The 1,153,433-nt window shown below is 43.5% G+C and overlaps 5 protein-coding genes across 10 annotated transcripts; 2 read left to right on the top strand and 3 right to left on the bottom strand.

Moving 5' to 3' along the window:
* Positions 1 to 343,887: 343,887 nt before the first annotated feature.
* On the top strand, positions 343,888 to 648,707 carry B3GAT2 (beta-1,3-glucuronyltransferase 2). The gene is made up of 4 exons (XM_040428639.1): positions 343,888 to 344,556; positions 544,868 to 545,012; positions 646,744 to 646,892; positions 647,662 to 648,707. The coding sequence occupies exons 1-4, from the start codon at positions 343,888 to 343,890 to the stop codon at positions 647,746 to 647,748; spliced, it is 1,050 nt and encodes a 349-aa protein (XP_040284573.1). The 3' UTR covers positions 647,749 to 648,707.
* Positions 625,070 to 625,936, top strand: LOC120998116 (40S ribosomal protein S4). The gene has a single exon (XM_040428640.1). The coding sequence runs from the start codon at positions 625,092 to 625,094 to the stop codon at positions 625,881 to 625,883; it is 792 nt and encodes a 263-aa protein (XP_040284574.1). The 5' UTR covers positions 625,070 to 625,091; the 3' UTR covers positions 625,884 to 625,936.
* Positions 648,592 to 885,723, bottom strand: SMAP1 (small ArfGAP 1). Of its 2 annotated transcripts, XM_040428637.1 has the most exons (11): positions 885,387 to 885,723; positions 812,135 to 812,268; positions 792,847 to 792,932; positions 778,696 to 778,771; positions 758,022 to 758,099; positions 752,856 to 752,936; positions 703,890 to 703,971; positions 678,286 to 678,413; positions 668,404 to 668,572; positions 666,494 to 666,822; positions 648,592 to 649,092 (listed from the first exon to the last, which is right to left on the bottom strand). In XM_040428637.1, exons 1-11 carry the CDS (start codon positions 885,502 to 885,504, stop codon positions 648,955 to 648,957), a joined length of 1,419 nt encoding a protein of 472 aa, XP_040284571.1. In that variant the 5' UTR covers positions 885,505 to 885,723; the 3' UTR covers positions 648,592 to 648,954. The 2 variants fall into 2 exon arrangements, with proteins under 2 accessions (XP_040284571.1, XP_040284572.1); XM_040428638.1 differs by lacking the exon at positions 758,022 to 758,099.
* Positions 885,724 to 889,733: 4,010 nt separating this feature from the next.
* Positions 889,734 to 918,116, bottom strand: SDHAF4 (succinate dehydrogenase complex assembly factor 4). The gene is made up of 3 exons (XM_040426813.1): positions 917,947 to 918,116; positions 898,212 to 898,364; positions 889,734 to 890,209 (listed from the first exon to the last, which is right to left on the bottom strand). The coding sequence occupies exons 1-3, from the start codon at positions 918,014 to 918,016 to the stop codon at positions 890,100 to 890,102; spliced, it is 333 nt and encodes a 110-aa protein (XP_040282747.1). The 5' UTR covers positions 918,017 to 918,116; the 3' UTR covers positions 889,734 to 890,099.
* Positions 918,117 to 933,121: 15,005 nt separating this feature from the next.
* FAM135A (family with sequence similarity 135 member A) lies at positions 933,122 to 1,031,492 on the bottom strand. 5 transcript variants are annotated; one of them, XM_040428634.1, is made up of 23 exons: positions 1,031,343 to 1,031,492; positions 998,439 to 998,482; positions 996,155 to 996,222; positions 991,973 to 992,078; positions 978,478 to 978,557; positions 975,669 to 975,808; positions 975,513 to 975,583; positions 972,184 to 972,357; positions 969,203 to 969,329; positions 968,170 to 968,323; positions 965,167 to 965,244; positions 958,852 to 958,901; positions 958,502 to 958,657; positions 957,371 to 957,444; positions 956,895 to 957,049; positions 951,783 to 954,066; positions 946,915 to 947,075; positions 946,315 to 946,406; positions 944,914 to 945,011; positions 940,337 to 940,488; positions 938,884 to 938,994; positions 936,732 to 936,845; positions 933,122 to 934,295 (listed from the first exon to the last, which is right to left on the bottom strand). In XM_040428634.1, exons 3-23 carry the CDS (start codon positions 996,183 to 996,185, stop codon positions 934,090 to 934,092), a joined length of 4,614 nt encoding a protein of 1,537 aa, XP_040284568.1. In that variant the 5' UTR covers positions 996,186 to 996,222; positions 998,439 to 998,482; positions 1,031,343 to 1,031,492; the 3' UTR covers positions 933,122 to 934,089. The 5 variants fall into 5 exon arrangements, with proteins under 5 accessions (XP_040284568.1, XP_040284570.1, XP_040284566.1 ...); XM_040428636.1 differs by lacking the exon at positions 998,439 to 998,482 and having other exon boundaries at positions 951,783 to 953,484; positions 953,911 to 954,066; XM_040428632.1 differs by lacking the exon at positions 998,439 to 998,482 and having other exon boundaries at positions 996,155 to 996,228.
* Positions 1,031,493 to 1,153,433: the final 121,941 nt, after the last annotated feature.

Here is a 1,153,433-nt window from a genome sequence, read left to right as displayed (position 1 = left end):
GCTACAGCCCTCAAGGAATTTTTCAAGGGGGACTGTGAACACTCTGACCCATCAGGTGTTTAATGGAATTTAGAAACATTTGGCCATGATAATTAAAATTTCTATTTTTTACAATTAAATGTTGCTTTAGTCCCAAATTTTTATTTTCACAATTTAAAATCAATCCACAATTTGTTACTCATTTTCTCCTGAATAGGGCAACTCCTCATATGTGGTCATAAACTACTGTATGGGCAAACAGCTTGGTTGAGAAGTGAAGGCGTGGCATTTGTCTTTGGGAGGGCAGATTTCACTGAGGTACTCCTACAATGGAAACCCTCCCAAAATTACCCCACTTTTTAAATAATACCACCCAAGGAATTTATCAAGGAGTGTAGGGAGCACATTGACCCCACAGGTGTTTTTCACAGATGAATGTACAGTAGAAGATGAAAAATAAAAATTGTAGTTTTCCCACAGATATGCCATTTTAGTGCGCATGATGTTGTGTTCAATTTGTGTCACTGTGAAAAGTCAGCTCTCGAGTTATTATACTGTGTTTCCTGATTGTAGAAACGGCATACATGGGGCCCTGGATATGCAACAGGGCTCAGGAGCAATAGAGCACCATGTGCATTTGAGGCCTAATTTCGTGATTTACACAGTATTGGCTGACAATTGCTGAGGCTCTGATGCAAAATAAAAACATAGCTGCCAAGAAGTGACCCCATTTTGGAGATTTCACCCCAAGGAATTTGTCAAGGGATGTAGTGAGCTCTTAGACCCCACAGGTCTTTCATAGAATTTACAAACAATTGACTGTAAAAATGAAAAATTACATTCTTTGAAATAAAATGTTGCTTTTGCCCTTCATTTTCCATTTTCCCAAAGGGTAACATAAGAAAATAACGCCACAATTTGTTACTCATTTTCTCCTGAATACGGAAGCCCCTCCCATATGTCGCATTTTTTTTTATAAACAATTTTATTGAGTTTTAGACAATAAAGCAATGATTAAAGGATAACTTTACAGTACAGCGAGTATCTATTATTTCCTGACACAGCAGAGTACAAGTTAAATTTTTAACAGGTGACATAATATGCATATGAGTAAGACACGCATAAAATGCATTGAGTAATTATTAATACATCTATCTAATATCAGATATGACATAGAGCAAATGAGGTGATGGGGAGGTGATCCCCCAATTTGCGAAGCGTAACGGAAGGGGGGGTGATCCTGGGGTACATATTTAGTTAGGAAAAGTTTCTGTATTTTTTCCATGCGGACCAGGTAGAGAGAAACTTCTTTCTGGTTCCTTGTTCCCAGTTAGAAATCTCCTCAAGATGGTAGATTTGGTCTACTCTGTTTCTCCATTGCTCAATGGAGGGAGTTTCGGAAGAACGCCACTTAGTGGGGATCAAGAGGCGAGCTCCTGATAACAGGTAAGATAATAATCTTGTTTGTTTGTCAGACTTTGTTATACCTAACGATAAGAGGGCAATTTCAGGTGTGCAGGGGGAACTTAAATTGCAAATACCATTACTTATTTGCAATATCTGTCTCCACCACAACAATAGTGGAAGGCAATTCCACCAAACGTGTATAAAAGTGCCTTTTTCTGAACCACATCTCCAGCATGTATCAGGAACGTCGGGGTACAGGAGAGCTATTTTATCAGGGGTTTTATACCATCTAGACAAAATTTTATATCCATTCTCCTGCACACGGATGCACCTTGAGAGTTTATGTGGAATCTTTAGCAGTGCATTTAGTTCTTTGTCAGAAAATTGTTTGTTTAAGTCTTTTTCCCAATGGCAAATGAAGGCGGGTTTAACCTTTGAGGGGGGAAGGTTTAGCTTTTTGTAGAGAAAGGATATCAATTTGGGGGGGTAGCAGGTAATGGACAATAGGTTCTCAAACCAGTTAGGGGAGTGAGTATTGGGTATAGACCTAGTATGTAAGAGTAACTCAGCTTTTAGAAATTTAAGAGTGAGAAAATTGGTGACAGAGATGTTTAAGGTAGAAGCTAGTTCTAGCTCAGAAAGGACACAACCATCCTTGTCAAGGAGTTCTGTTATAGGAGAAGATGATGTTTTAAGTTTTGGAGGGGTTGAAGATCTAATCTCCAAAGGGGCTAGGGAGTATAAATCTTTAACTTGTAGGAGGGGAGAGAGAGGGAATAGATCTTTATGATTGGAAGAGAACCAATTCCATACTTTAATGGTAGAGCGTATCAAGGGGTTAGACATTAGAGGTAGGGATGTAAGGGGTTTGTCTGATAACAAAAGGGATTTAAGAGGGGAATTAAAGTTAGCATTCTAAATGTGGAGCTACATTTTGTGGGGGAAGGGAGCGGATCCAATCAATCGCTCTACAAAGGTAGATGGCCCTCATGTATAACTCTGGGTCAGGTAAACCAATACCCCCAAAGCGTTTAGGTTTAATAAGAGTGGACAGCGAAATTCTAGACTTTTTCCCTTGCCACAAGAATTGACGTATGAGAATGTTTAGTTTTCTGAAAAATTAGCAGGGAATTGTGATAGGTAATACCTGGAGGATATAAGTAAGCTTAGGGATGACCAATGACATCACTATATTTTTCCTGCCAAACCAGAAAAGGAGATGTCCTTCTAATGAGTCCAATTGAGCGACAATGGATTGCAAGAGGGGAATATAATTCAGTTGGAAGAGGTCGGGAAGATGAGCGTTTATTTTAATTCCTAAATATGTTATGTGTTGGTCAGTCCAATTAAATGGGGAATTTGATTGGAGTATTTTGATGGCCGAAGGGGATAGGCCAGTATGTAGGATTTGCGATTTATGTGGGTTAATTTTAAAATTGGAAAGTGAACTAAAATTGTTGAGCAATGAGAGTATCTTGGGCATGGAGTTAAGGGGGCTGGTAGTGAGAATTTGGAGGTCATCGGCAAAGGCGGCTAATTTAAATTCTTGGGACCCAATTTTTAAACCATGGATGGAGTTCTCCTGTCTAAGGGCTTGCATGAGGGTTTCCATGACTAAGACAAAGATGAGAGGGGAGAGGGGGCAACCTTGGTGGGTTCCATTTTTTATGAAAAAGTTGGAGGATGTGTGGTTGTTTACTAGAACCGAGGCGGAAGCATTATTGTACATTGCGAAAATAGCGTGTATATATGGGGCGGGGAAATTAAATTTGAGTAGGGTGAGTTTAATGTAGGATCAATCAATGTGGTCAAAAGCTTTTTCCGCGTCAGTGCCCAGTAGAACCAGAGGCAACTTTTTGTTTGAGGCATAATATAGAGCATCTAAGATTTTGGTAGTATTATCTTTTCCTTCCCATCCTTTAACAAACCCCACCTGGTCAGGGTGAATCAGGTTTGGGAGAATAGATTGGATTCTGGATGCAAGCATCTTCGCTAGAAGTTTTAGATCAATATTTAGAAGGGATATGGGCCTATAATTGGCACATTGAGTGGGATCTTTTCCTTCTTTGGTTATGATAGTAATCACCGCCTTCGTCATGTCTGGGGAAAGGGGGCAATTTTGTAAGGCTTGGTTACATACACGTAGCAAATAAGGAGTTAACGTGACTTGGAATGTAGAGTAGTAAGTAGTTGAGAGCCCATCAGGGCCAGGACATTTACCTTTTGGAAAGCTTTTGAGGGCTGTGGTGAGTTCCGCCATGGTGAAAGGTTTTGAGAGGTCTTCACATTGGGAAGGGGTTAAGGATGGTAATTTTAGGGTATTTAAAAAAGATTTGGGGAACGGATTTGCATCCAAGCTAGTTTGGGAGGCAGTGGGGGGGGGGGGGAAATTGTAAAGGTCATTGTAGAAGAGGTGGAATTGCTCCGCAATGGCCTCAGGCGAATAAAGTTGGGGACCATGGGCGGATTTGATTGAGGTTACTTATCTGGCGTTTTTTCTTCGTTTAATACAGTTCATCATAAATCTCGAGGCTTTATTGCCATGTGTGTTGTAAAGGGGGAATATTAATCACTAATATTTATGCAAATCTCAATAATTAATATTCATAAATGGGAGGAACCGTCTATTGATGACTCCGCCCATTTATACCTTTATATAATAATATTACAATACTTTCGCTATGCTTTACACTAATCACTACGCTAGCTGCATGCGCCTTACTAACTCGCTACCGCTAACAAGTACACGCTACACAAAGGGTACAAATATAACGGTATTTATTAAAACCTAATACACTAAGCACGCAATACACTAACAATACACAGCACTACAAATATACAATCCTAAACTACACTACACGTTCCCAATTCCACCCATCAACTATCTATACAGTTCACACATACAAGTATATAACAACCCACCCCAACTGACTACTCACTGTCCCTACGGGGTACGACGAGGGTTACACGGTGGCACTACAGGAGTGTATGTAGTCCACAGACACTAATACAGTAATAGGGGTGAGATACAGTGGGGGTCATCAGGGGGGTGTAACCACAAATACAATCAGGGGCACAGGATCAGGGAATCAGGGACAAGGGTTAACCAGTGGCACAGGATCAGGGGTACAAACAAGGATACAATAAGGTAAGGGTTTGGGGGATCAGGGTGTCCAGTAACACGGCAAGGGTAAATCAGGGCACAGGGTACACATCAGGGGCAAGGGTTAATCAGGGCCCAAGGTGCACATCAGGGACACAAATATAGGGGTTACAGGACCAGGGGTGATAGGGTTAACCAGGGGAGAGATCTAGCGGTAGGGGGTCAGGGGATATAGGGTTAATAAAGGGATGTGAGGGGTAGGTAGGGGCTACACAGGTAGATACTTAATCCTTCCAGCGTTAGTAGGCCTTTCCAGGTGGTCATCATGGAGCTGCTCTCCCCCATGTGTCTCTGATTCTAGTCTGGTTGCAAGAGGCCGCACCTCTGTCTGGTTTGGGGTTTTATAGCCCAAAAGCAACCCCCTCCTCCTTCCTCAGGCATGTGACATCATAGTGTGCCTTCCTACAATCCCAAGAGTAGTTTAGCCATGGGGCAGAGGTGTGGAAAACAGGTTATGATGTCTCTGGTTAGAAGGCCCCCTCACAAACGGTGCCAAAGAGTCTGATTGTATGGGGCCTGAACAAAAGGGGACTAGATGCTAATCAGCTGTTATCCTACAGGCTATCAGCACAAGTTTTTCTCTAAACAACTCTGTTGATAAGAGTTGGATTTGCATATATACATATATATATCCACAGATGCTTGGGGCACATCTATAAACACATACACATACAAAACCGGGGGTATGAATGGGCAGCAATAAGCCCACATACATACTGTCATGCTGACATAAGTGTATATACATAGACACGTGTGCAAATACATACACACATATCTATATATACACACACCCTCGCATATATCTGGGGCATCACATACAGGGGACATGCATATGTCCCCACTTGCCATACAGGACCAATATATACACGGTCATACAGGAAATATATACTAACTATAAGGGGACACATATAAGGGGGCACATATAAATACTAATATAAGGGGGATTATAAGGGGGCACAGCTTCCAGGGACCACATATTTCCCACAGGGGCCACCATGAGCCCCTGGGGATCACCATGGGCAGACGTGCGCAGATGCTGGGCACATCTGCGCACATCACCCCATGATGCGGTGGTTAATGTATGCATATATATACCATACATGCCCGCACGTTTGCAGGCATGCATGGATATATATGCATACGTCTCAACCCTTCCTCAACATGCGTAAAATTTTTGTTGGGAGGAAAGGTAATACTTAACTGTTTTTTTATTCAGTAGGTTTTTGAGCTCATATCTAAGAGCTGAGAGATCAGATAGATGTTGTGGATCAAGGGATTGTTTGTGCAACACTTCTAGGGTATGAATGCGGTCTAATAAGGAGGATAGTTGTTTGTCTGCTTGCTTTTTTAAGAAGGAGCATTTACTGATAAAATGACCTCGGATAAATGCTTTATGGGCATCCCATAGTATTTGTGGGGAAATGTCAGGGGAGTCATTAGTCCTGAAGTATTGTTCCAGGAGGGAGGTGAAATTAATTACATGACCATCGTCGCTCAATATGGACTCATTCAGTCTCCAAGTGGAGGGCTTACCAGTTCCAGGTTGTAGATGAAAGGTGCAAAAAATCAGAGAATGGTCCGAGATGGTAATGCTTCCAATCTGAGGGTCTGAGGACTGATGCAGGAAGTCCTTGGGTATGAAGATATAGTCAATTCTACTATATGAATGACCTGGAGCTAAATAAAAAGTATAGTCAATAGCAGAAGGATTCATACATCTCCATACATCTATCAGGCCCATTACATGTAGTTTGGATTTGAGTTTTTTTTAAAGTTTAACTGATATAGGTGACTTTTTAGAGGATGTGTCTGTGGTAGGATGTATAGCAATATTTAGATCTCCCGCTAGGATTATTATACCTTCCCTGACTGACTCTACCAAAGAAAGAACTTCCAGAAGCCACGGGACCTGATCATAGTTAGGGGAGTATATATTAACAAGGGTGAACATTTTATGGCCAATAAGCCCCTTCAGGATAATATATCTTCCCTCTGGGTCTGATATATGAGTTGAATACTGGAATGGGACGTTTTTTCGAAAGCCAATGCTGACTCCCCTAGAGGCCGCGCCATCAGAACCGCAATGAAAGCACTCAGGGAATCTAGAGTGGGAGAGGTCTGGAAATTTACCTTGTTTATAATGGGTTTCCTGAGCATTTCTCCTTCCATAAAAGAGAAAGGATTTGGGATCTTTTAGAGGGTGATCTAAGTCCCTTCACATTGAAGGATGAAAGTTTGAAATCTGTCATGAGAAATTATATGGGGAGTGAAGGGAGGAATGGGTGCTGTTTTGCACGTCTCTTTTAATAGAGGGAGTATGGAAGTGATAGGCAGCCTCGAGGAGAGTCAGATCCCAGTATGCCACATATTTATAGCCATATGTATGGCACAATAATACTTTTTGACTGTGAAATAGCGACAAAAAACAAAAACTAAAAACAAAACAAGAACAAAACCAGGGTCGCGTTGAGGCAACCAACAATGAGAACATTTGTGAGCAGCTCTTAGGCCTCTAGTAGGAGGGGGGGAAAAAGGGTATCAACCCAATTATAATGACCTGCTACGGGTTGATAGAGGATACCATGATGAGACCAACAAGGTAATACAGGGGGAAAGGGGGGGGGAGGGGGAGGGGGGAGGAGAAGGGGGGGTCTAAGGGGGGTGAAGTAGGGGGATGGGGGAGAGGAAGGGAAAGGGAGGGATAATTAAGGGATATTCAAGGGGGGGGAAAAGGTAAGTATATTTGGTCAAAGGTAGCAATTAGCTATAACAGTTAAGTGTTATCTTTAAGTATTATGAGGTGGACCAGGCGATCCTCTTGGGAGTCAGAAGGCTATTTATTCTCTTCGCCCGTTGTTGCTTTGGAGTGCCAGCTCTCTCCCACGGAATCATCCTAGGTAGGTCTGGTAGAGATGCGATATCTGAGACAGTGTCCCAGCAGGCGATATCCAGAGGAGGAATGTCCGTGGAGGATAATAATTCTTGAAGATCTTCGTATGAGGAGATCCTGACAGATTTCCCAGAGTAATTGAATGAAAGGCAAAAGGGAAAAGTCCATCTGTATGGGATCCGCAATCCACGCAGATGATCTGTGAGAGGCTTCAGCATTTTTCTCTTTTGGAGGGTAATCGGGGCTAAGTCCTGATATATTGATACAGTGTTATCTCTGAAAGAGACGCTGTTTGATAATCTCGCAGCGGTAAGGATTTTTTCCTTATCGACAAAATTCAAGAAGCGACAGATAATGTCTCTAGGCGGCTCATTACTTTTAGGTTTTGGTCTGAGCACTCTGTGGGCTCTTTCAATTATGAGGCCTGAGGAATCTTCGCCTCCTTGAAGGGAGGATGCGATATGTTTGATAGCAGGTATAATTTCTTCGTTTGCCACCGATTCGGGTATACCTCTAAAACGCAGATTGTTTCTACGGCTGCGGTTCTCTTGGTCTTCCATGTTCACATATAGTGTGTTGATATGTGTCTGGCAGATGGAGAGGGATTGAGCCATCACCGAGCTGTGTTCAAGAGTAGCTGCCTGAGTAGTCTCCAGCGTTTCAACTCTGTGACCCACATGCTGAATTTCCTGGGTCAGGACTGATATTTCTTGTTTCAGCGGGAGTAAGGCTTCAGCTAACGCTTGCTTAATGAACCTTCTTGTCAGGAAGCAGGGGGTGTTACCCCTACTCGGGGACCACGGGCACGGCGCAGGGCACGGGTTCCCCTTCAGCTCGGTAGAACACCTGGTGCCCGAGGTGCGGGTGTGCGGCGTGTGCGCAGTACGCAGGCTGCACGCGCATTCCCGGGTGCATAGCGTTCCTGCATTATCCGGCTGTCAGGTGTGAGCTTTGCTGGGGGAGGTTCCCAGTACACACCTTCCACCTTCCTCGCCTGCCATTGGTTCCTGGGGAGGGAGGCCTCCTGGTTGCCTTGGGGACCAAGGGGTGGTTCCTACCTTCCCTGGCTATAAAGACCTGGCCTGAGCTCTGCTCATTGCTGAGTTATTCCACCTTATGGTGAACATCTAGACTCCCTGCGTATCCTCCTATTTGCCTGTTGTTTCTTTGTATCCTTCCCAGTTACTGACCCTTGGACTGTCTTCCGCCTTGAACCTTCGCTGCCTGCCTCGACCCGGATTGGACATTGACTACCCCTCTTGGATTATCCCTAAACTTGTACCACGTTTCTGGGCTGTCAGCTGCTTACTGCCAGTGGGTTCCTCACCCCACTACTGGCTCCCTGGGATGTCTGACAGAATAACTCAGCCATACACCATGGAACCCGCAAAAGCAGTGGATCCCATGATTGCCATGACCCAGCAACTTAACCTCATGACACAGGCCTTCCAGGAGATGCAAGCCAGTCATGAGCACCTGCTGCAGAGGGTTGCCACACAGGAGCAACGCATCGCAGAACGCACCGCACTACCACCTTCGCCTCCCCCTACGCCGGCGCGCACCCTGGAAGTGGTCTCTAGCGAGCAGTCAGTCAGCCTCCCTGAGCGGTTTTCAGGCGATCGGAGGAAGTACCGCTCTTTCATCATTTCCTGCGAGCTGTTGTATTCCCTGAAGCCTCGTACATATGCCACAGACTTCATCAAGGTACGCACGGCAATTTCCTTGCTCTCAGGGCCTCCCCAGACCTGGGCGCACCAACTCCTACTGGCCGATGACCCAGTGCTGGCATCTTGGAAGTCCTTTGCCGCAGCTATGCAAATACTTTATGATGACCCCCTGCGTTCTTCAACCGCAAGCGGTACCTTGCGCACCCTCCGCCAGGGCAGACATCCAGTGGAGGATTACATCATGGAATTTCATGAGGTAGCCCCGGATACGGGCTTGAACGAGGTGGCCTTGATTGACCAGTTCCGCATCGGTTTGTCCGAGCAGCTCAAGGATGAGCTCGCCCGCATTGGGATGTCGGGCTCCTTGGGGGGCCTGATGGACTCAGTAACCCACCTGGATCGCCGCTTCCGGGAAAGACGACAGGAGCGACAACAGACCCCGCCTCTACCGGAGCGCCGGTCGGAATCCTTACGGCTTCCGGTTCCTGTTCCTGTGGCGGCAGACGGTAACCAGGAGGAGCCGATGCAGATCGGGGCTGTTCGGGGTCCCCTGTCCACGGTGGAGAGAACCAGGAGAAGAACCCTGCATCTGTGTTTATACTGCGCAAATTTCCTGAAGGACTGTCCCATCAAACCTCCTACAGGTAGGCTGGAGACACCCACGGTATGCATTAACCTACCTATGTATAACAACTCGTCTCATCTCACCATCCCTGTTTCCCTGCAGCTGGGCAACAACAATATTGATCTCTCTGCCATCATTGATTCGGGCGCAAGCAGCTGTTTTATGGACAAGAATCTGGCTTCCCAACTAGGCATCCCGTTGCGCCCTAAGAAGAACCCATCCCAGCTGCATCTGGTGGATGGCAGCACCCTTAAGACGGGAACTATCGCCATGGAATCCCATCCCTTGTTCCTCCGCATCGGCCTTTACCATTCCGAGAAGATCGTGTGGGACATCGTGCCTTCCCCCTTGTTTCCAGTCATTCTAGGCATCCCCTGGCTTAGGAGACACAACCCCACGATCAACTGGACCTCTGGCTCCATCACTTTCACGCCCCCCCTCCGGTTCTCCGGTTCACGCGTCACCGGCTCCAAGCCCTCCTACGGTTCTGGGCACCGTTGAACACAGACTACCCGACAAATATCAGGACTATGCAGATGTTTTTGAAAAAAAAGGAGCAGATGCCTTGCCGCCACACAGGCCCTATGATTGCCCCATTGACCTGCTCCCTGGAGCCCCACTGCCGTACGGGCGCTTGTACAATCTGTCCAAACCCGAGACCAGGGCCCTGAACGACTACATAGAGGAGAGCCTAGCGAAGGGGTTCATCCGTCCCTCGACCTCTCCAGTCGGGGCCGTCATGTTCTTCGTGGGGAAAAAAGATGGGGATCTCCGGCCCTGTGTCGATTACCGGGCCCTGAACGACATCACCAAGAAGAACCGATACCCACTCCCTCTCATTCCCGACTTGCTGGACAGAGTCAAGGATGCCGTTTCTTCACCAAAATCGACCTCCGGGGGGCCTACAATCTGATTCGTGTCAAGGAGGGGGATGAGTGGAAGACAGCATTCCGCTCACGGTTTGGGCACTACGAGTACCTTGTCATGCCCTTCGGGCTCTGTAATTCCCCTGCCACATTTCAGTGCTTCATCAATGACGTCTTCCGTGACCTGTTGGATACCCATGTTGTGGTGTATCTAGACGATATCCTTGTCTTTTCCAGATGTAAAGGGGGAATATTAATCACCAATATTTATGCAAATATTGATAATTAATATTCATAAATAGGAGAAGCCGTATATTGATGACTCCGCCCATTTATACCTTTATATATTAATTACACAATACCTTTGCTATACTTTACACTAATCACTATGCTAGCTGCATGCGCCTAACTAACTCACTACCGCTAACAAGTACACGCTACACAAAGGGTACAAATATAACGGTATTTATTTCTTACAATACACTACGCACGCAATACACTAACAATACAGCACTAAATATACAATCCTAAACTACACGTTCCCAAATTCCACCCATAAATTAACTAGACAATTCACACATACAAGTATATTCACAGCCCACCCACCTGGTACTATACTATCCCTATGGGGTACGACGAGGGTCAACGGTGGTCTTACAGGGGTGTAAGCAGACCACAAACTCAAAGGGTTAACAATGGGGATAATATCAGAACTGTACAGCAATGCAGGGGTTAAATACCCTGCAAGTGTACAGTGAGGGGGGGTGTGTGGCAGGGTTTAAGCAGGGGTTAATCAGGGTAGGGAAAGGGTATATCAGGGGTTTCAGGGGCAAGGGTCAGATCATGGGCCAGGGTGCACAGTAGGCAGGGACCAGGGTCCATCAGGGGTTACCAGCACACAGGGACCAGGATAAACCAGGGGTTAAGGGGTATGGTAAGGCCTGGCAAGGAAAGGGTTAATCAGGGGAGGTGGTGCGTTGGTGGGATAGGGGTAGTACAGGGATCAGGGGCACAGGCACAGCAGGGGTTACTCAGGGGTACAAGGGTTAAGGCATTGGTGGGATAGTGGGGGGGTGCTACGGGCGTGATACTTATGGCGTTCGTCCAGGGGTCTGCTCCGGTAGGGCTTCTATTCCAGAGCGCAGGACGCGCTCTCCTGGGTCCGGTCGGGGGTCCTTCAGGAGGGGGCGGCAAGGCACTTCTGTCGAGCGCCGGTCGCGCTCTCCTAAGGTAAGGGCCCTGACCCTTCCTCCTGAGTGCCGGGGCCAGTGGAGAGGTCCTCAGCCGGAGGGGGGGGGACCGATCAAGATGGGGGGTCCGGTCGGCTCTTCCGGAGCGCAGGACGTGCTCCTCTTCCAGGTGGGGGCCCAGACCGTTCATACTGGAGTGCTGGGGCCGCCGGATATTTATCCCCGGCGGCCCGCACTCCCACGCCGCCCACCAGGGGGCGCGCGTGCGCCCATCCGAGCCACGAGGGTCGGCGCAGCGATATGACGTCACTGCGCCGGCCCGTGTGCTCACATCGGGGACGCGCTTCTGGCAGACAGGCGGGAGAAGCCTTTGATCTCCCGCCTGCTGCACCTAGCATTCCGGACAGTGCGATAGTAATCGCACTGTCGGAATGCGCATAACAGAAGGAGGGGAGGCTTCTCCCCTACTTCTATCATGCGTAATTATCTCCAGCGGCGCTGGGGATAATTACAACAAAGGGCTCAGATTCTGTTGAATCTGAGCTCTTTGTATCCATCAGGATGACCGGACCCTTGTCCGGTCATTCTGATGCAATTAGCCAGATTTCATCAGTGCGAATGCTTGGGGCACATTCACACCGATGCACCTGGTATCAGGTGTAGGAGGGGGAATATTGTAAAATATACATGCGTATGGATGCTTGGGGCACATCCATACACATGTATACATCAATATTAGGGACATCTAAAAGGGGCCCAGATTATATAAGGGGGCACAGGCCCCTACATTATAAGGGGGCACAAGCCCCTACATATATTAAAAGGGGTCACATGTATCCCACAGGGGCCTCCATGAGCCCCTGTGGGCCACTAAGGGCAGATGTGCGCAGATGCTGGGAACATCCGCGCGCATCCTCCTATAACGTGATTAATGCATGCATATATATCATACATGCATGCACGTGTTTGCATGCACATATGTATATATATGCATGCGTCTCAACCCTTCCTCAACACCAGATCACTGCCACAACACGAACGGCATGTCAAATCGGTGCTCCAGTGTCTGCGGACCCACAGTCTCTATGGCAAGCTTGAAAAAAGCACCTTCGAAGTCTCGTCCATCGAGTTCCTGGTCTACATCCTATCCCCAGGCCGAGTGGAGATGGACCCCAGGAAGATCCCGGCCGTCCAGAATTGACCTGTCCCCCGTAATCGGCGGATGGTGCAGCAGTTCATTGGTTTTGCCAATTTTTACCGCCGATTCATTCGGAACTTTTCAGCGATCTGCGCTCCCATCACTGCACTGACCAGGAGCAACACCCTGTTTGAATGGACCCTGACGGTCCAACAGGCATTCCAGCACCTCAAGAGACTGTTCACACAGGCACCTATACTGGTACAACCCGACGCCTCTTGCACGTTTTTTCTGGAGACCGACGCCTCCCAGGGGGCTATCGGCGCTGTTTTCTCCCAGGTCCAAGGGGAGAAGTAGCTTCTCCATGCCGTTGCCTTTTATTCCCGCAAACTCACCAGGGCCGAACGCAACTATGATGTGGGTGAGAGGGAGCTGCTCGCCATCAAGGACGCCCTGGAGGAATGGAGACATTTGCTGAAGGGAGCCGAAAACCCTGTGGTGGTGTACACCGACCATCGCAACCTCGAATATCTCCGCAGTGCCAAGCGACTGCGTCCTCGACAAGCCAGGTGGGCTCTCTTTTTCTCCCGTTTTCGCCTCCAGATTACTTATCGACCGGGATCCAAGAACGGCAAGGCTGATGCCTTGTCCCATATGTGCTCTTCCGAGGCTGATCCTGCACCTCCGGAACCGATCCTGCCAGCCGCATACTTTCTAGCCACCCAACACTCCTTGATCGAGAGGATCCGACAGGCCAGCACGCCAGCTCCAGAGGAGGCAGCCCATCTGCCAATGAAGCAGGGGCTTTGTTACCACCAACAGTGGATTATGTCCCAGTCTCCCAGCGACTGCCTGTACTACAGCATCACCATGACCACCCCACAGCAGGCCACCGAGGTAGGCGCAACACCACGGAATGCATCCTACGTCAGTTTTGGTGGCCCTCTTTGGCAGCCGACTTACGCTCCTTCATCGAGTCTTGTTCCGTGTGTGCACTCTACAAACGTCCCACCTCAAAACCCGTTGGGTTATTACAGCCTCTGCCAGTGCCAACCCTTCCATGGCGCAACATAGCAATGGATTTCATTGTGGACTTACCGCCTTCACAAGCCTGTACCACTATCATGGTGGTGGTGGACAGATGTACCAAGATGCCCCACTTCATTCCGACCTCCGGTCTCCCGACGGCCCAACAAACCTCGAAGTTGTTCCTCCAACACGTGTTCCGGTTGCACGGGCTCCCTGATTCCATCGTCTCAGCCCGGGGCTCGCAATTCACCTCCCGCTTTTGGACCCAGTTTTGCCGTAGCCATCATATCACTCGCAGCCTGTCTTCTGCCTATCACCCCCAGTCCAATGGGCAGACCGAAAGGACCAACCAAACCCTCGAGCAGTTACTTCGCTGTTACACATCCCATCTACAAGACGACTGGGTGAGCCATCTCCCCTTCGCAGAATTTTCCTTCAACAATCAGCTTCATTCCTCCACCGGACTCTCACCATTCTATGCCAACTACGGCTATCATCCCTCAACTCTTCCGGATCTCCCCCTTGATGTCTCGTGCCTGAAGTGGCTCAATGGCTTCGGCTCCTACGAGAACTGAGGCGGACCCTAATGCAACAACTCCAGGCCGCTCAGCAGCGGCACAAGATGCAGGCAGACGCACAGAGTTCCCTAGGTACAAAGATGGGGACAAGGTGTGGCTTTCCACACAGCACCTCAAGCTGTCCTGTCCCTCCCGAAAACTGGGACCCCGTTACCTTGGTCCCTTTGAGATCGTGAGTATGGTCAACAACGTTGCAGCCAAGCTCCGGTTGCCTACTTCCCTGGGAATCCACCCGGTATTCCACGTGTCCTTGTTGAAACCACACCGTGCCAACCCATTCCCGGACCGGGCGCCTGCTCCACCACCTCCCATCCAGGTAAATAACGATGACGAGTACGCAGTCCAGGAGATCCTGGACTCCCGCAGCCGGCGTGGGGTCCTAGAGTATCTCATCCACTGGAAGGGGTACGGTCCCGAGGAGCGTTCCTGGGAGCCCTTGGGGAATGTCCATGCGGCCGCCAAGGTGCGGGCGTTCCATGGGGCTCACCCCGAGAGGCCTTCCCAGGGTCGCGTCCGGAGGCCGCTCCTTGGTGGGGGGCTCTGTCAGGAAGCAGGGGGTGTTACCCCTACTCGGGGACCGCGGGCACGGCACAGGGCACAGGTTCCCCTTCAGCTCGGTAGAACACCTGGTGCCCGAGGTGCGGGTGCGCGGCGTGTGCGCAGTACGCAGGCTGCATGCGCATTCCTGGGTGCATAGCGTTCCTGCATTATCCGGCTGTCAGGTGTGAGCTTTGCTGGGGGAGGTTCCCAGTACACACCTTCCACCTTCCTCGCCTGCCATTGGTTCCGGGAAGGGAGGCCTCCTGGTTGCCTTGGGGACCAGGGGGTGGTTCCTACCTTCCCTGGCTATAAAGACCTGGCCTGAGCTCTGCTCATTGCTGAGTTATTCCACCTTATGGTGGCCTCCCTGCGTATCCTCCTATTTGCCTGTTGTTTCTTTGTATCCTTCCCAGTTACTGACCCTTTGACTGTCTTCCGCCTTGAACCTTCGCTGCCTGCCTCGACCCGGATTGGACATTGACTACCCCTCTTGGATTATCCCTAAACTTGTACCACGTTTCTGGGCTGTCAGCTGCTTACCGCCAGTGGGTTCCTCACCCCACTACTGGCTCCCTGGGACATCTGACACTTCTGGACACCGGTAAGGCTGGGGGCGATCCTGTGTCGCCAGCTTCACTTTCCCCCTCAGACTGACCTTCCTCTCCGAGATCAGGAGCGCGGTCGTTCAGCGGCGCCATTTTGGATTCTTTAGCTCCTGGGCCTGCCGCTTGTTTCTTGAGAAACTTGGCCATCCCCAAGTTAGGGTTCATCGATTTGGGAACAGCGCCTGGCTCAGAGGGTCTCTGTCCACCGATTTTGACCATTTTTAGGGTCTCTATGCTTGCGTAGACTAGAATCCCAGCAGGTCTGTGTGCGGAGCTCAGCAAGACACGGCCATACAGCTCCGGCGCTAGCTCCGCCCCCCCATATGTCGCATTTTTTTATGTGGATCCATTCCCAAACCACGAACTGAAAATGCAGTTTTGTACTGAAGTGAACATCCATTGGTTAAAAAAGGGTAAAAAAAAAAAACACACAAAAAAAAACTTGCGAAGAAACAGGCTTAAAAAAACCCCCACAATTAATTTTGCAGGCAGATTTGTGTGACGATACCCTAAGATGAACCTGACTATCAAATGTACGTCAGGTTTGGTCAAGAGAAAATTAGAAAAAATATTTTCTACTTATTAAACCTTCCCTAGTGGTTTAATGAAGTGCAGGGGGTCAAGGTTAGTAACTTACACATAGCACTGCTCTATACACACTTTACAAACACAACTCTACTAGACACTTGACATGTATATACACAGCACTGCTATACACACTTAAAAAACACAGCTATGCTACACAGCTGACATAAATACATACACACAGCACTACCATACACACCTAACAAAGACAGCCCTACTACACAGCTGACATAAACACTCAGCACTGAAATGGCTTTGTAGTTTTCAGACTGATAGGCATCAATGTCTTTCTTTCTCCTCTGTTCTTGAATTTCTTCAGATCGGGGCATGATGTGTTGCTTTTTGAGCTCTTTTAGCCTACTTCATGTTGTCAGACAAGTTCTGTTTAAGTGATTTCTTGATTTTACAGATCTCACAGTAATTCATGGGGGGCGGGCAATTATTTTTTTCACATAGGGCCAGGTTGATTAGATACTTTTTACCCATTAATAAATTAAATCATCATTTAAAATGGCTTTTTATATTTACTCAGGTTTTCTTTGATATTTAAATTTGAAACAGTGTGGCAAATGCGCAAAAACTAAAGAAATCTGTAAGGGTGCTCCCTGCTGACCTGTGATTTGTGCCATGGTAACTGTGTTTCCCCGTAATTGCAGCCGGGTGCCTGCTGTATTGTACACCCTGCACCCACCGCATATGGAGCAGGCTCACCGCAGCATGCCACTCCGTACATTCCCTCAACCACCCTGACGTACCAATACGCCACGGTGGTTGAAGGGGTTAAAGGATGATCAATAAAACTGAACATTTTATCAAGAAAAGATGGCTGCAGTACTGGATCTCTGTTTGTTGTACGAATTATGACTCGTGTTTGGGTAGACCCCTTGAAGATGTGACATATGTATACTGAATTTTGCAAAGAAAGCTATATAGCGAAGGCGGCACCGCTAAAAGCTCAGTCAAAGAAGCATGCCAACAAAACCTCAAACCAAAATGAACGCACCTTTTGAGTCTTCACTGCACAACGGGGGTGCACAAGCCAATCAAAAGAATACAAAACTACTGTAGGAGAAGGAAAAGGAGGCAGCACTCACCCATGCAGTTCAATAAAAATTATCCTTTATTTCATACGGGATGCAAATACGGTATCAGTAGAGGTAGCGGGGGCGGATAGCAAATAGTCCAAACACTATTTGCTATCCGCCCCCACTACCTCTGCTGAAACCGTATTTTCATCCTGTATGAAATAAAGCATCATTTTTATTGAACTACATGGGTGAGTGACGCCTCTCCTTTACCTGCTACTACAGTAGTTATGTATACTGAATTCCTAAATTTTTCCGGTTTGCATAAACATCAATTAAAATAATCATTTATGAAGGTAGCTGTAATTTTGTAATGTATTTCTTTTATCTTAATTGTTCCTATCTTTCGTTCTGGACTGTGGTCACATGACCATTTCCATGCATCTCTCTCCTATTTCATGTGATGTTATGTCCATGGACATGTCAAAGCCGGAACAGGGGCAGTGACAGGGGAGTGTCTATGTGACTAGCTGGGTGATATGAGCTATAAACTAGCAGGGCATTGATAGGAACACTGCTGGAGCTGTGGCAGAGAAAGGAGAAGTGCATCATGGGTTTGGTTGGAACAGCAACAGGAAGTATCATATAAAGAATAGAGACCAGAGCGATTTGTTTACATGGTGAAAAAAAGCATGGGGAAGATATATAGGAGGTAAGCAATTACATGAGCATGTCTGTTAAACACCATAGCAATCCCATAAAACCCCTTTAAAAGACATGTCTATTATATGTTCAACATATTTCGAGCTGGCACAGGTGCCGATCCACACTCCCTGTGTCTCTTCATTAAAGCTCATACTCTTCCTCAGTACTGCAATAGTTAATACCCTCCCTGGCTCTGTCTGCTGCGGCTAGGCTGTTTACAATTCACTAATTAGTTTCTGCTTTATATGCTGTGCTGTTTCTCTCATTCCTTACCTGAGCAATTAGTTCCTAGCTTATAGTTCCTTGCTAAGGTATTTGCCCTCTGTTTTCTGCCCGTATACCAACCTTTGCCTATATTCAGCATTCTGACTCTCCACTGCCTGACCTCACCTGTTTGCCATTGTGATCCTCTGCTCCCAGTCCTGACCTTGGAACTGTTTCACGAATTTGCATGAATTCTGTCTGCCCTGACTTCGCCCTGCAACTAAACGTCTTGCCTGTACCTTCAGTGCTCGGCACCAGTGTCTCTGACCTCCGCGGTCAGCTGTCAACCACAACAGGACTATTCCAAGAGGTAGCGGCCTGGTGGCTCCCTGCAGCAAAGTCCATATTCCTGTACAGGGGTTAAAGGGTAAATAAAAGGAGACTGCTAGGTTACCACCCTTAGGTTTAGCCCAAAGTCAAACTGGTTGGTTGAAACAGTGGTTTAACACCCACTGCCATAACATATATATGGCCCTGAGCTCAAATTTAAAAATTACTTTTGTATAGTTTATTTTTGTATTTCTTTATATCTAATTTATTTATTGTACAGTATGTTCTCCTCTCTGTATATTTGCTAATTATCTCTGTTTCCTCACTTTAGAATTTTCTTCTCTGTTCACTGAAGAGATTTTCTACTTTGCACCATCCATGTTCACTGAAGAGATTTTGCTGCAAAGTAGAAATTCTCCTTGGTTCACTTTTTTTTATTATCAGCTATGTCTTTTTTTTACTCAGCCTTTATATAAAGAATCAAAAACCTGAGAACTAGAGCTTGCATTTGTCATGAAAGGACCAAGTTTAGAAAGAACAGCTTTGTTAGGAGATTTGAAGGTGATCTGGATTTTCTGTGTCCATCCACAAAACCTGCTCTTTAAGGCAAAAAAATCATCTTTTTGACTCACCAGAGCATATTACAAGCCAGACAAGATAAATTTTATAAATAATATAATTTCTATAACAATAGCTGGGCCAGGTACAAGTGTAAGAGTATGTTAAGCATTATTATTAGATTTAAAAAGCTGTAATTGCTTTTTAAGTATAATCTTGCCAGCTGTTAATCTAGTTTTGTCATAAATCATAAAAGACAAAAAGAAACCTAGCAAATATCACAGTAGAGATGAGTGAATTGATTCTAAATGAATCAAATTCATAACAAATTTCTTTGAAACGTAAGTTTCCAACTAATCCAAAATTTTTCGGATTTGTCTAGTACAAATTGCACAAAATACACATTGCCAGTTCTAAAGACAAAGACAACTTCCACCAAAAAGGTATAATGAAAAAAAAGAAAAACAGTGCAGTGTGTTTTTAGGCAGGCTGTTTGTTACCACCGACTAGCATCCATTTATACCTAGCCATGTATGTTGTGTCGCTTACTCATGCTGTCTTGGTGATAAAAAGCTTGAAAATCCTAGGAGGACTTAGTCAACTTTCACACTCGCGTTTTGGCTTTCCGTTTGTGAGACAATGTAAGTCAATGGGGACAGATCCGTTTTCACTGACACAATCTGGCACAATAGAAAACTGATCCGTCCTCTATTGACTTTCAATGATGTTCAAGACGGATCCGTCTTTGCTATGATAAAGATAATGCAAACAGATCCATTCTGGACGGATGCAGACGGTTGTATTAGCTGAACAGAGAAGAAAAAAGGTGGTCAGTAAAGGGATATAGGAACAACCCCCTAGATACTGCTAAGGTACAAAAGTCAAGAAACTATAAGGGGCAGTATACTGAGATAAAAATATTATTTTAATGAAAACTGGGAGATAAAATGACAGCCCCACAGACAAACAACACGAAAAACCTATGCGCATACGCCAGGCGCACGTAATAGTGCCGCACCAGGCGAGTGAGTAAGGGTTAAAAGACAAACACGCACATATATATATATATAGGTGACGGACACGACTGATGGTAACAGAAGGCGGGCAGAACAGTATGGAGACCAAATAAACTGGCCCTATTGCCTCCCTGCTTGTCCTAAGTCACCCTATAGACTGTGTCCTAAGGACGGGGTCCAAAAAGCCCCGCAAGGGGTGGCCCAGACAGGAACTCTCTCCCTGTTAAATGACCCTGGTCAGGCCCTAGCAGAGGGGAGAGTATCCGTCCGAAGGAATGGCATATACAGCAGAATACAAAAAAATGAGTAAAAATACCCCACTCAGTCACCCCAGAAAGGGAAAGGAGGGTGGGAAGATACTCATGTGTCACATGAGTATCTTCCCACCCTCCTTTCCCTTTCTGGGGTGACTGAGTGGGGTATTTTTACTCATTTTTTTGTATTCTGCTGTATATGCCATTCCTTCGGACGGATACTCTCCCCTCTGCTAGGGCCTGACCAGGGTCATTTAACAGGGAGAGAGTTCCTGTCTGGGCCACCCCTTGCGGGGCTTTTTGGACCCCGTCCTTAGGACACAGTCTATAGGGTGACTTAGGACAAGCAGGGAGGCAATAGGGCCAGTTTATTTGGTCTCCATACTGTTCTGCCCGCCTTCTGTTACCATCAGTCGTGTCCGTCACCTATATATATATATATGTGCGTGTTTGTCTTTTAACCCTTACTCACTCGCCTGGTGCGGCACTATTACGTGCGCCTGGCGTATGCGCATAGGTTTTTCGTGTTGTTTGTCTGTGGGGCTGTCATTTTATCTCCCAGTTTTCATTAAAATAATATTTTTATCTCAGTATACTGCCCCTTATAGTTTCTTGATTAGCTGAACAGATCCATCCATGACGGATCCGCACAAAACGCAAGTGTGAAAGTAGACTAACCGTGTTATGCATGACTTTTCAACGCAATTGGGGCACTTTTGATTTGGACTGAACGCGAAACTAATTTAGATAAATTTGCTCATCTCTTTAACACAAATTTTACAGTTCTCTATATTTATTAAAGGGCTTGTCAAAGATAACAATATTGATGCTGTAACCTTAGTATAATGTTCAATAGTAGATCATTGGGGTACGAGTCTTGACACCCTCATCTTTTATCAGTTTGAAGAGGATATGGCAAATGTTGATGTGAGCACAGTACATTAGACCCGCAATCAGATAGGAAGTTGTCGTATCATGATTCAGGGAAGACGCTGTTGATTCAGGAGATGTGGCCGACACACGGATCGTGTTTCCTGGACTGAGCTTGGTTGTGTGAATCAACCCTAATACTTCTCCTTTGTGCTTGATCCACTTTTGGCTTTGGCAGAAAAGCCTGCAGAAAAATCTGCCTGAAAACCTCCTGCAAAAAACTAAGTGTGAACCTACCCTGAGAGTGTTTTCCTCCTAACCTTCATGAAATAGGCCTTATTATTTCCAATGTGATTCATTCTTATTATATACAATAATAGTGCAATAACGTGTTCAGAATGGGTCTGCCCTTTATATAGACATATTACATAATGCAAATGTTAGAATGCAGACAGAAAGCCATTGCGATCATATGTACTAGCTAGAATTACACTTTTGACCCCAATTTTCCAATGCAACAGTACTAACCAATGTACTATTGTGCTTCTTCCCACTTGTCCCGCTTATGATAACCAGCCCTTATAATGTTATCTTTTTCTCCTCTGTCTATAAAATACGTTACTAACTTACAATTAATCTAAGCCACAAATGCAAATTGGAAGGTTAATGAGTTTGTGTTTTGCTGTGTGAAACTTCTGACACTCTCCCTCCTAAGTACTTGCTATTTTTAAACATTGATCTCTACGTAGTCAATTCTCTGCATGGCCATTTGACCACTTCTGTATGCGTTAGCCGACACCATGAGTGCAGGAGACTTTCTAACATACTGGCTGATGGCGCTTTGCAGCTGTGATGGGTTGGAAAATCAATAGTTCTCTGCTGGTATTAACTGATTTTCCACTGATCAAATGCAAAAGCTGCTCTATTAAAGCTATTTCACCCTTAAGGCAAATAAATAATATGGACAAAAAAAAAAACTATCATTGTTTCCATTTGCCTATTCATTTGTATGGTGTCTCTTTGCCTCCAACTGCAATTTCTCCGATTCTTTTTTCCAATACTTGGCTGGAATACTAAGGTTGTTTCCCTCCTATTTCCGACCCACTAGGTGGTGCACCAAGACTTTATCTGAAAACCTTTTAGTGATTTTAAGATGTACTATTATTATCAGGTACCATAGGTTAATAGGCCTATTTTCAAAAGAGATTGAAGAACTGTGATCCCTTGTCACCCTTCTCCTTTGGGCCGGATAAATATTTCAGCTTTTTGCTAAGCTGGAGTTAATAAATGACATCATAGTTCACAAGGTGCCAAAGCACCATTGAATAATTCAGTCATTTTAAATTGAGTGTACTTAAAATAAGCAAATTATTCCACCTTCAGGCAATTATGAATCGTGTATTTTTTCCATTTCCTCTATGGGAATGTAGAACTACAGTTCATACTGAACAATCAGTAGCCGACTGTCATTAAACGTACTTCCACCCACAGTATGTGACAGCTGAATTATTTGCAGTTATTTCTACTCAGGCATGTTGAAACCCATCAAAAATTGATTAATCATCCACTTCCTATATTCCATTACCGCTGCACCCACTGACTTAATAAATCAATGTTCACTGTACATGACTGCAGATAAACGCATGGTATCTTATTACACATATTTGAACCAGAGGTTGATGTCCCCTGAGGAGTCCAGACAAGATCACACATTTTTCTATCTTCCTCTCTATTGCTGTATTTGTTATATACGGTATATATATATATATTATACTATATATATATATATATAAATATATATATATATATATATATATATATATATATACACACACACATATTGTATGGGAGAAGTTGTCATATCCTATAAAATTAAATAAATGTGAATGTGGGCAGTGCCAGCGATACAAAAGCCAACACAAAATGCTACAGCACTCTGCAAACATGGACTGGATTTATAATATATGGATTTCCATATATTTATAGATTATAAATTGTACTAAAGCTAAATGAACATGAGGTATTTAGCAAATATCTTGATCATAATAAATGAACCCATTTGCCCTGCATGCATGAATTTTTGTCCGGCCAAAACCCAGCAGTTATGCCTTACAGTGGCCAGATCCGAATCAGATTCCATTATAGTCAGTGGGGATTGGGCTGTTCGCGGCATTATCCAGCTATTCCTGATATGATATGCCTCTTCTGCCGGAGCAGCCTGCCAGATTTAAAAATGCAGATGTCCAAGCAGCCTTAGGCTAGGTCTACACAACGACATTTGTCGCGCGACAATTTTTATAATGATAGTCTATGGTGTCGCACTGCGACATGCGACATGCTGTGACTGCGACACGACAGTCGCAAAAAATCTATTCGAAATAGATTTTTCTGCGAATGTCGCATCCCAGTGGCAGCATGTTGTATGTCGCAGTGCGACACCATAGACTATCATTATAAATATTGTTGCGCGACAATGGTGCGACATCAATGTCGTGCGACACATGTTACAGTGTAGTTGTGCCCTATGTCGTCATGTAGACCTAGCCTTAGAGGTGCACACCTCTTACTAAATTAGATGCACCTTTGACTGTCTGACAGATAATGAAACCTACATTTTCTCTGCTTTTTGCTACATTTTCCAACTTAAAGTTAACTTTTATTTGTCTAATCTTGATAAAAGATATACATTAGAGTTCAAACATTTAAAAACGTGAGCAACTGGACTTAAACTGTAGTATGATAATGTTGGTTCAGATAATGTGACTTTAGGGGAAATAGGGGGGTGGAGGTGGAGGAGGATTATGGTTATGTAAGCTCAATATTTCTTGATGAGATAGAAGTAATGCTGTTTCTCATTACACTATATTAATCGCACACTGGGTTAAAAACCTCAAATATACTATTTCTGTGATTTTCTCAGAGCATTAGATATTGTGGTGTTGTTCTAAATTTGTTTGCACTAGCCCTTGGGAAAAGAAGAAAAAGATGGAGGGAGTGAGACAAGAGAGACAGGGAAAGATTTATCATTTCCCTTGCACCAGAAAAGTGGCTTTAAAAAGTTGTAAACTGTGTGTTTGTGACTTTTTAAATGCGACTGTTTGAAAAAAAATGTGTCACAAGTGCCTCTTTTTTAAACTACCCTTGGCACTTTTCCAAAAGAAGACATGGCAAGTGTGGGAAAGGGGTGTGACCAACACCAGAGACAAATGTATCTGCACATTTACACTAGTGAATTTCATATCTCGTGTCACGTCAGCAGTCATAATCACATATTCACTCCTAACGCCCCTCCTTAGCTGGACTCCACATGAAAAAAAATCCTAGATTATACTCCCTTATTCTTAGTTGTCTTATGTAATGCTATGTGGTCTGAAGCGATTGTCCATAGTTGCAGGTCAAGTTCCAGCGAGCTACAGTACCTCGATATGTTTCGGGGTTTTCTGAGATTTTTTAACTGATAACTTATCCTCTGGTCAATGTGGCTTAGCTGCAATATCAAGCATAGCCTCACAGCCGCTGTGTTTGGTGAGCTGAGAGAAGGCTGTGGCGCTACTGTGGTCGCATAATTGGTGCAAATTAGTTGATGAATCCCCCCCCCCATGCACAGTTTATGTATATGAAAGTAACCTAGGAGCCAGTGTCTAGTGTCATTGACTAATATATACAGTATATAGCAATACAGAATAGTGATTGTGAAAGGGCTAAATGTGCCTGTATCCATAAATAATGATCGCGGAAATTTACATCTTTATTTAGAACGAGTCTCTAAAAATTATCTTTGTGGATTCTCCATGTGGTTTGCCTCCATGGAAGGCACGCCACTACCTGTGGCTTTTGTCAGAGTTATAAATTCTTCTTCAATTAAAATGGATATGGCGCCTGTGCCTGCAGGGTAACAAACCATCACCTACTGTCCTCAAAGCTTGGTAAACACACTGAACCAGATTTAAAAAAGACTATTTCTTTGTTGTTTCTATGACAAATTAGCACAGAAAACAATCAACACCCGTAGATGTAACTTAAATCTAATTATGATATCTTTATGGAAGGAGTATAAAAATTCTACAGAGGTGTGAGTGCATAGAAGTTCTGAAGACAACAAAAGATCTTCTTCATGTTTGACCATCTGTGCAACCATCTGTGTACTTCTCTGAGCGGCGAACTCCACTGCTACTATAAAAGAAAGAAGCATTCTGCAATTTGCCATTCAGACTGTTATCACACTCAGGAGTGGTATTATCATGTCATGGGGGCATATTTATCCAGGCAGAAGTGATGCGATCTGCCTCCCAAAGCATTAGAAGAGAAAATCCTGCTGATTCTGGTTGAGCATATGCCATTTTCTCTCATTGAAATAATGTAGTGTTATGGCTTTAAGCGGTATCACCCTTGCTTACATAAATATAGAAGTCTGCATAATTTGTTACCTGCTGCTATGAAACTAAGAGCAAAAATCTGCCCCTTAAAATTAATTAGCGTTGTTGTAAAAGCATTTAGGTTAATTTTTTACAGACTAGAAACAGAGGATTGAATATATTTAAGAATATATAACTTTTGCCCTACAAAAGTTTGAGATTCTTAAAGGGAACTTGTCACATTGCGCGGTACTCAGAAGTCCAGTGGGTGGTCCTACTCACTGATTGACATCTGTCTCTGTATGCACATTCATACAGTGAAGGATGACTGTTAATAATAGAATAGGACCACTCTACGGACATATAAGCTCCGAATGTGCAGGGATTTAAATCAATAAAATGCAATTTATATTGACTCTTTTCTAAAACAATCGTCTCAGCACTTGGTGCTTTATGACATGCTTCTTGCAGCTAGAGAAACAAGTATAATGAGTCAGGTTCCCTTTAAACCCCAACTCTATTCTTGTAACCTACTGTAACAATACCACAATACTTTACTTGCTCCTTGCCACTGTCCATACTACCTTCTACTTGTTCTGAAACCTGTTCTGCTATCATTAACTTGTATCCGTTGCCACAATATCTATACAGTTAATAAATAAAAAAGGCTGACGTCATTATCAATACCTTTGTGCAGCTCATAGGACTGTGCGTGAAACAAACTGTAAAGATATGGTTCCCAGTCACTGCATAGCTGGTGAACAGACTTTAAAGATGGTAGTACCGGAATTAAAAAGAATAAAACATGCATGGATGTGACATACTCTATAGCTAGGAGATATGTGCAAGTCTGGTTCTCTTTTGGTACCACCTTAAAGGTGTTTTCCCATAGCATATGCAGTGGATAGGTTTGGGGTGGTCCCAAGGCTATGCTAGATCCCCCAGATACCATTGAGGTATCACTAAGCGTTCTTTATCTCCAGAGGGGATGGTAAGGTATGGTGCACCCCAATGGGAAATAAGTTCAGGGAGTTAGAGTTTGCAGTAAACCAGTGTGCTTCTTTATTGGGGGAACCCAAGTGCAAAACATTACAGGCAAGACCTCTTCCCTGGCAGAAGAAGGTTCTGGGCTGCTGAGAGGCCTGTGCTAGCTGTTCCTCTCTCTCTCACTCTCAGAAGACTAGTACCTTGGCCAAAGGGCTGGTGGCTCAGTTTTCTGACTGTCCCTCTGGTCAAAGGGCTGGTGAATCAGGGTCTGTGGCAGAGTACCCCCATCTCAGCGTTTTCTTCTAGTCACTAACGCAGTCTAGCAAAGTCTCTTCTACTAGTGTTGAGCACCAAAGTGCTCGCGTAGAACACTTCACGATGCTCGGGTGTTCTACCGAGCACCCGAGCACAATAGAAGTCAATGGGAAAGCCCCAGGCACCCCCTGCTCTGAAGAGGGGAGGGTGTCGGTACTCTAGTTCGGCTTAGGAGTCCCTGCTCTGACTCCATATATAGCTATGTCCATATATGGAGTCAGTGCTTGGGGACACCTCAGTATATTTAAATCTAATTTAGCCTGTATTTCAGAAAAGTTTCTGCCAGGATTCAAACTCACAACCTTCTGTATTAGAGGCAAGGCACTTAACCACTCAGCTATAACAGCTGCATAGGCAGTTACTTAAAAAATAAATACAAAAATAAAAATGAGACCTGTACTGTACTGTTTTTGTTTTTTGTTTTTTTTAAGGGACTGGCTATGCAGCTGTATAGTGTACTGGTTGAAGTTCTGGGTTGTGATGCAGAGGCTGTGAGTTCAAATCCTGTCACAAACTTTTTCAGAAATAGAGGCTAAACTTAATTTAATTTCCCCCATATTATGCATTCATATATATCAGAAGTATGATTTTATCTATAAATAAATAAATAAATATATATATATATATATATATATATATATATACACACTCACCTAAAGAATTATTAGGAACACCTGTTCTATTTCTTATTAATGCAATTATCTAGTGTAACCAATCACATGGCAGTTGCTTCAATGCATTTAGGGGTGTGGTCCTGGTCAAGACAATATCCTGAACTCCAAACTGAATGTCAGAATGGGAAAGAAAGGTGATTTAAGCAATTTTGAGCATGGCATGGTTGTTGGTGCCAGACGGGCCGGTCTGAGTATTTCACAATCTGCTCAGTTACTGGGATTTTCATGCACAACTATTTCTAGGGTTTACAAAGAATGGTGTGAAAAGGGAAAAACATCCAGGATGCGGCAGTCCTGTGGGCAAAAATGCCTTGTGGATGCTAGAGGTCAGAGGAGAATGGGCTGACTGATTCAAGCTGATAGAAGAGCAACGTTGACTGAAATAACCACTCGTTACAACCGAGGTATGCAGCAAAGCATTTGTGAAGCCACAACACGCACAACCTTGAGGCGGAGGGGCTACAACAGCAGAAGACCCCACCGGGTACCACTCATTTCCACTACAAATAGGAAAAAGAGGCTACAATTTGCATGAGCTCACCAAAATTGGACTGTTGAAGACTGGAAAAATGTTGCCTGGTCTGATGAGTCTCGATTTCTGTTGAGACCTTCAAATGGTAGAGTCCGAATTTGGCGTAAACAGAATGAGAACATGTATCCATCATGCCTTGTTACCACTGTGCAGGCTGGTGGTGGTGGTGTAATGGTGTGGGGGATGTTTTCTGGCCACACTTTAGGCCCCTTAGTGCAATTGGGCATCGTTTAAATGCCACGGGCTACCTGAGCATTTTTTCTGACCATGTCCATCCCTTCATGACCACCATGTACCCATCCTCTGATGGCTACTTCCAGCAGGATAATGCACCATGTCACAAAGCTCGAATCATTTAAAATTGGTTTCTTGAACATGACAATAAGTTCACTGTACTAAAATGGCCCCCACAGCCACTAGATCTCAACCCAATAGAGCACCTTTGGGATGTGGTGGAACGGGAGCTTCGTGCCCTGGATGTGCATCCCTCAAATCTCCATCAACTGCAAGATGCTATCCTATCAATATGGGCCAACATTTCTAAAGAATGCTATCAGCACCTTGTTGAATTAATGCCACATAGAATAAAGGCAGTTCTGAAGGCAAAAGGGGGTCCAACACCGTATTAGTATGGTGTTCCTAATAATTCTTTAGGTGAGTGTATATATACACTGCTCAAAAAAATAAAGGGAACACTTAAACAACACAATGTAACTCCAAGTCAATCACACTTCTGTGAAATCAAACTGTCCACTTAGGAAGCAACACTGAGTGACAATCAATTTCACATGCTGTTGTGCAAATGGGATAGACAACAGGTGGAAATTATAGGCAATTAGCAAGACACCCCTAATAAAGGAGTGGTTCTGCAGGTGGTGACAACAGACCACTTCTCAGTTCCTATGCTTCCTGGCTGATGTTTTGGTCACTTTTGAATGCTGGCGGTGCTTTCACTCTAGTGGTAGCATGAGACGGAGTCTACAACCCACACAAGTGGCTCAGGTAGTGCAGCTTATCCAGGATGGCACATCAATGCGAGCTGTGGCAAGAAGGTTTGCTGTGTCTGTCAGTGTAGTGTCTAGAGCATGGAGGCGCTACCAGGAGACAGGCCAGTACATCAGAAGACGTGGAGGAGGCCGTAAGAGGGCAAAAACCCAGCAGCAGGACCGCTACCTCCGCCTTTGTGCAAGGAGGAACAGGAGGAGCACTGCCAGAGCCCTGCAAAATGACCTCCAGCAGGCCACAAATGTGCATGTGTCTGCTCAAACGGTCAGAAACAGACTCCATAAGGGTGATATGAGGGCCTGACGTCCACAGGTGGGGGTTGTGCTTACAGCCCAACACCGTGCAGGACGTTTAGCATTTGCCAGAGAACACCAAGATTGGCAAATTCGTCACTGGCGCCCTGTGCTCTTCACAGATGAAAGCAGGTTCACACTGAGCACATGTGACAGACGTGACAGAGTCTGGAGACGCTGTGGAGAACATTCTGCTGCCTGCAACATCCTCCAGCATGACCGGTTTGGCATTGGGTCAGTAATGGTGTGGGGTGGCATTTCTTTGGAGGGCCGCACAGCCCTCCCTGTGCTCGCCAGAGGTAGCCTGACTGCCATTAGGTACCGAGATGAGATCCTCAGACCCCTTGTGAGACCATATGCTGGTGCGGTTGGCCCTGGGTTCCTCCTAATGCAAGACAATGCTAGACCTCATGTGGCTGGAGTGTGTCAGCAGTTCCTGCAAGACAAAGGCATTGATGCTATGGACTGGCCCGCCCGTTCCCCAGACCTGAATCCAATTGAGCACATCTGGGACATCATGTCTCGCTCTATCCACCAACGTCACGTTGCACCACAGACTGTCCAGGAGTTGGCAGATGCTTTAGTCCAGGTCTGGGAGGAGATCCCTCAGGAGACCGTCCACCACCTCATCAGGAGCATGCACAGGCGTTGTAGGGAGGTAATACAGGCACGTGGAGGCCACACACACTACTGAGCCTCATTTTGACTTGTTTTAAGGACATTACATCAAAGTTGGATCAGCCTGTAGTGTGTTTTTCCACTTTAATTTTGAGTGTGACTCCAAATCCAGACCTCCATGGGTTGAAAAATTTGATTTCCATCTTTTAATTTTTGTGTGATTTTGTTGTCAGCACATTCAACTATGTAAAGAACAAAGTATTTCAGAAGAATATTTAATTAATTCAGATCTAGGATGTGTTATTTTTGTGTTCCCTTTATTTTTTTGAGCAGTGTATATATATATATATATATATATCCCCAACAAAGAAAGGCAGCAGCACTATATAGTGAATCCTGGTGCAAATTCCTCAGACCACGGGCAAGACAATCATCAATAATTGTAGTTCTCCAAAAAAGAGGCAGAACTCCAGTGTAAAAAGTGAAAAAGACCCGCTTTATTTCCCTCTGCAACGTTTCAACTGCTCATTGCAGTCTTTATCAAGCATTGATAAAGACTGCAATGAGCAGTTGAAACGTTGCAGAGGGAAATAAAGCGGGTCTTTTTCACTTTTTACACTGGAGTGCTGCCTCTTTTTTGGAGAACTATATATATATATATATATATATATATACATATAAGGAAAAAGGATAAGGCAGCACTCCGGTCTTCCAGTAAAAAGGGGATACTTTATTACACCCAACAGCAATGCAGCATTTCAGCTCTCTCAATGGAGCCTTTGTCAAGTTAGTGATAGTAGTGCCCAAACACATATAAATACAGCTGAATACACAAGTGTTACGTGTTACATGATTGTCAATAAACATATTAACTAGATAGCAAAGTGAATACATGATTGTGAATCAAATTTCAGATAGTTAAAAATAGATAAAAACATCAAGTGCTTCAAATGATGACAGTGACTATTAAATACATAATCTTAATATCATAATATCAAGCATAAACCGTGATTACACATAATCAATTCATTAGTGATCGATAAGGTGCCCTAACAAACCCTAACATGATCGGCTTCATGCGTCACCCTGTTGGCGTCCCACGATGTGCATTGCGCATGCGTTCGCAAGTGTCCCGCTTTCGCGAGACTTCCACCTGTTTCACGCCTGCGCACAATTCTTGTACTTCCGTGACTCCCGAACAGGTATTGCGCATGCGCCAGCACGGATCCTGTAAAATCGGATCCCTGTATAGTGCGCCTGCGCCATGCAACCAGGATCCCTATCCACAGGATGCATTACGCACCGTGCAAAGAGATCCCCTCAACACTAATACAGGACTGGCTGTCTTGTTTCTACAGAAAACATACTGTATATAAATCATAGAGTGGTGACATTCTAAATAAAGAGGCACAGCTTAATTACACTATGGGGAATATTGTCACCGACACTTCTGTGAGAAGGTCTGACAGACGTCCTTCTCTACCTCTTGCATGATGTTCTTTGTTTTGGTTTCACTTTCTCATCTCATTTTCTTCTCCCAGGTGTCACCTATTTAGACTAATCCTCTTTCCTTTATATTCCCTCCCATACTGCCTCACTTTGCGGTTTATACTACTTCCTGGATTGAAGTGTTCACTGCTGGAGTCTTCTGCTGCTGCTTGTTCAGATAAGTCCTTTCATGTATTGTGTTTCCTTGTTGGCTTGATTCTAGGTGACCCTGACTCCCTCCGTATGAAGTGCAGGGAGCCGGTGGTCGTGTCCCCTCACTATTATAGGGTTTTCAGGTGTCACAAAGTCTTAGGTACGGGGGCATACAATCGTCTACCTTTGAGACCCTTGTATGTGCTTAGCAGTCAGGGTGAGCTCTTAGGGGTCACCTATATGCTCCTTAGTTTGGGATCAAGCCAGTCGGACGTTTTTTCATAACTTCCAGCTATCTGCAACTTCATCCGTGACAAATATTAGGTCAATGCTCCCAGTGTCAACCGGATCGCATTAGCCATTATGGTACAGGGAGGGGGAACAAATGAATGTCCACTCCTCCCCATGATTATATCCCTATTACATGTATACTGCAGGGTAGGCGCAGAGTTCATGCATGCTTGACATAGGAACCCCAGCCCCGTTTCCAGGACTGCTGTCCCCATGCGGGAAAAGGGAGAAAAAACACCTGTGTCGCCCCCCTGATCCCCTCATGCATCAAAAAACTGCACCACCACCAATTTCATAGGATAATGTATTACCCCACTCCATAATAATAACCCAGCATTCTACTGGGACAATATATCTTCCTTTAAAGAATCAAGGCAGCCAAATCCCGCATGAGAATAATTTAAGAGGGGAGAAAACAGAAAGAAATGAAAAAAACAAATACATCCTGCCAGGACGGGGGCACATTGAGTCTTCATGTCGGGTAGGGTCCTCATAAAACATGACAATTGTTTCCATCCAGATATCCTGTAATATAAAGAAAAAAATAGTCCTAACTCATACACAGGTACAGGGCACCCTCCCGCAGGGAAGTGATTAGACAACCCTAAATTCAACATTCAGTCCGTTAGGTTTCAATGTATTCAACTGATAAATCCAAAATAATTCACGTCGCTTCAGTAAAATTGACCTGTCGCCACCCCGTCTCGGCATTGCAACCTTGTCAATAATCCTGAAGCGCAAATCCTTCTCCGTATGCTTAGCTTCGGTAAAATGTTTAGATACTGGTAGGTCAAGTTTCTTTTCCCTGATTGTGTACCTACAGTATGTTGATTCAATCTAGTTTTAACATTCCATGTCATCTCCCCCACATAGAGGAGACGGCATGGGCATTCAAATACATATACAACGTATGCTGAATCACAGGTTAATCATGCTCTTAGGGTGACAGCTATCAAAACGCAATAATGTGTTCTTGTCTGTCCTCTTCACAAAGAGATCCGTGCACAATTGTTCTCCAGACCTCATAACCGTAACGTCCAAAAACTGGATCTCAGTCTCTGATGAAACCAGTGTGAACTTCACCTCAGGATCAATCCCATTAATTTTATGGTTCTATAAAACTTGTGCAAATCAAGTTCCAATTGGAACCAATCTACGTTCCTAGAAGGACAGAAGGAAAGTCCCTTTTCAGGGACTGACAATTGAGTAGGAGTTAATACAGTAGAAGATATATTTACCACTATTGTCTCTTCCGCACCGCTCTCTGTGGTTTCATCTGTTTTTCTCTTACACCAAGTCTGTTGTTTTCTGCCCCCTCGTCGGGTCCGACTGGATCCATGTCCTGGCCTAAAAAATTATTCAAGGGGGTCAAAGCATTATTTCCATCTAGGGGTACCATTCTTGTTGGACTGCAGCTCACACTTAAATTTATCAGCAAAACTCTTGCAAGTAGACAGATATTTATCCATTTCATCCTGTGTCAACAACTTCTGTAATTCACCTTCAACTTGTTCCAAACTTTGCCTCAGATTTACAATTTCCTTTTGCAAGTACTCAACATTCAGCCTCAGATTTACAATTTCCTTTTGCAAGTACTCAACATTCAGCAGGATAATATCCAGAGAATCTTTATTTGAAATCTGTGCAAAACGCGCACAAAAGTCCATGTTATTGGGGGAAAAAATCCATGTTATTGTGCAATTCCCAATAGTTCCTAGGAACTGGAACGATGATTGTAAGGAGAAAGGATAAGGCAGCACTCCGGTCTTCCAGTGAATCGGTGGATACTTTATTACACCCAACAGCAATGCAGCATTTCAGCTCTCTCAATAGAGCCTTTGTCAAGCTAGGGATTGTAGTGCCCAAACACATATAAATACAGCTTAAAACACAAGTGTTACATGATTGCCAATAAACATATTAACAAGATAACAAAGTGAATACATGATTGTGAATCAAATTTCATATAGTTAAAAACGGATAAAAACATCAAGTGCTTCAAATGATGACAGTGACGATTACCGTATTTTTCGCCCTATAAGACGCCCTTTTTTCCCCCCAAAAGTGGGGGGAAAATAGCAGTGCGCCTTATGGGGCGAATGCTGCCGATTTTACCAAATTTTCAATGATACACCCGCCGCGATGCCGCGCGGCGGGTGTATCAGCTGTGAGGGAGGAGGGGCTGGGGGCCGGCATCTGCTTTTATAATGACAGTGGGGCCCTACGTCACGCGCCTGCGCCGACCACTTTATGAATGAAGCAGGCGGCGTGGGCGCATGACGTAGTGACTCACGCTGCCAGCGCCCGTCCTCCCGGCCTGCCTCCTGCCTCCTCTCTGCTACCTTCCTAGCGCTTGTAGTTGTAAGTAATACAGGCGCTGATTATGCGATTACCGGTATATACATAATTAACTATTACAGATACGATTATACAGTGAGCGGGGCCCGTGTAGTAGAATACAGTCACTGCACGGGCCCCGCTGTCATTATAAAAGCAGATGCGACCCCCACCCCCTGTATTGAGGGTCATTCACTACAGGGACACTGTTATGGAGGGGATCTGTGGATGACACATAGCATAAGATGCTATACATGTGTCATCAACAGATCCCCCCCATAACAGTGTCATACACAGATCACCATAACAGTGCCATCCAGAGACCCCAATAAGTGTCACCCACAGATCCCCCGTAAGTGTCACCCACAGATCCCCCATAAGAGTGCGTCACCCACAGATCCCCCATAACAGTGCGTCATCCACAGATCCCCCATAAAAGTTCGCCATCCACAGATCCCCCATAACAGTGTGCCATCCACAGACCACAATTAGTTCAAAACCCACCAAAAGCACACCTATTGGTTCAAAATATTTTTTTTCTTATTTTCCTCCTCAAAAACCTAGGTGCGTCTTATGGGCCGGTGCGTCTTATAGGGCAAAAAATACGGTAAATACATAATCTTAATACCGTAATATCAAGCATAAACCGTGATTACACATAATCAATTCATTAGTGATCGATAAGGTGCTCCTGTGCTCTATAAATAATTAAAAAGGAACAAATTCTAACATGATGGGCTCCATGCGTCACCCTGTTGGCGTCCCATGATGTGCATTGCTCATGTGTTCGCAGGTGTCCAGCTCTCACGAGACTTCCACCTGTTTCATGCCTGCGCACAATACTTGTACTTCCGTGAGCAGGATCTCTATTTACAGGATGCATCACGCACCGTGCGAAGAGATCCCCCTCAACACTAATTGACAAAGGCTCCATTGAGAGAGCTGAAATGCTGCATTGCTGTTGAGTGTAATACATTATCCACTTTTTCACTGGAAGACCGGAGTGCTGCCTTATCCTTTTTCCTTACAATCATCGTTCCGGGTCCTAGGAACTATTCGGAATTGCACCCGGCATCATAGGAGTGCTGCTGTATATATTTTTTAGTATATATACATATATGTATATATATAATTTTTTATATTTTTTTTTAATAGTAATTACAAATATATTTTGTGCCATACCTTTTATTACAATTACTAAAAAAATATAAAATATATAAATCTAATTTAACCTCTATTTCTGAAAAAGTTTGCCATGGGATTTGAACTCACAGGTTCTGCATCATAGCCCAATTACACTATATAGCTGCATAGCCAGTCACAAAAAAATAAATAAAAAAATTAGACTTTTACTGTATAGGTCTCAGTAGAAGTACAGTACAGTAGAAGACCAATTTTTTTATTTTTTTTATTTTTTTTTAAAGTAACTGGCTATGCTGCTATTATAGCTGAGTGGTTAAGTGCCTTGCCTCTAATGCAAAAGGTTGTGAGTTCAAATCCTGGCAGAAACTTTTCTGAAATACAGGCTAAATTAGATTTAAATACACTGGGATGTCCCCAAGCACTGACTCCATATATGGACATAGCTATATATGGAGTCAGAGCAGGGACTCCTAAGCCACTAACTCACACTGAGGGATTCTCTCACTGTACAGCGATCTTCTGCATAGAAATAGAGGCTAAATTAGATTTAAATACACTGACTCGAGAATCGCGCTCGAGCACACGTGGTGTTCGGCCGAACTCCACGATGTGCCAAGCATAGCGGTGCTCGCTCAACACTATCTTCTACTAAACATTGGTACCTATCTGCAGACATTTTATAACCAAGCTAGAACCTTCTAGTGGGAGGGCTGGAGTGGAGAATCATCGCCTAAACAGAAACAATATTGCTTATATTGTTATATACTTGCATAGACTATCAATGCAAGTCTATGGGAATGACTAGTTTTCCCAGACATAAATAAGTGTTCAGATGTAAACAATAGAGCTTAACCTGGCAGACAAAAGGTCAGTATGTCTGGCCTTTTCCCTCCAAAATTTTCATAGTCCCTTATGAAAACTATGAAAGATTTCCAACTTTTCAGTGCATGGACAGAAAGTCCAAAAGTCTCTCAGTATTAGCTGGCTGGAATTTAACGCTTTACATAATGCACTGCAAATATAGGGAAATAATGCAAATGAACAGGATATATTACAATAAACATAAAATGCAGTTTAACAATATGAAACAGTATAAGTCTAAACAATGATATAAATCACAAGTAACCCTTCCAAGTGAATTTATGTAGGAAATTGATGACTTTGCATAGTGGCAATAGGGACAAATGTCCACAAACATCAATAGTCCAAAGTACCCTTGCTCCAGGGAACTACACATATATTTATGTCAATAATTAGCCATACCTGATTGGTATGTTTTTGACCACTGGTACCCTCAGTAAAGGGTTGTGAGGCTACATTCAACCATACTCAGCATAATTTAAAAATCATTATGTCACCTAGTTATAGTTAATGGATCAACCTGGTATCTCCCAAGTGAAGTTGAGTGTTATTATTTACTTCAGTTTCCAATTTTCATTAAAGGGGTTTCCCCATGAACAATACTTGTGCTCCTTATTCACAGGAAAGGGCATACATGTTTCAGTGGTGATCTAACCACAGGTATTCCCACCGATCATGAGAACAAGGTCACATGTTCTTCGATTTGAAGAAGCACAAGTTGTGTTACCACTCCATCTAACCCTATTGGACTGCCATAGATAGCCAAGCACATCTTTATTTCAGCAGTTAGACCCTCGCCAATTAGATATTTATGGAATGTCCCATGGATTTAGCACACATTTATGTAGTAGTATAGCCACTTAAAATATTATATTAGTAAATTGAATAATACGTAATAGGAATTGTTTGTCACAATAGTAACCAATAAGGAAATAAAATGTATTGCTACCCGCTTAAAGGTACAATCTGCAGCATACTGAGGCAACCTGCAGATTGATTATTCACAGGGGTTTTATATATTGTACAGTACCTCTACAGATCTGACAACAAGATTAGTATTGGATTGGTAAAACTAAAGGGAACTGTTCCGATCATAACATTATAATATAAACTTGCTGATTATGAATTTCCCTAATATTGTATGTAAAATAATTTCATTGTATCTTAATGCAACCACTGGGTTCAACAGAAAATTATAATTTCAGTAGTAAAATGCATGGAATACGTTAATAATATTGATAAGAATCAACATGTTAAATGAATGTATATAATTTAGGCCTCAAGACAACTAGATGTATTTTGTCTACAGATTCCAGCAGCTGCATATTATATTTTTAAGCCATCAAGATGACATGAGCTATTTAAGAAAATGCTAATAAATTCTAAGAACCTGATCTGTACTACAATTAACGATGCGCACATTCATTAATCAGCATGGATAAAATGTCAGATTGAGGTGCTTTCAGATTTTTTATATTTTTCCATTAGTGATTAAAAGCAATGGCCAAATTTAGAAAAAATATCTTGCTAAAATAATTTTGTCATTAGTATGATATTTCAGCTACAAAATTATCATTTACATTCTATAAAAATATGAGTTGATATTCATGGTGGCCACGCTACCATCCTGAGAACTGATTGAAAACTGGCTTGTTATACAAACTAATATAGAGCTGGATGTCACTCAGGACTGAGGAGAGTTGGAGTAGTTGAAGGAAAACGTTTCCTCATGCTTACAGCATGCGTTCATAGTCTTCAGCTTTAATAAACTATAACTATATCTGTCTCTCTGTCTGTCTATCTATCTATCTATCTATCTATTTATCATGAGTGAGTCTGGGTAATTCTGAGTGAATTAAAGTGAATTAAGGAGCATAATCTTCTGTTTTCTCCATGTGCACTTTCATGGGAGACATCATAACAGCTAGTCTGCGCCTACTAGCTCAGGAAAAACTGACAATCAGAGATAGAATCTGCATAAGGGTAAAGCTATTAAAAATGAAGCATAAAAGTCATATAATGGTCAGATATAGGGCTATTACTCATATAAACAACAGCTGATTATGAAGGCATCTGACAGTGTAGATAGGATTTAATTGAGATGTCATCTTTGAGATAGCTTTTAAATAGTTTTACAGTTTTTATAAGAATGATCAGGACAGAGAATGCTATCTCTGTTGGTGGTTTACAAGGCATTGTAGCACCTTATCATGTATGAATGGCCTCATTGCAATCCTTTATTAAATTAGATATATCAACCCCTAGTGACCACCAATATACCTTTTTAAGGTGGTCACTAAGGGGCCTAAGGCTACCTATTCATGGCGGCCCAGTCTGAGTGCTACATGGGTCTCCTTTGCCGCGAAGAGCATGGATTCAGCTGTGCTCCTGTTTTTACATCCTGGACTGGCAAGACTGCAGATCTGTTTTTTTTAACCCCTTACCTGCTGGGGGAAATGGCACCCACTGCATGTAAGAGGTTACATAGAGAATGGACAGTGAAGGCAGGCCGAGATCTAGTTTAGGCCTCACACCTGCCTCTAGAGTATTCCAGAGAGGCGCAGCCTTCTGGTCAATGTCAGTATAGCACTGACATTAAAAATACAATGCACCATAGGAATAGTGTATTGTATTTTAGTCATCACAAGATCATCTGTTATAATCACCTATAACATTTATGAAATTTTAAAAGTTAAATAAAAAAATTGAGGGTCTTATAGATATAAGGAAAAGAAAAAAGAATATAAGGTCCATTCGGAAAAAAAAGCGCAAGATTTCTCATCTTCAGCTAAAACGTTTGATTCGATACTTTGAAGACTCGCCTATTCGGAGTCACATGACAAATAGGTGACCGATTACCAGGGATATTGCAGACCACGTGGGACGCCACAGGTCCTGCAACTAAGTACCTTGGATTCAAACATCGCGGTGAGAACCTCGCTACATGTGAAATTCGATTCTATATCCAATGATCGAATAAACAGGACATCTATCTATCCACTGTGAGTAAAATATAATCGATCACGAGGGGTAAGAGACAACTTATATTACCAAGCACTATTGATATTTATTACGATCTTATGTTGATTGGAATTTAACAAAAACTTTACTTATGCCAATTGGAACTTTGCACAGTAGAATATCACTATTTTCCAAGGCGATTTCTCAAGGCCATTTTTTTAGATTTTTTTCGATTGTTTGAGGATTATCGATATTTTGGACCATTATACTACCAACAGCTAGATAGACATTGTGTCACTTTTCAGATCCTATTTTTGTACTTTTATTGTTGTTTATATTGTTATATTGTTATATATTGTTTATTGTTTATACTATTATAGTTTTTGCTGATTTTATATGTGACAATAAACCTATCATCTTATTTCATGTGTGGCCGAATTGAGAGTGCCCCTCATCTACTTTATTACATATAAAATAGAATTATGTGCTGATGGTTTACGATATAACCAGGGCCGCACTGCCAATTAGGTGAGACGGGCCCTGGAGATAAGTGGGGGGTGGCGGTGGAGGCAGGGCCATGGGAAATGAGCACTTTCATTGTGGAAGCGATACAGTTGGATGCTGTGGCGGGGCAGGGGAGAGGTGTCTACCTTCCCTGTTCCTCTGATAGGCTGCAGGCACTGGGCCTGAAGATTATCAGAGGTCGGCGCAGGCGGCGCAATGACGTCATTTTGCCTGAGCCGGGCAGCGAACAGCTTGGGACACCGGCTAGAAGAGGCATGCATTGCCGACAGCTGCATGGAGGTAAGTATATGTGTTTATTTTATTTTTTTATTTGGCAAAATACAGGAGAGGAGCACTATGGGGGCATCTAGGGGCACTAAGAAAGGGTATTTTATACTGACACATTATGGGGGGCACTATGGGGAAGGGAGGGGAGGAACACTATGGGGCCATCTACTGGGGACACTAAGAAGGCATATTTTATACTGGCAAATTATGGGGGACACTATGACGGCATCTACTTGGGGACACATTATGGGGGTACTATGGCAAAGGGGGAAAAAGGAGCACTGTGGGGACATCTACTGAGGGCACTATATAGGGGCATTTTATATTGGCACACATTATCAGGGACACTGAGGGCATCTACTGGGGCACTATGGCACATTATGAGGGGCATTATGAGTAAGGGGCAAAGGATCATCATGGGGGCATTTACTGGGGGCACTATAGAGGGGCATTGTATACTGGCACATTATGGAGACACTATGGTGAAGGGACAGAGGCACACTATGTAGGCATCTACTGGGGGCACTATATAGGGGCATTGTATGCTGGCACTATAAATAATTCCTCAAACCATAACATAAACAAAATGGCTAAAGTTGATTCTGGACAAAAAAACGTATTGTTAAATGAAAAACAAATTCTGGATAACAAAACTTGAAGTATGAATTCTTTCAAATTTTCAGATTAGTCACTATATTTATGTGAGTGATAAGACAAAGCCGAGATAGCAGCAGTGTATAATATAGAAGGGTAGAAAACTTGAACGTCACATGTGACACACAGAGTGATCATCCCAATGTATTTTTTGCATAGCAATTAAATTATCTTTTCGCTGTCCTTAACAACTTGCCTACTGCTGTATGACTATATGTGTGGAGTAGGAGCCATAGCCGGGGTACCTGCTGTTTCACACAGAAGACAACCGGGGCTATTCTCTGTAATCAGCAATAATGCCAATCGCAGACATTTAATTCCTGAAATGCTATGGGCATCTGAGAGCTAAAAAGCCTGGGAACACGTGCTCCTGGGGTCGCACCTAGGTTTTTGAGAAGGAAAATAATAAGAAAAAAATTTTGAACCAAAAGGTGTGCTTTTGGTGGGTTTTGAACTAATGGTGGTCTGTGCATGACACTATTATGGGGGATCTGTGGATGACGCACTGTTATGGAGGAAAAAAAGAGACAATGCAGCAGCACCCTGCAAATCAGATAAAGTACAACAATACCATAGTCACAAAAATAATGATTACAAAAATTATGGTGCTAATGCTACGCTTATTTATAAAGTGAGATGCTTGGCCAATGCATTTTGTACAAAACCATCTGAGCCCGTCTGCCGAACGTCAAGGCGATCTCTGTAAGACGGGTCCTAACACTAAATACTACCTGTTATGCGCCATAATGACCGCCATAAAATTCAGGGAGTGTTGGATCCACATGCATGTTGGATCCACTCTGCCTTTTTCCATTTTTTGTGCCATAATGTCCTCTATTACAAGGGATGCAGGTACCAACATGCATGCCGAGCCCACTCTATACCTTTCCTGGTGCTAGACAGCTTTCAATGAATGTAGTGAGAGCAGGCTACAGTTTTATACTGAAAGTAATTAAAATCAACCTATGGGGCAGACAGGCTAATCAGGAGTGCACGACTCGCTGGAGGGCCACATCTCCAGCATAGTAAATCTGCAAAAAAAGGGAGTTAGTCAGCACCTCCCAGTGCGCAGGTGAATGCTGCCATGGCAAAGACCTAGAGGAAAAAAAGAGACAATGCAGCAACACCCTGCAAATCATATAAAGTACAACAATGCCATAGTCACAAAAATAATGACTACGTTCGGCAGACGGGCTCAGATGGTTTTGTACAAAATGCATTGGCCAAGCATCTCACTTTATAAATAAGCGTAGCATTAGCACCATAATTTTTGTAATCATTATTTTTGTGACTTCGGTATTACATGAAATTCTTGAAAAGACGGCTGATAAAAAGAAAGGGTTCCCTGAGGAGAAAAGCAGGAAACCATTGCCCTTTCATAAGCCAGTCAGCAGTTTCCAAAACGCTCCTAGGGGCAAAGGGAAAATGGGAAGATGGAGTTACCCGAAAGGAAGAAAAGGTAGAGGGTTTCTCTTTAATCTCAATACCAAGACAGAGAGACAATGACGCCAGGCCAGTAGGGGGCAGACTCCAGTTATTTTGGGAAAATTGGATCCAAATAACCAAGAATCAATATATTCTGGAGTCCATCCAGAAAGGGTTCAGAATAGAGTTTCGCTTCCTTCCACCACAACTGTTTCAAACTACAGATTTCCAGTCAGTTTCGCTTCAGGATCAACTTTACGCAGATGTACAAAAGCTACTGAAATTGGGGGCAATAGTGCAGGTCCCTCCTACAGAGGAATTCAAGGGTCACTATTCAAAACTTTTTTTCATAACAAAACCAGACGGCTCCAAAAGGACCATCATCAACCTAAAATTCTTAAACAAATGGATAACACATTATCATTTCAAGATGGAGTCAATAAAATCTACGATTCCACTGATAAGTCCAGGGACTTTTCTGTGCACCCTGGATCTAAAGGATGCCTATTACCACATCCCCATTCACCATCAGTTTCAGCAGTACTTGAGATTTGCGATCAAGAAAGGAGGGAAGATATTGCATTACCAATTTAAGTGCCTTCCGCTTGGGATGTCGTCAGCCCCCCGTATCTTCACAAAGGTAGTGACAGAGATAGTGGCCTATCTAAGACAGAGGCAGGTAACTATTATCCCATACCTAGACGACTTTCTACTTGTTGCAGAGTCAGAACAGGAATTAGAGCATCACTAGAAAAAGACTCTATCCTTGCTCACAAATCTGGGATGGAAGATAAACCACGAAAAATCGGATTTACAGCCTGCAACAAAGAAGAAGTTAATGGGAACTCTCTTAGATTCAGTAGCTCAGCATTCCTTCCTTCCTCAGGACAAGCAGATCAACATAAGGGAAAGAATAAACTCCTTCAGATTAAAGGAAAAGCGGACACTGCGAGAGGCCATGCAGATCCTGGGTCTAATGACCTCGTGCATCGCGACAGTACTTTGGGCCCAGTTCCATTCAAGAACTCTCCAGGGGGAGGTCCTATCTACCTGGGACAAAGATCACCGATCGTTAAACTCCGGGATAGTTCTCTCAGACAGAGCAGTAGACTCCCTCTCCTGGTGGTTGGTAGAAGAGAACCTGTCAAGGGGGGTTTCCTGGAACATGATACCTCTCAGGATAATAACCACGGACGCAAGCAGCCAGGGTTGGGGAGCTCATTTAATGGACCAGTTCTTTCAGGGCAGTTGGTCCAGTACTGACGCCCTAAGATCCTCAAACTACAAAGAGCTGAAAGCTGTTTGGGAGTCTCTGAAAGCCACAGAACATCTCCTCATAGATCATCATGTCAGAGTCTTGTCGGACAATATGATGACAGTCTGTTATATAAAACGACAGGGAGGGACAAAGAACCCTCAACTTCAGTGGTTAGCTGATCTAATCTTCGAGTGGGCAGAAAAGAAGGTCTTATCCATTACAGCTACGCACCTGAAAGGGACCCTCAACTCTACAGCGGACTTCCTCAGCCGGCACAGAGTCGAACCAGGGGAGTGGAAATTAAAGGGAACCTGTCACCAGTTTTATGGTGTCCTAACTAAGGGCAACATAAATAAGTGACTGATTCTCTTAGCAAAATGCTGGGTCACTTTCTTTAATTGACCCAGTCAATCTGCCAACATCTTGTTTTGAAAAGCTCATGAATATTTATGAGCTCCTGACTCTCCCCGCCTACCTGCTGCTGATTGACAGTTATTTTCCATATGAATCAGCAGCAGGTGGGCATAGGAGTGGCTATAGCTCTGAATTAAATAAACGCTGGACTCAATGACATCACGCTGGACTCAAATCAGCTCATTAGCCTGTGGCATGTGGCATCTTTGTGTGTATATTATGAGGTAACCATCTGTCACACCAGTAAGTGAATACATCTAAGGCACTTTTTAGTAGTTAATGATTGTATATAATTAGTTAGATTATAATCAAATATCCACATGACAGGTTCCCTTTAAACAAGGAAGTGTTCCAGATGATTTGTCAGGAATGGGGGAGACTACAGGTGGATTTATTTGCGTCCAACAGAAATACTCAGCTGGACTGTTTCTTCTCGCTAGACCCAAGAGGGAGACCGTTGGTGGTAGATGCTCTATCCCAAAAATGGACATGAGTCTAGCTTACGCATTTCCTCCACTTCCCCTCATACCGATAATCCTGAAGAAGTTGAGAGCGAGTTCAACTACGCTGATTTTGGTGGCACCAGCCTGGCCCAAGAGAGCCTGGTTTTCGGTTCTAAAGATAATGTCCATCAGAAAACCGATGACCCTTCCAAAAAGACAAGATCTCCTGTCACAAGGACCGCTTTTACATCCCAATCTGGACAGACTGAATCTAACAGCCTGGATCCTGAGAGGCAAACCTTAAGAAACAGGGGTCTTTCAGATAAGGTAATCTCAACTCTACAAGGGTGCCGCAAACCCGTCACGAGAGAAATATACACTGCTCAAAAAAATAAAGGGAACACTTAAACAACACAATGTAACTCCAAGTCAATCACACTTCTGTGAAATCAAACTGTCCACTTAGGAAGCAACACTGAGTGACAATCAATTTCACATGCTTTTGTGCAAATGGGATAGACAACAGGTGGAAATTATAGGCAATTAGCAAGACACCCCCAATAAAGGAGTGGTTCTGCAGGTGGTGACCACAGACCACTTCTCAGTTCCTATGCTTCCTGGCTGATGTTTTGGTCACTTTTGAATGCTGGCGGTGCTTTCACTCTAGTGGTAGCATGAGACGGAGTCTACAACCCACACAAGTGGCTCAGGTAGTGCAGCTTATCCAGGATGGCACATCAATGCGAGCTGTGGCAAGAAGGTTTGCTGTGTCTGTCAGCGTAGTGTCCAGAGCATGGAGGTGCTACCAGGAGACAGGCCAGTACATCAGGAGACGTGGAGGAGGCCGTAGGAGGGCAACAACCCAGCAGCCGGACCGCTACCTCCGCCTTTGTGCAAGGAGGAACAGGAGGAGCACTACCAGAGCCCTGCAAAATGACCTCCAGCAGGCCACAAATGTGCATGTGTCTGCTCAAACCGTCAGAAACAGACTCCATGAGGGTGATATGAGGGCCCGACGTACACAGGTGGGGGTTGTGCTTACAGCCCAACACCATGCAGGACGTTTGGCATTTGCCAGAGAACACCAAGATTGGCAAATTCACCACTGGCACCCTGTGCTCTTCACAGATGAAAGCAGGTTCACACTGATCACATGTGACAGACGTGACAGAATCTTGAGACGCCGTGGAGAACGTTCTGCTGCCTGCAACATCTTCCAGCATGACCGGTTTGGCATTGGGTCAGTAATGGTGTGGGGTGGCATTTCTTTGGAGGGCCGCACAGCCCTCCATGTGCTCGCCAGAGGTAGCCTGACTGCCATTAGGTACCGAGATGAGATCCTCAGACCCCTTGTGAGACCATATGCTGGTGCGGTTGGCCCTGGGTTCCTCCTAATGCAAGACAATGCTAGACCTCATGTGGCTGGAGTGTGTCAGCAGTTCCTGCAAGACAAAGGCATTGATGCTATGGACTGGCCCGCCCGTTCCCCAGACCTGAATCCAATTGAGCACATCTGGGACATCATGTCTCGCTCTATCCACCAACGTCACGTTGCACCACAGACTGTCCAGGAGTTGGCAGATGCTTTAGTCCAGGTCTGGGAGGAGATCCCTCAGGAGACCGTCTGCCACCTCATCAGGATTTCAGAAGAATGTTTAATTAATTCAGATCTAGGATGTGTTATTTTTGTGTTCCCTTTATTTTTTTGAGCAGTGTATAATAAGATATGGAAGAAATTTTCGGCCTGGTTGTTGCAAAATCAGGCGGATACCAGATCTCCTTCGGTTGGTTGCATATTAGAATTTCTTCAGGAAGGATTTGATGCAGGACTAAAACCCAGCACGCTTAAAGTCCAGATCTCGGCACTCAGCTGTTGTCTAGATACACCCCTAGCGGAACATAGATGGTTTAGGAGTTTCCTAAGGGCAGCTTCTAGGATGAGACCCACCTTGAGACAATCTATTCCGCCATGGAGTTTAAATGTAGTCTTAGAAGGTTTATGTGAACCCTCTTTTGAGCCAATCGATCTTATATCGGAAAAATTTCTCTCTTTCAAGGCGGTGTTCCTTCTGGCCATAACTAGGGATGAGCGAACCCGAACTGTATAGTTTGGGTTCGTACCGAATTTTGGGGTGTCCGTGACACGGACCCGAACCCGAACATTTTCGTAAAAGTCTGGGTTCGGGTTCGGTGTTCGGCGCTTTCTTGGCGCTTTTTGAAAGGCTGCAAAGCAGCCAATCAACAAGCGTCATACTACTTGGCCCAAGAGGCCATCACAGCCATGCCTACTATTGGCATGGCTGTGATTGGCCAGTGCACCATGTGACCCAGCCTCTATTTAAGCTGGAGTCACGTAGCGCCGCACGTCACTCTGCTATGATCAGTATAGGGAGAGGTTGCAGCTGCGACGTTAGGGCGAGATTAGGCAGATTAACTCCTCCAAAAGACTTCATTCTGTGATCGATCTGCAGCTGTGGATCATTGAAGTGCTATTATTGACTTGCTCACTTTTTTGAGGCTGCCCAGAGCGTTTTTAGATCACTTTTTTTCTGGGGTGATCGGCGGCCATTTTGTGACTTGTGGTGCGCCAGCACGAGCTATCACCAAGTGTATTTAACCATCGATAGTGTGGTTATTTTGTGCTATATCCTACATCAGCTGCAGGCTGAGCCTGTGTCACCGAAGTGCATTTAACCATCAACAGTCTGGTTATTTTTTGGCCATATACTATCAGCTGCAGGCTGAGCTTGTTTCACCCAAGTGCATTTAACCATCAACAGTCTGATTATTTTTTGGCCATATACTACATCAGCTGCAGGCTGAGCCTGTGTCACCCAAGTGCATTTAACCATCAACAGTCTGGTTATTTTTTGGCCATATATTACATCAGGGGCAAGTTGAGCCTGTCACCCAGTGCCTAAAAAATAGACCTGACATTTCTATTCAACCAAATCTGCACAGTTTTAGCTGGTCAAGTTATTTGTAGTGACCGTCAAAGCAGACTTTTTGTTCTGGGTTGAAAAAGCATTCCCAAATTTGCCATTCTGAAAATAACTAGTTTGTGGTATTTCAGGCCTACTTGAAATCTATCCCAAAAAGAAAATCTTACATTGAAGTTATTGATAGTATCATTTAGAAAAACCTAAGACACACGCTAGCGTGCTGATAAAAGTGTCATTCTGTGATTAAACCTATAACTGTCACACAGCGCAAAAAAAAACAGGTCTCACATCTTTATTCAACCAAATCTGCACAGTTTTAGCTGGTCAAGTTATTTGTAGTGACCGTCAAAGCAGACTTTTTGTTCTGGGTTGAAAAAGCATTCCCAAATTTGCCATTCTGAAAATAACTAGTTTGTGGTATTTCAGGCCTACTTGAAATCTATCCCAAAAAGAAAATCTTACATTGAAGTTATTGATAGTATCATTCAGAAAAACCTAAGACACACGCTAGCGTGCTGATAGAAGTGTCATTCTGTGATTAAACCTATAACTGTCACACAGCGCAAAAAAAAAACAGGTCTCACATCTCTATTCAACCAAATCTGCACAGTTTTAGCTGGTCAAGTTATTTGTAGTGACCGTAAAAGCAGACTTTTTGTTCTGGGTTGAAAAAGCATTCCCAAATTTGCCATTCTCAAAATTGTGGTGAACGGGAACAATGAGGAAAACATCTAATAAGGGACGCGGACGCGGACGTGGACATGGTCGTGGTGGTGTTAGTGGACCCTCTGGTGCTGGGAGAGGACGTGGCCGTTCTGCCACAGCCACACGTCCTAGTGAACCAACTACCTCAGGTCCCAGTAGCCAGCAGAATTTACAGCGGTATTTGGTGGGGCCCAATGCCGTTCTAAGGATGGTAAGGCCTGAGCAGGTACAGGCATTAGTCAATTGGGTGGCCGACAGTGGATCCAGCACGTTCACATTATCTCCCACCCAGTCTTCTGCAGAAAGCGCACAGATGGCGCATGAAAACCAAGCCCATCGGTCTGTCACACCACCCCCATGCATATCAGGGAAACTGTCTGAGCCTCAAGTTATGCAGCAGTCTCTTATGCTGTTTGAAGACTCTGCTGCCAGGGTTTCCCAAGGGCATCCACCTAGCCCTTCCCCAGGGGTGGAAGAGATAGAATGCACTAACGCACAACCACTTATTTTTCCTGATGATGAGGACATGGGAATACCACCTCAGCACGTCTCTGATGATAACGAAACACAGGTGACAACTGCTGCGTCTTTCTGCAGTGTGCAGACTGAACAGGAGGTCAGGGATCAAGACTGGGTGGAAGACGATGCAGGGGACGATGAGGTCCTAGACCCCACATGGAATGAAGGTCGTGCCACTGACTTTCACAGTTCGGAGGAAGAGGTAGTGGTGAGACCGAGCCAACAGCGTAGCAAAAGAGGGAGCAGTGGGAAAAATCAGAACACCTGCCGCCAAGAGACTCCGCCTGCTACTGACCGCCGCCATCTGGGACCGAGCACCCCAAAGTCAGCTTCAAGGAGTTCCCTGGCATGGCACTTCTTCAAACAATGTGCTGACGACAAGACCCGAGTGGTTTGCACGCTGTGCCATCAGAGCCTGAAGCGAGGCATTAATGTTCTGAACCTTAGCACAACCTGCATGACCAGGCACCTGCATGCAAAGCATGAACTGCAGTGGAGTAAACACCTTAAAAACAAGGAAGTCACTCAGGCCAGGGCCGTCTTTTCGAATGGGCACGCTGGGCAGTTGCCCGGGGGCCCCACTTGCCTGGGGGCCCGCCTGCCCAGTGAACCCACCAGCCAACTTCCCAACCGTCATTTAGCAGCGTTGCCGCCAGGGCCGTCTTTACCAAGGGGCAAAAGGGGCAGCTGCCCTGGGCCCAGTTGCTCCTGGGGGGGCCCAAGGCAGCTGCCTCTTGAGCCCTGCTAGCTACTGCCCCGGGTGTCAGGCTGTCGGCTACACAGGCATCATGATCGTACTGTGTTAATGATCTTAATTCTAGGACCTTAATGAGTTTTGATCTAGGACCTTAATGACATCATTACCATGTGACCAGTAACCTAGCAATTACTGGTCACATGGCTATGAAGTCATCACAGGTCCTATCAGGAGTGTTGCAGAAGTTAACTGTGGAGCTTTTCTGTGTAAAGATTACATCAGAAAAAGGTGACATGGGGTTGTTATTTTAATATACTGTAAACTACTGTATAGTGGGGTGCTGTGTACTGTGTGGGGGGCTGTATACTGTGTGGGGGCCTGTATACTGTGTGGTGGGCTGTATATTGTGTGGTGGGCTATATATTGTGTAATGGGCTGTATATTGTGTGGTGGGCTGTATACTGTGTGTGGGGGGGGGGGTGGCCTGTATACTGTGTGGTGGGCTGTATAGTGTGGGGGGCCTGTATAGTGTGGGGGGCCTGTATAGTGTGGGGGGGGGCTGTATAGTGGGGGGAGTGCTATACTGCTGTACTGTATAGTGTGGGGGGCTGTATACTGTGGGTGCGGTATAGTGTAGAGTGCTGTACTGTATAGTGTGGGGGGCTGTATCGTGTATAGTTTGGGGTGCTGTATACAGTGAGGTGCTGTATAGTGTGGGGGTCTATACTGCTCTACTATATACTGTGGGGTACTGTATAGTGTGGGGTGCTAAACTGCATACTGTGTGGTGCTGTATACTATAGGGTGCTATACTGCATACTGTGTGGTGCTGTATACTATAGGGTGCTACACTGCATACTGTGTGGTGCTGTATACTATAGGGTGCTATACTGCATACTGTGTGGTGCTGTATACTATAGGGTGCTATACTGCATACTGTGTGGTGCTGTATACTATAGGGTGCTATACTGCATACTGTGTGGTGCTGTATACTATAGGGTGCTATACTGCATACTGTGTGGTGCTGTATACTATAGGGTGCTATACTGCATACTTGGGGGTTTACATCCACTTTAATCATACAACTAAAAAAAACGAAATAAATATAGATATATATATAAATGTACACACACTCTGGTGCTGGTGGGTAATGCTGGTGTGGGTACTGCTGGTGCTGGTGGGTATTAATGTTGGAGTGGCGTGTGTACTGCCTGGGTACTCTACATTGTGACATCACAAAAAAAAAAAATGTTTGGGTTTACATCCACTTTAAGTTATTAGTGCCCCTCAAGTTTTGACTGTAATATCTTATGTGTCCCCCTTATATAGCAATCTTAGAGTTGCCACTCGTTCGAGGAAGTGTAAAAAAGGTGAGGAAAAATAAAGTTTATTACGTGTTGGTGAAAATAACCTTTAGTGCAGAAATGAAACGTAATGTTTTGAGTGGAGCACAGAAGAGGAAAAAGGCTGCAGAGGAGAAAGAGAAAATGTGCAAACTTCCAAAACTAACATCTTGGCTCAATCCAGGTGCAACGTCAGCCAGTAGTTCTGCTCCTCCAGATGTAGCATCCACATCTACATGCACTCCAATTCCAGCAGAAATACCAATGGTATCATTACCTGATCCTACTGCTGGGGAAAATCCACAAGAGGAAATGCCCAATAAATATCGCCTTATTGATAATTTGCATTTTTATTCTAGTGCGTGATTGTGTAGACAGGGCCCCAGTGCACTGTATTGCCCGGGGGCCTATAATGCTCTTAAGATGGCACTGACTCAGGCTCCCCCTGCTACATCTTCTGCTGCTGCCGCCTCGGCCTCTTCTGCTGCTGCTGCCGCCGCCTCGGCCTCTTCCTCCGCCTCTGGAGGAACGTTGGCACCTGCCGCCCAGCAAACATGGGATGTACCACCAACACCACCACCGGCGTCACCAAGCATCTCAACCATGTCACACGGCAGCGTTCAGCTCTCCATCTCACAAACATTTGAGAGAAAGCGTAAATTCTCACCTAGCCACCCTCGATCCCTGGCCCTGAATGCCAGCATTTCTAAACTACTGGCCTATGAAATGCTGTCATTTAGGCTGGTGAACACACACAGCTTCAAACAGCTCATGTCACTTGCTGTCCCACAGTATGTTGTTCCCAGCCGCCACAACTTCTCTAAGAGAGCCGTGCCTTCCCTGCACAAACAAGTGTCCGATAAAATGAAGTGTGCACTGCGCAACGCCATCTGTGGCAAGGTCCACCTAACCACAGATACGTGGACCAGTAAGCACGGCCAGGGACGCTATATCTCCCTAACTGCACACTGGGTAAATGTAGTGGCGGCTGGGCCCCAGGCGGAGAGCTATTTGGCGCACGTCCTTCCGCCGCCAAGGATCGCAGGGCAACATTCTTTGCCTCCTGTCTCCTCCTCCTCCTACTCAGCTTCCTCCTCCTCTTATTCCACCTGCTCATCCAGTCAGCCACACACCTTCACCACCAACTTCAGCACAGCACGGGGTAAACGTCAGCAGGCCATTCTGAAACTCATATGTTTGGGGGACAGGCCCCACACCGCACAGGAGTTGTGGCGGGGTATAGAACAACAGACCGACGAGTGGTTGCTGCCGGTGAGCCTCAAGCCCGGCCTGGTGGTGTGCGATAATGGGCGAAATCTCGTTGCAGCTCTGGGACTAGCCGGTTTGACGCACATCCCTTGCCTGGCGCATGTGCTGAATTTGGTGGTGCAGAAGTTCATTCGCAACTACCCCGACATGTCAGAGCTGCTGCATAAAGTGCGGGCCGTCTGTTCGCGCTTCCGGCGTTCACACCCTGCCGCTGCTCGCCTGTCTGCTCTACAGCGTAACTTCGGCCTTCCCGCTCACCGCCTCATATGCGACGTGCCCACCAGGTGGAACTCCACCTTGCATATGCTGGACAGACTGTGCGAGCAGCAGCAGGCCATAGTGGAGTTTCAGCTGCAGCACGCACGGGTCAGTCACACTGCGGATCAGACCCACTTCACCACCAATGACTGGGCCTCCATGCGAGACCTGTGTGCCCTGTTGCGCTGTTTCGAGTACTCCACCAACATGGCCAGTGGCGATGACGCCGTTATCAGCGTTACAATACCACTTCTATGTCTCCTTGAGAAAACACTTAGGGCGATGATGGAAGAGGAGGTGGCCCAGGAGGAAGAGGAGGAAGAGGGGTCATTTTTAGCACTTTCAGGCCAGTCTCTTAGAAGTGACTCAGAGGGAGGTTTTTTGCAACACCAGAGGCCAGGTACAAATGTGGCCAGACAGGGCCCACTACTGGAGGACGGGGAGGACGAGAATGAGGAGGAGGTGGAGGAGGATGAGGATGAAGCATGTTCACAGCGGGGTGGCACCCAAAGCAGCTCGGGCCCATCACTGGTGCGTGGCTCGGGGGAAACACAGGACGATGACGATACGCCTCCCACAGAGGACAGCTTGTCCTTACCTCTGGGCAGCCTGGCACACATGAGCGACTACATGCTGCAGTGCCTGCGCAACGACAGCAGAGTTGCCCACATTTTAACGTGTGCAGACTACTGGGTTGCCACCCTGCTGGATCCCCGGTACAAAGACAATGTGCCCACCTTACTTCCTACACTGGAGCGTGATAGGAAGATGCGCGAGTACAAGCGCACGTTGGTAGACGCGCTACTGAGAGCATTCCCAAATGTCACAGGGGAACCAGTGGAAGCCCAAGGCGAAGGCAGAGGAGGAGCAAGAGGTCGCCAACGCAGCTGTGTCACGGCCAGCTCCTCTGAGGGCAGGGTTAGCATGGCAGAGATGTGGAAAAGTTTTGTCACCACGCCACAGCTAACTGCACGACCTCCTGATACGGAACGTGTTAGCAGGAGGCAACATTTCACTAACATGGTGGAACAGTACCTGTGCACACCCCTCCACGTACTAACTGATGGTTCGGCCCCATTCAACTTCTGGGTCTCCAAATTGTCCACGTGGCCAGAGCTAGCCTTTTATGCCTTGGAGGTGCTGGCCTGCCCGGCGGCCAGCGTTTTGTCTGAACGTGTATTCAGCACGGCAGGGGGCGTCATTACAGACAAACACAGCCGCCTGTCTACAGCCAATGTGAACAAGCTGACGTTCATAAAAATGAACCAGGCATGGATCCCACAGGACCTGTCCATCCCTTGTGCAGATTAGATATTAACTACCTCCCCTTAACAATATATTATTCTACTCCAGGGCACTTCCTCATTCAATACTATTTTTAATTTAATTTTACCATTATATTGTGGGGCAACCCAAAGTTGAATAAACCTCTCCTCTGTCTGGGTGCCGGGGCCTAAATGTGTGACAGTTGCCTGTTCCAGTGGTGGGTGACGTGAAGCCTGATTCTCTGCTATGACATGAATACAGATTCTGCGCTGACATAAGGCCAGATTCTCAGTTACGGGACCTCTCTCCTCTGCCTGGGTGCCTGGGCCTAAATGTGTGACAGTGGCCTGTTCCAGTGGTGGCTGACGTGAAGCCTGATTCTCTGCTATGACATGAAGACAGATTCTGCGCTGACATAAGGCCAGATTCTCTGTTACGTGACCGCTCTCCTCTGTCTGGGTGCCGGGGCCTAAATGTGTGACAGTGGCCTGTTCCAGTGGTGGGTGACGTGAAGCCTGATTCTCTGCTATGACATGAATACAGATTCTGCGCTGACATAAGGCCAGATTCTCTGTTACGGGACCTCTCTCCTCTGCCTGGGTGCCTGGGCCTAAATGTGTGACAGTGGCCTGTTCCAGTGGTGGCTGACGTGAAGCCTGATTCTCTGCTATGACATGAAGACAGATTCTGCGCTGACATAAGGCCAGATTCTCTGTTACTAGACCGCTCTCCTCTGTCTGGGTGCCGGGGCCTAAATGTGTGACAGTGGCCTGTTCCAGTGGTGGGTGACGTGAAGCCTGATTCTCTGCTATGACATGAATACAGATTCTGCGCTGACATAAGGCCAGATTCTCTGTTACGGGACCTCTCTCCTCTGCCTGGGTGCCTGGGCCTAAATGTGTGACAGTGGTCTGTTCCAGTGGTGGCTGACGTGAAGCCTGATTCTCTGCTATGACATGAAGACAGATTCTGCGCTGACATAAGGCCAGATTCTCTGTTACGGGACTGCTCTCCTCTGTCTGGGTGCCGGGGCCTAAATGTGTGACAGTGGCCTGTTCCAGTGGTGGGTGACGTGAAGCCTGATTCTCTGCTATGACATGAAGACAGATTCTGCGCTGACATAAGGCCAGATTCTCTGTCACGGGACCTCTCTCCTCTGCCTGGGTGCCTGGGCCTAAATGTGTGACAGTGGCCTGTTCCAGTGGTGGGTGACGTGAAGCCTGATTCTCTGCTATGACATGAATACAGATTTTGCGCTGACATAAGGCCAGATTCTCTGTTACGGGACCTCTCTCCTCTGCCTGGGTGCCTGGGCCTAAATGTGTGACAGTGGCCTGTTCCAGTGGTGGGTGACGTGAAGCCTGATTCTCTGCTATGACATTAAGACAGATTCTGTGCTGACATAAGGCCAGATTCTCTGTTACGGGACCTCTCTCCTCTGCCTGGGTGCCTGGGCCTAAATGTGTGACAGTGGCCTGTTCCAGTGGTGGGTGACGTGATGCCTGATTCTCTGCTATGACATGAAGACAGATTCTGTGCTGACATAAGGCCAGATTCTCTGTTACAGGACCTCTCTCCTCTGTCTGGGTGCCGGGGCCTAAATGTGTGACAGTGGCCTGTTCCAGTGGTGGGTGACGTGAAGCTTGATTCTCTGCTATGACATGAAGACTGATTCTGCGCTGACATAAGGCCAGATTCTCTGTTATGGGACCTATCTCCTCTGCCTGGGTGCCTGGGCCTAAATGTGTGACAGTGGCCTGTTCCAGTGGTGGGTGACGTGATGCCTGATTCTCTGCTATGACATGAAGACAGATTCTGCGCTGACATAAGGCCAGATTCTCTGTTACGGGACCTCTCTCCTCTGCCTGGGTGCCTGGGCCTAAATGTGTGACAGTGGCCTGTTCCAGTGGTGGGTGACGTGATGCCTGATTCTCTGCTATGACATGAAGACAGATTCTGTGCTGACATAAGGCCAGATTCTCTGTTACGGGACCGCTCTCCTCTGCCTGGGTGCCTGGGCCTAAATGTGTGACAGTGGCCTGTTCCAGTGGTGGGTGACGTGAAGCCTGATTCTCTGCTATGACATGAAGACAGATTCTGCGCTGACATAAGGCCAGATTCTCTGTTACGGGACCTCTCTCCTCTGCCTGGGTGCCTGGGCCTAAATGTGTGACAGTGGCCTGTTCCAGTGGTGGGTGACGTGAAGCCTGATTCTCTGCTATGACATGAAGACAGATTCTGTGCTGACATAAGGCCAGATTCTCTGTTACGGGACCTCTCTCCTCTGCCTGGGTGCCTGGGCCTAAATGTGTGACAGTGGCCTGTTCCAGTGGTGGGTGACGTGATGCCTGATTCTCTGCTATGACATGAAGACAGATTCTGTGCTGACATAAGGCCAGATTCTCTGTTACAGGACCTCTCTCCTCTGTCTGGGTGCCGGGGCCTAAATGTGTGACAATGGCCTGTTCCAGTGGTGGGTGACGTGAAGCTTGATTCTCTGCTATGACATGAAGACAGATTCTGCGCTGACATAAGGCCAGATTCTCTGTTACGGGACCGCTCTCCTCTGTCTGGGTGCCGGGGCCTAAATGTGTGACAGTGGCCTGTTCCAGTGGTGGGTGACGTGAAGCCTGATTCTCTGCTATGACATGAATACAGATTCTGCGCTGACATAAGGCCAGATTCTCTGTTACGGGACCTCTCTCCTCTGCCTGGGTGCCTGGGCCTAAATGTGTGACAGTGGCCTGTTCCAGTGGTGGCTGACGTGAAGCCTGATTCTCTGCTATGACATGAAGACAGATTCTGCGCTGACATAAGGCCAGATTCTCTGTTACGGGACCGCTCTCCTCTGTCTGGGTGCCGGGGCCTAAATGTGTGACAGTGGCCTGTTCCAGTGGTGGGTGACGTGAAGCCTGATTCTCTGCTATGACATGAAGACAGATTCTGCGCTGACATAAGGCCAGATTCTCTGTTACGTGACCGCTCTCCTCTGTCTGGGTGCCGGGGCCTAAATGTGTGACAGTGGCCTGTTCCAGTGGTGGGTGACGTGAAGCCTGATTCTCTGCTATGACATGAATACAGATTCTGCGCTGACATAAGGCCAGATTCTCTGTTACGGGACCTCTCTCCTCTGCCTGGGTGCCTGGGCCTAAATGTGTGACAGTGGCCTGTTCCAGTGGTGGCTGACGTGAAGCCTGATTCTCTGCTATGACATGAAGACAGATTCTGCGCTGACATAAGGCCAGATTCTCTGTTACGGGACCGCTCTCCTCTGTCTGGGTGCCGGGGCCTAAATGTGTGACAGTGGCCTGTTCCAGTGGTGGGTGACGTGAAGCCTGATTCTCTGCTATGACATGAATACAGATTCTGCGCTGACATAAGGCCAGATTCTCTGTTACGGGACCTCTCTCCTCTGCCTGGGTGCCTGGGCCTAAATGTGTGACAGTGGCCTGTTCCAGTGGTGGCTGACGTGAAGCCTGATTCTCTGCTATGACATGAAGACAGATTCTGCGCTGACATAAGGCCAGATTCTCTGTTACGTGACCGCTCTCCTCTGTCTGGGTGCCGGGGCCTAAATGTGTGACAGTGGCCTGTTCCAGTGGTGGGTGACGTGAAGCCTGATTCTCTGCTATGACATGAATACAGATTCTGCGCTGACATAAGGCCAGATTCTCTGTTACGGGACCTCTCTCCTCTGCCTGGGTGCCTGGGCCTAAATGTGTGACAGTGGCCTGTTCCAGTGGTGGCTGACGTGAAGCCTGATTCTCTGCTATGACATGAAGACAGATTCTGCGCTGACATAAGGCCAGATTCTCTGTTACTAGACCGCTCTCCTCTGTCTGGGTGCCGGGGCCTAAATGTGTGACAGTGGCCTGTTCCAGTGGTGGGTGACGTGAAGCCTGATTCTCTGCTATGACATGAATACAGATTCTGCGCTGACATAAGGCCAGATTCTCTGTTACGGGACCTCTCTCCTCTGCCTGGGTGCCTGGGCCTAAATGTGTGACAGTGGCCTGTTCCAGTGGTGGCTGACGTGAAGCCTGATTCTCTGCTATGACATGAAGACAGATTCTGCGCTGACATAAGGCCAGATTCTCTGTTACGGGACCGCTCTCCTCTGTCTGGGTGCCGGGGCCTAAATGTGTGACAGTGGCCTGTTCCAGTGGTGGGTGACGTGAAGCCTGATTCTCTGCTATGACATGAAGACAGATTCTGCGCTGACATAAGGCCAGATTCTCTGTTACGGGACCTCTCTCCTCTGCCTGGGTGCCTGGGCCTAAATGTGTGACAGTGGCCTGTTCCAGTGGTGGGTGACGTGAAGCCTGATTCTCTGCTATGACATGAATACAGATTTTGCGCTGACATAAGGCCAGATTCTCTGTTACGGGACCTCTCTCCTCTGCCTGGGTGCCTGGGCCTAAATGTGTGACAGTGGCCTGTTCCAGTGGTGGGTGACGTGAAGCCTGATTCTCTGCTATGACATTAAGACAGATTCTGTGCTGACATAAGGCCAGATTCTCTGTTACGGGACCTCTCTCCTCTGCCTGGGTGCCTGGGCCTAAATGTGTGACAGTGGCCTGTTCCAGTGGTGGGTGACGTGATGCCTGATTCTCTGCTATGACATGAAGACAGATTCTGTGCTGACATAAGGCCAGATTCTCTGTTACAGGACCTCTCTCCTCTGTCTGGGTGCCGGGGCCTAAATGTGTGACAGTGGCCTGTTCCAGTGGTGGGTGACGTGAAGCTTGATTCTCTGCTATGACATGAAGACTGATTCTGCGCTGACATAAGGCCAGATTCTCTGTTATGGGACCTATCTCCTCTGCCTGGGTGCCTGGGCCTAAATGTGTGACAGTGGCCTGTTCCAGTGGTGGGTGACGTGATGCCTGATTCTCTGCTATGACATGAAGACAGATTCTGCGCTGACATAAGGCCAGATTCTCTGTTACGGGACCTCTCTCCTCTGCCTGGGTGCCTGGGCCTAAATGTGTGACAGTGGCCTGTTCCAGTGGTGGGTGACGTGATGCCTGATTCTCTGCTATGACATGAAGACAGATTCTGTGCTGACATAAGGCCAGATTCTCTGTTACGGGACCGCTCTCCTCTGCCTGGGTGCCTGGGCCTAAATGTGTGACAGTGGCCTGTTCCAGTGGTGGGTGACGTGAAGCCTGATTCTCTGCTATGACATGAAGACAGATTCTGCGCTGACATAAGGCCAGATTCTCTGTTACGGGACCTCTCTCCTCTGCCTGGGTGCCTGGGCCTAAATGTGTGACAGTGGCCTGTTCCAGTGGTGGGTGACGTGAAGCCTGATTCTCTGCTATGACATGAAGACAGATTCTGCGCTGACATAAGGCCAGATTCTCTGTTACGGGACCGCTCTCCTCTGTCTGGTTGCCGGGGCCTAAATGTGTGACAGTGGCCTGTTCCAGTGGTGGGTGACGTGATGCCTGATTCTCTGCTATGACATGAAGACAGATTCTGTGCTGACATAAGGCCAGATTCTCTGTTACAGGACCTCTCTCCTCTGTCTGGGTGCCGGGGCCTAAATGTGTGACAATGGCCTGTTCCAGTGGTGGGTGACGTGAAGCTTGATTCTCTGCTATGACATGAAGACAGATTCTGCGCTGACATAAGGCCAGATTCTCTGTTACGGGACCGCTCTCCTCTGTCTGGGTGCCGGGGCCTAAATGTGTGACAGTGGCCTGTTCCAGTGGTGGGTGACGTGAAGCCTGATTCTCTGCTATGACATGAATACAGATTCTGCGCTGACATAAGGCCAGATTCTCTGTTACGGGACCTCTCTCCTCTGCCTGGGTGCCTGGGCCTAAATGTGTGACAGTGGCCTGTTCCAGTGGTGGGCTGACGTGAAGCCTGATTCTCTGCTATGACATGAAGACAGATTCTGCGCTGACATAAGGCCAGATTCTCTGTTACGGGACCGCTCTCCTCTGTCTGGGTGCCGGGGCCTAAATGTGTGACAGTGGCCTGTTCCAGTGGTGGGTGACGTGAAGCCTGATTCTCTGCTATGACATGAATACAGATTCTGCGCTGACATAAGGCCAGATTCTCTGTTACGGGACCTCTCTCCTCTGCCTGGGTGCCTGGGCCTAAATGTGTGACAGTGGCCTGTTCCAGTGGTGGCTGACGTGAAGCCTGATTCTCTGCTATGACATGAAGACAGATTCTGCGCTGACATAAGGCCAGATTCTCTGTTACGGGACCGCTCTCCTCTGTCTGGTTGCCGGGGCCTAAATGTGTGACAGTGGCCTGTTCCAGTGGTGGGTGACGTGAAGCCTGATTCTCTGCTATGACATGAATACAGATTCTGCGCTGACATAAGGCCAGATTCTCTGTTACGGGACCTCTCTCCTCTGTCTGGGTGCCTGGGCCTAAATGTGTGACAGTGGCCTGTTCCAGTGGTGGGTGACATGAAGCCTGATTCTCTGCTATGACATTAAGACAGATTCTGTGCTGACATAAGGCCAGATTCTCTGTTACGGGACCTCTCTCCTCTGCCTGGGTGCCTGGGCCTAAATGTGTGACAGTGGCCTGTTCCAGTGGTGGGTGATGTGATGCCTGATTCTCTGCTATGACATGAAGACAGATTCTGTGCTGACATAAAGCCAGATTCTCTGTTACAGGACCTCTCTCCTCTGTCTGGTTGCCGGGGCCTAAATGTGTGACAGTGGCCTGTTCCAGTGGTGGGTGACGTGAAGCTTGATTCTCTGCTATGACATGAAGACTGATTCTGCGCTGACATAAGGCCAGATTCTCTGTTACGGGACCTCTCTCCTCTGCCTGGGTGCCTGGGCCTAAATGTGTGACAGTGGCCTGTTCCAGTGGTGGGTGACGTGAAGCCTGATTCTCTGCTATGACATGAATACAGATTCTGCGCTGACATAAGGCCAGATTCTCTGTTATGGGACCTCTCTCCTCTGCCTTGGTGCCTGGGCCTAAATGTGTGACAGTGGCCTGTTCCAGTGGTGGCTGACGTGAAGCCTGATTCTCTGCTATGACATGAAGACAGATTCTGCGCTGACATAAGGCCAGATTCTCTGTTACGGGACCGCTCTCCTCTGTCTGGGTGCCGGGGCCTAAATGTGTGACAGTGGCCTGTTCCAGTGGTGGGTGACGTGATGCCTGATTCTCTGCTATGACATGAATACGGATTCTGCGCTGACATAAGGCCAGATTCTCTGTTACGGGACCTCTCTCCTCTGCCTGGGTGCCTGGGCCTAAATGTGTGACAGTGGCCTGTTCCAGTGGTGGGTGACGTGAAGCCTGATTCTCTGCTATGACATGAATACAGATTCTGCGCTGACATCAGGCCAGATTTTCTGTTACGGGACCTCTCTCCTCTGCCTGGGTCTAAATGTGTGACAGTGGCCTGTTCCAGTGGTGGGTGACGTGAAGCCTGATTCTCTGCTATGACATTAAGACCGATTCTGTGCTGACATAAGGCCAGATTCTCTGTTATAGGACCTCTCTCCTTTGTCTGGGTGCCGGGGCCTAAATGTGTGACAGTGGCCTGTTCCAGTGGTGGGTGACCTGAAGCTTGATTCTCTGCTATGACATGAAGACTGATTCTGCGCTGACATAAGGCCAGATTCTCTGTTATAGGACCTCTCTCCTCTGTCTGGGTGCCGGGGCCTAAATGTGTGACAGTGGCCTGTTCCAGTGGTGGGTGACCTGAAGCTTGATTCTCTGCTATGACATGAAGACTGATTCTGCGCTGACATAAGGCCAGATTCTCTGTTACGGGACCTCTCTCCTCTGCCTGGGTGCCTGGGCCTAAATGTGTGACAGTGGCCTGTTCCAGTGGTGGGTGAAGTGATGCCTGATTCTCTGCTATGACATGAAGACAGATTCTGCGCTGACATAAGGCCAGATTCTCTGTTACGGGACCTCTTTCCTCTGCCTGGGTGCCTGGGCCTAAATGTGTGACAGTGGCCTGTTCTAGTGGTGGGTGACGTGAAGCCTGATTCTCTGCTATGACATTAAGACAGATTCTGTGCTGACATAAGGCCAGATTCTCTGTTACGGGACCTCTCTCCTCTGCCTGGGTGCCTGGGCCTAAATGTGTGACAGTGGCCTGTTCCAGTGGTGGGTGACGTGATGCCTGATTCTCTGCTATGACATGAAGACAGATTCTGTGCTGACATAAGGCCAGATTCTCTGTTACAGGACCTCTCTCCTCTGTCTGGGTGCCGGGGCCTAAATGTGTGACAGTGGCCTGTTCCAGTGGTGGGTGACGTGAAGCTTGATTCTCTGCTATGACATGAAGACAGATTCTGCGCTGACATAAGGCCAGATTCTCTGTTACGGGACCGCTCTCCTCTGTCTGGGTGCCGGGGCCTAAATGTGTGACAGTGGCCTGTTCCAGTGGTGGGTGACGTGAAGCTTGATTCTCTGCTATGACATGAAGACTGATTCTTGCTGACATGAAGCTAGATTCTCTGCTATGGCATGAAGAGACTGATTCTCTGCTGACATGAAGCCAGATTCTTTGCTATGGCATGAAGAGACTGATTCTCTGCTGACGTGAAGCCAGATTCTCTGCTATGGGACCTCTGTCCAATTGATATTGGTTCATTTTTATTTTTTTAATTTTAATTTTAATTCATTTCCCTATCCACATTTGTTTGCAGGGGATTTACCTACATGTTGCTGCCTTTTGCAGCCCTCTAGCTCTTTCCTGGGCTGTTTTACAGCCTTTTTAGTGCCCAAAAGTTCGGGTCCCCATTGACTTCAATGGGGTTCGGGTTCGGGACGAAGTTCGGGTCGGGTTCGGATCCCGAACCCGAACATTTCCGGGAAGTTCGGCCGAACTTCTCGAACCCGAACATCCAGGTGTTCGCTCAACTCTAGCCATAATCACAGCTCGAAGGATAGGAGAAATTCAGGCGTTATCTATTAAAGAACCATACTAAAGGATTTTGGATGATCTCATAATCCTGAAGCTAGGTCCAGCCTTTTTACCTAAGGTGGTCTCAACCTTTCATAGAGAGCAAGTGCTAACACTCCCTTCATTTTGTTCCTTTCCCAAAAATATACAGGAGAAGAGATTCCAGTGCCTGGATGTTAGAAGAACGATTCTAGCCTATCTTGACAGAACAAGTAACTGGAGAAGATCAAGTGATTTATTCATCCAATTTGGTGGAAAGAATAGAGGCTTGAAAGCTTCAAAACAGATGTTGGCACGGTGGATTAAAGACACTATTAAAGAAGCATACAGACTTCAGGAGAAGACCTGTCCTTTAAATTTGAAGGCGCATTCTACTAGAGCCATGGCAACTTCCTGGGTATAGAAGGCAGATGCTACAATTGATCAGATTTGCAAGGCTGCAACCTGGTCTAACTTCCTAACTTTTGCCAGACATTACAGACTAGATGTGTTGGCCAGCCAGGACTTGGCTTTCGGGCGGTAAGTCCTGCAGGCAGTAGTCTCCCCCTAGGATATTAAGTTGTTAGTTCTCCATGGGTGCTGTCATGGAGGGACGTCCTGGAAATACTGGTTTAGTTTACCGGTAAATCCTTTTCCAGGAGTCCGACATGACAGCACCCCATATTACCCTCCCTGGTATATTGGTTCCAACCTTGATGGCAGTGTGAATGTAACATTGTTATTAATAAAAAGAGTTGGATCCTATCCGGTGTAGTAATTTGGAAAAACACTGGAGAGTGGGAGGGGAGGGTGCCTTTTAATCGCTCTCGCTTCCTGTCCCTACAGAGACCAATAGGATAACCTCCATGGGTGCTGTCATGTCGGACTCCTGGAAAAGGATTTACCGGTAAACAGACAAGTATTTTTTGCGGATTTACTATGCTGGAGATGTGTGCACTCCAGCGAGTCGTGCACTCCTGATTAGCCTGTCTGCCCCATCGGCTGATTTTAATTACTTTCAGTATAAAGCTGTAGCCTGCTCTCACTACATTCATTGGAAGCTGTCTAGCACCAGGAAAGGTATAGAGTGGGCTCGGCATGCATGTTGGTACCTGCATCCCTTGTAATGGAGGACATTATGGCACAAAAAATGGAAAAAGGCAGAGTGGATCCAACATGCATGTGGATCCAACACTCCCTGAATTTTATGGCGGTCATTATGGCGCATAACAGGTAGTATTTAGTGTTAGGACTCGTCTAACAGAGATCGCCTTGACGTTCGGCAGACGGGCTCAGATGGTTTTGTACAAAATGCATTGGCCAAGCATCTCACTTTATAAATAAGCGTAACATTAGCACCATAATTTTTGTAATCATTATTTTTGTGACTATGGCATTGTTGTACTTTATCTGATTTGCAGGGTGCTGCTGCATTGTCTCTTTTTTTCCTCTAGGTCTTTGCCATGGCAGCGTGCACCTGCGCACTGGGAGGTGCTGACTAACCCCCTTTTTTTGCAGATGCACTGTTATGGAGGGGATCTGTGGATGGCACTGTTATGGGGGGATCTGTGGATGGCACTGTTATGGGGGGGTGATCTGTGGATGGCACTGTTATGGGGGGTGATCTGTGGATGGCACTGTTATGGGGGGGGATCTGTGGATGGCACTGTTATGGGGGTGGATCTGTGGATGGCACTGCTATATATGTGTCATCCACAGATCCCCCACCCCATAACAGTGCCATCCACATATCCCCCACCCCATAATAGTGGCTTCCACAGATGCCCTAATATACCATAGCTAAACCTGTGGGAGGGGGAGGGAGGAGGGGCCGGTGTCATGCAAATGCGGTGGGGCCGGTGCGCTCACTGTACTCCGGCCCCACCGCTCACTCACTTCCTTAATGCCTAAACATTTTATAATAATAGCTTTAATTGATGTTTCGATCCCCAGCCCCATCTGTACTACCGTACTTACTAAATGTCCTGTAGCAGGCAGAGCAGGGCGGGCGGCCGGCCGGAACTCACTGATGTCACGTGACGTGCCTGCGCCGCCTACTTTATGAATGAAGTAGGCGGCGCAGGCACGTGACGTCAGTGAGTTCCGGCCGGCCGCCCGCCCTGCTCTGCCTGCTACAGGACATTTAGTAAATACGATAGTACAGATGGGGCTGGGGATCGGATCGGAATGTCAATTAAAGCCATTATTATAAAATGTTTAACCAATAAAGCAGTGAGTGAGCGGTGGGGCTGGAGTACAGTGACTGCACCGCCCTGCCGCATTTGCATGACACCAGCCCCTCCTCCCTCCCCCCTCCAGCTGATACATGGCAGTCTGCGATGCTGCAGGATCACAGACTGCGATGTAAAATGGCAGCATTCGCCCCATAAGATGCAGGGGCATTTTCCCCCCACTTTGGGGGGGGGGGGGAAGTGTGTCTTATGGGGCGAAAAACACGGTATATTGGAGCAACTTGGGGTCACTTAGCTCTCATGAATCGCTGTCTTCTCAGCTTAGATTGTTGCCACTGTTCAAGAAGCCACTCCAACACTGCAGACTTGGGTACAAACTGTCTGCAACCAGCTTTATTGTCACTTTTACAGCAGTCAAAAACGTAAAACATAAACACAGGCCGTCTAGCCACTGACTACACTGTATTTTCCCTCTCTATCGGGATCTGGGTCTACCACCCAGCTCCCCAAAACACAACTCAGTGCTGACCTCACACAGGCTCCCGCAGGCTTTGGCACAGCTTGCTCTTTCCCCAGACAGGGAGGCCTGATTGAGGAGCCCAGCCCACCTTTACCTGATCTCCTCAGCAGGCTCTTAATTACCTCTCATTACCAGCCTGGCTGATACACACAGAGGAAAAACACTATTTTCCCAGCCTTTCTTCTTCTCATCCAGCTTCCTCTGGCTGAGCTACACCATTTTACTGGCCCTTATATGGCCCTCTGGCAGCTCCACTGCCACAATATATATATATATATATATATATATATATATATATATATATATATATATGCAAAAAGGCCAAGGCAGCACTCAAATATCTGTGAAAAAAAGGGTATTTTATTCACCCATGTGGTAACAGCAACGTTTCAGCTCACTCCATGGAGCCTTTGTCAAGCCAAGCTTGACAAAGGCTCCATGGAGTGAGCTGAAACGTTGCTGTTACCACATGGGTGAATAAAATACCCTTTTTTTCACTGATATTTGAGTGCTGCCTTGGCCTTTTTTGCATATATCTAACAGGACCGGGTCCGTGGTCTGTTTCAAGGAATTGCACCAGCTTTGATTTGTGTGCTGCTCTTCAACTTTTTTAACATATACAGTACAGACCAAAAGTTTGGACACACCTTCTCATTCAAAGAGTTTTCTTTATTTTCATGACTATGAAAATTGTAGATTCACATGAAGGCATCAAAACTATGAATTAACACATGTGGAATTATATACATAACAAACAAGTGTGAAACAACTGAAAATATGTCATATTCTAGGTTCTTCAAAGTAGCCACCTTTTGCTTTGATTACTGCTTTGCACACTCTTGGCATTCTCTTGATGAGCTTCAAGAGGTAGTCCCCTGAAATGGTCTTCCAACAGTCGAAAACTCTTTGAATGAGAAGGTGTGTCAAAACTTTTGGTCTGTACTGTATATATATATATATATTTATATTTTGTGACACAGTGAGAGGTTTGGTCTGAGAAAACAGATATTTTCCTCCCAGAATGTGCTGCTGGGCTGATTTACAGCCAGGCGAGGTCAAATACAGGACCGTATTTTAAATGACGGTCCGGGTTTTGGCGGCACCTGGCTGTCCTTAAATAGGCAGCTGGGCTCAGAAGCCATGTCTCTGTGTTGGGATCTGGGAGCCTTGTGTCTGGATGAAGGCTTTCTACCTGTTTGGCGTGAAAACAGGTTGGTGCTGCTTTGAGCAAGGACTCTTTGAGGCAGAATTGCCGCATGGTGTGAATTACCACCAACACCGCAAGGTGACATTTTCTTTGAATATGACTGCTTGTTTTGTCACTTGCCTAAAGTGTGAATAAAACACTGAACCGTTTGATCCAAAGAACTTGTTGTTGCCTCTATACTGCGTCCACTAATGAGGCTGGCGTGAACGACAATATTTTGGGTTTCTGCATTTTTTCAGGCACGGTTGTATGTCGTACATTAAACCAGCTGTATTACAACCAATGCCCCATGACAAAATGGAGGCTGTTGTGAAGGCCCTCATGGAGGCTAATCTGCAGCAGCGAGAGACAAACCTGCAGCAATGCGAGGCTAATAAGCAGCAGCATGAGCAACCCCGAGCGTCCACGATACCCGTAAAGCAGTCTGTGCCACGATTCCTAAGATGACCCTCGCAGACGACATTGAAACCTACCTGGTGATGTACGAGAAAGTGGCCATCAGGGAAAAGCTAACCTGTGACGAGTGGGCTGAGGTCGTCGTTCCGTTCCTGGTATCCGATTCCCAGCGGGTGTACTTCGACTTCCCGGACAATCAAGCGTCCGACTACCAAAAAATAAAGGGTGAGATTTTGGCAAGACTGGGGTGAATGTGTTAGTCCGAGCCCAGTGGGTACATCAGTAGAGGTTTAAGCTGGCTGAGCCTGCAAGGACCCACTATTATGACTTACTCAACCTCTTGCAAAAGTGGCTCCAGCCTGATGTGCTGAGTCCCCCGGCTATGCTGAATAGAATATTAGCTGATATGTTCTGGAGGGCTTTGCCATACCATCTCCAGCACTGGATCGGTCAGGTGTCTCCTGGCAATGCCCTTGAGATGGTGGACCTGGTGGAACGCTATGAAGCTACAAGGAATCTAAGAGAGGGTACTGTCAGGAGGGGGTCGGCAAACTCTGAAAATCTCCAGGCCCGGAGATTTGAGCCGATAAAACCCGCCTGGGATGTACCCACGGTGGACATGGCTCTGATAGTCTGCTGGCAGTGTCAGGAGCCTGTCCCCATCGGGTTGAGCCCATGGACACTAACTATGGCTACCATCAGTCGCTATATGCCAGGAGGATGTGTGCCATTACAAAGTACAACTTATCCTGCAGAAATAAGCCCTCATGCAGCTATGTAAATGGAAAAATTTTTAAAGTTGTGGCTCAGGAAAGGCAGGGAGTGAAAAACAAAAACTGAAAATTGTCCAGTAATAAAGTGGTTAAGGTATCCAGGGACAATACTGCTGCCAGTGTCTGAGGGGTTGTAAGGAGACTATACTGCAGCCAGTCGATGAGGGGTTGTCATAAGACAATTACACTGCCAGGGAGATAGTTGTAGAGTGGACACCAATATTGCTGCCAGTGTGTGTGTGGGGGGTTGTTGTCAGGAGACAATAATGCTGGGTATTTTATACTTCATGGGGGTATTTATGTGATAATGTTGTGGAGGTATTTTATGCTGCATGATAGTGTTTATTTGGCACGGCTGGGAGGTATTATATGCTACATGGTGGTATTACATGATGCTCGAGAGGTATTTTGTGTTTTATCATGGTATACGTTGCTGTTGGAGAGGGTAATGTATGACCATGTTATTAATTCTGGATTTCAACTTTTATTTCCATTCTAGTATTGATGGCTTACATGAAGGCATGACCAAGTAAACCAAAGGATTAAAGCTCCTGCTCCTGAAATGTAGCAGGAGCAGGTCAGGTCTCCAGCTGTCAAGGACCCCGAGGAGAAGACAGAAGCGGTTTATTAATAAGGACTATGCAGTGAATTGAGAAAGTGGCTATGCCGCTTCCTTTAGTAGACCCAGAGATCACGTGTTACAGGTTAGTGGGGTGCAATACTTGGTTGCCCCAGGTGCTGGAAACCCACGCTATGCCACTGGATATATGTGTATTATATATAACAAACATTCTCCTTATTTGATAACACCTGAACATGAGGTAATAAGGTCAAGAACTGGTAATAGAATTAGAACTATGAAATTGATTATAATGCAAATGTTTTCTTTTCCTTTTCCATGGTCTCTCTATCGAAATATTTGCCAGAATTGAATCTCAAGAAATTGTGATTCTAGCAAATACAAATTATAAAAAATAAAAAAAAAGTCTTGAATATTGATTGTAAAGAATCGATTTGCTCATCATTAGTTTAATTAGAAATTTTGTTCACTTTCTATGCACATGTGATGGGTTACCAACAACCACTCCCCTAACTCAGGAGTGAGCATCATCAGACAGTTCACAGTGAGTGTGCAAGGTTCTGCTAATTGAACCAAGTCGCATGCTGGGAGTCAGCCAGAGGAGCCTGCACAACAGTTGCTGCCTGGGTTACGAGCAGCCACCATGGATGCTATGTGTGATGGGGTAAGCCACGGCTTGAGGGCATGGCTGCCGTCTGCTGAGCCCTAACAGGTTTCTGTGCAGGGTGGTCCAAGTTTGCAGTTGTCCCAGGTGTGAGCTGTCCGAGTGTGCAGGTGTCCTTTGCGTGAGCTGTCCGAGTGTGTATGCGTCCCTTGTGTGAGCTGTCCGAGTGTGTATGCGTCCCTTGTGTGAGCTGTCCAAGTATGTACATGTCCAAAGTGTAAGCTGTCTGAGTGTGTATGTCTCCCAGGTGTTTTGTTCATTTATCGTGTTTTTGGCGGCACCTTTACATCGGGGGGTTTTGCTAGCAAGCGTTTGTATGAATGCTTGTTAGCGATAACTGCTCCAGAATTGGGCAGTCTAAAGGGGCCTTTAACCTAGGGTTTCTGCTCTTTTGTCACAATGTACTATTGTTCTTCAACAGTGTTAACCAGAACATACTGTAGGTAAGATAAAAGCAACATTGCAGTCAGTGTCGGACTCTGGTACTTAGGGCCCACCAGTGTAACTGATTTTGGGGGCCCACCTTACGGCTCCTGCATGTCCTATTATTGTCGGCATTATAGACAAGGATAGGACTGTTCTATTAGAGGCCGGCACATACTCAGTATCCATGTTTTGCGGATCCACAATTTGCAGACTGCAAAACATCCAACGGTCGTGTTCATGAGCACTTACAGTGATAACTCAAATATGATGGCAGTATGATGGCAGACATTCACAGCAAAATGCACAAACAAACATGTGGCAGAATTTACACATATATGGATATCCTGCGCTTAAGTCAGAAACAAGACACATGCAGCGCACACCAATCACTCATTGGACAGATGTGGGACACAAGACACTTATACATGGCTCACATGCCACTGATGCATATGTCACATACTGCACATATACCACTGATACATATAACATACAGTACATAGCACACACCAATCACACATAGGAAACACGCAATGCACACACCAAGACATTTATGCCTAACCCTATTAAGTGTAGCACACTTAAAGGGGTTGTCTCACTTCAGCAATTGGCATTTATCATGTAGAGAAAGTTATTACAAGGTACTTACTAATGTATTGTGATTGTCCAAATTGCCTCCTTTCCATCACATTATACACAGCATGAATCCGTGATTAATCCAGCAGTGGGGGCCGTGCTCATGCACTATAAGAGAGGAGGGAGAAAGCCTCCGGTGCAGTGATCGGGTCCCCCAGCTTCCCCATAAGGGAAAGCTGGGTCCCAATCCTCACCCTCCCCCTTTCCCTCAAGAAAGGTGGCAGCGGCGGGCCGGCGCATGCGCACACTGTAAGCCTGCCGCCGCCGCCCCTGCACCAGGTTCTCTCTCCTCAGGAGAGGAGACAGAGTAATAATTATGCCCCGATCGGGTCCCGCAGCATTATAGTCCCCAATGCAAATAAATAAAGGGCAGGAGCCCGCCCTTCTTCCCCCCCAGTAAAAAATAAATACAAAATGGCATCCGCACTGGTTACTGTGCTGAAGATCTGCCTTCAGCACAGTAACCATCAGGGACCGACAATAATGGTCCCTGATCATGTGGTCTCCATGATAAACCTATCATGGAGATCACATCCATTATATTTACTAAGCACAGCCAGGACATGTGTTTCTCTCTCTCCTCAGTGCAGTTGTTCTGTGAGGAGAGAGAGAGATCAGACTTCTGTCCTGGCTGTGCGATTTGTGCGGAAAAAAAACAACTATTTATAAACTGTCCGTCCGTAACTGGCGGTCAGTGGGTGTCCGTCATTAGGCGTCCATCAGTGATGGTCAATTATTTTCATTAGGGACCCTGTGTCCATCTGTTACTGGCGGTCAGTGGGTGTCCGTCAGTGGGTGTCAGTCAGTGGGCATCCGTCATTAGGCGTCTATTAGTGACAGTCAATTATTTTCATTAGGGACCCTGTGTCCATCTGTTACTGGTGGTCAGTGGGTGTCCATCATTAGGCCTCCGTCATTAGGGGTCTATTAGTGAAGGTCAATTATTTTCATTATGGACCATGAGTCCGTCTGTTACTAGCGGTCAGTGGGTGTCCATCAGTGGGTGTCCATCAGTAGTCTATTAGGGACAGTCAGTAATTTCATTTCTTTCTGAGCTTATTATTTAAAAAAAAAATGGCACAGAGATTATACAGTGCAGAGCAGGCATATGAATTTCTCTGCTCTGACCACTCTGAATTTGACACCGCTTCAGAGGCAGAAATATCTTCAGATAGCGGGGACTCTAGTTCCGCTTCCATCCCCAGACCCCATAGCCCTATGGTGGTAGAAGTTGCCACCCCATCTCATCCTCCACCCAGCAGTCCCATCCCTTTTACCACTTGGGTTCCTGCCACTACATTTTCCCCCCAAGTACCCCAATTTTTATGCACTCCCCAACTTAATGTGGACGTCACCAGTTTCACCCCTTATGATTTTTTTCATTTATTTGTGGACGATAAAGTCCTGGAGTTAATTGTGCAACTAATCTATACGCCACACAGTTTTCTGTACAAAAGCCCATGTCTATCTATCTAAGACGGTGGACCCCCAAAAGTGTCCCTGAAATAAAAAATTTGGGGGGCTTACCCTGGACGTGGGCATTATAAAAAAGCCATCTGTCCGATCGTATTGGGCTGCGAATACTGTGCACTCAACCTCTGTGTTTGCAACAGTTATGTCCCGAAACCGCTATGAAGCCCTAATGAGGTTTATGCATTTTTCGGACAATTCCCAAGTCCTCCCCCTTCATAACTGACCCAGCCTACGACCGCCTAAATAAATTGAGACTCCTTATATCCCTCCTTACAGATTTATTCTTAAAATTATATACCCCTGAAAAAATTCTATCCGTCGATGAATCCCTTTTTAGTTTTAAAGGCCGTCTTTCCTTCCATCAGTTTATTCCCTCCAAGCGTGCCAGATATGGGGAAAAATTATATAAGGTATGCAAGAGCACAACCGGCTATACCTGCGGTTTATCTGTATATAAAGGCAGAGACTCCCAACTTAACCCCCCAGGCTGCCCCCAAATATTGGGACATCGGGAAAAATTGTGTGGGATCTATTGGCACTGATGAAGACGCCCTAAATTAGGGCATTTAAGATACACTCTGGTGTTCCAAATCAATGTACCTCCCCCAGGGGTTAATATCCACGCGTGGCTGAGAGACTAGACGTTGACACATAGATGGTCGATGCAATCTCTAACTTTTATTACATGGGGTAAGCGTATATACATATTCAGAAGAGGGCAGTCCTCACTGAGCTTAAACATTGTTTCATTGGTCAAAAAGGAAGAAGAGAGAGGAGATAATACACCTGCATCTGCGCACTGGGCCCTACTTTGGTATGTGTACTAATGTAAACATCTGGTTACCGTCGCCATTTAGTAATGGCTTCTATTCTAACAATAATACTGCATACGTCATATGTGACACTTCAAAGAGGTGCTTCTCTATAGGCAGTAAATAATATATACATATCATCGAGCCATATAATTGGCTTATGCACTCCTTCGCACTCTATATACAGGGAGTGCAGAATTATTAGGCAAATGAGTATTTTGACCACATCATCCTCTTTATGCATGTTGTCTTACTCCAAGCTGTATAGGCTCGAAAGCCTACTACCAATTAAGCATATTAGGTGATATGCATCTCTGTAATGAGAAGGGGTGTGGTCTAATGACATCAACACCCTATATTAGGTGTGCATAATTATTAGGCAACTTCCTTTCCTTTGGCAAAATGGGTCAAAAGAAGGACTTGACAGGCTCAGAAAAGTCAAAAATAGTGAGATATCTTGCAGAGGGATGCAGCACTCTTAAAATTGCAAAGCTTCTGAAGCGTGATCATCGAACAATCAAGCGTTTCATTCAAAATAGTCAACAGGGTCGCAAGAAGCGTGTGGAAAAACCAAGGCGCAAAATAACTGCCCATGAACTGAGAAAAGTCAAGCGTGCAGCTGCCAAGATGCCACTTGCCACCAGTTTGGCCATATTTCAGAGCTGCAACATCACTGGAGTGCCCAAAAGCACAAGGTGTGCAATACTCAGAGACATGGCCAAGGTAAGAAAGGCTGAAAGACGACCACCACTGAACAAGACACACAAGCTGAAACGTCAAGACTGGGCCAAGAAATATCTCAAGACTGATTTTTCTAAGGTTTTATGGACTGATGAAATGAGAGTGAGTCTTGATGGGCCCGTGGCTGGATTGGTAAAGGGCAGAGAGCTCCAGTCCGACTCAGACGCCAGCATGGTGGAGGTGGAGTACTGGTTTGGGCTGGTATCATCAAAGATGAGCTTGTGGGGCCTTTTCGGGTTGAGGATGGAGTCAAGCTCAACTCCCAGTCCTACTGCCAGTTCTGGAAGACACCTTCTTCAAGCAGTGGTACAGGAAGAAGTCTGCATCCTTCAAGAAAAACATGATTTTCATGCAGGACAATGCTCCATCACACGAGTCCAAGTACTCCACAGCGTGGCTGGCAAGAAAGGGTATAAAAGAAGAAAATCTAATGACATGGCCTCCTTGTTCACCTGATCTGAACCCCATTGAGAACCTATGGTCCATCATCAAATGTGAGATTTACAAGGAGGGAAAACAGTACACCTCTCTGAACAGTGTCTGGGAGGCTGTGGTTGCTGCTGCACGCAATGTTGATGGTGAACAGATCAAAACACTGACAGAATCCATGGATGGCAGGCTTTTGAGTGTCCTTGCAAAGAAAGGTGGCTATATTGGTCACTGATTTGTTTTTGTTTTGTTTTTGAATGTCAGAAATGTATATTTGTGAATGTTGAGATGTTATATTGGTTTCACTGGTAAAAATAAATAATTGAAATGGGTATATATTTGTTTTTTGTTAAGTTGCCTAATAATTATGCACAGTAATAGTCACCTGCACACACAGATATCCCCCTAAAATAGCTAAAACTAAAAACAAACTAAAAACTACTTCCAAAAATATTCAGCTTTGATATTAATGAGTTTTTTGGGTTCATTGAGAACATGGTTGTTGTTCAATAATAAAATTTGTGCTCGGATCGGCTCATGCTGAGAGGGTACCCTACCTAAGCCTATACTCCACCCCCCCCAACCTAGAAGCAGCAGAGTTATGCCGGAACTGCTTATCGAAGGGTAGCCTAAAGGGGGCTACCCCAATGATGAGACCTGAAAGAAGGGAGGGCTCCTGGGTGGGTTGAAATCGTTCGAACCGACAAGTGGGGGGAGGAGGGCCAGGTTTAAATAGTGAACGCCCCGCCTCCCCTCACACAAATACGGCACTCTTAATTGCCTACCACTTGTGCTCGGATCGGCTCATGCTGAGAGGGTACCCTACCTAAGCCTATACTCCACCCCCCCAACCTAGAAGCAGCAGAGTTATGCCGGAACTGCTTATCGAAGGGTAGCCTAAAGGGGCCAAAAGAACCATGCATAGGAGTTTGAAAACTAGATAACAGAATCTACAGACCAGAACTCGAAAGCCAATGATATTTCGTATAAGGATCCGGGATATTACGCATGGAACACGTGGAACTGCGACGACCCAAATGTATGATGACATGTACTGGCACCTTATGCATGGACGCCGCTGCTGCCGTGCCCATGCGGAAGGAATGTCCTGTGATCCAGCGAGGACCGACCCCTGAACCTGTCAACTAACCTGAATGTACGTAAGAAAGGCCGCGGTGGTTAGCCGGGCATTGCCTAGGTCGAGTACGGGAGAACATGCCGCTTGGACTAAATACTACGCAGCCAAGCCTCCAAGGCCTGCACCGGACACCATCTGCTGTCCGTGGGAAAGTATCTGACCGCCACTGATTGCCCCGGCCGTGACGTCTTGGACGAGGCCAAGGTGAGGACATAGATGGACCCGCGCCGGATGAGCTGACCTTTCCGCAAGCACCCAGCCAGCGTATTGGTGCCCATGACCTGAGGAATCCATGGAAAGCCAGGTACAAGGCTGTTTCTACCAGAGCGCTAACCTGCGGCCCGAACGGTTTGCCCCTGCAGTTTGCCTGTCACGGCCTGAACAAGCTACCGGTAAATGGCTGACGCCCATGTCGTTTCACAACAGACATCTTGCGCAAACCCTTCAACGCCGCTTTGATCGGGTGGGCGGAGAAGAGTGACGGTAGGTCCGGATGTAGCCTGTACCAATGGTGCTGTATACCTGCCATGTATAGTTAACAATGCTATAGGACAGGTTTAATTGAGAGTGGCAAAAACCCCGACAAAGCCCAATAGGTGAGTGATAGGACCCCGGGTAGGGGTTCTCATATCTCTGAAACAGGCGCCAAGCTGTCTTGTAAGCCCTCAGAGTATACTGGCCAAGAAATTGGCCATCAGTCTCTTAGCTATGGTGAGATGAGAGACTAGTCCCAGCGCAGCTGGGCCTGGTGAGGAATTATTATTTTTTTTTTTTACCTCCATGCGTGAGAGACTCTAATGGTCCTGTGTATAAACCTAAAGCGGAGAAGCCATGCGCGAGAGACTAATGGAGCCATGCGTGAGAGACTAATGGCGGAGTCATATGTGTAAAACTAAAACGGAGAAGCTCTGCGTGAGGGACTCTAATGGCGGATCCATTTGTGTAAAACTAAAACGGAGAAGCCATGCGTGAGAGACTCTATGTGTAACCTAAAAACGGGGAAGCCATGCGTGAGACTCTAATGGCGGAGACATATGTGTAACCTAAAACGGAGAAGCCATGCGTGAGAGACTCTAATGGCGGAGTCATATGTGTAAACCTAAAACGGAGCAGCCATGCGTGAGAGATTCTAATGGCGGAGTCATATGTGCCAACCTAAAACGGAGAAGCCAGGCGTGAGAGACTAATGGCGGAGTCGTATGTGTAAAACTCACACGGAGAAGCCATGCGTGAGAGACTCTAATGGCGGAGTCATATGTGTAACCTAAAACGGGGAAGTCTTGCGTGAGAGACTCTAATGGCGGAGTCATATGTGTAACCTAAAACGGAGAAGCCATGCGTGAGAGACTCTAATGGCGGAGTCATATGTGTAAACCTAAAACGGAGCAGCCATGCATGAGAGATTCTAATGGCGGAGTCATATGTGCCAACCTAAAACGGAGAAGCCAGGCGTGAGAGACTAATGGCGGAGTCGTATGTGTAAAACTCACACGGAGAAGCCATGCGTGAGAGACTCTAATGGCGGAGTCATATGTGTAACTTAAAACGGAGAAGCCATGCGTGAGAGACTCTAATAGCGGATCCGTATGTGTAAAACTAACACGAAGAAGCCATGCGTGAGAGACTCAGATGGCGCAGTCATATGTGTAAACCTAAAACGGAGAAGCCATGCATGAGAGACTCTAATGGCGGATCCATATGTGTAAAACTAACACGGAGAAGCCATGCGTGAGAGACTCAGATGGCGGAGTCATATGTGTAAACCTAAAACGGAGAAGCCATGCGTGAGAGACTCAGATGGCGGAGTCATATGTGTAAACCTAAAACGGAGAAGCCATGCGTGAGAGACTCAGATGGCGGAGTCATATGTGTAAACCTAAACGGAGAAGCCATGCGTGAGAGACTCAAAAAAATTTTTTTTTTTATTTTTTATTTTTTTTTAATTTTTTTTCACTATCAACCACTTAAGCAGCTCTCGTATGGGCACAGCTCTGAGTACGAGCATGAAGAGCATGGTATAACGCAGATCACCTGCACGGACTAACTAACATCCTGTGCCTAAATAACCCCCTTGGAACCTTATGTACGGCCGGCAGCAGGAAGCCGGCCACCGCCTATGATCTTCTCCCTCTGACCGAGCCTAGTACTCCTTCCCCTGATCCCTGCCTACCTAACGGCACGGCGGCCCGTGCCAGACTTTATTGAAGATGAGGAGCCTTACCCCCCAGCCGCGTGGGGAGCTCACGCTGCTCCCTGGCAGAATGCACCAGTGCGGGGGAGCCCCCCTCCTCAGCTAGGGCCGACCCACCGCCGGCTGGACACTCGTACCACGTGGGGAGCAGCGCCTCTCCCTGGCAATGTGCACTGGATCAGAGGGAGCCCTTCCTTTACCGTGGGCCCCGGCCCCCGCTGGTTTGAAGAGTGTGCCGCGTGAGTGTGCCCCGGCCCCCGCTGGCATTGTGCGCCGGTGCGGGAGTGCCCCCCCTCACCTAGGGGCTGGTTATTGTGACTGGAACCCGCTGGGAGACTGAAGCCTAACTGGACCTACCTGTGACCGTGAAGGCTGACCTCCCAGGCCGTGGCTGACCCACGTGCGTAGTCGTGACGCAACTACCCGTAGATGCCCACCCAGTGCCTGTAGTTAACGGGAGTGCGACCGAGTCTGTAGATGTGACCGACTACCCCCTGTAGTCGTGAGGGGACCCTACATCGAGAGTAGCGGTAACGGACCATCGCCTGTAGACGTGGTGGTACTACCTCATGAGTCTGTTGACATGAGACTAATGCCTGCAGTCGTGGCTGGTCTTAATAATGAGTCTGTAGTCGTAACAGATTTGTGCCTGCAGTCGTGGCAGGGCTTTAGAGCGGGTCTGTAGTCGTGACAGACTGATGCCTGCAGTCGTGGCAGGACTTTATAACGAGTCTGTAGTCGTGACAGACTGATGCCTGCAGTCGTGGCAGGGCTTTATAACGGGTCTGTAGTCGTGACAGACTGATGCCTGCAGTCGTGGCAGGACTTTATAACGAGTCTGTAGTCGTGACAGACTGATGCCTGCAGTCGTGGCAGGGCTTTATAACGGGTCTGTAGTCGTGACAGACTGTTGCCTGCAGTCGTGGCAGGGCTTTAGAGCGGGTCTGTAGTTGTGACAGACTGATGCCTGCAGTCGTGGCAGGGCTTTATAAGGAGTCTGTAGTCGTGACAGACCTGGCAAAGCAACATTCCTATCTATACCATTATATATATATATATATATATTTTTTTTTTTTTTTTTCCCACCAAAGGCCACGACTGTAGGCGCCACCCTGTAAGAGATGCGCCAGAGGCCTGGACATAATAGTCCACCATCCCCCGTCCCCCAAGCCTATGCAGGAGAAAAGAGGGGGTTGGCCCCCGCATGCACCACCCCTGACTCACCTGGCGGCCATGACAGCCACGAACCCTACAGTATCGTAAGTTAGCCCACCACCTGTGGACCTGAATAACCAAGAACAGACGTGTGAGTGAGCGCACGCCGGCTGGGCGACCCTTCACTCATGCCACCGCTCCCTAGCTAACCACCGGATTATTGTGACTGCGCCCGAACCAACCCCCTGACTGACCGTATGGGCTTACGGGCGGCCCGGCTGCGTGCGCAAAGTGACGTGGCCAGCCCCCCTCCTTGAAGCCCTCTTTATATTTGATCCTTGATCATATTCCAAATTTATTTAAATTATTATTATTATTTTTTTTTTTATACTCCTGCCTTAGTACCTAGCCACTGTGCCTGAGCAGAGGAGCCCTGCACCAGGACTGCAGTACCAGTATGGGCCTGTAGGTGTCGCCCTCTATCAGTCAGGACCTGCTGGAGCGCAGCAAGCCAGTGATTCCCTTCTAGGTTAGAATTAACCATTGAAATCCTAACTTGTTATACAGTGCACATGTCTGAGTATCTGCTTATCTTGTCTTGCCTGAGTTTGGCGCAGTAAAGAAGACGAGTTTATTCTGCAGCGGATTCCTAGACATGACTGAAAGTCACATAAGCATGTCCACCTTCACAGCCTCGCTAATTGTAATTACCAGGAGAACGTGCATCAGGATCGGCTGTGAGGGATTTGCGCTCCGCCATGTGGAACATTGCATCCCGTGCCCACCGCTATCGACTATTTGTACAGGGAAAGCCGCGGCGTATTAATCGCCTATAGGTTTCGGCTTCCGTCCCCTGATCCTGCAGCTGGACCTCCGCTTACTGATTGCAGCTAATGAAAAGATCCCTGTGTGAGCGGACGGCGTTTTCCTCTACGGTGGAACGAATGTTTATGTTCTGATAAGGGAGTGAGTGATATGTAACGCTGCGTCGTGGAGCCGACGGCCGGCGTGACCGATGCTCAGGGTATGCGAGCGGACGTCGGGACCCGTCGCTGCTGAGCCACAGGTGAGGGGTGCCCGCCTGGGGGACGCTGCATGTGGGAGCGGGGGTGCTTAGCGCAGGGCCTGGAGCGGATCGGGGTGCCTGTCTCGGGGTGCCGGAAGCGATCAGGAGAGCGGGCAGTCTCCAGCGCAGCTGGGGACCGGCGGCACGCTCGGCAGCCCCACATGTTATACATAGCGAGACGGGTGTGCAAGCCACCCTGCCTACCTAATCACCGTAGCGACGAGCCCGACGCAGCCGATCCCCCGATCCTCCAGTGACGCACGCCCTTCTCTGGCACCAACCCACAAGCCGATTCGAAATCGTTCGAACCGACAAGTGGGGGGAGGAGGGCCAGGTTTAAATAGTGAACGCCCCGCCTCCCCTCACACAAATACGGCACTCTTAATTGCCTACCACTAATCCTCAAAAATACAACTTGCTTAATAATTCTGTACTCCCTGTATGCCTCCCTTGTTGGGACACCTGTACAAGGATGAGAAATCAGACGCTGCCCACAGCACAGCTCTTTGCCCCCCCCTCTCTTCTCTAGTCTTGAAACAAAGAGGGGGGTGGGTGGGCACTTGGAGAAGAAAAAGTTAACTCATTACAGTCCTAGAGATACAAAATATAGAATAAAATTCACACATCTTTAACAGTCCCCCCTTGAATTTCATTCTCTCCCTAAACCTAAACATCTGTCCCAATGCTCCGACATCCTCTTCACCAGCTTCCACGACAAGCCATACCTAGCGAACAGCCTCCCGTGACACTGGATTTGAGCACGGGGAAGTCAGATGATCTTTCCCTAACTGGCGTTGACATTATATGGGGGGGACTGGAGGTCATCAGTGCTTTTGATTTTCTGGATCGATGTTTTCATACAATTTTTCATATTCTTTTGAGTCATGATCAACAGTCACACAAGGGAAAACCAGTCTCAACACTTCCTTGAAATCAATCCAATTATCCTTTTCTTTGAGCTTCACTGTGCATGTGGTCAACAACACTCGGAATGGACCATCAAACCAGGGTTTTAGGACTTTGCTAACGTGTCTTTTTCTACCACCCAATCTCCAGACACAAGTGGGTGGGTTCCTGGTACTTTATCAAAACCTGGAAGTGAAGCAAAAACTCAAAAATGTACTTTAGTCAAATGCTTGTGCAAAACTGATCACATAATCTGTCAGACAACCATGTTGCATCTGAAGCTGCTGTGGGAAATAAAATCCTATCCTAGGGGTTGACCCAAAAAGGACCTTATAGGGACAAAGGCCTGTCTCACGGTTAGGCGTATACCTTACTAAAAGAGGGCTACCAGCAGGCATTCTAAGGCTTTTTGAATCTTTAATTTAGTGTCCCGTTCAGTTCCTTTTCCCTACTCTACTGCTGCTTTGTGGATGGTACGAAGCATGTAAGGCCTGTCCTACACCCAAAATCTTCATCATCTCCTGCATCACTTCACCTGTGAAGTGAACACCTGTGTCACTTTCAATGATCTAAAGTACCCCATACCTGCACACAACTTCGGCCATAATCTTCTTTACTTCTTTGGGTACGGTTTTGGCCATCCTGAAAACAAGTCATCACATATCAATACATACTCATACATGCCCACCTTGGGTAGTTGAAGGTAGTCTGAAAACGTTGAAACAGATACAAAAAGCAAGACGTGTTTCTTGGTTACCTTAACCACCTTGCCCACGTTGTTCTGGGCACAAACCATTTATCCTTTAGTATGTCTGACTGTTACAGTGCTGAACCCTGGGGCGTACCATATGCTACGTACTAAATCACACATAGCAGTTTTTGTCTGGTGCATCACTCCATGGGTTGCCTGTTCCATCGTGGAGTAGAGGGACCTGGGAAGGCAAAGTTTTCCCTTCTTATTTGTAGTCCCCCCTTTTCCATCCACCAGTCCCTTTCCTCCTTCCCCATCTGGTTCTGTAAGTGTCACGGCTGTATGTGAGCAACAAGAGCATGCACAGAAAATAGAGCTACTGACCGGACCCAAACTAGGGAGGATAAAGGGTGACCCCTGTCAGACCCTCAAAAGCTCTCCCTATGCTGCTAAGCCCATGCCCGGATCCAAATGGTGGAAGGAGGCATGCCCGCGTACCTAAGACTGATGACCACTGTAACCCCTACAATAGTGGAAGGGGCATGGCCACCGGTGCCCTGCTCAGTATATGGAGGGAACCGTGGTCGCCTCGGATCCAGTCAGAAAACACACAGATACACAGCAATGTCTGCACACTTAGCTGAAGGGCTGCAGCCGCAGTGAAGACGGATCCAAAGACAGGCTGGCAATATCCGGAGTACTTGCTGCAGCAGAACACAGGTCCAGTGAAAGCATACAAGGGAAGATACTCAAGCAAGAGCTACAACCAAATGAGAAATATAATCCACACCTACAATAGGAGGAGGGGGAATATAAAGGCAGGGAAATCAAACGGAGGAGGAACAGCTGGGAGGAAGGAAACAGAAAACTCCTCCCAGCTCTAGTAGTGACATCATCACAGGGGTGGAGAAACAGAGCTGTGAGAACGTCCCAAAGCTCTGGTAGTGACAGTAAGGTCTTAAGAACTTTCGGGAGACAGGAGGAGTTATTTCAGGGACCTGAACTGTGGCCACCTAGGACAGGGGTCTGCTTAGGTAATTTGGCAGCCATTTTTGCCGCCTGATCTGCCGTGGCATTCCCCTTTGCCTCCTCTGCATCTGTATACAGTGGCCTTTCATTGCTATCATCACCTCTCATGTTAGTGACAAGAGGGCTTCCATCAGAGACCTCACTGCTTCCCCATTTTCGATGGGTTTACCTGAAGCGATCAAGGAGTCTCTGGCTTTCCATATGTGCCCATAGTCATGGGCTATCCAAAAAGCACACTTGGAATCAGTGTAAATGTTGGCTTTTCCCATCTGCATATCTGCAAGCCATCTTCAGAGTCTTTTAGCTCCACTTCTTGAGCCGACATGTGTGGTAGTTCACGTTTAATCACCACTGCCCAACCTGTGTAGTACCTGCCATCCTGGCCATACCTCGATCCATCCACAAAGAGCACATGATCTAGATTACCTAATGGCTAATTTACCAAATCCCACTACCTCTTGTGACATCATCTGCAAACAGTCAGGAGCCTCTTCCTTTGAATCTGGAAGAAAAGGTTAAAGTGCGGTGCCCTAACTCTTCCCTCCCCCCTTGATCCAGAGGCAACAGGGTGGCTGGGTCCAAAGTATTACACCTTTGGAGAGCAACATTGTCAGGCAACAAAATGGAACACTGCATTCTCAAATAACGGGCAAAAAAACAATCATTTGGATTGTACGTTCATCAGGATAGATGTAATATCACCATCACTTTGTGGTTCAGAACTATCTCAGAGCTTTCATCAAGCATAGCTAGTGCAACTACTACAGCTCTGATGCAGAAAGGGGCACCTCTGGCCACGGGATCAAGTCTGACTGAATAATATGCTACGGGGCGTTATTGCTGGCCATGCAGTTGGGTGAGGACAGCTGATTCATGGCCACTCACTTCATAACAATACAATCTAAATGTAATAATCGGATAGGCCCAGTGTGGGGGAACACAAAATTGCCAGTTCTAGGCATAAAAGCATCTACCACCTCATCTGTGAGGCGGTAGGGACTAAAGGACAAATCAAGCACAGTGGAGTGAGTGGCGGTAATGGGAACCTGAGCCAACAAGGTGTGTGTATTGGGCACGATGTGGGTGTTAGAAACTGTGGCTTCATTAACTTCATGTAGGTCATGTACCATCCAATGGTGAGTGGTTTTGCTTTTCTCAGCTTCTGGGAGTACGGATACAAACATGGTCCAGGGAATTTTATCACTAATGGCCAACAAACAAAGTTCCTGGTCATTGAGGGCACCTGTAAGCTTCACAGTGCCGTCCTCCTGATATGAGATACCAGCATGTACTTTTGCAAGCAAATCTGCACCTAGGAGGCAACAAGGGGCGTTACCACTGACCAGCAAACGGGCAAGCGCATCTTGGTTAGGGGCAAATCTAATATGGATGGTTTCTGTTGAAAAGGGAGCGTACTACTTTCCCATCCACTTCTACCCAAAGACTGGTGTCCTTGGAGAGTAAATTAGGGGAGGCCATGTTTGCTGTGCACAACTGTCTTGGCTGCTCCAGTATCAATCAAAAACGGGACTACTTCTTTATCACCCAGTGTGAGGGATATCATTGGGCCAGACTGAATCTGCTAAAAATGTTTAAAAGTGGAGCCGATACTGGATTTCCTGTTTCCTAATCTTGATCTAACTCTGTTAGGATCTGGACTTGAACCCGGGACCTCTGCTGCATCTGGCGATGCCTCTACTTGCTGAGCCACCTGAAATGCTGGACAGTGCCTTAGACAATTCCTTGAATGATCTTGTCTTGAATCTTGTTTGCCTTGAACCTTGAACTCTTTGCTCCTCCCATGAACTTCCTGATTTAAGCCATGTCTCTGCACTTCCTGGTTGCCAGAATATTGTGCCTTTACCAGCCAATATCTTGCTCCTGTCTATCCTGCTGCGACCGTATCTCTGCTATCATCCGTTACTGACATTTGGCTTGTTCCTCGACTACGCTCCTGCTTAATCCCAACCTGCACTATTCGTTACCGACTTTGGCTAGTTTCTCAACCACGCTTCTGCTTGATCCCTGCCTGTTATATCTGCTACTGGACCTCGGCTTGCTCACCTCCTGCTTGGGCTATCCTGAGGACTGCGACCTGGTACTAACACGCAGCAAAGTCCATCTCCACCATCAGGAGCTCTGGTGAATACCGGTTAGTACTTAGACCCCGCACCTCAGGTGAACCCGTGTCATCAGCCAGGGTGACCAGTGTGAATATCTGCTCTGCTGCTATAGCTACTGACCTCCGAGCCTGACTCCAGACCGTGACAGAATATTCTGTCCCAAAACATGGAGGCCGCTGTAGCAGCTACTGTGGCTCCTTTCAGGGTGCAAATCTCTGAGTTGCAGGCATTTGGTGTTAACTACCAGGAAAAGTTTGCTGATTTACAAATTGAAGTGAAAGGGCTTCAAGAGGACATCCTTGATCTGCATAGACAATTGCGGGACTTTCGTTCCCGCGATACTGCTGCCGTAGATACTAACGCACGAATGCCCCTACCACTCAAGTTTAATGGAGACCGTCACCATTACAGAGGTTTCCTTAATCAGTGTCGTATATACTTTCAGATGCAACCAGCTGCATTTACTTCTGACAGGAAAAGGGTGCTGTTTATTATCAATCTCCTGACTGAGGAAGCCTTAGCCTGGGCCTCCCCTTATGTGGAGAAAGATGATGTTATCCTGGATAATTTCAATAATTTTGTGGCTGCTATGAATCAAGTTTTCTATGATCCTAACAGTACTCCCCTCCTACCAACCCTGGATTCACAAGCAGTTATGGTAACTACCCAGTCATACGACAAGCTACCTCCACAATATCTTGAGTTTCGGGACGTTTGTGATAAAAAGAACGCCGATCAGCTGCCTCATCATCGCTCTTATGATTGCCCCATTGAATTGCTTCCAGGGGCAGAAATACCCTTTGGTCACCTTTTTTCTTTATCCGAACCTGAACTGAAGGTGCTCCGGGAGTGGCTTAATGAGAATCTGGAGAAGGGTTTTATCAGACACTCAACCTCTCCTGCTGGGGCAGCCTTGTTCTTCGTGGAGAAAAAGGACTCAACCCTGCGTCCGTGTATCGACTACAGAGATTTAAACAGGATCACAATTAAAAATCGCTATCCACTCCCACTGATTCCAGAAATGCTCGAGAGACTCCGCTCCGTCAAGCTCTTTACCAAATTAGATTTACGGGGGGCATACAACCTTGTCCGCATCCGTCCTGGAGATGAATGGAAAACTGCTTTCAGAACCAGATATGGACATTTTGAGTCTTTGGTCATGCCCTTTGGACTGTGCAATGCTCCCGCAACCTTTCAGCATTTTATTAATGATGTTTTCCGAGATTTGCTGGATCAGTTTGTAATAGCCTATTTGGATGATATTCTAATTTTTCTGATAATTTGGAAGAACACCACAAGCATGTCTGTATTGTCTTCGAGAGACTAAGGCAGAATCAACTTTACATCAAACTAGAAAAATGCGAGTTTGAACAAAGTCAGATCCAGTTCTTGGGTTACATAATTTCTTCTGAAGGGGTAAGCATGGATCCCGATAAGATCAAAGCAGTGGTGGATTGGCCTGTCCCTAGGAATGTTAAGGAGATACAACGATTTGTTGGATTTGCCAACTTTTACAGGAGATTTATAAGGAATTTCTCCAAGGTAATAGCTCCAATTACACAGATGACAAAGAAAGGAATACCCTTTTTGTGGTCACCTGAGTCACAGGCTGCCTTTAGTAAACTAAAGACTCTCTTCACTACTGCACCAGTACTGGTACATCCAGATCCTGAACTACCTTTCATCGTAGAAGTTGATGCTTCAGATGCTGCTGTGGGAGCTATCCTTTCTCAGCGAATTGGAGAAAAAATGCAGCTTCATCCTTGTGCTTATTTCTCTCGACTGATGTCTCCAGCCGAGAAGAATTATGACATTGGAAACAAGGAGCTGCTGGCAATTAAGCAAGCATTTTCTGAGTGGAGGCATCTGCTGGAAGGGGCTAAGCACCCTGTAACCGTTCTCACAGATCACAAAAATTTAGAATTTATTCGTTCTGCCAAGAGGTTGTCATCTAGACAAGCACGTTGGACCCTATTCTTCTCGAGGTTCAATTTTGTTATCTTGTACCGCCCTGGCTGATGCCCTGTCACGGATGTTGCCTGGGCCTCTCCAGGAAAGAAACTCTGAATGTACGATCCTGCCTCAAAAGAACTTTCTAGGGGCCATGAGTTCTAAGACCTTTCTTAATCTTCTCAAGGAGGGGTATGAGAATGACCCACTTCTTAATCATCCTCCTAAAGACTTTAGCCTCAAGTACAGCAACGGTTTTTGGACTCAAGCGCATTGCCTCTATGTACCTGAATCAGTTCGAGTAGAAGCCCTCAGGTTGGTTCACGACTCTAAACTTGCTGGTCATTTTGGGGTTTCTAAAACAGAGGACTCTTATCACGTTCCTTTGGTGGCCTGGGTACAAGAAAGATGTCAAGAGTTATGTGGCCTTCGTGTCGAACCTGTTGCTCGCAATAAGACACCCCGATCTTCTCCTCTGGGGTTACTTCAACCACTGCCTGTTCCATCAAGACCATGGGGGTCAATTTCTATGGACTTTGTGGTCGACCTTCCCCTTTCTAAAGGGATGACCACCATCCTGGTAGTTGTGGACCGTCTCACTAAAATGGGCTCATTTTATTCCAGTTAAGGGGGTACCCTCTGCCGAACATACTGCAGAAGTAATGGTCCGGGAAGTTTTTAAACTACATGGAATTCCTGATGATGTGGTGGTCTGACAGAGGAGTACAGTTTACCTCAAAATTTTGGAGAAGTTTTTGCTCAGCGTTGGGTGTAACAATTAATCTGTCCTCAGCTTTTCATCCACAGTCTAATGGTCAGACCGAGAGGACCAATCAAACTTTGGAGCAATACCTTCGATGTTTTGTGAGTTATCTTCAGGATGATTGGGTGGACTACCTTCCTACGGCAGAGTTTGCTTATAATAACTCTAAACATAGCTCACTTCCCAAAGCCCCTTTTTCCTAAACACTGGGTATCATCCAGTTTTTATTCCAGATCTACCTATTTCAACTCCAATTCCTGCTGGTTACAACAGATTAACTTCATTACAGGAGATCCAGGAGAAATTGACGGATACATTGAAGGAGGCTCAGGAATATTACAAGAAGGCTGCTGACAGACATCAGAGATCAATCCCCACCTTTCACGTAGGTGACAAAGTTTGGTTATCTACCAAAAATTTGAAGGTTCAGGTTCCATGTGCTAAGTTGGGCAAAAAGTTTGTGGGACCTTTTGAGATTTCTGCTCAAATCAACCCGGTCACTTTTCGCCTAAAACTTCCTGACAATATGAGGATTCACCCTGTTTTTCATGTATCGCTACTCAAAACGTTTCATGAAAATACTTTTTCTGGAAGAATTCATCCTCCTCCTCCACCTGTTGAAGTACAGGGTGAAGAAGAATTTGTGGTGGAAAAAATTCTTGACTCCAGGATCTTTCGGAACAAATTACAATATCTGGTTCAATGGGAAGGATATGGGCCAGAAGAAAACTCTTGGGAGCCTGATGAGAATGTTCATGCCCCTAGATTAACAAAGGAATTCCACCAGAGGTTTCCTCACAAACCTGGCCCTAAGACATCCAGGGGATGTCCTGGTAGGAGGGGAGTACTGTTAGGATCTGGACTTGAACCCGGGACCTCTGCTGCATCTGGCGGTGCCTCTACTTGCTGAGCCACCTGAAATGCTGGACAGTGCCTTAGACAATTCCTTGAATGATCTTGTCTTGAATCTTGTTTGCCTTGAACCTTGAACTCTTTGCTCCTCCCATGAACTTCCTGATTTAAGCCATGTCTCTGCACTTCCTGGTTGCCAGAATATTGTGCCTTTACCAGCCAATATCTTGCTCCTGTCTATCCTGCTGCCGACCGTATCTCTGCTATCATCCGTTACTGACATTTGGCTTGTTCCTCGACTACGCTCCTGCTTAATCCCAACCTGCACTATTCGTTACCGACTTTGGCTAGTTTCTCAACCACGCTTCTGCTTGATCCTGCCTGCTATATCTGCTACTGGACCTCGGCTTGCTCACCTCCTGCTTGGCTATCCTGAGGACTGCGACCTGGTACTAACACGCAGTAAAGTCCATCTCCACCATCAGGAGCTCTGGTGAATACCGGTTAGTACTTAGACCCCGCACCTCAGGTGAACCCGTGTCATCAGCCAGGGTGACCAGTGTGAATATCTGCTCCGCTGCTATAGCTACTGACCTCCGAGCCTGACTCCAGACCATGACAAACTCCCCCTTTTCTGTCTTTATGTTCTCCTTTATGGACAAAAAAAAAACATGGGTGTCTGTGGGGACGGACAGTGATCCGGGCATGGTCAACATAGAATACAATCCTCTCGTTGGTGTGGACGAGGAGTACACACACAGCAGAACACTCTCTCTTCTGGATCTGGCTCCACAGGCCCATCATAGGGTGGCAGACTTACTTTTCTCACTTCAATGAGGCGTTTGACATCAGGGCTGAAGCAATGCCAAAGGAACACTACCTATGGTTGGCACCACTACCATATGGGTGGGTGGGCACTTGGAGAAGAAAAAGTTAACTCATTACAGTCCTAGAGATACAAAATATAGAATAAAATTCACACATCTTTAACAGCACCATTCCTGCATAAAGGGTACCATGTGTACACCGATAATTTTTACATTAGTATACCCCTTTATAAATCCCCCCATGCTGTAACACAGGGGCTTGTGGGACAGTCCGTAAAAATAGAGTGGGATCCCCACAAACCGCTGGTGTCCAAGCGTTTGGAGAAAGGGAGCATCCTTTTCCCCTTGCAAGTGACCAGCTGTTTGCAGTGAAGTGGAAGGACAGGAAGGATGTTCTTATGCTCACCACGTGCATGCAGACACCAGAATAGCAGTTTAGGCTCATGCAAATGGCTATTGTTTTGGTCCGCATCAGAGCCGCAGTTTTTGCGGCTCGGATGCGGACCCATTCACTTCAATGGGGCGCAAAAGATGCAGACAAGAATAGGCAGTTATCTGTAAAGGCTGTCCGTGCACGGACGCCATCCGTGTTTTAACGGATCGCAAAATGCGGCCTTAGGGAGAGCGAGGCTACTGCTGACAAATACAAGGCCAGTCTGTGTGACTATAATAAATTTATGACAAGGTGTAAGACCTCTTGGACCAGGCGCGTAAACCCTACCTGGTGAAGCGAAAAAAACAGGGGCCTGCCTATAAAAAAAAAAAAAAACTATTATGGTAAGCAATCTCAATTAGGTCGATTGCTACCTATAATAGTTTTTTTTTTTTTAAAAAGGCCCAAGGAACCCTCAACTTCCTTGAGTTCAGGAGAAGGTGGTTGAGAGCCTCTGTTTGAGTCCACCGCACCTGGGTAAGCCTTTGAATCTGAGGACGTTCGAAGGCTTTCAGAACGCCACTTCCCTCACCCGTCCCTGCCACCACTAGCAAGACATATCCTCAGAAACTATGGCCGGGTGTGCAAACACGGAAGGAGGAGGGACACCCGAATTTACTGCCCCATTTGTCATCACAACAGGCCTTTGTAATTACCCCTGTTTTGAGACGTACCATACGTTTGCAAATTATTAATTTTATTTAAAACCAAAAAGCGGAAGTTAATTTATTTTCATTTTCTGTTTAGTTTGTTGGCTTTCCAGGGAGGGAGGGATCCTTTTGGGATGGGTTGTTGAGCTATTTCTTTTTTTCAGACATTGGAACAAATTTTACCTTTTCTGATTTGTTTTCTTAATTTTCATAATTTCATTTTTTATGACTATGTCCTGTCACAGAAAGCTGTTTATTCCATTCACATTACTGTATCATGATATTGGCATGATATTTTTTTATTTGGAGGATCTCTAATAATTGAGTTGTTCCTCACCAGTACACTAAGGGCTTGTACACCTGACATCATTTTGGGAATTAGTGATCCATTACTGTTCCTACAGACGGTTCTGGACACTGTCCTTTTATATATTCTGTAGGTGACTGGTTGATTGTGTGCATAGTGGTTTCTACCTTGCCTGTAAGAGGCCTGTTATGGTGCACCACGTCACTTAGCACGTTCGTCTCTCATATAGGGATTAATGGGGCTAAAGAGACGTTGTACGACCAGTCACTGTCCTTGAATGCCAGCTTGTAATTATAGCCCTATCAATGTTCTTGTATCTTGTGAACAAACTGGAATTTGCAACATAGTTGGAGACATTTGCTCTGTTTTCCTGGACTTGTTGCCTTTCACTACAGTTCAGTTTTTTCCTTCTTTTTTCAGTTTGGCTAGACATAGTCCTATGTACAGGCAAATGCCTTTTTAGAAATCTACCTCCCTTATAAGTGCACAGCTTCACTTCTCATCTGTACAGCCACAAAGATAAGAATGTGGCAGATTTCTAAGACAGTAACAGGGTTACCCATCTAAAAATATTTTTTCTCAATTTCCTTTGAAAATTTTATTAACAATTTGAATTAAACCATATATCTCATTATTTCATCCTATAATAATTTTGCACTCAGCATGCTCACTACACCACTAGATGCATGCTTTAAGGATCTAGTTTTTAAAAAGGGGTCATTTATAATGGTTTTCTATTATCATGCAGCTCCAACGCCATTACATGTGTGCAATGGGGCCTGAACATTTTCAGTTTATTATCTGAAAGGCCCCAGGTTCTCCTTTGTTTGGGCCCTGCCGTGTGTCAAGACATAAGATTAGGGCCACAATGGGGATATTTCTGAAGACAGGAGAAATGGGGTGATATATTTTGTGGTGTAGTTCTTCATTTTCATGTGCTTTGTAGAATTTTTTTTTGTCTTTAACCCCTTAGGGACCCATGACGTATCGGTACGGCATGGTTCCCGAGTCCTTGAGGGACCCATGACGTACCAGTACGTCATGTGTTGTTCCGATCACCGCCGCCCAGCGGGCGGTGATCAGAACAAGGTGCCTGCTCAAATCATTGAGCAGGCACCTCGGCTAAATGCGCGGGAGGTCCCGTGACCCCCCCCGTGTCGGCGATCGCCGCAAAACGCAGGTCAATTCAGACCTGCGGTTTGCGGCTTTTACCTGGTGCGGCGGCGGGGGCGGTGGTGCCATCGGGTCCCCATGGGACTGTGGGGGGGACCCGATGGCATGGAAGGCAGCGCGATGCCTTCCTGAGGCATCTGCGCTGCCTTCCGGTGACGAGCCTGTGAGATCCAGCCCCCTGGATCTCACAGGCCGGAAGCTGTATGAGTAATACACACAGTATTACTCATACAGCAATGCATTCCAATACAGAAGTATTTGAATGCATTGTAAAGGATTAGACCCCAAAAGTTCAAGTCCCAAAGTGGGACAAAAAAAAAGTGAAAAAAAAAAAGTTGAAAATATAAAGTTTTCCCCCCCCAAAAATTAAAAGTTTCAAGTAAAAATAAACAAAACGTCATTTTCCCAAATAAAGTAAAATATATTTTTTTAAATATAGGGAAAAAAAAAAGTATACATATTAGGTATCGCCGCATTCGTATCAACCGGCTATATAAACATATCACATGACCTAACCCCTCAGATGAACACCGTAAAAAATAAAAACTGTGCTAAATAAACCATTTTTTTGTCACCTTACATCACAAAAAGTGTAATAGCAAGCGATCAATGCACCCCAAAATAGTGCCAATCAAACCGTCATCTCATCCCGCAAAAAATTACACCCTACCTAAGATAATCGCCCAAAAACTGAAAAAACTATGGCTCTCAGAATATGGAGACACTAAAACATGATATTTTTTTTTTGTTTCAAAAATGATATTATTGTGTAAAACTTACATAAATAAAAAAAGTATACATATTAGGTATCGAACGGCTCTATAAAAATATCACATGACCTAACCCCTCAGATGAACACCGTAAATTTTTAAAATAAAAACTGTGTTAAATAAACAATTTTTTGTCACCTTACATCACAAAAAGTGTAATAGCAAGCGATCAAAAAGTCACACGCACCCCAAAATAGTGCCAATAAAACCGTCATCTCATCCCGCAAAAATCATACCCTACCCAAGGTAATCGCCCAAAAACTGAAAAAATTATGGCTTTCAGACTATGGAAACACTAAAACATGTTTTTATTTGCTTCAAAAATGAAATCATTGTGTAAAACTTACATAAATAAAATAAAAAAGTTACATATTAGGTATCGCCGCATCCGTGACAACATGGTCTATAAAAATATCACATGATCTAACCTGTCAGATGAATGTTGTAAATAACAAAAATAAAAATTTCTTGTTATCTTGCCTCACAAAAAGTGTTATATTGAGCAACCAAAAATCATATGTACCCTTAAACTAGTACCAACAATACTGCCACCTATCCCGTAGTTTCTAAAATGGGGCCACTTTTTGGAGTTTCTACTTTAGGGGTGCATCAGGGGGGCTTCAAATGGAACATGGTGTAAAAAAAAAACAGTCCCAGCAAAACTGTATGGAATTCCAAAAACCGTATGGCATTCCTTTCCTTCTGTGCCGTGCCATGTGCCCGTACAGTAGCTTACGACCACATATGGGTTGTTTCTGTAAACTACAGAATCAGGGCCATAAATATTGAGTTTTGTTTGGCTGTTAACCCTTGCTTTGTTACTGGGAAAAATGGATTAAAATGGAAATTTGCCCAAAAATTTAAATTCTGAAATTTCATCTCCATTTGCCAATAACTCTGTTGGAACACCTAAAGGGTTAACGATGTTTGTAAAATCTGTTTGAATACCTTGAGGGGTGTAGTTTATTAGATGGGGGTCACTTTTATGGAGTTTCTACTCTAGGGGTGCATAGGGGGGGGATTCAAATGGACATGGTGTCAAAAAAAACAGGGTCCAGCAAAATCTGCCTTCCAAAAAACCGTATGGCATTTCTTTCCTTCAGCGCCCTGCCGTGTGCCCGGTACAGTAGTTTACGACCACATATGGGGTGTTTCTGTAAACTACAGAATCAGGGCCATAAATATTGAGTTTGGTTTGGCTGTTAACCCTTGCTTTGTAACTGGAAAAAAATTATTTAAATGGAAATCTGCCAAAAAAGGGAAATTTTGAAATTGGATCTCTATTTTCCATAAATTCTTGTGGAACACCTAAAGGGTTTACAAAGTTTGTATAAATCAGTTTTTGAATACCTTGAGGGGTGTAGTTTATAGAATGGGGTAATTTTGGGGTGGTTTCTATTATGTAAGCCTCGCAAAGTGACTTCAGACCTGAACTGGTTCCTAAAATTGGGTTTTTGAAAATTTCTGAAAAATTTCAAGATTTGCTTCTAAAATTCTAAGCCTTGTAACATCCCAAAAAATAAAATATCATTCCCAAAATGATCCAAACATGAAGTAGACATATGGGGAATGTAAAGTAATAACTATTTTGGAGGTATTACTATGTTTTATAGAAGTAGAGAAATTGATACTTGGAAATTCGCCATTTTTTACAAATTTTGGTAAATTTTGTATTTTTTTATAAATTAAAATATATATTTTTTTACTTCATTTTTACCAGTGTCATGAAGTACAATAATGTGATGTAAAAACTATCTCAGAATGGGCCTGGATAAGTCAAAAAGCGTTTTAAAAGTTATCAGCACTTAAAGTGACACTGGTCAGATTTGCAAAAAATGGCCAAGTCCAGAAGGTGAAATAGGGCCGAGTCCGGTAAGGGGTTAAATTGACACTTTTGTTTAAAAAATGAAAAATATATATTTTTTGCCTGCTTAGCTATAATTTCTACAAAAAAATAGGGAGTCTAAAAGCTCACTACAACCCCTAGATGTATACTGTGCCTTAGGGGGTCTAGTTTTAAAATGGAGTAAGTTTATAGGGGTCTTCTATTGTTTTGGCAGCTCAATGCCATTACAAGTGTGCAATGGGGCCTAAAAACATTTTAAAGCAAATTTTGTGTTCTGAAAGCCACTGGGTGCTCCTTTATGTTGGGCCCTGCCATATGTCAAGACATAAGATTAGGGCCACAATGGGGGGTATTTCTGAATAGAAATAGGTGATACATGTGGGGTTTACTTCTGCATTTCATTGCTTTGTAGTAAAAAACTGTCTTTAAATTGACGCTTTTGTCTAAAAAATGAAAAAAAAAAATTTTCACCTTCTTAGCGTTAATTTCTTTAAAAGACTAGGGGGTCAAAAAAACATTACACCTATAGATGAATACGTTAAGGGGTCTAGTTTTCAAAATTTGAGGGGGTCTATTATTCTTAAACTTATGCAACAAGCCTCTGCAAACTTGGCTTGTTGCAGGAAAAAATATGTACGTCAAAAATTTTAAAATTTATGTTAAAATGATGTCTCCTAAATAAAAATAAAAGTAAAAGCTAAAAATAAATAAAAAAAGTAAAAGCCAAAATAAAGTAAAGATGTGGAAATATATTTCTGATACATTCATAAATTCTATTTAATATTTTTATGTGAATATTGCAGTTGAAAATAGGAAAATATGCACATTTTTACTAATTTTCATAGATTTTTAAGTTTTTTAATAAGATACGCTTATTTTATCGGTAAAATTCTACTACCTAAGTAAAGTACAATATGTGACAAGAAAACAATGTCAGAATTACTTTGAAGTGCAAAACCTTTACGAAGTTATCTCTGCTAAAGTGACACATGTCAGATTTCCAAAATCTGGCTTGGTCATTAAGGCCCAAACAGGCTTGGTCACTAAGGGGTTAAGCATAAATGTCTGGCATGAAATTTACTAAATCTTAACCTCCTCATATTGTACATAATCTACATTATAATTAAAGGGTTTCTGTCATGGGAAAAATCGTTATGTAGCTGACTGACATTAGCGATGTGCTAATGTCAGCAGTACATACCAGTATGTTTGTTAAGTCCCTGCCTGCCGCCGTTCGCTTAAAAAAACTGACTTTTATAATATGCTAATGAAGCCTCTAGGTGCTATGAGGGCTTTGCTGCAGCACCTAGAGGCTCAGTCTTCTCGCCTTTTGGCACGCCCACATCCACTTGATTGACTTCCTTCTTCTCCGCATTGTCCTCATAATCCCGCGCCTGCGCCGTCCTGTTTAGTATTCGTGCAGGCGCAGTGAGTAAAGGACCCTCAGCTGCTGCCAGCTAGATAGCACCTAGAGGCGTCATTAGCATATTATAAAAGTCTGTTTTTGAGAGAACGGCAGCAGGCAGGAACTTAACAAACATACTGGTATGTACTGCTGACATTAGCACATCGCTAATGTCAGTCAACTACATAACGATTTTTCCCATGACAGAAACCTTTAAAAGTGTTTGTCCTACCATAATGATGAGCGGCATAGCAATATTAAAATATCTACAGGATAGGTGATAAGTGTCTAATTGAAGGGGGTATGACTGCTGGAACACCCTCTGATCATAATAAAGGGGTCCGAAAAATTAATTACATTACCACTAATCTATGTACACCAGAGTCTTAAGACCACGTTCCCTTGATCATGGGGGTCCCAGCAGTCAGACCCCCTTCAGTTAGACACTTATCACCTGTCATGTTTATAGCTGTTGGAGCTTTTTACATTCCTATCCTTAAAGGTTTTCTTTGGGTGTAAAAAAATAAAAAATAAATTACAAATCTGGTCCAAATATGTGTCAAACTAAAATAGAAATGCTCGCTTGTTAAAGAACCTGTGTCCACTTTTCTAGTTATTCTCTATCCACAGGATCGGGGATAACTAAGTGATACGTGGGGTCTGAACGCTGGAGCCCCACTGATCCCCCTTCTTGATTGAGTGCAGGGTCGAGCTATGCCCTGCCTCTCCTTCCATTCTCTATGGGGTCGCTGGAGATGGCAGAGTACAGCGCTGCTATTTCAAGTGGTCCCAAAGAAAATAAATGGAGCAGCAGGGCATATGTGTGGCCACACCATCCAAAAAGGGGAACAGGACCCGTTCCTGGGATCAGTGGGGGTCGCAGAAGTCGGACCCCACTAATCATATGTTATGCCCTATGGTGTTTGAGAGGATAACTTTAAATCCTCCACCACTCCATCGCCAGTATCTCTTTACATGGCAGCAGTGATGCCTGTAAATACGGAATATCATCACTACCGCCATGTTAAACCATACGTGTCAATACTGGAGAATGTGACGCACTGTGAAGAATTTTTTTTGTCATAAGTCAAACCCCCTTTGCTGGTCCTAACCTTTAACAAAGCCCAAGCAATGGTGCTAGAGGAGGCAAGTGAGCAAAGGTTACAATCGGAGGGTCTAACTGAAACAGAGGCATTAGGTCACCTGAGGCAGGGAATAGTGGGGGATCCTGGAGCAGAGGTAACTGGAGTAGAGGCATTATTAGCGGTGCATTAAGAGTGGGGGCATCAGGAGCTGGGGCATTTATAGGGGGTGCACCTAAAGCAAAGGCATTAGGTCGCCTGAGGAAGAGTAATAGTGGTGATCCTGAAGCAGATGTATTAGGGGGGCAACTGACGAAAGAGGCAATATTAGGGGGTGCATTTTGAGTGGGGCATTGGGGGGCATCTGAGCTGTGGTACTAATTTGATGCACCTATAACAGAGGCATTGGGAGGACCCAGGGCAGAGTCCCCCCAATGCCACTCTGAACTCTGGAGAGAGCAGCACACATACACAGATCTGATTCTACTATAAACAAAACCCCTATTTCCCCCTTACAGTCTCCTACAGCTCACTACTGTCACACACCTGAGAAATCAGCCCAGCACTGCAGGTCTGAGTCCTTCTCTCCAGCAACCTCAGTTTTCTGATAGCAGGGAGGGCAGGAGGATGGTCAGACATGTTCTCTCCTCCTTCACTACCAGCAGCCGAAAGTTAGAAGATACTGCGGGGCCATCCTGTACAATTTTACACCAGTAGGAGTCTTCATCACTGTGCCATACTGCCACCTAGTGGCTACAATAATTATCTCTCCTGAGAAACAAGAGAAATAATTACTCCTCCGTCTTATCTCTGGCGCAGGAGACTGGGGGTTCTACCGAGGTCTACCTGGTGGGCTAGTCCGAGCCTGATTGCAGTACATATATCAAACAGTTACTGTACCACTGTGAAGACCTCCACACCCCACTGAGCTCCCAACAGATAATGCTGGGATTATCAACCCAATTTTTCAGGCCTATTACCTGGAAAAAAACTTTTTCTGACAATTGTACCCGATAATTGGACCGTGTAAAGGTTCTGCAGATTGTGAAGAAAACAGCTTGTTTATCAGGTAAGACAATCATTAATGCAGGCAGCTAAATTATCGTTTCTGGGTAGCAGATGGTGCTGCTGTAGCCATAGATCATCCTCATACTGTGGAGGTGATTGCTGCATGTAAATTCACCTCCACTGAAAAAGCAGCCAGTTGTCGGGAGAGAACGCTTTCTTCCCGATAATTGGCTGCTGGTTGGAGAGAGTAACTCCAGCATTAGTCTACATACATTAAAAATATAATAATAAAATACTCACTTCATCCACTTGCACATGATGGAACTGAGGCAGCAGGACCTGTGTTCCCAGCAAAGAGACTGGGAGCGTCAGGTCCTGTTGTCTCCAGTTCAGAGCAATTGTTTTCCATTGCATGCAAGTTTATTTATTTATTTATTTTTTAACCCCTGAAAGACCCTTTTTTCCATAGTGTACCCATTTTTAACGCCCATCCAAGGTTCACTCCTGTCTAACCAGCCATTGAAAACAGACCCATTAATTTCAATGGGTCCGTCCTGGCCTTGAAAAGTCCTATTTTTTGAAGGCTGTTATTCCCTGACTGTAAAAAAAAAAAACAGGCCATGTTTAGAGCCCCACAGACTTTAATTGGCCTTGTGACAGCCATTACATAAATGGCCATCCCACTGCCATTTTTTTATGTTCGTGTGAATGTGAATGTAAGCCTAAAGAGAAAATACAGATGACTGGTATTTTGTAGGCTCAGGAGATTAAGTAACTGAGCTGAATGGGGTACACTCGACACTTGTGATATTGTACGGAACTGGTTTCATGACAAATTGCCGTCCTTAAATGGGTATTCCAGGTTTACTCCTATATATATCTTGTACCTATATACCATGCATGGGATCCATAACACAAACCGCCAGGTAAACACTAGACGCCACACAAAATCGTAAGCAAAAACTTATTACATCATCCAACATGTGGACATATACATATGACATAAATAATAAAAAACATATACTGAAAAGAGTGTGAGGATATGAAGAAAAGATCCCTCCAACCACTGGACAGATATTCATCTATAATGAGGCTCAACAGTCAGTCGTATCATAGGTGGGATGTGCCCTGTGAAAAAGCGCAACTGTGAAATGGAAAGTTGGGCCGTTCCCCCTAATCTGGGTCTGTATTATATTTTTGCATTAGAGCTCCCAGTCTACATTTGGTTGACTGGAAGTTCCCATTGAGGGTTTACTGCTGATGTCTTCAGTTATATGTCTTTTGGAGGATGCCTATCAATTTCAGTATTATGGGCCTGTGTTTATCATACACGATGTGACTGTGAGCCTCATTATTGATGAATATCTGTCCCTGTGGTTGGAGGGATCTTTTCTTCATATCCTCGCACTCTTTTCAGTATATGTTTTTTATTATTTATGTCATATGTATAGTCCACATGTTGGATGATGTATAAAGTTGTTGCTTACGATTTTGTGCGGCGTTCTAGTGTTTACATAGGGGTTTGTATTCTAGGTTTGCAATTTTCAGCATCAATGGACAAGAAACAACACATTATCACTTACTAATATTGATTGTTTATCTGTAATGCCCCATTTTACTGCCTTCCATTGGGGTCACATGACATTTTCAAATTTGTTGATTCCCCATCCCGATGACATTAAGTCTACATCTGAGGCATGGCAAGGCTTGCAAGGCTCTGCCCTGTAGACACATCATCAATGACTTTGCATATGAAGGTGGTGTTCCGCTCATTCTTATGGACCCTTGCTTGAAGATGTGATGATGCTATGTCTTAGGCCCCTTGCAGACGAGCGATATGGATTAGGTCCGGATGCATTCCGGATGCGTTCAGTTAAAAATGTGCAATTCCGCAAACAAGTTCATTCAGTTTTGCCTGCGATTGTGTTCAGTTGTTCAGTTTTTATCGCGCGGGTGAAATGCGCATTGATGTGTTTTTCACGCACGTGATAAAAAAACTTAAGGTTTACAAACAACATCTCTTAGCAACCATCTGTGAAAAAACGCATTGCATCTGCACTTGCTTGCGATGGCGATGCGATTTTCTCGCAGCCCCATTCACTTCTATGGGGCCAGCGTAGCGCAAAAAAACACAGAATATAGAACATGCTGCGAGTTTCACGCAACGCACTAGTGATGACACAGACCCATTGAAATGAATTGGTCCAGATTCAGTGCGGGCGCAAAGGGTTCGCATCACGCATTGCGCCCGTGCGGAAAACTCGCTCGTGTGAAAATGGCCTTAGGGTTGTTGTTTTTTCTAGCAGGGCTTCATGCAGGCTTGGATCTGTGACATTGAGCTTGGAGGGAAAGAGGCAGAGGCCTGATGCTAGTGATCACAATCACACTGGAGGAATCAAATACACTTAGAACTTCCTTATATAATTGATATAAAGCAGTAAGGTTGACTCGAATGCTAGGGTTATTAAAAAAAATTTGTGTAACACCCCTCTAACTAAATCAGTTAAGGGTGGACACATCTGTATGGGTGCAATCATACAAATTGCCTTATGTAATTCATTCAATGTTGTTGTTTTTTCTTACTTTTGTCCTCTAATTTGGCAAAATACTTCGAAAACATGTTTTGTATCGTCCATGAGGAAATCTAAAAGTGGTATTTGCTTTGGATAAATGGAATATCTAATTATTTCCTCTAAGGCCCAGTAGAACCTGCGTAGTCTGTGCTTAAAGTCGGATGCCATTAACAAATTTGTTTGCTAGTTCTCAGGGAACGAAGGCTTTCTTTGTCATTTTAATCATCTTGGATTTAAGTCAACTGCAAGAGTGGGGCCGAGGGGTGATTTCAGGGCTATGTAGCATCATTTGCAAAATCTCCCAGTGTTGAAACTCATTTTCTACATGAAGACAGTGCTTTCTTTCATATACCCTGGCAGATTACACTGATATTGGATGGGATACAATTGTTGTAATACTTCTTTTTTCATACAGGCAGCAATCACACTTTTTCCTTATTTGCTTTTACCTGAATAGAAGAGAATACAGCATTGCAATCAGTGTGGACAGCGTTTTTACACCATGCAGGGATACTTGCTAACCAGAGTCAACAGAATACTACACCATAGAGCAGAATCACATTGATGTCAGTGTTTGAAGTACCTACTGTTTCATACCACTCTGAGCAAGGTAGGTATGAAGCAGGCATGAGACCATATTAATATGGCGACAATATCAGAAATTAGAGCAAACATTTTTAAATTTTCTACACTGTAGCTTTATATGGAAGACATGCAAATATTAAAGGAACTTATATGAATTAAGTATGTAAACCAAAAACATGGCAAATAAAGCAGAATATGTGTTATATTTTAGAGTCGCACTCTTGGTATTCTTGATAGTCACTGGAACAGTTAACAGGTATGTCCTACCAAGAGTTTAATTTGTGGAATTTCTTGTCTTCATAATTTATTTGAGACAATCAGTTGTGCTATGCGGAGTTCCATACAGTATTTAGCCCTATTCTACTACAGTTCCAACTAAGTAAAGAGAAGCAACAGTGGGAGTGGTTAGCTAGTTACTCTAAATTCATCACTGAGACTTTTTTTTCTTAAACCGCAATAATAAATCACAATCTCACCTATAGAGCAACATGTGACATTGAAAAATGTGGCATAAAGTATGCTAACACAGACTCAAGCAAAACTGGCTTAAACCCCCCCCCACCCTATTCCCCAAGAGTTACCTCTGCTGCAAAGGATATGTTCAGGGACTTTATGGTCAAATTTCTGCAACAAAGAAGCCCATAATGAGAAAACAAAGAAGAGACTCTGGGCCAGGAAACACAAGCAATGGACATTAGACCAGCGGAAATCTGCACTTTAATCTGATGAGTTAAAAATTGAGATTTTGGTTCCAACTGACATGTCTATTAGAGACTCAGAAAAGGTGACAGGATGATTTCTACATGTGTGGTTCCCACCATGAAGCAAGGACATGAAGGTATAATGGTTTGGGAATGATTTGCAGTTGACACTGTTGGTGATTTATTAAAAATTAAATGGCACACTTATCCAGTGTCTCTACCACAGCATTCTGCAGAGACATGTTATCCCATCTGGTTTGCTTTTATTGGCACCATCATTTATTTTTAAACTAGACAATGACACCTCCAGGTCATGTAAGGGCTATTGACCAAGAATGAGAGTGATTGAGTCCTTTGTCTGATGAAATGGGAACCACAATTATTTGACCTTAACCCAATTGTTATGGTTTGGGATGAGATGGACTGCAGAGTGAAGCAAAAGCAGCCATCAAGTGCTCAGCACCTCTGGGAACTCCTTCAAAGCTGTTAGAAAACCATTTTAGGCCACTACTTCATGAAGCTGATTGACAGAATGAAAGGAGTATTCAAAGCTACCATCAAAGCAAAAGGGGCTACTTTGAAGAATCTAAGATATAACAGCTATTCTGGTTTGTTTAACACCTTTTTTTGTTACTTAAAGGGGTTCTTCCGAGACTTTAATACTGATGACCTATCCTCTGGATAGGTCACCAGTACGTTTGACTAAATCGGGTTTGGACTGCTCTATCTGAACCCGATTCATTTGATAACTTTGTTTAGAATATGCGCTCCGTACCGCAATAAAATGTATTGGCTCTGCTGAGGTCTTGTTCTTCTCACCACAAGTAACGTGAGACTTGCTTAGTCTTGTGCCGGTGACGTTACAGTTCGGTTCTGCACATAAATTACTGTTTCAAAATCAAAATGAAGTTTTCAAATGAAATGGGTTCAGATAGAGCAGTCTGAACCCGAATTTGCTCAAGCCTAGTAATTAGTATCTGATCAGTGAGGGTCTAATACTTGGGATCCTCGCTGATCAGCTGTTTGAGAAGGCACCTTCTCTGAGCGCTGCGGCATTCTCACAGCTTTTCCTAGACCAGTGATGACACGTTCATCTGTCACGTGGCCTAGGCACAGCTCAGAAGTGAATGGGGCTGAGCACGATACCAAGCACAGCTGTTATACAATGTATGGCGCAGTGCTTTGTAAGCTGCGAGAAGGCCGCAGCACATACTGGAGCTCTGGTGCCTTCTAAAACAGCTGATTGGCGCGGGGTCCCAGGTGTCATACCCCACTGATCAGGTTCGGACTATTCTATTTGAACCCGATTCATTTGAAAACTTTGTTTAGAATATGCACTCCATACTGCAATAAATGTACTGGCTCTGCTGAGGCTTATTCCTCTCGCGGCTCGACACAAGTAACACGAGACTTGCTTAGTCTCCAGAGGATTGGTCATCAGTATTAAAATCTTGGAAAACTATTTTAATCCTGTATGTGTTCCTTTATCATTTTTATATTTTCAATATGAATCTAAAAGAGCAAAAAAAAAGTATGAAATAAAAGATATGCCCAAACTTTACTATATGGTACTGTATGCTTTGTGATATAAACTTTATTTTCATAAATATACATACCCCTTTCAACAATATAATGATGTGGTGTGTTTAATATGAGAGCACACATCAATTTCTAGTACATTTGTAGATATTAAAAAGAATCAGTAATTAGCAATTTAAAAAGTACAGGAATCCTATGGAAGAAAATATGCCACTTTTTATATTGTATTTGCTTTGTAGTAACATCAAAAGACTAAAATAGAACAAGACCTTCAAGAAAATGCAAATCTTCTTTGCAAGAAATCTGGGAAAAGATAAAAATATATATTTTATTGTATGCTTTACGTCTTGCACTACATTTGAGACACAATGAGGGTTGCTCTGAGAGTCTTTATTCTATAGTGTTCCCAATCAGACTGTTCAAGGATTTCACAAAAAAATTGCAATATGTGCTGCTGTATTTTATACCAGAACTAGCACTGAGCAGCAGGCAATGGGAAAGCAGCCATGGCAGGGCTGCCAACTAGTTTCGAGCGAATCGAAGTCCACAAAGTGGACTTTAAACCACATTTCAGGATAAATTTGATTCACCTTGAAGCTGAATTTCCTCGTGCTGCGTGGTAACAAATCGGTTTGACCTAAAATAGTGTGAAAAATAAATAAAAAAAAAATCTTACTTACCTCATCTATTTGCTTGCAACCGGACGGCAGCATATGATGTCACCATGGGCCTTGCAATATTTCTCGCCAGATCTTTGAGCAAGATGGCGGTGGTCCGGCTCGAGTTGTCACAAGCAAATGGATAAGGTATGATTTTTAGTTTATTTTATTTTACACTCTATTATTTATATCAGATGCCGTAATTATGTATAAACGCGGCATCTGAGGGGTACAATGACAGGGATGCCGCTCCCTGTCATTGTACCCACTACTTACAAAGAAATGCGTTTCGTGACAAAGTAATTAGTCACAAAGCTAAATTTTTTTGCAAAATTCAGCAAAGCAGCCAAGTTGAATTTTTGAATAATTCAGTAACAAATTTTCAATAGGTCCAGCGCCTTGGAATTTAAAATAAAACGTAACCGAGGACACGCTGGAGTTTTTTTATTAATATAAATTTCACACTGGTGAGTGCCGCTTATTATTTCTTCCTTTGAACTTATAAATAAAAGTTAAGTTTTATTTAAAATTCCAAGGTGCTGGACCTATTGAAAATTAGTTATTGAAGTCTCTCATGAACCAAGATCCAGGGGATTCATCACTGCTGCCTTTGTATCTGGATTACGCAAATTTAAGGTGAGCTGTGTAAAAAAATGTTTTTTTTTTTGCTTTTTAATGCTTTTGAATAATTTGCTCATCTTTACTGCCAGCAGAAATGAGTAGAGCTGTAACAACAGCAATGGTGACACCCTTATTGCACCAAAATCTTGATTTGCATATTAAGGAAAAGTATGGTAACTCGTGAATGGAGCCTCAGATCAATAAAATAAAAACTGTGTTTTAATCAGCTTATAGGGAGGTTGCTGGTGACAGATTTGCTTTAACATTTTTTATCCCTTTCTTGTTCTTTGTCATAGAAAAGTTTAGAACATATTTGTCTTTCCACTCTCTAATTCCATCATAGACTGCTTTAGCCTCCTCCCAATTGGTTCCACTGTCCCATGTAGATAAAGCAATGTATTCTGCCTCAAACAAGTCCACTCTATCCCTTGATGCAACCAAGACCAGAATTATTAATTCCATCCTACAATATAAAAAAATAGCATCCTTCCTTGTCAATATGTTTTGACATAACTTCACAACTGATATTTTGGAGTATGAAAACAATCACCCCTTTAGCATATTTAAAGTAAGTAAACGTGTAAAGATTGTCCTACTAGTGGTCCTACTAGTGCTTATTCAGAATACCTATTGATTCCCTAGTAAGGTGAGTTTCTAACAGACTATTGCTGGAAGATATCCATTCAGTGCTTTAAAGGGATTATCCCATGATTAATGTAAAAAATGAAAATCGGATATCATATAGTACAGGACAGTCTCTTTCTCTTTCTTTGGATCCAGTGATCTCCCCATTCATTGCTGTAATTGCTCTGCTAGATTTATTTTAGGCTGCGTGCACTTTCTCAGGTGGGGGAAGGGGGGGCTGCATGCACTTTCTGCTGCAGCTGGTGACAGTTGAAGATGGACCTGAGCATGTGCTTCCGTTCCAGTGAGACAGAGAAATTAGAAAAAGAGCAAACAGCAGGTGGCGCTATATAGATAGATTTCAGTGAATACTAAGAGGGTCATTTACTATGCTGAAATATGCCTAAATTAAGCATATTTCAGCCGCAGATGGCCCTGCTCCAGCCAGGTCTAAAATTGGTTGAAGATTGAGAGTCTTTTAAGGGAGGAGAACCAACTCCTCTTTGGCCAGAAGGGGGTTACCATGATGACAGTCGAATTCTCTTGTAGGATTTTCTGAATTACTCTCAGAATAATCGGTATCGTAGGAAATGCATAACACAGGTTCCAATCCCATGTCATGGCGAATGCGTCTATCATCCAAGGATTGCCCCTGGGATTCAGGGAACAGAATCTCTTCACTTTTTTGCTGTCTTTTGATGCAAACAAGTCTATGTCTGGTGTCCTCCATCTGTCTACTATCATCCTGAATACTTCCAGATTTAAGGACCATTCTGTTTGGTCCAATGCATGATGACTGAGGTAGTCCGCTTCCTGATTGAGAGCCCCTTTGAGATAAGTCACAGAGATAGACTTCACGTTCCTTTCCGCCCAATAGAATATCTTGTTTAAAAGGCTTAGAAGTTTCTTTGATTTTGTTTCTCCCTGATGTGAGAGGTAAGCCACTGTCATTGTATTGTCTGAGAGGATCCTCAGGTGGTGATCCTGAAGAGTCTCTTCTGCCAGCTTAAAAGCTTCTCACACAGCACTCAACCCCCTGAAGTTCGAGGATTGGCTGCTTACCAAAAGGGCCCAGGAACCTTGGTAAGAGGAGTCCCCAATTTTTTCACCCCAGCCCGACTGGCTGGCCACTCCCTGTGAGAGATTGCTGTTCACCTTCCACCAGTTTAAGGAGGTCTTTACGTAGCCTGGAATGTAAACCTTGCGATCTAGCGTCGTCTGTTGTTTGTCCCAGATGTCCAGAATCCAGGACTGCATGGGACAGGAATGCAGCTGACTCCACATTACTGATGGGATACAGGCTGTCAATGTTCCCGGCAAACTCATAGCTTCTCACAGAGCAGCTCCTCTTCCTCTGGAAGGTCGTGACTGAATCTTATCTGTGGGCAGGAAGGTGGTCTGTGACTGCGAGTCCAGAAAAACTCCAAGGAATCATACTCTGGTCGATGGTTGTAGGCAGGATTTCTGAGCATTGACAATCCAGCCCAGCTCTTTTAGAGTGGATAAAAAGGTGTCTAGATCTGTTAGTAATTGGTCTACTATATCTCCAACTGTTAGGAAGTCGTCTAGATAGGGGATCAGATTCAGCTCTTCCTGTCTCAAAAATGCAACCATCTCTATCACCAGTTTGGTGAATATTCTGGGGGCCGAGGCAATCCCAAACGGAAGTGCTGTAAATTGAAAATGGCAAGTGGCACGTTGTCTTTTATGCCAAATCTTAGACATTTTTGAGAGTTGTGGTGGATAGGGATGTGATAATACGCATCTTTTAAGTCCACAGTACAAATCCATGCATTCTTTTTTTATTAGGGGAATTAGGCATCCCAGGGATTCCATCCTGAATCTCCTGTAGGCAATGTATTTGTTGAGGAATCTCAGATGTATAGCCATCCGGAATGACCCTTCCTTCTTTTTTACCAGAAAGAGACTGGAATAAAATCCCTGGCCCTTTTCTGAGACTGGGACCTTTATTATGACACCTAGATCTATGAGATCTTTGATACTTTGCCAAATGCCGCTCTGAGCTTTCCCTGACCCGAGATCTGATATCAAAAATCTCTTTGGGGGGACTGAAGAAAACTCAATCTTGTAGCCCGCTCTGACTACCTCCTGGGCCCAGGGATTTAATGTTATCTTTTCCCAGGCAAATAGAAAATCCTTCAGTCTTCCCCCCACTCCGGCATCATTGTTTATCGTTGGGTTTACTCTGGGGGTTAAGGAGAAACCTTTTCTCTCTACCTCCTTTAGGGTAAACCCAGTGGCCTGACTTCCCTTTCCCTCTGTAGGATCTCTCTTGGCCCTGCAAGGGGCGAACGGGAATTTTCCTCCTATAAGGTCTATCCTATAGAAATCCCTTCTTTTTATCTGAAGCCTTGTCCAGGATCTTGTCTAAGACTGGCCCAAAGACATATTCACCTGAAAAAGGGATAGAACATAACTTAATTTTTGAAGTTTTGTCCCCAGACCAGGATTTCATCCAAAGGGCACGATGGGCCGCATTAGAAAGACCTGCATCTTTGGCAGAAAATCTGATGGACTCAGTGGAGGCGTCCGCTAAAAAGGCTGTTGCTGATTTAAGGAGAGGGATAGAGTTTATTATTTCTTCCCTGGGTGTCTTATTCCTCAAATAGGATGCTAACTCTTTCAACCAAAGGTACATAGATCTCGCTACCGAGGTCGCAGCGATGTTAGATTTGAGATTAAACATAGACGCCTCCCAAGATTTACGTAATAAGCTATCAGCTTTCCTCACCATGTGATGCGTCCTCAAAGGGCAGCAAGGTTTTGATTGACCTTGGCCACTTGTACATCTATCTTTGGGATCTCGTGAAAAATAGTTTTTACTCTGCCAGATCAAACAACAGGCGGCTCTTGTACTCTCTGGACACCCCTAGCCTCCTCTCAGGGTTTGACAATTTCTCTAAGATCATATATCTAATGTTTTCGTTAATTGGGAATACTCTGGCTCTTTTTGTCCTTAGACCCCCAAACATCTCCTCCTGAATGGAGTGAGGTTTTTGAACATCCTCCACCCCCATGGTGGCTCTTATGGCTTTTAGGAGGTCCGACATCTCATTGGTGGCAAAGTCGAATTTTTTACTGCCTTCAGGGATCTCTCCTTCCGAAGGGGGGTCCTCCTCCTCCCACTGCCTGGAAAACAAAGCATCATCACCCATGCATTCTTAATCAGAAGAGGAGGGTGGAAATATTTTTTGCCTTTTTAGAAGTAAGGATCCCTTGGTCAGATTCCGACCTCTGGGATAATGAGGCCTTGACTGTCTCCTGATTTAATGAACGTTCGTCCCTTAAAGAGATCCGTTCCTCCCAGACAATGTTAGAAATACAATCCTTGCAGATCTTTTTAGGGTAACCATACCAACTTTTTGAAACAGGAGATACACTTTGCAGGTTTTTTGATTACCTTTGAGGTGAAAACAGACCAAATTTAGGAGGATGGGATATATATTTTGGACACACCTTCTCATTCAAAGAGTTTTCTTTATTTTCACGACTATGAAGGCATCAAAACTATGAATTAACACATATGGAATTATATACATAACAAACAAGTGTGAAACAACTGAAAATATGTCATATTTTAGGTTCTTCAAAATAGCCACCTTTTGAGTTGATTACTGCTTTGCACACTCTTGGCATTTTCTTGATGAGCTTCAAGAGGTAGTCCCCCTGAAATGGTCTTCCAACAGTTCTTGAAGGAGTTCCCAGAAGATGCTTAGCACTTGTTGGACCTTTTAGCCCTTCACTCTGCGGTCCAGCTCACCCAAACCATCTCGATTGGGTTCAGGTCCCGGTGACTGTGGAGGCCAGGTCATTGGTGCAGCACCCCATCACTCTCCTTCATGGTCAAATAGCCCTTACTTTCAAAGTTTCCCAATTTTTCGGCTGACCTGACTGACCTTCATTTCTTAAAGTAATGATGGCCACTCGTTTTTCTTTACTTAGCTGCTTTTTTCTTGCCATAATACAAATTCTAACAGTCTATTCAGTAGGACTATCAGCTGTGTATCCACTGACTTCTCTCAATGCAACTGATGGTCCCAACCCCATTTATAAGGCAAGAAATCCCACTTATTAAACCTGACAGGGCACACCTGTGAAGTGAAAACCATTTCAGGGGACTACCTCTTGAAGTCATCAATGAGAATGCAGAAGAGTGTGCAAAGCAGTAAGCAAATCAAAAGGTGGCTACTTTGAAGAACCTAGAATATGACATATTTTCAGTTGTTTCACACTTGTTTGTTATGTATATAATTCCACATGTGTTAATTCATAGTTTTGATGCCTTCATAGTCATGAAAATAAAGAAAACTCTTTGAATGAGAAGGTGTGTCCAAACTTTTGGTCTGTACTGTACATGCACCCCAGTTCAACACACCACTGTGCGATATCGGTCAGAGGAAGGGGAATAGCCCCTCTTAAACAAGGGTGACCCCATAATCCCCGGATGGTGGTTAAACAACCCAGCAGAATAACAAGCAATCCCCGCAGGGAACTTACAGGAGATGTCAGGACCCGACATCTTTCTCCACACCACAGATCAAACCAACACGTGGCTACACCGCTCGGCTCAGCCGTCATTTTTCAAACCTGGATGCCAGTGCCGCGCACCACCCACCTCTCTCGTCACTTCCTGGACATGCTGGAAGTGATGTGAATCCAAGCAAATCATGCTCCGGGCGCTCACTCCAGCTTCAACACACAAGGAGCAAGGAGGGGGACGCAACCCCGGTAGCAGGCTCCGGATCAACCAGAGCGAGCCCTCCCGTCTATCCCCTGCTCAACATTGGTACTAGACCGCCGGCGAGCAGGGGGACGACACTCAGTCAGATAAGTGCCATGAAGCACTTCCCCACCGGGAGTTCCATGCCTCTGTAGGGACAGGAAACACTGGTGTATAGTGGAGGAGGGGGGTGTTTTAACCTTTCTCTGTTCCTGCCACTACAGAGGTCAGGGGTCAATCTCCTTGTGGCCATCATAGTGATGATATGGAAAAAATGATTAAAAGTTTAGTTACTCTTTAAATGCAGATTACACCATACACAGAAATCAAACCACCTTCACTGAACAGTTCAAGTGTTAGTGTTGGGGGGGATAATCGCAATACAAGTGTGAAACACGTGTTTTACAATCCAGCGAATACTGTCTTAAATCTCTGAGTGAGCACATATCAAACAGTAGGCCCAACTCTTGTACAGAGCATCTCCAGATAGTCACGTGTTGGTGCGGGAGGGAATAATCTCAATAGAAGTATGCAACGATTGTTTTACAATCCAGAAATTACTGTTTTAAATCTCTGTGTGAACACACATGAAACATTAGGCCCAACTTTTTTACAAAGCATCTCTAGACAGTTCAAGTAATGGTGTGGGGAGGAGGAATAATTGCAATATTACTGTTAGCATGTCAGGATCACCGACTTAGATTCAGGATGGGAGCCTGAAGGGTCACTCTGGACCTCCATTTGTCAGCACTCCATCATCCAAAACTAATCATTTTTAGCTGACACCACTCCATCATATCAGGCTGACGAGACTCTTGTATCAAACAACGCCCAAGTACACTCTAGAACTTCTAGCATTCACAGTTTAATTAAAGCAATATAAGCAATGCTTTTTTCTAAGTTATAAAATCGTTTAACACAAGAAGGGTCAAAGGAAGTTTTAATATAAAAAAAAGGACAAGTGTGTACAAAACAATAGAGTTATCATAGAAAATTCAGTCGTGGCCAAAAGTTTTGAGAATTACATAAAAATTGGAAATTGGAAATGTTGCTGCTTAAGTTTTTATAATAGCCATTTTGCATTATTCCAGAATGTTATGAAGAGTGATCAGATGAATTGCATAGTCCTTCTTTGCCATGAAAATTAACTTAATCCCAAAAAAAAACTTTCCACTGCAGTTCATTGCTGTCATTAAAGGACCTGCTGAGATCATTTCAGTAATCGTCTTGTTAACTCAGGTGAGAAGTGACAGAGCACAAGGCTGGAGATCATTATGTCAGGCTGATTGGGTTAAAATGGCAGACTTGACACGTTAAAAAGGAGGGTGATGCTTGAAATCATTGTTCTTCAATTGTTAACCATGGTGACCTGCAAAGAAATGCGTTGCAGCCACTCATTACGTTGCATAAAAATGGCTTCACAGGCAAGGATATTGTGGCTTACTAAGATTGCACCTCAATCACCAATTTATAGGATCATCAAGAACTTCAAGGAAAGAGGTTCAATTCTTGTTAAGAAGGCTTCAGGGCGTCCAAGAAAGTCCAGCAAGCGCCAGGATCGTCTCCTAAAGAGGATTCAGCTGCGGGATCGGAGTGCCACCAGTGCAGAGCTTGCCCAGGAATGGCAGCAGGCAGGTGTGAGCGCATCTGCACGCACAGTGAGGCGAAGACTTTTGGAAGATGGCCTGGTGTCAAGAAGGGCAGCAAAGAAGCCACTTCTCTCCAAAAAAAACATTCAGGGACAGTTTGATCTTCTGCAGAAAGTTTGGTGAATGGACTGCTGAGAACTGGGGCAAAGTCATATTCTCCGATGAGCCTCTTTCCGATTGTTTGGGGCATCTGTAAAAAGGCTTGTCCGGAGAAGAAAAGGTGAGCGCTACCATCAGTCCTGTGTCATGCCAACAGTAAAGCATCCTGAGACCATTCATGTGTGGGGTTACTTCTCATCCGAGGGAGTGGGCTCACTCACAATTTTGCCCAAAAACACAGCCATGAATAAAAGAATGTACCAAAACACACCCTCCAACAGAAACTTCTTCCAACAATCCAACAACAGTTTGGTGAAGAACAATGCATTTTTCAGCACGATGGAGCACCGTGCCATAGGCAAAAAGTGATAACTAAGTGGCTCGGGGACCAAAACGTTGACATTTTGGGTCCATGGCCTGGAAACCCCCCAGATCTTAATCCCATTGCGAACTTGTGGTCAATCCTCAAGAGGTGGGTGGACAAACAAAAACCCACTAATTCTGACAAACTCCAAGAAGTGATTATGAAAGAATGGGTTGCTATCAGTCAGGAATTGGCCCAGAAGTTGATTGAAAGCATGCCAGTCGAATTGCAGAGGTCTGAAAAAGAAGGGCCAACACTGCAAATACTGGACTCTTTGCATAAATGTCATGTAATTGTCGATAAAAGCCTTTGAAACGTATGAAGTGCGTGTAATTATATTTCACTACATCACAGAAACAACTGAAACAAAGATCGAAAAGCAGTTTAGCAGCAAACTTTGTGAAAACTAAATACATCAAGAAATGCTGAGGGCACCGTCTTCCCACCTGTATTGACACGGAACCAAAACCTGGCCTCCTCCGACTGTCCAGGACAGCGGGGTGCATGGCTTAAACAGTTAAGTCACAGGATGCAAGGTAAAAAGATCAGCCGCACTCACCGTCCTTCTTCATATCTTTATTGCAGAGTACATACAGGGGGCAGACTCACAAGAATCGATATACAGCGACGGCCGTTTCGCGGTATGTACCGCTTCTTCCGGCTGTTTAATCCACGCTGAGGATCGTGTGTGCGCTGACTTATAGCGTCATCTAGGGGAGGGTTCAACCGACCCATCACTTGATAGCCTTAGACGCTGTAGTAGCGGCGCACGCACGAGACATTAATACATAAATACATTTAATTTAAAAGCAGCAAGCATATAGATACAAAAAAGTTACAAACAAGTTACAAGAAGAGTGACCAGGGGCTGGCATGTATAGAGGGAATAGTATCTGTGTATCCATTAGGGATAAATTATATACAAAATTCACTACTGATTTCCTGTGATGGATAGTGTATTTCAAACAGAGAGACACATTTATAAGATGCCTTATTAATAAAAAACTGACAAATCATTACGTTCGTTCAGGCCCAAGTAACCAGAGCATCGGTTTTGATGATAACCGAGCTTCCTTTTGGAGCAGGATGCGGTTCCTGTCACCTCCCTGCAATAATGGGGGGACCGGTTCTAACCCCGCAAATCGTAGGACACTTGCATCTCCTCCATGTTGGCACCGTACATGCTCAATGAGGCGAGTACTTCCCTTGCCTGTTTTAATAGAATTGGCGTGTTCCCGTACCCGCTCCATTAAAGATCTTTTGGTTTTTCCTACATAGAAAGACCCGCATGCGCAGATCAATACATAGACTACAAATGTTGTTCTGCAATTAATAAATTGATGTACACAGTGTTCAATGCCTCCAAAAAAGAGATGGCGACCTTAAAGCATATAACCGTACAGGGAGCAGTCACCACAGCGATAGTTGCCAACCGGACTTACCGAGTGACAACCAATCGCGCTGGTTACGCTCGTTGTAGCGGCTACGCACCAAGATGTCCCTAAAGGTACGACATCTTTTAAAAGCTAGTATTGGGTTTCTGATTACAAGTTTGCCCAGATCCCCTTCAGCTACTACAGCATCTAAGGCTATCAAGTGATGGGTCGGTTGAACCCTCCCTAGATGGACACTATAAGTCGGCGCACACACGATCCTCAGCGTGGATTAAACAGCCGGAAGAAGCAGTACATACCGCGAAACGGCCGTCGCTGTATATCGATTCTCCGTGTGAGTCTGCCCCCTGTATGTACTCTGCAATAAGATATGAAAACGGACGGTGAGTGTGGCTGATCTTTTTCCCTTGCATCTGTTTGTGAAAACTAATATTTGTGTAATTCTCAAAACATTTGGCACGACTGTACATCATAAAATGTACAGACATATGCATATAGTGTGAAATAACAGTTTGGAAAATAAAAGGGATAAAACAGAACTTAGTAGATTACTGGTACATATAAGTCTGGTTGACTGAGGAAGCAGAAATATCGGTCAATCCATCAAACTAGTGATCCCTAAAGAAATGACAGTTTGCTATCCTCTATACATGTTGTTATAAAGGGTCTGTAGGTTCCTTCACAAACCCCCCCAGCCTGTGATGTAAGAAGAGGCCATTGAGTATGGTAATGACCTTTTACAACAGTAATGACTTTTTTCAACCTCTGCTTCCTATCCAGTCTGCCTCAAAATCTTTGTAGTAAAATATATTTTTGGGCATGCATCCTAGCAACTTCATATCACCTTCATCCACTCCGTCCTAATGTCCTGCACATTTGTGTACCAAATATGGCGGAGGTAATGGCAATGTCTTGAGTCATAAAATTGTTGCTCCCTGTTACGGAGCTGGGATCGATTTGATTTTGATACCGTAGACACATATACATGGCCTGAGTTCTCAGGAGGAAGCACGTGGCCCAAATATGGATTAGGCCATGTATTTCTTTGTAGTATATCACAAAATAGGGGTTTCAGCTGGAGAGGATGCTAGACTTCTCCTGACCCCTCTAACGGTTCTGGTCTATGAAAGGTTTGTGTATGACCCTCACACTATCTTATGATAGGGGTCTCTGCCCCTTTAAAAGTGACCTCCAGAGCAGCCGCCCCTTTATTAGTGACCTCCACAGTACCCCGTCTCCCTAACAGTGATTTGCACAATAACCCGCCCCCTTAACAGTGACCTCTACAGCACCCCGCCCCTTAACACTGACCTCCATTGCGGACCGTCCCCTTAACTGTGACCTCCACCGTTCCTTGTCTCCTTAATAAAAACCTCCACAGCACCCACCCCCTTAACAGTGACCTCCACAGTGGCTGCCCCTTTATTAGTGACCTCTACTGTACCCCGTCTCCTTAACAGTGATTTTTGCAACACCCTGCCCCCTTAATAGTGGCCTCTACAGCAATCTGCCCCTTAACACTGACCTCCATAGCGGACCGTTCCCCTAACTGACCTCCACAGCAGCCTGCCCCTAGGGTGGCCAAAGGTCCGGTTTTAGGCCGGACAGTCCGGCTTTCAGACTCCCTTTCCTCCATCCGGTGCATGGCCTGGACAGACACAGGGATGTCCTTTTGACCAGCTCACCTCTCAGACAGCAGCACCTCCCTCCCACCCCCTGCAGCTGACAGAAGTAGATTTTTACCTTCATTTTTCATTCCCCGCGGGAGGGGGCATGGCCTAAACCAGTCAGGGGCATGTCTTAGTGGGACTGTGGGCAGGGTTTTTAAGTCCGTATTTTGAGGGTGGCCTGAATGGCCATTAACTATGACCTCCACAGTACTTTGCTCCCTTAACAGTGTCATCCACAGCACCCTTCCCCTTTAAAGGAAATTTGTCACCAGGATAATCGCTATTGATGTAAAGCCATAGCCTAATAGCACTTGGTACCTTATTTTTAGATGTGACTTTGTTTCAGCAATAGATGTTTTCTGCTGAAAATCCAGTTTATATGGTATGCAAATGAGCCAGTAAAGTGCCCAGAGGGGCGTCACAGTTGCAGGAAGGAGCCCAGGCATGCCTCCTGCTAGTGCCCAAGCCTGCCCTCATGCTGGGAGCATAGAAAAGGGTGGCAGAGTTATGGCTTGAATGCGATGTAGGAGGGGTGGGTGGATACATTGTGGCAGGAGGCGTGCCTGGGCTTCTTCCTGCAAGAGTGATGACCCTCTGGGCACCTTACTGGCTCATTTGCTTACCAAATAAACTGGATTTTCAGAATATAGAAATCATCTATAGCTGAAACAAAGGCACATCTGGAAAAAAAGGTGCTATTAGGCTATGGCTTTACTTCAATAGCGATTATCCTGGTGACAGATTTTTTTTTAAAGCTGACCTACAGCAGTGAAGAAAAATGGCTGGGTTGTTATGGAAACCTGGTGTAAAACTGTGTGTATGTGGAGACTAAGGGCCTGCAAGCTTCTATTGGCTGATAAGGGTCATGTGACCAGGCTTCTATTGGCTAATGCATTTTTGGGTAATAGGAACGGTAGATGGGTAATAGGAACATGCTAGAGAGCTGAGACCTGGTCTAAAACTTTCCAAGACATCGGATGTACCTGTGTGCCAAATTTCATGATTGTAAATGCGACAGTGCAGATTCCTTTAGAGAACATACATACACACACATACATACCATCAGCTTTATATAATATATATATATATAATATATATATAATATTAGAAGAAAGCAGGACTGCACTCAAATAAAGTGAAAAATCAGTGGAGCTTTATTCACCCATAACTTTGGCAACTTTGCGACGTTTCGGCTCACAAGAGCCTTCTTCCAGCATAGAGACAGTGAAAATGGCAACATATAAAGGCAAGTCTCAAGTGACTGGCCAATCATACTGTGATTACAATCATGATTGAATTAAATACATGTGGTACATATAAACAAAATACATGTGCATAAAGTGACAAGTGAGTAAGAGATCGATATCCCAAGAACACAGTCCCTGCGATCGATCATATAATAAATACAAATATATATTATAAAGTGCATAATTATAAAGTGCATAATTACATCGGATGGAGATCCTAGAAGTCGCACCTCTAGATGGAATGGCGCCGGCATACACTATCATGTTTCGTTGAGCGTCTCAGTTACTTCATTGCGCATGTCCAAGTTCACGTCATCATCTCTGTCAAAGCGCTTACATTCGACGCATGCGCTCTATCTCAGTAGCATTGCAGACACCATTTTGATATGGGGCAACCTTGCCCAACAATAACGTAAGTGCCATTCATGCCTACCTTCATAAAGCACAACGCTTTCCTGCATAGTACATTAAGCCGCAGTAGGTGCATCCTACACAAATCAGCATGTGGAAAAGGTACCAACTCTGCCGAGCTGGATCCTATCCACGGGATGGCCTGTGCCGGAGGGAAACACGTCAGTGTATCCAGCCGGCACTGCCAAACTACTTGCTGAAAATAACTCAGCCATAAGAAAGATTCTTAAAAGGAAAGCATAGTTAAATAAAGAGGGGTTTCATATATGGAAATACGCAGCGAGAAAACTGTAGATATAGCAGCACGGTATCATCATCATCAAAGAGGGCCAGTTCCAGGATCTCCATCCTTAGGAAATTTCTTTAAAATTATTTTTGTTCTAAAAGGCAAAGAAATTTTTTTTTTAAATAAATAAGTTACAGATTAATTAATCCGTGTCTTGATAATTATCAATATATGTTATCACCGTTTCAAGGCACTTTTATACAACTGAAAAGGAAGAACAGCAGGACACAGGGGAGATCAAGATAAACCTCAAAACCAGGCTCTCATCTAAAGTCTACATTAAGCCCATTGGGATGTAGGCTATCCAGAGTATATATCCATCTTAGTTCTCGTTGTTTCAAGATTGCCAGACGGTCTCCACCTCTCATGGGCATAGCCAGATGGTCGATTATCCAGCATCTTACATCCCGTTCACCATGATGAAGGGATCCAAAATGTCTGGAAACCGGCAGATCGGTGCGACCTTTTCTAATTGAGTTCCTATGGTTATTTAACCTGACCTTTAATTCTGTAGATGTTTCTCCTACATATATTAAGTTGCAGGGACATGATAAAACATAAATAACATAAGATGATGAACATGTCAAATGATATTTGATAGAATATTGTCTTCCTGTGGATGGATGTATAAAGGATTTTGATTTCCTTATATAACGACAGTTGACGCAATTGAGACACGGAAAACAGCCCAGTCCCGCCTGCGTCAACGGTCGCTGAATGACATTTCTTTTTGGACCAACATCTGCCTTGACCAGATAATCTCTTATATTTTTGTTTTTCCGATAAGATAATAGTGGAGGGTTCACAAATTCAGGGACGTCTTTAATCCCTCTGCTCAAAATATACCAATTTTTTTTAAGAATCTGTCCTATTTCTACACTGTAGTTGGAATATGTGGACATAAAAGGTATTCTCTGAGTTTTTGGGGAAGTAGATTGAGTACGTTCTGGACATGAATCAAGGATTTTACTTTTTTGTTGATTCAACAGTTTGCGAGGATAACCACGTTCCCTGAATTTGTCAGCCATCATATTCAATGTGGCTGGCAACTCAGTATGGTTAGACACAATTCGTTTTGCCCTCAAAAATTGAGATTGAGGGAGATGTTTAATCAGACTGCGGGATGATTGCTCTTCAAACCGCAGAATTGTATTTCTATCTGTCGGTTTGACAAACAAACCCGTGCTGATACGACCTTCATCCAATTTCACATTTGTGTCTAAAAATGACAAATTGGTTTTGGAGTAGGATATAGTATATTGGAGATCATGTCTATACTATTAAGATACTCGTGAAATTCCAGCAGCTGTGTCTCAGTACCAGTCCATAGAGGAAGACGTCATCTATGACCTCCACCACCTCAATACATGTTGAAAGTGGTGGGATACATTGATAAGGTCCTCCTCCACGTGGCGCATATAAATATTTGCGTACGTTGGGGGGCCACATTGGACCCATCGCAACGCCACGTTTTGGAGTGAATTAAAGGTGTCTTGAAACAGAAAATAATTATGTCTCCAATATCAATTTAAGAAGGGAATTGATAAAACATTGTATCTCCTAGAACTACCTGAACCATCAAGAAATTATTGACTGCTGCAATGCCTTCTTGTGTCCTATTGATGTGTATAATGATACTACATCAAAGACACAAGAAGTAGAGATTTAACATTACTAGAGTCCACCGCTCTCAACTGCTCTAAAAAATCACCTGTATCTTTGAGGTAGGACTTTCCGCTGTCGAGAATCCCTCAGCATTTGTCCAAAAATATTGCTATTCTGCTGAATATAGAGTCTGAGCCAGATACGATGGGGCGGCCGGGAGGATTCACTAAGCTTTTATGCACTTTAGGCAATATATATATTACAGGAGTCACAGGAGAGGATACCTCCAAATACTCTCTTAAGCCTTCATCTATAGTGCCCGCCACCACCGTATCAGACAGAATCTTCTTGATATTATTCATAATACTAAATTTAGGATCACCCTGCAGGATACCATACACATTAGTGTCAGCTAATTGACGCTGAATTTCTTCAATATATTTGGTTGTATCAAGTACAACTACCCCCCCCCGCCCTTGTCGGCGGGTTTGATTGTGTATGTGGGGCATTGTCTTTGAGCTGCGACAGGGCCTCAATTTCAGCTGACGTCAAATTAAGGGTTATTCAATATATAAGTTCTCCAAAGAGGATTAAAATTTCTTACATCCCTTTGACCGCAGAAATATAGGCCTCTATGGCCGGCTCATTGACAATTGGACAAAAATTACTCTTGTTTGTTAAGCCTAATTTTTTAAGTGTGAGTTCACTAGAATGTGTGTGTGAACTAGCAGTGGTACCCCTAAAGAAGCTTTTTAACTTCGCAGAACGAAAAAAACAATTCAAATCAATTTCCAAGTCAAACCAATTTACCTTGGAGCTAGGACAAAAAGATAGTCCTTTAGACAAAACGCTGTGTTGAGCATCAGTCAGTACAACTGACGACAAGTTGAAGACTATGGTCTCTTTCTGTATGTGGATGCCTTCGTCGACTGCAGCCTGGTCCTGTTGTAGCGTTGTTTGGATCCTCCTTCTACGTCTGTAGCCACCTCGTCTGGTTCTTTTCTTTTCTTTCTTTTCTTGATATCCAAGCGTTCTCCTAAAAAACAGCAGCATTATCATCATCGGCAGATGGTTGTGTGTTCTTTCTCTTTTTCTTGTTGTCACGGTTAAAGCCACTGTTAAAGCCACTGTTGGAAGAATCCGAATGCCACGTATAGATATCTCCTTTTCTATAATCATCGGCGTCACGCACCCACTTGTTCCTTTTGCCTTCCTCTAATTCAGTTTGCAATTTTACCAATTGACTTTTCATTTCATCCTTGTAATGTAAAAATTCATCATCCGAAAAAAATGTTTGTAATAGACGTTCCACCTCAAGCAAATCATCAGAAAGTCTTATAACCTCGACTTGTAAAAATTCAATATTTAGCAGTATATAGTCCAATGAATATCTATTAGACAATAATTCAAATCTTTTACAAAAAATATCATTTGTTGGAAAAAGGTTTGGACATAAATTGGAGCGCATGCCCCTAGGTATCCGCTTTTCTTTATATATAGTGTTTTTTGCTGTTGTATTACTTCTAGTGCAAGGCAATTGTTAAGCAATGTCATGGTCGATTTTAGCCTTTCTTTTGCCTGAAGCAAAAATTGAAATGCCGCCCTAAAGCCCGCCCCCCCCATGTCAAATTGTCGAACCAACCCCTCTTTCCAGCCCTACTGTAATAGTGCCTATATATAGTACCCCCCAATAAAATTGTACTGTCAGTAAACTCAATGTCAAACAGTATGGCAAATAAATTACCTCACCCACTTTTATGCTGCAAATTCCTGCTACTTACCTTCTGTGACTTGAGAATTAATGTACATTTGTCATCTGGAATGTCATTTGCCAGACTGTGAAATAAGCCATATGGAAACCACTGACAGTAACACAACTACCTTTTTAATTAAAGGGGTTGTCTCACTTCAGTAAGTGGCATTTATCATGTAGAGAAAGTTATTACAAGCTACTTACTAATATATTGTTATTTTCCATATTGCTTCATTTGCAGGCTGGACTAATTTTCCCATCACATTATACACTGCTCGTTTCCATGGTTACACACCACCCTGCAATCCATCAGTGGTGGTCGTGCTTGCACAATATAGGAAAAAGCACCAGCCTATATGCACTCCTACAGTCCCGGCCACCAGAGAGGCTGATGCTTTTACCTATAGTGTGCAACAACGACCACCACTGATGAATTGCAGGGTGGTCTGTAACCATGGAAACGAGCAGTGTATAATGTGATGGAAAAATGAATCTAGCCAGCAAAGTAAGCAATATGGATAATAACAATGCATTAGTAAGTGCTTTGTATTAACTCTCTCTACATGATAAATACCACTTACTGAAGTGAGACAACCCCTTTAAGGCTTTGTTCACATCCACATTGACCTACAATGGGATATGTTGATGTTCTGTCATGGTGTCTATTGTTTTGATGGCAAGAGGGAAAATGTAGTGGTAGTGTAAACAGAACTGAAAAATTGGAGCATTTGTAAGTTGTGTTCCTAGGGTAACACACGGCAAAAGCTACAGTTAAGTACTAATCTTAGGCACACTTTTATCAGTTCTAACAGTATTCTATTCAAGATGACTCAAGTTGCTCAATTATCTAAAAAGCATACCTTTCTAATAAAAGGATCATTTTGCATTCAGAATGACTACTATAAACTGACGAACTGACGCAGGTGGCACAGAAGGCAGTATGTATTTAAAAGTAATATTTCAATTGTTCAACAAATAATAGAGACACCGCAATACAAAACACAATGCAAAGACACAATAAAAGACTTAATGAAATACTTCACAGTGAAGATAAATGATAAACTTGAAAAGACTATTTTATTAGTCAGTCAAATTGTTCAGTTAATAAAGGCTGAGAAGCATAAAGTTTCAGGATTACATACAAGAGTTATTTATTGGCAGATTTTACCATTTTTTATCAGATCTGCTAACAATTTTATGTCTACGCCCATATACATAATTCTCAGCTCTTCATTTATTTGGAGTGTATTATTAACAAAAAGTTTTTTTTCCAAGTATATACAGTAGTACTAAAGATTGAAGTGGCATTCCAACTACAGGAACTACACTGTATTTATCAGGAGAACAGAGGTTTCATGTCTCTTTTTGTGCCTTAGAACCTAACAGCAAAGTGAACGCGAAGTAGGGTATGATATGCATGCGATATTGACTATAATAGAGACTGTTGTACATATGTTGGTTAACTTAAGTCAGGAAAAAGATAATCCAGCTCACCTATCTGGTTTGTGTATAATCCCGGCTCCAGGGCCCTGGGGGAGTGTTCCCGGTGCAAGCAGAGAAAATTGAAGGAAGGATCCCGGAGACAGATAAATTCCTCTTTCAGCTCTTCTTTATTGTTATGAACAGTAGACAGACATGACCATCATATGCACGGCAAGATTGACGCGTTTCGGGTATGTACCCTTAGTCGTAACAAATTGCTGAATGTGGCCCCTCAATATATAGGGGTTGGAATCACCCCTCCTCAAAAGGGAGGAACTGATTTCAAGCAACATCCGTTGCACCACACCCAGACACTCCTTTTTTCAGCTTACATCAATCAGTTTGTAATTGCTAAGACACTGTGCAGACCTTCCTCTAGCATCTCAAGTTCAAATTAACCCATGATTGCATTCAGTACAAGTCGCACAGTGTGAATACTTCATTACATAGAAAACATAAAATATATATATAAAACCTTTAGTACAGACATTGACATACAAAAACAGATACAAATACAATGGCCCCTTGCATATAACATATTTAGGTTGGTTCCCTGATGGTGACATTCTCAGAGCAGATTTGTCTAAGTATATAATATATTATTACGTGTCAGTGGAATTGAAAGTTACCCATATCCAGTATCAGACTGGAAATTTAGGATATCATTGCAAAATAAATCAGATAATAGGTGAAACATAACATAAGATTGTTTCAATCTTGCACTAAATCGATGGAAAATTATTACTTGCAACTACTCAATGAGTGGAAAATAACGCGCCGCATCATACCTGTGCTATAAAGCCAGTGACGAGCAGAGATGTGCAAAACCTCCCAATAATATGGGATACCACATGTACATGCCATAATTGTCATGATATAAACTATATCGATGCCCCCAAGAATGGTGAAACGGACATCGAAAGACATATATCACTCCAAATGTAGATATGACTCACATAAAGCGCTGGGTGGTATCACATATTGTTAAATATTCTACTATGTACACCCAGCATTTTATTGATATATGTAAATAAGTTCCTTCTTAAGGTTGAGACCCCCTGGAACTCTGGTACCCAGCCTAAAGATCCAGTAGGCCTCACGTAAAAGAATTTTCTTGCGATAGTCACCACCTCTTTTAGGAGCCAATACTCGTTCAATGGCATACGCCTGGAAAGATGATACTTGGCGGCCGTGAACATGTATGAAATGTTTGGCTACATTGGAGATGTTGGGAATATTGGGGTTGCTGATGTAATTAAGGTGTTCTAATACTCTGTTTTTGAACCTGCGAATAGTGCTGCCCACATACATGAGATCGCATTTAGTGCATCGGACAATATAAATAACACCTTCCGTATTGCAATTAATGTACATATGGATTGGGAAATTATGCATATGATCAGCACTGTCAAATGTTTTAGTGAGCAGGACATAGTCGCAGGTCCTACAACGAGCACTACCGCATTTCGTAAATCCCTTATACAGGAGCCAGCTAGGCTTGGACTGTGGCCCACTACCACTGGCAGTGTAAAGAGACGGGGACAGCGAGCCGGACAGGGTGGGAGCCCTTCTAGATACAATTCTGCAACCTGATTTCAGTGCTTCATGGAGAATAGCATCGTCAAACAAAATAGGTAGGCATTTCTTGATTGCAGAGCTGATTAAACTGAACTCATTGCTGTATGTTAGGGAGAGAGTGGGGACATTGTCCAGGTCACTGTCTGCCCGCGTCTTCACACCGCCAGCAGAAATCGGCACATTTGATTTACATTTGGATTTCCCAAACAATATCTCTCTTCTTTCTTTTTGGAGAGCTATCTCCCGTCCTCTATTAATCATCCACATAGGGTAATTTCTGACCCTCAGCCTCTTAACCACCCTGTCAAATTCTTCCTCTAATCGCTCCGTTTCACTACAATTCCTGACAGTGCGGATGAACTCACCCACGGGAATTGCTCTGACGGTATGCATTGGATGGTGACTTTTGGCATTGAGTATGGTATTGCCCGCCACCTCTTTTCTATAAGTCATGGTGTGCACTATCTCTCCAACAACCCCGTGGAGTGTCAGATCTAAAAAATTTATATGGGATTCATGTGCCAAGCAAGTGAAACCCAAATTGTAGTTGTTGTTATTCATGTATGCCTGGAGGTCTGGGACGGCAGATACACCGCCCGCCCATACCATGAGCACGTCATCGATGTATCTGCCGTACCAGACCAAACCAGGCATAAATGGGTTCTCCAGATTGTAAATATATTTCTCCTCCCAATATGACATAGTCAAATTGGCTAGGGATGGAGAAAATTTAGCACCCATCGAAACTCCACGGGTTTGGAGATAATATACACCATCAAATGAAAAATAATTATGAGTCAGCAGGTATGCTGTGATCTCACACACAAAATCAATATAGTTAGTATTTAATCCTGTGTAACGATGTAAATGATATTCCATTGCCATCAGAGCAACCCCGTGGGGAATAGACGGGTAGAGGGAAATCACATCAGCTGTGATCCAAATATAATTATTTTCCCATCTGAAATTATACATGGCCCGTAAAACATCTCCTGTATCTTTCAGATACCCCGGTATGCGTCTGACGAGAGGCTGGAGAAGATGGTCCAGCCAACTCCCCAAACGCTCGGTAAGCGAACCTATGCCAGCCACTATGGGACGTAGGGGGGGGGGGGTGGACACCTTTATGGACTTTGGGCAAAGCATGGATAATGGGTGTGACAGGGGCATCCACGCACAGATATTTATATTCTCCATCACTGAACATACCCTTATCCTTACCCTTCATAATCAAGGGTATGTTCAGTGATGGAGAATATAAATATCTGTGCGTGGATGCCCCTGTCACACCCATTATCCATGCTTTGCCCAAAGTCCATAAAGGTGTCCACCCCCCCCCCCCCTACGTCCCATAGTGGCTGGCATAGGTTCGCTTACCGAGCGTTTGGGGAGTTGGCTGGACCATCTTCTCCAGCCTCTCGTCAGACGCATACCGGGGTATCTGAAAAGATACAGGAGATGTTTTTAGGGCCATGTATAATTTCCGATGGACAAAATAAATATATTTGGATCACAGCTGATGTGATTTCCCTCTCCCGTCTATTCCCACGGGGTTGCTCGATGCAATGGAATATCATTTACATCGTTACACAGGATTAAATACTACTTATATTGATTTTGTGTGTGAGGATCACAAGCATACCTGCTGACTCATAATTATTTATCATTTGATGGTGGTATATTATCTCCAAACCCGTGGGAGTTTCGATGGGTTGCTAAATTTTCTCCATCCCTAGCCAATATTGACTATGTCATATTGGGAGGAGAAAGAATATATTTACAATCTGGAGAACCCATTTATGCCTGGTTTGGTCTGGTACGGCAGATACAACGATGGACGTGCTCATGGTATGGGCGGGCGGTGTATCTGCCGTCCCAGACCTCCAGGCATACATGAATAACAACAACTACAATTTGGGTTTCACTCTTGCTTGGCACATGAATCCCATATAAATTTTTAGATCTGACACTCCACGGGGTTGTTGGAGAGATAGTGCACACCATGACTTAATAGAAAAGAGGTGGCGGGCAATACCATACTCAATGCCAAAAGTCACCATCCAATGCATACCGTCAGAGCAATTCCCGTGGGTGAGTTCATCCGCACTGTCAGGCATTGTAGTGAAACGGAGCGATTAGAGGAAGAATTTGACAGGGTGGTTAAGAGGCTGAGGGTCAGAAATTACCCTATGTGGTATGATTAATAGAGGACGGGAGATAGCTCTCCAAAAAGAAAGAAGAGAGATATTGTTTGGGAAATCCAAATGTAAATCAAATGTGCCGATTTCTGCTGGCGGTGTGAAGACGCGGGCCAGACAGTGACCTGGACAATGTCCCACTCTGCTCCCTAACATTACAGCAACTGAGTTCAGTTTAAATCAGCTCTGCAATCAGGAAATGCCTACCTATTTTGTTTGACGATGCTATTCTCCATGAAGCACTGAAATCAGGTTGCAGAATTGTATCTAGAAGGGCTCCCACCCTGTCCGGCTCGCTGTCCCCGGTCTCTTTACACTGCCAGTGGTAGTGGGCCACAGTCCAAGCCTAGCTGGCTCCTGTATAGGGATTTACGAAATGCGGTAGTGCTCGTTGTAGGACCTGCGACTATGTCCTGCTCACTAAAAACATTTGACAGTGCTGATCATATGCATAATTTTCCAATCCATTATGTACATTAATTGCATACGGAAGGTGTTATTTATATTGTCCGATGCACTAAATGCGATCCTCATGTATGTGGGCAGCACTATTCGCAGTTCAAAAACAGAGCTATTAGAACACCTTAATTACATCAGCAACCCCAATATTCCCAACCATCTCCAATGTAGCCAAAACATTTCATACATGTTCACGGCCGCCAAGTATCATCTTTCCAGGCGTATGCATTGAACGAGTATTGGCTCCTAAAAGAGGTGGTGACTATCGCAAGAAATTCTTTTACGTGAGGGCCTAATGGATCTTTAGGCTTCTGGGTACCAGAGTTCCAGGGGGTCTCCAACCTTAAGAAGGAACTTATTTACATATATCAATAAAATGCTGGGTGTACATAGTAGAATATTTAACAATATGTGATACCACCCAGCGCTTTATTGTGAGTCATATCTACATTTGGAGTGATATATGTCTTTCGTTGTCCGTTTCACCATTCTTGGGGCATCGATATTGTTTATATCATGACAATTATGGCATGTACTGTGGTATCCCATATATTGGGAGGTTTTGCACATCTCTGCTCGTCACTGGCTTTTATAGCACAGGTATGATGCGGCGCGTTATTTTCCACTCATTGAGTAGTTGCAAGTAATAATTTTCCATCGATTTAGTGCAAGATGAAACAATCTTTATGTTATGTTTCACCTATTATCTGATTTATTTTGCAATGATATCCTAAATTTCCAGTCTGATACTGGATTGGGTAACTTTCAATTCCACTGACACGTAATAATATATTATAATACTTAGACAAATCTGCTCTGAGAATGTCACCATCAGGAACCAACCTAAATATGTTATATGCAAGGGGCCATTGTATTTGTATCTGTTTTTGTATGTCAATGTCTGTTACTAAGGTTTTATATATATATTTTATGTTTTCTATGTAATGAAGTATTCACACTGTGCGACTTGTACTGAATGCAACTCATGGGTTAATTGAACTGTGAATGCTAGAGGAAGGTCTGCACAGTGTCTTAGCAATTACAAACTGATTGATGTAAGCTGAAAAAAGGAGTGTCTGGGTGTGGTGCAACGGATGTTGCTTGAAATCAGTTCCTCCTTTTGAGGAGGGGTGATTCCAACCCCTATATATTGAGGGGCCACATTCAGCAATTTGTTACGACTAAGGGTACATACCCGAAACGCGTCAATCTTGCCGTGCATATGATGGTCATGTTCTGTCTACTGTTCATAACAATAAGAAGAGCTGAAAGAGGAATTTATCTGTCTCCGGGATCCTTCCTTCAATTTTCTCTGCTTAACTTAAGTCACTTAACCCGTAGTATACGCGCTGAAAAGTGGGTCAGAAATCCTAGCACTGTGTACACCCGGTCCCTGAGCAAAATTGCTCGGTGACCGGGGTACGATGGCTGCTCTGCATGGCAGGCAGCATTCTTCCTATGGGCAGAGGGAGGTTTTTATGCCCCCCTGCAGCCCCGATCTCTGCCATTGGCCGGTTTCTGCAGACCGGCCAATCGCAGCTCTGGATGGTTTTTTAACCACTCAGAGCTGCAGGGGGGTTGTACAGGGGTGACTGGTGCTGAAATAAGTCAGCACCTGTCTCCCCCGAGGTCAGGGCAGTCGACACCAGTGTTTGGCGTCCCCTGCCTGGCGCTGCAATTGGCTGGAACACACGCTCCAGCCAATGGTAGCGCTATAGCAGCACCAGGAAAGGACCATTCTAGCTGATCTCTGTGCTGCTTGTTGGCTTGCCTGGGACTTGTGGTGCACCACCGCTGCAATTTGACCTTTTGCTGTTGAAAGAAGAAAAGAAGAAGAACATTGGAATTGCTGCTCTGATTTTTTTTTTCATATGCAGCAGTTCCAGATCCCTAAACCACCCTCCATCCCTGTCCCATGATCCCTGACCCACCATTCACAGTAACACCAGCTCCCCTGCCCCTGTACTTGTACCGCTACCACTGTCCCCAAACCAGACTGCATCCTGGGACTACAACAGGCAAATGGGCGGGGTTGATCTTTCAGATCAAGTTCTAAAAGCCCTACAGTGCCACATGAAAACAAAAGTGAGGTACAAAAAGCTGGCCGTATACCATTGTACAGATGGCGGCTGTACAGTGCGTATGTGCTATTAAGATGTAGAGGCCAGACAATAACATTCCTACAATTTCAAGAGGTGGTGATAAATGCCCTAATTATTCCAAACCAATCAATGGAGGGCCCCAGTACTTCTGCAAGTTATGGTGCCCGAGTTGTACCAGGGCAACATTTCCTGGTGAAGTCCACCAAACAGCGAGGAAGTGAAGGACGCCAAACAAGATGCAGGGTGTGTTCCAATAGGGGGATAAGAAAAGACACCATTTTCCATTGCGAAACCTGCCCTGAAAAACCTGGCCTGTGCATCAAGATTGTTTAGTGCCTTTCCACCGGTTTAAAATGTTCGTACGGGGGTGCTCTTTCACAAATGGGGTCACGTCTTGGGGTTTTTATTTTCTGGGGACCTCAGGAATTTATTAACATGCGACATGGTACCTAAAATCGATGTCTGTTTATTTCAAGCCTGCAAAAAAACATAGTTGGGACTTTGCCTCTAGAGCCTGCTGTGCGCCCATACAACAGGCTACAAGCACATGTGGGGTGTTGCCGTATTCAGGAGGAAATGGGTAACAAAATGTGGGGTGCATTTTGGTCTGTTACCCCTTGTCCTGTTACCCCTTGTGTGGGTGTAAAGCAACTTTTTCTGTGAAAAAAATGGCAATTTTTTTGTGATGATCGAGCACCAAAGTATTCGGGTGTTCGGCCCGAATACATTGCTATATTCGTGTGCTCGGCTGAGCACCCGAGCATAATGGAAGTCAATGGGAGACAACCAGGCACCCCCTGCTCTGAAGAGGGGAGGGTGCCTGGTCCATTGGAAAAGATCAGAAAGTGACAGAAACACACCGAACTGTATTGGGAACACAATGGGGACGATGTCTGGATGCATCTTGGACTCCCATGTCGCTGCTGGGAACGATGTTGTCCGGGTAGTGTGGCACTTTTACAGACTGACAATAATACGCACAACACCAAAGATAAAATCGATTGTAGAGTGAAAATTGTTAGGAAACATTCTTTTCTGAATATTTACTTGTACATAAAGTGCAAGTTCAGCCCAAAATTTTGTTGATTTTCGGAACTGGAGCCATGATATTAAGAGGGACGGCCGGTGGCATCCGTATTGTACCACTACATGTCAAATTCTTGGACCGGCGCAAGACAAACCACAGCCAAAGTATTTGTTGCCACGAATGTTTTTATTAATCATCAATGAAAGTCGGAGGTTCGAAGACGATCCCACAGGCGATCCGGCGGCGTTATTCCCATTACCCGCTGAACATTTTCTAGGAAAACAAACTCTTTGGGTGAGGGGGGGGGGGGGGGGGGGAGTATGGTTGCAAAGCTGAAACTTAAGGTAATTGACGGAAGGGCACCACCAGTGGAGCCTGCAGCTTATTTTTACCACGCACGGGAAACCTCACCCGGCCCGGACACTGAAAGGATTGACAGATTGTATACCTCTTTCACCTCTGGGTGGTGGTGCATGCCGTTGTGAGCGGTGAAATCGAGACGATTGTGTGGTTCATTCCGATAACCAACGATACTCCTCCGTGCTAAGTAGTTACGTGACCTCCGGCTGCCAGTGGTAGGACATTGCAGAGATATTATCAAAAACACTGGGTATGAAAAAATTTATACTGAATTTTACAGCTATATTTTGCATGCGCTAACGTTATAGAGCAGAGTTAGCGCAGGAAATGGCGGTCAGCACCGGCTACGAGAAAATATAAATACATTTTAAAAATATTTTTTTAAATTGCGCCAATGTTACAGAGCAGAGTTAGCGCAGGGAATTGGCGGTCAGCACCGGCTATGGGAAAATATAAATACACTGCGTGCAGAATTATTAGGCAAAATGCGTATTTCTGACCACATCATCCTCCTTTATGCATGTTGTCTTACTCCCAAGCTGTATAGGCTCGAAAGCCTACTACAATTATGAATATTAGTTGATGTGCATCTCTGTAATGAGAAGGGGTGTGGTCTAATGACATCAACCCCACCCCCCCCTATATTAGGTGTGCATAATTATTGCCATAAATCCTTTCCCTTTGCAAAATGGGTCAAAAGAAGACTTGACAGGCTCAGAAAAGTCAAAATAGTGAGATATCTTGCTGAGGGATGCAGCACTCTTAAAATTGCAAAGCTTCTGAAGCGTAATCATCGAACAATCAAGCGTTTTATTCAAAATAGTCAACAGGGTCGCAAGAAGCGTGTGGAAAAAACCAAGGCACAAAATAACTGCCCATGAACTGAGAAAAGTCAAGCGTGCAGCTGCCAAGATGCCACTTGCCACCAGTTTGGCCATATTTCAGAGCTGCAACATCACTGGAGTGCCCAAAAGCACAAGGTGTGCAATACTCAGAGGACATGGCCAAGGTAAGAAAGCTGAAAGACGACCACCACTGAACAAGACACACAAGCTGGAAACGTCAAGACTGGCCAAGAATATCTCAAGACTGATTTTTCTAAGGTTTTATGGACTGATGAAATGAGAGTGAGTCCTTGATGGGCCAGATGGATGGGCCGTGGCTGGATTGGTAAAGGGCAGAGAGCTCCAGTCCGACTCAGACGCCAGCAAGGTGGAGGTGGAGTACTGGTTTGGGCTGGTATAATCAAAGATGAGCTTGTGGGGCCTTTTCGGGTGAGGATGGAGTCAAGCTCAACTCCCAGTCCTACTGCCAGTTTCTGGAAGACACCTTCTTCAAGCAGTGGTACAGGAAGAGTCTGCATCCTTCAAGAAAAACATGATTTTCATGCAGGACAATGCTCCATCACACGCGTCCAAGTACTCCACAGCGTGGCTGGCAAGAAAGGGTATAAAAGAAGAAAATCTAATGACATGGCCTCCTTGTTCACCTGATCTGAACCCCATGAGAACCTGTGGTCCATCATCAAATCTAAGATTTACAAGGAGGGAAAACAGTACACCTCTCTGAAACAGTGTTGGGAGGCTGTGGTTGCTGCTGCACACAATGTTGTTGGTGAACAGATCAAAACACTGACAGTATCCATGGATGGCAGGCTTTTGAGTGTCCTTGCCAAAGAAAGGTGGCTATATTGGTCACTGATTTGTTTTGTTTTGTTTTTGAATGTCAGAAATGTATATTTGTGAATGTTGAGATGTTATATTGGTTTCACTGGTAAAAATAAATAATTGAAAGGGGTATATATTTGTTATTTGCCTAATAATTATGCACAGTAATAGTCACCTGCACACACAGATATCCCCTAAAATAGCTAAACTAAAAACAAACTAAAACTACTTCCAAAAATATTCAGCTTTGATATTAATGAGTTTTTTGGGTCATTGAGAACATGGTTGTTGTTCAATAATAAAATTAATCCTCAAAAATACAACTTGCCTAATAATTCTGCACTCCCTGTACATTTAAAAATAATTTTTTAAATTGCGCTAACGTTACAGAGCAAAGCTAGCTCAGGGAATGGTGCAGTCTCAGTGGACAAATTCAAGAAGGATGTATTCAGCTGCCGGTCCCTTTTGGTGTCAATGTGCCATACAATTATACGGATCCATCCACTTAGACCGAATGCACACGGCCGTGGAACATGGACGTGAGCGGTCTGTGATATCCTGGCCTGGCATCCTGCTGACAGGAGGAGCGCACGGCGTTATTGGTTGCTATGACGCCGTGCGCTTCATGACGCCGCTGCACTACAGTAATACACTCGTATAGATCATGTGCATTCGGCCTTATTCAAATCAGAACCCAGTGCCAATTCGATACTCATACAATTCTAGTATAAATGCTAGATGGACATAGGGTTCGATCCGGCGGTGTTATTCCAAATACCGACCGAGCATTTTCTGGGAAACCAAACTCTTTGGGTTCCGGGGGGAGTATGGTTGCAAAGCTGAAACTTAAACGAATTGACGGAAGGGCACCACCAGGAGTGTAGCCTGCAGCTTAATTTGACTAGGCACGAGAAACCTCACCCAGCCCGGACACGGAAAGGATTGACAGATTGATACCTCTTTCTCGATTCTGTGGGTGGTGGTGTATGGCCGTTGTGAGTGGGTGTATTGAGACGATTTGTGTGGTTCATTTCAATAACCAACGGTACTCCTCCGTGTAGTAGTTACGTGACCCCCGGTGGTGAGGATTTTGTTGACCAGACTCTTGGATAGTGAGACTGGACTTGTAGGTGAGGGCCTGCTGGTGAGCTAACCCTCTAAAAGATTTTATTTTTTATATCCGCACACTTTACACAGCAGATGTGGTGTGGATAATTTAACTGTCTGGAGCGGACACCGTCTACGGATAAAGTATGATTGATGGCCTGTGGTGACCCTCAAAAAACATTAGGGGTGAGGGTCTACTGCCTGCTTAGCTGACCATCTAAAACATTATGGGTGAGGGCATGCTGGTGAGCTGACCCTCTAAAATATTTTCGCTGAGGGCCTGCGGGTGAGCTGATCCTGTAAAAAATTATATGAGAGGGCCTGCTGGTGAGCAGACCCTCTAAAACATAGGGGCGAGGGCATGCTTCTGAGCTAACCATCTAAAACATTAGGGGCGAGGACCTGCTGCTGAGCTGACCTCTTAAAACATTAGGGGCAAGCACCTGCTGCTGAACTGACCCTCTAAAACATTTAGGGGCGAGGGCCTGCTACTGAGCTGGATCCTCTAAAACGACAGGGGCAAGGGCCTGCTGGTGAGCTGACCCTATTAAATAATTTGAGTGATTCAAAAATATACTTTTTTTGTGTGGTGGGAAAAGGTGCAGGGAATACACTACAGTAGATTGAGTACATATAAATATAGATTGAAATTGTCTTTATGCTCATCATCAGCTCAGCTCTCTGGTGGAGTTGAGAAGTCAGGGACAATCCAGGCCTTGTTCATTTTTATCTGAGTCAACCTGTCAGCATTGCCACTAGACAAGTGGATACGCTTATCTGTTATAATGCCACCAGCAGCACTAAATACACGCTCAGACAAAATACTGGCGGCAGGGAAGGCCAGCACCTCCAAGGCGTAGAGCGCAAGTTCGTGCCACGTGTCCAACTTGGACACCCAGTAGTTGTAAGGCACTGAGGGATCATTTAGGACGCTGACACGGTCTACTATGTATTCCTTCACCATCTTCCAAAACTTTTCCCTCCTTGTACCACTAGGCCGCGCTTCAGGGTGAGGTTGCTGGCGGGGTGTCATTAACCGCCTCCGGACCGCCTAACGCAGGATCGCGTTCCGGAGGCGGCAGCCCTGCGCAGAGTCACGCATATATGCGTCATCTCGCGAGACGCGAGATTTCCTGTGAACGCGCGCACACAGGATCGGAAGGTAAGCGAGTGGATCTCCAGCCTGCCAGCGGCGATCGTTCGCTGGCAGACTGGAGATGCGATTTTTTTAACCCCTAACAGGTATATTAGACGCTGTTTTGATAACAGCGTCTAATATACCTGCTACCTGGTCCTCTGGTAATCCCTTTTGTTTGGATCGACCACCAGAGGACACAGGTAGCTCAGTAATAAGTAGCACCAAGCACCACACTACACTCCCCCCTGTCACTTATTAACCCCTGATCACCCCATATAGACTCCCTGATCACCCCCCTGGCATTGATCACCCCCCTGTCATTGATCACCCCCCTGTAAGGCTCCATTCAGACGTCCGTATGATTTTTACGGATCCACTGATACATGGATCGGATCCGCAAAACACATACGGATATCTGAATGGAGCCTTACAGGGGGGTGATCAATGACAGGGGGTGATCACCCCATATAGACTCCCTGATCACCCTCCTGTCATTGATCACCCCCCTGTCATTGATCACCCCCCTGTAAGGCTGCATTCAGATGTCCGTATGTTTTTTACGGATCCACGGATACATGGATCGGATCCGCAAAACACATACAGACGTCTGAATGGAGCCTTACAGGGGGGTGATCACCCCATACAGACTCCCTGATCACCCCCCTGTCATTGATCACCCCCCTGTCATTGATCACCCCCCTGTAAGGCTGCATTCAGATGTCCGTATGTTTTTTTACGGATCCACGGATACATGGATCGGATCCACAAAACACATACGGACATCTGAATGGAGCCTTACAGGGGGTGATCAATGACAGGGGGGTGATCACCCCATATAGACTTCCTGATCACCCCTCTGTCATTGATCACCCCCCTGTCATTGATCACCCCCTTGTAAGGCTCCATTCAGACATCCGTATGATTTTTACGGATCCACGGATACATGGATCGGATCCGCAAAACACATACAGACGTCTGAATGGAGCCTTACAGGGGGGTGATCACCCCATATAGACTCCCTGATCACCCCCCTGTCATTGATCACCCCCCTGTCATTGATCACCCCCTTGTAAGGCTCCATTCAGACATCCGTATGATTTTTACGGATCCACGGATACATGGATCGGATCCGCAAAACACATACAGACGTCTGAATGGAGCCTTACAGGGGGGTGATCACCCCATATAGACTCTCTGATCACCCCCCTGTCATTGATCACCCCCCTGTCATTGATCACCCCCTTGTAAGGCTCCATTCAGATGTCCGTATAATTTTTACAGATCCACTGATACATGGATCGGATCCGCAAAACACATACGGATATCTGAATGGAGCCTTATAGGGGGGTGATCAATGACAGGGGGTGATCACACCATATAGACTCCCTGATCACCCCCCTGTCATTGATCATCCCCCCGTCATTGATCACCCCCCTGTAAGGCTGCATTCAGATGTCCGTATGTTTTTTACGGATCCACGGATACATGGATCGGATCCGCAAAACACATACAGACGTCTGAATGGAGCCTTACAGGGGGGTGATCACCCCATACAGACTCCCTGATCACCCCCCTGTCATTGATCACCACCCTGTCATTGATCACCCCCCTGTAAGGCTGCATTCAGATGTCCGTATGTTTTTTTACGGATCCACGGATACATGGATCGGATCCACAAAACACATACGGACATCTGAATGACCCCTGTCATTGATCACCCCCCTGTAAGGCTCCATTCAGACATTTTTTTGGCCCAAGTTAGCGGAAATTATTATTTTTTTCTTACAAAGTCTCATATTCCACTAACTTGTGTTAAAAAATAAAATCTCACATGAACTCCCCATACCCCTCATGGAATCCAAATGCGTAAATTTTTTTTGACATTTATATTCCAGACTTCTTCTCACACTTTAGGGCCCCTAGAATGCCAGGGCAGTATAAATTCCCCACATGTGACCCCATTTCGGAAATAAGACACCCCAAGGTATTCGCTGAGGGGCATATCGATTCCATGAAAGATTGAAATTTTTCGTCCCAAGTTAGCGGAAAGGGAGACTTTGTGAGAAAAAAAGAAAAGAAAATCAATTTCCGCTAAAAAAATTCTATGAACTCGCCATGCCCCTCATTGAATACCTTGGGGTGTCTTCTTTCCAAAATGGGGTCACATGTGGGGTATTTATACTGCCCTGGCATTTTAGGGGCCCTAAAGCGTGAGAAGAAGTCTGGGATCCAAATGTCTAAAAATGCCCTCAAAAAAGGAATGTGGGCCCCTTTGCGCATCTAGGCTGCAAAAAAGTGTCACACATCTGGTATCGCCGTACTCAGGAGAAGTTGGGCAATGTGTTTTGGGGTGTCATTTTACATATACCCATGCTGGGTGAGATAAATATCTTGGTCAAATGCCAACTTTGTATAAAAAATGGGAAAAGTTGTCTTTTGCCAAGATATTTATCTCACCCAGCATGGGTATATGTAAAAAGACACCCCAAAACACATTGCCCAACTTCTCCTGAATATGGCGATACCACATGTGTGACACTTTTTTGCAGCCTAGGTGGGCAAAGGGGCCCACATTCCAAAGAGCACCTTTCGGATTTCACAGGTCATTTACCTACTTACCACACATTAGGGCCCCTAAAATGCCAGGGCAGTATAACTTCCCCACAAGTGACCCCATTTTGGAAAGAAGACACCCCAAGGTATTACGTGAGTGGCATGGCGAGTTCCTAGAATTTTTTATCACAAGTTAGCGGAAAATGATGATTTTTTTTTTTTTTCTTACAAAGTCTCATATTCCACTAACTTGTGACAAAAAATAAAAACTTCCATGAACTCACTATGCCCATCACGAAATACCTTGGTGTGTCTTCTTTCCAAAATGGGGTCACTTATGGGGTAGTTATACTGCCCTGGCATTTTAGGGGCCGAATGCGTGAGAAGTGGTTTGAAATCAAAATCTGTAAAAAATGGCCGGTGAAATCTGAAAGGTGCTCTTTGGAATGTGGGCCCCTTTGCCCACCTAGGCTGCAAAAAAGTGTCACACATCTGGTATCCCCGTACTCAGGAGAAGTTGGGCAATGTGTTTTGGGGTGTCTTTTTACATATACCCATGCTGGGTGAGAGAAATATCTTGGCAAAAGACAACTTTTCCCATTTTTTTATACAAAGTTGGCATTTGACCAAGATATTTATCTCACCCAGCATGGGTATATGTAAAATGACACCCCAAAACACATTGCCCAACTTCTTCTGAGTACGGCAATACCACATGTGTGACACTTTTTTGCAGCCTAAGTGGGCAAAGGGGCCCACATTCCAAAGAGCACCTTCCGGATTTCACCGGCCATTTTTTACAGATTTTGATTTCAAACTACTTTGCACGCATTTGGGCCCCTAAAATGCCAGGGCAGTATAACTACCCCAAAAGTGACCCCATTTTGGAAAGAAGACACCCCAAGGTATTTCGTGATGGGCATAGTGAGTTCATGGAAGTTTTTATTTTTTGTCACAAGTTAGTGGAATATGAGACTTTGTAAGAAAAAAAAAAAAATTATCATTTTCCGCTAACTTGTGACAAAAAATAAAAAGTTCTATGAACTCACTATGCCCATCAGTGAATACCTTAGGGTGTCTACTTTCCGAAATGGGGTCATTTGTGGGGTGTTTGTACTGTCTGGCCATTGTAGAACCTCAGGAAACATGACAGGTGCTCAGAAAGTCAGAGCTGCTTCAAAAAGCGGAAATTCACATTTTTGTACCATAGTTTGTAAACGCTATAACTTTTACCCAAACCATTTTTTTTTACCCAAACATTTTTTTTTATTAAAGACATGTAGAACAATAAATTTAGAGAAAAATTTATATATGGATGTCGTTTTTTTTTGCAAAATTTTACAACTGAAAGTGAAAAATGTCATTTTTTTGCAAAAAAAATCTTTCAATTTCGATTAATAACAAAAAAAAAGTAAAAATGTCAGCAGCAATGAAATACCACCAAATGAAAGCTCTATTAGTGAGAAGAAAAGGAGGTAAAATTCATTTGGGTGGTAAGTTGCATGACGGTGAAAGTAGGGTAGGTTAGAATTGTAAAAAGTGGCTTGGTCATTAAGGGTGTTTAAGGTAGGGGGGCTGAAGTGGTTAAAGTGTCCCATGCCTTGGAGAGTGTTGCTCTGCCTTTGTTGGACCTGTTGTGTGTTCCCCTTGTCTCCCTTCCTCAGTTGCCTAAGGAAGTACAGACTCTGCCGCCAGCGTTGTCAGATGGAACATTTTGGAGCAATTTTCCAAGAAGGATCTTCTGGTATTGCACCATTTTGCAGGGCCCGCAATTCTGGGCGTGGGTAGCACCTGTGCCATCCCAGGGTACGACTCACTCCCGGCCTCCACAACATTCACCCAGTGTGCGGTCAGGGAAATGTAGCGTCCCTGGCCACCAGCACTTGTCCATGTGTCCGTCGTGAAGTGGACCTTCCCAGTAACTGCGTTGGTCAGGGCACTGGTGATGTTCTGGGACACATGCTGGTGTAAGGCGGGCATGGCACAATGTGAAAAATAGTGGTGGCTGGGGACTGCGTACCGAGGGACGGCCGCCGACATCGGGCTGTGGAAGGCCTCAGTGTCCACAAGCCTAAATGGCAACATTTCAAGTGCCAGTAATTTTGAAAGTTGCGCATTTAGTGCTATGGCCTGTGGGTGGGTGGGTATTTGCACTTGCGTTCAAATGACTGTGTTATGGACATTTGGACGCTGCGCTGGGACAGGGAAGTGGATGTTGTTGCTGATGATTCCTACGAAGGTCCAACAGGGCATTGGCCAGCAGTGCGTAACACAGGGGAAGAGGAGGCAGTGGTGTGACCCGCAGACCCAGATTGTGGACCCAGGCGTTCAGCCCACTTGTTAGGGTGCTTGGATGCCATGTGGCGGATCATGCTGGTGGTGGTGAGGTTGCTAGTGTTCACGCCCCGGCTCATTTTGGTACTGCACAGGTTGCAAACTGCCACTCTTTTGTCGTCTGCACTTTCATCAAAAAAGTGCCATACTGCGGAACACCTATCCCCTTGATAAGGTAAATTTACGCATGGGGGTGCTCGGTGTAACGGTTGCGGGCCTGTTTGGTGTGGTGTGACTTCTCCCCTTTACAACTGCCTCTTCAAGCCTGTTGCGGATCCCTCTCCCTCTGTACTGCTGTCCTCGCTCAGCTTTTCACCTTCCCATGTTGGGTCAGTGACCTCCTCGTCAACCATCTCCTCTTCCACTTCCTGACTCTGCTCATCCTCCTGACTTGACCTAACCACAACCTCAGTGATTGGTAACTGTGTCTCATCATCATCCACCTCGTGAACGAATGATTGCCGTTCACCACCGTCATTTTCTTGAGACTGTGAAGGCTCAAGAGGTTGGGAATCAGGGCACAATATCTCAGGTCCCTCTTCAAGCGTGCTGGGCATGAGGGCCAAATGTAATAGTGGCGCTGGATAGAGCTCCTCGGAATATCCGAGTGTGGGATCACTAGTTTGGCAAGCCTCTCCATGGTGGGAGGAAGGATGATGTCACGGATGGTGTTGCAGAAAGCTGGAACTTATAAATAAACATCCGACTGGCTTGATCACAAACTAAGGAGCATATGGGTGAGCCCTATAAAACCCCTAGAGCTCTCCCTGACTGCTATGACCATGAAAAACTCTTTATGGTAGACGATTGCATGACCACATACAGTACAGACCAAAAGTTTGGACACACCTTCTCATTCAAAGAGTTTTCTTTATTTTCATGACTATGAAGGCATCAAAACTATGAATTAACACATGTAGAATTATATACATAACAAACAAGTGTGAAACAACTGAAAATATATCATATTCTAGGTTCTTAAAAGTAGCCACCTTTTGCTTTGATTACTGCTTTGCACACTCTTGGCATTCTCTTGATGAGCTTCAAGAGGTAGTCCCCTGAAATGGTCTTCCAACAGTCTTGAAGGAGTTCCCAGAGATGCTTAGCACTTGTTGGCCCTTTTGCCTTCACTCTGCGGTCCAGCTCACCCCAAACCATCTCGATTGGGTTCAGGTCCGGTGACTGTGGAGGCCAGGTCATCTGGTGCAGCACCCCATCACTCTCCTTCATGGTCAAATAGCACTTACTTTCAAAGTTTTCCCAATTTTTTGGCTGACTGACTGACCTTCATTTCTTAAAGTAATAATGGCCACTCGTTTTTCTTTACTTAGCTGCTTTTTTCTTGCCATAATACAAATTCTAACAGTCTTTTCAGTAGGACTATCAGCTGTGTATCCACCTGACTTCTCCTCAACGCAACTGATGGTCCCAACCCCATTTATAAGGCAAGAAATCCCACTTATTAAACATGACAGGGCACACCTGTGAAGTGAAAACCATTTCAGGGGACTACCTCTTGAAGCTCTTCAAAAGAATGCCAAGAGTGTGCAAAGCCGTAATCAAAAGCAAAAGGTGGCTACTTTGAAGAACCTAGAATATGACATATTTTCAGTTGTTTCACACTTGTTTGTTATGTATATAATTCCACATGTGTTAATTCATAGTTTTGATGCCTTCAGTGTGAATCTACAATTTTCATAGTCATGAAAATAAAGAAAACTCTTTGAATGAGAAGGTGTGTTCAAACTTTTGGTCTGTACTGTACCTTATACTGTGTGACACCTGAAAACCCTATAATAGTGAGGGGAGACGACCACCGGCTCCCTGCACTTAATACGGACAGAGTCAGGGTCACCTAGAATCAAGCCAGCAAGGAAACACAAATAAAGGAAAAGGACTTATCTGAGGAATCAGCAGTAACAGCCTCCAGCAGTGAACAACTCATCCAGGAAGAAGTATAAACCGCAAAGTGAGGCAGTATGGGAGGGAATATAAAGGGAGACAATTAGTGTAAATAGGTGACAGCTGGGAGAAGGAAAGGAGATGACAAAGTGAAACCAAAACAAAGAACCTCATGCAAGAGGTAGAGAAGAACGTCTAACAGACCTTCTCACAGAACTGGCGGTGACGGATGATCAGAGAGAGGATTCGGTTGACCAGACTCTTGGCTACAGAGACTGGACTTAGTAGAAGAGAGGGTGGTGCTTAACCGACTGGAAGCATTATCTTCAGCAATCCAACCAACCAACTGTTCGCACTGGTCCGACGGACAGTGTTGTCCTGCGCCGCCCAGCTAAGTTGGACATGAAGCTGGGTACGGTGGATTTTTTTTTCTGGTGCACTGGCAGAAGGCACAGTTTCATTGCGCCCAGGGCCATGGCCTCTGCGTGCACCATCAGCATCACGCCCACTTCCCAGTCCCTTAGTGCTCGCCTTCTTCATATTAATGGTTGTCACTAGATGTGGCGCAGATTTTCTTACAGTCCGCTAAAGACACAGTTTTTTGATGCAGAACAGTATATGTCACAGAAACATGCAGAATATGGACACTATATTAGGCCAAGATTTTTAGAATTTGCCCTAAATAAACTATTTTCGGATGGCGTACTGTATATGTCACAGAACACCACAGAATATGGAATCTGCAGTACAGACACTGTTTTCTGATGTAGTTTATATTTATATTTTTCCCTATATCTAGGCCTGAAAACCACACAATGTATTGAAGCGCAGATCACACAATTCACGTATTACACCGTTGACAGCAAAAATGTGGATTATGGGGGAAAAAAAAATATTTTCACTAATATTCTTCCTATCTCTGCACCTGACACACAGAAGGTATTGCTGCACAGATGTCACAAGTCACTGCAGACACCTTCTATATAGCAAAATAATCGCTATTTCGAAAAGCATAAAATTTGAGTACAACTTTGCACAATTAAATTGCTGCCACCACACACACAATAGTCCTTAAAAGGACTTTTGGGTCTTTGAAACGTTTTAAAATTGAATAAATTGCGATCACAAACTCCCTACACTATTTGTCCCTTCCTAAGTGCAGCTCTCACTGACTCGCAATGAGCTGAACCTGCGTCATCGGGTGCTATAGCGTTCTGGCCAGCCAATCACTGTAATTCCAGTACCCAACATGGCTACTGGCATTACAGTGATGGCAGTACTTACCTGCACGTTTATTGGCTGCTTAGCGGCCGCAAAACATGCGAGGAGAAGACTCGAGCATGACGCTCAAGCACATGTGGTACTTGGCCGAGTACCGCCATGTGCCGAGCATAGCGATGCTCGAGCCAAACAAGTATTCGGCCGAGCATGCTCGCTCATCACTAGTAATTTTTCATTTTCACAGCCAAGTGTTTCCTAATTCTGTGAAACGCCTAATGGGTCAAACATGCTCACTACACACCTTGAAATACTCCTTGAGGGGTCTAGTTTCCCGAATGGGGTCACTTTTTGGGGGTTTCACCTGTAGCGCCACCTCAGGGTATCTTCTTATGCAACATAGCTTCCAAAAGCCAATCCTGCAAAATCTTTCCTCCAAAAATCCTATGGCGCTACTTCCCTGCCATGCTCTCATACGACCGTTTTTGAGCATATTTTTTTGGGGGGGTTTTAAACTGGAGAATCAGGGTAATAAATAATGGGGTTTATTTTCCTTTTAACCCTTGCTATGTTACAGGAAAAATGAAAGAAAATGGAAAATCTGGAAAAAAAATATGAAATTTAGAAATTTTACCTCAATTTCCCGTTAATTCTTGTGGAACACCTCAAGGGTTAACAAAGTTTGTAACATCAGTTTTGAATAATTTGAGGGGTGTAGTTTCTAAAATGAGGTAATTTATGGGTGGTTTCCATTACATATGCCCCTGAAAATCACTTTATAATTGAATTGGTGCTTAAAAAATGGTTTTAGAAATGTTGTCATTTTTTTAAATTGCATCTAAAATTGTAAGCCTTCTAACGTCCTAAATAAAGGAAATTACATTTACAAAATGAAGCCAACCTAAAGTAGACATAGGGAAAATGTAAAGTAATAACTATTTTGTGAGGTATCACTGTCTGCCATAAAAGCAGGGAAATTCATATTTAGAAAATAGTGAATTTTTCCTAAATTTCTGTAATTTTTGGGCTTTTTAATAAAATAAAGGTGAAATATATCGACTGAAATTTACCACTGTCATAAAGTACAATGTGTCACTAGAAAACAATCTCAGAATGGCTTGGAAAAGCGTTCCAAAAATATTACCACATAAAGTGAGACGGGATTTAAGGTGAAAAGTGGCTCGGTAGTGAAGGAGTATAAGTGCATATTGCACTTTATTTACATTATAAACCCTCTAATATATCTAGTAACTTTGTTCTGATATACATGGTATGATGGGATTACCTTCAAGGGTGCATCTGCCACGAGGTGAGTTAAGTCTCTCACCTCAGGTGGGGTCACCCAGTGATAAGAGGGAAGCGACACTGTCAGTGATATGCCTTCAAATAATGAACCAGCCTAATATGTGCCACTTTTCAAAAAGACTGAAAGAAACATTTCCTAGTCTGGTTCTAGCTTTGTGAGGCAGAAGAGGTGCTGGCCACTGCTTAGTGAAGGTAGGGCTGTGCTATGCAGGTTAGGGTGGGTTTACACTAGCATTAGGGATTCCGTTATGGCTTTCTATTATAACATGGTTATAACAAAAAATGACGGAATACCCAGACAGAATGCAAAACGGAAGCCTTTAAACGGCATTCCGTTTGCTTTCCATCCTAATAGAAGTCTTTGGAAAAGCATAACGGATCTGTCTAGGACTTTGTTTTCTGTCTTGCATAATAAGAACCAGACGGATCCGTTTTGATTACCATAAACTTCTATTAGGACGGAAAGCAAACGGAATGCCTTTTAAAGGCTTTCGTTTGGCATTCCGTCATAATACAAGTCTATGGGCAGAAGAACGGATCCGTCTTTCCGTCTTATGGATTCCGTTATTTTCCGTTATAACCATGTTATAACGGAAAGCCATAATGGAATCCCCAACGCTAGTGTGAACCCACCCTTACCAAGGTCCAGCACTTAAGTAAATCTGCTCACCTTCTAGCATCCTCTTCTCTGCTGAAAAAGAGAAGGAGATGCTGTGGCTCCACATGACCAGGCACCAATAGCCACCATCAGGCATGCTTAACAAATGAAGAGCAGGCTCAATACTTCTGCATGATGACATCTATTGATGCAGCAGTCCTTTGTCTGCAGGTAGCAAGATGTAGCTAGCAAAATACTGTCCTACAGTATGCTCTCCAGTCCCCTATTACCCCACCCAGCACTGCCTCCACAATGCTCCTATCTTGCAGTCAATAGCTAAATGACAATTGTGTGTTATGTATACACTCACCTAAAGAATTTTTAGGAACACCATACTAATATGGTGTTGGACCCCCTTTTGCCTTCAGAACTGCCTTAATTCTACGTGGCATTGATTCAACAAGGTGCTGATAGCATTCTTTCGAAATGTTGGCCCATATTGATAGGATAGCATCTTGCAGTTGATGGAGATTTGAGGGATGCACATCCAGGGCACGAAGCTCCCGTTCCACCACATCACAAAGATGCTCTATTGGGTTGAGATCTGGTGACTGTGGGGGCCATTTTAGTACAGTGAACTCATTGTCATGTTCAAGAAACCAATTTTAAATGATTCGAGCTTTGTGACATGGTGCATTATCCTGCTGGAAGTAGCCATCAGAGGATGGATACATGTTCTCATTCTGTTTACGCCAAATTCGGACTCTACCATTTGAATGTCTCAACAGAAATCGAGACTCATCAGACCAGGCAACATTTTTCCAGTCTTCAACAGTCCAATTTTGGTGAGCTCGTGCAAATTGTAGCCTCTTTTTCCTATTTGTAGTGGAGATGAGAGATGAGTGGTACCCGGTGGGGTCTTCTGCTGTTGTAGCCCATCCGCCTCAAGGTTGTGCGTGTTGTGGCTTCACAAATGCTTTTCTGCATATCTCGGTTGTAACGAGTGGTTATTTCAGTCAACGTTGCTCTTCTATCAGCTTGAATCAGTCGGCCCATTCTCCTCCTACCTCTAGCATCCACAAGGCATTTTTGCCCACAGGACTGCCGCATACTGGATGTTTCTCCCTTTTCACACCATTCTTTGTAAACCCTAGAAATGGTTGTGCATGAAAATCCCAGTAACTGAGCAGATTGTGAAATACTCAGACCGGCCCGTCTGGCACCAACAACCATGCCACGCTCAAAATTGCTTAAATCGCCTTTCTTTCCCATTCTGACATTCAGTTTGGAGTTCAGGAGATTGTCTTGACCAGGACCACACCCCTAAATGCATTGAAGCAACTGCCATGTGATTGGTTGACTAGATAATTGCATTAATGAGAAATAGAACAGGTGTTCCTAATAATTCTTTAGGTGAGTGTATATTTGTCTATGCATGCGTGTGTATATATGTTACAACGGTGTTTCACTAGTGCTGTTGTGCCATGAGCTCAGGTGTCTATGGCAGTCCTATGCCACTGTTCTGTGTGTACTGGCTTGGTTACTTGTTAGTGTGAATTAGTGCCGGTGTGCTTTGTATCTCTTCTCAGTTAATGTTCTTCGGTCTTGAGTGTGCCTCAATTTGACTAATGAGTTTGTTAAGTCTGCTATATATTTCCTGTGTTATTGACTTGCCATAGCTTGTGTGTCCTGAACCTGCTTGTGCCATTTCAGATTCTGTTGAACCTTGGAAGATTATGTCTGTGTCTGGATTTTGAGAAATTTGTGTGGTCTGAATTCTGTCCTAGTTTTGTTTGCGTATGAATTCCCAAGTTCTAGTTCTTGTCTCTGCCTTGCCAAGTTCCTGCTTCTGGACCAGTTGAGTCTGAACTGTTTCCTAGAGTCTTGTGCCTGTTCTAATCATGTTTTTGCTATGTCTGCACTGTGTCCTGAAGTCTGTTCCGTGGATTTTGCATGTTCTCTGCCTGTCTGCAGTCTGGTTCTATCAGTGTTTTGCTTTGGATTTGCTTGTGTGCTGCCTTTCAGTCCTTGCATGGTTTTGTCTATGACCTTGCCTTGCACTGGTAGTTCCGACCCAGTGTCAGCAGCCAAGTGTGTCAACTGACCACTGATTTCAATGAAAGAAGTGCTGTATTAAATGCTATGGACACCTTTGTGCACTAAAAATCTATAATCCCATATCTTACCGTAATGCAGCACATAATAAAATTGCACTTGTTAGGCTACTTTCCCACTAGCGTTTTGGCTTTCCGTTTGTGAGATCCGTTCAGGGCTCTCACAGCAGTTTTGCCTTAATGCATTCTGAATGGAAAAGGATCTACTCAGAATGCATCAGTTTGCCTCCGTTCAGTCACCATTCCGCTCTGGAGGCAGACAACAAAACGCTGCCTGAATAAAGTGTTTTTCTTTTCACTTATTTTTGTGAGAGTTCTGCCATTATTTTTTATTCTTATATTGTCCTGGATTTGTTGCTGGGTCCATTGGCCTGCACCTTCATATTTATATTTGGCCTGATGTGCTGCCATTGTCATGAATATATATATTAGGGTTAGGCCTCATGCACACAACCGTATGTATTTCGTGGTCCGCAAAAAAAATTATCCACAAAAAATACAGATGGCGTCCCTGTGCATTCCGTATTTTGCAGAACGGAACAGCACTATCCTTGTCTGTAATGCAGACAATAATAGCACATGTTCTATTTTTTTGCGGAACAGAAATACGGAAACGGAATGCACAGGGAGTAGCTTCCGCAATAAAAATGTAATGGACACGGAAAGAAAATACATTTGTGTGCATGAGGCCTTACTCCTGCAGTATATAAATATTTTTCTAGAGGTAGTTGCGCGTTGCATGTGTGTGTTTATATATATTACGATTTTTGTGAGGCAAGGTAACAAACAAATGGCTGTTCTGGCGCAGTTTTTATTTTTTGTCTTTTACAATGTTCGCCTAACAGGGTAGATCATGTGATATTTTTATAGAGCAGGTTGTGACGGACGCGGCGATACCTAATACGTCAATTTTTTTTAAAAAAATTGGGTTTTGCACAATAAAAGAATTTTGGTGGAAAAAATCATGTTTTTGTGTCTCCATTTTCTAAAAGCCATTTTTTGGACATTTGTCTTAGGTAGGGTCTAATTTTTTGTGGGATGTTTGGTTCCATTTTGGGGAGCATATGACTTTTTGATTGCTTGGTATTACACTTTTTGTGATGATAAATAATGGCTTTTTTTGGCACATTTTTTATTTAATTTTTTTACGGCGTTCACCAGACGTGTTGAATCACATGATATTTTTATATAGCAGGTCATTACGGACGCGGAGATACCTAATATTTGCATTTTTCTAATTTTATTTTACACAATAAAATCATTTTTGAAAAAGAATCATGTTTTTGTGTCTCTATTTTCTGACAGCCATATTTTTTTTGTTTTTTGGGCGATTGGCTTATGTAGGGTCTCCTTTTTTGCAGGATGAGATGACATTTGATTGGTTCTACTTTAGGGCACATATGACGTTTTGATCGCTTGATATTACACTTTTTGTGTAATAAATGGTGACAAGATGATAGAAAATAGATTTTTTTGGCAGTTTTTATTTTTTTAAGGTGTTCAACAGACGGGTTAGCTCATATGATATTTATAGAGCAGGTTATTACAGATGCGGCAATACCTAATATGTCATTTTATTTTTTATATACTTTGGTTTTACACAATAAGAGCATTTTTGAAACAAAGAAATCATGTTTTAGTGTCTCAATTTTTTGAAAGCGATATCTTTTTGATTTTTTTGGGCGATTGTCTTATGTAAGGGCTCATTTTTTGTGGGATGATGTTTGATTGGTACCATTTTGGGGCACATATGAATTTTTGATTCTTGGTACCACACTTTGTGTTGTAAAGTAATAAAAACTAGATTTTTTGGGCACAGTTTTTATATATTTTTTTTATGGAGTACATCAGACGGGTTGGCTTATGTGATATTTTTATAGCGCAGGTCATTACGGATACGGCGATACCAAAAATGTTTATTGTTTTTTTATTTATTTTTTACTAATTATATGTGCTGATAGGAATAAGTTTGATTTTTTTTTACTTTTTTCACTTTTTTTAATACTTTTTTTACCCAGACCCACTTGGTTCTTGAAGATCGAGTGGGTCTGATGCCTCTACAATACACTGGAGTACACTGTATAGTGTACTGCAGTGTATTGAACTCACACTAAGCCTGATCAGGCTCCTCTCTTTAGCAGGAGCCTGATCAGGCATAGATATACCACAATAAATAGAAAAATAGACCATAAATTACCCTATTACAAAAGAGGGTACGTACCAAAGTAACGGGCCAATTAATCAAGCTCCTAAGTATATCCAGCAACAGAAAAATGGAGCTCACACAGTACCATTATAAAAATATATACATTTTTATTGTAACATGATAAAAAAAATATATGCCATTAAAAAGGGGAAGGAAAGTGACAGAAAAAAAACACCAACCTGGCGCTGCACACATACCAAAAAAAGGTGATAAACGTATGTCAATAGAGTATAATTACAGCACGTATAGACAGTAATAAATAAGTTGTTCCCCTTCCTGGTTGTTTCTGCACACTACCTATTTGAGGTAAGTCTCTTTTCTGGCTTTGCTAGTTTCGGGTTACTTCTTTACCTGGTTCTTACTCAATATTCACCCCAGCATTTGTATTTTCTTGTGCCAGTATCTTTAACACCTTAGGCAGTGTGGTTGCTATCACCGAGACTCATTTCTCATATGAAAAACGTATTTATTACTGACTATACATGCTGTAATTATACTCTATTGAGATACGTTTATTACCTTTTTCTGGTATGTGTGCAGCGCCATAATGGCGTTTTTTCTGTCACTTTCCTTCCCCTTTTTAATGGCATATATATTTTTAATCATGTTACAATAAAAATCTATATATTTTTATAATGGTACTGTGTGAGCTCCATTTTTCTGTTGCTGTTAGATATACCACGGCAAGCCGGATGCCTGTGAAGGCGCCCAGTTGCTATGGTAACCACCGGGACACTGCCACAGCACAGCGGCCCGATGGGGAGTGAAATCCCTCCCTCAGTTTACCCTTCAAGCATCGGACGGCTGCCACAGCAGAGCAGTGGCCCGGTGCTTAGCCCCTCCATACAGTGGTCCCTAAGACCGTTTCAAGCAGAGTGTCAGCTGTACATTACAGCTAACACTCTACCCGGCTGCCGCTCTACCATCCTGAAAAGGGGGGGAGGGGGTGGGGAGCTTGTGCTGCTCAGCCATCTGAGGGGAGGGGGGAGCTTGTGCCGCTCGGTTATTCTGGGGGGGGGCAGAGCAGCAGCCTGATGGTTAGCCCTTAGGGCTGGGGGGTGACGGCCATCCTAAAGAGGGGAAAGGGGTGGGGGTTTAATGTCCCAGCACCGGGCGGCTGCCACAGCAGAGCAGCGGCCTGACGGTTAGCCCCTTCCATACAGCGGTCCCTAAGGACCACAGCATAGAAGGGGTTGTCTGCAGTTTGAAGCAGACTGTCAGCTGTATGTTACAACTTACAGTCTGCACCGCTCTGCCATCCTGAAGGGGAGGGAGTTGGAGGAGGGAGAGAGAGACAATGCGAGAGAGACGATGCGCGCTCCCGTGTGGAGCAAGGAGTGGTCACAGAGAATCCATCAGATGACGGATTCTCTGTAAATCCACTGAGAGCAGCTGTAGATCAAAAACGAAAAAAGATAAATAAACAGAACCAATTGGAGAAATGATTTTCTCCACAAAATAAATCAGTGTAATTTTTTTTTTTTTTTTTTTTACAAAAGGTGTCCATATCCTTTAACGAGTTCCCTTTACTACAAGGTCAAAAGAGCTGTGTACTTCTGGCTTTTTCTGCAAATAGAGATAAACTGAAACTGGTTCTGGGGTTCGGGCTGTCGGACTTCAACTAATCAACCTGAGGATAGGCCATAACCTAGTTAACCCCTTAAATACAATGTTGCAGTTCAAATAGCTATGTTCATTCTATACTATCATTTAATAAATATTATTTTGCTAAATTTGGCCTCCTGCACACGACCGTATGGCTTTTTCAGTGTTTTGCGGTCCGTTTTTCACGGATCCGTTGTTCTGTTTTTTGTTTCCGTTGTGTTTCCGTTTCTGTTCCGTTTTTCCGTCTGGCATATACAGTAATTACATAGATAAAATTGGGCTGGGCATAACATTTTCAATACATGGTTCCGCAAAAAACGGAACGGAAGACATATGGATGCATTTCCGTATGTGTTCCTTTTTTTGCGGACCCATTGACTTGAATGGAGCCACGGAACGTGATTTGCGGGCAATAATAGGACATGTTCTATCTTTAAACGGAAAGGAAAAACGGAAATACGGAAACGGAATGCATACGGAGTACATTCCTTTTTTTTTGCGGAACCATTGAAATGAATGGTTCCGTATACGGAACGCAAAAAACAGCCAGTAAACGGGGAAAAAAAAAAAAAGGTTGTGTGCAGGAGGCCTTATACTGTATAGTCTAGCTTTCAGTTATGCATGATACAGGGCACTACATTATTAAAAGTTAGTGCTGCAAGTAGTTAACCAAATGTTTCTCTAATGAAGTCCATCTTGAAATGGCCCTTTATTCTTTAGGGTACTTTCACACTTGCGGCAGAGGAACTGCCTGCTGGATCCTTCAAAACGTATGCAAACTGATGGCATTTGTCAGACGGATCAGGATCCTGATCCATATGACAAATGCATTGAAATGCCGGATCAGTCTCTCCGGTGTCATCCGGAAAAACGGATCCGGCATTTATTTATTTTCACATTTTTTTGCGGTCTGAGCATGTGCAGACCGCAATGCCAGATCAGTTTTGACAGAACACTCGGGGCTGGATCTGGCATTAATGCATTTCAATGGGAAAAATGCTGGATCCGGCATTCCGGCAAGTGTTCCGGAATTTTGGACGGAGATAAAACCGTAGCATGCTGCGGTATTATCTCCGTCCTGAAAAGTCAAAAAGACTGAACTGAAGACATCCTGATGCATCCTGAACGGATTGCTCTACATTCAGAATGCATTAGGATAAAACTGATCAGTTCTTTTCCGGATTTGAGCCCCTAGGACGGAACTCAGTGCCGGAAAAGAATAACGCTAGTGTGAAAGTACCCTTATCTGGAAAGGTTGGGTATTTTTGACACGTAGTATCACTATTGCATTTTTCTGGGAAGCATCACTACAGCACTGTAAAAGTTCAGTGCATACTGATATAAAGTAAAATGCTAAATGGATCTCCTTTGAGAAAAAGACAGGTCTAATCAGAGTAATAATATGTAAGGCATACTGACTCTATGGAGGGTGGCATCAGTAAGCACTTTAAAAGACAGGAAAACCAGTGAGCATGAGATTGATACAGAAGTTTATCAGCAGGGATAACACATTATCATGTGAACCAATTCCCCTTCAGATCACTACACACAATGCTGAGCTGCGAATCACTGCGTGAGGTTACATATCACTAAAACTGGGTCTTTAGAAGCCATACCTTCTGAATACTTGAATTGGATTTCTTCTCTGTGACCTTGAGAATTTTCTTTAGTAAAAGGCATTATATATATATATATATATATATATATATATATATATATATATATATATATATATATATATATAAAGTGAGGAGGCAGCACACTGTGTGAACGAGGGGTGCACGTCCGGCAAATGTGGACCAGCACCTAGGTCCAATAAGCTAGAAGTAGAAATAGCCAGCAGCACTCCGAGATATTAAAGGCAAACGGTGGTTTATTAGACCCAAAGTCAAGCGACGTTTCGACAGCTTATTGCTGTCTTTGTCAAGCTGACAAAGACAGCAATAAGCTGTCGAAACGTCGCTTGACTTTGGGTCTAATAAACCACCGTTTGCCTTTAATATCTCGGAGTGCTGCTGGCTATTTCTACATATATATATATATATATATATATGTGAAATGTAAAAAATTAGAATATCGTGCCAAAGTCCATTTATTTCAGTAATGCAAATTAAAAGGAATTGCATTAATTCAGCTTTAAATTAGAATTTTGTGAAAAGGTTCAATATTCTAGGCTCAGTGTCACACTCTAGTCATCTAATTAATCCATACCCCCTGAGCAAAGGGTGCCTCAAAATTGTGACTTTGGGGTTTCATAAGCTATAAGCCATAATCATCCAAATTATAACAAATAAAGGCTTGAAATATCTCGCTTTGCATGTAATGAGTCTATCACATATGTTAGTTTCACCTTTTAAGTTGTATTACTGAAATAAATGAACTTTGCACGATATTCTAATTTTCGAGTTTCACCTGTGTGTCATATATATACACACACACACACACACACACATATATACACACACTCCCCTGCATAACGGAAACTGGACGGATCAGTTTTGCAGGACATAGACTTCTATTATGAAGGAATGAATAACAGAATGCCTCTAAAGGCATTTTGTTATGCATTCCGTCATAAAATTGCATTATGGTCCATGGTAATGGAATCCATAACGCAATTCACCTTTTACCAACAAACGAAGTGTGAACAATATTAAAAATATGAAATTCGCTCATCTCTAATTATATACATTTATTACACACAGATTGATCTATTTCAAGCGTTTATTTCTTTTAGTGTTGATGATTATGGCTTATAGCTAATGATAACCCAACAGTCAGTATCTCAGAAAATTAGAATATTGTGAAAAAGTTCAGTATTGTAGACTCATGCTGTCACACTCTAATCAGCTAATCAACACAAAACACCTGCAAAGGTTTCCTAAGCGTATATATTGCCCCTCAGTCTGGTTAAGGCCGAGTTCACACGAACGTGTGTGACCCGTGCCCGTGCTGCGGCCCGCAAATTGCGGAACGGAAGTACGGGATGCAACCCCACGGAAGCACTCCGTAGTGCTTCCGAGGGGTCCCGTTCTGTGCAGCCGTTCCGGATTTGAGGACCCATTGAAGTGAATGGGTCCGCATCCGTGATGCGGAATGCACACGGAACTGTGGCTGTGTATTGGGGGCCGCAATACAGCCATGGATCACACACGTTCGTGTGAACTAGGCCTAAGTAGCCTACACAATCTTGGGGAAGACTGCTGTCACGGCGGGGAGTGAGGGAAACCCCCACCGTGCGGTATCAAAGGGATAACGGGTAGCTGCTAGGCCAGGACGCCGGGATCAGGGAGCAGGTCACCTCCTAATGCGTCCCTAATTCCTACCCTGACTCCTAACCGTATGAGCCAACCCAGATGGTAGGAGGGCTCATACTCCGGAACCTCGGGGCCCTACTGACCCTCAGGAAATCCCTGGACTAGGAGCAGGGTAAGACGACCTGTTCCTCCACAACACAGACGAACAGGAGTCTCCACCGGCCAAGCTGCAAGGAGGGGAACACATACAGCTATAAGGAGATGGCAGGTAAGTGAAACCAGTAACACACTTACCTGCCACAGACACACTGACTGGAACCCGTGAACAAGTGCTGGTGTCCACACCAACATAAAAGGACACAGCACACACCACAAGAACATCTAACATCTTCTATGACCACAAGGGTGGCCCTCACTGGACAGATGGCATATGAAGACCAGGAGGATAACTCCAGCATACACCATAGCTGGAGTACCCCTCAGTTTCAGGCATCCAGCAGAGGCTAAATAGCCCAAGCAGCCACACCCATAAACCCAGTGTTAAAACACTAGGAAGGGAGTTAACCCTTCCAACACCAGACAAGGGGAGGAAGCCACTTAAAGGGGAAGTGCACACACAAGCATAGGAAAGCTACACGTTACCGCAGGCAACAACATGCGTGGCAACCATGTCACAAGAATCACCCAAAAGGCCGAGACACTTCCACCGCATGCACACACAGCAACACGTTGCCGCGGGCAACTGCAAGTGTAGCAACAGTGTCACAGCGCACACCATAGGCCGTGACAACTGTTGACTTGACAGTTGTCCAGAAGACAGTCTTTGACACCTTTCACAAGGAGGGTAAGCCACAAAAGGTAATTGCTGAAGAAGCTGGCTGTTTACAGAGTGCTGTATCCCAGCTAGTGATGAGCGGCAGGGACAATATTCGAATTCGCAATATTTTGTGAATATTTGGTAGAATATTCATTATATATTCGCAAATTCGAGATTATTTTCTTGATCGAGAAAAATCGTCAATGTAATATTCGTGTAATGTGGCGTGGGTCACTATAGCTACATTTTTCAAGCCGCTAGAGTTTCCTGAGACTGGAGAAAATCTTTGGCACAGCAGAACATTACAATAGCTTTATATGCAGATAGAGGGCTACAATATATTTGCGATTGCGAAATTGACACCAATGATGCAAATGTTTTGGCGCAATACGTGCAACTTCACATTTTAACAGGTCTGACTACTTATTAGTGATTTCTGCACTAAGTATTGTCGTGAACTTGTGACATCACAGCACTATGTATGTACAGGGAGTGCAGAATTATTAGGCAAATGAGTATTTTGACCACATCATCCTCTTTATGCATGTTGTCTTACTCCAAGCTGTATAGGCTCGAAAGCCTACTACCAATTAAGCATATTAGGTGATGTGCATCTCTGTAATGAGAAGGGGTGTGGTCTATTGACATCAACACCCTATATTAGGTGTGTATAATTATTAGGCAACTTCCTTTCCTTTGGCAAAATGGGTCAAAAGAAGGACTTGACAGGCTCAGAAAAGTCAAAAATAGTGAGATATCTTGCAGAGGGATGCAGCACTCTTAAAATTGCAAAGCTTCTGAAGCGTGATCATCGAACAATCAAGCGTTTCATTCAAAATAGTCAACAGGGTCGCAAGAAGCGTATGGAAAAACCAAGGCGCAAAATAACTGCCCATGAACTGAGAAAAGTCAAGCGTGCAGCTGCCAAGATGCCACTTGCCACCAGTTTGGCCATATTTCAGAGCTGCAACATCACTGGAGTGCCCAAAAGCACAAGGTGTGCAATACTCAGAGACATGGCCAAGGTAAGAAAGGCTGAAAGACGACCACCACTGAACAAGACACACAAGCTGAAACGTCAAGACTGGGCCAAGAAATATCTCAAGACTGATTTTTCTAAGGTTTTATGGACTGATGAAATGAGAGTGAGTCTTGATGGGCCAGATGGATGGGCCCGTGGCTGGATTGGTAAAGGGCAGAGAGCTCCAGTCCGACTCAGACGCCAGCAAGGTGGAGGTGGAGTACTGGTTTGGGCTGGTATCATCAAAGATGAGCTTGTGGGGCCTTTTCGGGTTGAGGATGGAGTCAAGCTCAACTCCCAGTCCTACTGCCAGTTTCTGAAAGACACCTTCTTCAAGCAGTGGTACAGGAAGAAGTCTGCATCCTTCAAGAAAAACATGATTTTCATGCAGGACAATGCTCCATCACACGCGTCCAAGTACTCCACAGCGTGGCTGGCAAGAAAGGGTATAAAAGAAAAAAATCTAATGACATGGCCTCCTTGTTCACCTGATCTGAACCCCATTGAGAACCTGTGGTCCATCATCAAATGTGAGATTTACAAGGAGGGAAAACAGTACACCTCTCTGAACAGTGTCTGGGAGGCTGTGGTTGCTGCTGCACGCAATGTTGATGGTGAACAGATCAAAACACTGACAGAATCCATGGATGGCAGGCTTTTGAGTGTCCTTGCAAAGAAAGGTGGCTATATTGGTCACTGATTTGTTTTTGTTTTGTTTTTGAATGTCAGAAATGTATATTTGTGAATGTTGAGATGTTATATTGGTTTCACTGGTAAAAATAAATAATTGAAATGGGTATATATTTGTTTTTTGTTAAGTTGCCTAATAATTATGCACAGTAATAGTCACCTGCACACACAGATATCCCCCTAAAATAGCTAAAACTAAAAACAAACTAAAAACTACTTCCAAAAATATTCAGCTTTCATATTAATGAGTTTTTTGGGTTCATTGAGAACATGGTTGTTGTTCAATGATAAAATTAATCCTCAAAAATACAATTTGCCTAATAATTCTGCACTCCCTGTATGTATGTAGCATACATACAGAACTATGTATGAAGCATGTATGTATGGACAGCAGAACCTATCAGCTACACTATATCACTACCTAACCTACAATGACTATCTCCCACTAACTATCTGTAGTAGGCCGAATGCACACGGCCGTGGAACACGGCCGTGAGTGGTCGGTGGTATCCTGGCCTGGCATCCTGCGGAGAGCAGGAGCGCACAGCGTCATTGGTTGCTATGACGCCGTGCGCTTCATGCCGCCGCTGCACTACAGTAATACACTTGCATAGATCATACGAGTGTATTACTATAGTGCAGCGGCGTCAGGAAGCGCACGGCGTCATAGCAACCAATGGCGCCGTGCGCTCCTGCTCTCAGCAGAATGCCAGGCCAGGATACCATGGACCGCTCACGGCCTTGTTCCACGGCCGTGTGCATTCGGCCTTATATATATAAGCTAACTAACTATCTAATGTAATGACACAGGAAAGCAGAGAGCACAGCAATAACACAGCTGTCTTTCTCAGATCTGCAAAATACTGCATACAAGGGCTGCTGGGAAGGTTTTTATATAGTAAGGGGTAGGCAACTTTCCTATTGGTTGCTAGGGAAGTTGCTAAGCTCAGAAAAAGACATTGCAGCCTTCTCATTGGCCCACAAGCAAGAATGGAGGTTACTGTTGAAAAAAAAATCTAGAATATTCAAAATTACGAATATACACTCACCTAAAGAATTATTAGTAACACCATACTAATACGGTGTTGGACCCCCTTTTGCGTTCAGAACTGCCTTAATTCTGGGCATTCTTTAGAAATGCTGGCCCATATTGATAGGATAGCATCTTGCAGTTGATGGAGATTTGAGGGATGCACATCCAGGGCACGAAGCTCCCGTTCCACCACATCCCAAAGATGCTCTATTGGGTTGAGATCTGGTGACTGTGGGGGCCATTTTAGTACAGTGAACTCATTGTCATGTTCAAGAAACCAATTTGAAATGATTCGAGCTTTATGACATGGTGCATTATCCTGCTGGAAGTAGCCATCAGAAGATGGATACATGTTCTCATTCTGTTTACGCCAAATTCGGACTCTACCATTTGAATGTCTCAACAGAAATCGAGACTCATCAGACCAGGCAACGTTTTTCCAGTCTTCAACAGTCCAATTTTGGTGAGCTCGTGCAAATTGTAGCCTCTTTTTCCTATTTGTAGTGGAGATGAGTGGTACCCGGTGGGGTCTTCTGCTGTTGTAGCCCATCCGCCTCAAGGTTGTGCGTGTTGTGGCTTCACAAATGCTTTGCTGCATACCTCGGTTGTAACGAGTGGTTATTTCAGTCAACGTTGCTCTTCTATCAGCTTGAATCAGTCGGCCCATTCTCCTCTGACCTCTAGCATCCACAAGGCATTTTTGCCCACAGGACTGCCGCATACTGGATGTTTTTCCCTTTTCACACCATTCTTTGTAAACCCTAGAAATGGTTGTGCGTGAAAATCCCAGTAACTGAGCAGATTGTGAAATACTCAGACCGGCCCGTCTGGCACCAACAACCATGCCACGCTCAAAATTGCTTAAATCGCCTTTCTTTCCCATTCTGACATTCAGTTGTGAGTTCAGGAGATTGTCTGGACCAGGACCACATCCCACAAATGCATTGAAGCAACTCCCATGTGATTGGTTGACTAGATAATTGCATTAATGAGAAATAGAACAGGTGTTCCTAATAATTCTTTAGGTGAGTGTATATCACTATATTCTAAATATTCGCGAATTCTCGAAGTGCTGATATTCGCGATTAATATTCGCTATTTGAATATTCGAGCCCAACACTAATTCCAGCATATAAATGGAAAGCTGAGAAGATGGAAAAGTGTGGTAGGAAAAGGTACACAAGCAACATGGATAACCACAGCCTTGAAAGGAGTTTCATTAGCTGTACGCCATAATCATCAAATTTTGTATTGAATTAGGCTACAAGCATACGAACGTTGTTTGTTTCCGTGTCCGTTGCAGTTTTTTTGGGGATAGGATGCAAAAAATGTGGACAGCACACCATGCGCTGTCCGCATCAGTATGTCCGTTCCATAGCACCACAAAACAAATAGAACATGTCCTATTCTTCTCCGTTTTAGGCATTGTTACAATGGATCCGCAAAAAAAAAGGGATGGCTTACGGATGTCATCCGCTTTTTTTTGCGGATCCGCAATTTGCGGACCGCAAAACACATACGGTCGAGTGCATGTAGCCTTACTATAATTAACTTTTTAATGACATTCTAATTTATTGAGATGCAACTTTATAGACTTAGAGATGAGCTAATCAAAGTTGACGAAGTGGAATTTGATCCGAATTTCAGGAAAAATTTGATTCGCACCGAAGCCGAATTTCCTCACTCTTCGTGGTAACGAATCTAATTTTTTCCTAAAATGGCTGCTGCACATGTTAGGACATGGAGCAAAGAACTCTGGGAACAAGGGATCACACACAATGCCATGCATGCAGCCAATCAGCAGCCAGCCAGCCCCTGTGATGTCACAGCCAAATAAATAGCCTCAGTCATCTTGGATTCTGCCATTTTCCAGTGTACTTAGTGCAGGGAGAGATGTGACAGGCACTAGGGATAGTGCTAGGAAAGACTTTATTATGCTGAAAAAACGATTTAGAAGTTCAGGGAAAGATTATTCATAGTGTAGGGAAAGGATAGGGAGGCATTATCTACACTATAAAAGGAGAACAGCGTCCAACTGGATAATAGGAGCTATTCTATTACACCTTGCTGCACTAACAAATTGCACTAAATGCACTAAATGTTAGCTCAGTAAGTCCAGCAAACCTTTCTTGTTATTGGGGTGCAAGTGCTGTGTGATACAGCCATTTACGGGGTGTATTAATAGGAAATATATGTACTTCCTATTGGCCTTTCTGCAGTGAATTTTTATTGTTATATTTTTTTTGGGGGGTGTATTAATAGGAAAAATAATACGTCTTAATTGCCATTCTGCAGTGAAGTTACATTGTACTATAGCCTTTTTTGGGGTGTATTAATAGGAAATATAAGTACATCCTGTTAGTCGTTCTGCGGTGAATTTTGATTGTTATACATTTTTTTGGGGGGTGTATTAATAGGAAAAAGAATATGTCTTAATTGCCATTATGCAGTGAAGTTACATTGTACTATAGCCTTTTTTGGGGTCAGACAGACAAGTGACAGGCCCTTGAAAGGGAACAGACAGTGGCCAAAATGTTTCTGTCACAGGCAGAAGTAGCAGCAGAAGAAGGGGGGGTGGCAGCAGGAGTCGCAGCGAGAGGCCTGAGCTCCTGGTGTCATCTAGCGGTCGTGTCTTGACCAGCAAGGCTTAGTTGGCATTGCCCGGGAGCAGGCCCTGTGCTCCCACCTGTCCTGACCCTTCCTCTGTCAGTTCCCTCAGCGCGAGAAGTATTATATGCCGTAGGCTCAGCTCCACTTTTCAGTCAGGACGAGCTACTAGAGGACAGTCAGCAGCTATTGCCCAGCCAAGATCTGGAGGAGACATCCGCCGCTTCCACTGGTATGCGGGCAAGTAGTGATGATGAGAGTCGTGTGGAAGCAGGTGTTGTGAACAGTCAGGCTTCTGACCCTGAGACTAGTCAAGGCTCCACCACCTCAGCCGAAGGGATCTGTCTGTCCTTCCCATCATCTATTGGTCCTGATGCTCCTGCTCCTCGTCCTCCTACCCCTCGTCAGACATTTAATCAGCAATCGATCACCAAAGAGACAACAGTATGCGTGCACTCATCCAACGGCGCAGAAGCTGAATGTTGCTGGTGCTGCAGTCCCTCCCTTTCCGAATGGTGGACTCTGCACCTTTTGGAGAACTAATGGCTTGTGCCGAGCCGAGGTGGAGAGTCCCAAGCTGTCATTTCTTTGCGAAAAAGGCAGTACCAGCCCTGCACACATATGAAGAACAGAAGGTGGGCCGGTCCTTGAGCCTGTCGGTGTCTGCCAAAGTGCACGGCAGCACCGACGTGTGGAGCTGCAACTACGGTCAAGAACAAAATATGTCCTTTCCGGCCATTTGGGTAAATGTGGTTCCTGCCCAGCCACACCAGCAACTTGGCCAGGTGACGCTCTTCCGCCTCCACGTTCTCACGCTGTTGCTCCTGCAACAATGTCCGCCTCTGCCTCTTCATCCTCCATTGCAGGGAAAATTCACAGTGCTCCTCCAGCATACCACATGTGCAGGGCACGGCGGTGTCACTCTGTTCTGCACTTAGTTTGTCTTGGCGAACGGAGTCACACAGGGAAGGAACTGCTCCGCGTCCTTCATCAAGAAATCGAATCCTGGCTTTCTTCTCGACAACTCAAAATCAGAACCATGGTGACCAACAATGGGAAGAACATGGTGTCTGTGCTGCGTCAAGGAGGGCTAAGCCATGCTCCCTGCATGACGCATGTGTTCAATCTGGATGTAAAGCAGTTCCTGAAGTCTTCACCCCATTTGCAAGACATCCTGAAAATTGGCCAGGAAACTTTGCATGTACTTCAGACACTCGTACACCGCAAAGCACACCCTAATTGAGCTGCAGCGGCAGAAAAGCGTCCCCCAACATAGGCTGATATGCAATGTTTCCACCCATTGGAATTCCACCCTCCATATGTTGGACCGATTTAGGCTGGTTTCACACGGGTGTTACGGGATAAGGTGCGGGTGCGTTGCAGGAACATGCGCGATTTTTCCGCGCGAGTGCAAAACATTGTAATGCGTTTTGCACTCGCGTGAGAAAAATCGCGCATGTTTGGTACCCAAACCTGAACTTCTTCACAGAAGTTCGGGCTTGGGATCGGTGTTCTGTAGATTGTATTATTTTCCCTTATAACATGGTTACAGAATGCTAAGTAAAATAGGGCTGGAGGGGTTAAAAAAAATAAAATAAAAATTTAACTCACCTTAATCCACTTGTTCGCGCAGCCGGCATCTCTTCTGTCTTTAACTGTGAGCAATAGGACCTTTGATGATGTCACTACGCTTATCACATGATCCATCACATGATCCATCACCATGGTGATGGATCATGTGATGAGCGTAGTGATATCATCAAAGTTCTTATTGCTCACAGTTAAAGATAGAAGAGATGTCGGCTGCGCGAACAAGTAGATTAAGGTGCGTTAAATTTTTTTTCATATTTTTTTTAACCCCTCCAGCCCTATTTTACTTAGCATTCTGTATTCAGAATGCTATTATTTTCCCTTATAACCATGTTATAAGGGGAAATAATAATGATCGGGTCCCCATCCCGATCGTCACCTAGCAACCGTGCGTGAAAATCGCACCGCATCCGCACTTGCTTGCGGATTCTTGCGATTTTCATAAAACCCCATTCACTTCTATGGGGCCTGCGTTGCGTGAAAAAAGCAGAATATAGAACATGCTGCGATTTTCACGCAACGCACAAGTGCTGCGTGAAAATCACCACTCGTGTGCACAGCCCCATAGAAATGAATGGGTCATGATTCAGTGAGGGTGCAATGCGTTCAACTCACGCATCGCATCCGCTCGGAATACTCGCCCGTGTGAAAGGGGCCTTATATGAACAAAAGAAAGGCCATAAACTATTTCTTGATGATACAGGCGGACAGAGGTACTCCCCCGTGTAACCCCGTGTGACACCTGCCGTTTGCTCAGGGCCTTTGAGAAGGCATCTTTATTTGTCAGTCGCCCGAACTGCAGGACGAACAATGTCATTCCACTGATTCATGTCCTGGAGCAGATGCTGCTAAATCTGGCTGGCCAGGGAAGAGGAAACGTGGCGACTATATCTCAAGGCCACATGAGCCCTGTGAGGGCTGAACTAGAAGAGGAGGAGGACATTCGAGCACAAGCAATGCTTAGAGATATGGGTGTTTTTTCTACACAGGTGACAGGAGAGTTGGAGCAGGAGCAGCCAGAGGAGCTACAGGGTGATGAGGAAGACAAGGCAGATGACCCAGACACACCGTGGTAGTATGCTGTGGATCTGGAGGCAGGGAGTTCCTCCGAGTAACTTGCGCAAAAAGCCTGATGAATGCTCAGTTTAGAGACAGCCGAATTGTCATCATTCGACAGAGGGATGACTACTGGCTCTCCACCATGTTAGACTTTCGCTACCAGTCCAAAATGGGGGGCCTTTTTTACACCTGCTGAGAGGGAGGACAAACTGAACTACTATCGAGACATCCTATGTAGTCAGTTGGCCGCTGCCTATGTGCGCCATCGACCATCCTCACGCAGGTCTGACCTGGGGGGCCCCCTGCACTCATGTTCCACTGCTATGGCTGCTGGAGGGATGGGGGGGGGGGGGGAAGAGCAGTACCAGCTCCATCAGCAGCAACTTAAGTCTAGAGTTGCTGATGCACAGTTTTTTCACCCGCCTACTGAAGAAACTACTCACCAGCAGAAGCAGGTAGACATAGAGCAGAACCTGAACCAGCAGGTTGTGGCATACTTGGAGTACACACTGCCACCCCACATCAAACATCCCCTGGACTACTGGACAGCCAAACTCGATTTGTGGCCAGCAGTGTGGCATCAGAGCGGGTGTTTAGTGCGGCGGGGGCCATAGTTACCCCACGGAAAACTGACCTTTGTGAAGATGAATCAGGCGTGGATCAGCCAAGATTTCCACACACCAGTGCCTGATGCATCCGACTAGATCATCCATGGTGCCACACCTAAACTTTGTCAAAAGAGAACTGTTTCTTCTGGCTACCTGCTTCAGCTACTATTCTGATGCTGCCTAGTGATGAGTGGCAGGGGCAATATTCGAATTCGCATTTTTTTATGAATATTTTATAGAATATTCATCATATATTCGCAAATTCAAGAATTTGAGATTATATTCTTGATTGCGAAAATCGGCAATGTAATATTCCTGTAATGCACGCAAAATACAGGTGTGGGTCACTTATGCTACATTTTTCAAGCTTGTCATGAAGAAGGGCTGGAAATGTCTCTGATAGCCCGAAACATGTAGACAAGACAAGACTGCTAAATTCTGTATTTTATGGATGAGTTTTTAACCGCAAGCTGAATAAACGTATATTCCTTTAAAGTGGAGCTGGATTCTTCTCAACTTCTTTCTGCATCTGATGCCCGCACCTGACACGGGCCATCCGTGCTCACAACTAAAGGAAGGGCAGGTGAGAGCTGCTACATTTCTCTTTTCCTATTTTTCAAGCTGGTATAAGTTTCCTGAGACTGGAGAAAATGGTTGGCACGGCAGAACTTTAGAATAGCTTTATATGCAGATAGAGTGCTACAATGTATTTACGCTTGCAAATTTTTGGCAATAGTAATGGGGAAGGCAAATTTTCTATTGGTTGCTAGGGATGTTGCTAAGCTGTGACAAAGCCTTCTCATTGGCCCACGAGCTAGAAGAAGTGAGGGATGATCACCTGATGTGTACTGTGTTAAAAAAACTAACAAAAAAAATGAATATGCAATATTACGAATATATAGCACTATATTCTAAATATTCGCGAATTCTCGAAGTGCCAATATTCGCAATTAAAATTCGCTATTCAAATATTCGTCCTCAACACTAATGCTGCCACCCACCTGATGCCACACACCTGCTGCCAGGTGCTCCTACTGACACCCACCATCTTCAGCTGGTGCTGGTATTGCCCCCCACCTCAGTACTATGTTACTGGGCCACTTTGTGATCTCCTCATGCTGTTGCCAGCTCACCACTTTGTCACTGGACTACTCTGTGGTCTCCTCATGCTGTTGCCAGCTCACCACTATGTCCCTGGGCCACTCTGTGGTCTCCTTATGCTGCTGCCACCTCACCACTCTATGTTCTCCTCATGCTGCTGCCACCTCCCCACTCTGTCATTGGGCCACTCTGTGGTCTCCTCATGCTGCTGCCACCTTCACCCTCTGTCACAGAGCCACTCTGTGGTCTCCTCATGCTGCTTCCAGCTGACCACTATGTAACTGGGGCACTCTGTGGTCTCCTCATGCTGCTGCCACCTCTCCTTTCTGTCATTGGGGCAGTCAATGGTCTCCTTGTGCTGCTGACAGCTCACCACAATGTCACTGGGCCACTCTGTGGTCTCCTCATGCTGCTGCCATCTCACCACAATGTCACGGGGCCACTCTGTGGTCTCCTCATGCTGCTGCCACCTCTCCTTTCTGTCACTGGGCCACTCTGTGGTCTTCTCATGCTGCTGCCAGCTCACCACTATGTCACTGGTCAACTCTGTGGTGTCCTTATGCTGCTGCCACCTCACCAGTCTGTGTTCTCCTTATACCAGCTCACCACTCTGTGGTCTCTTCATGCTGCTGCCAGCTCACTACTCTGTCACTGGGCCACTCTGTGGTCTCCTCGTGCTGCTGCAAGCTCACCACTATGTCACTAGGCCACTCTTTGGTCTTCTCATGCTGTTGCCACCTCTCCACTCTGTCACTGGGCCACTCTGTGGTCTGCTCATGCTGCTGCCAGCTCATCACTATGTCACTGGGCCACTCTGTGGTCTCCTCATGCTGCTGCCAGCTCACCACAATGTCACGGGGCCACTCTGTGGTCTCCTCATGCTGCTGCCACCTCAACACTCTGTGGTCTCCTCATGCTTCTGCCACCTCCCCACTCTGTCACAGGGTCACTCTGTGGTCTCCTCATGATGCTGCTAGCTCACCATTATGTCACATTGTCACTATGTGGTCTCCTCATACTGCTTCCTCCTCACCACTCTGTGGTCTCCTCATGCTGCTGCCACCCCCACTCTGTCATTGGGCTACTCTGTGGTCTTCTCATGTTGCTGCCAGCTCACCACTATGTCACTGTGCCACTCTGTGGTCTCCTCATGCTGCTTCCTCCTCACCATTTTGTGGTCTCCCCATGCATCTTCCACCTCACCACTCTGTCATTGGGCAACTCTGTGGACTTCTCATGCTGTTCCCACCCTCCCCACTACATGACTGGGCCACTATTTTGCCTTTTTGGCCTGGATGACATCACCATTTATTTGACCCTTCTTTTGATCTGTCAGAAGGGAGGAAAAATGAGACACACAACAGATCCTGTCGATGTAGCAGCTGTAAGGCCTGTATGACATGGTCCCTATTTGGCATCAGAATTGGCTTATGATTTGGTAGCCAAAAGCAGGAGTGGGTACAAAACACAGAAGACATGCAAATATTCCATTCACTTGTCATCTCTGTTTTAGATACACTCCTGTTTTTTTTTTTTTTTGGGCTTTAGCAATACTAATGGATTGCTGACCGAGTAAAGGCGGATGCTCAACAGACAGGATCTGTTTTTTGGGGGTTATTGTTCTGATGGATTAGAGGAAGGGCAAAATAGTCAGTGACATCAACACAAACTTACTGCTGACACCCTCTCCACTGTGTCAGGGAGGCTCTACTTGTTTAAGTGTTTAAAAGAACAGGTTCTGTAGAAATCTATGTGGAATCAGCTGACGATGGTGTAAGAGGAGTGCGCTCTTTCACGCTATAGTAGGATCTTGAGCCTCTGTACAGTTCTTTATTCCTGGCACTAACATTGATGTGTAAGGCTGAGTTCACACTTGAATTATTTGGTCAGTTTCGGCCCCATGAAGTGTGGAAGAGCAACGTCTGTCATCTGCTTGTCATACTCACTCACAATATTGTTTCACTACCACAGCAGACTCCCCATGTGTGTTTCTGCAAGGCTCAGTGTTCTACACCACTATACAGGCTCTCTGCAGCCAGGAGATAGCTGTTTTTTAATGAGATTCGCCATGAAGAAATTCAGATCGAATCAAATCTTTTTGGAAAATTTGGTGAACCGACCGAATCAAATTTTTTAGAAATTTGCTCATCTCTATATACTGTATACTGTATAATCATTGCAGTTTCTGTTACTTCCATACGTAAAAAATGTTGTACCGTATGTGTATTATTAACTATTGATATTAGTTCTTCCATAGGAAGGAGACTTCTGAACCTCTCCTGCATAAACTAGGAGAGCTAGAAGTCTAAAATGAATATCCATAATGGCAATAATTAGAGATAATTGAAGAATTTTACTTTGCTTTACTGGTGCTAAAGACATATGGCATCGGTAGAACATTTGTAGGCAATGCCAAGCAGCTAGGTCATGTGTCTTATGTATTGTGTTAGGTTATGTGGCTCTGTATAAGACACTGTAGTTCCTTGCTGGCATACTGCAAACTAAACATCAATTATTATCATATTGCTTGCTACATGTTACTTTTTGAAATTGTTTGTTGGATTACAGATAATAGCATTTCCATTTGTAACATAAAAAGTTTGCTGCTGCTATTTTGATGTGTTCTATCCATATAAATTTCAGAAAACTCTGCCTTTCATTTTTGTAATGAGGGTTCCACTGTGTAAAGCAAGGAAAGTTTGAGGAAGGTTACCTGATCCCCTCTGTTTTCTGGAATAAAGTATGTAAGGTATGACATCTCTCTCTTCGTGGAATGAAATATATGACATGTTTTTGTTAATAGTTTTATGGACAGGATTTAGAGTAAAGGATCAATTTTTGCTGATGATGACACAAAACTGTGTAGGACATGTAAAACCCAGATAAGCTGGGCAAGAAAGTGGCAGATGATTTTTAATGTAAATAAAGTAATTCACCATATAGGCCATACAAATTATATGGGTAGATAAACATTAACCCGTTAGTGACCAGCCTGTTTTGGACCTTAGTAACCAAGCAATTTTTTTTGAGAGCTCTCTATCTCTTTGTGTGTATATATACAGTTGCAAAAAAAATATGTGAACCCTTTGGAATGATATGGATTTCTGCACAAATTGGTCATAAACTGTGATCTGATCTTCATCTAAGTCACAACAATAGACAATCACAGTCTGCTTAAACTAATAACACAAAGAATTAAATGTTACCATGTTTTTATTGAACACACCATGTAAACATTCAGGTGGAAGGTGGAAAAAGTATGTGAATCCTTGGATTTAATAACTGGTTGAACCTCCTTTGGCAGCAATAACTTCAACCAAACGTTTCCTGTAGTTGCAGATCAGACGTGCACAATGGTCAGGAGTAATTCTTGACCATTCCTCTTTACAGATCTGTTTCAGTTCAGCAATATTCTTGGGATGTCTGGTGTGAATCGCTTTTTTTGAGGTCATGCCACAGCATCTCAATCAGGTTGAGGTCAGGACTCTGACTGGGTCACTCCAGAAGGCGTATTTTCTTCTGTTTAAGCCATTCTGTTGTTGATTTATTTCTATGCTTTGGGTCGTTATCCTGTTGCAACACCTATCTTCTGTTGAGCTTCAGCTGGTAGACAGATGGCCTTAAGTTCTCCTGCAAAATGTCTTGATAAACTTGGGAATTCATTTTTCCTTCGATGATAGCAATCCGTCCAGGCCCTGACGCAGCAAAGCAACCCCAAACCATGATGCCCCCAACACCATACTTCACAGTTGGAATGAGGTATTGATGTTGTGTGATGTGCCTCTTTTTCTCCACACATAGTGTTGTGTGTTTCTTCCAAACAACTCAACTTTGGTTTCATCTGTCCACAAAATATTTTGCCAGTACTGCTGTGGAACATCCAGGTGCTCTTGTGCAAACTGTAAACGTGCAGCAATGTTTTTTTGGACAGCAGTGGCTTCCTCTGTGGTATCCTCCCATGAAATCTATTCTTGTTTAGTGTTTTACATATCGTAGATTCGCTAACAGGGATGTTAGCATATGCCAGAGACTTTTGTAAGTCTTTAGCTGACACTCTAGGATTCTTCTTCACCTCATCGAGCAGTCTGCGCTGTGCTCTTGCAGTCATCTTTACAAGACGGCCACTCCTAGGGAGAGTAGCAGCAGTGCTGAACTTTCTCCATTTATAGACAATTTGTCTTACCATGGACTGATGAACAGCAAGGCTTTTGGACATACTTTTTTTTAACCCTTTCCAGCTTTATGCAAGTCAACAATTCTTAATCGTAGGTCTTCTGAGAGCTCTTTAGTGCGAGGCATCATTCACATCAGGCAATCCTTCTTGTGAAAAGCAAACCCAGAACTGGTGTGTGTTTTTTATAGGGCAGGGCAGCTGTAACCAACACCTCCAATCTCATCTCATTGATTGGACTCCAGTTGGCTGACACCTCACTCCAATTAGCTCTTGGAGATGTCATTAGTTTAGGGGTTTACATGCTTTTTCCACCTGCACTGTGAATGTTTACATGGTGTGTTCAATAAAAACATGGTAACATTTAATTCTTTGTGTGTTATTAGTTTAAGCAGACTGTGATTGTCTATTGTTGTGAATTTGATGAAGATCAGATCATATTTTATGACCAATTTGTGCAGAAATCCATATCATTCCAAAGGTTTCACGTACTTTTTCTTGCAACTGTATATATATACACTCACCTAAAGAATTATTAGGAACACCATACTAATACGGTGTTGGACCCCCTTTTGCCTTCAGAACTGCCTTTATTCTACGTGGCATTGATTCAACAAGGTGCTGATAGCATTCTTTAGAAATGTTGGCCCATATTGATAGGATAGCATCTTGCAGTTGATGGAGATTTGAGGGATGCACATCCAGGGCACGAAGCTCCCGTTCCACCACATCCCAAAGATGCTCTATTGGGTTGAGATCTGGTGACTGTGGGGGCCATTTTAGTACAGTGAACTCATTGTCATGTTCAAGAAACCAATTTGAAATGATTCGAGCTTTGTGACATGGTGCATTATCCTGCTGGAAGTAGCCATCAGAGGATGGATACATGTTCTCATTCTGTTTACGCCAAATTCGGACCATTTGAATTTCTCAACAGAAGTCGAGACTCATCAGACCAGGCAACATTTTTCCAGTCTTCAACAGTCCAATTTTGGTGAGCTCGTGCAAATTGTAGCTTCTTTTTCCTATTTGTAGTGGAGATGAGTGGTACCCGGTGGGGTCTTCTGCTGTTGTAGCCCATCCGCCTCAAGGTTGTGCGTGTTGTGGCTTCACAAATGCTTTGCTGCATACCTCGGTTGTAACGAGTGGTTATTTCAGTCAACGTTGCTCTTCTATCAGCTTGAATCAGTCGGCCCATTCTCCTCTGACCTCTAGCATCCACAAGGCATTTTTGCCCACAGGACTGCCGCATACTGGATGTTTTTCCCTTTTCACACCATTCTTTGTAAACCCTAGAAATGGTTCTGCGTGAAAATCCCAGTAACTGAGCAGATTGTGAAATACTCAGACCGGCCCGTCTGGCACCAACAACCATGCCTTGCTCAAAATTGCTTAAATCACCTTTCTTTCCGATTCTGACATTCAGTTTGGAGTTCAGGAGATTGTCTTGACCAGGACCACATCCCTAAATGCATTGAAGCAACTGCCATGTGATTGGTTGACTAGATAATTGCATTAATGAGAAATAGAACAGGTGTTCCTAATAATTCTTTAGGTGAGTGTGTATGTATATATATATATATATATATATCCTAGCAGAATGACCCCGCTTCGCACGAGTATATTTTATCTATTTAATTTAATGTTTATGTGTGTGATTAAAATATATCCACAGTGTCCCCCATAAAAGTGACATCCAGAGTGCCCCGCCCCCTTAACAGTGACTTCTACAATGCCCCACCCGCTTAACAGTGACTTCCACAGAACTCTGTCCCCTTAACATTGACCTCCACAGCAGCACTATCCCCCAACAGTGACCACCCTTATGTAGTACAGTGTATTATACTGTCATTAGGAAACTGACAGTCACTCTGTGAGGCTGCACCTCTGGCATAGAATGATAGGGTAGGCCCAAGTTCCTTCAATAGGCCGCCGGCTGCTATGTGAAGATATTGGCTCCCTGCAATCTCATTTGTGGCAGTGCTGTTCCCTGATGGAGGGAGCCCCTTCCCTTTAAAACCACTTAGACGCTGTGTGTTACTATTGACTGTGGCATCTAAAGGGTTCAACAGTTTGGCTCAGCACTTTTGCCAATCCAGACTGCTTGAGCAGAAGTCCAGCTGTCATGCAAAAGCCGAGCTCCTTCTCTCCACTCTATTTGAGATCCATGCAGTGCTTAGAGTAGACTGCCATAAAAAGGCGACAACCTAGCCTAAGGTCCCTTAGTGACCACCATAAAAAGACGTATTGGTGGTCGCAAAGGGGTTATATGTAATAAAACTTAGGACCAGGGGCGTAGCTAGAAATGCATGGGCCCCATAGCAAAAAAAAATTATGCCCCCCCCCCGTGCCATCCACACATCCCCCTCCCCTAAATAGTGCCATCCACAGATCCCCCTCCCCTAAACAGTGCCATCCACATATCCCCCTCCCCTAAACAGTGCCATCCACAGATCCCCCTCCCCTAAATAGTACCATCCACAGATCCCCCTCCCCTAAATAGTGCCATCCACAGATCCCCCTCCCCTAAACAGTGCCATCCACAGATCCCCCTTCCCTAAACAGTGCCATCCACAGATCCCCCTCCCCTAAATAGTGCCATCCACAGATCCCCCTCCCCTAAACAGTAACATCCACAGATCCCCCTCCCCTAAATAGTGCCATCCACAGATCCCCCTCCCCTAAACAGTGCCATCCACAGATCCCACTCCCCTAAACAGTGCCACCCACAGATCCCCCTCCCCTAAACAGTAACATCCACAGATCCCCCTCCCCGACGCTCACATGAGTACATTTATAAACTAATCAGTAACCTTAACTTTAATCATTGACATTGCTGATCTCTTTACTGGGATATCTGGGATATCTTACTCTGTCTTAGCTCCGGTAACAGCAGGCGGCGCAGGCGAGTGACGTCAGTGAGTGAGCGCCGCCCTCCCGCACTGTCTGCTGTTACCGGAGCTAAGACAGAGTAAGATATCCCAGTAAAGAGATCAGCAATGTCAATGATTAAAGTTAAAGTAGTTAGTTACTGATTAGTTTATAAATATACTCCTGTGAGTGGCGTGGCCCTTGTATATTCTAACCCCCAGGCAAGCGTCCCTGTCACCATGGGAACGCCTGGGGGTTAGAATATACCATCGGATTTGAGTTTTTACGATCTCACTGAGCTCGTGAAAACTCAGATCCGATGGTATATTCTAACCCCCAGGCAAGCGTCCCCATCACCATGGGAACGCCTGGGGGTTAGAATATACCATCGGATCTTCCGAGTTACTCAGTGGCCTGGCTGGAGCCTCCCCAGCCACTGTGTCGGCCCGGACCACGGCTCGGGCCCGGCTGCCTGTGTGTGGTGTGTATGTAAAAAAAAAATTTAAAAAATCAACAGAAGGCTGCCCGGACGGGCCCCCAGTGGCGTAGGGCCCCATAGCCACTGCTATGGTTGCTATGGCGATCCGTACGCCACTGCTTAGGACAACAGAACAAGAAAATTACTTGGGTGTTATAAGTAAGCTTAGCTTATAAGTAAGCTAAGCAGCAGTACTCAATGCAGACGGATCTGCGGATCCATCTGTGTGAAAGAAGCCTACAGCCACGGACCACGGACGCGGATGCCAATCTTGTGTGCATCCGTGTTTTTTCACGGACCCATTGACTTGAATGGGTCCGTGAACCGTTGTCCGTCAGAAAAATAGGACAGGTCATATTTTTTGGACGGACAGGAAACACGGATCACGGCCGCGGATGAACAACGGTGCATTTTCCGAGTTTTCAATGGATCATGGGTCCGCAGAAAATCACGGAAAACGAAACAACGCCCTCGGATGCACACAATGGTCGTGTGCATGAGGCCTAATCCACTTGCTCGCGCTGCCGGCATCGCTTCTGTCTCCTTCTTTGCTGAACAGGACCTGTGGTGAGCAGTCATTGCAGCAACAGGACCTGTGGTGATGTCACTCCGGTCATCACATGATCCATCACATGATCTTTTACCATGGTGATCGGTCATGTGATGGATCATGTGATGAATGGAGTGACGTTACCACAGGTCCTGTTCCTGGAATGAATGCTCACCACAGGTCCTGTTCAGCAAAGAAGGAGACAGACGAGATGCTGGCAGCGCGAGCAAGTGGATTAAGGTGAGTTAAATTATATATATATTTTATTAACCCCTCCAGCGCTATTTTACTATGCATTCTGTATTCAGAATGGTAATTTTTTCCCTTATAACCATGTTATAAGGGAAAATAATGCAATCTACACAACCCCGATCCCAAGCCCGAACTTCTGTGAAGAAGTTCGGGTTTGGGTACCAAACATGCGCGATTTTTCTCATGCGAGTGCAAAACGCATTACAATGTTTTGCACTCGCGCGGAAAAATCGGATGTGTTCCCGCAACGCACCCGCACATTTTCCCGCAACGCCCGTGTGAAAGAGGCCTTATAATGATAGTAATCAGGCTTGTTCATCTTAGAAAAAATATGCCTTAGAGGTGATCTCAGGACCTGGGGACATTCTTTACTTGTGGAAAAAAGGCAAGTTAGACATTAATACAGGAAAGGATTCTTTATATTTAGAGTAACATAGTAGTAACATAGTATATAAGGCCGAAAAAAGACATTTGTCCATCCAGTTCGGCCTGTCATCCTGCAAGTTTTTTTTTTTTTATTCAAGAAATCTTTATTGTTTTTTTCCAGTCATAAACAATATACAAATATATATAAGAAGGAAGGAGCATAATATATATATCTTTTACATCTCCTGATATATAATCCCAATTATAAACAGAGCATATAAATATGTCACATTGATCTAATAGGCCAGTTAACATATACAAATAAGATACCCCACGGGATAATACTGGTTTGCCTCCTCCCGTACACAACAAAACTATTCCCCCGCCTCCCGCCCTTCTTAATATTTTGATATATCTCGCGCCATTGAAATGGGTTGACTTCCCCTATATCCGCTTCCCATTTATCAACGCTTTTAAATTTAATAACCGTGCTTAGTTCCTTTATTAGTCTACTATAAATTTGTGAGACCCTAACTTTTTTCCCAAGTGAATTATAACAGAAATCTAACAGTGTCTGTTTGCCTAATGTTTGAGTTATTTTATTTCATGTATATGCTAATGAATGCTTAAGTTGGGCATATCTATAATGCTTTAGCGCAGTGATTGGTGTATCGTGAAATATTTCCCCTATTAGTTTCAACTTTCCTGCAGTGCATATATGTGAAAGCATAGTGATCCCTCTTTTCGGGTCCAATAGTTGTTGTCATTTAGCGCTAAAAACTAATTTAATAGGGGGTTGTCCCATAATGGGGTAAACTCCTGGGCGTGTATAAACTGCAATAGGGCCTTTGTTTTATTCCAAACCTTCTGCAGCATTGAGCCTATGGGGCAAATATTTTCATCACGACCCAGTAGTCCGGTCTCCAGTGTGCTAAAGATATTCTGTAGGGGGCACTGCTGTTGCCTACTAAGATAAGATGTCAATAAACCATCCCCGGCGTTTATACACCACTGTAATTGTGAACTTAGGTAATAACTTTGAAAATGTGGGAGGCCGAGGCCACCATTGATTTCTGGCAAACACAAATACTGTAACTTGATTCAAACCCTTTTCCTGCCCCATACCAGGTTATTGATCAATCTGTCAATCAGGTTGAAGACACTGTCTTCTATCCAGACGGGACAGGGGCCGACTACGTACAATATCCAGGGTAACAGGATAATTTAATCAGTGCAATTCTATTAATCTGTGAGAGGGGCAATTTCTGCCAGACCCTAACCTTCTCCTTTACTTTATTTACCAAGTGAGTGATATATAATTTATTGTAATCCCTAATAGAACTGCCAATCCTTATACCTAAATATTCCAGATGGTCTAGTGGGGAGATGATTTTAACCTTTAGGTAATTTTGGGGGGGTGCGCGGTTCAGGGGGAAGAGGACGGATTTCGACCAGTTTATCTCATCATCCTGCAAGTTGATCCAGAGGAAGGCAAAAAAAAAAACCCTGTGAGGTAGAAGCCAATTTTCCCCACTTTAGGGGAATGAAAAATTCCTTCCCGACTCCAATCAGGCAATCAGAATAACTCCCTGGATCAACGACCCCTCTCTAGTAGCCATAGCCTGTAATATTATTACACTCCAGAAATACGTCCAGGCCCCTCTTGAATTCCTTTATTGTACTCACCATCACCACCTCCTCAGGCAGAGAGTTCCATAGTCTCACTGCTCTTACCGTAAAGAATCCGCTTCTATGTTTGTGTACAAACCTTCTTTCCTCCAGACGCAGAGGATGTCCCCTCGTCACAGTCACAGTCCTGGGGATAAATAGATGATGGGATAGATCTCTGTACTGACCCTTGATATATTTATAATTATTAATTAGATCTCCCCACGGTCGTCTTTTTTCTAAAGTGAATAACCCTAATTTTGATAGTCTTTCAGGGTACTGTAGTTGCCCCATTCCATTTATTACTTTAGTTGCCCTCCTCTGGACCTTCTTCAGCTTGTGTTCCAGAGTAGTTAATCTATGGAATACTCCTGCCCCATAAAGGAGTAATAGCAGATACTATGTCAGCATTTAAAAAATGGCTAGGTGTTAATATAACAGCATTGATGGTGATAAGTAATCTAACAATTAAAGGGGTTGTCCGGGTTCAGAGCTGAAAAATCCCCATTTTCACCCAGGTAGCCCCCCTGACTTGAGCATCAGAGCAGTTCATGCTAAATTGCGCAGGGCAAAGGCATTTTCTGGAGTTCTGGTGACGAACTGGGCTCTCTATGGGGCTGCCCGATGGAGGCTTCCACCCAGCAGTGAGCCCGGTGACGTCACCGGCACTGATGGGCGGGCTTTAGCGCTGCCCTAGCCTGTAAAACGGGTAGGGCAGCGCTAAAGCCCGGCAATCAGAGCCAGTGACGTTACCGAAAACACTGCTGGGCGGAAGCTTCCGTCGAGCAGTGTGTTATTGTAAATAAAAGAACGCTTGCCCTGCATGATTCAGCGCAGGGCAAAGGAGAGCATCGGGGGGCTGCCTGGGTGAAATTATGGGTATATCCGGGTTCAGCTCTGAACCCGGACAACCCCTTTAATGTTGCATAATTGATCTGAGAAAGGTTGAACTTTTTCTTTCAACCTATGTAGCTATGTAACATTTGCACAAACCATTCATATGACCATATGAATGAAGTCTAAAGGGGTTTTCCAGTGAAGTAAAAATAGTTTGCAGCAGGGTCAGAGTGGCATAAAAACATGAAAGAAATTATACTCGCCTCCACCAATCTATTGCAGTTCTGATGCTGCCCAGGTCCCAGCTATTTTTACTTCTTTCTCCCGTCTTGACACCCAGGAAATTCCTCAAAATTCTTTCTCAGCCAATCAATGACTGGAGTCGTTGTAACCATTGTCTTTTGCAAGACTCCTTGGTGTATCAAAATTTTGATGTTGTGTTGAAAATAAATGTATGAGGAGATATTAATACTGCAAATACCACTTTGGGCTATTTTAATATTTATACTACTGTAAAATGATTAATACTTCAGTGACCAGTCTAAATTTTAGATGATCTAGAAAAGCCACAAGAATTGCAAATAACTTTCAGTAATATTTTTATCCTAGTCATTCCTTCCTGTTTCCAGTGTGGACACAATGGGGGTCATTTATTAAACAGAAATAAGCCTAAATTAAGCATTTTTCTGGCGCAGATTGCGTCGCAAAGGTTATTTGCACCACAATCTACGACTTTTCCCTGCTCATGCCAGGTCTAAAAAAGTGGACATTGCATGGGCGGGGAAGGGCCGACAGGCCCGTCTCATTTCCCATTTTCTACGCCTGTTTTAGAAGAGGCGGTGGATCCACCAAAGTTATGTAGAGGCCGGCGCCATCAGTGGATCCACCACCAGGTATAGGGTTTATTAAGACCAGCGTCAAAAACGCCGGTCTTAACAAATGTGCCCCTATGTCCTTATAGGGGCTACATTGACTCAATGTTCTGTACATAGTACAGTAATTTAAGAAATGTTCTATCGTGTAAAGGTTCTAGCAGAAAATACTATCTTTACTCTTGATTTAGTTTCTAACTTCTTATCGCAGGGAAATTGAAAAATCTAGGGCTCATCCATAAAGTAAGGATTGGTTCATTAAAATCTTTTTCCACTCTAAAAATTATATATTACCTCGAGACTACTGATTGTGATGTCAAGGCTCGTAGGCAGACCTATAGACAGGTGCAATTGATTTGCATTGTTTTATGTTGTTCATTTTAGAAAATCCAAAATAAAACCAAACAGTATAGTAATTTAGATACTCACAGAAGTAAGAATTCAGTATATTAAATATGGTACTGTAAGTATTCAACACTGGGGGGGTAACAAGGTATATCAGACAGAAACAATAGTAGCAAGGATGCAAGAGGTTACCAAACTGGGGAAAGGGTGCTAGATATCAGAAGCACACCACAATCATTTTTTAAAAGTCTCACATGATTAAAATTTGTTGTCTCATTACAATGACTTATTCTGTATCCACTAGATAGAGGCCAGGGTTCAACCACGCAAGCTCCTGTCAATCACAAGAACAGGGGCCGTGTTCTCCCGTCTGCATAGAGAGGCAGGCACACATGTCTGTCCACACAGGCTAGGGCTACACAGCGAAAAGGGGCCACTCGACATTAAAATTGCAAATGCCATGCTGCCAATCACAACTAATGAGAATGAATGTGGTTGCATAGAATTCCAGCAGGTTAGAGAAACTAAAATAATGGATATATTAACCCTTTCCCAAACACCTGTTGACGTGATACATCTGGGCGCTCGTCCTTCATCTCTGCATAGACGTTTTAAAACATCCTTCCAGAGATCGCAGCTGCACACTAATCAGTACAAATATTAAGTGATACAAGAGCCACATGTTAAAAAAGCAAAGTGTCAAACATAGGAGAAGACTAATATTTCCATGATTCACTGAATGTTTCACATCTGTGTTGATTACCAGTGAGCGTGTATTCATATTTATAGTTATTCATTTTAAAGATTATTTTTGGTAATGAAGGGATATTTCTAGATCTCCAGTTTTAGGCGATGTGAGAAAAAAAATCTGTCTTCTGACATGCTTGAATGTTGCACCCCAGTTGATGTTAAATATGCATTATTATTGTCTCAACACCCTTGTATGTATTTTTTATAGGGTTGTCTGTTTTAGTCAAGCCCTATGTGTCTCTTTCTCTCTCTCTCGGACATGGTTGTAGATGATTTTACAATGTAAATGCTGATTTCAGAACAATAGGTTACCAAGAGGATGGGCAGGTTAGGACTAACACGCCAGTATACAATCTGTTTTTCTTCCACACAAATGTAGAGAAGATGATTAACTTATCAGATACAACTCCTGTGTATAGAGTCTCAGCATGCTTTAGTTATCATCCGACATAGAAGGAAAAAACAAAAAACAGCACTTGCTTTGCCCATAAATTTTCTTCCAGGAGCATTTAAGAGACATGGATCTGTAACATGCTTACGTGTCTCTGACCTTGCGGTCCTTAGTCATTGCAGCTACCCCAAGTCATTGCTGTGACTAAGGGCTGCACGGTTTGATCAAAATGCTCCTAAAAAGAAAAAAACTAAGGGGGGGCGTTAACTAATATATTTATGCCACTTTTGTGGTGTAAATTCTTTGCAAATTTTATCGCACGCCATTTGTGTGGTAATATTTGTGACTAGGGGACATGGTGTGGGAAGCAGGTCAGCCAGCAGGCCGACTGATTTATCATTTTCCTTGCTGGCGAAGAGTTAAGCCTGTCACATGGCCTGCCAGACAAAGCGCCAAACGTATGCATCTACATAACTTTGGCGTTTCCTCCCAAAGGCGCAGAGGGACTGGAGAGCAGCATGGAAAATTGCATTTATCATGTAGAAAAAGTTAATACAAGGCACTTACTAATGTATTGGTATTATCCATATTGTCTCATTTACTGGCTGGATTTATTTTTCCATCACATTATACACTGCTCACATCCAGGGGTTACGGCTATTGCTGCAGTGCAGATAGGCAAGAGGCTGGGATGAGAGCTGCTGCGCATGCGTGACTCTGCGTGCTACCATTCCCAGCCATCAGAGAGGCCAGAGTTTTTCCTATAGTGTGCAAGCACAACCACCGCTGCTGGATTGCAGGGTGGCCGTAACCATGGAAATTAACAGTGTATAATGTGATGGAAAAATGAATTGAGTCAGCAAAGGAGGCAATATGGAAAATCGCAATACATTAGTATTAACTTTTTCTACGTGATAAATGCCACTTGCTGAAATTTATCACAACCCTTTAAATCCTGACTTTTTCTCCTTGATATTGACTAGCTGCTGAAATGTCTGCCAAAAATTGGTACCTTGTTAAAGTAGGTCTCTGGCGTGAAAACAGTGTATGACAGGTCACTGAGAATTGTTAAGAGCTTACATCCCAACTCGTTAATACCCATCAACTGCCAAGCTCAACTCTCCTTCTGCTTATCACTCTCTAAGGCTGGTTTCACACGGGCGTTGCGGGAAAAGGTGCGGGTGCGTTGCGGGAACATGCGTGATTTTTCAGCGCGAGTGCAAAACATTGTAATGCGTTTTGCACTCGCGTGAGAAAAATCGTGCATGTTTGGTACCCAAACCCGAACTTCTTCACAGAAGTTCAGGCTTGGGATCGGTGTTCTGTAGATTGTATTATTTTCCCTTATAACATGGTTATAAGGGAAAATAATAGCATTCTGAATACAGAATGCATAGTAAAATAGCGCTGGAGGGGTTAAAAAAAAATAAAAAATTATTTAACTCACCTTAATCCACTTGCTCGCGCAGCCCGGCATCTCTTCTGTCTTCATCTTAGCTGTGTGCAGGAAAAGGACCTGTGGTGACGTCACTCCGGTCATCACATGGTCCATCACATGGTCTTTTACCATGGTGATGGATCATGTGATGACCGGAGTGACGTCACCACAGGTCCTGTTCCTGCACACAGCTAAGATGAAGACAGAAGAGATGCCGGGCTGCGCGAGCAAGTGGATTAAGTTGAGTTAAATGATTTTTATTTTTTTTAACCCCTCCAGTGCTATTGTACTATGCATTCTGTATTCAGAATGCTATTATTTTCCCTTATATCCATGTTATAAGGGAAAATAATAATGATCGGGTCCCCATCCCGATCGTCTCCTAGCAACCGTGCGTGAAAATCGCACCGCATCCGCACTTGCTTGCGGATGCTTGCGATTTTCACGCAGCCCCATTCACTTCTATGGGGCCTGCGTTGCGTGAAAAACGCAGAATATAGAACATGCTGCGATTTTCACACAACGCACAAGTGATGCGTGAAAATCACCGCTTTCTGTGCACAGCCTCATAGAAATGAATGGGTCAGGATTCAGTGCGGGTGCAATGTGTTCAACTCACGCATCGCATCCGCGCGGAATACTCGCCCGTGTGAAAGAGGACTAAATCTCTTCCATTGATTGGAATGAGACCATAATGTGCATGCAGAGGTACACATTAAGTTTTTTTTAATAATCCCCTGAGCCCTTCTTCCATTATGGCAGATATGCCACGCCAGGCTCTTCAAGAGCCCATTTTATGACTAGCAAGTGAGCAAAGGGGTTCTTGGCATTTGGCTTATGTGTATTCTCAAATGGAAAACCAGCCATTAGTTCTCCAAAAGCATTAGTCTATACCAGGGATGGCCAACCTGCGGCTCTCCAACTGTTTATAAACTACAACTCCCAGCATGCCCAGACTGCCTATAGCTATCAGCCTACAGCAGGGCATGGTGGGAATTGTAGTTTTACAACAGCTAGAGAGCCGCAGGTTGGCCATCCCTGGCCTATACAGATGAACTCTGTCTTATCTAAAATGAAGAATTGCAATTATAATTTGATATCAATCGAAAAACGTGCCACCATAAATGGAATCCTCAGTGGAGAGAACTCATACCATCTCTGTACGGACGCTATACCTTGTTTGTTTGTTTTTTTGTATAAAGTTGCAGAAATGATTATAACCGCAAGTTCATTTTCCAATTAATCATAATATGGCTGTAGTGCACTGCCGCTGTACTGCCTCAGTGCTAAACTCTTGAACGGCTGCACTAGGGGAATACTGAGCAAACAGAATGTGTTATATAGGTCTTTTAACAGATTAGGTTTTAATAATAACATCACAGTAATGTAGAAGAACTGTCTTCAAGGAAGGTACTCAGGGAATGAACGGTTTAGTACCTGCCACTGACAATAATCGTCTGCCATTATGTATGGTGCAATGAACTATTCTATTACAGAATACTGCATTTCCACTGCTGTAGATTTGATAAAATGGTAACTAGAAAACAGAGCATGAATATTATTTTTACACTTCTTAGCATGTTTAATGAATTGCTCTGCTTCATGGAATCTGAAATGTCATTCTCCTGTTTAAACTCCTCATGCCGTAGCTACTTTTATTTCAGTTTTTTTATTGAAAAGTTTCGCCTTGGAGCAAAATCTAGATTTCTAAGCAGTGCTTAAAGGGGTTGACCACATTTTAGTATTGATTATCAGCTTATGCACTTTAACAGACAGAGCTGTCCCATAGAAGTGAATGGAGACACCATGCTTGTAATTTCACCTGCTTACCACTACAATTGCTGCGGCCAGCAGGTAAACCGAGCAGAGAAGGCAGCGCTGCTTTCCCTTAAAGCAGCTGATCGTGAGGGGTCCCTGGAATCAGACCCCCGCCAATCTCATAGTGAGGGTAGGTCACTAATACTAAAAAGCAGACAGCCCCTTTAAGAGGAAAAGTGTTCAATAAAGTCCTTTCATCCTGGAAATCATTGCTGGTCTGAGAACACATTACATTCCCCAATGTAATCTTAAAGGGTTTTTTCTGTAGGTATATAAATACTGATGAACAATCCTCAGGATAAGTCATCAATTTCTGATGGTTTTGGTCTGACTCCCCTGTTGGAAGGGGTTGGACGAGATCTGCAGCTTCTTCTTTGGCCTATTGGGCACATGGCCTTTGTGCAGCTCAGTCCCATTCCAGTGAATAGGATTGAGCTGCAATACTAAGCACAGCTGCTATACAATGTACGCCATTGTTCATATATACTGTGAAGAGGCTGCAGCGCTCATCTGAGTGCTGCAGCCCTTTAAACAGCTGACCGGCATGGGTGCAGGAAGTCAGACCCCCACCGATTAGATATTGATGAGGAATCCTAAGGATGTTTTCAAAAACTACGTTAACATATGTATTGTCATTGGGAACCAGGTCTGCAGGCCCAAAAACCCCGGCCAATCTGAAGTAACACTGTCATGTCCGGCATGTCACGCAGGTCATATGATAGGGGATGAGCATGGCCTCTTTGAACAAGTAACTGTTGGCCACAGTTGCCTGTGAATGTCGTCTTCTGAACCTCCCTACCGTAGCCTCTTTGCTTTCGACTGCACATTTTTGGGATTTGGAGCCTAGATTTGCCCCAACTACCAATGTTGCTCGTGTTATTGCTCCTGGCTTGACTGGGCTTGCTTCTGCATTACATTTGGAACCTTGACATACTGTATCTTCTTCTGTCTGCACCCTGGCTTGGTATTTTACTTCCCTTTAGTTTCTGATTTGGCACTGTTTGTGCACCCCTGATTTTGACCTGGTCTGTCGGACTTTGCTTTACAAGTTTTTAGTAGAATTTTATATTTCCTCTGGTGCTGGTCTGTCACTATGTCTCTTATTTTCTCCCAGTCTTTTCCCCTTATAGGTCCCAGCACTTTTTCAGGGTGGGATGATCATCCAGTTGTGGGCCATCTCCTAGGACAGATTTGTGCAGGTTGAAAAGACAGTGGTGCGGGTGGAGTTAGGTATCACTGCTGCCAATGTACCTATTACAAATCACACAATTTAAACTTCATTTTACTTTCTTGGCATACTGCAGGCAACGTCACTATTGACCATAATTTAGGATAGAATGAAACTTCTGTGCTCCTTTTCTATAGATCTTTGCTATCATTTGCTCTCATATTCAATCACTTTATTGTCTCATTCATAAATATACGGGGAAATTTATAAAGACCAGCATTTTACACACCAGTCTTAATCTGTCTACAGCTTGCATCAGATGCGTCACAATTATTAAGAGGAGCATTCCTCTTAGGGTCCATTCACACGTCCGTAGAATGGGTCCGGATCTGTTCCGCAACATTGCGGAATGAATCCGGACCCATTTATTCTCTATGGAGCCGGAAGAGATGCGGACAGCACACAGTGTGCTGTCCGCATCCGCATTTCCCAGGGCGTGGCCCCGATCTTCTGGTCCGCGGCTCCCAAAAAAAATAGAACATGTTCTATTCTTGTCTGCAATTGCGGACAAGAATAGACAGTTCTATGGGGGTGGTGGCCGAGTGTATTGTTGATCCGCAATTTGTGGATCCGCAATACACTACGGACGTGTGAATGGACCCTTAATGTTTGTGGCACATCTGTGCAGGTCTAGGTGCCAAAGCAGAGATCTACACAAGCAAGGGATCTTTCTGCTAGAATATATGTCAGTATCAAAATTTTGTGCAACTATGGTGACTTTGCAGTGACTTTTTGTGCAGAGAGCCTTGAATACTTGCTATTTGTCATCATTTTTGTTTTAGGGTACTTTCACACTTGCGGTAGCCTTTTCCGGCTGACTGTTCCAGTGGGGAAACAGTCTGCCGGATCTGTGCTACCAGAAGTCCACCATGCCACCAGAGGTCTGCTCCGGCCCCATTCACTATAATGCTGTAGGTTTTGTCCGGCCGCCTCTCGGCATTTTTGCTACTGCAAGTGTGAAAATAGCCTAAGTTGACCATTAAGAGGTATGACATGAAAGTGGATAATATTAGTTTGCGAAGGCTCACCTAAATGCTGCACACGGAGTGGGTGCCCCAACCGGTATAGACACACCTAGTCTATAGGATAAAAAGTAACTATAAAATACAGAGTGGTTGTGCACACCTCCATTTGGAGGGATTCATCAAACGTTTTAGTATAAATGAGGTTCCTATGGTGTGGTAGTAATAAATGATTTTAATTTATATAATTGAAAAAAGTAGAAGATCAAAAAAGGTGAAAGATAAAACAATATCTGATGTATGTAAAAAGATTTTTGGAGAGTGTCAGAGATATTCAACAACGGGGACCGTGGTGAATAAGACCATGGAGTGGTTAGGTCTCCGCAATGAAATATATCTGTGCCGGATAAGTATTTCATATATCAAAGCTCATCAAATAACAATAGGTGCAAATGTGAATCAAAGCACATCAAATAAATTAAAATGCAAACATCAATCCAGTTGGAATGCAGTTCATCCAGCAGAAAGTAATTTTGAACCCCCTATTATATAGTATCTATTCTTGACTGACTGCACAGAAAAACCGATTGTCGATGTATAAAACCAATCCTTGATAGGCAGTATATGTGTAAAGGGGACTCAGAGGCTGCTTTTAAACCATTTGAAGGCTTCGGCCCTCAGTGCATTCTCTATTATGTCACAGTTCATTTTACATGTGCCTCATGGAAGACAACCACATCCTTTAGAAGCTAGAACTGTATGGCAGAAGCTGATGTATTAAGATTGCAGAGCATACCTACAGGCCATTGTAAGCTGGATTTGAAGGAATATGGTATGAAGTCCATAGCATGTAAGTCTGAAAAAAAGACATTTGTCCATCCAGTTCGGCCTGTCATCCTGCAAGTTGATCCAGAGGAAGGCAAAAAAAAAACTGTGAGGTAGAAGGCAATTTTTCCCACTTAAGGGGAAAAAAATTCCTTCCCGACTCCAATCAGGCAATCAGTTTAACTCCCTGGTTTCAACGACCCATCTCTAGTAGCTATTAGAGATGGCCTTGCGCTTCGCCCGGCGGTCGTTTCGCAGCGCCGAACATGCGAACATATGGCGATATTCACTCCTGCCATATTCTTTTACATTGTGAAGAACTTTGACCCATGACACATCCATCAGGTGGTACAGGACAGCCAATTAAGACATTTCAGCACATGGACATATAAATAAACCTGATCTGGCCTCCATTTTACATTCAGTCTTTTGCCAGTGTAGGGAGAGGTTGTTGTGTGGAGCAGGGACAGACTTTTAGGGACACCAAACGCTAGCTAATAGGGCCAAAAAACTCCTTTTAAGGACTGGTATAGGTGTGCTATCGATAGTTGTGATATACTGAGGGGTGTGATATACTTATAATATACCTTCTAACATAGAAAGTATTTTATAGTGCATTTGTATTGTGCGGCAGTTGTGTGCGGTTCTGCTGAGATACCGCAGGTTTATAGAGGGACAAACGCTATTGGAACAAATAATTTCTACTGGTGTGATATACCAGTTGCCCCCCCCAAAAAAAAACCTGATTGAGGCAGGGGTGTTATATACCAATAATATACTTTCTATATAGTGCATTTAGGTAGTGCAGCATTTGTCTGCGGTTTTGCTGCATTACCGCATCTACACAGTGTGACAAACACTATTGGAACCAATAATTTCTACTGGTTTGATTTTCCAGTTGCCCCCCAAAAAAACTGATTAAAGCAGGGGTGTTATATACCAATAATATACTTTCTATATAGTGCATTTGGGTAGTGCAGCATTTGTTTGCGGTTTTGCTGCGTTACTGCATCTACACAGAGTGACAAACGCTATTGGAACCAATAATTTCTACTGGTCCGAAAGGACGTTCAGTGCAGCAGGGGATATCGTGACTGATAAGCGCACTCGCCTAGCTCACGACAGTCTGGACTACCTCACATTTCTAAAAATGAATGAGGCATGGATCTCTGAGGAATTCAACACATGTGACGAGTCAACCACTTTTGATTGAATTTCCTCATGACAGCCCACAAATTTCCGCCACCACCCCAGAACAAATCATGGTCCCTGTCTTAGGTAAATACAGCTGCATAAAAGGCCTTTTACCGTATGTCCGTTGAATGCCTAATTTTTGGGGCCTGTACTGGCCGACAGTTAAATTTTTATCCTGTGACCACCTAATGTCCCTCCAGCCACAGAATCCTACAAATTTGTGTGCTGTCAGGTGAATGCCTATTGGCTAATTTTTGGGGCCTGTACTGGAAAGTTCTCACAACAATACTTAGTGCACCACTCACTAATATCTCATGAGACCTTATAAAATGTGAAATTGTGTGTACCGCGGAAAAAAAAAATCGCATCATTAGGGATTTTCGCAATGGCGCTTTTTTTTAAACACTCAATCTGCATATACAGCGATTGTTATAACATGCATGTGAAATGTAATCAAATACACTGCTTTAATGTCAAATTACTTACAGTGAGAAGTTCTTCCTCAACATTGCGAAAATTGTTGCCAACCATCTTTTCTGATTGCATCCAACTTCGGTCTGGTGGAAACCAGTTGCTGTAGTAGGCAGCACCTCTTTTGCGAATGCGCATTACATTGCCGATATTTCGCATTGAATAAAATAATGAATGGAGATTGCAAATTCGAATAATACATCTGGTATGTCACTGTCCATGTTGTGGGACTATTTGTGCACTTCTAGTAATTATTTGGTGCCTGCAAATATGACCTGAAGGTTTTTCAGGTTCACCTGTCATTCAAGTCTATGGGGCCCGCTGGGAACACACGGTTCGTGAACATTTGAGCACGAACGCGCATTCGCGAACCGTCCCGGCCAATGTTCGTCCATCACTAGTAGCTATAACCTGTAATATTATTACACTCCAGAAATACATCCAGGCCCCTCTAGAACTATTTTAGTGAACTCACCATGACCACCTCCTCAGGCAGAGAGTTCCATAGCCTCACGGCTCTTACCGTAAAGAATTCTATGTTTGTGTACAAACCTTCTTTCCTCCAGACGCAGAGGATGTCCCCTTGTCACAGTCACAGTCCTGGGGATAAATAGATGATGGGAGAAATCTCTGTACTGACCCCTGATATATATATGTTGGTAAGGCTGATTAGTCAGCCTGCATTTGTGGGAGGGGCGGAGGCTCTTCATATACGAGCCACACCCTCACTTCCAGGCGTGTGTTCTCAGGTGCACAGCTGCTGCTGGGTGTCATTAGCAGACTAGCTTCTCTGGTGGTAGGAGTCTTTCTTTGCAGCATGGAGCTTGTTATTTGGCTCTCTGCTACCGTGGCATGCACGCGCCGTACTACGTAAGTAGGTTGTGCCGGGGCCGTCTCTCCTGGCCGGTCGGAACCGACTTTGCTAGCGAACGGGAGGCTTTGCCTCAGAATCTGCTACCTCAGGTTTGCTTGTTGGGCCTAAATACTTCTATTTTCTTTTCAACTTTGTTTGTTGGTAATGGGAGTTAGCTCCTATAAATCTTACAAGTTTCACTTTGTTTCGTTCGTCTCGTATGAAAGTTACTTCAGCCGGTTTGCTGTAAAGAAAGTTACCCGGGCTGCACGTGACGTCATGTTTGGAGATCAGACGCAGCTGTTATTGTTTAGGCCTCTTGCTGTAGCTGTTCCTTGCGATGTGTCTCCCCCCCTCCCCCCGCTACCACCATCTTTAGACTTCATGTATTTCACTGCTCCATGTACTTAAAAACCCTGCCGCACTTTCATGCTCTGCTGTTATCCTGAGCTGCATTTACACTTTCGGCTTTTATTTCATGTCTTATGCTGCATCCGCACGTCCTTACTGTCCTGTACTTTTCCACTCTTGGTTCGTATTCACTCAGATTGGTCTCGCATTCAAGCTGCGTTCACCTGTTGGCTGTTACATCTCATTCTGTCCCCAGCCGACAGCCGGATCCGTATTACACGCCTGTTATTACATGTTGTATACTCGGCTTACAGCCATAGCTGCTACTGTTACTCTGTTTTCATGCTCTGGACGCACCACCCTGGTGTTCCCACCTTGCTCCACTCACAACCAGAGCTGCGTTTATACCAAATTTCATGCTCTGCTTATACCCAAAGTTGTGTTCACACTTCTACTGCTACACCAGGTCGTATACCCCACTCACCAAAGCCGCTTTCCATGTCTGCTGCCACATCAAGTTAATATTCTGTTCACATCCAAAGCTGCGTCCGCATGTCTGCTTTCGCATGTTGTCCTATACTCCTTTCACTACTAGAGCTGCGTCCACGTGTCTGCTTTCGCATCACGTCAATACTCTGCTCACTTCCAGGTTGCATTTATACGTCCGCTTTATACCATGCTTTTCATGCGCTACCCATACTCAGAGCTGCGCCCATACCATGTTTTTTAGGTACCACTCGCATCCAAAGCTGCATTCACCCATTTGTTGTTACATCATGTGTTGTACTCTGCTCCCACTCAAAGCTGCTTTCTCCTGTTCATTGCTACGTCATGGTTTTGCTCAATCTCATTGGGGCAGTCTGCACCCACCGCTCTGGTACCTCTCTCCCGACAAACATAACTGCGTTCTTTTCAGGCTTACGTTCCCTTCCTCGGTGGTCTGTTACATTCCATAGGCCTACTTTCTGTTTTAATCCTGGTTCATATTCACTCAGACTGGTCTCCTTTTACTTCTGGTTCGTATTCACTCAGATTGGTCTCTTGCCCCAGTTCACCAAACAGCTCCTCAGCAGAGGTCAGTGGGCCAGTAAGTTTCCTGCTATGTTTTCACAAACCGTTTATTTGTTTGTCACGATAAGAGACTTCTCTTAGCGAACTTGCAATGCCTCAGGCTCTTGTTTTTTCTCCCATCTCTGTTTCAATTTCATGTTTACGTTTATGGTTCGCGGTGGTTAGTGTTTTATGTATGCACGTGCTTCGGATTACTAATGACTATATTTTAACGCCTGTTGGCAGTCATCTTCCTTAGGCCACCTTCTAGCCAATCTAATCATTCAAGTCGCTTCATATGCCATCAGGTCCGGCTTACGTTTTAATTACTTATCGTCATCCCTCTGTCTTCGGGGGCCCTATGACTGATCCGGCCTCATGGCTCCGGGGGCCCCATGACCGTTTTTTCATGTTCTGTTTGTTAGGGGTACAACATGGTTGTAGGCTGGTTAGTGTTTCCAGGTTTGCTGTTGGAGGGGGTCATGGTTATGCGAGTCCCCAAGGCATTCTGGTGCTGCATAAGTGGTTTATAAAAAATAATAATAATAAAATCATAAGAGGCTCGCACGAGTGGCTCTTCGCTTATAGGACCTCACGACTGGCATCGTCATTCGTAGTTCGCACGGTCATCTGATACTTGTTCCGCCATGAGGGGCTCTCACGCATGGCTCCCGCCATGAGGGGCTCTCACGCATGGCTCCCGCCATGAGGGGCTCTCACGCATGGCTCCCGCCATGAGGGGCTCTCACGCATGGCTCCCGCCATGAGTGTCTGTCACGCATGGCTCCCGCCATGAGGGGCTCTCACGCTTGGCTCCCGCCATGGGGGGCTCTCACGCATGGCTCCCGCCATGAGGGGCTCTCACGCATGGCTCCCGCCATGAGGGGCTCTCACGCATGGCTCCCGCCATGGGGGGCTCTCACGCTTGGCTCCCGCCATGGGGGGCTCTCACGCTTGGCTCCCGCCATGGGGGGCTCTCACGCATGGCTCCCGCCATGGGGGGCTCTCACGCATGGCTCCCGCCATGGGGGTCTCTCACGCATGGCTCCCGCCACGGGGGTCTCTCACGCTTGGCTCCCGCCATGGGGGTCTCTCACGCTTGGCTCCCGCCATGGGGGACTCTCACGCATGGCTCCCGCCATGGGGGACTCTCACGCATGGCTCTCGCCATGGGGGACTCTCACGCATGGCTCTCGCCATGGGGGACTCTCACGCATGGCTCCCGCCATGGGGGACTCTCACGCATGGCTCCCGCCATGGGGGACTCTCACGCATGGCTCCCGCCATGGGGGACTCTCACGCATGGCTCCCGCCATGGGGGACTCTCACGCATGGCTCTTGGCTTAGAGGATTTCACAATCGTCATCGACATTGGTAGGTCATACGGCCATCTGCTACTATTTTCCATGGCACACCTTTCAGAAGTTTTCTTTTGTTCATTTATATTTTACAGATTAGTACTTGCAGTTCATTTCAGCCTCATTTCATTAAGAAGCTTTACCCCATGTCTTTGTCTTTCTAGGTTATCGAGTCCCGGTTGATTACTAAACCCGTTGGGTTAAGCCCCAATCTTTTCCCCTGCCGTCCTTAATTCTAAGGTTCGCATCCTGGCGGCTGCCCGGCCCCATGGGCCCCTGGTGGTTGCTTCGGCCCCATGGCTTCAGGGGTCCGACCAATGGTTGTCTGTCCACCTGTGCATCTATGCTTTTGAATGACTCATATCTTTACCTGCTTGCCAGCTTATTTTATTCAGGTTTAATTTTACTTTGTCCGTTATTATCTCCATTTTCTGTCACGTTTCCCTTCGTCTTTTCAGGTCATGCAGTTGAACTCATATTGGGGTCACCTTCCACGTCGGTCAGGTCTCGTTCCTAACGATATTTCGCCTTGCATGTCATTCAGGCCACGTAGTTTATCTTAGGTATCGCCTGCCACATCGGTCAGGCTCATGGTTTAATTTAACCTGCACCTTTTATTCAGGTCCGATGACAGCTTCGGCCCCATGGCTTCGGGGGCCCGATGACAGCTTCGGCCCCATGGCTTCGGGGGCCCGATGACAGCTTCGGCCCCATGCCTTCGGGGGCCCGATGACAGCTTCGGCCCCATGCCTTCGGGGGCCCGATGACAGCTTCGGCCCCATGCCTTCGGGGGCCCGATGACAGCTTCGGCCCCATGCCTTCGGGGGCCCGATGACAGCTTCGGCCCCATGCCTTCGGGGGCCCGATGACAGCTTCGGCCCCATGCCTTCGGGGGCCCGATGACAGCTTCGGCCCCATGCCTTCGGGGGCCCGATGACAGCTTCGGCCCCATGCCTTCGGGGGCCCGATGACAGCTTCGGCCCCATGCCTTCGGGGGCCCGATGACAGCTTCGGCCCCATGCCTTCGGGGGCCCGATGACAGCTTCGGCCCCATGCCTTCGGGGGCCCGATGACAGCTTCGGCCCCATGCCTTCGGGGGCCCGATGACAGCTTCGGCCCCATGCCTTCGGGGGCCCGATGACAGCTTCGGCCCCATGCCTTCGGGGGCCCGATGACAGCTTCGGCCCCATGCCTTCGGGGGCCCGATGACAGCTTCGGCCCCATGCCTTCGGGGGCCCGATGACAGCTTCGGCCCCATGCCTTCGGGGGCCCGATGACAGCTTCGGCCCGATGACAGCTTCGGCCCCATGCCTTCGGGGGCCCGATGACAGCTTCGGCCCCATGCCTTCGGGGGCCCGATGACAGCTTCGGCCCCATGCCTTCGGGGGCCCGATGACAGCTTCGGCCCCATGCCTTCGGGGGCCCGATGACAGCTTCGGCCCCATGCCTTCGGGGGCCCGATGACAGCTTCGGCCCCATGCCTTCGGGGGCCCGATGACCGCTTCGGCCCCATGGCTTCGGGGGCCCGATGACCGCTTCGGCCCCATGGCTTCGGGGGCCCGATGACCGCTTCGGCCCCATGGCTTCGGGGGCCCGATGACCGCTTCGGCCCCATGGCTTCGGGGGCCCGATGACCGCTTCGGCCCCATGGCTTCGGGGGCCCGATGACCGCTTCGGCCCCATGGCTTCGGGGGCCCGATGACCGCTTCGGCCCCATGGCTTCGGGGGCCCGATGACCGCTTCGGCCCCATGGCTTCGGGGGCCCGATGACAGCTTCGGCCCCATGGCTTCGGGGGCCCGATGACCGCTTCGGCCCCATGGCTTCGGGGGCCCGATGACAGCTTCGGCCCCATGGCTTCGGGGGCCCGATGACAGCTTCGGCCCCATGGCTTCGGGGGCCCGATGACAGCTTCGGCCCCATGGCTTCGGGGGCCCGATGACAGCTTCGGCCCCATGGCTTCGGGGGCCCGATGACAGCTTCGGCCCCATGGCTTCGGGGGCCCGATGACAGCTTCGGCCCCATGGCTTCGGGGGCCCGATGACTGTTTTTCAGTCCTGCTGGGCTGAATGCCTGGTTGGTTGTGCATCTGGGCTGATTTGGCCCCTATGTATCGCATACATACCTGCTTCCCTAATTTCCTAATAATCAACGTTGATTGCTCACTTTATGTTTTGACCACAAACTGGTCCGGTTCGCCCTACAGCATCATTGTCATGTCTTACGCAGATATTTAGTCTTTCTTTAATGGTTCATGCTTTCGTTCGGGTCCTGCCAGATGAAGAACAAGTAGGGCAATTCCCTCTAACATTTCAGTCTCTGATCGTAGTCGATCATATCTTGTCAACCAGGTCCCCGCGCAAAGTCTTTGCCTTTTACCATGACCAGGAACTCACTTTCGTCGGTAGCTTCATTGCATTGCATTCCCTCACTCATGGGAGGGCATAGACAGAATCTTGTATATTATGGCTTCGTAGCTTCTTGCCGCACTAACCTCAGACTCCCTACAACCACGTTAAATCGGATTTTGGACAAGGTCCAGCATTTCCTCACGGTAGAAGTTTCAGATTGTAGGTCGGTCTTCACGTCTCAAACGCAAAAATAATTCTCGGGCACACAGTAGAACAACGCGTGGACCACGGCTAGCAGATAGCTGTTGTCTGGGGAACTATTCAAGGATTCTCTTCCTATCTTCATGGTTTCTTTTTGGCCCTCATTTCTAAATAGTCTAGGCAGTTAGGTTGCGGTCCCACGATCTCCTGAGGCTAGGGCATTGCCAGTACTCGCACTAGAGCCAAACTTTACAAGTTTCAGTTGGTTTTTATGATCCATTTCACAACGTATTCCCGGTCCTCCATTCCGCTTTGGGGCAGTATACGCAATATTGAGAATCATGTCTCTGGCCTTGTCATCCACAAGATGGGTTGTAGGTCTCCTACTGGTCTTGCCTCGTATACCCCGAATTTTCGCTCTAGATCCCTGACGCCTTGCAGTTGGCTTGGGGATTAGTTTGCACATGCCATTCGAATTCCTTTTCTACCCTACTTGGCTTGGTTTTTGCCCACTTATAGGCCTACCCACGATCGTGGCTCAGGGCACACAACAAGCCATTTAGTCAGGTCAGCTAAGACACGCCTAGCTGGGTTAGGTTGTTCCTGTTGTTTCTCTCCCTAGGGTTCTTCGGATACCTCTTGGCCGTAGCCATGACCACAAGTTGGTAAGGCTGATTAGTCAGCCTGCATTTGTGGGAGGGGCGGAGGCTCTTCATATACGAGCCACACCCTCACTTCCAGGCGTGTGTTCTCAGGTGCCCCACCCTCCCTCCCTTATCTTCTCATTTCCACAGGGTAGGCCCACTTATAGGCCTACCCACGATCGTGGCTCAGGGCACACAACAAGCCATTTAGTCAGGTCAGCTAAGACACGCCTAGCTGGGTTAGGTTGTTCCTGTTGTTTCTCTCCCTAGGGTTCTTCGGATACCTCTTGGCCGTAGCCATGACCACAAATATATATATATATATATCCATAGTTATTAGATCTCCCCTCAGTCGTCTTTTTTCTAAAGTGAATAACCCTAATGTTGATAATCTTTCAGGGTACTGTAGTCCCCCATTCCAGTTTTTACTTTAGTTGCCCTCCTCTGTACCCTCTCCAGTGCTGCTATGTCTGCCTTGTTCACAGGAGCCCAGAACTGTACACAGTACTCCATGTGTGGTCTGCCTAGTGGTTTGTAAAGTGGTAGGAATTTGTTCTCATCACAGGCATCTATGCCCCTTTTGATGCAACCCATTATCTTATTGGCCTTGGCAGCAGCTGCCTGACACTGGTTTTTATTCCTAGGTCCTTTTCCATGTCAGTGTTACCCAGTGTTTCACCATTTAGTATGTACAGGTGACTTGCATTATTCCTTCCCATGTGCATAACCTTACATTCCGGTATTTTGAATGCCGGATCCTGCACTAATACATTCCTATGGGAAAAAATGCCGGATCTGGCATTCAGGCAAGTCTTTTTTTTCGCCGGAGATAAAACCGTAGCATGCTATGGTTTTCTCTTTTGCCTGATCAGTCAAAATGACTGAACTGAAGACATCCTGATTAGAGTTGAGCGAACACCTAGATGTTCGGGTCCGGGGAGTTCGGCAGAACTTTAAAAAAAAGTTTGGGTTCGGGACCCGAACTTGATCTGAACTTGGACCCGAACCCCATTGAAGTCAATGGGGACCCGAACTTCACTTTATTATTTTCGGAAAAACGGATCCGGTATTGCAATGCATTTTTCTGACTGATCAGGCATTTTTCAGACTGATCAGGATTCTGTCCAAGAACTACAGGAAACGTTTGACCTCTGTAATTGCAAACAAAGGCTTCTGTACCAAATATTAACACTGATTTTCTCAGGTGTTCAAATACTTATGTTCAGCAGTTCAAGACAAATAAATTCTTAAAAAATCATACAATGTGATTTCCAGATATTTATTTTTTATTCTGTCTCTCAGAGTGGGAATGTGAATTTCAGACCCCTAAGTGGGAGACAAAATCTCAGGGTGTTCAAATACTTCTGGTCCTCACTGTGTATATATATATATATATATATATATATATATATATATAGTGACACAGTGAAGGGTATGGTCTGGGAGGACAGGTATTTTCCTCCCAGTGTGTGCTGCTGGGCTGATTTGCAAGCCAGGTGGGGTCAAACACCGGACTGGATTTTAAGTGCAGGTCCGGGTTTTGGCAATACCTAGCTGTCCTTAAAAGACAGCTGGGCTCAGCAGCAAGTGATCTCTGTTTTTGGATCTGAGGCATGGTGCCGTGCTAAAGGGCTGAGAGCCGCACGCTGGAAAACAGGCCCCCTAAAGCCTGCTGTGCACTGGGGATAAAACGGCCAACAAGGTGATATTTTTGTTCTGTGGACGTTGCATTGTGTGAACTAACACCAAGACTGTACAGAGTCCTATTACTTTTGCCTTATGTTTTGCTTTACAAACTTGTTTTCGCCTCTGTACTGCGTCCGCTTACCTGTCTACCAGAGCAAATCCCCACAATTGGTGGAGGATGCGGGCACACGCAGTGAGGCTGGCATAAACGCCAAAATATTTTTGTTTTCTGGTACGGCTGGATGTCCTGGATTAAACCAGCTAAATTCAAACCTGTGTCATGTGACAAAATGGAGGCTGTAATGAAAGCTCTTGTGGCCGCTAACCAACACCAGCAAGAAACAAAACAGCTGCTGTTAAAACACGTGATGGCTTTACAGACGGCAGGAGCATCCCAGAGTGTCCATGATGTCCGGAAAGCAGTCCGTGCGGCGATCCCCAAGATGACAACATCAGATGACATCGAAACCTACCTGGTGATGTAAGAGAAGGTGGTTACAAGGGAGAATCTACCCCGAGATCAGTTGGCTGAGGTCATCGCTCCGTTCCTGACATCCAATTCCCAGTGGGTGTATCTCGACTTGACAGACGATCAAGTGGCCGACTACCAGAAAGTCAAGGGTGAAATTCTGGCAAGACTGGGGTTGAATGTGTTGATCTGGGCCCAGCGGGTGCATCAGTGGGGGTTAAAACCAGCTGAGCCCGCGAGACCCCAGTATTATAAGTTGCTTCACCTCTTGAAAAAGTGGCTACAGCCTGATGTGCTGAGCCCCACTGCTATGCTGGACCGTCTGTTAGCTGATATGTTCTGGAGGGCTTTGCCACCCCCTCTCCAGCACTGGATCAGTCAGGTGTCTCCTGGCAATGCCCTTGAGATGGTGGACTTGGTGGAACGCTATGAGGCTACTAGGAATCTAAAGGGGGTTCTTTCGGGAGGGGGCCAGTCAAACCCCGGAAATCTCCACCCCAGGCCCAGAGGTTTGAGCCGATAGAACACGCTTAGGATGTACCCACTGCAGACCTGGCTCCGATAGTCTGCTGGCTGTATCAGGAGCCTGGCCATGTAAGGGCTGACTGTCCCCATCAGGTTGAGCCCATGGACACTAACTATGGCTACCGTCAGTCGCTATATGCCAGGAGGCTGTGTGCAACAGGTACCCCAGAGTCTCTAGATCACTTGTGCCAGGTGGAAGTGGGAGACACTCCAGCGGAAGCCCTGCTGGTTTAAGGCAGTCTGGTGATCCTAGTAAGGGCTCCCCGGTATGGTCTTCTGAGTATACTGGCCGGAAAGTCGGGGTCATGTGCATTCCTGGGGACTTGAAAGACTATCCCACTGCCCTGGTGTCTCTAACTACGGGGGCCGGCAGGTGGACTCACGAAGTGGTAGTTGCCACAAACTTACACTACGAAATTATAATTGGCTTCCCAGGTTTCCCGGCACTGTGGCCTGCTACGAGGGTGACTGGTGCTCATGAGACAGGGGTAACCCCAGCAGAGTGGCCTTTCTCCGGAGGGAGGCCAGAACCCTGGGAACCCGAGGCCGAAGGGCCAGCGGTAGGGGTGATCACCACTTTGGTGGAAGAGGGGGAGACAACCCCACTGAGTGTAATGGTGGGAGACGTGGAGGACTTGCCGCCGGGGCCTCAGCTGGCAGACCTCAATGTCATCGGGGATAATTTTGGTACTGCACAACACCGGGACCCAACCTTATCCCGAGCCTCGGAAAATGTATTAATAATAGATGGTGAACCACAACAACCGGGGGCCGAGTCTATGTTCCCCAGTTTTGTAGTTCAACAGGAGATGCTGTATCGGGTAAATCAACTACTGGGAGAACATATTGAACAGTTGGTGGTGCCCAAGGTGTATCGCAAGCTTGTGTTGGAGTTTGCACACCAACATGTTCTTGAGGGACACCTGGGCCAGCAGAAAACGCAGGACCGGATTCTACAGCGGTTTTTCTGGCCCAGTGTGTTCAGAGAGGTAGAAGAGTATTGCAAGTCTTGCCCAACCTGCCAGATAACCAGCCGCCAGCCACATTCACGTAGTCCCCTGGTCCCTCTCCCGATTATTGAAGTTCCATTCAAGCGGATTGCTATGGATCTCCTAGGCCCAGTACCGAAGTCCGCTAGTGGGCACCAACACATCTCTGTAGTCCTGGACTATGCCACTCGGTACCCGGAGGTGGTGCCGCTGCGACATACCTCCGCCAAACTCATAGCCAAAAAGTTAATGAAGATGTTTTCCTGAGTGGGCCTACCTAAAGAGATTCTGACCGACCAGGGGACCCCTTTTATGTCAAAAGTCATGAGGTAACTCGGTAAACTTCTACAGATAAAACAGTTACGAACGTACATCTATCACCCGCAAACGTACGGCCTGGTAGGTTTAATCAAACCTTGAAAAACATGTTAAAGCAGGTGGTGTCTAAAGATGGGAGGGATTGGGATCTTCTACTGCCCCATTTTATGTTCGCAGTGCGAGAGGTGCCCCAGGCCTCTACTGGGTTCTCGCCCTTCGAACTGCTGTATGGCCGACATCCCCGTGGTCTGTTGGAAATAGCCAAAGAGGCGTGGGAACAACAACCCACACCACATAAAAGTGTGATTGAGTATGTCACTCAGATGCAAGAGCGGATGGAGACAGTGTTGCCGCTGGTTAAGGAACATATGGAGGCAGCTCAGTGAGCCCAGAGTACAGTCTATAATCACCAGGCTCGGGTTCGGAATTTAACCCGAGTGATCGGGTTTTGGTTCTGGTACCGACCCTGGACAGTAAGTTCCTGGCCAGGTGGCAGGGGCCCTATGAGGTACTCAAAAAAGTTGGAGAGGTAAATTACAAGGTACACCAGCCAGGGCGGCGAAAGCCGGAGCAGGTTTACCATGTTAATTTACTAAAACCTTGGAAAGATAGGGAGACCTGTACTGAAGACAGTCCGCGGCCGGGTTTTCTAGCGGAAGAGGTTCCGGACCCTCTGTCTGATGCAAGGGAAGCGGTTGCCACAGTAAAAATTGCTGACAGCCTCTCCTCTAAACAGGCTCATGAGGCCAGGGAGTTATTTAGTCGGAACAAGGATGTGTTCTCGGACTTCCCTGGACGCACTTCCGCAATCCGGCTGACATTGTCACTGAACCTCAGGCAAAAGTCTGGTTAAAGCCATACCAGGTACCCGAGGCTCAGTGACAAGCTATCTTGGAGGAAGGGCAACTAATTCTGCAGCTAGACGTCATCGAGGAGTCAAAAAGTGAAAGGGCCAGTCCGATAGTATTAATACCCAAGCCGGACAGGATGTTACAACTCTGTAATGACTTCCGCAAACTTAATGAGGTTTCCAAGTTTGACGCATATCCCATGCCCCGAGTGGATGAGCTTATTGAGATGTTAGGTCAAGCCCGGTATTTCTCTGTTTTGGATCTCACCAAAGGGTACTGGTAGGTACCCTTAACGGAGGCTGCCAAGGAAAAAATGGCTTTCGTCACACCTGGATAACGATACCGACTGGGAAAATCACCTACCTAAGGTTCAGGCTGTGGTGCACTACCTTAGGAAGGCTGGCTTGACCGCTAACCCTAAAAAGTGACCGATAGGGTTAGAAGAGACTAAATACCTTGGGTATGTCATTGGGCGTGGAGTCATCAAACCCCAAGTAAACAAAATGGAGGCCATACGGAATTGGCCCCGACCTGTCACCTCTAGGAAAGTAAAGTTGTTCCTGGTGATGGTGGGCTATTATATGAAGTTCGTCCCCCACTTTGCTACGATAGCCGCTCCATTGACAGGACTTTTGTAGGGACATAAGTCTGTAATGGTTCGCTGGGATGATCAGGTGGAAGAAGCGTTCTCTGCTTTGAAGTCGGCCCTGTGTGGGTTCCCGGTTTTGGTGACGCCCGACTTCAAGCGGGAATTTATAGTACAGACGGATGCCTCCGAGGTGGGCCTTGGTGCTGTACTGTCCCAGGAAGTCAACGGGGAGGAGCATCCCGCTGTCTTTCTCAGCCGTAAGCTCAACCCAGCCGAGACCAGGTACAGTATAGTGGAGAGAGAGTGCCTGGCTATCAAGTGGGGCACTCGAGTCTCTCCGCTATTATTTGTTGGAGACAAAATTGAGCTTGGTGACCGACCACTCCCCTCTCAGGTGGATGAGCCAGGCCAAAGACAGAAATGCCCAGGTCACCCAATGGTTCTTGTCCCTACTGAACTTTAAATTTACAGTTGAACACAGGGCAGGCCGGTTACAGGGAAACGCAGATGCCCTGTCCTGGGTACATTGTCTGGTGAGTGTTCACCCCCTCAGGGGGGTATGTGACACAATGAAGGGTATGGTCTGGGAGGACAGGTATTTTTCTCCCAGTGTGTGCTGCTGGGCTGATTTGCAGCCAGGTGGGCTTAAACACCGGACTGGATTTTAAGTGCCTATCCGGGTTTTAACACCTAGCTGTCCTTAAAAGACAGCTGGGCTCAGCAGCAAGTGGTCTGTTTTGGGATCTTAAGGCATGGTGCTGTGCTAAAGGGCTGAGAGCCGCATGCTGGGAAACAGGCCCCCTAAAGCCTGCTGTGGACTGATGGGGATAAAACGGCCAACAAGGTGATATTTTTGTTCTGTGGACTTTGCATTGTGTGACTTAACACCAAGACTGTACAGAGTCGTTTTACTTTTGCCTTATGTGTGAATAAACACTGAAGTTTTGCTTTACAAACTTGTTTTCGCCTCTGTACTGCGTCCACTTACCCTGCCTACCAGAGCAAATCCCCACTATATATACACTGCTCAAAAAAATAAAGCGAACACAAAAATTACACATCCTAGATCTGAATGAATTAAATATTCTTCTGAAATACTTTGTTCTTTACATAGTTGAATGTGCTGACAACAAAATCACACCAAAAAAAAATATGGAAATCAAATTTTTTATCCCATGGAGGTCTGGATTTGGAGTCACCCTCAAAATTAAAGTGGAAAAACACACTACAGGCTGATCCAACTTTGATGTAATGTCCTTAAAACAAGTCAAAATGAGGCTCAGTAGTGTGTGTGGCCTCCACGTGCCTGTATGACCTCCCTACAACACCTGTGCATGCTCCTGATGAGGTGGGGGACGGTCTCCTGAGGGATCTCCTCCCAGACCTGGACTAAAGCATCTGCCAACTCCTAGACAGTCTGTGGTGCAACGTGACGTTGGTGGATAGAGCGAGACGTGATGTCCCAGATGTGCTCAATTGGATTCAGGTCTGGGGAACGGGCGGGCCAGTCCATAGCATCAATGCCTTCGTCTTGCAGGAACTGCTGACACACTTTAGCCACATGAGGTCTAGCATTGTCTTGCATTACGAGGAACCCAGGGCCAACCGCACCAGCATATGGACTCACAAGGGGTCTGAGGATCTCATCTCGGTACCTAATGGCAGTCAGGCTACCTCTGGCGAGCACATGAAGGGCTGTGCGGCCCTCCAAAGAAATGCCACCCCACACCATTACTGACCTAATGCCAAACCGGTCATGCTGGAGGATGTTGCAGGCAGCAGAACGTTCTCCACGGCGTCTCTAGATTCTGTCACGTCTGTCACATGTGCTCAGTATGAACCTGCTTTCATCTGTGAAGAGCACAGGGCGCCAGTGGCGAATTTGCCAATCTTGGTGTTTTCTGGCAAATGCAAAACGTCCTGCACGGTGTTGGGCTGTAAGCACAACCCCCACCTGTGGACGTCGGGCCCTCATATCACCCTCATGGAGTCTGTTTCTGACCGTTTGAGCAGACACATGCACATTTGTGGCCTGCTGGAGGTCATTTTGCAGGGCTCTGGCAGTGCTCCTCCTGTTCCTCCTTGCACAAAGGCGGAGGTAGCGGCCTGCTGCTGGGTTGTTGCCCTCCTACGGCCTCCTCCACGTCTCCTGATGTACTGGCCTGTCTCCTGGTAGCGCCTCCATGCTCTGGACACTACGCTGACAGACACAGCAAACCTTCTTGCCACAGCTTGCATTGATGTGCCATCCTGGATAAACTGCGCTACCTGAGCCACTTGTGTGGGTTGTAGACTCCGTATCATGCTACCACTATAGTGAAAGCACCGCCAGCATTCAAAAGTGACCAAAACATCAGCCAGGAAGCATAGGAACTGAGAAGTGGTCAGGTCACCACCTGCAGAACCACTCCTTTATTGGGGGTGTCTTGCTAATTGCCTATAATTTCCACCTGTTGTCTATCCCATTTGCACAACAGCATGTGAAATTGATTGATCAGTGTTGCTTCCTAAGTGGACAGTTTGATTTCACAGAAGTGTGATTGACTTGGAGTTACATTGTGTTGTTTAAGTGTTTCCTTTATTTTTTTGAGCAGTGTGTATATATATATATATATATATATATAACAGGCATGCTGAAAATGCAGTAACACAGAAAATGTCGCATGGATGGAATAGGAGCTAGAATGCAAATATCTTAATAAAAGAGTAATATAATATATCAAGCCCAGTTCAGACACATATTGCAAAATATGCATAAAAAAAAATTCACTGTGTGAATAAGGTCATCATATAGGTATGACAAATTGGTCTTGATGTTCATTCCATTAGGAGACCTGCTTCCCATTGTGAGGATCCAGTACGCCTCATGCCTCAGCAGGGCTTGTCTCCGATTGCCTTTTCTTTTGGGCTGATTAACCTTTTCAATGGCTTTAACCTGAAAGGTCTGTGTGTTGCCTTAGTGGCTGTTCACATAATGTGCAGCTGCACCTGACAGGTTTTTCAGTTGAGGATTTGTGATACTATTGAGGTGTTCAGCAATGCATTTTTTTAAGGCTGCGGGTGGTGCACCCAACATACTGGATCCTGCAATCAATACATTCAATAACATAAATAATATAGTTGGTATTGCAGTTATTAATAGTATTGATAGTCTGACAATAATTTGCTGTGGAGGTCACAAACTTCCAGGGTTTGATGTATTTACATAGATTACATCTGTTGTGACCACATTTATATAGGCCTTTGCATATGAGCCAGTGTTGTACATTGCCAATGTGACTGTTTGGAGACAGATACATGGAAGGAGCTAAAGTATTACCTAGTGTGACATCCTGTTTGGCTACAAATCTGCAGCCATTCTTGAGAATATTTTTAATTTGGGGGTCATCATCCAAAATAGGTAAATATTTTTTGAGGAGATGAACAATCTGATCATATTCTAAAGAATAAGGCTACGTCTACACGACGACATTTGTCGCGCGACATTTTGTTGCACTAATGTCGCGCGACAATTTTTATAATGGCAGTCTATGGTGTCGCACTGCAACATGCTGCGACTGCGACGCAACAGTCGCAGAAAATCAATTCTTGCGTCGCAGTAGCAGCATGTTGCATGTTGCAGTGCGACACCATAGACTGCCATTATAAAAATTGTCGTGCGACATTAGTGCAACAAAATGTTGTGCTACAAATGTTGCAGTGTAGTTGTGCCCTATCTGTCGCGCAACTTATTGTCGTCGTGTAGACGTAGCCTTATTGGTAAAAAAAGTAACCAGATCAGTAGTGTTATGTTGGGGGAATTTTTTGGTGACAGTGCCATCGCTGAGTAAAGTTTCTCTATTTTTAGTGATCACAATATTTTTGGCACGATTGAGACACCAAATAGGATAGCCTCTTTCTTTGAGGCGGTTATTAATGATGACACTTTCCTTATAAAAATCCTTGATGTCTGAACAGGCACGTAAATCCCTGATGTACTCCCCTACCAGGATGCTGCGAATTGTGTGCTTGTGTGCTTGGGATGGCAGCTGCTTGTGGCCAAAATAGTGTTATGTGCTGTAGGTTTTCGATACAACTTGGCAATAACCCGGTTATGACAGGAATCTCCAATTAGGGTTAGATCTAGAAAATAAATATCATATGGGTGACTATTGTAGGTGAAAATAAGCGAAAAGCTATTGTTATTTAGATATTCAATACAGGCTGGCACGGATGCCACAGGGCCCCTTCAAACGAGGAGCATATTATCAATATAACGTCCGTACCAGCCTATATAAGAGAGATAAGGATTATATTCGGAAAAAATGTGACATTCCTCGAAACAAGCCATAAAAATAATGGCGAGTAGGGGAGAACCTCGCCCCATTGCGCAGCCTTTAACCTGTAAGAGAAAATTATTATCAAAAGAAAAATAATTCCTAGATAATAAAAAACTGGTAACATCAATGATATATTCTTTCAATTCAGCTGAATAGTCACTGTATTTATTTAAATGGAAAGTCAAGGCTGTCAGGGCTCCTGGGTGGGGTATAGAAGGAAACAGCATGAATGTCACAGGTTGAGTGTGAATCCCACCAAAAAATATTCATGTTGTTTAGGACATCTTTGCTACCCTTTAAATATCCTGGGATCCTGGCCAGAGGTTGTAGATCATGATCCACCCAGTCACAAAGTCTTTCAAAAAAGGATCCAGAGCAGGAGACAATAGGTCTATATGTAATAGGGGTATCCTGCTTATGTATCTTAGGTAAGCCATACATGATAGGTTTACAGGGACAATCCGTTTTCAGGTACTCTTTTTAATTATTACATAAGACACCCAATCTGAGACCTTTGTCTAGTATAGAATCAAGGGCCCTAGCAAATTATGGAGTGGGGTCTTTATTTAATTTCCTATAGGTGCCAGTGTCCTGTAAAACGCTATTGATAGCTGCTTCATAATCCTTACAATTTATGACCACTACGGCGCCTCCCTTATCAGAATTGCAAATTATGATATCTTTGTTATTTTGGAGTTCTTTAAGTGCCAGAGTTTAGGCAGAAGTCATATTAGTTTTTTTTCTTTATTGTATTTTGTTGTAATAATCTAAGTTCCCTTTCCATGATATTTTGGAACTTGTCCATGGAGTTGGTTCTTGACTGTACCGGATAAAAACCAGGATTGGTGAGATTAATTGGTGTCACCATAGTTTACCTTATTTTAGGTATAGATAAAGATGTTTAATTGCTAATTGTTCCTGGAAGGACAATCCACAAAATATGTTGGTAGGTACAGTAGATGGTACATCAACCTCTTCATTACGCTGTTTGTCCGTGACATACTCCTCCTGGAAAAAATGCTTTTTCACGGTAATTGCACGTATTTATATATATACAAGTAAAGTAGAATAAAAATCAAAATGATTATCAGGAACAAGGTTAAGTCCTTTAGATAGAACACTGATTTGTTGTTCAGTAAGCCTAGTCGATGTTAGGTTAATCACATTATGTCTTTGTTCCGACTGCTGCATTACCGTGTCTTTCTCTTGGAATACCTTGGAGTAGGATCTTTTGTGTTTACAGCCTGCCCGACATCGTTTTTTGGCTTTTGTTAATTATATTGTAGATTGGTAGTGCGATTACAAGGAATGGATCCTCAAATTTTTTTTACCTATTTTGGATGATGATCCCCAAATTAAAAATATTCTCAAGAATGGCTGCAGATTTGTAGCCAAACGGGATGTCACACTAGGTAATACTTTAGCTCCTTCCATGTATGTGTCTCCAAACAGTCACATTGGCAAAAATGTACAACACTGGCTCACATGCAAAGGCCTATATAAATGTGGTCACAACAGATGTAATCTATGTAAATACATCAAACCCTGGAAGTTTGTGACCTCCACAGCAAATTATTGTCATAATATCAATACTTTTATTAACTGCAATACCAACTATATTATTTATGTTATTGAATGTATTGAATGCAGGATCCAGTATGTTGGGTGCACCACCCGCAGCCTTAAAAAATGCATTGCTGAACACCTCAATAGTATCACAAATCCTCAACTGAAAAACCTGTCAGTTGCAGCTGCACATTATGTGAACAGCCACCAAGGCAACACACAGACCTTGCAGGTTAAAGCCATTGAAAGGGTTAATCAGCCCAAAAGAAAAGGCAATTAGAGACAAGCCCTGCTGATGCGTGAGCCGTACTGGATCCTCACAATGGGAAGCAGATCTCTTAATGGAATGAACCAGACCAATTTGTCATACCTATATGATGACCTTATTCACACTGCAATTATTTTTTTTATGCAAATTTTGCAATATGTGTCTGTCTGTACCTGCTTTTTCAGAATACTTGTTAGTATATACATTTTTATCATTTTCTATGTCTTGTATGCTATGAGGAAGTTCTTGTATGCCCGAAATGTGTAAGCTACTGTGGTTTTAATATTTTTCTACTATGTTCTGAGTTAATAAAGAAATTTGTTTTTATTTGGGTGCTGGATGTATCCACGTTTTTCCTGCATTGTTCCAGGTTACCAGCCCAGATCGCGTGCACCATACCTGCATGGAGGTGAGCTGATCCAAATTTCTTTTTCATTGTTATCTCGTATGAAAATAAGTCAGTACTCTGCTGTTTCATTCATTGCCATGGCCTTGAATGGAGTCACGTGCTTGACCTCTATTCAAACTTCTCCTAGCCATGGCCCTGTGGGTGGGGAAACCGAGGACAGTCCAGCTGTTCTGGCATTTGGTGGTGAACTACAACTGGATATCACATATCCAATGGATAGGCCATAAATGCTTCTGGCCACAATACCCCTTTAAGGAACATCACATATCAGGACTTGTCCTCCCTTAACTTGGGCTATTCTTGGGGAAGAAAATTGTTGTTTTGCAATTTTTCTTCCAAAAATAAATCTCAAAAATGTTTTTTTTGCAGTGGCTGGGAAAGATGTCCTGAAGCACTTTTTAGAGCAGCCATCCTCCATTAAATCTTTTCCAGTCTGTCTATTTCAATTTTTCATTGTACAAACGTAAAAATGAACTTGTCAAATCGATCAAACTGATATTGTCTGTCTGATTTGCAGTGTAACACAATACTATGTTTTAAGCTACTGCCACAAGCTTTTGTCTTCTTCTTGGATATGAGTTTAATATATAATATATAATATAACATCTTCTACCTAGAAAGGAAAGACTAGCCAAAACTAGTATACTGCTAAACTGCCATCCTATGTAAGAGTACTATATGCCAACATTTCTGTATCTTTTATACAACTTCTATTCTATATGCCATTGCCTTCATTAATGACCAATCATCTATTTTTGTTCTACAAACAAATCTCGTGTCCCTTTACATGGGACGACAGAGAGGCAGATTGTCGGGGGGAGTGTTCCTTCCCGATAATTGTCCAGAGTATGGGGAGGAGTGATCTTCCCCTTACTGACTCGTTGTTTGCTGGCAGCAGATCGTGCACACAAAAAACATTTACACAGCACGATCTGATTAACTGATGAATGAGAGCTTCACTCGTTCATCGGTTAACTAGCTGTACATTTATACCGCCAGATGAGAGTTCCTATGAACGCTCGTTAGCGATTATCTTTAGGATTCTCTGCCCGTGTAAAGGGCCCTTAATCCTTAGTGCTGACATTATCAGACCCCAATGCATGAATGTTTGATAGACCTTCAGATATTCAAGCAAGATTGTTTCACTAGCCATGGGCAGGGAACTACAGTTGCTTTTTATTTTTAGCTGTGCACATGTATCTACCTGTACTTTCATTTTAATGCTCAATTTACTAAGTGCGTATTACTACTGCTTCCCATTAATTTATTTTTATTTTGGACTTTTTGTTGTTTTTGCAGTACTATATGATTTTCTTATATTAGTCACATGCAGGGTCGGACTGAAATTCCATGGGCCGACCTTAGGAAATAATTTTGGGGGCCCACACTATGTGTATACAGGACCTTAGGGTCCTGTTTTATTAGGGATCCATTATTGTCAGAGCTTGGGCCCACCACAGAATCCTCTGGTGGGCCAGTCCGACCCTGGTCAAATTAATTTATTTCTATAATTAATTCATTTTAATTTAAAATATATTTATACATGGATACAATCATAAATAGGATGTGATAATAACAATTTCTAAAAGGTTGATTTAACTTTCAATTCAGGAAAACTTCAAGTTGGTGAGTTGTGGTAATCCTCTGATTCTACTGTAAATCATGACAGACTACAGTACATGTGAGTGTGGAGTCCAAACCAACTAATAATAATGATAATAATCAAGTGCCAAATAACTATGTTAGATCATGCAAAACATAATGTTACACTTGGAATTATGTCCAAATGCTCCTTTGTGTAAATATTCCTGTAAGGGTGGGTTCACACTAGCGTTAGGGATTCCGTTATGGCTTTCCATTATAACACGGTTATAACGGAAAATAACAGAATCCATAAGACGGAAGGACGGATCCATTCTTCTGCCTATAGACTTGTATTATGATGGAATGCAAAACGGAAGCCTTTAAAAGGCATTCCGTTTGCTTTCTGGCCTAATGGAAGTCTATGAGAATCAAAACGGATCCGTCTGGGTCCCATTATGCAAGACGGAAAGCAAAGTCCTGTCGACAGGACTTTATTTTCCATCTTGCGTAACGGGACCCAGACGGATCCGTTATGCTTTCCCATATACTTCTATTAGGACAGAAAGCATTTTAAAGGTTTCCGTTTTGCATCCTGTCTCGGTATTCTGTTATTTTCCGTTTTAAGAATGTTATAACGGAAAGCCATAACGGAATCCCTAATGCTAGTGTGAACCCACCCTAACATATATGCTATGGAGCTCCCCTGCTTTCTTTAGACACTATAGTGCGTCTAATGTTTTCTGGGCCAGTGCACAGAGGCAGCTTGGAGGTTGTGGGATGGAGATACTGAGCATTTGTGACCACCAGCACTGGACACATTAGGTGAGCTTTCTAAAGGGGAGAACACCAGAGGCAACAAAACAAGCATGTTACAGCAATATCAAGACACACAAGGGCATTTTTAAATATGATTACAAAAACATATGCTTTGAATGACCTAAGGCCTCTTGCACATGGCAGTAGTGCTCCGTGGCCGTATTGCGGGCCGCATAAGGCGGTTCCGCAATACCCGCGGCACCGGCCGTGTGCATTCCGCATCACGGATGTGGACCCATTTCAAGAAAATCCAGAGATGCGGTGGGGAACGGAAGCATGGAACGTAACCCCACGGAAGTACTACGGAGTGCTTCTGTGGTGTTCCGTTCTCTGGTTCCGTTGCGCAAAAATAGAACTGGCTCTATCTTTTTGCGAAACGAACGGATCGCGGACCCCATTCAAGCGAATAGGCCACGATCCGCATGTGGCTGCCCCACAGTCGGTGCCCGTGCATTGCGGACCCCAATTTGCAGTCCGCAGCACGGGCACGGAGGCCTTGCGTTCATGGGCAAGAGGCCTAACAGAGAAATTGTATATTTAATCATGGGAAAACCCTGTATTTTCGTATTTAGAAATATGTATTTTATGTTGTACCTATTCAGTGATTTTCTAAGAAATTGCCAGCCACTGCCATATTCGTGAAAAACTACAACACCCATTTTCAGGGACCAGGTAGTGACAGAGGAGAGGCATACAAAGCTTTATCTGTTTATGTGATGTATCACTCCTGTCTTATCTAGGCCTCCAGCAGTACACTAGAGCTGTCACCTATCTTTAAGGCAACCTGCTCATGTTACGGATTACGCACATTTTTTCTGCACGGATTCTTGTACTGAAAAACCGGCGCATAATACAGTATCTGCAAAGTGTATGACATTAGACAAATCTCACGTACACTTTGCTTTTTCATTTCATGTGGAAATTGACCTGCCGTATGGATTTAGAAAGCTGCAGCATGTCAATTATGTTTGTGATTTGTGGTGCGGATTTCACCCTTTCCAATGTAAAATCCACATCAGATCCACACAAAAAAACTTAAGTAACATATGTGGCTTTTGGTGCGGAAACACACAGAAATCCATGTGAAAATTAGTTCAGATCTTCTTCATGTTTACCTGCACCATTCTGCAGGTACCCTAAAGGTTTTTTTCAGAAGATAGTTCATCAATATCTGATCGTTAGGGGTCTGATTACCAGAACCCCCACAGATCAGCATTTAAAAAAAGGTTGCAGTCTCCTCACAGCATACCAATCACAGTACTGTACATTGAATAGTGGCTGTGCTTGGTATGGCAACCCAGGCCATTTTACTGAGGCAGTGACCAACAGTGATGGCCAGTTCGCAGTGTTCGCCAGCGAACACATGTGTAGTGTCCCACTAGGTAAATGTGGGCACTACACAAGGGTCAATTGGGCCACGTTGTTCTCTACCTCCTGTGGGACAGTGGCAGTGTATTTCACTGTACATTTTAATGCATTTTAATATGTATTTGTGTATTTTCCTGTGACATGTGTAGCAGGCCTATTAGGGTGTAGTTCAACATCCTAGGCACTAGAGGGAGCTAGGGAACCCCTAGTATATATAGCTAGACCCAGACAGGGTGGAGGTAGTCTGTGTAGTCAGGAGTCTGTGTAGAGACAGAAGGGAGTGTGTACCTTAGCCAGAGAGAAGCTGAGGGCCACATCCTGACATGCAGCTAGACAGCCCAGGCTTCTAGTTGATACCAGGAGGCTAATGAGTGTGGATCAGCCTGCCTGAGGATATTAACCCAGAGTTAGCTCAGAAGATTCGACACCAGGGGAAGAGTTGCCTCGTGAGAAGCCAAGTTCCCACAATCAAAGCAGAGCCAGTATTCCAGCTAGACAAGTAAGCTGAAGGGCAGAAGGATTTACATAAAGCAAGGATTTATACCTGAGGAAGTTTTCTACCAAGGATAAAGCCAGCATTAGGGCATCCGGGCCTTGGGAAATAAACAGACAGGAGTTCTGAGGAACAGTGTACAGTATTTCTGAGGAGAAGGTACAGCCTGATCTGTGAGAGTTGTTTTTACCCTCTGAGTATCTTGCAAAGAACATTGTTGCCTGCCATATATGTAAAAGCCTGCTTGTGCTGTGACACTGCTATGTGGAACTGAACTTATAAAAGACTGTATAAAGTTAACCTTTTTCCAGTAAAGAAAGTTTGGTTCACCTCAACAACGTGTTCCTCACTTATTACTCCTACCACTATCAACCGGTGTGCCACCGTTACAGGCACTGGCGTCACGAACCTTAAAGGGACCTTGCCCTAGGCACATTAAATATCTGCAACATCCAGGGCACCTCACCTACCATCAGGCCTGGTCCCTATATACAGAGAGTGCCCCAGAGGACTTCTGTGCCAGCCTCTCCATCACTGCTGTATGCCTGCCCAGGGTCTTCCTACAAACTGTGAGTAACCCATAGCAACCCTCGTTTGCCTAAGTAACCGTGACCTCACATCGCAATACCCTGCAGGGCTGCGTACTGCATATTTTGGCGTCATGAACAGGATCCGATCATTCCTGCGCCATTGTGGAATATAAACTGTGTGCCGTTATTTGCCTATAAAGTGACTAAGCCCTACTTGTTATTTGAAAAATCGCTGGGCCAAAGAACTGTAATAATCGCGGTGTGAAGATTGTATTGCTGTGGACTGTTTGCCGTTTATTTGAGCCACCGCTTGCTGTCAGTGAATAGACAGTGTTTGCTTAAAGATGGCCGCCTAAGCTGACAGAAATTAATTGCTGCGCGGGAAAAATTGGTGCCTTCTGCTAGAAGAGCGGGAAAGGCTGTATGTCTGCACCACCTCCCTGTATACGAATTTGCATGTCTGCTATGACGGACTCCGCCTCCCCATGTTGGAGTACCCGGGGGGCGGCCTCCCGGAGCAGTGGGAGGTCGCAGGCGAGATACTGAATGTCGCCCTGTCGCTCTCCAGAGAAGGGATCGAGCATGTTGCAGAAGGGAGAGTCTCCAGCCAGAATGGCCTTACCTGTAAGCGAGACCCCAGAGCCTATGATGATTGACAAGAGAGAAGCACCGCCTGCCTATACTCCGGGACCGGAGAGGCCACCTTGCTTCCCACCGCGGTCGCAGACGGAAAGAATTCGGACCCAGCGCTGGAACCTGATGCGATTGTACCGGATCCCTGCAGCGGAACATCGCATGAGACGCTAGAGGACCAGATTGCCAGGTTAGAGATCCATCTTGAAGGCCTGCGCCACATCGCTGCGTCCAGAGTGGCACCGATGCCCCCTGAAAATGCTGATGCGTCCTTTAAGAACTCTGATGTCCCCAAACCTGCAGTAGAAGATCCCGTCGCCACCAGCTCGGCGACTATCATTGCTGTACCGGAGAGACTCTGTTATGTAAGAAGCCGGGTCCGTGGCTTGCAACCAGCAGAGCCTCCTGCAATGATTGTGCCTAGGCCTATGGGGCCCATACCAGTAAGGGGTCCATTTATGCTCCAGTTACCGCCTAATACAATTTTGTGGGCCCAGCCATATGTGGATCCTCCTGTCAGGCCCAATCTGCAAGCAGAACCAGGATGTCCCACCAGTGATGACTCTAGTGGACGTGATACATACTTGTGAGTAGGCCTGCCAGGCCATATTTGATTTTTGCTGAGGGACTCTTATTGCTGAGGATTTAACTTTTTCAGGACAGGAGCCCTTCATTTTGGCCCTATGAGCTGCTGCCAGTTTCCCACAGCTCAGTGGTGGTGGTAGGCCACTGAAAATACCAAATGCTCCAAGGCCATCCAGTTTACAGGACCTCACCTCAACAACGTGTTCCTCACTTATTACTCCTACCACTATCAACCGGTGTGCCACCGTTACAGGCACTGGCGTCATGAACCTTAAAGGGACCTTGCCCTAGGCACATTAACCACCTCAGCCCCCAGTGCTTAAACACCCTGAAAGACCAGGCCACTTTTTACACTTCTGACCTACACTACTTTCACCGTTTATTGCTCGGTCATGCAACTTACCACCCAAATGAATTTTACCTCCTTTTCTTCTCACTAATAGAGCTTTCATTTGGTGGTATTTCATTGCTGCTGACATTTTTACTTTTTTTGTTATTAATCGAAATTTAACGATTTTTTTGCAAAAAAATGACATTTTTCACTTTCAGTTGTAAAATTTTGCAAAAAAAACGACATCCATATATAAATTTTGCTCTAAATTTATTGTTCTACATGTCTTTGATTAAAAAAAAATGTTTGGGTAAAAAAAAAATGGTTTGGGTAAAAGTTATAGCGTTTACAAACTATGGTACAAAAATGTGAATTTCCGCTTTTTGAAGCAGCTCTGACTTTCTGAGCACCTGTCATGTTTCCTGAGGTTCTACAATGGCCAGACAGTACAAACACCCCACAAATGACCCCATTTCGGAAAGTACACACCCTAAGGTATTCGCTGATGGGCATAGTGAGTTCATAGAACTTTTTATTTTTTGTCACAAGTTAGCGGAAAATGATGATTTTTTTCTTTTTTTTTTTTTTTCTTACAAAGTCTCATATTCCACTAACTTGTGACAAAAAATAAAAACTTCCATGAACTCACTATGCCCATCAGCGAATACCCTGGGGTCTCTTCTTTCCAAAATGGGGTCACTTGTGGGGTAGTTATACTGCCCTGGCATTCTAGGGGCCCAAATGTGTGGTAAGGAGTTTGAAATCAAATTCTGTAAAAAATGACGAGTGAAATTCGAAAGGTGCTCTTTGGAATGTGGGCCCCTTTGCCCACCTAGGCTGCAAAAAAGTGTCACACATCTGGTATCTCCGTATTCAGTAGAAGTTGGGGAATGTGTTTTGGGGTGTCTTTTTACATATACCCATGCTGGGTGAGATAAATATCTTGGTCAAATGCCAACTTTGTATAAAAAAATGGGAAAAGTTGTCTTTTGCCAAGATATTTCTCTCACCCAGCATGGGTATATGTAAAATGACACCCCAAAACACATTCCCCACCTTCTCCTGAGTACGGAGATACCAGATGTGTGACACTTTTTTGCAGCCTAGGTGGGCAAAGGGGCCCATATTCCAAAGAGCACCTTTCGGATTTCACTCGTCATTTTTTACAGAATTTGATTTCAAACTCCTTACCACACATTTGGGCCCCTAGAATGCCAGGGCAGTATAACTACCCCACAAGTGACCCCATTTTGGAAAGAAGAGACCCCAGGGTATTCGCTGATGGGCATAGTGAGTTCATGGAAGTTTTTATTTTTTGTCACAAGTTAGTGGAATATGAGACTTTGTATGAAAAAAAAAAAAAAAAAAAAAATCATAATTTTCCACTAACTTGTGACAAAAAATAAAAAATTCTAGGAACTCGCCATGCCCCTCACGGAATACCTTGGGGTGTCTTCTTTCCAAAATGGGGTCACTTGTGGGGTAGTTATACTGCCCTGGCATTTTCCAGGGGCCCTAATGTGTGGTAAGTAGGTAAATGACCAGTGAAATCCGAAAGGTGCTCTTTGGAATGTGGGCCCCTTTGCCCACCTAGGCTGCAAAAAAGTGTCACACATCTGGTATCGCCGTATTCAGGAGACGTTGGGGAATGTGTTTTGGGGTGTCTTTTTACATATACCCATGCTGGGTGAGAGAAATATCTTGGCAAAAGACAACTTTTTCCATTTTTTTATACAAAGTTGGCATTTGACCAAGATATTTATCTCACCCAGCATGGGTATATGTAAAATGACACCCCAAAACACATTGCCCAACTTCTCCTGAGTACGGCGATACCAGATGTGTGACACTTTTTTGCAGCCTAGATGCGCAAAGGGGCCCAAATTCCTTTTAGGAGGGCATTTTTAGACATTTGGATACCAGACTTCTTCTCACGCTTTGGGGCCCCTAGAATGCCAGGGCAGTATAAATACCCCACATGTGACCCCATTTTGGAAAGAAGACACCCCAAGGTATTCAATGAGGGGCATGGCGAGTTCATAGAAATTTTTTTTTTTTGGCACAAGTTAGCGGAAATTGATATTTTTTATTTTTTTCTCACAAAGTCTCCCGTTCCGCTAACTTGGGACAAAAATTTCAATCTTTCATGGACTCAATATGCCCCTCACGGAATACCTGGGGGTATCTTCTTTCCGAAATGGGGTCACATGTGGGGTATTTATACTGCCCTGGCATTCTAGGGGCCCTAAAGCGTGAGAAGAAGTCTGGAATATAAATGTCTAAAAAATTTTACGCATTTGGATTCCGTGAGGGGTATGGTGAGTTCATGTGAGATTTTATTTTTTGTCACAAGTTAGTGGAATATGAGACTTTGTAAGAAAAAAAAAATAATTCCGCTAACTTGGGCCAAAAAAAAAGACTGAATGCAGCCTTACAGAGGGGTGATCAATGACAGGGGGGTGATCAATGACAGGGGGGGTGATCAATGACAGGGGGGTGATCAGGGAGTCTATATGGGGTGATCACCCAACTGTCATTGATCACCCCCCTGTAAGGCTGCATTCAGACGTCCGTATGATTTTTACGGATCCGATCAGTCTATCAGTGGATCCGTAAAAATCATGCGGACATCTGAATGGAGCTTTACAGGGGGGTGATCAATGACAGAGGGGTAATCAATGACAGGGGGGTGATCAGGGAGTCTATATGGGGTGATCACCACAGTCATTGATCACTCCCCTGTAAGGCTGCATTCAGACGTCCGTATGATTTTTACGGATCCGATCAGTCTATCAGTGGATCCGTAAAAATCATGCGGACATCTGAATGGAGCTTTACAGGGGGGTGATCAATGACAGAGGGGTAATCAATGACAGGGGGGTGATCAGGGAGTCTATATGGGGTGATCACCTCCGTCATTGATCACTCCCCTGTAAGGCTGCATTCAGACGTCCGTATGATTTTTACGGATCCGATCAGTCTATCAGTGGATCCGTAAAAATCATGCGGACATCTGAATGGAGCTTTACAGGGGGGTGATCAATGACAGAGGGGTAATCAATGACAGGGGGGTGATCAGGGAGTCTATATGGGGGTGATCACCACAGTCATTGATCACTCCCCTGTAAGGCTGCATTCAGACGTCCGTATGATTTTTACGGATCCGATCAGTCTATCAGTGGATCCGTAAAAATCATGCGGACATCTGAATGGAGCTTTACAGGGGGGTGATCAATGACAGAGGGGTAATCAATGACAGGGGGGTGATCAGGGAGTCTATATGGGGTGATCACCACAGTCATTGATCACTCCCCTGTAAGGCTGCATTCAGACGTCCGTATGATTTTTACGGATCCGATCAGTCTATCAGTGGATCCGTAAAAATCATGCGGACATCTGAATGGAGCTTTACAGGGGGGTGATCAATGACAGAGGGGTAATCAATGACAGGGGGGTGATCAGGGAGTCTATATGGGGTGATCACCACAGTCATTGATCACTCCCCTGTAAGGCTGCATTCAGACGTCCGTATGATTTTTACGGATCCGATCAGTCTATCAGTGGATCCGTAAAAATCATGCGGACATCTGAATGGAGCTTTACAGGGGGGTGATCAATGACAGAGGGGTAATCAATGACAGGGGGGTGATCAGGGAGTCTATATGGGGTGATCACCTCCGTCATTGATCACTCCCCTGTAAGGCTGCATTCAGACGTCCGTATGATTTTTACGGATCCGATCAGTCTATCAGTGGATCCGTAAAAATCATGCGGACATCTGAATGGAGCTTTACAGGGGGGTGATCAATGACAGAGGGGTAATCAATGACAGGGGGGTGATCAGGGAGTCTATATGGGGTGATCACCACAGTCATTGATCACTCCCCTGTAAGGCTGCATTCAGACGTCCGTATGATTTTTACGGATCCGATCAGTCTATCAGTGGATCCGTAAAAATCATGCGGACATCTGAATGGAGCTTTACAGGGGGGTGATCAATGACAGGGGGGTAATCAATGACAGGGGGGTGATCAGGGAGTCTATATGGGGTGATCACCACAGTCATTGATCACTCCCCTGTAAGGCTCCATTCAGACGTCCGTATGATTTTTACGGATCCGATCAGTCTATCAGTGGATCCGTAAAAATCATGCGGACATCTGAATGGAGCTTTACAGGGGGTTGATCAATGACAGAGGGGTAATCAATGACAGGGGGGTGATCAGGGAGTCTATATGGGGTGATCACCACAGTCATTGATCACTCCCCTGTAAGGCTGCATTCAGACGTCCGTATGATTTTTACGGATCCGATCAGTCTATCAGTGGATCCGTAAAAATCATGCGGACATCTGAATGGAGCTTTACAGGGGGGTGATCAATGACAGGGGGGTAATCAATGACAGGGGGGTGATCAGGGAGTCTATATGGGGTGATCAGGGGTGATCAAGGGCTAATAAGGGGTTAATAAGTGACGGGGGGGGGGGTGTAGTGTAGTGGTGCTTGGTGCAACATATTACTGAGCTGCCTGTGTCCTCTGGTGGTCGATCCAAACAAAGGGGACCACCAGAGGACCAGGTAGCAGGTATATTAGACGCTGTTATCAAAACAGCGTCTAATATACCTGTTAGGGGTTAAAAAAATCACATCTCCAGCCTGCCAGCGAACGATCGCCGCTGGCAGGCTGGAGATCCACTCGCTTACCTTCCGATCCTGTGAACGCGCGTGCCTGTGTGCGCGCGTTCACAGGAAATCTCGCGTCTCGCGAGAGGACGCACCGGCGCGTCCACCCAGAACAACAGGACCGCCGCAAAGACGCAATCCTGCGTACGGCGGTCCTGAGGAGGTTAAACATCTGCAACATCCAGGGCACCTTACCCACCATCAGGCCGGGTCCCTATATACAGAGTGCCCCAGAGGACTTCTGTGCTAGCCTCTCCATCACTGCTGTACGCCTGCCCAGGGTCTTCCTACATACTGTGAGTAACCCATAGCAACCCTCGTTTGCCTAAGTAACCGTGACCTCACATCGCAATACCCTGCAGGGCTGCGTACTGCACATGTGGCCTGCCATCTTTTCTCACAAGTCGGGCGATGCACAGGTAAGCCCTTACCTGTGCCTGTGCCGCGAGCCGGTCTGAAACAAATGCGGTCACTGGGAGCAGGCAGTTCTGAGAACAGCCGCTGGGGGCCTTCATCGGGCTGTTCTCTGGTGACCAATGAACATGACATTTACCGGCCTAGGAAGAGGCTGCAGTGCTGTGACCTCTTCAAACAGCTGATGGGTGAGGGTGCCAGGGTTTGAACCCCACACTGATTTGATATTGATGTCATCAATATTTTCCTCTGGGAAACCCCTTTAAATCCCCTGCTCACTAATGATAACAAGATGACTTTGCTGAACCTGTCCTAGTATACATGCGAAAGCAGAAAGGCAAGCTGCAGGTCTGTTGCAAGTTTGGGTAATTTCTGGAGGACAGTGCAGCAATTTTTTTCTAAATGTTATAAGTATTTTACCTTAACTAAGTACTGTCCCTTGGAGGGCCATCTGAAATCAGATGTTTGGCCCTAGATAAGTGATGCAAAATTGCTACATTTTTCATTTTCTTCTGATGTTCTTCTATTGTACTGCCTCTGGTATAATGGGCTTGGTGACATAGCATATTTTCTTTACTAGGGTATCAGGGACTAGAATTGCTGAATTTTACAGCTATGTCAGCTATGAGGTGGCCTAGGTTAGTGCTATAGTGTATGGCAGTTTCAGGCCTAACCCCTTTACTGTAAGGCTTACCCATTTTTTTTTTGAAAAATAACAGCAGTACATAATAACAAAATGTTGTGCAAAATGTGGCATGCACAAAACTTTAAAATTGTGTAAATAGAATAAAAATGGTAATGTGCAAAATGAACCAAGCTCCATATTTTAATATATTCCTCAATAAATTTAAGAATTTTATTAGAGGAGCAGGAGTCCATGATGATTTTGTACCACATAACGCTGCATGGCCTAGCAGCTTCCTAGCACTTAATTACATGGGCCAGGGATCTCAAGATGAGAGGAGCACTGGAGCTGTAAGCTTCTGATTTAGGTTTGTGTAAGGGCTCTTTCACACGAGCGAGTTTTCCGCGCGGGTGCAAAGTGTGACATGAACACATAGCACCCGCAATGGGTCCTGACCCATTCATTTCAATGGGTCTGTGTACATGAGTGTTTTTCACGCATCTGCGTTGCTTTAAAATCGCAGCATGTTCTATATTCAGCGTTTTTTGCGCAGCCCTGGCTCCATAGAAATGAATGGGGTTCCGTGAATAACGCATTGCATCCGGTTTTTATTGAAAACACCATGTAAACATTCACAGTGCAGATGGAAAAAGTATGTGAACCCCAAGACTAATGACATCTCCAAGAGCTAATTTGAGTGAGGTGTCAGCCAACTGAAGTCCAATCAATGAGATGAGATTGGAGGTGATGGTTACAGCTGCTCTGCCCTATAAAAAACACACACCAGTTCTGGGTTTGCTTTTCACAAGAAGCATTGCCTGATGTGAATGATGCCTCGCACAAACGAGCTCTCAGAAGACCTACGATTATGAATTGTTGACTTGCATAAAGCTGGAAAGGGTTATAAAAGTATCTCCAAAAGCCTTGCTGTTCATCAGTCCACGGTAAGACAAATTGTCTATAAATGGAGAAAGTTCAGCACTGCTGCTACTCTCCCTAGAAGTGGCCGTGCTGTAAAGATGACTGCAAGAGCACAGCGCAGACTGCTCCTTGAGGTGAAGAAGAATCCTAGAGTGTCAGCTAAAGACTTACAAAAGTCTCTGGCATATGCTAACATCCCTGTTAGCGAATCTACGATATGTAAAACACTAAACAAGAATGGATTTCATGGGAGGATACCACAGAGGAAGCCACTGCTGTCCAAAAAAAACATTGCTGCACATTTACAGTTTGCACAAGAGCACCTGGATGTTCAACAGCAGTACTGGAAAAATATTCTGTGGACAGATTTCCCAAGTTTATCAAGACATTTTGCTGGAGAACTTAAGGCCATCTGTCCACCAGCTGAAGCTCAACAGAAGATGGATGCTGCAACAGGACAACGACCCAAAGAATAGAAGTAAATCAACAACAGAATGGCTTAAACAGAAGAAAATACTTCTTCTGGAGTGGCCCAGTCAGAGTCCTGACCTCAACCCGATTGAGATCCTGTGGCATGACCTCAAGAAAGCGATTCACACCAGACATCCCAAAAATATTGCTGAACTGAAACAGTTCTGTAAAGAGGAATGGTCAAGAATTACTCCTGACCGTTGTGCACGTCTTATCTGCACCTACAGGAAACGTTTGGTTGAAGTTAATGCTGCCAAAGGAGGTTCAACCAGTTATTAAATCCAAGGGTTCACGTACTTTTTCCACCTGCACTGTGAATGTTTACATGGTGTGTTCAATAAAAACATGGTAACCTTTAATTCTTTATGTGTTATTAGTTTAAGCAGACTGTGATTGTCTATTGTTGTGACTTAGGTGAAGATCAGATCACATTTTATGACCATTTGTGCAGAAATCCATATAATTCCAAATGGTTCACATACTTTTTCTTGCAACTGTGTATATATATATATATATATATATATATATACATGATATTTAGTTTCTGTAAAGTAGCATAGCAATTGATTAAGGTTGTCCTCCATTACATAGCACATGTTAACCGAAGACATTGTTTGACTTGTGCTATGCTACAGACGGCACCCCTAGGTTAGCACATAGTAGTGATACCGTATTTATTGTATTAAAAAATGGTTTATTTACATGTTTGTAGTCGAGGAAGTCAAGAATAGATGGCGCTGCTGGGACCAATTTCGTAAAGAAATGACCCATCAAGGCCGCAGTGGGTCGGGCCCACTTAAGAAAAGGCCCACTCTGTATAAGGAACAACTAATGTTCCTTCGTGAGATAATGGACGTGCGCCCGTAAGTATATATATATATATATATATATATATATATATATATATATAATCATATATGCTTTGTAATGTATATGAAATTATCGGTTTGACCCAAATCAAATGTGTAATTTTTAATACTTTTTTTTAATGCTTTCTCTATTGAAGGAGGACAACCTGGAGGAAGAGAGTGACCAGGCTGGCCAGCAGCATTCTTCTGCAGCTGAGGAGGAGAATCCTTCTTCCCAGGCTATGGAAGATATGGCCGAAGCAGGACCTTCTACCACCTCCAGGCCCCACATCCCTCCTGCAGTGGAGTCGGCACCTTCACTTCAGCTTCCGGCACGTCGGAAACGTTCGTTGCCATCAGCTGAATGGAGGTGACTAGTCGGGAGCTCGACTACCTGTCATGAGCCCGCAAGGAGGACCATTACGAAATGTATGGTCGGAGTCTGGGTCCTCTTTTGAAGAAAGTGCCTGAGGAGCTCTATCTGCTTACCCAAGGTGCACTTGGGATTGTTCTGGAGGCAGCCACTCCTCCAAACGACCCCACCGATGAATGGGCTCCTCCACATATACCCATCAGGGCTCCCCACTACCCTCCTCCTCTCCAAACATTTGCCCCTCCACCCCAACAATATGGGCACCAATACATAGCTGACATATCATATGTGCCCCATGCTCCCTCCGCAACTCTGGCTGCTACACCCCAGCACTTCGGACCCTCTACTCAGGGCACTTACCAACCCCTCAATGTGAGGTTCCCCCGCCCACACCAGCACATTATTATAATTTGTAATTCTGTTTTGTATTGTGTAAAATATTTTCTTTACCTTGTCAGATCAAACTATAGTCTTTTCTTTGATTATACTTTAATTAAAATAATACAGACAAAAAAAGGACTTGGTTTTATTTTTTATTTTAAGTAATATACACAGTCATTTTATTTAAATTAAGTTGTAAAGAGGACTTATTATATTGTAATAATGAGGGGTTAGTTTATATTTCACACACATTTTAACTTACATTATGCATGCAAAATATGTAAGCTCACAACCCATGTCGGGTCCTCATTATTTTGCGAGTCCCTAACTAAAAAAATATAAAAATACTAACTCAAAAAATTATCCATCCAGGATACATACACTGTATAGTTAGCTTGAGGGTAATGAAACTTAATTATGCTGCTCCACGTGAAGATTGCTGTGGCTGAAAAGGAAATGAACCAGCTGGAGACATGAAATAATCAGAAAAAAAATTCCCTCACTCTCATTCCTGCAGAACCAGCTCTTCCAAGTTGAGAGGGGTCTCCATGGGCTTCTACAGTAAAGACTTCTGCATCTTCATCAGGAGTGGCCTCATACATGCGGTTGTAGTTATGGAGAACTACACAAGCTTTGATAACACTATTCACATTTTCCGAGGCAAGCTGGATGGCCGAAAAAAATATACGCCATTTGCTGGCTAAGATCCCGAAGGCACACTGCACAAATCTTCTAGGCCCTGCTTAACCTATAGTTGAATGTGTGCCTTTTCTCATCCAATCCTTGCCTGGGGAAAGTACGCATTAGGTTTGGCGATAGCGCAAACCCCTCATCACCAACTACATATGGTGCAGATGGGCCAGAGGAGCCAGGAAGAGGAGCTGGCTGGGGAATGTCCAGTTGGTTGGACTGAAGCCACCGACCCATTATGGAAGCCCGGAAGATGCGATCATCAGCTGAACTATCATAGGCCCTTATATCTACAATTATAAACCTGTAGTTTGTGTCAGCCAAGGCCAACAAAACTACAAAGAAAAACTGTTTATAATTAGGGAATCGGGACCCTGAGTTTGGTGGCTTCTTCACCCATATGTGCTTCCCGTCAAGGGCACCAATAAAGTTGGGGAATTGTGCCCTCTCCAGGAAGCCCTGGGCAATCTGAAGCCACTGCTGCCTTGCTGGTTGTGGCAGCGCAGCAGTCGCAACCAAATGGTGGCACAAGTTGCCCTCACTATCCCAGCAATTGTGGAGGTCCTGATGCTAAATTCAAAATAAAATGACCAAAATGAATTTCCTGTGGCCAAAAATCAGTGAACACAAAAAGAAAACATCAGGGAAGTCTCAAAACACTATCACCATACACTTTATTTTAGTAATATGCAACTTTAAATCATCTACCGTATTTTTCGCTTTATAAGACGCACCTAGGTTTTTGAGGAGGAAAATAAGAAAAAAATATTTTGAACCAAAAGGTGCTTTTGAACTAATGGTGGTCTGTGGATGACGCACTGTTATGGGGATCTGTGGATGACACACTGTTATGGGGATCTGTGGATGACGCACTGTTATGGGGGATCTGTGGATGAAGCACTGTTATGGGAGGATCTGTGGATGACGCACTGTTATGGGAGGATCTGTGGATGACGCACTGTTATGGGGGATCTGTGGCTGACGCACTGTTATGGGGGATCTGTGGATGACGCACTGTTATGGGGGATCTGTGGATGACACTGATGGGGGATCTGTGATTTACACTGATGGGGGGATCTGTGAATGACACTGAGGGGGGATCTGTGAATGACACTGAGGGGGGGATCTGTGAATGACACTGAGGGGGGGGATCTGTGAATGACACTGAGGGGGGATCTGTGAATGACACTGAGGGGGGATCTGTGGATGACACTGAGGGGGGATCTGTGCATTACACTGATGGGGGATCTGTGGATGACACTTATGGGGCTCTGTGGATGAGACTTATGTCATCCACAGATCCCCATGAGTGTCATCTACAGATCTCCCATCAGATGCATCTGATCTATATCTAATTGTATATGCTCTGTACGGTACTTACTGTAGTACCGTAAGTATAGCATTAAGACGGCGCAGACCGGCATCTCCCTCGGTCATGTGCCGCCTGCCGCAGCTCCCTCCTCATGTGCCGCCTGCTGTAGCTCCCTCTGTCATGCGCCGCCTGCCCCAGCTCCCTCCTCATGCGCCGCCTGCCTGCTTGTCTCACTTTATGAATGAACAGGCAGGCGGCGCATGACAGAGGGAGCTGGGGCAGGCGGCGCATGACAGAGGGAGCTGGAGCAGACGGCGCATGAGGAAGGAGGTGCGGCAAGCGGCGCATGACCGAGGGAGATGCCGGTCTGCGCCGTCTTAATGCTATACTTACGGTACTACAGTAAGTACCGTACAGAGCATATACAATTAGATATAGATCAGATTGAATGTTTAACAGTTGCGGGGCCCGGTGTATTAGAGTAGAGTCACTGCACCGGGCCCCGCCATGAGTGTCCCCGCCTCCTCCCTCCACACTGATACTTCGCTGGCTGCTATGCTGCACAGCGTGGCCAGCGAAGTATTCACTTTATAAGACGCACAGCCATTTCACCCCCCCCCTTTTGGGGGGGGGGGGGGAAAGTGCGTCTTATAAAGCGAAAAATACGGTATATATTGTAACTAAATGACACTTATTTTTATAACTACACAAATATTTACATACCTCAAAGTTATAATTAGCCGTTCCTCAGCTGAAACACAACGCCGCATGTTAGTGTCCATGAAGGTCAAGCCAGACCTCAACTCCGCCAAAAAAGCTGATCAAAAGTAGGGATCGACATTCTACAACAATTATAAAATTTTGCAGAGTGCTCACGTAGGTCTGTATACAGACTAGTAAACTGACCTTTACAAGCCCTCTGCAAAATAATAGGATGAACTCACATCCTCTTCCTCCGCGGTTCCTCCTCAAGCATTTCTATCTGCTCTCCAAACCATCAGTACACCAAAGAGTGCAAAAGCACATGGTCAGGATTTGATAACGGGAAAGCGGACATCCTGCAAAGGAAGAAATGCAAACACTCCACACAGTAGATTATATCCTCACAAAATAGAGCTTTCCCAAATAGAAGAGCTGGGGGTGTTTATATGTATTTTAAATGAATATGTGACTCTAGAAGATGGTTGCGGGTTTTTTCACGGGCGTTAAAAACGCATGCCATCCGGATGTCATCCGCACAGAAAAAATGCAAACACTGAATGCAATCGCAGTCAAAACGGACTTATTTTGATAGCAAAATCGCGCGTTATTAACTGAACGCATCCGGACCTAGTCAAGCCTGTGTGAAAGAGGCCTAAATGGGATAGTAAGTCCCCCCCACAGAGATTGTGACTGACTTCCATAGACAACTAAGACTAATGTGTAACCACCCTACAGGGAACGCTTGCCAGGCTCACTTTAGTGATGCCCTTAGGTTTTAATTAAAAGTGTCTAGCTCAAACTTTTATTTCCCTATTTCAATTTTCAAAGCTTCAGCCTTCTCTTGTTCAATGGTTTTATTGTACTTACTGTAAGTTTATGCGCTGCAAAAAAAAAAATTGCTTTTCTTTGCTGAACCAGCTAAATAGAGCCGGATAGAAAATAGAGTGATTTTTTATTAGAAAGAAAAAGGATGAGAGGAAAAATGGATTTTAGAGCCTTAGGCAGAGACAAATTAAACTTGAACACTGAAAGACTCATTGTAGAATGCATGATGAGATGTAAAACACTGCGAACAAGTGCTGGGCAACAGTAGATCTAAGTTGGATTTAAAGGTACCGCCACCAGGTTAGTCATATATTATTACTGTGATAATTTCTTTTAAAACGGCTAGTAGTCAATACTAGTGATGAGCGGCAGGGGCAATATTCGAATTCGAGATTATATTCTTGATTGCGAAAATCGGCAATGTATTATTTGCGTAATGCGCGCGAAATACCGGAGTGGGGTAGGCAACTTTTCTATTGGTTGCTAGGGATGTTGCTAAGCTGTGACGAAGCCTTCTCATTGGCCCACAAGCTAGAAGAAGGGAGGGATGATCACCTGATATATTCTGTGTTAAAAAATTAAATAAAATGAATATTCGTCATTACGAATATATAGCACTATATTCTAAATATTCGCTAATTCTCAAAGTGCCGATATCCGCGAAAAAAATTTGCTTTTCGAATATTCGCGCTCAACACTAGTCAATACTGCAACCCTGTCAGTAAAATGTCCGGTTAGGGGACTGCAGATAGTTATGGAGGGTGCTCTTCTCAAAATTCAGCAATTAATATAGAACAGATGATGTGTGGCTCTCACAAGTCCTATCAAATTGCTCTTTATGCCAAGTTTATCAGACATACCATTCTGTATCTGGGTGAGAACATGTGTAACAGCAGGTGATGATCATTTTAGGAATCACTTCTTCAGGTTTTTATAGTTTTTTTTGTGAAAAAGACATCACCTGCTGTTGCACTTGTTCTCACCCACTGATTCTATGTCAGATTAACTTGCCATAAAGATCAATTTTATCTGGTGGGTGCCACACTTCATCTGTTCTATATTGGATAACTTTTGAATGGTTTTCATGAATAAAAAATTATATATTTGATGCTATTACAGTCATTATAAGTACCAACAATTTCTTTGCCGTCTCCTGTCCCTATTTACATATATGCTATATTAGGGTATACTGATCTCACAGAGTGGGGGAAAAGACAGTGCTTGTGGTGACTCCGACACACCCAGTCCTTCTATGCCTTGTACTGACAGACATCCATTTCAATGACCACATGTTATACAGGGCTGTTCAAAAAGAATTATTGAAAAAAGATACTATATATTCAAGTTTTATCAATACACTGCAAATGTTTGATGTGAGCTCCATTGGTAACACAGCAGATGTCTAGGCAGTAGTCCAGTTCTGTCCAGACGTCTGCCAGCATATTCTCGAATGTTGACTTCACTCTTGCAGTGATGCATTGCCTCAGGTCATTCAAATCCTGTGGCTGGGGGAGGAGGGCACATAAGCTGAGTTCTTGATGCAGCCCTCAGAAAAAAAAGTCACAGGTAGAGATGAGCAAATTTTAAAAGAATTCGATTTGGCCGGTTCGACAAATTTTCGGAAAGAATTTGATTTGATCTGAATTTATTTGCGGCGAATCGCATTAAAAACTGCCATTTCCTGGCTGTAGGGAGCCTTTGCAGTGGTGTAGAACACTGTGCCTTGCAGTAACACGCATAGGGAGTCTGCTGTGGTAGTGAAATAATATTGTGAGTCACTATGGCATGCAGATGACAGGCGTCACTCTTAGAATCACTGCACACTTCACTTATTTGGGCAGTCACGGGACCAAATAACTCAAGTATGAACTCAGCCTTACAGGTCGATGTTAGCTCCAAGAAGAAGCGCACTCCTTTTACACCGTCGTCAGCTGATTCCACATAGATGTCTACAGAACCTGTTCTATTAAACGCTTATACAAGTAAGGCCCCCGACAGATTGGAGAGGGTGTCAGCAGTAAGTTTGTGTTGACGTTACTGATTATTTTGCCATTCATCTGATCTGTCAGAACAATAACCCCCAAAAAACGGATCCTGTCTGTTGAGCATCCGCCTTCATTCGGTCAGCATTTGGTCAGTAATCCATCAGTATTGCTAATGCCCAAAAAAAAGTGAGTGGACCCAAAACAGAGATGACGCATGAATGGAATATTTGCATGTCTTCTGTGTTTTGTACCCACTCCTGCTTTTGGCTACCAAATCACAAGCCAATTCTGATGGGACCATACAGGACTTACAGCTGCTACACAGACAGGATCTGTTGTGCATCTCAATTTTCCTTCCTTCTGACAGATCAGAAGAAGGGTCTAATAAATGATGATGTCAGCCAGGCCGAAAAGCAAAATAGTGGCCCAGTCATAAAGTGGGGAGGGTCGGAACAGCATCAGAAGTCCACAGAGTGGCCCTATGACATAGTGGTGAGGTGGAAGCAGCATGAGGAGGCCACAGAGTGGCACAATGACAGTGTGGAGGTGGCAGCAGCAGCATCAGGAGGCCACAGAGAGGCACAATGACAGTGTGGAGGTAGCAGCAGCATCAAGAGACCACAGAGTGGCAAGGTGACATAGTGTGGAGGTGGCGGCAGCATGAGGAGGCCACAGAGTGGCAAGGTGACATAGTGTGGAGGTGGCAGCAGCATCAGTAGACCACAGAGTGGCAAGATGACATAGTGTGGAGGTGGCAGCAGCATGAGGAGGCCACAGAGTGGCAAGGTGACAGTGTGGAGGTGGCAGCAGCATTAGGAGGCCACAGAGTGGCAAGGTGACATAGTGTGGAGGTGGCGGTAGCATGAGGAGACCACAGAGTGGCAAGGTGACATAGTGTGGAGGTGGTAGCAGCATGAGGAGGCCACAGAGTGGCAAGGTGACATAGTGTGAAGGTGGCGGTAGCATGAAGAGACCACAGAGTGGCAAGGTGACATAGTGTGGAGGTGGCAGCAGCATCAGGAGACCACAGAGTGGCAAGGTGACATAGTGTGGAGGTGGCGGCAGCTTGAGGAGGCCACAGAGTGGCAAGGTGACATAGTGTGGAGGTGGGTGGCAATACCAGTGCCAGCTGAAGATGGTGGGTGAAAGAAGGAGCGCTTGGCATCAGATGTGTGGCATCAGGCGGGTGGCAGCATCAGAATAGTAGCTGAGGGAGGTAGCCAGAAGAAACTGGTTTCTTTTGTCAAAGTGTTGGTGTGGCACCATGGATGATCTAGTCTGATGCATCAGGCATTGGTGGGTGGAAATCTTGGCTGATCCACGCCTGATTCATCTTGACAAAGGTCAGTCTCTCCACATTTTGGGTGGATAGGCGAGTTCTTCTTGGGGTAACTATGGCCCCTGCCTTCACTAAACACCCGCTCTGATGCCACACTACTGGCCGGGCAGGACAGCTTTTCCAGGGCAAACTCGGACAGTTGTGGCCACAAATCCAGTTTGGCTGCCCAGTAGTCCAGCGGATCTTCAATGATGGCTGGCAGGGTTCCATCCAAGTATGCCACCACCTGCTGGTTCAGTTTCTGCTCTATGTCTAGTTGCTGGTAAGTAGTTTCTTCACTATGTGGGTGAAGAAAGCTGCTCATCAGCCACTTTAGACTCAGGCTGCTGCTGAGGAAGCTGGTACTGCTCCTGCCACCCCACCCCTCCCCAACAGCCATGGCAGTGGAACGTGAGTGCAGAGGGCCCCCCGGTCAGACCTGCGAGAGGATGGACAATGGGGCAAATAGGCAGCGGCCAACTGACTACATAGGATGTTTCTATAGTAGTTCAGTTTGTCCTCCCTCTCAGTGGGTGTAAAAAGGCCCCCATTTTGGACCGATAGCGAGGATCCAACAAGGTGGAGAGCCAGAAGTTATCCCTCTGCCGAATGGTGACAATTCGGCTGTCACTACGCAAGCAAGTGAGCATGCATTGGGCCATTTGTGCAAGTGACTCAGAGGGACTCCCTGGCTCCATCTCCACTGCATACTGCTATGGTGTGTCTGGGTCCTCTGCCACCTCTTCCTCCAATTCCTTCTCATCCTCCAGTCCAGCCCTCATAGGGCTCATGTGGCCGTGAGATCTAGGCGCCATGGCTCCAGTCCCCTGACCAGCCAGATTTACCGGCATCTGTTACAGGACATGAAGCAATGGAATGACATCGTTCATCCCGCTGTCCTGGCGACTGACAAATAACATGGCCTCCTCAAAGGGCCTGAGCAAATGGCAGGTGTCATGCATGAGCTGCCACTGGCTGACATTGAAGTTACACAGGGGAGTACTCCTGTCCGCTTGAATCATCAAGAAATCGTTTATGGCCTTTCTCTGTTCGTATAGTCGGTCCAACATATGAGGGTGGTATTCCAATGGGTGAACACGTTGCATATCAGCCTATGTTGGGGGATGCCGTTCTGCCACTGCAGCTCAAGGAGGATGTGCTTTGCGGTGTACGAGTGGCTGAAGTGCATGCAAATTTTCCTGGCCATTTTTAGGATGTCTTGCAGATGGGTGGAAGACTTCAGGAACCGCTTGACAACTAGATTGAACACGTGTGCCATGCAGGGCGTATGGCTCAGCCCTCCTTGATGCAGCGCCGACACCATGTTCTTCCGGTTGTCGGTCACCATGTTTTCGATTTTGAGTTGTCACAGAGAAAGTCAGGATTCAATTTCTTGATGAGCAGTTTTTCCCCTGTGTGACTCCGTTCGCTTAGGAAAATGAGGTGCAGAACAGCGTGACACCACTGTGCCTTGCACATGTGGTATGCTGGAGGGGCACTGTGAATTGTCCTTACAGTGGAGGCTGTGGACACGGTGGAGGTGGATATTGTCGCGGGACCAACTGCGTGACAATGTGGAGGCGGAAGCGGCATAACCTGGCCAAGTTGCTGGTGTGGCTGTGCAGGAACCACATTCACCCACTGGGCCGTAAAGGACATGTATTGTCCCTGACCGTAGTTACAGCTCCACACGTCAGCGCTACAGTTCACTTTGGCAGTCACAGACAGGCTCAAGGACTGGCCCACCTTCTGTTCTACATACTTGTGCAGGGCTGGTACTGCTTTTTGTGAAAAGAAATGATGGCTTGGGACTCTCCACCTCGGCTCAGCACAAGACATCAGTTCTATGAAAGGTGCAGAGTCCACCACTTGGAAAGGGAGGGACTGCAGCACCAGCAACTTGGCCAGGAGCACATTCAGCTTCTGCGCCATTGGATGCGTGCATGCATACTGCTGTCTCTTGGCAATCGCTTCAGTGATTGATTGCGGGCGGAATGACTGACAAGGAGTAGAAGGAGGAGGAGCATGAGCTTCAGGACCAGCAGACGATGGGACAGACAAACAACTCCCTTCTGCTGAGCTGGTGGAGCCTTGACTGCCTGCAATGGGGTGCATGCCACTAGGTGATGCAGCAGTGGCTGCGGCAGGCTGGACCACCACATCAGAGGCACGATTGTCCCAGGCCACTTTATGGTGTCGCTGCATATGTTGTCGCAGGGCAGTGGTGCCAACATTGACATCCTGGCCACTCTTCACCTTCTGCCCACAGATTCTACATATTGCCACGTTGACCTCCTCTGGCGGCTTAACAAAAAAACTGCCACACAGCCGAGTATGTCATTTTCCCTCCAACACTACCGCTGCTGCCTCCATGAACCCGTGCACCACTACTTCCCGGGCAGGTAGTCTCCTGCGAAGCGTGTTGTCTACCCCGGGCACGTTTGGCTCCTGACCTCCCACTGCTGCCACCCTGCTGACTCCCGGCCATGCTAGCGACTTGCTGGCTCACTTTTGCCACTAATGCACAACAAAAACTGCTTTAGAACATATAACTGCACCGCTGAACGGCAAATATGTTTTTCTTTTGCCACTAATACACGACAAAAAGGGCTATAATTTTAGCACTTCACCACACAACGACTAATAAGCCCTTTTTTCCCACTAATACAAGCCAAAAATGCTTTAGAAAATATAACTGCACCGCACAAGGGCAAATAAGACGTACAAATATTTCCTTGTAATAAATCCTATTAATGGCTGTATCAAACAGAACTTGCACCCCAATAACTTGAACGGTTTGCTGGAATTACAGAGCTGTATAATGGCAATTTGGGTGCCCAGTCAGTGCAGCAAGGTGTAATAGGATTGTTCCTATTACCCAGGCTGAACCTCCCCTACTGAACCCTGTTCAACATAAATGCTGCGGAATGATTCCTCCCTATCCTTTCCTTACACCTTGAATAATCTTTCCCTGAACTTGTAAATAGTTTTTTTAGCACAATGACGTTTTTTCTAGCACTGTCCCTAGCGCCTGCTGACGTCTCTCTCTGCACTATGTACACTGAAAAATGGCAGAATCCAAGATGGCTGAGGGTATTTATAGGGCTGTGACATTACAGGGCTGGCTGGCTGCTGATTGGCTACATGCATGGCATTATGGGTGATCCCGCCTTCCCAGAGTTCCTTGCTCCATGTCCTCACACGTGCAGCAGCCATTTTAGGAAATAATGTGATTCGTTAGCACGAAGCGTGAGGAAATTCAGATTCAGTGCGAATCCAATTTTTTTCTGAAATTTGGATCGAATTCCACTTTGTCAGCTTCGATTCGCTCCTCTCTAGTCACAGGGTGTTTGATCTGATGATTATGAAGGACAACGAAACATTGGTGAATCATTTATTCCAGCATAGGCAATCCAACTTTCCAGAAGAGTTTCATTAAGGTATTAGTACCATCCTGCTGATAGACAATGTTTAGCAGATTTTACTCTTTCTATGACATACGCCACCCCCCTAACATTTCCAGGTAGAACAGGCCAGTAACAGTTTAATCAGCAAAAAACAAGGGACCATAGACTTTGCGCCTTCTTATTGCACAGAAATGTTTACTTTGGGGTGGGTTCCTCATCTGCTAAATAAGGGCATATGAGTTTCCTGAGCCCTAGATTCTAACGTTGTGCCGACTGACCTTCCACTGAGGAGAAAGGTGGACTCATAGCTGAACACCAGCCTGTCAGGGAATTCGTCCTCTTCCAATCAGCCCTGCAAGTCAGTAAAAAAGTCATAGAGTTATGTTTTGTCTTCCAGTTTCAGCTCCTGAAGAATTTTTAATCTGTGCTGCTTACAATGCAGATGTTATTGTGAGATCTGCCATACCATGGTTTGTGGCACTTGTAATTCCATACTAGTTGGCCTAGTTAGTCAACTTCCTAGGACTATGCTCGTACACGGCTCAAATCGGGTTCACTGTGCCTTCCGAAGTGTTTAGGCGGCCCAGACATTTCTGATGACGCAAATAGCTGGTGGTTTCAAATTGCTTCACCCAAAGCAAAATGCAATTTTTTTTTCTTACAATAATCTTTATTGCAATTTTTTTCCATTTGTTTCCAGTTTTGTTCAAACATAACATTGTATAAAAAAAAAGGCAAGACAATCCAAACAACAAACTGTTTACAAAACAATGCTCATGTAATATTGTTGAACAATAGCAAAATCCTCTAAGAGGGACCGATAAAGCTACCAAGATAAATGAGCATTAAAGTAAGAGTAAATGAGAAATAAAGCAGCCGTGCATGGATGATTAAAAGACACAGACATATAAGATGCACAGAGTAGACATATGTACACAAAAAGAACAGAGCAGAAGGAAGGAGGTCATCTCGCAGGATGGTGGCTTTAGCTGGTTACAGTGACATGACAGAGCTATTGGTTACCTTCTGCACCAGATTGGATTAAATCGGCCACAGCAGCCATTTTATTAACATAAAATACACATATATATATACTTAACCTTTATTTAATACCATAACCAAAACATATGTATAACATATACTAATCAATTAACGGGGGAGGTCCTTGAAGCCCCAAAATAAAAAAGTTACCCGGGGTGAGCCATCTTGCCTCCAGCCGTTGAGCACCAGCTCAGAGGCACCACTGATGGCTCCCAAAACCCAGCCACAACCGACCGCCAATCATGGGAGTCCAGGCCTAACCGTGGAGCCCTCCCTTTCTTCTCCACCTGAGAATCTCACCAACTTCAAGGACCTCCCACCACCACGAACACGCAGGATTGACCTCTTAAGCCTGCGCATCCCTCCATATCCATAAAGCAGTCTCGATGCCTTCCTGTAAGGCCAGACACTACATGTCCAGCCCTACCACGTTCAGATGAACGCCATCAGCCCGCCAGAAACCCCTGACCCCTTTTTCAAGTTCCGCGTGCCTCACCGCAACTGCCCCATTCCTAGCCATAAAGCGCCCGATTGCCCGATTAACCTTCAACCGAGCTCTATTCAAAGGTTCTACTGATCGGGCAACCCGCCACACCTTCCGCGGAACTATATCTGACCAAACCGTCACGAGCTTCGGAAACAAAGCGAGTAAGTCAAATTTTTTATCTCTCACTAACTCCCGAAAAGGCTCTGCCCCCAAATCCTTGCCACCTACATGCAACACCAACACGTCCTGAGCCCTATCTAACTTGACAAACCTGTGAAACTCAGGCAAGACCCCGCACCATACCATTCCCCTACGAACTAACCATCTTACCACCGCTACTGAACGCGCAAACCCAAGCTGCTGACCATCCGGCCGAACCACTGCCCGAATGGCTCCCCAGAAGACATACGAATGTCCGAAATTCCATACTAACGGTGGATCCAAACCTCCAACGAGAGAAAAACAAAACACCAAGAAGCAACTCTGCTGGAAGCACACTAACCCTCACCTCAACATCCTCTTTCTTTTTTTTTCTTTTTATTAACTCCCGATTTTTTACAGCCGCTCCTGGCAGATATATGACCGAAAACGAATGGATTCTCATCTCACAATTCACTTTATCACTTCATCCCCCAAACCCCATCGAGCCCCCTCCGTCGCAGCCTCAATTCTGAAGGAAAAACTAGAATAGCCTGCTTGCCCTACTCCCAACTGAGCCAAACACCTCCTGAAAATTGCTGTAAATTGAAAGTGGAAAAGAAAGGAACCATCAGCATGTAATAACAAAGGAGAAACTTCCCCATGCACCTCGGCTCCATACTCCCGCATAAAATGTATCAGGCGCATTAAGCAGCCTGGGATTGCAAACAGCACTATCCTGTGCCCTCTTCCCTCCACATCCGTTTTTGATCTCCTAATGAGAAATTCCACTCTATCTGGGAATATATCCACATCGTCCCTAAACAACCCACCCAATCTACTAGCCGTTGGACAAACCAGTTCTCCTAAATGCAAAGCCCCAAAAAATGGCAGTGAGAAAGCAAGACGAAACAGACGTACAGTAGCGCCCAAAACCGAAACCTTTTCCAGCTTTTCCCCTAACCTCAGAAGAAAGGCAAACGACAATGGCTGCCGATTGTCCTAACGACTAAAAAAGACTTAGTGAAAACCGTAATTTTCCAAAACTTAAAACCAAAGGCTAACCCCGCAATACAAGTGTTCATCTTCTCCTCCCTACAATGGCCAATAAACAGTAACAACGGTATCTCCAAATCATCATTCCCAACACCCAACCTAACCTTCCACTCTTCCCAACACTGCCAAGCTTTTTCATATGTATCCCACATACCGGGCACCAACAATGAATGGATGACACCCACTACAGTGTCTCCAGAAGGTTCCATAGGCAACTCGGGCAGTCCAGCCCAACCTCCTCTGCCTCTGGAGCCAGCTGCCAAAAACGCTCCCACTGCGAACGAGAGAGAGCATCAGCAATGCAGTTGTCGACCCCAGGTACATGCTCCGCCACCACCCATGTATTGAGCGACAGACACTCTAATACCAGCCTCTGTAACAGCTGAACCACTAACAGCGATGAGGCTGACAATCCATTAATTGCCTGAACCACTCCTAAATTGTCGCAATGGAAACAAACCATCCTATTTCGTAACCTCTCCCCCACAACATTACCGCCACTACAATAGGGAAAAATTCTAGCAGAGCCAAATTCCTCACCCAACCTTCTCTTACCCAACTATCTGGCCATCCACCCGCGCACCACTGACCCCCACAGAAAACACCGTAACCACACACCCCCGCCGCATTGGAAAAAAGCTCAAAATCGAACAAATCCACCACTTCACCCATAAACAGCGAGCGACTGTTATACCCATCCAAAAATGAACCCCATACCTGCAAATCCGCCCTCAACTCCTGACCCAACCTAATGTAATAATGCAGTGCTGCTATACCTGCCGTCGCCCCCACTAACCTTCTACTAAAAATCCTACCCATGGGCATAATCCGGCATGCACAATTGAGTTTTCCCAGGAGCGACTGAAGCTCACGCCGCTTAATCTTCTGCAACCGCCACACCCTTGCAACTTCCCCTTTTAAGTCCTCCAGCTTATCCAGGGGCAACCTACATTCCATCAGAACCATATCAATCACTATCCCCAAAAAACTCAATTCCGTCATTGGATCCACCATCTTTTCCGCCGCCAGTGGAACCCCAAACAAATCAAACAGTCCACCCAACGTGTGCAGCAGCAATGAACAAACGCGCGAATCCTGGGGGCAAATACATAGAAAATCGTCCAAGTATTGAATGATGGATTCACATCCAGAAGCATTCACTACCGTCCACTCCAGAAATGAGCTGAACGTCTCAAAATACGCGCATGACAGAGAACAACCCATCGGCAAACCACGATCCACGAAAATTCCCCCATCCCAGAAACACCCCAACAGATGCAAGCTATCCGGATGCACTGGTAATAACCTAAACGCTGCCTCGATATCTGTCTTCTCCAGTAATGCCCCTTCACCGAACTTTCTAACCCACGCCACTGCCGTGTCGAATGAGGTATAGACCACCGAACATGAAGCCGGATCAAAACCTTCATTCACCGATGACCCCTTCGGAAAAGACAGATGATGAATAGGGCGAAACCTATTCAACTCCGCCAGTGGTGGTTCCAAAAACGGGCCAGTCACCCTACCTAACTGGACCTCCTTTATCAATTTTTCCGCAACTACATCCGGGTGCTCCGTCGCCAAATGCAATTTTTTTTTAACTAACACCACGCCCGACGAGACAAACGAAATCCGAAAACCCAGCAAAAACCCCTCCTGCAACTAATTTGCAGCCCTCTTATCCGGGTACCTCTCAAGATACGGTTCCATCCTTTCCAGACGAACCGGCGTCTCCCAAGTCCGTACCAAACTTTACGATTTTGCCGTAAAAGTTCGGGTTCGAGTTCGGTGTTCGGGCATTTAATAAAGCTTGTTGAAAGGCTGCAGGGGAGCTAATCAACAAGCTTTTAAGCTGTGTGCCCTTAGAAGCCATCACAGCCATGCCTACTAATGGCATGGCTGTGATTGGCCGGTGAGTCATGTGTCCAAGCCTCTATATAAGCTGTATCACGTGTAGCACCGCCCATCAGCTATCAGTAGTGAAGAGACAGAAAGCAGGCAGCTGAAGTGAGGGACAGTGTTAGGCTACTTTCACACTAGTGTTGTTTGAATCCAGCGTTCAATTCCGACACCGGAACTGCCCGCCGGATCCGGAAAAACGTGTGAAAACGGATTACATTTGAATCCTGATCAGGATTTTGATCACAATGAAAAAATGCATTGAAAAAAACGGATCCGCCATTTATGGACTTTTCGGGTTTAACATGCAAAAGCAGGATCCGGTTTGACGGAACACAGGGCGCCGGATCCGGCGTTAATGCAAGTCAATGGGAAAAAGGCCGGATCAGGCGTTCAGTCAAAGTGTTCAGGATTTTTGGCCGGAGATAAAAATACAACATGCTACAGTTTTCTGAAAAGCCTGATCAATCAAAAAGACTGAACTGAAGACATCCTGATGCATCCTGAACGGATTGCCCTTCATTCAGAATGCATTAGGATAAAACTGATCAGTTCTTTTCCGGATTTGAGCCCCTAGGACGGAACTCCGGAAAAGAAAAACGATTTTTTGCGGGTGCAATACATCATCTTTGCACCCCTGACACAGAAAGCTAATCATAAACTGGCTGTTAATTCTGTGGGTGACCTACAGCGATTTTTTTTGTGGGTGCAATGCAACATGTACTTTGTACCCCTGACACACAAATATAATAGTTAATCCGTCTGTTAGTTAGGTGCACGTCATATACCCATTTATTGCGTGAAGAACACCTGCACTGCATACGTGACAGGAAAATTGATATAGTTAATCTGTCTGTTAGTTAGGTGCACGTCATATACCCATTTATTGCGTGAAGTACACCTGCACTGCATACGTGACAGGGAAACTAATATAGTAAGGGTCCATTCACATGTCCGTAATGCATTGCGGACCCGCAATATACCCGACCGGCACCCCCATAGAAATGCCTATTCTTGTCTACAATTGCGGACAAGAATAGGACATGCTCTATATTTTTCCGGAGCTGCGGACCGGAAGATCTGGGCCGCGCTCCGGAAATGCGGATGCAGAGAGCACATAGTGTGCTCTCTGCATCTATTCAGTCCCCATAGAGAATGAATGGGTCCACACCCATTCCGCACAATTGTGAATGGAGCCTTAATCTGTCTATTAGTTCAGTGGGTGACCTCAAATAATGAGGAGAGCATCAAATAAGGGACTTGGCCCTGGTCGTGGTGCTGCTGGGGTTGGTGGAGCTTCTGTTGCAGGGAGAAGACGTGGTCGATCTGTGCCAGCTACACGCCCAAATGAAACACCTTCCTCAGTTGCACTTAGGCGACAGAACGTTCAGCGTTATTTTGTAGGCCCGAATACCGGTGTAAGAATGGTGAGGCCAGAACAAGTAGAGGCGGTAGTAGATTGGGTGGCTGACAGGGCCTCCAGTTCCTTCACATTGTCTCCCTCCCGGTCCCCTGCTGAAAACGCAGAATTGGCACCTGCAGGCCATGGCCATCTGTCTTTCACCTCACCCCCTTGCAAATCAGCCAAGCAGTCTGAGCCCCAAGTCATGCAGCAGTCTCTTATGCTTTTTGATGACTCTGCTGGCAGGGTTTCCGTGGGACATCCACCTAGCCCTGCCCCAGAAGTGAAAGAGATTGAGTGCACTGATGCCCAACCACTTATGTTTCAGGATGTGGACATGGGAGGACCACCACAGCACATCTCTGATGATGACAAAACACAGGTGCCAACTGCTGCGGCTTTCTGCAGTGTGCAGACCGGCAAGGAGGGCAGGGGTGAAGAGTGGGTGGAAGATGATGTGGAGGATGATGAGGTCCTGGACCCCACATGGAATTAAGGTCATGCGAGTGACGTGTGCAGTTCGGATAAAGAGGTGGTGGTCACACAGCACCAGCCGCACAGCAAAAGAGGGAGCAGGGTGCAAAAGCATAGTGGCCGTCCCCTAGTCAGTACGCCTGCTACTACCCACCGCACCCAGGGACTAAACACACCAAAGTCAGCTGCAAAGAGTTCCCTGGCACGGCAGTTCTTCAGACAATGTGCTGACGACAAAACGCGAGTGGTTGGCATGCTGTGCAATCAGAGCCTGAAGCGAGGCATAAATGTTCTAAACTTGAGCACCACCTGTATGACCAGGCATCTAAATGCAAAGCACGAGCTGCAGTGGAGTAAACACCTCAAAAACCACAAAAGATCTCAGGCTCCTCCTGGTCCCTCTTCTGCTGCAGTCTCGGCCTCTTCCTCCCCCTCTGGAGTGACAGTGGCACCTGCCACCCGGCAAACAGAGGATGTGGCAGCAACGCCACCACGTCTGTCACCAAGCATCTCCACAATGTCCCACGGAAGCATTCAGCTGTCCATCTCCCAAACACTGGAGAGAAAGAGGAAGTACCCCGCTACCCACCCGCGATCCCTGGCCCTGAATGCCAGCATTTCAAAATTCCTGGCCTTTGAAATGTTGTCATTCCATCAGGTAGAGACTGAGACTTTTAAAAAACTTATGGCAGTGGCTGTCCCACAGTACGTAGTTCCCAGCCACCACAACTTTTCCAGGCAAGCCATTCCCGCCCTGCACAACCAAGGTGTGCACTGCGCAACGCCATCTGTGGCAAGGTCCACATAACCACCGATACGTGGACCAGTAAGCACGGGCTGGCCTGAGGCAGATAGCAGTTTGGCGCATGTCCTTCCACCACCGAGGATTGCAGGATGTTTCTCTTTGCCTCCTACTCTGTTTCCTCCTCTACCGCCTCCTCATCTGGTCATCGTAACACCTTCACCACCAGGGGGAAACGACAGCAGGCTGTTTTGAAACTCATCTGTTTGGGAGAAAAACTCCACACCGCGCAGGAGCTGTGGACGGGCATGGAACAACAGACCGATGAGTGGTTGGTGCGACTGAGCCTCAAGCCTGGCCTGGTGGTGTGCGATAATGGGCGAAATCTCGTAGCAGCTCTGGGCCTAGCCAGTTTGACGCACCTCCCTTGCCTGGCGCATGTGCTGAATTTGGTGGTGCAGAGGTTCCTGAAAAATTACCCCGATATGCCAGAGCTGCTGCAGAAAGTGCGGTCCGTCTGTGCGCGCTTTCGGTGTTCTCACCCTGCTGCTGCTCGCCTGTCTGCGCTGCAGTGTAACTTCGACCTTCCCGCTTATCGCCTCATATGCGATGTGCCCACAAGGTGGAAAGCCACCTTGCACATGCTGGAGAGACATGCGAGCAGCAGCAGGCGATAGTGGAGTTAAAGCTGCAGCACCCACGGGTGAGTCGCTCTGTGGAACAGCATCTCTTCACCACCAACGAGTGGGCCTCCATGCGGGACATGTGTACGGCGTTGCGCTGTTACGAGTACTTCACCAACATGGCCTGTGCCGATGACGCAGTCCTCAGCGTTACTATCCCACTTCTATGTCTCGCTTCGGGCGATGATGGAAGAGGATGTGGCACAGGAGGAAGAGGGATCATTTCCACGGTTATCAGGCCAGTCATTCTCAAGTGGCTCGGATGGTGGGTTCCTGCACCAACAGAGGCCAGGTACACAATTGTCCAGCCACGGCACAGTTCTGGAGGATGAGGGGGAGGATGATGATGAGAAGGAGGAACCGTGTTCACAGCAGGGTAACACCCAAAGCAGCTCACGGGCATCACTGGAGTGTGGCGGGGGGAAAACAGAGGACATAGACGATACACATTCCACAGAGGACAGCTTGTCGTCAGGGCCGGTGCAAGGATTTTTGCCAATACAAGCGAAGCTACATTTTGTCGCCCCCCCTCTCGCAGCTGACCTATCCCTGGTCCCGTCTGCAGCAGCTGGCTTCTCCTCTGTGTGGTCCTGGTATCTTCTCTCTGCTTCAGACAATTGCTGGTTTGAGGACCGTATTTTTCGCCCTCTAAGACGCACCTAGGTTTTAGAGGAGGATAATAAGAAAAAAATATTTTCCATTACACCTCAGGTCAGACCAGCAATCAGACCCCAATGTTAATAAGACCTCAGCTCACAACCCCATGTCAGACATCAGCCCCTATCCATCATGCCCCCATGTCAGCCATCAGCCCCCCATGTCACATTTCTCCCCCTCCATGTCAAATCACCCCCCTATGTCACATCAGCCCCCCATGTCACATTTCTCCACCTCCATGTCACATTTTTCCACCCTCCCCCAGGGTGCGCCCTAAGGCAGCCGCTTGGTCTGTCTTATGGTAGCACCGGCCCTGCTTGTCGTTGCCTCTGGGCAGCCTGGCACACATGAGCGACTACATGCTGCAGTGCCTGCGCAATGACCGCCGAGTTGCCCACATTCTAACCAATGCTGATTACTGGGTGATCACCCTGCTGGATCCCCGCTACATGGACAACGTGCCGTCCTTAATTCCGTCACTGAAGCATCGGAAGATGCGCGAGTACAAGCGCACGCTCGTAGACACGCTGCTGATGGCATTCCCACCTGACATCGGGGGCTCAGTGGAAGAACAAGGTGAAGGCAGAGGAGCAGGAAGAAGTCACAAACGCAGCTGGGTTACCGTCAGCACCTCAGAAGGGAGGGTTAGCATGGCCAAAATGTGGAAAAGCTTTGTCAGCACGCCACAACAACCAGCACCACCAGCTGATATGGAACATCTTAGCAGGAGGCAGCATTTCAGCAATATGGTGGAACAGTACATGTGCACACGCCTACACGTACTGACTGATGGGTCTGCCCCATTCAACTTCTGGGTCTCCAAATTGGGCACATGGCCTGAGCTTGCCCTTTACGCCTTGGAGGTGCTGGCCTGCCCTGCGGCCAGTGTATTGTCCGGACGTGTGATCACAGACAAGCGCAGCCGCCTGTCCACAGCCAATGTGGACAAGCTCACGTTCATTAAAATGAACCAGGCATGGATCCCACAGGACTTGTCCGTACCTTGTGCAGAATAGACAAGTATACCGGCCGCACCCAGCCATTGTTATACTCCAGCGCACTTTCTCTTTGTTTTCTTTTTTATATTTCCCAATGTTTTGGGGTCTTCCCAAATTTATAAAAAATTTAAAAAAATCGAAAATTGTGTTGGCTACCTCCTCATCCTCCATCACCGCTTCCACCTACACCGCCACGTCCACTGCCTCCTACTCCACTTTGACCTCCGCCTCCTAGTTCATGATCATAATTTTTAACTTTTTTTTTATTCTGTTATTCTAATTCATTTCCCCATCCACATTTTCTTGCAGGGCAATTGTCCTTCTCTTACCACTACTTTGCTTCCTTTTGCAGCCCTCTAGCCCTTTCTATGACTTTTTTAGAGCCATTTTAGTGCTCCAAAGTTTGGGTCCCCATTGACTTCAATAGGGTTTAGGGTCAAGTTCGGGTTCTGAACCTGTACTTTGCGGCGAAGTTCGGCTGAACTCGGCAAACCCGAACTTCCAGGTGTTAGCTCAACCCTACCTGCAACCAGTTCGGGAATGTCCGCGGTATTAACCGATATCTACGCTTTTCTTCGTCCTCTTTCTTACCCTCATCCTTCCTAGTTCTATCCAAATTAAACCTTTCCAAGGGGAGAAGGGAAAATATATCCACGTACTCCCCTTTCCAAATCCGCTCCCTCACCTCTTGTTTCAAATGCACCCCCAACGGGCCCTCAGAACAAACATAAACTTCTCCTTTTGTGTTATCATCCAACCTCACCGCTTCCTCCTCCCCAGAACCACCCGCCTGCGTTTGGACCGACGCCGTGTTACCCCGTAAACCTAAGATGGCTGCACCTGAACCCCCGGCCCCGCTAGGGCTCCCCACCATACCCCATGTCGGCAACAGGGACGCCCCCCCACGCTCTAACTCACTACCAATCCCGCTAAACCCCCCAACAACTGACCTATCCCTCTACCCAAATCTGCCTGGGGGTCCCCAATCACCCACCCCCTGAACTAGCCAGCAACTGAGCTAACGTTCCCCAGAGCATCTCACCTGGCTGCCTGGGTGCTGTGACCCCATCAGCTGTAGATCCTGCCTCCTGCTGTCTGGTCCTCTGTGCTGAACCAGGCGAAACGATCTCCAAACAATGTCCCCTGGCTGGGCTGAAGCCAGGGACATTGAAGCTGGCATCTTCACTCATTGCCTCAGGGGAGGCGGAGCCTATCAACTCCTGCTGCGAAGAAGACGAGGGCCTGCCGCCTTCGTCCACGTGGCCTGCGGCAGCCCCGTTTCCACCATCATGGTGCTCCCGCCGAGGGGCCCCTTCCTCGCCCCGTCCTGGAAGGAGGCCCGCCGTACCTGCTCCTGTTTCCCAGTTGCGGTTCACTGCTGACTGGAGGGACCTTGCAATGCCTCCCCGCGGGCTCCGCCTACTGGCCGGATTCCACCTACGCCTGGGCGCGCGGGCTGTGGCTTTACCCGCCGCCCGCAGGCGTAAAGGGACCTGTGAAGGGCTCCTTCTGCGGTGCTGAGCCAGAGGGGGGGATAGTTACGGGCTAAGGCGCGCCGGCCCGCCGCGGCCTTAATGAAGAAGGCTGAGGCGAAGTAGGTACCTCAGCTGCCCCCCTAAGTAACTGCTGCACATGTTCTTGCAGCCAGCCAGTTCCACGAATCGCTGCTGCCGCCCTCAACTCTCCCAGCACAACATCCAGCTGCTCCATTGCTGTAAGTACCACTTACACTATCGCACAGCTCTCAATTTTTCCATACCAAAATGGCCCCTTTCTTCCCCAAACCTGCCTAGTTAAGCCCCCCAATACCCCCCCTAAATTGAACTGACCAATACCTCAACCCCGGGGTTTCCCTGAACCAACCCCCCATCATGATAGCCTCCCCTAAAGGCTCCCGCCTCCCGGTCCGGCCATTACTTGAGTAGGCATGCATTCAAATGGAAAGCAATGATTTGTTCTGCTAACCAGAAATTCAAGACATCCAGATCTCTAAGAATTTGTCATGGCAATCTGCTACAGTAGAATAAAAGTCAGCGGGGTACTGCAAATTGTTTATATTGTTATGTTATGTATTTTACTGTTTATTTCCTGGCTGCTATTACCAGCAAGGAAGGAATGGAAAAGGTTGGCAGGAACAGGGTAAACCACCCTGTTCCTCCCCACTTGGTAGGAGTAAACTGGTCCTGCTTCCTGCCAAGAGTGGGGGGTTCCAGTCAGAGACAGAGAGGAGAGGAAGCAGATTGCAGAGCTCCTGCTACTGTTACAGATTCTTTAGGGAGAAGTACCCAAATTGTCCTCAAGTAAAGCCTTGAGATCCCAGACAGCAGAGTGAATGGCTACATCTTCCTCTAAAGACACTGCTGTAAGGTGAGGGACTACAGCCAAGCCACCCATCACCAAGCTACTACTAGGTCAGTATCACCTAAGTACTGAATTGTCACCAACCATCCTGCCACCATAACCTTGCTGGTGCTAGTGAAGAATTGCACTTAAAGCCTGCTGCTACTGTATGTATTTCAAGTTCTATGTTGCACTTAGTAAAAAATACTTTGCTACGTTTAACTCTGGCCTCATTCTTCAGTACTATAATTCCACTGCACCAAATCCCAGGGGACAACAGCCTGGGGGAGTACACCATGGCACAACTCTTCATCATGGCCTCTACCACTCCTATTCTCTACACCTGCTCCTCAGGGGGTCTCTGCATTTTTACCCAGGGGCAATCCCTCCAAACATGTAGCATATCACCAAGGGACTAACAGCCCCTAAAACAGCTAGGATGGTAGCCCGGCCTCATGTGTGCTATCCTAGATACCACTAAATACCACTGAAATAACACCTGTGATAGTGTAGAGCCCAAATCCAATTCCCATTTATAAATATAGGATAACTGGTAGGACAACTGAGTTCAATATAAAGTATGCACCAGGTTCAAAATGCAGTTTCTGTCTGGAGCTCATTTACCAAATTTATTCTGAAAATTTCGCTGTACTGTCCCAACAGACCCAACACACAATTTTCTTTTTCTTTCAGCTGTGTTGCCAATTTAAACCTACCTCTTTGTGTACAGATTTAAACTAACCTAGAGGGCAGATTCATGAAAACTGTCTAAATCACAGCATAGCTTTCATTTGACTTTACTTATGCACCATCCATTATGAATCATCCCATCCTAACTTTTCTCTGTAGCAGCCTATAAAATGAAAATGAGCTGCCGAATACTACTAGAAAATTACATGTTGAGGGTCTGAGGAGCTGGACTTTGGTAGCTCTCACAATAAAGAAGCCATCTGTGATGAGACAACCTCTTTAAGCAGTGTCAGGGGGCTTTTTTATCACATGTTGAGCTTGCTACTCACTTTCTACGTGTAAGAAAATTCTTCATTGACATGAGAAGACTCCTGGGGAAACACAGATCCTCTGTATGGTCTTGATCATCCATGCCAATCTGGGATTATCTCAGCAAATTGATGAAGTAAACTGATGTTGTTGGGTAACATGCAGACCTAATGAGACACAACAAAATGACAAGTGCTTGAAGGAAGTACTTAAATGGGACTGTTCTCACATTTGTATTTATAGAGCCTAGGCTCAATCCAGCTGTAAACTCTTGCCCATTTATACACAATGGACAGCTAAAACATTGCCATACTAAGCGTTACAGATTTCTATTACGCAAGCATCTACAGAATCGGTAGTGTGTGAAATCAAATATCTCAAAATGTGCATCAATGAACAATCATTTGTTTTTACAGAGTACATTGTATTCTTTCTGTTCACTTTCCTATACACACGTTCCTTTGCTTTTGAGCATCAAGGCAATTTGCCATAACTGAAAAATGTTTAAATATGGCATATACTAAATATTTTCCTCAACCGAAGCAATCCGGAAAAGGAAGAGTTACATAGCCAATCCAATAAACACTTTACCCTGGAGGGCTGCATTCTCAAACAGCTGTATTTTATCTAGAGCTATAACTTGATTCTGAACACCATTTCCAGGCAAGCCAGCTTGGCGGGAACAATACGTTCGACCTACAAATAACAATGTGACATACAAAGCGCATACAAACGTGAACTGGAGGTGCAGATAGATATACAGTACAGAGTCCAAATTTAACTATGCGTGTCTATTGAGAACAGCTCACGTTTGAGGACTGGAGTGGAACAAAAAGGCTTTGCTGGTTTTGAACTTATATAAGCTAGAATTAGAGGGGTGATCTGGTTAGGAAAGCCTGTTTTCAAATAGACTTTTAGGGATTTCTGAGTTAACAGAGGGTAGTCCATCATTCAAGAATTTCCATCAATTAGCCAGAGAGGAAAGTGGTATAACGATCATCTCCTACGCTAGGGGACACAGCATGTGTATACATTAAATATGTCACGATGCGGTGTTCTGGGAAGCGGGGACGGCCGGGGCGCACTCGCGTCATCAGCGCGCCCGGAGTTGCCCGTTCCTATGACAACCGCAATAGGGCTGAGCGCCGAGCTGATCGCTCGGCTGCATCAGAACTCAGGAGTCATGTGACGGTGGCCACGTCACATGTCTTCACCAGCGCTCTATTTAAACAGGCAATCTGCTGGCCACAGATTGCCGGTTATTGAGGTCCTCCCTGCATGATACTCACCTGGTTTGTTTGTTCCTGCTTGGCTTCCAATTTCCAGCAATTTCTTATTCTCTGGTCTTGGCGTGCTCTCCTGGTTTGACTTTGGCTTGTCCTGATGATTCTCTGCTTGCTCCTCCGGTACCTTTTTATGCTTTCTTGGTTTTGACGCGGCTTGTTTGACCTTTCTTTCTATGTGTTGTTTGTCTTCCCTGCACTATCCTAGCTAAGGGTTTGTTGACCAGTTGTCCCTTGGTGCTAGGACTTGCGAGGCAAGTAGGCAGGGACAGGGGTGAGGGTGGAGTTCAGTGGTCACTACCCCACTCCCTGTGTGTGTGACCGAATAACAGGCCCACATTACCACTGTTATCACGAATCCTTTGGTTACCCTGGCGGAGCATGTTTCTAATCTGACTCAGATGGTTCAGGAATTAGGGGAGAAACTCCATTTACAATTGTAAACTTTATTTCAGATTATGCCCCTTGTCATCCGGTTCTGAGAGCCAGCGCGTGGGCATAGTAATCTCCCGTCTCCAGGGAGATCCCCAGGATTGGGCTTTTTCCTTGCCTGCTGACGCTGGTTGTCTCAGCTCTGTCGAGGGGTTCTTCCAGGCCCTAGGTACCTTGTATGATGAACCTGACAGGGCCATGGTAGCTGAGACCGCTCTTAAGGCATTGGTACAGGGAGACCAACCTGCCGAAGAGTATTGTACCCAGTTCAGGAGATGGTATGTTCCTTCTGGCTGGAATGAACCAGCCTTAAAAAGCCAGTTCAGGTCAGGGTTGTCTGAAAATCTCAAAGACCTGTTAGTAAACTACCAGCTCCCTGAGACATTAGAGGAGACCACGGCACTCGATGTTCGACTTGACAGACTTGTTAGGGAGAGACGGCAGGAACGTTTGCTTTTTTCCCAGGAGGTGCACCAGTCAGAGGTCTGTCCTGTGAGTCGAGCCGATTTCTCTTCTGAGGAACCCATGCAGGTCGGGATAACTCGTAACGATCAGCCTTGCCGACTAGGGGCTTGTTTCTATTGTGGCGAGTCAGACCAATGGATAAACCAATGCTCCACGAAACCTTCTTCCGGTAAATCTACCAAGACGGGGAGCTTAAAGGGGTATTCCCATCTTCTTCATCCTAATTGATAAAATGACACTGCGTGCAGAATTATTAGGCAAATGAGTATTTTGACCACATCATCCTCTTTATGCATGTTGTCTTACTCCAAGCTGTATAGGCTCGAAAGCCTACTACCAATTAAGCATATTAGGTGATGTGCATCTCTGTAATGAGAAGGGGTGTGGTCTAATGACATCAACACCCTATATTAGGTGTGCATAATTATTAGGCAACTTCCTTTCCTTTGGCAAAATGGGTCAAAAGAAGGACTTGACAGGCTCAGAAAAGTCAAAAATAGTGAGATATCTTGCAGAGGGATGCAGCACTCTTAAAATTGCAAAGCTTCTGAAGCGTGATCATCGAACAATCAAGCGTTTCATTCAAAATAGTCAACAGGGTCGCAAAAACCAAGGCGCAAAATAACTGCCCATGAACTGAGAAAAGTCAAGCGTGCAGCTGCCAAGATGCCACTTGCCACCAGTTTGGCCATATTTCAGCGCTGCAACATCACTGGAGTGCCCAAAAGCACAAGGTGTGCAATACTCAGAGACATGACCAAGGTAAGAAAGGCTGAAAGACGACCACCACTGAACAAGACACACAAGCTGAAACGTCAAGACTGGGCCAAGAAATATCTCAAGACTGATTTTTCTAAGGTTTTATGGACTGATGAAATGAGAGTGAGTCTTGATGGGCCAGATGGATGGGCCCGTGGCTGGATTGGTAAAGGGCAGAGAGCTCCAGTCCGACTCAGACGCCAGCAAGGTGGAGGTGGAGTACTGGTTTGGGCTGGTATCATCAAAGATGAGCTTGTGGGGCCTTTTCGGGTTGAGGATGGAGTCAAGCTCAACTCCCAGTCCTACCATGAGGCCGGGCTACCATCCTAGCTGTTTTAGGGGCTGTTAGTCCCTTGGTGATATGATACATGTTTGGAGGGATTGCCCCGGGGTAAAAATGCAGAGACCCCCTGAGGAGCAGGTGTAGAGAATAGGAGTGGTAGAGGCCATGATGAAGAGTTGGGCCATGGTGTACTCCCGCAGGCTGTTGTCCCCTGGGAATTGGTGCAGTGGAATTATAGTGCTGAAGAATGAGGCCAGAGTTAAACGTAGCAAAGTGGTACAGGAAGAAGTCTGCTTCCTTCAAGAAAAACATGATTTTCATGCAGGACAATGCTCCATCACACGCATCCAAGTACTCCACAGCGTGGCTGGCAAGAAAGGGTATAAAAGAAGAAAATCTAATGACATGGCCTCCTCGTTCACCTGATCTGAACCCCATTGAGAACCTGTGGTCCATCATCAAATGTGAGATTTACAAGGAGGAAAAACAGTACACCTCTCTGAACAGTGTCTGGGAGGCTGTGGTTGCTGCTGCACGCAATGTTGATGGTGAACAGATCAAAACACTGACAGAATCCATGGATGGCAGGCTTTTGAGTGTCCTTGCAAAGTAGGGTGGCTATATTGGTCACTGATTTGTTTTTGTTTTGTTTTTGAATGTCAGAAATGTATATTTGTGAATGTTGAGATGTTATATTGGTTTCACTGGTAAAAATAAATAATTAAAATGGGTATATATTTGTTTTTTGTTAAGTTGCCTAATAATTATGCACAGTAATAGTCACCTGCACACACAGATATCCCCCTAAAATAGCTAAAACTAAAAACAAACTAAAAACTACTTCCAAAAATATTCAGCTTTGATATTAATGAGTTTTTTGGGTTCATTGAGAACATGGTTGTTGTTCAATAATAAAATGAATCCTCAAAAATACAACTTGCCTAATAATTCTGCACTCCCTGTATATACCCCCCAATAAACTTTTTCCAAAATATATATCATTAAAAAAAAATTACTGTTTTCTTTAAATTCATATAATTCCAAACCATTGTTGATCTGCGCTGCCCATGGATACGGCCACCGCTCGCTGGCCGCATCCATGGGCCGCGCTTGCGCAGATCTTTCCCTGGTGATCCAGTGGCCTGTCTCCATTCTATCCGGGAGCGCGCACGTCACCGGCCGCGCATGCGCTGATCTATTTTCCTTTGTGAGTCGTCTAAAATAGAGCCGCGCATGTGCGGTTCCAACGCAGCACAAAGGAAGATAGTTTAGTGCATGCGCAGCCGCCCGAACAGTTAGTGGGAGGAAGAGAAGAGTCCTGACATCGTTGGAGAGCCAGCGGAGGACCAGGACAGTACTTCAGAAGGGGTGAGTATTTTTTTTTACATGCACCACCAATTCCACCAATGATTGGGGGCTGATGGAGGCACTTGGTAGGGCTGATGGAGGCACTTGGTAGGGCTGATGAAGGCACTTGGGGGCAGATGAAGGAACTTGGGCGGCTGATGGAGGCATATGGGGGGCTGTTTAAGGCTGATGGGGGTGGATAGAGGCTGATGGGGGCTGTTTGAGGCATATGGGGGTCTATTTGAGGCATATGGGGGCCTATTTGAGGCATATGGGGTCTGATGGGGGCTGTTTGAGGCTTATGGGGCTGTTTGAGGCATATGGGGGCCGTTTGAGGCATATGGGGGGCTGATGGAGGCTGATGGGGGCTGTTTGAGGCCTATGGGGGGCTATTTGAGGCATATTGAGGCTGATGGGGGCTGTTTGAGGCATATGGGAGGCTATTTGAGGCATATGGGGGCTTATGGAGGCTGATGGGGGCTGATGGAGGCACAATGGGGGCTGATGGAGGCACTTGGGGGCTGATGGAGGCACTTGGGGGGGCTGATGGAGGCACTTGGGGGGCTTAAGGAGGCACTTGGGGGCTGATGGAGGCACTTGGGGACTGATGGATGCACTTGGGGGCTGTTTGAGGCACATGGGGGCTGTTTGAGGCATATGGGGGCTGTTTGAGGCATATGGGGGGCTGTTGGAGGCATATGGGGAGGCTAAAGGATGTAGCAGAGCTGAATATGCTGCTGTTCAGCCATAGTTCTAGTGGGGAAGGTAAGACAGATGTAGCAGAGCTGTATACAGTTGCAAGAAAAAGTATGTGAACCCTTCGAAATGATATGGATTTCTGCACAAATTGGTCATAAAATGTGATATAATCTTCATCTAAGTCACAACAATAGACCATCACAGTCTGCTTAAACTAATAACACACAAATAATTAAATGTTACCATGTTTTTATTGAACACACCATGTAAACATTCACAGTGCAGGTGGAAAAAGTATGTGAACCCCTAGACTAATGACATCTCCAAGAGCTAATTGGAGTGAGGTGTCAGCCAACTGGAGTCCAATCAATGAGATGAGATTGGAGGTGTTAGTTACAGCTGCCCTGCCCTATAAAAAACACACACCAGTTCTGGGTTTGCTTTTCACAAGAAGCATTGCCTGATGTGAATGATGCCTCGCACAAAAGAGCTCTCAGAAGACCTACGATTAAGAATTGTTGACATGCATAAAGATGGAAAGGGTTATAAAAGTATCTCCAAAAGCCTTTCTGTTCATCAGTCCACGGTAAGACAAATTGTCTATAAATTGAGAAAGTTCAGCACTGCTGCTACTGTCCCTAGGAGTTGCCGTCCTGTAAAGATGACTGCAAGAGCACATCGCAGGCTGCTCAATGAGATGAAGAAGAATCCTAGAGTGTCAGCTAAAGACTTACAAAAGTCTCTGGCATATGCTAACATCGCTGTTAGCGAATCTACGATACATAAAACACTAAACAAGAGTGGATTTCATTGGAGGATACCACAGATGAAGCCACTGCTGTCCAAAACAAACATTGCTGCACGTTTACAGTTTGCACAAGAGCACCTGGATGTTTCACAACAGTACTGGCAAAATATTCTGTGGACAGATGAAACCAAAGTTGAGTTGTTTGGAAGAAACACAACACTATGTGTGGAGAAAAAGAGGCACAGCACACCAACATCAAAACCTCATCCCAACTGTGAAGTATGGTGGTGGGGGCATCATGGTTTGGGGCTGCTTCGCTGCGTCAGGACCTGGACGGATTGCTATCATCGAAGGAAAAATGAATTCCCAAGTTTATCAAGACATTTTGCTGGAGAATTTAGGGCCATCTGTCCACCAGCTGAAGCTCAACAGAAGATGGGTGCTGCAACAGGACAACGATCCAAAGCATAGAAGTAAATCAACAACAGAATGGCTTAAACAGTAGAAAATACGCCTTCTGGAGTGGCCCAGTCAGAGTCCTGATCTCAACCCGATTGAGATGCTGTGGCATGACCTCAAGAAAGCGATTCACACCAGACATCCCAAGAATATTGCTGAACTGAAACAGTTCTGTAAAGAGGAATGGTCAAGAATTACTCCTGACTGTTGTGCACGTCTGATCTGCAACTACAGTAAACGTTTGATTGAAGTTATTGCTGCCAAAGGAGGTTCAACCAGTTATTAAATCCAAGGGTTTACATACTTTTTCCACCTGCACTGTGAAAGTTTACATGGTGTGTTCAATAAAAACATGGTAACATTTAATTCTTTGTGTGTTATTAGTTTAAGCAGACTGTGATTGTCTATTGTTGTGACTTAGATGAAGATCACATTACATTTTATGACCAATTTGTGCAGAAATCCATATCATTCCAAAGGGTTCACATACTTTTTCTTGCGACTGTATGTGGCGGGTCAGAATCAATGCTGGTGGAAGAGAGAAACAGATGTAATAGAGCTGAATATGCGGCTGTTCTGACACAGTTCTAATGGGGAAGGGTATAGACAGATGTAGCAGTGCTGTATATGTGGCGGGTCAGCATCAATGCTGGTGGAAGAGAGAAACAGATGCAGCAGAGCTGTATATGAAGCTTTTCAGACACAGTGCTAGTGGGGGAGTAGAATAAAGATGTAGCAGGGCTGTATAGGAAGCCATTCAGCCAAAGTGATGTTAGGGGACTGGAGAAGACACATGTAGCTGAGCTGTATATGCATCTTTAAAGATACATAGTGTAAGGTTTATACACAACTAGAGTACAGCTGTAATGGAAACAAATCTGCATCAGTGCTGGTTGGTCGGGGTTGATCAAGCTTTTGAGCTAATGTATAATATGGAATTATAGTTTTTGATGCACAGAATGGGTTTGTAAAACTGCATGACAGCCAGGTGTTACTGTACACTGAGCTCACTTCACATGGCTCTCTGATGATTCTCCAGCAGGGGGAGGGGCCTCACAGACACTGCAGGCTGCCAGACTGATGACTCATACTCTTCACATGAACTAGCATGCAAGGACTGAGTTCTCAGTGTGATGTCATAAGGAGGTGTGGCCGGCCTTCACTCTAGCTGCCTAAGCCCGCCCAGCCTTAGCAGCAGAAAACCAGGAAGTGAATTTTGCTGTAACTGCACCCCAGGCTGATTTAGCAAGATGGGAATACCCCTTTAAGAACCAGGTATTTCCTAATGTGGTCAAGAACAAGTTTTTAGTACCTATTACTGTCTCCTTGGGTATTAACAAATGTTCTGGTAATGCGTTCATTGACTCAGGTTCTGCTGCCAACTTTATTGATATGAGATTTGCATTAAAGTTGGGTATTCCGATTTTGACACTACCCACTCCCATCCACATCATGGCTATCGATTCCACCCCCCTTGTGGGTGGTACTGTGAAGTATTCTACCCTGGAGATATCCTTGACTGTGGGGGGGGGTGTCACTCTGAAATGTGTTCTCTGTTGGTTCTAGAAAACTTACCAGTAGAGGTGGTACTGGGAATGCCTTGGCTCCAGTTACATAACCCCATTATTGACTGGACCAAGGGGGAATTAGTGAAATGGGGAGTTGAATGCGACTCGTGCTTATCTGTAGTGCAAGCGGGGGTCTCAGCAGATTCCAATACATTGCCTTTACTCTTAAAGGAATATATGGATGTGTTCTCCTCCTCTAACCCCAAGTTGCTACCGCCCCATCGACCTTATGATTGTGCCATTGAATTCGTAGAGAGGGCCAGATATCCCAAGGGATGTATCTATAATCTTTCCAGACCTGAACGCAAGGCCATGGAAGATTATATTGAAGAGAGTCTCAGCAAGGGACACACTAGGCCTTCTGTATCTCCTATGGGGGCGGGATTTTTCTTTGTCAAAAAGAAATATGGAGGCCTAAGACCTTGCATCGACTACCGGGAGTTAAATAAGATTACGATCAAGAATCAATACTCCCTTCCATTGATTCTTGATTTGTTTAATCAGGTAATGGGGGCTTCCTGGTTCTCTAAAATTGATCTGAAGGGGGCATAGAACTTGATTCGAATTAAGGAGGGAGACGAGTGCAAGACAACTTTCAATACACCAGCTGGACACTTTGAATATCTTGTAATGCCTTTTGGACTCAGAAATGTGCCAGCTGTGTTTCAAAACTTTATGAATGATATTTTTAGAGAATTCTTGGGTATATTTGTAATTGTTTACCTTGATGATGTTTTACATTTTTTCCCTTGATTTTGAAAGTCATGTGTCTCATGTGAAACAAGTGTTGGAGGTTTTGAGGAAGAATCAATTGGCGGCCAAACAGGAGAAATGTGTTTTTGGGGTACAAGAGATTCTGTATATTGGGTATGTCCTCACTCCTCATGCTTTTAAAGTGGATCCTAGCAAGGTATTTATAAAGAATTTTTTGCTATTTGCTAGGCCCTTGACCGACCTTACCAAAAAAGGGGCGGACCTGGAGAACTGGTCTGTTGAGGCTACTGAAGCATGTGAGACACTTAAGAAGGCTTTCAGCTGCGCCCCAGTTTTGATTCAGCCGGATCAAGAGAGACCTTTCATTGTGGAGGTGGATGCCTCTGAGGATGGAGTGGGGTTGGTCCTCTCTCAAGATCCCGCTAGTCTTACCAATTTAAGGCCTTGTGCCTTCTTTTCCAAAGAAATTTCTCCAGCCGAGAGAAATTATGATGTGGGGAATCGTGAATTGCTGGCCATTAAATGGGCATTTGAGGAGTGGAGACATTTTCTTGAGGGGGCTAAACATTGTGTTACCATTGTTACTGATCACAAAATCTGATGTTTCTTGAGTTTGCTTAGAGGCTGAATCCCCGTCAAGCCAGATGGGCATTATTTTTCACACGCTTTAATTTCTCCATTACTTTCAGGGCAGGAAGTAAGAACATGAAGGCAGATGTCCTATCCTGGAATTTCTGTGTGTTCCAGCCCACGGATGCACCGCCTGAAACCATATTGCCAGCTAGTGTCTTTTTAGCAGCCGTGTCCCAAGATCTTACAACTCTTATTAAGGCAGAACAACATCTGGCCCCGACACTCACACCAACAGATAAGTTGTTTGTTCCTGAACAGTTCCGCCTCCGGTTGTTGGGTGAGTGTCATGACATTTTGTGTGGATATCCTGGTATCAAGAGTACTAAAGAGCTGGTATCCAGGTCTTATTGGTGGCCCATCCTGTTCAAGGATATCAAGTCCTATGTGTTAGCCTGCAAGGTGTGTGCCAGGTCCAAAACCCCTAGGACTCGTCCTGCTGGTGAACTGCGACCCCTACCCATTCCCAGTAGACCTTGGTCCCATATTTCTATGGACTTCATCACGGATCTGCCACCTGCTGAGGGTAAAAATGTGGTTTGGGTAGTGGTCGACAGATTTAGTAGGATGGTACATTTTGTTCCCCTTGCTAAACTTCTGAATGCTAAGACTCTGGCCTCTGTATTTGTGGAACAAATTGTACGTTTGCACGGTGTACCTGAGAACATTGTGTCTGATAGGGGTGTCCAGTTTGTGTCGAGATTTTGGAGAGCCTTCTGTCAGAGGTGCCAAATCTCATTGTCCTTTTCGTCTGGCTATCATCCTGAGAGTAATGGGCAGACGGAGCGACTTAATCAGTCTGTGGAACAATTTCTCAGGTCATATGTCCTGTGATCAACAGTTGTGGGTTAAATACCTTCCTTTGGCAGAATTTGCGATTAACAACCATGTTAATTTCTCCGCTGGTGTCTCCCCATTCTTTTGTAACTACGGTTTCCATCCTCGTTTTCATTCTAGGTCATCTGTCTCCTCGTCTAACCCTCAGGCGGATAAAGTCTTATCTGAATTGTGCACAGTTTGGGCCCGGGTTCAGATGAACCTAGAGAAGGCACAAAATAATCAAAAAATCAAAGCTAATAAGAGACGTTCTAGGGGGATGGATTTTCAGGTTGGGGATTAGGTGTTGCTGTCCTCTAAGAATGTGCCTCTTAAGATGGCCTCCAAAAAGTTTGCACCTCGTTTTATAGGTCCATATGAGATTACGGAGGTAATCAATCCAGTGTCGTTTAGATTAAGGTTACCTGATTTGTTCCACATCCATGATGTCATCCATAAATCTCTGCTGAAAAGACATGTTACTCCTGTTGTTCCTTCACAGCCCACTCCGCCGCCAGTACTGGTTAATAATTCTGAGTAATTTGTGGTTTCACAAATTTTGGATGTTAGGAGAGTCCGCAACTCCTTACAGTATCTGGTACACTCGAAAGGCTATGGACCGGAGGAAAGGTCCTGGGTACCAGCTAAGGATGCTCACGCCACTAGGCTTGTCAAAAAATTGCATATGGAACATCCTGAGAAGCTGTCGCCTGGGTCCTTGGTTCCGGTGGCCCCGCGTAAAAGGGGGGTACTGTCACGATGCGGTGTTCTGGGAAGCGGGGACGGCCGGGGGGCGCTCGCATCATCAGCGCGCCCGGCGTCGCCTGTTCCCATGACAACTGCAATAGGGCTGACTGCATCAGAACTCAGTGCTCTATTTAAACAGGCAATCTGCATGATCCTTCCTGCATGATACTCACAAACTGGTTTGTTTGTTACTGCTTGGCTTCCGATTTCCCGTCCGTTTCATCCTCTGGTCTTGGCGTGCTCTCCTGGTTTGACTTCGGCTTGTCCTGACGATTCTCTGCTTGCTCCTCCGGTACCTTTTCTGCTCTCTTGGTTTTGACACGGCTTGTTTGACCTTTCTGTTTATGTATTGTTTGTCTTCCCTGTACTATCCTAGCTAAGGGTTTGTCGACCAGTTGTCCTTTGTCGCTAGGACTTGCGAGGCAAGTAGGCAGGGACAGGGGTGAGGGTGGAATTCAGTGGTCACTACCCAAGCCCCTGTGTGTGTGACAAAAGACAGCCAATCCATTTCAATCAACATCATCTTATGCGTTATTCCCCCAGTGGTGACAATACAGTATTATGGAATGGTTGCTGCCTTTTTTCCCTGCAGGTTACAGCTTATCTCTGGGGTTCCCACAGTGGGGCGGCTCATTTGTAGATATCCTTCTAACAGAAATGGAATTGTCCAAAGTTGACACCCCAATAAATAAACCATTGGATATATAGATATTCCATAGACTGTCTAGATATTCCATAGACTGTCTTAAGATTCTAAGCAATATTCTTCAGGACCTATTTTTAAACCCACAGTTAAGACCAACTAGTCCATCACAAAGAGGTCATCAAGGAGAAAGCAATACAGTGTAGATATTGTTCAGTATCCCACAACTATACCCATGAAGCACCATTCCTGCTGATATCCAATATTGTTATACTTTATCTGTAACCTCTATGTCACTGCTGTTTCATTAATATTATTAAGATCATTTGGAAGCCAGGAGAGATAGGAGAAGTAAAATCATTTGGTAATAGAAAAAAGTTTATATTCTTAACCTGTGTTGGGCTGGCCCACCAGAGTACCAGAGGATCCTCTAATGGGCGCAGGCACTGAAACAATAATAGATCCCTAATGAAAAAGGGCTCCACAGGGCTAACAGAAGACAATTTCATTTGCATCTGATCTTGGGACTAATAACATCAGGGGCGGACATAACATATGCACAGCCTATGTAGCTGTAGTAAGAAAAGAGACCTACCACCATCTTACCAAGAAAACACCAGCATTTCTTAATGTCTACTTCACTGAATGTAAAGAGCTGTTATTTGTTTCATAGCTGTTGTACACTATCAAGTAACTTGCTAGGAATGAGCCCTATGACGAGCGCCTCACTTTAAAAAAAAAAAATTGCTTTGATAAAAGGAGTCCACAAGGGCCCTTGGTAGCCTAAATCCATCTAGAATCAGATATCTTACTAAACCTTATTGATGTTAAGACTTGTATGTGCCATGAAAACAAAAATTTCTTAACGGGCATCTGTCAGCAGATTTGTACTTGGAAACTTTTTTTAATATATGCCAATGAGCCTCTAGGAGCAACAGGGGCATTGCTATTGCTATTGCTGTCATGTTTTCTATAGTTTGACAGGACCAGGCAGTGAAAACAACATCACACCTAGCCCTGTCAATCAAAATGTAGAAGGTGCGACAGTTGCAGAGAGAACAGAGCCTCTATGTATAGCAGCAATACCCACATTGCTCCTAGGGGCTCATTTGCATATATTAAAACATAATCTTTCTCAGCAATACAATCACATATGAACATGGGACCAACACAGCTGCCAAGCACACATTCAACAGGTCAGTCAGTTTCATAGATACAAATCTGCTGACAGATGCCCTTTAAAAGTAGACATGCACTTGCCCTGCATATAAAACAGGGTGGGACCTCAGAAGGGCTAGCTTCAGGTTCATGTGGATCCTTGGGCGATAAAGTCTCAGTGGGTCCCCTTGTGGCAATGAAACTGCATGTGTTATAAATGTTGCCAAATACAATACCCCTATAATGGGCACTAGTACAAAAACTACCCCCTTATAATGTGTATCAGTACATATCAGATCCTCAGACCTCATAACAGATCCTCTGATCAGACCCCCATATCAAACCTCACATGAGATCCCCCATCAGACCTTCATGTTAGACCCCGCCATATCAGACCTCAGATCAGACCTGCACTAGATCTGCATGTCAGACTCCCCCATATCAGACCTCAGATCAGACCCCCTTTAGGCCTCCATGTGAAACACCCCATATCAGATCTCAGATCAGGACTCCATGTCAGACCCACCACCATATCAGACCCCCTTTAGACCTCCATGTGAGACCTTAGATCAGGACTCTATATAGGAAGGAGCCCCCATATCAAACCTCAGATCAGACCCCCATTAGACCTCCACATCAGACCCCCCAAGTATCAGACCTCAGATCAGACTTTAAAATAAATTAACTTACCTCTCGTGCTCCGCTGCCACTCTCCCAAACCGGCGATTTCCCCTGCAGTCATGCCCTGTAGGCTGCCCCTGGCTTAGGGGCCCCTATAGCTATGCCAGCCCTGGACCTCTGAATAATTTCCTCTGGTGGCCCCAAGGAACTTCAGTCTGACGCTGTTCTTGATGTTCCATGTGATTATGTTTTCTTCTTTTGTCTTGATTCCTTTAGCACTTTTGGAAACTTCAATCTAGGTGAACACAGAAAGATGAACACTTTCTATTTCACTGCTATGTTTCATTTCAGTGTCTATCCTTCTTTTATCTAATGTATTCCTCTGTAAGCCCCTTGGCTGTGAATTGTAGATTGATTTGTAGTTGTGGACATAAAGATACAGTGAACCTTTTAAAATGACATTATTATTAGATTACCACTAAGAACATAAAGGAGGATGCTACTGGCCGCTAGACTCCACTGTAAAATTACTTTATATGACTAGAATGACTAAAAGCAAGGAACCTTGTCATTTTTATTCACTGCGGGTACAGCAAATATTACATAGCCACACATTTTACATTTTATGTGCAAAAATCAAATTCCTTTCTATTTTATCAGGCTGTGTTAGCTGTTCATGCCGGTAATACTAGCTACAGTGTAAAAATCATATTATTGTAAAGATCACAAAGATGTTGCACTTGTTCTGATGGATCATTTCTGTTGTAGTTATGCTGGTAGGAATGATGTGCTACATTGACACATTATAAGGGCTCGTTCACACGTACGTATGATGCCTGTTGCCGTATTGCAATATATGGGCACAGTTCCGTGGCCATTCCGCATCACGGATGCGGACCCATTCATTTCAATAGGTCCGCAAATCTGGAGATGCAGAACGGTGCGGAACGGAAGAACGGAACAGGGTTTCGTTCCGTGCTTCCGCACCGCAAAAAGATGGAGCTTGCTCTATCTTTTTGTGGAACGGAAGGATCGCGGACCCATTCAAGTGAATGGGTCTGCGATTCCCATGCGCCTGCCCCACGGACAGTGCCCGTGCATTGCGGACCGCAATTTGCGGTCCACAGCATGGGCACGGGGTTCACACGTTCGTGTGAACGAGCCCTTATTAGGAAGCCGATACTTTTAACCAGTTCAGGACTAGGACATTGACCCCACTACCTTCCTGACCAGACAAATTTTTTTGTGCATGCAGCTTTGACAGCCATAACTTTTTTCAGTTTATTTAAATAATGTCTCTTTTTTCAATTGGGAGACATAGGGCTTTATTTTTATGACATTTTTATTTTACAATTTTTTATACTGATGTAAAAATAGTTTTAAATAATCAGATTTTCACATGTATTCAATATTTTTAACAGCTCCTGATTTGTATACAAAACACTTATTAAGCACAGTGTATACAGGGATGGGGAATGCAGGGATGGTAAAAAAAATGTCTCTGCCTTCTCTATGGAGAGCCCTGTTGGCTCCCTACTCCTGTAGCTGTATTGCAACAGCGTTCAGAAACATCCTTGCCAAGTTAATTGTAGACCACTTGGATATTTATAGTATATAGGTGGTCCTCAAATGGTTAAATAGATTGTCTAAGATAATAAAAAAAAAATCGGACACCCCCCCCACCCCAATAGTCTAAAATAAAAAATGATGTCATACTTACCTCTTTCTCCACACGGTTGTCTGCACCACCAGTCCAGTCTTCCTGCCACTGCTTTGTTTACAAACTGCAGCAGCTATGCTCCGGTATATAGCATGACTGTTGCAGCCAATCACTGTCCTCAGTGGTTTACTATTTATTAAAAAGGAAAACTAAAATTTAATATGGACATACACAGGAAGTTTTCAGACCCTTTACTATTACATTTTAAATTTAGCTCTGGTGGCATCCCATTTCTCTTTATCATCTTTGAGATGTTTCTACATCATGATTGGAGTCCACCTGTGGTAATTTCAGTTGATTGGACATAATTTGGAAAGACACACACCTGTCTACATCAGAACGATGCACATTGGAGCAAAAACCAAGCCAACCAAGAATTAAACAACTGAAGAGCTCAGAGACAGGATTGTTTGGAGGCACATATCTGGTTAAGGGTACAATCATTTCTGCTGAACTTAAACTTCCCAAGATTAGATTATTTTTAAAGGAACTGTGTCACCCAAAAAATGTTCTGCCAGTTAAAACCAGATGGTAAGATATCTCCTTTTTTCTAATCTCTTTTGATTTTCTGATTGCAGATTTTTTTAATTCTATTTGCTGAACATGATTATGGGGACGACCATCTTGCCTGAGTTATTCCTAACAGCATTTAGAAAGCATTAAGAAAATTACTCTAAGGCAGCCCCATGGTCCATAGACACAATGGTCAGGAGGGGAACTTATTGACTACTATGTGAGAGTTTTCTAGTCATGATCTGTGACCTGTTCAGAGGTTATTGAACAAGGAAGGAATGGATAAGTTTTGACAATCTCCTATTGTGAATGGTGGATCCTGTCTTATCAGTCATTAAAATCTTGCCTGTAATGATATCACCTTTGTGCATAGATAAGCAGGTAACTGCATTAAAATGATCTGTACAGACCAATAATTTGGACCTTTTATTAGGTTTAGTGGCCAGTGCAAGAACTGCAGGATTTTATGGCTTTTGTTTTAAGAGGCTCTGTCACCCGATTCAAGCCTACCCTACCCCACAGACATCTCATCTAGTAGGTCCAGTATGGCCAAAAAAGCAACTTTTAAAAATATGCAAATGAGGAATTCGAGCATTCGGAGGTGGGCTTATGCCTTCCGAGCACTGCTTCTACGATCCCCCCGTTCCTTGCAAATGCCGGTCTTCTGCACCTAATCACACCCCCATGTCCTTTGATTGACAGAGCTAGACCCACCAGTCTAGCGCTGATATCCCGCGCCTGCGTACTCGCATCCGTGCCGGCATCTGCGGACTGGATCTTTTCCTTCCCAGCTTGTGTGTATGTCCAGTGCGCACGCGCAATCATAGAAGCGAGTGCGCAGGTGCGGGATATCAGCGCTAGACCAGCGGGTCTAGCGCTGTCAATCAAAGGACATGGGGGTGTGATTAGGTGCAGAAGGCTGGCATTTGCAAGGAACAGGGACGTTGCAGAAGCAGTTCTCAGAAGGCATAAGCTCGCTTCCGAGTGCTCAAATTCCTCATTTGCATATTTTTAAAAGTTGCTTTTTCGGCCATACCGGACCTACTACATGAGAAATAAAGGTATGGTTTTTGTCTGTGTCATCAGCCCTACCAGGCTACAGTGGGATGCGAAAGTTTGGGCAACCTTGTTAATCCTCATGATTTTCCTGTATAAATCGTTGGTTGTTACGATAAAAAATGTCAGTTAAATATATCATATAGGAGACACACACAGTGATATTTGAGAAGTGAAATGAAGTTTATTGGATTTACAGAAAGTGTGCTATAATTGTTTAAACAAAATTAGGCAGGTGCATAAATTTGGGCACCACAAAAAAGAAATTAAATCAATATTTAGTAGATCCTCCTTTTGCACAAATTACAGCCTCTAAACGCTTCCTATAGGTTCCAATGAGAGTCTGGATTCTGGTTGAAGGTATTTTGGACCATTCCTTTTTACAAAACATCTTTAGTTCATTCAGGTTTGATGGCTTCCGAGCATGGACAGCTCTCTTTAAGTCACACCACAGATTTTCAATTATATTCAGGTCTGGGGACTGAGATGGCCATTCCAGAACGTTGTACTTGTTCCTCTGCATAAATGCCTTAGTGGATTTTGAGCAGTGTTTAGGGTCATTGTCTTGTTGAAAGATCCAGCCCCGGCGCAGCTTCAGCTTTGTCACGGATTCCAGGACATTGGTCTCCAGAATCTGCTGATACTGAGTGGAATCCATGCGTCCTTCAACTTTGACAAGATTCCCAGTCCCTGCACTGGCCACACAGCCCCACAGCATGCTGGAACCACCACCATATTTTACTGTAGGTAGCAGGTGTTTTTCTTGGAATGCTGTGTTCTTTTTCCTCCATGCATAACGCCCCTTGTTATGGCCAAATAACTAAATTTTAGTTTCATCAGTCCACAGCACCTTATTCCAAAATGAAGCTGGCTTGTCCAAATGTGCTTTAGCCCACCTCAAGCGGCACTTTTTGTGCTGTGGGTGGAGAAAAGGCTTCCTCTGCATCACTCTCGCATACAGCATCTCCTTGTGTAAAGTGCGCCGAATGGTTGAACGATGCACAGTGACTCCATCTGCAGCAAGATGATGTTGTAGGTCTTTGGTGCTGGTCTGTGGGTTGACTGACTGTTCTCACCTTGCTTCTGTCTATCCGAGATTTTTCTTGGTCTGCCACTTCGAGCCTTAACTTGAACTGAGCCTGTGGTCTTCCATTTCCTCAATATGTTCCTAACTGTGGAAACAGACAGCTGAAATCTCTGAGACAGCTTTCTGTATCCTTCCCCTAAACCATGATGGTGAACAATCTTTGTCTTCAGGTCATTTGAGAGTTGTTTTGAGACCCCTATGTTGCTACTCTTCAGAGAAAATTAAAAGAGGAGGGAAACTGTTATGTCCCCTGGACACTCTGTGTCTCTCAGGTGCCGCTGGCAATGCTGCCAGTATCTGCTCAGCAAGTTACACACACAGGCCGATGTACTACTTAACCAGAGCAAGGTTTATTACTCAGAACATTATGGCATTCTTACATGGAGGAGTCTTATTCCAAACAGCTTCTGTCCTTATCAGATGCAATCCCTTCTCAGCCTCATGTGTCTGCTTCCAGTTCCCCTCACACACTGTCTGACTACCTGGTACAGCTCCTCCTCCCCCATCATGCATCAGGAGAAAGAGGGTAAAGGTCACAGTGATCTATCACAACATCACACCTCCTTTCCTTCCCAAAAAAAAAAAAAAAAACATAACAAGAGAACAAATGTTGAACACATAACATAACAAGGCAAGCGAGATCAGTTCAGCAAGTAGTATCTCCAACTCAGTTCTGTGATTTCCGCAGCACTTCATGAGCCCTTTGTCTCTGTTCCCTGACCTCCAATGTGTCCCGTAAGATTTCAGCACTTTGCCAGCGCGGCGTTTGACGTCTTTGACGGGTAGACTTACGCAGAGCTGGACCACCTATTGGCTGAAAAGATCATAACGAAAGTGGATAGAAGTGAATGGGCATCACCAATTGTGCCTGTCAAGAAAAAGAATGGAGACATTAGGATTTGTGGTGATTTCAGGGTAGCTCTGAACAACCAACTTCTTGTGGATCAATACCCATTGCCTCGACTTGAAGATTTATTTGGCTCACTGGCTGGGGGGCAAAAGTTTACAAAAATAGACTTAAAGCAAGCTTACCTGCAACTGCAAGTACACCCAGATTCATGCCATCTGTTGACCATTAACACTCATAAAGGATTATTCCAGTATAACCGCATGGTTTTTGGCATAGCCCCAGCTCCAGCCATCTGGCAGCGGATCATGGATGAGGTACTGGCAGGAATACCTTTCACCCAATGTCTACTGGATGACATGCTCATCACTGGTCCCACTGATGAAGAACACAGAAAGAATGTTGAAGCTGTGCTAGAGAGACTCCAAAAGTATGGTTTGCGTGTCAATCTTTCAAAATGCGAATTTCTCAAGTCTCAACTGGAGTTTTGTGCCCACACGGTGGACCGACATGGGTTACACACTACTGAAGAAAAGGTTAAAGCCCTTACCCATGCCCCTACCCCCCGGAATGTCACCCAGCTCAGGTCCTACCTTGGCCTCCTAAATTACTACCACCGTTTCTTGCCGAACCTAGCACACCAGCTCTACCCATTACATCGCTTACTGGATGCAAGAGCTAAATGGATATGGACAGACAAATGTGAAGAAGCTTTTCGGCTTTATAAAGAACTCATTCTGTCTTCTCGAGTTCTGGTCCACTATGATTTAAAGAAACCCGTCATCCTGGCTTGTGATGCCTCGCCTTATGGACTGGGTGCCGTGCTTTCCCATGTCATGCCGGATGGCACGGAGCGCCCCATTTCTTTTGCCTCCAGGTCTTTAACCTCAGCAGAACAAAACTACTCCCAGATTGACAAGGAAGCTTTGGCCATTGTATGGGCCACAAAAAAATTTCACGCGTACATCTATGGTCGGGAGTTCACACTTATCACTGACCACAAACCTCTGTTGTCAATACTGAACCCTCAGAAAGGAATTTCTACAACAACCGCATCTCGCTTACAAAGGTACGCTTTATTTTTAGGAGCTTATGCTTATTCTATCAGATACCGCTCCCATGATACCCATGGAAATGCAGATGCATTTTCCAGATTGCCACTAAGAGATGACCACCCACTAAGAGAGGTACGTGTAGTGGAAGTACACAGGCCACAATCTTGCATGTCCACCTCCCTGATTGCCAGACATACAGCCACAGATCCTTTCCTGTCTCAGATATTCTCTTATGTTCAGACTGGATGGCCAGAGAGAGTTTCAGGTGAATTTCGTCCGTACTTTGCCAGAAAATGTGAGCTTGTGACTAATGCTGGTTGCCTACAATGGGGCAATAGAGTGATTGTACCCCAGTACTTGCAATCAACCATGCTAAGGATACTGCATGAAGGCCATCCTGGTGTGGTGCGCATGAAGCAGCGAGCCCGGAGCTATGTTTGGTGGCCACAAATGGATACAGCAATTGAAGATTATGTTGCTCAATGTCCTGGGTGCTGTCAAGCCCAGCGACCCCAAAAGAGAGGAACCCTGCAAACTTGGCCATGGCCAACAGAACCGTGGTCCAGACTCCATCTTGATTTTGCTGGCCCCATCCAGGGTAAAGGTCACAGTGATCTATCACAACATCACAGAAACTTACAAATGACCCCCTTAAATACTCTTTCTCATAATTGGATTCACCTGTGTATGTAGGTCAGGGGTCACTGAGCTTACCAAGCCAATTTGAGTTCCAATAATTAGTTCTAAAGGTTTTTGAATCAATAAAATGACAACAGTGCCCAAATTTATGCACCTGCCTAATTTTGTTTAAACAATTATAGCACACTTTCTGTAAATCCAATAAACTTCATTTCACTTCTCAAATATCACTGTGTGTGTCTCCTATATGATATATTTAACTGACATTTTTTATCGTAACAACCAACAATTTATACAGGAAAATCATGACGATTAACAAGGTTGCCCAAACTTTCGCATCCCACTGTATATGCCTGGTAGGGTAGGCTTGAACAGGGTGACAGAGTATCTTTAAATATAGATATTGACATGGACAATTAAAAATAACATCAGCAAGGATTCTTTAAAAATATGTTATGGGAAGAGAGTTGACCTAGAACCCAATGGTCACTCTGGCTGAGCTCCAAAGATCCAGTATGCAGATGGAAGAAACTTCCAGTGTGGCCTCTCCTCAGTTAAATACACAAGATTACACACAAAAAAATCTGCCTAGAGTTTGCAAAAAAAAAAAAAAGCTGACTATAAAAAAAACAAGATTACCTGGTCTGATGAAACCAAGATTGAACATTTTGGCCTCAATTCTTAGAGCCATGTCTGGAAGAAACCAGGCATTGCTCATCACCTGCCCAATACCATTTCTACAGCGAAGCATGGTGGTTGCAGCATGTGGTGGTGTTTTTCAGTGGCTGGTACAGGGAGACTGATCAGGGTTGAGGGAAAGCTGAATGGAGCAAAGTACAGATATATTCTTAATGAAAACCTGATCCAGTGCGCTCTAGACCTCAGACTTGGCTGAAGGTACGCCTTCCAACAAGACAATGACTCTAAGAGCACAGCCAAGACCACACAGGAGTGGCTTAGGAACAACTCTGTGAATGTCCTTGAATGCTACCAGCCAGAGCCCTGACTTGAGCGCAATAGAACATCTTGGAGAGCCTGAAAATGGCTGTCCACTGATGGTCTACATCCAACCTAACAGAGCTTGGCAGGATCAGCAAATAAGAATGGCAGAAAATCCTCAAATCCAGGAGTGCCTTGTGGCATCATACCCAGGAAGACTGGAGGCTGTAATCGCTGCCAAAGGTATTTCAACAAAATACTAAGTAAAGAGTCTGAACACTTATGTCAATGCAAGATTTTAGTTTTTCCTTTTCAATAAATTAGCAAAGATTTCAAACATTCTGTCTTCTCATGAGTCATCATGCAGTATTGAGTGCAGAACGAGGGGGAAAATGTATCTTTTTTTAAAAAAAATTCAGCACAAGGCCACAACATAACAAAATGTGAAAAAGTGAAAGTGTCTGAAAGACATTCCGAATGAAGTGCATTCCATGAAAAGTATTGATATACAATGAATAAGTCATTTCAAATGAAGTATTAGGCCTCATGCACACGGTCGTTGCCCAGCCATGCACATATTGTGGCCTGCAACCAGTGGGTCCGCAATATGCGGGCACTGGTCGTGTGCACCCTGCATCAAGTGAATGGGTCTGCAATCTGGAGGAACGGAACCCCACGGAAGCACCACGGAGTGCTTTGTGGGGTTTCTGTCCGTGCCTCCGCACCACAAAAAAGTAGTGCACATACCCATTTAAGTTGAATGAGTATGAATCCGTCTGCGGAATCCACACGGATGTTGCCCATGCATTGGGGACCGCAAATTGCGGCTGAAATTCTACTGCATATTTTCACATTGAGTGGTGGACTGACATGCTCAGTAGTTTCCCTGTCAAAGCAGTATTACAGTTTTTCCTTTTTAACCACTTAAGGACCACAGGTTTATACCCCCCTAGTGACCAGGCCCTTTTTTACAAATCGGCACTCCACAACTTTAGCGGTTTATTGCTCGGTCATGCAACTTACCACCCAAATGAATTTTACCTCCTTTTCTTCTCACTAATAGAGCTTTCATTTGGTGGTATTTCATTGCTGCTGACATTTTTACTTTTTTTGTTATTAATCGAAATTTAACGATTTTTTTTGCAAAAAAATGACATTTTTCACTTTCAGTTGTAAAATTTTCAAAAAAAACGACATCCATATATAAATGTTTCTCTAAATTTATTGTTCTACATGTCTTTGATAAAAAAAAAATGTTTGGGTAAAAAAAAATGGTTTAGGTAAAAGTTATAGCGTTTACAAACTATGGTACAAAAATGTGAATTTCCACTTTTTGAAGCAGCTCTGACTTTCTGAGCACCTGTCATGTTTCCTGAGGTTCTACAATGGCCAGACAGTACAAACACCCCACAAATGACCCCATTTCGGAAAGTAGACACCCTAAGGTATTCGCTGATGGGCATAGTGAGTTCATAGAACTTTTTATTTTTTGTCACAAGTTAGCGGAAAATGATGATTTTTTTTTTTCTTACAAAGTCTCATATTCCACTAACTTGTGACAAAAAATAAAAACTTCTATGAACTCACTATGCCCATCAGCGAATACCTTGGGGTGTCTTCTTTCCAAAATGGGGTCACTTGTGGGGTAGTTATACTGCCCTGGCATTCTAGGGGCCCGAATGTGTGGTAAGTAGTTTGAAATCAAAATCTGTAAAAAATGGCCGGTGAAATCCGAAAGGTGCTCTTTGGAATGTGGGCCCCTTTGCCCACCTAGGCTGCAAAAAAGTGTCACACATCTGGTATCTCCGTACTCAGGAGAAGTTGGGAAATGTGTTTTGGGGTGTTATTTTACATATACCCATGCTGGGTGAGAGAAATATCTTGGCAAAAGACAACTTTTCCCATTTTTTATACAAAGTTGGCATTTGACCAAGATATTTATCTCACCCAGCATGGGTATATGTAAAATGACACCCCAAAACACATTGCCCAACTTATCCTGAGTACGGCGATACCCGATGTGTGACACTTTTTTGCAGCCTAGATGCGCAAAGGTGCCCACATTCCTTTTATGAGGGCATTTTTAGACATTTGGATCCCAGACTTCTCACGCTTTAGGGCCCCCAAAATGCCAGGGCAGTATAAATACCCCACATGTGACCCCATTTTGGAAAGAAGACACCCCAAGGTATTCAATGAGGGGCATGGCGAGTTCATAGAAATTTTTTTTTTTTGGCACAAGTTAGCGGAAATTGATTATTATTTTTTTTTCTCACAAAGTCTCCCTTTCCGCTAACTTGGGACAAAAATTTCAATCTTTCATGGACTCAATATGCCCCTCAGCGAATACCTTGGGGTGTCTTCTTTCCGAAATGGGGTCACATGTGGGGTATTTATACTGCCCTGGCATTCTAGGGGCCCTAAAGCGTGAGAAGAAGTCTCACGCATTTGGATTCCGTGAGGGGTATGGTGAGTTCATGTGAGATTTTATTTTTTGACACAAGTTAGTGGAATATGAGACTTTGTAAGAAAAATAAATAAATTTCCGCTAACTTGGGCCAAAAAAATGTCTGAATGGAGCCTTACAGGGGAGTGATCAATGACAGGGGGGTGATCAATGACAGGGGGGTGATCAATGACAGGGGGGTGATCAGGGAGTCTATATGGGGTGATCACGCCCCTGTCATTAATCACCCCCCTGTCAGGCTCCATTCAGATGTCCGTATGTGTTTTGCGGATCCGATCCATGTATCCGTGAAAAACATACGGACATCTGAATGCAGCCTTACAGGGGGGTGATCAATGACAGGGGGGTGATCAATGACAGGGGGGTGATCAGGGAGTCTATATGGGGTGATCACCCCTCTCATTGATCACCCCCCTGTAAGGCTCCATTCAGACGTCTGTATGTGTTTTGCGGATCCGATCCATGTATCCGTGGATCCGTAAAAAACATACGGACGTCTGAATGGAGCCTTACAAGGGGGTGATCAATGACAGGGGGGTGATCAGGGAGTCTATATGGGGTGATCACCCCTGTCATTGATCACCCCCCTGTAAGGCTCCATTCAGATGTCCGTATGTGTTTTGCGGATCTGATCCATGTATCCGTGGATCCGTAAAAAACATACGGACGTCTGAATGGAGCCTTACAAGGGGGTGATCAATGACAGGGGGGTGATCAGGGAGTCTATATGGGGTGATCACCCCTGTCATTGATCACCCCCCTGTAAGGCTCCATTCAGACGTCTGTATGTGTTTAGCGGATCCGATCCATGTATCCGTGGATCTGTAAAAAACATACAGACATCTGAATGCAGCCTTACAGGGGGGGTGATCAATGACAGGGGGGTGATCAATGACAGGGGGGTGATCAGGGAGTCTATATGGGGTGATCAGGGGCTAATAAGGGGTTAATAAGTGACAGGGGGGGTGTAGTGTAGTGTGGTGCTTGGTGCTACATATTACAGAGCTGCCTGTGTCCTCTGGTGGTCGATCCAAACAAAAGGGACCACCAGAGGACCAGGTAGCAGGTATATTAGACAGCGTCTAATATACCTGTTAGGGGTTAAAAAAATCACATCTCCAGCCTGCCAGCGAACGATCGCCGCTGGCAGGCTGGAGATCCACTCGCTTACCTTCCGATCCTGTGAACGCGCGCGCCTGTGTGCGAACGTTCACAGGAAATCTCGGCTCACGCGAGATGACGCCAATCGGCGTTAGCGTAGCCTGGGAGAGCCGCCGCAATGACGCCTTTCGGCGTTACATGTGCGGCAAGCGGTTAATAAAGGAAAAGTCTTCAAACATTCTGATTTCACTATGTCATTATGGGGTATTGAGAGCAGAATGATGGGGGAAAACTTGCTTTTTTTTTAGTCACTAAGACCTCTTTCACACGACTGTATGGCTTTTTCAGTGGTTTGCGGTCCATTTTTCACGGATCCGTAGTTCAGGTTTTTGTTTCCGTTGTGTTTCTGTTTCTGTTCTGTTTTTCCGTTCCGTTTTTCCATATCGCATATACAGTATACAGTAATTACATAGAAAAAATTGGGCTGGGCATAAAATCTTCAATAGATGGTTCCGCAAAAACGGAACGGATACGGAAGACATACGGATTCATTTCCGTATGTGTTCCTTTTTTTTTGCGGACCCATTGACTTGAATGGAGCCACGTAACGTGATTTGCGGGCAATAATAGGACATGTTCTATCTTTTAACGGAATGGAAAAACGGAAATATGGAAACGGAATGCATACGGAGTACATTTTTTTTTTTTTGCGGAACCATGGAAATGAATGGTTCCGTATGCGGACAGTATACGGAACGCAAAAAATGGCCCGTAAACGAAAAAAAAAAATGGTAGTGTGAAAGAGGCCTAACTGTTGCACCACCATCTGCGCCTGAAATACGCCTAATTTAGCCATATTTCAGCTATGTAAATGACCCCCTATGTCTCTATTTATTACGGTACTTTCACACTAGCGTTTTTCTTTTCCGGCGTAGAGTTCCGTCCAAGGGGCTCTATACCGGAAAAGAACTGATCAGTTTTATCCTAATGCATTCTGAATGGAGAGCAATCCGTTCAGTATGCATCAGGATGTCTTCAGTTCAGTCCCTCTTACGTTTTTTGGGCAGGAGAAAATACCGCAGTGTGCTGTATTTTTCTCTTGGTCCAAAAATCCTGAACACTTGCTGGAATACTGGATCCGGCATTAATTTCCATTGAAATGTAAAATTGCCGCATTGACGGATCCGTTCTTCCAGTCCGCGCATGTGCAGACCTTTAACTCTGTGAAAAAAATAAATACCGGATCCATTTTTCTGGATGACAACTGGAGAGACGGATCCGGTATTTCAATGCATTTGTCAGACGGATCCGAATCCAGATCCGTCTGACAAATGCCATCCGTTTGCGTCCAGATTGCCGGATCCGGCAGGCAGCTTTGGCGACGGAACTGCTTGCCGGATCACTCTGCCTCAAGTGTGAAAGTACCCTTAGGTGTGTAAAATATAGTTAATGTTGCTTTGTGGGGCTATGAGGATAAGTGTATAAAGAACATATAAAAGCGCAGTTTGCTGCTTTCATCCATTTTGCAGATGAAAAATGCAGTATGTTCAAAATGAACCCATCATCTTTATCTCGTGTGTATGTCATCAGTACTGCATCTGAATAACATATGAATTACATAGGTTTTTCATGATCCTTTATTAAATTTTCATTTTATAAGACAGCTCATCAGTATTAGGGCTCATGCACACGGCCGTATGTATTTTGCAGTCCGCAAAAAAACGATCCGCAAAACATACAGATGATGTCCGTGTGCATTCCATATTTTGTGGAACGGTACAGCTGGACCCTAATAGAACAGTCCTATTTGTGTCTGTAATGCGGACAATAATGTTCTATTTTTTTGCGGAACGGAAATACGGACATACGGAAACGGAATGCACACGGTGTAACTTACGTTTTTTGAATTTGCGGACCCATTGAAATGAATGGTTCGAGCATACAGTCTGCAAAAAAAATGGAACGGACACAGAAAGAAAATACGTTCGTGTGCATGAGCCCTTACGGATATAATCTGTAACACTGATGCAATCATTTTGATATACTGGTGCGTTATGTTCCATAATAAGGACACTCATTTTGTCAGTGCCCTCCTGGCTTTGTGTTAAAATACATACCTGTACATTATATCTTTCTTTCTTTCTCATGTACTTTTTACAGTATGCTTCAAATCACATTTTTAAATTCTATATATTTCACTAAACAATTATTTCTCTGATGTAAAGGCATTACATGTTTCTTGGTGTGCTATTTACATGCGCCATTTGTATTTGTTGCTTTTAATAAGGAGGTCATCGGTGCAACTATAAAATGTTTGCGTACATACTGTATTTGTATAGCGAATGTGTGTGAGATTTGTCATACATCTCCATCTACGGTAGCAAGATGCCCAGTAGTGATTATTTTCCAAATTATAATCTAGTTGCAAGCGTTACTTGAAGTCAGTATGAAATATTCATGACATAATTATGGTGTCTCCTAATAGGCCAGCCCATGTCTAATTAGGAAGAAGCAGGCATCCAGCACAATCCATAATTCACATCAACATCATACATATTGTATAACACGGACTCTAAATATCATATAGAAATGCATATTTACAGTACAAATATGACCTGTAGATGATATCTTGTATCATTTGAACCATGTTGTATTACAAATAATTGAATATCTTTGTGAACTGAAAAGGTTATTTGCTTAACATGAGATAAGTTCATTATGTGCACATTATTGATGGCTTGTTGACTCTAGACTGAGGGATCACTGGAGTAATGTCACAAGGGATTTAGGAAAGGTCACCAATAAGAAGAACATGTAAATCTTCCAGCCTTAGTTAGTCCCACTGTGAGTTTTGTATTCTGTATGTAGGTTTAGACTAATTCAGCTGAGTCACTAGTCACTAAGGGGGTCATTTACGACCAGAAATAGGCCTACATTAGGCGTACTTCTGGTGCAGATTGAGGTGCCAAGGTTATTTGCACCCCAATCTGTGACTTTTCCTCACTCACTCCAGGTGTAAAAAAGCGGACGTGGCGTGGGTGGGGATGAGCCGGCAGGGCTGTCTCATTCATCATTTTTCTACATCTGTTTTAGGCTACTTTTACATCACATCGCTTCCGAAATGATAATACAACCGCATGCATCCGTTATGAATGGATCCGGTTGTATTATATCTAAAATAGCCATGATGGATCGGTCACTAAAACCATTGTAAGTCAATGGGGGACAGGTCCGTTTTATTTTGTGTCTGAGAAAACAGATCCATTGACTTACATTGTGTGTCATGCCAGATCCGTCTTGCTCCACATCCCATGCTGGATATAAGAATGCTGCTTGCAGCGGTTTTTCTGTCCGTCGTGGGAACCCAACCAAAAGGAACTGAATGCATTCTGGTGCATTCAGTTTCGTTCAGTTCAGTTTTGTCCCCATTGACAATGAATGGGGACAAAACGGAAACGTTTTCCTCCACTATTGAGATCCTATGATTGATCTCAATACCGGAAAGGAGAAACGCAGATGTGAAAGTAGCCTTAGGCGTAGAAGATGGAAGCAAGGAAGCTGGCTTACATTTAGACTGGCGCTGGATACGCCAAAATTATGTACAGGCCAGTGCCTCTATATAACTTCTGCAGATCCACTGCCAGCAGGGGTTTATTAAGATCAGCGTCTAAAATGCCAGTCCTAATAAATGACCCCCTACATGTTTTAGGTATCATACATTGTGAAAACATCTAGGGGTGTATATAGTGCAAGACAATAAATCTAGGCCTAATTACCCCGAATACGCTGATTTTTATCCTCCGATTTAACTACAAAATTTAGCACCTCATTCCTATAGTGTGCAAGCATGGCCTCTGCTGCTGGATTGCAGGGTGGTTGTAACTCCTGGAAACGAGAAGTGTATAATGTGATGGAAAACTTAAATCAGCAAAGGATGCAATATGGACAATCACAATACATTAGTAAGTGCCTTGTATTAACTTTGTCCACATGATAAAGGCCATTTGCTGTAGCGAGACAACCCATTTTACTGTAGAAACCAGTGTCAGGCAGCTGCTGCAAAGGCCAATAAAATAATGGGTTGCATCAAGTGGGGCATAGATGCCTGTGATAAGAACATAGTCCTACCACTTTACAAATCACTAGTCAGACCACACATGGAGTACTGTGTACAGTTCTGGGCTCCTGTGAACAAGGCAGACATAGCAGAGCTGGAGAGGGTTCAGAGGAGGGCAACTAAAGTAATAACTGGAATGGGTGGACTACAGTACCCTGAAAGATTGTCAAAATTAGGGTTATTCACTTTAGAAAAAAGACGACTGAGGAGAGATCCAATTACTATGTATAAATATATTAGGGGTCAGTACAGAGATCTATCCCATCATCTATTTATCCCCAGGACTGTGACTGTGACGAGGGGACAGCGTCTGCGTCTGGAGGAAAGAAGGTTTGTACACAAACATAGAAGAGGATTCTTTACGGTAAGAGCAGTGAGACTATGGAACTCTCTGCCGGAGGAGGTGGTGATGGTGAGTACAATAAAGGAATTCAAGAGGCAGGCTAGGACCGGCCCACAGTGGTACAGGAGAATCCCCCGGTGGGCCCCTGAGCACGGTGGGCCCCTAGTCTCCCACCCCCTGCACAAGTGGCACATAACACATTAGATTTACTGCACTACACACATATATTCAATGTACAGCACCTCAACCAGCCGATGTTCATATAAAAAACTTGCTAGATTATTTATTATATTTGAATGTAACTGTATAGTGGGCCCCCAAAATAAATTTTACTGGTGGGCCCTAGGTACCCCAGTCCGATACTGTCAAGAGGGGGCTGGATGTATTTCTGGAGTGTAATAATATTATAAGCTATAGTTACTAGAGAGGGGTCGTTGATCCAGGGAGTTATTCTGATTGCCTGATTTTCCTTAAAATGAGAAAAATTGTCCTCTGCCTCATGAGGGTTTTTTGCCCTGCACTGGATCAACTTGCAGGATAACAGGCTGAACTAGATGGACAGATGTCTTTTTCCAGCCTTATAAACTATGTTACTGTGGTGATCGCTGTGGTCTCTTCTTATGCCAGTGACAAGTGAATGGGCAGTAATACCAAGCACAGCCACCAGGGGAGTAGCCAAAGGTTCATGGGCCCTGGTGCAAGAGTTCAATTGGGCCCTATCCTCAATACTTCTTCACACCTCAACTTCATTCCTCAACTTCTACCTCAGCTTCATACCTCAATACACCTTGAGGGTTCCAGCTCCACTCACACTGCAGGGCACCCCTGTGCCACTCCGGGCTCTGCTGTCAGATTACCTGCATCTCTGGAATCACTCGGCACAGGCTGTCTTCCACACCGTGAACCCTCACTGGGTATTGTTTGGAAGTGCAGTTTTGCACTTGCTGAAATATGTCACGTGCACTGTGGCCCTGCCTATCTATTCTAGGCAGCCTCTGCCATGCGCTGCATGTATAATGTGAGGATGGCGCTGGCCAGGAGCAATAATTCAATAATGCGGCCATGTCAGTCCATCAGTGCTTTGTGGCAAGGGATGCACCTAGCCTTTCTGCTGCCTGAGGCAAATATTGAAACAGGTTATTACCGTATATCATTTCAATCATTTATTACCCCACATAGCTAAAAAAAATATAAAACAATTGATATAACACTAATTGATATCGAAATACAGTATAAAAAATAGCAATATACTGTCCACTCTATCTAAATCCCCATGATCGATTAAATTTTTTTTTTTAAAACATGATTATTCCATAAATATCAGTTCATGTCCTTGTATCTCTCTCAGCCGTATTGATGAATTATCCTCAATGATATAGTACATAAGTTCCATATGGATAAGTTCACTATCTCTCCAATGATGTTATGTCGATATAACTGTTCAATAGTATGCCAGTATCTTTCTGTAGTATTAGTAAATGATTAATTTTATGCCAGTATCTTTTTATAGCAGTAGTAAATTTTTTGTTATATGAAAACTATACTACATTACCACCCTGGACGGTTGCTTTCTCATATAGATGAGTTGTATTTGTTCTGTGTCTTTCCAGTTCTTTTTATTTCAAATTGGTCTGTACTGCGACCTCTCATCTACTCCCGCTCGGTGTGCTTGGCGTCCCACGTGTCATCCCACGTGGTTGTGTATCGTATTTGCCAGCTTGAATCTCCCGCTACTCTAGCGGCCCACCTGCAATGTAAGGCTTCTGTATCCGTCAGTGGCAGCTGGTATTTATACTGGCGTTGGAGATTTTTGTATGAGAAAGTCATTTCTATTGCATTTTGTAACCAGATTTTAAGCCCAGAAGCTTGCATGCTTCTTCTTCAGTGGATTTGTGTAAAGACCTCTTAATCTGTTTTTTTTTTATATCCTCCTTAATTACTTAGGCGGTGTTTTGGCATTCTGCTATTCTTAGTATCCGGACCAGAATATACATTCCTTCTAACTGGTCATAAGTTTTGCAAATGGCTGGCTGGAAAATAACCAATAAATAAAAACTCTGTATATAGGGCACAAATGTCTTTTATATTTCTTTTATCCATATACATATATCCCTGTTATTGGGGATTTGTATAGAAAATAAAAACTAAAAGCAGAATATAAAAGTATATAAAAAATGCATATGCGTTTTACATGCGTTTTCACATAAAAGTATTTTTTTCTTGCCCATTTTTCTCTTATTTCTGATCCTCAATTAAATGGGGTAATTCCAACATGTTAATATGTAAAAAAGGTGCATTTATGTATTCTTCAATTATGCATTGACCCTTCAAGAATTTTTTGGGGACTTCAAATATATATATATATATATATATATATATATATATATTAACATATGTACATTTTTCTTGCATTTAGCATGCAATTATTTCAAAAGAGATTCTAATTCTCTATTCTAATATCATTCTAGGTATCCTAATGAAAACTATTTTCATATGGTATGTCTTTTTATGTTTTTGGTTTTATTTTTAGTTTTTTTGAATATTTTTTATTTGCAAACGCAGGCTTCTTTTTTCGCTTTTCTTTTTTTGTACGTATCCTACACTTTATTTTATTTTATTTTTTCATTTTATATTTCAGATGAGGACTTGAAGGTGAAAAGGGGGCTGGAGGCCTCCCAGGAAGGGGAGATCAGAGTGCTGGTTGAACAGCATGACTCTGATGTCCCGTCTCTGAAGGGCACCCACCCCATATCTACAGGAATCCGAATATCTCCATTTCCGCATTAAGACCCGCAGGAAGTACAGTGTCAAAATTAAAGATTCTTCTTGATTCTAATCTCGACATACTCGCTAAGTGGTTGCCTCCTTTACACTGTCTTTTGACCTTTTCAAAGGCAGCAAAGGTAAGTTTGGTTGGGTCCCTGTTATGATACTGCTTGAAATGTTTTGATACTGTGTGCTGTTCATATCCATTTTTGATGTTTCTAATATGTTCTGCTATCCTCTTTTTTAATGGCTGTTTTGTTCTCCCTATATATTGTTTGTGATAAGAGAAGGAGTTACGTGTGGAACATACTTCTACTGTTTTCTTTGGAAAATTTGTAGTTTTGCAATTGTTGCACCTACCACATCTGAAAAAAACAATTAGGGTTAATCAGTTGGCCCTCACCTCCTTTACTTTATTTTTGACAGATAGTGCTACGTTTAAACCCAGGTTCGAAGCTTGTATATATCTTATTTGTGGAACTGTCAATAGTGTTGGTCCTAAAATGTTATCTTGTAGAAGGTGGTGCCAGTGTTTTCTTATTACAGTATTTTTTTTCTACTTCCTTATACTGGACATTAAATGGCAGTATAATGCACATGGTTTCATCTTGTTTTACTTCACTTTTTCTTAATTCAAAAAAGCTCTTTCTGTCCATGGCTCTCAGTTTCTCCAGAGAATTATCAATTACTTTGCTTGGGTAAGGTTTTGTTCACATCACCGTTCAGCCTTTCTGTTCTCCTTCTCTATTTAGGAGCAGGAGAACGGAAAGGACGGATTCGGCACATACCTGAGCCCAACGGAACCTAAGGACCCCATAGACTATAATGGGGTCCGTTAGGTTTCCGCTCAGAGGAAGATTTTTGAAGCAGAGACAAAAGTCCTGCATGCACAACTTTTTTCTCCGCTCCAAAATCATCTTCTGAGTGGAAACCTAACAGACCCCATTATACAGTCTATGGAGTCCTTAGGTTCTGTTGGGCTTAGTTATGTGCCGAATCCGTCCTTTTCGTTCTCCTGCTCTTAAATGGAGAACAGAAAGGCTGAACGGTGATGTGAAAGAAGCCTAATTTTTTGCTCAAAATTGTTCCTTTATCGATAATGCTTCTTTCTCAAACTTCTCATTTTTTGTACAATTCAGTTTTAACCTTCTAAATTGGCTAGTTGGAATATTTAGTAACCACCTGGGGAGGTGACAACTGGAGTAAAGTATATAACTGTTTTTCATGACTGGTTTCTGGTACGTATGACACACCAGTTTCCGTTCTTGGATTTTAATTGGAAAATCTAGAAATTCTACCTGTGTCTTGCTTATCCACTTGCCATATGGGCCATTTGCCCCCTTCCTGACCAGGCCTAATTTTGCAAAACTGGCATATCTCACTTTATGTGGTAATAACTTTGGAACGCCTTTATTTATCCAAGGCATTCAGAGATTGTTTTCTCGTGACACATTGTACTTCATGATAGTCATAAATTTGAGTCAAAATATTTCACCTTTATTTATGAAAAAATCCCAAATTTACCCAAAAATTAGAAAAATTCGCAATTTTCTAAATTTCAATTTCTCTGCTTTTAAAACAGAAAGTGATACCTCATAAAATATTTATTACTTAACATTCCCCATATGTCTACTTTATGTTGGCATCATTTTGGAAATGTCATTTTATTTTTTTAGGATGTTAGAAGGCTTAGAAGTTTAGAAGCAATTCTTCAAATTTTTAAGAAAATTGCCAAAACCCACTTTTTAAGGACCAGTTCAGGTCTGAAGTCACTTTGTGGGACCTACATAGTGGATACCCCCATAAATGACCCCATTGTAGAAACTACACCCCTCAAGGTATTCAAAACCGATTTTACAAACTTTGTTAACCCTTTAGGCGTTCCACAAGAATTAAAGGAAAATGGAGATCAAATTTTTAAATTTCACTTTTTTGGCAGCTTTTCCATTTTAATCCAATTTTTTCTTTAACACATCGATGGTTAACAGCCAAACAAAACTCAATATTTATTACCCAGATTCTGACATGTGGTCATAAACTGCTGTATGGGCACACGGCAGGGCGCAGAAGAAAAGGAACTCTACATGGTTTTTAGATGCCATGTCCCATTTGAAGCCCCCTGATGCACCCTTACAGTAGAAACTCCCAAGAAGTGACCCCATTTTGGAAACTAGGGGATAAGGTGCCAGTTTTATTAGTACTATTTTTGGGTACATATGATTTTTTGATCATTCATTATAACACTTTATGGGGCAAGGTGACCAAAAAATTGGTTGTTTTAGCACAGTTTCTATTTATTTATTTTTACAGCATTCACCTGAGGGGTTCAGTCAAGTGAAATTTTTATAGAGCAGATTGTTACGGACGTGGCGATACCTAATATGTATACTTTTTCTCATTTATTAAAGTTTTACACAATAATAGCATTTTTGAAACAAAAAAATTATGTTTTAATGTGTCCATGTTCTGAGAGCTATAGTTTTTTTATTTTTTGATAGATTTTCTTATGTAGGGGCTCATTTTTTGCGGGATGAGGTGACGGTTTTATTGGTACCATTTTGTGGGACATACGCGTTTTTGATCACTTGGTGTTGCACCTTTTGTGATGCAAGGTGACAAAAATTGCTTGTTTTGACACCGTTTTTTTTTTTGTTTTTTTTTACGGTGTTCACCTGAGGGGTTAGCTCATGTGATATTTTTATAGAGATGGTTTTTACAGACGCGTAAATGCCTAATATGTATACTTTTTTTTATTTGTTTCACTTTAACACAATAATAGCATTTTTTAACACCTAAAAAATGATGTTTTAGTGTCTCCATGTTCTAAGAGCTATAGTTTTTTTATTTTTTGAGAGATTTTCTTATGTAGGGGCTCATTTTTTGCGGGATGAGGTGACGGTTTTATTGGTACCATTTTGTGGGACATACGCGTTTTTGATCACTTGGTGTTGCACCTTTTGTGATGCAAGGTGACAAAAATTGCTTGTTTTGACACAGTTTTTTTTGTTTGTTTTTTACGGTGTTCACCTGAGGGGTTAGCTCATGTGATATTTTTATAGAGCTGGTTTTTACGGACGTGGAAATACCTAATATGTATAGTTTTTTTATTTTTTCTATTTTTAACATTTTTTCTTTATTCCTTACTTGGGGACTTTTTTTTTTTTACATGTGAAACTTTTTTTTATTTTATTTTTTCAACCCTTTATTTTTAATTTTTTTATTTTACACTTTTCGTTCCCCATAAGGTCATACAAGACCTCTGGGGGACATTTGCTTCACTTTTTCTTTTTTTTTCCACTGTTGATTTCTCCTGTAACTGGGGCTGACATAGTAGCCCCAGTTACAGAAGAAATGCACCCCCCAGAGAGGCTGTACAGCATAATTCTGCGCTGTACAGCCTCAGTGCAGGGCTGATCGAGGTCTGTGAAAGACCTCACACAGCCCCTGCACTCTCCGGTCACGGCGGTCACATGACCGCCGGGCCGGAACAGGAAGCGCATAGCGCTTCCTGCTTTGCATACACAGTGCTCGGTGAGCGCTGTGTATGCAGCGATCTAGAAGGCAGGGACACCTGGGAACTGTCCCTGCCTTCTCTCTGGGTTGCCCTGCTGTCACTGACAGCGGGCAACCCGATCAGCAGCTGCACTTTCTGAACGGACGTTTTAAAACGTGCGTTCAGAAATAGAGATCCACCCATAGGACGTTTATATCCTATGGGCGGACGGGAGGTGGTTATATTAGATGTAAAACTCTAATTATTTATATTTTTACTTATTTCATCTAGAAATATCTTTAGATTGCCTTCTGAACTCTGCCAAATAAAAATTATATCATCAATATAACAACGCCATAGCACCAGACTCTCCCCCGGCCTTGGTAAAATGACATCCTCCTCCCATTGGACCATGAAGATTAGAGATGAATGAATCGAAGTTGATGAAGTGGAATTCGATTTGAATTTCAGGAAAAACACAATATCCATTTTTAAGTGTTTTTTTTTTATTGTACTTGCCTGTTTTTCCATGCATTTTCATACAGAGGTGCTGTCTTTTTTGTACATATGTCCTGACTCCTAATGTATGATATTGTTACTCTACTTTGCAACCTCTTCAAAAAGATTGAAACATCTAGAGAATTAAAGTGTACCTATTATAGTAACATAGTAACTTAGTTTATAAGGCCGAAAAGACATCTGTCCATCAAGTTCGGGCTGTTATCCTGCAAGTTGATCCAGAGGAAGGCAAAAAAATATAAAAAATTCCTTTTTTGAAGATTGGTATTTTTGTTCCTCCCTGAAGAAACACTCTTTTGAATGACAATTGGAAGGTTATTACTTTATGGTCACAATTTCCCAGGTGTCCCCCGACCTGCACATCTGTTGTTCTGTCAGGTCTATTGGTTAATACTAAGTCCAATATGGCCGTCCCTCTAGTCGGGTCCTAAACCAGTTGGTAAAGGTAATCGTCTTTGGTTATTGCCAAGAACCTGTTTCCTTTATGAGATATACAGGTTTCAGTTTCCCAGTCTATATCTGGGTAGTTGAAGTCCCCCATAATAACGACCTCATTATGATCTGCCGCCTCGTCTATCTCGTTTAGTAGCAGATTTTCTGTGGACTCTGGTATATTAGGTGGTTTATAGTAAACTCCTATTAGTAATTTAGTATTGTTTTTGCCTCCATGTATTTCTACCCACAGTGACTCCACATGTTCATGTCCCTCACTTATATGTTCTCGGACTGTGGGGTTTAGACAGGAATTTACATAACGGCAGGAGAAAAGCTGTCACCAGGTGTCAGTAGTTTACCCATCCAAGATACTGTGCATGACTGTGCTGAAAGGTTTGCCATGTTGACCAGTCAAGCCCTAACTGCTTGATCTATCAGTGAGACACAGAGCCAAGACAATCAGGTTCCTGCTTTAGCATCCAATCCCAAAACTACTGTATATGGAGGATTTAAGACTTCAAATCAGTGATTGCCATTGCCTGTGAATTTGTTGTATCCTGGCTTCTATGACCTTACTCCACAGATGCAACCTGGGTCCCTGCAGCCAAGTCCATTCGACCTTGTGGCAGGTTCTGGGGAAGAACCTAAGAGAAGCTTTAGCTTCCTACCAACTGGAGTAGATAAGAAATACTGGCAGCAGTTTCAGAGTTTTCTGGTTGTGGTTCCAGGTTGTGACTATAGTATTTTCTGACACCAGATGTCTGGCAAATGTTTACGCCCCTCTCCCTAGCATATGAGTGTTCAACAGAGTTTGCAGGTCTATGGTAAGGTCAGGATGAATAGCTGCCAGGTGCCAAATGAGTGTTCACATGACAGCTAGCTAAGATGTGTGGTTAACTTTACTTAATGTCTCAGTGATACAACATAATAGGTAAAAGGAAGGGGAGCAGCATCTGAAAACACTTAAAGGGGTTGTCCTACGAAAAATATTTGAATTTTTTTTAAACCAGCACCTGGATCTGAATTCTTTTAAAATTGCGTGTAATAAAAATTTAGCAGAGCCACTAAGTTATTCAATAAAATGAATCTGTATAGCGCCACCTGCTGTTTTTTATTTTATTTCTTTTACCTTCTCACTGAGAAGGCCACACATGCTCAGTTTCACCCTTTAACTGCCTTTTGAGCTGTGATAGGGAGATCATGGACACACCCCCTTAGCTGCAGCAGGAAAGACACTCCCCTGAGCCGCCAGCTTGATATAAATCTAGCAGAGCAATGAATGGGGAGATCTCTGGATCCATGTGAGATACAGGGCTGATTCCAGCTTTGTTAGAAAGATATTGCCATGCACTATATGATGTGTGATTTCCATTTTTTACATTATTCATGGGATAACCCCTTTAACCTACCTAGTTAGAAAGCATAGAGAGAGAGAGATTGTGCATTTACAGGAGAGAAAAGGAAAATATGTACGATGCATATTTTCTGGCTACACTACTTCTCATATACATCTACAGCTGCTTAAAAACCTCTTTCTTTGTATTTCTGTAAAGAGAGGTATGTCTTATAGACGAGGTGCTTTTGATTTCTTGGGGCATAGCCATTACCGATTCTGCTCTTTACTATTATATAGTAGTCTTTGTAAAAGTGAAAGAGGATGGGATAAACCACCACTTCCATAAAGTATGCACATTCCATGGTTGACTTTAATATACACTCACCTAAAGAATTATTAGGAACACCATACTAATACGGTGTTGGACCCCCTTTTGCCTTCAGAACTGCCTTAATTCTACGTGGCATTGATTCAACAAGGTGCTGATAGCATTCTTTAGAAATGTTGGCCCATATTGATAGGATAGCATCTTGCAGTAGATGGAGATTTGAGGGATGCACATCCAGGGCACGAAGCTCCTGTTCCACCACATCCCAAAGATGCTCTATTGGGTTGAGATCTGGTGACTGTGGGGGCCATTTTAGTACAGTGAACTCATTGTCATGTTCAAGAAACCAATTTGAAATGATTCAAGCTTTGTGACATGGTGCATTATCCTGCTGGAAGTAGCCATCAGAGAATGGATACATGTTCTCATTCTGTTTATGCCAAATTCGGATTTTACCATTTGAATGTCTCAACAGAAATCGAGACTCATCAGACCAGGCAACATTTTTCCAGTCTTCAACAGTCCAATTTTGGTGAACTTGTGAAAATTGTAGCCTCTTTTTCCTATTTGTAGTGGAGATGAGTGGTACCCGGTGGGGTCTTCTGCTGTTGTAGCCCATCCGCCTCAAGGTTGTGCGTGTTGTGGCTTCACAAATGCTTTGCTGCATACCTCGGTTGTAACGAGTGGTTATTTCAGTCAACGTTGCTCTTCTATCAGCTTGAATCAGTCGGCCCATTCTCCTCTGACCTCTAGCATCCACAAGGCATTTTTGCCCACAGGACTGCCGCATACTGGATGTGTTTGCCTTTTCACACCATTCTTTGTAAACCCTAGAAATGGTTGTGCGTGAAAATCCCAGTAACTGAGCAGATTGTGAAATACTCAGACCGGCCCGTCTGGCACCAACAACCATGCCACGCTCAAAATTGCTTAAATCACCTTTCTTTCCCATTCTGACATTCAGTTTGGCGTTCAGGAGATTGTCTTGACCAGGACCACACCCCTAAATGCATTGAAGCAACTGCCATGTGATTGGTTGACTAGATAATTTCATTAATGAGAAATAGAACAGGTGTTCCTAATAATTCTTTAGGTGAGTGTAGGTGTCCCATGTAAATTTACAGATCCATGTAATCTTGATATTCAATAATAAAAAAGATGTAAAAAAATGATTCATTAGACATGGCCAGACACTGCAAACTCTAGAAGTGTATGATATGCGGTATTATCAACATGCAGTACTTAACTTGGGAAATACATGTTGCCCTTTCATCCTTTTCCAAGCAGAGAACAAAGGAAGACAAAAATAAAGTAGAAAATAAACCTTGCATTTCGTTAAAGCCATAATGTGTGGCATAAAATATGTGAAGTGCCACATTCATTTCAGGTTCTGATTCATCTTACTTGGCATAAGCTTCCACAAATGAAACAATGTGCCTCATATGATGCTATGAGTTGGCATAACATTTCTTGCATAATTCTTTCAAATTTCATTTAGAAGTATTATTCTGCCCTTGTAATTTGTAATATTAAAGTGAGTGTGTAATGGCATAAAAACCCTTGAATAAATAAAGGAAGGCAATGATCTTACATCTTTTTGGAAATGTATTAAACATTAATGTTCCATCTTGGATAAATAAACGTAATAAGCAGCAAGCAACTTCTAACCATGTTAATAACACTAATACTGCATATACAGACATGTGCCGCACTGCAAGCTAAATATTTCACCCTCAAATATTTTGAATGTTCACATGTAGGATTTACTCCCCAGACAAAATCCTTAGTAAGTTTCTGCACATGGCCAAAACCTATGGGTCCAAACTATATAGCTGTATACCTCCAATTACACATAGAAGAGTTTTCCTTTTCTCAAGTGTTCTTTCAGTACATGATTCATTGTACACTATATTACTAAGATGTTCTACCTCGGAAGCAATGCTGCCATATGGAGGCACTATAGGGCAAACACACAGTGCCCATCACACATTATTATATAGAACCATACAGCCCTCTAATGCCTCCATACAACATGTGCATGAGGACTATAATCAGATGAACAAAACAGTATGCTCTTCATATGGTTTGAATAAAACATCAAGTTCTGACCCAATTAGTCATTAGCTCTGACTAGAGATGAGCGAATTGATTCTAAAATTCGGAATGATTAAAAAAAAATAAACCCAAATTTTCCAAAACAGTTCTGGTTCAATAGAATGAGTAAAATACAACAGTCACAAAATACACATAGATTTGCATTCACCAATAGTGATCCTATGTAATAGAGAGTACCCTATAGTAACGTACATCAACATACACAAACAAAAGATAAACTGAGACTAAAACGGGTATAGTGGCAAAATATAAATATACTTTATTGAATAATACATAAAAAATTGATTATATGTGATGTAATACATCAGATAAAAAAGGTGGACTACACATGAGGGGACATAACATAGTCACATGACAATGATGGAAAAGGGCAGTGAGGCAACCAAAAAGCTAAGACATATACCAAACACATTGACACATAAGAATGTCACATCTATTCATCATAAATGTCCAAAAAGAGTACAAATCTAGGTCTCCAAGCATACATATATATATAAAAGGAGAGACCTATCCAATGTGTCCAAAAATGTCACAAGTGTCCAGATTGTATTGGCATGCACTAACATATCTCCACATGGACGTAAAAAGCTGCCAGTGCTCTATAGACAAGATCCCAAATGGAGATGCAGTACGCAGCCCTGCAGGGTGAGCAAGTGTGAGGTCACAGCGGCAGTTAATAAACCGAGGGTTGCTCTTGGTTACTCACAGTTTATATAAGACCCTGGGCAGGCGTACAGCAGTGATGGAGAGGCTGGCACATGGATCCTCTGGGGCACTCTCTGTGTATAGGGACCAGGCCAGGTGGTAGGTGAGGTGCTCTGGGTGTTGCAGGTTTAATGTGCCGGTGGCAAGATCTCTTTAAGTTCATGATGCCAGTGTCGGTAACGGTGGCACACCGAATTCTTGTAGTAATAATTGAGGAACACAAGTTGCAGTGAACCAAAACTTCCTTTTACTGAACAGTTTAACTATTTACAGTCTTTGGTCAGTTCCACATGTAAAAGGTGGTGACAGGCAGGCTTTACATCAAATGGCAGGCAATGTTCTTTGCAAGATACTCAGAGGGTTAAACACTTACAGATCAGGCTGCACTTTTCCTCAGGATCCTGTCTGTCTTTCTCCAAGGCCCGTATGCCCTATTGCTGGCTTTATCCTTGGTTAGGGAAAACTTCCTCTTGTATATGTCTCCTTGCTTTAAATATATCCTTCTGCCCTTCAGCTCTCTGTTTGGCTGGAATAAACTTGGCTCTGCACTGTACTTTTACAGGAACTTAGTTTCTCAGGAGTCAGCTCTTCTCCTGGTGGCAAGCTAGGAGCCTGGACTATCTAGCTGCATGTCAGAGGCTGCTTCTCAGCTACTCTCTGGCTGAAGTCACTCTTGGCTTCTGACTACACTCTCCTTCCCTCTCTGGTCTGGACCTGGCTATTTATACTAGGGGGTTCCCTAGCTCCCTCTACTGTCTAGGAGGAGGAACTACACCCCTAACAGGCCTGGTACACAGGAGATAACATAAAAAACATGACAATTCACATTAAAATGCCACATAAAATACAATGACCATGTTCTACAGGAGGTGGAGAACAACGTGACCCAATTGACCCTTGTGTAGTGTCCACCCTTACGTAGTGGGAGACTACAGAGACATGCATGTGCATAGCGATCAATCACTTTAATGGTCCCATACACATGTGCGTAGTATCATCTATCTCTTACGTAGAGAGCTAAATCCTATACACATGTGTAAACATGCACATAAGGCTACTTTCACACTAGCGTTCGGGGCTCCGCTTGTGAGTTCCGTTTGAAGGGGCTCACAAGCGGCCCCGAACTGATCCGTCCAGCCCTAATGCATTCTGAATGGATGCGGATCCGCTCAGAATGCATCAGTCTGGCTCCGTTTGTCCTCCGCTCCGCTCAGCAGGCGGACACCTGAACGCAGCTTGCAGCGTTCAGGTGTCCGCCTGGCCGTGCGGAGGCAAACGGATCCGTCCAGACTTACAATGTAAAGTCAATGGGGACGGATCCGTTTGAAGTTGACACAGTATGGCTCAATTTTCAAACGGATCCGTCTCCCATTGACTTTCAATGTAAAGTCAAAACGGATCCGTTTGCATTATCATGAACAAAAAAAAAAAATTTTTTTTTTTTTTTTTAGTTCATGGTAATGCAAACGGATCCGTTCTGAACGGATCTAAGCGTTTGCATTATAGGTGCGGATCCGTCTGGGCACATACCAGACGGATCCGACCTAAACGCAGGTGTGAAAGTAGCCTAAGTATCATCAAAAAGACAAATAGGGCTACTGCCAGTGCTTTAAAATAGAGCCATATATGGAGGTATACAGGAATTGATCACCTAGATACCCGCGTCCACTAAGTGAAAACAGGGATCACATAGATCAACCCCTGGAGCATGTAAAAAGTAACTTGAATATATCACAAAGAAAAATGGTTGTTTCAGCAAAAGGTTGTCACGGCGGGGAGTCGGGGAAACCCCCCCACCGTGCGGTATCAAAGGGATAACGGGTAGCTGCTAGGCCTGGACGCCGGGATCAGGGAGCAGGTCACCTCCTAATGCGTCCCTAATTCTGACCCTGACTCCTAACCGTATGAGCCAACCCAGATGGTAGGAGGGCTCATACTCCGGAACCTCGGGGCCCTACTAACCCTCAGGAAATCCCTGGACTAGGAGCAGGGTAAGACGACCTGTTCCTCCACAACACGGACGAACAGGAGTCTCCACTGGCCAAGCTGCAAGGAGAGGGGAACACATACAGCATATGGAGATGGCAGGTAAGTGAAACCAGTAACACACCTACCTGCCACAGACACACTGACTGGAACCCGTGCACAAGTGCTGATTTCCACACCAACATAAAAGGACACAGCACACACCACAAACCACACAGGAACCCAGGACACCATAGCTGCAATAACGTGAGACACCACTAGAACATAATCTTAACATCTTCTATCTTCTATGACCACAAGGGTGGCCCTCACTGGACAGATGGCATATGAAGACCAGGAGGATAACTCCAGCATACACCATAGCTGGAGTACCCCTCAGCTTCAGGCATCCAGCAGAGGCTAAATAGCCCAAGCAGCCACACCCACACACACATAAACCCAGTGTTAAAACACTAGGAAGGGAGTTAACCCTTCCAACACAAGACAAGGGGAGGAAGCCACTTAAAGGGGAAGTGCACACACAAGCATAAGAAAGCTACACGTTGCCGCAGGCAACAACATGCGTGGCAACCATGTCACAGCAATCACCCAAAAGGCCGAGACACTGCCACCGCATGCACACACAGCAATACGTTGCCGCAGGCAACTGCAAGTGTAGCAACAGTGTCACAGCGCACACCATAGGCCGTGACAAAGGTAGCCTCACACTATAAGGTTACATACCCATGAAAATAGAAAACTGTCCAACTCGGGAGAGCCACGTACCCCAATAGAATGAGACAGAGGGAGAGTAAACCAGTACAAAAATTGTATTATTATAGAACATGATTTTCTGTGGGTTCAAAAACTGATCAAGGGTCACTCCAGGCAAAATTTTTAAATTAATCATGGACCTTTACAGGCACCCAAAGTTTCTTTATCCTAAATGGCGCCATTGCAGGGATTCCCTGCTGTCCATTACTAGGCCACAGCTAAAGCCTGAGCTGCAATAAAAATAGAGCAGTGCCGCCCAGTAACGTACAGTATGTACTGAGGGGTAACTGCTATACAGGTGACTCAGTCTAACCATTGCGCCGCCATCTGCACCTGAAATACTCCTCATTTAAGCATATTTCAGATTTCCCTGACGAAGCCATTCTGCGAAACGCGTTGGATAAGTGAGAGGCACTGGTATGGGACATGTGATTATACTCTGTTTGTGCATTGGTGAGCTTGTCTGAGGTTTCTTTGGCTCTCCCCTATATGACTATCTTATGTTTTTACTATTACAAGTCTAAATATGCCCTTCTATTTTTGTGAGTGACTTTGTAATGTGTTAACGATTTTTTTATATTCATAAATGAATAGCCTGCAGTGGAGATCCGTTTACCTTCACTTTCTCTTGCTTAAGTACTTTATTACTCATATGAGAGACGTGATTACACTTTGTGTATATATTGATAAGCTTGTTTTAGGTTGTTGGGTTCTCCCCTATTTGGTTGCCTCCTGATTTTACTATCGCAGGTTCAACATCATACCAAGTGACTTCATAATGTTTGATGCACTTTCATACTTGTACATGTGCAACCTGTAGTAGAGATCCAATTACCTGTGTCTCTCTTCTCTTAAGCACTCGATTAGGTAATATATGTGTCATCAGCAGGAGGACATCTTTCTTGTGCTCACCTTATATACTTTATACATTTAGTCTCATTCCAGTTGTCCCTCTTACATTTTTTTAGTCCCACTGAAATGGTGGGGACTCCTGTGTATATGTTTTTACATGTCTGTTATATATCTGTATTTAATAAAGAGATCTTTTTATCAATGAGATGGGTGTTTGTAATTTATAATTTGGCTATACACTATATCTATGTATGTATTATTTAATTCTGTGTGGCTTCGCTGGGTTACTATATAGGTTATGCATATTCAGGGGAGCACCCAGGAATTTTCTTTAGGGGGGGTCCGAAAGGCAAAAAAATGCGGCATGTGTAGTGCGCTATGCTAATTGAATTTTTCAAAGCCCCCTTTATATTTAAAAATGCAGGGAAAGGGTGTAGTGTGTTGTGCTGATTCTTTTACTTGGCGATTCTAAAAGGCCTGCAGGAAAATAACAATGCGGCGCGCGAAGTGCGCCGCAAATTTTTTGGCCCCGCCCATTATTAAAAGCCCCTCCTACATATAATAGGCCACTCCCAACAAACACTGTACAGCTGACATTCTATAGTTGCGGCCTGTCTCTACACATCATACGGAGAGGGGAGGGTCTGTCCTGGCTGCACTGCCTGCTTATATAACAAGCTACAGCCAGGAAGCTCCTCCGCTCTCCTCCCTCCCCTGATCCTGCTCAAGGCCTGTGGTTCCCCCCACCATCTGCCACCCGCCCGTGGCCTGCTGCCCCCCTTGACCGTCCTCACCCAGCTCTGAATCCTCCTTCTGCAAATGGCAGGGGGAGGAGCCGGAACATCTCCTCTCCTACATAGCACCACATACCTCTTACATCCAGTGATGTCACCTTTGTTGTAGACGTTCTCTTTCCTCATCTTCTCCATTCAGACCAGACCGCCATGATGATTTTTCAGCCATCTCCCATCTCTGCAGAGATTAACAAACAGACATTAGTTTCCCACATTTCCATCATCTTCACATCTTCTGAACACCCTTTCCTGCCACCCCCAATACTGTGCCCGCTGTGCCCCCAATACTATACTACAGAAACAGTCCCCCTGGAAATACTACTACCACACAGATAGTGCCCCCCTCAACAATTATTGGCACACAGTGCTCTAAAAAAATAACTGCGCCCAGACACTAATAGTATAAAGATAATGTCCCCCAAAAATTATTGTGCTAAGCTGATACTGTGGCAGGGTGCCCCCCAAAGTAACAGGGCTCCCCAAAATAGAAATAATTCTCTGCCAGAGCACACTTAGTAGTAATAATGCCCCTATAGTGCCCATACTAGTAATCATGTTCCTCATAGCCCCCCAGTATTAGCAAAGCTCCGCAAAATACCTCCTAGTACTAATAATTCTCCCTACAATATGACAGTACATGAAATACCCCCGCTTAGTGCCCGCTGTTGAGCTAATGTCCCCATAATGTATGCCAGTATAAAATACCCCTATATAGTGCCCCAGTAAATTCCCTCATAGTGCTCCTCTCCCTTCCCCATAGTGTCCCCCATAATATGCCAGTAAAAAAATGCCCCTTCTAAGTGCCACCATATGCCCCAATAGTGCTCCACTCCCCCATAGTGCCACTCTCCCCTATAGTGCCTACCATAATGTGCCAGTAAAAAAATGCCCCCTTAGTGACACCAGATGCCATAATGCCCCCATAATGTGCCAATAAGAATAAAGGCCCCTTTAGAGCCCCCACTTCCCCTTAGTGCCCCCAAATAATGCCCCTATAGTGCAACCAGATGCCCCATAGTGCCATTCTCCCCTATAGTGCCCCCATAATATGTCAATAAAAAAAAAAACCCTTTAGACCCCCCAGATGCCCCCATAGTGCTCCTCTCCCCCATGGTGCCGCCCCATAAAGTTCCACCATATGCCCCAATAGTGCTCCACTCCTCCATAGTGCCGCCCTCCCCTATAGTGCCTCCCATAATGTGCCAGTGAAAAATGCCCCCTTAGTGCCACCAGATGCCATAATGCCCCCATGTGCCAATAAGAAAAAAAGGCCCCTTTAGTATCCCCACTTCCCCATAGTGCCCCCAAATAATGCCCCTATAGTGCCACCAGATGCCCCATAGTGCCGTTCTCCCCTGTAGTGCCCCCCATAATGTGTAAAAAAAAAAGCCCCTTTAGAGCCCCCATAGTGCTCCTCTCCCCCATGGTGCCCCCCAAATAATGCCCCTATAGTGCCACCAGATGCCCCATAGTGCCGTTCTCCCCTATAGTGCCCCCCATAATGTGTAAAAAAAAAAAGCCCCTTTAGAGCCCCCATAGTGCTCCTCTCCCCCATGGTGCCCCCCAAATAATGCCCCTATAGTGCCACCAGATGCCCCCTTGTGCCGTTCTCCCCATAATGTGTAAAAAAAAAGCCCCTTTAGAGCCCCCATAGTGCTCCTCTCCCCCATGGTCCCCCCCCTCCCATAATGTGCCAGTAAGAAGTGCCACTTAAAAAAAAAAAAGAGTACCACCAGATGCCCCATAGTGCCGTTCTCCCCTTTAGTGCCCCCATAGTGCCAGCTCCCCCCCTCCAAAAAAAACAAAACAACAAAAATAAAATAGTGCCTGCGGCCTATCAGAAGAACAGGGGAGGGACACGCCTCTCCCTCCCCTGCCGCAGCACAGCACAGGCATCTGTATCGCTGTCCTAAGGACGGCGATACAGATGGATTAGATATGGAGATGAGCGCTTCCACAATGGAAGCGCTCATCTCCTAGTACTCCCACTGCCCCCCCACCACCACCGCGGCCGCAATTACATCCAGGGCCGCGCCGCCTGTGGTGATCGGCGGTGCGGCCCTGAAGGATTAAAAAAAAAAAAATTCGGTTGGTTGTTCTAGGGGGGGTCCAGACCCGCTGGACCCCCCCTGTAGGTGCGCCACTGTGCATATTTCAGATTAGTAAATGACCTCCTTAGTATAGCCAGTGAGTTATTCAATAAAATCTGTATAACGCCACCTGCTGTTCATTTCCTTATTGTTCTGTATGAGATTGATGCACGTGCTCAGTTCTGTCCTTTGGATCTACTGTTAGAAGCTGTTAAAGGGGTATTCCCATCATCAGTTTTCATACTTACCTGTGTCCAGCGCGAAGTTCACTTCCTGGATTCGGCTGGGCTTGATTGATGTCTTCTCCCGGCCAGGCCGCGCTTGCGCAGAAGACTGAAGTTTTTCTCCCGGCCGGGCCGCGCAATGTCCTGAACGCGGCTCTATACTATACTGGCCAGGAAGAAGTCATCATGGCGCATGTGCGGCGACGTGCGCGCTCAGGACATTGCGCGGCCCGGCCGGGAGAAAATCTTCAGTCTTATGAGCACGCGCGGCCCGGCCGGATTCGACAGGAGAGATGGCCGTAACCAGGGGAGACGAAAGACAACAATCAGGTAAGAGGGGACTTCTATTTTTAAAAAGGGTGGGAATTGGGTAATAAAATGTATTTATAAAAATGATCACTGTCAAATCATTAACAGATTTAACAGTGATCATTGTGATGGGAATACCTCTTTAATGTTACAGGAGAGGGCTGCTGCAGAAAAGACATGTGCCCTGATCGTTGATAGGGAGACAGCTGCAGAAGAAAGGACATGCCCCCTGAGCTGCCAGATGCAAACAAATCTTGCAAAGCAATTGGATCAAAGAATTGAGGGTGCATTGGTACATGTGAGGTGCATGGCTGGTTGTAGTCTTGTTATAAAGAGGCTGTCATGTACTATATGATGTCTGATTTAAAACATTTTTTGCACTAATCATGGCATAACCCCTTTAAGACCTTGTGCTCCCTCTAGAGGAGGCCAGGAGTAGACAGAATTTTATCGCTGAGACTTTTAGCTATACATTAGAAAAAGTGAGCTGCTGCCACTACAAACACCAAAAGACCCAGAAGACCATGGAAAACAACTGTGGTGGATGACCGAAGAATTCTTTCCCTGGTGAAGAAAACACCCTTCACAACAGTTGGCCAGATCAAGAACACTCTCCAGGAGGTAGGTGTATGTGTGTCAAAGTCAACAATCAAGAGAAGACTTCACCAGAGTGAATACAGAGGGTTCACCACAAGATGTAAACCATTGGTGAGACTTAAAAACAGGAAGGCCAGATTAGAGTTTGCCAAACGACATCTAATAAAGCCTTCACAGTTCTGGAACAACATCCTATGGACAGATGAGACCAAGATCATCTTGTACTAGAGTGATGGGAAGAGAAGAGTATGGAGAAGGAAAGGAACTGCTCATGATCCTAAGCATACCACATCATCAGTGAAGCATGGTGGTGGTAGTGTCATGGCGTGGGCATGTATAGCTGCCAATGGAACTGGTTCTCTTGTATTTATTGATGATGTGACTGCTGACAAAAGTAGCAGGATGAATTCTGAAGTGTTTTGGGCAATATTATCTGCTTATATTCAGCCAAATGCTTCAGAACTCATTGGACGGTGCTTCACAGTGCAGATGGACAATGACCCAAAGTATACTGCAAAAGCAACCAAAGAGTTTTTTAAGAGAAAGAAGTGGAATGTTATGCAATGGCCAAGTCAATCACCAGACCTGAATCCGATTGAGCATGCATTTCACTTGCTGAAGACAAAACTGAAGGGAAAATGCCCCAAAAACAAGCAGGAACTGAAGACAGTTGCAGTAGAGACCTGGCAGAGCATCACCAGGGATGAGACCCAGCGTCTGGTGATGTCTATGCGTTCCAGACCTCAGGCTGTAATTGACTGCAAAGGATGTGCAACCAAGTATTAAAAAGTGAAAGTTTGATTTATGATTATTATTATGTCCCATTACTTTTGGTTCCTTAACAAGTGGGAGGCACATATGCAAACTGTTGTAATTCCTACACCGTTCACCTGATTTGGATGTAAATACCCTCAAATTAAAGCTGACAGTCTGCAGTTAAAGCACATCTAGTTTGTTTCATTTCAAATCCATTGTGGTGGTGTATAGAGCCAAAAATTTTAGAATTGTGTCGATGTCCCAATATTTATGGACCTGATTGTAATTGCTGTTATTCTCTTTTCTTTTTTAGAGTCATATACACATTTGTACAGGTGGCCTTGTGGTTCGCCCGGCGGTCGTTTTGCGGCGAACTTTGCTAGGTCGCCGAACATGCGAACATATGGCGATATTCGAGCCCACCATACTCTTTTACATTGTGAAGAACTTTGACCCCTGACACATCCATCAGGTGGTACAGGACAGCCAATTAAGACGTTTCAGCACATGGACATACCCCCTACCTTAAAAATAAACCTGATCTGGCCGCCATTTTACATTCAGTGTTTTGCCAGTGTAGGGAGAGGTTGCTTTGTGGAGCAGGGACAGGCTGTTAGGGACACCAAACGCTAGCTAATAGGGCCACAAAAGTCATTTTAAGGACTGTTATAAGTGTGGTATCGATAGGTGTGATAGACAGAGGGGTGCGATATACTTATAATATACTTTTATAATGAGTCAAAAACACATAGATAGATATATATAGTGATCACCTGGAAGTCAGGGGTTTAGAGGTTAGGAGCTTACTAGGGCCATTTATATATAGGGTAAGGTTCCGGATGGGGACGCTCTTATCAGGGCGGGTGGTCTGTGGTTAGGCTATCAGGGCCAGAATAGCACCCCCTGTAGGGCAATATCAGGGACAGTTCTTTGCCCACCCTGTCCTTCAATACCACATCATCATCTAGCCCAGGGATGGATGTTTTTTGCTTTCCCTCCGGGATTCATGGATGTGCACTGGAACCCCCCGGATTGTAGTAGGACATATGGTTTCTGATTTGGTGCCACGAGCACCTGATTTAGTGCCGCCGAGCACTTGTTATTGCCTACCACATCTATGCTTTTTGCTTAACTTTAATAATTAGATTTATTTTCATTTTGAGGGATATCTTTTAATAGTAACATTATTAAAGGTTAAGTTTTATCTTTATGTATATTCTAATGGATTGCCTTCCTTGTACAATGTTATAATATACTTTCTAACATAGAAAGTATATTATAGTGCATTTGTATTGTGCGGCAGTTGTGTGCGGTTCTGCTGCGATACCGCAGGTTTATAGAGAGACAAGGGTTATTGCAACAAATCAATTCTACTGGTGTGATATACCAGTTGCCCCCCCCCCCCCAAAAAAAAGTGATTGAAGCAGGGGTGGTATATACCAATAATATACTTTCTATATAGTGCATTTAGGTAGCGCTACAGGGCACATTTAAGAGAATTTCCCTATAAGACGCAAATTTTGTTGGAATTTTTGTCATTGATCCCCCTCTGGTATGTCACTGTCCATGTTGTGGGACTATTTGTGCACTTCTACTAAGTATTTGGTGGCTGCAAATATGAGCTGAAGTTTTTTTCCGGTTCGCCTGCCATTAAAGTGAATGGGGCCCACCGCAAACTTGCGGTTCGCGAACATTTGATCGCGTTCGTGCGATCGCATTCACGAACCGTCCCGGCTGATGTTCGTCCATCACTACACATTTGTACTGCTATACTGTAATGAGAAAATGGAGAGATATTCCAGTAGAGTGTGATGAGGATAAATTTGGGAAGTTCATGGTTATTAATGCACCAATCATTTGCATCTTAAATATTCAATTACACCTAGGGGTCAGCAATTGTCCAGAACCGGAAAGATAAGAAACACATGACTGGCAATAAAAGCTGCCTAATGCCTTCAGTTTCAGCAATGTAGAAACTATATTTTTTATCTTTTCAGCTCTGTCATCTGCAAGTTCAATATTTATTTATTTATTTATTTATAAGTTATTAAATTAATTGTGCAGATTAGATGTAGGCTAGGCTTTCTTCATTGTTAAAGGAAGTCAGTCAGCAGTTTTGACCATACTAAACTGCTGACAGTACTTGCTAGGGGCTGGAGAGAGCGGTACAAACATACTATTTGTGGAGCTTTTCTTATCAGGAGTAGTGTGAATATAAACTTTTATTTTGCCAGATTTTGCTCATGAAAGTGCCCAGTGGTGTTTCACTGTGAAGTTCTCTCCGCACTGAGCAATTTGACAGCCCCCTCTTTCTTAATGCCACCAAAGAGACCAGTAAAGCTGTCACTCAGGACAGGGATGTAGCATTTTCTAGTAAAGCTCTACCTTCAGTTCACTTGCAGGAGTGGAACCTGACAGAATAAAATTCCATATTCACATTACCCTTGATGATAAAAGCTCTACAAAAGTTATGCTTGTTCTGCTCTCCCCCTATCTCCTACCTAGTGCTGTCTGTAGTTTAGCATGGTCAAAACTGCTGACAGACTCCTTTTAAAAGGGATTGTCCAGTTTCACATTAAAAGAATGGGGAAATGGCTGGAAATTCCATAAAATAATAAAAAATTAATCACTAAACAATTATATCCAGCGGCGCCGCAGCAGTCCTCCCCTCTGGGCTTTGGCTACCCGGCGGCAGCCATGATGTGACAATGTGATGTCATCATAAACAAAGCCCAGATCGAAGGATCAAAGCAGTGTCGCTGGATATAATTGGTAAGTAATTAATCTTGCATTATTTTATTGCTTTGCCTACCATTGCCCTATTTTAATTTGAAACCAGTCGAACCATTTAATGTGTGACCTCAATGCACAACAGTATGGCTGACACTTGAGCACTCACTGTTCCCAGAAGTGTCATGTGAAACTCTTGGCATATTCGAACGTGGCACAGGAACCTTTTTAGCTCTTCAGGCACAAGGAAAAGGGTTCCTCCTGTAGTTAAGCTATGGATTTATTTAGGTGTCATTCATATTAGTTGGGGCATGGAGGTATACGAGTAGGCGTTCAGGTTACCTAGGCAACCATAGAACGCCAGAAGCCATTGCTGTAAAGCTCCTTGCAGTTGGAGTTTTTTGCACTGTACAAATTCTTAGGCAACTGAATTGCCACATGTAGGCCACAGTCATTACTAGAGGTGTAGTTTCATTTTTTTTCTCAGACTGATCGCTACATACTGTATATTGTGCTAATGTATGGAAACTTGACTTCCATTGATTAAAATGTATCCATTGAAATCCTAGTTTTTGGCAGGACAAAATAGGATGGCTTGCTACCCTTTGTTAACCCTTTCATGACCGGGCCTAAAAAAGTCCTGAATGTCCAGGCAGTTTTTTGGGATTTTATGCATGTGGTGGTTTAGTGACCCTAACTTTTTTATTTGTTTGATTACCAAAATTTTCATGATATTGTTTACTTGACACTTAGGAATTTTCATTACCATGTTTTTTTCAGAGATTTTTTTTTTCCTTTTTTTAGGTTTAATTTGGGGAAAACTGCTAATTCTAATTAAAAAGTCATTTTTTTAATTATAGCTTTTTATTTCTTAAATATTAAAAATGATGCAAAAATAAATTAGTGCAATGGGTTCCTTATTTTGTGACAATCATTTATAACATGTATAGATTTGAATGAATGGGGTGACTATGGTGGTGGTTTCACCACAGCATTTTAATTTTTTTTTTACATTTTTTTTTTGTATTTTTTTAACTTAAATTTTGATTTATTTTTGGCACATATGTCCCCCAAGAGGTCATTAAAAGACCTCTAGAGGACACTGACTTTTTTTTTTTACTTGCACTGTTTCCACTTTAACTGGGGCATCCACAGGAGCCCCAGTTATAGGTGAAAATAGCCCCCTGTGGGGGTATTACACACAGGCAGAGCTGAACAGGGTCTCCTAAGACCCTGCAGCTCTGCTCCTGCCCCGAGACACCCAACAGTCACGTGACCACTGGGACTAATAGAGAAAGCGGCTCGGCCGCTTCCTGCACTCCCTCCCTGCGCTCGTGCAGTGTTCTATGGATGACACTAGAGAAGGCAAGAGCGGCAATAAACCACTCCTGTCTTCTTCTCAGGGTCTCCACTGTGTCTCACTGTCGGGACCTGACCTGTTCCTGCTAGATTGCAGAGTTGTACAGTGCTGAAATTAAAGGGCTTCCTGACTGTTTATATACATGCTATCTGCACGGGGTATGTGCAGATAGGACGTATATAGCCAGTGGGCAGTCGGGAAGGGGTTCAAAGCAGCGTTCTATTGCAAACTGTCAAGGGCACTCTTTTGGCATCTGTTTGGCCCATTGAAATCTACAGGCACATTAGAATATACGTTTGAAAAAAGTTTGCATACTAGTAGAAACAAACTAAATGCCAATTTAGACTGCGAAATTTTGCCAGTTTTGAAGTCAGATAATGTGTTATACAGAGGATAAAGCTAGGCTGGCATTTTCTATCATTGGGTGTATAGTATACACCAGTCGAGGGATTGGTATATGATACAAGGAAAACACATTGCAACACTTCAATGAATAAACAAATCAAGAAAAATTGCTCAGCACTGTGTAATGCCTGTCTGACACTTTTATTCATCATTGTTATATAAGCGCTAATTAGAAAGTTCAGCTCCATGACCAACGACAACAGAAAATTAAAGAAAAACACATCCATAATTCACAGAGAGATTTTATTAGTGGTATTATACTGTATATGTTTCCTAAATACGCATTGTTTTTGCTGCATAATTTCTGATTTACATGCTTTTTTCTTTTTTTTCTGTCCTACTTATTTGGATTAAAATGATCAGGAAATAGACATTGAACTGCAGAAAAAAATGATTCAGGCATCACACTATTATGAACTGGTAATCTGGGTGCAGATTTGCAGTAATTAGGAATGTGAATCCAAAATGGCACTTCAATCAATATCTCTCTTATTAGACCCATCTCCACACCTTACTAGTCAAATTAAATAATTCTTTTAAGGCTTGATGAAAAGTACTTTGCTCAACCCTCTTACGACTGAAACAAAATTTCACATTATTTTCTTTTGTGTAAAATAAAAATGTTTATTGTTTTAAACTGGTAAAATATATTTAATTCTGCAGTTCTTAAAGGTTTTTCACCACAGTCAAACCACTAACAGCAAGACCAGACAGCAATTTAGCATTACATGACCTTTCATTTCAATAGTTTTTTATTGTGTTTAACAATATAAAGAAACATCGGGCATACCCGACGGGTAAATACAAGAGTTACATAGTATCTAGTAACAATAGTCAGTAACAAAAACATTCTTCAAAGCGAAGAAACCTATATGGGTTGCAATAACTTATAATGCCTGTGATTAGCGAGTGGTTGTTGTGCTGAGATAAGTGGCCACCTATGTCATGTAAAAAGACCAATGGTAAAAAGCCCACATTTCAAGACTTATCCCCAAGGGATAAGGGATTGGCTTAGAACAATAGAGGTGGGAGGACTGGGGAGCCTCTAAAACTGAGAACTATATGGGGAGCTCGACCAAGGGTTCCAATTTTGAAGGAATCTGTCAAATCCCTCTCCCCCATAGCAATAACCCTCTCATACGAGTAGGTAATGTTAAGTGTGGATATTAATTCGGAAATATTTGGAATGTCTGGGGTCTTCCACTTCCGCAACAGTAATGATTTTGCTGTTACACAATATATACAGAATAAGGCCCTCAAACGGGTGGGCAGGGAATCCACTCCTATCAATAGAAGGATCAATTGTGGAGAACATGTCATCCCAGAGGGCACAATCCTGTCGAGTTGATCTTTGCAAGCGGACCAGTACATTTGGATCTTAGGGCATTGCCATAGTATATGTAATAAGATTCCTCTGCATCCGCATCCTCTCCAGCATAGATTAGATACAGAAGCATACATAAGAGCCAATCTGTCCGGCGTGTAGTACCATCTGAGCACAGTTTTAACAGCTGATTCTACATGGGATGTGCACTTCAGATATTTGTGAATCATTCTGAGGGCCTGGATTCAATCCGTATCAGATATAGACAAATTCAGGTCTCTCTCCCAAGCAATCATAAGGTGAGAGCGTTTAAAATGCCCCGGCTGGAGAATGGAATTATATAGGGGTTTCAAACCCTTCACATTGCCTGTGATATATAATTTAGCTAATTTGGCCAGTTTCACCCCGGATGGCTGCAGGTCCTGTAGTAAATGTCGTATCTGGAGATATTTGAAGAATTACCTGCTTGGGGTAGAGAACTTTTCCCTGATCCATTGAAAGGGTTGTAACACTCCCTAATCTAACAGGTCCCCCACCGTACGTATGTTGACTGAAGCCCACAGTGACAGATCAGATTAAGGAAGTAGTGTTCGGAGCAAAGAGAAGGGGAGAGAGGCAGTTGTGGGGGGATCATCAGCATCAGCTAATATATGATACGTGGACCATGCTTTCAGCGACGCCAACACTGTCGGTCCTAGGTTTTTGGGAATAGGGATCTTCCACAATAGTATATTTAACAACCCCTCCAAGGAGTATGGTGCAGCTTGTAATGCTTTCAGTTGGACCCAGGGCAGATCCTGGGAAGACTGGACCCATCCTTTCAGCATGGAGACCAAAGATGCTATGTAGTACAATTTTAGATCTGGCAGTGCTAAGCCTCCCATACGGCGTTCCCTGGTTATGATGTCCCGGGCTATCCTGGGGTGTTTTTTGTCCCAAACATAGTTAGAGAGAAGTGAATGCACTCGGGAAAAGAACCTCTCTGGGAGGGTTATGGGCAGAGTGCGATACAGATATAAAAACTTAGGAAGGATAAACATTTTAAATGTAGCGATCTTCCCCATCCACAAGGTGTCAAGTCTAGCAAATTCTGCGAGTTCCTTTTCTGTAGAAAGTAGTAAGGAATCATAATTGAGTTCGTACAGCTGGGCCTGGGTATAAGACATATTGACGCCCAAATATTTAATGCTGTCATGTCGCCAATCAAAATTCCATGCGTTACGAAGACTCGACACTGGGGCCTCTGGTAAATTAATAGGTAAAGCTTGCGTTTTAGAGGAGTTGAGATGGTAAAATGAAAGGTCACCATAGTGGGAAATTTGGGCCATAACCGCCTCCATGGATTCCTCAGGATTTGTGAGGGTTAGGCATGCGTCATCAGCGTACAAGGATATGACATGGGAACTTCCACCCACAGTAACCCCTCTTATACAGGGGTCTTGTCTAATCGCCTGGGCCAGTGGTTCCATGGCTATTATAAAGATAAGGGGGGAAAGAGGGCATCCCTGTCGGGTGCCATTCGTAAGCTCGAATGTATCCGACAAGGCCCAGTTTACAAACGTTCTTGCTGTGGGATTGCTGTAAAGTGCTCTGACAGCGGTGAGAATATGCCCTGTAATACCCATTCGTTCGAGTACTGAGAAGGCGAACGACCATCGAAGTCTGTCGAACGCCTTCTCTGCATCCAATGCGAGGGCCAATGTGGGGATTCTATTCTTGTGAACGTGATGTAAAATACCCAGAAGGCGTCTCATATTATAATAAGTTTGCCGGGTCGGGATGAAACCTGCCTGGTCCACATGAATGATGGAATGGAGAATTTTAGCTAGACGAGTGGCTAAAAGCTTCGCATATATTTTGACATCCTGGTTTAGGAGGGATATGGGCCTAAAATTCTGGGGTCTATCAGGTGGTTTGCCTGGCTTAGGGAGGGTAATTATGAGGGCTTGTAGATTTTCAACTGGCAGAGATCCCTGGGACATAGCCGCTTGGCAGAAGTCTTTTAGGTAGGGACTGATGATCTGTTTGAACTGCTTATAGTAGTGGCTAGCAAAGCAGTCGGGGCCAGGTGCTTTGTCTCTTGGGAGAGACGCGATCACTGCCTCTATCTCCTCTGTATTTATCGGGGAATTAAGACCCTGAAGCTGAGAACTATTCAGTGAGGGTAAGTGTAAGGTTTTAAGATAAAGGTTGACCCTTTCATTGAGCTCTCCTGGGATGGGATGAGTATTCTGCAAGTTATAAAGGTCTGCGTAGTATGCTTTAAAGTAATTAGCAATGTCTGTGGGGGACTAGACTTTCTCCTGAGAATGAGGGTGGAGAATGTGTGGGATTCTGCTTTTTGCATGATGAGCTTTAAATCTGGACGCCAATAGTTTACCCGCCTTGTTATCTTGTGAGTAATAAGTCGCTTTTGTTTTACGATGCATTTTCTCATAGGACGAAAGCATATATCCTCTTAACTCCTGTCTAAGGCGTCTGAGTTCATCTGCTAACATAGGAGTAGGATTTGCTTTATTTTTCGCCTCTACTTGCCGCAACTGGGATAAGATGTCTGACATTTTAGCTTCCGTTCGTTTTTTCCGTATCGCACCCTGCTGTATAAAGGACCCCCGGATACATGCCTTATGAGCATTCCACAGAGTCACTGGATCCGTATGAGAGGAATTGTTAAACTTGATAAAGTCCCTGAGATCAGATTCTATACAGGATCTATATTGAGGGTCTGATAGCAAGAAGGGGCTGCTTCTCCACAGATATGTTTGAGGGGAGTTAACAGATTCCGATATCGTCAGGGTAATAGCTGCATGGTCAGACCATTTGATAGTTTCTAGGGAGGAGTTTTGGGCGTGGGGAAGAAGTGCTCTATCCACAAGAAACATGTCTAGTCTGGAGTACACATTGTGAACTCCAGAGTGAAATGTATAATCTCTAACAGACGAATGGTGGATACGCCAAACGTCATATAGCTCCTCCTTCCAGAAAGTATCGGTGAGGGAGGGGGTGGCCCGTGTTGGAGAGGTAGAGGTATCTACTGTCGGATCTGAAGTCAAGTTAAAATCACCACAAATCACCAATTTCCCCTGTTGCTTCTTGCGGATCAGTCTCATTATCTTGTGGAAGAAATGCACTTGGCCATGGTTGGGTGCATACAGAGACACTATGGTGAATAAAACATTGTTGAGGGTGCATATCAATATGATAAATCGCCCTAGAGGATCTGTGTGGTCGGCTATATGGGAAAATGCTACTGTGTTTTTTATGGCTAGCATGACCCCCCTGGATTTAGATTGAAAGTGTGACTGAAATATGTGAGGAAACTGCGAATGCTTTAACCTAAAAGCGTCACGCTGAAGCATATGTGTCTCCTGTATCCCTAAGACATCACATTTTAATACCTTAGATTCTTTCCACATATGTGCTCTGCGCATTGGGCTGTTTAAGCCATTGGCATTCAAGCTAGCAAATGTTATTACCATTATATATCAAAATAAACAGCATTCTCATACTAGCAGGTAATAAGAGAGATACTAGACACAGAACGTCTCCCAGCGAGGACGTCTGCGTCAACTGGACATAGGTAGCACAAGATAGTACAGGCATTACATAAACTTCTAAGGAATTTAGCCCCCAAAAACACAGGAGGTAAGGCAGCAAAATCAAACCAGAATAAAACATAGTGAGCCTAAAAGAGGCTCAATACAAGAGGAAGGGCAAATGTCCCGTCTGCAACCTAGAAAAAAAAAGGCAGGTTAGGGTGACAGAACCTGTACAAACGTACAACACCTGAATGCGAGGCGTACTCACCACAAATAAAACTGGATTCAGTGAACTGTTGACCAGTCTTTACGGACTTTGGCTGGAGCATGGCGTTGAGCTTCATCTGTTACGGATACTGGGATGTTCCAGCTTTGTAAGAGTGCCTGTCCCTCTTCCAGGGTTTTGGTAGCATGGAAGGCCCCGCCATGATGGATCAGCAGGAGAACTGGGAAGCCCCAGCGGTATGGTATTTCTGCGCTTCTAAGGGCTGACGTGAAGGGTAAGAAGGCCCTTCTCGAACGTAATGTTGCTGCAGATAAATCGGCAAACAGGAGTACCTTATGGAAGGGTGCAGGGAGGCCTTCATCTTTCCTCGCAGAAGATAGCAACTGCTCTTTGATCCTGAAAAAATGCACTCTGGCTAGTACATCCCGCGGCACTGAGTCCTCCAGATGACGCAGTCGAGGTACACGATGCGCCCTGTCAATCTCCAAGTCCCTTTCAGGACAATCAGGTAGCACTGCTTTCAGAAGAAACCGCACATATTCAGTGATTTCTCTGGGAGTCACTGATTCCGGGATCCCTCTCAACTTAAAATTGTTGCGTCTGCTCCTGCCTTCAAGGTCGGCCATTTTGGCCTTAATGCTTTCAACTTCTGCCTCTAGCTCTGTGTGAGCGTCAATTAGGGTATTGAGCGAGGCTGCAAAGTCCGCAAATTTGTTTTCTAGATGGTCCGTCCGGGCCCCCATATCATCTATGTCAGAGCGCAGAGGTGCTATGATGGACTTTATGTCCAGCAGCATGGATCGCCGCTGTAGGATAAGCATGTCCCTCATTGCTGTGTCTGTAAGGGCGGTGTTAGACACTGTTAACGCTTGTAGCGTTGTTTCTCCGTCCTCGTCTGGGACTGCAAGAGAGTTCTTTGAGACCCTGTTTGCGGGTATATTAGCAGCCACAAAGTGGGCCTGTGGCTGTGGAATGCCCCGATGGGAGGGGAGAGAAGCAGAGAGATGCTCCCTTCATGTACGACAGGGCGGGGAGCTGTGACTCACCAGGCCTTGTGTGTCTTCCAGGCCTAGGGGCCTCTCTGGTCCGCTGGTTACTGTGCTGTGATCACCCAGTTCCAGCTGGGTAGGGAGCGCCGAGTCGGACAGCGATCTTCAGGCGCCATCTTGGATATCCCCGGCGTCTCTGGAGAAGTAAAATTTCGTAAGTTTAGGCTGCTTAGCCACTTTCTTTCTGCGCCCAGTCATGTCTGGAGAGGATCCCCCCAGTTTTTATGCAGAATAGGGTATCGCTGAGCTTAGTAAAGTCGCTTTAAATCGGTGCTGGCACGGGAGCTCAGGCTCTATGCACCCATCCGCCTAGGCAGCCAGACCACGCCCCATTACATGACCTTTCATGTAATACAAGGACAGCTTGAGTAAGCCTGAAAAATGTTCTTATGGAGTTGATGTCCATTGTCACTCAGACAGGGGTCTTCCTGGGTGTGTAGCATATAGAAGTGGCTTTTTGACATAAGACAACCCATTAAGTTTGTGGACAAGCATGGAAAAAAGATTGTTTTTACAAGTCAACATGTGAAACGTACCTCATAAACAAGGCCATACATACAGTGGACTAAATTCTAAAGCAAAAATAAAAAGTGATCCAAATCTCTACTCAGGATTTGTGGTCTACTGTCCCCATTCCATTACCAGTAGAACTACAGGATACGTCTATGCCACAGAAAAAAAGTATTTATTCTCCAATGTGACAAATTAGCCGCTGTTTTAATTTCCCAACACACTGTACACAGCAGATGTACAGCACAGATATATTCAATAACTAGAGATGAATGAATCAATTTGGTTTTGGCTGGATTTTCCAAAAATTCAGGTCGAAACCAAATCGGAATATTTTGCAATTCACTTCAGGCAATTTTCTCAAAATGGTGTTAACCATTTTTCAGATCAGAAGACAGGAACAATGAAAAAGGAGGATAACATGACCCCGGTAGATGTCTGTGTATACACACTGGCAGGCATTTGCTGCCAAAAGGTAAACATTTTTTGGGCTATTTTTTTAAATAAAAATAATCTGACAGTGCAGTGCATTTTTTCTTTGTTACCACCGGCTACCACCCTTTTACCAATGGCTATATGTGTCACTGTCATTCTGACATTACTAATTATTTTTTTGTTTTTATAGACATTGAAAGGAATTTCATAGTGCCCTAGGAAACCTTCAAATGTTTCCACAACTTGTCAGGACAACTGAGCCACTTTCAATTCTGATCAAACTTATTTAGACCCCAATTGAATAGGCTGGCCGATTGGACTGAATTGAATTCATATCAAATGTCAGGAAATTTTCTCATCACTATCAATAAATTTCCTGTTGAAAAAAAAAAATAAAAACATGCAACTATGTTTTACGTTACCTTTTGCAGTAACCTAAGGATGTTTTTTCATGAAACGTCAATGGAGTTTCAGTTGATCATTTCACTTCCCCCTCAATTAATCAAATCAGATTACCGCTAGGACCTGACCTGTATGATACCAGTTAACACACTGTAGAAAGAAGAGCTACCACATAAATCACAGTTTAAATTAATGGTCTATTGGCATGGAGTAGTAAACTGCAAGAAAAAAGCAAAAAAGCTGATTTTATTTGGCTTTCTTTACCGAATTTATCTACTAATGTATGAATACTATGTCAGCCTCCAGTCTGTATCAATGGATTAAATGAAATTGTGGCAAGGGAAAATTGCTGAGCATCAGAGGAACAATATATACGTAGCTTTATAACTTTCAAATTAGCTGCAGAGCAAGATTGCCTTAGAAATACAATGTACTTCACGGGCTAGTTTTTTTTGCACTTTCTTTTAAAGTGTTTACATGAAAAAGAAGGTTACCAACAATAAGCCTAAGATACAGTAGATGATGAACACATAGCTGTGCTCCTTAAAACGCGTGGATCCCAAAATAAATTTACACTTATAATACCTAGTTCAGTTTAGTTTGTTAAAACCTTTTGTAAGTTTATATGAGACAGTTTACAGCAGAACATTTAAAGGGGTGGTTTTAAAAATATAAAATAAACCCTCTTCATATGACCTCTTAGGGCACACTGACATCATAGATAGGGGTCTCCTGACCTACCTTAATTAAAGCAATGAGCACCCACAGTAAGTAAGAATGACTCCTCCTCTAGATTCAGCACATTACACATCTATGGCCATATGAAATTTCTCCTTGTAATGACATTTTAATTCTAGAGGATCAAAGGAGCTAGAGCCTTGAAGGAGGGTCTTGATGAAAAAAAAGAGTCTATTTAACACATCTAGAAACGATCTGATTTAAAAAAAAAAATTGCTTAGCTTAATGTTCATTTTGGGAGAAAAAAAAAACTTTTCAGAAATGTTGTTTTCACAAAGCTAATAGCTGTTGATTTTTAAGCAAGAGTCAAAACCAATTTAATCCCCAGGAGTCAAAGAACCCCATAGAGAGTTCATCCATGTTTGAGACCTCTTTCAGACGTATTGATTGCAACAGTCAAGTTACTAGAAGAAACTACAATATTCAACTGAGATTCATAAATGAAATGACTATTATTGATCTTTTCCATAAGACAACTCAAAAAAAAATAAAAAATCTTTCAGCTGGTTTGCAAATAAAACAACTCTTTAGGGATATTTGAAGGAGAGGAGAGAAATCGTTATTTCTTCTCGAGCAATTTCCTAAACAGGAGATTAAGGCAAAGCAGATGTTTGGTAAATAATTTATATTTGTATGAGATCACTTGTTATTTAGAGGAATGCATGCAGCCACTATAGGCATTATGAATCAGGAGCATATACTTTCTAGTATTTTCTAACAGCCACTGCAATTACAATACGTAAGCTGCATTTTTTTATGCAGCGCTATAGATGCATTTCTCATTCCCAAGATCGATAAGAATCATATAAAGAAAGAGATTATTCAACTTAAAACCATTAGTAGTAACAACAATTTGACATTTCAAAAAACATATTGATCAAGTGATGCAGAATTGCAGATGTAGCAGTGCTGTGCTCGTCAGTGTAGCAGTGAGTTTGATATTTGGAATGACTAATAATGATATAATGATCTGTAATTTTCCATAGGACTTATGAAATGATGCATCCAGCTCTGCCACATGCAGTGTGTCATTGCAGGTGTCCTCTGTCTTCCTGTACCTTATTATGTTTTCATTAATAAAGACTGAAAGCAATCTCAGTACGGGAAAGTTTGCCCTGGAGTGTTGACGTAAATCAATCTATTTTAACGATGTAGGCAAATGAGACTTAATATTGGTATGATTTTAAACAGATGCAAGTCATGGCATTCTGCAATCTTCACTGATTCCATAAAACTGTCTACAGTGTCACCACGTAATATATTATGCATCTTGACAACTGCTGTTGTCAGGAATGCTAAGCAAGACAGCAGATTGATAGAATTATTTTAACACTACACAAATACATTTTATGTGTCTTTATATTCCACAAGATGGAACGACAGCCTAATCCAAGTAGGATTTACTCGGCTGATTCTATTGTTGGAGGATATAATTTACTAAGAGTGGACAAACTGGCTAGATTATATTTCAGATGTATGATGTCATGACATGGAGAAGCCAATAAACTATGATTTGTTTTTCCTTGGGGGGATGTGATAGAGCAGTACATATAATAGGAGATTTTAATGACTATATTTACAGCTGCAAACAGATATTAAGCCAGCATTAATGGACAGGTCCATCATTTTACCGTTTTCTTATGGAATTTATCTATCCAAAAAGTTGTAACTTGTCCTGGTCCAGATGCTGTACTGAAGATTAGAAAAACAGCCCTATATACAGTATATAATGTGTACCGTAGAGATATTCCTAAGGGTACAGCCACCGGTAAGGTCAGCTCGGGAAACCTGACAGTGCAGCCATACCCTAACGGTTAACAATTCCAATAATTAACTATGTTTGGGAATTGCTTTGCTTTGCAGTGGTTTTTTACACAAGTTTTTTTTTTTTTTAATTCCAGTGTTTTTGTAACAGGAAATGATTTTTTTGCTACAAACTGGATGTACCCTATAAGAGATTTCTTACATATCCTTGAAGCCAAAGGGATGTTTGAATCAGGAGACTGTGATGAAGCTACCAATTTATTTCCTTTATTAACCAGGTACATGGTGAAAGATGCTCTTTAATGGCTGTCTGAGAAGTGAAGAACCAATTAACATCATAGAAAGTCCATTTTATTCAATTAAGTGCACGATACAGAGAGTAAAAACTCAGCACATAGAGCCGGCCAATGGCCGTTTCGTGTCGCGTGACGCTTTCTCAAGGCCTTGGTTTATTACCCAGGTACATGGTGACAGATGCTCTTTAATGGTTATCTGCCAAATGTTCTGCCATGCTGAATGCATGCAAATCATCAAGATCCTCTGCTGGAAACTCCCTTTACAATTGTCGAACAATGACGTTCCAGGTGTGGTCGATGGGAGACAAGTACAGAGATTTTTAATTTTTTTGCACATATTGCTATTTACATTTTTATTATGGTATATTTATAAGATATGTGATATTCGGTATTATAATTATTATAAAGTATTTGGTAAATTGGATACAGGGTATTAGACACATATGAATTATCTGCATTTTATATTACTGTATATTATTTATCAATTACTTATTCTATTTATGTAATAATTGTGTATATATATATATATATACTGTATATATATAATATAAATATTGGATATATGGTATAGGGTTTATTTCACTGTGTTATTGATTTATTTAATCACTCATTAATCATGTTTAGGGTGGTTCACATCTGCGTTCTGGATTCCATTATGGCTTTCCGTTATAAAATGGTTATAAGGGAAAATAACGGAATCCATAAGACGGAAGTCAAAATGGAAGCCTTTAAGAGGCATTCCATTTTGATCCGTCTTAATAGAAGTCTATGGGGAATCATAACGAATCTGTCTGGGTCCCGTTATGCAAGACAGAAAACAAAGTCCTGTCGACAGGACTTTTTTCTCTGTTCTGCATAACGAAAACCAGACGGATCCGTTATGATTCCCTATAGACTTCTATTAAGATGGAAAGCAAAACGGAATGCCTTTTAAAGGCTTCCGTTTTACATTCCGCCATAATACAAGTCTATGGGCAGCATAACGGATCCGTCCTTCCGTCTTATGGATTCCGTTATTTTCCATTATAACCATTTTATAACGGAAAGCCATAACGGAATCCAGAACGCAGATGTGAACCCACCCTTACAGTGTTTATGAGCTATTTATAAATCATTTATTTTTAATTCTTGTTTTTTTTTTTGTTTTTTTTTCAGGTATATATGCGCAGATATACTTTGTAGGTATTTTAATTTCTGCCATTAAACTTTTCGCATAATAAACTAGCGATTCTCCTTTGATGCGGTGCCTTGCCACCCAATATATACGCTCTTAAGTATCGGGATATAGAGATTTCTGCTCTATAGGAAATTTGGCCGATTTTGTCTGTATTTCCTATGTTTGGAACGCATGCTGGTATGCATCTTGGGTAGTTAGCACATGCATAATTGTTGTCTGCTATGGCGGAGATGCATTTCCGGTCTTTGGAACGCATCGCCCTCTTACTTCCGGCGGGTCGCCATTTTTGCACATACACGATACTACTTTCCAACGCCAATGTATATGTCACAGCGCCATGATATAGGGATGTGAGTCCTGCATCGGGGCAACCAACAATTTGTCATCACGCCCCCTTGCCCTTTGTATGTTGCCTTGAAACAGGTGACTATTACTGTTTGTCTAATTATCTATGTACATATATTGAACACATTTAGCCTGGGTGAGGAGACCCCTGAGGAAGCTGGTTTGGTCCGGCGATACACGTGGGGCATATTTACCCAAATACCATGATCGCCTACTTCTATATTTGATAAGTATTTTCACTTTTTTATGCCATATTTAACTATTTTGCATTTCTGTGGCGGCACATATACTGTATGTTCTTATCTAGAACTTGGTAGCTGTGGGTATGTGTGTTGGACATATTGTTGGTCCACACACGATGCTGTAATTGCTGTCTTGCTGTGCACCATGATCGCCTTTGAAAGTGGTAGAGTGAGGTCAATGGAACACATATAGCTGGACATCTGGCTGTAGTCCAGTGTTGTGCAAATGTCTTCTGATAGCTTGGAATGTGACATGTAATTTCTTTTGCAATACAGAATGGATCACTATGCGCCATTCTTCTAAAAAGATGATCTGTCCATGCAGAGGTTCATGTCAGTTCATTCCAGTTTTTAGTTGTTCTCACAACCACGTTGAACAGTGCTGACATCTTCGCCTAGGCACGTGGCAATCTGCCCGAATGATAAACCAAGGTCTCTCAGTTCAAGGATTCTGCCCCTCTCAGTTAGTCACTGCCATATCAATGAACACGAGACATCGCACAATCCTCCCACATGACTTGATCCGATTTTAGAGGTTTCATGTGGCAAAAAAACTTTGCTTTCTATCTGACTTGTATGTCCCTTCCACATAGTGGAGCTAGGTGCTTGAAAATTGTATTATCTGCAGATCTTAGAGACACTTGCTACTTCCTCATTTTGCATGACCTTATGGCTTGTCCTCCATAGTGTTGTGATTTCCATTTTGAGGCGTGTACCTCCCTTCTATTTATGTTTTTGACTTAAAAAACTGCAACAAAAAATTACATCACAGACAGCACAAGTCAATATTCAGGCCACCAAAAAGAGCTGCTTTTTACAATATCTCAAAGGAATTGGGGCACTCATTGGAACAGTATGAGCAGGTGGAAATGGAACTAGCTATCTCCATTTGAGTTCCTTCATCTGCAAGAAGCAAAAAAGACTATTTGCAATGATTCTAGTTCCTAGCAGGCAAACAACATCCTGTAAACAGTGTACATTGTTATTTTACAATCAATCCCCAGTTGTATTTTGAAAGGAAAGGGGGGAACAATTTAAATACAGGAGGCAAACTGTTTTTGTCACACATTACTATCACAATGCACAAATTTGGAAGGACTGCTAGACCATGAAATTATTTTCTAAGCAACAGACATTTTAAATAATTTAAGGAGAGCCAGGGTATTAGTTGCAATTACTTACACTTTGATATGTGAGTGTTCAAGGCAACGTGGGAAAACAGATTTCTAAAGTGGCCTTATCAAAATAGCCACTGCTATGAAGGCTGCACTTTCCTTTATGCAAAGTTGATAATTTAAAAGAAACAGAATCTTAAAGAAACTCATCCACAAAATGTTTATTCTATGCCTGTTAGAAAGGTACATGACATAAACTGCAGTGAAAGTAATCGGTCTATCAGTGGCTGTATTTGTGAGTTGATCACTGCCGTGTGTATCTCAGTTGTGTCATGTAATTGATCTCCGGCTGTCCAACTGACACAATGGAGGAGATTTATCAAAACTGGTGCAGAGAAAAATTGACTTAACTAAGCACCCAATCAGATTTATCCTTAAATTTTCAAAAAGAGCACTGAATGGTGCAGTTCAAATTGTCTTATGTGTCAACTGGAAGTCAGTCTCTCCTATGCGAGCCTCTATGTCAGTCTTATAGGAATGAACAGAAGGGACACAAATGGAGTCACTGGTAAGAAGATTACCTTCCATACAATTCACATCATATAAAAAGGAATACAAATGCATGTGGGAGTGCTTCTATAATAATTTTTTGTCTATTGAACTCCATATATTAAAAGGGTTTGTCTCAACAACCCAACACCTGTCCATATGCCCCATGAGGGCATTTGGACTTCATAGAGAAAGGTCCTCTGCTCAGAAGCCAGATTGGAGATTTGTTAATTAAGTCAACATTGAATGTCTGCCTACAATACCCAAATTCTAATTAATTGTTAATAAAGACTCACTATCTGGCAGCCTTGGCCCAGCTATGGAGTACAGGGTAGGCCAGTCATTTGAATAGGAGCCGAGCAATTTGATTCTTAATTACCCCTGTAGAAGCTGTATAACTCTATGTCTAGTCCCAACTTCACCCAGTGAAGTTAAAGGGGGGTTTCTGACTGTTTTATACTAATTATCTATCCTCGGTATAGGTCATCAGTATGTGATCATGGGTGGCCTATATAGATATAGGTAAAGACCACGGCAATCGTATTTGAAGTGATCAGAAATTATTCATTTATTGTCCATCCCAAAAATTTAATCTTATAACACTGGCCAACGTTTCGGTCCACCAGGACCTTGTTCACGGCCTTAGTGGTGCCTCCAGATCCTCACCACTAAGGCCGTGAACAAGGTCCTGGTGGACCGAAACGTTGGCCAGTGTTATAAGATTCTATTTTTGGGATGGACAATAAATTAATAATTTCTGATCACTTCAAATATGAGTGCCGTGGTCTTTACCTATATCTATATTGATCATTACCACTGAGCACCGAAAGCTACACAAGGAGTGCCATCCACTACAAATTATTATATCATGGGTGGTCTGACTCCCATCATCCCCGCCAATCAGCTGTTTGATGGAGCTGCGGCACTCTGTTGGGCAGCTTATCAGGCACAGCACTGTGCATTGGATAGCAGCTGTGCTTGGTATTGCAGCTCTGACCCATTCACTTGACTGAGATACGTATAATAGTACTATTTTGTTATCTTAACTTATGATCATGTTTACACTCAAGTGGTTTTCTGGCACCTCAAAAACCATATTAAAGACTGGTGGTATTCTAAAATAACAAAAGAAACCCTAGATACCTGTCTACTTCCCTGCCATTCCACCGCTACCATTTCTTTGCTTTCCACCAGTCTTTGTTCTGGTCACTGCACAAAATCACTGACCTCAGCTTTCACAAGGGATAGTCATTGTTGCAGAGAGACCGGCTCTGCAGCAAGGACATCTCTGATTACTGTACCTTCAATATGAACCTTGATCACTGCTGCCGCACTAGAAACAAGGACTAGTGGGGGCACTGGAGTGGTGATGGAATACTCCCTGTCTGTACTTCAATATTTTAGGTATAAAAACTCCTTGAAATTTTTATTATAGGTCTCAAGATGAGGTGAAGTACTCTCCAACGTAATGAGCCTATTCTGGCTTTTTTTTACCTGCTGAAGATAGGCAACATTTTCTAATTATACAGTAATTCCTGTACAAGGATGTTTTGACCCACGTGATGGGGAAATGCAGCGGCGGCCAAGCAGTGCCATGGAGCAGGGTAAGTATAACCTTTATGAGGTGTTCGGGCATTTTGGGGGGCATTATAGGGGTTGGATAACCCCTTTAATTAATTGAAAACATGGAACAAAACTATGCACCATGAAGATGCAATACGCTTGAATTTTGGATGAACCATATCCTCGAATTATGTTTTTGCTGGGATATTATACACAATGTTTTCCTTTTTCTCCTATAAGCAGCTTTAAATAAGACCATTCTGAATGACTGGTCTGGACAGGGGTTCACCTATCCTTTCTGCTGCCTGAGGAAAACTTTGTAACAGCGTCCCAACCCCCCAATGCCAGTTTCTTAACCTAACCTCATACTTGGAAAACATTACATACAGAGCTACAAAATATACAGGGTAATACAGAGCCACATACTGTGCCCACTGTGCTTCTCAATACTATACTGCAAAAAAAAGATAATCACCCTTATGCTGCCCCCTTCTTGCCCATCCTGCCTAAGGCAATAGCCTCACCTTGCCTCATTGGTGGTGCACCCCTGGGTGTGGACACATGGCTGGTGCTGGAGACTATATCGGGAACACCCGAGGAAGAACATCACAGCCTGTTTGTTGCTGACACATATACATTTTTCATTTTGGAAAACACTTTTACTAACCTTGTGTTCCTGACCATTTACCCTAAATTTCCAATCTGATCAACTTCACAGCCATAATCCTTCCACTATGTCCCAAAGACTAGAGGCTGCTGTAAGAAAAGGGGAGCATACTAGTTTATTGTAGGAACCAGTGGCTAGAAGTGCCCTATAGAAACTAGAGTATAAATAATCCTGTTCAGTAGTATTTTATATTTTATGTCAAGAATACTAGTGACTGGATATACAGTCAGGTCCATAAATATTGGGACATCAACACAATTTTAACATTTTTGGCTCTATACACCACCACAATGGATTTGAAATGAAACGAAGAAGATGTGCTTTAACTGCAGACTGTCAGCTTTAATTTGAGGGTATTTACATCCAAATCAGGTGAACGATGTAGGAATTACAACAGTTTGCATATGTGCCTCCCACTTGTTAAGGGACCAAAAGTAATGGGACAATTGGCTTCTCAGCTGTTCCATGACCAGGTGTGTGTTATTCCCTCATTATCCCAATTACAATGAGCAGATAAAAAGGTCCAGAGTTCATTTCAAGTGTGCTATTTTCATTTGGAATCTGTTACTGTCAACTCTCAAGATGAGATCCAAAGAGCTGTCACTATCAGTGAAGCAAGCCATCATTAGGCTGAAAAAACAAAACAAACCCATCAGAGAGATAGCAAAAACATTAGGCATGGCCAAAACAACTGTTTGGAACATTCTTAAAAAGAAGGAACGCACCGGTGAGCTCAGCAACACCAAAATACCCGGAAGACCACATAAAACAACTTTGGTGGATGACCAAAGAATTCTTTCCCTGGTGAAGAAAACACCCTTCACAACAGTTGGCTAGGTCAAGAACACTCTCCAGAAGATAGGTGTATGTGTGTAAAAGTCAGCAATCAAGAGAAGACTTCACCAGAGCGAATACAAAGGGTTCACCACAAGATGTAAACCATTGGTGAGCCTCAAAAACAGGAAGGCCAGATTACAGTTTGTCAAACGACATCTAAAAAAGCCTTCACAGTTCCGGAACAACATCTTATGGACAGATGAGACCAAGATCAACTTGTAGCAGAGTGATGGGAAGAGAAGAGTATGGAGAAGGAAAGGAACTGCTCATGATCCTAAGCATACCACCTCATCAGTGAAGCATGGTGGTGGTAGTGTCACGGCGTGGGCATGTATGGCTGCCAATGGAACTGGTTCTCTTGTATTTATTGATGATGTGAGTGCTAACAAAAGCAGCAGGATGAATTCTGAAGTGTTTCTGGCAATATTATCTGCTCATATTCAGCCAAATGCTTCAGAACTCATTGGATGGCGCTTCACAGTGCAGATGGACAATGACCCAAAGCATACTGCAAAAGCAACCAAAGAGTTTTTTAAGAGAAAGAAGTGGAATGTTATGCAATGGTCAAGTGAATCCCCTGACCTGAATCCGATTGAGCATGCATTTCACTTGCTAAAGACAAAACTGAAGGGAAAATGCCCCAAGAACAAGCAGAAACTGAAGACAGTTGCAGTAGAGGCCTGGCAGAGCATCACCAGGGATGAAACCCAGCGTCTGGTGATGTCTATGCGTTCCAGACTTCAGGCTGTAATTGACTGCAAAGAATTTGCAACCAAGTATTAAAAAGTGAAAGTTTGATTTATGATTATTATTCTGTCCCATTACTTTTGGTTCCTTAACAAGTGGGAGGCACATATGCAAACTGTTGTAATTCCTACACCGTTTACCTGATTTGGATGTAAATACCCTCAGATTAAAGCTGATAGTCTGCAGTTAAAGCACATCTTGTTCATTTCATTTTATATCCATTGTGGTTGTGTATAGAGCCAAAAATGTTAGAATTGTGTCAATGTCCCAATATTTATGGACCTGACTTCATAATAGTTTTAATGCAACTGCTTGATTTTAACATGAAGATTAATATAAGACAAGCTATACACAGAGAATCCGGCCAAATTAATTAATGGAGGTGATATAGTTTAAGTCTGGACTAGTAATAGGCAGCTAAGCACATTCATATGACCAGATACCATTAGAGGGTGGGATAAATATTCTGCATAAATGGAAATTGTTCTGTTCATCCCCTGAGTGATAAGCTGAGTTTTTTCTCCACTTATTCACGCCTCTTGCCATACAGCATTAATTCACTGTGTGTATTTCTGAGAGATATATACAGAGACAATATTAAAAGGCTGGAGCTGTGTCTTGCTATAATGTTATTTAAATCATCACCAGTCTCCTAATATCGGAGGTTTTCATCAATCATTTCAGCCCACGGACATGTAAAGGATTACTGTACATTTAAATAGTTGCAGCACAGAAATTGCATTGACTTTGTACCTATGGATCCAATTATGGCAGCACAAAGCAGAGGGAGAGGTTTTTCCACTTCCAGTCATGTCTGCGCATATAGCAGAGCAGAAATGGATGTCAGAGATAAGAGCATCTCTTTGTTCCGTAGTTGTTTGATTTACAGCATATTACAAGATGGTGAAGGCAAACATTCCAGTTTTGTGCTTCTAATAAGGAGGACACAACTGTTGATATGCCGGGGTACAGGTGGTTCATTATTGTGAGCATTGCCTGTCACTATGATGTGATGATCCACCATATTCAGATGTGCCAGAGGTCTTTTAACTTAAACACGAGGAGAAAAATGTCAGCTGTAATTTCATGTTTGTAATGCTGTCTATAAAGTAGAGATAGTGCTATTTATACTGCCGGCAATTCTACATTATTTCATTAATCACATTCCATGGCTTCTCTTTTTCTTTCCAGCTCTAATTATCACCCAATTGCACAGATGTTTCCTTATTTCCGAGTCCAATATATGGCCATTTGTCACTCTTCTCACTAGTTTTTCCCAGAGCCTATAGCATTAGTCTCTGCCTTTCAGTAGACAAGCCCTCAGAATTAACACATCTCCTCCACATTGTGATGGTTATAATTCATTTCAGAGCATAGGATAACATTATGATGCCTTTTGTTCCAAACAATGCTCACATCTGTGAAAGAGAATGTTGTGGTGCTGGAAGATAATGTACTCGACAATACAAATGATTTTCTATTAACCATTTCACTTTTTCTGCAGCCTGTGTCTGAACTGGCTTACATAAATCTACACACAGCATTAGTAACCATAAGGACATTAAAGGGACAATGCCATCAACATTTTATATCATATATTAATAACCTACGTGGCTATTCAATGTAATATTTAATAAAAATGGGTGGATGGTTTTCTCCATATACATTTTGTGAAGTGACTCCATGTATTCAAATTCCTGTCCTGAGTTTTGAACTTGTTCTATGTCTGGACTTCTAGCACACAAAAGAGTTACTTAACTCTCTTTGTCAGACCATCAGTCAGGCCAGTCAGGTGGTGATGCTGTTAGAACACCATAGAAAATGTGAGTGCAGGGGCATAGCTAAAGGTTCATGGGCCATGGTGCAAGAGTTCAGCCCCCCCCCCCCCGCCCCCTTCACTCAGTGCTTTGTGGCAAGGGGCACGGGTGCACCTAGCCTTTCTGCTGCCTAAGGTAAAAATTGAATCACCTCCCCATGCCAAATTCTCAACCTAACCCATCCCCTCCAGTCCTACTGTTAAAGGGGTTGTCCTCTTTTTACGATGATGACCTATGCTCAGGATCCCTGGAACCCCAGCTGATCAGCTGTTTGAAGAGAGGGCAGCGCTCATATAAGAGCCCCATTAGACCTCAGACCAGACATCCAGACCCCATATCAGACCTCATACCAGACCTCCAGACCCTTATCAGACCTCAGACCAGACCTCCAGACACCCATTAGACCTCCAGACCTCCATTAGACTATATATCTGACTCCCATTTGGACCACCAGACCCCTCTGGGCTCCCCTGGCTTAGGGGCCCAGTCGCAACTGCGACCGCTGCAACCCCTATAGCTACACCAGTGGGTGAGTGAATTAATTCATATTAATCTAATTTGATCATAAATCAGCCTACTTCAACAACCAGAGGCAGCCCGGCTGTTCAAGAGAGTCGCCCTCCCCCTTGATTGACAGGCCCAGGCATTTTTCCTGAGCATGTCAGTCTTGTGCCTGCGTCATTTCATCGAGTAGTAGCACCATCCCAGAGACTTTGCTGCTGTTGATTGAGCATTGCACATTCAGACTGTGCATGCGCCACTACACTTTCAGGTACACCTACGGTTTGCAATACTGTAGATCAGACTTCTATACATATTCCTCAATCTAGTACAGATATTTTATACCATATCTATATTTATTTCCTAAGGAATTAACGGGATTGTAGCAGCAACAGATACTGATGACTAGAGATGAATGAAGTTTTAAAAAATTTGATAAATCAGGTCTATCCTGGGCTGCAGGTAAATTTTAGTGAGAATGTATCTTGTCGTACAACACTGTGTAGTGCAGCAACATGCATAGCTAGTCCTTTCTGGTAGCAAAACACGTGACGAGGAGTTGAGAAGCCCTGACTGCTGGAGAAGGCGGGCCAGCTGCTGGCCATAGTTTTCCCAGGCCACTTTATGGTGACGCTCCAAGTGTTGATGGAAGGCCGTGGTGCCAACATTAGCACCTTAACCGCGCTTCTCCTTTTGCCCACATATCATGCATACCACCACGCTAATGTCCTTCAGCGACTTGATCAAAAAATTCCTACACTGCCGAGTATGGCATTTTACCTCCACCACTGCATGCTGACTGCCTGCCGCTGCCTTTATGAATCTGTGCACCGCTATTTGTTTCCTGACAGGTAGGTTCCTGGGTAGCAGACGGTCTACCCAGGGCGTGTTTGGCTCCAGATCTCCCACTGCTGGCTCATCAGCATGCTGTCACCCTGCTGACACTCTCACCCCTGATGACGATGATGATGCTACCTATTCACCCGGCTCCCACGTGCGAACAGCTACATCATCATCATCCTCTAATGCCTGTTTGTCACTTATGACACCCTCACCAGTCTCATGGCCTTGTCCCTGACCGCTTTCAGCATGTGCTCCCACTAAACTGTTATCATCGCTAGTTGCATGCCTAAGGGAGTGCGCAGCAGACCTTTCCTCCAAGTCTGTGCTGGCCTGTAGCTTCTGACTGTCCTCACTAAGCTCCTCCTCACTAAAAAGCAGAGCCTAGCTGGCAGCATGCATCAATTCCCAAGCAAGAACGGCAAACAAAAAAGGCAATTGTAGGACAGGTGTGGGCATAGAGCTTATTCCTGGGCCATGCCAACTAAAGGTGGTGTCAGAGGAACCCACCAATTCCTTCTGTTGTCACCTGAGATGATGTTGAAAAGCGAGTCAACCCTTTCAGTAAAGCTGGATTGCTGGTCAGAACACGACCACTAGATGACAGTGGAAACTCTGGCCTGTTGCTGTGGCTGCTGCTACCACCACCCCTTCTTCTGTTGCTACTTGTGCCCCTCCTTTAGAGGGCCCAGGAAACTGTCTGTTGGACATAGTGTACAGTAACTGAATCAGTAACGTAACAGATTAAGTATAAATGGCTCAGCAAGTACTAGATAAGTATACCTATATATTAGACTGCCTGTTGAGACTGAGTCTGATGCACAGTCAGTCGATGTAAAACAGACCAGATAAAGTATGAATGGTGTAGTAATTGTACTTGATAAACGCGGCTATATATTAGACCGACAGAGGGGGCAAAATGTATATATATATATTGTGGGGGGTTAGCTCTTCTCCGGGGGTGATTCACACAAGTATCGTCGCCAGACACCAAGTTTCAGGTCCAAACATCACTTTATTTGGCTCCTCAGCAAACCAAACATAAATGATACAAAATAAACACTTGCCCGGCTAGGCTCTAACTAAACATATAATAACCTGACTCACCTAAGACACAGTTCACACCCTGTGAACACAAGCGGCTTTCTCAGCCAATGTCCCACAGCCTCCTGGCTGTACAGAGCACAGTACGCCCACTGCCTCCAGTCCAGTGTCTCAGCACACATGGGGAATAGTGGTCTCTCAGCCCTCCTGGCTTGGACCACACAGAGCCTCCAGGCCTCTGTCCACAGGTAACACACTCCCCCCTTTCTGACACTCTGGGAGGTGCCTTATGCCAGGCTGATTACCTCCAGCTTCTCTCACCTGTGGTGGAACAGGGGTGTGGACTGCACTAGCCACCCCTTCCTTGCCTCTAACCTGAGTGAGACCTGTCACTGTCTCACATATCCCCCCCCCCTTTGTTCAAGCCCGTGAGGGTGAACACCTGCATAACCACGGGAGGCTGGTGAGAGGGTATCGACCTGGCCTGGACGTGGGGAACAGCCACCCACCCTGCTCTTTGGCTGCTCCCAATAAGAACCGGCCCAGATTGGCTTTACAGCCACACTAAGTAACCCAGTGTCAGCGAGCACTAGCTGCTGCTGACACAGAAAATTACCGGATCTTATTTCACCGAGGCCAGGAACCTCGGTGACACGTACCTTCCCTTTGTTCTGCCAGACCCACACCAGCAGAGCTTGGTTTATCACCAAAACCAACATCTTGCCTAACCGAAACTGCCTAAAGGCCACATGTGCCCATCTCATGGCCAGATACTCTTTTCTTACTCTTTCCCGAGTGATGATGATCCGCTGTCGTATATTTTGATCTCTCTCTCTTTTTAGATCCTCTGGCTCCTGTACATGCGCCTCACGTCCTTTCTTGGACTGCTGCAGCTCTTGCCTGAACTGTTCCGAGTCATGGTCATATCCCGACACTTTCTCCTTTGCTTTGCAGGGCTCCTTCAGCAGAGCATGCTTGCCCCAGCTCGCTTCTTTTACGTGCATCTGGGTCACTTCTTCCTTCTTTCCAACAGTAGTTACTCCAGCTACTATGACAGTTTTAGAGACCTCTGCTTCTTTAGCGGCTTTTTCCACTTCGGCCGCGGCTCCCTTTGGCTTAACTTTGGTCTCTGTAGAACCTGGGGACTTCATGTCAACCAACACATCGGCCTTAACTTTTTCAGCCTTTGTCTTCTTGGAGTCTCCAGTCTCTTTGACCGCCTTCTCATCCTTCTCGGACATGGCACCATACACTTGCCCTGTTAACCCCTCCCCCTCTTTCTCACCAAGGCAGGAGACACCAGGGTCTTCAGCAGACTCCTCATTTTCTGTCATTTTCTCCAGAAGCTCACCCAGGACACTGTTCTCCTTTTGGGGAGGAGTCAGGAGAGATAGCCCATCGTAATAGCCAGGATCCAAAAACTGATCTTTCACCTCCTCGTACTTCTTCCCCAGCTGCTCCTTGCTCGGCTCTGCTGCAGCAGATGTAGAAGTATCACCATTCTCTTTCTGGCTCTCCTCCTTTGCCCTTTCTGAAGCCTTCTTCAGTTGCTCTGTGAAGACAGCTAGTCCCGTCTCTAACGTTTCTAGGGAGCATGAGGAGAGAGAGAGATCATCCTCCTGTTTGCTGTTGTACTGTCGTGTCAGGTCATCTACAACTGTCTGGATATGGGCTTCAGACACTAGGCTGACGTCACCCGACTTAATTCTCATCTCGTCAGATATAACTGTCTGGTCGCTACTAGTAACCACCTTAGTTTTGCAGGACCTTGACATGGTAGCTTCACTCTCTGGGTTGCTATCGGTCACAGCACATACGTCACCCCTACCGCTCGTGTCATTATCAATTCTGACCTCTAGGGGCACCGATGAGCTAATCCCCACCTGGGACACTTCCTTAGTAACCAAAAAACACTGTGGAGACTGCATATCCACCTCTGGTACGTGCGGTACACCCTCTAGCCCTATCATATTTTCCTGCACATTCAAACACTGAGTTGGAGCTGTGCTTTGCTCCACACTACTTATATGCATTTCTTTAGATCTTTTGATCAAGTCATATAGATCTTCATGAAAAATAGCAGATGAAAATAAAGCTTCATCGAGATTTACATTTTTACCATCAGGGGGCGCTTCTCCCCTGACCACAATCTGCAACGGAAAAGGCATGTTATCAACATCAGATATTTCACATGACATCACCCTTTCATTATGCATTTCCGCCAACTTGGCACAATCACCTTGCACCTTATCTGCCCCATTGTTTTTAATGGTCACTTCACTTAACGGATTAGGTACCAGTTCTGCAGGAGTTTCGTCACTGACTGCAGAAGTGTTTCCACTTCCCCACAAGTCACGGAACAATGGGAAATCATGGCCCAACATTCCCTCATGTATTAGCATATGTATCACATCAGGTTCACAAGTCCCAGTTCTCACTGGAGTCTCACACTGAGTGAGAACCACCGGATAGTCCTTATTATCCGTATGACTGTCCCGCACATCTATAATTTGCGGCTCAGTCTCCAGTCCTGGTGTCTCAACACCTCCCGGCTCGGCAGATAGCAACTGACGCCTGTTCACACCAGAGTTCACAGCTTCTGAAGCCCCAGGGCACTGGTCAGCAACCTGCCCAGTCTCCAGAACCGTGCTCACTGTCACTTTGTCTTTTACACCAGAAAAACACGAAACAGTCTTACCCACAGACGTCACTGGTTCGGCAGTCTCAGGCGATGAGGGAGAGCCAGGAACATCTTCCCCGAGGTCACCGTCCTTCACCTGGACATTAGGAACCTCCTGCCTTTGATTCCTGGTTACCTGACTTCTGACCATAGGACAATCAGGTTTACACTTTGTGACTTGACAGCATCTCCAACAGCGCTCTCTTTGTTGCAGGACAGCTGCCTGCCGTCGTGGTTGGTTGCACCTAGCACCCGCATCACGGCTCCTCCGGACATCCTTTTCTTCCAGACGGTTGCCCTTGGCGACGGCACATATCACCTTTTTGACTGTTTTTTCAGCCGCATCACCGACACTTTGGACTTTTACAAATTGTCCACTCAGCTTTGCAGGTTTTTTCTCCAGGGCCCACTGCAATGGCGTCCTCAAAGCATCAGCACAGCTGTTACCCTGGTAAACGCTTTGGGTTAGGAGTTCTCTTTGTCTTTTATACTCCTCCATGAGTTTTTCATGCTCCTGCTGCCACTTCAGGTGCCTTTGGTTAGCCTCCAGATTGGCCTGCCTCAGCTGCTCGGTGAGATCCTCCATCCACCCCATAGCAGCAGACAGCCCAGGCACCAGAAAAATTTTCAGCAACAAGTCCACTAACAGAGACCCGGCCTCCAGGTGTCTCACTCTCAAGAGACAATTTCAGCATTCACAGTCTCTTTTGCATTGCAGACATTACAGTTTCTTTCCCAGGGCTGCTGGCCCTTTAAATCCACACAGCAATTTCCTTTGCAACACAGCAGAATTCAGCAGCACCTGCTCTTGCCGTTGCCCCTAGCAACCAGTTATCTCCTTTCAGCAGGGACGCTTGCCCGCATCCGACACCAATTGTGGGGGGTTAGCTCTTCTCCAGGGGTGATTCACACAAGTATCGTCGCCAGACACCAAGTTTCAGGTCCAAACATCACTTTATTTGGCTCCTCAGCAAACCAAACATAAATGGTACAAAATAAACACTTGCCCGGCTAGGCTCTAACTAAACATATAATAACCTGACTCACCTAAGACACAGTTCACACCCTGTGAACACAAGCGGCTTTCTCAAGCAATGTCCCACAGCCTCCTGGCTGTACAGAGCACAGTACGCCCACTGCCTCCAGTCCAGTGTCTCAGCACACATGGGGAATAGTGGTCTCTCAGCCCTCCTGGCTTGGACCACACAGAGCCTCCAGGCCTCTGTCCACAGGTAACACACTCCCCCCTTTCTGACACTCTGGGAGGTGCCTTATGCCAGGCTGATTACCTCCAGCTTCTCTCACCTGTGGTGGAACAGGGGTGTGGACCGCACTAGCCACCCCTTCCTTGCCTCTAACCTGAGTGAGACCTGTCACTGTCTCACAATATATATACAGAGGGGCCAAAATGGAATATATATAAAGAGGGGGCAATATATATATATATATATATATATATATACAGTACAGACCAAAAGTTTGGACACACCTTCTCATTCAAAGAGTTTTCTTTATTTTCATGACTATGAAGGCATCAAAACTATGAATTAACACATGTGGAATTATATACATAACAAACAAGTGTGAAACAACTGAAAATATGTCATATTCTAGGTTCTTCAAAGTAGCCACCTTTTGCTTTAATTACTGCTTTGCACACTCTTGGCATTCTCTTGATGAGCTTCAAGAGGTAGTCCCCTGAAATGGTCTTCCAACAGTCTTGGAGGAGTTCCCAGAGATGCTTAGCACTTGTTGGCCCTTTTGCCTTCACTCTGCAGTCCAGCTCACCCCAAACGATCTCGATTGGGTTCAGGTCCGGTGACTGTGGAGGCCAGGTCATCTGGCGCAGCACCCCATCACTCTCCTTCATGGTCAAATAGCCCTTACTTTCAAAGTTTTCCCAATTTTTCGGCTGACTGACTGACCTTCATTTCTTAAAGTAATGATGGCCACTCGTTTTTCTTTACTTAGCTGCTTTTTTTTTGCCATAATACAAATTCTAACAGTCTATTCAGTAGGACTATCAGCTGTGTATCCACCTGACTTCTCCTCAACGCAACTGATGGTCCCAACCCCATTTATAAGGCAAGAAATCCAACTTATTAAACCTGACAGGGCACACCTGTGAAGTGAAAACCAGGGGACTACCTCTTGAAGCTCATCAAGAGAATGCCAAGAGTGTGCAAAGCAGTAATCAAAGCAAAAGGTGGCTACTTTGAAGAACGTAGAATATGACATATTTTGACATAGTTTGTTATGTATATAATTCCACATGTTCATAGTTCATAATTTTGATGCCTTCAGTGTGAATCTACAATTTTCATAGTCATGAAAATAAAGAAAACTCTTTGAATGAGAAGGTGTGTCCAAACTTTTGGTCTGTACTGTATATATATACTGTATACAGAGGGGCCAAAATGGAATATATTTAACCCCTTAAGGACACATGACGTACCGGTACAGCATGTTTCCCGAGTCCTTAAGGACACATGACGTAGCGGTACGTCATGTGTTGTTCCCATCACTGCCGCCCGGCGGGGGAGTGATCGGAACAAGGTGCCTGCTCAAATCATTGAGCAGGCACCTCGGTTAAATGCGCGGGGGGGTCCCGTGCCCCCCCCCCCCGTGTCGGCGATTGCAGCAAACCGCAGGTCAAATCAGACCTGCAGTTTGCTGCGCTTTCTGCAGTTTCTGATCCCCGCGGCCCTGACCGCGGGGATCAGAAACTTTAACATGCCCAAAATATAGATTTTCACCCCCCTGCACCCCTGAGTGATTTCATGGCGGCGAGTGGTGCAGGGGGGGGGTTGCGGGCGGTGCGGGCGATGCGGGAGGCGGGCGATGCGGCAGGCGGGATTGCGCCCGCCTCCTCTTGAATAATCATTGGTGGCCAGTGGTTATACCAGAGTGTCAGCACATTGCTGACACTCTGGTATAAATGGCTGACATCTGTGCTGTGATGTCAGCCATTTAACCCTTTCCATACCGCGGTCCGTACGGACCGCGGTGTGGAAGAGCAGAGGTTAACAGTCGGGAGCTCCCTTCCTCTCCCATCGGGGCGCTGCTGTGCCTTTGCAGCCCCCAGACAGGATGGGGTCACAGAGGGAGGGAGCCCCCCTCCTTACCCTTCCTCGTCTGTGCAGTTGTGGCCACAACTGAGCAGACGGGGAAGGTTCCCATGGCAACAGGACGCCTTCTCAGGCATCCTGCTGTCCATGGTGCTAAACAGATCTGTGCTAAAGGCATAGATCTGTTCAGACAAAGTGTAAGTAAAATACAGTACAATACCCTATATAGTGTACTGTACTCTATTATACAGACATCAGACCCACTGGATATTCAAGAACCAAGTGGGTCTGGGTCCAAAAAATATTTAAAAAAGTGAAAAAAGTAAAGTTAAAAAAAACAACACATTTATCACTGAATAAATTTTTTTTAAAAAAAATACACTACACATATTAGGTATTGCCGCGTCGGTAACGATCTGATCTATAAAACGGTCATGTTACTTTCCCTGCATGGTGAACGCCATAAAAATAAAAAAACAAAAACTATGAGAAAATTGAAAGTTTGCCCACCTTACTTCCCAAAAAAGGTAATAAAAGTGATCAAAAAAGTCACATGTACGCCAAAATAGTACCAATTAAACCGTCATCTAATCCCGCAAAAATCATACCCTACCCAAGATAATCGACCAAAAACTGAAAAACTTTGGCTCTTAGGCCTCATGCACACGAACGTTTTTTTTCACGGTCCGCAAAAACAGGGTCCGTAGGTCCGTGATCCGTGACCGTTTTTTCGTCCGTGGGTCTTCCTTGATTTTTGGCGGATCCACATGAAAAAAAAGTCATTTTGGTGTCCGCCTGGCCGTGCGGAGCCAAACGGATCCGTCCTGAATTACAATGCAAGTCAATGGGGACGGATCCGTTTGACGTTGACACAATATGGTGCCATTTCAAACGGATCCGTCCCCATTGACTTTCAATGTAAAGTCCGGAGTCCCTTTTATACCATCAGATCGGAGTTTTCTCCAATCCGATGGTATATTTTAACTTGAAGCGTCCCCATCACCATGGGAACGCCTCTATGTTAGAATATACTGTCGGATATGAGTTAGATCGTGAAACCTCATTTCCGACAGTATATTCTAACACAGAGGCGTTCCCATGGTGATCGGGACGCTTCTAGTTAGAATATACTACAAACTGTGTACATGACTGCCCCCTGCTGCCTAGCAGCATCCGATCTCTTACAGGGGGCTGTGATCAGCACAATTAACCCCTCAGGTGCCGCACCTGAAGGGGTTAATTGTACTATCATATCCCCCTGTAAGAGATCAGGGCTGCCAGGCAGCAGGGGGCAGACCCCCCCCCCCCCTCCCCAGTTTGAATATCATTGGTGGCCAGTGCGGCCCCCCCCCTTCCTCCATTGTAATAAATCGTTGGTGGCACAGTGTGCGCCCCCCCCCCCTTCCTCCCTCTATTGTAATAATTCGTTGGTGGCACAGTGTGCCCCCCCCCCTTCCTCCCTCTATTGTAATAAATCGTTGGTGGCAATCATTGGCCCCCCTCCCTCTATAGCATTAACAACATTGGTGGCCAGTGTGCGGCCTCCCATCTTGCGCCCCCCCCCCCCCCCCCCGATCATTGGTGGCAGCGGGTTACTAGCAATAGTACAAGATTCATACTTACCTGGGAGCTGTGATGTTCGTGTCCGGCCAGGAGCTCCTCCTACTGGTAAGTGACGGTTCATTTAGCAATGCGCCGCACAGACCTGTCACTGTCACTTACCAGTAGGTGGAGCTCCCGGCCGGACACGAACATCGCAGCAGCAGCCAGCAGCAGGTAAGTATGAATCTTCTACTATTGTACTATTGCTAAGTAACCATGGCAACGAGGACTGTAGTAGCGTCCTGGTTGCCATGGTTACCGATCGGAGCCCCAGCGATTAAACTGGGACTCCGATCGGAACTCCGCTGCCACCAATGATGGGGGGGGGAGATGGGAGGCCGCACACTGGCCACCAACGTTGTTAATGCTATAGAGGGAGGGGGGGGGGGCAATGGGGGGCGCACACTGTGCCACCAACGATTTATTACAATAGAGGGAGGGGGGGGCCGCACTGGCCACCAATGATATTCAAACTGGGGAGGGGGGGGAGGGTCTGCCCCCTGCTGCCTGGCAGCCCTGATCTCTTACAGGGGGATATGATAGTACAATTAACCCTTTCAGGTGCCGCACCTGAAGGGGTTAATTGTGCTGATCACGGCCCCCTGTAAGAGATCGGGTGCTGCCAGGCAGCAGGGGGCAGTCTTGAACACAGTTTGTAGTGTATTCTAACTAGAAGCGTCCCCATCACCATGGGAACGCTTCTGTGTTAGAATATACTGTCGGATCCGTCTGTATAAAAACTAACCTACGGCCACGGATCACGGACACGGATGCCAATCTTGTGTGCATCCGTGTTCTTTCACGGACCCATTGACTTGAATGGGTCCGTGAACCGTTGGCCGTGAAAAAAATAGGACAGGTCATATTTTTTTCACGGCCAGGAAACACGGATCACGGATGCGGCTGCAAAACGGTGCATTTTCCGATTTTTCCACGGACCCATTGAAAGTCAATGGGTCCGCGAAAAAAAACGGAAAACGGCACAACGGCCACGGGTGCACACAACGGTCGTGTGCATGAGGCCTTAGACTATGGAAATACTAAAACATGATTTTTTTGGTTTCAAAAATGAAATCATTGTGTAAAACTTACATAAATAAAAAAAAGTATACATATTAGGTATCCCCGCGTCCGTATCGACCGGCTCTATAAAAATATCACATGACCTAACCCCTCAGGTGACCACCGTAAAAAAAAAAAAAAGGTGTAAAAAAAGCCATTTTTTGTCATCTTACATCACAAAAAGTGTAATAGCAAGCGATCAAAAAGTCATATGCACCCAAAAATAGTGCCAATCAAACCGTCATCTCATCCCACAAAAAATGAGACCCTACTTAAGATAATCGCCCAAAAACTGAAAAAACTATTGCTCTTAGACTATGGAGACACTAAATCATTTTTTTGGTTTCAAAAATGAAATCATTGTGTAAAACTTACATAAATAAAAAAATTGTATACATATTAGGTATCGCCGCGTCCGTGACAACCTGGTCTATATAAATATCACATGATCTAACTTGTCAGATGAATGTTGTAAATAACAAAAAAAAACGGTGCCAAAAAAGCTATTTCTTGTTACCTTGCCGCACAAAAAGTGTAATATAGAGCAACCAAAAATCATATGTGCCCTAAACTAGTACCAACAAAACTGCCACCCTATCCCGTAGTTTCTTAAATGGGGTCACTTTTTTGGAGTTTCTACTCTAGGGGTGCATCAGGGGGGCTTCAAATGGGACATGGTGTCAAAAAACCAGTCCTGCAAAATCTGGCTTCCAAAAACCATACGGTGCACCTTTCGCTCTACGCCCTACTGTGTGCCCGTACAGTAGTTTACGGCCACATATGGGGTGTTTCTGCAAACTACAGAATCGAGGCAATAAATGTAGAATTTTGTTTGGCTGTTAACCCTTGCTTTGTTACTGGAAAAAATGGATTAAAATGGAAAATTTGCCAAAAAATCTAAATTCGAAAATGTTATCACCATTTGCCATTAACTCTTGTTGAACACCTAAAGAGTTAACAACGTTTGTAAAATCAGTTTTGAATACCTTGAGGGGTGTAGTTTCTAGAATGGGGTCATTTTTGGGTGGTTTCTATTATGTGAGCCTCACAAAGTGACTTCAGACCTGAACTGGTCCCTAAAAAGAGAATTTTTGAAAATCTCTGAAATATTTCAAGATTTGCTTCTAAACTTTGTTTTGTAAAATCCCCCAAAAATAAAATATCATTCCCAAATTGATCCAAACATGAAGTAGACATATGGGGAATGTAAAGTAATAACTATTTTTGTAGGTATTACTATGTATTATAGAAGTAGAGAAATTGAAACTTGGAAATTTGCTATTTTTTACAATTTTTTTGTAAATTTGGTATTTTTTTATAAATAAAAAAGAATTTTTTTGACTTCATTTTACCAGTGTCATGAAGTAAAATATGTGACGAAAAAACTATCTCAGAATGGCCTGTATAAGTCAAAGTGTTTTAAAGTTATCACCACTTAAAGTGACACTGGTCAGATTTGCAAAAAATGGCCTGGTCCTTAAGGTGAAATAAGGCTGTGTCCCTAAGGGGTTAAAGAGGGGGCAAAATGGAATATATATAAAGAGGCGGCAAAATGGAATATATATATATATATATATATATATATACAGAGGAGCCAAAATGGAATATATATAAAAAGGGGGCAAAATGGAATATATATAAAGAGGGGGCAAAATGTATGTATGTATATATATATATATATATATATATATATAAAAAGAGGGGCCAAAATGGAATATATATAAAGAGGGGGCAAAATGGAATCTGGTAGCATCAGCGGAGGGTACTCCACATGTAAAGGTACACAAAAAAAAAATGTGAAGGATCTGCTTTCATATAATTATCTGTAAGACTGGGTTCACATCAGCATTAGCCTTTCCGTTCTCCTGCTCCATTATAGGAACAGAAGAATGTAAAGGACGTATTTGTCACATAACTGAGCCGAACGGAGCCTATGGCCCCCATACACTATAATAGGATCCGTTAGGTTTTCCCTAAGGTTTTTGAAGTTGAGACAAAAGTCCTGCATGTAGGAAACCTAATGGACCGCATTATAGTTTATGGGGTCCATAGGCTCAGTTCGTCTCAGTTTTATAACGAATCTGTCTTTTCCGTTCTTCTGTTCTTATAATGGAGTAATGCCTCCCCAACAACTGGGCTGTGGCTCACCAGTGAGGTCTGTTTCTCAGTTTGAGATGAACTGTTCTATGCTGTTGCTGTTTTTGCAATCTCAAAGTCTTTATACTGATAGCTTTAAAACTCAGGCTTTTTTCATATTTAAACGGAAAATGCAAATGTGATCGCACACTACATCCAGCACTCTGCCCTCCATGCTGGACGAGACATTGGTTTATATTTTGGCCAAAGCATAGTAAGCCACTCACCGCGTCAAGGTTGTCTCATGAGTGGTCCCTAACTCTTGTTCCTACCTGTTCATGGGCCATGACAGCCACATAAAATCCAGGGAATGCAGGTCAGCATGCAAGCCAAGTACACTTTGCTTGTAACCCCGTCCGGTGCCATTACAGCTTTCATCGGATCCAGGGATGCAAGTACCAACATGCATGCTGAACCCACCATATACTTCTCCTGGAGCCAGATGGCTAATGGTAGGTTCTATACAAGCAGACTCAGTTTTATACTGACTTTAAAACCAGCCTCAAGGACAGATTAACTGGTCAGGTGTGCAATGACTCCAAGGAGATCGCCACGCCTCCAATATATACTACAAAGAAAAAAATAAGGGGTTGGGTCAGCACAACCTGCCTGTAGGTGCACATCACTATGGCGAAATACATATACAAACGGAAAATGCAAATGTGATCGCACACTACATCCAGCACTCTGCCCTCCATGCTGGACGAGACATTGGTTTATATTTTGGCCAAAGCATAGTAAGCCACTCACCGCGTCAAGGTTGTCTCATGAGTGGTCCCTAACTCTTGTTCCTACCTGTTCATGGGCCATGACAGCCACATAAAATCCAGGGAAGGGAAAAAAGGGAAGATAAACAAAAAATTCTGAAACTCTCAAAAATAAGCAGCTATTTTTCACAGGCTGCTGGTGCTGCTGGTGGTTCTGCAACTACTGAGATGGTCAGTGTGAGGAGATAAGTGAGAGACCTTCTACTGCTACAGTTACTGAAATCTCTGAGTCGTTGATGTAGGTGGTTAGTATCCACAGTGAAACATGTAGCTTCAGTCCTAGTCCTAGAAGTAGAGCCACATACAAGTGCCAGCATATCTGAAGTACGAGAAACTTTAGAAAGTGAAGACACTGGCACTGTCTGTATAGAACATACTTTATTTGGGGAAATGTATATTACAGATAGGGGACATTTTCCCATTACAATAACAGACCCCAACATAAAAAAATGTATTCTTGCTAATGGCCCCTGCAGACTAAAGGGCCATTTCCCAGAGATAACGATAACAGGTGTTTCTCTAAGAAGTACTATGACAGAACTACAAAAGCAAGCCATAATATTCCAGTCATGTGGTTATGCTACTCTCCAAAGCTAAACATTGCTTATTGCGAGCCATGCTGGTTATTTAGATCGTAAAATTAGGCTTTGAACAAGCATGGGCTAAAGGAATCCAAAAATGGCAAAGGCTTTCAGCCAAAATACAAATTCATGAAGCTTCCCAAGCTCACATGGATGCTTGTATTGTATATGATTAATAGAGGAGAAAAAAAACAATAGATGAAGAGACTGAAAAACTCATTTTAAAAGAGAAAAACTTTTGGCGACAAGTCCTTCATAGAATAACCAATGTCACCCTAACCATGGCAATATCTAATCTAGCTTTCCGTGGTCATATAGAAAAAATAGGAGAGAGTAATAATGGCAACTTTCTCTCAATTGTAGAGCTGGTCGCAGAATATGACCATGTTTTGAACAGCTACTCCAGTTACCTCAGGGGACAGCTAAATACCTAAGCCCCAAAATACAAAATGAAATAATAGATATCCTAACAAAAAAAGTCAAAGAAGGCGATGTGAGTGAAATTAAAGCCTCCAATTGTTTTTCCATAATTATGGACACAACACAAGATGTTTCCAAAGTTGACCAATTACCGCATTTTTCGCCCTATAAGACGCACTTTTTTCCCCCCAAAAGTGGGGGGGAAATAGCAGTGCGTCTTATGGGGCGAATGCTGCTGATTTTGCAGAATTTTCAATGATACACCGGCCGCGATGCCGCGCGGCGGGTGTATCAGCTGTGAGGGAGAAGGGGCTGGGGGCCGGCATCTGCTTTTATAATGACAGCGGGGCCCGTGCAGTGACTGTATTCTACTACACGGGCCCCGCTCACTGTATAATCGTATCTGTAATAGTTAATTATGTATATACCGGTAATCGCATAATCAGCGCCTGTATTACTTACAACTACAAGCACTCGATAGGTAGCAGAGAGGAGGGAGGAGGCAGGCCGGGAGGACGGGCGCTGGCAGCGTGAGTCACTATGTCACGCGCCTGCGCCGCCCACTTTATGAATGAAGCAGGCGGCGTGGGCAGAATACAGTCACTGCACGGGCCCCGCTGTCATTATAAAATCAGATGCGACCCCCTCCCACTGTATTGAGGGTCATTCACTACAGGGACACTGTTATGGAGGGGATCTGTGGATGACACATAGCATAAGATGCTATATATGTGTCATCCACAGATCCCCCCATAACAGTGTCATACACAGATCCCCATAACAGTGCCATCCAGAGACCCCAATAAGAGCCACCCACAGATCCCCCATAAGTGTCACCCACAGATCCCCCATAAGTGTCACCCACAGATCCCCCATAAGTGTCACCCACAGATCCCCCATAAGTGTCACCCACAGATCCCCCATAACAGTGCGTCACCCACAGATCCCCCATAACAGTGCGTCACCCACAAATCCCCCATAACAGTGCGTCACCCACAGATCCCCCATAACAGTTCGCCATCCACAGATCCCCCATAACAGTGCGCCATCCACAGACCACAATTAGTTCAAAACCCACCAAAAGCACACCTATTGGTTCAAAATATTTTTTTTCTTATTTTCCTCCTCAAAAACCTAGGTGCGTCTTATGGGCCGGTGCGGCTTATAGGGCGAAAAATACGGTAAGTTAAATATTCCAATATGTGACTGTAAGCAGAGACAAAAGCCAAAGGGCAACTACTATAAATATACAAGAAGCGTTTTTAGGTTTTCATGTCGTAGAAGACCCTAGTGCTGCAGGACTCGAAAATGACATTATAAAATGTATAGAAAGTAGAGGTTTGCAGCTATCAAAATGTCGGGGGCAGGGTTATGATGGTGCTGCCACCATGAGTGGAGTATACTCGGGTGTTCAAACTCGCATTCAAAAGAAAGAGACAAATGCCTTGTACATTCACTGTGCAGCCCACAACCATAATTTAGTTCTACAAGATGCCGTGAGCTACTGTCATGGCTGAGGATGGGGGAAAGCCTCAGCCGTGCGATGCCAGAAGATGTTTGGTCGCTGCTCGGCCAGGACCACAGGATCAGGGAGCAGGTCACCTCCTATAGCGTCCCTAATACTGACCCTGACTCCTAGCTGTATGAGCCGACCCTGATGGTAGGAGGGCTCATATTCCGGAACCTTGGGGTCCCTACTAGCCCTCAGGGTGGCACTGAACTAGGAGCAGGGTAAGACGACCTGTTTCTCCTGGGCACGGACGAACAGGAGTCTCACTGGCTAAGCTGCAAGGAGATGGGGAACATAAACAGACATATGGATATGACAGGTGAACCAAACAGTTCCACACTAACCTGCCACAGCCTTGCTGACTGGAACCCCTGCTCAAATACGCTGTCCACACAAACACTAGGGAGACAGCACACACATCAAAACACACAGGTAACCAGGACATCCATAGCTGCAATAAATATCAAGAGCATAAAAACATCAACTTAACATCAGACATTCTTTTTATGACCGCAAGGGTGGCCCTTACAGGAAAGATGGTATATGAACCAGGAGGATGACTCCAGCAAACCACATGGCTGAAGTACCCCTCAGCAACTTCCTTCCAGCAGGAAGCTAAATAGCCCAAGCGGCCACACCCACACACAGACTAGGAAAGGGGTTAACCCTTCCATCACCAAACAAGGTAAGTGTCACTTAAAGGGGAAGTGTACACACCACAAACTCCCTCATACCAAACATAGAAAGTGCACACTAAAACCACACGTTGCCAGAGGCAACCGCATGCCGTGACAGCGAGCGCCTAGCAACCGCTCAGGCCGCTCCACTGCCAACAACCTTATGTTGCCAACGGCAACCACACGTGAGGCAAGATACAGAGCCCACACCTGTGGTTGAGAACATACAATAAACCGCTGACAACAGCATGCGAACCAAGGAGTCACGACCACAACCATGGTCGTGACACTTCCACCCCTCAAAGCCCCCCCACCAAAAAAAAGGGGGAAAAACCAGGGATGGACCAAAAACAGGAATGGGAGAAGGGAAATGTAGGGGAATCAGCGCCAGAACATGCGAGTTTCCCCAGGACTGCTGCCGGACCCTGGAGCAACACACAGGAACCAAGATCTGACTGCCAGGCTCTGGAGCAACACACAGGAACCAGAGACCAGCAAAGAAACAGCCCGGATAGACCGCACTGACACTGCGTCCACTCTCTACTAACGTTCCCACTCCAGTCGCTGCCAACAGACACTCCTAACCAGCACACAGCCAGAACACTAACGGAATGCTGCCAGCAGACGACCAAAGATAGGAACATAGAGAGGGACGAGGGATCACCAACACGGACACAGAAGGTAAGGTGGCGGGGAATAAGCCACCAACCACGCCGTAAACGGTGATCCCCAAAACGCTCTCCCTCCGGAGAACGCGCATGCACCCCACAAACATATGACGATGCATGCTGCACCCTCTTCCGAAGGAAGGATCCAAGTAAGGAGCCATTGCGGTCATACTGTCACGGCTGAGGATGGGGGAAACCCTCAGCCGTGCGATGCCAGAAGATGTTTGGTCGCTGCTCGGCCAGGACCACAGGATCAGGGAGCAGGTCATCTCCTATCGCGTTCCTAATACTGACCCTGATTCCTAGCTGTATGAGCCGACCCTGATGGTAGGAGGGCTCATACTCCAGAACCTTGGGGTCCCTACTAGCCCTCAGGGTGGCCCTGAACTAGGAGCAGGGTAAGACGACCTGTTCCTCCTAGGCACGGACGAACAGGAGTCTCACTGGCCAAGCTGCAAGGAGATGGGGAACATAAACAGACATATGGATATGACAGGTGAACCAAAAAGTTCCACACTAACCTGCCACAGCCTTGCTGACTGGAACCCCTGCTCAAATACGCTGTCCACACAAACACTAGGGAGACAGCACACACATCAAAACACACAGGTAACCAGGACTTCCATAGCTGCAATAAATATCAAGAGCATAAAAACATCAACTTAGCATCAGACATTCTTTTTATGACCGCAAGGGTGGCCCTTACTGGAAAGATGGTATATGAACCAGGAGGATGACTCCAGCAAACCACATGGCTGAAGTACCCCTCAGCAACTGCCTTCCAGCAGGAAGCTAAATAGCCCAAGCGGCCACACCCACACACAGACTAGGAAAGGGGTTAACCCTTCCATCACCAAACAAGGTAAGTGTCACTTAAAGGGGAAGTGTACACACCACAAACTCCCTCATACCAAACATAGAAAGTGCACACTAAAACCACACGTTGCCAGAGGCAACCGCATGCCGTGACAGCGAGCGCCTAGCAACCGCTCAGGCCGCTCCACTGCCAACAACCTTATGTTGCCAACGGCAACCACACGTGAGGCAAGATACAGAGCCCACACCTGTGGTTGAGAACATACAACAAACCGCTGACAACAGCATGCGAACCAAGAAGTCACGACCACAACCATGGTCGTGACAGCCACATACCTGAGGTGTCAAGATTTTTTGAAGTGATACAGAGTTTGTATGTTTTTTTTTTGGAAGAAAGTATCACCCGATGGTCTGTTCTTTAGTCACTAACCACCGAATCCTCTATGACCCTAAAAAGATTGTGCTTTACACGATGGTCATCCCGCTATGACTCACTGCTTGCCCAAGGCTTTCGGTTTCTTGATGTCTTTAAGGCACTGTCTAAATTAATATTGACTTCTACCAAAAGTGAAGAGAGGGAAGAGGCCAGGGTCCTTAGGAATAAAAGTGAATCTTTTGAGTTTGTCTTCCAACTTGTTCTACAGAGCAAAATTCTGGACAAGATAAATGCAATATCAAAGGTTCTGCAGTCAGAACATATGGATCTGTGCAATGCTGCCCATTTAATTCATAATGCCATTGAAGCTCTTAGCAGCTATAGAAACCAATTTGAAGATTCTAAAACAACTGCCATCACACTCGCAGAGAAGTGGGGAATTCCTGCAAAGTTTGTGAATAAAAGAGTGTCCAAAGTAAAGCGCCATAGTGGTGAGCTATGTTAGGACGAAAGACTCCAAGACCCAGAGAAGTGATTTAAAACTGCAATTTTTTATGCTACTTTAGATGAAATAACATCCCAGTTATCAAGCAGATTTGATAGCATTAACACTGTAGTTGAAAGATTTCGAATCATTCAGCCACATGTGCTGGCGAATCAGATGATAATTTGTTTCAAGCTGCACTGCAATTTCAGCAGTATTATCAAGATGACATATCTTCAGATTTTCATGGGCAATTGGTTAGTTTTCGTAACACATTGCAAAATGAGATCTCTGAACTTCACACAGTTAAAGATTTGGCACACCTTCTTATAATTGACAATGCTGCTTTGTCATCTACCCTACCGGATGTTTGTACAGCTTTAATACTTTTCCTCATTACCAGTGATGGTGGCATCTTCAGAAAGATCATTTTCCAAATTATCTCTGATTAAAAATTACTTGAGAAACAGCATGGCACGGCTTTCTGGCCTTGCCCTTCTAAGCATTGAGAATGAAAGACCAAGAAAACTGGACATTCCAGCTATTGTTGACAAATTTGCTGAGTCTAAAGCAAGACGGCGCAACTTCTAGTGATATGTATTTTGCGTAAGTGAGCAGTTTGTTGGGTGCAGGGAGTTGTACTATCAAAAAGTTCATACCAACCCAGTTCAATTTGTTACATTTTTGTTTTACTAAACAGTTAACTAGTTTGGAAAACAGCTATGGTTGTGGCTCACTCCTAATTACCTATGGTATGGTGCTACCAACCCAAAAGGAGAGGACACCCTACCTCTCGAGAATAAATTGAGAAATAAAGAAGTATGTTGGGCGAGCACTCTAACATAAAGCACACATTTAATCAGATAAAATGTCAATCAAGGTAAAACAAATACATAAAATGGGTAAAAATACATCAATAACCACAATGGGGACTGATGATTATTAGAACTGTGCACAAGGGGCTATTCTACCATATGGTACTCGTGACGCAAAAAATTCCTAGTGGGGCCCTATATTATGTCCTTGGCTTTTTCAGTAAAGATGTTGTTTCTTTAGTTTTATAGGTGCCTTTGTGGCACTGGAAAAGTTAGTCTGTAGTCCACAGATGGTACTCTCACTCAGCTTGTAAAGTGATGTTATTTATATAGAACAGTCAAGTCCTAATATTCCTTGTAGGGATAATCAATGCCGTTCAAGTTCAGTCCGTTGATTTTTTAGTCAGGATGAGGATAGTATTCAATCAAACATGAATAATGGTATTCTAGGCTTATCGGCCGCTTACCTCCTCCTTCCAGGGATAGTCCACGTGTGTCCTCGGTGTTTGTCGGGGAGCGGATGATGCAGGAGACTCCGGCGTCTCACGTCACACTCCTCGATAGCCGCGCTTGCCAATTCTCGCGGGATCGTACTCACGTGACTTTCTCTTTCGTCCGGTGATGACGTCTCTACTATGTCGATTCAAGGATTCGAATATTCAATCTTCCAGATGTTATAGTGGTGTCTGCATGGCCATGCGACTAATTTCGACAGGTGTATGGCGTTTACCAGACGCGTTTCGGGAAATGTAGCTATCCCTTCCTCAGTTAACTAGTTTGGTTTCACTATTATTTTAACTGCCTTCTTTTTGGTAACGATACAGATAGTTTACAATTAATAAAGAATTCTGATGTTATTAGACTCTAAAACACAACAAACTCCTTTGAACTATTTGAAAGTAGCACTGTTTTCTGCACAACAAAAGCTTTATATCAAAAACAAGGTAGATGTTACCAACATCAAAAATACTTACTATAATTACTAAATGCTACCATCTCCTTTCCTACAGTGAGAACAAATTGGTTCCTTTCTACTTGTTGCCTCCTCGTTGAACTTGAGGTTTCATTTGGATTTCTGTTCTGGTTAAGAAGCGCGACTCGTACTTATTCACAATCAAATTTTTGTAATAAAAAATTTGTTATATTTAAAATTTGTATCTAATTATGCACCAGACTGACAGCTAATATATTGTGACTATCATCTTTTTACTTGTAGGTGACTTAGCAAAATATGGGTCCAGATGGTTTATGCCTTATGTGGGGAATTTGTTCCAGAATACTTTAAAACTTTTTTTTCAATATTTTATATGGTAACAATAAAAAAAATCAACACCTACCTCTTCTATTTAATATTCTACTACAACGCATTTAAACCTATAGTGAGCGGGGGCTCGGGGGGGCCCAATTCAAAGTTTGCCACTAGTCCCTATCCAATATCCTACAATTAAAAGCTTTGTTAACCACAGTTCCTAGCGCTTGGCACATCTATCTCTATGCTCATAGTAAAATGGCAGAGACCAGGTGGGATGAGGCTTTTACAGGGGATCTGCTGATTGGCTGGCTGCACGGCATTATGGGTCATATCGCGTTCTTTACTTTTACTTAGTAGCAAATCGAATTTTTCCTGAAATTTGGATCAAAGTCAATTCAGTTTCACTTTGATTTGCTCAACACTACTGATGACCTATTCTCAGAATAGTTCATCAATATCAGATCAGTTGGGATCTGACACCTGCCCCCTCCACGATTAGCTGTTTCTGGCAGCCATAGCACCAGAAACTATAGAGTGTACTGAGTTGTCTGCTTCTGCTCCCAACACTTAGCTTCCAATGTGGGACTCCCACCAGGAGATTAGGTCTTCAATATCTATAGCCTAGACAACACCTTTCATTTTCATTTGATTCTGTTTCCAAAATTTTTCAATGTGTATTTTTGGCATATGCTGGTAGTTGTTTCACACATTTTTGTGAATGCTCATTAACATAAACAGAATGTTAGGAGATTAATACCCAAGACAATATGTCTCCCTGCAGCTTGGTTAAAAGATTTATGACTCTGGTCTATGGTAAAGCACTGCTATTCTAGGTGTTTTCTTTGCAATAAAACCATATTCTTTTTTTTTTTACTTTAAGATCTCCTTATCCTTACTATATATATCCAAACTTTAAAGTTCTTTAGAGAGCATCTGTCACCATGGTAGGGTTATTATGATGAGCTCAACACTCCCTTTCTTTATGCAATCAGACAATCTGTTGCAGAGAAATCCTTTATTTCGTTTTAGTAATATGCTAATGAAGTGCCTTGAGCACCGAGGAGCAGGCCTAGCCTCTCAGCACACCATTTTGCCTCCTACTCTCCTCCTCTCCCCATTCATCACTCTCCGCCCACAAAAGGGTGACAGCCCAGGCATCATGTCAGTGTGAGAAGAGAACTGGCAATGAGGAAGAGGAGGTGCTCTAAGGAGCTACAACTGCCACTCAGGCCTCCAAGCACCTCATTAGCATATTAATACAAGTTAGGATTTCTCTGCAACAGAACATCGGATTGCAGAAAGCGAGGTAGCATTGAGCTCACCATGATCAGCCGTACCAGGTTTAATAGGGTTGATCATGGTGACCGATACTCTTTAACAATTTGAAGTATGGGGGTTTGCCTTCTTTATTTTATATATGAGTGTATCATCTACCAGTCTTATTCCTTCATCAGGACGTGCAGATTTATTTAGACTACTATTCATCTTCCTTTATCAGCACAGTGAATAATAATATCATTATTTTCTTTTGATTAGACTTTTAGAGTGATCTCATTTTTCTCTTCAATAAGTGGTTCAATATGTGTTAAATAATCTTCATTCATATATAATGTTATTTGTTTTGCAATTATGTTTTTGAATATGTTTTTAATTAGATATTTCTATAAGCCCTGTAACTGTGTCTGCTAAGCACCCGTCTTCAAAGAACTTTTGATTTTGCACTCACAATGTTGTTGGGTATTAGGCTGAAATGAATTCCAAACAAAGAAAAGAAACATCCAGTCCCCTTCACTCATCTATCCTGCCTTTTATGTAGGAAAGGATGCCACCATCCCTTTTTCCTGTTAATTGGTAGGTAGGGAACCAGGGTATCATCCTCAATAACCACTTAGATGGTCAGTTCTATGCATAACAATTAACCTATGTCAAAAACTGAGCCACCTTTAAACGAGGAACCATTAACTGAGGGTACAGTTTAAAGGCCATACCATCAAGGAGTATCTCTGGGCTGAGCAGTATCTGTTCGGGGTGAGTATAGGGATGGTTAGAGTATATGTAATTACTGTCCCTGAATCTACACCAACCTCTTTTGTATGCTAACCGTCCTTGGTTTATACGGTTTCTTTTTTACTACAGGTAGCAAGGTCCTAGTTGGACCATCTGCACGGTATATTCTAAAAAATATGTTGAGTAAAAGTTCAGTTTTAGGAAGTTGCTTCCAGTGATTTTTATAGTTTAAAGGTTGTTGTCCAGGTTCTAGATATTATTGACCTATTCTCGGGGTACCTAGGACCCCAATGATAAGCTGTTCTCATTAGTCTCCAGTACTGTAAATATGTAACACATTGGATGGAGCAGGAAGCAGAAAACTCTGTCCGCAATGTAGTAGTCACGCTGGGTTAGTGCAGCTCAGCTCTCAGCTCCCATTCCCCTAAAAAGTATGGATGCTAAAAAGGCAAATGCATTATGGTGACATTAAAACAGCATTTGAGAACTAGAGATGGTATGATGAAAGTATGTCACGGTTTAAGTGAAATTACTGTCACGGCTGAGGATGGGGAAAACCCTCAGCCGTGTGCGATGCCAGGAGATGTAAGTGGCGGCCCTGCCAGGACCACAGAATTAGGGAGCAGGTCACCTCCTATCGCATCCCTAATCTGACTCTGACTCCTAGCTGCATGAGCCGACCTTGATGGTAGGAGGGCTCATGCTCAGGAACATCGGATCCCTACTCACCCTCCGCCGATCCCTGAACTAGGAGCTGGGTAGACCACCTGTTCCTCCTGGATGCGGAGAAGCAGGAGTCTAAAACTAGCTGAGCTGCAAGGGGATATAAACATAAACAGACTATGGATATGGCAGGAGAGTGAAAGACTTCCACCCCTACCTGCCACAGACACACTGACTGGATCCCTGGACACAAGTGCTGAAGTCCACACACAGACATAAAAGGACACAGCACACATAAACACACAGGAAGCCAGAACCATAGCTGCACTAATAGCAGACACCACATAAACATAAACTTCACATCACATCACATCACATAACAACATTTGCTTATGACCACATGGGTGGCCCTCACTGGCAGGTGGTATAAAAGTAGGAGGATGACTCCAGCAGACCATGGCTGAAGTACCCCTCTGACTACTGCTCTCAGCAGAGGCTATATAGGCCCAAGTAGCCACAACCACACAGACACACCCAGTGTTCACACACACAGAAGGGAGTTAACCCTTCCTAGACCAGGGAAGGGAAAACAGCCACATACAGGGGAAGTGTACAAACACTTATCACACTGCAGCTGTTACCGCAGGCAACGACATGCATGGCAATCGTGTCCTGGGAGTCAGCCAAAAGGCCGAGACACTGCCACCACATGTACAGAATACAACACGTTACCTCGGGCAGCCACAAGTGAAGGGAAACTATCACAGTGCACACACCCAAACTTCGTGCACACCAAACATATAAAACGGCACACCTACAAAGACAGGTTGCCAGGTGTAACCGCATGCAGATTGCAGCAAGCTGCCAAGCACAAACATGTTGCCAGCGGCAACCACATGTGAGGCAACAATCCAGCCGCCCTCACCATGTGATTGACCAAAACTAAACCGCAGGCAACAGCATGCGGATCAGGAGTCACGACCATAACCATGGTCGTGACAATTACATCTGGTATCAGTGACCAATGGCCCAATGATTCAACTCCTTTTTTCTCATAACGCATAATAATAATATTTGAATTACTTGTATAGAAATAATATATACTTATCTGATTTGTGTGAGTGACTCAGTGCCACATTACCAGATAAATACCCGAGGCCAATGCTCCGCCACCTCAATGGCACGTCACTACCGGCAGCATTGATGTGATGCAGTGAAGCTCTGTTATTTACAGCTGCTTATTAAAGAATATGGGCTTAGTTTTTAAATTACAATTCTGGTTAGACACTTTATTCCTCATTGTTGTACGGTATTTAAAATAATTCCTCAGGTAAAAAAAACAACAACTCTAAAGCAACCCTGTCTTCAGGTAGATGAGGCTTAAAACAATCAGAATGCCTGCAGGGTAATCTTGATTGCTATTATATTAAACTTGGCCTCAATTTGTAGTGGATAGACACGTAGTACTGAGCAACATGATGGAAGTAATATGGGAGGAAGCACATTCAATGCATAAATTAAGCCCCAGAGTAGTTCTAGTTGTAGGGTTTTCTATTACTATGTTCTTCCCCATAATGCACCCTGGAAAACAATTTTGCTTATTGTAACACCATATCAGTATGGGACAATAAGAAAACAATATAAGATCTTCCTCCTAATGCTTTATACTACAGTTACTGTGTTTTTTTATACAAGAGAAAGATGTGAAAATATTAATGTAATATATTCATCACATATATGATGTCAAGAAAGAAATGGTGAATAGAATAATGTGAAAATAAAATTCAGGTAAACTATGAAGATACATTTCACAGCTACAGTATGATTTTTAAATATTCACTAAATGTAACAATTACACTTCTCGGGTTCAAAGTCCCTGCTTTTGTTAAAAATCTAGGAATTGCACATGTTTTTATTCCAAGTTTGAAGACATATTTATCAAAGTGGCTGTTTGTTCAAATCATTCATTTTCTATAAACATTAGTCCAATATTGAAAGCTGTATGACCTCTAAAGTGGTCATCTTGAACAATTAGATTCAGATGCACTTAGATCTCACATGGCCAGTCATGACAGAAAATCATTTTAACATTGACCATCATGGGGACACTGGATTCTTAGCCAGCCTAACCTAATATGAGCAAAATAACCTGGAACACGTTGGAAAACACACTGCACAATGGTTACTGATGAATAGGTTACACTAGTATTAGATATTTGATATATAGTATATATTTTTTTTTAATTCATCCAACATCCAGCTCATTGCTGTGTATGAAACTCTTAGGCTATATAAGATCTACCTGCTATTGTTCCGTAAACTAGAGCTACGAAAAATAAGATTATCACACAGTACGGTGGTAGGAAATCAAAAACGTTCCTGACATGATATGAAGGAAATATATGAAGGAAGCATTTTTCTGGCAGTATTTCTGTCTATAATATCTCTTAGCCCAGTGCTTTCTACTAGCTTGAAATCCACGGGAAAATTAAGAAAAACCTTAATTTAATCGACACAAGCCATGTACAGCAAATTAGTCTGCAAGAGACAAAAGAGAATTGATTCATTATTTTTTTCTCTCCTAAATTTGCCAAAAGTCAATCTCAAACCTGGAGAACGGTATCACCAATGACCAGCTAATTAGGCATAAAAATGTGCTTATCCCAAGTCAAATGGATTGTATAGCTTATGGAATGGTTTGCTGAAATTTTGCGGCATACAAACTATATTCAATAACATCTAATCTATACTGACATAGAATGCCGAGTATGCTGTGATAGATGTGACAGTAGATATAACATGGCACAAGAACATGCTAGGCTTTGGACAATGGTATATATGAGGTAGAAATATGCATTGTGAATCACACATGCTGTTTTGGTGTCTATAATTTTTGTATAATGGGCATAGGTGAATAAATATATATTTACACTGCTTTAAAATTTGTATACACAATAGCAAATATCATATATAACACATCAAAAGTACAGAAATGTATACATTATGCTTTACAGTAATATTTTAGTGGTGAATATATGTTCTACTAGTGAAAAAGAAGAACACCTGCCAAACTTAATGTGACTGAGCTGAGACTGACGAAGTAAAAACTACTAGTGGTGCTTGGTCAATGATCACACAACCAAGGTCGTGCCCTATTATTCTGCAGCAGGGTATAATGTTGAGGCAGGGTTATATTAATACTGGATGGCATCTCCCCTTGGTGCGGTACAGGCTGCCACTCCAGCATAGTAAAGTTGATATAGAAGTTGGATATCCTCATGTGGTATGTCATTCCAAGCTCTGTCAACTTGGACTTATATTCAGCCATGGTGGTGGTTGACTGCTGTGCATGAGAGATACGTAGCCCCATCCAGTCTCAGACATTATCAAGGAGGAGAGATCTAGCAATCAAGCTGGACAGGAGAGCTGCTAGATAACCTGAAAATCATTTTGTGTAGCTTGGGCAGTGTGTGGGCATGCGCTATATTGTTGGAACACCACATCTCCTAAGTCAGAAAAGGCAATAGGACTAGTTCCTGGACAAACTAAAGGCTGGTCGATGTTCCCTCCGAATACCAGACAGAACAGCCATGTTAGCTAATGGCACCCCACACCATGACACCTGATGTTACTCCTGTGTGTCTTTTATCACTCAACATTCTTGTTTGCCAGTTTTCACATGTTCACTCTGACTGGTCTGCAGCTACCAAAGCCCAAACACAGCAAGTCTATATGTACCCTTTGCACATTATTGTGCCTTCCTTGGACCACTTTTGGTAGATAATAACTACTGCATACAGGTAATATGCAGTAGTTACATGCAGTAGTTATTATCATGCCATTTTTTAGATGTTCTGACCCAGCCATCTAGCCATGGAAATTTGGCCTTCTCAAAGGCACTGAGATCCTGATGCCTGCTTGGTTTTACACAACGTATTTGATGTGTTCACCATTCTGCCAAATGCACATGGTTAAATGTTTAAACCAGTCTTCGCAAACACACCGAAGAACCACAGGTGATACTTTTTCACAGCACTGTAGGATTCCCCATTTCAGGTGAGCCATGTTGTGTATTTTTTTTCTGCATATTGAAGGGACTTTAAATGACCCCAGAGATAAAAGTCCAAAGGTGTTAAGACGACAACCTTGGGGGCCGTTCTATCCGACCTCTATGCCCAATCCAGTGCTGGTACAGAATGACTCCTTTACAACATCTAGGCAAGAACCCTCTTGAGGGGGTCCTGTAGGTGTATTATTGACAGGTCTACAAGAAACACCTTCATGAATGTAAATACAGAGGGAGAAAGATACAACCCACTCATAATCATAAAGCACCGAAAGATCAGGTTAGAATTTGTTAAAAAACACCTAACAAAAAGTTGACCACTTCTCATGTAATCATCCATGCCGGCTGGTGTAAGTGTTATATGATTCTAAATAAGTAAAGAGTATGCCGGTTTTATGGTCCTTTTACATGGACCAATCTTACTGCCAATTATTGGGAGCAAACCATTCATTCCTGATAATTGCCTCAAGAGGAGGTAAGTGCTGCACTTACATACAGCAATCATCTTCTCTGTATTGGGATGAGTGATTGTTGCTGCCCAGAGAGAATCAATTAATCTAGGCAGCAGATGGCTGTTCACACAGGGATGTGTGCTGCACAGAAGCAATGATTTTGGTCCAGGCAAAAGTCACAATCATCTAATGAATGAGCATTTGCTATGGCATAAGAAATCTAATGATTGCATGCTTAAGTCTCCTAAAGGGGCAAAAATAAAGTTAAGAAAGGAAAAAAGTTTTGAAAATATATTTAAAAAAAATTCAAAGCAACCCCACAACCCATTTTACAATTAAAAATAAATAAACAAAAAAAATATAAAAATCATTATTGGTTTTGCCATATGTGAAAATGCATGAACATCAAGATATAGAAGTATTTGTCTCCACCTCTGAATGCCTTAACACAAAAAAAAAAGTCAAAACGGCTAAATTGCTGTCTTTTTGGTGAATTGGAAAATAAAAAGTCATCAAAAAGTCATAGTACCCCAAAATTGTATCAGTAAAAACTACAACTCCCCCCACAAACAATGAGCCTGTATACAGAAATATAAAAAAGTTAAGACTAATAATTTTTTCAAGTTTTTTTAAATGTTTTTTCAAAAGCATTAAAACATAAGAAAAACAATATATTTTTGGCATCACTGTAATTGTTCTGAACCAATGAATGGCATAAATACAAAACCTGTAAAACTATTGCAGAATTATTATATTTTACCAGTTCCACACCATTTACAATTTATTTCCAGCTTCCCAATATATTGTATGAAATATTAAATGGTGCGTACAACTTGTACAGCAAATAATAAGCCCTCATATGGCTATGTGACAGGAAAAGTAAAAAAAAAAAAAAAACAACATTATGGTCATTGGAAGGTGGGGAGGAAAAAGATAAAATGAAAGAAATGAAAACTGGTCTGTTCTTGAAAGGGTTAAACAAGAACTCTCTATAAGGTTTATTTGTACAGATTATTCCATTGAAACTTGTGTCAAATGTCCTTGTACAATTAGTTACATTCTTCTATGTAGCTTTCCATCAAGTACCTCTAAACGTCTATCTCACGTCTCTCTCTCCACTTGAGTTGTCAAGTACAGGGTCATGATGGGCAACTGTTAGCAAGGAGAACTAGCCCAAGCTTTAGAATCCAGTGCAATGGAGATTGAAAGGACAACACATGCTACAATATACAGTACAGCTTGAACTCAGAGCATCCATGTGTAATGCTAAATCAGTTGCACTAGAAGAGCTTTTCAATCTCATTTCTCATTGTCAACCACAGGGGGTCCCTGTGTTCTTCTCCTCCCTCTTCCCCACCCAGCAGCTCATCGGACTGCAAAGAAAGAGAAACAAAGAAGAGAGGGGGTGGGAGAAGCAGAGAGATGCAGGGAGCAGCAATCAAACTCAGCCACATCCAGAGCATCACTGAAGCTCTTATTACAGAATCACAGCCCAACTCCACACAGCTTTCCAGGCAGCACCAGCAATAACAAGCAAAGCAGCAAACAGTTCTCCAGTCCTTGTGTCACCTGGCTGCTTCCCTTCTTGTGCTGACAAGCATCACCTACTTAGACATGTATTATTTTGCTTCCTCCAGAACCCTAAGCACATGGAGATAAGAAGTTTTGAGGACCAGAATAACATCTAGATGTCTGAGCATTGTGTGCTGAGGGGTGGCTGCCTGCTCTGCCTCCTTGTTGCTCTCCTGTACACTAAGAGTTTATCAATGAAGCAGTCCTCTGGAGATAATTGGAGCTATTTTCTGACAAACTAATGGCATGACTTGATTTGGATCTTGTGTGGCTTGATGAAAGGAGTCAGTGATACATAGCAGGAGCTCTACAATGACTCTCAAGCACCCATAGGAACGAGTAATAGGTCGAAGTGGATTTGAGGGGATTGAAGAACGTTGCCTACAACTGCAGCAGCCTGTGTTCTGATCTTATGGACAATGTAACTTTGCACATAGGAATAATAACAAATCAAGGAGGTTCCTGAAAGCAGTTATATGGGGATTGTGATACTGGTAGTGGTGGTTACAAGGACTGGAGTTCCCTCACTACCTTGGATTTAACACTAGAAGGATATTTAGGCTGCTTGAGTTTCTATTCTCTGACTTGGTCTTACTTTTATAAACAAGATGAAGTCTGTATTCTACAGTCGCTTCTTCATCCTTCTTCCTTGGGTATTGATTGTTGTTATTATTATTGATATTGATACCAGGAGACCTTCTAATACCAACAGAGTACCCATCACCCGCCACTATTCTCCATACTGGAAACATAGGATTGGTCGGGCAGCTTTGATGAGACTCCAGCCAAGCGACATCAGCATGGCTTCATGGACCACCAATCAAGAACAGTTGACTAGCTCTGATAATCAGTGGGCAAACAACAATACTATGCCTATTATATATGCCATCACCCCTACTTACAGCCGACCTGTACAGAAGGCAGAACTTACTCGCCTAGCCAACACATTCCGTCAGGTTCCTCGTTTACATTGGATAGTAGTAGAGGACTCTCCACATCCTACAGATTTGGTCAGCCGCTTTTTGGCTGGGGCAGGTTTAAGGGCCACTCACTTGCATGTACCCACACCAAGGAGATATAAACGATCTGGTTCACCTCGAGCTACAGAACAGAGGAATGCCGGATTGGCTTGGCTTAGACAGCAGTACCAACCCAAGACTCATCATCATCCTCAGCGATCAGAAGTCCAGAAGTCACCTGTACAACAGGAGCACCCTGCAGGCATTGTCTTCTTTGCTGATGATGATAACACTTACAGTCTGGAGCTATTCCAGGAGGTACTTTCCATATATGTGTGTCAATTGTCCATTATTCATTCCAACTACCACATAGGGTATAATTCACAATGCAAGGCTCTGTAATGTACTTAGATGCTATTTCAAATTATCCTTAGACAATAACCATGCTTAACATGGGTGTAGTATATTACTGGGAGTTTCAGCACTGGTGCTGGTGGACAGATCCCACCACACTTCTGCTGATGCCTCCAGAAAACTTTCTGATGCCACAAATACTCTCCAAGGAGTTCTTCACAGCTGCTTTTAAGGTGGGATTATTATTATTATTATTATTATTATTATTATTATTATAGCGCCATTCATTCTATAGCGCTGTACATATGATAAGGGGTATACCATACATAATACAGACAATTGCACTAAGCATGAACAAGACGAGTTACAAACTGGTACAGAATATGTGAAATACAAAAGTAAGCAGGGACTTGTCTTACACACTGCAATATTATACAAAGATAATAGCAGATGTGTATTCTATGTATTTATATGTAGTAAGCTATTATCTTTTTGAGATGATTTTCCAGATCCTGAAGGTAAATGTATTATTATTTTTTTGCTAAGTTATCCATTTAAATCATATTACAAATGAGTGGCAAGATCAACTAGGCAGAAATTACATGTAATAGGTTTATTATCCACATTGAAGAAAAGTGTTTTCGACTAGAATGGTGAATGACTGATGGAGTGAGATGCAATACCTTCAGATGACAGTGTCCAAAACTGTTTGTGTTACATATTTGACAAGTGTGAATGGGGAAATGTCCCAGTGCAGCTGTAGCAACCTTTCTGAATTCACAATAGCTTTTATTCAGAAAATTTCTTTTTTTACGGTAGCAGTGGAACCAAACAGTCTGTAGAGGGAGTCACTGCGCCAGTTTCTGAAAATCTCTTCTCTGTGCTCTCTTAGTAAGCTATGCCAAGTACTATGTATGTGTGAACGTGCCTTCATTTGTGGCACCTCCTAAATTTACAGCATTATTAAAGTTCTTATTTTATATAACATAAGAGTGAACCTTTGATAGTGTCACAGAGTAAATCCTACATGTGAATTACAGCAATTGCTATCAATCTAAGGAGAAAATTGTGCAAGAAAACGTTGGTGCATCAATTCAACCTAGCTGGCAAACCCATAGTTAGGGGTAAATAAGTATGTAAAGTATTTAATAGAAAGTATATAATACAATGAATGCAGTTTGTCATAAGGACATTGACTCCATATGTTAGAGTGGAAATTCTGTGGATACCAGTATTGGACAACAAGTGCCCTGGAAAACATAGAGGGGGTGAGTCTTTAGGGAATGTCTCATATGTACTGAAGTTATTGCTATATAGGGGATGCCTTTCCCTGTCTACAGCACATTATATGAGTCTATACCAGACTTCATTACACAGAAAACATACAGTGAGAGTTCAAGACACTCCAATATTAGTTACACACAAAGAAAAAGCCCAGAAGGAAAACCTTATTGAGTTCTTGGATACTTGGGGAGTAGAATTTGATGCAATTATGTCATTGACGTCTTTTATTACATATCTCTAAAAACAGCAACAAACCAAAGAAACCAGTAATGCACAAATGAAATATGTCCTAAAGTCCTAAGCCATTTTGTACAGTTTTGCAGTAAATGCATTTGTCTCTATAAGATATTCTGCATTGATACAACTGCAATATTCATCTCCTTGCAGTGTGGATGTTGGCTTTGTGATGTTGACTTCTTTAGATTTGCTTTTTCTAGAAAAGCTTTTACCCATGTTTCAATGACATAGTGCTGTTTTATATTTTATCCCTGGTAACCATATGCTTCCCCTACAGATTCATCATGTACGCACTATGCAGTGATAATCTGTTCACACATTTTCCATAAAACACTGTGTGTTACTGCTCCCATCACCCTCTTGAATAGCCTCATCTATAAAACCAACAAAACAAAGGAAACTTTCTGATTCAAATGGATCATTTGAAGCTTGACATATCTGGTAATGGAAAGGATTGATCTTTCTCTTGAAACTGTTATCACTCTGTCTGGAGAAAGGGGCCTGAAATATGACGCCCATAAATAAAGCTATGGATTTCCTTCTGTGGCTCTTAAAAACGTTTGTTCTTGACAGATCGTGTTGATAAAGAATTAAACACACATCCTCTCCTTTGTGCTGTATTCTTTTCACTATCACAAATCCAATAAAGTTTTAACCCATTACTCTATATTTATGTGTATATACTGTACAACATATGTTTCAAGCTGCATGCAAAGGCACTTCTCTGTTGATGGTAGTATATCTAGAGAGCCAAACATATCCCTTGCTCATTTCTATAACAAAAGTAACAACAGACAAAAATAATACAAAATGTTACTTAAAGAGGACCTTTCACCGATCCTGACATTGTGAACTAAGTATCATGACATATACAGCGGCGCCCAGGGATCTCACTGCACTTACTATTATCCCTGGGCGCCGCTCCGTTCTCCCGTTATGTCCTCCGGTATGTTCGGGGACTTGGTTATAGTAGGCGGAGACTTAGAGGACTTGGTTATAGTAGGAGGAGACTGCCCTTGTTCTGCTGGGTGTCTCCTTCTCCTATGCTGTAGTGCTGTCCAATCGCAGCGCAGAGCTCACAGCCTGGGAGGTTTTTTCTCCCAGGCTGTGAGCTCTGCGATGCGATTGGCCAGCGCTACAGCCTAGGAGAAGGAGACGCCCAGCAGAACAAGGGCAGTCTCCTCCTACTATAACCAAGTCCCCGAACATACCGGAGGACATAACGGCGCCCAGGGATAATAGTAAGTGCAGTGAGATCCCTGGGCGCCGCTGTACATGTCATGATACTTAGTTCACAATGTTTGGACCGATGAAAGAATGGTCCTCTTTAAAGGAAACCTGTCATCACTTTCTAAGCCTATTTACCACTCACTTTTCTAAAAATACTTTTTAATACATTAATAATGATATTAAAATAAATTCTGAACGAACTATCAGTTCAGAGAAAAACCTAAAATAAATGTTCCCGCCATATATGTAAATGAACCGTAGATGATTCCTGTCTCCTCCATGCTTCAGAGATGAGTCCAGCGTTCTCTGACTCTGAGCCCAGCCACGGCCACTGTGAAGGAGCCCAGCACCGCCCCGCATCCTCCGAATCTCCGCCCGCATCTTTCGAATCTCCTCCTTGCTCCCCGACGTCACAAAGCTAGAGCTAGCGCATGCGCAGTTTGTTCCCTGAGGTTGATGCCAGCACAGGGAAGGAACACTATGCCAACACTGCGCATGCGCTAGCTCGCGCATCGCGAGATTACGGCGCTCTAGCTTTGTGACGTCGGGGAGCAAGGAGGAAATTCGAAAGATGCGGGCGGTGCTGGGTTCCTTCACAGTGGGCGAGGCTGAGCTCCAGAAACGTTACTAACAGCTCCTTTGGCTTCTTACTTGCCTCATTTACATATATATCAAATAGTTTTTTGCCACAATAAACGCACAGAGAGCTATGGGGACTGGGTATTGCGGATGTGCTAGCGGCAATTTAGCAGCCCATGTCTTCAGCTCTATACCCAAAATCCAGGTGACAGGTTCCCTTTAAGAATTTTACAAGGCCCTCAAAAATGTATGTAACATCAGGGAGTTCTATAAAATATCAAAGTAAGACATACTCAGCCCCCCGCTCTTCTAATGCTATGGCTCCAGTACCCACCATCACTGCTTATTTCCAGTACAGGTGCAGTGATATCCCCAGCTACCCCATGTGATTGCTGAAGCCGATCAGCGGTTACGTGGAGTAATCCAGTACATCATCACTGCAGATCCAGCTCTCTCCAGTGATAACCTCCCTGACTACCGCAAGTTACCGCTGAAGTCATTGACTGGGGTAGTCAGGGACTTCAACACTTCAGTACCAGAAACAAAGACTGCGGGAGAATTGGAGTGATAGCACTCGAACAGTTAGGGATCAAACCGGTTTGGGGGTCACAGAAACCTCATTTAAAGCCCAGTTATGAAATGTTCTACTATACTAGGTGTGATGATCCCTACTCTCGGGTCATGTCACAGGGGTGAATTATGCTAGTGAGCTCATCAATTTACCACATAAATTCCCACCCACCTATTCTAGATGACGGAATTATGCTAACTTACTCTCCTAGATTCTAACACCCCAATATTTTCTATTGCAATTGCTGCCACCACCTATACTATAAGGCAATAGGGGCCTATACTCAGATATCCTCTCAACCCAAAATTAACACCGTAACACGAGTTATCTATATGGGACCTAAAATCCTCTGAAACACTACCAGTAACGTTATTCCCTCCGAAAGAGCAAGTTCTATAAGACAACAAGGAAGGGACTTATCAATTTTTTTATTTAATACACGATAGTGCAGTGCAATACAAAACGAAAGTGTCAGATAAAAGATAAAAAACTAAAATATACATACAATAACAATGCAGCAAACAGATAAAAAAACAAAGGGATAAAATACAGAATATTGGCTTACTGAGATGCAGCAGTTATTTTCTGGCTGTGGGGACAGCTGAGGATATGGGCAGTCACTCCAAACAATGTGGATCCCCAAATGGCTGACAATTAACTGTTCCCAACCACCCATTTTTATCCCCCCTCAGCCGAGGGGTGGGCTGTGATGGAATCTCCCTCCTTTCAGTCCGGCCTTCTGGGACGTCTGATATTATTCAGGTTTCTGCCCCACCTTCCCAAACGGCTGACCGATGTGGCAATATGAATCATGGCAATTTCTCGCCGTATGACAGGGACTGCGGGTACATGTAAGATCCCATAATCTGAGTCGCCTCATCCCGGTCATACAGACACCAAATATGATCGAGTTATGCTTTCCAGAAGGCCAGATCCTGAATCCAGAGAAACGCCTCATGTTCAGTATGGCGTGTATAGACTCTCCCCGAAGCCCATGTCAGGCTGAACACAATTACTAGGGTTCTGAGGATGTGGGTGTTATGAGGTCGGAGTTATGGCTTCTGATATTATTTCATTCATCTATTGAATGGGTTAGACCACCCGCTGGTCTAGCAGACAACATGTCTGGGGTTGCTCCACATTTTTAGTGTTCCCTACCAGGTCTTCATTAGTATGCCCACAGGATATTTCATACATATTTGATTGATTCGGGTCCTATCTCAGAGAGCCACACCTATGTCCAAGCTGACTGGTAAGACAGCCACTGGCCATTGTATCCAGGTGAGGAGTAAATGAAGAGGCATCCGTGCACAGCCACAAACTTGGTTGTTTCCCTCCCATAGAAGTGAATGGAGAGAGCTGCCCACATGTATGGCTACCTCTCCACTCCCCTCTACAACAGGGGTAGGCAACCTCCAGCACTCCAGCTGTTGTGAAACTACAACTCCCAGCATTCATACTTACTCTGCTCCTTATTTCCTATAGAAATAAATGGAGCATTCTGGGAATTGTAGTTTCACAGCAGGAGTGCTGAAGGTTGCTGATCCCTGCTCTACAATGATGTGGTGGCCAGCTGTCATTTCATCATGCAGAACAGGGATCACAGGATCTCAATTTGGGACAAAGGTGAGGATCCCAAAGGTAGCACCCATGGGTATACTATAAATGTCGATGATGGGAATATCCCTTTAACTGTAGAGTACAAATTTTGATACATTACTTTTAGGTCTTTTGTGCAAGCATAGAATGCAATCAATAGAAGGCATGTCTGTCGCTGTCTGTATCCATTAAAATGTTCCACTTAGCTGCATTTCTGTGTTCTTAAGCATGAATAGACTTATTTAATAATGCCCTTTTTCTGTTAAAATCTAGGGCAAAAGTGCAACTGCAGATTTATTTATTCTTGGAGAAGTGCTAGCCCTGACATTGCGATAACAATGAGTGATATGACTTCTGGAATACTATTAGAAAAGCTAACAAGTAAATACAGCTCGGCACTTTATATGTGTTGTTCACAGCTCATTACTTTGTCATTGCGGTAATTTCTCCACTATTACTATTATACATTGTAGAACATATCACTATCCTAGAAAAGTATACCATATTTCATATTTATGAATTAACCCTTATGTAGGAGACCATTGAATTGTATACATGTATATCCAGGCAATTAAACCGCTGCTTTGTTTGGAGGGTTAACTTGCCGTTGGCTGGGGTTCAGCGCACACATATAAAGTAAATACTACTGGCTTCAGAATACTGCAACAATAATTAAGGAGAAACTACTTTTCTTTAGTAACCAGACCTCCTACCTGTCTAATTGTGCCTACGTTTAATCCACCTCTCAAGCATGCAGACTGTTATTACTGTGCAATTACTGTGCATATTGTGCAGCTAGGTGATATTCTCGTGAGCGTTGTGGCACCTAGATATTGCAGAATGAGGCTAGCAGATGGTTAATATGTGCTGTAGGTTATTTATTATATGTTCCGAAAAGAGATTGAATAATATAATAATAAACGAGAGCACTTTATATCTTTAGATTCTTCTATAAAGGTATTCCTGATATTATAATTATTAATATCTTAAGAGGCGGGGTTTCTTACCATTTCTAGCAAACACTCACTCGTACATCGGGCAATCAGAATCTTTCAGCAGGTTTAAAAATCCTTAGTTGTCGGTGACAGATTGTGCCATGTAATCTCGATCTACTGCCTGCAACGGTGATTCAGTATGGGGATGAGAAATAGCATTAGTGATCGCTCCTCCCCATACTGAGGAGGAGATCGCTGCATGTAATGGCAGCTGTCTCCTCTGCTGACCACCAGGAAAATGCCAGGAAGGAACGCTTCCTTCCCGTCAATCGCCTGCTTCTTCTGCAGATGTAATAGTACCTTTAGACTAGACAGTCTAAACGTGTCAGACTTATGAAAGTGGCTGATGCTGGGTGATACATCTGGCATACCCTTAGATGGTCTATTCTTAAGTTTTCACTACCCATTATTTGGCTTTCTTTAGGTCAGAAGTGCGTGCCAACATTTCGGAGTATATTTTGGCACACATTGTCACATCTTAAAGGGTTTCTATCACTTCGTATGACATAATTAGCTCTCAGACACTAGCGATCCGCTAGTGTCTGCTCTGGCCAACCATCCTAATATAACAGCTTTTGGGGCAGCCGTTTTGCTAAAAAAAAAACTTTTATAAATATGCTAATGAGCCTCTAGGTGCTATGTGGGCGTCATTAGCACCTAGAGGCTCCGTCTACCTTCATACACAGCCACCGCCCAGCGCGTCCCTCCAGCCCGCCCATCTCCTGCTGAATGCGATCCTCCGTGTGATGCAGCAGACGAGTTCTCGCGCATGCGCCGTGCGCGGCTGTATTCGGCGCATGCGCAGTGAATGTCTGACCGCTTCCCTGCTCAGACATCTCCACTGCGCCTGTTCCTTGGAGCACTATGACGTCATCGGCGCAGGCGCAGTGGAGATGTCTGAGCAGGGAAGCGGTCAGACATTCACTGCGCATGCACCGAATACAGCCGCGCACGGCGCATGCGCGAGAACTCGTCTGCTGCGTCACACGGAGGATCGCATTCAGCAGGAGATGGGTGGGCTGGAGGGACGCGCTGGGCGGTGGCTGTGTATGAAGGTAGACGGAGCCTCTAGGTGCTAATGACGCCCACATAGCACCTAGAGGCTCATTAGCATATTTATAAAAGTTATTTTTTTAGCAAAACGGCTGCGCCAAAAGCAGTTATATTAGGATGGTTGGCCAGAGCAGACACTAGCGGATCGCTAGTGTCTGAGAGCTAATTATGTCATACCAAGTGATAGAAACCCTTTAAGCCATGCTCCTTTTCACTAAGCCATGCCCTCTTGTCAGGTGAGTAGAAAAAGTGTCTAAAACACTTTGTGGTGCAGCATATACACCAATGACTCCAGAAATCTCCCCTAATATGTGGTACCCCCTGGAGACATATGAGGTCATTTATTATGACCCTAAATTAAAAAAGTTGAAAACCCCTGGTTTGCTACTTTTTGAATGTCACTTTGCCTAAATTTGGGCACACCAGGTGTTTGTATGCCATAGTCACCACTGGGGAGTGGCAGGGTGGAGGTGCTGCAGGGGCAGGGCCATCAGCTCCGGTAAATTCATCATCATCTTTTACACTAGATTTCTGTAGTTAATGATGAGTAAAATGTTGGATCTCCTGAACCAAAAATGAACGATGTATTCAACTGGTGACACTATGATGTATTATTACATGAACTGTCAGAGCAATCTTCAGCATTGCCCGGCAGTGTATGTGAGGTGGCATGACAGATCAGGTACTGTAGAGAATGCTGATAAATTAGTATATCAGTAGTAATAAGTCAGAGCAAATGGACTTCTTGGATGTTTTTTTTTCACAAGTCATCTGACTGGCTTTCTCAATTAGAATGTCTTGTATGAGAATTCTCTTGGTTTAAAAACTAGTGACTTGTAATGCAGGAGAATTTTTGTACAAGCCATTATAATTGAAAAAGCTAGTTGGGTGACTAGTGAAACATCTTCAAGAAAAAAATACAGCAAGTCTAGCTGCTCTGACTTATTACTACTGATATACCATGACCCGGATGAATGAGAACCTTCACAGACATACCGTACTGCTAAATTAGGTATTCTAAGAAGGCTGAAAGATAGAGATGAAATGATTAAACTAAAACCACACCTAAAAAACATGATGAGTATAATAAATGCATTGTAACTTTATTAATAAGAAAATACAGTCCAATATATCCAAATGCACACAATGCTCAAAAGTAAGAAATCCATATTATACACATAAAAATCCAACGTGTTAAGTGCATAGAGAAACTGAATTTACCCCATGTGACCTGCTGATGCAAGAGCAAACGGATACATGTACCTCAATCCATATCCAAAACTGTATGTCCAAACAGAACTATTCAAAAATAAAGTGCATAGTACAAGAGTACATGACAATAATCAAAGTATCACCCACACCAACAGGATATTGTGCATTTTGCCGTCAGCTTTGTCAAAGGTCAATAATACCCTAAAACATGTAGCAAGACAAAAGTGTACCACTAAGGCCTCATGCACACGAGTTGTTTTTCTCGGCCTCCGTTCCGTTTTTTTTGCGGATAGGATGGGGACCCATTCATTTCAATGGGTCAGCAAAAAAAACTGATAGTTCATCCGTTTGTGTTCCGCGTCCGTTGTCCGTGTTTCCCTTCAGCCAAAAAAATAGTGCATGTCCTACTTTTTTCACATTTGCGGACAAGGATAAGCATTTATTACAAGGGATCTGTGGAAAAAACGGATCCTCCAAAAAATACGGATACCGCATCTGTTTTTTTGGGCGGACGCACAATTTGTCGTGTGCAATTTGTCAAGGCCTAAATGTAATCGAATGTTTAATTAAAAAAATGAAAATCAGACATCATACAGTACATGACAATCTTGTTCTAGCAAAGCTAGAACCAGCCCTGTATCTCACATGGATCCAAAGCTCTCCCTATCCATTGCTCTAATTGCTCTGCTAGATTTTTTTTCAAGTTGACAGAATAGGGGATGTTTTCTTTCTGCTGCATCTATTTACCTGTCACAGCTCAAGGGGAAATGTCATTTCTGCTGCAGCTCCTAACCTATCACAGATCAGGGAATGTGTACTTTCTCAGGGGTGTGTGCCGCTCTCCTGTCACAGCTTCTAACTGTAGATACAGCTGGTGGCGGTTGAAGGATGAAACTGTGCATGTGCGTCCACCTCAACCAGGTGGACAGTGAGATGAGGAAAAAAAAACAGCAGGTGGCACTATACATGTATGTTTTATTGAATAACTCAGTGGCTATCCTAAATGTTTAATCAAATACTGTTACAAAAGTATTCAGATCCAGGTGCAGGTTTGACAAATGTACAATATTTTTCATGGGACAACCCCTTTAATTACCTGATGTGAACAATGTGAGTACAAACACCTGACTTAATGCTACATCCGGAAGAGGGAAAGTGAGCATGTCTATGCGCTGTTCAACACATTACAAGACACCTGCTCACCCATGTAATTTATCGAAGAAAAAAACTAGAATAAAAAGTAGATGAACCATGTTACGAGAGATTTTTGACAGGATATCTTTTTATGTCATAGATGGACAACCTCGACCCTCCCCCCCAAAAAAAAATTATATTTTATAAACGTGGTCCAACAACAAAAGCCAAACTGCCAAACAAATGCACAAATGTACAAGATACTATAATGGACAAAAGAAGGATGAATCCATTAGCTAGGTCATGTTGCAGATAGATTTTTACAGGAACAAATTCAATATTATAATCCACAAAGAATTCCTAGCATGTCATTCCTAGAGCATGGGAAAAAGGCGGTTCTATAGTGCTATTCCAGGCGTATGCTGGAAGCACCGTGGGGGCACCAGAGAGCCAGACTCAGATCTAGAGTTTTGTATATCGCCAAGCACCCAAGGAAAAGTACAAATATAATAATCTTTTACCGGGGAGGGAAGTATAGGATAAGCACATAACACCTATACTTGTACCTCCCCCGCCGAGATCTCCTTTAGATGGTGAATAGGACTTCTATGTCCCACAAAAAGATGACACTAGGGCTCCAGGATACAATAGAGGTCTTTAATGTATACAAAAGCTCGACGCGTTTCGGGATAGTACCCCTTAATCAAGAGCATAAATAAAACACAAGAATAACAGGATATATATAGATAAGAAAAGCACATGGTTTGCAGTCAGGTGATCTAGGGGGCCGGACATATGCTGACATCACTTCCTGCCACTGGCTGGCCTTGAGTGACGGATTGTTGTATAGTCTAAAATAGTAAAGACAAATAATTAAATATAATAAAAAATAATAAGTGGTGGGCGATGAATATGTAAAAGGATGGATAAATGAGGAGAAAAGCCCCATATTTCTTCTAAGAATATGGAGACTGGAAGTAGGAGTGTCTACTTCTGTGTTCCATAAAGGAACGCATGGAAATGTCTTATATGGAGTTTATGCATTTACATTTTTATCTTTCTTTAGGTCCAGGGCTATATATTATACTGACCAGTATATGTGGGATAGTTAGATGGCAATGGGTAAATCTAGAGGAGTGCCAATTGGTATTCCTATGGGTCACATTATATAGAAGCGCCGTATGCGTTCTACTGTGGAACGCATCAGCACTTGTGTGGGCTGGGAGAAGGGATCAGCTGGTGCGCTACAGAGTATGCCGTATGCGTTACACTGTGGAAAGCATCGGCACTTGTGTGGGAGGAGTGAAAGAATCAGCTGGTGCGCTCCAAAGTGGAGCACACCCGATCTATGTGGCAGATGATGGTAATAGCGTTCCACTGTTGGACGCATCAGCACACATGTGGGCAGGGAAGGAAAATTAGGTGGTGTGCTCCAGCTCCGTGTGACTAATAACTAATAGGGGAGTTAAACATTGCGTTCCACAAATAATTCTTATTCAAGGGAGAGAAATATGTTTAGAGTTATGTATTGTATGTTATTAGTGTTCTGGTACACGTCTATATCCATAGTGTATATGAATACTATGATATAGACTCATAAGGTGATCAATTATAATTGTACAATTATAATTGTACATTTATAAAGTCATGAGTAGGGCTAATAGGTTATTACAATAGAACCATATATAATTAGATCAATGAAAAGATCAATAGGAATAGACATGAGATATTAGAAATAGTCAATTGAATCATTAGAAGTAAATTGAATCATTAGAAGTAAATTGGATCAATTATTAAATTGGTTCAATTATTAATGATTCAGACAGTCCATAAATAAAAATATAAATAAATAAATTTCAATTCAATTTGAACATTAATGGGGTTGTCTCACTTGGAACAATGATAGTTAAGTTCAATATAACCCCATAATAAGCAACATACTAATATACTTCATGCTTCAAAACTGCCTCTTCTCCTACATAATCTTCATCTTGTAGCCCTTTAGAGCATGCCCGTTGTTAGGGGTTACGGCCACCACTGCAATCTAGCAGCGGTGGCCGTGTCTGCTTATTGGGAAGTGGCAGGATCACGGGAGCGAGCGATCAAAGCTGCTCATGCGCACTAGTTCCCTCCTGTGTTGAACAGCTCCTGGCAATGTCAGAAGCCTCAGAGCTGTTCAACACAAGAAAATACAGCTCCAGGCATGGGGGTTAACAAACTACTACATGTCCGGAATCTAGGCTGTCATCTGTGATAGATGACAGCTGTTCGGCCGGCTTTTAACTTAGTAATATAGTGTGCCCTTGCACTCGCAGGCAGGGGAGCGAGCACGTCACAGGCAAGCTATAGGTGTGATTACAGAGCTCCCTGTGCCATCAATCAAATGCAGTGTGACGGCCCCCAGAATGAACTGAAAGTGCACAGCTAAAGATCCAGGCTGTGCTCATATTGCAAGGTGAGACAACACCTTTGAGAAATTCAAATTCGATCAAAGTATTGAATAAATGAACAAGTCCAGGGTTTAGTAGTTATTATGTTCCAATGTTTCATTGAGGCCAAAGGGAGTCAAGGAATTATAACGAAAAATCCAATACATTTCCTTCCTGCAGAGTTGCAGGAAGGATTTAGGGACCCATTTTATTGGGGTTAAACGTAAAAGAGATGCGTCACCTGCTTGTGTCTCCGCAAAGTGTCTGGAAACACTATGCTTAGCATATTTCTTGTTAATGTTTGAGCGATGTGAGTTGAGCCGATCCCTAATGCTCTGAGTGGTGTGTCCAATATATTGTAACCCACAAGGACACGCGAGCATATACACCACATTTATGGTACCACAGTCCATATAGTTGAGAAGGGGGATCTTATCGCCAGAGTAATTGATGGTTGCCTCTTAGGTGTCGTTCAATATCGTTAAGCAGCAATTTGCATTGTTTTCATCCGCATTAATAGGATCCCTTCGGTTTACATTGATTTGCGGTCAGATCTGGATTACTGATTAATGTGGTAATTAGTTTGTCAAGTTTAGGGCAAGATGGTGCTAGTATCTGTTTTAAGGTCTTTGCCCTCCGAAATGTCATGTGTGGTGACTTGAGGACAAGATCGCTCAGAATGGGATCTTTAAGAAGTAGAGACCAATGTTGTTTCAGTATTTGTTTGACCTTATTGTGGGAAGACGTGTAGCAGGTAATAAAATTATAAACATGTATGTTGCTCTCGTGGGTCTGTGGTATGCTTTTCTCAGTCTGGTTTAGGGAGTAAACAGTTTGTTTGGGTTTCTTTTTCTATTTTCCGAATTCAGTCTAAGATTAGGCCTTCGGGGTACCCTTTTCCAGAAATCTGGACTTCAAGATTCCTACTTGGTCCTTCATTACCGCATCAATTTTTTCGAATCCTCCTTATTTGACCATAGGGTATATTCCACTTCCATTTATGAGAGTGACAGCTCTTATAGTCTAAATAGCTATTAGCATCAGCACTTTTAAAGTGTGTGCTGGTCTCAATCTTGTTTTTATAAATGATGAGTTGAAGGTCGAGAAATATGGCTATGTTTGTATCTATCTGGGCAGTAAAACTAAGGTTCCAGTTATTTTGATTAATATTTAATATAAATTCATCTAAAAGTGTCTTCGTTCCATCCCAGATAAAAATAATGTCATCTACATAGTGTTTATAGAGTTTAATATTAGGGTGGTGCATAAAACCAAAGGATTCCTCTAATGCCCCCATGAATAAGCAAATTGTGTACCCATTGCCGTGCCTCGGGTTTGAATATAAAATCCATTATTATAGCTAAAATATTTGTGATTATATAATAAAAGATATGGAATCTAAAATAAACCTCCTTTGTATAGGGGGCATGAAGGGGTCTGCGGAGAAAAAATTCTCCACAGCACTGATGCCTAATTCATGGATGATATTGCTGTATAATGATGACACATCAAGTGTCACCCATAACATATCATTACTCCAATTGAAGTTTTTAAGAATTGTGATGAGTTGGCTCGGTAAGAGGGTAAGGTTACTACATATTTTTGTAGCAGACTGCTAACTTCTTAATGGGGGCTTTCGAGGAATGCTTTTGTTTTATGCACCACCTTAATATTAAATTCTATAAACGCTATATAGATGACATTATTTTTATCTGGGAAGGAACGAGGACACTTTTAGATGAATTTATTTTAAATATTAATCAAAATAACTGGAACCTTAGTTTTACTGCCCAGATAGATACAACCACCACCATATTTCTCGACCTTCAACTCCTCATTCATAACAACAAGATTGAGACCAGCACACACTTTACATAGAATGTGTCGGCAGATAAGAACCATTTGGCCCATCTAGTCTGCCCAATATATCTGAATACTATGGATAACCCCTGGCCCTATCTTATATGAAGGATAGCCATATGCCTATCCCATGCCCGCTTAAACCCCTTCACTGTATTTGCAGCTACCACTTCTGCAGGAAGGCTATTCCATGCATCCACTACTCTCTCAGTAAAGTAATACTTTCTTATATTACTTTTAAACCTTTGCCCCTCTAATTTAAAACTGTGTCCTCTTGTGGTAGTTTTTCTTCTTTTAAATATGCTCTCCTCCTTTACCGAGTTGATTCCCTTTATGTATTTAAAAGTTTCTATCATAGCCCCTCTGTCTCTTCTTTCTTCCAAGCTATACATGTTAAGGTCCTTTAACCTTTCCTGGTAAGTTTTATCCTGCAATCCATGTACTAGTTTAGTAGCTCTTCTCTGAACTCTCTCTAGAGTATCTATATCCTTCTGGAGATATGGCCTCCAGTACTGCGCACAATACTCCAAGTGAGGTCTCACCAGTGTTCTGTACAGCGGCATAAGCACTTCACTCTTTCTACTGCTTATACCTCTCCCTATACATCCAAGCATTCTGCTGGCATTTCGTGCTGCCCTATTACATTGTCTTCCCACCTTTAAGTCTTCTGAAATAATTACTCCTAAATCCCTTTCCTCAGATACTGAGGTCAGGACTGTGTCAAATATTCTATATTCTGACCTTGGGTTTTTACGCCCCAGGTGCATTATCTTGCACTTATCCACATTAAATTTCAGTTGCCAGAGTTCTGACCATTCTTCTAGTTTTCCTAAATCCTTTTCCATTTGGCGTTTCCCTCCAAAGTGTTTATTTAGACTATAAGAGTTGTCACTATCATAAATGGAAGCGGAATATACCCTATGGTCAAATGAGGAGGATTCGAAAAAATTGCTCAAATGGTGCGGTAATGAATGACCAAGTAGGAATCTTGAAGTCCAGATTTCTGGAAAAGGGTACCCCGAAGGCCTAATCTTAGACTGAATTCGGAAAATAGAAAAAGAAACCCAAACAAACTGTTTACTCCCTAAACACCAGACTGAGAAAAGCATACCACAGACCCACGAGAGCAACATACATGTTTATAATTGTATTACCCGCTACACTTCTTCCCACAATAAGATCAAACAAATACTAAAACAACATTGGTCTCTACTTCTTAAAGATCCCATTCTGAGCGATCTTGTCCCCATGTCACCACACATGACATTTTGGAAGGCAAAGACCTTAAAACAGATACTAGCACCATCTTGCCCTAAACTTGACAAACTAATTACCACATCAATCAGTAATCCAGATCTGACCGCAAATCAATGTAAACCGAAGGGATCCTATAAATGCGGACGAAAACAATGAAAATGCTGCCTAACGATATTGAACGACACCTAAGAGGCAACCATCAATTACTCTGGCGATAAGATCCCCCTTCTCAACTATATGGACTGTGGTACCACAAATGTGGTGTATATGCTCGAGTGTCCTTGTGGATTATAATATATTGGACGCACCACTCAGAGCATTAGGGATCGGCTCAACTCACATCGCTCAAACATTAACAAGAAATATGCTAAGCATAGTGTTTCCAGACACTTCGCGGAGACACACGCAGGTGACGCATCTCTTTTACGTTTAACCCCAATAAAATGGGTCCCTAAAGCCTTCCTGCAACTCTGCAGGAAGGAAATGTATTGGATTTTCCGTTTTAAAGCCTGGACTTATTCATTTATTCAATGTTTTGATCGAATTTGCATTTCTTAATGTTCTGATTGAATAGAATTTATTTATTTATTTATTTATTTATGGACTGTCTGGATCATTAATAATTGAACCAATTTAATAATTGAACTAATTTACTTCTAATGATTCAATTTACTTCTAATGATTCAATTTACTATTTCTAATATCTCATGTCTATTCCTATTGATCTTTTCATTGATCAAATTATTTATGGTTCTATTGTAATAACGTATTAGCCCTACTCATGGCTTTATAAATTTACAATTATAAATGTACAATTATAATTGATCACCTTATGAGTCTATATCATATTCATATACACTATGGATATGGACGTGTACCAGAACACTAATAACATACAATAACTCTAAACATATTTCTCTCCCTTGAATAAGAATTGTTCGTGGAACGCAATGGTTAACTCCCTTATTAGTTATTAGTCACACGGAGCTGGAGCACACCACTTGATTTTTTTTCCCTGCCCACATGTGTGCTGATGCGTCCCACAGTGGAACGCTATTACCATCATCTGCCACATAGATCGGGTGTGCTCCACTTTGGAGCGCACCAGCTGATTCTTTCACTCCTCCCACACAAGTGCCGATGCTTTCCACAGTGGAACACATACGGCATACTCTGTAGCGCACCAGCTGATCCCTTCTCCCAGCCCACACAAGTGCTGATGCGTTCCACAGTAGAACGCTTACGGCGCTTCTATATAATGTGACCCATAGGAATACCAATTGGCACTCCTCTAGATTTACCCATTGCCATCTAACTATCCCACATATACTGGTCAGTATAATATATAGCCCTGGACCTAAAGAAAGATAAAAATGTAAATGCATAAACTCCATATAAGACAATTCCATGGGGCTTTTCTCCTCATTTAGCCATCCTTTTACATATTCATCGCCCACCACCTATTATTTTTTATTATATTTAATTATTTGTCTTTACTATTTTAGACTATACATCAATCCGTCATTGAAGGCCAGCCAGTGGCAGGAAGTGATGTCAGCATATGTCCGGCCCCCTAGATCACCTGACTGCAAACCATGTGCTTTTCTTATCTATATATATCCTGTTATGCCTGTGTTTTATTTATGCTCTTGATTAAGGGGTACTATCCCGAAACGCGTCGAGCTTTTGTATACATTAAAGACCTCTATTGGATCCTGGAGCCCTAGTGTCATCTTTTTGTGGGACATAGAAGTCCTATTCACCATCTAAAGGAGATCTCGGCGGGGGAGGTACAAGTATAGGTGTTATGTGTTTATCCTATAATTCCCTCCCCCGGTAAAAGATTACACTTTTCCTTTGGTGCTTGGCGATATACAAAACTGTAGATCTGGGTCTGGCTTTCTGGCACACCCACGGTGCTTCCAGGAAACCCCTGGAATAGCACTATAGAACCGGCTTTTTCCCTGTCTCATATCATTATAGCAGTTCACTGGTGTGTACTGATCTTTATGGTTTAGGGGAGCTGCCTTACTTTCTTTGAGTCACCCTATCTCGACTGTTCACTGCAATCTATTGCAAATATCCTTCGTCACCTCATATCCAACTCCCTCCCAAATCCCCTTCCCGAAATTCTTGTTCACCCAACTCCTTTTTATTTTTTCTTTCATATATTCTTAGAGCATGTCATACTGTAAATGCATATTGTATAGTAGCAAAGCATAAAACCGCCAAACTAAGTATAACAAGACATTACATAAAATCGTGGATGAACGATGCAACAATATGAAGACGAGTTCTTTATTTTTGAAAGGGAAATATAATTATAAGCACAGTCAACCACACAGTTCCTTGTACATTATTATAAAGACACCTGTGAAGTTTTATATGAGGATTACAGGCCGCTTTTAAGATCCAGCGAAGACCACTAAACACATAAATAGAAATGTTTTAGATCTGTACCAGCAAACCAGTATCTAAGGTAATCGGATTAAATATTTGTGACTCTTTGAACACTGTGGGGCTTAAGGAACCAAATATTGGCTGTTAGCTGTTAATTCCAGCTATTTCTGGTTATACGCTCATGTCTCTGATGATGTCATTGCGATATAACACTTAGATGCCCTTCCAGCAGGAGCGATAATTGGAATTTGTTCATGAATCACATGCCTTTGTTGGTTTTAACTCTATTCATTTTTTTCTGTTCTCAAAGAACCTGTTTTAAAAATATCTGAAAAGTCATGTTTCAAAAAAGGTGCTTGTGTAACATGATACATACATGTATTTTCTGATGGGAAGACATAATAAAAACACAGGAAAACACCTTTTTGAGGTATGCAGTAGTGACAGCTAAGTGACAGCAACATTTCTAACAATTTCATCTTAGAAGGAGATTTAATAAAAACTTTATGTAACTGTAGGTAATTTTATTATATTATATATAGTATAGCATAGTACAGGCTTCCTTCTTTAAAAAAAGTTTCTAGTGTAAACAAAATTTTCATTACTTTTTTGGGACAAGTAGATTCCTATTTGGATTTTGTAGCATCCTTAAAGGGGTTGTCCAGGAATACATAATTTCTAATATGTGTCAGCAGTCTGCCTCACCTGCTGAAAAGAACGTACTTACTCGCTCCCCACTGCTCCGGTCCTCCTGGCTTGCCCCCACGTCTCTATTTTCCAGACCAGGGTTTGTTTTCTTCCTCCCTGGCATGTACATAGTCACCTGATCCTCTTCAGCCAACCATCTGCTGATGCTAGCGGTTGGCTGAAGAGAAACAGGTGACCATGCCCATTACGAGATGGTAGAAAACTTGAAGATGTATACGTGGAAGCCAGCTCGGAGGACCAGAGCAGCAGGAAGCAGGCGAGTAGGATCCTTTCAGTAGGGGAGGCAGACCGCTGGCACCTGTTAGAAATTATGCATTCCTGGACAACCCCTTTAAATATTGCTCCTTAGAAGATGCAGTCATCTGAATATGACTCTACACATTGGTCCTATCTGAGGAATGAAGAAGCACTTTGACAGCTCTACTTATATGGAGGGCTACTATTATACAAGAGCATCAGTAATGCTCTCTGCTCCCCGAAGCACACAGAAACTCTAAATGTCTTCTTTTATTTATTCCACATTGTGCAGAAACAGGACGGGAAGAAAGAGACAGGAAAGCATGTGGCCTACGGTTGTTTCGCGTCAGTAGACGCTTTCTCAAGGACTCATGGCAGCTAGCACATGCTCCCTTTTATCAGCCACTCTCTAATCGAACAACATAGAAACATAGAAACATAGAAACATAGAATGTGTCGGCAGATAAGAACCATTTGGCCCATCTAGTCTGCCCAATATACTGAATACTATGGATAGCCCCCGGCCCTATCTTATATGAAGGATGGCCTTATGCCTATCCCATGCATGCTTAAACCCCTTCACTGTATTTGCAGCTACCACTTCTGCAGGAAGGCTATTCCATGCATCCACTACTCTCTCAGTAAAGTAATACTTCCTTATATTACTTTTAAACCTTTGCCCCTCTAATTTAAAACTGTGTCCTCTTGTGGTAGTTTTTCTTCTTTTAAATATGCTCTCTTCCTTTACCGAGTTGATTCCCTTTATGTATTTAAAAGTTTCTATCATATCCCCTCTGTCTCTTCTTTCTTCCAAGCTATACATATTAAGGTCCTTTAACCTTTCCTGGTAAGTTTTATCCTGCAATCCATGTACTAGTTTAGTAGCTCTTCTCTGAACTCTCTCTAGAGTATCTATATCCTTCTGGAGATATGGCCTCCAGTACTGCGCACAATACTCCAAGTGAGGTCTCACCAGTGTTCTGTACCGCGGCATAAGCACTTCACTCTTTCTACTGCTTATACCTCTCCCTATACATCCAAGCATTCTGCTGGCATTTCGTGCTGCTCTATTACATTGTCTTCCCACCTTTAAGTCTTCTGAAATAATTACTCCTAAATCCCTTTCCTCAGATACTGAGGTCAGGACTGTGTCAAATATTCTATATTCTGCCCTTGGGTTTTTACGCCCCAGGTGCATTATCTTGCACTTATCCACATTAAATTTCAGTTGCCAGAGTTCTGACCATTCTTCTAGTTTTCCTAAATCCTTTTCCATTTGGCGTTTCCCTCCAGGAACATCAACCCTGTTACCTATCTTTGTGTCATCAGCAAAAAGACAAACCTTACCAGCGAGGCCTTTTGCAATATCACTTATGAAGATATTAAACAAAATCGGTCCCAGTACAGATCCCTGTGGAACCCCACTGGTAACATGACCTTGTTTTGAATGTTCTCCATTGACTACCACCCTCTGTTGTCTGTCACTCAGCCACTGCCTAATCCACTCAACAATATGGGAGTCCATGCTCAATGACTGCAGTTTATTGATAAGTCTTCTATGTGGGACAGTGTCAAAAGCCTTACTAAAATCTAGATATGCGATGTCTACTGCACCTCCACCGTCTATTATTTTATTCACCCAGTCAAAAAAATCTATAAGATTTGTTTGACATGATCTCCCTGAAGTAAACCCATGTTGTTTTTCATCTTGCAATCCATGGGATTTTAGATGTTCCACAATCCTATCCTTTAATAGGGTTTCCATTAATTTGCCTACTATTGATGTCAGACTCACTGGTCTATAGTTGCTCGATTCCTCCCTACTACCTTTCTTGTGAATGGGCACGACATTAGCCAATTTCCAATCTTCCGGGGCGACTCCTGTTACTAATGATTGGTTAAATAAATCTGTTAACGGTTTTGCCAGCTCACCACTAAGCTCTTTTAATAATTTTGGGTGTATCTCATCAGGCCCCTGTGACTTATTTGTCTTCACCTTAGACAGCAAACTTAGAACATCTTCCTCTGTAAAGATACATGCATCAAACGATTTATTAGTCATTCTTTCTAGTGGAGGTCCTTCTCCTTTTTCTTTTGTAAAAACTGAACAGAAGTATTCATTAAGGCAGTCGGCTAGCCCTTTATTCTCTTCTACATACCTTCCGTCCTTTGTTTTTAATTTAGTTATTCCTTGTTTTAATTTCCTTTTTTCATTTATATATCTGAAGAATGTCTTATCCCCTTTTTTCATAGACTGAGCTAGTTTTTCTTCTGCCTGCGCTTTAGAAGTTCTTGTAACTTGCTTGGCCTCTCTCTGCCTAATCTTGTAGATTTCCTTATCTTCATTGCTCTGGTTTTTTTTATAATTACAAAATGCTAGCTTTTTATTTTTAATGATTTGGGCCACTTCTGCTGAGTACCACAGTGGTCTCCTCCTTTTTTTGTTTTTACTGACAAGTCTAATGCAATTTTCTGTTGCCTTCAATAATGCACCTTTTAAGTAGTCCCATTTCTCCTGGACTCCATGTAATCCGTTCCAGTCTGATAAGGACTCATTTATGACTAATTTCATTTTTGAAAAGTCTGTTTTTCTAAAATCTAAAACTTTTGTTTTTGTGTGGTGGGACTCTTTCACAGTTCTTATATTAAACCACACTGACTGGTGATCACTAGATCCCAAGGTTTCGCCTACAATGACATCATATACCGAATCCCCGTTTGTGAATACCAAATCCAAAATGGCCTCCCTCCGGGTTGGCTCCTCAACCACTTGTTGTAGAGATAACCCCAGTAGGGAATTTAGAATATCTGTACTCCTGGTAGAACTTGCTATTTTGGTTTTCCAGTTTATATCTGGAAGATTGAAATCTCCCATAATGATAACTTCTCCTTTCATTGTCAGTTTAGCTATTTCTTCAACTAGTAGATCATCTAGTTCTTTAACTTGACCAGGTGGTCTATATATCACACCTACACGAGTTACTGCATGGTTAGCAAACTGCAACGTAACCCAAACTGACTCTATGTTGGCCTCACCAACTTGTATTAGGTTAGATTTAATGCTATCTTTCACATACAGGGCCACTCCTCCTCCTTTCTTGCCTTCTCTGTCTCTTCTGTATAAAGAGTACCCTGGTATGGTTATGTCCCAGTCATTTCTTTCATTAAACCATGTCTCCGTAACAGCCACTAAATCTACATTCTCAGATGCCATTATTGACCCAAGTTCATTGATTTTTTTACCTAAACTGCGAGCATTTGTAGACAGGACTCTGAGCTTATCATTTCTTAACCTCTGTGCTTCTGACCTGTTCTGGCATTGTTTCGGGGGGCAATTGGACTCTTTTATTTTCACTCTTTTGCCCCCCCTTCCTAGTTTAAATACTCTTCCGCAAATTCTTGGAGTTGTTCACTAAGTACATTTGTTCCTTTGAGAGAAAGATGCAAACCATCTTTTTTGTACAGTTCCTTTCTATTCCAAGTAGAGCTATCATGAGAAACAAAGCCAAATCCTTGCTCTTGACACCATTTACCAAGCCATATGTTGAACTCCTTTATGCGCCTCTGCCTATCATTCTGAACATTATGCACAGGCAGAACTTCAGAAAATGAAATGCTGGATGCAAAATCCTGTACGTCATTACCAAGTGTGATAAAAGTTTTTTTCACCTCTGACGCTTCATTGCAAGCCAGGTCATTTGTCCCTAGATGGACAAGAACATCCACGTCCCCTTCCTGCTTTGCTTGCTTAACAATATTAATAATACGTCTTCTATCTCTTCTAGCAGTAGCCCCAGGGAGACATCTCACAAAACCATTTTCTTTAAGCTCCACACTTCTTATTATTGAATCACCCAGCAACAGCTGCTTCCTTTGAGACTTCACTTTATCTTTTTTGTTGCATACATTAGACATAGGAGTCGATGGTTTCTGTGCTTGAGTCCATATCCATGTTGTCCTTACATTCTGAGAGTGCTGCAAATGAATTATGGAGAACCACCGACTGTGGGACATGTCTTCTATCCACCACTCTAAGACTTCCAGAACCTACAGTAACCCATCTGCCATTTCTGGGGGTCCTCTGTAGCAGCTGCATTGCAGCAGTCCTAGCTGGAGTTTGTTTAACAGATAATTTAAATATTTCAGCTTTCAAAAATGCAATTTCCTGCTGCAGTAAGGAGAACTGTCTCCAAAGAGTGGAACATGAAATAAATGCACAACAATTCCTGCACTGAACCAAGTCTGCCATTTTAAAGAGGAGAAAAAAAATAAAATAATTTGTAACTTTAAATCAAACAAATCTTACCTTTATTTTTGTATTGTTTCCACCTTCCAGCCTACCTCCTGACTATCTCCTGCAATATCTCTTTACTAGTACTTAATGTAGTACTTGAAGCTAGTACTTGCAGCTAATGAATTAGGCCAGCTAATGAGTCTGTCTCTATATATACACACACTGCTTCCAAAACTCCTCCCCCAGCAACAAATGTAACACCTTAGTGAGCTAGGCTCATTAGCAAACGCACAATAGCAAACAGCTGACCGAATTCCTTACCTCTTCTCAAGCAATGATCAGCAAAAACAACACAGATGAGCCAGTTGGAGACTCTAAGCCAATCTCTTGCAGTATCTCTTGAATCTCTTCAGCCTCCTGCAATATCTCTTTACTAGTACTTAATGTAGTACTTGAAGCTAGTACTTGCAGCTAATGAATTAGGCCAGCTAATGAGTCTGTCTCTATATATACACACACTGCTTCCAAAACTCCTCCCCCAGCAACAAATGTAACACCTTAGTGAGCTAGGCTCATTAGCAAACGCACAATAGCAAACAGCTGACCGAATTCCTTACCTCTTCTCAAGCAATGATCAGCAAAAACAACACAGATGAGCCAGTTGGAGACTCTAAGCCAATCTCTTGCAGTATCTCTTGAATCTCTTCAGCCTCCTGCAATATCTCTTTACTAGTACTTAATGTAGTACTTGAAGCTAGTACTTGCAGCTAATGAATTAGGCCAGCTAATGAGTCTGTCTCTATATATACACACACTGCTTCCAAAACTCCTCCCCCAGCAACAAATGTAACACCTTAGTGAGCTAGGCTCATTAGCAAACGCACAATAGCAAACAGCTGACCGAATTCCTTACCTCTTCTCAAGCAATGATTAGCAAAAACAACACAGATGAGCCAGTTGGAGACTCTAAGCCAATCTCTTGCAGTATCTCTTGAATCTCTTCAGCCTCCTGCAATATCTCTTTACTAGTACTTAATGTAGTACTTGAAGCTAGTACTTGCAGCTAATGAATTAGGCCAGCTAATGAGTCTGTCTCTATATATACACACACTGCTTCCAAAACTCCTCCCCCAGCAACAAATGTAACACCTTAGTGAGCTAGGCTCATTAGCAGAACGAATAAATACATTTATACAATATAATCATATATATAAACAATGAAATACATACAGTTGCAAGAAAAAGTATGTGAACCCTTGGAATGATATGGATTTCTGCACAAATTGGTCATAAAATGTGATCTGGTCTTCATCTAAGTCACAACAATAGACAATCACAGTCTGCTTAAACTAATAACACACAAAGAATTAAATGTTACCATGTTTTTATTGAATAGTTGCAGATCAGACGTGCACAACGGTCAGGAGTAATTCTTGACCATTCCTCTTTACAGAACTGTTTCAGTTTCAGCAATATTCTTGGGATGTCTGGTGTGAATCGCTTTCTTGAGGTCATGCCACAGCATCTCAGTCGGGTTGAGGTCAAGACTGGGCCACTCCAGAAGGCGCATTTTCTTCTGTTTAAGCCATTCTGTTGTTGATTTACTTCTATGCTTTGGGTCGTTGTCCTGTTGCAACACCCCTCTTCCGTTGAGCTTCAGCTGGTGGACAGATGGTCTTAAGTTCTCCTGCAAAATGTCTTGATAAACTTGGGAATTCATTTTTCCTTTGATAATAGCAATCCGTCCAGGCAGCCCCAAACCATGATGCCCCCACCACCATACTTCACAGTTGGGATGAGGTTTTGATGTTGGTGTGCTGTGCCTCTTTTTTCTCCACACATAGTGTTGTGTTTTTTTTCCAAACAACTCAATTTTGGTTTTATCTGTCCACAGAATATTTGCCAGTACTGCTGTTGAACATCCAGGTGCTCTTGTGCAAACTGTAAACGTGCAGCAATGTTTTTTTTGGACAGCAGTGGCTTCCTCTGTGGTATCCTCCCATGAAATCCATTCTTGTTTAGTGTTTTACGTATCGTAGATTCGTTTAAGCCATTCTGTTGTGATTTACTTCTATTCTTTGGGTCGTTGTCCTGTTGCAGCATCCATCTTCTGTTGAGCTTCAGCTGGTGGACAGATGGCCTTAAGTTCTCCTGCAAAATGTCTTGATAAACTTGGGAAATCTGTCCACAGAATATTTTTCCAGTACTGCTGTTGAACATCCAGGTGCTCTTGTGCAAACTGTAAATGTGCAGCAATGTTTTTTTTGGACAGCAGTGGCTTCCTCTGTGGTATCCTCCCATGAAATCCATTCTTGTTTAGTGTTTTACATATCGTACATTCGCTAACAGGGATGTTAGCATATGCCAGAGACTTTTGTAAGTCTTTAGCTGACACTCTAGGATTCTTCTTCACCTCATTGAGTAGTCTGCGCTGTGCTCGTGCAGTCATCTTTACAGGACGGCCACTCCTAGGGAGAGTATCAGCAGTGCTGAACTTTCTCCATTTATAGACAATTTGTCTTACCGTGGACTGATGAACAGCAAGGCTTTTGGAGATACTTTTATAACCCTTTCCAGCTTTATGCAAGTCAACAATTCTTAATCGTAGGTCTTCTGAGAGCTCTTTTGTGCGAGGCATCAGTCACATCAGGCAAAGCTTCTTGTGAAAAGCAAACCCAGAACTGGTGTGTGTTTTTTATAGGGCAGGGCCGCTGTAACCAACACCTCCAATCTCATCTCATTGATTGGACTCCAGTTGGCTGACACCTCACTCCAATTAGCTCTTGGAGATGTCAATAGTCTAGGGGTTCACATACTTTTTCCAACTGCACTGTGAATGTTTACATGATGTGTGCAATAAAAACATGGTAACATTTAATTCTTTGTGCGTTATTAGTTTAAGCAGACTGTGATTGTCTATTGTTGTGACTAAGATGAAGATCAGATCACATTTTATGACCAATTTGTGCAGAAATCCATATCATTCCAAAGGATTCACACACTTTTTCTTGCAACTGTATATTCATTTTATTCTAAAAATGAAGATAGATCATTCCAATCATTGAGGCCTTGCTCTCTGGTCTTTTTTCTCATGTCCTGTTCTTGCACAATGTGGAATAAATAAAAGAAGACATTTTATAGTGAGTGCCATGTTGCTTCATTCTGTTTATGGGTCTAATAATATTAATCATAACAAAAAAATATTTTGCAAGAAATCTGTGCAATCCAGGCTTCCCTTGCCATCCGCTAGGACAGTAGGTGACACAGCAGGATTTCCATTTTTAATAATTTCCATAGAATTTTCCTACTATTATATTATTATTATTCTTTATTATTTAAGCGTCATTCATTCCATAGCGCTGTACATATGATAAGGTGTATACATACATAATACAGACAATTGCACTAAGCATGAACAAGACGAGTTACAAACTGGTACAGAAGGAGAGAGGGCCCTGCCCGTGAGGGCTTACAATCTACATGGTATGGGAGAAGGACACAGTAGGAGAGGGTAAAGTTGGTCATGGTGGTATAGATGCAGAAGGGTCACTGGTTGTAGGCTTGTCTGAAGAGGTGGGTTTTTTGGTTGCTTTTGAAGGATTCCACTGTAGGTGAGAGTCTGAAATGTTGGGGTAGCGAGTTCTAGAGTGTGGGGGATGCACCGGAGAAATCTTGGAGGCGATTGTGGAAAGAGGTGATAAGAGGAAAGGAGAGAAGGAGGTCTTGTGAGGATCAGAGATTGCGTGTTGTGATGTATCGGGAAAGTAGCTCAGAGATGTAGGGAGGGGACAGGTTGTGGACAGCCTTGTATGTATTTGTTAGTATTTTGAACTGAATTCGCTGGGCAATGGGGAGGCAGAGGGGTGAGGCAGAGGAGTAACAGGGTGAGAGGTGGATTAGTTGGGCAGTAGAGTTGAGGATAGATTGGAGAGGTGCGAGAATGCTAGAAGGCCACCGAGAAGAATATTGCAGTAGTCAAGGCAAGAGATGATGAGGGCATGTACAAGCATTTTCTCAGACTCAAAGTTGAGGAAAGCGCAGATGCGGGAGATGTTTTTGAGTTGGAGGCAGCAGGTGGTGGAACGGGCTTGAATGTGTGGTCGGAAGGAGAGGGCAGAATCCAAGGTCACTCCAAGGCAGCGGAATTGGTTGACCGGGGAGAGTGTGCAGCCATTGATCGTGATAGATAGGTCTGTTGGGGTTGTTGAGCAAGATGGGGGAGAGATGATGAATTCTGTTTTATCCATGTTAAGTTTTAGAAAGCGAGAGGAGAAAAAGGAGGATATGGAAGATAGGCATTGTGGGATTCTGGATAGTAAGGTGGTGATGCCTGGACCAGAGATGTAGATTTGTGTGTTGTCAGCATAAAAATGATACTTAAAGCCATGGGTCTCTATGAGCTGTCCCAGGTCAAAACTGTAGATAGAGAAAAGCAGGGGTCCTAGGACAGAGCCTTGCGGACACCAACAGAGAGGGAATGAGACAAGGAGGTGGTGTGAAAGTGGGAGACGCTAAATGTCCACTCTGTGTGGAATGATGTGAGCCAGGAGAGGACCAGGTCAGTGATGCCATAAGATGAGAGAGTTTGTAACAGAAGAGAGTGGTCGACAGTGTCAAAGGCAGAGGACAGGTCAAGGAGAGGGAGGACAGAGTAATGTTTTTTTGTTTTGGCTGTTAGTAAGTCTTTGGTGACTTTGGTGGAGTAGAAAGCTAGATTGTAGCTGGTCAAAAAGGGAGCAGGAGGAGAGGTGAGAGGACAGTTCAGAATTGACATGTTGCTCAAGTAGCTTTGAGGCATATGGAAGAAATTATATGGGGTGATAACTGGACAAAGAAGATGAGTTAAGTGAAGGCTTTTTGAGGATGGGTGTAATGGTAGCATGTTTAAAACAGGGGGGAAGACACCAGAGGTTAGTGATAGGTTGAAGAGATGAGTTAGGGCTGGGATAAACACTGTGGTGAGGTTAGGGATGAGGTGGGATGGGATTGAGTCAAGTGCACAGGTGGTGAGATGTGATCTGGAGAGTAGAGTGGAGAGTTTTTCTTCTGTAATAGTGGAGAAGCGGGTTTTGGGAGAAGAGGACTGAGCAGTTGTGTAGAGGGTCTGTGGGGACTGTGAACTGAAGCTTTCTCTAATGTTGACTATCTTTTGTTTGAAGTATGTGGCTGAGATGAGAGGACAGGGTGGTGGTGCTGGGGGACGGAGAAGGGAGTTAAAAATTTTAAAAAGTTGTTTAGGGCTGTGGGACAGGGAAGATATGAGAGATGAGAAGTAGGCCTGTTTTGGATCAGCGAGTGAGGATTTGAAACTGAGGAGGGATTGCTTGTATGTGGTGAAGTGATCCTTAGCATGGGATTTCTTCCATCGCCACTTAGCAGCCAGCCCTAGAAGCTGAGTTTTTTGGTCAGGTTGGTGTGCCAGGGTTGTCTGTTGATTTTTCAGGTTTTGTTGTGTGTGAGGGGGGCAACAATGTCCAGAGCTGTACTTATTGTGGTGTTATATAGGGTGGTGGCAGTATCTGGGTCTTGGAGGGAACAAATGGTAGAGAGTGGCAGAAGAGAGTCAGAAAGCAAGCGAAAGTCGAGATGTTTAAGATTCTTTTGGGGGTGTGTTAGTGTGTGGACTGGGGGAACAGCAGAAGAGACAAGTGAAGAGAAGGTGAGTAGGTTGTGGTCGGATAGGGGGAGAGGCGAATTAGAAAGGTTAGATAGGTAGCAGAGGTGGGTAAAGATAAGATCCAGAGTATGGAGTATATTTCAAATGATAAATTAAACAAGCACTCACCATCCGTATTACATACCCATAATTAAACAAATGATGTAAAATACTATTTATTATATAACACGTGTTAAAATTTAAATTAAAATTGGATAAAATAATATAGTAAAATAATACAAAGGTGCCTATAACACCACTTGTGGTGTTGCGGCAAATATCTCCCCTATAGAATAAATAAAATGCTTCAATATAGAGTGCTGAATATTTCACTGCACAGAAAGCTGGCACATACACGCCTGATGAAAATACAAGGATGAGTGTACCTATACCAGGAGGGACACCTCTGGTGTAGGTGTAAAACAAGTCTCGAGTGAGTAGAGACATTATTTAAACACTAACATATATTTGCAAGAAAAAGGAGGATACTAACAACCAAAAGAGGATGGTTCTGAATATGTCATTAACATGAATGGGCCCATTCTAATTGGCTATAGTACATCATCCTTCTGGACATATTGCTTCGGATGATGCAAGAGTGATATCATTGGTGCCCTATTTATTCAAAATACTGTATATTGGACCTAATACAAGAGCGCTTCTAATGTTCTGAACTTTTATGAATGACAAAGTTTCAATTTTAGTTTTGATTCTATATTGATCTAAACATCAGCACTCTATATTGAAGCATTTTATGTGTATTCTATAGGGGAGATATTTGCCGCAACACCAGAAGTGGTGTTATAGGCACCTTTGTATTATTTTACTATATTATTTTATCCAATTTTAATTTTAACACGTGTTATACAAACCGGATTCCAAAAAAGTTGGGACACTAAACAAATTGTGAATAAAAACTGAATGCAATGATGTGGAGATGGCAAATGTCAATATTTTATTTGTAATAGAACGTAGATGACAGATCAAACGTTTAATCCGAGTAAATGTATCATTTTAAAGGAAAAATACGTTGATTCCAATTTTCACGGTGTCAACAAATCCCCAAAAAGTTGGGACAAGTAGCAATAAGAGGCTGGAAAAAGTAAATTTGAGCATAACGAAGAGCTGGAAGACCAATTAACACTAATTAGGTCAATTGGCAACATGATTGGGTATAAAAAGCTTGTCAGAGTGGCAGCGTCTCTCAGAAGCCAAGATGGGTAGAGGATCACCAATTCCCACAATGTTGCGCAGAAAGATAGTGGAGCAATATCAGAAAGGTGTTACCGAGCGAAAAATTGCAAAGACTTTGCATCTATCATCATCAACTGTGCATAACATCATCCGAAGATTCAGAGAATCTGGAACAATCTCTGTGCGTAAGGGTCAAGGCCGTAAAACCATACTGGATGCCCGTGATCTCCGGGCCCTTAAACGACACTGCACCACAAACAGGAATGCTACTGTAAAGGAAATCACAGAATGGGCTCAGGAATACTTCCAGAAACCATTGTCAGTGAACACAATCCACCGTGCTATCCGCCGTTGCCAGCTGAAACTCTACAGTGCAAAGAAGAAGCCATTTCTAAGCAAGATCCACAAGCTCAGGCGTTTTCACTGGGCTAGGGATCATTTAAAATGGAGTGTGGCAAAATGGAAGACTGTTCTGTGGTCAGACGATTCACGATTCAAAGTTCTTTTTGGAAATCTGGGACGCCATGTCATCCGGACCAAAGAGGACAAGGACAACCCAAGTTGTTATCAACGCTCAGTTCAGAAGCCTGCATCTCTGATGGTATGGGGTTGCATGAGTGCGTGTGGCATGGGCAGCTTGCATGTCTGGAAAGGCACCATCAATGCAGAAAAATTTATTCAGGTTCTAGAACAACATATGCTCCCATCCAGACGTCATCTCTTTCAGGGAAGACCCTGCATTTTTCAACAAGATAATGCCAGACCACATTCTGCATCAATCACAACATCATGGCTGCGTAGGAGAAGGATCCGGGTACTGAAATGGCCAGTCTGCAGTCCAGATCTTTCACCTATAGAGAACATTTGGCGCATCATAAAGAGGAAGGTGCAACAAAGAAGGCCCAAGACGATTGAACAGTTAGAGGCCTGTATTAGACAAGAATGGGAGAGCATTCCTATTTCTAAACTTGAGAAACTGGTCTCCTCGGTCCCCAGATGTCTGTTGAGTGTTGTAAGAAGAAGGGGAGATGCCACACAGTGGTGAAAATAGCCTTGTCCCAACTTTTTGGGGATTTGTTGACACCATGAAATTCTGATTCAACATATTTTTCCCTTAAAATGGTACATTTTCACAGTTTAAACTTTTGTTCCGTGATTTATGTTCTATTCTGAATAAAATATTAGAAGTTGGTACCTTCACATCATTGCATTCAGTTTTTATTCACGATTTGTATAGTGTCCCAACTTTTTTGGAATCCGGTTTGTATAATAAATAGTATTTTACATCATTTGTTTAATTATGGGTATATAATACGGATGGTGAGTGCTTGTTTAATTTATCATTTGAAATATACGCCATAACCTTAGTGACTGGGTGAGTCACTTTAAACTAAGCACCCCCACCATAGTCAAGGGAGAGGTGAGCCACTAAACCATATATGATCCAGAGTGTCACCATCTCTGTGGGTAGGAGCAGAAGACCATTGTGAGATGCCGAAGGAGGAAGCGAGTGATAGGAGTTTAGAGGCGGCTGAGTGGCAGGTGTCAATAGGGATGTTGAAGTCACCCATGATGATAGTGGGGATGTCGGCAGAAAGAAATTGTAGGAGCCAGGTGTTAAAGTGGTCAAGAAAGATGGTGGCTGCGTCTGGGGGGCGGTAAATGACAGCTACTTGGAGGTTGGAGGGAGAGTAGATGCGAACAGAGTGTACTTCAAATGAAGTGAGTGTAATGGAGGGTGGCAGTGGAGTTGGGCTGTAGGAGCCAGTGTGTGATAGGAGAACACCAACTCCTTTACCATGTTTGCAGCAGGGGCAGGGGGTGCTAGTGAAATTAAATCCACTATAAGAGAGTGCAGCAGGGGAGGAGGTGTCAGAGGGTGTCAGCCATGTTTCTGTGAGAGCCTGCTCAGTATGTGCACTTAAAGAGTTGCACTTAAAAGTTGTTGCAATGAAAAGACCAAGGTCTGAAAGACCTAAGGACTTAGATTTATACCACTCAGTGTTCAATTAGGTGAGACCAAGGGGGGAGGGGGCTACAAATGGCTTAATCAAGGGAGGAACAGATACTGGGGTGAAATAGTCAATGTAAATAAATCCAGCAGGGAAAGAGACATAAAAGCTCAATGCAGACATACCAGGGAATGAGAAGGAAAGATGTACTAATGTGCGCATTCAGCAAAGCAGTACAGCAACAGATAAATGACTGCCAGACACCTCTGGTTTGCTTATCTGGGGAGAACATGGAAGGTTGGAAAGTGAAAATCAGTCTTTGGGGGAACATTATTACTTCTCACCTGAAGGATTTCCAGAAGATAGGTAGATATTAGGTTAACAGTGGGCTTCGTCAAGTCAGTGTCCACTGGCAAAGTTCTAATGCCTTACAAGCTTTAGATGTTTTTATCCTTCTTATTAACAACAAAAAATGGAGGGGGGGAGTACAAAGCTCCAATTGTAGAGATGGAAAAGCAAAACACTAGGAAACAGAAAGGGAGATGTTTGTGAAATTTGTGTAGGGCGTACTTTCTAGTCCACATGGTGTCAGTCCTTACAAAAGGGTCTTTCTAGCCTTGAGTGGTATGCATAGCTCTACAAACTAGGATGGTGGAAGGAAGCAGTTGAGCACAGTTGTAACTTAAAGGGGCTCTCCAGCTTTTTAACAAATTGCGGCCTTGCCCGTTCCTGTCAGACCAGTGTAGAGAAGCATACTTAAGTGCTCCCTGGCACTCTGTTCCGACTCCTGCAGTCTACTCCTGCATTTCCCACACGCAAACATCCGTCAAGGACGGGGTTCGTGTGTACCATTACAGCCAATACAAAGCCACAGCAGTGAGTGGCTTGGAGGACTTTGGTCAGTCACTGGCTGCAGCAGCACATGTTACCCTGCGTGCTAGAACAGTACAAGCATGGCGTACTCAGCAGTGGACCGAAGGAGCTGGAACCAGGAGAAGTTAAGTTACCCTTCCCTCAACTGGTCCAATGGGAGCTAAAATTTATTAAAAAGGTGTAATACTTCTTTAAATAAGGTAGTTTACTCTTCTCACATCTTATTGTTTAAACATCTTTACACATCTTGGTTACAACAGTCTTATGGCTGTTGGTTACAGTCTTACAAGACTTAGTGGTCTCTCATTGAGGGCACAGACATAATGACAACAGGCAAATATAAAACAGTCTCTTTAAGAGGCATCATCTCACTGTCCCTCTGGCCTGTTGGCAAACATTCTATGGTATTCCTTATCGTTGCAACACACTATGTCACACTATTTATTTGTCCTTTGCCAGTCTCACAGCAGCTGGCTCATCTTTACTGCAGACCTAGGCTATTCCATAGGTGCTGCTGTTTCCAGTTGGAGGAGCTAGGCTCTATGCTCCAGCCTGAACTATTCTGTGGTGATCGCCTAAAGTTCCCTATTCAGGCCATGCGGTGGTGCACCCTTTTGTCTAGTACCACTCACCTATACAACAATATAATAACATTTGCAAAGACAGGTGCACTCTGCGGTCTTACTAAACCCTCATACTGATGTTAAAATTGACAGATTAGCCTACTGTTGAGGACATGTCTGAGCCCGAGCACTGCACTAAGGTTTCTCAAGTAGCTCGGGACCTAACACTCACCTAACACTGGGGGAATTACAGGAGCGTAAGGTCCGACTCATAGCCAACTCACCAGTTACCTCCAGCATGTAGCCATGGTTGCAATGGGAGGAGGGAGAAGTCTTCGAGTCCCACTCAAGACTGGCTGATAAGGCCCAGGCCTCACAGGTGCACCTAAATGTAGCCACTCACCTATACTACTAACTAGCTAGACACTGGAATGGCTCTGTGGATGGTGTCTCTCTCAGTTCAGGTTCTCTCTTGCATCATATGGCTTGCCTGCCCCTCTACGGTATTTATCATCTGATAGGTATGTGCTCTCATGTTGGCCTGAATGCCTGTACAATACCCAATAACACAATTGGCCACTAGGTGGAATCTTAACCTTAGTGCTGTGTGGTCACACACAGTGCAGCATACAGTACAATACAGATGGTTGGAGATTAATTTCCATATTGGTAAATTAGCAGAGTAGTAGCGCCATACTCTAAACATCAAAAATATGTATGTATGAATGGTAACCAAAATCCCCTTCTTCTAAGCACATAGATTGTAGTTTGTATGATTTCCGGTGGACGCTTAAATCGTAAATTTAGTAGATGACAAATTCAAATAGTATATATAGTATAGTGTAAAAGCTACATTCAATAGAATAAGGGAACATTTGGAATTCCTCTTTTTATACCACTCATGGTCTGCTGAAATCACAAGCATATTTACCTTGGAGATAATATGTGTAATTATACAAGCACACACGGTTTTCAGCCTTACATTCCAAGAAACAATTTTAAATCTCCATCAGTAAGGAATTCAGTAGAGAGCTAATCCTAGTAAGATGAACAGATATACTGTAGTGTCCCCTCAGGCACAAAAAAGTTACTCTCAAGGGTAATCACTTGAAAAGCAATTTGATTGATCTTGAGAAGCTTATATTGGAAATCAAAATATGTCATAATGAGATAATTGTGTTAATGGAGCAGATAAAATTGTGGTATTTTCCAATAAAATCTGCATTCTTAAGGTTTTTTTTTATATACCCAAGCTTAAGGAGAGTCTGTTTTAGATTCTGTCTGCTTGCTGTCTTATCAGAACTCAATTGATCCCTAATAGAACAGAGACCTGAGGAGCTGAGCAGATGAAGAAAGACAGAAATAAGAAATTGGATTTAGGTGTTAAAACCTAGTTATCCAGAACAAGAAAGGTTCTGGCTTTCAGCTGTTCAATCAATCTCTGTACAAGTATACATCTGACCTTGGAGGAAAGGCTTTCCATGGTCTGTGACCTCAGCAGGCTGCATGTGTCATTTGCTATTTATTTTACTGAATGTGCATACACATATCAGATGCAGCAACATTTCTAGCTTGACATATTGTAATTCACATTTGAGGAATGCATGGCATACATCAGCGTTTTATCAATATTTTAACAAATATAGGAAGTCAAGTTTGATCTTGACAGCACCATCCGAGAAATCATTTTCAGAGAACTGACATGAAATGTTAATTGAGGTGTATTGTAGGTTCTTGATTAAAATGAAATGTGTTTGAAGGGCAGAAGATTATTTTTTGAAACATTTTCTTTTTTTGCTGTGTGACTTGAATTTTCACTCCTTGTCAAAGCTGATCATGAATGGGTTTACAAAGGTCAAAGAGATACTACAGATGATAGCCTGTAAGCCATGAGACCTTTTCTAAGTGGACTCACAGGTCAAATAAAGCCCTGAAGCAGCAGATGTTAAACTGATGTATGCCTAGCTAAATGTAGCTCATAAGCTATTAGAGAACAGCCTACATGTTTAGCATACTTGTTAATAAACCAGAGAAACAATCCATCCATATCTATTCAGTCTGTGTTGTGTTTCGCTAATTAGCTCTATTGGCCATGAAAATATTTTGGACATTCTATAAAGTCCTCTTTTAGAGAAATAAAAGTAATGGGTTTGAGTTTTGAATATATTATTATACTATAAATAGTACCCAAAGATCCAATACCCTCATTCATTCAAGGGTTCCCTTGTGTTCAAGCTCTATGGTTGCCATAAGACATGGACATTCAGATTGGACAAAACGGCATCAACTGCTCTGTAAGATAAGAAGGAAAGAACCAAGAAGGAAGCAGATGAGGTGAAACTCGAATTGGGTGTGCAAGTTAAGCCAGGAAACAGCATTTGGCAGACTGCTTGTAGATGTGCGCTTTTAATTGGAAGTCTGTAAGAACAAAAAAATTGCATGGAAACATATGTATGAAATGTTCTTCACAATTGGAGTCTTTTGCATCTTAAAGGAAATGGTCACAAGGATAATTGCTATTGAAGTAAAGCCATGGCCTAATAGCACTTAGTACCTTATTTCAAGATTTGCCTTTGTTCCAGCAATAGATGTTTTTTATCCTCTGAAAATCCAGTTTATTTGGTATGTAAATGAGCCAGTAAGGTGCCCAGAGGGTAGTCACTCTGGCCCGAAGGAGCCCAGGCACGCCCTCATGCTTGGAGCAGGGAAAAGCGGGGTACAGTTATGGCTTGAATGTGATGTAGGAGGGGTGGGTGGACACATTGTGGCAGGGGGCGTGTCTGGGCCTCCTTCCTCCCAGAATGACACCCCTCTGGGCACCTTACTGGCTCATTTTTATACCAAATAAACTGGATTTTCAGAGGATAAAAAATATTTATTGCTGGAACAAAGGCACATCTGGAAATAAGGTACAAAGTGCTATTAGGCCATGGCTTTACTTCAATAGCAATTATCCTGGTGACAGATTTCCTTTAAGTTACAGATAATTTGATGCATGTTTTGTCTGTCTAGAAGTTATGTTTCCTATGGCAATGTTATTACTTGAACAGTAGCACAAATAAACCAGGATGTTGGATTTTAGAGTATAATGTATATTCTTATCTCTTCTTGTCTTTGATAAGTACAGAGCAGTGCAGAACTATTTGATGTATAAAAATTGACCGTTTATTTGGAAATTGACCTTGTTTGTTTTTTGCAGAGACTGTCACAAATTCTTGTTTTTTTATCTTCTGGTTATTACACTAGCTTTCAAAAACAAGACTGGAGTCTTCCAGGAACAGCACCAGTCATGTCCATGAGTTGTTTGTAGTTTGGGAGCTCAGCTAAATTTGTGGTGCTGATCTGCAGTGCCAAACACACACACACACATACTGTATATACACACACATGCATACATACACACATACATACACATACTGTACAAACACACACATACACACACACATACATACTGTACATACACACATACATACACATAATGTACAAACACACACATACACACACACATACTGTACATACACACACATGCATACACACTTAGATACACATACATACACATATATGTACACACACATACATACGCCCATACATACATACATACACACACATATATACTGCTCAAAAAAATAAAGGGAACACTTAAACAACACAATGTAACTCCAAGTCAATCACACTTCTGTGAAATCAAACTGTCCACTTAGGAAGCAACACTGAGTGACAATCAATTTCACATGCTGTTGTGCAAATGGGATAGACAACAGGTGGAAATTATAGGCAATTAGCAAGACACCCCCAATAAAGGAGTGGTTCTGCAGGTGGTGAGCACAGACCACTTCTCAGTTCCTATGCTTCCTGGCTGATGTTTCGGTCACTTTTGAATGCTGGCGGTGCTTTCACTCTAGTGGTAGCATGAGACGGAGTCTACAATCCACACAAATGGCTCAGGTAGTGCAGCTTATCCAGGATGGCACATCAATGCGAGCTGTGGCAAGAAGGTTTGCTGTGTCTGTCAGCGTAGTGTCCAGAGCATGGAGGCGCTACCAGGAGACAGGCCAGTACATCAGGAGACGTGGAGGAGGCCGTAGAAGGGCAACAACCCAGCAGCAGGACCGCTACCTCCGCCTTTGTGCAAGGAGGAACAGGAGGAGCACTGCCAGAGCCCTGCAAAATGACCTCCAGCAGGCCACAAATGTGCATGTGTCTGCTCAAACGGTCAGAAACAGACTCCATGAGGGTGATATGAGGGCCCGACGTCCACAGGTGGGGGTTGTGCTTACAGCCCAACACCGTGCAGGATGTTTGTCATTTGCCAGAGAACACCAAGATTGGCAAATTCGCCACTGGCGCCCTGTGCTCTTCACAGATGAAAGCAGGTTCACACTGAGCACATGTGACAGATGTGACAGAGTCTTGAGACACCGTGGAGAACGTTCTGCTGCCTGCAACATCCTCCAGCATGACCGGTTTGGCATTGGGTCAGTAATGGTGTGGGGTGCCATTTCTTTGGAGGGCCGCACAGCCCTCCATGTGCTCGCCAGAGGTAGCCTGACTGCCATTAGGTACCGAGATGAGATCCTCAGACCCCTTGTGAGACCATATGCTGGTGCGGTTGGCCCTGGGTTCCTCCTAATGCAAGACAATGCTAGACTTCATGTGGCTGGAGTGTGTCAGCAGTTCCTGCAAGATGAAGGCATTGATGCTATGGACTGGCCCGCCCGTTCCCCAGACCTGAATCCAATTGAGCACATCTGGGACATCATGTCTCGCTCTATCCACCAACGTCACGTTGCACCACAGACTGTCCAGGAGTTGGCAGATGCTTTAGTCCAGGTCTGAGAGGAGATCCCTCAGGAGACCGTCTGCCACCTCATCAGGAGCATGCACAGCCGTTGTAGGGAGGTCATACAGGCACTTGGAGGCCACACACACTACTGAGCCTCATTTTGACTTGTTTTAAGGACATTACATCAAAGTTGGATCAGCCTGTAGTGTGTTTTTCCACTTTAATTTTGAGTGTGACTCCAAATCCAGACCTCCATGGGTTGAAAAATTTGATTTCCATTTTTAATTTTTGTGTGATTTTGTTGTCAGCACATTCAACTATGTAGAGAACAAAGTATTTCAGAAGAATATTTAATTAACTCAGATCTAGGATGTGTTATTTTTGTGTTCCCTTTATTTTTTTGAGCAGTGTACATACACACATACATACTGTAGGGATTAGCTCTTATCCGGGGGTCATTCACACAATGATCTTCATCCACCCCAGGATTAGGGGCCAAACATTGCATTTATTTTGAAATACTTCGCATACAGGACAGCCCAGTTACACACCACTGGATAGGGTGAGGTTCCCACGTACACCAAAACAAAAATAAATACCTGCCCGGCTGGGCCCTGACAAAAAAAGAGGTATTCCCTGACTCACCTCTAAGCCCCGTTCACACAGGTGAAGTTCATGCGGCTTTTCCCACCTTGTAGTCCTCCAGCCCCTAGGCTGTGCAAATAAAAAGTCCCTTGGGGAAGCTGGGCTCTCTAGTCCGCCTGACTAGGACCCTGCGACCCATTCCCAGGCGTCGCTCTGTGCTCCCCAAGTCCTCCAGCCCCCAGGCTGTGCAACAACACCTTTCCAGGATCTCACTCTTCTTTGACTGACAGTCTGGGCTGTGTTGTTATCCCCAGACTGATTGTACACCTGGTGAAATAGGGGTGTGGACCGCACTATCCACCCCTTACTTTCCAGTCTCCTCTGTGAGATCTGTCATTATCTCATAATAAATACATACGCACACATACACTCACCTAAAGAATTATTAGGAACACCTGTTCTATTTCTCATTAATGCAATTATATAGTCAACCAATCACATGGCAGTTCCTTCAATGCATTTAAGGGTGTGGTCCTGGTCAAGACAATCTCATGAACTCCAAACTGAATGTCAGAATGGGAAAGAAAGGTGATTTAGGCAATTTTGAGCGTGGCATGGTTGTTGGTGCCAGACGGGCCGGTCTGAGTATTTCACAATCTGCTCAGTTACTGGGATTTTCACGCACAACCATTTCTAGGGTTTACAAAGAATGGTGTGAAAAAGGAAAAACATCCAGTATGCAGCAGTCCTGTGGGCAAAAATGCCTTGTGGATGCTAGAGGTCAGAGGAGAATGGGCCGACTGATTCAAGCTGATAGAAGAGCAACGTTGACTGAAATAACCACTCGTTACAACCGAGGTATGCAGCAAAGCATTTGTGAAGCCACAACACGCACAACCTTGAGGCGGATGGGCTACAACAGCAGAAGACCCCACCGGGTACCACTCATCTCCACTACAAATAGGAAAAAGAGGCTACAATTTGCACGAGCTCACCAAAATTGGACTATTGAAGACTGGAAAAATGTTGCCTGGTCTGATGAGTCTCGATTTCTGATGAGACATTCAAATGGTAGAGTCCGAATTTGGCGTAAACAGAATGAGAACATGTATCCATCCTCTGATGGCTACTTCCAGCAGGATAATGCACCATGTCACAAAGCTCGAATCATTTCAAATTGGTTTCTTGAACATGACAATAAGTTCACTGTACTAAAATGGCCCCCACAGTCACCAGATCTCAACCCAATAGAGCATCTTTGGGATGTGGTGGAACGGGAGCTTCGTGCCCTGGATGTGCATCCCTCAAATCTCCATCAACGCAAGATGCTATCCTATAAATATGGGCCAACATTTCTAAAGAATGCTATCAGCACCTTGTTGAATCAATGCCACGTAGAATTATGGCAGTTCTAAAAGCAAAAGGGGGTCCAACACCGTATTAGTATGGTGTTCCTAATAATTCTTTAGGTGAGTGTACATACATACATACATACAGTACAGACCAAAAGTTTGGACACACCTTCTCATTCAAAGAGTTTTCTTTATTTGCATGACTATGAAAATTGTAGATTCACACTGAAGGCATCAAAACTATGAATTAACACATGTGGAATTATATACATAACAAACAAGTGTGAAACAACTGAAAATATGTCATATTCTAGGTTCTTCAAAGTAGCCACCTTTTGCTTTGATTACTGCTTTGCACACTCTTGGCATTCTCTTGATGAGCTTCAAGAGGTAGTCCCCTGAAATGGTTTTCACTTCACAGGTGTGCCCTGTCAGGTTTAATAAGTGGGATTTCTTGCCTTATAAATGGGGTTGGGACCATCAGTTGCGTTGAGGAGAAGTCAGGTGGATACACAGCTGATAGTCCTACTGAATAGACTGTTAGAATTTGTATTATGGCAAGAAAAAAGCAGCTAAGTAAAGAAAAACGAGTGGCCATCATTACTTTAAGAAATGAAGGTCAGTCAGTCAGCCGAAAAATTGGGAAAACTTTGAAAGTGAGGGCTATTTGACCATGAAGGAGAGTGATGGGGTGCTGCGCCAGATGACCTGGCCTCCACAGTCACCGGACCTGAACCCAATCGAGATGGTTTGGGGTGAGCTGGACCGCAGAGTGAAGGCAAAAGGGCCAACAAGTACTAAGCATCTCTGAGAACTCCTTCAAGACTGTTGGAAGACCATTTCAGGGGACTACCTCTTGAAGCTCATCAAGAGAATGCCAAGAGTGTGCAAAGCAGTAATCAAAGCAAAAGGGGCTACTTTGAAGAACCTAGAATATGACATATTTTCAGTTGTTTCACACTTGTTTGTTATGTATATAATTCCACATGTGTTAATTCATACTTTTGATGCCTTCATAGTCATGAAAATAAAGAAAACTCTTTGAATGAGAAGGTGTGTCCAAACTTTTGGTCTGTACTGTACACACATACATACATACACACACATATACGTACACATATATACACACACACACATACACACACATATACATACACATACACGCATATCGTACATACACACACATACAGTACAGACCAAAAGTTTGGACACACCTTCTCATTCAAAGAGTTTTCTTTATTTTCATGACTATGAAGGCATAAAAAGTATGAATTAACACATGTGGAATTATATACATAACAAACAAGTGTGAAACAACTGAAAATATGTCATATTCTAGGTTCTTCAAAGTAGCCCCTTTTGCTTTGATTACTGCTTTGCACACTCTTGGCATTCTCTTGATGAGCTTCAAGAGGTAGTCCCCTGAAATGGTCTTCCAACAGTCTTGAAGGAGTTCCCAGAGATGCTTAGCACTTGTTGGCCCTTTTGCCTTCACTCTGCGGTCCAGCTCACTCGAAACCATCTCGATTGGGTTCAGGTCCGGTGACTGTGGAGGCCAGGTCATCTGGCGCAGCACCCCATCACTCTCCTTCATGGTCAAATAGCCCTTACTTTCAAAGTTTTCCCAATTTTTCGGCCGACTGACTGACCTTCATTTCTTAAAGTAATGATGGCCACTCGTTTTTCTTTACTTAGCTGCTTTTTTCTTGCCATAATACAAATTCTAACAGTCTATTCAGTAGGACTATCAGCTGTGTATCCACCTGACTTCTCCTCAACGCAACTGATGGTCCCAACCCCATTTATAAGGCAAGAAATCCCACTTATTAAACCTGACAGGGCACACCTGTGAAGTGAAAACCATTTCAGGGGACTACCTCTTGAAGCTCATCAAGAGAATGCCAAGAGTGTGCAAAGCAGTAATCAAAGCAAAAGGTGGCTACTTTGAAGAACCTAGAATATTACATATTTTCAGTTGTTTCACACTTGTATATAATTCCACATGTGTTAATTCATAGTTTTGTTGCCTTCAGTGTGAATCTACAATTTTCATAGTCATGAAAATAAAGAAAACTCTTTGAATGAGAAGGTGTGTCCAAACTTTTGGTCTGTACTGTATATATATATATATATATATATCCAAAGCTAAAAGGTATTCTCTTTGAAAAAGTCATGGCTCCTTTAAAACATTCAGTCGACAACTATTTATCAAATGTCTTGCCTTGAAATATGTAACAGATTGCTATGTTCTGGAAGTTATTCACAGTGCTTATTTTAAACTGACATTTCCTGACTTGTATAGTGAGTGATATAATGTGCTTGTAAATGTATGCATGTCCTTTTTATAATTTGTATCATTTAGCAAATGTGTGGAATTGTCTGAGAATAATGCACTCCCCATGAGCCTATTAGAATTGTATCCTTTTATGTGTATTATAATGCAGGGTAGACAGACTAATACATTCATAGATAAGCGTCATACTGATTACATAAAAAAATAAATCTATAAGATCTTTAGAAAGTTTCCTGATTTATCAAATATATCCCCTTCACTGAATTCCATTAATGCCTTTTGCGTTTAGATCTGCTAGGTAACCAGTACTCCATAAAATTCATGTTAAAACCAGAAAATGTTAAAAACAATAGTGAAGTATGGTGATAATCTTAGCTATTGCAAGGTTTAAGCATAGTTCAGCGTTTTACAGAGGAAAAAGAGGCAAATGGTGCTTCTTTGACCTCATCCTAAATGATGGGTGAGATTTATCAAGACTGGCGTACTCACACGCCAGTCTTAATCTCCCTGCACTTGCGTGAGATGCGCAGATGCCTCTTAATAAATTAGGTACATCTCTGCCCTGCATGCGTCAGATACTGAAGTCTATGGCAGCTCTAGGCTGGCGCAGACTTCAGCTATAACTTCTGGCGGAAGTTATAGTGAATCCAGCAGGCTATGCAAAGCCCCTCCCCTCCCACTAAGCACCACCCCTTTTCTGAAAAGTATTGAGAAGCTTAAAAAGTTGAAAATAATGGTGCACATATGGAATGCACCATAATTTGCTGTATTTTTACGCCACTATTGTGGGGTAAAGAGGTTGATAAATGCCCCTCCATTAAAGTTGAGCACACCTGCCTTTTGGCATGTTCGATTTCGGGTTTTATGTGAATTACGTAAGGGATTTCGTTCTCACAGAATCCATCATGTAATTCAATGCCAGCTTGTCCCATAATACAAGTGTATGGCCAGCTCCGATGATTCCATCCTGCTGGCCATACACTTGTATTATAACGGCATGCAAAGCGGAATGCCTCTGAGGGCATTCCGTTTGGCATGCCAGCATTGAATTACGTTACCTGAACCCAAACTCGAACCTGCCAAAAGGCAGGTTCGCTCATCTCTACCCTCAATATGTTATTTCAGTCAGATCATAATAAACAATAAAGTTATCAGATTGGGCATGTTTAATTTCAACATGCCCAGTCTTTTATTCTCAAGGATGTCTGGCAGTAATGTATTCCACTCTTCACATTAAAAACACAGGCACAGCATAGCTATTGAACGTTTATGGCCAATTTAAAGTTTCCTGGGACTTTAATATTGATGATGAGTGATGACCCATCCTCAGGATCAGCTCAAGTTTTACCATAGAAGTATAGTCTGATATATAGCTAACTACACAGAACTATATAGTCCACAATACAGTTCTGTTTGGACAGTGTCATGTTCTTTTATCACAAATTACAGAACAACTATTTTCATGAATTCTCTGTATTCAAATGTTTAGAGACACGGGAAATCAGAGCAATCGACACATTTCCCAATTACTTCCATTGTGCTGAAACATTCTATTGAAGAGAGCAATAAGAATCAATGTAAATTACATTCAGAGAGTCCTGTACTCATTAATACAAAGTGAAACACATAACAATGAAGCAAGGCAATGTTCACATCGAAACCTCTGCTAACAAAGCAGCTGGCGTGAATACCAATCATTTTCCATTTCCAGCTATATCAGTGTCAATCTGAATATATTTTTTTACAAAATTACAGCAGTGTATTACCAGTTGTTGACTTTAAAAATAATGTTTTATACTTGTCCTACAGGATGTACACTGCCTGTCCCAAAAAAAGTTGCCACCTGGATTTAACTAAGCAAATAGTTATGAGCCTCCTATTGGATAATTACTGCATGGGCGATTATCTCTCAGCTGGCAATAAGTTATTTAACCCCAACTGGTGCAATGAGTTGCTTCTCATTTCTTAAACAACCATGTCGAAAGACACATCTCGTGGTCGTGGAAAAGATGTTAGTCTGTTTGAGAAGGGTCAAATCATTGGCATGCATCAAGCAGAGAAAACATCTAAGGAGATTGCAGAAACTACTAAAATTGGGTTAAGAACTGTCCAACACATTATTAAAAACTGGAAGGATAGTGGGGACCCATCGTATTCAAGGAAGAAATGTGGCAAGAAAAAAATCCTGAATGATCGTGATCGGCGATCACTTAAATATTTGGTGAAATCAAATCGAAGAAAAACAACAGTAGAACTCAGGGCTATGTTTAATAGTGAAAGTAAGAGCATTTCCACACACACACAATGCGAAGGAAACTCAAGGAATTGGGACTGAACAGCTGTGTAGCCATAAGAAAACCACTAATCAGTGAGGCAAACCAGAAAAAAAGGTTTCAATTTGCTATGGAGCATAAAGATTGGATTCTGGAGCAATGGAAGAAGGTCATGTGGTCTGATGAGTCCAGATTTACCCTGTTCCAGAGTGATGGGGGAATCAGGGTAAGAAGAAAGGCAGATGAAGTGATGCATCCATCATGCCTGGTGCCTACTGTACAAGCCTGTGTGGGCAGTGCTATGATCTGGGGTTGCTGCAGTTGGTCAGGTCTACCAGTATATACTACCTGAACATACTGAATGACCAGGTAATTCCATTAATGGATTTTTTCTTCCCTGATGGCACGAGCATATTCCAAGATGACAATGCCAGGATTCATCGGGCTCAAATTGTGAACGAGTGGTTCAGGGAGACATCATTTTCACACATGGATTGGCCACCACATAGTCCAGACCTTAACCCTATTGAGAATCTTTGGGATGCGCTGGAGAAGGCTTTGCGCAGCAGTAAGACTCTACCATCATCAATGCAAGATCTTGGCGAAAAATAAATGCAACACTGGATGGAAATAAATCTTGTGACATTGCAGAAGCTTATCGAAACCATGTCACAGCGAATGCGTGCCGTAATCAAAGCTAAAGGCGGTCCAAAGAAATAGAATGTGTGACCTTTTTTTTTGGACAGGCAGTGTATAATTCAAACAATCCATTTACTTTGTATGTTTTATTCTGGTATGCATGACATATTTTTATATATTTCTGTATCTATTCACAACATGTAAGCTTCATCTAAAATTTTCATACCTCCTGGAGGCATCATTACTGTATAGAAAGCCTCAAAGTGAACATTTGATATCATAAAGCCACTATGAGCCGAACTCTAGTTAAATGCTGGTGAATATTGGTTGTTGGAAGAAACATTAATGACTGAAGCATAGCAGCCCCATGAGTTTACTTGTAAGACAACTGCATCATGATTTCTTTATTTGACAACAGTTAGGAGATGAAAGGTACCATCGAGTGCATTTAAAATCCACATGCTTTCATAATTTCAGTCAACTCAGTTTGTCTTTCTCCATAACATGCTACCTGAGGATTGCATTGCTATCCGTGGTTGTAAGCTGTGTACCGGGGTGGGCTCCCCAGGATACAGTGAAGTGACGAACAAGAAAAGCAACCCCAACACCAGCTCTTGCCAAAACAGAATTTTACTTAAATGTGGCAATAAACACAACCACAAATGCTGACAAAATTCAATAAATTTACATACACCCAGCCCGAAGGCTGAGACGCTTGTGCTGCACAGCACGGCGCCCTCCGATGGATGCAGGAGGAAAGGGCAGTAATTTACCTACTGGCGGGCACAACTATACTGCCACACCTTACCTGTTATTACCCTAAAAGAACAAGAAACACTGAATGGGTGTGAGGTACGGGCTGGCTTGCGGTTCAGTACAACAGCTTACAATCTTACAGGGATCTGCAGTATTCCCCCTCCCATAACTTGTCCTGTAGCATTTGCCTGAGTATTCCTCCTGAGCAAAACGCCAGCCTGGCTTGAGTTTGTGGGGATTTATCAGCTCTCCAAGGTGAAATATCCCTTTAAGTTATGGAGTCCTTGCAATAAACAGTATTAACACTTGTGGCCTGACACAAACAGAAACCCTGACTAACTAACTACAGGCCTGGTCTCAGTCTCTAGGCGCCAGCACGGCGATGAGGTGCATGCACGATTTTACCAACCCGGGTCTGCTTTGCATCCGCTGTTGACTCTGAACAAAACAAACGTCTTTCCAACAAGCATGCAGTACCACAGTGTATGTTGCTTTGTTCCTCTGCTCTCATCAGCGTTCCTGGCAGCAATCTTCCTTCTTCTGGACAGGATCAGGGTCTTGGACACGATCAGTTTCACTCATCTGCAGCTCTGGTATCTGAGGGTTGCTCTCACACATGGATGCCGTCAGACTCTCTGCTCACACAGCTCCTCAGTATCTCTTACAGCCTCCTTCTAAGATGGCTGCTGGCTTCTTCTCCAGACTTGTAATTCCACCCCTCTCATAAATAGGGAGATACAGTAAGGAACAGAAGTATTTGAACACCCTGCGATTTTGGAAGTTCTCCCACTTAGAAATCATGGAGGGGTCTGAAATTCACATTGTAGGTGCATTCCCACTCTGAGAGACAGAATAAAAAAAATAATTCAGTATTTGAACACCTGAGAAACAACAAGAATTCTGGCTCTCAAAGACCTGTTACTGTGCCTTTAAAAAGTTTACCTCTACTCCACTCATTAATCTAACTTAGTAGCACCTGTCTGAGCTCTTTAAAGACCCCTGTCCACCCCACAGTCAGTCAGACGCCAACTACTACCAAAGAGCTGTCAAAAGACTCCAGAGACAAAATTGTGAACCTCCACAAGGCTGGAAAGGGCTACAGGGAAATTGCCAAGCAGCTTGGTGAAAATAGATCAACTGTTAGAGCAATTGTTAGAAAATGGAAGAGGTTAAAGACGACTGTCAGTCTCCCTCGGACTGGGGCTACATGCAAGATCTCACCTCGTGGGGTATCACTGATGATAATAAAGGTGAGGAATCAGCCCAGAACTACAAGGTAGGAGCTGGTCAATGACATGAAGAGAGCTGGGACCACAGTTTCAAAGGTCACTGTCGGTAGAACACTATGCCGTCATGGTTTCAAATCATGCATTGCACGGAAGGTTCCCCTGCTCAAGTCATCACATGTCCAGGCCCTTCTGAAGTTTGCCAGTGACCATCTGGATGATCCAGAGGAGGCATGGGAGAAAGTCATGTGGTCAGATGAGACCAAAGTAGAACTTTTTGGTCTAAACTTCACTCGTCGTGTTTGGAGGAAAAAGAAGGATGATTGGCATCCCAAGAACACCATCCCTACTGTGAAGCATGGGGGTGGTAACATCATGCTTTGGGGTTGCTTTTCTGTGAAGGGGACAGGACGACTGCACTGTATTAAGGAGAGGATGAATGGGGCCATTTATTGTGAGATTTTGAGCAGCAACCTCCTTTCCTCAGTCATTGAAGATGGGTCGTGGCTGGGTCTTTCAACATGACAACGACCTGAAGCACACAGCCAGAATAACCAAGGAGTGGCACCGTAAGAAGCATATCAAGGTTTTGGAGTGGCCTAGTCAGTCTCCAGACCTAAATCCAATAGAACATCTTGGAGGGAGCTGAAACTCCGTCTTACTCAGCGACAGCCCCGAAACCTGACAGATCTAGAGGAGATCTGTGTGGAGGAGTGGGCAAAAGATTAACACTGATTTTAAAAATCATACAATGTGATTTCCTGATTTTTTTTTTCAATTCTGTCTCTCAGAGTGGAAATGCATCTACAGTGTGAATTTCAGACCCCTCTATGATTTCTAAGTGGGAGAACTTTCAAAATCGCAGGGTGTTCAAATACTTCTGTTCCTCACTGTATATGTACAGTCTCTAGCTGTGTTAGGAAACAGCGGCATCTTGTGGCCAAACAGAATGCCAGTCCAGAACATTTAATTTAATCACAGAAACAGTGTTCAGACAAGGAGAGCTGTTTCCCCATCTCACATGGTGATAGGTCCTCTTTAATAAGGACAACCACCATGATCTTCCTCCTCTGTCTACCAAACCACAACACCCTGTCTTATCACAACAGTCCTTATCTTCTGCAAAATATTGCCACATAATTTTAGTGAGAGGTGATGACTACCACTCAAGAAGTTTCCTCAGAGACATAAAAAAGCTTTCTTCATGTAATTCTGTTGAAAACTGATATATAAGATCTTGTTATACATCAGGCAATGCACCAAACTATTACACTGCTATAATAAAGATAGAAAAGCAATACCCTTATACCATAATACACACCAACAGTGGAGGTATAAAGATAGGATATTAGAGAATAAGTAAGGTAATGTATGCTTAGTTATTAGCCTGGACAGTGAGATGTTCATATGAAATGTTGCAGAGGTCTTCTGACGTACTGAAAGGAAAGCTATTGTGTTTCCAATCATTTTGAAGCCTGTTACAATATCCTGTTTGAGCAATAAAGAAAAGAAGTGTCAGCGGTCCAGGTCGCAGGTTATCTTCTTAATGTATGCTTTATTGTCAAACCGTCATCTCATCCCACAAAAAATGAGACCCTTAACTAGGACAATTGCTGAAAAAATATATATATATGGCTCTCAAAATATGGAGACACTACAACATGATTTTTTTTTTTTTAAATGCTGTTATTATGTAAAACTTAAATAAATAAAAAAAAGTATACATATTAGGTATCGCCGCGTCCGTAAGAACCTGCTGTATAGAAATATCACATGACCTAACCACTCAGGTGAACACTGTAAAAAAATAAAAATAAAAGGTGTGTAAAAAAATGTCATTTTTTGTCACCTTATATCACAAAAGGGTAATATCAAGCGATAAAAAGTTATATGCACCCTAAAATAGTGACAATCTAACCAACTTCTCATACTGAAAAAAATTAGCCCCTACATAAGACATTAGACGCCCCCCCAAAAAAAATTTATGGCTTTCCGTTTATGGACACAAAAAATAATTATTTTCATAAATGCTTTATTATGTAAAACTGAAACAAACAACCAAAAAAAGTCATATTTGGTATTATCGCATCTGTAACAACCTGCTCTATAAAAATGCCACATGATCTAAACTGTCAGATGAACATTGTAAATAACAAAAAATAAAAACGGTGCCAAAACAGCTATTTTTTGTTACCTTGCCTCACAAAAAGTGTAATGTAGAGCAACCAAAAATCATATGTACCCTAAAATAGTACCAACAACACTGCCACCTTATCCCGTAGTTTCCAAATGGGGTCTTTTTTTGGAGTTTGTACTCTAGGGGTGCATCAGGTAGTCTTCAAATCTGACATGACAACTTAAAATTATCCCAGTGAAATCTTCCCTCCAAAAACCATATGGCGTTCCTTTCCTTCTGCGCCCTGGTGTGTGCCCGTACAGCATTTTACGAAGACATATGGGGTGTTTCTGTAAACTACAGAATCAGGGCAATAAATATTGAGTTTTGTTTGGCTGTTAACCCTTGCTTTGTTACTGGGAAAAAATGGATTAAAATGGAAAATCTGCCAAAAAGTTTAATTCTGAAATGTCATCTACATTTTCCTTTAATACTTGTGGAACACCTAAAGGGTTAACAAAGTTTGTAAAATCAGTTTTGAATACTTTGAGGGGTGTAGTTTCTAAAATGGGGCCATTTATTGGAGGTTTCTATTATCTAAGCCTCACAAAGTGACTTCAGACCTGAACTGGTCCTTAAAAAGTGGGTTTTGGAAATGTTCTTAAAAACTTCAAGGTTTGCTTCTAAACTTCTAAGCCTTCTAACGTCCCCAAAAAAATTTAATTTACAAAATGATCCACACATGAAGTAGACATATGGGAAATGTAAAGTAATACCTATTTTGGGAGGTATCTGTCACGGCTGAGGATGGGGGAAATCCTCAGCCGTGTGGAGCCCGGTGATGTTATGGCTGCTTGGCCATGAAGACAGGATTAGGGAGAAGGTCACCTCCTAAAGGCATCCCTAACCTGACCCTGACTCCTAGCTACATGAGCCAACCTTGATGGTAGGAGGGCTCATGCTCCGGAACCTAGAAGTCCCTGCTAGCCCTCAAGATGGCCCTAAACTAGGAGCTGAGTAAGACAACCCACTCCTCCTAGACACGGAGGAGCAGGAGTCTCAACGGCCAAGCTGCTGGAAAAGGGGAGACATAAACAGCTCTATGGATATGGCAGGTGAACAAAGAGTTCCACCTACCTGCCACAGCCTTGCTGACTGGATCCCTGTGTAAGCAGGGTGCAGATCACAAACGCATCCCCACACAGGGACCCAGATCCATAGCTGCACAAAATCACATGTAAAACATCAAACGGACATCACACATAACTAGAAATAAACTTAATGAGACATTATGGTTATGACCACAGGGGTGGCTCTTACTGGCAGGTAGTAAAGACAGGAGGCTGCTTTCAGCTAAGCATGGCTGAAGCAACCTGCAGACCTGCAAAAGCAGTGAGGCTTTATAGGCCAAGAAGCCACACCCCACAGTCGGACACACCCAGTGCACACACACACACTAGGAAGGAGATTAACCCTTCCAACACCAGGGAAGGGAAAACACCACTTAAAGGGGACGTGCACACAATAACATAAAAAGCAAGTGCACACATACACACATCACACAAAACCGCATGCACAACATAGCAAGCTGCAATGGCACAGCTCAGACTGCTACGCTGCCACATACATACTGTTGCCAGCGGCAACCACAGGTGAGGCAAATAACACAGCCCTCACCTGTGATTGACAACCAAAGAAAACCGCTGACAACCGCATGCGGTTCAGGAGTCACGGTCATAGCCATGGCCGTGACAGTATCACTATCTGTTTTAAAAGCAGTGAAATAGAAATTCTGAAAATTGCTAATTTTTTTAATAAAAATGTGAATTTGGTAATAAAAATGAAATATTTTGACTCAAATTTACCACTGTCATGAAGTACAATATGTGACGAGAAAACAATCTCAGAATGGCTTGGATAAGTTAAAGCATTTTAAAGTTATCACCACATAAAGCGACACGTCAGATTAGCAAAAATCGGCCTGGGATGTGAAAAGTGTCTCGGTACTGAAGGGGTTAATACAAGGCACTTAATAATGTATTGTGATTGTCAATATTGCTTTCTTTGCTGGCTTGATTTATTTTTCCATCACATTATACACTGCTCATATCCAAGGGCTACGACAACCCCATAATCCAGCGGTGGCTGTGCTTACACACGATAGGAAAAAGCTCCAGCCTCTCTGGTCACTGGGACAGTGGGAGCTCACATACGCTGGCACTTTTTCCTATAATGTACAAGCACGGCCATCGCTGATGAATTGCAGGGAGGTCATAACCCCTGAAAACAAGCAATGTATATTGTGATGGAAAAATGAATCCAGCCAGCAAAGGAGGTAATATGGATAATAACAATACATTTGTAAGTGGCTTATATTAACTTTATATACATAATAAATGCAATTTAGTGGAGTAACAAAACCCCTTTAAGTCATTTGCCAAGTATGCTGCATTGCAGATTAACTGGTGCCCGATAAGTCTATTCTATCTTGCAACAAGTGCTACCTGAACTATAACACACATTGTTTGTTAGTAACATTTAATCCATTCAGATTGCGCTCTCTCTCTCTCTCTCTCTCTCTCTCTCTATATATATATCTATATATATATATATATATATATATATATATATATATATATATATATATATATATAGGTTGAGAAAAGGGCAGCACTCCAGGATAAAAAATGAAATCACTCTTTATTCACCCACGTTTCGGCTCTACACTGGAGCCTTTTTCAAGCAAAGTAACTGGACATAGTGAACAACATATATACCCACAAAGGATTACATCATATATCATGTGACCAACACATAATCAGTGAATTTAACTCTCTAGTATCAAAATACAAAAAATAAAGACATGTCATGATCAAAAAGTTACATAATTGTGATAAAATGCTATTATAGCTATTAAAACATGATCAGTGAAATTACATATAATGTGTACACATACATTACATTCCCTTATACAGGCTCAAAAAAATATACATTTGTATACAAAAGTGCTGAAATAGTATACTACTATAGTATACTATTAAGTATAAAGTGACATGTGCAAGTGATTAGTAATGCTGAAGATAGACAACACGAACGCTGGGAAAAAACACTGACCCGATGAACCGCGATCCAATGCATGCAACAATGTCGGCAATTGCGTGTACTAGATCTTACTGCGCATGCCCCGGCTTGCGTATGAGGCATATATGTCATTGTGACGAGAAGAGCTCTCCTGAAGTATGCGCAAAACGGTCTCTCCCTTCAAACGGCCATCTTAGAAGAGGTCAATGACCACACGAGTCACGGCACTGATACCGGGATATCGCGCAGGTCCAGATCTCCTCAATACAGCCAATGTCATTCATATTTACATTCACACGGGCTATAACGTAGCTGATCAGTAAAGTGGACATTGTCATCACAGAACACAGGGAAAGTCGAATGGACACCTGCATATACCTGCTGTCTCCATTACTGTTATCCCTGTGGATCCTTAAAAAGCCCAAGAGGGATCTCCTCTAAGTCCATGCACAATTCCATGTAGAGACATACCAGGGAGACACATCCATATTATCTTTACGCAATCCGGGGACATACATTATATAGTAACATACACTCACCTAAAGAATTATTAGGAACACCTGTTCTATTTCTCATTAATGCAATTATCTAGTCAACCAATCACATGGCAGTTGCTTCAATGCATTTAGGGGTGTGGTCCTGGACAAGACAATCTCCTGAACTCCAAACTGAATGTCAGAATGGGAAAGAAAGGTGATTTAAGCAATTTTGAGTGTGGCATGGTTGTTGGTGCCAGATGGGCCGGTCTGAGTATTTCACAATCTGCTCAGTTACTGGGATTTTCACGCACAACCATTTCTAGGGTTTACAAAGAATGGTGTGAAAAGGGAAAAACATCCAGTATGCGGCAGTCCTGTGGGCAAAAATGCCTTGTGGATGCTAGAGGTCAGAGGAGAATGGGCCGACTGAGTCAAGCTGATAGAAGAGCAACGTTGACTGAAATAACCACTCGTTACAACCGAGGTAAGCAGCAAAGCATTTGTGAAGCCACAACACGCACAACCTTGAGGCGGATGGGCTACAACAGCAGAAGACCCCACCGGGTACCACTCATCTCCACTACAAATAGGAAAAAGAGGCTAAAATTTGCACGAGCTCACCAAAATTGGACTGTTGAAGACTGGAAAAATGTTGCCTGGTCTGATGAGTCTCCATTTCTGTTGAGACATTCAAATGGTAGAGTCCGAATTTGGCGTAAACAGAATGAGAACATGTATCCATCCTCTGATGGCTACTTCCAGCAGGATAATGCACCATGTCACAAAGCTCCAATCATTTCAAATTGGTTTCTTGAACATGACAATGAGTACACTGTACTAAAATGGCCCCCACAGTCACCAGATCTCAACCCAATAGAGCATCTTTGGGATGTGGTGGAACGGGAGCTTCGTGCCCTGGATGTGCATCCCTCAAATCTCCATCAACTGCAAGATGCTATCCTATCAATATGGGCCAACATTTCTAAAGAATGCTATCAGCACCTTGTTGAATCAATGCCACGTAGAATTAAGGCAGTTCTGAAGGCAAAAGGGGGTCCAACACCGTATTAGTATGGTGTTCCTAATAATTCTTTAGGTGAGTGTATATCAATCATGTATATTCATAAGGTTGCAAGGACATTGGACCAGTGTATCACCCAGACGTCTTCATGCCAGTCACCCATCAGCACACCTAAACAAAGAAAAAAGAGAAAAATCTCTTATTATTCAAATTATAATAAACTCATATTAGTCCAAATAATAACAACCCAACACAAAAATGCAGACATAATCGGACAGGAGCAGAGGGGACCAGAGGGCAAGTCACGATCCTACATAATCATCCCAACATTGTATTCTACATTAAGACCCCTGGGTTTAAGGGAATTAAGGGCTCTTTCACACTTGCGTTCTTTTCTTCCGGCATAGAGTTCCGTCGTCGGGGCTCTATGCCGGAAGAATCCTGATCAGTTTTATCCTAATGCATTCTGAATGGAGAGAAATCCGTTCAGGATGCATCAGGATGTCTTCAGTTCCGGACCGGAACGTTTTTTGGCCGGAGAAAATACTGCAGCATGCTGCGCTTTTTGCTCCGGCCAAAAATCCTGAACACTTGCCGCAAGGCCGGATCCGAAATTAATGCCCATTGAAAGGCATTAATCCGGATCCGGCCTTAAGCTAATCGTCGTTTCGGCGCATTGCCGGATCCGACGTTTAGCTTTTTCTGAATGGTTACCATGGCTGCCAGGACGCTAAAGTCCTGGCAGCCATGGTAAAGTGTAGTGGGGAGCGGGGGAGCAATATACTTACAGTCCGTGCGGCTCCCCGGGCGCTCCAGAGTGACGTCAGGGCGCCCCACGCGCATGGATGACGTGATCGCATGGACACGTCATCCATGTGCATGGGGCGCTCTGACGTCATTCTGGAGCACCCCGGGAGTATACTGCTCCCCCGCTCCCCACTACTACTATGGCAACCAGGACTTTAATAGCGTCCTGGCTGCCATAGTAACACTGAACGTATTTTGAAGACGGATCCGTCTTCAAATGCTTTCAGTTCACTTGCGTTTTTCCGGATCCGGCGGGCACCTCCGGCAAATGGAGTGCACGCCGGATCCGGACAACGCAAGTGTGAAAGAACCCTTAGTAAATAGATCCACTCCAATTCTTTCCTCTTTAATAGAGTAGATCTATTACCTCCTCTTCTTGGCATAGGTACATGATCAATTATACAACATCTAACGTCCCTTTCAACGTGCTTTAATTCAGAAAAATGTTTTGAGACCGGCAAGTCAGTGCGTTTTTTTCCTAATCGATAATCTATGATTATTGAGGCGTGCTTTTGAATCTGTGAGGTTTCCCCCACGTATAGTAGTTTACACGGGCAAGTGAGAACATAAATAGCGTAACTTGAATTGCAGGTTAGATGTTAGGTGACTGGCATGAAGACGTCTGGGTGATACACTGGTTCGATGTCCTTGCAACCTTATGAATATACATGATTGATATATGTTATATATATATATAATGTATGTCCCCGAATCACCTTTCTTTCCCATTCTGACATTCAGTTTGGAGTTCAGGAGATTGTCTTGTCCAGGACCACACCCCTAAATGCATTGAAGCAACTGCCATGTGATTGGTTGACTAGATAATTGCATTAATGAGAAATAGAACAGGTGTTCCTAATAATTCTTTAGGTGAGTGTATGTTACTATATAATGTATGTCCCCGGATTGCGTAAAGATAATATGGATGTGTCTCCCTGGTATGTCTCTATATGGAATGGTGCATGGACTTAGAGGAGATCCCACTTGGGCTTTTTAAGGATCCACAGGGATAACAGTAATGGAGACGGCAGGTATATGCAGGTGTCCATTCGACTTTCCCTGTGTTCTGTGACGACAATGTCCACTTTACGGTGAATAATTGTTTCTCGCTCTGATCCGCTACATTATAGCCCATGTGAATGTAAATATGAATGACATTGGCTGTATTGAAGAGATCTGGACCTGCGTGATATCCCAGTATCAGTGCATGCATTGGATCGCGGTTCATCGGGTCAGTGTTTTTTCCCAATGTTCGTGTTGTCTATCCTCAGCATTACTAATCACTTGCACATGTCACTTTATACTATTAACTATATCAGCACTTTTGTATACAAATGTATATTTTTTGGAGCCTATATAAGGGAATGTAATGTATTTGTACACATTATATGTAATTTCACTGATCATGTTTTAATAGCTATAATAGCATTTTATCACAATTATTATGTAACTTCTTGATCATGACATGTCTTTATTTTTTGTATTTTGATACTAGACAGTTAAATTCACTGGTTATGTGTTGGTCACATGATACATGATGTAATCCTTTGTGGATATATATGTTGTTCACTATGTCCAGTTACTTTGCTTGAAAAAGGCTCCAGTGTAGAGCCGAAACGTTGCCATTGCCACATGGGTGAATAAAGAGTGATTTCATTTTTTATCCTGGAGTGCTGCCCTTTTATCAACCTGTACTCGTGGGATTGGCTTTTCTCTGTGGGCTGTGAACCCATACTTTTTTGTAGGCTGTGCTTTTTTCATATATATATATATATGTATATATATATATGTATATCTGTTCTATTTGAGTCCTTTAATATAACACTAGGCAGAACATTTTTGGAAGAGCTAACATAAACCTGTGAATAATTTCATACCCATACAAAACAAATAAATAAAAGTGTGCTATAGACCATAAACATATAACCATGCAAAGTATGAGCATTCGTGATATTAAATTACATTTTAATTGAGCGGGCATTGTACAAAGTTCAGTAGAAAAACCATTGTTATTGCTTAGCTGATCATTATATTGATTTATCAAGCAGATAACCTAGAGAAATCATGAAATTACTGCCAGAATAATATCAGATGAACTGTACTGAAAATTGCTGGGTGCTTCTCACTTCATGCAGATGTAAAAAAGATGATCAGTTAATTGTTTCAGCTCTAAAATTAATTAATAACTACAAACACAGAGAGACGGTGGAAGACTCCGCAGCTAAGCCCAAAGAGCCTTGCAAAGACTTAAGCTGCATATAATTAAGTGAGGGCAAATCAATATAAAGATCCCCTCATGTTGTTTGACAGAACACGTGGACAAATTATTCACAGTCAGATGGGGGAATTTTAAATGGTCTCCTTATAACCCAGCACTATTCAATACCAACTGCCAACAACCTAATTACATGTGTTTTGTTACTTGCATAATTCCTGAGTGAGGAGACAGATAACCACATGGGGGATCATGTACTGAACCTGGGATATTAAAGGAATTACACTCGGGGGTGATAAAGCTTAAAAAAGAAGTGTTTGGTCAGCAACAGTTTCATGCAGTTTGTCATTTTCACCAGAAAGTCAATATTCTCTCTTCTTGATTTAGGTCAGTGATCCTCATATATCAATGTGGCAGGACAGGGCTGTGTGTGCAGAAGAAGGGCATGAACTCTGTGGATCAACAAGGTTCAACTGGGGACAGATAAAATGAATATATAGGCCTGGTAGACTTTATCTACGAAATCATGTTTATTGGGGACATTTAACTATTGCTAAAAGAAATAGCGATGTACGAAATTCCACCTGATGAAGATGAATCCATTTTTCTAGAAAATATGTAGATTATGGGGGAGATTTATCAAACTGGTTTAAAATAGTGTTGAGCGCGAATATTCGAATTACGAATATTTATCGCAAATATCGCAACTTCGAGAATTCGTTAATATTTCGAATATAGTGCTATATATTAGTTTTTCGAATATTCGCCATTTTTTTACTTGAAAAATCGGCAATGTAAGGATCGCATAATATGCGAATATTACGCGATCAATACACAATATATAGCACTATAGAATATAGTGCTATATATTCCTTTTTTAGAATATTCGTCATTTTTTTCCATCTGAAGTCATGATTCCTGCCTGCTTCTTGCTTGTGGGTCAATAAGTCATTGGCCCACAATCAACTTAAGCAGGGAGGATTCATGACTTCAGATGGAAAAAAATGACGAATATTCTAAAAAATGAATATATAGCACTATATTCTATAGTGCAATATATTCCTTTTTGACCCACGCCTGTATTGATAGTGTAATATTTGCATATTACGCGATCATAACATTGACGATTTTCTGAGTAAAAAAAATGTAGACTATAGCGAATATTCGAATTCGCGAATATTCGCTGAATATTCTACAAAAATATTCGCGAAATATTGTGAATTTTAATATGACCCCTGACGCTCATCACTAATTTAAAGTAGAACTGCCTTAGTTGGAACAAAGCAGTATTGTGCACAACCAAAATTATGGAAACAAAGAGGGTGCTACACAACCATACTTAATATAATATGAAACAAAGACAGGAAAAAGTAGTGTGGCAGTATAAGTGAGCACACCTACCAAGTAATATACAATAATCCTTTATTGAAATACAAAAACAAACCATGTACCAGAAGTATAAAATCATTTAAAAACATGCTAAACACACAGGTGGGCTGCCATGCACCATCCCCCTGGTCAGAAGATAATGACACCACGATAATACAATAACAAAAAATGAGATAGAAATACCATACAGGTAACACGCAATAAGCAAGTAATTATAAGGATACTACAATACAAAACCTCTGTGGCCCAAACGGGGGGATGGGTGAAACACCCGATGTGTATCGTCAGTTATCCTGGCTTCATCAGTGGTGTGTGTCAATGCAAAATGGAGAATCTTTATACATGATTGTTAAGCTATTCAAATTAACATGATTAAAGACAATACTTAATTTAGCACTTTTTCAATGCAGGTAGCTGTCGGCGTTTGTTTTGTTCGTCTGTATTTAAGACATTTTATGGACAGGTATGGGGTTATCAATACAGGGACTTTCATTTGTATGCTTTGTATAATATCATATTTTATTTGTTATTTGTTATTAATAATGTCTACTGATTTGAGATTGAGCTATCCGCCATTGGACTTACTCTATGGGCTCTGTGCATGCGGTGTTAGACTAGCTATTAGTGCTTTCTAATTACATTTCCTCACACATGCGCATTTGACCATCTAGTTTTGGCCGTATTGGCTCTCTACTAAGGATATGTGCATGCGCAGTAATCTGACTCTACCCACAGGCTGTGACGTACCCGTGCTGTATCCTTGACTCTATCTTTGACTTGCGAATGGAAACGTGGCCATCACCACATAAATTACCGACACATGCAAAATACTTTGGCATCTGTACCCGTAGTGGCATCTCACACAAGACCGCAAGCTGCCATTCTTAGGTAATACCAATTAAGTATTGTCTTTAATCATGTTAATTTGAATAGATTAACAATTATGTAAAAAATATTCTCATTTTTGCATTGACACACACCCCTGATGAAGCCAGGATAACTGACGATATCCATCGGGTGTTTCACGCATCCCCCTGTTTGGGCCACAGAGGTTTTGTATTGTATCATTATAATTACTTGGCTATTGTGTGTTACCTGTATTTTATTTCTACCTCCCTTTTTGTTATTCTATTGTGGTGGCGTCATTATCTTCTGACCAGGGGGATGGTGTATGGATGGGTGCCTCACATGGCAGCGCACCTGTGTGTTTAGCATGTTTGTAAATGATTTTATGCTTCTGGTACATGGTTTGTTTTTGTGTTTCAATAAATGATTATTGTTTATTACTAGGTAGGTGAGCTTACTTATACTGCCATACTACTTGTTCTTGTTTTTGTTTAATTGAACTGGCTTAGTTGCCTATAGAAACCAATCAGATTCCAACTTTTATTTTCCAAAGGAGCTGTGAAAAATGAAAGGTGGAATCTTATGGGCAACTAAACCAGTTGTACTTTACACCAGTTTGATAAGTCTCCCCCCTATATATGTAGAATAATATGGTTATCATTGGGGCTGTGTTGCTAGATATATAAATGAGAGATGTTTCCATATATTACAGAAGTAATTCTATCATGTCTCATGTCTCCAGTAATAATATAATTTTACCAAGTACCAGTAGCCTGCCTCACTAAGCTAAGGATTGATACTTAAAGGATAACTGTCACATTTAGACCCTAATTTCTATTTTCATATATGTAGTTACTAATAACATGATATTCCATAATCAGTTACTATTAGACTGACTTACCCCATATTTAATAAGATTCAGCCCTTAGCAACCAATCTGCATAAAACTGCAATTTCACTATTCAGTTAAGATGGCCGCCACTGCCCTCACCCTGAGGCTAATCCCGCCTGCCCTCACTAGCCAGTAACAATAGCCCCCCAAAAGTGTCAGTAACCAGAGCTCTCCCCCCCTAAAGGGTTAATCTCCTGCAGCACAAAGGGGTCCTCTTACCACATGTTGCTTTCATTTATACACTGAGCAGATGGCAGATCTCCCTTCCCTGATCTGCGCTGATTCAACTCTGCATCCTCCAGCTCTGCTGAGTGAGGGAGCGTCTGCCAAGTGCAGGGACAGGGAGAAGTGCACACAGCCCAGGCACTGTTATCAGCTGCTGGGGAGGACCTGGCTTTAATCATTTACTTACAGTCCCTGGCTGTCAGTAATGTGACCTTGCACGCAGCCTGCTTCTGCGTCCTCCGTCCTTCAACAGATAGACGGACCATGCCTAGCAACCCTATTTTAAGCACAGGTAAAAATAGGCACTACAGGGAACAAAAATGTGGAATTAAGGGGTAATTGAATACACAGTGAAAAGTTGAAATAGGGCCACCAAGGAGATATTAATCACCACAATTCAATACTCCCAAAAAAATATATACGACAGTTATCCTTTAACTGCTTTCCACTGCTCCATTCCTCCTCACTGCCTCCAGTGTCTCCATCTTCCATTCCCCACACTGTCTTCTTCCGGCGCTGCATGCCCATGGTCACATGCTCCACTGCTGCCAATGAATGGCTTCAGAAGTGACATGTTGCTTCAGCCAAGTCGCTACCCAAAGCAGTCATGGCTGCAGCGGAGCATGTGACCATGCCCTTGCAGCACCAGAAGAAAACAGAGAAGGAACTGGAAGAAGAAGACAGTGCGGAGAGCAGGTAAGTATCAATCCTTAACTTAATGGGGCAGGCTGCTGGCAGTGTAAATCTGTTATCTGTAAATGTTGTCTGTTATATACTACTTTATAACATAACTGAGGTACTAACATGTAAGATGGTAGATATATTACAAACGTCAAAGCAATAAACACAACACCTTTTTCCTTCATGGCTGAATGAACTAAAAGTAGGCCATAGGTATGTTTTAAATAGGCGAGCTTTAGGAGTGGAATATATTAATCTGTAAGCAATAGCTTATGCACAATCTGTATTATGAATTCATGTAACAAGGATATATAATAAGGCACCTACCGAATTCTATGGGCCATACTGTAGCTCCTCAGTTGTACGTGAAGGAACACAGAGGTGATACAGAGAGTCCTAGGAGACTGCAGAGAGTCATACAAAAATTTAAGTCCATCTTGAGTACTTTCCACAATCAATTCGGACTCAAACTGAACCAGAATCACATTTTGAGTGATTTGCTCATCTTTATTATAAGATTCAGATCTAGCCAGTGCCAACATCAGGGTTATGGCTTGTTCACACGGACATAAGGCCTCCGTGCCTGTGCTGTGGACCGCAAATTGCAAGTCACTTGAATGGGGTCCTCGATCCGTCCATTCCGCAAAAAGATAAAACAAGTTCTATGTTTTTGCTGAACGGAAGCACAGAACGGAACACCACAGAAGCACTCCGTAGTGCTTCCATGGGGTTCTGTTCCGTGCTTCTGTTCCGCTCTCCACCGCATCTCCGGATTTGCGAACCCATTTAAGTGAATGGGTCCGCATCTGTGATGCAGAATGCACGCTGCTGGTGACCCGTGTATATGACGGAACCGCCATATGCGGCCCGCAGCACGGGCATGGGGCCCTTACGTTCGTGTGAATAAGCCCTTAACCTGACAGTGTAACAAGCTTGTGTGTTAATGTGCCAGGAATCTGTGCCATGAATCATTTTTATTCTTCCCACATCCAAGTTGGCATTTATGCCTTCGTGAAGTGAGGTGCAGAAGTAAGCTCAGTGGTTAGCTCTTTTACCCTGGGATCAAATCTGACCAAGGGCAACTTCTGAATGGGGTTTTGTGTTCTTCCCATGTTTTGTGTGGGTTTCCTTCACTGTACTCTGCTATTCTCCCACACTCCAAAAAACATACATGTAGGTTAATTCAGAATTTACATTGTGAGCCCAATGGGGACAGGGACAGATGTGAGTGACAACAATCTCTGTACAATGCTTCCGAATATGTCAGCTCTGTGTCAATGAATAAATTATTAAATAATAAGAAAGGGTGTCAAGTACACCTCTATGTGAAACAAACCTCCATTAATGTGAAAATTACCGTACTATATATTCTATACCAAAAAATTACTAAAATACATCGAATTGAAATTAACTACAGAACCACAAGAGAAATAATGCAAAAGTGAGGGGGACCAATAGGACAATGGATGTCAGAATGTAATGTTACAGCCTGCACCCTGAGTAAAGCTCCACTTCTACTGCTCATATTCTTCTTTTTCATCAGTGGACATGTAAAGTCACATCTTTGTTGAATTTTCAGTTATTAATTTTTGACACTTCATTTATGATACTGGAGTTGTGCATTGCAGCAAAGTAAGTTGCAAACACTTTGATAGGAAAATTAAGGGAGTGATTAATTATTAATTGGTGAAATAAATTAGGGGATGAATTAATTATTTAATGGAAAAAGTATATAATTTATTAATACTATTCCAGAGTTGGGGGTAAGTGAAACCAATCAAGCTACCTAGTACACAAGGCAAAGAATTATAATTTAACTATTTCATCACCCACGTTTGGTGTCAGAATATTTTCATATATTTAGAAGAAACTATAGTAGACCTAGCAGGTCTACACAAACCAAACACAGGAGGTGAAATGATGTAATGAAATATAGACTAAGTGGGTCATTTATCAAACTGGTGTGAAGCAATGACATTCCACCTTTCATTTTCCAAAGGAGCTGCTCAAAATGAAAGGTGGAATCTGATTGGTTGCTATGGGCAACTAAGCCAGTTCTGGACATGATTTGGATACTGATATTTTCAGGACAGACCATTAACCCCTTAACACACAATGACGTACATGTACGCCATTATGCACCTGCATTTGTATGGAGCAGGCTGCTACAGTAAGCCCGCTCCATATGTGGCAGATGCCGCTGTATCAGACAGCAGACATCCAACCTCAATGAAGGGGAACAGCGATCCTGACGAACTCCACATTTAACTCTTTGGATGCCGCAATCAATGCATCTGTAGCTCCCTCTGCCTTCTGATCGGAGCCCCTGCATGGAAATCGTGGGACTACGATTGGTTACCATGACAGCCTGGACGCTTCTGTAGACTTCCAGCCCTACCATGGTAATCCACCTGCTGAACTATGCAGGAGGCACAGTGCAGCAGGAACAGTGTAAAAATTCTATTCACCCTAATAGATCAATATTAGGGTGAACAGGACAAGGGTTCCCAGGTTCTAGTCCTCTAAGGGCTCTTTCAGATAAGCGAGTCTATTGCGGGAATCATGCTCCCTGTGTGAATGTGATCCTCTGTTTTGGACTTGCAGAAGCGCATGACATTATCGTGATTGATAATGCTATGTGCCTCTGCATGACCTTATTGTTATAGAATCACACTGACATAAAGTTGTCACCATGATTCTGTAGTAAAAAGGTCATGTAGAGGTACATAGCATTATCAATCATGATAATGCAATGCACTGCTGCAAGACGAGCAGGGTCCACAATGGAGGATCACGCTCACACACAGAATGTGATTCCCGCAATGGACTCACTCATCTGAAACAGCCCTAAAGGGGCTAATAGTAATAATAAATAAAAAGTAAAAATAACAGAATAAAAAAATTTGCCCATAACAGAAAAAAAAAATGAAAACGCGATTCGACATTCTTTAGTCATCTTGTTCCCCCCCAAAAATTGAATAACAGTGATCAAAACGTCGTACATACCAGAAAAATAGTGCCAATAAAAACTACAGTTCGTAAGACAAAAAACAAGCCCTCAGACAGCTCTGTATAAAAGTTAAGGCTGTCAGAATATGGTAATGCAAAGAATATTTCGATTTTTTTTGCTATCGCCATAATCGTTTGAGCCACAGAATAAGGATGTCATGTCATTTTTAGTGCACAGTGAATGCAGTGATGTCAAAACCCTGGCATTTTTTTTATTTTTTCAATTTTACCCCAAAAATAATTTTTTCCTGTTTTATAATACAAGATATGGTAAATTAAATAGCAGCATGGATTTATATCGCCCAATTTCTCTTATAAACACGAATAATAAAGTCCTGGCAAAAGTGTTAGCAGTCAGATTAAAAGGCATTATCAACACGCTTACCTCTCCCCATTTCTGCGATAGCATTAGAGCCTCTTGCAGCCGCAATAAGACAAAATGAAAGTATAATGGGATTTAGATACGGAAACCATGAGGAAAAAATATCTACCGTATGTATGCAGATGATTTGATGTTATTTGTGGGATCACACGACTCATTAATGCAAATATTCACATTGTTCTAAAAATATGGAAGGGTGGCAGGCCTTAAAATAAACTGGAATAAATCTGCGTGTATTCTTTTGGACCCATTGGGTAGCTTTGTGCCTGGACCCTTGGAGACAAAGGAGGAAGGGGGAGTATAAAATACCTGGGTATACATCTTTCAGCTAGTTTACAGGATTATATAAGATTAAATGTTACTCCCCTGATAAATAAAGTCAAAAGTAAGATAAATGTGTGGAAAAGGAAAACCCCTTTCTATGGCTGGTAGAATTTCTTTAATCAAAATGTGTCTATTACCAATGATCAATTACGTTCTTTGGAACTCCCCAATAGAGATACCAAGGAGTGTCTTTAAGATTATAGAGAGTTTATTGAGCGAACTAATATGGAGGGGTCATAAACCCAGAATTAGGATGCAAATATTGCAATGCCCGGAGAAAGATGGAGGATTGTCGGTCCCAGATTTCAAACTTTATTTTATAGCTGGCCAAATAAAGAATATACTGATGTGGAGTGGTTCTCAAATGTATAGATCCAATATGGCAATTATTAATAAAAGCTTAATAAATTGCAAAATATGCCATCTATTAGAAGCAGGTTTACATCTAAAGTTGCATTTCCTAAACTCCCCGACAATAAAGTGCCATCTGCAACAACTGGGACATTTTAACCACCTCAGGACCGCCTAACGCAGGATTGCGTTCTGGCGGCGGTCGATTTGTTCCTCTTCGACGCATCGGCGCGTCATCTCGCGAGACGCGAGATTTCCTATGAACGCGCGCACACAGGAGCGCGCGTTCACATGATCAGGAGGTAAACGAGTAGATCTACAGCCTGCCAGCGGCGATAATTCGCTGGCAGGCTGTAGATGCGATTTTTTTTTAACCCCTGAAAGGTATATCAGATGCTGTTTTGTTAACAGCGTCTGATATACCTGCTACCTGGGTCTCTGGTGGTCCCTTTTGCTTGGATCGACCACCAGAGGACACAGGCAGCTCTGTAAGTAGCACCAAACACCACTTCACTACACCCCCCCATGTCACTTATTAACCCCTTATTAACCCCTGATCACCCGATATTAGACTCCGTGATCACCCCCCTGTCATTGATCACCCCCCTGTAAGGCTCCATTCAGACGTCCGTATGTGTTTTGCGGATCCGAGAATTCACGGATCCGCGGATCCGCAAAACACATACGGACGTCTGAATGGAGCCTTACAGGGGGGTGATCAATGACAGGGGGGTGATCACCCCATATAGACTCCCTGATCACCCCCCTGTCATTGATCACCCCCCTGTAAGGCTCTATTCAGACGTCCGTATGTGTTTTGCGGATCCGCGGATCCGCAAAACACATACGGACGTCTGAATGGAGCCTTACAGGGGGGTGATCACCCCATATAGACTCTCTGATCACCCCCCTGTCATTGATAATCCCCCTGTAAGGCTCCATTCAGACGTCCGTATGTGTTTTGCGGATCCACGGATCCGCAAAACACATACGGACGTCTGAATGGAGCCTTACAGAGGGGTGATCAATGACAGGGGGGTGATCACCCCATATAGACTCCCTGATCACCCCCCTGTCATTGATCACCCCCCTGTAAGGCTCCATTCAGATGTCCGTATGTGTTTTGTGGATCCGCGGATCAGCAAAACACATACGGACGTCTGAATGGAGCCTTACAGGGGGGTGATCACCCCATATAGACTCCCTGATCACCCCCCTGTCATTGATCACCCCCCTGTAAGGCTCCATTCAGATATCCGTATGTGTTTTGCGGATCCGCAGATCCGCGGATCCGCAAAACACGGACACCGCGGATCCGCAAAACACGGACACCGGCAATGTGCTTTCCGCATTTTGCGGATCCGCACATTGCCAGAACTATATAGAAAATGCCTTTTCTTGTCCGCAATTGCGGACAAGAATAGGACATGTTCTATAGGCTCTACAAAAAATGCAGTGTTCGCCCGATCAGGCCTGATCTTGTGCGCACACTTGCGTTCAGTCCGCCCCACTGCAGTGACAGAATATTATTTTTTCTGATCACTTTTGAGGGGCATGGCGAGTTCATAGAAGATTTTTTTTTTTTGGCACAAGTTACCGGAAACAGTTTTTTTTTTTTTTTTACAAAGTCTCATATTCCACTAACTTGTGACAAAAAATAAAATCTCACATAAACTCACCATACCCCTCACGGAATCCAAATGCGTAAAATTTTTAGACATTTATATTCCAGACTTCTTCTCACGCTTTAGGTCCCCTAAAATGCCAGGGCAGTATAAATACCCCACATGTGACCCCATTTTGGAAAGAAGACACCCTAAGGTATTTTGTGATGGGTATGGCGAATTCATGTAAAATTTTATTTTTTGTCACAAGTTAGTGGAATATGAGACTTTGTAAGAGGAAAAAAAATAAAAAATCATTTTCCGCTAACTTGTGCCAAAAAAAAAAAATTCTAGGAACTCGCCATGCCTCTCACGGAATACCTTGGGGTGTCTTCTTTCCAAAATGGGGTCACTTGTGGGGTATTTATACTGCCCTGGCATTTTAGGGGACCTAAAGAGTGAGAAGTAGCTTGGAATCCAAATGCGTAAAAAATGCCCTGTGAAATCGTAAAGATTCTCATTGGAATTTGGGCCCCTTTGCGCACCTAGGCTGCAAAAAACTGTCACACATGTGGTATCGCCGTACTCAGGCGAAGTAGGGCAATGTGTTTTGGGGTGTATTTTTACATATACCCATACTGTGTGTGAGAAATATCTCTGTAAATGACAACTTTTCCCATTTTTTTGTACCGGAAGATTCTCTAAAATGAAAAAAGAACATTTCTCAGAGTGGCAGACCCCTACAGACAGGGTAATCTCGGGAGTAAAGAGTTTTATCGTGCCCCCCAGGAGGGGAGTAGAGTCGATAGCAACCACCTGGACCGGGGTGGACAATTTTAGTATTGGGATCCCTACCAGTTCAACAAATTTGAGATCAACAAAACTAAATGCTGACCCAGAATCCACAAAAGCACTTCCTGACCCCTTTAAGACCCCAAAGGAAATTGAGACAGGCAGCAATAGTTTGCTTCTTACCACTTCTGGGAATACCTTGTCCTTGGATCCCTCTGACTTGGACGATCTTCCGGAAGGAGGAGCTTTGGGACATTGACGTGGTTGGAATCGCCCAGTGGTCGGAATCGCCACAATAAAAACAAGAGCCGCGACGACCGCGTAGTTCTCTTTGCGTCATCCTGAGCTGCATGGGCTCGTCCAACTGAGCCTCCATCTTGGGTTCAGTAGGAGAAGTCTCGGGTTTGAGAAGGGGGTGAGGAGAAAACAAATGCTCCTGCTCTCTCTCTCTCTAATCCGTCTGTCTAATCTAATGGCTAAGGTCATGGTCTCTGGGACTGGGGTAGCAGACCAGCATATCCTTCAACCTCTCTGTCAACCCTGCTCTAAATTGGCATTTGAGAGCAGGTTCGTTCCAGCCTGAGGGAACGCACCACTTGCGGAACTGGGTGCAATAATCTTCCACGGGCCGCTCTCCCTGGGTAAGGGCCTTTAGATTAGATTCAGACACAGATGCCCGGTCAGGCTCATCGTAAAGGATCCCTAGTGCCTGGAAAAAGAGGTCGACAGAATTGAGACAAGGGGAGTCAGATGGCAAAGAAAAGGCCCACACCTGGGGGTCCCCTTGAAGCAAAGAGATGATTATTCCAACCCTTTTGGGTCAGGGCCTGAGGAGTGAGGTCGTAGTCGTAAATAAAGTCTGCATCTCTCCCTGAAAGCTAAAAAATTCTGGGGGTCACCCGAGAACCGGTCAGGTAATTGAATATGCGGTTCTACTTGAATGGCGGTGGGAGCGAGAATGAGGGGTGTCTGGGCGGTCTCCTGTACCTGTAACCTCTCCCCTAATTCTTGCACAATTTGGGCAAGACCCTGCACATGCTCGGTGAGACTCTGTAGAGTGTCCATGTTAATTTGAGGCCTGTGATTCTGTCACGGGTAAGGAAGGTAGAGAGGGAGTGCACCCCCTAAACTGCCACCCTCAACCCTGTCCCTGCCTACTTGCACCACCTAGGTGACTGGGTGCAACTGGGCGACGGTCCCTGACCTACGTAAGTGTAGAGCAGAGCGAACAGAGAAAGAGAGGAACAGACAGCCAAGGCAGGAGGCGGTATACAAGACTAAGGAAAACGGATAGACCGGGAGATAGATAAGACAACAGTACCCAGTGATGGGAAAGGCAATGGCGGGTCAACTAGCCGAGGTCGGTCCGGGAGGTCACGTCAATACAAGGGATGAGGCAGGAGACGAAATTCGATAATGAGCCAAGGTCAAATCTGAGAGATAGCATAGGTACCAAGGGAGCGGGCAAAGCGAGGTCAGGAAACAAACAAGGTCAATTCCAGAGGTCAAGTAGGAAGCAATAATAATAGTACACACAGCTATAGAAATGAAAATCGCAGGCAACCTGTAGCCAGCAGGCCGCCTGTATTTATAGTGGGGAGTGAGGGTCATGTGACGTGGCCAGCGTCACATGACGGAGAGACAGACAAGTCGAGCACCGAGTGATCAGCTCGGCGCTCAAGGCAGACCTAGGAGCAGGGAGCCTCCCAGCTAGCAAAGCCGCCCTGGGAACAAGGCCAAACACAAATCCTCGCTCCCAAAGCTAAGCAGCAGGCTGCGGCTGATGGGAGACCGAGTGCGCCATCGGCGCCCCATTACAAATATTCTTTCTTTATAGGGCATTTGGGTACTGTATAGTGCATTTGCGCATGCGCGTACGCGAAAATTATATTGCCGATATTTCGCATTGAAAAAAAAAATTAATGGAGATCGCAAATTCGAATAATACATCTGGAATGTCACTGTCCATGTTGTGGGACTATTTGTGCACTTCTAGTAATTATTTCTTGGCTGAAAATATGAGCTGAAGGTTTTTCAGGTTCGCCTGCCATTAACATGAATGGGACCCGCCGCGAATTTGATCGCGTTCGCGAACCGTCTCGGCAGATGTTCGTCCATCACTACTCACCAACATGACAGAGTTGTAACTATTTTGTACAGGGGAACAAGCTAAAATTCTTCTAAGCTGATGAGCAGGACTAACCAATAATTACCAGAAACATTTAATTGCAGTTATTGCTGCACAAGTTCTTTTTCTCAATAAATAAATAAGTGTAATATGTTTGACTCGTTTGTTTGATTTGGATAGCTTCATCAACTTTTAGGACTTGTGTGAAAATCTGATGTAGATTTGGGTCAAATTTATGCAGAAATATATAAAATTATAAAGGGTTCATAAACTTTTAAGCACTATTATATATCTGGCAGTCCCATATGATACAATGGAGGGTGTGTGACCACCACCCTATTCACACAGGGGAACACAAGACCTCCATTCTAATTATTGATGTGGGCTCCATTGGTCGGATACAATGGGACAAATGTTTGTAATTGGGTAACCCCTTTAAACATATGTCTAAATACAAATAATAAAGATAGTGATGTCACAGCTCAGTAATGACCAAAGTTAAGAGCACAGAATAGTCACAGTGATGTCACTGTGCAGGAATGTGTTACAATACATGGATAACAAACACTGTGATGTCATACGAAAGCACACAGTGATGTCACATTATGGCAATAATGCAAACAATAATAAAAAAAATAATTAAGACATAAGTGTTATTGCACATGGTGATGTCACACTAGGGAAATGCACACAATCATATAAAAAAAAGTTATGAAAGATGCTTGATAAATTAAACAGGATGTTTTAAGGGCTGATACATACTGTAGATGACCACTATATGAACTTTTCATAATGATGTACATTTATATAGAAAGAATCTGATCTGGTAAAAATGTAAGTCAATAACTTTTTTTTTTTTTTTGAGGCAGTTACAATGTAATTATAAGCTGTCATGTTTCATCTAATATTGTGCAGATTAATTAGCATTTATATTATTTTCATATTTAAGTAAGCTAATTACTTGACCTAAATGCAAATAGCAATCTACCTTTTAGTGTGCCCAGGTGATCAATAAGAAGCATTTTTATTCTTGCTCTTCCGCTCCCTAGAGATTTGCTTGACGCATGAAGTGGTTTGACAAATATAATCCCTCAGGCAATAACTATAATCTTCTTCATTATTTCGGATAGACCAAATGGGCTCACTGAGCTATATATGGGATTTGCAGATAGTGTGCTACTTCTTTACATGCTTTTCCCCATTTGGATGTTTATACTGAGTTCACATTAGTCCAACAGAATCAGTTTTTGACATTTTTGTTCTAAACATTTTTTGTTTGCCTTGCTTAGAAAAAAGAAGGGAAAATCAAAGGTAAAAACTTTTTTCCATGTTGTGACTCTACCTTACAAAAACTGCTCATTTCTTCCTCTGGAGATACCCTGCAGGGTAGTAGGCTGAAATTATACTTGTGTCTTTTTCACGTTTAATATGTCTTCTTTTGTTTCTCTCTCTCTCTCTCTATATATATATATATATATATATATATATATATATATATATATATATATAAGGTTATGACCTCAATAGAGAGTGTCCATACACATTAGTGTATTTGCAGAAAATGGCAGGATTGGCCAACAGTCTAATGTGTATTGGGAGCTTCCAACATTCCCCCACCAGATGATGCTGGTGGAGAGAAGGATTGGGCAAAATAGATACTTTTACCCTATCCTTTTGTTTTCCCAGGAGCCAAGCCATCACCATGTAGCTGACAGCTACATACAGTCTTGATCAAAAGTTTAAAAAAAGTTTTGCCACTTGAAAAATGGCAAAAAATCATATTTTACATTGTTGGATCTTATCAAGGTTCCAAGTAGAGCTTCAACATGCAACAAGAAGAAATGAGAGTGAGACAAAACATTTTTTGAGCATTCAATTAATTGAAAATAACGATTAAACTGAAACAGGCTGTTTTTCAGCTGATCCAAATTTTAGGACCACATGCCTTTAAGAGGCCAAATCTGTGCAAAGATGTGGATTCATTGTCATTTTCTGTCAGGTAGTCACACGTGATGGCAAGGGCAAAAAAACTCTCCCTTTTTGAACGTGGTTGGGTTGTTGAACTGCATAAGCAGGGTCTCTCACAGCGCGCCATCGCTGCTGAGGTGGGAAGCAGTAAGACTTAAATGATCCTGAGGGTTATGGAACAAAAAAGTCAAGTGGAAGACCCAAAAAAATTTCATCAGCACTGAGCCGGAGGATCCAATTGGCTGTCCGTCAAGACACTGGACGATCCTCAACCCAAATTAAGGCCCTTACTGGTGCTGACTGCAGCCCCATAACCATCAGATGGCATCTGAGACTGAAGGGATTCAAAAACAAAAAACGTCTTCAAAGACCTCGTTTCCTTGAACGCCACAGAACTGCTCATTTGGACTTTGCAAGAGAGCACCAAACATGGGACATTCAAAGATGGAAGAAAGTTTTATTCTCTGATGAGAAAAAATTTAACCTTGATGGTCCTGATGGTTTCCACGTTATTGGCATGACAAGCAGATCCCACTTGAGATGTTTTCTACGCGCCACAGTGGAGGGGGCACCATAATGGTCTCGGGTGCTTTTTCCTTCAGTGTAACAATGGAGCTTAAGGAAGTGCAGGGGCGTCAAACGGCCGCTGGCTATGTCCAGATGTTGCAGAGAGCATTCCTCATGACTGAGGGCCCTCGTCTGTGTGGTAACAACTGGGTTTTTCAACAGGACAACGCTACAGTACACAATGCCCGTAGGACAAGGGACTTCTTCTGGGAGAATAACATTACTCTTTTGGCCCATCCTGCGTGTTTCCCTGATCTAAATTCAATTGAGAACCTTTGGGGATGGATGGCAAGGGAAGTTTACAAAAATGGACAACAGTTCCAGACAGTAGATGGCCTTCGTGCGGCCGTCTTCACCACTTGGAGAAATGTTCCCACTCACCTCATGGAAATGCTTGCATCAAGCATGCCGAAACGAATTTTTGAAGTGATAAACAATAACGGCGGAGCTACTCATTACTGAGTTCATGTTTGGAAGTTGGATTTCTGTTTTGGGGGGGTTTAGTTTTTTTTTTGGAGGTGTGGTCCTAAACTTTTGATCAGCTGAAAAACAGCTTGTTTCAGTTTATTCGTTGTTTTCATTAAATTGAATGCTCAAAAAATGTTTTGTCTCACTCCCATTTCTTCTTGTTGCATGTTGAAGCTCTACTTGGAACCTTGTTAAGATCCAGCCATGCTAAATATGATTTTTTGCCATTTTTTCAAGTGGTCTTAAACTTTTGATCAGGACTGTATGTATGGGGGCCTTAAAGAAGCACTACATTCTGAAAAGTAGAAGAAAAAAAAAGCATGACCTGTTCAGGAAAGTTTGTCTTCATCTCTTTCTGTATGGACATTTTCAGACCTCTACAGAAAGTTTTAGGAGATTTCCTGCAGTCAGACAAGTCCCTCATTCCCCTCGTATCTCCATCTTCAGATGTAGACAGGCTGCTATCAGTTTAAATGCACCAGCCTGACCTCTCCGTCACACAGGAAGTTTAGTAAAGAGGCGGGGCTTAACTCCACTACATGTCAGTGGACAGTCAGAGCACTGTGAACACCCTGGATACTGTAAAACGTAGCATCTTTTTACAGAACCTCATCCTCTAGGGATACTATACTAGAGACTACCAGGCAATGGACACTACAGACTGTGCTACCCAGATTTCCCAGGTGCCTGAATGTCAAATTTGCCTACATATGAGCAGGAAGGAGTTGGCATTATCTATCTAGTTAAATCTAACATCCATCAAAAACTAGATTATAAGTCTTGTGGATACACACACTGTCCAAATAATGTTACCCTTACATTATGCAAGTAACCCAGCTTTCCCAAGAGGGAAATCTGCCTAGCTATGGCACTATTTAGGAGTGAAGAGGGGGATTTGTCTTTGTAGATTTAGTATTCTGAAGTCTGCATTGTAGTTCCAAATGGTGGTAACCCAAGCTTTCTCAGGACTCTGAAAGGCAAATCTGCATAGTTATAGTACTATTTAACCCCTCAGATGCTGCGTTCAACACCGTTCGCGGCATCTGTGAGGTAAGGGCTCATTCAGACTGCCGAATGCTGTCCACAAAGATGCGGATCAGTTTTTTTGCGGATTATATGCAGATCTATTCCCTTCTATGGGGCCCTTTTCTTACATTCCACAGCTCCGCAAAACAAATGAAACATCCTATAATTGTCAGTGAAAATCAGGATGTGGGTCAATTGAAGTCTATCGGTCCACAAAAATACGGAATGCTATCTGTTTTTTTTTAGGACATGCTGAACTGTCTGCAAAAAAATTGTATCCGCATTTTTGCGGACAGCATACAGCCATCTGAATGAGCCTTAAAGCAGAGGGATGCGGCACAGTGACATTGCTGGGCACCAATTAGTTACCATGGCATCCTGGACACTGTTGAAGCTTCCCATGGCTGCCATGGTAACCTCCCTGCTACGCTGTGCATGGAGTGCATGCTCCCCTGTGATTGGGCAACTTACAGCCAGGGAGAAGGAGATGCCCCCAGAGAAACACAGCTGTCTCCTCCTACCTGTACCGATGGCATGGATTATCATACAGGGCGGGAAACCAAAACAGGGGGCACAGCAGAGGAACAGAGCAGCCCATCGGAAAAAAAATAAATGGAAGGACATCTCCTCAACAATGTCAAGACTGGTGAAAGGTCCTCTAAACAAGATAAACGTTGCAATATATTAGACTTCCCTTTAATACTGAGTCTGACGCACAGTAAGTCTTTGTGTAAAATGATAGATTAACTATTAATGTCGCAAAATAAACAATGTCAAGACTGGTGAAAGGTCCTCTAAACAAAATAAACATGGTGATATATTAGACCGCCCTTTAACACTGAATGTGACGCACAGTAAGTCTATGTGTAAAATGACTGTGAATGTCGCAGAAGTTGAACAAGATAAACGCAGTGATTACACTCCTGCAGTCTCCCTATGTTCTCCCTATGCTCTCCCTACAGTCTCAAAACCTCTTCCTATGATCTCCCTGCACTCTCCCTCTCCAATATTCTCTTTTTAACAGTTTGCAGCAGCACTGTCCCTAGCGAATTTGCGCTTGTCACAACTATCCCTATGCTCAGCTCACAGTGAAATGGCGGAGACCATGCAGAATGTGAGTTTTATAGGGCTGTGATATCACAGAGGATGGCTATCTGCTGATTGGCTGGCTGCACGGTATTATGGGTGATCTCACATTCCCGGGTTTCTTACTTTAACTTTGTAACACGTGTAGCCGCCAGATTTAAAATTGGTGAAGGCCAAGTAAAATGCTAAAATAAGGAATTTCGCCCTTTGCGTGTAGCACCTTATCTGCGCCATTTGTAACAAAGTGCTTTAATAAAAAGGTGCATGTACTGAGAAGATATGTGCTACTTCTGTTATAGAGAAAACTGTTTCCCCTTGCAGAATTCCTCATTGAGCTACACATCCAAAAGTCACACACAAATCCCCTGTGCTCATTATGGACTCACAGAATTGGGCAGTACACCCAACAGTCACGCAATACTCTAATCAGTACTGGACTAGTGACAAGTGGTACATCTGTCAAAGCACCTAATTATATCTAATGTATTTTCTCAGTAATAGAGAACACTAAGTTTACCCTGCAAATGATAAAATATGTAAATGGGCCATTATTATTTTCACAAACACATTATGATAGCTAGAGAAATAGATAGATATGTAATAGATAGATAGATGTAAAATAGATAGATAATAGATACATAGATAATAGATAGATAAATCAATCGATAGACAGATATAGACAATATTTCGTATTTTCCCCCTATTAAAAGCGTTTTGCATCAGAATGTATAGTTGTGTTGTAAAATTCAAACATCTTAAAATGTAGTTAACGTAGGATAACTCAGTTGGTTTTCGGGACATTGTTATAGAAAGTGCTTTGGCAACTGAAAGCCTCCAAATTCCATCTAAAGCAATTACAGTATATGAAATCTACTATGTAAGCGAGTGTGCGCGACTGGTAACTTCTTTTATTTCACTTCAAACAACAAGATGGATTGTGGGGAGACATTAAGCGACAGTTATTCTAAGCCTACTGGAGCAAAACTTGCTTTATAAAGGTGGATTACAGCAGGCTCTCTTCCCACTCAGCAGCCATGCAGCAGGGAATTTGTAAATCCTCCTGTTTGTTTTGGCTGCCCACTACCTGCATCCATCATCCCAATCTTGTACTGGAATCAGTGCAGCTTTCCAACATACCGTTAATCTTGCTTTTTACCTATAGGTATAGATATGCCTACCATGGTGCACAGAAATGTGTTAATATAGTAAGTAGAATTATAAAGTTTCAGGAATTGAATGTCATGTCAATAATAAAAACCATAAACACATAAATAAATTCATATATAATTATTATACATACCTCTCTAAAATATTTCACCACATGCTATTCAGTGGTGGCTATTTTTTTTTGCTGAAATTAGTTCTAAATTACATATTACCACATTGCATATAACAAGAAGGCTAACCAGGGGGGATGTAACATGCAAATCTGTAGGTCCATCAGGGTACCTATACCATATTAAATTAAATATAAAGTGCTTAGTGCAAACATTGTTTAACACGGTATAAATCACAGGACCATAGATAAGGAAGTTATAAAAAATATATGATAGCATATCAAAAATTTAAAATGGTATACTGGGCACTCACACTATAGGCAGAACCATAGAATAGAAAGGATGCTAATGACTGAATTAATAGATTTATTAGTATAGCTGGACGTTAATAATAATAGAGATAAAATACAATGGACTGAACTATCTAAAAGTCAATAGAATATCATTAGAATAAAATACAATACATTATAAGTACCTAAAATGAATAGAATATTGGTAAATAGATAATAATATGGAATTAATAAGGAATGGTAATATGCGGCTATAATAACATCTAATAGTATAGTTTAAAGGACAGTCGGGTTCCTAGCCAAGGAAATGATGATTATAATGTTAATGATATTGGGGCAAAGTCTATGAATAATCCAAAATCCAATGGAACAGTGAAAGAGCAATGATTTCGTTGCAGTGAGTGTAATATGCGGCGTCCCGCTTCTACTCACTGTTCGGTGATTGTTAGTGTAGATTACACTGCTGTGGTTCCGGTTCTCTGTGTCACCCAATAGTTATTCCCAGGTTGTCTCCGCCACCGGTTTATATGGCTCTGGGCACCGCTCCGTACGATTAAAGAGCTGATGTCCTCCAAGCCTGTGTTTGCCTGCTTCCACGCTGGATTGAATTTGCGGTCGCAAAATAAGGATGTGCTCGTTCTCTGGTTTTGAGAGGTTCAAGCTCCTGATGAATCAGCGTGCCAGGTTCTCTTAGAAGATGTTCCGGTTGTATAGCGTCAGCCTGGAGAAAATTCAACACTTGGTGTAACAAGGGTTCAGATGGAGATAAGCTGGGGGTCTTGGATCAAACGCGTTTCGGGGCTTCACGTTGCCCCTTCCTCAGTGATGAACAATCCCCCTTACAAAAGACCTTTTTATGTAAAAAGTTATGCTGATTCCAATTATCCAATTTGTTGTTACTCCTCCTATTATTCACATTCTGATACCAATCAGTGTGATGCAGATTTGGAAGTCTTTGTTACTCTATAGAGAAATACCTCTTTTTTTCTTTTAGTCACATTTCTCACTTTACATTCCGATTTTATATATGCCGCTATTTTGTTTGTGTCACAGAGTGTGTAAATACATGGACAAGGGACATATCTAAACATAAACATCCAGGAAATAATAGTCACTATCTCTATAAAAATATGCGTATGGCTTCCATATGAATAAATACATAAATAAATAGAACAATAGAACAATGCGTCTTCTATTTCTATATAAACTAGGCAATTTTGGTATATCGATGTTTCGCCCAGTATTGGATAGGTGTCTCTAAATTGGGTTATTAATAGTCATATGATTAGTAACCCTTTCTTCCTAATAGTGTTGTAAGAAATAACCATACTAAAAGATAGAAAAGACACGGAAACAAACAGAAAAAATTGAAAAAATTAGTTAGAAAAAATTATTTTCCATTAATATCCTTATTAACCGTAATATTGCTTTCTATTATATTATGCTAAAACAATATATAAATATGAATATAAATATAAATAACAAACATAAAAATCTTGATTACTTTAGATAAAAGCTCCATAAAATTACTTTTAAAATTATGATCCTTTCGTTTCTTTTTCGCTATATATAATTGATTATTTAAAAAAAAAATTCAATAATTTTAATAATTTTTAATAATTTTCAATAATTTTTAATAATTCAACTCAAATAACTTCATCTTGCCGACAGTGATGATGGGGGACTCGTTAATCTTTGGTTTAGACGGTGTGGAATGAAGGAGGATGTCCCTCGCGAAGGGCCGAACCCCCCAGAATATATACACTGGAAAGGGTTTTGCCGTCCGCGGGGGACATCCTCCCCAATTTACAGAAACCCGAACAGCTCGAATTCTGCATTCAGTCCACCCGGCATTAATGTGTTAAGTTCATAAATTCTTTGCGTTTCTAGCCTTGACATCTTGCATATATGGTCCCCTCCCCTCCATCCTTTCTCCACTTTATCTATAGCTGCGAATGTCAGTCCTTTTGGGTTCTTATCATGTTTTAATTTAAAATGTTTGGACAGGGTATGCGTGTCCAAACCTTTCTTAATGTTCGCAACATGTTCTGAAATGCGTTTTTTTAAAGTTCTTTTTGTTCTTCCCACGTACTGACGACCGCACGGGCATTCAATAATATATATGACGTTCTCCGAGTTGCAAGTGAGAAATTATTTTATTACGTGTTTATGGTTATTTGTCCTAGACGTGATTTCTTTAGTTTTACGGGGAAATGTGGTTTCCTTACAATTCCCACATTTACCACATCTATGGAAACCTTCCATATTTAGCCATTTTTGCATACTTGTATTATTTGTATCCTTTCTTTTTATCGTTGGTGCTACCAAAGTGCCTAAGCTGGGCGCTTTAGTGAAGGAGATCTGTGGTTTCCTTGGAATTAGAGAACCTATAACTTTATCCTTTTGGAGTAAATTCCAATATTTGCCTATTATTTTTTGTATCCTTCTATATTCCTCATTAAAGGGCAAAATAATCCTCAAATCTTCTTTTTCTCCTTCTTTATCCTTTTTACTTTCTAAGAAAAATTCTTCTCTTTTCATGCTCCTAACTTTGTTCAAGGATCTATTGACTAATTCCTCAGGATAATCCTTCTCTAAAAATGCCTTTTTCATTCCTTTAGCTTCTTCCTCAAAATGAACTTCTGCTGTACAATTACGCTTTATTCTCCGGAATTGGCCCTGCGGTATATTTATTAGCCAGTTTGGTAAATGACAGCTACTATATAAGATATAACTGTTCCTAGTTGTGGGTTTTATATAAGTACAACTTTGTAGAGCTCTGTCTTTTACAAAAAATTTTAAATCTAAAAATTCCACTATTTCTTTATTAATATTTTGAGTAAAATTTAAGTAAAAATTATTAAGATTAATCTCTAATAAAAATTTATCCAATGATTCCCTACCTGACTTCCAAATAAAAAACACGTCGTCTATGTACCTTTGCCATAGTACCAGGTCCACCCCTAGTCGGGGGGCAATATTGCGTTCCTCCCACTCTGCCATAAACAAGTTGGCATAACTAGGGGCGAACCTGGTACCCATGGCCGTACCCCGTGTCTGTAAATAAAAATCTGATTCAAAATTAAAATAGTTGTGAGTTAATATAAAATCTACACTCTGTATTAAAAACTCTATTTGCCCTTCTTGCAATCTTCCTTCCTTCCTCAATTGTGTATCCACTGCCTGTTTACCTTGTTCATGTCTTATAATAGTATATAGTGATTGCACGTCCAGGGTGCCCATCCACCATTCCTCCCTTCTTACAACACTATTAGGAAGAAAGGGTTACTAATCATATGACTATTAATAACCCAATTTAGAGACACCTATCCAATACTGGGCGAAACATCGATATACCAAAATTGCCTAGTTTATATAGAAATAGAAGACGCATTGTTCTATTGTTCTATTTATTTATGTATTTATTCATATGGAAGCCATACGCATATTTTTATAGAGATAGTGACTATTATTTCCTGGATGTTTATGTTTAGATATGTCCCTTGTCCATGTATTTACACACTCTGTGACACAAACAAAATAGCGGCATATATAAAATCGGAATGTAAAGTGAGAAATGTGACTAAAAGAAAAAAAGAGGTATTTCTCTATAGAGTAACAAAGACTTCCAAATCTGCATCACACTGATTGGTATCAGAATGTGAATAATAGGAGGAGTAACAACAAATTGGATAATTGGAATCAGCATAACTTTTTACATAAAAAGGTCTTTTGTAAGGGGGATTGTTCATCACTGAGGAAGGGGCAACGTGAAGCCCCAAAACGCGTTTGTTCCAAGACCCCCAGCTTATCTCCATCTGAACCCTTGTTACACCAAGTGTTGAATTTTCTCCAGGCTGACGCTATACAACCGGAACATCTTCTAAGAGAACCTGGCACGCTGATTCATCAGGAGCTTGAACCTCTCAAAACCAGAGAACGAGCACATCCTTATTTTGCGACCGCAAATTCAATCCAGCGTGGAAGCAGGCAAACACAGGCTTGGAGGACATCGGCTCTTTAATCGTACGGAGCGGTGCCCAGAGCCATATAAACCGGTGGCGGAGACAACCTGGGAATAACTATTGGGTGACACAGAGAACCGGAACCACAGCAGTGTAATCTACACTAACAATCACCGAACAGTGAGTAGAAGCGGGACGCCGCATATTACACTCACTGCAACGAAAGCATTGCTCTTTCACTGTTCCATTGGATTTTGGATTATTCATAGACTTTGCCCCAATATCATTAACATTATAATCATCATTTCCTTGGCTAGGAACCCGACTGTCCTTTAAACTATACTATTAGATGTTATTATAGCCGCATATTACCATTCCTTATTAATTCCATATTATTATCTATTTACCAATATTCTATTCATTTTAGGTACTTATAATGTATTGTATTTTATTCTAATGATATTCTATTGACTTTTAGATAGTTCAGTCCATTGTATTTTATCTCTATTATTATTAACGTCCAGCTATACTAATAAATCTATTAATTCAGTCATTAGCATCGTTTCTATTCTATGGTTCTGCCTATAGTGTGAGTGCCCAGTATACCATTTTATATTGTTTTACTTGTAAAGGAGGGGCGAATCCTTTTTTACTGCGAGCACCTCCATCTGTGGCCTCACTCACTCTTGTGCGTCTCATATCATTTACTCGCATATCAAAAATTGATTACAAACATAAAGAAATGTAAGGAAAACCAAATATGGCGCTATGTAACATTCAGATACCGACCAGTGTGCCTCCACCCCGACGTACGTTTCACTCTTCAGCTTCCTCAGGGGTGCTCTGTAGCAACATCGCTCGTTGCCGGGCTAGAGGGAGGGAGTGGGCTTATTGGTGGAGGCGGCAATTCCCGTCTGCGCTCACCACCAATAGGCATTATATGTGGGCGGCTAAGCAGAGGAGAAGGAGAACTGCTCTACTCTCTCCTCCTCTTCTATAGAGAGGACCCAGGTGGCAGCTACGTATTAGGGACGTGCACTGAATGTTTAACTGCCACCGCCCACCCCACACTTAAATAGCAGGATCAGGAGTAGGCTAAGTAAAAGCTCCTGCGATCCTGTGATACTGCTGGCCAGCTTGATTTTCTGCACTTTGGGGGGAGAAAAGTGCATCTTATAAAGCGAAAAATACGGTACTTTATTCATAAATGCAAAAATGAATGCAGATATTAACTACAACTTGTAATAAATATTGACTATATTTTTGGTATAAATGTAGAATTTCAAGTATAATATCACAATGGTGGTGTGTTTGATACAAGATATATTATAGGGCCCATGAATGATGCCAAATATGATATTACATGTGGCAAATATAATAGCATTATACTTAGAAATAATGTATTATTCAGGAAAAACTCTATAACAATAATAGCAAAAAAAATGTGTATTTGGTCGTGTCATTCTGCTATCCTGAGTTTAACTTTAGGATGGGCCATTGGCATGTGATCAGCGAGGGTCTCCCTGCGAGCCAGTTAACTTCTTCAATTCAGTACCTGATCTGTCTCCTCCATGTGGCTGTATAAGGTACTGCAACTGAGGCAAAGACTGGCCCCTTCCCATCCAATGGTGGGAACTGCACACATATAGATATCACAGTGTAGGGCAGGGGTCAGCATCCTTCGGCACTCCAGCTGTTGTGAAACTACAATTCCCAGCATGCCTCATTCATTTCTTTGAGAGTCCTGAAAAGAGCAGAGGAAGTATGCCTGCTGGGAGTTGTAGTTTCACAACAGCTGGAGTACCCACTTCAGCCCCCTTGCTTTGCTGATCAGTGGTAGTCCTGGGTGTATCTTTGTGCAGCCATTATTAAATTAATGGTCTATCAATAGCTAATATTTGCTTTTTCACATCACCTTCATGCACGTGGGCTGAATTTCTAGGCTCACTTCTCTTCAGAACAGTGTACCCCGGTACTTTCCTTTCTTTCGTATTACACTTTTATACCCTGCTGTCAGTGCAAACACGGCCTCCCCAGGGAGTAATCATTCTCTAGGTGAGCCAAGTGTAACCGCTGGGATATTTCAAGTGTAATGGATTTAAACTGACAGCTCTGACAATACAAATGCATGTAGTCCCTTATTCATGAAATCCGTAGCCTTCTCTATTAATTCAGATTTTACGTCTATCCTAATATTTTAGCTGTAAGTGGCTTGTTTCATTCTACCCACAGCAGTGACCTAGATATTACACTATCTATGAATATGCGTCCTCAATAGTCAAATTCCACTAATAAAAACGGCCTGTAAAGTGAAAATGTGACATGCACGTGGACCCCATGCTGTGTGACACCCATCCATTATTGAATTTATCTTTCCCATCTGCTTGTTTGATGAGATGTAGATCATAAGTAATGACATCCCGCCCTTCACATACTTGCCCCTGGCATGTTTTGATGAAACTGGAAAAGCTCATGGAAATGAACATAAGCGGTGCTGCTACTGTCACAATTGCAATGAATTGTCTTTAACAATATACTCACTGCAAATAAGAGAGGAAGAATTTTTGTACAACCTTAGCTACATGCATAAATTAAACTTGTATGTAAACTTGGTTTACCTTGAAGGGTTTTTCGGATTGTTGTGCTGTGATTGAAACTGCAGGGCTATAGAAACTACTGTGCAAAACAAAAACAAAAAAAGACAGTGTATACAATAAATGCACTATTCAGATCAGCACAATTGCCACATTTATCTTGCTTCTATCTGCTCTGACATACCTAAAGCTATCCACTTCTACCCCAACAGACACAATAGATTTTCCCAACCAGCACTGTGGCCCCTTCATTCTCAGGACTGGACCTGACTGGTCAGAAAGTGATCATATCTTAGGCATATATAGTGTAATAATATAACAAGTTTTACTATGTAAAAAAAATAACTAGCTGGCTGATGAACCTACTGCTCGAAGACTAGGGAGACCTTTGGGGGCAGTATTTTTCCTATTACATTTTATTCATTTTGGGCTAACAATGTAATTTTTTTCACTTATTAAAAAATTGTAAAACAGCTTTTGTTCTACAGCCTTCACTTTCACTATATCTGAAGACTATCTTACTTTCTATTTTACACTGACTCCCAGCTTGATGTGTAGCCCTTATCTCTGAACCCCTGAAAGCTCATAAACACTCATTATAGGTAAAGTCTTATCACCCGATAAGAATATGGCTTAAATGAATGTTTATCAGCATTCAGGAGTTCGGAGGTAAGGGCTACAGGTCAAACCATCAGAGCAGCTCCCTGATGGATTCCTTGTAAAGCAGAGAGAAAAGGTCTGCAAGTACATTAAAAGTGAAGGCTGGAGAACTAAACTGTTGAAAATGTAATAATTCATAAGGGCCAATTGCCCAAAATGAGTAAAATGCAATAAAAATGCTTCTGAAGTTATTCATAGCCTTCAAAGGAGACTTGTCAGATCCTCATAGTTGCTCTTCATAACTTTGCAGCTGAATCATCATTGATTCGTGTCCCCACCTATCCCTTGGTTGAACTTGATGGACTTACGTCTTTTTTCAACTGTATTAACTATGTAACTATGACTCCAGCTGTGTTCTTCTTTTATTTTTAGCATCTCTCATTCTGTTACGATTTGTGCCATTCGTTTCTGTGCCCAACATCACTGAATTGTCAAGTGGGTGGTCCGCAGTGCTCAGTTTCAATGTCTGATGTGACGTTGCTTTTATACTGAGCACTTGGGACCACCCACCTATCAATTTACCACTATTGAAATAATGAACTTGAAATTGCTGGGCCTCAATTAAAATTTGTAACAGAACCCAACAACTGTAATGCTTCATTTATAGCACTGGTCTTATATGGGAGACCTGCATCGGCAGCTGTGCCCAGGTTTCTAGATGCACTCCCTATAGTTATGTCCCTGATTGCATTAAAGTATATATTCACCTATGAATACCAGGTTACACATTGTAATGCAAGGCACCAACAAACAGACCAGTGATGAAAGCAAAAAGGTGTTTATTCACCAGAAACATAAACGTCCAGGACACTTGCTGGTAACAAGGAATAATAACAAAAACCAGGCAAGGAGATTCCAGGAATAGTCCCAACCAGTGCTGAATGATGCTGTGCACTTGGCAGTCGAGTCACTCCAGATCTTGGGTCCGCTGCAAAGGACAAAGTTCCTGGCAGTCTTCAGTCACTAGCAGTTGTGACCTATACCTGGTTGAGGGAAAATAACAGTGGGCACTGATCACCCTGAGAGACCTCCTTTTAAATGCCTGCTGACCAATCCCAGGGTGCCAAGTGTCCACTACCATAGGTGAACAAATTGCCCTGCACCTGAGTACATGGCCTAAGGCAATCACAAGTTGATTAACCCATGGCTGGCTCCCTAATCCACTTTGCTCTTGTGAGTCAGTATATTATGCGCCACTGGTCGACGAAGCACATAAGAAGCGCGTACTCGCGACCGTGTATCCCTTTGCGAACCTGCCCTCGTGCGTACGCACGGACGCATGATTGACTCAGCGCGAGTATGCAAGCGCGTGGACCCAGATGCGGAAACGGAAGTCGCAGGAGACACCGGAGACAACCCTGGCCGCGGCGTCTTGTCACTCGCCTGGCCACTCTGTCCCCGGGACTCCGACGGTCCTCCCCTCCGATGTCCACGCGAACGCATCCCCGCACTGGCTCGCAAAGGGGTCAGCGCTGGTGCATCAGAGACACGCATAACCTGTCCCGCAACTCCACGAGGACCCCTCTTGGTTCCCCTGGAGTGCAAAGCAGGTGAGGATCTTACATTACCCCCCCCTCGAGGAGGCGGCTCTGAAGACTCCAAGCAAGCTTTCCCCGGATTATCCCGGTGAAAGGCTGCCACCAACTCATCCGCATGCACCTGGCGAGCAGGTATCCAACATCTCTCCTCTGGACCAAAACCCTTCCAGTCCACCAAGTATTGAAGAGACCTTTGGACAAAACGAGAGTCCAAAATTCTGTTCACCTCGAACTCCGGTACCCCTTGGACCTCCAGCGGGGATGGGGTCTGAATGAAGGGAGCGGAGTCGGCTGCCGATTTGAGAAGTGAAACATGAAAGGTGTTCACTCCTCGGATCGACGGTGGAAGAGCAACCTTGTACGTAACTCGGTTGATCTTTCGTGTCACTGGGTATGGGCCAATAAATCGAGGACCCAACTTGGAAGATGGCTGACGCAGCGGAATGTTCCGGGTGGAGACCCACACCTGATTTCCCACCTTAAACTTTTGCTCTACGGTGCGATGACGATCAGCAAATTTCTTCTGTTGCGCCACCGCACTGCGGAGATTCCGCTGGGCCGACGACCAAATGGGATGTCTATCCTCGAACCATTGATCCACCACCGGTGAGTCAGTGGAGGGTCCGGCCAAAGAAGAGAGTCTTGGATCCCTGCCCCCCACGCACCTGAATGGAGACATCTTAGTGGAAGCATGCTCAGAGTTGTTATAAGCCACCTCCGCAAAGGGTAGATACGCTGCCCATTCCTCCTGGCAGTCTGACACGACGCACCGGAGATATTGCTCCAGGGTCTGGTTAGTCCTTTCCGTCTGACCGTTGGTCTCTGGGTGAAAACCAGAAGAAAAAGACAAATTAATACCCAATCGGGAGCAGAAAGAACGCCAGAAGCGAGAGATGAATTGCACTCCTCTGTCTGAAACAATGTCATCCGGCGCTCCGTGTAATCGAAAGACATGATTCAAGAACAGATCTGCCAATTCTCTGGCCGAGGGCAATACAGGGAGTGGGATAAAATGGGCCATCTTACTAAAACGGTCCACCACTACCCAGATTACCGTACTTCCAGAGGACCTTGGCAAATCTGTGATGAAATCCATGGAAATGTGAGTCCATGGAGCCTGGGGAATTGGCAGTGGGAGTAAAGTCCCAGAAGGGGCAGACCGGGACGGTTTACATCTGGCACAAACAGTACATGCCTGGATATAGGCCTTAACATCCACGGACATGTTGGGCCACCACACGTGATGTTTAACAAGGGCAAGTGTTTTCTTAACACCCAAATGCCCGGCAGACTTTGAGTCATGAAGCTGTTGGATGACCTTCAATCGAAGGTTAATGGGTACAAACCATCGACCCTCGGGTTTGTCAGGTGGACTCTCTGCCTGTGAAGGCTCAAGAAGAGAGGACAAGTCCTCCATTACTTCTGCGGCCCCCAGGGCAGCAAGAAAACATTTAGTTGGGAGAATGGTTTCTGGCTCAGAGTCCAGGACGGAAGCAGCCTCGGGGAAGCAGCGGGACAGGGCATCTGCCTTCACGTTTTTGGAACCTGGTTTATAAGTGAGGCGGAAATTGAAGCGGGTGAAAAATAATGCCCACCGGGCTTGTCGGGAGTTGAGTCTTTTGGCACTCTCTAGATACTCCAAATTTTTGTGGTCAGTGTAAACCGTGATGGGATGTTCTGCACCCTCTAGCCAATGTCTCCACTCTTGAAAAGCCAATCTTACTCCCAGAAGCTCTCTATTGCCGATATCATAATTACACTCGGCTGGAGAGAGCTTCCGAGAGAAGAAGGCACAGGGATGTAACCTCTCAGGGTCCCCAGAATACTGTGAGAGAACTGCCCCTACACCGACCTCTGAGGCATCGACCTCGAGAACAAAAGGTCTGGAGGTGTCTGGATGAGTAAGAATTGGTGCCGTGCAAAAGGCCTGTTTCAGCGTCTCAAAGGCTCTGACTGCCTCTCTCGTCCACTTAGAAGGATTAGCTCCCTTCTTAGTGAGGTTGGTGAGAGGTACTACTATCGCAGAAAAATTCTTAATAAACTTGCGGTAGAAGTTGGCAAAGCCTAAGAAACGCTGCAACCCCTTAAGATCCTTAGGCTGAGGCCAATCCAAGACAGCAGAAAGTTTGGATGGGTCCATAGCCAATCCCTTTTCTGAGATAATGTACCCCAGGAAAGGCAACTCCTTCACCTCAAACAGACACTTCTCAAGTTTGGCATAGAGGCGGTTCTCCCTCAGCTTCTGGAAAACCTGACACACGTGTCTCCGATGAGAGACCAGATCCGAAGAGTAGATTAGTATGTCATCTAGATAGACAACAATACATCTATCCAAGAAATCTCTGAGAACATCGTTGATGAACTCCTGGAAGACCGCGGGAGCATTACAGAGACCGAAAGGCATCACGAGATACTCATAATGCCCGTCTCTGGTATTAAATGCGGTCTTCCATTCGTCACCCTCTCTAATGCGAACTAAATTATAAGCACCCCTTAAATCGAGTTTGGTGAAGACTCGGGCCCCTGCCACCTGAGAAAACAGATCATCAATCAGAGGCAGTGGATACCGATTCTTCACCGTAATCCGATTAAGGGCACGATAATCTATGCAAGGTCTCAAGCCTCCATCCTTCTTCTCCACAAAGAAGAATCCATCTCCAGCAGGGGAAGTGGATGGACGAATGAAATTCTTCTCAAGGTTCTCTTTAATATACTCCCGCTGAGCCTGAACCTCAGGCCCAGTGAGATTATAAAGATGCCCTCGTGGTGGCATGGTACCTGGCAACAGGTCTATAGGACAATCATATGACCTGTGGGGAGGTAACACATCAGCCCCCTGAGGACTGAACACATCTCGGAAATTATGATACTGCTGTGGTAAAGTACTTAATACTTCCATGGAGGCTAGTGACAGGTCGGGACGAATGCACTTAGTAAGGCATTCCGTACTCCACTGACAAATAAGACCCGAGCGCCAGTCCACTACTGGATTATGGAGCCTTAACCAAGGGAGACCCAAAATCACGGGAGTGGATGGCATGTCAAGGACAAAAAGGCTTAAGGTCTCCCGATGATCAGCCCCCACCGTTACCTGTATTCCCGGAGTCATCCACACTGCACGACCATCTTGAAGAGGGGAACCATCAATCGCGGTCACTGACATGGTGGTTTTCGGCTGGATCAACGGGATGCCAAGTCGACGAACCAAGGTTAAGTCCACAAAATTCCCAGCGGCCCCAGAATCGATTAGTGCTGAAAACTCATGGACCTTGTATTGCCACCGTAAGGATATGGATACCATCACCCGGCTTGGAGGAGGGATAATTGCACCTAGGGGGTTCTCCTCTATGCCCCCTAGGTTCATTCGTTTCCCGCCGGCAGGAGGGGACAGGTTTTAACGAGGTGTCCAGACTTTCCGCAAAATAGGCACAGGCCTTTCTGTTGGCGACGAGCTCGTTCTGCCTGTGTGAGATGGGAGGATCCAACCTCCATTGGCTCTTCGGCCGATTTAAGAGGCCCTGGATGTGGTCGAGAGGATGACAACCGAGACGACCGTTCCACTCGCCTCTCACGGATTCGCCTGTTGGCATCGATTGCCTGAGAGATAGCCATTTCCAACGAGAAGGGGGTAGGCAAGGCCAAAAGAAGATCCCGGACCGCATCCGAAAGTCCCAAACGGAAGCGATGGCGTAGGGCTGCATCGCCCCAGGTGGTGAAAGCTGCCCATCACCTGAATTCTGCAGCGTATTCTTCAGCTGGGCGGCGGCCTTGTTGAATATGCTCAAGATTGGCCTCTGCGGTGCGAGTACGATCCGGGTCATCGTAAATCACAGCCATAGCCTCGAAGAAGGCGTCCACTGACGAAAAAGCTGTATGGTCTTGAGGCAAATTAAATGCCCAACGTTGGGGGTCTCCACGTAGCAGTGACATTACAATCCCAATTCTCTGCCTGAGAGTGCCAGAAGCCATCGGACGCAACTGGAAATAAAGGAGACAGGAGTCCCTGAAGTTTAAGAACTCCTGTCGCTCTCCTGTGAAGGGGTCAGGCAGAGGGATCTTAGGTTCTGTTTGATGCCTTGCGATAGTGACGGGTAGTGCTGAGGCTCCCTGGATAAGCTGCTGAACCTCCTCCATCACAGTTGTCAGTTGCTCTTGGATTTGCGCTGCAGCGGCTGCTGGTATATTTGGGCGTCGTTGGAACAGCAGGTTAACGGCTCCCGTTAATTCACTCAGCTGCTGCTGGATCTTGTCCATGGCAACTGTTAGTTGGGCCCACTGTTCTGTAATGCAAGGCACCAACAAACAGACCAGTGATGAAAGCAAAAAGGTGTTTATTCACCAGAAACATAAACGTCCAGGACACTTGCTGGTAACAAGGAATAGTAACAAAAACCAGGCAAGGAGATTCCAGGAATAGTCCCAACCAGTGCTGAATGATGCTGTGCACTTGGCAGTCGAGTCACTCCAGATCTTGGGTCCGCTGCAAAGGACAAAGTTCCTGGCAGTCTTCAGTCACTAGCAGTTGTGACCTATACCTGGTTGAGGGAAAATAACAGTGGGCACTGATCACCCTGAGAGACCTCCTTTTAAATGCCTGCTGACCAATCCCAGGGTGCCAAGTGTCCACTACCATAGGTGAACAAATTGCCCTGCACCTGAGTACATGGCCTAAGGCAATCACAAGTTGATTAACCCATGGCTGGCTCCCTAATCCACTTTGCTCTTGTGAGTCAGTATATTATGCGCCACTGGTCGACGAAGCGCATAAGAAGCGCGTACTCGCGACCGTGTATCCCTTTGCGAACCTGCCCTCGTGCGTACGCACGGACGCATGATTGACTCAGCGCGAGTATGCGAGCGCGTGGACCCAGATGTGGAAACGGAAGTCGCAGGAGACACCGGAGACAACCCTGGCCGCGGCGTCTTGTCACTCGCCTGGCCACTCTGTCCCCGGGACTCCGACGGTCCTCCCCTCCGATGTCCACGCGAACGCATCCCCGCACTGGCTCGCAAAGGGGTCAGCGCTGGTGCATCAGAGACACGCATAACCTGTCCCGCAACTCCACGAGGACCCCTCTTGGTTCCCCTGGAGTGCAAAGCAGGTGAGGATCTTACACACATTGTATGGTGTTACTTATCTTCTTCTATTCCCAAGTTGCAGCCTGTATTAAAATCCAGTGGTGAATTCCCAAATCAACAGCTATCAGACATCAACCAAGCATTGCTTTCTGCTCCAGTCCATACAAAACTAGTTCTGGTGATTTACTGTACCCTAACCAGAACCGTCTGTAAACCAAACCCTGTACAGTGGGAACTCAGCTAAGCAGTTATGGATGTGTCTGTTAATAAACCTGTTACTGGTTCTCAATAAAACCCAGTAGAATTGTTATAATAGCTCTAGATTGTAATACAGATTTTAAAAGGGTTTTCCGAGATATTTTACTGATGACCTATCCTCTGGATCAGTATCAGTATCAGATCGGTGAGGGTCCGATCAGCTGTTTGAGAAAGCATCAGCACTCGCAGTAGCGCCAAAGCTGTATCTCTGCTTACCAAGCACAGTGCTGTACGTTGTATAACAGCTGTGCCTGGTATCGCAGCTCAGCCCCATTCACTTCAGTGGGGCTGAGCGGTGCCTACGCCATGTGACCGATGAATGTGACGTTGCTCGGCCTAGGGAAAGCTGTGAGAAGGCTGTGGTGGTACTGCAAGCGCCAGGGCCTTCTCAAACAGCTGATCAGTGGGTGAAAATCGGTTGCAGCATTACTAAAAAAGGACACTTATTGGAATGCAATGAATTTGCTAAGTTATTCAAATTCTGTGTATACTATTTACCGTATTTTTCGCTTTATAAGACGCACTTTTTTCCCCCCAAAAGTGGGGGGAAAATGGCAGTGCGTCTTATAAAGCGAACACTGCCATGTTTACTTTGCTGACGCTGATACATTGCAAGCCGCGATGTATCAAAGGGGTGGGAGGAGGGGACGGAGGCTGGCAACACTCGCGGCGGGGCCCGATGCAGTCACTGTACTGTAATACATCGGGCCCCGCTCACAGCAATTTTCACATGTAAGTCTATAATCTTCAAGCAGTATCTCTGCTTTTAACTAGGGCAATCCTCTGTAGTGCAACTCACTATGAAAGCGGCAGGCAGGGCGGCAGCGTAACCTCGTGATGCTCACTTATTCATTAAGGAAGTGGGAGGAGCGTGAATGAGTGAGCATCGCGAGGTTATGCTGCCACCCTGCCTGCCGCTTTCATAGTGAGTTGCACTACAGAGGATTGCCCTAGTTAAAAGCAGAGATACTGCTTGAAGATTATAGACTTTACATATAAAAACTGCTTCATTACAATCTGCTTTCTTCTATACCAGTACTCACTATGAAAGCAGCGGTCCAGCCGGCGCGTGACGTCACTCACTCGGTCATGCTCCTCCCACTTCATTAATGAAGCTGGCAGGAGCGTGACTGAGTGAGTGACGTCACGTGCTGGCCGGACTCCTGCTTTTATAATGAGTACTGGTATAGAAGAAAGCAGAGCCATTAAAAGATTTTACATATAAAGTCTACTGTGTGCCCTGTGGTGTAATGGGGGTCACTATTCGCACAGGGACAATATACTGTGACACATATGATACTGTGACCAGCATAAGATGATCTTATGCTGGTCACAGTATCATATGTGTCACAGTATATTGTCCCTGTGTGAATAGTGACCCCCATTACATAAGATGCTATATATGATGCTACATCCCCCATAGTAGTGTATCATCCACACATCCCCCTCATAACAATGCGTCATCCACAGATCCCCCATAACAGTGCGTCATCCACAGGTCCCCCCATAACAGTGTCATCCACAGGTCCCCCCATAACAGTGTCATCCACAGGTCCCCCCATAACAGTGTCATCCACAGGTCCCCCCATAACAGTGTCATCCACAGGTCCCCCCATAACAGTGCATCATCCACAGGTCCCCCCATAACAGTGCGTCATCCACAGATCCCCCCATAACAGTGTCATCCACAGGTCCCCCCATAACAGTGCGTCATCCACAGACCACCATTAGTTCAAAACCCAGCAAAAGCACACCTTTTGGTTCAAATATTTTTTTTCTTATTTTCCTCCTCAAAAATCTAGGTGCGTCTTATCATCAGGTGCGTCTTATAAAGCGAAAAATACGGTAAATGTAAAAACTGTGAAATGATGTTGAAAAGTACATATGTCCATATCTCTTGTTGGACATTTTTAACCAAAGTAAAAGAAAAATAACCTGTATCCCGTTAGGTGCCATTTTGTATACAGTCAAAGAATGTTCCAGTTTGGCTCAGGCTGAGGTCTACAGTGCAAAGCTTCAAAAATAATTAACAGGGCAATAGGGGTGCACCATCCATAGTGTCACATTATGTCACAGATGACATCCCTCTTTGTCTGCATTGAGGTACGAATTTGACAGATATACCTTCCAATCATGCCCTAAAGCCTGTGCTACCCTGATAACAGAATGTTCCTGCAGCACAGGAAATTGCTTGAGATCATTGATACTAATCTTCAAATGTGCTTCTAAACACTTGCCATGGAACACTACATGATACATGTCCATGTCCCTCTTTCCCATCTCTAATCGGTGAGTTAATGTTATTTCACTTTTCACCTCAGGTAACACAAGGGCTGAAATTGCCCTTGGACTTAATCATTTATAAAATATCTAATGCTATCTATAAGAAGCTCAGGATGGTTATTTCTTCTCTCTTTTGCTTACTATACCAGCTTTAGGAGACAGGTGTTAAGCTTCTGCCATAGTAGTGGTTACTTTTAAAGATCATGTACACCGATCAGCCCTAACAATAAACCCATCTACCTAATAGTGTGTATGCGCACAATAGTGTGTTTTTGTTGCCACAACAGCTCTAACCCATTGAGGCAAGGACTCAGTAGCAGGTTCTAAGTCCCGTAAGTTATGAGGTGGGGCCTCCACGGATCAGACTTGTTTTCCCAGCACACACAACATCAGATTAAGATCTAGGGATTTGGAGGTCAAGTCAACACCTTGACCTCTTTGTCATGCTCCTCAATCCATTCCTGAACAACTTTTGCAGAGTGGCAGGACTCATTATTCTGATGAAAGAGGCCATAGCAATTCAGAAATACTGTTGCTATGAAGAGATATACTTGGTCTGCAAAATTTACTAGATGTTACAGTACCCTGAATAAGTATTCATACTTTTTCACGGCATTGTACTTTTCCACATTTTTGCACTTTTCTATACTTTTCCACATTTTCTCACGTTACACCCACAAACATAAATAGATTTTATTTGGATTTTATGTGATCGACCAACACATAAAGTAGCAAGTATGTGAGAAGTGAAAAGAAAAGTATACATAGTTTTCAAGATTTTTAAATAAAAATCTGGAAATTGTGACGTGCATTTGTATTCAGCCCCCCTGAGTCAATACCTTGTCAGACCACCTTTTGCTGCAATAACAACTGTAGTCTTTTGGGGTCTCTACCAGTTTTTGCACATCTAGAGGCTGAAAGTTTTGCCCATTTTTCCATTGCTCTTTGATACAGTTTTGGTGCTTAAGGGCCCATTGTACATTAGGTGCTTTCAGCGGTGGACAGGAGTCAGAATGGACACTCTAACTAGTCTGTGGCAACGCAGCGTCACATACAGCAAGCTATGATAGACTTTGTGTTCTGTCACTTTTCTATCATAGCCAGAATTAACTTTATTTCACCAATTTGTGCTACAGTAGCTCTTCTGGTAGGATGGAACTAGACTGCTAGTCTTCGCACCTCACTCGAATCAATAGCCCTCCCATGGCCCTGTCACTAGTTAATGGTTGTACTTGGATCACTTATGTAAGGTACTAACCAGTGCACACTGTGAATATTCCACAACACTTGCTGTTTTTGTCATGCTCTGATCCATTTATATCGGCATTGCAATTTGACTCTTGTCATACTTTGCCCAGATCCTTATGCTTGCACATTTTTCCAACTACTAGCGCATCAACTTCAAGAACTGACTGTTCACCTGCTACCCCTTGAAGGTGCCATTTTAAGACAAGAATCAATGTTATTCCCTTCATTTGTCAGTGTTTTTAATATTATGGTGACCCATTACGGCCGGCTATTGTCTAAGCAGTCAGATTTTTTTTTCAAGAGGGCCTAGGAAGCAGAGACTGGCAGGAGACCTGGAAATTAAGTTAAAGGGGATCAATGAGGATTACTATTTTTGTTTTTTAAAGCATTCTGAGCCTTTAGGCATGTGTTCACACTGGATTTTAGCCTTACACTGGATTTTCCATCAAGGGTATACAGTTGAACACCTGAAAATGGAATTCTTCTAGATACCATGATGGATCCATTCCCTTCAGTGAGGCAAACCAGGTCCACGTCCACGTCCACACGATTCATCTTTGGACTTCGTTTGATCTGTTTGACATTTTTTTGCTGCACAGAATAATGTAGTGTACCGCACTATTCTATCTGGCCAAAAAATTAAGCTGGAACTCAGCAATTAACACAAGGGTATGTATGCAAGTAATCAAGTTTTAAATGAGATGATAAATAATACATCAAATCATCTCTACAGATAATGGATGAATCGTACGTCTACAAATTTATTCACTTGAGAAATATATAGTTCTTGCCAATGTTAACAATCTTGTTAACACTGTTGAAATATCAGTATAGCGTGACTGCATCCTCTTATATTGGTCGACAAATGTCCCAAAATGACATCTGGCCATAGTATCTTGGTATGACGACCATAGTTGTCTTTCTGATCACTGTGGTGGATGAGGCTTTGTATCAATTCTACATTTATGTAATGGGAGAAATAAACACTAGTTTTTACCGTGATAATAGAGAATATATCATGTGTTCATCTTCTCCAATAAACAATGATCTTTGAGTCAATAGGGTTCAGGTGATATTCAGTGTTGAGGATAATGAAGTACTTATCCTTGGGGACCTTGCATTGAAATATGTCTGAGCTGCTCCATGGCCTTTCAAAGTAGCAATTTAGGATTTCTTAATATTCATAACCACTGATGCAGACCTCAGCCAAAACCCATATATTTTAAAAGTCAGAGTAAGATTTTCCTATAACACATTTGCTATGCTTGATAGAGTACATTTCTGAAATCTGCTGTGCAGGAAGCTGCGAATGAAGATTCTGTAACAAAACGCTGTGATAAGATTCATTTCTCTCTGTTAACTGCATTAGAAAAATGGCAGCCAAATGTCTTTGCATAGTTTCAGCTGAGCGTACTGCACTTGGAGAGTTATTGCTACATGACCCTTGTCCACATTGGGATACATATATGCTATAGATCGGGCTTTACTACTTAGCACCCCAATTTTCTTTTTGCTTTGGTAAGTGTTTGATCAGTGATTTCCATCACTGATTGTGAGCTAAATCCAGGTGCAGGTCAAAAACACAGAAAGGGTGCTGTCTTGCCTTTAACAGGCATCTATTATCTGTGTTAGTTGTTAATGTTGCTTTGGCTCCATCTAGTGGCCATTCCTGCAAATAGTTTTTAGTTAGTTGGGATTTAGTATTAAAAGTGTTTTTAGTCAGGCACTGTAGCTGCTACCTATGACCTTGCTGACATCATCAGCTCAGGCCACAGCAGCCATCTTCTTTTCCAAGATCACTAAAAACAAGCAGCATCCATTGCCATACTCCTCATCCAGACTTAATGTGGCATCGCTGGCCAGTTTTATAGTTTAACTTAGCATAATAGAAACATAGAATGTGTCGGCAGATAAGAACCATTTGGCCCATCTAGTCTGCCCAATATACTGAATACTATGAATAGCCGCTGGCCCTATCCTTTATGAAGGATGGCCTTATGCCTATCCCATGCATGTTTAACCCTTTCATGACCAAGGGTCATTGATGCCCCAGTGTCCAGGTCAAAATTTACAAATCTGACATGCGTCACTTTATGTGGTAATTGCTTTGAAACCCTTTTATTTATCCAAGCCATTCTGAGATTGTTTTCTCGTGACATATTGTACTTTATGATAGTCTTAAATTTGAGTCAATATATTTCACCTTTATTTATGAAAAAATCCCAAATTTACCAAAAATTTTGAAAAATTCACAATTTTTTAAATTTCAATTTCTCTGCTTCTAAAACAGAAAGTCATACCTAATAATATATTTATTACTTAACATTTCCCATATGTCTACTTTATGTTGGCATCATTTTGGAAATGTCATTTTATTTTTTTAAGACGTTACAAGGCTTAGAAGTTTAGAAGCAATTCTTAAAATTTTTAAGAAAATTTCCAAAACCCACTTTTTAAGTACCAGTTCAGGTCTAAAGTCACTTTGTGGGGCTTACAAAGTGGAAACCCCCCATGACCCCATTGTAGAAACTCAAAACTGATTTTACAAACTTTGTTAACCCTTTAGGTGTTCCACAAGAATTAAAGGAAAATGGAGATGAAATTTCTAAATTTCACTTTTTTGGCAGATTTTCCATTTTATCAAATTTTTTTCTTTAACACATTGAGGGTTAACAGCCAAACAAAACTCAATATTTATTACCCTGATTCTGCGGTTTACAGAAACACCCCACATGTGGTCGTAAACTGATGTAAGGGCGCACGGCAGGGCGCAGAAGGAAAGGAATGCCATACGGTTTTTGGAAGGCAGATTTTGCTGGACTGGTTTTAGATGCCATGTCTCATTTAAAGCCCCCCTGAAGCACCCATACAGTAGAAACTCCCAAAAAGTGACCCTATTTTGGAAACTAGGGGATAAGGTGCTAGTTTTATTGGTACTATTTTGGGGTACATATGATTTTTATTTGCTCTATATTAAGTTTTTTGTGAGGCAAGGTAACTGAAAAATGGCTGTTTTGGCACAGTTTTTTTTTTTTTTACAAGATTCATCTGACAGGGTAGATCATGTGCTATTTTTATAGAGCAGGTTGTTACGGACGCAATGATATCAAATATGTCTACTTTCTTTGTTTGTTTGTTTGTTTCAGTTGTACATAAAGCATTTTTGAAAAAGAAATTATGTTTTTGTGTGTCCATTTTCTGAACGCCATATGTTTTTTATTTTTATGCCGATCGTCTTGTGCAGGGGCTCATTTTTTGCAGAAAGAGTTGAGGTTTTTATTGGGTACATAGGATTTTTTGATCATTAATTATTACACTTTATGGGGCAAGGTGACCAAAAAATGGACTGTTTTGGAACAGTTTTTATTTATTTATTTTTACAGCGTTTATCTGAGGGGTTAGTTCATGTGACAGTTTTATAGAGAAGATCGTTACGGACGTGGCAATACCTAATATGTATACTTTTACACAATAATAGCATTTCTGAAACCAAATAAATTATGTTTTAGTTTCTCCATAGTCTGAGAGCCATAGCTTTTTTATTTTTTGGGCAATTGCCTTAAATAGGGTATCATTTTTAGCGGGATGAGGTGACGGTTTGATTGGTACTATTTTGGGGGTCATAAGCCTTTTTGATCGCTTGCTGTTGCACATTTTGTGATGTAAGGTGACAAAAATGGCTTTTTTGGCACTGTTTTCTTTTTTTTTTTTTTTTTTACGGTGTTCACCTGAGGGGTTAGGTCATGTGATATTTTTATCGAGCAGGTTATTACGGATGCGGTGATACCTAATATGTACACTTTTTTTTTTTTTATTTCACTTTAACACAATAATAGCATATTTGAAATAAAAAAATTATGTTTTAGTGTCTCAATGTTCTAAGAACTATAGTTTTTTTTTATTTTTGAAGCGATGTTCTTATGTAGGGTCTAATTTTTTGCGGGATGAGGTGACGGTTTTATTGGTACCATTTTGTTTGATATACACCTTTTTGATCGCTTGGTGTTGCACTTTTTGTGATGTAAGGTGACAAAAATGGCTTTTTTTCACAGTTTTTGTTTTATTATTTTTATTGTGTTTATCGGACGTGGTCTATTATGTGTTATATTTATAGAGACGGTCGTTACAGACGCGGTGATACCTAATATGTGTATTTATTAATTTTTTTAAGTTTTTATAGGAAAAGGCAATTTTGTATTTTTTATTTTACATTTAAATTTTTTTATTTATTTTTACTTTTATTATTTTCACTTTTTTTTATCAAGTCCCACTTGGATCTTGAAGATCCAGTGGGGCTGATGGCTGTACTATACTTTGCAATGCTCTTGCATTGCAAAGTATAATACTATCAGATGCCCTGTAGGTGGCAACACTGGATGCTTTTGCTTTTGCTTTTTGGCAGCCCCGATGGTGGATAGAGGGAGCCCCCTCCCTCTATTAACCCCATGGATGCCGCTGCCGTGGCATCTATGGGGTTACAGCAGAGTGTCAGCATAGAGCTGACACTCGCTGATGATGGCGGCGGCTCAGGAATGGAGCCACCGCCATCAAACACAGCAGGGGGACCGCATCGGAGGCAGGGGGCAGCGCTGGAAAGGGAGGGGGTACGTCCAGCATTGAGGGGGCACAGATCTGGGCAGGAGGAATGTATGGGGAGGGGAGGGGGCGGACCGCATCAGGGCAGGCTGCATGAATATGGAGATGAGCAGGGGAAACTGCTTCAGGGGCAGGCGGACACAAGGGAGGGCTTGGAGGCGCACATGAAGGGGGCACAGATCGGGGGACACGAGGACACTACCTGATTTCAGGCTGTGATCTGCAGAGCGCAGATCAGAGCCTGAAACCGGCATTTTTTCACTGCCCGATCCGATTGGTTAGTCTGCATAGACTAACCAATCGGATCGATTGCCGGCAAGGGGCCACTCTGATTGGTCCCTTGCCGGCATTACTGCACTGTATGCTGTCCGTGACATCTGCAGTCCAGGGGCAGAAGCTTTAATCCAAGCGCTTTGCAGCGCTTGGATTAAAGAGCTGGCTTGACGTTTATACACGTGGTAGCTGCACGGGGCATGTGCAAATATCACGTATACAAACGGATTGCAGTCGGGAAGGGGTTAAACTCCTTCACTGTATTTGCAGCTACCACTTCTGCAGGAAGGCTATTCCATGCATCCACTACTCTCTCAGTAAAGTAATACTTCTTGATAATAGGACATATATTCATGTACATTGATATGATATACTGTATGTAGCCTGTATTTCATGCTCTTGTACTGTAATGTGTAATTTCTTTGTTTCTGTTCTCAGTTTCACCCTATACTTACAATAAAAGTTCAAGTTGGATATTACTCCAGTCTGAATGAATTGTTAGCAGAGAGTTTAGCTGACTGTCAACTTATCCTTCGCTCACACATAAAGACAAAACAGGTGCAAATCTTTCCATTATACTTTATCTCTGTGTAGCCTCCATTCCTGGTTTTGTCTCAAAATCACTGATGGAAATCACTGATCAAACACTGACCAAATACAGGCTGCGTAAAAGCAGTCTTACTCTAACTATAAAGGCTTTCTTAAATTCAGTGGCTGATATATGCCGTAGTTTGCACATGATAGCATATTCTTCAAGCAGTGATAAACGATTGCAGGGATTTGATCAGATCAACATTGGGGCCAGATGCCATACTAAAGGGCAGTTAACGCAGCTCAGCTGCAACATGTATGGTTAACACATGTTAACATGTCACATGAAGTATCTCATTTGATGAATGGTTTACTGCAGATTCACTCTTTAATAATTTTAGTAACCATAATAAACACAAATGATAACATTAAGCTTAAAGGGGTTCCCTCAGGAGATGTGGTCGATATCTGATGGGTGGGTTGTCACCACCCCGCATTGAGCTGGTAACTGCAGAAGCAGAGCAGCAGTGCAGTTACCATCTCTATCCACTACATCCAGTGGTGTATCTTGGTTTTGTGCTGCCCTAGGCGAGACTAAACTCGGGCACCCCCCTAATATAAATTTGACCCACCCCTTCCTGTCAAGGCCAAACCCCTTCCTCTCTAAACCCCACACCTTCCTATGTGCCATCCACAGATCCACCCCTAAACAGTGCCATCCACAGATCCCCCTCCCCTAAACAGTGCCATCCACAGATCCCCTCCCCTGAACAGTGCCATCCACAGATCCCCCTCCCCTAAACAGTGCCATCCACAGATCCCCCTCCCCTAAACAGTGCCATCCACAGATCCCCCTCCCCTAAACAGTCCCATCCACAGATCCCCCTCCCCTAAACAGTGCCATCCACAGATCCCCCTAAACAGTGCCATCCACAGATCCCCCCCTAAAAAGCGCCATCCAAAGATCACCCCTAAACAGTGCCATCCACAGATCCCCCTCCCCTAAACAGTGCCATCCACAGATCCCCCTCCCCTAAACAGTGCCATCCACAGATCCCCCTCCCCTAAACAGTGCCATCCACAGATCCCCCTCCCCTAAACAGTGCCCTCCACAGATCCCCCTCCCCTAAACAGTGACATTCACAGATCCCCCTCCCCTAAACAGTGCCATCCACAGATCCCCCCTAAACAGTGACATCCACAGATCCCCCTCCCCTAAACAGTGCCATCCACAGATCCCCCTCCCCTAAACAGTGCCATCCACAGATCCCCCTCCCCGACGCTCACAGGAGTACATTTATAAACTGTAATCAGTAACTTTAACTTTAATCATTGCTGATCTCTTTTTGGATACCTTACTCTGTCTTAGCTCCGGTAACAGCAGGCAGTGCGGGTGGCACTCACTCACTGACGTCACGCACCTGCGCCGCCTAGTGAGAGGATCAGGCGCGTGACGTCAGTGAGTGAGCGCCGCCCGCACTGCCTGCTGTTACCGGAGCTAAGACAGAGTAAGGTATCCAAAAAGAGATCAGCAATGATTAAAGTTAAAGTTACTGATTACAGTTTATAAATGTACTCCTGTGAGCGGCAGGGCCCTGTATATTCTAACCCCCAGGCAAGCGTCCCCGTCACCATGGGAACGCCTGGGAGTTAGAATATACCATCGGATCCTCTGAGTATACCGGCATATAAGACGGATGGGACAAGGGGCAAACAAGGCATTTTGCCGCCCCATTGGCAAGTGCCGCCCTAGGCAAATGCCTTGTTTGCCTCGTAATAGATACGCCACTGACTACATCATGGACAGAGCTGTTCCAATGCCAACAGCTGATTGTCGGAGGTGCGGGGTGTCAGACCCTTGTCAATCAGATATTGATGGCCTATCCAATGGATCATCCTCGAAGACTGCTTTAATGATCCCAGTGTGTACCCAATATTGTGAAGATTGACAATGACAGTGTCATATATTTTCAGTTATCCATCCTTTAATACCTTTTGCATATCGGGTATTGTTTAGGTGTTATATTTATCAGAATGAGCTTGATATGATACAGAGACAGTGCTGTCACAGCGTTGGAGATGACATTGGGGGAGATGTATGAGAACCAGTGCAAAGGGAATGTGTAGTATTCGCCATAGCAACCACTTACATGTATGTTGCAGATTTCATGAAAATAAATAAAAATTGTGAAAAATGCGATAGGTTGCCATGGATAACTGCGTCACTTTTTTTGGAACCAGTCTCCCCCAATGTGTGTTTTTCATAGTTATTATTACAGACCAAATCTATTATTGAATTCTTCTAGTGACAGAAAAGGCAGTTGTTACTTTACAAACTGAACTCCGTAGAAAGAAGCAGCATTCTGAGCTATGAGGATCATGTCAGGTATGGCCTATTATTTATGCATTAGATGGTATCGATCAAGATTCACCTCGCTCTGATGACTACTAAAGATAAATGTTGGCAGTGACAGCCCTCCGGTAAATGAAGATAAACATCAGGAACATTACTTCATTTTTTTATTAGCTGGGTATGACTTGTCATCTAAGAACATCATCATTCATCAAAACCTGAAGTTAGTCATGCAGATGCACTGATCATTATAGCATCTGTTATCTATATATATAAAGGAGGACATATATATATGTATATATGTATGTATGTATGTATGTATGTATGTTCGGCGATCACTCAAAAACACAACCATCAATTTCAACAAAACGTGGCATACACATCCCTTGTTACCTGGAAAGAAATCTTGTGGGGGTCACAGTTCTCTAGGACTTACCGTTCTTGAGATATTCCCAAAAAATGACCTGCCTTAGCCAATACAAGCCTGCAAATCTTTCACTCATATCCCAACTGCTATACACATGGTCACATGTCCCTTATCAGCCAATAGAAGCTCACAGGCCCTTAGTCTCCACATACACACAGTTTTACTCCAGGTTTCCATAACAACCCAGGCATTTTTCTTCACTGCTGTAGGTCAGCTTTCGGCTAGGGCTACACTGCTACATGTGTCGCGTGACATTGATGTCGCACCAATGTCGCTCGTCAATTTTTATAATGATAGGCTATGGTGTTGCACTGCGACATGTGACATGCTGCGACTGTGACACGACAGTCGCAGAAAAATCCATCTTGGATGGATTTTTTGCAACTGTCGCGTCGCAGTCGCAGTATGTCAGATGTCGCAGTGTGACACCATAGCCTATCATTATTAAAATTGTTGAGACAAAATGTCACGCGACACATGTCGTTGTGTAGCCCTAGCATTAAAGGGGCAGGGCGCTGTGGAGGTCACTGTTAAAGGGGCGGGCACTGTGGAGGTCACTGTTAAGGGGGCAGAGTGCACTATTAAAGGGGCAGGCGCTGTGGAGGTCACTGTTAAGGGGGCAGGGGCCCCTGAGGAGGTCACTGTCAAGGGACTTAGGTGCTGTGAAACTCACTGTTAAAGGGGCGGGCTACTGTGAAGGTCAGAGTTAAGGGGATGGGCTGCTGTGGAGGTTCCATTTTAAAGTTGGGGGCACTGTGGGGGGGGTCATTGTTAAGAGGTTGGGGACTGTGGAGGTCACTGTTAAAGGGGCGGGGTGCTGTAGAGGTCACTGTTATGGGGGATACTGTCGATATCTTTCAACAACACACACAAACATTAAATGAAATAGATGAAATATACCCATGTGAAGCCGGGTTCTTCTGCTAGTAGTATATATAAACGTATACTACATACAAAAATAATAGAATATTTTTTTTTATAGGTTTAAAGGGAGTCTGTCACCAGCATTTCACTTTTTTAACCCTTCCCACAGCTCCCTAGCATGCTTACAGTTAATAAAAACGTTACCTCTGGCATCAATCCTGGACTTATAGAACCCTCAAAAACGATCTTTATAAGATATGCAAATGAGGGCTCGCAAGTGCCCAGGGCGGCGTTACTCTCTTAGGTGCCCTGCTTGCTCAGCCTTCTCATTGTGTCCTTCCTACCCTCTGCCCGCCCCTTCCTACCCTCTGCCCGCCTTTGTACTAACTTGTTATGCTGCCGATATCCCGCGCCGGCGCACTCATTCCTTTGGCCGGCGCATGCGCACTGCGATGCCCATTCCTTGTACGGCATCACAGTAACTATTGCGCATGCGCCGGCTAACGACGCCGATTTTCGCGTCGTTAGCCGGCGCATGCGCAATAGTTACTGTGATGCCGTACAAGGAATGGGCATCGCAGTGCGCATGCGCCGGCCAAAGGAATGAGTGCGCCGGCGCGGGATATCGGCAGCATAACAAGTTAGTACAAAGGCGGGCAGAGGGTAGGAAGGGGCGGGGGGACGCAATGAGAAGGCTTAGCAAGCAGGGCACCTAAGAGAGTAACGCCGCCCTGGGCACTTGCGAGCCCTCATTTGCATATCTTATAAAGATCGTTTTTGAGGGTTCTATAAGTCCAGGATTGATGCCAGAGGTAACATTTTTATTAACTGTAAGCATGCTAGGGAGCTGTGGGAAGGGTTAAAAAAGTGAAATGCTGGTGACAGACTCCGTTTAAATGCTCTATTTTAACACATTTGCATGAGGTTTTTATTTTTTTTATTTTATAAAAAGCTTGCAGAAGGGATGCTGTATTACACTATTAATACAATACATATTTCTCTTTGGCTTCCGTTTTGTAACTTCGGTAGGAATAGACTAGTAGAATTACCATATCTGGCGTAGCCAGACACTATCGAGCACAGCTGTATCCCCATTCATTATAATAGGATTTGGCAGGGATCCGGCAGGTTTCCAGCATACGGTAAATGCCGGCTTTCTGCCAGAGAAATACCACTTCTTGAATAGTGTTTTTCCCATGCTGTGGATGATTGGTTCCTCTATTGCAGGGATCAGCAACCTTCAGCACTCCAGCTGTTGTGAAACTACAACTCCCAGCTTTCAAACTTTCTCTGCTGTTCTTGTAACTCCCACAGAAGTGAAAGGAGGATTCTGGGAATTGTAGTTTCAGAACAGCCGGAGTGCCGGAAGTTGCTGATCCCTGCTCTATTAAATTGCAGACCTGGGCTTCACTGGCAAGGCACCACAAATTCTAGATGAGATGCAGAATTTCTCCCAAGTCACCCAGATTTAGGAAGACAGCACCACTAACCCAAGACATATTGCTTTTCTCCCAGCAAAAGTTAGGTATGGCGGTCACTTCATTTAGAACAGCATTCACAGATTAAAACAGGAACAGTAAGTGCAGTGAGGTACTTACCAAAGGTCCAAATAATGCCTGTACAGGCAATTTTACTCTCTAAAAAAGTCTCATTCCTATGAATACGCATGAGACTTTTCCTGCTATTCATGAATGCACTGTGCGCTGTGAACGGTAATACTGGGCCTGAAACAGCCAATAACCAAGCTCCGGACAGTAGTTATTAGGAAGGAAGCTGCTGATTCATCAGTTTGGGCTGGCTGCTGGATCATTAGGCACACATCTCTGAGACTGCTGTGCCTACCAGTTTGCTGGTATAAGGTTATTTCCAGAATTGCTTCCTTTTATGGCAGAAGTGATCTGATTCTATAATCATCTGGCTGCAGAGTTAATTCCTATCCCCCGTGGTCTGAGCTTGTGTAATGGCTCTGTCTCCCCTGTGCATACAATATATTCCCAATGTGATTTCATTCTAAAGTTGATGCTTAAGGTCTGTCTGCCGTATTAGACAAACGCCCCTCCTCCACGCCGACTGAGGGTACTTTCACACTTGCGTTGTTGGATTCCGTTGCCGGAACTGCCTGCCGGATCCGGAAATCGGTGTGCAAACGGAAAGCATTTGTTTCCAGATCCGGATGCAGATCCGGCTGACAAATGCATTGAAACACTGGATCCGTCTCTCCGGTGTCATCCGGAAAAACGGATCCGATATTTATTATTTTCACATTTTTAATGGTCTGTGCCTGCCAGATCTGGTTTTCCAGAACACTTGGTACCGAATTCGGTATTAATACATTTAAATGGATGGTGATGGATCATGTGATGGACCATGTGAGGAGCGCAGTGATGTCATCAAAGGTCCTTTACCCAGGTCTTGAAGAAAGAAGAAGGAAGAGAAGCCGGGCTGCGCGAACAAGTGGATTACGGTGAGCTAATTTTTTTTATTTTTTTTTAACCCCTTCAGCCCTATTTTACTAAGCATTCTGTATTAAGAATGCTATTATTTTCCCTTATAACCATGTAATAAGGGAAAATACAATCTACACAACACCTAACCCAAACCGAACTTCTGTGAAGAAGTTCGAGTTTGGGTACCAAACATGGCGATTTTTCTCACGCACGTGCAAAACGCATTAAAATGTTTTGCACTCGGGCGGAAAAATCACACATTTTCCCGCGAAGCACCCGCATCTTATCCGGCCCAAATCCATGACGCCTGTGTGAAAGAGGCCTAAGTGTGACTGAACTGAAGACATCCTAAAGCATACTGAACGGAATGCTTTCCATTCAGAATGCATTAGCATAAAACTGTGGCGTTTTTTTCTGGTATTGAGCCCCTGTGACGGAACTCAATACCGGAAAACTTTAACGCAAGTGTGAAAGTACCCTGACATGTCAACCTTCTGCAAATCAGTGAGAAAGAGCAAGGGGGATGCACATATTAAATTCAGACTCAGTGTATGATATGTGTATTATTTGTTGTATATCTTAAATTTAGGGTCAAAAACTCTAACCCAACACCAAAAAAGGGTAGAGTAAGAAATTCCTATGTTTACCCCATAAATACGTAGCTGTGCCAGGCTCTGGGGCTCCTAGAACAACAGATATGAGGCTTTCTAGACAAGTGTCTCTTTGATCAATCACCTGAACAGTCTCCTGTAGGGGACAATATATAAAATATTGTCCCCTACAGGGAATATAAAATCATCTTACTTTAATTCAGCCAGTCATCTCTCATTTCCATACTTTAATAAGGGTATTGTGGTTGGCATTCCCAGGATCATTGCAGCTCTTGCCCATATGAAACCTGTTGCAGAAATCTGTGGGAAACAGCATGAATTTGTGGGGAATGAAGCTGAATCTTATGGGTCTGTGGTCATCACAGGTAGAGCAAAGTTATCAAAAATTTGATTTGGCTGCTTCATAGAATCTCACAAAGAAATTTGATTTGTTATCACGAATCGCATTCCATTGTATGTAGCGGGCGCAATGATGGGGAGCGGCGATCACGCTGCCCTGTCATTGAACCCCTCAGATGCTGCATTCATCACTGATCAAGGTATCTATAACATTAAAATTGAGGCCTTTTTAGGGATTAATCAGTGGTAAAAAAAAGAAAAATACATACTCACCATATCCATTTGCTTACGGAGAGACTGTCGTGGCCATCTTAATTGAATAAACCATGCAAAATCTAGTGCTGTGATGTGATGTCACCACATCATCATGCTGGCCGGGCTCGGTGACATCCAGTTCACTGACATGACATCACATGTCACCGCGCATGGGACTTTGTGTGGTTTCTTCAATCAAGGGGCTCCCTTGTGTTTGAGGAGCAGGAATTCCCGTGTACATACATAAGTGGTTCTCAGCCTGTGGGTCTGTATATCATCCTGGCATAAATCAATCCCTATCACTAATGTAAAAAAGCTCCTATTTTTTGGTGCCTCTGAGTGTCCTGAAAATACTGCCTAAGGGTCCATTCACACGTCCGTTGTTTCTTTCCTGATCTGTTCCGTTTTTTGCGGAACAGATCTGCACCAGATCTGTACCCATTCATTTTCAATGGGTCCTGAAAAAAAATCAGACATTGAGCTGTCCGATTTTTTTCAGGACCCATTGAAAATGAATGGGTACAGATCTGGTCCAGATCTGTTCTGCAAAAAACGGAACAGATCAGGAAAGAAACAACGGACGTGTGAATGGACCCTTAGGGTACTTTCACACTAGCGTTATTCTTTTCCGGTATTGAAATCTGGTAAAGGATCTCAATACCAGAAAAAAACGCATCAGTTTTGTCCTAATGCATTCTGAATGGAAACAATCCATTCAGTATGCTTTAGGATGTCTTCCGTTCTGTCCCCTGTACGGTATTTGACCGGACAAAGTACCCCAGCTTGCTGCAGTATTTTTTCCAGCCAAAATCCCAGAACAATACTGCACTTGCCGGATCCAGCATTATTTTCCATACTGTATTAATGCCGGATCTGGTACCAAGTGTTCTGGAAATTGCCTGGTCGCTGGATCCAGTTTTCCGGTCTGCGCCTGCATCGGGATATAGGGGGAGCTAGTTTCACTTTTGATCTTTGAACAAATTTAAATGCCGGATCCGTTATTCCGGATGATAACGAATGAGACGGATCCGGTATAACACTGGATCCGTATAACGGATCCGGAAAAAAAAGATATCGGTTTGCCTACAGTTTTCTGGAACTGCATCTGTTTGCAATGGAACTGCTTGCCGGATTCTAACAACGCTAGTGTGAAAGTAGCCTTATATGTACTGTGACCCGAACTCCTAGGTTGAATATATTGACCAGGTGGGCATAGATAAACTATAATCTAGATAACGATGCCTGTGGTGATATCATTCCACCCAGTGTGAGGTTTTCTGCCTTTTGTACTAGGTACAATGGTACTTGGTACTTTGGACTTGGTACGATTTTTATTATTATATATTTAGTGAAATAAAGTATTTGTTATTTTCATTTTAGAGTTTTCAATAGGCAGTGATTCGGTTTTCTTACCACCATTTCAGGAAAAATTTATTTGTTACCACAAACGCAAGTAAATTCGGCTTTGTGGCGAATCAAAATTTTCCTGAAATGTGAATCGAAGTCAATTCGCTTCACTTCGATTCACTTAACACTAATTACAAAACATGGGTATTGGGATTTTTTCTTATGCTTTTCAATATGTTGGATAAAGTGATATTTTAACACTTATATCACTTGTACCAATTATATTTATGTATTTATTTTTAATATGAAGTCTGGACTGTGTTTCACACTTTAGAGCAGCCGTCTGTGCCCCAGAGCTGTTTTTTCTACTGAATCTGAGTCAAGGTCACTGCCAGAGTTACTAATTTTGGAAATATCTTACAGTTATGTAATCTGCAGACATAGAATATGCTACCAGAATAATGCAGTGTTGCCTTTATGACTTGAAACATTAAAGGGGTTATCAAATTATTTTTTCTATTAAAGGGGTTATCCAAGACTATTAAATGCCCCCATATGCCCGGGCCCCTCACAATGAATATACTTACCTGGCTCCCCACTCCCCGCGCCGCTCCTGGTCCCTGCAATGCCACAGCTGCTTCTCTCCATGTGTGGATGAAATCATCCGATGTCGAGGGCTAGCAGACAATGGCAGACTGGGATGGGGACAAGCCTTCCTAGCGTCATTTAAAAGAGTGTTTCTTCAGGGAGACATAAAAAATGCCTAACTTCTTAAAAGAAAAATGTGACCAGCTAAGAGAGGCCATTAGCCACAATAACTGGGACAAAGTTCTAAAAAAAAAAAATGCAGTCACAAAATGGCATATTTTTAAAAGGGTCCTAAACTCTAATTGTGAGCGGTACATACCTTATGGGAATAATAGGATAAGGAACAAGGAAAAAACTATGTGGATAAAAAGAAATGTAAAGAGGGCAATAAATGACCAAAAGGAAGCATTTAAATCAGTAAAAGAAAAGGTAGTGAGGAAGCATTGAAAAACTATAAGGAAAAAGAATATATAAAAGACACATAAAAGCAGCCAAGCTGAAAACAGAGAGATTTATTGCCATAGAAAACTAACCCTAAAATGTTCTTCAATTATATAGATGGTAAAACGTTTAAACCAGAAAGTGTTGGCCCTTTACAGAGTGATGAAGGAAGAGTTGTAGACAGCGATGAGGAGAAAGCAAATCTATTTTATTTTTTTTTCTCCATTGTATTTACTGAGGAAAATAAACTGTCAGATGAAATGCATAATGTAAAAATAAACTCCCCATGAAAAGTGCCATGTCTGACCCAGGAAGAAGTACAGCGGTGTCTTAAAAAGATTAAAATAGACAAATCGAAGGGTCCAGATGGCATACACCCCCGTATCCTAAGAGAAGTAATGTCATAGACAGACATTTATCTCTGATATTTAAAGGGGTTGGCCACTCTTATAGCACTTATTAAAACTGTAAAGAAAGTAGGGAAATATTACACTTACTAATATATCTTTTTAAGCAAATCTGCCTGGTTTTCCTGCTATTGGAAGCCACGCCCCCTCCTGTCCTGCTCTCACAGCAGCCTGTCTGGTCCATCCCTGCACCTGCCACGGAGGAGCAACCTGGTCCATGCCTGAAGCCTGTGCTGCTGTCTGGGTCCTAGAAGCACCCTGCTTGTATCAGAGGTGCCTTCTGGCACTCCTGGCTGTGCAGTGCTGGAAGGGGCTTAGCAGGAGGATTCTTAACAACAGAAATAAAGAAACTTTTGCAGGAGGAAGGGAGACTGAGGGGAAGCTGTGATGGCTGATGGGAGCTCAATGACTGCAGACTCCGCCCCCTCTATCTCTTGTACTGAGAGGGTCCTGCTGTATGTGAGGATGAAGCAGAGCCAGGAAGGTGTTGTGGACCACAAACTGTGAGGAATCCAGGATCTGTGACCCCCTGTACACTGTATATAGCGATGTGTGTTCCCCACCACTGCAAATAGACATCCATTACCTCCTGTACACTGTATATACAGATGTGTGACCCCCACCACCGTATAAAGAGATCCCTGACCCCCTCCCCACTGTATATACAGATGTGTGACTCCCTGTACGTTGTATATAAAGATGTCTGACTACACTCGTTCCCCCTTATAGTGATGTGTAACCCCCACCACTTCATATAGAAATCCGTGACCCCCTGTACACTGTATATACTGATGTGTGACCCTCACCACTGTATATAGAGATCCGGGACCCCCTGTATATAGTGATATGTGGCCCCACCACTGTATATAGAGATCCGTGACCCCTATACACTGTATATACTGATGTGTGACCCCCACCACTGTATATAGAGATCTGGGACCCCCTGTACACTGTATAAACAGATGTGTGACCCCCTGTACATTATACACTGAGCAAAAATATAAACACAACACTTTCGGTTTTGCTACCATTTTGCATGAGCTGAACTCAAAGATCTGAAACATTTTCTGTACACTGTATATACAGATGTGTGTATAGAGATCCATGATTCCCTGCACACTGTATATACAGCTGTGTGACCCCCACCACTGTATATAGAGATCTCAGACCCCCTGTACACTGTATATACAGATGTGTGACCCCCTGTACATTATACACTGAGCAAAAATTTAAACGCAACACTTTCGGTTTTGCTCCCATTTTGCATGAGCTGAACTCAAAGATCTGAAACATTTTCTACATACACAAAAGACCCATTACTCTCAGATATTGTTCACAAATCTGTCTAAATCTGTGTTAGTGAGCACTTCTCCTTTGCCGAGATAATCCATTCCACCTCACAGGTGTGGCATATCAAGGTGCTGATTAGACAGCATGAATATTGCACAGGTGTGCCTTAGACTGCTCACAATAAATGACCACTCTGAAATGTGCAGTTTGATCACACAGCACAATACCACAGATGTCACAACGTTTCAGGGAGCGTGCAATTGGCATGCTGACTGCAGGAAGGTCTACCAGAGCTGTTGCCCATGCAATGAATGTTTAATTCTCTACCATAAGCCGTCTCCAAAGGCGTTTCAGAGAATTTTGCAGTACATCCAACCGGCCTCACAACCGCAGACCACGTATAACCACACCAGCCAATGACCTCCACATCCAGCATGTTCACCTCCATGATCGTCTGAGACCAGCCACCCGGACAGCTGCAGCAACAATCGGTTTGCGTAACCAAAGAATTTCTGCACAAACTGTCAGAAACCGTCTCAGGGAAGCTCATCTGCATGCTCATGATCCTCATTGGGGTCTGGACCTGACTGCAGTTCATCGTCGTAACCGACTTAAGTGGGCAAATGCTCATATTCGATGGCGTCTGGCACATTGGAGAGGCTTTCTGTTCACGGATGAGTCGCGGTTTTCACTGTTCAGGGCAGATGGCAGACAGCGTGTGTGACGTCGTGTGGGTGAGCGGTTTGCTGACGTCAATGTTGTGGATCGAGTAGCCCATGGTAGCGGTGGGGTTATGGTATGGGCAGGTGTATGTTATGGACAACGAACACAGGTGCATTTTATTGATGGCATTTTGAATGCACAGATACCGTGACGAGATCCTGAGGCCCATTATTGTGCCATTCATCCACGACCTTCACCTCATGTTGCAGCATGATAATGCACGGTCCCATATTGCAAGGATCTGTACACAATTCCTGGAAGCTGAAAACATCCTAGTTCTTTCATGGCCAGCATACTCACTGGTCACCCATTGAGCATGTTTGGGATGCTCTGGATCGGCGTATACGACAGCGTGTTCCAGTTCCTGCCAATATTCTGCAACTTTGCACAGCTATTGAAGAGGAGTGGACCAACATTCCACAGGCCACAATCAACAACCTGATCAACTCTATTCGACGGAGAGGTGTTGCACTGCGTGAGGCAAATGGTGGCCACACCAGATACTGACTGGTTTTCTGACTCCACCCCCCAGTAAGGCAAAACTGTGCACATTTCAGAGTGGCCTTTTATTGTGGGCAGCCTAGGGCACACCTGTGCAATATTCATGCTGTCTAATCAGCACCTTGATTTGCCACACCTGTGAGGTGGGATGGATTATCTCGGCAAAGGAGAAGTGCTCACTAACACAGATTTAGGCAGATTTGTGAACAATATATGAGAGTAATGGGTCTTTTGTGTATGTAGAAAATGTTTCAGCTCATGCAAAACGGGAGCAAAACCGAAAGTGTTGAGTTTATATTTTTGCCCTGTGTATATAGATTTGTCTGACTACACTTGTTCCCCCTTTTTCTCAAGGTGAAGGGTAATCATATATTCATAGATCATTTCTAGGCTGTCAGCTGGGAGTAAGTCATGTGGTGATAGACAGGATGCTCCTCTGTCAGCAGATCGGTTTGTACAAATTTATTCATCAGAGTTCTTGTACAACAAAGATCTGTCCCTCCACTTAAAAGATTCCCCTCCTCCGGCAGTCCGTGCACCTAAACAAAAATCTCTGACAGCTCAGAGCTGCCATAGATTTTTGGCTTCATTTGAGTCAGAAAACTGGCGAAAATTAACATAAATTTGTTGGGGCGACTGGTCACGCACCCTCCTGCCATTGTCACGCCCCTTTTTTTTAAAAAGGCAAAGTTAAAAAGTAGCTAACACGCCACTTTTCAACAACAAGGGAAATGATAAATCTCCCTCTCTATTCATTCTGTTCCTGGCTTACATCCAGTGGCACAACTAGTAATTACTAGGTATGCCCCACAGCAAATTCATGAACAGGGTACCCCCCCGAAACAGGGTACCCTCCCCCCGTTCCTTCTATTACTATGTCTGTACAGCTTACTGCTGGGACTGGGGCGTTCTTTCTATTACTATGTCTGTACAGCTTACTTCTCGGACTGGGGCGTTCCTTCTATTACTATGTCTGTACAGCTTACTGCTGGGACTGGGGTGTTCTTTCTCTTACTATGTCTATACAGCTTACTGCTGGGACTAGGACGTTATTTCTATTACTATGTCTGTACAGCTTACTGCTGGGACTGGGGTGTTCTTTCTATTACTATGTCTGTACAGCTTACTGCTGGGACTGGAGCGTTCTTTCTATTATTATGTCTGTACAGCTTACTGCTGGGACTAGGGCGTTATTTCTATTACTATGTCTGTACAGCTTACTGCTGGGACTGGGGCGTTCCTTCTATTGCTATGTCTGTACAGCTTACTGCTGGGACTGGGGTGTTCTTTCTCTTACTATGTCTGTACAGCTTACTGCTGGGACTGGGGCGTTCTTTCTATTACTATGTCTGTACAGCTTACTTCTCGGACTGGGGAGTTCCTTCTATTGCTATGTCTGTACGGCGTACTGCTGGGACTGGGGCGTTCCTTCTATTACTATGTCTGTACAGCTTACTGCTGGGACTGGGGCGTTCTATCTATTACTATGTCTGTACAGCTTACTGCTGGGATTGGGGCGTTCCTTCTATTACTATGTCTGTACAGCTTACTTCTCGGACTGGGGAGTTCCTTCTATTACTATGTCTGTACAGCTTACTGCTGGGACTGGGGCGTTCTTTCTATTACTATGTCTGTGCAGCTCAATGCTCAGACTGGGGCGTTCCTTCTATTGCTATGTCTGTACAGCTTACTGCTGGGACTGGGGTGTTCTTTCTTTTACTATGTCTGTACAGCTTACTGCTGGGACTGGGGCGTTCTTTCCATTACTATGTCTGTACAGCTTACTTCTCGGACTGGGGAGTTCCTTCTATTGCTATGTCTGTACGGCGTACTGCTGGGAATGGGGCGTTCCCTCTATTACTATGTCTGTACAGCTTACTGCTGGGACTGGGGCGTTCTATCTATTACTATGTCTGTACAGCTTACTGCTGGGACTGGGGCGTTCCTTCTATTACTATGTCTATACAGCTTACTGCTGGGACTGGGGCGTTCTTTCTATTACTATGTCTGTACAGCTTACTGCTGGGACTGGGGTGTTCCTTCTATTACTATGTCTGTACAGCTTACTTCTCGGACTGGGGAGTTCCTTCTATTACTATGTCTGTACAGCTTACTGCTGGGACTGGGGTGTTCTTTCTATTACTATGTCTGTGCAGCTCAATGCTCAGACTGGGGCGTTCCTTCTATTGCTATGTCTGTACAGCTTACTGCTGGGACTGGGGTGTTCTTTATTTTACTATGTCTGTACAGCTTACTGCTGGGACTGTGGTGTTCTTTCTATTACTATGTCTGTACAGCTTACTTCTCAGACTGGGGAGTTCCTTCTATTGCTATGTCTGTACGGCGTACTGCTGGGACTGGGGCGTTCCTTCTATTACTATGTCTGTACGGCGTACTGCTGGGACTGGGGTGTTCTTTCTCTTACTATGTCTGTACAGCTTACTGCTGGGACTGGGGCGTTCTTTCTATTACTATGTCTGTACAGCTTACTGCTGGGACTGGGGTGTTCCTTCTATTGCTATGTCTGTACAGCTTACTGCTGGGACTGGGGTGTTCTTTCTATTACTATGTCTGTGCAGCTCAATTTTTAGACTGGGGTGTTCCTACTATTGCTATATCTGTACAGCTTACTGCTGGGACTGGGGCGTTCTTTCTATTACTATGTCTGTACAGCTTACTGCTGGGACTGGGGTGTTCCTTCTATTGCTATATCTGTACAGCTTACTGCTGGGACTGGGGTGTTCTTTCTATTACTATGTCTGTGCAGCTCAATTCTCAGACTGGGGTGTTCCTACTATTGCTATATCTGTACAGCGTACTGCTGGGACTGGGGCATTCCTTCTATTACTATGTCTGTACAGCTTACTTCTGGGACTCGAGCGTTACTTCTATTGCTATGTCTGTACTGATGACTGAGTTTTTGATAATGTCTGAGGGGCTCTTGTCTCTATGGGAACACAGGTGGGCGGGGATGTCATGTGACTGCTCCTCTGAACATACTTGCTGCAGTGCATGCTGGGATATTTACTTTCACTTTGCAGCTGCTCCTCCCACACATCCGGTCTGAGGAGCTCCTCCAGGGAAGTGTGTCATGGGGAACAGGTTAGAAAAATTATATATTGCCAGTACATTTAGCTTTAAATATTAATACTTCATAGTTTTGGCTATTGTCTGGGGCACTTTGGATTTTTGATACTTAAGGTGGCCAACCCCTTTAAGGACTCTATGATGACAGGGAGTGTTCCACAGGATTGATGCTTATGATATGTGGTGCCAATATTCAAAAAGGGGTCAAAAACAGAGCCCGGAAACTATAGGCCAGTAAGTGTAACATCTGTCATGGATAAACTGTTTGAACATTTTCTAACAGATGCTATCTTGGAGTATATTAGTGAAAATAAGTGTATAGCACTGTATTAGCACTGAGGGATCTGTCCTTTCAAGGTAATGTGATCCATTTCTATGATAAGTTCAGTTCTAGACTTGCTTCTCCAAAGCATTTGACACTGTACCACATAAAAGGTTAGTATATAAAATGAGAATGCTCGGACTGGGAGAAAACGTCTGTATGTTGGTAAGTAACTGGCTCAATGATAGAAAACAGAGGGTGGTTATTAACGGTACACACTCAGATTGGGTCACTGTCACTAGTGGAGTATCTCAGGGGTCAGTATTGGGCCCTATTCTCTTCAATATATTAATGATCTTGTAGAAGGCTTGCATAGTAAAGTATCAATTTTTGCAGATGACACTAAACTATGTAAAGTAAATTACATGTCTCCTCATGAACTCCATTCCTACAGAGATGCAGCTGATGACCATATTAAACTGTATTCAGGATCACAATCCCTAACAAGCAGAGCAGACAGGAGGATGGGGCAGCTCTTTAGCTCAGTGTTGTGAACTAACTTGTCCTGCTGTGTGATTAGGACAGGTTTTGTGTGAACTAATAGGACAGCAGCCATTTTGTTTTTCCTATTAGTTCGCTCCCCAGACAAAATGAGCCATTATAACTAATGTAAGGTATTTGGGAATATATTTATAATGAAAAAATATATTTACGTATTCTAATTTTCTTAATTCCCTGAGAACCCCTTTAAGACAAGTCTACAGACACCTGGTGTCTTTAGTAACAAACAAGGGTTCACTCAAAAGTTAATAAAGCCCCAGGGTGGCACTAGCTAGGGTTAATAAGCCCATGGGTGGGGTCTGGGCTGAATGCGCAGCAGGCAGTTATAGCCAAGTTTGTAACTGTCTGTAATCAATTAATTGTAACCACTGCATCAAGACCAGCCAAGTGATAAAGTCTCATACAAAATATATTGAACTGTGGCACAGTCCAGTATAGTGTATATGACTTCTCTGTACTTTATCACTTGGCTATAACTACCTGCTGTGCATTTATCCCAGACTCTACCCAGACCCGTTTAACCCTAGACAGTGCAGGTAAGGGGCTTATAACCCCCAAGCAGGCACCCTGTCCAACATTCACTAGTGCACACAGCACTCCTCTTACAAGAGGCTGCTTACCCCACCATGGTGCCACTTGACTGGCAGCATATTTGTGTGTATTGGTGCCACAGAGTGTATATGTATCTTGTTTTCTGTATATATGCATGCAAGTACTATGTAAGTGTGTCCACCACCTTCACAAAATCGTATGCCCCTGAATAGCATACAATCATGAGGATAGGTCATCAATAGCAAAAAGTGGACAACCCCTTTAAGGGCACCTGTGGAAAGTGCTAGTGTTCCATTCCATCTTTAGTTCAGAGTGTCAGCTGGACACTGGGGGAGCTACTCGCTACCAGTTGAAAATACCCCTACTACCTCTGAGGATTGTTTACTTTGCTGTTATGTTGTTTTATGTTTTATTATTGCTCAAAATAAATACGAGTGTTTGTTTTGCCCAAAACTGAGTGAAGACTTTTTATAACAGTATATACACCCACATCTCAACAAGGTTGCAACAAATAAATGCTTCTAGTTTGAAAAAAGTATGTTTTAACAAATGCAATGTACATAAGCCTTACTGTATACATTTACCTTCCTTGCATATGTTTTTTTTTACAATTGTTTTAACATTTCAAATTCAATATTGAAAAGATTATTTTCTCAAGTGAACAGTGTTGTTCTGTCATCAGCACACTAAACTCAGCAAAGAAACTGCATGTTATAAAACCTACAGTATATTAAAAGGGAAAGAGATATACAGAGTATCAAGGAAACGCTCTGGTTGTGAGGATACAAGGAAACTTTCCCTCAAATGTCACCCAGCTACAGTCAAGTAAAACGTATCCCCCTGTATCCAGATTCATCAATGTCAGTTAAAATGAAGTTATTCTAGCAATAAAAATGGTTGTGTGAGTTTACTGCTCTGATGGTAACATCCATCATTCTGACACTGGAACTTTCCTGGCTGTTATGAGGCCCTTCTCTGGAGCATGGGAGGGCTAATACCAACATTTATTATAGATATGAAATCATTTCATTATTCTATCCTCCATGTAGTGTTATACATCACTGTAACCACAACATTTTCTGGATACTTCTGTTTTTCATAACATTATTTTTTATTAGGCTCCTAGGAAATTGTATACAAGTTCTATACTTAGAATTATTATTATTATATACACTCACCTAAAAAATTATTAGGAGCACCATACTAATACGGTGTTGGACCCTCTTTTGCCTTCAGAACTGCCTTAATTCTACGTGGCATTGATTCAACAAGGTGCTGATAGCATTCTTTAGAAATGTTGGCCCATATTGATAGGATAGCATCTTGCAGTTGATGGAGATTTGAGGGATGCACATCCAGGGCACGAAGCCCCCGTTCCACCACATCCCAAAGATGCTCTATTGGGTTGAGATCTGGTGACTGTGGGGGCCATTTTAGTACAGTGAACTCATTGTCATGTTCAAGAAACCAATTTGAAATGATTCTAGCTTTGTGACATGGTGCATTATCCTGCTGGAAGTAGCCATCAGAGGATGGATACATGTTCTCATTCTGTTTACGCCAAATTCGGACTCTACCATTTAAATGTCTCAACAGAAATCGAGACTCATCAGACCAGGCAACATTTTTCCAGTCTTCAACAGTCCAATTTTGGTGAGCTTGTGCAAATTGTAGCCTCTTCTGCTGTTGTAGCCCATCCGCCTCAAGGTTGTGCGTGTTGTGGCTTCACAAATGCTTTGCTGCATACCTCGGTTGTAACGAGTGGTTATTTCAGTCAACGTTGCTCTTCTATCAGCTTGAATCAGTCGGCCCATTCTCCTCTGACCTCTAGCATCCAAAAGGCATTTTTGCCCACAGGACTGCCGCATACTGGATGTTTTTCCCTTTTCACACCATTCTTTGTAAACCCTAGAAATGGTTGTGCGTGAAAATCCCAGTAACTGAGCAGATTGTGAAATACTCAGACCGGCCCGTCTGGCACCAACAACCATGCCACGCTCAAAATTGCTTAAATCACCTTTCTTTCCCATTCTGACATTCAGTTTGGAGTTCAGGAGATTGTCTTGACCAGGAGCACACCCCTAAATGCATTGAAGCAACTGCCATGTGATTAGTTGACTAGATAATTGCATTAATGAGAAATAGAACAGGTGTTCCTAATAATTCTTTAGGTGAGTGTATAATGTAACAGATAAAGAATTCCAGTATACACAAGTTTGGATACAGAACCTTCAAAAAAGGCAAAATTAAAAGTGGTAAATAGCCAAAATCAAGTTAACGTTAAGTATTCACGACAGCATACAAACTTCAGTAATAAGCATAGAGGCTCATTTTAAACGGGTTCTCCAGGGTACAGATATTGATGATCTATCCTTGGGATAAGTCGTCAGTAGTGATGAGCAGCAGGTGCAATATTCGAATTCGCAATATTTTGTGAATATTTGGGCGAATATTTGCCATATATTTGAGAATTCGCGATTATTTTCTTGATTGCGAAAACCGGCGAAGTAATATGCGCGTATTGCGCGCGCAATACAGGCGTGGGTTACTTTTGCTACATTTTTCAAGCTGCTAGAAGTTTCCTGAGACTGGAGAAAATGGTTGGCACGGCAGAACATTACAATAGCTTTATATGCAGATAGAGTTCTCCAATATATTCGCGATTGCGCAAATCGGCAATTAATGATGCATATATTTTTGTGCGATAGGTGCAACCACATTTTAGCAGGTCTGACTACATATTACTGATTGGTGCACTAAGTATTGTTGTGAACTTGTGACATCACAGCACTATGTATGTATGTACGTATGTATGGACAGTAGAACCTATCACACTACCTAACACCCTGCACTGTAACCCATCAGCTACACTATATCAGGATATAACCTACACTGACTATCTCCCACTAACTATCTGTATTATATATATATAAGCTAACTAACTATCTAATGTAATTATACAGCAAAGCACAGAGCTCAGCAATGACACTGCTCTCTCTCTCTCAGAACTCCATAAAACTACAGAAAATGGCTGCTGGGGAGGTTCTTATATAGTAAGGGGTAGGCAACTTTCCTATTGGTTGCTAGGGATGTTGCTAAGCTCAAAGACATTGCAGACTTCTCATTGGCCCACAAGCAAGAAGGGAGGTTACCGATGAAAAAAAAAACTAAAATATTCGCGAATACGAATATATAGCACCATATTCTAAATCTTCGCAAATTCTCGAAGTGGCGATATTCGCGATTAAAATTCGCGCTACGAATATTTGCACCCAACACTAGTCATCAATATCAGATTGGTAGGGTTCCAATATCCCCATCAGTCAGCTGTTTCAGGCCACTGCTGTGCCAGATGCTGAGACATCTACAGTGTATGGAGCAGAAACAAAAGACTCCCACTCACAATTAGAGTAGATTCATCAAAACCAGTGTAAAGTAACACTGGCTTAGTTGCCTATAGCAACCAATCAGATTCCACCTTTCATTTTCCAAAGGAGTTCTGAAAAATGAAAGGTAAAATCGGATTGACGGCAACCATAGGCAACTAAGCCAGGTTTGTTTTACACCAGTTTTGTTAAATCTCCTCCTTTGACTTCTATAGGAGAGCTTCCTTGGCATGTTCTGAGACCTCTGCAGAGGTCATTTTACAAGCAAAGAGTAGATAAGCTTTGAGACCTGTTTGCCTATTGTGAGTGGTGGATCCTGTGTTAGACGTGGCTTGGTCTGTTATTAGGCTTAGTATCTAGTGTGAAGACTGCAGGATTTTAGGGATATATGAAAAATAAAAACCAGAGACAGCAGAGACACAAGTTTGTGGCGTTTAATCCTGATGCAACGTTTCAGCTTGGACGTGCTGCCGTTTTTTTATTTTTATTTTTCATAGATCAATACATTTGTAAGGGGATTTTTTTACCACCCCCTGGAGACGAGCACCCACCACATATTTGTTCTAAGGAGTGCTGTTCATCACTTGATTTTCACAACTTGAGGATTTTAGGGATAGTGACATGTTTATGTTTAATATAAAAACTTAATTTAGACAATAGGTCATTTTCTGATGGCACATTCCCTTTAAGATATAGAAGATGAATTATGGCCCAAATGGGCCCCTTGTTTATGAAAAAAATGTCTGACAGGAAGCTAATAGTGACTTTACAGGGGTTCTCCAGGAGTAAAAAAAAATGAAAATACTTAAAATATTGTTTTATAATAAATATATTCACAAATATCTTTCATTACTTAGAATGGCTTGTTTTGTCTAGGGAGCAATCATTATGAGAAATAAAATGGCCACAGTCCTAATCACACATGGGGACAAGTTACTTCACCACAATGAGCCATAGTGCTGCCTCATCATCCTCTCTGCTCTGCTTGTCAGGGGTTATGATCCTGAATACAGGTGAATCTCTGTGGGAATGGAGATGATGAGGGGACATAAGAGGAGGGTGAGGTGTGGGTAATGAGCAGCAGCACTTGTTTACAGTCTCCATTACCACAGCCCCACATCACCATAGCCTGTCCTGTCCGTCTGCTCTGTACTTCATGTCTCCTCATGAACTAAATTCCCCAGAGATTCAGCTGAAGATCTTTTCATCTGTATTCAGGATCATAACCCTAACAAGCAGAGCAGAGAGGCGGACGAGGCAGCTCTTTAGCTCAGTGTTGTAAAGTAACTTGTCCTCATGTGTGATCAAGACAGGTTTTGTGTGAACTAATGAGACAGCGGCCATTTTGTTTCCCCTGATGATTGCTCCCCAGACAAAACAAGCCATTCTAAATAATGAAAGGTATTTGAGAATATATTTATACTAAATTAATATTTAAGTATTTTAATTTTCTTAATTCCCTGAGAACCCCTTTAAGGACTTCTTTGACCTGGACTCCAATAGTTGCACCACCTGGACTGGGCTGCCGTCAGTGGAGACAAGCGTTCAGGCCTGGCACACGTACAATAGTTAACAATACCATCAGATAATGGATGTTGTATATAATAAAATGTGCATGTAAGAATGAAGAAAGCAGAGGTCTGAATCTAGTACATTGAATAAATATGAATAAAGCAGCATCCTTCATCTGAATACGTCGGCAGAATCGTGCTGCTCTGCATATTCTTCACTAGGACCATGTATTATGAAATACCTCAACAAGGGAGAGAAAGATAGATGTATTTATTTGGACATAAATTCAATGAAAATGGAAATGTTTTCCCTGAGGATATTCTGTAGACAGAATACAAATTAGAAATGTGTTACTGCTGATTTCAGGCCAATTTATAAATGAAAAATGTTTACGCATTTAGAAATGCATATGCTTCTCCCGTTTCTTAAAGAGATGTCTCAAAAAATAATTATATGTTTCATTTCCATTAGTTGTACAGCCATCCAATGTGAAAATGTGCATTAACTTAGAGCAGATAGAAACGATTCTCATGAGCATTTTATCGCTTATTATTTTGTGAGCCATACAGCCTGACCTCACACCAGGGGATCGTAGTTCAAAAGCTGCATCTATCCAAATATTCACTTGTAATAAAACCAATTACGGACACAATGATTCCTTCCTCTATTAGCCACTGTTGCACTCTGGACCCAAATATAAGATTATTATTTGTCTATCATATTGGGCAAGATCTCAATGATCAACCAAAGGAGACTGTGCACACTTCAGTCTTCTTCTCAATTTGAAATATGGCTGAAAACTTGTTCTGATAAGACCTGTGTACTGATAATCTGAGTGCACCCTTCAGTAAGATAATTAAAGGGATTGTCTAAGACTTAATTATAGTCTAATTATGTAAAGCACCTAAAGTACTGCATATTGAACGAGGACTTGTAACCTCTCCTGACATGTCTTTTTTAGTAACTTCCTGTGTTCCCTATGTACAGTAGCAGTTGTGGCTCATCTATTTTCATAACTCTATGTTGTACCATTCCTTTATAATTCCTGCTAGAAGTTTATTGCAAACTGTTAGCAATTCGGTCATAAAATTCTACCAGGAATAACAGAGGAATGGCACAACATAGAAACATAAGAATAGATGCTCCAGAATTGTCATCTCATGGGGAATGCAAGTAGTTACTAAAACAGACATGTCAGGAGAGGTGGCAGGTCCTCCTGGAGGTACAAAGGAAAAGCTAAAAAAGGAAAGAGGAAGAGTTCAGCAGAGTTTATTAGTTATAAGAGTGGAAAACCATTGTTAATGAAGCATGTGTTTCATTTTATGGGAAGAAAGGGATACAAATGAGCTCTTAACAAGCTTTGCCTCTAATGCCACCAGATGTAAGGCAGCTATCCTATGTCAGTGTTCAACCCTTTACACAAGCTTTTAGATATGACTTGGACAATAAATAAGCCAGCATCTCATCTGCAGACAGCTGTTTCGGGGTGATTGCCCCTCATCAGTGCAGAGCAGAGAGTACTGGCTTAACTGGGTAAGATACCTAGGTCAGGATTTGGGGGATACTATCTCATTTGTATCCCTTTCTTCCCAAAATACCAGAGGAGCATGTATGACCTATAAGTCTACTCACACCGATCAAGGTGCTTTCTCTCCAAGGAGAGATAGTACCCTGCCAATCCTTTTATTTTATGTACACACGTGTTGAAAGCCTGTACGTGGGGGGCTGGGTTTATCAGGGGGAAACCTCTGTAAGATTAGAGCACAGGGCACAGCTCCACACCAGGAAGAGCCTGCCCACTCAGCACAGTCACAGAGAGAAAATGGGCATTCATAGGGAAAGGAATGGCCCCAAATACAGGTATATAACTTATGCAACAGTTGCCTAAGGAGAGGCTGCATTTTTTCAGCATTTAAAGTGCTATATCAAAGTGCTATGTAACGGTAGGCTGATTATAAAACTGTGTGTGCTTATATCATACAACTGATCTTATGAATATATTTAGTAGGTTAATTTGTATCTAGATAGATTGTAATCTCTGGTGGACAGGGTTCTCTCTCCTTCTGTACCCGTCTGTCACTCATTTAATATATATTTAATGTGCTTCTCTTTATGTACTGTACATCACCCCATGCCCTGGAATGCCTGGCATTTCAAAAGAAATAAAAAGAATATTGCATGCAGATCATCCAGTAATTAGCGTACGGCTATTCTCAGGATCTCTGGGGAAAACCATTTCACTGTGCTAAACTTGACTATTACTCAATTCTCTCATTGTTAGAGGCCACATCATTACAAATCCATACACACTAAGGTGCTTCGGCAAATGCAAAATATTATATGCATACTACAGTTTGCACTAGCATAATAATAATAAGCAGTTGTAAAGAAAGACTGACACCACAACTAACTGTAATACATATATCATCTTTATTTAATGTCCATGATTAAAACACATTAAAAAGCAGTGACCAAACACACACACAACACAGGGAGGCAATACTCAGTAAATATAACCGTTTTAATAGCCCCACACAGGGTTAACATATCAAATAAAGTGCACAGTGCACAATTTGTAGTTATGTCAGACTTTATAGATCTGCCGTTTGACTTATGCCTGCCGGATCTAAGTAGAAATTGTGAGAAAAGGGCCATTTGTATTGGTGTGACCAGGAAATTCATCAGTAATGATGCCTTTCACTTAGGAATATGTTGCCTTTTCTGGAGAGAAAAATATATACTTTTAATCGATTTGCAAATAAGCAGTTAAGTGCACTGAGGACGGCTCAGGCCACTCTGTGCACCCGCTGCTTACATTCAGTTGTGCTAACACTGCAAAGCAATGTCCCTGGTTTAACAATTAATTTCCGGGTGACAGACTCCTTGTATATCCATAGTTACATAGGTTAAAAATAACATGGGTCCATCAAGTTCAACCTTTCTCAGATTATTTATACAAGATTCATTATTAGATTAATTTCAAATATCAGTGCCATTTGCATCAAGGCCAGACGCCTTGATTTAAAATGCTGATGTAATATCTGCCATTACTACCTCTTGGGGCAGGGGAATTCCACAGTTTGACTACTTTGACTGTAAAGAATCCTTTCCTGTATTGATGTCTAAATTGCCTTTCCTCCACACCTAATGAATGTCCCCTGATTCTTTGTAAAGTCCTTGGAATTAATAAATCCTGTGTATTTATAACTGAGACCTTCCATCCTATTTAATAATCTGGTCACCCACCTCTGAACACTTTCTAGCTCTCCCATATCCTTTGTAGTATATGGAGCCCAAAACTGAATACCATATTCAAGATGTGCCCTTACGAGGGATTTATAAAGGGTTAATATTACATTGGGATCATATGTTTTTATCTCTCTTACACTCTAAACGCATATTTGCTTTTGTAGCTGCCTGACATTGAGTACTGCTGCTTAGGGTACTTTCACACTAGCGTTAGAAGAATCCGTCAGGCAGTTACGGCAACAAATGCATTGAAATACCGGATCCGTCTCACCGGTGTCATCTGGAAAAATGGATCCAGTATTTAATTCACATTTTTAAAGGTCTGCGCATGCGCAGACCGGAAAACTGGATCCATCAATGCTGCAATTTCCTGAACACTTGGTACCGGATCCGGCATTAATACATTTCAATGGAAATTAATGCCGGATCGGGCAATCCGGCAAATGTCCAGGAATTTTGGGCGGAAAAAATACAGCAGCATGCTATGGTATTTTCTCTGGCCAAATACCATTAAAGGAACGGAATGGAGGACATCCTGATGCATACTGAACGGATTGCTTTCCATTCGGAATGCATTAAGACAAAAATGATGCGTTTTTTTTCCGGTATTGAGCCCCTGTGACGGAACTCAATATCGGAAAACTTTAACGCTAGTGTAAAAGTAGCCTTACTTGTAATCAGAATACTCAAGCTAAAAATAAAATAATACATTTTTATTGATAACTATCAATAAAAATGTATTATTTTATTTTTAGTGTCACTTCAGGCAGTGATATTTATATTTGACAGAGACCCTTGATTACTGCCCCAGTTTAAATATCTCTGCTTTTCTTTTGTCCGCCACAATTATATTTTCATGGTTATCTTTTAGAAGGCAAGTATTATTACCAGGGGCTTTGCTAGGGTCTCAAAAGATCTGGGGCCCAAGCCCCAATGAATATTGCCCAACTCTCGAAGTATACCAATCGCCCCCCCCAACCCCTCCATTAGTAGAATGGTATTAAAAATATCCCTCAGTAGTAATAAGGCCCCCCATAATGCTCTTTAGATAAATATGTGGATCTAGAAGTCCCACCTATACAGCCCCCAGTAGTTATAAGAACGCTTAATGTCCCCTGGATTTAAAATGTCCCTACAGTGCCCCAAGTATTTATAATACCCCCTACTGTTATAATGGTTGCCCTTAAGTTCCCCAGTATTTACATCGCCCCCTACTGTTATAATGCCCACATAGTGCCCCCAGTATTTATAATACCCCCTACGGTTATAATGCTCACCCTGAAGTGCCCCAGTATTTATATCACCCCCTAATGTTATAATGCCCACACAGTGCCCCCAGTATTTATATTGCCCCCTACTGTTATAATACTCGCCTTGAAGAGCCCCCAGTATTTATAATGCCCCCTGCAGTTATATTCCTCCATTTACTGTCCTCAGAAATTATAATTCCTCAGCCCCTCCACCATACAGTCCCATGTAAATAATATTATTTCCCTCCTCTGCCATAGAGTCCCATGTAAATACCATCACACAATCTCTCCAGCCCTCTCCAATATACAGTCCCATGTAAATAACATCCTTCTCTATCTACAGCCCCCCCCCCCCAAAAAAAATACATTCCCACATAAATAACATCACCCCCTCCCCAGCCACCTTCAACATACATGTAAATAATATCACCCCTCAATATTTAGTCCCATGTAAATAACATCACTTCACCCCACTGTTCCACGTAAATAACTTCAGCCCTAACATACAGTCCCAGTTAAATAGCTACAACTCCCAACATTGCTCTGCCTCTCACACTGAGTAATCTACCCCATCACTTATCACTCCTCATGTAGCAGACCTCGAACCAGGTTCTTCCCAGGACTTTTCTTCACTGCTGAGCCATCCTCTCCTGCACTGGTCACATGATGGTGACATCATCGCAGATCCTTTTCAGCTACTGCATTTAGAACTGATCACATGGACTGTGATGTCATCACAGGTCCTTCAGCTCTTGCAAGGCATTAGATTTAATTGTATTGCCGTCCTGAGGATGGCAATACAGTTGTATTTAGCAGACAGGCAGTACATTCGGGACCTGGGACAAAACATCAGGGGCCCAGGCCCCAAATGTTTTAACCTAGTAACGCCCCTGATTATAACTTTATAACTTTTTTTCTTTTTGGCATTTATATATTTGGGATTTATGTTAATGTTGTCCACAATTTGTTTTTTTGTGGCTAATTTACTCAACATTATTGAGCTCTTTCTAAGCCTGGAAGCCTCAGTCTTCTACGCTTTAAATGCTCTTAGTTTTTGTGTTGTTATTATTATAGCACTTCTTAGCCACATTGGTGTCCTCTTATTTCTGGACAGGTATAAACTTACAGTATATTGGGCAGACTAGATGGGCCAAATGGTTCTTATCTGCCGACACATTCTATGTTTCTACTACAGGATTCCAATATCTCTTTGAAAACTCCATTTAGCCTCAGTATCCCTATCTTCCCTTAGTTGACTGAATTTAGATTTTCTAATGTTCCATGTTCTTGTAGCTCCCTTTTGAAGGACTTTATTCCTCAGCGCTTCACAGAGTCTTTGTGCTGTGACCAGTATTTGAATGTAAAAAAACGTTATATTCCAAAATACCATTAAGGCTTAAAAGCTACAGATGTTTTCTTCCTTTCATTTCTTCTTGGATAATCATATCCCATGATATCTAGCGTGAAACAAGCTGCTTTATAAAAATTATGATTTTACAATACTGTGTCATGTGTCATCTAGCATGTCCGTGTGGTCACCCAGTGATTGTGTTGTGTACTGCCGCCTGTCAAGAGTTTTGTTAGCATGGAGCGAATTAGTATTGAATTTGTTTCATAGGAAACTGGACTCTCTAAAGAAATTCAATCTAAGATAAGGGTTGACATATCTGTGTGGACACTTAGGCAATTCATTTTGAAAGTTATTGTTCATTTGTGTCCAAAATTAAAAATTAAGTAGCTTTCTCAATGATCTTCATTAAAAATGTTCTTCTATTTTGCTGTCAAGTTTGTGTAACCCTTTCACAAACAGTAGCTGGTTACACTCTTGCTCCTGGATGTGTCAGCTCTCTCTGCTCTCTCCTTTGTTTTTGTCAGGGTTTGAGATAGCAACAGGAAGGACGGTAAGAAGATTGTATACAGTGGATTAAAGGGTAGAGAAGGAGAAGAGTGTCTAAAAGTCTGTTTACGTAGGGAAATTTTGAAAGCGATTGTCTGGAAGGAAGCGTTCCTTCTCAACAAGCGTCTGTTTGTCAGTGACGGAGACAGCTACACTTACATGCAGCGATCTCCTCCAAAGTATGGGGAGAAGTAATTGCTTATGCCATTGCTCATCCCCATACAGACTCGTTGTGAATATTCAAATTTTTTTCATCTGAACCCATGATCCCTCCCTGCTTTTTGCTTGTGGGCCAATGAGAAGGCTGCAATGTCTTTGTCTGAGCTTAGCAACATCCCTAGCAACCAATAGGAAAGTTGCCTACCCCTTACTATATAAGAACATCCCCAAAAGCCATTTTCTACAGTTTATTGCAGTTATGAAAGAGACAGCAGTGTCATTCCACTCATTACATTAGATAAATAGTTAGTTAGCTTATATATATAATACAGATAGTTAGGGGGACATAGTCAGTGTAGGTTAGATTGATCTATAGTGTAGCTGATAGGCTCTGCTGTCCATACATACATGCTACAGACATAGTACTGTGATGTCACAAGTTGCACGTATTGCAAAAAAATATGCGCATCATTAATTGCAGAAAATTTGCAAGCGCAAAAATATTAGAGCACTCTATCTGCATATAAAGCTATTCTAATGTTCTGCTGTGCCAACCATTTACTCCAGTCACAGGAAACTTATACCAGCTTAAAAAATGTAGCATAAGTGACCCACGCCTGTATTTCGTGCTCATTACGCGAATATTACATTGCCGATTTTCGCAATCAAGAATATAATCGTGAATTCTCTACAAAATATTTGCAAATTATCACGAATTTGAATATTGCCCCTGCCGCTCATCCCTGTTTGCCAGCAACAGATCATGTTTACACAGTATGATCTGCTGCTGGCAGACACCAATTTAGGTATCCACACAAATGAGCATATTACCCCATGAATGAACATTTTGCTCATTCATCGAGTAATCGGCGGCTCCTTAACACTGCCCGATAATTGCTAATGAGCTTTCCTATGAATGCACATTAATAAATATCTGTCAGATTCTTGGACAGTGTAAAGGGCCCTTAAGTTTTCAGGGAAGGCAAAATAACACCGGCTGTATGGTATCAGAGTGCATATATGGAGTAAAATGGGGGGATAGTGTGTGAATTACACTGTAAGGCTAGGGCTACACGGCGACACTGGTAGCAAGCCAGGATCGCTAAGTAGCGCTAATCCCATAGAAATGCATGGGATTACCGCGGTAGTTGTGAGAAATCCAATATGGCTGGATGTCCTGTCACTGCCACGGCAGTCCCATTAATTTCTATGGAATCACTGTTACTCAGGGATCTTGGCCACGACAGCTGTCACATGACCAGTGTCATGTAGCCATAGGGCTGTGCATCACTGAACAGAGAGAGGAGAGCACCCTCAACAGACTGCAGGGGGAGAGAAGGAGAATTATATAGCTTAAAAACTGAACATTAAGGAGTCTGAAATGAATGTATGGATTTCATCCTGTAACTTAGTGCAAGTTTTTTAAAGCAAGATAGCAACCAACATATCTAAAACTATTTTCTAAATCATGTTTTTATGTTGAACATAGTTGAAATTATTTTTGCTGATGTTATTTTTAATTTACAATGTTAATATCTGTGTTCTAAAAGTCCTAAAATTCTGTAGTTTTTGTACTGGCCAGTAAGTCTAATCATAGGAGCCACTTATTGGTCTGTACAGATTGTTTTTCTGCAGTCATCTTGTTGTCATTACAGGCAGGATTACAATGACAAATATCACCCATATATGGAGATAACACAGAATCCACCTTTCACAATAGATGATATTCCAGCCCATCTACTCCATCCCCCATCTCTGCTCAGATCACAAAGCAAGCCTTGAAAATTCTTCCATACAAGTCAATGAGGTCCCCACCTGTCCATTGTGTCTATGGCCCATGGTGGCTGCTGTAAATACAGTACAGACCAAAAGTTTGGACACACCTTCTCATTCAAAGAGTTTTCTTTATTTTCATGACTATGAAAATTGTAGATTCACACTGAGGGCATCAAAACTATGAATTAACACATGTGGAATTATATACATAACAAACAAGTGTGAAACAACTGAAAATATGTCATATTCTAGGTTCTTCAAAGTAGCCACCTTTTGCTTTGATTACTGCTTTGGACACTCTTGGCATTCTCTTGATGAGCTTCAAGAGGTAGTCCCCTGAAATGGTTTTTACTTCACAGGTGTGCCCTGTCAGGTTTAATAAGTGGGATTTCTTGCCTTATAAATGGGGTTGGGACCATCAGTTGCGTTGAGGAGAAGTCAGGTGGATACACAGCTGATAGTCCTACTGAATAAACTGTTAGAATTGGTATTATGGCAAGAAAATCAGCTAAGTAAAGAAAAACGAGTGGCCATCATTACTTTAAGAAATGAAGGTCAGTCAGTCAGCCGAAAAATTGGGAAAACTTTGAAAGTAAGGACTATTTGACCATGAAGGAGAGTGATGGGTGCTGCGCCAGATGACCTAGCCTCCATAGTCACCGGACCTGAACCCAATCGAGATGGTTTGAGGTGAGCTGGACCGCAGAGTGAAGGCAAAAGGGCCAACAAGTGCTAAGCATCTCTGGGAACTCCTTCAAGACTGTTGGAAGACCATTTTAGGGGACTACCTCTTGAAGCTTATCAAGAGAATGCCAAGAGTGTGCAAAGCAGTAATCAAAGCAAAAGGTGGCTACTTTGAAGAACCTAGAATATGACATATTTTCAGTTGTTTCACACTTGTTTGTTATGTATATAATTCCACATGTGTTAATTCATAGTTTTGATGCCTTCATAGTCATGAAAATAAAGAAAACTCTTTGAATGAGAAGGTGTGTCCAAACTTTTGGTCTGTACTGTATATCTCTAAATGCTGCTAAAAGCTCAGGTAAGATAGATGCCCCCAAAATCATGTTCAGAAAATAGAATAAAAAATCTACAATTAGAAAACAATGTATGATGTGCTACTATCTGGTTTTAACTGGCAGAAACAACTTATAGGTGACATATTCCCTTTAACTTCTACCTAAGTTTAGTACATAGGTCACAATACACCCTTATATAGAACCTGTCAATAGTGAGATTTCAGGCTTACTCTCCTAGCATGAGAAGGCAGCATGTTCTCAGAAATTTATGTAAGACTGTTTCAACCCACAATACTCTCTAAGGATTATATCTATTTTTATATATTTTTATATTTTTACATGCTAAACCAGCATTTGTGTTCAATCAGCGATTTATTACAACCATAATAATCCTATGCCCCGACCCTATAGCGCATCATCACCAGCGCATTATACCAGCAAGGTCGATTTTGCTCAAAGGATATCAACTAATGCTCACAGTTGATTTCATTTAGAGACTTTTATGTATTAATGTTATATGCCTATGCAGAGTGTTACCCAGTGTGTTTTGGCTATTACCATATTGATTTATTGATTTTACTAATAATTGTTTTTAATGGATTCTATGTGATTCCTTATATTAGAGTGCCCAGACATATTTCTTTTACCTAACTTGTTACTTTGTGATTAGGGTGTATCAGTGGTTTGGAGCACCTTTTCATTTACAGGAAAAGGAGAGCCGCCCTTGACCCATTTTCTTTTATTCCATTTACACGCACCCACCAAGGACAGAGCTCCCTTCTGACTGAGGATGAATATTTGGAAACACATAGAGAATGAGAGATTGAAAGTGGAATCCTACGAATTTGATGATTCTGTAATTAACAAACAGAATGTTACTATAAGGGACAAATCTATGTCTGATATTTTTAGGGAACTTGAACCATTATTACATAAACAATTAAAGCAACAATGGGAAATAAGATCATTAAAACAATACATTGAACACACAAAAATCCCAAAAGGGCTATTATTGCCCAAAACCCCTGCACAGGACCTCTGCTGTGAAGTATTTAATAAAGAATGGGACTCCCTTTTGTTTTCTCAATCGGTAGCATTAACAAAATGTTGGAAGAAATTACCGACAAAATCAACCAGATAAAAATTTTAGTTTATGGACTCTCTAAAAATGAGGAGTTTATCACTTGGCAGGAACACCTGTGCGGTAGTCTGGGCAAAATGGAACAAGAAATAATAAGCAAAAAAAAATATAGACATAATCCAAAATTTGAAGAAAGGGAAGTCCATAGAAATTATTCACCACAAAGACAAACAGATACTAGACCTACACAAGAGACATCTAACGATAAGACATAAAATAAATATAATATTCCAGTGAATAATAGATATGAATCATTGACTCACAATCATTTTTTAGACAGAACTCCACCTCATCACAAACCAAGGATCAGACACAGGTCTCAATCACCACCAGCACGTTATCAACACCGAAGGTCACCACCAACACACATGTACAATTTGAGGAACAGATTCAGTCACCAAACACACAATCACGAATCACAACAGACAAGGGATTGGTACCCACAAAATCACAGACACTATCCCACACCCAAATACACAAGAGAAGAAAGTCAAAGGCAACAGCACAACAAACACAATCGAGGTCTAATAGAAAGACACAAATAAGTCAGAGAAAATAGAGGGGTACACAATAATCACAGATAAACAAGAGGTTATAGTGAACCTTAGTACCGTGATTTTAACTAAAGCACAAATAAAACTACTTAATAAAGGACTGAAGTTTGCACCAACAAAAAAGCTGAATAAATTTGATACCTATGTTGGAATAGAGAAGTTTGTCCGAAAAATATGTCTAAAAAAATATTTTTTTTTAAATCCCATTATATCAAATGCTCAGAATCACAAAGATGAAGAAATCATAAACAGAATTGAAGTAAAAAAAATTCCCTAGACAGGAAATCAGTGTTGAAATAGCAACGTTTCAAATAAAATTTAGAAACAGAGTTGAGAAAAATATCAGAGAGACCTATCAGAAGAAATTATTTAACAACACAAGAAATGCGGGCAATTAAGGAATTACAGACAATTACAAATAATTTAACAATTTGCCCAGCAGATAAAGGCGGGGCCATTCTGCTTTTAGAGACAGATAAATATAACGCAGAATGCCTGAAACAGCTCACAGATAACACAACACAACATATAGGAAACTTAAAAATGACCCTACCGAGGAGTTCACTGAGATTTTGGCCCAATATTGTAATAAAGGACTAGAAATGGGAATATTAACAGAACAAGAATTCCATTACATTTTGGGGACTCAGCGGAGATTACCAATCTTCTATTGCCTGCCGAAAATACATAAGAATATGACGGAACCACCAGGGCGTCCGATCATATCTGGAATTGGGGCATTAGCATCAAACCTTTCACAATATATTGATTAATTAATACAACCAGAAGTAAAAAAGACCCAATAATACATAAAAGACACCACACAGATTGTACAAATTTTATAAAATTTAAAAGTGCAACCCCATTGGATAATAGGTACACTAGATGTCCAATCACTTTACACTATCATTAATCATGACCAGGGATTAGCATCCATGAAGACACAACTAGAATTCAATACAGATCTAAACAAAAGACAAATATAATTTTTGGTAGATGGTGTCAACCATATATTGACCCACAATTATTTCTTCTTTTAGGGGGAATATTATATACAAATCCGGGGTACCGCCATGGGCAGCAGATTCGCCCCCAGCTATGCCAACCTTTTTATGGCACAATGGGAGCAACAATACATCACGCTCAAGCTAGGGACAGATCTGGTGCTCTGGAAGAGATACATAGATGATATTATTTTCATCTGGCAGAATGGAGAGCCCGGATTACATACATTTTTGGAAGAAATCAACAGGATTACATATAATCTCTTCTTCTCTTCTAACATTAATAATAAGCGTACAGAATTTTTAGATTTATTAATCACTACTAAGAAAGACCAATATATATGTAATACCTACCAAAAATCTGTCACAAGGAATAGTTTCATCCTCTTCTCCAGCTGCCACTTACCAACATGGCTGCTAAACATCCCCTTTGGACAGTTCCGCAGAATCAAGAGGAACTGTACAAATAGAGAACAATTTGAAGAAGAAGCAACCTAAATGAAGGAACAGTTTCAACTTAAGAATTATCCAGATAAAGTGATAGATAATGCTTTAAAAAAAGTGAGAGAAACAGATAGAAAAAAGTTTTTCACAACCAACCTAGTGAGGAATGAGAAGAAAGAACAAAAAGAAGAGATTTCCTGCCTAATACTACCTTATAATGCACAATATAAAACTATAGAAAAAAATCATAAAAAAACATTGGCATCATATACAGAGGGACAAAATAATAGGATCTCTAATACCAACACAACCACAGATAGTGTATAATAAGGCTTCTAATTTAGGCTTGCAAATAGCCCCCTATATTAAAAACCCAAAAAAGAAGAACCAATCAATACATGGCTGAAAAGGAGCGGCTTTCACAGGCGTGAATGCTGCATTAACTGTAGGAACACATCATTTTCCAAAAAGATAACGAGAATCAATTCAACACAAAACTCGTTCTCTTTTGAAATAAAAAATTTCTTGACTTGCAACACTTATATATATATATATAACATACAATGTACATGCGCCAAACAATACATCGGCAGAACAAAGAGACCCCTGAAGGTGGGAATAGCTGAGCATATCAATAATATCAAAAAGTGGTATGAGAAACATTCCCTATCTAAACATTTCAAACTAGTCCACAACCAAGATCCTAGAGATCTCAGATTTGCAGCATTAGAACAAATAGAACGCCATTGGAGGGGGGGAGATCATATTTCAAAAATGTTGAGAGCTAAATCCAGAAGGATATTCGACTTTGGCAGTCTTCAACCAGGACTGAACGCTGAGTTAGAGATCTTTAGGTTCCTGTGATAGGATGAGCGCCCCCGGCCGACGGGGAGTCGCAGTTTGGCTGTTTCCCAGCACTGCGACCCCTCCTTGGCCGAGGGTCCTTATCCAACAATCGTATAATTACGTATCAAGGCGGCAGTAGAAATTATGGGGAATGCTTTGGTGCAAATAAGATATATATTTAATAACTCATTACTATTGAAAAAACGCACGAAAATCGCATAATAACCACAATAAGATAGAAATCTATATCTATGTTTCTCCAACTATTTTGAAATATAGACACTATCTCTTCACAAGAAGTACAGACTATTTCATAGACGTGTTTACACCTACCTTGTGCCTATAAAAATCCATATCTAAATATATTTTAATAAAATAGGCTCATAATGAGACGCAAAATAAGAATAAATCATATCTGATAGGTTTCCATAGATTTGATTGAAAGGATTTTTCTATTTTATGTATTATTTCATTTAAAAATGATTATAACAGTAAAGCAACATGAGCAGCTGAAAACAAACTATAGAGTACTTTTTATAGCTGACACAGATACTAAGGAGCAAAAAACGCATAAGTACTGAAAAAAAGGCATGGAAAACGCAAGTGAACCGCAACTGAGTGAGAATCACATTTTTATCGCAAAATTCAGTCCATTCTTTCCAGACATTCTGGATGGCACAAGTATAAAACCCAGCTGATCATACATATCAAGTGTAGCCACTGATGAAGGAGAAAGTTTAGTCTCCGAAACACGTTTGGAATAGAGCATACACTTGATTATTTTGCCATAATAGCCAGTAACAGTATGGCAAATACCGACTAATGGAAAAATAAGTCAAGCGCTTCATTGAGATATCGAGAAAGAGCCGAAGTATACTATATGAGGAATCAATCAGCTAAGCCTACTCCTACTACCGGTGCCTGTAAAATCTGAGACACGTGGGACGCCGAACATACAGAGCCCATAACCCAGCCAGCAGAGACACTGAGACCATTGCAAACAAAAAGCCAGACATAGCAACTTACCGCCAATACGTCTAGCGGAATCCATCTGCTTTACAAAGAATCCAAGTAAGGAAACATCAACCTTCCCTTCTAACATGTTTTCATGTGCCAACTGAGGTAAGCTTACTCCACGTGGGACACAACGAATGAACGCTGTCTCCTCAACAGTGAGTACAACAAACATCACTGAAATGAGTTTGAATACTTATCCAGAGTAATGAACGAACATCAGAGAAACATTTGAATAATCCCTAAGAATAGTATGTGATAAGAACTAACACAACTAATCAAAATATAAGAGTTATACTCTCAAAGGAGACTTTGTATCACTGATTGTATGGATTGCATTCTACTTCATCAATTAGTTAGTTTGACTGAGTAACAGGGATCAATACAAACGAACGGGATATCCCACCACACAATACTCTCTAAGGATTATATTTCTTTTTATATATTTTTACATGCTCAACCAGCATTTGTGTTCAATCGGCGATTTATTACAACCATAACAATCCTATGCGCCGACCCTATAGCGCATCATCACCAGCGCATTTTACCAGCAAGGTCGATTTTGCTCAAAGGATATCAACTAATGCTCACAGTTGATTTCCTTGAGAGATTTTTATGTATTAATTTGATATGCCTATACAGAGTGTTATCCAGTGTGTTTTGGCCATTACCATATTGTTTTTTTTATTTTTACTAATAAATGTTTTTAATGGATTCTATGTGATTCCTTATATTAGAGTGCCCAGACATATTTCTTTTACCTAACTTGTTTCAAGATGTTTTCTGGTTTATAAAGTTTTAAAATTTTATTTAAGACATAAAATTTTCTACTAGATAAGTAAATAGAAGGGATCCCCGCATTCAGAAGATGGTGTAGCTATAAAGAACATCTTCCACTCTGGGGGGATCCAGCATATCCATGTATTACATGAACAGTCCATTGACTTGAGCTGAAAACTGGGTAATACTTTAATCCCCCTGTGGGGGCAGTGCAGGGGAATTAAACACTTGTAAGGCTACAGCTTAACAATAGGCTTTCCAGCAGCAGAAGGATACCCTGTGAAGAATGTAACATTGGGGGCTTGAATAGATAGTATTGTCCAAAACTGATATCTCCTCATAGTACAAGTATTTGTGTAAGGTCCTCTTTTAGTAAGATTATTATTAACATACACATGGCTGTTTTATCTGCTCAGGAAAATAGATGTGCAGTGAAAAGGAAAGTAAACTGAATACAAATGACTAAGCTGACTCTGATTTGCATCATGTACTCTCCTCTGTGCTGCCCTCATTAGTTAAATAAACCTCAGCTCCTGAGAGAGCACGATGAAGTGAGAGATGAGTTACACGCATTAGCATTCATATAAGCTTTTAGCATAGAACATATAAAAACTACTGACAAATTACCTTGAAAGTGGATGCAAAACTATGGTCATATTGTAATATTCAATACCCACAGGGTTGCACAGCAGCAGCAGCAGGGTGCACCTTGCTAATGAGCTATGGAAAAAATTATTGGACCTTTGCTTCTTTCTTTAAAAAGTAGCAACATTTCATGCAGAACAAATAAAGTGGAGTTTACTGAGGTCTCAGGAGAGCAAACAAAAGAAAGTATGCATAAAACTAAGAAAATATGTGTGACGGGTCTCAAACTACATACCGTGCATGCAAGTCTTATGGTTTATAGGAAAGAAAAAATAATTGTGGGTATGTAGTAGCTGGCTCTTACTCCCCCATTCCACAGAGAATGGTGGGGCCTATTTTATGAAGTGTTTTAGACAGTTTTTACATCTACATCAACAGTTTAGAAAATTGTATTAAAAAGGAAAGGAGGAGTTATAAAATACAGGCAATTCGTCAGATGTGTAGGATGTGCACTATTTTTACGTGAGGCATTAGGAAACACAATGGCCAAGATTTACTAATCTGTTTGCACCAAAAATGTGTCTAAAAAGTGTCTCAAATTGGTGCAATTCGGTGCATCTAGCAGTTTCCACACTTTTTTCCTATATGCTTGACAAGGAGTGGGGTTTTGCTGGAAAGAAGTGGAGCCTAGATGCACCATTTTGCACCAAAATTGTGCCACGATTCTGACGTAAAAATTTGTCTTAAAGTAAGCCAACCAATAGTTGGTATAGTCAGAGAAAAGTGTCTATCCCTAAACCAGATTTATCATCCAGTCTGAGCCATTGTGATAAATATGGGTGCAGGTCTAGACAGCCTGTCTAAGCTTAAACCATCTTTAAGATTAGTAAATCTGGGCCTAGTAAGCAGATTTTTCATATCGTGAAAGTTTGATGGGTTTCAGACAATTTATACCATTTTTGCCAACTCCGAATGCATGCATCTTACACCTATCTGTAGACTCTGCATTTGTGGGACAGTGTGAAATACTCTGGACATATTAGTTCCTCTAACACTTATTTGTAGGAAACTCCTGTTCTATTCTCAACAATTTTTTTCACCAGAAATTCAGCAAAATCTATCATCTTGTAACATTTGCTGGCATTCATTCCTTTCAGTCTAGTTGGCATGAACATCACTTCCCTCTAAATAATTTTTCAGTTATCCTGAAATTAAGCAACTTGCCTCCTCACTAATAAAAACCCTTGCTATCTCCCTGCGTTTTTTATTCCTTTTTGTATATTTCTCTCATTTGTATGCTTCAGGAGTCATTTCCAAGATTTACTTTAACTGATTTTCTGCATACCACCCCCAACTCAGAGATCTCAGTTGGAGGATTCAGAGTGGAGGTCTGTTAAAGCCAATGTGACCAAAAACTCTTGCAAATCCTATCAAGATGGTATTTGGTTCTCACGCCATCCCCAGTTATGCTTCATCCTGCTTTCATAGTTGTTTTGCTCCTGGTGACTTTTAACACACTTGGTGGTCTTGTCTCAAAGCCCAGTGCTTCTGGGTTTGGGTCTATAATATGGTCTGGTCTATTATGGGTCTTACTACGAGAAGGAACCCCTGGGAGGCATTATTCAGCAAATTTACAATTTCTTAAAAATCTTGTTGTTTGATTTCCTGTATATTTTGCATTTAAACCAAGTTATAGAGCAAGTCTACAAATCTCTCCTGATTTACTATGGCATTTTATACACAAGTGTTAGTAATCAGATTTGCTTGTTCCAGATGTCGCAAAAGTATTAAATGGAACATACTACTTTTATATAATTTTTGGCAAATCTCAAATCCTAAACTGTGCTTAACTCTAAGATTTACAGTAGATCAGAGCTGGCGTAGGTGTCCGTTATAATTCATGCCATGTTGCTGGTGTAAACTATATTATATATGTTGGGCTGCTGCAGGATAGCTCCCTCTCGCCCCCATGATGACCATTAAATAAAAATTAACATGCATGGCATAAAAGACATGGTTATTGTGGCTTTTGGCTTCCCATGGCCCCAAAAATGTAACTACTGCTAATTTTTTAGACAAAAATGGGCAAACAGCCCACAATTTGGCAGGCCCTAAGGCCCCTTTCACATGGGCATCGCGGAAGAGGTCCGGATGCGTTGCGGGTGCACTGCTGGAAACCCGCGCGAGTGCCTACGCAATTTCAGTCAGTTTTGTCTGCGATTGCGTTGTTCAGTTTTTTCCATTTTAATGCGTTTTGCACGCGTGTGATAAAAAACTGAATGTTGTTACCCAGACCCGAACCCGGACTTCTTCACTGAAGTTCGGGCTTGGGTTCAGTGTTCTGTAGATTTTATTATTTTCCATTTTAACATGTTTATAATGAAAAATAATAGCATTCTTTAATACAGAATGGTAAGTAAAATGACTATTGAGGGTTAAAAAAGAATTAAAAAAATTACTGTCAACGCCTTGCCCTGTGAATGTGCGGAGATCTGCCAGACTGGCTGCACATGTTTGACTCTTCTCTTTGTTTTGGTTTGAGCTGAGCTGGATCAACCTTCGCTAAGGTGTACTGGGTTGATTGTTAGCGAGGCTCTTTATTCCTCCTTCTCCCAGTGGCCTGTGCGGGTTATAGTTCATTCCTGTGGGCTTTGGATGTGTTGTGGATTGTCTGCTCCAGCTCAGGTCAAGATAAGTCCTCTCTGTTTCTTCCCTTGTTGTCTTTTGTCTAGGCCTCTAGGGAGACGCTTGCTTCCTCCTGTTTGAGGAAGCAGGTCGCCTCTTCCCCTTTCCCTTCTGTTTAGGGTTTTCCCAGGGTATATTGACATAGGCATGAGGGCATGTGCATATCCACCATAAGGGTATGCACATGTGCACAGCAGTATAGGGAAAGCTTCAGGGATCGCTAGGAGGTGACCCTTTCTCCCTAGCTTTTGGGCCTAGTCTATTGTTCTGTTTGTTTTCCCTGTGTTTGGTTATTTCCCTGCTGACATACGTTCCGTGACAATTACTCACCTCATCCACTTGATCGCGCAGGTGGTGCGCGCGGTGACGTCAGTGCAAGTCCTGCTGAATGAAGATAGAAGGTTCTTCCATCTTCATTCAGCAGGACCTGCGCTGACTTCACCAGCATCAGCATGTGGTGAGCACGATGACATCAGTGCAGGTCCTTTTGAAGGTCCTGCAAGTAGAAGAAAGAAGACAATAACGGCTGCGCGATAGAGTGGATGAGGTGAGTAATTTTTTTATTATTTTTTAACACTCAATGGTCATTTTACTTAGCATTCTGTATTAAAGAATGCTATTATCTTCCATTATAACCATGTTATAATGGAAAATAATAAAGTTAATGGACTTTAATGGGGTCCCGGGGCTCATCCCTATTTATTCACATCATCTCCTTAGCAACCATCTGTGAAAATCGCATCGATGCAATGCAATTTTCACGCAGCCCCATTCACTTCTGTGGGGCCTGCGTTGCCTGGAAAACGCAGAATATAGAACATGCTGCGATTTTCACGCAACGCACAAGTGATGCGTGAAAAACATTGCTCATGTACACAGCCCCATTGAAATGAATGGGTCAGGATTCAGTGCGGGTGCATTCACGTCACACATTGCACCCGCGCGGAAAACTCACCTGTGTGAAAGGGACACAATGAATCTTTGCAATTTTAACCCCATGGATGGAATACAGTTATGCTCATTATCAAACAATCTCCTTTTCTGCAACATACATCTTTTTGGGAGCCTTGCCTCTTCCAGCAGCTACCAACCTCCACTTTCATTTCCTTGGTTCTTTTTTTTTCCTCACCCTAATTCTGTTTTTCTGTTGTTGCCATTCTTCTTTTTTTTTTACCTTGTAGTATTACAACATATACAATATATTCCAAAATTCTTGCAGCCACTGTTGATTTATAATTGACTTGTGAAGCAAGATGCACAAAATGACTAGTACCTGATTTCCCTTTTATTATGCTCCAGTGCCTAATGCCTGCATTGTGATCTCCATTCTCTGTCCTAGAATACACTACAGCACATGAATGTATGCATTTTAGCACACAATCCAGTATGCTAAACAGAACAGTATTGTGCACTGCAAATTGTTTCTCATTAAGCAACTCATTTAGCTCATAACTGTGTCTGTTTTTTACAGTCAGTAGTTTGGACAGCAGTCACACGTGGACATTCAATGTCCTAAAAGAAGAGACATTTTCTCGCGTTTCGTGGTAATAAATCTATTTTCCCTGAAATGGCAGCAAAAAATAAAAAAATAAACATACTCACCTCATCCATTTGCACAGTTTTTTCAATCAAGATGGCCGCAACAGCCTCTCTGTGAGCAAATGGCAGGGCTCCAGACTAAAAAAAATATCAAGGAGCCATTGGCTCCTAACCTGAAAAATTTAGGAGCCAAATTTAAATTTTTAGTCGCCAAATTTAAAATACATTTAATTACGGTATAATAAAAAAAAACACACGTCTTACCTAGGGTTGTCACAACACCAAAATTTTGACTTGATTTCGATACCATAAAAAAGTATTGCGATACTCGATACCACGTGAAAAAAATAAAACACCAAAAAAGCCGCGTGCATTCCACATTTTATGGAACGTCTGGACCATAATAGAACAGTCCGATCCTAATTTTTGTCTGGACAAGATGACAAAAAAATGGCAAATTGCACTTTCACCGCATAGGAGATATTTTAAAATATTTTAATAGTTCGCACTTTTTTGGGCGTGGCGATATGTAATTTTTTTTATTGTTTATATATTTTATATGTAAAATTGAGCAAGGGAGTGATTTAAACTTAATATTTAGTTTTGTTTTTTTTAACCTTTTTTTTTTTTTTTACTTTTTATTTAATACCCTTAGGGGCTAGAACCTGGGATCTTTCATCCCTTGTCCTATTCATCCCTAATAGATCTCTATCAGGGTGAATAGGACCTCACACTGTCCCTGCTGCTCTGTGCTTTGTGCACACAGCAGCAGGGAGCCAGCTGACTATGGCAGCCAGGGCTTCAATAGCGTCCTGGCTGCCATGGTAACCGATCGGAGCTCCAGGATTACACTGCTGGGGCTCCGATCGGAACTGTCACCAATGATAATACTTGGGGGATGGGGAGTTAGGGGCGCACTGCACCACCAATGATAATACTTAGGGGGTTGGGGGCGCACTGCACCACCAATGATAATACTTGGGGGGTTGGGGGCGCACTGCGCCACCAATGATTCTAATTTATAATATTGAGGTTGGGGGGGTGCGGTGCACTGCCCCCCCCACCATTGAATATCGTTTATGCTTAATACAAATGCAGGCTGCGGGTGCCGGCCATATCCTATACCCGGAACCCAGCCTCTATGACACCTGAGGGGTTAATAGCGGCGAATCGCAGCGCGCAATCAGAGGCTGGGTGCCGGGTATGGGATATGTCTGTCACCCGCAGCCTACATTTGTATTAAGCATAAACGATATTCATTGGTGGCGCAGTGGCCATAGCCCCTCCCCAGCTCCTCCCTGCTATCAGCCCATTGGTGGCAGCAGCAGTACAGGGGGGAGGGACTGCCTCCTTCTCCCCTGTGTTGTTGAGAACATGGCATGCGCTGAGAGCAGCGCGTGCCATGTAAGTTTGTGAAAGCGGCAGAGAAGCGGCGGGTCTAGGCGCAAATGGTGAAAAGACTACAAAGTCTTGTCGCCATTTAGCAATTCTAGGTCGCATTTGCGACCATTTTGGTCGCCTTCTAGAGCCCTGAATGGATGAGGCTACTTTCACACTTGCGTTAGGTGCGGATCCGTCTGGTATCTGCACAGACGGATCCGCACCTATAATGTAAACGCTTGCATCCGTTCAGAACGGATCCGTCTGCATAACAGCTTTTTCAGATCTGAGTTTTCACTATCGTGAAAACTCAGATCCGACAGTATATTCTAACACAAAGGCATTCCAATGGTGATGGGGACGCTTCAAGTTAGAATATACTGAGTACATAACTGCTCCCTGCTGCCTGGCAGCACCCGATCTCTTACAGGGAACTGTGATCCGCACAATTAACCCCTCAGGTGCCGCACTTTCATAACTTCACTCATCACTCAGGTGCCGCACTTTCATAACTTCACTCATCACTAGTGGATGGTTTTAAGTCAGTCCATGTATTTTACTATACTTCCTGTCATGGCTCTTTAACTTCCTCCTTTGGGTTTTTGGCAAAGCAAACATCCTCACTTGACTTTGTAAGTCAGACCATTCATTCCAACTCGAGTGGGAAGGGGAATTAGTGACTCAATTACATCATCACACATTACACTAATTAGTCCAATGTTGTTCTGTGAGCATCTTTATCTCGGTCTATAAAATGAACAATAGCGCTATCATACCGTCATCCTAAATTCTATTATACTAGCAGAAAACAACTTTCCTCCACAGCAACAATAAAATAGCAATGGGATCCCTATGCACATAGAAGTTGTATCTCTTTCTACTGACTGCAACAGAAGGGCAATATTTTGTATTACATTTTTCAATGGCATACGCGGTATTGCGCAGAAGTTTTAGGCAGGTGTGGAAAAATTTCTGCAAAGTGAGAGTGCTTTCAAAAAAAGTGTTAACAGTTTATTTATATCAATTAACAAAATGAAAAGTAAATGAAAAATAGAGAAATCTAAAATCAATATTTGATGTGACTACCGAGCATCAATTCTGCTAGGTACACTTGCACACAGTTTTTGAAGGAACTCGGTATGGAAGTTGTTCCAAACATCTTGGAGAACTAACCACAGATCATCTGTGGATGTAGGCTTGCTCAAATCATTTTGTCTCTTTATGTAATCCCAGACAGACAATGCCCTGTTGCAGAATAAATGTGGAACAATCAGATACGTCCCTTATGGTACTGCATGATAGATAAGCATCTGCCTACATTTATAAGCATTGAGGATACTATTAATCCTGACCGAATCCCCAACTTCATTTGCTGAAATTCAGCCCCAAACTTGCAAGGAAATTCCACCATGCTTCAGTGTTAACTGTTCAGTGTCATTATTGTACCACTTTCCAGACATTCGGCAAACAAACTGCTTTTTGTTACAGCCAAATATTTCAGATTTTGTCTCATCATTTCAGTGCATTGCTCTAAATTAATAAGCAATTTTTCTACACCCCAGTTCCTATGTTTTATGTTGAGTCGATATGCCTTGAGTTCCTATGTTTTACAGTATGTTGAGTCGATATGCCTTGTTTCCATGCCTACTGTACAGCATTTTGGCCACAATTATTCCATGGAGGCCACTTCTGGTGAGACTTCTCTGAACAGTAGATGGTTATATCTGGGTCCCACTGTTGTCTTCTAGTTCATAGCTTATGACAATACTGGCCATCTTCTGATATTGAAGAAAGGAAAGCATGATGTGTGTTTCAACTGCTGCATTAAGTTTCCTTGGCTGACCACTGTGTCTATGACCTCAACATTGGCTATTTCTTTATGCTTCTTCAAAAGATATTGAACAACTCTTGAAACCCAGTCTGCTTTGAAATATTGGCTGGGAGAGACCTTGCTGATGCAGTTTAACTACCTTCTGTCTTGTTGCCCTGCTCAGTCTTACCATAATGCATGCCTTGTGGACAATAAACTGTCTTCCACAACCTCACCTTTGTAGCAGAGTTTGGCTTTTCCTCACCCTCAATAAAATCAATATCATAGATTAAGACCACCTTTCTTGTTTGTTTTTGTTTTGTTAGTTTTTTTTACTGAGAATATTTGTATCTGATCTAGGAGAACTAAGTACTGGGTGCTAGATTTAATGCAGAAATACTGTCACAATGTTAACATGCCATACACTTTACTAGAACCAGTAAGGCAAGCATGGGCTGCATTATTTTCATTTTCCCAAATAAAAAATAACACAAGCACACAAAATATAAAGAATCCAACCACCGATTTTTAATTCTCTTTACAAAGAAGCCGAACAGATAATTTATCCGAGAGTTGCCCCAGGCATTTCCTAGAGAAACATTTTAAAGCTAGAGATACTGAGAAGATAATAGAGAAAGAATGAGGCTGGGCATGCATTGACTGAACAACAAGTAAGAGATAATGTGCCTGATAGAGAAATACAAGAGAACAGAGATCTAAATTCAGCAAAGCTGCAAATTGTTACTTAAAAAACAAAAGGTGGCAAAAGCTGCAGCTCCCAAAACAATGAAGATAATTTGAAATCTCCTGCACCAAAGAACATAGCGCGTTTTAGCATCTACATAATAAAAACAATTATTTTGCCAAATGTAAAACACAAGAGACTCCACTGAGAAATAAAAGAAGCCTTGGATTACTCCATAATGTTTTCAGAAGCCGCAGCAAATCCCTGAGCTATGGCTGTTATGTCGTTCACAGATAATAAATGCACATTTTAAATCCAAAGTGACCTTTTAATTGAAATTTGCTTAGTTGTAGCTAAGGAGAACAACGGAAAAATAACTTTATAAAACATTAAAAAAAAGTGATTATTCATAGAATCCAAACACTAAGGATAAATCAATGCCATCCTGCTTATGAAACAGAGGCAAAGTCACTTTTTTTACATAACAGAAAATGAAAGACAAACTACAAAGCTCCTCTCCTGGTGTTAGTACATATTGTGTATTCCACTCTAAATTAATATGATGCCAAGGAAACAATTAGGTGCTCCATGGGCATTAGAAGGAAAATCTTCAGTGTATCTGCATCAAAATGTATAACACTGCAATATTTCACAAATTTTAACTCCTATAAAGAAAACTATACGGTAGACCACATAGAGAAAAAAATTAATAATATAAAATTTTATATATATATATATATATATATATATAGGGATGAAAGACGGACAGCACTCCAAGTAAAAAATAGTGGTGTTTATTCACCCATGTGCCGCCATTTGTTTTCTTTTTATATATATATATATATATATATATATATATATATACAGTTGCAAGAAAAAGTATGTGAACCCTTTGGAATGATATGGATTTCTGCACAAATTGGTCATAACATGTGATCTGAGCTTCATCTAAGTCACAACAATAGACAATCACAGTCTGCTTAAACTAATAACACACAAAGAATTCAATGTTACCATGTTTTTACTGAACACACCATGTAAACATTCACAGTGCAGGTGGGAAAAGTATCAGATCCCACCTGCTTTAACAGCAGACTGTGATTGTCTATTGTTGTGACTTAGATGAAGATCAGATCCCATTTTATGACCAATTTGTACAGTAATCCATATCATTCCAAAGGGTTCACATACTTTTTCTTGCAACTGTATATACTAGCAGAAGAACCCGGCTTCACACGGGTATATTTCATAGAAACATAGAATGTGTCGGCAGATAAGAACCATTTGGCCCATCTAGTCTGCCCAATATACTGAATACTATGGATAGCCCCCGGCCCTATCTTATATGAAGGATGGCCTTATGCCTATCCCATGCATGCTTAAACCCCTTCACTGTATTTGCAGCTACCACTTCTGCAGGAAGGCTATTCCATGCATCCACTACTCTCTCAGTAAAGTAATACTTCCTTATATTACTTTTAAACCTTTGCCCCTCTAATTTAAAACTGTGTCCTCTTGTGGTAGTTTTTCTTCTTTTAAATATGCTCTCTTCCTTTACCGAGTTGATTCCCTTTATGTATTTAAAAGTTTCTATCATATCCCCTCTGTCTCTTCTTTCTTCCAAGCTATACATATTAAGGTCCTTTAACCTTTCCTGGTAAGTTTTATCCTGCAATCCATCTATTTCATTTAATGTTTGTGTGTGTCGTTACATATAGACAGTATCCATCCACAGCGTCCTCCCCTTTAACAGTGACCTCCACAGTGGCCGTCCATTTATTATTGACCTCCACAGTACCCTGTCTCGTTAACAATGATTTCCACAATAACCTGCACCCTTAGGCTGGGTTCATACGAGCGTGTCCGGATTGGTTCCGGATGCGTCCCGGTGTGTTGCGGCAAACCCTCGCGAGTAGGAATGCAATTGCGGTCAGTTTTGACTGCGATTGCGTTCCGATGTTCAGTTTTTATCGCGCGGGTGCAATGTGTTTTGCACGCGCGTGATAAAAAACCGACTGTGGTACCCAGACCCGAACTTCTTCATAGAAGTTCAGGTTTGGGTTCGGTGTTGTGTAGATGTTATTATTTTCCCTTATAACATGGTTATAAGGGAAAATAATAGCATTCTGAAAACAGAATGCTTAGTAGGTGATCAATTGAGGGTTAAAAAAAATAAAAAAATTAACTCACCTTCTCCTCTTGTTCGCGTAGTTCTCCCGGTCTTTAGTTCTTTAAAAGATGAACTATGGGCTAAAGGACCTTTGGTGACGTCAGATCACATGCTCCAATCACATGGTCCATCACCGCGGTGATGTACCATGTGATTGGAGCATGTGATCTGACGTCACCAAAGGTCCTTTAGCCCATAGTTTATCTTTTAAAGAACTAAAGACCGGGAGAACTACGCGAACAAGAGGAGAAGGTGAGTTTATTTTTTTATTTTTTTTTAACCCTCAATTGATCACCTACTAAGCATTCTGTATTCAGAATGCTATTATTTTCCCTTATAACCATGTTATAAGGGAAAATAATACAGTTTATAGACTGTCACCTAGCAACCATGCGTGAAAATCGCACCGCATCCGCACTTGCTTGCGGATGCTTGCGATTTTCACGCAACCCCATTCACTTCTATGGGGCCTGCGTTGCGTGAAAAACACAGAATATAGAGCATGCTGCGATTTTCACTCAACGCATAAGTGATGCGTGAAAATCATCGCTCATCTGAACAGCCCCATTGAAATGAATGGGTCCAGATTCAGTGCGGGTGCAATGCGTTCACCTACCGCATTGCACCCGCGCGGAAATCTCGCCCGTGTGAACGCAGCCTTAACAGTGACCTCCACAGAGCTCCGATCAATGAAAAAAAGCTAATTGACGGCAGCATCTCCAGAAGTGAAATTTATTCACAGTGGGTCCATCAAAAACATGTGCAAAAATCGCCAATAAGGTGCAACGTTTCGGCTAACAAGTAGCCTTTATCAAGCATACTTACAGAGTGCGTTAAAACAATATATATACCATACATAGCCTTTAAGCGGCTTCAACCAATAGTGATCCACCATTATTCAAACACCTGTTCATTAAAATTCACCAATACGGTGTATTATTCCTGTGTCCGTCACATAAATTACCCAATTAAAAAGACCACAGTTCATTACCTGAAAGGGAGTGGTTGCTTGGGGAACACCTGAACCATGCAGGTCCACACTAGCGTCTCCTTGATCAAAATGCGCATGCCCGAAATTTCCTCCTATCCACACAGGGATACGTAATGGTCACAGGTCCCATTCATGGTCACCTGACCAAACACATCATCCAAGCCCAATCACCTGACTGGACATGTGTCCAGACCACGTAAACCCTCACCACCCACATGACTGCCGAGTGCATCGTCATCACTATAGAAACCCAGTCACATGCTCAATCAACACCCATGTGACCGCACGGTGCGTCTCCATTGCTATAGAAACCAACCACATATATTGACAAGGGATCTATACCGGGATCTACCAGGATCAGAGGTAAATAGAACTTTATTCAGTCATTTCTTGTACTCAGAAGGCATATGTTGAGCAGTCCAGGGGTACATGTTAAATGTAATGTAAGAATTTGCATCGCTATAGTAGTTTAACCCATGCATGATAGGTGTTCCAAAGTCCTCCTCCCCGATCTAAAAAAGGAAAAAATATATATATAATTAAAAAATATATAATAGAATTAAAAACAACTAGATTATACTGAATTCGCTATGTACTGATGATGACAATTAATCAATACAGCTCACATTAATTCTATGTTTAAACCAGTGATGCCCAACCTACGGCCTGCAGGCCAAATCTGGCCCGCGAAGCTGTGTCATGCGGCCCCCGCAGTGACCGGAGGCCTTCGATTTTTCCCTGCTTTTTTATCAGCGCAGGGTGTGCTGTGAATGGCACAGGCAGCGCAGCGATGCTGCCTGTGCCTGCAATAACCAATAGCAAAGCTCCGGACAGCAAGGACTTTTGCTATTGGTTAGATTGGGCGGGCGCCTGAGCGATACAGCTTCCTGCAGTAGGGTAAGACGGCAGAAGCTGAAAGGAGGAGGGGCAGGCTCCCGGGGGTGGCTGCAGCAAAGGACCCCGAGAAGCATGGCGGCTAAGGAGCTGAAGCCTACAGCCCAGACATCAAGATGGACCTGTAATGTATTGATGTGTGTAATGTATGTAGAGCAGCGTGTGATTATCACAAACTGCACTACATACGTCATACACATGTATACATCACATGCCCCCTCACAGTAATAATGGCAAGATATGTGCCCTCTTCACAGTAGTAATGCTCACACGTGCCCCTCACAGTAATAATGGCCAGATATGTGCTCTCTTCACAGTAGTAATGCTTACACGTGCCCCTAACAGTGTTTGCATTTCTTTCTGGCAAAGCTAACTGGTTCTGGCCCGCGAAATTTATACCTTTAGACGAAAAATAGTTGGGCACCACTGGTTCTTAAAGTATAGATCCACTTCAACTCTTTCTTCTTTAAAATCATCTCTTTGTCACCACCTCTTCTCAGTTTGCCCACTGAATCAATCACTTGAAATCTCAACTGATTGATTGAGTGGCCACTTTCCACAAAATGTATCAATAAAGGTAGTAGTGGCTACACTTGGTGAGTGGATATATATACACTCACCTAAAGAATTATTAGGAACACCATACTAATACGGTGTTGGACCCCCTTTTGCCTTCAGAACTGCCTTAATTCTACGTGGCATTGATTCAACAAGGTGCTGATAGCATTCTTTAGAAATGTTGGCCCATATTGATAGGATAGCATCTTGCAGTTGATGGAGATTTGAGGGATGCACATCCAGGGCACGAAGCTCCCGTTCCACCACATCCCAAAGATGCTCTATTGGGTTGAGATCTGGTGACTGTGGGGGCCATTTTAGTACAGTGAACTCATTGTCATGTTCAAGAAACCAATTTTAAATGATTCGAGCTTTGTGACATGGTGCATTATCCTGCTGGAAGTAGCCATCAGAGGATGGATACATGTTCTCATTCTGTTTACGCCAAATTCGGACTCTACCATTTGAATGTCTCAACAGAAATCGAGACTCATCAGACCAGGCAACATTTTTCCAGTCTTCAACAGTCCAATTTTGGTGAGCTCGTGCAAATTGTAGCCTCTTTTTCCTATTTGTAGTGGAGATGAGTGGTACCCGGTGGGGTCTTCTGCTGTTGTAGCCCATCCGCCTCAAGGTTGTGCGTGTTGTGGCTTCACAAATGCTTTGCTGCATAACTCGGTTGTAACGAGTGGTTATTTCAGTCAACGTTGCTCTTCTATCAGCTTGAATCAGTCGGCCCATTCTCCTCTGACCTCTAGCATCCACAAGGCATTTTTGCCCACAGGACTGCCGCATACTGGATGTTTTTCCCTTTTCACACCATTCTTTGTAAACCCTAGAAATGGTTGTGCGTGAAAATCCCAGTAACTGAGCAGATTGTGAAATACTCAGACTGGCCCGTCTGGCACCAACAACCATGCCACGCTCAAAATTGCTTAAATCACCTTTCTTTCCCATTCTGACATTCAGTTTGGAGTTCAGGAGATTGTCTTGACCAGGACCACAGCCCTAAATGCATTGAAGCAACTGCCATGTGATTGGTTGACTAGATAATTGCATTAATGAGAAATAGAACAGGTGTTCCTAATAATTCTTTAGGTGAGTGTAGGTGCTCACTCTACAACCCACCCCAGGTTGTAGCAAGAAAAAAAAATTATTGTGTATAGATGGAGGGCACACAAAATATCTGGGGCAATGTGGACTGAACAATAAATATTTATTAATATATATAAAACCTATTTATACATAGATAAAAAGTCAGCAATCCACATCATAAGGAATAAATAGTAAATCCAGAGTCATATATCTGCAGAATAAATATGATACTTCCATAGTTGGTCAATGTCAAATTATTGCACTTGGTTATAAATGAACAGATCGTTCATATGAAGCAGCGTATCTGTAAAGAAAATGTCCTGCTCAGCAGATCCACACCTCTTCAAGATCTCAAATGAAAGCACCTGTTTTCCTCACAATTTTAACAGCACTCCGTGGTTCACTTTTCACACCCAAACTTGTTATAATGCAGACACATACACACAGATAAGCGTGGAGTCACGTTATGCTCCCACTACGTGGTGTCCCACGTGTGTTAAAGTGAATCACGTGACTCACGCTGAAAGATCCAACGCCGACTCCTCAGTCCCTCAGTGAAACTCCAATTGTGCAGCCACAACACCCAACGGACCGGTAATGTACACAAAAAATATCTGTGTGTATGTGTCCGCATTAGAATGATCACTTAACTGGGATTGAAACCAGTCAAATTTTATAATGTGTATGGCACCCATAAATATTGTAAGTATAATTGAAAAGTGGGATTACCTTAAAAATAACTTTTATTAGTCAATAGTTAAAATAATAGGCCCAATAAATTAATTGGAGACTACATGCATTAGTAGTCAGACACCACCAATGAAATAGGTAGAGAGGAGAAGCAGGTGTGGTGAGTTTACGAAACATAGGGATACAGATAAAGAGGGAGACAGATGCTGGGTCTCTTCCCCTAATGTATCCCTTGGTTCTAACTCTAAATAATGCCCTCACTATATGTCCCTTAGTGTCCCTTGCAGGCAATGACAGTGACTGCCCAGCTTCGTCAGAAATGCAAAGGTGTCACACATCCAAGGAAATACAAATCATATAGTACCAAGCAAAGACATAGTCCCGATGCGTTTCACTGGCAGTCATCCAGGTCATCAGGGGACCTATATGCAAAACAAAACAAAGTATACACATACACAGAAATAGAGAAGTATCCACGGCGCCTCCAAGTGTATTGGGGCCCGCCAGAGAAAGAGCAGTATTGTGTAACTGGTACTTAGCTTCTCAATGTGCAGCGGTTCAGGTCCACTCCTCCTGCGTATGGCGGAGATGTGCATCATTTTTTACATTTTAAATTAAATTGTGCATCATTGTTCTTTCAAGTGTGCCCTTTTGAGTGTGCCCCTTCTTTGCTTTTGTGATCTTCAGGTTTCAGCCGCGCACACTGTCGTCTTTTATGGGTCAGACTCTGGGATGGCTTCACCCTCACCATGTCTCCACGTAGCACCTCCTTCAATCGTGAAATAGCCTTCTTTCATAGGCATGACTTCCACCCAACGCTTCTCCTTTCATTCAGGTATCAGCTGCTCCCACTGTCGTATTGGTCAGACTCTGGGATGGCTTCATCCTCACTGCTTTCTAGGATACGGTCGACTGGAGAATGGCTTCCTTTCAGCATAGGCACGACTTTCATCTGACACTTCTTCTTTCATCTTGATTGAAGAATCTATTGCTGAGGAGGTTCTCCCATGGACAAATATGTAGGTCTTTACAAGGCAGGCCACAGTTTCTGGTAAGAGGTGATGTCATGGTACCTAAATTCTAACTGCCAGAAAGAACACCGCCCTAATTGACATTCAGTCCAACCCTTACGAACTTCCCCGTTCTTGGGGTTAAAGTGGCAAATAAACTTGTAACGGAGGGGGCCTGTCCCTAGGGGATCTACTCTTCTCCCCTTTCACACAAAACAAATCACATTGCTCCCCCTCCCAACACCGCAAAATTAAATTTAGTGTGTGTATTCATAGAGACTCATGCAACCAGACATATCTCTCTACACCTCCAATGACACAGGTAGATCACAGACCCACGTGTCAATGGGAAACGACTACAGGATGCAAATGTGTGTACAGTCATATTGTAGTATAGGCTGTCACACATTTGCACCTAGAGTGTCCATGGGTACACAATTGACAAACATACAAATAAAAAGGTAACACTTTTGGGGTCACAGAACCAAATCAGAGTTGAGTCCTTGACCCCTAACTTCATCAGTGCAGGACTTTCTCACTGGCCTTGTTGTAGTTACTTGGCCAGTTTATCGATGGCTGTTCAATGATAGTCCAAGGTAGGACCACCCGGGTCACTGGGTGGATGGGCGGGTTGAAGAGCAAAGTCCCTTTGAGATGGTATCGAAAGCAGCCAGGACACAACTGAGTCTTTTTTAATGGCTCGGAGACTCAGCTTCTCTCTGCTCTTTCTCACTGCTCTAAAGGGTATCTGGTCGTATATCCGCCTTCTTAGTTGGGAGCAGTTGGGGCTCTTTTCTCCTGTTCCATTGTATCCATACCTAGGACGACAGGCAGTACAATATGCTCCTGGGGGAGTTCTGACCCCTGAGCGCCTGGTGAGGCGTTTGCTGCTGAAAGGTAACCCCTTTATGGCCAAGCTGACTAGACCCCACTGCACGATTTGTTACCTGGTTACTGGACACATTGCAATTACTTGCACAAGGGCAATTCCTTGCAATGTGTCCCTTGTTCCCACACCTGAAACACCTGACTTGGTTTCCTGTCCTGTGCGTTTTGTTCTTACCTGCTTCGCAATGTTTCGCTATATGACCTAAGCCAGCACATGCAAAACATTTAATGTTTGCCCTGCATGGCTTAAGTCTGTCTACACTGCCGTCGTGCTGCCTTCTCCTGAACTGTTCCATCCTGAGGGACGCACTTTTCACAATTTTTCTTTTTCCCAAAGACAGGTAAAAATCTCTGTTAGTCTGGACAGGCTAAAATTTTGGAGATTCTGGCTCTGACTTTAAGGAAAAAGAAAGGGCCGGCACCACTTTCGAAAAAATTTTGATGACCTGTTGCATGCCAGTCATTAGCTGGGATCTTACAGCAACCTCATCATTTAATTTGGCTACCATCACGTTAGTAGAGGCAGCCTAATCCTTGAAGGCCTTGATCTCAGCGTATGACTGAGTTAACTGAGCCTCTATTTCCTCCTTCTGCCTGTGCAGCTCTACTAACTGTGACTGTATTCTAGCCACCTGCGTGTCTCGGTCAACGGTAGACTGTACATTCCCTGCCAGCTGCGCCCGCAATGCCGATACCTGGTTCGAATTACTGGCACAGCACTGGCAGTGGATGGTCGGAGGAATTGTCTCTGTTGACCGAGAAACCAGTGCAACATGCTTTGGCTTACAAATGCTGACCTCAAATGTATGCACAAGTTTGGCTAGCATCTGAAGCTGTTTGGTTGCCTTGTTCAATACCGTCCGTTTGTTAACACAGAGTGTCACACCGGTGACAGGTTTTAGAAGGTCTGAAAGATTATCTGCACATTAGTGATCTGACAGCCTCTTTTGGTTTTGGTTTCACTTTGTCTGTGTGTTGCTTGTATGTCCACACCTCCTTCATGTGACCTTTATCTCCCCCTATTTAGTCTGACTTTACCCATCACTCCTTGCTCTGGATAGCTTCATTTGGTTTTAGGAAGAGCTGGAGTGTGGTTCTAGTTGAAGTCCTGTTCATCCATCATCCTCAGAAGTTAAGTGCTCCGTTTGTTGTATTTTGTATTCCCCCCACCTTTGTTGTTTACTAGGCCTCAGCGAGACGCTGGTTCCTTCACCAGGGAAGGAGCAGGTAGTCTCTGCCCTTTCATTACCATTAGGGCATCCGAGGGCCACCAGGGTTTTCTAGGTTACTGTGTATGGGCATCTCTACCATCAAGAGGTGCCCATACGGCTAGGAGTTAGGGCCAGGAACAGGGTTTTATAGCTGGTGACCCTTTTCCTTCTCTAGCGGTGAGGCCTAGTGTATTTTCCCTTTCTTCTTGTTGTCTTTTAGTGTTCTCCCCTACTACATCCGTGACACAGAGTTTGTCATAACTAAAAGCCTGTGCTAACAAATCGGACCACAGCATTTCTGCTGGCTTGTAAGTGGTGGGGAGGATGGGGTTGAATGTATTATGCTTAGTTAGGTGTTGCAGTGTTGAGAAGTCCATACTTACGTTTTGATGAGAGGCCATCTTCTTTGATGCTGTCCTTTCTTGTCCTTTGTGTGCTGCGTGGAGGAGGTCCTCTAGTACCAGGAACACCTTCTCCCGATCAGCCGGACTTCTGTTCAGCTCCAATGATGATGGTTCTCCTACAGTGACGGTATGTGACGACTTCTTCTCAGGATATTTGCACTTGTTTGAGATTCGTAAAGGCAATCAGAAAATCGTTCAAATCCAAAAATTTAAAAGATTTAGGTTCTCTGCTGTAGATTTTGCTCTGCGTTTAGCTCTGATTGAAAAATCGCGTTACTTGTCCGAACTATAAGGCACTGGACGCTCAAACCACTGACCGCATCACTCTTGCCTGACTAGTTCACAGAGTAAGCGATTTTCTTCACTAAAACTAAACACGAAAACAAATTTCTAGCAGTGGGCCTGGCTCGCCAATGTAAAAGGGGATATTAATTATTAATATTTTGCATTAATATCTAAAATTAATATTCATAAATAGTTGTGGGTCATCTATTGATGACTCCACCTATTTATAAAAAAAATACAAACTACCTTGTTGCTTTTACTTTGAACTCAACTACGTCCGCTATGTTATACTACGGTGGCGACTACTACAATAAATGACTATACACTGTATGTTGAACAATAAAGTATATTTATTAAAACAAATACAAGTCTGCAGTCTACTATTGCTATAACTATATATATTTATATCAAAGGACATATAAATATATATATACTTATAGTTGCACACAGTAATACACAACCAACACTACAACACAGCAATAATACATTATAATAACACTATAATAATACGCCTAACTACACTAGCAAATTACACAATACACAGTTCCAATTTCACCCCACAAACTAGCTATACATTACAATTACACACACGTACATGTTATTTAGCAGCAGCCCACCTAACCTCGCTATATTCTGTCCCTACAGGGTAAAAAGGGGTAAAACTAAATATGGCACTACAAGCGTTAATAGAATGATGTAGGCCAGGGATACAGTTGGTGGCAAGGTAGATTGCAGGGATATGCAGGACACCAGTGAAGGGGTAACTGCAGGGATATATAGGGTCTGTGGGCTATGGCAGGGGTGAAAGGGTTAATACTGTAGGCAGGGGCCTCGAGAATGCAGGGCAGGGGGAATAGCAGGGGTTAATGTAGGGGATCAGGGTTAATCGTTGCTGGTATAGGGTACTCAGCCAGATGCAGAGGTTAATGCTCGTCTTCCAGGGGTGCTCGTCTCTAGGGATGATCTTTGCTCGTTCTCCTGGGGAATGAATCTTGTCCGGGCTGCATGCCTCAACTTCCTCCTCCACCCTCCTGCTTCCTTCTCCTTCTGGTGATGCTCGGCTTAAACTTCACTTCTGAGCGCAGCGCTGCCAGGTTATTTAAGGCGGGGGGATGCTTTGATCCTCCCGCCTGTGAAGAGATTGCATACCTCTGGTGCTCAGGGGAGCACTTTGTTCTCCTGTCCCTGTTATGCAAAACATCTGCCGGAGATGTTATCAAAAGGCAGAGGATCTATATTGATCCTCTGGTCTTTTGAAGTGACCGCAACTGGACATAATTGTCCAGTCATCTAGGCGGCATCAGTTGGGGGGGCACCCATGCTTGGGGAAAATTATTTTGGCCATATTTAGATATAAGAATATATGTACAGTACAGACCAAAAGTTTGGACACACCTTCTCATTCAAAGAGTTTTCTTTATTTTCATGACTATGAAAATTGTAGATTTACACTGAAGGCATCAAAACTATGAATTAACACATGTGGAATTATATACATAACAAACTGGCCACACCCCTGGCCTCAGGTGTTACTAATGTGGTCATTTATTCCTTATTTATTGTTGCTTCTCCCACAATGCTGTGCAGTTTATAGCTTCAGTTTCAGTTGTGGATTGCTGGTTTGTGGATCTCGGCTGAGCTCCTGGTGCTTCCATTGCTCATTTGAAGTTAAGTCTTTCCTTTCCCTTTAGTATTTTGTTTGGGTTCTGTGTGTTGCATTTCCCTATTGTTTGTATTAGGCCTGAAGGAGACTCCTGTTCGTCCTTCCTTTTGGAGGAACAGGTAGTCTCGTCCCTGCCATTAGTACCAGGGTCCTATATGGCTAGATAGGACTCTAGGTATTCCTGTGTATGAACACACCTACAGTACAGACCAAAAGTTTGGACACACCTTCTCATTCAAAGAGTTTTCTTTATTTTCATGACTATGAAGGCATCAAAACTATGAATTAACACATGTGGAATTATATACATAACAAACAAGTGTGAAACAACTGAAAATATGTAATATTCTAGGTTCTTCAAAGTAGCCACCTTTTGCTTTGATTACTGCTTTGCACACTCTTGGCATTCTCTTGATGAGCTTCAAGAGGTAGTCCCCTGAAATGGTTTTCACTTCACAGGTGTGCCCTGTCAGGTTTAATAAGTGGGATTTCTTGCCTTATAAATGGGGTTGGGACCATCAGTTGCGTTGAGGAGAAGTCAGGTGGATACACAGCTGATAGTCCTACTGAATAGACTGTTAGAATTTGTATTATGGCTAGAAAAAAGCAGCTAAGTAAAGAAAAACGAGTGGCCATCATTACTTTAAGAAATGAAGGTCAGTCAGTCAGCCGAAAAATTGGGAAAACTTTGAAAGTAAGGGCTATTTGACCATGAAGGAGAGTGATGGGGTGCTGCGCCAGATGACCTGGCCTCCACAGTCACCGGACCTGAACCCAAAATGCCAAGAGTGTGCAAAGCAGTAATCAAAGCAAAAGGTGGCTACTTTTCATGACTATGAAGGCATCAAAACTATGAATTAACACATGTGGAATTATATACATAACAAACAAGTGTGAAACAACTGAAAATATGTCATATTCTAGGTTCTTCAAAGTAGCCACCTTTTGCTTTGATTACTGCTTTGCACACTCTTGGCATTTTCTTGATGAGCTTCAAGAGGTAGTCCCCTGAAATGGTCTTGAAGGAGTTCCCAGAGATGCTTAGCACTTGTTGGCCCTTTTGCCTTCACTCTGCGGTCCAGCTCACCCCAAACCATCTCGATTGGGTTCAGGTCCGGTGACTGTGGAGGCCAGGTCATCTGGCGCAGCACCCCATCACTCTCCTTCATGGTCAAATAGCCCTTACTTTCAAAGTTTTCCCAATTTTTCGGCTGACTGACTGACCTTCATTTCTTAAAGTAATGATGGCCACTCGTTTTTCTTTACTTAGCTGCTTTTTTCTAGCCATAATACAAATTCTAACAGTCTATTCAGTAGGACTATCAGCTGTGTATCCACCTGACTTCTCCTCAACGCAACTGATGGTCCCAACCCCATTTATAAGGCAAGAAATCCCACTTATTAAACCTGACAGGGCACACCTGTGAAGTGAAAACCATTTCAGGGGACTACCTCTTGAAGCTCATCAAGAGAATGCCAAGAGTGTGCAAAGCAGTAATCAAAGCAAAAGGTGGCTACTTTGAAGAACCTAGAATATTACATATTTTCAGTTGTTTCACACTTGTTTGTTATGTATATAATTCCACATGTGTTAATTCATAGTTTTGATGCCTTCATAGTCATGAAAATAAAGAAAACTCTTTGAATGAGAAGGTGTGTCCAAACTTTTGGTCTGTACTGTATATATATATATATATATATATATATATATATATATATACACTGCTCAAAAAAATAAAGGGAACACAAAAATAACACATCCTAGATCTGAGTTAATTAAATATACTTCTGAAATACTTTGTTCTTTACATAGTTGAATCTGCTGACAACAAAATCACACAAAAATAAAAAAAATGGAAATCACATTTTTCAACCCATGGAGGTCTGGATTTGGAGTCACACTCAAAATTAAAGTGGAAAAACACACTACAGGCTGATCCAACTTTGATGTAATGTCCTTAAAACAAGTCAAAATGAGGCTCAGTAGTGTGTGTGGCCTCCACGTGCCTGTATGACCTCCCTACAACGCCTGTGCATGCTCCTGATGAGGTGGCGGACGGTCTCCTGAGGGATCTCCTCCCAGACCTGGACTAAAGCATCTGCCAACTCCTGGACAGTCTGTGGTGCAATGTGACATTGGTGGATAGAGCGAGACATGATGTCCCAGATGTGCTCAATTGGATTCAGGTCTGGGGAACGGGTGGGCCAGTCCATAGCATCAATGCCTTCGTCTTGCAGGAACTGCTGACACACTCCAACCACATGAGGTCTAGCATTGTCTTGCATTAGGAGGAACCCAGGGCCAACCGCACCAGCATATGGTCTCACAAGGGGTCTGAGGATCTCATCTCGGTACCTAATGGCAGTCAGTCTACCTCTGGCGAGCACATGGAGGGCTGTGCGGCGCTCCAAAGAAATGCCACCCCACACCATTACTGACCCAATGCCAAACCGGTCATGCTGGAGGATGTTGCAGGCAGCAGAACGTTCTCCACGGCGTCTCCAGACTCTGTCACGTCTGTCACATGTGCTCAGTGTGAACCTGCTTTCATCTGTGAAGAGTACAGGGCGCCAGTGGCGAATTTGCCAATCTTGGTGTTCTCTGGCAAATGCCAAACGTCCTGCACGGTGTTGGTCTGTAAGCACAACCCCCACCTGTGGACGTCGGGCCCTTATATCACCCTCATGGAGTCTGTTTCTGACCATTTGAGCAGACACATGCACATTTGTGGCCTGCTGGAGGTCATTTTGCAGGGCTCTGGCAGTGCTCCTCCTGTTCCTCCTTGCACAAAGGCGGAGGTAGCGGTCCTGCTGCTGGGTTGTTTCCCTCCTACGGCCTCCTCCACGTCTCCTGATGTACTGGCCTGTCTCCTGGTAGCCCCTCGATGATCTGGACACTACGCTGACAGACACAGCAAACCTTCTTGCCACAGCTCGCATTGATGTGCCATCCTGGATAAGCTGCACTACCTGAGCCACTTGTGTGGGTTGTAGACTCCGTCTCATGCTACCACTAGAGTGAAAGCACCGCCAGCATTCAAAAGTCACCAAAACATCAGCCAGGAAGCATAGGAACTGAGAAGTGGTCTGTGGTCACCACCTGCAGAACCATTCCTTTATTGGGGGTGTCTTGCTAATTGCCTATAATTTCCACCTGTTGTCTATCCCATTTGCACAACAGCATGTGAAATTGATTGTCACTTAGTGTTGCTTCCTAAGTGGACAGTTTGATTTCACAGAAGTGTGATTGACTTGGAGTTACATTGTGTTGTTTAAGTGTTCCCTTTATTTTTTTGAGCAGTGTATATATATAGATAGATAGATAATTGGGGTATATATATATATATATATATATATATATATTACATCGGTATACAACCTGGGGGACATGTGTGTAAATAGAGAGGCATACACACATACCTATATATATACTGTATATATATATATATACATATATAGGCTAGGACCCCCCCCCACCCCCACTGGCCATACAGGGCTAACATATACATGGCAATACATGGGATATATATCCCTATTGGCCATATAAGGGGTCCATCTATATATGTGTGTATATATATATATATATATATATATATATATTGTGACACAGTGAGAGGTTTGGTCTGGGAAAACAGGAATTTTCCTCAGAGCATGTGCTGCTGGGCTGATTTACAGCCAGGGGGGTCAAATACCAGACCGGATTTTAAATGCCGGTCCGGGTTTTGGCAGCACCTGGCTGTCCTTAAATAGGCAGCTGGGCTCAGAAGCCAGGTCTCTGTGTTGGGATCTGGGAGCCTTGTGTCTGGATAAGGGCTTGCTACCTGTTTGGCGTGAAAACAGTTTGGTGCTGCTATTTGCAAGGACTCTTTGAGGCAGAATTGTCGCATGGTGTGAATTACCACCAACACCGCAAGGTGACTTTTTGTTTGAATACAACTGCTTGTTTTGTCACTTGCCTAAAGTGTGAATAAAACACTGAACTGTTTCATCCAAAGAACTTGTTGTTGCCTCTATACTGTGTCCGCTAATCCTGTCTACCAGAGCGATATATAAAAGGGGCATATACATCTATATATACGCCTACATGATTTGTCTGACCTTTGCCACCACGAGACTCAGTTTGACTGAATCTTGCAATTTTGAACTTGTTGGGATGCCTAAATGAAGGAAGAAGAAGAGGAGGTCCTGCTTATTCTTTCTTCTCAGCTAAGGAGTAATGGACATTAATCTGATATTAAATCTCTGCCCATTGTGTAGGTCTTATGATCATGGATGACTTTTTGCGTGAGCACCTTACCAGTACTCCTCATTATCAATTGAAAGGCTATACGGAGGTAAGGGAGGGGGTTCTGTTGAGCTTTGTTCCATATTATCTTAAACATTTTCTCTGATATGATATGTAGTCCTGCGGCTCGATTGTGGTTTATGGGCTATGATAGTTCTATAAACCTAGACTGTATTCTTATATCATCAGCAATGGCAATGGAGGCTGATCACTTTTCAATGACCCTGTAGTTTTCCAGGATGTTGAAACACTTTAAAAGCTGTATCAGACCTGCAGAGGATTGGTCAGCTTCGTAGAAATGCTCGTTCATCCGGCAATCACATTTTTTATGCAGGCTAAAAAAAAAATCATTGTTTGCCGGTGGCAGATTATGCAGTCTAATCATGCTCTGCTGCCAGGAAATAATGATACTGTATGTGGACGAGAATACAGCAGGCTCCTACCTATGTTCCAGAAATCTGCTCTTCTCCCCAGAAATGTAAACATTTCCATTCTGTTATTGTAAATGCAGTAAGAGATTACTATATGCCTCTCTATACTACTGACCATTCTAACCCAATCAATGATTTACTAGGGTTCAATAGTATATTTTCCTCTGCACTCACTTAGTTAGAATAAATGAATACATTTTAACCCTTCCTTGGACATATTAGGAATAAACAAGATATCACGGGCATCATAGCTCAGAACAAGACATATAAGGCTGTGTCTTATGGTCACAACCTATTGTTTTTCTTTTGTTTTTTGTTTTAATTTCAAATCCTGTCCCATTTCTCCCCAATTCAATGAGTTTAAAGTGCATTCCCAACTTTCTAATTTTAGAAACATAGAAACATAGAAACATAGAATGTGTCGGCAGATAAGAACCATTTGGCCCATCTAGTCTGCCCAATATACTGAATACTATGGATAGCCCCCGGCCCTATCTTATATGAAGGATGGCCTTATGCCTATCCCATGCATGCTTAAACCCCTTCACTGTATTTGCAGCTACCACTTCTGCAGGAAGGCTATTCCATGCATCCACTACTCTCTCAGTAAAGTAATACTTCCTTATATTACTTTTAAACCTTTGCCCCTCTAATTTAAAACTGTGTTCTCTTGTGGTAGTTTTTCTTCTTTTAAATATGCTCTCTTCCTTTACCGAGTTGATTCCCTTTATGTATTTAAAAGTTTCTATCATATCCCCTCTGTCTCTTCTTTCTTCCAAGCTATACATATTAAGGTCCTTTAACCTTTCCTGGTAAGTTTTATCCTGCAATCCATGTACTAGTTTAGTAGCTTTTCTCTGAACTCTCTCTAGAGTATCTATATCCTTCTGGAGATATGGCCTCCAGTACTGCGCACAATACTCCAAGTGAGGTCTCACCAGTGTTCTGTACAGCGGCATAAGCACTTCACTCTTTCTACTGCTTATACCTCTCCCTATACATCTAAGCATTCTGCTGGCATTTCGTGCTGCTCTATTACATTGTCTTCCCACCTTTAAGTCTTCTGAAATAATTACTCCTAAATCCCTTTCCTCAGATACTGAGGTCAGGACTGTGTCAAATATTCTATATTCTGCCCTTGGGTTTTTACGCCCCAGGTGCATTATCTTGCACTTATCCACATTAAATTTCAGTTTCCAGAGTTCTGACCATTCTTCTAGTTTTCCTAAATCCTTTTCCATTTGGCGTTTCCCTCCAGGAACATCAACCCTGTTACATATCTTTGTGTCATCAGCAAAAAGACAAACCTTACCAGCGAGGCCTTTTGCAATATCACTTATGAAGATATTAAACAAAATCGGTCCCAGTACAGATCCCTGTGGAACCCCACTGGTAACATTACCTTGTTTTGAATGTTCTCCATTGACTACAACCCTCTGTTGTCTGTCACTCAGCCACTGCCTAATCCACTCAACAATATGGGAGTCCATGCTCAATGACTGCAGTTTATTGATAAGTCTTCTATGTGGGACAGTGTCAAAAGCCTTACTAAAATCTAGATATGCGATGTCTACTGCACCTCCACCGTCTATTATTTTATTCACCCAGTCAAAAAAATCTATAAGATTTGTTTGACATGATCTCCCTGAAGTAAACCCATGTTGTTTTTCATCTTGCAATCCATGGGATTTTAGATGTTCCACAATCCTATCCTTTAATAGGGTTTCCATTAATTTGCCTACTATTGATGTCAGACTCACTGGTCTATAGTTGCTCGATTCCTCCCTACTACCTTTCTTGTGAATGGGCACGACATTTGCCAATTTCCAATCTTCCGGGACGACTCCTGTTACTAATGATTGGTTAAATAAATCTGTTAACGGTTTTGCCAGCTCACCACTAAGCTCTTTTAATAATTTTGGGTGTATCTCATCAGGCCCCTGTGACTTATCTGTCTTCACCTTAGACAGCAAACTTAGAACATCTTCCTCTGTAAAGATACATGCATCAAACGATTTAATAGTCATTCTTTCTAGTGGAGGTCCTTCTCCTTTTTCTTTTGTAAAAACTGAACAGAAGTATTCATTAAGGCAGTCGGCTAGCCCTTTATTCTCTTCTACATACCTTCCGTCCTTTGTTTTTAATTTAGTTATTCCTTGTTTTAATTTCCTTTTTTCATTTATATATCTGAAGAATGTCTTATCCCCTTTTTTCATAGACTGAGCTAGTTTTTCTTCTGCCTGCGCTTTAGAAGTTCTTATAACTTGCTTGGCCTCTCTCTGCCTAATCTTGTAGATTTCCTTATCTTCATTGCTCTGGGTTTTTTTATAATTACAAAATGCTAGCTTTTTATTTTTAATGATTTGGGCCACTTCTGCTGAGTACCACATTGGTCTCCTCCTTTTTTTGCTTTTACTGACGAGTCTAATGCAATTTTCTGTTGCCTTTAATAATGCACCTTTTAAGTAGTCCCATTTCTCCTGGACTCCATGTAATCCGTTCCAGTCTGATAAGGACTCATTTATGACTAATTTCATGTTTGAAAAGTCTGTTTTTCTAAAATCTAAAACTTTTGTTTTTGTGTGGTGGGACTCTTTCACAGTTCTTATATTAAACCACACTGACTGGTGATCACTAGATCCCAAGGTTTCGCCTACAATGACATCATATACCGAATCCCCGTTTGTGAATACCAAATCCAAAATAGCCTCCCTCCGGGTTGGCTCCTCAACCACTTGTTGTAGAGATAACCCCAGTAGGGAATTTAGAATATCTGTACTCCTGGTAGAACTTGCTATTTTGGTTTTCCAGTTTATATCTGGAAGATTGAAATCTCCCATAATGATAACTTCTCCTTTCATTGTCATTTTAGCTATTTCTTCAACTAGTAGATCATCTAGTTCTTTAACTTGACCAGGTGGTCTATATATCACACCTACACGAGTTACTGCATGGTTAGCAAACTGCAACGTAACCCAAACTGACTCTATGTTGGCCTCACCAACTTGTATTAGGTTAGATTTAATGCTATCTTTCACATACAGGGCCACTCCTCCTCCTTTCTTGCCTTCTCTGTCTCTTCTGTATAAAGAGTACCCTGGTATGGTTATGTCCCAGTCATTTCTTTCATTAAACCATGTCTCCGTAACAGCCACTAAATCTACATTCTCAGATGCCATTATTGACCCAAGTTCATTGATTTTTTTACCTAAACTGCGAGCATTTGTAGACAGGACTCTGAGCTTATCATTTCTTAACCTCTGTGCTTCTGACCTGTTCTGGCATTGTTTCGGGGGGCAATTGGACTCTTTTATTTTCACTCTTTTGCCCCCCCTTCCTAGTTTAAATACTCTTTCGCAAATTCTTGGAGCTGTTCACTAAGTACATTTGTTCCTTTGAGAGAAAGATGCAAACCATCTTTTTTGTACAGTTCCTTTCTATTCCAAGTAGAGCTATCATGAGAAACAAAGCCAAATCCTTGCTCTTGACACCATTTACCAAGCCATATGTTGAACTCCTTTATGCGCCTCTGCCTATCATTCTGAACATTATGCACAGGCAGAACTTCAGAAAATGAAATGGTGGATGCAAAATCCTGTACGTCATTACCAAGTGTGATAAAAGATTTTTTCACCTCTGACACTTCATTGCAAGCCAGGTCATTTGTCCCTAGATGGACAAGAACATCCACGTCCCCTTCCTGCTTTGCTTGCTTAACAATATTAATAATACGTCTTCTATCTCTTCTAGCAGTAGCCCCAGGGAGACATCTCACAAAACCATTTTCTTTAAGCTCCACACTTCTTATGATTGAATCACCCAGCAACAGCTGCATCCTTTGAGACTTCACTTTATCTTTTTTGTTGCATACATTAGACATAGGAGTCGATGGTTTCTCACCCTCTGTGCTTGAGTCCATATCCATGTTGTCCTTACATTCTGAGAGTGCTGCAAATGAATTATGGAGAACCACCGACTGTGGGACATGTCTTCTATCCACCACTCTAAGACTTCCAGAAACTACATTAACCCATCTGCCATTTCTGGGGGTCCTCTGTGGCAGTGGCATTGCAGCAGTCCTAGCTGGAGTTTGTTTAACAGATAATTTAAATATTTCAGCTTTCAAAAATGCAATTTCCTGCTGCAGTAAGGAGAACTGTCTACAGATCTGACAGCATCCGAATCTCCAAAGAGTGGAACATGAAATAAATGCACAACAATTCCTGCACTGAACCAAGTCTGCCATTTTAAAGAGGAGAAAAAAATAAAAAAAAAAATAAATAAATTTGTAACTTTAAATCAAACAAATCTTACCTTTTTTTTTTTGTATTGTTTCCACCTTCCAGCCTACCTCCTGACTATCTCCTGCAATATCTCTTTACTAGTACTTAATGTAGTACTTGAAGCTAGTACTTTCAGCGAATGAATTAGGCCAGCTAATGAGTCTGTCTCTATATATACACACACTCCTTCCCAAACTCCTCCCCCAGCAACAAATGTAACACCTTAGTGAGCTAGGCTCATTAGCAAACGCACAATAGCAAACAGCTGACCGAATTCCTTACCTCTTCTCAAGCAATGATCAGCAAAAACAACACAGATGAGCCAGTTGGAGACTCTAAGCCAATCTCTTGCAGTATCTCTTGAATCTCTTCAGTCTGCTGCAATATCTCTTTACTAGTACTTAATGTAGTACTTGAAGCTAGTACTTTCAGCTAATGAATTAGGCCAGCTAATGAGTCTGTCTCTATATATACACACACTCCTTCCCAAACTCCTCCCCCAGCAACAAATGTAACACCTTAGTGAGCTAGGCTCATTAGCAAACGCACAATAGCAAACAGCTGACCGAATTCCTTACCTCTTCTCAAGCAATGATCAGCAAAAACAACACAGATGAGCCAGTTGGAGACTCTAAGCCAATCTCTTGCAGTATCTCTTGAATCTCTTCAGTCTGCTGCAATATCTCTTTACTAGTATTTAATGTAGTACTTGAAGCTAGTACTTTCAGCTAATGAATTAGGCCAGCTAATGAGTCTGTCTCTATATATACACACACTCCTTCCCAAACTCCTCCCCCAGCAACAAATGTAACACCTTAGTGAGCTAGGCTCATTAGCAAACGCACAATAGCAAACAGCTGACCGAATTCCTTACCTCTTCTCAAGCAATGATCAGCAAAAACAACACAGATGAGCCAGTTGGAGACTCTAAGCCAATCTCTTGCAGTATCTCTTGAATCTCTTCAGTCTGCTGCAATATCTCTTTACTAGTACTTAATGTAGTACTTGAAGCTAGTACTTTCAGCTAATGAATTAGGCCAGCTAATGAGTCTGTCTCTATATATACACACACTCCTTCCCAAACTCCTCCCCCAGCAACAAATGTAACACCTTAGTGAGCTAGGCTCATTAGCAAACGCACAATAGCAAACAGCTGACCGAATTCCTTACCTCTTCTCAAGCAATGATCAGCAAAAACAACACAGATGAGCCAGTTGGAGACTCTAAGCCAATCTCTTGCAGTATCTCTTGAATCTCTTCAGTCTGCTGCAATATCTCTTTACTAGTACTTAATGTAGTACTTGAAGCTAGTACTTTCAGCTAATGAATTAGGCCAGGTAATGAGTCTGTCTCTATATATACACACACTCCTTCCCAAACTCCTCCCCCAGCAACAAATGTAACACCTTAGTGAGCTAGGCTCATTAGCAAACGCACAATAGCAAACAGCTGACCGAATTCCTTACCTCTTCTCAAGCAATGATCAGCAAAAACAACACAGATGAGCCAGTTGGAGACTCTAAGCCAATCTCTTGCAGTATCTCTTGAATCTCTTCAGTCTGCTGCAATATCTCTTTACTAGTACTTAATGTAGTACTTGAAGCTAGTACTTTCAGCTAATGAATTAGGCCAGCTAATGAGTCTGTCTCTATATATACACACACTCCTTCCCAAACTCCTCCCCCAGCAACAAATGTAACACCTTAGTGAGCTAGGCTCATTAGCAAACGCACAATAGCAAACAGCTGACCGAATTCCTTACCTCTTCTCAAGCAATGATCAGCAAAAACAACACAGATGAGCCAGTTGGAGACTCTAAGCCAATCTCTTGCAGTATCTCTTGAATCTCTTCAGTCTGCTGCAATATCTCTTTACTAGTACTTAATGTAGTACTTGAAGCTAGTACTTTCAGCGAATGAATTAGGCCAGCTAATGAGTCTGTCTCTATATATACACACACTCCTTCCCAAACTCCTCCCCCAGCAACAAATGTAACACCTTAGTGAGCTAGGCTCATTAGCAAACGCACAATAATAAACAGCTGACCGAATTCCTTACCTCTTCTCAAGCAATGATCAGCAAAAACAACACAGATGAGCCAGTTGGAGACTCTAAGCCAATCTCTTGCAGTATCTCTTGAATCTCTTCAGTCTGCTGCAATATCTCTTTACTAGTACTTAATGTAGTACTTGAAGCTAGTACTTTCAGCTAATGAATTAGGCCAGCTAATGAGTCTGTCTCTATATATACACACACTCCTTCCCAAACTCCTCCCCCAGCAACAAATGTAACACCTTAGTGAGCTAGGCTCATTAGCAAACGCACAATAGCAAACAGCTGACCGAATTCCTTACCTCTTCTCAAGCAATGATCAGCAAAAACAACACAGATGAGCCAGTTGGAGACTCTAAGCCAATCTCTTGCAGTATCTCTTGAATCTCTTCAGTCTGCTGCAATATCTCTTTACTAGTACTTAATGTAGTACTTGAAGCTAGTACTTTCAAATAATGAATTAGGCCAGCTAATGAGTCTGTCTCTATATATACACACACTCCTTCCCAAACTCCTCCCCCAGCAACAAATGTAACACCTTAGTGAGCTAGGCTCATTAGCAAACGCACAATAGCAAACAGCTGACCGAATTCCTTACCTCTTCTCAAGCAATGATCAGCAAAAACAACACAGATGAGCCAGTTGGAGACTCTAAGCCAATCTCTTGCAGTATCTCTTGAATCTCTTCAGTCTGCTGCAATATCTCTTTACTAGTACTTAATGTAGTACTTGAAGCTAGTACTTTCAGCTAATGAATTAGGCCAGCTAATGAGTCTGTCTCTATATATACACACACTCCTTCCCAAACTCCTCCCCCAGCAACAAATGTAACACCTTAGTGAGCTAGGCTCATTAGCAAACGCACAATAGCAAACAGCTGACCGAATTCCTTACCTCTTCTCAAGCAATGATCAGCAAAAACAACACAGATGAGCCAGTTGGAGACTCTAAGCCAATCTCTTGCAGTATCTCTTGAATCTCTTCAGTCTGCTGCAATATCTCTTTACTAGTACTTAATGTAGTACTTGAAGCTAGTACTTTCAGCTAATGAATTAGGCCAGCTAATGAGTCTGTCTCTATATATACACACACTCCTTCCCAAACTCCTCCCCCAGCAACAAATGTAACACCTTAGTGAGCTAGGCTCATTAGCAAACGCACAATAGCAAACAGCTGACCGAATTCCTTAACTCTTCTCAAGCAATGATCAGCAAAAACAACACAGATGAGCCAGTTGGAGACTCTAAGCCAATCTCTTGCAGTATCTCTTGAATCTCTTCAGTCTGCTGCAATATCTCTTTACTAGTACTTAATGTAGTACTTGAAGCTAGTACTTTCAGCTAATGAATTAGGCCAGCTAATGAGTCTGTCTCTATATATACACACACTCCTTCCCAAACTCCTCCCCCAGCAACAAATGTAACACCTTAGTGAGCTAGGCTCATTAGCAAACGCACAATAGCAAACAGCTGACCGAATTCCTTACCTCTTCTCAAGCAATGATCAGCAAAAACAACACAGATGAGCCAGTTGGAGACTCTAAGCCAATGTCTTGCAGTATCTCTTGAATCTCTTCAGTCTGCTGCAATATCTCTTTACTAGTACTTAATGTAGTACTTGAAGCTAGTACTTTCAGCGAATGAATTAGGCCAGCTAATGAGTCTGTCTCTATATATACACACACTCCTTCCCAAACTCCTCCCCCAGCAACAAATGTAACACCTTAGTGAGCTAGGCTCATTAGCAAACGCACAATAATAAACAGCTGACCGAATTCCTTACCTCTTCTCAAGCAATGATCAGCAAAAACAACACAGATGAGCCAGTTGGAGACTCTAAGCCAATCTCTTGCAGTATCTCTTGAATCTCTTCAGTCTGCTGCAATATCTCTTTACTAGTACTTAATGTAGTACTTGAAGCTAGTACTTTCAGCTAATGAATTAGGCCAGCTAATGAGTCTGTCTCTATATATACACACACTCCTTCCCAAACTCCTCCCCCAGCAACAAATGTAACACCTTAGTGAGCTAGGCTCATTAGCAAACGCACAATAGCAAACAGCTGACCGAATTCCTTACCTCTTCTCAAGCAATGATCAGCAAAAACAACACAGATGAGCCAGTTGGAGACTCTAAGCCAATCTCTTGCAGTATCTCTTGAATCTCTTCAGTCTGCTGCAATATCTCTTTACTAGTACTTAATGTAGTACTTGAAGCTAGTACTTTCAAATAATGAATTAGGCCAGCTAATGAGTCTGTCTCTATATATACACACACTCCTTCCCAAACTCCTCCCCCAGCAACAAATGTAACACCTTAGTGAGCTAGGCTCATTAGCAAACGCACAATAGCAAACAGCTGACCGAATTCCTTACCTCTTCTCAAGCAATGATCAGCAAAAACAACACAGATGAGCCAGTTGGAGACTCTAAGCCAATCTCTTGCAGTATCTCTTGAATCTCTTCAGTCTGCTGCAATATCTCTTTACTAGTACTTAATGTAGTACTTGAAGCTAGTACTTTCAGCTAATGAATTAGGCCAGCTAATGAGTCTGTCTCTATATATACACACACTCCTTCCCAAACTCCTCCCCCAGCAACAAATGTAACACCTTAGTGAGCTAGGCTCATTAGCAAACGCACAATAGCAAACAGCTGACCGAATTCCTTACCTCTTCTCAAGCAATGATCAGCAAAAACAACACAGATGAGCCAGTTGGAGACTCTAAGCCAATCTCTTGCAGTATCTCTTGAATCTCTTCAGTCTGCTGCAATATCTCTTTACTAGTACTTAATGTAGTACTTGAAGCTAGTACTTTCAGCTAATGAATTAGGCCAGCTAATGAGTCTGTCTCTATATATACACACACTCCTTCCCAAACTCCTCCCCCAGCAACAAATGTAACACCTTAGTGAGCTAGGCTCATTAGCAAACGCACAATAGCAAACAGCTGACCGAATTCCTTAACTCTTCTCAAGCAATGATCAGCAAAAACAACACAGATGAGCCAGTTGGAGACTCTAAGCCAATCTCTTGCAGTATCTCTTGAATCTCTTCAGTCTGCTGCAATATCTCTTTACTAGTACTTAATGTAGTACTTGAAGCTAGTACTTTCAGCTAATGAATTAGGCCAGCTAATGAGTCTGTCTCTATATATACACACACTCCTTCCCAAACTCCTCCCCCAGCAACAAATGTAACACCTTAGTGAGCTAGGCTCATTAGCAAACGCACAATAGCAAACAGCTGACCGAATTCCTTACCTCTTCTCAAGCAATGATCAGCAAAAACAACACAGATGAGCCAGTTGGAGACTCTAAGCCAATCTCTTGCAGTATCTCTTGAATCTCTTCAGTCTGCTGCAATATCTCTTTACTAGTACTTAATGTAGTACTTGAAGCTAGTACTTTCAGCGAATGAATTAGGCCAGCTAATGAGTCTGTCTCTATATATACACACACTCCTTCCCAAACTCCTCCCCCAGCAACAAATGTAACACCTTAGTGAGCTAGGCTCATTAGCAAACGCACAATAATAAACAGCTGACCGAATTCCTTACCTCTTCTCAAGCAATGATCAGCAAAAACAACACAGATGAGCCAGTTGGAGACTCTAAGCCAATCTCTTGCAGTATCTCTTGAATCTCTTCAGTCTGCTGCAATATCTCTTTACTAGTACTTAATGTAGTACTTGAAGCTAGTACTTTCAGCTAATGAATTAGGCCAGCTAATGAGTCTGTCTCTATATATACACACACTCCTTCCCAAACTCCTCCCCCAGCAACAAATGTAACACCTTAGTGAGCTAGGCTCATTAGCAAACGCACAATAGCAAACAGCTGACCGAATTCCTTACCTCTTCTCAAGCAATGATCAGCAAAAACAACACAGATGAGCCAGTTGGAGACTCTAAGCCAATCTCTTGCAGTATCTCTTGAATCTCTTCAGTCTGCTGCAATATCTCTTTACTAGTACTTAATGTAGTACTTGAAGCTAGTACTTTCAAATAATGAATTAGGCCAGCTAATGAGTCTGTCTCTATATATACACACACTCCTTCCCAAACTCCTCCCCCAGCAACAAATGTAACACCTTAGTGAGCTAGGCTCATTAGCAAACGCACAATAGCAAACAGCTGACCGAATTCCTTACCTCTTCTCAAGCAATGATCAGCAAAAACAACACAGATGAGCCAGTTGGAGACTCTAAGCCAATCTCTTGCAGTATCTCTTGAATCTCTTCAGTCTGCTGCAATATCTCTTTACTAGTACTTAATGTAGTACTTGAAGCTAGTACTTTCAGCTAATGAATTAGGCCAGCTAATGAGTCTGTCTCTATATATACACACACTCCTTCCCAAACTCCTCCCCCAGCAACAAATGTAACACCTTAGTGAGCTAGGCTCATTAGCAAACGCACAATAGCAAACAGCTGACCGAATTCCTTAACTCTTCTCAAGCAATGATCAGCAAAAACAACACAGATGAGCCAGTTGGAGACTCTAAGCCAATCTCTTGCAGTATCTCTTGAATCTCTTCAGTCTGCTGCAATATCTCTTTACTAGTACTTAATGTAGTACTTGAAGCTAGTACTTTCAGCTAATGAATTAGGCCAGCTAATGAGTCTGTCTCTATATATACACACACTCCTTCCCAAACTCCTCCCCCAGCAACAAATGTAACACCTTAGTGAGCTAGGCTCATTAGCAAACGCACAATAGCAAACAGCTGACCGAATTCCTTACCTCTTCTCAAGCAATGATCAGCAAAAACAACACAGATGAGCCAGTTGGAGACTCTAAGCCAATGTCTTGCAGTATCTCTTGAATCTCTTCAGTCTGCTGCAATATCTCTTTACTAGTACTTAATGTAGTACTTGAAGCTAGTACTTTCAGCGAATGAATTAGGCCAGCTAATGAGTCTGTCTCTATATATACACACACTCCTTCCCAAACTCCTCCCCCAGCAACAAATGTAACACCTTAGTGAGCTAGGCTCATTAGCAAACGCACAATAATAAACAGCTGACCGAATTCCTTACCTCTTCTCAAGCAATGATCAGCAAAAACAACACAGATGAGCCAGTTGGAGACTCTAAGCCAATCTCTTGCAGTATCTCTTGAATCTCTTCAGTCTGCTGCAATATCTCTTTACTAGTACTTAATGTAGTACTTGAAGCTAGTACTTTCAAATAATGAATTAGGCCAGCTAATGAGTCTGTCTCTATATATACACACACTCCTTCCCAAACTCCTCCCCCAGCAACAAATGTAACACCTTAGTGAGCTAGGCTCATTAGCAAACGCACAATAGCAAACAGCTGACCGAATTCCTTACCTCTTCTCAAGCAATGATCAGCAAAAACAACACAGATGAGCCAGTTGGAGACTCTAAGCCAATCTCTTGCAGTATCTCTCGAATCTCTTCAGTCTGCTGCAATATCTCTTTACTAGTACTTAATGTAGTACTTGAAGCTAGTACTTTCAGCTAATGAATTAGGCCAGCTAATGAGTCTGTCTCTATATATACACACACTCCTTCCCAAACTCCTCCCCCAGCAACAAATGTAACACCTTAGTGAGCTAGGCTCATTAGCAAACGCACAATAGCAAACAGCTGACCGAATTCCTTACCTCTTCTCAAGCAATGATCAGCAAAAACAACACAGATGAGCCAGTTGGAGACTCTAAGCCAATCTCTTGCAGTATCTCTTGAATCTCTTCAGTCTGCTGCAATATCTCTTTACTAGTACTTAATGTAGTACTTGAAGCTAGTACTTTCAGCTAATGAATTAGGCCAGCTAATGAGTCTGTCTCTATATATACACACACTCCTTCCCAAACTCCTCCCCCAGCAACAAATGTAACACCTTAGTGAGCTAGGCTCATTAGCAAACGCACAATAGCAAACAGCTGACCGAGTTCCTTACCTCTTCTCAAGCAATGATCAGCAAAAACAACACAGATGAGCCAGTTGGAGACTCTAAGCCAATCTCTTGCAGTATCTCTTGAATCTCTTCAGTCTGCTGCAATATCTCTTTACTAGTACTTAATGTAGTACTTGAAGCTAGTACTTTCAGCTAATGAATTAGGCCAGCTAATGAGTCTGTCTCTATATATACACACACTCCTTCCCAAACTCCTCCCCCAGCAACAAATGTAACACCTTAGTGAGCTAGGCTCATTAGCAAACGCACAATAGCAAACAGCTGACCGAATTCCTTACCTCTTCTCAAGCAATGATCAGCAAAAACAACACAGATGAGCCAGTTGGAGACTCTAAGCCAATCTCTTGCAGTATCTCTTGAATCTCTTCAGTCTGCTGCAATATCTCTTTACTAGTACTTAATGTAGTACTTGAAGCTAGTACTTTCAGCTAATGAATTAGGCCAGCTAATGAGTCTGTCTCTATATATACACACACTCCTTCCCAAACTCCTCCCCCAGCAACAAATGTAACACCTTAGTGAGCTAGGCTCATTAGCAAACGCACAATAGCAAACAGCTGACCGAATTCCTTACCTCTTCTCAAGCAATGATCAGCAAAAACAACACAGATGAGCCAGTTGGAGACTCTAAGCCAATCTCTTGCAGTATCTCTTGAATCTCTTCAGTCTGCTGCAATATCTCTTTACTAGTACTTAATGTAGTACTTGAAGCTAGTACTTTCAGCTAATGAATTAGGCCAGCTAATGAGTCTGTCTCTATATATACACACACTCCTTCCCAAACTCCTCCCCCAGCAACAAATGTAACACCTTAGTGAGCTAGGCTCATTAGCAAACGCACAATAGCAAACAGCTGACCGAATTCCTTACCTCTTCTCAAGCAATGATCAGCAAAAACAACACAGATGAGCCAGTTGGAGACTCTAAGCCAATCTCTTGCAGTATCTCTTGAATCTCTTCAGTCTGCTGCAATATCTCTTTACTAGTACTTAATGTAGTACTTGAAGCTAGTACTTTCAGCTAATGAATTAGGCCAGCTAATGAGTCTGTCTCTATATATACACACACTCCTTCCCAAACTCCTCCCCCAGCAACAAATGTAACACCTTAGTGAGCTAGGCTCATTAGCAAACGCACAATAGCAAACAGCTGACCGAATTCCTTACCTCTTCTCAAGCAATGATCAGCAAAAACAACACAGATGAGCCAGTTGGAGACTCTAAGCCAATCTCTTGCAGTATCTCTTGAATCTCTTCAGTCTGCTGCAATATCTCTTTACTAGTACTTAATGTAGTACTTGAAGCTAGTACTTTCAGCTAATGAATTAGGCCAGCTAATGAGTCTGTCTCTATATATACACACACTCCTTCCCAAACTCCTCCCCCAGCAACAAATGTAACACCTTAGTGAGCTAGGCTCATTAGCAAACGCACAATAGCAAACAGCTGACCGAATTCCTTACCTCTTCTCAAGCAATGATCAGCAAAAACAACACAGATGAGCCAGTTGGAGACTCTAAGCCAATCTCTTGCAGTATCTCTTGAATCTCTTCAGTCTGCTGCAATATCTCTTTACTAGTACTTAATGTAGTACTTGAAGCTAGTACTTTCAGCTAATGAATTAGGCCAGCTAATGAGTCTGTCTCTATATATACACACACTCCTTCCCAAACTCCTCCCCCAGCAACAAATGTAACACCTTAGTGAGCTAGGCTCATTAGCAAACGCACAATAGCAAACAGCTGACCGAATTCCTTACCTCTTCTCAAGCAATGATCAGCAAAAACAACACAGATGAGCCAGTTGGAGACTCTAAGCCAATCTCTTGCAGTATTTTAAGGTATGATTTTCTAAAACTGAGCCCCTAAATAATTATTTGCCCTCACATTTTACTGGTTCTCTGGAGCTTTCCTTTAACTTCCACAGAGGCTGTCATTTTCTTAAATATGGCATTCAACATCCTGCAGATCTCTGATCCACAAACAAATTGAACTTCCCCCACCTATTGCGCTCTGTTCAAGAGGCCTGTTCCCGCTGGTCTTTAAGTGCTTTTAGGTGTTTTGCTTTAGGTGCTAATTTTAAGATGAATATCCTTCCAAGGATATTATACTATTTTCAGACATTAACTGTTAAAGTCCCTCCATTCTATGCAGATCAGCTTTATCTGCACTGTTAAACTGCCCAGGATTAAGCAGACCCTTCTTTGTAAACCAAAAGATAGGGGATTTACCCAACTTTAACTCCTACTACTTAGCTTCTCACTTGTCCTGTGTTATAGACTGGTGTTGCCATGCGCACTTGAAGCCCTGGGTGTGATTGACACAAAGATAGGTAACAGGGTTGATGTTCCTGGAGGGAAACGCCAAATGGAAAAGGATTTAGGAAAACTAGAAGAATGGTCAGAACTCTGGCAACTGAAATTTAATGTGGATAAGTGCAAGATAATGCACCTGGGGCGTAAAAACCCAAGGGCAGAATATAGAATATTTTACACAGTCCTGACCTCAGTATCTGAGGAAAGGGATTTAGGAGTAATTATTTCAGAAGACTTAAAGGTGGGAAGACAATGTAATAGAGCAGCACGAAATGCCAGCAGAATGCTTGGATGTATAGGGAGAGGTATAAGCAGTAGAAAGAGTGAAGTGCTTATGCCGCTGTACAGAACACTGGTGAAACCTCACTTGGAGTATTGTGCGCAGTACTGGAGGCCATATCTCCAGAAGGATATAGATACTCTAGAGAGAGTTCAGAGAAGAGCTACTAAACTAGTACATGGATTGCAGGATAAAACTTACCAGGAAAGGTTAAAGGACCTTAATATGTATAGCTTGGAAGAAAGAAGAGACAGAGGGGATATGATAGAAACTTTTAAATACATAAAGGGAATCAACTCGGTAAAGGAAGAGAGCATATTTAAAAGAAGAAAAACTACCACAAGAGGACACAGTTTTAAATTAGAGGGGCAAAGGTTTAAAAGTAATATAAGGAAGTATTACTTTACTGAGAGAGTAGTGGATGCATGGAATAGCCTTCCTGCAGAAGTGGTAGCTGCAAATACAGTGAAGGGGTTTAAGCATGCATGGGATAGGCATAAGGCCATCCTTCATATAAGATAGGGCCGGGGGCTATCCATAGTATTCAGTATATTGGGCAGACTAGATGGGCCAAATGGTTCTTATCTGCCGACACATTCTATGTTTCTATGTTTCTATGTTCTGCTTGTCTCTATTCCTTGAGTCAACACTGCTCACCTACTGTTGGTTGGCTCTGCTCTCATCGTACCTTGGACCAGAAAGCTTTTGGTTGTTCTAATCCAAGAATCTGTCTGCATGTTTTCTTGTTTCCCTTGGAATTCTACCCCATTCTGTAAAACCCTATTTTTTACCAAGTGCAGACAACCCTGTTTTTACCATAAATACTGGATCTCTGTTGGTAGACATAGGGATTTATAGTTTGATGACGCCTCTGTGTGGCCTACCTGGGATTCACTGCTGGGTTCTTGGAGGGCTGTTGAATTTGGAATTTACACCTGAAATATGTCAGATTTATTTGCTTATATTTCAGTCTTCTGTTAGCTTTAGATTCCAAAAAATTGTGTAAAAATTTATATCACGCCAGTACAGAGTTACCACCCACCTTCACATTATGTTTTTGGAAGTGTTTATGATGTGTTGGAGTTGCTTGTGGTTACTGATCTAGCAATGACTATGGACCCAGCCGTGGTCCTTCTGCATCGATGTTTGATCATTACTCATGTTTATAAAATGTGCATTTCCTGTTGATGATGGCTTGGGCATGCTTCCATGACCTGTGGAAGCAAGGAGACCCTCCTTTTATTGCCCTATGGTTTTTGAAAGTAAATACTCTTATGCACATGGAGAACCTGACATCCTCTCGACATGAAGCATACAGGTTTCATAAAACCTATTATCATTGGACAAAATTTCATCAATACTCCACTTACCATGAATTTCCCCAACCTAGGCAATATGGGAGTCTATCTCTTAGATTCTTGGCCTAATACGCCTTTCTTTCCCTCCCCCTCCCTTCCTGTCACCTGTTTCTCCTCCTCACCTTTTAATTCTTCTTTTTTCTTAGTGTTTGCTTTTTTTGTATCTGAAAATTCTCGGAGGCAGAGGCGAAGTGGGAGTCTTCTGTTTTGTTTAATGCATTAGCTGTTGCACTGTATTTTGTATTCTTGGTGATATTGTACTGCTCATTTGCTTTTTAAACTATATCTTTTGTATGTTTTTGTATGTGGGTCCCTGCTTTTGTATCCGCTGCTGTTTATAAATAAAGAATTTCAGAAACAAACACTGCCAGCTCGATATGTCACAATGGACATATAGATAGAGATGGTAAAACTTTCGATTCAAAAGATGAGGAAAAACCTATCTGTCACTACTTGACAAAGGCTCCAATGAGATGAGCTGAAACGTTGCATTTGGTGAATAAAGGAGATCCACTTTTTCTTCACTACACTGCTGCCTCTTACATTTGGAGGATCATTGTCTAGGATTACTGGAGGAATAGCACCTGGGATCTGAGAGTGCTGCTGTCTAACACATTATTTAAGGTTAAAAACCTACTACTACTACTACTAGTAAAAGGAAATTTTTTGTGAAATAAAGAAATACAATTCCAAGTAGACCATAGAGAATATGAAAACAGTCTATGAAAACATAGTATTTGAAAATGAGCAATATGGGCTTTCATAGGTGATTTAGATTTTGAATGATGACATCCTTGCACATGTTACATTATAATGTATATTGGAGAAGACAGAACAAGCTGTTATCATTGCATAGTTCACATAATTAAAGGGTATGGCACATTATAGAGATGTACTGCATGTAAACTTGGCAGAGATAGACCACCACACTTAAATATGAATAATTTTATAACACATTTAGAGGCCACTCTCCTGTCTGTCATTCTTAGTGCACAGTATCACATGGTACTATACACTTGTTGTATGGCAAGTGGTTTGAAGGGAATCTTTATTTTAGCCTAACTGTAAAAGATTTGCTACATATAGCAAATGTATTAGTAGAAATTAGAAGAATGTCTTCCACTTTTAAATGTAAAATAGAAACTTCCAAACTATTTGCTCCTTCTGAAAGATTCTGGCTTAGTGAAGACACATGTGATCAAAGGCATCATTTATCAATTCCTTTAATAAAGTATAAAGTACAAAAGTCATAATTTTCTTCATTGCTACTTTATGCAGTATGAATTTGTTCCAATGTATTTGTTATAAGCTATTCTGGCATCTAAAATGAAGTACTTATACATGGAGCCTATACCACAGTGCACAGACCATTCACTGCCTTATAGCCTCCTTCATGCACTATACTGTATATACAGTATATTCATTTGTATGAAAACAGCAGTATAATGAAGTAATGTAGAGGGCTTGTTCATCTGCTCTATTATAGCTTGAATTAAAATGTAACCATAATGCAGCTATGAGCCATTAGGTTGGGTTTTCACAGGTCAGCCACAATGTGCCAACAACAAGCCCCTATGAATATGCAGGTTCATCAAGGTATTAGCCGCTGTAGGTGGGTGTGCTTATGGATGTCCAGTGGAAATCCAGCCTTATTATGCTTAACTAATAGTAATATAGCATGCATATGTTACTCCAGATGTAAGGATAACTTTCTAAGTGTACCTGCACGTGGAAATCCATTGATAACGCACCATGAAAATGAGTTTTAAAAACAGAAAAGACTTTGCTAGTTAATTCAATTTAAAAATCACACAGCGCAGTCCAAATGGAGACATCCTTGACAATATCTCTTGGGAAATAAATTAATGAATCTATTTATATATAAAGAAGGACATATATATGTGTGTGTGTATACAAACCGGATTACAAAAAAGTTGGGACACTATACAAATCGTGAATAAAAACTGAATGCAATGATGTGGAAGTGCCAACTTCTAATATTTTATTCAGAATAGAACATAAATCACGGAACAAAAGTTTAAACTGAGAAAATGTAACATTTTAAGGGAAAAATATGTTGAATCAGAATTTCATGGTGTCAACAAATCCCCAAAAAGTTGGAACAAGGCCATTTTCACCACAGTGTGGCATCTCCCCTTCTTCTTACAACACTCAACAGACGTCTGGGGACCGAGGAGACCAGTTTCTCAAGTTTAGAAATAGGAATGCTCTCCCATTCTTGTCTAATACAGGCCTCTAACTGTTCAATCGTCTTGGGCCGTCTTTGTTGCACCTTCCTCTTTATGATGCGCCAAATGTTCTCTATAGGTGAAAGATCTGGACTGCAGACTGGCCATTTCAGTACCCGGATCCTTCTCCTACGCAGCCATGATGTTGTGATTGATGCAGAATGTGGTCTGGCATTATCTTGTTGAAAAATGCAGGGTCTTCCCTGAAAGAGATGACGTCTGGATGGGAGCATATGTTGTTCTAGAACCTGAATATATTTTTCTGCATTGATGGTGCCTTTCCAGACATGCAAGCTGCCCATGCCACACGCACTCATGCAACCCCATACCATCAGAGATGCAGGCTTCTGAACTGAGCGTTGATAACAACTTGGGTTGTCCTTGTCCTCTTTGGTCCGGATGACATGGGGTCCCAGATTTCCAAAAAGAACTTCGAATCGTGACTCGTCTGACCACAGAACAGTCTTCCATTTTGCCACACTCCATTTTAAATGATCCCTGTCCCAGTGAAAATGCCTGAGCTTGTGGATCTTGCTTAGAAATGGCTTCTTCTTTGCACTGTAGAGTTTCAGCTGGCAACGGCGGATGGCACGGTGGATTGTGTTCACTGACAATGGTTTCTGGAAGTATTCCTGAGCCCATTCTGTGATTTCCTTTACAGTAGCATTCCTGTTTGTGGTGCAGTGTCGTTTAAGGGCCCGGAGATCACGGGCATCCAGTATGGTTTTACGGCCTTGACCCTTACGCACAGAGATTGTTCCAGATTCTCTGAATCTTCGGATGATGTTATGCACAGTTGATGATGATAGATGCAAAGTCTTTGCAATTTTTCACTGGGTAAACACCTTTTTGATATTGCTCCACTATCTTTCTGCGCAACATTGTGGGAATTGGTGATCCTCTACCCATCTTGGCTTCTGAGAGACACTGCCACTCTGAGAAGCTCTTTTTATACCCAATCATGTTGCCAATTGACCTAATTAGTGTTAATTGGTCTTCCAGCTGTTCGTTATGCTCAAATTTACTTTTTCCAGCCTCTTATTGCTACTTGTCCCAACTTTTTTGGGATTTGTTGACACCGTGAAATATTGAATCAACGTATTTTTCCTTTAAAATGATACATTTACTCGGATTAAACGTTTGATCTGTCATCTGTGTTCTATTACAAATAAAATATTGACATTTGCCATCTCCACATCATTGCATTCAGTTTTTATTCACAATTTGTTTAGTGTCCCAACTTTTTTGGAATCCGGTTTGTATATGTATGTATGTATGTTCCGTGATCACTCAAAAACGCAACCATCAATTTCAACGAAACTTGGTTTACACATCCATTGCTACCTAGAAAGAAATCTTGTGGGGGTCATACGCCCCTACACAGCAGCTGCATGGAGTTTGTATGCTCCAACAGTTTTTGCCACACACATATTGTTCTGTAACTCATAGATCAATTTCTACTAAACTTGGTACACATATCACTTACTATCTGGGAAAGAATTCTGTGGAGGTAACATGCCGGTACACAATGAGTTTCTGTCTGTCCCAACGTCTGTCTGTTCCTTATGCGCGACCAAATGACTGGACCGATCTTCAACAAATTTGGAACACAGGTATATCAGGTGTCCAGGAAGGTTTTAGACCGGGTCTCAGCTCTCTAGGATGTACCGTTCCTGAGATATTCCCAAAAAATTACCTGCATTAGCCAATACAAGCCTGCAAGTCTTTCTCTTCATATCACAACTGCCATACACATGGTCACATGTCCCTTATCAGCCAATAGAAGCTTGCAGGCCCTTAGTCTCCAAATACACACAGTTTTACTCCAGGTTTCCATAACAACCCAGACATTTTTTTTTCACTGCTGTAGGTCAGCTTTAGGCCAGGGCTACACGACAAAATGCGCCGTGCGACAATAAGTCGCACGACACATAGGGCACAACTGCACTACTACATGTGTCGCACGACATCTGACATGCTGCAAAATCCATCTTTGTGTTGCAGTCGCAGCATGTCACATGTCGCAGTGCGACTCCATAGCCTATCATTATAAAACTTGTTCAGACAAAATGTCGCGTGACACATGTCGTTGTGTAGCCCTATCATTAAAGGAGCAGGGTGCTGTGGAGGTCACTGTTAAAGAGGCATTATCTGTGGATGTTACTGTTAAGGGGCAGGCTGCTGTGGAGGTCACTGTTAAAGGGGCAGACACTGTGGAGGTCACAGTTAAGGGGGCAGGGGCCACTATTAAGTGGGCAACTGCTGTGGAGGTCACTGTTAAGGCAGCAGGGTACTGTTAGGTCACTGTTAAGGGAGTGGGGTTCTGTAGAGGTCACTGTTAAGGGGGAGGGCTCCTGAGGAGGTCACTGTCAAGGGAGTGGGGTGCTGTGAAACTCACTGTTAAAGGGGTGGGCTGCTGTGAAGGTCAAAGTTAAGGGGATGGGCTGCTGTGAAGGTCCCATTTTAAAGTAGTGGAGCACTGTGGGGGGGGGTCAGTGTTAAGGGGTGGGGGGCTGTGGAGTTTATTGTTAAAGGGGCAGGGTGCTGTAGAGGTCACTGTTATGGTGATACTGTCGATATCTTTTAACAACACACACAAACATTAAATGAAATAGATGAAATATACCCTTGCAAAGCCCGGTCCCCCTTAATTTGAAATGTTATCTGTAATTGTGAAGAGCCATTTGATAATCCAAAATGTCCAAGACTAGAATAAGAAGTCTTAGCTAAGATACATTTTGTATTACTATTTATTTCTGAACAGTATTCTTTGAAGTGTTCTTCCTTTTCTATGTTAAAACATTTCTGTCTAATGATCCAGAGTCTGATAATCTGCCACCCATTACATCCCACTAAGGAGGAATTCAATGATCTTTACTCAATTACAAAACTGAGATGGCTTAATTCATTTTGCTTTATTGCTCACACAAAATGCCAACATAGGTGCCAAAGCTTCACTTTAGGTAACTTTTCATCTGCAGTGTTCTATAGATATACAGTATATATATATATATATATATATATATATATACTGTATCCAGTTGACAAGAGTAGCCAATTAGGAATACCAATGTAACATAGCCAAACACACAGTATTCTAAAGGCCAATCTTATAGAATGCATGATGACAAGGGACTAAGGTTGAATTCAGTTCCATGGTAGTTGTTCTATGTTCCATCATAGGAGCCAAAAACTGAAGTTCAGAATGTTAGGGATCTGCTATGGCTGATGTCTGTGACACCAATGGAGCCCATTGCCTTATAATGGGTGTCTGTTCAGGGGTTATCATGTCTTGTATACTACAGTATTTTATTCTGGCAAAAATACTGATGTGAACAGAGCCTAATGTACATGTCATCATCAGCCTGGCAACCTTCTAGATAATTAATCTGTTTTTAGAATAGGCAATTTCATTAAAAGCCTCCAATACCAGCAATGTACACAGTATATAGGCTATCTGGTAATGTATGCAATCAATTTTACTTATTTATCTAATGTCTTTATCATCTCATAACTGGCAGGATGTAAAAAGAGTAACTGCCACTTCATACAAAGAATTTATGGAATTAAATAAATCCAATTTATGACATCTGAATTCCGATTGCCATGTTTGTTTCCCGTAAAGAGAATCAATGAGGGGAGGTTTAATCATCTCTATTAACCTAAATTACTTAAGAGAATGTAGGTGGAATAACAGCAACAAATTTTTCTTGCAAATATTCTAATTTTTTTTTCATTATTTTAACATTAAATATCTATTTAAAGTTCTGGTTGGCATAGAAACCAAGTGACAAAGTACAGTAAACATCATTTCAGAACAGCTCCTCTCTATACAACCATAAGGTAGCAGGTGTATGATGGATATCAAGTTGTAAGATACTAAGGTTGAAAGAAGTCCTTATAAAATGTATTATTTGTAGTTTTTAATGGAACCTTTTAGTACACATAACTAACTGATTAACTTTTATTAACTGTTTGTGGGGGATGGGAAAAAACAGCAATACTGAGTTTTGACGTTAAAAATTACAGTATTCATTTTTTGTGATAAAAAACATTATGAGTTTATTCTCTGAGTCAGTACGATTCCAACAATATCTAGTACATACCGTATAGTATTTCTACTACTTTTGCACCTCTTTAAAAAAAAAAAAATTTTTTTTTTTTTTTTTTCATTTCTGCATCCCAAGTCCTATGGCTTGGTGGAGCTGTGTGAGGGCTTAATTTTTGCAGGATGACTTGTACTTTTCATTCGTATCCTTTTGGGGTACACAACACTGGGTTAAATTACATGTTACTTATGTAGTGCGGTTTGTTACAAATGTGGCAATACCAAATATGTAAAGGGTATTTTATTTTTGCTATTTTTTTTCCTGAAAATCTTTTTTTCAATTGAAAAAAAGTGTATTTGGAGTTTTTTATTTAATAAAACTTTAATAATTTTGCAACCATTTACTATCCCCACAATGGTACTGTAACAGGTGAACTTGATTGCTTTTACAATACAATGTACTGCTTATGCAGTACAGTATATTATACTGTCAATGCTATACTGACAGGCACCTTCAGAATGCACCAGAGAGGCGCAGCCTGATGGACATACACTGCAGACAGGCCTGGGGCCTTCATTAGTACCCAGTTGCCATGCAATGACATTGACATCCCGCAGTCTCATTCACAGGGTGCTGATGGAAGACACAGGGAGCTCCCTCTAAACCACTTAGATTCTGCAGTCGCTATTGACCGCAGCATCTAAGGAGTTAAACGGCCCGGATTGGCACTTCTGCTGGTCTGACTTGTTAGAGTAGGAACCTGGCTCTCCACTGAATGAGGGACCCCTGCACTGCTTAGACTAGGCTGGCATAAGAAGGTAGGCCTATCCTATGGCCTCTTTGTGACTGCCATAAAAAGGCATATTGGGGAGTCACTAAAGGGTTTAGAAAATAGCACAGTGATATCACCATACTGATGCCTTTTGTTAATATCGGACTCGCCTGTGCCGAATGTATAACAAAGAGTATCATTCTGACAACTAAAAATACTAATATGACTATATGTGCATAGGATTTCAAGTATAATTCCACTTGTGGTCATGGCAACGGCCAAGAGATATCCGAAGAACCCTAGGGAGAGGAACAACAGGAACAACCTAACCCAGCTAGGCGTGTCTTAGCTAACCTGACTAAATGGCTTGTTGTGTGCCCTAAGCCATGATCATGGGTAGGCTTATAAGTGGGCATACCCTGTGGAAATGAGAAGATAAGGGAGGGAGGGTGGGGCACCTGAGAACCCACGCCTGTGAGTGAGGCTGTGGCTCGTATATGAAGAGCCTCCGCCCCTCCCACAAATGCAGGCTGACTAATCAGCCTTACCAACTTATGTCAGTAGTGGAGCCATTGTCTCCATTCTAAAAGATATACACATGCAGCCGAGCTAAACTTGATGTCACAAAAAGGTTATCTAACGCTTTCAATGTATTTCAATGGGCTTTGTCACAAGATGGCACGAGATAACACTGTGACATGTGTTATTAGAGTTACCAGAGTCAATTTTAGCTCGGATAAATGTAATCTGTAATCTGCACTTGTACAGGTCTCTGGGTGGGTCAAATGAACCACTAAGACCACTTCACATAATCAGTGTGTTCAGTATTTGATCAGTTATTTCCATAAGTGATTGTGAGCTAAAGCCAGGAATGGAGCCTACTTGCCTCTTTTTTACCTTAATCTGGTTTTGGCTCACAATCACTGATGGAAATCACTGACCAAACACTGACTGTGTGAAAGAGGCCTAACTATGGTGTATGATGTAAAAGGGGTATTCCCATCTCAGACAGTTGGGGAATATCGTTAGGATATGCCCCCATTGTCTGATAAGTATGGGTCCCACCTCTGGAACCCACACCTATCTTGTAAACGCAGCCGACAAAGTCAAGGAGGGCGCACTGCGCATGCGTAGCTGCCCTCCTTTAATTTCTATGGGGCTGTTTAAAATAGCCAAGCGCTATTGATGTATATTTAAAGAGTGTATCATTTTCTATTATGTAAACAAATAAAAATAAAATAAAATTGAAATACCCCTTTAACCGCCTCACGTCCGCCCATAGACTATAAACGTCCTATGGGTGGACGTCTATTTCTGACAGCACGTTTTAAAACGTCCTGTCAGAAATAGCAGCTGCACGCTAATCGTGCAGCTGCTGATCGGGTTGCCCGCTGTCAGTGACAGCAGGGCAACCCTAAGACAAGGCAGGGACAGTTCCCAGGTGTCCCTGCCTTCACGATCGCTGCAGACACAGCGCTCACCGAGCGCTGTGTCTGCAGAGCAGGAAGCGCTGTGCGCTTCCTGTTCCGGCCCGGCGGTCGTGTGACCGCCGTGACCGGAGTGTGCACGAGCTGTGTGAGGTCTCTCAGAGACCTCGATCAGCCCTGCTGTGAGGCTGTACAGCGCTGGATTGCTGCTGTACAGCCTCTCTAGGGGTGCATTTGTCCTGTAACTGGGGCTACTATGTCAGCCCCAGTTACAGGAGAAATCAACTGTGAAAAAAAAAAGAAAAAGTGAAGCAAATGTCCCCCAGAGGTCTTGTATGACCTTATAGGGGACGAAAAGTGTAAAAAAAAATAAAAAAAATAAAGGGTTGAAAAAATAAAATAAAATAAAGTTTCACATGTAAAAAAAAATAAGGTTCCCAAGTTAGGAATAAAAAAAAAAAATTAAAAATAGAAAAAATAAAATAGACATATTTGGTATTGCCGCGTCCGTAAAAACCAGCTCTATAAAAATATCACATGACCTAACCCCTCGGGTGAACACCGTAAAAAAAAAAAAAAAAAACTGTCAAAACAAGCAATTTTTGTCACCTTGCATCACAAAAGGTGCAACACCAAGTGATCAAAAACGCGTATGTCCCACAAAATAGTACCAATAAAACCGTCACCTCATCCCGCAAAAAATGATCCCCTACATAAGAAAATCTCTCAAAAAATAAAAAAAACTATAGCTCTTAGAACATGGAGACACTAAAACATCATTTTTTTGGTTTCAAAAATGCTATTATTGTGTTAAAGTGAAACAAATAAAAAAAAGTATACATATTAGGTATTGCCGCGTCCGTAAAAACCAGCTCTATAAAAATATCACATGACCTAACCCCTCGGGTGAACACCGTAAAAAAAAAAAAAAAAAAAACTGTGTCAAAACAAGCAATTTTTGTCACCTTGCATCACAAAAGGTGCAACACCAAGTGATCAAAAATGCGTATGTCCCACAAAATAGTACCAATAAAACCGTCACCTCATCCCGCAAAAAATGAGCCCCTACATAAGAAAATCTCTCAAAAAATAAAAAAACTATAGCTCTCAGAACATGGACACATTAAAACATAATTTTTTTGTTTCAAAAATGCTATTATTGTGTAAAACTTTAATAAATGAGAAAAAGTATACATATTAGGTATCGCCACGTCTGTAACAATCTGCTCTATAAAAATGTCACTTGACTGAACCCCTCAGGTGAACGCTGTAAAAATAAATAAATAGAAACTGTGCTAAAACAACCAATTTTTTGGTCACCTTGCCCCATAAAGTGTTATAATGAATGATCAAAAAATCATATGTACCCAAAAATAGTACTAATAAAACTGGCACCTTATCCCCTAGTTTCCAAAATGTGGTCACTTCTTGGGAGTTTCTACTGTAAGGGTGCATCAGGGGGCTTCAAATGGGACATGGCATCTAAAAACCATGTGGAGTTCCTTTTCTTCTGCGCCCTGCCGTGTGCCCATACAGCAGTTTATGACCACATGTGGGGTGTTTCTGTAAACCGCAGAATCTGGGTAATAAATATTGAGTTTTGTTTGGCTGTTAACCATCGATGTGTTAAAGAAAAAAATTGATTAAAATGGAAAATCTGCCAAAAAAGTGAAATTTAAAAATTTGATCTCCATTTTCCTTTAATTCTTGTGGAACGCCTAAAGGGTTAACAAAGTTTGTAAAATCGGTTTTGAATACCTTGAGGGGTGTAGTTTCTACAATGGGGTCATTTATGGGGGTATCCACTATGTAGGCCCCACAAAGTGACTTCAGACCTGAACTGGTCCTTATAAAGTGGGTTTTGGCAATTTTCTTATAAATTTGAAGAATTGCTTCTAAACTTCTAAGCCTTCTAACGTCCTAAAAAAATAAAATGACATTTCCAAAATGATGCCAACATAAAGTAGACATATGGGGAATGTTAAATAATAAATATTTTATGAGGTATCACTTTCTGTTTTAAAAGCAGAGAAATTGACATTTAGAAAATTGCGAATTTTTCACATTTTTGGGTAAATTTGGGATTTTTTCATAAATAAAGGTGAAATATTTTGACTCAAATTTATGACTATCATGAAGTACAATGTGTCACGAGAAAACAATCTCTGAATGACTTGGATAAATAAAGGCGTTCCAAAGTTATTACCACATAAAGTGAGATATGTCAGTTTTGCAAAATTTGGCCTGGTCAGGAAGGGGGCAAATGGCCCAGATGGGAAGTGGTTAAGTCTGCTTTCTCATCCATTCTCTAAAAATTCTGTCTACGATCTTCTCTATCACCAATTGAAAAATGGTGAAAAAATTACCATTGCAAAATGTGGGTTTGTTTCACATTTCTGTCTCATTCTCTTACAAATTATATTCCTGTTGAGTGAGTGAAACAGACATTAGAGTCCAATTAGAACTTAAATAAGTTTTTGCTCAACACCAGATCCTTAAGAAACACATCTTTCCAACAAAGTCAACCCAGGGTGACTGATCTTTAGACGTGATTGCCTCTAATTCCTGTTGAAGTAATTGGCTGTTTGTGTAGGTTTACTTTACAGTTTATATGTAGCTGCAGTGTCTTGAAGACCTTTTTTTTCCTGCGTAAGAAAAAAAAGGTGAAATGGTCCCTATTACCTAAACTGTTGATGAGAATGTCAAAATGGTGCCTCCTTTTGTAAGGGAAGGTGCACTCCTTGCCCAAAGCTGAAGTCAGATCTCTGCTGATTGCTACTGGAATTAGCCAGTTATGTACACTGTATCCCTAATTATTTAGCTGAGATCCCATAATACAACGATCTGTGCTGCACTGAATTTTAGGATTTTACTGTAAAGTCCTCAAGGTAATCCTAAATGCTAATAGAGATACTGTTTGATTGGAGCTCATGAGGCTGCAGCCTTTTTAAACAGCTGGTCAGTGTTGGGTGTGATATTGACGGCTTATCCTGAGGATAGGTCATCAGTATCGTGATACTTGGACAGCCCCTTTAAGTTTTATCGGTTAACGTTTTATAATACTTTGCCCATGATATAATATAACCCATGTATTATTCTGTGTGTATTAGGCACATTATGTAATATTATGTAGCTTGTTTAGCAGTGTCTTCTTTTACCAGCTGGGAGGCTGCCTTAGGTGCAAAAGAATAAAAAGATGTGAAAAGCCACATAGCAGAATAACCTAATCCACTGTCATATGGTTTTATCGTGTATAGTATTTACTTGTACCTATATTTTTATCGATCTATTCCTCAACATTTTTCTCTGAGGCCAAACACCTAAATGTATTTTCAAAGGAAACCATCAGTCTCAAACGTTCCTGGAAATCCTAAGAGTGAAAGATGAATAAACACTCCAAGATTTGTTTTACGGGGAAGAGCCTCAAAAGGTTTTACAAATGGGAGGCACACATCTCGTATCACTTTGCTTTCATGTCAGCTTTCACGTTTAGAGACGAGAGGTTTTTCAAAGAATTTCTGCATGACTAAAAGAGATTTTTGATTTCTTTTCTTTGTTAACAATGGGTAAACAGGCAAGCAAGATTCAATGCAAAGGAAAGTGCTATGTACTCACCCATTCTAATATTGCAGAACGTCAGAGAATGCAGGTCTATAAAAGTTATTGAAAGGCAATGGAAAAAATTCTAATTCTGTTTACATTCGTTACTTCTTTGCAGTCCTGGGTTGGATGGTCACAATATAACAATGCATATACTGTGTGAATATATATATATATATATATTTATGAAAAAAGACGGCAGCACTCCAAAATTGTGATGAAAATAAGTGGATGGTTTATTAACCCATCTAGCAGCAACGTTTCAGCTCTCTTAATGGAGCCTTTGTCTAGCTGAATCAAGATGTGCACAGAGTCATATATAAATAGTGAAAACAATATACACACATAAATTTACATGATTAATCAATAAACCAATGTATAAACATGAAAATGACATTAAAAAACATAAATCAACTATAAAAATATTGTGATGTCATGATTATTCAGTGATGATAATAAATATTATTGTTCCATATACATAATTATCAATAAACCAACATAATTTTGCACAGTGAATACTGATAAAAAATTGATTAGAAACTTAAAATCATATGGAGCAGTCATACATGGTCTCGATAGCATGTAGGAACCAACTTGGCCTCAGGAAAAGTGGATTGCGCATGCGCCACTCATTCGTGCTCTCGCGAGACAAGGGAATATAGCTAGAGGCATAGAAACCACATTAAAGATGGCCGCTCGCTCGACAACGCTCAGAGCGCATGCTCCTGCCCGTACTGGCAGACACGCCCCTTGTATTACGTCCGAGCAATACAAAAGTACGCCATTGGACCTTGAGCAGTCCTGTTAACTAGCTGCACCGCAATTTACACTTCGCACGGCTGGCGAGAACACAGTAAACCCATGTCCCAGGTCCTTGGAAGGATTTGCACCTGCCATTAATGTGTGCTGCTTTTTTTCTTTCCATATATATATATATTTATATATATATATATAATGGATATAAAAAGTCTATTCTGTAATGTAAAAAAATTTGACAAAGATAAATCATTTCAGAACTTTTTCCACCTTTAATGTGACCTATAAACTGTACAACTCAATTGAAAAACAAACTGAAATCTTTTAGGTGGAGGAAAGAAAACAAAAAAAAACTAAAATAATGTGGTTGCATAAGTGTGCACACCCTCTTATAACTGGGGATGTAGCTGTGTTCAGAATTAAGCAATCACATTCAAAATCATGTTAAATACGAGTCAGCATACACCTGTCATCATTTAAAGTGCCTCATTTAAACCAAGGTTGAACTTTTTGGCCATAATTCCAAAAGATATCTTTGGTGCAAAAACAACACTGCACATCACCAAAAGAACACCATACCCACAGTGAAGCATGGTGGTGGCAACATCATGCTTTGGGGATGTTTTACTTCAGCTGGAACTGGGGCCTTAGTTAAGCTAGAGGGAATTATGAACAGCTCCAAATAGCAGTCAATATTGGCACAAAACCTTCAGGCTTCTGCTAGAAAGCTGAACATGAAGAGGAACTTCATCTTTCAGCATGACAACGACCCAAAGCATACATCCAAATCAACAAAGGAAAGGCTTCACCAGAAGATTAAAGTTTTGGAATGGCCCAGCCAGAGCCCAGACCTGAATCCAATTGAAAATCTGGGGGGAGATCTGAAGAGGGCTGAAGAGGGCTGTGCACAGGAGATGCCCTCTCAATCTGACAGATTTGGAGTGTTTTTGCAAAGAGTGGGCAAATCTTGCCAAGTCAAAATATGCCATGCTGATAGACTCATACCCAAAAAGACTGTAATAAAATCAAAAGGTGCTTCAACAAAGTATTAGTTTAAGGGTGTGCACACTTATGCAACCATATTCTTTTATTCTTATATTTTTTCTTCCCTCTATCTAAAAGATTTCAGTTTGTTTTTCAATTGAGTTGTATAGTTTATAGTTCACATTAAAGATGGAAAAAGTTCTGAAATTATTTATCTTTGTCTCATTTTTTACATCACAGAAACCTGACATTTTAACAGGGGTGTGTAGACTTTTTATATCCACTGTATATTGTGACACAGTAAAGGGAATTGCATGTGGAGGCAAGTATTTTCCTCCCAGTGTGTGCTGCTGGACTAATTAGCAGTCAAGTAAGGTCAAACACCGGACAGGATCGCAGGTGCCGGTCCGGGTTTTTGTTAATACCTAGCTGCCTTTAAAAGACAGCTGCGTTAATGCAAAGGGGATCTCTGTATTGGGATCTGAGGCTTGTGCCGGGGTGGAGGGCTGAGACCCATGTGAGGGGAAACAGGCCGACTAAAGCCTGCTGATTGACTCTTGTTGGCAGAACAGGCCCCATGGTGTGAACTGACAGCAATACTGCAAGATGACTTTTTGCTTGAAATTGTTTTTTTGTTCTGTGAACTTTCTAACGTGTTACTAAACATTGAACTTTTGGTTTACAAGCTGGTTGGTGCCTCTATACTGCGTCCGCTTATCCTGTTTACCAGACCCACAATATATATTTGTAACGGCACCCCAGGCATAAAAGGGGGCAAAAGCCGTTTAAGAGATATTCCCTTTCCAGATGCAAAGGCAGCTACTAAAGACACCAATCTCCCGAACTGGAAACCATATGAATGCTGCATACAGCCGAATAGAAAAAACCATAGGAAAGGTTTACACTCCTAGCAGTCGAACTGGAGCAGCATACAATCCCCCCAAGAAAGAGACCAAGCTCTGTGTGGAGGGTAAAGCAGTGGACAGCCAGAGCTGTGTGTTCTTATATACACATTCTTACACATTAGTACCACCCACAGGGTTTTGTAAAACAACCAGTAACCCCGTACAATACACTCAGACACTCCCACACAAAATCCTCCCCTCTGCCTGTGATACAATTAGCTTACACAATGGGTTAATGTAATTATCACAGGCAGGAGAATACACAGTTTTACACAATGTCTTCTGTCCTGGAGACAATTGGGAAGTAATCCAATTTATCTCCAAGGGTAGAGGCAAAACTCCATTAGCCACATGGTAGCAAGAGACAATAAAAGACATAAGAATATTTAACTGTGCAGCTATTGTATAAAACATAGACATTTAACATATCCCCAGATAGCTCAGGTCTGAGCGCATATTATTAGGTGAATGGCACTCAGACTAAAGGAATACAGTAGAATCGCCCTGGAGCCAAAGTCTTTCACATAGTCTTTTGTTATCCGAATGGGCTCCATGGCATAGCTATCTGGGGTATCACTGTGCAAATAGGGCAAGTACCAAATGACCCAGCTTTCATGTCTTTGCAGGGGAAAATCAAGCGTTTCAACATGGGGCCATAGTCTAAAGGAAGCAGGCGGGCAACCAGGCTTCTCCAATGCAATGTGGCGAGATTGGTCTCGTCATAATATATATATCATTATTTACTACTTACACTACCCAGAGTCATGGACATGCCATAAATGGTTCTTTTAACATCATGTTTGCCACTGATATCTCATTTCACTATCAGGTGTATTGGGCAACTGGAATTTTTTTTAGCTATAATATTCCCCTTTTATTTTAAAGCAAAATTGGTAGTGTTGGGCAAGCATGCTCGGCCGAATATCATGTGTACTCGAGCGCGATGCTCGAGTCAGTGTATTTAAATCTAATTTAGCCTCTATTTCCAAAAAATGTTTCTTGCAGGATTCTAAATCAAAAGCTTCTATATTACAGCCAAGAATGTTAACCACTACACTATACAGGTGAAACTCGAAAAATTTGAATATCGTGCAAAAATCAATTTTTTTCAGTAATGCAAATTAAAAGGAATTGCATTAATACAGCTTAAAATTAGAATTTTGTGAAAAGGTTTAATATTCTAGGCTCAAAAGTGTCACACTCTAGTCAGCTAATTAATCCATACCTGTAAGCCATAATCATCCAAATTATACCAAATAAAGACTTGACATATCTCATATATTAATTTCACCCTTTAAGTTGCATTAATGAAATAAATGAACTTTGCACAATACTCAAATTTTTTAAGTTTCGCCTGTAGAGCTGCATGGCCAGTTGCTTAAAAAAATAAAATAATGAGACTTCTGAGTATTCCTATACAGCAGAAGTCTCTTTTTTTTAATTTTATTTTTTTAAGTAACTGGCCATGCAGCTCTATAGTGTAGTGGTTAACATTCCAAGCTGTAATGTAGAAGATTGTGAGTTAGAATCCCATCAGAAATTGAGGCTAAATTTAATTTAAACATACATATAAGCTTTTAGTCATAATATACACTGCTCAAAAAAATAAAGGGAACACTTAAACAACACAATGTAACTCCAAGTCAATCACACTTCTGTGAAATCAAACTGTCCACTTAGGAAGCAACAATGAGTGATAATCAATTTCACATTCTGTTGTGCAAATGGGATAGACAACAGGTGGAATTTATAGGCAATTAGCAAGACACCCCCAATAAAGGAGTGGTTCTGCAGGTGGTGACCACAGACCAGTTCTCAGTTCCTATGCTTCCTGGCTGATGTTTTGGTCACTTTTGAATGCTGGCGGTGCTTTCACTCTAGTGGTAGCATGAGACGAAGTCTACAACCCACACAAGTGGCTAAGGTAGTACAGCTTATCCAGGATGGCACATCAATGCGAGCTGTGGCAAGAAGGTTTGCTGTGTCTGTCAGCGTAGTGTCCAGAGCATGGAGGCGCTACCAGGAGACAGGCCAGTACATCAGGAGACATGGAGGAGGCCGTAGGAGGGCAACAACCCAGCAGCAGGACCGCTACCTCCGCCTTTGTGCAAGGAGGAACAGGAGGAGCACTGCCAGAGCCCTGCAAAATGACCTCCAGCAGGCCACAAATGTGCATGTGTCTGCTCAAACGGTCAGAAACAGACTCCATGGGGGTGATATGAGGGCCCGACGTCCACAGGTGGGGGTTGTGCTTACAGCCCAACACCGTGCATGACGTTTGGCATTTGCCAGAGAACACCAAGATTGGCAAATTCGCCATTGGCGCCCTGTGCTCTTCAGAGATGAAAGCAGGTTCACACTGAGCACATGTGACAGACGTGACAGAGTCTGGAGACGCCGTGGAGAACGTTATGCTGCCTGCAACATCCTCCAGCATGACCGGTTTGGCATTGGGTCAGTAATGGTGTGGGGTGGCATTTCTTTGGAGGGCCGCACAGCCCTCCATGTGCTCGCCAGAGGTAGCCTGACTGCCATTAGGTACCGAGATGAGATCCTCAGACCCCTTGTGAGACCATATGCTGGTGCGGTTGTCCCTGGGTTCCTCCTAATGCAAGACAATGCTAGACCTCATGTGGCTGGAGTGTGTCAGCTGTTCCTGCAAGATGAAGGCATTGATGCTATGGACTGGCCCACCCGTTCCCCAGACCTGAATCCAATTGAGCACATCTGGGACATCATGCCTCGCTCTATCCACCAACATCACGTTGCGCCACAGACTGTCCAGGAGTTGGCAGATGCTTTAGTCCAGGTCTGGGAGAAGATCCCTCAGGAGACCGTCCGCCACCTCATCAGGAGCATGCACAGGCGTTGTAGGGAGGTCATACAGGCACGTGGAGGCCACACACACTACTGAGCCTCATTTTGACTTGTTTTAAGGACATTACATCAAAGTTGGATCAGCCTGTAGTGTGTTTTTCCACTTTAATTTTGAGTGTGACTCCAAATCCAGACCTCCATGGGTTGAAAAATTAGATTTCCATTTTTTGATTTTTGTGTGATTTTGTTGTCAGCACATTCAACTATGTAAAGAACAAAGTATTTCAGAAGAATATTTAATTAACTCAGATCTAGGATGTGTTATTTTTGTGTTCCCTTTATTTTTTTGAGCAGTGTATTTACATAAATGTAAATATATTATGGCTAAAACATCAGTAGTAGTTTCCCACATATTATGCATTCATATACAGTACAGACCAAAAGTTTGGACACACCTTCTCATTCAAAGAGTTTTCTTTATTTTCATGACTTTAAAGGCATCAAAACTATGAATTAACACATGTGGAATTATATACATAACGAACAAGTGTGAAACAACTGAAAATAAGTCATATTCTAGGTTCTTCAAAGTAGCCACCTTTTGCTTTGATTACTGCTTTGCACACTCTTGGCATTCTCTTGATGAGCTTCAAGAGGTAGTCCCCTGAAATGGTTTTCACTTCACAGGTGTGCCCTGTCAGGTTTAATAAGTGGGATTTCTTGCCTTATAAATGGGGTTGGGACCATCAGTTGCGTTGAGGAGAAGTCAGGTGGATACACAGCTGATAGTCCTACTGAATAGACTGTTAGAATTTGTATTATGGCAAGAAAAAAGCAGCTAAGTAAAGAAAAACGAGTGGCCATCATTACTTTAAGAAATGAAGGTCAGTCAGTCAGCCGAAAAATTGGGAAAACTTTGAAAGTAAGGGCTATTTGACCATGAAGGAGAGTGATGGGGTGCTGCGCCAGATGTCCTGGCCTCCACAGTCACCGGACCTGAACCCAATCGAGATGGTTTGGGGTGAGCTGGACCGCAGAGTGAAGGCAAAAGGGCCAACAAGGGCTAAGCATCTCTGGGAACTCCTTCAAGACTGTTGGAAGACCATTTCAGGGGACTACCTCTTGAAGCTCATCAAGAGAATGCCAAGAGTGTGCAAAGCAGTAATCAAAGCAAAAGGTGGCTACTTTGAAGAACCTAGAATATGACATATTTTCAGTTGTTTCACACTTGTTTGTTATGTATATAATTCCACATGTGTTAATTCATAGTTTTGATGCCTTCATAGTCATGAAAATAAAGAAAACTCTTTGAATGAGAAGGTGTGTCCAAACTTTTGGTCTGTACTGTATATCAGAAGTATGATTTTATATATATATATATATATATATATATATATATATATATATATATTAGTAATTGCACATTTTATACAATTACTAAAAAATATATAAATTTAATTTCACCTCTAATTCTGACAGTATTCGAACTCACAACCTTCTACATTATAGCCAAGAATGTTAGCCACTACACTATAGAGCTGCATGGACAATTACTTTAAAAAATAAAAATAAAAAAATAATATATATATATATATATATATATACATTACAGACCAAAAGTTTGGACACACCTTCTCATTCAAAGAGTTTTCTTTATTTTCATGACTATGAAGGCATCAAAACTATGAATGAACACATGTGGAATTATATACACTGCGTGCAGAATTATTAGGCAAATGAGTATTTTGACCACATCATCCTCTTTATGCATGTTGTCTTACTCCAAGCTGTATAGGCTCGAAAGCCTACTACCAATTAAGCATATTAGGTGATGTGCATCTCTGTAATGAGAAGGGGTGTGGTCTAATGACATCAACACCCTATATCAGGTGTGCATAATTATTAGGCAACTTCCTTTCCTTTGGCAAAATGGGTCAAAAGAAGGACTTGACAGGCTCAGAAAAGTCAAAAATAGTGAGATATCTTGCAGAGGGATGCAGCACTCTTAAAATTGCAAAGCTTCTGAAGCGTGATCATCGAACAATCAAGCGTTTCATTCAAAATAGTCAACAGGGTCGCAAGAAGCGTGTGGAAAAACCAAGGCGCAAAATAACTGCCCATGAACTGAGAAAAGTCAAGCGTGTAGCTGCCAAGATGCCACTTGCCACCAGTTTGGCCATATTTCAGAGCTGCAACATCACTGGAGTGCCCAAAAGCACAAGGTGTGCAATACTCAGAGACATGGCCAAGGTAAGAAAGGCTGAAAGACGACCACCACTGAACAAGACACACAAGCTGAAACGTCAAGACTGGGCCAAGAAATATCTCAAGACTGATTTTTCTAAGGTTTTATGGACTGATGAAATGAGAGTGAGTCTTGATGGGCCAGATGGATGGGCCTGTGGCTGGATTGGTAAAGGGCAGAGAGCTCCAGTCCGACTCAGACGCCAGCAAGGTGGAGGTGGAGTACTGGTTTGGGCTGGTATCATCAAAGATGAGCTTGTGGGGCCTTTTCGGGTTGAGGATGGAGTCAAGCTCAACTCCCAGTCCTACTGCCAGTTTCTGGAAGACACCTTCTTCAAGCAGTGGTACAGGAAGAAGCCTGCATCCTTCAAGAAAAACATGATTTTCATGCAGGACAATGCTCCATCACACGCGTCCAAGTACTCCACAGCGTGGCTGGCAAGAAAGGGTATAAAAGAAGAAAATCTAATTACATGGCCTCCTTGTTCACCTGATCTGAACCCCATTGAGAACCTGTGGTCCATCATCAAATGTGAGATTTACAAGGAGGGAAAACAGTACACCTCTCTGAACAGTGTCTGGGAGGCTGTGGTTGCTGCTGCACGCAATGTTGATGGTGAACAGATCAAAACACTGACAGAATCCATGGATGGCAGGCTTTTGAGTGTCCTTGCAAAGAAAGGTGGCTATATTGGTCACTGATTTGTTTTTGTTTTGTTTTTGAATGTCAGAAATGTATATTTGTGAATGTTGAGATGTTATATTGGTTTCACTGGTAAAAATAAATAATTGAAATGGGTATATATTTGTTTTTTGTTAAGTTGCCTAATAATTATGCACAGTAATAGTCACCTGCACACACAGATATCCCCCTAAAATAGCTAAAACTAAAAACAAACTAAAAACTACTTCCAAAAATATTCAGCTTTGATATTAATGAGTTTTTTGGGTTCATTGAGAACATGGTTGTTGTTCAATAATAAAATTAATCCTCAAAAATACAACTTGCCTAATAATTCTGCACTCCCTGTACATAATAAACAAGTGTGAAACAACTGAAAATATGTCATATTCTAGGTTCTTCAAAGTAGCCACCTTTTGCTTTGATTACTGCTTTGCACACTCTTGGAATTCTCTTGATGAGCTTCAAGAGGTAGTCCCCTGAAATGGTCTTCCAACAGTCTTGAAGGAGTTCCCAGAGATGCTTAGCACTTGTTGGCCCTTTTGCCTTCACTCTGCGGTCCAGCTCACCCCAAACCATCTCGATTGGGTTCAGGTCCGATGACTGTGGAGGCCAGGTCATCTGGAGCAGCACCCCATCACTCTCCTTCATGGTCAAATAGCCCTTACTTTCAAAGTTTTCCCAATTTTTCGGCTGACTGACTGACCTTCATTTCTTAAAGTAATGATGGCCACTCGTTTTTCTTTACTTAGCTGCTTTTTTCTTGCCATAATACAAATTCTAACAGTCTATTCAGTAGGACTATCAGCTGTGTATCCACCTGACTTCTCCTCAACAAAACTGATGGTCCCAACCCCATTTATAAGGCAAGAAATCCCACTTATTAAACCTGACAGGGCACACCTGTGAAGTGAAAACCATTTCAGGGGACTACCTCTTGAAGCTCATCAAGAGAATGCCAAGAGTGTGCAAAGCAGTAATCAAAGCAAAAGGTTGCTACTTTGAAGAACCTAGAATATGACATATTTTCAGTTGTTTCACACTTTTTCAATTAAATTTAGCCTCTATTTCTGAAAAGTTTCTGACGGGATTTGAACTTACAACCTTCTACATTACAGCCCAGAATGTTAACCACTACACTATAGAGCTGCATGGCCAGTTACTTATGATAAAAAAAAAAAAAACTTCTTCTGTATAGGAATACTTACTACTAGTAAGTATTCCTACAGGTGAAACACAAAAAAATTGAATATCGTGCAAAGTTCATTTATTTCAGTAATGCAACTTAAAAGGTGAAACTAACATATGAGATAGACTCATTACATGCAAAGTAAGACATTTCAAGCCTTTATTTGTTATAATTTCGATGATTATGGCTTACAGCTTATGAAACCCCAAAGTCACAATTTTGAGGTCCCCTTTGCTCAGGGGGTATGGATTAATTAGCTGCCTAGAGTGTGACACTTTGAGCCTAGAATATTGAACCTTTTCACAAAATTCTAATTTTAAGCTGTATTAATGCAATTCCTTTTAATTTGCATTACTGAAATAAATGGACTTTTGCACGATATTAAAATTGGCCATGCAGCTCTATAGTGTAGTAGTTAACATTCTTGGCTATAATGTAGAAGGTTGTGAGTTTGAATCCCACATGAAACTTTTCAGAAATAGAGGCTAAATTAGATTTAAATACACTGGGTGTCCCCAATCACTGACTCCATATATGGAGTCAGAGCAGGGACTCCTAAGCCGAACTAGACTCCCGACACCCTCCCCTCTTCAGAGCAGGAGGTGCCTGGTTTAATGCTCGGGTTCTCCCATTGACTTCCATTGTGCTCAGGTGCTCTGTAGAGCATCCGAGCATCGGGAAGTGTTCTACTCGTGCACTTTGGTGCTCGACCAACACAAAAAATTGGCCATTCATCTAAAAAATGCATGTTCTTTTTTTAACAATAAAACCATTATTTTATTCATATCATATTCATATTTCTTCTTACAGATGCGCACAACTCAGAAAGTCTCAGTATGGCCAGTGGGCCTTGTTGGTGGGCGACGGTATGAACGTCCCATTGTTGAAAATGGAAAAGTTGTGGGTTGGTACACAGGATGGCGAGCAGACAGACCTTTTGCCATTGACATGGCAGGTAAGCTACATATGGGAAAGTTTATAAACTGTAATGCATGCAGCCACACTAATCACACATCACTGTCTAACACCGAGCTTTGCTGCTTCCGGTTCCCCTTTGAACAGGAAGTGTGACGTCCCTTCAACATGCACATCACTGCTGTAGGCCAAACAATAGCCTCAGTGGTGATACATGAGGAATGACATGAGCCATGACAGCTGCCATGAGCCATTCCTGCATTGTCACAAATGAAGTCATTGGCCCATAGCAGTGACATGCATGTTGTCGTGACATCACACTTGTGATCCAGTGGAGACCAAAAATGGCAGAGAATGCAAGCTCATCGTTGAACTCTTTGAACTAGTGAGCACTGTGCCTGGCCGAGTGAAATGTATTTTGCCCTCTTATCCTGCACCATCCGCAGAACATCAGTTGCACTCTGATTCAATGGATGGGATTGGAGCTAGGTCTGATCTCAACCATTTAACCGCTTAGATCCTGTAGTCTATGTTGAGAGCAGTGTCTAAGCAGTTAGAGCCTCCCTCTGCCACCCCATCAGCACCCCAGTAAAATAATTGCAGTGCCAATGGGTTTCCATGGTAACCAGGGGTCTAATAAAGCCCACCAAATCTGCCAGCTTAGGACCCCTGCCATAGGCCCCAATGGCCAAAACAGCTTTATTTGAAATGGATTAATAGTATGAACATATTTACTGTACACTTATAGTTTTCTTCTAGCAAACTACTGTACTGCATATTTGGAATTTAGTACATAACCTTAGTTTTATATTGAGTAGAATGAGCACAATGCAGCTGTTTTCAAGGTTGACAATGGGAGAAAGATTTCAGTCTATCACAGATAGATGCTATTTGATTTCTGTTATAAGCATTGATGTATCAAAAGAATGTACTAGATGTGATATTGGGGGGCACTATACTCAGCTTGTAACAGTGCAGGTTAACCTCTCATATTCTACATAGCCACTTGGCTCTGCTTGAGAGAGGATCTGTGGACAGGTTCCAAGTACAATCGGCTTTGACACTCATCCATTTAGCCTACTGTGTATACAGTTAGGTCCATATATATTTGGACAGAGACAACATTTTTCAAATGTTTGTACTGCACATTACCACTAGTGTTGATCACGAATATTCGAATTGCGAATTTTAATCGCGAATATCGGCATTTCGAGAATTCGCGAATATTTAGAATATCGCTAAATATATTCGTAACCGCGAATATTCAATTTTTTTAAAAATACCAGTTCATGCGAATATTTTATGCGAATTTTATGCGAATTTTCGCAATCAAGAAAATAATGCCTGGAGATTATGAATTTGCGAACTCTCGAATATATGGCGAATATTCGCCCAAATATTCGCGAAATATCGCGAATTCGAATATTGCCCCTGCCGCTCATCACTAATTACCACAATGGATTTTGAACAAAACAATTCAGATGCAGTTGAAGTTCAGACTTTCAGCTTTAATTCAGTGGGTTGAACAAAATGATTGCATAAAAATGTGAGGAACTAAAGCATTTTTTAAACTCAATCCTTTCATTTCAGGGGCTCAAATTTAATTGGACAAATTAAAAAATTGTAATTAAAATGTTAATTTCTAATACTTGGTTGAAAACCCTTTGTTGGCAATGACTGCCTGAAGTCTTGAAGTCTTGGACTCATGGACATCACCAGACGCTGTGTTTCCTCCTTTTTAATGCTCTGCCAGGCCTTTACTGCAGCGGTTGTTAGTTGCTGTTTGTTTGTGGGCCTTTCTGTCTGAAGTTTAGTCTTTAACAAGTGAAATTCACCCTCTATTGGGTTCCGATCAGGTGACTGACTTGGCCATTCAAGAATATTCCACTTATTTGCTTTAATAAACTCCTTGCTTTGGCTTTATGTTTTGGGTCATTGTTCATCTGTATTATGAAACGCTGACCAATCAGTTTGGCTGCATTTGGCTGTATTTGAGCACACAGTATGTCTCTGAAAACCCCAGAATTCATCCGGCTGCTTCTGTCCTATGTCACATCATTAATAAACACTAGGGACCCAGTGCCACTGGCAGCCATACATGCCCAAGCCATCACACTGCCTCCGCCGTGTTTTACAGATCATGTGGTATGCTTTGGATCATGAGCTGTACCATGCTTTCACCATACTTTTTTCTTTCCATCTTTCTGGTAGAGGTTGTTCTTGGTTTCATCTGTCCAAAAAATGTTCTTCCAGAAGTGTGCTGGTTTTTTAAGATTTTTTTTAGCAAAGTCCAATCTAGCCGTCTTATTCTTGAGGCCTATGAGCAGCTTGCACCGTGCAGGGAACCCTCTGTATTTCCTTTCATGCAATCTTCTCCTTATGGTAGATTTGGATATTGATACGCCTATATCCTGGAGAATGTTGTTCACTTGGTTGGCTGTTGTGAAGGGGTTTCTCTTCACCATGGTAATTATTCTGCGATCATCCACCACTGTTGTCTTCCGTGGGCGTCCAGGTCATTTTGCATTGTTGAGGTCACCAGTGGTTTCTTTCTTTCTCAGGATGTACCAAACTGTAGATTTTGCCACTCCTAATAGTGTAGCAATTTCTCGGATGTTTTTTTTTTTCCGCAGATGAAGGATGGCTTGTTTCACCTGCATGGAGAGCTCCTTTGACCGCATGTTTACTTCTCAGCAAAATCTTCAAAATGCAGGCACCACACCTCAAATCAATGCCAGGCCTTTTATGTGCTTAATTGAGAATGAAATAATGAAGGAATTGCCCACACCTGCCCATGAAATAGCCTTTGAGTCAATTGTCCAATTACTTTTGGTCCCTTTAAAAACAGGGTACCACATGTAAAGGAGCTGAAACTCCTAAACCCTTCATCCAATTTTAATGTGGATACCCTCAAATGAAAGCTAAAAGTCTGGACTTTATGTCCATGTCCATTATATAACTATAACTTGAATATGTTTTAGTAAACAGGTAAAAATGGTGTGGTGTCAGTGTCCAAATATATATGGACCTAACTGTATACTTCATCTTTTTATTCTCTTTTGTTCTATTAAAGGGGTTGTGCCATAAACTACTTTTCATCAAGTACTTTTGTTCCCATTCCTCCTTGGATTGTTTATTTTTCAAATTTTGTTTAAATTTACCTTATTTGTAATTTTCTGGTTCGTCATGTGACTGCTCTCCCATCATGCCATAGGGTAATGGGATGTGTGTGCGCAGATCATGTGATGGTGGTATTTTGGGAAAGTCATATAGCAGCTATATCTGTTGGGCAGGATACATTTATATTAGTGGCACAACCCCTTTAACATTTACTTTTAGCACTGGCACATTATTAACTGCATCAAGAGCCACCACAGGCAGAGAACATATCCACTGGCCTACTGTCTGCAAATGTAATCTTGTAAGAAAACCTTTGTTGTCTTGACTGGTACTACTTTGACTGGCAGACCATGACAGCCATCAATTCAAAGGGTTGTTTCCTGTATGTTTGACATGCAGTTCCATCATCATATAGCAGTCCCTACATTGGTTATTTTAGAATATACACATTTATGGTTCTATTCAGAATTAATGCTACGAGACAACTGCTTTACTCATCTGCCTTAAGTTAGAAGGAAGCCTTGAGGCGAGAAGATGGAAGGATTCTAATAATATACAGCGCTATTCTGATGTTTTATATAGCTAAGTCCCATGTACAGTACCTTGCCTGTCAGTATTGGATTATATAATAAAATGAACATGTATGTGGTAGTATATCAAATAACTAGAACAGTTTAATATCAGACCTCTGAAACTATTGCTCATCAGATTCATCATTTAGCTTTTCCTCCACCTATAAACATCATGATACACAAAATGTTGTGCTAGTTAATTTCATAATATACCTTTATAGGAATCAGAGATTATTTTTTAAGATAAATGTTTAAATCCCATAACAACTCTTTCATTCTCTATGGAAATATTATAAAATTCTAGCTACTTGCTGTAGCCACTAGGGGGAGCTTACTGCATATAGCTTTATACTGTATAGGTCCTATTGAACTCAATGTTATATACAGTACAGACCAAAAGTTTGGACACACCTTCTCATTCAAAGAGTTTTCTTTATTTTCATGACTATGAAAATTGTAGATTCACACTGAAGGCATCAAAACTATGAATTAACACATGTGGAATTATATACATAACAAACAAGTGTGAAACAACTGAAAATATGTCATATTCTAGGTTCTTCAAAGTAGCCACCTTTTGCTTTGATTACTGCTTTGCACACTCTTGGCATTCTCTTGATGAGATTCAAGAGGTAGTCCCCTGAAATGGTTTTCACTTCACAGGTGTGCCCTGTCAGGTTTAATAAGTGGGATTTATTGCCTTATAAATGGGGTTGGGACCATCAGTGGCGTTGAGGAGAAGTCAGGTGGATACACAGCTGATAGTCCTACTGAATAGACTGTTAGAATTTGTATTATGGCAAGAAAAAAGCAGCTAAGTAAAGATAAACAGTGGCCATCATTACTTTAAGAAATGAAGGTCAGTCAGTCAGCCGAAAAATTGGGAAAACTTTGAAAGTAAGGGCTATTTGACCATGAAGGAGAGTGATGGGGTGCTGCACCAGATGACCTGGCCTCCACAGTCACCGGACCTGAATCCAATCGAGATGGTTTGGGGTGAGCTGGACCGCAGAGTGAAGGCAAAAGGGCCAACAAGTGCTAAGCATCTCTGGGAACTCCTGCAAGACTGTTGGAAGACCATTTCAGGGGACTACCTCTTGAAGCTCATCAAGAGAATGCCAAGAGTGTGCAAAGCAGTAATCAAAGCAAAAGGTGGCTACTTTGAAGAACCTAGAATATGACATATTTTCAGTTGTTTCACACTTGTTTGTTATGTATATAATTCCACATGTGTTAATTCATAGTTTTGATGCCTTCATAGTCATGAAAATAAAGAAAAGAAAAGGTGTGTCCAAACTTTTGGTCTGTACTGTATGTATGCAGTAAACAACTAAGCACTCCTAGTGGTAAACTGCTAGAATGCTGTCTTTTGCAGGGGATTTTGAGTCTATATTAGTAAAAAAATACATGTGCATCAGGGGGGATTCAAATGGGACATGGTGTAAAAAAAAAACAGTCCAGCAAAATCTGCCTTCCAAAAACCGTATGGCATTCCTTTCCTTCTACGCCCTGCCGTGTGCCCGTACAGCGGTTTACGACCACATATGGGGTGTTTCTGTAAACTACAGAATCAGGGCCATAAATATTGAGTTTGGTTTGGCTGTTAACCCTTGCTTTGTAACTGGAAAAAAATTATTCAAATGGAAAATCTGCCAAAAAAGTGAAATTTTGAAATTGTATCTCTATTTTCCATTAATTCTTGTGGATCACCTAAAGGGTTAACAAAGTTTTTAAAATCAGTTTTGAATACCTTGAGGGGTGTAGTTTATAGAATGGGGTCCTTTTTGGGTGGTTTCTATTATGTAAGCCTCGCAAAGTGACTTCAGACCTGAACTGGTCCCTAAAAATTGGGTTTTTGAAAATTTCTGAAAAATTTCAAGATTTGCTTCTAAACTTCTAAGCCTTGTAACATCCCCAAAAAATACAATATCATTCCCAAAATGATCCAAACATGAAGTAGACATATGGGGAATGTAAAGTAATAACTATTTTTGGAGGTATTATTATGTATTATAGAAGTAGAGAAATAGAAATTTTTGGTAAATTTTTTTTGGGTATTTTTTTATAAATAAAAATGTTTTTTTTTTACTTCATTTTACCAGTGTCATGAAGTACAATATGTGATGGGCAGATTTGCAAAAAATTGCCTGGTCCTTAAGGTGAAATAGGGCTGAGTCCTTAGGGGGTTAAGGATAGATTATAAGTTTTAAAGTCTTAGATACCAGAATAACATTTAATCACAACTATTGCTAGTATATTTATACTGATAGGTGGACTCCTATACTCCTCAGGTGGATTGGAATTAGAATGACAGAGGTAGCAATCATAAAGGTTATCCATGTTATTTGTTTAAAGGCAGTGAAGGTATTAATATAAAAAAATATATATTATAACAGTCCTGAACCCCCTCTGCACCAGCAGTGCCAGTCTGATGATTGCAGCAGTAACATGCCTCTATACTGCATGTGACCACTGCAGCCAATCACTGATGTCAGCAGTCTTGTACCATACACCAAGACCAGACATTGGCCTTAGCGATCATATGCAGTGATTGGCCATGTAATCAATGCATCAAAAAACATGATACATGGCTGTAGCAGGGTCAGGGTCAGATGATTAGGTCAGGTGACCAGAAGTTTGCCCGTGCGATCGCGAGATGATGGAACCCTGGGGATGAGAGCTGGGAAGTGTCCGCTTTAGGGCGGATGTGTGCAAGCTGAAGAGAGTGCAGGGTGCATGCGCAGTGGGGATTGTAGGGCGCCAGATGTTAAATGTTTTTCGGTGGGAAATCTGATAATGAGAATCCTGGGAGATGTTCCCGCAGCATGTGACATGGTATGTGAATGCTATGAATAGTTGTATGAAGGTGCAAACTTGCTATTAAGAAGGAGGAGGGGTTAATGTAGGTGGGGAAATGTGTAACCAATGAGAGACATTGTGTAAGTATTTAAGTGTTCACTTTGGTGGTATTGTATTGTGAGCTTGATAAAGAACGGATAGGTCGAAACTTTGCTGTTTACGGTGCAAATAAACTTTAGAAGATAAAGAATCATTGGCGTGCCGTGGCTTTATACTATCATTTGACGTTTGCCGGGACTTGACGCTGCAGGCACCGCCTAAGATTGGATCAGCTGGTAGTGTCCAGTGAGTAGTGCTGTCTTATTGCTATATTGTAGCCAGGGGAAGGTTTGGAATGGCAGTGCCGGAGAGGCAGGTATTCGGAATGATTAGTATAAGGCTACATGCACACGAACGTTGTTTGTTTCCGTGTCCGTTCCTTTTTGCGGATAGGATGCGGACCCATTCATTTCAATAGGTCCGCAAAAAATGCGGACAGCACACCGCAAAAAAAATAAAACATGTCCTATTCTTGTCCATTTTAGGCATTGTAACAATGGATCCGCAAAAAAAACGGATGGCATATGGATGTCATCCGTCTTTTTTTTGCGGATCTGCAATTTGCTGACCGCAAAACACATAAGGTCGTGTGCATGTAGCCTAACTTTTATTATATTCACCATGTTAAAAAAAAAAAAAGATTTAAACGGGCATTCCATACCGTACAGTTTTACATGGCATACATTTGATGGGTCAGCACACATGACTAGTGAGGGAATAATGATTTTATGTTATTGTTATTACAGTAAATACATTACTGTGTGTATTTACATGGCTGCCTGTCTCCAGGTGATTTGTAAAATGGTCAACTGTCTATAGGTGAGTTTTAAATGGCTGCCTGTCTCTAGGTGATGTCATGTTAATAAACACACAGATCTGTTTCTACACAGACAGTGAAAGACACGATGAGACGATGCTGCAGGTAGCAATGCTGTTATGTTTTGCTGCTCAATAAACTACTATTCACCTGTAAGTACCTGGACAGTTACAGGATGCCATGTCCATGATACTTGTAAGGGTTACATGACAGTTCACCTGACTGACACCATGTTTAGTCCTAGCCAACTCTCCCTTGAATGCATTTTACAGAACTAAAATGGACCATACTTTTTTTTTCTTTACGGAGAGGCTGATGTATGGATATAACAAAGGTCTGCAAGCCAAATGTTAGATAGAAGTATATTAGAAAATTGTTCAACATCCTGTTCTCTAAAGAAATAAATCCATTCATTAAAACCAGAATACTCCTTTAATTTGGACAATTCCATTAAAAACACACCCTGTGTGCTGCACTTTTTACTTAGTGCACCACTCTAATACAGTTACTACTAGAACAAAGCGCTACATTAACAGCATAGTGCGCCATGGCACGTTACATTAATAGCATAGGGCAGTGGTTGTATGTTTGTGTCTGTGTGTCTGTGTGTGCGTGTGTGATAGGAAACTAGATTGTCTGAAGTGACCAGTGACTCTGTCATACACAATATAAGGGACACAGGAAATGTCACTGCATTTTAGGTGAAATTGTATGGTATGCAGAATATATCTTTTATTTGATCATCTCTGAATTACTTTATCAAAGTCACTCTTCCGACTAAATAAAGAAGTGGACTTTTCTTATTCCAAACCTTATCCTCTATCTACTGTATAATAGGTGATTTCTAGAAGAACTGACCATGGTCCTGAAATATTTCCGCTACTTGAGAGCTAACACTTTTTCTACGTGCTTTTATTTCTATTTTTGGTTTAGAACGTTTATATGCAAAGTTTTCAAAAACCTTACTTTTGCCTCATCCATGTTTTAATATCACAATTATGCATAAATATATCTGACTAATGTATGATAAATGTATAAGAACAGGGAGCAAAAATGTATCCTGAGGTTATATAATGTGACCCAGCAGACGGATGGAGCTTTAAACACTTGGCTTAAGGGGAAAGTCACTGACATACATCTTTGGTAGATGAAGGCAGAAAAACTTCAAAATTGATCTCATCAATCTCAGAGTGTAAAGTTAAGCTCTCTTTCTCTTTCTGGCTGTCAGAAGACCATGGCTGGCTGATCTTTTGTATACATGTACAAAACACTCCTGTGCTCAGAATGCAAAGTGAGCCTCACCACCAGGAATCATGTATTATATAGCTCATAATGTCTATCATCTTTATGTATTGACGTATATTTAAATAATTTAAGTAATTTTACAACTACACACATAATGGTGCTGCTACATATGTAGACACTGTATATCTAAAGAACACAGGCGCTTTAACGCCTGTTAGTCTACTGAACATTTGTTCTGCGGTAGCGCAACAGTACCGCTACTGCCGCATATAATGATTAAATACAAAACTCTGATCAGTCCTGCCCAACACTTACACCTATCTCAACATTGGTATTACTGTTAATATGGAGGTGCCCGTGAAATCATACAGCTCATTATAGGGATATTATTAAATAGCTTAAATCTCTTTGCTGTTTCTCTGGTCCATGGCACTCATCCTCTCATAGATACCAGTACTAATCTCCAAGGTATTGTCATGGTCTTACCTGCTTGCTGCTCTCCTTCGTTTGACATGTGCTGGCGGCCATCTTGGTTTCTGGGTTTCTTGTAGCCTTCCACCCTGCGGCTCCTCCTTCCCCTGGGAGGAGCTGGATGCCTAGCTCATATATATAGGAGGTCTGTGGCTTCAGTTCCTTGCTTGGTCCTCTTGTGTTCACATGCTTCTAAGACTGCTGCTGCTTCTGGTTCCTGATCCTGGCTTCGTCTGACTACCCTGCTGGTTCCTGATCCTGGCTTCGTCTGACTACCCTGCTGGTTCCTGATCCTGGCTTCGTCTGACTACCCTGCTGGTTCCTGATCCTGGCTTCGTCTGACTACCCTTCTGGTTCCTGACCTCTGGCTTCGCAAAGACTCTGCTCGGTTTCACCATCCGTTTGGACTTTTGCTTTACAGCTTTATTTTCAATAAAGCCTTCTTATTTTCACTTATCTCTTGTTGTACGTCTGGTTCATGGTTCCGTGACATTAGGACCAAGCCATGAATTCTGACGGTACAGGGCCATCCTCGCTACCCACGCTGGTTGCCAGACTTGATCAGCAGGATCACCTGTTGGGTCGGTTCGCTGTGGCGTTGCAAACCCTGCTTGAACGCACGGCTCATTTCGCTCCCGTTGCCGATGGGTCGGTTGTCGCTCCTGGGCTCGCTCCTACTGCCGCTCCGGTTGTTGCGCCAGAGTCTACCCCGACACCTGTTGTTGCGCCTGCGGTGTTTCGGGGTATGACCGGTTCTGCCCCTCTTCCACAGCGCTTTGGGGGAGAGCCAACTCAGTGCCGAGGTTTCCTTAACCAGGTGGGCATTTATTTCGAGTTGCTGCCACATGCCTTTCCTACTGAGAGATCAAAGGTGGGCTTCTTGATCTCGCTGCTCTCGGACAGGCCTTGGCCTGGGCCAGCCCTTTATGGGAGAACAACAATCCGGTGGTTGCCGAGTTTTCCGGTTTTGTTGCTTCTCTTCGGAAGGTATTCGATGTGCCGGCTCGTGCTGCCTCTGCTGCGAAGCTCCTTATGTCCATCAGACAGGGTTCACGATCCGTAGCTGAATACGCCATTGAGTTTCGTACCCTGGCAGCAGAGGTGGGCTGGAATAATGAGGCTCTGGTCGCTGCTTTCTCTCATGGTCTCTCGGATGCCTTGAAGGATGAGGTTGCAGCTAAGGACCTACCAGTTGAGCTCGAGTCTCTTATTTCTTTCCTGATTTTGATTGACACTAGACTCAGGGAGAGACCTTCCTTTAAGGAGAACCTGCGGAGGTCTTCTAACAGATTGGTGCCTACGTTTGCTGTCCCACCCGTGCCTCCCTCTCCTCCCACGCCTCCTGGGGATGACTTGTCTGGGGGTGAACCCATGCAGCTGGGGTTTGCTCGCCTGTCCGAGGGGGAGAGGGCACTCCGGAGACGCGAGGGCCGATGCATGTACTGTGGTCTCGGTGGGCATTTTCGGTTGGCATGTCCGAACCGTCCGGGAAACGCTCGTACCCTGAGATCCTGTCGGGGGCAGATCTTGGGTGGAGTCTCCTCGTCCCCGGTTTCCCGTGTTGACAAACCACTGATCACTGTTGTCCTCTCCTGGGTCGGGGGCTCGGTGACGACCCAGGCGTTGGTGGACTCTGGTGCTGGTGGTTTGTTCATTGATAGTGTGTTCGCTGCCGCCAATTCCATTCCTCTGCAGGCTCGAGGTTCCCCACTGGCTCTTGAGGCGATAGACGGCAGACCCCTTCTGCCGCCACACGTGACTCATGAGACACTTCCAGTGGGGATAGCCATTGGTGCCGTTCACAGAGAGTCGGTCTGCCTCCAGGTTATTTCGTCTCCACACTACTCGGTGGTCTTGGGGTACCCCTGGCTCCAGAAGCATAATCCGACTTTCGATTGGAGATCGGTCGAGATCCTCTCGTGGTCACCGCAGTGTGGGGCTAGTTGCATCCATGGGTCTGTCAAGTTGCTGTGTACTTCCTCGGACTCTCTGTTGCCTCCTGAATACGAGGAGTACCGGGATGTATTCGATAAGGTGCGCGCGGTTGCCCTACCTCCGCACCGCCCATACGATTGTGCCATAGAGTTACAAGCTGGTGCCGTTCCTCCTCGTGGCAAAGTCTATCCACTGTCGGTAGCGGAGAATGAGGCCATGGAGAAGTACGTGAGGGAGGCGCTTTCACGCGGACACATTCGCAAATCTTCGTCCCCGGCAGGGGCTGGATTTTTCTTTGTGAAAAAGAATGGCGGTGAGTTGAGGCCTTGCATCGATTACAGGGGTCTCAATCGCATCACGATCAAGAACGCTTACCCGATACCCTTGATTTCCGAGCTGTTCGATCGCCTTAAAGGGGCCACGGTCTTTACCAAACTCGACCTGAGGGCGGCATATAACCTGGTAAGGATCAAGGCGGGCGATGAGTGGAAGACCGCGTTTAACACCAGGACCGGTCATTACGAATCCTTGGTTATGCCCTTTGGGTTGTGCAATGCGCCCGCAGTCTTTCAGGAATTCATCAACGATGTTTTCCGTGACCTGTTGCAGCAGTGTGTGGTAGTCTATTTGGATGACATCTTGGTATATTCTGAATCCATGGAGGCCCACATTCTGGATGTCAGACGAGTGTTGCAACGGTTACGAGAGAACAAGCTGTTCGGTAAGCTTGAGAAATGCGAATTTCACCGATCCCAGGTAACCTTCTTAGGTTACATCATTTCCGCTGAGGGGTTCTCCATGGATCCTGAGAAGGTTTCGGCTGTCTTACAGTGGCCCCAGCCCAGTGGTCTTCGTTCCCTGCAGCGCTTTTTGGGCTTCGCCAATTATTATGGGAAGTTCATCAGGGACTTTTCCATGCTGGCCAAGCCTCTCACGGATCTGACCAGGAAGGGCAGTAATTCCCAGGTCTGGTCGCTCGAGGCCATCCGAGCTTTTGAGGCCCTAAAGTCCGCCTTTGTGTCGGCTCCGATTCTGTCGCATCCCAACCCTGGGTTGCCCTTTGTCCTCGAGGTGGACGCGTCTGAGACGGGAGTAGGCGCCCTTCTGTCTCAGCGTAGAACACCAGAGGGTCCTCTGCTTCCTTGTGGGTTTTACTCCCGGAAACTGTCTTCCGCGGAGTGCAACTATCAGATTGGTGACAGGGAGTTATTGGCCATCGTGCAGGCCCTTAAAGAATGGAGGCACTTGCTCGAGGGTTCGGTGGTTCCGGTTCTCATCCTGACGGACCACAAGAATCTGACCTACCTTTCTGAGGCCAAGAGATTGACACCACGTCAGGCCAGATGGGCTCTGTTCTTGTCACGTTTTAATTACGTGGTCTCCTACCTACCCGGTTCCAAGAACATCAGGGCGGATGCCTTATCACGGCAGTACTCCGAGCTGTCCAGGGAGGAGTCGATTCCGACTTCGGTCATACCTCCGAATCAGATCCTGGCCGCCATTCGCACCAGCCTGACCTCTCCCCTGGGTGAGCAGATTTTGGCGGCTCAATCTGGTGCTCCCTCTGGGAGACCCAACGGCAGATGTTTTGTGCCTGAGGAGTTGCGCACTCGGTTGTTGCGAACCTACCATAACTCCAAGACCGCGGGGCATCCTGGAAAGAATCAGCTGTCCTGGGCTGTTTCACGTCTGTTCTGGTGGCCTTCCCTACATTCCGACATCGCCGCATATGTAGCGGCATGCTCCGTTTGTGCCCAGAGTAAGTCCCCTCGGCACCTTCCGTTGGGCCTTCTGCAACCCATAGCCACCGGGGAGCGCCCATGGTCACACCTGGGGATGGATTTCATTGTGGACCTCCCTGCATCCCGAGGCCATACGGTCATTCTCATGATTGTGGATCGGTTTTCCAAAATGTGCCACTGTGTTCCTCTCAAGAAGTTACCCTCTGCACAAGAGTTGGCCACGATTTTTGCCAGGGAGGTCTTCCGGTTGCACGGTTTGCCTAAGGAGATTGTGTCGGATCGGGGGAGTCAGTTTGTGTCCAGGTTCTGGCGTGCCTTTTGCTCCCAGTTGGGGATTCATCTCTCCTTCTCCTCGGCCTACCACCCTCAGTCCAATGGGGCCGCAGAACGATCCAATCAGGCCTTGGAGCAATTCCTTCGTTGCTATGTCTCCGATCACCAAGACAATTGGGTTGACCTCCTGCCTTGGGCTGAGTTTGCCAGGAACACGGCGGTGAACTCTTCCTCTGGGACGTCTCCCTTCATGGCCAATTATGGGTTCCAACCTGCCGTGTTACCGGAGGTATTCTCTCCCCAGGATATTCCGGCTGTGGAGGATCACCTTTCCGTCCTACGTGCTTCTTGGGTACAGATCCAGAAGTCCCTTGAGGTCTCTGCGCAGCGCCAGAGACTCCAGGCTGATCGCAGACGAGCGCCTGCTCCTTCCTACCAGGTCGGAGACCGTGTATGGTTGTCCACCCGCAACCTCAACCTTCGAGTGCCCACTCCCAAGCTGGCGCCTCGCTTTGTTGGTCCCTTCCGAGTGCTTCGCAGGGTAAACCCGGTAGCCTATGCCCTTGCGCTTCCTCCTGGCATGCGGATCTCCAACGTGTTTCATGTCTCCCTGTTGAAGCCACTGGTGTGTAATCGTTTCACTTCCTCGGTTCCTCGGCCTCGTCCGGTCCAAGTGGGCAATCGTGAGGAATATGAGGTGAGCAATATCCTGGACTCACGCCTGGTCCGCAGTCGGTTGCAGTTTTTGGTCCATTGGCGTGGTTATGGTCCAGAGGAGTGTTCCTGGGTTCCCTCCGCAGATGTCCATGCTCCTGCCTTGCTCCGAGCCTTCCACGCACGCTTCCCTCAGAAACCGTTTTGTGCTCCGCGGAGGAGGGGCCCTTGAGGGGGAGGTACTGTCATGGTCTTACCTGCTTGCTGCTCTCCTTCGTTTGACATGTGCTGGCGGCCATCTTGGTTTCTGGGTTTCTTGTAGCCTTCCACCCTGCGGCTCCTCCTTCCCCTGGGAGGAGCTGGATGCCTAGCTCATATATATAGGAGGTCTGTGGCTTCAGTTCCTTGCTTGGTCCTCTTGTGTTCACATGCTTCTAAGACTGCTGCTGCTTCTGGTTCCTGATCCTGGCTTCGTCTGACTACCCTGCTGGTTCCTGATCCTGGCTTCGTCTGACTACCCTGCTGGTTCCTGATCCTGGCTTCGTCTGACTACCCTGCTGGTTCCTGATCCTGGCTTCGTCTGACTACCCTTCTGGTTCCTGACCTCTGGCTTCGCAAAGACTCTGCTCGGTTTCACCATCCGTTTGGACTTTTGCTTTACAGCTTTATTTTCAATAAAGCCTTCTTATTTTCACTTATCTCTTGTTGTACGTCTGGTTCATGGTTCCGTGACAGGTATAGTAGGTGCGTACTTATATTCGGAGCGTGGCCCCGTCAGTGGCTAAGCTCCATTCCTGTACTCAAAGCTCGCGTTCACATGGAGCGCTAGTTGACGCTACTGGGTGTCTAGAAGTGTCAAACGCCAACGCATTTCGGATAGATCACTATCCTTCATCAGGGATACGGCTTGGCTCTTCTAGATGTCTCTTAAATAAACTCTTCATTCCACCCTACTTTAACACTTTTTCTGACGATTTTTCAAATTCACAGCAATCTCCCTCTATCTATGCTCACTGATCTCTGTATATATTCTCCTCTCATTCAAATGCAAACAATTCAATTTCTGAATTTTACCCTACCGGTGCTAGAGTATTCATATTAAAAATACATCTCGTCTCTGCCTTAGACATAGTTTTTATATAAGTAACACAATAGTGGATAGCTCACCACCTCTCCCAAACGGAACTGGTGCTCTAGCCTAAAGACTGATCACCCAATCAGTCAAAGGGTAATATAATATGTGGAATCAATAGAAGTGACAATTTATTACATAAAAGCCAATACAATACACAATCAATTGGTTAAAATATGTAGAAAATACACGAAATATAAAAAAAAAATAAAAAAATGCCGCAAAATCGGAATGCACTGTGGACTGCAATCTAGAGATGTTATATCCCTGGAGAAGCTCAAGGTATGTCTCTTGGTTGGATCTGTGGGGAGACTTATAAAAACGGTTTCTCTGTAATATAGAGTGATGTCCTCCTTAAGGTAATCCTCTATTGAGATACAGGCTGTTGTAAGAACGGCACTGTGGCCGGATGGTAATGGCACGTCAGGAAGAAAATCAAGTTCCAGCTAATGTGGATGTACCACAAGATGGGGAGTAAGGCGGGACCGGTGTATCTTACCCTTCTGGATCGGGTCCGGTAACTAGGAGGTCTCTTCCTCTTGCCGCTACTCACCACGATGCGCCGGCTTCTGCTCACGCTGTTCGGCGTCCTCGCTCGAGACTATCGTGTCACGTGATGTTAGTCTCGCGGGATTTGCCTTTCAGGAAGTTCGGTCTGTTCTTTCCTCCGGCTACTTTCGCTTTAGATATCTAGTAGGGCGCTCCAACATCTGATAGGCTTGAGAACTTGCTTAGTGGCTCCAGGTCATTCTTTGGGGGTGAACTCGCCAGACGCGTTTTGGGGACGTCTCTCCCCTTCCTCAGTGGCTCTACCCCCATTGTAGTGTCACTTCCTTTTATGGTCCGCACGGTACCATCGAAAATCTGGGTCAAAAGTCCGGTTTCCACTACTTGCGGCATCAGTGCGATTTTCATGCGGTATTATTGCCGCATATGCGTTTTTGCTTATATTCTCTCCTTTATGCTATAATAATATCATATAGTAAAGGAGATGTTTCCACAACAGTGTTATCAACGGCAAATCTCATAAAAACATAAAAGACATGTAAAAAACATATATAAATATACATATAAATACACAAGTATGTGTGTTTTGCCATCTTCTTTCCTATTATAAGAACAATATTAATGCGGTCTTTATATTAAATAACCATAAGATTAAAATAAAATAGAACAGTTAAAATGTGTAAAAAAGTGTAAAAGATATATAAGGATGGTAAGACAACGTCCAATCCAGTGAGTACCAACAAAAAATGGCATTATATGGAGAAGAGGACACAATTCCTGGATCATTCAGCAAGTATACTATTTAATATCCTAGGTCCCAATGAAAAGGATTCCCTTCATTGCTTTTGCCCACATACCCATTACCTCAATGATAAATATCAAAAGCAATGAAGGGAATCCTATATCTTTTACACTTTTTTACACATTTTAACTGTTCTATTTTATTTTAATCTTATGGTTATTTAATATAAAGACCGCATTAATATTGTTCTTATAATAGGAAAGAAGATGGCAAAACACACATACTTATGTATATTTATATATGTTTTTTACATGTCTTTTATGTTTTTATGAGATTTGCCGTTGATAACACTGTTGTGGAAACATCTCCTTTACTATATGATATTATTATAGCATAAAGGAGAGAATATAAGCAAAAACGCATATGCGGCAATAATACCGCATGAAAATCGCACTGATGCCGCAAGTAGTGGAAACCGGACTTTTGACCCAGATTTTCGATGGTACCGAGCGGACCATAAAAGGAAGTGACACTACAATGGGGGTAGAGCCACTGAGGAAGGGGAGAGACGTCCCCGAAACGCGTCTGGCGAGTTCACCCCCAAAGAATGACCTGGAGCCACTAAGCAAGTTCTCAAGCCTATCAGATGTTGGAGCGCTCCACTAGATATCTAAAGCGAAAGTAGCCGGAGGAAAGAACAGACCGAACTTCCTGAAAGGCAAATCCCGCGAGACTAACATCACGTGACACGATAGTCTCGAGCGAGGACGCCGAACAGCGAGAGCAGAAGCCGGCGCATCGTGGTGAGTAGCGGCAAGAGGAAGAGACCTCCTAGTTACCGGACCCGATCCAGAAGGGTAAGATACACCGGTCCCGCCTTACTCCCCATCTTGTGGTACATCCACATTAGCTGGAACTTGATTTTCTTCCTGACGTGCCATTACCATCCGGCCACAGTGCCGTTCTTACAACAGCCTGTATCTCAATAGAGGATTACCTTAAGGAGGACATCACTCTATATTACAGAGAAACCGTTTTTATAAGTCTCCCCACAGATCCAACCAAGAGACATACCTTGAGCTTCTCCAGAGATATAACATCTCTAGATTGCAGTCCACAGTGCATTCCGATTTTGCGGCATTTTTTATTTTATATTTCGTGTATTTTCTACATATTTTAACCAATTGATTGTGTATTGTATTGGCTTTTATGTAATAAATTGTCACTTCTATTGATTCCACATATTTGAGTGCCAGCCTTATACTTTCTCCATAGTTTTTATATAATCGCACCCGTATCTTCTTTTACTGTTTCTAATCCACTTAATGTTGTTGCTATGCACTGTCCCTCATGTTTTTCTTTATAGTGCCTTGATAGGGGATGACCCTCATATTTTCTTTGAATATATATATATATGCTCCCCCCATTCTTTTGCGTAACATTCTTTTTGACTGTCCTATATATATTCTATTGCGTGGACACGTTAGTGAATAAATGACTCCTCGACTGTTGCATGTAATATGATCTCTTATTTCTTGTGTATATGAACCATCTGTATTTATTTTTTTGATCACAGTTTTTTTTTACTTACATTTTTGCATGCTACACATCTGCAATGATTAATTTCATGTGTACTATAGGTGGGCGTAAATTCCAAATGAAACTCATTTTTATTTATACCATTAACAAATTGTAATAGCCTCTCCACCCCCTGCCCAAATAAAAATAACATCAATAAAACGCCTCCAGAGGACGAGGTCCGCGTGGAGTTTGCCATTGGGGAGGCAATAACAATTTTTTAATTATATAAATAAAAATGAGTTTTGTTTGGAATTTACTCCCACCTATAGTACACATGAAATAATTTTTTTAGACCTAACCGTTTACATTGAGAATAATAAAATATGCACAAGAACATTTAACAAACCCACTGATGCAAACAACTTTATTTCTCGATAGAGCTGCCACCTTTCTCAATGGCTAGAAAATATACCAAAAAGCCAATTTATGAGATTTAAAAGAAACTGTACAAAAACAGTGGATTATGAAAAAGAGACAGGACAGATGCAGAAAATATTTGGGCGAATATTCATCATATATTCATGATCTCCTATTCATCATATATTCATGATCTCCAGTCACTCTTTTCTTGATTGCGAAAATCGGCAATCTGAAAATTCACGATGAAAATTTGCGATCAACTGTCACGGCTTTTGGTGTGCGCTGTGACACTTGGCCACGCTTGCTGTTGCCTGCGGCAACGTGTTGCTGTGTCTGCATGCGGGGGCAATGTGACGGCCTTTGTGGTGTGTGCCGTGACATGGTTGCCTTGCATGTTGTTGCCTCCGGCAACGTGTATTTGTTATGGTGTTTTCCCTGCTTTGGTGTGCATGGGGTTAAGGTGTGTTTGGTAGGTGTGGTGGGTGTGACCACAGGCCTCCTTATATGTTGGCGTGGTAGAGCCTGAGGTCAGTTTGTATTTTGTTGTCAGCTTGGTGTGGAGCTCTGCTCCTGGGCTGTTGTGATTATGTCTGTGTGAGCCACCGTTATTTGTTATATTGTTTTCCCTTGCTTTCCCCTCTGCTTGCTTCTGTTTACCCTTCCCCACCTGTGGTGTATGTTGTATGGTGTGGGCCTTGTTTGCTGGTGTGTGTGCTCCTAATGGGGCTTGCTTTCCTGGAGGGGTTTAAGCAAACAGCTAGACTGTGAGTTTCCGATCCATCTCGTCGGCGACAGGTAAGTCCTGGTAACTTTTTTTGTCTGTTGTCTTATGTACTTACCTGTCGTTTGGCTGTGGCCCTTTCTAGTTGGTGGTCATTTGCTGGGCTTCAGGAGACACCATTCATCTGTGGTGAAGGATGAATGGGTGGTCTCTGCCCTGTCTTCAGGATTAGGGCACAGCAGGGATTCCCAGGGTCCTAGGTCGGTGAGCATGAGTTCCCTCACCATCTGAGGCGGCTCATGCGCTAGGAGTCTAGGGAGAACCTAGCGTTGCATTAGGAGGTGACTTGCTCCCTGTTCCCTGCTGGTTTCCCCCATGCCCCGCCGTGACATAATGACAACTAACGGCTCTGCAGTGTCCCCACCTTCGAAAGAGGGTGCAGTATGTATCGCCATCCTTTTGGTGTGCATGCGCGTTCTCCGGAGGGAGAGCATAATGGGGGTTCACCGTTAACGGCGCGTTGAGTGCCCTTTTCCCCGCCATTCGGTTTTACCGTTGTCTGTGTTGGTGCGCCCTCGTCCCTCTCTTTGTTCTTATCTTGGGTCATCTGCTGGCAACATTCCTTTGGTGTTCCGGCGGTGTGCTGGTTGGGGAGTGGTTGCTGGCAGCGACCTGGAGTGGAAGCGTTTTATTGAGTCGGACGCGGTGTCCAGTATGTCCTTCAGACTGCTTAGCTGGCTGGCGGCCAGGGACCTAGGTGATGGTCCTGGCTTGCTGGCGGCAGTCTCGGAGGGACATGTTGACACTGACCTTTTATTCCCCTCCCCCTTTCATTGTTTGTTGTGCCCCACCAACTTCCCCTTTTATTGTTGGGGGGGCTTTGAGGGGTGGGAATGTCACGGCTTTTGGTGTGCGCTGTGACACTTCGCCACGCTTGCTGTTGCCTGCGGCAACGTGTTGCTGTGTCTGCATGCGGGGGCAGTGTGACGGCCTTTGTGGTGTGTGCCGTGACATGGCTGCCTTGCATGTTGTTGCCTTCGGCAACGTGTATTTGTTATGGTGTTTTCCCTGCTTTGGTGTGCACGGGGTTACGGTGTGTTTGGTAGGTGTGGTGGGTGTGACCTCACGCCTCCTTATATGTTGGCGTGGTGGAGCCTGAGGTCAGTTTGTATTTTGTTGTCAGCTTGGTGTGGAGCTCTGCTCCTGGGCTGTTGTGATTATGTCTGTGTGAGCCACCGTTATTTGTTATATTGTTTTCCGTTGCTTTCCCTCCTGCTTGCTTCTGTTTACCCTTCCCCACCTGTGGTGTATGTTGTATGGTGTGGGCCTTGTTTGCTGGTGTGTGTGCTCCTAATGGGGCTTGCTTTCCTGGAGGGGTTTAAGCAAACAGCTAGACTGTGAGTTTCCGGTCCATCTCGTCGGCGACAGGTAAGTCCTGATAACTTTTGTTGTCTGTTGTCTTATGTACTTACCTGTCGTTCGGCTGTGGCCCTGTCTAGTTGGTGCTAGGCTTCAGGAGACACCATTCATCCGTGGTGAAGGATGAATGGGTGGTCTCTGCCCTGTGTTCAGGATTAGGGCACAGCAGGGATTCCCAGGGTCCTAGGTCGGTGAGCATGAGCCCCCTTACCATCTGAGGCGGCTCATGCGCTAGGAGTCTAGGGAGAACCTAGGGTTGCATTAGGAGGTGACTTGCTCCCTCTTCCCTGCTACCTGGCTAGCAGCCACCACCATTGCACGGCGGGGGGGTTTCCCCCATGCCCCGCCGTGACATCAACTCTACTGCTAAAGTCAAAGATATTGCAGCCTTCTAATTGGCCCACAAGCAAGAAGCAGTGAGGGATCATGGGTACTGAAAAAATCTAGAATATTCGCGATTACAAAGATATAGCATTATATTCTAGATATTTGTGAATTCTCAAAGTGCCAATATTCACGATAAAAATTTGCAATTAGAATATTTGCGATCATCACTATCCATGAGAGGATGAGTGCCGTGGACCAGAGAAACAGCAAAGAAAAGCAAGGTATTTAATAATATCTTTGCAATGAGCTGTATGATTTCACGGGCACCTCCATATTAACGGTAATAGCAGTGTTAAGATAGATGTAAGAGTTGCACGGGACCAATCAAAGAGTTTTGTATTTAAAGGGGTTGGCCACTTTTTGGCTACTTGTGCCCAATGTATTTTAAGATGATTATCTGGCAATTACTAATATAGCTTTTGTTGATATTCTGTACCCTTTGCTATATTTCATAAGGCATGTTCCCTCGTTAGGCAGATGTTCTGCGCCACCCACACAGAGGGCTTGTCCATAAGATGGTCGCTGATGGGGGGTCATATGACCATGCAAATTAAAGGAAACCTGTCACCAGTTTTATGGTGTCCTAACTAAGGGCAACATAATTATGTGACTGATTCTCTTAGCAAAATGCTGGGTCACTTTCTTTAATTGACCCAGTCAATCTGCCAACATCTTGTATTGAAAAGCTCCAACTCATAATGATGAGTCCTGAATATTAATGAGCTCCTGACTCTCCCCGCCTACCTGCTGCTGATTGACAGTTATTTTCCATATGAATCAGCAGCAGGTGGGCAGGGGAGTGGCTATATCTCTGAATTAAATATACGCTGGACTCACTGACGTCACGCTGAACTCAAATCGGCTCATTAGCATGTGGCATGTGGCATCTTTGTGTGTATATAATGAGGTAACCATCTGTCACACCAGTAAGTGAATACATCTAAGGTACTTTTTAGTAGTTAATGATTGTATATAATTAGATTATAATCAAATATCCACATAACTCCTTGTGATGTCTCCTTCATTCTCACACTGTACCTGCACTAAACACAACAGTACAGATGGCAGGTGCAGTGTATTTAAATAGAGAAGACGTCACATGGAGATGATTTGCCTCTGTGCGGACAGCACAAAACACTTGGTAAACAAGGGGGCATACCTTACAAAGACATTCATCAACAGCAGCCAGAAAGTAGCCAACCCCTATAATCATTATATGTAGACACTGAATATCTCTCTATGTAGACAATTTGTAACAGCCCAATTCACTTCTGCCATTTGTTCTTCCTCCTGTGATGACCTCTGACACAAGAAGAGGAAGTCACACAGTATTCTGGTTGCTTGCAACCTACAAGAGAAGGATGTGGAAGTCGTATTAGCAGATGGCTAGTGTGTATCAGGCACTTCTAGGTGGGTAAGTTATGTTACTCCATTAACCCCTTACTTACCACTAATACTCCTTTTTACTGACATAAACAAAGGGGGTTTTAGCTAAACAGCTGGCTTTAATCAATCATTACATGCTCCCAAAATGGTGCATTAAAAACTATAACTTTTCAGGCAAAAAATAAGACCTCAAGTACATTGATGAAAAAATAAAAAAGTTATAGCTCATGGAATGAGATTTTAAAAAAATGTGCCTGCTCACTAAGGGGTTAATGATTGCTGTAAAGCCTCCCTATACATGGTCAACAGCTTATATTACACATATATTCATAAGGAGCATGCTAACATAAAGCAATCATCATGTGGTCCATGGGTGTTATTATACAGCACAGGTCCGTGGATGTTACTATAACATGCTCATGTTGTGGTCCATGGGTTTTCCAATATAGCACTTATCCTGTAGTTCATGGGAGTTACTATAAAACACTCCCGGTGGCCCACGGGAGTTGCTATGGGTGTCATTATAAAGCACTCACCTTGTGGTCCCTGGACGTTACGTTAAATCATTCATCCTGTGGCCCATGGGTTTTCCAATATAGCACTTATCCTGTAGTTCATGGGTGTTATTATAAAGCACTCAGCCGGTGGCCCACGGGAGTTGCTATACAACACTCATCCTGTGGTCCATGGGTGTTCCTATTAAGCAGCCATCCTGTGGTCTATGGGTGTCATTATAAAGCACTCACCTTGTGGTCCCTGGACGTTACTTTAAATCATTCATCCTGTGGCCCATGGGTGTTATCATACAGCACTTATCCTGTAGTCCATGGGTGTTATTATAAAGCACTCAGCCGGTGGTCCATGGGAGTTGGTATACAGCACTCATCCTGTGGTCCATGAGTGTTACTATAAAACACTCATCTTGTGGTCCCTGGAAGTTACTATACAGTACTCATGTTACTATAAAGCAATTGTCCTGTGGTCCATGGGAGTTGCTATGGGTCCCAGAGATGCAAGAATGTCAAGTTCAGAATCAGATTTTGGGAAGAGTAAAGTCTTTCAATGCCTTCTTTGAGAAACTTAGTTATTCTACTCTAGTCTTTACATGATTAAAGTTTAGTTAAAGCCCCAGTAGCGGGGCCCACTCCTTAATTTGCTCTGGTGCCCAAGGAGGAATGCTCCTGAACCCCTTGTTGCAATCTCGTTTATGTGGTCTTCAAATGGTGGCTGCTGATATAATTTACAGAAGGGAGAATTTTGGCTTTTTTTCACCAGTGCATTATAATAATTTTCCTCCACTGACACTATGGTACATCATTTTTCAGAGCAAGCACATCATTATTGTAAAGCAAGCTTTTCCTGTGAGCACCTGAGCTGCCATCACTTTATTTTTCACTTTCTCTCCTTTGTCCCATAGGAGCCGTTTAAAAAAAGTCATTTCATGCTTGAGGTTTATAAATGAAATACTAAACAGCTAATGAAAATAATGAATGAAAGTACTCAATATTAGCCAAAAGATGACATATTTTTATGAAGCAGTGGCAGAGAAACAGGAATTTTATCCACTTGTGGAATTGCAGACACGGACGCACCAATGGTATTATCATTTTGGTATCAGACTTGCAGTGATTTGTAATAAATCATTTCATAACTTTCATTTATAAGAAAAATCATGAAAATAATAACGCTCCCAGTATCTAGCAAATTAGACACTATTCAACTGCACTGGAAACTGTCTATTGTTAGACTTCATGTGAAGAAGGGATGATTGATGAGGAGAATAGAAGAGATTCATTTGAAGTATGGAGGAATTATTAAGTCTGAACCATAGGATGTTTCTGGAAATCGCAAAACATTAACAATCCATAGGTCTTATCAAGACTTACCACACTGAGCACCTCCGATACTGAGCGTACACCGACTTCTACAGAAAAGAATCATGTTATCTGCCCCAACGTTAAAGGTGAGGGTGATTAGTTTGAAAACATCTCGGCCAAGAAATAATTTTTTGCCTTCCAAATAACAGAATTCTCTGTCCCTCTACTACCTTTATCACAGAAGTGACATGTAAAATCCCAGGGGCTGAGGCACCGAGTGAGAAAACCTCATCCTGTGGTCCTTTACACTTTTATAAATAAAATACGGTATAACAGGCTCGCTGCTACTATACTTCCCTTTGCAGGTTTTGTGTCCTTACATAAATTTTTCCTGTCAGAAAATACTCTGCAAATTTCCCTCCTGAACCTGGACTTAAAGCTCTGGGCCAAAGTTTTGGCATGTAGAATGAGCAAGTTTTTGCCAGATCTCATTTGACCTGAACAATCAGGATTTCTCCGGGGGCGGGAGGGGAAAGACAATACTCACAGGATTTTCCACGCCATACACATAGCACACAAAAAAGGTTTCCCCTTGGCTTTATTAAGCATTGACGCAGAAAAAGCGTTTGATAGAGTCAATTGGATGTTCATGAAAATGACTCTGCAACAGTTTGCCTTTCCAGATATGTTCATACAAGCAATCCTAACTCTCTATCAAAACCCATATGCTAGACTGAAAGTCAATGGCATGTTGTCACCGGCTTTCAACATTACAAATGGGACTAGGCAGGGTTGTCCCCTGTCCCCCTCATTGTTTATATTGGTGGTGGAAACACTTCTCCAGCTAGTCAGACAATCAACAGATATTAAAGGGGTTAGCTATGATCAAAGAGAATTGAAGTGCACTGCTTTTGCAGATGATTTGCTATTTTTGGTAAAAGACCCTGAAAAAGGGCTAGGTCCCTTGATGGACAAAATTCATATCTACAGCTCACTATCAGACTTTAAAGTCAATCACACCAAATCGGAACTCCTAAACATATCCTTACCTAAAGCCAAAGTAACTGCCTTAAGCAGTAGGCTTCCATTCCAGTGGGCTAAGGGTTCGATTAAATACTTGGGGATCCAAATTCCCAAAGACACTAACGACTTATATTTACATAATTATATTCCCCTTTTGAAAGAAATACAAGGACTACTCCAAAGATATAACCTACCGTATCTTTCTTGGATGGGACGGAAAAACATCTTAAAAGCCTATGTATTGCCCAAAATATTATATACTATGCAATTAGTTCCAATAGGACTTCCAAAATCCTTTCTCTTGAATGTGAAGAATATGTTCTCTAAATACCTATGGAATGGTAAGAAGGCTCGTATCTCCCATAAAATCTTGACCAGAAGTAAGGAGCAAGGTGGCTTGGGAATGCCTGACGTCTCCAATTACTATAAAGCGATACAGCTTAATAGATGGCTAGAGCTGGTAGACCCTAAAAGACAAACAGATGTACATGCTATATGCAGATATAGTGCAGGCCAAAACTTCCAGAAACACTTATGGCTCCCTGATAGACAAATACACAAAGACATGAATGTATATCCCATGCTCAAGGGGTTAGGGGAGGTATGGAAAGAAATGAACAAAACTCTTGCGCCAAACCCATCTCCCCTGATGCCAGTGAGCTTGATCCCAGATCTCTTGAATAAAAGCAACAGAGACAAACCGCAGCTGTGGTCTTACCTTACATCAACTAGACTCAGGGATGTCACGCCAGAGATGGAATCATCTATACTGAAAATACTTCCGAGTGTGATGGTGGAATCACCTGGATTCTTTCTTATGAAATCTCATATTAGAGCTGTGTGTGGAGAATTAAAAGAGCAGTACTCCCTCCAAAGGTCTTTGACTGACTTTGAGAAATTGATTTTATCACCGATTGCCAATGCAAGGAAGATTGCAAAGCTTTATCCTTTGGTGAGAGGCCTGGGTGAACCACTGAAACCCCTTTATCTTAGGGAGTGGGAAAGGGAATTGAACAAAACTCTAAATGATGCAGAGGTTAAAAAAGTGCTAATAAGCTCACATGGATTCTCTGCTTGTACTCGCTTGCAGGAGAATCATTTCAAACTACTGGCGAGATGGTACAGAACTCCTGATTTTCTCTTCAAGAGAGGCTTGAATGCTGTGAGAGAGTGTTGGAGGTGTGGTGGAGGAATAGGTACATTGTCACATATTTGGTGGGAATGTCCTCGGATAAAAGCTTATTGGAGAGAAATAGAAGCAACAATCCAGAAACTCACATCTCCAGAATTCAAGCTTAACCTAGAAATGGTAGTCCTGTCCCTTCCCACTCCTGATTACGCTCCTTCCAAGAGGAATCTAGCATCACACCTTATAGCAAGCTCCCCCCCCCTCCTCCCCCCCTCTTCCCTACCCCCCCCTTCCCTACCCCCCCCCCCCCCCCCCCCCGCTTTCTTATTACTCATTTTCTTTCTATTCATTTCTTTTCTGCTGTTTTTTGTTGAACTCGTCCTTTCTTGGCCTAGTATCTATGTTCCTCTCTACGATACTAACATGGAGATCACGGGAGAATATTTAGAATGGCTCAAATTGTATAATATATGTTACCTCCCTCCCAATAAAGGAACAATGGGTAATTAATAGAATAATAATACATATCTGTTAAAGAGCAGATAAGTGGAAGATGTATTATGCGATGTATGTATTTGATTCTTGATGGCCATATGTGTACATGCCATGTTACTCTGTCTTTTCACTGAAAATTTGAAAATAAAGAATATATAAAAAAAAGAAAATACTCTGCAACTAAAATATAATAATAGCTATGCACTACCGTATAATAACTAATGGCAAAGACATTAAGCAACCTGAAGACAGTCTCTTACTATGCAACAGGAGCTTATTATACTGGCCATTCAAATTTATGGATGATATCTGACAAAAACTAAGCTACATTTTTATGAAAATCATCAGTACGTCATATGCACATACTGTAGTGGCAACAAAAAAACACACCAGGTACCTACTGAGCTCCTAAATGACGCACGTCTGTCGTATCTACATTGGAAAGTCTTCAGACCCTTTCACTTTTTGATATGTTGCAGCCTTGTGCTTACATTATTTTAAGAAATCCAGTTTTCCGCATCGATCTGCACTTAATACCCCAAAATGAGAAAGTGAAAACAGAATTTTAGAAATGTTTGGAATTTTATTTGAAAGGAAAAGCAAAAATTTTGCATGGACTTAAGTGTTCAAACCCTTAGCTCTGACACTTGAAATTTAGCTCCGAGGTTTTCTTGTTTCTCTTGATCATCTTTGTGATGTTTCTACACCTTGATTGGACTCCACCTTTGATAAATTTAGTTGATTAGATATGATTTAAAAATATGCTATTTTCGCCGGCCTCATAGAAAATGAATGGAGGGCGGCTGTGCATGTGCAGTGCGCCCTCCTTCACTTGCGGGGCTCTGTTCTCGATATTGGGACCCGCACCTAGCGATATGCCCCCATTTTTCACGATGAGACAACCCCTTTAACCACAAAACTGACAGAAAAAGGTAACATGGATTGCGACATTACGCTGAATCAAGTTAATAAACATTATTTAGTTACCATTTTAGGTAGTGCCGCAAATTTCTTAAAATATACAGTTTGGGGCTGAAGAGTCCTTCTGCAAGCACCTTCAAAGTTAGGAGAATATTACCATTTCTATAAGAAAGAGGTAACTGCATAAATATTGGATTTCCACTAATAAATTATGTGTAGGAAGCTTGCATTGGCTCTGTTGATACTGCAAATAGTGTAAGCAGTGTTCCATAATTATCATACTATAGCAGATATGCTTGTCAAAGAGAGCCCTCAGAAAGTGCTTGCCAGTCACAGCCCGTCAGACCTTGAGTTGGAAAAATGACTTGCTGAATTTTAATTGAAGATAAGCCCCAGTGATCCAATAGGGAATTGAACCCAAAAGGATGAAAATCACACAAGTAACAATCTGAACAATTCTCTTAAAATAATTTAGATTTTAAAAAATCAGAAACCACTCGTTGCTATTACACTCTGTTTTGTTTTGATTTTTACATATATTGGTAACTCACCAAACAGTATTCGAGCAGTGTAATTTTTCACACCCTAACTTAGTTGCATCCATACATTTTGAACGTTTTCATTATGGAACCCGTTCACGTGACCTCAAGTCTGACCACCAGTGCAGAGGTTGATCCAATGCGCAGACCATCTGTTTATATTTTTATGTGCTCCTTATAAAGGACATTGCTCCTCCCCGAAAATCGATGAGCTTTCTTAACAAATACATCTAATGTAAGTAAAGTCCTACTGTACATCTTGACAGAGGAGAGAGATGCCAGGGAAGAAGGGAGACAGGCTCACGCTGTATCAGACAGGAATACATGCAGTGTGAGGGGACAGCAGCTGTGTCTGTTATGGCTGCCCTCAGAGGACACAGAGCAATGCAGTGTGATGAGACACTGCCCCCTCTGTCTCTGCAAAGCCAAGCATGATGGGAAATGTAGGAATAATTAGGAAAACCATAACTGAGGGAAAGAAGGAAGATGGCTGACAACTAGTGTTGAGCGCAAATATTCAAATCGTGAATTTTAATCGCGAATATCGCCACTTTGAGAATTCACGAATATTTAGAATATAGTGCTATATATTCGTATTCACAAATATTCTAATCGCGAATATTGGCACTTAGCAACATCCCTAGCAACCAATAGGAGCGTTGCCTATAGGACTAGGAGTAGTGTTGATCGCAAATTTTTGTATCGCAAATTTTCGCAATCAAGAAAATAATGACTGGAGATCACGAATTCTCAAATATATGAATATTCGCAAAATATCGCGAATTTGAATATTTCCCCAGCCGCTCATCACTGCTGACAATCCATAAATTACACAGGTATACACAAGAGCCTCTATCTTATTCTTTTTTTCTGTCAATTATGACAAGCACAACCATCATCAATGGAATCTATATTTCTTTCCATGCTAATAAGCCACCATCCTATTCCCAACTTCTCATCAGGGTGGGGTGAGGTGTTTGCTGGGGTAAGCAATCACCTAAGGTTCCATTACAGATTAGGCGGGGCGAGGGGGGGAAAGTGCCATTGTCTTAAAAAAATTACCTAAAACAAAAGAGACTGTAGTGACACTTCTCCGGTCAGAGATCAGCCTGCTCACCCTGCACACAGCCTCAGCACTGTAATCCAATATACCACAGCATCAGGTGCAAGCATCAAGTAGAGGGCATACCATGCAGGAAGAGAGGAACACCAGCCAATGAGCGCTTCCTCTATCACCGTTTATTGCTCGGTCATGCAACTTACCACCCAAATGAATTTTACCTCCTTTTCTTCTCACTAATAGAGCTTTCATTTGGTGGTATTTCATTGCTGCTGACATTTTAAATTTTTTTGTTATTAATCGAAATTTAACGTTTTTTTTGCAAAAAAATGACATTTTTCACTTTCAGTTGTAAAATTTTGCAAAAAAAACGACATCCATATATAAATTTTGCTCTAAATTTATTGTTATACATGTCTTTGATAAAAAAAAAATGTTTGGGTAAAAAAAAATGGTTTGGGTAAAAGTTATAGCGTTTACAAACTATGGTACAAAAATGTGAATTTCCGCTTTTTGAAGCAGCTCTGACTTTCTGAGCACCTGTCATGTTTCCTGAGGTTCTACAATGGCCAGACAGTACAAACACCCCACAAATGACCCCATTTCGGAAAGTAGACACCCTAAGGTATTCGCTGATGGGCATAGTGAGTTCATAGAACTTTGTATTTTTTGTCACAAGTTAGCGGAAAATTATGATTTTTTATTTTTTTTTCTTACAAAGTCTCATATTCCACTAACTTGTGACAAAAAATAAAAAGTTCTATAAACTCACTATGCCCATCAGTGAATACCTTGGGGTGTCTTCTTTCCAAAATGGGGTCACTTGTGGGGTAGTTATACTGCCCTGGCATTCTAGGGGCCCAAATGTGTGGTAAGGAGTTTGAAATCAAATTCTGTAAAAAATGGCCAGTGAAATCCGAAAGGTGCTCTTTGGAATGTGGGCCCCTTTTCCCACCTAGGCTGCAAAAAAGTGTCACACATGTGGTATCTCCGTATTCAGGAGGAGTTGGGGAATGTGTTTTGGGGTGTAATTTTATATATACCCATGCTGGGGAGATAAATATCTTGGTCAAATGCCAACTTTGTATAAAAAAAATGGGAAAAGTTGTCTTTTGCCAAGATATTTCTCTCACCCAGCATGGGTATATGTAAAATGACACCCCAAAACACATTCCCCAACTTCTCCTGAATACGGAGATACCACATGTGTGACACTTTTTTGCAGCCTAGGTGGGCAAAGGGGCCCACATTCCAAAGAGCACTGCAGTCTTTTACTGCAGAGGAGAAATCTCGTCTTGCAGCGCCGCATACACCGACTTGCGTGTAATCTGACAGCAGCGCAATGCTTTTGTCAGAATGCACATCAGTGCTGCAGCTAGTCGATCGGTTGGTCCAACTGGAAGGTAAAAAAAAACAAAACAAAAAAGAAAAAACCAGGCCGCAACGCAATAAATTTATTAACTTTTAAACAGAACATATAAACTTTTTTTAACTTTTTTAACTGAACGTTAACTTTTTTACTTACCGGTAATTTTTTTTTTGTTTATTTTTTTTTACCTTTATAGAACAAACCTCTTCTTCCCCATGGGACAATGTGCAAAGCGCAAATCGCCCAAAGATGTGGCGAAGTACGTTATGCACTTTATCCCAGGTGAAAGGAGAGGTTTGCAGCAGCTGTGAGTAAAAGGGCCCTAATAGCCCTGTGTGCCTGTCCTGTGAGATGCAATCCCTATGCTAGGTGTACCTGTGTGTGGTACTTCCGGAAACACTCTCCAAAGCATAGGGCAGGGTGGTCAGGACAGTCAGGACAGAAATAGCGGGTGTCACGCCTTATTCCACGCCTGCTACAGACACAACATCTTTTTCGGGGTGACGGTTGGGTTGAGGTACCAGGAACGACACTGGGGAAATGTCGCTCGTGTAGACGGCTAACTACACTGGTGGTTGGGGCCACGGAACCTTCTGGATACAGGAGGTTCTCGATTATCTCTTCCTGGAATTTGAGGAAGGATCGTGTTCTCCCAGCCTTACTGTAGAGAACAAAACTATTGTACAGAGCCAATTGAATTAAATATACAGACACCTTCTTATACCAGCGTCTGGTTGCTCGCTCAATTTGTATTGTCGTGTCTGCGTGAATGGAGGAGAGCATGTAAACGTCACGCTTGTCTCTCCATTTCACCGCGAGCAGTTCTTCGTTACACAAGGCAGCCCTCTCCCCCCTTGCAAGATGGGTGGTAACGAGCCGTTGGGGAAAGCCCACGCGACTAGTTCGCGCGGTGCCACAGGCGCAAATCCGTTCTAGAAACAAATGCCTAAAGAGGGCCACACTTGTGTAGAAATTGTCCACATAAAGATGGTACCCCTTGCCAAATAAGGGTGACACCAAGTCCCAGACTGTCTTCCCACTGCTCCCCAGGTAGTCAGGGCAACCGACCGGCTCCAGGGTCTGATCTTTTCCCTCATAGATCCGAAATTTGTGGGTATAGCCTGTGGCCCTTTCACAGAGCTTATACAATTTGACCCCATACCGCACGCTTGCTTGGGATGTATTGTTTGAAGCCAAGGCGCCCGGTAAAATGTATTAGGGACTCGTCTACGCAGATGTTTTGCTCTGGGGTATACAAATCTGCAAATTTCTGGTTGAAGTGGTCTATGAGGGGCCGAATTTTGTGGAGCCGGTCAAAAGCTGGGTGGCCTCTGGGACGGGAGGTGGTGTTGTCGCTAAAATGCAGGAAACGGAGGATGGCCTCAAATCGTGCCCTGGACATAGCAGCAGAGAACATGGGCATGTGATGAATCGGGTTCGTGGACCAATATGACCGCAATTCATGCTTTTTAGTTAGACCCATGTTGAGGAGAAGGCCCAAAAAAATTTTAAGTTCGGAAACTTGTACTGGTTTCCACCGGAAAGGCTGGGCATAAAAGCTTCCCGGGTTGGCGGATATAAATTGTGTGGCATACCGATTTGTCTCTGCCACGACTAAGTCCAAGAGCTCCGCAGTCAAGAACAGCTCAAAAAATCCCAGGGCCGAACCGATTTGAGCCGTCTCAACCCGAACTCCAGACTGGGCGGTGAAAGGGGGAACTACAGGTGCGGCTGAAGTTGGAGACTGCCAATCAGAGTTTGCCAGCACCTCAGGGATTCTAGGGGCTCTACGGGCCTGTCTGTGCGGTGGCTGCGACGGGGTAACTACTGCACGTGCCACCGTACCAGCTTCAACTGCCCTTCTGGTGCTCGCCACGTCACCATGTTGTACGGCAGTGCTGGTACTAGGTCCAGGGAGGGCTGCGCTGCTGGTGTATGCCTCACCACGTGATCCGGCAGCGCCAGCCCCACTCTGCTGCTCTTGAAGCGGATCCTGCGCAACCTGTGGTCTAGCGACACGGGGCCGGGTACGCCTGGTTCTATCAGGGACCTCCACCTCCTCGTCCGAACTTTGGGTCAGAGAGCCACTGCTTTCTACAGGTTCATATTCTGACCCGCTAGATTCGTCAGATGAGGGTTCCCATTCCTCATCCGACTGGGTCAGAATCCTGTAGGCCTCTTCAGAAGAATACCCCCTGTTTGACATTTTGGACTACTAAATTTAGGGGTATTCCCTGAGACTACCCAAGAAAAAAAGCAAGCCTGTCTTACAAAGGGGAGGCTAGCGAAGTACCGGAGGCCGCTGCGGTTGATAAAAAATATCAAAACTGATTTTTTTTATCGCCGCAGTGCGTGTAAAATGAATGTGCAGTGATCAAAAAAAAATATATTTTTTGTCACTGCGGTGGGGCGGGCGTGGGTGAACGCATGTGTGGGCGGCCGATCAGGCCTGATCGGGCAAACACTGCGTTTTGGGTGGAGGGCGAACTAAAGTGACACTAATACTATTATAGATCGGACCGTGATCAGTTTTGATCACTTACAGATACTATAAAAGTACAAATGCTGATTAGCGATACGCTAATCAGCGAATAAGTGACTGCGGTGCGGTGGGGTGGGCGCTAACTGACGCTAAACTACCTAACCAAGGGGCCTAAACTAATCCTAAAACCTAACAGCCAATACTAGTGGGAAAAAAAAGTGACAGTTTACACGGATCACTTTTTGTCTTTCACTAGTGATTGACAGGGGCGATCAAAGGGGTGATCAAAGGGTTAATTGGGGTGCAGGGGGGTGATCTGGGGCTAAGGTGTAGTGTTGGTGCTACTCACTGTGAAGTCTGCTCCTCTGCTGGATCCAACCGACGAAAAGGACCAGCAGAGGAGCAGACAAGCCATATAACAGATCATATTTACTAATATGATCTGTTATATGGCTTGTGATTCGTTTTTTTGAAAATCGCCAGCCTGCCAGCCAATGATCGTTGCTGGCAGGCTGGTGCCGAAATTGTTCTTTAACTTTTGCCGGCCCGCGATGCGCATGCGCGGGCCGGCTTTGAGCGAAATCTCGCGTCTCGCGAGATGACGCGTATATGCGTGACTGTGCGCAGCGCTGCCGCCTCCGGAACGCGATCCTGCGTTAGGCGGTCCGGAGGCGGTTAAGGGATGATTACATATTTAAGGACACGCTCTGCATTTGTCACGACCAGAACATCTGGTAGTGACAAAGTGATTGACCATATCTACTGTCCCATAGTCTCTTAAATAAAGCAGGAAAATGAAACTGCCTCATTTAATCCCTTGGGATGTACAGTATCTAACTTAAATATCCATTCGGTTTCTTTGCGGAGCAACGGCACATCAATGTCCCCTCCGCGAATGGATGTCACAATGTGTTCAATCCCCTGGACCTTCAGCACATCTGGATTACCGCCATGATGATCACAGACATGGCGTGCCACAGATGTGTCACGCTTATTTTTGATGTCAAGTAGATGTTCACCAATGCGTCTCCGCAGTTTACGTCTGGTCTTACCCACATACTGTACACCACATTGGCATTCAATAGATACACAACTCCCACTGATGTGCATCTAATGAAAGATCTGATGGAAAATCTTTCCTTAGTCACATGACTCGTGAAGAATGTCCCTTTCATGATGTTACCACAAATAATACATGCTCCACATGGAAAGGTCCCAGTTAGTGTATTTTTAAGCCATGTATCAGGTGTTGGGTGTAGGTAAGTGCTATGAATCAGATGATCGCGTATGTTAGAACTGCGCCGATATGTGATAGGGGACGATCTGACACTAACTCACCAATATCAAGATCTGACTGTAAAATGGGCCAGTGTCTCTGAAGAATCTCACGTACCAGTTTATCCGCTTTGTCGTACGTGGCTATAATCCTTGGAGTATTCAGACCAGGCAGCCTTCGCTTGGGGACCAGTAATTGATCACGGCTAACACTTATGGAGTGATGGTATGCTCTTTTGAGTGTTTGCTGAGGATAGCCCCTACTCATAAACCGTGTCCTCAGATCATTTGCGGCCACCTTGAAATCCCTCATTTCTGAGCAATTTCTCCTAGCCCTCAGGTATTGGCCCTTGGGAATGCCACTCCTGAGGGCTAGGGGATGGCCACTATCCCACCTCAGCAGGCTGTTAGTAGCAGTCTGCTTGCGGAACAGATTAGTAGTGATCTTATTATCTGTCCCCACAGCAACAGTCAGATCCAAGAACGTGATTTCACGCTCATTGATGTCAGACGTGAAGAACAAACCTAGCTGGTTATTGTTGAGCTCAGCTATGAATTGGGTGAAAAAATCCTTGGTCCCCTTCCACAGTATAAACACGTCGTCGATATATCTGATCCAGATTAATATCGACGACGTGTACTGTTCCATAGCTTCACTGAAGACGACCTCTCTTTCCCACCAGCCCAGGTAGAGATTTGCGTAAGTAGGGGCACACGGACTGCCTATCGCAACTCCCCTGAGCTGGTGGAAAATTTGACGGTCAAAAAGGAACACATTGTGACTCAGGACAAAGTCCAATAATTCCATCACAAAAGCGTTGTGTCGATTAAGATGTTCGCCCCTCTGTTGAAGGAAGGCCCGCACAGCTAGACAGCCAGTGTCATGTGGAATGGAGCTGTACAAGGCCTCCACGTCTAGGCTAGCAAGCCAAGTGTCTTCATCACATTGAATACCCTCAAGGCGCTGTAGGACATCCATTGTATCCCGGGCAAAGGATGGTAAACTTGCCACAAACGGCCTCAGTATCACGTCAATATATGTACTGATGTTGGCCGTGAGGCTACCAATGCCGGACACAATGGGCCTGCCTTTCATCGGTGTGCTCTGTTTATGAAGCTTAGGTAAGCTGTAAAACACAGCACGAACCGGAAACTTCGGCAACAGGAAGTCCAATTCAGCTTTGTTAATAAGCTTGTCCCTCAGAGCTTCATTGAGAAGTACAGACAATTGTTTCCTAAAAATAGGGGTCGGATCAGAGGGGAGGCGTCTATATGTGGCGGTGTCTTGTAGTATTCTGAGGCACATATCACAGTATGATTCCTGATCCATGATGACAATATTGCCCCCTTTATCTGAGGGTTTAATGACTATATTAGAATCCCCCTCCAGATCTCCCAATGCTTTTCTTTCATTGGGGCTAAGGTTGTCAGAGCCAAAATACTGTCCCTTCAATTTGTGAAGGTCCTGGGTGACAACCGAAATGAAAGTATCAATGGGCGTATTGTCATTCATAGGAGGAAACATTTTAGAAGGATTTCTCAAGTCTGTGAATGGACCATCACCAATACCTCTATCACCCTCATCACATAGATCCGCCAATAACTGAACATCCTGCAACTCTTCCACTCTAATCCCCAACTCCTGACAAACGCGTTTGTCATGAGTTAGGAAATCTTTTTTCCATTTTAGCTTATGTGCATAAAGATGGAGGTCTTTAACCCAATTGAATAAATTGAATTTCTGCAGAAGGACAAAGGAAAGGCCCTTTCTAAGGACTTCCATTTCAGAAGGAGACAGGGTGCGCTGCGACAGATTGACCACTTGGAGGTCCTCTATTTCGGAACCTCTGATGTCATTTTGTGGAGCAAGAGGTATTCTGATACTGGGGGTGTGTTGTCTAAAAAACCCCCTCTAGATCCTCTGCTTGATCTTCCTCGCTGTCTGCCCCCTGAGATCTAGAGGAGCCTCTATTAAATGCCCCTCGCCCTCTGGACGAGTTCGGTCGCTGTTCAATGTCTGTATCACCCTCCGAGGATGACAATTCTGTGTCAACCTCCGAGGTAGTTTGACGTTTAGGACCGAAATCAAAGACCTTGCCTTCCTTAAAATCTTTAATGTCCCTGTTGTACAGAAGATGTTTATTTTCCTTGATATAGCAAGTGAAACGTTCAATATTTTGCTGCAACAAAGTTTCTTTTTTCGCAAAATCAGTATGCTCACTAAACTTTTTTGTTTGAGCAATACTTTCTTTTAGATCACTCTCACTTTTAATTAAAATACGTTTCTCCTCCTTGAGTAACAATCTCATAAGGCGGAGGGAACCCTCAATAGATTCCTGTTCCCACTTGGCAAGGAAATCACTAGTACGGACACGGGCCGTAGGGAGGATAGGATTACTCAATCCCCTAGGGACTATGATGTTCTTAATATATGTATCCAAAGTTTGAACCTCCCACCAGCACCATATATAATCCTTATAGACACACGTAAGATTTTTAAAGGAAGATGTAATGCTAACATAGGCTGTCTGTGCTGATAATTCCTCCTCCGAAAAGACCTCCTTAGGGTCCCCCAACCAGCTCTCAGCACTTAAATCACTCGATAGAAAACCTGCCATTCCCCAACAGTAAAGGTTCAACTATCAATTCACAGTATAAGGTAAATATGGCGGTACACGTTCAATAGAAATATTCAATCTCAGCCTGATAGAACGTTAAATATGAAAATAATAAACTCTTTATTAAACTCAATCAAAAGGGTATAGATAAAATCAGGCATACAGGGAATCAGAAGTGCGGAGAGGGATCAAGTAATAGACCATCCGACACTCTGAAAGCCTGACTAGTAACCTGTGTGTCAGGCTAACACCCAGTGTTGGAACACACTGATAAACGTGTAGCCTGTACTAACAGGATAATGGTAACACTACACTAAATGCAGGGACTGGAAAGGGACATTCTTCACGAGTCATGTGACTAAGGATAGATTTTCCATCAGATCTTTCATTAGATGCACATCAGTGGGAGTTGTGTATCTATTGACTTGCCAATGTGGTGTACAGTATGTGGGTAAGACCAGACGTGAACTGCGGAGACGCATTGGTGAACATCTACTTGACATCAAAAATAAGCGTGACACATCTGTGGCACGCCATGTCTGTGATCATCATGGCGGTAATCCAGATGTGCTGAAGGTCCAGGGGATTGAACACATTGTGACATCCATTCGCGGAGGGGACATTGATGTGCCGTTGCTCCGCAAAGAAACCGAATGGATATTTAAGTTAGATACTGTACACCCCAAGGGATTAAATGAGGCAGTTTCATTTTCCTGCTTTATTTAAGAGACTATGGGACAATAGATATGGTCCATCACTTTGTCACTACCAGATGTTCTGGTCGTGACATATGCAGAGCGTGTCCTTAAATATGTCATCATCCCTTAATATGCATGGGGTGGTATATTTCACTCTAGGTGTTTTCTTCTTTAAATATGGCTGTCTGTGGTTTTAGTTGATGTATTAAACTATGTCACTTCTCTTACATAGGCTTCCTTTATACATCCTGATTAATTCTTCACAGCGATGTCACTCTATTATACATACCGCATTTGATAGTTCCCTCATATAATCGAGCATACTACACTGGGTGTTAGCCTGACACACAGGTTACTAGTCAGGCTTTCAGAGTGTCGGATGGTCTATTACCTGATCCCCCGCCACACTTCTGATTCCCTGTATGCCTGATTTTATCTATACTCTTTTGATTGAGTTTAATAAAGAGTTTATTATTTTCATATTTAACGTTCTATCAGGCTGAGATTGAGTGTCATAGGCATATCCCAAGCAGGATCTCTGCTAAAAAAAAGCTAATAAAGACAGTTGGATTTATATACACAAAAAATGCAGTGAGTCCAGGGTGTTATAGAGACAGATTTAGGGATTTAGTTAGATAGATTGATTTAATTAATTGATAGAGTGTTTTTCCCCAGTTGCAGCACAAGAGTCAGTTTAGTGTTGTAATGCATGTTACCTTGCTGCAGCCAGCTATTCACATCCATTGAGACTCTACTTTCAGTGCATATCAATATTTAAAGCTACTGGACTTTTTTTCTAATGTACAGAACCCAGCCAGCAGACCAATTTACATCTAAAAAAAATTATATGTACTGGCTGATGATTTTTTAAGGATCACAGTTGCACTAGATATAGCCCAACTCTGCATTTATTTATTTTTTTTTTAAAAAGCTGTTGAAAAGTTAAGTATACCAAACCTGACCAGACATATTTTGCAGCATCATAGTGAGTGTATATTTCTGTAGTAGGCTCTGTCCAAATGCACTTTTTTTCAAATCATTTGTTCAATTAAAAATAAGTGTACTAAATCTGACCGGATGTATTTTGCATCTCCACGATCAGCATATATATTTTTGCTGTAAACTCTGTCCAGTTTTCCAATTTTTTCTTAAAGGGGTTGTCTCCCTTCAGCAAATGGCATTTATCATGCAGATAAAGTTAATACAAGACACTTACTAATGTATTGTGATTATCCATATTGCCTTCTTTGCTGTCTGGATTCATTTTTCCATTATATTATACATTGCTCATTTCCAGAGGTTATGGCCACAGCTGCAAGACAGATACAAGAGAGGCAGGTCCTTTTTCCTATAGTGTGCAATCCAGCAATGATAGCCATAACCCCTGGAAATGGGCACTATATAATGTGAGTGAAAAATGAATCAAGCCAGCATGTAGGCAATATGGACAATCACAATACATTAGTAAGTGCCTTGTATTAACTTTACCTATATGATAAATGCCATTTGCTAAAGTGAGACAACCCCTTTAGCGGCTCTGTCACCAGGATTAACCCTATTTAAACCAGACATACTGCCTGGTAGGGCTCATCATGCTGATTAAAACAATACCTTTCTTTTGTCTGTATGCTAAACAGCTGCAGAGATATCAGGGCGACTGCGCAGAGCACAGGGGATATTACAAAGCAGTGCTCATAGGATTCAGCCCCGCCTGCTGGTGCTCGAAATTCTCATTTGCATATGAATAAGACAAAGATATCTCTGCAGCTGTTAAGCATACAGACAAAAGAAAGGTATTGTTTTAATCAGCATGATGAACCTTATCAGCCAGTACGTTTGGTTTAATAGGGTTGATCCTGGTGACAGAGCCGCTTTAAATGTTGCAAATTTAATTATAAAAATTTCATCTAACACCAATGCAGTTTGGATAATGGAAAAGTGTTTTCAAGTGCCATGCCAAATACCAACCACCTGAACAATCAGGTCAGCAGATTGGAACAGTGGCTGTAACTAGGCCAGCATGCTGATGTAATGTCTTGCCCAGCTTTCAGTGTACTGTTAAAGAGGATATTCAGCATGGCAGGAGGTATTGTCACACCGAAGCAAATAAATTATTGTTCAAAAGCGTAGAAAACATTACTTTTGTGAAAATGAATCAGGCATGGATCCATGAGGATTTTCACACACCTCTGGCTTATGCCAATTAATAATTCTGCCATTGCTGACAGTAGCTATTTTATTACCTGCCCAATTATTTGACTGTTGCTTCCTGCCTCTCCATCATATTCCATTCTGTACTGCTGCTACTACTAGCCAAAATGCCACTACTACTACTACTACTACTACTAAGTCTACACAGCAGTTCTTCTCCTGTCCACCAAGTATCATACTGTACTGCTGCTGCAGAGGCTACTACTGCCACTACTACTACCCCTAATGCCACTACTACTACTGCGTCTACACAGCAGTTCTTCTCCTGTCCACCAAGTATCATACTGTACTGCTGCTGCAGAGGCTACTACTGCCACTACTACTACCCCTAATGCCACTACTACTATTACTACATCTACACAGCAGTTCTTCTCCTGTCCACCAAGTATCATACTGTACTGCTGCTGCAGAGGCTACTACTGCCACTACTACTACCCCTAATGCCACTACTATTACTGCGTCTACACAGCAGTTCTTCTCCTGTCCACCAAGTATCATACTGTACTGCTGCTGCAGAGGCTACTACTGTCACTACTACTACCCCTAATGCCACTACTACTACTGCGTCTACACAGCAGTTCTTCTCCTGTCCACCAAGTATCATACTGTACTGCTGCTGCAGAGGCTACTACTGCCACTACTACTACCCCTAATGCCACTACTACTACTACGTCTACACAGCAGTTCTTCTCCTGTCCACCAAGTATCATACTGTACTGCTGCTGCAGAGGCTACTACTGCCACTACCCCTAATGCCACTACTACTACTGCGTCTACACAGCAGTTCTTCTCCTGTCCACCAAGTATCATACTGTACTGCTGCTGCAGAGGCTACTACTGCCACTACTATTACCCCTAATGCCACTACTACTACTACTACATCTACACAGCAGTTCTTCTCCTGTCCACCAAGTATCATACTGTACTGCTGCTGCAGAGGCTACTACTGCCACTACTACTACCCCTAATGCCACTACTACTACTACTACTACTACTACTACTACTACATCTACACAGCAGTTCTTCTCCTGTCCACCAAGTATCATACTGTACTGCTGCTGCAGAGGCTACTACTGCCACTACTACTACCCATAATGCCACTACTACTACTGCGTCTACACAGCAGTTCTTCTCCTGTCCACCAAGTATCATACTGTACTGCTGCTGCAGAGGCTACTACTGCCACTACTACTACCCCTAATGCCACTACTACTACTACTACTACATCTACACAGCAGTTCTTCTCCTGTCCACCAAGTATCATACTGTACTGCTGCTGCAGAGGCTACTACTGCCACTACTACTACCCCTAATGCCACTACTATTACTGCGTCTACACAGCAGTTCTTCTCCTGTCCACCAAGTATCATACTGTACTGCTGCTGCAGAGGCTACTACTGTCACTACTACTACCCCTAATGCCACTACTACTACTGCGTCTACACAGCAGTTCTTCTCCTGTCCACCAAGTATCATACTGTACTGCTGCTGCAGAGGCTACTACTGCCACTACTACTACCCCTAATGCCACTACTACTACTACGTCTACACAGCAGTTCTTCTCCTGTCCACCAAGTATCATACTGTACTGCTGCTGCAGAGGCTACTACTGCCACTACCCCTAATGCCACTACTACTACTGCGTCTACACAGCAGTTCTTCTCCTGTCCACCAAGTATCATACTGTACTGCTGCTGCAGAGGCTACTACTGCCACTACTACTACCCCTAATGCCACTACTACTACTACTACATCTACACAGCAGTTCTTCTCCTGTCCACCAAGTATCATACTGTACTGCTGCTGCAGAGGCTACTACTGCCACTACTACTACCCCTAATGCCACTACTACTACTACTACTACTACATCTACACAGCAGTTCTTCTCCTGTCCACCAAGTATCATACTGTACTGCTGCTGCAGAGGCTACTACTGCCACTACTACTACCCCTAATGCCACTACTACTACTACTACTACATCTACACAGCAGTTCTTCTCCTGTCCACCAAGTATCATACTGTACTGCTGCTGCAGAGGCTACTACTGCCACTACTACTACCCCTAATGCCACTACTACTACTGCGTCTACACAGCAGTTCTTCTCCTGTCCACCAAGTATCATACTGTACTGCTGCTGCAGAGGCTACTACTGCCACTACTACTACCCCTAATGCCACTACTACTACTACTACATCTACACAGCAGTTCTTCTCCTGTCCACCAAGTATCATACTGTACTGCTGCTGCAGAGGCTACTACTGCCACTACTACTACCCCTAATGCCACTACTATTACTGCGTCTACACAGCAGTTCTTCTCCTGTCCACCAAGTATCATACTGTACTGCTGCTGCAGAGGCTACTACTGTCACTACTACTACCCCTAATGCCACTACTACTACTGCGTCTACACAGCAGTTCTTCTCCTGTCCACCAAGTATCATACTGTACTGCTGCTGCAGAGGCTACTACTGCCACTACTACTACCCCTAATGCCACTACTACTACTACGTCTACACAGCAGTTCTTCTCCTGTCCACCAAGTATCATACTGTACTGCTGCTGCAGAGGCTACTACTGCCACTACCCCTAATGCCACTACTACTACTGCGTCTACACAGCAGTTCTTCTCCTGTCCACCAAGTATCATACTGTACTGCTGCTGCAGAGGCTACTACTGCCACTACTATTACCCCTAATGCCACTACTACTACTACTACATCTACACAGCAGTTCTTCTCCTGTCCACCAAGTATCATACTGTACTGCTGCTGCAGAGGCTACTACTGCCACTACTACTACCCCTAATGCCACTACTACTACTACTACTACTACTACTACTACTACATCTACACAGCAGTTCTTCTCCTGTCCACCAAGTATCATACTGTACTGCTGCTGCAGAGGCTACTACTGCCACTACTACTACCCATAATGCCACTACTACTACTGCGTCTACACAGCAGTTCTTCTCCTGTCCACCAAGTATCATACTGTACTGCTGCTGCAGAGGCTACTACTGCCACTACTACTACCCCTAATGCCACTACTACTACTACTACTACATCTACACAGCAGTTCTTCTCCTGTCCACCAAGTATCATACTGTACTGCTGCTGCAGAGGCTACTACTGCCACTACTACTACCCCTAATGCCACTACTATTACTGCGTCTACACAGCAGTTCTTCTCCTGTCCACCAAGTATCATACTGTACTGCTGCTGCAGAGGCTACTACTGTCACTACTACTACCCCTAATGCCACTACTACTACTGCGTCTACACAGCAGTTCTTCTCCTGTCCACCAAGTATCATACTGTACTGCTGCTGCAGAGGCTACTACTGCCACTACTACTACCCCTAATGCCACTACTACTACTACGTCTACACAGCAGTTCTTCTCCTGTCCACCAAGTATCATACTGTACTGCTGCTGCAGAGGCTACTACTGCCACTACCCCTAATGCCACTACTACTACTGCGTCTACACAGCAGTTCTTCTCCTGTCCACCAAGTATCATACTGTACTGCTGCTGCAGAGGCTACTACTGCCACTACTACTACCCCTAATGCCACTACTACTACTACTACATCTACACAGCAGTTCTTCTCCTGTCCACCAAGTATCATACTGTACTGCTGCTGCAGAGGCTACTACTGCCACTACTACTACCCCTAATGCCACTACTACTACTACTACTACTACATCTACACAGCAGTTCTTCTCCTGTCCACCAAGTATCATACTGTACTGCTGCTGCAGAGGCTACTACTGCCACTACTACTACCCCTAATGCCACTACTACTACTACTACTACATCTACACAGCAGTTCTTCTCCTGTCCACCAAGTATCATACTGTACTGCTGCTGCAGAGGCTACTACTGCCACTACTACTACCCCTAATGCCACTACTACTACTGCGTCTACACAGCAGTTCTTCTCCTGTCCACCAAGTATCATACTGTACTGCTGCTGCAGAGGCTACTACTGCCACTACTACTACCCCTAATGCCACTACTACTACTACTACATCTACACAGCAGTTCTTCTCCTGTCCACCAAGTATCATACTGTACTGCTGCTGCAGAGGCTACTACTGCCACTACTACTACCCCTAATGCCACTACTATTACTGCGTCTACACAGCAGTTCTTCTCCTGTCCACCAAGTATCATACTGTACTGCTGCTGCAGAGGCTACTACTGTCACTACTACTACCCCTAATGCCACTACTACTACTGCGTCTACACAGCAGTTCTTCTCCTGTCCACCAAGTATCATACTGTACTGCTGCTGCAGAGGCTACTACTGCCACTACTACTACCCCTAATGCCACTACTACTACTACGTCTACACAGCAGTTCTTCTCCTGTCCACCAAGTATCATACTGTACTGCTGCTGCAGAGGCTACTACTGCCACTACCCCTAATGCCACTACTACTACTGCGTCTACACAGCAGTTCTTCTCCTGTCCACCAAGTATCATACTGTACTGCTGCTGCAGAGGCTACTACTGCCACTACTACTACCCCTAATGCCACTACTACTACTACTACATCTACACAGCAGTTCTTCTCCTGTCCACCAAGTATCATACTGTACTGCTGCTGCAGAGGCTACTACTGCCACTACTACTACCCCTAATGCCACTACTACTACTACTACTACTACATCTACACAGCAGTTCTTCTCCTGTCCACCAAGTATCATACTGTACTGCTGCTGCAGAGGCTACTACTGCCACTACTACTACCCCTAATGCCACTACTACTACTGCGTCTACACAGCAGTTCTTCTCCTGTCCACCAAGTATCATACTGTACTGCTGCTGCAGAGGCTACTACTGCCACTACTACTACCCCTAATGCCACTACTACTATTACTACATCTACACAGCAGTTCTTCTCCTGTCCACCAAGTATCATACTGTACTGCTGCTGCAGAGGCTACTACTGCCACTACTACTACCCCTAATGCCACTACTATTACTGCGTCTACACAGCAGTTCTTCTCCTGTCCACCAAGTATCATACTGTACTGCTGCTGCAGAGGCTACTACTGTCACTACTACTACCCCTAATGCCACTACTACTACTGCGTCTACACAGCAGTTCTTCTCCTGTCCACCAAGTATCATACTGTACTGCTGCTGCAGAGGCTACTACTGTCACTACTACTACCCCTAATGCCACTACTACTACTACGTCTACACAGCAGTTCTTCTCCTGTCCACCAAGTATCATACTGTACTGCTGCTGCAGAGGCTACTACTGCCACTACTACTACCCCTAATGCCACTACTACTACTGCGTCTACACAGCAGTTCTTCTCCTGTCCACCAAGTATCATACTGTACTGCTGCTGCAGAGGCTACTACTGCCACTACTACTACCCCTAATGCCACTACTACTACTACTACATCTACACAGCAGTTCTTCTCCTGTCCGCCAAGTATCATACTGTACTGCTGCTGCAGAGGCTACTACTGCCACTACTACTACCCCTAATGCCACTACTACTACTACTACTACATCTACACAGCAGTTCTTCTCCTGTCCACCAAGTATCATACTGTACTGCAGCTGCAGAGGCTACTACTGCCACTACTACTACCCCTAATGCCACTACTACTACTGCGTCTACACAGCAGTTCTTCTCCTGTCCACCAAGTATCATACTGTACTGCTGTTTCAGAGGCTACTACAGCCACTATTACTACCCCTAATGCCACTACTACTACTGCGTCTACACAGCAGTTCTTCTCTTGTCCACCAAGTATCATACTGTACTGCTGCTGCAGAGGCTACTACTGCCACTACTACTACCCCTAATGCCACTACTACTATTGCGTCTACACAGCAGTTATTCTCCTGTCCACCAAGTATCATACTGCACTGCTGCTGCAGAGGCTACTACTGCCACTACTACTACCACTAATGCCACTACTACTACTACTACTACTACTACTACTTCTACACAGCAGTTCTTCTCCTGTCCACCAAGTATCATACTGTACTGCTGCTGAAGAGGCTACTACTGCCACTACTACTACCCCTAATGCCACTACTACTACTGCGTCTACACAGCAGTTCTTCTCCTGTCCACCAAGTATCATACTGTACTGCTGCTGCAGAGGCTACTACTGCCACTACTACTACCCTTGCACAGCTGCATGTCTCCTGCCTTGTCAGTCAGGTTCCATCCTGTACTGCATACAAGACTTTTCAGGGCAACAGGGGTAGTTTCAATTTGGACCAAATTTATTTTTACCAAATTGAATCTTAAAGAGGACCTTTCATCTGGCAAAAAATTGTGAACTAAGTATCATGATCTGTACAGCGGCACCCAGGGATATCACTGCACTTACTATTATCCCTGGGCGTTCTCCTGCTATGCCCTCCGGTATGTTTGGTCACTTGATTATAGTAGGCGGAGACTTAGGGGACTTGGTTATAGTAGGAGGAGACTGCCCTTGTTCTCCTGGGCGTCTCCTTCTCCTAGGCTGTAGCACTGGCCAATCGCAGCGCAGAGCTCACAGCCTGGGAGGTTTTTTCTCCCAGGCTGTGAGCTCTGTGCTGCGATTGGCCAGCGCTACAGCCTAGGTCTAGGAGAAGGAGACACCCTGGAGAACAAGGGCCTCCTCCTACTATAACCAATTCCCCGAACATACCGGAGGGCATAGCAGGAGAAGGGAGCGGCACCCAGGGATAATAGTAAGTGCAGTGAGATCCCTGGGCGCCGCTGTACAGATCATGACACTTAGTTCACAATTTTATTCCAGATGAAAGGTCCTCTTTAAGGCTGATTCAACTGGATTGGACCCAAAACGAATTTTGGGAAATGGCACCTTCCCTTCCAGATTAGCCAGTTATGTTATCCTGTTTAGTAGAAATATGTTGTCAAGGGGAACCCCCTGATTGCTATTGATCATCTAAGGTTAGAGTCACTGCAATGTAATTAGGGAGGTTCATGGGAATAATCTATTACAATTTTTAGCTGAGACCTGTTTGATTCTGGAAAGAGTGAATACCAGCTCCGTTTAACTGTACAATTTAAAAACATGGTCACCTCTTCATTGAAATGGAAGGCAATTGACTGTGTGAGGTGACATTTATAGGAAACACATTACTCCATGACATCATGCAGCATAGCACATCGTAATATACTGTACACTAATGATCTTGGATGGTGCCATTAATTGTTACATTGTCATAAGCTGTCATAAAGCCAATTGCAACTGATACCATACCATCATAGGAGGTGTTTTCTTCTCTTTCTGATTACTGCACAGTACTAGCTGTCCATACAGACAGGTATATCCAATAAACCTAAGGGTTTCGGGGTCACTACCCAAAGATCACAGCCTGCTTCTATCATTCTTAGTTACGCTGTATGTTTAACATAAATAATTTCCAGAACGTACATACTACTCACTAATTATGCACTTTCTTTCTAATCGATATCTTGCCTTTTTTGAGGACTAAGCTGATGGTATTGTCTACAATCCATAACATGCTATATTTCAAACAAAGTTTGAAAGCAAGAAAAGAAAAGCAATTGCCCTGGTAAATCCATAAGAAAAATCAATGGGAAGCAGTCATCTGATACACTGTACCATCACTCTGTGCCTGCACCAGTCTAACATGATTTAGTGGTGTACTTTGTAGTGGGTAATCTTTCCTTTATGTCTTTGGCGCTTTAGGTTTTATCAGTCCAGTGATGCACCATCTGTGATAATGGAATTTGTCTTTGCCTTCTATCAGTTTGAAAGTTTATTAGACCAATATTGATTTAACTTCAGTTGGAAAGTCATTAAAGACCAAAGTAAAGAAGACCCAGAGAGACATTTTCCTATGTACCCATTTACAAGGCCTAATCAGGGCAATGATCCAGAATGACCCTTTTGATCCCATCTATTGTGAGCCTGTTCAGCTACATTTACATGCAACAAACATCCCCTCTTTATGGGGATGAGCCATCACTACTACGATCATTCCTTCCCAAGAGATCACTGTTTGTCAGATCTCCTTACAAACGTGTTTTGTTTGTTGGTTGGGTGATTGGTAGCACATCTACACACAGGCTAATTATCCTGTGCCCGTTACTGATAAAGGACCTGAAATAAATGAGCCCTAAGGGTCCTTATACATGGGCCGATGGCTGACCATTACAATCGCCGATATAACAAGTTGATCAGCTCTCATTTAACCACCTCAGCCCCCAGTGCTTAAACACCCTGAAAGACCAGGCCACTTTTTACCCTTCTGACCTACACTACTTTCACCGTTTATTGCTCGGTCATGCAACTTACCACCCAAATGAATTTTACCTCCTTTTCTTCTCACTAATAGAGCTTTCATTTGATGGTATTTCATTGCTGCTGACATTTTTACTTTTTTTGTTATTAATCGAAATTTAACGATTTTTTTGCAAAAAAATGACATTTTTCACTTTCAGTTGTAAAATTTTGCAAAAAAAAACGAGATCCATATATAAATTTTGCTCAAAATTTATTGTTCTACATGTCTTTGATAAAAAAAAAAATGTTTGGGTAAAAAAAAAAATGGTTTGGGTAAAAGTTATAGCGTTTACAAACAGCTCTGACTTTCTGAGCACCTATCATGTTTCCTGAGGTTCTACAATGGCCAGACAGTACAAACACCCCACAAATGACCCCTTTTCGGAAAGTAGACACCCTAAGGTATTCGCTGATGGGCATAGTGAGTTCATAGAACTTTTTATTTTTTGTCACAAGTTAGCAGAAAATGATGATTTTTTTTTTTTTCTTACAAAGTCTCATATTCCACTAACTTGTGACAAAAAATAAAAACTTCCATGAACTCACTATGCCCATCAGCGAATACCTTGGGATGTCTTATTTCCAAAATGGGGTCACTTGTGGGGTAGTTATACTGCCCTGGCATTCTAGGGGCCCAAATGTGTGGTAAGGAGTTTGAAATCAAATTCTGTAAAAAATGGCTGGTGAAATCCGAAAGGTGCTCTTTGGAATATGGGCCCCTTTGCCCACCTAGGCTGCAAAAAAGTGTTACACATCTGGTATCTCCGTATTCAGGAGAAGTTGGGGAATGTGTTTTGGGGTGTCATTTTACATATACCCATGCTGGGTGAGAGAAATATCTTGGCAAAAGACAACTTTGTATAAAAAAAATTGTAAAAGTTGTCTTTTGCCAAGATATTTCTCTCACCCAGCATGAGAGAAGTTGTCTTTTGCCAAGATATTTGCCAAGATACCCACTGTAAGGCTCCATTCAGACGTCCGTATGCGTTTTGCGGATCCGATCAGTCTATCAGTGGATCCGTAAAAATCATGCGGACATCTGAATGGAGCTTTACAGGGGGGTGATCAATGACAGGGGGGTAATCAATGACAGGGGGGTGATCAGGGAGTCTATATGGGGTGATCACCACAGTCATTGATCACGCCACTGTAAGGCTCCATTCAGACGTCCGTATGCGTTTTGCGGATCCGATCAGTCTATCAGTGGATCCGTAAAAATCATGCGGACATCTGAATGGAGCTTTACAGGGGGGTGATCAATGACAGGGGGGTAATCAATGACAGGGGGGTGATCAGGGAGTCTATATGGGGTGATCACCACAGTCATTGATCACCCCCCTGTAAGGCTCCATTCAGACGTCCGTATGCGTTTTGCGGATCCGATCAGTCTATCAGTGGATCCGTAAAAATCATGCGGACATCTGAATGGAGCTTTACAGGGGGGTGATCAATGACAGGGGGGTGATCAGGGAGTCTATATGGGGTGATCACCACAGTCATTGATCACGCCCCTGTAAGGCTCCATTCAGACGTCCGTATGCGTTTTGCGGATCCGATCAGTCTATCAGTGGATCCGTAAAAATCATGCGGACATCTGAATGGAGCTTTACAGGGGGGTGATCAATGACAGGGGGGTAATCAATGACAGGGGGGTGATCAGGGAGTCTATATGGGGTGATCAGGGGTGATCAGGGGCGATCAGGGGCGAATAAGGGGTTAATAAGTGACAGGGGGGGGTGTAGTGTAGTGTGGTGCTTGGTGCTACATATATGCTGAGCTATCTGTGTCCTCTGGTGGTCGATCCAAACAAAGGGGACCACCAGAGGACCAGGTAGCAGGTATATTAGACGCTGTTATCAAAACAGCGTCTAATATACCTGTTAGAGGTTAAAAAAATCGCCGCTGGCAGGCTGGAGATCCACTCGCTTACCTTCCGATCCTGTGAACGCGCGCGCCTGTGTGCGCGCGTTCACAGGAAATCTCGCGTCTCGCGAGAGGACGCGCCGGCGCGTCCAGGTGGAATGAAACGACCACCTCCAGGACGCGTCTGTGCGTACAGCGGTCCGGAGGTGGTTAAAGGGCTTTTTACACTACCTTATGCAGTGTTAATTGAAATTAATGATAATGTTCAACCCCATAGTCTTATTATTGTTGGCAGCACATCTCCTGTATAGATCGGGAGATGTGCCGCTGACAAGGATGATTGTTAGGCCAGGAAAACCATGCAATCCACAGACAAACAAGCTAATGCTGCCCTGTCTATATGGGTCAGTGATCAGGAATTGGTATTCTTATGAACAATCGTTCTGCTGATTATCATCCTGTATAAAGGGGCCATAACTCTGACTCATTAAATTAACAGCATCAAATATATACAGTATGTAGCAGAGCTGGGTTGGTAATTTGGAGTAATACTAGGTAATATAACAATGAATCATCTGCTGTAGGGTTGCAGTTAAACTACTAATTATAATTATGAAGAGTGGTTATCATGTGCAAAGTCGAGTCACATTATTATGCCTACCAGCTTATATCCAGAGAAAAAGCCATGTGCAGCACAAAGAACATCTAGCTGGGCTGGGAGTGACTTAATAAGGTCCAGGTAGGTTGTCACAGGTATCTGGAGCCATGCTGACTGCAGTGCATCCCACAGCTGCTGGAGGGTGCTGAGGGAGAATCCATACAACGTACACAAAGATCAAGGTGGTCTCACAGATGCTCAATTTGGGTTAAAGCCTGGGCAATTAGGGGGCCAGGGTAGTACTTGGAAGTCTTGGTCATGCTTTTTCAACCAATGCCAGATATTTCTAGCCATGTGACATGTCAGATTGTCTTACTGGAAGATCCCATCCACCCCAGGGAAGACAATCAGCATGTATGGGTGTACGTGATCTGCAAGGATGGATTCATCTCATAACCAAATCGGTTGAGAGTGCCTTCCACATGAATGAATCGGCCCAGAGAATACCACAAAAACATTCCCTAGAACATAACGCAGCCACCATCATCTTGTGTTCTTCCAGTAGTGGTTGCAGGATGTTTGTTCTCTGATGTTTCTTGCATGACACGACAAAGTCCATCCGTTTAATGAAGCATAAAAAAGTGAATAATCGGAAAGCGCAACCCTTTGCCAATCAGCAGAGGTTCAATTCTGATACTGCCGTGAAAATAGAAGCCTATTCTGCTGATGCAACTTTGTTAGCAGGGGTGCGGTGACCATCCGCCTGCTTCAGAGCCTCATATGTAGTAGGGTTTTCTGAACTGTTGTTGTAGACACGTCTGGTAGCCTCTGGTTCATTTTGAGCTCATCTCACATCAATGGCCTGTGGTGCTCCTCAGTTTCCATGTCGCTTATTCACAATGGTACCATTTGTCCACTCACCATACACTTTCACCACAACAGCATGCGAACAGTTCACAAACTGCACAGTTTCAGCAATACTGTCCCCTTTGCCCCGAAAGCCAAAAACCATTCCTTTTTGCAACTCTGATAAATCGCTCCTTTAATCCATGACCGCAACAAATGATGTGTTTGAAGACAGCCTATCATACACCTTATATACCCACCAAGCCAGTTCGCCACACGTAATTCCCTTCATGATCTACACACTGCCAATGTCAAAAGTAGGAAGTAGTCATAATAATGGGACTCGACTGTGAAGTACAGAATTAAATGACAAATTCAGATCTGCTACATTTCTGAATATACATACATTTTCATTTAGATAAAAGCAACAGTTGGATAAAGTTGCTTATTCAGCACATTGATAATGCAGTATCCTTATCATTCATACTGGATTGGAACTAGAATAAATCAGTTTACCTTTGAGAGGAAATGCCAACACTAGGGAAAGTTGACGGCGCACATACTGTATTTACTAATGTTGTAGAGCAGAGTTTCATTTTGCAGTCATTCGATGAACAACTGACTTGGGAAGCCTATTCTATTGATTAGAGGGGCACAGAGCAATAATTCAATTATCATCGATCCTGTTGTTAGGCAATAAATGTATTTAGTGGGATAACTAAAGATTAGCAGATTGATTCTACACAAATAGGATTTGTTACAAATTTACTAAAAGATTCTAATTTTGGCAAATCCAAAACTATTATGATTTTCCCCGCATGAAATGAATCACTCAAAATGGTGGTCACCATTTTACAGATCAGAAGACAGAGAAGAAGGCATCTGCCACCAAACATGGGTAATTGTTGGACCTTTTAAAAAAAAAAAAAAAAATAAATAAATCTGAAAGTGCAGTGTGTTATTAACCAAATTTATTTGTACCAAATCGGGGAAATAAGCTTGTCTCTACGGATAACCTATAAAAAAAAAGGAGGGGGGGGGTGTGGAATCCAGAAGTGACTAACTCCATTTCTAACCTCTGTAAATCTACATAAACATGATATAGTTTTGAGGTTAATGTAGAATTTGTATAATTGTTACTATTAGTATTGCATCATACACATGTACATATGATAGCAAATTAGGTGCTGTCTACACCTCTGGTGTTGCATTGAATACTCTGCTACATAAACCTAACACATGCAAAATATGTTTTTCACTGATCTACCAAAATATTTCTTATTACTAGATATTATTATTATTATTATTATTATTATTACAAGATCCAATATTCTTTGAAAAACATAACTTCATACATAGATTAGGTAAAAAGGGTTCCAACATGTATATTGGTTTTGTACACAATGGGGGTAATTTTAGATGCTGGTCTTAATAACCCCTGCTCTGGCGGTGGATCTGACGAAGTTATGTAGAGGCACTGCCCTCTACATAACTTTGGTGAATCCACTGCCTGTCTAAATCTATGACAGCTTCCTTGCAAGCATAGATTTAGAACATTTTCCCATAGAAAATGATAAATGAGATGGGCCAACCAGCCAGCCCCCTTCCCCGCCCACAACATGCCCAAATTTTTGATGTGAGCGGGGAATAACCTTTGCGCCACAATCTGCAATAGATATACGCCAGAAAACTGCCGTATATCAGTTAGTAAATGACCCCCAATGTGCCTACATTACAGTTTTATGCATTCATTCTACTTAATTTTATGATACTGAACATTAAATAGGATTTGTGTTTCAACTGTAATAAAAGAATATGTCCATTTCATGTACATTGCTTCCAATCATTCCCAATACAACATGATACACTGAGCATGAAAGCAGTACCATCTGTTTTATCTGGCCTCCTGAGAACATATCTTACCTACTGTGGTTGATATTACCTACTCATGATATATTTATAACAAAGCCAGACTGGCATGCAGTGTTGGACTGGGATGTCTAGGGCCCACTAGAGGAACTGAGGGGGTCATTTACAAAGCTGAAATATGCCTAAATTAGGCGTATTTCTGGCGCAGCTGGCGGCGCAATGGTTAGTTGCGCCCCTATCTGCAACTTCTCCCCGCTCACGCTAGGTCTAAAATTGTGGGCATGGCGTGAGCAGGGAAAGGTACAGGCCGGTAGGCCCGTCTCATTCACCATTTTCTATGCCTGTTTTAGGCTACTTTCACACTAGCGTTTTCAATTCCGCTATTAACATCCGTCATAGGATCTCAATAGCGGATGAAAACGCTTCAGTTTTGTCCCCATTCATTGTCAGTGGGGACAAAACTGAACAAAACGGAATGCACCAAAATGCATTCCGTTCCATTTGGTTTCTCTCCCATCGCGGACAGAATAACGCTGCAAGCAGTGTTTTTTTGTCCGCGATGTGGTGCAGACAAGATGGATCCGTCCTGGCACACAATGTAAGTCAATGGGGATGGATACGTTTTCTCTGACACAATAGAAAACGGATCTGTACCCATTGACTTTCAATGGTGTTTATGACGGATCCATCATGGCTATATAAGACATAAAACAATCGGATCCGTTCATGACGGATGCATGTGGCTGTATAATTGTAACAGAAGCGTTTTTGCAGATCCATGATGGATCCGTAAAAAACGGTAGTGTGAAAGTAGCCTTAGGCATAGAAAATGGTCTAAATGTAAGCCAGCTCAGAAGCTGTCTTACATTTAGAACTCGTGCTGGATGCATCGAAGTTATGGAGAGGCCTGCTCCTCTTCATAACTTTAGCGGATCCACCGCCAGCGTAGGGCGTCTAAAACACCGGTCTTAATTCAAACCTCTCACTTCCATCTTGAAGATTTTTCTCAAGCTGCACCAGCTCTCTGGATTGCACTGCCCCAGGCAATCAGGTTAATTCCCAACCTCCTTAGCTTTAAAAGTACCTTTTTAAGCAGGCTTATCATGTTTCCTAAACTGACTGTTCCTGTACTGTACATCAATATTGTAGGCCATCAATACTAATCATAGAGGTCTGAACTCTAGGGCCCCCACCAATTATCACAGTGAAAGGAGCTCTGCGTTCCGGCTAGTCATGCACCCCGTTTTTTGTTTTGTTTACACAGACACAATGGCTGCTCCATAAGACTGCTGTGCTGAACACTGTATCTTGTCCTGTTTAAGTGAAAAAGCAGAAATGACTCCCATTAATCAGACATGGGAATTGATATGTTGTGCTGGCAGCAAGAGGAAAAGTTGAGGGACACAGTAATGCAAAGGAAGCTGGGAAAGTGTTAGACTTTACCTGCAGTCCTATGTAACACCACAGATAACAAACAGTGATACGCTCTGAGTACAGATAATGTAGTAGATGCTACCTGCAGTCCTATGTAACACCACATATAAGACAGTGATAACTCTCTCAGAGCAGATAATGTAGCAGAGTTACCTGCAGTCCTATGTAACACCACATATAAGACAGTGATAACTCTCTCAGTGCAGATAGTGTAGTAGATGTTACCTGCAGTCCTATGTAACACCACATATAAGACAGTGATAACTCTCTCAGAGCAGATAATGTAGCAGAGTTACCTGCAGTACTATGTAACACCACATATAAGACAGTGATAACTCTCTCAGAGCAGATAATGTAGCAGAGTTACCTGCAGTACTATGTAACACCACATATAAGACAGTGATAACTCTCTCAGTGCAGATAATGTAGTAGATGTTACCTGCAGTCCTATGTAACACCACATATAAGACAGTGATAACTCTCTCAGAGCAGATAATGTAGCAGAGTTACCTGCAGTCCTATGTAATACCACAGATAACACACTGATAACTCTCTGAGTACAGATAATGTAGTAGATGTCTTAAGGCTGTTTCACACAAAACCAAAACAGAGATAGTTAACAGTTGTTAGCTTAAAACAACTTTTAATCATGTAATATTAAAATGATAGGCCCTTAGATAATAGTTGTAATAAGATAATCACAAACTTTAGCAGCAGTAGGTAAAGTCTATAGTGCACGGCGGCACCAGAATCAGTACATAGAAATAAAAGAGGCAACCATAGTCCTACCGCTCTATCGTCAGGATCCAGGAAACAGCCCGTGTCAGGATATCTAGAAGTAGATTCTCTTCAGTGGGACCGTTGACTGCTTGGGGTAACGGGGTCTAATATAACTCTAATATAGCCCTGTGGTAAAGGAACAAAGCTGACTCTAACTTCTAGAAATAAGAGCAACCCCACCACAGGGCACTCGTCCTTAGAAGGGTGACCCCGTCCGGAACCTTTCCCTGTGTACTGGCCCTGGTATAGCCCTATCCTAATCCCAATCCCTACATGCATGTTTCATGTTCAGATACAAAAACAATCATCAGGGGAAATCATCAGGATTTTCAGGCAAAAGAACAAAGCTCAGGGAACCGATAAGTAGCTGATAAGGATTGCTGTTCCCTATAAGGGCGGTCGGGTTATACCAGTTATAACACACCCTTATGACCGTCCATTAGAGATGCAAGGAGGGGGGAGGGGAGTCCTAGATACAGCTCCCTAACCTCACGCTTACGGGGCATAGTAACAGCAGCCGGCAATGGATCGCTGAACAGCAGAGACACGGAGCACTAACATGATTGATAGTGCTCCGTGCCTCTCTGTGGCCTTTTTACTACAAAATCACAGTGACAACTTTATATCACTGTGATTTTGTAGTAAAAAGTTCACGGAGAGGCACGGAGCATTATCAATCATGTTAATGCTCGGTGTCTCTGCTGTCCGGAACGGGGCTTGGCTCTCTTTCAGACAGCGGATGACCCGCACGGCATCCACTCGTGTGAAGCAGCCCTTAGAGTACAAGAGGCAATGGTCTATTGCAGTGGTGGCGAACCTATGGCACGGGTGCCAGAGGCGGCACTCAGAGCCTTCTCTGTGGGCACTGCTACCCTGGAAAAAGTCTATGATGTACCAATATGCCTTAGATTTTCCTGCCATTCATCAGCGCAGAGCGCACTACGAACAGCACAGGCAGCGCACTGAATGTAGGCAGAATATTATAGCTAAATGATAAAGTACATGGAAGATATACTATATTGGTGATAAATAAGTGGGTTTTGCGTTGCAGTTTGGGCACTTGGTCTCTAAAAGGTTCGCCGTCACTGGTCTATTGTATACGCCAGGGAGCAGCTGCTGGAGCTTAGGAACACAGCTGGGCTGCATGCTATTAGACAAGACATTCCTGATGAACTAAGGAAGAGAAGGAGACGAGGGTGCAGAGCTGGAGCTCTTTGGAGGGCCTGGAGGAGATGCTAAAGACCAGTTCTCTCGTCGGGCAACGTGATTAGAAGGGCCAGCTCCGACCTGAGGAGTCCCCTAAAACCCGTGGCGGTGGTAGGCGAGAGAAGGATACTATCCAAGTTGATCTCTATGCTGGAGAATAACCCCCACCCCTGTAATATCTACATCCCTTATTTTTTACATTTTTATCTGTAATCTGCTTTGACTGTAATGCCTTTATTTTGGAGTTTTTGTATTCCCTGTGCTGCTGTAACACTGTGAATTTCCCCATGGTGGGACTAATAAAGCATTATCTTATCTTACAGATAAAGTATTAGATGTCACCTGCAGTCCTATGTAACACCACAGATAACACAGTGATAACTCTCTGGGTACAGATAATGTAATACATGTCACCTGCAGCCCTATGTAGCAGTACAGATAACACAGTGATAACATTATGGATGGTGGTGAAGGCCATGTACCTTATGTCCTCCTGAGACATAGCTCCTCTGCTGCAGACATGGCCCCCCCCAATAACAGGCAGCTCTACTTTGTGTGCTATGCTGACGGTATGAAGTCCTGGAGAACAAAACAAGCCTAACACTGATTGGCTGAGGCTCAGCAAACCACTGGTAGGCTTATACTACTGTATAAATACTCTGAAGCTCTCCAGGGCCAGACCACCCCCAGCAGCAGGTTAGTGTCCAAGAAACAAAGGTAAACGTCCAGCACGGGAAAATAAAATCTTGATGATTTATTGAAAAAATTGTTAAAAATCCATTGCTACAAATCCAGTGCATTTGTAGCCTTTAAACATGTTATAACAGTCCATAGAATTAGGGATGCTTACACATATCCGATGCTGATTTATCTTAGCAATATCTGACTGTAACTCTATTGTATTTCTATCACCTCCTGTTTAGAGGTGGCCTTGCGGTTCGCCCAGTGGTCGTTTCGCTGCAAACTTTGCTCTCGTTCGCGATTCGCCGAACATATGGTGATGTTCGCATGTGCCATATTCTTTGCATTGCGCCAAACTTTGACCCATGACACATCCATCAGGTGGGACAGGACAGCCAATTGAGACGTTTCAGCACATGGACACACCCTTACCCTATAACAGAACCCGATCTGGCAGCCATTTTACATTCTGTGTTTTGCCAGTGTAGGGAGAGGTTGCTTTGTGGAGCACGGACAGACTGTTAGGTCCCTTTCACACGAGCGAGTTTTCCGCACGGGTGCAATGCGTGACGTGAACGCATAGCACCCGCACTGAATCCTGACCAATTAATTTCTATGGTGCTTTGTACATGAGCGTTGTTTTTCACGCATCAGTTCTGAGTTGCGTGAAAATTGCAGCATGTTCTATATTCTGCATTTTTCACGCAGCCCTGGCCCCATAGAAGTGAATGGGGCTGCGTGAAAAACGCATTGCATCCGCAAGCAAGTGCGGGTGCGATGCGTTTTTCATTGATTGTTGCTAAGAGATGTTGTTTGTAAACATTCCGTTTTTTATCACGCGCGTGAAAAACGCATCAAAACGCATTGCACCCGCGCGGAAAAAACTGAACAACTAAACGCAACCGCAAAATAGTGCGAGTTTCACTGAACGCACTCTGAACGCATCCGGCCCCAATCCGCAACGCCCATGTGAAACCAGCCTAAGGGACACCAAACGCTAGGTAATAGGGCCGCAAAAGTCTTTTTAAGGACTGGTATAGGTGTGCTATCGATAGGTGTGATATACTGAGGGGTGTGATATACTTATAATATACTAACATAGAAAGTATATTATAGTGCATTTGTATTGTGCAGCAGTTGTGTGCGGTTCTGCTGCAATACCGCGGCTATATAAAGGGACAAACGCTATTGGGATAACTAAATGCAACTGGTGTGATATACCTGTTGCCCCCAAAAAAACTGATTGAGGGGTGCGATATACCTGCTTACACAAAATACTGATTAAGGGGTTTGATATACCTGCTTACACAAAATACTGATTGAGGGGTGCGATATACCTGCTTCCACCAAATATTGATTCAGGTGTTCTACATACCTGTTTCCACAAAATACAGATTGAGGGGTGCGATATACCTGCTTCTACAAAATTCTGATTAAGGGGTTCTATATACCTGCTTCCACAAAATACTGATTGAGGGGTGCAATATACCTGCTTTCACCAAATATTGATTTAGGGGTTCTATATACCGGTCTCCACAAAATATTGATTGGGGGTGCAATATACCTGCTTCTAGAAATACTGATTAAGGGGTTCTATATACCTGCTTCCACAAAATACTGATTGAGGGGTGCGATATATCCTGCTTCCACAAAATACTGATTGAGGGGTGCGATATACCTGCTTCCACCAAATATTGATACAGGTGTTCTATATATACCTGTTTCCACAAAATACTGATTGAGGGGTGCGATATACCTGCTTCCACAAAATACTGATTGAGGGGTGCGATATACCTGCTTCCACCAAATATTGATTCATGTGTTCTATATACCTGCTTCCACAAGATACTAATTGAGGGGTGCGATATACCTGCTTCCACAAAATACTGATTAAGGGGTTTGACATACCTGTTTCCACAAAATAATGATCGAAGGGTGCGATAAACCGGCTTCTACCAAATACTGATTGAGGCCTGCGATATACCTGCTTCCACAGGCAGAGGAAGAGGCAGGCCATTCCGCAGGGGTGGTAGGGGTCGGGCAGGTGCACCAGGCCAGAGCCTAAGTGGGAAGTTGCAGAAGGTGCGTGCGATTACGTCAAAGGATGCACCAGAGTTGATTGAATGGCTCACTCAGGCTTCCCCTTCTGCACCCTCTTCACTCTATACTGTATGCACCCCCAAAGACACCACAACTACCACCATATCCCCTCCGCTCGAGTCAGAGGAATTATTTTCCCATCCATTCCAAGACCTTACTGATGAGCAGCCATTCTTGGCATTGGATCAGGAAGAGGAGGTATCAACAGTCTCCACACAGCAGTCTGACGACAGTACCCAGATCAGCCCAAGGAGGGTGGTCCCCGCTGTTGCTGCCTACTCCGATATCTCTAATGTCAGTGGTGGTGAAGGTGATGATGATGACGTGTTGATGGACGTCACGTGGGTACCCACAAGAGAGGAAGAGGAGGGGAATTCAGAGGGAGAGATGGAGCAGAAGATAGGGAGGAGAAGTAGGCAGAACTCGCAGGGCACAGGAGGCAAAAAGCAGACTGCAAATGTACCTGGAGTGAGCCATCAACTATGCACGATCACATCTTGCGCTCCCAGGATGCCGGCACATGGCTCCCCAGTGTGGGCTTTTTTTAACTGTGCTGTCAACGCATAAGTCGCGGTAAGCCCAACACTCACCGAGGGATGACCGCCTTAACATAGAAACATAGAAACATAGAATGTGTCGGCAGATAAGAACCATTTGGCCCATCTAGTCTGCCCAATATACTGAATACTATGGATAGCCCCCGGCCCTATCTTATATGAAGGATGGCCTTATGCCTATCCCATGCATGCTTAAACCCCTTCACTGTATTTGCAGCTACCACTTCTGCAGGAAGGCTATTCCATGCATCCACTACTCTCTCAGTAAAGTAATACTTCCTTATATTACTTTTAAACCTTTGCCCCTCTAATTTAAAACTGTGTCCTCTTGTGGTAGTTTTTCTTCTTTTAAATATGCTCTCTTCCTTTACCGAGTTGATTCCCTTTATGTATTTAAAAGTTTCTATCATATCCCCTCTGTCTCTTCTTTCTTCCAAGCTATACATATTAAGGTCCTTTAAGGTCCCACTGGGACTGCCATCCCCGAGCCCAGTGGGGTCAACGCCGTCAGAACCCACAAAGCCACACTCCCGGCGCTCCACATCCTGCCTCTTCTCCTCCTCCCTCTTCCCATTTGTCCTCCACTCCACCTTCCACCGTGCCGTCATCGTGTTCATCTGGCAGAAGGCAGGCTTCCGTGGCTCAAATGTTCGAGCGTAAAAAGTTGAAGATGCCGGATAACCCTCTTGCCCAACGGCTGACCGCTGGCTTGTCGGAACTGCTAGCCCACCAACTACTGCCATATAAACTGGTGGACTCTGAGTCCTTTAGAAAATTTGTGGCCATTGGTACACCGCAATGGAAAGTCCCGGAAGGAAATATTTCTCCCAGAAGGGCATCCTAGAGCTGTATGGCCATGTTCAGTGGCAATTGAATATATCTCTGGCACACAGTGTTGGTGCCAAGATACATCTGACCACAGACACGTGGTCTAGAAAACACGGGCAGGGAAGGTACATAACTTTTACTGCCCACTGGGTGAACTTTCTGAAGGCCATCAAGCATGTAACCCGTGGCACCCATGTGAATTTGGTGTTACTGCCATGGATTGCATGCAGGCCTGCCTCTTCTTCTCCTCCTCCTACTCCATCCTCCATCTCCTCCTCGGCTGACTCTTCCTTTTCCACTGCTACCGCCTCTTCCGCTGCACCCCCCAAGCTCCCCAGAACCTATTCGACGTGCCAGGGGAGACGTTGCCATGTTGTTCTGCGGCTGTTGTGCCTGGAAGCCAAGAGCCACACCAGTCCTGCAAAGCTTTCAGCTCTGCGGCCACAGGCTGATCAGTGGCTAACCCTGCTCAATTTGACAGTTGGTAAAGTGGTGTGCGACAACGGTGTCAATCTGCTGAGCGCACTGAAACAGGGCAAAATGACACACGTACCGTGCATGGCACACAACCTGAACTTAGTTGTGTAGCGATTCATTGCCAAATACCCCGGAGTCCAGGAGGAGGTCTTGCGGCAGGCCAGGAAAATCCCTGTCCATTTTAGAAGATCTTACACGGCCATGGCTCGCCTTGCTGACGTTCAGCGGCGACACCACCTGCCTGTCAGACGTCTGATTTGTGACAGCCCAACGCACTGGAACTCCAACTTGTATATGCTTGATAGGCTGCTCCAGCAGCAACGTGCCGTTAACGACTACCTGTACGAACTCTGCAGCAGAACAGGGTCTGGGGAGCTTGGTTTCTTTTCACCGCGCCAGTGGCTGCTCATGCGCGATGCATGCAGACTTCTGCGGCCATTTGATGAGATCACAAAACTGGTCAGTGGCAGCCAGGGTAGCGTCAGTGACATCATACCTTATGCCTTTTTTCTGGAGCGTGCATTGCATCATGTCAAGCCGCTGAGGAGCAGGAGCTGGAAGATGAGAAAGTCACAATGCTAAATGAATTCCCAGGGGGGGGCTACTCCATCTGAGACAAGTCAGCAGGAGTCTGAAGAGGAGTCAGAGGAGGATGGTAGCTGGAGGGAGGGGGAGGAGGAGGAGCAAGAATAGCAGGCTTTGAGTGGAACTTTTCGGGGATACCTGGTGTTGTCCGTGGCTTGGGGGAGGAGACCGAGGACGACATTCTCCTGGGCGATGAGCAGGAGCCAGGGCTCTCCACCGCTTCCAATTTAGTGAAAATGGGGGCCTTTATGCTCCAGTGTTTGAAGAGGGACCCCCGTATAAAAACCATAAAGGGCAAGGACCAGTATTGGGTGGCAACGTACTTAGACCCCCGGTACAAAACCAAATGGGTGGACATGCTACCAGCATCACAGAGGGATGTCAGAATGCAGCATTTCCAGGCCTTGCTGTGAGAGATGCTGCATTCTGCTGTTGTGGGCGCTGGCAGAGGAATTTCCACCCACAGCGAAACAGGTGCGGATACCAATCATACCACACCTGCAAGAAGAGGGCGGTTTTAAGATGTGTTGGTCACTTCGGAGATGAGATCATTCTTGCAGCCAACCCATAGAGAGACGCACTCCGGATCCAGTCTCAGGGAAGGCCTAGACCAACAGGTGTCCGACTACATTGGGTAAATGGCCGATGTGGACGCTCTGAGAAGTGAGGAACCCCTGGACTACTGGGTGTGCAGGCTTGACCTGTGGCCAGAGCTGGCACAATTTGCCATGGAATTCTTGGCTTGGCCCTCATCAAGGGTCCTGTCCGAAAGGACGTTCAGCGCAGCAGGGGGGATCGTGACCGATAAGCGCACTCACCTAGCTCACGACAGTGTGGACTATCTCACATTTTCTAAAAATGAATGAGGCATGGATCTCAGAAGAATTAAACACCTGTGACGACCACGAGAAATTGAATTTCCTCATGCCATCCCACACATATCCGCCACCACCCAGAACAAAGAATGATCCTTGTCTTATGTATATACAGCGGCTAAAAGGCCTTTTCTGTCAGGTGAATGCCTCATTTTTGGGGCCTCTACTCCAGTGGCCTACAGTGCAATTTTTATCAAGTGACCGCATAATGTACCTCAAGCCACAGAATCACAAGTTCTTTTGTGTCAGGTGAATGCTTAATTTTTCAGGCCTCTACTCCAGTGGCCTTCAGTAACATTTTTATCCAGTGACCGCCTAATGTACCTCCAGCCACAGAATCACAAGTTCTTTTGTGTCAGGTGAATGCCTAATTTTTGAGGCCTCTACTCCACTGACCTACAGTAAAATTGTTATCCACTGACCGTCTAATATACCTCCAGCCACATAATCACTTGTTCTTTTCTGTCAGGTGAATGCCTAATTTTTTGGTCCCGTACTCCCGTGGCCTAAAATAAAAAATTTCTAGGCTCCAGCAGGGCACATTTTTGAGAGTTTCTCTTTAAGACACATAAAAATGGCCCCTGATTAAAATACATATTTTTGTGGGAATTTTTGCCATTCATCCCCCTCTAGTATGTCACTGTCCATGTTGTGGGACTATTTGTTCACTTCTAGTAAGTATTTGGTGGCTGCAAATATGACCTAAAGGTTTTTCAGGTTCGCCTGCCATTAAAGTGAATGGGGCCCGCCGCGAATACGCGGTTCATAAACATTTCATTGCGAACGCGCGTTTGCGAAACGTCCCGGCCAATGTTCGTCCATCACTACTCCTGTTAGCAACAAAAAAAGCTTTTCACAGCTTGGTCCTGCAAACATTAAGACTTCACTTTTGTTTTCTCTTATGACATTTTGCTATAGACATTTATTATAGATAACTTACATACCTCGGAAATGAACAGGTATTTTATAAGTCTAATAATCAGTTGTGAATATGCACCCTATATAGTAGAACACCACCTTATGGGAGGTCATGTCTAATTTTGGTTTTGAAGTCAATGATGAATTATATGTTGACATATAAATGACTAAAAAAAATCCAATTTAAAATCAAGGACAGTATACTACTACAGAGGGATCTGGATAGATTGGAGGCTTGGGCAGATAAGTGGCAGATGAGGTTTAACACTGATAAATGTAAGGTTATGCACATGGGAAGGAAAAATGCAAGTCACCCGTACATACTAAATGGTAAAACACTCGGTAACACTGACATGGAAAAGGATCTAGGAATTTTTAATAAACAGCAAACTAAACAGCAAAAAACAGTGTCAGGCAGCTGCTGCCAAGGCCAACAAGATAATGGGTTGCATCAAAAGGGGCATAGATTCCCGAGATATGAACATAGTCCTACCACTTTACAAATCGCTAGTCAGACCACACATGGAGTACTGTGTACAGTTCTGGGCTCCTGTAAACAAGGCAGAAATAGCAGAGCTGGAGAGGGTTCAGAGGAGGGCAACTAAAGTAATAACTGGAATGGGGCAACTACAGTACCCTGAAAGATTATCAAAATTAGGGTTATTCACTTTAGAAAAAAGACGACTGAGGGGAGATCTAACTAATATGTATAAATATATCAGGGGTCAGTACAGAGATCTATCCCATCAGCTATTTATCCCCAGGACTGTGACTGTGACGAGGGGACATCCTCTGCGTCTGGAGGAAAGAAGGTTTGTACACAAACATAGAAGAGGATTCTTTACGGTAAGAGCAGTGAGACTATGGAACTCTCTGCCTGAGGAGGTGGTGATGGTGAGTACAATAAAGGAATTCAAGAGGGGCCTGGATGTATTTCTGGAGTGTAATAATATTACAGGCTATAGCTACTAGAGAGGGGTCGTTGATCCAGGGAGTTATTCTGATTGGAGTCGGGAAGAAATTTTTTATTCCCCTAAAGTGGAGAAAATTGGCTTCTACCTCACAGGGTTTTTTGCCTTCCTCTGGATCAACTTGCAGGATAACAGGCCGAACTGGATGGACAAATGTCTTTTTTCGGCCTTATGTACTATGTTACTATGTTACTATGTAAGTATAACTCTATGTATCCTGCTACATGCACATTCCTCTTCTAATGAGTTTTCTAGACAGTGTCAGGATAGCTACAATATTAAGGGGGTTATCCCATGATTAATGTAAAAAACTAAAACCAGACATCATATAGTACATGACAATCTCTTTCTAACAAAGCTAGAACCAGCCCAGTACCTCACATGGATCCATAGATCTCCCCATTCATTGCTCTGCTGGATTTATATCAAGCTGACAGCTCAAGGGGAGTGTCTTTTCTGCTGCAGCTCAGGGGGTGTGTCTCAGCTCTCCCTATCACAGCTCAGGGGGCAGTTGAAGGATGAAAATGAACATAGAGCAGGTGGCACTATACAGTTACATTTTATTGAATTACTCAATGGCTATACCAAACTTTTACTTACATGCAATTTGAAAAGTGTTCAGATCCAGATGCTGGTTTGAAAACTATTGAATATTTTTCATGGGACAACCAATTTAAGTACTTCTACATTCCATCATTTTTGGAAGTTCAAATGCAAGGGACCCTTTCAGTTCCAAGAACCAGGGGTGAACTGGGAACTTAAACAGACCTTGGGAAAAAAACTAAAAGTGACCCCTTGTTGTAGGTGGGCCCAAATTGACAGAAGGCAGGGCCAATTTAAGGAAGCTGGGGCCAACATAAGTAGGTGGGGCCAGCAATGTAGTGCAGCACAAAATACCGCCCCAGCAGAAGCAAATACACAGTGCAGCACAAATTACTGGCGCCCCCCCATTCAACTCACTGTCCGGCGGACGGCGAATACGGTTGAATGCAGGAGGGCACTTTCTTCTGCTAGCCACATGAATAAGTACTAGATGCTCATGGCATTAATTAATGCTGAGAGCATTAGATCTCTATGTACCCAACAAGTAGCGATGAGTAGGCCTTGGGAGGCCCCCTGGACATCGGTCAACCAGGAAATTTTTCCTGTAGGGTGTATGACCAATCCGTCCCTGCCAAGAATAAATTGGCTGAAGTTCCTTTGGCTTTGTCAGTGCTTCAAACTAGTCACTGCATTACGTAACACTACCCAATTCATATAAATGGCTCTGTGGTTCTGTTTCTATGCGGGCTACAGTCCCATTATTTTAGGAATCCATGTGGGTCTCAGGAGTTCTAACTGTACAAGTCAAACAATAGTAGCATATTCTTTCAATATGCCGTCATTGTGAAACGTCATCACACTGGAGCGCAGATCTTGTACAGTGCATCCAGTGAACAGCGTGATCAAATGGATGAGGAGAGTTTTATTTTTTATTTTTTGCACAAAAAGAGTGGGGAAGGGAGCATTAATAATACTTTGACCTCTAATGGGGGCATTATTAATACTGGTGGCCACTAATGGGGCCTTATTAATACTGGGGACCACTAATGGGGGCTTTATTAATATTGGAGGACACTAATAGGGCATTATTAATATTTTGGACCACTAATGGGGGCTTTATTAATATTGGGGGCCACTAATGGGGCATTATTAATACTGGGGACTACTAATGAGGGCCTTATAAATACTGGGGGCCACTAATAGGACATCTGTAAGACTAGGGGGCGCCAACGGAGGCATTCATTTTACTAGGGCCTGTGTTAAGCCATGCCCCCACAGCTTAACTTGGCCAGTATTTTTCAGTATTAAGGTTAAATTGCTGTGTTGGCACTTTGCAATAAATAAGCGGGTTTTGGGTTGCAGTTTGGGCACTCGGTCTCTAAAAGATTTGCCATCACTGGACTAGAAAGTCCAAATGTGGGCCAGATTTATCATTCAGACCGGGCCTTATTAGACTGTCTACAAAGTAGTATTAATAAATGTATTCTACTGTCTTTTGTTGAAGATTTTTTTCTGTTTCAAGATTACACATTCCATAAAACCTTAGTCTTTATCTCAGATGTCTAGTGTCAGAGTTCTATTGCAAATTCTGACAGCTACACATCCTTTCAGGTCCATAGCATTGAGATGTCTTCTCACAATAGAAAGATAGACAGAAACATCTATGTATTTTTCAGTTCTAAAGGAAGAACAGAACGTGATTTTCTTGTTAAGGTAAAAGCTTTAAAGGGAAACTGTCGCCTTCAGCAATCCCTATTTAATTACAATAATACATGTATAGAACACCTGCTGCTGACTCCAAATCAATACCCCCATTTTCTCTCTATTGCCCCACAACCAGCCACTAAATGCATAGGAGTCCTCTCAATGCATTCCATGGCTGGTTTGTGGGCGCACAGCAGGTTGCCAGAGGTGACATTTTCCTTTAAGTACAGTTGATTTGATTGTTTATTCATTTGGAAAAGGAGGATACCCAGTTGTAAAAAAAAATATTTCAATTCATATTTATTTCAAGGCACAGCTATCCTATGCATTTTGACTGCATACACATAATGACTCCCTGAGATATTTGATGCAGCGAAATGTGTAAGAGATCTGTGCCTGTTAGGGATTATCTTGTAACTTCGGGGTGCTTGTTTTTAGGTGGGACATCCATGTCATGGGTTTCTTATAAGGACAGTGATTGCCTCTGCAAATGCCACTATAATGGCTTTGGCATGCAAAAGAGAACTAAACCATTCTCGGATAATGCTAATCCCCCTCATTTACTACATTTGGGACATAAATACCTGAAGAGTTTTTTTATTATTAGTGGCTGAATCAATTTTAATGCGTGTTTATTAACCCCTTCAGGACCGTGGGATTTTCCATTTTTGGTTTTTTTCGTTTTTCACTCCCTGCATTGCCATAGTCCTAACTTTTTATTTTTCCATTCACATAGCCTTATAAGGGCTTATTTTTTGCGGGACAAGTTTTACTTTCTAATGGCACCATTTACAGTTGCATACCATGTAGTAGGAAGCTGAAAAAAAAATCCAAATGGGGTAGAATTGGGAAAAAAACACAATTCTGATAAAGGTTTTTATTTTTTACACTGTACACTATGCGGTAAAATGGACCTGTTACTTTCATTCTCCAGGTCAGTACGGTTACAAATATACCACACTTTGTTTTACTTTTTTTTTTGTTTTTAAGTCACCTTGGGTGACAATAACTGCCAATCATTAGATTGCTCATTGTGTGCACTGATGGCTAAATAGTAGTGTTGGGCGAGCATGTTCGTCCGAACACCATTTTGACTTGAGCATAGCGATGCTCGGCACATTGCGGTGTTCGGCCGAACACCGCGTGTGCTTGAGCGCGATGCTCAAATCTCCTCCCCGCACTTTTGAGCGATGTGGGTTAATGGCATTACAGTGATTGGCTGGCCGGAAAGCGTCATCGGATGCTATATAGCACCAGATGACACGTGGTTTGGCTCAGTCTTAGTCAGGGAGAGCTCCAGCAGAAGGGACAGATAGTGTAGGGACAGGAATAGTTTTTTTTTTTAGGCAGGGTTTAGTCTTGAAAGGTGTTAGGGACCCAAAAGTCCTTTTAAGGACTATTGTTTTATCTGGCTGCAATATACGGTATATTATTAGCACAACCTGCGCTAAATTGCGTGCAATTGTTTGGCCGCTGCTGACAGTGACGCAACCTCTGCTACATCTATTGAGTTACATTTGTGCATCCTAAATATCTGTGACATTCAGCGCAATTGTTTGGCCGCTGCTGACAGCAACATTACCTGCGCTACGTCTTCTGTATAACGTTTGCACATCCTAAATATCAGTGAACTTCAGTTAAATTTTTTCGCCGCTGGTGACAGCGACATTACCTGTGCTACATCTCCTGTATAATGTTTGCACATCCTAAATATCAGTGACATTCAGTTTAATTTATTTGCACATACACTTACAAGACCGGCGCTACTGTACGTGTGACATACTTGCAAGCATATATACCATTTAATATGCTCAAGGCGAGCAGTAAGGGATGGGGAAGTGGCTGTGCTGCTGATGGTGCGCGCAGAGGCTGTGTCCCTGGGAGCGGTGAAACTGTGCCTGCTACCAGAGCACAAGAAACACCCTCATCAACGATACCTAGCTTCATGTCCCAGCTTGCAGGGTAGCGCAGGACACCACTCTCGAAGTCACACCAGTGCGACCAGGTGGTCGGTCGGATTGCAGCAGATAATGCTTCCAGTCGGTTAAGCACCACCCTGTCTTCCACAAAGTCCAGTCTCAGTAGCCAAGAGTCTGGTAAACAGAATCCTCACCCTGATCCTCCTTCCTCCCACCATGGAGAGTAAGGAATATGGATTAATATTTACTGTCAGCCATGTCCTCACACCCCCATTTGCTGACAGATAGCAGAGGTAGTGAACTCCACAGGAGGGCCCTGCTTCAAAGCCCCAGCCCTGATTGTCATCTGATGCACCTCTTGGCATGTTCAGTGTACATGCAAAATTTGTTTCCACCCCCCAGCCATCTGAGTGTCAGTTGGCAAGGAAGAAAGCCCCCAGGGGGTCCAGGCTTCAAGGAGAAGGTCACACCTCAGTCCACCAGCTTGGAGCCAACTGAATCCTGCAGGAAAACCCCCAGCATGGGGTATCCGCCCTTGCCCAGGATCAATGAGACCTCCCAGACATGTTGGCACCTACCTTTCAGGGATTATGAACCGCCTGGCCATAGCAGGCGCAAACCGGATACATATTTGTGTCCCGGTGGCCACGAGGTACGTTCCCATGGTATTTGTTTAATGGGACGAGGTCAGGGTAGGGAGATATCCATATCTCCCCATAGAAACCACAAAACGGTACCAGGTTTGGGCTCTACTTGTAGCCGGAACCCAGGCAGGTCCATTGGTCCCAGAACCATCTCCCTGTGACCCTCTGGTCTGGAGCTATGAACCCTAAAGGGTTTTGTGGGTCATTTGCTGCCAGCCCAGAAGAGGGGGAGTGGACCCCTCCCTGAGGCCGGGAGGGGAGGGGCTAGCTACAGGTTAAAAGTCTGGTGCCAGCAAGTAGGCGCGTCTTTCTCTGAAGAGGGGTCACATCCTACAAATGTGTTTAGAGGGACCCAGGAAATAGCTGAGATCACTCCAGCAAAGAACATCTCAAAGGAACGTTCATCTTACCCGGTAACTGACTTTTACACTGCTTAACCCTGTTGTAACCATATAACCTGTATCTGTAACCTCAGACCACTGTATATATTGTCTGTGTATATTGTGTGAAATCTAGTGTGCCCATATGGCGATTAAATCTATAATTTAATCTTGTGCTATCTTGTATCTCGATCACAAATCCCCACGTCTGTGTTTTGGCCTAGTTATAAGCTACTGCGGGTTGGTTTCTGACCCTATATAATCCCGTTAGCGGACCGAGCTTATATCAAACGAGAACTGGTGGCAGATACCCAGGCTGAGGAGACGCTGTTTCACTGCGGCAGTGAAAAGGCCCTCTCAGCTTGTTGCCTCTCTGTGCCCGCGTGGACAGGAGGTGTGTGTAAGCTATACCAACCTGAGCTTACGTGCTCCACTGGAGGGCGTAACTTCACGTTTTTGGTAGACCCGTGACCATACCATGTCTCGTGAGCTCGACGTAGTTGACGTCAAGCGGGCACGAGGTGTGGTATTCATCACAGAGAGTCTTGGCAAACAAGTGATCCCACACTTGGATATTTTCCGAGGAGCTCTTTTCAGTGCCATTGCTTGATTTGGGCCTCTCGCCAAGCCCACTTGAAGAGGGACATGAGGAGATCTTGTGCACTGATTCCCAAACTCTTGAGCATCCACAGTCAGAAAAAGATGATGGTGGGGAACAGCAATTAGTGTTTCACGAGGTGGATGATGATGATGAGACACCGTTGCCAATCAACCGCAATTAGTGTCTCAAGAGGTTGATGATGAGGATGAGACACAGTTGTCAATAAGTGAGGTTCTTGTTAAGTCAACAAGTCAGGAGGATGACCAGAGTGAGGAAGTGGAAGAGGAGGTGGTGGACGATGAAATCACTGACCCAACCTGGGAAGGTGGCAAGCCGAGCAAGGACAGCAGTACAGTAGGGGGTGGAGGGATCCGCAGCACTGCAACAGGCTGGAAGAGGCAGTGGGGTGGCAAAAGGTAGAAGGCGGGCTACACCAAACTGGCCCACAACTGTTCCCCGGAGTACCCCCTTGCGGCAATCTCCCTTGCCAAGTGTTAGGTGTTCCGCAGTTTGGCACTTTTTTGAGGAAAGTGTGGACGATCAAATAATTTTTATTTGCAACCTGTGCCGTACCAAAATGAGCATGGGCATGAACACTTGCAACCTCACCACTACCAGCATGATCGGCCACATGGCATCAAAGCACCCTAATAGGTGGGCCGAACGCCTGGGTCCACAATCAGTGTCTGCGGGTCTCACCACTGCCTCCTCTTCCCCTGTGTTACGTGCTTGCCAATCCCCTGTCCAAGATGCCTCTTGTCCTGCACCTGGACCTTCGCAAGCACCATCATCTAGCACATCCACTTCTGTGTCCCAGCGCAGCGTACAGATGTGCATACCCCAGGCCTTTGAACAAAAGCGCAAATACACAGCCATTCACCCACAGGCCATAGCACTTATTATACACCTTTCCAAATTGCTGGCCCTGGAAATGTTGCCATTTAGGCTTGTGCACACTGAGGCTTTCCGCAGCCTGATGGCGGTAGCCGTCCCTTGTTATTCAGTCCCCAGCCGCCACTATTTTTCCCGGTGTGCCGTCCCCGCCTTACACCAGCATGTGTCCTGTAACATTACCTGTGCCCCGACCAACGCAGTTATTGGGAAGGTCCACATAACGACTGACACATGAACAAGTGCTTTCGGCCAGGGACGCTACATATCCCTGATGACACATTGGGTGAACGTTGTGGAGGCCGGAAGCGAGTCGTACCCTTGGATGCTAACGACACCAAGGATTGTGGGCCCTACTTCCATCAGGATTTCTGCCACCACCTACATTAGTGGCTGCAACCACCCCTTTTCCTCCTCCACTTCCACCTCTGAATTCTCATCTTGAAGCACCAGTCAGCCATCAGTCAGAAGCTGGAAGCAGTGTAGCACTGCAGTAGGGAAGCGGCAACAGGTTGTGCTGAAACTAATTTTCTTAGGTGACAAACAGCACACCGCCGCAGAGCTGTGGCAGGGTATAAGGGACCAGACTGAGCTGTGGCTCTCACCACTCAACCTACAACCAGGCATGGTTGTCTGATAATGGCCGTAACTTGGTGGAGGCTTTAAATCTCGGCAAACTCACACACATACCATGGCTAGCCCACGTGTTCAACTTAGTGGTTCAGCGGTTTCTCATAACCTACCCCAATTTGCCTGAGCTACTGGTGAAGGTGCGCTGCGTGTGTGCCTATTTCCGAAAGTCTTCTACAGCTGCCGCCAGTCTGGCAATGCTGCAGCTCCACGTTCCACATGTTGGCCAGGCTTTGTGAGCAGCAGAAGGCAGTAGTGGAATACCAGCTGCAACATGGTTGTCGCCTTTCCAGTCAGCTTCCACTCTTCACAAGCGACGAGTGGGCATGGATGTCTGACCTCTGTGAGGTTTTACGCAACTATGAGGAATCAACACAGATGGTAAGCGGCGATGCCGTTATTATCATCGTAACCATCCCCACTTCTGTGTCTACTGAAACGCTCGCTGCTCACAATGAAGGCGGACGCTTTGCATGGGGAAGAGGTAGAAATGGGGGAAGACAGTACACAGGGTGATAGCCAGACCACCCTCCGTTCGTCTTCTCAGTGCAAATTGGATGATGATGAGGAGCAGGAGACGGTTGCGTCCACTACAGAGGGTAGTACCCATAGCAGGTTTATTCCATGGATGGGCTGAAGGGAAGGAAGAGGGTGAGGAGATTGAGAGTCATCCTACTGATGAGGACAGCCATGTCTTGTCTGTTGGGACTCTGGCACACATGGCTGACTTTATGTTATGCTGCCTTTCCCGTGACCCTTGCGTTATACGCATTTTGGCCAACATCGATTACTGGTTGTTCACCCTTCTCGACCCCCACTACAAAGAGAACTTCTCATCTCTCATTCCTGTGGTGGAGAGGACTAGCAAAATGGTGCAATTCCAGAAGGTCCTTGTGGATAAATTGCTCCAAAAATTTCCAGCTGACAACACTGGCGGCCGAGTACATGGTTCCTTGGGCAACCAAGGAGGGGAGACGAGGGGAACACACAGCAGTTCCAACAGAGGAAGGGCAACACTCTCCAAGGCCTGGGACAGTTTCATGACACCCCACTAGCACCCTCACCCTGATGCGCAGCCTAGTGTCACAAGGTGGGAAAAGTTTTGGAAGATGATGATGGAGTATGTAGCAGACCGTGTCAGCATCCTCAGTGATCCCTCTGTGCCTTACAACTATTGGGTGTCCAAGCTGGACACGTGTTGCAAACTCTACGCCTTGGAGATGTTGGCCTGCCCTGCAGCCAGCATTTTGTCAGAGCGGGTATTTAATGCTGCTGGGGGCATAAAAACTGATAAGCGCATCCGCCTGTCAACTGAAAATGCTGACAGGTTGACTCTTATCCTCAACCAGAGGAAAGCGGCTGAACATAAAGGCACTTTAAATGTGGCTTTTATGGTGTATTGAATACACTGTATTCCTATGCACCGCTTCCACCACAAAAAAAGGGTATATGGTTTAATCTTCTTTTTCTCGTCCTCCATCATATCAACAAGCTTATTACGCTACCCTCGCTTCTAATGTTTTAGAGGGTCAGGTCAGCAGCAGGACCTCGCCCCTAATGTTTTAGAGGGTCAGCTCAGTAGCAGGCCCTTGCCCCTAATGTTTTAGATGGTCAGATCAGCAGCAGGACCTTGCTCCTAATGTTTTTGAGGGTCACCAGCAGGCCATCAATCATAATTTTTCAAGGATGTGTGTGATGCTCTCCTTTATGTGTAATAAAGGGTGTATTGGAGTGTCGGTTCCTTGTAATTTTTGGCAGCCCTTTCACTTAGTGCATAGGCTTTATGAGTGTAGGAGTCCAACTACCTGAACAATTGTACCACAATGTGAATGAGGCCCTCCTTTATGTGATATACAGGTAGTATCGGAGTGCCTCTTCCTTGTAATTTTTGGTAGCACTTGCATTTTATATACAAGTAAATATACAGGAAATAATGCTTCCCGACAATTTTTTCTCTGAAATCTATTTTATCTTCGGTTTTGTGTGTATTATTGTCAGTCTGTAAAAGTGGCGTACTACTCGGACAACATCGTTCCCAGCAGCGACCCAGGAGTCCAAGATGCATCCAGACATCCTCCCCATGCTCTTTCCGAAACATTTTAGTGCTGTTTCCATCAATTTCTGACCTTTTCCTGTGACACCCCTCAGAGCAGGGGGTGCCTGGTTTTATGCTCTGGTTCTCCCATTGATTTCCATTGTGCTTGGGTGCTCTGTAAAGCACCTGAACATCCCAAAGTGTTCTACTCGAGCACCAGAGCACCCAAGCACTTTGGTGCTCGATCAACACTACTAAATAGCCATCATTGCACACTTCATTTGGAATATAACAATACAATGCTGCCATCTAGTGGGCTCTATTGGTATATTCCTGAAATAGTGACCGAAGCCTCAAGCAGGCTTCGGGCTATTGCAGCAATGTAACAGGTTCTCCGATCTCAGTCTGTGAACGCTGTTGCCGGAGCGGAAGCGTGCGACTGTGGTCAGATACCGTGGTCACATTTGACCACGGCATCTGAAGGGGAAAATGTATGCGATCAGCCTTATGGATGATCGCATACATGTGCAGTGGGTCTCTGCTATTTAAAATAGCAGAAACCCGGCGGCTTTGGCGCCTGCAGGACGCGCAAGCTTGCGCTATGTTTAGGGAACAGACTTCCGCCGTACATATATACGGCGTATGTCCTTAAGGGGTTAAAAATGTTTTAAGGTTCTTTATAACCGTGTTTCCTCCCATTCACAGTGAATAGACAAAATGGGACCCATTTGTTTGACTTGTTAGTAGGTAGAATTAGGCTGTGATTGTGGGTTTGTGCTCTGGTAGTTTTCAATATCTTTCATGGTTTTTAGGGGGTGCTAATCTTTCAAACAACGTTTGATATGTGATAGAGACATATTAAAAGCTTAGATCGGTGGTGAGTGCTGAGACCCTTACTGATCCCTAGAATGAGTGGAGAGAAGCACACACATGTAACGCTCTCTGTCCTCACTGCATGAACTGGGCTCCATAGAATACTAGGTCCTATCTCGATTCCGTCCCCAGCAGTGAGGAGAGAGAGAGTGCAATATGTGCGAGTTTCTCTCCCCTCATTGTGGTGATCAGTGGGGGGTCTGTGCTCTGAGATCTAATGTAAACTTTTGCTATGTCTCTATGACATATCCAAAGATTTTTTTGAAAAGTTAGTGACCTTTTAAGGCCCCCACTTTCTTCCTGTGAATTCTATAAATGTCTGAAAGGTGGGCATTCCAAACATCTTGCTTGGCTGTTTCTGTAACTCCTGTACACTTTCATGGAGAGATTGATTCACCTTTCCATTTCTGAGGCGTTATCAAAGCTGAAGGTCCTTTAGATAAGCCATAAATGTCTTAGGAAAAATACGGTAATTTGTTTTGTAAGCCTTTTTAAACGTATTTTGTCTTTTACCTTTCTTATGCAAGTATGTAATCTTGGAAATATCTATCTAAGGGAAGACATTGTGAGGCAGCTATGGTGTTCCTAAGTAATTGTTTGAATGTTGGGGGTCTCTGAACAGTACAATGTTATGGACACCAATGTGAGAACCTTTTGTAGAGAGGAAAGATGGTTCTTAGCTTCAAGATAGGAAAGATGGTTCAGTTAAAGTGGAAGTAGGGTGAAGAAAGCTAGGAGAAATTACCAGTAAACTTGATATTATACTTACTGCTTGAGACTTTTGCCAACTTTTTAGGTGTATATCTTTCCAGCAATTTCATCTATAAGACTGACAGTTAAATAACTTGAACATAATTAACTGAAAGCTGTTGGAAGAATATATACATTCTGATATCAGAACATCCTGATTATAGAGTTAAGAGGCGATACTTAAGGCTGTATTACACAGCCTAATGTGGCAGACAATTGCTGGGAGGGAAGCGTTCCCTCCTGGCAATCGCCTGCTTGCTAGCAGAGGAGACTGCTGCTATTACATGCAGCGATCTCCTCCGCAGCATGGGGAGGAGCAATGGCTATGCCATCGATTGTCCCCATGCTGTATAGGGGTTTGCTGGCAGCAAATCGTTATTAGACACCATGATCTGCTGCATGCAATCATTTTTTGCCACCTGTCAAAATACTTGGATTGCCCAATAAATCAGCATTTGCTCGTTCATTGGGCAGTCAGTGGCAGTATTACACTCCAAGATGCTCGTTAGTGATCATCTGCCAAAAAATCGTCAGTTGTAATATAGGCTTTAGGCCTCTTTCACACTGGCGTTGTGGGAAAATGTGCGGGTGCGTTGCGGGAACACCCGCGATTTTTCCGCACGAGTGCAAAACATTGTAATGCGTTTTGCACTCGCGTGAGAAAAATAACGCATGTTTGATACCCAAACCCGAACTTCTTCACAGAAGTTTGGGCTTGGGTTAGGTGTTGTGTAGATGTTATTATTTTCCCTTATAACATGGTTATAAGGGAAAATAATAGCATTCTGAATACAGAATGCTTAGTAGGTGATCAATTGAGAGTTAAAAAAAAATAAAAAAATTAACTCACCTTCTCCTCTTGTTCGCGTAGTTCCCGGTCTCTTCTTTACTTCTTTAATGATGAGCTGTGGGCTAAAGGACCTTTGGTGACGTCAGATCACATGCTCCAATCACATGGTCCATCACCGTGGTGATGGACCATGTGATTGGAGCATGTGATCTGACGTCACCACAGGTCCTAGCAGGTAGTTCATCATTAAAGAAGAGACCGGGAACTACGCGAACAAGAGGAGAAGGTGAGTTAATTTTTATTTCTTTTTTTAACCCCTCCAGCGCTATTGTACTATGCATTCTGTATTCAGAATGCTTTTATTTTCCCTTATAACCATGTTATAAGGGAAAATAATACAGTGAATAGACTGTCACCTAGCAACCATGCGTGAAAATCGCACCGCATCCGCACTTGCTTGCGGATGCTTGCGATTTTCACGCAACCCCATTCACTTCTATGGGGCCTGCGTTGCGTGAAAAACGCAGAATATAGAGCATGCTGCGATTTTCACGCAACGCACAAGTGATGCGTGAAAATCACCGCTCATGTGAACAGCCCCATAGAAATGAATGGGTTGGTATTCAGTGCGGGAGCAATGCGTTCAACTCACGCATCGCATCCGCGCGGAATACTCGCCCGTGTGAAAGGGGCCTTAGGGTTCCCATTGTCTCTACTAGAAATAGCATTGTTATCGCTTAGAAGGAAGTCCCACTCACTTTAATAAGCTAAGGAGGACAGCACCAGAGGAATATCGAAGAGGCATTTAACCAAAGGGTAACTACAGTAAAAGAGACTGTGGTTGGCAATAGGGGGCATTTTGTTTGAAGGGGCACACTCTGGCTGGGACTGTAATATAGAAGATACATATGTGCGTTTTTTTTCTTTTCTTTTTAGACTAAATATCATGACCATGTCTGTGAGAAGCTGAATTGGCATGTATTAATTAGGTTTTAAAAATGCAGCAAGGAAACTCATCTACCCTTTTTTTTATTCCCATATCATCTTATTATAAAGTTCAGGATAACTATTAAAAAGGTTTTATTGAGCATCTCATTTAAAATGAATCTTGAGAGCTACAAAAATGGCTTTTTAATGCCAACATAGAAAGGAATTTTATACTTACATTGTAGACATCAATGATGATTAAAAATAGATCAGATGAAATCCTTACAAAAATATATAAAGAGTTCTTCTGAATAATTAACAAGGTAACCAATTCCTTATATGTACTCATACTGGATTATCCTCACTTCACCTAACCAGTAGTTTAAATTTTCAACATCTTCAAGTCAAATTCCACTTGCAAAACCACCTATCTATAATCTAGTAATAATATACTGCATCTTTCTCCCACTGCTTTGCAGTTACCTCCAAGCAGGGGCAGATTGGCCAAATTTCCCGGTGGGCCGATGCCCAGGGGGCTGAATGAGCCCTCCTCATGGCTGTCCAGTGGAATTTTTTGGGGATGTATTTTGTGCTGCCGGCAGTATTTTGTGATGGACTGTGGTATTTGGCTCTGTTGGGGTGGTATAATGTGCCACAATATGGTATTGCTGGTCCCTTCTATTTGTGTTGGCCCAGTCTTCCATCAATTTGGACCCGACTACAAAATGGGGCCACTTTTAGTATTTTTCCAGGGCCACTTTAAGTTCTCAGTCCGCCCCTGCCTCCAAGATCTCGCTTCTCTGTGTTCTGAAGCCTGAACTGGTTAGAATATAAATGTGGTAGATACAATTATCCATGGTCATCAATAGTGGTCAGTATTTTCTACAGAACTTCCTGCTCTAACAAAAAACAAAGGTCTTAAAAATATTGAAACAGTATATTATTAAATTGAATAACTTCATATTATAATAAAAAGTATGTTTACAATGCATTTGGCATGTCTCACGATCCTTTAATATTTTATGTTGAAGCACATGAAGTGGCATCAACTAATCCAGTCGGAAAATAGAACTGGCCCCAGTTAGAGGTACAAGTGTGCTGTTCTTCTCCCAGTCTGCTTTGTGGCAGCCAGGCCGCATTTTCATGCAGTACTGTGCTCTTGTCATCATTTTCATGCAGTACTGTGCTCTTGTCATCATCACTGTTACTGCTTTTCCAGCTCAGACTCCTCCTCCTCCGCTCGATTGTCAACCATCGATGGGGAACATTTATTAAGGCCAGTGTTTTAGATGCCGGTCTTAATAAAGCATTGCACTGGTGGTGGATCCGCCGCAGTTGTGTAGAGACGCCGACCCTCTCTGATGCTCCTCCTTGCCTTTCGCTGCATCACAATGTCTGTTTGATTCCTGCTGGTGACCTACCAGGCTTCACATCACTATGCTAAGTGGAGACTTCCGCCTAGTAGTGATCCCGGTGACATCACAAATAGGCGGTCTATAGCGTTGACCTAGGCTGTTTTGGAGGTGGCTACTATGCAAACTAGCATAGTACCTGCCTCCAAAACAGCCTAGGGCAATGCTATAGACCAGGCATGGCCAACCTGCGGCTTTCCAGCTGTTGTAGTTTTACAACTCCCACCATGCCCTGCTGTAGGCAGTCTGGGCATGCTGGGAGTTGTAGTTTTGCAACAGCTGGAGAGCCTCAGGTTGGCCATTCCTGCTATAGACCACCAACAGTAAATAAACAGACTGGTTGCTACTGTTTTATGTGGCAGACACCTGGGGCTAATGTCTGCAATCGGCGATAATGCCAAAAGTAGACATTTATCCCCACAGACGTCATGGTCAAATGTGATCATAGCATCTGAGTGCTGTGGTCCTGAACGGCCTCCCTGCACGGTGATCAGCGTAGCTATTGGTTGTCTCTAAAAGCTCTGGTCTCTCTGAAGAAACCAAGGCTTTAAGTGCTGTATATTCTATGGAGCCCTGCAGGTGGCAGGGCTCCATAATACCAAAGCAAATCTGCAAAGTATTGCATTAGCAATTCAATGCAATGTACTGTAGAAGCAATCTAATGATGCCTTAAAGGGACACTGACAGGCCCAAAAAGCATATTTAGGTATATATATGACAGTACAGGTCTTATAAAGTGTATTAGAATCATCTAAGTATCCCCCCTGTCCACCTTATAAATACAGTAAAATGAAGTTTTATAACCTGCTTGAATCGTGTTCAATCTGCCCAAGGGGCGGCGTTTCATCTCAACTTGTGCCCAGCCAGCCTCGCCCCCAACTGCCGTTTGAAGCGCCGCCCAGCTCATCAATATTCACTTCGCTGGGCGGCGCACTAATCCGCACTAATCGTATCGCGCCTGCGCACTAATTAACCCCTTTTGAGATGTAACAGAGCAGCGCTCTGAAGCGCTGCTATGAACTGTGCCCGACGCATGCGCATAAAGCAGAGGCTGCATCGGCCTCTGAGAATCAGACTGTGCGCAGGCGCAATGCGATCCCGGCCAGTGAGGGTGCCGGGCGCATGTGCTGAAGATGAGCCGGAGGCCGATGCCCATAGGATTGTATTGGGCATGCGCCGGATCTTGTGTCGGGTCACTAGTAGCCGCCCAGCGAAGTGAATATTGATGAGCTGGGCGGCGCTTCAAACGGCAGTTGAGGCGAGGCTGGCTGGGCGCAAGTTGAGATGAAACGCCGCCACTTGGGCAGATTGAACACGATTCAAGCAGGTTATAAAACTTCATTTTACTGTATATATAAGGTGGACAGGGGGTATACTTAGATGATTCTAATACACTTTATAAGACCTGTACTGTCATATATATACCTAAATATGCTTTTTGGGCCTGTCATTGTCCCTTTAAAGGTGCCTTAAAAAAAAAAGGTAAAAAAAATAAAAAGTTAAGCTTTTTTCCATTGCCGACTCAGCCATGGCTCGTGGACCCAAGAAGCATTTGAAGCGCGTTGCAGCTCCCAAGCACTGGATGCTGGATAAGCTGACTGGTGTCTTTGCACCACGTCCATCCACTGGTCCTCACAAGCTTAGGGAGTGTTTGCCTCTCATCATCTTCCTGAGAAACAGGCTGAAGTATGCTCTGACCGGAGATGAAGTGAAGAAGATTTGTATGCAGCGCTTCATTAAGATTGATGGCAAGGTCCGCACAGACATTACATACCCTGCTGGATTCATGGATGTCATCAGCATTGACAAGACTGGTGAACACTTCCGTCTGGTATATGACACCAAAGGGAGATTTGCGGTGCACAGAATCACAGCTGAAGAGGCAAAGTACAAGCTTTGCAAGGTGAGGAAGACCTGGGTGGGTACAAAAGGAATCCCTCACTTGGTAACCCATGATGCCCGCACAATCCGTTATCCTGACCCCCTCATCAAGGTCAATGACACTGTTCAGATTGACCTGGAAACTGGCAAGATTACAGACTTTATCAAGTTTGATACTGGTAACCTCTGCATGGTAACTGGAGGTGCTAACTTGGGCCGAATAGGTGTCATCACCAACAGGGAGAGGCATCCAGGTTCCTTTGATGTTGTTCATGTCAAGGATGCTAATGGGAACAGCTTTGCCACCAGGCTGTCCAATATTTTCGTCATTGGCAAAGGTAACAAACCCTGGATTTCATTGCCACGTGGAAAGGGTATTCGTCTAACCATTGCTGAGGAGAGAGATAAAAGATTGGCAGCCAAGCAGACCAGCGGTTAAACCCAGACTGTGTGAAGCTTTAATAAATACAATCTTGTTCCAAAAAAAAAAAATAAAAAAAATAAAAATAAAAATAAAAAGTTAATAAATATCTAAAAAAATTAATAAATAAATATTTAGATCACGCCTTTTGCCTATAATTAAAATAAACAATAAGAAAAAAAAAATATAGGCATCACAATGTCCCAAAATGCCCAAACTATTAAAATATAGACAGATTTATTCCGTAAGGTGAACACCATAATGGGAGAAAAAAAATCAAAATGGCTGATTTGCCACTTTCCAAAGAACATTGTATAAAAAGTGCTGAAAAAGTACTGATAAAAAACAGCTCTGTAGATATAACTATAAAAAAAAGTTATCGGGGTCATTATATGAAAATAAATACATTCCAAAGTTTTTATTTTTTTCAGTATTAAAACACAAGAAAAACTATATAAATGTGGTAGTGTTGTAATCTTACTGACACAGAGAATGAATCGCACAGATCAGTTAAACCGGCCATAAAAGCAGAACCCGTAAAACTGTGGTGGAATTGCATTTTTTTTTTCCAATTCCACCTTATTTGGAATATTTTTTTCCACCTTCACTATACTACATTGCATGCAATATTAAACGTTGCCATTAGAAAGTACAACTTGTCCCGGAAAAAACAAGCTCTCATACAGCTATGTGAACAGAAAATAAAAAGTTAGGCTCTGGAAAGGAAGGGAGTAAAAACAAAAACAGAAAATCGGCCTGTCCTCTAAAAATGCTGTTTGTTAACACCATCCACCATGCATTTAACTATAGATATCTAGGTCAGTGTCACTCACATTATTTGCTAAGACTACTTTCACACTTGCGGCAGAGTGATCCGGCAAGCAGTTCTGTCGTTGGAACTGCCTGCAGTGTCCGGCAATCTGCATGCAACCGGACAGCATTTGTAGATGGATCTGGATGCAGATCCGTCTCACAAATGCATTGCAAGAACAGATCAGTTTCTATTCTTATTCAAATTTTTACCGGTCTGCGCATGCACAGACCGGAAGAACGGATCCGGCATTGCGGTATTTTAAATGACGGATCCGGCACTAATACGTTCCTATAGAAAAAAATGCCGGATCCAGCATTCCGGCAAGTGTTCAGTTTTTTGGGCCGGAGATAAAACCGTAGCATGCTGCGGTATTATCTCCGTCCTGAACAGTCAAAAAGACTGAACTGAAGACGGATCTCCATTCAGAATGCATTAGGATAAAACTGATCAGTTATTTTCCGGTATAGAACCCCTAGGACGGAACTCTATGCCGGAAAAGAAAAACGCTAGTGTGAAAGTACCCTAATGCTGTCATTGAGTTAAGGGAGGGGGGGGGGAGGGAGAGCAAATATTTCAAAGCAAAAAGGTCCTAGGAGACCTCACAGTATCATCTATAATTTTTTGTCTAATTGGAGCATGCCATGCAGTGCATTCAATAAGCCTTCAGACCCTTTCATTTTTATGTTGTTACCTTTATCAAGCTTTCACCCATCAATCTGCACTCCATCTATATTATAAAAATCAATGTCTGTCTGTCCATCTGTCCTCAATGGGCATCCAAACGCCTGAACTGTTGAACATCTAATTTGACACATACTGTAGGTACATTGGGTGTCTGGTAAGCTTTTTTATAAAATGTTTCAACTCTATAGGATGTACCGTTCTTGAGATATTCCCAAAAAATGCAAATATGGCACCATCACATCACCCGTAGCATACAGAAGTTCGCAGGTCCTTCACTTCTATCCTGACATATACATAGTCACATGACCCTTAATAGCCAATAGAAGCTTGCAGGTCCTTCAGTCTACAGTTTTACACCAGTTTTCTATAACAACTCAGCCATTTCCTTCACTATTATAGTTCACTGTGGGGGCCAGGTGCTGTGGAGGTCACAATTAAGGGATAGAGTGCTGTTTAAATCAGAGTTAAGGAGGTAGTGCGCTATGAAGGTCACAGTGAAGGGGGCGGGGTGCTGTGGAGGTCATAGTTAAGGGAGAGGGGTGCTATACAGGTCATAGTTAGGAATGAGCGAACCAGTGGAAGTTCGGGTTCGCTGGGTTTGGCCGACTTTCAGGTCAAAGATTGGGTTCGAGACCCGAACTTGACTCCGAACCCGGACCCTATTAAAGTCAATGGGGACCCAAACGTCACTTTATTTTCCATTATAACATGGTTATAATAGAAAATAATAGCATTCTTAAGACAGAATGATAAATAAAATGGCCATTGAGGGGTTAAAAAAAAACAAAAAAAAAAAACTCACCTCATCCACTTGATCATGCAGCCGGTATCCTCTTCTTTCTGCAGGACCTGCAAAAGGACCTGCGATGACGTCACCGCGTAGTTCTTTTGCAGGTCCTGCAGAAAGAAGAGGATACTAGCTGCACGATCAAGTGTATGAGGTGTGTTTTTTTTATTTATTATTTTTAACCCCTCAATGGCCATTTTATTTAGCATTCTGTCTTAACAATGCTATTATTTTCCATTATAACCATGTTATAATGGAAAATAACAAAATCACCCAAACACCGAACCAGAACTTCAGTGAAAAAGTACCCGAACTCACAAAGTTCGGTACGAACCCAAACTTTGCAGTTCGGGTTCGCTCAACCCTAGTTATAGTTAAGGGGTGGTGCTTGTGGAGGTAACTGTTATGGGGGACAGTTAAAAATAAAATAAACCACGTGTAACTGCTGGGATAGAGAGAGCTACTAACGATTTCCCCGTTAAAAAAAAAAAAAAAAGGAGGGGTCAAGGATTGGCCTCCTGGGCACCCTTGGAACAAATCCAATATACACAAAAACAGACCAACAGCACCATGTACTTTTTCTTGCATCCCATAATGAGAAAGTGAAAACAGAATAATGTTTGCTAAACTTAATAAAAAGGAAAACCTAACATTATGGGCATAAGCATTCAGACTCTTTGCTATGACACTTGAACTTTACTTCTGGAGGCCTCCCATTTCTCTCAATCACCTTAATTGGAATCCACCTGTGGTAAATTCAGTTGATTGGACATGTTTTGGAAAGACACAGCCCTGTCTATATAAGGTCTCGCAATTGACAAGAAACCAAAAAAACAAGAAAAACTAATTCTGTTGCACTGAATTTTCCGAAGAGCATAATGGCCTCCATAATTCAAAGCTTGAAACAACCAGGGCTATTCTTGGCTATCCCAATAAACTAAGTAATCAGGGAGAGAGTCCTTCGTAAGAGAGATGACTAAGAACCCAATGGTCACTCTGAGTGAGATCTTGAGTGCAGGTTGGAGAAATGTCCAGGAGGCCAGCCATCACTGCAACACCACCAATCTGGGCTTTATGACAGAAGGGCCATAAAGAAGCCTCTCTTTCATAAGAGACACATGGAGTTTGCAAAAAGGCTACTAAAGAAATCTTTGAGAGAAAAAAAAAAAAGACTCTTTGGTCTGATGAAACCAAAATTAAACTTTTTGGCCTCAATTCTAAACATCATGTCTGGAGGAAACAAGATACTGCTTATTCCCTGCCCAATATCATCCCTACAGTGAAGCATTATGGTGTTTTTCAGCAGCTGGGACAGGGAGACTGGTCAGAGTTGAAAGGAAAGCTGAATAAGGTACAGAGATATTCTTAATGAAAATTTGTCCTGAGTGTTCTGGTCCTCAGTCTTGGTAGAAGGTTCACCTTCCAAAAAGAACACAGTCAAGATAACACCAGGAGTAGCTTAGGGACAAACTTTCCATCCTGACAAAGCTTGAAAGGATCAGCAGAGAAGAATGGCAGAAAATCCCCAAATCCAGGTGTGCAAACCTCATGGCTTCATGTAATTGTTTCCAGCATTGCTTCAACTAAGTCCTGAGTAAAGGTCTGAACACTTATGTCAATGCAATATTTTAGTTTTTCCTTTTCAAGGAATTAGCAATGATTTCAAAAATTCTGGTTACACTTTGTCATTATGGGGTATTGAGAGCAGAATGATAGAACAAAATGTAATATTGTATTTTAGCACAAGGCTGCAGCAAGAAATGTGTAAAAAGTGAAAGGGTCTGAAGACTTTTCAAATATACTGTATTTGATTTCTCTAGAATTGATAGTTTTTTTCAAGATGTTTGCTCATCCCTACTACAGAAACATCTTAAAGATGATCAAGAGAATTTACAGAGCTTAATATCAAGTATCATAGCAAAGAGTCTGAATACTTATGTCCAAGCATTGGATTCAGCCAGTTCCCTCCAGTTCTCTAGATCCGGTTGTTAAAATTACAACTGGATCAGAGAACCGTGTTACCAGCTGAGTCCCGATCTGGTGCTCTGGCGGCGGCAGGGCAGCTGGAGATGTTCACTTCCATTGCTTCGCGCACCGCTGATAGTTTAGCTCCTTAGTTTGGTGGTATGTGTGTGTAGTGCATTTATGTATTTGTACCATGTATATGGTGTATTTATGTGTATGTGTGTTGCATATATATGGTGTATGTATATGTAAACATGTGTTGTGATGCCACTTATTTGATTTTCTCATTATGGGGTATTGAGTGTAGATTGATGGGGAAAAAAATAGATTTTTTTTATTTTAGCACAAGGCCACAACATAAAATGTAACAAAACTGAAGGCTTTCTGAATGCATTTTATGCATAGAAACAGGACAATTATTATTTTTTTTGCCTGGATTGTAAGGACTAGAGATGAGCGAATTTCTCAAAAATTCGATTCAGCCGGGTCGCCTAATTTTCCGAAAATATTTGATCCAAATTTAATTGTGGCGAATCGCCTTAAAAAGCTGCTATTTCCTGGCTGCAGAGAGCCTGTATAGTGGTTTAGAACACTGTGCCTTGCAGTAACACGCATAGGGAGTCTGCTGTGGTAGCGAACCAATACTGTGAGTCAGTATGACACGCAGATAACAGGCGTCGCTCTCAGAATCACTGCACACCTCACTTATTTGGACAATTATGGGGCCAAAACTGACTAAATAACTCAAGTGTGAACTCAGCCTTAGAGGTCAATGTTCGCGTCAAGAAGAAGTGCACTCCTTTTACACTGTCAGCTGATTCCACATAGATGTCTACAGAACCTGTTCTATTAAACGATTAGTAGAGCCCCCCTGACACAGTGGTGAGTGTGTCAGCAGTAAGTTTGTGTTGATGTCACTAATTATTTTGCCCTTCCTCTGATCCGTTAGAACAATAACCCCAAAAAATCGGATCCTGTCTGTTGAGCATCCGCCTTCACTCGGTAAGCATTTGGTCAATAATCCATCAGTATTGCTAAAGCCCCCCCAAAAAAACAAGAGTGGATCCAGAACGGAGATGATACGTGAATAGAATGTTTGCATGTCTTCTGTGTTTTGTACCCACTCAGTACCCACTCCCACCCAGTGGCAGCAGCATGAGGAGACCACAGAGTTGCACAATGACATAGTGTGGAGGTGGCAGCAGCATGAGGAGGCCACAGAGTGGCCCAGGGACACAGTTGTGAGTTGGCAGCAGGATAAGGAGGCCATAGAGTGGCAAGGTTATATAGTATGGAGGTGGCAGCAGCAGCATGAGGAGACCACTGAGTGGCAAGGTGACAGTGAGCAGGTGGCAGCAGCAGCATGAGGAGGCCACAGAGTGGCACAATGACAAAGTGTGGAGGTGGCAGCAGCATGAGGAGACCACAGTGGCCCAGAGACAGAGTTGTGAGTTGGCAGAAGCATGAGGAGGCCACAGAGTGTCAGGGTAACAGTAGGGAGCAGGCCCGTCGTTAACAGACAGGCAAAACAAGCAATTGCTTGGGGCCCGAGCTGGCCCGGGGCCAAACAGAGCCAGTGCTTGTTTTGCTTCCTTTAAGGCTGCAGCCGCCTGACCGCTCTATAGAGAGCCTCAGGCGGCTGCAGCACTCCTGGTTACCTCCCGAGTTCCTCCTCTGCTGACTGCTGCTCTGTAGCGTGGCCGAGCTCTCCTCCTCTACCTCCTGGCTGTCACTCAGTCCGGCCGGGTACCGCGCGGTACAGGAACAGGAGATTCAGTTTCCTGTTCCCGGCCGGACTGCCAGGAAGTGTACACTGAGTGCTCACTTCCTTTTAGTCCGGCTGCGGCCGGGAACAGGAAACTGAATCTCCTGACCTGTACCACGCGGTTCCCGGCCGCACTGAGTGACAGCCAGGACTGGAGGTAGAGAGCGAGGAGCTCGGCCACGCTACAGGGTCCAGGGAAGGAGCCGGAGGACTGAATTAACTTAGGAACTTATCTAAGGTAGGGTAGGGAGTAAAAAAAAAAAAAAAAACAGGGAGGGGGAGAGTAAGTAGGACATTTGTTGAAAATGTTCAAATCTCATGCACATTAAATGCAACAGCAGTATTTGCACTGTAAACCTCCTTTTTTATTTATATAAAGTGTGGGTGAACTTAAACTGTATGGCTATACTGTGGTTCCTGTAGGCTTTGCATGCGTAAGGTGGGGAGGGCGTGGAGGGGGGGGCCTCCATGTCTATTTTGCTTGGGGCCCCCAAATTCCTTTAAACGGCCCTGGTAGGGAGGAAGAATCAGCATGAGGAGGCCACAGTGTGTCAAGGTAACAGTGTGGAGGTAAAAGCAGCATTAGGAGGTCACAGAGTGGCACAACGACATAGTTGTGAGTTGACAGCAGCATAAGGCCACAGAGTGGCAAGGTGACAGTGTGGAGGTAGCAGCATGAGGAGACCACAGAGTGGCAAGGTGACATAGTGTGGAGGCGGCAGCATCAGCAGCATGAGGAGGCCACAGAGTGGCATAATGACATAGTGTGGAGGTGGCAATAGCAGCATGAGGAGACCTGAGTGGTGAGGTGGTAGCAGCATCAGGAGACAACAGAGAGACCCAGTGACAGAGTGGGGAGGTGGGTGGCAATCAAGATGAATCAGGCATGGATCAGCCAGGAATTCCACCCACCAATGCCTGATGCATCAGATTAGATCATCCATGCTGCCTCACCCAAACCTTGACAAAAGATCGGTTTCTTCTGGCTACCTGCCTCTGCTATTATTCTGATGATGCCACCCATTTGATGTCAAGTGCTCCTTCCTACACCCACCATCGTCAGCGGTGGTCAGACAAAGGTCAGTCTCTCCACATTTTGGGTGGACAGGCGAGTTCTCCTTGGGGTAAATATGCCCCCCGCCGCACTAAACACCCGCTCTGATACCACACTACTGGCCAGGCAGGACAGCTTTTCCAGGGCAAACTCAGCCAGTTGCTGCCACAAATCCAGTTTGGCTGCCAAGTAGTCCAGCAGATCTTTAATGTGGGGTGGCAGGGTGCTGTCCAAGTATGCCACCACCTGCTGATTCAGGTTCTGCTCCAGGTCTAGCTGCTGCTGGTGAATAGTTTCTTCACTAGGCTGATGAAGAAAGCTGCTCTGCTTATCAGCGACTCTAGACTCAAGCTGCTGCTGATGGAGCTGGTACTGCTCCTACCCCCCCATCCCACCACAGCAGTGGAAAGAGAGCGCAGAGGACCCCCCCAGTCAGACCTGCAGGAGGATGGACGATGGTGCAGATAGGCAACGGCCAACTGACTATGTCAACTGTCTCTATGGTAGTTCAGTTTGTCCTCCCTCTTAGCGGGTGTAAAAAAAAAAGGCCCCAATTTTGGACTGGTAGCAAGGGTCCAACAAGGTGGAGAGCCAGAAGTCATCCCTCTGCCGAATGGTGACAATTTGGCTGTCACTACAAAAGCAAGTGAGCATGCAGCGGTCAGTTTGCGCAAGTGACTCGGAAGGACTCCCGCCTCCATCTCCACTGCATTCTGCCACAGTGTGCCTGGGTTATCTGCCTCGTCTTCCTCATCTACCTCTCGATCCTGCTCCTCCTCTCCTGTCACCTGTGTAGAAAAAACAGCCATTTCGCTACACATTGCTTGTACACCAATGTACTCCTCCTCATCCAGTTCAGCCCCCACAGAGCTCATGTGGCTGTGAGATGTAGACACCACGTTTCCAGTCCCCTGAACAGGCAAATTTATCAGCATCTGTTCCAGGATATGAAGCAGTGGAAGGACGTTGTTCATCTCGTAGTCCTGGCGACTAACAAATAACGTGGCATTCTCAAAGGGCCTGAGCAAATGGCACGCATGAGCTGCCAGTGGCTAACATCTAAGTTACACAGTGGAGTACTCCTGTCCATTTGGATCATCAAGAAATCATTTAGAGCCTTTCTCTGTTCGTATAGTCGGTCCAACATTTGGAAGGTGGAATTCCAACAGGTGGAAACGTCGCATATCAGCCTATGTTGGGGGATGCCGTTCTGCCGCTCAAGGAGGGTGTGCTTGGCGGTGTACGAGTGGCTGAAGTGCATGCAAAGTTTCCTGGCCATTTTTAGGATGTCTTGCAGATGGGTGGAAGACTTCAGGAACCGGTCGACAACTACAGGGTGGGCCAGTTATATGGATACACCTTAATAAAATGGGAATGGTTGGGGATATTAACTTCCTGTTTGTGGCACATTAGTATATGTGAGAGAGGAAACTTTTCAAGATGGGTGGTGACCATGGCGGCCATTATGAAGTCTGCCATTTTGAATCCAACTTTTGTTTTTTCAATAGGAAGATGGTCATTTGACACATCAAACTTATTGGGAATTTCACAAGAAAAACAATGGTGTGCTTGGTTTTAATGTAACTTTATTCTTTCATGAGTTATTTACAAGTTTCTGACCACTTACAAAATGTGTTCAATGTGCTGCTCATTGTGTTGGCTGGTCAATGCAACCCTTTTCTCCCACTCTTCACACACTGATAGCAACACCGCAGGAGAAATGCTAGCACAGGCTTCCAGTATCCGTAGTTTCAGGTGCTGCACATCTCGTATCATCTGAAGGCAATCGTCTATGCTGTGAAGATACGAGATGTGCAGCACCTGAAACTACGGATACTGGAAGCCTGTGCTAGCATTTCTCCTGCGGTGTTGCTATCAGTGTGTGAAAAGTGGGAGAAGAGGGTTGCATTGACAATCCAACACAATGGGCAGCACATTGAACACATTTTGTAAGTGGTCAGAAACTTGTAAATAACTCATGAAAGAATAAAGTTACGTTAAAACCAAGCACACCATTGTTTTTCCTGTGAAATTCCCAATAAGTTTGATGTGTCAAATGACCCTCTTCCTATTAAAAAAACAAAAGTTGGATTCAAAATGGCCGACTTCAAAATGGCCGCCATGGTCACCACCCATCTTGAAAAGTTTCCCCCCTCACATATACTAATGTGCCACAAACAGGAAGTTAATATCACCAACCATTCCCATTTTATTAAGGTGTATCCATATAAATGGCCCACCCTGTAGATTGAACACATGCACCCATGCATGGCGCATGGCTCACCCCTCCTTGGTGCAGCACCGCCACCATGTTCTTCCTGTTGTCGGTCACCATGGTTCCGATTTTTATTTGTTGCAGAGAAAGCCAGGATTCGATTTCTTGATGAAGGACATGGAGCAGTTCCTCCCCTGGGCAAACGAGGTGTAGAACAGCATGACACCACCATGCCCTGCACATGTGGTATGCTGGAGGAGCACTGTGAATTTCCCCTGCAGTGGAGGCTGAGGACACAGTGGTAAAAAGGGAGGCAGAGGTGGACATTGTCGCAGGACCAACAGAGTGAGAACGTGGAGGCGGAAGCTGCGTCATCTGGCCAAGTTGCTGGTGTGGCTGGGCAGGAACCAAATTCACCCAGTAGGCCGTAAAGGGCATATATTGTCCCTGACCGTAGTTATAGCTCCATAAGTCGGCGCTGCTGTGCACTTTGGTAGACACCGACAGGCTCAAGGACTGGCCCACCTTCTGTTCTACATATTTGTGCAGGGCTGGTACTGCCTTTTTGGCAAAGAAATGACGGCTTGGGACTCTCCACCTCGGCTCGGCACAAGCCATCATTTCACTGAAAGATGCAGTCCACCACTTGGAAAAGGAGGGACTGCAGTACCAGCAACTTGGCCAGGAGCATGTTCACCTTCTGCACCATAGGATGACCACACGCGTATTGCTGTCTCTTGGCAATCGCTTCAGTGATTGACTGCTAATGAAATGAGTGACGAGGAGTAGGAGGAGCAGTAGCATCAGGATCGGTCTATGATGGGAAGGACAGACAGCCCCCTTCGGCTAAGGTGGTGGAGCCTTAATTGCCTGAAATCGAGTGCATGCCACTGGGTGATGCAAAGGTTGCTGCGGCAGGCTGGACAACCAAATCGGAGCCAGTTCTCCCAGGACACTATATGGTGACGCTGCTTATGTTGACACAGGGCCGTGGTGCCAACATAATGTTGGCACCCTGGCCACGCTTCACCTTCTGCCCACAGATTCGGCAAATGGCCATGTTCACCTCCTCCGGCGGCCTAATAAATAACTGCCAGGTGATTTTACCCCCAACACTCCGCACTGACTGACTGCTATGGGTGTTGCCTCCGTGAACCCCTGCACCACTACTTTCCGGGCAAGTAGGCTCCTGCGAAGCGGGTGGTCTACCCCCAGCATGTTTGGCTCCTGCCCTCCCGCTGCTGCCACGCTACCAACTTGCTGGCTCCACCGCTGCCTCACACGCAAGCTGCCACCCTCTTCTCCCGATGATGAAGCCCCTTTGTCATCCGGCTCTCAATTGCGATTGGCTACATCATCATCGAGTACTGTCTGCACCGTCTTACTGATGTCCTCGTCAACGGTCTCTGAGCCAGGAGCCTGACCGTTCGCAACACCAACTCCCACGCCACTTTCCTCATCACTACCTGCCAGCCTACCAGAGGAAGTGGCGGATGTCTTCTCCAGATCTTGGCTGGGCAGTAGCTGTTGACTATCCTCTAGTAGCTCGTCCTCGCTGTATAGTGGAGCTGAGTGCATAGCATATAATACTTGTCTGGCTGAGGGAACAGAAAAGGACAGAGGCAGGTTGAGGACAGGTGAGGGCACAGGGCCTGCTCCCAGGCCTTGCCAACTAAGGGTTGTGTCTGACGAACCAACCAAATCTTGACTAGGGGTGTCTGATGTCACTTGGGACAAAGTGGATGACCGAGACAACCATTAAAGCACCGCTGGGTTGCTGGTCAAGACACGACCGCTAGATGACACCAGGAGCTCAGGCCAGAAAGTGACCCCTGCTGCCATGGCCCCTTACACTGCTTTAGGACTATGCCCCTCCTCTGTGCAGGACCTGGCCTGTCACTTCTCTGTCTGAAGGCTGTAATTTTGTCACTTCACCGCACAACGGCTAACAAGCATTCCCCCCCCCCACTAATACGCCACCAAAAATGCTTTAGAACATATAACTGCACCGCTGAATGGCTAATAAGCCCTTTTGGACCCTGTTCTCCTTTTATAGTGTGGAATAATTCCTTCCTACACTTCAAATGATCTTTCCCTGAACTTCTATTCAGCCCAAAAAAAGTTTTAAAGCCTTTCCTACCACGCCTTTCCCTGCACTAAGTACAATGGAAAACGGCTGAATCCTAAATGGCTGAGGCTATTTATAGGGTGGTGACATCACAGGGGCTGGCTAGCTGCTGATTGGCTGCATGCATGGCATTGTGGGTGATCCCTTGTTCCCAGAGTTTATTGCTCCATGTCCTAACATGTGCAGCAGCGATTTTAGTAAAAAAAAAAATGCGATTCGTTACCACAAAGTGTGAGGAAATTCGGATTTGGTGCGAATTAAATTTTTCCTGAAATTCGGATCGAATTCCACTTTGTCAACTTCGATTCGCTAATCTCTAGTAAGGACTGTAAAACTCTTCACTCTCCTTGGGCCCTTATTTTGCAATGTCTAGATGTGGTTTGATTTCTGTATCAGCTGACATTACTCTCTCTACCACCACCCTCTTGAGCATACTGTTCACCTGTATATGCACAGAAATATACAGGAGGCGGCAAGCTAAATCACAAATCTCCTGCCTGTCATTATTTATAAAAAAATAAAAAATAAATGCAGCTCAGGCGAACAGCACTGCAGACAGACGATGAGCAACTGGATCTCATTATGTAGATACTTAGGCTACTTTCACACTAGCGGCAAGAAATTCCGGCAGGCTGTTCCAGTGGGTGAACAGCCTGTCGGATCTGTGCTGCCGCTAGTGCACGCGTGCCACAGACTACCACTCCAGCCCTATTGACTATAATGGGGGCGGGTCGGAGTTCCGGCGGCAGCACGGCAAACATGCAGAGAGGCAGCCAGAATAAAACTACGACCAACCGACACACCGACACACACACACACACACAATATGCGGGGTATTACAGCTTTGTCCTATTCACTTGAACAATGCAATGGTGAAGGCACTGGAATGTATGATTCCTGTAGGTTTCCTTCTGCAGCCATACAGAACTGAAATATACAGAAGGCTTTATTTAATTGATAGTAGGATGATGTTACTGCAAGATGCTATGTGGGTGACATGTGTTGCTTATTCTGCAAAACCATGATTGCTACAGAAAATATTTAACTCCTTCCTTCTTAAAGAATAACCTGCCAGAGACTGAAGCTAAAAATACTTCAAGAACCAACCAGCACAAATCTGATAATGTTTGCTATTATGTTCAATCCTTTATAGCTAATTCTGAAAGGTGTAAATTCCTTTGAAAAAGTCTCATATACTGTCCTTGACTTGTTAGGCAATTTACTCAATATGTTTAGTTTTTAATAAAAGCATTCCAGAAAACTGTATGGAAATACCATCTAGATTAAACCTATCAGAATTATTGCTCAGTTTGGAAGAAAGGGATTGAGTCAACAAAAAATGACCTAATGTTCAAACCAAACTTTTAACCACTTGACGCACACGTAACGCCGATAGGCGTCCAGGCAGCGGCTCTCTCAGGCTCAGCGACGCCTATTGGCATCATCTCGTGTGAGCAGAGATTTCCTGTGAACGCGCAGTAAACAAGTTGAACTACAGCCTGCCAGCAACGATCATTCGCTGGCAGGCTGTAGATGCGATTTTTTTAACATCAGAAAGGTATATTAGACGCTGTTTTGTTAACAGCATCTGATATACCTTCTACCTGGTCCTCTGGTGGTCCCTTTTGCTTGGATCGACCACCAGAGGACACAGGCAGCTCTGTAAGTAGCACCAAGCACCCCACCCCCCCCCCCCCCCCCCCCCGTCACTTATTAACCCCTGATCACCCCCCTGTCATTGATCGCCCCCCTGTAAGGCTCTATTCAGACGTCCGTATGTGTTTTGGCATCGGCAATGTGCTTTCCGCATTTTGCAGATCCGCACATTGCCAGAACTATATAGAAAATGCTTTTTCTTGTCTGCAATTGCGGACAAGAATAGGACATGTTCCATATTTTTGCGGACACGGAAGTGCAGATCCGCAATTCCGGATCAGAGCGGGACAAAGTCTGTCCCCATAGAAATTAATGGGTCCGCAATTCAGTTATGCAAAATGCGGAACAGAATTGCGGACGTGTGAATGGGGCCTAAGGGTCCCTTATCACCACCAGTTAGTTAGCTACTTGTTAGGTAGTTAGCGCCCAGCCCACCGCAGTCACTAATTAGCGTCATCGCTGTCGCTAATCAGCACTAGTACTATATAGTATCTGTAAGTAATCAAGACTGATCGCAATCAGATCTATATCAGTACATTAGGGTCACCTTAGGCTCTACAAAAAACGCAGTGTGCTCCTGATCTTGTGCACACACTTGCGTTCAGTCCGCCCCACCGCAGTGACAGAATTTTTTTTTTCTGATCACTGCAAAAACACCGTAAAATCGCTGCGGCGCTATAAAGATCACTTTTGAGCTTTTTGGATCTTTATTAGCGATCACAGCTTTTTTGTTTGCACATTTTCGGGCAGAGATTTTTTTTTATCCACATTGAGCGAATGAAGAAATCTGTGCCGTTAATTTTTTCTTTCAGCCCAGAGGCTGAACGAAAAAAAAAAAATCTCATTACCCGTATGCTCAATATAAGGCCTCATGCACACAACCGTGCCGTTTTTTGCAGGCCGGAAAAAACAGAAGGCGCCCGTGTTGACTTCCGCAATTTGCGGAACGGAATGGGCGCCGGCAATATAAATGCCTATTCTTGCCCGCAAAACGCGGACAAGAATAGGACATTTTATATTTTTTTTAGCGGGGCCGCGGAACGGAGCCATGGATGCGGTCAGCACACGGAGTGCTGTCGGCATCTTTTGCGCCCCCATTGAAATGAATGGGTCCGCATCCGAGCCGCCAAAACGGCGGCTCGGATGCGGACCCAAACAACGGTCGTGTGCATGAGGCCTAAGGAGAATAGCAGAAACTCCTAATGCTGGCCATACATGTAATGATTGCGGAGGCCCTCAAATGCCAGGGCAGTACAAACACCCCACAAATGACCCCATTTTGGAAAGAAGACACCCCAAGGTATTCGCTGAGGGGCATATTGAGTCCATGAAAGATTGAACTTTTTGTCACAGGTTAGCGGAAAGGGAGACTTTGTGAGAAAAAAAATTAAAATAAATCAATTTTCCGCTTAGGCTACTTTCACACTAGCGTTCGGGGCTCCGCTTGTGAGTTCCGTTTGAAGGCTCTCACAAGCGGCCCCGAACGGATCCGTCCAGCCCTTATGCATTCTGAGTGGATGCGGATCCGCTCAGAATGCATCAGTTTGGCACCGTTTGTCCTCCGCTCCGCTCAGCAGGCGGACCCCTGAATGCAGCTTGCAGCGTTCGGGTGTCCGCCTGGCCGTGCGGAGGCAAACGGATCCGTCCAGACTTACAATGTAAGTCAATGGGGACGGATCCGTTTGAAGATGACACTATATGGCTCAATTTTCAAACGGATCCGTCCCCCATTGACTTTCAATGTAAAATCAAAACGGATCCGTTTGCATTATCATGGTTTATCAAACTGATTATTATGGTAATGCAAACGGATCCGTTCTGAACGGATCGAAGCGTTTGCATTATAGGTGCGGCTCCGTCTGTGCAGATACCAGACGGATCCGCACCTAACGCAGGTGTGAAAGTAGCCTAACTTGTGCCAAAAAATAAAATCTTCTATGAACTCGCCATGCCCCTCACAGAATACCTTGGGGTGTCTTCTTTCCAAAATGGGGTCACATGTGGGATATTTATACTGCCCTGGCATTTTAGGGGCCCTAAAGCGTGAGAAGTAGTCTGGAAAAATGCCCTCCTAAAAGGTACTCGTTGGACTTTCGGCCCCTTTGTGCCCCTAGGCTGCAAAAAAGTGTCACACATGTGGTATCGCCGTACTAAGAAGAAGTAGGGCAATGTGTTTTGGGGTGTATTTTTTCATATACCCATACTGTGTGAGAAATATCTCTGTAAATGACAACTTTTTACTTTTTTTTTATACAAAGTTGTCAATATACAGAGATACTTCTATCACCCAGCATGGGTATATGTAAAAATACACCCCAAAACACATTGCCCTACTTCTTCTGAGTATGGTGATACCACATGTGTGACACTTTTTGCAGCCTAGGTGCATAAAGGGGCCGAAAGTCCAACGAGTACCTTTAGGCTTTACAGGGTTGCTCACAATTTAGCCCCGCCCAAAATGCCAGAACAGTAAACACACCCCACAAATGACCCCATTTCGGAAAGAAGACACCCCAAGGTATTCACTGAGGGGCATAGTGAGTCCGTGGGAGATTTTTTATTTTTTTTGCCAGAGGTTAGCAGAAATTGAAACTTTATATATTTTTTTTTTCCTCAGAAAGTGTCATTTTCCGCTAACTTGTGAAAAAAAATTAAATCATACATGAACTCACCATGCCCCTCCGTGAATACTTTGGGGTGTCTTCTTTCTAAAATGGGGTCATTTGGGGGGTATTTATACTATCCTGGCATTCTAGCACCTCAAGAAACATGACAGGTGCTCAGAAAGTCAGAGCTGCTTCAAAATGCGGAAAATCACATTTTTATACCATAGTTTGTAAACGCTATAACTTTTGCGCAAACCAATAAATATACACTTATTGGATTTTTTTTTTATCAAAGACATGTAGCACAATAAATTCTGACACAAACTTGTATAGAAATGTAATTATATTTGAACAATTTTACCAGAAAAAGTTAAAAATACACTTTTTTTGAGAAAATTGCGGTCTATTTTGATTAAGATCAGAAAAATGAATGCAGCAATCAAATACCACCAAAAGAAAGCTGTATTTGTGAGAAGAAAAGGAGGTAAAATTTATTTGGGTGCCAAGTTGCATGACCGAGCAATAAACCGTTAAAGTTGTGAAGTGCCGATTTGTAAAAAAGGGCCTGGTCACTAGGGGGGTATAAACCTGTGGTCCTTAAGTGGTTAAATTAAAAATTTTAGCAATGCCTTTCGCACAGTGTATATGCTATTATATAAAAAAAAAAAAAAAAAAATCCTGAAATCTTACCATTTTCATTCTGGCCAGTGTGTCATAATACCCTGACAGTTCTTTTCTGTAGAAATTATCTAATTGTTATCATAGTTAAAATTACAATAGAGGTAACATCTAGATACAGCTAACACAGGATGATACCATTCACAATAAATGATGGTTACAGCTCACCTCCTTCCCCTCCCTGCACAATGACATCTACACAGGTCACAGAGCAAGCCTGCAACACTCTCCCACAGAAGTCAACAAGTTGTCTACAGTTTACAGGTAACTACTGTTCATGTGGATGTTGTAAAGCATCTTGCTAAATACTGTTAACAAGAGCTTAGGTAACAGATGCCCCCATCATCATGAACAGAACATTCAAAAAAAATATCAGAAAAAAATAATAATTTATCAATATAATTTAATAAGTAAAAAAGCGATACATTCCCTTTCTGCCTTAGATGAAGACCTATGAAAAAAAAAAAAAAACATTTCGTGACTGTAAAGAACATTGTGTTGAATGACAAAATCAGGGCCTGAGGGGGTGATGCTTGACTCTGAATCAAATCCCATTGTCTAAGCATGACACAGAACACCAGTTGTGCCGCAGGGTTTTTATGAATACAAATTTTTATTTTTTTACATCGTATATTTTAACTATATTGCTTGAGATGTTTTTTTTTTTTTATATCATGGAATACCAAGATCTATTCTTTAATGGGATTTATTTGAGAAGAAGTGTTTAGTCTAAAGTCTAATGGAAAAACGTTCTAATGTTCTACTCTCTTCTACTTTGTTTTGTATTTTTACTAGATTCTCTACTTAAAGACATAAAAGATTAAAGAGATAGATGTGTCTATTCTTACTGCTTCCTCAATTGTGGGTGCAGTTAAGCCTATGTCACTGAAATAGTAAATTACCCCTTAAAAAAAAATAACCTTTAATTGCATTCTTTAAAATCCCACATGAAATAAACAAACAATAAATCCAGATACTATATGGAGACTTAGGACTAATCCAACAATGGTAGATATTAATACTTTTTCCACATTAGTGGTTATTCTTGATACAGTTGACCTCCATGAGTAGGGCCTAAGACCATCTCTTATTCTCTCCTAATGGTAGACAAATGTAGATAACAGCTGTGCTGTTGCTTTATACTTTCTTGTTCATCCAGGAGAAAAAGAGTAGAAATAAAAATTCGGCTTTTAGGCAGTAGGGGAACTGTCCCTAATGATCTACACTTTCCCTGCCTAAAAGTGGAGTAATCGCACCGAAAGGGGCGGTCTCACTTATCGGTGGCTGTGCCCTGTTATACTGGTTCATTCCTGATATTACCCCAAATACAAGAACACTGCCTTAATGCAAAAATATTGCGTATCGATGCCAGACAATCCTGTGTAGGGAATCCAGATCTAAGTCACAGTGGAGGTAAATGTTGAAAAAGATGCTAGTCCCAAGTTAAATAAAAATTATTGTCCATCCAGGTGATAAGGGTTCAATCAGGGGACTCTTTTCAGTGGCACGATGGCAGTATGATGATGGAGGGTGCCAGCAGATACATGGCGTGCCGTTAAGCCTAACAGCATTCATACATTAAATGGATACTCATCGCTTTTGAGCACTTCAGACACAAGATAGCTACAGAATGTCTCCTGATCGCCTCATACATATGCATGCTGAGCCAAGCATGTACAGTATGTGTGGTGAATGGAAGAGGAAAAGGTATTGCCAGACACCTTTAGCAAACAGCTCATCTTATGGCTCAAAACAAAAGTATTGGTCATATTGAAGTCCAACATGCCAGAGCCATCTTTCTCCCATTATAAAAAGTTGGTCAGTTTGGACAACATACGTCTAATGTACATGGACAACTTTGTAGTTCAAAAGCCACAAATTGGGAAACACAGGTGTTAAGTCATGTATTCGCCTTAGAACTAGCTATCTTATAAAGTGGGCACATAACAGTAAGGCTAGGGGTTTAAATCCACATGTTGGGAAGTATACATCAGGAGCACTCCCAAGTACAGTACCTCCAATGGAAGTCGGTAGCATATCCCAACTGTATAAGTGTCCAATCCGATATGTTGTGACTGCTTCTTCACAGGCAGGAGACTATCCTTTGAACAGTTCAGGCTTTTGGTTGCACTGTAGGTGTATGTAATGACACCCGGCCAGAGTACAGCCATGAAAAGGGTGCTGCAAGGGACAACCATGAATAGGAGGGGAAGAGGAAGTGGACCTACTGTATCTTCTGCAAGACTGAGGCAGGCAGCATTAGAATCTACCAAGGAAAAGGAGAGATCAGCAGCTGCAGACTGGCTTTGAAGGAGATACAATTTTGCAGCCAATGTTTCTTTAGTTCAGATTGAAGCTTGCGCTGCTGTGGATCTGTCCTTTCCAGCCTGCACAGCACCACCTTGCCCCTTCACAGGTGCCTGCAGTAAAACCCCCATGAAGAAAACAGTCTTCCTGGGAGACATTTGTTATAAGCCATGATGAAGAAAAGGCTGCAACTGGACACCATAGACAAGGCAACCAGGCTGTGAGGTTTGACTCCTTGTCCTATCTTCTACTGTGCTGTATAGCCCCACATTGCAAGGGGAAGGGGAGGGCTGAGGCAGCAGCAGTCACTCTAAAATGTCCTAAGAGCTCTGTCAACTGAACAGTACCCTGCCCAGTGAACTTTCCATATATTTACAACTACATCACTGTAGCTTACTATGGTATATATGCTTGAAGGGGTTCTGCAGTTTGTATAAACTGATGATCTATCCTCCGGATAGATCATCAGCAACTGATCGGCGGGGGTCCGACACCCGGGACCCCCGCCGATCAGCTGTTTGAGAAGACAACGGCGCTCCAGCAGCGCCGCTTCCTTCTCAAACAGCTGATCGGCGGAGGTCCCAGGTGTCGGACCCCCGCCGATCAGATGCTGACCTATTCAGAGGATAGATCATCAGTTTAAACAAACTGCAGAACCCCTTTAACGGATGCCTGTGACTGATGCCATCAGTGTCCTCTGGCAACTATAGGCTATTATGCTATGGTTGTATGGAATGGCATAGTCTTCTATGCTGTTCAATCCTTTTTTACTTGGTGGTATACATGTATATCACCTAGATGGAGGCAAATAGGGCAGTCTTTTGGTCTCTGTCTTGCAATGGAGCTCTATTGTCATGTTTTGCATGTAAGGAATTTTCCCAATGCATACAATAAACATAGTAGAAAAGCATGATGGGAGCAGCACCTCAGAATCAAATACTCGTCAACATCTACAAACATGGTATTCTAGACAAAGTTCAGTAGAAAAATAATTTTGTAGAAAAACATTTACAATTCAATGTAACTTAAAGGGGCACAGCATACATTGAGTCTATATATGCTCGGAGGCAAGTTTGGAGATGAATTTCAACAAATATTAGCATTCCCTTGATTGAAGGTTGATAAGTGTTTAGAACTTTAAGTTAGTTTGTCGTGTAAATTAAGTTATAGGAAACCTCAGAAGAGTATGAAGACAACTAAATTGAATATTTAACAGATTTGAATTTACATGAAACACAGATATTTACTAACTTAAAGCCTACCTGAGTTTAACGGAAAAGAAAGTTTGGGCAATGGCTGTGCTTCTTTGTACAATCATAATTGTGAAGGAGCAGTTATGTTTGGACTTTCCTAAAGTCTCTTTCAGCCATATTGTTACCCGTTTCAGCTGGACAGCAAGATGCAATTCTCTCAGAATCAGAAAGTCTCCCTTCTACCAGTACAGTATGCAATGACCTTACTCCCCACTATGTTTGTTTTCCTCTATGGAGCTCAGAAAGCCGATAAGGAGGGAGAGATTAGACTTCGATACACAGCTCTCAGCTCTTCAAAAGCAGTGTATAGGCAGTGCTTCTATCGGGCTAAGGAGGCATGGACGAAATGCCACGAAAGAGCTCTGTAGTGCTTCTGTGGCCTTCCGCTCTGTGTGTTCCAGATTTTGGACCCATTTCAAGGAATGGGTTCGCATCTGTGATACGGTGCGCACGCGGCAGGTGCCAATGTATTGCGGATCCGCTCTTTGCTGGCTGCAATATTCGGCACGGCCAACACATGTTCATGTCCATGGGCCCTAACAGGCAGTGGACTGCAGCTATGGTGTAAGTGAGACCGCTAGAGGCCATGACGTTTCAGCTTTTTCAGGTGGATGCAGGCATATTTTTAAACTTAAATCAATATAAAAATTTGCTATTGACACCATTTCTCTAGTAAATTAAAGGATATTGTGTGAAAGTATAGTGATTTTTTTAAATTATGGTATGTAGGTATTGCAGTTAGTATGGTGCTTATTCGGTTCTTAAGCAGAACCACACCAAAATCTTCAGAGAGGACTTCTTGTACCTTCAACCAAGTTGTAAAAACTCTATGCAGAGCTGACTCTTAAAATTATAGCAGCAAAAGTAATTTCCCTCTCTTCAGACCTCTTACAATGACACTGAAGGTCTTTTTATTTTTATTTTTTGATCAAATAATAATGTTCCGATCTCTGTGTTCACTTTCAGGGTTTGCTGTGAGTCTTCAAGTGATTCTTTCAAGTCCTAAAGCTGTGTTTAAACGCCGAGGCTCCCAGCCAGGAATGCAGGAATCAGATTTTTTAAAACAGATCACGACAGTACAAGAACTGGAGCCCAAAGCAAACAACTGCACCAAGGTAATACTGAATTGCAACATTAGAATTTTTATTTTTTTCTGCAGATACCTTGTTCATCATAGTTTATGTAATACTACATCCAATCCATACCTCTAAAAATGACAGAGGGACAAGACATGTAAGTTCAGAACTGAATCAAGTCATACTTTGATGAGGAACTGTGCTACTATTCCACAGCTATATATACACACACCAGTTACAACTTCCCAAGAGTCAAGAGAAGCACTGATATTAACATAGTGTGTGTGTACTCCAGACCGACCTGATAAAATGAAACAAAATTAAAACTAAAAATCTGTTTTTTGGAGATTCTGCTCTGACTATAAATAAGACAAATGGAGGAAAAAAAATATAAAATTAAAACCTTTAGAAATCAGAAGTAAAAATAATACCAGGTCAATCTGTGGAGCAAATTACAAGCTGATCATTCTGGCTCTAACTTAAAATCAGAAAATTGTCAGTTTTTTCTTGATGGTCTTGAGTATGTATAAAGGTGATGGGGCAAAATAAAGTTGTATGTCAACCACTGCATTTTGTAACAGGAACCTATAATAGATAAATAAAGAGCACTGACAAGTCCTCATAAAAAAGGTTCTAGGTGAGATCTCTAATGACCCCTAGGGTAGAGGACCTATTACATAATGCTTCAGAGGAGAAAGTAAACAAGTAAAACATACTCATCCACATAGCTTTATAGAATGGAAGTTTTGTTTCTTTGCAAAAGCAGCATATCACAAGATAATAACTGGTTTGTACAATTTCATTACAGGTTCTTGTGTGGCACACTCGAACAGAAAAGGTCAACCTAGCAAATGAGCCCAAGCGTCTTCAGGATACAATTAAAATTGAGGTATGATCATCAAATGCCATTTTGTAGCGTCCTGGAGAAAGAATTACCCATGGATCCATAGCTGTGGACTTCAAGAGATAATGAAGAAGCTGCCATTCTTCAGCTTACCCTGATGATATGTTGGCCTTTAGGTGAAGCCTCAAGTTACAGAGATACAGAGAAGAATCTCAGAATATTTTGGACTTTTTACCACATGTTTCTTTGTATATGGTTTGCATGTTCCATACCACAGTTTTTTTTCAACTGGATTTTCAGTAATGCTAAGAGGCATCCCAACAGAGTAACCTGAGGGGTGTTGATCTTTGCCCTACCCAAACGAAAGTAAAGCTTCCATAACACAATATATAGAGGATTCCACTTACGGGAGTACAGCACTCAGTTTAGCCATTTTCCATGTCAGTATTAAGTAATATACCCTAGCCCTTTGAGGCTACATGAAATACAAACAATCTGTATGCTTATAGATTAATACATGAAAGGAAACATTTCTTCAATACTAGGCACCTTAAAATGTAAAACCCAATTGACATAATCCTGGATGTACTTGCCCTGAAGAAACTTCTACTGTTCACTTCAAGTCAATGAGGGCTGTAAGGAGGGGAGAGAATGCATGCAATGTATCTTCCATGAAAACCCAGTGGTGTATTACATTGCCTCACAACACATCACAGACCCTCCTGTCCAGGCTTATGTTTCTCTCCGTTATGGTGTTCTTTGTTTAGGACACCATCAACTACATCACAACTATTGATAGATGTACATCCAAAAGAGATACACAAATGATTCCCAATGATACACTTACAATTTGCATGATTAAATATACTTCAATATGACTATAGTTTCTTTGTAAGGATAAGTAAGGAGGTGGCTGAAGGTGACACTGAAAATTTGCAATTACTAACATGATACCCAGTACCCTTAAATAACCCTTTGATATATTTCCTTTAAAACCATTGCACAAAAAACACATTCGTTCAGAAACATTAGTTAAAAATCACAGATTATGGAAAACTGCTGATATGTGAATGTACCTTCTACTCCATAACTATCAAACCCAATTGACTCAAACTGACAAAGGTGAGCAGATAGGCTCATTTTATGGACATTGGGAAGGGAAAGAAGAGTATATACATGTTTAAAACAAGGGGCATGTGTGCATTGAAGCAAGGAATGTCGAGAGGATCCTCTTTATTGTGTGTTTGCTGGCTTTTCTCATTTCCAGAGCTGTGTGCTTAGAGTCTGACCAGCGGCGTTTCCAGACCATCCTGCTCCAACTGTGTTTGCCGGCTGACCAAAAGCCATCACATTGCTTGCACCATTCAGGCTCATCCCACTCATCTGCTGATTCATCTGTGAAGCACAAGAACAAAACACCAAACTTTAACAAAGCACAAGCTATTAGGATGTCTAATGCATGGTAATGCCATTCAATGAAAGATATTGAGCAGTCAACCATAACCCATCTGTATAATATCTGTGTTCTATAGCTATATCCTCCTCACAATGTATGGGAAGGAAGACACATTCAAAAGTCCATTTCATAGCAACTAACAGACCAGACATTATTACTTCGTCCCACCACATGGATGCAAGACTATTATTTAAACGATCAGAAGATTGACTGGGCAGACTGGCAATATTTTTAACAATCTAACTGTAAACCAGTACGAAGTAGAACAATAAGCTTAAAAAAAAAAAAAAAAAAAAAAAAAAAGGGAATAATGGTCCCGTAGAGTTCCTACTAGTCCTACATATGTTTGTCATCTCATTTGCTAAAATAAATTATTCGAAGCACAATCATGTTCTGGTGATACTTTTGGCCTCATCTGCTCCAAAGCTATTTCATTATAAATGTTTTGTGGTACATTCACATGGCAGACATTGACTGTCAATATTCGGTGCATACTCTGCGGCAGAAATTGCCGCAGTTGTTTACTTTAGATGTCACAGTCCTGCTCACAGCTTGGCTCCACTAAATGGAACTAAACCGCAAGTGGACATCCGCCATCGGGTTCAAGTGGTGTCTGTCCAGACACTGTGCCAAGAAGACACGTCTCTTTTTGGCATGGTCGTGGCTTCAAACCAACAGCTGCATGAACTGCAGCAATGCCTCCCAGAGTCTATGCCAACATTCTGGATGCAAGAACTGCCATGTGAAAGGGCTTTTAGGGTGCATTCAATACTGTGTTTTAAGCATACCTTGGGGCCATTCACCTCAGTCAAGTTCATTGGGAGTAATGTAGCACAATATATCTTCGGACCATTTTTTACACCTACAGTACTTTGACGGCTGTGAAAGTGACTATATATGTTGGCATGGCTACAAGGATTTGTAAAATTCTTTAGTGGTTTACCAGGAGTTAAATACTGATAGCCTATCCTTAGGATAGGCTATCAACATCTGATCAGTGGGGATTTTACTCCTGGCACCCCCCACTGATCAGCTCACTGAAGAGACAGTGGTGCTCCGGTAAGTGCTGCAGCCTCCTCACAGCATATCAAGTACATAATTGTAGATTGTAAGCCATTGCGGTCCTCTCCTTCTGTACCATTTTTTTTACTTGTCTTGTTCATGCTTATTGTACTTGTTTATTATGTATGTGTACCCCTTTTCATATGCAAAGCGCCATGGAATGAATAGCGTAATAATAATAATAGTACATTGTATGGTAGCTGTGATTGGTAATGCAGCCCAGGCCCATTCACTTGAATGGGACGGAGCTGCATATAAGCCATGTGACCAATGAACTTGACTACACTGACCTAGGAAGAGGGCGTTACACTCACCACAACACTGCGGTCTTTTCAAACAACTGATCGCCAGGGATATCCAGAGTCGGATCTTTACCATCAGATATTGATGACCTATCCTGAGGATAGCCCATCAATATTAAGCTACTGGAAAACTCAGTTAAAATAATTAAAGATGTGCATCATAACTGGTACAAAAAATGAAATATGCCATATGGTGGAGTAAGGAAGAGGGAAGTGCTTAAAATGTCACCAAATACAATATACACTATTGCCATTTTGAGAAATTAGAAAACAATAATTACTCTTACCGGTAAATGTTTTTCTTGAAACCCATGATTGCACCCATGAGACTAGGACCTCCCATCCAGGACAGGAAACCTGAAGAAAAAATGGTTCACACCCCCACCACACCTCAGTGATTCTAATAAACAGACCTCCGGAGGTGTGCCAAGCACCAAGAAAAAGAAGGTTGAAAACAGAAACCAACACACAAAGTGGCAAAGAGGAGAACCAATCTGGTAAGTTATATCCTTCTAATATCTTCTGCAGCTACTGTATGTATATATATGTACATATACATACATATATGGATTTTTTTTTTGGGGGTGCCGACATGGGTTTCAAGAAAAATAATTACCGGTAAGAGTAATTATTGTTTTCCCCTCACCCATGACGGCACCCATGCGAGAATAAACTATAGGATAAAGAATTTAATGGAAGGGAAGGGGGGCGGGGGGGGGGAGGGGACTACAGCTTGTAGCACTTTTCTCCTAAAGGGTGCATCTGATTCAAGATGTAGTCTGTAATGTTTAAAAAAGGTATAGGGAGAGCTCCAAGTAGCAGCTCTGCATATCTGGGCCAGAGACGCATCCGCTTTCTCCGCCCAAGAGAGAAAGGGGGAGTTAGGCTAAGGGAAGAATAAGCCAGAGAAATATAATTCTTAACCCATCTAGCTATAACACTAGTAGAGGCTTTACAACCTCTAGCTTTACCCCAAAACTGAATAAGGAGATTCTCGTCTATTCTCCAAGATGATGTGGAGTCTAGGTAAAAGAATTAAACCCCTTTTGACGTCAAGGCAATGGAATTTTTCTTACAACAGACTAGTTGGATTTGGACAGAAGGAGGGTAGAATCACATCCTGACTTCTCTGAGAATCTGAAAGCCTGAATTTCTGAAACCCGCCTAGCAGATGTTATAGCTAAAAGGAAGGCCATTTTGAAAGTAAACATTTTGACAGTTAACTGTTCAAATGGCTTTTGAGATGGGGCCGAAAGGACAGTATTTAAATCCCAGGGGGGAGACAAGGGTCTTAAAGAAGGGTGCATTCTTGATGCTGCCGACAAGAATCTTTTAATCCATGGATGATCTGCTAATCTGGAATCAAAGAAATAACTCTAAGCAGCTACCTGGACTTTTAATGTAGATGCTTTAAGATTTTTGTCTAGCCCTGCTTGGTATTTCGGGAGACTTACAGGGGTCTGGGCTATGTACAGTCGTGGCCAAAAGTTTTGAGAATTAGATAAATATTGGAAATTGGTAAAGTTGCTGCTTAAGTTTTTATAATAGCAATTTGCATATACTCCAGAATGTTATGAAGAGTGATCAGATGAATTGCATAGTCCTTCTTTGCAATGAAAATTAACTTAATCCCCAAAAAAACTTTCCACTGCATTTCATTGCTGTCATTAAAGGACCTGCTGAGACCATTTCAGTAATCGTCTTGTTAACTCAGGTGAGAATGTTGACGAGCACAAGGCTGGAGATCATTATGTCAGGCTGATTGGGTTAAAATGGCAGACTTGACACGTTAAAAGGAGGGTGATGCTTGAAATCATTGTTCTTCCATTGTTAACCATGGTGACCTGCAAAGAAACGCGTGCAGCCATCATTGCGTTGCATAAAAATGGCTTCACAGGCAAGGATATTGTGGCTACTAAGATTGCACGTCAATCAACAATTTATAGGATCATCAAGAACTTCAAGGAAAGAGGTTCAATTCTTGTTAAGAAGGCTTCAGCTCATCCAAGAAAGTCCAGCAAGCGCCAGGATCGTCTCCTAAAGAGGATTCAGCTGCGGGATCAGAGTGCCACCAGTGCAGAGCTTGCTCAGGAATGTCAGCAGGCAGGTGTGAGCTCATCTGCACGCACAGTGAGGCGAAGACTTTTGGAAGATGGCCTGGTGTCAAGAAGGCCAGCAAAGAAGCCACTTCTCTCAAAAAAACCCATCAGGGACAGATTGATCTTCTGCAGAAAGTATGGTGAATGGACTGCTGAGGTCTGGGGCAAAGTCATATTCTCCGATGAAGCCTCTTTCCGATTGTTTGGGGCATCTGGAAAAAGGCTTGTCCGGAGAATAAAAGATGAGCGCTGCCATCAGTCCTGTGTCATGCCAACAGTAAAGCATCCTGAGACCATTCATGTGTGGGGTTGCTTCTCATCCAAGGGAGTGGGCTCACTCACAATTTTGCCAAAAAACACAGCCATGAATAAAGAATGGTACCAAAACACGCTCCAACAGCAACTTCTCCCAACAATCCAACAACAGTTTGGTGAAGAACAATGCATTTTCCAGCATGATGGAGCACCGTGCCATAAGGCAAAAGTGATAACTAAGTGGCTCGGGGACCAAAACGTTGACATTTTGGGTCCATGGCCTGGAAACTCCCCAGATCTTAATCCCATTGAGAACTTGTGGTCAATCCTCAAGAGGCGGGTGGACAAACAAAAACCCACTAATTCTGACAAACTCCAAGAAGTGATTATGAAAGAATGGGTTGCTATCAGTCAGGAATTGGCCCAGAAGTTGATTGAGAGCATGCCCAGTCGAATTGCAGAGGTCCTAAAAAAGAAGGGCCAACACTGCAAATACTGACACTTTGCATAAATGTCATGTAATTGTCGATAAAAGCCTTTGAAACGTAGGAAGTGCGTGTAATTATATTTCACTACTTCACAGAAACAACTGAAACAAAGATGTAAAAGCAGTTTAGCAGCAAACTTTGTGAAAACTAATATTTGTGTCATTCTCAAAACTTTTGGCCACGCCTGTACTAAGGCGGCTGAAAAAAACCATTCCAAACTTTGTTATATCTTATTGAGGTAACCACCTTCCTACTCTTCAGCACAGTGGAGACTACATTGGCGGATAATCCTGTTCTAGACCAAACTTCCCTTTCAAAATCCACACCGAAAGATGGAGAATTTCTGGGTTGGGATGGACTAGCGGACGCTGGTAAAGGAGATACTCCTTCAATAAAAAGAGTCCACGGAGGCTCTACTGCCATCCTTAGCAGACTGGAGTACCAGGACCTCTTTGGCCACATTGGAGCTATCAGGATAACCGAGGCCCCCTCTCTTTCTATTTTCTTCAATACCTGGGGAATAAGGCAAAATGGAGGGAAGGCATACCCTAATTCCTGGCTCCAGTCTATTGCTAACAGGCTGTCCAAATAGTTGAGCGAGAAGAACCTCTCTACTATTCTGTTGGCTCTTGAGGCAAAAAGGGTCCACTGTGGGAAGACCATACTTCTGGACTATTTGCAAAAAAAATTCTTTGTTTAGACACCATTACCCTTGTTTAAAGGGGACTCGACTTAGGAAGTCTGCTATGACGTTCTCCTTCCCCTTCAGATGCACTGCCGACATAAAAAGCCTTCTACCCTCCACTATATAAAAGATTTTCTGACGAAGTAAAAGGGAAGGGACTCTAGTTCCCCCTTGACGGTTTATGTAGGCCACTGTCGTAGAATTGTCGGAATAAAAGACAATCTTGCTGTGTTTTACCTCTGGAATAGCCAACTTCAGTGCCATCTCTACTGCCTTTAACTCTTTGAAATTGGAGGATGCTTTTCTCGTGTTCAAGTCCCATCTCCCCTGCCAGCACCTGTTCTGGGAGTGGGCCTCCCAACCCCAAGGGCTGGCGTCTGTGGTAATTATAGCTGGGTCCAGAAACGTCCATGGAACCCCTGCGGATAGATTCTCCAGAATTGTCCACCACAACAGGGAGAGTCTGGTCTTTGAAGAAAGGTGGAAACTCTGATCCAAGGAATAAGGGGAGCCATTCCATGATTTTAGAATGTTTGCCTGAAGCTCTCTGGAGCAGATCCATGCATAAGGTACTGCTGGAATTGCTGTCATCTCCCGAGTGCCACCATTGCTTCCCTGAAAGTACACTGGTAAGAAAGGAAGACTGACCATACTTGCTCCCTGATCGACTTCTTCCTTGGAAGCGGAAGAAAACTTCTTTGCAGACGGGAGTCCAGCTGAATTCCTAAGAAAATGCTAACCTGAAAAGGAAAATCGGGTATGATTTTTTTTTTGTTTGAAAAATCTAGGATGGAAAATAAAGTGGAGCAGAGGAATTTTATATCCTTTTTTAGTTTCTCTTTTGACTGAGAGACTATTAGAAAATCGTCCAGATAGGGCACTAGTCTAATTCCAGACAGTTATACAAAGGCCGCTACTTCTGCTACTACTTTGGTAAAGACTCTGGGAGCCTGAGAAACCCCAAAGGGCAGTGCTCTGTATTGGAGATGCAGTATATCTCCCCTGACCCAGACTGCTGTTCTTAAAAACTTTTGGGAGGAAGCATGGATTGGAACATGGTAATATGCATCTTCCAGATCCAAGCTTGCCATCCAGCAATCCTGGAAGAGGAGATCCACAGTTGATTTTATCGTCTCCATAGAAAAGATTTTGTAGACCAGAGATTTGTTAAATTTTTGTAGGTTTAAAAATCATTTTAAATGTTCCATTTGTTTTTTTTTTTTACCAAAAATAGACGGGAATAAAACCCTTTGCCCATCTCTGTTTCGGGAACCGGACAAACAACTCCTTTGTCCAAGAGGGAGAAAACTTCTAATTCTAAAGTGTTTCTTCTTTCCGGATTTTTGGGACACGATGTCTGGGCAAAAAAATCTGCTGGATGAGAAAGGAATTCCAGCCGGAATTACACTTAGGATCCATTTGTTCCAAGAAATGGACCTCCAGGCTGGGAGAAACTGAGATAGTCTTCCCCCCACCTGACATCTGGCATCATGTTTGTCCTTTGGTCTATTGTCCTGGGGCTTGAACAAAAAAAAAAAAAAGATCTTTTAGGAAAATTTTCCCTGTCTCTCCTGTCACTCTGCCTACCCCTTCTTTTAAAACTGGCCTGGGATTTACAAAAAAAGGATGTTTTCTGAGAACCGGGAAACCCCTCTTTTTATCTGAGGCCCTCTCTAGGATGTCCTCAAGCGAGGAATCAAACAGCCTAGAGAACCATCACATGGAAGAGAGCAGAGTCTAACTTGGACCCTGGACCCCACTTCCACGATTTAAGCCAGATAACCCATCTGGCAGCTGCTCTGGCAGAAAAATGGATTGCATCAGTAGAAGCATAAGGCAGGAAATCTGCAGCTATAGCAAAAGTAGGGAGGGAAGATAGTAATTATTCTGTAGGTACTGTCTCCTTAATATGAACCTCCTGTTGATCTAACCAAAGCCTTAAGGAAACCCAAGAGGCGGCAATGGCCGGCCTAAGACTTGTTGAAGCAGACTCCCAAGCTCATCTAAGATAAATGTATGCCTTTTTATCTAGAGGATCTCCTAAGCAACCTAAATCATCGAAAGGTATAGCCGATTTTTTGGGCTATTTTAGCTACCGGGGAATCTACCGTGGTCGCTCTGTCCCAGACGCCCGCTACCGAATCCTCAAAAGGATATTTTCTTTTTACAGAATTAGGAGAGAAAAATTTTCTATCAGGATTTTTCCATTCTTTTCTGATAAGGGCTTCCATATTTTTATAATAGCTGTTTTACATCCTCTAATTGCATGGTGGCTTTAACGGCTTTAAGTAAAGGCTCAGTATCTTCCGGTGGAAAAGGTGCCCTCCCCGCTAAATACTCATCTGAAGAGAAGAAATCATCTGTAAGGCCTGGCCGGATTCTCTATCCTCATCCTCCCAAGAAAAATCCAAATCAGAGTCCTTATTATAGGTGGATCTTTCAGGAGACCTTGGGCGACTTTGACCGAGTGCTTTAATAGAAGATTTAACTTCTCACCGTACCAAGGCCTTAATATTTTTTTAGATAAGCTGTGAGACTCTTCCATAACCAGCTTATCTATACAAGCTTGGCATAGTGGTTTAATATAAGAGGCTGCTAATGCTACTCTACATCCTCCACATTCTTTATGTTTAGTCTTTCCGGATGATTTCTTTGGTGTTTTTGCTACCTATAACAAAGCAAAAATAAACACCCAAAATTAATTAGGAGAGGATAAATCTCACCCATAGTAGAGTCAAACTTCCTCGCTCCTCAGGACGAATACCGGGCTTGTGGGCCTCGAGGGCTCCATGGGGTCGGCGCGCCCTGCATCACCTGGTTCCGACATGCTGGTGGAAACAGAGATCCTGCACAGCACTGTGTGCTACAAGGCTGGCTGCCTTCTCCTGCTGCCGATTTGTAAAGCGCGCCTTGGCTCCTTTTAACCCCTAGGCCCAAAAATGCCTAATCCAATGAGTGAGAATGCCCACACCCCTTCCAACCCGGCGCCCAGAGATGACATCAATGAGCCGGAAGGGGCCATCCTGGCGCGCATGCTCAGAACGCAGGAGAAGCGCGCGCTGCCATCTTGGAAGCGGGATGCCGGGCATCCCGTTGCAATAGACCGGGAGCCGCCTGAACACTGCCACAGCGGCTCCCCACAGAGGCTTGGGAGGAGAAGAGGAGTAGGCTCAGGCAGCAGCTCCCCAAGGAGACCGCCACCGCCAGGGATAGGTCTCTTTACGGTATAGAAAAAACAATAAAGACCAGAGGTGGCCAATTGGTAAAAAGTGGAAAACAGTATCCACCCAATAGAACCAAAAGGACACCCGTAAATGTGACTCGGTACTAGCTCCCGAGCGAAACAAGCGAAAAAACTAAGAAACGGAGCTCATAGTACCGTGGATGAACAGGGGTTGCATGCACGACAGGATGAACAGGGGTTGCATGCAAGTGCAGCATAACCAAATAGGGGCAAACCCCAATAGTAGCCAGGTATCAAATAACCTGAATCTAATGCCATAAAGGTAAAAAAAGGGGCAGACACTCACCAGAAAGGACCGTGTGCTATATCACCCAGGGGTAGCGCCATCCTGGGTGATATAGCACACGTCCTTTCTGGTGAGTCTCTGACCCTTTTTTTTTTACTTATACGGCATTAGATTCAGGTTATTTGATACCTGTCTACTATTGGGGTCTGCCCCTATTTGGTTTATGCTGCACTTGCATGCAACCCCTGTTCATCCTGCCGTGTAGGTATCTTTCTGATTGTTGACTCAACCGATATCTATGATCTATTCTTGGTCAATGGCTGGTCACTGTACCATTTATAACCTATTTCATTGATCATCATGTTTTACATTTGACACGTGTGCTATCCCAGGGTGGCGCTCTTTTTTCTGCTTCCTTTCACTTTTTAACGGCATATTATTTATCGCTTTATATTTTAATCATGTCATAATAAAATTATATATTTTTATACCCTTTACGGTATAGTAGACCTGGACCTCCTCAGCCTCCCGAGGCGAGAGCCAAAATCACAGCAGGAGCCAGAGCTCCTCAGGTACCTCCTATCCGGAGGACAGGAAACCTGAACTGAGTTGTGGTGGGGGTGTGAACCATTTTATCTCTTCAGGTTTCCTGTCCTGGATGGATGGTCCTAGTCGCATGGGTGCCATCATGGGTGAGGGGAAACAAATTGATCCATTTATGCAAACTTATAGGTATTAATGTAAAAAAATTTGTTGAGCACATATTCAACAAAGACAACTACCTGGGGATCCTATCACAATATATCAACTAAGTAGACCAACATGAAATGTATTCTTTAGCTCAAATACCGTAGACATTTGAGAAGCTTTACAATTTGACATATCTAAGAGGTTATTGAATATGACTGGGTCACAAATGAAATGCTACAGTTTTATAGTATAGTATGTTTTATAAAGTGCAACCAAGTGCAAGCTAATGCATAGAAACATAGAATGTGTCGGCAGATAAGAACCATTTGGCCCATCTAGTCTGCCCAATAGCTTACTAACACTGATCCTGTGTGATAATGTAGAATTAATGACTAATCATATTTCTGCTGTTATACTGAATAGCAGAGGAACTCGTATCAATGACCATATAATATAGGTGGCAATGACACATCATATAAACATATGGCCTCCACTGACAATGTGCTTAACTCTCCTCTAAGCAATTGGCTAGTGGTTGGTCAGTTAGCAAAGTCTTATGAATGCAAGACTGATTTGTTCCATCTTGGGCTGAACCACCTCAAGCTGTGCATCAAAGCCTTAATTATTGATGAACTACTCCAGTCAGCAATCATCAACCCAAAGCTCAGAAGTGCCAAAACTCCGCAGATCTCCAGTGTCTACGGGCTTGTCGTAACTTCTAGTATGAGAGAACGTACTAGCTAATGGATTACAATACATGTACCAGGAGAACAAAGTGTACAGCAAAAAAGCATGAAGAAAGGCAACTCAAGTGTCTAGATACAGTATATATACACACTGAAGACATAATGTTAAGAATATTAGCAGGATGTACTGGCTTTTCAATTATTTTTAGACATGCAAGACGATAAGAACCTGTGATGTGGGTTGCTAGCCTTTTTGCAGGACTCTGTTTAGCCTTGTGATCTTGGGGGAAAATGAAGTGTAAGTACTCTGCGGGGTATACTTAGGCTTGGGCAGCCTATTCGATCTCTGTATGGGACTGACCAAAAGCCTGCTAATCTTCACGATGCACTACACGTAACCATATGACTGCCATCTTCTAGAAGCGTTATTTTCATGCAATCAGAATATTGAGCAGCCACCCTCTCCTCAATGGTGACACTGGTCTGCATCCTGCTCGGAAGAAGTTGTATTTTAACCTTTTTTCAGAGACATTAGAAATTTGATCATATTGCCCGTGATTTTCCATAAAAGGTAAAAACCCACAGATAACATGCTTTGCATCTAGTTTTATATGGAGGACTTCTAACACAGATTCTTTATAGAATGTTCTGGTCCATATCACAGTGCAGGAACACACAGAATGCCTATCGGTTCATAATAAAGACCCATAAAAAGACTATGTACTGCTGTGCAGGGACTGGCCATGTGCATGAACCCCAGGAAAGAGAGAATCATCTATAACCACATTCCCCATCCATCCATCCACTTCTGATATCAGCTTTGTGAACCAGTGAAATATATGCAGTTGTACTAACATTTTTATGGGCCAGCTGAGCAGGCAATTATTGGGAATGAGCTATCTATTCCCGATAGTCGCCTGCTCTTCAAAGCATTTAAATACAGCAATCACCTCCGCAGGATGGGGACGAGTGATCGCTACTGCCCCAAGCAGATTCTGTGTTTCTGGGCAACAGATCCCTGTTTACACAGCATGATCTGCCCAGAAATTAAAGAGGCATTTGCTTATTCATCTGGGGATTGGCGGTACCTTTAACTGGACTGATTATTGGGAAGGATTGTTTATACAACCATTTGTTCCTGACAATCATCCTTTGTACAAAGAGCTTTGGGTCATAATGTAGTATGGGTGCATTATTATATGATAAACTCCATTTCACTGGCAGAAACAGCCGCTTTGTCTAGGAGAAAGATTATCAGGGAAATTTTTATGCAATGCTGGTCCCATAAAGGATAGAAAGGCCTAAACTGACTCCAAACACTATTACCAGATGAATATTACATTCAATGTGGTCGCTTAATCAAACAGGGCTGTTATCTCTGCAACTAAGCAATTTTACACAAGCCAGATAAGTACTCCAAATGGGCCATTTTTAACATGCTTTTCTTTTCAGTAGAAATCAGACAATTTTCCTTTAACAGTGCTGAGGTTAATGACAATACAATTTCCCGTCTTTGTGATAAACCGCACTTAAAGGCTTCTATCATTGATAATGTGAGCCAAGAACTGTTTCATTTAGATCACAAGGGGCAGATATTTCCCTTGCTCGAAATTAATTTTAGTGAAATGATAAGACAAAAAAACATGGCAACTCAGATAAAAGCCTGTGTCAATATACGCTTTATCCAAAAGGGAATTAGCAAAGCGTTCATACTAATGACTGCGCAGTCACAAGGTCACTGCATTGCTTCAGTCAGGCAAGATCCCAAGTGCTGCCTAGTGACATAAATCAAACCAAAAGGATTAGACCAAAAAGACTATTCTGCTTGAATTAAATTGATTTTTAACATCTGCATTTTATCTATAATACAATAAAACATTAGGGGCTACTTACGACAGATTTATGCGTAAACAAAGTAGCAAGACCTAATCTTGCGATTTCTTAACCCCTTAAGGACCTAGGACGTACCGGTACGCCCTATTTCCCGAGTCCTTAAGGACCCAGGACGTACCGGTACGTCCTGACTTAAAATCTGTATTCCGGCGCCCCAGGGGTTAATTGGAACGGGATTTCGGCTGAAATCATTCAGCCGGCATCCCGTAACAATGCAGGGGGGGGTCATTTGACCCCCCCGTATCGGCGATCGCAGCAAACCGCAGGTCAATTCAGACCTGCGGTTTGCTGCGCTTTTTGCAGTTTCTGATCGCCGCGGTCCCTGACCGCGGGGATCAGAAACTTTAGAGTGGCTAAAATCATTATTTTTCACCCCCCCTGCACCCCTGCACGATTTTATGCCGGAGGGTGGTGCGGGGGGGGTGTCGCATGCGGTGGGGGCGGTGCGGGAGGCGGGCGGTGCGGCAGGCGGGATCGCGATCCCCCGCCCGCCTCCCCATGAACGATCGTTGGCTTCTAGTGGGTATACCAGGGTGCCAGCACATTGCTGGCACCCTGGTATAAACGGCTGACATCTGTGAAGATGTCAGCCGTTTAACCCTTTCCATACCGCGGTCCGTACGGACCGCTGTATGGAAAAAGTTAACTGTCATCGGTCAGGGAGCTCCCTCCCTCTCCATCGGGGGGCTGCTGTGGCTTTGCAGCCCCCCGATGGAGAGGGAGAGAGCCCCCAGAGAGCCCCCCTCAGCCCCGTCCTTACCCTTCCCCGTCTGCGAAGTTCTGAGCAGACGGGGAGGGTTCCCATGGCAACAGGACGCCTGCTCAGGCGTCCTGCTGTCCATGGTGCTGAACAGATCTATGCTAAAAGCACAGATCTGTTCAGTGTAAGTAAAATACAGTACAGAACCATATATATTGTTCTGTACTGTATTATACAGACACCAGACCCACTGGATCTTCAAGAACCAAGTGGGTCTGGGTCACAAAAATGTAAAAAAAAGTGAAAAAAGTTAAGATAAAAAAAAAAACATTTATCACTGAATAAAAATTAAAAAAATAAAATAAACTACACATATTAGGTATCGCCGCGTCCGTAACGACCTGATCTATAAAATGGTCATGTTACTTTCCCCGCACGGTGAACGCCATAAAAATAAAAAAATAAAAACTATGAGAAAATTGAAATTTTGCCCACCTTACTTCCCAAAAAAAGTAATAAAAGTGATCAAAAAAGTCGCATGTACGCCAAAATAGTACCAATCAAACCGTCATCTCATCCCGCAAAAAATGAGACCCTACTCAAGATAATCGCCCAAAAGCTGAAAAAACTATGGCTCTTAGACTATGGAGACACTAAAACATGATTTTTTTTTTTTTCAAAAATGAACTCATTCTGTAAAACTTGCATAAATAAAAAAAAGTATACATATTAGGTATCGCCGCGTCCGTATCGACCGGCTCTATAAAAATATCACATGACCTAACCCCTCAGATGACCACCGTAAAAAAATAAAAATAAAAACAGTGTAAAAAAAGCCATTTTTTGCCATCTTACGTCACAAAAAGTGTAATAGCAAGCGATCAAAAAATCATATGCACCCCAAAATAGTGCCAATCAAACCGTCATCTCATCCCGCAAAAAATGAGACCCTACTCAAGATAATCGCCCAAAAACTGAAAAAACTATGGCTCTTAGAATATGGAGACACTAAAACATTTTTTTGGTTTTAAAAATGAAGTTATTGTATAAAACTTACATAAATAAAAAAAAATGTATACATATTAGGTATCGCCGCGTCCGCGACAACCTGCTCTATAAAAATACCACATAATCTAACCTGTCAGATGAATGTTGTAAATAACAAAAAAAAAAAACGTGCCAAAAAAGCTATTTCTTGTTACCTTGCTGCACAAAAAGTGTAATATAGAGCAACCAAAAATCATATGTACCCTAAACTAGTACCAACAAAACTGCCACCCTATCCCGTAGTTTCTAAAATGGGGTCACTTTTTTGGAGTTTCTACTCTAGGGGTGCATCAGGGGGGCTTCAAATGGGACATGGTGTCAAAAAAAACAGTCCAGCAAAACCTGCCTTCCAAAAACCGTATGGAATTCCTTTCCTTCTGCGCCCTGCCGTGTGCCCGTACAGCGGTTTACGACCACATATGGGGTGTTTCTGTAAACTACAGAATTAGGGCCATAAATATTGAGTTTTGTTTGGCTGTTAACCCTTGCTTTGTAACTGGAAAAAAAATATTAAAATGGAAAATCTGCCAAAAATGTGAAATTTTGAAATTGTGTCTCTATTTTCCATTAAATCTTGTGCAACACCTAAAGGGTTAACAAAGTTTGTAAAATCAGTTTTGAATAGCTTGAGGGGTGTAGTTTCTTAGATGGGGTCACTTTTATGGAGTTTCTACTCTAGGGGTGCATCAGGGGGGCTTCAAATGGGACATGGTGTCAAAAAACCAGTCCAGCAAAATCTGGCTTCCAAAAACCAAACCGCGCACCTTTCACTCTACGCCCTACTGTGTGCCCGTACAGTAGTTTACGGCCACATATGGGGTGTTTCTGTAAACGGCAGAGTCAGGGCAATAAAGATACAATCTTGTTTGGCTGTTAACCCTTGCTTTGTTAGTGGAAAAAATGGGTTAAAATTGAAAATTAGGCAAAAAAATGAAATTCTCAAATTTCATCCCCATTTGCCAATAACTCTTGTGCAACACCTAAAGGGTTAACGACGTATGTAAAATCAGTTTTGAATACCTTGAGGGGTGTAGTTTCTTAGATGGGGTCACTTTTAGGGAGTTTCTCCTCTTGGGGTGCATCAGGGGGCTTCAAATGGGACATGGTGTCAAAAAACCAGTCCATAAAAATCAGCCTTCCAAAAACCATATGGTGCACCTTTCACTCTACGCCCCGCTGTGTGGCCGTACAGTAGTTTACGGCCACATATTGGGTGTTTCTGTAAACGGCAGAGTCAGGGCAATAAAGATACAGTCTTGTTTGGCTGTTAACCCTTGGTTTGTTAGTGGAAAAAATGGGTTAAAATGAAAAATTTGACAAAAATATGAAATTCTCAAATTTCCTCCCCATTTGCCAATAACTCTTGTGCAACACCTAAAGGGTTAACAATGTATGCAAAATCAGTTTTGAATACCTTGAGGGGTGTAGTTTCTTAGATGGGGTCATTTTTGGGTGGTTTCTATTATGTAAGCCTCGCAAAGTGACTTCAGACCTGAACTGGTCGCTAAAAATTGAGTTTTTGTAAATTTCTGAAAAATTTCAAGATTTGCTTCTAAACTTCTAAGCCTTATAACATCCCCAAAAAATAAAATATCATTCCCAAAACAATTCAAACATGAAGTAGACATATGGGGAATGTAAAGTCATCACAATTTTTTGGGGTATTACTATGTATTACAGAAGTAGAGAAACTGAAACTTTGAAATTTGCTAATTTTTTTTAAAATTTTTGGTAAATTAGGTATTTTTTTGTGCAAAAAAAATAATTTTTTTGACTTCATTTTACCAGTGTCATGAAGTACAATATGTGACGAAAAAACAATCTCAGAATGGCCTGGATAAGTCAAAGCGTTTTAAAGTTATGAGCACTTAAAGTGACACTGGTCAGATTTGCAAAAAATGGCCTGGTCCTTAAGGTGAAAATGAGCCCGGTCCTTAAGGGGTTAAATGCCTGTGCGACAGTATTTTCTTGCAGGGCCGTTTTTACACCATCTTTGCCAGTGGGGAGTGGTGGGGGCCTGGCCAGTGTCGGGCCATTGGCCCAGTAAATTCTGTTTCCAGGCATAAACAACGTCTAAAATCTACTCTAGTCAGGGCCTGGAGAAGATTTCAAACTAGGCACATGGACTGCCGGAGGATGCGCCTAACTTAGAGAGAGGTAAATGCCTCCTGATAAAGTAAGTGCATTCTCCGGCAAAGCAGGGGCTATCAAATACTGGCACAAAATGGCGTTCTTTGATAAATGGCGCCCATTGTCTTATATTAATGATACTAAGTGTATGAAAAAAAACTGGAGTTGAGGAACACTGCAACAGAAGATGGTGCAGAATTCTGGATACAGGATAAACAGCAGGGGCCACTACAAAAGAGAAAAATGTAATTTGTATACACAAAACTAACAATATTTTTTGTATGTATATTGCAATAATGTTTCATATAAAATGCAGTATTCATTGCATAGTAATATTTTTCATGGGAGGACTCCTTTAGAAACCCATCTAACAGGGAGACCAGTTCAGAAGATCTGGTAGGGGACCAAGTGTTGTGGACATAATACAAATTCCAACGTGTTTATATTAACAGCCATGTTAAGCTGGCCTCACCCCATATAAGTCAATGGACTGGCAGCAGAATAAAATCTTGCAAAAAAACAAATGAACGTTTTGTGCTCTTTGTGCAGCTATAAAGCTTTGCATGAAATAATGGCAGTTAAGAATCTGGGAGTGATAAAAGCTTTAAGCTATGTGCGTGAGCATTTGCATGTGGGCAGCATTTAAAACTAATTAAAAAGTTTGCCATCACCAGCTGCTCTCTGCTAATTAGTCTTCACATTTGCGTCTTGGTAAGAAAAAAAAAAAAGAGAAAAAAAAAAGATGACAGTGATGCTACCCAAGACTATCACATTTCACCCACAATTTGCAGTATTGCATGATTTCCCTTCACAAGGAGACATGAACACAGATAAAGCAGAAGGCCTCTGACCGCTCTAGAAATACCAAATTAGACAAAGTTCAGACAACACATTTATCTTCATCTCCCACACCTTACATAGACACATTGGAATACAGAAGTGCACAATTTATTCACTTCGCTAGATAACAGTATAATAAAAGTTTCAGCACTTTATTATTCTCGCCCAAGTTCACAGTAAAGATGATCTCTAAATACAGCCAGTAAAAGGGCAAATAGTGGGTTACATAAATACAACATTATGAAGGAACACCCTCCATAACACTCTCATGCACTGCTGAAAGTGCCAAAGGTGTATTCAGGTAGCTTTGTTTTTTTATGTTGTTGTTTTTTTTAAGCGTATCGCATTTCAAAGATCAATCCATGGCACAGCCACTACTCAGTGTACAGTGCTGAGTAATTCTGGTATCTGGTTCTGTGCTTGGTTACTGAAGCACTGCCCCCACTGAAGTGAATGGGAGCAGTGCTGCAGTAAGCAGGTATGGTGACTACACAGTGTATGAAGCTGTGTATTTCTGACTACTAATGCTGATCTGATCGCATCGAGGATAAGTAAGTCCTGGAAAAAAAAACTTTTGCTGGGCAATAATCTCCTAGTGACCCAATTAGTAGCATTGCAATTAACTTACATTACAAAATTGGCTCTCGTCATGAGCACTCAGACCCTGGAAGCAATGCGGTGTCCTAGAAGTGAAGACGTCATGTCTACCAGTTACATTTCCTCCAGGCTCCTAATTAATGTCCATATGATAGAGTTTTACTAATGATGTCCCATTCTGGCATGGTGCTTTACGCAATGTGCAAGCGCAGACTCACAGCACAGTAGTTGGATCCACGCATGCGCAGAGGAAAGGAGGATGATTGCCTTGTTCCACAATAGATGCAGCATGGAGCAATTTAACTTTTATACTTTTCTATATATTTTCGCCATATCCCTGTGACTGTTGACAAATGTTATGGTTTTAGACAAGTCTTAATAGTTTAAAGGTATTACCTGTGCAAAATTCCAAGGGGCTGGCTGATTCTGCTGCATGCCAAATTTATTTGGAGGTGTTCCCATATTTGTGACCATTCCCGCTTGTGTTCCCATCATATTAGGAGGGAGTCCCATAACTCCAGGGGTAGTGTTTCCTACAAATCCATTTGGTATTCCCATGCCAACCATCATTCCAGCATTTTGTCCCATAGCAGGCATGGCTTGACCCATCAGGTTACCCATCAGGCCAGTAGTTGCAGGAACAGCTACACCCATTGGAGGAAAAGCTTGGAAGTTGGTTGTCGGCTGCGTGGAGTATTGCATTGGAGAAGAACCCATGAACATACCTAGATTAACAAGAACAGATTATGAATAGGATATGGAACAGTTGCATTCAGGTTATGTAAAAACACATCGGTAATTTTGTACAAATTAAAAGGGTTGCCCCATAAAAAAACATTATATCTTTTTTAAACCAAAACCTGGATGTAAATAGTGTCATATTTGCATATAATTGAAAATGTAGTATATTCACTAAATTATTCAATAAAATCTATCCATATAGTGCCACCTGCGGTTTGTTCTTTTCATTATTTCTGTCTACCTGACTGAGGTGGTCACACATGCTCCGTTCTATCCTTCAACTGCCACCAGGCCTATATTCGGTTAGGTTTGTCAGTTAAAGGGAGAGAGTTGTAGCAGAAATGATAAGTTCCCTGATCTGTGATAGGGAGAGAGCTATAGCAGAAAGGACACGTCAACTGAGAAAGAACACTCGTGAGCAGCCAGCTTGATATAAATCAGCAGAGCAATTAGACCAATGAATGAGGAGATCTCTGGATCCATGTAAGGTACATGGCTGCTTCCAAATTTGTTAGAAAGAGATTAGAATGCGCCATGTCTAATTTTTATGTTTTACATTAATCATGGGATAACCCCTTTAAATTATTGGCGATGTAAACTATATTTTAGATCGATAAAGCACAATTATATTTCATTAAAAGGGGTTGTCCTGCCATATACAGGTGAAACTCCAAAAATTTGAATATATAATTTATTTCAGTAATGCAAATTAAAAGGAATTGCATTAATGCAGCTTAAAATTAGAATTTTGGTTAACGGTTCAATATGTCAGGCTCAAAGTGTCACTCTAGTCAGCTAATTATTCCATACCCCCTGAGCAAAGGGGACCTGAGATTGTGACTTTGGGGTTTCATAAGCTATAAGCCATAATCATCCAAATTATAACAAATAAAGGCTTAAAATATCTCGCTTTGCATGTAATGAGTCTATCTCATATGTTAGCTTCACCTTGTAAGTTGCATTACTGAAATAAATGAACTTTGCACGATATTCTAATTTTTCGAGTTTCACCTGTATATTGATGACCTATCCTCAAGATAGGTCATCAATATCTGATCGGAGGGGGTCAGACATCTGGTACCCCACCAGTCAGCTGTTTGAAGAGGAGGCGGCGCTCCATACGAGAGCCACTTTTCGGTCATTACACTACATGTAGTCTTCTGTGCAGTGGCGTGGTGTAATTACAAATACTCTATTAAAGTGAATGCAGCGAATACTTGTCATTACACTGCACTTCCGAGACAAAGTGCAGTTTAATGAACAGAAAGCAGTGTTTGAATGGAGCTCTTCAAACAGCCGATTGGTGGGGGTGCCGGACCTCGCAGATCAGATACTGATGACCTATCCTGACGATAGATCATCAATATAAATCGCTGCACAACCCCTTTAAGCTGTATGTCTGGCAGGCAACTGATGGGGTCTTAATCCCCACAGAGGAGCGGTAATTGCACAGGGAAAGTTAGCATTTTAATATAGATGTGAGCTACATTGCATACCAGGTGCAACAAAAACTCAAATCAGAAATATTTGTGACCATCCAGCCTATAAATGTGCTCAATACTTACCAGTCGTGTTTGGCTGCTGCATGTTTGTTGTACCATAAAGTGACAAAATTGAGTCTTTTGATAAAGGCTTTTTAGCAGTTTCTTCAGGTTTTGTAGATGGCTCAGTGAATAAATCTAAGTCTCCAGAAGACTGAGGTATGCTGGCAGCGGCTGGCGCTGTGGTTGTTACCTTGAGGAATAATGGAGAAGATATGCATCAGCGGATCTACTCAACCTGATGTGTGCTCCAAATGGATAATTATACACACAAGTAATCAGATTTTACAACAAATGTAACCAAAAAGAATAAAACATATGTGAGAGATACTAAAAACATGTTGTAGAAACAATTAAAGCATTGACCAAAGTAAATGATACTTTAATGAGAACCTATCAGGTGATTTCTGTTGGCCGAAGAGCAGTAGAGTCCTAACTGTGCTCCTATCAGAGACAGAGCAAGCCCTGATTATCCCACTCACACACACTGCTAGAAGGAGAGCTGTCAATCATCCTGCGTGGGCGGAGTAATCAGGACTCTCACCGTCTCTCCTAGGAGTCCTGTCAAGACTTACTCTGCTTTTATACAGACACCCTGCTCCAAATCCTAGAAACCTAAATATCTCAGAGCTCATAAAGCAAGACATGGGAAAGAAACAAGATTGTAGGCTCTGAGCTTGGCTAGAAGATGGGGTCGAGAGCTAATATGGGTGAGACAGGGCATTGTCTTGTGTCAGAAGCTGCAGTTAGCGGAGGTCTCAAACACAAACTGGATGATGGGTAATAGAGACAAAAAATATACAGTTACTACAGATAATGAGGTAGTTGGAGGTACACTTTAAATCTCACTAGAGTTCTAAAACAACATGATAAAGCAAAATATATATTTAAGATATCACTGATATCACCTTTGAATTCGTTTCTTGTGATCTAATAACACAATCATTTACTAGTAATATAAAATACCTCTTAGCGACAGTACAGTACATCACATGACTAAACTGGCCATAAACAGATGTATATCATCTGACGCCACAGATTTCAGATGACAATCTAATGTGTACAGAATGTCTCCCGACTCTCCCCTGACAGCAGATGGGGGATTTCAACAAGCCCAATCCTATTTAACTTTGGGAGATAAACCACAATCAGTGGCTTTATTGCTGAACATTGACTCTTACACAGCTCCTGCTCTAAATGTAAAGACCCTAAATTCCCTGTAAATTTACAGTGGGTGGTTGGAAAGTGGTTAAAATCTGTAGAAAAGGGTGTCAACAAAAACAAATCGATTTGGGGGTACTTTCTCTCCTTGGGGAGAAAGTGCCCTGTATTTTAGGGCAGCCAGTATGGCACCATAATAGCTAGTATTTAGTGTTAGGTTCCTTTCTTATAGAGATTGCCTTGACGCTGGGGGACAGGCACAAACAACTTTGCACAAAATGTATTTGCCAAGAATCTCATTTATAAAATGAGCGTAGCATTAGCAGCAGAATATTTTCTATAATTATGGCATTATTGTACTTTGTGTTTGCAGAGTGCTATTGCATTGTTTGTTTGCCTTTGCCTTACATCTGGTGGCATTAGAGGCAGAGCTGGTTAAGAGCTCATTTGCATCCCTTTCTTCACAAAAACAAAAAAGCACCACTCACTTGTTGAGAGTCCTAAGCAATGCCATGCTGTTCTTGCAAATGCGACTGCTAAGCCCAAGTGACCTCATTCCTTCTGGTGTGGTTCCTGGAATGGTGGAACTTTCAAAAAGTTTTTTTTTTGTGGACACTTTCCTGCCGGTTTTTAACTTTGCAGTTACTACCCCTTTAATTATAATTTATTAATATTTAGTCACTTTGAAGTAAACTATTGCTCAGATAATTGCTATGCACATAAACCCAACACTCTGGCTCGTGCAGGCATTATAACGTGAATACTGCAGCTTGTGCTCTCTTTCCCATCAAACAAATCTCTAGTCTCAAGTGAACCTAAATTTGTGCTTTCCCAGATTCAACCACTTTACAAATATACATTGTGTGCCAATCTCCTTTCCAAACCTTTGCCTTCCCACGCCTCCGCATGAAAATTGATATTGTCTAACTAGCTAGCTCTCCTGCTACACTTCCCTGTGGACCTGCCTGCCGAGCATAACCTTCAGAAGCCAAATCACAAGGAATCAATATTGCACGTCTTTTGTAGACCGTGTATTTTTTTACCTGAAAAAAATGAGCAGCTAGGTCTATTTTATGCATAATAATCTGAAATGTCATAAAAAAATAAAATAAAATAGCATCTTTTAAATACAAAGGCCTTACAAGAAAACTAAGCCAAACATTCAGCTTTCAAGATCTTTCTGTATGGATGACTGTCAAAAGGCTCTCTGAGTCGGGGTCATTCTTGATCTAAATTGTTCTGCCAGTTGAAGCATATATGCGGGTGGCAGCAGTACAAAGGGTAAAGCTAGTGCTACTGTATTACACAAATGGAAATTTCCACACACTGCAATGACTTTCTATAAAAACTAGTATTTAGGGTATAATTTAGTCATTCATAATTCTTCAACATATAAAAACACTGACAGCTTTCTGCACCCGTATCACCGACATATATACGCGTTATTTGGTTACCACAAAGGCAACATTTCTGCATAATGTGGTATAATCACAATACTTTATGCTTTAGTACTATAAGGCTAAACTCATATTTCTAATTTCATGAAAATATGTCACTGTGTAATTATCACCATTGCAGGCAAACACGCTTAACCTTGATTTGGAAGAAAATCAAAAAAAGAAAAAAAACACCTACAAAGAATACAAAACGCTCCAGTACATACAATGTTGCTGATAACAGAATACAAAGCCATGCACTGCACACTGCGCCTATGATAGTTTGTACTTTAATGGGCAACTAGACGCGGCGGATGGCCACACTGAAAGAATGGTAATACAAGGTAATAAATGCTACAGGACAGATGAAAGCTGGGCTGGCTTTAAGTGGAGGTAGACAGAAATTGGGGACTATTAAAAATAGCAAGTAAAGGAGAATTCAACAGTAAAAGAATGGCATGAGGCCAACAATACATACAGCAGCATCATCAGCGAGAAACAAATGGACATTATTTAACAGTGTGGCGGAGAAAAAGAAATGTATATGGAAGGAAGATACATGCTTGAAGGCACAGAGGAATCTAATATATGCAATGAAAACATTATTTTTCTTCATTTTCTGCACACAGCCTGAACTGTAAATTGTTGATTTATGTAGTGCAGATCTGCTGAAATCTAAGATTACATTGTAGTAGTGGCAGTGTACAACCAGCCATTAAAATCCTGCAAACCAAGGAATTCTGACTTTATAGATACCTTCCATTATGAGCAGCGTAAGGCGATGATACCATGAAGGGGGATTTAATATGCTTTTCCATTTTATAGTCATACTGAAAAATGCATACTGTAGTATAATGGACAATGGATTCATGGTGCATTACACATTGTGCAGTTATCAATACATTCCACAAAAAAAGGCTCATCACTTCTTTGTGCCTATAAAAGGCAGGTTCAGACAGTGCAGGAAAAAAAAAAGGTCTGTAAGTGGTAACATGCCCTGAAACCTGGGTAGATTTCTTTTTATCAGTGTGAATGGGAGTTTAAAAACCTCATTCACTTAACTGGCATTTAACCACTGAAAATGTGCACATTTTGCAGGGCACCTTAAAGAGGTTGTCTCACTTCAGCAAATAGTATTTATTATATAGAGGAAGTTAATATAAGGCACTTAATTATGTATTGTGATGATCTATATTGCTTCTTTTGCTGGCTGGATTGATTTTTCCATCACATTATACACTGCTCATTTCCATGGTTACGACCACCCTGCCATCCATCAATGGTGGTCGAGCTTACACACTATAAGAAAAAGCACACTATATGGTGGTCTCCAGGCTTTTAACATGACTAAGAAATTTACACTGCTGGGAAACTTGATATATCTATGCTGAACAGAGCAAAATGAGGCCAAAATCTTCTGAGAAGACGTCTAGGAGTTCAACTGTGGTTAGAAGTTCCATAGTTGTTCAACCATAGATAGGACTTTATGGGGTTTAACGTATCACGCCCTGCACTCCAAAAGTTTTGTCTTCAAAGATTCACAAAATAGGGCATTTTAAGACTTTTGGTGTCACTGGTACAAAAAAAATAAAAATAAAATAAAAAATGACTGCATTTTTACACCACTCACTCCAGTTTTGGGGAAAAGCGGGAAAGTGGGCGTGGTTGATTATGTCAGTGACTTTTATTCCACCAAATAAAAACAATGTGCAAGGTTTGATAAATTTGGCGCAAAGTATGCCAATGCAACCTTAAAACTTTCTTCAAATATAACCCTTATGATAAATTCCCTCCATTGCCTATGGTTACATGCCTATGAGCTATGATGGCCAAAGGGCATCCAAGTCTTTGTAGAGGGTAAACAACTACCCACCTGGAATAGGGCACATACACATGAATATTTCAGCTGTACACTATTCTTATGATCACATAAATGAGCCATATGAATAATCTATGGAAATTGCAATGTCAGTGGTTAAAGGGGTTGTCCCACCATAAGAACGTATCATCTACCCACTGCAAAGACCCCTGCTGATCACAAGAATGGGGTCCCTGTACTCCGCTATCTCCAGCACCATCAGAGAATGAACAGAGCAACAGTAGCTATATTCACTCTTAGGAATCTGTTGTCGTGAATGTGTCGGTACTGCAGATAGGTTTTTAAGGTGGGACAACCCCATTAACACCTAAGGACCAGTTTTTGCCTCCGAATGTTTAAGCAGCTACAACTTTTTTTTGTCTCTTCTTTCCCATGGCTGAGAACTAGTTTTGTGTGCGAGAATTTTTTTTTTTGGTGCTGTTGAAGGTACATATAAATTAGGGCTCATGCACACGACTATGTATTTTATGGTCCGCAAAAAACGGATCCACAAATACAGATGATGTCCGTGTGCATTCCGTATTTTGTAGAATGGAACAGCTGGCCCCTAATAGAACAGTACTATCCTTGTCCGTAATGCAGACAATGTTCTATTTTTGTGGAACGGAAATAGACATACGGAAACGGAATGCACACGGACTAACTTCCGTTTTTTTTTGCGGACCCTATTAAAGTTAATGGTTCCGCATACGGTCCGCAAAAAAAACAGGACACTGAAGGTGTTGGGCCAAAGGGAAAGGGCGCGTACAACAAGATTTCTATACATTGTCATAAGCCTTAATGTTATTTTGAATTAAAAAGCCATCTACACCTTTTCTGAAGCCATCTACTGTATTTGCTGTGACCAGCTCCTGCGGCAGGCTATTCCAGAGATTCACAGCCCTTACTGTAACGAATGCTTGTCACCTCTTATGACTGAATCTTTTTTTCTCCAGGCGTAGAGAGTGGCCCCTTGTTTTATGAGGGGGTTTAACACAGAATAGCTTTCCTTGATACTTTTTGTATGGTCCCTTGATATATTTGTTAATCATGTAACAAATTCAGTTCATTTAATCTTTGCTCATAACTAAGATCTTCCGGGCCCTTTAGCTTAGTTGCTCTTCTCTGTACTTTTATAGAAATAGTGATTTTATTTTATGGTTTAGACTGTACATATTTCACAATGAATAAACTGGTCAGCTTATTTTGAACATATGTACCGGTATTTTTATTTTATGTAATGTATACAGAATAAAACATATGTATACGTATCACCTGTTTTCCAAGTTTTTTATGTTATTTAAAAATGCCAGAAAATGTTTTATCACATTCATTTTATAACTGAAGGACTTACTGCCCTACAAAATTATTTTATGCCTATAATGTATTAGCATACTCCTGTGTGCCAATACCTTATGCTCTGTGTCTCCATGGCACAGGCTGTGGTTAGGTCAACACTAGTGGGCCCTAGAAGCATGATTATCTAAATAACAGTCCTGGGGTCCCTTCTAGGACTCTAGGGAAACCCCCTTTGCTCATGCTGCATTCGCCGACTGCAGCAATCAAAGGGTTAACAGTTGGGATTGGGGCTACCTCTGATCTTGGCTAAAGAGCAAAAAAACTGTACCAAGAGCCAGAGCTGTTGGTTACAGTTCATTGTAGAGCATGAGTGCTCAGCTCCCTCTAAAACACTGACGACAAAACACAGTGGGTGGTCCTTAAGGGGTTAAAGTATTGAAAGGCCTTGTGACTCCATAAAATTCAAATACATGACTACTACAAAAACGATCATCCTGCTTAACAACAAGTACAACACTTCAATATTTAGCATGTTTCATTATGTATTCCCGGCTGTCCTAATGACTTATTGTGTCTGAATATTTTATAAACAAATCTGTTGCACGGAAACTTTTGCTATTAAAATGGTTAATTAGTTATATTTATGTTGTTTATGTAACATAAATTACACCGGTATAATTGAGCCTACATGCGTTCACTGCCAAGATTTACGCAGCACACTGGGAAGGGTTTTACAAAACAAGCTGCAGTTTTACTTTAATACAAACACATTCATAATCTCTGCGACTGCAAAGAACAAAGGGAGAACGGGAGAAAACTAACCCGCAGCACAAAATGTCACATGGTTTCAGCTAAAATTATCATCCACAGGCGGTAATGAGTAATAAGGTGAAGCAGAAGACTGGCATGGTGACAAAGATGATGGTACTTCTGCCATGGCCGGAAATGCAACCATGGTGACTTATGCATGAAGTGTTGTTCAGTACACTCCAAAAACATCCCAGAGCAGTACTAGAAGCTTAGAAAAAGGGAACCTCTCATGTTGGGCATGCAGTCAGATCTGCAGGCAGTGTGGTAGAGAGCAGATTCATATATAGTTTTGTAGAAAAAGAACGTGTAATTTATTGATTTAAAGTGTCAAGGAGCTTTCAAAAATTTTTTTTATATGTCATAGTCTCATTTCAAAAGATTTGCTCATTAAGAGTCTGAGTGCCGAGATCACTCCCGACTGCTAGAACGAAAAGAAGAAGTGATCACATAGCGCACTCTCCTTTTCGTGGCATAAAGCAGCGGTCCCCAACCGTCGGGCCGCAGCCCTGGACCGGGCCCTGGAAGATAGTTTGCCGGGCCGCAGAGGAGCGCAGACGCCAGGCGCATGCGCACACGACACGCTGTAAAGTACTCCAAAGCAGAATCAAGCAAAATGGAATTCAAATGTTCCCCTCATGATAAATTACCCCCCCCCCCCCCCCATGGGTCCGTATCAATTCCATCACCTGCAGAGTGATGGGAGGGAACGCTATGTGAGAGATATATATATCTCCTCATTCTAGCACTCAGACCCCACCAATTGAAATCTAGGATATATCAAAAGTTTTTTTGAAAACTCAGTGAACCTTTACATCTCTGCTCTTTCTTTGTTTAGGAGTCTGGTAGTTCTGCTTCATAGAGTTACACCCAGCTCTGTATGCATTCATACATGGAAGACTGTCAATGACTGAACAGACCACCTTCTGGACTCCTAAACCCAGAGTGGACAGGGATTTTAATTAAAAATAAATAAATTATACTAAATATTTCCCACAAAACTATACATCAATCTGCTCAGCCCCTCCTGTTCTATAACATGTTGCCCACAGATAGGAATGTATGTTCAACTTGACAAGTTCCCTTTAACTTTCCAGTGAAGCAGTAGGTTCCTTTTTCATATGGCGTCGGCCACAACGCTCTAGTACAGAAGAGTGATAGCTGCGCATGGGGATAAAAGCCACTCATCCCTCTTAAAACGTCAACTGATTTTATACGCCAGACTACATAAATCCATTTCATCTATGCAGTCACTGGTACTTCAAGTAAAGCTTTAAGAGGTATACAGTTACAAAGTAAGGTTAAAAAAATAATAAAAAAAATCTATCTATCAAGTTCATCCAGGAGAGGATGTGGATGAAAGAAGGGGGAGGGTTAAATCTTAGAACTCTGATACCATATATTAAACCAGGGCACATACTAGAAAGCTCTTAGCAGATACTAGACGGTAACAGAGAGGTATGGACTCTCTAATGAGGCTTTCCGGTTTTTGTTTTTTTATGCATTCCCTATTAAGTAAAAAGATATACAGCTTTTTAATAGACATTGGGGGGAACTTATCATAAGGGGAATATGTGAAAATTTGTTTTGCTCGAGTCTGCACTGACATACAAACTTCTCAAACATCACAGATTATTAAATCTGATGCATCTTTAAACCTAGTCATTTTTTTTCTAGAAATGCCACTCCGGTTATTTTTACCCTTTCATTTATCTGCTCGTTATGGTCTCAGGAAGCCAGCGCTACACAGTGACTGATGGCTATATCTAAGTGCACACTACAAGCCATCAATCCCTAAATGGGACTGCCCCCTGGACTCCTGAGCCCAGAATGGGCGTAATTAAAGTCTACCTAAACCTTCACACATGTGATGAAGTTCAGGTGCTTATTGGGTGGTAGAATCTGTCCTCTCATACACTGCTGTGTACAGGAATATGGACCAGTGCTGCTCTTCTAAGGCTTGGCTGGCATACATTGGTCTGGACCAAACAGCTAAGGCTACTTTCACACTGGCGTTTTGCCTGTTTGTGAGATCCGTTCAGGGCTCTCACAAGCAGTCCAAAACGGATCAGTTTGGCCCTTAATGCATTCTGAATGGATGAGGATCCGCTCAGAAAGCATCAGTTTGGCTCCTTTCCGTCTCCATTCCGCTTTGGAGGCGGACACCAAAACGCTGCTTGCTGTCTGACGAAAATTTGCCAAACAGATCCGTCCTGACACACAATGGGGACGGATCAGTTTTCACTGACACAATCTGGCACAATAGAGAACGGATCCGTCCTCCATTGACTTTCAATGGTGTTCAAGATGGATCCGTCTTGGCTATGTTAAAGATAATACAACCGGATCCGTTCTGAACGGATGCATGCGGTTGTATTATCTGAACAGATGCGTTTGTGCAGATCCATGACGGATCCGCACAAAACGCGAGTGTGAAAGTAGCCTAACATTACATGGTCTGCAGGGCAGGGGCACCCACATTACATTGCTGCTCTTCCTGTGCCCGCTCTGCTAAAGCCTCGAATGCTAGGGGTCTTATCAGGGAGCCGGCAGAGGTGACAAGTCAAACACCTACAGAGGTTCTGGTCACAGACTAAAATACATGTCGGCTGTTCAGTCAAAAAAACACTACCAGACCCATGTATGTCAGCCAAACTTTAGAAGAAGAGCAATGCTCTGCGCTGTACAGCTCCGATTGTGGCTGCAGAGGAATCTGTACTCCTACACCGCAGTGTACAGGAGTATGGACTGTAAAGCACAAAAGGTAGGTTTAGGCACACTGTAAATGAATACATACATACAATACATACATACATACACACACACACACCTTAAAGAGGTCTCAGATTTGCCACTGCTACTGTGCTGGGGGTTCTGGTTGTTGCCTTCTTCCAGGAACACTAAGGAGTTTCCAAGGAATCTCTAGGTCCCATAAAACTATGCTTAGGAAACTAGGCTTATGCTCTGGTCCACCAAGGAGCTGCTTCCTTTGTAATCATTAAAGGGGTTCTGCACTTTGTTTTAACTGATGATCTATCCTCTGGATAGATCATCAGCTTCTGATCGGCAGGGGTCCGACACCCGGGACCCCCGCCGATCAGCTGTTTGAGAAGGCAGCGGCGCTCCAGGAGCACCGCGGCCTTCTCACTGTTTACCGCAGGCCTAGTGACGTCACGACTATTATCAACTAGCGTGGGCGGGGCTAAGCTCTGTACACTTGAATAGAGCTTAGCCCCGCCCATGCTAGTTGATACTAGTCGTGACGTCAGTGGGCTGGCGGTAAACCCCTTCAAAGGTTAGGGTTACATGTTTTTAGATCAGTATATCAAATGCAGTGACCCTTACCTGTGTTGTGTTTGCTGAAGATGCTGGTAGGGGGTTGGAGATCATTGGACCAAATATATCCAGGTCATCATTTAACGTGCTTGCAGTAAATGCACTGCCATTTGACACTGGGACTTCAGCTGGAGTATCTGAGTGTGAAAAAAACAAAACGCATGAAGACAACAGTAAAGAAACAGATAAAATACTACTGAGCATTCTTCTCTTAAAGCCAGTTTCAGAGACTCCGTTTTCAAGCGACTTCATTGAGAGAAACAAACCCTCTCCAAGTGGGAGCGTGATTTCCCGTCCTGGGCTCTGCTCTTGTAACTGGACCTCACAGCATTATAATGACTGGTTATGCTGTATTTCCCTGCCCGACATCATCTGTGCTGACATAATGCTGTCGATACACATCATTACAGCTGATTTTGGAGTCGGGCAGGGATACACAGCTTTATAAATCATAATGCCATGAGGTTCAGGACGGGAAATCACGCCCCCACAATACTCCACTACTCCCCATTATGCAATAACCTGGGATCTGTACTGTTATAACATCTGACTAAGTCCCCCCCTACATATACCATCAGTAATTCTAGTGCTCAAACAGTCAGACTTTACAAAATCAATGACTGGAAAAGGAGCTCAGGACCACAAGGGTGAACAGTAAGTGACCCAATACTGGTTAGTACATGTCAGAAAGAAGCCAGACCGAATCTGCAGGGCAGGGAGGAGAGCTTAGATTAAGGAGTTATGTGTGGATCGCACAGGGACCCATTCATTTCTATGGGTCCGCAAAAGAGGGACAGCACATGGATGTCATCCATGTGTAAACAGCATTGAATGTCTGTTCCGCAAATTATAGAACATGTCCGTTCTTGTCCATATTGCGGAAAAGAATAACAATTTTTAGTAATGTGAGTGAGAAAAATGTGTATTGCACAAAAAGACACTGTCACACGCATGCAGCCTAAGGGAGTATTAGCTACTCTCGGTTACCTTAAGGCGCATTTACATGGCACAAGAATCTGGCAGATTATCGTGAATGACCGTTCCTGCGAACCCTATGTAAATCTGCCGCCGATCACCCGATCAGGTGATCCTGTCATTCATGCTGCTCAGAAGCCATGATTCTTTATGAGGACGAGAATCCCCGTCCTCATACAGTGAAGATCGCTGCATGTGAATACGCGGTCTCCTTCATTGAACGAGGAGCAGACTGTCGGGAAGGAACGCTTCCTTCCGGACAATCGGCAGCTCAGTCGTCCCATGTAAATCCAGCTTTAGAAAATAGTACAAAAAGAGAAGAAAATAAGACGGTGTTTGCCCCAATCACCAGGTTTATGATAAGAGATCAGTTATTTCAACCCAGTCTTTGGAGTTTTTAAACGTGTGCCAGAAACCAGTGCCAAAGTACTGGACTTCTACATACACAAGAACTCAGTATATCATAGACATGCACTCATGCTCTATACAGACACTTTACAAGTATGTATTCAGATTAAAAGCTATGGACACAATTGGAGCAATTTTTAAGTTCCACTATAATGCAAACTCCCATTCAAGCCATATTCCTATCAGTTTATTCATAAGGGCTACAGAACACGCCGTCAGAGTAGCTCTGGATTCACGGAGGAGAAAGAACTGCAGATGCACCGAAAGATGTAGAAGACAAAATTCTGAGAATTCTCAATAAAGTCCAATCGAAAATTATTTTTAACCTAAAATATGTAGAATGCCCCAAAAGAAGCTCCATAGCCTTTAACGATTTCAATTTTTACAGAATGTTGCCTGCTCTCGTAGCGTAGCTTATGTTTAGAACACAGTTGCAATGTTCGGGCACACTTCATAAATGAATGCACAAAGGTGACTACAAATCAAATGAGCATCGGAGATATTCAAGAAACAATACATGTTGCTATAGCAACGGAGAGCGCCAAGGTTGTCAACCTCTCCCTTTCAAAAGCTTCAATTTGATTTTGCTGCTGCAAGCGGTCATGAAACACATTAATATACAGTATGCAGCAAATACACTAGTCAGATGTTGCCCTTTCATTTTAACGTTTTCAATCTTGAGGCTTTTCCAGAACTTATCCAGGATTCATACATGCGCAGCCATTAGCGGCCTGGGGATACAGCCATACGGTTACTGGTAGATTCAGTGTGACTATTTCACTACCTGTATGCAGGGCCTTAGCGCCCATGTCTGTATGCTGGTCCGCAAACAGCTTGAATGGGTCTGCAATGAGCAAGATACGGAGCGGAAACACTATGGAGCGTTTCGGTTGGATTTCAGGCCATGCTTCCGCACCACAAAAAAATAAAACATGTTCTATTTTTTTTGCAGTGCAGACTGAATCTTGCGGATCACAGAACCATTCAAGTGAATGGGTCCACATCCGCAAACAGCGGCCACGCGGCTGATGCCTGTGCCTCGCAGACCGATATTTGCGGTCCACAGCACAGGCACGGGATGCACACGGTTGGGTGCATGAGCCGTTACAATGCATTATATCCTGTGAGGCACCTTCTTTTGGTCTCCCCATATGGTGCAGTCATACAGTGTACAAAACATACTAAACCGTGTTTCATTATAAGCGCTATAGTCTAGTGTCCAACTCATAGTGCCATAAGGTGGCCACGGCACACATGCTCATGCACACCCGACACACATGTCCACAACGTACGGGCACATTATGTTTTGTTTTGGAGTGCAGAGGCACAGACGGAAATCCCACGGAAGCGCTCTGTAGTGCTTCCGTGGGATTCTGCTCTACTCCATATCTGCAGATTTAGACCTTCAAGTGAATGGATCCACCTTCGTGATACGGAGCGCACATGGCCGGTGCCCGTATATAGTGGACCCACTATTTGCAGGTCGCAATATGGGCATGGGCTGCACATGTGTGCATGAGCCCTAACTGCAAATAAGCTAGTTCTGTTAAAATAATGAACGAAAAGCTACTGAGGGCGATCAGCGGCACCTGAGGGGTTAACTGCCGCTGATCGCAGCTCCTTGTCATAGAGGCCGGGTGCCGGCTATGTGATCCTGCCTCCTGTATCTGTATTAAAGGTTGATTATCATTGGCGGCGTAGTACGCACGCCAGTATTAAAAACATTGGTGTCAGTGGCCACAGGGTCCCCTCAGCCCTCTTCATTGGTGGCACAGTGGCAGTTGTGATCGGAGCCCCAGCAGTGTAATCGTGGGGCTCCGATTGGTTACCATGGCAGCTAGGACACTACTGAAGCCCTGGCTGCCATGGTAATCTCCCTGCTGCTGTGTGCACAAAGCACAGGGCAGCAGGGAGTGTGTAAAGTCCTATTCACCCTAATAGAACTCTATTAGGGGGAATAGGACAAGGGATCAAAAGTTCCTAGGTTCTAGCCCCTAAGGGGGGAAATGGTTATTAAATAAAATTAAAGTTTAAAAAAATAAAAAAAGTTACAAAAATAAAAAAACTAAAATATTAAGTATAAATCACACTCTTTCCCAATTTTACATATAAAATATATAAACAATAAATACATAAACATATTACATATCGCCACGTCCGAAAAAGTCTGAACTATTAAAATATACTAAAATATGTCCTATGCGATGAACGCCATTAGTCACCTTGTCTCCCTAAAAAATAGGACAAGACTGTTTGATTATGGGATGGACGTTCCATAAAATGCAGAATGCACGCGGCTTTTTTGGGGTTTTATTTTTTTCGCGTGGTATGGAATGGTATTGAGTATAGCTATACTTTTTTATGGTATCGAAATCGAATCAGAATTTTGGTATCGTGACAACCGTATTTCAGATGTAGGCCAGACTTCCCACTGGGATTCAGACCTGAGTAAAGCTTCCATGCTCATTTAAATCAGAATGACCTTGTACTACTATTTCTAGGCATATTCAGTTTCAGCGACGCACACTTCCAATTAGGGCTGCAACGAGTACTCGACTAAATCGAGTAATTCGACAAAAAAATTTGCATCGAGGATTCGTCTGTGTCACGTGACCACGGAGCGGGAGTGAAGTGCTTGCTATTACTCTCGCTCCGTGGTCTCCCGCTGTGCTCGGAATACTCACCTTTCCAGCAGAGGGCCTCCGGACACTCCACAGCAAGTCTATGGTCCCGCGCTGCACTGACCTCCTGACGTGACGCGCTGTGTGACGTCAGGCGCAGAGCAGCGCGGAACGATGGAGTGTCGGTGGTGCCCCTGCTGGAAAGGTAAGTTGGTGCGACTAAGGCCGGGCACCCGGAGTGCACAGAGTCATAGCAACCAATGACGCACTGCACTCCGGGTGTCAGGAGGAGCAGGGTGTAGAGCTGATGGCCCTGGGGTGGGGGGTGGGAGCGCTGATGGCCCTGGGGTGGGGGGTGGGAGCGCTGATGGCCCTGGGGTGGGGGGTGGGAGCGCTGATGGCCCGGGGGTGGGAGCGCTGATGGCCCGGGGGTGGGGGGTGGGAGCGCTGATGGCCCGGGGGTGGGGGGTGGGAGCGCTGATGGCCCGGGGGTGGGGGGTGGGAGCGCTGATGGCCCGGGGGTGGGAGCGCTGATGGCCCGGGGGTGGGGGGTGGGAGCGCTGATGGCCCGGGGGTGGGGGGTGGGAGCGCTGATGGCCCGGGGGTGGGGGGTGGGAGCGCTGATGGCCCGGGGGTGAGGGGGGAGCCGATGGCCCTGGGGTGAGGGGGGAGCCGATGGCCCTGGGGTGAGGGGAGAGCCAACTGCACTGGGGCGGGGGAGAGCCAACTGCACTGGGGCGGGGGAGAGCCAATTGCACTGGGGCGGGGGAGAGCTAATGGCACTGGGGGCACAGAGCTGATGGCACTGGGGGATAGTGGAGCTGATGGCACCGGGGGGAACTGATGCACTTGGATCGCACAGGGGGGAACAAAGGGTGTTGGGGACTGATTGTAGGGGGTCTGATGAGTTTTTATAAAGGAAAACAAAGTCTATTCATTAATTTTTTCTTATTAGATTACTCGATTAATCGTAAAAAATAAATAGAATACTCGATTTCTAAAATAATCGTTTACTGCAGCCCTACCTCCAATGCACCATTTCCCATCCTCAAAGTTGTATTATAAAATACTAAAATCGTGATAAAAGCCATAATGTGCTGCTTACAAAGCGAGAGCCTTCTGACATCAACCCGGAAAACATACTAGTCTGTTTGTTGATTAAACTGCAAATCTATCTCCATTCATACATTTACAAAGGAATATATATATATATATATATATTATATATATATATATATATATATATATATATATATATAATCAATGAAAAAGACCGGCACTCGCTGTTGATAATTCTTTCTTTGTATTTATTCAGTCACATGTACAGGCAATAAGTGACGCGTGCGTTTCGGTGCTGCCGCACCTTCCTCAGACTTATCCTCATACAAAGAACATTTCATGTTAAAATAGAGCGCCCAAACACAGAGAAATGACATCACACAGAAAACCACACCCACCAATCAGTGTTAAAACAAAAACATATGAGTTCCTTTAAATTCACTTTAGTTTGTTCCTTACTTCTTTCTTCCTTCATTATGTTCGCTGTAAATAATATATAGAAAAAAATCCATTTATTTTCTTACAAAGGATATTTTTGTCAAAAAATTATTATTTTCATTATTTTCTTTATTTTTTATTTTTATTTTTTGTTTTAAAGTTTTTTATTTGTTTTTAATTGCACTATTGCAATACTCAAAAATATAACATTATAGAAAAATTATTATCCTGAGAAAAATATTATTATACCAAGGTGATCTATCAGAGGAAGCTTTGTACATTATACTCCCGGTTGAGTCCGTGGGGCTCAATCGTTCGTAATCGATGTATCCAATAAGCCTCCCTCTGCAGCAATAACTTGTTCCTATCTCCAAATAACTTGTTCCCATCTAATAAATACAAAGAAAGAATTATCAACAGCGAGTGCCGGTCTTTTTCATTGATTCTACATTGGGACGCCATCCCATAGACTCGTGCACCGTGACCATATACAGCAGTGCCGACCTGTGATTATTATATTATCTACGGCTTTCAGGTACGAGCACGCTAAATTTCCATTATCAAATGAATACCTTTGCTTATACGGATGATGCGGCGAAAGACATTGTGGCACAGATCACCGCCCCATCTGATTTTTTGAAAATTCCTTCAAGTGAATTGAAAAGTCGGGATCTTGAGAAGGAAGCGAAACAGCTTATCTCATTAGAATTGCATGCCGCAACATTGGCGGAATATCACCGCACTGAAAAAATACCTCGAGGACTCCGAGTTAAACTGCGGCCGACTCTGTTTGGCGATAACTTGGACTATTGCACCCGTTTTGCCCAAATACTTAATAAATGCTCTTTGGATTTGATTGTACTTACTCTTGAGCATCTGACCGTTGCCATTGACGAACGCCAAAAGAGCATTGACAACATTAAGCAACAGCTGAATAACTGCTTGAAGCCGGAAGAATTCACCGCACTACAGGACAAACAATGCAGCGAGCTCCGCTCCAGGATCGAAGCTACAAAGCGATCCAAGTTTCTTCGGGATACAGAGGATTATCTGCACCACCGAGTATACAGGTGGCAGGACGCAAAAGGTGTCGCGGTTCCATTCTCTCGTATGAGAGACTGGCGAGTGGGTTCGGCTTCTTCCGGCTCTGGAAGCGACGTCTCTACTGGATATCGGGCGCCTTTTTTAGGCCGACGACCACGCAAGCCAAGACAAGGCGAGCCGGGCGCCATCATAGGCGAGGCAGACGCTCCACGGATCACGAGGTCCCAGGTAAGGACAAAAACTTAGTATTCAATCTGTCCTCTAAAAATCTGAGTGTGGCCGACATGAACTTATTACAAAAGGGTTTATCATTTAGCCCCACTGGAAGCCTTGATACTTTCAACCTTGATACTGACTTACAACGGTTTTACCGTAATATACGTTTAAAGGCCCATTTTCTTCAGAACACATGGTCCCTCAATCCGTTCATTCTGAGACTGGTACTGGTTCCCTAACAGCTAAAATGTTTAATCTGAAGATCAGGAGCACATTTTCACCTCCGCGTCTACACCATCCTATTGAAACTTTATAAATCTAGTGCAAACGTGATGTTGAGACATTGTTGCAACAATGCAAGACTGGCAATATGCATTTACAATCCAATTTACCTTTGGAGGAAAAACGTGCACTTGATCAATTGTTGGAGGATAAGTCTCTGGTATTCAAACCAGCGGATAAAGGGGGTGCTCTGGTGGTCCTTGATAAAGCATATTATGTTTCAGAAATTTTGTCGCAACTAAATGATACAGATACATATCAGATTTTACAGAATGATCCTGTATTTCGCATCAAAGAAATGATACAAATTGTTGTGAATGCTGCCATAGAGGAGGGGGTCATTGATGCCACATTGGGCGGATTTTTGGTTAACCAACATCCAATTACTCCCGTTTTTTATACGTTACCAAAAGTACATAAGTCCATTGTTAAACCGCCTGGCCGTCCCATTGTGGCATCTACTGACTCAATCCTCTCACCTTTGGCAATTTTTCTAGAAAAAATCTTTACGCCATTTACTAAATTGTCTCCATCATACTTGCGTGATACTGAGCATTTTTTGCAGGAAATTAAAACTCTGCATTCAGAAAAAGATGATTTACTTGTTACCTTTGATGTATGTAATTTATACACATCAATATCACATGAGAAAGGTCTGAAAGCAATTGATACATTGTTACAACCAAGTCATTACAACAATGCAGAATGTGAATTTTTCTTGACATTATTGAGGATTGTTCTAGAACAAAATTACTTTTTATTTCAGGATTCTTTTTATCAGCAGCGGCGTGGGACCGCGATGGGATCGAACGTCGCACCGCCGTACGCAAATTGTTATATGGCACAATTCGAGACGGATTTCGTCTATACTAATGATTTCTATAGAAAACACTGCAAATTTTGGCGTCGTTTTATCGATGACATTATTTGCGTATGGCGCGGCGACGTTCGATCCCTTCAACAATTTACTCTTCACCTCAATTCTGTCTGGCCTGAGTTGAAATTCACTCTGCATTTTGATGTACAAAAAATTTCTTTCCTACACACGTGGGTAATTAAGGGAGACACAGGTGGGTTATACACGGATCTATTTACAAAAAATACAGATCGAAATAGCTTACTCATGTATACTAGCAACCACCCAGCAGCCACAAAAAAATCCCTCCCCTTTTCCCAATTTCAAAGGGTTAAGCGCATAGTGGGCACAGCTGAATTATGTCAGGAAAGATTAGACGAAATGAGCCAGAAATTTAAGGAGAGAGGTTATCCCGATCACTTATTAAAAGAACAAAGGAACCGAGTTGAGATAAAACAACAGGATAAGCCCCTAAAAGAACCACGGATTCCACTTGTAATTCAGTATCATCCATGGTCTCAGAGATTGAGAGGGATAATAAATAAACATTGGAATGTAGTGTCAAAGTCATACCCACAAGTAGTGGAGTTTAAACTACCACCTATGATGTGCTTCAAAAGAGCCACAAATATACGTGATAAGATAGTACGGGCTGACATTGGAAGTAGTAAAACTGCATCTATACAGAGAGTACTGGCTACTCCTAAAATGGGAACTTTTCCCTGCTTAAATTGCGTACACTGCTCTAGTGTGATTAAGGGTACACACTTTACACATCCACAATCTGGCGAACGCATACCTATAAAAATTTTTTTTACCTGTGACAGTCGTTTTGTTATATATATTTTAAAGTGCCCCTGTGGTCTATTGTACGTGGGAGAGACTTCCACTAGGATGAAAGACAGACTTAGTAACCACAAGTCCACCATCCGCAAGCAAAATTTATTATTTCCTGTACCATTCCACTTCCATGCACATAGACACACAGTGGCACAGTTGCGTTACCAGATTATAGACAGTGTACCCCTTCCACGTCGGGGTGGAGATAGGAACAAGTTATTGCTGCAGAGGGAGGCTTATTGGATACATCGATTACGAACGATTGAGCCCCACGGACTCAACCGGGAGTATAATGTACAAAGCTTCCTCTGATAGATCACCTTGGTATAATAATATTTTTCTCAGGATAATAATTTTTCTATAATGTTATATTTTTGAGTATTGCAATAGTGCAATTAAAAACAAATAAAAAACTTTAAAACAAAAAATAATAAAAAAGAAAAAAGAAAATAATGAAAATAATAATTTTTTGACAAAAATATCCTTTGTAAGAAAATAAATGGATTTTTTTCTATATATTATTTACAGCGAACATAATGAAGGAAGAAAGAAGTAAGGAACAAACTAAAGTGAATTTAAAGGAACTCATATGTTTTTGTTTTAACACCGATTGGTGGGTGTGGTTTTCTGTGTGATGTCATTTCTCTGTGTTTGGGCGCTCTATTTTAACATGAAATGTTCTTTGTATGAGGATAAGTCTGAGGAAGGTGCGGCAGCACCGAAACGCACGCGTCACTTATTGCCTGTACATGTGACTGAATAAATACAAAGAAAGAATTATCAACAGCGAGTGCCGGTCTTTTTCATTGATTCTACATTGGGACGCCATCCCATAGACTCGTGCACCGTGACCATATACAGCAGTGCCGACCTGTGATTATTATAATATATATATATATATATATATATATATATATATATATATATATATATATATATATATATATATATATATATATATATACACACTGCTCAAAAAAATAAAGGGAACACAAAAATAACACATCCTAGAACTGAATTAATTAAATAATCTTCTGAAATACTTTGTTCTTTACAGAGTTGAATGTGCTGACAACAAAATCACAAAAAAAAAAAATGGAAATCAAATTTTTTAACCCGTGGAGGTCTGGATTTGGAGTCACCCTCAAAATTAAAGTGGAAAAACACACTACAGGCTGATCCAACTTTGATGTAATGTCCTTAAAACAAGTCAAAATGAGGCTCAGTAGTGTGTGTGGCCTCCACGTGCCTGTATGACCTCCCTACAACGCCTGTGCATGCTCCTGATGAGGTGGCGGACGGTCTCCTGAGGGATCTCCTCCCAGACCTGGACTAAAGCATCTGCCAACTCCTGGACAGTCTGTGGTGCAACGTGACGTTGGTGGATAGAGCGAGACGTGATGTCCCAGATGTGCTCAATTGGATTCAGGTCTTGGGAACGGGCGGGCTAGTCCATAGCATCAATGCCTTCGTCTTGCAGGAACTGCTGACACACTCCAGCCACATGAGGTCTAGCATTGTCTTGCATTAGGAGGAACCCAGGGCCAACCGCACCAGCATATGGTCTCACAAGGGGTCTGAGGATGTCATCTCGGTACCTAATGGCAGTCAGGCTACCTCTGGCGAGCACATGGAGGGCTGTGCGGCCCTCCAAAGAAATGCCACCCCACACCATTATTGACCCAATGCCAAAACGGTCATGCTGGAGGATGTTGCAGGCAGCAGAACGTTCTCCACGGCGTCTCCAGACTGTCACGTCTGTCACATGTGCTCAGTGTGAACCTGCTTTCATCTGTGAAGAGCACAGGGCGCCAGTGGCGAATTTGCCAATCTTGGTGTTTTCTGGCAAATGCCAAACGTCCTGCACGGTGTTGGGCTGTAAGCACAACCCCCACCTGTGGACGTCGGGCCCTCATATCACCCTCATGGAGTCTGTTTCTGACCGTTTGAGCAGACACATGCACATTTGTGGCCTGCTGGAGTTCATTGTGCAGGGCTGTGGCAGTGCTCCTCCTGTTCCTCTTTGCACAAAGGCGGAGGTAGCGGTCCTGCTGCTGGGTTGTTGCCCTCCTACGGCCTCCTCCACGTCTCCTGATGTACTGGCCTGTCTCCTGGTAGCGCCTCCATGCTCTGGACACTACGCTGACAGACACAGCAAACCTTCTTGCCACAGCTCGCATTGATGTGCCATCCTGGATAAGCTGCACTACCTGAGCCACTTGTGTGGGTTGTAGACTCCGTCTCATGCTACCACTAGAGTGAAAGCACCGGCAGCATTCAAAAGTGACCAAAACATCAGCCAGGAAGCATAGGAACTGAGAAGTGGTCAGGTCACCACCTGCAGAACCACTCCTTTATTGGGGGTGTCTTGCTAATTGCCTATAATTTCCACCTGTTGTCTATCCCATTTGCACAACAGCATGTGAAATTGATTGTCACTCAGTGTTGCTTCCTAAGTGGACAGTTTGATTTCACAGAAGTGTGATTGACTTGGAGTTACATTGTGTTGTTTAAGTGTTCCCTTTATTTTTTTGAGCAGTGTATATATATATATATATACATACACACACACACACACACACACACATATACATATACACACACATCTATACATATATACACACACACTCTGCGAAAGCTTTGCTATCCACATGCTAGCAGCTTGTCTCTAACCTCCATGACCTTTTTCTTTCAAATACTGTAGTAGAAAACATGTCGACCATACGTTAATAACTTTCCTTATAGAGGTGGCAGCTGTCAAATGCACAAAATCATGCAGTCATATGCTCAGAACATAGCAGAAAAAACAAAATCAGCTGTCAAATGCCCTGATCATACTAGAAAAAAAGGAAAATCAGCTGTCAAATGCCCAGAACTAAAATAAAAGACAGGGATACACTGTATATCTATATTCTGCAGTTTTCTAAATACAGTGTATGATCAATACACACTACAGAAGTTTCATTGATGTACAATGATGCAGTAATACAAATAATATCATCTATATATTAATAATCTTTATTTCTACTGCACCAGCAATTACAAACGGAGCTACTCTATAAACACTAATTGTGGATTCATCCAACATGACTACATTGTGACATACAGTATTCTACAGATAACCCCATGATCTACAGCATATACTGGCCAAACAGAAATCCTACGGAGGCCAACAATGTATACTGTAGATGGCCATGGAGTGTTCATTAATAATGTATAGGCATCCATTTTCATACGGATTAGTCAGAGGTGATCTGCCACAGCATAATCTCCAAAGTCATGAGGACGTTCATCCAAACGCCTTAATTACTCTCCGATTCAGCTTGGGGCAGGAATCTGATCCCTTGTGTATGGTAGCTTTGTCACATTTATAAATGCAAAAAATCAATTTGGGTGACATTTTGTACAGAGACTTTACAGAGATTTTCTACCAGCAGTTTTTTTTATTTTTTATTTAAGATCCCAAAAATGTGGGCCACGTGGGAGGGGGTGGCGATGTCCGAAAATAATAAAAGATCTATTGCTGGATAAATCCCTTACAATTCCAGAGCCACCAACCTTTCTATACTGTGCTGCAGCACACTGTACTGCTGGGGCCAATGACTGGTTGCAGCTGTCATGGTGGATAGCAGGGCACCGAATCTTCGCAGCACAGTAATCACAGGCCACATACTGAGCACCAGAGACAGGCTTTGGAAATTTCCAGGCGTTTGCTCTCACCGTCCCTTAAAGAGCATCTGTCAGATTTTTTTCACCATGCAAAAACTACTGACAGCACTAGAAAACAGGACAAATATACCTTTGGTAGAGCTTTTATTATCAGAAGTTGTGAGAATATGAAGATGTATTCTGCTCCCGTAAGTGCACTGGAGGTGGAGCTTCACTATGAAGTGCTCTCTGCATTGACTTGCTTCACAGGCCCAAGCTGAAAGGGGTTGCCCAGTTTCCTATATTGATGATCTAACCTCATGATAGGTCACCAGTATCAGAACGGTGGGGGTCCGACCCCCAGCACCCCCTGTAAGCTCTGCATTCTATTTTTCGTCGTCGACAACACAGCGGAGAGCAGCTGTAATTACGACTCCTTCAAGTGAATGGGACTGAGCGTAACTACAACTGATCCTTCCCATTCAAGTGAATGGGACTGAGCGTAACTACAACTGATCCTTCCCATTCAAGTGAATGGGACTGAGCGTAACTACAACTGATCCTTCCCATTCAAGTGAATGGGACTGAGGGTAACTACAACTGATCCTTCCCATTCAAGTGAATGGGACTGAGTGTAACTACAACTGATCCTTCCCATTCAAGTGAATGGGACTGAGTAACTACAACTGATCCTTCCCATTCAAGTGAATGGGACTGAGTAACTACAACTGATCCTTCCCATTCAAGTGAATGGGACTGAGTAACTACAACTGATCCTTCCCATTCAAGTGAATGGGACTGAGTAACTACAACTGATCCTTCCCATTCAAGTGAATGGGACTGAGCGGTGTAACTACAACTGATCCTTCCCATTCAAGTGAATGGGACTGAGCGTAACTACAACTGATCCTTCCCATTCAAGTGAATGGGACTGAGCGTAACTACAACTGATCCTTCCCATTCGAGTGAATGGGACTGAGTGTAACTACAACTGATCCTTCCCATTCAAGTGAATAGGATGGAGGAGCTGTAATTGCACCTGCTCGATGCAGGTAAACAGTGAAGAGAACGCAGCGTTCACACAAGTGCCGTGTTCTCATCAAAGAGCTGGAGACAGACCCCCGCCGATCTGATATTGAGGACCTATCCTGAAGATAGGTCATAAATATAGCAAACTGGACAACCCCTTTAAGTGGCCAACTAGGAGACTGATACAGTATTGTCAAAACTACAAACAGACTCCCTTTAGATAGCAAATATGCCATTTTTACACTGGATGGAAATTGCTGAAAATGTTATAGGCTCTTTATTTTTATGTTCTTCCACGGTTTATAAAGCGTCGTTATTTTACTAGCTAGGAGCTAGAATGGGCCTTCATAGCTGGGAAAGTGTTAAAGCACTAGTAAAGGGCATAGCACTATTAGCGTGCAGCTCACAACTTCCACGTCTTCCGTATCACTATCTCACCTAGCAAACAGAGTGACATCTCTGCTGCCTGGGGCTAGGAGCCAGATGGCTGAGCAGCAGGAAAAGTGTCGAAGATTTCTGAAATGCTCAGGAGGCAATGAGAGTCGCAAAGTAAGCATGAACTGCGGCATATGACAGGTAATAGCGTAAAACCTACTCAATAACAGGCTATAAAACACCGCACAAAAGGCACGGAAAGCAATTAATAGAGAAATGGCCGCCTCTCAGAATCTTGTTTTTACAAGCAGCTATCATTTCCCGGCCTCCAAATGCATGAATAGTGAACGCCACGGACCATACCGACGCAGCACATGAATTTTACAACCAAGAATAACTAGATCACAAAACAGATAGATCAGGCTTTGAATGGTAAAGAAGTAATAATTCACTGGGGGGAGAAATGTCAACCAGTTTTATAAAGGTGAGGATAGGCGCCCTCTGAGGAAGGCCAGCACTAATGAAGAACTACAACCTGACTACACAGTCATTCACAAGAATTACTAATAAGTTATAGATTAATGCACCCCATGGTGGAGGTTTATCAAAACTGGCCATAGCAACCAATCAGGTCGAGCGTTTCATTTTTTTCCAAAGGAGCTCTGAAAAATAAAAGGTGGAATCCGATTGGTTGCTGTGGTGAAATAAGCCAGTTGCCCCTCACAGCAGTATTAATAAATCCCCTCCTTGTATCTAAAGCTGTCCGGAGATGGTGCCGTCAGGTCCGTTTCAAGGTGTTCACTAAACACAGGAGCACTGAATGGACATACGCAAAAACTGGATCTCTCAGCATCAGCTTGTAGGTGGTTCACAGTTAGCAACAGGAGAGTTTTATTTTAAAACTCATTTTTAAAAAATAACCATCAAACAAGACAAAGACTTCAAGCCTGTTGAGGACTATGGAGTAGGGCTGCACGATATGGGAGATTTGTGCGATTGTGATTAGGGTCCTAAAAATTGCGATAACTATGTGCGATGCGATATTTTAAGGGAATTGTGCTAGAGGTCTATTTGCTTGGATTTTCCCATATGAGCCGCTGACGCGGCTGGGTATGACATAGTTATGGGGGATCTGTGGATGACGCTGTTATGTGGGGGATCTGTGGATGACACTGTTATGTGGGGGATCTGTGGAGGACGCTGTTATGTGGGGGATCTGTGGAGGACGCTGTTATGTGGGGGATCTGTGGAGGACGCTGTTATGTGGGGGATCTGTGGAGGACGCTGTTATGTGGGGGATCTGTGGAGGACGCTGTTATGTGGGGGATCTGTGGAGGACGCTGTTATGTGGGGGATCTGTGGAGGACGCTGTTATGTGGGGGATCTGTGGAGGACGCTGTTATGTGGGGGATCTGTGGAGGACGCTGTTATGTGGGGGATCTGTGGAGGACGCTGTTATGTGGGGGATCTGTGGATGACGCTGTTATGTGGGGGATCTGTGGAGGACGCTGTTATGTGGGGGATCTGTGGAGGACGCTGTTATGTGGGGGATCTGTGGAGGACGCTGTTATGTGGGGGATCTGTGGAGGACGCTGTTATGTGGGGGATCTGTGGAGGAGGCTGTTATGTGGGGGATCTGTGGAGGACGCTGTTATGTGGGGGATCTGTGGAGGACGCTGTTATGTGGGGGATCTGTGGAGGACGCTGTTATGTGGGGGATCTGTGGAGGACGCTGTTATGTGGGGGATCTGTGGAGGACGCTGTTATGTGGGGGATCTGTGGAGGACGCTGTTATGTGGGGGATCTGTGGAGGACGCTGTTATGTGGGGGATCTGTGGAGGACGCTGTTATGTGGGGGATCTGTGGAGGACGCTGTTATGTGGGGGATCTGTGGAGGACGCTGTTATGTGGGGGATCTGTGGAGGACGCTGTTATGTGGGGGATCTGTGGAGGACGCTGTTATGTGGGGGATCTGTGGAGGACGCTGTTATGTGGGGGATCTGTGGAGGACGCTGTTATGTGGGGGATCTGTGGAGGACGCTGTTATGTGGGGGATCTGTGGAGGACGCTGTTATGTGGGGGATCTGTGGAGGACGCTGTTATGTGGGGGATCTGTGGAGGACGCTGTTATGTGGGGGATCTGTGGAGGACGCTGTTATGTGGGGGATCTGTGGAGGACGCTGTTATGTGGGGGATCTGTGGAGGACGCTGTTATGTGGGGGATCTGTGGAGGACGCTGTTATGTGGGGGATCTGTGGAGGACGCTGTTATGTGGGGGATCTGTGGAGGACGCTGTTATGTGGGGGATCTGTGGAGGACGCTGTTATGTGGGGGATCTGTGGAGGACGCTGTTATGTGGGGGATCTGTGGAGGACGCTGTTATGTGGGGGATCTGTGGAGGACGCTGTTATGTGGGGGATCTGTGGAGGACGCTGTTATGTGGGGGATCTGTGGAGGACGCTGTTATGTGGGGGATCTGTGGAGGACGCTGTTATGTGGGGGATCTGTGGAGGACGCTGTTATGTGGGGGATCTGTGGAGGACGCTGTTATGCGCACATAACTCTCCTATTCATAAAATGGCCAGCCTCTGTACTTTCACTATGAATGCACTGCAGTGCAGAGAGCGGCAGAGAGCGAGCCGGCCTTGCGCGTGACTGATGTCACTTAATTCACTTAATTCAGGAAGCAGGAGCGTGACTAAGTGACGTCAGTCACCCGCCGGCCGGCTGCCTCGCTCGCTCCCGCTCGTCGCTGCAGTGCATTCATCGTGAAAGTAAGTACAGAGGTTGGACCGGTTATCAATAGGACAGAGGACTTTTTATCAATAGGGGCCCCTTCATATATAATCGCGGCATTTTCGGGTCGGCCGAATCACCAAATCGCATTTGCCGATTATCGCGATTCGATTACTTTTGCGATATATCGTGCAGCCCTACTATGGAGCCAATATTACTCAAGTAATGGCTTCAGCTGATAGGGAGTCTGTCAGCAGCATTGCCTATACTAAACTGCTGATAGCACTCGGTGGGAGCTGGAGAAAGCAGGACAAAATCATAACTTTTGTGGAGCTTTTACTATCAGGGGTACTATGAATATGAAGTCCATCTCTGCTGGGCACTGGTCCTGCACTGGAGGTGGAGCTTCGCTGGGGAGTGCTCTCTGCATTCACAGACCCGCCCCTTTTCTCTGAGTGACAGCTGTAGCAGACTCCTGGCTGGATGCTACTACTGTCACTCACAGCAGAGGAGAGCGGTTGGGAAACAGCTGTCTGCAGAGGCCACAGCACTCATCTGATCCTGCATCCTCTTCAATGTTTACCTGTATACCGTTTAGATCATAGTAGCGATGCAGTGTGAACGACAGGAGCAGTTGTAGTTACACTGCACCACCGCTACGATCTAGACGGCGTGCAGGTAAACGCTACAGAGGACCCAGTGCTCGCACGAGCGTCACAGCCTTTTCAAACAGCTGATTGGCACAGATACTGTGTGTCAGACCTCTGTCTATCTGATACTGATGAGCTATCCCGAGGATAGGCCATCGATAACATGACACTGTATAAGGGTACTTTCACACTTGCGTTGCCAGTTCCATTATCCGGCAATCTGTATGCAAACTGATACCATTTGTAGACTGATCCGTCTCACAAATGCATTGCAATACCGGATCCGTCTCTACAGTTGTCATCTGGAAAAACGGATCCGGTATTTATCTCTTTCACATTTTTAAAGGTCTGCGCATGCGCAGAACGCAAAACCGGATCCGTTTCTCTGGAACACTTGGGCCCGGATGCAAGTGTTCTGGAATTTTGGACGGAGAAAATACAGCAGCATGCTGTGGTATTTTCTCAGTCCACAAAAACGTGAAAGGGACTGAACTGATGCATACTGAACAGATTGCTCTTCATTCAGAATGCATTAGGATAAAAAACTGATCAGCCCCTAGGACGGAACTCAATACCGGAAAGTACCGTAATATGAAACACCCACAGAAATAAAATTGTTAAAGGGGTTTTCCGAGATGTATTTTTTTACTGATGTCCTATTCTCAGGTGAGGTTATCAGTATCTGATTGGAGGGGGTCCCACATCTGGTACCCCCACCAATCAGCTGTTTGAGAGGGCAACATTGCTCCTGTGAGCACTGCGGCCTTCTCTCTGCTTTTGGTAGCTGCAAATACAGTGGAGGAGTCTAAGCATGCATGGGATAGGCACAAGGCCATCCTTCATATAAGATAGGGCCAGGGGCTATTCATAGTATTCAGTATATTGGGCAGACTAGATGGGCCAAATGGTTCTTATCTGCTGACACATTCTATGTTTCTATGTTTCTCTTCCTAGGCCAGTGACGACACATTCATATCTCCCGTGGCCTAGGGGAAGCTCAGCCCCATAGAAGTGAATAGAACTGAGCGCGATACCAAGCACAGCCACTAAGCTGTGAGGAGCGCTGCTGCCTTCTCAAAACAGCTGATCGGAGGGGGTCCCACCGATCACATTATGATGACATATCCTGAGGATAGATCACCAGTAAAAAAAATAAAAAAATTCTGCAAACCTTTGCTTTCTTGATCTCCCTCTCATCATTTCGGTATGTTCGCCCTTGCCTAGTCATCCCACTTCATATTGCTTTAAAGTTCTGTCTACAAGCGATTATTTATCAGTGCTTAAATGAGGCATTGATAAGATGACTCAGATGGTCACAAGTACTCTCATGCTACAGCTGCGCTGCCTCACTTATTAGTACGGAGCGAACAAACAATCTAGCCGAGATGTCACCGGAGACAGTCCCTATGCCAGCACGCGAAGCGGCTCTTCTATCAAGCTACCTACACTGACTCAACAGCAGGAAGACGACTAGCGCACATCCCCTCTATGCCTAGTTTCATTTATTGGCTGTGTCAGGGGCCATATTAAGAGCCGCTGGGATCTTCGCCAGCCTAAGGACAAACAGCCGGACTGCCAGACCTATATTGAGCAAAAAGATTTTCTGAAACTAATTGAAGGTTAGCGTGAACGAGGCACATTTGATTCGTTAAAGGTCTTGACATTTTGTTTGCATGCTCATGCTTGCATATTCTGTGCAGAGTATAATGGCCACATTTGCCTTGAGATTCTCTATATCTATCAGGGAATATATTAACATTTCCAGTACTGCTCACCTTTTAAAAGTAAATTCATCCAAGACTTAATATGCTATTAGTTAAGCAGAGCTCCGTACTGGAGTCATCTCAGCATCGCATAGTCTCTAGAAACTGCAAGCAAGCCAGGGATTAACATACAAAAGCAACAGTCCATGCAAAAACGAGATCACACGGAGCATGACTGACATGAAAATTCACATTATTAGATTCTGTCACAACAGCTCAAAGGACCCTGTTTCCACATTACTGCGATCTAATGTAAAGACTGAAGCTTTACCGCCACAGAATAAGGCTACTTTCACACTTGCGGCAGAGTGATCCGACAAGCAGTTCTGTCGCCGGAACTGCCTGCCGGATTCGGCAATCTGCATGCAACCGGACAGCATTTGTAGACAGATCAGTCTCACAAATGCATTGCAAGAACGGATCCATCTGTCCGTTTGTCATACGGACAAACAGATCCGTTTCTATTTCTCTTCCCCCCCCCCCCCATTTTTAAAAGGTCTGCACATGCGCAGACCGGAAGGACGGATCCGGCATTGCAGTATTTTAAATGCCGGATCCGACACTAATACATTCCTATAGAAAAAAAATGCAGGAACCGGCATTCAGGCAAGTGTTCCGTTTTTTTGGCCGGAGATAAAACCGTAGCATGCTGCGGTATTATCTCCGTCCTGATCAGTCAAAAAGACTGAACTGAAGACATCCTGAACGGATTACTCTCCATTAAGAATGCATGGGGATAAAACTGATCAGTTCTTTTCCGGTATAGAGCCCCTGTGACGGAACTCAGTGCCGGAAAAGAATAACGCTAGTGTGAAAGTAGCCTAAACTGAAAAGCCACAAATGAAACATATTTTTAAAAGGTCTGCAGAGTAGTCAACAGAAAACTAAGGTTAGAAGCCTATCTTAGGCTTTATTCATCAGGGAGTGTTAGAACACGTGAAGCAAGGACCAAAAAAAAGGACTGGATCCTGTCGAGGGAATGCAAAGAAGTCTTTCCTGATCAGATACCATTTTACAGCTCCACATCAACAGTAGCCCTGGAGCCATAATACAAGTGATGTAATGCTGTCTGATTGCAATGAACCATGAAAGTTGAAGCAAAAAAACTTCACAGAATTTCAGCTCATGAGCAAGATCGAAAAATACATAATACAAGAGAATATTTGAATACTTTTTTTTTTTTTTTTTTTTTTTTTGCATCACTATAAATTCCCGGACACAATTCAACATGGAGAAAAATACTTATGAGGGGCAATGCCAGGATGGTAGCAGAAAGCCTTTGTTTCACAGGGTGTCGGCATAGAGGATATCCCATTTCTACTGGAAGCCAAAAATAAAGTAAAATAAAAGTTATTACAAAAAAAGCCTTATAAACGTCATTTTTTCTTATGATCTAGCTGTGTCTCCTCTTCAGTGGAAAGTCCCCACACTGGAGACATTCTGGCCCGTGTCCCTTGAACTGTTTTTCTCCCTAGATATCTACCACCCACTCCCATCATACTTACTACATGTGCATGCTTTTGCCATAAGCCGCTCCCCCCTTCTCATATATAAATGTACAATCCTAAAACGGGACTGGTACATATGACAGGTACTTGTATCGGGAACATCTTGGAATTAGGGAGCAGGATCTGTAAACCCGATAGCGGTGGTACTGCCTCTCCAAGTAAGCAATCTTTTTTCCATTTCCACGGAGCTTTCCCTTAATACACGCACTTCCCTTGTGTTCTACAAAAACTTTACAAGTAAGTGGCTGATAGTCACAGAATTGGCGCTAACCTACTTAACCCATTAAGCCTCGCGGAGTGATTGGCTGAATTCTATTATAGGACTGAGGTACAGAGCAATATAAATGTAAATATTCCCACATACTGTATAAAGTGTTATTCCGGCAATTACTTGCATAATCTGCCAGATTTGATTGTAACTCAATAATATTCATGTGGAAATTGGCTTTGAAGTGGCTGTAGATCTTCAGACAGAAAATGCTATATAAATGCAAATGTATTACTTCATTGTATCTGATTTGCCTTTAAAGGCTTTTGTATTGTCCGTTAATAAGTTCAGATCTACAAGTGGCCGGTCTGTATGACACCAGCTACCATGTGTTTGCTCTACAACCAGCCAGAAGTGTACCTGACGCACAGACGCTTTACCCCGGCCAAACACTAGGCGCTGCCTAAATATTGCTTTTCTTCAAGACCAGCGCACTGCATCACATAGTAGTGACCTGAAGAGTAATATGTACAAAGAGCATTAGCGGCGCATTGAACAATCAAGGTCTTTTCCACAATTCCAGAAGCCATTTGCTTGGGCTAGTTTCACACTAGCGGTTACCATCTCCGGCAGGGAGCAGATGTCTGGATCCAGATGCTACCCGACAACCACCAGCCCCATTCACTATAATGGGAACCAGGCCACAGCCCGGCAAACATGACGAGAATCGGCTGGAGGAAAAGCTGTGCAAGGAAACTATAGTCACTACTGGAGAAATTGGGAGAGGCACCTGCTGCTCGTAAGACGAAGGAAAAAAAGAGAGAGGGGGAACATAATTACTACTAAGGGATTGGAGGGGAGGGGGGGGGGGGGGGGGGGGGGGGCAATACTGCTAATAAAAGTAAAGACCCCTGGGCCAATTTTGTAGGTGATTGTTGGGATGATTGCCTGCTCATTGGTGAAGGAGACCGCTGCATTTACATGCAATGATCTCCTCCACGGTATGGGGAGAAGTGACTGCTAATGCCATTGCTTGCCCCCATACTTGTTTGCCAGCAGCCGAGGCCGTCTACAAAGCACAATCTGCTGCCGGCAAACAACTATTTAGGTGACTGCATGAATGATGCGATTACCTGATGAATGAGTGTTTTGCTCAGTTCGTTGTGCCCAGCAGGTGCCATCTAAGACCCACCACACCCCCTTTACATTTTTAGACGGGTTCGACTAGGTACAGAAATACCATATATGTGGACATAAACTGCTGTTTTTGTACGCTTTAGGGTTCAGAAGGGAAAAACCCTCCTTTGACTTTTGCTGCACAGATTTTGAAGGATTGGTTACGGGCATCATGTTGCTTTTACACAGTCTCTGGTACCAGAAGAGCCATTTTCTGGCAACAGTACTTTTAATTTTTACGGAGCTATGTGAAGGCTTTATTTTTTGCGGAATGAGGTGCCATTTTCATTGGGACTATTTTGCAATACATACAACATTTTGATTGCTTGACATTATGACTTTTTGGAAGCCAGGTGACCAAAAAGCTCCTTTTTTCCATATGCTGTTTCTCACTGAAACGAATGGGAGGCTATTCTGAGGCATTTTTGGAGCCGATTTTGAGGTGGAGACGCTTCAAAATCAGCACCACAAAACTCCACATGAACTGGCCCTTACACTTAGAGTTGCCTATGAGACACAGACTAGGGGCTGGGCATCAGAGGTTTCAGTAGCTGCCAGGCCCCTGTAAATCATTGGGATGCCTTAGGAGCCACTGGCACTCTGCCGTCGCATTGTGAAGAGCCATTGGGGTCGAGAGGGGGAGCCTCTTCTCTCTATAAATTCCTTATATGCAGCAGTCAGCATTGACTGCCACATATAAGGGTTAATCTGCTGGCATTGACATTTTCGGCAAAGACATCGAAAACAGCAGGGGCCCACCCACCCCCTGCCCTCTGTTGAGGGTGTTTTAAAAATGGCAGTCACGACAAAAAACAAAAAACAAAAGAATGGCATTTTAAAAGTTTCAAAACCGAATTTTGCTACTTTTTAGTGCCAGAAAACTGGTGTTGTAGGAATGAAAAATTCCCTTTATGTGCTTTCTTACATTGTTGCCACAGAAGGGGGCTGGACCAACACATTTACTTTAGAAAACTGGTATAAATTATACCCATTATAAAATCTACTCTACTCCTTTTGCACTGGATTGGCAGATTAGATCTCAGAGCTGAATAAAGACTAGTGGCTCTTTCTCCGCAGCCCGGGGAAATGCCTACAGCTGGTATCTTATGAGCAATTTGCTTCTGGGCAGCAAACATTTAAACTTCCCAGTTCTAAGAGATACAAAGCTTGATAACCATAATTGTCCCTGGACAGCAGCCCGGTCGGACAGCGAGAGAATGAAAATTGTATTTATACAAATATCACAGAATACGTTCTGCAATAGTGGACATTATGGTGACTGCACAATTCGCTGTAGAGTCAGCACAGCAGGCAGATACTGAATGGGGCCGAGCTGTAATAACACACAGCCCGTGGACATGAGTGGTGCAGAACTAGATCTTATTTTTTCTAATCTAATACAAACCTATTAAGGCCTAAATAATAAAATGATCCATAATTCCACAACACTGCTTTAGGACATCATGGCCAAACTCATTTAATTTTCATATGCGATATCAAATCTAAGTTTTCTCACAACACTACAAAGGATGCTCAGTTTACACAAGCAAAATGAGTCAATCGACATCTTAAAGCTAACCAGTCGGCAGGAAAATACTGCACCGTGTAAGGGCATGATGTCATATAGGGATCTGTCATACTGAACACGTAGTTTATCTGAAGACTGTATGGTATACAGCAGGAGGGGCTTAGAAGATTGATATACACCATATTTTATGTACCGTAAGACGCTACCCATCACAAGTGTACAATACAATACTTGCTGTAGAGCCCCTTTCTCCTTCCTTGTCTGACTCCTGCCACTGGCGACATGATCAATGGTCATCAAACAGCAGTTAGTCAGAGCTTTCATCTTTTTTTTTCTTCTGCCTGGGGACCTTCAGCATGGAGAGGCCTGTGTTTCTCAGTCCTCTCTCTTCTGCATTGATCACACATCGGTGTCAGGCAGGAAGAGAGTGCAAATGTACAGCTCTCTCACCGATTAGGGAAAGCGCTGTAAGAGTCAGAGGAGGTGCTGCTTGACCACCCTGACTGAGGACTATAAATAAGTAGGCATTTTTTAGCAAGATTTTTTCCTTGCTAAAGTGTGCATCTTACAGTCAGAAAACATGGTATTTATTTGGGGAAAGATTCAGTTTTACTCACATAATGATTGGACATTTTCTACATATGACTGGCAATCACTGATTAGAACGGGCCACTAGACTCCTAAATCCAAAGTAAGCAGTTAGATTACAAACTGTACCGAATCTTTTCCAAGTAATCTATATATCAATATGTTTAGCTCCTTCTTCCCTTTAACATGCTGCCTGCAGATTAGACTATACTTTCATGTTGTGCCCCCTATGAAATGCCCGTCTGAAAGTTAATTCATTCTCTCTGTAAAGTTTTTACATTAAAAGTGTACCTGAGGTGTTTTTTTTATTTTTATGTTTGCATAATGGCTGTTCCTCTCTGTAAAATCATAACTGAACGATCAAGTCTTTTTTGGGCTTCCCTAATTATTCAGCCCTATTATAAACGGTTTGTCAGCTGCACAGCTAGATGCAGTTCTCTCACAAGCAGAGGGCATCTCCCTTCTCTGGAATCGCCCAGTACTGCGAAGACATCCTTTCCCTTGGTTCTGACTAGGTTTTCAGCTATAGAGCTCACCCTTATGAGGGGGATGTCACACTAAAAGAAAGGCAATTTCAGAAAGGCAAAAGGCTCCTGTGAATTCAGAAGCAGTTTTATATCAGGCTCAGGGTCTCAGCTACCTCAAACACCCCCCTTTTCTGGTAAAGGCAGTGGACTGGAAGTTAGGTGGAGGTGAGACCCCTAGTGGCCATAACTTTACAGCTTTTTTCAGGTAGATGCTGGCCTATTTTTTTTAAAAGTAGTGATTTAGAAATTTGCTAGTTACACCATAATCTATTGAATGAAATTGTGTGGAAGTACAGTGACTCTTTAAAGGGACATTTTTGTACCCTAGTCATAAGAGGAAACTGTCAAACCTTAAATCCATTTTACACAAGTTAAAATATGAATGTTTTAATTTTGGTTGCTATGGCTACATTAATTTGTAATGTTACCGGTGGCAAGAACGAGAAGGCCGTGCATGCATGGATGTCTCTTCAATGAGGTCAAGTATCGTGCGTGGGCTTAATATTTAAGACCGAAAAAGAGCTCATGATAATCTAGGTGTTTTCTATTGCTATGTGTCTTCTTATAAATGAAAAGGTAACCGGTGTAACTAAAACCAACGGGAGATCATTTCCAATATTTACCGCCGGCAGCCTGTATTCACAAAAAACACAGATAAAAGAAATAACCATTTTAAACTTCACTTGCTTTCATAAAAATTAATTTTTGACTCTGGCAGCAAATACAAACATTCAGTAAAAGGAGTCAATAAAACGTGATCCTTCCCATAGCAGCACTGAACGCAATGCAATAAAACATCTCTAACATCTTACTCTTTACATTAAAAAACTTTCTATTTAAATGCTGAAATGTCATTATACAGCCAGACTTTGAAGAATACTTTGATAGCTTTTCATTCCCCAAGGAGCTCATTACTGGTATTTTGGTGGAGACAGTACTGCTGACAGAAACAGGCCCCCTTATTAAACATTTTCTTTAATAGAGGGCCCTCGGCAGACTTAATCACGCCATTCTCAAGCGCAGCTAACAATATCAGTTGGCATATGGAAGATAAAGGCCTGATGCTCCCTTCTGCAGAGGTTTCATTGTAGTCCTTTTAGAATGTAACAACGGGCAGTGTTCATTATGTATTACTTACCAAGTCCTAAAAGATCAACAGTCATCTCTGGTGCTTTCTTTGGACTGGCTTTAACCTCTAGCTGTGGTTCTTTTTTCACAACCTGGGAAAAGAAGCAAAGTGCTCATTAATTAGGCACTTAGGTGAACGTGCCAGCAGATTTCTGCCTTTCTACTAGGTTTAATAGAGTATGTAATATTTGTTTGAGCTTTGTTCCAAGCTCTTATAACACTACCTATCTGAAAGACATAATCGGGAGCTGCCAAGTCTTAGAATAATGAAGCAACCCTTAACTAAAAAGCCGACCCAGACAGAACTGTGCTTGAAGTTGAATTCAGCAGCATTTTAATCACTTGACAGCTTATTTTGGCATAATATTTTCGAGTTAGATGTGCCAGGTCCCTGAAGAATAGGGAGAAGAAAATGCCAAAAAGAAAAGCCTGCTGTAAGGGCAAAATACAGGTGAAACTCGAAAAATTAGAATATCGTGCAAAGTTTGTTTATTTCAGTAATACAACTTACAAGGTGAAACATATGAGATAGACTCATTACATGCAAAGTGAGACATTTCAAGCCTTTATTTGGTATAATTTGGATGATTATGGCTTACAGCTTATGAAACCCCAAAGTGACAATTTTGAGGTCCCCTTTGCTCAGGGTTTATGGATTAATTAGCTGACTAGAGTGCGACACTTTGAGCCTAGAATATTGAACCTTTTCCCAAAATTCTAATTTTAAGCTGCATTAATGCAATTCCTTTTAAGTTGCATTACTGAAATAAATGGACTTTTGCACAATATTCTAATTCTTTGAGTTTCACCTGTAGTGGCTTGCATTGTTACCTTGTGGTACTGGGAGGGTTCTGACTTCCAGCCAAGGACAACATCTGCATGGAGTTTCTATATTCTCAGTGTATAAATGGGTTTCCTTCCCCATTTCTTAAATTAATATATATATATATATATATATATATATATATTTTTTAATTAAAATCACATATATGTTAACTCACAATCCAATACGCTCCAATGACTACCCTCAAGAAGAGGTGTTCCCTCTGACATGTCGATCCTATAAGGGTACATTCACACGACCGTATAATTTTATCCGCATCAGAGCCGCATCCGTTCCGTATTTTGCGGAATAGATGTGGATCCATTCATTCCTATGGGTGAATAAAATGTGCGGACAATGTTCAGTATGTTTTCCGCATCTGTGTTTCCGCATTTCTAGTCCGCAAAAATATGAAGCTTGTACTACTATTGTCTGCACAGATCAGTCCGCAGCCCCATTTAAGTCAATGGATCCGCAAATTGCGGATGACATATAGTATGGTTTCCGTATGTCATCAGTTTTTTGTGGATCTGTTTAAGTATTATTGAAGGTCTTAGGGTCCATTCACACGTCCGTAAGTGTTTTGCAGATCAGCAAAACACGGACACCGGCAATGTGCGATCCGCAAATTGCTTTTCTGCAGATCGCCGACACTAATAGAAAATGCCTTTTCTGGTCCGCAATTGTGGACAAGAATAGGACATGTTCTATTTTTTTTCAGGAACGGAATTGCGGATCCCAAAAATACGGACCCCGGAAATGTGGACGCGGATCCTGGAAATGCGGATCCTCAGCCGTTCCAGCACCATTGAAAGTTAATGGGTCCCAAATTACAGACGTGTGAATGGACCCTTAATAAGAGTTACAGATCCGTATGTGTTTTGCGGATCCACAGATACGCAAAACACGGACACCAACAATGTGCATTCCGCATTTTACGGACCGCACATCGCCCGCACTGTAATAGAAAATGCCTAATCTTGTCCGCATTTCTGGATCCGGACAGCACATCGTGTGGCCCCATAGAAATGAATGGGTCCGCAATTCCATTCCGCAAAATGCGGAACAAAATTGCGGTCGTGTGAATGGTGCCTAATTTTATTTTTTCTCTCTTTTTTCATTTCCGTAAAAAACGGAAGACTTAAGGAACACAAACTGAAGTCATTTGTCCGCAAAATGCAGACACACTGTTCCGTTATTTGCGGTCCGCAAAACGGAAAGGATTACACACGGTCGTGTGAATGTACCTTAATGTACTTGTTGTACAAGGTAAAAATGTAAGCTTACTGGGATTGGCAATCGGGAGCGAAGGATTTGTGACTACTGGTATAAAAGGCAGAAAACAAGATCACGGCTGTTTGCATATTGCGGTTTCAGTGTGTTTATTTCATAATGAAGAGGTATACAGTTTCCTGATATTATATATAGTATGATTCCTGAAGATCTGTTTTAAGTAGTTTAAAAGACACTTTCAATGTCTACTTCAAAAGAGTGGTCATGTGCGAGGGCTGGTCTCGATACACTACAGTTTTTAGAGCTCTCTAGTAAAAAGCTGTTCGCCTGTGTAACCAATACACGAAGGACAGATTTTCCTATTCTGGAAGTAAACAACTAAGCTCACCATTCAATAACTACACAGAGATCTGTGAAACCTTAATAACGGTGTTTAAAGGGAGTCACTTTTGTCATATTACACTGCTCAAATCGCACTGAAGGTCACATACACAATAAACGGTACTTTTTTTAAACTTTTCTGTGAAGCTCAAAAAATGAACTTTGAAAGCATAGCTAATGAGGTTGCAAGTGCCCAGACCCCTAAGCTAAGGAGGGACCTATGTACAGTTGCAAGAAAAAGTATGTGAACCCTTTGGAATGATATGGATTTCTGCACAAATTGGTCATAAAATGTGATCTGATCTTCATCTAAGTCACAACAATAGACAATCACAGTCTGCTTAAACTAATAACACACAAAGAATTAAATGTTAGCATGTTTTTATTGAACACACCATGTAAACATTCATGAGCCGGGCGGCGCTTCAAAGCGGCAGTTGGGGGAGGCTGGCTGGGCGCAAGAGAGGTGAAACGCCGCCCCTTGGGCAGATTGAAGACCGTTGGAGCAGGTTATAAAACTTAAGTTTACTGTATGTATAATGAGGACAGGGGGGATACTTAGATGATTGTAATACCCATTATAAGACCTGTACTGCCATATATATACCTCAATATGCTTATTGGCCCTGTCAGTGTCCCTTTAAGGCCATCTGTCCACCAGCTGAAGCTCAACAGAAGATGGGTGTTGCAACAGGACAACGACCCAAAGCATAGAAGTAAATCAACAACAGAATGGCTTAAACAGAAGAAAATATGCCTTCTGGAGTGGCCCAGTCAGAGTCCTGACCTCAACCCGATTGAGATGCTGTGGCATGACCTCAAGAAAGCGATTCACACCAGACATACCAAGAATATTGCTGAACTGAAACAGTTCTGTAAAAAGGAATGGTCAAGAATTACTCCTGACCGTTGTGCATGTCTGATCTGCAACTACAGGAAACGTTTGGTGGAAGTTATTGCTGCCAAAAGGAGGTTCAACCAGTTATTAAATCCAAGGGTTCACATACTTTTTCCACCTGCACTGTGAATGTTTACATGGTGTGTTCAATAAAAACATGGTAACATTTAACTCTTTGTGTGTTATTAGTTTAAGCAGACTGTGATTGTCTATTGTTGTGACTTAGATGAAGATCAGATCACATTTTATGACCAATTTGTGCAGAAATCCATATCATTCCAAAGGGTTCACATACTTTTTCTTGCAACTGTACATGTGCTGGAGCTGGCACATGGTTCCTCCTAAGATAGGACCTCTTCTACTGGACGCCTCATTTTTGCCTGGTGAAGGGTCATTACTAGAAACATTGCAAATCACAGTAATTCACAATCCTGCAGTTTTCACACAGACTACTAAGTTTCATAACTCCTGTCTTTCGGCAAGCTAGCCCAGTATCTTCCTGACGTCACTCTCCTCTGTTCCCAAAATACCGCATCTGCGCACATCACTGCCATACCCAGGCATGTGCCATGCAATACTCACTGTGGGCAGCAGCAAAGTAATGAATGCACATGCGCCCCTTAAGCATATACGTTTCTTTGTAAAATTGTGCAAATGAGGTCTTCTGTGCACTGAGGACCTGCACCTCAGCTTTCCAGTGTTGGCCAGTCTTTCATACACAGGTATCGCAGCTGCAGGAAAGCTACTTTTCCTAAAACGTGCTTCCTGCAGAATGGATTATCCATTCTGTTCTAAGGAGTAGAGCTATCCACACCGGCAGCACTACACGTATCCTTGCGGCAGGAGTCACAGCCATGTAAAACTTGCCCATCAGTAGGACATCCAACTCCAAGCAGTTTTAAAGTGCACTATTAAGTCAAGCCATGAAACTCTCTGGCCCCTTTCACACGGGCGAGTATTCCGTGCAGATGCGATGCGTGAATCACTTGTGCGTTGCGTGAAAATCGCAGCATGCTCTATTTTGTGTGTTTTTCACGTAAAGCAGGCCCCATAGAAATGAATGGGGTTGCGTGAAAATCGCAAGCATCCGCAAGCAAGTGTGGATGCGGTGCGATTTTCACGCACGGTTGCTAGGAGACGATCGGGATGGAGACCCGATCATTATTATTTTCCCTTATAACATGGTTACAAGGGAAAATAATAGCATTCTGAATACAGAATGCATAGTACAATAGCGCTGGAGGGGTTAAAAAAATAAATAAAAATTAAACTCACCTTAATCCACTTGATCGCGCAGCTGGCATCTCTTCTGACTTCTTTCTTTGCTGTGTGCAGCAACAGGACCTGTGGTGACGTCACTTCGGTCATCACGTGATCCATCATATGATCTTTTACCAGGGTGATGGACCATGTGATGACCGGAGTGACGTCACCACAGGTCCTGTTGCTGCACACAGCAACGAAAGAAGTCAGAAGAGATGCCGGCTGCGCGATCAAGTGGATTAAGGCGAGTTAAATTATTATTATTGATTTTTTTAACCCCTCCAGCGGTATTTTACTATGCATTCTGTATTCAGAATGCTATTATTTTCCCTTATAGCCATGTTATAAGAGAAAATAATACAATCTACAGAACACCGATCCCAAGCCCGAACTTCTGTGAAGTAGTTCGGGTTTGAGTACCAAACATGCGCGATTTTTCTCACACGAGTGCAAAACGCATTACAATGTTTTGCACTCGCACAGAAAAATTGCGTATGTTCCCGCAATGTACCAGCACCTTTTCCCGCAACGCCCGTCTAAAAGAGGCCTTAGGCCTCTCACACGGCCGTCCCGGATTTGCGCTGGATGCGTCCCGGGTGTATTGCTGCAAACCCGCGTGAGTGCGCACGCAATTTTAGTCAGTTTTGACTGCAATTGCGTTGTTCAGTTTTTTCCGCGCGAGTGCAATGCATTTTGCACGTGCGTGATAAAAAAAAACTGAATGTGCTACCCAAACCCGGACTTCTTCACTGAAGTTCAGGTTTGGGATCGGTGTTCTGTAGATTGCTATTATTTTCCCTTATAACCATGTTATAAAGAGAAAATAAAACATTCTGAATACAGAATGCATAGTACAATAGCGCTGGAGGGGTTAAAAAATAATAATTTAACTCACCTTATCCACTTGATCGCGCAGCTGGCATAGTCTTCTTTCTTCTTTCAGGACCTGCAAAAGGACCTTTGATGACATAATCGTCAGCGTAGGTCCTGCTGAATAAAGATAAAAGATCCCTCTATCTTCATTCAGCAGGACCTGCGCTGATGTCACCGCGCTCACAACGTGGTGAGCGCGATGATGTCAGCGCAGGTCCTTCAAGAAGAACAAAGAAGAGGATCCCGGCTGCGTGATCAAGTGGATGAGGTGAGTAATGTTTTTATTATTTATTTTTTACCCTCAATGGACATTATACTACGTATTCTGTATTAAAGAATGCTATTATTTTCCATTATTATAATGGCAAATAAAGTAAATGGGGTCAAGGGTTGCTTATCCCTCGTCTCCTTAGCAAACATCCGTGAAAATCGCATCGCATCCACACTTGCTTGTGGATGCTTGCGATTTTCACGCAGCTCAATTCATTTCTGTGGGGCCTGCGTTGCGTGAAAAAGGCAGAATATAGAACATGCTGCGATTTTCACGCAACGCACAAGTGATGCGTAAAAATCACCGCTCATGTGCACAGCCCCATTGAAATTAATGGGTCAGGATTCAGTGCGGGTGCAATGCTTTCACCTCACGCATTGCACCCGCGTGGAATTCTCGCCCGTATGAAAGGGGCCTAATTGTTTGAACATATCTGTCTTTTAAAGTGCAAGAAGTTTGAGTGGCAAATTTTGTGGCTAGGTTTTTACAAGCCTTTTAACACATGTATAATGCATACAATGGATAAATAAGCGGTTTTTCAATAGATTTTCAGTGATCTTCGTGATATTTGCCGTTTTTTTTTCTTCAAAACACTAAAAGGGATTATGGTATATGTTAAAAATATAAGTCTGAGACAAGATGAGAAGACCCCATCTAAGGATCGAGGAAGGCTTAGTGTATAGGAAATTAATTAACTGAGCCATGTGGCTGCATCTATTGTGCACAATGTAAAGTATGCAAATCCATGTCCTAAATATGACGGCAGGTATTGATAGCAGTGACCTGAATAAAAGCAGGTGTTAATTATGCTGTCACTTAACATGCCAGCGTTGCTGAGATCATTACTGCACGCAGGGTTTCTTATCAAGAGAGACAGGAACATGTGAAATGCATGAAATGTGGGTGTTGTATATCAAAGGTATAAAAAGGTTTGATATTAAAGAAAGCAATAATAGACTACTGCTTTAAAACCATTTAGAAACATGAAAGTAAAAGCCAAAAACAAAAAACTAAAATCTTCTGATACGTTGCCTGGATAAATACCCGCAGCAGGTCAGAAAGTGATGTGGGTACAATTCACACTCCGTTCAATGCGTTTTAGTAGACGGCGCGTATTTCAGGTGACCACTCCAGAATCAGAGTATCCACTTCTGCACGTATGGGTAAATCCTTAATCTCCACAGGAATCCCTCTTCCTCCACTGACTCCTATGGGATACCAAAATCACACCGATAGTGAAGTACTGCTACTGTTGAACGCAAGCAGATCCGAAATTGTACTTACAAGCGCACAGTAGTATGCAGGCACTTCAAACTATAGAAGAGAGTACATCAAGGTGCTCCTTCCCGAAGCCCGGGTCAGGCGTGCATAAGGCTGCTGCTTTTTATCTGTGAATTGCTTATAACTTTTATGGAATTTGTGAGTATAATAAATACTTGTTTTATACAAATTGATGACAGTACCTCACTATTGTAGCGAACTCCTCATAGGATTACCATCGGGAAGGAGCACCTTGATGTACTCGCTTCTATAGCGTCTGTTTGAAGTGTCTGAATACTACTGTGCGCTTGTAAGTACAATTTCGGATCTGCTTGCGTTCAACAGTAGCAGTACTTCACTATCAGTGTGATTTTGGCATTCCATAGGAGTCAGTGGAGGAAGAGGGATTCCTGTGGAGATTAAGGATTTACCCATACGTGCAGGAGTAGATACTCTGATTCTGGAGTGGTTACCTGAAATACGCGCCGTCTACTAAAACGCATTGAAATGAAAGTAAAAGCAAAATGTTGCACACAAGATTAGGGCAAATACAAAGCTAGAGGTGGCTGACTGAGGACTCTTTCACACTTCATAAATCTACGGCAACTTAAGGACTGCCAAAAGAGGTGCCTAATTTATGATAAGGCCTGAGCTTCGTCATAAATGAGGTGCATCCTCTAGCAGTGCAGGGGAGAACAAGACCGGTGCAGAAAGTGCCGGTCTTGATAAATGTCCCCCATAGTATTCATTTCCAGAAGTAGAACAGCATGTCAAAACAGTATCTGCTTCAGACCATTTCACATGTTTATCTAGGAACTTAGGAGGGACCTGTGTATATGTGCTGGAGCAGGCACGCCTAAGATGGGACCTCTTCCACTCGACGCCTTATATTTGCCTGGTGAAGTTACTGGCAATTCACATATTGCTGTTTTCAGCTACTGCACAATAACTACTAAGTTTCATAACAGACTGTTGTGTAGAGATCACTTTTCATCAGTCATTTCATTATCTTTACAGGCAGGGTTATCTGTCCGTTACAGGATCACAACGCTGATAACAGATAGAGACAGCTACCCTATCTGCCCACTGACGTCTACACAAGGTATGCCTAAAGAACTCTCCCACAGACCTCAAGGGTCATCACCCATCTACAGGTTCCCACCGTTCATGTGACTGAGGCAAAGCTCATCTCTGAACGGCTGTTAAAAAGAGCAAGGGCTCCAGCAAAATGGCTGCCCCCATAAATCACATACAGGAAACAGAACAAAAATAAAATAACTACAATCAAAATAAAAACATTACAAAAAATAATAAAGGTTTCATTATCTAGGTATTAATTAGTAGAAAAAATAGGTAAGACATTCACTAACTTATGAAGACAACACCTGTTCACATGTCCTATTAGGGCATATATGCAATACGGAGGGTGATCATTTTATAAATTTGTATAAATCTCGGTGAAATTATATTGACGCTATATAAATAACGGTTGTTCCCTTTTTTTACAGTGCCATTCAACTTCTTGTGTAGGGCATGTGAACCACCAATTCTGCTCTAGAAAGCCCCCAAATTGATATTTGCTGATAAAAGTATGAGGCAGCCCTGGAACCTAAAGTGATATTATTGGACATGGAGGATGGTCAAACACCACCACAAGCACTCAACCATCATGTTTACTGTAGAACCCAGAATCCAAGGATGCCTAAACCTCTCAGCGTCAGAGTTTTTGTCATGTCCACTTTAACAACCTTGGCATTATGTGGTGGTTAATGAAAAAGCTGAAGGTCACCATCTTAGAGGATACGGCACGTGGAGAGCTTGATCGGTACAGTGAGCTTGTCAAACCATGACACTGGCTTTGTAGCAAAAATCTTAGGAAAACAAAAACCCTCCTGTGAAGCAAAAGGCCACGGAAAGAGCAGAGAGATGCCCTTTAACCCAGCCAAGCAATTAAGGGTTCTGAAATATCTGAAGTATAAAATTCTGCCTTTATTATACAGTACCTGCTCCAGACCACAGCGGCGCATGATGCTCCTCAAACACTGGCTATGTAAACACGACATTAGTGGATGGCTGTAGCGCTAATTGGCATGGCTCAACTTAGATAAAACTCCCGCTTCCGGCGCCATCAAAACCCACGCTCTGACAAATGAGGAACCCGGTCAAGTTCAAGACAATAAAATTAGGCTGCATACAATTCATAACTATGGTAGCGCAAATATAGGCCTTAAAAGATAAAATCACTTAGAAAAACATCATTTGTTCTCTCCCCATTCTGCAAATGTGTCACTTGAATTATGCCAGCCTTTATCAAAGTGGCACTGATCAACCTGTTTGACAGAAGCAAATTTTATTCAAATATCGAATACAATATACTGTAAACTGATTTTTATTCTGTTTTCAAGGATGGAAAAAACCTGTAAACTGCAAATTATATGGTAAAATAAATAGTGAAAGGGATTGGAGAAAGTTTGCAGAGGACAACTTGGAAAAAAAATTAAAATATTGGCAGCATTATGACCAAGACTAAGTAAGTTTTAATTGGACAACTAGACCGGTTAACAGAAACTGTTTTCTGCCCTCACCAATTACAACTTCAATGTCTGATGAATCCCGATAGTATGTACTACTGTGTACAATGTCAGCAACATAGCCCCGTGACCGATAGATCCACTAATCAATGTTGAGTCCTGCTTCGGGGGCATATGTACATTTGCACACTCTTTCTCGGAGGCTTTCTGGGGAAATCTTTATTGGCTATTAGGCAGAGAAAAAGGTGCCAATCACTGATCCACTGCTATATTTCATAAAGAGCTATGAAACATAATATGCTGCACTGACCAATCAGAGTAACCGTTTTATGAAAAAAGACCCATTACTCTCAAATATTGTTCACAAATCTGTCTAAATCTGTGTTAGTGACCACTTCTCCTTTGCCGAGATAATCCATCCCACCTCACAGGTGTGGCATATCAAGGTGCTGATTAGACAGCATGAATATTGCACAGGTGTGCCTTAGACTCCCCACAATTTTTGGACCACCACATAATATTGAAAACCGCTACCAGGAGACAGGCCAGTACATCAGGAGACGTCGAGGAGGCCGTAGGAGGGCAACAACCCAGCAGCAGGACCGCTACCTCCGCCTTTGTGCAAGGAGGAACAGGAGGAGCACTGCCAGAGCCCTGCAAAATGACCTCCAGCAGGCCACAAATGTGCATGTGTCTGCTCAAAAGGTCAGAAACAGACTCCATGAGGGTGATATGAGGGCCTGACGTCCACAGGTGGGGGTTGTGCTTACAGCCCAACACCGTGCAGGACGTTTGGCATTTGCCAGAGAACACCAAGATTGGCAAATTCGCCACTGGCGCCCTGTGCTCTTCACAGATGAAAGCAGGTTCACACTGAGCACATGTGACAGACGTGACAGAGTCTTGAGACGCAGTGGAGAACGTTCTGCTGCCTGCAACATCCTCCAGCATGACTGGTTTGGCATTGGGTCAGTAATGGTGTGGGGTGGCATTTCTTTGGAGGGCCGCACAGCCCTCCATGTGCTCGCCAGAGGTAGCCTGACTGCCATTAGGTACCGAGATGAGATCCTCAGACCCCTTGTGAGACCATATGCTGGTGCGGTTGGCCCTGGGTTCCTCCTAATGCAAGACAATGTGTCACTACCAGAGCTTTGGGACGTTCTCACAGCTCTGTTTCTCCACCCCTGTGATGATGTCACTACTAGAGCTGGGAGGAGTTCTCACTGCTCTGTTTACTTTTGGTTTCCTTCCTCCCAGATGTTCCTCATGCGTTTGATTTCCCTCTCTTTATATCACCCCTCCTCCTATTGTAGGGCATGGATTATAGTTCTCATTTCAGTTGTAGCTCTTGCTTTAGTATCTTCACTTGTAGCTATCAGTTCACTGGACCTGTGTTCTGCTGCAGCAAGCACTCCGGATATTGCCAGCTGTCCTTGGATCCGTCTTCTCTGCGGCTGCAACACCTTCAGCTAAGTGTACAGACATTGTTGTGTACCTGATTATTTTCTGACTGGATCTGAGGTGGCCACGGTTCCCTCCATATACTGAGTAGGGCACCGGTGGCCGTGCCCCTTCCACTATTGTAGGGGTTACAGTGGTCATCAGTCTTAGGCACGTGGGCATGCCTCGTTCCGCCATTTGGATCCGGGCATGTGCTTTAGCAGAATAGGGAGAGCTTTGAGGGTCTGACAGGGGTCACCCTTTATCCTCCCTAGTTTGGGTCCGGTCAGTAGCTCTTTTACTGTGTATACTATTGTTGCTCACATACAGCCGTGACACAATGCTAGACCTCACGTGGCTGGTGTGTGTCAGCAGTTCCTGCAAGACGAAGGCATTGATGCTATGGACTGGCCCGCCCGTTCCCCAGACCTGAATCCAATTGAGCACATCTGGCACATCACGTCTCGCTCTATCCATCAACGTCACGTTGCACCACAGACTGTCCAGGAGTTGGCAGATGCTTTAGTCCAGGTCTGGGAGGAGATCCCTCAGGAGACCGTCCGCCACCTCATCAGGAGCATGCACAGGTGTTGTAGGGAGGTCATACAGGCACGTGGAGGCCACACACACTACTGAGCCTCATTTTGACCTGTTTTAAGGACATTACATCAAAGTTGTATCAGCCTGTAGTGTGTTTTTCCACTTTAATTTTGAGTGTGACTCCAAATCCAGACCTCCATGGGTTGAAAAATTTGATTTCCATTTTTTTTATTTTTGTGTGATATTGTTGTCAGCACATTCAACTATGTAAAGAACAAAGTATTTCAGAAGAATATTTAATTAACTCAGATCTAGGATGTGTTTGTGTTCCTTTTATTTATTTTTTTGAGCAGTGTGTATATATATATATATATATATATATATATATATATATATATATATACACACACACATATACACATACACACACACATATATACATATACACACACACACAGTCCTGATCAAAAGTTTAAGACCACTTGAAAAATGGCAAAAAATCATATTTTACATTGTTGGATCTTAAAAAGGTTCCAAGTAGAGCTTCAACATGCAACAAGAAGAAATGAGAGTGAGACAAAACATTTTTTGAGCATTCAATCAATTGAAAATAACGATTAAACTGAAACAGGCTGTTTTTCAGCTGATCCAAATTTTAGGACCACATGCCTTTAAAAAGCCAAATCTGTGCAAAGATGTGGATTCATTGTCGTTTTCTGTCAGGTAGTCACACGTTGTGATGGCAAAGGCAAAAAAACTCTCCCTTTTTGAACGTGCTCGGGTTGTTGAACTGCATAAGCAGGGTCTCTCACAGCGCGCCATCGCTGCTGAGGTGGGACGCAGTAAGACAGTCATTTGGCATTTGTTAAATGATCCTGAGAGTTATGGAACAAAAAAGTCAAGTGGAAGTCCCAAAAAAAATTTCAGCAGCACTGAGCCGGAGGATCCAATTGGCTGTCCGTCAAGACCCAAATTAAGGCCCTTACTGGTGCTGACTGCAGCCCCATAACCATCAGATGCATCTGAGACTGAAGGGCTTAAAAAACAAAAAACTTCTTCAAAGACCTCGTCTCCTTGAACGCCACAGAACTGCTCGTTTGGACTTTGCAAGAGAGCACCAATCATGGGACATTCAAAAGGTGGAAGAAAGTTTTATTCTCTTATGGGAAAAAAATTTAACCTTGATGGTCCTGATGGTTCCCAATGTTACTGGCATGACAAGCAGATCCCACCTGAGATGTTTTCTACGTGCCACAGTGGAGGGGGCGCCATAATGGTCTGTGGTGCTTTTTCCTTCAGTGGAACAATGGAGCTTCAGGAAGTGCAGGGGCGTCAAACGGCCGCTGGCTAGGTCCAGATGTTGCAGAGAGCATTCCTCATGACAGGGCCCTCGTCTGTGTGGTAACGACTGGGTTTTTCAACAGGACAACGCTACAGTACACAATGCCCGCAGGACAAGGGACTTCTTCCAGGAGAATAACATCACCACTCTTTTGGCCCATCCTGTGTGTTCCCCTGATTTAAATCCAATTGAGAACCTTTGAGGATGGATGGCAAGGGAAGTTTACAAAAATGGACAACAGTTCCAGACAGTAGATGGCCTTCGTGCGGCCGTCTTCACTACTTGGAGAAATGTTCCCACTCACCTCATGGAAACGCTTGCATCAAGCATGCCGAAACGAATTTTTGAAGTGATAAACAATAACGGCGGAGGTACTCATTACTGAGTTCATGTTTGGAAGTTGGATTTCTGTTTGGGGGGGAAGGGGTTTAGGGGTTTTTGGGAGGTGTGGTCCTAAACTTTTGATCAGCTGAAAAACAGCCCGTTTCAGTTTATTCGTTGTTTTCATTAAATTGATTGCTCAAAAAATGTTTTGTCTCACTCCCATTTCTTCTTGTTGCATGTTGAAGCTCTACTTGAAACCTTGTTAAGATCCAGCCATGCTAAATATGATTTTTTGCCATTTTTCAAGTGGTCTTAAACTTTTGATCAGGAATATATATATATATATATATATATATATATATATATATATCTATATCTATCTATATCTATCTCACAGGGGTTGTGTCCGTATTTTTGACCTGAAATGATGAATCTACAAAATATGGATACCTTCCATGTGCATTCCGCATTTTGCTCATTTCCAATAATAGAAATGACTATTCTTGTTTGCAGTACAGTCCAGAATTGGACATGCTCTATAACTTGCGGAACGGACAAATAGATCTACAAAAAAATAAATAAAAAAAATACGGCTGTGTGCATGGCAGAGAAATTAATGGGTCAGTGTTCTATCTGCAACAAAATGCGGCTACACAAGGATGAAAAATATGGTTGTGTACATGGTCTTAAAGCGGTTGTTCACCCCCAGAGGCCTTTCGAGCAGAACCCCAGCGTGGCCAGACATGCAGAAGAAATCCTACTTATCTGATCCCCTCCTTTTAGCTATTTTGCTCCTCCACCACAGACATCTCCTTTGTCTGGTTTGACATTGGTCATGTGGCTGCTGCAGCTGTGAAGTGTCCTCCATGCATCACATGACTCAGTGACATGACACATGGGGGACATATGACTGCTGCAGCCACTCATTGGCTGCAGCGGCCAGGTAACCTGTGTCAAACAGGATGGCTGACACAGGGAGACAGCGGGGGAGCAATGGAGGATCAGTTAAGCCCTGCAGGTATGCCCGAAAGGCCCGTGAGGGTGAAAAATCTCTGTAAACCGAGAAACCCCTGTTCATAATTTATATGAATATGTACCAATCATTACTTCAGATTAGGCGACGTTGACATCCGTGTCAGAGGCACATTGTGTTGATGAATAGTGAGATTTTTCCTGTCAAAACAACAGACACCTCTGTTCCTTAAGAGACCACAATGCAGACGTGAATAAAAAAGGGATAATTGCTTGCGGGTTTTTTGTGAAGAGCGACAGGTGTAAGAAAAGGAGGGGTAGATAGGCCAGATAATACACTGGTCTGCACGGTGCTGCAGAATCCTCTCCGCTCCCTTCTCAGGAAGCTTATGTTTTACTGTATTAAATCATGAATAAATAAAGCGAATGAGCAGTAAAGGACGGTTAGCAAAGGACTCACAAAACTTCATTACGTGAATGTCTTTTATTGGAAGCCACGGCCTGCCTTCTACAGTTTTGCTAGAAAACGCGTGGCCATAAAACAGCAGTGACTGCGCTGAATTATTTATGAGCGCAACTCACCTGCACGGTTGTGAATATTTTATACTGAAAAGACAGATGATATTCTCCCTCATAACATTATGAATGTCTACTCCTGAGCACGGCACAAAAGGCTTATGATGTACCATTCACAGAAAATGGTTTTTATAGGAATTCAACAGCTGGCCGGTTTATTACACTGAACCAAGAGGGGATCCTTGTACAATAGCGACATCTGCATAAGCCGCCATCTCGCTAATAAAGCAACAAACTAAACTGGAACAGAAAAGCTGAACCTGCGCTGTAAAGAAACATAACAAGACATTACTGGTGTTATTACGTCCTCGAGTTAGAGCAAACAATTCAGTCAAAAGGAGTAGGAAATGCGCTGTTATGCAGGGACAATGGGGGGAGTTCATCACAAGGGGATATCTAGTCTACGTTGAAGTACTTTGCACTAAATTTATCAATTGCTGCAGGGGTTCTGCAGTGTTTTTAAACTGATCTATCCTCTGAATAGATCATCAGCATCTGATCGGCGGGGGTCTGACACCCTGGACCCCCGCCAATCAGCTGTTTGAGAAGGCAGAGGCGCTGGCAGTAGTGCCGCGGCCTTCTCGCTGTTTACCGCTGACCCAGTGACGTCACGACTAGTATCAACTAGCCTGGGCGCGGCTAAGCTCCATTCAAGTGAACAGAGCTTAGCCCCGCCCAGGCCATTGATACTAGTCGTGACATCACTGGGCCTGCAGTAAACAGTGAGAAGGCCGCGGCACTACTGCCAGCGCCTCTGCCTTCTCAAACAGCTGATTGGCGGGGGTCCAGGGTGTCAGACCCCCGCCGATCAGATGCTGATGATCTATTCAGAGGATAGATCAGTTAAAAAAAAAAAAAATGCAGAACCCCTTTAAATCTGGTGCATCTTTAAAGCTAACAGTTCTGTCTAGAAATGCTACCCCAGTTTTCCTACGCCACCCTTGTACTGGAGTGAGTTTGCAACATTTTTTGCGACTTTTTAAAAGGTCTCAGTGAGAAATCTGAAGTGAAGCCCATTTTCCAAAACTGGGGGTGTGTGTAGGGTATGAAATTTGTGACCTTCTGGTTCCCTCGTGCAAAGAAATCACTTATCTTGAGACTTTTTGAAGCCAGAATTCTGGAGTGCAGGGTGTGAAATTCAGCCCAACGTCTTACAGCTCTAGCTCAGCTGAATGTAATGATATCTTTCACTTACCGATCTGTTGCCTCATTGGAGAGAAAAGGTACTTTTAATACTACTAGTTAGTAGTTAGTCCTAGGAAACAACAGATCACAGATGTAGCCACCACTGTCTTGACTGGCATAACGTGTTAACACAGCAAATACACATTCAACAAATAGCGTTAAAGTGACCATCCGGGCAGAGCTACATCCATATCATTCCATCCAGCTGAGCCAGTTCTGCAAGGCATTGTGGGAGATTTATCAAAGACCAGCGGTTTATGCCGTCTATGATCTCCCCTGCACTGCCGGAAGATGTGCCTAATTATTGACAAGGTGCAGTCCATGCGCCTAAAAAGAAATCTGCGGCAGCAGCAAGGGTGGGAAGCTGAGGGCTTGTGACTTTTTAACATTAGAAAAGTGGTGGTGGTGTGAATTATAAATTTCCCCCTTTGCACCTGTTTTAACAGTGAATTTTCAGGTGACATATTTCCTTTAAAGGAGTTGTGCCACCATTAAATGTTATGTTCATTCATCATAAATAATACAAAATGGTCATTGTTTATTCCATCAGTTGACATCCAACAACAATATCAGATAAAATTATTTTCGGGGGGGGGGGGGGGGCTTGGGGTCCTATGGGGCGAGTCAACAGCATGCAAAATCTTCTTCTTCGAACACTGAATATGGTCCCAGAAAACACCTTTATAAATATGCAACATTCACATTTAGGGGCCGTTCCGCAATTCATTTTAACCTTTTAAGGACCCATGACATAGCTGTACGTCATGGGTCCGATCCCTAAACATGGCGCCCGCTCGCACGTGCAGCAGGTGCCTTAGCCGCAGGGTTTATGCTATTTTAAATAGCAGAGACCCGCGGAACATGTATACGATCAGCCATAAGGCTGATCGCATACATCTTACCCTTCAGATGCCGTAGTCAAATGTGACCACGGCATCTGCGTTTCCGGTCCAGTAACATCTTTCCCCGGCTGAGATCGGGGAATCTGTTACCTTGAGCTAATTGACCGTAGCCTCAAGCAGGCTTCAGAGTCAATTAAATGTATGTATCAATACAGGCCACTAGGTGGCAGCCTTGTATTGATATAGTGCAAATGAAATCTTCAATGATGGCTATTTAGCCATCACTGAATACTATGGGCAATCAAATGATTGCCAGTTATTGTCACCCAAGGTGACTTAAAAAAGTAAAAAGAAGTTTACAAATATATATAAAAAAAAAAAAGTCAAATCACCTCCTTTCCTTTAAAAATACTTAACCAATAAAAAAAATAAACATCATGGGCATCGCTGCGTGCGAAAATGCCCATACTATTAAAATATAACAATATTAATGGCATAGCGGGAAAACAAAATTAAAAACAGCCAATTTGCCATTTTTTGCCACTTCAACTACCCAATAATTTTTTTATAAAAAGTGATCAAGAAGTTGCACACATTGAAAATTTGTATCACTGAAAAGGAGATTGTCCCGCAAAAAATCCCCCACACATAGCTACAAAAAAAAGTTATAGGGGTCAGAATACAGTTATAAAAAAAAAAAATAATACATTTTTCCTCCAAAAGGGTTTAATTTTTTTTTTTCAGTATTAAAACCCAAGAATTTGCATTTTTTACTTTTTTAATTTTTAGTCTAGCCCCCTTAGGTGTGCACCTGTGTTTCGTTTTATTCTGGTGCTGCCATTTCTCTGCTTTTATATTATTATATGTATAGCTTCATTGTATTAAACATATAATGAGTCCATGTAGTTGGATATATCAAAATGAAATAAATAATGCTTTCAGGGGTTATTAACAGTTGAAATAATATTATAGTGTAGCAAATGGCATATACACACACTAATATATATATATATATATATATACACACACACACACACACACACACACACACATTCCAGAAAAATCCCTTGTTCTATTATTTGCATGTGTACTAGTGTAAAAAAAAATATTATTTGCATGTGTACTAGTGTAAAAAAAATAAAGGGAACACAAAAATAACACATCCTAGATCTGAGTTAATTAAATATTCTTCTGAAATACTTTGTTCTTTACATAGTTGAATTTGCTGACAACAAAATCACACAAAAATAAAAAAATGGAAATCAAATTTTTCAACCCATTGAGGTCTGGATTTGGAGTCACATTCAAAATTAAAGTGGAAAAACAGACTACAGGCTGATCCAACTTTGATGTAATAATTTCCACCTGTTGTCTATCCCATTTGCACAACAGCATGTGAAATTGATTGTCACTCAGTGTTGCTTCCTAAGTGGACAGTTTGATTTCACAGAAGTGTGATTGACTTGGAGTTACATTGTGTTGTTTAAGTGTTCCCTTTATTTTTTTGAGCAGTATATATATATATATATATATATATATATATATATATAAATAAAAATCAAAAACACACACACACACAAAAAATCCAAACAGCAGCAGTAGTCGAGTAGACCACGGGTGCAAAATCCTCCAAACCGCAGGCTCAGCAGTTAATGAAGAGGATATATATCCAAAAAATGAGGCAGCACTCCAATAGGTATAGTGAAAAAGGTGGACCCTTTATTGACCCCTCTGCAACGTTTCAACTGCTCAATGCAGTCTTCACCTTTACACACATACACATATACAGATATACTGTATCAAATGGCATCTTTTCCAGTACACCTCAGTTTTCACATATAGATTAATGAATTATGTTGACAAGTATTTAAAGATCCGAAAGCTGAAGCAGAAAGCAAACTAGTATATGATTCACAATGTCATACATAAATGCACCTATTATACTAAGATACTAAGAGAAGAGCACTGCTGGGGAATAATGGTGCAAGAATAAATGGAAACATCCATTAATCCAACAAAGGTGCACAGTGTCTGGTACGCGACATGCAAGACAATCAAAACTGCATTTATACACCTTTTCATTTTGTGCTATTGGGGGAGTTTTTAATAAAAAGCCTTCAGAATGTAATGCCATTACTCAAACCTCCATTATGCAGTCCAGCACCAACGTAATGCCACCTAAAATGCACTTCTGAATATATATTAACATATTCTATCAATGTTCTCTGTGGGTTAACTTGACAGTGTAAGACAACAAAGCATTATACAAAGCTGGCTAATTTCTGTGACTTGGCCTAGATCTGATTGCCAGGAAATAACAGTGTAGTGAGTGTGGCTAAAAACGTATTTAAGAAAGCTTAGGAGCAGGATTTAAAACATAACAGAGGTTTTTTTTTTCTGAATAATGTTTTTTTTGTGACTTTTTTTCTCCAGAGAGAATTCGAGAACATGTATTGGGGCTGCAGAGTTCAATTAAACAAATAATTGCCATTGGGCATCTGCCAACCGTTGAGTAAAATTCAACTGCCAAACAAATGTAATTATTAGAAATAAGAAGGTGTTTGAATCAGCAAAAAATGTACTGACAAGTAACTGAAAAAAACACTTAATCAACTGGTCAAAGTTATTTTTGTAAAAAGTTGGAAACATTCTGGATAGCCCAGGAACAAATGTTGTGCAAAGTATTGAGTGAAAATGGAAAAAACATGAAAAAACTAGACTGGGATTTCCTGAAGGAAATACATAGTGCTTGAAAAGAGCTGAAAGTTTATGTGAGTGAGAGAGAGAAGTGGGGCTGTGTGTGTATGCCGTGTGTGAGAATAGGTGGCAGTTAGATTGTGCTCGGAACATCATCTATGGCAGTTCAAATTTGATTTTCTGAGACCTGCAGCCATTTATTTTTTTTAAATGTAAATTTATTGAAAATAAGAAATCTGATAGGTGTGCCATTTAGGAGCCACTCATCACGGAGAGCTTTGAAACGCAGATTGAACAGAGTCTGCACGTTAAGGGGTTCAGGCTGTATTAATCATAGAATTCTGCCATTAGTTCACATTTTTATTTATTATTTTTAACGTACCGGTAAATTTGTTAAAAATGACAAATCTCACCGACTCCAAAAATTCACAGCACACCTCTCAGCACCGAGAGCTTCCAAACATAGTTTGAATGGAGTCTGCATGTTAAGCAGTTTGGGCTGTATTAATTGCAAAATTTTGCTATTCATTTCTATGTCTGATATTTTTAAACGAAAGTTATAAATAAAAAATAAAAAATATACAAATACCATAGACTCCAAAAATTCGTAGCACATCTTACAGCACCAAGAGCTAACAGTTTGAATGGAGACTGTACATTAAGCAGATACAATAGAGAATGGTCCTGGGCAGATGAGATAAAGTATATGGTAGTTGGTAGTATGGCGGTTTATAAAACAATTTTACTACCGCACGCCATGCTAACAAATGCAGAAGTCTTAAACGTCATTCTGGCGCACATTGATTGTCAGAAGCATGATGATGGGCTGTCCGGTTTATAAAACCCATTTTCATACACCCTATTAAGGAATTCTGAGTTATCAAAGGAGGGTCCCCTGTTTTTGTTCGTTGGAAGATAGCCGATTGGTGTTGGTGGCCACCTCCATTTGCCGTTGGAAAAGATCAATATCTTACAAGTGTTCAAGCACTTAAGCGAAACCTTGCAGGGAAAGTCTCCCTACAACACTTTCCTCAGAATTTTTTTTACGGCGGCCATGGAACAAGGCACTTTCTAGCAGCATCCTCGTTTGTGGGGACATTCCCAAAAATACCCAATGCACCTTAGGGAACAGTCCCCATTTCTACATCCTCAGAAGAGGAATTTATTATTAAAAAAAGAGAAAGAGGGCTCTTGTTGGGGACAGAGCACTTCAGTTTACACTGTTTCAGTCATTTTGTGAGATATCAACTCCTCAAACAAGATGTGAATGGTTTTTGAGGTATCTTGACAGTACACATGAAGGAGTTTTCGTTAAAATAAATGCAGCACCTTCCAGTATGAATACAGCTCATATGAGCGCACTGCCACACTGACAATGAGTCCTCACAAAACATAGGTCGGCAGGGATGCTGTGCAGCTCAGCCGGAGGTGGACTGGGATTTAGAATCAGTAACATGTTCCACTCCCTCCTCAGAAAGAGGAAAACTGAGCAAATTACAAATGCTGAGAGTAGGTCTAGCAGAGAGATCCCCCAAATCTAAATTGCTTGTTAATATGGTTAAGATGGGCTATACATGACTCCACTCAAGTTAGGGTTTGCTTAAATAGCATTTCGTTCCTCTCCAATTAAAGACGACAACGTCATTTTCAAGTATATCTTAGAGATACCTGACATTCAGACCCTAATTGCCCATCGTAGACCTGTTCTGCTGTCGATCACAGGATCTGCATATCCAAATGACAATTGAAAAAACGTTTAAAAAAATGTACAATTTAAAGAGGCGGCCGCAGTGGGGATGTTGCTTTTTATGTTATTCAAAGCAGAAAAGGAAAGCGAGCTCTCATCTACGCAGAACAAAAAGACCCTACGCCTCTAAATTGGCTCTTTAAGCAATTAGCAGAGCATCCTTACCTTAGGACAATCATTTAGTTACATTATTAATATCAGAAAAGCCCATTGGCTTACATCACCAGGAATGGCAGATTTAGCTCCAGAATGAATACCTTAACCTAGAAAACAGTAAACCGTTTGTTCCAGAATTCATTCAGGAAGTAAAAATAAGATACAGAGCACACAAGTCATCTGCTGAACTGAAAAGGCCCAAAAGCCCTTTCAGTCAGGAGGGTCACTCACAAAAGGTCTTAGGGCAGACCCGAACAAATCAGGAACAACCCTGAAAATACTACTCAGACCTGCAGCCTGCAAGAACCAGAGCTTCAACAGAACCTAGTTTCTACCATCTAGGTAAGCATCGAGGTATCGATCCCTTCCCGTTCATACATAAATTTATGGGAAACATTTTCCACAGATCGCTGGGTCATAAACGTGATAAAAAAATAAAATTAAATTAAATGTTCTCACAAATGGTTACCTTTTCAGAAAGGAATTCAGTTTTTTCCGACAAGTCAGTCTTTAAACAGTGTCTTAGAGACTGCCCTCATGCAAGGAAAAATATCCAGATGGCACACACAAGGCCTGAATAATTTTAACTTCCCCCTGAAGTGGGGCAGCAGGAAAATGGTACATTTGCCTGCCAGGTTTCCCAACAGATAACAGATGATCATTGGGGTCCCAGCTGGTGGAAAGTTTGTGATCAGTTTATTTTCAAGAGACCCCCTAACAATTCGGGCTTGTCCAAAGCTCAAAATCCTTTATTTCAATTACGGAAAAGGGTTGAAAAGTACTCAGCCTCAAATGTGTGTGAAAGATTCATGGAACACCTATGTTGGATACCAGGCCACAAAGCAGACTTTTTAACCAGTAGCTTGATAACTGCACTGGTGTTTCGACTGTACATAAAGGGTACAGAGGGGAGGCAGGAAGCATGACTTACAGATGGTCTTTCTGGTCATTTTTTCATATAAGCCCACTATACAATGAACTCTTCTAGTAATATTTTGAAAGCTACTACCTATGTACATCAGAGGTGTTCTCTACATATACTGGTTCAGGCCACAATGCTATAACCTAAATTCTAGGTGCCAAAATGCTGATGAGCTTTATACAAATATCAGTTTCAACAGTACGAGAGACAGCTCCTAGTGGAATGAGGACAATTATCTCAAGCACAGTCATTTATTTCTCCACACATTTTTCTATCATTTCCTGGGCATATGAGAGTCTGAACGGCAGGCCATGCTTTCAGTGTCATCCACTGACAGGCTGTCCTCATAAGCATTGCTCTGAAGGCCATGTTCACAAGACAGGGTTACAGAACAGGTCAGCAGAATGCAGTCCAGTAAAAAGGTTTACTATGCATCTCTACTACATAGTCCCAATTCATCAGAGGACACTGACAGCAAGAGGAGGAAGAACTAAACATGGAGACAGGTGGCAAGATACACACTTCTAGAAGTAATGCATTTTACGCAACATAAAATCTACAAAAGTTGAAATTATGAACGTATATCTAAATCCTGTAAGATCTGGACATTTATAAGTTATCAGCTAACTACAGGATAGGGTATAACTATCTGATTGCTGGGGAGTCCAACCTCTGGGATCACCATCATGCCCGACAATGGGGGTTCTGTTCTCCTGTTCTGATGGAGTAGCAGGTCAAGCATGGAGAGTCCTTAGTACAGTGCTGAGCAATCTCCAGGGCTCCTATAGAGAATGAATGGAATGGCAGGGTGCATGCTAGACCTTCTGCTCCATCAAAATGGGGGAACGGGATACCTGTTCTCAGGATAGGTGAGGGTCCAAGCCGTTGGTCTACCAGCGTTCAGCTAGTTATTCCCTATCCTGTGGCAAACCTGTCACAATGAATTAAAATGCATATTGAGGTAGCTGTTACTAACCGAGTAGGACCGCCCACTGGACTCCAAAGCATAAAAAGAGCATTCTACTGAATATTTTCCCACAAAACATATCAATGTGCCCCGTCTGCTCTATAACATGCACTCAGATAGGACAACATTTTCAATGTGATAGGGTCCCCTTTAATGTTGTAGTGCTGCACAACCCCTTTATAACATAGCTTCAGGATATCACATTGGTGGGGGGGAGCATCTCCCAGCACCCCTGCCGATCAGCTATTTGAAGCTGTAGCGGTGCTCATACAAGCGCTGCTTCCACTTCAAAATTACCTGTGAATTGTCTCACTTATAGAAGCGGTGCTGTGCAATTACAGCTTGTTCTGTTCACTTGAATGGGATGAGCAGTTTTAATTACACTGTGCAGTCTCTATAAGCAAGATGACGCACAGGTCATTTTGTAGGGGAGGCAGTGCGCTCACAAGTGCTTCTACCGCTTCAAACAGCTGATTAATGGAGGTGCCAGGAATCAGGCCCCCGCCAATCTGATATTGATGACCTACCCTGAGGAGAGCCCATCAATATTGTAGCGCTGCAGAACACCTTTAACATATTTTGACAACATAGTTTACAGGACCATGGAGAAGTGTCGGAGCTGTATACTGAATGCAAAGGATAGGGACAAATCTTATCCTGTAGGATCAGTAAAGCCTTTCCAAAGCAAGCTTTGAGAAAGGCTTTTTTGATCTAAAAGGACAGGATCAAAAACCTAAATATACTTTCAGTCTAGCCAAGGTTGGGATCACATCACGTTTTTGCCATTTAGCATAGACAAAAAAACATATACATTAAAAACGGATGCCACTGTTGGATGTCATAAAATTGCATCCCACAGTTTCACTATAAAAAAAAATAAAAAATAAAAATATAATAATAATAATAATAATAATAATAATAATATACACGTTAACACAATTTTTTTTTTTACTGGACTCTACAGGATAGTGTGGTGTGCTACACTTTTGTACCCTTTTTTTCCCTAAACATGTGCGTTAAACAGACAGCAAAAATGTGATGTGAAACCGCCCTGAAAGGGATGACAACTTCCTTGTAGGTCAACAATCTACTAAAACCAATATTATGGGGTTTTCCTCTCGAAATGTGCAGTTTAGCCTCTGCGCAGTCTCATCTATATTCCACTTTGCCAGATTTTGGTTGCTGCAGACCGACAGAAATGTCTGCATAGTGTAGTGATTTTGGAGTGAAGTTATATCAGTCTTCCAGATCTAGACGGAAGCCATGATGCCACTGTGAGCAGAACCTTAGCTACTGATGACCTCTCTCTAGGACAGGTCACCAACATCAGAACAGCCAACCATAAAATGTGTATGAGATGTTTGACTAACATTCGAAAATAAAAGGTCTGGCCTGTTGAATTTCAACATGTCCGATTCTTTATTCTCAAGATAGATATGCAACAGTTGGAGCAGCTCCCTATTGCAAGCACATGCATTCTTGGCCAGACTGAACAAGCAAGCGTATAGGGAGGTCAGGAGCAATATCAAACAAGCCTAATACAGATGCATGGCGACTGTTAGTCCAAGCAAGCTACAAGTTGTGCATATGTGTTGCAGTTATCTTCGTATCGATTACATAACAGGCTGCATTCAAAAGTACTAAAAGAACTACTTTAGTCATACAAAGCTATAGTAGATGGCAAACAGAATGACTAAATTGTACTAGTTTCATTTCAAATATGTAAATGCCCAAGCGAAAAATAAAGGGAGTCAGAAATGGCAATCTTGTGCCATAGGTCTCCAAGTCAAAGAGTTCGAGGAGACCCAACTCTGGAGCAGATTAGCTGACAGTTGGGTTTATTGAGTACTTGATTATTCTTTTTTCACTCACAGTCATTTCCAATTTACTCACTAGCACTTGTTATTCCTGTATGCCTGCTGAACAAAAGTCTTCGTTTGCTCTCATTAAATAGGAATTGTAAGCATTGTGCATAAAGTAATTGGATTCCTTCCCTCTTTATTGCCTAGCTTGCAATAAAGCCGTAAATGATTGCATAAACATCTGAGAAATCCCACAAGGAGAAGAAAAAAAACCTCATAATGCCGGCAATGTGCTATGAGCGTGCAGCAGACCTGCAGATATGAATTCTTCCTGGCAGCTCATAACCTTATCAGATAACACATTCTATAACAATGAGCATGTATTATAAAGCAATTACAACTGTTGCACGGTTCAAAAAAAAATATATAAAAAAAATCTCCAGCCCTATGGATCAAAACCATATAATGCTAGCTTTGTCTTTTTATCAGGACGGAGGGAAGGGCATGCTGCGCTCACACAATGTAAACACTGAAGTCTTGAGAGCGTTTGATTTTACATTCAGCATAAAAATGGCAAATTACAAATAAACTGCAACAGGGTCTGAAAACAGCAAATCCATTAGAAAAAAATTCACGATTTACAACTTGTTGAGACCAAACAGAAAATGTAACGGCTGGTAAAGAGAAACGACAAAAGCCAAGTGGCACATTAGAGAGGCCGAGCGATGTGGAGTTCCGCAGCAAATGTGGAAGAGGCAAGTTTACAGGTTAGGCTACTTTCACATCCGCGGCAGAGGATCTCAAGCCTTAGGATACTTTCACACTAGCGTTTTTTTGCGGATCAGTCATGGATCTGCAAAAACGCTTTGTTACAATACCACAACCGCATGCATCTGCCATGAACGGATCCGGTTGTATTATGTCTTCTATAGCCATGACGGATCAGTTTTGAACACCATTAAAAGTCAATGGGGGACGGATCAGTTTTCTATCGTGCCAGGTTATGTCAGAAAATGGACCCGTCGCCATTGACTTACATTGTGTGTCAGGATGGATCCGTTTGGCTCCACTTTGTCAGGCGGCGCTTTGGTGTCCGCCTCCAGAGTGGAATGGTGACTGATCGGAGGCAAACTGATGCATTATGAGCGGATCCTTTTCCATTCAGAATGCATTAGAGCAAAACTGATCCGTTTTGGACCGCTTCTGAGAGCCCTGAACGGATCTCACAAACGGAAGCCAAAGCGCCAGTGTGAAAGTAGCCGAACTGGAAGAAAAGGACTGCTATACTGTGACGCTAATGCACAAACAATGCCAAATCATTAAGGTGGGGTGCAAAGACCCCCAAGGGAGCTGTAATAACCGACATAATGGCTGTCATTATGTTTTCCTAGAAACAGATACAGCTCAGAAATCCTTAACCACTACAACGGCAAGCCAAGCGGTGAAGACAAAATTGTCAGAGAATACTGAATTTAAAAAAGGTTACTCACCCCAACAGTTGTCAGACATATTGATTTCAGGATGTAAGTACAGTTGTTTAATGCACTTGCAAAGCACAAGAGGATTTATTCGGAATATCTAAGCCCTGTTTTGTATGCAGAGAGGCAGGCAGGGATCAACTTGTCTTTTACCTGTATAGAATAGACCTCTGCTTGCTACAACTTAAGCCATTTTAATTACACGTGAAAATGAGAACTGATTGCTGGAGTTACGCTCCTAATTTCATTGTGGACAGGCATAGTATTATCCATCAGTTGTGTTTAAATGGTTCTGTTTTCAGCAGAGGAATATGTTGCTTCCAGTGGACACACTAGCAATATCCTTATAGTGGGTAAAAGCCTAAAAGGGTTGTGTGATATTTTAAAAATGGTTTACATGCTGTAAGATTTAAAGGGGTTTTCAGGGAGTCATTTTTACCGATTATCTATCCTTTTGAGAAGACACTGGTGCTCGCAGTAGCGCTGCAGTCTTGTCACAATTTGCCAAGCAAAGTGTCGTACATTGTATAGCGGCTGTGCTTGATATCGTTCATTTCAACGGGGCTGAGCTGCACCTAGGCCATGGGACCAATGAACGTGACATCAAATGGCCTAGGCAAGGCTCGTGAAGGTCAGCACTACTGCAAGCGCCGATGCCTTCCCAAACAGCTGATCAGTGCATCTCCCAGGTGTCAAACCACCACCGATCAGAAACCGATGATCAATCCAGAGGAGATCATTAGTTAAAATAAAAATAAAAAAAACTCTGAAAAACCCTTTAAGGGTATAACTGAATTATCCCTTCGTGACAGGATAAGGGATAATTATTAGATTGGTAGGGGTCCCCGATCAGGAGAATGGTGGCCCTGTACTCCTGGAAAGAAGGAGAGGCTGCTAAACTTATCAGTTTTGGACAGGTGGAAATGCCAAATGCTGTAGTCTGCCATCTGAGTCTCAGAGAATTAATGGGAAATAGCTAAATGCTGTAGTTCAAAGAATTATTTGAGTGGAAACAAGTATACTCAACGAGCCGTTCCATTCATTTCGGGGTAGAGACTGCTCACTCTTTGACATCAATTTGGGTCCTGCCAGTTGGTGCCCCAACAAGCTAAAAGATAACTTCTTACCGAAATAACCCTTTAATCACATCCACACTATTGTAGCATCTGTAGTGGAGGTGCATCTACAGTATATGCACCAAATGCAGTCCTAGGTTTATCTCTTTTTTTTTTCTTTATAAATATTTTATTGTTATAATACAAAAATTTAAATCCATATTACATACTTGATATTATAAATTCCATAGATCCGCCAATTCTGATCTGTAAACATAATTGACAATAATTTCATGCAGATATCCATAATATGTCAGTATTTGAAAATCAAAGGGAGGTCTCCTACTGGGGAGGGTGACAGGGCTCACCCGACATCCTAGGCTTAATAATGCAAATGGAAAAAGCAACCCACTTAGCCCAGGTTCTCCATTCGCTACAGGGATAGGGGCCCGAAATCCAGACAGCCGCCCGGCAGCGAGCGCCGCCCGCGCACGCCCTCCCCCAGACACGGGCAAGTACGAGCGGAGGGACTGGCACTCATGTGGCCGATCGCTTTATGCTCACATGCTGCCTAAAGGCGAGCTTGCAGCGATCGTTAATCGCAGGCATTTGATAAAGCAAAAACCAGAGAGGGGGGTCCAGCAGTCTTTTACCACAGTGGTAGAAACCCACTCGTATATTTTACTGCCTCATCCCCATATGATTAAGTCAACTATCGGTTGCATGGTTCACCATACTTTGCGTTTATTCGCATTGATATTTCATGCGGCAGAGAACTCGAACCGAGTGTCACTCAGCAATTAAAAAGGATATAAGCAAAAAACAAAGCCAGATACCTGCTCTGTCTCTTTAAATGAGCACATAGTAGCGCGCCCACCGCGTGTGTCACCTCCCTGCCCGCAATCGAGCCCCATGTCTGACGGGAAGAGCCGTATCCCGAGCCACGCCCGATACCCGGGCACCTCCAGACCTCGAGCCACGGTCCCCTACCCATGTACCGCTCGATATTATACCTGGATAAAAAAATTTCACCATTATTTAATACCGGGTAGTCCCCCCTCTTTCAGTCCTGGAGACCCTCCCATGCTTCCAATATACCTCCACATTCTAGGTTTATCTCTTACTTGTGTGAGGTCCCATATCCCACACATGGTTCCATTCCTCTCTCATCTTCCCTGTAGTACAGGATGTCACACATTATATGTCTCCATTTCTCCCTGGCTCTCCCATATCTGTTCTTGTCCCAGGGCGGATTGCGTTTGTATGCTGGAGAGCAGCTAATGTCACTCCGTGACCAACAGAACGGACAAGATGTAATTACGGCATTACATTACCACTTGTAATAAAGGGGCATGCCAGCAGCAGCTGTAAATAGGGGAAATGTTTGTGAACTGGGCGTGGAACCATGGGGCACCGATCACTTAGGTAATTCCACTCACAATAAGCTCTAGCAGCAACAAAACAAAAGTACAACACAGAGCTGTGCAAGATAAGGAAAATTAAAAATAATTGCAGAGCTATGGTGGCATTGTCTGGTGAGTATTCTTGGAAAAATCTATTTAGACCTATTGGTCTCCAGAACTAAGTGTTTGTATGCACATACAATTCCCAGCTTAATTATGCATGTTACTAGACTGTGCAAGAGAAGTTGCCAAAATGTCACCATCTGATAACACTTTCTTCTCTACCGCTATTGGGTGAAACAGTCTGAGACTATTACATTATTGCTTAAAAGCCACAGTTATCTTATATTGCAGCATATTTACTTACAATAGGCAAGTTGTGTTCTAGGAATGTACATTTTACTACAAAAAAAGTATTAAATATAAAATAGCAGGTGATCCTACTGTATATAGTAGGAGGAAGGAAATGAGAGGAAAGGTTACATTTTGTGGACATTGCTTACAAAGACATTCTTGAGCTCTAGGGCATGGATGTTTTCCTGAAGAAACCTTGCTGTCAAGTATTCTGGCAAGGTCAGAGTTTGGACCAGTGAAGAACAATAGCATTTAATTTGAGAATATTTAGCACACTGAAAAGCAGGGATACCTTAAGATTTTGTGCACAATTATTCCTGATATCACGTATGATGAAAAGGGAATAAAATCATCCCCACCGTGCAGCCCTCGACCACAGTGACCAAGGTGTGACTAAGGGGTAACGGTGTTCCACAGCTCAATCTCACCCCACACTCAGGTTGCAAAGCACGTCCCGCAAACCAGTCCACATACCCACGAACACCGTTTCTACCACCATACTTGAACATTCAATCAGTAACACTAGCCACACTTTTACTCTATAAAGAATGCTTGGGTTCGTAGGGACAACAAGGTTTTAGGCTTTAATGTGCAAAAGGTGCTTAGTTAAAAAAAAAAAAAGAAATAGACATACATACATACATACATGTACCAAGACTGTTATGAAATAAAAAGAAGAAAAACAGAAGCTCTAATACTTATCACATTGTATGGTAATAGGCCTTTCTGTCCTGGAGACAGGGAAGAAGAGGTACACAGTCCAATCAGATTGGGTCTCTCAACTTGTGTCTATTAAAATATCCATGGCCACATTTCATTTCCTCTCGGCAAAAGAGGTGGGGCTGGGAGGACAACCTCCTCCATCCTGGTTCAGCCCTCTGGGAGGTGCTTCATTATTCAAGCTCTCCCCACCTCCCTATCCAACTGGCAGATATGAAATATGAACAAAAACATGACTCCAAGCTAGTACAGATGGCGTTACCAGCACAGGCATAGTCCATAATTCATATATTTCATCATACAGATGGTATAGACACTAAACAGGAGACATGTAGGATCTACAGAAGATGAGAGCCTTATGTGGGGACACGTGCAGTAAGGTATGGAGTGTCTGGCCTTCATGCCAAGCTCATGATCTACCTAGCGAGATTATGAAAATTATTAACACACATGTCCTAACAGGAATAATTTAGAGCCTATATTATATTCACTCCTATTCCTATGTAGAAATATGAATATCTCTAGGGCCCCTGGTGTAAGTGGGGACTCGGTGTCTGGACTCTTCATGAATTTCTATGGGACAGAGTGATGGCATTTGAGGAACTGTGCATGCCTTATTAAACAGTTCAAAAGGAGCAGAGTTCTACCACCAACTATTTCTGATTTCATTATTCACATGAGAGGTGTTATCAGTGACTGACAGCTATCTATGTATACACACAGAGAATGCTATCACTGATAACACCACCCCCATGTACAACTATCAGTGACTGACCCCTATCTCTGTATACACACTTAGACAAAGAATTCTATCAATCACTGATGACACCTCCCCCGTGTACAACTATCAGTGACTCTCTGTATACACACTTACACAGAGAATGCCATCAATCCCTGATAACACCTTCCCTGTTTACAACTATCAGTGACTGGCATCTATCTATTTATACACACACAGAGAATGCTATCAATCACTGATAAGACGTCACCTGTGTACAGCTATCAGTGACTGACAGTTTTCCATGTATACACACTTACACAGACAATGTGTACAACTGAAGTCAGAAATACCAGAGATCTAAATTAATAAATTATACGTTTTACTGAATCTTAATTCCCATAAAACTATATATAAATCTGCTCAGCTCCTCCTGCTCTATAACATGCTGCCTGGAGATTGCGCTGTGGTGAGGTCATCTTAAGTATAAATAAAGTGCCCATTTTAGTTTTAAAGCGCTGTTCATTGATGACAACCTCCTCTCTCTGTGTAGATACCCTGAAGGTGAAGTGACTGCCAAAGGTGAATTTGCTGCTGGGACTGCAAATATCCATAAGCAATCATGTCATACATGGTTACTCCAAGTTCTTCCATATGAGGGCTGATCTTTGTAGCAGCTCTGACAATTGTGGCACCTCCCATTGTAATGTCTATATGGCAAATTATTTACTAGTTACTTTACAATTTGGAATATACTAATCATCCAGATTAAATTACAAATGATTCTGAGCAGATTTTTTGTACCGCATTGTAACTGGAAGGAACAGCGCATTCTTGGAAGATTTCTGCAACAGAATCTCTGCAAAGAATAAGAAAATAAAAAGGCATGCATTCTCCAGTAATAAAATATTCAAAGAAAGTAGGAAATATCCACGCTCTTATTTAAAATGCAATAGTTTAGACTTGTAAGTAATGTATAAGCAATATAGAGCCTTGGTTCTGTGCAAACACAGGAACATTTGGAAACACAGATATTGCTTAATAAACCTCGACTTGGGAGTAAAGCTATCTCTACGCTTTGAACACATCTGGAAAGTGCAGGCTTTTTTAATAGAAGGTAATCATAGCTACTTAATGAGCCATGTAGAGATCTCATTGAAGTAATGTTTATAGAACAGAAACTGGTACAGTTATATATGAATGAGGGTTATTGTATGCAGCCATATCCATTCAAAATAGCAATTATCATAAAACCTTTATGATGTAACAAGTTTACATTCAAAATTTACACAATTGTTGGGTTGAAAAGAGCCATCCTTCCTTAATTCTGGGAAAAGAGTTGGCAACCAAAATGTAATCAAAGAAGTGAAAGGTGGTCCTTGTGCACACCAATCCATTAGAAAAAATACAATAAGCAGGAAAGGGGCACCATGCTCCACATTAATTGTGTCTGCCCAAAGTGTAGGCAATATTGGAATATCTCTTCCCCAAATAAACTAGACACTAGGATGTGACAAATCACAATGTTGTCGTCTCTTATACTGGAATCAAATGACATATTCTCACTTACAGCCAATACTCCTGCTTTATGGAGAGAACTGCTTGTGAAAGGACAAGCCATTTCTAATGACAGTACCTATTGGCTGGAATACTGTTTGAGTATTAGTGACGCCAGAGAGGTCATAGTCATGAATATGGAGTCAGTCCCCCTTATGCGGAAAAAACGTTCTACAAGATTTTGGAGTGTGCCTGTGGGAACTTTGGCCTATTCATTTGGAAGAGCATTTGTGAGGTTAGACACTAATACTGGTTGAGAGGTCTGGCTTGCAATCTCTGTTCTAGCTTATCCCAAATGTGTGCAATGGGGTTGAGCTCAGGTCTCTGTGTGAGCTAATCCGTGTTCCAAACCCCCCCAACCATACCTTTATGGACTTTGCTGTAGCCACTGGGGTACAGCCATGCTGGAACAGAAACAGGCCCTATCAAGCTGTTCCCACAAAATTGGAAGCATACAATTGTCCAAAATGTCTAGGTATGCTGAAGAATTATGGTTACCCTTCTGTGAAAGTCAACTTAAGCATTAAACCTGCTCCTCCAAACTTTCCAGATGGCACAATGCAGTCAGGCAGGTAATGTTTTCCTGTCATATGCCAAACTCAGACTTGTCCATCAGACTCCTAGACCGAGAAGCTTGATTCCTCACTCCACAGAACACGCATCCACTTCTCCATAGTCTATTGGTGGTGTGCCTTACACCACTCCATCCTATGCTTGCTGATGTAAGACTTGTACACAAATGCTCGGCCATGGAAATCCATGTCATGCAGGTCCCAGTACATCGTTTTTGTGCTAATCTCCATCCTAGAGAAGGTTTAGAGCCCTGCAGTTATTGAGTCAGCAGATCACTGGTGACTTTTGTGCACTATGTGCCTCCGCATATGGAGACAATGCTCTGCAATCTTACAAAGGCGGCTACTTCCTGGCTTGCTGGGGTTCCTAAATGCTTACACGCTGCAATAATAAAACTCACAAGGCGATTATGGAATATCTAGAGTTAAGAAGTTTCATTAGCTGACTTGCTGCAACAGTGGCCTCCTATTACAGTACCCCACTCAAATTTATTGAGCCATTTAGAATGACCCATTCTCTCACAAAATGTTTGTAAAGGCAGACTGCATGGCTAGATACTGGATTTTGGCAATAAAACTGAATGAAACGCCTGAATTCAATGATTACGAGGTGTCCCAATACTGTTGCTAATATAATGTATGCATTAAAATCACTACTAACTAAAAGTACCAGAGTTTAAAGCATATCTCATGCATTTGATACCTGGATATGAATCATAAAACAGACAGCTGACACTATAGTCCATGCTGTGGAACTGACCTTTGCACTAGGACACATGCACTGAAACCTGTATAGTACGTAACATTGTCTACGCACTGCTTTTTACCTCTGTTCCTATCAGTAATTTGTGTAAATTGTTAAATTAAAAACACATTTCATGTGCATTTTTTTTAATACTTTGCCTGGAAACTATCTATTCTATTTGCATGCAACTAAAATATAAAAAATATAAAAAAAATATATAAAAAAAATTGTGTACCACTGCTCTATAATTACTCATAAGTTGAAAGATTGTTCCATTGTTCTATGTACCACAGAAATCTCCAGACCTCATATTTACCGTTATCAAATGTTATTAAATCGCGAAAGGTTAACTCATTAATATAGAAGATCAAAACCTCCAAAAACTAGGGCACGCTTACCCGTCTGCTTGAATGTCCCAGTCAGTCAAAGGCAAATGCTGTGCAGCGGAGACAGCTCTGTCAACTCTCTAATAAGCCTCAGACGCCTAGACTGAAAAGAGCACTAGGTCTTGTTTTTCATGTCTCCATTAGATCCTCAAGCAAATAATTATTGATCTTCCTTATTTCGGCTTACTAAGCGGCACAACGATGCCATTTGCAGAGCACAGAACATAAATGACTAAAAGTAAGCCATGAGAATCTTGATCACAAAAAACAACATAGAGGGCATATGGACAATGTAATCGCTGTCATAAAGGACGCCGCTATTCAAGAAGACACAGAACAGTCTTCAGGCTCCAGGCAGCCTCCAACCCTCTCTTACAATAAGAAAATAAAGAAAGGAAGCAATGGCAATGAGGACATTTGCCTGAACAAAAACACAAAATGTCTTGAGTATTACTAAATCATATTGTTCAACAATAGATAACTGCTGGCAAACACAAAGCATGTCCTGTATATGGCACACATCAAATATATGTTCTACAGCTATAGGGTATCCACAGGATAATACTTTCAGGCCTCCTGCACATGAACGTGTGCGCCCCGTGGCGCGGGCCGCAATGCACGAACACCGACTGTGGGGCAGCAGCAGCGGATCGCGGACCTATTCACTTTAATGGGTCCGCGATCCACCCGTTCCGCAAAAAGATAGGACACGTTCTATCTTTTTGTGGAACAGAAGCACGGGACGAAACCCCACGGAAGCTTTAATGGCAGTGCGGCGTGCGCTGGCACATTGAGTCTGCAGGAGACGCATCTTCATCCCAGCATGCACTGGGACCTGACGTCACACACATTGTTAGCCAGCGCGCTGACAATGTGTGTACGCAAGGTTCTGCAGCGCGGTGCCAAGTCGGGACTCGGGAGGCCACGGAGCGGTGAGTGAGAAGCTTCTCACTCCCGCTCTGTGGTCATGTGATTCAAACGATTCCTCGATGCAGAGGAACTGCATTGAGGATTGTTTTGCCTCAATTTCATCGATGAATGGTTTCAGCCCTAGTCTGGACTCTCCCTGATGGCAGATGTCTGGAGAAAGACCCAGAACGATGGGGCTGTTGGACTTCAACATGACAGATTATTTTGTTCACAGGGGAGAAAAGCTTCCGTCAGGTGTCTGGCAGTGGTTCTTTTACATGGTCCAATTTTTTAGAAGACCTAAACAAGTGTATGTTCTAACACAATCATGCTACCCGTTTTTTTTTTTAAATCTACTGCACCTAATAAATGATCAGAATTGGTTACCCAGCGAAATGCAGCTCTAGTTGGGTTTTAGTGTAGGAACTTGTCGCCGGTGTTAGGTTTTACGAGGACAGCACAAACTGGGCCACTTCATTTTTAGGTGCATTTGTGTTCTTAAAATCCCTGGTGAGAACCTCAAGCAAGACCTGAGCACTGGAGTCCTGAAGTTCATGAGCTTCCCACGCATGACTGACCACTCTCTTCCTTTACTATGTATAAGAAGAAAACTGCAAATCAGTGGAGGGTGGATGGGGAGAACCAGGAGCTCTAGTATGGGGACTTGGGTCACGCTAGGACAGCTCAATAAGGATTTTAAGAAAATGACTGGGCCAAAAAAGTAACCCAAAAGTGACCCAGCATTTCAATCAGGGTTTCTGTCACTAGCATCTGAAGACAACATGAAACTAGTGACCGATTACCATACGCTATTTAAGTAGAAGAGTGCTACATGCTTTTTATATAAAATACATACTTTTTCTCTTCACAACCGGTAAGGTATTTAGTAAGTTTAACCGACCTTTGTATGACTAAGAAAAAATAGATTTAGATGCAGCAAATGGAATAGTCGTGTTCACTTTAGTTCAGATGCTATTCAGACAGTATTAAATTTTCCACTCCAGTTCTTGTTTCTAAATCTAATCATGTTTTGAAAGCTAATTTAAAGATGTTTTCTACCAAACTGCCTCCTGGTCTTGAAATCAATTTCTGTAATGTGAAGCACAGAGAAGTCAGACGGGGCACTAATTTCACCATAATCAAGGTCAATGTAATAAAGTCAACTTATCAATGCATAAATATAGACAGGGTTACAAAAACAGTGGGCGTCTTCCCGGCACAATATGAGGATTTCATCTTCCTGTCTATTTCATATGGCCTTGCATTTGAATGAGGTACACATTTTTCAGACACTATAAATGTATACCACCACCACTAAAGGTGCATTTTCAGTGGCAAACCAGATTTATGCATTGAGAACACAGCAACTTCGGCAACTTTCACACTAAACAATGTAAAGAAAGTCCCAGCACTTGTAAATCGTTTTGTTACCGAAAATAAAGACGAAGCAACGAATTACAGCATGTGGACCCCACCTTACACCAACACACAATTGTGCAGTGGTGTAAGATGGGGTCCACATGCTGTAATTTGCTACCGAAAATAAAGATGAAGCAACGAAACGATTTACAAGTGCTGAAACTTTCTTTACGTTATGTCTGGAGAACTTGCCTGGTTCCGTTCCGTGCACGGAGGATGAAGGTAGCCTAATGTAAGTTGTTTTATTTAGATTGGCATATGTGGAGGTTGGAAAGGATTTTCTCTTATTGTCCTCCATCTCATATGGGTCTTCTTTCTGCATTCTCCAGCATCACGGCATGAACAAAGGTGGGCTATATATGTACAGGCAGGCCAATTTCCAGATCTTCCCGTTCAGGCAAAAAGCAGCATACATGGTTTGGTAAGGAAGTTGTGCAAAGCAAATTCTGTGGCCGATGCCAAAATGGCAAATGCTCAGAAACTGGTAAAGTATTACCACATTTTTCACTCCTTAAGATGCACCCCCCCCCCCCCCCCCCTCCAAAAGCGGGGTGGAGAGTGGCTGTACATGTTATGGGGCAAATAATAATGACTGCTGCAAGAAGGCGCGGGGATTGGTAAGTGTAGCACTGGCAGTGACTGTACTCTCCACTCCATGGTTGTCCTCTGGATACTGTACAGAGTCAGGATGTAGTGCACGTAGGCGCGCACTATGACCCGATACGTTGCAATGTGTGTTTTTATTTTTGGTTGTTTTTTGTTTGATGGGGCTTGGGAGTCTGATCCTCCTCTATAGCCTAGGTGCGTCTTAAGGAGAGAAAAATATGGCAATTCTCAATTTTTATCCACTATGTTACATTTAATGAAACAAATCCCTCAAAGCTACAAGTGGTGCAGCACTGGAGCACTTATTTGTCATGCACATGTCGTTCAGTTGTCTAGTCGCCCATAATTTAGCACTGCATACCACTGGGTAAAATATAACTCAGAGCACAGCAAACATATAATTTCAAGTTAGCTCTCCATTTGCGGCATCATCTATCTATCAAATCTCCTTTACTACCACATCCAACATTACATTCAACCTTTAAAACAGCCAATTTCTTTTCTTTTCCCCCAAAAAAACCTGTTAATGCCATCTCAGTAGGTAGAATGTATTTTCTTACAGACCATAGAGTAAAGAAATCATTCCCTGTGGAGGAAATAAAAATTACTTTTCTTCAAGCCATCCCAGGAGTCCCGGTCTAATACTGATAGCTTAGAAATTGAAACGCCCATCTCTAAGCTCCTTATGTGACCCTTTAATGCATTTTCACCTTGACATGAAGCTACAATGGGAAAAAAGAAACTACTATCAAAAAAGCAGAGCCATGAGGCTGGTGAAAAGGGGCCTGCAATGAAGGACGTGCCCACTGTAGGGGTAAGGGAGGGAGAAGATGTCTAACTCCACAGGAGAAAACACTGACATGACATCCCAGCCACCCTGCAAAGATCATGAAACGCTAGGGAGAAATAAAAAGATCACAAACGTTAACTGTAAAAGGACAAGATACTTTCATGTGACAAAAGAAATAAAATTCACTATAAGCAGGAACCTGCTGAGAACTTTAAAAACTGCTTTACACTCAGAATTTTTAAACCGGTATTTAAAATAGACCCAGTCATATCTAAAAGGTACAGTAACAAGTCAAATCAATGCAATGCAGAATACCCAAATAGCATAAAAAAATATATATTACAAACATACAAAGTCACAATCAAAAGTACACGGTAATCCTCAATCTAAGTTCTTTACTCTAGGCGAAGATGACAGTAACAGAACCATAGAGAAATAATTTGGAGCCTGCTTATTGCTTATTGACAACATTTTTCTTAGTGGGTGCAATAAACATAAAATTAAGCAAAACCCTGGCCTGTCAGTACATTGTTACAAATGAAAGCCACAGAGCAAATGCAAACATTGGGGCACATTAAGACAGGCGTTTTAGCCGCTGGTCTTAATAACCCCTGTAGCTGGGAATGGATATTCCGAAGTCATGAAGAGGCGCCGGCCTCTCCATAACTTCGGCGCACCCAGCACCAGTTCTAAATGCAAGAGAGCTTACGAGACGTCTTACATGTAGACCATTTTCTACACCTAAAACAGGCGTAGAAAATGATGAATGAGACTGGCCTGCTGGGCCGTCCCCTTCGCCGCCCGCAATTTTAGAAATGGCGTGAGCGCAATGAAATTATGGATAGTCATCTGTGCCTGAAATACTAGTTTAGACGTATTTCAGCTTAGTAAATGAACCCTATGGCTCCTTCAATAAGAAAGGCCCTATGCACACAACTGTATTTTCCATCACTGTGCCATCTGCAGTTTTTTGTGGATAGCACATTGACCCATTCATTTCTATGGGACCATGCACACATCCCTATTTTTTGCTGATCCGAGTGGCCGTTCTGCAAATTATAGAATATAATGCGGACAGGAATAGTATTTGGTATTAGTACTTCTATTATGGAGAAGGCTGTTCCGCAAAATGTGGAAGGCACACGGTCGGTATCCGTGTTTTGCGAATCCGCAAAAAATGGATATGGTCGTGTGAATGAGCCCTTAGAAAACCATAGCTGCTTTCTTCCAAAAACAGCACCAATTTTGTCCACAGTATGTGTGTGGTATTACAGCTCAGCCCATTCACTTCAATGGAGCCGAGCTGCAATACCAGACACAACCCATGAACAGATGTGGTGGTATTCTGGTGCATGCATCTTTATAATTTTGGAGTATTGTAATCCTGGACCAGATTTATGCCAGAATCCATGCACCAAAAAAAAAAAAAAATGTCTGGTCTAAGTTTACACCACCTATAGTTTTACTCCAAAAATGTGTCAACATTTTAGTGCACAAATGCAAATTTAGGCCACATCCCACGAAGCCAAGCCCCTTTCCACAAAGGTCATATCCCTGGTCAAGTGAGGCGTAATAAGCTTAGAGAAGTGTTTAAAACAGCTGGTAAATATGATGCAAAGCATGAACACCTTTTTGGGGGGCAAAATACACCTAAAAATTGATGCCTTTAATTGTAAATCTGCCCCCAGTGAGCCCTGATTACCTCACCTGCACAATTATTGGCAGCTCCCCCTGTATGAAGCCTAGTTCACACTTCAGCGTTAGTGTCAGATATACCTTATCTCTGTGTACCCTCTACTCATGGTTTTGGCTCACAAATGATGGACACCACTTAAGTGTGAACTGTGTGTGTACACAGAAGAAGGTCAATCACTGCGTGTGACCGGAGTAATCAAGACTCATCGTCCCCATCAGGAGTCCAATCAGGATTTACTCTATTTTGACTATGAATTCTTTCCCCAAATAATACAAACCTGTATATCACAGGGATAAGCTCCTCTCCATCCATCATATCCATCTCTCAAATGGGGCAGCATGATTCACTTGACAGGCTGGATTTAAGGTAGGTCTTCCCACTTATTATAGTGAGACATATATGTATTTTTTTGTTGTCTTGTTTGATAACTTTCAATAACACCACGTAGTTTATACGGTGGAAAAAAGACATAGGTCCATCAAGATCAACCAAGGGATAGTTGGGGACGCGAATCCCAGAAGGAAGTGAGACTCATATTTCATAAGCATTAATGTCATTTACTTTTAAGAATTCATCTAAACCCTTTTTAAGACTATCCACTGTTCCTGCTGTGACCACGTCCTGAGGAAGTCTATTCCACAGATTTACAGTTCTTACAGTAAAGAATTTTTGACGCTTCTGGAGACTGAACTTTTTCCTCTTCAGTCGGAGGCAGTGCCCCCTTGTCTTTTGAGGGCATTATACATGGAACAGTTTTTAATCGTATTTTTTGGACTGCCCATTTATATATTTGTATAGGTTAATCATGTCTTGTGTATATATAGAGCTAAGAAACCTATTTAGTAACTCTGCCTTTTCCATATCTTCAGTGACTACACCCCACATTACCATTATTTAGGGGCCCCATCTGCTTGGACCTTGGTTTTTTAGCATTTATATACTTAAATAATTTTTTGGGGATTTGTTTTGCTCTCTTTTGCCACCTGCTGTTTGTTTTGTATTTTTGCTAAATTTATCTCCTTTTTACAGATTTTATTAAGGCCTTCGTAATCTTCAAATGCTATGGACCCCTCAGATTTGTGTTTTTTTTAAATGCTCTTTTGTCTTTTATTGCCCTTTGTACACTAGCTGTAAGCCATGGGGGGTTTCATTTTAGCTGTTTATACTTCTTACCTAAAGGAATACATTTTTTTAGTCCAATTACTCAATGTGGATTTAAAGCTCTCCCATTTATCCTCAGTATTATTATGTGACAATAGCTGCTCCCAGTCTATGCCCTGAAATGCTGCCCTCAACCCAGGGGAATTAGCCTTTTTAAAATTCTGTGTCTTAGATCTGCCTGACAGAGTTTGCTTCTTATAATTTAGGGGGAATATGATTATATTGTGGTCACTATTACCTAGTGTTTCTCGAACAGTAACATTTGCAACAAGCTCTGCATCAATAGAAATTACCAGATCCAACAGGGCATTGCCCCTGCTGGGAGCTTCTACAAACTGGCCCATATAAAGTGGTCCTGCAGCAAGTTGAGGAATTTTCTCCCACATACCACATATGGATACTGAAAACCATTCCACCCTTCCACTTTCTAGTGTTCGTTTTCTTCACTGGTTGTGATACAGCTATTTAGTAGAACCTATTGTAACCTATCTCTGTCTGGCATTTCCACTACATACCACAATGCATAACAGAGCCATACTGAAACCCAAATGTCTCAGGCTGACCAAGTGTTGAATGCCCACCCCCAGATGTACAGTCCAAACCCAGATGTTTAGGCCAAACCCTAGTTTAGGCAAGTAACACTACACAATGGACCTCTGAACTTCTACAGCCGTGGCTGCCAAATATCCCTTCATGGGGGTGATCTACTTTGAATACCTCACACCAATCTAAGATTCCACTTTTGAAAAACAAGACCTGTTTTGATGAAACAGTTCCTTTTAGTTTTATCACAAAAAACAAATCACATAACCAATGCAAACCTCTAGTTTCTGGTCATGGCCAATAACATGAACACTCTAGTTAAGATGCTTTTATTTACAGACAACGGATCTGAGCCGTCCAATAGAGAACTGTACTAATTCTTCATAAATCACCCTCTTAAATAATTAAGTTATTAAAATATTTATAATAACGGCCATTCGCAGCTTATGCCCAGCAATAAAGCAGATAAAACATTTAGCATACTGGTCCTCCGATGAGAACAAAAGAAATTATTTTCCTCATAAATTATGCAATTTAAACAACTAGAGGTTCTCTACATTTCCAAAAAGTACGTTATTTTCATGGATTAAAACAGCTGTATGCGGAAAAACTAACCAGAGGCTTTGATCAAAAGCAAATTCTTCACCTGAACAAGAGTACATGCCAGCATACAAATGAAAGCAGACCAAGCAACACAATAACTGGGTAGGGAATGGATTGCCTGCTGTATCCTCATGAGGGATGCTCCAGGTCCCTCTGAAGTCCGCAACATGGCATATTTATAATCAGGCAAACGTCAGGTCCCCTGTTCTGTCTTCTCTATTCTCTAGGGGACCGCGCTCAATAAGCGCTGTATAGAGAATAGAGGAGGTGGTGCTGCCACGGCCTCCACTGATCATGTGACTGCTCACATGATTTCTGGGATGCCGGTTCTTGGAGGCTGCTGCATCCGACTAGACCCAAAACTGCCTCAACATTAACAATAGTTACTCAAACCGGACAGATTTCCCCTCTGCAGCCATAGTTACAGTGGTAAAGTATAGCATAAACACAATAATAATACTAATGAAGCCCCCCATAAATTTTCTTTGACCTTTCAGGTATATTGACAGTTGACTGACAGTTTTCTTCCATGGAAAGGCTGCAGCTGGTGGGTAGGGTAAGCTCATAAATAAGCTGGACTCTTCTTTTTCTCTGGTAGCACTGTAAGTCCTCAGAAACCGCTGTACAACAGAAGATAAGTGACAGAGCGCTGGAATCAATGTGTCTGCCCTTATGTTATGCTGCCCTCTGCATAAGTGGATGACAGGTCCCTTTTAAGGTGTTAAACTGAGTAATAAGGGTCAGTGCCGTCTTTGCCGCAGGGCAAAAGGGGCAGCTGCCCCGGGCCCAGTTGCTCCTGGGGGCCCAAGGGAGCTCCGTTTCCTGACTCCCATTCACTAGTCACTAGGTTAAAACATTCGGGGCCTGGGCCCCTGATGTTTTGTCCCAGGCCCCGAATGTCCTGCCTGCCTGCTAGATACAACTGTATTGCCGTACACAGAACGGCAATACAATTGAATCTAATATACACTGTCTGGGAAGAGGTGAAGGACCTGTGGTGACCTCACAGGTCATGTGATCAGCAAAACAGGCTGTGATAGGATGACCTGGATGATGTCACCATCATGTGACCAGTGCAGGATTGGACCGGAGTGAAAAGGAGAAGGAGCCTAATGCTGATGTCTGTACATGAGGAGAGGTAAGTTAAGGGAGAGGCAGAGCAATGCTGGGGGTTGTAGTTATTTAACTAGGATGTATGTTAGGGCTGAAGGGAGGGATGTTATTTACATGGGACTGTATGTTGAAAGTGGATGGTGGGGGGGGAATGATATTTATGTACATGGGACTTATTGTTTAGGCTACGTTCACACTTGCGTTAGGGGATCCGCTTGTGAGATCCGTTTCAAGGCTCTCGCAAGCGGCCCCAAGTGCATCAGTTTAACCCCAATGCATTCTGAATGGATGCCAATCCATTCAGAATGCATTCGTTCGGCACCGTACGGCCCCCCGTTCCGTTTTGGAGGCGGACCCCAAAATGCTGCAAGCAGCGTTTTTGTGTCCGCATGGCCTTGTGGAGCCAAACGGATCCGTCCTGACTTACAATGTAAGTAAATAGGGACGGATCCCTTTGCATTGACACAAAATGGTGCAATTGTAAACGGATCCGTCCCCCATTGACTTTCAATGTAAGTCAGGATGGATCCGTATTGGGACTTAGAAATTCAAATCTAATACAAACGGATGCATTCGTTTGCATTATCGGTGCGGAAAGTAGCCTATGGGGGTGATGTTTACATGGGATTGTGCGTTGGAGGCGGCTGGGGAGGAGGTGATGTTATTTACATGGGACTGTATGGTGGAGGGAGGATTATAACTGCAGGGGCCACTGCAGATCCAGGGGACATTATAGGCGGTCTTATTACTACTGGGGGCTCTATAGGAGGGTCTTCTAGATCCGCAATTTTTCTACTAAGCGCACTATGGGGGCCTTACTACTACTAAGGGGTCTGTAGGGAGCTTTATTACCACTGGGGGAACAATAGGGGGCCTTATTTCTACTGGGGACTCTGTGAGGGTATTATTAATATGGGGCTCTTGAGGGCTCTTCTAATAATGGGGGGCATTTCTGAGGAGCATTATCACGGTTGGTGCAGTGTTACTAATGAGGGCATTCTAGAAGGGAATTACTATTGGTGGGACGGTGGGACTATGAGGAGCACTATTACTATGGGGGGCAGTAATGTTTCTTCAGGATAGTATTTGGGGGTATTGTGGGGGGGGGGGGGCAGGGGCATAACTAAAAGGCTCATGGGCTCCGGTGCAAGAGTTCAGCTTGGGCCCCCCTTCCCCTCAGTGCTTTGTGTGTCTTCTTATGCGGCACAAGTGTCTTTGGGCCCCTTCAGGCTCCTGGGCCCGGTAGCGACTTCTACCTCTGCACCACCTATAGCTACACTCCTGGGGGGGCACATCAAGCAGCAGGATAACACTGTGGGGACTCCAGTTGGGGGATAATGATAGAATGTGAGGAAGCTAATATGTCTGTGTGTCACACTCTGCAGAGACGAGGCGGCTGAGAGAAGTTGTCCAGACCGAGTGGATGATGAGAGAGAAGATCTACAGAGAGGATGATGACAGAGAGGAGACGTCACCTGGAGGCCCTGGACGTGACAGGTAAGTGCTGCTGTATAGCAAGTACAGCAAAAAGCCAGGGGGGGGGGGGGACCCAAGTAAATTCTTGCCCAGGGTCCAATCAATATTAAAGACGGCCCTGATAAGGGTGCAGGAGCGGACTGGGAACAAAGTGGCCCTGGAAAAAAAAAACTAAAAGTGGACCATGTTGTAGGCGGGTCAAAATTGACCGAGGGTGGGGCAACAGAAGAAGGCAGGCCCAGCAATAGCATAGTGTAGAACAAAATACCGCCCCAGCAGAACTAGATACCACAGTGCAGCCCAAAATGCCGCCACCTGCGCCACAATATGATCAGCGCCCTGGCCAGGTGCATAAGTACCTGATGCACTTACATTAATTAATGCTGGGAGCATGAGTTATTTATGTACCTGGCTGGTGGCCCCCTGGGCATCGGCCCACTGGGAAATTTCCCTGCAGAGTTTATGGCCAGTCCGCCCATGCATGGGTGGTTGGCTCTCAATGAGTCTCTAATCTAGACCCTCAGATGCGGGGTACGTAATAATATATATCCAACTACATATTCAAGGTATTCTAAAAATACCCTGCACATGAGAAAATAAAGTTTGGAGATGTAGACAGCACCCACACTCAGCACTGAGTGCATCATGTATAACAAGTACTTGAGATGCTTTTGATACTGGCTCTCTGCTTAACAATATAAGAGACGCAATCACATTTTCTTTCACACTTCAGTGAGGCTGAAAATCTTAACCATGTCACCGACGACTATTCACAATACCTTTAACCTTTAAATATGCATTAAGAGATAGCACCAATGAAAGAAAAGCCAAATCAATAAGCTTCATAAATCGGATCTTCTGTATCCAAGAAGATTCTATCAAGTTAAGGCTGTAGCTTAAATTAAAGCACAAAATAAATGCTCAACTTCAGCAATTCATAAAGCAAAAAGCTGGAGAACTTTTTCAATCTCAGCTTTCAGCAATGCTGTGTAATGTGTACAGGAGGAGCTGCGTGGTATGGTCACTGGGCTGTATAGCACACATAAGAGGGAGGCCTGCTAGGCCAATGCCTATACTGAGGCTGTACAAACACTACTAGTAAATGGGTTACATTTCAGAAAGGCAGTTAAACTCACAGTATACAGTGAGGTTCTCCAGTTTTTGTTTTTTTGTTTTGGTTTCGTTTTTGTATTCGGTGTCTATCTGTGACACACATTTATACTTGTGTCCCCTGACGAACCTTTCTTTAACTGAAAGGGGAAACGCGTCGGGACAAATGACATGATATCAAGTTTTGTATGTGTAATTTATTCAGTTTATACAAGGACCCAGACATCCATATGGGTTAGTATACCAAGGGCGTTATAAGGACAGGCAGCCGAGGCACGTGGACAGAGTGCTCCTACCATCCAGGTGCATCTCTGGGCTGAGGATAGTTTGAGGGTTATTATAGGGACAGACACTGATACCTATACGTGTTGTCCCATTCCCCCTCCATCAGCATCAGCCCTCTGCCAGGTCCTCACTTGCTCTTTTTTCGTGTTTGTCCATGTCTAATGCCCGATAGGGATCTCCATTTTTAAGTAACCTTAAATAAATGTTATATTTTAGGTAGTTGTTTTCAGTGATAGCGATCTCTAATCACAAGCATCAACACAGAAACCTAATAAAGGAAGCACTAGAAAGAGAATAAAGACAATCCTTGGATTTGCAGGAAATGACTAGAAAAGTGGGGCCAAAAACAACCCTCACCAGCCTACACATATTAAAGGTTTGGCCCTACAACAATATACCTCTTCCATATAATAAAATTTAATGAAAAACATTACATTGTAAAAACCGGAAGCAAACCCTTACTTTTTGTTTTTGAAACCTAAATTAGTTTCATTGGCCTAATGTTAAAAGGGCTTTCTGGGGGGAAAATATTGATGATCTATCTTCATGACAGGTCATCAATATCTGATCAGTGTCTAACACATGGCATGGCACTGATCAGTTGTTTGAAGAGCGCTGCGACCTCCTCACAGTGTAACAAGCACAGTGCCGTATACTGTACAGAGACTGTGCTTGGCACTACAGTCAGGCCCATTCACTTGAATAGAACAGAGCTACATATATAAGGCCATATGATGTCAGTGGCCTAGGAAGAGGGCGCAGCACTCCCAGACCAGCCATGGTCTCTTTAAACAGCTGATCAGCGGGGGTGCTGGCAGTTTGATACCTAATGATCTGATATTTAAGACCTATCCCAAGAATAGGTCATCAATATCATAGTCCTGGAAAACCCCTTTAAGGGTCCATTCAGACGTCCGTAGTGTTTTGCGGTCCGCAAATGGCCGGCACTTAATAGAGGATTTGTATTCTTGTCCGCAGCGATGCGCAATGCAGAGCGGTGAGCCTGGTGACATCACTGGTGCAAATTGTTGGTCTTTAGCGCTGCTCTAGGCTGCTTTACTAACTAGGGCAGCGCTAAAGACCGCCCATTAGTGCTGGTGACGTCACCGGGATCACTGCTAGGCAGAACCCTCCACCTAGCATACTGAAATAAAGCCGGGTACGTCAGTAAACAAACAGCCCTTTCCCCGCGCAATGCAGCACAAGGCAAGGGGTAGCATCTGTTGCCACATATACAGGCTAAATGTGTGAAGTGGAGCTCATGTCCGGGTTCAGCTCTGAACCCGGACAACCACTTTAACAGGTTATACAAAGCAGACTGTACAAACTTAGTAGTTGGCCTGCCCACGTTCTTCTATGGTGTCCTCCTGGAGCTATTTAGATCTATTTTTCTAATAGAAATATACTTTAATTCCTAAAATCGTACATTACAAAAATGGTCAGCATCACTAGATGACCGTTACACTTTAAGTATGTAAGTTCTTTTCCTACGTACAGTGACGGGGAATTAAAGAGCTGAGCGAGCGCCATAGCTAGCGGGTGCCTGCTGTTTCATACAGCAGAGACCAGCGACTATTGTCCGCAATTGGCGGTAATGCTGTTCGCGGACATTTAATCTGAGAGGCGCGCGCTTCACGAGCAGGATTGCCTTCCCTGGCAGAAATCGGTGAAGGTGTTACTTGAAATTAATGAGCCTGAAATAGGCTTCCAGGCGCATTACTTGTATATTACAATTCAGGAGAGCAGGTGGGAGCACTGAATTGTAATAATAATAAAAAACATTTATAATATATATTATATACACACACACACACACACACACAGTGAATGGCGCAACGAAAAAACAAATGGCAGCTTGACCGTTTTTTCATCACTTTAGCTCCCAGAGATGCACAACACTTAAAGGGTTTCTATCACTTCATATGACATAATTAGCTGGCAGACACTAGCGATCTGCTAGTGTCTGCTCTGGCCAACCATCCTACTATAATCCCTTGTGGGGCAGCGGTTTTGCTAAAAAACTAACTTTTATAAATATGCTAATGAGCCTCTAGGTGCTATGTGGGCGTCATTAGCACCTAGAGGCTCCGTCTACCTTCATACACAGCGGCCGCCCAGCACGTCCCTCCAGCCCGCCCATGTCCTCCTCCGTGTGACGCAGCGGCCGAATTCTCGCGCATGCACGTGCGCGGCTGTATTCGGCGCATTAGAGATGTCTGAGCTCGGAGCGGTCAGACATTCAATGCGCATGCGCGGAACAGCCGCGCATGCGCATTGAATGTCTGACCGCTCCGAGTTCAGACATCTCTAATGCGCCGAATACAGCCGCGCACGGCGCATGCGCGAGAATTCGGCCGCTGCGTCACACGGAGGAGGACATGGGCGGGCTGGAGGGACGTGCTGGGCGGCCGCTGTGTATGAAGGTAGACGGAGCCTCTAGGTGCTAATGACGCCCACATAGCACCTAGAGGCTCATTAGCATATTTATAAAAGTTAGTTTTTTAGCAAAACCGCTGCCCCACAAGTGATTATAGTAGGATGGTTGGCCAGAGCAGACACTAGCAGATCGCTAGTGTCTGCCAGCTAATTATGTCATATGAAGTGATAGAAACCCTTTAAAGGGGGTTGTCCCGCAAAAAATATTCTACAGGTTTTCAAACCAGAACCTGGGTCTGAATACTTTTGTAATTGCATGTAATTAAAAATTTAGCATAGCCACTGAGTTGTTCAATAACATGCATATGTATAGCGCCACCTTCAACTGTCTCCTGAGCTGTGATAGGGAGAGCTGAGACACGCTCCCTGTGCTGCAGCAGGAAAGACACTCCCCTGAGCCGCCAGCTTGATATAAATCTAGCAGAGCAACGAGGAGATCTCTGGATCCATGTAAGGTCCAGGGCTGGTTCTAGATTTGTTAGAAAGAGGTTGTCATGTACTATATGATTTTTATTTTTTACATTAGTCATGGGATAACCCCTTTACATACTTTTACTGCATCTTATGGCTGGCCTTGAACTACAAAAGCCTAGATTTGTGTAAACCCGTTGATCCATGGAAAGTTACATCCCCCATCTACATTCCTCCACACTTACGCAAAGTGGTAAGAGAAGCCCAAACCAGCAAAAAGACACACATTTCAGCAAAAATGTGGCGTGTCAAAATGAGCAACTTTTAATGCCAAAAAAAAGTTGGTGAAAATGTATTGCTAAATGATCACCAAGGTCTTTCTTACCTTCTCCATAGCAACAGGTTTCACTGGTTTTTCAGATTCCCTCTCCTTTTTCTTCTCTTCCCTTTTCTTCTCCTTCTCTTTCTAGTAAGAAAAAAGACACATTAATCACACAGGCTGCATTGAAGACACCGGAAAGCCACAATCCATTTGGAGAAATGTAGATTATTATTTTTTTTTAAATCAAAAAACACAAAAGTAAGGTTTTCCCTCAAGCTGCCAAGTCTTGAGAGTGCTGAAGGGCCGCCGCAGGTCCTCAGGAAATTGGTGTACAGCATATCCGGGGCGATGTTATTTGAGTTTCATTCACTAGCATTGGAATACTACTGGAATACTACTGACCCTAAAAGGATCGCCCAGTTAGGGTATATGGATGTCAGAGAAGGTCCTCTCTGTATTAGGCTATGTTCACAGTAGCGTTGTGAATCAGGTAGCCTGACCCGACGGGCTGTTCAGGCATAAATGCCAGCTGTTGGTCACAGAAAAACCGCCGCATGCAGCGGAGTTTGTCCAGACCACTGGAATACAAACGCAACTGTGAATTTAAGCCAAGGGAGAGCCAGCCATGGCTTCTCCTATTGACAGCTGCTGATTATTCACTGGGGTTTAGAGAACTGCTACCAGTGGTGATCAGTTGATCGCTGGGCAGGCTATTATTTCAAAGTGGCTTGTCTTCATTGGACACATCCATTTATGCAGCCCAAAAAAGTCACTATTTTATGTATGTAACCTAAAATAAGGAACTATTGCACTGATGGGATACCCCCCTTTTGAATATTTATGACACAGTCTCGGGATGTTCCATGCCAGTAAATGCGTGGTAGACGTAGGCCCTGCCTCTGGGACCGACAAGCATCTCTAGAAATGGGGTCCACATGTGTGCAGTTCTCTCCATTCACTACTATTCTACAGTAAGAGCACAGCAAGCATGGTCAGCTTATTTCATGACTCAAAGAAGTGAGCGGAGAGAGACGCGCACATGATCAGCCATCTTTCCATTCTTTGCCTGGCTGCAGGGTTGGAGGACTCGTTCAGGAGATTGGTGAGCGTTTCAGAGGTGGATCCCACAACTATCAGACACAACATATTCTATGGACATGCCATAATTGGGAAGATGGGAATACACCCTTAAAGAGGACCTGTTACCTCTCCTGATACGTTTTAGCAACTACCTGAATTCCTTTTGCAATAAAAATTCTGAAGCATCTTCTCTTAAGATTCATGCTTATGCCATTCCTCTATAATTACTACTCTGAGTTTATGAATTGGCAGCATTTAGAAGAAGAAAAAAAAAGGTCCATCTGGGCGTTACCACTTGGGGTTGCACACTGACAGCACTGACTGGATAATATCAGACTGAGTAGGGACATACCCCCAAAAGCTGGAGTTTTATGTCAGACTCCTGGCAAATCATTCAAATTTCTATGAGTAATTATAGAGGAATGGCGCAACAGAGTAATAAGAAAAGAGGTTTCAGAATGGTTATTACACGGGGAATGCAAGTAGTAACTATCCAGGACATGTCAGGAGAGCAATGGGTATTCTTTGAACACAGTATATATAATGACAGGCTATATATGAAAGATATACACAAATACTGATGAGGCACATAAAATAACAACCCAAGTCCTGAAAGTTATTATGACCCACAAAACTTTCAAGAAGCATGGTCACCAGCTAAAACTGTGATTTCGTCTAGTAGCATGAGATTTGGCAGCTCATCTCCAATTTGTAGACGGCAGTTATAAATATTCCAGACTAGGTGTTTGATGTGGAGACGCACTACTTTTGTCATACACTGTCTCCCAACATGGATGACTAATGACAGAAGCTGCCTCTCAGCACAAACCTACTGAGAATTCACTCTTGCGGAGCTCAAGAGTAGTAGAGAATTCAGGCACTTCAAGGGAATCAAAAAGAACAAGGACAAGAACATTACGGTTCCAGAGAGTCCCAGCGCCAGGAAAGATAATAAAACAGCCTGTTTATTGGCATGCTTTATGGCGGATTTAACCCTTCTAGAGACAAGAAAATATGGCTTTGTTCTCCTAGTGTCTGTTCCTCGCACAGTCGCCTACAACATTTCTCCTGTGCATCCCCCATACTCTGGAACTCGTTACCCCAGTACACCCCCACCATCCAAACCATCAAAAGCAACCTGAAAACCCTCCTCTTCAGGAAAGCCTGCCACTACACAGCCAGGTGAGCAGCTTTTACCCTCATCTACTGTGTCCTCCCCCTTCCCTTGTAGATTGGAAGCTCTCGCGGGCAGGGGCCGCTCCCCTTTATACCAGTCTGTTACCAAGTTCATACACACTGTACTTGTGTTTTATATTATGTATGTGTGACCCCTCATAGATGTACAGCGCCATGGAATTAATGGTGCTTTCAAATAATATTAAAAAAATATATATAATCTATGTCCTATTGTATTGGGTCTTCACACATCCTTCTATTTCATACATATTTATCACAAGGATTTTTCATTTGACAAACCATAATTTATCTTGATAGTAACATCAGCATAACTGTTTTTTGCAGAAATCTTTTAGACGCAATTTCGGGTCACATACAAGTTACAGCTATTTATATTCATTTTTACTTCACTGTATCTGTTGCAAAATGCAATTCACAGGCGTTCACCCCGCATGGGAGGCTCCGTTACGGACCTTTGTTGCAGATTAAGTAAAAAAACACAGGCACAAATAGCGCTGATGGCTGCGCTATTTTGTCCTGTAAAATGCCAGACTTCATTACAGAAACCGAACGGACCCCGTCATAGTCCATGATTATTATATACTTTTTATTCTCGTTGTTCAGAAATGGACCTGGTTAGCTATGTTAATGAGTTTCTCCCATATGGATTATACTTAGCCTGCTCCCCGGAACCGGTGGTGCTACTGATTGCCACTGATTCTCCCCATCATGCGCATCAAAACATCCGGCAACGGGGCGGGAACAGCCAATAGCAGGCCGCGACGGGAACAAGCCTCCCTAGCATCATAGGCAACACTGGGGAGGCCCATCCCCGTCAAGGCCTGCTATTGGCTGTTCCTCCATATGTTTTGATCCGCACGATGGGGAGAGGCAGCGGCGGCCGTGAGGGGAGTAGAAATGACGTGGGTGTAGGGTTGAGCGATATACCGGTATCCACGATATACCGCAATATAAAAAAAACGGTGATATGGAGATATCACCATTTCCTAATAACCTCGGTATTTAATGACGTCATAGGAATGGTCGCATGTGTGCTGGCAGCTTCTAAAATGTCCACTTCCTACCACCTGCTTACGTTCCCCGGTCACTGGCCTCTGCCTCCTGCATTACTACTTGCATGCGGAGGGCTGGACATTGCTGCACTGGAGAGAGGGGGCGAGCAGGCTCCCCCCCCCCCCCAACTTTATATAAACATGTCAAACTGCCGCACAAGTCTGGTGCTTCACCGTCGCCGCCTCTCATCTTGCTTTGCTCCACCTCTGCCGCCTCTAGTCTTGCTCTGTTCCACCTCTGCTGCCTCTAGTCTTGCTCTGCTCCTCCTCCGCCGCGCTCTGCTCCTCCTCCGCCTTGCTCTGCTCCTCCTCCGCCTCGCTCTGCTCCTCCTCCGCCTCGCTCTGCTCCTCCTCCGCCTCACGTCCTGCTCTGCTCCTCCTCTTGTCAGTGCAGTAGTTTGAGTGACATATGACTAGAACTCGGTGGGACCTAACAAATAGACTTTTCTCTGACCCATGGAGCAGCTAACATATAAAGCAGTAAGTGATCTTGCTGCCATCTGCTGCAACATTACTAAAACTTTGTACAAACATTAATATGTGTCACCATAACATGTGTCTTCACTTCAGTGTCACAGGTTGTCCACCTGTGATGTGATACGCATATAGAGACATCACTGTCTACATACATGACGTGTATATCTGTATATATCATGTGTACTAGGCTCCGGTAGACTGATTGTTTACATTGATGGTGTTTTCATCTGCGTCGCCCTTCGTGACAGACAACCCACTACTTACTGCTAACATAACCCCTGGGTATTTCACTACTCCTTCAGGTATTTATAGGGGTAGGAGAACTTCATATTTGAAGCCCGTTTCCTCATGTACTGCTATTGTGGGGGTGAAGAGTGACAGCATCCGGTATAACGTCTCCTTGTGGTTGCCCCCATACGGTATAACGTCTCCTTGTGGTTGCCCCCATCCAGTATAACGTCTCCTTGTGGTTGCCCCCATACGGTATAATGTCTCCTTGTGGCTGCCCTCATACAGTATAACGTCTCCTTGTGGCTGCCCCCATACGTATAACGTCTCCTTGTGGCTGCCCCCATATGGTATAACGTCTCCTTGTGGTTGCCCCCATCCAGTATAACGTCTCCTTGTGGTTGCCCCCATACGGTATAACGTCTCCTTGTGGCTGCCCTCATACAGTATAATGTCTCCTTGTGGCTGCCCCCATACGTATAACGTCTCCTTGTGGCTGCCCCCATACGGTATAACGTCTCTTTGTGGCTGCCCCCATACGGTATAATGTCTCCTTGTGGTTGCCCCCATCCAGTATAACGTCTCCTTGTGGTTGCCCCCATACGGTATAACATCTCCTTGTGGCTGCCCTCATACAGTATAACGTCTCCTTGTGGCTGCCCCCATACGTATAACGTCTCCTTGTGGCTGCCCCATACGGTATAACGTCTCCTTGTGGCTGCCCCCATACGGTATAACGTCTCTTTGTGGCTGCCCCCATACGGTATAATGTCTCCCTGTGGCCCCAAATGTTTTTTTCTTCTAAATGGGTATTTGTTGCGATATATATCGTTAACGCGATAAATTTCTTAATATTGTTATCGTGGGAATATTTTTGATATCGCCCAACCCTACGATGGTGCTGTGGTAAGTGTAATCTACATGAGAGGCCCGGGCATTGGGGGAGGGGGATTAAAGGGGTTGGCTAACCCCCTTTAACTTTACAAAAAAGCTTGTCCTTGGCATCCACATTGTTTCAGCCATTATCCTGTAATTTTTTTTTTTTTTTCTATAATTGCTACCATGTGCAGTTTTTGGTCAGACACCTACCACAGAATACACATTTTTTGTACATATATACCCTAAATAAAATAATCAAATTGGAAGGGTGGCAGTAATGAACAGGTTGCCGGAAATTTCAAATTACAAATGATACCTCCAATTTGCTTTTGTCGGCAGCTGCTTGCAGAGAAGGAGAGGATGCCGAAGGCTGCACAGCATCAGAAGAGGACGTCTGTACAGAGCAGATGAAAGGCATAAGAAGAGAAGCAAGACAGATGATCAGAATTAGTAAACAGCAAGACAGGCAAAGCAACAGATCAGCTCATTTTCTCACTGCGTCTAGAGCACCTGGAACAGGGAAGAGATTGCTGCAGTGTACAGTATTATAGTCACACATATACAATAAGATCGCCTACAGGACATACAATAGTGGTGCCTGGAATTAATCAAAGGAAAGGTGGTCAAGAAGCTCACGGCAGAAGAATTACAGTAATGCAAAATGAAAGCCGTCTATACATGGTCAAAAATATCACCAACATAAAAATAAAGTGGTAGCACAAAATACCTAGGTACTTTCACACCAGTGATTTTACTGGATCCGGCAGGGTTCAGCAAAAACGCTTCCGTTACAGATAATACAACCGTCTGCATCCGTTATGAACGGATCCGGTTGTATTATCTTTAACATACCCAAGACGGATCCGTCATGAACTCCATTGAAAGTCAATGGGGGATGGATCCGTTTTCTGTTGTGTCAGATTGTGTCAGAAAACATTGTGGATCATGACGGATCCATTTTGCTCCGCATCCCAGGACGGAAAGCAAACTACAGCATGCTGCGGTTTGCTCTCCGGTATGAGAACGGAACGGAATGTATTTTGGTGCACTCCGTTCTGTTCAGTTACGTTTTGTCCTTATTGACAATGAATGGGGACAAAACAGAAGCGTTTTTTCCGGTATTGAGACCCTATGACTGATCTCAATACCGGAAAATATTAACGCTAGTGTGAAAGTAGCCTTACAAGTTACAACAAAGAATATTCTATACATTTCTGTTGCTCTGCCTACATTGAAGAGAATCTGTCAACTCCAGCAAGCTCCATTAAAGGGGTCATGCTATGCTTAAACTTCATTCCCTATACACAGGATATCAGATGGAATGGTCGGGGTCTGACAGACGGGAGCCTCCCCATTCTGAAAACAGGGGTCCAGCTCCCTCATCCAGGAAGAAGCAGCATGTAGAGCATCAGCCCTGTTGCTCAATTCATTCTATATGCGACTGTCAGGAGATTGTACCCAGGATTGGCCGGAGTGCCACAATCAGTTCGTTTTCTCTTAACATGTGGTCCCTTCCCCTTCATTCGCCGTTGTGCACCCAAAAAATTTACGTGGAATGCATTGAGAAAAATCCAAAGAGCACGGACATAATGGAGAGAACTCCACGGCAAGTCTTTTCAATGCGATAATCTATATTTTTTTTTTTTTACAATTGAACTCTTTGGTGATGGATGCCATTGTATGACATCTCTCTTAGGAATCTGGTTTTGTATATGTTAAACATATGACAAAAACGTGATATGAACCCAGCCTTGTTTGTATATTCACTAGGTTGCTCTAAAAATGATGTCCGCAACAAAATTGCAACTTGCTATGAGCTACACAAGTGGCACAAAATCTGGATACCTTTCAAGATCATATAAAAACGGTATATGCAAGATAGATACCCCTTTGGTTTTTATACCTATTTTGGGGTGTCTGTTAATAAGCATTTCACATAGAATATTGGACATCTAGAAGAACATGGAAGCACCACTGGCAACACCTCCAACAACAGGTAGGACTAGAACTTTTGTACTATTATAGGTGCTTAGTGATGTTTTTGCTCACTCTGCATAAACATATTAAAAGGGACACTTCTATTAAAATGTTTATCACATTAACAACCTATATGTGAAAATTCAATGACTTTTTTTTTACATTTTTTTAAATAAAAAATATGTAGTTCTTTGGATATAATTTTTTGAAGTCACTCCCGACTTCTTTTTTGTGTTTGGACTCTTAACACAGCATTTGACTGTGGCCAGATAGACCCCCTACATTTACTCAATTAGAACATCACATATTACACTAATCAATGCAATCCTCTTCTGTGGGCATCTTTATCAAGAGAACAATAGAGTTGATCAGAGGTATAGTACTGCCGAAATAAAAAAAGAAATCCAGCCAAAAGGGTTTTATTTTTTTCTAGGAATACTGATTTTGTTTTTAAAATACCTCTTTCTGTTCGAAGGGTTCCTTTAAAAAGGATCATGCCTAAACTTTTGTGATAATTTCCCCCTCGCCAGTCCTGAAAGTGAAGGGGATCCCAAGAAAAACTGGCAATGAGAGTAATTCATTTTAATTCCTAAAAAGGACTTGTGAATCTATGGGTATTAAAACAGGTTAAATGAGTTGTCCTTGACATGATTTGCAGAGATAAAGTGGCGGTACCAGTGTCCCAATTTTTGACCCTCTCCTCACCCCAGCAGCTTCACTTCCTTATTCATTGTGGAACAGTTAGTGAGCTTCCTCCCCTGGCACAGTTCATTACATAAGCCAGCCTACTTCTCCTTCATGGCTGATTAGAGATGAAGGGGGCTAGCTCAACTAATGAACTGAGCCAGACAGTCAGCCCCTTCAACAGGGGCTGACTGGGAACTTAAAGTGGCTTTGGAAAAAACTAAGAGTGGCCCCCATGTTGTAGGCGGGTCGAAATTAATAGAAGACCGGGCATCACAAGTAGGCAGTGCCAACACAGATAGGGCCGACACAAGTAGGTGCGGTCAGCAATGCAGTAGTGCTCCCCCAGTTATCTCCAATTAAGATATACAGCGGGGCTACCATACCACGTCGCAGTACTCAACTGCATCACTGTCCTGAGGACAGACACACAATTGAATTCGGGAGGGCATCTGCAGCTTCAGGCCCCGTACATGAGTATCTGATACTCCTTGTATTACCGTGGCGAGCATCAGATCATTATGTACTTGGCAAGCGGCAGTAAGGGGGTATTGGGCGGCTCCCTGGGCATTGGCCCACCAGGAAATGTACCTGTAGGGTCTATGGCCAGTTCACCCCTGCCCTTCAAGCACATCAATAACTTGTGTCTACGTTCAAACAAATGCAAAAATTAAGTTTCCTGGACCATGAATGGGGATGAAAAATTGTGAGAACAGTACAGCTATGGTCATTAAACTGAATTAGTAAGTTTGATTAATTTAGATTTGTACTCCAAAGTATGCGTTTCTTAACCAGCATGGCCAAGAGTGAGGTGGCTTGACATGATGTATCTATGGGCTAAGTATTCCTTCCATTTATCCGGCAGAGCAGTGAGCGGCCTGACCACATGACCGCTTGGTATAATGGTAAATCAATGTAGAAGCCTTTCCCCCTGCAGGATCAGAGTGCATAACCTCACTTCAAGCGTTGTTCTCTGTGAATCACCCAGAGGTATTACATGGAATGGTTATGTAGGAAGCAGAACCCATTTACACACAAAAATAGGTTTCATCTAAAAGCATTCTCTCTTTGTGATTTCTGCATGTGCCGTTGATCACTTTAATGGAACCATTATCCCTCCATGCTCCCTTGCCTGCTCAAAATGCAACAGAGAAATGTTCTCACCCTGAGCACTAAATCTCCCCGGTAGTAAAGCTCACATCTCCGTACTACCCAACAATGTCAATAAGCCAACTTTGACAATGAAAAGCCGGGGCTCAGGTTATGGCATATGCAGAGAAAACATGAGGATTAGTACAGTAGGTAGCCAGGAATAAACGCTGCTGAACTGAATTTTAGTCTTTACAAGTTATTTAAGGATTTCTATGAGTGTCTTATCGTCTAAATCTTATGTACTAAAATATGAAGCCTGAACTAGAATTTTAAAAAAGTAGATGAAAAACAAAAAATTACCTATTTACTTGTCAGTGAGCTTGGGAAATGGACAATGCGGTTTGATTTGGATACAATGTTACCATGCATACTGACCATGTGCCACTTTTTTCACTTCATGGACTTATTGTATCCACAAGTCCTTTTGGAGTGCTGCATTCAAGAAATGTAATATTTATTTCTAGAATTCACAGTCTGTCGGATATTTTGGTGTTTATTTGAACACCAAGAAAGAAAACTCAAAAACTAGAGAACTTTTGCCTTGAACTTTTATTCTAATATATAATTGAATATAACCCAAGTGATCTACAGCTTAAAAGGTATTTATTATAATTGCATTTTACCGATTTTGGGCTAAAAATAATTTTTTTCAATTGGTCTTAATCAAAAGATTTAAGATTTTTTGTTTTCACGGTCGGCGCAAAAACTCAGAAGCGTGCACTGGCTCCCCTTGGCGGGGTTCGGGGTGCCGGATAGTGTGCGCGGCAGCCTGATCCGGGGCTGACGCACATAGGTACCTACAGAGATCCTGCCTGTGGCAACGCTCCAGAGGAACATAATGCAAGTCTCAAAGACACCAAGGCTAATGCTTTGGGCTCTATGAGAGAAGCAAATTTGAGGATTGCTTGTTCAAGTTACCGAGAGGAACTATAAAAAAGTGGAACAAAAATAAATAAAAATGTCCATAAAAAAAAAAAAAAAAAAAAAAAACACCTTTCCCAAAATTAAAATGAAATCATGGGCATCGCCACGAGCGAAAACGCATGTATTATTAAAATAGTAAAAATAGCTGACACAGCGTTGCTTCACCTCTTACAAAAAAAAATTATAAAAAGTGATCAAAAAGTCATACACACCCACAAAAATTTATAGGGGTCAGAATATGGCAATAAAAAGAAAAAGCGAATTTGTTTTTCAAGGTTTTTTCCCCCCAGTATTAATGTGCAAGAAAAACTATACAAATGTGCTATTGCTGTAGTACTAACCGGAGAATGAAAGTAACAGGTCCGTTTTATAGCATAGGGAACGCTGTGAAAACAAAACTCATAAAACTGTGGTGGAATTGCATTATTTTTCCAATTCCACACCATTTGGAATTTTTTTCCAACTACCCACTGCATTATATTCAATGTTAAATGGTGCCATTAGAAAGTACTACTTGTCCCCCAAAAAACAGGCCCTCAAATGGCTATGTGAATAAAAAAAAAAGAATAATAAAAAAAAAAAGTTATGGCCCCGGAAAGGTAGGGAGTGAAAAAGGAAAATGCAAAAATGAAATGCCCTCCAAGATGAAGGGTTAAAATAATTTTTTAACTCTCCCAAGAGTTACCAAACTAAACTGTGTGCACCATATCTGATGTCTGACAGTTATAGACCAAGAATAAGAATATTCATTGTGGAAAACAAGCCTCGTTGTCCTAACATGAACGTGGCACCCGCACACATGGCAAAGGTTTGCCATTGTCCTTCTCATGCAGCTGGTGATGCATTTCTCCTGCTGGTCCCATGTGGGATAAGGCTAAGGCTACAAGACGATACGTGTCGTGTGACACAGAGCACAACTACACTGCCACATTGATGTCGCGCAACAATTTTTATAATGATAGTCTATGGTGTTGCACCTCGACTGCAACACGACAGTCGCAGAAAAATCCATCTTGTCGTCGTGTAGCCCTAGCCTAAGAGGAGAATGAGAACGTGGTAACTCACGGATATTGCAGGATCTCGCTAATCAAGCAGCTCTCACATTATCCTCCCTCATTGGACGGATTTAAATAGGAGGAGCCATAAGTAAGAGGAAGAACGATTAAGGGTGGTGAGAGGTCTACGTTAAAAGAACCCCTTTTTTTTTCTCTCCACCTTTGAAACCACACACTGTCATAATGCATCTAAAATGAAGACAAACAATTTAGCAAATTATCCCAATGGCAACAGTCTATAAACCTATAGGCAATGTTTGGTACAGCTTCTTCACAGTTTACCAAGCACTCAGTGTGCCATAACATTGTATAACAGCTGTAGGGCTGAAACGATTCATCGATTTAATCGATGTAATCGAGGCAAAAAAATCCTCGATGCAGTTTTTCTGCATCGAGGATTCGTTTAAATCACATGACCACGGAGCGTGAGTGAAATTAAGCTTCTCACTGCTCTATGGCCTCCCGTCGGCACCGCGCTGCAGGACCTTACGTTCACACATCGTCAGCGCGCTGGATGACGCTGTGTGTGAAGTCAGGTCCCCAGTGCATGCTGGGATGAAGACGCGTCTCCTGCGGACTCCGTGTGTTGGCGCACTCTGCACTGAAAAGTAAGTATAAAGTTTGGGGGGGCTGGTAAATTGGTGGCACCTGTGATTTGGCATGGGCTGGGGAAAACGGGGGCACCTGTGATTTGGCATGGGAAAATGTGGGCAGCTGTGGTTTGGCATGTATAAAGTTATTGGCGGGGGGCACCTGTGATTTGGCATGGGGAAATGTGGGCCGCTGTGGTTTGGCATGTATAAAGTTATTGGCGGGGGGCACCTGTGATTTGGCATGTATAACGTTATTGGCGTTAGAGGGGTTAATGGGAGCACCTATGATTTGCCATGTATAAAAGTATTGGGGGGGTAGAGGGGTTAATGGGGGCACCTGTGATTAGGCACTCGGAAGGTTGATCTGGGGGAGTGGGGGACATGGTGGATGGCATGGAGGCACTGGGAAAGGGGGACATCATGGCAATCTGGATGCAGGGGCTGATGGCAGTGCCATCATGGGGGCACTAGGGGACAAGGCATGGAGGGGCTGCTGATCTGATGGCACTGGGGGAAATGGTGGATGGCATAGGAGGCACTGGGGAAGGGGGACATCATGGCAATCTGGATGGAGGGGCAGATGGCAGTGCTATCATGGGGGCACTGGGGAACATGGCATGGAGGGGCTGCTGAACTGATGGCACTGGGAAAGGGGGACATTTTTATAAAGCAATACATTATTTTAAGAAGGTTTTTCTTATTAGATTACTCGATGAATCGAGAAATATAATCGATAGAATACTCGATTACTAAAATATTCGTTTACTGCAGCCCTACAGCTGTGCTTGGTATTGCAGCTTAACCCAATACACTTCAATGGGACCAAGCTGCACAAAGTCCATAAGACTGATTGAAGTGGACTGAGCACTGGTGACCCCTTCCAAAAGCTGATTGGTGTGACTGCCAGGATTCAGACCCCCACTGATTAGATTCAGATTCCCTACCCTGGGGACAGGTCATCAATATTCACAGTAAGTCCCAGAATATCCCAGTTTTTTCCTCCTCACATTCTAAGAGCCATAACTTTTTTAATTTTCTGTTCATATAGCCATATAATGTACTTAATTTGCGAGTCAAAGCGAATAGGGAGATAGCAAATTAATTTAGTTTTCTTTTTGCTCTACTACTATAAAAAAAAATAATTCTATTTTATTTTGCATCCTTATTTTCTGATGACAATAACTTATTTCTGTCTACAGTTGGTAGATCTACAGTTGTGGATTTATTATTATTATTTTTTATTTTGATATATGTATTTTTTATACGTGAAGATAAAGAGATTTTTCTTTACTTTCTCCAAATTAACTTTTAGTCCCTTTAGGCGCAGTGTTTCCCAACCAGTGTGCCTCCAGCTGTTGCAAAACTACAACTCCCAGCATGCTGGGAGTTGTAGTTTTGCAACAGCTGGAGGCACACTGATTGGGAAACACTGCTTTAGGCGATTGGAACCTATGATCTTCTGACTGCTTAACCTGTAGACCAGGGCTGGCCAACCTGAGGCTCTCCAGCTGTTGCAAAACTACAACTCCCAGTATGCCCAGTCTGCCTACAGCTATAAGTATACAGCACGACACGGTGGGAGTTGTAGTTTTACAACACCTGAAGAGCCGCAGGTTGGCCAGCCCAGCCGTAGACCGCAATGGAATACTATTAACCGTTGCATCAAAGTGGTTAAATGACCAAGTTCGGTGTCATCACCAATACTGGTCATTGTGGCCAGGTGCCTGTAGTAATACACAACGCGGCAGCCCACTCATACAACCCCTTAAGCATAATGGCATACATGTACACGATTATACACTAAGGAGTTAGAGGGTATCACCAGGAAGGCCACTGTTAAACCAGGCACAATGTCTTGCAGGACTAGCTCAGCTGAATGTAATGATAGCTTTCACTTGATGATCCGTTCTGGAGATTTAATACATACACAAATTAGGCTGAGCTCACACTTCAGTTATTTGATCAGTTATTTCCATCAGTTAAGGCCCATGCACACGACCATATGCCCTCCGAGACATGTCTCATACGGTCGTGTGCATGGGCCCTAACTGATGGAAATTACTGAAGTGTGAACGCGGCCTTAGCAGTTAAGGGCACTGAGGGCGGTCCTAAGCCACTCTGTGCACCCTTTGCTCTTTCAGTTAGCAGCCAGCCCACCTCCCAACCCCCCCTTGACTGCCAAGGCCAGTTTGACAGTCATCTTGTCTGGCCCTGTCAATCAAGGAGAAGGAGGGGCTGGCAGAGGAAGCAGGAGGAGTAAGGTGCACAGATTGACATGGGCCCGCCCTCAATGCTCTTAGCGTCTCATTTGCATATAGATTTAAAGTACTTTTTCTCCACAATGAAGCAGTGGCACGAGATTGCTAAGTGACAGACATTCCATTCAGCGGAGCTAGTCCTACAAGGCATTGTGCCTGGATGAGAAAACTAAAAGCATTGAAGATATGTATTGCTGTAATACTTGGCATGTAGCATGCTGCTGAGCTGTAGTCTGCCGTTTGTGCTTTACAGGCTACAAACCCAATTAGGTTACTTCATACAACTGTGAAATGCATTTTCTGTCTAGCAGCGGGTTATAAAATGATACAAAAGTGCTATAAGATAGTCTCATTAAAGTGGCTACATAATTGTATGCCTACTGTTCACACTGCAGGGTTTGTAGGATTGCCAAAACCCCCAAAATACACTAAATAGTCCATCCATTGCCTCTAACTGAATATGTGTCCACTTGCTCTGTGCAAATCAACCACCAGGTATTCTCCATAAAAGTGGCTCACAGCGGTATAATCACATCTCCATTTCGTAATCAGAACAAACACCCAGTCATACAATTATCACGCACCTCAGGAGTCTCATTAGAATCATAAGCACTCACATAGCAGCGCAAAAACTCCCGGAATCACTGGACAGCATAGACTACACTGAAAATTGGATTTAATGAGAAGGATTTCATCCAGTAATCTTAAAGTAGAGAGGGACAAAAAAAAAAAAAATAAATGCTGAAACATGCACAAGTCCAAATTCATCAACTTGAAAAAGGGCACCAAATAAAAGGGCCCGAAACTTGCACTGATGTGTAACCAGTAGCACTGGTGTTGAAATGAATTAAATTAAAGAAGCATCATTACAATCACTGGTGTGCTGTCTCCTCCATAAATATATAGGTATACCCAGTGATCCCCGTGGAGGGAAACCAACCCGGAGACATGCACCCACAAAAAGCCACTGGAAAGAGTGCCATGGTCAACCTCGCGCTTTGCAATGCACAAGCCCAAAGTTAGGCTTCTTGCACACAAATGTTTTTTTTTTCCCCGTTTACGTTCAGTTTTTCTGCGTTCCATGCACGGGCAACATCCGTGCAGCGAGCCGGACCCATTCAACTTGAATGGTTCCGTGGTCTGTCCGCACCGCAAAAATTTTGACATGTCATATTTATTTGCGGTGCGGAACAACGGAAAGAAACACCACGGAAGCACTCCATAGTGCTTCCGGTGTTCTGTTCCGTGACTCTGTTCCGCATCTCCGGAATTACGGACCCATTCAAGTGAATGGGTCCGCATCCGCGATGCGTGGTGCACACGGCCGGTGGCCGTGGATTGCCAACCCGCTGTTTGCGGGCCGCAATACGGCCACGGCCGCCCAACAGACATGTGCATGAGGCCTTACACAGTTCACCTGTAAAAACTGACTGCAGAAAAACTTTTTTTTTTTTGTTTTTTTGCAGTTTTATAGTGTGACAAAAACCCCATGTAAACACAGCCTATGGATAGACCATTAAGTTCCAGAAAACCTCTTCTAACTAAAAATGAATCACTTGAATGACTAAATGAATCACCTTCATAGGATCATAATAGCAGAAGAACGCTTCCGTTTTGTCCCCATTCATTGTCAATGGGGACAAAACTGAACGAAACAGAATGCACTAAAATGCATTCTGTTCCGTTTGGTTGCGCTCACATCGCCGAAAGAATAACGCAGCAAGCAGCATTTTTCTGTCTGTGATGAGGAGAGGAGCAAGTCAATGGGGACGGATCCGTTTTCTCGGACACAATAGAAAATAGATCCGTCCCCCATTGACTTTCAATGGTGTTCATGATGGATCCATTATGACTATATAAGACATAATACAACCGTATCCGTTCATGACGGATGCATGCGGTTGTATTATTGTAACGGAAGGGTTTTTGCAGATCCATGACGGATCCGCAAAAATTCTAGTGTGAAAATAGCCTTAGGCCTCATGCACACGGCCGTGTTCCGCGGCCGACAGCGGTACGTGGTAACCCGGCCGGGATTCCTTCTGACAGCAGGAGCACACAGCGTCATTGGTTGCTATGACGCCGTGCGCTTCATGCCGCCGCTGCTGTACAGTGATACACTCGTAATGATCTATAAGACTCCATTCACTGTACAGCAGCGGCGGCATGAAGCGCACAGCGTCATAGCAACCAATGACGCTGTGCGCTCCTGCTGTCAGAAGGAATCCCGGCCGGGTTACCACGTACCGCTCTCAGTCGTGGAACACAGCCGTGTGCATGAGGCCTTAAAAGTGATCTCAGATTTTTCACAGTACTGTATAAAAAGGCTCACTCGCACCGCACACGTTCTGCTGCTTTATATGGCATAAAAATGGTTACTGAAAAACATATTTAGAAAAACAATGCAAGCCACCTTACTATTCAAAAGAATAAAAAAATAAAAATCTTCTCTTCATGTCCCAAAGGAACAACTGTCTCATCTAGTCAACAACGCCGCGGAACTTCAAAGCAGGTCAGGTTTATACATATTAATCAACACAGATCATTTCAGGCTGGAAGCTGCATCCTGGATGTGTGTAGTAATAAAAAAATTCTTATATGAAGGCAAAGATGAAATTTATAAATATATAAACCTCTATAACAGCATAGGAATTTTTTTTTAATCTGAAATGAATGAAAGCAGAAGTAGATGAGAAGTGGTTGAAAAAAAAGAAAAAAAGAAAAGAAGAATGCTGATCCACATATTGCGGCCAAAGATAGGATATGCTGCATGGACCCAGAAGCACACAGCCAGTGTCCGTATTTTGCATATCCACAGTTTGCAGTCCGCAAAATGGACACAGTTGTGTGGATGTGGCCTCAGGGTGCTTTCACATATGGTACTGGTTTTTGCTGGTGTTTTTGTAGCATTTTTTGTGGTATATGTTATTCTTGCTTCTCTTACAAAACAGCATGCTGGAGCTATTAGGGTTTTTAACATCTCCCTCGTTATAGGGGAAAAACACCATAAAGAGGAGGCCACAAAAATTTCAAGTGGCCAAATTTTTTTATATGAAAAAGGCAGCACTCCAAAAAATAAAATTAGAAAATTACTTTATTCACCTCAGTGGCAACGGCGACGTTTCGGCTCTATATCAGAGCATTTCTCAAGCTTGAGAAAGGCTCTGATATAGAGCCGAAACGTCACCAATATATATATATATATACACACACATACTGAAGAAAATCCAGCGGGAGCACCACCAGGAATCGGGTGCAAAATCCAAAGAGGCAGCGGTAATGCCCCAACAATACGATTAGAAGAAAGCAGGACTGCACTCCAAATAAAGTGAAAAATCAGTGGAGCTTTATTCACCCATAACTTTGGCAACTTAAGTTGCCAAAGTTATGGGTGAATAAAGCTCCACTGATTTTTCACTTTATTTGGAGTGCAGTCCTGCTTTCTTCTAAATATATATATATATATATTAATATTAATATTAATTATAGAAAAATGAGTTTGTCTGGACATCTGTCTGTTCTTTATGCGCGACCAAACGACTAAACCAATCTTCACCAAATTTGGCACACAGGTATATCAGGTGTCTGGGAAGGTTTTAGACCAAGCTCTCTAGAACGCACCATTCCTGAGATATTCCCAAAAAATTACCTACATTAGCCAATACAAGCCTGAAAGTCTTTCTCTTCAAATCCCAACTGCCATACACACAGTAACATGTCCCTTATCAGCCAATAGAAGCTGGCAGGCCCTTAGTCTCCACATACACAGTTTTACTCCAGATTTCTATAACAACCCAGCCATTTTTCTTCACTGCTGTAGGTCAGCTTTAGGCTAGGGCTAAAGGACGACAATAAGTCGCACGACACATAGGGCACAACTATGCTGCTACATGCATCCATCTTGGATGGATTTTTTGCGACTGTTGTGTCGCAGTATGTCGCAGTGCGACACCATAGCCTATTATAAAAGTTGTTGAGACAAAATGTCGCGTGACACATGTCATCATGTAGCCCTAGCAGGTCACCGTTGGAGGTCACCGTTAAGGGGCAGGGCACTGTGGAGGTCACCGTTAAGGGGCAGGGCACTGTGGAGGTCACCGTTAAGGGGCAGGGCACTGTGGAGGTCACCGTTAAGGGGCAGGGCACTGTGGAGGTCACTGTTAAGGGGCAGGGCACTGTGGAGGTCACTGTTAAGGGGCAGGGCACTGTGGAGGTCACTGTTAAGGGGCAGGGCACTGTGGAGGTCACTGTTAAGGGGCAGGGCACTGTGGAGGTCACTGTTAAGGGGCAGGGCACTGTGGAGGTCACTGTTAAGGGGCAGGGCACTGTGGAGGTCACTGTTAAGGGGCAGGGCACTGTGGAGGTCACTGTTAAGGGGCAGGGCACTGTGGAGGTCACTGTTAAGGGGCAGGGCACTGTGGAGGTCACTGTTAAGGGGCAGGGCACTGTGGAGGTCACTGTTAAGGGGCAGGGCACTGTGGAGGTCACTGTTAAGGGGCAGGGCACTGTGGAGGTCACTGTTAAGGGGCAGGGCACTGTGGAGGTCACTGTTAAGGGGTCGGGCACTGTGGAGGTCACTGTTAAGGGGTCGGGCACTGTGGAGGTCACTGTTAAGGGGTCGGGCACTGTGGAGGTCACTGTTAAGGGGTCGGGCACTGTGGAGGTCACTGTTAAGGGGTCGGGCACTGTGGAGGTCACTGTTAAGGGGTCGGGCACTGTGGAGGTCACTGTTAAGGGGCGGGCACTGTGGAGGTCACTGTTAAGGGGGGGGCACTGTGGAGGTCACTGTTAAGGGGGGGGGCACTGTGGAGGTCACTGTTAAGGGGGGGGCACTGTGGAGGTCACTGTTAAGGGGCGGGCACTGTGGAGGTCCCTGTAAAAGGGGCAGGGGCCACTATTAAAGGGGCAACTGCTGTGGAGGTTACTGTTAAGAAAGCGGGGTACTGTGGTGTTCACTGTTAAGGTGGCGGGCCCCTGAGGAGGTCACTGTCAAGGGAGTAGGGTGCTGTGAAGGTCAAAGTTAAGGGGATGGGCTGCTGTGGAGGTCCCATTTTAAAGTGGCGGGGCACTGAGCGGGGGGGGGGGTCAGTGTTAAGGGGTGCGGAACTGTGGAGTTCACTGCTAAAGGGGCGGGATGCGGTCACTTATGGGGGATACTGTCGATATCTTTTAACAAACATTAAATGAAATATACCTGTGCGAATCCAGGTCCTTCTGCTAGTGTGTGTGTATGTATGTATATACATATACACACACACACCTAAACAACAAAAAAAAGTATGCACCTATTGTGGATTTTTTTAATTTATTTTAGATGTAAAAAAAAAAAAAATATCTGAGCCAAATTCATGTGTAAGAAACCTTTAAAAGGCATATAATGGCCAAAATCGGACAGTGGGAGGTAGATTTTTTTAATTTTTTTTTTACCAATGGCAGCACCAGAAAACGCTTAAAGAGGACCTTTCACTAGATTAAAAAAATCTAAACTAAGTATACAGACATGTAGAGCGGCGCCCAGGGATCTCCCTGCACTTACTATTATACCTGGGCGCCGCTCTGTTCACCCGGTATAGCCTCCGGTATCTTCACATGTTAGGCACCACCCAGGGGAACCTGCCGGCGTCTCTTTCTCCCATGCTGTAGCGCTGGCCAATCGCAGCGCTCAGCTCATAGCCTGAGAGAAAAAAAACCTCTCAGGCTATGAGCTGAGCGCTGCGATTGGCCAGCGCTACAGCATGGGAGAAGGAGACGCCGGCAGGTTCCCCTGGGTGGAGCCTAACTATGAAGATACCGGAGGCTATACTGGGAGAACAGAGCGGCGCCCAGGGATAATAGTAAGTGCAGGGGGATCCCTGGGCGCCGCTCTACATGTCTGTATACTTAGTTTAGATTTTTTAATCTAGTGAAAGGTCCTCTTTAAGTTTACATTTGGTCTTTCTTTTGCTTTATGCTCCTGTGTTGCAATACCAGACCATTAGCAGTACAGTAAAGTGTCAATGCAAGTGACAGGTTGAGTTTTCTTGGCGTCTGGAAGCTGGAAAACTGCATGCAAGATTGAAGGAATTCTATTTATTATACTGAAACAAAAGGACCCTTGATCTCAATACAACACACATTTTATTTATGGCCCTATAACATCAAGACGACAGTAGGCATCTGGGAACTTTACATGAGCTTGGGCACTTGGAAAAGCTGAAATGTGTTTGCCATCTATTAATATGTCAAGAACTGGCCTAGAACACGATTATTCCCACTAACGAAGTAGTATTCAATCTCTTTTCCGGACACTTTTGGATTCTCTATAGTAAAACTCTAAGGAATATAAAAGGACCTCAAGAGAATAGTTGCCGGCTGTTTCATGGGGATAACGTACTACTGCTATGTCGTTAATGACAAAGACAACTTATCTAAGGCTGGGTTCACACTTGAGCGTTTTACAGCGCGTTCAAACGCGCTGTAAAACGCTCAACACATGAAAACCAATGCTTCCCTATGGCCCTGGTTCTCACTTGAGCGTTTTACAGCGCTGAAAAACGCGATGTAAAACGCCCTACGCTCAAACAAGTACTTGAGCTTCTTTGGGGCGTTTTGACGCGCGTTTGTGGCCATAGGACATTGCAGTCAATCACACAAACGCGCGTCAAACGCGCGTTTACTATTGCAAAAAATGCTCGGCAAAAACGCGCGTTAAACGCGCATATCAAAGACGCTCAGGTCTGAACCCAGCCTAACAGTACAACGGCTTAATGGGTAACTGAATTTTAGAGCTTCTCACATATTACCTTCTGCTTTTGTTGGGGACAGTGTGAGAATTTATTTCAGCCTTGCCCAGTGATTTGGTCTGCTTAGAATGACTTCTAGCTGCTCCTGCATGCAGTTCTCCTCAAGCCCGGGGGGCGTGTCCAAATACAGGCAGTCTGCTAGTACTATACTGGTCTAGACTTCCTTTATCTTACTTCTAGAGAGCCCTATCCTGATCTTTCACCCTATCCTCCGCACACATGGGGCCAAATTTATCATAAAGATTTGCCACTTATTGTTTTGAAAAAGTCACAAACTGCATACCTGCAACTTTATCAACAGCATTTGTGCAAACAAAAATTTGTACGTTCCATTACTATGCCGGCCTTGCCACTTTCCAGGTAAGGGCAGGGAAGGAGTGGGACAGGCAGCTTCACCACATTTATAATCTTCTAAGCCAGTTTTCTGACACAGAACACTGAAATCTACGCCAGGCAGGGGCTGGTGTACATTGCAATTCAAGCACACAGACTGACGGATGCAGTTTCTAATTTAGTCAGGAGCAGCATCCAACAAGGTGCCTGGTTGTCATAGCCCGATGTAAGCCGCTGGGCTACGATAAATCTGGCCCACGGTATGTAGGCAACAGTTTATGCTCCTAGCACACAGATCTAGGACTCATACACATTATCATGACAGCATAGGTCACAGAAGACCGTTTACGGGTGAGAAGGAGGGTGGACAGTAAAATTGCCAGAAGGGAGACCCCTAGCGGCAGAGATTTCGGATGCGTTTTTAAAGGTGGATAGCAATTACATCAAAAAGTGGTTTACAGATTTGTTCAGGCTCACCTAAAGTGACCTTTGAGAAGAAAATGTTTGAAAAGTTAGTGCCCATTTAAAACTAAAGAATATGAACCTAGAAAGAGGTTGACAATAAGAATGGAGTCTTCAAAACACAAGAGAAGAGGATTGGGCACACCACAAGATTATTTTTGTTAGATGGTCTGCCTTACAAGGAAGTTACATACATGTGATGTGTTCCTACCTTAGCTCAATGAATCCTAAAAAAAGAGAGTCTTAAAAAGTTACTAGTGTACTAATGTCTAAGGGGAATAGGAAGCACATGTCATGTCGGTATCTCCATTAACACTCCATACGCACCTCAAACCTTCCAATTAGAATTAGCACTTTGAACATGGGCTATATTGTTAATTAGTACTATCCAGTTAGTTTTCTTTTACATTTTATTTCATCACCTTGCATTTAACATACATTTTTATCCTGGAACTGACTTATACCTTTTATCTATTTTCAGCAAGGTTTCAGGAGAAGAGAAAAAAGGATAAAATCAGTGAACCGCCATCCAAACGCTAAAGAGTAGCTCTACAGGAGGAATGAAGGAGAGCAGATTGTACCACCAGAAAATTGCACCAAAGATTCATCTTTGGACTCTGACCTACAGTTAGGTCCATATATATTTGGACACTGACACATTTTGTTTTTATTACCTGTTTACTAAAATATATTCAAGTTGTAGTTATATAATGGACAAGGACATAAAGTCCAGACTTAGCTTTTATTTGAGAGTATCCACATTAAAATTAGATGAAGGGTTTAGGAGTTTTCAGCTTTACATGTGGCACCCTGTTTTTAAAGGGACCAAAAGTAATTGGGCAATTGACTCAAAGGCTATTTCATAGGCAGGTGTGGCCAATTCCTCCATTATTTTATTCTCAATTAAGTACATAAAAGGCCTGGAGTTGATTTGAGGTGTGGTGCCTGCATTTTGAAGATTTTGCTGAGAAGTAAACATGCTGTCAAAGAGCTCTCCATGCAGGTGAAACAAGCCATCCTTCATCTGTGAAAACAGAAAAAACCCTTCCGAGAAATTGCTACACTAATAGGAGTGGCAAAATCTACAGTTTGGTACATCCTGAGAAAGAAAGAAACCACTGGTGACCTCAACAATGCAAAATGACCTGGACGTCCACGGAAGACAACAGTGGTGGATGATCGCAGAATAATTACCATGGTGAAGAGAAACCCCTTCACAACAGCCAACCAAATGAACAACATTCTCCAGGATATAGGCGGATCAATATCCAAATCTACCATAAAGAGAAGATTGCATGAAAGGAAATACAGAGGGTTCACTGCACGGTGGAAGGCACTTCTAAGCCTCAAGAATAAGAAGGCTAGATTGGACTTTGCTAAAAAAAAAACATCTTAAAAAACCAGCACACTTCTGAAAGAATATTCTTTGGACAGATTAAACCAAGAACAACCTCTACCAGAAAGATGGAAAGAAAAAAGTATGGCGAAGGCATGGTACAGCTCATGATCCAAAGCATACCACATGATCTGTAAAACACAGCGGAGGCAGTGTGATGGCTTGGGCATGCATGGCTGCCAGTGGCACTGGGTCCCTAGTGTTTATTAATGATGTGACATAGGACAGAAGCAGTCGGATGTATTCTGGGGTTTTCAGAGACATACTGTGTGCTCAAATGCAGCCAAACTGATTGGTCGGCGTTTCATAATACAGATGGACAATGACCCAAAACATAAAGCCAAAGCAACCCAGGAGTTTATTAAAGCAAAGAAGTGGAATATTCTTGAATGGCCAAGTCAGTCACCTGATCGGAACCCAATAGAGCATGCATCTCACTTGTTAAAGACTGAACTTCAGACAGAAAGGCCCACAAACAAACAGCAACTGACACCCGCTGCAGTAAAGGCCTGGCAGAGCATTTAAAAGGAGGAAACACAGCGTCTGGTGATGTCCATGAGTCCAAGACTTCAGGCAGTCATTGCCAACAAAGGGTTTTCAACCAAGTATTAGAAATTAACATTTTATTTACAATTTTTTTAATTTGTCTAAATACTTTTGAGCCCCTGAAATGAAGGGATTGAGTTTAAAAAATGCTTTTTGTTCAAAATCCATTGTGGTAATGTACAGAACAAAAATTAGAAAAACGTTGTCTGTGCAAATATATATGGACCTAACTGTACTTTGTTTCTTTTTGTATGTTTTACTGGCCTGCATAGTGCGGCAAACTAAAAAAATAATAATTCTGGACAGAAAAGTGTAAAGTACAGAAAGCAGATAAAACGGCCTCCAAAGATGAACCCTTTGGACAGTTTTCCTCGCTGAAGCGAATGGATCACAGGATGTGATATGTGCATTAAGAATGGACTTTCACCCAACTCACTAGGAACATAGGGTTAAAACTGGGGTGAAGCTCATGTCCCTGGTTGTGGCCTACTGTAAGTACATACAGAACATGCGTTTTCCTCATTTTTTGTTCTAACACTAGTTGCGAAATAAAGGTATTTCGTATAAACCTTGTTGAACATTATTGACATGATGTTTCATTTCCTTTGAATGCAAAAAGTGCAATGTATAAAAACTATTTACATATTTTTTGACTTGAAGCCTCAATTAAAGATACTGTTCTCTTGTGTGGGCCAAGCTTATGAGAATTCTGTTTATTTTAACAGTTTTTGGTAGCCACCAACGTGTCTGAGCAATCTCTTTACAAAGCTTATGAAACCACATAGTCTGTCATGCATTTGGCTTTAGCAGCAAGCTTGTGGCGTAGGTGATGCAAAATTCTTGGATTTTCACAACCTCAGCAAAATGTAGGATCCTTGTTGTATGTCTATTACACATGAAGCTTAACTGTGACCCACTTAGCATGGAGGAAAGAACACTGAGATTTTAGTGAGTGTAGAGATACAAAGATGAATAGAAAATCAGATTAGAAATGCATTTTGTAACAGTTTCTGGTGTGATCGTAAAAACATATACATGATAGAACAGGAGGAATTTATGGTGGGTATTAGGGCTCCTTCACACTGCTAATTTTGTGTGTGGATTTCCATGCAGTGTGAGTTTTTTTTTTTTTTGGAAAGCGACAGCTCGGCTAAAGGCTTACATTTAATCCACGAATGGACAACAATGGAAGAGCGAAAAAAAAAAAAAAAGATTTTATTGGCGTGGAAACCGTGTGGAAATAATCTATGGACGCAAAACTGATATGGGCATATTCACGAGGCCTGAGGCTCTTGGGCCCTCTTCCAGTGTTTTTGACAGCAGAAAAGTAAGACCATATCAGATTTGCAGCCTGCAAGCCGTGGATCCCAAAAATACGGATGTGATCCGCTATGCAATGTACGGAGCTGTGCAGTGGCCTAACTAGAGTTCTATGGGCAACAGGAGAAACTTTGAATAGGTTTGAACGTGTTGTAGTACAATATTAAATAGAAGAGTTAGGTGTATTTTGCCCATCTCTGCCTACATTTCGTTATTTTGCCCATCTCTGCCTACATTTCGTTATTTTGCCCATCTCTGCCTACATTTCGTTATTTTGCCCATCTCTGCCTACATTTCGTTATTTTGCCCATCTCTGCCTACATTTCGTTATTTTGCCCATCTCTGCCTACATTTCGTTATTTTGCCCATCTCTGCCTACATTTCGTTATTTTGCCCATCTCTGCCTACATTTCGTTATTTTGCCCATCTCTGCCTACATTTCGTTATTTTGCCCATCTCTGCCTACATTTCGTTATTTTGCCCATCTCTGCCTACATTTCGTTATTTTGCCCATCTCTGCCTACATTTCGTTATTTTGCCCATCTCTGCCTACATTTCGTTATTTTGCCCATCTCTGCCTACATTTCGTTATTTTGCCCATCTGTCTATATTTCATGAGAATGAAGGATTTGCTGCCAGTGGGCCTGCCCTCATATGGCCGGCGCGGGCTCCCCTTTCGGAATTCAAGTGCGGCATGCCACACTGCCGCCACTGCCAGGTTCCCCAACCCACCACGTATGAAGCCAGTGTGTGCATACATAAATAAAAATACTTCCCTACTCTGCTCTGGCCGTCATACCCTCTGCGGCGCCGCGTGATCCGCGAAACCTGTGATCTCACCGCCCGGGTCTCGCGCTGCACAGGAGAGGGTATGGGTAAGTGGGTATGGGTTATTTAATGTGCACAATCCGCAGGTAGCACAGTCAGGCAGCCAGCCGCACTGTAGGCATAACAAAAAAATTGCACCCTCTGCACTGTGTATGGAAGGCTGTGGCGTTCACAGGAGAGCTGCTGCCTTCTCAAAACAGCTGATCAGGAGGGGAGGGGGGGTGGTTTCCGGTTGTCAGACCCCCACTGATCACCTATCCACAAAGATAGGTCATCAGTAAAAAATAAATAAATACACTTTTAAATAAAGATTCTGTGATATACGTAGTACAAAATTTATACAAAACAATATATAATTGAAATAAAAGCAACTTAGCACAACACAAAAGGCAGTTACAGCCTTATTTTACAGATGGTGATTTCTGTTGGTATACAGGTGCATAGATCCAGACATTGTATTTGTGTACATGTGGAATGATTTTCCAGTATATATGGTGAATGTGGACTGCAAACACAGTTTGAAAAGATTCAAATTTATAAGACAAGTCTTCTGTAAATTCATAAAAGTTAAGTAGGATGACCACTTGCATGTCACTATCGCTCTTGAGAAATATCGGACAAGAATTTCTACTTATTCCAGAAACAGAGAAAGATCCATTCTATATATTAAACATACTTACACTGAGAGTGGCTGCAGCGTTCTTGTCATAGTATTTCTTTCTCTCGTATTTATCCCTGATGAAGAATTCCACTGATCTGGTGAATTCATTAAGGAAAAGGAACAATATAGCAAAATTACAATGCTCTGAAATTATCTCTCCCGATGAAGGAAGAGATAAACTGAAATATTCATTCTGTATTGCACTATGCACACATTAATAAGAATTTGCATAATCCAATTGTATTGATTTTGTTACAAGTACAGGCATGGGGATACAGTATTACTGGATAAGGATATACAGGTGAAACTCAAAAAATTTGAATATTGTGCAAAAGTCCATTTATTTCAGTAATGCAAATTAAAAGGAATTGCATTAATGCAGCTTAAAATTAGAATTTTGTGAAAAGGTTCAATATTCTAGGCTCAAAGTATCACCCTCTAGTCAGCTAATTAATCCATAAACCCTGAGCAAAGGGGACCTCAAAATTGTGACTTTGGGGTTTCATAAGCTGTAAGCCATAATCATCCAAATTATACCAAATAAAGGCTTGAAATATCTCACTTTGCATGTAATGAGTCTATCTCATATGTTTCACCTTGTAAGTTGTATTACTGAAATAAATAAACTTTTGCACAATATTCTAATTTTTCGAGTTTCACCTGTAGTACAGAGGATAAATGGGAGAGATTTAAATCCACATTGGGTAAAATGGCTAAAATTAAACCCGCTTGGAGAAGAAAAAGTTCAGTTCCCAAAGGTGTTAAGGCTTCTTTACTGTAAGAACTGTGATGCTGTGGAACAGACTACCTCCAGACGTGGTTACAGCAGGAACAGTAGACCGTTTTAAAAAGGGTTTCGATGAATTCTTAAAAGTAAAGGACATTTAGGCCTCATGCACACGGCCGTGTTCCGCGGTCGAGAGCGGTCTGTGGTAACCCGGCCGGGATTCCTGCTGACAGCAGGAGCACACGGTGTCATTGGTTGCTATGACGTCATTCGCTTCATGCCACCGCTGCTGTACAGGGATACACTGGTATGATCTATACGAGTGTATCACTGCACAGCAGCGGTAGCATGAAGCGCATGGCGTCATAGCAACCAATGACACCGTGCGCTCCTGCTGTCAGAAGGAATGCCGGCCGGGTTACCACGGACCGCTCTCGGCTGCGGAACACGGCCGCGTGCATGAGGCCTAATGCTTATAAAAAAAGGTGTAGAAATCAGAGTCTCACTTCCTTCTGGGATTTGCATCCCTACCTATCTCTTGGTTGTACTTGATGGACATGTCTATTTTTCAACCGTATTAACTATGTAACAAAGTCTGTCAGTACTCCTGACCAAGTGAAACTGCTTACAAATAGAGCTTCTCTATGAGGTGCCTCTCTGCATTGAGCCGCTTCATGGCTCCTACCCTCTGCTCTGTAGTAAACAACCAGGAGACCAGTATATCCACCACTCATGGCAGAGTGGAGGAACTCTATGTAGAGAGCACTTCACAGAGAATCTCCATTCTGGGCACTTGCAGGTGCGTAAAAAGATTTGCATTTGCAAATCTGTCGGAATCAAAACTTTTATTCTCACTACTTCTGATGAAAAAAAAAAATGCCACAGAAGGTTTGTACTGCTCTCCCCAGCCCCAACCTAGTGCTGACAGCAGTTTATCATGGTCAAAAGCATTGAAAGACTACCTTTAGGAAATTCCATATAGTAAGCCTCTGCAATTTTTTTAAGTTTCCTTTTAGAATGTAATCATATTCAAGAATTCTGTGTTGTCCTTCACCTGGTTAGAAATATTGAAGGATCAACCCACCACTGTTTTAGGTTGTCCTTAGATGTGGCCAGAGGAGGCATTATGGCGCACTGACAGAAGAAGTCAGCCTTTGCCAGCCACACTCATGATCAGTCAATTATCTATTGGATGCATACCATGTAGTACCAGCCTAACACTACATAACTAACATGAACGGAGTTAAGATGAAGCCAAATATTAAACCCTTTATGGTAACCAACATTAAAGCCGTAATTTTAATTCCTTGCCAGTTATCACTAATGACGTCTTAATATCCAATTACTGTGCCTAAAGCAAAACACAATTGTGTACGTCCTGAAAAATGACCTTGACAGCAAATGGAAATATAGAACATATCGCATGCTAGTAGCAAAATACAGAATAGGAAAGATCAGTCATACTTAGTTAAAATATGGCATGTTGCTCAACCAAAATCTAAAATTTAATAACTTTGAGAAGGAATATCAGAAAAGTGCATCGAAAAGAAAAACATTTTAGATAATACAGATTTACTAATATTTGTATAGATTTACTGTAGTTAGGTTAAGCCATTTATATTTTGCCTACTTTTACACTAACGTTAGCTCTTCGGCAGCCAACGGGTTTTGCCCCATTTCCAGCATTATTTGCCGGATCTCCGCCAGATCCCAATATAGTCAATGGCGCCCGGGGGCATTATGTTGGATCCAGAGAGCTCCAGCATATGTGAAGGAGATCTTTTTTTATTTTATGCACTTATATAGCGCTACTATATTCCACAGCGCTTTACAGACATTAGCATCCAACTGTCACCAATGGGGCTCACAATCTAAGGTCCCTATCAGTATGTCTTTGGAGTGTGGGAGGACACCAGAGTACCTAGAGGAAACCATGCAGATGTTGTCCTTGGTCGGATTCAAACCTAGGACCCCAGCGCTGCAAGGCACCAGTGCCAACCACTGTGCTGCCCTTATGAACGTCATTCATAAGAACTGTAGAGGGTTTAACGGCTGTGGCTTTTCATTGCTCAGAACTAGTAACAAGGACAATATTAACAAATTTGAGCCAATCACATTTTGCCGATTTACTGGTCTCAGGCTCGCAGAAGTAGAATAATATTACTAAAACGAGAAGGGGGTTAGCAGAAGTGTCATGAGAACAAAGCTTTCTGAATTCCTTGGAAAAGTATACAAAGCATTAATTCTATACGATCGTGGGTTGGTATGTGTAACAGTCCTTGATTTTAATAATTATGCAAGATGATTTATTGACAAAACCCTATACAATGCATCATCTGATTCAAGGAAATAAACAGGAAGAAGGCAATGCAAATGTATTATAATCACTACTTATGACCAGAGAATTCCTCATAGAAAGTCACTTGAAAATGGCATGATGAGATAAGACTGTGGCCATAGAGAAAGAAGGTGACAAACAATACTCGCCAAGACGTGAGGCAGCTTATCAATGTTCAGCTACAACTAAGGGGTTTAAAAAGGTAAAGCCTGTATTACACTGCCGAATTTTTCACATGAATACTTCTTAGTGTTCATATGGCAGTGTAATACTGCCGTCGATTGCTCGATCATTGGGCAATACAAATCTTTTGACAGGCTAAAAAATTGCTACCGGCAAACCACTATACAGCATGGGAATAGGTGATGGCATAGAGACTGCTCTTCCCCATGTCATCTGCCACTTTGGGCGATGTAATACAGCCTTAACTGTCCTTCCACAGAACTTCTGATATGTCACATATTTCCCCATCTAGCCATTTCTCCCATTTTAGCATATACAAGTGCTTTCCCCCCAGTAAGTCTGGGTGAGAAGCAGATCATATATATCTGAGATGAGACCTCTAACTGATGGGCCACGGACACACAATTTCTCAAAAGAGGTGAGGGGGGATATTGATCCGGAGGTGGTGAATGAATGGCAGAAATTTGCTATTTGGTTGTAGTGATAGTTGGAGGAGGAGGGTAGGTTATATTTAGTTTGTTAATCTGCAAAGGATAAAAGGCGGTTTTTGTTAGGGAATTACGTAAAGAGTCCACTCCTGATCCAGGGGTTAACCATATTTGATTTGCCACTATTACCTAAATGCGGAGTAAACAAAAACGGTGCAAGAGAGGAGTTTAATGTAGAGAGGCCGAATTTAATCCTACAGGTCAGCCATAGGTTTCTAGTGAATGGCATTGGGCCTAGCAGTCTCTGGGGTGTTCTGTCCGCCAGACATCCCCAGATCATAGCTCCCATATAAATCGGGGCTAACCAAAGCCTCTCTATTTCTGTCCATTTATTGAAGGAATTTAAGGTAGTACAGGAGGCTAGGTGTCTGAGAGGTGTGGCCTGATAGTATACGGCTATATCAGGTAGGGACAGGCCGCCCTGAGAATTCTTCGAGGTCAGGACAGATTTAGCTATACGGTGTCGCTTGCCATACAAATGTAAGAAAGGCAGATTGAATTTGCCGCAAGGTCCCCGCCGGTACTCTAACTGGGAGCGTTTCAAATAAGTAAAGCAATTTGGGTAAGATCGACATCTTAATTGCTGCTATGTGGGCCAGTAAGGATATTTGTAGGGGTCTCCACTTATTAAGGAGCGTATTTATAGTAGCTATGACCGGCGGGAAGTTTGCACCATATAAACCAGGATAAGTAGGGGTGATATGGACTCCCAAGTACTTGAGAGCGGTTTTAAGGCTGTTGTAAGGCTAAGAGGGTTTGTAGGGGTATATTTAAAGGGTAATGCTTCCATTTTTGTATTTATTTTATAACCTGAAAGCCTACTTTATGTGCCTAGGGTGGCGTGCAAATTCGGGAGCGAGATAATTGGGTTTGTTAATGTTAAAAGGACATAGTCTGCAAAAAGGGAGATGGTGAAGGACCGGTCCCTTATTTTAATGCCCGTGATGTCTGGGTTCGTCCAAATCCGAGAGGCTAGGGGCTCAATACTCAGTATATAAAGAAGCGGGAATAAGGGACAGCCCTGCCGGGTCCCATTTTTAATAGGGAACACCGAGGAGAAGGCATGTGGTAGATTGATACGTGCCATAGGAGCCGAGTAGAGTCCTCTAAGTGCTTGCAGAAATGGGCCTGTAAACCCAAACCTCTGCAGAGTATGAAACATAAAAGGCCAGCTAAGGCGGTCAAAGGCCTTTTCTGCGTCAAGGCTGAGAAGAGCCTCTGTCGACTCCTTATTAACCGCATCAATCAAGTCTACCACCTAACGTGTATTATCCCCAACCTGGCGGAACCGGACAAACCTCACCTGGTCTTTGTGAATCAGCTGGGGGAGCCAGTAGCTCAATCGATTCGCCAGTAGTTTGGTGAATATCTTAAGATCCGAGTTTAGCAGACTAATTGGGCGGTAGCTGGCACATTCTGAGGGATATTTTCCTGGTTTAGGTATAACTGTAATAGAAGAGTGAAGCATAGTTTGCGGAATAGGTTCCCGTGCTAAAAAGGAGTTGAATAAAGGTGACCATATGTGGAAGTAGAATCTCTATGTACGTTTTATAATGTTGATACGCGAGACCATCAGGTCCTGGTGCTTTGTTTCCCGGCATATCCTTTATAACCTCCTTCAGTTCCTCCAGTGTGACCTGCTGGTTCAGGTCGGCTAAAGCCTCTGGGGAGAGGGTGGGCAAAGTACAGTCAGACAAATATTCGTCCAACATCTGAGCCCTGACATCAGGATCTCTAGGGAGTTCTGAAGGGAGGGAATACAACTTAGTGTAATAAGATTGGAAAATGGCTGCTATTTTTTGTGGGTCAAAGTATTGAGTGCCCGACGCGTCCTTTATGCCCAGGGGGGTATTAGTAGCTTCTCGGTCAAGCAACGTGTGGGGTTTATTGCCAAATTCGAAGAAACGCTGTTTGGAATATCTCCGTAACTTCTCTGTTTTATTAAGTGCAATTAATTTGAGTTGGCTTCTGAGATCCAGAATCCTTCTCAGTAAGGATTTCGGTGGTTAGGTCTTGCTCTGCCTGGTGCAGATCTGCTAGACATTTTCTATAGTGACTATCTCTGTCTTTTTTGATCTTAGAAGCCGTTGAGATGCAGCATCCCAGAAAGACTGTCTTATGGGCTTCCCACAGAGTTCCAAGTGAGGAGACTGAGGGTGCATTAATTTGGAAATAATTGATTAAGTTAAGTGAGTTTTCAGTTCCTCCCTTGAGATTACATTGGACAATAGAGTTTCATTTAAACGCCAATGGGTGCGTTTTGGGGACGGCGCCTAACAATTCAGATCCAAGCTCAAAAGCCCTTTATTTCTGACCCCCATCAGACCTCAGATCAGCCCTTTATCGCTGACCCCAATCAGACCTCAAATCTGCCCTTAATGTCTCCTCTTACCTCTCCTGTGCCGCGGCTCCTCTTCATCTCCGGCAGAAGTCATACTCCCCTGTCTTCACCGGCCCGTGCTGCAGCGTCAGGTCATAGTGCACTACGTCCTGACTCTGTATGGGGTCAGGACAGTGCAGAACCCGCCCCAGCAAAGAAGACCAGGGAGGGCAAGTACGGGAAGCGCTTGCAGCGCTTCTACCCCGCTCCTGGCACCCAATGCATACTAGTGGAGTATTTGCTTTATAAGACGTAAAACCAAAAAAAATTTCCCCGCACTTTGGGGGGGGGGGATGTATCTTATAAAGCGAAAAAAATACGGGGTAAATAAAATACACAGTAACAGTACCAACAAATACAATTCAGAAAAAGCCTCATATAGCCATGCCATTGAATTATTTTTTTTAGAACTGCTGAAAAATAATGTAACCTGGCCATTAATACCCAAACAAGCCTGACTATTAGGTGGTTAGAGTCATTGTCATTTCAACAAATTTTGCATAAATCAATCATGCAAACAAAGAAACTTTGCAAAAAAACTTAGCACAGAAAAAAAATGCACCTTTCAGCACTTTACCTCCTCCCCCTATTCACTCTGAATTTAATGATAAAATCTATACCAGAAGTCACTACGCCAAGATCAGGTTGCAGAGGGAGGGAGCGGGAGTACCAAAAAAAAAAAGGTACAAATCTCACCCAACGCTGGATTCACAACTACACTGTTCAATAGTGCTGTAAAATGGCCTCCATGCAGCGGCAACTGAAAATGTGCTAGAGAGACCATGGAGAGCAGGATCTCCTCTTTTCTGTTTGTAGTCTTCACACACTCTAGAGCTGAGCTCAGGGAAAAGTAACAGACAAAGCCTACAGAAGGATAAACTGGCAGTAAATGCAGGATACAAGTCATATAATGGCCAGAAATATGGTATTCCTCAACCACACACAATGGGCTATTCTGAAACGTTTCCTGAAAAGGCAGGTATGCATTAAACCGCTTATGGTGCTGGTGAAAAAAGTGAAAAAGTAACAATGTGCTTCACAGATGACATAACTAACCGAATATAAAGTATAATGAGAGGGGGGAAAAAAAAGTCATCCATACCATTCTCTCATTCACCCTAACAATAAAATCGGAATGAGTCCTATGGGGAAAGGTTAGGTGGCATACAGCGCTCACATTTTAATTCGGGCTGATTAAATATGCATTTTGTCTTCGGCTGAACATAAGGAGTGTGCAGACAATTAAATTACCATTTAGCCCCATAGAAAAGTAAATCATAGTGAAGTAAATCTTACATTTGCAGGCACATTCTATTGACAACAGAGCAACTTTGAAAAGATCAAACAACCTCAAAGGAGCAGAACTGTTGATTAGGTCTGCTGCACAATAGATCTCGGGAAACGAAAGTAATTAAAATTCTGCGATAAGACCTGAAATCCTAATAATGGAGAGCTTAATGTAAAACTATCATTTGTCATTTAATGGTATGTGCGGACTATAATTAACTGCATCCCACAAGAGAAATTATTCCGTTCCATCCCTACAGATGAAATTACTCGCACTTTTCTGAGATTATCACATACTACAGAGGTAAATTGCTAAAGGGGCGCTGTGGGCTCGTTAGCAGTAACATCGTGACAATTAAGATTATGCCATCTGGGGTGGGTTGGCATTGGTCAACTGAGGTTCAAGCTGAGCAAGTGTAATGGCTTGGACATATTAATGGCAGTTATGAGACGCAATCAGACACGTAATAACACACCTCTACATGAAAGTGTGCTGCGGACAGAGAGGTCACCTTCTGAAGAGGCCAAATCTTCAGTTATTTGGAATTACAAATGAGGTAATCAGAAGGTCCTGACCCATAACTCAGTACAATGGGAAAGCAGATGATTAAAGGCACAATACAAAATAAGTGGCACATATGCTTAGATCCAAAAGCCAGGCTGTTTTCTATCATTCCATCATTTCTCATTATGTAAAGAAAGTACAGTATAATGCAGTAGTCAGTAACCCATTCACTCCCTTCTAAAGTTCTACCACTAATCTGGGATTTCTGGAAATAACAATGGCAGAATACAGTAAAGAACTGCTTTAAGGGGGGTTTCCAGACTCCTGATATTGATGACCTGTCCTAAGGATGTAGCCCTAAACGATCAGCTGTTCCCTGCAGGCTGCAGCACTGAAACGTGAAGCACAGCTCAATTTAAGTGTGGCAGCCATGCAATGCGAGCTGCGCTGCAGTAACCCAGAACGGCCACTACACTTTGATTGGAGTTGTGCTCCCTGTTCTGTTCTAGAGCTAGTTCCAGGGAACAGCTGATTGGTGGGAGCGCGGATTGTTGGACCCTCATCGATTAGATATCAATGTCTTATCCTGAGAACAGGTCATCAATTTAAGGACCCTGAAAAACCCCATAAATGATTGGTAAAGTGACCGTGCTCACATGCCTCTCCATCAAGATCCATTAAACCAGGGATGCCCAGCCTGCTGCTCTCCGGCTGTTGCAAAACTGCAACTTCCAGCATGTCTGGACAGCCTACAGCTATCAGGGCATGTTGGGAGTTGTAGTTTTGCAACAGCTGGGGAGAATCGGTGGGAGCAAAGCTTCTTCATTATTTTAAATGGTAACTCATATTTTTTTTTAATTTGCTAGTTTATTAGAGCATGTATACCTGAGTTAGTCTGTCAATGATTGTCAAACAATCTGTAATTACCTTATAATAACAGCTTTCATTAATGTCCTCTGTCCCTTTCCACTGCTCCCTTAAAAGACAGTTGCTATGGCTCATCTGTCTCCGACTAGGAAGACGGAGGGGCGGTCCTTCACACTGCATGCCTGCATTAGGCTTCAGAGTGAGGAGGCTTGTCTCTCAGTAATCCAATCTGATTGGCTGGCAGGAAGCTGCTGGCTACAGCAAGTTTGTATGTGACCTGAGGGAATGCAGTTATGGCCTCAGAGAACTGGCAGAGGAGCCATCTTGAGAAGAGCCTCATAATGTAGGATTCAAAAGAGCCGTAACTAAGGGAAAAGCTCAAGGAAAACAGTGGTAAGTGAATAAACTAAAGATTGCTTTATGCATAATGCTGCTGCAGCAGTAACGTATGCAAAAATTTATTTTTTTATGAAAATATGACAGTTATCCTTAAAAGCCTTTCTGACACATTGTTTTCAACAAATTTATCTGCCAGTAAAAACTCTTCACGTTAGACAATATTATTCAAACTTCCAAGTAAGCACAATCTGCTTGCCTTTCAGTGGTAGTTCTTTGGGCCTTCTATCAAATTTTGAGATCCAGCACCAATCAAGCTGGAAACCTTCAAACCGTCATCATCCACTGATACAGGGTTTACATCTAAAACATTTTTGTTTAAGTGATAGCCATGTGCAAAATCAAGTGAACATGGATACATAGGGGAAGATTAGTCAAAACTGGTGTTCGGCTTCATTCAGACGTCTGTAGTGCATTGCGGATCCGCAATACACCCGGCCGGCACCACCATAGAAATGGCTATTCTTGTCCGCAATTGCAGACAAGAATAGGACATGCTCTATTTTTTTGCGGAGCGGAAGATCGGGGCCGCGCTCCGGAAATTCTGTATAGTGTGTTAGTGTGTGTGAAATTCTGTATAGCGTGTTCTCCACATCTCTTCCGGCCCCATAGAGAATGAGCGCGTCCGCACCCGTTCCGGATAACGGTGGAACGGATGCGGACCCATTCTACGGACGTTTAAATGGAGCCTAAAGGAAAACAATCTTAGTTTCCCATAGCAACCAGATTCCACCTTTTATTTTTCACAGCTCCTTTGGAAAATGTAAGGTGGAATCTGATGGGTTGCTATTGGCAACTAAGCCAGTTTTCCCTTCCACCTGTTTCAATCAATTGCCCCCCATAATTTCTATGTATTATTTCAGGGGAAAAGTTTTAGCCTTGTTGGTGCTTAAGCTGATCAGTCTGCTTCATCTAGCCGATATCGGTTGAGGGGATGACTTAGTTATTATTGCAAGATATTCTCAAGTATTATGTAAAATCTACAGTATGTAACGGTAATTACACTTTACCCCCCAAAAAACCGGCTGAGCGCCGTTTCTCGTCACTGATGAAGACAGAAATGAAGACTGCTTCATAGACTGTCTATTGTGGTGGTCTTCAGCAGTGAGGAGAGACAGCGCTCTCCTGAGGGCTTCTAAAGTTTTAGTGATTAGCAGGGGAGTATTGAGCAACCGGACCTTCACCGATCAAAACTTTTGATATGGCGCTATGATAGTGCATATCAAAAGTTTTGCTAAAGTGTAGTTATCCATTTATCATCTGAAAAGTTGCGCACCTTTCAAATTAGGGTTGTTGCGGGTATCGAAATTTCGATACCCAATCGATACTTTTGTCCCGGTATCGATACGATACCGGGATTTCCGTTTTTTCGATACTGGGCTGCGCTTCTGCGCAGTCTAGTATCTCTGAACATGAGCGCGCTGCTATCGGCGCGCTCATGTTCTCTCTCAGCAGCACGGGGAGAAGGAAGCTGTCCTCCCTCCCCCTGTGCTGCTGCCGCTGCCACCAATGAGAAGAGAGGGGCGGAGGAGGGGCGGCAATGAGAAGAGAGGGGGTGGAGGAGGGGCGGCAATGAGAAGAGAGGGGCGGGCGCACTGCGCCACCAATGATAGGATTACTATCGGAGCGATGGGAGGAGACATCAGCTTCACTAGTGGGCGTTCCTTTTCCCTGCGCTGCGATTGGACAGCGCTACAGCCAGGGAGAAGGAACGCCCACTAGTGAAGCTGATGTCTCCTCCCATCGCTCCGATAGTAATCAGCAGCATGTGGAGCAGGAGAGGAGACAGTAATGGGGCACTGCGGGCGAACGGAGCGGCGCCCAGGACTAAATGGTGAGTGCTGAGACATCGCTGGGCGCCGCTCTGTGTGGCCTAATAGTGAAAGTCTGGACTCATATACAGTAGTCAGTCTTTAACACATACAGGAGGCGGGTGCCGGCAGCAGAATCGCATTGCCGGCACCCTGCCCCTGACAGGGAGCTGCGATCAGCGGCAGTTAACTGCCGCTGATCTGCTAGTACCCGCCTCCTGTATAAAGGGGTAAAATCATTGGTGGTGCAGTGCACCCCCTCCCCCTCAATCCCCCCATCCCATTAAAATCATTGGTGGCACAGTGCGCCGGCCCCTCTCAACCCTCCAGTATTAAAATCATTGGTGGCAGTGGCCACAGGGACCTCTCCACTCCCCCTCATTGGTGGTGCAGTGGCAGCTTCTGATCGGAGCCCCAGCTGTGTAAGCCTGGGGCTCCGATCGGTTACCATGGCAGCCAGGACGCTACAGAAGCCCTGGTTGCCATGGTAACATCCCTGATGCTGTGTGCACAAAGCACAGAGCAGCAGGGACAGTGTGGAGTCCTATTCACCCTGATAGAGATCTATCAGGGTGAATAGGAAAAGGGATGAAAGATCCCAGGTTCTAGCCCCTAAGGGGGGAAATAGTTATTAAATAAAAAGTGAAAAAAAAAAAAACACTAAAATATGAAGTATAAATCACCCCCCTTTTCCCAATTTCACATATAAAATATATAAATAAACATATTACATCGCCACGTCAGAAAAGTCCAAACTATTAAAATATAAAAAAAAAATCTAGGTGGTGAATGCCGGAACAGAAAAAATAAAATAAAAACTGCGCGATTCGCCATTTTTAAAAATGAGGAATGCACGTGGCTTTTTTTGTTTATTTTTTTCGCGTGGTATCGAATGGTATCGAGTATCGCAATACTTTTTCATGGTATCGAAACCGAATCAAAAATTTGGTATCGCAACAACTCTATTTCAAATATATTTTTCCTGTTCTGTTCCTCACTATTTTTAAGATATCTGCCTTCCAACAGTGAATGAGAACACATCCACAGGCTCCAAACCTGTCCATAGCTAGTCCTGCTCTCAACTGAGAAGTGAAAACAATAGTATCCATCCTAGACATTGCTCTGCGAGCTAGACTCCCAAGCAGCGGCTGCACAGATCTCCTACCTATTCTGAAACAACGTATCCGCTGTTATCTCAAGAGGATTGCCTATAATTATCTCAAAAGGACTGCCAATATTACATCCACTTTGAAAGCAGGATAAGGAATGATTGAGATGGTCAACCTGATTCAGGTCTATAAAAAACCGATATGTGTCATTACATGAGGATGTCTGTAAGACAAGAACAGTGCATGCTGCGAGTTTGTGGCCTGTGCCAAAATCAGGAGCGACTTTAAAGGGATAGCACAGAGAAATGCACAGAATATACAATCATGTGAATCATGGCTATAGTGTGTTCTCAATGAGCACAAATAAATATCTTGGAAAATGGTGACGAACTGAAAAAAAGTTAATTAGAAAGTTGTAGAACTTTTCACTTATACTGTGATTAATTGTTATTTATATAAAGCCCGAAAGTTTAGATTTTTTTTTTTTTTTTATTAAAGGGGTTTTCTGGGAGTACACCATTAGGGTCCATTCACAAGTCCGCAACTTGGGTCTGGACCCGTTCCGCAATTTTGCAGAATGGGTGTGGACCCATTCACTTTCAATGGGGCCGGAACGGATGCAGACAGCACACCATGTGCTGTCCGCATCCGCAATTCCGTTCTCGAAAAAAAATAGAACATGTCCTATTCTTGTCCGGACAAGAAAAGGCATTTTCTATTATAGTGCCGGCGATGTGCGGTCCGCGAAATGCGGAACAAACATTTGCGGACGGCAAAACACCTGCAGACGTCTGACTGGACCCTTAGGCTAGGGCTACACGATGGTGTGTCGCACGACAATAAGTGTCTACACTGCCACATTCACCAAAGCACCACAGCCTCTTTCACACGGGCGTTGCGGGAAAATGTGCGGGTGCGTTGCGGGAACACCCGCGATTTTTCCGCGCAAGTGCAAAACATTATAATGCGTTTTGCACTCGCGTGAGAAAAATCACGCATGTTTGGTACCCAAACCCGAACTTCTTCACAGAAGTTCGGGTTTGGGTTAGGTGTTGTGTAGATGTTATTATTTTCCCTTATAACATGGTTATAAGGGAAAATAATAGCATTATGAATACAGAATGCATAGTAAAATAGCGCTGGAGGGGTAAAAAAAATTACAAAAATTAACTCACCTTCTAGTTCCCGGTCTCTTCTTTACTTCTTTAATGATGAGCTGTGGGCTAAAGGACCTTTGGTGACGTCAGATCACATGCTCCAATCACATGGTACATCACCGTGGTGATGGACCATGTGATTGGAGCATGTGATCTGACGTCACCACAGGTCCTAGCCGGTAGTTCATCTTTTAAGAAGTAAAGAAGAGACCGGGAACTACGCGAACAAGAGGAGAAGGTGAGTTAATTTTTATTTATTTTTTTAACCCTCAATTGATCACCTACTAAGCATTCTGTATTCAGAATACTATTATTTTCCCTTATAACCATGTTATAAGGGAAAATAATACAGTGAATAGACTGTCACCTAGCAACCAGGCGTGAAAATCGCACCGCATCCGCACTTGCTTGCGGATGCTTGCGATTTTCACGCAACCCCATTCACTTCTATGGGGCCTGCGTTGCATGAAAAACGCTGAATATAGAGCATGCTGGGATTTTCACGCAACGCACAAGTGATGCGTGAAAATCACCGCTCATGTGCACAGCCCCATAGAAATGAATAGGTCAGTATTCAGTGCAGGTGCAATGCATTCAACTCACGCATCGCATCCGCGCGGAATACTCGCCTGTGTGAAAGGGGCCTAAGGGTGTCAGGAGTCATACCCCCATCTAACCTGAGGATAGGTCATCAATATTTTACTGCAGGAGCACACATTTAACTAACCTAAAAAAAACATTTGGCATTTAGGCATTTCTATAAAAATGTACACTTACAGTATATGTGTTTAGATATGACAGCTATGGCTACTGAGGCGGTAAGAGGTCATCTATAATGTACATGACATTTGTTTAATTTGAAGCATCTATTCAGTATTCACGAGAATCCAAGAAGCTGTGTCCTAACAACCTTAAAGGATACTGGTCTGTCTGAGGTCTTCTAAAGTTCTCAGGAAGATTAGCTTCATATAGCAGTCTTGCTTTTGTGTTTCCCATGTCCTGCATGCACTGAAAGAAAGAAACATAAGCGTGTCAGCACAACATACATGTCAGCCCTGCAGCTAACTGATGGGTATTATACATTGCCCACAGATGTAAAGATTCTTCTTCAGACCCACGAACCTTTAAATCTTTTTGGGGACACCATTTGGGAAAGGGGCACACAATAAAGGTACATTTTCCTCTTGGAAGATTGCACGAAGAAGGGGAATCATACACCTGCGTTACTGATCACGTACAGTATTTTCCAGAGATGAAGTAAAAACTGTAAACCATGACTAAATCGCAAGAGACCCAGAAATAATTAAAAGGAGAGTAAGATGGGTCACATTTAACCCTGACCACATCAAAGATAAAGCCGCTCGCAGAGAGACCATTTTTACTAACTGCTGTATGATCTCCGGATTCCTGTTTCAAGTAACAGCCACTGGACCACCCCGAAAAGTGGCTCCGATTAACCCCCTCTGAACCACACCATGTAAATTAAAAATCGGGCTAAGCAGGGATGGGCTCACTGAACAGGCTGATCATGTTCTGTAACACAGAACTGAACAGTTCCCTATCACAGAAAACGGTCAACAAATCGCTCATATTATGTCTTGTATTCCCAAATGTAGAAGCGCTGCTACTGCATTTGGGCAGTAAAAGGGGGGCATAGAAAGTATGCAGAGAAGATGTGACCTGCACCACGACTGCGTGCATGTCTATAGAGATCACTGGTAATCCTGATCTATGGGCTGTCACCAACAGATCACTTATCAGTGATCTCTATATATAGAGGATTCCCTCAGAGTTCAAAGAAACAAAAATAAATACATGGGTGAAATGTTAAAAAAATAAACTAAATATAAAGAATGAAAAAAAAAAAAAAGTGCTGAAAATCACCTTTAATTTTTTTACTTGTATGTGTTGTGATTTATTAATGTATTTTTTACTGAACATAGCATGACAAAACGAAAAAAAATAAAAAAAATCCAGGTTTGACCATTTGTTCTTGAATAAGAGCTACTAAATGAATTATCTGCAGTTTTATGTACAGTAATAAGAAAGACCCATGTGTTCCAAAAAATAAATAAAAATTACCTTTCGAATGCAGAATTCCAAAAGGTGAAATTTTCTCTAGCCATAAAGACCCTGAACACCCCCATTCATAAAGAGTAAAGGGTGCTGAGGACTCACCCCCACCGAATACTAACTGTAGCAGTCATTTTCATCACAAATGACGTCTCCACTTCTTTTTCATCAGTAATGAGATTTCAATTACAGTGTAAAGCAGGGCGTAATGTTCTACAGAGCCCGCTAATTATGATTCAATGGCTCCCGCATGCACGTCACATGCCTTACTTGATAAGATCACCCTGTTTACAAGCATGCATAGTGACATTCACAAATTACAGAAGTTCCATCAACAGAATAAAATGTGAAGTGTGAGAAGACAGAGTCCATACAACCATGAATAGGGCTGCCAAGTACAGGAGTAAGATCAGAAGGTATGATATATCTTTATGCTGGAGTTTGGATAATGAAGCAAAACAACCCACGTGAGGACAATCATGCAGGCCAGGCCAAGTGCCCAGTTAGTGGGTCAAATTGTACTGTTTCTATAGCCGTGATGCTATTCTGAAGTGCCACCTGCATTATGAAAAAGGAGAAGCAAGTTGGCCCGTTTCCGATGCTCTCCTACATCTCAGTAGACAGGGACTGAGCATGCTCATACACCTATCAGGCTGAGAATGGGTATTTAGGACTCCTCAATCTCAACAACTGTGGTGGTCACACAGGTCAAGCTGCTTCCAAATTTTCTTCCATGATTTTTGAGTCGTGGAGAAATCCCTTCAAGCCTCTAAGTGAAATCACTGCAACATTTCCAAAGTCACAACGGTTCTAAGGCTAGGTTCTCACCTGAGCGTTTTACAGCGCGTTCCTACGCGCTGTAAAACGCTCAACAGGCAAAAACCAATGTTTCCCTATGGGCATGGTTCTCACCTGAGCGTTTTACAGCGCGTACGAACGCGCTGTAAAACGCCCTACGCCCCAAGAAGTACAGGAGCTTCTTTGGGGCGTATTGTCGCACGTAACACCTCTGTTTTTCATTGTACGCCTCTGTGGTCAATAGCAAGAACGTACGATGCGCATTTCCAAAATACAAAAACGCCCCAAAATACGCCTCAAAAACGCCTGTAAACAGCGCTTATCGAATACGCTCAGGTGTGAACCCAGCCTAACTGAAAGCAAGCTGTGTATGCCCAGGAAAAATAAAACAAAAAAAAAAAAAAAATCAATGCTGGCTTTTGTACCTCAATAACCAATATCTACATAAACAACAATTACCAGGATTAGTGTTGGCACTGAAATTCTGAATATTTGAGAGGAAAACTAGTGAAAAGGTAGGGAACCTGTACATACAGTCAGGTCCATAAATATTGGGACATTGACACAATTCAAACATTTTTGGCTCTATACACCACCACAATGGATTTGAAATGAAACGAACAAGATGCCCTTTAACTGCAGACTGTCAGCTTTAATTTGAGGGTATTTACATCCAAATCAAGTGAACAGTGTAGGAATTACAACAGTTTGCATATGTGCCTCCCACTTGTTAAGGGACCAAAAGTAATGGGACAGAATAATCATAAATCAAACTTTCACTTGTTAATACTTTGTTGCAAATCCTTTGCAGTCAAATACAGCCTGAAGTCTGGAACGCATAGACATCACCAGACGCTGGGTTTCATCCCTGGTGATGCTCTGCCAGGCCTCTACTGCAACTGTCTTCAGTTCATGCTTGTTCTTGGGGCATTTTCCCTTCAGTTTTGTCTTCAGCAAATGAAATGCATGCTCAATCGGATTCAGGTCAGGTGATTGACTTGGCCATTGCATAAGATTCCACTTCTTTCCCTTAAAAACTCTTTGGTTGCTTTTGCAGTATGCTTTGGGTCATTGTCCATCTACACTGTGAAGCGCCGTCCAATGAGTTCTGAAGCATTTGGCTGAATATGAGCAGATAATATTGCCCAAAACACTACAGAATTCATCCTGCTGCTTTTGTCAGCAGTCACATCATCAATAAATACAAGAGAAGCAGTTCCATTGGCAGCCATACATGCCCACGCCATGACCCTACCACCACCATGCTTCACTGATGAGGTGGTATGCTTAGGATCATGAGCAGTTCCTTTCCTTCTCCATACTCTTCTCTTCCCATCACTCTGGTACAAGTTGATCTTGGTCTCATCTGTCCATAGGATGTTGTCCCAGAACTGTGAAGGCTTTTTTAGATGTCATTTGGCAAACTCTAATCTGGCCTTCCTGTTTTTGAGGCTCACCAATGGTTTACATCTTGTGGTGAACCCTCTGTATTCACTCTGGTGAAGTCTTCTCTTGATTGTTGACTTTGACACATACACCTACCTCCTGGAGAGTGTTCTTTATCTGGACAACTGTTGTGAAGGGTGTTTTCTTCACCAGTGAAATTATTCTTAGATCATCCACCACAGTTGTTTTCCGTGGTCTTCCGGGTCTTTTGGTGTTGCTGAGCTCACCGGTGCGTTCCTTCTTTTTAAGAATGTTCCAAACAGTTGTTTTGGCCACGCCTAATGTTTTTGCCATCTCTGATGGGTTTGTTGTGTTTTTTCAGCCTAATGATGACTTGCTTCACTGATAGTGACAGCTCTTTGGATCTCATCTTGAGAGTTGACAGCAACAGATTCCAAATGCAAATAGCACACTTGAAATGAACTCTGGACCTTTTATCTGCTCATTGTAATTGGGATAATTAGGGAATAACACACACCTGGCCATGGAACAGCTGAGAGGCCAATTGTCCCATTACTTTTAGTCCGTTAACAAGTGGGAGGCACATATGCAAACTGTTGTAATTCCTACACCGTTCACCTGATTTGGATGTAAATACCCTCAAATTAAAGCTGACAGTCTGCAGTTAAAGCACATCTTGTTTGTTTCATTTCAAATCCATTGTGGTGGTGTATAGAGCCAAAAATGTTAGAATTGTGTCGATGTCCCAATATTTATGGACCGGACTATATATTGCTTTCTAGAAAGCATTTTCAACTAGGAAACAAATCCACAATGAATGACGAATAACAGTCAATCTGGTGGTATTTCCTGTAATCATTATCTGAACCTAGAGCTAAAACCATGTCCCGCTAGCTCAAGGGGCAGCAATCTCCGACACTCCAGCTGTTTTGAAACTACAACTCCCTTTATGCGCCATTCACGCCTAATGGAACTCCAAGAACAGCCAAGCAACTGTGCATATTCAGAGCTAAAGTTTGAGAACAGCTGGTGGACCGGGGGTTGCTGACCCCTCATCTAGCTGCACTGCATCACACTGTACCCCACTGAAAAATAACTAAAACACATGGGGCCTGAACAAAACTATCAGTTTAAAGGGCTTCTGTCACCCCACTAAAGTGTTTGTTTTTTTTTGGCCTAGTTAAATTCGTTATATTGCGATATATAAAAATATAATGGTGTTACTTTGATCCAGCAGTTTCTTTCAAAAACGAAGTTTTATAATATGTAAATTCTGTCTCTACCAGCAAGTAGGGCGGCTACTTGCTGGTAGCTGCTGCAGAAAACCGCCCCCTCGTCGTGTTGATTGACAGGGCCAGCCGGGATCTCCTCCTCCGGCCAGCCCTGTCGGCATTTCAAAAATCGCGCGCCTGTGTTCATTCGGCGCAGGCGCCCTGAGATGAGGAGGCTCGTCTCCTCAGCACTCCCTCAGTGCGCCTGCGCCGATGACGTCTTGCTGGTAGAGACCGAATTTACATATTATAAAACTTCGTTTTTGGAAGAAACTGCTGGATCAAAGTAAGTAACACCATTATATTTTTATATATCGCAATATAACTAATTTAACTAGCCCAAAAAAAAAAAAAAAAACACTTTAGTGGGGTGACAGAAGCCCTTTAAAGCAAACCTGTCACAATGAAAAAGTATTCTGTAGACAGCAGGATTTAGAACATTATGATAGAGAATTATAATTTATGCATTTAAATTGCTACTCTTTGTGAGTTTAACAGTCCAGTGGGCAGACCAACTTAGTAAATGACTTGTATAAACAAGTTTTCCATGAAAAACTGCCGATTGTGCTAGAAAGGGGATGGCGAGAGCAGAACACACCTTTTGTGGAGCTTTTATTATCAGGAGCAGTGTGAATATTAAACTTTTATTCAGAAGGCAGAACTTAGAGCAGAGAACTGGGAAGCATTAAGTAGCTTTCTCTTCTGCTCTGAGTGATGAATGTGGTGGTCTCCTTGTTGGATCCGACAGCAGAAGGAAAGGCTATGAAGGAGCTCAATGCAGAGAGAACATCACAATGAACATGCGCCTCCTGGACCCTTGTAGGAGCAGAATAAAAAGTTTATATTCAGCCTAACCTTGATCATAAAAGCTCAACAAAAAGTATATTTGTACTGTGGCTCAGTGGTTAGCACTGGTGCCTTGCAGCATTGGGATCCTAGGTTCTAACCCGACCAAGGACAACATCTGTATGGAGTTTGTATATTCTCCCAGGGTTTCCTCCGAATACTCTGGTTTCCTCCCACACTCCAAAGACATACTGATAGGAAACTGATTGTGAGCCCCACTGAGGACAACTTAATGCTAATATCTGTAAAGGGCTGCAGAATATAACAGCGCTGTACAAGTTAATAAATAAATACGGCCCTCCCCAGCCCCTACTTCACACAGTTAGCAGGGTTGCATAGTCAAAACTGATGACAGACTCCCTTTAAGTTGTATCAATTTATCTTCTATCACAGCTTCATACCAAACACAATTCTAGCCCTATGGATGAAATGGCTATTTTAAAGAAATATCATATCAGAAATAATGTAGAAAGGCTAAAATTAAATAAAATTGAAAACCTATTCAAATGGTATTTTTTCACACCCAGTAGAGAAAAACAGATTTTCAGACACAAGTGAAAAAAAAACCCTACATGATTATTTAGATACAAAGAGATAATTATTAGTGTAATATTCTCAGAAACATGTTGATGGATGAATCCGTCAAGTGTGCCAAGAGCTATTAGCTGCATAATCTCTCTTGGTCGAGAAGGAGGACTTGAGAGGAAAAGTCTACTCAGCTTAATTATGAAGCAATGGATACGAAACAAAACACAAATTGTTAAACACGCATGAAACCTCCAGAGCTACCCAATTACACAACGTATTAGGTAGTGGAACGTAAAGGGACACCAAGTTTAGAAAAGAACAAAGTGCAAGTGGGGATTGGGGGAGCCAAGAAACAAAGTTTGCAAGCAGTGTTGTCGAAAAGGGACAAAAAAAGCCCATGTCCTCCTGTGGACCCATATAGGAAGTTGAGGTTACCTAGAGCGGACATGGCTTGGATTCATAGCATAAAAGGACAGTAAAAGAAGGTTTCTGCTACATCTAGCAGCTTCCAAATCGGTAAGAGCAAATTATTGACCCTAAAAAGGTCCCAAAGAAAAAACTTCTTTATCAAAGATTTTTCTATGACTACCTCAGTGATCACAATACAGTGTCAAGAGAGACCAGGAACGACACCGCATTACAAAATTATATTTTTCAAAGATTTTCCTAAATGGTCAATGCAACTAACGTTCAGTATAATTTTTAAGTCATCAACCGTATACCGTAAATCAAAATTTACTGAACAAACCACCCAGTGAGAACGGTATTTTTTCAAAAGATGAAACTCAAAATTATTATGCACAAAAGAGTTTCAAAGCATTTTATAGGTTGTAAAGAACTGAAAATGGCCATTTGTTGAATTTGCAGCGTTAAGAGGACACATTTACTGAAAAAAAAAAAAAAAAAAGCTATTTCTATCAAAACTTAACAGGCCAAGTTAGGGTACTTTCACACTTGCGGCAGAGGATTCCGACAGGCAGTTCCGTCGACGGCAATCCAGACGCAAACGGATGGCATTTGTCAGACAGATCTGGATGCGGATCAGTCTGACAAATGCACTAAAATACCAGATCCGTCTCTCCGGAGTCATCCGGAAAAACGGATCCAGCATTTATTTTTTTCACAGATTTAAAAGGTCTGTGCATGCACGGACCGGAAGAACGGATCAGTCAATGCAGCAATCTTAATGCCTGATCCGGCACTAATACATTTTAATGGAAATTAATGCCGGATCCAGCATTCCGGTGTTCTGTCATTCTGGTGGACCTTATCAAGATGTGAGTGTCCTCTAGCTGATCTCACACCCCTGGAAATCCACCAATCAGCAGCCTCACACACCCCTGCAAATCCTCCAATCACTAACCTGTGGGTGCAAATGTAGGCCGGAGGAGGACTGCATGCAGCTCAACCCGTCCTTTAAAGGCATCGCCTGGAACTCCCTTATGGCGATAGATAGCCATGTCCAAGAGGCTCTGCGTCTGTGCCCACAGCACCTCGTCTTGGGGCAGCGCCCGCTCCATGGTCAAGCTCATCGGCATAACCAGCCACGGCTTCTTGCGCTGAGCATCGGAACATGAAATGCTCTGATGCTCATAACAGGGGGCTGCCTGGGTGAAAATGGGGGTATGTCCGGGTTCAGCTCTGAAGTCAGACAACCCCTTTAACAAAGAATCTCTGATATCACCTTCACAATTCTTGCATCCACTGGATAACCTCCCAGAGCTGCTGTTTTGATGTTGCCTTCCACCCTCATAGATGTTTTGATAGATACTCCAAAGGTTCTCAATAGGGTTGAGGTCAGGGGAGGATGGTAGCCACACCATGAGTTTCTCTCCATTTATGCCTCCAGGCAGCCAATGACTCCGAGGTATTCTTTGCAGCATGAAATGGTGCATTGTCATGCATCAAGATGAATTTGCTACAGCAGTCACGGTTCTTCTTTTTGTGCCATGGAATAAAGTGATCAGTTGCAAACTATCTACTTTGCCGAGGTCATTTTCTCACCTTCAGGGACCCTATAAGGGCCCATCGGCGCTTTCCCCATTCCAGCCAAAAACATGACTCCACTTCCTTGGTGACATCACAGCCTCCAACCATCCACTACTCCATCGAGGGTTGCACAGCACTCATCAGTGAAGACTGTTTGAAAAATAGTCTTTATGTATGTCTGGGCCCACTGCAACTGTTTCTGCTTATGAGCACTGCTTAGGGGTGGCCGAATAGTAGTTTATGCCCAACTGCAAGCCCCTGAAGGATCCTACACCTTGAGGTTCGCAGGTCTCCAGAGGCACTAGCTGCTTCAAATACCTGTTTGCTGCTTTGTAATGGCATTTTAGCAGCTGCTGTCTTAAGCCTCTTTCACACGGCCGTAGTGCTCCCGTGGCTGTATTGCGGGCCGCATACAGTGGTTCCGCAATACACTGGTCACCAGCCGGTCCGCAAATCCAGAGATGCAGTGCGAAACAGAAGCAAGGAACCGAAGCCCACGGAAGTACTACGGAGTGCTTCCGTGGTGTTCCGTGCTTCCGTTCCGCAAGCTCTATATTTTTGCGCAACGACCAGATCTCAGACCCCATTCAAGTGAATGGGTCCTCGATCCGCATGCGGCTGCCCCATGGTCGGTGCCCTTGCATTGCGAACCGCAGCACGGGCCCGGTCAGCACACTGTCGTGTGCGAGAGGCCTTCATATGATGAATTTGTCTGGCAGAAACCTTCCTCATTTTGCCCTTATCTGCACAAACCCATCTGTGCTCGCAATCAGCCACAAACCAGCCATTAGCAGGCCGTGATGGGAACAAGCCTACCTAGCGACGGGGACGATGCTAGGGAGGCAGCCTGCAACAATAATGCCGGAAATAGTCCAGATCCCATTACTCAATGACGGAATACCCTGCAAGAAGATTTTAAAATTAGTGTTAAACTAGCTTAACCAATATCAAGTAGTCCTGAACATCAATAGTGTGTGCCATACAAGAAGTTTTAAACATATTTAACAATTTTAGCACAAAGATTTATTTATGTAGGTTATATATGCACACATACAAATACTCTAACCAGAAAATTCTTGCAGTTGTGATTTGTGGTTACCTGCATGTAGGTAGCACTCCAGTATAGCCGAGAAGACTGCAGGGGAAATAAGAAGGGACTATACCGTAAGCTGTCAGAGGGGGAAGGAGACCGTTTCTGTTCTGACTCCACCCCAGCAGCACAGATAAGCATCAGCATCAAGTGGATAGATAAGGTATTTTTCACACTGTAAATTACTTTAGAACAGTTAACAGCTTTTCATGATTTTTGGTATACAAATGTTTCATGGGATAAGCCCTTTAGAAAAAATAAACTGCAGATTTTTTTTTTTATAGTGTGGCATTTTCATTTATGACAAACTATTTCACAGAATGAGAACGTACAAGTTCCTCCATTTGGGAATTTGCGAATGTGATCCATCTGATAGTTGCGGAGACAACCCGGCATAGGAGCAGAGCGTCAAGCCTGGTCTTCTGGGAATAAGTGAGAAGATCATAGTCTCACTGGTGATAATTACAGCAGAGTGTCATCTCATCCCAGTGGATATCGTCTGCCTCGAAGGGAAATGCAAAAAGATACCAAAATAGCAATCACATCAATTAAATGATAACAAATTGACAGCCCCTGAAACGTGCCTGATGCAAAAAGCAATGTGCATAACCACAGAGACTCAAAACTCCAACATGGGGACACGAGTTGGGGCACACAAGGCACTTGAGCACTAGGTATAAATCACCATTCTGCTAACTATTCCGCCTTCACCCAGGCCCGACAGCTAGGTATAAATCACCATCTCACCGTCTGAAAGTAAATGCTTAAAATGCAGTTGCAGAAGTGAGACTGTATTGAGATATGGGGGTGTAACAGTTCTAATCCAAAAACTGCTTGAAATGCATGTGGTCAGTTTTTTTTTCTGGATGTATATATTTAAGGTTTTTTTATGGAGTAATAAAATGTAACCCCTTTGCACAAAACATACAGTTATGTCGTCTGCCCACATGGTTGGTATTGGCTGTGCTATAATGCTGATCAGAGATAGCTCCAATCCTTGACGTTTAACCCTCAAATGACATGGTCAATAGTGATCACTGCATTCGGGCGGTTAGACAGTGGTGGATTTCGCTGTGTTCTCGGCCCGTCTCCCCACAGATTGGTTACTATGACCTTGTGATGGCTCCCAGGCCTGACGCTCACCGATCTGCAGTTTTGTGTAGCTGCCAGAATTTGAACGGAGCTGTACTTCTATACTGCTCAGGTCAAAAATGTATATGGCTGTTCAAATGAATGGGAGAAGAGCTGCAGTAAGACTGCGCTCAAAGTGCTAGTTCTGGTGCTGGCGGCTGCAGGGATAGGTGTGAGATGTCCGACTCCTACTAATGAGGCCATTAATATCAGGAGCAGCAAAACCCCTTTTTTTTCTCAAAGCAGTTTTTACGTGTATAGTGTGCAAAAACCACACAAATCCATGCGACTGCTCAAATGCAGATTTCAAAACGTTACCTAGAAGTCCCTTCCTGACGAGATTTCTGCACTGTAAATGGGACAAGTATGCGCACGTTTATTAACCTGATTAAATAGGGCTAATCTGCAGTCGGACCCACGGCATTCAAAACTACAACTCTGACCACGGATCTCTGCCACAGATTTTGTGCAAATACACAGGATTTTTCAGATACAATATATATTTTTAGCATATAAAGCATACTCTAAGCCTATGCAGGACGAATTTAAAATGTAAAGTGAATTTCTGCTACAGCGGTAACTTTGGATTTCTGCTGCAGATTTTCTTATAGATAATCGGGGCATAACTATTCTGATACACATGAAAGAGGATGTGGAAATCCTATTCACTTGCATGGGACACAGATTTCGCTACACAATCTGCATTAAATCTAAAAACGCGTGAACACACCCATAAGGAACTCAAAAATAGGATAGCAAATCTTCACAAGTGAAATAATTTTCATCAAGGAGACATCTGCATCTTTTACAACCATGCGTCTTATAAAAACACGAACAGAAGTGAAGAATTACGCGCTGCATGCTGAAATCCGATTCTAACTAGTTAAAGGCTTGAAGGACGCATTTCCGAACTTTTCCTCTGGGGTAGATGTAGGACCCCACTCACGGGGGTTGTGGAGCGCATTGATGATGTGCTCTCCTTCCAGGCATTGCCATTTCATCTCACAGCTGCTGTGTCGGGAGATTAGACGTGTTCTGTTAATAGCACCGAACATAAATATGTGGATCACGTCTGAGGAGAGTAAAAGCACAAAAAAGGCACCACCATAAAAAAAAGTTTGGGGAAATGAGTGGCTGAAAAGTAAGATAAGCTACAGGCAAAGCGTTGGTGAAGATTTATAGTGTTACAGAGGGCCCCGATCCACATGACGTTAATGGAGAAGCTTGGTCCTCTGGCAGCAAAGAAACAATGAAACACATTCAGAAATTGAAGCTAAAGGGCTGAGCAGAGATATAGCACCTCTACTCTGACCTCTTGTTGCACCACTTCACAGAGAAGTAATATTGTCATCAGTAGCAGACATTTAAAGGAGAAGGAGGCCTTGCTTGTGTTATCAGAGTCTTGGCTAACCTGGAATTTCATTCATGATCTGGATACAGCTCTGTTCACATTCATGACCCCATTACATGAAGCAAATGACTGGCATTCCCATTGTAATATAAAGAAATGAATAGGTTTAAGGTACCGTATACTTTTGTATGGAATAGCATAACCCTAAGCCCAACTGATACACAAGAAAATGCCATCAATGTTTTTACCCTATATGATCATTTCAATATAATGCGCTCACCGCATAGGAGAGATTTTTTATTAATTTAATAGTTTGAACTTTTCGGACGCAGCGCTATGTAATATGTTTATTTATTTATTGTTTATATATTTTATATGTAAAATTGGGAAAGGGGGGATTTAAACTTAATATTTTAGGGTACTTTCACACTAGCGTTTTTCTTTTCCGGCGTAGAGTTCCGTCCTAGGGGCTCTATACCGGAAAAGAACTGATTAGTTATATCCTCATGCATTCTGAATGGAGAGCAATCCGTTCAGGATGCATCAGGATGTCTTCAGTTCAGTCATTTTGACTGATCAGGCAAAAGATAAAACCTCAGCATGCTACGGTTTTATCTCCGGCGAGGCTTTCTCTGCATAATTCTTTAGGACAATGCATATGGCACATAAAACTAGGTTAAAGGGGTTTTCCAGGAGTTCAATATTAATGACACTTCTTCAGGATAGGTCATCAATATCGAATTGGTGGCAGTGCTCCAGACTAAAAAATAAATAAAATACCTAGTAGCTATTGGCTCCTGAAATGAAAAATTTAGGAGCCAAATTAAATCTTTAGTTGCCAAATCAAAACAGAATCAAAATTTTGGAATCGTGACAACACCATGCCGATCAGTTCGGCGTAGGGTTGTTTCGATACCAAAATTTTGATTCGCTTTAGTCACCATAAAAAAATAAGTATTGAGATACTCAATACCACGCCCAAAAAAAAAAAAACACACACACCAAAAAAAGCCGCGTGCATCTCGCATTTTATGAAACGTTCGGCCCATAATAGAACAGTCCTATCCTATTTTTTGGGGTGACAAAAAAATGGCAAATCGCATGGTTTTTATTTATTTATTTCCGTCACGGCGCTCACCGCATAGGAGAGATTTTTTAATAATTTAATAGTTTGAACTTTTCGGACGCAGCGCTATGTAATATGTTTATTTATTTATCGTTTATATATTTATGTAAAATTGGGAAAGGGGGGATTTAAACTTAATATTTTAGGGTACTTTCACACTAGCGTTTTTCATTTCCGGCATAGAGTTCCGTCACAGGGGCTCTATACCGGAAAAGAACTGATTAGTTATATCCCCATGCATTCTTAATGGAGAGTAATCCGTTCAGGATGCATCAGGATGTCTTCAGTTTAGTCATTTTGACTGATCAGGCAAAAGATAAAACCGCAGCATGCTACGGTTTCATCGCCGGCGAAAAAAAACTGAAGACTTGCCTGAATGCCAGATCCGGCATTTTTCCTCACAGGAATGTATTAGTGCCAGAACTGGCATTCAAAATACCGGATTGCCGGATCCGTCCTTCCGGTCTGCGCATGCGCAGACTGGTAAAAATGTGTAAAAAGATACAAGACTGATCCGTCTGTCCGCATGACAAGCAGAGAGATGGATTCGTTCTTGCAATGCATTTGTGAGATGGATCCACAGCCGGATGCATCTCACAAATGCTTTCAGTCACATCCAGATTGGCGGATCCGGCAGGCAGTTCCGACGACGGAACTGCTTGCCGGATCACACTGCCGCAAGTGTGAAAGTAGTCTTAGTGTCTGTGTGTTGTTGTTTTTTTGCTTACCATTAGCCCCCTTAGGGGCTGGAACCCTTGACCTATTCACCCTTAGGCCCCTTTCACATGGGCGAGATTTCTGTGCGGGTTCCATGTGTGAGGTGAACGCATTGCACCCGCACTGAATCCAGACCCATTCAATCCATGAAAATCGCAGCATGCTCTATGTTGTGTGTTTTTCACGCAACGCAGGCCCCATAGAAGTTAATGGGGCTGCGTGAAAATCGTAAGCATCCGCAAGCAAGTGCAGATGCGGTGCGATTTTCACGCATGGTTGCTAGGATGAAAGTCTATTCACTGTGTTATTTTCCCTTATAACATGGTTATAAGGGAAAATAATAGAATTCTTTAATACAGAATGCTTAGTAGAAGGTCAATTGAGGGTTAAAAAAAATAAAATAATGAACTCACCTCCTCCAATTGAGCGCGTAGCTGCCGGTCTCCTGTTCTTTCTTCAGGACCTGTCAAAGGATCTGTGGTGACATCACTGTGCTCATCACATGGTACATCACATGATCCATCACCATGGTATTGGACCATGTAATGAGCTCAGTGACGTCACCACAGGTCCTTTGACAGGTCCCGAAGAAAGAACAGGAGACCGGCAGCTACGCAATCAATTGGAGGAGGAGAGTTCATTTTTTTTTTTTACATTTTTTAACCCTCATTGGTACTGCGCCACCAATGTTTAGTATACTGGGGTGTTGGGGGGGGGGGGGGACGCACTGTGCCGCCAATGTTTATTATACCGGGGTGTTGGGGGGGGCGCACTGCGCCACCAATGAAGATAACTGAACTGTTAATACAAATACAGGAGGCGGGTGCCGGAATCAAATAGCCGGCACCCGACCTCTATGACAGGGAGCTGCGATCCGCTGCAGTTAAGCCCTCAGGTACCGCACCGGAGAGGTTAACTGCTGCTGATCGCAGCTCCCTGTCATATAGGTCGGGTGCCGGCTATTTGATTCCGGCACCCGCCAGCTGTATTTGTCATAACAGGTCAGTTATCTTCATTGGTGGCGCAGTGGCCACAGCCCCTCCCCTCCTCCTCCTGTCTCTTCTTATTGGCGGCAGCACAGGGGGGGGGGGGGGGGGGGAAGGAGAGACTCCTTCTCCACTGCGCTGCTGAGAAGAAAATCGGCGGTGGGACAGAGAACTATCATCTCCTGTGCCCGCCGCTGTATTCAACTGCAGAGCTGCGGGTCTAGTCGCAAATGGTGACAAGACTAAAAAGTCTTGTCGCCATTTGTAAATTCTAAGTCGCATTGACCATTTTGGTCGCCATCTGGAGCCCTAGGTGGGACGGCTGGCACTCTGCTCATCAGCTGTTTGAAAGAGCCTCCGGTGAGAACTGTGGCCTCCTCACAGCATACTAAGTACAATGCGGTACACTGTCTAATGGCTGTGCTCGATATCGCAGAATTGGGAAATTCACTTAAATGGGACCTAGCTGAGCTTCCATAACGTCAATGGCCTAGGAAGAGGTCCAGGTGCTCACCAGAGTGACCTGGCTTTTTCAAATAGCCGATTGACAAGGATGCCAGAAGTCAGACTCCCACCAATCGGGTATGGATGACCTATCCTGAGGAGCGGCCATCAATGTTGAACTCTTAGAAAACCTCTGAGTTAGGTCCATGTTCAAGGGTAAAGTGGTTGTCCCCTATGTTAGGGATGAGAAGTATATTCCTTTGCCCAGAAAATGATGATGGCATACTGCACCAACCAATAGAAGCAGGAATTTCAACAATTAAGAAAAGGGGCTTGCTGGGATCAGGTATTGGCATACCATAGCAAATTGCATATCAAAATGTAATTGTTAACTGGAAGCATTATTGGGAGGCTGGAGAACAAGTCCTTTTATTGGGGCCAATGGCGAGCTTCAAAAATAGCCAAACACCACATAGCAGTGAATAGAAGGGTGAACGTGCTTGCACGATGTGCTCTCCATTCACCTCTATGCAACTTTCGAAAATAGCGCTGTGGTCGCTCAGTTATTTTCAGAACTCCCATAAAAGCAGCCAAACTAGAGACCAAGAGATTAATTGCCAAAGAGCAAAACTAACCCTAAAATGTTTTTCAATTATATAAATGGTAAAAAGTATAAATCTCAAGGTGTCGGCCCTCTACAGAGTAATGAGGGGGAGTTGCAGAGAGCGATTAAAAGAAAGCAAAAGCTATAATATATTTTTTTCTCTACTGTATTCACTGAAGAAAATAAACTGTCAGATGAAATGCAGAATGTAAAAGTTAATCCCCCATTAAAAGTGCCCTGTCTGAACCAGGAAGAAGTACAGCGGCATCTTAAAAAGATTAAAATAGACAAATCGCCAGGACCAGATGGCATACACACCCGTATCCGAAGAGAATTAAGTAATGTCATAGCCAGACCCTTATTTCTGATATTTAAGGACTCTATACTGACAGGGATTGTTCCAGAGGATTGGTGCAAAGCAAATGTAGTGCCAATATTCAAAAACAGAGCCCGGAAACTATAGGCTGGTAAGTTTAACATCTGTCGTGGGTAAACTGTTTGAAGGTTTTCTAAGAGATGCTATCTTGGAGTACCTCAAGGAAAATAAGCAAATAACGCCATATCAGCACGGCTTTATGAGGGATCGGTCATGTCAAACTAATTTAATCAGTTTCTATGAGGAGGCAAGTTCTAGACTTGACAGCGGCAAATCAATGGATGTCGTATATCTGGACTTCTCCAAAGCATTTGACACTGTACCACATAAAAGGTTAGTATATAAAATGAGAAGGCTTGGACTGGGAGAAAATGTCTGTATGTGGGTAAGTAACTGGCTCAGTGATAGAAAACAGAGGGTGGTTATTAACGGTACACACTCAGATTGGTTCACTGTCACTAGTGGAGTACCTCAGGGGTCACTATTGGGCCCTACTCTCTTCAATATATCTTGTAGAAGGCTTGCACAGTAAAATATTTTTTTGCAGATGACACTAAACTGTGTAAAGTAATCGACACGGAAGAGTACAGTATACTGCTACAGAGGGATCTGGATAGACTGGAGGCTGGGCAGATGAGGTTTAACACTGACAAATGTAAGGTTATGCACATGGGAAGGAATATTGCAAGTCACCCATACATACTAAATGGTAAAACACTAGGTCACACTGAAAAACCAGTGTCAAGCAGCTGCTGCCAAGGCCGATAAAAATGGGTTGCATCAAAAGGGGCATAGATGATCGTGATGAGAACATAGTCCTACCACTTTACAAATCATTAGTCAGACGACACATGGAGTACTGTGTACAATTCTGGGCTGCTGTGAACAAGGCAGACATAGCAGAGCTGGAGAGGGTACAGAGGAGGGCAACTAAAGTAATAACTGGAAAGATTATCAACATTAGTGTTATTCACTTTAGAAAAAATGTGACTGATGTATAAATATATCAGGGGTCAGTACAGAAGTCTCTCCCATCATCTATTTATCCCCAGTACTGTGACTGTAACAAGGGGACATCCTCTGCATCTGGAGGAAAGAAGGTTTGTACACAAACATGGAAGAGGATTCTTTACGGTAAGAGCAGTGAGACTATGGAACTCTCTGCCTGAGGTAGTGATGGCAAGTTCACTAAAAGAGTTCAAGAGGGGCCTGGATGTATTTCTGGAGTGTAATAATATTACAGGCTATAGCTACTAGAGAGGGGTCGTTGATCCAGGGAGTTATTCTGATTGGAGTCGGGAAGGAATTTTTTTCCCCTTAAGTGGGGAAAATTGGCTTCTACCTCACAGTTTTTTTTTGCCTTCCTCTGGATCAACTTGCAGGATAACAGGCCGAACTGGATGGGCAAATGTATTTTTTCGGCCTTATATACTATGTTACATAGCTCTGAATGGAGAGCATGCCTCAAATGTGCCGTGTGCTCTACTCCACTTCAGGGGCTTCATTCTCTATATAGGACTGGATACCAGGGAAGGGACTCGCACCCATCTGACACTGATGGCATAACCAAGCAATATGCCATTAATGCCCCAGATGGGACAACCCCTTTAATTCGGACAATTAAAGCAATACGTGGGAACACTTACATACGGACGTTCTTTTGTGAAGCAGCCTTCTTTCTACCTCTTTAGCAGAACTATGAACTAGTGTCACGGACACTCCCGTGACAGGTGCCAGGAGATCAGAGAGACTGGCAACACGCGGGTTAATGTGAATAGTTCCTTGTGGATCATTTGTGTCTGTGTTTTGGTAATGACCACACCTTTGGCAGGTGTTGTTGGTTTGGTCATTTAACTTGCCTTATTTATTTCTGCTTCCCCTTTTGGGGGTGCGGTTTATACCTTCAGTTTCTGGACTCTGGCCTAGCTGGTTGTTGGATCTTGGTTGAGCTCCTGGCGCTGCCTTTGCTCCACATGAAGTTAAGTGTCGTCTTCCCTATTTGTATTTTGTTTGTTGTATTTCACCGTCTTTTGTATCAAGGCCTGAGGGAGACTCCTGTTCATCCGCATGGTGGGGGAATGGGTTGTCTCAAGTCCTGTCACTATACCAGGGCCCTACAGGGTGTGTTAGGGCTCTTGGTTCCTGTGTATGAACTTTCCTACCATCGTGGTCAGTTCATACTGACAGTCAGGACTTGGATTACGGTTGTTCTAGGAGGGGACCTTCTCCTTTACCCTAGTTATCAGGCCTAGTTCCTATCCCCTTTCCTCCTGTGCTTGGTGTGGAGTTCCCCACCCACACCGCATCCGTGACAACTAGGTACAAATGATTGCACATTTCTTAATGCAGATGGAACATCTGCACTTTGGATGTTCCATGTTGCAGATCACACCCACAGTATACAAAATCAGTATTTTTTTTAAACCTTAATAAACAACCTCCTTGATGGAACATAAAAAAAAATTTAAAAAAATTATAATTATATAGTTTAAAGGGGAATCTGTCACCTCCGGCAAGCTAATATGTAAAGAACACCAACCGCTGATTCTGGAGACTCTGTAATTTGCATGCTAATGCACATGCCTCATCCCCTGCTGTGCACCCGCAAACCAGCCATAGGATGCACGGAGAAGGCTCCTGCAAATGCACACAAAATGTAGAGGCGCATAGAGGGGAAATGGGGGTGAGAAATGAAAGAAATTACTAATCCAGAGTGAGAGGTATATGACCAAAGGTGACACATCCCTCTAAAGCGGTTGCTCCATGGCCTGATGTGTAATGTCATATAAAAAGCTGCGCCCAACACACTAAGTCCATAGGTACCAGGGGTAAACACTGGATATGGCAGTAGATAAAAGTGGTCACAAGATCTACCCACGCAACTGCCTCCCCAGGTGCATGCTCTATTGGCCAGACACAGAGAGCGGTCAGTGCATGTGTAGATGGACGACATCCGGTAGCCTGAAACAGTGCTTACACGTCAGCCATAGAAAGTGAAGAGGCACTTCAGTGTGTGTGCAATATTTAGAGTTTCATATGGCATTACACATCAGGTTATGACATTTTTGAAATTTTGTCAGAAATTGGCCAACAGCTTTAATATTCTACCATTTGGTCCTTTTCAGTCTCGTCCCTGGGAGATCAGCCATTTCCCCCTTCCTCCTCCGTAAAAAGCCATCACGCCCTACCCCACTTGTCTGTCTAGCAATAGGATATATATAATATAATATATATATTTATATTATATTGTCGCGGTACACTCGGACCCAAACCCGAAAATGGAAGGAACCAGGAGTATAACATCATCCATGTTTTCTGCAAAAGACCAATAATGAACATGCAGAAAATTCTGGAGACTGAGCAACACTGGAGGCAGGTTTTCTCTGGTTTACCGTCATCGTTAATGTCTACGATTAGTGGTCCTGTAACCTCAAAATACGTCTGCAAAAGAACAGCAGTGCGGAAACACTTACCTGAATTTGTTCTGGGGTCCATTGATCCAGGTTGACAGACTTAACTCTTGATATGTGAACACCGAGGTTTCTATGAATTCCAGCACATCTGATGCAAATAAAAACTCCTAAGTTCCAGGAAGCCCATCTTGGACCTAGAAGATAATAAATTAGACGTTTTCATTACAGATTTGCTGTTGCCATGCAGTACGTGTACAGGTGGGTACACAAACAATGTAAAAATACTAAAAGTAATTGTTTTAGATTTGCCCAATAAGTAAAATGACTTCATGCTGCTCTCCCATTAAAGGGAATCTGTCAGAAGTTTTGACCATGAAAGTTGCTAACAGCACTAGGATGGGGCTGGGGAGAGCACCGCAAACAAACTTTTCATCTAGTTATCCCTTCCCAACCACCTAACATAAGTTTACATCAGCCGTCAGGTGTTCAAAAATGGCTTTGATCATGATTAAGAACCTTTTTGGTTCTAAACATGTCGGTCTGACGGAGGTGACGACCACTGCTTTGTATACAGATTTTATCTACGATGGAATAAAGATGTGGCAGCGTTTTAACCTACTACGTGCTGGACGTTTCTTCTGTTTCAAGTGTCGACATTGAGCCAGCCTTGGCTTGTCTGTGGCACTGTGGATTATTATTGGTGAGCTTGACTTTTCTCTGTATATTCTTCAAAAATGACACCCGTTCGCGAGCGCAGGCACTCGTGGCTAATGTATGGGATCAACGATAACGCGGCATCTTAAAAGGTCAAAAGCCAGGAGCGCATACTTCCCACCGTGCACCGGCTCCGCCTAGCGAGGATAGGGGAGCCGGATTGTGTGTGGCAGCGTTGGTCCTTCTAAATGATCCGAAGCTAATGCACATTCCTATGCCTGTGGCTGGGCTCCATAGGAACACAATGTAATCCTTATAGACACCAATGCTAATGCATTGAAGTCTATGAGAGAACCAATCTAATGATTGCCTGTTCAAGTTCTCTAGAGGAACTATTAAAAAGTGTTAAAATAGAAACAAAGTTTTTAAAAAAAAAAACATTTTAATCACTCCCACTTTACAAAATTAAATTAAAAATATATTAACAAAAAAAAAAACATCTTTGTCATTGCCGCATGCAAAAACTCCTGTACTATTATAATATAAAAAAATTTATCCCATAAGGCAAACTGCGAAATGGAAAAAAGTCAAAGGATGATTTGCTGTTTTTTTTTTATCGCTTCACCTCCCACTAAAAATTTAATAAAAAAAGAGTGATCAAGAAGTCATATGCCCCGCAAAAAAAAATAAAAAATTAGCCCTTCTACAACTCTGTACATAAAAATACAGTTATGGGGGTCAGAAAATGCCAATGTAAAGAAAAAATGTGTTTTTACAAAGTTTTATTTCAGTATTAAAATGCAAGAAAAGCTACACATGTGGTATCGTTGTAATCATACCGGAAAATGAAAGTAACAGGTCAGTTTTACCGCATAGGAAACGCTGTAAAAAGAAAAACATGTAAAACTGTAGCAGAATTGTGTTTTTATATAATACCACCCCTTTTGGAATTCAAAAAAATTATTCAGAGGGATTGCTCATCTTACGTTGGGTTAGGGGAAGGAAAAAAAAAACCAAACAAAAAAAAAAAAACAGAACTTTGTTTTTTCCTTTAAAGGAAATGTAATTAGTTTGTAGCTACTTTCTGTACTACAACAGTGATTCTGCAAATACTAATCCTGTAGACTAAACCTAAAACCAAGTAGTCTAAAGATGCGCCAAATTTATCACAGTGGCTCACGCTAAATTATTAGTGTGTTGCACTTTGCCGTGTTAGGCTACTTTCACACTTGCGTTGTTCTTTTCCGGCATAGAGTTCCGTCACAGGGGCTCTATACCGGAAAAGAACTGATCAGGTATGTCCCCATGCATTCTGAATGGAGAGTAATCCGTTCAGTTTGCATCAGGATGTCTTCAGTTCAGTCGTTTTGACTGATCAGGCAAAAGAGAAAACCGTAGCATGCTACGGTTTTATCTCCGGCTAAAAAAACTGAAGACTTGCCTGAATGCCGGATCAGGCATTTTTTCCCATAGGAATGTATTAGTGCCGGATCCGGCATTCAGAATACCGGAATGCCGGATCCGTCCTTCCGGTATGCGCATGCGCAGACTGAAAAAAAGGTGAAAAAATAAATGCCGGATCCGTTTTTGCCGGATGACACCGGAAAGACGGATCCGGCATTTCAATGCATTTTTTCGACTGATCAGGCATTTTTAAGACTGATCAGGATCCTGATCAGTCTTACTAATGCCATCAGTTAGCATACATTTTGCCTGATCCGGCAGGCAGTTCCGGCGACGGAACTGCTTGCCGGATCTCTCTGCCGCAAGTGTGAAAGTAGCCTTAGACACTTTAGTCTAACTTTACACCACAAATTAGTTGTCTTACTTTGTCTCAAATTATGGCACAATTTTGGAGCACTGTAGAACTTGAAGCCATGCCTAGTTTTCTTGTAAGCCATCCCCCCCTGAGGGGAAAAAGACGTCTACAACACACAATAAAAGGTTCATTCACATGACCATAGGCTGTCCGTGAATGTGCTGGACAGGCACTGCCCGTGTGAATACAGTATTGCAGCGAGGACCCATTGACATGAATGGGTCTGCGATCCGCAATATACGGCAAAAGATAGGATTTGTCCTATATTTTTCAGTGCGGAGACATGGACCCAGAAGCCCGCGGTTGGTAGTGCTTCCGATCCATGCCTCTGCTCATCACTGCGCTGCATCTTGCAGACCATTCATATCAGTGGGTTCACATTCATGAGTCACATGGTTGGTGCCCGTATACTGCGGTCCCGCCGTTTTTTTGGTCCACAATAGTCACGGACGGAGTACAGTTGTGTGAATGAGCCCTAAGATGTAAGGCACATACAAATTATGTTGAGGAAATCAAGCAGATTCCTCCATGTGGCCGTACCCTTAGGGCTCATGCACACAAACTTTTTTGCGTTCAGTATACTGCCCGTTTTTTTTTTAGTTCAGTAAGCGTTACTTATACTGATATATAGTGTCTCCGTGTGCATTCAGTTTCCGCATTTCCGTTCAAAAGATAGAACATGTCCTATTGCCCACAAGCCACATTCAGTGGCTCCATTTTTGGAGAACCATCTATTGGAAATTTTATGCCCAGTCCAATATAATTACTGTATACTGCATATGCCATACGGAAAAACGTAACGTAACCGGAAACACTACTGAAACAAAAAACAGATCCGTTAAAAAAAAGCCCGCAAAACACTGAAAAAGCCATACGGTCGTGTGCATGAGCCCTTAGGGTGGGTCTCCACGTAACTGAAAATACAAAGGAAAAATCTGCTACAATTTTTGATTAACTTCTGTAGCAAAAACCGAGACCTAAACCGCAAGTATTACATGTGGTTCTGCCACAGGAAAGGCAGTTGACTTTACTCGCTCCATTGCAAAGGGTCAAATCCACAAGAGAGATCCGCAGCATAAACTGACACGCTGTAGATTTCAAACCCGTACTATGGGTAAATTTCCTCAGCATTTTTTGTACACAGCGTGTAAGCGGTATTTCGTAAGGGGAATCTGTCACCAGCGACCTCCCTTTCAAATGGTTTGCATAGACATATGGGGGAAGATTTATCATCCCCCTTGGGTCTGAAAAGTGGCGTTAAAAAGTTGCAGGTGAGAACTTTTATCTGGGACATAAAAAAATAAAAAAAATAAAAATTGTTTCATCTCTCGGATTTTACGCCACCCTTGACAATTTCCGTAAATGGGGAGTGGCAAGGACAAGAAAGTTTATCTTCATTTACATCAGTTTTCTGGCGCAAATGAAGCCAGAAATCTATGGCAGCTCTGAGCGGTCGTAGATTTGTGGTTAGGCGCACAGACTGCAGGAGGAAGGGCCTAATTTATGATGAGGTCTGCACCAGTGGCGCAAGGGATATCAAAACCAGCGCAGAAAGTACCTGTCTTGATAAATCTCCCTCACAGCATCTTAATCAGGTCAATCACAGCCGTTTTTCTTTTGTTCATCAGAGGCTCAGTTTCCGGGAACGAGCACGGTTCCTCTGACCTGAACTCACAGCACAGTACAGTAGCCCAGAAGTCAGGTAGGAACTCACAGCATCACAGAACAATATGATACTGTGAGTTCAGGTCAAGGGAGCAGTGCTTGGTCATGGAAATGCAGCCATTACATGGTCCGAAATTAATAGAGGGGTGTGCCATGTTCAGTATCATCACCTCTTGGCCAGAGAGAAGAACGGTTACAGAGTGTTTCTTGCTCTGGAGGAGCTTCTTGTATTACACAGACAGCTCATTGATTTGAATAAGTACTGTGTAATGCTCGATTTCCCCTGTGATGGCGCTGCAGGGAACCTGAACACTTACTACCAGGTTTCCCAAACAGATTTCTGCTGATTGCTGGTGGTCCCAGCAGGGGGACACTTTTTGAACAGACTATTGTCAAGAGACCCTTGTAACAAGTAAGGATTAATCAAAGCGGAGAACCCGTTTTAAGTACTCATCATTAGTGCTAAATTGTTTCCAGTGTATGATATCTTCAAAACCTGCAGCGAAGCACCAAACGGAAAATGGATTTCCTACCCAAAGCAGAACAAAAGAAAAAGAACTAACTCTGCAAGAGGTGGAGATTGAGGAGTGAATCCGACAACCGCTGGATTGTTTATTCACTTGGTTATTTGAAATGTTCTTATTGTACTTCAAGGAAAATCCCACATGGCCTCACAGAAGAAGCAATGTGTTGTAAAGTGCCTTAGTAAGGTCGATCTAGCTGGCAGGTCACTAGAAAAACACCTAAAAAGTAACTTCACATCGGCGTATCTGCGGCTCGTAAGTGCACCTATTGTACAGAACATTATGCGGACGATAGAAAGGATTTGTCTGAAAACATTTCCCAAATAACAGATTCTGAAATGCTTTTTTGATCATCACTAAAATGTCTGGGTAACCAGCGGGCAATAAGTACACATTTTTAATGCAAAAAAATTAAGTTGCCAATTGCTATAATAAAACCACATTTTTGAGCGGTTTCAAAAGAATACATTTCATGTGGGAGTGGAAGAGGAGGTGGTGGTGTCCTCCTGGCGTAGGTTTCACAGTCTATTGTATACTATGGGTTCAAAATACTGTACTTTACATTTTCTATCCACAAAGCCAGAAGCAAACAGTTTGCTTATATTTTTTGTCATACAGTGTGCGAGAGTGTTCTCAGGTTCTAGTTCCATCACTTGGAGCAGTCAGCAAAGACCTTGAGTTGACCAAGTTTGGTATAGTCCATATGGGAAAGGTGCAGTTCCTATAAGAACTACTTCTTATTTTTCTATATAAAAGAGAGGCTCTCTAAATCAATGAAAGCTTTTTTGAAGAGGACCTTTCATGGGTCCAGACATTATAAAATAAGTAGCACGTTATGTAAGGCATAAAGCAGGGATCAAATAGCGCTTACTATTTTTCTGGGCACCGCCCAGTTTGCCCGCTGTGCCCCTGTTAAATTCTCCCGCCTGGTATGCTAATTAATAGCATCGGTACAGGGAGGAGGAGACTGCCCTGTTTCTTTCAAATATCGCTCCTACGCCCCGCTGTGCCCCCCTGCAGTTTTCCAGCTCAGTATGTTAATACTGGGCATCGGTACAGGGAGGAGGAGACAGCCGGGTTTCTTAATGTGCGTCTCCTTCTCCCTGACTGTAGCGCTGTCCAATCGCAAAGGAGAGCGTCACAGCCAGGGACAAAAAAATAAATAAAAAAAATCACCTTCTCCCTGACGCTCTCCTTTGTGATTGGACCGCTCTACAGCCAGGTAGAAGGAGGAGATGCCCACAGAGAAAGACTCAGTCTCCTCCTCCCTGTTCCGATGCTATTAAATAGCATACCAGGCGGGAGAATTCAACAGGGGCACAGCGGGCTAACGAAGCGGCGTCCAGGAAAAATAGTAAGCGCTATTAGATCCCTGCTTTATGCCTTACATAACGTGCTACTTATTTTATAATGTCTGGACCCATGAAAGGTCCTCTTTAAATCTCAAGGCCGGGGAATACCAAAGTGTGCACAGTCCAGAATTCGACTTGACTTGTGTGTCAACCTGGAAATATGTACTTTTATACACGTGTGAAAAGGTATTGTTCTTAAATACATCAATTTTCCTTCAAAGAATCTGTAGGAGGAAGGAAGTCTTCAGGCAATGCTGAATGCCAAAACAACTTCTTAAGGCCTCATGCACATGGCTGTACCTTGTTTTGCATTCCACAAATGCGGAACTGAAGGTCTGGCCCTCAATAGACCAGTCCTATCCATGTCTGTGATACGGACAAGAATAGGACATGTTCTTTTCTTTTTGTGGGGCATGTTGAAGTGCATGGGTCCGCTTACAAGCCCCCCAAAAAGGGCAGCTCAGATGTGGACTCAAAGTTCTTGTGCATGAGGCCTAAAGGAAATCCATCACCTGATATAAGGGTCACTAAACCACTAGCATGACATTATACAGGGTTCCAAACCTGTCCATCACATACTCATGAGTCCACGCAAAAAAGGCTAAATTAATTTCAAGCTTCTCTTGAGAAGAGTCCAGGACTCTCTTCCAGGGGCATCAAGTGCATGCGCACTGTACTGAGGAGGCAGCGGACATTAAACCTCTCTTTACTACACATTAAGAACATGCCCAGTGATGCAGTGTACCATTCTCAGTAGTGCAGTTTGCATGTGCCCTATGCTGCTGGGTCCTGGACATCTCAAGAAGTCAGAATTTCAATTTACTTGCTTTTGCAAGAACAGGAGAATATGCTGTGGGCAAGTTTGGGACCCTAAACCCCAGCTGCATAAAAGCATGCTTCTGGTTTAGTGGCCCCAAACCAAGTGACAGGTTCCTCTTAAGCCCCATTTGCACCGCGGCTAACCCGAAAGCAATGTGTTCTTTATTCTAGAAGAAGCCTAAGGGCTCATTTACGCGACCGTGGCCGTCAGTGCTCGTATTGTGGACCCCAACGGCAGGCCCACAATATATGGGCACCAGCTAAGTCACACCCATTGACTTAAATAGTTCCGAAATCCGCAAGATACCGCAACACGGGATTCCCGCGACCGGTGCCACAAATTGTGGTCCCCAGTGCAGGCATGAAACGCCTACTGTTGTGTGAACGAGTCTTTAGCGTACCACCGCACGGCAAAGTTGTGTCACAGCCGCGACATGGCCGTGAAAAGTCAAGTAGCAGGCCGTAACAGGCTCAAATCAAGCTAATTAGGACCGCACGGTTTAGTCAGTCTGTAATGTTAATGGCCACATGTTAATTAAAAATGCAGAACGTAACAGTGTGGTCCTAAGTAGTTTAATTAGAGCCCACAGCAGCTCACATGCCAGTACAGTACTTTACCGCTGCGTGGACGCATTGCGACAACCTCGCCATGAGGTCGTACCCTTACAATAAAAGCAGATGCCACGCAAGGCAGAAACACATGCTGACGTGGTGCCAATTAGCGCACGATTTCCACGTGTATCCCTCAGTTTTACCTGCAACGTTCTGTGGCCACCAGATTTGGCTGTGAGCAGCATTCAAACCGCCTGTTCTTACCTTTCAAAGTTCACTTCATTGACTAACCAGATACAGAATTTAATTGTGTCCAGTTGGGTATGTGGGGTACAGTAAGAAACAGAATAACCCTTCAGGGTGCCCGTGGCTCGCTAATATCCAAATAACGTGATAGGACTCTGTCTTCGGAGACACTGGTTTACAAGGAAGCCATAATAATGGCATTTTAGAAGGCAGAGACTTTTAGGTCCTTACCCGATTACAATTTCCGATCAAATGTTTTGTAAAACGCATAGGAAGAAAATAATAACTTGTTTTTCCCATCTGAAACTTAAGAAAAAACCTCACTTTTTCAAGCACAGTTAAGTAAAATCTAATTACTGCAAACAGAATTGCAAGTGAAGCAGCCGACCATCTGTGCACAATAAGAACTCCAGCACGTGCGCACAGTGGAGGGCTGGTTTTATTAGCAGCGCTGCAAAAATAAACTCCATTGTAGGAGACAAGGGTCAAGTACAAGTCTTTATTTCAGACTGTATGTGGTATTCAGTTACATGCGCCAAACAGAATGCCTAGTCTACACGCATCGAGCACCACTAATGAGCACAGGTTACGAGAAAACTAATGAGTGTAAGGGCAAACAATATAGACAAAGTAACTGCACATACTTTACACGCCACCCGGCGAGCAACAGCAATGTCAGCACACCGACAATAGGACGTGCAAAGCGAGGGCATAAGAACACTAAGGGTACTTTCACACTTGCGTTAAACTTTTCCGGTATTGAGTTCCGTCCTAAGGGCTCAATACCGGAAAAAAACAGTTTTATCCCCATGCATTCTGAATGGAGAGAAATCCGTTCAGTATGCATCAGGAGGTCTTCAGTTCAGTCACTGTACGGTTTTTGGACGGAGTAAATACCACAGCATGCTGCAGTATTTTCTCCATCCAAAATTCCAGAACACTTGCTGGATCCAACATTATTTTCCCATTGAAATGCATTAATGCCGCCCCCAAGTGTTCTGGAAAAAACGAATTCAGTTTTGCGGTCTGCGCATGCACAGACATTTAAAAATGTGAATTTTTTTTTATAACGGATCAGTTTTTCCAGATGACAACCAGAGAGACTGAACTGCAACGGAACTGCCTGCTGGAATCCAACAACACAAGTGTGAAAGTACCCTTAGGCCTCTTTCACACAGGCGTTGCGGAAACACCCACGATTTTTCCGCACGAGTGCAAAACATTGTAATGCGTTTTGCACTCGTGTGAGAAAAATCGTGCATGTTTGGTACCCAAACACGAACTTCTTCACAGAAGTTCAGGCTTGGGATCGGTGTTCTGTAGATTGTATTATTTTCCCATATAACATGGTTATAAGGGAAAATAATAGCATTCTGAATACAGAATGCAAAGTAAAATAGCACTGGAGGGGTTAAAAAAAATTAAAATAATAATTTAACTCACCTTAATCCACTTGACCGCGGAGCCAGCATCTCCTTCTGTCTCCTTTCTTCAGGACCTGGGTAAAGGACCTGTGGTGACTTCACTCCGGTCATCACATGATTCATCACGGTAAAAGATCATGTGATGGATCATGTGATGACCGGAGTGACGTCACCATTTTTCCCCATAGGAATGTATTAGTGCCGTATTTTTAATGCCAGATCCGTCCTTGGGCCTGCGCAGACCGGTAAAAATGTGAAAAAAGATACAAGACGGCTCCGCATCCGGATGACTCTCACAAATGCTTTCAGTCACATGCAGATCGGCGGATACGGCGGGCAGTTTCCGATGACAGAACTGCCCGCCGGATCACACTGCCGCAAGTGTGAAAGTAGCCCAAGTAGAAACAATCTAGTTAGACCCCTCATTGTACTGTAGATGCAATATTTTCCATCCATTGTCCTGTCCAGATTTTAAGGTTCCCATATGCTTGGATGACCCTTCCAAAACATCCAAAAAAACTACTTTCAAACTGTCAAGATTAAAAATGTAACCATATTGTGTCTACAGCTCCAGTGCAGAGCAACGTGCCTCCAAGTATACTGTGCAAAATACTACAAATTAGGCTACTTTCACACTAGTGCTTTTTCTGGATCCGGCAGGGTTCAGCAAAAACGCTTCAGTTACTGATAATACAACAGTCTGCATCTGTTATGAACAGATCCGGTTGTATTATCTTTAACATTGCCAAAACTGATCAGTCATGAACTGCACTGAAGGTCAATGGGGGACGGATCCGTTTTCTGTGTCAGAAAAAATGGATCCGCCCCTTTGACTTGCATTGTGGGTTATGAAGGATCCGTCTTGCTCCGCATCCCAGGACGAAAAGCAAACTGCAGTACACTGCGGTTTGCTCTCCAGTATGGGAACGGAATGCATTCTGGTGCACTCCGTTCTGTTCAGATCTCAATACCGGAAAATATTAAACGCTAGTGTGAAGGTAGCCTAGTACAACACAACATCACACAAGGAGGAAGGGCTTGAGCTATACACAAGTTCTCCTCAGGCTTGACATGTGCTGACCAGAGCACAGATCCTCCAAGTAAGGCTACATGCACACGACCGTGTTCAAATCCATGAGAAGGTGGTCACTGAGGCATCAGAGAAGCTGTCCGTGAAGGATCCATGTTGGGTCTGTTTTTTTTCATTGACACTGAAGAGCTGAAAGATAATTATTAAAGCATCTCTTCCTAATGATCCGTGAAACACGGGTGCAATGCACCCGTAGATTTCTATGACTGGGATGATGCAGGTCTTCATCCATTTGGACCTTGGCTCTGTATTGGCATAGGTAGAAGGGGTCAACTACAGAAGGGGGCGGATCACGGCATGCAAGAAACGCCGATTTCAAAAACCTGAATAGGCGAGACTGTGTCCCATGCTAAAAGGCAAAACAAAGAGGACTCTGAGGAGCCAGGACAAGAAATAGAATATATGGAACAACCTAGAAGCGCATGGTGCCCTCCCCCACCACTACCAATCATTACATTACAAGTGGTGCTAGAATGGTGAAAAATGCAATATAATGGGTGGATATTTTAAGGCAGTATGACATATCTACAGTATATTTATTGGGATGGTCTCAGCTGACATTTAAGCCTCATTCACACATCTGGGTCCAAACACTGATGTCTGTCTGAATACACACATTAAAATGAATGGGGACATGTGAGGCTTTATCATGTAGAGAAAGTGAATACAAGCCACTTACTAATGTATGGTCATTGTCCATATTGCTTCCTTTGCTGGCTGGATTCATTTTTTCCCCATCACATTATACACTGCTCGTTTCCATGGTTATGACCACCCTGCAATCCAGCAGCAGTGGTGGTGGCCGTGCTTGCACACTATAGATAAAAGCGCCATCCTATGTGCACTCCTGCCGTCTGGGCCACCATAGAGGCCGGTGCATTTTCTTATAGTGTGTGCAAGCACGACCATCACTGCTGGATTGCAGGGTGGTCATAACCCCTGGATATGAACAATGTATAACGTGATGGAAAAATGAATCCAGCCAGCAAAAGGAGGCAATATGGAGAATCACAGTACATTAGTAAGTGCCTTGTATTAACTTTCTCTACATAATAAATGTAATTTGCTGAAGTGAGACATCCCCTTTAACAGAAAACATGACTGCAGAATGAGCAGTGATCATTTGGCCAGGCTTCCCAGGCAGAGAAGAGCCCCTGCTGAGACAATCTGCTATTGTGCACAGTCCTCCCCAGGTGCATTGCTCTAAAAATGAAACACCTTCCTCCCTTCATGCAGCAGATTGGGGATGCTAGGAGATGAAGGAGACCAGATTCTAATTTCTTGTTCATAAATGTCATGCTGACTCCAAAAATAAGAAGAAACAGAATGGACAAACACATCTAATGAGGTCGCAAAACCTCTTATTCTATCAATGTCTTCCACATGACAATATGCTGTAAAGCACAAACAAGCAGCTACATGAGGGACACGCTTTCAATTTGTGTCTTGTTGAGATTATGCTGCCATACGAGCTAAAAGAATACTAGGAAACTTGGAGAGATTAGCCTTCAAGTCACGACAGCCAAGGCTTGTCCACAAGCAACACAAACGTGACAATTATACTGTGCATTTAGACTTGGCAAATCAAGTCTGCCACGTCAGTAGAGTGGTTCACCATTTTTTAGGAGTGACCCTATAAATCCATGTCTACTGGGAGACCCGAACATCCCATTTATCAGATTATGCACTCTACTAATTTCAGTCCGCGTCCGAGCCGCATTTTTGGTGGATGGAACGTGGAACTATTTGTTTCTATGGGGCAACATTTTATTAAAAGGTTTAGCCATTTTTTGGTGCAAATGTCTCTCTATTTACACCAACTTTACAAACGAGGCAGAGTCTAACTTTGTGCAAGATGTGCCAAATCTATCAAAAAGCATGTGCCCAGAGGTCGCGCTACATTTTTTCTGGAAGAGTAAAAATACTCCTCTTACCATTTTTGAGGAGTATTTTTAGCCGATGAGGAGTATGAAAGTTACAGTAATTCAAATAGTAGCATTAAGGGTTTGCTATTTATGCAGGGAAACCATTACTAGTACTCTAGAACTGTCTTTCATGCATAAATAGCAAATTTAGACAATTTTAAATTTAGCTGACATCATATACTAAACATAAGACCACTGTCACCTAAACAGTGCCACCAGTTTTTGCTGGTATAGACGCGAACAGTAGACTCCTTATTACAGTCATTCCTCCAACGCCTAAAGCTGGGGACACTGTTACATGAGAGCTTCCCCCTCTGCAGTGGTCTCAGATTGTAGTTAACTGCTTTTTGATAGAAAATGGACGTACTGCTATTAAGGACCATTAACTGCCTGAATAAGGTACGTTAAAAATAACTGTTCTTTTATATATAAAAAAAAAATAATCTGTTCTCCATCAAATCTGGCGATCATAGCCTGATCGCCAGATTTGGTGGAAAACCGATTTTTTTTATAAAAACACAATAAAGTTGTTTTTAACGTACCTTATTCAGGCAGTTAATAGTGGTCTCAGATTGGATGCTAATGCTACGTAGTCTTGGGGTGGCACAGAGGGCTCTGCAGGGTCAGGTTGGCACAGTATGAGGCTATGTAGGCTTAGTGTGGCACAGGGCTCTGCAGGGTCAGGGTGGTAGGCTTAGGGTAGCACAGTGTTTTAATGTACTGTATGTAGTGCACATAGTGGGATTGTGTACTTGTTATACTATTATAGTGTGATTATATACTGTTATTGTGTACATAGTGATACAGTATATAGTTTGATCGTGTCCTGGACAATAGTGCACATTGTTTAATAGTGTACGGTATATAGTGGACAGTGATGCTTTTCCTTGGCCACTACAGTGTGTGTGAACCCGACCCTAACGCTTATGCAGCCTCCTGTTCCATGGTGCTTGCAGCCTCCTCTCTTCTCCCCTGTTATCTCCAGGACTTGCATTGGCAATGAGAGTAGGGGTATCTGTAAGTCAGTCATGCTGTGACATCTGTGTATCAGCCAGGAGGCATGTGCTGGGCCCCGCACCGGGTACACAGGCACATCACAGTCTGCTGCACCTATAAGCTGCTCCTCCTTTATTTTTATGGCTATGGGACAATAGAATGACCTGCCCTGAGGGTCTCCCTCCCGTGTCCTCGCTGTCTTGCAGCTGGCGGTTAGACCCAAGTCTGAGGTTGGTGTTGCTTGCTGCTGGTCTCCTGTTGGCGTGTCTAGCGATGAGACCCTCGCTGACTTCTATAAGCAGGAGTCTGAAGCGCTCAGCCACTTTTCCTCACTGCTGAGCGCGGTAGTGAAGACGGTCCCCTAGACTTTCTATTGAGGCTGTCTTCAGTACTGCACTCAGCAGGGAGGAGCGATGGCGCTGCAGACTCATCACTATAGGGAAAAACAAGGCACTCAGATCCGGGACCCTCACTAAATTTCACTACACAGCAAGGCCACTTACCCCACCAGTGAGGATCGCGCGTCTCCTACCTCACTTCAGAGCGGTGTGGCATAAGCTCCGGCAGCCCGCTCAAACTGACCAATCACTAAGCTGCTTACTGTAAGGAGCTTTGTTATTGGTTGTTTCAAGCAGCAGCAGCATCGGTGCGCTGCCCTTGCCGTTCACAGAGCTCACTGCGCTGATGAATGGCAGGGAAAAGTCTAAGGTGTATTGGTACTCCTTAGACTTTTTCCAGGGAGTAAAATGGCCTGAACAGGTGTCTATGACGCTTGTACAGGCGTTATTGCGACCTCTGCATGTGCCATTGTGATAAACTTGTTGTACCGTGACTGCCTGGACTAAGTCTAAGCGGTCTAAATATTAGATGGCATTAGTACGTTTGGGTCGTTGTCTTCTAGCTTAGTTCTCCTCATAGAGATGTGGACTTCATTCTTTGAATCAGCTAAGAAAGCTCCTATATACTCCAGCTCTCAGACAACAGCTTATCTTCTCCAGAGCACGAAGGTCCCATCCTACTGAAGAGAACACTCCTCCTTGCTACGTCATATATGCTTTTTCTGCTGTTAGTGAAGACTCCATTACAAGATGGCGCCTATAGTTAGATAATTACATAGTTCACATACCAGAGTTAGTAAAACAATGCGCAGATGTCAAGTTCTCTTTTCATATTTTATCCAATGTAACAATGCCACATGCCTCAAGAGGAATGCCCCTCTGATGTCTTTTTAAACTGCTGAACTTCCTGTAATAAATGATGTAATAAATGAGAATTTGCTTTGACCCCAGTGTGTGTATCACAGTTATTTTCTTCCATGCACGTAAAACCCTTGGGTTAATATTAATTTGGAGCAGTAGAGCAAATGTGATCAGCCCTGGTTAAGGGCAACTTCAACACTCCCATGTCCAGGCATCTTCTGTAAATCTCTGGAAGAGCTGTTCACGTAGTTCAGGCTCCTAAATACATGTGATAAAAATAATAAAATATATCCAAAAACAGGTCATAAATGTATTTGTGTACATTTCTATTGGAAGGTGATACATTTGAAGACCAGAGTCAGCTGTGGCATTTTTGTAGAGCTGGGCAATTGAGCGGCTTTTCCCAAATTGCCAACTTGACCGAGAAAAATAATGCGCAAAAACTAAAAATCTATAAAAACACAGCACAGACTGGATTGTAATCTGCATAGCAGTCTTTAGAAGGTCGTATTGGGAAAGATTTCGGTACATAATCACTTCTAGCATGGCTATGAATAACTCCCATCTCTCTCATTTTTTCTCTCCTTCCTTAACAGTTGAACTAATAGAGGAGAAGGAAAAACATATCTAATTAGAGCAGATCGCTAAACATATTCCCCGGCCACACTGATCAAAAGCTCAAATCCAGATTGCAGGCTGCTTCTCTGCTAAAGATAACATGTTTCCAACATTACAACTGGGAAAACCTGCTGCACAAGTCAACAGATTCAACAGTTTTCATTATTTTCCTTTAAGACCGGCTTTAGACACCAGTCAGACCACTCCAGGAGGCAGGGTCGCCTTATTAGTAGGCAAATGAACCTACTGAATAAGTTAAGCGGCAGAAGCAAATTTCCAGGTGCATTAACTACTCGGCTTCTAGAGGTTACCCAACATGCTGTGGCAAAATATTAACCTCAAGACGAAGCACAACTTTGAAGCCACGTATTACCAAGATCCTGGAATCGGGCTATGCGACAATTGGCAGAAAGAGGTCTATTTTTCATGTACACAAGGAAAGAAATTTTTAGCTACCTGACTGGGCCACTAAAATAGATGTAAAAGAACATGCACCCACTAATTTCGGTTATGGAATGGAACTGCTGCCACAATATCTGCCGTGTGTGGAGCCACCCTAACGTCCTACACTCCACACCACCGATGCTCCAGTACACTGGCCGGACTCTTGCTGCCTTGCGGCGATGACGTTGTGACCACCAGCACATGACTGCTGCAGCCCATCACTGTCCGCTGAATGCAGGTGGTCACATCATCAGCACTGCGGGACAGCAAGAGAGACTGTCGGAACCACCGCAGAAGCAGATTTATGATATTATTTTATTTAGATCATCATTTATATTATGGATATCAAATTAGTTAAATTATTACAATCCCTACATTCAGGCACTAGTTAAATGACCTGGAAAACCCATCTTTTTTTGCCGTTTTAATTTTAATAGTGAAGTCAATGGCTGACTGATTCCAGCCGACACTTGGATCTCTTTGCAGGAAAAACAGAACAGGCAGAGAAGGTCATCATAACTTATTTTCCAAACTAAGGGTTAATTCACAGGACCGTATGTATTGTGCAGTCCGCAAAAACAAGATTTTTGTATAACTTACCATTCTCTCTCTTCCTTGCGGGACACAGAAGACCTTGGGTATAGCTCAGCTCCCTAGGAGGCGTGACACTAAGTGAAAACTGTTAAGCCCCTCCTCCATAAGCTATACCCTCAGCTTGGAGAGAGAGACTGCCAGTTGCGTGTCCAAGTAGTGAGAAAAGGCCAAGTCCAACAAGTGGAACCAACAAGCCAACTACCCAACGGGTAAAACAAATTCGGAAACATTGTAGAAAAAACAATGAATGGGTGGGTGCTGTGTCCCCCAAGGAAGAGCGAGAAAAAGATTTTACTGGTAAGTTATACAAAAATCTCGTTTTCTCGCCCATTTTCCTTGGGGGACACAGAAGACCTTGGGACGTTCGAGAGCAGTCCAAGAGGGGAGGGACCACAGCACCAAAGCGAAGCACCCGAAGGCATCATGGAATCGCCGCCTTCAAACTCAGGCGCTCAAGGCAGCATCCGCCGAAGCCCGAGTATGCACCCTGTAGAACTCGGTAAGGCGTGCAAGGGAGACCAGTGGTCGCCTTGCACAATTGCATGGCCAAAACCAATGCCTCCGGCCCAGGAGGCACCGACCGCTCTGGTGAAATGAACGGTGACACCAAAGGCAGAACCCTGCCCTTGGTGCGGTAACCTCAGCAATAGCCATTCTGATAAAGCGGAGGAAAGCCACCCTGGAGGCAGTCAAACCTTTGCGCGGACCTCCTGGAAACACAAGAGACCGAGCGTCGACAAGATTCGGAGATCTCCAAGTAAAAACTGCAAGGCCCAAACAACGTCCAAATCGGTGAAGTGTCCATTCCCGGGGGTGGGAAGGGGAGGATGATAGCCTCGGTGAGATGAAAGGCAGATACCACCTTCAGAAGGAAGGAAGGGACGGGATGGAGAACAGCCCTGTCCTGGGGAAGGACAGAGGGCTTGAAACAAGAAGGGCCGCCATTCAGACACTCGTCAGAGACACGATGGCTAGAGAAACACAACCGTACAGGACAGAAGGAATAGAGAGAACTTCTGTAACGGCTCCAAGGGAAAGATTGGAGCGCCGAGAGCTCAGTATGTAGTTCCCAGGGGCGGTACCGGGGGACGGTACAGAGAAACCAAAGAGCCACTCCGTGGAAGAAGGTCTTGACAGGCCCAGAGGGCCAGGGAACGCTGGAAGAGGAGGGACTGCGCCGACCTTGACACTTCAAGTAACAGAGTCCCAGTCCCAGGTCCAGGCCAGACTGGAGAAAGACAGAACCATGGGGAGAGAAAGGCAGAGTGGGGGAATGCCCAGCTTCCCACAGAACCCCAGGTAAAACCCCGAAGTCCGACAACCGATCCTGGACGAAGCACGGCCGGGGGCGAACACTAGCGTGCCCGCTGGAGTCGCCTGGCCAAGCAGGAGAAAACCAATGTGATCAGGCGCAGACCAGTAACATGGGCAGAAGGGTCGGCAAAACTGGTCCCGTCGGCCCCCAAGCAACGTCGTCCCGTATCCACCCGGAGTGGGGGAGCAGAAGGACAGACGGAAGGAACTGAAAGGTTCCGCCCAGCATCTGACTGAAGCCAGGACAATGTGTTCTACAGTCCCGGTGTGGGAGACCTAAGGACAATCGTGACCGAAGGGTAGTCCTCCCAAGTTACCGAGAAGGTAAGTCTACAGCAGGACCATTGCCCAGAATTGAAAATGCAATCTGCACCCAGCGGGAGGACAGAGCGCGGTAGACCCGGTAAATAGGCACACGGCTAGTACAGCCAGTGTGAACGAGGGAGACCGTACGAGGCCACAAGGAACACCGGAACATCCACGTGAACAACCATGCTTTCCCCAGAGGGGAGGGCAGTGAAGGAACAGTCCTGAAGCCTGGCCGGGGCAGAAGCCACATCGGAGTGATATGCCCCGAGCGGGAGCCAAAACAGAGCCGGCGAGAAAAAGCAGTCGAGACAGGAGGAGTGGGCAACAGGGAAGCCATAGAACAGCTCAAAAGCAGAACCCCGCTACTCTGAGACGCCCGGTACACCGCCTCGTAGAAGGCGAATACCCTGAAGAACCCAAAGTGGAGGTCCCCCGGACCTGGATAAATCGAGCACCCAAGAGAAGTTGGGTGACGTTCCCGAGAAGAGCGGCCCGAACCAGGTAGCAGATCAGACTGAAGCGCAGAGGGCGCCAACAGGAAGGACTCATACCACACTGCATCCGAAGAGGAGGAAATGGTAGTAGGTGAGGGAACCGTAGTCCCGCCAGAGCCAACGTAGAATTCGAGGGGCGCTGCAGGCAGCACTCTCGACCATGTGACTGCTTGCGCAGGGAAGCAATGCCGCGGGAGGACGAATGGGTACGCATCTAGGAACCACGAACACTCCCCAGGCGGAAGGGCCAACGAGCATTGTGGATACCGTCACAACGGAACCACAATATACAATCCAGCTCGGTGTAGTAGAGAGCAAGTAGAGCCTGTCCGGGTCAGGTGGACAGAATGATCTCTTCAGAGAAGAGTGCAAGGCTTGCTGCAAGCATCGTATACCAAAAGAAAGCCCCGTAAGCAGTGAGAAGGCCAACCCACCTACGGGAGGAAAAGGCATACACGGCCCAAACAACGCACAGAGCGCACAAGAACGTCCGCTCACTGCAAAATAGTCACTCAGCGAAGGGGGCCAGCCATAGAGTCCCACAGTATCTACGGAAGTGCAAAGTGCAACCTGAAAGGAAGTTATGCACAAGACTAGTATGGCATGCGATGGAACGCAAGCAGCCCGCCCAGAAAGGGGGGAAATGTACCTGGCAAACTGCAGTCGGCAAGAGTGCAAAGGCCCGCCCCAACAGGGGGTGATGCCCAAGGCCTGTACCTACTTCAGAGAAGTAGGACATACCATATTTCGCCCAGAAGGGGGCAATGCACATGGCCACACAGTATCCAGCAGGAACGCAGGAGGTCCACCTAATGAAAAGGGGACATGCGCAGGTTATCCTGGCATTAAGTAAATGTACAATAATCCAACACCGAATTTCGTGAGGGTGCAACTACTCCGCCAATGAAGGGGGACATGTACAAGTCCAGCACAGCTGTGAATCTCGTGAGCGTGCAAAATTCCGCCCATGGAATGAGGGGTGGTCACGCACAAGGCCAGCACCGTATCCAATGGGAGTGCAAGCATTCCACCCATGTTAGAGGGCCATGCTCATGGCCAGCAACGTATCTGGTGAGAGTGCAGTATGTCGCCCAGAAAGGGAGGGGGGGTCATGCACATGGCCAGCATCGCATCCAGGGAGAGTGTGAGCACCCCGCCATGGATGGGGGTCATGCACATGGCCAGCAAGGTACTGGCGAGAGAACAAACAAACACAGTCAGTGAGAGTGTGTGTATGTCACCTGAGGAAAGGAGGCATGCCCATGGCCGGCAGCGAATCCAGAGAGAGTGCGGTACACCGCCCACGGAAGGGGGGTCATGCATATGGCTGGCAGCGGATCCAGTGAGAGTGCGGAAGGGGGGTCATGCACATGGCCAGCAACTTACCGGCGAGAGAACAACCCCAGTCAGTGAGAGAGTGTATGTATGCCACCTGAGGGAAGGAGGCATGCCCAAGGAGGCATGCCCAAGAGTGCAGCATACCGCCTAAGGAAGGGGGTCATGCACATAGCCGGCGGGGAATCCAGTGAGAGTGCAGAATTCCGCCTACGGAAGGGAGTCATGCCTATGGCTGGCAGCGAATCCAGTGAGAGTGCAGCGTTCCGCCTATGGAAGGGGGTCGTGCACATGGCCAGCACCGTATCCGGTGAGCGCAGTATTCCGCCTAAGGAAGGGGGTCATGCACATGGCCAAGAACGAATCCAGTGAGAGTGCAGCGTTCCGCCTATGGAAGGGGGTCGTGCACATGGCCAGCACCGTATCTAGTGAGTGCAGTATTCCGCCTATATAAGGGGGTCATGCACAAGGCCAGCCCGCAGCCAGGGAGAGTGCAGTATCCCACCTAGGAGGGGGGGGGGGGTCATGCACATGGCAGGCACCATAACAGGAGAGGGTGACGAATTCTGCCCACAGAAAGGGCCGCATGCACTTGGCCAGCGCCGTATGCCGGGAGAGGGCAAGAAACCGCCTAGAAGGGGAACATGCACTGGCCAGCTGCGCAGCCGGGAAGCGCGACACCATGCCACCTATGGAAGGGGGGCATGCATACAGGCAGCACTACAGGGATGAGGATGCAGCGTCCTGCGCAGCCCACAAGAAATCCATTAGTTATCTATTTTTTTTTTTTTTTTTAAATAACACATCCTCTGAGGCAGAAAGGGGGGCCACCATACAGGGGCGCAGCCTCTGAGAGGCAGGAAAAAGGGGGCCAGCAATACAGGCCCATTGGGAGCCGGCCGGTACCCCAAGGGTTAACAGGGATCCGGCATGGGGGGTGGCGCTGCGATCCCCTGGGGGCGGGGGAACCTCCAGACGGGAAGAATTCGCGCCTGGAGAAGTTCCCGCCCCCTCCAACAGAGGCCAGAATTTTGCGGCCTAGCAGGCCGTGAAGCCGGGGTCTAAACTTTTTGCAGCGCCCGGCCGACCGGGGCCGCACAGTATTCGGGGTACCGCCGGGACCTGAGCCGGAGTGGCGCATGTACATACCGGCCGCGGGTCCACATCCCGCAGGCCGGGAGAGTCAGGGGCCCGGATGGAGCGCCGGAATTGCGGCCCAGAATGCACCGACGGTTGGCCGGAGTCTATTGGAACATCTGGCTCAAGTCCAATGCCGGCTGCGGGAGCCCACCCCGCAGGCCGGAAAAGTCAGGGGGCCGGGAAGAAGCTCCGGAGGTGCGGCCCATCAGGCCGCGAAGCCTGGACCAAATTTTGCAGCGCCCGGCAAAGCGGAATGTCCATGCCGGCCGCGGGTGCCCACCCCGCGGGCCGGAGGCGAGGCCTTACGCCACTGCCGTCAGGAGCGGGCCCCATGCCCTGAGCAGCACACCGGTAAGGGGAAGGGGGTGAACCTAAGACCGGGTGCCCGAGGATAGAAGGGACTCTGGCAGGAGAAGGGAGGCAATGTGGCTGAACCTATTCTGCAGCCAGCGGAGGGAGGCAGCCAGCTGCAATGTCCCATGGAGGCCAGGAAGGGAGGAGAGGGAGCAGGGAGCATATTGCCACCCTGCGGCACCCCAGAGGCCAGCCTAGGTCCAGCAGGGGAAGGGTCCACAGGCACCAGTATGGGGGTCAGGCACGCAGGAGACCAAGGGGGGGGATGGGAGACGTGGGGCTGGAGAAGCCACTCTCTCACCATCAGCCGTCTTCACCCTCGGTCCGTTCCAGCAGGGTCACCCCTTCAGCTACCTGGCACCGTAGTGGCAGGATGTTGGAAGAGGGACTTGGCGTGCGGGCGACCCTTGCGCTGGCGGAATGCAGGGGAGCTGGGCTGCCCCGGTCCACCTTGCCTTCTTTGGGGGAGGCAGCAGTGCGGGTGACCGGCACTGGCGCAGCTCGACCCCGGGAGAAACAGAGAGGTCTATTGAGACTCTGTTGTCCCTGATGTCTGGAAGAAAAAGAAAAAAAGTTAAAATCAAAAATTAAACAAGGAGAAAACAGCCCTGCAGAGCAGGGAGTGTCTTGCCTCCTTGGACACTAAGCAAAAACTGGCAGTCTCTCTCTCCAGGCTGAGGGTATAGCTGATGGAGGAGGGGCTTAACAGTTTTCACTTAGTGTCACGGGTCCTAGGGAGCTGAGCTATACCCAAGGTCTTCTGTGTCCCCCAAGGAAAATGGGCGAGAAAAGCAGATTCACAAAATATGGATGACGTCCACCTAGAATGCTTTTTTTTTTTTGCGGACCCATTGACTTCAAAGGGTTCGTGGCCCATATTTACAGGCAAGAATAGGACGTGTTCTATCTTGTGGAACGGACATATGGATACGGAAGACATCTGTGTTTTGTGTACCGTAAGATACATACCGTCGTGTGAATGCCCGCTAATGCTAACTGCATGCAACAGTATACCACCTTTTATATCCTTTTCATATACCATATATGCACCTCCCTAGTGTGTTCTTTAGGCAGGAATGACACATGCAGCTTTTGATGCAGTTTCCTGATACAAAGCCAGAAAGATATTTAAAGAAGAATTCCTGTTTTTTGCATAAAAAGCTGCATTAAAAACTGCAAAAAAAAAAAAAAAACTTCCATAAAAACTGCAGCGTGTTTCATCTGACTCATCTCTCTGGCAGCACTGGTACATGCTGCGGGCTTCAGTAGATACGTACTCTATTAAATTACTGACTGCCATTACAGGAGCGACAGACGGCCGAAATCAGCAGGTCCGTCACTACACTATGCTGCCCTCATATAGGAAAAATAACTCTCGGGATAACTGCTGATATAACCACGGTTCTTCCTCACCATTTAACCATTTTAGCACTACAATGATTTTTACATACAGTGGACAACAAGCTACTAAAACATATTTTATTTTTTCAATAATTAGGTCCATCTTCAAATTTCTGGCAAAACTCTCCCCCTTATCTGGTGTGGTGGGAGAGGGTGCTCCCTTCTGACTGTGTCAGTCCCTGCATATCTATTTCCTGGCATGACCAGTACACAGATGACCTCCAGACTTTACTTCCTCAGTACCTTAATACCACATGTATCCGTCTGTAATTTACTTTTACATGTCAAACATAATCCAGGATCAAGGTTGCTCCCAAGAGCTGAGCCAGAATATCGAATGTGTCTCTCACACGGGCCCTACCCTAGGTCCATGCGATTTCCTAGTCTATTCTGCGATCAGTTATGGATTATAACCTGGTCACACTACAGATACTTCTAGGATATATCCAGGTTCAACACTAGGAATATATCTACAATTTCCTCTCATTTCTCCAAAATTTCTAATGGTCTTCTCTAAATGTCCAAGGCATAGCATGGGTTTACCCAACTAGACGTAGAGGTGATCACCTATGACAGCTCATCAGCACAGAAGCATTTTCGATGCTTCTTAGGCCTCTTTCACACGGACGTCATGTTTTTTGCCCGGATAAGATGCGGGTGCGTTGCGGGAAAATGCACAATTTTTCCGCGCGAGTGCAAAACATTGTAATGCGTTTTGCACGCGCGTGAGAAAAATCGGCATGTTTGGTACCCAGACCCGAACCCGGACTTCTTCACAGAAGTTCGGGTTTGGGTTAGGTGTTCTGTAGCTATTATTTTCCCTTATAACCATGTCATAAGGGAAAATAATACATTCTTAATACAGAATGCATAGTACAATAGGGCTGGAGGGGTTAAAAAAAAAAATTAATAATAATTTACTCCCCTTAATCCATTTGATCGCGCAGCCCGGCTTCTCTTCCATCTTCTTTGCTGTGCACAGGAATAGGACCTTAGATGATGTCACTGTGCTCATCACATGGTCCAATCACATGGTTCACCACCATGGTGAGGGACCATGTGATGTCACGTCACCACAGGTCCTTAGCCGGCAGCTCAACATTACAGAAGACAGAGATCTGCAACTACGCGATCAAGTGGACTCTGAGTTAATTTTTTTTTGTTTTTAACCCCTCCATCACTATTTTACTTTGCATTCTGTATTCAGAATGGTATTATTTACCCTTCTAACCATGTTATAAGGGAAAATACAGATCGGGTCCCCAGCCCGATCGTCACCTAGCAACCATGCGTGAAAATCGCACCGCATCCGCACTTGCTTGCAGATGCTTGCGATTTTCACGCAGCCCCATTCTCTTCTATGGGGACTGCGTTGCGTCAAAAACGCAGAATATAGAGCATGCTGCGATTTTTCACGCAACGCACAAGTGATGCGTGAAAATCACCGCTCGTGTGCACAGCCCCATAGAAATGAATGGGTCAGGATTCAGTGCGGGTGCAATGCGTTCAACTCACGCATCGCATCCGCGCGGAATACTCGCCCGCGTGAAAGGGGCCTTAGAAGCAACTTGTGTAACTAAATCCTTCACTATTCGCACAGACAAAATATCCTGTATGTTTGGATTATGTATTCTAGCTGTGCTTTATTGTGTGGCTTTTAATTAGCACTTCCCAATAGCTTTTTTATACTGATACAACACAGGCTTGTGTATGCCATGACTAAGGGGCACCATAAGCGCCTGAAACATGCAAGCTGCCATTGCCTGCCCTCCCTCCCTGATGAATTTTACTGCATTTCACATATACAGCCTAAAGTTTGATTTTGTCGGTATTACAATTAGCTTTTTTCCCTTCCGTTACCAAGCATGACTCCACATGTCCTGCATCCTCCTCAGCACTGAGGTGATCAGACGTCAACTCAAGAGCTGTTGAAATCGCTTCAAGGTGGAGATTCACACTTCACATTTCACCCGAAAATATAATTATGCATTACGGAGCCTGTAGTCTGCTGACAGTGATTGCAAGGAAGAACATTTCCCTGCTGTATTACAGAAGTCACTCAAAATTGTACAAGAAGCAATTCAGTTCATTTTAAGTATTAGGAAGTTGCCCAGATTCATGTAAATAGTTTCCACCTCCCCCAAAAAATAAGTACTGTTATACCCAAAATATATACGACAGGCGTCTTCAGGTAAGCCGAGAAGAGAGGTGCAATATATTTGTCAGTATTGCACAAGAACTCAGTGTGCCTGTAAGTAGGCAGTTTGTCCAAACGATCCATACGCTCCGTTTACAGGGGAGGAGCAGATGGGTTGTCTTGCCGCAACACCACACTGCGCAGGCAAAAAAGGGGGTGTCACACTATTTCCAGTTTTGGCTGTAACTGGAAAAAGTTTCTTGTTTGATGACCAAACAGCCCCTTCAATGGCAATTTCACAAGAGCGTATTTAGTCCGTGAAATAAGCTCTATGTGCCAGCAGTATTTCCTGGACTCTGCTTTTGTGACAAGAACTCACAGTATTATAATGATTTCTAATGCTGTGTGTTCCGGCCCGACCGCAGCGTCAGTACAATTCATTACATGCGAGATCGGGCAGGAACACACAGCATTAGAAATCGTTCTTGTCCCAGGAGCAGCTTTCAGTCCAGGTAATACTCCTCCCAGGGAGAGTATTTCAAGGACTGAATAGGCTTGTGCAAAATTGTCCTAAGGCCTCATGCACACGACTGTTGTGTTCCGTGTCCGTTGTTCCGTTTTCCGTGATTTTCTGCGGACCCATTGACTTTCAATGGGTCAGTTGAAAACTCTGATAATGCACCGTTTGTCATCCGCGTCCGTGATCAGTGTTTCCAGTCCATCAAAAAAATATGACCTGTCCTATTTTTTTCACGGACAACGGTTTGCGGACCCATTCAAGTCAATGGGTCCGTGAAAAAACACGGAGGCACACAAGATTGTCATCCGCGCGTCCGTTTTTTTCCTATCATTTGCAAGGCAAACTTGACTTTTTATTTCACTTTTCATGTCTGGTGATCCTCCAAAAATCAAGGAAGACACACGGAAACAAAAACGGAAACTGATCACGGAACAGCTTTTTGCGGCTCGCAAAAAAATACTGTCGTGTGCATGAGGCCTAACCCACATATAAAAATTACATGTTCCAAAAAGGAAGCTTTGAGTGCTTGACCAGACTAGACAACCACCTCTGTGTAAGGGAGCCTTCACACGGGATTTGGTGCCATAAATTTTTGTGACTGAATATCAGTAACATTCAACTGAATGAGGTTTGCAGAAGTCCATGTGCTTGCCACCAAAACAACCCCAAGGTACCACTTGGAACCGAACCAGAGTTCGGTATCAAGTTTGTTTTTACAGTAATAATTAATTCACTAAGTTATTACACAAAGTCTTGAGACTTCGCAAAGTAATAACTTCTGCTCATCAGAGCCAATCCATTCTAATACTGTACGGAGCTCCCGATCCATACAGTATTAAAACTAGGTTTTATGCAAATCGACTTTGGATGAAGCATCTGAAGTAGATTCGCTCATCCCTATTCCTAAACAGTCTGCTGTTATCAGTCGACTAAGCTACAGGGAAAAAAGAAGCAAGTTAAATTATGTGCGGTTACCTCTGGAGGATTCCGCACTCCAGCGCATTTTAACCACCTCAGCCCCCAGTGCTTAAACACCCTGAAAGACCAGGCCACTTTTTACACTTCTGACCTACACTACTTTCACCGTTTATTGCTCGGTCATGCAACTTACCACCCAAATGAATTTTACCTCCTTTTCTTCTCACTAATAGAGCTTTCATTTGGTGGTATTTCATTGCTGCTGACATTTTTACTTTTTTTGTTATTAATCGAAATTTAACGATTTTTTTGCAAAAAAATGACATTTTTCACTTTCAGTTGTAAAATTTTGCAAAAAAAACGACATCCATATATAAATTTTGCTCTAAATTTAATTGTTCTACATGTCTTTGATTAAAAAAAAATGTTTGGGTAAAAAAAAAATGGTTTGGGTAAAAGTTATAGCGTTTACAAACTATGGTACAAAAATGTGAATTTCCGCTTTTTGAACCAGCTCTGACTTTCTGAGCACCTGTCATGTTTCCTGAGGTTCTACAATGGCCAGACAGTACAAACACCCCACAAATGACCCCATTTCGGAAAATACACACCCTAAGGTATTCGCTGATGGGCATAGCGAGTTCATAGAACTTTTTATTTTTTGTCACAAGTTAGCGGAAAATGATGATTTTTTTCTTTTTTTTCTTACAAAGTCTCATATTCCACTAACTTGTGACAAAAAATAAAAACTTCCATGAACTCACTATGCCCATCAGCGAATACCCTGGGGTCTCTTCTTTCCAAAATGGGGTCACTTGTGGGGTAGTTATACTGCCCTGGCATTCTAGGGGCCCAAATGTGTGGTAAGGAGTTTGAAATCAAATTCTGTAAAAAATGACGAGTGAAATCCGAAAGGTGCTCTTTGGAATGTGGGCCCCTTTGCCCACCTAGGCTGCAAAAAAGTGTCACACATCTGGTATCGCCGTATTCAGGAGACGTTGGGGAATGTGTTTTGGGGTGTCTTTTTACATATACCCATGCTGGGTGAGAGAAATATCTTGGCAAAAGACAACTTTTTCCATTTTTTTATACAAAGTTGGCATTTGACCAAGATATTTATCTCACCCAGCATGGGTATATGTAAAATGACACCCCAAAACACATTGCCCAACTTCTCCTGAGTACGGCGATACCAGATGTGTGACACTTTTTTGCAGCCTAGATGCGCAAAGGGGCCCAAATTCCTTTTAGGAGGGCATTTTTAGACATTTGGATACCAGACTTCTTCTCACGCTTTGGGGCCCCTAGAATGCCAGGGCAGTATAAATACCCCACATGTGACTCCATTTTGGAAAGAAGACACCCCAAGGTATTCAATGAGGGGCATGGCGAGTTCATAGAAATTTTTTTTTTTTTGGCACAAGTTAGCGGAAATTGATATTTTTAATTTTTTTCTCACAAAGTCTCCCGTTCCGCTAACTTGGGACAAAAATTTCAATCTTTCATGGACTCAATATGCCCCTCACGGAATACCTGGGGGTGTCTTCTTTCCGAAATGGGGTCACATGTGGGGTATTTATACTGCCCTGGCATTCTAGGGGCCCTAAAGCGTGAGAAGAAGTCTGGAATATAAATGTCTAAAAAATTTTACGCATTTGGATTCCGTGAGGGGTATGGTGAGTTCATGTGAGATTTTATTTTTTGTCACAAGTTAGTGGAATATGTGACTTTGTAAGAAAAAAAAAAAATTCCGCTAACTTGGGCCAAAAAAAAGACTGAATGCAGCCTTACAGGGGGGTGATCAATGACAGGGGGGTGATCAATGACAGGGGGGGTGATCAATGACAGGGGGGGTGATCAATGACAGGGGGGGTGATCAGGGAGTCTATATGGGGTGATCACCCAACTGTCATTGATCACCCCCCTGTAAGGCTGCATTCAGACGTCCGTATGATTTTTACGGATCCGATCAGTCTATCAGTGGATCCGTAAAAATCATGCGGACATCTGAATGGAGCTTTACAGGGGGGTGATCAATGACAGAGGGGTAATCAATGACAGGGGGGTGATCAGGGAGTCTATATGGGGTGATCACCACAGTCATTGATCACTCCCCTGTAAGGCTCCATTCAGACGTCCGTATGATTTTTACGGATCCGATCAGTCTATCAGTGGATCCGTAAAAATCATGCGGACATCTGAATGGAGCTTTACAGGGGGTTGATCAATGACAGAGGGGTGATCAATGACAGGGGGGTGATCAGGGAGTCTATATGGGGTGATCACCACAGTCATTGATCACTCCCCTGTAAGGCTGCATTCAGACGTCCGTATGATTTTTACGGATCCGATCAGTCTATCAGTGGATCCGTAAAAATCATGCGGACATCTGAATGGAGCTTTACAGGGGGGTGATCAATGACAGGGGGGTAATCAATGACAGGGGGGTGATCAGGGAGTCTATATGGGGTGATCAGGGGTGATCAAGGGCTAATAAGGGGTTAATAAGTGACAGGGGGGGGTGTAGTGTAGTGGTGCTTGGTGCAACATGTTACTGAGCTGCCTGTGTCCTCTGGTGGTCGATCCAAACAAAGGGGACCACCAGAGGACCAGGTAGCAGGTATATTAGACGCTGTTATCAAAACAGCGTCTAATATACCTGTTAGGGGTTAAAAAAATCACATCTCCAGCCTGCCAGCGAACGATCGCCGCTGGCAGGCTGGAGATCCACTCGCTTACCTTCCGATCCTGTGAACGCGCGCGCCTGTGTGCGCGCGTTCACAGGAAATCTCGCGTCTCGCGAGAGGACGCACCGGCGCGTCCACCCAGAACAACAGGACCGCCGCAAAGACGCAATCCTGCGTACGGCGGTCCTGAGGAGGTTAAACCTGCTAGTGTTTGCTCGTTCATCAGGTAATCGGTGGCAGTGCTGCCTGCATTGGTAGCACTGCCAGATCATCACTAATGAGGGTTCATACGAATGCTTCTAAGTGATGATCTGAAGGTTATTGTCCAATATATGCTTAACCACCTCCCGTCCGCCCATAGACTAAAAAACGTCCGGGAGGTGGTTCTCTATTTCTGAATGGATGTTCCAGAACGTCCATTCAGAAACTGCAGCTGCTCGCTAATCGTGCAGCTGCTGATCGGGTTGCCCGATGTCAGTGACAGCAGGGCAACCCAGAGAGAAGGCAGGGACAGTGCCCAGGTGTCCCTGCCTTCTGGATCGCTGCAGACACAGCGCTTGCCGAGCGCTGTGTGTGCAGAGCAGGAAGCGCTATGCGCTTCCTGTTCCGGCCCGGCGGTCATGTGATCGACAGGACCGGAGAGTGCAGGAGCTGTGAGGTCTTTCAGAGACCTCGATCAGCCCTGCACTGAGGCTGTACAGTGCTGTACAGCCTATATAGGGGGAGGATTTCTCCTGTAACTGGGGCTTAGGAGAAATCAACAGTGAAAAAAAATAAAAAAGTTAAGTAAATGTCCCCCAGAGGTCTTGTATGACCTTATGTGGGACGAAAAAGTGAAAATTTAAAATTATAAAAATAAAAAGTGTAAAAAAAAAAAAAAAAAAAAAAAAAAAAAAAAAAAAAGCTAAAAAATAAATAAATATATATACATATTTGGCATTGCCACGTCCGTGATGGTCGGCTCTATAAATATGACATGATCGACCCAGTCCGATAAACACCATAAAAATTTTTTTTATAACCGTCAAAAAAGCCATTTTTGTCACCTTACATCACAAAAAGTGCAACACCAAGTGATCAAAAAGGTGTATGCCCCTCAAAATGGTACCAATAAAACAGTCACCTCATACTACAAAAAATGAGCCCCTATATAAGAAAATCTCTCAAAAAATAAAAAATAAACTATAGCTCTCAGAACATGGAGACAAACAATTTTTTTGGTTTCAAAAATGCTAATTGTGTTAAAGTGAAATAAATAAATAAATGTATACATTAGGTATTGCCGCGTCTGTATTAACCAGCTCTATAAAAATATCACATGACCTAACCCCTCGTATATACTCTAGTATAAGACGAGTTTTTTGGCACATATTTTTGTGCTCAAAAAGCCTCCTCGTCTTATACTCTAGTCTAGTCTAGCTCCGGTAATACAGGCAGTGCGGGGGGCGGCGCTCACTCACTGACGTCACGCGCCTGCGCCGCCTAGTGGGAGAAGGCGCGTGACGTCAGTGAGCGCCGCTCCCCGCACTGCCTGCATTACCGGAGCAAAGACAAAGTAAGAATACTGCTGTGAGCGTCGGGGAGGGGGATCTGTGGATGGCACTGTAGGGGGATCTGTGGATGGCACTGTAGGGGGATCTGTGGATGGCACTGTAGGGGGATCTGTGGATGGCACTGTAGGGGGATCTGTGGATGGCACTGTTTAGGGGGATCTGTGGATGGCACTGTTTAGGGGGATCTGTGGATGGCACTGTAGGGGGATCTGTGGATGGCACTGTAGGGGGATCTGTGGATGGCACTGTAGGGGGGATCTGTGGATGGCACTGTAGGGGGATCTGTGGATGGCACTGTAGGGGGATCTGTGGATGGCAGTGCCATCCACAGATCCCCCTACAGTGCCATCCACAGATACCCCCTCCCCTAAACAGTGCCATCATGGCACTGTTTAGGGGAGGGGGGATCTGTGGATGGCACTGTTTAGGGGGGATCTGTGGATGGCACTGTTTAGGGGGGAGATCTGTGGATGGCTCCCTGTATTTAATGCAGAGTGTGTGTGTATATAATGCACACACTCTGCATTAAATACAGGGAGTCACCCTCTTGCAGATGTGTGTATATAATGTAGAGTGTGTGCATTATATACACATACACTCTGCATTATAGCTGCATTTCCCACCCTAGTCTTATACTCGAGTCAATAATTTTTCCCATTTTTTGGGGGTAAAATTAGGGGCTCGGCTTATACTCGAATATATATATATATATATATATATATATATATATATATATATATATATTATTAATAATAATAACAATAATAACAACAACAACAACAACAGGTCAAAACAAGCTATTTGTCACCTTACATCACAAAAAGTGCAACACCAAGTGATGAAAAAGGCGTATGTCCCACAAAATGGTACCAATAAAAGTCACCTCATGCCGCAAAAAATGAGCCCCTACATAAGAAAATCTCTCAAAAGATTTAAAAAAAAAAAAAACTATAGGGGGGTATCCACTATGTAAGCCCCACAAAGTGACTTCAGACCTGAACTGGTCCTTAAAAAGTGGGTTTTGGCAATTTTCTTAAAAATTTGAAGAATTGCTTCTAAACTTCTAAGCCTTCTAACGTCCTAAAAAAATAAAATGACATTTCCAAAATGATGCCAACATAAAGTAGATATATGGGGAATGTTAAGTAATAAATATTTTATGGAGGTATCACTGTTTTAAAAGCAGAGAAATAGAAATTTAGAAAATTGCAAAATTTTAAAAAAATTTGGGTAAAATTTGGGATTTTTTCATAAATAAAAGGTGAAATATATTGACTCAAATTTATGACTATCATGAAGTACAATGTGTCACGAGAAAACAATCTCAGAATGACTTGGATAAGAAAAGGCATTCCAAAGTTATTACCACATAAAGTGAGATATGTCAGATTTGCAAATGGCCCAGATCGGAAGTGGTTAAGATGGCAACCCTTAATTACCGAGTCACGCTATAATCAGAAAAGTGGATTTTTGTTCACTAAAGCCAAATTGCTTTTATTACAAGAGATACAACTTCTTACATGCTCTAGTTGCTCTTCTATAACTTTTATTCGTTTAGCTCATTACATAACAGTTTATTGTATTAGCTGGCGGTACAGCAATAAGACCTTCTCCTATCAGTGGAAATCTTCCTACACTCGGCGGGTCAATATGAGATATACAGCTGCTGCGGTCTAATAGATCCATTTATAAATATCTACTCCTCTCTCTCCTCAATTAGATATGCTTTTTACATATCTTCTCCTTTCACTAGTCCCTGTATTATTGCACTCAGACAGCTTCACACAAATGACTCGATCTGTTCTCTGCTAAGATTATGATAAAGGACTCATTTATATGTATTTAAAGATTATATTAATACATTATAATGTCATGAAATTCATCAATTTATAGACGCTGTCAAGTTACCAAGATTCAATATTCAATGTGTACATTTGTTTCTCACATGTACCTGGCATCCAACACAAGTTGTAACAACTGTCCATGCACAGTCCATAATTAAAGGGAGTCTGTCCCCACTCTATGACCATATACAGTGCTTACATGGCTCTGTAGCACACCTATACATGAATGTAATGGTACCTTTGTTATTTTCTTTAGACATCCAGAAGCAGGAAAAACGACGTATATTTAATATGCAAATGTGAACTCGCAAGTGCCCAGGGGTGGCATTCAGTGTGTAGGTGCCCAGGCAGCTCTGCCTTTTTTACCGTTACTCCTCCCCAGTCTCTTCCTTTGCCCGCCCTCCTATTCCCTTGCATCATCCCTAGGTCCGGCCAAGATCCCGCGCCTGCGCACTGCTTCGCCGGCTGGGGCATGCGCACTAGTTGAATTGATGCCGTGCCCAAAATGGGCATTGCAGTGTGCATGCCTCAGCCCGGCGAAGCAGTGCGCAGGCGCGGGATCTCGGCCGGACCTAGGGATGATACAAGGGAATAGGAGGGCAGGCAAAGGAAGAGGCTGGGGAGGAGTAACGGTTAAAAAGGCAGAGCAGCCTGGGCACCTACACACTGAACACCCCCCCTGGGCACTTGCGAGTGCTCTTTTGCATATGAAAGAGAACATATTTTCTTTAGACATCCAGAAGCAGGAAAAAACAAAGGTACCATTACATTCATGTATAGGTGTGCTAGGGAGCCATGTAAGCACTGTATATGGTCATAGAGTGGGGACAGACTCCCTTTAAAATACAGCTTATTCTTGGCACATCAAGGGTTGCATACCTTGGATATTACACATTTTAAGGTCATGCACTAAAATCGATTTTTATTGTTCAAATTTCCTGCCATTTTGCTTCTGCAGAACGTATGCAAGTCCTTCACCTAGCTGGTGATGCTGCAGAACCCGACATAAATCCATCACAGCTCTGTTCCTGCTTCTGACCACTCTGTGCTCTCCTCCCCTTCCTTCCTTCAATATCAGAGACAGCAGCAAGAGGTTGTATATATCAGATATGTGTGGAGTGGGGAGGATCCAAGGAAGGCAGGAAGGGGGACTGCTAAAGGACTAATCGGAGGTTGCTATGGGTTAAAAACCTCAGTTCTTCCCTGCACTAGTTTTCATACACAAGGCACGATTACCGTATATATTCCACACGTCCATGAAGTCCTATTCTGCACACAAGACCATGCTGTGAGCAGTTGACTCCGTGACTAGCTCCAATGCTGCTGTAACCTAGCTACTTCGCACCCCGGGCTACAGCAGGAAGACAAGAGACAGAACAACAATAGGAAAGGGAGTTCTCAGGATAGCCAAGTTTCATCACATTTTTCTCATAATCATTCAGCAAAGTCAATGAATATTTAATTAGGATAGATTCCTGTTGCAAAGACCAAAAGGGAAGAAAAATTACAAGACCAAAGTGGTTATTCTGATGGATCAGCTCACAGTAATACATACTGGACTGACTAATGGGAACAGAGAAAGCTCTGAAACCTCAAGGTAGGAGGGGGGGTTCCAATACATTCACTTATAAGAACTCCGACCGTAATTCATAACCCTGCTAACCTTAACCCAAGGAGTGATCGGAGACGCAAGTGTACATACATTAGTTATAAATAGTTAACAATCGAGGGACTGTCATATGGGGGGAAGACACTGTGTACTCCAACATATATTCAAGGCAGAGTTCACATCTGCGTTCCAGTCACTATATCCGGCATATATGCCAGCAATATTACAAACAGCATTTTTTTCCCTCAAAAAGCCGGCATATATGCAAGAAAGTGGCCAGATCCCATTATAGGGAATGGGGATCCGGAGGTGCACAGTGCAGGTGTGAACGCAGCCTAAGTAACTCCCTGTCACGAGGGTATCTAGAGCCACGTCTGACTCAGTTATACCCGGGGTCAGGAAGTCGCAGCGGGTGGCTGCGCGCTCTATATCTAAAGATCACGTTGTTTCTTAGTGATTGTTTTCTGTGTTTGCCTTGCTATCCTTTTTGTCTCAATGAGGGATCCGTAGCTTCTCCTCCTCAGCTGTTTCTTGTCTGCCACTCCCAACCTCCTTATATTCTCCCCTCACACTTCTCTAGTTGCCAGTTATAGAGCTTCCTGCCTGGACATCTGTACTGACCCAGTGGAGTTGTGAATCCGGGTTGTCGTTCCAGAGTGCTACCCTCCGGATCCCTGTTGGGCTTCTTGTTGTCTCCTGTTGTCGCCCTCCTGGGATTATATGTTGAGTTTGTATTGTCTGTCCTTCCCTTGGTGTTTTCCTTTAGAGCTAGTGGTGCGGACTAGTGTTCCCACCGCCCTGTTCACTATCTAGGGCTCAGCTTAGGGAAAGCCAGGGCTTTAGGCACGTGATCGGCGTACGGGTGAGGAACCCGTCTAGGGACGTCAGGGCAGCCAGGTGCCAGCCGCTAGGTGAGTCAGGGGTCACCACCTTCCCTCTCACTTGGTCAGGGCCTTCCTTGTTCCCTCCCTCTGTGTCACGTATGTGATAGTCACGCCGACCGTGATACTCCCTCTTCTGACTGCTGAACTGCTGTAATCTATCGGCAGGAAATTCACTGTTAAACCAGGAACAAGGACTTGTAGGATTAGCTCAGCTGAATGCAATAATACCTTTAATCAGCAATCCATAGCTTCATTTTAGAGAAAAGGTACTTTACATTCACATGCAAATGAGCACTAACAATGATGAACTGGAAAGCAGAAGGTGCACAGAGGTGAACCTTTGTATGGACAGATCATCTGCAGAGATGAGAAAAGCGAGCTTCGGATCCTAGATCCAAAGACACTTGACTCCAAACTTTGTTTTACTCGCTCATACTCTATACTGAATAAAATGGAGATATTTTGATCTTTTGCTTCAATTTTATCATTTGCATATCATTAACATGTCTATCGATCCTGCGATTTCCATAATTCCACCTACACATTACATCTACAGGAGCATTCAAGCCATCATATTCTAAACCCATAGGCATTATTATAGATATGTATATCCCTCGTCGGTAATTAAAACAGCTTCCACTCTTCTGGGAAGGCTTTCTACAAGATTTTGGAGTGTGTCTGTGGGAATATTTGGCCATTCATCCAGAAGAGCATTTATGAGGTCAGACAGTGATGTTGGATGAGAGGACATGGTTTGCAGTCTCAGTTTTAGTTCATCCCAGAGGTGTTCGATGGGTCTGAAGTCAGGGCTATGTGCAGCCAGTCAAGTTCTTCCAAACCGACCCAACCATTACTTTATGGACTTTGCTTTGTGCAGTGGAGCACAGTCATGCTGAAAGAGAAATGGACCTTCCTCAAACTATTTCCACAATGTTGAAAGCATACAGTTATCCAAAATATCTTGGTATGCTAAAGCCTTAAGATTTCCCTTGACTGGAACTAAGGGGTCTAAGCTGACCCCATAGTATTATCCCCCCAACACCAAACCTTACAGTTGGAACAGTGGAGCCAGACAGGTAATGTTCTCCTGGCATTCAACAAACCTAGACTCGTTCCTCAGACTGCCAGATAGAGACGCATGATTCATCACTCCGTAGACCACATTTCCATTCCAGAGTCCAGTGGTGATGTGCTTTACACCACAGCTTTTATGCACCTTATGTGCATATGTGCCTCAGTATTCCCCTCTCTAACTTTATGGCTCAGTTGCTGTGGTTCCTAAACGCATCCACTTTACAGTAATATCCCTCACAAGTGATCATGGAATATCGAGGAAGGAATTTCATTAACTGACGCAGTGTTGGCATCCTATTACAGTATCACACAAGTTCATTGAGCTCTTTAGAACGAGCCATTCTTTCACAAATGTTTGCAAAGGCAGACTGCATGGATACTTCCAATGTATACCACAGACGAAAAGCAAAAACGAGGCAAATTCTTGTAAGACATTGCTATATTTAGAAAGCAGACTTAGGCTGAATTCACACATCCGTGAAACACGGTCCGCGAGATACCGGACTGGCATCCTGCTTAGTGCAGGAGCGATCGGAGTCATTGGTTGCTATGACGCCGTATGCTTCATGCAGCCGCTGCACTACAGTAATACACTCGTATAGCTCATACGAGTATTACTGTACTGCGGCGGAACAAAGCGCACGGCGTCATAGCAATCAAATAACCGGACGTGTGAATTCAGCCTTAGGAAAATCTGTATTTTCTGAACATGCTATACTGCTAAATAAGTCAATTACAAGATTTTTTTTAGAAACAACCTGTAAATATAGGTAACATTTTGATCTCGATGACTAGCTGTGAACTTTAGTTAATTGATGTGGGAATTGGGCATTGCCGTAATCAGTCTGCACAACGTCTATGTATAATTGAGATTAAAAAGGAAAATTTTATAGTAACACAATATCGCATACAGAGATTGTTTTTACACTGCCTGGACAAAAAAGAAGGTCACACTGTAATATTTCGTTGGACCACGTTGATTACGGCACGCATTCATTAGACAAAAGTGTCTAGAGCCACCCAATTTATTATCCAGCATGAGTTGCTCCCTTCTGTCAGTGCTATAGATAGCAGAAATGTGTGAAGGAGGAGGAAGAGCGTCCAAGGAAGGCAGCTCACACTGGCTGTATATAAGGAGGAAGGCATACATAAGGCAGTGTGCAGGGGAAAGACAGTAGCATCCTGGACACACAGATCTCACGTCCAGCACGCATGCACATGAGAAAAGTCTGAGACTAGGACTAGGTGGCAAACTGATTATCCAGGAACGAGGACTGCAGACTTAGTTATCGCAACATATTTTACTGGAGGAAACCAGTACCGTGTAAAATTCATGTTTTCCATGTAACATGGGAACATAGCCTTTATCGTAGAGTCGGGGAACTAGCAAATGCGCAGTCATCCTCAGGGTAAATGAAAGGTTATTGCTGATGTACAGGACTGGTCACATCTACCCCCATAGGTGGCCATTTTGGGTATGCAGTGTCAACAAGCAAGTAAGAGTACCAGCTAATAAACGATAGCGATAATGAATTAAGCACATCGGACATCAGCACCGATGATTTAATAATGACTACTACTTGCTGCACGTTTGTGCCGTTTTATGTGCAGCTAGTAATAGCGGCCAAGCCCTTTAAGGGTCTTATTGAAGTAGAAACATCGGAAAGCTTTATTAGTAGATTACAAGGTAATAGTCTCGTTATTATAGTGCTCCAGTCAGTACAGTCATAGGGCCCTGTGCCTGTACCGATTGTACGGCGCACTACAACAGAAAATACCCTTGTAATCTACTATTAAAAAGTGCCGTGGTTTGTCAACACTTACCTACCACTGAGCACCTCTTACACCCCTGAGTGCACGCCATCATTGATAGATTACTTCAAGAGTTTTACACACTTCTCCCACCGTGCCCGCCATGGCTGTGGCGTAGCTATAGGGAGAAGCAGCTGCTTTGGGGACCGAACTCACAAGGGGGCCCCCCTCAGGAGAAGATTTTATTGTCAGGGTCCCCTCAACAGTATTATACAATGACAGTATATACAGTGACACTGTAGAAAACGGACTGAGCGGCTGTCGGGCCTCATCTGAGAGCTTGATCTTGACTAGCCACAGGAGCAGGGGTTGCACGTGAGTTGGGGGTCCATTCAAACATTTGCTGTGGGGCCAAGTCAGTTCTAGTTGTGCCACTGGTGTGGTTTACAGGAAAGTGGGCATGTCTTAAAATACAACACCAGCTTGGCCAAAAATCTAGCTGGCATAAACTTAAATCTGGTGAACCTTTAGACTGTCTTCTTTATTATCCAGCATCAGCAACTATGATATATGACGCATCTTTACTGACAATCTTGGACAGTACAAGTAACTCTGCCCCAGTGAGTTTTCAAATAACAAGCTGTATGAACAGAAAAAACACAAAAACCGCAGCAACATATTCAGGACACGGCACTAGTGACCACAGACAAGATTAGTCCTACACAGGAGCCATGTATACCATATGTATAACCTCAGCGACCTGCTAACATGCAATGAATATTCCTAGGAAAACGCAGAGATGCTGCAAATATCAAATAAGCCTCTGATGAACAGGACGCTCCATACAGAACAGGTACCTATAGTCAAAACTGGACCTGTGATGCTCAGTTTACCTTGGTAAAGAAACAAATGAGAAATTCTCACTATAGTCTGGTAAACGTGTTCTTTTTTTCTGAACACTATGCGGTCACGGCATCTTATGGCTCAAAATTAGTACATGTAACGCAATAAATACCATAAAAAGGTAAAGAAATAAGGCTTACTAATATCAAGGCTTACTGCAGGAAAATGTACAAGCATTGAAGGGGGGTTCTTCAGAATTGCGCTAGAATGAAGCATCTGCTTCAATTACCGAATCTTAGACTGCCATCTAGTGGAGAAGAAGGCAGTATACATGGTACCATACTAATACAGTAGAAGTTAACCTGGTTATATAAAAAATTATTCAGGAGACCAAAAGGTGGGGCACTAAAAACCACGGACACCAGAACATTTCCAAGAAAACTCAAGTAAATTTCATTTCTCTTCATTCTGAATATGCTCCATCACCGGTGACAGTCTCAGGAGTGGCTACAGCCTTTCACCTCCAAGGAGATGACTGAATCAGGCAACGTACAGTTCAAATACAATCAAAATTGCTGATTTTTCCATGGTTTTGCTTTCACTCTATGACCAACTGTGGCTTACCAGACGGACATCTGCTCACTACTTCGATGCCAGCAATTAAGAGGGGGAGAGCCTCACGTGCAGGATCTTTGTTCTGTCACTGCAGCCGAGGGCCTGACATTTGGAGCAGGGATGCTGGCTTCAGTGGGATAGGATTTCATGTGGTACTATGCCAGTGCAGGCATCAGGAACAGAAGCAGTAGTAAAACCTGTAGTGGTTTATTGAACAGCAAAAGACAACGCGTTTCGGAACCTGCGGTTCTCCAGCTGTTGTAAAACTACAACTCCCACCATGCCCTGCTGTAGGCTGACAGTTAAAGGCAGTCTGGGCATGCTGGGAGTTGTAGTTTTGCAACAGCCCCTGGTTGGCCATCCCTGCCATAGAGTATACATAGAAACAGGAGATTCTGCTCCCTAGATCTTTCACTGACAATCACCATATTGGACATTATAGAGACGTATAGATGTGAATAAAGCACTTGGGGTCAGATATAACACTATAAGCCATCCTGTCTCTGCTGTTTGGTCTCTCTGTACTTCTCTCCTCCAAACCCTTCTCCATATACCTATATGGGATTATATAACCTGATCTTTTAGGCTAGGGCTACACGGCAACATGTGTTGTGCAATAGTTCATGTAATGTATTCCAATGGTGTTGCAACGTATCAGATTTTTTGCGACTGTTGAGCTACTTTCTTATGGCACAACAATTGTCGCCATGTAGGTGTACTCTTAAGTCACTGTGTAGCCTTAGTAATCAGGCAGCTTATCTTGGTATAATAAATGGATTTCTCACAAATCTGGGGGGACAGGTGATAAGCACTACAGACGGAGGGTCTCTTATAACAGAAAAATGCAAATCAGACTGAAGTGGTATACAGACAAAAAGTATCATGGAAAGATTTGCAACTCTTTAATGTTTTAGACCCATTCTGGACCAAAACACTGTAGTGGGAAGGAGGCCTAAGGGCTCATGCAGATGACCGTTTCCATTTTGCGGTCTGCAAAACACGGATACCGGCCGCGTGCGTTCTGCATTTTGCAGAATGGCCAGCCCTACCATGAAAAAGCCTAGTCTCGTCCACAAAAACAGAAACAAATAAGAGATGCTCTATATTTTTTGCGGGGGCCTTGGAACAGAAGTACAGATGCGGACACGATGTGCTGTCCGCATCTTTTGCAGCCCCCAATGGAATGAATGGGTTCACATCCAAATTATGGAACAGATGCAGACACAAATATATGGTCATCTGAATTGGACCTTAGAGTTACCTACACCGGTCTAGCATACTGATCTTCAGGGCGCTAATACACGACCGTGCTGCCGATTCACCACTGTCGGCTGAGCTGGACGTGCCTCTGTCTCGGGTTGCAAGTATACGTGCAAACCAAAAATCTGCAAGAAATCCCGACAACTATCTACAACCACTAACGCACACGTGATATAGCAGCATTATAGAGGAGATTTAAAGGGACCCTGTCCTTAACTTTATGCTGCCATCAATTGAGCCCATCACTGTCATGGTTATTCATGATCTCCGGCTTTACCCGGTCACTTAGAGGATTGACAGATCTCTCGCAAGGTGAAATTGCTAGTCAGCAGATGGGTGGGGAGAACAGGAGATCATTAAATACCTGTGACTCTTCTCAGGCAGCCATGACTCTTTTCCAGGCCTGGGCTACAACGATTATAAAGCTGGTTCTCAGCCACCACTTAGCATGAGTGATATGCCTGAGATCAGCATGTGACACTACTTAATGCTGCCTTAGAGTAGGCAGTCAGTTTCTAAGGCATCTAGATAAGAGACATAAAATCACTACACAAGACAAAAGGAAGCTTAATATTTCCTGGCAGTGAAAGGACTGCAGCTTTCCCACCAAACCAGTCTTCCATGTTCACAGAGTTGGTTGTATAGCATTTGTACAGTTTACAGGATATCAGCAGATGTTTACAATGTCCACACGCAGTAGTTCAAACAGCAATACCACAGCTCTCCACAAGAGGGCACATTTGAACTATCTGTATGAAAATAAACTGCTCTACTAACAGACAGGAGAAAATCATGGATGTCAAATGCACCAGTATTACAGATTCAATTTCTTTCAGGTTCCGTTGACTTCTGGGTTGAGATGACAGCAAGAACACAGAGTTCAAGGAGAAAAATACAGCCATGCCAACCACCAGGCAAGTACAGTGCCCAGTCGGCTGAACAGTAAATCTGTAAAAGGGCTGTAAAATGGATCAATAAGTTTTGAGTGTTACAGTAGGGGGCACTATCAAGGGGTCCAGATCTGTGTCATTTATGTTTCCAAACTCAATATCAGACAACAGTAATCTAAATGGCTGCTGCCCATCAGAGCACAATTCTCTGTAACCTGAGCAATGCAGGAAAACAATGCATCTTCCCTTGTGTCCCGAGTCTCACTGTGGTGTAAAAGTAAAAAAAGATGGAAAACTAAAAATATATATATACTAAAAAAATATTAAAAACAAATACTAAATACACGTATACTAGTGTTCTCTAGCATAATCCTGGAGCCTTGCACGGGCTGAACTGGTGCACTTTAGGTGAAGTCTCCTGCTGTGGCTATATAGACAGGCTTGTCTGGAAGCAAAATATAGGCTCAACTTTGCTAACCTGTAAGGCTGCATTCACACGTCAGTATTTTTCTATAATCCGATTTTCTGTCCGTTTTTTGCGGATCCGTTGTTCCTGAAAATGTTTCCGTATGTCATCCACATGTCATCCGTTTTTTGCGGATCCGCAAAAAACGGAAACATGTATAAATTTCAATAAGCAAATAAAGTTGTTTGGATTTCTTTAAAAAAAAAAAAAAATTAAAATTAAAATGTAATTTCCAGGAACGGATTCCGTATAAAACGGATGACATACGGAATGACATCCGTATGTCATCCGTTTTTTGCGGATCCATTGACTTTGTATTGTACCAGGATCCGATTTTTCAGGAAAAAGAATAGGACATGTTTTATATTTAAACGGACATGCGGAACGGAACAACGGAAACGGACAGCACACATTGTGCTGTCCGTTTTTTTCCAGGACCCATTGAAAATGAATGGGTGCAGATCTGGTCCAGAAAAAACGGAACAGATCAGGAAAGAAAAAACGGACGTGTGAATGGACCCTAAGGATATGTTCACAAGTCTCGGGTCTAATGGGGATTTCAGTGAGCAATCTGCATCAAAAGCCACATGTAATCTGCCAACATTCTACATACAGTGCAAGTGAATGAGATATTTTACCTAACCATTCATATGCAGCGGAAAAGAATACATGTGAAACTAGAAAAGCTACCATTTCTGGGGAAATTGTGTGAAGCGTTCTTGCTTCCACCAGTAGTCTACAACTGAAGTGGGCAGAGAAACTGGGTGGAGTGGCTTGAGTAACCGTGGAAAGGTTGGACTGGGCAGAGTAACTTTATGCCTGGAGTGGGCAGAGTAACGTTGTGGAGTGTTTGGATTGAGTAAAGATAGTAAACATTACACTAACCAATTGATTGATCAAATTTAAAAAGTGCACATGGCAAGCTTGATAAAAGTTGAAATGCATTTCTCACTATTTATTCATATAGCACATTTAATTGCAAGGTTGTTGCCCAAAGTGCTTCACAGTTACATTAAAACATACATTTATAAAAAAACATTAGCAGCCGATTTGTGTAGGTGGGCTTGAAAATGAGGGAAGTGGTGGCAGTTTAGAAATCATGTCCTGATTTTTCAGCTCACACTCTGGCTTTTGTCACTCTGCTGGCTGCTCACACACCTGGGTTCTTATGGCAACGCACTCTACAGTAAGGGTAGAGAAGAGCGGTTAAAAACAAACTGCTCCAACTTGCTCACTTCACTGGCTGTTGCCATTTTCAAACAGTTGTAGTTTAAAAATTATAAATCCTACAGCAAAGAGCTTTATATTGTGAGAATCAGACCTACATTTTGATGCATAGTATGTCTTCAAAATATTAAAAATTAAGGCAGAGTCGCAGTTTAGAAATTACCCTTCAAATTTGAGGTGGCTAGAGTGGAGTTTCAATGAATGTCAATGGGCGGCGTGAGTTGTGAACAAATGGTTATATTGTGAAAACTGAAGGCTATGGCTTAGCCGTGAACATTTTTAGTGGCAGCAGGGGTAGCTGAATGTTTTGATATAAGATTTGTGTAGGTGGGCTTGAAAATGAGGGAGTGGTGGCAGTTTAGAAATCATGTCCTGATTTTTCAGCTCTCACACTAGCTTTTGTCAGCTCCCACTCTAGTTTTGAACATTCCGCCATTTATTCCTATGGGACCATTTTTGCCACAAAAACACTGATATTTCATGAACCATTCTGCGAAACATTCCACAAAGTAATAGCAGACCAATCGGGAACAATCCGCACGTTTCGGTATATTACTGTCTATGTAGTGTAAAAATTGTGGGAGGAGTTAGGGTGGTAAATTTGGCTATAGTATTAAAATATATATATATATATATATTTTTTTTTTTATATGCGAGATAACAGTAAGTGGTCTTGCCATGCATTAACTATTCCCACCCGTGATAACAAAAAGCAAGTTTATTCTGCTCGCAAATTCCACTCTAAAAATTTAGCCCACTAAATTGGACTAATATTTTTGTGGAGCCACCAACCCATCTCCTGCACATCCTCCTGCGGAGCCACCAACCCATCTCCTGCACATCCTGCTGCGGAGCCACCAACCCATCTCCTGCACATCCTCCTGCGGAGCCACCAACCCATCTCCTGCACATCCTCCTGCGGAGCCACCAACCCATCTCCTGCACATCCTCCTGCGGAGCCACCAACCCATCTCCTGCACATCCTCCTGCGGAGCCACCAACCCATCTCCTGCACATCCTCCTGCGGAGCCACCAACCCATCTCCTGCACATCCTCCTGCGGAGCCACCAACCCATCTCCTGCACATCCTCCTGCGGAGCCACCAACCCATCTCCTGCACATCCTCCTGCGGAGCCACCAACCCATCTCCTGCACATCCTCCTGCGGAGCCACCAACCCATCTCCTGCACATCCTCCTGCGGAGCCACCAACCCATCTCCTGCACATCCTGCTGCGGAGCCACCAACCCATCTCCTGCACATCCTGCTGCGGAGCCACCAACCCATCTCCTGCACATCCTCCTGCGGAGCCACCAACCCATCTCCTGCACATCCTCCTGCGGAGCCACCAACCCATCTCCTGCACATCCTCCTGCGGAGCCACCAACCCATCTCCTGCACATCCTCCTGCGGAGCCACCAACCCATCTCCCGCACATCCTCCTGCGGAGCCACCAACCCATCTCCTGCACATCCTCCTGCGGAGCCACCAACCCATCTCCCGCACATCCTCCTGCGGAGCCACCAACCCATCTCCCGCACATCCTCCTGCGGAGCCACCAACCCATCTCCCGCACATCCTCCTGCGGAGCCACCAACCCATCTCCCGCACATCCTCCTGCGGAGCCACCAACCCATCCCCTGCACATCTTCATGCGGAGCCACCAACCCATGACTGCACATCCTCATGCGGAGCCACCAACCCATGACTGCACATCCTCATGCGGAGCCATACCCTGCACATCTGCAACAGAAATCTAATCATCTTCCTTAAAAGTAGCGTTAAGTCACAAACTCTGTTTGCGACTTTTTAAATCTCTGAGTTACGCCGCCCTCGCCACTTTCCCTAAAGGGGGTGTTGTAAAGGTGGGAAGGGGTGTGGCCAGCTACCCCAAGAAATGTATCCTTATTTATATCAGGTTTTCTGGCACAAATGAAGCCAGAAATCTACAGCAGCTCTGAGCTGTGGTAGATTCCCGTTTAGGATGGACGCACCTAATTTATGACGAGGTGCACAGGCAAATCCTCCCACGGCGCAGAGGATATCAAGGCCTGTTTAGGAAAATAAATCTCCCCTTAGTGTCAGCTTCACATTTTTAGGACAGATACTCCTTAAAAAAAAAAAAAAAACACAACACACACACACACACACACACACACACACACACACACACACACATGCATTTTAATAAGTGGCACCCATATTTGGTTCAACCACCCTCTTTTATACCATTAATACCTCTTGAAAGAATACCAGAAGCTACTGGCTGTATCGGCGGCATCACTACATACAGATATAAGAAACTGAGCATTAAAAGAAAGCTTTCCCATGCCAAGTCCGTTCTCACCCCAGAGGAACATACAATCAGGTCCATAAATATTGGGACATCGACAGAATTCTAACATCTTTGGCTCTATACACCACCACAATGATTTGAAATGAAACGAACAAGATGTGCTTTAACTGCAGACTGTCAGCTTTAATTTGAGGATATTTACATCCAAATCAGGTGAACGGTGTAGGAATTACAACAGTTTGCATATGTGCCTCCCACTTGTTAAGGGACCAAAAGTAATGGGACATAATAATCATAAATCAAACTGTCACTTTTTAATACTTGGTTGCAAATCCTTTGCATTCAATTACAGCCTGAAGTCTGGAACGCATAGACATCACCAGATGCTTGGTTTCATCCCTAGTGATGCACCGCCAGGCCTCAACAGCAACGGTCTTCAGTTCCTGCTTGTTCTTGGGGCATTTTCCATTCAGTTTTGTCTTCAGCAAGTGAAATGCATGCTCAATCGGATTCAGGTCAGGTGATTGACTTGGCCATTGCATAACATTCCACTTCTTTCCCTTAAAAAACTATTTGCTTGCTTTTGCAGTATGCTTTGGGTCATTGTCCATCTGCACTGTGAAGCGCCGTCCAATAAGTTCTGAAGAATTTGGCTGAATATGAGCAGATAATATTGCCCGAAACACTTCAGAATTCATCCTGCTGCTTTTGTCAGCAGTCACATTATCAACAAATACAAGAGATCCAGTTTCATTGGCAGCCATACATGCCCACGCCATGGCACTACCACCACACTTCACTGATGAGGTGGTATGCTTAGGATCACTCTGGTACAAGGTGATCTTGGTCTGATCTGTCCATAGGATGTTGTCCCAGAACTGTGAAGGCTTTTTTAGATGTTGTTTGGCAAACTCTAATCTGGCCTTCCTGTTTTTGAGGTTCATCAATGGTTTACATCTTGTGGTGAACCCTCTGTATTCACTCTGGTGAAGTCTTCTCTTGATTGTTGACTTTGACACACATACACCTACCTCCTGGAGAGTGTTCTTGATCTGGCCAACTGTTGTGAAGGGTGTTTTCTTCACCAGGGAAAGAATTCTTCGGTCATCCACCACAGTTGTTTTCCGTGGTCTTCCGGGTCTTTTGGTGTCGCTGAGCTCAGCGATGCGTTCCTTCTTTTTTGGAATGTTCCAAACAGTTGTTTTGGCCACGCCTAATGTTTTTGCTATCTCTCTGATGGGTTTGTTTTGTTTTTTTCTGCCTAATGATGGCTTGCTTCACTGATAGTGACAGCTCTTTGGATCTCATCTTGAGAGTTGACAGCAACAGATTCCAAATGCAAATATCACACTTGAAATTAACTCTGGACCTTTTATCTGCTCATTGTAATTGGGATAATGAGGGAATAACACACACCTGGCCATGGAACAGCTGAGAAGCCAATTGTCCCATTACTTTTGGTCCCTTAACAAGTGGGAGGCACATATGCAAACTATTGTAATTCCTACACAGTTCACCTGATTTGGATGTAAATACCCTCAAATTAAAGCTGACAGTCGGCAGTTAAAGCACATCTTGTTCGTTTCATTTCAAATCCATTGTGGTGGTGTATAGAGCCAAAAATGTTAGAATTGTGTCAATGTCCCAATATTTATAGACCTGACTGTATATAGATGGGAATGACAATCTAACCAAAACCGTATATACAGTGTCCTTGTCTAAAGTCAAATCACATATCGCCTGTGTTTACCTCTACAATGGCTAATGAGGTCTAAAGAAACCGCAGACAATTGATAAGTAAGCAGACAGCAGACTGGACTTAAATAATTAATCCCCAAGGGTTCTGGTAACATTTGCAAATTCCTGGTCTTGTGACCCTTGCTATGCATAATGCGCAGTAGTCTGAGATAGCCTAACAATGTCACCTTCACAAGGCACAGTTTGGAGAATATTTTAAGAAACTATAGCAAATACTTATGAGCTTAGCAATTCTTTCTTAAAAACACCTGTGCCTTCAACATTACCCCAACTAGATGACCCCCTTTTCCTCACTGAAAAATAAAGAGATAGAGAGGTATGACCTCATTTGTCGACAACATACAGTATTATTAGAGGTTTAAAACTTGGATAATGTGATGCTAGTATAGAGAGATCTGGGTACCTGGGGCATATAGACCACTTAGGCCAAATGTACACTACGTCCAATCAACTGGCAAAGAATGGCACAGAAGGGTACCTTCTAAGCACTAGGAGAGAAATTTAAACATTTAGGTTCAGCCAACCCTAAAGAATCTTTATAGATCAATTTTCACTTATTTTCCTTATTCACAAAGTTTTTGGTGGTAGCCTTGAACTGTTCAATCAGTGCTTTTTCATAATAAGATTTTAACTGAATGTTTCATAGCAGGAACCCAGCACTTTCTGGGTATCTACCATTTAACAGAGCATTTGCTTGGCTGCTTGGGAGGCCTCGGATGGGGTACCATCGAGTATACATAAGGAGTATTGTAAGCCAGTCAACGCTCTTCTGGGTTTCTGTGAAACACATGAAAGTTAGCACATTTTACATCTGTTAGCATCACATGTGCTTAACCAATCTGAAACCTAATGAATATCTTTCCCAGAAATCCAGAGCAGCCTCATCTGGCCTAGAATACATTGCACACATACTACGTACTCTCCATAATGAGAAACAGCACCCCCCAGATTATATTATATAATATATATATATATATATATATATATATATATATATACACATACACACATACATACATACATACACACATATACAGGGAGTGCAGAATTATTAGGCAAATGAGTATTTTGACCACATCATCCTCTTTATGCATGTTGTCTTACTCCAAGCTGTATAGGCTCGAAAGCCTACTACCAATTAAGCATATTAGGTGATGTGCATCTCTGTAATGAGAAGAGGTGTGGTCTAATGACATCAACACCCTATATTAGGTGTGCATAATTATTAGGCAACTTCCTTTCCTTTGGCAAAATGGGTCAAAAGAAGGACTTGACAGGCTCAGAAAAGTCAAAAATAGTGAGATATCTTGCAGAGGGATGCAGCACTCTTAAAATTGCAAAGCTTCTGAAGCGTTTCATTCAAAATAGTCAACAGGGTCGCAAGAAGCGTGTGGAAAAACCAAGGCGCAAAATAACTGCCCATGAACTGAGAAAAGTCAAGCGTGCAGCTGCCAAGATGCCACTTGCCACCAGTTTGGCCATATTTCAGAGCTGCAACATCACTGGAGTGCCCAAAAGCACAAGGTGTGCAATACTCAGAGACATGGCCAAGGTAAGAAAGGCTGAAAGACGACCACCACTGAACAAGACACACAAGCTGAAACGTCAAGACTGGGCCAAGAAATATCTCAAGACTGATTTGTCTAAGGTTTTATGGACTGATTAAATGAGAGTGAGTCTTGATGGGCCAGATGGATGGGCCCGTGGCTGGATTGGTAAAGGGCAGAGAGCTCCAGTCCGACTCAGACGCCAGCAAGGTGGAGGTGGAGTACTGGTTTGGGCTGGTATCAAAGATGAGCTTGTGGGGCCTTTTCGGGTTGAGGATGGAGTCAAGCTCAACTCCCAGTCCTACTGCCAGTTTCTGGAAGACACCTTCAAGCAGTGGTACAGGAAGAAGTCTGCATCCTTCAAGAAAAACATGATTTTCATGCAGGACAATGCTCCATCACACGCGTCCAAGTACTCCACAGCGTGGCTGGCAAGAAAGGGTATAAAAGAAGAAAATCTAATGACATGGCCTCCTTGTTCACCTGATCTGAACCCCATTGAGAACCTGTGGTCCATCATCAAATGTGAGATTTACAAGGAGGGAAAACAGTACACCTCTCTGAACAGTGTCTGGGAGGCTGTGGTTGCTGCTGCACGCAATGTTGATGGTGAACAGATCAAAACACTGACAGAATCCATGGACGGCAGGCTTTTGAGTGTCCTTGCAAAGAAAGGTGGCTATATTGGTCACTGATTTGTTTTTGTTTTGTTTTTGAATGTCAGAAATGTATATTTGTGAATGTTGAGATGTTATATTGGTTTCATGGGTAAAAATAAATAATTGAAATGGGTATATATTTGTTTTTTGTTAAGTTGCCTAATAATTATGCACAGTAATAGTCACCTGCATACACAGATATCCCCCTAAAATAGCTAAAACTAAAAACAAACTAAAAACTACTTCCAAAAATATTCAGCTTTGATATTAATGAGTTTTTTGGGTTCATTGAGAACATGGTTGTTGTTCAATAATAAAATTAATCCTCAAAAATACAACTTGCCTAATAATTCTGCAATAATATATATATATATATATATATATATTTTTTTTTTATTTTTTTTTTTTCATTCCTAGAAACCCAAAGTGGCATACTAGTCTCCCTCTCTCAAAATATGAGAGCAGAGACTGTTCTATTCAAATTTTATTTGATTTTCCCAAATCCAAATTTATTAGGAAATTCGGGACAAATTCCGAATCAATTATGTTGTTCATCTCTACTGCAGACTGATACTTAGTGCATTTAATTTTTTTTTTTAACTAAAGGTAATCCATAACATATGTAAAAATAATTGCTTTCAGTGCCTTAAAGATTATCTTGTGTCCATAGCTGGATATACCACTACTGTACGCTCACTAGGAAACATCATGGGAGATAAAATTGTTGCAGTGTCTAGAAGTAATACATGATAGATGACAGGGAAAGTTCTAGACTACCATTTCCTCCGCTTTTCAGCAATTAACAGAAGTAGCCTTGTTTACAGTTAGCAGCTAATGGAGTATTTGAGTCCTAAAAAAATATCTGGGATGAATGAAACCATTCAAAATCCACTTTATTCATTTAAATAGTAGGTCACCAATGCCTGTTCATGGGGGCCCGATTCCCAGTACCCCCGCCAATCAGCTATTTGAAGAGGCTACGGCACTCCAGTGAGCGCTGCGGTCTCTTCCTAGGCTAGTGATGTCACATTCATTGTTCACATGACCCAGTTGCAGCTCAGTCCTAATCAAGGCCTGGGCTGCAATACCAAGAACAGAGGCTCCAGGAGTTGGACATCACCGATCAGGTATTGATGAACTATTCTGAGGCTAGGTCACCAACACTGAACAGGTCTGTTATAACTATGTGCATTCCCTATACAACAGTTCTGGGGCATGTTTTCATTTAACCATGTTCTGTTATTCCTGCTATAACTTTATGAGTAAATTGCCAAATTGGTGTTACCATTCCCCATTGTGAAAGGGATGCGTCCCTGAACAGTGTGAGACTATTTAGGTGCATACTTCCAAATGGTCAATTTAATAAACTTCTAGAAGGAATAATAGAGGAATGGCACAACATTCTGTCATAAGAAAAAATATTCCACAGTTGTCATTTCATCTGGAATACAATTATTGACTGAAACAGACTTGTCAGGAGTGGTGATAGGTCCTCTTTAAAGAGGCTATGCAGGGTAGTAATACTGATGACCTATGTACAGGATAGGTCAATCTCAGATCGGCAGGGGGCCAACTCCCAGCAATCACCTGTTTAACCACTTTCCGTCCGCCCATAGGATATAAACGTCCTATGGGTGGATCTCTATTTCTGCTCTGGACACTACGCTGACAGACACGGCAAACCTTCTTGCCACAGCTCGCATTGATGTGCCATCCTGGATAAGCTGCACTACCTGTGCCACTTGTGTGGGTTGTAGACTCCGTCTCATGCTACCACTAGAGTGAAAGCACCGCCAGCATTCAAAAGTGACCAAAACATCAGCCAGGAAGCATAGTAACTGAGAAGTGGTCTGGGTTAACCACCTGCAGAACCACTCCTTTATTGGGGGTGTCTTGCTAATTGCCTATAATTTCCACCAGTTGTCTATCCCATTTGCACAACAGCATGTGAGATTGATTGTCACTCAGTGTTGCTTCCGAAGTGGACAGTTTGATTTCACAGAAGTGTGATTGACTGGGAGTTACATTGTGTTGTTTAAGTGTTCCCTTTATTTTTTTGAGCAGTGTATGTTGCCTTACATAGGGCAGTGTATGCAGAAGACATCTACTTTAACACACAAACTTTCCTAGTGTTTCCAAATCCTCATATTTTAGCATAGAAAATATACTGCTTAGAAAGAGACACATTTACTGACCACTCTCACAAAGGAAGTTCTTTAAGGTCCCTCTGTTCTACTGATGACTGAAAGACATCTAGACAAACCGGTTAAGCAGTCTTCTAGTAACCAGGAGACCCAAGAGGCAATGTACATTCCAAATACCACACATGGAAAATGTGATGCATGAAGCTTAGGCCTCATGCACACAAACGTATTTTCTTTCCGTGTCCGTTCCAATTTTTCTTGCGGACCTTATGCGGAACTATTCACTTCAATGGGTCCACACAAAAAAAAAAAAACTGAAGTTACTCCGTGTGCATTCCATTTCTGTATGTCCGTATTTCAGTTCCACAAAAAAAAATAAAAAAAATAGAACATGTCCTATTATTGTCCGCATTACGGACAAGGATAGTACTGTTCTATTAGGGGCCAGCTGTTCCGTTCCGCAAAATACGGAATGCACACGAACGTCATACGTATTTTTGGCGGATCCGTTTTTTTTGCAGATTGCAAAATACATACGGTCGTGTGCATGAGGCCTTATGGGGAGATTCATTAGAGCTCTATGCCGGTTTTCTGGCGTAGAAGAGTTACCAGTTTTGTCACAGATGTCCCATTTCGACAAAAGTTTTGACTTTTTGGCTTACTCCAACACCCTCGTCACTTTTCCAAAATGTAGGTGTGGCATAGGTGAGGGGGTGGGACCTCCACAGCCCAAAACATTTAACATGTGCTCCAGAAAACTGCCGCACATTACACTGGAAATGTACTCTAGCTCCTGTACACATACCATGGGCCCGGCCGACACATTCATATAAATGAGCCCTTATCCGGCAAAACCCCAATACAAGGCTGGAGACAGCACACAGAGGCAGAAGTTCCTGTAGGTGAAAGATCCTTTAATCCACCATGCATGTCAACTGAAGTATTCGTTTTGGAGTACGCCAGCTGTTTAGGTTTGGTGCGTGAGCTCCGCACTTTATATACCTATCTAATGTATCTATGCTGATATGTCGACACTAAGTTGGTTTTTGTTTTATTAAGTGTATTAATAAATTTATATGCAAAAATACTGTGAGCCAACCTATATTATTATTATATTTGAAGTATTCTGTCACCTAACTTCTGCTTCTGTTGTGTGCGGCCAAGAGCCTTGCACTGCACTACTGACTGTAGTGTGGATGGGTCAGAGCAACCCTGAATATTAGACAAACTTATCAAATACACCAGTCATTGCCATTGGAGCTCAAGAAACCAGTGTTCCCATTCACCTTTAGAGGTTGTATCCCTCGGCACTAGATGTCCACTGACAGCTAGTGGAGCTGTCCCTCCCTGAGAAGCTTCTGCATTGCTGTTCTCCGTGTAATGATTCCCTGCAGTCCCAAGGCCACCCGCCTTTTTATGTCTGACATGTCCCAATCCACTTACAAAAAAAAAAAACTTACAACTCCTAATGTTATCCTCATAACTTGGAGCCATGGTCTCCTTCTCACTCTCCTACTGTGCCTCTCTCTCCCTAAAGGTGTCATATACCGTTTCAACCAGAAGACTTCAAACCAGTCATCTCCTTCTAGATGTTTGTGCAGACACCATCTTTGATCCCCCCTGGCTGTTCCATAGAATATATGCAACCAGATTTTAAAGCACCTTTATTTGACATGGACTGGGACACCAAATTATTTATACTTTTTATTTTTGTAAACTGTGTATCTTACCCTTCGAGTACAGTTATCAGTGAGTAACAGTTATATATGTATACACATTTACACAGAGAATGCCATCACTGATAACACCTCCCCGTGTACAGCTATCAGTGACTGACATCCCTGTATACACACTTACACAGACAATGCTATCAATAACTGATAACATATCCCCCCCCCCATGTACAATGAAGTCAGAAATAAAATTATGCGAATGACAAAATATTTACTAAAGGGCTCTTAACACCGACCGAGAATCCACCAGATAACCGCTAACGAGCGTTCATAGGAACGCTCGTACGCTCGTTAGTGATTATCTGGCTGTGTAAAGGTGCCACCGATTACCTGACGAACGAGCGAAACATTGTTCGGCAGGTAAATGGATCATTTGTGTAGGCACCTAAATTGTCGATTGCCGGTAGTAGATTGTGGTGTCTTAGTTGTCCATAGCAACCAGTTTTTTCAGAGCTCTGTAGGAACTAATAGCTGAGCTCTGATTGGTTGCTATGGACAACTAAGACAGATTTACTATTAGGCAGTTTGATTTGGAGATATTGGATGCAGGCTACTTTTTTGTAAGCCACCCTGTATATACGATGGAGAGAAAAAAGAAAAAAAAAAAAAAAAAAAACACAATACCACTCCAGACACATAGATCTAGATAGTCCTATAGATCCATTTAATGCATACCACACCATGAGCTTTTCCTGGCATATACAGCAAATGTAGGACTCTGAAGTACTATGCTTTATCACAAAGATCCATAGTGGATGGGCTTCACTTTCAAAGGTGCTGTCCACTTCTATCTTGTTAAAAACATCCTTCCATAATAAGCTGATCATACAATGCTCCACATTAGCAGAAAATGGCACAGGAATCTATAGCAAATCCACTATGGCACCACCACAAGGGTAATGAAGCATTAAATGGCGTGTGTCACAAGAAACTGGTTTATCTCTTGCATGTGTACTTGGCAGCTGAAGGCATCTGTTTTGGTCCCATGTTCATATGTGCCTGAATTGCTGAGAAAAATTATGATTACACTCACAGGTGATCGAATTTTCCAGACCCCACGACAGCACCACAAAGAGGATCCGCCCCCAGGGACAGGAAACCTGAAGAATAAAAAGGTGGAGCCTCTCTCCCACCTCAGTGGTTTACAGATTGTGAGAGTGATTCCAACCTAGGTTAGTTTATCCAAAAATACATTTTTTTGCTACACCCAGTGCAACTTCATTAGAAACCATGAAAACACCAAAGGAGGTAATAAGGAAGGGTGCTGTCGCGGGGTCTGGAAAATTTGATTACCGTTAAGTGTAATCATTTTTCCCTTCCCCTACGACAGCACCACAGAGAGAGATTACAGAGAAGACAAACCCTTCCTAACAGATGGGGGTCACCTTTTGCAGAACCTTTTTACCAAACAGAAGTTCAGAGACAGGATTCAGTTGGAGCCAATAGTGACGGTAGAAGACGACCAGGTGGCAGCCTTACAGATTTGTTCAATAAAAACATTAGCTCTTTCAGCCCAAGAGGTAGAGACTGCACTAGTAGAATGTGCCTTCAGAGAAAGAGGAGGAGAACTTCCAAAAGATGTGTAAGCTAGAGCAATAACCGTCCTAATCCATCTGGCTAGAGAACTCTTAGAGGCCACCTTACCCTTATTTATGCCAGAAAAAAAAAAACGAACAACGCAGAGGACTTTCTCGACTCCTTGGTTACCTCTAGTCTAGATAACGCATAAGGCATCTCCTCACATCTAAGCAGTGGAAATACTTTTCCTCCTGGTTCTTGAGTTTGACAAAAAAGATCGGAGGACTATTTCCTAAAGCCTGTTACACTTGGAAGGAACCTTAGGTAAAAAACTAGAATCTGGTCTGAGAATAACCCTATAATCCAAAATAGACATAAAAGGAGGGTTGATAGAGATAGCCTGAGTTTTGCAAACCCTCCTTGCAGAGGTTAAAGCTACCAAAAGGACTAGTTTAAAAAGGTAGCTTCACTGAACAGGACGACAACAGTTCAAAGGGATCTCCAGTTAAAGCATTTAACACTAAATTTAGATCCCACGGGGGGAAACCTGGCCGCCTTAACCGGAACAATTCTGGTCTACTGCCTTGAAGAACCTTACCACCCAAGGGTCAATGGCAAAATTCTTCCCCCAGAGGGCTGACAGGGCCTAAACCTGAATCTTTGGGGTGCTCTTTGCTAACCCCAGAGACAATCCATTCTGTAGAAACTCCAGGATCTGAATGACTGAAGTCTCAGAGGCCAAGGAACCTTCCTTAATCCCTGAAAATTTTAAGAACTTTTTCTAACATAGATTGAAACTGTCACAGCTTTTCTACTTCTTAGTAAGGTAGATACTAGAGCTTCTGAAAGCCCATATCTATTCAGTAATGACCTTTCAAATTCCAGGCCATAAGATGCAGACCCCTAACAATTGGATGACACACTGGGCCCTGCATCAGAAGGTCTGGAATCTCTGGAAGAATCCAGGGATCTGTAACCGACATGGATCTCAGGAAAGAGAACCATGCTCTTTGGCCAGAAAGGGGCCATCATAATTATTCTTGCACCCTCGTCCCCGATTTTCCTGAGGGCTAGAAGAATGAGCTGGAAGGGAGGAAAAACGTAGCCTAAGGGGAAATCCCATTTCTGAAGGAGAGCATGCACCCCATCGGGGAATTCCTTTGGGTTGAGAGAGCAAAACCTCTCTACCTTTCTGTTCTCTCTAGTGGCAAAGAGGTCGATGGAGGGAGTGCTCCACAGTCTGACTATCTCCAAAAAAACTGAAAGGTTCTGGGACCATTCCCCCTATCTCAATTGATGACGGCTCAGGAAGTCCGCCTGGAAGTTCTCTTGGCCTCTTATGTGGAGAGCAGAAAGATAACTGACCTTCCCTTCCAGATTCCGGAACAGATCGGCTTCCTTCATGAGGGAAACAGATTTTGTCCCCCCTTGATGATTTATGTAGGCTACCGCTGACTGACATTCTCCTTTATGCTTTAAACAAATGAAAGGTATCACTGTCTCCAAGCCAGTCTCATACCTAGCAGCTCCTTCCTCTTTGAGAATGTTCTCTGTACAGGAGACCACCAACCCTGAATGATCTGATCTAAACAAAGTGCTCCCCATCCCCAAGGGCTGGCATCTGTCGTCAAAACTACTCCAAGGAACCCAGACTCAGATTCTCGCTGCCTTCCCACCAGTACAGATCTAACGCCTTCTTGGAGATTACCATTTTTGAGTCCAAAGATCCCCCTGTCTTCTTTAGTGCTAGAAGTATTTCTGCCTGTAGCCGTTGTGCATGAAATTGGGCCAATTCCACCGCCGGAATACAGGAGGTCACTCACCCCAGGACAGACATAGCTTTCCTGGCCGCCAATGTCTGAGATGATTTCAACATCTGCAGCTTTGCATGGACACATGATATCTTCTCTTTGGTTAGAAGAACTCTCTGGATTACCGAATCCAGGAGAAAACCCAAACACACCTGACGAGTCTCTGGCACAAATCGAGATTTCTTGAGATTTATCATCCAGCCTAAATGTTCCATTTTCATCACCCTTTGCACCGCCATCATACAGGCCTGCTGAGAGCTTGCTATAATTAAAAAAACATCCAGATAGTGCAGGAATAAAATGTTCTCCTTCCTTATAAATGAGGCTACACCTACCATTACATTTCTAAAAATTCTGGGGGCCATAGAGAGGCCAAACGAAGCGCCTGAAATTGAAGCTAACAAATTTTTCCTTTGATAGCCACTGCCACTCTGAGGAACTGCTGATGCAAAGGGTGTATGGGGACATGAAAATATGTCTTTCAGATCCAAGAATGCCATAAAACATCTGGGATATAGTAGATGAACTGCTGATGTTATCGACTCCATCTTGAATTTCTTTAACAGAAGGTACTTGTTTAGTTGCATCAGATTTATAATTGTGCGGAAAGAGTTGTCTGTTCCCCCTTCCCCTGTTCTGCCAATGGAACTAGCACCTGTTTCTCTAATAGCTTTAAGACTTCTACCTCCATAACCGAAGAACCCTGAGCCCTTGTACCTACGAATCTTTGACGAGGTCTTATCCGAAAATCTAATTTTAAACCTTCGCCTATGAGTCTTCTCACCCATACAGGAAGAAAACAAAAACTTTAGTCTTCCTCCCACAGAACTCTTGGAGTCATTGCTGGGGTGGTTTTTTAGGCTGGGAGGAGGAACCTCCGAACAGGAAGCCCATTCCCCCAAACCCTTTTGATCTAGAATTTTGTTTTTTGTTGCTAAATTGGCACCTACCTAGTGTTGTGGAAATTGTATTATGTGTGTGTGTGTGTGTTTTTATAGATTGTCATCTGTCTCCCTGTGTTGGATTTGGCCAAAGAACGCTCTAGCAGAGGGTACTTGGGTTGAGTCGGGACCAGTGGTGAAACAGTCAGTATGAAAACCTTCTCATGGGCTTGGAGACGTGTTCTCAGTAGTGTATAGGGAGGCGTTTGCCTGTTTGTGAGCACTAAGTGCAATGCGCTCGGCTTCTTCCCTTCAAATGTCTATACACATTAGAGAAGTGAAGTCTGCATAACGAGAGATACATATTATACCTCTGCTGTGGCTTCGCTATCCCTTTCTGGATACATATCTGCTTTTAAGACATGCATACCTGCCTTGTCGGTATACTCGTACCGTATACTGACAATAGCCGTAGCAATGTCTCGCAGATGATCTCAAACCTATAAGAACCAGTAGAATGATCTTCACTAGATACTGGTCGCTTTGAGCAGTATTGAATGAGATCCATGCTGACAGTGATGGGGGATGGGCGGCCACCTGGCTGGTCAGGCAATGGACATGACTCATCCTTATACAGGGATGGGGTGTGTGCATTGTCTGTCCAGCCACATTGATGCCCTTCCCTGTCCTTTGACATGTCATCACTTCCTGTATGTCATCACTTCCTGTATCCTTGTCTTGGGCCAGCCCCTTTTACACCTTTTGTGAGTAAATAAAAGAAACAGACTGGGCGGGGAGGAGTTGATCAGAATTCAAGATGGTAACACCTGGGTCTGGCTCTGACTGCAGCTGAGGGAAAGGGGGTTTACATTTCCTTACACAAAGATATTGGAGAGCAGATTACAACTATTAATATTTCTACAGCACTAGAAATCTAGATGAGAAACGAAAGGTACATCTGGATCTGGAAAAGGGGGTAGAAGAGGAACCTGGAGAGAATCCAGGAAGCTTATTTTTCTTATCCGCAGCTATTTCTAAAAGGGAATCTAAATCAGGCCCAAACAGAAACGGACCCTGACAAGGTATGCGGCACAATCTCTGCTTTGAGGACAAATCCCCACCTCCCCAATTCTTTAACCAAAGCGCTTTGCGAGCAGAATTGGACAGGGAGGATGCCCACGCAACCAGTTTGACCGAATCTACAGGAGCATCGCAATAAAATCAGCTGCCTTCTGTAAAGTAGGCAAAGAGGCTAGAATCTGCTCTCTTGGACACTTCCCTAATCTGACATTCCAAATGTTCCAACCAGATAATTGATCAGGCCATAACTGTGGTTGCAATGTTTGGTCTAAAAGCGTAAGCCACCGCTTCCCAGGTGTTTTTTTAGACAGGAATTTACCTTCTTATCTAATGGGTCCCTCAGAAACCCCATATCCTTAAACGGTAGAAAGGACCTTCTTAGAGATCTTAGATATAGCCACGTCAATCTTTGGTGCTTTATCCCAGGAGGAAGAGGGTTCTTCCTCCAAATGATATTTTATTTTAAAACCTTTAGGAATAAAAGCTTTCTTATCTGTTTTTTTCCACTCTGTCGAGGAGGGCCAACACACTCTTATGCAAACGGGAAACATCTATGTCTCTTCTCTTGTCCCTCAAACACTGAATGGACCATACATTTATTATCTTTAACATCCTCTAAGTCCAAAGTGTAACGAATAGCCTTCAATAACTTGTCAGTATCTTCTACAGGAAACAATGATCTACCCGCCATCTCATCTTCCGAGGAAGAGGAATTTTCTGAGTCGTATGTGTCTATTACTTCCTCACTATCAGCTGAAGAATCCGCCTCTGACCCCCAGTCTTCTACGGATTTCTTCTGACGTTTACATGACTTCAAAGGAAACTTTTACTTCTGACCTCCTCTGGACCGCACGCAGTAAAACGGGCCTTCCGGATACACGATTCTTCCATTGATCCCGGCCGCATGCGTTGGAACTCAACACCCCCCCCCCCCTTGGGGTTGCTTCCCTTCTCACTCCGATGTCGCGTGACCTCACTCCCCCTGAGGAGCACACACGCACCTGCTGCAAGAGCCTGGTGGAAGCCCCGGACAACCACCGGCTCCTAGGGTCCTGCCAGCCCAACGTATGGGCGATAGACCCCAGCAGGTATTTACCACATAGCCCTCCAGAACATATCTGGGACTTCTAGGCTACCGGTATGAACCTCAAAGTTAAACTGCAGGTCTCCCACTCCAGGGACAGGAAACCACTTCAGATTTCCTGTCCCTAGGGGCAGATCATCTCTCTCTCTGTGATGTTGTCATGGGAGAAGGGAAAAAAAAATTATGTTTTAATATATGCAAATGTTTCTAGGTGTAACAACGGCCCCATTTATCCTAGAGGCTCATTTGCATATATTAAAACCTTTTTTTTTAGCAATGTGGGCTCATATGAACATGGGAAAAACACAGATGCCTTCAGCTGCCAAGTGCACATGTAACAGGTCAGCCAGTTTCATAGGTACAAATCTGCTGATGGATGCCCTTTAACCACCTCCGGACCGCTGTACGCACAGACGCGTCCTGGAGGTGGTTGATTTATTCCTCCTGGACACGCCGGCGCGTCCTCTCGCGAGACGCGAGATTTCCTGTGAACGCGCGCACACAGGCGCGCGCGCTCACAGGACCGGAAGGTAAGAGAGTTGATCTCCAGCCTGCCAGCGGCGATCGTTCGCTGGCAGGCTGGAGATGTGTTTTTTTTAACCCCTAACAGGTATATTAGACGCTGTTTTGATAACAGCGTCTAATATACCTGCTACCTGGTCCTCTGGTGGTCCCCTTTGTTTGGATCGACCACCAGAGGACACAGGTAGCTCAGTAAAGTAGCACCAAGCACCACTACACTACACCCCCCCCGTCACTTATTAACCCCTGATCACCCCATATAGACTCCCTGATCACCCCCCTGTCATTGATTACCCCCCTGTCATTGATCACCCCCCTGTAAAGCTCCATTCAGACGTCCGCATGATTTTTACGGATCCACTGATAGATGGATCGGATCCGCAAAACGCATCCGGACGTCTGAATGAAGCCTTACAGGGGCATGATCAATGACTGTGGTGATCACCCCATATAGACTCCCTGATCACCCCCCTGTCATTGATTACACCCCTGTCATTGATCACCCCCCTGTAAAGCTCCATTCAGATGTCTGCATGATTTTTACGGATGCACTGATAGATGGATCGGATCCGCAAAACGCATCCGGACGTCTGAATGAAGCCTTACAGGGGCGTGATCAATGACTGTGGTGATCACCCCATATAGACTCCCTGATCACCCCCCTGTCATTGATTACCCCCCTGTCATTGATTACAGGGGGGTAATCAATGACAGGGGGGTGATCAGGGAGTCTATATGGGCAAAAAAAGAGGGTTAGTCAGCACCTCCCAGTGCGCAGGTGCACGCCGCCATGGCAAAGACCTAGAGGAAAAAAAGGAGACAATGCGGCAGCACTCTGCAAATCAGACAAAGTACAACAATGCTAACAAAAATTATGATGCTAATACTACGCTTAAAAAGCGAGATGCTTGGTCAATGCATTTTGTACAAAACCATCTAAGCCCGTATGCCAAACGTCAAGGCGATCTCTGTTACACGGGTCCTAACACTAAATACTACCTGTTATGCGCCATAATGACCGCCATAAAATTCAGGGAGTGTTGGACCCACATGCATGCTGGATCCACTCTGCCTTTTTCCCTTTTTTGTGCCAAAATGGCCTCCATTACAAGGGATGCAGGTACCAACATGCATGCTGAGCCCACTCTATACCCTTCCTGGTGCTAAACAGCTTCCAATGAATGTAGTGAGAGCAGGCCACAGCTTTATACTGAAAATTAAAATCAGCCTATGGGGCAGACAGGCTAATCAGGAGTGCACGACTCGCTGGAGTGCCACATCTCCAGCATTGTAAATCTGCAAAAAAAGAGGGTTAGTCAGCACCTCCCAGTGCGCAGGTGCACGCCGCCATGGCAAAGACCTAGAGGAAAAAAAGGAGACAATGCGGCAGCACTCTGCAAATCAGACAAAGTACAACAATGCTAACAAAAATTATGATGCTGGAGTGGATCCAGCATGCATGTGGGTCCAACACTCCCTGAATTTTATGGCGGTCATTATGGCGCATAACAGGTAGTATTTAGTGTTAGGACCCGTGTAACAGAGATCGCCTTGACGTTTGGCATACGGGCTTAGATGGTTTTGTACAAAATGCATTGACCAAGCATCTCGCTTTTTAAGCGTAGTATTAGCATCATAATTTTTGTTAGCATTGTTGTACTTTGTCTGATTTGCAGAGTGCTGCCGCATTGTCTCCTTTTTTTCCTCTAGGTCTTTGCCATGGCGGCGTGCACCTGCGCACTGGGAGGTGCTGACTAACCCTCTTTTTTTGCAGATTTACAATGCTGGAGATGTGGCACTCCAGCGAGTCGTGCACTCCTGATTAGCCTGTCTGCCCCATCGGCTGATTTTAATTACTTTCAGTATAAAGCTGTAGCCTGCTCTCACTACATTCATTGGAAGCTGTTTAGCACCAGGAAGGGTATAGAGTGGGCTCAGCATGCATGTTGGTACCTGCATCCCTTGTAATGGAGGCCATTTTGGCACAAAAAAGGGAAAAAGGCAGAGTGGATCCAGCATGCATGTGGGTCCAACACTCCCTGAATTTTATGGCGGTCATTATGGCGCATAACAGGTAGTATTTAGTGTTAGGACCCGTGTAACAGAGATCGCCTTGACGTTTGGCATACGGGCTTAGATGGTTTTGTACAAAATGCATTGACCAAGCAGGAGTCTATATGGGGTGATCACCACAGTCATTGATCACGCCCGTGTAAGGCTTCATTCAGACGCCCGGATGCGTTTTGCGGATCCGATCCATCTATCAGTGGATCCGTAAAAATAATGCGGACGTCTGAATGGAGCTTTACAGGGGGGTAATCAATGACAGGGGGGTAAAGCTCCATTCAGACGTCCGCGTTATTTTTACGGATCCACTGATAGATGGATCGGATCCGCAAAACGCATCTGGACGTCTGAATGAAGCCTTACAGGGGCATGATCAATGACTGTGGTTATCACCCCATATAGACTCCCTGATCACCCCCCTGTCATTGATCACCCCCCCTGTCATTGATCACCCCCCCTGTCATTGATCACCCCCCCTGTCATTGATCACCCCTCTGTAAGGCTCCATTCAGACATTTTTTTTGGCCCAAGTTAGCGGAATTATTATTTTTTTTTCTTACAAAGTCTCATATTCCACTAACTTGTGTCAAAAAATAAAATCTCACATGAACTCACCATACCCCTCACGGAATCCAAATGCGTAAAATTTTTTAGACATTTATATTCCAGACTTCTTCTCACGCTTTAGGGCCCCTAGAATGCCAGGGCAGTATAAATACCCCACATGTGACCCCATTTCGGAAAGAAGACACCCCCAGGTATTCCGTGAGGGGCATATTGAGTCCATGAAAGATTGAAATTTTTGTCCCAAGTTAGCGGAACGGGAGACTTTGTGAGAAAAAAATTAAAAATATCAATTTCCGCTAACTTGTGCCAAAAAAAAAAAAAAAATTCTATGAACTCGCCATGCCCCTCATTGAATACCTTGGGGTGTCTTCTTTCCAAAATGGGGTCACATGTGGGGTATTTATACTGCCCTGGCATTCTAGGGGCCCCAAAGCGTGAGAAGAAGTCTGGTATCCAAATGTCTAAAAATGCCCTCCTAAAAGGAATTTGGGCACCTTTGCGCATCTAGGCTGCAAAAAAGTGTCACACATCTGGTATCGCCGTACTCAGGAGAAGTTGGGGAATGTGTTTTGGGGTGTCATTTTACATATACCCATGCTGGGTGAGAGAAATATCTTGGTCAAATGCCAACTTTGTATAAAAAAAAAATGGGAAAAGTTGTCTTTTGTCAAGATATTTCTCTCACCCAGCAAGGGTATATGTAAAATGACACCCCAAAACACATTCCCCAACTTCTCCTGAATACGGCGATACCACATGTGTGACACTTTTTTGCAGCCTAGGTGGGCAAAGGGGCCCATATTCCAAAGAGCACCTTTAGGATTTCACAGGTCATTTACCTACTTACCACACATTAGGGCCCCTGGAAAATGCCAGGGCAGTATAACTACCCCACAAGTGACCCCATTTTGGAAAGAAGACACCCCAAGGTATTCCGTGAGGGGCATGGCGAGTTCCTAGAATTTTTTATTTTTTGTCACAAGTTAGTGGAAAATGCTGATTTTTTTTTTTTTCTTTTTTTCATACAAAGTCTCATATTCCACTAACTTGTGACAAAAAATAAAAAACTTCCATAAACTCACTAGGCCCATCAGCAAATACCTTGGGGTCTCTTCTTTCCAAAATGGGGTCACTTGTGGGGTAGTTATACTGCCCTGGCATATTAGGGGCCCAAATGTGTGGTAAGGAGTTTGAAATCAAATTCTGTAAAAAATGACCTGTGAAATCCGAAAGGTGCTCTTTGGAATATGGGCCCCTTTGCCCACCTAGGCTGCAAAAAAGTGTCACACATCTGGTATCTCCGTACTCAGGAGAAGTTGGGGAATGTGTTTTGGGGTGTCATTTTACATATACCCATGCTGGGTGAGAGAAATATCTTGGCAAAAGACAACTTTTCCCATTTTTTTATACAAAGTTGGCATTTGACCAAGATATTTCTCTCACCCAGCATGGGTATATATAAAATGACACCCCAAAACACATTCCCCACCTTCTCCTGAATACGGCGATACCACATGTGTGACACTTTTTTGCAGCCTAGGTGGGCAAAGGGGCCCATATTCCAAAGAGCACCTTTCGGATTTCACAGGTCATTTTTTACAGAATTTGATTTCAAACTCCTTACCACACATTTGGGCCCCTAGAATGCCAGGGCAGTATAACCACCCCACAAGTGACCCCATTTTGGAAAGAAGAGACCACAAGGTATTTCGTGATGGGCATAGTGAGTTCATAGAAGTTTTTATTTTTTGTCACAAGTTAGTGGAATATGAGACTTTGTAAGAAAAGAAAAGAAAATAAAAATCATCATTTTCCACTAACTTGTGACAAAAAATAAAAAGTTCTATGAACTCACTATGCCCATCAGCGAATACCTTAGGGTGTGTACTTTCCGAAATGGGGTCATTTGTGGGGTGTTTGTACTGTCTGGCCATTGTAGAACCTCAGGAAACATGACAGGTGCTCAGAAAGTCAGAGCTGCTTCAAAAAGCGGAAATTCACATTTTTGTACCATAGTTTGTAAACGCTATAACTTTTACCCAAACCATTTTTTTTTTTTTACCCAAACATTTTTTTTTTATCAAAGACATGTAGAACAATAAATTTAGAGCAAAATTTATATATGGATGTCGTTTTTTTTTGCAAAATTTTACAACTGAAAGTGAAAAATGTCTTTTTTTTGCAAAAAAATCGTTAAATTTCGATTAATAACAAAAAAAGTAAAAATGTCAGCAGCAATGAAATACCACCAAATGAAAGCTCTATTAGTGAGAAGAAAAGGAGGTAAAATTCATTTGGGTGGTAAGTTGCATGACCGAGCAATAAACGGTGAAAGTAGTGTAGGTCAGAAGTGTAAAAAGTGGCCTGGTCTTTCAGGGTGTTTAAGCACTGGGGGCTGAGGTGGTTAAAGGGGGTTTCAAGGAGTAAAATATTGATGACCTATAAGGGTCTGACTTCCAGGACACCTGCTAATCAGCTGTTTCTTGAAGACAGGTTATCAATACAGTACTCCCATAAAACACCATTAAAGACATTTCTCCTTAAAATATGATACAATAGTGTACATGACAGGTCCTCAAGAGCAAAGGACGCTCTTTGTAGGCGCTCCATCTGCTGGCTAATAGAGGAGGGCCCAAACAGCACATTTATTGCACAAAACTGGATGAGGCAAATCTCAGTTGCACGGTGAGCTCCCGAAACTGGGAATGCAGTAGAGTGATGGAGAGGTTAACCACTCCAGAACTCTAATCTTGTATGTAAAATTGCCATCTGCTTCCTACGACTATATATAAACCACAGAGATCATATATACAAATGCACACAATAGCTATCATCATCTGTAAGGAGGAGGAATAGCCATGGTTACATAATTTCATTTCCTCAATTTCTAGAATGCTCAGATAAAATCAGATGCAGGACTATTTTTATATCCAAATTCCAGAAGAGCAGTGATAAGCGGATGCAGCTGCTGTTGACCAGGAATATTGGCAAAACCATGGGGGTCATTCTGCTCGGACACCAGAAGACCTAGAACTCCTGAAAGTACCTAGTTTCTTCATGACTCAATAAAATGAAGGTGTTGTATAAAAAGGTAAACATAAAAGTCAGTGACGCTCAACCATCTCAAAGGCAAATTTACATTAGTCAAAAAAAGAGTGCATCAGCCATGAGAAGCGGATTTAAAAAGGTTTGTGGTTTCATGTACAGAACGCTTAATCACTACATGAGAAAAGGTTCTGCAGTTTTCTCATCCACTTTGTATATGAATGATGCTCCATTTTCATGGTCTCTGTACGGTACCCAAAAGGAGAAACATTTTACCAACAATGTCACATTATACAAGGAGTCTTCAAAAAGTTCCTGCACCTTTATATTTTTGTTGGAAACAGTGAGTAGTAATGGGTCATGTGACTAGTCGGCCAAGCCGGCTGCCCTTGCAATTTAGTATAAAAGAGTTGTCACACTGTGGAGAAGATGGCTGCAAAACTTCTAAATTGCACCAAAGCGAAACAGCGTTCCATCATACACTTTTTGTGGGCAGAAAGTGCACAGACAACGCCCAAACCCACAATGCAGCCCTCACATTGGAAACCCTGAGACTACTGAAGTGGGAGGTTGTGGAACACCATGCTTACAATCTAGACAATCTTACAATCTAAATAAATAATAGGAATAGCTCACTGCTATACGATTAGGGCCAGGTGCTCAAGTCCAGAAAACTGTATCACCCATACAGGAAAAATATTGGAAATAAATAGATGGACTGGACTGGCACTCTGTATGTATGGTGTAATAAGAGTAAAATATAATAAAATACTATTAAATATAAATGAATAATGTATAAATACGATGAATACAATATGAAATAATCACACAATTTAATAACAATAAAATATAAAATGTATCACTGCAATAGTGGACACTGCACAATAATATAAAACACTACAAATGACACTCAATTATGATGAATTGATACCAAAAAAAGAGTCCTTCATGAGAATCCTTGGATGAAGGTAAAATAGAAATAGTGGGTGTAATGTCCTTCTTCTCAAAAACTGCTTGTATGCAGTGTGTGATTTTAGTCCACGGTTTGAAAAAAAGGGTATCTAAATGGTTTTTTAAATTTGGTCCAAATATGCTAGATGAAATGCTATATATTCTCCAATAGCAGTATTATAGCCTAGACCCAGGTGATTTTCAAAGGTACCGCATACCCAATTGTAGACAATTTCGTCTTATATCTGAGAACGCCAAAGTAGCGAGGTGTGTGGCGTACTAATTGCTGATAGATAAAGTGCTGTATGCTCTCAGGTAACGATAGTCTTACCTTGACCCAGATAATGTTCAAATCATATACCGGATTGTAGACGATTTCGTCCTATATCAAAGGACGCCAAGGTAGCGAGGTCTGTGACGGGTGACCGGACTGTTCGTGTCTCAAGCTGTCGGCGTCTCACGTGACCTATGACGTACCTTTGCTCCGGGATTTGTGTCAAATTATCGCGAGAGGTGAACTCGGCGATTTCTGTATAGCAAAGTCTTTCTTGGAGCGCTCCAAATTTTGCAGAAAAGTTCACAGACTTGATATCATCTGTGAAAAGGCCTTAGACAGAGTGGGGAGCTATCAGCTGGTTACGACAAACGCGTTTCGGGGACCTCTTCCCCTTCTTCAGTGGCTGCCACTGAAGAAGGGGAAGAGGTCCCCGAAACGCGTTTGTCGTAACCAGCTGATAGCTCCCCACTCTGTCTAAGGCCTTTTCACAGATGATATCAAGTCTGTGAACTTTTCCGCAAAATTTGGAGCGCTCCAAGAAAGACTTTGCTATACAGAAATCGCCGAGTTCACCTCTCGCGATAATTTGACACAAATCCCGGAGCAAAGGTACGTCATAGGTCACGTGAGACGCCGACAGCTTGAGACACGAACAGTCCGGTCACCCGTCACAGACCTCGCTACCTTGGCGTCCTTTGATATAGGACGAAATCGTCTACAATCCGGTATATGATTTGAACATTATCTGGGTCAAGGTAAGACTATCGTTACCTGAGAGCATACAGCACTTTATCTATCAGCAATTAGTACGCCACACACCTCGCTACTTTGGCGTTCTCAGATATAAGACGAAATTGTCTACAATTGGGTATGCGGTACCTTTGAAAATCACCTGGGTCTAGGCTATAATACTGCTATTGGAGAATATATAGCATTTCATCTAGCATATTTGGACCAAATTTAAAAAACCATTTAGATACCCTTTTTTTCAAACCGTGGACTAAAATCACACACTGCATACAAGCAGTTTTTGAGAAGAAGGACATTACACCCACTATTTCTATTTTACCTTCATCCAAGGATTCTCATGAAGGACTCTTTTTTTGGTATCAATTCATCATAATTGAGTGTCATTTGTAGTGTTTTATATTATTGTGCAGTGTCCACTATTGCAGTGATACATTTTATATTTTATTGTTATTAAATTGTGTGATTATTTCATATTGTATTCATCGTATTTATACATTATTCATTTATATTTAATAGTATTTTATTATATTTTACTCTTATTACACCATACATACAGAGTGCCAGTCCAGTCCATCTATTTATTTCCAATCTTACAATCTAGATGACAGCTCTTTGGGTCTCCTCTTGAGAGTTGACAGCAACAGATTCCAAATATCACACTTGAAATGAACTCTGGACCTTTTATCTGCTCATTGTAATTGGGATAATGAGGGAATAACACACACCTGGCCATGGAACAGCTGAGAAGCCAATTGTCCCATTACTTTTGGTCCCTTAACAAGTGGGAGGCACATATGCAAACTGTTGTAATTCCTACACCGTTCACCTGATTTGGATGTAAATACCCTCAAATTAAAGCTGTCAGTCTGCAGTTAAAGCACATCTTGTTCATTTCATTCCAAATCCATTGTGGTGGTGTATAGAACCAAAAATGTTAGAATTGTGTCAATGTCCCAATATTTATGGACCTGACTATGCACTTGCTGTATTCAGCTCACAGAGCACTGCATGAACTGGATACAACTACATCCACCTCTCAGCTATAATTGGTATTAGCCTCGTAGCGGTCTGCAGCCGCCGAATCTAAACAAAAGTTCTTCCATTAGCGATCAGCAAGTAGAGATTTTAAGAATGAGGAGGTATTCAGCTTTCAGAGGACACATCACATCCTCACACAACTAAAATTGTCCACACACACCTTTAGGCTAGTTTCACACTTGCGCTAAACTCTTTTGAAGACTGTTCTGGCAGAGGATGTGGGGGCTCTTTTTGTCTTCTTCCTCCCTCCTGTTCACCTACAATCGGCGCCATTAGTTTTGGTGCCCGATACCAGTGAACAGTTGGGTGACAACTTACCGGTCGGTTTGAAGGGCAAGGCTATTTTTTATTTTTTTTTGGGGAAAAAAGGCCACAACCAGTAATGAGCAAGTTATGCTGCCAGTTTTAGATGGACATGACAGGTCTTCTACTGGCCATCAATTGTGTGCACCATTTCAGCACTCCATTGACCATGGGTTGCCACGAGATGACTAGACCGAAAACACTGTCTAGCTGTGGAGCAGTATATCATCACACCCCCTTAAATACCGTACACTGAAGACGGCATTGTTCATGTGACAATCATTAGACGGATCATTCAACAGCATTTTAACATAGGTGGTGTTCAAGTCAGACTTTTTTTTTTTTAAGTGTTTTTCTTTGTGACAAAACTTTGTCTTTGCTAGGGACAAAACTGTGTGTGAAGGAGCTGAAACAGGTATTTAAAATGTCAAAAATATTCTGAACAAAAGGTCTGCCTGGGATATATGTAGTCACCCTCTCACATAGTACACCGCTGAGCCATATTATGACCACCTAACATCCAGAGTATCAACCATGTGCAGTACGGACAGCAGCTAGATGGGCTGGGAGTGACTTAAGGTCCAGGTAGGTTGTCACAGGTATCTGGAGCCAGGCTGACTGCAGTGCATCCCACAGCTGCTGGAATCCATAGAGTGAACACGACAATCAAGGTGGTCCCACGGGTGCTCAATTGGGTTCAAGTCTGGGAAATTAGGGGGCCAGGGTAGTACTTGAAGTTTTGGCCATGCTTTTCCAACCAATGTCAGATGTTTCTAGCTGGGTGACATGTTGCATCGTTTTGCTGGAAGATCCCATCCACCCCAGGGAAGACAATCAGCATATATGGGTGTACGTGATCTGCAAGGATAGATTCATGCCCAACTCTGCCACCACCAACTTGTGTTCTTCCCATCAATTGTTGTCTGATGTTTCTCACCTGACAAGCCAATGTACTTTTGTTTGATGAAGCAGAAAACGTGACTCATTGGAAAAGGCAACTATGCAGTGGAGGTTCAGTTCTGATACTGCTCCGAAAATGGAAGCCTTTTCTGCCGATGAAACTTGCTTAGAAGTGGTGCACTGACCATTGGTCTACTTCAGAGCCTCATATGCAGTAGGGTTCACTGAACTGTTTTAGACATATCTGGTAGCCCCTTGGTTCATTTTGGTGGTGAGCTGGCATGTCGGTGCGCCCTCCTGCACCTTTGTAGCCAACGTTCACCTCACATCAATAGCACATGGTGCCATTTGTCCACTCACCACAGCAGTATGCAAACAGCTCACAGTACGCAAAGTGCGCACTTTCAGAAATACTGTCCCCTTGGCCCGAAGCCAATAATCAAGTCCCCCCTTCCACTCATGACAGCAATGAGGGATATGTGTGCAGACAAACTACATCACACACCTTATATACCCACCATGCCAGCTCACCACATGTGATTTCCTTCATGAGCTACACACTGCCAACGGCAAAAGTAGGAAGTGGTCATAATAATGGGACTCCACTGTGCATGTTGGCGACGTGTAATTCACCAAACAGAAGTGAAGAACAGAAGTGAAGAGTGAGAAATAAGCCACTGCCATACCCCTCTGTTCACCTGCAGAACCCCCTGGCAGCAGCTCATCCCGTGTGGGATCAGATGAGGGGATCCTTCTTTCCCTGCTGTGTGAGGGAAAGTCTGGAGATCTTCATACACATTAGACATCAGCCAATTCAACCAAAACTGGTGGGTTTGAGAGAGTTTGAGTGCTAATGTGGATGGCCACCCTGACCTACCTGCTGTTCCTCGGAAGTCTGTCGGAATGTACATATCCTGAAATAACCAGTAGGCACAAGCATGGAGGAGTTAGGACGCTCCACAGTGGACCTTCAGGCTGGTTCACACATGACTGATTGTCTGCAGCTTTTCAGCCTGAAATCTTTTATCCTTTGCATTGGAAAAGGGGAAATCCACAATGAAACCCGCAATATAAATTGGCATGCTACAGATTTCCATCCACACCACGGGTCAGCTTCTGCGGCAGACTTTGTCGTGTGCGACTGAGAATTGGAACAGGATCATTCGCTTTGCTGGTACTGTAGAACGCTGCAGATTTCTCACATGAAACAGTCACGTGTGAACACAGCCTTATGTCTCATTCACACGTCAGTGTTCGGTCAGTGATTTCCATCGGGTGCGGCTCTGAACACAGAACAGGTGCAGATCTTTTCCTTCTACCTCATGTCTGTGGAGGCTCCAGTCCTGGTTTTGGCTCACAGTCACTGACCGAACACTGACGTGTGAATAAGGCATTAAACAGAGAAGTGGCTATGTCACAAACGGTCACTCATTGGACAGGTAAGTGCCATGAATACTTAACATGACTAAAATTCTTGTATCCAATTACGATCCCTATAAACTCCCTTTACAAATGCAATGGCTCAGCAGGTAAGAACATGCTCTGGCAGGGTTTCTCAGCTTAAAGGGGTATTCCGCTTCTAACAAGTTAACGATCAGATTGGTGGGGGTCCGACTGCTGGGACCTCCACTGATCACAAGAACAGGGGCCCCAAAACCCAGCAGCAGGACCCCACCAAGCAATAGGGGATAACTTATTAGAACCGGAATACCCCTCTAAGACCTGAAGTACTCCTAAACCCATCATGATTTCATGAGATCCCATCTTAGGCTAGGTTCATCTATTAAGTAAACTTTAGGTCAAATTGATGTAAATTTGTATGTAAAAAAAAAATTAAATAAAAGCCTGCCAACAGCGGCAATACCTCGAAAACTGCCAGGCGCTCTGATGGAAACCCAACAGACCTCAGTATAGTCAAGGGGGTCCAACAGGGGCAGTCTATACATCCTATGACTGACCCGGAACTGCAGGGTCTTGTAGAACAGAGGAGAAAAACTGAAAAGTGCCACAGATGTGAGTCTTGCCTAATGGCCTTTAATGCAGACCGAACATCAGGGACTGTCTTCTGATCATTGCCCCATGTGAACCTACCACCGATCACCCAACACATGCCCCAGGTGAACAGGGGGTGACACAGACAACGAAAACTGGAAGAACTGGAAGAACTAGCCTATGTATTACCTGTTTCTAGGGATTGTAACTGGATGCAAGAATTTTAGTCATGTTAAGTATTCATGGCACTTACCTGTCCAATGAGTGACCGTTTGGGACATAGCCAGTTCTCTATTTAATGCCTCATTCACACGTCAGTGTTCGGTCAGTGATTGTGAGACAAAGGGGCCGGCAGACATGGAGCACACCCACAATATAGAAAAACTGTTCTAGAAAGAAGGGTTGTCCACAGCCATGACAGGAAACGGATGGACAACACGCTTGCACGAGGAACACTGTGTGTACACGGCCAAAGAAGATTTAGAGGTACAACTATGTGCAAGAAAAAAACCTAAGAGCTGCTCAAGGCACCGTTCAAAGGACACTGAGAAATTAGCCACGTGACCATCTCCTTGCGTCACATGTCCTGCACAATGCTGGGCCTCCTGGGTCCACACAGCTCCACCTCAGCATCCTTTATAACAGTATTATAGGAGTTATCCCCTATCCGAGCGCTAGGTCGAGAATGCCTCCTGCTGCCCCACTCCTTCTCTATGGGACGGCGCTATACTTGGCTATCTCCAGCACTACCAGAGAAAATGAATAGCGCGGCAGCGAGGACAGGACCCCCAAGGATCAGAAAAAGGACCCGTCATCCCTGCTAACATAACCTATTGCAGTGATGGCTAACCTCCGGCACTCCAGCTTTGGTGAAACTAGGACTCCCAGCATGCTCCATTTATTTCTATGGACAGCCAAGCAAGTGTACATCTTGGGAGTGGTAGTTTTACCACAGCTGGAGTGCCGGAGGTTAGCCTTCACAGGCCTATTGTATTCCCCCATGAATGAGCAATTCTTGGATCTCTGCTTTGTGCTGTTCATCTCATTCTTTGGGGGACTTTGCAGGCTCCATTCTCGGTGTAGGTGCGGGTCCTAGCGAGATGCCCCCAATGTCTGAGACGAGAATACCCCTTTAAAAGGGTTTTCCCATCTCTGACAATGGGGGCATATCGCTAGGATATGCCCCCATTGTCCGATAGGTGCGGGTCCCACACCTACAATGAGAACAGAGGGCGCACTGCACATGCGCAGCCACCCTCCATTCATTTCTATGGGGCCGCAGAAAATAGCTGACCGTTGGCTCGGCTATTTCTGTCTGCCCCATAGAAATGAATGGGGGCAGGAGCCGCGCATGCGCGGTGCGCTCCTATTCACTTCTCTGAGAGCAGCGCTTGGTGGTGGACGGACCCCGGGATATCCGGTATCCTCCAGCCACAGTGCTCCCCGCTCCATTCTCGTTGTAGGTGCGGATATGCCCCTATAGTCAGAGACGAGAATAACCCTTTAACCTGACAACTGGATGTCATCGCCCCCCCATACACAGTGTGACAGTGACAGACAGAACCTGGAACATTTTATGAATACATTTTTGGAGGAGCAACAGAGGAACACCACAACACAGAGATTAGATTATCCTGAAGTGCCATGTCACCACAGGTATCTGCTAAACCAGAAACGTCAGCAGAAGTGACCTCACACATGTCCCTGACATCACCACAAGCATCCTCGGGGAGTCACGTGACAGGACACCTTTAATTACCACTTCTATTTAGGGCAGTGACGTCACATCCTCTGATGCAGGTTTTCAGGGCAGATGAATGACTCCCCAGGCGATGACACTTACCCTTAGCCTCGCAGTCAGCGCAGTACTTGTTGTCCTCCTCCCGCAACATCCGGGACAGTATAGCCTGGTGCTGCTCGTTCAGCTTCTGGGCCTTCTCCCTCTCGGAGCGGGTGGTCATGTCTGCGGGCAGTGGATGGGGACACCAATGACAGCTGTGGCGATCAGACAGCGGCGGTCACGGGGCATACAGAGTGGAGCACCGCGGGATAGAGCAGGCACGAGCGCTCCCCGTACACGGCTACCTGAACCGGGGAGAAGAGGGGAAAGACTGCAGCCTCCGCTCACTGTCACACACCACAGTTCCGGGAACCTTCCACTATGACGCCGCTATCCCCGTCAGCCAACCAATCAGGACTCGCCCGGCGTGCTGACGTCAATGCACTCAGTCCAAACCCCTCCTCTTCCGGTGAAGATCCCGCCCCCCGGCTAGCTCTTAGCTCTGACAGGAATGTACTAACAGGTGTGTGGTGGGCGTGGCCGGGATCACCTGTGTGACGTGTCAGTGCCCATCACCAGCACCTTCCATGCTGCTTACTCATTCACGTGAAGTGGTGCCCTCAGAGGTCTGCATCCAAAGGTGGACCTGTCACCTGCTTTATGCTGCAGGGTTGCCCACAGTCTAGAAATGTCTGGACAGTCCGTAAATAGGCGACTTTTTTCCTGTGTCCGTGAAAAAAAATGGATGTTACCATGATTATTTTTTGAGGCTGCTGGTAATTCTCCTCATTTTACAGCTCGCAGTAAATGCTGGTAATGAGTTTATCAGTATATTGAGCTGTAGACATGGATTACTTATAATTCAATATGGTTTTCCAATTTGTCTGTAAAAAAAAATGGCAGCTGTCCATGATTTTGGGATAAGTTGTCCAGAAAAACAAAAATGTGGGGTTGGCAACCCTGTCTAGCAGATGAGTCCACCCTGGCCAACTTTCCAGAAACATCTGGGAAGCTCCTGGAAAAGAGGGAGACCTTCCAGACTCCATGAAGAGCTGGCCCATCTCCAAAACCGTCCTCCATGAGCTCCAGCTGGATGCGGCCCCAGTGCCCATATGTGCTCAGAGAGGGCATGATGCATCACATAGGGGGATCGGTCTCAGAAAAAGGGCATACACAATCGGGCTTCTCCTGGTATCCAGCTGCTGTAAGACAATGTCGTCGCCCTCAGCCGCAGCAGAAGAAGAAAGGCGGGGACAGGTTCCCTTTAAAGGGTTAAATAACTTGGGCAAATTATGGCAGGCATACAGATAGGAAAGTCCCACATCAAGTCCAGGCTGGTACAAAGGGGTTCTGGGCATGAAAACAGATCTCAAACTAGGCAGGTTTGCCATACTTTACTGGTTTACGTAAGTACAATGTTAGAAGCTCTAGCAGGATTAACGTCAGCATCGCCAAGGAGTTAGTCTTCTGCACCAGTGACCCTCTAACCTCGCCACGTGAATTCTCAATCTCTACCACAATAACCGCCATGTTTTCAATAAATCACTCCCTTCCAATTGATGCCGCACATTTTGTTACAGAAAATGTCAGCGAAAAAATGTTCCGTCCATCCGAATGCGGTTGTTTTGCAGGAAGCACATGGATTTCTGCAGATGAATGGACCTGATTTTCAGTCGCTGAAATTTTTGTCACGTGTGAAGTCACCCTAAAGCAACAAAACCCGCCACATCTAAAACTGGTAGTTTAGAGAGCGTAGAATACCCGGTGTGCTAGAACTGGGATAGATCCGGAGTGGAGGCCTAGTACAGTATACAGCAAGGACCTGGAAGACGCAACATGGAGTCTGATGGGGTAAGCTTAGACAGGCGGTCTATCACAGGGACTGAGGCTGGATGATGATCCCCGTGATGCAGGATTGATACTTTTCCCTGCCACTACCAACTACTGGTTGGCACATCCTGCTTTCACACAGTTAGGCCTCATGCACACGACCGTTGTTTTGGTCCGCATCTGGATGTAGACCCATTTACTTCAACAGGGCCGCAAAAAATGCGGACAGCTCTCAGTGTGCTGTCCGCATCCGTGGTCCGCGGACAAGAATAGGCAGTTATATCAATGGCTGTCTGTGCGGTTCAGCAAATTGCGGAACGCACACGGACGCCATCTGTGTTTTGCGGACCGCAAAACACACAACGCTCATGTGCATGAGGCCTTAGTGCTTGATCATTGATTGTGAGCCAAAACCAGGAGTGAAGCCTGCACAGACAAAGGTATAAAGGGAAAGATTTGCGCTCCTCCTGTGTTTTTGACCTGTCCCTGGTTTGGGCTCAAACTAACTGATGGAAATCACTGATCAAACACAGACTGCGTGAAAGCAGCCTTAGGCCCCATTCACACGACCGTATTTTTGGCAAAAAATGCAGATCGGATGCAGACCCATTCATTTTAATGGGGCTACAAAAAAATGCGGACAGTACATAGTGTGCTGTCCTCATCCGTATCTCGATTCTGCGGTCCCACAAAAAAGATAGAACATTTCCTGTTGTCCGTTTTGCAGACAAGAAGGCATTGTTACAATAGAGCCGCAAAAAAAACGGATGCAGTTTACACAAATCTAAGTGCACGTTAGTAAATGAGAGCCACTGTGCGCCATGTGTCTCCTAAAGGCACCATGTTCTCTAGAATCTCTAGAATAGGAGATGTACCGGGAGACGTTACTTTTTTCAATGTTTTATATGGAATTATGCGTAATTATGGACAGGTAACAGTTCCGAGCCTTCTGCCTGACTTATCCACCCCATGTACACTTGGCCTTCCACATCAATCACAGTTAGGCCTCATACACACACAGATGATCTATGCTCCATGCATCCCCAGATCTGTACAGTACTGTGTGCCACCATACAGGCTTGTAAATATGGAGCTCAGTATCAGTGTCATTCTTTCAATGCAATTAAAAATGAGAGGTGTATTCCCAGCTTTGACATTTATGACATGTCTGGTAGACACAGTTCCCACCCAGTCCATGGCTGTCCTATCCAGGCAGGGAATGTATGAAGAGGTGGCCGCACATGTGCGCAACTTTCTTCATCTGCTTCTATGGGAGTCATGGAAATAGGTGAGAACCTTTTTTCGGCTAATTCCCATAGAGGTGAAACAGAGACAGCCACAGCAACCTTTCCATTCATCCTCCACCCTATCTAAAGGCATCAATCTACAACTCTAATACAGTTCCTGTATTTCCCGCACTATAAGATGCACTTGGAGGAAAAATGGCAGTACGTCTCATAATGCAAATACTAATGAGCGCTTCCATTATGAAACCTCTCGTTAGCACATTAGGACCAGGGAGCGGTGAATATAGCGGGTTGTGGCTTTGCTCCTTGGTCTTCTCCAGGTGTAGCGGACTATGACCTGGCGCTGTGCGACGTCAGTTCAGCGCTGCAGGAAGAGTGCACCGTCCAGAGCAGGAGAGGTAAGTTCTTTTATTCTTTTTATGTCTGATGAAAAATATTTTTTCTTATTTTGCTCCTCTAAATCCTAGGTGCGTCTTATGGTCCAATACATCTTATGGTGTGAAAAATACGGTATATTAGTGGATACGATTACAGCCAATGTGTACAACAGGGGCTAAAAAGAAGCAAGTCCCAGTTTACATAGTGGCTCAACCAATCAGCAGCTCTGAAAAAGACCCAGTACTCTTCAGAAACAGGGGGCACAGCCTGCATTATCCGATTGGCTGACAGGGATCATGTGACACAGAATATGACTGCACAGGACCAGGAAGCACTATGTTCTCAGTCCCCCGTTTCGTTTGTGTCGAGGCAGTTTAGTGGATGCAATTACAATGAGTATAACTATTAGTCCATGCCAGAGGCACTCTAACTGTAAGAGGTCTGCTATAGTGAAGCTCCAAATACAAGTGCTGTATACATATTTATTGTAACCAGTGCATTATGTTTCATCTTCTTCTTGGTGCTGCAAGTACTAATCTATTTACATCTACCATTAAAAGGGGTTGCCCCATGGAAAATATTCCAACCAGCACCTGGATCTGAATATGTTTGTAAATGCATGCATTTCAAAATTTTGCATAGCCGCTGAGTTAGGGTACTTTCACATTAGCGGCAGGGGAGTCCGGCAGGTGAACAGCCTGTCGGATCCGTCCTGCTGCTAGTGCACGTGTGCCCCCAGACTGGCGGATCCGTCCTGCCACTAGTGCACGTGTGTCCGTGTCCCTGTCCCCCCCCCCCCCCAGACTGCCGCTTCCTCCCCATTGACTATAATGGGGGTGAGGTTCCGGCGGCAGCCAGACTAAAAGTATGACATGCAGTACTTTTAGTCCGGCTGCCTCTCGCCGTGCGCTGCCGACGGAACTCCGCGCCCGCCCCCATTACAGTCAATGGGGACGGAGCAGCAGTCCAGGGGCACACGTGAACTAGCGGCAGGACAGATCCGACAGGCTGTTCACCCGCTGGACTTCCCTGACACCAGTGTTAAATTAGCCTTACTCAAAACATAGACGCACATTCTCAGTTCCATCCTTCAACTGCTTTCTGAGCTGTGATGGGAAGAGAGCTACAGCAGAAAGGACACTCCCCCTGAGCCGTCAGCTTGATATAAATATAGCGAGCAATGAATGGGGAGATCTTTGGATCCATGTGAGGTATAGGGCTGGTTCTAGGAAGAGACTGTTGTTATGTACTATATGTTGTCCGATTTTCCTTTTTTACATTAATCATGGCATAATCCCTTTAAACACTTTTCCTAGTAGCACTAAAAGTCTATACATCTCCCTTTTCTCTCCCAGTCTCCATAGCGAGTAGGTTCGGGCCCCCTAGGGCCACCTTTCTCTTTTGTAATGGGGTTGGTATCGTCTGGGAATCCTACAAAATAATAAGAGACATAATTTAATGAGCATTCTTTGTTTATGACGAGGAAAAAGATGCAGTCTGCATAAATGCTAAATCAGAAGTCTAGGATTACTGTTATCAAGGCATACTTTAACCACTTCCTGCCTGCTATGTAATAGTATAGAAGCTATGCCAAACCATTACCATCAGGTCTTAAGCTTTCCACACACAACATGATTTTCCTTTTAGTACAGGAGCATTTGCAGTTGAAGCACACATTGATAAAGGAGCAAGAAGAAAATGGTTTTTATCTTAAAGTGTAACTGCCATTCTAATTTTATTTCTGTAATGTATAGGGGCAGTGATACTGATCATTTTTGTAATTTACTAAAATCATACATTTCTATTAGAAAAATAGCTCTACAGTGGCCCATTCTGAGCCTTAGCAACACTCCCCTGTCTTCTGTTTACATGCACTGACTAAGCAGGTAATTATCGGGAACAGACCGTTCCTTCCCAATAACTGCGTGCTCATTGCTTATACAGATCCATTGATCCCTGTGTACACCTCAACATCTGCTGCCCAGAACGATGACTGAGGTGCTCGTTCATTGGGTGATCTAAGGCAGCTTCACATGGGCAGGTTATTGGGAAGGAGCATTCGTACTAACATTACTTCCCGACAATTGCGCAGTGTAAATCGGCTCTGCATTGCTTCACATGTCCTTTAGGCCTCATGCACACGACAGTATTTTTTCACGGTCCGCAAAACGGGGTTCCGTTGTTCAGTTTCACTTTTTTTTTTTCCCGTGTGTCTTCCGTGATTTTTGGAGAATCATCAGACATGAAAAGTGAAAAAAAAAAATCTAAGTCAAGTTTGCCTTGAAAATGATAGGGAAAAAAAACGGACACGGATCACGGTCGCAGATGACAATCTTATGTGCCTGCGTGTTTTTTCACGGACCCATTGACTTGAATGGGTCCGCGAACCGTTGTCCGTGAAAAAAAATAGGACAGGTCATATTTTTTTCACGGACGCGGATGACAAACGGTGCATTTTCCGAGTTTTCAATGGACCCATTGAAAGTCAATGGGTCCGCAGAAAATCACGGAAAACGTGACAACGGACACAGAACCCAACAATGGTCGTGTGCATGAGGCCTTACGCTGAAGACTGTAGACAGATAGATCATAGGGGGGAAATTATCACTCCCCTACACTACGTCATGGATTTGGCGTTAAGTCACAAAGCCTGGTTTTGCATCTTTTACGATACCACATCAATTAGATATAGCCCCCAACTAGCATTTTTACACCACCCCCAGCAGATTCTGAGCAGGTGGGGTATGGACAGCGCCATTGGCCCGGGCACAGTTATAATTTATGCCAGAAACTGGTGTAAATGATGACTGAAATCTACGCCAGCTACGAGCTGGCACAGGGGAGCACACGCAGTCAGGGCCATAGTGTTTACCACCAAACCAAAAATACCTGAAGCATGAACAGTAAGGCCCCTTTGCACCCGCGCGGAAAACTCGCCCGTGTGAATGCGCGAGTTGAACGCATTGCACCCGCACTGAATCCGGACCCATTCATTTCTATGGGGCTGTGCACACGAGCGGTGGTGATTTTCACACATCACTTGTGCGTTGCGTGAAAAATCGCAGCAAGCTCCTCTTTGTGCGTTTTTCACGCAACGCAGGCCCCATAGAAGTGAATGGGGCTGCGTGAAAATCGCAAGCAAGTGCGGATGCGGTGCAATTTTCACGCACGGTTGCTAGGAGGCGATCGGGATGGAGACCCGATCATTATTATTTTCCCTTATAACATGGTTATAAGGGAAAATAATAGCATTCTGAATACAGAATGCATAGTACAAAAATAAAATAATTAAAACTCACCTTAATCCACTTGCTCGCCCAGCCCGGCATCTCTTCTGTCTTCTTCTTTCCTGTACACAGCAAAGAAGAGAAGCCGGGCTGCGCGAGCAAGTGGATTAAGGCGATATCTCATATATATTTTTATTATTATTATTATTTTTTTAACCCCTCCAGCGCTATTGTACTATGCATTCTGTATTCAGAATGCTATTATTTCCCCTTATAACCATGTTATAAGGGAAAATAATACAATCTACAGAACACCGATCCCAAGCCCGAAGTTTGGGTACCAAACATGTCGATTTTCTCACGCCCGTGCAAAACGCATTACAATGTTTTTGCACTCGCGTGGAAAAATCACGCATGTTCCCGCAACGCACCCGCACCTTTTCCCGCAACGCCCGTGTGAAAGAGGCCTAAGGAGCGGAACACAAAGAGAGAATATATACCGTATATATATATATATATATATATAAAGAAAAGATAAAACTTCTCTTTCCTTTATTTTAAAGGTAATGCAGGTTTGAGCTTCTGCAGCATTGCCTCAAGTCTTTGGCTGGAATCACATATGCAGCATTCAATGCAGTTTTTTGGCCAAAGCAATACGTGGATCTAGCAGAAAGGAGAAGTAAAAGTCCATCCTTTATATTTTTCATTCCCTTCATTGATCTTCTGGCTTTGGCTCAAAAAACAGCATTAAAAACAGCACGGGTAATTCCGGCAAGTAAAAGGAGCTTTGTGCTGTAAACTCGGTGATCTCCAAGTACCGATATATACACACCGTAACATGGAAAAAGGGGAATTATCCTATGGCAAAATCATGTTTTACTGCAAGTTTTCACAGCTGTGCAATTCGGTTTTTATACGTGAATGTGTATGGCAGCCATAGCAACTGAACGGCACCCACGATCCCATCGGAGGCCATTTCTTCAACAGGAGCTTCCCACCTTCTGTATCCTACATCATAAATAATGGAACATTTCTGCCATTTACATGCAGTTAAAAAAAACAATCCAGATTTATGATGACATTTACTTACATTTTATGGCGCCACCTGGTGTTCAGAGTGTTTAGCAATGTGCACGTCCATCTACTGTGCTTAGTGCAACCAGGATGGAGAATGACTGAGCATGCCTGACCGGCTGCATACAGCACATTGCTATACACTCTGAACATTAGCTGGCAAATGTCGTAGCGCTTCCCTTTAACCGCATGTAAATAGCAAATACAGTTCTTTTTTTATGAAGTACACAATATGACCTTCTGGTAGGACAACACCTTTAACTGTTTGCATTTTGTAGTCTTATTTTCCCTAGCACCATCACTTTTCAGCTGGTGCTGTGTACACTGGGAGCAGGTTATTATCACGCTCACAACACTTGGCCCAGTTACTAACTAGGTGCCTGCCATCTCTGCAGCAGCTCGGCTAAGATGGCTGCCCCCTTATACATATAAATAAAAGGAGTGATCTGCAGGGGTAAATTCTCACAAGTCAGAATCCGCTCTATTCATCTGAATGAGGTTGCTACTGCCACACGTGCACGCATTCTGATGAATGGAACAGAGCAGGGCTTTGATGACATTTTCCCTTTTGGGGTCTGACAATTTTTTGTTAAAGGGCTTCTGTCAGCAGAAACATGGGCATCGCCAGCTGCGGAGGCCTGTTCCACATAAATCACAGTACACCCGGAAGAAGAGTGATGCATGCATCACTGAAGAGGAGTAAGGAAGTCTGCAGCTGGCGAGCATCCTTTCTTCACTGCGCCTGCGCCACATACTGAAGATTTCACTTGAACTCAGGGGCAGGCAGGAGGACGTGAACGCAGCCTGGGCCTGTCAATCAAGTCTAGCAGGGAGTAGCCAGAAGTGGGAAAATGAAGCCTCTAGGAGAAGGAGCAACGCCCCCCTCCTGCTTCTAGAGGCTCATTTGCATCTCAATAACGGGGGCACATAGTGAGATGGCACTAAGGCTAATGTCAGCCAGGTTAATGCCCATGTTTCTACTGACAGAAGCCCTTTAAATCATCATATTGAATTTTTTCTTCTAGAGTGTTGTATCAGCGCAGCCTGTGTACTCCCCTGAGTCCCCTCAGTCCAGCGACTGAAGAGACCCTGCACCAGCGCTGCAGATAATCACAGGAGCCCAGCACTGACTGTAGCTCCCACTGTAACGGCCCAATTGGAGGCTGTTTAATTCTCTAGATTCCATGCTCATAACGACCACAGCATCTAGGTGGTTACACAGAGGCTTCCTATCACAATCGGTCCCCTATGAAGACAAAGGCCCCTAGACCTGCCATCACTGTACATCGATTAGACTGTGCCACACAGTGTAAGGCCTTATGCCCACAACCGTGCTGTGTTTTGTGGTCCGCAAATTGCGGATCCGGAAAACATGGATGCCGCCAGTGTGCGTTCTGGGCGGCATCCATGTGCGTTCGGGACGGGCGCCCATAATAGAAATGCCTGTTCTTGTCCACAAAAAACGGACAAGAATAGGACATGTACTATTTTTTTATATTTTTTTGTGGGGCCACGGAACGGAGCAATGGATGCGGACAGCACACGGAGTGCGGTCCGCATCTTTTGCAGCACCATTGAAGTGAATGGGTCCGCATCCGAGCCACAAAAAAATGCGGCTTGAATGCGGACCAAAACAACGTTCGTGTGCATGAGGCCTAATAGACCGCCTCTCACTGTTGTAGAAATAGGCTGTAATGAATTGGTATCCAAGAAATATAAAAGCTATGTCTCCTAGGGAGAGTAAAAAAACAAAAAAAATAAATAGAAGTAATTTTACTTTGGAAAAGTGGTAACAGATACGCATATATATGGTATTGCCCGAGATCACCACAATTAATATAATAAAGATAACATGGTAAACACCGGGAAAAAAAATAATATAACTAAAAATACGTTTTTTTTTTACCTATCCCTCCCCCATAAAAAATAAATGTTTATCCAGAAGTCCCATGTACCCCAAAATGGTACCAATGAAAAATACATCTCACACCACAAAAAAACAAGTCCATATATGTCTACATCTGTGGAAAAATTAATGGGGGTCTTTTATCAAAGACCTGCATTTTACACCTGTCTTTGATATCCCCTGGACCGCCAGCGGCTGCGCTTAAGTTATGATAAAGTGCAGGCCTACTCCTAAATTAGATGCAACCTCCATCATGAAATCTACTCCTGCCCCCGGCTTTGGTAGATTTCAATTGTCATTTATACCAGAAAACTGGTGTCAATTGACAATGTGCCAGGGCTGATGGCCCAACCCTTGCCACTCTCCAGGGTCAGAGGTGGGTTAGAAATGGCGCGTGCACCTACAATTAGGTGCTCAGGCATTTAAAAAAGTTGTAAAATTTGACTTTTTACACCGGTTTCTGGCACAGGTGGTCATAATAGAGGACCCCCAATAAGCTCTGAAACCGCGCTGCCTAAATGCTATGCTAAGTGTCATAACCAGACGGCGAGGAGGGAAGCATCTAGCGGTGGACTCAACACGATATTAATCCACGGCAGGTAAAATTAATGGCTCTGTGGTGTGAAATAAAGCACTCCGTGCCTCCTGCCAAGCAGCCGCTGAAGGATGTTCTCTCCTTCAAGTAGATGCTGAATAATTAAGAAAGGGCAAGCTGCAGAAACTACAGCTCTGCTTCTCCAAGAAATAGATCAAGACACTTTTAGACAGACCTGTGTACACCAGGCAGCTACACACAATATCACATCATATCCACCACCTCCTAACCTTGGCTCTATGGTAACTACATTACAGCGTCACCCAATACTGTGAGCAGGATGGTAGGCACAGGCCCCAATAGAACATTTCTGCAGTACACGATTTCTGAACATTCAATTTTTCTGTCTTCATCCTTTTGCCACTAGGAGCAAGGCGAGGATTTGTCCAACCAGCTTTCATTAGCCCCCTTAAAGGGGTCGTGCAATGATTGAGGTAAAAACTGAAAAATCTGACAGTACATGACAATCTCTTTCTAACTAAACTAGAACCAGCCCTGTACCTCACATGGATCCAGAAATCTCAAATTGCTCTGCTAGATTATCTTCAGCGTGGCAGCTAAGGGGGGGCGCGCCCTTTCTGCGGCAGCTCAGGGGGCGCGCCCTTTCTGCGGCAGCTCAGTCCTTGGGCGGTTGGTTTGTCTCTGAATGGACGTTCTGGAACAACCATTCAGAGATTGCAGCTGCACGCTAATCATGCAGCTGCCGAGCGGGGGGCCAGCTGTCAGTGACAGCAGGGCACCCCAGAGAGAAGGTAGGGACCGTTCCTGTGTGTCCCTGCCTTCTAGATCGCTGTATACACAGCGCTTAATGGGTCATGTGATCGCCGGGGCCAGGTGAGTGCAGGAGCTGTCGGATCTTTCACAGACCTCGATCAGCCCTGTACCGAGGCTGTACAGCCTCTCTGGGGGGTACATTTCCACTGTAACTGAGGCTACTATGTCCGCCCCAGTTACAAGAGAAATCAATTAAAAAAATTAAGTTAAATGTCCCCCAGAGGACTTGTATGACCTTATGGGGGACAGTGTAAAAAAAATAAAAATAAAAAAGACATATTGGGTATCACCGCATCTGCAACGACCGGCTCTATAATAATATCATACGGGTAAACACCATAAAAAAATTAAATGAATAAATATTACGCCAAAACAGATTTTTTAGTTAGCTCCCCTCCCATAACAATGTTAAATCAATCAAAAAGTCGTATGTACCCCAAAATACCACATGCGAGATGACGCGCCAAGGAGGAATAACCCGGCCGCCCGCAGGACGCATCCCTGCGATAGGCGGTCGGGAGCTGGTTAATATTGATGGCCTATCCTCAAGATAGGTCATCAATGTCTGATCTGTGGGGTCCAAATCCTGGCACTCCACTGATCAGCCGTTTAAAAAGTATGTGTTTCTTTGGTGAGCTCTGCAGCATCCTCACAGCATACCAAGCACAGCGCCGTTTATGGTCTAGTGGCTGTGCTTGGAATTGCAGCCCTAGCTCATTCACTTGAATGGGACTGAACTGCGCCATATGCCCGATGAACGTGACATTACTGGCCTAGGAAAATAACGCAATGCTCAACAGTGCCACAGCCTCTTCAAATAGCTGCTTAGCGGGGAAGCCAGGATTTGGATGCCCACCAATGAGATATTGATGACCTAACCTGAGGACCACCAAGTGGCATAGGCGAGGTCACTGCCTTTATACAACAGCTTAGTCCAAGCGCTACATGGGTCTGTGCGCTATTGACCATAGCATCTACGTGGTTTAGGCCTCATGCACACGGCCGTTGCTCCCCACATCACGGATGTGGACCCATTCACTTGAATGGGTCCGCAATCCGGAGCTGCGGTGCAGAACGGAGGCACGGAACCACACAGAAGCACTACGAATTGTTTCCTTGAGGTTTCTGTCTGTGCATCCGAACCGCAAAAAAAAAAAATATATAATATTATAGAACATGTTCTATTTTTTTGCGGTGCAGACGGATCACGGACCCATTCAAGCTGAATGGATATCGATCCATCCTGGCCGCTGCACGGACATTGCCCGTGCATTGGGGACCGCAAATTGCGGTCCCCAATGCACAGAACGGCCGCACAACAGTATAATAAGTTGTACTGCATAAGTAGTACAAGGGATTACAGAAGTGATTTAAAAATAAAAAATCCCAAATAAAAAAAATCTCAACATACTTGGTATCGCCGTGTCCGTAACGACCCACACTACACAATTATGCAATTATGTCATTTATTCTGTGCATTGAACAAAAAAAAGGGAAAAAACAATACTAGAATTGCAGTTTTTTTTGCTTATAAACCACAAAAACAAAATTTAAATAAAAGCAATCAAATAGTTTTATGAACCCAATAATAAGAAGTGTCTTCTCCCAAAAACGAAGCCCTCACAAAGCTCAGTAGAAAGAAGAAAAACAAACAAGTTATGGGTCTTGGGAGGGGCAAACCCCCCAAAAAATAAATAAATAAAAAATTACAAAATTTTGTACAAGGAGCGGGTATGGAAAATTTTCTGACTTTTTGGTGCCAGTTTTCTGGTATACAGGGGTTGATAAATGCCCCCTTTGTGGCTCACCTAGACTGCAAAATTCATCATTGTGTTCAGTGAACATTGATACACTCACTTTCTAGTGGCTCTCTCTCTTTTGTAGTCTCTTCAGTTTCATCAAAACGTCCTTGAGGGGTCTTTGGTTTCTTCAGAGGTGGCTTTGTAGAGCTGTCACTTTGTGTCGGGTTATTGCTAGCTGCTCTTACCACACCCAATTGTCCAGCATATGCTGCAATCCAAATACAAGAGGTTAATACTCATTTCATATTTTAATGGTAACATTTTGGAAAACATATTGAAGAGTATTCCCATCTGGGACATTTATGGCATATCCACAGGATTTGATATGAATGTCCGATAGGTGCAGGTCCCTCCGGTGTCATGCTTGGCCGGGAATGGAGAGGTGGGTGCACATGCCATCCGGCGACGGGGAAGGGTGGGGGGTTTGGGGTTGCCAACAGCAGGCCACGATGGGGACGAGCTTCTCTAGCATCGCATGTGACGCTAGGGAGGCTCGTCCCCATCGCGGCCTGGTAATGTCGTACATATACAGCATTATGCACCCGTAATTGTATGGAGTGAGTTGCATATGCGGCAGATGCCAGCCTCAATGGCGGGAAACGGTGATCACGCCAAACATTTAACCCTTCAGATGCCACGATCAACAGGGATAGCAGCATCTGTGAGGTAATGCACTGGGATGCGGCTCCCTCTGCCTTCAGATCAAAGCCCCCACAGTGAAATTGTGGGGCTCCGATCGGTTAACATGACAGCCTGGGGCCTGCTAAGGCTTTCCAGGGCAGTTATAGTAAACTCCCTGCTAAGATGTGCATGAGGAATAGCTCAGCAGGGAACGCATCCAAATCCTATTCACCTCAATATATCTCTATTAGGGTGAATAGGACAAAGGGATCAAAACATCCCATGTAATAGCCCCCTAAGGGGGCTAAAAGCTACAAAAAAATAAAGAAAAAAAAACCACAACTATTAAAAGCTGCAATCACCTTCTTTCCCATTTTTACATGCAAGAATACATAAAAAATAAACATATTAGGTATCACAATGTCCAAAAATGCCTGAACTATTAAAATATTTTTAAAAATTTCCGGTGTGGTGAATGCTGTAATGGAAAAAATATATAAAATTAAACCGTAATTAGACTTACCGGTAAATCTGTTTCCTTGAATCCACCATGACGGCTACACATGAGATTGACCCCTTGACCTCTGTAGGGGCAGGAACACACAGTTTAAAAGCCCCCACCCACTCTCACCCATCAGTGTTTACAAATTACTGAAGTGGGTGCATGAAATTTTTTTAATTTTTTTTTGTATTACTTCATACTCCATATTAGAACAATTAAGGGAGGGAATATACGAGCATTCATGGTGGATTCAAGGAAACAGAATTACCGGCAAGTCCAATTACGGTTTTCCATTTCATCCACCATGACAGCTACACATGAGAACTAACAGATTAAACAGTAGGGGGGGCTACTGTTTGCACCAGATGCACCAGCTTTTTCCGCCCAAGAAGAGGCCCTTGCTCTGGTGGAATGGGCTCTAACATTAGAAGGACTTGTAAGACCCATTAGGGAGTAACAGAAGGATATCGTGGTTTTTATCCAGCGACCTATAGAAGCTCTGGAAAACTTCTTCCCTTTTATTGTGACCTGCAAACTGAATCAGAAGATTGTCTTCCTTCCTAAACACCTTAGTGGCTGACAGGTACTGGATAATTGTCTCCCTTACATCTAAGAGATGGAACTGTTCTTCTGTCGGGTTTTGTGGGTCTGCACAAAAAGAAGGTAAGACGATTTCCTGGTCTCTATGGGAATTGGAAACCACTTTTGAAAGAAAACCCGGATCTAATCTCAGTACTATTCTGTCAGGAAATATTGAAAGGTAGGGTTCTCGACAGAAGAGGGCCTGAATTTCCCCCAGGCATCTAGCTGATGTTATAGCTATTTGGAACACTGTTTTAAATGAGGTGTTTCATTGAAATGTCCAATATAGGGGTAAATGGAGACTTCATTAATCCTCTTACAACCAAGTTTAAATCCCATTGAGGAACTTTAGGAGTTAAGGATGGTCTCAGCCTGGATTCGGCTCTTATGAATCTTCTTATCCATCTATGATGGACTAGATTCATATCATAGAATGCCCCCAGGGCGGAGATCTGAATTTTTAGTGTACTTGGTCTAAGGCCAATATCTTACCCTTTCTGAAGCAAATCTAAGATTTTCTGGATATATGGGGATGACATATCCGGGAAAAATTCCCCAACCAACTACAGTACCTTTTTCAAATCTTAAGGTAGATAGCTGAGGTAACCTTTTTCCTGCTAGCTTTCAATGTATCAATAACTTTGTCCAAGAGCCCCTTGCTCCTCAAGACCTCGCACTCAGGATGAAGGCTGACAGCTTGAAAAGACTGGGATTCTGATGAAAAATTGGGCCTTGTGACAATGTCCCTTTGCAGTGGTATTTTCAAAAGGTTCCTCCAGAGCCATTTCCTCTAGGATGAGGGAACCAGCTTCTCTTGGGCCAGTAGGGAGCTATTAATATCACCGTTACTGGGACTGTTAGTATTTTCTGCAGGACTTGAGGGATTAGAGTCCACAGAGGAAAAGCGTATGCTATGTCCCATGTCCATTTTACTGAAAAGGAGTCTACTGCCCCCGGCTTTTCCCTAGGATTTAAAGAACAGAAGCACCTTACTTTTGCATTTGTCTTTGAGGCGAACAGGTCTATTTGCGGCAAGCCCCATTTTTCAGAAATCTTCTGAAAGATTCCTTGGTTTAATGACCATTCCCCCGGGTCTAATGTTCTTCTGCTCCGGTAAGCTGCCTCTATGTTCTCTGATCCCTTGAGTTGGATTGCTGTAATGGAAAGGACATTACATTCTGCCCAAAAATATATTTTTTCCGCTAGTAGTTTCAAGCTTGGAGATCTTGTGGTACTTTTATCACTACGCCCGATTTTTGGGATAAAATGTGGGACGTGATTTGAAATCTTCTTGGATTAATTGAGGAAAATTCTCTCTTGTAACCATTTTTTACAATGTCTAAAGCCCAGGGATTTTGAGTTACTGCTTCCCACTGAGCCATAAATTTCCTCAACCTTCCTCTTACCCCGGCGTCATTGTTTTTAATTTTGTTTGTTTTGGGGATTAAGGAGAAATCTTTTACCTTTACCCCCTTTCTGATAGCTCCGACGACCCGTTTTGTACTTTCCCTTGTAGGATTTAGACTGAACTAAATGGAACGAAAAGGTTTCCTCTTATTCTCCTCTGGGAACCCTTTCTTTTTGTCAGCCGCCTTCTCTAAGATTGCATCTAGTACGGGGCCAAACAAGTATTCTCCTGAAAAAGCAATTGAGCACAATTTTGTCTTGGAGGTCCTGTCACCTCCCCAGGATTTCATTCATAGTGACCGTATGGCTGAATTTGACAGAGCTGCATCTTTAGCAGCGAATCTGACTGATTCTGCAGAAGCATCAGCCAGGAATGCTGTGGTAGACCTAAGAAGGGGGATGGAGTTTAAGATTTCCTCTCTAGGAGTTTTATTTTTTATATCTTTTTCTAATTTGTTAAGCCAAAAATACATGGCTCTAGCCACAGAAGTTGCCGCTAGGTTTGTCGTCACCCCAATCATGGAGGCCTCCCAGCATTTCCTCAAAAGGGCAGCTGCCTTTCGTTCCATGGGACCCGTAACTGTGACGAATCCTCGAATGGCACGGAAGTTTTTAACAACTTTTGCCACTTGAATGTCAATCTTTGACTCTTGTTAAAGATTTTAAATTTCAAACGGGTCAAATAACAGCCTATTTAAACTCCTTGGAGACTCCCAACCTTCTTTCTGGATCTGTCCATTTATCAAGGATCATATCCTTAATGTTTTCGTTAATAGGGAATACTTTAGATCTTTTTGCACGTAGTCCCCCAAAACATTTCATCTTGTACTGACCGGGGTTTTTGGATATCTTCCATACCCATGATAGCCCTTACTGCCCTTCGTAATTCCTACATTTCCTCAGAGGAAAAGTAGTATTTCTTTTAGTCTTCAACAATTTCCCCCTCTGACAATACTATGTCTAGAGGTGGAAGCCTCCTCATCCATGTCCTCTGCGTCAGAGGAGGATAGAACTGATAACCTGAATTTTTTGGCCGGAGGCGTAGGAGGAACTGGCGTAAGGGAGGCCATGGAGGATTTAATTAAATTTTGAACCATAGATTTAACCTCCATAAGGATAGATGGTTGCTCTTCCTTTAAAAAGCTCACTAATGCAAGATTTGCAAAGTTTCTTTTTATAATTTTCAGGGACTTTTTTTTTTTTTATACAAGTTGTGTATTTGGATTTAACTTTACATTCTTTCACAACCAGGTATCAGAATTTTACACCAGAAAAGCATGAAGACAAATGCAGATTTTTTTTCCCCCAGGGGAACTCACAGCAGGAGCAGCCTTTCCATGTGGCTTCAGGAGCTAACATGCTGTAGCTGCTTTCAGGAGCATGAATCAGTGGAGACTGAATCGCCTGCTCTGCCACTCCAAGAGCGGCGTCTGACGTCAAAAGCACGTGCCCGCACTCCCTGGTTCCGCCCCCTCAGGCAATGCCGGGAACTGAACGCTGACTGCGGAACACGCCTCCTGATCGGCGTGCAGCAAAGTAAGGAAGGAACACAACAGCTGTTCCTTAATAAAAATAAAAAACTCCACCTCCTCTTAGGGAGGCCTCTGTGTGATGCCCGCACGGACAGGAAACACTGATGGGCGAGAGTGGGTGGGGGCTTTTAAACTCTGTGTTCCTGCCCCTACAGAGGTTAAGGGCTCAATCTCATGTGTAGCCGTCATAGTAAAATGAAATGGAAACACACGATTCACAATTTTTTTGTCACCTTGTCACCCCCAAATTTTTTTATAATGGTGATCAAAAAGTCATAGATACCACAAACATGGTACCAATAAAAACCAAGCCCTCATACAGTTCTGTAGACTGAGGTTTTTTGTTTTTTTAAAGTAATAAAACAAAAGCCGGAATTAGACTTGCCAGTAATTCCGTTTCCACGAGATCACGACAGCTACAAGGAGATTGACCCCTGACCTCTGTAGGGGCAGGAACAGAGAGAGGGTTTAAATCCCCCCCTCCCACCACCAGTGTGTCCAAAATTACAGAGACAAACAAAAAAGTGGTGAGAACAAAGCATAACAAATCAAGAGGGTATTACTTCATAACCTCCTAGAAACTTAATAAGGGGTAGGGAAAATACGTGCCGTTGTGGTGATCTCGTGGAAACTGAAATACCAGTAAGTCTAATTCCGGCTTTCCACCTCATCACCACGACGGCTACAAGGAGATATAAAAAAATTATAGCCTGGGGGGGGGGGGGGGGGGGGGGAGGGGGAGACGACCGCCTGAAGGACCTTAAGTCCAAAAGACAGGTCTGAACTGGATAGGTCTAACCTATAGTGCTTAGTGAAGGTGTGAATGTTAGACCAGGTAGCAGCTTTACAGATATCATCCAGGGATGCTCCTGCTCGCTCGGCTTGGGAGGAGGACATAGCTCGAATAGAGTGGGCTCTCAAATTTGTGGGGCAAGGAAGACCCTGAGACTCATAGGAAATGGAATCCCTGATCCACCGAGCTAAGGAGGACCTGAAGGCTTTTAGGCCCTTATTCTTACCTGAAAAAAAAAGGATAAATAGGTTATTAGATTTACGGAAATCTTTAGATACCTCAAGATATCGCAGGACTGAACGTCTCACATCCAGAGAATGGAAGATAGACTCCCTATCATTAGAGGGATTACTGCAAAAGGAAGGTAAGACTATCTCCTGGTTCCGGTGGAAGTCTGATACTACCTTAGGTAGAAAACCTGGATCTAATCTTAGGACAATTCGATCATCGGTGATGCGGAGATAGGATTCCTGAATGGATAGAGCCTGAATCTCGCCTAACCTTCTTGCGGACGTGATGGCCACTAAAAAGGCTGTTTTTAGAAAGAGGTGTTTGATAGAACAACTGGCCAAGGGCTCAAACGGGGCGAGGGTCAGGCCTGTGAGCACCGTATTGAGGTCCCAATTGGGGATCCTAGTTTTGAGGGAGGGAAGCGGCTCTCATAAATCTTTTGATCCAGCGATGATTGGCTAGGTCTTGATCAAAAAAACAGGCTAGGGCCGAGACCTGTACCTTCAGGGTGGAAGGCCTGAGACCCAATTCAAGTCCCTGCTGGAGGAAATCTAAGATCTTCTGGAAGTGGCTCTAGATTTGGGGCAGGACTGCCGCTCCAGGAACAAAAGCGCTTCCAGATTTTCAGATATATAGAGAAGGTCACTTTCTTCCTACTTGCTTTAAGGGTAGAAATCACCTGATCAGAAAGTCCTTGTGATCTCAAACCTCTGGACTTCAGGATCCAGGCCGATAACTTGAGAAAACTCGAGTTTGGGTGAAGTATCGGCCCTTGATGAAGAAGGTCGTCCTGGAGGGAAGAGGCCACGGATCTTCTATCGATAGGTTCTTTAAGGAAGGGAACCAGCTCCTTTTCGGCCAATAGGGAGCTATTAGGATCAGAGTCGAGTTTTCTAGGTTGAGCTTTTGAATTACCCTGGGAAGCAGTGGCAAGGGTGGGAATGCGTAGCAGAGATCCCAGTCCCAAGGAATCGTCAGCGCATCTAGAGCCCAAGGGTTGTCTCGAGGGTTCAATGAACAAAATGTTGGCACCTTTGCGTTCTTCTTGGAGGCAAACAGGTCCACCTGCGGAGTGCCCCACTTTTCCACCAGAGTCTGGAATACGTCCTGATTCAAAGACCATTCGGTATGGTCTATCAACTGACGACTGAGATAGTCTGCCTCCACGTTTAGTATCCCTTTCAAATGAATTGCGGAGATGGACCTCACGCGGGACTCTGCCCAGTCGAAGATTTTTCTTGCGATGGACATCAGCTTCTCCGATCTTGTGCCTCCCTGATGAGAAAGGTACGCCACTGTCGTCGTATTGTCGGAAAGTATTTTTTTGTGATGACCCACAAGGAGGGCTTCTGCCGCCTTCAGAGCTTTCCGGACCGCTTCCAGCTCCCTGAAGTTGGAAGATTGGGAGCGGGTTACCGAAACCCAGGAGCCCTGAAAGAAGTGATCTCCCACTTTCGCACCCCATCCTTTTTCGCTCGCATCAGTGAGAACTTGGATGTAGGGGGTCTTCTCCCAGGCGACTCCCAAGGACAGGTTGGCTGAATGTTTCCACCAGTTCAGGGAGACCTTCACCGCAGGGGGAATCAGAACCTTGTGGTTCAGTGAGGACTGTCGTCTGTCCCAAGATCTGAGGATCCATAGCTGAAGAGATCGAAAGTGGGACTGGCTCCAGGGAACGGACGGGATGCAGGCTGAAAGAAGGCCCAGGAGGCTCATGGCTTCTCTAATGGGACAAGACCTCCTGTTCTGAAACAGACAAATCTTCAGTTGGAGGCTTTTGATCTTGTCTGGTGGAAGGAAGGTATGTCTTGAGCCCGGGAATCCAGGATGACCTCTAAAAACTGGATAGTGCTGGAAGGTACCAGATGTGACTTTTTCTGGTTCACCAACCATCCTAAATCCTGGATGCGAGATAGGAAGGTTAGTAGGTCTGATCTCAGATTGTTCTCCGAGTTCCCAACCAAGAGGAAGTCGTCCAGGTATGGAACAATCACTAGTCCCTTGTGTCTCAGGAAGGCTACCATCTCGACTACCAGCTTCGTAAAGATTCTGGGTGCAGATGATATCCCAAAGGGGAGGGCCGTAAACTGGAAGTGGCTGGTTACCCCCTTGTGATCCTGGATAGCAAATCTTAGGAGCCTCTGGGATTCCGGATGAATTGGGACGTGGTAGTAGGCATCCTGAAGATCTACTGAGCACATCAGGGCGTTCTTCCCTATTAAGGGGATCAGGGATTTTAGGGATTCCATCCTGAACTTTCGATAAGTTATGAATTTGTTCAAGGCTTTCAGGTTTATAATTGTACGGAAAGACCCCTCTTTCTTCTCCACCAGAAAAAGGCTTGAATAGAAGCCCTGCCCCAGTTGAGAAGGGGGGACCCGTACTATCACGTCCATAGCTAGAAGGCTCTGAATTCCCTGTAGAATTTTTAAACGAGTGCTGGAGGAGCCTGGATTCGTAATGATGAAGCGGTTTGGGGGAGATGAGGAAAGTTCGATCCGGTAACCGAATTTTAAGATGTCCCGGACCCAAGGATTCGGGGAAATGGACTCCCACGGAGTCAGAAATTTCCTCAATCTCCCCCCCCACGCTGGCGTCATTGCTTGTCGGAGGACTTACTTTGGGAGGAAGAGGGGTTACCTCTACCCCTTGTTGTGCCTTTTCATAGGTAAATGCATCCATATCTAATTCATTATTGTCAAAATGGATGTTCATTGCCTTTAAGAGCCATGCTCGACTATAGTTACAATTTTGTATGTCTTAAGTAGGCCAAATTAAGGTCACACAAAGGTTTCTACTTCAGTGTTATTTTTCTCATGAATGTACCAGTCTGAGAAGAGGCCTCTCCTTGTCTACTTTTAAATTTATGACGGGAGGTAAAGATAAGCTCTGTGCAGCTGGTGATAATTACCTATACAATTAGGCATTTATTAATGAAGCAAAATATATAATATGTATGTATTCATTTAATGAGCCTTAGTTAGTCCTTAGCATAAGACAATCAGTAGGACATATATATATTTGTTTATATTATATTGTTATATGTTACGAAGACAACATGTATCCAGTATATTGTATATATTTCTCATTAGAAGATTGTCTGTGAAGATGTGTGTTTTGTAACAATTAATCACATCTTTGGTATGACAGAGGAGGTACTGATATCTTTGTGAGAAAACAAGGGAATTTACGATCCACAAATAAACAGTGTGAGAAACACTAAGTGAGACGCCTAGAGGTCTGTCTCTAATTGCTACAAGTGTCAGAATTAATCCCTATGGCTTTGAATTAAAGCTTCTAAGGTCAAAATGTATATTCGGACTTATATACGTTAACCCTTTATACTATGATGCAAATAGCTTATACAGCAGTGCCACCTATGTGTCAGTAGGTGACATTACAACAGTAGCAAAAATGCATTCTGGGTAGGGTTATGATGTCACATTTTATCAATGGTCACGCCCATCCGACAATGATTGGAAAGTTCCCAAACTAGGAAGGTGTGTCTAACTGATAAGTTTGGGATCATAAGCCATAGAGAGAAAGTAAGAGAAAGGTAAGAGAAAGTGAGAAGGAAGGAGAAAGAAGGAAGGAGAGGAGAAGTTGAGGTCTATCAAGATGAAAGCCATGGTGAGATGTGCTATGATGGACCACCCAGCTTTCCTAGGAGCAGAAGTGAGATTCCTACTAGGACTTGGTAAGAGACACAGAAAATGATATTTCATTTTATTAAGACTAATTTGATAGTGTGGGTGAAATTATACCATCTAGATTGGCGAATAAATAAATGATTAAATTAATTGATCATCTCCATATTGAGATGTAGTCTTAGGATATTGTGAGGCTTCATTCTACCTGCAGAAGAATCTAGACTCATAATCTAGCAAAACATTAAATAATTGCTTATATATATATATATTGATAGAACATTCTTCGCCAAGCTAAGTGATGGATTCCCACAAGGAAGATTTGTTTCAAATCCTTCCCATTTAAGATCCTAGATCCCTGTTATTTGTCTTAATAGTCTTACCAAAAAGTTATATATGTGAAAATAGTCCAGGATTGGGCGAAAGGATACAGTTATCTCTTCTAAGTTATATCCTTGAATGGATTTGCCCATCTTGAAGTCATGTGATGTGTAGTTGGTTAGGGGGGTGGAATGTATTCAGCATTCTATATTGATGTATAGGATTAGACATTCCCATCCTGATATCATGAGGTTTTCTCTGAACAGAAGTAATGTATATAACTTATGTTCATATTTTGATATCCTAACCTAATAATAGCTTTGTGTATAATGTGACAAGTTATTTCCACTCACATGTATTGTTAAGCTTGTAATGCTTTATATTAACGCTATATATATTCATTTGCATGTATCATTGTGTTTATTTACTTATATATGTTTATAACCTTGTAACCAATAAATCTGCATATTTTTATAATATCTATGTATTATTGTATAATGTAGAACTACATTTTATCATTAACGTCATCTCACGTCAAAAAGAACTTATTTATCTGAGGAAATAGTCGGACTCAGATGTGAATTGTATCAATTAGGTTGTCTACAATTCACCAGGTCATGATTTTAAGAATTTATGACAAATTTTATAAATTTAATTTTTTTTATGATTAATAATTTTTATGACCATAATTAATAATTCATAATTGAATTATTACCCACCGACACCCTGCCCCCTTTAGAATAGCTCCAACGCCCTGACTTTCCCTTATCCCTGAAGGGTTTATTCTGGCTAGAGGGGGCCCGAAAGGGATATTTCCTTTTAAAGGATCTTTCCTCAGGAAAACCCTTCTTCTTGTCTGCGGCCTTTTCCAGGATACGGTCCAAGACCGGGCCAAAGACATATTCCCCTGAAAACGGGATGGAGCATAGCTTCATTTTTGAAGTATTGTCGCCCGACCAGCTCTTCATCCACAAGGCGCGGCGGGCAGCGTTGGAAAGCCCCGCATCCTTCGCAGCGAATCTAACAGATTCGGCCGAGGCGTCTGCCATGAAGGCTGTGGCGGACTTCAATAAGGGAAGGGACCTGAGTAGCTCTTCCCTTGGGGTATTATCTCTAATGTCCACTTTGGGAGTCTCATTGAAAATCTTCACCTCATTAGAATCAAATAATAGCCGGTTCTTGAAGGATTTGGAAACCCCCAACTGTTTCTCAGGGTTGGACCATTCGTCCAGAACCATATCTCGAATATTTTCATTAATTGGAAACACACGGGTTTTCTTAACCCGGAGTCTCCCAAACATCTCATCTTGTATTGAGTGGGCTTTTGGGGTGTCTTCTATCCCCATCGTGGCCCGGACAGCCCTTAAGAGGTCTGGCATTTCATCTAGCGAGAAACAAAATTTCCTCTCTGACTCAGCCGTGTCAATATCAGAGAGAACCTCCTCGTGCTCCCAGGCTCTAGATGTAGAGGCATCTTCCCCTGTTACCTCCGGGTCAGATAAGGAGGGAGAGGGTTCCCTTCGCCTTTTCGGTGGAGGCGGATCCCGGAGAGAGGGGGGGGGGAATTTGGGATAAGTAGGTCTTCACTTCATCATGGATCATGGACCTCAGTTCCTCAAGGAAGGAAGGCTGTTCTTCCGCAATGACACTAGAAATGCAGTCCTTGCAGAGTTTCTTGCGATAATCGTCCGGAAGCCGTTTGAGGCAGGACACGCATTTGGCCTGTTTCCTGATTTTTTTCTGGGCCTCCTTAGGAACCTGGGGGAAATCATCCCTATCAGCCATGAAATAAATGTCATGGAAAAAAAAAGGCCCAAGCCTGAGAAGTGGAGGAGGAGGAGTAGGCAACCTGGTACAGTGTTTAGAAACAAGTAGCAGAGTAACAAGCGCTTCCCCACAGGGGACTTACTGTAGGCAGCACAGGAGGGTCTCCAGGGGAGCGGGGTTAAGCCGACATGACCGCACACAGCTCCGGGTATGCCGTACAGGAAGCATTCAGAGCTTGCTGGCGCCAAAATTTGAAGCTGGAGACGCTTCCTGGATGACGTCACTTCCCTCCGTCCACCGGAAGGGACGTCGGCCGCCCTCAGAAGCGCTTCGGTGCGCACCCGTCGAACGCCCCAAAGGCTCGGCGGGAGATCGCAGCCGGGAGCAGGCTCACATCTAATAATGGAGCGAGGCCTCCCTCCTTCACCCCTGCCCAGCATTAGTACGCCGACCGCAGGAGGGCAGGGGGAACACCGGTAGGTGCCAGGAAAATAACCATCTTCATCTCCCCACAGGGAGACTCTCTCTGCCCCCGTCCTCTGTAGGGACAGGAAACACTGGTGTTGGTGGTGGGAGGGGGGGATTTAAACCCTCTCTCTGTTCCTGCCCCTACAGAGGTCAGGGGTCAATCTCCTTGTAGCCGTCGTGGTGATGAGGTGGAAATATAAACTATACAAGTTTGGTATCGCCATAATCCTATTAAGTTCCAGAATAAGGCTACTTTCACACTTGCGGCAGGACGGATCCGACAGGCTGTTTACCATGTCGGATCCGTCCTGCCGCTATTTCGCCGTGCCGCCGCTCCGTCCCCATTGACTATAATGGAGACGGGGGTGGAGTTCAGGTGCAGCACGGCGGTGCACGGCGAAAGGCCGCTGGACTAAAAGTCCTGCATGTCCGACTTTTTAGTCCGGCGGCTCTCGCCGTGCACCGCCATGCTGCGCCGGAGCTCCGCCCCGTCCCCATTATATTCAACAGGGACGGTGCGGCGAAATAGCGGAAGGACGGATCCGACATGGTGAACAGCCTGTCGGATCCGTCCTGCCGCAAGTGTGAAAGTAGCCTAAGAACGTCATGTCAGTTTTAGTGCACGAACATCGTGAAGTTATGGCCACTGGAACAGGGGGAGGGAAAAAAAATAAAAATGCAAAAATGAAAATAGGCCCAGTCATTAAGGGGTTAAAGCAACTCCATCAGCTCCTTATGCAAGGATAGCATAATATAGCTACAGTAGCTGTCATCATGTAATAGATTTGGTGCATCATAGACACTTGTCTTCCCTACACCAGCTCTAGGTCAGCTTACTTTACACCAGAAAACTGTGCCATTAATAAATATGGCGTATTTTTCAACTTGAGAAAGTCACATTCCATTTTCTAAACACTTTTAAAACTTATCAAGGTGCAAAGTATCTATAACAGATATTAAATATTGCACATGCATCATTCTGAACAGTAAATCTGACCCTACATTATTCTTTTAGCGCCCCCTAGTGGAGTACAGACCTGTCACTGTAACGGGACAGATCAGTTTCACTGAAATTATCAGGTAGCTTTACTGGTTTGTCTGGTTGAAAATCGTTAAGTCCCCATGGGGCATGTTCCATGAGAACACAAACCACAAATGTTTTTGGGTGTAAAACTGCTGTTTACCTAAAAAAAAAAAAAAAAATCACGTTGGCATTAATGAGTGGACCATAATGGGCACATGATTGTGCATGTACACAGCCGCTAACGCCGAAAGGCGTCATTTCTGCGGCGCTCCCAGGTCACACTAACGCCAATAGGCGTCATCTCGCGTGAGCCGAGATTTCCTGTGAACGCGCGCACACAGGCGCGCGCGCTCACAGGAACGGAAGGTAAGAGAGTTGATCTCCAGCCTGCCAGCGGCGATCGTTCGCTGGCAGGCTGGAGATGTGTTTTTTTTAACCCCTAACAGGCATATTAGACGCTGTTTTGATAACAGCGTCTAATATACCTGCTACCTGATCCTCTGGTGGTCCCCTTTGTTTGGATCGACCACCAGAGGACACAGGTAGCTCAGTAAAGTAGCACCAAGCACCACTACACTACACTACACCCCCCCCCCCCCCGTCACTTATTAACCCCTTATTAGCCCCTGATCACCCCTGATCACCCCATATAGACTCCCTGATCACCCCCCTGTCATTGATTACCCCCCTGTCATTGATTACCCCCCTGTAAAGCTCCATTCAGACGTCCGCATGATTTTTACGGATCCACTGATAGATGGATCGGATCCGCAAAACGCATCCGGACGTCTGAATGAAGCCTTACAGGGGCGTGATCAATGACTGTGGTGATCACCCCATATAGACTCCCTGATCACCCCCCTGTCATTGATCACCCCCCTGTAAGGCTGCATTCAGATGTCCATATGATTTTTACGGATGCACTGATAGATGGATCGGATCCGCAAAACGCATCCGGACGTCTGAATGAAGCCTTACACGGGCGTGATCAATGACTGTGGTGATCACCCCATATAGACTCCCTGATCACCCCCCTGTCATTGATCACCCCCCCTGTCATTGATCACCCCCCCTGTCATTGATCACCCCCCCTGTCATTGATCACCCCCCTGTAAGGCTCCATTCAGACATTTTTTTGGCCCAAGTTAGCGGAATTATTATTATTTTTTTCTTACAAAGTCTCATATTCCACTAACTTGTGTCAAAAAATAAAATCTCACATGAACTCACCATACCCCTCACGGAAACCAAATGCGTAAAATTTTTTAGACATTTATATTCCAGACTTCTTCTCACGCTTTAGGGCCCCTAGAATGCCAGGGCAGTATAAATACCCCACATGTGACCCCATTTCGGAAAGAAGACACCCCCAGGTATTCCGTGAGGGGCATATTGAGTCCATGAAAGATTGAAATTTTTGTCCCAAGTTAGCGGAACGGGAGACTTTGTGAGAAAAAAATTAAAAATATCAATTTCCGCTAACTTGTGCCAAAAAAAAAAAAAATTGTATGAACTCGCCATGCCCCTCATTGAATACCTTGGGGTGTTTTCTTTCCAAAATGGGGTCACATGTGGGGTATTTATACTGCCCTGGCATTCTAGGGGCCCCAAAGCGTGAGAAGAAGTCTGGTATCCATATGTCTAAAAATGCCCTCCTAAAAGGAATTTGGGCACCTTTGCGCATCTAGGCTTCAAAAAAGTGTCACACATCTGGTATCGCCGTACTCCGGAGAAGTTGGGGAATGTGTTTTGGGGTGTCATTTTACATATACCCATGCTGGGTGAGAGAAATATCTTGGTCAAATGCCAACTTTGTATAAAAAAATGGGAAAAGTTGTCTTTTGCCAAGATATTTCTCTCACCCAGCAAGGGTATATGTAAAATGACACCCCAAAACACATTCCCCAACTTCTCCTGAATACGGCGATACCACATGTGTGACACTTTTTTGCAGCCTAGGTGGGCAAAGGGGCCCATATTCCAAAGAGCACCTTTAGGATTTCACAGGTCATTTACCTACTTACCACACATTAGGGCCCCTGGAAAATGCCAGGGCAGTATAACTACCCCACAAGTGACCCCATTTTGGAAAGAAGACACCCCAAGGTATTCGCTGATGGGCATAGTGAGTTCATGGAAGTTTTTATTTTTTGTCACAAGTTAGTGGAAAATGCTGATTTTTTTTTATTTTTATTTTTTTCATACAAAGTCTCATATTCCACTAACTTGTGACAAACAATAAAAACTTCCATGAACTCACTATGCCCATCAACGAATACCTTGGGGTCTCTTCTTTCCAAAATGGGGTCACTTGTGGGGTAGTTATACTGCCCTGGCATTCTAGGGGCCCAAATGTGTGGTAAGGAGTTTGAAATCAAATTCTGTAAAAAATGACCTGTGAAATCCGAAAGGTGCTCTATGGAATATGGGCCCCTTTGCCCACCTAGGCTGCAAAAAAGTGTCACAGATCTGGTATCCCCGTACTCAGGAGCAGGTGGGGAATGTGTTTTGGGGTGTCATTTTACATATACCCCTGCTGGGTGAGAGAAATATCTTGGCAAAAGACAACTTTTCCCATTTTTTTATACAAAGTTGGCATTTGACCAAGATATTTATCTCACCCAGCATGGGTATATGTAAAAAGACACCCCAAAACACATTCCTCAACTTCTCCTGAGTACGGCGATACCAGATGTGTGACACTTTTTTGCAGCCTAGGTGGGTAAAGGGGCCCATATTCCAAAGAGCACCTTTCGGATTTCACAGGTCATTTTTTACAGAATTTGATTTCAAACTCCTTACCACACATTCGGGCCCCTAGAATGCCAGGGCAGTATAACTACCCCACAAGTGACCCCATTTTGGAAAGAAGAGACCCCAAGGTATTCGCTGATGGGCATAGTGAGTTCATGGAAGTTTTTATTTTTTGTCACAAGTTAGTGGAATATGAGACTTTGTATGAAAAAACTAAAAATAAAATAATCATCATTTTCCACTAACTTGTGACAAAAAATAAAAAATTCTAGGAACTTGCCATGCCCCTCACGGAATACCTTGGGGTGTCTTCTTTCCAAAATGGGGTCACTTGTGGGGTAGTTATACTGCCCTGGCATTCTAGGGGCCCGAATGTGTGGTAAGGAGTTTGAAATTAAATTCTGTAAAAAATGACCTGTGAAATCCTAAAGATGCTCTTTGGAATATGGGCCCCTTTGCCCACCTAGGCTGCAAAAAAGTGTCACACATCTGGTATCGCCGTACTCAGGAGAAGGTGGGGAATGTGTTTTGGGGTGTCATTTTACATATACCCATGCTGGGTGAGAGAAATATCTTGGCAAAAGACAACTTTTCCCATTTTTTTTATACAAAGTTGGCATTTGACCAAGATATTTATCTCACCCAGCATGGGTATATGTAAAAAGACACCCCAAAACACATTCCTCAACTTCTCCTGAATACAGAGATACCAGATGTGTGACACTTTTTGCAGCCTAGGTGGGCAAAGGGGCCCATATTCCAAAGAGCACCTTTCGGATTTCACTGGTCAGTTTTTACAGAATTTGATTTCAAACTCCTTACCACACATTTGGGCCCCTAGAATGCCAGGGCAGTATAACTACCCCACAAGTGACCCCATTTTGGAAAGAAGAGACCCCAAGGTATTTCGTGATGGGCATAGTGAGTTCATAGAAGTTTTTATTTTTTGTCACAAGTTAGTGGAATATGAGACTTTGTAAGAAAAAAAATAAAAATAAAAAAAAATCATCATTTTCCGCTAACTTGTGACAAAAAATAAAAAGTTCTATGAACTCACTATGCCCATCAGCGAATACCTTAGGGTGTGTACTTTCCGAAATGGGGTCATTTGTGGGGTGTTTGTACTGTCTGGGCATTGTAGAACCTCAGGAAACATGACAGGTGCTCAGAAAGTCAGAGCTGCTTCAAAAAGCGGAAATTCACATTTTTGTACCATAGTTTGTAAACGCTATAACTTTTACCCAAACCATTTTTTTTTTTACCCAAACATTTTTTTTTTATCAAAGACATGTAGAACTATAAATTTAGAGCAAAATTTCTATATGGATCTCGTTTTTTTTGCAAAATTTTACAACTGAAAGTGAAAAATGTCTTTTTTTTGCAAAAAAATCGTTAAATTTCGATTAATAACAAAAAAAGTAAAAATGTCAGCAGCAATGAAATACCACCAAATGAAAGCTCTATTAGTGAGAAGAAAAGGAGGTAAAATTCATTTGGGTGGTAAGTTGCATGACCGAGCAATAAACGGTGAAAGTAGTGTAGGTCAGAAGTGTAAAAAAGGGCCTGGTCTTTAGGGGGGTATAAACCTGTGGTCCTTAAGTGGTTAAAGGGCATCTGTCAGCAGATTTGTACCTATGAAACTGGCTGACCAGTTACATGTGCACTTGGCAGCTGAAGGGATCTGTGTTGGTCCCATGTTCATATGTGTCCACATTGCTGAGAAAAATGAAGTTTTCATGTATGCAAATAAGCCTCTAGGAGCAAAGGGGGCGTTGTCGTTACACCTAGAGTCTCTGCTCTCTCTGCAACTGTCGTGCCCTCTCCACTTTGATTGACAGGGCAGTGTAAACGTCACACCTGATCCTGCCAAAGTGCAGCAGATGCAGAGAGCTGAGCCTCTAGGAGTAATGGCAACACCTCCATTGCTCCTAGAGGATCATTTCCATATGTTAAAACATAATTTTTCTCAGAAATGTGGGCACATATGAACATGGCACCAGCAAGTGCACATGTAACAGGTCAGCCAGTTTCACAGGTACAAAACTGCTGACAGATCCTCAAAATAGGTCATCAGTATCTGATCAGTGATGGTTCAACACCTGGGACCACCGCCGATCAGCTGTTTGTGAAGGCAGCGGCCTTCTCTCTGCTTTTCCTAGGCCAGTGAGGACACGCTCATCGGTCATATGGCCTAGGAGCAGCTCTACCCTATAGAAGTGAATGGGGCTGAGCTGCAGTACCAAGCACAGCCGCTATACAATGTACAGCACTGTGCACGGTAAGCTGTGAGAAGGCCAAAACACTCCTGTCTCTTTCACACAGGCGAGATTTCCGCACGGGTGCAATGCATTGCACCCACACTGAATCCAGACCCATTCATTTCTATGGGGCTGTGCACATGAGCAGTGATTTTCCCGCATCACTTGTGCGTTGCGTGAAAATCACAGCATGCTCTATATTGTGCGTTTTTCACGCAACGCAGGCCCCATAGAAGTGAATGGGGCTGCGTGAAAATCACAAGCATCCGCAAGCAAGTGCTAGGAGACGATCGGGATGGGGACCCGATCATTATTATTTTCCCTCATAACATGGTTATAAGGGAAAATAATAGCATTCTGAATACAGAATGCTTACTAACTAAAAAAAATGGCAAATTGCACGTTTTTATTTTTTTCTGTTACGGTGTTTTTTTTTAAACTTTTTATTCAATACCGATTTAGACTAGAACCTGGGATCTTTCATCCCTTGTCCTATTCACCCTGATAGAGCTTTATCAGGGTGAATAGGACTTCACACTCTCCCTGCTGCTCTGTGCCCACAGCATCAGGGATGTTACCATGGCAGCCAGGGCTTCAGTAGCATCCTGGCTGCCATGGTAACCGATCGGAGCCCCAAGATTACACTGCTGGGGCTCTGATCAGAAGCTGCCACAGCGACCAATGATAATAATTGGGGGATGGGGGCGCACTGCACCACCAATGAATATAGTTTATGCTTAATACAAACGCAGGCTGCGCTGCGGGTGCCGGACATATCCCATACCCGGCACCCAGCCTCTATGACTGCGCCCTGCGATTCGCCGCTATTAACCCCCCAGGTGCGGCATCTGAGGGGTTAATAGCGGCGGATAGCAGAGCGCAGTCATAGAGGCTGGGTGCCGGGTATGGGATATGTCCAGCACCCGCAGCCTGCGTTTGTATTAAGCATAAACGATATTCATTGGTGGCACAGTGGCCACAGCCCCTCCCCTCCTCCTCCCTGCTATCAGCCCATTGGTGGCAGCAGCAGCAGTGGTGCAGGGGGGGAGGGACTGCCTCCTTCTCCCCTGTGCTGTTGAGAACATGGCCGCGCTGACAGCAGCGCGTGCCATGTCAGTAATGTGAAAGCGGCAGAGGTCTAGGCGCATATGGCGACAAGACTACAAAGTCTTGTCGCCATTTAGCAATTCTAGGTCGCATTTGCGACCATTTTGGTAGCCATCTGGAGCCCTGTTAAGAATGTATTATTTTCCCTTATAACCATGTTAATACAATCTACACAACACCTAACCCAAGCTTCTGTGAAGAAGTTTGGGTTTGCGTATCAAACATGATGATTTTTCTCACGCGCGTGCAAAACGCATTAAAATGTTGTGCACTCGCGTGGCAAAATCGTGCATTTTCCCGCGACGCACCCGCCTCTTATCCGGCCCAAATTCATGACGCCCGTGTGAAAGAGGCCTCACAGGAGCATACAGCTGACCAGCAGGTGTCGGACCCCCACCGATCAGATACTGATGACCTGTCCAGTTCTAAAGTCTTGGAAAACCCTTTTCAATAATCAATTTGCAGAATGTACTGAAACCGCCATGTTTTTTCGGCTACACCAAAGACGCTCCGTGGGGCCGGACCCTGGAGGTGACAGGTGACACCCAGTACTATCAGAAGGTGTAAAACATGCCCATCTGTAGGACACCATGCCATTTTCTGCCCATATGCCCTTGCTGAGGAATGCCAGGCTACCATCTGCTAGAAATACTAGATGTACTGTTCCCTGCCTGCTACAATAGGGGAGCCGCACAGTGTGACGACTCATCTGCCTGTGAGCTCAGCGCTGAGACGTGGTTACAATGTGTCAGTCCTCCAGGCGATTGGTTACTCACTTGGGTGAAGACGCAGTAGGAGCCTGGCAGCAGCGCTCCATCTGCACAGCGCCTCAGTCATAGCGCGCATTGCTCCGGCTAATAACAACGCAAGGCGGACACTGAACTCTGCGGGGAGACAGAAGGACCTGTTACAAAGTTCTGACCATGTGATCAGTCACGTGGGCGGCAGCCGTCAGACTCCAGCCTGCGCTTCCGGAGTCATTATTTGTAGGGTCGTGGTCTAAACGCCATGCGCGGTATAGACCGTCTGACGTCACGTGACAGTCAAGGCCTCAGTTTCACAGTGGCCATGCGCCTCACCGTAAACATCATCTTTAGGCTTATTCATTATTATTTTTATATTACTGATCTTTATTACCACAGCGCGTGGAACTGTGCTACAACATCCCTCCGCTGCTTCAAGCCACGAATTGGGCCCTGTGACATCAGAAGGTCCCTACGGCGCATGCCAATGAGAAGGTTACAGAATACAGACATGTGTGCGCTTCAGGATGCTGTCTACACGTACAGCGCTGCACTATATGCTGTATACAAACACAGCTCAGCATGCTGCTCTATACACAAACAGCGCTGCACTATATGCTGTATACAAACACAGCTCTGCACTGCATGCTGCTCTATACACGTACAGCACTGCACTATATACTGTATACAAACACAGCTCTGCACTGCATGCTGCTCTATACACAAACAGCACTGCACTATATGCTGTATACAAACACAGCTCAGCATGCTGCTCTATACACAAACAGCGCTGCACTATATGCTGTATACAAACACAGCTCTGCACTGCATGCTGCTCTATACACGTACAGCACTGCACTATATACTGTATACAAACACAGCTCTGCACTGCATGCTGCTCTATACACAAACAGCACCGCACTGTATTCTGTATACATGTACAGCACTTCACTATATTATGTATACACGTACAGCACTGCACTATATGCTGTATACACGTACAGCACTGCACTATATGCTGTATACACGTACAGCACTGCACTGCATGCTGCTCTATACACAAACAGCACCGCACTGTATTCTGTATACACGTACAGCACTGCACTATATTCTGTATACACGTACAGCACTGCACTATATGCTGTATACACGTACAGCACTGCACTATATTCTGTATACACGTACAGCACTGCACTATATGCTGTATACAAACACAGCTCTGCACTATATTCTGTATACACGTACAGCACTGCACTATATGCTGTATACAAACACAGCTCTGCACTGCATGCTGCTCTATACACAAACAGCTCTGCACTATATTCTGTATACACGTACAGCACTGCACTATATGCTGTATAAAAACACAGCTCTGCACTGCATGCTGCTCTATACACAAACAGCACCGCACTATATTCTGTATACACGTACAGCACTGCACTATATGCTGTATACACGTACAGCACTGCACTATATTCTGTATACACGTACAGCACTGCACTATATTCTGTATACATGTACAGCACTGCACTATATTCTGTATACACGTAAAGCACTGCACTATATTCTGTATACACGTACAGCACTGCACTATATGCTGTATACAAACAGCTCTGCACTGCATGCTGCTCTATACACAAACAGCACCGCACTATATTCTGTATGCACGTACAGCACTGCACTATATGCTGTATACACGTACAGCACTGCACTATATGCTGTATACACGTACAGCACTGCACTATATTCTGTATACACGTACAGCACTGCACTATATGCTGTATACAAACACAGCTCTGCACTGCATGCTGCTCTATACACAAACAGCACCGCACTGTATTCTGTATACACGTACAGCACTGCACTATATACTGTATACAAACACAGCTCTGCACTGCATGCTGCTCTATACACAAACAGCACTGCACTATATGCTGTATACAAACACAGCTCTGCACTGCATGCTGCTCTATACACAAACAGCACCGCACTATATTCTGTATACACGTACAGCACTGCACTATATTCTGTATACACGTACAGCACTGCACTATATGCTGTATACAAACAGCTCTGCACTGCATGCTGCTCTATACACAAACAGCACCGCACTATATTCTGTATACACGTACAGCACTGCACTATATGCTGTATACAAACACAGCTCTGCACTGCATGCTGCTCTATACACAAACAGCACTGCACTATATGCTGTATACAAACACAGCTCTGCACTGCATGCTGCTCTATACACAAACAGCACTGCACTATATTCTGTATACACGTACAGCACTGCACTATATTCTGTATACACGTACAGCACTGCACTATATGCTGTATGCAAACAGCTCTGCACTGCATGCTGCTCTATACACAAACAGCACCGCACTATATTCTGTATACACGTACAGCATTGCACTATATGCTGTATACACGTACAGCACTGCACTATATGCTGTATACACGTACAGCACTGCACTATATTCTGTATACACGTACAGCACTGCACTGTATGCTGTATACAAACACAGCTCTGCACTGCATGCTGCTCTATACACAAACAGCACCACACTATATTCTGTATACACATACAGCACTGCACTATATGCTGTATACACGTACAGCACTGCACTATATGCTGTATACACGTACAGCACTGCACTATATTCTGTATACACGTACAGCACTGCACTATATTCTGTATACACGTACAGCACTGCACTATATGCTGTATACAAACACAGCTCTGCACTGCATGCTGCTCTATACACAAACAGCACCGCACTGTATTCTGTATACACGTACAGCACTGCACTATATGCTGTATACAAACACAGCTCTGCACTGCATGCTGCTCTATACACAAACAGCACCGCACTGTATTCTGTATACACGTACAGCACTGCACTATATTCTGTATACACGTACAGCACTGCACTATATGCTGTATACAAACACAGCTCTGCACTGCATGCTGCTCTATACACAAACAGCACCGCACTGTATTCTGTATACACGTACAGCACTGCACTATATGCTGTATACAAACACAGCTCTGCACTGCATGCTGTTCTATACACAAACAGCACTGCACTATATGCTGTATACAAACACAGCTCTGCACTGCATGCTGCTCTATACACAAACAGCACCGCACTGTATTCTGTATACACGTACAGCACTGCACTATATACTGTATACACGTACAGCACTGCACTATATGCTGTATACAAACAGCTCTGCACTGCATGCTGCTCTATGCACAAACAGCACCGCACTATATTCTGTATACACGTACAGCACTGCACTATATGCTGTATACACGTACAGCACTGCACTATATTCTGTATACACGTACAGCACTGCACTATATTCTGTATACACGTACAGCACTGCACTATATGCTGTATACAAACACAGCTCTGCACTGCATGCTGCTCTATACACAAACAGCACCGCACTATATTCTGTATACACGTACAGCACTGCACTATATGCTGTATACACGTACAGCACTGCACTATATGCTGTATACACGTACAGCACTGCAGTATATTCTGTATACACGTACAGCACTGCACTATATTTTGTATAGACGTACAGCACTGCACTATATTCTGTATACACGTACAGCACTGCACTATATGCTGTATACAAACACAGCTCTGCACGGCATGCTGCTCTATACACAAACAGCACTGCACTATATGCTGTATACAAACACAGCTCTGCACTGCATGCTGCTCTATACACAAACAGCACCGCACTGTATTCTGTATACACGTACAGCACTGCACTATATTCTGTATACACGTACAGCACTGCACTATATGCTGTATACAAACACAGCTCTGCACTGCATGCTGCTCTATACACAAACAGCACCGCACTGTATTCTGTATACACGTACAGCACCGCACTGTATTCTGTATACACGTACAGCACTGCACTATATGCTGTATACAAACACAGCTCTGCACTGCATGCTGCTCTATACGCAAACAGCACCGCACTATATTCTGTATACACGTACAGCACTGCACTATATTCTGTATACACGTACAGTCGTGGCCAAAAGTTTTGAGAATGACAAAAATATTGGAAATTGGAAAAGTTGCTGCTTAAGTTTTTATAATAGCAATTTGCATATACTCCAGAATTTTATGAAGAGTGATCAGATGAATTGCATAGTCCTTCTTTGCCATGAAAATTAACTTAATCCCAAAAAAACCTTTCCACTGCATTTCATTGCTGTCATTAAAGGACCTGCTGAGATCATTTCAGTAATCGTCTTGTTAACTCAGGTGAGAATGTTGACTAGCACAAGGCTGGAGATCATTATGTCAGGCTGATTGGGTTAAAATGGCAGACTTGACATGTTAAAAGGAGGGTGATGCTTGAAATCATTGTTCTTCCATTGTTAACCATGGTGACCTGCAAAGAAACGCATGCAGCCATCATTGGGTTGCATAAAAATGGCTTCACAGGCAAGGATATTGTGGCTACTAAGATTGCACCTCAATCAACAATTTATAGGATCATCAAGAACTTCAAGGAAAGAGGTTCAATTCTTGTTAAGAAGTCTTCAGGGCATCCAAGAAAGTCCAGCAAGCGCCAGGATCGTCTCCTAAAGAGGATTCAGCTGCGGGATCGGAGTGCCACCAGTGCAGAGCTTGCTCAGGAATGGCAGCAGGCAGGTGTGAGCGCATCTGCACGCACAGTGAGGCAAAGACTTTTGGAAGATGGCCTGGTGTCAAGAAGGGCAGAAAAGAAGCCACTTCTCTCCAAAAAAAACATCAGGGACAGATTAATCTTCTGCAGAAAGTATGGTGAATGGACTGCTGAGGACTGGGGCAAAGTCATATTCTCCGATGAAGCCTCTTTACGATTGTTTGGGGCATCTGGAAAAAGGCTTGTCCGGAGAAGAAAAGGTGAGCGCTACCATCAGTCCTGTGTCATGCCAACAGTAAAGCATCCTGAGACCATTCATGTGTGGGGTTGCTTCTCATCCAAGGGAGTGGGCTCACTCACAATTTTGCCCAAAAACACAGCCATGAATAAAGAATGGTACCAAAACACCCTCCAACAGCAACTTCTTCCAACAATCCAACAATAGTTTGGTGAAGAACAATGCATTTTCCAGCACGATGGAGCACCGTGCCATAAGGCAAAAGTGATAACTAAGTGGCTCGGGGACCAAAACGTTGACATTTTGGGTCCATGGCCTGGAAACTCCCCAGATCTTAATCCCATTGAGAACTTGTGGTCAATCCTCAAGAGGTGGGTGGACAAAAAAACCCACTAATTCTGACAAACTCCAAGAAGTGATTATGAAAGAATGGGTTGCTATCAGTCAGGAATTGGCCTAGAAGTTGGTTGAGAGCATGCCCAGTCGAATTGCAGAGGTCCTGAAAAAGAAGGGCCAACACTGCAAATACTGACTCTTTGCATAAATGTCATGTAATTGTCGATAAAAGCCTTTGAAACGTATGAAGTGCGTGTAATTATATTTCACTACATCACAGAAACAACTGAAACAATGATCTAAAAGCAGTTTAGCAGCAAACTTTGTGAAAACTAATATTTTTGTCATTCTCAAAACTTTTGGCCACGACTGTACAGCACTGCACTATATGCTGTATACAAACACAGCTCTGCACTGCATGCTGCGCTATACACAAACAGCACTGCACTATATGCTGTATACACGTACAGCACTGCACTATATTCTGTATACACGTACAGCACTGCACTATATGCTGTATACAAACACAGCTCTGCACTGCATGCTGCTCTATACACAAACAGCACCGCACTGTATTCTGTATACACGTACAGCACTGCACTATATTCTGTATACACGTACAGCACTGCACTATATGCTGTATACAAACACAGCTCTGCACTGCATGCTGCTCTATACACAAACAGCACCGCACTGTATTCTGTATACACGTACAGCACCGCACTGTATTCTGTATACACGTACAGCACTGCACTATATGCTGTATACAAACACAGCTCTGCACTGCATGCTGCTCTATACGCAAACAGCACCGCACTATATTCTGTATACACGTACAGCACTGCACTATATGCTGTATACAAACACAGCTCTGCACTGCATGCTGCTCTATACACAAACAGCACCGCACTGTATTCTGTATACACGTACAGCACTGCACTATTTGCTGTATACAAACACAGCTCTGCACTGCATGCTGCTCTATACACAAACAGCACCGCACTGTATTCTGTATACACGTACAGCACTGCACTATATGCTGTATACAAACACAGCTCTGCACTGCATGCTGCTCTATACACAAACAGCACCGCACTGTATTCTGTATACACGTACAGCACTGCACTATATGCTGTATACAAACACAGCTCTGCACTGCATGCTGCTCTATACGCAAACAGCACTGCACTATATTCTGTATACACGTACAGCACTGCACTATATTCTGTATACACGTACAGCACTGCACTATATGCTGTATACAAACACAGCTCTGCATGGCATGCTGCTCTATACACAAACAGCACCGCACTGTATTCTGTATACACGTACAGCACTGCACTATATGCTGTATACAAACACAGCTCTGCATGGCATGCTGCTCTATACACAAACAGTACCGCACTGTATTCTGGCTACACGTACAGCACTGCACTATATGCTGTATACAAACACAGCTCTGCACTGCATGCTGCTCTATACACAATCAGCACTGCACTATATTCTGTATACATGTACAGCACTGCACTATATAATGTATACAAACACAGCTCTGCACTGCATGCTGCTCTATACACAAACTGCACTGCACTATATTCTGTATACACGTACAGCACTGCACTATATGCTGTATACACGTACAGCACTGCACTATATTCTGTATACACGTACAGCACTGCACTATATGCTGTATACAAACACAGCTCTCCACTGCATGCTGCTCTATACACAAACAGAACCGCACTATATGCTGTATAGAAACACAGCTCTACACTGCATGCTGCGCTATACACAAACAGCACCGCACTGTATTCTGTCTACACGTACAGCACTGCACTATATGCTGTATACATAAACAGCTCTGCATGCTGCTCTATACACAAACAGCAACAGCACAGCACCGCACATTTTTATAATGGCAGTCTATGGTGTCGCACTGCAACATGCTGCGACTGCGACAGTCGCAGAAAATCCATTCGAGATGGATTTTTCTGCGACTGTTGCGTCGCAGCATGTTGCAGTGCGACACCATAGACTATCATTATAAAAATTGTTGCGCGACAAATGTTGCAGTGTAGTTGTGCCCTATCTGTCGCGCGACCTATTGTCGTCGTGTAGACCTAGCCTTACCTCGTCAGATTCCCTTACCCCACGGTGCTCCTGATAAATCTCCCCCTGTATGTTTCACGCACCCATAGCTGAGCAGTGTATGCTTTGCAGAAACTCAGCTGTTATGATGCAAATGGACACACGTAGCCTAAGGGCAGGTTCACACGTGGCTTAAATGCTGTAGATCTGCCGCAGCAGATTTGCGTTGGACAAATCCGCAGCATTTTACAGAAGATGTTAAGTAAACCAGCAACATAAACTGCTCTGTGCTGTGGGCTTTCAATCTGCAGTAGTCAATATACGCAGTGCAAAGGTTGAAAGTAGCGGAAGACCTGCTATGATGCCAGCAGCAGTGATTCTGAATTTTTATTTTTATTTTTTTTAATAATGGTTTTCCTACCAATCCACTGCAGAAAATGTCCACGGATCAGGTTTGTGTGCACCCTAAGGCTGGGTTCAGACCTGAGCGTTTTACAGCGCGTTCCTACGCGCTGTAAAACGCTCAACAGGCAAGAACCAATGTTTCCCTATGGGAATGGTTCTCACCTGAGCGTTTCACAGCGAGTACGATCGCGCTGTAAAACGCCCGACGCCCCAAGAAGTACAGGAGCTTCTTTGGGGCGTCTTGTCGCGCGTTCCCGTACATAGACTGACGGGAAAGCGCGACAATGGGCGGTCGCTTGTTCCGGAGCCGCGTCTGTAAACGCGCATAAAATCGCGCATACAGAGCGCTCCATCCCGTACGCTCAGGTCTGAACGCAGCATAAGGGCTCATGCACACGAACATGTCCGCAATATAAGGGTAAGCGGCTAGGTGCACTCGATATCACGGATGCACACTTATTCACTTGGGTCCACAAGATGCGGAGCGGAAAAACTACGGAGCATTTCTGTGGGATTTTCGTCTGTGCTTCCGCACAGGAAAAAAAATAGAACATATTCAGTTTTTTTGTGGTGCAGACTGAATCTTGCAGATTGCGGTGAATGGGTCCGCAAACAGCAGGCATACGGCAGAAGCCTGTGCATTGCGGACCGTAGCATGAGCATGGGTTGCATGAGCCCTAAAGCATACTGGGCAGACCTGTGTAGTACTGGCGGCATGGCTGGATTTTTCTACGACTTCATTAACATCTGGTTTTTGTTTATAAATGTGGACCTCACATTAAGGGCTCGTTCACATGACCGTATGGCTTTTTCAGTGTTTTGCGGGCAGTTTTTAACGGATCCGTTTTTCTGTTTTTTGTTTCCGTAGTGTTTACGGTTCCATTCTGTTTTTCCGTATGGCATATACAGTATACAGTAATTACATAGAAAAAATTGGGCTGGGCATCAAATTTTCAATAGATGGTTCCACAAAAACGGAATGGATACGGAAGACATACGGAGTACATTCCGTATGTGTTAGTTTTTTTTTTTTGGGACCCATTGACTTGAATGGAGCCACGGAACGTGATTTTGTGGATCCGCAATTTGCAAAACAGCCAATGGTTGTGTGCATGAGCCCTTAGTTGGGATTATCTTTACCTTCCTCACGGTGTCCCCAAGAGCTACAGACATGCTCCCCATATGTGCCAATACCCACATGAATAGTAGCCAATCTCTCCATATCTGCCAGAATGCCCCACAAACACCAACCATAGTTCAGTTGTGCCAGCCATACAGCCCCCATTAATACCAGCCATGGTGCCTTGTCTCTGTACGTTTTTACTACTCTTCCCCCAACTGATGTTCACCGTGTGTGTCAGACACTTTTTTTTCCATAAGTGATAATCGTGATGTTTCGATGTACAGAATGTAACCACTGTGAGGGGGGTCTTCTGACTGCTGCCATCTTCTGCCTGTCAACTGGATGATGTACTAAACCTATATGGTCTGTATATTCACATGCTGAATTATAGAGGATTTATCCGGGACTGGGTATTGCATTTATTACAGTAAAACACACCCATCTATTCATCTTTTCATTAGTAGTAATAGACATTTTCAGAAACATTAACAATAGGCTTGAGCGAATCGAGCTTCAGATCATAGATTCAAAGTCAATTCGTTCAAAAACGTTGTTGTTCCTGCTGCTTCTGTACAGCATTGTACAAGACGTCAGTGAATTACTACGGTATTCCTATCTGCATATTTAAAAATAGGAATCTGAGGTGGGCTTTGGTACTGGTTGGTACCTCTGTATCAAAGCCCACTTTGGATTCCTATTTTAAAATGCTTTTAAATACACAGATAGGGATACCAAAGTCATTCACCGTTTTGCGCAACTTCGGGCAATAGAAAGCTTGGCTACACAGAGCCAATACATTCTAATGCTGTATGGAAACAGCATTAAAACAACGTTTTTGAACGAATCGACTTCGGATCTATGATCCGTATCTTGAATCACACAAGGCTAATTAACATATTTCTACTGCTCCAAACAATAGCATTCAGTTCAGGGAACCATCATTTTACAGACTTTAAGGAGTTTTCCCATGAATAATGTAAACAACTAAATTCAGTTCATTCACACAGTACATGACAATCTCTTTCTAACAAAGCTAGAACCAGCCCTGTACCTCACATGGATCCAGAGATCTCCACAGCCATTCTCCAGTTGTCCATGTCCTTTCTGATGTTGGCCTTTCCCTGTAACTGCCACAACTTCTAACAGGAGATATGGCTGGTGGCAAATGTGTGTGACCACCTCGGTGAGGTGGCCAAGAAATAAAACAAAAAGCAGGTGGTGCCATACAGATACATTTTTTAGAATACCTCACTGGCTATGCTAAATGACATGAAATTACAAAAGTATTGAGATCCAGGTCCTGGTTTGAAAAACGTAGAATATGTTTTGTGGCATAACCTGCTGGTAGATAACACAACTTGCTATAATGTAAAGGATGTTTCTTGAAAGATGGAGAACATCAATGGGGTAGAGCAAGGATGTCCAACTTGCGGACCTCCAGCTGTTACAAGACTACAACTCCCAACATGCCCTTATAGCTGTAGGCTGTCTCAGCATGCTGGCAGTTGTAGTTTTGCAACAACTGGAAAGCCGCAGGTTGGGCATCCCTGGGGCAGAGCAATCTTAGGTCCTGCTTAGCCCTCATCTCTAGATTACAGCCCCATCTTATGTCCGTGGTGTACAAGTAGTCACTGTGGGAAGATTTATGGAGAAATATTGGCCTGCGTTCACACTGCTTGATTCAATCCTGTTATCCATAACCACTTTTATATTCATGTCATCATAGTAAAGAGCTGAGATGGTAATCATTTTCTTCTGTGTAGAGATAAAAATGATTCTGCTAACCATGATATCAATGGTTGTGACCACAGAATCCACAAGTGACACCAGTCTATCAGTGTATGTTTGTCCTGGGCGCGGTTATCTTCTCCCTGGCTGCGAGCGCATCCAATCAGAGCGCCCCGCTCTTAGCCAGGGAGAAGCTTTTACACATCCTGAGCCGGGCGCCATCTTGGAGTCCCTTAGGGGGTGGTGGGAGGTAAATTTGTAAAACTAACATCATGCTCGTTGGCCTAGGGGGAGTATTAGTAAAGCCGAATGCACACGGCTGTGTTTCACGGCCATGAGCGGTCCATGGTAACCCGGCCTGGATTCCTGCTGAGAGCAGGAGCGCACGGCGTCATTGGTTGCTATGACGCCGTGCGCTTCCGCCGCTGCACTACAGTAATACACTTGTGTAGATCATACCAGTATATTACTGTAGTGCAACGGCGGTATGAAGTGCACGGCGTCATAGCAAGTTGCTTGTTTTCTAGGGTTGTCTTTCATACTTACCCACAGGATGCCGCTGCAATGCTCTCCGCCAGGGATTCCAAGATGGCGCACGGCTCGGGATGTGTAAAAGCTCAAGTTCTCGCGAATCTCGCAAGAACTTGAGCTCCTTCTCCCTGGCTAAGAGCGGGGCGCTCTGATTGTATGCGCTCGCAGCCAGGGAGAAGATAACCGCGCCAAGTCAAGTCCCCGCCTAGTGGAACCGAATCGCCTCATTAGCACATGATGCGCCAAAACAAACGGGGACCACAGCGGACGAAAGGGGGGGTCCTTTGAAAAAAAAATTAAAAAGCACTGTAAGGTAATATAACTATTTCAATACATGTATCCTGGTGAAAGGTCCTCTTTAAGACCAATTTTTTGGGTGGGAAGTTTTGCTGCAGTTAACGCCATTAAAGGTAACCTACTGTACAAGTCCCATGATATGAACCTGATGCATATTTACGCTACGCTAAACACATGCCCGACAAGTTAATAAATCCAATAATGCAGATAAAAAGAGTGAAATATTTTATTGGGATGATCAAATCTCTAGTAGGATGTTGAAACAAATAATGATTTCACTTTTTTGATCACAGTAAACCATAAAAGGATTATACCGCTACGCTCAATTTAAAAAATCAGATTTAAAATGTAAAAAAAAAAAAAAAGAAAACATACAAATGCAATTAAGTTACAAAACAATGTTAAACACAAGTTAGACAATGGCAATATATCCACTGCTCCCGCATGAGAAATGTGCTGAAATCTGGTGCTTTCTGTATTATATGCTAGGCTGCCCCCACATTGGGAGACAGCACAGAGAAAGGGTTAATCATTCTAACTCTTAATCCTGAATCTCCGAAAAATGCAGCAATTTTCTACGGTTTCTAATCCTTATTGTAGAAGCCTTTGGCAAATGGCTGAAAGAATATTTCTGCCAATGAAATCTTCCTTGTGCCCTCTGATACCTGCTGGATGTGCTGATCCCAGATCACCTTGAAGTGACAGACATCTTCCTTAATAATGTCCATGTACATTAGATAGCAAAGTGCAGAGGGTAGTGGACTAACACGTACTATCATTCCATTCAGAGAGGGGACTCTGGACCCCCTGTTCTTGGGAACATTAGGGGCTCCTGCAGACTCCCTGCATTCTGTCATTTATCACTCCTATGTGATAACCCCTTTAAAGCAACGCTCCAGTTCAAGAAAAATCGACATTAACTGGGGGACAAACTGATCACTTACCTGGTGACCTCCCTTTCAGCTGCAGAAGCATCAATTCCCAGACTACCTGATAAACACTGTACATTGGTAGTCCAAGACACTTCCTAATTGTCCACCAAAGCTTTGGATTGGCCGGAGCTGCTCATGTGAATGGTGCTGACCAATCCGAGAGCAGCAGGAAGTGTATTGGGCTACCGAATGCCTAGTGTGCACCAGGAGCCTGGGATCGGCGTCTAAGAAGATGAAAAGGAGGTCACCAGGTAAGTGTTCTTTTAATTTCCCAACTAATGTGACAGTTTTTTCTTGAACTGGAGGGTGGCTTTCATCACTGATTGTCTCCATCTTGTTTTGTGATTGTAGTGTAAAAAAAAAAAGTCCAAAAAGCCGTAATGGGTGTCCATTAAAACCATACTGGGGAACAGAACGACACTTCTAAACATGCATGAATTGTACACATATTTATATTCTGACAAAAGTCACATAATTACATAAGTACACAGCTCCCATCCTCAGTGCATGAAATCCCAAATCACTAGCATGAAAGTATTGTTCTCCAATGCTATTAAGCACCAATAGTGAGTCAACAGACCGATAACATTCTTCAATATGAAAAAAAAAGACATTTCATCCAAATCACCAGACACGTTCTTCTTGTATTTACAACGCCACAGGAGTCGCACAGGCCCATAGGAGTATTGCAGTAATGGTAGAGAGGGGGTTATGGCCGGTCTCATGGCGCTGATGAGTGACAAGGCAGCAATCAAGAACACAAAATGCAAAACTGTCAGTTTCCTAAGTTCCAGTACGTTTCTGAAGTGTAAGTGCGGTCTGCACAGTATTTAAAAGGAGGCAGTTATTGAGTCAGCTGAATAGTAACTGTAGTCTAATTATCATACACCATAAAGTAGCTGCCATCACCCTGAAAAGGCAACATTTGCACCCAGTGATAAAATTAGGCAGGAGAAACAGGGATATGACCGTGATCACTTATGACTGCCAAATCATCAATCACCCAGAATGCAGCAACAAGGGTTTCCAGTTTGTAATTTAAAAAGCTATATATATATATATTTTTTTTTTTCATTTTACTTGCAAATAACAGTGTGAAGTATGAGTTAATCAGAGGGCTACGTTACCGAAGTACAAGTATGCAGCATAGAAATGGATTATATTTGACAAAATGTACTAAAACAACAAGTGGAGATGCTTTCTCTAAAGTAAAATAACACAAAGTGAAGCAGATGGGTGGAATAGAAAGGAAACAATCAGTAGGCATGGTCCTGTCTAACATGTCCCTTTCTATAGCAGCTCAGGGAATGATACAGAGGAAGCTGGCAGTGCCACATTACTTTTATGATGATGCCACAGGATATTGCTGCTGCTACATCTCAAGGAGACACACAGAATGCTGGAATCTCAGTCCCTACAAGAAGTAGAGATGGCATAGAAGGAAATCCCAGCACTTCTGCCAGTCTTTAATATACACACTAACAGCCTATATTCTTTCATCACTGTTTTATATCATCCAATGTTTAGCTGTTCCCCTGCATATCTCTCGATGGTGCCCATTCTCATGTTAGATGATAAATGTCTGATCGCTGGGGGCCCCACAAACAGCCAAGAGCTGTAATCGGCTGTCTCTGTCATTCCCACAGACTTTGTATTCTTGATAACCACTTCAAACTGCTCATTAATATAGCTCTGCAGGGGGTTTGGGACCCCTGTTCTAGTGATCTGTGGGGACCCCGGCGATCAGACATTTATCATCTAAATATCCATTTTGGGAAAACCTCTTTAAGGCTAAATTCCTCTACAGACATAAGCTACAACTCTGTGGGAAAATCGACGTTTGCTACATGCAGATCTGGCGGCAGACTGTGGATTTTAAAAACTGAAACAATCCACTGCACTCGCTAGGATGTAGAGCATTGGCAAAAAAGCCAACTGCACAAAGCATGTAAACATGACCTTAAGGGTCCATTCACACGTCCGTATGTGTTTTGAGGATCCACAAAACACGGACACCGGCCATGTGCCTTCCGCACATCGCCAGCACTCTCATAGAAAATCCCTTTTCTTGTCCGTAATTGCGGACAAGAATAGGACAACATCTATTTTTTTTGCGGATGGGAAGTGGACAGCCCATTCCAGCCCTATTGAAAATGAATGGGTCCGCACCTGTTCCGCAAAATTGCGGAATGGATGCGGACCCATTTTGCGGATGGGTGAATGGACCCTTAAGAGATGGGAGAGGGGTCCTGTGAACTTGCCAACCAGTTGTGAAGGGATGGGACTTAGGCCCCTTTCACACATGAAAAAAAAATGCCACAAGCAAAATTCATCCACACACTGCGTAAAAAAATCTGCAACATAAATTGACCTGGCGGGGAGGATTTGAAATCTGCACCATGTCTATTTATGCTGCAGAATTGCACCCTTTGTAATGCAGGGAGTGAAATCCTATGTAAATCTGCGACGAAACCGCAAGTAACACATGCAGATTTTGCCACAGACCCATTTTGGATTTTGCTGCAGAATCTCTGCAATTCCGCCCCATGTAGTCGTACCCGTGTACAGTTTTCATGAGGGGAAGTTGTCTCCACTGGAGCTTAGAAGAAAATGCAACGTGACTGCAGCGTATGTGCGGTCTTCAGTCCATGCTGTGTTTCTGAAATAGGCTAGGTCTACACGACGACATTTGTTGCGCGACACATAGGGCACAACTACACTGCGACATTTTGTTGCACCAATGTCGCGCGACAATTTTTATAATGGTAGTCTATGGTGTCGCACTGCAACATGCTGCGACGCGACAGTCGCAGAGAAATCTATCTCAAATGGATTTTCTGCAACTGTCGCGTCGCAGTCGAAGCATGTCGCATGTTGCAGTGCGACACCATAGACTACCATTATAAAAATTGTCGCGCAACAAATGTTGTCATGTAGACCTAGCCATAGGAAAGTGTGAATAGGGTTTGATTAAATCTTATTCACTACAATGGCATTTATAGCATCATCATAAAAGCAATAGAAGGTGCTGCCAAGTCTCGTCTCCAACTGGTAGATATACCCAACCATCACTATACCGTTGACTACAGAAACAATGATGGCAAATAATGAGTGAATTAGTGCAACATCTGTCTAAGCTCATCTTCTTAATGTCGGCAGTGTAGAGGGTCTATGGTATCATGCAAGGGTCACCATTGTTTACAGAGCAAGCATTTAGGTAACTTTGGTACATGAAGGACAGCTCCGCACTGTCACGCTGGTTTACCGTGGCTTAGATGAATGGTCGATCACATAATCAATAGAAAGAAATCATTTAAGACCGTAACCTTTCGAGCCAGCAACACATGACTGAAGGAGGAAAATGATGAACAATATGACATGTTATGTGGTCAGGCCAGCTGACCTCACCCATCGTGTCAGCAAACTTTTCAGGGTGGTTAAGCAACTTTCTAAGTAAACTGGCAGAAGCGGCACACCCAGATAATGGTGCAGACTAAACTTCATGAAGAATCCATAAAAATCAGGAAGATTTACAAATAGCATTAGAATCCATTTTTAAAAAAAAAAAAAGGAATTAAACCTTAGGAATCAGAGGAGGTGGCAAGAGTCTCCGTAGATATAAATAACAAATCTACACTGCACCTGTACTCACAAATTGGATGATATAAATTATTTTCCAGTAAAAGGGGGAAAAAAAGGGGAAAAATGAAAACCCAAGAACATATAAATACAGCTCAAAATACAATGGCAGCTAACACTTTATTACCACATACTTTGAGAATCATTGTCAATGAGGTATTACATAAATGTCTGGAAATGTCCTCTTTCTACTGGAAATATCGGAGGCCAGCAACCAGAAAGAATTTCTCTAAAAAGACTTCAGAATCAAGAACCGCAATGTGGGCTGCTCGCCCGATGAGAGAGTTTGCTGTGTTAGGTAACGCGTGAATGACGTCGTATCGCACTAGATTGCAGTCTTTATTCTGCAGAACAGGCAAGAGGATGTTTTGGATCATTTCCGCATACACGGGTCCTGGAAGACAAAACACATGGCTAGTCAGTATTTCTGCTGGTTGTACATCAGAAATGGTAGAACTGTCTAAATGGGGCAACTGTTGCAGGGGGGAATTCCACATTTGTCAAAACAGCTGAGAAAGTGTTAAAGGAGTTGTCTTAAGATTTAAACTTACTGATCCAGTGGGGACCCCTGTGTCTTGGTTTTGCAGATAGGTGATACGTTTAAACCTTGTGCCAACCCTCCTGGCAAGACCAGTTACCCATCTAATGTTTATAAGCAAATGTTAGGCTACATTCACATATGCAATGTGAACTGTGTCAGCCTGATCCAGCAGATGAACAGACTGCCGGAGATCACCGTATCTGGCACTGCTGGAAAGGGCCGTGGACCTGACAGGGATCTGGCAGCTTGGCAGCATAAATGCCAGCTTTAGGCCAGACAAAAAGTTGTGTATGCAGGACTTTTTGTCCAGCCAAAAGCGAGCACTTATGCTGCAAAGCAGCTGTATCCCCGTCAGATCCCATTGTAATCAATGTGAATCCCGTGGTGCTAGGCCCTATCCGGCTATGCTGGATAAAGTGAACTCTGGCAGTCTGTTCCTCTGCCAGATCAGGCTGCCGAAATTCACATCACATATGTGTACTTAGCCTTAGGGAAGAGAAGAATTGGGTTATCGGTTTTTAACATGTCAAATCCTTTTGTTCTTGTGAGATGAGCCACTGCCAAAACGAGTCTGGCAGCAGCTTAAGGGGTTCTCCGGGAATTAAGAAAAGAAAATTACTGAAAATACTTAAATATTACTTTATTATAAATATATTCCCCAAATACCTTTTATTAGTTATAATGGCTCGTTTTGTCTGGGGAGCAATCATTAGGGGAAATAAAATGGCCACCGTCCTATTAGTACACACAGAACCTATCCTAATCACACAGCAGGACAAGTTACTTAAGAGCACTGAGCTAAAGAGCTGCCTCATCCTCCTCTCTGCTCTACTTGTCAGGAATTATGATCCTGAATACAACTGATATGATCTTAAGCTGAATGTAGGAATGGAGTTCATGAAGAGACATGAAGTACAGAGAGGAGGGAGTGGATCTGGATAATGAGCAGCAGCCTCCATTACCACAAGCCCCACATTACTACAGTCTGTCCTGTCCATCCTCTCTGTACTTAACGTCACCTCATGAACTCCATTCCTACAGAGATTCAGGAGGATCTTATCAGCTGTATTCAGGAGTATCCCTGACAAGCAGAGCAGTGAGGAGGATGAGGCAGCTCTTTGGCTCAGTGCTGTGAAGTAACTTGTCCTCCTGTGTTATAAGGACAGATTTTGTGTGTATTAACAGGACGGCGGCCATTTTATTTTTCCTAATAATTTCTCCCTACACAAAACGAGCCATTATAACTAATAAAAGGTATTTGGGATATTTAGCTATATATATATATATATATGAAATAAAGCCATATTTAAAGTATTTTCATTTTCTTAATTCCCCGAGAACCCATTTAAGGGCCCTTTACACTGGCCAATTGTCAGCCCAGATGATTGCTAGCAAGCGCTCATAGGAATGCTTGTTAGCGATTATCTGGCAGTGTAAAGGTGCCGCTGATTACCTGTTTGTCGGGTAATCGTATCATTCATGCAGTCACAAAAATCGTTGTTTGCCAGCAGCAGATTGTGCTGTGTAAACAGCATCTGCTGCTGTCACACAACATGTCTGTATGGGGACAAGCCATGGCATTAGCGATCGCTCCTCCCCATACTGTGAAGAAGATGTAAATCCAGTGGTCTCCTCCACTGGTGGGCAGGCACTTGTCGGGAAGGAACGCTTCTTTCTCGACAATTGCCTGCAAAATTGGTACATGTAAAGGGGCCTTAAGTCCACTCTGCCCATTGACAACATATGTATGAGCCTGCATATGTATGGGGGAGTCAGGAGAGATGGCTTTCTGTCAAACAAGCATTCGGCCAACAACTCGGTGTATGGGCAGCCTTAGTGTCTTATTGAATGAAATCATGTATGACAGACCTTACCTGGGGCAGGTTCTACACCCATCTTATATATGGTATTTCTCTGGAGTCATTTTGAAGAATGTGTCAGGTATCATTCAACCGAATGACAGCTGTACATAGTTGTAAAATTCATGTGATATACAGTAGCATGTTTTTGGTATTTACTACAACCCCTAAAATGTATACTCATTGTCGTTTGACTTGTCATACAGTACTTACAGATAATATCCCAATATATACTAAGTTTTGGTATGTTATAGGCATATACTTTATAGCTGTAAAATGCATCATCAGGCGCTGCTATTCAGACCTGACAATGCTCTATATAATTAACCACAACACTGCCACTGGACTCACATTCACTGATAAGCCACCATGAATTCTGCTCCATGCTCCAGCTCTGACAAGACCAAAAACCAACTGATCAGAAGCTCACCTGACTGTTTGTCCTTAAGAGCAGTTTTGCACATCTCAATACGAGCTGAGTGGTAAGGAACATATCGATCCTGTAAGGAACTGACCAGAACAACATTTCTGAAGTGTTCCAGCCCTAAAAAACACAAAGCAGATAATAAAGGAAGAGTAAGCTAAGCGGTAAGAACTAGTGTGAAAGATCCCATACAAGTGGTAGCTGCTTGCCCTGCAGTCATGACCTTAATCTCCCATTCTCTGTACATGTATGATTAGCTTAGCAGAATGGGAATGTTTAGGGGAAGGGAGGCAGATGGCTCCACCAAGACAGCTTTTTCAGAAAGGAAAAAACTAAATAAGAAGAAAATAATTCACAATGTATCCTTCCCCAGGAGCAGAACCAAGAAAATCAGACAGCCCCCAACTACACATTAGACTGTCAGAGTATCCAGGGCTGCTGATTCACCTGTGTTAAAGCATACACTATGGGGGTCATTAAATACTATTTTAATGCCAGATTTTGGCATAAAAATAGTCGCAAGTCCCCTTTTTGATTGGCTGTGTGACAATATTAAGTTCAACTGTTGGGCGGGACGGGGGCATTGGGGGCAAAGCCGGGACTCCGGCACCAGCAAATTTACTAAAGTACGTCTGGAAACAGTCGTACATGTTGGCGAGAAACGACGTCAGCCTGGGGCTTTTTCTGCTAGGCATGCGGCTGCCTTAGACTAGCAGTCACCTCTCCTGACATGTCTGGTTTAGTAACTAGTTCTGGAGCATCTCTTCTTATAACTCAATGTTGTTCCATTCCTCTATTATTCCGACTAGAAGTTTATGAATAAAGTTACAGCTGGGGGAGGGGTCTCTGCACTGTCTTACACTACCTTTATTCAGAAATAATAAAGAAATAGCACAACACAGTCATAAGACTAGATGCTCCAGATTTGTAATTACAGTAGTTACTAAACCAGACATGTCAGGAGAGGCGATGGGTCCTCCTTAAGGTGCACTTATTCTCAGATTATTCTGCATTGTTTTAATGTAATAAGAACACTAGTCCTGTTTTATCCTGTGAAGAAGAGATTCCAGAAACATAGAAAATAATTTGCAATAATCCATGATTTCATAAACATCACAAAGTCTAATAAATTAAAAAGGGTTTAATCCTGACAACTGTGGCGCCAAGAGGCCATTTTCTTCCAGCCAATTAATCATTAATCATTGCTGCAGTGTAAATACTGGACTGAACACTATATCACGGGCAGCAGTATGCGGCCCATCCATCATTCATCACACAGCAATAAATATAGCAGGCCTTCAGAAAATACGACATTGGACTTCTTTTGGTCTAGGGAGATTTTGTATAGACTTTTTTAACCCACCTGATCTGCCACCACTTAAGGGGGTTGTCCGGATTCAGAGCTGAACCCGGACATACCCATATATTCACCCAGACAGCCCCACTTATATGAGCATCAGAGCATTTCATGCTCCGATGCTTTCCTTTGCCCTGCGCTGTATCGAGCAGGGCAAAGGCATTTTATGCAGATCAGGTGACGTACCGGGCTCTCCATAGGGACTGCCAGGCGGAGGCTTTCCCCCAGCAGTGAGCCCTGTGACGTCAGCGGGACTGATGGGAGGTCTTTAGCACTGCCCTAGCTTGTAAAACAACTAGGGCAGCGCTAAAGCCGGCCCATCAGAGACGGTGAAGTCACCGAATACACTGCTGGGCAGCAGTGTGTGGTAGGTAAACAAACAAGCCCTTGCCCCTTCCTATGCCCTCCCCCCCCCCCCCCCCCATGCCAGGCCCCTCACAGGTAATATACTAACCCTGCGCCGATCCTGGTCCCCGCACCGCCACTGCTGCTTCTCCCTGCACATGGATGAAAACAGCCAATGGCAGGCCGGTACGGGGACGAGCCTCCCTAGCATCGCGGGTGACACTAGGGAGGCTTGTTCCTGTCTGCAATTGGCTGCTCTCCTTGACACTGGATGTTTTCATCCGTGTGCAGGGAGGAGAAGCAGCAGCGGTGGTGCGGGGACCAGGAGCAGTGCCGGGAGCGGGCAAAGTAGATTACCGGTGAGGAGCCCGGCACATGGGGGGGGGCGGGGGTTGAGAAATTGGATAATCCTTTAAGTATTTACCATTAGCCAGAATATAGGATATTGTGTAGTACCTGCTTTCTTGCTTAGCTTGTACAGGAAGGTCTGACGAGGATCAGAGTGATCTCTGCACGTTAGCTGTAAAAGTGAGCCCGACTTTTTCCACTTCTGCATGAACCACAAGCCTGGACCACAAAAAAGATGAGTCACTTTGAGAAATAAAAGTTGCACGACCTTGCACTAGGGCTGAGTGATTAATCACATTATTTTGATTAATTTGCCCGTTTTTTGGCTTGCAATTTCAGTTTTACTTAATTGCCCAATAGTTTTTTTTTTTTTTTTGCAAAATGGCGCCCACTTTGCTTCTGGCAGAGGAAGGGCTGTGGGTAATATTTTATGTTAAATGCTTCACATTCGCGTATTGATTTTTGCCCCCCGCCCAGCTTGGTTTGCTGCCAGTGGGAAGTTATTGGGAGGAGTTGAGCATCTCTGGCATGAAAAAGCAGGGGAGGAGTTGAGCAGTTCCGGGCACATGTGAGGGGACCTTAACATTTTGCACCTTAAAAAAGATGTTGACTGGACTGTCCGCTAACATCCTGCCTGCATGTGTTGGGCTCGGGCTGAAGAACGCTCACATGGGAGGAGGTCATTATGTCTGTGATAGCAGGAGCATCTGCTGCACTTGTCCCCTTGCTGTCAGACTTGAGCTAGTAGCAGTCCGTGTGGGAGCCAGTGTAGTCCGTCCGCATTTTTTGCGGCCCCATTGAAATGAATGGGTCCGCACCGATTCCGCAAACTTGCAGAACAGCTGCGGACCCAAAACTACAGATGTGTGAATGGACCTCAATACAGCCAGTAGGTCACTAGGAAGGTGCAGAGGACTTAACTGTTAATTGTCCAGTACTGTTTATGTAGTGCTGAGGAGCAGGGTGGGCAGAACAGAGGACCTGGGCGGGATAATGGGTGAGTGGACGGAGCCTCTAGGTGCTGATTTTACACCCACATAGCACCTAGAGGCTCATCAGCATATTATAAAAGTGCTTATTTTATCAGAAAAGCTGCAGGGAGAAAGGTAAAAAACACACTGTTATGTAGTGCTGACATTACACATCGCTAATGTCAGTCAGCTACATAACAGTATTTCTGGTGGTAGAAACCTTTTAAAACAGAAAAAAATTATCAAGATTATAATGGAAATCGTACATAAAGTTGACAATCGAGATTTTTATTTTTTTTGCCCTAATTGCCCAGCCCTACTTAGAACCATGTTTTTAAGATCTGAAGGTAATAGTTTGTAATTGAATGATTGAAATATAGGCTATCAACAATGATGATAGATAGGTAGACAGACATGCTGCAGATACTGGAATGAATTGTGGAGATACCACAAGTTATCCTCGTGTATGGCTTTCCTCAGCAGCATTCATTTACAGAGTTCACAGATATAAAACAAGTCCCTAGGTGCTAGGAAAATGAGAAATATGAGGGACACTAATGCAAAAAAAGGAGGATTAGATGTGGTCTCACCTGTATTAACAAGGGCACTGCTGTTGTAAAGGGTACCTAAATGCGGACCGGATAAGGACAGGAAAGTGTGCAACTTGCCAAGGTAGCATTTGAATCTTGGTCTTGAAAGCACAGACCTTATGATTAGGTTTCCTAAGGAGTGACCTATAAAGCTAAATGAGGACAACAGAACAGGGTTTAGCTTCTTAAAAAAGAGCACACTTATAAATATCTTACAGCAGCACGCTACTCGGTAACTGTGCTGTGGCATCACATAGAAAACACAAAGAGGGCACATAAGTCTGTTCCCACGTGGCGAAATGTGCCATCACAAACTTACATGAGGCAAATTCACAGCACTTCACAGTACCAGGAAAGTAGATCACATCACAAGAAATCTCATCTACCACGCTGTGGATTTCACCCTTTGCAATGCAGAGGGTGAAATCCGTGGCAAAAACCTGCAAAGAAATCTCCAATGCCAAAATTGCAGCAAAATACACAGTGGAAAATATGCAGTTCAGAAAATGGAGGCATAGCAACATAATTAAAAAAAAAAAAATGCTTTATTATATAAAACTGAAACAAACAAAGAAAGTAGACATGTTTGATATCATTGCGTCTGTAACAACCTGATCTACAAAAATAGCACATAATCTAACCTGTCAGATGAATGTTGTAAAAAATAAAAAAAACTGTGCCAAAACAGCAATTTTTTTGTTACCTTGCCTCACAAAAAATGTAATATAGAGCAATTAAAAATCATATGTACCCCAAAATAATACCAATAAAACTGGCACCTTATCCCCTGGTTTCCAAAATGGAGTCACTTTTTGGGAGTTTTTATTGTAAGGGGGGCTTCAAATGGGACATGGTGTCTAAAATCCAGTTAGCAAAATCTGCCCTCCAAAAACCATATGGCGCTCCTTTTCTTCTGCGCCCTGCCGTGTGTTCTTACATCAGTTTATGACTACATGTGGGGTGTTTCTGTAAACCGCAGAGTCAGGGTAAAAAATATTGAGTTCTCTTTGGCTGTTAACCCTCGATGTGTTAAAAATGGATTAAAATGGAAAATCTGCCAAAAAAGTGAAATTTAGAAATTTCATCTTCATTTTCCTTTAATTCTTGTGGAACACCTAAAGGGTTAATAAAGTTTGTAAAATCAGTTTTGAGCAACTTAAGGGGTGTAGTTTCTACAATGGTCAAATGATAGTATAAAGCCACGGCACTCCAATATTTCTTTATCTTCTCTACTTTATTGCACCAAAAACAGCAACGTTTCGACCTGGCCGGTCTTTAGCAAGCTCACCACGTTGCTGTTTTTGGTGCAATAAACTAGAGAAGATAAAGAAATAATGGAGTGCCGTGCCTTTATACTATCATTTGACGTTTGTGGGGACCAAGAGGCCGGGACCCGACGCTGCAGGCACCGCCACAGATTGGATCAGCTGGAAGTGTCCGGTGAGTAGTGCTGTCTTATTGCTATATTGTTTCTACAATGGGGTCATTTATGGGGGGTTTCCACTATGTAAGCCCCACAAAGTGACTTTAGTCCTGAACTGGTCCTTAAAAAGTGGGTTTTGGAAATTTTCTTAAACATTTTAAGAATTGCTTCTAAACTTCTAAGCCTTCTAACTTCCTAAAAAAATAAAATGACATCTACAAAATGATGCAAACATAAAGTAGACATATGGGGAATGTTAAGTAATAAATATTTTATAAGGTATCACTTTGTTTTAAAAGCAGAGAAATTGAAATTTTGAAAATTGAAAATTTTTCAACATTTTTGGTAAATTTGGGATTATTTTATAAATAAAGGTGAAATATATCGACTCAAATTTATCACAGTCATGAAGTACAATGTGTCACGAGAAAACAATCTCAGAATGACTTGGATAAGTAAAAGCGTTCCAAAGCTATTACCACTTAAAGTGACACATGTCAGATTTGCTAAATTAGGCCTGGTCAGGAAGAGGGCAAATGGCCCGGATGTGAGGTGGTTAAAGTGTACCCCCCAGTTCTAAACAAGTTTTCATAATTGAATAGTACAGGTAAATTTAAAGAAACTTTGTAATATATGTTATTAAAGAATTATCCTTATTCCTGAACTTCTCATGCTATTTTCCTCATCTTTCTCTTCACTCAGACTCTTATATCTATTAGTATAGTCTCAGTCTGCAGCCTCACACACAAAAGTCTATGAAGAAGGGAGGAGGAGGCTGCTGCCAGCTAGTAAGTGATTTATTACTCTGAACAGTAGTAGTGCCTTATCTTAGGCTGAGTTCACACTTCACATATTTGATCAGTTATTTCCATCAGTTATTGTAAGCCAAAACTAGGTGTGGGTCAAAAACACAGAACAGGTGCGGATCAAATTATTACACCGGCTATCTGAGTAGGCGTCACTACTGGTTTTTGCTCACAATAACTGATCAAAATAACTGTCCAAATAACTGATGTGTGAATGCAGCCTAGTAGAGTGAAAAATGCAAAGTGTAGCACAGTTAAGAAATTGCAGTTTGTGTGTCTCTCACCCAGCAGCCTCCTCCTCTCTCCATAGACATCAATGGTAAAAGTAGGAAAGAGCAAAGCAGCTTTATAAAAACAGATTGAAGCATTTTTCTTTAATAAGAAATATTACAAAGTTTATTACATTCAACAGTACAATTTATTTATGAAAAGTTGTTCTTATAACTAGAGGTACTCTTTAAGTGGGACTATACTGCAATTTACTGCACAGTAGGAGGCTGGAGTATTGCTATACAAAGGAAAAACTGAGATACACCATCCTTGAAAATAACTCTTCAGGGGAAAAAAGATGCTGCAAACAAATGGCAGACCCTGCACCCTGATCACCATTCATCTCTAATATGGAGCAATTTTCTGGAAATTTACTGTTATTACTAGTGTTGAGTGAATCCCGAATTTCAGGATAAATTCGATTTGCCGCAAAGCCGAATTTCCTCATGCTTCGTGGTAGCAAATATCGTTGCTCACTGTTATTTCACCCACTACTTACAAAGAGATGCGCTTTGTGAGAAAGTAATTTATCACAAAGCAAATTTTTTTTTTTTTTATTCAGCAAAGCAGCCTAATCTAATTTTGGAATACTTAGCTCATCTCTAGTTATTACTATTCTTGTGTGTTTTACTAGATATTACCACTTCTTCTATGCCAAATATAACAATTAAAATGTCTAGCTGCGTTCCTTCTCCCTGGCTGTAGCGCTGTCCAATCGCAGCGCAGAACGTCACAGCCAGGGAGAAGGAACGCCCAGGAGAGAATCTGATGTCTCCTGCCAATGCTCAGATAGTAGTAATTAGCATACGGGGCAGGAGACAGTAACTGGGCCACAGCGGGCGAACGGAGCGGCACCCAGGAATAATAGTAAGTGCAGGGAGATCCCTGGGCGCCGGTCTATGTAGCCTGCTAACTTAAAGTCCGAACCCATGAAAGGTCGTCTTTAACCTTTAATACAGGAGGCAGGCGGCAGCAGAATCACATAGCCGGCACCCTGCCTCTAACAGGGAGCTGCGATCAGCGGCAGTTAACACATCAGGTGCAGCAGTTCCGATCGGAGCCCCAGCAGTGTAATCCTGGGTCTCCGATCGGTTACCATGGCAGCCAAGACGCTACTGAAGTCCTGGCTGCTATGGTGAGCTCCCTGCTGCTGTGTGCACAGAGCACAGGGCAGCAGGGAGAGCCCTATTCACCCTAATAGAGCTCTCTCAGGGTGAATAGGACAAGGGATTAAAAGATCCCAGGTTCTGGCCCCTAAGGGGGAAAATAGTTATTAAATAGAAAGTAAAAAATAAATAAAAATTAAGTATAAATCACCCTCTTTCCCAATTTTACATATAAAATATATAAACAATAAATAAATAAACATATTACATATCGCCACATCTGAAAAGTCCAAACTATTAAAATATAAAAAAAAATCTATGCTGTGAACACCGGAACAGAAAAAATAAAAAATAAAAACTGCGCAATTTGCTATTTTTTAAAATGCAGAATGCACATGGCTTTTTGGGTGTTTTATTTTTTTCATGTGGTATTGAATGGTATCGAGTATCGCAATACTTTTTTATGGTATCGAAATCTAATAAAAAATTCAGAATGCATTAGGGCAAAACTGATCCGTTTTGGACCGCTTCTCAGAGCCCAAGACGGATCTCACAAACGGAAAGCCAAAACGCTAGTGTGAAAGTAGCCTTAGGTGATTTAATTATGTATATTATTGCAAGACACGTTACCCTCAATCACATGTAACAACTATAATAGTTTAGTTTAGACACTATTACTACAAATAGGATCTTCCTGACAACTGCTTCATTATGTTAAGTTGATAAATACCAACAGTATAATGGTAATTTACAGGATATGAAACTAATTACATTTTTAAGCAAATCATTCCAAATATATTATAAAAACAGAGCTGCCACTTATCCCAGATATAGCATGGTATTAAACATTGCTGAATGTTACAGTAACTCGTGAAGTAAGTCACTTCAGCCAGCAATGAGGTGCTGCTTACTGGCAGTGTGCCTTCTAAGCCTTTGTAGCCAGTGAGCAATATAGTCGTCACTGCCTCTTACCTGATCCTGGAAATGGCTAGATTGTATATTTGGATATACTGTATAATTTCATCTAGGAGACGATCTGTCATTGAATCAAAGTCAGCAAAGGTGTCATTCTGGGAAGAAAGCACAAGATTAATGTATGTTTCCTCTGTACATCTTCTGCAATCATGCTTGGATATAACTGTACATTAAAATTCAAGCTCTGGTCACACAGGAGTTATGGTTTCTATTTTTACCGGATTGAAGCCAGGTCTGCATTGAATTCTAATTAATCTGTTTTTTCTAATGTAGCAGAATGAATGAAATAACAAAGCACATAGCAGCATCTGTGGATTAGTTGACCATAGCAGAGTCCAGATCCTTTGGAAAATGAAAGGTGGAATCTGATTGGTTGCTACGAACAAGTAAACCAGTTCTACTTTGCACCAGTTTCATAAATCTCCCCCAGTGTGTCCTATATAGCTACAGATCATGTTTTTTAAGAAAATAACTTTAAAGGGAGTCTGTCAGCAGTTCTGACTATGCTAAACTACTGACAGCACTAGGTAGGGCCTGGGGGGAGCAGGACAAGCATTTGTGGAGCAGTAGTGTGAACATGTTCTTTTATTCTGCCAGATTCTGCTCCTGCACGTGCCCAGGAGGTGGATCTTCACAGTGAAGTGCTCTATTCCCTTCACAGCCCCTCCCCGCTCTCAGTGACCAACCATGAGCAGAGGGAGGGGGGCTGGGAAGTGGATCAATGGAGAAGGCAGAGTGCTCTCCCTCCGTATTCCAGGATTTTAATTTTGATACACTGTCCTCAGGATAGCGATGTATATCTGATTGGCAGGGGCCCGGTACCCTGCAATGCCAGTCAGCCGTTTTTACACCGTTCCATCTACTGTGCAATGAATAGAGCTGGTTACTGCAGAGCTGCTCCCATTGCTCCATCTACTACAAGGTGTACAGAGCTGTGCAGTTCCAGTGCTGGATCTACTAGGAAACTGCTGATTGGCAGGGGTCGGGTGACAGACCTATCCTGAGGATAGGCCATTAATATTAAAATCCTGGAATACCCTTTTAAGGAGCAGATAAGACTGAGGCTATGCAACTATCTTGACCACGACATCCATCGCACGACCAATAATGAGGTAATGGTCGGATAGAGGCCTTCGGTGGGGGAAAGGATCCCTATATGCATATATGTGTGTGTATACACTGGGAGCTTTTCCTGCCATACATGCCCCACATGGGGCTTTGATGTGAACAATTCCGTACAATTGTGACATTAATAGACTTTCAGAAGGATGCCGCTACCATATCTGTATTTGGGCGATGAATTAGAAACTGAGAGGTTAAATTAAATTAGGAATTCCCAGCAGTTTTCTCAATGTAGTACTAACGCTTTAGAAACAAGTTAAAGGTTTTGAACTGCACCTGGTTTCTCTCCGACATAAGGAAATCTTTTCGCCCCCCAGGAAGTCCAAGTTCTATGTATGTTCTTACCAACCGAAGGTCAGCGCTATTACCTGCAAATAGATTCGCATAGAAAAAGCAAAAATCAATTTTCATGTACATATTGTTCTGCACGTCACTGCATGGAAGGAGGTAAACAAGTTAATTTCCGATCATCACACAGCTCCATTTACCCTGTGCAGTTACACAAAATCAGAAAGCAGTCAGTTTTGGGCACTATCCTGTTCTATTCTGACTTCTCATTGGCCTTCTTCCAGATAAGAGAAGCTGCATGACAACAAGTATGGGTCCAGATTTACCAGACCAGGGAGCTATCCTTTGGAGTTACATATTGAAAGGATTTCCTTACATTTGATGGAAGCTATGATGTATACAAGCCTGATGGAAGTTGGGTGAATGCTGGCCAATGGATGTGTTTGACATACAGTATAAGCCAGGAGCTTCCCCAGCACATACGACAAATGGACACTCCAAGAGCAGTGTGAGATCACCCTAACCGACACTGTTTTCTACTAACAGAATAATAACATAAAAATAGACTAAAACTAAAATAGCCTTTACCATCTAGTCCATGGACACAGACAATCAAATGGATTCCCTCATCAGAGCTGTCATCCTCCTCCATGCTGAAGTATGGAACTGTGGATGCCAAATGAGGCACATCGCTATACAAAAAACCTGGGAGTCGCAACTGCTTCAGTTCTTCTTTGGCCTGCAGGAATCTAAAATAAGAGAACATAAATGACAAGTGATGACAATGAAGGCACAGCACACCATTCTAATGGGAAATATATTACGGAAAACATTTGTTGTTGTGGGGTATCTTTTTGAAGGGGTTCTCCAGGAATAAAAAAAAATTAAAAAATACTTAAATATTATTTTATAACAAATTTATTCACAAATACCTTTCATTACTTAAAAATGGCTTGTTTTGTCTAGGGAGCAATCATTAGGAGAAATAAAATGGCTGCCGCCCTATCAGTACACACAAAACCTGTCCTAATCACACATGGGGACAAGTTACTTCACCACAATGAGCCATAGTGCTGCCTCATCATCCTCTCTGCTCTGCTTGTCAGGGGTTATGATCCTGAATACAGGTGAATCTCTGTGGGAATGGAGATGATGAGGAGATATGAGAGGAGGGTGAGGTGTGGCTAATGAGCAGCAGCACTTGTTTACAGTCTTCATTACCACAGCCCCACATCACCCCAGTCTGTCCTGTCCGTCCACTCTGTACTTCATGTCTCCTCATGAACTAAATTCCCCAGAGATTAAGCTAATGTTCTTATCATCTGTATTCAGGATCATAACCCTGACAAGTATAGAGGATGAGGCAGCTCTTTACCTCAGTGTTGTGAAGTAACTTGTCCTCATGTATGATCAAGACAGGTTTTGTGTGAACTAATAGGACAGCGCCCATTTTGTTTCCCCTGATGATTGCTCCCCAGACAAAACGAGCCATAACAAATAATGAACGGTATTTCAGAATATATTTACAGGTAAAACTCAAAAAATTTGAATATCGTGCAAAAGTTCATTTATTTCCGTAATGCAACTTAAAAGGGGTGGCATTAATGCAACCTAAAATTTGAATATTGTGAAAAGGTTCAATATTCTAGGCTCAAAGTGTCACACTCTAGTCAGCTAATTAATCCATATCCCCTGAGCAAAGGGTACCTGAGATTGTGACTTTGGGGTTTTATAAGCTGTAAACCATAATCATCCAAATTATAACAAATAAAGGCTTGAAATATCTCGCTTTGCATGTAATGAGTCTATCTCATATGTTAGTTTCACCTTTTAATTGCATTACTGAGATAAATGAACTTTGCACGATATTCACATTTTTGAGTTTCACCTGTATAATAAAGTAATTAAGCATTTTCATTTTCCTAATTCCCGGAGAACCCCTTTAATAACCGTCCTTTGTCTTTTGACGGCGGTGCAGGGCCTCAATCTGTGGCAATGTCTTTTGGCGTTGCTGCAGTGCCAGGGGGTTGAGGGCTGCAAGAGTGCTCCTGCACTAAGAATCGGCTGCTGCTAACAGCATTGATCAGCCATGATCAAAGGACACTCCCTCCTAAGATAGCATATAATGGGCGATACATAGGCATATACAGACTGAAGCTGCTAGGTGTAGGGCGCTGTGCCGTCCCGGGCACTGCATCATCTGTGTGAGGGCGACATTACTAGGGGATTTGGGGGTGAATTTAGAGGCTACACAGTGTGAGCGTGCACCAGCGCTTTTATTGAACACTGTATAAAGCATTTCTGCCCACTCCTTTCCCTGGAAGTAGTTTTGTCCGCCCTGTGCTCGGTCCTTCTTTCTTTATTTGTGGATGCATCACATCATAAAATTGGTGGATGCTCTACAATTGATAGGGGTTTATCACCTTGCAAGCTAAATTTTGGCAGAGATACCTCCTCCATGTACCCCGCATAAAGTGATAGGGGTGGGAGTACATTCTGACCAGAATTAGTGTCAATTGTTGCATTTATAGCTATACAAGGGATAACCCTTATTGTGAACATTATTTTGCATAGGAATTCACTCTCGTTCCAATTTTTTAAGGTGTATTAATAAAGTTCAACATTTTAAATATATACACACACAAACGTTCTATTGTTCAGTGATAAGTGTATACATAGATAGCTGTACAAGGGGGAGGTGTTATCGTCGCCATCTTCCGATCCTGGCACTGATTATATCCAACTGGCTATGGGCATAGTCACATGCACCGCTCCAACCGATAACTGGCTTCAGCGGTGACCTGCAGCTTGTGGACACATAGCCAGCAGGTTGTAAACAGTGCCGGGTTGGAAAATAGAGAGAGCGAAGGAGGCGTGGACCAGGTAAGTATGAATCTTCTGTTTCAGGGGCCATGCTGCAGGAACTAAGAAATCATTTTTATTGGCAAAACTCCTTTAAGCAGCTAATAAAGTAGAATAAGAAAATGTTTAACACCACTGTCCCTATAATGTATTAAAATAAACTTAAATGACTATTACAATTTAAAAGCAACATCTGGCAATAGCACTTTTTGACAAAAAAACAAAAAACAAACACAGCAGCTATGTACTATATGAGTCACTGAAGCATAAAGGGGTTACCCCATAAAAAGTATTACTATACAATGAATAGGGCATTTCAGATGAAGTATTATTGCAACATACATGTAATATAATGCCATTTCTTTTTTATGTACATTGGATTTTTTTACTGGTGACGCCCCCTACTGTTATCCTTCTGATCCACCTTCTCATGCATTCAGAGGTGGACTAACATGCTCAGTATCTTCCCTACTCTATCCCTCCTCTTATTTTTTGCATACTGGCCTCATAGAGAAGCAGGTGAAGTAGCCCAGACATCTTTCTTTCATTTATCCCTACTTCTAAATTCATAAAAGTATCTCTCTCTCTCTGTAGACAGTGGAGAAGGAAACTGTGTAGGCATTACATACCATATGTAAAGGCATGGCCGTAAATGTTCGCACCCCTGACATTTTTCAAGAAAATTAAGTATTTCTCACAGAAAAGTATTGTAGTAACACATGTTTTGCTATACACGTGTTTATTCCCTTTGTGTGTATTGGAACAAAACCAAAAAAGGTAGGAAAAAAAGCAAATTGGACATAATGTTACACCAAACTCCAAAAATGGGCTGGACAAAATTGTTGGCACCCTTAACTCAATATTTGGTTGCACACCCTTTGGAAAAAATAAAAATGAAATCAGGCGCTTCCTATAACCATCAATAAGCTTCTGACACCTCTCACCCGGAATTTTGGAGCATTCTTCCTTAGCAAACTGCTCCAGGTCTCTGTTATTGGAAGGGCACCTTTTCCCAACAGCAATTTTAAGATCTCTCCACAGGTGTTCAATGGGATTTAGATCTGGACTCATTGCTGGCCACTTCAGAACTCTCCTTTTTGACGTATGTTTGGGGTCATTGTCCTGCTGGAAGACCCAAGATCTCGGACACAAACCCAGCTTTCTGACACTGGGCTCTACAGTGCGACCCAAAATCCGTTGGTAATCCTCAGATTTCATGATGCCTTGCACACATTCAAGGCACCCAGTGCCAGAGGCAGCAAAACAACCCCAAAACATCAATGAACCTCCACCATATTTCACTGTAGGTACTGTGTTCTTTTCTTTGTAAGCCTCATTCCGTTTTCGGTAAACAGTAGAATGATGTGCTTTACCAAAAAGCTCTATCTTGGTCTCATCTGTCCACAAGACGTTTTCCCAGAAGGATTTTGGCTTATTCAAGTTCATTTTTGCAAAATGTAGTCTTGCTTTTTTATGTCTCTGTGTCAGCAGTGGGGTCCTCCTGCGTCTCCTGCCATAGCGTTTAATTTCATTTAAATGTCAACGGATAGTTCGTGCTGACAAGGATGCTCCCTGAGCCTGCAGGACGGCTTGAATATATCTGGAACTTGTTTGGGGCTGCTTATCCACCCTCTGGACTATCCTGCGTGGACACCTTTCATCAATTGTTCTCTTCCGTCCACGCCCAGGGAGATTAGCTACAGTGCCATGGGTTGCAAGCTTCTTGATAATGTTGCGCACTGTGGACAAAGGCAAATCTAGATCTCTGGAGATGGACTTGTAACCTTGAGATTGTTGATACATTTCCACAATTTTGGTTCTCAAGTCCTCAGACAGTCCTCTTCTCCTCTTTCTGTTGTCCATTCTTAGTGTGGCGCGCCCAGACTAAGTGAACTTCTCTCCTTTTTATCTGCTTTCATGTGTGATTTTTATATTGCCCACACCTGTTACTTGCCCCAGGTGAGTTTAAAGGAGCATCACATGCTTGAAACAATCTTATTTATCCACAATTTTGAAAGGGTGCCAATAATTTTGTCTAGAACATTTTTGGAGTTTGGTGTGACATTATGTCCAATTTGCTTTTTTTCCTCCCTTTTTTGGTTTTGTTCCAATACACACAAAGGGAATAAACACGTGTATAGCAAAACGTGTTACTGCAATACTTTTCTTTGAGAAATACTTAATTTTCTTGAAAAATTTCCAGGGTGCCAACATTTACGGCCATGACTGTATCTCTGGGGCTATATGTGAGGGACTATTTTCTATGTAGATCAAAAAGGGGTTAACAATAGCTAATTGCAATGCATCCTGGGAGGTGCAGGTGCTTTAATGAGCTGCTGGTCACCCACAGACAGGAAAGAAAGTCCTCCAGATAAGTGAGTAAATGTGTTTTAAAAAGAGTTTTAAATTGGTGAGACAATTAACAATATCCAACCTCTCCACCTCTTTCTTTGTCAGATAAAACAATGTAATCAATTTAATGAAAATGTTGTCATAGGTCTGGGAGTGAATTGATAGAAATATCAGGTAAGATATTTTTACAGCAAAACCACAGTCATATTTCAAAATATGAAAACAGGGGGGATGATACTTACGCTAGCATTAATGGTTTTGGAGAGCTTTCATACCAAGCAATAGATGTTGACGTGTCAAACAGTGCACCACCAGGTTGCTTTGTAATAGTATCAGATGTATTCCTTAGAGTAAATGCAGTGCCACAAGGGGAGTCTTTTAATGTATAGGAAAAGGATAAACAGCTAGTCGTGCAAACTCCTGGCATGGTCATGGCATCTTTAAAATATTCAGAACCAATGTGTTCAGATCTTAAACATTTGTTATTTGCTGAATCATGGATAACTTCACATTCAGGATCTTCTGACTTGTATAGTGGGCCATCAGTTTCCTCATAATAGCCATTTTCAATCATTTCTTCATCCTGTTCCTCCTCATCATCATCTTGCAGAAGTGGGCCAGTTGACTGCAAATTTGAAAGTTCTTTTTCAGGAGTAACATATCTAAGGTCATCTGCAGGGCTGATTTCAGAAATATCAGTGCTACTCTGAGAACCAAAATAATTTTCAACCAAACCTTGTTTCACAATGTCTGTGCTGTTTGTAGAAGTGAGTTTAGCAGCAGGAGGACTTCTACTCACGGCTTCAGACAAGTCCTGCTTAGTATCTTTTGGTTCCACACCAATATCATCAATAACAACTGAACCAGAAACCACAGATTGTTCTCCAACCACAATAACCTCTGGATCAAGTGAAACACGGGAGCTATAAAGTACGGTTTCTGGAATTTGAGGTTCTCGAAAAGTGGTTATAGAACCTGGCAGTGGAACCGGAATACTCTTTACTTCATTTGGAGTTTCCTCATCAGAAATAGCAAACTGGAATAGGTCTCTGATGCTTGAAAGGGAGGAATGCACTGGGATATTTTCACTTTCTGAAAACACAACACATTGAGGCTGTGTGAGAATGTTGGACTTTTTAAGATCAAACTTTGGCACATCAACACTCCCCAAGTCTAGGACAGTCTTGCTATCTTTCACCTGGCTCTCAGGTACAACTGAGATCTTTGAACTTTCATCTGGTGAAAGTTCATCATCGGATGGCAAGGAATTAATAGATGTCAAAGACGACTGGATTTCACTTAGGGCACTCGTGCTTTCTGTACAGTGGCTCTCAACAGTAGTTTTCAGATTAGATTCTGGTTTGAGCAATAACTGTGAAAATACTTTATCAGATGAAACAGGACCATGCTCTATTACATTTTCCAAGCAGCATTCTGGATTTGGATGAGTCGCAAAAGAGCTTGGTTCACTTTCTACACCGGAATCAGAAAATCTTGAAGATGCACAGGTAATGCTAAGATCAGGTAACTTTATTGTATCCCCACTCACTACTATGTGGATCTCTTTTGAGGTAGGATGTGGCTGGTTTTTTAGCTTCAAGAGTGAGTCTCCATTTCCTGATAATTTTATATTTGTATCTACTGCCACATCCTTTTCAAACACTGAATCTGTCTCCTGTAATGGTGTTACTCCACCAGGCAAAGCAGGAAACCCATGTCCTGGAATTCCATCCTTAATGGTAACATCTCGCAATACCTCAGACTTGGAGGAAAATATAACCGTTACTTTTTCACCTTCATAGGAGTTCTTGGTACTTGGCTTCACCTGTATTGTCCTGACTCCTGAAGGTCCTGTGGATTGACCAACACTGCCCCTTTCAGCTTGTTGAGGCACACTGTCCATTTTCGCGACCACAGTACCTGACTGTTGTGTGCTGGGAGAACCTGAAACAGTGGAGAAAGCGATTAGATTAGCAGAATCCAAGGGGCTACTCTGGTTTCCCTTGGAACTCTCGCCACTTACAGAAAGTGGTTTGTTTGTGACAAGGTTTGAAGGCAGAGAGCTTTGTCCCTTTTGCCACGTGTGCACCCCAGACAATCTGGTGTCACTTGTTGGAAACCCTTGACTAGAGTGAGCTCCATCTTTATGACAATGTGAAGGCCTGCCTTCAAATGGTTTAGACATAACCTCTGCTGTAGCAGCTTTTAAACATTTGTAGCTCACTAAAACCACAGAGTCTTTAGAATTCTGCTTAACTATCTTTTTGGGATTTTCAGGTTTCATTGTTCTCATTAGTTTATTTCCTTTAGCTTTTGACTTATTGTCATCTTCATTTTTAGACTTTAGCATTTTAGCCTGCTGCTTTTCACCTTCTAGACACCAGTGTGGAGCAGAAACTTCAGAAGCGACTTTTAGCTCTGGGCTGACAAGACCATAAACGTATCCATCTTCACTGTCCGCTTTTTCCATTTTATTAGAATCCGATTTTTGAAGGTTATTAGCACCAAGCCAAGGCCCATCTAAATCTGCAATGTGAAATAAAAATTTAAATAAAAACATTAGATTTTCCCAGCATCCTACCACAAAATATAAAGCATTTAGTCTGTTGTTGATAAACACATAGAGCTAATGAATTAAAAGACCGATATCTGTGAAATTCATTGCAATTTTTGCCCATTTCTTTTACTTTGATTTACAATACTTAAACCCAGTTTTTAGACCTCTGAGCAACAACTAGAGTAAGCACTAATATAAGAACACAAATAAAGATCTCATATAGTCTTACATAAGAATCATAAAGCACCACATTGTGCATCTGAGCAATGTCATTTCAAGTTGTGCTGTACAGTTTCAAGATATCACTTCTGATTTCACACAGAATTTGGTAAGGATTCTGCACTAAAATCCATGTGAAATCACTTCCCATGCACATGAATGGGGTTTCTGCAACCCACTCACATGGTATGGAAAATTTCCATGCACAGTTTCTGCGGTGCCACAGAAATAAGATGCAAGCTACTTACTTCCGCATATTCCAAGTTCCAACTGCACATCTACAGCAGAAATCCAAATGCTTATCTCGGATTTGTGATTAAATTTGGCAAGTGTGAATATACTCTTAGTGAATGCAAAAAGCTTTTTCTATACTGAAAGAAGTGACCACAAATAAGACTCTGCAGGACTAGAAATCATAGACGGTAAAACATTTTGGGGTACATACAGGTGAAACTCAAAAAATTTGAATTTTGTGCAAAAGTCCATTTATTTCAGTAATGCAAATTAAAAGGAATTGCATTAATGCAGCTTAAAATTAGAATATTGTGAAAAGGTTCAATATTCTAGGCTCAAAGTGTCACACTCTAGTCATCTAATTAATCCATACTCCCTGAGCAAAGGGGACCTCAAAATTGTGACTTTGGGGTTTCATAAGCTGTAAGCCATAATCATCCAAATTATAACAAATAAAGGCTTGAAATATCTCGCTTTGCATGTAATAAGTCTATCTAATATATTAGTTTCACCTTTTACGTTGCATTACTGAAATAAATGAACTTTGCACGATATTCTAATTTTTCAAGTTTCACCTGTGTACCTGGTGTCAGGAAGTTTACAGGGGTTTCAATCCCAATAGGAGTTTTTGCAGCCCAGAGTCTGCATCAGCGCATCTAAACAACTAGTTGAACCAGTAAGAGATTTGCCTGCAGAACGTGTGAGAATGTTGTTATCTCATAAAACATGGATTGAGATAAAACTTTACCTTTAATTGATCTGCTCTGAAAGTGATTTAAATAGATTTTATATTTTTACATAGTCAAAAAAGGAAAAGGGGAAATAGGCCAGAACAATGGCACTGAGCTAACATAGCTGCCTGGTGGACAATAATCAACCCTGGCCACCAAATCTTAAATATCTACACAGTGGAGATTTATCAAAAAGGAAAACTGGCTTAGTTGCCCATAGCAATCGATCAGATTTTATTGTTCAGAGCTCCTTTGGAAAATTAAAGTTGGAATCTGATTGGTTGCTATGGGCAACTAAGCACATTTTCCTTTAAACCAGTTTCGATAAATTTCCCCCAGTTTGTCCTTAAAGAGGACCTTTTCATGTTTTTTTTTAAAGTTTAGATAAATACCTTAACTTGCTGCCACCCTGCCTGTTTTATCAAATATCGCTCCTGCGCCCTGATGTGCCCCCCTGCAGTTTTCCCGCTCAGTATGTTAATCGGTCCTTCTCCCTGGCTGTGTTGCGGTCCAATCACAGCGGAGAGTGTCACAGCTAGGGAGAAAGGAAAGCTCTCCTTTTTTTCTCCCTGTATGTATACAGCCCATTGAGAAACCCTGGCGTCTCCTCCTCCCTGTACTGATGCTCAGGATTAACATACTGAGCGGGAAAACTGCATGGGGGCACAGCGGGACGTAAGAGCGATATTTGAAAAAAAACAGGCAGGGTGGCAGCATCAACGAGGGGTACTCCACGAGGAAAGGTATTTATCTAAACTAAAAAAATAAAATAAACATGAAAGGTCCTCTTTAAGTCAGTACCAGAATAGAATTAAAAACTGCTCATGTTTTGATAAAATATATAGCAACATGGCCCATCAGGAGACTAACAATGGGCAAACACAATGTGAACTCAGCTCCTCAAATCCTTAGCATATAAACTCTTTGTGCAGAAAATAGGGTGGAACAGTGATGACGTAGATGGGGATATTTTCAAATACCTGCTGCCACCCACATTAGCAGCACACTGATGATGTGAACTGATATAAAACAACTCAATGCTAGCAGGGCACACCTAAATGCTAAGTTAAGGGGTTCAGTGCATCGCTCACAATGAAGAAATGGTCCTGCTTACCAGTGATGGCCAGTTCGCAGTGTTCGCCAGCGAACACATGCGGGCTGCCATCTTTAGTAAGGTAGACTCACCCGTCCGGCGATGCACAGGTAAGCCCTTACCTGTGCCGCGAGCCGGTCTGAAATCAAATGCGGTCAGTTCTCGGAACTGCCTGCTCCCGCTGACCTCATTTGATTTCAGACCGGCTCGCGGCACAGGTAAGGGCTTACCTGTGTATCGCCGGACGGGTGAGTCTACCTTACTAAAGATGGCAGCCCGCTTGTGTTCGCTGGCGAACACTGCGAACTGGCCATCACTGCTGCTTACTGCCTTTGGCTGTATACATTTCTCATCCAGCAGTGCAAAGGTTAAAAATGTAACTACTGATAGTGCCTGAGCTCCCAACAAAGAGCCTGAAGGATATTTTTCTACATCTCATACAGTTAATGGAAAAACCTGTCCAGCAGTCAGATAAAAGGCATAATGGATATTTCCATACGCTGCCATAACCTGTACATACCTTCTGTAATGTAATCTAAATACCTATCTTCAAAAATAATTGGCAGAACGTTAAAGTCTCCGTCCAGCTCACAACACTCTATGGGCAGAGGTGGAAGAGAACTGAAGTAAGTGGAACTCTTTATAGCAGTTGACATTTGGAGGTGACTTTGGGCGCTGTGGAGACAAAAATCAAAAAACATCAATAAGTGATTAAGAAATCATAAGGTTAACCAATAACATATTTCATTAAAATATGAAGCAGAATATACAGATTTATCATATTGGTAAGGTATAACTTCCGAAGAATTATAGGGAAGTGTTGGATATAGAATGTGCATCCCCTGTAGCACCCAGACACTGACTTGAATAGACTCGGGGCCATTTATTGCAATGTAATCACTCTTTTACACACTTCTGACCACGGGTATAATACATTTACAATTTCCCAAATTCCAAGCTGATAACTTATAAGAAATCTATAATTTGCATACTCACTGCAGTTCTTGGTATGCCAGGGCAGCTTGTCTAGGATGCTCAAGGCAAAAGAAAGCTTCTGCAAATCTACGGACCTAACAAACAGACAGGGAGACAAGTAGTGACAACACTGCATACAGTCCAGTTTACCTCCTCAAACACTGATGACATATTGCAAGGATATGCCATTAATGTCACAAAGGTGCAGGCTCCACCGCTGGGACCTGCTCCTATCTCCAGAACGGGGACCCTGAAGTGAAGAAGAGCACACTGCGCACGTGCGGCTTGCCTCCAATTCACTGCTATAGAAGTTCCGAAAATAGAAAAGTGAGCGCTATTTTCAGAACTCCCACAGATGTGATTAGAGGGTGGCCGCACTTGTGCTGTGCGCTCTCCTTCACTTCAGGTACCTCATTCTGACATTGATGGCACATCCTTGAGACAACCCCTTTAAGGATGCTGTCCAGTTTGGGCTTTAAATGGGTTTTCCAGGACTTTATCATTGGTGACTTATCCTTAAGATAGGTCATCAATATCATATCACTTGGGGTTCAATTTCAGGCACCCTCACTGATCAGCTGGCTGTACAATGAAACTGGCACCAGAACATGCACAGCCCTGTACAGTGGGTTAGTGCCCGTGAATGAATAGTACTGCCGGTCTCTCCAAGTCACCTGAATGGGAGAGAGCTGCACTACCACCTACTGCCACTAACCAATGTGCATGTTCTGGTGGCAGCTTCGATGCACAGCCAACTGATTGATGGGGTTGTCAGGAGTTGGATCCCTAGTGATATGATACTGATGACCATAGAGCTGCGGCTTCTTCAGGCAGATGATCGGTTCAGGTGCCAAGAATTGTTGGGAGTCCCAAAGGCCAGACCTCCTTGGATCATAAAGAGATATGCCATAACTTTATAAGATGGAAAAAGTATTATGTACTAGACTATTCTAAGGTTGATATGAAAGGAGCTGTTACTGCACATTAGCAGGACAAAGGTGGACCTGTTTGCATATCATAGATCCTGCTTTCTCCAATGTCAAGTTCATGAAATACAAGGAGTGGTTTTAGAAACTGTATGTAAAGATGTTACAATACAAAAGCTCAACGTAAGAGTAGACATAGTAAAAGCTTTAGAAGATGGCTGCTCACTCTCAGCATGTGATGTTCCTGTGCAACAATGCTTGTGATTTCATCTTGCAAAACGATGACTTCAAGAAACTGTCCCCAAAGCGCCATCAGCAGTGAACAAAGCTGTGCCAGGTTCATATTAATCAGTTCTGCCAATTCGTCAGGATTATCAATTTTCTGATGAAAGACGGAATAAGTTATTTATTGGGCCGTATTCATAACAGAGCATTTATGATATGACATGCATGTCCAGTGACCTAAGCAGGAGGACTAATATGATGCTGGGATGTATAAATGAAATACAAATGCCTTCACAATATGACTTGTGGCAGTCACATGCGAAACAGACGAGAATTTTAATATCTAGATACCTTGACATCCTCACACAGTTCTGCGAGACGGGCGTCCACATCAATCTTTTCTGAATAAATAAAATATTATATGTAAGATGTCATGAATCCTGCAAATAAATGTAGTATAATATAAACTGAATTCCCATTAAAGCAGGTGCACCCGACAAATGAAATAATATATGGATCTAAACAGTGGGAATAACTTCCAATGTGCAGAGTGTAAAGGGAACCACCGCAGGCATGATTTTACATGTGCCCCTGGTTAGTCGGCAGATTTACTATTAGGGTTTTTTGGAGGAGGTTTTGGGGCAGATTTTCCTGCAGGTTTTTCAGCCAAAGCCAGAAGTGGATTTAAAATGAATTGGAGATATAAAGGAAGGACTTATCCTTCTCCTTCCTGCTGGAAAACCAACATGAAAATGTGCCTCAAAACCTGCTCCAAAATACTCAGCGTTAGGGCTCGTTCCCACGACCGTGTGAAGCCCATGCCCGCATTTGCGGATCCGCAATACACAGGTCCCGTTCTGTGGCCATTCCGCATCACGAATGCGGACCCATTCATTTCAATGGGTCCGCAAATCCAGAGATGCGGAACGGAACCACTACAGAGCGGACCGCGATCCCTATGCAGCTGCCACACAGCAGATGCCCGTGCTTAGCGGACCGCAATTTGCGGTCCACAGCACAGGCTTCACACGGTCATATGAACAAGCCCTTAACCAGTCAGACACTGACGAGATAGTGATGGTTTGTAGTGACACACCCGGGTATAACTGGTAACACCCAGCAGGATGAATATCAGAGGAACTGCATAACACAGATGCTCCACAATCTTTCATTTAGGTGGGGGCACAAATAGTTCCTAAAACAGACCTGCCACAAGTAATCTTCCCCTTGTCATGCTTTCTGCAGCAGAGGCCATCATATAAGGAACTGCAAGTGGAACTATACATTTTTGGCAAATTCCAAACTTTGGCTTTAACAGAGCCAGACATTATCAGTTTGCTCTTTTTGCCCTAAAGTGAACCTCAGCAACAACTTGTCAGGACTTCTGTGCATTACTCAATACTCCTATATCACATCTGTCACTTGCCGCCCTTCAAATGGAGTAACCCTGTAAGGGGACATCACCAGTATTCTATAGCATCTTCTGTAAATGTCTCCTAAAGATCACAACAGAGATCTTGAGACAAGCATTAAGAAACATGTCAAGAACGGATAAGACAATACAGAAGAAAGTCAGACAATGATGGGATTTAAATGAGATCAGGCTTTCATACGATGGATGCTGGCTAGACACCAAAGGAGATCTGTACACACAAAGGGGGTCATTTACCATCAGAAATACACCTATATTAGGCATATTTCTGGCACAGATTGCGGCGCAAAGGTTAATTGTGCCACAATCTGCAACTTTTCCCTGCTCCCACTAGGTCTAAAAATCTGGGCGTAGAGCGGGCGGGGAAGGGCCAGCAGCCCAGTCTCATTCATCATTTTCTACGCCTGTTTTAGGAGTAGAAAATGGTCTAAATGTAAGACGGCTCGGAAGCTAGCTTACATCTAGAACTGGCGCTGGATATGCCAAAGTTATGTAGTGGCCGGTGCCTCTTTATAACTCCTGCGGATCCACCACCAGTGCAGAGACTTGACTGCCATCTGAAACGCCATTCTTAATAAATGACCCCCAAAATCCTTATACTCAGACACGCTGTGTAGACGTGCATTACATTTATCACGGTGACAGAACTTTAGGCCAGAATTGTGGCGCACAACACTGGCTATTAAGACATGCCCCTTTCCTGCAGACACACCCCTTTTTCAGACTAGGTACAGATTGTGTGGCAAGCAGCGTTTTTATGCTGTCCTCGCCACTGGGAAGTGGTGGGGGCATGGCGGGGGCTGGGCCAAGGCCATAGCCCCGGCAAATTCACTAACATTTACATCCGGAAAAATAAAGCCAAAGCTCAAAGAGCCAAAGTAGATCTCATGGAAAAGGGAGGACAGATCCCGGAGAAGGAAGAATGGAATTTTCCTCATCCATGTTTGGAATCTTTCATCTCCAAAAACGGATCTGGCATCTGTCAGGCCCGGGCTCTCCATAGAGAGCCTCCAGACTCGGAGCCTGGTACCTTTATCTGCACTGTGATCAGCATAATTAGGGTTAATCATGGCTATCACAACAAAACTCTTGCTCAGTCTTTACTAACACCAGCAGCAAGAAGCTCAGGTAAGATGGAGCACTGGGGCGATGACGGAGGAGAAACAGGACGATGGTTATTCGCCCTTGTGACGGGAAGTGGTTAAATATGTCGTAAAGGGAAAGAGTCATCATAAATGCCCTATTGTTTAAATCTAAATATGTTAAACACATTTTTAAAGAATTTTTGATTGTTATTTTTGATGATATGTTATCTTTAATTGTCCATGTCACTATCTATATAAAAAAAATAATAATCCTGCAGTTGTTACACTGGCCACTAAGCCTTATAATAGGCCCCACTTCTTGGTCAGTAACATTCACTGTCATCTCACAGTCAGGATTACAATGACAGATATCACCTATATATGGATAGCAAAGCATCCACCATTGAGAATAGGTGATATTACGGCTTATCTACTCCTTCCTGACCTCGGCACAGGACATGATTAGAAAACTCTTCCACAGAAGTCAGTGGGTCTTCTCGGGTCTATCGTGTCTACGGCTAGCTGCTGTAAAGCACATCGCTAGATGCTGTTAACAGCTCAATCAAGATGGCAGCCCCCATACTCATGTTCTAGCAACAGAATAAAAAAATCTACAACAAGAAAATAAAATAGATGTGAAAAAGGGATATGTGTAACTATCTGGGTTTAACTCCTCAAGGACACAGCCCTATTTCACCTTAAGGACCAGGCAATTTTTTGCAAATCTGACCAGAGTCACTTTAAGTGGTGATAACTTTAAAACGCTTTGACTTATCCAGGCCATTCTAAGATAGTTTTTTCATCACATATTGTACTTCATGACACTGGTAAAATGAAGTGAAAAAAAATACATTTTTATTTATAAAAAAAATACCAAATTTGCCAAAAATTTCGAAAAATTAGCAAATTTCCAAGTTTCAATTTCTCTACTTCTAGAATACATATTAAATCCTACAAAAATAGTTATTACTTTACATTTCCCATATGTTAGGATCATTTTGGGAATGACATTTTATTTTTGGGGGACGTTACAAGGCTTAGAAGTAAATCTTGAAATTTCTCAGAAATTTTCAAAAACCAACTTTTTTAGGACCAGTTCAGGTCTGAAGTCACTTGGTGAGGCTTACATAATAGAAACCACCCAAAAATGACCCCATTCTAGAAACTACACCCCTCAATGTATTCAAAACTGATTTTTACAAACGTCGTTAACCCTTTAGGTGTTCCACAAGAAATAATGGAAAATAGAGATACAATTTCAAAATTTCACTTTTTTGGCAGATTTTCCATTTTAATATTTTTTTTATATTTTTTTTCCAGTTACAAAGCAAGTGTTAACAGCCAAACAAAACTCACTATTTATGGCCCTGATTCTGTAGTTTACAGAAACACCCCATATGTGGTCGTAAACTGCTCTACGGGCACACAGCAGGGCGCAGAAGGAAAGGAATGCCATATGGTTTTTGGAAGGCAGATTTTGCTGGACTGTTTTTTTTGACACCATGTCCCATTTGAAGCCCCCCTGATGCAGCCCTAGAGTAGAAACTCCAAAAAAGTGACCCCATTTTAGAAACTACGGGATAGGGTGGAAGTTTTGTTGGTACTAGTTTAGGGTACATATGATTTTTGGTTGCTCTATATTACACTTTTTGTGAGGCAAGGTAACAAGAAATAGCTGTTTTGGCAACTTTTTTTTTTATAGAGCAGGTTATCACGGATGCGGCAATACCTAATATGTATACAATTTTTTTTATTTATGTAAGTTTTACACAATGATTTCATTTTTGAAACAAAAAAAATCATGTTTTAGTGTCTCCATAGTCTGAGAGCCATAGTTTTTTCAGTTTTTGGGCGATTATCTTAGGTAGGGTCTCATTTTTTGCGGGATGAGATGACGGTTTGATTGGCACTATTTTGGGGTGCATATCACTTTTTGATCGCTTGCTATTACACAGTTTGTGATGTAAGGTGATAAAAAATTGTTTATTTAGCACAGTTTTTATTTTTTACGGTGTTCATCTGAGGAGTTAGGTCATGTGATATTTTTATAGAGCCGGTCGATACGGACGCGGCGATACCTAATATACTTTTTATTTATGTAGGTTTTACACAATAACAGCTTTTTTAAAACAAAAAAAATGATGTTTTAGTGTCTCCATATTCTGAGCCATAGTTTTTTTATTTTTTGGGCGATTGTCTCAGGTAGGGTCTCATTTTTTGCGGGATGAGGTGACGGTTAGATTGGTACTATTTTAGTGGGCGTACGCCTTTTTGATCGCTTGCTGTTGCACTTTGTGTCATGTAAGGTGACAAAAAATGGTTTATTTAGCACAGTTTTTATTTTTTACGGTGTTCATCTGAGGGGTTAGGTCATGTGATATGTTTATAGAGCCGGTCAATATGGACGTGGCGATACCTAATATGTCAACTTTTTTTTTTCCCCCATATTTTTTAGCAATTTTTTTAAACTTTATTTGGGGAAAATGACATTTTTGTTTACAGCCCCATGGGGACCCGATGGCACCGCCGCCGCCCGCAACATGAAAAGCCGCAAACCGCAGGTCTTAATTGACCAGCGGTTTGCGGTGATCACCGACACAGGGGGATCACGGGATCACGGGATCACGGGACCCCCCCCCCCGCGCATTTAGCCAAGGTGCCTGCTCAATGATTTGAGCAGGCACCTTGTTCCGATAACCGGTGATCGGAAATACACAGGGCGTACAGGTACGCCCTGTGTCTTTAAGTACCAGGACATCAGGGCATACCTGTACGCTTTGTGTTCGGAAGAGGTTAACTAGTAGAAAAAAAAATTGATGGGTGACACATTCCCTTTAAAGGGAACCTGTCACCGGGATGTAATGTATAGACCTGAGAACATAGGTCGCTAGATGGCCGCTAGCACATCCATAATACCCAGTCCCCATAGCTGTGTGCTTTTATTGTGGAAAAAAAACTATTTGATCCATATGCAAATTACCCTGAGATGTGTCCTGTACGTGAGATGAGTCCAGCGTGAAGGAGCCCAGCACCGCCCCGCATCCTCAGAATCTCCTCCTTGCTCCCAGACGTCAGAAAGCCAGAGCGCCGTAATCTCGCGATTCCTTTCCTGTGCTGGCATCAGCCTCAGGGAAGGAACTGCGCATGCGCTAGCTCGCAGGACACATCTCAGGTTCCCTTTAAGTCAAATGGATAGTCTGCAGTGCTGTAATGTACAAATCACGTAGTAAACTACTGGAATGAATATATATAGTAATTCTGATAATCTTTTAATGATACAATATTGCTTTGAGCTGTTCTAGCATTCTGTAATTTCCATATATCCATAACCAAGGCTGGCAGTGAAGTATGTGGAAACCCTAGGTCCTTCCGCCCTTGCTATAGAAATGTATACTGTTGCAGGGATCAGGCGGTAAAACAAGTGCTACTGTATCCGGAATTAAAGGGATTCTGTCACCAAGTTTTTGGCTCTAGAGATACGGACATGCACGGCTAGATCGCCGCTAGCATGTCTGCAATATACCGGTCCTATAGGGCTGTGTGCTTTTATTTTCTTTAAAAAAGGATTTCAGAGATATGTAAATTAGTCTTGTAAGGTGCCCAAGGGGCTGTACGAACCTTCCTGGTGCCCAGCCATGCCCGCCTGTGAAGGAGCCCAGCACCGCCTATGCCCTCCGAATCTCCTCCTTTCGTCACCGATAGATTGCCGCGAGCTCGCGCATGCGTAGCGCCGGTATAGTGTTCCTTCCCTGTGCTGGCATTAGCCTCAGGGAAGAAACTGCGCATGCGCAAGCTCGCGCATCGCGAGATTACAGCAATCTATCGGTGACGAAAGGAGGAGATTCGGAGGGCATAGGCGGTGCTGGGCTCCTTCACAGGTGGGCGTGGCTGGGCACCAGGAAGGTTCGTACAGCCCCTTGGGCACCTTACAAGACTAATTTACATATCTCTAAAATCCTTTTTTAAAGAAAATAAAAGCACACAGCCCTTTAGGACCAGTAGATTGCAGACATGCTAGCGGCGATCTAGCTGTGCATGTCCGTATCTCTATAGCCTAAAACTTGGGGACAGAATCCCTTTAAAAAAACATTGATATACAATTACAGTGTGTAACAGAGCTATCATATATCACTAGCCTTTTCAACATACCCAGAGCGTCGTCTCTTGCAGGCCACGGGTATTTTCTTCTGAGAAGACGTTCATAAAGGACCTGCATGCGGGGCTTGGCTGATTGTAAGGATGGCACACATATGTACTAATTACATTCCTGTCATATCTGTGCTTTATGACTTAACGTGGTGTTAGTGAGACGTGAAGGACAGTTGTCGAGTAAAGCACAGAGAGCTAGTAGATTTAGACCTTAGCTTTTCTATGATGTACATTGAAGCCCTGCTGCATTTAGTACTCTCCATCAGACCGCATAGTAAGGCGTGAATGCACAGGGTAAGGCCTCTTTCTCACGACCGTTTTTTTTTTTTTTTTTTTGTTTTGCGGGCCGTTTTTTGCGTTCCGTATACGGAACCATCATTTCAATGGTTCCGCAAAAAAAACGGCATGTACTCCGTATGCATTCCGTTTCCGTATTTCCGTTAAAAGATAGAACATGTCCTATTGCCCGCAAATCACGTTCCGTGGCTCCATTTAAGTCAATGGGTCCGCAAAAAAAACGGAACACATACGGAAATGCATCCGTATGTCTTCCGTATCCGTTCCGTTTTTTGCGGAGCCATCTATTGAAAATGTTATGTCCAGCCCAATTTTTTCTATGAAATTACTGTATACTGTATATGCCATACGGAAAAACGGAACGGAAACACAACGGAAACAAAAAACGGAACAACGGATCCGTTTAAAACGGACCGCAAAACACTGAAAAAGCCATACTGTCGTGTGAAAGAGGCCTAATGAGGACTACATCTGGCAGTTCTATCTTTTCATGTTGTACTGTGCGATGGTTACACGGCATGGAAAGACACATGTACATCATAATCAAGCATGGGAGAATAAAGAAGAGAATAAACTAACACTACAGGAAAAAGGACAAAGCTGTGAAAAGTAGGCCCTACGCTGGCGGAGAACATGCACGTTTCACAGATGTGATCAAGGAGCTGTGTGGTGGTCTCTCTATGGGCTTCAGGAAAGGGACACCCAACCCCCAGTGTTAGTAATTAGAATAAATGAAGGCACCAATGTTCCCAAACCAGAGGTTATTCTCAGCTCTATCCTAAAAAATATCCAAGCAACATTATGAGACAAGCAACGTCTACTAATAATACAATACAATAAATGCCATTAAGAATTGCTAGAAAGTCTGTGAACCCTTCAGAATTTTCTGAAATTCCGCATAGTTTTCAACAATAAACACATGCAAATTTACAATTATTCATTCACTGATCAAACGCTACAGAAAACCGACCAAAGAGACCCACTGCTATTGGAATAAAGTCTGGTCTCATTCTTTTATAGATGGACGTGTATGATTAGAGCTTAGTTTCTGCCAGCAGTCAGTTTACAGACATGCAGGGGCAGCTTTTCATTTCATCCACACTGCTTCGACATCTAGCAGGGGCCCCACCTAGCAGAAATCCTATATATAAGAGTATACTTACAGGTTTTATTGATTTTTCATTTTATACATTTAATGGACCGCTCCTGATATGTCTTTTTTACTAAAAGGGGTGGTGCAGGCATGGTGATGACCCTCAGGATAAGTCATCAATATCTGATCTGCAGGGGTCCGACACGCCAGCTGTTTGAAGAGGAGGTGGCACTCAATGCGAGTGATGCTTCCTCTTTATTACACTGCCCATCGTCTCAGAGTAATTATAAGTACTCACTGTATTCACTTGAATAGAGCAAGTACTTGTAACTAAACTACCCAACCGCTGCCAGGGAGAGGACACGCTCTCATGAAGTGCCACCTCCTCTTCAAACAGCTAACGGCGGGAGTTCCAGGTGTTGGTCCCCCAGCAGATCAGATATTGATGACCCATCCCAAGGGTAGGTCATCATTATATACTGCCTGCACCACCCCTTTAACATGTATGTATTCCACATAAATAACAAGCCAGCATCATCTTTTCTTATATCTCTGTGTTGTGCAGTTCCTCTGTCCTAGAAATTTAAGACTAAGGCTCCATTCACACGTCCGCAAATGGGTCCGCATTCGTTCCGCAATTTTGCGGAACGGGTGCGGACCCATTCATTTTCTATGGGGACGGAATGTATGCATCCGCATTTGCGGAGCGCGGCCCCGATCTTCGGGTCCGCAGCTCCGCAAAAGATAGAACATGTTCTATTCTTGTCCGCAGCTTGCGGACAAGAATAGGCATTTCTATAGGGGTGCCGGGCGGGTGTGTTGTGGATCCGCAATTTGCGGGTCCGCAACACACCACGGACATGTGAATGGAGCCTAAGGCTCCATTCACACGTCCTAAATAATGCGTCCGCATCCGTTCCGCAAATTGCGGAACGGGTGCGGACCCATTCATTCTCTATGGGGCAGGAATGGATGCGGACAGCACACAGTGTGCTGTCCGCATCCACATTTCCGGAGCGCGCTGCCGATCTTCCGGTCCGCGGCTTCGGAAAAAAATAGAACATGTCCTATTCTTGCGGACAAGAATAGGCATTTCTATGGGGGTGCCAGCCCTGTGTATTGCGGATCCGCAATGCACTACGGACATGTGAATGGACCCTAAATTGACAACTTTCTGTCTGACTGTGTGGCAACACCTTTGACAAGAAGATTGGTAACACCCGGATGTCCATTTATGGAGCCATACAATGTTCAGAGTTCAAAGAAAAGATGCTCTACAATCGATATTCTATGAGGAATACATACATTCACTAAAAGAAATATGTCAGGAGAGCCGACAGATCCTCCTTAAGATCAAATTTATACAGAAATTCACAAATTCCTATTTGATTCACAGACTCTCTTGCATCCCACTATATATTCATAAAGTTATTCTAGATCCAGCCTATGTATAAGCCAATTAGGTCTAGCACATTATTAACCTAGTGAGTAAAACTAAAAGGATTGTATGATGTAGAGAGACACGGATTGACTCAAGAAATCAAAGCAAAGCAGGTAAATAAAGAGGACAGGAAAAACGCTATATAAGAAAAGTAGGTCATCATCATACTTACCCAACTCCAGCTTTAGTGAAGAGGGCAGCTCCTTGGTTACAGTCATGAAATAACTGTATAATCCCTTAAATGACGACAGCAAGCAGGCACAGAGTGTATAGTGAAGGTTGTAGGCATGCTGTAGGAAACATTCCTGGACCACAAAGCTGTTCCCCTGAAAGAGACATAAATAATGGGGGAGACTGGTGGGAAAGAAAACTGGCTTACTTGCCCATAGAAACCAATCAGGTTCTACCTTTCATTTCTCAAAGCTCCTTTGGAAAAAGAAAGGTGGAATCTGATTGGTTGCTATGGGCAACTAAACCCATTTTCCTTTTCATCAGTTCTCTAAGAAGTGTAAAAGAGAGGACACATACAGACAACATAATGGCCTGCTTGTATCAAATCTTACTATGTACCTTAATATTCAACATACACCATATCTAGAAACTGAACTGTACCTATATGTAATATTTGATAAGAGTATCATCTTAGGCTACTTTCACACTGCCGTTTCTGGGTCCGCCTGTGAGATCCGTTCAGGGCTCTCACAAGCGGCTCCAAACGGAACAGTTTAGCCCCAATGCATTCTGAATGGATAAGGATCCGCTCAGAATGCATCAGTTTGGCTTCGTTCAGCCTCCATTCCGCTCTGGAGGCGGACACCAAGACGCTGCTTGCAGCGTTTTGATGTCCGTCTGACGAAACTGAGCCAAACGGATCCGTCCTGACTTACAATGTAAGTCAATGGGGCCAGATCCGTTTTTACTGACACAATATGGTGCAATTGAAAACAGATCCGCCTCCCATTGACTTTCAATGTAAGTCAAAACGGATCCGTTTGCATTGTTCATGGTAATGCAAACGGATCTTTTCTGAACGGATACAAGCGTTTGCATTATAGGTGCGGATCCGTCTGTGCAGATACCAGACGGATCCGCACCTAAACGCAGGTGTGAAAGTAGCCTTAGTGACAGCATCATCAAGAAGTGAAAAATCGGGATATCAGACCCCCCATTGCCGACGTGTGCAGTCACCCCCCAGTATGTCTTACATCTGCAGACAGCTGCTTTGTGTAGTGGCTGCCGAACACCACACTTTCCAGTGTTGGGATCGCGGACTCCTTGCTCTGGGCTGGAGCATTTCGGTTCAGCCAGGTATTCTTCATTGCACGGTGAAAGCTGAAGCACAAAGGGTAAGTAATGTACTGGCTTTTCAACATTACAAATGCCAGTTACAGAACACAGTACAGAGAAAACAAAGAATATAAGGACAGCCTGCTAATAGCGTAAAAAAGAATAATACTGATATGGGCAGCAGCCATGCAATACACAGGTTTATGTTGTAGATTTTTTTGCCCAAAAACACATCCAAAAAATGCTTGCGTATACCATTTCTGCCCATAATGAATTAACTTTTTAACCTATTCATACTGAAAATTCAGCAGCCTTTAGGGCCATTTACAATGGAAATTCTGTGAAGGATTTTGACGCGTCTCTGCGTATTTGATGTGGATTTCACCCTATGCATTCCAAAGAAAGGAGAGAAGCCTCCTGCATAAGGGAAACCGGACGGATCCGTTTTGCGGGACATAGACTTCTATTATGACGGAATGCATAAAGGAATCCCTCTAAAGGCATTCAGTTATGCATTCCATCATTGAATTGCGTTATGGTTCGTGGTAACGGAATCCATAATGCAATTCAGCGCAAACCCAAACCTGAACTTCAAAAACGTAGTTTCTGCATTTATAACTTTACTCCACACTTATGTCAGTCTATTAAGGCTTAAAGGGTCACTAAACTCAAGAGCCGAGTCCGAGCAAAACCTAACATAACCTCCTCATGTGTCTTTGTTATTTGCTCTTGTTTTGTTAGAAATCAGAATTGCAGACCATGAAAAAAAAAACAGAAGAGTATTCTTCTCTCAGGCTGCAGCCATGTCTACTACCCCTCCCTCTCCCCCTCTGATGCTAGTGCATGTGAGCCTGGAGGAGGGGGGCTGGGTTTAGGTTGCATAATGTTTCTACATAGTGAGCCTGGACATTTTCTTGGAAGGACTACTAGTTACTAATACTACAAAATAGATTTGGTAACAGTGCCAGCCACAGTGCCAATAGTGCCAGCTGTGGTATATACATCGCACCAGCTATAGTGCATACAGCTAAACAGCTAATCTGCCTTTTTATGCAGGGGTAATTCCTCCTTTCACAACATAATTGTACAGATTTGCCTTTCAGCAACATTGGGAAGCGGGGGAGCATAGGAGGTATGCCGGAGATCAAACTACATATACAGTATATACTCATGGCTTCCCTGATATTACATTTATGGATATATGGGGTCATGTATCAAACTGGTGTAAAGTAGAACTGGTTTAGCTGCCCATAACAACCAATCAGATTCCACCTTTCATTTTCCAAAGGAGCTGTCCAAAATGAAAGGTGGAATCTCATTGGTTGCGATGGGCAACTAAGCCAGTTCTACTTTACACCAGTTTGATAAATGACCCCCCCCCCCATAGTGTATAAAGAATGTGTGGCCCCTATTACATTTTGCAGAGGTTGAATTCCAAAATCAGCCAATTTATGAATTGGCAAATCCCCAGTACTTTAGAATACCTAGCTGGATTTGCTAGCCAGGAACTTCAAAATGCGGAGTAAGATTGCCAGTGATAAATCCTCCATACTGTGGCATAGCTAGATTTGTTATTCAGGTTCCTGGGAAAGTTGAGTAACAAATTACATGAACCTGTAATAAGATTCACTAACTATTAAGTCTACCTAAATAAATCCTTCTCTTCTGTCCCAAATAGTGCCATAACTAGGCAGATTTGCCTTTTATGAACCTGGGAAAGCTGGGTTACTACCATGTGGCACTCAAGACGCAGAATATTAAATCTACCAAGATTAATTCCCATCCTCAATCTTATATAGTGCTGTAGCTATGCAGATTTGCCTGTCAGGATCCTAGGAAAGGTGGGTTACCACCATGTGAAGCTGTAATAGAGACTGTGGAGTACTAAATCTACCAAGACAAATCCCTCTTTTGACTCCTAAATAGTGCCATAGCTAGGCATATTTGAGATCCTTCCTGCCTATGTAGCCAAACTTGACATTCAGTCACCTTGGAAAGCTGGGTAAGATTTTCTGTAGTGTCAATTACGTAGTATTGTATAGTATATCTGCACACCTACTAGTGGAGACTTTGTAAAAAGCTGCTAAATGTTGTAGTTTCTTCCTCTTTTACAGTCTATGAAAGTGAATGCAATGTTAAGCTCCACCCCTTTTCCCACTCTTCCCGTTTTCACTTCTCTCGCTGCAGGTTATCTGTTAAAACAGCTTTCTGCAACAGTCTGCAGATATTCATAAAAAAGAGGTATACGCAAACTTTACTTGGCAGGTTATGCTTTTTTTTTTCTTCTTTTTTTGTGTCCCTTTTAAGTCTGTATGCAAACACAGCAGAGCAAAAAAAAAATATATATATCCTATAGAAAATAAAGAGTCAGTAATTCATATACAGTTAAGGTCCCTTTGCACAGGATAATTTTGCAGGTGATTTACAGGAAGGAAGTGTTCCTTCCGGACAATTGCCTGCTTGTCAGTGAAGGAGACCACAGAATTTACATGCAACGATCACCTTCACAGTATGGGGCGGAGCGTTCGCTAGTGCCATCGCTCGTCCCCTTACAGTCTTGTTGTTTACCGGCTGCAGAGGCTGTTTAGACGGCACAATCTACTGCCGGCAAACAATGATTTAGGTGCCTGCCCAGATGATCCAATTACCCGATGAACAAGCAATTCACTCGTTCATCAGGTAATCGGCAGTACCTTTACACCGGCAGATAATCACTAACAAGAGCTCCTATGAACGCTGGTTAGTGATTATCTGGTGGATTCTCGGCCTGTGTAAAGAGTCTCACATTATCTAATCACACAAGTGTTTCAGGTAACATTGATTATAATCAATGCACATGACAGCTTCATTTGAATGATGGTCTATGTCTTTTACATATAAAATAGGTTAACAGACTTACCTGATGAGTGGCTGATGCAGCGCAACCAAGGACCCATGAACTACAATAGATATGACTGAGAGGTGAAAGTAATCAAACATTAAATTGATGTGGTGATGAAGGCCTCTATGTAGGTTAAAGTGCAACTTTAAATTTCGACTACTAATTAGTTGCAAGGCGTTTGGGTCATTTGGTCTAAAAAGAGAAAATAAATATGATTACTTTATAAAATGGTTTCCATTTCTGTCACTGTGACTGGAAGAGATGGATCTTCTATTAGCCAAAAAGGCACAGAAAATAATGTGCCATACGGCTAATAGCAGCTCCTCCAGCTCTATAACATGTGGCCGCTAGATTGCACAGCATTGTATGGTGACAGGTTCCCGTTAAATGATGACATGTCCACCTTACCCCCCAAAATAACATTCATTGGTTTGCAATTTGTAAGTGAGCATTTGTAACTAAAGACATGATTTCTTATAGTTCTCTAGTTCCAGTGAAGAAGGATCCACTGAAAACCGTAATACATAAACTATCACTATATTGCTTTCCTTTAAGAAACAGAGCGTGACAAACTAGAGAACATATGGTAGGACACCCCGAGATACACAAAAAGGAAGTTTGCTAAAAAGGAAAGCTATTTTCTGTAGCGTTTCAAATATTTTAACTATTTAAACCACGGGAATCGTAAGATCCACTAATGTGTTCACCACATCAGATAGGGTGTAGAACAATACTGCCAAGGTTGTGGAAGATATAAGCTGGCCATACACATTAGGGCTCATTCAGACGGCCGTATGCTGTCCGCAAAAAAACTAATTGCATTCCGTTTTTTTTGCTGATCTATAGACTTCAATAGGGCCATGTCCTGATTTTCACTGACAAGTATAGGAGGACATGTTTCATTTTTTTTTGGGTGAGCCGTGCAATGGAAGAAAAGGGCTCCATAGAAGTGAATGGGACAGCATCTAATCCGCAAAAAAACTGATCCGTATTTTTGGGGACAGCATACGGCCGTCTGAATGAGCCCTTAGATCAGTGGTTCTCAACCTTTCTAAAGCCGTGACCCCTTAATACAGTTCCTCATGTTGTGGTGACCCCCAACCATTAACTAATTTTGCTACTGTTATGAATTGTAATGTAAATATCTGATATGCAGGATGTATTTTTATTGCTACAAATTGAACATAATTAAAGCAGAGTAATTAATCACAATGACATCCACAGATCCCCCCCCTAAACAGTGCCATCCACAGATCCCCCTCCCCTAAACAGTGCCATCCACAGATCTCCCCCCTAAACAGTGCCATCCACAGATCGCTCCTCCCCTAAACAGTGCCATCCACAGATCCCCCTCCCCTAAACAGTGCCATCCACAGATCTCCCCCCTAAACAGTGCCATCCACAGATCTCCCCCCTAAACAGTGCCATCCACAGATCGCTCCTCCCCTAAACAGTGCCATCCACACATCTCCCTCCCCTAAACAGTGCCATCCACAGATCTCCCCCCTAAACAGTGCCATCCACAGATCCCTCCTCCCCTAAACAGTGCCATCCACAGATCCCCCCTCCCCTAAACAGTGCCATCCACAGATCTCCCCCCTAAACAGTGCCATCCACAGATCCTCCCCTAAACAGTGCCATCCACAGATCCCCCTACAGTGCCATCCACAGATCCCCCTCCCCTAAACAGTGCCATCCACAGATCTCCCCCCTAAACAGTGCCATCCACAGATCTCCCCCCTAAACAGTGCCATCCACAGATCCCTCCTCCCCTAAACAGTGCCATCCACAGATCCCCCCTCCCCTAAACAGTGCCATCCACAGATCTCCCCCCTAAACAGTGCCATCCACAGATCCTCCCCTAAACAGTGCCATCCACAGATCCCCCCCCTAAACAGTGCCATCCACAGATCCCCCCCCTAAACAGTGCCATCCACAGATCCCCCCCTAAACAGTGCCATCCACAGATCCCCCTACAGTGCCATCCACAGATCCCCCTCCCCGACGCTCACAGCAGTATATTTATAAACTAATCAGTAACTACTTTAACTTTAATCATTGCTCATTGCTGAGCTCTTTACTTGGATTATTTGGATATCTTACTTTGTCTTAGCTCCGGTAACAGCAGGCAGTGCGGGGGGCGGCACTCACTCACGTAACGCGCCTGCGCCGCCTAGTGGGAGGAGCAGGCGCGTGACGTCAGTGAGTGAGTCCCGCCCCCCGCACTGCCTGCTATTACCGGAGCTAAGACAAAGTAAGATATCCCATATCCAAATAAATTATAATCCAAGTAAAGAGCTCAGCAATGAGCAATGATTAAAGTTAAAGTAGTTACTGATTAGTTTATAAATATACTGCTGTGAGCGGCGTGGCCCTGTATATTCTAACCCCCAGGCAAGCGTCCCTGTCACCATGGGAACGCCTGGGGGTTAGAATATACCATCGGATTAGAGTTTTTACGATAAGCCTCAGGCGACCCCCCGGAAAGGGCCGATCGACCCACAGGTTGAGAACCGCTGCCTTAGATGCATGTCGGTCGCACCCCCCCCAATTTCAGCAGGACCAGTTGACCATCTAAGGTTTATGGGCCCTCCTGACTCTCCCCCATGGCAGATTCAGAGGAGAAACGAATGGGCTGTTCTTACGAGATAGGCCGTGGCTTACTCCACTGTCAGTATTTTAGAACACATGCACACTCAGCCAAGCCTAGCATGCATTTGTATGGAGGGACTGGAACAAGAAGCTTTTGACTGAATGAGCTTATTCAATGGACAGCAAACTAATGTGTATAGGCAGCCTTCTGTTTAAAGGCACTTTTCTTATGACCACAGCATTGAAGTTTGCACTATTTCAATAATTATACAAACTGTATGACTCAACTAGTAATACCGTACAGTACAGAAAAGTCACGGGGCAATGTCTTATGGTCAATTTTTATAACCTAGATGTTTTTTTTTGTTATTTTGGGATTATTAGAGGAGTTTTATATTGAGGAGAAATTGATACATTATTGATACATTATACTCAGACCAGCTAACCAGATATTAATAGTGGTCCTAATACTATGTATGTAAAGCAATGCCTGCTGGGAGAACTTGGACGTAACATTCATTACAAGGTGCTAGATATAAAAAATTTGCACATATACTGTACCTCCTCAGGACCTTACACGTCTTAAAAGTTTCAAATTCAGCACCTACTAAGGGGCACCTTATTAAACTCCTTTGGGCAGAAACAGGAAATCCATGTATCTGAACACAGACTTTCAGTTTCGGTGTTAGCAGGATAAGCAAGCTAGACATGGAGGAGACCATTCCTGTTCATGTAGCATTCGGTTCTGTACTTACGAATAGTCTGTGTCTGTGAAATACAGGTCAATGGAAAGCTGAAACACCAGTTCATTCAACGTCTCCTCAATCTGTGGACAGGTACATTGTGTTAGAAGAATACTGATTTATAGATAGACCCACTAAAATGCTATTCACATGAAATGAGAATCGTACCTTCCTTTCATCCAGAAGCATCTTAACTTTGAAGTTCATCACATCATTGACGGCTACCTCCTCATTTTTGTACAAAATTTGGAAAATTTTACTGCAGACAACAGTATCTTGCACCGATGCTGGGAAGGCCAAGTCGTCGCCTTGAAAATAACAGCACCGTACTTTATTCTCCGGTAAAATAATACATAACGTTTCAGTTACCAAGTAAAGAAAAATATTACCAAGAAAAACTAGACTTTCAGCAGATACGACCTCTTCCTGATGCCAATGAATGAACAGAATTTAGGAAAAGTCTTGCACGACATACCATCCCAGACTGGTTAAAGGACTTATGTTTGACCACTTTACTGAAGCTTTAATCAACTAAATTATGGCAATGGATATAGAAGAGGCCCACAGCTTTTTACAAATGACTACAAACTAACAGTAGCTGTAACTTCTGTCAGATGGGGCACCTTTGGACATTGTCGGGATCCAAACTGAACATTAGTAGTAAGTACTACGAGATGTGCAAGGCCATGGCATGCTTCCATAAAAGAATCCACTGAATGGAAGGCTATACAATGTCTATACACAAGCCCCTGGACTTCCACACCTCAGAAGAACCTCTAGATTTAACCTCATTTCCAGTTCTGCTCAATGAGTTGAGAAAACTGAATAGATATTCTACAAGTAACAACCCATGCTGTGGTGCTGTCCATATCCGGCATCAAAATTATTAAATGGATTGTCCCATCTTGTTGTTGCTAAGGTAGGATGGGACTATAGTCCTGGAGGCCACAGTCTTAAGCCTGGCTTATCAGCTCCACACACACAATATTTTTATGTTGGATTCAACACGAATCTGACAAATAAATCAATGTGTCCATCTGATATTACAGAAGAAGCACAGTGCTGAATGGAGCACCATAGGGAGTGCCACAGAGGACTACATATATCAGCCCTTGCACATGCCTGAGGCCTAAGGGGGCATACACACCACTCTAAGTGTCTTGTGGTCCGCATATTGGGGCAAAGTATAGGACATGTCCTTTCTTCTGTGGAGCAGCCGCACGGATGTGGAAGCACACAGTGGTCACCAGATATTGGTCTAGATGACCTTGACTGAAAAGCTAACAATCTGCACGGCAGTTCACAATTATTATTTCATGTCCTATCCAATCCGCTACCCTGCGGTGCAGTGCCCTGTGAGAAGCCAGCTGTGGTGGTTTCCTAAGATGAACACACGAGCAGAACATATGACAGAGCAGCATGCGGCCATCCCGGATATCATCACAGCTAGCACAGCTTCCAGGCATTCACTGTCCAGATTTCTGGAATTCCTTGACTTCTTATTAGTATTACTTAGGGTCTGACAAAGCAGCGAACCAGGCCAGAATCATTCATCATCCATAACAATCAAATCCTGGCATACCCGCTTTATATGAAGTGTGCGTTCTTACTGCTTCTGGGGGAGTCAAAGCTACGTGGTGGATATCTAAAGGAGCAGGGACTCGTTCTGGGGCATAGAAAATGACTTCCATGCTAAATCTCAAACAGATCTCCAATTAAAACTAATATCAATGTAGCTTTGACAAGGAAAGGAGAGAGTGCACTGGCCACAGGCTTATGTTATTCAGTGTGTAAAACATCAGAGGAACAGCCAACGCTGCGGACCTCTGTCACAAAGATCACACCACGCATAGCTGAACGAGCAAATATGTCAGGGCTGCTAGCCTCATACTGCAGCTCTATGGCTAACCTCCTGTTTACTTAGAAAACCGTTATGACTATAGCTTACTTGTAATGTGTACTTTGTCCCTCCCCTATGCTTTACACTGCAGCTTCCTTTACTTGGAGTGAGGGCTGTGTATAAAATAAATCTATAAACCCACCAGGTATTTACTGTATAGGGAGCAGATTTGCAATACTGGGATCAATACAAGATGGAATGAATACACTACAAAATAAAAAGTATCAGGCAGACATTAGGGGTCATTTACTAAAGACCGATGTTTCACATGCCGGCCTGCGCAAAATCCCCACTTGCTGAAGATCTGGCCAATTTATTAAGAGGAGAGCGCCTCTTAAAAGGGATCTCCAGGCATTTTGCCTGTTGCGGGAAGATGTTTTGCCTAATTTTACCCTCCCTCGCTCCCCTGATGCCGCCGTCTCCATTGCATCAGGGGAGCGAGTCCAGACCAGATGTGGCTGCTTCTTTCCCTGATCAGCTGCACTGAACACAACGCAGATGAACAGGAAAAGAAGCGGCCACATCCTGTTGGGACCCAGGTGGAAGAGTCGCAAATTTTGTCACAAAACATTACCTGAGACAAAATTTAAAACTTTTCTATGCCAAAAAACTGGCTGGGGTGGATCCACATCACGTTTTTTGCCTCCGTTTGACATATATGCTGGAAAAAAACGGATACAAAAACGTAGCACAACAAGTTCTTTTATCCTGCAGAGTCCGGTAAAAAAAAAATATATATATATATATGGTGAACGGATGCCACTGTGTGGCATCAGTCTGAGGCATCCGTTTAACGGATATGTGTGAACCCAGTCGAAGACTGTTAGTACATGACCTCCAATGCCTTTACATCGCATGTATAGAGGAAACAGCCCCTGGATGACTGCTGCAGGACGAGCTCTGGAATATGTCATGCTGTCCTGTCCCCAGGAGCTGTAATAGTAATATCACCGGGGAATAGAACTGCACATTAGCTGGTAGTAATATAGACAAAACAGCTACATGATGATGATGTGGTTCAGTAGACATCAAATAGGAGAGAAGTGGATATTAAATGGAGGTTTAACATGTATATACCTGTTACGCGCAGAAGACTCGCTTCTATTCTGTGTGGAATGCGCGGTGGAATTTTCATAGATGCTCGGAGCTGGTAAAATCTGAAAAAGAAACAAAAGGGCTAATGGATGATATATTGCCTGTCAACTGATTCTTATAATTTATTATAAAGTAGCCTGCTCGTAAGGCCTTACAGTCTACAAGGGAGGGAGAAGGAGACGGTAGACGACTACCCCATAAGTCATATGGGGGTTACCCAACCATGGTGCATGGACTTACCAGAAACACTTCAGGACAGCTCCCTTCCACTTCACTTTTCAGATACCGACATTGTTTTGTACATGGAGGCACAATTTCAGAAAGTGACTGTCCCTACTTCACCACCATACTTTGAACTCAGACAGTGCCCCCAAGACAGTATTGCATTACTACAAACAACTTAGTAGGGTTTCCAAAATGAAAGGTTGAATCTGATTGGTTGCTATGGGTAACTCAGCCAGTTCTACTTTACACCAGTTTGATAAATTACCCCCTTAGTGTTTAAGGGGATCCTGACCTCTCAAAACTAGTTGGATTCCTAGATAGGTGAGAGGTAAAGCTGTACATACCTTGGTAGGTGCTCATGGTTTTTTCTTAGTGAGGAGAACTGTTAATGCCCCTTGCAACACAATTGCAAGTGTCATGGAGGTAGTCCCTTCACGTGCAATGTCCTGGGCTCTCTGCAAAGAGATGCTTCACATCCCAGTGCTCCAGATGGTGACCAGAATTTACAAATGGCAACAAAACTTTTTAGTCTTGTTGCCATTTGCGACTAGACCCGTCACTGCAGCTCTGCAGTTCAATACTGCAGCGGGGCAGAGGAGATGATAGTTCTCTGCCCCGCCGACAATCACCCTCATGTTTTTTTTTTTCACTGGCAACTTGGGGGCCTTTACTAACAGGAAGGATAGCATTGCAGGGGGCATTGGGGACATAATACTGAAGGGGCACTTTGGGGCATTACTCAATGGGAGCCCTATGAGGGACACTACTGGAGGGGCACTGTGGGGGACATTACTACTGGATGGGCACTGTGGGGGACATTTCTACATAAGAGGCATTGTGGGGGACATTACTACAGGAGGGGCACTGTGGGGGACATTATTACTGGATGGGCACTGTGGGGGACATTACTACAGGAGGGACACTGTGGGGGACGTTACTACAGGAGGGGCACTGTGGGGGACGTTACTACTGGAGGGGCACTGTGGGGGACGTTACTACTGGAGGGGCACTGTGGGGGACGTTACTACTGGAGGGGCACTGTGGGGGACGTTACTACTGGAGGGGCACTGTGGGGGACGTTACTACTGGAGGGGTACAGTGAGGGACGTTACTACTGGAGGGGTACAGTGAGGGACATTACTACTGGAGGGGTACAGTGAGGGACATTACTACTGGAGGGGTACAGTGAGGGACATTACTACTGGAGGGGCGCTGTGGGGGACATTACTATTGAAGGGGCTTTGTGGGGGACATTACTAATGGAGGGGCACTTTTGGGGACATTACTACTAGAGGGGCACTGTGGGGGACATATCTACTGGAAGGGAACTGTGGGGGACATTAATACATGGGGCGCACTGTGGGGGATATAACTGGCAGCATAACTGGGGCACTCTAGATGAATTTTTAATATAGGGGACAGTATAAGGCCTATTACTGGAGGCACTGGAGACTTTTAACACTGAGGCCCTATAGGAGGCATTACCAGGGCATTTTTTAATGAGGGCACTCTATGGGGCATTACTGGATGTACTGGGGGGCATTTTAATCCTGGGGAACTATAGCGGTATTTTCTTGTACACAGGCATTACTACTAGGGGCACTATAGGGGACATTTAGGGGGCACTATAGTGGCATTTTTACCTGGGGTAAAATAGGAGATATTAATGCTGGAGGCACTGTAGGGGCATTTCTATTACAGGGACATAATAGGGGACATTATTTTTGGGGACACTATACAGGCATTACTACTGGGAGCACAATACAGGGTTTTATTATTATTACTGGGGCATTTTAGCAGACATTATTATTACTGGGGGAGGGCACTCTAGGCGGCATTATAATTGCTTGAGGCACCATAGGGACACTATGTCTACCGGGGTCACTATTTTTTCAGCAGGGGCATTGGGAAGCACAGTGGGCCTAGGGCTGGGAGGGGCAGCAGGATGACATTGTTTGGAAACCAGGGTGGGGAGGTTGTGTTGAAAATGTGGGGAGGCCTATAGAAAAATTAAGAAATCTAACATGTTTTTAACAAACTCTGAGGAGCCTAGATGCGGCTGAAAGAATCTGTCATAGCGGTCTGTGTCAAACAAAGGAGAAGAGGAAAGAACATCTACCTGACAGGAGATGTCAATGGATGGAAGAGGTATGTGTTGCTGTAGTCTCCTATATGTTTCCTAGTTCTGGCAGGAAGTATGCTGTATGTAGAGCTGGCTCACTACTGTCTCATCTTCTTCTCCAAGTTTTTTTTAATTATAACTATATGTATTTAAATTTGGCGACTAAAAAATTTAATTTGGCGACTAAATTTTTCAGTTCAGTAGCCAATGGCTCCTAGGTATTTTTTTTTTAGTCTGGAGCACTGCAACTCTTGTCCTCTGCTCCGGGTGATGGCTGTAGTGTCCAACCCAGAGATGACTAGAGCAGAGAGGAGATACTTGGAAGCCTTCATTGCAGATAGTTAAGATACTGCAGATGAAAAACTGGCTCCTTGCCATTTGCAATCCCTGCAACAGTGGCATTTACACTTCTGCTCTTTTGTCATGAAAGAGGCATGAGCACCTATTGATGTACGTTGAAAGGACATATGTCAGCAGATTTGTATCTATGACACTGGCTAACCTGTGGCATGTGCACTTGGCAGCTGAAGACATCTGTGCTGGTGCCATGTTCATGTGTGTCTGCACTGCTGAGAAAAATTATGTTTTAATATATGTAAATGAGAATCTTTCGGCAACTGCCGCATCCTCTCCACTTTGATGGACAGGGCCAGGCAGTGTAAAATTCATAATGCCTGGACCTGTCAATCAAGGTGGAGAGGGAGTGGCAGTTGCAGAGAGAGCAGAGACTCTAGGTGTAATGCCAACGCCCCCGTTGCTCCTAGAGGCTCATTTGCATATGTCAAAACTTAATTTTCCCAGCAATGTGGGCACATATGAACATGGGACCCACACAGATGTCTTCAGCTGCCAAGTGCACATGTAACAGGTCTGCCAGTTTCACAGGTACAAAACTGCTGACAGATGCCTTTTCAGCACCTTTACCCTTCACCTATCTGTGTATCTACCCCTATCAGCAGTTTCGAGGCGTCACTCCTTTGAACACTACATGGAAAAGGACCAAATGAGTGTAATTTATCACAGAACTAATACTTTTATCTGTGCCCAAATACATTATTAAGGCTTCTTTAAAGGTCTGCTCCCCTTTGTAGAAACTTTTGTACACACCCTACAGCGTGGTCGGACCTGAGAGGGTAAGCATATTTACCTGATCTCCAATGCTGGGTTTCGGCTTTATTGCTTCCTCCGCTGGCTATGCAGGTCATGGGTCTCGGCATCAACATCCAGTTTGACGCCGGGTCATGTGACAGATGCAGCCAATGACTGGTCGCGGCAGTGACGTGTCACCCATGCATCATGTCACTTGGTCATGGGACACATGATCACTGGGGCCAGTCATTGGCTGCAGCGGTCACATGGCCTGGAGTCAAGCCAAATGTTGATATGGAGACCTAAGACCTGCAGAAACAGCTAGGCAGTGATGAAGCCAGAACACAGCGGCTGGGATCTGGTAAATATGATTACCACCATGGGTCTGGCCACACTGTGGGGTCCACAAAAGTCAAGAAACCCTTTAAAAGGGATTGGCCCCTATATGCTAACTTTTATAAATGTGCTGAAAGCCGCAGTATAATCATCTCACTACTGTAATCAGAGCAAGTCCATAGCTGTCCCCTTCTATGCAATGTTGGGCCCCTTGTGCTCACAGATGGATCTTGTGTAAACATAAAGGGGGATATATTATCACACCCTGTACTCCAGAATTTTAGCTTCAAAAAGTCACAAAATAGGGGCTTTTGTGACTTTTTGCAGTCACTCCAGTTTTAAAAAGTGGGTGGGAAAAACTGTATGGTTAGGTTAATTCCAGATTTATGACTGGAACTTTTTTTTAAAAAGTCACAAGCTCAATCCAGTAGGAGGTGATGTGGGAAAAACTGGAATAGAAATTCTAGAAAAAAGTGATAGTTTTAAAGAGGCAACAAACAAACAATGTGCGACATTTGATAAATTTAGTGTAAAGTACGCCAATGCAGACTCGAGCTCAACTGACTTCAGATATAAACCTTCATAAGTTCCCTCCAATGATCCTGCCCCCAACATTGGTCATGATGGAGGGACATATGACTAGGCCTCCATAGAGTAAGACTGTGCATGCGCTAGTTACCCATGCCATGCACAGTGTTACTCAATGAAGTCCGCTGATGGACAGGTCTGGTCATGTGCCCCTCCATCAGTGGCCATGTTGGAGGCATGATCGTTATGCTCACACAGGGGCCAGCTGTCAGGGCTGGCCCACTGCTGCACAGAAAGGGACAGCAATTGACTAGTGCTGTTTCCAGCATATGTACAAAACATAGCATACAGTGGCTAACCTTTTAGATCACACTATTTTGTGGTTTTTCGTACATTTTTTACATGCATTTTTTGATGTTCTTTAGTTCACATATTTTTAGATGCGTTGTTAGGCTTTTATTTTTTTTTTTAACAGGGCCTCCAGCACAGATGTGAGCCCACCCTAATATATGAAGGAGAAGAAACATGTACACTTTAATAAAACAGTGAAGTCTCTGAGCATTACAACCAGATGTAGCAGTGCAGAGCGCAGAATATGCAGACAACGCTGACCATAATTATCACTGGGCACTGAAATGTCAAATAAATGACAGTGACTGGAAAGTGATTTACTAAACTTCACAGACCCAGTCACCAGGACATATTGCAGATCATCAAGCAGAAAGGTTTGATTACAACTGTTTATTGCAGGCACTTGCAAGCCACCTGCTAAACAGTGTTAAAGGGGTTGTCCAGGATTTAAAGTGTCTTTGTCAGCATGTTCAACCCTATTTAACCAAACTTAGGGTACTTTCACACTAGCGTTTTTGCCGTTACTGATAATACAACCGTCTGCATCTGTTATGAACGGATCCGGTTGTATTATCTTTAACATACCCAAGACGGATCCGTCATGAGCTCCATTGAAAGTCAATGGGGGATGGATCCGTTTTCTATTGTGTCAGAGAAAACGGATCCGTCCCTATTGACTTACATTGTGGGTCATGACGGATCCATTTTGCTCCGCATCCCAGGACGGAAAGAAAATTACAGCATGCTGTGGTTTGCTCTCCGGTATGAGAACGGAAGGGAATGTATTTTGGGGCATTCTGTTCTGTTCAGTTACGTTTTGTCCCCATTGACAATGAATGAGGGCAAGATGGAAGCGTTTTTTCAGGTATTGAGACCCTATGACGGATCTCAATACCGGAAAATGTAAACGCTAGTGTGAAAGTAGCCTTACTGCCTGGTGGGGTTGATCATGCTAATTAAAATGAAAGCTCTCTTTTGTCAGCATGTTAAAACAGCTGCAGATATATCAGCATCTTCATAAGCAATTGAGTAAGTTCTAGCACCAAGCGGCCAGAAGGAGTCCTTGGAGCACTACTTTTGTAACACCGTTGTGCTCTGCACACTCCTTGCCATGCTACAGTAATAAACAAAAACTCTGCTGTTAAAATACTCTAGACATACATAATTTATAAAAACATGCAAGGCTTTCCCACATTTTGCCATAACTTTATTAGCCTATGAGTCTGCCATCAGAAAATCACTATATGGGCAACAGTCTCTGCTTCCAAAGAAATTAACAGAGTTTTCTAACCCCATGAAACTGGTTACAACCAGCTAACAAATAAGCCAAATGAGTAATACTTACCTTACCAGACTTCTGCTGCTCCGAGTCCCAGGCCAACGCTCCCCTGGTCACCCAATGGCCTTTGCTTACCGAACTACAACAATGATGTGACTTGTGGAGACGTGACTGCTGTAGGCACCACTGATGTAATCTCTGCGCTGGAGCAGCAGGGGATTGGTAAGGTGAGCATTACTCCTTCAGTTATTTTAGAATATTATCAGCTAATTGTATAAGTTTAGATAACCCCTTTTAGGCTATGTTGACATCAGTGTTTAGAAATCCAGCAGGCATAGCCGGATAATGGCAGGAGGAACTGCTGAATTCCCATTGACAACAATCGGATCAGATGTGGATCCAACCGCTTTTGGGCATAATAGATGTACAGCTGCATGCAAGACATTTTGTCCAGCCAAAAGCTGGGATTTACGCTAGAAAGAGGCCGGGTTGGATCCCACTGTAGTCAATGTGGATCCGGCAGCTCCCAGAATTATTTGGCCGGCCTGCCTGATTTCTAAACACTGATGTGAATGTAGCCTCATTAAGCCATATGCATAAGGGGAAATCTCATAGGAATCAAAGAGACCAAAACATTTTCCCACCTGAACGTGTTGCCTAAATGTGCTATTAATGTGTGGCATTATTCCGCCAGCACAAGGGATGGCTGCCTACTGAAGGACTCCCAGCTTATGTACAGTCTCAGTCTATTTTTTCATAAAGCACGTACTGAGGTGAATATACTGGGCATATTGGTATGAATACATAATTCAACAGATGATTCCACAACAAATGTTTCATTCTGTAATTCTATCTTTCCCTTCCAGACTAAATAACACGGCACAATATAGCGTGCAGCGTGTTACAATGAAAGCGGATACCACCACGAGGACAAATAGCTAGCATTTCCAGGAGTCTTTCCAGCTACCATTTTAGCAGCACACATGATATTTATAATCGAGTAACGTTACACCTTTCCTGACATTTAACAGTTGTTTCATCATTTACAACAACAACCTGAAGAAACAGATACGACAACAGTCTGCGGCAAATAATCTAACATGCCCAAAAAGAAGGCAACAGTGCTTTGTGACACTGATGAGGGTAATCCGGGAGTTTAAAGTCCTTACGATTGACCATAAGCATTAGATCGGTGGGGGCCCACATACAGCACCCTAAGCGAGAGGCTGTTGAATTGACCACGTCCCCTTCATTGTATGCTGTGCCTGGTTAATACACCTCAGTCCTATACACTTGAATGGGACTAAGCTACAATACCAGGCACAGCCACCACCCGTAGTATGGAGATGCCTCTGGTAAACAGCTAATCATCTGGCTGCTGAGACTTGGACCCCCCTGAACAAATACTGATGGCCAATCCTAAGGACAGGCCATCAGTTTCAAGTGCCTAATAATCCCTTTAAAAGGACATCCCAAGATTTAAAGGGAACCCGTCAGCTTCACTATGCTGCCCCCAACTGAGGACAGCATAGCGTAGTGACAAACCCTCTGATTTCAGCTCTCTGTCACTGCTGTGATGGTAGTCAGTACTTTTAGAGTACTGACCTACTGAACCAGCCACAACAGCATGGCGAGAGAGAGAGGAGTCCGATACTGCTAGCCGCCCCCGCCCTCCCCCACTTTGGAAGATGACTGATAGTTTTCTTTCCTGTCGCTCATAGGGAAGAAACCTGTCAATCATCATCCAGCTGCAGGGGAGGGTGGTGAGCAGCATCAGACTGCAGGGCTGCAGTGCAGGTCAGGACGCTAAAAGTACTGACTAAAATCAGAGCAGTGACAGAGCGCTGAAATCAGAGGGTTTGTCACTACACTATGCTGTCCTCAGAGAGGGCAGCATAGTGCAGATGACGGGTTCCCTTTAAACGTATCATCTATCCACTGAATAGTTGAGCAATATCTGATTAGTGGGGGGTCCGAGCACTGCAGGGATCATTTACTATATCTCTATGCCAGTTTTGTCACAAGTGCCATTTTGTGACAAAATTTGCACCTTTTTCCAACACCCTGGCCACTTTTCCGAAAAGTGGGCAGGAGGTGGTGGGCCACAGGGGAGGACCGACGAAGCCCCACTCATTTAACAACACGTGAATCCGAAAACTGATGCACATTATACCAGAAATGTACTCTAGCTCCTGGTACACGGACAGCAGAAGAGGCGACAAAATTATTAAGAGGCGTGCGCTTCTTAATAAGTTGGTCAGATCTTCCTCCATCAAGGATTTGACTAAGGCATGTGAAATTACCACAAAATGGCTGCAAAAAAAAACACAGTTTTGAAGGAAGTCCAGCAATAAACAGTTACCGTAGTTGATCCTGCCATGTAAATATATCCTTACTCAATCTATGCTAGGCATGTGCATGGAAGGACGTTCAGTATCTCCAAGGGTTTGTTCACACCCTCTAAAACATGGAATCTGATACGGTTTTTGGCACTGCAAATACTACTCTAGCATGGGACCATATTAAAGAGATGTGAATAAGACAACACTCTACTTTGTACAGTCCATTACTTCTATATCAAAAAACATCAGTGAAAGAGTTAAAATAAAAGGTAAAATATATAGCATGTCCATGGCTGAAAAAGTGAATCATTTTATACAACCCTGCAAATAAATATATATATATATATATATATATATATATATACATACATACATATATACACACACACACACACACACACAGGTGAAACTCAAATAATTTGAATATCGTGCAAAGTTCGTTTATTTCAGTAATACAACTTAAAAGGTGAAACTAACATATGTGATAGACTCATTACATGCAAAGCGAGATATTTCAAGCCTTTATTTGTTATAATTTGGATGATTATGGCTTACAGCTTATGAAACCCCAAAGTCACAATTTTGAGGTCCCCTTTGCTCAGGGGATATGGATTAATTAGCTGCCTAGAGTGCGACACTTTGAGCCGAGAATATTGAACCTTTTCACAAATTTTAAGCTGCATTAATGCAATTCCTTTTAAGTTGCATTACTGAAATAAATGGACTTTTGCACGAAATTCTAATTTTTCAAGTTTTACCTGTATATCTAAAAAAAAAAAACAGGAGGGAAAAGTAAAAATGGAAGCAAAGAAACAACCACAGCAGTGCTTCGAGCTGCTTGAGGTATTCCCGATTTAGATTTCACTCTTTGTGGCTGATTATGTTTTCCTGATTACTAACTAAAGCCAAAAATCCTACAAAAGAAGAATAAAACAAATGTACAATTTTCTGACTGCAGGGCAAGTCCGGCAAAGGATTATGAGGCGACGGGACACTGCATTTGTCCTCCGGCTTGTAACACAATTATTTTCTCCCCAGAAGTCATGGTAACAAATCACAGCTTTCATTTTCATGAGGAACTTGTATTGATTTAGAAATAAAGGAACAGCTTCACACATCCGGTTCATTTGAGTTTTGTTGGTTTTCAATGAATGTTTAATTCCTGCACAAAACCATAACTCGCATTTATTTTATACATGCATACAACCACATCAATGCATATGTACGTGGGCACATACTGTACATGTAGTGCCAGAAGTGGCGCTAAATATCCTTGGCAGACGGAGTCTGAGAAAGCTAAATATCCCTGTTCTGTACCCTCAATAAATACCTGAAGTAACTGCCCACATGAGAGCGACACCATGCTGGAATCTTGCCCGTATGCCCTCTGCCTGCCTCTGGGAATAGGGCTGGGCAAAAAGAAAAAAAACCTTTATGGATGATTATCAACTATAATATACTTTTTTTTTCTTGATAAAATTAACTAAAACATGTGCACTGTGTATAGAACAAATGTTAATTTAATACATGGCAACGTTTTGCCTTTTTTACGGGCATTTATGTTTTTTCTAATAAACATTTGGTCCTTGCCCGTCTAGCAAAGGTGGTCTTTTTCTCCTGGCTGCAGCTAAAGGTCTCTGTACTTCATGTCCTTTCAGCTCTGTGCCTGAATTGCACAACGGTATAAAGTGAGCATTATTCAGCTCCCCTTTACCACTGTCACAGATTATGCACTATGTGGTGCTGTGTATTTTTCTATATGTACACTGTATATAGAGACGGTGTCCTGTATATAGGGGGATGCACTGAATAGAGGGGGCATCCTGTATATATATATATATATATACACACACACACAGGAAACCGGACAGCACTCCAGATAAAAAATAGTGGTTTATTCACCCATGTGGTGTAGGCAACGTTTCAGCTCATACACAGAGCCTTTCTCAAGGCTTGAGAAAGGCTCTGTGTATGAGCTGAAACGTTGCCTACACCACATGGGTGAATAAACCACAATTTTTTATCTGGAGTGCTGTCCGGTTTCCTGTCTATGATATTGGGTAAGCAGCTATACCCTTGGACCTAGCACCCGTCATCTTCATTTGTCCGGTGCCGCCATCGTGTTTCATTGTGTATATATATATATATATATATATATATATATATATATATATATATATATATATATATACACACACACACACTGCTCAAAAAAATAAAGGGAACACAAAAAATAACATATCCTAGATCTGAGTTAATTAAATATTCTTCTGAAATACTTTGTTCTTTACATAGTTGAATGTGCTGACAACAAAATCACACAAAAATTTAAAAATGGAAATCCAATTTTTCAACCCATGGAGGTCTGGATTTGGAGTCACACTCAAAATTAAAGTGGAAAAACACACTACAGGCTGATCCAACTTTGATGTAATGTCCTTAAAACAAGTCAAAATGAGGCTCAGTAGTGTGTGTGGCCTCCACGTGCCTGTATGACCACCCTACAACGCCTGTGCATGCTCCTGATGAGGTGGCGGACGGTCTCCTGAGGGATCTCCTCCCAGACCTGGACTAAAGCATCTGTCAACTCCTGGACAGTCTGTGGTGCAACGTGATGTTGGTGGATAGAGCGAGACATGATGTCCCAGATGTGCTCAATTGGATTCAGGTCTGGGGAACGGGCGGGCCAGTCCATAGCATCAATGCCTTCGTCTTGCAGGAACTGCTGACACACTCCAGCCACATGAGGTCTAGCATTGTCTTGCATTAGGAGGAACCCAGGGCCAACCACACCAGCATATGGTCTCACAAGGGGTCTGAGGATCTCATCTCGGTACCTAATGGCAGTCAGGCTACCTCTGGCGAGCACATGGAGGGCTATGCGGCCCTCCAAAGAAATGCCACCCCGCACCATTACTGACCCAATGCCAAACCGGTCATGCTGGAGGATGTTGCAGGCAGCAGAACGTTCTCCACGGTGTCTCAAGACTCTGTCACGTCTGTCACATGTGCTCAGTGTGAACCTGCTTTCATCTGTGAAGAGCACAGGGCACCAGTGGCGAATTTGCCAATCTTGGTGTTCTCTGGCAAATGCCAAACGTCCTGCACGGTGTTGGGCTGTAAGCACAACCCCCACCTGTGGACGTCGGGCCCTCATATCACCCTCATGGAGTCTGTTTCTGACTGTTTGAGCAGACACATGCACATTTGTGGCCTGCTGGAGGTTATTTTGCAGGGCTCTGGCAGTGCTCCTCCTGTTCCTCCTTGCACAAAGGCGGAGGTAGCGGTCCTGCTGCTGGGTTGTTGCCCTCCTACGGCCTCCTCCACGTCTCCTGATGTACTGGCCTGTCTCCTGGTAGCGCCTCCATGCTCTGGACACTACGCTTACAGACACAGCAAACCTTCTTGCCACAGCTCGCATTGATGTGCCATCCTGGATAAGCTGCACTACCTGAGCCACTTGTGTGGGTTGTAGACTCCGTCTCATGCTACCACTAGAGTGAAAGCACCGCCAGCATTCAAAAGTGACCAAAACATCAGCCAGGAAGCATAGGAACTGAGAAGTGGTCTGTGATCACTACCTGCAGAACCAATCCTTTATTGGGGGGTGTCTTGCTAATTGCCTATAATTTCCACCTGTTGTCTATCCCATTTGCACAACAGCATGTGAAATTGATTGTCACTCAGTGTTGCTTCCTAAGTGGACAGTTTGATTTCACAGAAGTGTGATTGACTTGGAGTTACATTGTGTTGTTTAAGTGTTCCCTTTATTTTTTTGAGCAGTGTATATATATATATATATATATATATATATATATATATACATACATACACACACACACACACACACACATACACAGCTTCTGGAAGATGAAGACTACAAAAAACTGACACCAAATACAATATAATACCAGCCTCTGCAACTACAACCACTAAAAGTAAATAAGCCCCCATCACTGGGCCTGGGTTGCACATAGGGGGCAATGTCCACTGCTACAGGCGACATATCACGGGACGAACCTCATACCCGAGGCCACTTACACATAGACTGTCCCCGCTGGCCGGGCCTTCTCTGTTAGCGGGGTGACTATGTCCATTACCTGCATGTCGCACATCCCTGGGGACATATGAAGAGACCAGAAGAGGACCGGAGAGAAGAAATGGCGGACAAGAGCGGGAGACCAAGGAGGAAGCCTGGTGAAGGTCGGCTATTGGTTCCACTGCTCTCTGGAAGTGTCCACTGTTGCCAGTTGTTACAGCGTAAGCCCAGCTCCAGTCAGTGCTGGTCTCCTGAGGTGATCTGGTGCGCTGTATCAGGGCAGCACATGCGGAATCCTCAGGATTAATGGTGCAATACAGGACGATTTTAAAAAAGCAATATCATCGGGCACTAAATGGGCGAATTAACCAAATTAATTCTAATGATCACCCAGCCCTATCTGGAAATATGCCAGACTCCTCAGGGGATCATTGTGAGTGTATATAATTATTGGGGATACAAAGAAAATGCAATACTTAGCTGTGCTATAGCTCTACAGGCGAATCAATAGGTCACAATGTAAAATAATCAGTACAGTCAAAAAAAGAAAAAGGGGAGTAGTTGTTAGTAATGAGCAATCACCTACCAGATTACCTTTTTTTTTTTGCAATGCGACTAAGATCAGGAAGTAAGAAAACTACGAACCTACGTAGAACATCCTAAAGCCAGGTACGTGCTCCAGCTCCACAATGAACACACACTCCTGCCTCCGCTAAGAGCACGTTCTTTGTATTATGGAAATTCATCATGTCCGATCCTTCTTTCCCTGACATTTTCCACAGGATAGAGCTCAGGGCCTCCCCTTTTTCCTGCACTACTTATAGATAAGGTCCAATGCATAAAAAAAAAGCGGTGATATACATGTGTGAATACTAGCTAACACATGCCATGCTTCCCTCCCAAAGGCAGGCGTAGAATAGTACAAAGCACAACTAACCAAACACAATCATATGTAACACAAAAAGCGTCATAAATACTGTATGTAGAGAACCTGAGCCATTAAATAGCTTGGACTGTCGCAATGCCCCAGTGAGTGGCACACACAGCACATTCTTATGAATCATCTGGGCATCATCACACGCCGGAAGCCGCTGTCTAGCTGTAGGGAACTGAGCCAAAAAAAACAAGAAATGTGCCCAAGTTATTAACCAGAATACGGTACTCACCCTCTCTGAAATAGGTCTACGTTGTAAAACTTCTGGAGCTCCACTGAAAACTCCACAGTCGCCTGCACGTCACTCATTTTGATCCCAGATGAAGATTCGCTGTTCACTAAACAGAGGGGAAGCGAGACATCAGTGACTCAAAACTTGACTTACTATAAAATCTATCGAATAGCAGATAAAACAAAGTTTTGGCACACGTTAGGACATGTGGTGACCTCCCCTGAGAACCAGAACACAATTTCTTACCACAGAGCGCTGTGCACTTGATGCGGACCCAGAGCATCCATGTGTATTAAACAGAAGGTGCCCCTTTGCTCAAAGGGCCCGACATTCAGAAGGAGTTGGCATATCCTAGCAATGTGCGACATGTAAATATAGTCACAATGCCCCTTTAATATTAATATACTACTAAATTATGTTCTATCAATAATCACCCCCCACCAATTAGCTGTTTGAGGATGCTGAGGCGCTAATCGCTCACGCTGCAGCTTCTTCAATGTGACAGGTTAGTACGGAGTTGTCTCGTTCACTTGAATGGGACAAATCTGTAATTACCCTGTGCCGCCACCACTACTTAGACAGCATGCAGGTAAATACTGAAGAGACTGTACAGCGGGGGCCACAGCTGATCGATGGAAGTGTTGAGTGTCGGACCAATGGTCATCAATATTGTGAAGCTGGAATACCCTTTAAATCTTGTCTTAAATCATACCATAGCCCTTTTCCCCAGGCGGTTTCAGACAGCTTCCCCAGTAGAAATGTTTGCACTGCTAGCTTACGTCTGCAATAAGGATGTGACTGCGAGGTATGGAAAACTGGTAGACATGCAGGAAGCAGAATGGCCTGCATACCATTCCCTATAGCCTCTAAAACAGATGGTGACAACTTCCCGCCCTACGTTACAGTAGGAATAGCCACACTGAAGGACAAACAGCTGAAATAATAATCCAGAATCTCCATAACTGAACAAAACTACAAAAAAAGCCCTCTTTGAGGGCTTGTCCAGTATGTTGATACTGATAGTCTATCCTCAGGATAGGCCACCATATCAAAAAGACGGGGCTCCGACACACTGCACCCCTGTCAACCAGCTGTTACCTTGTAACTCCAGCGCCAAAACTACACAGCCCCGTCCCTTATGTGGAAACTGAAGTGAGTGATGACAAGCCCAACCACTGCATAAAAGATAGCGTTGTGTAGTTCTGGCGCTGATCGGTGGGGGTCCAGGACGTGGCACCCCTGACAATCTGACAGTAGTGGACTAGGTCATCAATATGTAAATCCTGGACAACTTCTTTAATATCATCCTCTTCTTTATCAATCAAAACTGTGAGACATAACTAAATACACTACTCTTTTACAGATGTGCCAGGAGATGCTCCTCCACCACCTGGCTGTAAGAGAACTGGCGCAGCAGGAGCCCCCCCACCCCTGTCTGCAACAGGAGACCAGGCATGCTAAGCTCTGCCCCGTCAACTGAATTTGAGGGAATCGGGGGTGGGGAATTAATATTAAGGCTAGAAATCTCTATTAGAAGCCATGATTTTCTTAAGTTTCTGACTTCAACTTGAAAAAATGGTGGCGTTCAAGCTACAAGTAAGGCTGGGGCTACACTGTGGACTCTGGCCGCCACACATGCTGCATAACCAAGTGAATAAATGCGCAACAATCGCTAAATATCCACCAGGTTTGATTTCTTGTGACGGGGCTGGGTTGCGGCAACTTACCAGTTGCAACGTGACCAATTCCCTTTCACTAGTTGTGGTGCAATCTTTGGCTGTGCGACTTGTGTTGCGGGTAAAGTTGGGGTGTAGCCCCAGCCTAAAAGGCAAGATCGCTTGGGGCCACAGCACTATCTGCACATTTACTTGCCCAAGAACTATGGGAGCTCAAACCATGTTTTCTGCCAAGGAAGTCAGGTGAATAAAATCTGCTCTACAGTAAGTGTGCTCCTACCACAAGCCGACACCAATTACTACACTGCGTATCTGGAATGCTGCCCAGAATCAAAGAACAGGATTTGCACCCCTCTGGTGAACAAGCACAATTCTAACACATACAGTACAGACCAAAAGTTTGGACACACCTTCTCATTCAAAGAGTTTTCTTTATTTTCATGACTATGAAGGCATCAAAACTATGAATTAGAACATGTGGAATTATATACATAACAAACAAGTGTGAAACAACTGAAAATATGTCATATTCTAGGTTCTTCAAAGTAGCCACCTTTTGCTTTGATTACTGCTTTGCACACTCTTGGCATTCTCTTGATGAGCTTCAAGAGGTAGTCACCTGAAATGGTCTTCCAACAGTCTTGAAGGAGTTCCCAGAGATGCTTAGCACTTGTTGGCCCTTTTGCCTTCACTCTGCAGTCCAGCTCACCCCAAACCATCTCGATTGGGTTCAGGTCCGGTGACTGTGGAGGCCAGGTCATCTGGCGCAGCACCCCATCACTCTCCTTCATGGTCAAATAGCCCTTACTTTCAAAGTTTTACCAATTTTTCGGCTGACTGACTGACCTTCATTTCTTAAAGTAATGATGGCCACTCGTTTTTCTTTACTTAGCTGCTTTTTTCTTGCCATAAAACAAATTATAACAGTATATTCAGTAGGACTATCAGCTGTGTAACTATTCACCTGACTTCTCCTCAACGCAACTGATGGTCCCAACCCCATTTATAAGGCAAGAAATCCCACTTATTAAACCTGACAGGGCACACCTGTGAAGTGAAAACCATTTCAGGGGACTACCTCTTGAAGCTTATCAAGAGAATGCCAAGAGTGTGCAAAGCAGTAATCAAAGCAAAAGGTGGCTCCTTTGAAGAACCTAGAATATGACATATTTTCAGTTGTTTTACACTTGTTTGTTATGTATATAATTCCACGTGTTAATTCATAGTTTTGATGCCTTCAGTGCGAATCTACAATTTTCATAGTCATGAAAATAAAGAAAACTCTTTGAATGAGAAGGTGTGTCCAAACTTTTGGTCTGTACTGTATGTGCAGAGCAGAGGCAAAACCCCAGAAAGACATGAAGTACACAATTCACTTTCCATGAGAAATGTGGTGACCTCATCATGTAAAGCAGGAGCAAACACCGATCCCTCATCAGATGGTAAACGCTCGTATGGGCATCTTTCCTACATGCTTACACATCTACCAGGAAGACTAGGTTAAGGGTCCATTCACACGCCCGTGTGTGTTTTGTGGATCTACGGATCCGTGGATCCGCAAAACAGGGACATCAGCGATGTGCGTTCCGCATTTTGCGGACCACACATCGCTGGCACTTAATAGAAAATGCCTATTCTTGTCCGCAATTGTGGACAAGAATAGGACACGTTCTATTTTTTTCGGGAACGGAATTGCGGGAACGGAAGTGCGGATATCCCATAGAAATGAACGGGTCCGCAATTCCGTTCTGCAAAATGCAGAACAAAATTGCGGACGTGTGAATGGACCTTTAGGCTGCTTTCACGTGGTACTTGTTCAGTGTTTTTCTGCACTTTCTGCATTTTCAGTCATCTTTTTTGGTGCGTATTTTGCAGTAAAAATGCCAGCTCCAGATGTTAGCTGAAGGTCTATGGGAACTATGATATGCAGGACACACAAGCATTTTTTATTTTTTTTGTTACTGCCGTTTTTGTTCATTAGGTGGTGCTTTTTTTTTTTTGTCTTTCTGCCTTACTCTCCAAAACGCAGCATGCTGGAGCTCTGGTATTTTTCCATCTCTTTTATTATAGGGAAGAGAATGTCAGAAAAAACTCAGCTCACACAACCATTCAGAAAAAAATGCTGCAAAAATTGCAGGTGCCCTAAAAAAATGCATGCTCATATTCTAGCTGTTTATTTTTACTGGTAAGAGACAAATTCCTGTGTGTAAGGATCCTAATGTCTGACAGGGAGCACAAAGTCATTTTTCTCATTTTAAAATGTTATGCCTTGGGTATCAGGGTCAACCCCTCATCATTAGAGTATGTTAAAGAAAATGTGTAGGATTAGGACTGCACTTAGCTTTGACGGGACACCTCTTTAGGGTCCATTCACAAGTCAGCAATTCTGTTCCGCATTTTGCAGAACAGAATCGTGGACCCATTCATTTCTATGGGGCCGCACAATGTCACGGTGGCCTAACGTGTTATGTATATATAAAGAAATCCATTATTAAGCAGGCCTTACCTCTGACGAAGGAGTTTCCATTGCAGCTCATTTCCAATTATCCATGCTTGCCGCCATAAGCACATAGTCTGCACCTCCGAAAGAAAACAGGAATTCCTTTACTATTAATATTTCATTCCCTCGGTGTTCCTCGTCAGGACGCACACACACTAATCAATGAAGACTAAAAGCTTCAGCTTCTGCCTTCTCACCCAGTCACTCAGACGTCTCTAGCAATCTGCATTAGGGGATGTCTTTAGAATGTGTCCCAAATGACCAAAAACAGCCTAATCCACAAGGTTCATGGCCAATAATACGGTTTAAGAAAATGGCCAGAAGGCAGGGACTATAGGGACGATTTATGGAGACTGCTGTTTGTAACACGCCTGTTAGATGACCATAACGAGGATGTGGGATCATACATCCACTTGTGGGATTATTACCTCAATCTCAGCCTATGCAGCCATTTATTTTATATATATCTATATATATATATATATATATATATATATATATATGTGTTAAAACAGCCATCTCCCTTTTTATGCCTTTCTCATTGGTAACATTTCTATTTCCAAGGTTATTCACATCATATTTCATCGTACATTTTATAAGTTAGAGTTAGGCTCATTCACACAACTGTATCCATTTTTGTGGATTCCGCAAAACACGCATACCTGGCCTTGTGCTTCCGCCATATGTGGACACAGAACATCCTCCTCCATGATAGAAATACCTATTGTTGTCCGCAAAATATGCAAGAATAGGCCATGTTCTATGTTTTTTTGCAGGACCACGAAACGGACATACGGATACGGGCAGCACACGGTGTGCTGTCCACATCCTTTGCAGCCACATTGAAATGAATGGGTCTGCATAGATCTGCAAAATTGCGTAACGGATGCGAACAGAAATATACAGTCGTGTAAATAGGCCCTCAAGAAGTAGAAGTAAGCATCTGATGTTACAAGCAATAAGTACACAGTCGAGTCACATTATAATGACACCAGCTAATATCCAGAGTAATTACAGTATGCAGCATGGACAGCCGCTAGATGAGCTGGGAGTGACTTAATAAGGTCCAGGAAGGTTGTCACAGGTATCTGGGCCCATGCTGACTGCAATGCATCCCACAGCTGCTGAGGGTGAGTGTGGGAGGATACATAGAGCCAGCATGACGATTGAGGTGGCCCACAGATCTCAATTGGGTTCAAGTCTGGGAAATTAGGGGGCCAGGGTAGTACTTGAAGTTTTGGCCATGCTTTTCCAACCAATGTCAGATATTTCTAGATGGGTGACATGTCGCATCGTCTTACTGGAAGATCCTATCTGCCCCAGGGTAGACAATCAGCATATATGGGTGTACGTGATCTGCAAGGATGGATTCATACCCAAATTGGTTAAGAGTGCCTTCCACATGAATGAGTGAGCACAGAGAACGAAAATATTGCCCAGACCATTACACAGCTTATGTTCTTCCAGCAATGGTTGCAGGGTGTTTGTTCTCTGATGGTTCTCACCATACGCCAATGTCTGTCCGTTCAACGTGACTCAGCGGAGGACGATTCTGCCACGAAAATGGAAGCATTTTCTGCTGATGCAACTTTATTAGCAGAGGTGCGGTGACCATTGGTCTACTTCAGAGCCTTATATGCAGTAGGGTTCACTGAACTGTTGTTTTAGGCCGAATGCACTATGAAGTCTCCCATACACAGGGGTCTGACATGGAGGTCTGATCTGAGGTCTGGCATGGAAGTCTGATCTGAGGTCTGAAGGGGTCTGGCATGGAAGTCTGATCTGAGATCTGATGGGGTCTGGCATGGAAGTCTGATCTGAGGTCTGATGGGGGTCTGGCATGGAAGTCTGATGGGGGTCTGGCATGGAGGTCTGATCTGAGGTCTGATGGGGGTCTGACATGGAAGTCTGATGGGGGTCTGGCATGGAGGTCTGATCTGAGGTCTGATGGGGGTCTGGCATGGAGGTCTGATCTAAAGTCTGATGGGGGTCTGGCATACAGGTCTGATGGGGGTCTGAAGCGAGTCTGGGTCTGATCGGGGTTTGGCATGCAGGTCTGATGGGGGTCTGAAGCGAGTCTGAGCTGAGTTCCTGATATGGGGGTCTGATGTGAGGTCCTGATATGGGGGTCTGATCTGAGGATCTGATATGAGGTCTGATGAAAAATATTTTTTCTTATTTTCCTCTAAAACCCTGGGGTGCATTTTATCATCAGTGCGTCTTATAAAGCAAAGAATATGGTAATTACCCCCAGATGAACAGTACAACTATATAAAATTCAGAACCTCACATGCATAGGATGCTTCAATTGCAGCTATAGTTTTGACCTATTGACTAAAAAGAACAAAAAAAGAAACTCAACACGCATTCATTTAATGTGCTTGCAAAACAAGGTAGCAGCGGAGTAGGTTGTAAATACGCACATTATTCCAACTTACATAAAGCTGTTTGGCACATTAGACTTTATCAGATCAAGATATCTATGGAGATTAGGCTTAGGAGGGCCCATTTCTCTGTGCACAGCAAGATTAGGATGGGGAAGGCCAAAAGAAGCAACATCCTCTACACTCAAGGAATTTGGAATCACTTCCCAAAACAGAAGTCACCCATATGTTCACCTCACCTTTACTACATGTCTACACAACATGGCAATTGTGTGGATGAGTTTTGGCATGGATCATGTGGATTTTATGTTTTTGCCTCATCACCCTGACCTTCTGGCATATCTAATTCCTTGTGTTACCATTTGTTTCTAGTTCTATTACTCTAGACTGCACATAAGAAGCAAACTCCATTAACCCTTTTGCCCCAAGGGTGTTTGGACATTTTGTACCTCTGGTAGCTAGGATCATTTTTGCGGTTTTGACATGTACAAATAAAACCACGCTGTAATGTGTAAACAGGAAGTTGGTCTCTCCTTCTGGCTGACTTCCTGTGAACTTAAAGACATCGCCAATCAAATCCCTCCTGGCAGCAATCAGGCCCTCTGTAAATGCCTGTATTCTGTTGAAGATATAATGTCTTCCCTATCTAATAGGCCAGAAGTGTAGATATACAGTAGGTGAGTGTATACTGTGATTAGCTGCAGTTATATAACCTTACACTGCCTGTACTATCTGTATGTGCTGACTCTCCAGCGTAGTTCTATTGGATGTAGTACCACACTGGTCTCTCTGCCTTCTGCATGTAAGAGCTCACAACGGACAGAGATGACAGGAGAGAAGGGAGACAGGCTCACGCTATATCAGACAGGAATACATGGAGACCATGCAGTGTGATGGGACAGCAGCTGTGTCACTAATCTGCCATGGTTGCCCTCAGAGGACACAGAGCAATGCAGTGTGGGGAGACTCTGCCTCTCTTTCTCTTGAAAGCCAGGCATGATGGGAAATATAAGATTCATTAGGGAAACCATATCTGAAGGGAAGACGGAATCAAGATGGCAGATAACCCACAAATTACACATCAAATCAAACAGGTATACACAAGAGCCTGTATCTTATTCCTTAGGACCACTTGCACATGTTGAGGAATACATGCGGTTTTTGTGGTGCAGAATGTCCGTCATGTACACTTTGCTGATTTTTTCTGTGTGAAATCGACCTGCCGTGGGGATTTCAAAATCTGCAGCATGTCAATTATGTGGTTTTAGATTAATAATTCACCTTTATCCAATGAAGGGCAAGATCTATGGCAAAACTGCATCTAATAAAATCTAATATGGTACAGAAACGCACATAAATACACGGAAATCTATGCGATTCTTATGTGCCTTCACCCGCACTTGTGTGCAGGCGGCCTAATAATGGCCCATGCTGCACTATTTAAGGAAAGAAAATAAAAAACTGGAGTGCTTCTTTAACAGCAAGTTTCAGAAATGTGCTAGTCTAGTCTCTTGCTAGTCTGCAGATGATTCACTGATTTGTATGGGAGAGGTAACCATGGAGGGATGATGGGATATGTTGGATCCAGCTTTATAATAAAGTACCACCTTTTTATTGTAATTCGGAGACGTGAGTCAGCCATTGTATGTTTATGATTAAAGAGGACCGGTCACCAAAAAATGCAATGCAATCTGAAAGCTGAGCGGTTTCATGTACATATTCGTGGGAAAAGATTCAGTAAAACCTGTAATTTATACATTTATATCTCCGCTTTTTCTACCTTTTGTGAACAGCAACGGTACAGGAGGGAGGGGCTATCAGTGACTGATGGCATTGTGTGTATAAGAGTGCATACAGAGATAGCGGTCAGTCACTGGTAACACCTTCCTCCTGTACAGATAGCACTTCATAGGGCTGCAGATGCAAATGTAAAAATTACAAGTTTTACTGAATCGTTTCACACGAAAATATATATATCAATCTGCTCAGCTTCTCCTGCTCTATAACTCTGTGCGTTCAGATTGCAGTGCATTTTTTGGCGACGGGTTCTCTTTAAGCCTATATGCTCAGTGGCCTGTGTGAAAACTGAAGGATTTCAAGATTATTTTTTATATAGTGACATTTCACCAGAAATGTAAAAAAAATGCTTAATATAAAAACATGATTTAAACAATGGGTCATTTTTGACAAAACATTCCCTTTAAATATTCAGCTCTCCCGTGTTTCTACTCATGTTCCAATATAAAGAATCTTGTGGGAGGAGATTATATCTGTATGACGGGTTGTGTGGTCATCATACTGGTGTAAAAGGAGGAGTATAGAATGTGCTGTGTGGTCATCATACTGGTGTAAAAGGAGGAGTATAGAATGTGCTGTGTGGTCATCATACTGGTGTAAAAGGAGGAGTATAGAATGTGCTGTGTGGTCATCATACTGGTGTACAAGGTGGAGTATAGAATGTGCTGTGTGGTCATCATACTGGTGTAAAAGGAGGAGTATAGAATGTGCTGTGTGGTCATCATACTGGTGTACAAGGTGGAGTATAGAATGTGCTGTGTGGTCATCATACTGGTGTACAAGGAGGAGTATAGAATGTGCTGTGTGGTCATCATACTGGTGTACAAGGTGGAGTATAGAATGTGCTGTGTGGTCATCATACTGGTGTACAAGGTGGAGTACAGAATGTGCTGTGTGGTCATCATACTGGTGTACAAGGTGGAGTACAGAATGTGCTGTGTGGTCATCATACTGGTGTACAAGGAGGAGTATAGAATGTGCTGTGTGGTCATCATACTGGTGTACAAGGTGGAGTATAGAATGTGCTGTGTGGTCATCATACTGGTGTACAAGGAGGAGTATAGAATGTGCTGTGTGGTCATCATACTGGTGTACAAGGAGGAGTATAGAATGTGCTGTGTGGTCATCATACTGGTGTACAAGGTGGAGTATAGAATGTGCTGTGTGGTCATCATACTGGTGTAAAAGGAGGAGTATAGAATGTGCTGTGTGGTCATCATACTGGTGTACAAGGAGGAGTATAGAATGTGCTGTGTGGTCATCATACTGGTGTAAAAGGAGGAGTATAGAATGTGCTGTGTGGTCATCATACTGGTGTAAAAGGAGGAGTATAGAATATGCTGTGTGGTCATCATACTGGTGTACAAGGTGGAGTATAGAATGTGCTGTGTGGTCATCATACTGGTGTAAAAGGAGGAGTATAGAATGTGCTGTGTGGTCATCATACTGGTGTACAAGGAGGAGTATAGAATGTGCTGTGTGGTCATCATACTGGTGTAAAAGGAGGAGTATAGAATGTGCTGTGTGGTCATCATACTGGTGTACAAGGTGGAGTATAGAATGTGCTGTGTGGTCATCATACTGGTGTACAAGGAGGAGTATAGAATGTGCTGTGTGGTCATCATACTGGTGTACAAGGTGGAGTATAGAATGTGCTGTGTGGTCATCATACTGGTGTAAAAGGAGGAGTATAGAATGTGCTGTGTGGTCATCATACTGGTGTACAAGGAGGAGTATAGAATGTGCTGTGTGGTCATCATACTGGTGTACAAGGAGGAGTATAGAATGTGCTGTGTGGTCATCATACTGGTGTAAAAGGAGGAGTATAGAATGTGCTGTGTGGTCATCATACTGGTGTACAAGGTGGAGTATAGAATGTGCTGTGTGGTCATCATACTGGTGTAAAAGGAGGAGTATAGAATGTGCTGTGTGGTCATCATACTGGTGTACAAGGAGGAGTATAGAATGTGCTGTGTGGTCATCATACTGGTGTACAAGGTGGAGTATAGAATGTGCTGTGTGGTCATCATACTGGTGTACAAGGTGGAGTATAGAATGTGCTGTGTGGTCATCATACTGGTGTACAAGGAGGAGTATAGAATGTGCTGTGTGGTCATCATACTGGTGTACAAGGTGGAGTATAGAATGTGCTGTGTGGTCATCATACTGGTGTAAAAGGAGGAGTATAGAATGTGCTGTGTGGTCATCATACTGGTGTACAAGGAGGAGTATAGAATGTGCTGTGTGGTCATCATACTGGTGTAAAAGGAGGAGTATAGAATGTGCTGTGTGGTCATCATACTGGTGTACAAGGTGGAGTATAGAATGTGCTGTGTGGTCATCATACTGGTGTACAAGGAGGAGTATAGAATGTGCTGTGTGGTCATCATACTGGTGTACAAGGTGGAGTATAGAATGTGCTGTGTGGTCATCATACTGGTCCAAAAGGAGGAGTATAGAATGTGCTGTGTGGTCATCATACTGGTGTACAAGGAGGAGTATAGAATGTGCTGTGTGGTCATCATACTGGTGTACAAGGAGGAGTATAGAATGTGCTGTGTGGTCATCATACTGGTGTACAAGGTGGAGTATAGAATGTGCTGTGTGGTCATCATACTGGTGTACAAGGAGGAGTATAGAATGTGCTGTGTGGTCATCATACTGGTGTACAAGGTGGAGTATAGAATGTGCTGTGTGGTCATCATACTGGTGTAAAAGGTGGAGTATAGAATGTGCTGTGTGGTCATCATACTGGTGTAAAAGGAGGAGTATAGAATGTGCTGTGTGGTCATCATACTGGTGTAAAAGGTGGAGTATAGAATGTGCTGTGTGGTCATCATACTGGTGTACAAGGAGGAGTATAGAATGTGCTGTGTGGTCATCATACTGGTGTACAAGGAGGAGTATAGAATGTGCTGTGTGGTCATCATACTGGTGTAAAAGGAGGAGTATAGAATGTGCTGTGTGGTCATCATACTGGTGTACAAGGTGGAGTATAGAATGTGCTGTGTGGTCATCATACTGGTGTAAAAGGAGGAGTATAGAATGTGCTGTGTGGTCATCATACTGGTGTAAAAGGAGGAGTATAGAATGTGCTGTGTGGTCATCATACTGGTGTACAAGGAGGAGTATAGAATGTGCTGTGTGGTCATCATACTGGTGTACAAGGTGGAGTATAGAATGTGCTGTGTGGTCATCATACTGGTGTACAAGGAGGAGTATAGAATGTGCTGTGTGGTCATCATACTGGTGTACAAGGTGGAGTATAGAATGTGCTGTGTGGTCATCATACTGGTGTACAAGGTGGAGTATAGAATGTGCTGTGTGGTCATCATACTGGTGTACAAGGAGGAGTATAGAATGTGCTGTGTGGTCATCATACTGGTGTAAAAGGAGGAGTATAGAATGTGCTGTGTGGTCATCATACTGGTGTACAAGGTGGAGTATAGAATGTGCTGTGTGGTCATCATACTGGTGTACAAGGAGGAGTATAGAATGTGCTGTGTGGTCATCATACTGGTGTACAAGGTGGAGTATAGAATGTGCTGTGTGGTCATCATACTGGTGTAAAAGGAGGAGTATAGAATGTGCTGTGTGGTCATCATACTGGTGTACAAGGAGGAGTATAGAATGTGCTGTGTGGTCATCATACTGGTGTAAAAGGAGGAGTATAGAATGTGCTGTGTGGTCATCATACTGGTGTACAAGGTGGAGTACAGAATGTGCTGTGTGGTCATCATACTGGTGTACAAGGAGGAGTACGGAATGTGCTGTGTGGTCATCATACTGGTGTAAAAGGAGGAGTATAGAATGTGCTGTGTGTGGTCATCATACTGGTGTACAAGGTGGAGTATAGAATGTGCTGTGTGGTCATCATACTGGTGTAAAAGGTGGAGTATAGAATGTGCTGTGTGGTCATCATACTGGTGTAAAAGGAGGAGTATAGAATGTGCTGTGTGGTCATCATACTGGTGTAAAAGGAGGAGTATAGAATGTGCTGTGTGGTCATCATACTGGTGTAAAAGGAGGAGTACAGAATGTGCTGTGTGGTCATCATACTGGTGTACAAGGAGGAGTACAGAATAGGCTGTGTGGTCATCATACTGGTGTACAAGGTGGAGTACAGAATATGCTGTGTGGTCATCATACTGGTGTACAAGGAGGAGTATAGAATGTGCTGTGTGGTCATCATACTGGTGTACAAGGTGGAGTACAGAATGTGCTGTGTGGTCATCATACTGGTGTACAAGGTGGAGTACGGAATGTGCTGTGTGGTCATCATACTGGTGTAAAAGGAGGAGTATAGAATGTGCTGTGTGGTCATCATACTGGTGTAAAAGGAGGAGTATAGAATGTGCTGTGTGGTCATCATACTGGTGTACAAGGTGGAGTATAGAATGTGCTGTGTGGTCATCATACTGGTGTACAAGAAGGAGTATAGAATGTGCTGTGTGGTCATCATACTGGTGTACAAGGTGGAGTATAGAATGTGCTGTGTGGTCATCATACTGGTGTACAAGGAGGAGTATAGAATGTGCTGTGTGGTCATCATACTGGTGTACAAGGTGGAGTATAGAATGTGCTGTGTGGTCATCATACTGGTGTACAAGGTGGAGTATAGAATGTGCTGTGTGGTCATCATACTGGTGTAAAAGGAGGAGTATAGAATGTGCTGTGTGGTCATCATACTGGTGTACAAGGAGGAGTATAGAATGTGCTGTGTGGTCCATCATACTGGTGAAAAGGAGAGAGTATAGAATGTGCTGTGTGGTCATCATACTGGTGTACAAGGTGGAGTATAGAATGTGCTGTGTGGTCATCATACTGGTGTACAAGGAGGAGTATAGAATGTGCTGTGTGGTCATCATAATGGTGTACAAGGTGGAGTATAGAATGTGCTGTGTGGTCATCACTACTGGTGTACAAGGAGGAGTATAGAATGTGCTGTGTGGTCATCATACTGGTGTACAAGGTGGAGTATAGAATGTGCTGTGTGGTCATCATACTGGGTGTAAAAGGAGGAGTACAGAATGTGCTGTGTGGTCATCTACTGGTGTACAAGGAGGAGTATAGAATGTGCTTGTGTGGTCATCATACTGGTGTACAAGGAGGAAGTATAGAATGTGCTGTGTGGTCATCATACTGGTGTACAAGGTGGAGTATAGAATGTTGCCTGTGTGGTCATCATAATGGTGTAAAAGGAGGAGTACAGAATGTGCTGTGAGGTCATCATACTGGTACAAGGAGGAGTATAGAATGTGCTGTGTGGTCATCATACTGGTGTACAAGGTGGAGTATAGAATGTGCTGTGTGGTCGACATCTGGTGTACAACGGAGGAGTTACAGAATGTGCTGTGTGGTCATCATACTGGTGTACAAGGTGGAGTATAGAATGTGCTGTGTGGTCATCATACTGGTGTACAAGGTGGAGTTAGAATGTGCTGTGTGGTCATCATACTGGTGTACAAGGTGAGGATATAGAATGTGCTGTGTGGTCATCATACTGGTGTAACAAGGTGGAGTATAGAATGTGCTGTGGGTCATCATACTGGTGTAAAAGGAGGAGTATAGAATGTGCTGAGTGGTCATCATACTGGTGTACAAGGAGGAGTATAGAATGTTGCTGTGTGGTCATCATACTGGTGTACAAGGTGGAGTATAGAATGTGCTGTGTGGTCATCATAACTGGTGTACAATAGGCGGCGTACAGAATGTGCTGTGTGCGTCATCATACTGGTGTACAAGGTGGAGTATAGAATGTGCTGTGTGTCATCATACTGGTGTACAAGGTGGAGTTTAGAATGTGCCTGTGTGGTCATCATACTGGTCGTACAAGGTGGAGTATAGAATGTGCTGTGTGGTCATCATACTGGTGTACAAGGTGGATTATAGAATGTGCTGTGTGGTCATCATACTGGTAGTACAAGGGAGGAGTATAGAATGTGCTGTGTGGTCATCATACTGGTGTTAAAGGAGGAGTATAGAATGTGCTGTTTGGTCATCATACTGAGTACAAGGAGGAGTATAGAATGTGCTGTGTGGTCATCAATACTGGTGTACAAGGAGGAGTATAGAATGTGCTGTGTGGTCTCATACTGGTGTACAAGGAGGATATAGAATGTGCTGTGTGGTCCTCCTACTGTGTACAAGGAGGAGTATAGAATGAGCGTGTGGGTCATTCATACTGGTGTACACAGGAGGAGCTAATGAGTGCTGTGTGGTCATCATACTGGTGTACAAGGAGGAGTATAGAAGGTGCTGTGTGGTCATCATACTGGGTGTAAAAGGAGGAGTATAGAATGTGCTGTGTGATCATCATACTGGTGAAGACGGCAGAGGGCAGAATCTCAGCAGCCATGTATGATTTACTGAGCAGTCTGGACAGGGACTGTTTTACAGTAAGTGTAATAGACAACTGGTTAAAGTGACCTGGGCGTCTCCTAACAGTAGCTACAAACACACGCCTGCTTCACTGAAAATACAACTGGAGCACTTCAGCCTGGAATATGTGACAAAAGTAAGAACGCACAAGCTCTTCTGATGACGCCAGGCGTGCTCAATTTGCCAACACAATTATTATAATCTATGCAGCTGTCAAGCCAAAGCGGCCTGAAACAAGCCTAGAAACGTGAACTGCGCCATAGACAATACAAGTGTAGTATGACTGGAAACGAAGGTAATTTCAGTGCACTGCAGATAATCTGAAAACACTTGTGTCTGGTTTACATGTTGTGTTTTTACAGCCATTAATGCCGTTTTGCAATGTAGCTAATTGCTGTGCAGTTTTTACAGATGAAGTACACTGATTTCAAATGCTTCACCTGTAAAATCGGTGATTGGACGGGGCGGCATGGAGAGCACGGGGGAGTCAGGGAGAGCACGGGGGAGTCAGGGAGAGCCCGGGGGAGTCAGGGAGAGCACGGGGGACGTCAGGGAGAGCACGGGGGACGTCAGGGAGAGCACGGGGACGTCAGGGAGAGCACGGGGGACGACAGGGAGAGCACGGGGGCCGTCAGGGAGAGCACGGGGGACGTCAGGGAGAGCACGGGGGAGTCAGGGAGAGCACGGGGGAGTCCGGGAGGCACGGGGGACGTCAGGGAGAGCACGGGGGGACGTCAGGGAGAGCACGGGGGGGACGTCAGGGAGAGCACCGGGGGACGTCAGGGAGAGCACGGGGGACGTCAGGGAGAGCACGGGGGACGTCAGGGAGAGCACGGGGGACGTCAGGGAGTGCACGGGGGACGTCAGGGAGAGCACGGGGGACGTCAGGGAGAGCACGGGAGATGCAGGGAGAGCACGGGGGATGCAGAGAGAGCACGGGGGATGCAGGGAGAGCACGGGGGAGGCAGGGAGAGCACGGGGGAGGCACGGACAGCACGGGGGAGGCACGGACAGCACGGGGGACGGCACGGAGAGCACGGGGGACGGCACGGAGAGCACGGGGGACGGCACGGAGAGCACAGGGACGGCACGGAGAGCACAGGGGCGGCACGGAGAGCACAGGGACGGCACGGAGAGCACAGGGACGGCACGGAGAGCACAGGGACGGCACGGAGAGCACAGGGACGGCACGGAGAGCACAGGGACGGCACGGAGAGCACAGGGACGGCACGGAGAGCACAGGGACGGCACGGAGAGCACAGGGATGGCACGGAGAGCACAGGGACGGCACGGAGAGCACAGGGACGGCACGGAGAGCACAGGGACGGCAAGGAGAGCACAGGGACGGCAACGCATCATGTGCAGCTAGCTCTACCATCCTGGCATTGAATAGGGTATTTTGCAGGATCATCTGTTGCCCTTAGGCCTCTTTCACACTACAGTATTTTGCGTTCAGTATACTGGACGTTTTTTGAGTTCAGTATACGGAACAGATACTGAACCATTCATTTCAATGGTTCAGCAAAAAATACTGAAGTGTCTCCGTGTGCATTCCGTTTCAGTATTTCAGTATTTCCGTGCCGTGGAAAGATAGAACATGTCCTATGTTTGTCCGCAAATCACGGTCCGTGGCTCCATTAAAGTCAATGGGTCTGCAAAAAAACGGAATGCATACGGAAGGCATCCGTATGTCATCCGTATGTCATCCGTTTTTTGCGGATCCGTCATTAACAAATGCTAGGCCCAGCCCACTGTGGCCATGTGTTTCTTGTTGCCAAACTTTGGCTGAGCACAAATACAGGTGGCTTCCGTTTTTGATCCGTGAAAAACGGACCGTATACGGGAACCATACGGAAACCATACTGAAAGGTTTTTGCGGACATACTGAACGGAAACGGAGACACAACGGAACCCAAAAACGGGACAACGGATCCGTGAAAAACAGAACGCAAAACACTGAAATGGACATACTGTAGTGTGAAAGAGGCCTTAAAGTCAATGGGTCCGCAAAAAAAACGGAATGCATACGGAAGGCATCCGTATGTCATCCGTATGTCATCCGTTTTTTGCGGATCCGTCATTAACAAATGCTAGGCCCAGCCCACTGTGGCCATGTGTTTCTTGTTGCCAAACTTTGGCTGAGCACAAATACAGGTGGCTTCCGTTTTTGATCCGTGAAAAACGGACCGTATACGGGAACCATACGGAAACCATACTGAAAGGTTTTTGCGGACATACTGAACGGAAATGGAGACACAACGGAACCCAAAAACGGGACAACGGATCCGTGAAAAACGGAACGCAAAACACTGAAATGGACATACTGTAGTGGGAAAGAGGCCTTATACAGCTACAACAGCATAAAAATGAATGAGTTCTGGCTCTTGGAATGCAGCAACATAACAAGATGTGCTACTATCACGCAAAAGTAGAGAAAAACACATAAAACTATACATAATTGGTATAACCATGATCATACTGACCGACAGAATAACAGTAACAGGCTGGTTATGCCACACAGTTAATGTCGTAAATTTAAACTGCACAAAACAATGGCCGAACTTCTTTTTTACCATTATCACCCCCCCAAAAGGTAATAAAAGTAAATAAGTAATAAGTACCCCAAAATGGTCTCACGTTAAAATACAATACGCCACACAAACAACAACAACCCTCATATGGCAATGTTGACAGAAAAATAAAAAAGTAATGGCTTGAAAAACAGCCGCCAAGCGTCTTATTTCGTACTCCTCCTTGGCTGAAAATACTCCTCAAAAATACTAGTATTTATACTATTCCGGAAAAAATGTAGAGCAACCTGTTAAAATCTTCTGTATACGGTGCGGACATTAACCTGAGGTGCAGATTTTATAATCCACAGTCTGTTAATTGTTTGCAGATCTGCACTGAAAATCTGAACAAAGAGTAAGATCTGGGGCAAATCTGTGTCAAAACCTGTCCATGTGGATTGTGTGTGGAAATGCAGCAAAATCCGTACAGAAAAGCCATATAAAACTACACTGCCGTTTGCACATACCCTAAAGTGGACATCTTATGAATCCGATACGATATAGATACATGTGAGAAGGTTATAAAATTAAAATTCTAGAAATAGCAAATACTGCTGTGTAGTGGCACGGGTAACGCTAAAACACCTCAGTCGAAGCCCCTCTGCTGCCTATGGAAAGGAATGAGACTTTTAGCACATCGGTGTACGGCATATCAGAATGTGGCCATCTTCTAAGGTAAAAAAGTGTAAATACATTGATAGATGCATGCCTTCACTTTTGATCCATGCATTTTTCACAGCGCAGTTGTACAGACCGCATTCCTCAGGGCGTGCAGCACGATTTATGTGTGGCGCTCTTCCATTTTTATTCTTTGATGGGGAAACCACAACTATAACTGTAATTGCATTCTTATTGAAGTATGATAATGTGGTTTTCCACAGAAACAGTTCTTGAATAATTTCCTACAACTACTTTAAGCAGAAAAACCGCATGTACAGGGTGGCACACAAAAAAGTAGCCCGCCTTCAATAGCTCCACATCAAACTGCCTAATAGTAAGTCTGTCCTAGTTGTCCATAGCAACCAATCAGGGCTCAGCTTTCAGTTCCTACATGGCTCTGAAAAAATGAAAGCTGAGCTCTGATTGGTTGCTTTGGACAACTAAAAACAGACTTACTATTAGGCAGTTTGATTTGGAGATATTGGAGGCTGGCTACTTTTTCGTGGGTCACTCTGATTATGTGCATGGGGGGGCTTCAGGGAAAACTGCATGTAAAAGCCAGAGTCACATTTTCACATGAGGTACTGCAATGTAGTTTTCCATAGTAGCAGTACTAGGACAATACCCATTCAGTACATTCTATTGATGTCTAAGGCTACTTTCACACTTGCGGTAGGCCTGTTGGATCCGTGCTACTGCAAGTCCACCGTGCCGCCAGAGGGTCCCGCTCCAGCCCCATTCACTATAATAGGGAAGCCGGAGGTGTGGCCGCAGCGTGGTGTTGTAATTTTGTCCGGCTCCGTCACGGCATGTTTGCCGTGCTGCGGCTAGACCTCAGGCCCGACACCAACATAGTGAATGGGGCCGGAGTGGACTTTCGGCTGCACTGTGGACTTGCGGTAGCACAGATCCGGCAGGCTGTTCCCCGCTGGAACAGACTGCCAGGAAAAGGCTACCGAAAGTGAGAAAGTAGCCTAAGGGTGCTGCCCACTCGTTGCGCCTGTTTCTGCATTTTGGACGTTGCAAAAAAAAGCCTGAGCTTTTCAAAAAACGCATGCGGTTTTTTGCAATAACATACAGCGGTTATGGTGCATTTTCTTCCAGGAAAGGATAAAAAAGCAAATCATAGCCAGCAAAACTGAATTACAAAGTAAAGTTACTTAATGGAATTGAAGTTTGGCTGTTGATTCCCTTTGCTGGAAGAAAATGCACCATAAACAGCAGGAATGTTGTTGGTCAAAAACAGCACAGCCGTGACGCAGCAGCCCTAGGGAAATTCATACTGCTAAACCACATGAAATTGCCTCCCGGATTCATGTAACCGGCGGAAACATTGCAAATTTTTTTATTTTGTTACAGAGGCCTAAAAAAAATATGGCTAAAGTTCAAACTAGATGAATATTTTGTTACACTGAACACAAGATCCTCACGGACGCTGAAGTCAAAACATCGGTGTGAATGAAATATTCATGCTCCTATAGTACTATGAGCACAGGATGGCAGGAGAGGAAGAGGAAGCACCAGTACAAAAGGGATCTGCCCCCTGCTTACCTTCTTCCTCATGCAGGGTCAAAAGTTTGGGGATATAACACTCTCTCAGAGACCCCTCCTGGTGGTGTCACCACTCACTCTACAGGCTTAGGCTACTTTCACACTACCGTTCATAAGCGGATCCGTCTGCTGTCTGCACAGACGATCCGCTCATATAATGCAGACTTTGGATCCGTTCAGGAACGATCCGTCTGCATTATATTGTAGAAAAAATTCTAAGTGTGAAAGTAGCTTCAGACGGATCCGTCCAGACTTTACATTGAAAGTCAATGGGGGACGGATCCGGTTGAAGATTGAGCCATATTGTGTCATCTTCAAACGGATTCCGTCCCCATTGACTTACATTGTAAGTCTGGACGTATCCGCTTGCCTCCGCACGGCCAGACGGACACCCGAACGCTGCAAGCAGCTTTCATGTGTCCGCCTGCTGAGCGGGAGCGGAGGTCTGAACGCTGCCAGACTGATGCATTCTGAGCGGATCCGCGTCCACTCAGAATGCATTAGGGCAGTACGGTAGCGTTCGGGGCCGCTTGTGAGCCCCTTCAAACGGAGCTCACAAGCGGAGCCCCAACGCTAGTGTGAAGTAGCCTTAAAGAATCTAGGCCTTATGGTTGCCGATGCACGTTAGGCCGGGTTCACATCACTGTTGTGTTTTCTGTTCCGTCAAAAAAAACGGATCCTTTAATTTTGGGCATCCGCGTTGCTCATTATTGCACCTGCTTTTGTCACAGATCCATTTATTTTAGAAATGCAGGACTTTTTCTCCCACCTAAAATAATGAATCTCTGATGGAACTGACAAAAATGAGCAAACAGATGTAAAATGAGGCACAACGAGGCTCTGTACTGCCGACAACATGTAGACCATATGCAGGAAGAAGCATGTATGATCGTTCACCTCCCATACAGTTTGTATTAGGGAATGTAAAAGGACTTTAACCCCTTGCCAACATTTTGCGGTCCACACAAAATACAGATGACATCCGTGTGCATTCCGTAATTTGCGGGAACGGAACAGCTGGCCCCCTGATAGAACAGTACTATCCTTGTCCGTAATGCGGACAATAATAGGACAAGTTCTATTTTTATGCGGAACGGAAACGGAATGCACACGGAGTAACTTTTGTTTCTTTTTTGCAGACCCATTGAAATTAATGGTTCCGTATACGGTCTGCAAAAAAAACTGAACAGATGCGGAAAGAATTTACGTTTGTGTGCGCGAATCGACTTCGGATGAAACATCCGAAGTCGATTCGCATAAAACTTCGTTCTAATACTGTATGGAGCAGGAGCTCCGTACAGCATTAGAATGTATTGGCTACGATGAGCCGAAGTTATTGCTTCGCGAAGTCTCACGAGACTTCAGGTAATAACTTCATAAATTAATTTGTACTGTAAAAAAACATTTCCCGAACTCGGGTTCGGTTCCAAGTGGTACTAACTTCCGTGGTAATAACTTCGGCTCATCGGAGCCAATACATTCTAATATGGACAGAGCTCCTGCACCGTACAGTCTTAGAACGAAGTTTTATGCGAATCAAACATCCGAAGTCGATTCGGTCATCCCTACTTACTAGTACATCACAGCGGGAAGTGACCCTACTAGTATCAATACAGGAGCCCTGCTGTGACTGACGGCCAGGACCCTGCTGTATCCGCCAGCATCACTGTAAACGCTGATGGCAACCCAGGTCTCGCAAAGGCCTCGGGGGTCTGCCATGCACGGTAGCCTGTGAGGCACACTGACAGTCAATGTAATACAGTACAGCATTGTACTACATTGAAACAGGGATCAGAACCTGAATCGTTGAAAGTCCCTGTATTGGGAGAAAAAAATAAAAATAATTATAAAAAGTGGGGAAAAAAAAGTTATAAAAATAAAAATAATAAACATTTACAGTAAAAAAAAAAGTGTCCCTTTCCCGTTCATCAAGCAATTTTTAATAAAAAATCTCATAAAAATAGATTAGCACAAGCAGCTGTATAAAAAATATTGTATGACCCCCCGTCAGGTGAATGTCTAAAAAAAAAAAAGGAAAAGAAGAACTGTGCCAAAACAGCCATTTTTGGTCGCATAGCCTCAAATTGAAAGATCCAAAATTAAATGTACCCAAAAATGGTACCAATAAAAACGTCAACTCTTACCACAAAAAAATGCCCCTATACAAGAGGCAGAAAAATTTAAAACATATGGCTTTCAGAAAATGGACACAAAAAAAAACATTGATTTTTTTTTCAAAAAAATGCTTTATTATTGTAAAACTGAAAAAAAAAATGTAAATAGACTAATTTGGTATTGTCGTGTCCATAACAACCTGTTCTATAAAAATAACACATGTTCTATTCTGTCAGGTGAACACAAAAAAAAAAAATACTATAAGAAATACTAAAAATTAAAAACTGTGCCAGAACAGCCATTTTTGGTTACCTTGCCTCAGGAAAGCGTAATATTGAGTGATCAAAAATGATATGTACCCAAAAAGTACCAATAAAACTCCTCCACCTTATCCCATAGTTTCCAAAATGAGGTCACTTTTGGGGGAGTTTTCTACTCTAGGGGTGCATCAGTGGGGTTGTCTTCAAATGCGACATGGCAACTAAAATTATCCCAGTGAAATCTGCCCTCCAAATCTATATGTTGCTCTTTCCTTTCTGTGCCCTGCGATGTACCTATACAGCTGTTTACAACCACATATGGGGGTGGTTCTGTAAACTGCAGAACCTATGGTAGTAAATATTGACGTATTATTTGGCTGTTAACCCTTGCTGTTTTAACAAAATATGGATTAAAAATGGAAAATGTGCAAAAAAAAAGTGAAATTTTGAAATTCTCTGCCTATTTTTCTTTACAGGGCGTTGTCCGCAGGTATTTTTTTGTTCTTCGATGTTCTTACTAGGCAAATGTAAAGGATTTTTCAATGCACTTACTTAAAAGGAAGATGGTCACCTCATTTTCACCAATATAACTAAGAGCACTGACCCACAGAAGAATGCAGACACATTCCAAACATACCTTTGTGCACTTTGTGTCTGTATTCCATGTCCAGGAAAAGCACTTTAGGCCCCCTTTCACACGGGCGAGTTTTCCGCGCAGGATGCGATGCGGGAGGTGAACGCATTGCACCCGCACTGAATACCGACCCATTCATTTCTATGGGGGCTGTTCACATGAGCGGTGATTATCACGCATCACTTATGCATTGCGTGAAAAATCGCAGCATGTTCTATAATATTCTGCGTTTTTCACGCAACGCAGGCCCCATAGAAGTGAATGGGTTGGCCTGAAAAATCGCAAGCATCCGCAAGCAAGTGCGGATGCGGTGCGATTATCACGCACGGTTTGCTAGGAGACGATCGGGATGGAGACCCGATCATTATTGTTTTCCCTTATAACATGGTTATAAGAGAAAAATAATAGCATTCTGAATACAGAATTGCAAAGTATTTATAGTTCAAGGACCTGTGTTGACGTCACTCCGGTCATCACATGGTACGTCACATGATCTTTTACCATGGTGAATCACCATGGTAAAAGATCATGTGACGTACCATGTGATGACCGGGAGTGACGTCATCACAGGTCCTAGAACTATAATTAATGCTCACCACAGGTCTTTCAACAAAGGAGACACAAGGAGATGCCGGGCTACGCGAGCAAGTGGATTAAGGTGAGTTAAATTTTTTTAATTTTTTTTTAACCCCTCAGTGCTATTTACTTTGCATTCTGTATTCAGAATGCTATTATTTTCCCTTATAACCATGTGTTAAGGGAAAAATAATACAATCCACAGAACACACGATCCCAAGCCCGAACTTTTGTGAAGAAGTTCGGGTTTGGGTACCAAACACGCACGATTTTTCTCACGCGAGTGCAAAACGCATTACAATGTTTGGCACTCGCGCGGAAAAATCGCGGGTGTTTCCCGCAACGCACCCCGCACATTTTTCCGCAACGCCCGTGTGAAAGAGGCCTTAGGGTTCATTCAGAAGTCTGCACATCGGGTACGGATCCGTTCCGCAATTATACGGAACGGGTGCAGACCCATTAATTTTAAATGGGAACGGAAAAGATTCGGACAGCACAGTGTGCTGTCCGCATCCGCATTCCGGTCCTGCGGCTCCGACAAAAAATAGCAACATGTCCTATTCTTGTACGCAGCTGTGGACAAGAATAGGCATTTCTATTGGGGTGCCCGGCCTGGTGTTTTGCTGGAAAACAGGTCCCAAGTGCCCAGCTGAAAGTGAAAGTAAAAACAGCTTTAGCTAGTTTGACACTAGCGTTTTGGGTTCCGATTGAGAGATCCATTCAGGAGACTCTCACAAGTGGGGCCAAAATGGATCAGTTTTTGCCCTAAAGTATTTTGAATGGAAATAGGGGATCGGCTCAGAATGCATCAGTTTGCCTCCGTTCAGTCACCATTCCGCTCTGGAGGCGGACACCAAAACGCTGCCTGCAACGTTTGCTGTACGCTTGACGAAACTGAGCCAAACGATCCGTCTGACACACAATGTAAGTCAATTGGGGACGGATCAGTTTTCTCTGACACAATCTGGCACAATAGAAAAACCATAATACAACTAGATCCGTTCATGACGGATGCATGCGGTTGTATTATGGTAACAGAAGCATTTTTGCAGATCCAGACGGATCCGCAAAAAAAAGCTAGTGTGAAAGTAGCCTTTCACTCCTGACTGATTTCTTTATCTCTGATTGAAATGCCAGCCTTCAAACAAGGTCAGGTTCATATTTCTAGTGGCTACCAATCCCAAGCTATGAGCAACTAAAGCAGCCCTCCTCTCTTCAGTTTGGTTTTGCTTTGGGCACTTGGAGCAGCAGAGCTGGGCACTTGGGACAGAATACCGTATTTTCCCCCGGCGTACAAGACGACTTTCTAACACTAGAAATTATTTTTTTAAATCGGAGGTCGTCTTATAAGCCGGGGGATAACTCAGATCCGATATTATATTCCTAACCCCAGGCGTTCCGATGGTGACGGGGGCGCTTGTCTGGGGGTTAGAATATACAGGGGCCCCGCCGCTCACAGGAGTCATTTATAAACTGTAATCGGTAACTTTAACTTTAATTAGCGCTCATCTCTTTACTAGGGAACTTACTCTCAGCTCCGTAACAGGCAGTGCGGTGCGGCACTCACTCACTGACGTCACGTGCCCTGCTCCTCCCACTAGGCAGCGCAGGCACGTGACGTCAGTGAGTGAGCGCCGCCCACACTGCCGCTGTTACCGGAGCTGAGAGTAAGGTACCCTAGTAAAGAGATGAGCGCTAATTAAAGTTAAAGTTACGGATTACAGTTTATAAATGTACTCCTGTGAGCGTCGGAGAGGGGGATCTGTGGATGGCACTGTTTAGGGGGGGGGGGGGCTGTGTATAGCACTGTTTAGGGGGAGCTGTGGATGGCATTGTTATGGGAGGGGGATCTGTGGATGACACATATAGCATAAGATGCTATATAGTGTCATCCATAGATCCCCTCCCATAGCAGTGTCATCCACTGATCCCCCTACCCATAGCAGTCTCAACCACTGATCCCCCTCCCCATAACAATGCCATCCACAGATCCCCCTCCCATAACAATGCCATTCACAGATCCCCCTCATAACAGTGCCATCCACAGATCAGAGTCAGTTCCCTGGACTGGAGAAGATCGTCTTGAAGACAGGGAGGGCTGAGCATTCAGGGATAGTCTTATCGGCGAGTATAGCCCAAACCCTATATTTTAAAAGGAAAAGTTGGGGGTCGTCTTATACGCCGAAAATACGGTAAGTGCTTTTCCTGGACATGGAATAAAGGTACAAAGTGCACACAGGTAGGTTAGGAGTATGTCTGCAATCTTCTATGGGCAGTTCTCTTTGTTAGGATCAATTCACAACGTCCGTAGTGTATTGCGGATCCGCAATACACCCGGCCGGCACCCCCATAGAAGTGCCTATGGGTGTCCCGGCCGCAATTGCGGACAAGAATAGGACATGTTTAATTTTATTTCCGGAGCCGTGGTTCGGAAGCGCGCTCCGGGAAATGCATCCATTCCTACCCCATAGAGAATGAATGGGTCTGCAAATTGCGGAGCGGACCCTTATATTGATGAAAAAACAGTAACAGACTCCCTTTAAAAGGGGTTTGCCAGGAATTAAAATACTTAAATATTATTTTATAATAAATATATTCACAAATACCTTTCATTACTTAGAATGGCTTGTTTTGTCTGGGGAGCAATCATTTTGAGAAATAAAATGGCCACCGTCCTAATCACACATGGGGACAAGTTACTTCACCACAATGAGCCATAGTGCTGCCTCATCATCCTCTCTGCTCTGCTTGTCAGGGGTTATGATCCTGAATACAGGTGAATCTCTGTGGGAATGGAGATCATGAGGAGATATGAGAGGAGGGTGAGGTGTGGGTAATGAGCAGCAGCACTTGTATGCAGTCTCCATTACCACAGCTCCACATCACCATAGCCTTTCCTGTCCGTCCTCTCTGTACTTCATGTCTCCTCATGAACTAAATTCCCCAGAGATTCAGCTAATGTTCTTATCATCTGTATTCAGGATCATAACCCTGACAAGTATAGAGGACGAGGCAGCTCTTTACCTCAGTGTTGTAAAGTAACTTGTCCTCATGTGTGATCATGACAGGGTTTGTGTGAACAAGCCATTATAAATAATGAAAGGTATTAGAGAATATATTTATAATAAAGTAATATTTAAGTATTTTCATTTTCTTAATTCCCGGAAAACCTCTTTAACCGCCTCCGGACCGTCTAACGCAGGATTGCGTTCCAAGGGGTCGATTCATTCCTCCTAGACGCGCCGGCGCGTCATCTCGCGAGACGCGAGATTTCCTGTGAACGCGCGCGCCTGTGTGCGCGTGTTCACAGGAAACTGCAGGTAATCGAGTGGATCTGCAGCCTGCCAGCGGCGATCATTCGCTGGCAGGCTGTAGATCCGATTTTTTTAAACCCCTTAAAGGTATATTAGACGCTGTTTTGATAACAGCGTCTAATATACCTGCTACCTGGTCCTCTGGTGGTCCCCTTTTGCTTGGATCGACCACCAGAGAACACAGGCAGCTCAGTAATATTGTAGCACCAAACACCACTACACTACACCCCCCAACCCCTGTCACTTATTACCCCTGATCACCCATATAGACTCCCTGATCCACCCCCCCTGTCATTGATCACCCCCCTGTAAGGCTCCATTCAGACATCCGTATGTGTTTTGGCGGATGGGTGATCAATGACAGGGGGTGATCACCCCATATAGACTCCCTGATCACCCCCTGTCATTGATCACCCCCCTGAAGGCTCCATTCAGACGTCCATATGTGTTTTGCTGATCCACAGATCCGCGGATCCACGGATCTGTAAAACACATACAGACGTCTGAATGGAGCCTTACAGGGGGGTGATCACCCCATGTAGACTCCCTGATCACCCCCGTCATTGATCACCCCCCCTGTAAGGCTCCATTCAGACGTCCGTATGTGTTTTGCGGATCCACGGATCCGCAAAACACATACGGACGTCTGAATGGAGCCTTACAGGGGGGTGATCAATGACAGGGGGGTGATCACCCCATATAGACTCCCTGATCACCCCCCTGTAAGGCTCCATTCAGACGTCCGTATGTGTTTTGCTGATCCACGGATCCGCAAAACACGGACCACCGCGGATCCGCAAAACACGGACACCGGCAATGTACTTTCTGCATTTGCGGATCCACACATTGCCAGAACTATATAGAAAATGCCTTTTATTGTGCGCAATTGCGGACAAGAAAAGGACATGTTCTATAGGCTCTACAAAAAAAAGCAGTGTTCGCCCGATCAGGCCTGATCTTATGCGCACACTTGCGTTCAGTCCGCCCTCACCGCAGTGACAGAATATTTTTTTTCTGATCACTGCAAAAACACCGTAAAATCGCTGCGGCGCTATAAAAAGATCACTTTGAGAGGCATGGCGAGTTCATAGAAGATTTTTTTTTTTTGGCACAAGTTAGCGGAAATAGATTTTTTTTGTTTTTTGTTTTTTTTGTTTTTTCTTACAAAGTCTCATATTCCACTAACTTGTGACAAAAAATAAAATCTCACATGGATCCGCAAAACACATACGGACGTCTGAATGGAGCCTTACAGGGGGTGATCAATGACAGGGGGGTGATCACCCCATATAGACTCCCTGATCACCCCCTGTCATTGATCACCCCCCCTGTAAGGCTCCATTCAGACGGGAATCCAAATGCGTAAAATTTTATATTTATATTCCAGACTTCTTCTCACGTTTTAGGGCCCCTAAAATGCCAGGGCAGTATAAATACCCCACATGTGACCCCATTTTGGAAAGTAGACACCCCAAGGTATTCGCTGAGGGGCATATTGAGTCCGTGGGAGATTTTATTTTTTGTCACAAGTTAGCGGAAAGGGAGACTGAGAAAAAACAAAAATAAATCATTTTCTGCTAACTTGTGGCAAAAAAAATAATCTTCTATGAACTCGCCATGCCCCTCACGGAATACCTTGGGGTGTCTTCTTTCCAAAATGGGGTCACATGTGGGGTATTTATACTGGCCTGCCATTTTAGGGGCCCCTAAAGCGTGAGAAGAAGTCTGGAATCCAAATGTCTAAAAATGCCCTCCTAAAAGGAATTTGGCCCCTTTGCCCACCTAGGCTGCAAAAAAGTGTCACACGTGGTATCGCCGTACTCAGAAGAAGTAGGGCAATGTGTTTTTGGGGTGTCTTTTTACATATACCATGGCTGGGTGAGATAAATATCTCTGTCAAATGACAACTTTGATAAAAAAAAAATGGAAAAAGTTGTCTTTTAGAGAGATATTTCTCTCACCCAGCATGGGTATATGTAAAAAGAAACCCCAAAACACATTGCCCAAATTCTCCTGAGTACGGCGATACCACATGTGTGACACTTTTTTGCAGCCTAGGTGGGCAAAGGGGCCCCAAATTCTAAAGTGCACCTTTAGGATTTTCACAGGGCATTTTTTACACATTTGGATTTCAAACTACTTCTCACGCATTAGGGGCCCCTAAAATGCCAGGGCAGTATAACTACCCACAAGTGACCCCATTTTGGGAAAGAAGACACCCCAAGGTATTTCGTGATGGGCATAGTGAGTTCATGAGGTTTTTATTTTTTGTCACAAGTTAGTGGAATATGAGACTTTGTAAGAAAAAAAAAAAAATCATCATTTTCCGCTAACTTGTGACAAAAAAACAAAAACTTCCATGAACTCACTATGCCCATCAGCGAATACCTTAGGGTGTCTACTTTCCGAAATGGGTCATTTGTGGGTTTTTTCTACTGTCTGGGCATTGTAGAACCTCAGGAAACATGACAGGTGCTCAGCAAAGTCAGAGCCGCTTCAAAATGCGGAAATTCCCATTTTTGACCATAGTTTGTAAACGCTATAAACTTTTACCCAAACCAATAAATATACACTTATTGCATTTTTTTTATTAAAGACATGTAGAACAACAAATTTAGAGAAAAATTTATATAGAAATGTATTTTTTTTTAAAAAAAAATTACAACTGAAAGTGTAAATTTCGATTAATAAATTTAGATTAATAACAAAAAAAGTAAAAATGTCAGCAGCAATGAAATACCACCAAATGAAAGCTCTATTAGTGAGAAGAAAAGGAGGTAAAATTCATTTGGGTGGTAAGTTGTATGACCGAGCAATAAACCGTGAAAGTAGTGTAGTGCAGAATTGTAAAAAGTGGTCTGGTCATTAAGGGTGTTTAAGCTAGGGGGGCTGAGGTGGTTAACTACAGTGGCTGCTTTCTCAGGTTTTAGTGGAGTCACATGACCTGTGATGTCAGCTTCTCTCCCTACTCTGATGATGTTTAGTGCACAAGCCTCAGAGAGCAGATATGTGTCTATACATAAGACATCACTGTGCTGCCACGCCCCCTGCAATGGGGAACTGCTGCTCTCTGCCCAGTGGAGTCTTCAGGAAAAATTAACCCCTTCAGCAGCAGAGAGGGCTGGAGGCTTTACTGAGTAGCGGCAGGAAGTGAAGAGACACAGGATCTCCCCTCCTCATCCTGCAGACACAGAGCTGACAGACTGGAGGACTTCTGCAGAGCATTGCACAAGAACAGGTAGGGGGAAGATCCTGTGTGTATCAGCAGTGTCATTATACAGCTGGGACTTGTATTCCTACACATACAACATGCTGCTGAGTCTCCCAGCAGGCAGACATGTCACTCAGGGCAGCTCTTGTAGCCACTCCCTTAGCAGTGTCATTATACAGCTTGGACTTGGTAGTCCTACACATACAACATGCTGCTGAGTCTCCCAGCAGGCAGACATGTCACTCAGGGCAGTACTTGTATTCACTCCCTTAGCAGTGTCATTATACAGCTGGGACTTGTAGTCCTACACATACAACATGCTGCTGAGTCTCCCAGCAGGCAGACATGTCACTCAGGGCAGCTCTTGTAGCCACTCCCTTAGCAGTGTCATTATACAGCTGGGACTTGTAGGTCCTACACATACAACATGCTGCTGAGTCTCCCAGCAGGCAGACATGTCACTCAGGGCAGCTCTTGTAGCCACTCCCTTAGCAGTGTCATTATACAGCTGGGACTTGTAGTCCTACACATACAACATGCTGCTGAGTCTCCCAGCAGGCAGACATGTCACTCAGGCAGCTCTTGTAGCCACTCCCTTAGCAGTGTCATTATACAGCTGGGACTTGTATTCCTACACATACAACATGCTGCTGAGTCTCCCAGCAGGCAGACATGTCACTCAGGGCAGCTCTTGTAGCCACTCCCTTAGCAGTGTCATTATACAGCTTGGACTTGTAGTCCTACACATACAACATGCTGCTGAGTCTCCCAGCAGGCAGACATGTCACGCAGGGCAGCTCTTGTAGCCACTCCCTTAGCAGTGTCATTATACAGCTGGGACTTGTAGTCCTACACATACAACATGCTGCAGAGTCTCCCAGCAGGCAGACATGTCACTCAGGGCAGCTCTTGTAGCCACTCCCTTAGCAGTGGTCATTATACAGCTGGGACTTGTAGTCCTACACATACAACATGCTGCTGAGTCTCCCAGCAGGCAGACATGTCACTCAGGGCAGCTCTTGTAGCCACTCCCTTAGCAGTGTCATTATACAGCTGGGACTTGTAGTCCTACACATACAACATGCTGCTGAGTCTCCCAGCAGGCAGGACATGTCACTCAGGGCAGCTCTTGTAGCCACTCCCTTAGCAGTGTCATTATACAGCTGGGACTTGTAGTCCTACACATACAACATGCTGCTGAGTCTCCCAGCAGGCAGACATGTCACTCAGGGCAGCTCTTGTAGCCACTCCCTTAGCAGTGTCATTATACAGCTGGGACTTGTAGTCCTACACATACAACATGCTGCAGAGTCTCCCAGCAGGCAGACATGTCACTCAGGGCAGCTCTTGTAGCCACTCCCTTAGCAGTGTCATTATACAGCTGGGACTTGTAGTCCTACACATACAACATGCTGCTGAGTCTCCCAGCTGGCAGACATGTCACTCAGGGCAGCTCTTGTAGCCACTCCCTTAGCAGTGTCATTATACAGCTGGGACTTGTAGTCCTACACATACAACATGCTGCTGAGTCTCCCAGCAGGCAGACATGTCACTCAGGGCAGCTCTTGTAGCCACTCCCTTAGCAGTGTCATTATACAGCTGGGACTTGTAGTCCTACACATACAACATGCTGCTGAGTCTCCCAGCAGGCAGACATGTCACTCAGGGCAGCTCTTGTAGCCACTCCCTTAGCAGTGTCATTATACAGCTGGGACTTGTAGTCCTACACATACAACATGCTGCTGAGTCTCCCAGCAGGCAGACATGTCACTCAGGGCAGCTCTTGTAGCCACTCCCTTAGCAGTGTCATTATACAGCTGGGACTTGTAGTCCTACACATACAACATGCTGCTGAGTCTCCCAGCAGGCAGACATGTCACTCAGGGCAGCTCTTGTAGCCACTCCCTTAGCAGTGCAGGGGAGGGGCAGAGATTGTTGTTATTGCAGGTAAACAAAGGGACAGAAGAGAACCAGGGAAATGAGGAAATAGATTTTATTTTGCCTAAATTTGTTTAGCTTACTTATATATTGCTGACCATCAGATTTACAGTGCTATATTTTTTTCATAACTCAGACAACACCTTTAATTCTTGTGAAACACCACAAGAAAACTCATATTTGCATAACTTGAGGGGTGTAGTTTCTGAAATGGTGTCATTTATAGGTGGTTTCTATTATGTTAGCAAAGTGACTTCAAAAATGAATTGATCATGAAAAAAGTGGGTTTTGGGAACTTTCTTAAAAATTTTTAAAACTGCATCTAAAATTCTAATTCAACTTAATATCTAAAAAAAATAAAACGTCATTTAGAAAATGATGCCAGCATAAAGTAGACATATGGGAAATGTAAAATAATAACTATTTTATGAGGTATCTCTATCTGTCTTTAAAGAAGAGAAAATGAAATTTTGAAAATTGCGAATCTTCCCAATTTTTGGTAAATTTTGGATTTTTTTTTATAAATAAAGGTGATTTATATTGACTGAAATTTACCACTGCCATGAAGTACAATGTGTTACAAGAAAACAATCTCAGAATGGCTTGGATAAGAAAAAGCGTTCCTGTGGTTCATCCGATTCAAACACTGTTTTTCTTCTGTTGATCCGAGGCTCCGCTGCTTAATTTTGTTACTTTTTCTTAATATGCAAATTAGGCCTTCGGTGCAATGAGGATGTCACCATTGCTCTCGTTGCACCCAAGCTCCACTTCTTTCTGTGACCAGCCACTCTTTCTCTGCTTTGACGGACAGGGCCAGGGAGTGCCAAAGCAACCAGGGAGGGGCTGATCACAGAAATGAGCTTGGGTGCAACAAGAATAACGGTGACGCCCTTATTGCACCAAAAAAGTATAATAACGAAGCCTAGGATCAACAAAAGAAAAAGGCCTCATGCACACAACCGTATTTTGTTTCCGTGTCCGTTCCGTTTTTTTTGCTGATAGGATGCGGACCCATTCATTTCAATGGGTCCGCAAAAAACGCAGACAGCACACCGTGTGCTGTCCGCATCAGTATGTCCGTTCCGTTGCTCCGCAAAAAAAATAGTGCATGTCCCATTTTTTTCTAGTTTGCGGACAAGGATAGGCATTATTACAATGGATCCGCAAAAAAAAAACGGATCCACAAAAAAAACGGATGCCATACGGAACGTCATCCGTTTTTTTTGCGGATCCGAAATTTGCGGACCGCAAAACACATACGGTCGTGTGCATGTAGCCTATGTGTGTATGCAAACAGCTGGATAGGAAGGTCCCTGCTGACAGAATCCCTTAAAACAAGCACTAGCTATACCATCGACTGGTCCTCGTTCTGGGCAGTGTGAAAGGACCCCATCTTTATTTTTTTACTTATCCAATGGTGGATCAGTTATTTAGAAATAAAAACTACAAAAAAATAAATAAAAACCACATGTGATAAAAAAAAATGTGAGCAATAATTTGTGTGTAGAGTGCCTTACACACAACACAATGTTTCACACCTGCGGCAGCAATTCTGGTTAGCTGTCCCGGTAGAGAACAGCCTGCCGGAATTCTCCAGAAACGCCACTGCTGGACGCAACCCGAATGCCAACCAGCCCCATTAACTGTAATCCGGCAAAAATGCAGAGAATTGGCTGGACAGAAAGCGCTGCACACGTCCACATAACTTAGGTGCATAAAGCGCCAACATGTAAAACGCCAGTCTTAATTAATGGGCCTGTAAGCGTTTGGTGGTGTTTTACGCACACTTGTTTAAAGCCCGGGTAAAAGGACCCTAAGGGCATGCTCACATGGGGCAGATACACGTGGCGCCTGGATTCGCAAGTAGAAAATCAACAGCGTACTAAAGCAACAGCAATATGGAGACTTTAACAAACTGAATGTTGCAGATATTAAATCCCCTGACCGTCCATTCTTTTGGAATATTTTCATCATGGATTTTCATCAGCAGGGTGAAATCCACAACAAAATCTGCCCATACAGGGCTCCAGATGGCGACCAAAATGGTCGCCAATGCGACTTAGAATTGCAAAATGAGTCTTGTCGCCATTTGCGCCTAGGCCCTCCGCTGTTCTGCCTCTTTAAGAAAAAAAGGCTTTCTTCCAGCACACTCGCTGCAGACGTCTGCTGGGTGAAGACCCGCCCCTCACACTACCCCGCATAGAGGGTGGGCGTGGCTTGGGCTCCCGCCTCCAGCAGTCTCACAACTTTGGAGGTGAAGCTGAGCTGCTGGAGACATTTCAACTAAAGGAGGACGTCCAGAGCTACAGCACAGTCCACGGACTAGGCGAGTCACCTGTATACAGATTTATTACTGAGGTCTTACTGAGAAGCCAGGGATTGGTAGCACTCCATAGTATGTCTGTGGGATCCGCTGTCCTGACCTCCCAGCACTGCTGGGGGTCGCATAGCATTATATTGATTTATGATGCCATGTAACCCTTAGGGCTGTTTCACACGAGCGGATGCCGTGCGCGACATCCGCTCCGTGAATGACAGCCAAGACCCGATGCAGACTGCAGAAGCACGGAGCATTAACATGACTGATAATGCTCTGTGCCTCTCTGAGATCTCTTTACTACGAAATCACAGTGACAACTTTATCTCCCTGTGATTTCGTAGTAAAGAGATCACAGAGAGGCACGGAGCATTATCAATCATGTTACTGCTCCGTGCTTCTGCAGTCTGCATCGGGTCTTGGCTGTCATTCACGGAGCGGATGTCACGCACGGCATCCACTCGTGTGAAACAGCCCTTAGAGGTCTGGAATGTATTAGATGACACTGACATAATGCTGCCAGTGTTGTCCAATACATTCCAGAACTGTAGGGGTTACATAGCATCATAAATCAATCTAATGCTGTGTGACCATGGCAGTGCTGGGAGGTCAGGACGGAGCTCCTGCAGACACACTGTGGTGTGAAGCCAGCACAATCCTACCAATGTCTGTAATAAATCATTATTCACTTACAAATAGGGGACAGCAATCAGCTCAATCCATGTTACTGCTGGCAGGATGATGAAACGGTGGGACTCCCCTGGCCAGTCCCAAGGCACACAGATCGACAAGGAGCCTGTACCGCACACAATGTCCTTACTGACACGTGGGTGATGGGCAGATGGTTAGCTGCTCCTTTCTGCTCCAAAGACATGTGGCTAATGGCACTAAAGCCATTAGGGGTTAAGCACAGGCTAGTTCAGCTGCCAGAGGAGGTCCCCTACCTTTCCTACATCTCTACTTGCTGGCAGTGAATGGAAACCTTCAAGACTGAATGTCCATGTCCGGCCACAGTTACACACCGAGCAGCACTAGAATATGGGCAATCTTTCCTCAAGAAAAAGCAAACAAGAAAGGTTTTCATTCACTGACAGGCAAGCAGAGGGGTTGAGAATAAAGAGTAAAGCTCATGAAGTATTATATTTTTATCTGCTATATTATATTTTTTCTAAATGTAAAAAAAAAAAAAGGGCCCCCCGCAACCCCACTGTCACGCTGGCCCCGTCAACATGTGATGCCCGCTGATGTGGTCACTGGTTACACAGGTGCCCCTCAAGTGATTGGCCTGTTAAGGAGTGCAGTAAGGGTAGTTTATTTTAACCCATTCTGTGTCACATATAGAAGAATATTGGTTTGAAACCCCTTAAAAAAGTAACTCCTTAAAGGGTTTGTATACACAAATTTCTGAGACTGGCAGGACCTTTGTTGGTGATCCTCCTTACCTGGGTCCCGACTCGTTTGCTCCCCAGCCCCCGTTGCTTGTCTTGAGTCCCTTCATGAAAACATCCTATTTGACGCTGTTACAGCCAATAACTGACCACTGCTTCCCTTGCATTATGTTAAATGGTCATGTGATGCAAGGGGAGCAGATCTCCACTGTGGCCAGTGATTGGCTGCAGCAGCATCAAGATAAAAGTTTTCATGGAGAAACCCAAGACAAGCAGTGGAGGCCTGGAAGTGAATGAGCCAGGCCCAGCCCCTAGGGATTACTAACGAGAATCTGGCTAGTCTGACAGGTCATGGAAATGCGTGCACAACCCCTTTAACTGCGAGGGCTGTAGCTTAGAAAACCCCATGCTCCCAGCTATATTACTGTATATGTAGTTTAAATTTGGCGACTAAAAATTTCATTTGGCTCATACATTTTTCAGGTTTGGAGCCCGAGCCAATGACTGGAGCACTGCCATAGAGGGTCATTTGCTAAAGATCAGCATTTCACACGCCAGCCTTTGTAAAAACCTCAACAGAAGAAGATCGGCCCATTTGTCACATCTTCTGCTGTCCATGCGCCAGGAGTAGATTTCTGGTGTAATACGCACCAGTTTTCCAACGCACATGTCATTAAATGAGTCCATGGAAAAGTGGAGAAGGTGTCGGAAAAAGCCAAAAAGTATGGCATTTTCAGTGTTTTGCGTGCCGTTTTTAATGGATCCGTTTTTTTGTTTCAGTAGTGTTTCCGGTTCTATTCCGTATGGCATATACAGTATACAGCAATTACATAGAAAAAATTGGGCTGGGCATAAAATTTTCAATAGATGGTTCCGCAAAAACGGAACACATCCGGAAGACATATGGAGTAGATTCCGTATGTGTTCCGTTTTTTTTTTTGCGGACCCATTGACTTTAATGGAGCCACGGAAGGTGATTTGCAGGCAATAATAGGACATGTTCTATCTTTGAACGGAACGGGAAAACGGAAATACAGAAACGGAATGCATACGGAGTACATTCTGGTTTTTATGCGGAACCATTGAAATGAATGGTTCCGTATACGGCCCGTATACAGAACCCAAAAAACGGACAATATATGGAACGCAAAAAACGTTTGTGTGAACGAGCCTTTAAAGAAGACTTGGTAACAGTATACAAAACCTAACAATACAAGAAGCCAAGCTCTGCTTATTCTCCAGCGTCACAATCACTGCAGGCGAGGCTGTAGAACACCCGTTTTAAGCCCCCAGACGCCTATTATGCAGCTTTGCAGGAGAAGGCGCACACCACCGAGTGGTAGGAGATGTGCAAACAAAAGCAAAACGACCGTGTGGCTTTTTCGGTATTTTGCGGTCTGTTATTAACTGATCCATTGTTCTGTTTTTTTTGTTTCCGTTGTGTTTCCGTTCTGCAAAAAATCTCCATATGGTTTCCTTATGCGATCCGTTGTTTGCGGATCGCAAACAGAAACACAATTTTTTTATTTATTAATGTAATGTACAGTAATGTATTTTAACAGTATACACATGGGCAAAGTGGGCCTGGATCCGCAAAAACAGATGACATACGGATATGTTCCGTATGCATTCTGTATTTTTTGCGGACCCATTGAGTTGAATGGAGCCACGGATCGTTATTTGTGGGCAATTATAGGACAAGTTCTATCTTTCAGCGAAACAGATATACGGAAATGGAATGCATATGGAGTACATTCCGTTTTTTTTGCGGAACCATTGAAATGAATGGTTCCGCATACAGACCGCAAACGGAACCTGCAAAAACGTTTGTGTGCAAGAGGCCTTAACCGTGAAGACCGCAAGAAAGACATTAGTAACCGGTGGCATAACAGCAGTCAGCTATCACACGACCGTATCCACTTTTACAATCCACAAATCGCGGTCCCACAAAATATAGATGCGGTCCATGTGCATTCCACATGCTTTGTGGGCCCCACTTCTCGGCAAAATGGACATGCTCTACAGATGCGGACAGCACACAGATGACATCCATGTGCCGTCCAGATTTTTGTGGTGCAATAGAAATGAATGCATCCTCGTGCGAGATGGAGATGGGACGCAGACCAAAAATATGCTTGTGTAAATGCACCCTCTCTAAATCCTACCAAACCCATCTGGCACATCACCGAGCTATTGGGATGAAAATGAGTCACGACTTCAGGCTCGTCTTCAGTCAGGTAAGGTGCTGGCTCACAGACAGTCCAAAAATAAGAACGCCGTACATAAAGCGTCTCACGTTTGGGGGAACAGAAGTCACAAATCCAGTTTTACTAGTTCTACACAGAGGAGCTCCAAACAAGAAAGGCTGATTCACATCTACGTGCAACTGATCCGCCAGACCCCACTGACTACAATTGGATGCAGACATTTTTCCAGCATAAGTGTCGGACAAAAAGCTGTGCGTAAAGGACTTCTTGTCTACCCCAAGCCGGCACTTATGCCAGAAAGTATCCAGATCACCGCCGGATTCTATTATAGTCAATGGGGTCTGGCTATGCCGGATCCAGTGAACTCCAGCAGGCTGTTCCTCTGCCAGATCAGTAAAACGTATCCGTGTTTGAGACGTGGTTTTCACGGACCACTAATAGGAGATGCTCTGGAAACTAATTTTCAGCCTAGCAGTATACATAGAATACAGATGACACACAGAGGGGAAAAAAGTGACCTACGGAGCAAACACAGATGAAGTGCTCACCAACTTGTCACAGATGTCATCACAGATGGTTACAGAGGCATAATTATCAAGGAATTTCCTCTACAAAGAGGCGGGCATCCCAGGTGGCATGAAATCATCAAAAACCGGGTAGCATCTTGTCATGAGAAGGAAGAAGAACCTTTCATAACACAATTTATAAGGCTGAAAGAAGACATCTGTCCATCCAGTTTGGCCTGTCATCCTGAAGAAGGCAAAAAACCTCTGTGAGGCAGAAGCCAATTTTACCAATTTTAGGGGCAAAAATTCCTGACTCCAATCAGAATAACTCCATGATGGTAAAATAACTAAAGACGTGTATTTTTTATCTGTTATGTCAACATTTACAGTCTGAGGAGCAAATGCTAATCTAAGGGGTATTTTACATGGTCCTATAAAATATAGTCAAATATGCCCTTCGTCAGCCACAGGGACGTGACTGGAGCGGAGGACCGACGTGCGCAGTACCACTTTATACAGAGATGGTACTTGGGGACCCTCTGTTCAACCCAGAGACAAGCCAATAAATCCAAAGAACTGTGCCAACCCTCTGAAGAAGGCACACTTTATGTAGAGGAACCAGGGGTCTGCCCATAAGAATGGACCGCTGCCTGATACCAATGGGTGCGCACCTTCCAGGCTCCTGAATTCTGCAATATTCTATTTCTCCCTGGTTTTCGCTACACACTGGAAGCCAACATCTGATCTTATTTCTAGGTTTCCAGGAGACCACCCACAGAAGATGGTGACATTGGTAGTCCAGTATCAGAGGGATCTCCTCAGATCATGTACCATCAGTGAGTCTTCTAGCTCCAGCCTTCTCACACATCTACCTGGGATAGCTCCAGCATTTTTTCAGAACTTGCCTTTCAGGAACCAGGGAAAGTAGGGCATCTCCTATAGTTCTGGGACCAAGCTGTATTGTGACAGGTCAGACTGGCAGAATCGTCAGTAAAATCGTAGTAATAGCTGTGTTTTCCGCTTGAGCAGGCGCCAACACCTATACCGTGGCGGTGTCTCTTCTTGTGCAGGACCTCCATCACCCTCTGCCCTACACCACACATCCTTACCCTGGCATGACACACAATTTACCCTCAACAGCCACAATGCCCATTCCTGGGGCACACTGCGGTGGGTACAATGGAGAGTTGGGCACCACACACCGGGCTACCCACCGCTCACACACCAGTAGTGCCAGTCACACGGAGGGCTGACAATAGGGACACACGACTGTTGGCAGTGGGCACAAATATTGTCCCACCCTGCCCACACATACGCACAGGTCTGTCCGTGCCGCCGGGCCTACTGGATCCGACCCCTCATTCACCTACACACAAAGCTCTTACCGGCAGCCGGTGAAGAGAAATACACAAGCCGCTGAGACCCGGCCAAAGCCCCGGCCTGGAGTAGGACAGCCATCCGGCCGGCCACGGACACACGGAGAGGAGGAGAGAGGCGCGGAGCTCCGCCTCTGAATGACAGCCGGGGGGAGGGGAGCCGCCGCCACACTCTGACCCCGCACCGAGTGCGCTGCGGGTACCTCAGACAGACCGTGCCTGCCATCCACCTCTACACTGGCACTGCCCACACCAGTCCTAGCCCCCTGCAGCCAGGGTTGCCAACCAGAATTCTTCTTTTTCTGGACAACTTATCCCAAAATCACGGAAAACCATAACGACTGATAAAGACTCTAAGTAATCCATGTCTATGGCGCAATGTACTGATCAGAACTGGTTACCAGCAGTTACTGGGAGCTGGAAATGATGAGAATTACCATAATGTAGCACCAGCCTCAAAACATTCACAGGCGCATCTATTTTTTTTCGCAGACGAGGTAAAAACGTCGCCTATTTTTACGGACTGGACGGCTGGCCACGCTGCCTGCAGCAGATAGAGAGGGAGCTTTCTGGAAGCTGAATTAGGGCTCATGCACACCACCGGTCCGCAAAAAATACGGAAGATGTCCGTGTGCATTCCGTATTTTGTGGAACTGAACAGCTGGCCCCTAATAGAGCAATACTATCCTTGTCCGTAATACGGATAATAATAGGACATGTTACTTTTTTTGTGGATAGGAAATACGGACATACGGAATGCACACGGAATAACTTTTTTTTTGCGGACCCATTGAAGTGAATGGTTCCTCATACGGTCCACAAAAAAAATGAAATGGACATGGACAGAAAATACGTTTGTGTGCATGAGCCCTTAGGGTACACGACCGTAAGTACAGTGCTGCCCATAATTATTCATACCCCTGGCAAATTTTGACTTAAAGAGGACCTTTCACTAGATTAAAAAATCTAAACTAAGCATACAGACATGTAGAGCGGCGCCCAGGGATCCCCCTGCACTTACTATTATATCTGGGCGCCGCTCCGTTCTCCCGGTATAGGCTCCGGTATCTTCACATGTTAGGCTCCACCCAGGGGAACCTGCCGGCGTCTCCTTCTCCCATGCTGTAGTGCTGGCCAATCGCAGCGCTCAGCTCATAGCCTGAGAGAAAAAAAAACCTCTATGAAGATACCGGAGGCTATACCAGGCGAACGGAGCGGCGCCCAGGTATAACAGTAAGTGCAGGGGGGTCCCTGGGCGCCGCTCTCAGTGTCTGTATAGTTAGTTTTGATTTTTTTTATCCTAGTGAAAGGTCCTCTTTAAAGTTACTTTTATTCAACCAGCAAGTAATTTTTTGATGGGAAATGACATAGGTGTCTCCCAAAAGATAATAAGACCATGTACAAGAGGCATTATTGTGGAAAAAAACATTTCTCAGCTTTTATTTACATTTGAGCAAAAAGTGTCCAGTCCAAAATTATTCATACCCTTCTCAATAATCAATAGAAAAGCCTTTATTGGCTATTACAGCAATCAAACAGTTCCTATAATTGCAGACCAGCTTTTTTCATGTCTCCACAGGTATTTTTGCCCATTCATCTTTAGCAATGAGCTTCAAATCTTTCAGGTTGGAGGGTCTTCTTGCCATCCGCCTGATCTTTAGCTCCCTCCACAGATTCTCAATTGGATTTAAGTCTGGACTCTGGCTGGGCTACTCCAAAACGTTAATGTTGTTGTCTGCTAACCATTTCTTCACCACTTTTGCTGTGTGTTTTGGGTCATTGTCATGCTGAAATGTGCACTGGTGCCCAAGGCCAAGTTTCTCTGCAGACTGCCTGATGTTGTCGTTGAGAATCCTCATGTATTGCTCTATATTCATGGTGCCGTTTACTGTGATTAGGTTCCCTGGTCCATTGGCTAAAAAACACCCCCAAAGCATTAGGTTCCCACCACCATGTTTGACAGTGGTGATGGTGTTCTTTGGGTTGAAGGCTTCTCCTTTTTTACGCCAAATAAAGGAAACATCATTGTGACCAAACAATTAAATTATTGTTTCATCTGACCATAACACAGAAGACCAGAAGTCTTCTTCTTTGTCCAGATGAGCTTTTGCAAAGGCCAAGCGAGCTTTTGTGTGCCTTACCTGGAGAAGTGGAACCCAGTAGTGTGCAGTGTCCGTTGGATTGTCTGCCTTAAGACATTGCCACCAGCAGAGCCCAGATTCACCAGGATGGCCTTGGTGGTGATCCTTGGCTTCTTTTTCACCTCTCTAACTATCCTCATGGCCAGCACAGGTGTCACTTTTGGCTTCTGACTACCTCCTCTGAGATTTTCCACAGTGCGGAACAGCTCAAATGTAAATAAAAGCTGAGAAATGTTTTTTCCCCCACAATAATGCCTCTTGTACATGGTCTTATTATCTTTTGGGAGACACCTATGTCATTTCCCATCCAAAAATGACTTGCTGGTTGAATAAAAGTAACTTTAAGTAAAATTTGCCAGGGGTATGAATAATTATGGGCAGCACTGTATTTTGCAGTCTGCAAAATGCGGATCCGCAAAAAACAATGAGGACGTCCATGTTGCACCGTTTTTTTTTGTTGTTTTTTTTTGCGGATCCATTGTAACAATGCCTATCCTTGTCTGAAAAACGGACAAGAATAGGACATGTTCTATCTTTTTTGCGGGGCTACGGAACGGACATATGGATGCAGCCAGATTGAAATGATTGGGTCCTGATCTAATCCGCAAAAAAATGGAACGGACATGGGAACAAAATACATTAGTGTGAATGTAGCCTTATACAGTATATACACTCACCTAAAGAATTATTAGGAACACCTGTTCTATTTCTCATTAATGCAATTATCTAGTCAACCAATCACATGGCAGTTGCTTCAATGCATTTAGGGGTGTGGTCCTGGTCAAGACAATCTCCTGAACTCCAAACTGAATGTCAGAATGGGAAAGAAAGGTGATTTAAAGGGACACTGACAGGCGAAAGCAGCATATATAGTTAGATATATCACATTACAGGTCCTATAGAGTCTTTTAAAAGCATATAACTATCCCCCCTGTCCACCTTATAAAGAACGAAATATAAAGTTTTATAACCTGCTTGTCCGGTCAGCAATCTGCCCAAGGGGCGGCGTTTCATGTGAAAATGCGCCCAGCCAGCCTTCCCAACTGCCGTTCTTAAGCCCCGCCCAGCTCATCAATATTCACTTCGCTGGGCGGCGGCTAGAACTCTCCCCAGTCCCGATCCTGCGCCTGCGCAATTCAATCCTCCGGGCATCGTTCATGCCCAATCTTCTGCGTGCCGTCGGACGCACTATAATTAACCCCTTATATGATGTGAGTGAGCAGCGCTCTGAAGCGCTGCTCTGAACAGTGCATGGCTGAGGCTGCAGCTGCCTCGAAGACGCAGGCTGGTGTGTGCACGCAGGCGCAGAAGATTGGGCATGAACGATGCCGGGAGGATTGAATTGCGCAGGCGCAGGATCGGGACTGGGGAGAGTTCTAGCCGCCGCCCAGCGAAGTGAATAATGATGAGCTGGGCGGGGCTTAAGAACGGCAGTTGGGAAGGCTGGCTGGGCGCATTTTCACATGAAACGCCGCCCCTTGGGCAGATTGCTGAACGGAGAAGCAGGTTATAAAACTTTATATTTCGCTCTTTATAAGGTGGACAGGGGGGATACTTATATGCTTTTAAAAGACTCTATAAGATCTGTAATGTGATATATCTAACTATATATGCTGATTTCGCCTGTCAGTGTCCCTTTGAGCGTGGCATGGTTGTTGGTGCCAGACGGGCCGGTCTGAGTATTTCACAATCTGCTCAGTTACTGGGATTTTCACGCACAACCATTTCTAGGGTTTACAAAGAATGGTGTGAAAAGGGAAAAACATCCAGTATGCGGCAGTCCTGTGGGCAAAAATGCCTTGTGGATGCTAGAGGTCAGAGGAGAATGGGCCGACTGATTCAAGCTGATAGAAGAGCAATGTTGACTGAAATAACCACTCGTTACAACCGAGGTATGCAGCAAAGCATTTGTGAAGCCACAACACGCACAACCTTGAGGCGGATGGGCTACAACAGCAGAAGACCCCACCGGGTACCACTCATCTCCACTACAAATAGGAAAAAGAGGCTACAATTTGCACGAGCTCACCAAAATTGGACTGTTGAAGACTGGAAAAATGTTGCCTGGTATGATGAGTCTCGATTTCTGTTGAGACATTCAAATGGTAGAGTCCGAATTTGGCGTAAACAGAATGAGAACATGTATCCCTCCTCTGATGGCTACTTCCAGCAGGATAATGCACCATGTCACAAAGCTCGAATCATTTCAAATTGGTTTCTTGAACATGACAATGAGTTCACTGAACTAAAATGGCCCCCACAGTCACCAGATCTCAACCCAATAGAGCATCTTTGGGATGTGGTGGAACGGGAGCTTCGTGCCCTGGATGTGCATCCCTCAAATCTCCATCAACTGCAAGATGCTATCCTATCAATATGGGCCAACATTTCTAAAGAATGCTATCAGCACCTTGTTGAATCAATGCCACGTAGAATTAAGGCAGTTCTGAAGGCAAAAGGGGGTCCAACACCGTATTAGTATGGTGTTCCTAATAATTCTTTAGGTGAGTGTATATCCTGCATTATATATCATCCAACCCCAGGGCGTTGTCCACACCTGACTGAAACGCTGCTGCAGATTTTCCTGCGGTAAATTCACACCATTGTACCGCACTAGCAAAGTGGGGGAAATGTCATCCATGCGCTGCGTTCAAAAACCCCAGTGTAAACTGACCGGCAGCGGATAGGAAATCTGCAGCATGTCAATTTATTCTGCTGGGTAAAATCCAAAACTGCTGCAGACTTTTCCGTGAATTTTCAGGTAGGTGTGGATGTACGCTAAGGCTAGAGCTAATGATAGTCTATGGTGTCGCACTGCGACATACTGCGACACAACAGTAGCAAAAAATCCATCCAAGATGGATTTTTCGGTGACTGTCGCAGTTGCATCATGTCGCATGTCGCAGTGCGACACCATAGACTATCATTATAAAAATCGTTGCGCGACATTGGTGCGACATATGTCGTTGTGTAGCCCTAGCCTTAGAGTATACGCACAGTTTAGTTTATGCAGATTTTCCACTTAGATTTTCATGCGGTTTTGACACAGATTTTGCAGATTTTGACACAGATTTCCCCCCATCTCAAACTTTGAGTACGTTCACACAGCAGATTTTGACGCTGCCCTCAGGGGTTTCTGCCGCGGTAGATCATTTTGAATGCGTGAGGTGAACACATTGCACCCGCACTGAATCCGGACCCATTCACTTCAATGGGGCTGTGCACATGAGCGGTGATTTTCACGCATCACTTGTGAGTTGCGTGAAAATCTCAGCAAGCTCTATATTGTGGGTTTTTCACGCAATGCAGTCCCCATAGAAGTAAATGGGGCTGCGTGAAAATCGCAAGCATCCGCAAGCAAGTGCGGATGCGGTGCGATTTTTACGCATGGTTGCTAAGAGACGATCGGGATGGGGACCCGGTCTTTATTATTTTCCCTTATAACATGGTTATAAGGGAAAATAATAGCATTCTTGATACAGTAAATTAGGGATGGAGGGGTTAAAAAAAAATGAACTCACCTCATCCACTTGTTTGCGCAGCCCGGCTTGTCTTCTTTCTTCTCCTTTGAGGACCTGGGAGGAAAAGGACCTTTGGTGATGTCACTGCACTCATCACATGGTCCGTCACATGGTCCATCACCATGGTGATGGACCATGTGATGAGCGCAGAGACGTCTCCAAAGATCCTTTTCTCCAAGGTCCTCAAAGAAGAAGAAAGAAGACAAGCCGGGCTACGCGAACAAGTGGATGAGGTGAGTTAAAAAAATATTGAACCCCTCCATCCCTAATTTACTTAGCATTCTGTATTAAGAATGCTATTATTTTCCCTTATAACCATGTTATAAGGGAAAATATTAAAATCTACAGAACACCTAACCCAAACCCGAACTTCAGTGAAGAATTCCGGGTTTGGGTCTGGGTACCACATTCAGTTTTTTTCTCACGTGCGTGCAAAATGCATTGCACTCGCGTGGAAAAAAATGAAGAACACAACGCAATCGCATACAAAACTCACCCCACTCGCAGGCAAAATCGCACGATTTTCCAGCGACGCACCCGCATCCTATACGGCCCTCACACACGACGCCCGTGTGAAAGAGGCCTTAGTACATTTGCACATGGCGGCTTAGTTTATGCAGGTTTTCCAGTAGTTTTTGCTGGTAAGGATACGTCATTTTGAAATTCCTAAAAAAAAAATGTATGTTAAAGGAGTTTTTCAAGACTTAAATACTGATGTTCTATCCAGTGTCTGACTGATGGGAATCCGACACCCAGGATAGGCTGTTTGAGAAGGAACTGGCACTCATTTTAGCGCCACGGTCTTCTGTCTGCTCACCAAGCACAGTGCCATCCACTTGTTCATTTTGCGGAAAAGGATAAGCAGTTCTAACAGAGGGCAGGACCTAGCGATCTGCAAAATGCAGAACCCACAGTGCCGGTAACCGTGTTTTGTGGATCCACAATTTGCGGACCTCAAAAAGAGTTACGGTCCTGTGCATGAGACCTTATGCTAGAAATCAGCCGAATCACCAGCGGACCTTATGCTAGAAATCAGCCGAATCACCACCGTATCCGGCAGATCTAAGGCCTCTTGCACACAGGCGTTTTTATTTTTTTCAGTTTAGGTTCCGTTATTTGCGTTCCATATACAGTCTGTATACGGAACCATTCATTTCAGTGGGTCTGCAAAAAAAACTGAATTTACTCCGTATGCATTCCGTTTCCGTTCCGTTCAAAGATAGAACATGTCCTATTATTGCCTACAAATCACGTTCCGTGGCTCCATTCAAGTCAATGGGTCTGTAAAAAAAACGGAACGGATACGGAATGCTTCCGTATCTGTTCCGTTTTTAGCTGAACAATCTATTGAAAATTTTATGCCCTGCCCAATTTTTCTATGTAATTACTGTATACTGTATATGCCATGCTTCCGTTCCGCAAAAAAATGGAAACCAAACGGAACGGAAGCGGAATGGAAACGGAAACAGTACTGAAACAAAAAATGGAAAAACGGATGAGTATAAAACGGACCGCAAAACATTTAAAAAACCAATACGGTCGTGTGCAAGAGGCCTAATAGGACATGTTCTATCTTTGAACGGAAATATGGAAACGGAAGGCATACGGAATACCTTCCGTTTTTTTGCTGGTCCATTGAAATGAATGGTTCCGTATACGGTCCGCATACGGAACGCAAAAAACAGAACGGAAACGGAAAAAAAAAACCTTTGTGTGCAAGAGGCCTTAGGGCTCATGCACACAAAGGTATTTTCTTTCTGCGTCCATTCCGTTTTTTTTGCGGACCGTATACGGAACCATTCACTTCAATGAGTCCACACAAAAAAAACAGAAGTTAGGGCTCGTTCACACGACCGCGTGAAGCCCATGCTGTGGACCGCAAATTGCGGTCTGCAATGTGCGGGCACCGACCGTGGCCCAGCCGCATGGGGATCTTGGACCCATTCACTTGAATGGGTCCGCGATCCCTCCGTTCCGCAAAAAGATAGAGCATGTTCTATCTTTTTGCGGTGCTGAGGCACGGAACGGAACCCCAGGAAGCACTCCGTAGTGTTCCGTGCTTCCGTTCCGCATCTCCGGATTTGCGGACCCATTGAAGTGAATGGGTCCGCATCCGTGATGCGGAATGCACACGGAACGGTGCCCGTGTATTGCAGATCTGCAAATGCGGTCCGCAATACGGCAACGGGCAGCAAACATTTGTGTGAACGAGCCCTTACTCCGCGTGCATTCCGTTTCCGTATGTCCGTATTTCCGTTCCCCCAAAAAATAGAACATGTCCCATATTTGTCCGCATTACGGACAAGGATAGTACTGTTCTATTTGGGGACAGTTGTTCCGTTCCGCAAAATATGTAATGCACGCGGACTTCATGTGTATTTTTTGCGGCTTGCAAAATACATACGGTCGTGTGCATAAGCCCTTAATCAGGGGTCCATGCAGGCTTTGAGCCCTCCAGAGTGAGAGCCTCTACTTCCTGTAGCTCTCCTCTCTGGCTGACGGAGCGGAGGAAGGGTTGTGGCTGGATTACAGCTGACTTCACACCCAGCACTTTTCATTGAAACTATTTACGTTAGATTTGTACTTTTGATGATCTGCATTCTGGATCAAAGCTAAGCTTCTTAACTCTTTTGATGTATAGTTTGAGACTTGAGTATAGTTTTTTGCCTAATAAGCAGGTCCAATTTTACAGAAAATGCAGCCTTAGGCTACAATCAAAATACGTCACCCATGGTCACCATTTTTCCACATCTCCCTGTATACAAACTTATCTAGAAAAATCTGCCAGTCACCCCATGTGGGTGGATTTCTTTACGAGTTCTGTAATTACCGTACACATACATGAAGAGAGCTGTGCGGCCATCTCTCCGTTTTCTACCTGGATGCAATGGTCAGTGATATAGCTGTGGATCGCAGAGGTTAGATCTGCATTTTTCAGACAATGAGGCAGATTTACTATTGAAAATGTCCCAGTATTTTGGCGCATTTTGCACAAAAACTCGCTTGCATGTTTTGCATCGCATTTCCTGTTTTAAACACTTTTCTACGCATTTTACTCCTCGTCCAACAAGGGTTGTCTTCACAAGAAAGGGATGTGGCCTATATGGACCTCCATGGGCCAAAGTTTTGGAAAAATTTTGGACTAAATCTTGGCCAGCTCAAAGGTGGTGTAAATTTAGGGGGTCATTTAAAAGGACTGGCGTTTTAGATGCCCCCTTGTGCTGGTTGCTTTTCTGCCAAAGTTATGTAGAGGCACGGCCTATACATAACTTCGGCACCTTCACCGCCGGTCTAAATGTAAGCTTGCTTCCTTGCTGGCTTAAATTTAGACCATTGTCTACGCCTAAGGCCTCTTGCACACGAACATTGTGCATCCGTTCCGTGCATTGGGGACGGCAATTTGCGGTCCCCAATGCACGGGAAATGTCCATGCGGTGGCCAGGACGGATCGAGACCCATTCAACTTGAAGTGGTCCGTGATCCGTCCACACCGCAAAAATAGAGAACAAGTTCTATTTCTTTGCGGTGCGGAGGCACGGACAGAAGCACTCCGTAGTGGCTTCTGTGGGGTTCCAATCCGTGCTTCCATTCCGCATCTCCATGATTGCGGACCCATTCAAGTGAATGGGTCCGCATCCGTGATGCGGAGTGCACACTGGCCTGTGTTCGTGTATTGCGGACCCGCCGTATGCAGGCTGCAATACAGCCACGGGCACAAAACGCTTGTGTGCAAGAGGCCTAAAACAGACGTAGAAAATTTTAAAAAAGATGGACCTGCTGGCCCTTCCCCGCCCACGCCACGCCCCTCTTTTATAGACCTTTGCGCCACAATCTGCGACAGATATAGGCCAGAAAACCAGTGTATATAACTTAGTAAATGACCCCCTGTTTGTTTTCGTGTTTTTGTTTTTTGCTCAAGGACAAATTTTTGGCGCACAAACAAAATTCTAGTTCATGGACAAATTTATGATGCATGGACAAAATTGTAGAGTAAGGCCTCATGCACACGACTGTTGTGTTTTTTTGCGGTCCACAAACACTGATGGCGTCCGTGTGCGTTCCGCAATTTGCGGAATGGCACGGACAGCCATTAATATAACTGCCTGCAGCGTTTTGATGTCCGCTTGACGAAACTGAGCCAAACTGATACAATCTGGCACAATAGAAAACTGATCCGTCTTCCATTGACTTTCAATGAAGTTCATGACAAATCCATCTTGGCTATGTTACAGATAATACAAACAGATCTGTTCATGACAGATGCATACGGTTATATTATTGTAACAGATCCGTTTTTGCCGATCCATGACGGAACACGAGTGTGAAAGTAGCCTAAGGCCTCATGCACACGACCGTTGTGTGTATCCGTGGCCGTTGTGCCGGGAGGGGGGGGCCCACTGGCCACCAATGAGTTAACTACAGGGGAGGGAGGGGGGCCGGCCGCACTGGCCACCAACGAGTTAACTACAGGGGAGGGAGGGGGGTCCACTGGCCACCAATGAGTTAACTACAGGGGAGGGAGGGGGGCCCACTGGCCACCAATGAGTTAACTACAGGGGAGGGAGGGGGGCCCACTGGCCACCAATGAGTTAACTACAGGGGAGGGGGGGGCCGGCCGCACTGGCCACCAATGAGTTAACTACAGGGGAGGGGGGGCCGGCCGCAGTGGCCACCAATGTGTTAACTACAGGGGGGGGGGGCAGCACCTGCCAGGCAGCAGGGGGCAGTCATGTACACAGTTCTTTTAGTATATTCTAACCTGAAGCGTTAGAATATGGGAACGCCTCTGTGTTAGAATATACTGTCGGATTTGAGTTTCACGATGTAACTCAAATCCGACTGTATATTCTAACATAGAGGCGTTCCCATGGTGATGGGGACGCTTCAAGTTAAAATATACCATCGGATTGGAGAAAACTCCGATCCTATGGTATATTAACTCCTGACTTTACATTGAAAGTCAATGGGGGACAGATCAAAAGAACAGAAAAATAATGGTGATGTGAACTTTCCCTAATTGATGCTTTAACACCACTTTTGTGGTGTTAAAAGTTGAAAATAATGACACACTATTGGGGTCATTTATCAAACTGGTGTAAAGTAGAACTGGCTTAGTTGCCCATAGCAACCAATCAGATTCCACTTTTCATTTTTCACAGCTCCTTTGCAAAATTAAAGGTGGAATCTGATCTGTTGCTGTGGGCAACTAAGCCAGTTCTACTTTACACCAGTTTGATAAATGACCCCATATTTTGAGACTTTTTGAGCTTCTCACCACTGTTCTAGAATGTCAGGAGCAGGCAGGCATAGTGGGAGAGAATTAGCCTTCAAGGCCCTCTGAATCTGCTATAACATACTCCAGGAACTGGCATAAGTTAAAATTTAAGTCTGTTCTAGCTCCAGGCTGGCGCAGATTTGAGTTAGTGGTCAAGGATTCATCCCTAAAAATTTCTGTGAAGAATCTGTATTTGGGCAGTATGTTCCTTTTTGTGTCATCCGTGTTTGGTGTGGCCCCAAAGCTACTCTGTCCCCAGGACACCGTTGAGGTGTCAGCACGTGTTGCTGCTCTCCGGAAGGTAAGGTGTGGTGTATCCCAATGGGAAATACAGTGCCTTGCAAAAGTATTCACCCCCATTGACTATTTTCATATTTTGGTACATTACAGCCTTAAGTTCAATGTTTTGTTACTCTGAATTTTATGTGATGGATCAGAACACAATAGTCTAAGTTGGTGAAGTGAAATGAGAAAAATATATAAATAATACTATTGTTTAGAAATAGAAAACAGAAAATTGGCATGTGCGTATGTATTCACCCCCTTTGTTAGGGAGCCCATAAAAAGCTCTGGTGCAACCAATTACCTTCAGAAGTCACATAATTAGTGAAATGATGTCCACCTGTGTGCAATCTGAGTGTCACATGATCTGTCATTACATATACACACATTTTTTGAAAGGCCCCAGAGGCTGCAACACCTAAGCAAGAGGCATCACTAACCAACCACTGCCATGAAGACCAAGGAACTCTCCAAACAAGTAAGGGACAATGTTGTTGAGAAGTACAAGTCAGGGTTAGGTTATAAAAAAATAGCCAAATCTTTGATGATCCCCAGGAGCACCATCAAATCTATCATAACCAAATGGAAAGAACATGGCACAACAGCAAACCTGCCAAGAGACGACCGCCCACCAAAACTCACGGACCGGGCAAGGAGGGCATTAATCAGAGAGACAGCACAGAGACCTAAGGTAACCCTGGAGGGGCTGCAGAGTTCCACAGCAGAGACTGGAGTATCTGTGCATAGGACGACAATAAGCCGTACGCTCCATAGAGTTGGGCTTTATGGCAGAGTGGCCAGAAGAAAGCCATTACTTTCAGCTAAAAACAAAAAGGCACGTTGTGAGTTTGCAAAAAGGAATGTGGGAGACTCCGAAAATGTATGGAGGAAGGAGCTCTGGTCTGATGAGACTAAAATTGAACTTTTCGACCTTCAAAGAAAACGCTATGTCTGGCGCAAACCCAACACATCACATCACCCAAAGAACACCATTCAGCAGCCGGGACTGGGAAACTGGTCAGAGTTGAGGGAAAGATGGATGGTGCTAAATACACGGATATTCTTGAGCAAAACCTGTACCAATCTGTGCGGGATTTGAGGCTAGGATGGAGGTTCCCCTTCCATCAGGACAATGCCCCCAAACACACTGCTAAAGCAACACTTGAGTGGTTTAAGGGGAAACATGTAAATGTGTTGGAATGGCCTAGTCAAAGCCCAGATCTCAATCCAACAGAAAATCTGAGGTCAGACTTAAAGATTGCTGTTCACAAGCGCAAACCATCCAACTTTAAAGGATAACTGTCGTATATATTTTTTTGTAGTATTCGATTGTGGTGATTAATATCTCCTTGGTGGCCCTATTTCAACTTTTCACTGTGTATTCAATTACCCCTTAATTCCACATTTTTGTTCCCTGTACTGCCTACTTTTACCTGTGCATAAAACAGGGTTGCAAGGCATGGTCCGTCTATCTGTTGAAGGACGGAGGACGCAGCGTGCAGGCTCACATTACTGACAGCCAGGGACTGTAAGTAAATGATTAAAGCCAGCTCGTCCCCAGCAGCTGATAACAGTGCCTGGGCTGTGTGCACTTCTCCCTGTCCCTGCGCTTGGCAGACGCTCCCTCACTCAGCAGAGCTGGAGAATGCAGAGTGGAAGCAGCGCAGACCAGGGAAGGGAGATCTGCCATCTGCTCAATGTATAAATGAAAGCAACATGTGGTAAGAGGACCCTTTGTGCTGCAGGAGATTAACCCTTTAGGGGGAGGGCTCTGGTTACTGACACTTTTAGGGGGCTATTGTTACTGGCTAGTGAGGGCAGGCGGGATTAGCCTCAGGGTGAGGGCAGTGGCGGCCATCTTAACTGAATAGTGAAATTGCAGTTTTATGCAGACTGGTTGCTAAGGGCTGAATCTTATTAAATATGGGGTAAGTCAGTCAAATAGTAACTGATTCTGGAATATCATGTTATTAGTAACTACATATATGAGAATTTAAATTAGGGTCTAAATGTGACAATTATCCTTTAAGGAGCTGGAGCAGTTTTGTAAGGAGGAATGGGCAAAAATCCCAGTGGTAAGATGTGGCAAGCTCATTGAGACTTATCCAAAACGACTTGGAGCTGTGATTGCCGCAAAAGGTGGCTCTACAAAGTATTGACTTAGGGGGGTGAATAGTTATGCACATTGACTTTTTCTGTTATTTTGTCATATTTTTTGTTTGCTTCACAATAAATAAATTAAAACATCTTCAAAGTTGTGGGCATGTTCTGTAAATTAAAGATGCAAATCCTCAAACAATCCATGTTAATTCCAGGTTGTAAGGCACCAAAATACGAAAAAAGTTAAGGGGGGTGAATACTTTTGCAAGGCACAGTAAGTTTGGGTCTGCAGTTAACCAGGGTGCTTCTTTACTGGAGAAATTCAGGTACAAAACAATACAGGTGAGGCATAGGGCTGGCTTCTCCAGTCTATTCCCTGACAGAAGAAGGGTTTGATGCTGAGGAAAGGACTGAAATAGCTGTCCCTCTATCTCTCAGAAGGCTGGCATCCTGGTCAAGGGCCCATGGTCTGTAGCTCAGTAGTTCGGATGGCTCCTTGGTCACAGGGCTAGTGACCTATGGTCTGTCCCGATCTCAGCTTCTTCTTCTGGTCACTCATGCAGACTGGCATGAGTCTCCCCTCCAAGCACTGGTCCCTAACTGCAGAACACTAGGGGCTCTGACTGCTCTCCTTATATACAGCTTTATGCCTCATGCACACGACGGTGGTGTGTTTTGCGGTCCGTAAATTGCGGATCCGCAAAACACGGATGACGTCCGTGTGTGTTCCGCAATTTGCGGAACGGCACGGAAAGCCATTGATATAACTGCCTATTCTTGTCCGCAAAACGGACAAGAATAGGACAGGTTATATTTTTTTGCGGACCACGGAACGGAGCAACGGAAGCGGACAGCACACGGAGTGCTGTCCGCAACTTTTGCGGCCCCATTGAAGTGAATAGGTCCGTATCCAAGCAGCAAAAACTGCGGCTCGGATGCGGACCGAAACAATGGTCGTGTGCATGAGGTCTTAGCTAGATTAGAACCTTCTAGTGGGAGGCGTGGAGTGGAGAAGCTCAGCACAGATACATTGTAACACTTTCCGTCTCATAGACTAAGGGTCCATTCACACGTCCGTAAGTGTTTTGCGGATGCGCAAAACACGGACACCTGCAATGTGCGATCCACAATTTGCGGACCGCACATCACAGACACTAGATTAGAAAATGCCTTTTCTGGTCCGCAATTGTGGACAAGAATAGGACATGTTCTATTTTTTTCAGGAACGGAATTGCGGATCCCGAATAAACGGATGTGAATCCTGAAAATGCGGATGCGGATCCCGAAAATGCGGATTCGCTTCCGTTCCAGCCCCATTGAAAGTGAATGGGTCCGCAAATTGCGGAACGAATGCAGACCCAAATTACTGACGTGTGAATAGACCCTTAGGCCTCATGTACACGGCCGGGCCACAATACATGGGCACTGGCCGTGTGCATCACGGATGCGGACCCATTCACTTGAATGGGTTCACAATCTGGGAGATGCAGTGCGGAACAGAAGCACGGATCGGAAGCCCACGGAAGAACTACGGACTGCTTCCGTGATGTTTCTGTCCGTGCTTCCGCACCGCAAAAAAATAGAACATGTTCTATTTTCTTACGGTGCGGACGGATCAAGGACCCATTAAAGTTGAATGGGTCTCGATCTGTCCTGGCTACCGCACAGATGTTGCCCATGCATTGGGGACCACAAATTGCGGTCTCCAATGCACAACTTCCGTGTGCATGAGGCCTTACATTAGAGCTTCAATGATACTCAAAAGCAATGACACAGCTGTTTTTCCAGACAAAAACAAGTTTCCAGACATAACAACAGAGCTACACCAGACATAAAGTCAGTCTGTCTCGGTTTGGTGGTAAACAATGTCTGTTTTTTTCCCTCCAAAACGTGCTCTTCTTTAACCCCTTCTGGACCCTGCTATTTTTTTTTGTATAAAAAAATGGGAAAAGTTGTCTTTTGCCAAGATATTTATCTCACCCAGCATGGGTATATGTAAAAAGACACCCCAAAACACATTCCCCAACTTCTACTGAATACGGAGATACCAGATGTGTGACACTTTTTTTTTGCCGCCTAGGTGGGCAAAGGGGCCCATATTCCAAAGAGCACCTTTCGGATTTCACTCGTCATTTTTTACAGAATTTGATTTCAAACTCCTTACCACACATTTGGGCCCCTAGAATGCCAGGGCAGTATAACTACCCCACAAGTGACCCCATTTTGGAAAGAAGACACCCCAAGGTATTCCGTGAGGGGAATGATTTTTTTTTGATTTTTTTTTATACAAAGTCTCATATTCCACTAACTTGTGACAAAAAATAAAAACTTCCATGAACTCACTATGCCCCTCACGGAATACCTTGGGGTGTCTTCTTTCCAAAATGGGGTCACTTGTGGGGTAGTTATACTGCCCTGGCATTCTAGGGGCCCAAATGTGTGGTAAGGAGTTTGAAATCAAATTCTGTAAAAACTGACCAGTGAAATCCGAAAGGTGCTCTTTGGAATATGGGCCCCTTTGCCCACCTAGGCTGCAAAAAAGTGTCACACATCTGGTATCTCCGTATTCAGTAGAAGTTGGGGAATGTGTTTTGGGGTGTCTTTTTACATATACCCATGCTGGGTGAGATAAATATCTTGGTCAAATGCCAACTTTGTATAAAAAAATGGGAAAAGTTGTCTTTTGCCAAGATATTTCTCTCACCCAGCATGGGTATATGTAAAATGACACCCCAAAACACATTCCCCAACTTCTCCTGAGTACGGAGATACCAGATGTGTGACACTTTTTTGCAGCCTAGGTGGGCAAAGGGGCCCATATTCCAAAGAGCACCTTTCGGATTTCACTGGTCAGTTTTTACAGAATTTGATTTCAAACTCCTTACCACACATTTGGGCCCCTAGAATGCCAGGGCAGTATAACTACCCCACAAGTGACCCCATTTTGGAAAGAAGACACCCCAAGGTATTCCGTGAGGGGAATGGCGAGTTCCTAGAATTTTTTATTTTTTGTCACAAGTTAGTGGAAAATGATGATTTTTTTTTTTTTTTTCATACAAAGTCTCATATTCCACTAACTTGTGACAAAAAATAAAAACTTCCATGAACTCACTATGCCCCTCACGGAATACCTTGGGGTGTCTTCTTTCCAAAATGGGGTCACTTGTGGGGTAGTTATACTGCCCTGGCATTCTAGGGGCCCAAATGTGTGGTAAGGAGTTTGAAATCAAATTCTGTAAAAACTGACCAGTGAAATCCGAAAGGTGCTCTTTGGAATATGGGCCCCTTTGCCCACCTAGGCTGCAAAAAAGTGTCACACATCTGGTATCTCCGTACTCAGGAGAAGTTGGGGAATGTGTTTTGGGGTGTCATTTTACATATACCCATGCTGGGTGAGAGAAATATCTTGGCAAAAGACAACTTTTGCCATTTTTTTATACAAAGTTGGCATTTGACCAAGATATTTATCTCACCCAGCATGGGTATATGTAAAAAGACACCCCAAAACACATTCCTCAACTTCTCCTGAATACAGAGATACCAGATGTGTAACACTTTTTTGCAGCCTAGGTGGGCAAAGGGGCCCATATTCCAAAGAGCACCTTTCAGATTTCACAGGCCATTTTTTACAGAATTTGATTTCAAACTCCTTACCACACATTTGGGCCCCTAGAATGCCAGGGCAGTGTAACTACCCCACAAGTGACCCCATTTTGGAAAGAAGAGACCCCAAGGTATTCGCTGATGGGCATAGTGAGTTCATGGAAGTTTTTATTTTTTGTCACAAGTTAGTGGAATATGAGACTTTGTATGAAAAAAAAAAAAAAAATCATCATTTTCCACTAACTTGTGACAAAAAATAAAAAATTCTAGGAACTTGCCATGCCCCTCACGGAATACCTTGGGGTGTCTTCTTTCCAAAATGGGGTCACTTGTGGGGTAGTTATACTGCCCTGGCATTTTCCAGGGGCCCTAATGTGTGGTAAGTAGGTAAATGACCTGTGAAATCCGAAAGGGGCTCTTTGGAATGTGGGCCCCTTTGCCCACCTAGGCTGCAAAAAAGTGTCACACATCTGGTATCGCCGTATTCAGGAGAAGTTGGGGAATGTGTTTTGGGGTGTCATTTTACATATACCCATGCTGGGTGAGATAAATATCTTGGTCAAATGCCAACTTTGTATAAAAAAATGGGAAAAGTTGTCTTTTGCCAAGATATTTCTCTCACCCAGCATGGGTATATGTAAAATGACACCCCAAAACACATTCCCCAACTTCTCCTGAGTACGGAGATACCACATGTGTGGCACTTTTTTGCAGCCTAGATGCTCAAAGGGGCCCACATTCCTTTTATGAGGGCATTTTTAGACATTTGGATCCCAGACTTCTTCTCACGCTTTAGGGCCCCTAGAATGCCAGGGCAGTATAAATACCCCACATGTGACCCCATTTTGGAAAGAAGACACCCCAAGGTATTCAATGAGGGGCATGGCGAGTTCATAGAAATTTTTTTTTTTTTGGCACAAGTTAGCGGAAATTGTTTTTATTTATTTTTTTCTCACAAAGTCTCCCTTTCCGCTAACTTGGGACAAAAATTTCAATCTTTCATGGACTCAATATGCCCCTCACGGAATACCTTGGGGTGTCTTCTTTCCGAAATGGGGTCACATGTGGGGTATTTATACTGCCCTGGCATTCTAGGGGCCCTAAAGCGTGAGAAGAAGTCTGGAATATAAATGTCTAAAAAATTTTACGCATTTGGATTCCGTGAGGGGTATGGTGAGTTCATGTGAGATTTTATTTTTTGACACAAGTTAGTGGAATATGAGACTTTGTAAGAAAAAAATAATAATTTCCGCTAACTTGGGCCAAAAAAATGTCTGAATGGAGCCTTACAGGGGGGTGATCAATGACAGGGGGTGATCAATGACAGGGGGGTGATCAGGGAGTCTATATGGGGTGATCACCCCCCTGTCATTGATCACCCCCCTATAAGGCTCCATTCAGATGTCCGTATATGTTTTGCGGATCCGATCCATGTATCCGTGGATCCGTAAAAATCATATGGACATCTGAATGCAGCCTGACAGGGGGGGTGATCAATGACAGGGGGGGTGATCAATGACAGGGGGGGTGATCAATGACAGGGGGGTAATCAATGACAGGGAGGTGATCAGGGAGTCTATATGGGGTGATCACCACAGTCATTGATCACGCCCCTGTAAGGCTCCATTCAGATGTCCGTATGCGTTTTGCAGATCCGATCCATCTATCAGTGGATCCGTAAAAATCATGCGGACATCTGAATGGATCTTTACAGGGGTGTGATCAATGACAGGGGGGTAATCAATGACAGGGGGGTGATCAGGGAGTCTATATGGGGTGATCACCACAGTCATTGATCACGCCCCTGTAAGGCTTTATTCAGACGTCCGTATGCGTTTTGCGGATCCGATCCATCTATCAGTGGATCCGTAAAAATCATGCGGACATCTGAATGGATCTTACAGGGGGGTAATCAATGACAGGGGGGTGATCAGGGAGTCTATATGGGGTGATCACCACAGTCATTGATCACGCCCCTGTAAGGCTCCATTCAGATGTCCGTATGCGTTTTGCGGATCCGATCCATCTATCAGTGGATCCGTAAAAATCATGCGGACATCTGAATGGAGCTTTACAGGGGTGTGATCAATGACAGGGGGGTAATCAATGACAGGGGGGTGATCAGGGAGTCTATATGGGGTGATCACCACAGTCATTGATCACGCCCCTGTAAGGCTTTATTCAGAAGTCCGTATGCGTTTTGCGGATCCGATCCATCTATCAGTGGATCCGTAAAAATCATGCGGACATCTGAATGGATCTTACAGGGGGGTAATCAATGACAGGGGGGTGATCAGGGAGTCTATATGGGGTGATCACCACAGTCATTGATCACGCCCCTGTAAGGCTCCATTCAGATGTCCGTATGCGTTTTGCGGATCCGATCCATCTATCAGTGGATCCGTAAAAATCATGCGGACATCTGAATGGAGCTTTACAGGGGTGTGATCAATGACAGGGGGGTAATCAATGACGGGGGTGATCAGGGAGTCTATATGGGGTGATCAGGGGCTAATAAGGGGTTAATAAGTGACGGGGGGGGGGGGGTGTAGTGTAGTGTAGTGGTGCTTGGTGCTACTTTACTGAGCTACCTGTGTCCTCTGGTGGTCGATCCAAACAAAGGGGACCACCAGAGGACCAGGTAGCAGGTATATTAGACGCTGTTATCAAAACAGCGTCTAATATACCTGTTAGGGGTTAAAAAAAACACATCTCCAGCCTGCCAGCGAACGATCGCCGCTGGCAGGCTGGAGATCAACTCTCTTACTCTCCGTTCCTGTGAGCGCGCGCGCCTGTGTGCGCGCGTTCACAGGAAATCCCGGCTCACGCGAGATGACGCGTATATGCGTCGCTGAGCGCAGGGCTGCCACCTCCGGAACGCGAATCTGCGTTAGGCGGTCCGGAGGTGGTTAAACATGGATTCATGAAAAAAAATTTTTGCTAAATTGCTAGTGACAGATTCCCTTTAACCCCTTAAAGGGTTTCTGTCACCCCGCAAAACTCATTTTTTTTTTTTTGGATAGTTTGATTCCTCCTAGTGCGATATAGCAGAATATAATGTTCTTACTTACTTTCATGCGGCCGATTCTTTATAAAACGAACTTTTATAATATGTAAATGAGGGCTCTACCAGCAAGTAGGGCGTCTACTTGCTGGTAGCTGCTGCAGAAATCCGCCCCCTCGCCGTGTTGATTGACAGGGCCAGCCGGGATCTCCTCCTCCGGCCGGCCCTGTCAGTAATTCAAAAATCGCGCGCCTCGCGTCATTCGGCGCAGGCGCTCTGAGATGAGGAGGCTCGTATCCTCAGCACTCCCTCAGTGCGCCTGCGCCGATGACATTACCGAAAGAGAAGACGTCATCGGCGCAGGCGCACTGAGGGAGTGCTGAGGAGACGAGCCTCCTCATCTCAGAGCGCCTGCGCCGAATGACGCGAGGCGCGCGATTTTTGAATTACTGACAGGGCCGGCCGGAGGAGGAGATCACGGCTGGCCATGTCAATCAACACGGCGAGGGGGCGGATTTCTGCAGCAGCTACCAGCAAGTAGACGCCCTACTTGCTGGTAGAGCCCTAATTTACATATTATAAAAGTTCGTTTTATAAAGAATCGGCCGCATGAAAGTAAGTAAGAGCATTATATTCTGCTATATCGCACTAGGAGGAATCTAACTATCCAAAAAAAAAAAAAATGAGTTTTGCGGGGTGACAGAAACCCTTTAAGGACACAGCCTTTTTACACCTTAGGACCAGGCCATTTTTTGCAAATCTGACCAGAGTCCCTTTAAGTGCTGATAACTTTAAAACGCTTTGACTTATCCAGGCCGTTCTGAGATTGTTTTTTCGTCACATATTGTACTTCATGACACTGGTAAAATGAAGTAAAAAAATTATTTTTTTTTTGCACCAAAAAATACCTAATTTAACAAAAATTTTGAAAAATTTTGCAAATTTCAAAGTTTCAGTTTCTCTACTTCTGTAATACATAGTAATACCCCCAAAAATTGTGATGACTTTACATTCCCCATATGTCTACTTCATGTTTGAATTGTTTTGGGAATGATATTTTATTTTTTGGGGATGTTATAAGGCTTAGAAGTTTAGAAGCAAATCTTGAAATTTTTCAGAAATTTACAAAAACTAAATTTTTAGGGACCAGTTCAGGTCTGAAGTCACTTTGCAAGGCTTACATAATAGAAACCACCCAAAAATGACCCCATCTAAGAAACTACACCCCTCAAGGTATTCAAAACTGATTTTACATACGTCGTTAACCCTTTAGGTGTTGCACAAGAGTTATTGGCAAATGGGGATGAAATTTGTGAATTTCATTTTTTTGTCTAATTTTCCATTTTAACCCATTTTTTCCACTAACAAAGCAAGGGTTAACAGCCAAACAAGACTGTATCTTTATTGCCCTGACTCTGCCGTTTACAGAAACACCCAATATGTGGCCGTAAACTACTGTACGGCCACACAGCGGGGCGTAGAGTGAAAGGTGCGCCGTTTGGTTTTTGGAGGGCTGATTTTTATGGACCGGTTTATTTACACCGTGTCCTGTTTCAACCCCCCTGATGCCCCCCTGGAGTAGAAACTCCCTAAAAGTGACCCCATCTAAGAAAGTACACCCCTCAAGGTATTCAAAACTGATTTTACATACGTCGTTAACCCTTTAGGTGTTGCACAAGAGTTATTGGCAAATGGGGATGAAATTTTAAAATTTCATTTTTTTGCCAAATTTTCCATTTTAACCCATTTTTTCCACTAACAAAGCAAGGGTTAACAGCCAAACAAGACTGTATCTTTATTGCCCTGACTCTGCCGTTTACAGAAACACCCAATATGTGGCCGTAAACTACTGTACGGCCACACAGCGGGGCGTAGAGTGAAAGGTGCGCCGTTTGGTTTTTGGAGGGCTGATTTTTATGGACCGGTTTATTTACACCGTGTCCTGTTTCAACCCCCCTGATGCCCCCCTGGAGTAGAAACTCCCTAAAAGTGACCCCATCTAAGAAAGTACACCCCTCAAGGTATTCAAAACTGATTTTACATACGTCGTTAACCCTTTAGGTGTTGCACAAGAGTTATTGGCAAATGGGGATGAAATTTTAAAATTTCATTTTTTTGCCAAATTTTCCATTTTAACCCATTTTTTCCACTAACAAAGCAAGGGTTAACAGCCAAACAAGACTGTATCTTTATTGCCCTGACTCTGCCGTTTACAGAAACACCCAATATGTGGCCGTAAACTACTGTACGGCCACACAGCGGGGCGTAGAGTGAAAGGTGCGCCGTTTGGTTTTTGGAGGGCTGATTTTTATGGACCGGTTTATTTACACCATGTCCCATTTGAAGCCCCCTGATGCACCCCTAGAGTAGAAACTCCCTAAAAGTGACCCCATCTAAGAAACTACACCCCTCAAGGTATTCAAAACTGATTTTACATACGTCGTTAACCCTTTAGGTGTTGCACAAGAGTTATTGGCAAATGGGGATGAAATTTGAGAATTTCATTTTTTTGGCTAATTTTCCATTTTAACCCATTTTTTCCACTAACAAAGCAAGGGTTAACAGCCAAACAAGACTGTATCTTTATTGCCCTGACTCTGCCGTTTACAGAAACACCCAATATGTGGCCGTAAACTACTGTACGGCCACACAGCGGGGCGTAGAGGGAAAGGTGCGCCGTTTGGTTTTTGGAGGGCTGATTTTTATGGACTGGTTTATTTACACCATGTCCCATTTGAAGCCCCCTGATGCACCCCTAGAGTAGAAACTCCCTAAAAGTGACCCCATCTAAGAAACTACACCCCTCAAGGTATTCAAAACTGATTTTACATACGTCGTTAACCCTTTAGGTGTTGCACAAGAGTTATTGGCAAATGGGGATGAAATTTGAGAATTTCATTTTTTTGGCTAATTTTCCATTTTAACCCATTTTTTCCACTAACAAAGCAAGGGTTAACAGCCAAACAAGACTGTATCTTTATTGCCCTGACTCTGCCGTTTACAGAAACACCCAATATGTGGCCGTAAACTACTGTACGGCCACACAGCGGGGCGTAGAGTGAAAGGTGCGCCGTTTGGTTTTTGGAGGGCTGATTTTTATGGACCGGTTTATTTACACCGTGTCCTGTTTCAACCCCCCTGATGCCCCCCTGGAGTAGAAACTCCCTAAAAGTGACCCCATCTAAGAAAGTACACCCCTCAAGGTATTCAAAACTGATTTTACATACGTCATTAACCCTTTAGGTGTTGCACAAGAGTTATTGGCAAATGGGGATGAAATTTGAAAATTTCATTTTTTTGCCAAATTTTCCATTTTAACCCATTTTTTCCACTAACAAAGCAAGGGTTAACAGCCAAACAAGACTGTATCTTTATTGCCCTGACTCTGCCGTTTACAGAAACACCCAATATGTGGCCGTAAACTACTGTACGGCCACACAGCGGGGCGTAGAGTGAAAGGTGCGCCGTTTGGTTTTTGGAGGGCTGATTTTTATGGACCGGTTTATTTACACCGTGTCCTGTTTCAACCCCCCTGATGCCCCCCTGGAGTAGAAACTCCCTAAAAGTGACCCCATCTAAGAAAGTACACCCCTCAAGGTATTTAAAACTGATTTTACATACGTCGTTAACCCTTTAGGTGTTGCACAAGAGTTATTGGCAAATGGGGATGAAATTTGAGAATTTCATTTTTTTGGCTAATTTTCCATTTTAACCCATTTTTTCCACTAACAAAGCAAGGGTTAACAGCCAAACAAGACTGTATCTTTATTGCCCTGACTCTGCCGTTTACAGAAACACCCAATATGTGGCCGTAAACTACTGTACGGCCACACAGCGGGGCGTAGAGTGAAAGGTGCGCCGTTTGGTTTTTGGAGGGCTGATTTTTATGGACCGGTTTATTTACACCGTGTCCTGTTTCAACCCCCCTGATGCACCCCTGGAGTCGAAACTCCCTAAAAGTGACCCCATTTTGGAAACTAGGGGATAAGGTGGCATTTTTTGGGGGACTATTTTTATGGTACATATGATTTTTGGTTGCTCTATATTACATTTTTGTGAGGCAAGGTTACCAAAAATTGAAATTCTGAAATTTCATCTCCATTTGCCATTAACTGTTGAGAAACACCTAAAGGGTTAATAAAGTTTGTATAATCAGTTTTGAATACCTTGAGGGGTGTAGTTTCTTAGATGGGGTCACTTTTAGTGAGTTTTTACTCTAGGGGGGCATCAGGGGGGCTTCAAAAGGGACATGGTGTCAATAAAAAAGGCCATCAAAATCGGCCTTCCAGAAACCATGTCGGTCCTTTCCTTTTGCGGCCTCCCTTTTACTGATACAGCAGTTTACGACCACAAATGTGGCATTTCTGTAAACTGCAGTATCAGGGTAATAAATTTTAACTTTTGTTTGGTTGTTAACCCTCGTTTTGTTACCGGAAAAAACGGATTGAAATGGAAAAGTGCCAAAAATTGCGTTTTTGGCACCGTTTTTTTTATTTTTTTTAACCGTGTTAATCTGGGGGGTTAGGTCATGGGATATTTTTATAGAGGAGATTCTTACGGACGCGGCGATACCTAATAAGTCTACTTTTTTTTTACAATTATTTAGGTTTTTGACTATATTATCCTTTTTGATACAAAAAGAAAATTTTTGGATCTCTAAAGTCTAGGTGTCATTTTTTTATTTATTTTTTATCCGATTATCTTATGTGGGGGCTCATTTTTTGCGGGACGAGCGGACGGTTTTTTTGGCACTATTTTGGGGGCTATATGACTTTTTTATCGCTTGCTATTAAATTTTTTGTTATGTTTGGTGACAAAAAATAATCGTTTTTTGCACTTTTTTTTTTTTTTTTTTGACCGTGTTAATCTGGGGGGTTGGATCATGGGGTATTTTTATCGAGGAGATTCTTACGAACGCGGCGATACCTAATAAGTCTACTTTTTTTTACATTTATTTAGGTTTTAGACTATATTATCCTTTTTGATACAAAAAAAAAAATTTTGTATCTCTAAAGTCTAGGTGTCATTTTTTTTTTTTTTATCTGATTATCTTATGTGGGGGCTCATTTTTTGCGGGACGAGCGGACGGTTTTATTGGCACTATTTTGGGGGCTATATGACTTAATGATCGCTTGCTATTAAACTTTTTGTTATGTAAGGTGACAAAAAAAAATCTTTTTTTGCACCTTTTTTTTTTTTTTTCTTGACCGTGTTAATCTGGGGGGTTAGGTCATGGGGTATTTTTATAGAGGAGATTATTACCGACGCGGCAATACCTAATATGTCTACTTTTAATAAATTATTTTCGTTTTTTTGGGTAGCTCAAGTCTGAGAACCAGTTTTTTTTTCCGATGTCAGTGCTAAGGCCTCTTTCACACTTGCGTTGTCCGGATCCGGCGTGTACTCCACTTGCCGGAATTACACGCCGGATCCGGAAAAACGCAAGTGTACTGAAAGCATTTGAAGACGGAACCGTCTTCCAAATGCGTTCAGTGTTACTATGGCACCCAGGACGCTATTAAAGTCCTGGTTGCCATAGTAGGAGCGGGGGAGCGGTATACTTACAGTCCGTGCGGCTCCCGGGGCGCTCCAGAATGACGTCAGAGCGCCCCATGCGCATGGATGACGTGATCCATGTGATCACATGATCCATGCGCTTGGGGCGCCCTGACGTCACTCTGAAGCGCCCGGGGAGCCGCACGGACGGTAAGTACACTGCTCCCCCGCTCCCCACTACACTTACCATGGCTGTCAGGACTTTAGCGTCCCGGCAGCCATGGTAACCACTCTGAAAAAGCTAAATGTCGGCTCCGGCAATGCGCCGAAACGACGTTTAGCTTAAGGCCGGATCCGGATCAATGCCTTTCAATAGGCATTAATTCCGGATCCGGCCTTGCGGCAAGTGTTCCGGATTTTTGGCCGGAGCAAAAAGCGCAGCATGCTGCGGTATTTTCTCCGGCCAAAAAACGTTCCGTTCCGGAACTGAAGACATCCTGATGCATCCTGATGCATCCTGAACGGATTTCTCTCCATTCAGAATGCATTAGGATAATCCTGATCAGGATTCTTCCGGCATAGAGCCCCGACGACGGAACTCTATGCCGGAAGACAAGAACGCAGGTGTGAAAGAGCCCTAAATTGGGATATAAATTTAGTACTCCATGGAAGTGTGATACTCCCTGAAGCAACCAATAATGCAGAGGCCCGGATGATCGGGGCACGTGTCACATTGAGTAGTGGTGTCCTTCCGTATCCCCCTCCTGTGACACACTCTGCACCTTTTTTGGGTTCGTCCCTTCTTTCCAGTATGGGGGACCACACCTGGAAAGTGTTGGCCAGGGACGATCCGGGCACCTACAGTTCCCGAGGTACTCCGGCCTGCTCTTTCCCGGTCTGAAAAGATCAGGGCCATGAGGACTGCCTCATAGAACTGCAGGAATGTCCCTGTGCTGCCAGCGCTTCGGGATAGTACAAAAGAGTTGTACATGGCAACCTGCACCAAGTAGACCGCAACTTTTTTGTACCATGTCCGGGTTTTGCGCATGGCGTTATATGGCTTGAGGACTTGATCCGAGAGATCAACTCCTCCCATATACCGATTGTAGGCGACGATACAATCGGGCTTGAGGACCGTTGCCGCGGTACCTCGCACAGGGACAGGGGTGATGCCGTTACCATGAATTGTGGACAGCATAAGGACATCCCTCTTGTCCTTATACCTGACCAGCAACAGGTTTTCAGTGGTAAGGGCACGGGTCTCACCCCTGGGGATAGGTACCTGGAGGGGGAGGGCAGGGAGGCCGCGTTGATTTTTCCGCACGGTCCCACAAGCGAACGTGGATCTGGCGGCAAGGGACTGGAACAAGGGGATACTGGTATAAAAGTTATCCACGTACAGGTGGTAACCCTTATCCAGCAGTGGGTACATAAGGTCCCACACAAGTTTCCCGGTAACACCCAGAGTGGGGGGACATTCTGGTGGTTGAATCCGGGAATCTCGCCCCTCGTATATCCGAAATTTGTAAGTGTACCCTGAGGTACTCTCACAAATTTTGTATAGCTTTACGCCATACCTCGCCCGCTTGGAGGGCACATACTGGCGGAAAATGAGTCTCCCCTTGAACGCAATGAGAGACTCATCAACTGCGACCTCCCTTCCAGGTACATAGGCCTCCATGAATTTGGCCCCAAAGTGATCGATGACCGGCCGTATCTTATACAGACGGTCATGGGCAGGATCACCTCGGGGTGGACATGCTGCATTATCGGAATAATGCAGACATTTCCGGATGGCCTCAAACCGGGAGCGTGTCATGGCTGTACTGTAAAGTGGGGTCTGGTATAGGACGTCCCCACTCCAGTACAGCCTGACACTGGGTTTCTTGACCAGGCCCATATGCAGCACGAGGCCCCAAAATGTCCTCATTTCGGCTGCACTGACCGGCGTCCAGCCACCGGGCCTGGCCAAAAAGGAGCCCGGGTGTTGAGCGACGAACTGTTGGGCGTACAGATTCGTCTGCTCCACCATCAGATTTACCAGTGGGTCACTGAAAAAATGACAAAAAAAGTCATATTCAGTGTAGCCCACTGTGGAAATCTGGATTCCTGATTGGCCTACAAAATCAGGAATCACAGGCTCGTATCGCTCTGGGCTACACCAGACAAATTCACCGGCAGGGGGCTCCGGTGGATTTAACTGGTGGGCCGGGAAACCAGTACGAGCCCCAGAGCTGCTCGTACCAGGCTGGGCCACAGGGTCCCTAACATGGCGGTCCCCTTGCTCCGCCTGGCGGCGTCTCCGCCGCCTTGGGGGCTCATCATCATCGCTAGATGATGAGGAGGACGCGGATGACAACAGGAATGTGGGGTCATCCTCATCCTCACTGGGACTCTCGGAGTCAGAGGCAAGCTGGGCGTATGCCTCCTCGGCCGAGAAGGTCCGGCGGGCCATAGGGGAGTGTGTGTCTGCGTGTATATGTGCGTGTGTGTAACTCTTTATTTTGTGTGCGTGTGTGTGGGGGCACGGGTGTTCGCGCACTTAACCCTAAAACTAACAGAAAAAAAAAAAAACAACTAACTAAAAAAAGGGCAAAAAATGTGGAAAAAAAAATTCAAAACCGCTGATCAACCGTCCGAAGTTGATCAGCGGTGAGGTGTGCGATGCGCTAATAGCGGCCGGACACTAAGTGCCGGCCACAGTCAGCGTACACCAAAAAAGGAAAAAAAATGCACCCCAAAAAAGGTGGGGGGGGGGGGGGGGGGGGGGGGGGAAGTGGCAGCACCCCTGGGGGGTCTAGGGTCACACAGCTGTGCTGTGGACCCCAGACACCCTAACTTAGGGTGATGCAATAAAAGTTCACAAACTAACTTTCCCTTTTTTTTCCCTGCCTAAACCAAACTTTCCCTGTGCTGTCCCTATGTACCTGATGGGGGGTGCTGGGGCACAGATCGGGTCCTGGGGGCACAGATCGGGTCCTGGGGGCACAGATCGGGTCCTGGGGGTGCTGGCAGACACACGTGCAGGCAGCTCCTCTCTCCTCCGGCTCCGGAACACAAAAGGAGGAGGAGAGGAGCGCCTGCCTCTTTTGAATTTGCCGCCGGACCGCCCACAGACCAATCAGAAAGCGATCCTGAGTGGTGATGTCACCATCACCACTCAGGATCGCTGGATGGTGATTGGTGGAGTGAAATCACACCACCATCACCATCCTGTTCCGGGTTATCGGGTCTTCAGAGACCCGAATATCCCGGAAACGCAGAAAACCGCAGGTCTGAATTGACCTGCGGTTTTCTGCGATCGCCGACATGGGGGGGTCACAGGACCCCCCGACGCATTTGCCCCAGGTGCCTGCTCGATGATTTGAGCAGGCACCGGGTTCCGATCACCGCCGGCCGAGCGGCAGTGATCGGAACCATTCATGACGTACCGGTACGTCATGTGTCCTTAAGTACCAGGACATCATGACGTACCGGTACGTCATGTGTCCTTAAGAGGTTAAGGACCAGGTCTTTTTTTTTTATTTGACATATGTCACTTTATGTGGTAATAACTTTGGAACGCTTTTACTTATCCAAGCCATTCTGATATTGTTTTCTCGTGACACATTGTACTTCATGATAGTGGTAAATTTCAGTCAATATTTTAGATTTTTATAAAAAAATATATATATATATTTACAAAAATTGGAAAAATTCGCAACTTTCCAAATTTCTAATTCTCTGCTTTTAAAACAGATAGTTATTCATATAATATTTATTGCTTTACATTTCCCATATGTCTACTTTATGTTTAGATCCTTTTGTGAATGCCATTTTATTTTATTTATTTAGAAGCAAATCTTGAAATTTTTGAAAAAATTTCCAAAACCCACTTTTTAACCACTTCCCAGCCGCCCATTAACTATAAACGTCCTTGGGCGGGCGGTTTATCTCTGAATGGACGTACTGGAACGTCCATTCAGAGATCGCAGCTGCATGCTAATCGTGCAGCTGCTGAGCAGGGGGACCCGCTGTCAGTGACAGTAGGGCACCCCAGGGAGAAGACAGGGACCATTCCTTAGTGTCCCTGTCTTCTAGATCTCTGTATACACAGCGCTCACCGAGCGCTGTGTATACAGATCAGAAAGCGATATGCTGCTTCCTGTCCCAGCGCGGTGGTCATGTGACCGCCGGGGCTGGGGGAGTGCGAGAGCTGTTGGGTCTTCCACAGACCTCGATCAGCCCTGCACTGAGGCTGTACAGCGCAGTATAGTGCTGTACAGCCTCTCTGGGGGGTGTATTTCCACTGTAACTTGGGCTACTATGTCAGCCACAGTTAAAGGGTTTCTACCACCAGAAATACTGTTATGTAGCTGACTGACATTAGCGATGCGCTAATGTCAGCACTACATAACAGTATGTTTCTAACATTAGTCCCTGCAGCCGTTTTTTGTAAAAAAAAAACACTTTTCTTATATGCTAATGAGCCTCTAGGTGCTATGTGGGCGTAAAATCAGCACCTAGAGCAGTGATGGCGAACCTTTTACAGACCGAGTGCCCAAACTGCAACATAAACCTACTTATTTATCGCAAAGTGCCAACACAGCAATTTACCTTGAATACTACAGTCCAATATAGAATATCTTCCATGTACTTTATCATTTATTTACAATATCCTGCCCACATTCAGTGCGCTGCCTGCGCCGTTCATAGTGCGCCCTGCGCTGCTGAATGGCAGAAAAAGTCTAAGGCATATTAGTACACCATAGACTTTTTCCAGGGTATGGGTGCCCACAGAGAGGGCTCTGAGTGCCGCCTCTGGCACACGTGCCATAGGTTCGCCATCACTGACCTAGAGGCTCCGTCCACTTACGCTTTATCCCGCCCAGCTCCTCTTGATTGATGGCACGATCCACCGCATCGTTGACGAAATCCCGCACCTGCGCCGTTCACTTCTGTCTTCAGCGCAGGCGCAGTGAGTGAACGCCGCTCTCCTGATGCCGGCTTCCTCACTGCGCCTGCGCCGACTATGTCACAGTGAGGAAGCCGGCATCAGGAGAGCGGCCTTCACTCACTGTGCCTGCGCCAAAGATAGAAGTGAACGGCGCAGGCGCGGGATTTCGTCAACGATGCGGTGGATCGTGCCATCAATCAAGAGGAGCTGGGCGGGCAGAACAGGGGACCTGGGCGGGATAAAGCGTGAGTAGACGGAGCCTCTAGGTGCTGATTTTACGCCCACATAGCACCTAGGGGCTCATTAGCATATAATAAAAGTGCTTTTTTTTACAAAAAAGGCTGCAGGGACTAATGTTAGAAACATACTGTTATGTAGTGCTGACATTAGCGCATCGCTAATGTCAGTCAGCTACATAACAGTATTTCTGGCGGTAGAAACCTTTTAAAGGAGAAATCAATAGTGAAAAAAAAAAAAAGAAGTTAAATGTCCCCCAGAGGTCTTGTATGATCTTATGGGGGACACAAAGTGTAAAAGAAAAAAAAGAAAGTGTTTTGAAAAAAATAAAAGAAAAAGTTTCACATAAAAAAAAAATTCCCCCGAAATCCGTTATTTAAAAAAAGTAAAAAAATAGAAGAAAAAAAATAAAATAGACATATTTGGCATCACCGCGTCCGCTACGACCGGCTCTATGATAATATCATATGATCTACCCCATCAGGTGAATGCCGTAAAAAAATTTAAAAAAATTAACATTGTGCCAAAACATTTTTTTAGTGAGCGCACCTCCCAAAAAACATGTTAATCAATCAAAAAGTCGTATGTACCCCAAAATGGTAGCAATAAAAATGACACCTCATCCTGCAATAAATGAGCCCCCACACAAGACCATAGCCAGAAAAATTAAAAAAAAAAGTATAACACAAAAACATGATTTTATTGTGTAAAATGTTAAAAAAAAAAAAAAAAAAAGACATATTTGGTATCACCTCAACCGTAACAATTGGCTCTACAAAAGTATCACATGATCTACCCCATCAAATGAAAAAAATTAGATAAAAAGCAACCAGAAAGCCAAATGTACCCCAAAAATGGTGCCAATAAAAACTAAAGCTTGTCTCTTACAAAATAAGCCCTCACGCAGCTCATTCAACAAAAAATAAAAAAAGTTATTGCTCTTAAAACCGTTATTGCTCTTAAAATTTCATGTTAGAAAATCCAGATGCCGCTCCTTCCCTTCCGAGCCCTGGCGTATTCCCAAATAACAGTTTACGATCACAATTGGGGTGTTACTGTATTCAGGAGAAAGTGGGTAGCAAATTGTGGGAGGATATTCTCCTGTTATCTTTTGTGGAAAAGAAAGTTTGGGCCTAAAGCACCATTTTCTTGTAAAAAAAAATAAATGTAATTTTTCATTTTCACACAAGTATTAAAAATTCTATGAAACAGCTGTTGAGAGAAGTGCTCTCTACACCTCTTAAAGTTTCCTTGGGTGGTGTAGTTTACAAAATGTGATCACGTCAAATGCAACATGGTGCCCGAAGACCATTCCAGCAAAATCTGCCCTCCAAAAACCATATGGCGCTCCTTGCCTTCTGTGCCCTGTCGTGTGCCTAAACAGTGGTATATGACCACATATGGGTGTTTCTGCAAACTACAGAATCAAGGTAATAAATATTGAGGTTTGTTTTGTTCTTAACCCTTGATGTGTTCCAGGAAAAAATTGATTGAAATGGAAAATCTGCAGAAAAAAGTGACATTTTGAAATTTCACCTCTGTTTTGCTTTAATTTCTGTGGCATACCTAAAGGGTTAACAACATTTCTAAAACCAGCTTTGAATAGTTTGAGGGGTGGCTCAGAATGGCTTGGATAAGTAAAAGTGTTCCAAAGTCATTACCACATAAAGTGACACATGTCAGATTTGCTAAATTAGGCCTGGTCGGAAAGGGGGTAAATAGCCCAGTCTGGAAGTGGTTAAGGACCAGTTCAGGTCTGAAGTCACTTTGTGGGGCTTACATAATAGAAACCACCCATAAATGGCTCCATTTTAGGATCTACACCCCTCAAGTAATTCGAAACTGATTTTACAAACTTTGTTAACCCTTTAGGTGTTCCACAAGAATTAAAGGAAAATGTAGTTGAAATTTCCGAATTTCTTTTTTGGAAGATTTTCCATTTTAATCAATTTTTTTACGCTATCAAAGCAAGGGTTAACAGCCAAACAAAACTTTATATTTATTACACTAATTCTGGAGTTTACAGAAACACCCCATATGTGGTCGTAAACTGCTGTACGGGCACACGGCAGGGCGCAGAAAGAAAGGAGCGCCATATGGTTTTTGAAGGGCAGATTTCACTGGGATCATTTTAATTTTGAAGACCCCCTGCTGCACCCCTATAGTAGAAACTCCAAAAGAGAAGGTGGCAGTTGGAAACTACGGGAGAAGGTGTCAGTTTTGTTGATACTATTTTAGGGTACATATGATTTTTGGTTGCTCTATATTACACTTTTTGTGGGGCAAGGTAACAAAAAAAAGCTGTTTTGGCACCGTTTTTATTTTATGTTATTTACAGTGTTCATCTGACAGGCTAGATCATGTGCTATTTTTATAGAGCAGGTTGTTACAGACGCAACAATACCAAATATGACCAATTTTTTTGGTTGTTTGTTTCAGTTTTACATAATAAAGCATTTTTTGTGTGGCCATATTCTAAGAGCCATATTTTTTTTTTTTTTTTTGGGCAATTGTCTTAGGTAGGATACCATTTTTTTCAGTATGAGATCACGATTTTATTGGTACTATTTTGGAGTGCATATGACTTTTCGATCGCTTGGTATTGCACTTTTTGTGATGTAAGGTGACAAAAAAAGGCTTTTTTGACACCGTTTTTATTTTTTACCGTGTTCAGTTCACCTGAAGGGTTATGTCTTGTGATATTTTTATACAGCAGGTTCTTACATATGCGGCGATACCTAATATGTATACTTTTTTTATTTATTTTAATTTTACACAATAAAAGCATTTTTGAAACAAAAAAATCATGTTTTAGTGTCTCCATATTCTGAGAGCCATATTTTTTTTATTTTCTGGGCGATTGTCTTAGGTAGGATCTAAATTTTTGTGGGATAAGGTGACGGTTTGATTGGTACTATTTTGGGGGGCGTATTACTTTTTGATCGCTTGGTATTGCACTTTTTGTGATGTAAGGTGACAAAAAATTGCTTTTTTTACATCGTTTTCATTTTTTTTTTTTTTATGGTGTTGGCCTGAGTGGTTAGCTCATGTGATATTTTAATATACCTGGTTCTTACGAACGCGGCAATACCTAATATGAATACTTTTTTTTATTTATTTTAATTTTACACAATAAAAGCATTTTTGAAACAAAAGAAAAATCATGCTTTAATGTCTCCATATTCTGAGAGCCAAAGTTTTTTTTTTGCTTTTGCCCGATTTATATAGGGGCTCATCTGTCTGCCTTCTCTGCCATCGGGTCCTCGTCACTGCAGCGCATGGAACAGAGGGAGATGCGGAGGGCACCCGTACCCTCCGCAAACTCTCTGCATGCCGCGGTCAGCTTTGACCGTGGCATCCAAGGGGTTTATACGCCGGCATCAGTGTTTTCACCGATGCCGGCGTATGCAGCAGGGGCCCGGCTGTCAGTGACTTCCGGGTCTGTGTCGCTGATCTGGCGGGCGCAGCTCCTGCACCCACCCGATCAGCCCGCCGTACAAGTCAAATCCACCAGCACCGTACATGTACAGCGAGGGTCCTCTTCGGTTTAAACTCTATGGCAGCTGCAGAAAATTGCCACCTTCTTATTCAAAGTCCTAACAGTCTCTTAGTATTCATTAACCCTTTCAACAGAGCCTTGAAAATACAGTGATAATGAACAGAATATATATCACAACATACAGATGTAGCAGGGTTAACACACAAACTCTTAACTCAAATGTCTTAACTAATCTCGTTATCTTGAAACAAAAGCCATAGAAAAGCAATTGAATGTGTTTACTTAATGCGTTTTGATAACACATCTCATAAAGCATGTGTGTTAACTCTACTACATCCGTATAAAATGCAGTTACACAGTATTTAACAGTATAAGTTAACCTTTTCAAGTGAAATAAAGTAAGACGTTTAAAACTTTGCATAGAGGAAACATGGGAAAACGTCCACAAATGTCCAGACTTCAAAGTACCCCCTGCTCCAGGGCACTACATGTTCCACGGACACTGCACAGCTGAAAATTTATTTTCAGTGCATCTCCTATAAATGGTCCATGAAAAACAGACCACACACAGATAGCCTCTGTGGGTTTTTTTTGGACCCATAGTCTATAATGGGGTGCGAGGGATCTGCAAACATGGACATGGACAAATAGGACATGTTTCCGTGCTACAACCACAGACCCATGGACCGTGCTAAAACACGGATGTGTGAATACACACATTAAAAATGAATGGGTACGTGTGCTGTCTGTGGAGAACACGTACAGCACATATCCATGAATCACTGACATGTGACTAAGGCCTCATCTGTTGTAAACTATGGACCTTGAGGATCCTCTAGTTTTCAGCAAAACATGATACTGCAAACAGAAGATGACAGGACACACATAATAAGTATTCTAAATGAACAGATGATGCAAAATGAGGATCGCAAGTGCCCAGGGGAGCGCTAAGGTCCCCCGGCGTTACTCATGGATAACTCCTCCCCTATTAAGCTTTCAGTCAGCCCAGTGTCCTCCTGTCCCAGTGTCTGAAATCCCACAGCTGCGCACATCACCACTGGGCCCACTGGTGTCTATTCTTGTCTGCAAAACAGACAAAAATAGGACCTTCTATTTTTTGCGGACATTCGGATGCACACAGCACACGGTGTGCTGTTCACATCTTTTGCAGCCCCATATAAATGAATGGGTACACATCTGATCCAAAAAAATGTGGATTAGATGGGACAAAACCACGGTTGTGTGCATGAGCTCTTAAGCTGGCCTTACATAATTTAGAGATTTTCTGTGCTACTAACACTAAGGCCCCTTTCACACAAGCAAGTATTCCACGATGTGCAATGCATGATGCGGACACATTGCGTCTGCACGGAATCCGGACCCATTCATTTCAATGAGTCTGTGTACATGAGCGTTGGTTTTCACAAGTGATGCGTGAAAATCGCAGCATGTTCTATATTCTGGGATTTTTATAGAAGTGAATGGGGCTGCTATAAAAACGCATCGCATCCGCAAGAGATGTTGTTTGTAAACATTAAATTTTTTTATCACGCTCGTGCAAAACGCATTAAATCGCATTGCACCCACGCAATAAAAACTGAACAACTGAACGCAATCACAAACAAAACTGAATGGACTTGCTTGCGAAATCACGCAGTTTTCACTGAACGCATCCGGACCTAATCTGGACACGCTCGTCTGCACGGGGCCTAAGGGTTAAACATAAAAAAAATAAGCTCTATTCACCCTCACCAATCCCCTGTCATTGGTGTTCGAAAGCTGGTCCACACAGGAAAAAAGAATAAAACACGCTAGATCTGTCACTTGATGGAAACTCCAGGATTCCATTCTGCCAAACAAACTACAGCAGGGCTGCGGGAGGATTTTCAGAAAAAATAGCAACAATTTTTTTTGTGGAAAAAATGGTTTGTGCAAATAAAGGTCTACACTAGAAGACCAGCAGTGTATCTATGGCTCTTTTTCTTTTTTGGGGGAAAATTTTCTTTTTCTGAATATTTCTAAAATATTCTGAATGACTTAGGCCTCATGTACACGGCCATTGGGCGGCTGTGGCCGTATTGCGGCCCGCAAACGGCGGGTCGGCAATCCACGGCCGCCGGCCAGGTGCACCCCGCATCACGGATGCGGACCCATTCACTTGAATGGGTCCGCAATTCCGGAGATACGGAACACCGGAAGCACTGCGGAGTGCTTCTGTGGTGTTTCTTTCCGTGGTTCCGCACCGCCAAAAAATATGACGTCATATTTTTTTCCGCTGCGGACATACCATGGACCCTGTGCTGCTACGCAGTTAAATCTATATAGTTTGATTCATTGAACCATTCATATATTCTATATTTGGTTATATGCTCCCATCTAGTGGCCGTTTTTGGTAATGCACTTGTTTTTCTTGTTTGTTATATCTGTGATCATTTCTTTGCTCCACCCCCTTCTGTGTACTTCACTTCCTGTATCTTCATTCTGCTCCAGCATATGTACAGGTACACATGTATTCTCATGTACGCTTATGAAAGCTTTTGACCGCAAAATACCGGAATCCATCTGTTCTGCTGCACTCTGTTATCTGGCTTACAGAATAAAGCAATTTACATGGATAAACTCCGTGTTGGTGATTTCAAGCTATCTGATAAGGATTGTCTGCAGTGATTATATCTGCTTATACAGGGCAGGCATAGAGGTCTCACTAGGGATAAATCGCTATTACAACAATCAGAGTCAGAATAGTCAAAAGATGCATAGAATTCCTACAGCCTGCTGTGTATATGTGTGTTCCCTAATCTGCAATCAAGCTCAGTGCCATCCGCTATCTTGTGAAAGCACATGGTCTCACAAGCTTACTGCACTTCAAGTGAATGTTGAAAACTGTTTCTCTACATTGCACTGTTACCTCACCTGTCTAAGCTGCTGTTCGTCTTCTTAAAGAGACAGTACCATTATTTGCAAAACCGTAAAAAATGTCTAGACAAGGCTCTGAACGCTCTTTTATGGCTGAATCAACGCAGATACATCATACCTCTGAACCCACAGACGTACAGGGAGCAGATTCTTCAGATATTACCGAAAAGAGTGTAAGACCCAAACATACAATAAAACCAACACAGAAACTCAGAGAAAACTATCAAGCCAATAGAGATGAGAAGATCAACATTAAGCGACAAGTTAATAGAGGCCCGCACTGATGCCGACTCAAAAAAGGCGCAAAGCTCCTTTACCAGAAAGCAAGCAGAGATGGAAGCTCAAACGGCAGCTCAACAAGCATTGATGGCAGCTCGTCAAGCAGAGATGGCAGTTCGTCAAGCAGAGATGGAAGCTCAAAGGGCAGCTCATTAAGCAGAGATGGAAGCTCAAAGGGCAGCTCAACAAGCAGAGATGAAAGCTCAAAGGGCAGTTCAACAAGCAGAGATGGCAGCTCGTCAAGCAGAGATGGAAGCTCAAAGGGCAGCTCAACAAGCTGAGATGGAAGCTCAAGCCAAGATGGAAGCTCAAAGCTCTCCAAGCATTGGCAGATTCACAAATAAAGATTCTGCACATGGATGGAGAAGAAGCAGCTTCCCTAGCAAGGCTGAAAGTCCTTGAACAAGCATTGGGACAAAGTACTAATTCAGACTGCCTTATCCCACAGAACTGGAAGATCCAGCTGAACGCACCAATGAATACGTTCTAAAGCATAACATCTGCAAAGATACGAAGTCATCTCCTGTACCTCCTACTAACAACACTGTTCTGACTCCCAACGCAGAGACCTCTCAGCTCTATATGTCTGAGCCTCTTCAAGTCTACAACGCAAGTACATCTATGCAGCAAACCGAATCAACTCATGTCAACAACAGAGAACCTTCACACCTAAGGAGTTACACAAGTTACTTTGACACCAAGGAGTGAGAGACCAGACATGAATGACTTTACCAGATACATGGTACACTGTGAGCTCATTCAAACCAGCCTCTCAATGTTGGACACCAAGGAGTGAGAGACCAGACATGAATGACTTTACCAGATACATGGTACGCCGTGAGCTCATTCAAACCAGCCTCTCAAGGTCAGCTTGAGCTTGTCCAGAGAGCTACAGGGCCTGGAGATCAACCTTCAAAGCTACTATTGCCGATCTCAACCTTACTGCTAAGGAAGAACTTGATTTGCTCATAAAGTGGCTGGGACCAGAATCTGCAGGTCGTGTTAAAAGACTCAGAACAGTACATGTTGATCACCCAGATGTAGGTCTTGTTGCTGCATGGGCAAGACTTGAGCAAGCCTGTGGTAGCTTTGAAGCCATAGAAAGCAAGCTCCAAGATCTAAGGGACCTCCTCATGGATCTAGAGTTGGCAAAGACTGACCCACGTCTACCTGGACTAAGCTTCCTGGACACTGCTCATGGTGTCAACCCAGTGGTGTCTAAACTGCCAAACGGCCTACAAGAGAAATGGGCACAACAGTGCTCAAGATACAAAAGAGACTATAATGTATTCTTTCCTCCATTCTCATACTTCTGCAGGTTCATTAGTGATCAAGCCTGGATGAGAAACGATCCCAGCTTTAGCTTCAGTGAACCCAACATGCCTGCTTAATCCTCACCATCATCAAGGTATGATAACACAGCAGCTAAACGTAGAGACTTAAATAGAGCAATATCTGTTAAAAGGACAGATATCTCACCCTTCCTATTCACAAGAAGCTTCACCCTCTTAAGAAACTTGGCATATGCTACAAGTGCTGTGCTTCTTATAGCCATTTTGCTAAAGACTGTAAAGTTGTCATCAAGTGCACAGAATGCAGTAGCGACAGACATGCTACAGTCATGCATCCTAGTCCACTTCCAGACAACCCACAACAGCTTCCTACCTCCACTCCTGCCTCAAATCATGGCGGGGAGCAACAAGGTCATGGTCCAACCAAGGATAATGTCTCTTCTTCATGTACAGAAGTCTGCGGACAAGGCAAGGACCACAAATGCTATGCCAAGATATGCCTAGTCAAGATATACCCAAAGAGTCATCCTGAGAAAGCTGCTAGGATGTATGCCATAATAGATGAACAGAGCAACAGATCCCTGGTTAAGCCTAAATTCTTTGAGATCTTTGGCATAGAGGGTCACGCAACACCATATACTCTCAGAACCTGTTCTGGTCGTGTAGAGACCTTCGGCAAAAGGGGTTGATGGATTCATGGTCTCTCATATCAACGAGGGAGAGTGCATACCCCTACTAACGTTAGTCGAGTGTGACCAGATACCAGACGAAAGGGAAGAGATTCCCACTCCAGAAGCTGCGTATCAACAGCCTCATTTAAGGCACCTTGTTGATGAGATTCCTGCAATAGACAAGAGTGCTGAAATCTTAGTCCTGTTAGGAAGGGACATTCTCAGAGTACATAAAGTACGCGATCAGTGCGATGGGCCTGACAACGCCCCTTATGCACAAAGACTTGACCTAGGTTGGGTAATAGTGGCCGATGTATGCTTGGACAGGATGTGTACGCCATCTGAGATCCACTCCTTGAAGACTTACTTGTTGGGAAACGGACGTGCATCCCACTTCAAACAGTGTCCTCACCATTATGAAGTAAAGGAGAAGCTTCTTGACATCATCCAAGTACCTGATGTTACTCCTGTCCTTTGTGATGACAACCTAGGTACCGCAGTGTTTTGTACTACAAGTGAGGCCTCAAAATAGCCTTGTCAGTTGAAGACAGAGAATTCATCAAAATAATGGATAAGGAATTATTTCTGGATGAGTCTAACAGCTGGGTTGCACCATTACCTCTTTATGCTACAAGGGCCAAACTCCCAACCAATCGTGAACAGGCTTTATCCAGATCCAACTCACTTCAACAAACACTAAGGAACAGGCCTGAAATGAAGGACCATTTAATCGCCTTTCTGAAAAGGATCTTTGACAATGATCACACCGAACCAGCGCCACCACTTCAAAGACACGATGAGTGCTGGTATCTGCCTTTCTTCGGAGTGTATCATACACGTAAGCCAAAACAAATCAGGATAGTATTTGACTCCAGTGCCAAGCATCAAGGTCTATCCCTAAACAATGTTCTTCTCACTGGCCCGAATCTAACCAACAACCTTGTAGGCGTACTTATGAGATTTAGAAGAGAACCAGTTGCCATAACTGCTGATATTGAACAGATGTTTCATTGCTTCATTGTACGCGAAGACCATAGGAACTTCCTAAGGTTTCTGTGGCACCGTGACAACAACATGGACAATGAGATTATTGAATACCGCATTAAAGTACATGTTTTCAGAAATAGTCCATCACCAGCTGTTGCAACATACGGTTTACGAAGGACTGCCATTGATGGAGAAAAGAAGTATGGCGTGGATGCTCGACACTTCGTTGAGAGAGACTTTTATGTTGATGATGGACTTAAGTCTTTACCTAAGGACAAAGAAGCCATAGACCTGCTCCAAAGGACACAAGGTATGCTTTCTGAGGCTAACCTCAGACTACACAAAATTGCCTCAAATAATGTTGCTGCTATGAAAGCCTTTTAACCTGGCGATCATGCCACAGGGTTGTTGTAGAAATATTAATAGTTGTAATCTGCTCTCCAATATCTTTGTGTAAGGAAATGTAAACCCCCTTTCCCTCAGCCGCAGTCAGAGCCAGACCCAGGTGTTACCATCTTGAATTCTGAGCAACTCCTCTCCTCCCTGCCCAGTCTGTTTATTTTATTTACTCACAAAAGGTGTAAAAGGGGCTGGCCCAAGACAAGGATACAGGAAGTGATGACATACAGGAAGTGATGACATGTCAAAGGACAGGGAAGGGCATCAATGTGGCTGGACAGACAATGCACACACCCCATCCCTGTATAAGGAAGGATGAGTCATGTTGTTGTGCATTTTCATACGTATACAATATTATCTAATGACGTTATAATCAAAATGAATGCTCATCTCATTGCCTTTAAGAATAAGATTCAGCCTGAACCAAAGTTTTGTTATGTGGCTGAAAAAGCCGAGATGAGTTCATGGCAAGTTCAGTCTATATAAAAAAATAAAAATAATTGGGAACATAAATGAACATTGTATTTAAAAAGTTAGTGCTAAAGATATGAGACCATCTGGTAAGGAGTATGCCAACTCCCTAAAAACATGTCTGTCTAGAGGGGACATGGTTACTTGATAAGGACTCATGTCCTTGGAGCACACCTGCTGTATGAGCTTCAATTTATATATTCATAATTACATATATATATCTCTGCATGGTATATTTAGTTTACAACATATGTTAATCAATAATTCACATAATGTGTTATCTATGTGTAACAATGTATCGATTTATATATATGTTATACCATGTATTTACCATTTAGAAGAAACAACTACAGAAACAAGTAAGTTTAAGTTAATTGGATTTCAAAACAATAGTTATTCATGGGAATACATAAGTGAAATCTACATGTTCCGATGCCCAGCATCAAAGCCGCTACATAAAATTTTCATCAAGTCAACCCATATTTCAAAAGATAAGAGAAGACAGTCAACTCCAACTAGTCCAGGATATAGGTAATTAAAAGTGTAAGGAAAAGACCTTCCTCAGTGATTTATGGTAGATAGGTCAAAAAGTTCATGTGAAAGTATTATTAGATATTTAATTTTAATGCTTAAAAAGTTGTTATATTCACCTACAGTACCGCAGTGCCATCTGGAGGCAGATGGGCAACATTATATTATTTCATTATTTGTTCGATTCCATATTAGGAATTGATGTGACATCATGATGTTATTAGCATGCGAATACACCCACCCTACCTGATTGGGAATCCCTAATCTAAAGAGGATGATTCTTAGATAAGGGGGGGAATAATTACTCGTGTGCGGAGTAGCATGGGGAAGAAGAAGAGAAAAAAAAAGGAAGCTAGAGAAAAGATCCATTGATCCATCCATTCATTCAATCAAAAAGAAAACTTTACCAGAAGAAACTTGGATTACTCTTTTTGGATTACTAGGAAAGTTCCTCAGAACTGGTCCCATCTGAACTCTGTCTACCTTTGACCCGGTAACGTATATTTTGCCTACTACTCATGATATTAATAAGATATTTCTCTCGGTATATAGTCAAGAGTTCCCATATTGTGGGAATATATAGTGTTAGGTGCCTCCATAATGCTGATTATTCTCTTAGCAAAGATGCATATTGTTAATGGAAGATCTGACATTATTTGAAAAGAGGACCAAATCCTTGGGAAGTTATTTTCCTTAGTCTGTTTGCCGAGCTGAATATTTTATCATATTAATATCATATATTTTTGATTGGTCATAGGAAAACAGAGTCAAGGGATAACAGTTATTTTCCTGTAAATCCGTGTTTTTATTGTTATAGCCTGTTTGATAACAGAAGATCCTAAGTTTCTCTTGGTATATGAGTCCGTTTGTTAAAAGTATGACACAGGTGGTCATGTATCAATAAATCATACTGTGCTGATCAGATAGGGGTGTGTGAACACCACCGTGTGGTACATTTCGGATGTTACGTTGTAACTTCATCATTTGTTTTGCAGTTGTATTGTTTTTATATTCTTTGTTTTTATAATAAACGATTATATATTTTGCATATACAATTGTTCCTTTGTTTCACTGCTTGCACAAATCAAATTAAGATACTTGATAAAAGAACTTAGAGGCGTTTTTATGTCCGCCTGAAGGATAATATATTTTTAAATTTTTTTTTTATCCTCTCTTTTATATGAAAATTCTTTTCATATAGAAGATATATGACATAAATGGAGGTCCGCACCGAGATCGAGTAATTCTTTAATTGATTGTGCAAATAGTGAAAGGTTCCACATTTCTTCTTGGCTAAGCCAGTGTGGTGCTACATCTGTGTATTGATTATTGATCAGAAAGATGGGTGTTACAGGCAGTGACCCGGGTAGTGACTATGCTACAGCAGGCAGTCCACCCAGCCCAACGCAGCTCATCCATAATGTTGTTGAATATATACACTCACGGAACAAAATTGATAAAGATATAAATGAATGGATTGATGAGCTACAGGAAAAAGCCAAGGAAGAACGTGGGGATATATGGCAGTTAGGTGGCATGATTGAAAGATACCTGACATATATTGATGTGTTGCAAGATAAAAACAAAAAGGACCAACACCTTTTATGCACATTGCCACCTGTATTATATGCATTACTGGCGGTCAGTACTCACTCACAAAAGAGAAGTGAATCTGTGCAGGAAATGGAGATCTATGTAGCCCAGCTAAAAGCAAATCTCAAAGTCGCAGAGACCGAGATTAAGGACTTAAAATACAACCTTGATCTCAGCCATGATGCATATCAAAGGGCAAAAAGTGACTTAGAGAAGTTACATCTCCGGCATTCCAAAATTCAGCAGGCAGACAAATCAAGCCATACTATAATTGATATTGATCAAGATCCGTCTGATACTGAGGGATTTCCAGACCCCCCAAATCTCACGCCCCAACATCTAGACATGTCGTCATATGCTCTTAAAGTAGACTACATTCCAGACCACAAGCCACCAAGAAATGATGGCATGATTAGACAGGAGGCATTAACCCAATTAAAACGGGCATTCCAAACTGTAACCACCTTACTAGGTGTCAGCGACATAGAAACCCCCAGAAGTTTCTCTCCACACATTTCTCTGGAGAGAGATGCAAGGGTTAAATCCCCTGCACCATATGTGTCTCATGGAAGTGATCAAAGTGCATATAATTCTGATAGTGATACGGGAAAGCGTGTGTCTTATTCCCTACCACGCAAGCATGAGTTTGCCCATAAGAAAGATCAGGGTCCCAGGCGACCAACATATGCTGAAGTGGTCTCTAGAAAGAAAAATCCTCAGTATTCAGAAAAAGATCAGAGTTCCTCAAGCATCATTAAGTTTCTGAATGCCACTGTACCCAAGTTCTCTAAGAAAGGTTCTCCTCAAATAGCAAACCACTTAGAACTGTATGAATCCACTATGGATTCTTTAAAGTTGTACTCCGATGTTGATAGGATCAGATTCCTACCATGGGCATTTGATGATAGGTACCGTCATTATTTTACTTCCTTTAGAGATAGAGGAATTCAAAATTGGCAAGATGTTTTGCATGAAATTAAACTAGAATTCGGACCTTACCGAACCATTACTGCTGCAAAACGTGAGATATATAAGCTTACATGTAGGCCCAATCAGAGCCCCCGTGAATTCCTCTCTGTCCTTAAGAATGCCTATGGATTAGCATATAGGTCCCCAAATTGGGAATCTGAAGAGTTTAAGCAGCTGTTCTATGATGCAATGACAACCCAAATCAAACTTAGCCTAGCTAGAGATCTTGATATTGCAGCTCCCTTGGATAGGTTGGTGACAGCTGCCACCACACTGTATAATATCACTGAGTGCCATGAAACAGGTGAGAGGAGGTTCAAAAAGTCCCCAGAGCAAAATGTAGCTGAAGCTAAGGTAAACCCTAGCTTGGGATTTGAAACGCAGCCACGTAAATACCCTCAATCAACAGGACCTGTCCAACAAACCCAGCAACAACAGGTAGGACCCAAACAGATAAAACCCCAAAACCTCAATGGGTCAGAGGGAGATGATTCTGGTGCTGAAAGGTATAACTACCGTCCCTATTACAATAGAGGCCCCCAGGGGTCTAGGCCCTTTAACAATAGAGGGGGGTATGGGAACTGGAACAACAGGCCCAGACAACAAAGGGAAGATAGGCAGGAACCCTCAAGTTCACCTAGAAGTGGGTCACCCACCAATAACCAGGCCGCCCCACAAAATCAAAATGTACGCAGACCAAACAGGTTTGATCAACTGGCTGAACAAATGACCCAGCTGTATGACATAGTAAGTAAGTTGTCCCAGGGGTCCCAAGGGAAACAGCCTGAACCTTTTTTAGGGGCAACTCCAGGTCCCAGCTCAGCCCCATAAAACAAAAAGGGCAGGGTCAGAGCCCAGGCCAATGCAAGGTAACCAAGGTGGTTGATGAAGAATCTAAATTTACTTCTAATCATATTTTGCCTTGCAGTGCTCCTGACCCTAAAGTTGGGGCTAGGGAGGAGGTGTCTAATATGTTATCTATTTTGCAGACTAATCTTGTCGATCCATACAATCCTGTGTCTTCTCCAACAAGTGATCCTATCGTATCAGCGTCAGGCTGTGAACCGTCTATAAACTATGACTTAGTCCAGTTTTCCCCTAAGGTGGGGGCTACTACTCCTGCTCTCTGCAGCAGGAATGTGAAGGATTCACCAGAGGTCGCGACGCTGCAGAGAGGTCACGCTCTCAGAAAACAGGAAAAGAACACTCACCCTAACTTTTTATGTGATTTGTTTCAGGTCAAAGGTCGATATTTTGTGGACTCCTACCTTCAAGATGAACATATCGGGCCGATCAGGGGTTTAATTGATACAGGATCACAGGCAACTATCTTATCACATAGCTATTTCAAACAAGTTATGAATTTAACAGCAAAGAAACCGAGATTGAAATCATTCGATGGCTCTCTGATAAGTGTAGGTGGAGACACTTTGCAGGTAAAAGGTACATCATGGTTGACATTCAAAATTGGCAAGAAGACAATTAAACACCCCACACTGATTGTGGACCTTCCATATGATCGGCTGATCATAGGAATTGACCTTCTGAAAAGGTTGAGCTCCATAATAGACTTCATTAACGAAGCAGTCTGGACTCAGGTAAAGGCACCCATTGCCTATGATTATTCTTGCAATGCACAAACACAACACAGTTGTCATGTGATTGAAGAAAGGCCTAACTCTGTTGAAGTTCATTTTAGGAACAGTCAAACGCCGGATGTCACGATCCTGAAAAATGGTAAGCCCGAGGAAGCTGTCAACGGTGCCGCTCATATCATTACTATCCAGAAGGACAGAATCGAGAAGATAACCCTGGATGAGGATGTATTGACTATTTCCCTTGAAGGGGGAAGTCACAAAGTCGCGGACCTGGCCAAATATACTCAATCCATGGTACAGATTGAAAGGGTCAATGACAATTTATTGATTCCCATACAGGTGAACAATATAGCCCGAGTGAAATATGCCAAGTTGGATCTGAAATCCGAAGCCAGCTACATAAGCTTAGGACTCTCAAAACAGGTCACCAATCCTAAAATGATAAAAAATTCCTCTCCACAGGAACAATGGGTTCATGATCTGGATGGAGATTCCCAGAGTCATAATGTGGTTGCAAAATGTCTTTTGTCTATCTCCATAGGAAGTAAGACTACAGAACACGTTTTCATCGTGTTGAATGAACCACGGCATCAGATATATATGGGTAATGACCTTCTACACCGATTTGCCGTGCAGATTGATCTGGTAAATAATACCCTCTGGTCCAGATTACCGGGAGACCCAGAGGGATTCCAGGATGTGAAGCAAGCCTTGAGATGGGGACAACAGATGCCCTATGCCGTGAGTATCATGGTTGCCGAGGAGGTTAAAATCCCTGAAGGATGTAAACCATTTCTTCTTCCCATTCAAGTGAAAAGGGGACAAACTCTGAAGAACGCAAACGCTTTGATCTGTTTGTCCAACCGGATGCAGAAACTCGGCCTACAGGTAAAACCCACTCCTATAATTAACATCCATCAGGATCCATTGCACATGATAATCCATAACATGGCTCCCCATAGCATATCCCTGCAGAAGAACACAGTAATTGGTCTGGCTATGGATTCGGAATACTATACTTTTGGGTTCCAGAATGATGTAATTGGACTTATTCCTGATGAATACCTAACAGAAGAACAAATACTGGAACAATGTTTTGCCTCAACACCTGAGGGGTTATTCAATATCCACTCTGTTTATCCTTTCAGTTCTGAAGAAGGTACATGCCACATCGAAGAGTCATCATTGGTTTTCAACCAGGAGATCGATGAAAAGGAGTACGAGTCATGCCAACAAGGAAAGGATAAGGTACGCTATACCCAAAATGATTTAACCAGTGAGCTTGAAGAAACTTACGAGTTAAGTCAACCTGAAATCTTTCCAGAATTTCAGGAACGGGTGGAAGAGCAAATCTCTATAGCTAACGCGTGCTCCAATGAGTCAGAGCGTCAACAGCTAAAGGAGCTCTTCACAGAATTCCAGGACATGTTTGCCAAGGATTCTTATGATTGTGGGAAAACAGACCTGCACGTCGCAAGAATCCAGACAGATCCTAATGCACCCCCTGTCTTTGTCAAACAATACCGACTTCCGCTGGCGGCTTATGAGTCCCTATCGGAAATCGTCAAAAACCTGGAGAAGAGGGGCATCATCCGTCCGATACATAGCTCGTTCAACCATCCTATACTTGGAGTCCTCAAACCCAACGGTCAATTTCGTCTCTGCTCGGACCTAAGACAATTGAACAAGCGTGTTTACATGTCCGGATGGCCCGTGCCATACATTGACCAGTGTTTGGCGCAAATTCAAGGATCCAAAATTTTCACCGCCCTTGACTGTGCACAAGGATATTGGACGATTAAAGTGGACGAAAGGGATCAGTACAAACTGGCCTTTACATTTGGAAAGACACAATATGCATGGACCCGACTACCCTTCGGGTACATAAATGCGGGCCATGAATTTGCTGTGTTCATGCATAAGGCAATGCCTGATGCCACTGAATGAGGTACCTTATCCTATGTGGATGACATTCTAATCAAAAGCACAACTTTTGAGGAACACATTGTAGAACTGAAGCATGTACTAACCCAACTTAAAAAAGCTGGTGTGAAACTTTCTTTGCAGAAGGCTCAATGGTGTCGTGCCAAGGTAAATTTCTTAGGTCATGAAATCACTGCTGATGGAATCAACCCACAGAAGAAGAAGGTGGAAGCAGTGATCAACACCAAGTCACCTACCAATCTCAAGGAGTTGAGATCCTTCTTGGGCATGATGAACTATTCCCGTAAGTTTATAGATAATTATGCAGAAATTACAAAACCTCTTTTGCAGTTGCTGAAGAAAGGAGTGAAATGGGAATGGAATGAGCGTCATGAGCAAGCTGTGAATGAACTCAAGGCCAAGCTTGTCCAGGCCCCATGCCTTGCATATCCAGAAGGTGGAAAACCTTTCTTCGTGGAAACAGGTTTTACTGACAAAAGCATGAGTGCAGTCCTTTTCCAGAAAAAGGAAAACCTGAACAAGATCATCGCCTATGCCAGCAAATCCTTATCACCGGTTGAGGTAAAATTCAACGGTTGTGAGAAAGCATTACTGTCAACTGTGTGGGCTTTACAATATTTCAGGAGCTTTATTCAAGGTGAAAAGATCATTGTGGAAACTGCACATCAACCACTGCAATATTTGCAAAGTGACAGGATCAAGGATGGAAATCTGTCAAACAGTAGGATAACCGCCTGGACGATGTCCTTAATGGGATGGCCATTGGAGATCAGGTATAAACAAAATAATAAGAACCCAGTTGCTCAAGGACTAGCTGAATTGCATGATTGTTCCAACGCGGAACAGGGAGATAAGTCACCAGAAAGTGATTTCTTGGAGGAACAATCATCATCCCCATATAAATCTTATGAAGAGGAGTACTGCAAATCATTACCATACGTATATATAGACGGTTGTTCTTTCCATACGGATGTAGGAAATGAGCGTACACTGGTTGCAGGTGTCGGAATTGCATGGAATAATATATTCCCGGACATATCCGTCGGATACAAAATTGGCCCCAAAAGTAGCCAAGTCGCAGAACTCACTGCTGTGTACAAAGCCGTACAAATGGCTATCAAATATGATATTAAAGAGTTTTCCATAATCACAGATTCTGACTATATTCGTAATAGCTTTGTGGAGTATTTCCCCGGATGGAAAAGATCCAACATGATGAGAAGTAATAACAAGCCAGTCAAGCATGGTAAGATGTTTTGTGAAATCGATGAAATGGTTATTACCCACAGTCTTACAATTTACTGGAAGAAGGTAAAGGGTCATTCAAAGTATCCAGGTATGGACAAGGAAGGAAATGACCTAGCAGACTCCCTCGCTAAACAAGCAGCCATCAATGGAGAAGTTTTGGATGTGGATGATCTCATGGGAACTATTCAAGTGGATGCAACAACAAGAAGTCAGGCCCAAAAAGGAACTGAAGCCAATGTTTTGCAATGGAGCCAAGATTCCCCTGGTGAGGATCTCATCATGAGCCAAAAGGGGGATCCAATTATTGGTGCTTTTTATAAACATATTGAAGATCCACAGAATTGTCCCATAAATACGGAAGATTGTGATGACAAAGAGGAGCTGCGGATTTTGATGAAGGGTAAGTGCCAATTCTCGTTGCAGGATGGATTGTTAATTAGGACCTCGAAGAATGGTATCACGCAATGGGTAGTGCCCGCAACATACCGAGGTTTGATGCTACAACATGCCCATGATGCCCCGACAGCTGGTCACCGAGGTGAGAAGTTGACGTATGAATTGTTACGGGACTACGCTTATTGGCCACATATGTTGCAAGATGTTCGCACGTATTGTCAAGGATGTCTAATCTGTCCTCAATTCCAGCCACAGACACCCACTCATCGAGCGCCGCTGATGAAAAGGGGGATGTCCATGCCATGGTCAGACATCCAAATTGACTTCATTGGACCAGTAACAACCTCGTCAAAAGGCAACAGATACATGCTAACCGTGACTTGCTTGTTCACAAAATGGGTGGAATGTTTGCCTTGTAAAACATGCAGTTCAAGCGTATGTGCATCTCTTCTCATTAACCACATATTTTCCAGGTTTGGTCTTCCCCAACGCATCGAGTCCGATCGTGGAAGTCATTTCACTAGTGAGGTGATGACAAAGATGTGGGAGATACTGGGGGTAAAAAGGAAGCTACATATAGCTTATCGGCCAGCCTCTAGTGGTGGAGTGGAACGCTACAACCAATCCATTGTGAACATTCTAAAAAAGTTTGTCAGTGAATCCGGTAAGGACTGGGATGTCAAATTGCCTTTGGTTCTTATGGCCATCAGGGCCACCCCAAGCGCAGCAACCAAACTTTCTCCCTTCGAAATGATCACAGGCAGGAGGATGGTATTACCCCAACATTTGCTATACCGGACAACAGACCACAATCTAATAAATGCTACAACATCTCATCAATATGTGGAAAATCTACGCAAGCACCTTCAACATGCGTTTGCATTCGCCCAAAGGAATATAGAGAAAGCCACAATAAGTGCTAAGACATACTACGATCTGAAGACTACACAGAAGGAGTATCAAATTTCCGATCAGGTTTATCTCTATAACTTCGCTCGGGATCAAGTGAAGGAGAGAAAGTTCTTACCTTCCTGGAAAGGACCTTATGTCATCACTGACAAGTTGTCACCTGTGGTCTACAAGATAAAAATCCCTAAGGGGGATGAATTTGTAGAAAAATGGGTGCACATTAACCAGTTACGTATTTGTCATCCTAGCTCACGACTTCGCGAGATAGAAGGAGTTGGATGAAGAGAAGTGAAGAGATTTTACGATTCCAGCTAAAGATGGAAACCAGGATTTGGTATTGTATGAACAAACATGTATACTAACCATCCTCATGTGTGTTTCCTCCGTAACAAAACATCTCTTAACTTACCTCTAAAAAACTGAGAACTTGCTCTGTTCAAGAAAAGAACCTATGCCAATCAAGGATACATGATAGCATTAACTCTTTTCTTACAGGATGAAAAGTGAAAGATGTATGTATTCATATGTGTCATACAATTTTATAGGTACAAGATGCCGACTAAGATGATCGCCATCGTTTATATCATCCTAATCTTGGGGAAGGAGTTCCACGCTGAGCCGATTGCTGTGCCAGGTCCTTCATCCGGGATCATGCTGCAGGATACCGCAGGATTCATACTGACGAACAAGAGGATTCTATCCCAAAAGATCTACATCAGTCTGGATCCACGCGTTTTCGTTGAAAGACAATTCAACGTGTCTGAGATCATGTCGCCGGAAATCCAAGCCTGGTACCAGACGCACATCGGATATTCCCAAGAACGGGTTACGCAAATCCTGGAGCAAGCAAGAAAAACCTTGACCAGAGAGCCGTTTTCTACAAACCAAAGACCAAAGCGATTCATTTCTGCAATCGTAGCCGCTGTAATTTTTAGCGTAATAGGCGCTGTCATTGCCACAGGTGTAACAGTTGCCAATTCCATCTCTATCAAAACATTGGAACTTGAGATCGGTTCATTGAAGAGTAACCTATTAAGTATACATGCGGAGATGGAGAAGCAGAAGAGACATTTATCTGATTTATATACTGTTGTGCAAGATACTGTCGTCACCACAAACTTACACTCTGAATTGCTATCTCATTCAATAAATCTGCACAAAAGTAATGAACGATTTAAACAGGAACTTATATTATTGAAAGAGCGTATTGACTTTCAAACTCAAGTTTACCATGACGAAGTGCAGAGTGGGATGCAAGATCTGAGGGAAGGACGCATTCCCCTTTATTTCGTATCCTATGACGTCATTCGTAGGATGCTACAGAACATCAGTAAGGATAAGATAGAAGATATTCAATTGAACCTAGCGTTCAACATGGGAATTGCCATACCATTATATGTCGATCCCATAAAAATGGAGATTTGTTTCTTATTGTCGATTCCCGTTGTTACTAAGAACAATGTATACCAGATGAAAAAGATTCATAACGTAGGCACCTGGAAAGAGAACATTCACGTTAGAATCCAAGCTCCTGATATTGTAGCATACCAACCATGGAAACCGGAGTGGTTTTCTGTCCCAATTCTGGATAATTGTGTGATGTTCCGGGACAACAATTTTCAATGCGAGGGTGATCCATTTAACTATGATGCGACTAACGCGTTGTGTGGCCTCGAATACGAGAAACATGGATCAGAAAAGTGCCAGGTGACCCTGTCAAAAATCGAGGAGGGAAACGTGGTAAATGCGGTCTTAATTAAAAATAAGTGGCTTGTTAGTACTCGCCTACCAGACATGACTGTTTTCTCAAATGACCACGTAATGGTGAAAGTCATCGCCCTGCCTTCTCGTGTATCCATTATAAAAGTACCTCAAAATTCCAGGATTATGATTGGAAATCGTACTCTATATCCTGTTGACCTAGAGGACATTGAGGGAGAAGTGGAGAGTATTGATGCCTTCCAAAACCAGGAGATTGCCATAAACCCAGACTTAAGATTTTTGCTAGATAACAAACCTAGCCATACTATTCGAATGGTAATCAGGAAGGACAACGTCACCATGGACACATTACAGTATTCGCCAGCGGACAATGATATATTGTATCCCTCCGTTTGGACACGGGGGGGAGATTATATATGGGGCATATTGTTTATCATCATAATAGGGTGGTTAAGTTTGTTAACCATCCAAGTGGTGCGTTGGATAAGATTCTTCAAAAAGACTTTGGCCAAGTTATGGTACAAACAAGGTTCACGCACCCAACCTTTAGAAGAAGACCTATGAAAAGCCCTTTTATGCATTCCAAACACATTCACACGTTATGGAATATTTTGGAATGAAGGGGGATTTGTTGTGCATTTTCATACGTATACAATATTATCTAATGACGTTATAATCAAAATGAATGCTCATCTCATTGCCTTTAAGAATAAGATTCAGCCTGAACCAAAGTTTTGTTATGTGGCTGAAAAAGCCGAGATGAGTTCATGGCAAGTTCAGTCTATATAAAAAAATAAAAATAATTGGGAACATAAATGAACATTGTATTTAAAAAGTTAGTGCTAAAGATATGAGACCATCTGGTAAGGAGTATGCCAACTCCCTAAAAACATGTCTGTCTAGAGGGGACATGGTTACTTGATAAGGACTCATGTCCTTGGAGCACACCTGCTGTATGAGCTTCAATTTATATATTCATAATTACATATATATATCTCTGCATGGTATATTTAGTTTACAACATATGTTAATCAATAATTCACATAATGTGTTATCTATGTGTAACAATGTATCGATTTATATATATGTTATACCATGTATTTACCATTTAGAAGAAACAACTACAGAAACAAGTAAGTTTAAGTTAATTGGATTTCAAAACAATAGTTATTCATGGGAATACATAAGTGAAATCTACATGTTCCGATGCCCAGCATCAAAGCCGCTACATAAAATTTTCATCAAGTCAACCCATATTTCAAAAGATAAGAGAAGACAGTCAACTCCAACTAGTCCAGGATATAGGTAATTAAAAGTGTAAGGAAAAGACCTTCCTCAGTGATTTATGGTAGATAGGTCAAAAAGTTCATGTGAAAGTATTATTAGATATTTAATTTTAATGCTTAAAAAGTTGTTATATTCACCTACAGTACCGCAGTGCCATCTGGAGGCAGATGGGCAACATTATATTATTTCATTATTTGTTCGATTCCATATTAGGAATTGATGTGACATCATGATGTTATTAGCATGCGAATACACCCACCCTACCTGATTGGGAATCCCTAATCTAAAGAGGATGATTCTTAGATAAGGGGGGGAATAATTACTCGTGTGCGGAGTAGCATGGGGAAGAAGAAGAGAAAAAAAAAGGAAGCTAGAAAAAAGATCCATTGATCCATCCATTCATTCAATCAAAAAGAAAACTTTACCAGAAGAAACTTGGATTACTCTTTTTGGATTACTAGGAAAGTTCCTCAGAACTGGTCCCATCTGAACTCTGTCTACCTTTGACCCGGTAACGTATATGTTGCCTACTACTCATGATATTAATAAGATATTTCTCTCGGTATATAGTCAAGAGTTCCCATATTGTGGGAATATATAGTGTTAGGTGCCTCCATAATGCTGATTATTCTCTTAGCAAAGATGCATATTGTTAATGGAAGATCTGACATTATTTGAAAAGAGGACCAAATCCTTGGGAAGTTATTTTCCTTAGTCTGTTTGCCGAGCTGAATATTTTATCATATTAATATCATATATTTTTGATTGGTCATAGGAAAACAGAGTCAAGGGATAACAGTTATTTTCCTGTAAATCCGTGTTTTTATTGTCATAGCCTGTTTGATAACAGAAGATCCTAAGTTTCTCTTGGTATATGAGTCCGTTTGTTAAAAGTATGACACAGGTGGTCATGTATCAATAAATCATACTGTGCTGATCAGATAGGGGTGTGTGAACACCACCGTGTGGTACATTTCGGATGTTACGTTGTAACTTCATCATTTGTTTTGCAGTTGTATTGTTTTTATATTCTTTGTTTTTATAATAAACGATTATATATTTTGCATATACAATTGTTCCTTTGTTTCACTGCTTGCACAAATCAAATTAAGATACTTGATAAAAGAACTTAGAGGCGTTTTTATGTCCGCCTGAAGGATAATATATTTTTACATTTTTTTTTTATCCTCTCTTTTATATGAAAATTCTTTTCATATAGAAGATATATGACAATGTACATTGTTTGACCAGCCAGGTGGCCGCCCATCCCCCATCACTGTCAGCATGGACCTCATTCAATACTGCTCAAAGCGACCAGTATCTAGTGAAGATCATTCTACTGGTTCTTATAGGTTTGAGATTATCTGCGAGACATTGCTACGGCTATTGTCAGTATACGGTACGAGTATACCGACAAGGCAGATATGCATGTCTTAAAAGCAGATATGTATCCAGAAAGGGATAGTGAAGCCGCAGCAGAGGTATAATATGTATCTCTAGTTATGCAGACTTCACTTCTCTAATGTATATAGACATTTGAAGGGAAGAAGCCCAGTGCATTGCACTTAGTGCTTACAAACCAGCAAACGCCCCCCTACACACTAAGAACACGTCTCCAAGCCCATGAGAAGGTTTTCATACTGATTCAACCCAAGTACCCTCTGCTAGAGCGTTTTTTGGCCAAATCCGACACAGGGAGACAGATGACAATCTATAAAAACACACACACATCCTAAGATAAAATGTCCGCATAATAAAATTTCCACAACAGGGTTTAAGGACTTAAATCTGGGAATGGACATGCCACCTATACAGAGAAGTCTGGGCCTACGGTGGGACTTATTAAAGGACACTTTCAGTTTTCAAGTCAGCTCTTCAGACAAGCCATTTACCAAGCGTAGTGTTCTGTCAGTGGTAAACAGCCGATACGATCCAATGGGATTTGTGGCTCCCATGACCATACAAGGTAAAGCCTTACTTAGACAGCTCTCAGAGTCTATTAAAGATTGGGATGCTGGGGGGGGCGTGGCCAACTGCCGACATGAGCGCACGCATTTGAGAGCCGCTCCGTGCCCCATACTTAATCCTGAGTAATCCTGCCAAGCTGACTGCCTCAAGTACCGAGTGGCAAGTGCAGAGGAGACGGAGGAGGCCAAGGAATACAGACATGGGTCCTAGCAAGGCTCAAACGGCGGCAGACAAGCTGAAAGAGTATGCCAGGAACGAGGCCCAACATGGCGACCAGGCGCCCTCTACCCCGCGCGCCGCGGTGACTCGCGGTCAAGCTGCTGCGCAACTGCCACCCGAGGACTCTGCTGATCCTGAACCCACCTTGAAAGCGGTCTCGAATCAGCTCCTCCTGGCGATATCCGCCTGCCAGTCTTCCCTCACGGGCAAAATAGAGGAGGTGAGAGTGGACTTGGGCCTACTACGCCATGATGTCCAGCAGCTCCGGGAGCGGGCGCGCCAAACGGAAGATCGGGTATCCGCCTTGGAAGACCTCACCAGACCCATGAACGTCCGTCTGCAGGAGGTGGAGAGGTCGATGGGCCTGTGGCAGCAGAAATGCGACGATTTAGAGAATCGCGCTCGGCGCAACAATGTAAGAATCCTGGGCATGCCGGAGAGGGCGGAAGGCCCGGACCCGGCCTCATTTCTGGAGCGCTGGTTTAGGGAGCAGTTCCCTGAGGCCCCATTTTCGGCCGTGTACGCAGTTGAGAGGGCCCACCGGGTACCGGCCAGACCCCCTCCCCCAGGAGCTCCGCCACGACCGCTGCTGGCCCGACTGCTCAACTGGAGGGACCGGGACCTCATACTCAGCCAGGCGAGGAACAAGAGAGTCATCAAACATGATGACGCAAGGGTATCACTCTTCCCGGACTTCTCCGCCATCCTACAAAAGAAAAGGGCTACTTTCGTCGCGGTGAAGCGACGCCTGCGGGACTTAAACATTCAATACTCTATGGCCTACCCTGCACGTCTCCGAGTGGTGGACGGAGATCGCTCGCATTTCTTCACCGATCCCAAGGAGGCGGACGACTGGATCCTACAGCGACCACGACCGCGCTGACAACGGCGATTCAGTAAGTTCTCACTGGCAGCCTGAGAGGCCTGCTGACATGTTGCGGCGCCATGCACGCCACCCGCTAGCCGCACCTTCGGCCGGCGCGTGAGGTACACTTGCGCTTTATTGTGGCCCGAACGGGTACAGACTCCTTTCCTTTTCCGTTTTTTCCTTTTATTTTTCTCCTCTTCCTCATTTAAAGTCCTTAGGCTGGGCAACATCACCCGGAAAGACTTTATCATCACAGTGACTCTTTCTCACTAGTCATTGCTGGCCCAGTTCAGCTTGGACATTTATCCTCCTGGAAGGCACATTTCGGCTACCTGCATAACCTAACACCTTACCACATGCAGGTCCCCGAATACACAGCCACGATATGCCACAGCACATATGACAAGATTCAGTATATGTTTAACTATGTTTGTAGTATAACAAAAAGTTCTCTGTTTCAGGCACGGACACACCTTTGCTATGCGGGAAGGGAGACTCGGGGTATGGGAGGGAGAGGGGGGGATAATGCCCGCCTGATGGGTATCACATTGCTCGATCGGATATATATGTCAATAAGCTGGTTATTATGGGGTCCCTGACGGTGATGTCCTGGAATGTGAGGGGCCTGGGGGCCCCGGATAAAAGGATATCCGTATTTTCACAGATCAGGAGGCATGGCCCTCACATTCTGGGACTTCAGGAAACTCATCTGACCTCAGAGACGGGAAGGCGAGTGTTAAAACCATGGGTGCAGTGGTCTCTTCAGGCATACGGGACCTCTCATGCTAGAGGGGTTGCCCTCATGATACATAGGAGTGTGAAATGGGAGGTTAAACATTCTGTAGCTGACCCGGAGGGACAGTATGTTTGTGCTTTTGGATTTATTAATAACGTTGCACATGTTATTGTTAACTTATACAACCCCCCGCCTGCCAGCATGTCCCTCATTCAGACAGTGCTATGCTATGTGGCTCAATACCCCACAGCACGCTTGATATGCATGGGGGACTTTAACATGGTGATGCAGGAGGAGCGGGACAGGTTTCACTCGGACCGAGGGGAGGAAGCGGCAACTGCTTCTGACACCCCTCTGTCTCGATTGATCGCGGAGGTTGGATGGCTGGACATGTGGAGACTCCGACACCCCTCACTAAGAGAGTACTCTTGCTATACCCCCGCCAGGGGTGCCCTGTCTAGAATTGACTACATCTTGGGGAATGCTATGGTGTATAATGACTTAGAGGACATAGAACACGCACCCCAGGGCCCGTCAGATCATTCCCCGGTACTGGCCCACATCAGACTGCCGCGGTCGGGCACTGCGGGGGGAAAGATGCGAGTGCACCCCTTCTGGCTGTCCCTGCTGACTCCCTATGACAGAATTCCGGATCAACTGGAAATGTTCTATGAGGTACAAGGGGAACATACAGATGACTTATTGCTGTGGGAGACCATGAAGGCGTACCTTAGGGGGTGTCTTAAGTCCTCCATTTCGTACATAAAGAGGGAATCCAGGAGAAAGGAAGTTGAGTTGCACAACAGATGTAAGGATGCTGAAGGAGCTTTTAGACTGGACCCATCAGAAGTGAACAGGCAGGAATGGATGGAAAAAGGCAGAACTTATATGATGCACATTAAAGAGAAAAGTGAGAGGAAGTTTTTCTTCCAGAAACAGCAGGCCTTTGAGGCAGGAAATCAGGCGGGAAGGCTGCTGGCGCTAATTGTCAGGAATAACAGCGCGTCTCCCCCGGTTCTCCGACTCCAGGATCCCGCGGGGGACACGGTGGATTCAACTGAAGGTATACTGGAGTGCTTTAGGAACTTCTACCTAAACCTATATACATCAGCAGTAGGCTATGACAGTCAACAATTGGGAGATTATGTAGCGGAAGTGACTCACCCCCTGCTCAGCGTCGAGGCAAGGGATATGCTAGATGCTGACTTCACCCTTGAGGAGGTCCAGCTAGCGGTTAAGAACTTACCCTCCGGGAAAGCTCCAGGGCCTGATGGGATCCCAATAGAGGTGTACCGCAAGTATCTTGAGATTCTGGGCCCAGGGCTCCTGGATGTGTACAGGGCATCCCATGACTGCCACCGCCTGCCTGAGTCCTTCTATGATGCCACTATAGTGGTTCTTTTGAAGCCGGATAAAAATCCCTTAGAATGTGGCTCTTATAGACCCATATCATTGCTGAACTTAGATTACAAAATACTCACCCGTCTCCTGGCTACCAGGCTGAATAAGGTGATCACCACCATCATACATGGCGATCAGGCGGGATTCATTCCCGGCAGGACGACATCTGACAACGTAAGAAGGGCTCAGGCAGTGGCGCAAATAGGGGCTCTGGAAAAGAAACAGTGGGCGCTAGCTTCCCTAGACACAGCTAAAGCCTTTGACTCTGTGGAATGGCCTTTCCTGCTGCAGATCCTGAAAAGTTTTGGGTTTGGCCCGCAGTTTATCAAATGGATAGCAATTATATATCAGAGCCCAAGAGCAAACATACTTGTAAATGGGGTGCAATCTGAGTCTTTCCCACTTCGGAGGGGGACGAGGCAGGGGTGTCCCCTCTCGCCTCTGCTGTTTGCTGTAGCCATTGAGCATCTCGCTTTAAGGATTAGACAGGATGACTCCTATCGTGGGGTGACAATAGGTGAAAGGGTGGATAAGGTGGGACTCTATGCTGATGACCTTCTCCTATTTATGTCCGAGCCTGAAACCACACTACAAAGATCCATCACCATAATTGAACAATTTGGGGTCTTCTCGGGCCTGCACATAAACTGGACAAAGTCAGCCATTATGCCCCTTTGGCCCCATAGCTGGCCGTCACGGGTACATAATTTACCTGTGGTAGACCACTTCAAATATCTAGGCATTGTCATAACTAAGGACCCACATGGCTATATAGCCAAAAACATCACCCCACTGGAGATCATGCTCGCAGATAAGATTAAAACTTGGAAATCACTGCCCCTATCAGTGATGGGGAGACTCAACTTAGTCAAGATGATACTGCTCCCCAAGGCATTGTACCTCCTCACCCATGCCTGTATGCCTATACCCCGAACCTTCTTCAATAAGTTGCACTCCTCAGTTGCCACCTTTGTCTGGGGGACAGCCAGAAGGAAGTTGTCCATCAATGTACTGCAGCGCCCTAAGCTACAGGGGGGGGCCGCCTTGCCTGACTTCTTCTTGTACTATCTCGCCAGCCAACTGAAATACATAGTATCCTGGATGTCCCCGGGGACAATTCCTGGGGCTGAGTACTACCTCCTGGAGCATCTCCACATGTCCACCCTGTGGCCTGTACTGGAGGACCTCAGGACTGTACCTGGTAAAATTCTGCCACTGCATAAGCTAGCGAATCAAGTGTGGGCGGCGGCAAAGCTGCAATCATTTAAAGACATACCTGACGAAATCCCCCTATGGGACAACCCTATGTTTACGCACCTGGTGAATTTGGAGGGCTCTAGAGTGTGGCAGACGTCTGGGATTACATTGTTGAAAGACCTGTATGTTAACGGGACCCTGCGCTCATTCCAGCAACTGCAGGAGATGTTTGAGCTGCCCCGAGTCCACTTTTTCAGATACCTCCAATTGCGCCACGCTTTAGCGACGCAGTTTGGAACCAGGGGCGCCGAGATATCGAACTACCCTTTAATTGGTGTTTTGAGGTCCCAGGGCCCCAGGGGTGTCATTTCGGCACTATACACACACTTACTCAATGCCTGGATTGCTCTTCATCCCCTGGGGGTGGTGGATAGATGGAGGCTGAACATACCATCTCTAACGGCCGAGGAGTGGGAGGAGGCACTGCAAGTGCCAGCTAGGGTTTCCCCGTCCATCAACAACAGATTGACTCAGCTTTTCATACTACACAGAAGCTATCTGTCCCCTACCAGGCTGTATAAAATGGGTAGACTCCAGCACACCGAGTGCCACAGATGCCATACCCCTGGCGCTGACTTCTGGCATTTAATGTGGTCGTGTCTTTATTTACAGAGGTTCTGGAAAGAGGTACTGCAGAAACTGTCCACCACACTCCCCTCTCCTGTCCCGATGTGTCCCAGGATCTGCATCCTGGGGGTGTTAGATGAGGAGGTGTGGCCCCACTATCAGAGGAAGTTCCTCGACGCCACACTATTTCTGGCTAGGAAGGCTGTAGCCTTGAGATGGATGGCAGATGGGGCACCCACTGTCAACCAATGGATATCACTAGTTAATCACACAGCTGCCATGGAAAATGTTGTTTACATTCATAGGAAACACCCAGAGAAATTCCATAGGATATGGGGGGATTGGTGCTCGTCCTCTATGTCTTTGCAGCCCACTCACATGTATTCTGTGTCGGGCGGGCCCGGTTTTGTGGTCCCTGGACCTCTTTGAGACTCTGCCTTGCTAATAGAAGTGAATCTGTTTTATTATGATAAAATGTGATGCCTTGGTGTGCTCCCTAACCCTTTACTGCATAACAATGTCACATGTTGCCTCCCCTGCGAGGGATGGACTGATTCTGAATATGGAAGTGTCGTGCCTTTTTGTTACTCTTCAATAAAACGAGTTTAAAAAAAAAAAAAAGATTGGGATGCTCCACTGCCATCTGACAAGCTTTCAAAGTGGGAGTCCTGGAAGAAATCTCTACACTTCTTAGATGGAATCCACATACCACGCTGCTACATCTCAGCTTCCTTTGCTACGAGCTGGAGAACAGAGCTTCACATCTTGTCAGACGCATCTACTAAGGCCATTGCGGCTGTTGCCTACCTCAAGGTGAGTGACCCTTTTTTTTAATCAAATCGTTTTTATTGATCAAATAAAAGCATCTTATTTTATAACAATACAATGTCTCTTTTTCTTTAAAAATGCAAAGACAGTATACTATGGTATCAAATGAAACATCATCCAAGAATCATCACACAGTAATAAATATTGCACAGAGACATAGGACCAAAATTAAACAATAGATATCCATAACTTATCATACACCCACCTCCCCCCGACCCCTCCCCCTACCCTTACCCCCCTCCTCCCCCCTCCTCCCTCCATAGAACTAAGCGCGAACCCCTCCAAGATAGCCTAAATAACAACATGAGTGTGAGACAACCAATCACTCCATAGTTTCTCAAACTTCTGAGGACAACCTCTCCTCACAAACACACCTCTTTCCATCGTCAACATGTCATGTACCCTCCGCACATACTCATCCAATGTGGGCGGACTCCCCTGGATCCACCTCTGCGCCACCAACTTCCTGGCCACATATAACAGCCTCACCACCGCCACCTTTACCGGCTCAGTTCCTCTAATATCTGACACATACCCCAACACACATACCTTAGGATCCATTTGAAGCCTCAATGTCAGATTACTATTAATCATATTCAATACTCCTTCCCAGAAGTTACCTATCACTGGACAAGACCAAAGCATATGTACCAGATCCGCGCCATCCTCCATACACTTTGGACAATTGTCATCCATTCTTACCCCTACTTTTTTTAAAAACACCAGCGTTTTATGCACTCTGTGGATGATGAATAATTGTGACAACTTGCCCTGTTCACTTAGGGACACTCTGGGTACTCCCTCCAGTATATCATCCCACTGATCTTTCGAAATGGCCCCCAAATCATCCTCCCACTTCTTCATCCTTGTAAGTGGGAAACCTTCCAAAAATTTGTCTAGTAAAAGAGTATACACCTGCGATATAAGTCCTCTTTTTCCCCCTGTTGGAAAGACAAGTTTATGAACTACCTCCTTTTGGGCTATAATACACCCTTTCCTCATCGTGACCTCAAAGGCATGCCTCAATTGAAGATACTTATAAAACCAGACCCTGGGAATATTGAATTCCTGCTGCAAACTCTGAAACGATTTGAAAACATTGTCCTCCGTCAGTTGGCCAATCCTCATCACTCCATGAGATTCCCAATTCCGAAGCCCCGACATAGATAAGAACTCTGGCAGCAAGTTATTATTCCTAATTGGGGAAAGTTCACAGACGCCACCCACACCTCTAAGCTGCTTCACCTTCGCCCAGACTTTCTTCATAAGATCAATAAGCAAGACCTTCTCTCTCCCCGCATGCATTCCCGACCCCTCCAGAATACCCATAAGGTCCCGACTGCCCAACCAGTGTTGCAGTATCTGTCCCGTCATATCCGGCAATTGGAAGTTAATCCATCCCTTAAAGTGCTGACATTGGGAAGCTAAAAAATAGATCCATGCATTAGGAGCAGCCAAACCTCCTTCAGATTTAGGGTATTGCAACGTCTCCAGCCGAATCCTAGCCTGACCATACTTCCAAATAAGATCTCTAAACATAGAGTGTATTTTCCTAAATCTATCCAGAGGAATCCACACGGGAGCATTGTTCAATGCATAAAGCAACTGGGGCATCATTACCATCTTTAAAAGATTTACTCTACCCACAACTGATAAGAGTCTACACCATGTCCTCACCTTTAGTCTAAAAGTGGCTAACAATGGAGACAAATTCAGGTCTTCAAAATCGACAGTCTAGGTGTTATATACAGCCCTAAATATTTGAATTTATCCACCCAGGGAACCAAACTATCAACACGCCCACCTGACAGGGCCTGCCCATCCACCGGCATCAAAGCAGACTTCTGCCAATTTATCTGGAGCCCAGAGAAACTCCCAAATCTGTCTATCAACCCCATGGCTGCATCCAGGGATGTCCCAGTATCGCCCAGGAATAGCAGAGTGTCATCAGCGTACATAGCCACTTTATTATGCACCACACCATACCGAAACCCATCAATATTCGGTGACAAGCAGATAAAGGCCGCAAGCGGCTCTATTGCTAGAACGAATAACAAGGGCGATAATGGGCACCCCCCATTGGCTCTAATTCTTGCCCTGGGACTCAAGTACAACACCCTCACCCACTGAATGAACCGCACACCGAAACCCATAACTCTCAGGACCCCCCGCAGGTAGTTCCACTCCACACTATCGAACGCCTTGGCGGCGTCAAGAGCAAGCAAGGCCCTATCTCCACAATTATCTGCCGGGATATTCCGGCTAGCATATAATCTGCGGATATTTATAGCAGTCGATTTCCCAGGCATAAAGCCCGTCTGGTCCAGATGCACAATGGTCAAGATCACTCTGGACAACCGGTTTGCCAACACCTTTGCCAGGAGCTTTACATCCGCTGTTAAAAGCAAAATTGGTCTATAAGAATCTGGTAGTTTGGGATCTTTCCCAGGTTTAGGAATAACTACAATTATAGCCTCCTGCATAGAATGTGGTAGCAAACCCGCCTCCAGTGAGTGTTCAAGTACCTTGAGCAATTCGGGGAGGAGTACCCCCTGCAACTTCTTATATACCTCCACAGGTAGGCCATCTGCCCCCGGGGCCTTACCATTCGCCATATCCCCAAGCGCAGCTTCCAGTTCTTCAAGTGAGATCGGCTCCTCTAACCTTTCTCTATCCTCGTCTGACAGCACCGATAATTGTGCCTCCGTCAAGAAGGCGGTCAAAGCCTCCTCCGAGCTGGAGACAGTGGAAGCATATAATGCCACATAAAAACTTTTAAAAATATCCAGTATTCCTTTCGTGTCCTGACTACTGTTCCCCACTCCATCTCTCAGTTCCTGAATACAGGAGGAGCCTCTCTGGGCTTGGGAAACAACCGAAAGCAAATGACCCACCTTCTCACCCTCCTCAAAAGATCTTTGGCGATAAAAACTATGTTTTCTCTCTGCGGCCTGCACTAAATGACACCTCAACTGTTCCTGAGCAACCGCCAGAGCCTCACTATTAATCAGAGTATGGGATCGACTAAACTCCCTCTCAGCCTCAGCCACTAGGACATGAGCTTTAACATCCGCCTCTCTAGACTTAGATTTATGCTTACTAATTTCCTTTATCAAGACTCCCCTCAAGAATGCTTTCATGGCATCCCAGACTCCGGGTACTGAAGCCGTCCCTGCATTGATAGCAAAAAATTCCCTGACCTCCAGTGAAACCCCGGATAGGTCACCCAGCACATTCAGCCAGTGTGGGTTACATTTCCACAGCCTCGGTCCCTGCCTGAGCACCCCCAGGCACAAGTCAATCTGCATCAGAGAGTGGTCAGACAACGACCGAGGATGATAGATAACATCCCTAACCAGTGGCAGCATAACATCATTAACAAGAGCCAAATCTATGCGCGATAGTGAATGATGCGTAGCCGATCTGCACGAGTATCCGCGCCTATCAGGATTACGCAGTCTCCATACGTCATATACACCAATTTCACTCATAATATTCTTTAGAGCCGTACTCCCCGGTGACCCACCTGATTCTTCCACCCGACATCTATCTAAGGAGTCATTCGGCGTACAATTGAAGTCCCCAACTAGTAGCCATGGTAACCCAGGGAAGTCCGCCACAAAGGTCATAATATCCCGAATCAGAGAAGAAGTAAATGGTGGAGGCACATACACTGACACCAACACCACCTGGATCCCATCAATCTTACACACGACACAAACATACCTGCCCTCAGGATCCACACATTCCTGCATATGTTCATATCTAATACTTCTATGCACAATCACACTTACACCCTTTGAGTGAGAGGAATGAATTGCATGTACCACATGACCCACCCAGTTCTTGTTCAGTCACTGGACATTATCATTAGTCAAGTGCGTTTCCTGGAGGCAACATATGGCCAGCTGAAACCGCCCCAAGTATTGAAAAATACACTGTCGTTTACGTGCATCTGCCATACCTCTCACATTCCAACTTAAAACTTTAATCAACTGTGTCATGGTAAAACATTACACCATATCTGGATCTCACAGCCCACTCAATCACCATCTGCTCAGAGTTCACGCCCCAATCCCTTCCCCCAACTGTCTCCCCACCCCCCCACCCCCCCTCTCATAATCAGGTTACTGTAAATGAGGACATCAGTCCCCCCCTCTTCAACCTCAAACACTAAAACAGGGCAATCCGAGAGCAACTTGCCCCAAAACCTACAATAATCATAACAGATTTCAACACACTCCCTCAGGTAGAGAATCCTCCCCACAGCTGAGAAATACATAACAATCTCCCAACCACCTACTCCCACCTCAGGATCTACCATGCGGTAGCATTGCATAATACACTTCTTAACTGGTGTAACTTTAAAGTGACATTAAAGTGTAAACACATATATAGATTAAACCCAAAAAAACATATATCTGCCTCCTTCAAGTGTTCAAGGCCCCACTTCTCAGTTGCCGCTCGTGGACGTCCAGCCACTGTGCCGCTTCCTCTGGATCCTCAAAAAATCTGGTGGATCCCAACGCCACCACTCGCAGTTTAGCAGGGAACAGCATAGCATACTGGACTTGTAAACCTCTCACCCTTTTCTTGATATCCATAAATCTGCTTCTCCTCCGCTGCACCTCATTAGAATAATCCGGAAATATGGACACTTTGGCCCCGTTCAGGACCATCTCCTTATTGTCCCTGGACTGCCGCAGAATAGTGTCCCGATCTTTAAAATGCAGGATCTTCACCAGTATAGGGCGAGGAGGCCTGCCTGGCGGGAGCGGCCGCATGGGCACTCTGTGCGCTCGCTCCACCGCATACAGGGAAGATAGGCCTTTCTCATGAAACAATTGGTGCAACCATTTCTCCACAAATTCCGTGGCATTGGCCCCTTCCGTCTTCTCTGGCATCCCCACAAATCGCAGGTTATTCCTTCTGGATCTATTTTCCAGGTCGTCCGTTTTAGCATACAGAGCAGCAATGTCCTTTGCAGTTGTTTTTGCCGCCATATGTAAAGGCTGGACTACATCTTCTAGAGTGGATACCCTCTTCTCCAATTCAGAGGTGCGCTCAGAGATCTTATGTAAATCATGTCTAATTATAGACACATCAGAACGCAAGCTGCCAACTTGCACTGTGAGCACTTTCAGGGTGCTGTTACAACTGGCCACAGCAACCATAATATCTTTCAGAGTGGGCTCCTCAGTAGCCTCGGCCCTAGGGCCTACTGTATCTTTAGCAGGGCATGCAGGAGTCAGTAACGGCTGATCCGCCGCATCCAGGCCATCGCCATCTAGGGATCCGTCCTCCTGGTCAGAGGAGGTAAGTATATCAGCCCCCTTCTTGGCAGCCCAATCGCCCACTCCGCAATCTGTACGGGCATACTTGCTCAGTTTAGCTGCCGCACTCTGGCTCACCGTCTCCTGCAGCGCCGTCGCCTCCCCGCCATCGGCGCCATTTTGGCCCATCTACGGTCTGTCAGACTTCGGAACTTTACTCAATTTCCTCGGCATATTCAGGCTATTCAGGCTCAGAAATTCACCACGGCACCCACCGGACACTTCCCTTCCACCAGGTAAGGTTTTTTCAAAGAATCGAGAAGTGCTACCACTCGTTTAGACAGGATTCTATCAGGAGCAGTGAGCGGTGCGTCCTACTCCAGGCTCTCAGGCCATGCCCCCGAGTGACCCTTCTAATCAAACCCACATAGGATTTCTGTTTGGAAAAGCTAAGTTAGCACCTAAGCCTGAGCACACAATACCTAGACTTGAACTTTGTGGGACTGTGATAGCTGTAGAAATCACAGATTTCCTATTACGCGAGCTAGATATTCAGATAGATGACACCAAATTCTACACAGACAGTAAGGTTGTTCTGGGCTACATATACAACCAGAGTAAACGTTTCTATGTCTACGTCAGCAACCGTGTAGAAAAAATCAGGAAATCATCTAAACCTGAACAATGGCATTATGTCCCATCTGAAATTAATCCTGCAGATCATGCTACTAGGCCAGTGTCTGCAAGTGTATTTGCAAATTCTTCCTGGTTAACAGGTCCTGAATTCCTGCTGGATTACAGAGAAGAGACCACGGCTGACGTCTTCGGTATTCTAGAACCTGACAAGGATCCAGAGATTCGTCCTGAAGTTACAACCCTCGCCACCAGAACTGAACAAGGAAATGTCTTGGGCTGTCAATGCTTTGAACGACTTTCATCAGGCCTATCACGGAACTTATTCTGCTCTTGCCCTTTGGAGAATGAACTTATTTGCCTAGGCTGCTGAATCCTGCCTGAAACTTCAAGCAACAAGTGTTTGAACTTTACTTGATACACTTGAAGCCTTACATTTTAGTTGTTGCATTATATGCCTGTTCTCTTTATGTTTTTCAGGTCCTCGGACATCAAGCAAATTGCACTGTTGTTTATTTGCAATTATATAACTACCATTATGGTTCAAATAGTGACATTTTCAATGCCAGACGGGGAGTGTGCTGCTACGCAGTTAAATCTATATAGTTTAATTCATTGAACCATTCATATATTCTATATTTGGTTATATGCTCCCATCTAGTGGCCGTTTTTGGTAATGCACTTGTTTTTCTTGTTTGTGATATCTGTGATCATTTCTTTGCTCCACCCCTTCTTCTGTGTACTTCACTTCCTGTATCTTCATTCTGCTCCAGCATATGTACAGGTACACATGTATTCTCATGTACACTTATGAAAGCTTTTGACCGCACAATACCGGAATCCATCTGTTCTGCTGCACTCTGTTATCTGGCTTACAGAATAAAGCAACTTACACGGATAAACTCGGTGTTGGTGAGTTCAAGCTATCTGATAAGGATTGTCTGCAGTGATTATATCTGCTTATACAGGCCAGGCATATAGCTCTTACTAGGGATAAATAGCTATTACAACAATCAGAGTCAGAATAGACCCATTCAAGTTGAATGGTTCCGGCCCGCTGCATGGATGTTGCCATTGCGGTCCCCAATGCACGGAACGGCCGCACAACAGCCGTGTGCATGAGGCCTTAGAGTCACAAATTCTGGCCCAGCCACTGCTCCAAAGACATGAATTTGTGTGAAACCAGCCTAAGGGCACTTTGAGACAAGCATGTCCAGTGCGGAAAACAGGCTACGTGTTGGGAGTATGATTTCCTGTGAAATCTGCTCCTGCGACAGGGCCTGGCATGGAATTATATGATTTATAATGCTGGGTGTCTCTGTCCGACCTTGCATCTACTGAATTACACAGACAGTATTATGTCAGTATAATTCTGTATAAATAAGGTCAGACACAGACACACAGCATTATAATACCATGTGCTCCTGTGGAAGGAGCAATGTTCATAACGGGAAATCATGCTCCCACATGGAGCCTGTTTTCTGCACTGGACACACTCGTCTGAAAGTGCCCTAAAGCTTATTTCGCACGTGCAAGTTTTCCGTGCAGATGCGTTCCGTTTTTACAGCACACAGTATCCGCTCTGAATCCTGACCCATTCATTTCAATCTGTATATGCACCTTAGCATTGTTTTTCACTGACCGATCTCAGCATGTTCTATCTTTGTCCGTTTTTCACATAGGACTGGTCCGTTCAAGTCAATGGATTATTGACAAAAACTTACAGCGCTCCATGGCATAGGGGTGCAGTCAGTTTTTCTAGGGGTTACTAGGAGATGCTGTGTGTTATTCTTCAGTGTTTCATCATGTGCATGAACAACGGATGTGAAATGGATGCTATTCCTATGGAAAAAAATGAAACAGAACACAATTGCAAACAAAACTGATTCAACTTGCATAAAAAAAACGACATTTTCACTGAACAGACCCTGACACATTCCGTATCACTCATGTGAAATTGGCCTAAAGCAATTGGGTAAAAGGAAGTGGAAAATCTTAATTTTGAAACATCCTTCTCTAATGTATAGATATGTGACCATACTACTTCTGAGTGCAATCAGCGCCTTGCATACCAAATGAGATCTGAAGCATCTGACCCTATGCAATCCCAGCAATTTCTACTGGTTACCCCAGGTGCTTAAGTTACTAGAGGGCCAGCTTTGATAACTTACACTCCAATGTGTGCGACTCATGGTAAGACTATTCACTATTGTGTGTCCACTTAATTATGTGCAAAGCATGTGATCATCACATTTAGCATGTGATCATCTTCACAAATCCATTGGTTTATAGGCGTTCTCTGAGGCATGCATATCCTGAAAGGCTAGTAAGATAGGATCTGGTTAGCACAGGGTACTACTGTATTCCAGCTCCGATCTGGACTTTCTTTCTAATCAATAATGAATGCATAAGACTGGAGATACCGTATCATGTTCAGATCATAGCAGTAGTGTATATTAGCTAAGCATGACCTGCCAAAGACACCAATATAGCTTTCTATTGCTTGAAAAAGCACAATGTATGATAAATAGTGGCACAACAAATCATAGGTTGCACATTGGCACAAGGCTGATAGGAAAGGATGGTTGATGAGAATTGCTGTAAGGTGCATATAATTATCACATTTTTAAACACAGACACTGAGAATTGTTATTATATTTTATGATTTTAGAATTTTTATTCTATTTTCTGAATGTGATTATGAGGTGGTCATCTTGCCTGACCTGTTGTTAACAGCATTACAGAGATATGATTTACAGCAGCCTCATGGACCATAGGAATCAATAGAATGGGGATTACTTATTGACTTCTATGGGAGAGTTTTCTAGGCATGCTCTGTGACCTTTGCAGAGGTCATTGTACAGGGAGATGAGCTGTGACCATCACCTACTGACAATGTTGGACACTTTATCTAATGTGTGTGTGTGTATATATATATATATATATATATGTTAGTGTTGATCGAGCACCAAAGTGGCACAATGGAAATCAATTGAAGAACCCAAGCATTAAACCAGGCACCCCCTGCTCTGAAGAGAGGAGGATGCCTGGTTCATAGGAAAAGGTCAAAAATTGATGGAAACACCACGAAATGGCATGGGTAGGATGTCTGGATGCATCTTGGACTCCCATGTTGCTGCTGGGAATGATGTTGTCCGAGTAGTACGCTACTTTTACAGACTGAAATAATACGCACAAAACCGAAGATAAAATCGATTTTAGAAATCGATTTTAGAGGAAAAATTGTTAGGAAAAAGTGCAAGTGCTGCCAAATATTGCAAGGAAGAGGCACTCCGATACAACCTGTATATCACATAAAGGAGGGCCTCATTCACATTGTGGTACAATTGTTCAGGTAGTTGGACTCCTACACTCATAAAGCCTATGCACTAAGTGAAAGGGCTGCCAAAAATTACAAGGAACCGGCACTCCAATACACCCTTTATTACACATAAAGGAGGGCATCATACACACCCTTGAAAAATTATCATTGGTAAGCTTGAATTAAGTCTTTTCTGGTACCAGGAGGGTGAATCAGATTGAACACCAAACACGTGCCTTGTTCCAATTCACTCTGCTTTATTACAGTTTGCAAACACTTAATATAGAGGGGGTTGAGCTTCCTTGACATCCAATCATATGTTAGCATTTGTTTTAACCTATAGCATGAATACACATGAGCTCTGCATTACATTGAGCCAGGATGACCATATAAGGTATGAGTTGTTTAAAACTAAGGAATGTATGGGTATCTGGAAACAGAACAGGAAGTTTCTCACATTCCATACAAAAGGGAATCTTGAAACAGTGCACTGACCAGATGTAATCATAATACACATTGATAAAACAGACAAAATGGAGTTACTTATACCCCATCAGTGACCCTCAAAAACATTAGGAGCAAGGACCTGCTGGTGACCCTTTAAAACATTAGGGGCAAGGGCCTGCTGCTGATCTGACCATCTAAAACATTAGGGGTGAGGGTCTGCTGCTGAGCTGACCATCTAAAACATTATGGACAAGGGCCTACTGGTGACCCTCTAAAACATTAGGGGTGAGGACCTGCTGCTGAGCTGACCCTCTAAAACATTAGGAGCGAGGGCAGCCTAATAAGCATGCTGATATGATGGAGGAGGAGGAGGAGGAGGACGAGAAAGGGGAGATTGAACCATATACCCTTATTTGTGGTGAAGGGGTGCATGGGAATAGTGTATTCAATACACCACAAAAGCCACATTTAAAGTGCCTTTATGTTCAGCCGCTTTCCTCTGGTGAAGTAGAGACGTCAGGGGCAATCCAGGCCTTTTTCTTTTTGGTAAGAGTCAACCTGTCAGCATTTTCAGTTGACAGGCGAATGCGCTTATCAGTTATTATGCCCCCAGCAGCACTAAATACTTGCCATGACAAAATGCTGGCAGAAGGGCAGGCCAGCACCTCCAAGGCATAGAGCGCCAGTTCTTGCCACGTGTCCAGCTTGGACACCCAATAGTTGTAAGGCACAGAGGGATCACTGAGGATGCTGACACGGTCTGCTACGTACTCCTTCACCATCTTCCAAAACTTTTCCCTCCTTGTGACACTAGGCCGCGCATCAGGGTGAGGGTGCTGGCGGGGTGTCATGAAACTGTCCCAGGCCTTGGAGAGTGTTGCTCTGCCTCTGTTGGAACTGCTGTGTGTTCCCCTCGTGTCCCCTCCTCGGTTGCCCAAAGAAACTGCGTACTCCGCCGCCAGCATTGTCAGATGGAAATTTTTAGAGCAATTTTTCTACAAGGACCTTCTGGTATTGCACCATTTTGCTAGTCCTCTCCGCCACAGGAATGAGAGTTGAGAAGTTATCTTTGTAGCGGGGGTCGAGAAGGGTGAACAACCAGTAATCGGTGTTGGCCAAAATGCGTATAACGCAAGGGTCACGGGAAAGGCAGCATAACATAAAGTCAGCCATGTGTGCCAGAGTCCAAACAGACAAGACTTCGCTGTCCTCATCAGGAGGATGACTCTCAATCTCCTCATCCTCTTCCTCCTCTTCGGCCCATCCACGCTAAACAGATGAAATAAACCTGCTATGGGTACTACCCTCTGTAGTGGAGGCAACCGTCTCCTGCTCCTCCTCCTCATCATCCAATTCACACTTTTTTCAGGGCCAGCAATTTGGAAAGGTTCGCATTTAGTGCCATGGCCTGTGGATGGGTGGCTGGGTATTTGCGCTTTCTTTCAAAGGCCTGGGGTATGGACATCTGTACGCTGCGCCTGGGACACAGCAGTGGATATGCTAGATGATGGTGCTTGCGAAGGTACAGGTGCGTCTTGGACAGGGGATTGGCCAGCACGTAACACAGGGGAAGAGGAGGCAATGGTGTGACCCGCAGACACTGATTGTGGACCCAGGAGTTCGTCCCACCTATTAGGGTGCTTTGATGCCATGTGGCGGATCATGCTGGTGATGGTGAGGTTGCTAGTGTTCATGCCCCTGCTCATTTTGGTACAGCACAGGTTGCAAATGACAATTCTTTTATCGCACTTTCCTCAAAAAAGCGCCAGACTGCGGCAAGGGGGAGATTGCCACAAGGGGGTGCTCGGGGGAACAGTTGCGGGCCTGTTTGGTGTGGCCCACCTTCTCCCTTTTTCTACCCCACTGCCTCTTCCAGCCTGTTGCGGTGCTGTGGATCCCTCCCCCTCTGTAATGCTGTCCTCACTTGGCTTGCCACCTTCCCAGGTTGGGTGAGTGATTTCATCGTCCACCACCTCCTCTTTCACTTCCTCACTCTGGTCATCCTCCTGACTTGTTGACCTAACAACAACCTCACTTATTGACAACTGTGTCTCACCCTCATCATCAACCTCTTGAGACACTAATTGCCGCTTACTTATTGGCAACTGTGTCTCATCATCATTATCCACCTCGTGAAACACTAAATGCCGTTCCCCACCATCATCTTCTTCTGACTGTGGATGCTCAAGAGTTTGGGAATCAGTGCACAAGATCTCCTCATGTGCCTCTTCAAGCGGGCTTGGCGAGAAGCCCAAATCAAGTAATGGCGATGAAAAGAGCTCCTCAGAATATCCGAGCGTGGGATCACTTGTTTGCAAAGACTCTCCATGGTGGGAGGAAGGAGGATCAGGGTGAGGATTCTGTTGACCAGACTCTTGGCTACTGAGACTGGACTTTGCGGAAGACAGGGTGGTGCTTAAACGACTGGAAGCATTATCTGCTGCAATGCAACTGACCAGCTGGTCGCACTGGTGTGACTTCGATAGTGGTGTCCTGCGCTGCCCTGCAAACTGGGACATAAAGCTAGGTATCGTGGTTGAGTGTGTTTCTTGTGCTCTGGCAGCAGGCACAGTTTCACCTCACCCAGGGCCTTGGCCTCTGCATGCACCATCAGCAGCATGCCCACTTCCCGTCCCTTTCTGCTCGCCATATTAAATGGTATATATGCTTGCAAGTATGTCACACGTACAATAGCACAGGTTTTGTAAGTGTTTGCGCAAATAAATAGACTGAATGTTACAGATATTTAGGATGTGCAAACGTTATACAGGAGATGTAGCACAGGTAATATCGCTGTCACCAGTGGCAAAATTTTTTACTGAATGTCACAGATATTTAGGATGCGCAAACGTTATACAGGAGATATAGCGCAGGTAATGTCGCTGTCACCAGCAGCCAAACAATTGCGCTGAATGTCACAGATATTTAGGATGCTCTAATGTAACACAATAGATGTAGAAGAGGTCGTGTCACTGTCAGCAGCGGCCAAACAATTGCACGCAATTTAGCGCAGGTTACGCTAATAATATATATTGCAGCCAGATAAAACAATAGTCCTTAAAAAGACTTTTGGGTCTCTAACACCTTTCAACACTAAACAATTTCTGTCCCTACACTATCTGTCCCTTCTGCTGCAGCTCTTCCTGACTAAGACTGAGCCTAACCATATAGCACCTGATGATGCGTTCCGGCCAGCTAATCACTGTAATGCCAGTAACCAACATGGCTACAGCATTACAGTGAGGGCCAGTACTTCCCTGCACGTTTATTGGCTGAGTAGCAGTGAAAATGGTGTTTGGCCGAGCATGCTCACCCAACACTAATATATATATACACACACAATCCAGAAAAACAGTCAGCACTCCATATAAATAAAAATAAACTAACCAAAAAAAAATCTTGATTCACCCATGTGGAAAATGCAATGTTTCAGCTCAGCAATAGAGCCTTCCTCAAGCAAAGTGTAAAGACAAAGTGCTCAGTACATATAGCAAACACAATCAATGTGAACATTACAACCAGAGTGTAATCAATAAAGCCAATTAAGGATAAGTCATCTGGTCAGTGGACTTTGTCATTTCCTGAGTTTTTCCTCTCTCCTCCCTCTGGGTGATACATCATCCAACACGCACACGTCACTTTATTACATGAAATTGGTTGCACATGTCACTCCATCATCGCGCACATGGTATTTTATGCATTTTAATTGGAAATTATGTTTTATATGATCTATAAATGTAAACTGATGTAAGACTTTTGATATGAAATATTAATTGGATCATGCACTGTAATAATCTTTGCACTAGTTCTTTGTAACACTGTTTTATTCATTATATGTCACTTTTTATCCTTAATTGGTTTGATATATGTACTGAGCACTTTGTCCTTACACTTTGCTTGAGGAAGGCTCTATTGCTGAGCCGAAACGTCGCATTTTCCACATGGGTGAATACAGTTTTTTTTCATTAATTTTTTTAGGAGTGCTGCCGTTTTTCTGGATTGTTTATATTGGAGTTTGCATATCCCCTATAGGGCTGTTACTTCCAATTGCTTTTTTCTAAACGGTGCTGCTATTCCTTTTTTATTTCAGTATATATATATATATATATATATATATACTCAGGAGCAAAATGGTAATAATGTTTAGAACTTTTGACTTTCAGGCTCCATATCTCACCCTCCACTACAGCTTTGAATGTGAGACTACCATCATTTTATAGACAATCATCTTGGCTATCTCATACATAAATTGGACTTGCAACTATTTAGCATATGCTAATAAAAGGATTGGGCAATCTAACTTGCCCGATCCTTATCTCGCACATCAGCCAATGGGGGAGAGGCCACCATACGTAGAAGATGGTCATCTTTAGCCAAAAAACATCTATGTGTATGGCCAGCTTAACTCAGCTAAGTTTGCATGTGTATGGGGGAGAGGGGGGGGGGGGGGAGGAGTTGGGTCCAAGAGGAGAATGAAACTGCAATATTTCAGAGTTTTTAAGCAAAAAAATTAATATATATATAATTATACATATAATGACATGGCAAAATAAAAGAAATACACAAAAAATTGTAAAAGAAAATTCCACAAACCCATTACTGTCTTTTTCTATGATTTCTGTGTAAAATACTTACCCGTTCGTGCTCCTGCAGCATGAACCGCAGCCTCAGCACAACCACATCGGGAGAAACGCACTGCTAAGCCATGTCTCCCTGGTTACGCGACAGCATCATTAAAGGATAACTGTCACACTTAGACCCTAATTTCTATTTTCATATTTGTAGTTACTAATAACATGATATTCCAGAATCAGTTACTATTAGACTGACTTACCCCATATTTAATAAGATTCAGCCCTTAGCAACCAATCTGCATAAAACTGCAGTTTCACTATTCAGTTAAGATGGCCGCCACTGACCTCACCCTGAGGCTAATCCCGCCTGCCCTCACTAGCCAGTAACAATAGCCCCCAAAAGTGTCAGTAACCAGAGCCCTCCCCCCCTAAAGGGTTAATCTCCTGCAGCACAAAGGGGTCCTCTTACCACATGTTGCTTTCATTTATACACTGAGCAGATGGCAGATCTCCCTTCCCTGGTCTGCGCTGCTTCCACTCTGCATCCTCCAGCTCTGCTGAGTGAGGGAGCGTCTGCCAAGTGCAGGGACAGGGAGAAGTGCACACAGCCCAGGCACTGTTATCAGCTGCTGGGGAGGACCTGGCTTTAATCATTTACTTACAGTCCCTGGCTGTCAGTAATGTGACCTTGCACGCAGCCTGCTTCTGCGTCCTCCGTCCTTCAACAGATAGACAACCATGCCTAGCAACCCTATTTTAACCCCTTAAGGACCGGGCTCATTTTCACCTTAAGGACCAGGCCATTTTTTGCAAATCTGACCAGTGTCACTTTAAGTGCTCATAACTTTAAAACGCTTTGACTTATCCAGGCCATTCTGAGATTGTTTTTTCGTCACATATTGTACTTCATGACACTGGTAAAATGAAGTAAAAAAAATTATTTTTTTTGCACAAAAAAATACCTAATTTACCAAAAATTTGAAAAATTTTTGCAAATTTCAAAGTTTCAGTTTCTCTACTTCTGTAATACATAGTAATACCCCAAAAAATTGTGATGACTTTACATTCCCCATATGTCTACTTCATGTTTAAATTGTTTTGGGAATGATATTTTATTTTTTGGGGATGTTATAAGGCTTAGAAGTTTAGAAGCAAATCTTGAAATTTTTCAGAAATTTACAAAAACTCAATTTTTAGCGACCAGTTCAGGTCTGAAGTCACTTTGCAAAGCTTACATAATAGAAACCACCCAAAAATGACCCCATCTAAGAAACTACACCCCTCAAGGTATTCAAAACTGATTTTGCATACATTGTTAACCCTTTAGGTGTTGCACAAGAGTTATTGGCAAATGGGGAGGAAATTTGAGAATTTCATATTTTTGTCAAATTTTTCATTTTAACCCATTTTTTCCACTAACAAAGCAAGGGTTAACAGCCAAACAAGATTGTATATTTATTGCCCTGACTCTGCCATTTACAGAAACACCCAATATGTGGCCGTAAACTACTGTACGGCCACACAGCGGGGCGTAGAGTGAAAGGTGCGCCGTTTGGTTTTTGGAAGGCTGATTTTTATGGACTGGTTTTTTGACACCATGTCCCATTTGAAGCCCCCTGATGCACCCCTAGAGGAGAAACTCCCTAAAAGTGACCCCATCTAAGAAACTACACCCCTCAAGGTATTCAAAACTGATTTTACATACGTCGTTAACCCTTTAGGTGTTGCACAAGAGTTATTGGCAAATGGAGATGAAATTTGAGAATTTCATTTTTTTGCCTAATTTTCAATTTTAACCCATTTTTTCCACTAACAAAGCAAGGGTTAACAGCCAAACAAGATTGTATCTTTATTGCCCTGACTCTGCCGTTTACAGAAACACCCCATATGTGGCCGTAAACTACTGTACGGGCACACAGTAGGGCGTAGAGTGAAAGGTGCGCGGTTTGGTTTTTGGAAGCCAGATTTTGCTGGACTGGTTTTTTGACACCATGTCCCATTTGAAGCCCCCCTGATGCACCCCTAGATTAGAAATTCCATAAAAGTGACCCCATCTAAGAAACTACACCCCTCAAGCTATTCAAAACTAATTTTACAAACTTTGTTAACCCTTTAGGTGTTGCACAAGATTTAATGGAAAATAGAGACACAATTTCAAAATTTCACATTTTTGGCAGATTTTCCATTTTAATATTTTTTTCCAGTTACAAAGCAAGGGTTAACAGCCAAACAAAACTCAATATTTATGGCCCTTATTCTGTAGTTTACAGAAACACCCCATATGTGGTTGTAAACCGCTGTACGGGCACACGGCAGAGCGCAGAAGGAAAGGAATTCCATACGGTTTTTGGAAGGCAGGTTTTGCTGGACTGTTTTTTTTGACACCATGTCCCATTTGAAGCCCCCCTGATGCACCCCTAGAGTAGAAACTCCAAAAAATTTACTCCATTTTAGAAACTACGGGATAGGGTGGCAGTTTTGTTGGTACTAGTTTAGGGTACATATGATTTTTGGTTGCTCTATATTACACTTTTTGTGCAGCAAGGTAACAAGAAATAGCTTTTTTGCCACGTTTTTTTTTTTGTTATTTACAACATTCATCTGACAGGTTTTATCATGTGGTAATTTTATAGAGCAGGTTGTCACGGACGCGGCGATACCTAATATGTATACAATTTTTTTTATTTATGTAAGTTTTATACAATAACTTCATTTTTAAAACCAAAAAAATGTTTTAGTGTCTCCATAGTCTAAGAGCCATAGTTTTTTCAGTTTTTGGGCGATTATCTTGAGTAGGGTCTCATTTTTTGTGGGAGGAGATGACGGTTTGATTGGAACTATTTTGGGGTGCATATAACTTTTTGATCGCTCGCTATTACACTTTTTGTGACGTAAGATGGCAAAAAATTGCTTTTTTTACACCATTTTTGTTTTTATTTTTTTACGGTGGTCACCTGAGGGGTTAGGTCATGTGATATTTTTATAGAGCCGGTCGATACGGACGCGGCGATACCTAATATGTATACTTTTTATTTTATTTATGTAAGTTTTACACAATGATTTCATTTTTGAAACAAAAAAAATCATGTTTTAGTGTTTCCATAGTCTAAGAGCCATAGTTTTTTCAGTTTTTGGGTGATTATCTTGAGTAGGGTATGATTTTTTGCGGGATGAGATGACGGTTTGATTGGTACTATTTTGGCGCACATGCAACTTTTTTGATCACTTTTATTACCTTTTTTGGGAAGTAAGGTGGGCAAAATTTCAATTTTCTCATAGTTTTTATTTTTTTATTTTTATGGCGTTCACCGTGCGGGGAAAGTAACATGACCGTTTTATAGATCAGGTCGTTACGGACGCGGCGATACCTAATATGTGTAGTGTATTTTATTTTTTTAATTTTTATTCAGTGATAAATGTTTTTTTTTTTATCTTAACTTTTTTCACTTTTTTTTACATTTTTGTGACCCAGACCCACTTGGTTCTTGAAGATCCAGTGGGTCTGATGTCTGTATAATACAGTACAGTACAATATATATTGTTCTGTACTGTATTTTACTTACACTGAACAGATCTATGCTTTTAGCATAGATCTGTTCAGCACCATGGACAGCAGGACGCCTGAGCAGGCGTCCTGTTGCCATGGGAACCTTCCCCGTCTGCTCAGAACTTCGCAGACGGGGAAGGGTAAGCACGGGGCTGAGGGGGGCTCTCTGGGGGCTCTCTCCCTCTCCATCGGGGGGCTGCAAAGGCACAGCAGCCCCCCGATGGAGAGGGAGGGAGCTCCCTGACCGATGACAGTTAACTTTTTCCATACAGCGGTCCGTACGGACCGCGGTATGGAAAGGGTTAAACGGCTGACATCTTCACAGATGTCAGCCGTTTATACCAGGGTGCCAGCAATGTGCTGGCACCCTGGTATAACCACTAGAAGCCAACGATCATTCATGGGGAGGCGGGCGGGGGATCGCGATCCCGCCTGCCGCACCGCCCGCCTCCCGCAACGCCCCCACCGCATGCGACACCCCCCCCCGCACCACCCTCCGGCATAAAATCGTGCAGGGGTGCAGGGGGGGGTGAAAAATATTTATTTTAGCCACTCTAAAGTTTCTGATCCCCGCGGTCAGGGACCGCGGCGATCAGAAACTGCAAAAAGCGCAGCAAACCGCAGGTCTGAATTGACCTGCGGTTTGCTGCGATCGCCGATACGGGGGGGTCAAATGACCCCCCCCTGCATTGTTACGGGATGCCGGCTGAATGATTTCAGCCGAAATCCCGTTCCAATTAACCCCTGGGGCGCCGGAATACAGATTTTAAGTCAGGACGGACCGGTACGTCCTGGGTCCTTAAGTAAGGACTCGGGAAATAGGGCGTACCGGTACGTCCTGGGTCCTTAAGGGGTTAAGCACAGGTAAAAGTAGGCAGTACAGGGAACAAAAATGTGGAATTAAGGGGTAATTGAATACACAGTGAAAAGTTAAAATAGAGCCACCAAGGAGATATTAATCACCACAATCCAATACTCCAAAAAAATAAATAAAAAATACGACAGTTATACTTTAACAACAGAATGCAATGCTATTTTCTCCCCAGAATGTATGCTGGAGGAGACTAGCAGTGGGCTGATTGCTGAGCTGCTCTATTCCTGTGTGTTAGTGTTTCTGACTAATTGCGCGTCGAATCATGACCTATCAGGTTCTGATCCTGGGACCCGGCTGTCACGACCATGGTCATGGTCGTGACTCCTGAACCGCATGCTGTTGCCTGCAGTCTGGTTTGGTTGTTCAATCACAGGTGAGGGCCGCTAGTATGTTGCCTCACTTGTGGTTGCCGCTGGCAACATAAGGTATGTGGCAGTAGAGCAGCTGGAGCTGGTTGCTAGGCTGCTTGCTGTCATAGTAGGCGGTTGTCTCTGGCAACTTGTGGTATATGTGTGCACTTTCCATGTTTGGTGTGCACGGGGTTGTTTGTGTGTTCACTTCCCCTTTAAGTTGCTGTCTTCCCTTGTCTGGTTTTGGAAAGGTTAATTCCCTTCTCTGTCTGTGAACACTGGGTGTTCTGAGTGTGGGTGTGGCTACTTTGGGCTATAAAGCCTTTCTGGAGACCTGATACTGAGGGGTACTTCAGCCATGGTTGCTGGAGTCATCCTCCTGGTTATTCACCATCTGCCAGTGTGGGCCACCCTTGTGGTCATAAGTTTATGTTACACATGATGTTATGAAGGTGTGTGTTTGGTATGCTTGTTTGGTGCAGCTTATGGTCCTGGGTTCATGTGTGATGTGTGGTGTGTGCTGTGTCCATTTGTGTTCTGGACAGCAGCACTTGCACATGGGTTCCAGGCTTTGTTGTCTGTGGCAGGTGGGTGTTGTGCTTGTTGCATTTACCTGTCATTGCCATAAGTTGTTTCTGTTCCCCTTTTCTTATAGCTTGGCCAGTGAGACTCCTATTCCTCCGTGCCTAGGAGGAACAGGTCGTCTTACCCTGCTCCTAGTTGAGGGCCACCCTGAGGGCTAGTAGGAATCTTTAGGTTCCGGTATATGAGCCCTCCTACCATCAGGGTCGGCTCATACGGCTAGGAGACAGGGTCAGAGTTAGGGATATGATAGGAGGTGACCTGCTCCCTGAGCTCTGTCCTGGCCATGCAGCGACCAACATCTTCTGGCATCGCACGGCTGAGGGTTTTCCCCATCCTCAGCCGTGACACCGGCGCTCTATTTAAACCTCTTCCTGGCCATACACCAGTGATAGTCTCTGACTCACTAGCTTTGTTCCTGGTTCCCTGTTCCTGTGCTTATTGGATTGCTTATTCCTCTGACCCCGGCTTGTCTTCTGACCACTCTTTCTCTCATTAGGTACTGCATAGCTTGTCTGGTTCTGGCTCATTTACATACAACTCTGCTATTGTATTTCTATGTCTTTGTTGTTTGTACGTCTCTACGCTTAAATAGCGTAGGGACCGTTGCGGTCTAGCTATCTAGGGCTTGTAGTGCAAGTACGTAGGGAAAGCGGGCTGGGTTCCAGCCTTAGGGCTCACTGTCCTTGTCTGTCCCTTCCTACAGTCGTAACATCCTGACAATATTTATACAGCTTATCACATGGAATACTAAATCAATCATATATCTCGAGTTCAGCATCTCTATCCTATGCTGCCTTCAGATTTATACGTAGTAGCATAAAAGACTCGACAAATCCATTTAGTTTCCCCACAATTAAGTGGCACCCCTGCCAATAACTGTAATCAAGTGGAACACAGTTATTGAAATGTCTGGTCCCAAAGGATGGTGACTGCCCCTGTGAAATCACCAGCAGGGGGCACTGTGCTGGCCTGTAAAACTGAGCAATGCCAATGTATAGCGGGGTAATCTAGGGCATTTCCCTTAAGTGCAGCCACACAGTACTAATGCCCACCTTGTGGCCTCTCACAGTAGTTATGCCCACCTTTGTTCCTGTCACAGTAGTTATGCCCAGATATGTGCCCCCTCACAGTAGTTATGCCAAATATGTGTCCCCTTACAGTAGTTATGCCCAGATGTGTGCCTCCCTAATAGTAGTAATGCCAGATTATGTGTCCCCTTACAGTAGTAATGCCGAGTTATGTGCCCCCTCACAGTAGTAATGGCCAGATTATGTGCCCCTCACAGTAGTAATGCCAGATTATGTGTCCCCCTCACAGTAGTAATGCCAGATTATGTGTCCCCCCACAGTAGTAATGCCAGATTATGTGCTCCCTCACAGTAGTAATGCCAGATTATGTGCTCCCTCACAGTAGTAATGCCAGATTATGTGCCCCTTCACAGTATTTATGCCAAGTTATGTGCCCCCTCAAAGTAGATATGCTCAGATATGTGCCCCTCAGAGTGGTTATGCCAGATTATGTGTCCCCTCACAGTAGTAATGCCAGATTATGTGCTCCCTCACAGTAGTAATACCAGATTATGTGCCCCTCACAGTAGTAATGCCAGATTATGTGCCCCTCATAGTAGTTATGCCAGATTATGTGCCCCTTCACAGTATTTATGCCTAGTTATGTGCCACCTCAAAGTCTATATGCCCAGATATGTGCCCCCTCACAGTAGCAATGCCAGATTATGTGCCCCTCCAAGTAGTTATGCCAGATTATGTGCCCCTTCACAGTATTTATGCCCAGTTATGTGCCCCCTCAAAGTAGATATGCCCAGATATGTGCCCCCTCAGAGTGGTTATGCCAGATTATGTGCCCCTCACATTAGATATGCCCACATATGTGCCCCTCACAGTGGTTATGCCAGATTACGTGCCCCCTCACAGTAGTTATGCCTTCATATGTTCCCCCTCATAGTTATGCCTTCCCTATGTGCCCACCTCACAGTAGTTATGCCAGATTAGGTGCCCCCTCAAATATGTTATGGCAGATAAGGTGCCCCTCAGTAGAGATGGACACTTTTGTGCCCCCTCACTCTAGTTGTGCCCATCAAACACCCCCCCCCCTTGCCTCCAGTCTGCAGCATTAGAAAAAAAAAAAAACACATACTTACCTTCTTCCCTGATGACAGGCTCCCACACTCATCGTGCTGCTGGCTGTGCTGAAGGCATATTCCTGGGTTTTCAGCTCTCCTCCCACAGTCAGCAGCGATATGTTGGGCCAGCAGGGGGAGCTCCTGAGCTCTGAAGATCAGTGAAGCAGGGAGCAGAGAGTTTTCCCTGCTTCACTATGGAAACAGAACTGCCTGGCCGGGTGTGTGTGAGTGAGTACACACTCCCCCCCCCTCTTCCTTCACCCCACCCCCATATTATACATGTAATGGAGGCATGGATGGGGCCCGAAATTGCCACTGTACTTCATGCTGGGCCCCATCAGAGCGCTCCATTACATGTGAGTACAGGCGGGCCCCTGCCAGTGGCTGGGGGAGGGGGGGTCCACAGGCGGCTGGACCCCCTGGAATGCCGACCCTTGTATGTACGCCAGTGTTTGCACTGGAGGCTACATGAGGAGCTTTGATTGCAGATTCCATAAACAATACCGGATAGAACAACACAGCATGCAGCACTATTTTGTCCTTTACAGTAATGGAGTCACGACAAACACCATCATAGTGCGTAGGTGTCCGTCATGTCAAAATATGAAAATACATGGTGTGCTCTTCCTTGTAAACTGCCTCCTCCAAACCGGTGTCTACAAACCACTTGAGTGGCATATAGACCAGAAATGCTCAACCTGCAGCCCTCCAGCTGTTGCAAAACTACAACTCTCAGCATGCCTGGACAACCTACAGCCATTAAGGCATGCTGGGAGTTGTCGTTTTGCAACAGGTGGAGGGCTGCAGGTTGGGCAACCCTGATATAGACAAATGCAAAGAAAAAAGTTTCTCGCTCTCTTGGTGGATGTATAAAATTCTTCACTCCTTTATTGATTCAAGTACACACATGGACAGGACTCCAATAAAATCGCTTACGTATTTCGAACCAAGAAAGGTTTTAATCATACTATGTTGTCCGTCATGTGACTGATCTGTCGCTGCCATCATTTTCCCATGATGGAGTAGAACAATGGAAACGAACACTGTGAATGTGTACCGAGCCTTCTCCTAGTTTTCCTTTATCATTCCGATCTATAAGATGACACATCGGTACTGCAGTATTTCTCTCACGTAGCTTTCATTAATTATTAATTTAATCTATATATATATATATATATATATATATATATAAAAAAAGAAGGACGTATATATGTTTGTATGTATGTGTGCATGTTCCGCGACCATCAATTTCAACGAAACTTGGTATACACATCCCTTGCTACCTGGAAAGAAATCTTGCATGGAACACAGTTATTGAAATGCTGCATGGAGTTTGTATGTTCCAACTGTTTTTGCCACACACATATTGTTCTGTAACTCAAAAACTCAATGATCAGTTTCTACTAAACTTGGTACACATATCACTTACTATCTGGGAAAGAATACTGTGGAGGTAACATGCCGGTACACAATGAGTTTCTGTCTGTCCCGACGTCTTTCTGTTTGTCTGTTCTTTATGCGCGACCAAACGACTGGACCGATCTTCACCAAATTTGAAACACCGTTACATCAGGTGTCCGGGGAGGTTTTAGACCGGGTCTCAGCTCTCTAGGACGTACTGTTCCTGAGATATTCCAAAAAAATGACCTGCATTAGCCAATACGAGCCTGCACGTCTTTCTCTTCATATCCCAACTGCCATACACACGGTTACATGTCCCAATAGAAGCTCACAGGCCCTTAGTCTCCACATACACACAATTTTATTCCAGGTTTCCATAACAACCCAGCCATTTTTCTTCACTGCTGTAGGACAGCTTTAGGCTAGGGCTACACGACGACATGTGTCTTGGATGAATTTTTTGCAACTGTTGTGTCGCAGTATGTCAGATGTCGTAGTGCGACACCATAGCCTATTATTATAAAAATTGCGGAGAGAAAATGTCGGGCCACACATGTCGTTGTGTAGCCCTAGCATTAAAGGGGCAGGGCGCTGTGGAGGTCACTGTTAAAGGGGTGGACACTGTGGAGGTCACTGTTAAGTGGGGCAGGGGCCACTATTAAAGGGGCAACTGCTGTGGAGGTAACTGTTAAGGCAGCAGGGTACTGTGAGGTAACTGTTAACTGGTAACATAGGGCACAACTACACTGCTGAATGCATCCATCTTGTAGGATTTTTTGCGACTGTCGTGTCGCAGTTGCAGCATGTCACAGTGCAATACCATAGCCTATCATTATAAAAATAGTTGCGCGACATTGGTACGACAAAATGTTGCAAGATGCATGTTGTCATGTAGCCCTAGACTTAAAGGGGCAGGGCGCTGTGGAGGTCACTGTTAAGGGGGCAGGGGCCATTATTATGGTCCATTCAGACTCCGCAATTCTGTTCCGCATTTTGCGGAACGGAATTGTGGACCCATTCATTTCTATGGGGCCGCACGATGTGCTGCCCGGATCCGGAATTGCAGATACGCACTTTCTGGTCCGCAATTCCATTCCCGAAAAAAATAGAACATGTCCTATTCTTGTCCGCAATTGTGGACAAGATTAGGCATTTTCTATTAAGTGCTGGCGATGTGCGGTCCGCAAAATGCGGAATGCACATTGCCGGTGTTCGTGTTTTGCGGATCCGTTGTTCCACAACGGACGTGTGAATGAGCCCTTAAAGGGGCAACTGCTGTGGAGGTCACTGTTAAGGGGGCGGGGGCATTATTAAAGGGGTAGCTGCTGTGAAGGCCACTGTTAAAGTGGTGGACACTGTGAATGTTACTGTTAAGGGGGCAGGGGCAGCTGCTGTGGAGGTCACTGTTAAGGCAGCAGAGTACTGTGAGGTCACTGTTAAGGGAAGTGGTGTACTGTAGAGGTCACTGTTAAGGCAGCAGAGTACTGTGAGGTCACTGTTAAGGGAAGTGGTGTACTGTGGAGGTCACTGTTAAGGCAGCAGAGTACTGTGAGGTCACTGTTAAGGGAAGTGGTGTACTGTGGAGGTCACTCTTGCGGGAACAGGGTACTGAGGCAGTCACTGTTAAAGGGACGGGTGCTGTGGAGGTCTCTGTTAAGGGGGCAGGGAACAGTGGAGGTCACAGATAAGGGGACGGTCCCCTATGGAGGTCAGTGTTAAGGGGCGGGGTGCTGTAGAGGTCACTGTTAAGGGTGGCCCCTGAGGAGGTCACTTTCAAGGGAGTGCGGTGCTGTGAAACTCACTGTTAAAGGGGCGGGCTGCTGTGGAGGTCCAATTTTAAGGGGGGGGGGTGGCTGTAGAGGTCACTGTTATGGGGTATACTGTCTATCTTTTAACAACACACAGAAACATTTAATGAAATAGATGAAATATACCTGTGCGAAGCCGGGTCCTTCTTCTAGTGAGAAATAATAGCAGCTTCATACTTTCATACTTGCCATTACATGCTTAATGCATAGCAATACTTCCAAATGTGCTGAGGTGTTGGATTCCTGCAAAATAAATGTAACTCAGCAGACTGGAAAATCGGCATACGCTGACTCTTTGCCAGATTCCTGCCTTGTTTGAAGTGTAACACCAAAACTAATTCCCATGTAGATATAACAGATCCATATATACTAACATAGTTAACCAAAAAGAATACATGGATACCCACTCAACGATACAAAATAATGTAGCAGTACACAGTATAATGAACCACACACAATTTTATTAGAATCACATAAATACTCACAATTGACATAACACAAGTTAAAAACACAATTAAAAAAAGCTCTAGGGCTGGTGGTGCATGATTAGCGGGTCAGAGAATAAAGTGCAAATGCAAGGTGCGATCAGCAAAGAAGACTTAGTTCATCAACAATGATACAAACACTAATTAAATCCGTATAAAGAGAGAAAAGATGGTACAGTGGGATGCAAAAGTTTGGGCAACCTTGTTAATCGTCATGATTTTCCTGTATAAATCGTTGGTTGTTACGATAAAAAATGTCAGTTAAATATATCATATAGGAGACACACACAGTGATATTTGAGAAGTGAAATGAAGTTTATTGGATTTACAGAAAGTGTGCTATAATTGTTTAAACACAATTAGGCAGGTGCATAAATTTGGGCACTGTTGTCATTTTATTGATTTCAAAACCTTTAGAACTAATTATTGGAACTCAAATTGGCTTGGTAAACTCAGTGACCCCTGACCTACATACACAGGTGAATCCAATTATGAGGAAGAGTATTTAAGGGGGTCAATTGTAAGTTTCCCTCCTCTTGTAATTTTATCTGAAGAGTAGCAACATGGGGGTCTCAAAACAACTCTTAAATGACCTGAAGACAAAGATTGTCCACCATCATGGTTTAGGGGAAGGATACAGAAAGCTGTCTATTTCCACAGTTAGGAACATATTGAGGAAATAGAAGACCACAGGCTCAGTTCAAGTTAAGGCTCGAAGTGGCAGACCAAGAAAAATCTCGGATAGACAGAAGCGACGAATGGTGAGAACAGTCCGAAGACCTACAACATCATCTTGTTGCAGATGAAGTCACTGTGCATCGTTCAACCATTCGGCGCACTTTGCACAAGGAGATGCTGTATGCGAGAGTGATGCAGAGGAAGCCTTTTCTCCACCCACAGCACAAAAAGTGCCGCTTGAGGTGGGCTAAAGCACATTTGGACAAGCCAGCTTCATTTTGGAATAAGGTGCTGTGGACTGATGAAACTAAAATTTAGTTATTTGGCCATAACAAGGGGCGTTATGCATGGAGGAAAAAGAACACAGCATTCCAAGAAAAACACCTGCTACCTACAGTAAAATATTGTGGTGGTTCCATCATGCTGTGGGGCTGTGTGGCCAGTGCAGGGACTGGGAATCTTGTCAAAGTTGAGGGACGCATGGATTCCACTCAGTATCAGCAGATTCTGGAGACCAATGTCCAGGAATCAGTGACAAAGCTGAAGCTGCGCGCCGGGGCTGGATCTTTCAACAAGACAACGACCCTAAACACTGCTCAAAATCCACTAAGGCATTTATGCAGAGGAACAAGTACAACGTTCTGGAATGGCCATCTTAGTCCCCAGACCTGAATATAATTGAAAATCTGTGGTGTGACTTAAAGAGAGCTGTCCATGCTCGGAAGCCATCAAACCTGAATGAACTAAAGATGTTTTGTAAAGAGGAATGGTCCAAAATACCTTCAACCAGAATCCAGACTCTCATTAGAACCTACAGGAAGCATTTAGAGGCTGTAATTTGTGCAAAAGGAGGATCTACTAAATATTGATTTCATTTCTTTTTTTGTGTTGCCCAAATTTATGCCCCTGCCTAATTTTGTTTAAACAATTTATAGCACACTTTCTGTAAATCCAATAAACTTCATTTCACTTCTCAAATATCACTGTGTCTCCTATATGATATATTTAACTGACATTTTTTATCGTAACAACCAACGATTTATACAGGAAAATCATGACAATTAACAAGTTTGCCCAAACTTTCGCATCCACCTGTATGTGCACAGACACAGTGTGGCACACAATACGCATATAATAGTGCAATATAAAACAAGACTGAGAGCTAGATAAAGCTACTACAAGTCATCACTGGTGGTGCGTGGTTTAGGGTCTGGATTGCGGTCAGTATAATTGTAAGACTATCCTCATTGTTGATTGTTTTTCTTTAAGAAAGGTTGGGGGTTTTATATTAGGACCCCTTTTTTTTTTGTATTCCGAGCCTCTCCGCACAAGAGAAAAGCCAGTACATTACTTTGTGCGCCGTTATTCCCTTTTTTTGCACTGGTAAAAACAGCACAAGTTTGCCCTTCACTAAGAAACATTTCTAAGAACATTTCCTATAATGGTTTCACTGCAGCAAAATCCAAATTATTAGTTTGCATAAGGAAGGCCCAAGGGCACATCCACACATATTTGGATAGAAACAAAAGAAACTGCTTGTTTTCAAGTCACATCCACTGATCATGGCTGAACAGAATGATGAATATATTCTTAAATGTAATTATTTTTGTGGTTTGGTAGTGTTATCTCTGGTGTGCCCCTACCAGTACATGTAAAGGCACCGTCACATCATCGCTATTATTTTCCATTCTTTTGCTTCGTTAGAGAGGCAGAAAGACGGAAATAAAGGACGTGCCAGATTCGGCACATAACTGACACAAACGGAACCTAACAGACCCCATTGACTATAATGGGATCAGTTTGGTTTCTGTTCTGGAGAACATTTTTTAGGTGAGAAAAAAAGTCATTTTTGACAGTTTCTGTGATGGAAGCTTCGAACCAGATGTGAGCATAGCCTTAGTGTACCTGCAATCAATCAACAAGCAGAAGCTGTGGGTTATATCTATCTATCTATCTATCTATCTATCTATCTATGGTAATTTATCTTTCTGCCTATTCAGTAAAGTCACTTGAGGCAACATGAATTGCATGAAGTGCCTGTTTCCCCCAGAGCAGAGCATTAATACATAAGCCGGCAGGAAGCTGGGAGATGAGATGTTGCTTTAATCATTGTTGCTTACATGACTTCCAGAGATGCCTGACGGTCCTGGCAGTTATTGGGATAAAAAATCCAGCCCGTACATCTAATCCCCACTGCTTATCTGACGAAACCACGGCATGAATACATAACACATAACAAGCCTGTGAAAATAAATGTTCTCTGTTTGCTCATAAGACATTATGTAATCATGTAACTCAAACAGAACATTTATTACCTTAATGGTAGTTCTTGATTCCAGACACAACCGATCATGTGCACATTCTGCATTTATTTTTGTCTATTCTGCCCCGGGGTACTTGGTTGCTTCCTCCATCTAGAGGAGTAAACAATTTTTTAACTCCTTGGCCCTGTAGAGACTTTGTTGTTAATTTGAAAAAAATCTCTGCGGAGCACAGTGTTTCCTTCCTATGAGTGGCAGTGAAGAAGCAATAAAGAGTTAATCATAGCTAAGTTTCTTAGACATCTTTAAGTAGGACACGGGATGAAGAAACACATGGAGGTAATGACAGTCACTGGAATATACAGGTTTTGAGTGAAACAAGGCACTCCACAACCTCCATCCATCTCTGCCCCCCCCCCCACACACACACACACCACACTTCCCACACACAATCTCTGACCCTCACAAATACCGTATTCTTTGCTTTACTCTTATCCACCCCATACATATTTATCCCCAAGATTTCTTCAGCCCATCCGTCTGTGGAACTCACTACCCCAACACATCAGACTCTCTCCCACCCACCATACATCTTTGTCCTTATACCCTAAACAACTCCCACACACAATCTCTGGCCCTAACAATACTGTATTCTTTGCTCTACTCTTATCCACCCCTTACATATTTATCCCCAAGATTTCTCCAGCCCATCTGTCTGTGGAACTCACTATCCCAATACATCAGACTATCTCCCACCCTTCACATTTTTTAATGAAATTTTCCAAAACCTCTATAGAAAAGCAATAACCATAACTATACAAGGAACATCTGTTCTTACTTTCTATTTCTGATTCTTTCTCTGTAGATTTCCGTGTAGAGCAGGCATCCTCAAACTGCGGCCCTCCAGCTGTTGTAAAATTACAACTCCCACAATGCCCTGATGTAGGCTGATACCTGTAGGCTGTTTGGGCATGCTGGGAGTTGTAGTTTTGCAACAGCTGGAGGGCCGCAGTTTGAGGATGCCTGGTGTAGACTATCTATCGTGGTCCCGCACTGACAGGACAAATTTTTGAATGACATCAAACAAGGAATTGATACAGAAAGTATATTTTAATATTGTATAACAATGATTTTTTTTTTGATGAAACCATAAAACACTTAATGTTCCTTGTGTATTCGTGCAGTAGCATCCAATCAATCAGTTCAACTTTAGGAGAGGCAGTCATGAACAAGGGGGGTCCAAAGTGAGTTTCTTCTATTCATTTAGTCATACGGTAAAGTACCACATTTTTATGCACCCTTGTAATTGCTGGATGTATTTTCCAGCATATTTGTCATCGATCTGGGTGTTCTGCCCAAATGTGCCTTGCAAGGTTTCTGACCATAGGGTATTGTGCAAACACAGGTGTAACAGTAGTAAGTGCATGTAGTAAATATAAACTGCTCCAGCCGATCCGGACAACCATGCCAATTGCCATTGGTAGGTACGTGAATAAAAATAATAGGTCAATTCCAAGTCACTTCCTGTTGCATGCTTGTATAGTGTCTTATCCTATGTCAATTATTGCTCAATGTTGGCTCAATGATTCCCACATCAAAACACGTTGCCACTGTATTTACTGTAAGTTATAAATCCCTATTTAACCTTTAAATTGACTAGCAGTCAGGGGCGGACTGGGAACTTAAAGTGGCCCTGAAAAAAAAAACTAAATGTGGCCCCATTTTGTAGGACGGTCCAAATTAACAGAAGGAGGGGCAACACAAGTAAGTGGGGTCAACAATACCCTAGTGCAAAGTACCATCCCAGCAGAACCCAATAACACAGTGCAGCACAATATACTGCCCCAATAGCTGGCCCTCTGTGGTGGCCATCTATAGCTACCATCTTCTGTCCTCCTCCAGTTGTCTATGGAGCAGGGGGCTTAGGAGGTGATATGTGGGGCACAGCAGTTGAATTCAGGAGGATGCGTGTGGTCGCTGGCTGGGCACATGAGTACCTGATTCTCACAGCGTTAATTACTGTTGAGAGCTCATTATGTACCCGGTCAGCAGCAGGGAGGAGGACTTAGGTGGCCCTCTGGGCATCGGCCCACCGGGGAATTTCCTTGTAAGGTCTATGGCCAATCTTCCCCTTCTAGCAGTTCTCTATGCACTTTTTTTTTTATACGTTTACACTTGTATCATAACAGGTAAATGTCAGTTGTGCATAGAACCTGTAGGCCAGCATGCTTGCTTCACAGACCTTTAGAAACAATTATAGGAGTAGTCTATATAGACTGGGCAGTTTTCTATTTTGAGACGTCTAACTGTGCTACTTAAAGATTTCACAATCGATGCAGCATCTATGACAAATTTAGATTTTTACCATAATGGTTTCTGCTCCGAATGAAAACCATAACACAAAGCTAAATTCATCACACAATGGATACCACCGCAGGCACATCTGCTGATAGAGGATTTGAACAGAGGCTCTGATGGCAGCGTGAACATGGCTTTAGATTATTATTGATAAAGTGACAACTCGCTCCTCAGTGTTGTACTTTGAATGACTAAAGTCCACAAACTGCGGATACAGATACAGGCTGTATGCATGCTGCAACTTCTTTGTAGAACTGCCTATTCTTGTATGCAAAATGGACAATAATAGGACATGTTCTATAATTTGAAGAGCATCTGCACGGATGCAGGCACATAAAAATGAATGGGTCTGCATACAATCTGCAAAAAATGTGGATCGGACACAGACCCAAAATATGGTTGTGTCCATGAGGCCCAAGTGCTCAATTACAGATTTCAATATGCCTGCCTCTATCTGGGGTGGACATGGGCGCCACATAACTCGCCTAGCTTCTGCTTCAGGCCAGTTGCCAGACTCCTGGCTGCTAGGTCTTTTATTTGTATGTTTTTTAGGGTCTATTCATTGAACCTCATCCTGCAGCACTGCAAGGGTTAATTTCTCTTTTGCTCTCTGTTCAGTTGTTTGACTAATGAGCTTATCAGCCCTCCTATATATGCTGGGCTGGTTGTTCCTTCTCTGGCCTGAGCAGTAGATTTTGTTTGGTTTCATTTGCGTGCTAGGCCCTGCAAAAGAGCTTTTATCAGTTTTTCTGTCTGTGTACTGACTTCTGTCACCGCTTGCTCTGACCTTTGAAATGTTTCACAGATTCAAACGTACTCTGCCTGCCCTGACCTCTACCTGTTTCCTGATTACCTTAACCCTCGGTGCTTCGCACTTCGGTGTCTCTCACCCTAGCAGCCACACAGAGATTATTTCAAGAGGTAGTGGCCTGGCAGCTCATCTGCAGCAAAAGCCAGATCCTTGTGTTGGGGTTAAATTATTGGGAAAAACCAGGGGACTGCCAGGATAACACCTTCAGGACTGGCCCAAAGTCAAACTGGTTGGTTGGCACAGTGGATCCACAATTACTGCCTGCAACTATGCCCTAATCAAATGGGGTCTTCATCACGGATCCTCTTTACAATTGACAATGTCCCTGGAGATGGTTACTTACTACAGGACAGTAAGGCGGAGTTCACACCAGTTATTTAGTGAATTATTTCCATAATTTATTGTGAGCCAAAACCATTAGTGAAGCCTACTCAGAGATAAGGTATAATAAAAAGATCTGCACCTGTTCTGTGTTTCTGACCTGCACCTGATTTTGGCTCACAATAACTAATGGAAATAACTGATCAAATATCCTAACTATAACCTAAGAGGACCTGTAACGTTTGTAATTAGAATTTTGGAGCATTTATTCTTAAAACTCTTTGTTATTCCTGCTAGAGGTTATTAATGAATTGCCAGTAGTTTACAATAAAGGTCTAGGTGGGTGTTACCAGTTGGGGGTGTGCCCCTACACGGTCTTACACTGGCAACACTGCGACACAACAAAACCCCAACTGTTAATAACCATCTGGACCTTCATTGCAGACTGCTGGCAATTCCTTCTTAACTTCTAAATGAAATAATAAAGGAACGGCACAACATATAGTCATAAGAATAGATGCTCCAGAATTGTTATTACATGGGGATGGGTGGGTTGACTGGGGGCGGGGGGGTGATAGTTGTTACTAAAACAGACATGTCCGGAGACATATGTCCTCTTTAAAGGGCTCTTCAGACAAAGCTCAGCTTATCACCTATTCACAGAATAGGTGACAAGTGTCTGATCTATGGGGGTCCGACCGCTAATAACCCCTACTGTTCATAAGAATGTGTGATACCCATCTCCCTTTTGAATGGAGCTGCAGTTGAGCATAAGTGCCGCTGCTCCATTCAAAGTCAGTGGGACTGCAGAAGATAGCAAAGTACAGTTTTTTGGTTTGAATGGAATGGACTGGGCATGATCGACCGCCAACAAATTAAGACGGGAACACAGGACCCCTGTTCTCGTGATTGTTGGGAATCCCAGCAGTCGGGCCCTCATTGATTAGATAAGTTGTCATTCTAGGACACTCCCTTTGATATTATCAGGCTTATTCCATTTTATAATTAGGTTATATTAACATATTGTGCTGCACATTATTGATCTGAGCAGTGTTAACTTTATTTGTTATGTGACCAAATGTTAAGTACCTGAAAAGGAATAGTTTTTAGGGAAATGCAATAGATAACTGACTGAACATGTGTAACAAGTCTTTCCATCTAGAAATTCTAAGAAATGTGATAATGCAAAGAGTTACATCTGACATGAATATTGTACGGTACTTCAGTTGCCATCTAGAGGATAAAGTACATAACTGCAGTAGTAAAAGTATTACTTGAGATATGGAGGGGTATACCATCCAGTATCTTCATATGATTCTGCACAGCTAAACCTTAATGTATCTCATACTTAGCTCACAGGGTCTCTGTGTAAGCCAATGTTTTCGTGTGGACCTTTCACAGTTGTAACCACTTATATTAGGCTGGTTTTTATGTCAGACCGATTATGGAGAACAGTAAAGGGTTCATATTATAAAATCTCTTGATCTGAGTGTTCAACCATATGATAATTTACAAAAGTTGCATATTCCATCCTAGAAACAAGGCTGCAATAGTAAAATAAAAAGAGCATGTTCTATTTTTTGTGGTGCGGAGGCACGGAGTGCTTTTGTGGGGTTCCGTGCCTCCGTTCCGCACCTGACCTTCCAGATTGCGGACCCATTCAAGTGATGCGGGGTGCACACGGCTGGTGCCCGTGTACTGTGGACCCCCTGTTTGCAGGCCGCAATACGGGCCCGGCCGGGCAACGGCTGTGTGCATGGACCCTTACTCTGCATTCGGAAAGTCTTCAGACACACTCTTTTTTCACATTTTTATATGTTGCAGACTTGTGCAAAGACCAACGCGCTGAACAGATGGAGACAAGGTCAGTCAGAAATAGATAAAATCTGGAGGAGAAGACAGTTGTCGCCTCGAGCAGGAAAATCTAAGATTGCACCATATCCCGCGCAAGAGTCAGACGTTATTGAAGACTCAGACGTGGATTCAGCTGAATTAGGGGCAGCCGCACAGGACACAGACAGAGCCTCAATGTCTCAGAGCATCCTGAAAAGGACACTAGAACAAGCTCTAGCTCCGGTTCTAAAAGAACTTGCAGATATAAAGCACGAAATGCTGCATATTGAGAACAGGATCGAGGCACTTGAATCCAACCAGGTCCCCCTTATTTCATTTGTTGCCGCGGTGAAACAGAAAATCACTTCACAAAGTAAGTCCTTGTACTTGGTGCACATGTTAATAGAGGATCAGGAAAACAGAAGTTGTAGGAAAAATATACGCATAAAGGACTTACCTGAGGGATCGGGAGAGGATCTGCAAGCTGTCGCCAAGACCCTATTTTCCCTTCTACTGGGCCAAGACCGAGGATAAGCCATAATAATTGAGATGGTCCACAGAGCTCTTAGACCACCACCCAAGCAAGGGGAATACCCCAGAGATGTCATTTGTGGCTAACTCAGTTATGTGGACACAGCCGCCATACTTACTTCTGCAAGAGAGCGGGAAACACTGGATGTAGATGGGGCACAAGTCCTCTTCTTCCAAGACTTGGCGCACTCCAGACTTGCCAAAAGACGCATGCTGCGCCCACTCACAGAGCTACTGAAACAACGTAAGATCATGCATAAATGGCTATTCTGTTTGGGATCACATTTCTGGTGGAAGGCCAAAGAAGAGTGATCAAGACCCCAGCGGATCTACCCCCAGTATAGAGTCTCTTGAATGTGGAACCTATGGACATCCCATCGTGGCTCGCGCTGCCCAGCTTCAGATAAAAGTGGCCAGTCCTGCTGGAACAAGAGAAGTGGCATACAGTCCCCAGTCAGAAGAGCAGGAGGATCAAAGCAACGTCTGACCATCATATGGACTGAATTTGCAACTCAGAGGGTGGTAAATTCAAGGTGGTGAGTGGCGCTGCCTGGAGAATGCAAACATTGGGATTCAGGTAGGGCCTTCCTATAGGCCGTGTTGTCTCAGTTACTCGGGCCTCTTAACTTTTTGTTCTAGTTAGCGGGAGATCTTCAGAACTGGCTTGAAGTTTATGTAAGCCATATTGTACTTTTCTATCTATTCAGGCACTAAAGCAAGTTATTAATTTAGCTTAATAGTTTTAATTAGTGAAATGCTGAAATGTGGGTGAGGAGACACAGTTCAGGATAATGACTTTGAGTCATACTATATCCTCCCCCATCATATGGAGGGTTCAGAGCGGTGAGGGCTTTTTTGCCTATTAGTACTGTCTGTACAATGCTCTTCATATACTCTTCTCCTTCGATTTATGTTTCTCTGGATAAGCTTATTCCTTTTACTTTTTACTCTCCTTTGTTTTGTTTGTTCTGTTTTGCTTTCCTTTACCTGGTGGCGAAAGGTAGGGGTGAAGATAAATGTAGACGCGGTACATGTATCATTTTAAGCCATGGCCAGTATTAAGGTAACATAATTTAATTTGAGGGGTATGAACACCCTGCAAAAGCGCTCACAGGTATTAGCCATGTTACGGAGAACCAATGCCAGCATTTGTTTCCTTCAGGAGACACAGTTTAGAACAGACCGTATTCCAAAGCTGCCAGGCACCCTTTTCAGCAACTGGTATCATAGCAGGCATAGCAGTCCCTCTAGAGGTGTCAGCATTGCTGTCACAAAATCAGCCCCATTAACACACCAGGAGTCTTGTGTCGACCCAGAGGGAAGCTTCATTTTTGTTAAAGGGACAATAGGCTCAGTGAAAATATCATTAGCAAACATATATGCGCCAAATAAATTGCAGATTCTCTGGCTGATTAATACTCTGCAAGCATTTAATGCATTTGCAGAGGGGATCTGTGTTTTTGGTGGTGACATTAACCCTTTCATGACCAAAGGTTATTGATGCCCCAGTGTCCAGGTCAAAATTTACAAATGGGACATGTGTCACTTTATGTGGTAATAGCTTTGGAACACTTTTATTTATCCAAACCATTCTGAGATTGTTTTCTCATGACACATTGTACTTCATGACAGTTATAAATTAGAGTCAATATATTTCACCTTTATTTATGAAAAAATCCCAAATTTACCAAAAATTGCGAAAAAATTTGCAATTTTCCAAATTTCAATTTCTCTGCTTCTAAAACAGAAAGTGATACCTCATAAAATATTTATTACTTAACATTCCCCATATGTATACTTTATGTTGGCATCATTTTGTAAATGTCATTTTATTTTTTTAGGACGTTACATGGCTTAGAAGTTTAGAAGCAATTCTTAAAATTTTTACGAAAATTTCCAAAACCCACTTTTTAAGGACCAGTTCAGGTCTGAAGTCACTTTGTGGGGCTTACATAGTGGATACCCCCCCCATAAATGACCCCATTGTAGAAACTACACCCCTCGATTTAGCGCATGGCAAGGGAGCGCATCGGAGCATCAGATGCTCCGATGCTAGCCTCAGGGGGGCTACCTGGGTGAAAATGTGGGTATGTCCGGGTTCAGCTCTGAACCCGGACAACCCTTTTAAGCTCAGACAAAGATATTGCAGCCTTCTCATTGGCCCACAAGCAAGAAGGGAGGTTACTGATGAAAAAAAATCTAGAATATTCGCGATTACGAAGATATAGCAGGATATTCTAGATCTTCGTGAATTCTCGAAGCACCGATATTCGCGATAAAAATTCACGATCAACACTACTCTGCTCCCTTCTACTCTTTAGAAGGGAGCAATAGTGGAGAGACACCAGGGACACATACAGATGCAGTGTCATTTCTGAAAACACTCAATCTACCTAGGCTATACACTACAGACTGCAATGCCTTGCTATGCCCGATCACCTCAGAGGAAATTATTGCCCTCATTAAGTCCCTTCCTATGGGCAAGAGTCCTGGGCCTGATGGCCTCCCAGCATGTTATTATAAAAAGTTTATGCCGACTCTGATTCCACATTTTACAAGATGGGACACGGCATTGTTCAAGGGAACACCTCTGCCTAAACAAGCACTGGAGGCTATTATTATCATTCTGCCTAATGAGGCTAAGGATTTAGAGCAGTGTGGGAGCTACCATCCCATCTCACTACTGAATGTGGACTTAAAGCTATAGGCTAAGCTCCTAGATAAAAGAATGACCCCATTCCTTCCCAAGTTGATCCACTCAGAGCAAGCGGGCTTTGTGCCAGGTAGGGAGGGAAACCACAATTCCTGCAGAGTAATACATGCTATCCACTATACCAGAGATAACAGTATCCCTCTAGTTCTTCTGGGCACAGATGCTGAGAAGGCTTTTGATAGAATTAAGTGGTTCTTTTTGCAAGCTGTCCTAACTTATTTTGGTTTTCTTCAAATTTTCATCCAGGCTATTACAGTATGTCCTTATACAGCTACCCTAGCGCCAGAATTAGGGTAAATGGCATTCTGTCTGATCTGGAAACCCTTTTGAGAGCCATTAGCAACCACTCAGGTATTGAAGGCCTGAAGGTTGGTGATTGGGTGCATATTACAGCTGCCTTTGCAGACGACTTGTTGCTTCTGATCACCAACCCCTCCCAGGCTTTTTCCTGTATTCTCACTCTATTCAAAACTTTTGGCAAAATCTCAAATTTCTAAGTAAATTACAGCAAGTCAGAAGCACTTAATATTTCAGACCCAGATAACATGGCCACTTCTTTAAAGAATAAGTTCCCATTTAAATGGTCTGCCTCACAACTGACATATCTGGGTATACAACTCACGAAAGACCCTGGGAAGTTTTATCAGGCAAACTTTGTTTGTCTGTTATATAAGATCAAGACACAACCAAGCACTCTGGCTGTTCCCTATGTTTCCTGGGTGGGGTGGAAAAACCTGCTGAAAACGTTGATTATGCCCAAGTTTTTTACCTGTTATAGATGGTACCCATAGGTCTCCCTAAGACATTATTTCTACAGGTGAAGTCTTTATTTTCCTCTTTTTTTATGGCAGGGAAAGAAGCCTTCCATTTCCTATGACAGATTAAATCTGAGGAGGGAAATGGGAGGATTTGGTCTTCCAGACATCCTCACATATTATAGAGCTGTCCAACTTAGATGCTGGTTGAAACTATGCAGCTCAAAATATCACATCCTGGGCACAGACATAGAACTATGCTCATTACAAAAAACATAGATCCCCAGCTTAAAGGGAATTGACACTGGTAAGGGGCATCTCGGACTGCCTTACTAGGGGAACTGCTATGTGTATTCAGACCCTCAACTCTGACTGGTCCTTAATCTCCAAGCCATCACCTATGTTACCAGCCCCCATGATCCCATTTCTGCTCTGGCCCGAATCAGGAAACTGTTCTGAGATATGGAATAGGCTTATTGACCATTCATTGGCGTCTATTTAGCTGATATTGAAGAGTGGGGAGGGGGTCATGAGATTTTGTGGCAGGTTTTGCTCCCCAGGTAATTTTCTGGGGTCTTTAGATATGTCCTCATCTTTATCTCTCTTAATGTCAAAATACCCATCCTTGCCCTCCTGCACATGGTTGGAGAAACTGCTCCAGGTTCAATCGCCTCACCAGAAGCTGGTCTCCTTGCTATAAAACGTTTTGTTAACAAATAAAAGACGGAAGTTACCAGCCTACATCAGGACATGGGAAAAAGAACTGGACAGATCTTTTTCTGAAAAGGATATAGCAACTAAACACCTTAGGTCTCATGGATTCTGAAGATGTGTTAGAATACAGGAACACTCTTAATGGTATAAAACCCTGAGCCAGCTATACCGCAGAGGCTTGAGTGATTCTGGTTTATGCTGGAGATGTGGACTGGTGGATGGGACTATGAGCCACATATTCTATTTGTGTCCAGGTATTCGGGAGTATTGGAAGGAAATTGGAAGCCAGAATCATGCCATTTGCAAAATCAACATAACATTTTGTCTAGAATCAGTACTATTATGGCTCCCCAATACTTTATGGATCCCTTCTAAAAAAGATCTTCCTACACATCTACTACAGGGGGCTAGAATGCAAGTACAGATGCGTATTGAGAAAGTAGATAGGATATGTAGGCTTGAGGAGCTGGGAACAAAGAACACACCCTTTATATTCTAAATTGTGGCAACCTTGGAAAATATTCAGGTCTAGTAACCAATCTACATTAAAAGAAACCAGGTCCTGATGTGGCCCAGTTTTCGTCTTCAGAGGTCTATGGGAGGGGTCCTTGTGCAGTCTTAAAGTATTTGGTTCACACATGGCCATTCCTTGTGTCACGACAGAGGGGAGGGATAAGTGCTGCCCTAAACTCCACCCCAACCGCTGTTCATGCCTACTTGCACGGCCCGTCCTAACCAATGGCATACAACTTGGCGGCAGTCCCTCGCTTAGATACGTGCAGGGGCCTAAGAAGGTAAGAGGAATACCATAACAGAGTCAGGCAAGCCAAAGTCAAAGCCAGGAGGTCACGCAGGTACAAAGGGAGCAATACAATAATGAGGTCAAAACACAATCCGGAGTCAGAAGCCAAGAAGTCACGTCAAATCCAAGGAGGTCACAAGGTCGAGGTCAAACACAGTGCCGAGGTCAAAACAAACAGAGTACACGGTATATACAATGCTGGTGAGGGTAGCAAGACCAATCACAGGCAACCTGTGGCGAGCAGGCTGCCTGTTTAAATAACCCCTACAGGTAAGTCACGTAACGTGGTCAGCGTCACGTGACTCTGATTGGTCATAACACAGCTGAGCACCGATTTATTAATATCGGCGCTCAGATTCCCTGCTGATCGTTGTCTAAGGGACGCAGGACGCCAACCACGATGGAGAGGCTTGCCCGGCCGGGTCCTCCCCGCCCTCTGGTCCCCATGGAGATGAGGATGCCGACCGCGTCCTCGCTCCGCTGTATGCGCGGGATGCCGGCGGCGCTGCAAATGAAGAGCGCGCCACCGGCTCCCCGTGACACCTTGATTGGAGGGATTTTGGTGTACCATGGACTGTTTATAAACAGAATGTGTGTAATTACCCAACCTAGTTATAATGTGAAATCACCCTTGTGACCTTCACCACTATTACTCTTATTATTTATTATTGTTTATGTTAACTCATTTATCTGATTATTTAACCATTTATTTATTCTTATTTATGTAATTATTTTAATATTTTAGGTTATTGTATTTTATTTGAATATATCTCTCTTCACCAGTGCTTATTTGCATTTGTCACGCTTCTCAATTCTGTCAATATGATGTATGATTCGTGCATTGTAATGTGCATATGCGATCAAAGTGTTTATGCTTTATTGTTCAATAAAAAGATTTATACAGAAGAATATCTCAGTACTTTGCTGCATTCAGCTTTCCCTTACACTATGACCAATGTCCCTTATCCAGACACTGAAAAAGATCCCCAGAGTAGGATGCTGCCACCACCATTCTTAACTGTAGGGATTGTATTGGGCAGGTGATGCAGTGATGGTTGACCTTCGGAATTTTCTCCCATCAGCATGCAGGACCTTTGGAGCTCAGTCAGAATGTCCATTGAGTTCTTGGTCACCTCTCTTACCAAGGCCCTTCTTGGTAACCCATTAGCTGCCAGAGACTGCATGGCAGGAAGCCAGTATGTTGACAAAGGAAGCCCCTCCTACTGTTAAACACCTTAAATTTTATGGATGCTATTGACCATGGCTTCTAAGGGGTTAAGCTGCAGGGACAGGATCACAGTTCTATATTACAGTCATGCTTAGATCATCACTCAAATCAAGTACCCACAAGATCCCAGTGACAAATACACAGTGCATTCAGAAAGTCTTCAGATCCCTTCACGTTTTTTACGTTTTGTTATGTTGTGGCGTTGTGCTAAAATAAAAAAAAAGTTTTCCCCATCATTCTGCTCTCTATATCCCATAATGACAATGTGAAAATAGAATATTAGACATTTTTGCCAATTTGTTAAAAACAAAAAAGTTAAATTTGGCATTGACATAAGTATTCAAACCTTTTGCTACGATACTTGAAGTTTAGCTCTGGGTCTCCCATTTCTCTTGATCATCTTTGAGATGTTTCTACACCTTGATTGGAGTCCACCTGTGGTAAATTCAGTTGACTGGACATAATTTGGACAGACATACCCCTGTCTATATAAGATCTCACAGCTAACAATGCATATCCGAGCAAAAAAGTGTCATAAGGAGGAAAGAAATGTGTGAAGAGCTGAGAGACAGGATTGTGTGGAGGCAAGGCTATGGAGAAAGGTATAAAACATTTATGCTGCTCTGGCAGTTCCCAAGAACACAGTGGCCTCCATAATTCTTCAACGGAAGAAAGTATGGAACAACCAGTACTCTTCCTAGACGTGGCCACTCCACCAAAATAAGTAATCGCGGGAGAAGGGCCTTGGTAAGAGAGGTGACCAAGAACTCTATGGACATTCTGACTGAGCTCCAAAAGTCCTGCATGCTGATTGGAGAAAATTCCGAAGGTCAACCATCACTGCATCACCTGCCCAATACAATCCCTACAGTTAAGAATGGTGGTGGCAGCATCCTACTCTGGGGATCTTTTTCAGTGTCTGGATAAGGGACATTGGTCATAGTGTAAGGGAAAGCTGAATGCAGCAAAGTACTGAGATATTCTTCTGTATAAATCTTTTTATTGAACAATAAAGCATAAACACTTTGATCGCATATGCACATTACACCTTTGTGATATCTTGAATTGGCAGGGCAATTTTATGTACTTTTATATATTTCATATTTTATTTCTCTCTTTTATGTTTTATTATTTGATGTACAGATATGTTGTCTGTACAATGTTTGTATAAAATGTATGTATTGCAAATTTTCAAAATACAATAAAATATATTAAAAAAATAAAATAAAATTAAAATGAAAAAAGGTTTGCTAGAGACTTGAAACTGCACCCATCAAATTACAAAAATAAGGCTTTGAAATACTTCATATTGCAGAGAATTAGGCATGACTTAATAGGCAGATACTGATGACAGACCTGGGGGTCATTATTAGGCCTCCAGCACTCGTAGTAACGAGTGCAATACAAACAACATTTTATACAAACATTGTACAGACAACATATCTGTACATCAAATAATAAAACATAAAAGAGAGAAATAAAATATAAAATATATAAAATTACATAAAATTACCCTGCCAATTCAAGATATCACAAAGGTATACGTGAGCCCCGAATGCGAACCATATGCAATGAGAAGTAAGGATAAGATCGATATAGAAATCCCATATTAGGTCTCAAGGTCTCAACTGCAATCGACCTAGCGTATTTTTTAATTGCTCTGTCAGGTACCATTGAGTTAGAGAAAAAGGTCTGATCATATTATCCATTTCTTCCTCTGTAAGGAAATGTAGTGGAAAATTGCGCCACTTTCCCACAAATTTTTTCACACTATGTTCCTTGTGCCTCTCAGCCTCCCTGCGTTCCACCGCCAACAAAGTTTTTACGTTTTGTATTATTATTTCCCCTGTGGGAGCGGCGGGTCGCAGCCAGTGTTGTAGTAGACTTCTTTTAGTCACCATGCATATAGCATGAAAAAGATTGGGCAGATTACTTTCCCCTGGTTTGTCTGTTCCCCATCCCTCCCAATAGTGAAACAAATAGGTCATGGGGGTCAGTGGTATCTCCTGTTTCCCGATATCCCTGATAAATAGCGCAATCCTCTCCCATAGCGCTGAGGAGTGTGGACATGACCACAGCCCATGAAATAGGTCAGTGTTGGGAGTTAGACATTTGGGACAACTAGTCAATCTATCTGGTCTATCTGGCGTTCTAGGCAGATTAAAGGCGTACACTGCATTATGCATAATCCTAAAATGTGTATCCCTCCATGTTTCATTCAGTATAGCATTCATCATGAAGCCCCATCCCTTAAGTATTTTATCACATGCTTCTTGATCTCCCAGAATTCTACTCATGTCCTAAAAGCTTGTCCAGGCATACCATCACCCAGAACCTCCCTGATTTGAAAGTGCAGAAAGGAAATTGATTCTTGGCCCGAGCCTCTATTGAGGATCTTATCAAACCTGTTCGGTTGAGTTTCATTGGATACATTGGCCAATCTGACAGTGAGGAAGTCCTTGACCTGTGTAAATTGAATGGCTTGAAAAGATCTTAGATTATATTGCCCCGTAAGTTACTGCTGAGTTAACCACAGTCGTATGCATCATATGTTGGGCAGTCATGATCCCTCCATTCCCTGAAGAGAACATTAGATCTCCCTTGCTCAAACTCTGGGTGGTTACATAGACATAAGTATCTGGAAATCCTTTGGCTAAGGCCAAAGAGTTTCCTAAGAGATCTCCATGCAGCCCATGTGTGTCTGAATACCACTGAGTTCCTGAGATGCACAGGTAAGTATTTTAGGCTGGTATGTAGTAAAGTGCAAGGATCCCATGGGGAACATAGATTTTGTTCCAAAGTGAAGTCTTAGCGGAAATTGTATCTGCGAACCCAATCTATGATATGTCGGAAGAGACAGGATAAATTGTACATTCTAACATCTGGCAGGTTCATACCCCCCTTAGACCTCAAGGCCATACGTTTTTTCTTAGCTATCCGGGGCCGCTTGCCTTGCCATATAAAGTGGGATATTGCCTCATATAGTTTAGAAATATCACCATGTTTGATTAGGAGGGGTAATGTTTGTAGCGGATATAGGAGTTTCGAGAAATTCATCATTTTAACAAGATGAATTCGTCCTAGAAGCGATAACGGTAGATTCTGCCATTTTTTGAGCTCCTGATTTATTTTCCTAAGTAAAGGGACATAGTTGAGAGAGTACAAGAAGTCAGTCTTATGCCCTAATTTAATCACTAGGTAGGTTATATTATCTCTTGCCAACGGTATACCGCAGAGAGTAGCATTTGGGTCAGGTTTACCCTCTTTCAAGGTTAAGACCGCGCATTTTGTAATGTTCAATCTGATCACCGAAAGTGCCCCAAATTCTTTTATCTTATCCAAAACCTTCTGTATATTTCTCCTGATGTGCCCCATAAACAGTATAACGTCGTCAGCAAAAAAAGCTGCCTTCAAGGTGCTATTTCCCACTTTAATACCCACGTATGGCGCCTGCTTGTTCAGAAACCGTGCTAATGGCTCTATTACCAGGTTATACAATAGGGGGGACAATAGACAGCCTTGCCGAGTTCCCCGAAACAGCCGAAAGGGTTCTGATAGAAAGCCTGACATACTAATTCAAGCCTGTGGGTTTTGATAAAGTTGAGAAATATAGGATCTGAAGGGTCCCACCATTCCCATCCTATCTAGGACCCGCCCTATCCACTCCCAGTGGACATTGTCAAATACTTTTTCTGAATCTAGGGGGACCAGGGCGGGATCCGTGTCCCCCCTAGGGTTACGCGCCACTTCATCCAGAGCTACCAATACTCTGCGTATATTGGTGACCGCCGAACAGCCTTGAATAAAACCAACTTGCATTGGGGTTATAAGATCTGGGAGAATCCCCGCCAGTCTATTGGCCATGAGTTTAGAGATGATTTTCACATCTTGGTTAATTAGGGATATAGGCAGGGTCCTCAGAAGGTTTGCCCTCCTTAGGTAACAGTCTAATGTGAGCCACATTCCTCTGAGAAGAGAGACCCCCTCCCTGAAGAAAGGTTTTACCTACACACGACAGCAGAGGGGAAATTTGTGTCTTAAGAATTTTATAAAAGTCGTCTGAATACCCATCTGGTCCCAGTGCCTTAGAACCGGTATTTGAGGGATCGTGGTTTGGATCTCCTCTGCTGTAATTGGTGTGTTCAGTTCATTCAGTTGCTCTTGAATGGAGACTGAAAAACCTGTAAGATCTCCCGTGGATCGGTTTAAATGGAACCCCCAAAATTTCTGATGTGACCTATAGGCCGTACCAACCATCTTCCTTCCCGACTCCAATCAGGCAATCAGAATAACTCCCTGGATCAACGACCCCTCTCTAGTAGCTATAGCCTTTAATATTATTACGCTCCAGAAATACATCCCCTCTTGAATTCCTTTATTGTACTCACCATCACCACCTCCTCAGGCAGAGAGTTCCAAAGTCTCACTGCTCTTACCGTAAAGAATCATTTTCTATGTTTGTGTACAAACCTTCTTTCCTCCAGACGCAGAGGATGTCCCCTCGTCACAGTCACAGTCCTGAGGATAAATAGATGATGGGATAGATCTCTGTACTGACCCCTGATATATTTATACATAATAATTAGATCTCCCCTCAGTCGTCTTTTTTCTAAAATGAATAACCCTAATTTTGATAATCTTTCAGGGTACTGTAGTTGCCCCATTCCAGTTATTACTTTAGTTGCCCTCCTCTGGACCTTCTCCAGCTCTGCTATGTCTTCCTTGTTTACAGGAGCCCAGAACTGTAGACAGTACTCCATGTGGTCTGACTAGCAATTGTGTGGTCTGACTAGTTCCCAGTTTGCTCTATAGAGATTTTCCTTCCTATCTGCTCATGAATCAAAGTCCCGTCTGGCTTGTACCCAGGCTTGCTTGTATTGTGGTGTGCCAAATTGTAGGAACTGCCTGTACGATCTCTGGACCTCTCTACTAGTTTTAATGTAATGGGCCTTCTTAAGTCCCGCAATGTGGGATATTAATCGACCCTGTAATACCGCCTTACCAGCCTCTCAATACAGCATCAGGTTAGTTGAATGTTCCTGGTTTAGGGAGCTATATTCCAGCCACCATCCTTGTAATAATTCTGCAAAAGAATCATCTTTCGTTAGGTAGGATGGAAACTTCCAAATAAACTCTGTGCCCTTGGGGGACGAATCTGCCAGAGTCAAGAGAACTGGGGAGTGATCCGAAATTACTAAATCCTCAATATGGACCTCATGTATTCTGGTTAATAGTTGAGGGGCTATCATCCAATAATCTATCCTTGACCAGGAATGTTGGGCATGTGAATAGTGTGTAAATTGCCTATCATCTGGATGTAGAATCCTCCAGGCGTCTAACTATGACGTGTCTTCTAGGAGAGAAGCTAAAAATGTGCTGCCTGCGGTGAAGTCAGTTGTTATCCCTTCCATCCACTTACGATCTTCTATGGGAGAAACTACAATATTAACCCCCCCCCCCCCCCCCCAATATTTTATCCCTGATTGGGTCTGTCAATATTTTGGCCCTTAAGGAAGAGAAGAAGGGACCTTGGGTTGTGTTGGGGGCATATATATTGTAGATATATTGTAGACCTTCAGGGCAAGATAGAGTAGTAATCAATAGTCTCCTCTCAGTATCAGAAAAATGAGCGCAGATCTGGTGCCTGAAGTTTTTATGAACCAATGTGATGACCCCTGCTTTTCCTTGCACCGCTGGAGAGCCATATACCTCCCCCACCCATAATTTGGCCATTCTTTGAAAATCTGGTTTCTGCTAAAGAGCAATATCCGCTCCCAGGCGTTTAAGATGGCAAAGCACCATATTGCGCTTGTGCGGGGAACGGAGACCCTTCACATTCCATGATATAACCTTAACCATGATATATAGCACCTAGTTCTACTACCTTTACATTTTTGGCTCACGTATCGTTTGGTTAGCTTGGCAGGACTATTAAACCTATATAACTTGTAGAACTTTAGAAACATTGAGGTAAATTCTGGTAATTTCATGAAAATGTAAGATAACAAACAAGAAAAAAATATACTAATGCACTTCACTTTTTTCTGGCAATCCCTCCGCCCCTCCGTAGCTGATCTGAAAGTACGGGTAAATTAACATACAAATCTAAAGAATATAGAACCTATATGTGTTAGAGGGGTATTCCCCACCTAGGCCAAAAGATCAACAATGCCTTATAGAATCTCGGTCATAGTAAATAAGAAAACTCACGGCAGTCCTTGTGTTAAGATGGCCTGAACTGTTCACCACGTCATAGAGTCTGCCACAAGGACCCCAATGAGACTATGAAAAAACGTCTCGATGTAGAAAGTGAGGACCTGTGGAGAGTCCCATCCCGCTAGTGTTTCAATCCTCATCGACATTGTTTCCTCTGTTCTTTGGAAGCAGTATTCCCCGGACCCGTTTCTCGCGCTCTTGGCGCTTTGGATGGAGTAGACGGTAGATATCGCTGCGGGCGCAACCTTTCATTACATTGATCCCCAGAGACGTCTTTTTCAGGGAGGTAGGGGCCTTGTGCGAAGAAAATCTCTGCCTCTGAAGGTGATTCAAAAGTCTTCAAGGAGCCATCGGCACACTTAGCCCTCAGCAGAGCCGGGTACAGCAGTTGGAAGCGTATGTTACGTTTGAAGATGGATGAACATATGCCGCTGAAAGCTCTCCTCTTTTTGGTAACTGCCGCCGAATAGTCGTTAAAAACCATGACCTTGTAGCCTCTCAAAGTAAGTGGTTCCTTGCGCGCGCGATAAGCACAGATTATGTCCTCTTTATCCGTATAGTAAAGGTATTTCATTATGACTTGTCTTGCTTTGGGAGACGTTGTGTTGCTATCTGGCGTGCTTCTGGGAGCATTTAATTTTGGGCCCAATCTGTGCTCCCTCTCCACTTTTCTAGGATTAGAGAGTCCCAGGGCTCTGGGTATGTCTATTTCGCAGACCCGTCGCAGCTCTGAAGCCGGTACCTCTTCAGGTAGGCCCACTATATGGAGATTGCTGCAGCGGGAGTGATTCTCCAAATCATCCACCTTCTCTCTCAGTTCCCGGATCTCCCTCTGCATTTTTTCAACTTTTGTATGGGTGCCGCCTAGATCCTCTTCCATGCACGAGGTTCTTTGCTCCAATTCATCTATGCGGTAGCCCTGTTGGGTAAAGGTGTCCTGCAGGTCCATTAATGCTGACTGATAGTTAAAGCCAGCTATTCTTTTAAATCTGGAGCCAGGCGATTGGCGACCTCTATGGCCATCTGTTTGAGGTCTACAGCCGGGATCGGGCTAGAAGTAAACAGGTCCTCTTGTGAGGAGGGCGGCCGCGGGTCCCGTTGTGTGGAGTGGGACGCTGCACAAAATTCCTCAGTCGCCGCCATCTTAGTTGCTGCCCCACATGGCGCGGCCCCCTGGTCTTCTCCCTCTCCTGACATCTTCCCGCTGCGCAGGAGATACTTCTCCATGTGTCTCGGAGTGGTGTTGTAAGCGTCCCAACCTTCCAGCAGGGGCATAGAGCCTTTCGGCAGTGTTAGGAGGGTATCGCGTGCTTGAGGGTAGCGGAGCTAAGCTGGATGCTTCACTACATGCCAGCGCCGGAACCGGAAATCCTTCTCATTTTATATTATTTTAGTATTTAAAAATATGAAATAATGAAAAATGGATACATGGCACAGCTTCAATTGTTTCGAACTGAAAAAATAAAAAATAAAATAAAAGAGACAAATTATGGCAAATTTACACCCCTCAAAAAGTAAGCAATAATACGTTTACCCCAAAATAATTATAAAAACCTCCAAACTTTCATACGAAAACAAGCCCTCTTCCGGCTACGTGAAAAAAATAACAAGCTACAGTACATTGATGGGAAAATAAAATAGGTATGTCTTTTAAATTCAATGATAAAAACAAAAAAAGCTTGTTCGTTAAGGGGTTTTGGATTGACGACCTATCCTTCAAGTGTATAGCCACTACACAGTGGATGGAGCTACACAGTTCCAGTATCTTTAAGACCCAAAATAGCTTATTCCTTAAGGGTTTAACATGTTTTGAAAAGCAAAGAAGAGAAAATATTCTAAGCAAGCAATTGAATGTAGCCCCACATATTGCATACCTCCCAACTTTTGAAAAGAAGGAAAAGGGATGTGTGGCAAATTTTTTCTGCACTAGGCCACACCTCTAACTCCACCTACTAAACACCTCATCCCACCCAGTCCCCTAAATGCCCCCACATAGTAATTATTCCCCCTTTATGCCACTGCACAGTAGTTATGGCAGCATTGTGCCTTCTTCACAGGAGTTATGCCCAGATATGTGCCCCTCACAGTAGCAATGCCCAGATATGTGTCCCCTCACAGTAGTTATGCCCAGATATGTGCCCCCTCACAGTAGAATGCCCAGCTGTGCCCCTCTCACAGTAGTATGCCCAGCTGTGCCCCTCTCGCAGTAATATGCCCAGTTTTGTGCCCCCTCACAGTAATGTGCGCAGCTGTGCTCCCTCACAATAAAGTAATATGCCCAGCTGTGCCCCCTCACAGTAAAGTAATATGCCCAGCTGTGCCCCCTCACAGTAAAGTAATATGCCCGGCTGTGCCCCCTTACAGTAGAGTAATATGCCCAGCTGTGCCCCCTTCACAGGCAGTAAAAAAAACTACTGCTACATGGATCTCCTGGCCGGCCCTGCCCCGCCCCCTGCCCAGACCTGCAGTGTGGAGCGCAGACAGGGGGAGGAATGATGGAGCACAGAGCGGACGGCTCTCTGCTTCATTATTACAGGCAGCTGTCTCTGCTTCCTATGGAAGCAGGGACAGCTGCCAGAAAGCGGGACATATCTCTCTTGTACTGGGACAGCCACTGAAATCCAGGACATGAGTGGGTTATTGGCTATTTACTCGGGGGCCCCTCCTTTTGCTGCTTTGACCACACATTTTACCCTAACTCCCCAAATAAGACACAGAGACCAAAAGCTTGGATTATAATGGCCACAGCAGCCGTTTATTAACATAAATACAATAACCATAAATAACATTACAATTTTATCCCCATGACGAGGGAGGTCCTTGAAGCCCCAAATTCGTTTAAAACACAAGTCCCCAAAAACTGGCACATCCGTCTTGCCTCCAGCCGTAAAGCACCAGCTCGGAGACCACCTGACGGACGCCTTTCATCCGAGCCAACTGTCCAACCATGGGAGTCCAGCCCCACCATTGAGGCCCTCCCATTCACCTGAAGCATCCTTACCACCAACTTCGAGGACCTCCCACCGCCTAGACTGCCGCGACATAACACACACACACCACACATAAAAACCCTTACCCCAAACCCAACACGCCCCCTACCCCCCCCAAAGCCTAACCCAAGGGAGGGAGGGTGGGAGTTCGCTCTGTCTCCTCCGATTTTAAAATCTAAAATGGCTCCGCTACCACTCCCCTTAATATAACCTTCCTAAACCACCCCCCTTACACTCCACCCACCACAATTCCTACCTCCACTTAACCCTATCACTACCGGCCCCCTCCCACCAAAACCACTCATGTCGGCCTCCCCCAACTGTCATCCAGTACGGCCTCTCTGTCCCGCAGGATCCGGGATGGTTGGGAGGCATGATATTGTGAGTGTAAATGTTCTGTAAAGTAATTTCTCAGCTTTGTGTACTGTCTTGCATTTGGTTACAAACAAAATCCTGTTCCCTTAACAGTATAGTTTTTCTTCTTACATGTTTTTTCTATTTGGGGTGGTGACCCTAGCTCTGTGCATACATTAGCCATATGTTCCTGATTATATTTTATGAATAAGGTCTATTGCGGTAAATTTAATGCATTATGCCTTGTTAGATGAGTAATATTCTTTATGCTGTGGTTAAGTGAGTCTAAGAGCTAGTGAAGGATGTCTTCCATACAGTACATACTGATTTAAGCATCTCAAATATGAAAATACCAGATGTCAGTTTGTCTAGTCAAAGCAATGAGTAGCAGAAGGTGGGCTCTAAAGGTACTTTCACACTAGCGTTTTTGTTTTCCGGTATTGAGTTCCATCACAGGAGCTCAATACCGGAAAAAAAGGCTTCAGTTTTATCCCTGTGCATTTTGAATGGAAAGGATTCCGTTCAGGATGCATCAGTTCAGTCCCTCTTACGTTTTTTGGACTGAGAAAATACTGCAGCATTCTGCAGTTTTCTCTCCGGCCAAAAATACTGATCAATTGCCGTCATTAATTTACATCGAAGTGTATTAGTGCCAGATCCGGCATTAAGTGTTTCGGCAAAATGGATCTGGTTTTCTGGTCTGCACATGCGCAGACCTTTTTTAAAATGCAATAAATCTAAATACTGGATCTGTTTTTCCGTATGACACCGGAGAGACGGATCCGGTATTTCAATGCATTTGTCAGACGGATCCGGTATTTCAATGCATTTGTCAGACGGATCCTCATCCGTATCCATCTGACAAATGGCATCCGTTTGCGTCCGGATTGCGAAGGAACTGCCTCCCTAAATCCTCTGCTGTTTGTTGTTTATGTGGTTAGGTTACATTGTTTGCATGTAATTGTGACTAAGATAACATACAGTTGCAAGAAAAAGTATGTGAACCCTTTGGAATGATATGGATTTCTGCACAAATTGGTCATAAAATGTGATCTGATCTTCATCTAAGTCACAACAATAGACAATCACAGTCTGCTTAAACTAATAACACACAAAGAATTAAATGTTACCATGTTTTTATTGAACACACCATGTAAACATTCACAGTGCATGTGGAAAAAGTATGTGAACCCTTGGATTTAATAACTGGTTGAACCTCCTTTGGCAGCAATAACTTCAATCAAACGTTTCCTGTAGTTGCAGATCAGACATGCACAACGGTTAGGAGTAATTCTTGACCATTTCTCTTTACAGAACTGTTGCAGTTCAGCAATATTCTTGGGATGTCTGGTGTGAATCGCTTTCTTGAGGTCATGCCACAGCATCTCAATCGGGTTGAGGTCAGGACTCTGAATGGGCCACTCCAGAAGGCATATTTTCTTCTGTTTAAGCCATTCTGTTGTTGATTTACTTTCATGCTTTGGGTCGTTGTCCTGTTGCAACACCCATCTTCTGTTGAGCTTCAGCTGGTGGACAGATGGCCTTAAGTTCTCCTGCAAAATGTCTTGATAAACTTGGGAATTCATTTTTCCTTCGATGATAGCAATCCATCCAGGCCCTGACGCAGAAAAGCAGCCCCAAACCATGATGCCCTCACCACCATACTTCACAGTTGGGATGAGGCTTTGATGTTGGTGTGCCTCTTTTTCTCCACACATAGTGTTGTGTGTTTCTTCCAAACAACTCAACTTTGGTTTCATCTGTCCACAGAATATTTTGCCAGTACTGCTGTGGAACATCCAGGTGCTCTTGTGCAAACTGTAAATGTGCAGCAATGTTTTTTTTGGACAGCAGTGGCTTCCTCTGTGGTATCCTCTCATTAAATCCATTCTTGTTTAGTGTTTTATGTATCGTAGATTCGCTAACAGGGATGTTAGCATATGCCAGAGACTTTTGTAAGTCTTTAGCTGACACTCTAGGATTCTTCTTCACCTCATTGAGCAGTCTGTGCTGTGCTCTTGCAGTTATCTTTACAGGACGGCCACTCCGAGGAAGAGTAGCAGCAGTGCTGAACTTTCTCCATTTATAGACAATTTGTCTTACCGTGGACTGATGTACAGCAAGGCTTTTGGAGATACTTTTATAACCCTTTCCAACTTTATGCAAGTCAACAGAGTCCTCCACGAGAGGCGAGCTGCGCCGGCTGCTTCGGCGTCTCGCGTCAGCCGTCTCGTACTGATGACGTCACACTATCGCGGGATTCAGCAGGCAGTGATGATACCTTGATAATATCCGGAGTTGTATAGTAGAGCGGTCTTTGTAAAGATGTTTCTCCTTTTTTTAAAGTTCTTATCGCATGGCCATGCAATGGAGATCCAAGAGATTAGATGGGCACTTCTCTCCTTGACACCAGACGCGTTTCGGGGCGTCTGCACCCCGCCCCCGAAACGAGCCGCGGTTTGCCGACCACTGAACTAGAGTAAAGTCTGAATATACGAAGGCTCAAAAAGCAGCAAATCTCTGCACTTTGAAAACTATAACTTTATTTTTTATGGACAATAGGCTTCTTTTTTTTTCTTTTTTTTTGCCAGTAGAAAAATTTCGTCATTGTTTTCTGGGTTTTGCTTTTACACCATTAACTGGGCAGTACAAATGACAATATAGTTTAATTCTGTCACTTGGTATTGTTAGGGTGGTAACATATATAGATAGTTTTTTATGTTTTGCTATTTTTTTCAATAAATACCCTTTAAAAATAAATAAAATTGATTTTGTGTTACCACTTACCTAGACATAACATTTTTATTTTTCCATTAACATGGTTTAATGAGACTTTTGTTGCAGTGATGGCCCATACCTGCATCTTCTTTCCTTGCTGTGTCGGTGGTCTGGATCTGCTCACTGTCCACTGCCCATCTGCTTCTCTGTAGAGTGATCCCGGTCTGTCACTAGGATGCATGTGCTATCTAGCTCTTAAAGGGCCAGTGCACATGTGCACTTTAAGAGTAATCTATAGGTATTATAGGCATCTTCCCCAGTGGGAAGGTGGCTGAGCTTTAGGTTCTCTAGTTATAATGACCAGTTTAGGTGTGTTTTTCTGATGTCTGTCCGTGTACTGACTTCTGCCTGTTTAAATTAATCTAACCCTCTGCTGCCAGTCCTGACCTTAGCCTGTCCTGGGACTTGTTTTTAGGATGAATGCTTTTGGCCCTGACCTCTTCCTTTTCCCTGACTATGAGTATTGTCTGACCCTGTGGTGCCTTGCACTGGTGTCTCTGACTCCAGTGGGTTAGCTGCAAACTACACTAGGACTATTACAAGAGGTAGCGGCCTGGTGGTTCTAATGCAGTGAAGACCAGATCATTGTATAGGAGTTAAAGGGTAAATGAAAGGATAATGCCCTTAAGTCCTTAAGCCCAAAGTCTAACCAGTTAGTTGACATTGTGGGTTTCACACTCACTGTTTGTTATAGTTAAGTTGTATTTTTTTTATTAGTATAATTTAGGGGTGAATATTTTATTATTTAAGTTTTATTCCTTTTTTGGAGGGGCAGGGGAAGGGGGATCAAATGAACACAAAAACAGCAATTCTGGCTTGTTTTGTTTCACCAGAATTGTACAAACTCATAGAATAAAAGTAACATGTTAGTTATGCTGCACTGTGAATGGCACAAAGTTTAAAATGCAAAATCAATGACAGAATTTCTGTGTTTAAGAGTTAATAATAGTTCTGTGAAAGAGTTAATAAAAGTTAATCAATACGTTACATATACCCCAAATGGCACTATTAGGCTCCATTCACACGTCAGTATATTTTCTTTCCAGATTTACGTTCCTTTTTTTTGCGGATCCTTGTTCCGTTTTTTTGTGGATCCGTGTTCCGTTTTTTTTACAAAAGTGCATCCGCATCTTTTCCGTGTTTCCGCAAAAATCAGAAAAAGAAGGCGGAAAAGATGTTGCTAGGGTACCATAAAAAAAAAAATAGGTGTATAAGAACAGAGGACATGTGCTAGTACAGGTGTCATTTTATTGTGCTTTTGGTGTCGTTCAGAGCTGTGTAAGAAACCTCTGCTTGGCTGGCATAGTTTTCTACAGATTTCCCAGCGATCATCATGGCAGAAGACATGGATAACGTACTATTTCACTGGATTCTCTCGGCGATTCAGACGGCAGTCATCTATGCTGGATGGAGAACCGGGGAGGAAGAGGAGACGGCAGTGGGTCCATCCCATTGTTGCTCAGCGCCTTCAGAAAGGACAATTTCACAAGTTATACAATGATCTGCGACGTGACCCTATAAAGTTCAAAAGCTATTGCCGGATGTCCATGGAAGCAATCGATCATCTGCTGGTCTCTCTACATCCTGACCTTAATTTCCTGGACACCAGCATGAGGCGCTGCATATCTGCTGAACAACGGTTGATTGTCACCCTGAGGTAAGTGGATGTGCCATTTTTAGATATTATATATATTGAATATAAATATATTATAATGAAAGTTAGAATTTTTCAGATCCTTGCTACTGGAAATTCATTTGCTTCGTTGCATTTTGAGTTTCTGCTTGGACTCTCTACAATCTCTGCGATTGTCTGCCATACCTGTACAGTTATATGGAAGCATCTCAGAGAAGCGGTGATGCCCACCCCCAAGGCGAAAGATTGGCTACGTATCGCCGAGGGATTTTACCAATCTGCAAAGTTTCCTAACTGCACTGGGGCACTGGACGGTAAGCATATCCGTGTGAAGAAGCCGCCTCACTCAGGGTCCCGGTACTTCAAATACAAACAATATTTTTCTGTAGTGCTGATGGCCCTTGTTGACAGTAACTACAGGTTTGTCATTGTGGATATCGAGGCCTATGGGAGCACCTCAGACGCCCGCATCTTTAGTGCTTCCAGAATGGGTGAACGGCTTCAGACAAACCAGCTTGCCCTGCCAGAGCCCAGTAGACTTCCGGATCTGCAGGTCCGCCAGCTCCATTTGTGATCGTGGCAGATGAATGATTCGCATTGTCACCCCACCTGATGCGGCCCTTCCCTAGACGCGATCTGGATGACCGGAAGCGCATCTTCAACTATCGATTGACTCGCGCCCGTCGGTATGTGGAGTGCGCTTTCGGAATACTGTCCACTAAGTGGAGAGTATTCATGTCATCCATACAGATGAATCCGGACAATGCCACCCCGGTGATACAGGCTTGTGTACTGCTACACAACTTCACCAGGATCCACGATGCCTCAACAGATGCAGATTTAGGCCTAAATATGACATCTTCAGTCAGCTTAGACCTAAGCCGGCCTGGACTGCCTGGAACAGCTGGACTAGCTGTTCGGGAACTCTATGCCGACTACTTCTGCAGTCCTGAGGGGGCATTGTCGTGGCAGTCGGATGCCATCCGTGGAAGACGCTGATTTTAGCTGGAATCTGGTTTAAATTTAAAAAAAATTGTAATTCCTTAGTTTAGTTAGATCCCCTGTTGTTAGTTTAGATTAGGGACTCACAAGATAATGAGGACCCTTGACGTGGGCTTGCGGGCTGAGGTATTGTGCCAAATCCAAAATTTGTTTAAAAATTTGGCGTAAATACCTTCTAATACCTCATTTCTAATTACGTCTATTAAAAATGTTTTTTGCATTTTTAGATTTGTTCATGTCCTCACAGCTAAACACGAACATGTCCCATTTTTATTAATAAAATGGTATATGTATGCGTTCAGCTTTGAACAAGGACAACAACAGACGTAATAAGGCCCACAATCCACAGAGAAAATCTTTCTACGCAGAAAAGGTAAGTATATTACATCATAATTTCATCCATGTAGACACTGCGATGTGAGAATCGGAGCATTTCATACTCCAATGCTCTCATTTGCACAGCACTTGATCGTGCATGGAAAGGGCTACCGTATTTTGGCAAAACATTGCCACTGATGGGCAGATGCTTCTACTAAGCACTGTGTTTGGTGATGTCAACAGCACTAATATGCGGGCTTCTGCGCTGACCTGGTCTGTAAAAAGGCTAGGGCTGTGCGAGAGCCAGCCCATTAGAGCTAGTGACATCATCAAAAACACTGCTTGCCAGAAGCTTCTGCATAACTATTTTTGTTTTTTAATAGGCATTTCCATGCACTATCAAGCAAATAGCAATGGAGAATATTGGAGCATAAAAAGCTCTGATGCTCACGCAGGGTGAGCATGGCTGAAAATATGGATCAAAATAGTATTTTTCAAGCAAATGACCGTAACCTACTCGTTGCTGTATTGCAGCCCTCAAGTTGCAGTTTCGCAATACACGGGCACCTGTCCCTGTGGTCTTCACTGATGTGGATCCATTCACTTGAATGGATCCTCAATCACAGTGATGCAGAACAGAAGGATCACAGACTCATTCAAGTAGTCTGGATCAGTCCCGACTGCTGAACATCAGTTCTCTGTGTATTGGGGACCACAAATTGCGGTACCAAATGCATGGAACAGAAGCATCAACTTTCGTGAGCATGAGACCATTTTTAATACTAATGACCTAAATTTATAATAGGTCATCAATATTAAATACAAACAAAAATTATAAAATCTAAAACTTTATAGAGAAAAATAAGATTCAAAATTTTCGAGGTAAACATTTATTTTTAATAACAACCAAAAAACAAAAAACAAAATTAAAGGTCATATAAATCCCTCATGAAAGGGCCCGGAGGATGTACCATTGGGGGATCAGGACGGTGGCTTGAATGAGGATTGACATGAAGCATGGCATTTCTGGCGTTCATCATATAGTCCATCAGATGATGTGGCTCCTGGGGGCCTGAAAAAAGGTCCAGAAGCATCGCTATTGCCGAAATGCAACATGTTTGCCGTTCTTCGGGCACACGGCGGAAGGAAGGAGCCAGCCCTTTTAATGCCGTTTCTTCCTTCCCGTCAGACCGATTCCGATTTAGATACTCCATCACCATCATATCTACCCGTTGGAGGAGATCTACACCGGAATCGGTATTGACTTGTCTGGCTCGTCTGCCAGAAGAACGGGTTCCTCTGCTGCTTCGTTGCTGGGAGGGATTTGTGGAACTTCAACATTTTCTCTGGTTTCTTCTGCTGTGCTCAGAAGCTGAGAACATGAGGCTTCTTCTGTGCCTTCTTGTAGTTCCATCACCACTTGTTGGTCCTCTACCATTGTTGAAGTGTGTGGCCTCTCAGCCACTTCTACCGATCGTGTTTGTGAACCGGAATTCTCACTTAAGTTGTCTACTGTTCTATAATAAAAAAATATATATATATTTTTTTATAAAAACATTTATTCACATAGTACCTTTCACCAGTTAGAACTCTTTAAATGTGGTACCCCACACTGTAGCACATGTACCCTATCTCACCCTGTGAGAAAAGCTAATGTCTCCTCCTCCCTGTTCCCATGCTAGGCTTTTACATACAGGGCGCCTAAATATAATGGGGACTACTGCTCCGCAAAGGAGGATATAATGAAGATTCTTTACTACATGACATGTAGGGGACATGTGCTACTGCGTAAGGTACCGCATTTTAAGTACAAACTGGTGAAAGGTGCACCCAAAAAATATATAACTTAAAAACTACTTACGGTCTTAACTCCATTATTTGCTTAAGAAATTGGAGCTGCCTAGTAAACATATATGGTTTCTTCCGTTTGGCTCCATCACCGCTCTTTTGGGTACTATTGAGTTCTCTCCGGAACTGATCCCGGCATGTGTACCACCTTTTTTTTTATTTGGTCGACTGGAAAAATTTTTTTTTAAAATTATTCTGAAAATACTATAAAATTTTGCAAAAAAAGCTTAAAACTGACATAGAAACATAGAATGTGTCGGCAGATAAGAACGATTTGGCCCATCTAGTCTGCCCAATATACTGAGTACTATGGATAGCCCCTGGCCCTATCTTATATGAAGGATGGCCTTATGCCTATCCCATGCATGCTTAAACTCCTTCACTGTATTTGCAGCTACCACTTCTGCAGGAAGGCTATTCCATGCATCCACTACTCTCTTAGTAAAGTAATACTTCCTGATATTACTTTTAAACCTTTGCCCCTCTAATTTAAAACTATGTCCTCTTGTAGCAGTTTTTCTTCTTTTAAATATTCTCTCCTCTTTTACCTTGTTGATTCCCTTTATGTATTTAAAAGTCTCTATCATATCCCCTCTGTCTCGTCTTTCTTCCAAGCTATACATGTTATGGTCCTTTAATCTTTCCTGGTAAGTTTTATCCTGCAATCCATGTACCAGTTTAGTAGCTCTTCTCTGAACTCTCTCCAAAGTATCAATATCCTTCTGGAGATATGGTCTCCAGTACTGAGCACAATACTCCAAATGAGGTCTCACTAGTGCTCTGTAGAGCGGCATGAGCACCTCCCTCTTTCTACTAGTAATGCCTCTCCCTATACACCCAAGCATTCTGCTAGCATTTCCTGCTGCTCTATGACATTGTCTGCCTACCTTTAAGTCTTCTGAAATAATGACCCCTAAATCCCTTTCCTCAGATACTGAGGTTAGGACTGTATCACTGATTTTATATTCTGCTCTTGGGTTTTTACGCCCCAGGTGCATTATTTTGCACTTATCCACATTAAATTTTAGTTGCCAGATTTTTGACCATTCCTCTAGTTTTCCTAAATCCTTTTCCATTTGGTGTGTCCCTCAAGGAACATCAACCCTGTTACAAATCTTTGTGTCATCAGCAAAAAGACACACCTTACTATCGAGGCCTTTGCAATTTCGCTGATAAAGATATTAAACAATATGGGTCCCAAAACAGATCCCTGAGGTACCCCACTGGTAACAAGACCTTGGTCTGAATATACTCCATTAACTACAACCCTCTGTTGCCTGTCCCTCAGCCACTGCCTAATCCATTCAACAATATGGGAGTCCAAGCCCAAAGACTGCAATTTATTGATAAGCCTTCTGTGTGGGACAGTATCGAAAGCCTTACTGAAGTCTAGATAAGCAATGTCTACTGCACCTCCGCCATCTATTGTTTTAGTCACCCAATCAAAAAAATCAATAAGATTAGTTTGACATGATCTCCCTGAAGTAAACCCATGCTGTTTTTCATCTTTCAATCCATGGGATTTTAGATGTTCCACAATCCTCTCCTTAAGTATGGTTTCCATTAATTTCCCCACTATTGATGTCAGGCTTACTGGCCTATAGTTGCCCGATTCCTCCCTACTACCTTTTTTGTGAATCGGCACAACATTTGCTAATTTCTAATCTTCTGGGACGACTCCTGTTGCCAGTGATTGGTTAAATAAATCTGTTAATGGTTTTGCTAGTTCACCGCTGAGCTCTTTTAATAGCTTTGGGTGTATCCCATCAGGCCCCTGTGACTTATTTGTATTGATTTTAGACAGCTGACTTAGAACTTCTTCCTCTGTAAAGACACATGCATCAAAAGATTCATTAGTCTTCTTTCCTAACTGAGGTCCTTTTCCTTCATTTTCCTTCGTAAAGACTGAACAGAAGTATTCATTGAGGCAGTCAGCTAGTTCTTTATCTTCTTCCATATACCTTCCTTCTTTTGTTTTTAATTTTGTAATTCCTTGTTTTAGTTTCCTTTTTTCATTTATGTATCTGAAGAATGCCTTATCGCCTTTTTTCCCTGACTGAGCTAATTTCTCTTCTGCCTGTGCTTTAGAAGCTCTTATAACTTGTTTGGCCTCTCTCTGCCTAATCTTGTAAATTAGCCTGTCATCCTCGTTTTTTTTTTTTTTATAATTCCTAAATGCTATCTTTTTGTTTTTAATGATTTTGGCCACTTCTGCTGAGTACCACAGTGGTCTTTTCCTTTTTTTGCTTTTACTGACAAGCCTAATGCAATTTTCTGTTGCCTTCAATAGTGCCTCTTTAAAGTAGTCCAATTTCTCCTGGACTCCAATGAAACTGTTCCAATCTGATAGGGACTCGTATACCACTAATCTAATTTTAGAAAAGTCCGTTTTTCTAAAATCTAAAACTTTTTTTTTTGTGTGGTGTGACTCAGTCACTGTACTTATAGTAAACCACACTGACTGGTGATCACTAGATCCAAAGCTTTCCCCTACAGTAATATCATAATAATAATATCATAAATCACATTTATCTCATGTACACACAATCAGTGTTTTTCTTGGACATATGGCCTAATCACAGACCATGTGACTCAGACGCATACGGTCATGTGTAGGAGTGATCATCCAAAAAACATTCGAGTATTATGGCTCATGCACATGGCCGTATTGCGGCCAGCATATGGCACTCCACAATGCATGGAGTGACCACTCAACGGCCATTTCCATGAGCTCTAATAATCTTTTTTTTTTTTAATCAAATATCTTTTTATTGATATCACGTTCAACAAAGAAGATAAAGTGTTAAGTGTAGATAAACAAGGAAAAATATGACAACTCTTCCGGTGTGAGATAAGCGGTTACTCTAATAATCATTTTTGACAAAGAGGCCTATTATAATTTCATATATATGATAGTTTTAGTAAGAAACTCATAAAAATGGATATTTACTTTGTAAAAAAAGACAATTTCTGAATAGGCCTTTTTGACAAAAAAAACCATTTAATATATTTGAAAATAAGTGATTTAACCTCGGTCATTAAGAAGCATAGACTATATGCCAAATTACACAGTCTATGCTGTTCCAGGACATAAGGCCGCACTCATGGAACAAGTCGTGACCACACATCCGTGGAGCACGGTCCATGTATACCCAGCCTGCCATGCTCTGAAGTACAGGAGCACACGGCGTCATAGCAAGCAATGACGCCATGCACTCCTGCACGCCAGTGCATGGCAGGCTGGGTTTACACAGACCATGCACCATGAATGTGTGTATCAACCAAAATTAAATACACATAACTCTTTATTAAAGTATTTACTCACATTTTACCTTTCTTTTCTTTTGGTGCCGATGTCCATGCAGTG

This window comes from Bufo bufo, chromosome 4 (genome assembly GCF_905171765.1).
Source record: "Bufo bufo chromosome 4, aBufBuf1.1, whole genome shotgun sequence".
Lineage (NCBI taxonomy): Eukaryota > Metazoa > Chordata > Amphibia > Anura > Bufonidae > Bufo > Bufo bufo.
This window is presented reverse-complemented; position numbering and strand designations above follow the sequence as displayed.

Bases quoted from the DNA above. Each gene is read 5' to 3' on its own strand.
- B3GAT2 (XM_040428639.1), top strand. From the start codon at position 343,888: ATGAAGTCTGTATTCTACAGTCGCTTCTTCATCCTTCTTCCTTGGGTA. The intron at 344,557-544,867 runs GTACTTTCCATA...TTCTTCTTACAG, and splicing joins GTCTGGAGCTATTCCAGGAG to ATGCGCACAACTCAGAAAGT. The intron at 646,893-647,661 runs GTAATACTGAAT...ATTTCATTACAG, and splicing joins AAGCAAACAACTGCACCAAG to GTTCTTGTGTGGCACACTCG.
- LOC120998116 (XM_040428640.1), top strand. From the start codon at position 625,092: ATGGCTCGTGGACCCAAGAAGCATTTGAAGCGCGTTGCAGCTCCCAAG.
- SMAP1 (XM_040428637.1), bottom strand. From the start codon at position 885,504: ATGACCACCCGCTCCGAGAGGGAGAAGGCCCAGAAGCTGAACGAGCAG. The intron at 778,772-792,846 runs GTATCCTTTAAG...TGAATTCACCAG, and splicing joins AGAAGACCTCAGACAGACCA to ATCAGTGGAATTCTTCATCA. The intron at 668,573-678,285 runs GTAAGGGTCACT...TTATTCCTCAAG, and splicing joins CTTCAGCAAACACAACACAG to GTAACAACCACAGCGCCAGC.
- SDHAF4 (XM_040426813.1), bottom strand. From the start codon at position 918,016: ATGCGCGCTATGACTGAGGCGCTGTGCAGATGGAGCGCTGCTGCCAGG. The intron at 898,365-917,946 runs GTGAGTAACCAA...TTTGGATTGCAG, and splicing joins CCTACTGCGTCTTCACCCAA to CATATGCTGGACAATTGGGT. The intron at 890,210-898,211 runs GTGAGTGTATCA...ATTATTTTGTAG, and splicing joins AGAGAGAGAGCCACTAGAAA to GATTCCCAGACGATACCAAC.
- FAM135A (XM_040428634.1), bottom strand. From the start codon at position 996,185: ATGAGCTGCAATGGAAACTCCTTCGTCAGAG. The intron at 957,050-957,370 runs GTGAGTATGCAA...TTGTCTCCACAG, and splicing joins CTGGCATACCAAGAACTGCA to CGCCCAAAGTCACCTCCAAA. The intron at 940,489-944,913 runs GTAAGAGGCAGT...GTCCTCATTTAG, and splicing joins CTAGCCATTTCCAGGATCAG to CTTTATAGGTCACTCCTTAG.